The sequence below is a fragment of the Trachypithecus francoisi genome, unplaced genomic scaffold (assembly GCF_009764315.1).
Source record: "Trachypithecus francoisi isolate TF-2019V2 unplaced genomic scaffold, Tfra_2.0 Lachesis_group8, whole genome shotgun sequence".
Classification (NCBI taxonomy): Eukaryota; Metazoa; Chordata; class Mammalia; order Primates; family Cercopithecidae; genus Trachypithecus; species Trachypithecus francoisi.
Genome location: NW_022681473.1, coordinates 119,252,623 through 120,406,055, shown reverse-complemented (window position 1 = coordinate 120,406,055; position 1,153,433 = coordinate 119,252,623). Strand labels below are relative to the sequence as shown.

The window sequence follows — 1,153,433 nt, the reverse complement described above, 5'->3', positions numbered from 1 at the left end:
CAAAACTGTGTCTAACCATCAGATCAACTTGTATATATGTGGTAAAATCAAATGTCTTATATAAATGCTTGAAATCCCAGAATGTAGTTATTTGATCCTAAACACACAGTTCTCTAAGCTTGGAAATCATTTAAAAGGCATTTTGACTTTATGTAAATGTTCTGAAGCAATTCTTTATAATGGTACACTGGTAAGATTTCCCTTTTAAAATAAGGGGGATTCATTCATATTCGCGATCGTTTGTAGAATGTAATAGCTGCAATTTAGCCTCACTGGAAAATCCTAAATTTAAGTGACCCCTCTCTTCTTTAAATCTCACAGGCCGTGCTCTACTTGGAAGTTGCCTTTGTTTTCTCATAGGCTTGGCCTTAACTTTGCTGTCTTTCATTTTCACTGTTGTCTTTCCGCTTCCCTCTCTCAATGATATTTAAGCATTTGAACTCCCAAAAACTGTTTCCCGGTTTGAAAAGCACAGGGGCCATGCTAATCTTCTCTGTAGCACTTCAATTTTATACCTAATGTAGGTGACAGGTTGATGGGTGCAGCACACCACCATAGCACGTGTATACCTGTGTAACAAAACCGCACGTTCTGCACATGTTCCCCAGAACTTACAGTATAATAAAAAAAAAAAAAAAAGAAAAGCTCTGGAATATGAAGTATTTGTAAGTTTAAAATTTGCATCTGCAGGGTGGCTACCAATATTTATTTTTAGAATGATGCTCCCTCTGACTTGCAATCAGGGAGTTGTTTTAAAAGATTAGAAGTACATTCAATAAAACTGGAACATCAAACAGCATTTTTAAGAAAAATTTGTTGATTGATTTAGCATGGAAGAATAAGAAATAAAGGTTGCAATGATATTTTCTTTGAAATTCCAGTAGGATTGTGGTGGAGGAGTTAGCTAATGCAATATTTGAAATATATGATTTAAATCTGGGGATCTATAAACAGGGATGAGTAAATCAGCCTTCATTAATAAGCAGATTATTAAAATTAAAAATAGTAACAATCACACTTACAGTTTAAGATGGCAATATGAGTACACGCTGCTGACCCCTTACAATTGTAGAAAAGAGGTAAAAATAAATGAATAAATAAATCCATTATCGCATTAGAGAAAAATAATAATAAGCTTTGATGGATCCGAAGCTATGAGGAATCTCTGAAATATAAAAAGTAGACAGATATAATGAAGGAAAAAATACAGCTCAAAATACAGAAATGCAATCTCTACCTAAGATGATAATGGTTGAAGAGTGGAGGTTTCAGGTAGTGAAACTGCACTGGTAAGTGATGAAAGTGATTGGAGTGGGAGGAGGCAAGGGAGTGGGAGGAGCCTGGGTAACCTTTGCTCATGTTGCTGGTGTAAATATTCCCATCACTGACGTTTCTGGGGAGCCCCTTTGAAGTAACTTTGCAGGTGTATTTGTTTCACAAAAACAAACAAACCAAAGACATATCCTTCTTACCGAAGTAGGGTAAAAGTTTTGAAACACCCCCAAGTTTCCAAAGGTGGGTCTGAAGACTTCCCAGCTTTTCTACTCTCTAGACTGAGTAAGCTGCGGGAGCCCTGTCGACCTCTCGTCTCCTTGGCAGTGTTGAACGTGTACCAGATTTCCAGAACCTGGGCATTTTCTGAGGACACGTGCCTCACTTTTGAGGAAAGCTGGATGTTACCAGGATCATGAATAAATGTTGTGAACATAATGGAAAACACTATGCAAACGTCCCTTTGGGGTTTTGCTGTTTCTGTGCAAACTGCTGAGCTTTTGACTGTGTATTCATTCTTAATCTTTAGATATAAAAATCTATACTTAATTTTTTCAATAGCAGGCAATGGCTTACTAAAAATATTTATATAGATCTGCTAGAGGGTATGGCACTTGTATAGCAGCCTTTACATTTATGGAAATCTGTACTTAGTCACCCATGGCCCAAGAAGTAGAATAATGTTGGAATTATTATTCTGTATAACACAGGCTGCTACCTCAAAAATTTTCCAAAGGAAAAAGTCAGGTCCCAAAACAGGTAAGCAAAGTGGATTGGAATACACTGTGAATCAGCTGGGCTTCAAGAATTATTTCCTTTCCCATTCCTGAAGGACAAGAGAAGGGAAGCTGGGCCAGCATCACTGGCAGGCTCTTCTAGGCACATGAGTAATGTGAAAAAGTTGCAGGGATGGGAGTGGCAGAAGAAGACTGTAGAGCCTGTTGTGTTCTAAGGAGAGTAGTCATCCCCTCTTGCAATGCCATAGTAATCCACTGCGATGCCTCGCACACCTGGCTCCGCTGCCATGACATATTTGGAAAGGCCAGATGTTTGGGAAAAAATAACAAAGTCTTCCTTCCTGTCTCCCCTCCCCTGAGATTTTAAGATGACAACACTTCACCCATGAGTGAGTTGCTCATACAGTCTACTCAGATACAGTAATATCTCAGGGAGCAAGTTATTTCATATAAGTGAGTTTTCCAGGTAACCAAAGCGGACTCTTTTATGCATTTACTCAAGTTATTTGTACTGAAAGCATTTAAAACATGAATTATGTTCTATTCTGTTTATTTTTGTCTTGTGAATTCCATTTAGCTTCATCTTTATATTGTAACATCAAGATTATACGTATAGATTGTTTGTATCTTGGCATTTGAGGACTGCGATGACTAGGAATACGACCCTTAAATACCATCAGTACTGTTTAAAATCTTGTGTCTTTTAAAAATAGTTCCTGTAGTTTTTCTTTCTTCCTTTCAATCAGACTTGTCAGTTCTTCCTAAAGTCAGTGCACCTGCCTTTTAGCAGCCACGTTTCTTCTGATGATCTGCTTCTAATTTGTCTTGAGCAAGAATCTATACAACTAAGTTGATTAGTCCTAAATAAGACATAGTGGTGGGAAAGGGCCTTCTCTGAGTGAAAGGCATTAGCTTTTAGGACTGTGATCAATGGCACTGATGACTTCTGTCTGGGGGAAATAATGTTTGGCTTTGTTCTAGATATCTCTTGAACCCAGGAGGCGGAAATTGCAGTCAGCTGAGATTGGGCCATTGAACTGCAACCTGGGTGACAAGAGCAAAACTCTGTCTAAGAAAAAAAAAAGTACTGATTCACGACTGTTTCTGCTACAGCGTTCATTTTTCATGCTAGAAATTCCTAAAGAGAAAGTCTTAGAAGAAATCACCAAGTTCTTAGCACTCGAAATAAAAGATGCATTGACCCACACTTGAGTATAGGTATTGGATAGGCTGTTGGATGGTGGTGTTAGCCCATTGGATAGGCTGTTGGATGGTGGTGTTAGCCCATTGGCAGAACATGGGCTAACACCCATGTTTAGCATGGGACCGGGGCTGAGTTGTTAATACACGGAGTGACTTAACGAATGTTTATTTATCTCACTGATCCTCAAAACCCTTTACTGCAAAATCGGAACGACTTTATCAGTTTATTTTGGGTATCAAAAAAGAAAATGAATGGAAAGCAGGTAATAGTGTTGAACACTAAGTCAACAGTTATTTCTAAACTGTAGTTGTGCCATATTTGCATTTGAATGCATTCTTTGAATCCATGTAGCATACAGATAGCCTGGGTGCTGGTTATGATGGTGTTATGATGAGTGCATACTGTATGCCCAGCCCCGTTTTGTGCATTTTTTGTGTTTTAACTCGTTGAATGTGCGAGCAGCCTTGGGAGAAAAGTGATAATTTTTACTATTTTATTACCTCTTGTCTTTGTCTCTTATTCCTTGACAGTTCTGAGGTCTTTGATTCATTTCTTTGGCCTGAGTGTAGATTGGGAATGATACAGCAGTTTTATTTGTGGTAGGCAAAAAGCCAAATGTCCTTCATTGGGTATATGGTTAAACTGTGGTACAATCTCACCATGAAATACTACACAGCAAAACAAAGGAATGAACTATTGTTCCATTTGACAACTTGGATGGACCTGAAAGACATTGTGATGAATAAAAAGAGTTGGTCTCAAAAGTTTGCATATTGTATGATTCCACTTTTATAACATTCTTGAGCTGTCAAAATTATAAATATGCACAACAGGCCAGCAGTTGCCAGTGGTGAGAGTAGCAAAAGGACAGGGAAGCAGAAGGGAGTTGCCTCGGGTTGATGGAGCTGTACTGTATCTTGATTGTTATGGTACCTATATGACTCTGTATGTGTGACTGAATGTTGTCGGACTATACACAAAGACATAAAAATAAGTACATGCAAAAACTAGTGAAATCCAAGTAAACTCCACAGTGCAATTATTCATAACTTTATTTTTAAATTTAATTTTTATTTTACTTTAAGTTCTTGAATACATGTGCAGGATGTGCAGGTTTGTTATATAGGTATACATGTGCCATGGTGGTTTGCTGCAGCTATCAACCCATTATCTAGGTTTTAAGCCCAGCATGCATTAGGTATCTGCCCTAATGCTCTCCCTCCCCTTCCCCGCCACACCCCGACAGGCCCCAGTGTGTGTTGTTCTCCTCCCTGTGTCCAGAGAACATGCGGTGTTTGGTTTTCTGTTCCTGTGTTAGTTTGCTGAGAATGATGGCTTCCAGCTTCATCCATGTTCTGGCAAAGGACATGATCTCATTCTTTCTTATGACTGCATGGTATTCCGTGGTGTACTAAAACACCAAAAGCAATTGCAACAAAAGCCAGAATTGACAAATGGGATCTAATTAAACTAAAGAGCTTCTGCACAGCAAAATAAACCAGCATCAGAGTGAACAGGCAACCTACAGAATGGGAGAAAATATTTGCAATCTACCCATCTGACAAAAATCAAGTATCCAGAATCTACAAGGAACTTAAACAAATTAGTTTTATAAAATAACAACTCACAAATAACTTACAAATAAACAAATAGATTACAAAATAAAAAACAAACAGTCCTATCAAAAAATGGGCAAAGGATATGAACAGACACTTCTGAAAAGAAGACATTTATGTGGCCAACAAACATGAAAAAAAGTTCATCATTACAGATCATTAGAGAAATGCAAATCAAAACCACAATGAGATACCATCTCATGCCAGTCAGAATGGCAATTATTAAAAATTCAGGAAACAATGAATGGTTGTGGAGAAATAGGAACGCTTTTACACTATTGGTGGGAGTGTAAATTAGTTCAACCATTGTTGAAGATTATGGTGATTCCTCAAGGATCTAGAACCAGGAATACCATTTGACCCAGCAATCTCATTACTGGGTAATGGTATTTGTTATATACCCAAAGGATTATAAGTCATTCTGCTATAAAGACACATCCACATGTATGTTTATTGCAGCACTATTTACAATAGCAAAGACTTGGAACCAACCCAAATGCCCATCAATGATAGACTGGATAAAGAAAGTGTGTCACATACAACTTTATAAATAAAACTGTATATATAATACTATATGCACACACACACACATATATATTTAGTTACATAAGATGCCACCATTGGGGGAGCTGGGTGATAGTGCTGGGTACCTATCTCTACCATTTTGTAGCTTCCTGTGAATCGACAGTTATTTCAAATGAAACAATCAAAAAATAGAAATACAAGGAAAATGAGTCTCTAGTATTCCATTAACAACCTATTCCTATGTACACTTATATAAGAATTTGTTGTTTCTAAAATATTTTCACATGAATCATCTCAAGTGAGTTTATAGCAGTTCCCTAAAATAGGACAGAGAAAGAATAGTTTGCCTATTTCACAGGGAGGGAAACAGATGGAAAGGTTAAGTAATGACAAATGAGTCACAGCTAACTAAAATAGTAGCTTTATGAAAAGAACCTAGTTCCTGATTTTCAAGTCTGGAGCTCTTTATATTATACAAAGATGGCTTCCATAGCTTGAGGTTGGAACAGGTATAATGTAAAATGATATTTTGAATCAAATTCTGCTTGTTTTCTGGGGCACCCAAGGGTGCTCACTAGCTTTGAGCATCACCCATACTCTTGCCTTGCCTTTCCTATGTCCACGACCTACCTTCCTATGTCTAGTGGCTTTCTAGCTTCCACCCAGTATTGTTCTAACAAAAGCACAGCCTCCAAATCAAAACCACATTCATGCCATTGTCTGCTGTAGGTCCCTGTTTTTCCTCTGCTTCAATTAAAATAAACCTGCTGAGACCTACCAACCTCATTTCTCTTCTAAGCCATCCCAGGTAACAGTTCTAGCCACTAATAGGAATTGCCTATTAGTTGACCTGCTGCATCATCCAGTCTTGCTACTACTTCTTTGTCTCTCTCCAAGGCAGATAGGAGCCTTGTTTCTAATCTGAAGTCATGTTTAGAGCCTAATTAATCCCTAGAGTGAGAGAAAGAGGTGTCTGAGATGAGAAATCAAGGTTATACATATCTTGCTCAGTGGAACAGTTATGGGCAAACAAGCTGTTCCTCTCACATTTTTGCAAAGCAAGTTTATGTTCACTAACTTTGGTTCTTGTTGTAAATGAGAAGTGTGTGAAGGTCTAGCAATGCGCTTTTCGCCATATGGGTACCCATATGTTTTCCCCCTTTGCTTGCGTACATTTTTGCTTTGGCATGCACATATGTCTGTATTTTTGCAACTTAACAATATTAAAACTAATCTCATTTATGCTCCTTTTGGGTGAGTTGATTGAGTCATAAATTCCTGAGAATCTCTTCCTTGGGAGGCTGAAGTTCTTTTGTGCAAGCAGGAGGAGGGCAGAGCAAACTATCCTAGCAGAGGGATGCCTTCAGCAAGCATCACTGTGAAGCTGATGGCCCTGACCCAGACTCCAGAGTGCTAACCTAACCCTGGAAGACTCAGAAATATAGATTCATAATACTTCACAATGACCTCCACCTTCCCTCCCCAAGGTGGAAAACCCTCACTAAGAAATAAGTAGTAATTCCCTGGGGTTTGCTTTCTAAAGTCCCAGATGAAATAACACGTCTTACAACAAACAATTATGATGTCTTTAAGCTGTGGTTCTTGATAGGTGACCATACTTTCTACTTAATACTCCTCACACTGAATTGAGAAACTATGCATGTCAGAAATAGGACAGCTGGAAATTAGGCTTGTATGGAAATGATGCTTAGCTTCTTCACTGGGCATTTTAGGGAATAAATATGAGAATGGATATTACTTATATCATATCAAGTGAAAAACCCAACTAAAATGTAAAATTGGAACTGGAAATGCTGCCTACCATCTGTTGTAAAGCCATGTCGAGGGCGCGCCCAAGATGGCCAAATAGGAACAGCTCCAGCCTCCAGCTCCCAGCATGAGCAACACAGGAGATGGGCGATTTCTGCATTTTCAACTGAGGTACCGGGTTCATCTCACTGGGGCATGTTGGACAGTTGGCGCTGGCCCGCGGGTGCAGCCTGACCAGTGAGAGCTGAAGCAGGGCGAGGCATCGCCTCACCTGGGAAGCAAAAGGGAGAAGGGAATTCCTTTTCCTAGCCAAAGGAAATTGAGACACACAACACCTGGAAAATTGGGCAACTCCCACCCTAATACTGTGCTTTACCAAGGGTCTTAGCAAACAACACACCAGGAGATTATATCCCACACCTAGCCCAGAGGGTCCCATACCCACAGAGCCTCCCTCATTGCTAGCACAGCAGTCTGAGATCTAACTGCAAGGAGGCAATGAGGCTGAGGGAGGGGTGCCCGCCATTGCTGAGTCTTAAGTAGGTAAACAAAGCCACCGGGAAGCTTGAAATGGGTGGAGCCCACCACAGCTCAAGGAGGCCTGCCTGCCTCTGTAGACTCCTCCTGTGGGGACAGGGCATAGCTAAACAAAAAGCAGCAGAAATCTCGGCAGAGGTAAATGCCCCTGTCTGACAGCTTTGAAGAGAGCAGTGGATCTCCCAGCACAGAGGTTGAGATCTGAGAAAGGACAGACTGCCTGCTCAAGTTGGTCCCCGACCCCTGAGTAGCCTAACTGGGAGACATCCCCCACTAGGTGCAGACCAACACCTCACACCTCACACAGCGGGGTACACCCCTGAGACGAAGCTTCCAGAGCAAGAATCAGACAGCAACACTTGCTGTTCAGCAATATTCTATCTTCTGCAGCCTCCACTGCTGATACCCAGGCAAACAGGGTCGGGAGTAGACTTCAAGCAAACTCCAACAGACCTACAGCTGAGGGTCCGACTGTTAGAAGGAAAACTAACAAACAGAAAGGACACCCACACCAAAACCCCATCAGTACATCACCACCATCAAAGACCAAAGGCAGATAAAACCACAAAGATGGGAAAACAGCAGTGCAGAAAAGCTGGAGATTCAAAAAATCAGAGCGCATCTCTCCCTCCAAAGGAACGCAGCTCATCGCCAGCAATGGAACAAAGCTGGATGGAGAATGACTTTGACGAGTCGAGAGAAGAAGGCTTCAGTCAATCAAACTTCTCAGAGCTAAAGGAGGAACTATGTCACCAGCGCAAAGAAATTAAAAACCTTGAAAAAAGATTTGACAAATGGTTAACTAGAATAACCAAGGTAGAGAAGTCCTTAAAAGAACTGATAGAGATGAAAACCATAACACGAGAACTATGTGACAAATGCACAAGCTTCAGTAACTGACTTGGTCAACTGGAAGAAAGAGTATCAGTGATTGAAGATCAAATGAATGAAATGAAGTGAGAAGAGAAGTGTAGAGAAAAAAGAGTAAAAAGAAATGAACAAAGCCTCCAAGAAATATGGGATTATGTGAAAAGACCAAATCTACATCTGATTGGTGTGCCTGAAAGTGAGCGGAAAATGGAACCAAGTTGGAAAACACTCTACAGTATATCATCCAGGAGAACTTTCCCAACCTAGTAAGGCAGGCCAACATTCAAATTCAGGAAATACAGAGAACGCCACAAAGATACTCCTCGAGAAGAGCAACTCCAAGACACATAATTGTCAGATTCGCCAAAGTTGAAATGAAGGAAAAAATGTTAAGGGCAGCCAGAGAGAAAAGTCAGGTTACACACAAAGGGAAGGCTATCAGACTAACAGCAGATCTCTCGGCGGAAACTCTCCAAGCCAGAAGAGAGTGGAGGCCAATATTCAACATTCTTAAAGAAAATAATTTTCAACCCAGAATTTCATATCCAGCCGAACTAAGTTTCATAAGTGAAGGAGAAATAAAATCCTTTACAGACAAGCAAATGCTTAGAGATTTTGTCACCACCAGGCCTGCCCTACAAGAGATCCTGAAGGAAGCACTAAACATGGAAAGGAACAACAGGTACCAGCCACTGCAAAAACATGTCAAAATGTAGAGTCCATTGATGCTAGGAAGAAACTGCATCAACTAGCAAGCAAAATAACCAGCTAATTTCATAATGACAGGATCAAGTTCACCCATAACAATATTAACCTTAAATGTAAATGAACTAAATGGTCCAATTAAAAGATACAGACTGGCAAACTGGATAAAGAGTCAAGACCCATCAGTCTGCTGTATTCAGGAGACCCATCTCACATGCAGAGACACACATAGGCTCAAAATAAAGGGATGGAGGAAGATCTACCAAGCAAATGGAGAACAACAAAAAAGCAGGGGTTGCAATCATAGTCTCTGATAAAACAGACTTTAAACCATCAAAGATCAAAAGAGACAAAGAAGGCCATTACATAATGGTAAAGGGATCAATTCATCAGGAAGAGCTAACTCTCCTAAATATATATGCACCCAATACAGGAGCACCCAGATTCATAAAGCAAGTCCTTAGAGACTTACAAAGAGACTTAGACTCCCATACAATAATAATGGGAGACTTTAACACCCCACTGTCAACATTAGACAGATCAAAGAGACAGAAAGTTAACAAGGATATCCAGGAATTGAACTCAACTCTGCACCAAGTGCAGCTAATAGACATCTACAGATCTCTCCACCCCAAAGCAACAGAATATACATTCTTCTCAGCACCACATCACACTTATTCCAAAATTGACCACATAGTTGGAAGTAAATTACTCCTCAGCAAATGTAAAAGAACAGAAATTATAACAAACTGTCTCTCAGACCACAGTGCAATCAAACTAGGACTCAGGACTAAGAAACTCAATCAAAACCACTCAACTACATGGAAACTGAACAAACTGCTCCTGAATGACTACTGGGTACATAACGAAATGAAGGCAGAAATAAAGATGATCTTTGAAACCAATGAGAGCAAAGATATAACGTACCAGAATCTCTGGGACACATTTAAAGCAGTGTGTAGAGGGAAATTTATAGCACTAAATGCCCACAAGAGAAAGCAGGAAAGATCTAAAATTGACACCATAACATCACAATTAAAAGAACTAGAGAAGCAAGAGCAAACACATTCAAAAGCTAGCAGAAGGTAAGAAATAACTAAGATCAGAGCAGAACTGAAGGAGAAGAGACACAAGAAACCCTCTAAAAAATCAATGAATCCAGGAGTTGGTTTTTTGAAAAGATCAACAAAATTAATAGACTGCTAGCAAGACTAATAAAGAAGAAAAGAGAGAAGAATCAAATAGACGCAATAAAAAATGATAAAGGGGATATCTCCACCGACCCCACAGAAATACAAACTACCATCAGAGAATGCTATAAACACCTCTATGCAAATAAACTAGAAAACCTAGAAGAAATGGATAATTTCCTGGACACTTACACTCTCCCAAGATTAAACCAGGAAGAAGTTGAATCCCTGAATAGACCAATAGCAGGCTCTGAAATTGAGGTAATAATTAATAGCCTACCAACCAAAAAAAGTCCAGGACCAGACAGATTCACAGCCGAATTCTTCCAGAGGTACAAGGAGGAGTTGGTACCATTCCTTCTGAAACTATTCCAACCAATAGAAAAAGAGGAAATCCTCCCTAACTCATTTTACGAGGCCAACATCATGCCGATACCAAAGCCTGACAGAGATACAACAAAAAAAGAGAATTTTAGACCAATATCCCTGATGAACATCGATGCAAAAATCCTCAATAAAATACTGGCAAACCGAATCCAGCATCACATCAAAAAGCTTATCCACCATGATCAAGTGGGCTTCATCCCTGGGATGCAAGGCTGGTTCAACATATGCAAATCAATAAACGTAATCCAGCATATTAACAGAACCAAAGACAAAAACCACATGATTATCTCAATAGATGCAGAAAAGGCCTTTGACAAAATTCAACAGCCCTTCATGCCAGAAGCTCTCAATAAATTCAGTATTGATGGAACGTATCTCAAAATAATAAGAGCTATTTATGACAAACCCACAGACAATATCATACTGAATGGGCAAAAACTGGAAACATTCCCTTTGAAAACTGGCACAAGACAGGGATGCCCTCTCTCACCACTCCTATTCAACATAGTGTTGGAAGTTCTGGCCAGGTCAATCAGGCAAGAGAAAGAAATAAAGGGTATTCAGTTAGGAAAAGAAGAAGTCAAATTGTTCCTGTTTGAAGATGACATGATTGTGTGTTTAACCCCATCGTCTCAGCCCAAAATCTCCTTAAGCTGATAAGCAACTTCAGCAAAGTCTCAGGATACAAAATCAATGTGCGAAAATCACAAGCATTCTTATACACCAGTAACAGACAAACAGAGAGCCAAATCATGAATGAACTCCCATTCACAATAGCTTCAAAGAGAATAAAATACCTAGGAATCCAACTTACAAGGGATGTAAAGGACCTCTTCAAGGAGAACTACAAACCACTGCTCAGTGAAATAAAAGAGGACACAAACAAATGGAAGAACATACTATGCTCATGGATAGGAATAATCAATACTGTGAAAATGGCCATACTGCCCAAAGTAATTTATAGATCCAATGCCATCCCCAATAAGCTACCAATGACTTTCTTCACAGAATTGGAAAAAACTACTTTAAAGTTCATATGGAACTAAAAAAGACCCCGCATTGCCAAGACAATCCTAAGCTAAAAGAACAAAGCTGGAGGCATCACGCCACCTGACTTCAAACTACACTACAAGGCTACAGTAGCCAAAACAGAATGGTACTGGTACCAAAACCAAGATATAGACCAATGGAACAGAACAGAGTCCTCAGAAATAATACTACACATCTGCAGCCATCTGATCTTTGACAAACCTGACAAAAACAAGAAATATGGAAAGGATTCCCTATTTAATAAATGGTGCTGGGAAAATTGGCTAGCTGTAAGTAGAAAGCTGAAACTGGATCCTTTCCTTACTGCTTATATGAAAATTAATTCAAGATGGATTAGACAAATGGGATCTAATTAAACTAAAGAGCTTCTGCACAGCAAAAGAAACTACCGTCAGAGTGAACAGGCAACCTACAGAATGGGAGAAAAGTTTTTCAATCTACTCATCTGACACAGGGCTAATATCCAGAACCTATAAAGAACTCAATCAAATTTACAAAAAAAAAAAAAAAAAAAAACCCATCAAATGTAGGCAAAGGATATGAACAGACATTTCTCAAAAGAAGACATTCATACAGCCAACAGACCCATGAAAAAATGCTCATCATCACTCACCACCAGAGAAATGCAAATCAAAAGCACAATGAGATACCATCTCACACCAGTTAGAATGGCGATCATTAAAATATCAGGAAACAACAGGTGCTGGAGAGGATATGGAGAAATAGGAACACTTTTACACTGTTGGTGGGATGTAAACTAGTTCAACCATTGTGGAAAACAGTGTGGTTATTCCTCAAGGATCTAGAATTAGAAATACCATTTGACCCAGCCATCCCATTACTGGGGATATACCCAAAGGATTATAAGTCATGCTGCTATAAAGACACACGCACACGTTTGTTTATTGTGGCACTATTCACAATAGCAAAGACTTGGAATCAACCCAAATGTCCATCAGTGACAGACTGGATTAAGAAAATGTGGTACATATACACCATGGAATACTATGCAGCCATATGCATAGGTGTCCTTTGTAGGGACACCATACTGGCAAGTTGGAAACCATCATTCTCAGCAAACTATGGCAAGAACAGAAAACCAAATACTGCATGTTCTCACTCATTGGTGGGAATTGAACAATGAGATCACTTCGACACAGGAAGGGGAACATCACACACTGGGTCCTATTGTGGGGAGGGGGGAGGGATAACATTAGGAGATATACCTAATGTAAATGACGAGTTAATGAGTGCAGCACACCAACATGGTACATGTATACCTATGTAACAAACCTGCACATTGTGCACCTGTACCCTAGAACTTAAAGTATATATATGTATATATATATATATATATATATATATATATATAAAGCCGTGTCTATCTTTGTCTCTTATGCCCTCATTCATTCACTCATTTAATGCATTAAGACTATTTGCTTTCCCTTTAGCAACAATGATGTGTAAGATAGACACTGTTCCTGCCGGTATGGAGCCTATGGTCTAGTGGGGGAGACAGGTATTTATCAGGTGATCAAGGCCATGGCATCTCAAAGTGTGGTAGTTGCTGTGAGGATGGGAAAAAGGGAGGTATGATTCAGCCTAGGGTAAGTTTTCCCTGAGATGCTGACATTTGAACTGACATCTGAAGATTAACAGAAGTCAGGGAGGAGAGGGACTGGGATGAGTTCATGTATTGAGGCTGGGCTGAATAGAAGCCTTCCAGGCAGGGAACAGCACATCCAAATGTCCTGAGGTGTGCTGGGCTGGCTCTTCAAGGAAAGAAGAGCTGTGTCTTGAATGCATAGAAAGCAGGCGAGACAATGGCCTGAGATGGGATAGTCATAGACCAGATTACCTACAGCCCTTTAAAGAGTTTGGTCCTTTGCAGGTACATGGATGATGCTGGAAGCCATCATTCTCAGCAAGCTAACACAGGAACAGAAAACCAAACACTGCATGTTCTTACTCATAAGTGGGTGTTGAACAATGAGAACACATGGACACAATGAGGAGAACAACACACACTGGGGCCTGTCGAGGGTGGAGGCAAGGGGAGGGAGAGCATCAAGATAAATAGCTAATGCATGCGGGGCTTAAAAGCTAGGTGATGGGTTGATAGGTGCAGCAAACAACCGTGGCATATGTATACCTATCTAACAAGCCTGCACGTTCTGCAAATATGTCCTGGAACTTAAAGTAAAGAAAATAATTTTTTTTAAAGTTTTGTGTTTATTCTGATAGCACTTGGAACTAGCAAAAGAGTTTCAAGTAAGAGGGCTTGGAAGTAATATGTTCATTGTCTGGATTTAACTAAGAACATCTCATTTCTGATCTACTCATTCTCTATGTAAATCTGCAATGGACTAAACCTGTCTCTATTTCCCCACCTAGAAAGCAGAAACTAATTAGTAATAATATGCTTTACATATGAAGGAATGGAGGATGGACTCTGATAGTATCTATTCTGAATACTTTCTAGATTATAATATGAGAATGATTATTAACATGTATCCTAGCAAACGAAAAGCTCAACTAACTCAAAAGTAAAATTACAATTGGAAAGACACCCATTACTCCCTGCTGTATGTTGTAAAGCCTTCTCTATGCAATTGCTATATCAAATTATGCTATTGAAATCGGTCAGACACTGATAAAATTGAGACAGGCTTTACAAGTACTGTAGATCTAGTTGGCCTCAGCAGTGGGTCCGCAGTGACTCTTGCGGCTGAACAGAAAATGTGGGCTTCAGTGGAAAATAATAAGCAGCCTGGTTCCACCCTAACATGCTGCAGCCACCTCTGGAGGTAATGCACCTTAATTTAGACACTGAGCTCCTTCCTCTGGCCAGAGGTTGAAGAAACCTCAGAAAGGTTTGTTTCCTCCTTCCCCCGGATGAGAACCCTTGATAGCAGATTTAAAAGCCTTCAGGGTCCAGATCCGTGCACCTGGCACCCTTGGTGTTACCTTTATAAAACCATTTATACTTCTTTCTAAAACTCTCTACATCCCTAGGGTAAAATTCCTATAAGTCACCTTTTCTTGCTTAAGCCATTTTAAATTAGGTTTCCATCACTTAGAGCCAAAGTAGCTCTGATTAAATTCACATGCCATGTGGAGGGCAGTATCTAACTGAGCCAAATAGAACATAATCCCTGCTCTAAACTGAGAGCCGGGTAGGAAGGGGAGACACGTACATTCTACCACAAGGTGATTGGGGCCTAACCAGCTCTGAAAAGACCTATTTCATATATAAAAGAGAGAGGTGGTTGTCTGGAGTAATTGATTAACTTTTCAAGACCACTGTCTCCACCTTGGGTTGAAGACCTTGTGGCTTGATTTAGAGCTCTGGGTGGGTTGCAAAACAGTTTCCACATCTCAATCAGCTAGAATCAGACTGAGAAAGATACCTTGGCTCTGGATATGAGTCATGGAGTAATTCACAGCAGGGGTCATCACCAACTGAGTGCACCAAGCGCACAATGTTTATTTAATGCACTCAGCCTACCATGAGAAAGGTGTTGAGGACACCACCTTGAGTGACTGAAACTCAGCCTCTGTCATGATCAACCTCTCATTACTCTGGAAAAACTTTATGAAGAGCAATTAGTTTGTTTCGATCAATTGATTCACTAACCTTTCCTTGGGATGATGTGCTCCACCATAGCCAGAAATTATCCCTTGCATCTCTCTATTCTTAGGTTATTTGAGAGCAGGTGTGGTACCTGGGGCTGACATATTCAGAAGAACACAAATGACTTGCATTTCGATGGTGATCAAAAAGTGACTATTGAATGGATGCACACATATGTATCCATTGTATATCGATCCTGTAGCATGCCAGAGAAAAAATGGGGAAGACAGTGGAGATATACACAGACAAGCTCCCAGATGCAGGAAAGCACTCTATCTGTACAGTGAAGGGGAAATCTGATGTACAGAGTGAAGGATGTTTGGAGAAGGCACTTCAAGTCCTATCTGTATTAAGAGCCCGCAGGAAGTTGCAGACTTATCTTTCAAGCATTCTGCTTCCATTTCCCCCACTACCACTACTAGCCCTGGATGCCAAGTGAGCTTACTGCTGAGGTTTTATTTGTATTAAGTTTTTTTTTTTTTGAGACGGAGTCTCGCTCTGTCGCCCGGGCTGGAGTGCAGTGGCCGCATCTCAGCTCACTGCAAGCTCCACTTCTGGGTTTTTAACCAAATAGTGAGGATCTCACTAGTCTAGGCTTCTAGACATGGTGATCTGTGATCTGGAAGATATTTTTCAATTCTTGTCCAATCACTTTTTTTTTTTTAATTGGAAACCTATGACTTGTGCTGGAAAACTCATTACCTTTACCAAGAAGTTGCATAACAAGAGTTGGGATGACATACCTCAACAGATACAATTTGACTTTGACAAACTGGTGAGTGATCTTACCATCTTACACCATCCATTTCTCTGTGTGACACGAGAATTTTGATCTTCCCTGTCTCTGCAGGCTCTTTTCTTCCTGATTTCTTCCAAGAGCACCTGAAATCATAAACTTCAACTATGCTGGGTCTTAGCTCCCACATGCCCGAGGTTGAAGAATGACTGTAGAAATGGTGGTAGTGTGAAGAAGATCATTCCTCCCCAGTTTAAAGGGAGTAATCATGGTTAATAAGCTGCTTCTCTGTATGAGATTCAGAAGGAGGAAAAGGGGAAGAAAACCAAGTAACATTGCGTAGAGGATTTTAACTGGAGTGGGCTCTCCAGTCTTACAAATGTTCCAGCCTTGGAGAGGGAACCTCCACTAGAGATGAATAGGGTCAAGAGGAGGTGATCTCATGAAGCAAAAGCAGTTGATTGTCACTTTGAACCTGGGCTTTGCAGCTGAAGGCTGTGATTGACTCACAATAACAAGGACTGGAGTTGAGTGAGGAGGTGAGGGAATTTGATCTCTCACAGAACACCTAAAGTATAGCCCCACTCTCCCCACCCCATTTCTCTACTTGTAGCTGGCAAAGTGAGAAGTCTCCTTAATCAAAGAAGGTGATCAGTGAAGTCCTTTCTGCCTGTCTTTTGTTTTTCCTTCCCTGTTCCCTTCCTTGTGTTATTTTTCTTATGCTATCAAATTTTCCCACTCCAGAATCCCTTAATGGTGAGAGTAATCCTCCTGGCGTGCTGAAAATAGTTTGTTTTTAATGATACCTTGGACGATGTTGCTTCCTACAAGAAAGGCTTAGTAACGTCATTGATATGAACAGAGCCACTGGTCCCCTGCTATTCCAATTCTCTTCCTTTTCCAAACAAGCTCTGCTCAGCTCACCTATGCTCTTCACACCATTGCAGTCTAAATGCTTTCATGCTGGGCCTCTCCAGATCTCCTCCTGCTCCACTGAGCCCATGCTTATTTGTCCCTGCACAACTGGAGCCTGGTGCAGTAATTACGGCTGCAGTGAAAAGGTTTGTCTCCCTTGGGCACTCGGGATATTGCCAGTGCTGCCGGTGAAGAACTCAGCCACTTTTGTAGGGCATCATAGGACCGTGGTGCTCTGGGATGTCAGACAGCAAGATGTTTGGAACCCTACCCACTCCTCTTTCTCTCCCATTCCCTGCACCCTTCTTCTTTTTACTCCTGACCCAGCCCCAAACTTCCTACCACACTTTTGTATCTTTTTGGCAGAATTTTCTGTCCCAGAAGGCATGAAAGCAGTTGGAACAAAGGCAGTTTGGCAAAAACATATTGAGTCATATTTTAAGAATCTCCTGATATTCCTGCACCTCTGGTTCTACCTAAGGGGTAAAGAAGCTTCAGAGGCTGCGTCTAGCTGGAATTACATTCCTGAGGGCCCAGGCCCTCCAGCACCCAGCAGGAACCCACAAAGAAAAGCAGACTCTGCGGAAGCATAGGGTTTAACTGTATATCCTTATCCCCTAGGGTTGCTGTCTCACATCACCTCATCCTGATTCTCCTTCTCTCCTACCTGCCTTCATTCTTAAGAACTACTGATCCTTCAAGCTGTGTCGCACTGGCCTTTGTCCATTGCTGTTTCTGGTTGTGGGTGCCTTTCGAGCCTTCCATGCTTGCTGGACTGTCTCAACTTCTGATTTTTTGAATGCTTTGACTATAAGTCAATATAAGAGTCAATATCATAAAACCATGACATGGTATGTCCTCATTGTCATCATCATTATAACCAAAATCATCCTTTAAATTTATTGATATGCCACTTTGACTTCCTCTTGGTTATCACAAAGGTCTTCTGTCAAAAGGCAGACAAAAATAAACAAGCAAGTAGTTAAAAATAACATATAGACAGAGACTTCCATACACACTTTACACAGAAGGAAATGGAGACTTTGGCTAAATGGATTGCATCTGGAAACAACATTCCTTCAATTATTTATTTATTCATGCACTTGTTCAGTCATTCGAGAATGAATTAGTGGGTGCCTGCTGCCTGTTAGGTACTGTGCCTGAAACAGAAGAATAAATAACATTGTAGTTTTCCCCAGGAAGCTCAAAGTTTAGCGAAAGACTCAGACATGATAGCATACAATTATAGTACAATAAAAGTGAGTGCATTAGTAATATGTTCATCATGTTGTAGGTTCACAGGAGAGGATCATTTAACTCCAGTTGTTAAATGTGAAAGAATCAGGGATGGAGTCCTGGAAGAGGTGACTACTAATCTGACTGTAAACATTGATTCAGAGTTATTCAAAAGAAAGGAAATGAAATGGGTGAGGTAGAGGCAAAGAGAAATATTCTAGGCAATGGAGATAAGAGAAAAGACGTGAAAATGAGAAATTGCATGGTGCACTTGGAAAGATACAATTCATTTTTTATTATTGAAGCATAAAGTATGAAGTTGTTGTAATCCAAATAAAGTTGGATTCACTTGTCGATGGTCCCATTATGATGTTGTTTTCCATGGAAACAAGTTTGATCACACCCACCAAGAAAGCAAACAAAAAAAATTTAATGTAAGCAAAATCTGTACTCACATCTTCAAAGTGGTCCCCAAATGACAAATATTTCCATAACAGGGAGTAAAATAGTCAAATGTTGCTTTTTGGCCAGTCTTTCTTTGTCACTCACAGTATGGCAATCTTTTCTCCTTCCCTTCCACATTCCATGAGAATTCTATGCTACCCAGATCTCTACTTTCTTCCCTTATCTGCTTTCCTTTTTCCATAATTTCTCAGATTTCTAACATAAACCAAACAGACTTCTTCTCTTAATTTCTTCATTAAGCAGCACTACTCATTGTTCTGCTTAACATTAGGACTGGTTGGGCATGTGGCTCACGCCTGCAATCCCAGCACTTTGGGAGGCTGAGGCAGGCGGATCACGAGGTCAGGAGATCAAGACCATCCTGGCTAACAGGGTGAAACCCCATCTCTACTAAAAATACGAAAAATAAAAAAATAAATAAAAATAAAAATTAGCCAGGCGTGGTGGAAGGCGCCTGTATTCCCAGCTACTTGGGAGGCTAAGGCGGGAGAATGGCGTGAACCTGGGAGGAGGAGCTTGCAGTGAGCCAAGATCGCAACACTGCCCTCCAGCCTGGGCAACAGAGCGAGACTCCGAAAATATCTATAGCTTGATATGTAATGAGGTTTGAGAAGTATATGAAGAGCGAATCATGAGTGGCTAAACAGACAGTGAACATAAGGGAAGAACATGGGCTTTTTATTTTAAAAAGTCTTACAGTCATAATTTAAATTACTGCAGCTTTTGGTGAGTTTTGATAAATTTATGTATCTATATAATCACTATCCCAATCAAGATATGGAGTATTACTATTACCTCAAAAGCTTCCCTTTTTCTTATTCTTCTTCCCAAAACTTATCCCCACTTTCAACTTGAGGCAAACACTGATATGTTTTCTGCTGTTATGTATTAGACTTTTTAAGAGTTTAATATATATATTTTTACATGTATATATTTAGCAAAATATGTGTATGCATACTATATGTATATATAGTCTATATAACACAAATATATATTTAGAAACATGTGTATATGAACTACATATTGCACCCTACACACATATCTACACTCTGGAAAAAATGTAAAATCTTGTGTAATTTTAGAATATATACCCTTGTTTCTGAATTCTTTCACTCAGCTTTTGAGTTTTATTCATGTTGCGTGTGGTCTTTATTGCTAAGGAGCATCCTATTATATAGCTGTACCACTGTTTGTTTACTCATTTGCCAGTTGGGTGGACATTTGGTTGTTTCTACTTTTTGGGTATTATGAGTAAAGCTACTACAAACATGTATGTACAGGACTTTTCCTAGACATATATTTACAATTTTCTTGAGTAAATACTTAGGAGCAGAATTGGTAAGTCACACAGTAAGTTTATACTTAACTTTATAGAAAGCCACCGAACTCTTTTCCAAAATGGTTGTACTAATTTGTATTCCTGTAAGCACTATAGCTGTTCCACATGCTTGTTGACATATGGTATCCTGTCTTTTAAATATTATCTATTATAATAACTGTGTAGGCCAAAACATACTTGGTTTTGAGTTGCTTTTCTCTGAGGATTAATGAGTTTGGGCATATTTTTCATATGCTCATTGGCCATTGTTAGATCTCATTTTGTGAAGTTGTGGTTGAAATCTTCTGGCTATTTCTTTTTTTTTTTTTTTTTTGAGACGGAGTCTCGCTCTGTCGCCCAGGCTGGAGTGCAGTGGCCGGATCTCAGCTCACTGCAAGCTTTGCCTCCCGGGTTCACGCCATTCTCCTGCCTCAGCCTCCCAAGTAGCTGGGACTACAGGCGCCCACCACCTCGCCCGGCTAGTTGTTTTGTATTTTTTAGTAGAGACGGGGTTTCACCGTGTTAGTCAGGATGGTCTCGATCTCCTGACCTCGTGATCCGCCCGTCTCGGCCTCCCAAAGTGCTGGGATTACAGGCTTGAGCCACCGCGCCCGGCCGAAATCTTCTGGCTATTTCTAATTGAGCTGTTTATCTTCTATTATTTGTTATTTGTTTCTTATTTCTTATATTGTTATTTGTATATATTATTTCTAATATATATACAATAAGTATATATATTTCTAATAAGTATATAGAAATATATACTTATTTCTATATATTGTTATTTGTATATCCTAGATGCATGTCCTACGTCAGGTATATGTATTCAGAATAATTTCTCTTAGCCTCTGCTTCGCCTCCTCATTTTCTGAATGGCGCTTCTAAAGGAGCATATTCTAAAGGAGCCCAGTTTTAAATTCGGATGAAGTCCCATTTATTAATATTTCACACTTTACCTGAGGTTAAAAAGGTTGTATTCTGTGTTTTTTTTCTAGATGTTTTAGAACTGTCACTTTTTGGTTTAGCTGTAAGATCCATATGAGTTAGTTTCTGTGCATGGTATTAGCTAACATCTGAGATTCATTTTTTTCCCATATAGCTCTACAGTTAATCCAAAAGCATCTGTGGAAAACGTAATCCTTTTTCTCATGAATTACCTTAGTTTCTTTGTTGAAAATCAATTGACTTGTTTGATTTCTTTCTGGGAATCTCTCTTATTTTCTATTCACCTGTATGTCTATTCTTATGCCTGAACCATGCTGTTTTGATTACAACCACTGTTAATGTTTTGAAATCAGACAGTGTAAATTGCCAGCCTTGTTCTTTTTCAAAATAGTGGCCAATCTATGTCCTTTATATTTTCATATAATTTTATAATCAGTTTGACAATATTTACCAAAAACATGTTGAGATTTTGATTGGGGATGCATTTAAATTATATGTTAATTTTGAAACAGTTGACATTTAATAGTATTGAGTTTTCCAAAACTTAAAATGTATTCTTCCATTTATTAAGGTCTTGGCTAATTTTTCTCAACAGTGTTTTATGGCTTTCAGTATATAGTTCCAAATTATTTCATATTTTCAAATGATTATAAAGGAAATTTTAAAAATCTCAATTGTTCATTGAAAATATACAGAAATACAATTGACTTTTTTATATTGACCTTGCACACTGTGACTGCTAAATTTATTCCTTGATTCTAGTACATTTTTTAGATACTTAAGATTTTTCACATAAATGATTATGTCCTCTATGAGGAGATAGTTTTACTCTTTCATATCAATCAGTATGCCTCTGATTAATTTTTCTTATCTTCTTATACTGGCTAAGTTCTCCAATAGCATGATATTAAAATACATTGTAATTCTGACATCCTCGTCTAATTTCTGATTGGAGGAAGAACATTTTATTCTTCCCGTTAAGAATAATATTATCTATAGGTTTTTTACAGATGGTCTTTATCAGATTGAGAAGTTATTTTCTATTCCTAGCAGCTGATTTGTGTGTATGTGTGTGTGTTAGTCCGTTTTCACACTGCTGATAAAGACATAGGAATAAAAAGAGGCTTAATTGGACTCACAGTTCCACATGGCTTGGGAAGCCTCACAATCATGGTGAGAGGCGAAAGGCACGTCTCACATGGCGGCGGCAAGAGTTGATGAGGAAAAAGCGAAAGTGGAAACCCCTGCTACACCCATCAGATCTTGTGAGACGGCTTAATACACTATCAAAAGAATAGCACAGGAAAAACTGGCCCCATTATTCAATTACTTCCCTCTGGATCTTTCCCAGAATATCTGGGAATTCTGGGAGATGCAATTCAAGATGAGATTTGGGTGGGGACAGAGCCAAACCATATTACTCTGCCCCGGCCCCTCCAGATCGCATGTCCCTCCATTTCAAAACCAATCATGACTTCCCACAGTCCCCCAAAGTCTTAACTCATTTCAATATTAACCCAAAAGTCCACAGTCCAAAGTCTCATCTGAGACAAATCCCTTCCACCTATGAGCCTGTAAAATCAAAAGCAAGCTAGTTACTTCCTAGATACAGTGGGGGTACAGGTATTGGGTTAAATATAGTCATTCAAAAAGGGAGAAATTGGCCAAAACAAAGCGATTACAGGGCCCACGCAAGTCCAAAATCCAGCATTGCAGTCAAATTTTAAGGCTCCAAAATGATCTCCTTTGACTCCGGGTCTCACCTCCAGGTCATGCTGATGCAAGAGGTGGGTTCCCATGGTTTCGGGCGGCTCTGCCCCTGTGGGTTTGCAGGGTACAGCTTCCCTCCCAGCTGCTTTCATGGCCTGGCATTGAGTATCCGTGGCTTTTCCATGCACACAGTGTAAGCTGTTGGTGGATCTACCATTCTGGGATGTGGAGGATGGTGGCCCTCTTCTCACAGCTCGACTAGGGAGTGCCCCAGAAGGGACTCTGGGTGGGGGATCTGACCCCACATTTCCCTTCTGCACTGCCCTAGCAGAGGTTCTCCATGAGGTCCCCACCCCTGCAGCAAACTTTTGCCTGAGCATCCAAGCATTTCCATACATCTTCTGAAATCTAGGTGAAGGTCTCCAAACCTTAATTCTTGACTTCTGTGCACCTGCAGGCTCAACACCATGTGGAAGCTGCCAAGCCTTGGAGTGTCCACCCTCTGAAGCCACAGCCTGTGCCGTATTTTGGCCCCTTTCAGCCACAGTGGAGCAGCTGGGACGCAGGGCACCAAGTCCTCAGGCTGCACACAGCACGGGGACCCTGGGCCTGGCCCACGAAATCACTTTTTCCTCCTGGGTCTCTGAGCCTGTGATGGGAGGGCTTGCTATCAAGGTCTCTGACATATCCTGGAGACATTTCCCCCATGGTCTTGGGAGTTAACATTAGGCTCCTTGCTACTTACTCAAATTTCTGCAGCTGGCTTGAATTTCTCCCTAGAAAATGGTTTTTATTTTTCTGTCGCATACTCAGGCTGCAAATTTTCTGAACATTTATGCTCTGTTTCCCTTTTAAAACTGAATGCCTTTGACAATACCCTTTAGCAGTCATCTCTTGAATGCTTTGCTGCTTAGAAATTTCTTCTGCCAGATACCCAAAATCATCTCTCTCAAGTTTGAAATTCCATAAATCTGTAGGACAGGGACAAAATGCCACCAGTCTCTTTGCTGAAACAGAACAAGAGTCACCTGTGCTCCACTTCCCGACAAGTTCCTCATCTCCCGCTGAGACCACCTCAACCTGGATCTTATTGTTCATATCATTATTGGCACTTTGGTCAAAACCATTGGTAAGTATTTAGGGAGTTCCAAACTTTTCCACAGTTTCCTGTCTTCTTCTGAGTCTTCCAAACTGTTCCAACATCTGCCTGTTACCCAGTTCCAAAGTCACTTCCACACTTTCAGGTATCTTTTCAGCAAGCATCCCACTCCTGGTACCAATGTACTGTGTTAGTCCATTTTCATGCTGCTGTTAAGACATACCCAAGACACGGAATAAAAAGCAGTTTCATTGGACTTAAGTTCCACGTGTCTGGGGAGGCCTTAGAATCATGGTGGGAGGCAAAGGCACTTCTTGCATGATGGTGGCCAGAGAAAATGAGGAAGAAGCAAAAGTGGAGACCCCTAATAATAGCCCATTAGATCGTATGAGACCTATTCACTATCACCAGAATAGCATGGGAAAGACCCCCATGCTTCAGTTACCTCCCCCTTGGTCCCTCCCACAACACATGGGAATTCTGGGAGATACAATTCAAGATGAGTTTTGGGTGGGTACATGGTCAAACCATATCAGAGTATGTGTGTGAATAGATCTTGTATTTTGTCCAGTTTTTTTTTTTTTGCATCTATTGAAATAATTATATGATTAATTATATGAAATGATTTTTAAAGTTAGACCAACCTTGCAGCAAAGAATAAGTCTGATGTGGTCATGATATACTCATACTATCCTTTTGTGCATTAGTTGATTAACTTTGTCAATATTTTATTAAGGATTTTGCATCGTTTTGTTCATGAGGGCAATTGGTGTGTAATGTTATTGACCGGTTTTGGTTTCAGTAATTCTGGCCTCATAAAATGAGTTGGCACATGTTTTTCCCTTATTTATTTTCAGAAAGAGTTTAAAAATAACTGGTATTAATGTATTCCAAAGCAATATTTAATGATAGTAATGGTTGATGGTTACTTTGCCATTTTTATTATTGTAATAGCCACATTTCTAGTGTTTTCTATTAGGTATGATGATGGTTTCAGAGAGCTCCTTTACCCCTTAAAGAAGAATACCCTTTTTCCCATTTCAACAAAATGTTTAGTCAGGAAAATATAGGTGTTATCAAATTTTCTTCTTGGATAAGTTACAAAAATAGTCATATTATTTTTTCCCTTTCTGCCATATGTATGATTTAAAAATGATGTTTATTTTGTAATGTGAAAACGTTCTTTTTTACTCTCATGTTTACTGTTTTTGTTTTAGTAGTTATAAATAGGAATATCTCTAATTTATCATATTTTTAGGAAACATGTCTGTAAGTTTTGTTTGTAACGCCATACTCAAATTAATTGATAGATCCTCTATTTGAACTATGAATTGTTTAAAATATAATTTAAAAATTATATTCCTTAAATGTTTGAGAAAAATTGTCTCTGTGGTTATTCAGGTTCACACCTAATTTGTGAGTATTTTTTGACAATTTAAAAAAAACTTTTGTTGTTTTTAATTCAGAAATTTTACCTCTTTCATTAATTTTGGAAAGGTATAGTTTCAATTTTGATAACTGTTCAATAGTTGTCAAGTTTATAGATATTTATGTTAATATATGAGTATACAATAGTATATATTATATAAACATTATACAAAGTATGTATAATTGAATATACCCATAGTTATATATAATTTGTATGGTATAAAATACTTCATCAATACTACAGTACAAGATAAATATTAAACATAAATAGAGGAAGAATTCTGTTATTCTGATTGTGCATAGCCATATTGAATCGTTTGCGTCTCTAAACTTTATGAAAGCAAAAATGAGTAATATCAGATTTTAATATAGTGTTTTCAGCTTATCTGTGCATTTTAATACTTTTTGTTTTATTTTTATATTTTATACATAAAATTTAAAAATAATTAGAGCTTTAATAGAAATTGCTTCTTTTATCAGTATAATTTTTTTTTTACAATTTAATATTTTAGGCTTACAGTTAACCTTATCTAACTTTAAAATTGTATGTCTTACTTTGATTTTGTTAATACCAAACGTACATTTGCTCAGTCTTTTAAAAAAGACTTGTATTAGTCTGATTTAGATGTAGCTTTTGCAAACAAAACAGAAATATATTCTGTTATCTTTTTTTTAATCCAATTTAAGCCTTTTATTTCATTATAATGGGGAGTTTAACCCACTTGCAGGTATGAAAACTGATGTGTTTGTTTCTCATCAGCTTTTTGTTTTCCTCTTTTTGTTCTGTCTAGTAGCTTTCATGTTTTCTATCTTGTGCTATTTAAAACAAATTTTCTTTGATTTTATCCTCTATAGTTTTTTGAAATAAACATATGATTTTTTATAGTGGTGCTTAGATTTATATTTTGCCGGAGCATTTGCAACCTGTGTGAGTCTTATTATTCAAGCTGAGTAAATGTTTCCTCACTTCCTCTATGGGAGACAAGAATTGCGACAGCCTCCTTTCATCCTCCTTCCTATCTTGGCACTGTGCTTCTCAGACTATCAAAATCACATTTTGAGTTCACAATCCAACTTTACATGTTGAGACACTGGCGTTTTCATTTAGCTTAATTATCAGGTTTATAACAATTCCTCCACCTCATTCTTTCATATTATGATTCCTTTGTAGTTGACACTAGTTAGCTTTTCCCTTTGCTTCATCTTGAGTTCATTGGAATACATTTCAAGACGTTTTACTAAAAATATGTGTGACTATTGTATTTTCTGATTCTTAGGATATGTCTTCCTTCAGGTGATAAACATTTAGTGAAAACCTGTTTTGCAATCATAGCTGGACTAGGTGCTAGAGATAAAATCATAATAGACCATCCCTCAAGAAGTGTTTATCTATGAAGACTTTTTTGTTGCTGTCAAATGCAAGTGGTGTATTTCCTGAGTATAAAATCCAAAGGTCACAATCTTTACCCTTAAAACTCCTGTGGTTACTACTTCATTATATTTGGCATTTAGTGATGAAGTAGAGCAAGCTGAGGCCTTCTTTTCTGATGGTTGTAATTGTACGAGTAATCCATTTTCTCTGTGAAGATAAGAAGATGTGCCTTTATCTGTGAGGTTCAAAACTCTTTCCTGGAGATGTGATGTGTCTCTTCTAACTGATTTCTCCTGATGTTCAGGAAGCCTGTTATTAGGCACACACATAGAATTTTTTTTTTTTTTTTCCCGCAGAAAGTGGGCATGTGTTAAATATTTAATGTTTGGTTCTGTTGTAGCTCGTTCTAAAGAAACTTAATTCCACACGTGTTGGCTCTTTCTTCTGTTTCCTTCATACCTTTTGTCTTTCTCTTGCTTTCTTAATCTCCTTCTGTCTGGTCTTCTGTATTCCAGGAGAGCTGCTCAGGTTTGAAATTCGTTCTGTTGATTTGATTTCTTGAAGCCTCTCATCTAATATGTTTTATTCTGATGGAGATTTAAATGTTGTTGCTGTTTTAAGGCCACTTGCTTGCTCTCCATATCTAACTAATTGGATGTTTTCGTTCATCTCAACAACTTTTCTTCTTTGGCTCTAGTCTGTGTCATTCTTTTCCAGCTTTTGCCCCTTAAGCCTTTTCCTGAAGGCTGTACTTTTCTGCTTCTGTTGAGGTTGTCAGGTGGCTGTCTAAAATTTTAATTAGGGTTCTGGAAGCCGATTTTTTTATTGTGATATGGAGCACATAGCATAAAACTTACAACTTTAACCTTTTTAAGTGTACGGTTCAGTCACATGAATTGAGTACATTCACACTGCTGTACAATAGAAGTCATTTTTTAAAGCACACTCTTCCTGGAATTTTTGTGACTAGTCTTTACTTTCCTTTTTTCTACACTATTTTCTCAATACTCATTCTCAAAATTGGTATGATCTGTGTGGCAAGTGGATGGTGCCTTGCCCCTACTCTCTGCCTTTTGAGTAAATTTGAGTCCTGCTTTAATTCTACTCTTGAAATATTTATTAGGATGCAGAGCTTCTGGTTTATTTCACAGTCTCTAGCTTCCACCTGGTATACTTCTGCTTTATGAAGTGGTACTTTTTTTTTCTTGTCCTCTGAGATCTCTGATACATAGTAATGGTTGAAGAAATTGAATAATTTAGGGCTTGGGGGGCACTCATTGGCTCGTCTGGTTTGAAGCTGCATTGGTATTGCAAGCCCATTGTGTTTGCTTAGAAAGTCTATGAGGATAGCCTCCAGGGGGTCCCCAGTGACCCCACCTCCTGATATTCACACTCTTGAGCACTCTCCACTGTGTTGCATCAGTGCTGGTCTGCATGACCATAGCATACAGCCACATGATGGCACGTGGCTCCCCAGCCAAGTCATAAAGGCCATCCTCACCCTGTATCTTGCCCTCTCTCTCTCTGACAAGTCATTCTGAGAGCAGCCAGCTGCCATGCCATGCCCTGATGACACTGAGACTTCTTGTGGTGAGAAATGCCTGCCAACAACCTACATTTAACCTGCCAGCCTGGAGCCTGGAGCCTGCAAGCCACCTGGGAAGTGTATCCTCCACTTCCAAGTGGATCCTCCAGCCTGAGTCAACATTCAAATGACTGCAGCGCCAAGTGATATCATGACTGTCCCCTCATGAGAAAGCCTGGACCAAAATAGACACAGGTCTGAATTCCTGACCCACAGATGTAGTGTATTGCATGGAGCCACTAATTTTTAAGATGACTTGTTAGTCAGCAGTAGATAGAGAATGCGTCCATCCAAGTCAGCGCTTGTATTATTAATGGCTGCTCGGCCTCCCTTTTGTTTGAAGCTTTATTATTTGCGTAAGGGTAACGATAGCTATGGAGGTGTCTACTTACTTCCTGTCTTCTTTGCAATCTTTGATAAAGATAAGTTATGCCATGATTTGAACATTGCTTCTATTAATTAAATCAAGTCCATCTTCCTTATTAGTATTGTATATGATTAATTTTAGAAACTAGATTATTCTTTAATCTTACTTTTCCCAAAAATGTGAGTATCATTTATTTTCCAAATTTTTATAAGTTCTTTTAGTGAGAAGCTGAGAGATGCATTTGGGTCTCCTATTTCAATACAATTTTGAAGCAGATATCTCTCCTCGCTTTTAACAAGGGTGCATAAAAGATACCTTTATATATTTAATATGCTAGATTACTCTGAGAGATAGCTACCACATCTGTATTTTCTTCAATTTTGCAAACAAGATAAAATATGTGCAATCCTAGGGTTATTGAGGTAGAAAACCATATCAATTTTAAATAAAGATGATTTTTCTTATTTTTCTTTATGCATTCCTTCATTTTTTCCAATCTCATTGCATTGGCTAAATTTCTGAAAAATATTGAATATTAATAATTATAACTAGCATCCTTTGTCTTCATTCTGTTATCATGAAATTACCTCTAGTGATTTTTCTTCTAGTTATAATGCTAGCTTCTATTTTCATCGCTATTTCACTTTGCTGAGATATTATAAATAAATGTTTAAGTTTTATTAAACTCATTGTTTTTTAAATTTTTAGAGTTCCTCAGTTATAATATTGAAGTTTTTTTTTCATTCTTGGCATTACTTTCAGATACACCGTATTTTTAAAGCATTGTTAGATTTTATTTGCTAATAGAGTTGTATTCTTGTAGGTAAAGCACCAAATGCGATAGTGGGGACAGGAAAATGTGTGCTGCCTGACAATGCATAGGTGATCAATACATGCTATCAGTAGAAATTATGGTAATTACTACCTGCACTGACTGTTGTGAATTTCAGTTTTCCAAGTACTGTGTTGGTTCCAGGTACTAATAATGGCACCAAGGAGAACCTATGAGATAGGGTAGCAATTTTCCTGACACCTCAAGAAAAAGATGTAACCTCACAGTTCTAATAAAACATCATCAGCAAATGGAGATGCAAAAATATTTTTAAACTCAGGTTCTTCAACATTGCCTTTGTAATCCAGCAGTTTCCTTAGTGCCTATATGCCAAGTGTAGTGCTAGCTCCACACTGGCAGTGTAGAATGCGGGGGGGACCCCAGGTGACTCTACTGCCAGGGGACCTTGAATATGTCACCTGTCATTTTTGAGCCTCTAGTTCTCATCCATACAATGGAGCCCATCAGTCACCCCTGCACTCCTGTGAATATTGCTGTGAGGATCAGCTATAAGGGATGTGAAACTGCTTTTGAACCAGAATCCACTAGAGGCACATAAAAGTGTATGTGTTATCATCGTCATCATACGAGAGGACTGTTAAGCCAAGGCGCCACACTCCCTCCAGTGAGCAGGATTCCTGTGCTTCCACGTGTTATTACAGGCACTGTGAACCAGGGTTTACATTTTACTGCTGCTTAATTACCCCTTCTCATCTCCCAGCCATTTTCACATTTAAATAAAACTCTCGTTTCACTTAACAATGGAAGGGCTAAAAATTTGCATTTTAAGTGTGAGTCAGTGGCATGGATATCTAATTAAAACCGTCTTGTTCTCCCCCTTTTCTCCCCTTTTCATTTTTGTCCCTGGAGCTGCTGACATTATTGCAACTGTATTCCATGGCCCCATTCTGTCAGCTTGTGTGCTCTGAGGAAAGCAACCAGGAAGGGTGCAAGGAGAGCAGGAGCTTAAGAGAAGGAGGAGGAGAGGGGACAGGTAACTGGGGACAACAAAGGCAAACACAGAAGGAACTGTGATGGGAGAACCTGGCACATTGGCGCTGGCTGGGGGACACTATTAATGCTTAAAAAGAGGATGCAAGGGTGAAGAACAGAGAGCCTGATAAATAAAAAAAGGACCAGAAAAAAGAGAAAGAGTAAAAATGGAAGGGAAGGAAAGGGCCACAGACAACAAGATGGGTGGAGAGAAGCCTGTGGAACTCACAGTGAGGGGGTGCTGTGTCCTTAAGAAGCAGGTGGCTCAGGAGAGAAACTGCCAGTGTCAGTAGAGCAGAGGATGGTGGGTAAAGGTGACAGATCCTCCGGGAAATTATTGTACAGCTTCATAACATGTGTCTATAATACATGACCATGTAGAGATTGTCATCAGAAGGCATGTCTTTTGGTCTTGAGTATCTATCCACTTTCCTGCATAGGGTTTTATGGTATCATTTAGCAGTGCAGGTGTGTCCCGTATCCTCTCTTTCAGATCTTGCTTTTCTTCCTTATAGTTCATGCAGAAACATGACTCAGAAACAGATTCCTCTGAAGGCATTTGTATAACTTCAAGATATAGCAAATAGGAGAGTCTAGTCTTCCTCTCCCCTTCCCCATCACTGAGACCATACTAACTAGGAATTTGTCTATAATTAGCTAGAAATTTGTCAAAATCATTTATCCTGTATCTTCCTTTGTTTGTTTGGATCATGAAAATATTACCTATTTTAAAAATTATATGTTGATGGAGAAAATCAGCCCTTGATACTGGTAGAAGGTGAGAAGCATGGCCCATGTTAGGAGTTAGTGCAACCATGTGACAGTGTGATTATTTCTACCATAGTTATCATGACAGCCATGCCTCTTGGCATGCAAGACTGTCCGTCTGTCTGTGTACAGCTCCTTGGGCAGGTATGGGCTGGAAAGGACAAAAATGTTCAGCAAATCAAGACCAATTGGTAAATTATAATTCCCAAAGGGAGAGGTAAAGAAGAAATTTTGCCATTGAAGTACAGGCCCCAGCGCTATGGCACCTGGGACCAGGAATCCACTTAGATAAAGAGAATCATCCCATTTGTCAATTTTGGCTTTTGTTGCAATTGCTTTGGTGTTTTAGTCATAAAGTCTTTGCCCATGCCTATGTCCTGAATGGTATTGCCTAGGTTTTCTTCTAGGGTTTTTATGGTTTTAGGTTTTACATTTAAGTATTTGATGCATCCTGAGTTTATTGTTGTATGAGGAAAGGGTCCAGTTTCTGTTTTCTGCATATGGCTAACCAGTTTTCCCAGCACCATTTGTTAAATAGGGAATCCTCTGTGGAAGACAGTGTGGTGATTCCTCAAGGATACAGAAGCAAAAATACCATATGACCCAGCAATCCCATTACTGGGTATATACTCAAAGGATTATAAGTCATTCTACTATAAAGACACATGCACATGTATGTTTATTGCAGCACTATTTACAATAGCAAAGACTTGGAACCAACCCAAATGTCCATCAATTATAGACTAAATAAAGAAATTGTGGTACATATACACCATGGAATTCTATGCAGCTGTAAAAAAGAGTAAGTTCATGTTCTTTGCAGGGACATGGATGAAGCTGGAAACCATCATTCTCAGCAAACTAACACAGGAACAGAAAACCAAATACCATGTGTTCTCACTCATAAGTGGGAATTGAACAATATGGACACAGAGAGGGGAACATCACACACCGGGGCCTGTCGGGGTGAGGGGCAAGGGGAAGGAGAGCATTAGGACAAATACCTAATGCGTGTGGGACTTAAAACCTAGATGACAGGTTGATGGGTGCAGCAAACCACCATGGCACATGTATACCTGTGTAACAAATCTGCACCTTGTGCGTGTGTATCCCAGAACTTAAAGTAAAGCAAAATCAATACATAAATAAAGGGAACCATGTGGATTTACGGTATGCAAAGACACCAGAAAACAAGACCAAAGGACCGCATGGACAACAGCTTCAATGCCCTCTGGCCCCTACTGGATGTTGGCTTGGGAAGCTGTTCCCTGGACCCAAGGTTAAGTTCGGGAGTTACTTGTCCTCTTGGTGTAGTGTTTCCAAACTTTGACTAAATTTGCCTGATTATGGAAATCTTTCAGGTTCTTGTAAAAATTGTATATTTCAGGTCCCACCCCAGACCTATCAAATTGGATGAGGATTATATTAATCTATTTAACCCACCAATGAAGTAAGATTGACAACTACTACCTCTTAGAGGGGCTGAACGATTTCACTTGCCGGGGACCGTGATGAGACCGAGACCAGACACTACCATTAAGGCATGATGGTCTACTGATGGCTTAGTTTCCCTGAGGATGCCAAATAGGCATGTCGTTTCCACACTGTTAGACTTCGCTTGAACTTTATCAGTGTCCCGACTCAGTCCTGATGTGAGGTATGAGGCGATTAAGCAACTCCAGATCTGCATGTCACAACCTATTACCTTCCTCTTCACTGCTTCTTGACATGGGACTTTAAGTCACAGACAAGATAAATGGCCTGTGCTTGGGTTCTTGGGGACCTAGATGCCTGAGAGTCAGGAACTAGCATATTGTCCTCGAATGGCGGCTTAGGTTTGAGTAGTGTTCCCTGTTGGCAGAGCACACCGTGGTGTTAACTGTGCAGTTAACATAGACACAGCCGTGAGCTGTGCTCTTCCTCCGTTGCCAGCACGTCCTTGAAAGTAACTATTCCTTGCATTCTCAGGACAGCTCTATGACATAGTTCTAATGCACATCTCTGTTTTCCAGTCAAGGATGCTGAGGCATAGAGAGGAAATCAATAGTCTAAGATCAGAGAGGCAGTGAGAATCAGAAGAGGATTCAATCCCAGGCATTCAAGTTCCAGACTTTGAGCTTTTAAACATGGAATTCCTCTGCCTCCTCTGTGATGCCCCATCACCATGCTCTTCCCATCTATGTGAAATGAATGATTTTCATCTTGAGCTGCTTCTCCCCTCTGCAGACAACTGATGTCCTTTTGCTCCTGGGTATCTCATATTGTGCCAGGCCTAACAAGGAAACCTATGGCATAGTGATGAGGCAAGACCCCTCCAGCCGCTGACAAGCCATAAGTCTCAGCTATTCTGAGGGAGGCAGCATGACAGGCATGAGCAACCATGCCTAGCCCCTGCTTCTCCTGACCCCTCGTGTCAATGGAGCTTAGATTGTCTTTGCAGACTCCTCCTCTGCTCTTTTCATGGTGCCATTCCTGTTCCTATGCTCTTAGGGCTGGCAGAGGGACCCTTTCCTCAGCTCCCTACACCTGGAATCATCACATATATAGCATTAGTCCCTAGTGGACTTGTCCAGTTTTGGTTCTTGTTCCTTCTCCACCTGACCAGCCTGGATCTACTTCTTGGCTGAATTTCAAGGTGTGCTACCACGCATGGGGGACGCATACTCACAGAATTCTGAGAGTGTGGCTTTTGCCTGAGACCCAGAAGGGCTAAAATAGTATCTCCGTAGGAATTGTACCCACATTTGAATTCAAATCCATTTGTGTAGCACATACCACTTCTTCTCACTTTCATTTATTTTTTGAGGTTTGGAGCAACCACATTTCTGCAAAATGTAAATGTTCATTCTTCTTCAAATCTACAGAGTGTCCCATTTCCAATAAAGCAATGCACTGTGTCTTAATACACATTATTTTAAAACATCAGGACCCTCTTCAGATTCCCCCTCAAAGTACTAAACATGAAAATTCAAACTTCCTCTACAGAAGAGTCGTAAAGTATAAATAAAGCCAAGTAATCTTGACAAATGCCAACATCCTTAGACATTGTTTTTAGATAGTCTCTGCTTTAAAGGGGGTATGATTCTTCTATCTGAAATTGAGTGGATGTAATACTGAACCTGAAGCTGTATGGCAAAAATGTGAGTTGTGACGAGTGTTGTTCCTTGAATATAATGAATGCGTAGTCAGAGGCCATTTAAAATGAAATAGGGAATATGGAAACCTATGGAAATATATGAGGCCTGTGAGATTCACAAGAAAAAAAATAGATGACTGGTGGCCTTTGTTTTTGATGTGTAGGACTTCAGCTGGACCATTAACTCTGTAAAATCTTCAAGTTTTATTTCTCCTGGAACCTCTAAGCTATGTAACATCACTTTAAGCCATCATTTGAGTCATGTTACCACCATTTTTCTTTGGATTTGAAATGGAATTATTGAAATAGAGTATTTTTCTCTTCCTTTGTTCACTTTTTTTGCAGTCAAAAGTTAAAATCTATAAAAATATAGAATATATTTAGACAAATAATTCATCATGTTTCCTAAATAATTTATCGTGTTGTCTAAAACCATGAACTTTTGTTCGATTAAAGAGGTGGAGTCCTAGTCAATATATTTTGAAGGTTTTTGAAGGGTTCTATTCATGAGTATTGACTGCAAACAGAAATGTCAAACTGCCATGCATCAGTGTTTTTTAAAAAAAATTAAGAAAAGTACAGAGCGTGGCCTCCCATTTTGATATAGCATTGCAGTTTTCTCCTCTCCCTTTGGCAGTTGCTTCAAAGAATGACAGAGTGGAAGCCAAAAGTCTAACAATGGTCTGAAACATTGAGTACCACCTGGCCTGGTCACCTTCCTGACCTCTTGTTCTATCATTATTCCCCTCAGTCCACTTGAGACCAAAAGTGCTGTTTTCTGTTCCTTTACCATAGGAAAAATACTCCCACTTCAGGGAATGGTATCGGTTATTACCTCAGCTCGGAATGCTCTTTCTTCAGACGTATGCATGGATCACTCCAATACTTCTTTCTGCTCTCTGCTCAGAAGGCTTCCGAATCATTGAGACATTTTCTGACCACCGCCCATAAAACAGCAACCTTTCCACATCACCCTGGCAATTCCTGTCCCCATAGCCTGTTTTAATTTTTCCATAGCATTTTTCTTTCTTTTTTTTTTGTTCAGCTTTTATTTGAAGTTCAGGGGTACATGTGCCAGATAGGCAGGTTTGTTATACAGGTAAATGTGTGCCATGGTGTTTTGCTAGACAGATCATCCCATCACCTCGGTATTAAGCCCAGCATCCATTAGCTATTCTTCCTGATGCTCTCTCTCTCCCCACTCCCCACTCCTACGGGCCCCAGTGTGTGGTGTTCCCTGCCATGTGTCTATGCGTTCTCATTATTCAGCTCCCACTTATAAGTGAGAACATGTGGTGTTTGGTTTTCTGTTTCTGAGTTAGTTTCTGAGGACAATGGCTTTCAGCTCCATCCATATCCCTGCAAAAGACATGATCTTATTCCTTTTTATGGCTGCATAGTATTCCACGGTATCACATTTTTCACCATCACTCACACACACACACAGACATACTGACACACACTGAATATTTTCTCCGGTGTTATTGTTAGGCTTTTAAATTAAGCAGTGCACGTGAGGTACCTGCTCATAATTATGACTGAGGAGAAGATAGCGGATCATCATTATGGGAGACGCTGTAGGGCATCATCAAATCCATCCTGATCTTCTCTTTGCTTCTTCCTATAGTGAAAACTTTAATTTTCTGTATCTATCTGAGAGTAACATAGTAGCATTTTATAATATTGGGCTGAGACTCAGATTTGTAGAACTTTATAGTCTTGGTTCTACTTTGTTCTACGTGCTCGTACATTTTGAGTGTAACACAGCCCACAAATCTTTTCCTGATTTTGTTTATATGACCTTGAACTTATTGAGTGATTAGAGCTCTGTCAGAATCAGATTTCAGAGCTCCTTGACCCAAGTCAGGAAGAGGGCATGTATGACTGACCAAACCCAGAGTGGCAGGAGGCCAACCTGCTGTGTCTTACATTGCTTTCCCATAGCTCAAGAGGACAAGGGCAGTGATCTAGGAGAAGCCAAATTATTTTCCTAACAAGAACCATAAAGCATTAGAAGTAATTTCAGAAAAATGTGAAATATGTATTCCTATAATTCTGACACTTTTTAGAGATATGACTACAAATAAAACACATTTTACAAAGGATGCAGATTACCAGCATGCTATAAAATGCTTCTAGAACTTATTTTAGTAACACCTCACCCTTCAGACATATAGCACTTTTACTCTTGAAACCGCTTTCACCCCCGTTTACGATATCTCACAACATAGAGAGGGGAGGACAGCCTGGTCACGCTCTTTCACTTGACTGAGGCTCTGAAGAGTGTGATATGCACAGCCCCTGTGCCAGGACTGGAGTGGGGGGCATTCAGATATGTCTTTATTCCAGGTCATGTTGATGATTAAGACGACATGCCCAACACTGTCCATGCCTCAGAGACATGGGCTGGTTTTTGTTCTCCTAATTTTTTATGATGCTACTTCTAGCACCTGTTGCAGCACAAAATCCATGATCAGTAAAATTCCATGAGATGAATCAACTTGGCTTAACTATCACTTAGAACAAACATTTTTTTTTTTTTTGAGATGGAATCTTGCTCTGTCTTGCAGGCTGGAGTGCAGTGGTGTGATCTTGGCTCACCGCAAGCTCCGCCTCCCGGGTTCACACCATTTTCCCACCACAGTCTCCCAAGTAGCTGGGACTACAGGCACCCACCACCACACCCAGCTAATTTTGTTTTTGTATTTTTAGTAGAGATGGGTTTTCACTGTGTTAGCCAGGATGGTCTCGATCTCCTGACCTTGTGATCTGCCTGCCTCGGGCTCCCAAAGTGCTGGGATTACAGGCGTGAACCATTGTGCCTCGCCAAGAACAAACATTTTAAACCACTCTATACAATATTCATCCTATATAAGCCTCAAATAATTTTATAGTCCTGTGTGAGTGTATCCTTGCAAAATGTGGGTATGAAACTAAAATCATGGTAAGCTATCCTGAAGGGAGCTGATGAGCATATACTATAATTTGATGTAGTTCTTGGATTAAACCTTCATTTTCAAGTTTGATTTCTGAACAAATATCTTCCCCTAACAAATGCATAGTTGTTTCAACTTCCTCCCCTTTATCCCTGGGGTGTGTTTCAAACATCTCTTTTAAAACGTTAATATTCTGAGAGTGTAGTTGTCTTACTATAGTTATCAATATAAGTGTCATTGCCCTTGTCACTCTTACTCAATTGAGAGCTCCTAAAAGTCAGAGACAGAGTCCTAATGGATGAATGCTCAATAAAGATTTTTCGGGTAAAATGGAACAGAAGGGATTACAATGGAAGAAATAAAATGAATTAGAATAACCTAAATGCAAAATGAATATCCAGATAAGCTACAAAGAAGAGAGATTCAAAGGAGGTGACAATGATGTAGAACTTTGAGAAAAGCACTCCAGGAAAAAAAAGTCATCCACAATTGTTGAGAGAGAAAATCGTCTTTAGTAGAAACGTATTCCCTGTAGGGTCTGAGCTTCATTCTCAAAGCGCAGGTTGTGAGAAATGGAGTCTAAGACAATTAATAGCTTCCTCTTGTTGATTCTAAAGGAAAAGCATCAAAGAGTCTTGAAGAGTGGCAGGTGTCATGTTCCATTCCCATGGGATGCCTCTCTCTGGATCTGGTGTTTGTGTAGATGTGGAGGAAAAGAAGTTTCTGTGACAAATGTTTGGTTTTTGTTTTGTTTTTTAAAACAGATTATTTGCCATTTGGTTGGCACCCTCTTACAGAATGGCCATGTCCTCAGCAGTGGATTTAAATTTAAATTAAAGAATCTTAGACATCTTGCAAGATAATATTCTAGAGTTCTTGTTTTCCCTTCTGATGACTGAAGACGGTAAACCTGTTGAGACTTCTGCCTACCTTCTTCATGCGGAACCATCTTTTTAGAGAATTATTAGGGTTTTGTAGACATCAATCTGGAAAGAGACAGGAAGGAAAAGAACGTGGGATAGGGAGGGAAGAAATCCCTGTTTTTCTTCTCCTGTCAAAAATAGAAGAAAAAAACAAATACACTCAGATCAGTTTTTACTTGAAGTCACTCTTTGCAATGAAAAAAAGTTCATTTCATACTTTTTCAAAATGCCCAATACCATGAACACTACTGAAAATGGAAGAGAAACATCTATTTTTAAAGAGGTAATTGTTGTGTGTTTTATTGTAAGTAGCGGCACATGGGGCATATGCGTGCTTCACAGCAGTGTGGGAAGACAAACCCAACACGTTTCAACTGACATTGCCCTTCTTGCATTTACAGAAGTAGTATTGACAACAACTTCTTGGATTTGAAGGGCATCTGACAACAGAGACCATTATTTCTGGGGTTGAAGATGACCATAACAAGAGATCATAAAGTGGATTGGCAAATCAGGAGGCCTGTAAGGCTGCCAAAGGCCTTGCCAGGCAGGGAAAGGCACCCTACAGGGAGCACAGCTGGCAACAGCTGGGACATGGCTCTGAGGAAGCTCCAGCAGAGGTTGCTAGTGCTCCCACAACAAGCAGAAATCGTTTTGCACCCAGAAATCAAAACAGACGAGAAAAGATGCACATAGGAGCAGGGTGGGGGCAATTATTCTGCTGTTTGTGAAGCATGGGATAAACAAGATCCTATGCCTTGTATTCCAAGCCCTTTGGATCAGGATAAGATGGAGTTGAACAAAGCAAACTATGTATTATTAATGTTAGCATTTTCTTTAAAGATTTGATATGGGCAAGCACAAAACATTGTAATAAAAATGGAAAGGCTCTTCAAAATTGGCAATTCTTCTTCTTCAGTTCTCTCCCACTGGGATGCTCTGTGCATCTTTTCTCCCCTTCTCCTTTCCTGGGAACGTTTTTTAACAAAGAAATGGAAGTCCAGGAAGGAGAGGGGAAAGGAAGCTGAAAGCGGACACAGAAAGGGAGAGGGAAACATAAGAGCTGTAAAGGGACGTGGACAGAGATGCAGGAGGTGAAGGCAGCCTGGATTAAAAGCTAGAGAGAAGGAAATCGTAAGAGAACAAGAGATTGATATGCTTCTAAAATATTTATTGTGCACCCCGGGGGATCAATGTAGAAATTGCATTCCCTTTGGGAAAACATTCGCTCATATCCTCCTTGTCTGGATATAAAGGGAAGAGCATCTCAGCAGTTTTCAAGATGGGAGGAGGGAATTTGCTTCTTTCTGGAGCCCTTCCCTTCCATCTTCCCCAGCTCTACCTTTGTGCTCATTCTACTGAGGGCAGGCATGGCATCTTCCACCACTCCCATAGTTCTACAGCAAAACTGTGGTTACCAGCAGGTCCAACTGCCTATCCACCCAGGTTCACTGGAGATTCCACCACCACACTTAATTTAGCCTCACAGAAAAAGACGGACGTGAAACCCTTACATTTTATGGCTTCTTTGTTCTCACATCTGGTCCTGGAAACAGGCAATCCAGTTCTATATTGAATCATATTGAATCTGTCGATCATCCATCCAGTATTTATTGCGAAACTACTGTATGACTGTATGCCAGGTACTGTGCTAGCCTCTCTGGAGAGCCATCATTCAGTCAGTCATCAAGTATTTCTTTTTTTTTTTTTTTTGAGACGGAGTCTGGCTCTGTTGCCCAGGCTGGAGTGCAGTGGCTGGATCTCAGCTCACTGCAAGCTCCGCCTCCCGGGTTTACGCCTTTCTCCTGCCTCAGCCTCCTGAGTAGCTGGGACTACAGGCGCCCGCCACCTCGCCCGGCTAGTTTTTTTGTATTTTTTAGTAGAGACGGGGTTTCACTGTGTTAGCCAGGATGGTCTCGATCTCCTGACCTCATGATCCGCCCGCCTCAGCCTCCCAAAGTGCTGGGATTACAGGCTTGAGCCACTGCGCCCAGCCTGTCATCAAGTATTTCTAAGGTACCTATCATGTGCTAGATGCTGTCTACTGAGGCATTCATTTATTCTCATTCAAAATATTTACCGAGATTTACTGTGCACCAGGCATTCTTCTGGAAATGATGCATGGAACAACACAAAACAAAGTCCCTGCCCTCATGGTAGGGCTGAAAGACAATAAATAAATCCCATATCATGCTTCAAAATTTCCTGATGATGCTCAAACTTCTCTGAATTCCTGAGTCACAGATTCCACTGCCTGCTTGATATAGCTACAGGAAGCCAAACTGGGCCTCCCAAGCTTGCTCTGCTCCAAATCAAACGGAATTTTCTGGCCCCTTCTCAACCTGTTTCTTCCTCATTCTCCCCCATTTAAAACACCACCATGACCACCAACAACAACAACCCTCCATTCTTTTAGTTGCTCAAGTCAAAAATAATGGCACCATCCTTGATTCCACTCTTTCTCTCATGCCCTATACCCCATACATCAGCAGATCCTGCTGGTTCTACCTTCAGGTTGTGTCAGAATCTGGAACTCACTGCCTCTACCCCCACCACATCAGTGCAGCATCTATTATCTCTCCTGCAGGGTTGCAGGGCCCTTAACTGTTATCTTTGTTTCCCCTCCCGGACCCCTCAGTCATGCCCACCTTTGGCTCCAAGTCCTCCACGACCTCCCTTTTCACTCCTAGTAAAGGCCAGAATCTTTACCATGGGTCTCAAAACCCCATGTGTCCTGGCCATTGTCACCTTTCTGGTGACACCTCCTATACCCTTCCCTTATTCCCTCTGTCAAACTTCAGGCTCCCTTAATATCCTGGCCACACCAGTTGCTTGCTCCTCCTCTGGTTGTGACCTTCTCTCCCTGTGCAAATGGCTCATGCTCTCGCTCACTTCAGTGTCTCTACTGAAATGTCACTTTACCTGTCAGACTCTCCCCATTCACAGGATATTAAAAAAAAAAAAAAAAAAAGGCATGCCCCAAACCTCACCTACCATATCGCCAAGTTTCCTTTATACTGCATCATTTGTCTTCGAGCACCTACTGTCCCCAGCATATGATTCCTTTATTTGCCAAGTTGCTGAAGGTCCATCCTCCTCCACCAGGATGTAAGCTCCTTGTGAGCAGGACCTTTGTGTATCTTGGCCATTGGTGTAGACCCTGCCCCTAGAACAGTGCCTCGCTCAAAGCAGAGGCTTAGCACGTATCTGTTGAATAAAGGAATGAATTAAATATGTAATACAGTTTCAGGCAATGATGAATGCTATGAATAAAAATAAAACAAGGGAAGGGGAAAGAGAGTTAGTGGGTGGAATTCCAGTTTATATACCATGAGCCCCTCTGGGGAAGGGTTATTTGAGCAGAGACCTGAGTAAGATGAGGTGGTCGGTGTACCAAGCAGGTGTCTGAAGCAGGCCATCCAGCAGAGGGAATCCACACTGTCTGAGCAAGGAGCACTCTCAGGAAAGAGCAAGGGGACCACAGTGCCTAGACGACAAGCAATGGGGCTGGGGCATGAGGATGAGCTACACGGCTGAGCACGTGGAGGAGTCCAGGCCGTTGTAAGGTGTTTGGATTTTATTCTTAGTGTGTTGGGAAGCTGTGAGTGCTTTTTGAGCAGGAGAAGGACATCAGCTGGCTCACTCTTTAAAAGAATCAGTCTCCAGGGCCCGTGGTGAGCACACCGAGGGGAACAAGTTAGGACAGGAAACCAGTGAGGAGGTGCTGAGATCATTCTTGGGGAGAGATGTGCGGGCCACACCATGGTGGGAGCATGCACGTGGTGAGAAAGAGTTGCAGCTGGAATTATCTTAAAGATAAACCAGGCTTTGCTAACAGATTAGATTTGGGGTGTGAGAGAAAGAGAGGAGTCAAAAGTGAGTCCGAGGCTTTTGACCTGAGTTCCTGTGCACATGTAGTGACTTTTATCAAAATGATGGAAGCAGAGGGCAGTTTATAGGGGAAAAGTGAGAATTTGGCATATACAGGACAAACGTGAAACATCTTTAGACACTGGAGAAGACACAGGTTCTTCATTTCAAAGCAAAGGTCAGGCCAGAAGATGGAAACGTGGAAGGCATTTGAGTATAAAGCACGTTTAAGGCTCTGACATCCGGTAATACAAGCAAGAAGTGAAGGCAGCCGGAGAGGATGGCTAGTCCTGAGCCCTGGAGCTCTTCACCAAGCAAACATTGGGAGAAAAGACAATGCCTTTCAAAGAAACCTCAATGGCAGTTCCTGTGAAGTAGGAGGGGAACCAGGAGAGTGATTTCAGGGTATGGAAAATAAATAATTTCCAGGAGAGGTGTTGATAAGTAGGATGCAGTTTCTATCTTCAAGGTGCTCTTAAGCTTGTCAAAAGAGATTACAATATAGCAAGCAGGAGGAACTACAAGAGAGGTGAGAAGAGGGCACAGTCATGGGCAGCATCATGATGTAAATAATGGGCCACAGACACTGTTCACAGTAGCAAAGACTTGGAACCAACCCAAATGCCCATCAATGATAGACTGGATAAAGAAAATGTGGCACATATACACCATGGATTAGTATGCAGCTGTAAAACAGGATGAGTTCATGTCCTTTGCAGGGACATGGATGAAGCTGGAAACCATCATTCTCAGCAACCTAACACAAGAACAGAAAACCAAACACTGCATGTTCTTACTCATAAGTGGGAGCTGAACAGTGAGAACACACGGACACAGGGAGAGGAACATCACACACTGGGGCCTGTCGGGGGATTGGGGGCTAGGGGAGGGATAGCATGAGAAGAAATACCTAATGCATGCATGGCTCAAAACTTAGATGATGGGTTGATGGATGCAGCAAAACACCATGTCACGTGTATGCCTATGTAACGAACCTGCACGTTCTGCACATGTACCCCAGAACTTAAAGTACAATGAAATAATAATAATCATCATCATCATGGGCCACAGACACAACGGTGGTCCCACAGGATCCTAATAGAGCTGAAAACTCACAGTTGCCTAATGACATCACAGCTGTCCTAAGATCTTAGCACAATGCTTTACTCATATGTTCGTGGTGACACTGGTATAGACCAACCATTTGCACTGCCATTTGTATGAAAGTCCGGCATGTACAATTACATGCAGCAGAAAATATTTGACAATAAATGACCTTTACTGGTCTTTGTATTTACTATACCATACGTTTCACTATTATTTTAGAGTATACTCCTTTTACTTATGTATTTTTAAAAAGGTAAGTGTAAAACAGCTTCAGGCAGGTCCTTCAGGAGGGATCCCAAAGAAGGCATTGCTATCAGAGGAGATGACAGCTCCATGTGTGTTACTGCCCCTGAAGACCTCCCCGTGGGGTAGGATGTGGAGGTGGAAGACAGGGCTAGTGATGATCCTGACTCTGTGTAGATCTAGGCTCAGGTGTGTGTATGTGTCTGAGTTTTTAAAAAGAGAGTTTAAAATAATAATAAATTTTAAAAATTGGAAAAAGCTTAAGGAATAAGGATATAATGAAAAGGTTTTTGTACAGCTGTATAATGTTTGTGTTTTAAGCTAAGTATTTTTACAAAAAAGTCAAAAAGGCCTTTTACCTCGTTTCACTCCTGAGAGCAGGTTGGGTCACCCGCCGGCTGTCCTGGAGCCACCCTTGAAAATTCCAACAGGGTTCTCATTCCTGTCGCTTCTGCTCAAGTCAGCACGGTCTGGTCTATGTGCCACGAGTCTTTCTAACAGTGTGGAAAGGATGTAGGTTTCATTAAGATGGACAAAAGTGGTCTTCCTTGGAAGGATTTTCCAAGGCATCTACCCAGTGAAAACCAGGATACCTCTTTGTACATAAAATAAACATTTTTTAAGTCAAAAAGTTAAAAACATTATGTTTGTAAAGTAAAATAGTTGTTACAGTAAGCTAAGATGAATGTATTAGTAAAGAAAAACATTTAAATGAAAATAAATTTAGTGTAGTCTAAGTGTAGAGTATGGTAATATCCCAGGCCTTCACATCACTCACCACTCACTCACTCTCTCCCAGAGCAACTTCCAGTCCTACAAGCTCCATTCATGGTAAGTGCCCTATACAAGTGTACCTTTTTTTCATCTTATGCTATATTTTTACGGTTCCAAATGCTTAGAGTATTCAGTACAGATTTGTACCCTAGGAGCAATAGGCTATACCATCTAGCCTAGTGTATAGTAGGCTGTGCCATCTAGGTTTGTGTAAGTGCACTCTAGGATGTTCCCACAAGAATGACTCCACCTTCAACACATTTCCCAGAAGTATCCCTGTCATTAAGTGACATGTACTGTGGTGTGGTATTTCAGTTATTTGATCACTTTGTCTGTTGGGCAGGAGGTGATCAAAGAATGCTTCACACCAGACAATCTTTTCACCAGACTTCTGAGAAGGGTAAGAGTTCTCCAGGTAAAGAGTCCCCAGGTTTTCCTGGCAGAGAGCAGCATAAGCAGCTGCACAGGCATGTGGTTGGGAAAGCCCAGGGTGGCTGAGGCATCAAATACAAAGAGGCACATGGCAGGAGCTGTGGCTGCAAAGTTAGGTTGGAGCCAACTGCATCTCTGCACATCCAGCAGAAAAGCTTGAACTTTATCTTGTAAGCAGTGAGGACAGGATAGAGTAAATTAAACCTATCTACATGGATAGAAATCTTCAAGGCATAGAAGTAATCAAATCGAGAAGGAAAAACTAAAATGTATATTAGAAAGCAGTAATGCAATATTACAATCGAGTAAGATAAGAATCATGGCCAATCATGAGTGATGTGCCTAGGCCCACTGCTTAATGGCCCTGACCTTCAATGTCCTCAGATACAAGGATGCTGAGATCTCTTCCAACTCAAAGCATTTCTGTGACTCTATCTGGCCAGGTAATAAGATCAGGGAATATTTCCTGGAGGAAGTAAACCCCAAACTGGGTCCTCATGGGAAAGTGGCATTCACAGTAGCAAAGAGGAAGGGAGAGGAGAGTCTACTAATGGAAGCATCATGAGAAAAGCAAGAATGAGGTGCTCGGGCAGCAAACAGCAGGCTGCATGAAGACAGGAGGTACATTTGTTGTTCACAGTTACTGTAGTCCAGGGCCTCATAAGCAATTTGCTCCCAATAAATGCTTGTTGAATGACTGTAGGAACAGATAAACGAAGGAAAGTGGGTTGGCCCATGGGTGTGTTGGAGATTACAGCAGATGATGGCCCAGGCCAGGAGGGACTTGATCCTGTAGGATCCAGGAGGCAATGAGGCAGTGACATGTTGGAAACTCCTAAAGTGACAGAGGAGACGTTGCCCGTCATGGGCACATTTTAGAAAATTCTGACAGGTGGATTTGTCACTGGATACATGATGGTCTGAGTAACCATCTCTCAGTGACCCGAGTCAACCTGTTTTTCTTTATGTAGCAACTGTTGTTTGTTTCAGGGTGAAAAATCCTCATTGGAGATGAGAGAGCCCAGCTGTGTTTGGGTTTTACAAGCTGTCTCAAGATTTTTCTCAAATGTTTTGGTTTATGGCAAAGTTGAAAATACAGCATTATCATGATCCTTATTACCATTATCATTTATTCAACTACCCACTAATAATTAATGTTTACTAAGTACCAATAATATGCGACGAGATGCAATAAGCATTGAATTGCTCTTGGCCTCTTTCCAGTGGGCTTGTTGTAAATAAAAGAATGAGTTACCACCCAAATTTTAATTGCTTCAAAATATGTTTGTTTCACAGGCTCTCCTTGGTTAAGCTTTGCTAAACTGATTGAAACCAAGAATGCTGACTTTAGGCTTGCCATCCATGTTTTATACCAACATTTCCCAAAATATGTTGTGAGGAAAGGATATTGATAGGTGATGTGTAAAAAAAGAGAAAAAAGGAAAAAAGGAAAAGAAAAAAGAAAAAAAAAGAAAGGAAAATAAAAAAGAAAAAGATTCCCAGACAAATAAATTTATGAGACAATGGCTTAAATAAAAGTAAAATATGTTCCTTACTGCAGAATTTTGCTGAGGTTTGAATGGGCCAATGTGCCTAGCAAGCACCAAGACAGAAAAATATTCCAAACTTATTTGAGCTGGGAATCATTTTCTAAAAACTGTTCTGAAGTTCACAACGTTGTTTTTTTTTGTTTGTTTGTTTTGTTTTGTGTGTGTGTGTGTGTGTTTTTACAATAAATTACATTCCTCAGGTCCCTTCCCTGTCCTCTCAATTCACCAAAACCTTGGTGGCACATTCTTAGTATCATCAAAGAACTATTGTGGGGCTCACACATGACTAACCCTAAGATGGGTGCATCACTCCTTCATGCTGGGTGACAATTACACTGTCAACAGTTGGTTGAGGAAGACCTCCCCAGAATCCCCGCAGCACTGGGGCCACTCGCACAATTGTTTGAGACATGAGGAGACTCATTTTCACAGCAGTGCAAAGATTTGAGGACCAAGCTTTTACGAGTATTAAGGCAATTGGAATCCTTGACACACACTACAATGACTAAAATAAATGTGTCTGACAATACCAAGTGTCGACAAAGAGGCAGGGCAACTGGAACTCCTGTAAGTTGATAATCATTGCAGAGAGTTTAAAACAGGGTGAGCACTTTGGAAAACTGGCACTTTCTTCAGAGTCTAGCCACACACCTATCCTAATGGCACCGCAATTCCACTCCTAGGTATTTATTCAAGAGAAATGAGTGGATCTGTCCACAGAAATATTTGTACAAGAATGTTTTATTTATAATGGTTATACAGGGAAAGAGGGTACATGGACTATCACTGGAAGACTGGATACACAAATGATGCTGTATTCATCTGTGGAATATTACTCAGCAATAAAAAGAAAATATCCACTTTTTTTTATTCTTTAAGTTCTAGGGTACATGTGCACAATGTGCAGGTCTGTTACATATGTATACATGTGCCATGTTGGTGTGCTGCACCCATTAACTCGTCATTTACATTAGGTATATCTCCTAATACTATCCCTCCCCCCTCACCCCTCCCCACAATAGGCCTCGGTATGTGATGTTCCCCTTCCTGCGTCCAAGTGATCTCATTGTTCAATTCCCACCTATGAGTGAGAACATGCGGTATTTGGTTTTCTGTTCTTGCGATAGTTTGCTGAGAATGATGGTTTCCAGCTGCATCCATGTCCCTACAAAGGACATGAACTCGTCCTTTTTTATGGCTGCATAGTATTCCATGGTGTATATGTGCCACATTTTCTTAATCCAGTCTGTCATTGATGGACATTTGGGTTGATTCCAAGTCTTTGCTATTGTGAAAAGTGCCGCCTACAGAATGGGAGAAAATTTTTGCAATCTACTCATCTGACAAAGGGCTAATATCCAGAACCTACAAAGAACTCACACAAATTTACAAGAAAAAAACAAACAACCCCATCAGAAAATACCCACTTTTATACCCAACATGGATAAATTTCAAAATCAACAAATTAAGTTAAGCAAAAGAAGCCAGCCACAAAAAATTACATAGTATATGATTCCATTAATGTAAAGTTCTAAAGCAGTTAACGATAAGTCATAGTAGGAGAAATTGATCAGTGGCTGTCTTGAGATGGGTTTGAAGGAGTCGTGTGGTGAGGGAATTGACTGGACCAGTCCTGAAGGAACTCTGTGGGAGAAAGGAAACATGCTATTTCTTAATTGGGGGGTAGCTACATGAGTGTTCACGCTTGCCAAAACACATCAAACTAAACACTTAAGGTCTGTGCTTTTGGTTGTATGTAAATTATAACTCGAAACAAACAGACAAAAAACACAAAAAACCATGAATGGAACCCTTTCCCTCCTACAGCTCTGTGAGACCTGTTAGCTCCCACCCCAGTCCTGTCCTGTTGTAAACACTTATTTATGAGGTAAATGCACACAATACAAAGTAACTTCTTGTCATGAGTCAGGAGACATTGTTCCCTTTCGTCATTTGGAATGAAAATTGTTCATCCTAGACAATAATTCTTAGGTCAGTTTGGACAGCTCTCCCAAACAATGATATTAACAACCAGTTCTGTGCATTTTTTTATGTGCTCTATCTCCTCTTGAAAAAAAAATTTGATACATGTTCAGCTGATGAGTACTTTGTTTTTCAATTAGGATAATCACTGACTTTTATATTTCACCCAAATTATATTCTCTTGATCTCAGCATACATTTTGCTTCTTCTCTGGTGGATGCTGCCTTTCTTCAGCCTCTTGATGCAACCATGGGTATTAAATGCCACTGTAAATCAAAACCAGTTAATATTAGAAACAAAGAAATGACCACAAACAAGTTAAGAACTTTACTAGGCTCAACCAGTGATATCTTAATGATAAAGACAACAGTTTTCAACCATTATTTAACAAGTCATTAAATGGAGAATGAAAGGATCCACTCACCATGTTCACTAGGGAGTTTAGGACTGATGAACACCTGTATTTTGGTTTTCTATTTTTTAAGAACTTTATTCCCCCAATGTTGCTGTTAGATCCTCGCTTGGAACAAGATCTTTGATGTGAGCAACCATTTGGGGAGCTCATGTTAAGGATATGTTGTGTATCCCCTTATCTGTCTCTTCACTTCTCTTCCTGTTCTTCATCTTTCTCATCTTCCTCTTCCTCACCATCATCATACACTGCACTTATTAAGCACCTACTGTGAGCCAGTCACTCTATTCTCTGTACTTTCCTTTGCACTGTTTCATTGAATTATTCCCTATTTTATAGTTAGAAATGGTATTTTTAACCTATTTTACAGCTTGAAAAATTGAGATTTAGAAAATGTATGTAAATTATGGAAGAACACAGTTTAAACTTAGAACAATTGGTATTTGATTCTAAGTCTGTTTGAATAGAGCCAATTTTATTATATACTATATTATATCATTTCACATGCCTTGACCTTAATTTTAGCATAATCTTTTACTTTACATGTCAGTATATTCTGCAAACTTGCTGAATTTCTAACTTGCTAATTGTCTTCAACTTTAAATACCTTCCATTAGTTTTACTTTAAAAACCCTCCATGGCCAGTCGCGGTGACTTGCGCCTGTAATCCCAGCACTTTGGGAGACTGAGGCGGACAGATCACAAGGTCAGGAGATTGAGACCACCCTGGCTAACACGGTGAAACCCCGTCTCTACTAAAAATACAAAAAAATTAGCTGGGCATGGTGGCAGACGCCTGTAGTCCCAGCTACTCGGGAGGCTGAGGCAGGAGAATGGCGTGATGCCCCTGGGAGGCGGAGCTTGCAGTGAGCTGAGATCGTGTCACTGCACTTCAGCCTGGGCAACAGAGCAAGACTCTGTCTTAAAAAAAAACTCTCCATTTTTGTTTTTGTTTTTTTTTTGCTTTTATCTCAGAAATATACGCATACATTTGATAAAGTATTCCCACACCCAGCACCTGAGAATAAAAACACAGCACACACTCCAGAAAAACATATGTTCACTGCTGATGAATTTGCTTCTGTCTTGAACTTTGCCTCCATTTCTCATGTTGGAGGTTAAGAGAGCTCTCCTGTCTCAATCTTACATTTAAAAACACAGGGACAGCTTTGCCGTCTTCTCTTAGTCGTATCTTGACCCTTCAAAGCTTTCCAGAATGACAGTTGCTTCCAACACAGAAGGCATGCCTACCCCCAAAAGGCTTCCCGCTACAAGAAGCATCTGACTCCAAGTTCAGCAGGACTGATAACCTCTTCCCTCTTTCCTGAAGTCCTCGTCCCCAGTGTGCCACTGCCTCACTCGGTCTGAGGTGAAAGCAAACATCTCTACCGCTGTGAAGGAAGGGTGGATTCTCTGTGGCTCTAATCCCTGTGGACTCCTGGAACTACCCGGAGGAGCGCAGGCTGACTGGGGAAAAGAATACACAGCCAGGAACATGTTGTGGGCCAGGGAGCTTGAGATGGGTGTCTGGGGACTTGGCTTCAAGAGCCATCTCGAGCAGCTCACTCTGGCTCTGAGTCCTCATTTGAAAACCATGGGGTTGGACTCTATTATCTGTGGTCTCCAACCTGGGAAACCTGGGCAACACAGGGTGAACATGAGCATCCAGGTATTATTGTCAGTGTTTAAAAACCTTGTAAAAGCCCAAAGATAAGTGGTCAATTTACCTGTTTTTGACAAAAATCATATTAATTCAGCATAATGGATACTCAGATGAAAAGGATACTTGCACTCAATTTTAAAAACTGGGAAAACAAATGCAATTTGTTTCAAACAATATTTCAAGCAATGGGATTCATGGAAGTAACACTTTTTTAAAGGTGGCTTAATGCTGAAAAAAGCTATAAGATTTTTTGAACTTCAAGACTATGGCTCTTTGATTGGAAATTTGCATATAAATATAGTGTACATGCTAAAAACATGAGTGTGTGTGTATCTTACATAGTGCTGATAGCATCAAGTATTTTTAAGGATTCTACACATCTTCACAATAACCGTTTGAGGTAGATACTCTTAGCATCTCCATTTCACAGATGAGAAAACGGAGGCCGAAAGAGGTTAGGTTACTTGCACAGGGTCACACAGATGGATTTGTCTGTGTGTCAATCTATCATAAATGTACACAGATGAAATATCTGTATAATGTGCACTTGAATTCAATATCCATATAATGTTTGGTACAATACTGCATGGTACATGAGTTTTCTGTGCTAAAAGGAGGTGTATTATTAGTTTGGGCAGGCTGTCAAAACAAAATATTACATAATGAGTAGCTTAAACAGAAGAACTTTATTTTTTTCACATTTCTGGAGGCTGGAAGTTCAAGAGCAAGGTGCATGCAGGCCCAGTTTTCTTTGAGATATCTCTTTAACTCGCAGATGGCTGCCCTCTTGCAACCTCTTCACATGCTCTTTCCTCTGTGCTCCTGCATCTCTGGTGTCTCTTTGTGCGTCCTAATCTCATCCAATAAGGATGTCAGTCGGATTGGATTTGGCCCACCCTAATGGCCTCATTTTAACTTAATCACCCTCTTAAAGACTATATCTCCAAACAGTCATATTCTGAGGTACTGGAGGTTAGAATGGGGGTGGGACACAGTTACAGTTCAGCCCATAGCAAGAGGTTAATGAACTTCTTGAATCAGCTCTTCAGAGCTACATGTATAACACACATTTTAAAATCCCTCCGAATAACTCCTTTGTTTCTGTACACTCACTAACTCACTTAAGAAAACTGCAATGGGAGAAAAGGAGAAGCAAGCCTATCTAATAACTGGAGATTTAGGCCAGCCCTAAGGCCTTCATAGGTCTTAGTGGGGGCTTTGGTCTTTGGAGGACTTTCATACAGAACCCTCCAAAACCCATCCTTTGCTCCTCTTCAGTGGACTCTGCTGTGACTCAGGCAGAGACCTCAGGGCTGGTGGAGAGAAGGGAAGAAGAAAGCACAGAAGCCTAGGGCTGGTGAAATAACTAGCAGTATGGCAGGTGGGAGCAGTATTTCCAGTAATGGTAATTGAGGGAACTTGGCAGCTGTGGCCAAGAGAGAGCGTGCTAGAACCCAAGGGGGACAGTTATTGTGTGGCCAGGGGCTTATGCCTCTTCATCAGGTGGCCACACAGTTGAGGTGCCAGGTATGACTAGGCATTTTACACCATAGTGACTGCAATCCATGACTTTGGAGGACAGGCCCACAGGAACCAGATATGGGTCCTGGTTCCAATAACATATGCTGGTTCAGGGTGGTGCTCCACCCTGGTGAGGATAGGAGCATAAACAGGGAACTGAGGCAGAAGACCAGCTCTATGAATGATGGATAGCGACAGTCTGTTCGGGAAGGGAAGCTAGAAGTTTTCTGCAGTGGCCAGCCATTTGGGGGCCACTGCAGAAAAATTTCTGGTTCTTCCAAATAGTGAAGCCTGAGATTCTGAGTACATAGTCAGTCTTGATAAGGGAGAATATGAGGCTGAGCTGGGAAGATGCAAAGGGTGCATGTCTTTGCTACCTGTCACGTCTAGGGCCAGCAAGGACTAAAGAGGACAGACCACAGGGACACTGAGATCTGCCTGGTTTTTCATCTTCCTGCTTTTCTATATCCCCCTGGGCTTTTTTCTCTCCTATGTGAAGAGGTCCAATTCCTCTTAATTTACTCTCTCCTTGACCACAGGTTCCAGAATGTATTCTGTTCTGGTACCTTCTCCTTGCAAATTATAAAAACTGGGCCAAGGAATTGACCCTGGGGAACAAAGCTACGAAGGCAGGAGGCAGGCTACCTACCCAATCCATCTCTCTCCATCGCTAATGTTTCTGACTCTGTGATTATGATTCTATGAATATGATTGCTACTGCATGTTGGGTCTGCCTGCTGGTAAATGTAGGCCAGCCATCCCCTCCCACAGGCCAGAGCAGACTCCTCTTCATCACCTGAAGTCCTTCTCTCTCCCATCCTTCCTGCCATGTGTTCCAGGGATGGCTCAGCTACATACCTGAGGCCTGGCAAGTTCACTGATGGCTCCTGCAGGTAATTGGCCTTAGATTATAGAGAGTGCTGTTAACTTCTCTATAAATATAGGGTTCCATTTGAATTTTCATCTATGCCATGCTTTTTCGGCACTTGGTAAAGTCATTCCTTAATATAATTATGGATTATGATTTTTGTGTGTGACAGAGTTTCACTCTGTCACCAAGGCTGGAGTGTAGTGACATGATCTTGGCTCACTGCAGCCTCGACCTCCTGGGCTCAAGTAATTCTCCAGCCTCATTCTTCTGAGTAGCTGGGACCACAGGTGTACACCACTATGCCCTACTATTTTTTTAAATTTTTTGTAGAAACAGAATCCAGCCATGTTGCATAGGCTGGTCTCGAACTCCCTGGCTCAAGTGATTTTCCCACCTCGGCCTCCCAAAGTGCTGGGATTATAGGCATGAGCTACTGCAATTATGAATTTTGCCTCCAGTGATAGTGGAGAAGCACCTACTCTGAAAAATGCAATCTCCTTGTCAGTTTCATTCTTTCATGCCCTGCACCAATGGGGAGGGAAGTGGATCCTTGACCTAGTTAGGTTTCCTTAGTGATCATTCTTTCCTATTTGTGGAATTGGTAGGGCTATCTCACTTACAGGTTGAGTCTTTCCCCATAAGGGAGTAGCGTCCAGAAGAGGTGGTTTCTGTGTCCGCAGTAGCTCGAGGGCTCTTTTCCTGTCCTTCAATTGATTTTCCTCCTTTTCATGAATTTTCACACATTCACAAATTTATTTTCACAAGTTTTCACAAAGCTGCACACTGGCTGGGAACCTGCCCCTGGGAATGGCTTTGCCAAAGGTCATTCACTTGGCATCTGCTGTTTGGCACCCCTTGTCCTTGATGGAAGAGTTGACTGATTTGAATGAGAATTTTTCATTGCCGTGCATTAAACAGCTGTTCTCTCTAACCAGATGCTTAATATGGTTCCTCTTCCAAGGCTAGTGAAGGGAGCTGGCTTGCTAGTTTGCAGCTGAGAGAAATGATCTAAGAGCCTAAGGATGCATAGAAAGAATCCCCTGGTGGTTTGGGGTAAAATCTCCTTCTTGGGTTAACATTCAGAGCATACGAGGCATTTTTAAAAAGTGGCCTGTGGATTTGATGAAACTGAGATGTCAGGGCAGCACTGTGAGGTACCGAGACAGATACAAATGCCGTCAGGCCAGGCCTCCACTGCCCCCTGCAGGGACAATGCACAGAGCACTTGTGCTGGGAGCGGTGGGTCCCAGTGGGGAGAGACTGTTCGGTGCAAGCTTCACTCTCCCATACAGCTCCTGCTGCTGGAAGCTCACCTCCATTTATTCCATGTATCTGAAGCCCTGGCCAAGCTGCAAGCTGCTGTGACCCAGTTACCATGGAGAACTTGTATATTCTTGGCTTCCTTGCTGCTTTTACAGGCAGAATTACGGAAGAGAATGTCTTTGCTGCTAGGAAATATAAATATTACAGAGAGATGCTCATTTTCTCCCTCTATGATGATTATTACCAAAGATATGCAAGAAGACTTCATTACAGAACATTGTCCTTCATAATGAGCCTTCTGTAGGCTTTTACAGGGAAGGATAAGCCTGCCAGAAATGGATTGTGTTAACCCTCGGCTCTCTACTGGATCGACACAAACTAGAACCCTTTGCACATTTAGCAGATTTTTGTGGACTGCTTACTGGGTGCTAGGCTCTGGGGATACTGAGACTAATGAGATACTGTCTTTGCCTTCAAGGGTCTTAGAGTCTAATAATAAAGCTAGAACTCCAAACAAAAACACTTTCACCAAATGCAGAGAAGTATTTAAAAAGGTAGGGATAGTCCTTTTATGCGACATAGGTATATGTTGGCTATTACATACTTGTCAGGAAGATGACTGAAGAAGCACCCCCAAGCTGAGTTTTGAATGTGGAATATTTGTTCACCAGGAAAAGGGAGGGCCTTCCAGAACCATCTTTAGCAAATGAGTTTTACCTTCATGATGTAGACCTGCTGTTACTCCTCCACTGTGCCTGTGTTTCAGACAAGGAAAAGGGGGTGAGGGAAAGTGAAGGCAAATGGAAAAGAGGCACATGTGAACTGAGCCTGCTCTCAATGTTTGCTGGAGTTCTCGTTGAATGGGATGGGCTCTTGAGCTACAAGAGAGCCTAGATTGTTGAGTGTATTTATCTCAGTTCATGGCTATCCTGAATAACATTGGGAGTTGCTCAGTAAGGAGTGGGTGTGGTTGACAGCCTCCAAGATGGTTGTGAATGATTCTCAACTCCTGGAATGCATAGCCTTGTGTCATTGCCTCTCACACTAGCTCATTTACAGCATCGCAGCTTCCGGCTTGGTCTTTTGTGGTGAGGATAATTAGGCAGCCCTCTGGAGACACCCACAGATGGAGAACCAATTTCCAGTTGCGTGAGTGAGCCAACTTGAAGCGGGCCCTCCAGCCCTAAGCAAACTTTCTGATGGTTGCAGCCCCAGCTGGCATTTGATTACAACCTTGTAACACTGAGCCAGAAACAGTCAACCAAGCCACTCCACATCCCTGACCCACAGACACCATGAGAGACAATAAATGATTACTGTTGTTTTAGCAACAGTATTTAGCAATAGATAATTAATAGATAACTGAGTAAAGAGGAGAACAGGAGCGGTACCTGAAGAGCAGGTGACTAGAAGGCTCTGCCCCACCACCCACAGCCATCCCCTGCCATGTAGACAAAGCGCTGCACATGCCATCAAATCCCCTCCTCCCAGCTGTGTTTCTTGGCCTCACCTCTCTTCCCTTTCTCAAGCAATTTACCATTCGGCTGAAACTTTGTCAAGGGCTGTATGGAATAATGTGTTACCAAATCCATTGATCATTTTTTGATGCTCACTTGAAGCGGTTGCTTATGATCTTCTTTTTGAACAAATCTTCTTGATTTCTAGGACCTCACATTCTCATGGGTTCCTTTCTACCTCCCAGAAACTTGTTTTCAGTCCTATCTGAGGTTCTTCTTTTTCTTCTTAATTCCTAAGTGTTGGCATATTGAAGAGTCAGGTCGTAGAACACCTTTGCTTCTGTCTCTACTTTTTTTTTTTTTTTTTTTTTGAGACGGAGTCTCGCTCTGTCCCCCTGGCTGGAGGGCAGTGGCCGGATCTCAGCTCACTGCAAGCTCCGCCTCCCGGGTTCACGCCATTCTCCTGCCTCAGCCTCCTGAGTAGCTGGGACTACAGGCGCCCGCCACCACGCCCGGCTAATTTTTTTTGTATTTTTAGTAGAGACGGGGTTTCACCGTGGTCTCGATCTCCTGACCTTGTGATCCACCCCCCTCGGCCTCCCAAAGTGCTGGGATTACAGGCGTGAGCCACCGCGCCCGGCTCTGTCTCTACTTTTTAATAAATAATCCCAACTAGTCTTCTGGCTTTACACATCAGCAATATAATGCTGACTCACAAATTCATATTTAGTAGAATGGTTAAGAGCATGAACTTGGGAACCAGACAATCTGGGTTTCAATCCCAGCTCTTCCACTTGGTAACTGGATGACCTTGGACAATTTTACTTAATCTCAGTTTCCTCATTTCTGTAGTTAGGATGTTAACAATTATCTATGATCACACTTAAGAGGTACTCAACAGACATGAGTGGCTTCTACTGCTGCTGTTATTACTGTTTTTACTATTGCTACTGATATTCCACAAACTCCAAACACATACATGCGTGCATGCTCACACACAAGTCAAACCTGTCTACTGGGCATCTCTATTGAGTGTCTAGAAGATATCTCAAATTTAAGTCCAAAACAGAATCCTGCACTTCCTGTGAATCTTACATTATTTCTATCCTAATTCACTCAGTCTCAGTGACTGACATGGCTATCCATCTAGTTGTGGCACATAGAAAAAATCTAGGTGTCATTCTTAATTCTTCACCTTCCTTCATTTTGAATAGCTGATCTAGGAGGAAGCCCTGGGGTCCTACCCTCAGAACTCATCCCAAATCTTTCCCTGTCTCTCCCTCTCCCGTAGGAAGCCCTGGGGTCCTTACCCTCAGAACTCATCCCATCTTTCCCTGTCTCTCCCTCTCCCGTACTGTTGCCGACATCCAAGCCACTGGTGCTTCCTGCCTCAACTGCAAACATGCCCTCTGCCCTCTCCATGCTTCCAGTTTTGCATCTCTTCTACAACAATGTGTTCTGTACTCAGTAGTCGTCTTTTAAAAACATAAGTCAGATCGTGTCACATCACTTGCAAGTTCAAAATCCTGAAAAATTGTCTGAGAGCACTTTGCATGAAATTCAAACATCTCTTGCAGGACTGGGCCACAACTACCTATTTGGCTTCTTCTTATGACCACTACCATCCCCCACCACAAACACACATACACATACACATACACGCACACACACATACGTACACACACACATACACTCCCCACCCCCGCCACACACATATACACAAACATACCTACACACACACAGTCCACACACACACCCCCACACACACTTACACACACATATACGTCTTCCACACACGTACACACACCCTCCACACACGTACACACATGCCAATACACATACACACGCAACCATACACACACACAGATACACACACCCCACCCACATACACAGACACACGTTCCACACACCCCACACACATACACATACATATATACACATGCACCACATACACAGAGACACACATGCACCACACACACACATACACACACACACACATGCACACACACATACAAACCCCCCACATACATCCACACACCTCCCACACACATGCACACATACAACCCCCCACACACATACACACGCTCCACACGCATGCATACACACAAGCCACACACATACATACACATACCCCGCACACATACACACACACATCCCACACACATACACACACCCCCCCACACACATACATACACATGCATACACTCCCTCCTACACACATACACACATACATACACCCCCACATGCACCCCACACATGCACACCACACACACATACATACATACACACACACACAAATACCCCTCCACACACATACACACACCCCACACATATACACACAAACATACACACACCCCCACACACACACCCCAGACTCACGTACACTCACACACACACGTGTGTGAGCCCTGCCCTGTGCTTGCTCTACTCTAGTCTCGCAAAAATTCTCTCCATGTCGTACCCAGTTATTCTCCAAAGCATCACCTTGTTTCACTTTTAAATCGTGATTTTGTTTTTATATTCCTATATTTTCCCTCGTATTTTCTCTTTGCTTCCAACTCCCTCACTGGACTATAAGTTTCATAAGGACATGTATCTTATATTGATTGATGAATTCTTGGCACTTAAAACAACTCAGAACAGAGAAGGTGTTCACCACATTTGTTTACTGAATGAAAGATGAAAAGACAAAAGCAGTTGTCCAAGAATATTTCTAGAGCTCTTATTAACTGGTTTGAGTAGTGATTACGTTCAATAAAATACAGAAGGCAAGATAATTGGAGGTGAGGCAATGAGTATAATTCTAGACATCTTGAGTGTGGAGTGTCTGTGGGATATCTGGGTGTGATTGGATCAGTATGGATTAGATCCATGATTTTGGAGTGCAGGAGAGTTCTGGGAGGTATATGTAATTTAGAGATCCACCAGCGTTTACCGTAAATGACCTAATTTAGTTTGAGACTTTTCCGTAAAATGAGCTTCCAGAAAGAGGTAGAGCTGCTTTACCTTCAAGGCCTCACAGAGCGTTCTGTAATCTAAAGTGTTCTCTTAATTACTTATTTAGAACAATAAAGTAATGTTTCGGCAGATACATTAACCTGAAACTACCTCAATCAATGCTCATTTGGAATACTTGGGATGTTTTCTGAAAGAATCAATTTTTTTAAAAAAGGCTAAAGATTTTTAACATTGATTTAAATAATTATTTTTGTAGCTGCGGTATAACAATTACAAGTGTTAGGTATTATTGTAACAAGCCTTTTAGAAATCATTTTAAAAAGCAACATAATGAGGGCAGATCACAAACCTCTACAATCCATACAACTCTATGAAAAATGAAAACCACTAACATTTTATGCAAAAAGGTACTAGTGGTTCAGGATTGAATTTCCACTGATAGGTATTGTGAGAAAGGATGGGGGTATGGATAGCAAGTGTACATGCTTTTGTAATTAGCTTGCCTGTAGAGGGAAGGAGAGGTGTACTTTGGCTACAGGGGCATTTGAAATGTCAGGAGTTGTTTCTAATAATAGGAAAGCACTGGGCATTCATACAGGTTGAAGAAAAAGAGCCAGAAGAGAGTGAGCAGTTTAGAGATCAGTGAGAGCTGATGCATGAGTAAAGGCTAAGCAGAAAGAGAGGGAGGCTGGGTCGGGAGCCCAGATGGGAAGATTAGCTTTGTCCGGATGAAGGAGCACGCCTTCCTTTCAACCTGTAGGTCACGAGATTAGGGACACATTGTAGGTTTGTCAGCGCGGAGGTCAGAAGCTAGAGGGATGTCACCAGCCTCCTCGAATGCATCTGTTCAACCTTGCTGTTCACCATGACACCAAACACTTTGTCCTGGAGTTGTCAGCTGCCCTGCTTTTGAATGCAGCTTGAATAGTGGCTGGAAGACTCTGAACTTTGCATTCAGAATCTTTGATTCTCATTTGGTTTCATAGACCATTGTCACTAAGATTTGTGAGAGGCTGTGATCTCCACAATTCTCGTAGTAACGTGTGAGGCTCCCTTTCCTTCTGACCCAGAAACCCCTTTCTCACAGTGCTGCCTTGGAGAGAGGGAGGAGAAAGTTCATTTCCCCACTCAGTATTCTCCAGTGAGCATCCCCTCATGGCGTCTGGGCGTTGGTGTGCCAGCCTTTTAAATGAGAGCATGAAACTGCATCTCCAGATCCACTTCCAGCTCTTACATTTTAAACATCTATAAACACTTAACTCACATGATGCCTTTAAATAATAAAACAAGGTAGAATACAATAAAGGGGCAAAATGAGCTGTACAGACAATTTGTGCTGTGAGCATCTTTTTAAGTTGACTAATGTGACATTGTTCTCCAGGAAAAGGAAACTTCAGCATTTTATTTTCAGAACTACCTGACCCAAATTAGGTCACTGGAGTGTGAGGAGGAAGGATTGAAAAACTCCCACAGCACCTCTCAAGTGATAGGAACTCTTGCATTGCTTTGTAATCCCACTGAAGGGAGATGGAAAGCCAGAGGCGGAGGGCTGCACAGGGACTCGGCTTCTGTCCGAGGAGCCATTCCTGCAGAACAATGAGCCTTCAGGCCAGTGGACGAGTCTGTTATCAGCCTGCAGCAGACTGAGAAATAATCTCCAGCCACTAGCAACAATGGGTGCCGTATCTCAGGCCAGGTAATGAGGAGTCTTTAAACTGCATCAGCTCGATTTGATTATCCTTTAGTTTTACACTTCTCAGCCTAGAATAGTCTTATCTTTTGCTTTTTGTTGTTCTTTGGAAACCCCTCTCTCTCCACAAAGGAAAAGATATTCGGTGGCCTTTTCCTTTCCTTCTTTTTTCAAATTTGGAGCCACAGCATTATAATAAATCTCTATAAAAATACACACACGTGCATGCATAATTAGCATTACCTGCCTCAGTTTCTTTTGTGCAATATCTGATCCAAAATGGATGAATGTATACCAACCGCATTTTAATGAAACAGACCCGAGGCTCCAGCCCTGAGTGCTTATTGGTGTGCCAGCCTTTGGGGTCCTGACTGGGGAGCAGATTTATCTATATCCAGGCAAACGCTACATCTCCTCAGCTGGAGGTACATCCTACACCAGCTTTTATATGTGCTCAGAGACATCACGGAAGAAAGGAAGAAAGAAAATCTTGGGCTGCCCAGGCCAGCTGTTTCTATCTTGCTGATTCAGTCCAAAGCATTAACTGATTCTTTCCATGTGTTTCTCTTAAAAGCTGTTTTTTCATTCCAACAAACATTGACCAGGATTGAAACAAGCCTTATGTCTCATACAGAATCATTCAGGCTTGTTCCCATGGTGCCTCCCTGTGCCACTGTCTTCTATCACGAGACATTCCACATGAGTCTGAAAGGGAGGAGGGCCCTGGTAGGAAGGGGAGTTGGCATACTTAAGATCAGAATTTATTTCTCTATATAGGTGTGCATTGGTGGAGCTCTGCATCAAATGATTCCTGATTCACAAGAATGAAAAAGACAGGAATGTGAAGCAGTGACCTGAATACGTGTCAATTAGCCTGTGATCCCTTTTAGTTTCTCAACTTTAAAGATATGTATAGGTTAATCATGAAAAATAAAGAACTTGGCTTTATTTTTAAAATGTATCTGGAAGATTTCAAAGAGAATTCCAAAAAGAGTTAAACATAAAAATGAAAAAGCAGTAACAAGTATATAAGATATTTTTATAAGTGTGAGTTTGGGAATAACTTTGTACGTAAGACTCAAAGTGCAGAAGTCATAAAAGAAGCTGACAGCTTTGGCAATGTCAAAAAACTTATTACAATGAAAGAGATTCATAAATGAATTTAAAAGAAACATATCAGTCTGGAAGAAAATATTCATAATACCCATAAGAAAAAAGATGCTATACACAAAATGACATAGAGTTCTAATAAAATAATAAGAAAATGTAAGATAATCCAATAGAAAAATGGATTAAGTAAATAGGAAATATACAAACATAAGAAACATAAAAAGGATGATTGATTTCACTGGAAATAGATTCATTACAAATTACCATAAGGAGATAGTTAACAGAATGAAATTGGTAAAATTCAAGGAGATGAATAACATGTGGCTTTGGTGTGAATAAGGAAAGGGTCATCCTCAGGTATCCTAGTAGAGAGTGAAAGTTAGGAAGCTCAGTGTAGACCAATTGGGTAGCCTTGATTACATTTTAATTGAGTATTTCTAAGAATCTTTTCTATAGAAATTCTTGTATTATAATCAAGTATGTGTAGAATGATGATCATGGCAATGTGCTAATAGAGAGGAACTGGAAACAACCTGAGTGTCCATCACAAGGGGGAACACTGAAATAAATTATGATTTTTTTTTATGTAGCCCATAAAAAGAATGTGGCAGATTCATACCGACATGAATAGGTCTATTTCATGAAAAAGTTAACAAATAATAAGCACATTATGCCACTTATGTAAATAAAAAGATCAATATGTATATACACACCTCTATATGCAAAACTACACAGAAGCTGTAACATTAGGATATAGCACTAATTGCTAACCATGCTTTCCTCTGGGGAAGGGAATGAGAAGACGGTAGTCGTGAATAGGGGCTACTTTCACATCTTGGACATATAACACACTTCTTAATTGTTTGAATCTTTTATCAGTGAGTTGACTCATTTTTTAATTGTATGAAAAGAAGTAAAGAAAAAAATATTGCAGATCCCAAGTCATATGTTTAATTTATGATTAATAAATAGAGGGGCTTACTCTGCGTGGTGTTAATTTGAAAAACCCCGAGAAAGCGTCAATGATTTGCCCATTTTCCCAGATAAAAAGTAGTTTGTTAAGGCGAGGACCATCAAAACAAGAATAACTAATAAAAGTAGAGATATTTGCTTAATGGAAACTTTTATTTATTCATTCTTTTACTTAACAAATAATTGTAGAGCCAATGTTTTGTACCAGGCCATATTACAGACATCAGAGATTAAGCCATGAACTAAGCATAGTTCTTCCTTTCATGGAGCTTAAATTCAGGTGGCCAGGCTGGAGGCAGTGGGTAGGATGGGGTGGGTGTCAGACTATAAACAAATACACAAGTACATATACAGTATATAATGTCACATGGTGTGAAGTCCTCTGACAAAAACACAGGCAAGTTTAGGAGGCTGGGGTGGGAAATATTTGTGATATTCTGTGGGGTAGTCTGTGACAGCCTCTCTGGTGATAACTTCCAGGCAGGGACATGAAGGAGATGGGAACACAAGCACTTTCCGGAAGAAGAGTTCAGAGGGAGCGCAGCAGCTGCAGAGGCCTTTGGAGGGGAATCTTATCCATCTGCTGGGAAGGCAGCCAAGGAAAGGGAGGGGTGGCAGAAGCTCACAGAAACAAGAGAAAAAGTCATGAAATGTATTTGGTTTATGTGCTAAGTTACATAAGTTACAGAAACTATTTAGTAGTTCAAACTCCAGGGAGTTGACAATATTATTTCCATTTTCAGGATGAAGAAACTGAGTCTTGAAGCAGTTAATTACTTGCCCAAGATTACATGGCTGTACTGTGTCCAAGCTATGTTTGAACCTAGGTCTCTCTGAATTGGAGAAATATGCACGGTAGCTAGACCAGCAATAGTCAAGTCTATCAGCATTTCATGAACTATGGAACCGTAATTCCCAGGGGAGGGGCCCAATAATACGTAGTTTTAGATAGCTACTTAAACGCCACAGATGATTGACCGGCAAAGTTTGGGGACTCTTTATTTAGTAGTCTGTGCACCTCTGTTGGCAGGTGAGAAAATGGATGTCCTCAAAGGTTGAATGGCTCAGGAGACATACCTCAGTGTGGCAAAGCAGGGTCTAATCTCAGATTCCCTAACCCTCAGGTTATCTCAATCCTTGCAGTGCAGTACAAAAGGGCTTCTCAAGGGTGATGATGCACGTGAGAATCACGTGGAATCTTGGTAAACTACAGACGCTCTTCAGGGCATCTAGAATAGGATCTGAGATTCTGCATTCTTAGCTAGTTCCCTAAGGCCACCAGGTGCTTCTGGTCTGAGGACTACACTAGATTTTCCTGGAAAGCTTCTTATTGCTGTCCTGGCCTCCACTCTAGGTTTAGAGATCTGAGAATTCAGCCCTTTCGTCTGAGTGTGTGACAATGTCCTTAACACACTATTTTGTTCTCAGTGATTGAAAAATAGTGTTTCAGTGAGTATGTGATAGTGTTGAGAAAAGAGATGGTGTTGAATGGAACAAAATGAGGAGGGAAAGAAGTGAAATGATGTGTGTTGCTGATGTAGTGAGATCTTTCAAAGTGAAACTGGAAGATTGTATTTACAGAGGAGTTGGGAGAAGAGAGTTGAGGCAATTAGGCAGACAACTCAAGTCAAATCTTTCAAAGTTCTGGCTTCACTGTTGGATAAGTGGGTATTTTTAACTTGATTAATCCGGATAATTGGTAAGGGAGAAGTTCTACCACTTCTGATGTGGACAGATATTGCAGCAGCAGGTGCAGAGTGGTCATGGCCTTGTTGGGCCTCGGGACCTTCTTTCCCCAAGGTCTGGGAATTTGTTTATCTTTGCTACCCCTGTCCCTCTCCATGTCTGACCTTCAGGGGCAATTTCCAGATACAAACCTGAGCATTGCCCTCTAGCAAAACCTAATTATCTGGGCATGGTCACCAGCCACCCTCTTTATGTAGAATTTCAGTTTACTGTCATGAATTTCATGTTTATCTAAGAGACGAATCGGGGAATTAAGAGATATTGTCTTCATCATTGGATGACCATTCTTCCTCCGTTCTAGAGAGGTTATGCAATGTAATTGAGCTTGTATTTCTATATGTCTTATGGCAGAGCAACCTGCTCTCAGAGCCCTTACCAAGGAGACTCCAGCCAGGAAGCAAACACCACTGCATTATTTAGATGTTATAAATCATCATCTCTTTTCCAATGCCACTCGCTTCCAGCTCATTATGACCGATGAACAGAGCTCATGTCAATGTCACTGAACACCCATCTTTCCTGGGATCTCCTGTGTGGGGCTCAAATTCTCAGAAAGGCTGAGGTTTTCAATTTCACAAGTTGTTGGTACAGAGAAGCTCACCAGGCAGCCTCAGGAAAGGTGGTATGGGAATGGCACACATCATGACAGATACGGTAGGAAAGAAACAAAGTATTTTTTCTTCTCTTACACAGTCAACACAGAACACTGAATACTTCACCTCTGATCACCAAAATGTGTGTGTGGAGGGTATGGGGTTCTTCCCACCAGCAAGTAATTCTCCATTGGACACTAGTTGCATGTCCTCCTACTAATGCTATTCTATTCTCTATCTGAGGATAGCGCTCAGACTCACAAGACTGGCACCCATTTCAGAAAATTGCAACTAGTACATTGTCACCTATACTTATTCCAGAACAGCTTGATATGGTTTGGTTCTATGTTCCCACCCAAATGTCACCTTGAATTGTAGTTCCCATAATTCCCAAGTGTCATGGGAGGGACCCAGTGAGGGGTAATTTAATCATGGAAGTGGTTACCCTCATGCTGTTCTCGTGATAGTGAGTGAACTCTCACGAGATCTGATGATTTTATAAGGGGCTTTTCCCATTTTGTTGGGCACTTCTCGTTCCTGCCATCATGTGAAGAAGGACGTGTTTGCTTCCCTTCCGCCATGATTGTAAATTTCCTAAGGTCTCCCCAGCCCTGCAGAACTGTGAGTCAATTAAATCTCTTTCTTTTATAAATTATCCAGTCTGTGGTATGTCTTTATTAGCAGTATGAGAATGGACTAATACACAGCTATAAAGCCAAGTTCTTACTACTTGCTCCCAGGGTCTAATTAATTTGCAGATCAGCTCACAGAAATCAGGGAAACACCATTTTTTTATTTACCCATGTATAACAAAGAATATTACAAAGGATCTAGATAAACAGCCGAATTGAAAAGATGTGTAGGGTCAGTTTTGGGGAAGGAGCATGGAGCTTGCATGACCTTTCTGGGTGCACCACCATGTGGGAACCTCCTAAATGTGTTCCCCTATTCAGAACCTGTTCGAACCCAGTCCTTTTGCAATTTCATACAGGCTTCATTTCCTAGGCGTCATTAATCACATAATTGGCCATTGGTGGTCAACTCAGCCTGCAGCCCCTCTTTCCTCCACATGCTGTGGTTGGTCTTTCTGGTGACCAGCTGCCAGCCTGAGCTATCTAGGAGCCCTCAGTCCCCAGTCATGGCATTAGCATACAAAAGGCACTCTTGCAGCTGTAGAGATTCTAAGGGTCTTATGAGCTGTATGTCAGGAGAGGGGAGGAAGACCAAATACCAAATACTTATTTCACCTTTTCAGAACCTGACTCATGCTCTGTTCTCATCGGGTTCACTCAGTATCCTCAGGTACATCATTAACCTTACTCAGCCCTGCTGCCCATCCATAAAGTGGAACAGGTCATTCTACCAGATTTCATGGGATTTTATTTAATTACTGAAATGCTTTGTTTATCCATCATATGGAATAAGCTGGTACACACAAGTAAATATCTAAAATAAAACACCAAAACAATTTTAAAAATTTCAGTTATTGCTCTGGAACTCTTTCTAAGGAATGCTTCCTAAGAGAACTCTTTCCCTTCTTTGGCTTGTTAAATGTAGTATATGTGATATTTCGTAACCTTATTTTAATGACTCAAGGTCATCTTTGTGAACTGTGTTTATTGTGCAGTGCTGAATTTTGGCGATACACTCTGGAGCTATTGAAGTACATGGTTATTTGCTTCTGCAAAAGATAGCCCCAAGTTGCTATGCTTTTGAATACTTTCTATATTTTTTTCTTATTCTTCTTTGCCGTCAAGATACCAAGCATCAATTTTTGGCTGAAATATCATTTATCTTTAGTCACCATACATCTTCCTCCTGCCCTGTTGACTTCAGTCCCTCTAAGTTTCTATTCTGGCAATGGTTCTCAAAGTAAGATTCATTGACCCATGAGGATCCTCAAGACCCTTTCAGAGGGTTTGTGAGGTCGAAACTCTTATTACTGTGAGTTCAAAATTGTTTTCAAGGTAATACTAAGACATTATTAGCTTTTCCCAATGTGTCCTGTTAGTACAAAAACAATAGAGGTTGCACATGCTGGAGCCTTGGCACTAATCAAGTTAGCATCATCGGCTTTGCTAGCTGTCATTGCAATCCTCATTGCCACAAACTCACAGTAAAAATAAAAGTCACTTTAACTTAAGAATATTCTTGTTGAGCCAGCATAAATCAATTTTTTTACATCTCAACCCTAGAACACATGAGCTTTCAGCATTCTGTGAGATGAACTAGCCGTATGCCCAAAGCACAAAGTACAATGTTTTCCCAAGGAAAAATCACCTGTTAGACTGTTTGGTTACCAGCTCAAGTAGCTACCCCACCCCCGCAACAGCATTGTATTTGAAAAACAGCTGACAAATAACTGAATGTTATTCAGTCTTGAATATCTGGCAGATCTTTTCTTGAAAATGAATAATGCGGGCCTGTCACTTGGACGAAAACCAGTGACAGCATTTGTTGCTAAAAATGGAATTTGAGCTTTTGAGCTAAAATTAGAACTTTGGAAAGCTTGTATTTGCTTTTATGAGCTTGACAGGTTCCCAGTGCCTAAAGACATTTCTCATGAGATTGGTGGCAATATTAACAGATGTGATTTTTTTTTAACTTTCGTATAACGAAGTATGTCAACATTTGGAAGATGTGCATATCACAGTGAATAAAGATCCTCTACATAACCAATATGTAATGTTCCAAAATGATGTGTGGAGCAAAAAAGGAATCTATATTAGGCAAGGTTCTCCAGAGAAACAGAACCAATAGGATCTCTCTCTCTCTCTCTCTATATATATATATATATATACACATATACACACACACATACTCTATATAGATATATATTATCCTATATATGTAGATATATATATAGAAAGTAGATGTGTGTGTGTGTGTGTGTGTGTGTGTTTGTGTGTGTGTGTGTGTGTAGAGAGAGAGAGAAAGAAATTGGCTCATGTGATGATTACGGAGGCCGAGAAATCCCAAGACCTGCCTTCTCCAAGCACAAGACCCAGGGGAGCAGATGGTCTAGTTCCAGTTGGAGTCCAAAGGCCTAAGTACCAGCAGAACCAAGAGAGAAAGTTCTAGTCCAAGTCTGACAGCCTGAAAGCCTGAGGCCAGGCGGGCTAGTGGTGTAAGTGTGAGCTAGAGGGCAGAAGCGCGTTCCTGTTCCAGCCTGAGCAGGCAGGCGGAAAGAGCAGACTCTCCCTCTGCCTTTCTGTTCTGTTCAGGCCCTTTGTGAATTGGATGGTGCCTGCCCACATTGAGAAGGATGGCCCAGTGAATTTTAATGGAACAGAGTACAAAACATTCATTGACGTGGTCTCAGAGTCTGAAATTAAGCTTTAAGAAACTACCATTTGTTGAGTTTTGGTGTACATGAAAGAATAATACACACAATTATCTGAAAGGACTATTAAATGCTTTATTTCCCAACTCCCTAACTTTATGAGGAAGGCTACATTTTCTTCACATATGTCAACCAGAACAATCTATCGCAATAGACTGAATGCGGAAGCAGATATGGGGATCTACCTGTCTCTATTATGGCAGAAATTGGCATTATTTATCAAAATGTCAAAACTATCTTCACTGATATCTATTTTGGAAAATATGTATTTTTCATCGTAATAGGTACTTATGTTAAAATATAATGGGTTTATTGGCTTTTTTAAAAAATGAATTATTCACTATTTTTTTAAAAAGTATTCAAATGTCTAACATGATAAATGTTGATAGGCATAATACCACAAAGCAAGTTCTTAGAAGTCCTCAATAATTGTTTAAGAATGTCATGGGGCCCTGACAAAAGGTTTGACAATTGCTGTCCTTATTAGTTCTTATTCCTTTTATATTATTGTCGCATCAAAACCTCACAACCACCATGCAAGACAGGCTGAAAAGGAATCACTGTCTTTATCTTGCTGCTGTGCATAATTAAACTGCAAGTCTAGATTAGAATCCACACTTTTTAGCTCCTAGTCAGGGGCGTGTTCACTGTGGTTGGACAGAGGAAGGGGTTAGAATATAACCAGATTTATAGACCTTATCTTCTATGTATGTTAGTCAGGTCTGAGTGGGGTTCTGAGGTAACCTTTTATGAATCGTCATGCTCTTTGATGCATGAATTGTGTAGTGTCCATCTTTAACTACTTAAATGGCTTTGTTTCTCCCCCACATGTTCATGTCTGTCTTCCTCAGCTTATGTGTTACCTTACCCAAGAGGCCTTCTCTGTCCACCCAGGATAGAACCCTCATTCCCGCAGATCTCCCCACCTCCCACCCCACTTCAACCTGCTTGATTGATTGTTTCCTGCACCACCGACCCATTGACAGATTCCGGTTATTGGTTTGTTGACTGGCTCTCCTCTCTGGAATCTAAGCTCTTCCACGGCAGACGCTTTGCCTGCCCTTTTCACTAGTGTGAACCAATGCATAGACCTGTGCCTGGCCCAAAATACCTGATATTTGTTGAATGAAATAATTCATTCAACAAGACATTGAATGAGCATGGCATAGGGAGACACAGCCCATTGCCCCAATTCCCCAGAGGGCTCAGCAGACCGTACGCCAGGCAGCTGGGGTAGGAGTGTTTTAGCCCCGAGTGGGGAATCTGGGTGGCAGGTCACTGACAGCACCACAGAAAGGGAAACAAAGGTTCGGGGCAAGTGCTTGGTACATGGTGATCACTCAGCAGCTTTTGGTGGATGGGGGTCTTATTGCTTTGGCATGTCTTCACAGTCCTTGTTAAGGTTTACTGTTATATTGGTATTTGTTTAATTATCTCTTTACTACCCGCCTCCTCCGTAGAAGGCAGGAATCCCATAGCATTCACTGACGGAACATCCACAGTTAATCAGTCCCTCAAACATAGTTGACATTCAGTAAATATTTGTTAAAGCATGAATCTCTTTTTCATGAATTCCATGTGTTTGTAAATGTATCAGTGTGTGTGGTCTTTCTCGACAACTCTATTGTAAGCTTCTTAAGAGCAGAATAGATGTCTCGCCTCTTGTGTTATTGGTCTTATAACCTGTCGGAAGCATGAACACCATGCCCTACGACGGTGTTCAAGGCCATTCATGCCTGGCTCTGCTCAACTCGTCAGCCTCATGGATCCTCTTATGTTTTCAGAGCTTTTGACTCCCTCTATCTCTGTGCTTCCTGACACGGTACCTCTGCTGCCTGGAATGCCCTTCCAAAATGTGTTGATTGTGCTAATTCATCCTCATTCTCCAGGTCTCAGCTCCGGTATCAGCTCCTCCCAGAAGCCAACTACAGCAGTCTGGTTCCATGGCTTCCTGTCTGCCCCATGCTTCGGCTGCATCCCTTCCCCCTGCACTAGCCACATTCTATTGTCATCGTCTTCATCACATCAAGACTGCCAACTCCCTGAAGGGAGTGATTGCCTGACACAGCTGTATTCCTTCTGCCTAATGCAGGCATTGACAGATTAATGAGCATGATTAATAAGCTTTCGTTTAATCAGGGATTATAAAAATAGAGTATTATATAAAAGTATTGTTTAAATCTTTAAGGAATTTCAACAGGACTATGTTGAACAATACACAATAGACAATAATAGCACACATTTATTTGATAACGTCCTCTGACAAGTCCAGTGCACTTTACGTGTTCGCTACGTCTCTTTCCCCCACACCTGATGCCTTAGGTGAATGCCATTGATTCTTCATGGAAGAGAGCTGGGTACCCACCCTCAGCACCCTCTACATGAATCATAGGTAGAATCATTGATCATTTGTTGATTATGGGCGAATGTGGAAGACGTGAAGTCTTTTCAGCTATTTTCTATTGCTGCTGACAGTAGTGCACTTGGAAATTAGCAAGACAGGTCATGAGGGTATTTGACTAGATATCTGGAATGTCTTCTAATTAAAATCCCTAAACTCTAAAAAATTTAACTAAAAATAAATTTTAAATGTCCTGCCCGGTGTGACCTCTCCTGCCTTAAAATTCCTCTAACATTTATTAGAATTACAAGCTATTTAATTCTCAAGGATTTGGACATCTTTTCCTTTGTTCTGACTTGTTCAATTTTTCATTGTTATGTAAAGTTTCATATGTTTATGCATTGTTTTCTCAATTGCACTGTGCTCTCCTGAACAATGGGAAACTGTTTATCCTTAGCTGCAGTTCACAAAATGCCTAAGGTTTCCCCTGAACCTCTGTAGGTGTCTCTATGAGGGTTAGAGAAAGCGGGGAGAGACGGAGGGAGAGAGACAACATGATCGGCTGTGAGAATGAGATAGTGAGCACTAGACTACAAAACCTTGAATTCCTACACCTCCCCTCTACCCCAACCCCAAAATAGCAGCTGAGCTTTTATAACTCGATAAAATTTTAATAGAGGATTTTATTGGCAGAGAGAGAGGATTCCACTACTTCAGTTTGATAGTCAATAACCACTAACACATATCATCTGTTATATCATCTGATGTCTGTGCTTTCTCTCTAAAATGTAAGCTGCGTGAGGGCAGAGATTATAGTCTATAGAGTAAGTTATGCCTTACATATGAATGAATGAATGAATGAATGAATGAATGAATTTAACAAAGAAGGTTTTTGACAGAGAATGGTAGTCTCTATCAATATCTAATTGGCTTGGGATATTTAAACACAAGAGAACTGCTTTTGAGTCTGGAATGATTTAAATGTAGAGTGAACATATAATGTAGTGTCTACACTGAGACCCTTTTGAAAATGACCGCTACAGGCATCTGTATTACAACAGATGAACAGATGTAAACAAAGACTGTCTCTGGCAAGTGAGAACATACAAGCATGCCCCTAAGTGGCATCTCAAAGGGATCTCGCCGGAGGGCGTATTTGAAGATTTAACCTTTGCCCACGGGGACCTCAAGTCCTATTTGTTTCTGCCCTATTAGAAATGGTTATTACTTGCAGGGAACTATCCAGTCCCACAGGGACACTGCTCTGGGAGTGAGGTGACCTTTTGAGTTAAGGGATCTCACCGGTAGCATGTAAGCCATCTCAGGTCACTGCACACTCCAGGCTTCTCTCAGGCTAAGCAGCCAGTTGGCATCTCTGAGGTGCCCACCAGATGGGCGTACAATACACTGTGTGATAATTTGCAAAGTAAAGGAATGCTGTGGTTCTGTGCTCAATTTACAGAGTGAACAATTAGACAGAAATGAGATGTGCAAACTCTGTGAAACTTTTTTTTACAATGCTGGTATTAGGAGCCTGGGATTTAGATCAGATCGTTTAAGAATCTAGCTGTTATGTTTTAGGAGACAGGGCTCGACCTGTAATATATCCAAGTTTATGTGATACATTCTATTATAATGGTCTTACACTCTGTTCCTGAAATTACAAATGTCTCACAGGAAAAGGGTGAGTCAGATGTTATACTGGCAATGCCCTAACATGTTTATTCAGTCCAGGGTCAGAGCATGATTATTAAACCCTACTGAAAAAAATAAATTGACATTTTAGACTGAAAATCACATCCTTTCTATGGGGTGTGCATACTGCCTGTGTGCAGATATTATGTGTCCCTGCAGTTATGAAGCATTTATGTGCTGTCGTGGATTTCCAACAAGTCAGTTCATGCTGTTTCCCATAGAGCAGGCTTGATTGGATCTGAAGGCAGCCCTTCTCTCCCCTCCATAATGGGCAAAATTTAATAGGTTACAGAAAGCCACAAACCCCATTCAACATGGCTGCTGCCATGTTCCCCAAGGCCCTGGGTGCTGGCTTCCCCCATCATCTGCCCTCTGTCCCCACCTGGGAGCCCTCTGTGAGGCTATCGCAGTGAGCAGTGTGTGGAAGAGGCAGTGGAGCATCTCCGCAGTGGAGGGGCTGTTACCGCAGGATAGTGTGGGGCCTGGTGCCTCCTGATGAGATATTAGCCCGCTGAAGCCTGACCTTGGAAGCGCGGGCTCTGGCTCACTGAGCATCGGTCGTCACCCTTCCAAATCAGGCTTCCACCATCACACTTTTCAGATTAGTTCTCTTGTTGCTCACAAGGATTGGATGCAAACGCTGATTTTCTCAGACCTTATTTCCCAGGAACAAGTTATGACCTGAGAGAAGCTGGGTCTGTAAAACTAGCAAGGAAAGCTGAAGGTGACCCTCTCATCCTTTGAAGTCTAAAATTATAGACCATACAAATGAGACCAATTACAAAACAATGTGCTTTGCAGGATTCGATGCAATAGATATGCGTTGAGTAATATCTAGTTGCCAGTCCTGGTTTCTTAACCTACACCCCTCCAAAAAAACCTAGCATGTGTTCTGCATATAGTAGGCATCTTTCCTTGCTAATCATACAGAAGTGACAAACTATGTTGAGAAGGCAAAACACGAAAATGGCAGTTGCCATATGACTGCAATTTCCTTGAGTTCACTTAAAAGGGCAGAATTATCTTCTGTAACCAGAATCCACTTAGCCAAGAGCCATCAGCAATGTTCCTCAGAAAAGTAGTACCAGTAAGGAAATAGCCTGCAGTGTAATTTCCAGAATATCTTTTCCTCCTCACCCAGTCCATGCTGTGTCCCTACCCTCTGTGCCATCCCAGTTCTGCCTGCTGAGATGAGAACATTTCAAGGCTTCTTTGGGCACTGCCTATAGCCAGAGCTACGTTTCTTTGTACCAGCCCCACCCCCAACCAACTAAATAGTATCTGCTCTCTCCTTGGAACCCTGCTGAGGGGCTTAATCACCATGCGTTTTTGGGGTTACTTCTTGCTAAGCTGATATTTAGTTATAGGTCATCAGTCTTACCCTCAGCACTAGACAATTAGGTGACATAAGACTGGCACTGCATTTCGTTGCTGAGTGGACTTACTCATTCTTTGTATATTTCTTCGGTCCTTTTGTGGGGCCCGATCATGTGTCAGGAATTACACCAGGCCTTGGGGATGCCCCTGGGAATGAAATGGATGGTCTTTGAAATCACCAAGCTTCCTTCTCTCTGGTGGGAGATGTCGGCAATTCAATATACATTTACATTTTGATGCAGGTTTCTCAACTTTGGTGCAGGTTTCTCAACTTCGATGCTAGTGATATTTGGGGTCAGATAATTATTTGTCAAGGGAGACGGTCCTGTGCAATGTAGTACAGCTTTCGTAACCCCAGCTATAAAGACCAAAACTGTCTCCAGACACTGCCAAAGGTATCCTGGGGACAAAATTACCAGGTTGAGAATTACTGCTCTGACATGACCAATGCAAAGATAAATGTAGGTTCTACAGGAACCCAGATGAGGGGCATCTAACAAAGACTCTAGGGTCAAGGAAGGCATAACAGTCAAGACCCCAATGGGAAATAGATGGTACTTTCAACTTGGAGCAACCCTAGGGAGGCTGAATAAGACAATCCCTTACAACATGTGGGCATGGTGCAGGGAGACTATACAGGGAAACTTACAAGCAAGGTCAGATATGTCCACGGGAAAGAAGGAGGGGTGGTATATGAATGACACCTGTTATTTCTATGTCTGAAGTCTCACTTATAAGAATGTTTGTGTTCATAGTTAATTTGTTGAGGCTACCCATCTGGCTGGTGAGAAGTTCAATCTGAGTCATATTTTGGGAGACTGTCTTTCCTCACTGGGGTGTACAGAATGCTGAGAAAAGGTCTTTAGTTTTTAGTCCTTAGTGGTAGGCTTATTGTGTAAGAGTTCAAAAATATTTGTTGATAAGAGTGAAAAAATGTTTCTTGAGTGAAGGAACAAAGGAAGTGAGGGAGGACGTGAAAAAAGGAGGGGAAGAATGAAGGAAGGAAGGCAGGAAAGTAGGAAGGCAGGCAGGCTGAAAGGAGGGAAGAAATGAAGGAAGAAAGGAAGGATGGAGGGAGGGAGGGAAGAGAGGGAGGGAGGGAAGGCAGGAAGGAAGGAGGGAAGGAAGGAGGGAGGGAGGGAGGGAGGGAGGAAGGAAGGAAGGAAGGAAGGAAGGAAGGAAGGAAGGAAGGAAGGAAAGTAGGAAGGCAGGCAGGCAGGAAGGAAAAAAGGCAGGCCGGCTGAAAGAAGGAGGGAAGAAATGAAGGAAGAAAGGAAGGAAGGAGGGAGGGAGGGAGGGAGGAATGAAGGAAGGAAGGAGGGAAGGAGGGAGGAAGGAAGAAGGAAGGAAGGAAGGAAGGAAGGGCTGGTGGATCATGGATTCTAGATCCAGCTTCATCGTCACCCAGAGTGAGGTGCTGTCGCTGACTGGAGGTCTGCCTTGGAAATCGTGAGAAATGACAGCTAGTCTGCCTCTGGTGGGGGCACCTCCACAAACCCAAGCTTTGGACCTTTCATCCTCCCCCAGCTTGGTGCGCACCCACCTCCATGAGCCTAGACGCTGTTTGCTTGTTGCTGTGAAACAAATGCTTGAATAGTAATAATCTTCTGGGTGCCTAGCAACTGCTTTAGACCCCATGACACAAAAGTCATTAACAACTCTGAGGCCAGAAGCTAAGAATTGAGGATTTGCAGGTCCTGCCACCTTTTTGGGGATGGGGCAGGGAAAATGTTTCTCATTCCTTCCATTCTTCTACAGCTCTGAGAACAGAACAGGAATCAGTTTTTCAATAGTCTAGCCTGTCCCGTGACAGCAGAGGAGCGTGACGTTGAACCCAGGGAGGGAGCAAAGGAGTTTAGGGGAATTGAAACCTACTCTGTACTACACAGAAATCCAGTGAGGGCAGAGTTTGAAAAACTGGTAAGACAAAGGAAGAGAGAAAATGGGGTGCAAAAAACCTAGAAAATTATTGCATTGATAACAATTTTTACCGAGACCCATAAGGAACCGCAGCATATTGATGGAACACACACAAAAAAGTATTTTGTTTGTGCTTTCGTTCTCTGCCAATCTACATGAGGTTCTGATAGGATGGATGGCCCATACCTTCCACCCAGATGGGAGCACTCAGACTTTGAGGGCCCTGGATGGAGGCCCCACAGCAGGGGCAGCAGCAGAGCCGCACCCCTCACCTAAAGCTATGCACCATCCTGGCATCCCCTCAGCACTCCTAAACAGGAATGGAATCTCCAATCAAGAAGGTGCTATTTTTAGTTTTACCTGTTCATGTGTTGACTTTTTGGGAATGGAAACCCCAGAGCTGAGTATTTTCTTCAACACAGCAGCCAGACCAGCTGAATAAAGGACTGATCGCAGGCCTTCTAGAGTGTTCTGTGCCTCTGTGGTCTCAGGAATTCACCTGCTGTGTCCTCCCGTCTGCCCACCCCCCGCCCCGCCCCAGCCCTATACCCTTCCTGCTTCCCTCATCATCTTGTCAGTGTCCTTGATAATTCGACAAAGTTAATACCCGATTAATAACTCCTATGATAGAAGAGTTCCTGGATGAGCTGTAGCCCCCATTTACAATCTGCTGGTGATTGAAAAATTATGTTCAGCTCAGTAATAATTGATGGAAATGGTCTCTTCTCTTCTGCAGCTGATTTGCTTTGTAATTGTGATTTAATAATGTAAATATCACTTGTTTTCTTCTCAAGATGAATTGCCTTCTGATTTGCTAAGCTCAAGCCTCTTTGGGCTTTCTTATTGCTTTGTCTCTTCTCATGAGATTCTAGGTGAGATTTATTCCTTATTTAGCTGTGTTTTTCTTTATGCACACACACACCCAGGCACACACACACACACAACACACACATTGAGTCAGTGGTTGGAAGGAACACGTATTACTTTTCAACCACCTACTGACTATCGAAAATTAGAGTTAATGCTTTTTAGAAATCATTAAACCCCACCCCATTATTTTCACTGAAGATAGAACAGGAAGCCTAGGGTGGTTACACAATTTATCCAAATGGACACAGAAAGTAAAGTCATAATCACTCCTGAGCCCAGTATGGCGTTACTTCCTCAATGGTGAGGAAAGTTTGAAAAGAATCACCCTGCGTCTTACTTTCTTTACTGCCATGCATTTATACCACTTGTGTGTCTGTCTGTGTATGTGTGTATCATATGCAGAAAGCAATACATACCACACTGTTATTTACATTAATTTCATGACTTACTCTCAGGATACAATATTCTATAACTGAAAAAAGAAAACCTCTAGAGTCCAGTGGAAGTAGAGTAAGCTCCCCGCATTGGAAGGGTGGCTGCCTCTCCATTGTGACTCATTTTCTGCAGAAGACCCCTCTATGAGCAGCCCTAAAAATCTGCAGATACCACCGTTGAGGCACCAGGCTCCAGCACCTGCCCCATATGGTTGCCTGTGCAGCAGCCCCTTCCAAACTACCTGTTTCTGTCCACAATCCTGCAGTCCAGGCCTGCTCTGTTGGAGACCTAGTCACCTTCCAATCCTCTTTGTTTTTCTCCCTCACAGCAACATTGTCTGCCAAGAAGACAGAGGCTCCATGCTTCCTAAGGCAACAAAAACAAAACTGATAAACTAATCTGGGCTGGTGGGAAACAATCTAGGAACTGGCAGGGTCCTCCTTCCTTTCAAGGTCAGATGTGTTCATTTGATCCAGGCCTTGAGTGTGGTGATAAGGAAGCACATGAAGACCCAGCAAGGAGGGGAGGGGATTCCCTCTGGGACCTGGGCAGGGAGCTTCAGAGGACGACCAGCCCTGGCTGCAGCCACATGTCACATCACAGCATTCTCAAGGCTCCATCTCCTAGAACCAGGGCCAGCCCAGGTTTCTGGGGCAGAAACAGAACTCACACCTCCAGACTTCACTTCCTAGAAGCTCCGAGCCCAAATCAAATGTTGAGAGCTGTCCAAGGACTGGGGGTGAGTGCACAGAATCCCAATCTTCTGGTCCAGAAAGACCATCATGAAAAGAGCCAGGAAAGAGTGGTGGCTGAGTGACCTAAGAATTGAGCTGACTGGGTCCCCTCATTTTGCAGATAAAGAAACTGAAGCTGGATGAAGTAAAGTGTCCTGCTCAGGGGTCCTGGCTAGTTAGTGGCAGTGCAAAGGCCAAAACCTTGGCCTCCTCAGCTTCCATTTGGCCTCTCTGAACCTGTTGGTACTGAGCTGCCGTAGTCACAGGCCAGTTATAACAGTTGATGTGAAGCTGAAAGTTTGGGCATCGTACTGGAATTGTCTTCACTGTCCTGTAGGCCCCCTTCCTGGTTGCTCTGTATCTGGTTGGGAAGGGTTAGTGAAGTAGCCATGTAACTAAGAAGGGACATTTTTAGTAAAGCGAGGGGGACAGAAAGTAGGTAGATGCATCATTTTCCTGCATTTGAAGTGTACCCTCAGACGTATGAAAATGGGCTTCAAATCATCTAAGTGGATGATTAGTTACACCTATGAGACATTATTCCAGTCTACTCATCAAGGGGAGGGAGGAAAGAACAGCTACTTGTCAAGATCTACATGAATAGAGTCTTAGAAAGGAAAGGAAAGAATTAATTTCCCCCATTAACACAAGACATTACGTTCAGACACACATAGTCCTTCATAATTGTCAAAACCTCTCTTTCCTCCCCATCACCAAACAGCTAAAGCACAGTGACAGATGAGAGCTACCTTGAAATTGTCACAGTGTCTCTATTTTTGTGCGTGGACTGTCAATACCTCAAATAAAGCCAGTGTGGCTTGGGCCAGCTCTGCAGGGAACTTATACTCCCTTGTGGGACAGGGACCCTGAGCTCCTGGGTTGGAACGCAGTCCATCAATGCCATGATTATCAGATTTCCAGAACTTAAGGAATTATTTGGGATTCTTAGTCATAGACCATCTTGCTAGGTGATGAAAGGTTATAAAACATTAAAACAGATAGTGACCTTGGAGTTCATCCGATGCAATTTTTGTATTTGATAGAAAAAATAATTGAGGTTTGAAGGGCTGAAAACACTTACTGAAAATCACATATTCGTGACAAAACTGGGATTAGATCATCGGTCTTCTGATCTCGAATTCAGTGGTTTCCTCCTTGAGTTCTACAGTTAGCATGAGTCACAGAAGGTCATATAAAGTGACTTACTAGGTGACTAGGCTAAGGAGGGAGGTTAGCAAGACAGATAACCTTTGGTGAGAAGTCAGCTTATCATAGTGCAAGGTAGATGGTAAGAGGGAGACAGACTTGCCTAGAATAGCACAAGGTACAGATGAGGAGAGCCCTTGACAGGAAAGTTTTCAAAGGGACTCCCGCCCGTAGTGGAAGCTTTGCCCCTTGAGTGCACAGCTCCTAATGCTTTCCTCTCAGTGCACACTCGGGCCCAGTGCATGAGCAACGCTATCTCCCCGTGACGCTTCAGAGCTCAGACCTTTATGCTCTGCGAAGTGTGCAGGATACCTCTGGTTGTGGCTTGCATGCCAATTGTGCTGCCTGGGTTAGTGGGTACTTTGCCTATAAGCTAATATAAGTATTTTGAAAATATTGATAAATGCTGAGGGTTGGCATCATTGTTAAGCAGCTGTGATGCCAGGAACTAATATAGGAAAAGGATAAAAGAAAGAATGTCGAATAAAAGGGAAGAAAGAGAGGAAGGAAGAAGAGTCAGGCTGCATCCAGGCCTCATCTGCAGAAACTAGGCTGTGCTGTTTCTCAAAAGGGCATTTCCCCAATACCTGAAAAGACCATGGGACTGTTTCTCTCATTGCTCTGGGCCTTCCCAACCACTTCAGAAAGGGGCAGGTCTGGTACCTGGTCTGCCAGGACTTTGAGCCAGGAGCTCTTGAGTCCCAGCTGGCTTTCCTTCTCCTGGGGGCTGCGATGCTGATTCCCTCGCTGGTCGGCTATAGGCTCCAACCAGCTGCAATTGTCTGTCTCCCATAGAATAGTATAGCTGATGAGCCTGGAGCTCTGGGAGAAAGAGAGCACACAGAATCTTTCTTGATCATCAGTCCAGCAGAGTCCTACATTGGAGCGGCCACACCCTATTTGGTCCTAAGCCACTGCCTCTCTCTCTTTTTATTTTTTATTTTTTTATTATACTTTAAGTTCTAGGGTGCATGTGCACAACGTGCAGGTTTGTTACATATGTATACATGTGTCATGTTGGTGTGCTGCACCCATTAACTCGTCATTTACATTAGGTATGTCTCCCAGTGCTATCCCTCCCCCCTCCCCCAATCCACGACAGGCCTCGGTGTGTGAGAACACTTCCTGTTTCCAAGTGTTCTCATTGTTCAATTCCCACCTATGAGTGAGAACATGTGATGTTGGGTTTTTTTGTCTTTGTGATAGTTTGCTGAGAATGATGGTTTCCAGCTTCATCCATGTCCCTACAAAGGACATGAACTCATCCCTTTTTTATGGCTGCATAGTATTCCTTGGTGTATATGTGCCACATTTTCTTAATCCAGTCTATCATTGATGGACATTTGGGTTGGTTCCAAGTCTTTGCTATTGTGAATAGTGCCGCAATAAACATATGTGTGCATGTGTCTTTATAGCAGCATGATTTATGATCCTTTGGGTATATACCCAGTAATGGGATGGCTGGATCAAATGGTATTTCTAGTTCTAGATCCTTGAGGAACCACCACACTGTCTTCCACAATGTTGAACTAGTTTACAGTCCCACCAACAGTGTAAAAGTGTTCCTATTTCTCCACCTCCTCTCCAGCACCTGTTGTTTCCTGACTTTTTAATGATTGCCATCCTAACTGGTGTGGGATGGTATCTCATTGTGGTTTTCATTTGCATTTCTCTGATGACCAGTGATGCTGAGCATTTTTTCATGTGTCTGTTGGCTGCATAAATGTCTTCTTTTGAGAAATATCTGTTCATATCCTTTGCCCATTTTTTGATGGAGTTGTTTGTTTTTTTCTTGTAAGTTTGTTTGAGTTCTTTGTAGATTCTGGATATTAGCCCTTTGTCAGATGAGCAGATTGAAAAAATTTTCTCCCATTCTGTAGGTTGTCTGTTCACTCTGATGGTAGTTTCTTTTGCTGTGCAGAAGCTCTTTAGTTTAATTAGATCCCATTTGTCAATTTTGGCTTTTGTTGCCGTTGCTTTGGTGTTTTAGACATGAAGTCCTTGCCCATGCCTATGTGCTGAATGGTATTGCCTAGGTTTTCTTCTAGGGTTTTTATGGTTTTAGGTCTAACATTTAAGTCTTTATTCCATCTTGAATTAATTTTTGTATAAGGTGTAAGAAAGGGATCCAGTTTCAGCTTTCTACTTATGGCTAGCCAATTTTCCCAGCACCATTTATTAAACAGGGAAACCTTTCCCCATTTCTTATTTTTGTCAGGTTTGTCAAAGATCAGATGGTTGTAGATGTGTGGTATTGTTTCTGAGGGCTCTGTTCTGTTCCATTGGTCTGTATCTCTGTTTTGGTACCAGTACCATGCTGTTTTGGTTACTATAGCCTTGTAGTATAGTTTGAAGCCAGGTAGCATGATGCCTCCAGCTTTGTTATTTTGGCTTAGGATTGTCGTGGCAAAGCGGGCTCTTTTTTGGTTCCATATGAACTTTAAAGTAGCTTTTTTCCAATTCTGTGAAGAAAGTCATTGGTAGCTTGATGGAGATGGTATTGAATCTATAAATTACCTTGGGCAGTATGGCCATTTTCACGATATTGATTCTTCCTATCCAGGAGCATGGAATGTTCTTCCATTTGTTTGTGTCCTCTTTTATTTAGTTGAGCAGTGGTTTGTAGTTCTCCTTGAAGAAGTCCTTCACATCCCTTTTAAGCTGGATTCCTAGGTATTTTATTCTCTTTGAAGCAATTGTGAATGGGAGTTCACTCATGATTTGGCTCTGTTTGTCTGTTATTGGTGTATAAGAATGCTTGTGATTTTCGCACATTGATTTTGTATCCTGAGACTTTGCTGAAGTTGCTTATCAGCTTAGGGAAATTTTGGGCTGAAACAATGGGGTTTTCTAAATATACAATCATGTCATCCGCAGACAGGGACAATTTGACTTCCTCTTTTCCTAATTTAACATGCTTTATTTCTTTCTCCTGCCTGATTGCCTTGGCCAGAATGCCACTGCCTCTCTTAAAAAGGTTGAGTGTTGGGCCTGCCCCAGGCGCAGGGTAAGATGCCACCAGTACCTAAGGCCCTACGGCCTGACAGCAGACCTTTCAGTAGACCAGGAGCATGTTGGCCATCCAGCTTATGATCCAGACCAGTGCACTTTAAAGAATGAAAGCTGACAGTTAAAAAGTATGCTGTTGGCCGGGTGTGGTGGCTCACGCCTGTAATTCTGGCACTTTGGGAGGCCAAGGCAGGCAGATTTCCTGAGCTCAGGAGTTCGAGACCAGCCTGGGAAACATGGTGAAACTCCGTCTCTACTAAATAATAATAATAATAATAATAATTAGCCAGGCATGACAATGTGCACCTGTAGTCCCAGCTACTCAGGAGGTTGAGGCAGGAGAATTGCTTGAACCCAGGATGTGGAGGTTGCAGTGAGCCAAAATCGTGCCACCGCACTCCAGCCTGGGCAACAGAGCACGAGACTGTCTCAAAAGAAAAAAATAAAAAGTATGCTGGGAAGACAGGTGTCAACTGGCACTGTCCCAGGAAAATGTAACTATGGGTCCACCCGACTTATGAAAACAACAAAGGCATTCCTGATGCTGCTATACAAATAAATTAATCCTCAGGGAAAGCACATCAGATGCAGTTGGCATTAGAAGGAAAGTTTTAATTCCCCCAAAGGCAAGCGAAGGGCAAAGGATTTACTTTGATGTTATAACTAATTGAAGGTTTTGTGTATTGCCCACCCGCTGGCAGATGCCAGCCCTGCAGGTCTGCTTTGGGCTCAAGAAGCCACTGTGCCAAAGCCCCTTAGGTAACACAGTATTGACAGTCCACTGACCACGCCAGGACACAAGACATTTCTGTACTACAAAAATATAGCCTTCTTGAAGAAACTGGGCCTGGGTGACTGGCTGTGCTTGAGTAGGCTGCTGTAGACAAGGTTAAGACAACTTTCTTAAGACACTGTAGATGAAAGAGGCGGTGTCTCCTTCCATGCATTGATTAGGTTTCTAAAAAAAAACAATGCTGTTGTTTAATTATGAAGGTCTTTTTAAAGCAGTACTTTTACTTCTCAGAACTCATTTCACTTTTACTTGTTAATACTTAAAATAACCCTGTTGGTTTAGAATCCAAATAATCATAATCATAAGAGGAAAATGTGTAAAATAAATAAAAACTGTTCAAGTGTACTTAAACATTTTGTCAATAACTTAGCTGTTTAAGCTCTGCTATTTAAAAATAATGATTTTTCTCCTTATACCCTTGCATTGTTTGGGTCTGAAGTGTTAGTTTCAGTTTATTTTTAATACTTTTTAGAATAAAAATGCTAGCAACTGTTTTTAGGCCCAAATAGGCTACTCTGCTCATCAAATGGATTTAAGCTTCTATCCTCAGTCATTTGTGTGCCTATATGGAATTCTAGTGTTTTGCATCCTCATATTCTCTCTCTCTTCCTCCCTTCCTCCCTCCCTCCTCTGCCTCTCTCTGTCTAGCTCCTCTCTCCCTTTTCTGGCACACACGCTGCACTTTCATTTAAAGGGAATGTGCCACATCCTCACAGGTACCCAGGCTGTTTCTGTGACACTCACTCAGAACCACTCCCAATGAGTCAACAGTATCATCTAAATCCTAAAAATGTTGTGTCTTGATTCTTCCCACACGTAATGAACCCATCTCAAAAAAAAAAAAAAAAGAGAGACACAAGCAGAGCCAAGCTAAACGCAGCTCTTCACCATTCTTTGGAAAGAGGCCTCTTGTCTTCATGCTCTTCACTGGACTATCTGGGGATCCCTAGCTGCTGGAGACTGACCCTGGCTATCACCATCCTACCCCACAAGATTTATTTTTCCGGATTCACCTACAATAAAGCTGCTGCTATTGACATCATGATGGTATATTTTGCATAGAAGCTGACAGTTGACAGGAGGTCTGAGCACACTGTAAGATGTGCACATCCTCATATACTCCTTGGCTCTGAATGACTTCTCAGCAGAGGAAGCCTGGGAGAATACATGTGGAACTGGAACTTGGAAAATGAAAGCAACAGGAGTCCTCAACTTACCAACCCTGAATTCTAACCCCTGACTGTACATTAGAGTCTCCTGGGAAATTTTAGAGGATGCTGGTGCTGGGACCCCCAGCCCAGACCCTGTTCACCAATCCATTAGCACAAACGCAAGAGTCTATTTTTAAAGTGCTCCTTGGGTAAGTCTCATGACCCACCAGGGATGAGAACATCTATTTTTGGTGTGTCCTCTTAAACATGATTTCAGACAGTTTCCTTGACATCCCTTCTTCTCCTCCACTTACAAAACAAAACCCTTTACATCCTTTCCTCTTTAACTCTTCCCGGTAAAGAGTTCAAGCATCCCAGTGTATGAGAGTTTCTCTTTGGGGACAGTTGTACTGGAGGAGTCACTTGAGTCCTTCTGTCTTTGTGTCATCCTCAGTTATTCCCTGTCTGACGATGAGGGGCATTAAACACTTCTATCATCCTCACGCATGCATGGAAGGGAAGACCTAGGAAACTCCCACCCCTGCCAGGAACTTCCTCTGAGGCCCCAGCTATGGAGATCTTTATTAATGTACTCCTTCCCCCTCTAGAAGCACAGTTAACTTTCACGGTCACACATTGATCTTGTGATTAGCCAACTTACTGTCAGCCTCAGGGAAGGCAGCCAGCCTGGCAGCCCTGGATGGGGGCAAGCCACTCCTCCTACAGAGGAAGTCCTGGTGGCCACAGCCTGAGAAAGTTTTCTGAGCACAAGACAAAGCTTCTGTCACTGCCAGCAAGTAAGACATTGACCAGGGGCTTGGCCTCCAAACCAAAATGACTTTAGCACAATTCAGTTGCTTGTATTAAAGGAAAGTGAAACAGTGGGTTTATCACACTTTTCATTAACTCCAGTGCGGTAAAGGTAACAAATCTGGAATTTGGGAGCAGGCAAGGGTGCAATGTACTGCAGTCCACACTCCTCGGTTTAATTAAAGAGGGCGAGCTCAGAGTTGCTTGTTGCCAGTAGGGTTCTAAGGAGAGTCAAGGATTGGAGGTTGGGGTGGGGGGCAGAGTGGGGGGCAGACAGTGTGGAGGAGAGTCTGGCAGAAAGAGAGTGGATTAAACAGGAGAGGGAGAGGGGGGGTTCTACAGGGATTCAGTTTTCAAACCTAGCCATCAGGCATAACGTGAACACATACTGTGTGCTTAGCCTACGTTAGCTGCTGTTAAGGAGTTAAGGAAGTAGAAGATGTGACGTCTACTCAGGGTGCTTGCAACTTGGACAATGGACTAGGAAGAAGGGTAGACAGTCCAACACTCAGGTTATATGAGCCATACTGGGTCCCAAATGCTGAAACCCTACTGTAATTCCAAATTCAAGCATGTTTCTGATGTGTATCCTTCAAAAGAACGGGGCTCTCATGTCAGGAGGTATGTGATGGAGAAGGATGCCAGGAGATCTCTAGGATAAAAGGAGAAGCCCTATTCATAGCCCTCAGAGGTTTCTAGAGGGCAGCTTTCCTCCACCCTGTCCACTCTTTGCCTCCCCCATGGGAGGTTGGTGACCAACGTCATGGTAAAGTGGTTGCTCGGTCATCTATTGGGCCTAGTTAAGCAGACATAAGCCTGCCATCTAGAAGTGAGGGCATCACTCCTGTGTCTCCATCCCCTCCCTGGCCTGCTACCTGGGTCTGGCATCCTCCTTACTCCAGACTCTGCATTGCAACACAGCTTGTCCTCTCGGCTCCACTTTGAGCCTGCGACTGAGTACTAAAGTCAAACATTCTACTGTGCAAACCCCACTGTCTCTAATTCTCAGGGAGAAAGGCAAGAACCTCATGTCAGCCTTGGATCCCAAGTGGGGATTATAGTCCAGCTGATGTTTTGATCTGCTCATGGCTCAGTTTTGTGATTATGTTCTATTAGCCAAAATCCTGCAGGGAAAGAAAGATGAGTGATAGGATTCAGGCACATGTTTCCTCAGGAACTTTTGACGGTCTCTACCTTTCCCTGCACATGTCAAAGATGAGAAGTGGTGGGGAGGAGGCGGTTTCAGGCAGCCTTAGCTCCTTCCTGTGGTCTATCTTGCTCCAGATGTCCATGACGGGATGTCCAGCAGATATTTACAAGCATGGTTCTTCCATTGCAAAGTAAAATCTGTGTTCCTTGACAGCTTGAACTGTGACCCAACTTTGAAGAGTGGGTAAAAGGCTTGTTTCTAAGATGGTTCAGGCAGCCTAGTTGTGGCCTTATAGGCCAGAGGTACTTGGTCACCAATCACCTGGACATTTGATTCCAACTTTGCAAATTCAGTATTGATCAGAATCACCTGTAATAGTCTCTCTTGCTGGGCAGAGGGAAACTCCTTTTCTTGTTTTCCCAGAAACCCAACCATGTGAGCCAAAAAGACCCCTGAGTGGCCACCCTCTGCCCACTCCCACTGGCTTCCTGCCGGCAGCTCATTTCCCTCTTGCTTTCTTGCTCCTCCCACTTCCCTTCCCCACACCTTGTCCTCCCTGTGTGGCTGCCTCCTGAAACCCTAGATCCTCCTCACTGCCCTCATCTCCTGTTGTTCTTTTCCTTGGTAGCACAAGCCCCCAGAAATGTTCCTCTGTGTGTTACCTCCTGGCAGGTCTGGTACACGCTGCAGCAGGTGTGCTGACATTTTATCTCGGCACAGTGTCTGCAGGTAGAGCCATGCCCTAGACAGCAAACCTAGAAGGACAGTCAGGGTGGGGATGCTCGTGGGTGACTTTTAATCATTCCAAATGGAGAAACCAGATGGGGATTGCCTCAGTACAAAGTTTTGTTGTTGTTGTTGTTGTTGCAAACTGTGAATAGACCAACAAAGAGATTGGTCACCTGTTTTAGTCTGTTCTTGTGCTGCTAAAAAAGACATACCCGAGACTGGGTAATTTATAAAGCAAAGAGGTTTAATTGACTCACAGGTCCACATGGCTGGGGAAGCCTCCCAATCATAGTGGAAGAGTCAGGGACATCTTACATGGCAGCAGGCAAGAAGCTTGTGCAGGGGACTCCCATTTATAAACCCATCGGATGTCATAAGACTTCTTCACTACCAAGAGTAGAGTATGGTGGAACTGCACCCATGATTTAATCATTTCCACGTGGCCCCGCCCTTGACACGTGGGGATAATTACAATTCAAGGTGAGATTTGGGTGGGGACACTCCCAAACCCTATCTTCACCTCCTAAAATTGTCCCCAGAGGTATTCACAGAGAAGACAAGATATTCTGTCAGGACTTTGTATAATCCAAAAAGTGGAAGGCTAAAATCTTTGACCCCTCATGTTTTTTTCAACTTTATAACTCTAAGGAACTGGCTGAGGCAATAAGCAGGAGAACTGGATGCAAGAATGAGGGCTGAGATATCACTGGCACAAAAGGACATAAAGGGAGAAAGAAAAGAAGTAGGTCAGGAAGGCCCCCATATTTTGCTCTGGATTTCCTGTTTGATCTTTTTCATCCCTAAATGCTTAGGATCCTTTCAGCTCTAATAAATCTTTTTGACTCACTACACCTTACTTGAGGGATCTAGAAATGACAAAGAACTAAAAAATTGAGATACGGAAAAATATAAACCACTTTGAGTCCTGGCCCCATGAGATTGCACACTACCCAAGGTGAAGGTCTAGTTTTTCACATCGTCTCTGCCCCCATTCCCTCACCACAGAGTCTTACGCAACACCTCGCTCATCCTGGATGTGAGCAGAATAAGTGCAGTGAGGTCAGAGCCAGCAGGCCAGCCAGTGGTCCTTCTCCCATAAGTCGTTTCTCTGTCTGTTCCTCCATTTCTAGCAGAACAGACCCTGCTTGTGGATGTTGCATGCTCTTTGTATTCTGTGACTGTGCTGTCAGAATGTGTGCCCTACCGAGGAAGCCCCCTTAGCGCCACAGAACCCTGAGGCTTTTGCTCATTCTATCCCCAAGGATGCATCATGCATCTGAGGCAAGGACCCCCATATCCCCTGATGAATGGCCTCATTTGTATTTTTGCAGATCTTAATTTTGCTAATGCAGTGAATTGAACTCATCTTCTTTGAAGCACTCTTTCCATGGAAACAGCCTTGGTTTTTATGCATTTCTGCCAATGATTCAGAATCTGCTCTCTGCTGCTTCCAACCATGTTATATTAGGATGCTGGAGTGCTTAGAGCAGGTCCATAATGCGTCTGGGTTATTGTCTGAGTACAGGACATTTCGCTGTAAAGCAAAACTGTGAAGCAGACTTGCAGTTCCTGTTTGACAAGGAAAATATTGCAGTCTTACAGCCTTTTAAAAAAAGTCCTTGGTGAACATGTCTTTAGAATCTTTCCAATGGCTCACAGGCCATCTTGCTTGCACCACCTCTGTCTTTCTTTCCTTCCTCCTCCTCCCTCTCCTTCCTTTCCTATCCTATCCTGTTCCTCCCTCATCTGTTTCTCCCTGCCCATTTCCCTTCTTTTAGTTCATAGTCAGCAATTTGGTTTCCTGGCAGCTAGTAGAGAGGATTAAAACATTGATTGCCTTCTGCCCCATTATCTGCAGACTGGAATCAGGATTTTACATTTTACAACCAGAACCGGAGAGGGCAGCCCTACAGCTTCCTAAGTCTCCAGTCATGTAGCAACCTAGATTCATTCTGCTTTAAACATCTCACCCAGCATTCAAAGTAGTCAAGAAAATAACATGTAAGTCACCTTCACTGAGTCTGAGATGGAGAGAAGTTTCAACATTTTCCATTTTTCAACCAAGGGACATGTTTTGGCGAGGATGCGTGTTTTGTGGGAAGATCGTGAAGAATCCATGCGTCCTGATCCTCAGCCTCAATGTAGCCAGCCTACTGAGCCCTAAACCCCCAAAACAGTGAGTTTTTGGAGGGGCAGGCTCCACAAGAGTCTCAGCCTGAGGGGCTCTTAGTGTATTTTCCTAACACGCTGACCCTAGAGGACTTCACGTGTGTGGGTGGGAGAAAGCCCGTCAACAGTGCAGGGTGGGGCATCACCTGCGCTGCTCAGGGTGTGGGCCCCGTCCCAGCCATGGAGGCAGCCTCTGGGCGTGTGTCAGAAACGTGGAATCCCAGACCCCACTCCAGACCTACTGGATCAGAATCTATATTTAAAAAGAAAAATCTCTGAAGAACTTATATGCACATTAAAATCAGAGAAGCGCTTACTTCATTGTCCAAGCTTGACAAAATTCATTTTCTCACTTAATGAGGTAGTATTATGACGATCCCCATTTTACATGAGATGCACTTTTTCTTCCTTCCTTCCTTTCCTGCAGTTGCATAACTGGTCCCATAAAAACAGCATCACAGACAGTGGAAAGAAATCCCACATTCCAGAGGCTGCCGTGTCATCTGGTAATTCCGCTGGAAGGATGCAGGACATGTCTCACCCATGCAGATGCACACGGGCCTCCCCCTTCTGTGAAGCCATCCCCTCCCTATGTGTAGGTCGACATTTCTAAGTCCACTGGCGTTCGTGGATCTCACTTTATCTGGAGCTTTTAAGGTATCTGGCTCAGGTCCACCAAGCAGCGTGATCTGGGGCTTTCTTCTCTCTGAGGGAAAAGGAATGTTGACCCTGCCTGAGACTCCAGCCAGGCCCTCAGCAGGTAGCCCATGTGTTTGGTTAAATGCAATGCAATTTAATTACTCATGGCAAAATCCTCTGTGGTACATTTTGAAAAAATAATGGAGTCATAGTAGTAGAAAGCCAGGCTTCTCATCCTACCACATTTATTTCTTGCAGAAAAAAAAAAAATGGTGAGGTGCGTCTGGAACATCATTTTGATGTGTTTGATCCCATTGTAGTTTAATCCTTAAAAATGCTTAGATTGATCAACTAATTTTTTTTGTTAAATTTTATTTAAAAAGTAATCTCAGAATCCCTTTCACTGTGATATTCTGTTAGCCTATGTAGAAATAAAGGGAGTAGGGCAAGAAAGTGTTTGCATGTCCGTAATGCTCCTTGAAGAGTTAGGATATGAACTAACCTGGATCATTATGTCTGCTGTGGTAGAGGCTTTTGATCCAGCAGCACCACCCAGCAAATGGGGACTTAACCCACATCCAGCTGGCCCATGCTCTGGAGTTTCTTCCTTGAAATTGTCTAAGTTCCCGTCTGGTGTCTGGGACCATCTGGGGCAAGCAGCATCATTCGGGAGAGACACTCAGATCCCAGGCTAGGTGAGGTCACTGTTTCATACCCCATTTCTTCGCTCTGGGGATATTCTACCCGGCACCCTTCAGCTACTCCTTATGTGGGTTCACCCAGATTCCCAATGACTCTGAACCTCACATCTGTGAGTACGTTTTGGGACCCCGTCCTCAGGACCAGGCTTGAGGAGGGTAGCCAGGCAAATGAATTGCTCCCACTAGCCAATGAATTATTTCCTCCATGGAACTGCACAGTTTGGGCTAACAGAATGGTGCTGATTTGCAGTGACATTTCTATACATAGATTGGTAGCCAGTATCCAGAGACTGATGGTACTCCCTGGTTGGGCATGACCTAGGGTAAGACATGGAGGCAAGGAAGACAGCAAGAGCCAGAAAGCACATTGTCTGGGGAAATGGGCAGGTGGGTGGTGGAAGCCCCCAAGGCTTAGACTTGGAGCAGAGTCAGGGCACCCAAGTACCTGCCTTCTTACCCCCTATACCCCAGCCCACCTCCACAGATCCTTACTGTTGCACACCCTACACCCTACACACCAGCCCACCTCCTCCACCTTCCTGCTGCACACCCTACACCCTGCACACTGACCTACCTCCACAGAAACCTTCCTGCTGCTCACCTTATACCCTGTACATCGGCCCACTCCCTCCACCATCCTGCTGTCTACCCTACACCCTGCACACTAGCCCACCCCCTCCACATTTCCGCTGCCCACCCTACACCCTGGACACCAGCCCATATCCACAGACATGTTCCTGCTGCACACCCTACACCCTACACACTGTCCCCACCTTCCAGCCTCCTGCTGCCCACCCTATCCCTTGCACACCATCCCAACTCCACAGACGCATTCCTGCTCCACACCCTACGCCCTACACACCAGCCCATCCCCTCCACAGACACCTTCCTGCTTCACACCCGTGGTGGACCGAAACCCATTGGATCAGAACATGCTTTCACAAAGTTGTGGGGAAAGCTAACATTTTTGTTGCCCTGAAAACTACTGTGGCCCTTAGGGCTGCAGGCCTATAAGAAAGGCAAATGGCTGTGCCTTATCCTTGGGCTTTATCTTGGTTTTCGTGGGATCTCAGTGTTTTGACAGAACTCAGAACATTTGTGATGGAAGACAGAGGGTCAGTTGTCTTTGCACTGGACCACAGGGAGTAATATAAGGGGTAAGGTGGAGAGGCCAGATTGTTGCAAGAACCTGTAATGGTGTCATAAAAGCAACACAAATTTTGCAGCCCATAATATTTTGAATTACAAATGACAAGTTTCACAGGTACCTGAGAACGAATCCTCCAGGGAGCTCCACCAAAGTGAGTATGAAATCCACTAGGCTATTCTGGCAAGCACAGATCCAGCATTCGGGTCTATCACACTTGTGTTGGCCAATGCATACTGAGCACCTATTACAAAGCCATCGTGGGGTCCTTCCTCGTTCATTCATTCTCACTCTATCTTCTCCAACACAGGTAGAAACAAAACCACCGACTTTGCATTTATTTATATTAAAGTGTGGAATGTTTACTTATTTGTTCTACAAGTAGTAGTTTGTATTCTGCATACAAACACATTTCTACATAACGAAAAATTAAGATGTGTTCCACAGTAACACACTCTAAAGTTATTCCATGGTTTTATTATATTACTGATCATGACAATTCTTTTTAAACTATCAGTTTGATGATGCATGGAAGTATTTATCATGTCATCTCTGAGTTAATTATCACAATAATCATATAAGAAAAATAATGACATGTTTTCTTACCAAATGCTCTAAAAAAGTTAAGTGGCTTGGCTGAAAATACATTGATGCAAGACACAAGCAGAGAATTTCTCTCTTCCATTGCCGTATCTTTTCAGCAACTTGATGCCCTATGTCTTTGACTTGATGTCCTACTCCATTCTGATGCCTTTTTCTCTTCCTTCTCCTACAGTCTCTAGACGTGAATATGGCTCTGTCCCTGGTTACATGGTTTCCTGATTGTTTCCTGTCTGCTTCTTTCTTCCCAGAAGGCCAGGGCTTTGTAAGTGAGGATGAGTACCTGGAGATCTCTGACATCAAGCGAGACCAGTCTGGGGAGTACGAATGCAGCGCGTTGAATGATGTCGCTGCGCCCGATGTGCGGAAAGTAAAAATCACTGTAAACTGTGAGTGGACCTGCAGCCAGGGGGTTCTGGGGAACAGAGGGCACTGGGAGTAGGTGGACAATCTGGTAATGGCAGTGCCATGTTCCAAAAGACCCAAGTTGCTGCCAACAGGAAAATACTTCATCAAATGGCTTTGCTCACCATGGCCTCCATGCCATTTGCCCCTGGAGTCTTCCTGTGACTGCCAGAGTTTTCAGCAAATGGAGAGAATTGTTAACTGAGAATAGGTTTGGAGGCCTGAAAAAGATGTTGGGGTCAATGCAATATCTTCAAGCAAGTTATTTTTCCTGAAATAAATGATTATTTCACTGGGAAAGAGGGTTGTCACAAGTAATCTGTTTATGTAGCAAATGGCTGGATGTGCCCTTCTTCTGTTTCATGAAATCACTCTGTGTGCCTGCATGCATGCATGTGCGTGTGCGTGTGCGTGTGCGTGTGTGTGTGTGTGTTTCCCACAGATCCTCCCTATATCTCAAAAGCCAAGAACACTGGTGTTTCAGTCGGTCAGAAGGGCATCCTGAGCTGTGAAGCCTCCGCAGTCCCCATGGCTGAATTCCAGTGGTTCAAGGAAGATATGAGGTACCTTTTAAATGATGCCTGGACAGTTCTGAAGCAGAGCTGATAGGCCATCTTCACATGGGAGAAGGATGAGGATGAAGGAAAGGGGAAAGATAAGGCAAAACAGAAATGGTTTATACCCTCTTTTGTAACAAAGTCTCCTTTTACAACCAGAAAAACATGGAGGAGGCTGGAAAGTGAACAAAATGAACTGACCATGATTCTGAATCTGAGACTTGTTGTAGACATGTCAGTCATTGGGAATTAGAAGCCAGTACATTTATCCTGTTGGGCAAAAGCATCCTTTCCCTTGTCCTCCTGTTGGACACTGAGGTTCTTAGGGTTTGAGTCTGAAGGACGAGATTAGTTGGAGAAAAGCGTTTTGTGAGGAGGAGGACCTCTTTGTAGAATGAAGTGATGGCAATACCTTCCCTCTTGCAGGTTAGCCACTGGACTGGATGGAGTGAGGATTGAGAACAAAGGCCGCATGTCCACTCTGACTTTCTTCAATGTTTCAGAAAAGGATTATGGGAACTATACTTGTGTGGCCACAAACAAGCTTGGGAACACCAACGCCAGCATCACATTGTATGGTGAGTGCCAGAAGCCTGGATGCAGTGGGCTCAGCCACATGGGGAAGCTTGAGGGACTCAGGAGGGAGGAAGTTGCAATCTGCTTGGCCTATGTCCATCCATCCTGCTCAACCCACCACCTGTAGATAAGACATACTTCTCCCTGCCATTCCCCTAGCATACCATGCAGAGATAGTTACATGGTAATTGATATTTCATGGTCATTAAAAGGCAAGGTTTGCCCTTACAACAGGAGTAAACCAAATTGTGAATCAGATAGAATGGTGTTTGTATAAAGAAGATAGAACCGTGGCTCACGCCTGTAATCCCAGCACTTTGGGAGGCTGAGGCGGGTGGATCACGAGGTCAGAAGATCGAGACCATCCTGGTTAACATGGTGAAACCCCGTCTCTACTTAAAAAAAAAAAAATTAGCCGGGCGTGGTGGTGGGCACCTGTAGTCTCAGCTACTCAGGAGGCTGAGGGAGGAGAATGGCGTGAACCCAGGAGGCGGAGCTTGCAGTGAGCCAAGATCGTGCCACTGCACTCCAGGCTGGTGACAGAGCGAGACTCCGTCTCAAAAAAAAAAAAAAGATAGAACCATGGGTCAATTCAACTGTATAATCTTAAGATGCCTTCTGTAGTTGGAGTCTATGATTCTGGGGGTGATATTTGTTGCTTTAAACCTAGTCAACTGCTTCCATCATGATTCTCATGTTGCTTGCATTTCGTGTTCTCATCCGTGGGGAGGAATGGAGTAGCAGTCTGAGACCTTATCAGGTGGCTGTTCTATCCACGACTGGAGCAGCAAACGCCCTCTGAAGCTCTTTCCCTCCCATATGGGTGGAGAGGACTTGGGAGCCGGGACTGACCTCCTTTAAAGCCCTTATGTCTCCCTGACTCCATTTTCCCACACTGCCGCATCCATATCCTTCTGCAACATTTCACACCATGGGCCAGGGCCAGCTTGTTGTGATACTTTATGTGCGTATGTATTTGTTTATTTGCTGAGGTTTGGTTAGAGGGAAGCATCCGATGAGTAGGATGAGAGGATGAAGGATGAAGAGAGGTATCCACGTTTCCACGTGCACCTCAGACACAAGTTTTCAGCTCTGACATTAACTAAACTTGGTCCACCAACCATCTGAAATGTGTGATCTATGTCTTTTGTTTTCTCTCTGCATTGTGTGTGCATTGTGCTGTGTGTGTCTTAGAAATAAGCCCCTCATCAGCAGTGGCAGGTGGGTACAGCATGTTCCTTCCTACCTCTGCCTGCCTGAATGCCTATGCCTTTGAGTTTTAGCCTACTTCAAAGATAGGCTTGCCTGCTTCGCCTCTGTAATGTATGTCTCCGAGGTAGATAGACCTCAAGGGGCTTGGTTTACACAGTTTAGATAAAAAGCATGTAGAATATGATGGCTTTCACACGCCCTCTGTGGAATACATTTATGGGTTTCAGGGGAAGGGGTTTTTGCCCCCAAAACAATAACCTTATACTTGGTCACGTTTGAAGAGGATGCTCATTCTGCTGTTTCTGCACACAGCAGCACCAAGAGCAACCCAGCCCAGAGACTAACTGGATTAATAGATAACTGTCTCCATGGGAATGTCACCCTACTATGAATGTTTTATTCTTTTAGCCCCAGGCAAGCAGGGCTAATGGTTTAGTTTTAAAAACTTTATTTTAAAATAAAAGTACTTGGGATCATTATTCATAATGATAATATCTGCTATTTACCAAATGTATGCTGGTTTCTAGGCATCATGTCAATGCTGTGCAAGGCAGGTTATTAACCCCATTTTACAGATAAGTGAAAGGAGAACTAAAGAGCTTGGGTAACACTGAAGGCCACTTAAATAATGAATAGGGACTGGACGAGACCTAGAAATGGAGCCTGTATTAGGTATTGGAGCATTTGCCCAGAGCATCAGCAAAGAGAGACACACACACACATGCATGCACACACACATTCTTACACAGTTGCTGAGGCATTTAGAAGAAGCAGTAGCTGGTGCTTAGCTATGCTTCCAGAACCGGAAGACATTCAACCCTACTGTTCTAAGATGTCGGTCTCAGTCACATGCAAAGAGATGACATTTGAATTTTCTTTTTTTTTTTTTTGAGATGGAGTCTTGCTCTGTCCCCCAGGCTGGAGTGCAGTGGCGCGATCTCGGCTCACTGCAAGCTCCACCTCCCGGGTTCGTGCCATTCTCCTGCCTCAACCTCCTGAGTAGCTGGGACTGCAGGCGCCCGCCGCCACACCCGGCTAAGTTTTTCTATTTTCAGTAGAGACGGGGTTTCACCATGTTAACCAGGATGGTCTCGATCTCCTGACCTCGTGATCCGCCCGTCTCGGCCTCCCAAAGTGCTGGGATTACAAGCGTGAGCCACCACGTGCGGCTGACATTTGAATTTTCTAGACCTGAAATAAGCTCTTCAACTATCACTGCCCACAGCTCTTGATCCACGGCACTCACAGACGTATAGTCCTGCCCGCTCCCCAGTGACCAGGAACACCCAGGTCTTGGTCTTAACGAAACTGAGAGGATAGGGTGGGATTGAGTCGCCTCCCTGCCATGACCTGCCATTATCCCCATGGCTGGTGGGATTGCAGTGGCAGGGAGTATGATGCAGAGAAGGCACGGGACTGGCAACCCAATGGCCCTTCTTGTCTCTCTCTGCCATTAACTAAGAAAGGGGTGTTTCATAGCTGCTAGCAACAGCCGGTGTATGCCAAAACTGTCTTAGCTGGCTTGTGTTGCCATAAGAAAATACCACAGATGGGAAGGCTTAAACAACAGACATTTATTATCTCACAGTCCTGGAGGCTAGAAGTCCAAGAGGTGGGTTTCTGCCCAGGCGGTTCTAATGAGGGCTCACCTCGTGGCTTGTAGACTGCTGCTGTGTCCTCACATGGTTTCTCCTCTGAATTCTCATAGAGAAAGAGAGAGAGGGAGCTTTCAGGTGTCTCTTCTGATAAGGACACTAACTATAGTGGATCAGGGCCCCACCTTTATGACCTCATTTAACCTTAATTACTTCCATGTAGGTGCCACCTCCAAATACAGACATACTGGGGGTTATAGCATCAACATAGACATTTGGCAGCAGAGGGATGCAATTCAGCCCATAGCACAGGCAGCCATTTACATTCCAATTCAGCCTTCACACCCCATTCACTTAAACTTGCTGAGCCTGCCTTCCCTCCTATATGCTATTGGGATATTAACGCCTGCTTCAAAAGACTGGTGATAGGATTAAATAAGATTGTATACATTGGCCGGGCGCGGTGGCTCAAGCCTGTAATCCCAGCACTTTGGGAGGCCGAGACGGGCGGATCACGAGGTCAGGAGATCGAGACCATCCTGGCTAACACGGTGAAACCCTGTCTCTACTAAAAAATACAAAAAACTAGCCGGGCGAGGTGGCGGGCGCCTGTAGTCCCAGCTACTTGGGAGGCTGAGGCAGGAGAATGGCGTAAACCCGGGAGGCGGAGCTTGCAGTGAGCTGAGATCCAGCCACTGCACTCCAACCTGGGCGACAGAGCGAGACTCTGTCTCCAAAAAAAAAAAAAAAAAAAGATTGTATACATTAAGAATCTCATAAATGCTATGTTTAGACGTGTGGATTTGACCACAAACAAAAACCATAGGTCTGAGTTTACAACTGTAGGATGATTATTTTCTGACCTACAGACATGAGAGTGCCACTGTGAATTGTCCATAAGACAATGTTCATCAAAGTGGCATGACTCACTGAATACTGTTGTGTTCTTACCGGTACCTGCCAACGTTTATTGTGACATGGCCCATGCTATCACCTCTTCCCTTCATATGCCTGCCAGAGTCACTGCTCAACTGGACTTCTTTTCTTTCCTCCAAAGTGCCCTGTGCCCTTCCTTTCTGGCATTCATGATCCCTATAACCCACCCTATCTCACTTCACCCTGTTGGCACACACTTGCCTTCAGCATCCCTTCCTGAAGGAAGCCTTTCCTGACCTCTCTGAGCAGGCCAGCCCCCATTCTGCATCCACTCATTCCGTGCCTTTGACTGCTGCACTCGCACAGGGCATTGTCTAGCATTCATTGAACAAACATGCATTTAGGACTTGTTACAAGCCAGGCACTGTTCTGTGTGATCAGGAGACAGCAGTGACTCGACAGATAGATTCCTTGTTTCTATAGACTTTATCTTCTAGTTGTAATTTTGTTTTTGTTTAATATTTCAAAATTTGTTTAAAATATTTCTTCCTCTTCAGCCTGTAAGCTCCATGAATATAGGGGCCATACCTGGCTGAATCCCTAGGACCTTATACAAGGATCTACACACAGTAACTCATCAGGAAAACTTTGTGGGATGAATGAATGTGTGAATGTATGTGGGGGTGGAAAGAATGTATTGGTCACAGCAACAATTTAGCTGTCAGGAATTAAAATGTCATGGCCTAGAGGAAGGGGTATGTGTCTCATCCTATGCTGTTCACTGGCTGAATGGCTTTGGGAAGGTCAGTCTCACTGGGTCTTTTTATATTTTTAATCAGTGAAGGCATTTGGGATAAGATGTTTGGTTTCTTTGGTCCCTACAAGGCACAATTCTCTGATCCTATGACTGTGTGTCAATAGTTTCAGCGCAAGATCAGACAGATAGTGTCTGGTTGACCTGCTCTTTCTCCTGGCCAGGGATGCTCTTCCTAGTCCTCAATGCCCCCATAATTATGCCTAATTATTACCAACCATTTAGTGTGTACAGGGCACTAGACTAAGTGCTTTTCCTTTTTTATCACCCTTAGTGACTCTATGAGGTAAGTACTATATTTATCCTGACTTAACACTTGAGGAAATTGTGAGGTTAGGCCGATAACTCAAAACACCCTGGCTTATCCGTGCTTGTGCTGGGATTTGAGCCTATGTACTCCCAATCCCATGCCGGAGTGCTTTGCTCCCATTGCAATCCAGCTCAAAGACCTGGCAACCCATCATGGACATGGTGACTTTCCAAATGAAGCCTCATCTCAGCTATTAGTTTGCTTGGATCCAAGTCCCACATCACATTCTCCTTTCTTCTATCTACTTCTGAACCAATTCTTGTAAAGGACAGTTTTTACATTTGCAACCCATATACTCATACTTCCCAAACACACAGTCCCCATCTGCAGGCGTGCGTTTGTATTTACTCTCACAGAAGGTCAGTCTGTTTTCTGAGAGCCCTCTTTGACTCTGCCCCTGTGATCCCCTCACAGCGTGCCTCTCTCATACTCCATCTTTTCATAGTCCATACCTACAAGCAAAGAGCAAAGGGAAATAGGATACAAGCAATTTTGAAAGACTGCAGAGGACAAAAACTGGAGACAATGGGTTGGTGAGTGGTTTGAAACCTGAAATGACTAGAAATGTGTGAGTGACCACATGGTAGGTGATCATCCAAGATGAATCAGCTGTTGGCACCGATATGAAATCCTTCTTCTTCATCACGCCAGTTGCTTTCCCCACACAGAGCCACAAGGACAGAGTGGTCACCTAGGCAGAGCGCCAACTCACAGGCACATTTTAGACCACCCACTTCCCTTAGCCCCAGGCAACTGCAGGTGCTGGAAAAGTGGCCCGATATGGAGAGGAGGTCAACACTAGCAGCAAGGAACACGGGGCTCCAGTCCTGACTCTGATACAGACAAACTGTGATGCTGTCTGTTCTTAAGTCGTGCATAAAACATAAAAGCCGAGCAAGATGAATTCCCAGGTTACTTTCAGTTTTCTAAGTGTCAATGCTGAATTTGGGAAACAATGGGAACAAAGGGCAAGGAACAGGTCTCCAAAAGCTATCAACCATAACCATGGGCAACCTTTGCAAAGCAGCTTGCTCCAACCATTGCAAAGCAGCTTGCTCCAACCATTGCAAAGAAGCTTGCTCCAAGCATTGGTTAGCTTTACTGAGTGGGTGCAGCCATTGGAAGGCCCACAGGGAGCCCCTTGGCACCTTGAAGGCTTGCCAGGCCTATGAACAGCAGGGGTGGCTAGTGTTCAGCTTGCTGACCACAGCTCTGTCCCTTGTGGAGGTCACTCACTTTCTCTCAGTTCACCAACCCCCTTTGCTTCCTCTGGGCCTTGAGCAAGAAGCCCCATCCCCCCATCCTGTCCTTAGTGTGCAGAGAAAGAAGATTCTGGAGTTGATTACATCCGGCACTGCAGAGAGTGCGACGTGCTTAATGAGGCATGTAAACGGCTGGATGACTGGAACTGGTAGGGGAAAGGGACAGAGAACGCAAACAAAGCCAAGCCAGAGCGGGGAGACTGCAGAGAGAAAAACAAATTTCTCACATTTTATCTGTGAAATTGCAGCAACACAAATCAGTTACATTAAGAGTTAAGTGTAGGGCACAGGGACAACTCACAGGAATCCTGTCATTGCAAGTGAAAAAGGCAAACGCTCCAGTTAAGGCAACATCTGTGCATGGAGTTTCCTCCTCAGGCCAAGCCTGAGCCCTCTTGGAGCAGCTGTGACTCCAGCCTGCCTCGGCGGCTCCTGGGAGCCATGAGGGCGGAATCTCTATTTTCTGTTGCTAGTGGCCATTCTTCTAGAATAAATATACATATCAGACTGGCTGAGCCGGACTTCCTTCAGCCAGAGCCTGCACCAGGCAGCGGCTCTCACCCTCTGCCTTTTGCTGACTTCCTTCTCATGGGAGACCACCCCACCATGGGCAGAGCCCTCAGTGCTGCTGCCTTATCCCCACCTCCCTCCTCTTCCTCCTCCGTCTTCTCGTTCTGTATTAGGGCATCCTCACAACTACACCTATCCCCAGGTGGCTCCAGCCGGGACATGGAGAGGGGGCACAAAGACTGAGCTTCTCTTCAGTGCGACCTCCATGCCGCACCCGTGCCTTTTCTTCCCTCCAACCACAGGCCTCTGGGAGGGAGAACTCATGTTGTATCTCCACTTTCTCAAACCCTCTTATGCCTCAGCTACCACGATCTGTCTCACTCTAACACCTGACCTCCTCTCAGTGTCAGACCCCGTCTCACCTCGCAGTGCCCCCCTTCTGGTTTCTGTGATGTAACTGGGCGGTGCCTGTCTTCTCACCTTCCTCAGTCTGTGTCTAGCTCCAACAGCACCTGCCCTATGGGTCCTCCCAGGGGTCGGCCTATGGTGAGAGGGGAAGGGCTCTGCTGTACCTTCAAGCACCCAATGGTGAGGTATTTTTTGGCCTGCATCAGCCTTATTCTGGATGCTTTAAAAATGCAGATATGTGAGCCTTGCCCCAGAATCATTTAATCAAAATCTCTAGGGAAGGTCCTGAGAAAGCACTTTTAAAGAGACTCTCCCAGGGACTCTTATGCACACTGAAGATTGTTGACCTCTGAACAACAGTCTGCTAATTCCTGAATTTGTCTCTTTAGTTCTGTCCTGAATTCTGAGCTACAAGCCACTCACTCTCTCTGAATATTCCACAGGGGTGTCAAAGGCAGCCTTTCTCCCCTGGGAATACCCAGTGTGTGCCTCACTCTTCCCTGCACGCTCTCTAGAATATCTGTGGTCATTTTTGACTTTCTCCTCTCCCTCACTCCTCACATCTGTTAGCCAACAAGTCCCACCAAATGGCCTTTCCTCTGACTTCTCCGTCTCCATTATCACTCACATTGTGGCATGTGTCACACATGGACAATTGTGATATCCTCTCACTGGTTCTCTCGTCTTTCTTTGGCAGTCCAACTCCTATTGGTTTGCCACAGCAGGGCCAAGTGACATTTCCAGAACTCAGAATGAACCTCGTCATTTCGATTGCTGAAAACTTCTGCCTCCCAGAACAGCTTGACGCTAAGGCTGTTCTCACTGTGAGGTCAGCATAGACTTATAGCTTCAAGTGTCCCCGGCACTCCACCTGTGGCCTTCCCTGCATCCACCAGGCTGGGCCCCTGTGTCCCAGATCCCATTAGACATCATGCTGTTGCCACTCTCCATCCATCCATCCGTCCATCCATCCATCCATCCATCCATCCATCCATCCCTCCATCCCTCCATCCATTCGTCTAGTCAACAAATATTTGTTTACTGTCTACTGTATGCCAGGAATTATACAAGGACTAAGGTACAAGGACAAACAGAATTTCTGATCTTGCACAAACAAGTAAATAGGCAGTTACAATAAAATTTAAGAATGGCCGTGCTCGAGGAATAAAGAAGCTGCCAGCTATCAAGTGTCAGCCACACATGGCTTTAGACACCTAAGAAGCCTTTGAGATAGATACTGTTATTATTTTTCACTGGACAGAAGAAGAGCCTAGAGCTCAAAGAACAAATGATGTTACTAAATTCCCCCAGGTAGGAGGGATTCCAGCATGGATGGAAGAGGCAAGGGACAACAGCAGGTTTTGTACCTAGGTCTGTCTGACTTGATCCCCTGTTTCTTTCAAACCCATATACTGTGTCTCCCAGTGTGCTGGAGGGTCACAGAAGCAGGCTGTGCCCCTTCTGTGTCTGATGAGTGCATACTTTCTGGGCTCTGCTCAATGATGCCTCATATGTAAAGCATTTGTGAGCTCCACTGAAGAATTAATCCCTCATCTTTTGGGCTCTCATGGTGGCTGACCCCTAGGCTTATATTTTGTTTGTATGTTTTTCTGCACTTAGAGGATGTAACACTACATCTTCCAGTGATTGTTCCCCAGTAACTGTTTGTTGAATTAATAAATATATCTTCCAGTCAGTGAGGGCATGGGTTATAGCCTCTATACAGTCTCATACCTTTCACTAACCAAAGAATAGCCAAATACCCAAGAGAACTTGCAGTCCCCTCCCCTCAGGGAAGCCAAATCACTGTTTTTCTGACTTTCCCTTGCATTCCAGCCTCCTGTATGTTCCAAATCTAATTTGAAATTTAGGGTCCCCCCATCCCAGATCTCCTTTTTGAAGGAGGCTATACCACATATTCCAATTCTCTGTTTAGGAAGATGTTCATCACATCATATCTTCTTGCAGAGACATCAAAAGCTGCACATATTTGTCCGTTTCCTGCTGATAATGTGTATGGTTTTTATTTTTCAAATCCACAATTTAAATCCAGGTGGGAAGGGAATGAGTCAGAGAGAAACACCATTGCTTTTGGCTGATGACAGCAGCGTAATCATTTGTATTTTCCCCCAACCTGCAAAATGTCAACATATTAGAAAAAAACTGCAGACATTTCCCATTTCATTCTTGATGAGGTTCCTTGTCATTGGCTCGTACCCCGCCCTCATCACTCTGAATCATTGACATCTGGCTATTAGCCTAAGCATTTAGAATTTAACACTGAGCGTTCAGGGTGTGCTGATGTCAGCACAGACACAGAGCTTGTGGTTCAATATCGACTCAAGTCTTGTCTCTTTCAGGTTTGTGATGAGCTGACAGATTTGAATTAACTTCTGATATTAACTTCTTAAGCTTTTGTTTTTGTGGTAAGCACAAAACAGGGTGTGTTAAGGAGAACAGAACAAAGATGGTTGCCTCTTTATCGACTGGTCTTAGTTGTGCTGCAGAGCCTTGTTGGTTGATCTTACTTGTGAAACAATCCAGTGCCGCGTTTGCCGCTGTAATTAAACTCAATGGAGGAAAAGTTCCCTTTGAAGGGAAGTAGTGCGCCTTCATCAGCCAGCGCCTCTAAAAATAGCTTTATGTTTCACCAACAAGTGCAACACATACATCATCTAATTAGATTTCTTCGCTCCTCTTTTAATCACCAAGAACATCATTATCCTTTTGGTTCCTCATTAGGAAGGTCATACAGTTCATAATCATACTTACAAACCTATCCAAATTTCAGAACAAAACCATATCTTCTTAGACTTCAGCTATTTCATTAATCTCACTGTGCTATCAACAAGCTCAACTTGCCTATGGGCTTTTTTTTCTCTTTTCTTTTTTAGTGTGATCACCCTACCATCTGCCATTTTAGTAGAATTTCAGCTATATAGTTTATGGTTGCTCGATGTCATATTTTCATTACAATCATGGAAAAGAAAACCAGTGACACATTCCAATACCTTCATGGCTTGTTATATACACTACATTTTTAAGCTTCAAAATCTCTCATGAGGCAAGATCTCAGCAGGAAGCTTCTCTATTTTTTTCTGAGAGCTCTGTGCTGAGTTTGGGTACTGTGATTGTCAACACCTGCCACTCAAGAGGGTGTTGAGCTACCCCTGAATGCAGCAGTAAAACCTTTGTGCCAGGATGGCCAGGCTTGAAGTTCCCAGTTCTTATGTGGTAGGTGTGACTTTATTCTGTTTTAAGCCTTCAACCAAATTTTCTTCTTAAAAATCTAATGTTTAGGCCATTAGATTTTCGGCGTGGTGGCTCATGCCTGTAATTCCAGCATTTTAGGAGGCTGAGGCGAGTGGGTCACTTGAGGCTAGCAGTTCAAGAACAGCCTTGGCAACATGGTGAAACCCCATCTCTACAAAACTACAAAAATTAGCCAGACGTGGTGGTGCATGCCCATAATCCCAGCTACTTGGGAGGCTGAGGCAGCAGAATCACTTGAACCTGAAAGGCAGAGGTTGCAGGGAGCCGAGATCACATTCTCTAAAAAACAAATAAACAAACAAAAAATCTAATGTTCAGTATATTTATTAGGTTGATACAAAAGTCATCATGTTTTTTTGCCATTAAAAGTAATGGCAAAAACCATGATGACTTTTGCACAAATCTAACAATTTACCAAGATAAGTAACTTCTCAAAAGTAGAATTTTTATTTGTTCATTTTGTTGTTGTTGTTGTTGTTGTTGTGTGTCTTACCCCTGTTGAGCTTCCCTTGTAGCCTCATGGACCTGCTGTGGTCATAATGGCCACACAAATGGATCCCTTTGCCGCTTCTGAAACTTGTCTCCTAACCATGTCTGGTCTCTAACTATTCTTTCTGTATTCTGAAGGAAATCTTATTTGTCTGTATACCTGTCCCCAAAGTATTTTGTTGTTGTCACTGTGTTGTCACTCGCAGTTTATTTTGTGGCTTTGCATCTTCATTTCAGCTTGTATTTTTAAAGATGCTTAACTTCAGGCATGAAGAAGCCATTACTTTTTAACCTTAAAAAGGGTGAAGGAGGAGGTACTGGAAGAATGGTAAAGGGCATAATTACATGTTCTCACTTTCCATTTATCCTTGAAAATATTTAATTAAGCCTGATATTTGTAGCAGCCATTCTAGTTCAATGGAATCATCGTTAACCATAAATAGAGAAAGAGTCCTTAAGTGTGGCATTTGCCCACAGAAAGTACTGGGCTGCTGAATACACTTCCTCAGAATAGCTGGCATTCGTTAGGAAGCTTTTACCTGTGGTTAGCAGCCACTTCGGGCCTTTCCAGAAGGGACAAGGTCACCCAATTACGAGGCAGAGCCAAGGTTGCTTTCAGCTGGTGCTGGGGAGTAACCTTCGAGAACCTAGTACTCCAGAACCCCTCTTTCTTTAAAAGCAGGACCCCCACACAAGATGCCGTTTGATGGATTAGCAATTCTTGCCTTAATTCCAACTCGCCTAATATTTCATCATCCTTTACTCTGTACTTGATGATTGCAGACACCATCTTAACTTATTCTCAGAGTGACCCTGCAAAGGTAGATAGAACTACCCCTTCCACATTTTATACATAAAAGAAACTGTTTCAGAGAAGTCGGCGGTCTTATCCAAAGTCTTCCTGCTGGTGGGTAGCAGAGCCAGAATTCAAATTCAGTTCTGACTCTTAAAATCAATCCTCTTAAGACTATCCAACAGGCAGGATGTTCCTGAGATGAAAGGGATTTAGGGTTATTTGTTCCAAATGGCTTTCTTCCCAGAATCTGTGATGGTTTAAAAAAAAAAAAATTGTCTGTTTATTTGTTTCTTTATTTAGTCAAGGCCAGAGGATACGCTAGCTCCTCCTAAAGTTTGTGCTTTTTGAAGGTAGAGACTGTGTCTGTCTTTCTTTCTGAAAGCAGAGCCTAGTGCATGGCAGGGATCAATTCATGCATGTCGAATGAAAGACTGCAACTTTTCCAAAGCTGGCTTGGGGCCCATCTCCATTGCGGGATGGACACATTACCCTTTGACCTAGCCAGGAAGCTTGGCTGTGGCTGGCTCCCAGTGGCCTGCCCAATGCCCTGCCCAATGCCCCACATCCTCCACAGCCCTCACAGCCAGTGATCTCTCTCAGCTGCAAACACTCCAACCTTAAGCTATCTCACCTCTTTACGCACTCCCCTACCAATACCTCACCCCAGGTTCAACATATTTTGGAACAATCTAAACAAGCTAGTATTCGTCTCCACTAAGAAAGGGAAAGGGAAGGTGTGCAAGCCGTGTTCCAACAGCAGTTGCCATGATCACATGACTACTTTGTACCAGGCACTGTACTGATTACATTCATCCTTCAACCAGTCCTGCAAACTCAGCGTCATCACGCCTATTTTCAGTGAGAAAACAGAAAGTATCTTGCCTAAGGTCACAGAGCTGGCAACCCACAGGGTCAGAATTTAAACCCGAATTGGTCCAACTCCGGCACTGCCAGAGTGCAGTTAGCGACCTTACCCCAGGGGAGCGTAGAGAACCTTTCCTGAGGTCCCTAGGGGTGTTTTCTCAGTGATGCTTCCAGTAAGTCTGCTCCTTCGCCTTTCTTCCAAACCCATGGGCTTTCATCCGGGTGTATTTTAGCATCAGTTTTCTGGAATAGAACATGCCATTAAAAATCTGCCTCTCAGCCGGGCGTGGTGGCTCGTGCTTGTAATCCCAGCACTTTGGGAGGCCGAGACGGGTGGATCACGAGGTCGGGAGATCGAGACCATCCTGGCTAACATGGTGAAACCCCGTCTCTACTAAAAATACCAAAAATCAGCCAGGTGTGGTGGCAGGCACCTGTAGTCCCAGCTACTCGGGCGGCTGAGGCAGGAGAATGGCATGAACCCGGGAGGCGGAGCTTGCAGTGAGCCAGGATCGAGCCACTGCACTCCAGCCTGGGCGACAAGGCGAGACTCTGTCTCAAAAAAAAAAAAAAAAAAAAAAAGGAAAAAAATCTGCCTCTTATTTCCAAACCTGGGATTCTAGGTTTTAGAGAAGAATCACCTTTCTTCCAATTTTTACCAATACATGAATAAATACAAACATTTGGGTTTCTGATCCTGTGTATTGAAATTCAAAATTGTATTGTCTTGGGTACGAAGTACCTGGAGAAGTCCATGCAGCTGTTACCGGCTGAGGCCATACTCTAGGAAAACTGTCCTCAACCTGACTCTGAAGCCCTGTATGCAAGCTTCAGTGCTACCACTGCTGAGCCCAGCCTGAAGAGTTCCTTCAAAACCGTGTCCTCCCCTGTCACACAGGTGGCTCTGTAGCTTTGCTGAGCTAGTATTTACAACAGCCTCATGGTAACCCGTGGGAACAAATGTGAGCCCCGAGGCCATGGGACCACACCAAATTACTTGAATTGCAGCAACCCATCACTTTTATATTAAAGCAGAAAAGCATTTGGCCAAGTCAGGTGAGCAACTGTAGCATACAGAAGCCTGGTGGGAGAGAACTAACCCAGAAACTTTCTTTTCCTCATTTCCAGTTACACAGGGCTACTGCAAAGTTGCAGTTAAAGAATGAGTTCATTGCCCATGGCTTTTGTCTCACACTCTTCCAGTCCAGAGAGTGGTACATAGATGTACCCGCTCCAAACACAGCTGGAGAGCCCTCCGGCAGAGCCCTCACCGCATTGGCATTTGGGCCAGCTGACAAGTCTCCAATGTGCCCAGGATCTGTAGGAGGAAAGTGATGCTAGCTTCACTCTGTATCATAGTGGATTAAATTCATTCTCTGGCCACAATAGCCCAGCCGTTTCTCATATACCAGTTGACCAAAGGCACTTAGGCAATAAATTGCTACGGCATTTGATACAACAAAGCAGGTGCTCATCACACCTGCTGAAGAATAAAACTCCCTGAAGCCACATAGAAAATGGGGCTGCAAAAGGGAAACTTTAGGGTCTAGAGTGTTTGGTGCCCTCTTGCAGTCTCAGGGGAGACGGAATTCTGAAGTGCAAAAGGCACATGTTGATGGTTTTCTTTCAACTGAAGAAGGCTGTCTGGCTACTCACCAACTATCTCTCCTAACACCTGGATGCAGAATTTCCATTCATGTAATAACTCAGAGAGCTAATAGAAGAAGGACCTCACAGGTCATCAAACCCCATCTCTTCTCAGTTTGCAATGTGAGAAGCAAAGCCGGGAGAGGGACCGTCACTCAGCTAGGGTGCCGCACATTCACACAGAGACACTGTATTCCCAGTCCATTGTTTCTCTCACACCATGATATTGTGGTCCCTGGAAAACCTGCACAAATGGTCATTTTCTACAGAGAGGAAGTAGACTTGTAACAATTATGGGCATAGATTCTGAGGGCAGTGACTTGGTTCTAATACAGCTCACGGTGTATCAGTTGTGTGGCCATAGGTAAGATGTCTAACTGCTCTGTTCCCAGCTTTCCTACTTATAAAGTGGGGATGACAGTAGCACATAGCTCAGAGGGTTCATGTGATGATTAAATGACTGATTATATATATGTTTAGCATCTAGAATCATGCTTGCCACGTGAAGAGCACAGTGTGATTGTATGTTGTCATCATGGCCCTAAGCAGGCTGAGCAGCCTGCATATCTGCTAAGTCCCCCTTGCATTTCCACTCTTGGGAACACTCAACAGAAGCTGAGTATGGCTGTAAACCTCCACCCAGTAAGCACCAAGCATCCGATGGCAACTGCTGCTCACCACCAGAAACACTCACTTCCCTTTGCCATTCTGCCTCTTTCTCTCTCTGAGCCCCACTCTTCCATGCTCTTCTTTCTGTGTGTATTGCCCCGCTCCTCTTTGTTTTAGCTATATTCAACCTTGTGCTGACGGCATGGTATCCACAGGAATGTCTCAGTTCACTGGCAGAACTTGGAGAGAATGATTCCTACACTCAAGGGTTCTCTCTGTCTACAGTGGAGCCTATCAGGGCTTCAATTGTTTCTTAAGTTCAAAATAATAAATTAGACAAAGACATATACGTATATACATATACACATACGTAACTAGTCTAGTACACACACCATATATGTCATGAAAATACTTTTCAAGAAAAATATAAACAAAAAGATAATTTTAAAGAAACATACATGCTTTATGAATCTGTCCATATGTTTCTTTAAAAGTATCTTCATGTACATATTTTTATTTAAAAATGTAAATAAACTTATTTAAAAATCTAAATCACTCATCTTTTGCAAAGACAATATGCAGAGAATTACCTTGAGCTTCAACCTGAGCATTTCTAGCTAAGTGCATTCTGCAGGCCAGTAGGATTTCTCGGGATGTGTGCCAGGATTGCTGGAGGCCCCACAGTCAGGCTACTTTCCATCAATACCTATGGAGCCTCCTCTGGGACATTAACATGTTGCTAGAACCTGGATCCCACCCTTTTTTGTTAATATTCTCTGACAAAAATGCAGGGTAATATGAGTCAGACTTCAAGCTATCAAGCAAATATGACTTTTAGTGCATAAAAGCATGTATATTTTAAGTAGAAATAAAAGGTATTCATGTTAAGATTAGTGGAGAGGAACAGTTGTATACTCATTGCTGAAGTGAGAGACCTGAATTTCCCAAAGTAAAATCTTCCCATCAGTCCCTCCTGGGCAAGGCATGGATCCTCACCATAAGGTTGATAGGCAAGCCACATGAACTGGTCCTGTCTAAAAAGGTTCTGCTGCACCTCAGCTTATCTCCAGCAGGCCAATTTGCTTCTCAAAGAAGCTGTGAAGTCCTGGCTTGAGATGGTAGAAGAGGTGTACTGTCTCCTTTGGATCTCCTTTGCTTCTTCACCAGTTTTATAGAAATGACTCTCAATGGCTTTTAATCCCTTGGTAATAACAGATTTTGCTTTTTCTGGGATATGCTTACTGCTGGCTCCCGGTCTTGCGTACCACCCTATGCGCTTGCTGATAAAGGTGATGGAGGAACGCCTGGGCCGAGTTAGATACACCTGCCCTTGCAGCAGGCTGGGATAATACCAATTCATGTGATTTGTCTTCTTGAGCCATGGAAGATGAGAGGAAAAGAACAGCACTCATGATACTGTGGACTTATTTCCCAGTGGACCTTGAATGATTTACTGGGGATACAGGAAAGGGCCAGAGAGAGAGAGAGAGAAGGTAGAAAAAAAATCAAGGGAGAGCCCCTTGGGTGGACTCTTCAGGAGCAATCTGTTTTGGGCATGTTGATCTGCTTCAAGGCCTTTGGCGAGGCAGCACTGTCTGCTGGGACAAGCCTAATTCCAGTCTTTAAAACCCATGGGGATGATTTTTCTTCCTTTCTCAGCTGCTGCAGGAGGAGCCTCCACAACACCTAGGTCGCATGCACTGAGGTTGACGAGTCTGCTACATCAACACTTGGACTTATGTCTCCATCCCTCTCCCCTTCCTACCCCGCCACCTGCTCCTTGCCTCTCTGGCCCTGTGCCCCCCGACGCATTGTATGTACTGGACACTCTCCAAGTATAGCACACAGTTAGAGGCACTGCTTAGAAAACAGCCAGCAGGTCTGCCTTTCCATGTGTTGCCCTAACCTTTGGGCCCATGGGCCTCAATGACTAGCCTGAGCTTCACCTATTTACTTTTTAAGCACAGTCTTTCGGAGCAGGCTGCACTGGTCAAGGCATCCCAACAGCTTGCCCCTTCGAGTTCCTAAATACTCCCAATGGGCATTTTCCTTTGTCTAGACTCGGAATGGTCAGCGGAAGGGTGGAAGGTGGGAAGCATGTATGTGTATTTGTTTGTCAGGGAAGAACTATGGTGTCCTTGGATGTATGCTAATGGTTCTGTCTCTCTCTCTCCTGCACAGGGCCTGGAGCAGTCATTGATGGTGTAAACTCGGCCTCCAGAGCACTGGCTTGTCTCTGGCTATCAGGGACCCTCTTAGCCCACTTCTTCATCAAGTTTTGATAAGAAATCCTAGGTCCTCTGAGCAACACCTGCTTCTCCATATCACAGACTTTAATCTACACTGCGGAGAGCAAACCAGCGTGGGCTTCTTTTTGTTTGTTTGTTTTTCTGTTCTTCTTCTGGATTTGTTTTCTTTCTGTTTTTGTGTGTTTGTTTGTTTGCTTTTATTTCCAGCTTGAATGAGTGGGGTTGGGGGTGGGGTGGGCAGGGTTCTACCACATGTAGGATAATCATTCATTGGTGTGTCCAAAAATGCGGTCTGCTCCTGCTACCCTGACCCTTCCCTTTCCTCTGCTTCTCTCCTCGTCATCATTCCCACCAGCATCCCCTGCCACACATACCAAAACGTAAGTTTCATTTGGGCAAAAATTGAGCCTCACAATAAACACCCTGAAGACACAACTTGACTCATAACATAGTGCACAGCAAGAGCTACATCCAAGTGTCCTATTATCTACGATTATTTTCCTAATGACAATGTACACATCCCCCCATCCATGTTAATTATTATCTAATTCCATTAGGGTTCACCTCTTTTCTTTCTGGGACACTGTCCTACTATATCCTTATCTATATATTTCAATCTAGATGATTGTGCCATCTTCTGTAGCCCCTCTGCCCTACTCATTTCTTCCACCATCTGCAGGGATTTGAAGTTTGGGGCTATGCTTGCAACCTAACACTAAATTTTGCAAGTCAAGTGGCCAAAAAAGGGGGAGGCATTTTGAAAATAGTACTTCTCTTTTAAAGAGAAGTTCAACTCATAAAAGTGATTGATAGGTGGCTGATTTATTTAGGTTTCATCAAGCTGTCTATCAAAGTAATCATACAGTTACCCATCTACTCAAATGTCTGATTTATCTCACCTACCCACCTGTCTTCCTCTCTAGCAACCTATGTACTGTTTATCAATATATCAGTGTAATTGTCTAACACTCCTTTCTGTTTCTCTCCCTACTACTCACTATCAATTCATCCCCATATTAATCTCTAATCATATCGTATCTCTCCCACTGTATTCATGTATACACCATCAGCAGACATTAGCATCTTCAAAATTACCTATCAACTTCTGTGAAAGTCAGCAATCTCACAGGCTAACAACATAAAAAAGCAATACCCTGTGTTGTGGACTCTTTAAAATCTGGTATCCTATCCACCCAAAGGAGACACTAACAGATGGGCCAAGTAGCAAGCTAATGGTCAGTCACTTACTATTCCGGGAGAGCCTGTGTTTTCTAAAACATCTTCTTGGGAAGCAGATCCGCCTAGAAAAGTCTTGATTAGCACTGTGGTTTTCCTTTTGCACTTGAAGGACAAAGGTGCCAGCCTTTATGCTTCTCTCAACCCTTCAAGAAAGTGCGTGTCAGGAACCTATGGCTGGCTTTCCTTAACAGCAAGAACATGAGAGAAGAAAACCACATGTGTCTCTGCAATGCAAAGTGAAAAGTCCACCCGCCTGAGTGGGATGACTGCAGCTAGAGTCTCCTTTCTGCTCCAGTCCTGGTTTAATCTGTTTGAAAACTATCCAGTAAAAAGCTGATGGAGGCCAATTACATGGCGGGTGTATTGACAACTCTGGTGTTTGTTTCAGGAAGCTCTTCTAAGCTGAGGGCACTTGAGCAACTGACTTAATTTTCAAGCACTTGATTAACACAACACTGCAAACAGAAGGGAGAAAGTGTCAGTGACACAGTTTCCTCGGATGCAGGCTGCTTCTCCAGTGGCTTTGGGGAAGAACTTCACCAGCTCTTCAGGTTCAAAGCAGACCCAGCATACAAACAAGAGCTGACCCACCTTTGCTGCCTTGTCTCCTGGGACAAGAAGGACTCATCCAGCAAGGTTGCCTGGGATTCCAAATAAAGGCATTGCAGACCGCACAGGTGTGCTGCAGGGACTGACCCACAGAGAGGATGAGAATGCAGCATCAATCGCAGACCTGCCCTGCCTCAGCTGGAAAACCTTTTCAGGTCCTCAGTCTAAAAAATAAAAAATATGAGCACCATAGAATTCTGTGCCCTTAATGCTTAACTGGTCTTCTTCCTCCAGTATCAGTGCCCTCTTTGCTTTTGTCCATCAGGCACATGAGTGTGACCTCTGCCATGGGGAAACATACACAGAGATAGCTATACATATATACATACATACATAGGTGATCTTGGCACACTAAATGCTAAGCACTGTCTTAAGAGGTAGAGCTGGTGTGAGTGAAATTAATGTTACATTTTCCAGCTGTAAACAGACATCTGCATTTCCTAGTGAGCTGCCAGGAGCCAGATTCGGGAACCATAAATGATGTGCCAGGAGTGGCGCATTGATTCCCAGTTCCAGGAATGATCATGAGCAGGCACAAAATCAGAATTAAAGGTTGCACATAGACTTTTCAGATCTGTCACCACCTTCAGCATCCGGAGTTGAGTTGGTGTCAGATAGTGTATGAGAATCAAATGTGTCATCTGAGCATGCTACTGATAATAAATTTGTTACTTTGGAGTGGAATAAATGTGAAGGCTGTGAAGAGTGGAAAGTCTTGGAGAACACAGTACTTGAAATGGACATGCTGGACCTATTCCTCACTCCAAGACTTGGTCTACAGGAAACGGTCCATGCTCTTATGGCCAAGATCATCAGAACCTCTCAACCCAAAAAGGCTGGCTTCGGGGTCACTATGGAATCCTACTGTTCCCCCTTCCACAGGATACTAAGATGCCCCTCTGGTGGGTACCTATCCCAGCCACGTTTCAGAGGGAGAAAAATGCTACAGTCGATCCTCATCTGTCTGGGGTAAAGACAACAAAGTAAATACAACCCAAGGCAACTGGGGTACTCACTGGGGGTGAGAATGACTTCTTCACAACAGACATATTTCTGCTTCTGTGTTTTGTGTTTCTTTGGTGGGGATGGCTTCATGGGACAGTGGCTGTCACCCATCATTTTGAAGCATATAGAACAACAAATGCTTACACAAGACAATATCCACACTTTTCCAACTTCACAGATGGAGAGTACATGGAGAAGGCCTACAGGCTAGATCTGTTCAGGGTGCCAGTAGTGGGCATGGGGTGGGGGAAAGGCAGGACAAAACACACAAGTCTGAGCAAGTATATCTCTTGCAGGTTTTCCACATGAAAAGGAAGCCAAGTAAGGCTTGTTAGGAGATTAGGTGAGAGGAATTAGCAATGTAGGGACTCTGAAACCCTTCCCCTTCCCAAAACAGAGTTCGTATGCACTTCCACCAAAGTAATGCCAATGAAAGTGCTTGTGTTAAGGCTCCGGCCAAGCTTGTTTTTCAGTAGTTTAATGTCAAGTGCCTGATACAGTCAACTGCAAATCTAAACAAGCGTGTTTAGTTTTTTCTCGTTCTTGCTTTAATTCGGGGAGGGGGGAGATGTAGAGAAGTGGTTGTGAAAACATACACAGGTTTTACGCAGAGTACTGCACATGGCTGTTCTGCTGCAATTGTGCTCCACTGAACAGAAGAAAAGGTAAGGTTTTCTGTCACAAAGAGGCCCAAGCCTCTTTCTTCTTACATCCATGCCTCTTACCAGATGATACATTTCACAGATTGGGCAGTTTGTTCTCAAAACCTGGGTGAGAAGAATATTCTGGGACTCTAGCAACTTCAAAGCTGAGGCTGGGTTTCAGGATCTGTTTCTGCATCAGTTCACTCAGTTTGCCTTCAACAAAGAGGAGTCAGCAAGTTCTATTTGTGCTGAAAGAACCATCCCATGAGAAAAGCAGAGAACCCCAAAAGTGGGCAGGCAACCCCGACGAGAGCTTATCCCTGTGGCTGCATCAGGAGTGGCTGTACATTGAATATTCAAGTGTTGGTTGGCTGTCGCCAGCCCATAGTAGAAGGAGGGGAGGAGTGGCTTAAGATGAGGTAAGATCTGGTGGTGGGGCATCTTTCCTCAATTTCATACTGACTTTGATTTCGAGAAAGAAAAACTGGCTATGCATTACCTAAAACCAGCCCGAAATGAAACAGACCAATACACACACGAAAGCAAATGTTAATCCCTTTGGAATTAAGGGAAGCAGCATAAGGTTTTTCTTTTTGGAAAAAATGCATTTATTTTCTTTCTCTCCAACAGCAAGAATCTTTTGTTTTCATTTTGCACATGACCTTATCCTGGAAACTCTCATGCCCAATTGCCTCCCCTCCTATTATTCAGAGCTTCCCTGTCTTTTTACTTGAAGACAAGTAAGTTGGAGCACTTGAGTAAAACTTCACAGGTGTGTAGTAGGAAGGCAACATTTTCAAAAACAGGCCCTGTGAGGAGAATGCCTAATGACCACCACATGCAAACAAATAAAAAGCCAGTCTCATTTCCCACATTTCTTACTTAGGAGAAGTAAATGAAAGGAAGAAGAAATAGATTTGTAATTAAAGATGTGGCAAAAAAGATAGCGCTGAGCTAGTTCAATTTGGCCTTCAGGTGCAGAATACTTAGAGTCCAAAGAAATGTTGAGTGGACTTCATTAGACGCAATTGTCTTTATCCTGAAAGTAGTCAGCTAAGCCTAATTTCCAGCATTTTGAAAGAGATTTCTTTTTGTTTCTTTCAATGGTGCCCTTTTTAAGGCACAGAGTTGCTCCACACCACTGGGTGGAGAAAGAAAGGTCGCGAACCCTCGACCATCCTTTTGAGGCTACGTTCTACGTTATTTGGCAGATTTATAAAGCTATCAATAATAACAATGCTATATAATACAAACTGCCCTTGTGATAGTTAAAGGGAACATTTTTAATCATTCGGAAATTTTCGTGACATGTAAAGTGCAGTTGTGAGGAATGTGTGGGTGTACGAAAATGTATCTGTCAAGTTCAGAGTCCTTTAGATTGAAAAAAAAAAATTATGACTTATCAATGGTGCCGTTATAGCTGTGTCAGACAATGGGTGTGCCCATTCTCACAATTATCCTTCAAAACAATCTATGTTCAAATGCTTTAAAAATTTATCACATGATACAAGAGTATGACTTTGTCAGCTTTCTAGAGTTCTTTTTTCTTTTATTTTCTTTCTTATCTTTTCCTTCAAAAAATCAATGAAGACTTGATTTCTGTCAATAATTGTATTAAGGGTGAATATACTACCTGAATTTTGTGCATGTTGCATTGTAGTTGTAACCTTTTCTAATTCAGGATGAATACGAGATGGTTGTGATTGTGCAGTGTATCAATAAAGTTCGAGAAATTTGTAACTTTTGGGGGGCTGTTTATTAGGACATCTCATTGATATCCAGGATGGGAAAAATATGAAGCAAGCTGTGCTTCTCCCTCATGTGTGTTTTTGGCCTTGAAGAGTAGACACACTCAGAAAGCCTGGAGCTGCACCCCCTACCTCTCTCTCTTTCTTCTTCTCTCTCTCGCACACACTGTAGAAAGCAGCCTTAGCACTGTCCATATTACATTTGTATATCAAATATCTATGCTATTTACAAACAATATAAAATGTAGCTGCATCCTCAAAGTCTAAGTTGTTTATTGGTGTAGGCTAAAATGAAAGCAGAAGAGAAGTGTCAGAAAAATAGGGGTGACCAGATACTGCCCAGTTTGGGCATTTGAGTCCCAAAACATTCCTGTTGCTTGATTTCTTGAAGTACACACCATGTTGACAAGGGTAAGTATGAGAAGACATGGGGTCGAGGATGCACATTGATTCTTAAAAGTGTGTGCCATTAGATGCATCTGAGGTTTTACTTGGGTTTGGTTTCATTCAGCTGAGGCTTCTCGTGGACTAGCACGAGAAAGGACCCCAGAGGAGCGGCTGCTTTCCTCTGGTTGCCATTTCTAGAACACCTTTCTCTTCCAATAAAACCCCACCTCCTCTTTCTCCATCACATATCCATCTGCTTTTCTAAAGAAATGAGTATTAACTTATTTTTACACCTCAGTTTCTCATTAGCCATTTGTATATCAATTAAGCCTTCCCAGTTCTGCCGTTAACTAGGTGTGAGATCTTAGACTGGTAAGTGACTTTCTAAGCCTTTTTTCTCTCATCTGTATCATTGGTGAATTTTAATTACACCACTTAGTGTACACTGATTCAAAAATATTTGGCCACTATTTGGTTTATTTTGCAACTGCGAGATGTCTTAAGACTATCCTCAAATAAAGCTTAGGGACAGTGACTGATTATGATTCAATAACTGAGTAGAAAGTGAATTAAAATTATTTCATTAATTTCACAGCACACGTAGCTTCTCTGGCAAAGTCCCTGAGCTAAAGTTATGAGTCTTAGATTCTTGTTGGTTTCCTATATAGACAAGAGCTAATCCTTTCATGACTCAGTCTCCCCCACAGGGAATGGAACACAGATAAGTTGATAGACTAGACACATGTTCTTTGTAAATTGCAATGGCAAGTAAACACTAGGCATCAGTAATTGGGAGTTTCCAATTTCCTCTGGCTCATTGTAAAATTATGATTCATCAAGAAAATGAAATTTCAGTTCCCTTAGCCATCTCAGTACCTTTAGTACTCCCCTTCTTGTTGCCTTTTTTCCTTCCTTTTCATCATCCTGTTCCTATTTGCACCTGACCCTTTCTTGCTCCTGTTCATACCACAACATTTACCCATCCATCTGCTATCAGTCTCTCACTCCATTTAGCCACTCAGCTCCATCTATCATCCATGAACCAATTTATTCTCCCATCAGCTTAACTACTAAACTATCCATTCACATATTATTTTCCCATTTATCTAAACCTTTTTCCATCTCTATACTCATGCATCTCCTTAAAGTGAGACTGTTTCTCTCTCATCTATTTATTTAGACCAGCTGTCAGTCCGTCCAACAGGCATGCTCCAGCTAGCCTTTAGCGGACCCACCTGTTTGCCAACCCAGTTCAAGGTAATGAAAATCTTGGTTGTTATCTCTTTATTCCACAAGGGAAGCTTTATCTAGTGACTCGTAAGCATGGCAGCTAAATGATTGGATGCATTTTTATCTTTGCCCTATGAAAATCCTATATATATAGAAGCACCTCTGGAGATATATTAAGGGCATTCCTCTCCCTATCAAGGTGTATTAAGTAGGAAGCGCGTGTGAAGTTGGGAGTGGAGTGGAAATACCCGGATGAGAAGGTGTGACACTAGGATTGTAGTCATGCAATGAACATAACGAATTACTGAAGAAACAGACAGGAGGGACCTCACCTGGCAACTGACCTCCTTCTTTCCCCACAATTTAATTTGCTGTTGAATTAATTATTCACTTAGAGAAAAATTCACGGGGCGTGCTAGTTGAGGCCAAACCCTATAATCAGTTTTGAAAACCAAACGTCAAGTTAGAAGTGATGCTACCTTCTTTTAATATGTTCATCCAGTCATTGGGATATCTTATTTTTCTTTCCCTTGTATTTCCCCATTTATTCATTATTCATGCATCACATTTAGTCAAGAACTCCCCTTGAGGAGTTCACATTTAAGATCTAAAAACTGCTGTATAAGAAGATAAATTACAGTTGAGTATGGCAAGTATTATGACAGAGATATGAGGAAATGACTGCGAAGTGCAGAGCAAATATTGTGAGATGATTAGGAGGCATTCTCACTTTCCCCCATTTCTTCTGCAGGGATAAAACACTGGAATGTAAACAGCTAACAACAGGTAACATAAGCTGCAGACATGGTGCACAGAGATATTACTACAAAAATTATTGGGTTACAGGATCATACACATTCAGCATTCAATAATGTATCAATGGAGGGAATAGCATTTGTTAAATGAATGAGTACCATGAAGGCAGTTAAAACTACAAGTGGCCAAAGGACCACACTGTGCAGTTGATGATAGGCTAACATAGACGTGCTGGAGAGGAGGAAGCAATACCTATAATGTCAAAGCTGGCTAGGAAGCTGATTATAAAGTCTCAGTCCCACATAGGATTACTGTGCATATCACCTTTCACTAGATCTAACACCATGAGCCTTGCTGATGAGGGAAAGAGAAGCTCTGCTTAGGGACGTGTGCTGCCGCAGAGGCATGGAGGGGCAGGCAGAGCTTAAGTGTGGACTTGCTGAATAGACTCTCAAGACTAGGCTTCTCTAGAGAAGATGAACACTCTGTGATGTAGGATGAAATACCTGGATCATTTGCATGTCAGTGTCCCACAGTGTCTATTGTTTCAAAGATAAAAATAGTCATAGTTTTACCTCTCCATGAATTCCTCTCTCCAATATGACATACTGCCTTGCCTTTACCATGAGTTCTCCAACTGGCTTGTTTCAGAAAACTGGACCTCACAAATTACCTGTTATGTTGTCTTAGACCAATTTCTTACCTTTTCTGAACTTCAGTCTCATCTTTAATAAAACATTGGTAATAATACTCACCTCAGAAGAACAGCTGTGAGAATTATTCCACTACTAGATACAAGTAAGTAAGGGTATTTAGCATAGTCCCAGGATATAACAGTTACTTGCAAAGTAAACATTTGTGGTTTTTTTCTCCTGTTCTTCTCTCAGCCTTCTTTTATGTCATCACTTTCCTGAGTCTTTTGAAGATATAATTCAACTGTGCTTGCTTCGTTGAAAAAATTAAAAATTATAATTTATATGTAATTTCTTTGTTGAAGTTCAAAAAGGAGAAACACATTTCTGAGTCTTGGATTATTCAAGAACACAAGGTTGGAAAGTGGCATCAATAAAGTTTCTGGTAGAATTCCAAAGGAATGTTGAAGCAATAGAGTAGAACTAAATTTTTAATCTAAGAAACATGTATCAGATAGCCAAGATATGACGGGTACCGAGGATTCAAATTGAGAGACAGAGTGTATGTCTTCCAGAAAGTCCCAGCCCAGATTCCAAAGCACAGCACATGGTAATTTTTAATCAAGGGCTTGAGGAGCCCAGTAGAAGCTACTTAACCCAGACAGGAGGGCTGAAGGTCTTCCAGAAGATGAGAGGTCTCAGCTGAGCCTTCAGGGAGCAGAAGGACCTAGCTGGTAAAAGGGAGCGGGAGAGGAGCAAGTGACTATGGACAGAGGGACATCCTCAAAGAGCACATAGGGGCTCAAGAGAAGCACAGCATGGTAAGGAAACTGCAAGTGTAAATTACCCTGTGGTGGGTGCAGGCAGAGGTGCGTGGCAGGAGACGAGGTCTAGACCCTAAAAACCTCTATGGGGAATGCTGATATACTGGGACTTGTCCTAAAAAAATAAGGAAGACGTTGAAGGATTTAATATAAAGAGCAGCTAAATTGGTCTTGCAATTTAGAAAGATCAGCCAGACAGCAACAGGGACTAACTGGGCATTGGTCATACTGGCAAGGGGAAAACATGTGAGGAGTCATTGAAGTCATTCAGGAGAGAAATGATAAGAAGGAATTAGAAAAAGCAGGCGAGTTGGGCTGATTTTCTGGGGTAGCTTTGATGGGAGGGCCTGGAGGTATGGGGTGATGGAGCGTGTAGAATATGGGGAATATACAGGGTTTCCAATTCAGCCAACTGGATGGAGATGGTACCATCCTATGATTCTCAGAACTTAAGAGAATGGTGAGGTTCCATCCAATTTTTGATATATCCAGTTTTAAGTATCTGTAGAACCTCCAGGTGGAGATGTTTAAGCACTATCAGCATTTTCCTAAGTCATGTAATTATATCCACTGCCATGCACAAGGGATGCCTGATTTCCTTTCTCTGCCTCCCACTTTAATTCCAGAGGAACTCTAGCTCCTTGGATCATCCATCTGCAATTCATTTATCGTCCTCCATTTCCTGTGTATCTTGATTTTGTCTCAAAAAGGTACTGGTTTTTTTTTTTTAACTGCGTGTTGTGATAGAAGAGTAGAGAGTGGTTCTCTGATTAGGTGGTAAAGAAGTAACAGATGCTGTAAATGGGGAAGGGGGAAACTGGCACAGCTGTCCCACTGCCTAGATGAAATTTAGCACTTTCCAGGCCTCACACAAAGGGCCAAGCCATTGTTCACTGGGTTCTGTGAGAATAGCTGACCACTGAGCGTGTTCAAATGAGGGCAGATTTTTCTCCCAATTTGCCTGTAATATTACAGTGATGCAAGTCCTCTTTGTATTTTCATCACATAGTTTGATGCTCTCTTGCTTGCTAACAAATTCCAGAAAGGTTTTTAAGCGTTCAAACCTCATCAGAGAGCCTACCTCTGATTAAGAGTGATGCATTTCATTTGAATGACTTTAGGATTGAGATATACATTAAGCTTGTTCCATTTTTTTTTTTTTTCAATGATCCCAGAGAGGTTCTCCTAAAACCAGAGGAGACTGAATCTCAGCAGGAAGCCACAGTGGCTGACTGCGTCCAGGTGGCCCTGTCAGCTCACATCCAGTACAGATCCATGTGAATCAGGTCTGTCTGTGTATGTTGCTCGGGACGCAAGACAGCATGGTCTTTCAGGTCAGGGAGAACCAAGTTGAAATTCTGATTCTGCCATGTACTGACTGTGTTCCTATGAGCTTATGAAATGATCTCTTACAGCTTCAGTCTACTCATCCTCCAAGTAGAGCTGGGAAAGAACTACCCCGTGACATTGCTATGAGGTGTGTAAGAGAAAGAGTGATAGGAAAATCCCTGCACAGCTTCTTGCCTGTAGATGCTTGGCATGCAGTGGTAGACAATCAGTAACTTCTTTCCTTATCCTCTTCACAGTCTTCTGCCTCTTCCAAGCCACCCCACACCTACCACTTACAATTGGCAAAAAGGCATCGTGTAAGGGCTGGTTTCAATTAAATATCCCATTACCAAATTTATGGTTGGGATTCCATGAAATAAAACATGTAGGGTGCCCAGCTTCTAAATGCTTAATCATATCCAATTCCCTTTCCTCCTTTCTCTGCAGCCATTTGAGTATAAGCGAATGAGCTACAAATGCATAGAGGATGCCTGTAAGTTCTCTGTTGCTCAGACCCTGAAGGTGTACAGGTGCTTTCTGAGAAAGCACCTGTATACCTGAGAACATAGGCAGACTGACTCTGCCCATGAAGCCTGTTTCTTTTGCTCTTGATCTTGTTTCCTGTGTGGTGGATTTGCAAGGACGGTTGCTCTGGTTACAAGACCAAACCACTTCAGTTTCCGTCTCTTTGTCACTGAAGGTCTCGGGGGAATCACCTTATTAGAGAAGTAGTCACTGCATAGTTGAGTCAACTAGGACCATGCAAGGACTCACCGGAAGTCCTCAGACACAAAGCCACCAGTTCTTCTCTTGAGGCACGCAGAGGTTCAGTTTCAGTGCCGTGGCAGTGTGGACAGCCCCATTTGTGATTTCTCTCTGTTTCCTATTACCCACCTTGTGTGATGTGGCCCCAGTGCTGAGTCAGTCTACTTGCTGGGATGTTTCCACTTTGATGTAAATTTCCTGTTGAGTTTGTCTCAAAACTCCCCATTGTCCCTGCCTCGCTCTTTCCCGTTCTCACCTCTGTTCCATGGGCAGCTTCAGCGCTTTTCAACCTACCCCATTCCTCCTCTTAATTATTTCTTACCTTAAGAAATGTGAAACTGCTAAGGAAGAGAATGAGACAAGAAGTGAAAGGCGCCACGCAGGTGAAGAATTCTGCCTTGTGAAGACGAGTTTTGTTGTAGTGCACGGGGAGTCTGCAGGTGAATCTTCTCTGCAGACCCGCTCCTGTTCCTGTATAGCAACCTCAGGACAATAGCGATACATGTGCAGGGAGCAGAGGCTGGTGAGGGAGCTGAGCAAGGACAGAAAGCTGTTAACATTTGTGTATTTGTGGAAATCATGTGAGAAGTTCAGGCTCTCCTGTGTCCTAATTCATATAATGTTCAAAGCAATCTTGGGAACAATGTCTTATCCCCACTGAAGCTCTGAGGGCTGCTGTTGAAGACAAGCAGGGTGGGGTTCCAAGGCAAATCCATCCAATTTCGAACTACTGCCCTTTCCAGTTACACGCCAGGCTGTCTCCGCGCTTCGGGGTTCACCCTGTGTTCCAAAACACACTGGGATTTCTTTAATGAACATAAGAGAAAGTCACTTCAGGCTCTTGCATGACTGCCTTATTTGTGAGCTTCCAGAAAGCTCACAAAAGAGAGTTTCCATCTCTTGGAAAAAAGGAGGACAGGGGTTCCTGTATCTTGAAAGAAAACAACATCAACTTTGTAGGCAATCTCCTGGCTGGATTCAAAGGCCAGATGCAGACAATGATTGTGCTCTTCGGCACTGACCCTGTCCACCTTCCCACTGGGGAATGAACCACTGGGGGTATAGGCTCACCTGAGACTGACCTTAACCCGTGGATGGGTCTCAGAGCCTCAGGGAAGCAACAGACAAAAGAATCCTGCAGTCCTAAAAAGAACTAAGGAGATAAGAGAATTAAGTTTAGACTCAAAGTTCACAATGGAGTATCCTATGAGGAAGAAGAAATCTTTCCTTTTTTTTTTTTAGTTGGGACAAACAACAGAGGCTGACAAAAATCACAACCCGGGAAGAGAGATTATGGACTGTAAAATATTGACTCGATTCAGTTAAATATGACTCCCCTTATATGGATTATAAACATAAACATGTCTACTTAAAATCGTCTACCCACCTACCTCTTTATCTCTCTACCTTTCCATCTGTCTCATTTTTCCTGTCATCCTCCACCGCAATAAGCACAATAACAGGAGGTGGTTTGTATGTCTGGTATTTTCTCAATATCTACAACAGTGTTTGGCACAGGATGGGCATCGGTATCCACGCAGTAAACGAATCCGTGGCTCTTGAACTGAGGAACGACATAATCAAAATGGTCATTTGAGCTGAGGCCTTGTAGAGATGTACTGGATAGAGCAGAAGTGGGAAGCCAGCCCCCATAGGCAGGGAAGGGGAGGCGGGGGAGCTAGTGTGGTCCGTGTTTGTGGTCATGAGCATCTGATGTAGGAGGTGGCCAAGGCTGGGAGGGATCATACAGATATGAAAGATATTGAGAAGGGAGGATCGACGGTATTTGCCTACTTATTTTGTCTGAAAGGAAGTGTCCTGAGTAGAGCAAGTCATTTCTTTTAATCATGCTTTTGTTTGTTTGTTTCCTCTGGAATAGTGATACTAATATTATATTTTTATAACTAGTCGTGTCTGTAAGAAGCTTGGGTTTCACCGCTCATATTTTTGAGACAAAGCACCTGCGACACAGAGGCCAATGCCTTGCCCTAGTCTGACACCTAGTTAGAGGCAGATGAGAGCTGCTGTCCGCGTTCCCTGGCTACTCATGTATTCCTGGTCACCTTTCATCTCCTGACCAGCATCTGTTCCCAAGCGAGAATCTCTGTCTTGCACCCTCCCTCCTCCTCTGGGGTAGTTAAGTTCCCACTTCATCAGTGGACATTTCCTCTTCCCCAGCAAGTCCTGTGACCCCAAAAGGGAAACCTGATCTAGTTCCCACCAATTTACACTGCACCCTTGTACCTCACCTAAGAAAGACTACACAGGGCCAAGCATGGTGGCTCATAAGTGTAATCTCAGCACTTTGGGAGGCCAAGGTGGGGGATCACTTGAGGTCAGGAGTTCAGGACCAGCCTGGACAACATGGTGAAACCCTGTCTCTACTAAAAATACAAAAATTAGCCAGGAGTGGTGGTGCGCTACTCAGCTACTCAGCCCCAGCTACTCAGGAGGCTGAGGCTGGAGAATCACTTGAACCCAGGAGGCGGAGGTTGCAGTGAGCTGAGATTGCACTATTGCACTCCAGGCTGGGTGACAGCAAAACTCTCAAAAAGAAGGAAAGAGAGAGAAAGAGAGAAAGAGAGAGAGAGAGACAGAAGGAGAGAGGGAGAGAGGGAGAGAGGGAGACAGGGAGAAAGGGAAGGAAGGGAAGGGAAGGAAGGAAGGAAGTAAATAAGGAAAGAAGGAAAGAAAGACAGAAAAAGAGAGACTGTACAGCTAACTCAACCAGGAGGTGGCTTAGATCCAGTGGATTCCCAGTGCCACAGCCCCCTTTCTCCGAGTATCTGCCATGTGCCAGTACCACACTCAGCCAGGTAAAGAACGGAGTGGCATAAAATGTGGTCCCTGCCTCTGGGAGTATAGGATAAAATTGGGAGGACAACACACGCGTGTGCCTGCACACACGCAGACACACATGCACGCCTGCACACACATGTACACGCATGTAAGCACGCACACACATGCACACACACTCGCGCACACTCGCGCACACTCGCGCACACACACGTGCACACACGTGTACACGCACATGCACACGCACACACATACACACACATGCACACGCGCGCACACACACAAAAGCACAAATTTGCATGACTAAAACCTGATATGGTGAGTAGGCTTTAGAGGTCATATCCCGCTGCTGGAAACTTTGGGGGGTGATTGCATCGGAAAGACTACTTGAAATGCCGAAATGCTCTCCTTTGCCTAAACACACACTTCCCCACCAGTGGAGCTCAGGGAAGGTTACCTGGGGAGGAAAGCTGAGAAAGATGGCAAGTTCCCCTCCCTCCCCTACCCATGCAGACCAGTTGTTCCCAGGATCCATTGTTCTCCCTCCATAAACAATAAACAGCACTCAGAGGGGAGGGAGGTCCAAACACCAGGGTGGGTGGGCACCCAGCTGCCATCCTCTGTACCACATCAGTAAACAGCACCACGGCAATCAATTGGGCTTTTTTGATGAAGACAAAACCATAGAGGGAAACCATTAGAAGAGGTAATAAAGGCCCTTCTTATACAGTTAATAGAGAGCCTCCTGGATGGAACAAGACCAGCTGTTGCTACTGAAAATTTACTTCTGTTTTCAAGTTCAAATAGAGACTAAAACATTATCTTCGCGGGAATTGATTTTACGTCTTCCAAACACATATGCCACCTTAATTGTGATTTGTGTGATAGTTCAGCTGCTGAAAGCTTTCGTTTATCTCTACCTGGTTAAACAACTTTAAATAATAACAAGTCAATATATCTGTCTATTGACCAGGGTTCTTCTTATCCCCAGAGCACACTGTTGAAGAAGAAGATGATACTTAACCCTATGTTTCCCTAGCTCTGCCACACATCTCATTTTTCACATACTCAGTTTTAATGGGGAGATATAATTGTTTAAAAAATGGAATGAAACCCGGTGGCATGGCTTACACTTGTAATTCCAGCAATTTGGGAGGTCAAGGCAGGAGGATTGCTTGGGGCCAGAAGTTCAAGATCAGCCTAGGCAGTATTAAGTGAGACCCCATCTCTACAAAAAATTAAAAACCAGCACCCCTGTGTTCCTGACTACTCAGAAGGCTGAGGCAGGAGGATCACTCGAGCCCAGGAGTCAGAAGCTGCAGTGAGCTAAGACTGGGCCACTGCACTCCATCATGGGTGAAAGAATGAAACCCTGTCTCCAAAATAAAAAACCAAAGAATAAGGACATGTAGGGCCTTCTGTGATGTGCTTTCTCATGGTGGGTTTGGACTTTTTTAGCCTTAATGCATTCCTTAAAAGATTTTTTAAAAGTGATTTTTGTCAAACTCCTTGGCTAAACTAAACTAAAAGTAAAATGGAAACTGAATTTCCTCATTCATTTTACTTAGAGAAACTGTTTTTGGACTGAGATTGAGAAATGAATATTAAAGATGGCAGCTTGTTTTCAAAGACCTACATAAACAAAAAAATCATGGACTTTCAATAGTGTTTCTTGTAAGGTATGCCTCTTCTCGTAGAAAGGCTTGATGTTCTATGAAGTGAGGTGGGGGTGGGGAAGGGAGTTTCTTTTATTGGTATGAACTTAAGCCTAGAATACTTCAAATAGGGAAATTTTGTTGGTAATGGTGGTGATAGGGTAAAGTCTGGCTTTTTTTTTTTTTTTTTTGGTTTCTGTTTTTGCTGGACTCCATTATGGATCACCCAATAGAAAGCCAAGAATGAAGCAGACTGGGAATGCGAGAGCTCCTGTAGCCAGTGCCCAGCCCTGCAATCCTGCCAGGGAAGCAGAACAGAGCCAGGTGGAAGTGGTGTCCTGTTGGGTAGGGTTCAGCGGTCTCTCCCTTATCCAGTGGGGCCTACTCCTTGGAGTCAAGGGTCTGTCATGCAGCTGAGGGTCGGGATCTATCTCTCCTCAGGATGACCCAATGTTCAGATGGCCAGGAGATGGCGCTGCCCGCAGCCCCAGCTCTCCATGTGACCACCTACCACAAGAGCTCCTCCCCACGGTGTTGGCTTGGCTTATGCACCACAAGCACACAGGGAGGGTGCGGATGGGGAATCTCCCACCTGCATCTGGTCTGCTGGGTAAAATCCAACTGGTGTCACTGTAGTCCAAGGCACTGGGAGGCATGGAGTTTGTGCTTCTGGGAGGAAGAAACGGAAATACAAAAAGTGCACACCATCCTCTGTTAACTGCCCTGGGAATGTAGTGGTGAGGCAGGCTGTATACCACAGCAGGTGTACATCAGAGATGCAGTTCGAGATTCATTCATTTGTTAGGAGTGTTTTCTAGTTTTCACTAAGTACTTGAAAGCTTGGTTTCCCAGTTACTACCATCCCAATTCAGGCCTCCAATTAAAATGCACAACCCCCGTGTTCTCACTTTCCTTTCTCCTTCCCGCTTCTCCCAGTGAGCTCTATAGATGCAGAGTAAATAATACTGTTAATAATAGTAGTACTTATAACTGACAGATTGCTTATAAACAATAAGCTGTCAAGGTAGGAAGCAATCATTAATGGCTAATTGGGAAGCACTTCTCGGGTTTGTGTGTTCATCTGATAATGTACATTTCTTGACTCTTCTGAGTTTGTGTTCCCTAGATTTTTCTGCAGGGCATGAACTGTGCGTCAATTCCCTTTGTATTCCCAACAGTGAATGAATGAGTGAACCAATGAATGAATGAATCCATTTGCTGTTTCTTTTATTCCATAGCCTGCTTCACTGGGTATGCAAACTTCCTCTTTTAATGTTAACATTGAAATGCCATCTGTACCAAGACTTTCTAGATGCCATTATGAAAGTGACTCCCTGCTGTCCCCGTTTTATGGTGCCCTGTGTCTATTAAACTTATGTCTATAAATACCTACTATGGTCCATGTGTGTATTTGCATAGACAACACCATAACATTCAAAGCTGCCTCTTTCCACCTTCACAATCCTCATCAAATCAACTGTTGTATGTTTTTTTATTTGTAACGTTGCTCTCCAATTCTTGTCTAATACATAATTTTACAGAGATGTAAGTGTAACAAAGATGTAATTCTGTATTGCAGTTTTTACAATGCAAGCAAGTATCTCCTCCAGCTTATCAGTTTGTAAGGGCACGGGAGAGTATTTCACTTGACATAGTCACTGCATATATATATATGTATATATACGTATATATACGTATATGTATGTATATATACGTATATATACGTATATATACGTATATGTATGTATATATACACATATATATGTATATATGTGTATATATATGTAGATGTGTGTATATATACACATCTATATATGTCAAGGTGAATTAAATTAAGGAAACAAAGTGCTGTTCATCTTCAGGGTTGGGGCTGATTGTTCTTACACGGAATCTAAGGCAATAGCCAGAGGAACCTCAGGAAACATCTGTTTTTTGTTTTGTTTTGTTTTGATTTTCTAACCTATATAAAATATCTAACCCACTAAACCGTCCAAATTCTTTATGACTAATTCCGAGGGGATGGAGAGAATGAGGAGCAAGGCAGGAGAGGAGGTGGGCAAATATACCACTGTACTGGAAAGCTGAAGAAGGACCCAGGGGGGCACTGGACTATGGATGCACTGGCCAACCGCACGTGAACCAGTACTTGTTTTCCAGACAAAGAAACCGAAGGCCAGAGAACAAAGTGCCCAGCAAAGCAAAACGAGGCAAACACATTGACATCTAGAGCTCATGGTTTCTAGTTCCCAGACCAGGGCTCTTTCAACCGGACAGGCTGTCCTAACTGCACAGAGCCTGGCCAGGGAGTGTAATTCCTACTCCTTCCCTGAGGGGAAGCTCCAGCTTGCCCTGGCCCCAGCACATCTGTGGAGGGGAGTGCCAGTGGGAGAGATCCCAGTCAGAGTGCTCAGGGACAGAGGCTCGCTCACTGCAGCAGGGATGTGAGGAGGGGTAGGTCTCCCTGCCTACTGACATGCTACTCAGACTAAAGGAGCAGTTTCAGGGAGGTCGGAATTCAAATGCATGCTCCAGGTGAAGAGCACAGGCAGCTGTTCCACCCCCACCCCGCTTACCCCGCACACTGCTCAGTTCTTCCTTTGTGCACAGGGGGGCACTAGCAATACACTGGTGGCAGCCCCAGCAACCTGCATGCTCTGCAGCTGCTCAGGGAAGAACTTAATTACACCCACTTTCAAGTGAGCATAGCAGGCTCTTTAGTGAGTGAGTTCTGCATTGCAGACCTGCTGGCTATGCTGGCTCCGATGCCACCTCCTGTAGGAAATGTGGCCTCCTCTGATTAACCCCACTTACTTGGGATCACTCTGAATCCCCTTGGCTCCTCAGTGCCTTGGTCAGTTGGACATTTACCTATTAGCATCAGGCATGTTGCTTTTTAAAGCCTCCCTGGTATTTCTCTTTCTTTTCTTTATCTTAAGTTCCCATTGTGCAAAGACCATGTTTTCTCCTGCTAGTTCTGATAGAGAGCAGTGTCCTCGGAGGGATATTCGGTAAGCCTGGTGTTGGGGAGGCATGCTGAATGTCGAGTCACAAGACAGATGTGCTCAAATCTTAATACCCAACCACCATCAAACCTGAGGCAAGCCCTCTTACCTCTGTACACCTCAGTTTCCTTATCTGTTAATTAAGAATTATCATAGTGGTGTCATAGGGCGGTGTGAGAATTAATGAATAAAAATTATCTGCAAGTGCCTGGCATGGTGCCTGAGCACAAAGGGCACTTTATAACTGTTGGCTGGATCCAAATGGTGCTGGGAAAAATTCCCTCACTGGACACTGAAGACAGCCTGCAGCCTCCCTGCAGGGAGATCTGTACACTTCACATCTACTCCCAGAGGTCCATTCACTTATTTATCTTGCAGATCTCCTTGTTTATTCTCTTCTAGTATTATATCTTTCAAGTCTCTGACTAATCAGCCAAGGCATTTGTTCAGGAGTCAGTCTGTGTCTTTTCTTCTGGCCACCACTTCCTCTAGGCAAGATGGATGACTAATTCTACCCTAAGAGAATGTCCCTTTACTACTGATCATCATGCCTTTGAGACCTCAGGACAGGGGTCCACTTCCTGTTAGTGCCAACATTTCACACCGGCACATCTTGGAATCAAGTCAAAATGATTTTGTCTTCTGTGAATTGGTCATAGCAGTCTTCTCACACCACAAAGACGTTACAAGTGTGGTTTGAGGGAACAGAGATAGGATATCAAATACAAACAACATCTGCTTATGTAACACACGTGTGCTTTCTGGATTTGTTTGAGCTTGGTCCCAAATGTATCTGCTCTCTTCCATGATGAATTTCTGCTCAGACTACCTAACTTTATAATTTGATACTTGTGTTAGATTATATTATTCTTCAAAAATATTCACTCTTGCACTGTGAATGCAATGACCTCTGTGGGAGGGGCACACATTCCAAGTCTGTTGATGTTTAACTTGATTATGTGACTTCCTTGGCCTCAGAGAGAGCAGAACGTACTTTCCCGATCCTTGACTTCAGGTTAGGTGTATAACTTTGTTTGCCTGACAGGATGTTAGCAAATATAACTTGAGAAGTGTATGAAATGTGTCTCTGTATTTAGCCTTGCACTGTCGTTCCTCTGCCACTGCAGGCCACAGTCACTGGTTTTTTTCTGTAATCAGGTGTTCAATCTTCACTTTGCCTTAATATCTCACCATAAGCTGCCTTTCAAGTGCAAAGTAGTTATCTATTTAAAAAGTAATGTTTTTGCTCCAGAGGGTGTGTGCTCTGTCACTTCTATTGGAGTCTGCCAAAAATTTCATACATTCTTAACCACCACAGGTTTTCTAGCACTTGGATTGTATGACCCAAGGGGCAGAACAACGTACACTGCACTCTGAACCTACTAGGAAAAAAACAAAACAAAACAAACAAACACCTCTCTAGCAGCCTATGGATGATTCAATAAATATTCTGAAGCAATATTCCCAAATGAAGTATGTTTTAACTCCGAAATCCAGGAGGATAACTCAGTTTATTCCTCTTGTTTAGTGGAAGGAGGTACAAAATGCAGGATGTTGTAAGTTACAATGCCACAGTCTCTGAAAGCATTCAGGCTGCTATCACAAAATACCAAACGCTGGGTAACTTATAGACAATAGAAATTTTTCACAGTTCTGAAGGCTGGGAAGTCCATAGTCAGTGAACTAGCAGAACTGGTATCTGGCGAGGGCCTTCCTCAAGATCCATAGATGGGAGTCCTCTTGCTGTGTCCTCATGTGGTGGAAGGGAAGAGGGTGTCTCCGGAGTGTCTTTCATAAGGGCACTAATTCCATTTATGAAGGCCTCACTGTCATTGTCTAATCCTCTCCCAAAGGTCATACTTCCTGATCCATCCCTTCTGGGGTTATAATTTCAACACAGGAATTTTGGGAAGACATGAACATCAAGCCATAGCACACAGCAAACCCCAGACCATGTGTATGTCACACTCAGGCATTTAGAGCAGTACTACCCAAAACTGGATCCTTAAACTCGTGCTGGTCTGTGAACTGTTTATTACTCTGAGTGAGGCGTGAAACATGGTGTTGAAAAATTGGAAAGAAGAAGTGTGAAATAGTCTTCCATAAGAATGACAGAACAAATTAATCAGAGAGATGAGGTGACATCAGCAAGATGGCAGACTAGGAAGCTCCAGCCCTCATTTCCATGGAAACATTAAAAAACACACTTAGAAACTGCCTAAAATTATTTTATAGGAGCTCTGGAAAACCACCAAATATCTACAGAAACCAAGTAAATATCCAGTTAGAAAAAAATGACACATTTAAAATGGCAGGAAATTTCATGGCATTTTTACTTCACCTTTTCCCACACCCTCTCTGGCACCTTGAAGTTGGAAATGGCCCAGTTCTTGAGCCCCTCCCTCAGATGGAGGAAATAGAGTGGACTTTATTTACAATGTTTTAACCTGTCTGTGGACTACCTAAGGACTTGATGTCTGTATTGCTTGAAAAAGAGCACAGACAGGGAAAATGTCATAGCTCAGACTTCAGGTTGGAAAAAGCTACTGAAGGCAGTGGCACACCAGTAAAAGCTTCAAGGGGAGTGCACACCCATGGATGCATTCAGCAAGGAATTATAGGGAGACAAATTTAATAGAACATATAAAACCTTGAGAAAAACCTGTGATGAGACTATGTCAGAAAAAAAGACACTTGTGCACAGACAGGTAAAGAGCACCCACCACAAACACTCAGGGAAAATATATGCCCAGAAAAAGACCTAAGAAGAATTTAAGCTTTAACACTGGGGTGACCTCAACGTTTAAAATATGCCATGGTAATTACTAATGATCTTCCACTGCATGGAGCTGGTATATGAAGACTTTTAGAGGTGGCTTTTTTTCCCCAAATGCCAAATTTCTAACCAATAATTACAAGGCATACAAAGAAACAAGAAAATATGGCACATTTAAAGGACCAAATAAAGATCTGGAAACCATCCTTGAAGAAATATGCATCTAACTTGATAAGGACTTTAAAGCAACTGCCCTAAATATACTCTAAGAGCTACAGAAAAACACAGACAAAAAATTTTAGGAAAATAATATATAAACAAAATAAGAATATCAACAAAGAAATAGAATTTATAAAAGAAATCAAACAAACTCTGGAGCTGAAAAATGCAATAGCTGGATTTAAAAATTTATTCAAAGAGTTAAACAGCAGACTCAACAAACAGAAGAAAATAATTACCAAACTTGAAGATAGACCATTTGAGTCTGAGAAGAAAAAAAAAAAGAAAAACGCAAAAGAAAGAGTGAACAGAGCTTAAGAGACTTCTGGACACCATGAAGAAGGCTGACATACACATTATGGGAACTTTCAGAAGGAGAAAAGAAGGAAAAAAAGAGTGGGGAGAAAGCTTATTTGAAGAAATGATGGCTGAAAAATTCCCCAATTTATGGAAAATTGTGTATATGGAAATCCAAAAATCTATGAATGCCAAGTATAATAATTTCAAAGAGATCTACACTGAGACACATTATATTAAACTATCAAAAGTTAAAGACATGGCCAAGCACAGTGGCTCAAACCTGTAATCGCAGCAGTTTGGGAGGCGGAGACAGGTGGATCACTTGAGGCCAGGAGTTCAAGACCAGCCTGGCCAACAGGGTGAAAACATGTTTCTACTAAAAATACAAAAAAAAAAAAAAAAAATCGCTAGGTGTGTTGGTGTATCCTATAATCCCAGCTACTCTGGATGCTGAGGCAGGAGAATAGCTTGGACCCAGAGGGTGGAGGTTGCAATGAGACGAGATTGCACCACTATACTCCAAACTGGGCAACAGACTGAGACTCTGTCTCCAAAAAAATAAAACTTAAAAAAATTAGTTTATTATAGATGGATGGATTTGTTTCTGGGTTCTCTATTCTGTTTCATTGGTCTATGTGGCTGGTTTTGCCCCGGTACCATGCTGTTTTGGTTATTATAATGTTGTAGTATAATTTGAAATCAGGTAATGTAATTCCTCCAATTTTGTTCTTTTGCTCAGGATATTTTTGGCTCTTCTTTGTCTTATGTGGTACTATATAAATTTTAGGATTTTTTCTCTATTTCTGTGAAAATTATTATTAGTATTTTGATAGGGATTGCACTAAATCTGTAAATTGCCTTAGGTAATATGGACATTTTAACAATATTTATTCTTCCAATTCATAAACAAGTAATATCTGTCCTTTTTTTGTATGCTCTTCAATTTCTTTCATCAATGTTTAGTAGTTATTGTTGTAGAGACCTTTTACATCTGTGGTTACGTTAATTCCTAGTTGTTTTATTTATTTGTAGCTATTGTAAATGGGATTTACAATACAATCAAGTACTTAATTTCTTTCAACAAATTATAATGTATTTCTTGATTTCTTTTTATGTGCTGTTGGCATATAAAAGTACTACTGATTTTTGTATGTTGATTTTGTATTTTACAACTTTACTGAATTTGTTTATCAGTTCTAGTAGTTATTTGGTTTTTAGGTTTTCCCAGTATAAGATCGTATCATTTACAAATGAAGATAATTCGACTTTTTCCTTTCCAACTTGGATGCCTTTCATTTCTTTCTTTTGCCTGATTGCTCTAGTTAGGACTTCTAGTACCATGTTGAATAACATTGGTAAAAGTGGAAATACTTGTTGTGTTCCAGATCTTAAAGGAAAGGCTTTCAAAGTTTTTTTTTCATTCAGTATGATACTGTGGGTTGGTCTGTCATACATGGCTTTTATTGTATTGGGCTATGTTACTTCTATACCCAGTTGTTTTTATTTTTTGAGAGTTTTTATCGTGAATGGATGTTGAATTTTATCAAATGTTTTTTCAGCATCAATTAAAATGGTCACATGGATTTTGTCCTTCATTCTGTTGACATGACATGTCACACTGATTGATTTGCATATGTTGAACCATCCTTGAACTTCTGGGATATATTCCACGTGGTCATGATGAATGATCTTTTTATTGTGTTGTTTAATTCAATTCACAAATATTTTGTTGAAAAATTTTGCATTTCTGTTCATCAGGGATATTGGTCTGTGGTTTTCTTCTTTTTTTTTTTTTTTTTTTTTTTTTTTTTATTATACTTTAAGTTCTAGGGTACATGTGCATAACGTTTATATCATGTATAACTCCCCAATGCAATCCCTCCCTCCTCCCCCCTCCCCATGATAGGCCCCAGTGTGTGATGTTCCCCTTCCCGAGTCCAAGTGATCTCATTGTTCAGTTCCCACCTATGAGTGAGAACATGTGGTGTTTGGTTTTCTCTTCTTGTGATAGTTTGCTAAGAATGATGGTTTCCAGCTGCATCCATGTTCCTACAAAGGACGCAAACTCATCCTTTTTGATGGCTGCATAGTATTCCATGGTGTATATGTGCCACATTTTCTTAATCCAGTCTGTCACAGATGGACATTTGGGTTGATTCCAAGTCTTTGCTATTGTGAATAGTGCCGCAATAAACATACGTGTGCATGTGTCTTTGTAGTAGAGTAATTTATAATCCTTTGGGTATATACCCAGTAGTGGGATGGCTGGGTCATATGGTACATCTAGTTCTAGATCCTTGAGGAATCGCCATACTGTTTTCCATAATGGTTGAAATACTTTACAATCCCACCAACAGTGTAAAAGTGTTCCTATTTCTCCACATCCTCTCCAACATCTATTGTTTCCTGACTTCTTAATGATTGCCATTCTAACTGGTGTGAGATGGTATCTCATTGTGGTTTTGATTTGCATTTCTCTGATGGCGAGTGATGACGAGCATTTTTTCATGTGTCTGTTGGCTGTATGGATGTCTTCTTTTGAGAAATGTCTGTTCACATCCTTTCCCCACTTTTTGATGGGGTTGTTTGTTTTTTTCTTGTATATTTGTTTGAGTTCTTTGTAGATTCTGGATATTAGCCCTTTGTCAGATGAGTAGGTTGCAAAAATTTTCTCCCATTCTGTAGGTCGCCTGTTCACTCTGATGGTAGTTTCTTTAGCTGTGCAAAAGCTCTTTAGTTTAATGAGATCCCATTTGTCAATTTTGGCTTTTGCTGCCGTTGCTTTTGGTGTTTTAGACATGAAGTCCTTGCCCATGCCTATGTCCTGAATGGTACTACCTAGATTTTCTTCTAGGGTTTTTATGGTATTAGGTCTAACATTTAAGTCTCTAATCCATCTTGAATTAATTTTCGTATAAGGGGTAAGGAAAGGATCCAGTTTCAGCTTTCTACTTGTGGCTAGCCAATTTTCCCAGCACCATTTATTAAATAGGGAATCCTTTCCCCATTTCTTGTTTTTGTCAGGTTTGTCAAAGATCAGATGGCTGTAGATGTGTGGTATTATTTCTGAGGACTCTGTTCTGTTCCACTGGTCTATTTCTCTGTTGTGGTACCAGTACCATGCTGTTTTGGTTACTGTAGCCTTGTAGTATAGTTTGAAGTCAGGTAGCGTGACGCCTCCAGCTTTGTCCTTTTGACCTAGGATTGTCTTGGCAATGCGGGCTCTTTTTTGGTTCCATATGAACTTTAAAGCAGTTTTTTCCAATTCTGTGAAGAAACTCATTGGTAGCTTGATGGGGATGGCATTGAATCTATAAATAACCTTGGGCAGTATGGCCATTTTCACGATATTGATTCTTCCTATCCATGAGCATGGTATGTTCTTCCATTTGTTTGTGTCCTCTTTGATTTCACTGAGCAGTGGTTTGTAGTTCTCCTTGAAGAGGTCCTTTACATCCCTTGTAAGCTGGATTCCTAGGTATTTTATTCTCTTTGAAGCAATTGTGAATGGAAGTTCATTCCTGACTTGGCTCTCTGCTTGTCTGTTACTGGTGTATAAGAATGCTTGTGATTTTTGCACATTAATTTTGTATCCTGAGACTTTGCTGAAGTTGCTTATCAGCTTAAGGAGATTTTGGGCTGAGACGATGGGTTTTTCTAAATATACAATCATGTCACTCTGGTCTGTGGTTTTCTTCTTTTTGATGTGTCTTTGGTTTTGTTATCAGGGTAATATTGTGCTCATAGAATGAGTTTGGAAACATTCCCTCACCCTCTATTTTTCAGAATAGTTCGAGTAGTGTTGGTATTAGTCCTTCTTTAAATCGGTGGTAAAATTCAGCAGTGAATTCATTGAGACACAGCTTTTTTTTTTTTTTTTTTTGCTAAGAGATCTTTATTATGAGTTCAAGCTCTTTCTTTGTTATTGGTCTGTTCAGGTTTTGGGTTTCTTCACGGTTCAGTCTTGATAGGGTTGTTTGTGTCCAGGAGTTCATCCATTTCTTTGAGGTTTTCCAACTTACTGAAGCATAGTTGCTCATAGTAGCTTCTAATGATGCTTTGAATTTCTGTGGTATTGGTTGTGATGTCTCCTTATTCATCTCTGATTTATTTATTTTGGTGGTCTCTCTTTGTGTCTTAGTTATTCTAGCTGAAAAAATTTTTATTTTTATTTGTTTTCAAAAAACAATGTTTTTGTGTATTGTTTTCTTCATTTCAACTGTATTTATTTCTGCCCTTCTGCCCTGATATTTATTATTTATTTTCTTACACTAGTTTGGGGTTTGTTTTTTGCTTGCTTTTCTAGTTCTTTAAGATGTGTTATAAGGTTGTTTATTTAAAGTCTTCCTGCTTTTTTGTTGTAGTTGCTTATAGACATAAACTTTCCTCTTCATACTGCCTTCACTGTATCCCATAGGTTTTGGTATGTTATATTTCCATTATCATTGCTTTGAGAATTTGATTCTATTTCCTTCTTAGTTTCTTCACTGACCCACTGATCATTCAGGAGCATAATGTTTAATTTTCCTGTGTTTGAACAGTTTCAAAAATTCTTGTTATTGATTTTTTTTTGATAGAGTCTCCCTCTGTCTCCCAGGCTGCAGTGCAGTGTCATGATCTCAGCTCACTGCCACCTCTGCTTCTCTGGTTCAGGTGATTCCCCTGCCTCAGTCTCCTAAGTGGGTGAGACTACAGACACCTGCCATCATTCCCAGATAACTTTAGTATTTTTAGTAGAGATGGGGTTTTGCCATATTGGCCAGGCTGGTCTTGAACTCCTGACCTCAGATGATCCACACACCTCGGCCTTCCAAAGTGTTGGGGTTACAGGCATGAGCCACCATGCCCAGGCTTCTTAGTGATTTCCAATTTGTATTCCATTATAGTCAGAGAAGATATTTGATATAATTTCAACTTTGCAATGTTTTAACACTCGTTTTGTGGCACCCAGTTCATAATAGGTCATTTAGGTCTCATGTTGATTTGATGACCCACAGTCAAACGTTCAGGTTCCACCAAAGCCCAGAAACAGGCCAAGAGCTGCTTCTCAAAAGGAGAGTAATTATCTGCGAAGGTGGCAGGACTTTGCTCTAAAATCCTATAGGCCTTTGCTGTGATTCACCTTTATGGTGTTGTAGTCTTTCTTTTCTTCTTTCCTTCCTTCCTGTCTTCCCTTTAGTGAAGAAGATTTTCTCTGGTCTTATGTTTTAATTTCTTGCTTTTTTTTATTTTTTGCATATTTGTCTTGTGTTTTTTGATTTGAAGTTACCACGAGGCTTGCAAATAACACTTATATTAGTTAGGGTTCTCTAGAGGGACAGAACTAAAGGAATAGATGTATATATAAAGGGGAGTTTATTAAATATGAAGTGTTAACTTACATGACCATGAGGTCCCACAATAGGCCATCTGCAGGCTGAGTAGCAAGGAGAGGCAGTCCAAGTCTCAAAATTGAGGAATTTGGACCCCAGTGTTCAAGGGCAGAAAGAATCCAGCATGAGAGAAAGATGAAGGCTGGGAGGCTAGGCCAGTCTCTCTATTTGCGTTTTTCTGTATGCTTATATTCTAGCAGCACTGGCAGCTGATTAGTGCCCACCCAGACTGAGGGTGGGTCTACTTTTCCCAGCCCACTGACTCAAATGTGAATCTCCTTTGGCAGCACCCTCACAGACACACCCAGGAGCAAAACTTTATAATCTTCAATCCAATCAAGCTGACACTCAGTATTAACCATCCCAAGTCTATCCCTTGTCAACTTGAACCCACATCTCCTGAGATCATACCTAATCTTCAAAGACAACAATAAGTTCTAAACGTAATAAAACTACCTTTCGTACAACCAGAAACATACCAATCCCCAACGCAAGTATGATTACATAAAGTTAACAATACTTAAATGCTGATGTGAAATAAGTATTATGTCACATGATAAAGGAGAAAGGAAATTAAATGAAGATATTTTCTTAGTACAAGTGTATACATGCACAGCCATGGTTTTAACAAAAGAAGGAGGAAATACTCATGACAATTACAATCCTCATTTCTGCAGCTGGTCACCTGGTCATAGCTGGTATTGATGATACCTTCTTCTACTACCCATTCTGTATTCCCTTTGTCTTCAGCAAGCACCTAAGCAGGTCATGGTTTATTTCCTGGTGGAGTGACCCAAGCCTTCATTCCTGAAGGGTCTGGGTCATTTGTAGTCCTGGCTGCATTGGGCTGTTGTAGTTTCCCATTGACCTTAATCATAGGGCATGGTAATACTAACAGACGCCCTAATGGGTCTCCTGTATTCCATGTATACTCTCCCTTACCTCCGTTGTGGAGTAATAGACTGATTTCATCTTGAAAGTCCAGGTCAGTCACCCCAGCCAACACTGTGACTCTCTTCTTAGCCTGTTGACCCAAAGATAGGAAGAGCCCAAAGTGTCCAGGTGGCAATCTGAACTTCCAGTTTAATAGAATCATTGTTGTGTCTCCTGGTGGCAGCATTCCTCCCTCTGGAACCAAGACCTCTAGGCCAGCAGAACATAATGTCATGGGAACAGGAAGCAAAAGTTTTGCTATTGGATCACTAGGGGTAATGGTGAGTGGTGCCACTTCCACTTCCACCCCTTGATTCCTGGACCCATGCATCCTGGCTATGGGGGAAACAGGACCATATATTGGATACTGATTCAGAACACACATGGCCCTCTGGAGAACTTTGCCACAGTACCGCAAAGTATTGTCATCTAGTTGGAGTTGTAATAGTGACCTCAAAAGGCCATCCCACCATTCTATCAATCCAGCTGCTTCAGGATGATAAGGAACCTGGTAAGAACAGTGAATTCCATGAGCATCAGCCCACTGCCGCATTTTAGCCATAAAGTGAGTGCCTTCCTCACAGACAGTGCTGTATGGAATACTGTGATGGTGGATAAGGCATTCCATGAGTCCACAAATAGTAGTCTTGGCAGAAGCATTGCATGCAGGATAGGCAAACCCATATCCAGAATGTCTATTCCAGTGAGAACAAACCTCTGCCCTTTCCATGATGGAAGAGGTCCCATATAAACAACCTGCCATCAGGTAGCTGGCTGATCATTCTGAGGAATGGTGCCATATTGAGGGCTTAGTGTTGGTTTCTCCTGCTGGCAAATTGGGCACTCAGCAGTGGCCATAGCCAACTCAGCCTTGGTAAGTGGAAGTCCATGTTGCTTAGCCCATGAGTAACCTCCATCTCTGCTACCATGGCCACTTTGTTCATGGGCCCACTGGGAGATGACATGGGTGGCTGAGGAAAGAGGCTGAGTGGGGTCCACAGAACGGGTCATCCTATCCTCTTGATTATTAAAATCCTCCTCTGCTGAGGCCACCCACTGATGAGCACTCACATGGGATACAAATATCTTCAGTTTTTGACCACTCAGAGAGGTCCTTCCACATACCTTTTCCCCAAATTTCTTTGTCATCAATTTTTCAATCATGCTTCTTCCAAGTCCCTGAGCATCCAGTCAAACCAATGGCTACAGTCCATGAATTAGTATATATTCACACATCTGGCCATTTCTCCTTCCATGCAAAGTGCACAACCGGGTGCACTACTCAAAGTTCTGCTCACTGGGAAGATTTCCCTTCACTGCTGTCCTTCAGAGGTATCCTAGAAAGGGGCTGTAGTGCTACAGCTGTCTACTTTTGGGTGGTACATGGATATTGTGCTGAACTATCTTTGAACCAGGCCCTAGTCTTCCCTTCCTCTATCAATTGATTATAGGGAACTCCTCATGAGGCCATTGGTGCAGGCTGGGGAAGAGAAGGCAGGTGGCAGGAGTGGAGCTTATGGGCCTTTGAGCCACTTCTTTCTGTCATTTACTTGTGCCTTCAGGACCTGATCGAGCCCAACACGTATATAACACTTCCATTTGATGATGGAATGCTGCCCCTGTGCACAAGCCACTTTATGGCTAGATGAGTCAGAAAGCACCCAGTTCATGATAGGCCGTTCAGATCTCATGGTGACTTGATGACCCATAGTCAAACGTTCAGGTTCCACCAAAGCTCAGTAACAGGCCAAGAGCTGCCTCTCAAAAGGAGAGTAATTACCTGCAGGAGATGGCAGGACTTTGCTCCAAAATCCTAGAGGCCTTCACTGTGATTCATCTATGGGGGCCTGCCAAAGGCACCAAACAGCATCCCTATCTGCCACTGACACCTTAAGCTCCATTGGATCTGTTGCATCATATGACCCAATTGGCAGAGCAGCTTGCGCAGCAGCCTGAACCTGTTGCAGAGCCTTCTCCTATTCTGGACCCCATTCAAACTGGCAGTTTTTCTGGCACTTGATAAATGAGCCAGAGTAACACACCCAAATTAAGAATGTGTTGGCTCAAAAATCCAAATAGGCCCACTAGGTATTGTGCTTCTTTCTTGGTTGTAGGAGGGGCCAAATGCAGCAACTTATCCTCCACCTTTAGAAGGAATATCTCAATAGTCCCCACCTCACTGTAGCTGTATAAATTTTACTGAGGTAGAAGGTCCCTGAATTTTATTCGGATTTATTTCCCATCCTCCAGCATGCAGATATCTCACCAATAAGTCCAGTGTGACTGTTACTTCCTGCTCACTGGATCCAATAAGCATAATGTCATCGGTGTAGTGGACCAGTGTGATATCTTGTAAAAGCAAAAGGCAATCAAGTTCTCTTCGAATAAGATTATGACACAAAGCTGGAGAGTTGTTATACCCCTTAGGTAGAAAAGTAAAGGTATATTGCTGGCCTTGCCTGCTGAAGGCAAATGCTTCTAGTGGGCCTTATAAACAGGAATGGAGAAAAAAGCATTTGCCAAGTCAATGGCTGCATACCAGCTACCAGGTGATGTGTTACTTAGCTCAAGCAATGAAACCACATCTGGTACAGCAGCTGCAATTAGAGTCACCACTTGGTTAAGCTTATGATAATCCATTGTCATTCTCCAAGATCCATCTGTCTTCTGCACAGGCCAAATGGGAGAGTTGAATGGGGATGTGATGGGTAGATCTCCACTCCTGCATCTTTCAAGTCCTTGATGGTGGAACTAATGTCCACAGTCCCTCCAGGGATGCAATATTGTTTTTGATTTACTATTTTTCTATGTAGAGGCAGCTTTACTAGCTTCCATTTGGCCTTTCTGACCATAATAGCCCTCACCCTACCAGTCAGGGAGCCAATGTAGGGGTTCTGCCTGCTGCTAAGTATGTCTGTGCCAATTATGCATTCTGGCACTGGGGAGATGACCACAGGATGAGTCTGGTGACCCACTGAAAGTTGGACATGAGCTAAAACTCTGTTAATTACCTGACCTCCATAAGCCCATACTTTAACTGGAGGACCACAGTAATGTTTTGGGTCCCCTGGAATCAACGTCAGCTCAGAGCCAGGGTCCAGTAGTCCCTGAAATGTCGATCATTTCCCTTTCCCCAGTGCAGTTACCCTGGCAAAATGCTGGAGGTCTCCTTGGAGAAGGATGGGAGAAAGAGTCACTGCATAAATTGTCAGTAATGTAGTGGGGTCCTTCCTCAAGGGGACACGGCCTCCCCTTCATTCAAGGGCTCTGGGTCTGTAAACTTGTTCAAGTCTGGAAATTGATTGAGTGGTGATTTTGTTTTTATAATTCAAATTACTTTTTTTTATCCATTCAACCTACAAGTTTTCTGCTTATATAAATAAGTGGGAATGTCATAGACTTCCTATCAATTTCACTTCTAGGAACACCATGATTAATTAGCCAATGCCAGAGCTCTACATGAGTCTGACTATTCTGATTGCTGCTTTGCCTCTGCTGTCCATTACAGTAGCTACACCCACTTTGTCTTTGATGGTTTAATGCGGCCACTTGGCCCCTCCCACCTCAGGATCCAATTTTTACCATTGTAGTTAAATTTTGTAGTTGAGTGACTGTGGTTCCCACTGTTAGACCTGATGTACAGAGAAGAGCAATTATAGGACTCTTCAAAGATGTAGGTGCTGCCCTTACAAATCTATTTTGCAAAGCATTGGTCAAGGATATATCTTCTGGACGCTTCTAGCTGAGATGAGTAGCTCGAAAGTGACTAACCCACTCCATCACCCCAGTCTCCCTAAACCTTTGGATCCCTTCCTCTACATTAAACCAAGGGAGTTCAGGCATTTCCAGCTCACTCACAGTGGGCCATCTTTTAATCCATATTTCAGCTAACCAAGCAAATAAACTATTTGAATCTTTTTTAACTCCCTGATCTGCAACATTAAATGCAGAGTTTCTACTTAGTGGGCTCAAATCAATAAATTCCGTCTGATTCAAATATATGTTCCTTCCACCATTATCCTATGCCCTTAATATCCATCCCATGCCTGTTCTCCAGATTTCTGCTTATATAAATTGGAAAACTCAAGCAGCTCTATTCAAGTGTGGGACACTTTCTCGTGGGTCACACTCTCAACCTCACCTCTAGGGTCCTGCCAAGACTTTAGTGTAGTTACAGGTCTAGAAGCAAACAGAGGTGTTGGGAGTGGCTCCGGAGGAGAATCAACATTACCTTGTCTGGAAACTGTCTCAGGAGAGGCCATTACTGTTGTCTCAGGCAGCGCAGGGTTTATCTCCTCAGACAAAGGTGGAAAGGCTGATGGCAGCATGGGTCGGGAAGAGATTTTACCACTCCTGGGGATGCGGAAGCTGTTTCTTCTGACAAAAAAGCTTCATCAGAATTTACAAATTAAGTGTCCCCACCTTCATCAGGACCCTCCCACACATCCTCTTTCCAAGTTGCAGGGTCCCATTCTTTTCCAATCAATGCCTTCACTTTAACAGTAGACACCTGGCAAGGCTGTGCATGCACGTCTTGTTGCAGGTCAGCCACTTGCATGATAAAAGCATGTGTCAGTTTTTCCACAAAGTCAGCTGTTTCTCTACAGGACATGAGACTGTTGCTCAAGGCAATCTTAGCCGATTTGAGGCTCAGTATCTGCTTCTGAAGCCAGGAGATACAATCCCTGAGTTTATCTTTTTTTTTTTTTTCATCACTTTGTCCACTCAAATTAGGAGCAACCAACCAGCTTCATTATGTTCTGTGGTTCTCCACATATGGTCAAAGGTATTACATGTAGAGTCACTAAACTCCTTGCCTCTCATGAGCGATGAATCCAGAGTGTCAAATGTGTTTATTTTGCATAACTCTCTAAACAGTTCATGCCAAGGACTATCATTGTTTTCCATACTATCAGAAGTAGAGTCCTTAGCATTTGGGGGTCTAGTCACAGTAAGCAGCCAACTCCAGAAACCCCAAAATTAATAAATGAACTCCATCCTTAATATTCTGTTCCTCTAGAACCACTCCTGGAACCAAAATCTGCATTAGTCAGGGTTCTTTAGAGGGATAGAACTAATGGAATATATATAAAAAGGGGAGTTCATTAAGTATCAACTGACATGATCCAAAGGTCCTACAATAGGCCATGAGCAGGCTTAGGAGCAAGAAGAGCCAGTGTGAGTTCCAAAACTGAAGAAATTGGAGTCTGATGTTCAAGGACAGGAAGCATCCAGCATGGGAGAAAGATGTGGGCTGGAAGGCTAGGCCAGTCTCTTCTTTCACATTTTTCTGCCTGCTTATATTCCAGCCACACTGGCAGCTGATTAGATTGTGCCCACCCAGATTAAGGTGTGCTCTGCCTTTCCCAGCCCACTGACTCAAATGTAAACCTACTTTGGCAGCACCCTCACAGACACACCCAGGATCAATACTTTGTATCTTTCAACCTAATCAAATTGACACTCATTATTAACCATCACAACACTATAACACATTATTTTAAACTGATGACAATTCTAATTGTACCATCTAACAAACCAACAAGGAAAGAGAAAACTAATAAAAACTCCATGCTTTAACTTCATCTCCCTGCTTTTCAACTTTCTGTTGTTTCTATTTATACCTTATTGTACAGTCTGTTTTGAAAACTTATTGTAGTTTTCATTTTTGATTGGTTCATCTTTTAGTCTTTCTACTCAAGCTATGAGTAGTTTGCATACCACAATTGTCATGTTATAATATTCTGTGCTTTTCTACATACTTGCTATTATCAGTGAGTTTTGCACCTTTGGATGATTTCTCATAGCTCGTTAATGACCTTTGCTTTCAGATTGAAGAACTCCCTTTAACATTTCTTGTGGGGAAGGTCTAGTGTTGATGAAATCCCTCAGCTTTTGTTTGGGAAAATATTTATCCTTCATGTTGAAGGATATTTTCACTGGATATACTGTCCTAGGAGAAAAGTTTTTTTCCTTTAGCACTTTAAATATTTCACACCACTCTCTCCTGGCCTGTGGGGTTTCCAATGAAAAGTCTGTTGCAGGACCTCCCCTAAAGGTTCTTTAATAAGGGTAAAAATAAATATAAAAACAAGTATTATTGTAATTTGGTTTGTAACTTCTTCTCTTATGCTACAAGCAGAATAAAACAAAAGCATATTAATAAGTACACAACATATAAATATTTAATTTGCAAGACAAATCACATAAAGTGGGGTGGGTTGGGCTCTAGGGAGCTGAGTTTTTGTATGCAATTGAATATGCATATGCAATTGAAGTTATGTTGTTATTAGTTTAAAATAGATTATTAAAACTTTAATATTATATTTAACTTCCATGGTAATCATAAAGGAAATATCCATAGAATATACACTAAAAGAAGTTAGAAGAGAATCAAAATATGTTATGACAAGAAAATCAAATAAACACAAAAAAGGGAAATAATAAGTTAAATGAGGGGAAAGAAGTTATAAAATAAACACAAACAAATATAAAATTGCAATAATAAATATTTTATTAGAAAATTACTTTGAATTAAATGGATTAAACTACCCATAGAGAGACATAGATTGTCAGAATGAAAAACTAATTTTAAAAATATCAAAAACAGGTTCCAAAGAAATACTGTTTATTAGAAACTTTAGATCTAAGTATCTGCATAGGTTAAAAGTGAAAAGATGAAAAAGATAATCCATGGAAATAGCATCTAAAAGACAGAAGGGATGACTATACTAATGTCAGACAAAATAGACTTTAGTCAAATAACTCTTACAAGAGACAGAGAAGAAAATTTAAAGATGACAAAAGGGTGAATTCACCAAGAACATATAACAATTGTAAACATGTATGCACTAAACATTAGAGGTTCAATAAGTATGAAGCAAACACTGAAGAAATTGAAGGAAGAAGTAGATAGCTGTAAAATATTAGCAGAAGCGTCAGATATTCCACTTTTAATAATGTATAAAACAGACAAGAGTTCAGTAAGGAAATAGAATACTTGAACAGTAGTATAGCTCAATTGTACCTAAAAGACATGTACAAACAGTCCCACAACAACACATTTTTCTCAAGTCCACATGTTACATTCCCTGGGATAGACCATATGTGAGACCCCACATATGAGACCATATGACAGACCACAAAACAAGTCTTAACGAATTAAAAAATACTGAAGTCATACAAAGAATATTTTCTCGTCACAATGGAATGAAACTAGAAAATCAACAGTAAAAGGAAAACACAAATTCACAAATATGTAGAAATAAAACGACACTCTTACACAACCAAAGGTCCAAGTAAGAAATCACAAAGGATATTAGGAAATATTTCGAGACAAATGAAAATGAAAGCACAATATTCCACAACTTAACAAATGCAGAAAAAGTATTAATATGAGGGACATTTATAATCATAACTGCTTGCATGCAAAAGAAGATCTCAAACAACTTCACTTTATATTTTAAGGAATTAAAAACACTAAAACAAATAAACACAAAACTCCCAGATAGGAGGAAATAATAAAGATGATGGCATTAACAAATAAAATAGGAAACAGAAAAACAATGAAGAAAATTAATGAAACCAATAATTATTTTTTTGAAAAGATCAATAAAATTGACTAATCTTTAAGTAAAATGACTAAGAAAAAAGATGACTCAAGTAACTAAATTTAGAAAAAAAGTGGGGCATTAACAATTTGAGAGAAATAAAATTATAAGATCATATTATGAACAAGTATACACCAACAAATTGGATAATTCAAATTAAATGAAAAAAATGCAAAAACATAAACTACCAAAAATAAATCTTGAAGAAATAGAAAATCAGAAAAATACCTGTGACAAGTAAGAAGACAGAATCAATGATTAACAATTTTCTAGCAGAGAAAGCGCCATATCTCATAGCTTCATTAAATTTTACCAGATACTTAAAGAATAATTAACACCAGTATTTTTCAAACTCCTCCAAAAAATTAAAGACGAGGAAACCCTTCCGAATTCACTGTAAGGCCAGCATTTTCCTGGTAGCGAAGAGACAAAGACACTACAACAAAGAAAACTGCAGAGTAATATCTATCATGAATATTGATGTAAAAGAAAACACCAGCAAGCCAAATTCAACAGCATATATAAAGGATTATACAGTATGACCAAGTGGAATTTTTCCAGAATTCCAGAATATATAAAAGAAATATATATTCTTATATTTTTGTATAAGAAATATATTTACCACATAACGAGAACATAGTTCTCATAGAAAATGTATATTATATTACATACACGTATGTATTTCTTGATTCAATATACAGAAATCAATCAAGTACATCACACTAACAGAAAAAGCAAAAAATTATATTATTTCAATTGATGCATAAAAAGCATTTCAATTTTTTTTCTTTTCACTTAAAAAAGGTTTATTATACTTTAAGTTCTGGGATATATACGCAGAACGTGCAGATTTGTTACATAGGTATACACGTGCCATGGTGGTTTGCTCCACCCATCAACCCATCATTTACATTAGAAATTTCTCCTAATGCTATCCCTACCCTAGCCCTCCGCCCCATGACAGGCCCTGGTGTGTGATATTCCCCTCCCGGTGTCCATGTGTTCTCATTGTTCAGCTCCCTCTTATGAGTGAGAACATGTGGTGTTTGGTTTTCTGCTCCTGTGTTAGTTTGCTCAGAATGGTGGTTTCCAGATTCATTTGCATCCCTGAAAAAGACATGAACTCATCCTCTTTTATGGCTGCATAGTATACCATGGTGTATATGTGCCACATTTTCTTTATCCAGTCTATCATTGATGGGCATTTGGGTTGGTTCCAAGTCTTTGCTATTGTGAATAGTGCTGCAATAAACATACGTGTGCATGTGTCTTTATAGTAGAATGATTTATAATCCTTTGGGTATATGCCTAGAAATAGGATTGTTGGGTCAAATGGTATTTCTGGTTCTAGATCTTTGAGGAATCACCACACTGTCTTCCACAATGGTTGAACGAATTTATACTCCCACTAACAGTGTAAAAGCGTTCCTATTTCTCCATATCCTCTGTAGCATCTGTTGTTTCCTAACTTTTTAATGATCACCATTCTGACTGGTATGAGATGGTATCTCATTGTGGTTTTGGTTTGCATTTCTCTAATGACCAGTGATGATGAGTTTTTCTCATGTTTCTTGGCTGCATAAATGTCGCCTTTTGACAAGTGTTTGTTCATATCCTTTGCCCACTTTTTGATGGTTTTTTTTTTTTTTCTGGTAAATTTGTTTAAGTTCTTTGTAGATTCTGGATATTAGCCTTTTGTCAGATTGATAGATTGTGAAAATTTTCTTCCATTCTGTAGGCTGCGTGTTCACTCTGATCATAGTTTCTTTTGCTGTGTAGAAGCTCTTTAGTTTAATTGCATCCCATTTGTCAATTTTGGCTTTTGCTGCCATTGCTTTTGGTGTTTTAGTCATGAAGTCTTTGCCCATGCCTATGTCCTAAATGGTATTGCCTATGTTTTCTTCTAGGGTTTTATGGTTTTTAGGTCTTACATTTGTGTCTTTAATCTATCTTGAGTTAATTTTTGTACAAGGTGTAAGAAAGGGGTCCAATTTCAGTTTTCTGCATATGGCTAGTCAGTTTTCCCAACACCACTGATTAAATAGGGAATCCTTTCCCCATTGCTTGTTTTTGTCAGGTTTGTCAAAGATCAGATGGTTGTAGATGTGTGGTGTTATTTCTGAGGTCTCTGTTCTGTTCCATTGGTCTATATATCTGTTTTGGTACCAGATCCATGCTGTTTTGGTTACTGTAGCCTTGTAGTATAGTTTGATGTCAGGTAGCATGATGCCTCCAGCTTTGTTCTTTTTGCTTAGGATTGTCTTGGCTATATGGGATTTTTTGGTTCCATATGAAATTTAAAGTAGTTTTTTCTAATTCTGTGAAGAAAGTCAATGGTAGCTTGGTAGGGATAGCAATGAATCTATAAATTACTTTGGTAGTATGGCCATTTTCATGATATTGACTCTTCCTATCCATGAGCATGGAATAGTTTTCCATTTGTTTGTGTCCTTTCTTATTTCCTTGAGCAATGGTTTGTAGTTCTCCTTAAAGAGCTTCTTCACATGCCTGGTAAGTGATATTCCTAGGTATTTTATTCTCTTTGTAGCAATTGTGAATGGGAGTTCACTCATGATTTGACTTTCTGTTTATCTATTATTGGTGTATAGGAATGCTTGTGATTTTTGCACATTGATTTTGTATGCTGAGACTTTGCTGAAGTTGCTTATCAGCTTCAGGAGATTTGGGGCTGAGACGATGGGGTTTTCTAAATATACAATCATGTTATCTACAGACAGAGATAATATGACTTCCTCTCTTCCTATTTGAATACCCTTTATTTCTTTCTCTTGCCTGATTGCACTGGCGAGAACTTCCAATACTATGTTGAACAGGAGTGGTGAGAGAGGGCATCCTTGTCTTGAGCCCATTTTCAAAGAGAATGCTTCCAGCTTTTGCCCATTCAGTATGATATTGGCTGTGGGTTTGTCATCAATAGCTCTTATTATTTTGAGATATGTTCCAGCAATACCTAGTTTATTGAGAGTTTTTAGCATAAAGCAGTGTTGAATTTTATTGAAGGCCTTTTCTGCATCTATTGAAATAATCATGTGGTTTTTGCCATTGGTTCTGTTTATGTGATGGATTATGTTTATCGATTTGCATATGTTGAACCAGCCTTGCATCTCAGGGATGAAGCTGACTTGTTAATAGTAGATAAGCTTTTTGATGTGCTGCTGGATTCGGTTTGCCAGTATTTTATTGAGGATTTTCGCATCGATGTTCATCAGGGATATTGGCCTGAAATCTTCTTTTTTGTTGTGTCTCTGCCAGGTTTTGGTATCAGGATGATGCTGGCCTCATAAAATGAGTTAGGGAGGCGTCCCTCTTTTTCTATTGTTTGGAATGGAATGGTACCAGCTCCTCTTTGTATCTCTGGTAGCATTCAGCTGTGAATTCATTCTGGTCCTGGGCTTTTTTTTTGGTTGGTAAGCTATTAATTAATGCCACAATTTCAGAACTTGCTATTGGTCTATTCAGAGATTCGACTTCTTCCTGGTTTAGTCTTGGGAGAGTGTATGTGTCCAGGAATTTATCCACTTCTTCTAGATTTTCTAGTTTATTTGTGTAGATTTGTTTTACAGTATTCTCTGATGGTAGTTTGTATTTCTGTGGGATCAGTATCAGCTATCCCCTTTATCATTTTTTATTGTGTCTACTTGATCCTTCTCTCTTTTCTTCTTTATTAGTCTGGCTAGTGGTCTATCTATTTTGTTGATCTTTTCAGAAAACCAACTCCTTGATTTATTAGTTTTTTGAAGGGTTTTTTATGTCTCTATCTCCTTCAGTTCTGCTCTGATCTTAGTTATTTCTTGTCTTCTGCTAGCTTTTGAATTTGTTTGCTCTTGCTTCTGTAGTTCTTTTAATTGTGATGTTTGGGTGTCGATTTCAGAGCTTTCCTGCTTTCTCTTGTGGGCATTTAGTGCTATAAGTTTCTCAGTAAATGCTGCTTTAGCTGTGTCCCAGAGGTTTGAAATAAGGCAGTCAAAAAGGACCAATATTGGGGACCTCAGATGGGGTGCTTAGAATTGTCAAATTCATAGAGACAGAAAGTAGAATGGTGATTGACAGGGGCTAGTAGGAGGGAAAATGGAGAGTTATTATTTAATGAGTACAGAATTTCTGAATGAAATAGTGAAAATATTTCAGAGATGAGTGATGATGATGGTTGCACAATGATGTCAATTTATTTAATGCCACCGAACTTTACACTTAAATGGCTTAAAACAGTGCATTTCGGCCGGGCGCGGTGGCTCAAGCCTGTAATCCCAGCACTTTGGGAGGCCGAGATGGGCGGATCACAAGGTCAGGAGATCGAGACCATCCTGGCTAATATGGTGAAACCCCGTCTCTACTAAAGAATACAAAAAAAAACTAGCCGGGCGAGGTGGCGGCGCCTGTAGTCCCAGCTACTCGGGAGGCTGAGGCAGGAGAATGGCGTAAACCCGGGAGGCGGAGCTTGCAGTGAGCTGAGCTCCAGCCACTGCAATCCAGCCTGGGCGACAGAGCCAGACTCCGTCTCAAAAAAAAAAAAAAAAAAAAACAGTGCATTTCATGTTATGTATATTTTAGCACAATTTAAAAATCAATTTGAGAAACAGAGAAAGAGTTCTAGGTAGTGCTGAAGGTTCCCTGAGGTTTATGATCATAAATATAAAGCAAGACCAGTCAGTAAATTGTGTCCATTTCTCCAGTAGCTTTCACCTGTTCAGGAGAAGGTACAGAAAATGCAGTTTTGGATTATACCAGGGATGGGATTTTTTTCAAGTAAATATGAGGGAGGAAAAGGAAAGGAAAGCAATTGAGGAAGGGGTATCAGAGTGATTGCATGAGAACATGGGTGAGTTCATGGAGAGTAAAAGAGGGTTGGATACATGTAGTGAGTGCCTATTGTTGGTGGGAGACACCAGAAGAAAGGAGCTGTAAACATGGGGCTTGTTTGGAGCCCCAGATCCCTGCTACACTATCCAAATCCAGTCATCTCAGTCCCAGTTTCACATTGGAGTCACCTAATAGCGGTTGTCAGTTCTGACTAAAATATGCCTGGGGACAACCCTGGGTCCTGCGCCTAACAGGGATGTCCAGGACACAAACAGTAACCCACGTGCTCAACCCTGGGTCCTGCGCCTAACAGGGATGTCCAGGACACAAACAGTAATCCCACGTGCTCAACCCTGGGTCCTGCGCCTAACAGGGATGTCCAGGACAGAAACAGTAACCCACGTGCTCAACCCTGGGTCCTGCGCCTAACAGGGATGTCCAGGACACAAACAGTAATCCCACGTGCTCAACCCTGGGTCCTGCGCCTAACAGGGATGTCCAGGACACAAACAGTGACCCCACGTGCTCAACCCTGGGTCCTGCGCCTAACAGGGATGTCCAGGACACAAACAGTAACCCACGTGCTCAACCCTGGGTCCTGCGCCTAACAGGGATGTCCAGGACACAAACAGTGACCCCACGTGCTCAACCCTGGGTCCTGTGCCTAACAGGGATGTCCAGGACACAAACAGTAAAAATCCCCACGTGCTCCATGTGTGTTGTCTCCCATTCTACGGTCCTGATCTGGAGTGACTGGTCCAGGAAAATTCTGGGATCTGCAATCACCCTCCACACCCCTGTGTTCCCCGTGTTCCCTCAGTGAACTTCAAATTGTCCTTCTTTTCCCCCACACAACCCGAATACAAGACCCTTAGTAGAAAAAGACCTAGGCAGAGGACATGCATGAATAGGTCATGTTTTAGAGACGAACTCATGTTACAGCAACAATTACAATCACCATGAAGATGTATATGTTTATTTGTACATTTATCACAAATTCTAAGGAAAAAAAAATCAGACAAACTGAGTTTCTGGACCACAATGCAGTATTATCAATAAAAATACAATTCCAGCACTCCTGATGTATTTGGGACCTTTAAAACATACTTCTAAGTCACTCATGAATTAAAGAAATAATCATAATAGGTTTATAAAATATCTTGACAAGAATAACAAAGAAACTCAATACAACCAAACTGCAGGTTGCTGCTAAAGTAGTAGTTGGAGGAAATTTTATAGCTTTAAATGCAACTTTGTAGCTTTGAAAGCACACATTTAAAGGAAATTGTGCGCATTTAAAAAAATTAAATGCACATTTAAAAACAAAAAAAAACTGTAACTTGAGTTACTCATTAATGAGTTGTGCATTTAATCACAAATCTAGACCAAAACAATGAAAACACAAATTAATGAAGACAATGATAAAAATCAAAGCAAAAAAATTATTCAAAAGAAAATCTAAATTGATCTATAGAAATATTCAGGAAAACCAAAAGCTGATTCTGTAAATTATAACAACAGAATATAAAACTTATGGCAAAACATCAAGAGAAAAAAAGGAGCGAAGGAAATACAAGCACTGTAGTCCCCTGCTTATCCTCAGAAAACATGCTCAGGACTCGCATTGGATGCCTGAAATCTCAGTAGTCTGAAACTCTACATACACTACATTTTTGCCTCTGCATACATGCCTATAGTAAAGTTTAATTTATAAATTAGGCACCGTAAGAGAATAATAACAGTAGCTAATAATACAATTTACCAACTATAATAATGCTAGCATCGCTACTTCTGTGCTTTGGGATCATTATTAAATAAATTAAGAGTTATTTAAATTGCAATACTGCGACAGTTGATCTGATAACCAAGATGGCTACTATGACACTAATGAGCATGTTGAGTCTGCAGCATGGAGACCACAGACTATAAAGTAGGCCTCACATCCCAGGTGTGACAGAGCCAGGCAGCATGAGATTCCACCACACTACTCAGTGCATTTTATTAAAGCAATTTATAACTTATAACTCACAAATTACCTGTTTCATCAGAAAGCAAAACAGCAGATAAAGGGGAACTACTATTGACAATTATAAGCCCCAAATACTTTGAGTCAGTCTTGGTTAAAATTAAAAGAAATCAAAGGCTACTAGTTTCAATGTTAAGTAATAAGAAATTTCAAGACGTTTTGAAGATATCAGTGCTTTTTAGCCAGGTGGTGTAAACTTTTTTTAAAAAAAAATCTGTTTTATAACTTCTATTTTATCATAAAATTGCTTTCCTGGCAAGTTTATTTAGAAGAAATTGTCCTAAGGGATTCTAAACAAAATGATGTATATTATGCTGCAAAATCAAACTCAGTTTCAAGGCTGTGATTACTATAATATTTGTTTTTGTTGTTTGCTATGAGAAATTGTATTTACTCATTTGATATTTGTTAAAGAAGCTTATATTTACTGATAAACCTTGTAATATATATCCACTTATTAAGTCTTCAAATATCTTATTAGATTAAACTCAAGCATATAGGTTATCTTGGAATTAGAACAGTCATCTGTGAGCTATATCTTCTTACCTTTGTCTATGTAAGTAAAACATAAACGTGGATAAAATTAATATATAAAACATTATATGCAAATATATATTTTCTAAGAGAATGATGATGGAAATGGATGATATAATCTCAGGTAGAGTTAAGACAAGAATATCAACAACTTTCCTATAACCATTTAAAAAATAATGTGATACTTATTATTTTTCATAAAATAATATGTATTAAAAATAACATAGTATATTTTTGTATCATATGCATATTGTGTTTGTGTATATATGTGCATATATATACATGTGTATATATATATTTTTATATATATGTAAAATAAAACTGACTCCAAAAGAAGTACAAAATCTAAATTTACTAATAATCATGAAAAGATTGAACCATTAGTCTAGAAACTTCTCCCTGGAAAGGTATCAATTCTGAATGGTTTTACAGGTTTCACCAGATCCTGAACAAAGGAATAATTTCTGTTTTATACAAACTGTTTTAGAGTACAGATTTTTGTTTAAGGCAAAACTATCCAAATAATATTAAGTTGTAATACAATATTTGACCAAAAACTAGACAATAGTCATAAAAATATAAGCTGATCTAATTTATAAACATAGAAGGAATACTCTTAAAATATTAAAAGTAATAGTACATTAAAAATCCATCAAGACTAAGTAGTATTTATCCCACATATGCAAAGATGTTTAACATGAGATAAGCTAATAATTTACCACATTAATAAAAAAGAAAAATACTGTGATAATCTAAATAGGTGTCAGAAAAGAATACAATGTAATATAATGCTCAGTTATGATTAAAATAAACTCTTAGCAGAGTAGAATAGAAGGAAATTTGTATGACTTGATTAGAAATTCCTTATTAGCCATATCTAAACCCATCTCTCCAGCTGCATGCTAGATCACATTCTCTCTCACTTACTTGAAGCCATTCCTTCTGTAATTCTCCTTTTTGTTTCCTATATCACTATTTTTTCTTTGTCTATTGGATATTTTTTCATCAGCATACAAACATGTATTTCTCCTCTCCCACTCTCTCTCTCCTTATTATAGCTACAGCCTTAAAATATAAAGAGTTATTTATATTCACTGTGTAGATTTCTCTTTCCATTTTCTCTTCAAATCTTTCCAAGAGGGTTTTGGCCCCCTTATTTTATTTAAGGTTATCCCTTCAAGGTCACAGATGACATCAACATCATTGCAGTCAATGGTTAAAATTCTTACATAAATTGTCCTTGGCCTGTCCATAGCATTCAATACCATGAATCACCCCTTCCTCCTCTTTATATGTTGTTCATTTGTTTTTAGAATGTCATAATCTCTCAACTTTCCTCTTAACTGACTGTTCATTCTCACCTTTGCTGGTTCCTCATCTTCTCTACACTATCTCAGCCTTGGAGTGTCCCAGGGCTCAGTACTTAGTACTATTGAATTCACCTAGTCTTATGACTATTACAGTCTATTTGCCAGTGACTCTCAGATTTATATTTCTAGTCAGACTTCTCTTATAAATGTTAAATAGAATATCAAAATGCCATCTCAACATCTTTATTTGGACGTCTAATTGACATCTCAAGCCTTCCATGTCCAGAGCTGGACTCCAGAACTTCTCCCCTTTAACCTGTTTACCTTTGGTCTTTGCCCAGTTGAGAGAAGATTTATCTGTATAGTTGTTTAGGCCAAAAGTTTTAGAATTCTTTTTAATAGTTCGCTTTTGCTCAAAAAACACACCCAATCCAACAGAAAACTCAGATCACTTATTTCTCATTTTCTCCACTGCCTTGAATCTTGTCTGAGAATTTCCCTCTTCCTGGAAAGTTCTTCCCCAGATATCTGCAAGGCAAACTCTGTCTTCCAGGTCTTTCCTCAAACCTAGCCTGCCTATCCTGAAAATTCCATTTAAAATCACATCCCATGCCCTCTGTAGCCTAAGCCCACTAGTTCTTCTTTCTACTTCTCTCATAGTATTTATGATTATGTAACATAATGATGGGGTTCAGAACATGCTATCCAAAATCAGGCACTTTGGTATACTGAGTATTTTAAGCTGAAGGGAATTGAGGAAACTGCAGAAGTAGGGCATAGAAATTAGAATCACCCTTGCCCCTTCTTCCCCGAAGCAGGCCTTAAACTGAGCTGACCTTCTGCTGACGTAGGCTGTTCCAGAAATGTCACCCAAGAACATAGAGACCAATTTGAACGAACAGGCTTTGCTCAGTTCCCCCAGGTTTATTATCATTAGGTCCTACCCTTTTGTCCTCCAATCATAATTCTGCACAAAAATGGTTTTCCCTGTTCCCATGGGTTTTCATTTCTGAAGGCTCCTGTGTCACATAAAACTTAAATAAACTTATGTGCTTCTCTCTTATTAATCAGTCTTTTGTCGTAAGGGTCTCAGCCATGAACCTTATGATGGGTGAGAAAAGGAATCTTTTGTTTCCCCTACAATGCCGTATGTTATTTATTTATTTATTTTTGTTTACTTTGTCGCCTTTTGGTAGAATGTGAGGTATGTAAGAGAAGTAAAGCTTATCAATTTTGTATACTATATATTTCAAGCATCTACATGAAGAGGAGAGCCCTCTTTATCAAAAAGATAGTAAATTTATAGTGATTTTAAAATATGGTATTGGTGCAAGAACAGACAAAACAAATCAACAGAATAGAAAACCTAGACACAGATCCAAACATTTTAAACCTTATTATTTAATAGAGATAGTTTTTTAAAATCAGTGTGGAAGAGATAAGTGGTTAAAAATGGCATAAAAATAATTTCCTTTCTAGACCAGGCACAGTGGCTCAAGTCTGTAACTCCAGCACTTTAGGAGGCTGAGCCAGGAAGATTGCTTGAGCTCAGAAATTTGAGACCATCCTGGGCAACACAGCGAGAGCTTGTTTCTACTAAAAGTCAAAAAATTACCCAGGCGTGGTGGTGCGCATCTGTAGTCCCAGCTACTTGGAGGGCCGAGGCAGAAGGATGGCTTGAGCCCAGGAAATCAAGGCTGCAGTGACCAGAGATCGTGCCACTGCACTCCAGACTGGGCCAGAGTGAAATCCTGTCTCAAAAAAAAAAAAAAAATCATATGTATTATACCTTCCCCACCTTATCCAAAAATCAACTCTACATGGATTTAATGAAAACCTATAAAGTTATTAAAAGAACAAGTAGGTATATATCTTACAAAGTTGGTATAGAAAATAATTTCTTAAATGATGGGTGAAGCCAAAAAGTTTACATATTAAATATTTTAGAGAATTGGCAGTTTCTAGTAAAATTGAGAAAATGTATACTAAATGAGTTAATAACTATTTCTAGGTAATTCCCTCATATGTGCCTAAGGAGTCATATACAAGAATCTTTATAGATACGTAGATTTTAATATTGGAAACAACTCCAAAAATCCACTGATAGGAAATGAGAAAATAAATTCAGGTTTACATACATAAAGAAAATTTATACATAATTTAATATGTATTTGTTTTATTAAATAAATAAAAAATAATTTTCCATCTAATAAGACATTCATGCAGAAAGATTTTTATCATAATAAGAGTACAAAACTCAGATAAAGGAAACACATACCAAATTTATGGTAAGGAAATGCTAAGGTAAAGTAAAATGGAAAGAAATTAAAAACACATTCTGACATTTCTGAGTTTGTAGGCTGTATAAGTTATCTATACAGCTGTATAATAAAACATCCAAAAGTCGAGCAGCTTAAAACAACCGTGTATTTTGTTCATATTCTGTGTATCAGTAGGTGGTTGATCCAGGCTCACTTGGTTTTGGTTCATCTTGGTGGGACTCTCATAACAGGTCAGCAGGTGAGTTGGCTATGGTTTGGATGGTACAGGCTGGACTCAGGTGCATGTCTGGCAATTGGTGCACTAGTTGAGGAAAGGGTGCCTTGGGTGGAATGGCTCTTCCTGCTTATCTCTGCATGAGGACTGTCGTTCTTCCCCAGGCTATCCTGAGCTGCTTCCCACGGTGCTCATAGGATTTAAAGAGGAAACAAGCCCCAGGGCACAAACACTTCTAAAGCCTCTGCTTTGTCACATTTGCTGACATCCGATAAGTTAGAGCCAGTCCCAACTGAGCATAGATTCAGAATGAGAGGGCTCTCAGAGTTATACACCTGAAGGTAGTATGGATGCAAGAGAGGGGGATATTTTTGATTTTGAAATAACCCAAACAACAGTGTGTAATTATGTAAGATGGAACTCATTAAAGAAATACAAGAATACACACACAAACATGTATGTTTTAAATAACAAGAAAGACAAAAATCTAAGATCACTTAAACCTGAGGAAGAGGGAAGAATAAAGCAATTGGTAAAGAGCATAAAAAATAACTAATACCTTTCAGAAAAGTGCTGTGTGGTGTTTCTAACATGGTTAAGGGTTTGGTGAGGAACCAAGAAAGGAAATAGACAGATGGCTTAATTTCTTCTTGTTTTCTGTTTTCATCTTGGTATCACCAGAAGGTGGTACCTTCCAGACAGCAGATTTTCTCCAAGAATGGAAACCTAGAAGGCATTTTACATTTAAAAAAAATAATGAGAGTAAAACAAATGAACTTGTAGTAAGCAAACAAACATTGCAGGTGGGAAGGGTAGATGAATGAAAAGAATGGGGACAAGGTAAGGCTCAAGGTTCCCAATGGCACAGCTCACCCTGGACGAGATGGAAGCAAAACTAATTTTATACATCCTTCAGCATCCAGGCTTTTCAACTTATTCTGAGCAGAATTTCTCCTATTCTTAAAATCTGTAATGATAGAGATTTCATATCCTGCTTTGAAAACACATTCCCTGCATCTCACAGTGCTCACAGTCAGTTTTTTCTGCGGTCTAGCCTATATTTGCATTGCTGCAACATGTTAATTTCCTGTGAGGTTATGACCTCGGTGGAGATGGTGAACATAACCCTCCCTATAATATTCTTTCATAGATCAGATATCATAGGCTGAGTCCCTTTCACATTTCTGTAGATTTCTCTTAAAAGACTAAGATTCAGACTAGACATAAGGCCTGACCAATAGCACAAAACAGTAACAAAGTAAAAGTACAGCCCGTTTTGTAGGCAATTCACGCACTTATTAGCACAAGTGGCCTTTACCTTGGGCTCTTTTTATAGCCCTGGCATATAACAACCTCACTTGTTACCTACAGTCTCTTCAATGTCAAATGTTCTCACTGTCATCTAGAGGCAGTGCGCAGGAAGGCAGGGATCACTGTGCTAAGAACATGGATCGCAGTTTAAGTTCAGGTTCGACCACTTATTTTTTTGTATGACCTTGGCCAAGTGGCTTAAGCCTCTGTCTGACACTCTTCATTGTAAGGATAATAAGATCCGCCTCTCTCCTCTCTCTCTTGATGGAGAGGATTTAATAAAATAATGCACCAGAAAAGGACCTTGCAAACTGTAAACCAATAAAGCCATATAAAACATTAGCCTTGTTCACAAACTCCCAGGCACAGGGCGGCTGCATCATGATTCTCTACAGGAGATTTTTTAAAATGTTCAAAATCACACAATCTTTATCCCACGGTTGTGAGTTGAGTGGGTTAAACAGTTTAAAAATAAACTATTATTTATAATGAAATATATTTTGTTATATTTTTCTTTATAAATAATTCTATCAACAGTATGATCTTAAGACCTCTCACAAAAGTCTATTTCATTTAAGTGCCTACTGCATGTGCACTGTATTAGATATAGGAGATAATAAAGATGCATAAGTCAGTCTCCACCCTCACGGATCCACAGATAAAGGGGAGAGCTTGAGAAGTAACTTATCATATAATGTGCAAAGTACCATCATCAAGACATGCACATGTGCTAAGCTATTCAGCTGCCCTTTATTGCAAAAACAAGAAAAAGATGAATCTCATTAAATATGGCACAGAAAGCCTTCTGAAATTTGAATCTCTGCTGTTTGCTCTTACCCCCTTGTACTTTTCCTTCTGCTATGTCTTGGCCAAAGTGACTTACAGTGTTTCAAATGGATACGGCTGTGTCTAGTCCTTATGAGTCCGTCCGTTGTGTTCTTCTTCCCTGGCATGTCCTTTCCTGCTTTGCCTATAGAATAATCATTCGTCATTCAAGTCCAAGCGGAGTCCTCATTTTTTTTAAACTTTAATTCCCTTCTCTTTTGTTCCCTGCACCCCCTCCCATCCTCACTAGCCTAAATTATAATCGGAGACCGCAAGACGTTGAATGAATCGTCCTTGTGGCTACGGAACATGAAGTAGGGAGAATGACAATGAACCAAGTACTGGAACCTTTAAAGAACAAGGGGAAATGATCAGTAGGTCAATGGGTGAGGAGAAGAGAGAGGGACAAGGGTGGACATGGTCTAATGGCCTGATTCCAGAGGCTTGGAGATTTTAAATAAAAATGAAGTGGTTTGCAAGAAGCAACAGAGAACCTAGAGTACAGTTTCAGACCCATAGCTGTTTGTAGGGGAAGTGAGAGAGAAAAACAGCATCCATGTGAGAGGAACTGGAGAAGTAATATCTTCAAGGGCAATTAGGAGAATAGCGTCCAAACAGCACTTAGGGCAGGAGTTCAGGATGCACTGAAGATTGGACCAGAATCCAGAGGGGTGGAAGACTGGGCCAGAGTCATGGCTGTGTGACTGGAATGTGATATGGGATATGTTCCCTCCGCAGTGGCATCTGGCTATCTGGTCTGGATGACACAGGCTTACCTGGGAAGCATGGATTTCTGTTGCGGTGACATGAGTAGGAATGTGACATAACTTGGTTGGCCACAGTTGATTGGTCAGGACCCAAGACACACCTACTGAACATTAGAAATGTTCAAACTGAAACTTGGAACAGAGATTCAGGATGTTCTAGTGTCAAAATATGTGAGGTATGAGGCTCATGAACTGTTTCCAGCTGTGTCTCCTGCCATCTGGAGGAGCCTGTCCTGCAGCAGGAAAGAATCCCACAGGCAGAGAAAAGTAGACTTGGAAAGGGAAGTGGGCATGCCCTGCGGATATCAGGGTCCTGGTTCTCGTTTCCCACCAAGCTGCGTCCCTGCTTTTTAGTTACATAGCATGTACAACACGTTCCTCTTCTTACCAAAACAATTTCAATTTGGCTAACTCTCAGTTACCACCAAAGAAGTCTTAATGCATGAATCTAATTTAAAAAGAAATAAATCATCAGTAAAATTTGCTACTGTATTATTACCAAGAAATTGCTTGTGACTCATCTCGAAAGTGAATGTGACACTGCTAATTAGGACAGACAGTTGAGAGCAACTTGCCTCACAAAAGTGGGGACTCCAGCCACGACCCCAGAGAGCCGAAAGGTTATGCCTTTTCTCATTTTATCTTCTTCAAGCCATGCTGGGTTCCCAACTATCCTGTTGTCTGAATCCCTTTTGCTTGGGCTTTCTACTTAACTATTTGTGAACAATTCACTGTTTCAGTTTAGGCCTGGGTCTGATTCAGTCTCCTGATGACATGCCTTGGCCTGGACTCTCCTGCAGAAACTCTTAACTTCTGTGTTCATTCCATAGCCCCAAGCACTCCCCTGAAACACTCCCAATCCCCTGTTTTGTGGCAAAACACACTTCTTGAGTCCTTGCCTTAGTGGGATAATATTAAAAGTTGTCACCATGGTTTTGATATTGTTGAGTTCAGTGCACAGTGATCCAAGCTAATGACACACAAACTTCTTTGTAAGATTAATTAATGTGAACTTTGGAGCAAGAGTAGCAGACCACATATATCTCTGAGCCCTTGTAGTTATTGCAGGGAGAAGGCTGACCTGTGTCTGGTGTAGTCAACCTGCTGCCTGGACACACTCACGGGCGAGAGGAGGGCATCATGGGATCATGCTTCTGAAACCAGAACTGCATTCCTTCAGTATTCTCTTTTCTGGAGAATTCCATTCTTCCCACCTCCCCACTCCCATGCTCATAACCCAAATTCTTTGAACCTCTTCTGTTGAAAGAAAATTAAATAACTTCTCTTCTACACTTATGACATGAAGACTAGTGTTAATTTGGTATCATGCATTAGTGATGATGTCCATTTGAATATCTAAATGTCATCTTTAGGACTCATCCTATCAGTTTTGGTTGCAAATGCATTCATGTCTCTTTTATATTTTTAATTGGTTATCCAAAGATCCTCATGCCCACATTAATAGAAAGTAGTGTTTCACTTTCTTAAGGGCAACCCCTCCTCAATTATCCAAGCCCCAAGGCAATCACTCAGTCCACGAAAGGAAGGAGGGGAGGGAGCTGTCCTTCTCACAAATGCCAGACAGAGAACGAATGGAGTATCCTACTGGTCTTCTGCCACTCCTTCTGGTGGCTGTATGTTGTCACTGTTAAGAACGACAGTGCTTGCCTGTTCTGCTGAGAGGCTTTGCCTGTCAAAATCCCTGCTAGCTCTGCAATGGGACCGCACACTTTGATGCCAAATTTATGGCTTCCTAGTTCACATGGACAATCAGTCACTTTCCTTCAAAGCTCACCGCATGCCGGGTAGCTGGTTCCAGGAAGCCTGGCGTCACTGCCACAACCATTTTTTCCAAGGATCCCTGGTTTCGAGCAAGTGTTTCATGTCTAGATTTGATTTTTCTTCAGGCGAATACCCTTCTTTGCCATGGAACCATGCCAGGTCCATGTGTGCTCCTAACTTGAGATCTCACGGAGCCCACTTGTGTTTCTCTAAGACATGTTGAGTTGCATTTAAATAGCACCAGACTGTGTATTGCTTGGGGTACAAGGTATTTATTAGGGATTGAAATCTGTGAAGGCAAGAGGGAGGAAGCAGAAGGAGAGGTCGAACCATGATTCAGGCCCAAGAAAGCCTTGGCCGACTTGGTGGGGAGCTCTGGAGAAAGTCTTCTGTCCAACCTGCACTTCTGTTCAACCTTGCTATGTGCTTAGACCCTGCGTCATTGAGTCACCCTTTGAGGCTGTTCCAGGAAGGTGATGGCCTTGAGCATGGTGGCTTTTAGTGGGGTGGCAGGCCTGGAAGGAGCTGCCAGCCATAGGCTGCCTGCTGAGCCCACTTGCTTGCCAGCCACCCTGGTTTCAAAGGGCTCCTGGGCAATGTGTCTCCTCATCTGGCACTGGCAGAATCACTGCAAATCGGGCTGAGTATAAAGCATAGATCTGATCTTCCCACAAGGAACTACCCAAATAGGCAAGGTTCTTCAACCCCCACTCTGCCTTTTCTGGTATGAATGCCACGTCATTGCAGCTTGTCCTTATCTGGGAGAAGTCCTTTCCAAGGCCTCTGTGGCTTGAGGCTGGCAGCTGTTTTGAAATCACAGAGAATGATTCTGGAAATGAGTTTTGACTGGATGGATGAGTATGGTTTCTAGATCCAGACTCAAGCACTAGTTCTCCTTATAAGAGCTCTCCATTTTATGCCATCACCTCTCTCTCTCTCATCGTCCCACACCCCACACTTAGAATTTAGGAGTTCTGAATAAGAACAGCAATGCCGTTCTCCACCAACTCTGTCCCAACACAATGTTGAGTTAGCACTGAATGCTGGCGCCTGGCAGACAGCGACAGCACTTCCTTCTGCCCAGTGTGCCCAAATTGTTGGTGACCTCACTAGAGTTCCTTTCATTCAGGAAAAGATACATTTCAATAAACTTTCCCTCACTTTACAGTAACAAACCAACTATGGCCTTGGACACTTCGGCTTTACTATCATGCTTCCAGGAGGACATTTGCTTCAAAATCGCGAAGTGTACGTTCTCAGCCTCATGCTGTCCAGCCACATGCGACCTCCTGTGGAGGCTGGAAAGTGCCCCCATACACCCCCAAAGATCTCCACATCCTAATCCCCAGAAATTGTGAATATGGTACCTTACTTGACAACAGAGACATTGCTGGCATGATTAAAGTTCAAACTCTTGAGATAGGGAGGTCACCTTGGAGTATTTGGGTGGATAGAGGGCAACCACAAGGGTTCTTATGCGAGGCAGAGGCAGGAGGGTTAAAGTGAGAGAAGGAGATGGAACAGAGGAAGCAGTCAGAGTGAGAGAGGGGAGAAGACGCTGTGCTTTGAAGATGGAGGAAGGCTCTGCAAGCCAAGGCAGAGAGGTGGTTTCTAGAACCTGAAAACATTAAGGAAATAGATTTCACCCTCAGAGCCTTCAGATGGAGCCAGCCCTGCCTACACTTGGATTGAACCCAGTGAGACTGATTCTGGACTTCTGACCTTCAGAACTGTAGGATAATAAATATGGATTGTTTTCAGCCACTATGTGCTTTGGTGATTTGTGACGGCTGCAACAGAAAACGAGTACATCTATGTTACTCAAAACAGACACTGATTGCACTCATTGCCTTAAGGCTTTCTAGACATTTCCCTGTTTGAGAACTGAGTGCAGCTTCTTCTTGAAGTGGTTGCCATGGAAGTAGCTACAAGGACGTCCCCTACGAGGCTGAACCCTTGGCCCCTGAGCTCACTCTGTCTCTTCTTCAGACCTGCCTCCACAGAGACCATCGTGGAGAAACAATGAGCACTGCAGGATGGTTTTCTCAGCGGACTTGCTCATGCTTGGATTCTAATGGGAAGGACAGTGGGTGTAAAAGAATTCCAAGTCAATCTGGAGGACAAGATTGACTGCTGCCTCCCTCAAGAAAGCCCTCGGCACCGTGGACTGATCTTGAGGTGCTGTGAGACCCACGTCAACTCCTGCCCCTCAGGCCGGAGCTGGGACTTCAGGTGGGCTTCAGAGCCCGGCTTCCACTGACCTCCTGCTATTCAGGAACCTGTATTATTGGTCCTCTCTCTACCCTTTCCAGAATTAACCTTACTCACTACCAGTGGAACACTCAGGTCCAAATGTGGACTCTCAGCATGCCATTCCAGGCTAAGGAGTCTTTCAAGTCTGCAGGTCATGTGCCTGCTTCCATCCTGTGCTCCCTGCTGCACAGCCTCCTCAAGCTGCTCCTCTAAAGTCAACATCTGTGTGGAGCCTCCTTGGCCCTGTGTTTCATGGTAGAAAAAATTGACCTGCAAGTTCTTTTTTTTTTTATTTTTATTTTTTTATTTTTTTATTTTTAAACAGTTTTATTGAGATATGATTGACATACAATAAACTGTACACACTTCAAGTATACAATTCGATAAGCTTTGATGGGTATATACCTGTGAAACCATCACCACATCAAGATAGTGAACTTACCCATCATTCTCAAGATAAACCCACTTTAACTTAACACTTAAGATATTCCATGTTGTTCTTTTTTTTTTTTTTTTACTTTTTTTTTTTATTATACTTTAAGTTCTAGGGTACATGTGCATAACGTTTATATCATGTATAACTCCCCAATGCAATCCCTCCCTCCTCCCCCCTCCCCCTGATAGGCCCCAGTGTGTGATGTTCCCCTTCCCGAGTCCAAGTGATCTCATTGTTCAGTTCCCACCTATGAGTGAGAACATGCGGTGTTTGGTTTTCTCTTCTTGTGATAGTTGACCTGCAAGTTCTTACAGCTTCCACATGACCAGCTACTGTTTAAGTGTTGTTAAGCCCTTGGTGACAGGGACTGAGGCATTAGCAGTTTTGAGGTCACAGATGACCTTTTGTGCAGGGTCTTGTAGACTTTTTAAATGATCATCCTTTCTTCTTGCCTCAGGGACCTGCCAGCCTAGTAATACCTAAATGGCTTGGTAGAGTCACAGTTTAAAATCTTTTCTGTCAGTGCACTTGATAAAATCTCCTGCAGTGTAGATATTTTGGGGCACTTCTCTGGACTTCACAGCCTGCCACTCGCCTACACAGGTGTGTTCACACAGTATAGACACAGCCTGACATCCTCTAGGTACATCTGGCACAGACCTCTCTTCTAGTTCAAGCAGTCTTCTATAGTTTTAGAAAATGGGTGTACGCAGATACTGACATACATATTATCTTACAGGGCCCTTTCTCTGATGCTTTTGAGAGATTTAAAAATATTTTACCACTTTAGACAGTTCATAAAAAAATTGCGTGGGTCTTACTCCCTGTTTGATATAGCCGGTTTCTAATAGGATATCCCTTGGGGACACTAACTACATCAATGTAGTTCCAACAGCCGGTCTTTCTTCTGCAATGTGCCAAGGCTCCGCAGATGCAGGCAAGTCTGTTCTCCCCCGGGCGGTGGGGCCACCGTGTGGAAACGTGCTTCTGACTCTATTCTAAAACCAGCAGGACAGACACGGGCGCTGCACCTGGATCTCCCAAATCTTGCATCAGATCACCCAAAATATAACCAAATGCTCCCAGATGTGTGCCAATGCATGGCCCATGAATGTGACTATCCAAGTGACTGCAGAACCCACACCCTTCCCTGACCAATGTGGGAAGACTGCACTTTCCTATACATAGCTCCTGTTTCCGTTGTGTGAGGCTGCTGGATCAATCCACTCCCGGTTGCTCTACCAGGACTGAAGGTGGAAGTCTTTTATTCATATAATCTTCTCAAACTAGTTTCCTTAACTAGGATGTTGTCCTCAAAGCCTTTGAATCAGGATTTCCCATTAAGATGAAATGCGTGTGCACGTTTCGTTTTCTTCTTTGTTGAAGTAGTACCAGTTGCTTCATGGTATTGGCTTAGTCAGAAAAGGTGTCCTTAGAATCACTGAGTGGGCCTCTTAGACACCCAAGAAGTGCATGGTGATGTCCTTTAAAGGTGTCCTTAGAATCACTGAGGGGCCTCTTAGACACCCAAGAAGTGCGTGGTGATGTCCTTTAGAGAGAAGGTCACTCTGGAAGGTCCGAGTGCAGCCTCCTTTAGAAAGGTAAAGATATGGTCCATAGTCCTGTCTGTCCTAGAGAAAGGATGGGCAAGACCTTTTACGTCTTGTGAGGACAGACATAGTGCTCCTGTTGGGGCATGTGGCTGTCTGGGAGGAGCAGGGCAGGGGGCCAGCCTGAGCCCATGGGGGCTGGAGGCTGTGCTGCTGCAGTGCTGCAGTGCCTGTTCCCTCTGGTGTCACCTGGACAGTGGAGCCCTAGCACGTGAACACACTGGGCACAGGCCTGAGGGTGCAGGGCCCCGAGTGACGATGGCGGGGAGGGACCACCTTTTCCTTAAAGACCCTTGTGAGTTACCTCTCGTCTTGGAGCTGAGGAAGCCAGGCAAGTGACAGCCACCACTGCCTAATTCAGTCCTGGCTTTGCTGTTGTGGGAAAGCGGCTGCATCCCCCAGAACTGGGTCTGCTGCCTATTTTCGAGCCACTTCAAGGCTTTCCCCAGAATGGCCCCATTCCTATCAGGCTGTGAGCTGCTTCTTGTTCCCCAGGCACAGTTCCAGTGCCAGGCACGGTGGTCCTCTGCAGCTCGGCCCACGTAACTCACATCTCTAAGGCCAAAGCCTGGCATCTTCACTCCAGTGCTTTCAATGCCCTGCTTGGCAGGAAGCTTAGCTTACAGGTGAATTTTTATAGGAATGGCCTTGGACCATTTGACAGGGGCACGTCCCAGTGAGGACAGCATGGTGGGTGGACTGACCAGCATGCAAAGATGCCACTTTACAGAGAGTGGCCCTGCCTTTGTCCCCATGACTGTGACTTGGGCCATACCTGGCTTCTGTGCACCCGATGAGACTTGATGCATGTGGGCTCTACTCAGTGTCCACGGCCCACACACCCGGTAAGCCCATCAAGAGAGTCCTAAGTCAATCTGGACTCCGCTTCCAAATAGCAGCCCTAAGCACTACGGGATGCCGCATGCCTAACAGGAAGGACTGGAATGTTCCAGGGAAGTAGCTGGAATTTGTGCTGTCAGGACTGGACTCTAGTGCATCCTCTGTCCAGCCTGCGGGGCACTGCACAACCTTCTCCCTGAGGACGTCCAGTTTCCTCCATCACCATGCCTTCCAGCCAACTCTTTGTACTCCAAGCTGTTTGCTGCCATAGTGTCTGCACGATGTGGATTCCTCTGCCTGCAAGTCTCTCCCAGTCTTTCCCAACCTTTGCCTGATTGACCCCCATTCTGCGTAAATGTCCTTCCCTCCACGAGGTCTTTTCTGACCCCCAAGAACAGTTGAGGTCCCCAGTTTTTCATCTCCATTCACAATGTACCTTTCCTTGTACGCTTATTTATCGCTTATTCTAGTCAGATGCTGTTCAAAGTGCTTTCTATATAGTAATTCACTTACTCCTAACAAAACCCCTAGGCCATCGGTACTATGGTATTTGCGTAATTATTAGGAAGTTACTGGCCATATGCTCCACTTGGTTTGCCTTCACTTTTAATCTGTTTCCTCCTGGCTTGCCTGTATTTGTTTTCTTTTGCCCTCTGTGTGCACAATGTGGCACCAGGCAGAGAATCCAGCAGGAAAGATTTGGATCAAACAAGAGAAAGTGTCTTCATACTGTTGGGGCTGCAGAGCCCTGGACCGTCCAGGGGACCTGAGCACAGGTGTCCATGGGAGATGCTGCTGTGATCCTCACACTTCAAACTCAGCGCTGGCTAGAGAGAGGGATGAGTGACAGGCCTCTGACAGTCCTCTTGGTGCTGATCTGTGATTTCATATAGAAAGAAGCGGATCCCTTATTCCGTCTGTATATGAAAGAGCAAGTGATCACATTGAGCACGGAGCCTCCATGAATAAGTGGCTATTAATAGACATTTGCTAAATGCAAAAAAAAAAACATGTTGGACATTGTACCAAAACAAAGAATTAGATAAGGTCTTTGCTAGGATAACAGCTCTTCCTAGGGAGCACAGAAAATAAATTCATTGAGTAAGTGACCAAAAAAAAAAAAAAAATCGCAGGTAAAGAACATAAATGCAGTCAGGGTTCTGACCCTTTTGAAAACATTTCTTACATATTTCTTTTATATGTCATGATTTATATATAGAATGTGGCATTCACTTTCCTAAAAGGATTCATAAGCTCTTACCCAAAAGCCTTTGCAGACAGGAAAATCATGATGGGCCATTTCATTTGACCTTCCTGAGTCTTGGTTTCTTTATTTGTAAAAATGAGTCAAGTGCAGTTAGCAATCAGGCCAAGAGTGATGGGACAGCACCCCTCTGTGTGATTCCAGCAGCTACTGACACAGTGAAATGCTTCCCTACTGGCTGTCCCACTGAAAGTCCCCATTGTCTGTGGACACTCTGGACATGCCCCTCCCGCAGGACCCCCTGGACTTCTCCATAATCCAGCTGTGTATGTATCATTCCAGAGTTTTGCCGGATGCAGGCGGCCTACTCAAAAGTGTGGTTGAAGAGAGATTAATGGGAGCTCAGATACGATGATGTGCTTGAGGTTAAAGAAAACAAGCAAGGGATGGTGACATGCCCCAGGTCTAGCAATACTGGGAAGCTGTTAATACCCCTCTGGACTTGTGGAGGGAATGACATTTAAGCAGAGTTGGGGTTAATCAGACGAAGGTTGGGGAGTGCTGGGAGAGACTTTGGGGCAGACAAATCCACATCATGCAGACACCATGGCAGCAAAGGTCAAAAGTGATGGAGTGTTTATGAGAATCTGGTTAGATTTGTGTCCATGGAGAGAAGCCACTGATGGGAACTGAGGATTTTATAGAGAAATATGGACTCTGTTGACTCCTGCTGAGCAGGAAGGGGCCCAAGGGAGGAGTAGCCCAACTTCTCTTTTCTCTCCCTTCCACTCTTCTGCAGGTGTCCCCCATTAGCGGGATCCAACCTGGAGCTAGACAGTCAAGGGGTCTGTTTGAGGCTGGCAGTTAAGGTCAGCCTCCCAGGTGCAAAGCAGGATGGAGGAGGATGAAGAATTGATTTGGAGGGGCAAAAGAAGGTGCTCAGTCCTATTCAGTTAGTGCTTAGCACAGCTGGTTCTGCAGGCCTGCTTCTGGGAGCTGGAGTCTGCCCTGATCCCTTGGCATACCAATTGCAGAGGATTTGTTTACAGTTAAAAAGCTTGATCTTAGAATATAATGCTCTCTTTTCCTCTTTGCTTTAGAGAGTCATGTTTAGCCTGAAGAGAACAGGAAGCAACCCCTTCTGCTCTTAAGGTAGTAAGTCTTTTTTTTTTTTTTTTGCCACAAGGTCTCACTCTGTTGTCCCAGCTGGAGTGCAGTGCCATGGTCACATCTCACTGCAGCCTCGAACTCCTGGGTTCAAGTGATTCTCCCATCTCAGCCTCCCAAATAACTGGGACTACAGGCATGTGCCACCTTGCCTGGCTCATTTTTATATTTGTTTCAAAGGCACAGGTTTTTTGCCACATTGCCCATGCTGGTTTCAAACTTCTGGACTCAAATGATCTACTTACCTCAGCCTCCCAGGGTAGTAAGTCTTTAAGTAAGAGATGGAAAAGGACTATGGCTCACAGGAGATCCAGCCCAGCTCCTGGGCTAGGGGTTCTACCTAGGTGTTTGCAGTCAAAGCTTTACAGGAACAAGCTGAGTGTATTTACCTACGATATTTCCTTTATCTTCTCTTTGCTAATATGTGTTAGAGACAGGCAAAAATTGAGCAATGCACGGGGTCTCAGCCATCTCTTTCTGTCACCTGTCAGCAAAGAAAAGTCTAATTGCTCTGCTCATTCCCGCTGCAGAGATTCCCTCATGTGGCTTCCCCTGCAGAGAGGCCTGACCTTTTTCCATCCACATCTTACTGTCTCCTGGCCCCTTCCTCCAGTCCTGGCTTTCCCTGGCCCTCCCAGCTGTCCCCACGCTGCTTGGTTTTTGTTGACCTCCCTCCATCCTTAGAATCTGTGCACCACCATTTGCCATGTCCGCTGGCTCTGCTGTCTTCTTAATAAACCTCTGTTTACTGTATCAGTATGTATCAGTGCTGCAGTGCAGAGGGGGCCTTGTGGAGGAGACCCTGAGCGGGGCTCCTGCATCTCCCAACACACCGGGCACAGTACTGAGTCCACAGTGGTGCTCCTGAAGGAAGACGAGGCCACTGATGGACTGTTGTGAGCTCCCCTATTTTAAAACCACCTAAACACCAGATGCCAGGAGCTCTGCACTCATACTAGCGAGAGTCTGAAGGCTCCCAAAGGAAGAATTCGCTTCTCTTCACGGTGTTCTTTCTCTAGATGAGGACAGTGGAGGACGTGCAGGTGTGGGAGCTGCTTCCTCCACATGGCTCACCCCTCCCCGACAGAGGACATGTGGTGCATTGAGAGTGCTGGGCATTGAGGATACTCTGAGGACCTCATCCTTCAAGACACAATAACCTTTGCTCACCCTGCAGTTTGCCATATTCCTCGCTATTCCCCCACTGGATGCTTGTGGAAGGAACTGCAATTGTCTATGCTTATTGCCCTTCCAATATTAGCCAAATGGAACTCTAACCCTGGCAAAGGCAGCCTAAAGCCAAGAGAAGCTGTCATGTCAATTTCAGTTTAACCAGGTGTTGCTTTTGCTCTGTTAGTTGCCTCCCTGAGACTGCCTTTGCTTAGCAACAACCTCAGCTTTTCATAACAGCTTCTCCCTGAGTCTCAGCAGTAACTCTGGAGCTGCCAGCAGGAGGGAAGCCTCTCAGATTTAAATGGGATGGAAGGTAAAAATTCCCAGAGGTTGTGGGTTCCTGGAGGGTCTTAAAGCCTCTGGCATGACAGCTCTGTATAATGGCTGGGCTGCTAATCTCTTTCAACGTAAAGGGCTGGTACCCACATTTTATTGATATGGTTCAGCTACCTGCTCTTACTCAATAGTGCTGGGTTAACCAGAGAGGATGTGTTCTGGGCACGCATCTAGTCCTAGTGCTATTTGGCTCACCAGGAAATCTCACTTAGGAAGTTCATCTTAGCGGCAGGGGTGAGGGGGGGTGGGGGGGTTTTGTGAAAGTGTTTTCAAGGCACTGGGAGATAAAGAAAAGGCAGAGTGTGGAATAAGCAGTGTATTCTTACTCTGAGCTTTGTTTCCCCAGAGATCATTATGTTATTCCTAGAAATTTCCCAAAGCCCTAAAGCTTTTCAAAAGCCCCTGTGTTAGCATGGAATCTCTGGGAAAAAGGCAACATCCAGGCGGGGATGGGGATTGAGTCTTAGCATCTATGTTGCAGTGAGATTCAGGACCCCAGCACAAAGCCACGTGTGTTGTGCACAGCACAGGTCCTGTGTTACGTTCCTCAAGTAGATCAGTGGTCATGGCACCACCTCAGTATGTGCAGTGACACACATCAGGATTGATAGGGTCCAGACAGAAGGTTGAATCTGTTCCAAAGTGTGCAGCATCGCTCAACCTTTCATACTTCTTTTTTTTTTTTTTTTTTTTTGAGACAGAGTCTCGCTCTGTCACCCAGGCTGGAGTGCAGTGGCCGGATCTCAGCTCACTGCAAGCTCCACCTCCCGGGTTCACGCCATTCTCCTTTCTCAGCCTCCCAGGTAGCTGGGACTACAGGCGCCGCCACCTCGCCCGGCTAGTTTTTTGTAGTTTTTAGTAGAGACGGGGTTTCACCGTGTTAGCCAGGATGGTCTCGATCTCCTGACCTCGGGATCCGCCCGTCTCGGCCTCCCAAAGTGCTGGGATTACAGGCTTGAGCCACCGCGCCCGGCCAACCTTTCATACTTCTTAACACACATGAAGCATGTGTATGTGCACAGCACAGTGGGCGAATGGGCAAAGCTGTTCACAGTTAGATGTCCCAGGCTAAGGGGTTCCAGCTGCCCAAGTTTGGCTCCCTAGATTTCCTCTAACCCAATTTTTTCATATTAGGTGCCACAAAAGACATTAGTGAATTCTGGTTTGCAGTTGCAGACTCATTACCACTCAGAAAAGCACTTCCAGAATTCGCTAAGACTCTTGACCCTGTATCTCCTTGGCTAATTCATGACTTTGGGCCTATCTGAAGTAGTCATTTCAGAGCCCTGAGAGTATTTAGAGAGAAATACAATTAAGAAAATGTGGAGTGTGAAAGGCCATGTCTATCCTTACACAGTTATGGAATGTTTTAAATAAGATTAAGTAAGATGGAGCGTGTGAAAGGATTTTATAAACCACAGTGTAAATTTTTATGTTTAATACTACTACTAGTGCATGACTGATTAGGCAGATAGTCCTCACTTACTGATTATAATGCTGCAAATCCCCAAATGTCCAATCCAAACCATCCACTAAAGTAATGAGTAAAATACATGCAAATAGAAGGGCAAACATTCTATTTTTTTCTCCTCTAACACAAGAAAACATTGGGCTGTTTTTAGAAGTGTACGATTCACATAGAAGAAGAATAATGGTGCCTAAAATTAGGAACATCTAGTTCAAACCACCTAGAGTAATGAAAATATGGTGGGTTTAATGCCTTAAAACATCTCACAATAGCAGTTTGGAAGAAATAACTAAGTGACTAAATATTTAATGGTTACCAGGAAATGTTAAACAAAGGTGGGTTACTCTAACTCTAATAGAGCTTTATCTTTAGTTTGTTTTTTACATAAGTTAAAATATGATTAATTGGAACCATAAATAATGATGGTAATAAGAATGATTATAGAGGTCACTACCATCTTTTTCTGAGGTGTTCAATGTATCCTGTATGCGGTACTACCTTGGAGACAAAGCCCAAAGCAGAGATGTTCAGGGTAGCTCCCCTGACCTACTCCCATTCATTCATTCATTCATTCATTCAACAAACACTGTATTTCCCCAACTCTAAGAGTTCTCAGTTGTAAGAAATGCAATTATTTTATATACCACAAGGAAAAGTTGATGTCAATTAAAGTATGACATGCCATTGATTGCAACACACAGCTCCACTTCAAAGACTTTTAAGTAAAAACACATGCATCTTAGAACTGAATAAAAATAATACTTTTTAAGTGTAGTATACCTTAGGGAGAAGGTTTGCAGGTTCAGACAACTGGGTTAAAATCCTGGCTTGACCTCTAGTGACCTTGAGTGCTCCCTAAGTCTGACTTTCCTCACCTGTAAATTAGGGCCGGAGAAGTAGCTTCCTCAAGAGAAAGTTGTTAATTAAATTAAAATGAGTCAAAATCTAAGATGGGTCATTGCTTTTGTTAAAAGTCTCACTCCAGCATTATTGTGTGACGAAAGTTCAGCAACAGGAAGACTAGCTATGGGCTGTTCTAGACTCGATAGGGAACTAGTATAGAGTAGTTGGAGCGACAATGAGGGCTCGAATGAGCAAACAGGATGTCGATGAGATACAGATTGGAAATGACAGATCGACTGCATGGGGGTGGGGAGAGAGAAAGAGAAGTCAAGGGTAAGTTCTAGGTTTTTGGTTTGAGCCCAGTTCGATGGTGCCATCTATGGAGATAAAGAAACTGGGAAGAATTACATGTTCTGTTTTGGATTTACTCCTTTTGAGAGGTCGCCAGGGAAGCTTGTTTAGAATACTCATTCCGTGGCCCTCCTCATGGAGATCCTAATTCTATAGGGGGTGTCCTCCAGCGAGGCAAATGTGCTGCGTGAAGCTTTGAGAAAAGTCTAAATCTTGGAAAACATGGTACCTTCATATTTTACAAGTTCATTGGTGCATTATTTTGTGTGAATGTGTGTGTGTGTAAAAAATGCAGTTGTGCTGGTTTGAATTCAACTATATATGTAGTAAGGGTGCCCATAACTGAAAAAAGTAGTAATCCATAGAAATAACATAAATGAGAATATGTTTGAGGATGATGGGTTTTTTTGTTATGTTATTCTTCCTCCTTCTTTAGGGCCTTTGTACCCATGGTTAATAAGAGCTTCCTCTCTCCCTCTCCCAATCTGTACAGTTAACTCCTCCCCATCTTTGTAGCTCAGTGCAAATCTCCCCTCATCCGGACACCTTCCTGGTCTCTCAGACAGGCTCCTTGTGCTGCACGTGTTCATAACACCGCATGCATAGCACATTGTGTGTGTGGGATATAATTTTATTGTTAACTTTCTTCCCTGCTAGATTGAAAACATCTTGGAAGCAGGAAACATTTTTATTTTGGACAGCATTTTATCCACAGCATGGAAAACAGTGCCTGGGCATATTAGGTCCTCAATAAATAGTGGGGAATAAATAAATACATGTGGGTGTTTTTTAATCCAGTTCCATGTATAATTAATTTTCTCCTCATTGATGGCAGTTTTCGCTGCACTAATTTTTAGGAGGGTCTTTGGGGACCCTAGAGCCAAATGGACCAGAAAGAAGATAAAATGATTCAGAAATATAAGAAAATATAATTGGACCGAAGAAAGTCCTTACATAGACTTAAATGTCAGCAACAACATAAATCTACTGAATTCCCCTCTTGACTCTCTGTGGAGTCCTGATGTTCCAACAGAGTTTTACAGTCCTGACACGAGAGTAGTGCTAGAGGGAGAACTGTCTCCAACCCGTGTTGGGTATGTACCAGAAACCATCAGCCATGGGGAAGCTGGAGCTTAATATGACCCATCCCATTCCTCAAGGAATTATTGAAGTAATCATGCCTGGGGCTTCCATGGCAAATGTTCTTTTCTTGTGGCTAATCTGGGTTATTCATCAAATGACTAAAGGTGAATACATGGGCCTAAGTCCAACCGAGTTTCCTGACTAGTTTTCCAAATGGTTCAAATCTACTGATGCAATTCCTAGCACAGAATTGCCTCAGATGTCCATTAAGCCCTTGCCAATGATATAGCCTATTTCAGGGCACTGTATGTTTAACTAAAGGTACAGGTAATGCATATTCCCAAGCATAGCCCAACCATATCACATTTCTTTCCTCCAAGTCATAATGTCACTCTCTGAATGACTAATGTAAATCAAGGGGTATGGAATAGCCTTGTGCAATGAATATTTTTTTTCCCAGTTGGTTCTTAGATATCTTGCTTCTTAGGTTATTACTGCAAAGGTAGGCTGTACTGGGGGAAAAGAAATGACAGAGAAGAGAGGAGATAATGGGAAATGTATAGAAAATGCTACTAAGGAAATGTAGTGAGCTAGGTTGGTGAGTTATTTAGTCAGGCAGACTTTCTCATTGATAGTTCAGGGGCATGCCTTAACACTGCTGTTTGTTAGGAAATAGGCTATACTGCTACTCACACATTCCAATTTGATCCTCAGTGTTCTGGGAGCTCAGCGTATCCTATGCTGTGGACTCCATTTGACTGATCATTCTTTCATAGTTTTGAAAACAAGGAATGATGAGACATTCATATAGAAGCTCCTACCTAGTGTGCCAATATTTAGAAGAGTGATTCTATATGTGGCTGGACAAAAAGACATGCATTCAAGCAAAAATGATCCAGGACCAGGGTATCTGAAGTTTTTGTAAAGCGACAGTGTGAGGTGCATGTGAGAAGTGGCAGCAACCTCGTTGTAATGAATTTACTGCCCTTGTGCTGCCACGAGGCAGGGCGATCACTTCTGACTGGTGAATTACACTGTGGAATCCTGACTTCCGTGCTCAGGACTAGGGCTGGGCAGATGGTTTGCCTGGCCCTCTTGTGTACATGCTGTGGTAATGTCAACTCCATCAAATGCTTAGGAGATGAAAGAAAAAAATGGTTCAGACTTGAGGTGGGGAGCAGCAACTTGTACTCAGGACACAAAGAAGAAAGTGCTGGCGAGAAGGATAGAGCACCTTAACATTCCGGAGCCCTGACACACGGGAGCGTTCCCTGAATTAGGTGTTATTAGATCAAATGTCCTGACTACCTTTAGCCAAATGATTTGATTTTCTTGACTCATTGCAACTATAGCTCTCTGGTGGACAGCAAGGGTTGGTATCACTAATTACTATAAATAAAATACAAACTTGTTTGGTTTTATCTAAGCTGGTGTAATTGTCAGAGGTAGAAACATATGCCAAGAGGAGGCTGTCAGCAAAAAGAGTTTGGGGCAAAGATCACATTGTGCAGTTAGATCATTACAGGTTTGATTCCCAAAGGATCAGATTCCGTCCGTATGGAACTCCCTGGGGGAATTCCGAAGGATGCCCTAGTTGTTGTTTATTTAGTTAAAAATTAAAGGCTGTAGGACACAGTTCTTACCAATTATATTTGAGAAATGGAAGCAGCCTATGAGACAAATCCAAGGTGAAATTTTGCAGCAGGAGTTCTTAACACTGGGGCTCAATAGTGAGTTTTGAAAGCTCACAAACCACCGGAACCTATGTAGAACATTTTGTGTATTTATACTTGAGTGTCTGTGTTTTTCCTTCAGATTCTGAAGGGACAGCCTTACCTCCAAGGTGTCCGGACCATAGCCTTTCAATCTGTATGTTATGTCAGAAACAAAGGGCTTTTCCAACCAAGTCCAGTGTAAACAGAGATATCTCCTACATAGCTCCACAAAGCCAACCCCTCATAAAGGTTTTGTCGTGGTTTGAATTGTATAATTTTATTAGTTATGGAAATAGATACAAACTATGGGAGCATGTAGGTAGAGACCCAGAGGATTTCGGATCTTGGGAAGCCTGAGATCAACTTGTCCAACATTAATTTCGTTGATGGGGAAACTGAGGCTTGGAGGTGCAGCAGCCTGCTGCAGGTCCCCTAGCAACCCAAGGCTGGGTTTGGTTGGAAAAGCATCTCTTGGCTGCCGCTTCATATTTTCTGTATTCTACCTATCCCTGATCATCAGGAAAATAGGAAGACATCGGTACGCAATGAAAGTACATGCTACCTCTAGTATTCGAATCTGATTGTCTTTTGCTGAGAGCGTGTCTAGGAATGGTGCTCCCTGTGACCAGTGAGCAGGGGGCCAAGACCTCAGTTCTTCTCTCTGAGATCCTACTTGTGGCATCATAGAAGACATTTGATGCACATCTATGCAGATCTCTCGCACTTACTCACTGAGAAGTTTTAATTGTCTGGATGTCCTTTATATTTTCTCATTTTATTTTCATTTTTTCTCGCCTGTTAAATTGTAATATGAACACTTAGAGAAAAAGAAATTTTGTATTTGACAGACGGCATCTGTTGCCACAGATCTTAGCTCCTTTTCGAGTAACCAAACACAAATGAGAATTATGGGCACTGGCGAAAGTGACGTAGTGTGGGGTAGAATCGTTTATTTTATTTTCATTTCTCTTTCTCTGGCATTCTTCCACAAGAAGAGGACCCCTCCTCCACATGTGCACTCTGCAGTCTGGGCTCCTCTTCCTGGCATCTGTCTCACTCTTACAGTTAGTCAAGTGCAGGAGGTATGGCTCTTCCTTCTGACCTTCCATCAACTCTGGAAGTGAACCTTCAGAGGAAATTAAAGCTGAAGAGGGTGGTTAGGCACAGGCACTTGGGGAGGGGACCAGGACTCACCTATCTTCCAACCCCACACTCTGCCCGCTCCAGCCCCACACGTTGCCCTCTTCCTTTTACATGCTCAAGCTCTTCACAGAGAGGTTGGAAATGAAGCCGAGTCTAGGGGTGAGAGAGGAGAGTGAGGAGGACTCAATGAACCTGGAATTCAGCCAAAAATACACAAATATGTCCAATGAAATCTGCATGCACACTTCTGGATCCTTGATTGTAATGGTCAGGATGATGAGAAATCATTGTGAATTATATCTAGAGATCCCTCTTTTCATCACTATTTCTTGTTATTTTAAAGATGAATCTTAGGAATAACAGGTGTCATCTGTTTTGAAGAGTTAAATAATTACAGTAAATAGTACACACACACATGCATGCGCGTGCACACACACACACACACTTGTACTGAAAATTCTGAGATTTTTGCCTACTCTCAACATCTTTTACTTTTCTAGACTTTAGGATGTGTGACAGTTTATTCTCTCTTGTTTTACTTGTGTCATATAGAGGGCAGCTTGGGGCTAACATTATTTCCTGTTCCAAAAAAGCCACTGTCTTTTATTAAGCAATGCTTCTTTCCAAGTGCTGCAGTGTTCATCTCGCAAGTTTTCCTTAAGGAGTCACTTCAAGTATCTGCAGAAATGGCAGTTAGGATCGTGCATTTTATCTTCTTATGAACTATTCTGGAAACACAGACAATGCATTGGCTGTGGATCTTGCCCACATTCACACTTTCAATTTTCATTTATCAAAAATGCTGCTTCCCCAATTTTTCCTTGCAGAAATCTTATAAAACATAAAATCACTTAATTATTGAATTCTAAAGCTAGATGGAACATCAGCAATCTTCCATCATAACATCTTATATAAAAGATAAGGAAAGGGAAATTCAACTAGTGATAAAATCTGGACTACAGCCTAATTCTACTGATTAGTATTTCAGTTCTGTATCCAAAATATCATAGTGCTACTCAGAAATGCCACGGTTCAAGATTCACTGGAAACAAGGTAAATGCTACGGAAACTCCAGGAAGTTCTAATAAAACAAATGCACTGAGAGAGGAATAATTCATTTTTTTTTTTTTTTTTTTTTTGAGATGGAGTCTCGCTCTGTCACCCAAGCTGGAGTGCAGTGGCCAGATCTCAGCTCACTGCAAGCTCCGCCTCCCGGGTTCACGCCATTCTCCTGCCTCAGCCTCCCGAGTAGCTGGGACTACAGGCGCCCGCCACCTCGCCCGGCTAGTTTTTTGTATTTTTTAGTAGAGACGGGGTTTCATCGTGTTAGCCAGGATGGTCTCGATCTCCTGACCTTGTGATCCGCCCGCCTCGGCCTCCCAAAGTGCTGGGATTACAGGCTTGAGCCACCGCGCCCGGCCTCATTTTCAAATAATGTTAACAATCCCTAAAATATTGAAATAAACTCATACACCCTCACATCATGCCAAGAGAAGGGATCCAAGTTATTTGGAGGCTTTCATGGGAGTAAAAATCAACATTCAAAAAATGAAAGTCAACCCAGGTCACCTTCATAAAGGATAACGCACCAAAATGCCTCAGACATGAATTTTAAGAATGGATCTTAATATGAGCTCAGGAATTAGGGAGCCTTTTCTATAAACAGTGTGTGTTTCTAACAACGTAATAGGTATGTGACGGCGAAGGTATAGCGTTATGGAAAACAGAAAAATCTGAATGAGAAGGCAGAGACTCAGCTCACCTATTCACAAGTCATGGGGATTATTAATTTGCATTTATTGCCTTGGAGGCGGATAAAGTTGGACACTCATGGAAATAGTGCCTGAATTGAGAACAGAGAGAGGAAAGAATTGATACTTTAGGATGGCTTGTTTGAGCAGTTATGGGATGACAAAGGAGATATACTATGCACTCAAGTCCCAATGAGCAAGTTCTAAAACAAATTAGCTCTGGAATTTGGTTTAAAATTTTTTTTAAATGCTGAAAAGAGGTAATACTTCATTACTGCATCAGATACCAGTAATCTCAATTATTTTTTACTGCTTCTCTGACGAAGGGTAAGCGACTGATGTGTGCATATGCATTTGGCAAACAGTAGCACAACGGCATGCATTTTCCACATCCATCCTTTAGCATATATTCTTCTCTTTAGTGAGAAGTACCTCAAATTTTTACCATTGTGGAAATAGAAAGTCCTTACAAATGTGTCGTGAACCCATACTGCATGTTTTAATTAAACAAGTCCATCCATTAGATTCCTATAATTGGGTAGTGCTCCTGTCTTTTGTTTTAAACTCACAGTTCAGAAGGTATAAGATAAAGATGGAGTCAGTCCAGTGAAATGTGCTGAACCTCAATTAAATTTTAGTGTTAATTCATTTGCTAACTTATTTCCAGCTTGAACAATAGTTGTCATTCGTCATCACTGTCATTATCACCATCCACAGCAACAAAAATGAACGTTTGTGGATTGTCAGTCATGAATATGCTTAGTACATCCCACTGGTCAGAAAGCAGTCCTTGGATGAGTATTCTCAATGCTTCAAGTTAGACATCTGGATCTACTGTGTACAAGCCTTGATGGGGCAATATTTAACAACAGGAGCAGAAGAGCCACTGCACATTTGCATGGCTGGAAAGGAGTAGATATTCCACTGAAAGAAGAGAGATGTGATTCTACAGGAGTGTTTGGCTAGAGTGGCTAGGGACTGTCCATCCCTCACAATCCTCCTTGCATTCGTGAGATGCTCATGTCAGGGGACATCCTAATATGAGGGGTAGTGGAGGAATCCTAAAGTATGGCAGTGACTTATCTCTGAATCACAAGGGGTCCAGTATACTTGGAATCCAGGCCAACCTGTAGCAATTGTGCTCCATCAGTGCCTGCACCAAGAAAAAAAAAAAAAAAATCACTACAGGCTCTATTCAGGGTGATTTTCTGTGCTCAGTCAGATGAACATTCTCTTACCAAGCTCCCATTTCCAGAAAAGGTAGGTCTGTGACTTCCCGCTATAAGCTCCTTTCAAAGCCATGTCCTCCCAGATGGAACTCTAAATCTGACTGAAGACCTGGGAGGCAGAATACCCTTTCCTGTGGGGTCCACATGTTCCCTCTAAAGACTGCGACTCAGCAGACTGAGGCTCACATAGCACACTCAGCAGAAGATGAGAGTAGTCTCCTCCTGAGGCAGGATAGGAAGGGCTCCTAGCTGGTGAACTCATCAATCACAGTCAAGCTGGTTCAACTAAGAACGTGCTCTTGCATAACCAGGGCTCTAAAGATCCACAAGGCAAGAGAACTATGGAGTTAGCAAATAGGTAAAATTAAGTCCTCATCAGTGCCTCTTACAAAGTTGGTTCTGACTCAGCACTCTCTCCTAGGAGGGTGATGATAGCTATTTGAAGCGTGATTAGCAGTAGCAGATATTACTAATGTCTACTGGTGGTCATCTAGTAGATATTGGTAGATATTCACTAGTGCATAGTGTATGTGAAAGATCAAGCTCCCGTTCAGACAAAGGTTGTGGGCCGTGTTCTGCTGTCTCAGCCGAGCCTCAGAACTGCCTCTTTGCAGGTGCCTTGGCACATAGTATTCAGAGGTGTTTCTGGGCTCCAGTTGAGGAATATGGAGCTCACCTATCTTCTCCCCCCTCTATTCCAGTAAGCCATGCTTTGCACCCAAACCCTCAGGCCAGTGTCGACTGAGGTGCTCGGCATGGGAGGGTTAGTCAATCCCACCCACCCACTTTCATTCTAAGGAGACTCAGGCCCTTTCTCCTTCATGGTTCCTAGACATAGGGAGGGAGAAACACCAGTGCCGTCGATTCCTGAGGCTTGGCCAGGTAGTTCCAGACCTTGCTGCCAGGAAAAACTTGGGGCATCTGGGATGTGGCTGGGGCTAGGGGTGAAAGGGTAGAAGGATATGAAGAAAGGTGAAGTCAGTAGCTTTCTTCAGTCTTGCCGGAAGCAACTGGAAGTGACACAGCTCCATCCCAGACCTTCCTGGTTCCTCTCAGGTGAAGCTGACCTGGAAATGCAAGTGCCGTCATTCCTGTGTGTTTTGGCTCCGACCCATTTCTGACTCTCAGTTCCTCTTATGTGGCTAGAGGTGAGGTTTGAAGGTCAGGTTGGAGGACTGGTTGATGGCAGATGATTTAAAACTAAACACGATGTTTCAAGCTGGCTTTCTGTTTTGTCTTTTGTGGGGAGATTTTTTTTGGCTTATAGGGGTTTTCTTGTTTATTTTCTGTGACTGACAGTGACTTTCTGCTGCCTCCCAGAAATAATCGGGCTTAAATTCTTCTCCCTGACTAGACTTGGCCTTTGCCCATGTTGTGTGGTGAGATGTTTGAGCACAAACAGGACACTGGCAGCCCTGGCCAGGACCTCCTGAAGGCACTGACAACGCAGTCCCTATCAGACGCACCTTCACCTTGCCTGTGTGTGTGGATGGAGGAGGTCCCATGTCCTTTCTGTTTGTCATCTCAGCACTTACCACCCCTCCATCCCAGGAGGGTTTAAGAGCCCATCCACCCCCTTCCTTCAAACCTGAGCCAGGCAGGCGGTGACCCCGCCCCACTGTAGAATGAGGTACCACACCAGGTGAAGAGGGACATGGAACACTTTTTAATGTCAAGTCAGAGACAACCCCACCCTCCCGGATCCCCCAATCCCACTTTCCCTCATCACATCCAGGACCCCTCCCCGAGGACTCTCTGGTTCCCAGACTTTCAGGGGAGGGAAAAAAAAGATTACCTAAAAATTGCATTTTCTTCTCTTTCATACACACTCACACAAAGGTGGGAAATTAAATAAAATAAAACAAGAGGATTAAACTCTCCAGTGGTCACAAAGGCATCAGAGATTCCCGTAACGGGCTAAAGCAAGTGGGTACTGACGGTTCTGCGTGTTCAGTTGCTTGCTGTCTGTTAATGCCACAGAGCAGGATGGAGAAAGCGGGGCCGCTTGGGGTGGCCGACGCGCAGAGCCACACCTGGAAAGATGCTGCGCCTGGTATTAGTCGGATTTTTTTTTATCTTTTCACTTTTTATAAATGTCTCTGACATGTAAATAACCCAAGAAAATAAAAAGGCAGGAGCTGATTACACAATTACCAGTAAACTCTATCATCTTTTAGAAGATCAACACACAGCTAACGCCATATACAGCATGCAGTAATGTCTGAGAAAGGACCCTGCGGAGAAATAAAATGGCTAGAACTCTAACAAAAAAAATATATGTATATATATACTGTATAATATATGTCATCAAAAGAAGCATAGCCAACAAACCCAAGATACAGTGCAGATCGCCTTTCCATTTCCAAACAGTGTGTAGAGAGCATAGTATTGTCTGCATGAGATGCCACAGTCGGGAGGAATCTGTAGCGCTGGTGGAGATGTTGGTGAAATCGGATGTGTTTTTTGGTGGATGTGCCGAATCCTCACCAGGCGATTAGTGCCTGGTGTGTGGTCCACCAGTTGTAAACCTAGTTAAGAAGTATACTATTCATTTTTACTGTTTAACAAACATACTTCTCTTCACCCTTTTCAGTTGTATTTTTTTAGTTTTGTCTTGTTTTTGCACTAAGTTCTAGACTCATATCAGAAAATATAATTAATAAAATTAATAATGAATCAGAATCCCTTGTTATCCATGATGTCCATGTAGTAAAATGATGATAAAAAAAAAAAAAAAAAAGTTTAACGGTATCTTTTGTGACTGTTTGTGGGATTGTTGTTGCTGTCGGATGGTCTTACTTTGTTTCCTTTTTCTTTCTTTCTCTTTTTATTTCACGTTTCACAACACACACCATGGTGGCACAGTCTACCCAAATGCCCACAGCGCCATGCTTGGGCCGGAAGGTCTCACTCTGTTCGTCTCTATGGACGGATTGAATTTGGGATGGCCAGCTCCAGAATGTTCCGCGTCGGGGCACTCTGTGGGCAGAGCGGCTGAGCCCTTGCCCACACTGGCACCAGAGAGGTCACATGATGCAGCTTGCAGTGGGTCCAAGCCGGGTGTGCTGCGTTCTTCCCGTTTGGGAAAAGAAAGAAAACTCCGTTGTACCTAAATATCTGCAAGGCAAGTTTCAATTTCTTTCTGGAAACTTTTTCCCCCAAAGTATTCTTTGTTCCCCTCCCTCAAATTTCTGTCCCATGAGGCTGTGTTTCTTCTAATTTCATTTGTATGTATCTGATTGGTTGCTGTCGGTGTTGCCATTGCTGTTGTGTTGGTGGTGGTGGTGGCGGCAGCCTTTCCCGGGTGGGGAAGTGGCACTCACATCAAAATTTGAGGAGCAGGTGCAAGACCAGAAGAGGCAGCAGCCAGACGCAGCCTGCCCTCCTCGACGTGCCGTTGCTCACCTCGCTGACAGCGCCCGGACCTGTGGAGAGAACATACTCGCTGTGAGTGGGCTGGGAGAAAATGGAAGGAAAGCCCGGTGGTTGCCTGGCCTGCTGTCATTCGGCCTTGCCCTGGTAAGACGTCCCTCTAAGGGAAACACGTGGTGTTCCAGCCCCAGCTTGAGCAGTGAACGTTCTATGGCTCACATCCCACAGACACACACACACTACATAACAGGAAGCCTTCCCCTGCAAGGAGAACATGAGGCTCAGGTTACAGCGTCCTGGGCCTTCTTCCTTACTGTATCATAAACATGCAAAGGCCATGGCTTAGGCTCAAATTCAAGAAGAAGGTGGCAGATTCATTAATATTCTACACAGAGCTTTAACAAAGTCAGACTACTGTACCGAGTGCCTCATCACCCATCCACTTCTGAGCCCACAGAGCTTTAACAAAGTCAGGCTACTGTACCGAGTGCCTCATCACCCATCCACTTCTGAGCCCACAGAGCTTTAACAAAGTCAGGCTACTGTACCGAGTGCCTCATCACCCATCCACTTCTGAGCCCACAGAGCTTTAACAAAGTCAGGCTACTGTACCGAGTGCCTCATCACCATCCACTTCTGAGCCCTGCCTGCCTGAAACACTCACCTGCCCTCCAGCTGCATGGCCTGTGGCTCAGAAAAGAACCTGCTGGACAAAACAACCTGTCTGCCTGCTGCTTCTGCTGCCTCGGGCACACAGGCCATCCTGCCAATCACTCCGTCTCGGGGCGGGGCACCAGGGTTCCACCTGGAGCACCTGACCTCCTCCCCATCTGGATGGGGAAGAGCAGATGAAGCTCAAGGTTCACATGCCTGCAAGGCCAAAGCCAGCCCACATGGATGGAGGTGAGTCAAAGAAAGGAACAGGAAGCCTTCCTGTGCATATGGATGTAACTGGAGATTAATGAGGACACGGGGATGCAGAACTTGCCTCAGTGTATGTCCTTTGGTGGGGTGGTGGTAGGGGGCACCTTTCCCTAGGAGGCACACACTGACGTAGCCTACAAACAGATACTCTTTGAGATGGAGACACAAACACAGGAGGTGGGAGAACTGCAAGGCAGTACAGTTCCCCAGCAGCTTCCCTATTGTTCTGAAACATACGTTTTATGGCTACCTCGGCCCTTGTGGCCAAGAAATCCCATGACCAGTGAAGCTTTGATTTCTGTAGCATACATAAGGTTGGATGCCCAGATGAATTAGGTACCCAAGGAACCAGGCCACCTTCTCAGACTGGACCTGCTCTGGCACACTCTGTTGCATTGAATTTCATAGCGGTGTTTAAAGCTGGTGGCCTCACCAAGTCCCTGTCCTCCTGGGTTAGGGAATAAGGAACAAAGCCAGAACCTGCCCGCCTGACTTGGCTGCTCAGCATTGGAGACATTTCTGGCTAAGGAAAATCAAAATCAAAACAGGCTTCTCGATTCCATTTGGGATTATTCCATCAAGTCTAGAATTCTTGGCTTGAAGGCAGTGCCCTTACGATTTTATGTCTTGGCCTTTGGGAATAAATCCCTAATTTGGGGGCAGTGGCTAAATAGATAGCCGCGAGATTGAAATGCAACAGGTCATCAACCTCATGTTTCCCTGGTGTCTGATTCGCAGTATCCGTAATGCCAGAACTTCTCAGCCGTGCAGATCCCCATGCTGAGAAGCCCGGGAATACTTATTCTCTCTACCCTGCAGAAAGGAGAAAACACAAAACCAAAGACATCCGTGCTAGTATACAGGTGACCAAGGAGCATTCCTGTAAAGCTCCCACGGTTTACATTTCAACAAGCAGAAATGCTTGTCATTTAGGATCAGTCACTAACTGTGTCTTCTAGAATCTAACTAACTACTGTGTGTGCACAAAAACCATCACCAGACCCTCCACTCCCTCTTTGTAGACACTCACTCTGTCATCTACATCTACAGCACATTCTTTGGAATCAAAGGAGAGAAGCCTCTGCCAGATGCCTTCAAGGGTGAGAGATTATGTTTCTCTGCTCTGCGGAAGTCCTTCCCCTCTGGGCAACTCTAATATTCTTCCCACCAAGGCCCTTGTCTGTGCCTGAGGCCGAGGACTCTGAGATGACAAGGGTGGTTCTGAGTCCACGTGGCCCAGCAGGCCTTGGTGGAAGGTGGGTTGCATGTTTTGCCTCAACATTCTATCTTCATACGCATGAATCACACAGTACAATTCCATACGTGTCCTGCACACTGGAGTCCTTAACTCCCAGCAGGACACACAGCTGTCAGCACACTGCTCTGCTGCTTTTATCCCTTGTGCTCTCCTGAACACCCATGTACATCTCTGAAACCCATTTCCCGTTCAATTCCCACACACTCCCACCTCCCATCTCCTGCTCCCTCCCCACGACTAAGAAGATGCCCTGGGTAAAAGAGATGGAAAACAAGTGTCCCTTCCTTGCACTGAGGTTCTCTTCTCTCTTCTGCACGCCCTCTTTGCAGCCTGACCAGCCAGTGGAAGCCTCCAGGGAGGATAACGCCACAGCCCAGCAGGGGCCTGGCGTGGTTACCATGTAAGGGAATGTTGAGACCTTGTTTCCAGGCTGGGGACTCTGCAGCTCGGAGACGACTTGAGAGCGGGCAAACACCCCCTGTGGCACATCTCAATGGCCCTGTGGCTATGCCAGGCGCTCTCCCTGGGTGCCTGTGTTTGGTCTCCTTGCCACGTCCCTCAGAGTTCTTTTGTGGATCTACTTCACGCTGGGAAGCACTACAGAGAGCTTGCAAGGACGAGTCCTCACCTGTTGTGTTAGAAAATTCTTCCTGGTCTTAAAAACAAACACCGGGGGCGGAGCAAGATGGCCTAATAGGAACAGCTCCAGTCTCCAACTCCCAGCGCGAGTGACACAGAAGACCGGTGATTTCTGCATTTTCAACTGAGGTACTGGGGTCATCTCACTAGGGAGTGCCAGACAATCCTGCTGCAGCCCAACCAGCGAGAGCTGAAGCAGGGTGAGGCATCGCCTCACCTGGGAAGCGCAAGGGGAAAGGGAATCCCTTTTCCTAGCCAGGGGAACTGAGACACACAACACCTGGAAAATCAGGTAACTCCCACCCCAATACTGCACTTTAAGCAAACGGGCACACCAGGAGATTATATCCCACACCTGGCCAAGAAGGTCCCACGGCCACGGAGCGTCCCTCATTGCTAGCACAGCAGTCTGCGATCTAACCCCAAGGCAGCAGCGAGGCTGGGGGAGGGGCACCCGCCATTGCTGAGGCTTAAGTAGGTAAACAAAGCTGCTGGGAAGCTCGAACTGGGTGGAGCTCACAGCAGCTCAAGGAAACCTGCCTGTCTCTGTAGACTCCACCTCTGGGGACAGGGCACAGCTAAACAACAACAACAACACAAGCAGCAGAAACCTCTGCAGACGCAAACTACTCTGTCTGACAGCTTTGAAGAGAGCAGTGGATCTCCCAACACAGAGGTTGAGATCTGAGAAGGGACAGACTGCCTGCTCAAGTGGGTCCCTGACCCCTGAGTAGCCTAACTGGGAGACATCCCCCACTAGGGGCATCTGATACCCCACACACCTCACGGGTGGAGTACACCCCTGAGAGGAAGCTTCCAAAGTAAGAATCAGACAGGTACACTCGCTGTTCAGCAATATTCTATCTTCTGCAACCTCTGCTGCTGATACCCAGGCAAACAGGGTCTGGAATGGACCTCAAGCAATCTCCACCAGACCTGCAGCTGAGGGTCCTGACTGTTAGAAGGAAAACTATCAAACAGGAAGGACACCTATACCAAAACCCCATCAGTACCTCACCATCATCAAAGACCAGAGGCAGATAAAACCACGAAGATGTGGAAAAAAGCAGGGCAGAAAAGCTGGAAATTCAAAAAATAAGAGCGCATCTCCCCCTGCAAAGGTGCGCAGCTCATCGCCAGCAACGGATCGAGCTGGTCAGAGAATGACTTTGACGAGATGAGAGAATAAGGCTTCAGTCCATCAAACTTCTCAGAGCTAAAGGAGGAATTACGTACCCAGCACAAAGAAACTAAAAATCTTGAAAAAAGAGTGGAAGAATTGACAGCTAGAATAATTAATGCAGAGAAGGTCATAAACGAAATGACAGAGATGAAAACCATGACACAAGAAATATGTGACAGATGCACAAGCTTCAGTAACCGACTCGATCAACTGGAAGAAAGAGTATCAGCGATTGAGGATCAAATGAATGAAATGAAGCGAGAAGAGAAACCAAAGAAAAAGAAGAAAAAGAAATGAACAAAGCCTGCAAGAAGTATGGGATTATGTAAAAAGACCAGATCTACGTCTGATTGGGGTGCCTGAAAGTGAGGGGGAAAATGGAACCAAGTTGGAAAACACTCTTCAGGATATCATCCAGGAGAACTTCCCCAACCTAGTAGGGCAGGCCAACATTCACATTCAGGAAATACAGAGAACGCCACAAAGATACTCCTCGAGAAGAGCAACTCCAAGACACATAATTGCCAGATTCACCAAAGTTGAAACGAAGGAAAAAAATCTTAAGGGCAGCCAGAGAGAAAGGTCGGGTTACCACAAAGGGAAGCCCATCAGACTACAGCAGATCTCTCGGCAGAAACTCTACAAGCCAGAAGAGAGTGGGGGCCAATATTCAACATTCTTAAAGAAAATATTTTCAACCCAGAATTTCATATCCAGCCAAACTAAGTTTCATAAGTGAGGAGAAATAAAATCCTTTACAGATAAGCAAATGCTTAGAGATTTTGTCACCACCAGGCCTGCCTTAAAAGAGACCCTGAAGGAAGCCCTAAACATGGAAAGGAACAACTGGTACCAGCCATTGCAAAAACATGCCAAAATGTAAAGACCATCGAGGCTAGGAAGAAACTGCATCAACTAACGAGCAAAATAATCAGTTAATAATATAATGGCAGGATCAAGTTCACACATAACAATATTAACCTTAAATGTAAATGGACTACATGCTCCAATTAAAAGACACAGACTGGCAAACTGGATAAAGAGTCAAGACCCATCAGTTTACTGTATTCAGGAGACCCATCTCACATGCAGAGACATACGTAGGCTCAAAATAAAGGGATGGAGGAAGATCTACCAAGCAATGGAGAACAAAAAAAAGCAGGGGTTGCAATCCTAGTCTCTGATAAAACAGACTTTAAACCATCAAAGATCAAAAGAGACAAAGAAGGCCATTACATAATGGTAAAGGGATCAATTCAACAGGAAGAGCTAACTCTCCTAAATATATATCGACCCAATACAGGAGCACCCAGATTCATAAAACAAGTCCTTAGAGACTTACAAAGAGACTTAGACTCCCATACAATAATAATGGGAGACTTCAACACTCCACTGTCAACATTAGCCAGATCAACGAGACAGAAAGTTAACAAGGATATCCAGGATTGAACTCATCTCTGCACCAAGCGGACCTAATAGACATCTATAGAACTCTCCACCCCTAAATCAACAGAATATCCATTCTTCTCAGCACCACATCGCACTTATTCCAAAATTGACCACATAATTGGAAGTAAAGCACTCCTCAGCAAATGTAAAAGAACAGAAATTATAACAAACTGTCTCTCAGACCACAGTGCAATCAAACTAGAACTCAGGACTAAGAAACTCAATCAAAACCGCTCAACTATGTGGAAACTGAACAACCTGCTCCTGAATGACTACTGGGTACATAATGAAATGAAGGCAGAAATAAAGATGTTCTTTGAAACCAATGAGAACAAAGATACAACATACCAGAATCTCTGGGACACATTTAAAGCAGTGTGTAGAGGGAAATTTATAGCACTAAATGCCCACAAGAGAAAGCTGGAAAGATCTAAAATTGACACTCTAACAAACATCACAATTAAAAGAACTGCAGAAGCAAGAGCAAACACATTCAAAAGCTAGCAGAAGGCAAGAAATAACTAAGATCAGAGCAGAACTGAAGGAGATAGAGACACACAAAATCCCTCCAAAAAATCAATGAACCAGGAGTTGGTTTTTTGAAAAGATCAACAAAATTGACAGACCGCTAGCAAGACTAATAAAGAAGAAAAGAGAGAAGAATCAATTAGACGCAATAAAAAATGATAAAGGGGATATCACCACTGACCCCACAGAAATACAAACTACCATCAGAGAATACTATAAACACCTCTACACAAATAAACTAGAAAATCTAGAAGAAATGGATAATTTCCTGGACACTTACACTCTTCCAAGACTAAACCAGGAAGAAGTTGAATCCCTAAACAGACCAACAGCAGGCTCTGAAATTGAGGCAATAATTAATAGCCTACCAACCAAAAAACGTCCAGGACCAGATGGATTCACAGCTGAATTCTACCAGAGGTACAAGGAGGAGCTGGTACCATTCCTTCTGAAACTATTCCAATCAATAGAAAAAGAGGGATCCTCCCTAACTCATTTTATGAGGCCACATCATCCTGATAACAAAGCCAGGCAGAGACACAATAAAAAAAGAGAATTTTAGACCAATATCCCTGATGAACATCGATGCAAAAATCCTCAATAAAATACTGGCAAAACGGATTCAGCAGCACATCAAAAAGCTTATCCACCATGATCAAGTGGGCTTCATCCCTGGGATGCAAGGCTGGGTCAACATATGCAAATCAATAAACGTAATCCAGCAAATAAACAGAACCAAAGACAAGAACCACATGATTATCTCAATAGATGCAGAAAAGGCTTTTGACAAAATTCAACAGCCCTTCATGCTAAAAACGCTCAATAAATTCAGTATTGATGGAACGTACCTCAAAATAATAAGAGCTATTTATGACAAACCCACAGCTAATATCATACTGAATGGGCAAAAACTGGAAAAATTCCCTTTGAAAACTGGCACAAGACAGGGATGCCCTCTCTCACCACTCCTATTCAACATAGTGTTGGAAGTTCTGGCTAGGGCAATCAGGCAAGAGAAAGAAAGAAAGGGTATTCAGTTAGGAAAAGAAGAAGTCAAATTGTCCCTGTTTGCAGATGACATGATTGTATATTCAGAAACCCCATTGTCTCAGCCCAAAATCTCCTTAAGCTGATAAGCAACTTCAGCAAAGTCTCAGGATACAAAATTAATGTGCAAAAATCACAAGCATTCTTATACACCAGTAACAAACAGAGAGCCAAATCATGAATGAACTTCCATTCACAATTGCTTCAAAGAGAATAAAATACCTAGGAATCCACTTACAAGGGATGTAAAGGACCTCTTCAAGGAGAACTACAAACCACTGCTCAGTGAAATCAAAGAGGACACAAACAAATGGAAGAACATACCATGCTCATGGATAGGAAGAATCAATATCGTGAAAATGGCCATACTGCCCAAGGTTATTTATAGATTCAATGCCATCCCCATCAAGCTACCAATGAGTTTCTTCACAGATTGGAAAAAACTGCTTTAAAGTTCATATGGAACCAAAAAAGAGCCCGCATTGCCAAGACAATCCTAAGTCAAAAGAACAAAGCTGGAGGCATCATGCTTCCTGACTTCAAACTATACTACAAGGCTACAGTAACCAAAACAGCATGGTACTGGTACCAAAACAGAGATACAGACCAATGGAACAGAACAGAGTCCTCAGAAATAATACCACACATCTACAACCATCTGATCTTTGACAAACCTGACAAAAACAAGAAATGGGAAAGGATTCCCTATTTCATAAATGGTGCTGGGAAAATTGGCTAGCCATAAGTAGAAAGCTGAAACTGGATCCTTTCCTTACTCCTTATACGAAAATTAATTCAAGATGGATTAGAGACTTAAATGTTAGACCTAATACCATAAAAACCCTAGAAGAAAACCTAGGTAGTACCATTCAGGACATAGGCATGGGCAAGGACTTCATGTCTAAAACACCAAAAGCAATGGCAGCAAAAGCCAAAATTGACCATGGGATCTAATTAAACTAGAGAGCTTCTGCACAGCAAAAGAAACTACCATCAGAGTGAACAGGCAACCTACAGAATGGGAGAAAATTTTTGCAATCTACTCATCTGACAAAGGGCTGATATCCAGAACCTACAAAGAACTCAAACAAATATACAAGAAAAAAACAAAACAACCCCATCAAAAACTGGGCAAAGGATATGAACAGACATTTCTCAAAAGAAGACATCCATACAGCCAACAGACCATGAAAAAATGCTCATCATCACTCGCCATCAGAGAAATGCAAATCAAAACCACAATGAGATACCATCTCACACCAGTTAGAATGGCAATCATAAAAAGTCAAACAACAGGTGCTGGAGGGAGGTGGGAGAAATAGGAACACTTTTACACTGTTGGTGGGATTGTAAACTAGTTCAACCATTATGGAAAACAGTATGGCAATTCCTCAAGGATCTAGAACTAGATGTACCATATGACCCAGCCATCCCACTACTGGGTATATACCCAAGGATTATAAATCCTGCTGCTATAAAGACACATGCACACGTATGTTTATTGCGGCACTATTCATAATAGCAAAGACTTGGAATCAACCCAAATGTCCATCAGTGACAGACTGGATTAAGAAAATGTGGCACACATACACCATGGAATACTATGCAGCCATAAAAAAGGATGAGTTTGCATCCTTTGTAGGGACATGGATGCAGCTGGGAACCATCATTCTTAGCAAACTATCACAGGAAGAGGAAAACCAAACACGCATGTTCTCACTCATAGGTGGGAACTGAACAATGAGATCACTTGGACTCGGGAAGGGGACATCACACACTGGGGCCTATCATGGGGAGGGGGAGAGGGGAGGGATTGCATTGGGAGTTATACCTGATATAAATGATGAATTGATGGGTGCTGACGAGTTGATGGGTGCAGCACACCACATGGCACAAGTATACATATGTAACAAACCTGCACGTTATGCACATGTACCCTAGAACTTACAGTATATAAAAAAAAAAAAAAAATTCTTCCTATGGAAGACAGAAAAAGGCCACCAACTGCCTGCCAGCCATTCTCTTGCTCTCCGTCTCCATCTCAGTCTGGTGAGTGGCTGGCACTGACTATGTGACCATATCCAGTCTGCGCAGCCCACCCCACAGGCACAGGCACTCGCCACCCCCGGAACGTGTCTGTCTCATCCAGGACACCAGACCTGGACCAAGCTGGACAGGAGAAGGAAACAGAGGTAGCCCCGAGGCAGGGGCATTCCACACATCCTCTCAAAGGAGACGGTCTGCACCATCTCATCTTCCAATTCCCCAAAATATTCACCAATTGAGCCTTGCCACCTATGGCCTTGACCCCTGGAATTTATTCCTTATGCTAATTCCAGGGTGATGTTTCTACCCCAAATTGATCATGATCCTCATTTATTTGAGGCCAAGAGGTTAGCACCAAGCCCAGCTTCTAAGTAGAACGAGCACTACATTTCGTGACGTGCCTGCAGTCTGCATCCTTGGTGTCTCTTCTTGCCACACCTAGTTCGGTGCCCTTGCGCCTTGCCACATAGCCACATGTGTGCACACAGGGGCGTGTCTTTTTTCCCACCCTCACACACTCTCCCCTCTGTCCGAAATACGCCTCACCCATATCACTCTTATTCTTCATTCCAGCTCCTCTTCCAGTCTTCAGACACCTCTTCCAGGCGGCCTTCCCTGCCTGGCTCAGTGCCATGCACACCCCGCTAGTACAATACTTACCACCCTGTGTCATAATTCTCTTTGCCTAACTTATTTGTATTTCCTCCTCTGTCCTCTGTCCAGTAAGTTCCTTAAGAGCAGAGTCTGTATCTCATTGGCCCATGGCAGGGATTCAACCAGTGTTTGTTGAAAGAAGGAGGGGGCGTTGCCACTCATGCTGACATATCCACATTCATTTGTCGTGGTATTTTACTTTTGCTTAAAATTATACTTGAAGAAAGCAAAACAAAAACGTTTTTCGTACCTGGCCCTCCGCTTTATCTCAATTTCCTCTTCCAAATACCTTTCCTCCCCTTTTCTAACTATATCCAATACAAGTTACTGAGAATTGCTGTGGCTGAGTGTCTGTCTACACAGAAGTCAAGTCATGTCGATTAGGATTTCCGATCGAGTGCTTGCATTTGGAAAGCATCACAACACCTTAATGACACTCACGTAGGAGATGAGAATTGTTATCTCCCTTTCTAACATGTGGAAACAACTTCAGGGAGCTTAAGTGGCTTTCCCAAGTCCCCTGACTTCTGTCTTCAAATGCAACCATCTTCCCAGTATCTCAGAGATGCATCTTCAGAGAATAAAGAGAACAGTGTGGCTGCGTGGTCTGCTCCACCTGGGTACACGTTAAGGTGAGAAACGCAGGTGTGCCGCTGGACTGCTTCCCGCAGGCCATCCCACACTGAATGAATGCTATGTGGAAGGATTCCATGAGATGAAGACCTTAGGTCCAGGCGGGCATGGAACACAGCACCCTGGGATCAAGGCCCTCTCAAAGCCAGTGTGGGCCAGAGCGGCAGCTCAGCCCATCTGCCTGGTGACATGGGCCATGCAGATGAGGCCTCCATTCTTCATCCAGCCACGCCTCCACTCCACAGTGAATGCGTTTATTGCCTCTATCTCATTAGAGAGCTGCGGAGGCCTAAAGAGACTAATTACCAGGACAGTTAGGGTCCCAGAGAACTGTGATGAGTGTCAATTATCCATCGGAAACATCTGGCAGGAATGAAAGCTTCAAATAAGATGTATTTTATTCGTAGCCAAGTGACTCACCCAAGAACCTCCCCCTTCCTCCCATCTTCCCCTCCCCGCCGCCACTCCCCTTCCAGCTCCAAGTTAGAGACATAGAAAGAATGGCGAAAGCAAGGGCAGCATGCAGGGCCAAGGTCTAAGAAGATTGCTGCATTAGAGCATCCGTGTGTGAGGAAAGAGGCAGGTCTGGTGCAGAGAAGCCCAGAGATGGAGCTATTCTGGGCTGACAGGTGCTCATTAGTGCCGCCAGCAAAGAGAAGTTAGGCTGCTGCAAGTGGGATCTACCCAGGAAGGATTGGATGTCCTAGGGGATAGGGTTAATCTAAATTGACACGGAGGTGGCTCAAGGTCAGGGGAGGGTTCCCTCTGCGCTGCTTCCTGGAGTTAGCTCAGGAAAGAAGGCATCTGGGAGGAAGGTGAAGAGTTTTACATACCCCACACCCACCAAAGCAGCAGCTGTCTGAAAAATATACAAACCTTTCCAAGGGGTCAGGGCTGTAGTTTTCACTTCTAAAAGAAATTAAAAACAAGCCACTGTTAAGGTCAAAAGCAGACGGAGGTGCTCACTTTGCCCTCAGATGATTTCAGGAAGAAGCTGGCGCTCCTGGCGCAGCAGTGTCCCTGGGCCTCTTCCACGCGTCCCTTGCTGTCCTGACCACTGCCCAGCCCTCCTCTATGACCCCCTCTGGTTTTCTGGTTTACTTGGGCAGCCAGTTGCCACAAAGGGTGTGCAGGTTGCTGGAGAAGGATGTGAATGACAGTCAGGTTGGACCACAGACGGAAGCAGAGCCAAGATGTCCGCCTGATTTTAGCAGGTGACACAGCTGCACCTTTGGAGCCTGAGGCACCAAACCAAATCTCCTTTGTACAAAAACTTTCTTTCTTTGGTCATCAGGCTATCCTCTAATTAGTTGAAGCCTCTAGGCCTTACGTATAAAGTTGATTGCTGCCTATGGATTTATACTACAGCATTCGAATGTAGGTGCTCATGCTGTATTTGAAATGCAAAAGTCTGACTGGCGTTTACCTATGCATTTAGAAACACTAGTGAGTTAGCTTCCATGTTCCAGAGGAGCCCAAACCACTGATATCTGACTTCTCTTGAAGAGTTGGACAATACCAAGCTGGTTCCACAGGGCTTCATCTCTCTGGGGCACCCTGCGGCTATGACCCACACCCGTGCTGTGCTGCTACAGTTGCACTTGCTAGGACCTCCCTGTAGAAATGCTGGGATCCTGGCCCCTCTCTGCTGCCTAGACTGTGAAAGATCTCCATTTCACCAGCTTCAGCTCTCAGAACAACCTACAGAGCCTCTCCACCTTTTCTGTGGATAGTAGATGCCTTGTCTGGCCTGAATTTGGAATGATCTCTAATCTTTTACTTCCCTCTTTGTTGTTCACCCTGGATACAGAGAGGATGGAAAATGACACTAAAGCTTTTTGCATCAAAGTGATACCTTGGGAGTCTATGTTCTCTGTGCAAAGGTCCTCGCACACAGACAGACAACCTAGATATAACTCATCCTAAAAGCAACTAAAACATTTGCTCAAAGTCAGATGAATACATACCTGTGCATTCATGCCCTCAATCTATTCTTTAAAATCACCTGACACATGATATCCCTCTTGATTTAAGTGGGCATTAGCGACCCTGAGAAGCCACTCTGAAGGTACAAAGAGGGAAAGGGTTCATCTACAATCAAAAGTTTTGTGATTGAGAAAATATCTGATGTACAACAGGATGGTAGGGAAAAGCCAGGGGTGACGATGCCATGTTGCCTGTGCATTTAACAAGGACGGTCCCTTGAAGGGCTTGCTGGGCCCCAGAAACAAGTTCAGAAGCTAAGGATGGGGCGGGGCTATTTTCATTAATTATCTTATTTAGGTACCAGTGATTTTTGAGCCTCTCTGTGCCAAGAAAAAAGATAACTGGAAGGAGGAAGGATGGACTGAAGACAGACTGCAGGAGATAAAGTAGTCATAAAACTTCTACCCCAAACCACAAGCAGTTTGGGGGTGCTCATCCAGAGAATGATGTGGGTGCTGGTTCAGACTGTGCTGGAGGAAGGACCCCAGAAGAGCTTTCACCTGGCAGTTGAGATTATCAGAAAGAAGAATGCATTGAAAGCACAAGTTCCTGCTGGAAATACCAGAGGTTTTCTATAAACAAAGACTCCCCCAAAAACTTCAGCTTAATTATTCCATCCAGATGGGTTTTTTTTTCCTCTTCATCTGAATCTCCAACACACACTACTTGAAAGATGGCCAACTCTTTTTAGTGTCCTCATAAGTAAAAAACAATTTGACGCTCATCTTTGACTTTAGCTAGAACTCATCCTTGGGCTTTTCCAGGCAACAACTCTTCAACCCTTCTGGTCAACTAGAGTGTCCTTTTGATACCACTTCTACCCCACCACAATGAGGTGGAAATGCCAGGATATTTTCATATATACTCTACACCCATCATGCTCATTCCAGTCCACCCCCCTTGCTTTGGTACTAAGAAGACATGCTGGTACTGCCCTCTATGCCATGCTTGACATGCTTCTGTCCAGTGTGTGTTGTGTCCCGTTTCCAGAAACAGGAGCCTTGCTTGAGCCATCAAAGCTAATGGTGCCCATAAGCTCAAGTCTTTGAGTAACATCTTGACTATCAGGAACATAAACAATCCCCAAAAATTCAAGCGTGTCAAGCATGCATTTTCCACACCAAGGCTTTAACTGAAACTTAATTGATCTCTTTGTTAATGGTACATTAACAATAGGTCAGGGAGGGTAGGAAAATATGTTGAAAAGAAAGAATGATGGAAGGAAGGAAGGAAGAAAGAAAGGAAGGGAGGGAAGGAGGAAGGAAGAAAGGGAGGGAGACAGGAAGGAAGAAAGGGAGAGAGGAAAGGGGAAGGGGGAAAGGGGAAAAAAAAAAAGAAGAAAACAACAGTGAAAAGAATCCTCCCACCCCAACTCTAAGTCAATATTCAATGTCTGCTCAATCCAGAAAGTTATATTTTTTGCCAGCAAAGCTAATTTGGCTGAATCCGAGTGTCCAGTTAAGCAAAGGGCTGTTGTCTGGCTCCAATGGGCAGAGGAGGGCTGGTTTCATGTGAAGATGGATATGCAAACCTTCTAGCAAGAGGGTGAGGGACTTTTGTTTCTTTTGTACCTTCTGTTATCTAGACACACACATACCATAGAAATGCTTAACTACTGGATGACTTGACCTAATTAACTGTCTTTAATCCTCTGCAGGGAAGAACTAATAACCTCTTCTGCTGCAATAGTTTCTTTCTGATATACAGAGTTTACTTTAGTCCCCTATTCTTTAATAAATTGCTTTGATGGTCACTGTGAGGTTTACAGACATTAATCAGCCAATCTTTCCCAGCCCACTGATACCATCAAATCTGACTTAATGCCTAGAAGATAAAAGACAAAGGGCCAGTGGGTGGAAAATGAACAGCCACGGAGCCGCTGAGTTTGCACTGTGGCCTGAGTGTACTTTCCTGTGCAGAAGTTCAGTGAGGGATGGTGGAACATCCTTGAGTCCTTATTTATCACTGTGAGAGTCCTGCACCACCAAATATTAATAGGAGAGGTGACATGCAATCTGTTTTGTTTGCAAAAGGGAAGCAGAAAAATACTTAAATGGCGGCAGAAAATGCTGAGGAAGAACGAAATTCTCTTATCAAAATACTTCTAGTCCATCCAGATATTGGTTAGCAAAATAGCTTTGAACTTCTCTTAAAGCCAAGTGTACTCTGTCAGTGGAAATCAACGCATTCATATAAATCTCTCCTGGTATTTCCGAGGTAAGGTGAGTATAACTTGGAGGGTATTTCCTGAGAAAATACATAGCTCTCTATCGCATCGAAGACTAGCAAACGAGGTGGGGGAATGAACACGTGAGTGCGGTAAATGAGCCCAGGTGCAAGGGCTGTCTTCTCTAAAGAGTCCAGCAGCTCTACTGAAGACTGCACTAATCCAATGGTCAGAATGTTTTAGATGTCCACAGTCTTCTTCGCTGACCCATTCTCCTACACCCAAGAAGGTTGCTGAGAAGAGGGGTTGAGGACATCCAAAGAATCAGCAAGTTGGCAAAGAAAGCCTTCCACCCAGTCATCAGTTCACAGGAGAGAAGGGAGCAGCTCAGCTTTGTCTCAGCAGATGGGGCCAAAAATAATGTCTCTTGCTCCTTGTCCCCTGCTCAGTGACCAGGCAAAGTAACCCGTTTGCTTTCGTTTGTGTTTCTGGTTGGTTTTCCTGCGGTTGACTTTGGTATGGGATGATGTTCTCTCTGTGAGTTGAGTACACCTTCCGTTAAATACTCTCTTTTAAAAGCCCCTACCTGAGTTTCAAAAGCTCCAATTTCCTCTGCGAATGAAGATCTCAGTTGTCAGAACTAACTCAGTCCTTCCAAAAGCATAGCCATAGCAATGCATGCCCATGCTCCAGGCTCTCTCACTTCGCTGGTACTGTATGTTACCCACTTTTCTACTGCTCTCTATTTCATGTCTGTGAATACACTCACATGGAGGGTTCAATAAACACAAGTTGAATCATAGGTTGAATCTGAGTAAGTCTATTGACACTTTTCCTTTCTATTTCTTTGTTTCATTTTCTTGCTCGTGGCTCATCACTGTGGTGCTGTACATCACTAAGTGAGTAATGCAGCCCTCTCTCTTTCCATGAGAAAGGTACTTTTTTTCATCTGTCAAGCGCTTCCCAAGTAATGCATTTCTTTTCATCTACCCCTTCACCTCCGAAGTCTACAGCCATCCTCCGATAACAGTTTGCAAGGCCAGAATGTGAGGAGATGAACAGGGTGGTGTGGGGTGAGGTGGGGAGAGGAGGTCAGGGGATTGGGGTGGAAGGTGGGAGAAGCATTCCCCTCCCTGGCTTCACAGCTGCCTTCCTGAAAGGCTACTGCTGTGGTCAGCACTGTCCTTAGGGTGAGAGCAGTGCACGTGACACACATTTTATTCCACTGCTTGCTTGGATGCTTAGTCATAGTCTTAATGAGTCACTCATTCTAGGTTAGTGAGAAAATTGGAAGGGATGTGCAAAGACAGGCAAGAGATGCAGGAGATATTCGCAGAGGAGGGCTGTAAGTGGAAGGGGATGTAAAGGGACTGTGGAGAAGGGGCTGAGAAATGAGTGAAGGACACCCTGTGATGTTCCACCGAGGGGCATCCTTGTCTTTCAGTTTACGTCTGGAGATTCAACACGCACCTCAGAGTTTTCAAAGCCTCTGTAATATGCATTCTCCATTGACTGTTGGAACAACTCTGTAAGGTGGATAAGGCAGATCAACTGTATTGTAGAGAGGAGGAAATTGAGTCTAAATAAGGCTTAGTGAGTTGCCCAAGACCAAAGAACCACTAAATGCCAGCCCTAAACTAGAGATCACTGCGTATTGGCAACCACTCATGCAACGCCATGCCTATCTTCCTCCTTTGGAGAACTTCGTGAGCCAGTTGATGCATTTGACAGAATATCTGAATCATTGTGTGCTTGGTGTCTGATTCCGCTGCTGAGGGGACCCTCAATAAGACCCTTTTCACGAAAACTGCTCAGTTGGTTGAAGTAGGTCTTCCTATGGGTCCCAGACTCACTCTCTACGCTTTGCCTTTGTGCTGATCTCTGGGCTTGGATAATTTAACGATACTTTTCTTTCTTTCCCCCTCCCAGCCCTCCTGGGGGAGTATGAGCAAGGGATGAGCAGAGCGAAGGGAGCTTGAAGTCTCCCTGGCTCCCAATCACCTCCTTCACTAGCCTTCCACATCCTCTAAGACACTTTACAGACACAGGTAATACACAGCAGGGGATAGGGAGTGGGGAAGGGGGGCTCTGGGATAGAGGGAAGGGGAGAGAAAACATAAAGCAAGGAAGATACTGACCTTGCAACAAAGTTGAGCGCGTAGGCTCATTTAGTTCTAAATCAGTTGAGGGACACACAGGAGAGAAAAATGAGAACAAACACATATATTATATACAGTGCTATATATTTGTCATATATAGTTTGTATACTGCCTTTCACAGACATTTCTGGGGGAATATATAAAAACAAGAAAGACAGAAACCAAAGGCGGTAGGACAAGGTGCGGCAAGAGAAACGCTGACATGCTTTATGTTTCCATATTGAATGCTATGGCTGGGAAGGCAGGGAGCTGGTTATGCCAAACATTTTCTGGTGCAGTCAGATTCACTCTTAGCTCACGCTGAGCCAAGCTACCGACTGGATAACAAAGGACTACAGTTTCTTTCCGGATGAGAGACTTGTTTCCTACTTCCCCACCTTTGTTGTTTCATCTTAGGACACCAAGTTCAGGAATTTTTGCCCTTGGCACCATGGTAGGATCAAGCTCCCCAGAGCACCGTGATTCAGGAGTGTGGGAGCAGAACTCTCAGAGGTCCCTGCAAGCCCTGTAACCTTAGACACCAGGTGCTTGTGACGGGAAGGACTAACCTGCTCCTATCTGGCTTCAGTATTCCCAGACTGCCGGACTACGGTCTCTTGCAGCAGAATTCCTCACTTCTCAATGTCTAGGCCACGTGGAGACAGCGTGCAGTTTATGCACAAGTTGGTGGCAAAATGATGATAATTTTGCTGCCTTTCTGTAATGCCACAGGAGAATAAACTTCATCAAGAAGTTTGTGTATTCACAAAAAGTACATGCTGCTTTCCAACCTGCCCCAAGTGTGCTTGCTGGCTTTTAATGGAAACTGACATGGAAGATTCCCTAATAAATTCATATTTGTCAAAAGACCTCATTGACAATGAGCCTCATTAATGAACCTAGGAGCCACAACAACGTCTGGACTATTGGCTGCAAATACTCCTCTCACACAGGAATGGGGGTTGCGAGCTCCACAGAACTATGTTACCCAGGCAGCATTTCTAGCGATGGGCTCCTCATGAATGATCTCTCAATTGAAGCTAACAAATTAAATTGGTTTCTGACTGAAATGTGCTGCAAACTTTTTCTCCCCTAGAGATTTAGCATGTTAAGGTTCTGAGACTTCTGGCATTAAAGGACATCCCCATATGTACCCCACTCATCTTGGTGTGACCCAGTCTTTCTAAACATATTTGAATATATACTCTCACTTTTTCATGTCCTTTTCAGAAAACCCTGGACTCCAGAGAGCTGGCCATGGTAGAAATGTCCCAAAGGAGGCACAGGGCAGATGCTGATAGACCCGTAGGGCAGGGGGGCACGGGAAGTAGACATTGTAATTGCTACACGTGTGCCTGCTGAAAAGAGCATATTTATGACCCACCCTCCACTGCTTTCCTTGTTATAAACGCCATCTATTCAACTCTTAGGAGAACTGTTTGCTGCTTCTCCCTATTCTCATCCTGAGATGGCTTAAGGGGAAGAAGCTGGGGAAATAGACAATCGTGATCAAGCCAATGGCTGAACCATTTCACGCAACCAAGTCAGGAAAGAGTAGGTCAAAGTGGGGGAGCGGGGGAGAAGGCTACTCCTGTGAGGACAAGGACTGCTGTGAGCAGAGAGCAGGACTTGGGAGGGGTTAATGGGAAACTGAGGGGGAGCCTTAGATTTGCAAGGTGAGGGAAGGAGGGGTCTGTTCCTTCCTAATCCTGGTCTCTGTTCATGCAGACAGACGCCTGCCAAAAAAGCAAAAAGGCCTGACAAATGCAAGGGGCACTTGTCATCCCTGTGTGAGAGATGCCAGACACATCCATCACTCAACTCACAGCTCTGCCCATTCCCAGCCACTGGCTCGGGGATCAAGGGCGGCTTTCTCCTTCCCAGCCCTCTCAGATAAAGCTGGCTTTACTATTTGTGCCGCGTAGAATGCGGGAGGATGTAATGGGCAAGCAGAGATCCTGTGGTGAAGCAGCGCAGGCTCGTGATTCGGAGCAAGCCACATACGCTATCACCGAGGGCACGTGGCTGGGTTGTGGGATTATCCCAAAGTTCTCAGAATACGAGGAATTTGTGTTCTTGCAAATTATCTGTCAAATGCCTCCCCTTACTTCCCCATCACATTCAAGAGTGCTTGTTAACATGAGGGATTGGGGGAACAGATTTGAAAAATCTCAAGCTCAAAGAACTTGATGGAGTATGGAGGGATTTGCCCAAAAGCCAACCGGAATTTAATCCTGTGGCCTGTAGGGAGAATCTGCATTCATCATGAGAGGCCTGGAGCCCTGCCTGGTGGCACCGTCAGGATGGCAGGCTCCCTTCTGCACAGCTCTCTGCTCATAGGGGCAGGCATCAGAGTTTACAAGGGAGCTCGCTCACTTGCTTCTGATATCAATACAGTAGCCAGATAGGTGACGAAGGCGGGGCCCTTCACATCCTAGCGACTGGAAACAGTTTTGGAAAAGGGAAAATTTTACACTAAGCCAGTGAGCAAAGACTGAAATAGCAAACGTTCCCCTCTGAGTTCTTGACTATTTTACCCAATTACAATTCCCTGAGTCAGTTTAGGAGCCATCACTGAGAAAAAAAAAAAATCCAATGTCATTTTTGGCATTCCAAAGTCTTTTTCTCCCGTCTCAGGATCTTTTCCATTATAGAATGAAACATAAACATTCTTTTTCGTTTTCCTTTTCCCACTTCTGAGATCTACTTTTATACATGTTCTATACATATACTACTTTGTATACATGTCCACTGTCTGTCTCTGTCTCTCTTGTTCTTTCTCTTTCTGTCTCTGTCTCTCTCTGCCTCCTCCCTGTGTCTCTCTATCTCTGTCTCTCACTGTCTCTCTGTCTCCCTCTTTTTTTCTCTCTCTCCATTTTTTCTGTGTCTCTCTTTTTTTTTCTCCCTCTCCGTGTCCACTGCTACCCTGCGAACGTCTGACGCTGGCCTTAAGGGGCCCTCCCACCCAGCTCTCCCTTTCTGCACCCTCTCCCCTCTTCTTGCCCAGCTCAGAGCACAGTCTCACCAAATAGCATGATGCTGGCATTGGTGTGACCCAGCTTGTTGGAGGCCACGCAAGTGTAGTTCCCATAGTCATGTTCAGAGACATTGAAGAAGATGAGTTTTGAGAGGAAAGGTCTGTTTTCCACTTTCACTCCTTTCTTTCCTTCAATCAGTCTGAGAGAAACAAGAGCCAAAAAAAAAAAAAAAAAAAAAAAGAAGAAGAAGAAAACAAGATGGTTATGTGTCCTCATAGGAAGAAGGTAGGCCCCGGGATTCGTGATCTTCTCCTTGCCCCGCTTCTGACATCATTATAACCGCTATTTGATCCACTCAACCACACCATAAGGCAGTAGTAGTTCACACACAGTGAGTGACACGTGTTTCTTGATTTTCACACATGTGCCTAGGGGCACTCCTGCCAGAACATCTGATCTTCCTAGCCTCTCATCCTTGCTTTGTAGCCTGACAGCAACACCACAACAAATACCCCCTGCCAGCTGTGTGGCATTCAGAACAATATGATTCACATAGTAGGTGCTCAGAAGTGTGGACTTGATGATGATGATGGTGATAACCAAGATGGTGATGGTGATGATGACAACCATGCCAATGAAAAACTCAAACTTCTGAGAGAAGAGCCACCTGAAGAATTTGAAAGAGAAATGTTTTTCAAGTACCTGGTAATCTAATTTCTCCTGAAGCACCAGAGGCATTGTATAGATAATACTTAATTTTTTGGCTATGAAGAGGAGAAAAATCATCATTTTCTCATCAGGGGACTCTGAAGGGCTTGGGAGGAGTGATCTGCCCAGACTATTACAGAGGATTAGTCTGGAGGGATTAGAGGTTCCTAAGAATATGTCCCTTTAGAGCCAGGACAGTCTCCCTGACCTCCACAATGGCAGCCCAGTAAGCCACGAGGATTGCATTGGTCTAGGGGCCACTAAAGAAATGCCACAGGGAGTTAGTTGGGGGAAGTGAGGTATGCTAATTAGAACCATGGATGTTATTACCGGGCAGATAAAAGGGTAAGGAGAAAGTTGCTGTTGGAGTCAGTAGGCATGTGTCTTAATACTCAGGAGGCTGTTAACAGCAATTCCTATGGCAATCATGGATACCACCTACCCTCCTTTGCAAGATTCTGAAATGTTCATTTCTTAGAATGAACTTTAAGCCAACCTTTTACTTTCCCTGAAACAATTTGTAATCCTTGCCCTGAAGCTGATCCTATGCTATGGGAAAGATGAATACTCTTGAGGCAAAAATCCCTTCTTGATGAAGGATCTCAGGGAATATGGACACAAAGCTAAGTTTCTTGTTTAGGGCCTGGCTGGAGCACAACTTATAGTGAGCAGACAATGTCATGGTGGGAGCATACTGGAAAAGATTCAGGGGACATGCTTTGGGGCAAATGGATGCTACTGAAAAAAACAGTACTCAAGGCAGAAAGAGAAAGTAAAGCACTGAGACAATGATGAGGAAATGCTTTGTGGACCATACAATGGTATCAGTACAATGTATTTCTATAGAGTTAGACATAGATAACTCTTGCCCATCCCTGGGTCACAGCATGTTTTGGCATAGAGGGCAGCTGCTTTTTCTGAAGACCTGTCTCTGTGGGATTACAGAATAATTTTCTCCACTCCTGCAACTTACAGTAACCTTGATCAGAAAAGAGAGGCGGGTTCTCGCTGGAGTTCTCACCCAACATCTGCCTCCAGGGAAGTCAGAAGATAGGTTGGACAGACTTGCCTTGCTTTTCATTATGTAGATGTTCCTCTGGGAACCTTTCTCTCCAAAAGCTAGGGGCAATGAACTGGCCTGAGTCCACAACTTCATTAAAATGCTAGCACTGTCCAAATGGAATGAGGCATCCGACTGTGCAGCCAGAGGCCAATTTTACATTTCCAGCTTGTTATGTACACATTGATCCTCTAGGGGGTGCTGTCCATACCACTCACCAGGAGGATTCTGTGAGCAAGTCAGGCTGATTGATCCCACTGGCCATTTTGACACCATTCCTCCACCACGAGGAGGAAGCTTTCCCATCATAACCAAACTGTGAATGAGATTTCAGCTCTGCAGTTGGGAGAGACTTAACTGGAAATAGGTTCCTGCTTGACAGCTCTGAAATGTCTTTAGCTAAAAACAGCACAGGGGGCCAGCAGCACTTTGCAGGCTTTGCAGCTCCTGGGAGGACACACTTGCCTTCTCTGGGCGGGTACACATCCCCTCCCTCCCGCACTGCTCCCAGGCCTCAGTTTCTTATGAAAGTTGTGGGCTTTTCATTGGCCAATGCCCCTGTTGGATGGGTGGCCTTCCGTAGGTGTAGCGTTTCCTCTTCCTTTGTTGGATAACACACACAATAGCATGCGGTTGAGTCATTCTAGCATGTAGCCAGAAGACTTCTTACCTAACTCTTGGGAAAGCTGCCTGTCCTCACCACACAGTTCCCTTTACTCTGCCTTGGAAGTCTGCTCATCTCACTGAAAACGGGAGATGGGCTAGAGCCGGCCTTCCCCCAGGGCAGACACAATATGCCTTGGGAGACCTGCCTGGCAGACCCAATGGGCTGTGATCAGGACCTCAGAGGCAGGGATGCTGCAGCTGAGCTGGGTGCCAGGAGGAAAGACAGCCCTGTCTCATGCCAGCACACTGGAAATAAACGCATACATGTGCAGCAAAGGGAAAACTGACTAAACTAAATGGAAAGGGGAGAAAAGGAGAGGCCATCAGAAGAACTGAAAGACAGAAACAAAGCTGCCTGAGCCAGGGGCCTCTGAAGACCATCCCTGGCCCTGCCAGCCCACTCTCTCCTCCTGGGTAAATGGTGGCAGGGAGAGCTGTCTATTGTGACCACCGATGCCGCACAGAGGGGAGCTCTCTCATCCTTTTACTCGCCATTGGCCACTTTTGCTTTACTTTCCTCCAAGAGTTTGCTTTCCCCTAAATATTTCTTTTTCTATTTTTCTCTAATAAAGAATTGGAATAATAGGGTGCTGCTGATGACTTTTCACTAAGACCTAGACAACTGAAGATTTGGAAACTGACCCCATAGCTCAACAGGTTTTTGGTTTGGTTTGGTTCAATAATTAATTGTTATGCCTCAGTTTACTTCTTTGTACAATAAAAAGGTCAAAGAGGGAATGGATAAGTGAAAGAGAATTTCTAAGTAAGGTTACCATATTTATCAGAAAAACACACTCCATTCTGCTTGATTCTTCTTTCTTGGAAGAAGGGGAAAGCCAGCTTATTTCTTGTTTTTCTTTGTGAGTTTGTTTTTCCTCTTTGTGTCTTAGTTCTTTCATCTGTAAAATGGGCTAGATGAATATAATACACCTCACTAGAAGCTGCCAGAATGTGTCCTTAAATTTTTTTTTTTTTTTTTTTTAAAACAAAACACTGCTTTTCATTTGGGAGGATTATGATAAGACACAGTGAATCTTACAACTGACTGACAAGGTTCTAACCAAAATTCAATTTTCGATCTAGAGACCAGAAAGAGCTTTTGGTGTCTGACTGACCTCACAAGGAAAGAAAGCCAAGGCCTGCGGAAGATGCGCACACAGTGTGGGCGGCCATTCACTCGCCCCTGGCCTGCGGTTTCTCACGCTGCTCCCCTTCTCAGAATGACCTCTTCAGTGTTTTTCCTTCTCAGCTTCCTGGCCTCCCTCACTCCTTGCTCTTACTGCACCCCACATACACCTCAGGACTCTCTTGCATCCCTACACCACCACCTCTTTTTCAATGAAAATGTTCTGAACACAGACAGCTCTTGCCCATTTTCCATTGTTCATCCCCCTTAAAGTGGCTCTTTGATAACAGCAATTGCCATGGTGCTGGCTGTACTGAGCTACTGATCCCTGCACTGATATGCCATTTGATGACACCTCAAAATGATCATCTTCAGTGACTCACAACAAATATCCCGACGACAGCCGTGACAATGGGAAGGAAGGGAATAGTCCCTTCTCTTTTCTCCTACAGTAAAAGAACAACTTGGGCACAAAGGGAGGGCTAAATTGGGTCATGGACTCTTATACAACGCTACTGATAGTGTCTGGAACAGGAGGGGAGACCTGCTAGCTGCAGCTAACTTCTTAGCCACTCCCAGGGCCCCGTGAGCCTTCCTAACTCCTTCACGCAAGCCTGAGAATGTGGTAAAAATAGCTTCAGGCAGAACACGTTATGTTCTTGGCCTGTAAAAAATTCACAGGCCTTCCAATGCTCCTGGTGGCCTTTCCTTTGCGATTTTGCTTTCCTAAAAACAGTTACCTGTCAGATCTGTTGGTTGGCCAGTGATAATTCTGCATGATGACATTAAAAACGCAGCTGAAATCCATTAATGTTAAGAAAAGACTTCTTTGCACATTTGCCTCCTATAGAGAGGAGAAGTTCAGAAGAGGATTTTATAGAGTTCATTTGCAACCGTCTGGAATCAGGACCCTGGAAAAGTTTCTTCTGGAGATGGGGGTGGGGGTGGGAGAGGAAAGAAGGAAGCTTTACCTCTTGTCATCCTTGTACCACTGGAATTCTGCTGACGGGACTGCTGAGGCTTCACACTGCAGTGTCCCCTTTTGTCCCACGGGGACCCCCGTACCCTTGGCTTCTGAAATGTATGGTGGATCTGCAGAAAGAAGATGTCTCACAGCTTTTTTTTTTTTTTTTTTTGAGATGGAGTCTCGCACTTGTAGCCCAGGCTGGAATGCGAGTGGCACGATCTTGGCTCACTGCAGTTTCCGTCTCCTGGGTTCAAGCGATTCTCCTGCATCAGCTTCCCAAGTAGTTGGGATTACAGGTGCACGGCACCACGCCCGGCTAATTTCTGTATTTTTAGTAGAGATGGGGTTTCACGGTATTGGCCAGGCTGGTCTCCAGCTCCTGACTTCAGGTGATCTGCTCGCCTCGGCCTCCAAAAGTGCTGGGATTACAGGGCGCTGCACCTGACCTACAGCATTTTAAAATGCATTTTAAAATGAAGAAGGCTGCTTCCTTTGTTGATTTTGTTTCTCATTCTCTGTCCTGGCTCTGCTTACTTAGACAGTAAAATTGCTACACAAATTGTACCAGAGAATAAAAATATTTTTGATGCTGCTCTAAGAAAAAGCTGGGTCTTCCTTTCATGTGTTGCTTTTGTTCTCCTCTGTACAGAGTTGAAATGACCATGTACTCAAGCATTTTCTGTTTAAACTTTTTAACTTTCATAGGATGATGCCAGCCCATCAACCCTACACTCCAAGGGTTGACAGTCAGCTCCTTTAATCAGCCTTCTAGAATTTCTGCACACCAGGTTCTTGCCAAAAGTATATAACCTCGAACTATTCAATTCCCATCAAAAGCTCAGTTGCAAGAAATAATATTCAAGGAGAATTGCCTGAAGGATATACAGATGAGTCATTCTTGGTATTCTAAAACAGATCCCTGAATCAAGTCAGAGCAGGTGACCACACTAGGCCTACGCACTTGGTCTGCATTCATCTGAAGTCTTTCCTGAACTACCCTTCACATTCTAACAGTTTATATTACAGGGCATTATGAAAAACAGCCACAATAAACTGGCTATTCTATTTAATGCAGAAATATTGTACATGATGTTGCTGACTCTCTCTCAAAGTGCTCTATTTGTGCAGACCCTGAAGAGAATTTTCTCTAGGGTCTCAATACCAGGGAAAGCAGCGTTTCTCCCAAGCAACTAATTTGCTTTTATCTTATGGACAACATAAATTTTAAAGCAGGTGATGTTTCTCTCTTTGCTTTAGCAAGGCTAAGCCAAATTCTGCACCTGCACCGAGCAATCTTGTGGTAATATTTCATGTGCTGAGGTTTTCCTAGCTTTCACTCACTTTCCTAAGCATATTTTTTCTTTGCTTCTGTTTCTTTATGTTTTAAGTTCATCTTTATAAACTGTAAATCCTCTTAAGTCCCTTTGTAAAAACTTGTGATATGATTTTTAAAATGACAGCATTTTTATACCTATTGCCTTGCTTCTTACACTGCTTTATATTGACTGGGTTCACATTGTAACACAAACCTAAATCTTAAAGACTGGATATTCTCCTAGCTAAAGTATCCTTCTTTTAACTCCACCCCACCCGAGTTTTGAAGGGAAAAGTCATATCATTTGCTGATTCAGTTATTGAGTTCTATTTCCTCCTAAGTCTTCCTGGAATGTGCACAGCAGAGAAAACTTTCAGAATGTTGTAGGGAGCTAAGTCAAGGTACATAATGAGGAACCCAGAGGGAAGAGTGAAAGGAGGTAGGAAATTCAAGTAGGACTGAGGTCAGACAGAATCTGGAAGGCTGAGAAAGGAAATGAGGGGTCCACACAGGGCATTTCAAACTTTTTGGATTCTGTATCTTTGTTAGTAATAAGCAAATTTATTGTTACATCCTCTAAGATCTATATCATAGCTATTTGTATGTATACCATGCACATCTATAAGTGTAAAATAATGAGATACGATAGATGAACCATCAATGGAAGTTCTAAACTTCCTTCTACACTCTAGCACATGGTTTCTTGTCTCATTATGGAGACGTCTGGTCTAGACAGTGAGAGGCTCCAGCACAACTGTATTGTATGGGTAAATTATGGGAAAATTTTGGATTTGAAGACTTGTTTAAAAAATTATGAGTTGAGTGCCATTTAATGATCTCCCAGCCATGCAAGTCAAGTTTGGCTTTATATTCAGTTACTTTCAGCTACTTTTTCTTTTAATGTGACACCGTGACACCTTGAGGTGTCAAAAACTAGAGTCAGAAATGGTTGCTCCTGAAAGCAGAATATGGAAGTGGTGCTGCATTCTTCCCTCCCTAAGTCAGTAGCTGGCTGTGCCAATGGGCTCTGGATGGTGGCTGTGACAACAGACCAGCCTCATGCACGTGCAGGGTGGGTGGTGGTGAGAACACTTACAGTTCACTGTGACCTTTACTCTCCGTACCACGGGCGCGGCCACGTCGTTGGAGGCACTGCACTCGTAGTCCCCTGACTGCTCCCGGGTGATGCCCTGAATTTCCAAGTATTCATCTTCACTCACAAAGCCAACCGCTGTGGAAAAACCAGTAACGTGTGGTGAAATACAAGGAAAAAAAGACCAAATATATTAACTTAAAAAACAAAGTATAAAATGGTTATGTCTGCAGATAATTTGCCACTTGTAAGTTCAGATTTTGAGGAATTTTGAGGATTATCCCTCCTCCGTCTCTTCTACACCTCTGCACCACAAACTTTTCCTTGGCTCCCCAGTGGAACAGCTGAAATGTTTGTGTTTCTAAGTGAACTAAGCACAGTGCCTGGAGAATTACTGGTCCCGATAAGTGATTAATAATTTTGACATTTACATTGCCTGTATCTTACCAAGCAGTCGTGCTCTGGGATCTAAGTTATGCACCTTAACTCTTTCTGATCTCAAGGTATCACTTAGACTGAGGCTTGAATATAAAGTTTATGACTACATCCTTGAGCATAAATTAATTAAAAATGCCACACCAGCAGCTACACACACACACACACGTACCACAAAGGCAGCAGAAACACTAACATAATAAATTTAACTTTCTGTTTTCTGACTCAGACAATTAATTGGATAGGCAGAAATCAACGTGCTCAACTTTGATCTGCTAGAGCTCCTAGGTACAAGATCCTAAAGACAGATCAGCACTGGGACTCCGCACTTGATGCCTAACTGTAAGCATGTCAGAAATTCATCAGGTGACACGGCTGCAAATCCACTCAGTCCCCTCATCATCGCAGGACTCATTGTCTTTAGTGAAAAATTATGAGTAATAATAACAACCCTTCACACACCAGACTCTGTGCTTGATGTCTGGCCATGAGCACTCAGTTATTGAAAGACCAAGATATTTAAGGCTACAGGAGATTTCAAAGTTCTCTCCCAGAGGCACCTGAGCCTTAGCTTCTTTGCCAAAAGACAATGAAAAACAAAAGTTAGAGCTTATATCCCAAGTTATCCTCTCTTATCTCTTAAATGAGGATAATTAGAATGACAGCATCCTAAACCTGGATACCTTTAAAAGGAAAAGAGGTGCTAGTAATTAATGATTATTATCAGACAACAGGCATAAGTTAAGACTGTCCCTAGCAATTGAGAAGTATTTTCCCAAACATAATATACATACAATCCTAACACCTCACAGGGTCACAGGGCTATTAGACTAACACACGAACATGCCGATACATGTACACACTCACACACAGACACGTAGGAAAGCACTCTGAAACTCTCGTGTGCTGCCACCTGTTGGTTTAGTTATTAATCCTATAATCTGGCTGGAGGTACAGCTTCAGGGGGTGTAGAACTGTATTAACATGAGTGGCCCAAGAAAGGGAAAAAGGAACATTTCTCTCCAGGTCATAAAACCCTTCTGTAATGCCACATGTTTCCGCTGGCCCAGAGCACGAAAACAGTAGCTGTAAAAAACCAATACAACAAGGGATGATGTGTGTGGTATGTAAGGGATGATTGTATATGTTCCATGACAGTGTGGAAGTCACTGTTTTGTCAAGATAACCACAACAACAGTAACAACAACAACAACAGCAAGACCATGGTCTTGTGAAGAAGGGCCACTGCCTTGCTCCATTTGATCAGCGCTCTTTGGCCATGATAAGTCTGTGCCACTGCCCAGCAGCAGGCCAACCTGGGGCCGCACTTCATACATCTTCATGCCATATGCAAACTACACTATGTATATACACAAGGTTTCTTGCCTCTGATACACAGAGAAGAGGAAAAGAACAGCCTATGTCCATTACAACAAACAAGAAAGAGATATTAAATTCATAAGACAAAGAAGGAACCTGTTCATAAGTAGAAAACATGGCCAAAAAGACCAGGATATGAAGATGACAAACAACATTAACCCAAATAGACTCATAGTTGCTACCAGTAAGACACTTCTAATGGTCTCAGTAGCCTTTATTAACATTGTTTGATACGCATCTTTAGGGGAAAGGTACTAACCTTGATTTGAGGATGGATAGAAGAATTGAGAAGAGCTTTATTCAATGAATAATCTGTAATTCCTTGTGTGTTGTCATTGTTTATTTGCTACCAACCATGGGCTTACATTTGTCAGAGCTTTCCCTGCCAGAATGCTATAATTACTGTGCCAAGCATCTCGGAGACCAGTGTCACACTTAATATTCCCATTAATTTTAAATGGTAGTCCTTGGTACATATGTGTGGCAATTGGTGTCATATTTTAATTAGGCTTGCCCTACACCATCTGAAATTAATAATAGCTCGAATTACCAGTGTAATTTATAAATTAACAGTGCCGCGGCATTAGGAAATAAATTAGCTCTGGACAGCTGTTTCTGGATTGAGCTCCAGGGTCGGAGCAGGGACGGGCGGGACCTCAGGTCTCCCGGGAAGCTGTGTATTACATCACCAAAGCAGGGAAACAAACAAAAAGACACAAGCTCTCTGGATCTCTTGTGCTTTCCAGCTAAAGTTCATGCATCTGTTTCACGTCCATAATTCAAATGTGCTCTTTTGTGGCCACAGCTAGATTTGCAGGGGCCAACCTGTCCTATGGACACCCAAATGGAAAGGCCTGCTTGGGGCATGACACACCTGGACTGAAATGCAGGTACACAAATATTAAGGCAGTCAAAATCGAGAACTCATCAGTTTTTCTATGGGGACATGGTTGCCACATTAATTCATGTGTAGTTTTGTATATTTATGTCAGGTGATCTTGTGTAGGAAAGGACATTGGCTGGCTCAAGTTTTGGGGAAGGCATACGGTCTTCTAATTCCAGAGGAAGGAGATTTTTCCTCAAGTCATCCTGCAAGAATAGTGAGGCTTCATCCTACCTTCCTATGTTCCCTGGACCGAATGTGCAATCACAGAGAAACCACAATGACTTCATTGCTCACCAGTTATTACATGTACACTTTTTGATTAAGTTGGGTAAGGCATGTAAAAAGTGACTTGTACATAGTAATATGCTTAATAAATGTAAGCTTTCATTGTCATTATGCTCACTTTTCTCCTCACCCTTTTTCTCTACTAGAGGCATATACAGCAAAACCAGAGAGAAAGTTGGTCAGTTTATACGTAACAAAATAAATTTTGAACCACCAAATCAGGTTCTTAAAGGAGATGCCTCAAAGAAACCAACCCCCAAAAACACTAAACTGAAATCTGAGTTTCTAGAGTTAATAAGACAAGGAAAATTTTTCTTTAAAAGCATTTGTGCTGTGGCTATGAAGTGATTGGTGCTTTATCACCAGTGTGAGGAACTTACAAAGCATATTGGGTAAAAAGAAATCAAGCAAGCATAGTTTTTAAAGTACTAAAGGATATTCTTGGTTAAGAGACATCAGTGGGGAAGAGGCAAACCACTTGATAAAACCCTATGAAAAGAAACTCTTCATGGTCAACAGCTTCTCATTATAAGTCTGCTTTTTCTTTCTGTAAAGAAAACGCATCCTCGGGTGGAAATCACACACTCCTCTTCCTGAAATATCCCCTTCATCATGGTCCACTTCTTCAGACACTAGAAATGGCTCCTTATTTTTCTGTCACATCAAACACAAACTCTACTGCCTTAAGATCAAAGCCCTCCATAAAGTAGCCCTGATCTATTCACTCAAGTTTATCTTGCATGAGTGCTATGAAGAAGGCAACTGATCATCATCCTAAGAGGCAAAAGTTTGGGATCAGAAAAAGCCAGTTCACTACCCTCTAGTTTCATGGTGGGGTCGGTCTCCTAACTCCCCTGTACCCCAACGTCTTCATCTGCACAATCAGAATAATGTTACCTACTTCTAGGGCTGCTGTGAAAGACAACACGTGGAGTGCAGTGGGGACCCTGAGAGGCCCAGGAGAAGTCCTCTGTAGAACTTAGTCTAGACAACTGGTCTACCACACCATCACTGCCACTGCCACAGCTCTCCTGCCAGGCCATGCTCGTTCTCATCCTGGACCAACATGATGATTTGTTCTTCACAGATTTTTTTTTTTTTTTGTCACCTAGAAAGCTGTGCCCTCTTGGTCTATCTAAGCAAATACCACCTTTCTTTCAAATGTTAACTCTTTCTTGCAAATACCCTATTATGCGTTCAATTACGTCCTCCCAAAAAAGATACGTTGAGGTCCTACCATCAGTACCTCAGAGTGTGACTATATTTGGAAATAGGTCTTTACGAAGGTGATTAAGTTAAAATGAGGTATTACCGTAGGCCCTCATCTAATATGACTGGTGTCCTTATAAAAAGGGATTCAGGCAGACACGCACAGAGAAAGGGTAGTGTGAAGACACACAGGGTGAAGATGACCATGTGATTGGAGTGATGCTTCTATGAGCCAAGGAATGCCGGAATGGCCAATGCATACCAGAAGCCAGGAGAGGTGAGGGAGGGTTCTCCCGTCACTGTCAGAGAGAGCACGGACCAGCCAATCACTTGATTTTGACTTCCAGCCTCCAGCATTGCAGAATTTTCTTATTCTAAACCACCCAGTTTTTTGTGCCTTGTCACAGTAGCCATGGGACACTAATACATTCCCTTTTGTCTCCTAACTCTTGGTGCCTCTGGCTGTTCTGCACTATTGTTGCACATTCAGTTCTTCTAGTCTTTAAAATCATAAGATAATTAAAGAGCTTAAAGGGACATTAATGGTTATATAATTCCATAGTTGCTCTGCTAGTACATAGTCTGTCTGCAGCAGATTTCACTAGAGTCGTTGCTTAAAATATAGAATTTTAGGTCCCACTCATACCCACTAAACCAGAATCTCCTGGGATGAGGCGTTTTCATAATCTTCCTAGGAAATTCTCATGCACAGGCCAGTTTGGGAACTAGTGATTGCACTTAAGCCTCGTATTTTTCTTGTGGGAAACTGAAGCTTAGAGGAGTCTGTGGGTACATATCTGGTCAGTGACAGAGCACACCAGGTCTCCTGATGTCCAATCCACTGCTCCTGCAACTGTAATAAAGTTTCTGAGTAGCTGTCTTGTGCTGCACACAGGGGGCTTATTTTTTCAATGCGATTGAAGGCCTTTGACAGCAGGAACCAGGTCTTGGATATCTCTGGCTCTCAAGGCAGTTAGGAAACCAGTTTGCATAATTTTAAAATTTGTCAACTTCTTATTGACTAACTTCTGGCTGACAGACCCAGAACAACAGGTTGAATTCAATGAAAAAAAGTCAGAGACCCCTTGTTGCTCACCTAACCCTCCTGTGGCTTCATTCCCAAAACAACACCATTTACAGTCATTGTTCTTTCCTGACTTTAGCAATTGTATTTCCTGACTTTAGGAAATATCATCACTATGAGTGTTCTAACAGAAAAGATTTTCTTTAAATCTGTGATTTTAAAAAGATTTGTCGAGTGTTTAGTATAATTTATACTTAGTTTTGGGACCAATAATTTCTTCAGGAGAAGGCATCCTTAATTTAAAAGTGTAGATCAATGAAGAAGTATGATTTATCTAACAGGAATTTGTTTTACAGCCAATTTTTTGGAAATACAGCTATTTCATTAAGTGGAATATGTTTCATTAAGTGGGCTATGACAACCAAAGCAGGGAAATGAAGCAAGCTGGATATGTGATCACACCTGCCCCCAAACACCCCCACAGGCCTTTGGTGTTGTCCAAAGTGCTGATCTCAGCATTTACAACTAATCGAAGGACGGAGACTGTCTTGTGTGCAAAACATCCCTTTGGAAAAGAAAATCTCACATTTGTGACTTCATAGATTGAGCATTAAAAATCGTTATAACTGAAAATAATAATAACCACAGTGATCATTTTTATCATACCCAAGAATAAGCTTGTCAGGAGTACAGCTGTAGCTAGTGGAGAGGAGAAGACACAGCTGCCTCCTTGCTTAATATTTTCATGGCATATATACCAGCTGAGACAAAATCATTGGACATCAGAAACTGAAAAAGATACAGAACATAGAATCCCAGAATTGGAGAGTTGGAAGGAATCATTTTTAAAATTTAGCCCCTATCCCATGACTAGCAGTGACATTCCAGTCCTGCACCAGCTCTGCAGCCACTGCTCTCTCCACCATCTCAGGTTGCATCAGGTGTTCCTATTAAACCCAAGCTGGCCTCAAGGACAGCTGTGTTCCCCTAGTGCCATTATGATGGCTGGTGAATATTCAAGGTTTTCTGTTTTGACTGCATGAAGGCATGGTTTTGCTCAGATGCTGGGACATAAGACAGACAGAGGGGAGACTCCTCTTCCTCAATACCAACACGTGCAAGCCTCAGGAACTGATTTTGCGGTCTGATGAAGAAAGTGGGCTTGGCCAGACAGGAAAGAAGCTCTTTTCATGAAAGACTTTAGAGGTTTGACTGTGTCCCTACCCAAATCTCATCTTGAATTGTAGTTACCATAATCCCCACATGTCATGGGAGGGACCAGGTGGAGATAACTGAATCATGGGGGTGGTTTCCCTCATCCCATTCTCATGATAGTGAGTCAGTTCTCACAAGATGTGACGGTTTTATAAGGAGCTTCCCACTTCGTGGGACACTCATTCTTCTTCCTGCCGCCATGTGAAGAAGGCAGTGTTGGTTTCCCCTTCTGCCCTGATTGTAAGTTTCCTGAGGCCTCCCCAGCCCTGAGGAACTGTGAGTCAATTAAATCTCTTTTCTTTATAAATTATCCAGTCTTGGGTATGTCCTTACAGCAGTGTGAGAACAGAGGTGTATGGTGCCACTGTGAGTTCTGGTGTCAAGGCCTGCTGATGAATTGGGGAAGGCCTCTTTCACACCAGGTCCCCTGAGGACTCAGTGCAGTCCTGTGAGCTGGAGTGCACAGACCAATATGGCTTAAAAACAGCCCCACTCCAATTGGCAGCAGAGGCCATGTGAGGGACTGACAAAGGGGGTGGCACAAGAAGACTTGTATTTAAGCATGTAACAGGGACTCCAAGAAATACCAGAGCCAGTTCTGAGGTAAAGTGAGGGTCCTAGGCAGGCAGATGGGTGCTGAGAGGCACAGTAATATGGAATTAATGCAATCCTGTGCTGCTAAGCTAGACAAGGCTGGGGACATGTGAGCTACCCACATAACCCACACAGCAATATCCACTGCAAGAGGGTGAAACTATCAGTGTTTAAAAGTGTTTCCACAATATGACATTCATGTCGAATGATCTACGTAGGATAGCTTCTGCGGGCCTGATACTAGGCTGGAGCAGTGGTTGAAGAGTTGCTAGCAGCTGTAAGCACCACTTCCCATGGCTGCACTGTCAGGCAGTGATGAGCTCTAGCATTTCTGCACTGGAGCCCTATAGACTGTACTAGCTGACAGTTCAGTTCTCTGCACTTCAGATTCCTCTTCCGTAAAATGGGTAACATAAGGTTACCTTATAGTATTATTGTGAGCATGAAATGACTAAATATGGGTAAAGTACTTAGCACATAGGAAGCTCTCAGGAAATGGTAGCTATCGTGACCTTTATTTTTAGTGAAACCCTAATTAGGCTTTAGCACATTTTAATACACATGATCCTTGATACAAGAACATCTCAACTCAGAAATGAAATAATAATCAGACCTCTTCTTTGCCAGGAGGAACTTAATAATAATAAATCTTACAAAGGATTCACCACAGATCCTTTAACTAGAAAACTCTACTCTCTTCACTTAAAACAGGATGTGATTGATAAGAAATATAATTTCTCACGATTGTTTCTTTTTAAAAAGCAGGTATAGCTGCATAGCCCAGGTAAGAACTGCTGAGAGCTTAAAAAATGTCTCTGGTTTCAGAAATAAAAATAAAAGGATATAAATATATTTTATACATACATATATATTACACATAGTTCCTTGACATTTCCTTTGGATGCAGGTAGCATGGCTGGCAGAAAAGAGAATCTGATGATCTTGCCAAAAATGGGCAAATTTAAAAGATGTGTTTCATAGGAAAAGTTCTGAAGGGCTCCAACCTACTTTTGCCTGTTGTAATGCTGCAGTACAGGCCTCACACAGTTGATATCAAACATAGAGCCCATCTCTGGGAAATGGGATAGCTGAATTGTTCTGAATAGGTGGCTCCTATCATAGAAGAGAAAGCATTCTTAAATAGGCCCACGCTGGCTGCTTGTGAGCTGTGCGTAAGTCGTAGGGTATACATATGGCAACTTCCCCGTGACGTGGCCTCTTTGTCAGCTCAGATTCCTGTTTACTTCACCTGAACTTCTTTTATGCCCGAGAAACTTGTCTCCTGCTTTCTCAGGATACCCTTTCTGTTGGATACACAGACACTGCTTCTTCCTGAGCTCCTCCACCTTGCCATACCTTCTTTTGCACCATGTCCCATTCCCCAAACAACTTCCATGTTCACTATGCCCTTTGCATAAGCCAGAAATGCAAATGAATAGTATTTTTTGTTTTGTTTTGTTTTGCTTTTTTGAGACAGAGTCTCGCTCGGTCGCCCAGGCTGGAGTGCAATGGCCGGATCTCGGCTCACTGCAAGCTCCGCCTCCCGGGTTCACGCCATTCTCCTGCCTCAGCCTCCCGAGTAGCTGGGACTACAGGCGCCTGCCATCACGCCCAGATAATCTTTTTTGTATTTTCAGTAGAGACGGGGTTTCACCGTGTTAGCCAGGATGGTCTTGATCTCCTGACCTCCTGATCCATCCTTCTTGGCCTCCCAAAGGGCTGGGATTACAGGCGTGAGCCACTGCGCCTGGCTGTGAATATTTTTTAAATTAATTTATTAACCAGATTCTATCACAAAGTAATAAATATAGATTCAATAAAAATATCATACAAACTGGTGCCAAGTATAAATTGCCTGTGTGTGTGTGTGTACACACACATAAGTGTGTATTTATATCAACAAAGCATTTATCATAGATCCTGACACATATTAAGACCTCATTTGATAGTTGGAACTGAATATATGTATATGGTTGAATATGTAAGGTTACACATATATCAACTGTAACATTTTATAGATATGTAGAACAGAAAAAAAAATCCCTTAATTTTTTGATAGGGAAGTCTTCTGGGAATAATAATTAGCTTCATATTCAAGAGAAGCTGCAACTTAAAGTCTAATTATAAGAAAGCAAACCCTTTGTACTCTACAGAGCCAGGCCCTGTGCATTTCTGAGACCGATCCCTTCCCGTAACAACATGACATGAGTTTTCTTTGCAGATGTGGCTTCAGAAGCTGGGCTGGCTCTGGAGTTGGGTGCTCTTCTGCTGTGAGCCTTCTCAGGAGGCCTGTCAGCTCAATTTTGCATGCAGACCCTCTATTACGCATAATGATATCAAAGTCAGAAAGCACACAGCTGGGTGTTTGGAGTTTGCAGCTTGATGTCTGGGAACTGTGTATTTGCAGTAGTGCAGCTGATGGCTGCTAAAAAAATAAAAATAAAAAAATAAATCAGCTTTTGATTTGTAAACTCAGCCAATTTGATCTGAAAGACATTGACAGGGGATAAATATAGCACTCCGCAGTGTCATATTGCCTCAGTATCTCGGCTGTTTGCTTTCTCTTTTTCTAAATCACTGGAGATATAAGCCAATAATGAGTGCTGATAACTTTGAAGGAGTTAATTGCTTTCAATTCCTCGCCCAGATTAATTTAAAGGAATTGTATTGACTTAAGAGGCTCCTAAAGGGTTAAGGTTCTCCCGACACCATCGTGCTCAGGATCAGATAAGAAGTCACCTTCACTACCTGGATTCCAACAGCCTTGGGAAGTAGGGCAGCCTAGGATTTAGCCATCAATACATTTTGTAGAGCAGGGGTTCTTAATCTGAGAATTGTGGAACTGTGACCCCAGGGGTTCTGAACACCGGGAAATAATATTACGCATACGTGTATTGGTGTGTGTTTTCCCTAAGAAGAGATTCTACAGCTCTCTGAAAAGGATGTAAAAGGAGCCCAGGACACACATGGCTTGGTATCCCCCTTGCTATGATCCTCTGTATCATCCTCTAGTGATGGTGCAGAACCAAATCCATGTCAACTCACATGTCTGCCAAGAAAAAGCCCTGAAAACTGTAGCTGATGGTAGGGAAAAGAACATCACTCCACAGGGAAGCAGAGCCTCATGTATGTTTCGTTAAATATTTTGTGGAGGATGGGAAGTGAAATAACTTATAAATAATCCTTTTGAAGAATAGCTATATCGATCTGGGGAGTTCTTTTTTCACTAAATGGGGGAAGGTCTTTCCCCACCAAAGCGTAAGTTGAAATGCACGGAGGATGCAAGGCTCTCCTGCTTCCTGTAGAGGCCCATGGCCACTGGCTGATGAACTAGAGGCTTCTTGCACATGGAAGGAGGAGGAAGGCCAGGCTTTCCCTTCGCAAGCCGCATCCTCAGTTGCAGAGGAACACGCAGGCTTTCCTGAAGAATCCCATTTATTAGTGATGGTATCAAGTAAAACCTCAATGACAAGGGGACCCCCTGGGGGACAGAGGGAGTAGAAAACCTGGGGTGGGGTCAAATCTATAGTTAAGACAATCTAATGAATACATTCAGATCTGATTCTGGGAGAAAACTACAAGGTGCCAGGAATACTAGAGGTGGAACGTGCCGTCTGTGTATTTTCAGTTGGCATGGAGAGGACAGACACCCGCCCATGTGCAGAAGGGAATAACTTGGGAAACCACGCAACAATTCTACAGAAGGGCAGGAAGCCTATTGGAGTAGGATCCTTCGGGCCTCGGGAGAAAGGGAGACATGACTGAAAACCCTTGTATTTGTAAGATTTAATTAAAGCCTTTGTGGAAAAAAATGAACCTTTATAAACAGTTCTCAAAGTCTATTCTGCACCATAGCTACTTCCTACCAAATCATCCTGCTGGAAACATGTGCACGGGCCCTGTCCAGTTATTTGTGAATGCCTCGCCCCTTTGTTCTTAGCATTCCACTGCCAGGTGGAATTTTCACCTACATGAAATCTGTAAAAAGACAGTGTGTGGAAAGGAAAAGAAGAGCTGATTTACTCTTTCACTGGGCACACTACTACTGTGCCTTTCTACTTGACGTAAAATCTAAACATAGACACGCACACCTGGGTCCTGGATAGAATGCAATGCATTAAAACAAGCAAACAAACATAGAACTCCTGAATCCTCAGTATGGCGATGTCTCTTAGGAACTGGTAGCCTTGAGTAAATAACTGGGCTTCAGTTCCCACCTTAGTAAAATGTGGCTGTTTATTTATTACTGAAACACTCGTATATGCCGTCTGAAAATTATAGGAGAGAAGTTGTGCAACTATATGGAAGAAGGATTAACACATGGGAAACAATTTTTAAAATGTTAGAAGGAACAAACTAGAGGAAAAGTTCTGGACACTCAAATCCTAAATAACAGCATCATATAAGGCCTACTCCTCTACTACTTGTCCCCCCTCCCCAGGTAAACCTATCCTTTTAAATGCCATCTCCACATTGTAGGTGGCCAGCTGTACTCACGATCTTCACATCTGCATGACCCTCCCTGGAGGACTTGCTGAGTTCCAGACCCACAACCGCCCATGGAATGCCTCCTCTGTACGCTTCCCAGACACCGCAGGACGAATGCACCACCTTTCCTTTACATCTGCTCTCACTCCTGTGTCTAACCTCTCTTGGCAGTACTGCCCAATCCTCATTCTCATAAGATAAAAGACAGTTACTTACATGGGTTGCTCTCTTTCCCTTATTCCTCACTTTCAATCAACAAACCCTGCTGTTTCCACTCACTTTACAGCTTCCAAATCCATTCTCTTCTTTTCCTCATCATTGTTACTGTCTTAATTCAGGCCCTCATTATCTACTCTGGATTATTACAATATCCTCTTTATGAGTCTCCATGCCTCCCGTTTATTCTTTTCTTTATTGACAAAATAATTGTCAAAAATAAGAGTCAGTCCCACCTCTGCTTAAATCCTTCCACTGCTCTGCATTGCTCCGTGGCATGGAATGTGAAGGTTCCCTTGAGCTGCTGTTGCCTACCTCTCCAGGTTCTTTATTACCATCTCACTGCCCCCTACACCCACTGGACACACCAGTGAAGTCCCTAAAACACGAGGCATTGTACTGATCTGTGCCTGTGTGTCTTCTCTTTTGTCCACCTTCAAATGTCTATGCAGCCTTCAAAACTATCCCAGCTATCACTGCTCCGGGAATGCTTTTGTCACATTCAAACTTCCAGACCTCCTCCCCACACAGTTTATTATTGTTTACTTGTTTCTCTGGCATTGCTAATCACACCGTATTGCTATTATTTATATATGTTCACCCCACTGGACTCTAATTTCTAAGAGAGCAGAGACTCTTTTATGCACCTCTCTATCTCCAATGTCTATAGCAGCTTTAGCACATAGAAGGGGCCACATGATCATGTGGGCAAAGACTGAATGAATAAACTAGCTGACTAGAGATTTTTTTTTTTTATACTTTAAGTTCTAGAGTACATGTGCACAACAGGCAGGTTTGTTACATATGTATACATGTGCCATGTTGGTGTGCTGCACCAATTAACTCATCATTTGCATTAGGTATACCTCCTAATGCTATCCCTCCCCTCTACCCCCTCCCCACAATAGGACCTGGTGTGTGATGATCCCCTTCCTGTGTCCAAGTGATCTCATTGTTCAATTCCCACCTATGAGTGAGAATATGCGGTATTTGGTTTTCTGTTCTTGCGATAGTTTGCTGAGAATGATGGTTTCCAGCTGCATCCATGTCCCTACAAAGGACACAAACTCATCCTTTTTTATGGCTGCATAGTATTCCATGGTGTATATGTGCCACATTTTCTTAATCCAATCTGTCACTGATGGACATTTGGGTTGATTCCAAGTCTTTGCTATTGTGAATAGTGCTGCAAAAAAAATACGTGTGCATGTGTCTTTATAGCAGCATGGCTTATAATCCTTTGGGTATACCCCCAGTAGTGGGATGGCTGGGTCAAATGGTATTTCTAGTTCTAGATCCTTGAGGAATCGCCACCTGTTTTCCACAATGGTTGAACTAGTTTACAGTCCCACCAACAGTGTAAAAGTGTTCCTATTTCTCCACATCCTCTCCAGCACCTGTTGTTTCCTGATTTTTTAATGATTGCCATTCTAACTGGTGTGAGATGATATCTCGTTATGGTTTTGATTTGCATTTCTCTGATGGCGAGTGATGATGAGCATTTTTTCATGTGTCTGTTGACTGTATGAATGTCTTCTTTTGAGAAGTGTCTGTTCATATCCTTTGCCCACTTTTTGATATGGTTGTTTTTTTCTTGTACATTTGATTGAGTTCTTTGTAGGTTCTGGATATTAGCCCTTTGTCAGATGAGTAGATTGCAAAAATTTTCTCCCATTCTGTAGGTTGCCTGTTCACTCTGACGGCAGTTTCTTTTGCTGTGCAGAAGCTCTCTAGTTTAATTAGATCCCATTTGTCAATTTTGGCTTTTGTTGCCGTTGCTTTTGGTGTTTTAGACATGAAGTCCTTGCCCATGCCTATGTCCTGAATGGTATTACCTAGGTTTTCTTCTAGGGTTTTTATGGTTTTAGGTCTAACATTTAAGTCTCTAATCCATCTTGAATTAATTTTCGTATAAGGAGTAAGGAAAGGATCCAGTTTCAGCTTTCTACTTATGATTAGCCAATTTTCCCAGCACCATTTATTAAATAGGTAATCCTTTCCCCATTTCTTGTTTTTGGCCGACTAGAGTTTTGATGGCTGTTCTAGCCTATCATAATTCATCATGATATCATTATATCATATCAATTGTTAATCATATCAACGGGTCAGAACACTCTTTGATGACCTTTAAGAAAACAATGGATATATACATTTTTTAAGGTTTTTCTGTCTCGTATGTGTCTCTCTCTCTGTGTGTGTGTGTATGTGAGAGAGAGAGAGAGAGAGAGAGGGAGAGGGAGAGGGAGAGGGAGAGGGAGGGAGAGAGAGAGAGAGAGAGAGAGAGAGAGAGAGAGAGAGAGAGGGCTGGATTCATGAAGAGATGTCTTAAAATCTCCTAAGGCTAAATAATTTCATTCCATATTTCCTAAGGGGGACTAAAAGAGCCTTCATCAAGCTAGGCTTGAAATGAATAAGAAAAGAGCCAAGCTTGGCCACCTTCACAAATATTCTTAGTTAAAAGTTCTTGTAGCCAATGTCCCTGCTTCCTTGGGATGCAGTGTGCCCTAATCAGAAGTGTCTCAGAGAGCTTTCTTATGTCATTATCAATTAGGTTGCATTTTTTCCTAGTGGAATCAGCCTGGTTATTCAGCTCTGTCCATTTGTAATTAGTAGTGGAATGATTGCAAGGAGTGAGATTAAACTCTCTACCTTCCTGGGACAGGCAAGGAAAAAACTGCCACCATCACTAAAAAATGGGCCTCGACATGCTCCTGTGACTTTCCTGCACCTGCTTGGTCTCAGGACTAAGGGCTTTGCCTGCCATTGATAGTGCTGTCCTTCCTGCCTCCTCCTGTCCTCAACTGTTCGATGTAAGTTGCATTAATTCCCATTCCTCTAGACTTCTTCAATCTCAGTAACTCTTCCTTCCCCGTAATTCCAAGAGAAAATAAAGGAACATTTTACTGGATCTTGGAATGAATAAACCAGCAATCTTAACTGATGAGTTTTATTTTTTATTTCAGCTCTAAATCTCAACTTCAGAAGACTAATTTCCACATCTAAGACTTGAAAGGCACCTTCCATGGTATAGTACAAGAGCAGACAAGAGCTCATGCATCAACCAATGGAGTTAGCAGCTGATAAAAAAAAAAAAAAGTGGGACAAAGGAATGAGGGGAGGAGAAGGAGACGAGAGTGTCAGAGAGCCAGAAAGCACAAGCAGATGATAAAATTACACGTCAAACAGAGAAAGCAACCAGAACACCCATGATTGCTGAAGGCAATTATTCAGTTGCTTAGGTAAATCAGAAGTTTGCTCCTATGACTACTGTGTTCTCATCAAAGCTCAAAGTCGTAGTCACACCTTTGGGAGGTGTTAGCCTTAACCATGCTTTCCTATGATGCCTATGGGGACAGCTAGCCTGCACACCACTGTAGCATCCTATGGTGCTTTGAAGACCCCAGCATCAGCTCCAGTTACCACTCTTCTCCAGGAGACTTCCATAACCAATTCTGTAAAATAGGGTCAGCAAACGTTTTCTGTAAAAGACCAACTAGTATAATACATGTTTTAGGCTTTGCAGGCTGAGCGGCCTCTAGAGCAACTATTAAACTTGCCCTGGTAGCACAAAAGTAGTCACAGAGAATACATAAATCAGTGAGTGTGGCTTCATTCCAAAAAAAAAAACTTTATTTTGGACAATGAAATTGTTATTTCATACAATCCTAACGTGTTGCAAAATAGTATCCTCCTTTCGACTGATACTCAATTATTTAAAAATGTAAAAAGAAAAGAGAATTACATTGCAGGCCATACAGAAAAGAGGCTGCAGGCTGATCTAGCCCATGGGCTGTAGTTTGCTGACCTCTCCTGTAGAAGCATAAATCTCTAGTCATCTATGATTTCCTGTAGTCTCACACCTGCTGTTTCATATAGCCCCCTCATCGGACTGCACTCCACATCCTCCCCACCCTTTCGCAGTCCTTCCGTTCTACACTCAGGAATATCTCCTGCATCATCAGCACTCCCTGACAGCATCCAATTCTTGAAGAGATGCCTCCACCTCACTCTCACACTCAGGTGGGAACATGGGCTCTCCTGGAGACCTGTCCTGTCAAGTGGGCGCTACTGAATTTTCAAATACCACACATATTTTTTTGTTGGTTGGTGTCTTTGTTTTCCAATTAAACTTCTGAGCTCGCTTCATCTTTTTCAAACCTTACATCTTTAAGGCCCATATTATCTAAATAACTACACCCCTGCCTCTTCCTCTTCCATCACATTTCTATTCTCTATTGACCTCCTGGTTATTTTTTTTTTCTATTCAATAAAAACCTTTGCTTCTTAGAGTCTCCGTCTGCATCTTAACTCCTACCATTATTCTCTGTGACCTCCTTGTCCAGAAATACAATCCATCAAAAACCTGCCCCTCATATTCTTGATCTTATCTCCATGACTTTTTGCTCTGCTGTCTTCAATGACCTACTCCACATTCACACCTGAAACTTGTTAGAAATTGAACCACCTCTGAAGGCATTAATTTAAGCATCTCACTCTTTCCATAACTTCCTACCTTTTTAAAATCTTTGTTCAGTGGCTTGAGGGAACAATTATTTTTCTTCACCAAGGCTTTAAATCCCCTGATCCAACATTTTTCAGTTTTTTTTTTTTTTTTTTTTACTTTTACATCCTTTTGATAAAATTTATGTTTTATAACCCATCATTGTTATATCTCTCTGGAAAATACTCTCAACTCCTTCGCCTCCCTCCCTTGTTCCACTAGCCTGGGAAAACCACATCCTAGATGAATCCAAATGTCTGTCTCCTCTGTGTCTGCTGTAGGAATATCACAAAAACAAGCAAACTGACTTCTCTATACATTCATGCATGCCCACCTCAAGCAGGCATTCATAACTGCCCCGGACACTTGAGCATTCTCAAGGTTCATTTTTCTCCTTCTTCATGCTCTTCCAACTTCTCAGTGCCTTACCACCCTCTCCCTCCATCCATGCTGTTCTCTGCTGAGGATCCTGTCTCCTGCTCCACTGAGGTGTGGAAGGGTCCGGAGAAGGGAGAATAGGGAAGCCATCAGACAGACTCATTTTCTCATGATCAAATGTACAGACCTACATTTGTGCTTGCCATCTCATTATCTCCAACATTTTAGAAAACTTAGATTTCATGACCCATCATTGCAATTCTCATGGGGAAATACCCTCAACCCCTTCACTTCTATTCACACTTTACACTGTCTAACACATGTCTTCCCTTTCCGCTATCAAAAAAACCAATCCCTCCTTTTGTTCTACGCATTTCTTTCTTTCTCACTTTTTCAAGGACTTCCTTCCATCAGTTACCTGGACTTTCTCCTAAATCTTCACCTGCTTTTGCTGTACCGGATCATTTTTATGGTTGCTCTCACACCTTCGAATGTCTGCCCGAACACCACTGTTTTCCACTGACCCCATGCTCCACAGCCTCTTTTCACAGTCAAGCTTCTCAGAACAGTTGTCCAAATGTGCTGTCTGATTCTTCCCCTCACATTCGCATTTCAACCAGTCCAGTCCAGCTTCTGTTCACACCTCTCCACTGAGCCTACCCATTCCAAGGTCACTGAATGACGGCCATGTGTCTACATTCACGGCACACATCTCAGCATTTTCTTAAGAGACTTCTCAGCAGCAATATATATAGTCGACAACTCACTCCTATAAATGAGTTTTTCTTGGCTTCCATAATGCCATAATCTCTTAACCGCCCATCTACCTCTCTGGATAGTTCTTCAAAATCTCCTTTCCTGGCTTCTCCTCAGGGCTAGGTTCTAGGTATTCTTTTCTCACTGTACAATGATTTCCCAGACAATATCATTTATTCTGTGGCTTTGAACATTCAGGTTTATGGCAATAACTCACACATTTATATCTTCACCCTATTTCTCTACCATGAGCCCTACACTTACATAGGCAATTCCATGGTCGCATGGAAGTCTCATAGTCACCCCACATTTGACATGTCCCACATGAAATTCTTCAAGCTTCATCTTCCTTCAAATGTTCTTCTCCTTCAGTTTTTCTCTTATTCACAAATGGCACCTTTACCAGTCACATTTCTCAAAAAAAATATAGAAGTCATACTCAATACTTAACAATCCCTGACTCCAATATCAAACCCATCACCAAGTCTTATTAATTGTACCTCTAAAGTATGTCTTAAATCCATCCTCTTCTGTTCACTGATACTTCTATCACCTGATACTTTAGAGACAACTGGAGGGGTCTGCTGGACTTTTGCATTTATAAAACTTATTTACAAATATTATCTATTTTAATTTTTATTCAATAATAATATTAGGTAGGTGTCAACATCTGATCCATACTCATATACCAGTCCATACGATACCATCATCCCAAACACAGCATAAATTCCTATACGGCCCATCATTATCTAATGCCTCTTTATTTCCATATCATTTCTTCCTCACATTTTCCCATACTTGGTTCAGATCTAACGGAAACAACTCATAATTCTAGAAGAATGACATCTTATCTTTTGTCCATAGTTTCAGTCATATGATCACCTGGAAACACTCTATTTTTCAGGTTGTGCCTTATTTTTCTTTCCGGCCACAGCTTAAATTCTGTTCATATAGGAATACTTCTGTAACTCTGCACATTCCCTGGGATAGCACCCCCACCCCCAATTCACTGTTCATCTTAACTGCTTGGTGCTTTTTAAGAATGGTAACACCTACTACATTATATTAAAATGGACTGGCTATTTATCTCTCCCTTCAGAGTAAAGCTCCATTAAAGAGAGATAATATTTCTGTATCTATAGCATATAGTTATACACAATATATAGTTGTTGAATGACTAAATGCACAAAAGTACAGCTGGTATGTTCCTTGCTCTCAATAAATTTATAATTTACTAGGTCGACGTTAATTCTTCATCTATGCTTTTATGCACAGGGTCTATTAAAACAATACACTCAGTATCCAATGCATATTTAGAACTCGAAAATGAAGGACACCATCCTTATTAAGTTCTTTAATAACCCATGACAAACATAGCTGACTCTTTAGCCCTATTTCCTATTATTCCCGGCTCTCAATTTCCCCATATCAGTGATTTACCAAGGGCAGGGCAGTGGGAGATGCCTGCTCACTGACAGTGCTGAAAATTACATGTGTATTGTAATAATAAAAAATTATTTTTTTTATTAACTGACTATCTTTTAGTCAGTCTTACTGTTATTATTTTTAATTCTCTACAAGACTTGCAGTCCAAGTTATTATGGGGTAACCACATGTTATCCTTTCTCTCCCATTCATTATAACTGACAAAATGCATAAACAAAATATATGAGAGCTCTGAACATTAAACAATAGCAAGCAGCCTATGGAGCGAAATGAAAGCTTGAAGAAAGAACAATATAGCGGCAAATGTCCTGTTGTTTGTTTTCCTCCTTCCGTTCCTGGCTTAAACTCAGAGCAGCCAGAATCTTAAAACTGTATAGCAGATGCCAACAGAAACAACAACAACAGGAACAAAAACAAAACAAACAAACAAACAAACAAACAAACAACTCTGGGATAAATTCTTTTTGGTCTGAGGATGTGGAAAGAGAAGGCTTGTAGGATGGAGAGTCAGGGGAAGTCCATTTTCTTTCCTTCCCTTGGCCCTGCCCTGAGGTAAGCCTCAGTCCTGAAGCTTGCAGTAGTGCTGATAGTAACAGCAGTGGCCACAAAGACATCTAACACTTGAAAGAAAAACTTCATGACCAGAGGAACTGAGCACAGAAGCCTCTGTGGTCTGAAAAGTGCAGAGGAATACCTATTTTTTTCTTCTCTTTCTTCTCAACACTTTTCCCTGGAGTTGGACTCAGTCACAAGAAATTAGTAACATTAAGGTTATGGCAGGGGGTGAGGGGGTGGAGGACGGTGCTAACAGTCTTGCTTTCTAGGCAGACGGCAAAGAAAGGAGACTCATGGGAGCTGGAGAGCAGGTGGAAATCACGGAGAGAAGGAGCTCAAGAAAGGAATCAGATATAGCAATGTATGAAGTCCTAGGTTCACTCTGAACTTGTGTGGAACTAACCCAGGACAGTACACCAAAGGCTTTGAGAACTGAACTCTTGTGTAAACCACCACCCAGAGGCTTAGTTGGCCAACTCTGCCTGTATATTCTCAAAGGATCTTAACAGAATCTAGAGTCTAGTAAGATCAAAATGTGTACTACACAATCAAAAATTACTCATCCTACAAAGAACAAGGGGAAGCTAAATAATTCACAAGGGAAAAGACAATTAACAAACACCATCCTTGAGAATTGTTGCAAATTGCCAGATCTTAAAGCAGCTAGTAAAACTATGCCCTGCAAAGTAAAGGTGAACACTTTTAAAACAAATATGATGGTGGACATTCTCAAGAGAGAATTAGAAGCTATACACAAGAAGCAAGTAAGAAAAACTAGGACTGAGTTTTAGGTACTAATTGGATTGGTTTAATAGCAAAATAGAGATGATAGAGTAAAAAGTCAGTAAACTTAAAGATAAACATAAATTATTGGGCCAGGCATGGTGGCTCACTCCTATAATCTCATCACTTTGGGAAGCTGGGGTGGGCGGATCACCAGAGGTCAGGAGTTCAAGACCAGCCTGGCCAACATGGTGAAACTCTGTCTCTACTAAAAATACAAAAATTAGCTAGGTGTGGTGGTGGGTGCCTCTAATCCCAGCTACTCAGGAGGCTGAGGCAGGAGAATTGCTTGAACTCGGGAGGTGGAGGTTGCAGTGAGCCAAGATCATGCCATTGTACTCTAGCCTGGGCAACAAAAGTGAAACTCTATCTTAGAAAAAAAAAAAAAAGGAAAGAAAGAAAGAAAGACAGAAAGAGAAATTATTCAATCTAAGCAACAGAAGTTAAAAGATGGGAATGGGTGTGACTTTAAAAAGGCACCAGGAGGTGGAGGTTGCAGTGAGCCAAGATTGTGCCATTGCACTCCAGCCTGGGCAACAAAAGTGAAACTCTGTCTCAAAAAAACAAAAAAAAGAAAAAAAAGAAAGAAAGAAAAGAAGAAAAGAGAAAAGAAAGAAATAAATTATCCAATTTAAACAACAGAGGTTAAAAGATGGGAAAGGGTTTGACTTTAAAAAGGCAACAAAAGAAATGTTTTCGGGTGAAACTATTGTGTATTCTGTTCAGTTCCAGTGGTGTTCTATATATGAATCGACGTACGCGTTAAAACATACAGGCACAGAAATATGCATTAAAAAAGTAGCTAAGTTTAGTAGCTAAGAGTGTATGGTATACCATAGGTGCCAAAGAAATTGTATTTCATATGTCAGAATCTTGGATGTCCTCAAGTTTTACAGCTTCTTAAGGTCTACTTGCCCTTTAAGTTTAAGTAAATCTTCTGAATCTTCTGGGCACTGAGAAACTCTGTATTCTCCCATGGCTTGGGGCATCTTGGTAAGCCTGCACGTGTCTTGGCTTCCATGGCACTTGGCTTTCTATTCCACTAAGAATCATATTCTCCACAATGTGGCTTGCATCCTGCCCAGGCGATTCCCTGCCATGCTGGTTGGCAGGACTGTCTGCTCCAATCCCCAGAGAAACACTGACTCGAGGCTCTGTGCACTGCACACACCACTAAACAGTTTTGTAAAAAGAGATTATTTTTCACAAAGCATATAAAGAAACTGAAATTTTACTTTCAATAATTTTTGTCTCTAGGGACAACGTATATCATACCCTTGAACCACATAAACGGTTATTACATGAATAGCCTCAATTATTCTTCCATATTCTTCAAAATAGACACATATACGCCAAACAAATCCTCAGCACACTATGTTTCTCCTGCTTTTCATGTATACCCATATCCTGCATTTGGACATGCATACCGACCCAAGATTGTAAGCTCATGAAATGTAAGCTTATTAGAGACACATTCACATGCATGCTCACACATGCATGTTAGCACACTTTTTCTTTCTCTATCTCTATTTATCAGAATACTTAGATCTGTCATTTATTTCAAGTTTAAGTCCATTTTTCAGATGTTCTATATGCATAGTGTTAAAAGTTCCTCATTCATTTGTACTTGACTCCCTGAAATTGTATTTTTTAGGGGCTGTTCAGTCTCTCTGATCCTTTTCTCAGGCCTTTTAAGCATTTTTTTTACAATATAAACTAGATTTTCCCCCCAAGAATTTACAGAACTTAAGCCTCAGATGGCATGGCACATACTTAGCTTTAGGGCGTTCCGTTTAGTCACATGCACACCCCCCCTGACATACATGCCAGGAGCTGGATAAAAGAATGCTTCTCTCAAACCATTAGAAGGAAATGCACCCAGACAGAACATCTGGGTCCTGAGCTCAATGTGTCTTCCATTATTCATTCTACACATAATGAAAAATAAGCATTTGGAAAACACAGCATACTCCGCTTACCAAAATCATAATTCTGACTATGATCATCATTATTTCACCATAATGTGTGCCTGAGAAAAGCACTCAGCTTTACATCCACCAGGACGGAAACTGGCCTTGCCTAAAGGGCTTAAGGACTGGTTAGACAGATCTGACGAGGGAGGATGATGGATGAGCATCAGACAGCACATTCTCTGTCATCGACAGCCTGAGGGGTCTCAAATGGTCTAGAAAATATTTTGAAGAATAAATACACACTAAGGAGGAATTTAAAGGAAGAAGTCCTTGTTCATGTACCAGGGAAAGGATTTTCTATAGTTGAGTCCTTTCAAGAGTGAGAAGGACATAGGCACCGAAGAAGAAAAGCATCTTCAAAGAAGGATCAAAAGGCAGAAGTGCTGGAAAGGTAGAATAGCCAGGGTTCTCAGGGATCCTGTGAGCACATGGCAGAGCTTCCTAAGTCTGATGCATCTCCCTAGTTTGTTTTCTCACTGGATACACCATTGTCCTGGTGGTCAGGTGGATTCAACGCTGGGCACTGCTCTAGCCACTGCAATGTTCAGCATTCCTGACCCCTCTGACACAGGGGGCCAGTAGAACCATGCGGTCATTCTGGTGGGCTCACGCATATTCAAATATCCCCCAGAGATGGTGCCCAGTTGAAAACCATTGAGTATCAGAAGTATCAAAAGTTCTACTAGCAACAACAGAGTGGTGAGGCAAAAATAAGTGGGCCACATTTGCACATTGAGGCTGTGTGTGTTTGGGGGTGGGGGACACGCAAAGTATGTTGAATTTCATGTTCTTCTCTAGCTTTTACCTAAGTGGAGCTTCTGTGTTACTCCTAAGTCTCCTTCCTTTGAATCTTTCAATCCTTCATTCAGGTCCTCTTCCAAGAAAGGGCCAGAAACACAATCCCATCTGAAAAGAACTACTAGTATTTCTAAACTGTTCTCGTGAGATGAAGTGCAGAGTGGCAGCCTGCTGTGACAGACAGAAACAGCCTGCACTGCCATGGGCCAGACTCGTTCACGTTTAGTTTGTCACTGTGTTACCCTGAGTGAGTCTCTTCCTGACAACACGAGAGGGATGTAATATCGACTGTGAAGTTTATAGATCAGGTTAAATGTTTTCAATACATGGATGCATTCTGTAAATTGTACTCCAGTGTGTGGATATTAGAAGTTATTATTTCACAGAACCAGAGACTCAAACTAAAAGTACTGATGATCAAATGTCAGCCAGCAGCCAAGCCAAGTGCTTGGGGTGACAGGTCTGCCTCGCAGCCGGAAGCTCTTGGTTTGCAGGTGCCCACTGACTCTGCAAACTCCAGCCCCGAGCGGAACTCCGTTTTTCTCACGATACAGCCGGGATAAGCCAGAGTGGCTACATTCATAAGATTACCATCTACAAGAGGCTGGACTGTGCCTTGAATTGTAAAGACCCTGGTGGAGTGAGACCCACCTGTCAAGGCTAGGAGAGGCAGACAGCCTGAGGGACAGGGACTGGCAGCAAATATGCCCAGAAGAGAGATGGGGAAGATTCATGTCCTACCTGAGAAAAGGGGAGTGATGTAAAGAATAAATGATCTCCTGTGTGTCCTTTGGTCCCAAGAGCTAAACTCATTTTGCCAATTTGATGCCTGGGGAACCGTTGTGAATATAACTCATGGAGAAAAAGTGATAAGTGTGATGGGTGGTGCCCGACACATGGCAAGTCCAGGTGCACCGATGCCCCAATCTGGATGCTCATGAACAGCAGGGAGTGAGCCTCAGGCTGGCAAGGGGTGGCTGTGACAGTGAGAGGAACAGTGCCATCTGGGTCAGGCTGCAAAGGAGGAGGACCCTTAGAAAAACAGAGTTGGTCAGAGCCAGAAGCATTTCATTCCTCCTTCTTCAAGATGTGTGTGACAATTAACAACAACAAAAACGTGAGAAGAGAGAGGTACAAAGAAGCTCAGAGCAGAGGCTGCCCATCTTCCTGTGACTACAGGGTGGAGAGGAAGGCTGGTGGGCATGAGAACCGGGTAGGACAGCTCCCAGTCAATGTCAATGTGAAGGCACAAAGAGGGCAAGGCAGGGGTCCAGGCCTCTGAGGGGCAGATGGGCTGAGAGACCACTCTACTGAGGATGCCCCTTGAGAGAGGGGAGTCCAGGTGGGAAGACGTGGGTAGCAGGGAAGCCAAAGCTGGGAGGGTCTGAGTGGAAAGCACCTGCAGGCAGCGTCACTCTGCTCCTCACACTGCTCTTTCTGCTGCATCTCAGGGTCCTGTAAGCACAGTCCCAGAGTGAACCTTCCTGCTCCTGCTCATGCTTCTCCAGGTGGATGAGCTCTCCATCTCTCTTCTAGCTGTGCTTTCCTCATTGTGTTGCTGTGGCAAACACATCAACACATATTCCTAAGTCATGCACATATCCACAGCACTCAGCCTCTTGGCTATGCAGCAGTCATGGTGCTGAGCATCCGAAGTGGGTCTCCGGGAGGCAGGCGTGGAAACCCTGGCCAGCCCCACCCTTCTCCCCAAAGCCACTGCGGGGGAAGAGTCAGGTGGGGTTTGCAATGTGAGAGTTGGAGGAGGCAGAGGTGAGGGACTGACTGGCTGTTATGGGCTGATCTGTGCTCCCACCCCAAATCTGTAAGCTGAAGTCCTAACCACCAGTATCACAGTGTGAGGGCATTTGGAAACAGTCTCCTTAAGTAGGTCAAGCAGTTAAACTGAGGTCATTGGGGTTGGCCCAATCAAATAGGACTGGTGTCCTGAGAAGAAGAGATCAGGACACACACAGAGACGCAGAGGGAAGACATGTGAAAACACAGGGAGAAGGCAGCCACCTACACGCCAAGGAGAGAGACCCTCCTAGAAATCAACCAGGCCAACAGTTTTAGCTCAGACTTCTGGCCTCCCGATTTGTAAGACAATGCATTGGAATTGTTGAAGCCCTCCAGGCTGTGGTACTTTGTTACCACAGCGCTAGCAACCAGTACAGTGGGTGACCAAGGGAAAGCCCAGAATAGGGAGGGGGCTCACCTTGGAGGGCTTACTGTGTGCCAGCTCTTTCCCATACCTCATTTCATTTTAATCCCCACAAAAGCATCCCCTACAGATCCAGGGGCTGAGGCCCCAGGGGCTGGGACAGTCCTTTGGAAGTGGTGGGGCTTTCTACAAGCACTGGGCAGCTGCCTCAGAGGGTGGAAGGAGGGGAGAGGGAGAAGCCCAAGAGCAGGAAGGGAGGCCGGGGAAAGGGCAGGATGGAGGGAATCACTGAGATACAGCCCCTAGTCTGGTGACAGAACAGGCGCTCCCACGAGGCCTGGGCAAGGCCTGAGTGTCTCATCTGCAGCCACGGTTACTGACAGGACGTTTCCATTTTCCCTCCAAAGCCCCACTGAACAGGAGGGCACATTTCAGACTTGCTCATCTCAGCCTCCTCTCCTATCCCTCTTCACTAAAAGCATTCTCAGTCCCTGAGCCTAACTTAGAACAGGGTGCTAAGAAGTACCGCCTAGAGGTGGAAGCAACTGCAGAGAGAATTGGACGCTTCTTTTCTTTTATTTCATCATTTAGGAATATAACCATGATGCAATTTTTTTTAAGATGCCAAATTCTTCATCCAAATTGTTACTGAAGCATAAACAGGCATTACATTTTGCACATCATCCCGAGCTCCTTGATCTCTGATCGCTGTCATAATTGTCTTACTCGACAAAGAAGATGAGGCACCAAACCCTAACTAGAACAATGAATCTGTGCTTCTCCGAGAGGTGGTGCTAATTATCTTGAGCCACTCACTTAGAACTATTGGGCTGGCTAAAGTAGGTTATGATTTTACCAACTTGGAAAAAATTAAAAATTTGCCAGATGTTTAGCTTATACACTATATGATAGACATTGCCCCTGTTGACCGAGTACGGTGGCTCATGCCTGTAATCCCGGCACTTTGGGAGGCTGAGGCAGGCAGATCACGAGGTTAAGAGATTGAGATCATCCTGGCCAACGTGGTGAAACCCCGTCTCTACTAAAAATACAAAAATTACCTGGGCATAGTGGCGCACGCCTATAGTCCGAGCTACTCAGGAGGCTGAGGCAGGAGAATCGCTTGAACCCAGGAAGGAGGCAAAGGTTGCAGTGAGCCAAAATTGCACCACTGCACTCCAGCATGCAGACAGAACGAGACACCGTCTCAACAACAATAAAAAGGAATTTCCCCTGTTTTATCTCTTCCAAGTACATTAAATTATATGAACACATGTTGATAAAGTTGTCTAACCTGTATCTATTACAAAACTCAATTAAAATGGCATATATTGTATAAACACTCACACATATCATTGGGAATTAAGAAGTTAAGTCAATGCCTATTAATAGGCATTCATAGGTAGTGAGAAGATTTTGTGTAGATTATGCTTCTGTCTTAAACGGGCTAAATATTCAATTTATCACTTTACCTGTCCTACATTTTTTCTAAACCATCTTCCTCTTTCTACTGTTGACACAAAGGAAAGTTATTCCAATTGAGTTGAAACATCCCACATTTTTAATTAATCTAGTTGGAATTAATGATGTTTCACTGTTTGGGCAATGAGATTTTTTTTGGAAAACATGAGATTTTCAAGACACAAGCTGCTCAGGGAGCGTATTTCTGTTCAGAGAGTTGTTGTAGACAAAAATCTGCTATTTGAGGAGGGGGCTGGGATTGTCATCTGAAAGCGCCTAATGATCGGCATTATACATCCAATAAAGGATGTGTCTTTGTATCAACTTGGAAACCAGAACAATTTATAGCTATTTCAAGTTATCCACTGGCTTGCAGACACAAGCTATTCCCTAAAGAGCTCTGGCTCAGCTACTCTGATGACAAGAGAATTTCTGAAGAATATTTCATGGAGATTTTAAAAAATGTTTACAACAATGCAAATACTGATGTCTCAGCCCAGTCAATATGACAATTTATTGTCCTTCAATGTAAACATTGAGCCAGGCTCCCTATTGGTCAATATCTGCACTCAGGTAAATAAATCTTTATACTGACTTCAGCAGATGTCAATAGCTACTTATTCCAGATAAGTAAAAGTAAAAACAGGAAGCATTATTTATTTTTTGAGGCAAAATAGCAACTAGTTACATAAAGACCCGGCAGCATTTCTGAAATATCAGTATGTGTCGCTTTTGGCAACAAAACATAACAAGATGGTAAGATGTGGGCTTAAAGCTCACAGGTTGTACGTTTGGAAGCAGAAATTAATAAAAATACATTTTATCTATGCTATGAATATCACGATACTTTTTTGGGATGGAAAGAATTCCAAGATTTCTTGTTCTTTTTATCATGTGTGAAGTCAATTTTTGATAGTCCTCATTAACTGTGAGAATTCATAAGGCTATATTCCTGCACACTTCCTAGATGATGCAATTAACCCTTATTCCAAACCTAAAAGAAAAATATGTCTGTGCTCGACCCATGTATGATGTGAAAGCTTTTACTGTCTGGTCATGCTTTGGGTTCCACATATTGTGCTTTGGAATCAAGCTTCGAGGACAATTTCTGGGCATCAGCTTCTGTATTTTTAGATATCTATTCTTACAGACTGGGGTTCTGTAAATGAAAGAAGGTTCTCCCACAGTAATTGTGCAGTGGGTAGACAAGGAACCCAATCATCTATTAAAATGATTTGAAGATGAACAAATGTTTCTGTGTTACTTGCATCTGAATTGTGAAATACATATATGTATATGCATATATATTGAACTCTTTTGGAGGCACACTGAGCTTTTGTGTGCACAGAATTTATTTACCTAGACACTGTCAGATATTTACTTAAAAATGATAATATATTAAGAAAAGTATGAATGTTACTTCCCTGTAAGAAAACTCCTGAAACCTTCAGGCTTGTGGTTATGCTTCACTAATTGGTGTGTGGACTCACGGGGCTAACAGAAAATCTAGCTAATCAAAACGCAGCCATGCTCTGAAGAACCACTGGTCACACCCAGGGTCATTCCTTCAAAGCTGTTAGCAGAATTCAGTTACTAAAGGAGTGATGCTCCATGTTGATGTGACACTTTCAAAGCAGCATATGCCAAATAAAATTAAATGAACATTTATGATCATTATAAAAATGTCTACAATGCAATAGGGGCTGGAAAAAGAAAATGAGGTTTTAAAAAATATAAAAGCTGCTAATAGTGAGAGAATGTTATTTGCCTCAAGCGTGATTTTCCTCTAGAGGTTTCTTAGTCAATGACTGCCCTGTAGGCAATGACTGTCGAATCTGAGGAACAGGTATAGGTGGCTTTGAAATCTGGGGTGGGATCTACAGAACCACAAACAAATGAAAGCTATCCCGACAATTCACAATAAGACTATCAGAGACCGGGCGTGGTGACTCAGGCCTGTAATCCCAGCGCTTTGGGAGACCGAGGCCGGCAGATCACCTGAGGTTAGCAATTCTAGACCAGCCTGGCTAAAATGGTGAAACCCTGTCTCTACTAAAAATACAAAAATCAGTTCGGTGTGGTGGCGTGCACCAGTAATCCCAGCTACTTGGGAGGCTGAGAAAGGAGAATTGAACCTGGGAGGCGGAGGTTGCAGTGAGCCAAGATCACGCCACTGCACTCCAGCCTAGGTGATAGGGCGGGACTCTGTCTCAAAAAAAGAAAAAAAAAGGAAGAGTATCAGGACAGTGTGAGGCCAGGTGATGTCTCCGGTAGACTCAGAGGGTGCTCAGACTAGGGTTACCTGAAAAACTAAAGAGCTGGTTCACTGCAGGTGAGCAAACAGCATGTTTCTGCTGGAGTGTCCTATGCTTTCACCATGTTACATTACTATTTTGGGTGGGGGATACTGATGTCAACACAGCCTTCAGGATAAATCCAAGGAGCTTTGCTAGAAAACCTCAAATTTACTTTCTGGCATTATGCAAACTAGTAAATCACAATCCTTGCCCTATATGTACAGAAGGATTTCTCTAATGACCTCAGTTGAGATCCATCAAGGGGAATTTTCTCTCATCAACTATTTAACAACACTTACTAAGCACCCATGATACTCCAGAGGTGATTTAAAAATTCAGCCGTGATGTTCTGAACATGTCCCATGAGCTGGAGACAGACTATCAATGAAGACCTGTTTACCATGGCAGTCTGTTTCAACAACAGTGACCGGCATACAGTAGGAGTTATTGGTCATTATTTGTTGAATGAATTCATAAATGGATGATTACTGAGGTAATCCTCACCATTAAGAGATGGAGAGTCCACAGAGAGTTCTGTGATACAAATATTATAACACAATGTGAAACTTTATATGGAAGGTATGCAAAGGAAATGCAGAGTGTTAAGTCCACAAATCTACAGAGTTCTTGTGTTTGTTAATTTTGGTGGGTACGTGCATGTGCGTGGGTGGAGAAGGTGAATTATTAGGGAAACATTCATAGAAGAGGTAGCACTTAAGCTGAGATTTTTAAAGGCTAAATATAAACAAAGGCCTGGAAGCTCAATGGCGGAAAGGATTCCGGGCAAGTGGAATAGCCTGTGCAAAAAATCAGAGGCATGAAGACATATGGTTTTAAGAAGTATTTATATATAATTTTTTGAGCCTGGGGTTTAAAGTGCAGTAGTGGAAATTCTGGTGAGCATTCAGTGTGAACATGTGGGCCGGCATCTAAACATGACAAGCAAAAGGACTGTAGGATATTCCAGAGAATCTTGGGTGATCATCTGCAAGACTGGAGCAGAATCACATAAACAGATCTCTGTGATAAACAGCGACCTCTAGCAGCAGAATGGAGGAGGAAGCAGAGGCCAAGTCTAAAGACAAATGGATTAGTGAGAGAAATAGCACAATGATTCCAGTAAGAGATAATATGTGCCTCAGGTAGGCAGTGGCTGTGGGAATGGACAGAATGTAATACATTAAAAGGAAATTTAGAAGAATTAATTGATGGGACTTGGATATTGATTGAAAAGATAGCTGGAATAAAAAGAAGGCATCTAAAATAACTTACAAGTCTCTGTTTGGGACCAGGAGATAGCTGTGCTATTCTCTGTGATGAGCAGAACAGGAAGACTATCGGGGCGGACAGAAGAAACACCATGTTGCATTCCATTTGGATGATCTAAGTTTAACGTGACTGTAAGACATGCAAAAGGGGACGTCTTGTGGATATTTGGATTTGGCTCTCGGGAGTGAAGACCGAGCTGTACAGATCTGCTTGTTACATGTTTATTGCAGCTACATATTGGTGTAAGTTATAGCTGCGGGATTGAATGAAATACAAGGAGAGGAGCATAGAGTGAACAAAGAAAGGATCCGTCTCAGAGCCACCCTGGAGATTATTGACATTTAAACAGGAGAGAGAGAGAGAGAGAGAGAGAGAGAGAGAGAGAGAGAGAGAGAGAGAGAGACAGAGAGAGAGAGGCCCAAATGAAGGTTAAGAAAGACATTCCAAAGGAGGAGAACTGTAAAGCAGCATTATGAAGCTAAGACGGAATATGTTTTCCAAAGATCTCTGGACGGTATCTCCGTACCACACTGACTTTGACTGTCCTCCCACTGAGAGGTGAAGCGTATGACCCTGCACCCTTGTATTCCCCTTGTGTCTGGGTGGGACTGCAATGTAGTTTCTGCCTGTGTTCTAGAAACCCGGCCACCTTGTTAGGAGGAAGCAACAGCAAGGCTATGCAGAAAGACTACTTGGAGAGGCCATGTGTAGGTGTTCTGGCTGACGGATTAGCAGAGATGGGTGAAGATGCTTCTAGATGACTCCAGCCCCCCTGCTGCCAACTCATCCCTAGCCTTCAGGTCTTTCCAACTGAGGCCCATAGACATCATGGAACAGAGATAGGTTGATCCCTCTGCGTCCAACACCAATCCCTGACCCAAAGTATCTGAGAGCATAATACAATGGTTGGTTTACACCACAGAGCTTGAGGGTGATTTCTTACACAGCACTAGCTAAGTACAACAGAGGCCAAGCAAAGGAACAGAAATCCTCAATAAGTAGTGGGTAGGCTGTAAAGGATGCAGAGTGTTGAACTAAGGCAAGGAAGAAGTGTCTATTGGATTTGGCAACCAGAAGGCCGATGTTGACGTGAATACCATAGTGAGTTAAGCAGTGACCGTGGCCCAAAGCACACTGCAGGTAGACTCTGCTTTCTACCAGCATTTCTCTTATCTTTCAATGACTGTTTGATGATTCATTAGTACCAATAATTTTTCAAGTTCTCAATAAACTGTTATATAAAAGTAATTGGCAAATACGCTTTCAATTTCTTGGAACTCAGAAAGTAAGAGTTCTCAAACCAAAATTTACACATTCCTCATTAAACAGTAGCACAGAGGATGGATTTTTAAAAAATATATATTTTTTAGTATGATATAAATAGCGCCAAGCTTTTACAACTATCAATATTATAACAATCTCATTTTGGTTACTGTTGTTATTTGTTGGAATATTTGAAAACAAATCCCAAATATGACACTATTCTCCCTGGAAATATTTCAGAAATACCTCTAAAAGTAATGCTTTTGATATTACATTATCAAATATAATTATGGCATCCAACAAAATTAAAAATAATCCCTTATACTGATTGACTTCAATTCAAGTACCCCCAAATTCTTATTTTTTGAGAACAAACTCTGTGAGACATTATTGGGCTAGGAACTGAGAGATATATAAGTGAAAAAGAAGAAAAGTAAATTAGAGGAAAATCTGCAAAGATATCAAGTAGGTTTTTAGATATTGCAATGCCACCTTTCATCTCTTTTTATTCTCATCAATAGAGGTCTTCTCCTACAATCCTTGGTCACCCGGTACCTGCACAATATGTGCCTTGCTATTATCTCCTGTTTTGGAGCAACCTTTTCTTAGAAAAACATCCAGTCAAGGCAAAGTCATTAACTTGTAAGTAAGTTGATAAAATCAATAATAAATTAATAATGAGAAGATGAATGTTTTCCACCTTATATAAAAAACAAGGCAAAAATGTATACTCTTGCCACTTTCATCCAACAGAAGTCTGACTAGGGCAATAAGACAGGAAACAGTAATAAAAAGGATTACAGATTAGAAAGGAAGAAGTAAAATTATCTTTATTCACCAATCACATGATTGCCCACGTAGAAACATAGGGAATTTACAAAGCACTGCTAGAACTAGAAATGAATGTTGTGAAGTCACAAAATACAAAGTCAACATTAAAAAAACCAATTGTATTCCTATATACTAGCAACAACATATTGGAATAGAACAAGCCAACTATTTCTCAGGAGTCCCTAAGACCATCCCTACACCTCAGACAGTGCTTAGAAGGACTCGTAGGACTAGCATAAAGTTGTACTCTTGGCCAAGACTTTTAACAGTGCTAAAGTAAGACTTACTGCTGAATCATAAGGGATAAAGGCACAGGCGGAGGCTGCAGGAACCCACATACAGGCTTCTCTATGGTCTTTCCCTCCCCTGAAGGGTCACACAGAGCACACTCTTCCCTCACAACAAAATGCAGCACCATGTGGATGATGTTGCTGTCTAAGGAATCCCATTAGAGACTTAGCAGATAGTGTTTTAATTGGGAGGGGTCACATAGATACCTCCTGCCTAAGGTGCACCAAAATTCCAGATTTCTAGAAGGAAAGCAGGTGTCAGCAAGAACCACATTTTTTGTGTGATCATTCTATGCAGAGTAAGCCACTCTCCTCAGTTAAGCAGTATTTTTTTTATAAGTTTAGGAAACTGTTTACCAGATGAGTCTGAGACATACCCCAAAAGCCAAGCTTGCAAGCAATCCTCTATAATGACAGTAGTCTCAGGTCTGCTGTACTAACTTTTATGATCCAACAATCCCATTATTGACTATATCTAAAGGAAATGAAATCAGCACGTCAAAGAGATATCTGCACTCTCATATTTATTGCAGCATTAGTCACAATAGACAAGCTATGAAACTAACCTAAGTGACTAACAATGGATGAATAAAGAAAATGTCGTATCTATACACAATGGAATACTATTCAGCCCATAAAAATAAAATCTGTCACTGCATTGCATTACATGAATGAACCTGGTGGGCATCAGGTTAAGTGAAGTAAGCCAGACAGAGAATGACAGATCCTGGATGATCTTACATACATGTAGAATCTAAAAAAAAATTTTAAAGTTGATATCACAGAAACAGTAGAACAGTGGTTATCAGAGACTAGCAAGGAGAGGCAGGAGGTGAGGATGGGGAGAAGTTGAGCAATGGGTATAAAGTTACAATTAGACAAGAAAAATACATTCTGGTGTTTTAGCGCATTGCAGGGTGACTACAGTTAACAGTAAAATATTATATATTACAAAATAGCTATAAGAGAGGCTTTTGAATGTTCTCATCGCAAAGAAATGATAAATACATGAGGTGATGGCTATACTAACTACCCTGATGGGATCATTTATATAACACACACATATATATCTATAACATTAAGTTGTACCTCATTAATATGCACAATTATACTGTGTCAGTTAAATAAATCAATAAAACATTAAAGAGACAAACATCAGTAAAAAAGCACAGTACTTTAAAAAGAATTGACCAAGTTGCTCTGCAATATATGTGGAAAAGCAAAGTATGCAGAATGAGCAGAAAATGAAAAAAAAAAGAGAGAAATCAAATTGGATAATTCATACTATCTCATTAAGTCCTTACTAGAAAGTTACAATAATCAACACATTGTGGCATTGGCCAGGATTGATATATACATCGAAGGAAGAGAATAGTTAGTTCCCAAATACCCATACATATATAGTCAGCTGATTTTTGAAAAGTCACCAATATAATTCAGTGTTAGAAAGATAGTCTCTTCAATACATGTTCTAGGATAACTGGATATTTGAATCAGAAAAATGAAAAAATATCTCAATGCCTCCCTTACATCATATAAAAAATAACGGAAATGGATTGTACATCTAAACATAAAGGCTAAAACTATAAAATATCTTGAAGAGAATATAGAACATCTTCATGACCTTGGGGTAGCCAAAGATCTTTAGACTTGCCATAAAAGCTACATATAAGTTTATCAAAAGATAACTTCAGAAAATGAAAATGTAACCCAAAAAATGAAATGAAGTGTTTGCAATCCAAATATATCTGGCAAGGTGCTTGTATCCCAAATATACGATACTCCTATAACTCAAAAATAACAGAATGTATTGTATTTGAAAATAGGCAAAGAACTATACATGTGGCCCATATAAAAAATGAAAAGATATTCAACATCATTACTAAGCGGAAAAATATGAATTAACCCTACAGTAAACAGCGCTGAACACTCACTGGACTGGCTAAAATTTAAAGAGACTGGCATATAGTATACTCCATTGAATAGCACAATAAACATCCTTCTCAAGTGTACTTGGGACACATTAAATGCTATGGTTTATCCTCCATGATAAACCATATAATGGGCTATAAAGCAAGTTCCAATAAATTTTAAAAGATTGAAATCATAGAAAGTATGTTCTCTGACCACAATAGATTGAAATTAGAAATCTGTAACAGAAAAAAAAATTGAGCAATTCAGAAGTATATGAACATAAACAATGCACTTCTAAATAATCCAATGAGCCAAAGGAAACTTGGGATTTATTACATATAAGAGAATATCATCTGGAATTTATTTCTAATTATTTTGAGATAAATGGAAATGAAGACATAATATATCGAAACTTTAAAAAATAACAAAAAACAAAAACTTTTGGGATGCAGAAAAGCAATACTTCGAGGAACATTTATATCTATAAATGTTTATAATATTAAAAAAAAGAGAGCAGCCTTAAATCAATAACGTAAACTTTCACTTTAATACACTGGACAGGAAGGCACAAACTAAGCCTACACCAGGCAGAAAGAAGAAAATTATTTTAAACGAAGACATTAAAAATTTTTTAAAAATTAAAAATCAAGAAAATCAATTGTTGGTTATTTGACAAGGCTTTACTAAGGCTGAACAAGGAAAAAAACAAAAGAAATATAAGTAAAATTACTAAAATCAAAAATTAAGGAGGAAACATTACTGCCAAACTTACAGAACAAAAAGGATCATAAAGTAATGTATGAAGAATTGTATACTAACAAGCTAGATCACTTGGATGAAATGGACAAATTCATACAGATACAACAAACTACTGAAACAGGCTCAAGGAGTTGTTTTTTTTTTTTTTTTTTTTTTTTTAGATGGAGTTTCACTGTTATTGCCCAGGCTGGAATGCAATGGCATGATCTCAGCTCACTGCAACTTCATCTCCCAGGTTCAAGCAACTCTCCTGCCTCAGCCTCCCAAGTAGCTGGGATTACAGGCACGCACCACCACGCCAGCTAAGTTTTTTGTATTTTTAGTAGCGACGGGGTTTCACCATGTTGGTCAGGCTGGTTTCAAACTCCTGGCCTCAGGTGATCCACCCACCTCAGCCTCCCAAAGTGCTAGAATTACAGGCATGAGCCACCACGCCCGGCCAAGGAGATATTTTAAAAATCAAAATAGGACTTTAGCAAACATATTAAATTAGTAATCAAAAGTTACACACAGGCCGGGTGCGGTGGCTCAAGCCTGTAACCCCAGCACTTTGGGACGCCGAGACGGGCAGATCACGAGGTCAGGAGATCGAGACCATCCTGGCTAACACGGTGAAACCCCGTCTCTACTAAAAAAAAATACAAAAAAACTAGCCGGGCGAGGTGGCGGGGCGCCTGTAGTCCCAGCTACTCCGGAGGCTGAGGCAGGAGAATGGCATAAACCCGGGAGGCGGAGCTTGCAGTGAGCTGAGATCCAGCCACTGCAGTCCAACCTGGGCGACAGAGCGAGACTCCATCTCAAAAAAAAAAAAAAAAAAAAAAGTTACACACAAAGAAAGCTTAGGTGCAGATGGATCACTGATAAAGTCTACCAAATATTTGAAGAACTCATACTTATTATCTAGAAATTATTTTTAAAAATAGTAGAGGATACTTCTCAACTCATTGTATGCAGCTAGTATTACCCTAATTCCCAGAACAGGCAGATACCACAAGGAAGGAAAACTACAGACCAATATCGTTTATGAATACATATGTGGAATTCCTCAAAAAAAACACTAGTCAACAAAACCTGGCAACATATAAAAATGATTACGCACTATGAATCAATGGAATTTCTACCAGGAATGCAAAATTGGTTCAACATCCAGAAATCGATTAATATAATATACCATTTCAACAGAATAAGGTATAAAATCACACAATAATCTCAAGAGATGAACTAAAAGCATTTGACAAAATCCAACACTCCTTCATGACAAAAAAACACACAACAAACTAGGAATAGCAGGAAACTTCCTCAATCTGAACAAGAACATTTTTATAGAAGTGGATCTACAAAAAACAAAAACAAAAACAAAAACGAAACAAAAATCATAAATCTAACATTATACTTAGTGGTAACAATCAAAATGCTTTCCCCTAAGATCAGAAACAAGAGAAGGCTATCTCCTCTCAACCAGTTCCAGTCAACATTGTACTCTTATGCTGTATCCAGGACTACTAGGCAAGAAAATGTAATAAAAGGCAAACTGGAGGAAGGAAGTAAATCTATTCACAAATGACAGTATCTTATATACAGTGAAACCTAAGAAAGCCACTAAAAAAAATTCAAACTAATAAATGAGCTCAGAAATATTGCAGGATACAAGAGCAATATGCAAAAATCAATTGTATTTCTATATCTGCAATAAACAATCTAAAAATGAATTTACAAAAGCAACTCTTTTTACTGTAGTATCAAAAAGAATAAAATGCTTAGCAATAACTTTAATAAAATAGTGACAAACTTTACTTTGCAAACTACAAAACATTATTGAAAGCCATTAAAGAAGATCTAAATAATTGGGAAAACATCCCATGTTCATGAATTGGAAGGCTTAATGTTAAAATGGCAATATTTTCTAAGTTATTTTACAGATTTAATATAATTGCTATCAAAATAATAGCTGACTTCTTTGCTGAGATTGACAAGCTGATGATACAATTTGTATGGCAATTCAAGAGTCCTAGAAGAACTAAAACAATATTGAAAACAAAGGACAAATCCAGAGAACGCACATTTCCAGATTCCAAATATCACTATAAAGCTACATTCATCCAGACTGTGATACTGGCATAAGGATAAATATATAGACCAATGAGATAAAATTGACAGTTTAGGAGCAACACTCCCACCCCACAGTTATGATCAAATTTTTGGCAAAGGTATCAAAACCGTTCGTAGAGGAAGGAGTAGCCTTTTCAACAAATGATGCTGGGAAAACTAGATACCCATATGCAAAAGAATAAAGTTGTATCTTACTACATACCAAATAAAAAAATTAACTCAAGATACATAATATAAGTTCTATAACTCTTAGAAGAAAACATAGGGATAAATCTTGATAACCGTGGAATGATTTCCTATTGAAATGATTTTTGTTTCTTATGACAATCAAAAGCAAAAGCAACAAAAAATGTATAAGTGGAACATCAAAAAAATTTAAAAGTTTAGTGCTTCAAAGACTACCAAGAAAGTGAAATGACAAAGAATGAGAGACGATATCTGCCAATCATAGATCTGATTAGGAATTCATATATAGAAAACATAAGGAACTCTTTTTTTTTTTTTTTTTGAGACGGAGTCTCGCTCTGTCGCCCAGGCTGGACTGCAGTGGCCGGATCTCAGCTCACTGCAAGCTCCGCCTCCCGGGTTCCCGCCATTCTCCTGCCTCAGCCTCCCGAGTAGCTGGGACTACAGACGCCACCACCTCGCCCGGCTAGTTTTTTTTTTTTGTATTTTTTAGTAGAGACGGGGTTTCACTGTGTTAGCCAGGATGGTCTCGATCTCCTGACCTTGTGATCCACCCGCCTCGGCCTCCCAAAGTGCTGGGATTACAGGCTTGAGCCACCGCGCCCGGCCAAATATAAGGAACTCTTACAGCTCACTAAAAAAAAGACAACTCAATTAAAAATGGGCTAACGTTCTAAACAGACATGCCTCCAAAGATGTATGAATGGCCAATAAGAACATCAAAAACAGTTTCTATTATTAGTCCTCAGGAAAATACAAATCATAACCACAATGAGATGACACTTCCCCCCACTAGGGTGGCTATTATCACAAAGATGGGTAATAACAAGCGCTGGTGTAGATGCTCAAGTATTGGAAGGGCCATATGCTAAAGTGAGAGTGGACCACGGGACAGCAACTTTGGAAGACAGTTTTGGCAGTTCCTCAGAGGGTGAAATGTAGATAACCTAGCACCCAGCTATTCCACTCCTAGGTATAAAACCAAGAGAAACGAAAACATATGTCTACACAAAAACTTGCGCATGAATGTACATGACGGTTCATAGCACTATTATTCACAAAAGTCCCAAAGTGGAAACGATCCAAATGTCCATCCGCTGATGATAAACAAGCTGTGGGCCCATACAATAGACTATTCCTCACTCACAAAAAGAAATGAGGTACTGATAGACTCTACGACATGGATGGACCTTACGCTAAGTCATATGAACATTATGCTAAGTCAACAAAGCAGTGGAAACGACAAAAGATATGAAACCGAACAGGCAATTTTATAGGAAAAGAAAGGACACTAGTGGTTGCCTGGCTTTAGGGAAGGTCGTGTGGTGGGGGGTGAGATGAAGCGTCATTTCCAAAAGGTATGGGTTTCTGTTGGGGATGATAACATTTTTCTAAATTAATTGTATTGCCCAACAATAAACGGGCAGTTATATAACTTTTAAATACACCAAAACCCAAAAATGAATGAAGTGTAAGCTACGTTAATCATATGTCAACAATGCTAACAACTGCATTTATTCATTTTCATGTATTACCTTCTAATTAGTTCTAATTAGTTAATTGTAACACACATACACACACAAAGCACGATTCCAAAGGGCAAGGATGTGGAGCAAGTGGAAGGCTTATATATTTTTGGTGTAAAGCAGCTCAACCATTTTTCAAAATTGTTTTTTATATCTTAACATACACTTGTGACACAGCCATTCTGATCCTTGGTATTACCCCTCAAAAAAGTAAAATAAATAAATAAAAATAAATTTATAAAGACATATACACAAATGTTCATGACAGTTTTAGTCATAATAATCTGAAACTAAAAATAACCTAAATTTCTTTTGACAAATAAATTGATTTTTAAAAATGTGGTTCTCTGGCCAGGCACAGTGACTCACACCTGTAATCTTAGCAATTTGGGAGGCCAAGGTGAGCTGATCACTTGAGGTGAGGAGTTCAAGACCAGCCTGGCGAACATGGTGAAACCCCGTCTCTACTAAAAATACAAAAATTAGCTGGGCATTGGTGGCACCTGTAATCCCAACTACTTGGGAAGCTGAGGTGAGAGAATCACTTGAACCCAGGAGGCAAAGGTTGCAGTGAGCTGATATCACGGTATCGCACTCCAGCCTGGGCAACCGAGAGAGATTCTGTCCAAAAAAAGAAAACAACAACAACAACAACAATAATAATAATAATAATAAATAAAATATACGGTCTCTTAATAAACTATATGCAAAATAAAACTATATGCAAACTATATGCAAAAATAAACACAAATCTCACAGAGACTATGTCAAGTGAAGAAGCCTTACTCTAAAGAACATATACTGTATGATCTCATATAAATAAAACTATCTGTAGTTATAGAAGCCACACCAGTGGTTGCCTGAAGTAGGATGCAGAGGAGAGAGAATGACTAAAGAAATGTAAAGAGACATGAAGGAATGTTCTCGCTTGATGGAAAGGTTTTATATTTTGATTAAGTTGGTTACCTGACTGTATACAATTTGTCAAAAGTCATCGACCTTAAAATGTTTTAAAGCCTTTGTATGTAAATTATAGCTCAGTAAAGTTGATTTTTAAAACCACACACAAATCACTTGATGAAGTAAATGACACTTCTCTCAGATGTATGTTCAGGGTTGGCTGCTGAGTGATGGGATTTCTGGAATATTTTTAAATTGTTGGCATGTCAGGACCCCCCAGTCAACAATGACTGTGCGTTCTCACCCTCCAGCCCAGTCACAGTGCAGTGGTCACTCTGAGTCAGTACCACGTCATGAAGAAGACACTGAACGGAAGTCAGAAATCTTAATTCCAATCCTGGCCATAGCATTTATGGGTGATGCAATTTGTATATAAAGCCTGGCCTGTGAAATACCTATTCTTCAGGCTTGTTTACATAAGTTGAACTACATTATAAGACCTATATAATAATCTGCCATATTACATGGGACTGTTATTGATAAGTATTTTATTAACAGAAGGCAACATAGAGAAGTACCAAACTGTAGTGAAATATTTGCCCATTTTAGTGGGACAGAAGGTGCAGTCTAGCCCAGGAAGCATGACATCCTGCTGGTTGGAACTTAAGTCATTCTGTTTCCGCTGAAGCACAAAAGGAAGACTTAATTACCATTGGTAACTTATTTAAACACAAAATCACTAGCATTGCCCTTTCTGTCCTTCTCTCCGCTCTCTACACCTGTAACAGAATGGAAGACATGCTCTAGCATATGAAGCAGACGGTAGCTGAACAACTTCCATACTTTATTTCCTCGTTCTATTGTACATCCTCAGCTTCCCTGCTTCAAAACAATATCATACCCTTTCTCCTGCGTTTTTTCCCTTTTGTCTCAAACAGCAGCCACTCTTACATTTAATTAAAGTGGTCACATGGAGTCTGCCTTCAGACTCAATTTTGCTTTTCTCCCCTCTTGCTTTGGAATGCAGGGGATAAAGGTATTAGGAGGAGCAGAGATCCAGATGATCCTTCGATTATGCCCAAGGCTGAGGAATCGTGACTGACCACATCTGGGTCATCACTGAGGCCACTCAGGAACGAGCTGGCATTCTCTGACCTTCCCCAGGCTGCCCACCGAGACTCACTGTCCTTTCCTTTCCGCTAGAGAGAGTGTGGCCAATGTTACTATTCTCATAGCAAACTGGACTTTTTCCTTCTGTGGAACAAAAATATTAGCATTAGCTCAGACCTACCTTTGAAAATAATGCAAAATTATCCTAAATGTAATGCTCTATCTGAAACACCACACACACACACACAGAGAGAAAGGGAGAGAGAGAGAGAGAGACCCCATACCACACACACACACACACACACAGAGAGAGAGAGAAAGAGAGACCCCACACCACACACACACACAAAGACCACACTCCACACACACACACTTGAATTAGTAATCACAACCATCAGCCAAACCTAAACATATGGGCAGCCTCTTCCCTCACCAAACACGATTGTATGCCAAACTTCTAAAACAAAAATAAAACAAGATGCAGAAGGCGTTTGATGATTTTACGTGTGTTGTGAAATTTTGACTGAACTATTCATGGAGTCTGAATTCCTCATTTGAAAAATGAGGGTGATGTCTACTTTGCACGGTTGTGATAGAGATCAAAATAAAATAATAGTGTATCTGTAGCTAGCAGAGTGCAACAAAGACGTGAGGCTGAGGCATCATGACTTAAAATTCGTAGTTATTAAGAAAAATACAAGATTCTAGAAGTCTCCCTTATACTAGAAGTCTTATTGGAACTAAGCTCTAACTATGAGGTACGCGGAAAGCTTTCCATAACTCTTGCTCCATAGTGGCAAAAGCTTTACACATTTAAGCATCCAATGAAAATTTGTTAAAGTCATTACTTGGTACTATTGTAGGGATGAACACATGGGTTTGGATTCTGCAATCTAGTTCTTGACTTCTAAGAGCCTGTCCCTAACAGAACAAGAAAGGCAGTGTTCTGTGGATGTGTTTGACTCTCTTTTCTTTCTATTAGTTTATTTCCTGAATGCAAAAGAAACACCCACGTGCACTCCATTAAGGAAGTTTCATAGATACGATATGATTTTTCAATGAGGCTTCTGGGTTTGTTTTTATTTTTAAAGATGGAGTCTTGCTCTTGTCACCCAGACTGGAGGGCAATGGCATGATCTTGGCTCGCTGCAACCTCTACCTCCCCAGTTCAAGCGATTCTCCCACCTCAGCTGGGATTACAGGCACCTTCCACCATGCCCAGGTACATTTTCTGTTTCTACTAGAGACAGGGTTTCGCCATTTCAGCCAGGCTGGTCTCGAACTCCTGGCCCCAGGTGATCCACCTGCCTCGGCCTCCTGAAGTGTTGGGATTACAGGTGGGAGCCATCGCACACAGCTCCCATGAGTTTTAAGAGAAAAAAAAAGGCATCTGAATTAAAAAAAAAAAAAATTCATCCAAGAATCCAAGATAAGGGCTTGCATGTGGATTTGAAACCCATCAACTATGGGTAAGAAAGCGTGAGAGAGGGAGATATGTAAATTTCAGTAGATTTAAAGAGAGTCATGTAACTAAAGAGTGAGAAATGTATATCTTTAAATGATAACATGTCTTCCAGTGATCTTTACAGTGTCTTAATAGCAGCATCTCTAAGTAACCAGCTATAATATATTACACTGTGTTTTTTAAGTAAATTGATTTTATGGTCCTGGACTGCACTTCTAGTCTTTCATCTACTGAATCTTTGCTATGAGACTAAATGAGCTTTTCAGAGGAAAACTCCTTTGATCTAGCTACTCCAGGGAAAGGGAGTACAGCAGACATGTATAAGATACTGCTTGTCCTTATTACAAGGTGCTAGCACACGAAAATGATGATAAATGGTGGCTGGCCCCTCCCATCTCTCCTCTGCTATTTGAACTTCAGTGTCGGTTATTTCCATCACAATTTGATATGTCAAGCTTCCCTGATGAGGACTAACAACCTATAATGCTTGCAGTCTCTATAAAGATCATTTGGTTTCAAATAAAACACTTACAATCAAAATCTATTAATGGCCTTCTCTGGTTCAGATGTCACCTAAGTTATTCAACAGTATGTGCTTGTTCTAAAATAATTAGCCAAATTCCACACACACACACATTCACAGCTTTTCCTCTCTGAAACTCCTTCCACCAGACCCCAAACTGTTATGAGCAGATTAGATCTATGTTATCACAAAAATCAAAACTTCAGAAAGATCTAGGGCACCTGGATTCTTTCTCACCACCATGCCTAAATAGCAATAAAACCTCATTCAAATCACATAATCCTTCTAGCTCTTGAGTTCTCTGTCTTTAAAACTTAGATCATGCTACTGTCTCAGAGGAAGAGATTAAAAGCCTCTCTTCATTACATGTGGCTTCTATTTGGCTCTACCCAGAGTTACCTTCATGTAAAATCATATTTAGATGGAGGTTGGGTCTCAGTTTCTGCTTCATCCCTCCCTGCAGCAATCTTAAAAGGGCTCATACTGCTCTGAGGTTGGAATGAGGCAGCCTCAGCTGCCATGTGGGGACAGATCCAGGGTTCCCCACTCCACACTGGCAACAAGAGAGATGGCTATGCCTGTGCCTTAGCTGGACTCACCCCAGGGACGTTCTAGCTGTCTGCGAGACAGGGTGACACAGATGGACTTGCGGAGAGTTAACGCCCCTTGCTGTGGGCTTCAACCAGGAGTGACCAGTCCCCATCCCTCCTCCCCACAAAAGACTGTCCTGAAGTGCAGTTGTTTCTTGTGACTCTCCTGAGCCATGCCACAGACCTGCTAGGCAGGTGTATTACTGTGAACCTGTAACCAGCTCCAGAAAGGTCACCCCTGTACTTGCTCTCCCTCCTGCTCTGTCCTGCTTCATGTTTTTCCTCATCCTTCCTCCTGGAACAGCACCCTGTGTTAAGAAATTAGTAGACATGATTTTGGCTTAAGTTTCTGTCTTCTAGGAACCCTGAGCCAGAACAGGTGGGAAATCCCAACAGTGTATCCCATCTCTGCCACCTGCAGATGTGTTTCCCTGGGCTTTCTACTTAACTCCTCTCTGCCTGTGCCTCAGTTTTCTCATCTATAAAATGTGGAGAATAATAGCACATACCTCATTCAGGTTGCTATTAGAACTGAATGAGTTAATACATAAAAAAATGCTTGAAATAGTGCCTGATACACAACGACTGTACACCATGGGCTGTTGTCATCATCATCATCATCATCACAATTATCATGCCAGTGCTCCCTACTTCCCATCCACCTTCGCTGTCACGTTTCCTGCATTTGACCCAGCTTTTCATAAATTCCATGAGCCACTACATTTCCGGCAATGTGTTCCCCTTAGATTACATTAATATCAGTGCTTATGCAAGGGAAGAATCCAAACCGGTACAACATTGCTACTAGTTTGGGGTTCAGGAGGCAAGAGAGAGCTTAGGTTGTTTCTGGTGGATGAATTCAGAAAAGATTTGATGTCTCCTCTGGACCAGAGAAGAACTTTAGCCTATTAGAAAATTTAAATAATTTGCCCAAAATCTCCTGGCTGGAAAATGGCAGAACAAGAAGTAAAATCTATGTTTGCCTACAAAAACCATCTCCTTTCAACCATACCAGAAATGTTACAGTTTTTATTTTTTAATAAACATATCTGGCTTTTTGAGCATTTATGTTTAAAATGCTTGATGAGTAATGCCATTTCATTCACAGAACCACCATACAAGTTAAGAGTAGGTTCTAATGCCACAGTATGTAACAGACAATACTACAAGAAAAGTGAAAATTATTTGTCCCAAGTCTCCATAGCTGGTGCACATGCAGCTAATTCTCTCACCTTAGCTACTACTATGGTTTGAATGTCTCCTTCAAATTCCATGTGGTGGAACCTTCATCCCCAAATTCATATGTTGATTGGAGGTGGAGTTTTTGGGAAGTAATTAGGATTAGATAAGGTCACTGTGGTGGGGCCCGCTGGTGGGACAGGCACAGCTTTATAAGAAGAGAAGGGAGACTTGAGCTGTCATCCATGCTCTTGCCCTCTTACCGTGAGAGGGCAACAGAGGTAAATACATGAGCAGCTGCTTGAGGTTGCCTTTGGCAATTATGTCTGCTGGAAACATTGCAAGACCTGAGTAATGAGATAATAAAGTTGAAAACACTTGGGAAGTAAAAATGGTATGTAAATATAAGATACCACTGTCTTCACATGTGATATGCCTGGGAGGAACTCTTCTTATTTTAATTCATTCATCTCTTTATATCTTGCCTTATTTTTAAGAGATTTAAGATGGTTTACGCAAATATACAATACAGTATATGTATAAATGCAAGCCTGCCTAAGCAAAACATGAGATGATAAAGCCATAAAGGAATAGATTGACAGATTTTATTACATGCAAATCTAAAACTGTTGTATGACAAATGATACTATAAAATAAAGTAAAAGACAAGAAAATAACTGGGAGGGATGTCTGCACCCTTTATAACCTTCATAACAAAGGGTTAACATCTATAATGTATACAGTGCTTTCACAAATCAATTTTCAAAATGATAAACAACCCAATAGAAAAATAGATGAAGAACACAGACAAGCAATTCACAGAAGAAATACAAATATCCAATAAATACATGAAATATGAAAAAATATGCACAATAGCTTCCCTGGTAACTGGAATATGCAAATTAAAACAGGTGCAGTTTCCTGCCTATCACACTGGCGGAAATGTAAACTATTGAAAGTATCTGTTATAGGCCAAAGGGTGGGAAAATAGACCTTTCTATTTGTTGGTGAGATTGCTAATTGACACAGCCTTTATGGAGGGCAAGTTGGGTGGCAATATAAACATTTAAAATAAACATGCCCTATGACCAAGCCATTCCATTGTAGGAATCCTGTCTACTACTAAAGGCAATTCTGGTGAAGGTTCCAACAGAAAACAGGAAAACTGGAGAGAAAGCTTCCATCTTCTTAGAGAATACCTAAATAATTGTGTACATAATATTGGTAGAAATATGATTGGTAAAGGCCATTCTGATGAGATTTCAGACAGAAAAAAAGGACATGTTATTAGAAACTGGAGGAGAGGTAATCCTTGTTGTAAAATCGCAAAGAGCTTCGATGAATATTGTTCATGTTCTAGTGTTTTGTGTGGAAGGTAGAACTTGTGAAGGATGAAACTGGATATTTAGCTTAGGAGATTTCTAAGTAATGTGTTGAAGGAACAGTTTGATTCCTCTTGACTGCTAATAATAACACGTAAGAAAGGGAAATTAATTGAAGATGGAATTGTTCAGGAAAAAAGGGAACCAGAACATAAAGATCCGGAAAATTCTCAGCTGGCCCAAATTACAAAAAATTTAAAAGCATGTTTGGAAAACCCCACTAAGTGTGTGGCAGACTCATTGCTTGATAAGGAAATCAGCGTGGATGTGAACCACAAGCTAATCAGCTGACCTAGCAGGAGAACTGCTGGTTTAAACTGAAGAAAACAGAAAGAAGGAAGGTTGTCTGATTTCTTGGATTTTACCTAGAACTACTCAGCTATGAATGTGTGCCATTCTTCAAGACAGGGGAAGAATGACCCAAAAAAGTGATTCAGAGATCAGGGTTGCCTCCTAAGTTTCACATGAGGGCAGGGGAGCATCACCTCAGTTTCAACAGGCCAGATGCCCCCCTTGAACAGCCTTGGGGTTGGAGCTGCCCAAGGCCATGGAACTGCAACACCTGCCTTGCAGAACTGTGGGAGCAGGACTGCCACCCAAACTGGGTCTGGAAGGCAGAGCATCAAACAAAAGAAGATATATTCCTGTAACAAAAGAGGACGATTCTTGAGCCTTAAGATCTCATGGAGTTTGCCTTGTAGTCTAGTCTTGCCTGGGAACTGTTGCCCTTTCTTTCTTTTCTCCCCCTTGGAATGGGAATGCCTACCCAATTCCTGTCCTACTATTGTATTTTGGAAGTACATAATTTGTTTTCACATGTTCACAGCTGCAAAAAAATTTTGTCTCACACCAGATTAAGATGATATTTAAATGAGACTTTGGACTTTAGAGTTCATTCCGGAGCGAGTTAAGAATTTTGAGGCTGTTGGGATGGAATAAGTGTGTTGCACATGGAAGAAGGACATACATTTGGGAGGAATGACAAGGTCAGAATGCTATGGAGTAGATGTTTGTGTTCCTCCAAAATTCCTATGTTGAAGACCTATCCTCATTGTGATGGTATTAGGGGATGAGGCATTTGGGAGGTGATTAGCTTAGGAGGGTGGAGTCCTTATGAATGCAATTAATGTCCTTGTAAGAAGAGATAAAAAAGAGACGATCTTTCTCTCTCTCCCCTTGCCATGTGAGGAAGCAGCAAGAAGGCAACAACTTACAAGTCAAGAAGAGAGCCCCCACCAGACACTGAATCTGCCAGCACCTTGAGTTGAACTTCCAACCTCCAGAACTGTGAGAAGTAAATGTCTGTTGTTTAAGCCACTCCATCTATGGTATTTTGTTATAGCAGCCTTAGCCAACCATGGCAAGTGGCAAATAAAATGGTCAAAAGTCCCACCCCTGGGGTAAAAGACACAGAAATCCTGGGAACCTGGGGCGGTGGGGAGAAGGAACCAAAAGGCCTTGTTAGGTGGTTGGTTTGCTAGTCTGGGGACAAATCAGGCAGCCACTAACAAAGAATGCTCTGGGACTATGGTGGAAGGGGTTGCTGGCCTGGAGAGGCTCCTGGGGGAATTATTTCAGAGTCCCCCCAGCTAATAAGGCACCAGCTGCAGGCACTCTGCCAGCAGGGTTCCGTGGATTCTTATAGGGTGGGGGTGGAGGATGCCAATAAAACAGATAGCTGAATGCTCACTGCACTTGGCTGTGATGGGCTTAGATTTGGGGCAAGACCACAGACTTGGAGGGCTCTTTATCCAGCTGAAGCCTCTTTAATGGATGCCTATGAGGCAAGCCCTGGATCTGCAGCTGTCGATGGATTCAACCCAGTCACCCACCTTGGCTTTACGGGTTTTCAATGTAAACTTCGTGCAGTTTCCCCACTGTGACTCGTCAAACATGATCTGTCTGCTTTCTCCCTTCCTCCACTCACAATATTTACACTCATTTCTTTTATTGAAATCTATCTGCTCCCATTCTATTAAAAAGGTTTGACTGGCAGCTCCTATTCTACTGAAGCCTGCAACCTATCTCTTCTCCAGACAATGAGGTACAAGCTTTCTATCTTCCATTGTGCTGGCACGGCCTTCTGTGCTTCTGCCTTCAATCTTAAAAGGCATGTCAGAGATGCCTCCATCCAACTAGGTCTGGAACATGGACATTCTGAACTACCAGTTCTGCATTTAACCAATTCTGACTAAACAAAGAAGAAGACCAGGATCTTTCCTCTCCCCAGTACATACCCTAGTGGTAGGCCCCGCTCTTCGAAGTATTATAACCACTGCAAAAGGGAGGAGGAAGCTGGTTTCCACACAGCTGCAGTGCTGTGAGCCACGTGTCTGTGTCCTCCAGGTGCACTCATGCCTGGCATGCCAATACATGCCCCAGTGATTCCCACACAGTCCTGTGGCAGTCCTTTCCACTCACCGTGGCGCGGGCTTCAAGACAACCTGATTTTAAGCATGAGGAAACGGAGGCTCAGAGAAATGAAGTGACATGTGAAGAACCTTGAGAGCTTGTTTGGAAGTTCTGGCAGGGAGGTGGAGCCACCTCTACTCTCTTGGCCAAAGCACGGTTCTTATCTCCATGAAAAGCCCACCTTTTCCACAGACAAGGAGGAGGACACTGGGCTAGTACACCTGGCCACCCCAAATGAAATGAGTGACCTGTGTCACCTTCATATCAGGCTAACAGACATATGCAGGACTGCGCAGTTAAAATGAGAACCAGTGACAGTGCCCAGATCCTTCGACTCCTAAGCATACTCTCTTTCCATGACCCCGTTTCACATCTGAGCTGCCAACGGCTCCCTTTCCTAAAGAAAGTAGGTCTACAAGTGGTGCTCAGAGAAAATGAGGCAAGACGCCTAGAAGTCACTCTCTAAACCAGGCTGAGGCTCATGACTTAATGGGTTCAGGGCACATTTGAACAGAAGGTCCCGTGGTGTTCTACTGCCAACACCAGAAAATTCAGCTGTGTTTTAGGCCATGCCCCGGAGACGAAGACTTTCCCATCTGGTGACCCTCTTTTGATGTAGCTCTTTAGCCAAAACAAGCCAGGTTGGCCAGATTGTGAATAAAATCATTTTTTGAAATATTTTATAGTCTAGTTGTGCAAATCACAGACAAGTCAAACCTGAGGACACAAGTTTGTACCAGAATTTCAGCTTAACACTGAGTGCCATATTAATAATTTTTTTGTGGACTTTTTAATTCATTTTTTGGTTTCTCTTGCTTCTAATTACATCATCCACATTTTGAAGCACCTCTGTCCAAAGCAAAGCTTTAGAACTTTCTTAAAAACAAACAGAACAAGCAAGCAAAAATAAACATTCCCATGGTAATTCAGAGACAGCATGATGCTGTGGAAAGACTGTTACAAAAATAGTTACACTGTCTGGAAGCCTTACTTTTGCTACTAATTAGCTGTGTGACTTTGAGAAATTCACTTAATTTCTCTGAACTTGTGTTCTCTTATTTTTATTTTATTTTTAAAAGGCTGTGTGATTTTTTAGATTTAACATTGATTCATCCATGGGCTCCCGTGGTAACTAAAGAAAGACTGCCTGTTTCAGCCAGACTGTAGCTTCGAGTTTGGGGCCAGACTGAGTTCTTTGCTAATCAGAAAGTCACGAAATATCTTAAATGCTAGTTCTCCTCCTCCCTCGTTTCCCATTCACAAAAGTTTCCAAGTTTTTCCTAAGGTACATCGCTCCTGCTCCCGCTACCCAGGCAAATGCCTTCATCAACTGATTCTACACAAAACTGTCCTAGTTGCAGGTGGATCACCTGAGGTCAGGGGTTCAAGACCAGCCTGACCAACATGGTGAAACCCCATCTCTACTAAACATACAAAAATTAGCCGGGCATCCTGTAATCTCAGCTACTCAGGAGGCTGATGCAGGAGAATTGCTTGATCTGGGAGGCAGAGGTTGCAGTGAGCCAAGCTCACCCATTGCACTCCAGCCTGGGCAACAGAGAGAGACTCCATCTCAAAAAACAAACAAACAAACAAACCCCAAAACTGTCCTAGTTGATTTATCGGTGATCAACTAAAAAACTACTTTTTTTCTGAGATGGAGTCTCGCTCTGTTGCCCAGGCTGGAGTGCAGGGGCATGATCTTAGTTCACTGAAACCTCTGCCTCCCGGGTTCAAATGATTCTCCTGCCTCAGCCTCCCGAGTAGCTGGGATTACAGGCACGCATCACTACCCCTGGGTGATTTTTGTATTTTTAGTAGTGATGGGGTTTCACCATGTTGGTCAGGCTGGTCTCGAACTCCTGACCTCGTGATCCACCCTCCTTGGCCTCCCAAAGTGCTGGGATTACAGGCATGAGCCACCGAGCCCGGCCTAAAAAACTATTTTACAGCTGACCCTGCAGCGCCACCACTCTGCAGTGTGCAGTTTCTACATTTCTTTTTTTCATCTGAGCTTCTCTAGCGGTTCCTCACCCTGCCCCAGGGTCTTCTTTTTTTTCCTTTTAAATTTATACATTGGAATTTAAGACTCTTTCCAATACTAATCACATCAAAACTTACATTCATATTTAAAATGGCAACTATTTTAAAAGCACAATTTTATTAGAAAATCATATATTTGTGAGGAGGCAGATTCTAGGTGCATCATTCTTACCTCTCATCAGCCTGCTCCCACAGCCCTATCTAGCAGTGACTTACAGAGAAGCCAAGGCAGGGGAGGTGGTCAATGCTTACTTTAAAATCACAAAGAGATGAGTAATGTTTCTAGCAGTTAAATCAGGGGCAGGATACAAATAGGAAACTTACGGAATTAAGCACAGAAGATGCTTCCAAACAGAACTATTGGGTGTTTACTGAATTGGACTATTTTGACTGAATTGAACTGAACATTCAGTTTGACTGACACGCATGAAGGATGTCTGTCACTATCTTACAGATGAACACTCATTCACTACAATAACGTGCTTATGAATTTTTGACAAAGTCATAAGCATCATTCTCTTTTCCATGTGGTGTCCCTGCTTACTTGTGTTGAACGGAAATAGTGAGCCACACAAGAGCCTCATTTTAGATCAATGGTTCCTTGACTTAATTGTACTTCCTTCAATTGTACTTAAATTGTTCTCTAAGAGTTGTGTCTCCTTAGAATACAGAAAGTAGTTTAGATAGAACGCCAATTTTGGGTATTGGTGGCGAAGTTAGGTGCTTTCTAGGTCTAGAGTTATCCGCTTTCTTTTGTGTGGCCAACAATCTTTGAAAGATGGCTAAAGTTAAGTGAGTCCAAACTCTCAAGAAATACATAGAGAGAACCCTAGATGAGAAAATCACAATGGCAAAGCACAACGCTATGGTAATTGACCTGGGACTTCCCTAGTTTTGAGAGAATGCAAAAAGCAAAGACACTACTTAGGGTGGCACATTCTATTTAAAATATGTCAGCAGTCCAAGAACTGCCCAAGTATTTGGCAACATTGAGCAACCTCCTAGAAGACTATAGGAAAAATTTCCATTTAAGCCAATGTCCAATATATTTAATGCGTGTTCACTCTGAACTTGAGGAAAATGCACAATAACAGAGTCTAATAACCAATTGATGGATAGACAGAAGCAGAAGATGATTAACAACTGAGATTAGGACAGAGTTTAGAAAATGTGTCCCTCAGTCCTATGTCCTTTCTGCCAGACCAACTCATTTCCAGCTGAGTGTTTCCAACTCCCAGTTCATTAAGCTGAATGTTCCATCCTGGGTTCTAATTAGAGATGCCGCATGGCTTGTCCTCTCCTGGAGGATGGAGTCATGCTGTCCCCAGCCAAGATCTCTGCCCGAGAAGGGCTGTGTTAGAAATGCCCCAGCAGCTGTCCATGTGTTCTTGCTGTCACGAAGTACAAATGTGTCTGGTGGGGAAGGCTCTGCAGCTAAACCCACAGTAAATGCCAGTTCCATTAGGATGGCAGGTGAGCAATCTATTAGGAAATCGAAGGCCCCTCCCTCATTATAGGAAAACAAATGAGCTGTGTCTCATGGGGAGCAGAAAGACAGAGGAGAAATTCTCTTATAAAGAGAGGCAATGGGCTTTGAAATCAGATGGATGTAGTTTTGAATCCTGGCCCTGCCACATATAAATTGGATGACCTCAAGCAACTGCTTTAAACTTTTTGAGGTTTCTCATCTGTAAGAAGGGCAAAAATAATTCCTATCTCATGAGAATCTGGGGATTGAAAGAGATCCAGTGTGAAGAAGAGTTATCCCAGCAAGTGATGTGTACTGAAGGTTTGGTGACATTGGTTTGGCTCCCTTGGCAATGCTGGCTTCTTCAGGAGTTCCCAGGCCACACTGCAGGGCAGAGTGAGGATCAGACCTGCATTTCCCTCTGTCCCTCCCCACCCCAGCTTCCCAGGATGGATGGATGCTGCTAGCTCGTACCTGCACCTGCTCAAGTTCTCACCCTCTGGTGGCACCATGTAACTCAGGCTGTTTCCAACCCTCTCAAAGTCCTTTTCTCTCCAACTCATCACTTCCTTTCTACACCCAGAAGTGCTTTAGGATAGTGTCAAAGCTTGGAGATACTTAGACCTACCACAAGTTCTCCTTTTATTATTTCCTTCTTGCAAGGTGAGAAAGGACAACATCTCAGAATGAAAGATTCTCCTCCATGCCCTCTCTCAGCAGAGGCCCTAATTCATTTTTCATGGCCCCTTGCAGTGACAAAAGCCGCTGCTTTCTCTCTTGTAAGCGTGCTTCATGCAATAAGTCAAAACTGATGTGCATTTTCCCCCTGGGTGCCAGAGCACGCTTTGATTTAATTTGCCCTGTTGTTTGGCACAGAGCCTTTGCCAGCGAGTTTCTTTGCAGACCTGGGGAGGCAGGGCCCTGACAGCGATGGGGCGCGGTGACAGATGGGGTTCAGTGGGTAGTGTTTAAATAATTTGCTGCAATGATAAAGGAGATATTGGAGAGTGACAGATGCTCCTGCAGAAATGCAGCCAGACAAACACATACATCCTGTCTGTGGGAGCTAGGGGCCCTGACCATAGCACGGGTCCGTGGGCGGCAGGCCCACTCTCCTGCGGCTGGAATCGCTGGGGCCACATGTGAGAGTGGAGCTAATCAGCCCACCTCTGCCTCTCCTGAACTCACTGGAGCCATCGGTAGGGGCTTTCTACAGATGCACTGCTGGGTCACACAAGCCCAGGAGAGGAAAAAAAAAAATCAACCAACACAGTGGGAGCCAGCTTGCATCCAGCAAGCACCTCTCTTTAGGAATGTCATGGTGAAAAAAGGGCCTGGTGAGCCATAAATGAGAAGAGCAAAGAGAATGAGAAAAAGCCGGCAAAATTATAGAACTCAAAGGTGGAAGGTGGCTGATTGGTTCAGTGAGAGAGGAAAGTGTACCTGTTGCAGAGGCCGAACAGTGCAAGTGATTAGCTTGGCCCTGGGCCTGGGCCATGATGGCATTCTAAATCCTGGTGGACTTTCCTGGCATGCTGCCCCAGTGATGGATACTGGAGGGGTGAAGGAAGCACTGGGTGATGAGCATTGCTCATTCCAGATGCTGCGGTCATGATTATGGTCGGGTCAGTAGTGCTGTCTTCCTCAATGAAGGGCTGCACATGAGGGGACCACACTGGGATTTGGAAAATAACATGAAAAGGATGTTGACAAGCAAGACCATCATGGCATTAGAACCATTGTGTGTGGTGTGTGCAAGAGAGAACTGAATGAGGAGATGGTTCCTGGGAGCCCACCCTCTGCATGGCCTAGACAGAATATTCCACATTTGTCTTCTAGGAAGGCGTATGCACAGATGTGGTGCAGGGAGAGAGAAGAGAAGGTGGGAGGTGCTCGATAGGTGGGAGGACGTTCACTGGGTATGTTTATTTATTTATTATTATTATTACTCTTTGGTTCTGATGTTTTGCAGCAGATTTGGGAGTGAGATGCATTTGTGAGAGGAGTGAGGTGAAGATGTGCAACTGATGCCAGCTTCCTGGGTGTAGAGGTGAGCTTGGAAGGAAAGCAACAAGATGGCAGTGGAGCAGGGAAGGGGGAGGCCACCTGGAATGGAAGTGGGCACCAAGTGGAAGGCAGAGCAAATAGGACTGAACCACATTCCAGCCAAGAGTCCGCAGCAGAAAGGTGAAGGTGACTCAGGTGGTTCGGCAGAGGAGGGCAGCCGCATTAGGACTGAGTCTATTTGCTGGCTTACCTGTTGCGAATTTAACAGCTGTGGATCTCACCACCCACTCTGCACCCCCTTCTCTGACTGGGCAGCGAGCTTCATTCTGAAAGGTGAATTGAGATTTGCCTCTTGGCATTTTCTGGATTTTGTTTTACAGCTAATCAAACAGGCATTAACCACCTGGGAGCCCAGAAGCAGCGTTCCCTCGAGCAGCTGAGTGACACCTTGACCTTTCTGAGGGTACAGATGGAACACCATCAGGGCCACTTCTGCAGGAATCATTTAAAGGGCTTAATCAGAGCCGTTTTTAGCAGTCTGTGACTCAAGAGTGTCATGTTGTCAGGAGAGAAAGAAGTCTGGATTACAGTGAAGGAAGGCTAAAGAGAAGAGATTGATAAAGAGCTAAGAGAAAGGAGTAGAAAGAGATCAGACTCAAACCAAAGAGACAAAAAAAAAAAAAAATGGCAGGCTCAAATTTATCTTGGCAAACGTGCTGCTTGTGTATCTCCACTGACAGCTTCCATCACTTCCACATCTTTTTCTGCTTATCCAACAGGCATCAGAAACCTCAGCTCAGCATGTGGTTCTAGCAGTAAGGTTGCAGGCTGTGGGCTAGGGCTGTGCTTCTCCAATAGGGAAGATTTTGCCTCCCAGGGGAAATCTGGAAATGTCTGGGGACACTTTTGGTGATCACAGTTGGGATGTGCATGTTACTGGTATCTAGTGGGTAGAGATAAGGGGTGTTGCCTGATATCCCATCATACGCAAACAGCCCCCACAAGAAGAAATTAGTCAGCCCAAGTATCACTGGCACCAAGAAGGAGAAACCCAGGCTGGAGAATCCCAGCAGGGACAACAGGATTCTGGTCTCACTGGAAGCTATCCAAACCCATTGAGAAGAGGAGACACCGATTTCCTTTAACCCAGCAGCCATCACCATCACCAGAGAACTGTGGTGCTGTCTTCCAGTAATACAGAAACCAAGTCTCTTATAGAAATGGGAGAGGGAGAGGGATCACGTTGGAGAAGAAAATATATATATAAAGAGGTCAAAGAAAATGAAAGGAAATGAGGGAACAGTGGCCAAAGGAAGGACGGTGTAGAAGTGATTTGAGAACAATGCCCCAGTGGAGCAGAGAGAGACACTGTTAGGAGGATGAGCAGCTAAGGAGAGGGGGAAAACTAAGTGCCTTCACGGTGGATGAGACACAGAGGTGTGGGGAGGAGGAGACTGGCCTTCTATGAAACATGGGAAAAGGCGAGGGGGAAACCGCAACAGTTCTAGGTAAAGACAAAAGGAAGAGAGGGGGAAACCGCAACAGTTCTAGATAAAGACAAAAGGAAGAGAGGAATCATAGACATCATAGAATAAGCAACCAGGAGACAAGTGGGCAAGAAGGAGATTGAAGGATGCTGGGTCTGAAGATGGGTTGTGGGGAGACACTCCCTCGGGAGGGGCAGGCAGGAGATAAGGTCTGTCTCTAGCTGGGTGCTCAGTAGAACACGCAGGCCCTGTTAGTGCATCTAACGGCTAAGTGCCTGGCTGCCGGCTTTACTTGGCAGCTGGAATCTAGAAGAGTTGGTGGACAGAGGCCAGGAGTCTGGATAGCAAAGAACACCAGGTGAGAGGAGGCTTTGGCAGAGTCCGGAGAGCTGCCTTCCAGCCCCTGCTTGGCTTGAGTTCCCAGCTAAACCTGCAGATACTGCCTCATTTCTCCAGATTCCATATCCGGGGAGAACTCAGGAGCATGCAGCATGATGGCAAGCTGAGCTCCTATCTCCTCTGCACGAGGTCCTCAGTATATGCAGATGGAAAGGACAACCTTTGATCCTGATGCCTCCTCATAGAGGGGACAAGCTGAGGACAGGCCTGAGGAGGTCTTTATCATCTTCACACTGCAAACTGAGCATTTTGGCAAGTCAGCCTGACAAAATGTCTCTGAGAGGAAGGGGAAAAATCACTATGGGTAAAAATAACTCTGGACTGGAAGTCAGGGTAGTTGGTAGTGATCATGTTGACTCTGAAACCAGCTGGCCACGTGAGCCTCAGCAAGTCATTTCACTTTCTACAGATCTCAGTTTCTTTATTTGAGAGGGGAAACATAAAAAATAGGGCTAGATAATTTTCAGATTTTTTTTCCCTAGAGCTAGCATTCAATCAATAAGTGGTCCTTGTATATAACTAGACAGGCTGCTAAATTTATTTGCTTTTTAAATCATTCTGCTCTGTTTTGTGAAATCTGCCCCATTTTCATAATGGGTATCGTGTGATGGAAACAAACATTATGTTAGAGTTAGCCAGGCCTTGGATCAAATCCTGGCTTAGCCACTTACCTTGGGCACATTTTTTAATAAGCTCAACTCTCCATTTTCTCATAGAGGAGATGGAGTAATGCTGTCTCCTGTGGGATCATAGTGAGGATTAGAAGTCATGCACAGAAAAAGCACCTAGGAGACTAACAGGCCCTCAATAAATGGAGGGGTCATTATCATCAGGTGGTAAGATGGAAGATTACCAGATCCTAAGCTCCAGGACATGGGATGTGTTCCACAAAGGACATTTTGCTCACAGTTACCATTCTAGAAACATTGTTGTTGGACAGAGAATCCCTGAATAGCAGAGGTAAAACAGAGCCTACTATGGCTTTAGAATCAACATTTTCTTCTAAGTATCCTGCAAGAGGGTACAGTAATTAGTATTCTGCAAAGAGGACGTCTTTGTCACACAAGTCTGGGGAAACTGGGTTCATTAGATTAAGTGCAGGATTTTTAGAATGTTTAAGTTCTTATATCCTATGGATCTCCAAACGGGAAATGGAGCACACACAGTTGCTTAAACTTATTTAACCAAGGTACATTTTTCCTCCCTACGTAAATACCCATTAACCTTTCAGAGACAATCAATGTCACTCTGAACAATGGTTTCAGAAATCATGGTGCACATGGACGGCTGTTCTGATTACCCAGCCATGTATAAGGACAAAAGACCCAGGTATTTGTGCATCTGAGCCTGTGTTTCCCATCTATAATTACCAAGAAGTATCTCAAAGCTACAAGTTGTCCTTCTCTCTCTTTTATTAACCAACTTCTTATCCATCTACCCATCTACACCTCTGGCCTCAGATGCCTCTGTGCAACACTGTCTTCCAGGTTTCCCCATGGAAAACGATTGTTCCAGGCTTTCTTTTCCTGCTGCCAGATGCCTCACAGAATCGCTCCTCTCCCATTTCCACTCTTTTTGGGGGACTCTCTGCTCTCAGGAGAATGGGTGGCTGAAGAGTATGGGATATTCCTGCAGCCAGCCCTGACTTCAGCTCACCGTTTAGTCAGTGGGCTATATCAAGCTCATCAAATTAACGATTTGTTACATGATGCCTGTCAGAAACAAATGAGAAGTGAGGATGGTGGCGTTGATAAGGAGGTGAGCCGAAAGGTTGATTGTAGGTAGATACACAAATTCTCATAAGATGGGAAAGAAATGTTAACATAAAGATGAGGAAAAGAAGGCCCGCCAAGTAGAACTGATGCTAAGTGGCCCGCCCTGGCTAAGAAGGGAGGGAAAATGAGAAGTAGGAGGGAGGCTGAGGGGCTTGTGGCAGGGAGTACTCCAAGGACAAACCTGCTTTCAAGACATTCCAAACAGAAGGTCACAGCCTTGCCTCCCAGTCATCCTCTCTGCCTGAGTGGAAAGACAGGGTGAGGCAAGCCTCAGGCTTGGAGCACCTGTGCTTTACTGCTGCTCTGTGTTCACTTTTAGCCTGAAGATTTTCTTCGCATGAGTGGAAGCCTGTGCCTCTTCCTGACCCTACGTTTGCCCTTTGGCCCTCCACTCTTTGACAAGCAAGAAAATTCCAAGTCCCACACATAAGTACTAGGCTTGAAATTCCAAATGGCATGTTCATACATACTACTGAGTCCAGGAAAATACAGATCGAGGATCATTTTGAGTTTTGGAATAACCCTATGAGGTAGGCATAGGCACTGCAGGCTGTTGGTCCCATCATTTTGCATCCAAGGATACGGAGACACAGAAAGATACAAACTTTGATCTTTGTACAAAGTGAAACAGCTGGTGAGCCATGGAGTGGCTTCCACACGCCTTGCCCTTTCCTCACAGGTATGCTCGTCATTACATAAGGAAGTTTCAGACTGCGGACAGACAGCAGATGTGGGACGTGGTTTAAACAGGTACTGCAGATTAGGTTATTGAGGCTACCCTCCCTTTGAAAACTACTAAAGGAATTGGATGAGACAGTTTACATCTTTCTTAAAAGCATCAAAAGCTTCCTTCCTGGTACAGAATTACCAGACCCTAAATTAAAGGAAAAACATGACCCAAAAGACAGCTGTTTCCTGACCTGAGGGCATTTGCTGAGTCAGGCAAATTGAAGCCTTTGTTTGACAACCTGAAAGGACAGGTGAACAGGAATCAAAGCCCAACACCCTTTTGAAGTGATGGAGTCTAATAGGAAAACCACTGTACAGTAAGTGGAGACTACAAAAAGCTGCATCCCCAAGGTGGGAGTGACCCAAAAGACAAACATCCTCTCCAAGAAACTGTGTTATGGTTCAAATTACCTGGGCTAGCTAGGAAAGATAGCCTTAATTTGGTTTACATAGACTTCGGTCATCTTGCAGAAGTAAATACAAATCACTCTTGAAGGAAGGTGCTTTCATTTTAGGGCTGAAAATGTTTCAGCCTTTTGTAAAAAAAAATACAATGATCCTCACAGAGCCAAAAGTAACCAGGCACACAAGAGAACATGATACTAAGAGTGAGAACAGCATAAAGTAGACAACAGAAACAGATTCACAAACATATCAGATAATGGAATCATGAAACATTGACTGTAAAACAACTATCTTTATATAAAGAAATGCATGACAAACTTGACTAATAATATTGGAAAATAAACCTATCAAAGGTAACTAGCATATTTGAGGAAAAAAGTAAAAACAGGACTTCTAGAAAAGAAAAATTAAAAATACCAGTGTCAACGTCTAAAAGAATATGAGACACAGCTAAAGAATCAATTAACTGCAAATTAAGTAAGGAAAGAAATGAAGAATACCAAAGAAATCATAAGGACATTGACAGAGGGAAGGGTCTTGTCTACATTTAGTGAGGAGTCCCAAAAGGAGAGAAGAAAGGGAAAAGGGGACAAGAGGCAATATTTGAAGAGACAATGGCTGAGAATTTTCCAGAATTAATAAAAAAATTAGTGGAATCCATAGATTCCAGAATACTAACAAATCCAAAGAAAAGTTAAAGACAGAAATCTATAGCTAACACAGCATTGTGAACTTGCAAAAAGCCAAATCCAAAGAAAAAATCTTAAAAGCAACAGGGGTTGTTGGAGGTTGGGGAGAAAGGCAGATAACTTTCATGGAAACAAAAATAAGATTGACAGCTGACTTCTCAACAGCAGAACTGAGAGTCAAATGTTCCTTAGGAAACTGAAAGGAAATGACTTCCAACTTAACATTTTGTATCAGAATAAGTACCGTTCAGGAAACAGGATAAAATAAGACATTTTCACTAAACAAAAACTGAGAAAACCTGCCACTAGCAGCAGAGCTATTGCAGAAGAAATCCTAAAGAGGATTAAGGCAAAAGGAAAATAATCCCAGATGCAAGGTCGGAGATGCAGGAAGAAATAAAGAGAAAGAAGGTGATAAACTGGTGATAAGTGAAAATCATTTAAAACAATATCTTAAAATAGATTGTTAATTAAGCTATATACCAGCAATGGCAATGAAGTTGGACCAAGATAGAGAAAATTAAAATTCTTTGGACGTCCTTGGATTGTCAGGGGGGAAGGTAAAGACGTTGATTAAAAGGGTCCTTTGATGAGTTGAAGAGAAAACCAAGAGAAAGTGCCTGGCCGGGGGCCATGACCTTTACCACATCAGGGTGAGAGATCACATTCAGGAGAAAAGCCTGGATACTGATTCCTCAGTCTTTCTTACCTTCACAGTTGTACATGGTTTTAAGAATCATTTCCAATGTTTAAAGGAAAGGAGGATTCCAAGGAGAAGGAGGGGCTGAAGCAATGACGCCTAGGATTTGAAATCCAGCAACCTGATACAAGAGACCAGTTCTCCGGGAGTTCCTCCCACCGCCAGTCCTTTTGGGCATCACAGCCAAGCTAACAACCCACAAAGCCAGCATTAAAACATTGTCCGTTTCCTGCAGGAGGGTGGCTTCTTCCGCAGATCAGCTGGGGACAGGCGGTCCCTCTCTTCCCCAGGGAGCTCCTTCTCCAGTTGGCGGGAGGGCTGCTTAATTCAAGAAGGAAGTGATCACCATGTCCATGAGGGCTGGAACACAGCTTACCCTCACACACACACACACACACACACACACACGCTCCCTCTAATCACACACACACGATTTATTTTCTAGCCTTCAGCCTTATCCTGTCCCTGGTGTTTTACTGCAGTGGAGTATTATTCTTCATGAAGCTCATTTAGAATATGATTGCTTTGCTGATGCCAGTTCAGAGGGGGCTCTGGAGAGAGCTTGGAGAGAAAAGACAAGGCCAAAATCACTTTCAGAGGTACAGGTGCATTCATGGACCTGAACTGTCACAGAGATAGTAAGTGTGTGGAGCATGTTCCAGCCAGTGCCCCAAAGCAGCAGCTGAATGAGTGTCCATGGCAGCGAATGCTGCAGAGTTGGTATGGGAAACACCAGTGTCCGATGCCTTCCTTTCTGATCCCCCAAATAGATGATATTTCCCCTGGGAAAGAAGTCCCTGGCCACCACCCTTTCCTGTGCAGTGCCCATCCAACTGAGGAGAGATGCATCTGAATGGTGATTGGCGGCTCAGCTGAGCAAAAGCCTGCACAGCAACAGCTGAGTCTCCATGCTGAGTGGCTGATACACGTTCCCCTCTTGGCATTGATGAGCACACTGAATTTACTGCCTTCAGCTGAAATTGCTTTATTTGGACCTGATGTGTGGTGGACCACTGACAGCCACCAGCTTGATATGATGTCCATTTCTGCAGTAGTGGAACTTCCAGACCTTGGCTTCCGATGTCTTCTTTCAGAAAGAACAAACAACACTTCTGATTTGCATGGCAGTATTGGAGAGAACTAGGTGCTAGGCAAGACCAGGGACCACACTGGCCCTACCTTCCCTCTCTAAAAGCAGGAGGCAGCTTGCTCAGGCAGCCTCCTGGTGCTCAGATGAAAGGCCATTTTAAATAACAGTCATGTATTAAAGCAAGGGGAGAAGAAAGAGGAAAAAAAAAAAAAAAAAAACTCAAGGGCTATAGCACTGCCACAGTTTTAAATTATAGTGTAGGAGGATAAAAATAAAAGAGAGAGAGGAAGACAGAGCAAGGGAAAAAAATTGCCATTGTTTTATGAAGCAGATGGGAAAGTTCAGGGGATCAGAAAAAGACTATTATTATCTCAACTCTACAGTGACAAGCCAGGAGAAGGATGAGCAGTTTTTTCCCGTCTCTCCCTGAGAATGGGACACTGGCGGAATGCATTCTGAATGCAGTTTAAGGGCAGGAGTTCTGAGCCACAAGGGGGTAGAATTAAAGATTCATCAGGCAAGAACATTTTGAGAGCACTTTCTCCTATTTTCTCCATTTTCTCCCATGTTTGGATGCTGTGGGCTGTGGCCATTTAATGGCATTTCAGGTGCTCTCTCTAGGGCCTGTGGAGAGAAGGTGAGGCTCTTTGAGAATCCAAGGATTTAAGAGCTGGAAATGACCTTTCTTAGGGGTTAACTAGTTCAGATTCAAAGTTAGAGATACACAGGGGGTAAAATGAGGTAGCAAGTGTCTACTAAATGCTCAAGTCCAATAGACAAAAGAAATCAGAGAGTAGAAAAGAGACAGGGGTAGAGAAAGAGAAAGAGAGAGAGAAAAAAAGGAAATCCAGAAGGAAAGGAAAGGAGGAAGGTATGAGAATGTACAGAGGGTGGTCTCCTAGATCCAAATTTAAAGGGTTCTTATCCCCGAATCCAGGACCCCTCCATGGCCCACCCCCTGCTTGAAGACCCTGGCCACACTTCCTTTTGATGATGTTTTCCTTCTGAATCCTCAGCACAGTTTGAGTCGGAACCAAACAATTTTGCACTTATATATGTTTTTCATATTCATGTATTCACCCAATAAACACTTATTGGAGAGAAGAGACATCTATAAAGAGAAGGGAAGCAAAAGTGTCTAAGTTTTCTATAAAGTATATATATATATATATACACATCTCCTCACTGATTGATTGCTTATAACCTGCCTCTGATGAAGTCAGGGTCCCCGTTTCTGAGATGTAAAAACAGAGGCTTAAGCCGGTTATGCGATTCATCAGGAGCCTCAGAGCAACGAAATGGCAATACTGGGCTTAAAACCCAAATTTGTGTAATTCCAATGCCCAGGCCCTGAGTATGTGTTCAAGGATGGACGTTCTAGGGTCTGTGACAACCTCCCTGTCTCTTCTGTGAGCTGGACACACACATAGATGGCAAACCACAGGGCGACCAGTGATGAGCCTGAGATGTGTGCGTGTCAAGTTTATGGGGAGCCCAGAAGGGGGGCTGCACTTTGGGGGTGAAAACTGGTGCCCAGGGAGGTTTCCCAAAGAGGCAGCCTGTCTGCTGCCTCTGGAAGGCTGTGAGGGTGGGCACCAGGTTTGGGGATGGGAGGAGGATGGAGTGGTTTTCTCAGCAGAGGGAACAGTATCTGCAAAGCTTAAATGTCTGGAGTCCACCCTGGGAAGATGCAGGACAGTGGTGAGCAAGGGCGGGGAATGAGTCTAGGGCTAGAGAGGGTGGCCGGGCTCTTGCCTGCTGTAGGCATCATGCTGGATGCTAAGCTTTGTTCTCAAGGCATCCACTCACAATGAAGGTGAGTCAGTATGTGACTGGCGTGTGAAAGGACGGCTGACGTAGGAAACAGACGATGCCTTCCTGGGCTATCACTACATGTGTTTAGGTTGTCACTTGGTAAATTATTCTTCTTCTACCACTTTAATATCTCAGCCCAGCTCATTTTTCAGCTTCTTCCTCTCAACTCACTCCTCCCAGCAGGTGTGCATTTCAGAAACACAAAATTATGTGAATATTATCCAAAGCAAAACAATTGGAAACCAGAGAGGGAGTCAACTATCAATAATTGGAGGAGGGGGAGAGTGCACACGGCTCCAGATCAGAATAAAGGGGTTTTGTTCTGCCTCCACTGGGAGTTCAGCTCTGCGACCTCGGCAGAATCGCTTAATCTGTGGCTGTGCGGTGCTCCTTACCTATAAAGGAGGAAAATCACCAATGCTGTTTCATTGGGCTGTTGGGAGCTCTAACTGTAAATAGCCAAGAGATGTAGAATGAACTGTTTGACTTTCACCGTGCGATTGTGTCGATGGAGACACACACACGTGCACAGGCCTTCACACCCTCCCGGGCCACCAGGCAGGCTTGGAGGAGTCCCGCCTGTGTGGGAGGTGCAGCAAAGGCCCCTTTGCCTGAATCAGCACTTTAGTTCTGGGAAAGCAAAGTGGGTGTCTTCCTGGGATTCTCCTGCAGGGCACAGACAGTTCCACTCACCGTTGCTAAGGAGGCTGTGGGCCCAAGGCAAGGAGACTCCTCTTTCTCTGCTCAGTCTTCCTATTTGCTTCTCATTCTCCTTTAGCCCAGGGCAGCTCTCTCATCAATCCCCTGTAGGACAGGGGCACGTGGCCCCTGGGGAGAAAAGATCCTGACGCAGCAGCTGGGATGAGTAGAGAAGATCAGAATCCTGCAGGCTTTCTACCCCTACTGGCGTTGGCTCCCCTAGTCTCTCTGCACACTCTGGAAACAACCAAGGAGTTTCAACCCTGAAACTGGCACAATGCTGCAACTCCTAAGAAAGAGGAGAGGAAGGGTTTGGAGGGAAGAGCCAGCGGGCATGGCTGAGCACAGGTAGTGGCATGAGAGGAAGGGATACTAAGTCAGTGCTGGGAGAAAAATCACACCCACTGCAGGACAGCCGGCAGTGGGAAACTTTTGTTCTTAGGACAGAGTCCCCATGATGCTCTGCCCCGCACCAGGGCTGCAGGCCATCGGACAGAAAGGCTCTTCTAATTGCTGTCACTCCCAGCCTTTCCCTGCACCTCCTCCACCACGCTCTCTCCTCAGCACTTTACTGATGTGTCTAAAAAGGCACTGTGCATAAAATGCTCTGCTTGCTCTTTCTAATATTACGCCTGACAACCAGCCTCCCCGGTGCACGCTCCCCTCGGGCCTGCTCTCCTCTGCAATCCCCTCCCTCCTCACCTCTGCCCTGGCATTACCTGGCCCTCCACTTCTCTACTCTGCACTTGAACTTCCTGTGCCTTTTCACCTTCTGTCTGATTGCTTTTTATTGGCCCCGAGGTGCAGAGTCTCCATTATTTCTGACCTCTCCCCGGCCTGGACAGTAGGTTCCTTCTCTTCCACCAAAGCTCCAGGAGGCGGCCACAAGAAAACAGACTTCACGCCATGCAGCTTCCCTGTAAAAGTTCCACCCATGCCCCAGCAAACCTCTGTCCTCTGCCAGGCCTGGGAGGGGCCAGGGAACCTCTCTGCCTAATCCAGCAGCCATTGCTTCAGTGCGCTTAATATTCACAACAGATAGAACATTTCACGGCGAATTGGATGCACATTCAACTGGAAATGAAAATTTTATGACTGTTCTCACTCGGAGCCGCAGATTACACCAGCTGAGAAAACACGGGCGCAAACGTACAACCTGTGAACTGTAAAGTATATTAATAATGAAACCACAGCCTGGGAAATGAAGGCTTTATTCTGTTTATATTCTGCTCCATTAATAGAAGGCACTTCAGCTAGCTCCACCCCATTAGCCAGCAATCTGTGCAGTGAGCTGGTGGGCTGGGGGACCTGGGGGCTCCCTCTCGGCCCACCACACTGGCTGCAGAACACCCAGAGGTCACAGGCTTTCTCTCAGTGACAGGCATAGGGGCCTGTGCACCTGCGTTGTGAATAGCTCCTGTGTACAGAGAAGCTAGTGTAGTTTTGATCAGAAGACATTTGTGTCCCTATTAGAATAGCAAGGTTGAAAAGAGAAGGTTCTCACCCAATCCAGAAACAAGAGGGTCAATGATAGCCTAGAGCCAGAGAGAGAGAAAGTGTAAGTTAGTGTACAGTAGTTCTTCAAGTGGGGTACTGAATCACCACCCAAGAATCAGCTACGGTACACATTTAAAATGAAGATTGGTAGACCCAATCCCAGAATTGATGAATCAGTCTGTAGTATTATTAAACTAAGTTTGAGAAGCGCTGTCCCAACTTTATCAAACTCCAGATGCAATAATCTCACCTTTCCTCGCAGTTGTCTTTAATATTCAAAGAACAGTAAGAACTTATAGGCAGAGACAGTGGCTACATTCTTCCAGTCGGGGTTTCACTACCTGAGACCTGGTCCCAGGATGAACATGCATATGTGGCCACAGCCAGGGCTAGAGTCTGGGGATGGGTGACTGAGGGACTGGCCACCCCTGCTTTCTATATTGAGCACCGATCAGCGGCTGCCTTAGGGCCACGGGCTGCAGGTGTGGCAGGAAGCCCCGAGCTCAGCATGGCAGAGGGCCCGTCTCTCCCTGTCAGCCCCAGCCTGGAATGATTTACAGATCCGCAGTGTAATTAGTGACAACTGGAAAGAATTCAAGAACCTGATGAGCCCATCATGAGAGCCCGTGAGACGGGATGGCAGATGGCAGAGACAAAAATGAACCTGGGGACCCTTTAGTGAAGGAGGGTCTAAACCCTGGCAGCCTCCACTCCCGCCTCTGCTCTGGGCCTGTGAGGGCTGGAGCCATGCTGCAGGGCTGGGGGTTCTGTGGGGCCAATATGCCAGCTGCATAGCCCTCTTGTGGACTACCGGGCAAGAGTCTCCCCTTCCGTGACCCTCCGGGCTTCCTGGCTCCACCAGTGGCCCAGGATTGGTCCACAAGTTGAGCAGATGGTCAGTCCTGGGAAGTGGTAAAAACACACTGTCATAAGGTGCTTGGGTAGGTCGGCAGGTCACCTCACTCCATTCTCAGCAAAGGAAACAATCACCACCTATCATTTCCTGGCCTCCTTCTCCAGTCGTGGGCTAAGGATGAGGGAAACCCTCTACTTCTCTGTTCCCCTTCAATGTCCGCTGTGTCCGGGGCTCTGAGCGTGTGGAAGGACATGTCTGCTGCGGAGCGATTCAGCACTCCCAGGCCAGCCCCGCAGAGTACTATTCACAGCGAGAGTACGAACGGCTCCACTGGCACACATGGCACTGTCCATGCCTCTACGTACCTCTAATAATGCCAGATAGCCTATATATATTTGATACATATTTTTTGACTGACACATTCAAAAATTTGTTGAGCCACATGGAGTTTGCACCCTTGCTATTTATGAACCTAAATCCTCTGAAACGAATCAAAGCTTACTGACTTCTTACCAAGTTCTCCCAGAAAGTCTCCTCTCCCAGACTTTGCTTCAAAACATGACCAAAGATTTGGGTAGCAATTTGTTAGTAAGAGCTGTTCATCTGCATATGAAGAGCCAAAAACATTGAGAAGGGACGCGGTATGCCCTCCCTAAATTAGAAGCTGTTAGACCTGGATGTTGAGTATTCACCTTTACATCTTAAGCTAAGAACTCTGCAGTGTCTTCTTAAAATTGAGGGGCAAAAATGGGTTTTTCTTGAAACTCAGTCCCTGTGTCTCAAGTCCTATTGCTGGGAAACATCCCTACGCGTTTTCAAATACAGCTGTGCTGCTCTCCTCCCTGCCACACCAGTGCAAAATGCCATGGTTTATGCAAAGCACATCATGGAAGCTAAAATGAGCCGGAGCTGGATTTCTGTAGCCGAAACAACCTGATGTTGACAGAATGGGGACGCCTTTCCAAGCTCAAAATTTTATAATAATACCTCGAGGGAGTCATTGGCAAAGTTTGGCCAAAGTCTAATTAGTTTGCACAGCTCTTAGAGGCTGATAAAAGGTTTTAATTTGTGGAGCGATCTCATGAATCTCAGACACTTTGTGGCTGCTCTTGCTTTACTTTCAAACAGGGTGGCTACTCAGGCCATGTGAAAGCCATGCAAACCCAGCCCAGGCTGCGCAGGCCTGAGGGCACCCGAGGGAGGGGAAAGGGAAGTGGAATTTCTTTGCTCTTTTGATAACCAGGATAGAAGAAAAACTAGCGAGACGCCCAAATGACACCTCTTCTTTTCTTTGCTATTCTTTCTTTCTCCCACTTGCACCCTGTCCCCACGCACCATTTTTTTTTAACTAGTCAAGATCCCCCTTTTTTCCTCTAAATGTAACATTTTTTCTTCACAAATTGAGAAGCTTGGAGAATTTACTCAGCTCGATCCTCCATTTCCAGGGAAGCCAAAAGGAAATCCTCATTTTCTTGTATGTACTTTAATTGTTAAGATGGGGATCCTCTGGAGAGCGGATAAATAAAGATGATACTGCAAATCAAGACAACTTGACTTCCAGAGGGTTACCCAGGATGGGGAAGGCTCCACTAGTTGATCTGAGGCTAAGGACTGAGAGATCTACTGAAGGCTCTTGAATTCTTTCGATTAGCTGAGAGACAAACAAACATGAGGACAATAACCAAAGGAGATGGTATCAAACGACCACAATCTATTGTGCCATTGCAAAGTACAATTGAGCAAAGGCTAGAATTGCATCTGATAGCATCATATGGGTTTTACTCACAGTAATTTGCCTCAGAGGCAGAGAAAACACAGCACACACATACTGTGACCATCACAACAAAGGCTAGTTTACATTTTCCTCCCAAATGCTGCTTCTTAACAGAGAATTCTAGTGTGTATGGGCAATTGGGCTTGATGAATGGACTAGAAATCAGGGAGTAGGACTGGAGGGTGCATCCAAGTGCACTTGTGGATATGAGGCTTGTATACAAACATGCAAAATAATTGTGCACTTTCATTATAGCTTTTAAGTAAGACCCCAGATGTTTTACATCTATATCACAGATATTTTTAGTATTAGGGGTAGGGAACAATTCATTATCAGCTTCATTTTACAGAGACACATGCAAGAGGTCATGGCAAGAGGTGAGCATGCCTGGACAGAGCCAGTTACCAAAAGGGTGCTGTTTGTGTTTATGACTTAGAATTGCTCTGATTGTATGTCCCTGCTCAACAGTGAAAATATCCCATTAGTTGATTTGGCTCATGTAACTAGACATCACTGAATTGTATTGCTAGGAGGGCATGAGGACTAAATAATATTAAATTTAATTGCATAGCATTGTGTCCAACACATGGTAACTATTCAGTAAAAATGGTTAAATTGACCTCAGAGCACCAATCACATGATTATCAACCAAATAAAATAGCCTTTATGTGCCAAAAGGAAAAAACATTATATATAAATGTGTTATATATGAAATACATATATTAAAGTTTACATAAAGCAAATTTCCTAATTTATCTAATACAGGTTGAGCATCCCTTATGTGAAATGCTTTGGACCAGTAGTGTTTCAGATTTTGGATTTTTTGAAATATTGGAATATCTGTGTATACATAATGGGATATCTTGGGGATGGTCCCAAGTCTAAACATAAAATTCACTTACGTTTCATATATAACTTTATACACTAAATTACCTAAAGGTAATTTTAGACAGTATTTTAAATAATTTTTTGTGTGAAAGTTTTGGCTGCATTTTGGACTGTGACCTGTTACATGAAGTCAGGTGTGGAATTTTCCATTTGTGATACTACGTCAGTGCTTAAAAAGTTTTGGATTTTGGAAAATTTCTGATTTTGGATTTTCTAATCAGGGATGTTCAACTGTAGAAACACTTGGGACTTCCCCAGCCGCAATATTTCTGTAACTGTTTCAATTCACAACCTGGTTATGCCAAAACGCATTTGACTGATGACATATCTCATCGTGTTTAGAATTTTTTCTCTATCTAATTTCACCCCCTAATCTTTCAAGTTCTTTCGAACAAATTTCCTTCAGTGCAGTCTTCCATTTTTGGGTGCTTGAAAAAGCCAGTGGCAAAGTGTCTTCAACAGGATGTTATTCTTCTGGCAAATGTGTAGTCTCCAGCGAACAGCTGCTCTCTAGAGCTAAGCTGAGGGTTCCACTCATGTTTGCAACAGGACAGTCTCTCACTGGAATATGTAAAAACATTCTTGAGACAGAAGACTCAAGTTAATAATGCCCAGTTTTAAAACTGGAGACCCTACTAAAATTGGAGAAAGAACTGGAGCTGTAGTTGTATTGGAGACTCATCCAAGAAAACTGTTAGAATCACCATTTCAAAATCAGACCCCATTTACACACTTAGCTTTCTGCTAGATTCCACTCCTTCTTTTATCTATGATTCAATGAAAAGAATTAGAGATTATTTCTACAAAAAAAAATGCTTATAGAGTTGAGGAAAGAAGAGAAGGACTAAACTGCACCACCAAATTGTATCACAAAGGTTATTTATATTTGTCTCTCCTGATAAATTATGAAATCCCCAAAGACAGAAACCACGTCTCATTTGTATTTACTTTTCTAATTTTTACTGGTTTTTCCAGCTTTACCAGAACCTAGTAGATGCTACGCAAATGTTTGTGGATGGATGGATGGATGGAGGAATGAATGGATAATGGATGGATGGGTGGTTGGATGGATGAATGGATGGACGGATGAATGGATGGATGGATGGATGATGGATGGATAGATGGATGGATGGATGGATGGATGGTTGGATGGATGAATGGATGGACAAATGAACTAGGAGATGCATAATGCTCCCAAACCAGATAAATGTAATCTAAACACTAGTGGAACAGTTTGGTAGACAATATGAAAATAAATTGATGATGTCCTTTTTCTTTAATTATGATAACATTTGAAAAGAAGAATTACTATTGTTATGCTACTCTTATAGAGGATGAAACACACCACACATCCAGACATGCACACACACCCCTTACACTTCATATGTATGGCTGGAGATAAAAAATATTCATTATAAGTTTTCAGGATGGGTACAATAAAAAGTTTTGGGAGGGAAGATGTGCAGTAAAAGACATTCCCAATTTATACCATCAGTCAAGTTCTGCTATTCTTGAGATTACATATTAAATCACAAAGACTTTTTGTCTGTCTCTCTCAGTAAAAAGCAGTGATGGTGGTGCTTTGGAAGATGAACACAGGGTAAACTGAAAGAGACTTTGAAAAACATAACAGCCCCACCTTAGTTTTTAAAAAAGAAACTCTGGAATTTTCTAATCAACAATTTTTAAAATTTCAACCACGATTACCTGGGCTAGGTTTATGGGATGATTGCTTAAGTTCTACATTCATTTAGGCTGTGCAGAGAGAAAGTTTTCAACATCAGGAAAACAGATAATTTTGGAAAACTCACCAGTGGCATAGCAGAAAATATATTTATTTCTCTTTACAGAAAAACATTAGATTGGATTCCAAAAGTCCAAAGTTCAAGCCCTTTTGATTCTTTCTCAATTGGTAATATAAAAGTAATTTCTGAGGACAACTTAGGACTACAATGTTCTCTGCCCTAAAAATCTGAAGACACCAACTTACAGCAGTATCTCTGCTGTCTATTGTCTCTGGGATATCCTTTCTGAGAAGTTTTTGTGCTTCATTCACCGCAGGACCTGTAGAGAAGTTGTCAGCATTTGATGGAGCCAGAGGAATTCATTTCTGTTTGCCCACCTCAAAAATGGTAACTATGCTGCTGTTTTATTAGACTGTATGGAGCATGATCTTGAACAAGGCAGTGCAGACATTTGTTAGAGAAACAAGGCTCCTTTGGCTGTGGACCTGCAACATCAGCATCCCCTGGGAGCCACTTAGAGATGAAGACTTTTCAGCCCTATCCCAGACCTGCTGAATTAGAATCTGCACTTTAACAAAGTCCTCAGGTGACTTTATGCAGCTTACGGCAAGAATGTAAGTGACAAGGGAGGCTTTATGCAGAAACTCCTTTCATCTGCCCCTCTGTTTCTTGGTGTGTCTCCAGCTGCATTTCACCTAAGGCAATGAGCTCCACAAGTCCACACACAGGCTCCTGTGAGCTCAGCAAATGGCCAGAGCTCTGGGAGGCTGCCTCATACCGAAAGACAATCTCACGCCAAAAGACAATCTCATTGTCTCGTTCTGTCTTCTGTCTTCTGTCTGTTGTGGGTTGATGTGGTCATTCTGAAGATGCCAAATAGAAGAGAAAAGCCAAATGTAGTCAGAAAATGGATTCTGTGGATTCATAACTCCTGAGCTTAGAAAGGGGAGGAATGTGGATTATTTTCAGCCATCATCTCACCTTTGCATCTTCCCAGGCATTTGGGACCAGCAGAACAGAGGATGCGTGCCCTCTGCCTGCTTCCTCCTCCTGCCTCCCTTGGCCCTGAACTCCACAGTCCATCCTCCTCTTAAGCACACATCTCTGGGCCGGGCTCACTCACCTTTAACCTTTCCTCTCCTCTCCCCTCAGCTCCAGCCTCTTCTCAAAGGATGTCTCCCATCCTCGCCGATTAAGGGCACATCAAAAAGAGTGGCAGATTTCCAGGTTAAGAGTGATTTAGTGGAGTGCACTGCAGCCAAATTAATGCTGGCTGTAATGTAGTTTACCTCATTAAACAATGCACACCAAGATCCTGTCTGCTGTAAAACAATTGGTCTCTGAAGCCCAGTATTCATCTTCCAGGGTTGCTGGGAGATAATAAATGGGTAATATTCCGGTGATAATGGTAATGGAGTCACGGCTCAGAGCTAATATTATGGCAAAGTAGTAATTATTTCAACAGTAAACAAGGGGATGGTTGGGCTGCCGACAGAATTCAAGCCTGTTGAAAGTGTTCAGCGAATTTCCTCACAGGAGAGGCCTGGGACTGGCTGAGATGCGAGGATGAAACTCCCAATCTCTCTGCGTGCCCAGATTTCCTCTGGCTATAGAGAGACGAAGATGTCCAAGCTTCTACTTGTCCTGTTTCTGATTTATAGGGAAGGACAGTTGGCTTGAGGCCTCTGCCTGTGGGTTCCAGAGAGAGGGAGTAGCACTGGGACCCACCCCACCTCTGTCTCCACACTGTAGTCCTCAGCCTGGGATGCTGAGACTAATTGCAGCTTTGTCAGGGAGTGAGAATGTCCACCAATGGGCTGAAAAAGTAGACTTCTTCATAGGATGGGCTTCTTTAACTTTCCGCCATTTTGATGGGGTCCGTGGCCCAAAGGCAGAGAGAGTAAAGAGTTAATTATCAAGACAAAATTTCAGGGTTCTGTGATTCTGGAGCTACCTGAATCTGACAGAAACTTTGGGATCACCGTGACATACTGAGATCTGAAACAAAAACCTTGAGGTCAGATTGCAAACCGAGGGCACTGGAAAGGCCCTCATGTAGCCAAGACCGTAAGTTCACCTTGTCTTGACCAAAGGAAGGAAGTGCAGAGGGACAGGGAAGCTGAGGCGTGGAGCAAAGGACAAAAACACATCTAAGTAAGCGACTGGCATTTCTTCGGATTGAGAGGTGACAATGTGCTAGCAGCCCTCACTCTCAGCGCCTCCTCGGCCTCCAGCCTGAGGTTCCACTCTGGCAGGCTTGAGGAGCCCTTCGGCCCTGCCACGGCACCGTGGGAGCCCCTCTCTGGGCTGGCTGAGGCCGGAGCCTCCTCCCTCTGCCTGCCGGGAGGTGTGGAGGGAGAGGCGGGGGCGGAACCGGGACTGCACTCTCAGGCCAGTGTGAGTTCTGGTGAGCGCAGGTGCATGCTTGGTGGGCCTGCACATGGAGCGGCCGGCCGGCACCACCAGCCCAGGGCAGTGAGGGGTTTAGCACCCGGGTCAGCAGCTGTGGAGGTTGCCCCAGGTCCCCCAGCAGTGCCGGCCTGCGGGGCCACACTCAAGTTCTGGCCAGGCCTTTAGCTGCCTCCCCGTGGGGCAGGGCTGGGGACCTGCAGCCCGCCATGTCTGAGCTCCTCCCCCTATGGTGGGCTCCCGAGAGGCCAGAGCCTCCCGGACGGGCATGGCCCCCTGCTCCATGGCGCCTGGTCCCATGGACAGCCCAAGGGCTGAGGAGTGCAGGCGCAGATCGGGACTGGTGGGCAGCTCCACCTGTTGCCCTGGCGCAGGATCCACTGGGTGAAGCCAGCTGGGCTCCTGAACTGGATGGGGACTTGGAGAACTTTTATATCTAGCCGGAGGAGGATCGTATGTGCACCAATCAGCATTCTGTATCTAGCTAACCTAGTGGAGACTCCGAGGACTAGCACTCTGTGACTCTGTGCCTAGCTCAAGGATTGTAAATGCACCAATAGGCACTCTGTGTCTAGCTCAGGGTTTGTGAATACACCAATCAGTACTCTGTATCTAGCTAACCTAGTGGAGACTTGGAGGACTAGCACTCTGTGACTCTGCTTCTAGCTCAAGGATTGTAAGTGCACCAATCAGCACTCTGTCAAAACGGATCAATCAGCTCTCTGTAAAGTGGACCAATCAACTCTCTGTAAAATGGACCAATCAGCAGGATGTGGGTGGGGCCAGATAAGAGAATAAAAGCAGGCTGGGCAGCCAGCGGTGCCAACTCCTGGGGTCCCCTTACACTTTGGGCGCTTTGTTCTTTCGCTCTTTGTAATAAACCTTGCTGCTGCTCACTCTTTGGGTCCACGCTGCCATTATGAGCTTATGAGCTGTAACACTCACCGAGGTCTGCAGCTTCACTCCTGAAGCCAGCGAGACCACGAACCCACCGGGAAGAACAAACAACTCCAGACGCGCTGCCTTTAAGAGCTGTGACACTCACCACGAAGGTCTGCAGCTTCACTCCTGACAGCGAGACCACAAACCCGCCAGAAGGAAGAAGCTCCAGACACATCTGAACGTCTGAAGGAACAAACTCTGGACACATCATCTTTAAGAACTGTGTAACTCTCACCGCGAGGGTCCACAGCTTTATTCTTGAAGTCAGTGAGACCAAGAACTCACCAATTCCGGACACAGGATGATGGACCCATGCTCCGGACATTTAGTGCTGAGGAGCAAACGGCTGCAAAACAGGGGCTTTCACCAACAATGGCCATCTTAGTTTTCTACTCATGAATCTTAGTTTCTACTCATGGAGTGGAATGAGCTCAACCAGCAGATCACATCAGGGTCTTCGTTGAGGTTGCAGGCCAGATCATGGGGGATTGGGGTCCTCTAGGATTGCTGTACTTCCAGACTCTGACAGCTGGGCCTGGGGAGCCTGGTCTCCCCTCTCTTGAAGGTCTCGCCATGTGGTGTCCCCAGGAAAAACCAGCAACAGCTCTGTGGCCTTCTGTAACCTGGCCTTAGACATCACACAGCCTTGCTTCCACCTCACTCCTTCACTCTTTTGGAGGGAGTCCGTAAGGCCAGCCATCCTCCAGGCCGGGAGATTAGACTGCCGTGGAGGAGAGTGGCGCAAAGAACCCTCGGACACTTCTGAGCACTAGCACAGCCCGCTTCAGTCTGGCTTGCTCTGCCTTTCTATAGCAGTGCTGTGGTTTCCCTGACTCTGATTTTGATTCAAAACCTTTTCATTGCTCTGTCTATCCCTGTTGATTCAAGTATAGGTAATTCTCGCCCCATCTGCTCATCCTAACAACGCTAGTAATCATGGCTGCTGTTGATTACTAGTGCTCCATTATGCCTACAGTGGATGTGGAATAGTTATGCGGTCCCACTTTTAGAGGCATATATTCCTCCCAATTTACAATTGGAGAAGCACCTGACAAATGTGAAGCAGATGGAAACACAGGTCTGTTTGATTCCAAGTTTATTATCTATCCCTGGTGCTGCTTCCCTTCTAAGTAAAATTAGTTTCCATAGATATGATACGAACTAATAAAAAATTGCCACAAAAGTTAGTACTATATAACTTTGGAAAAATCACCGAACCTCTCTGAGCTTCAGTGTTCTTATCTGTAAAATGAAGATTACAATGGTACTTACCTCATTATGAAGATTAAATGTGATCACAGATGTAGAGCACTTCACTCAGGCTTGGTAAAGAATAAATGCTCCAGAAAAGTTGGCTAATGATACTTTTTCATGCCTTCAATGACAACAAAATCATTTTCAAGCATAGGCTTTATTTTGCGAACAGCCATTTGGCTCAAACTATCATGAATTAAGCGAGTTATACAATTTTATTATATGTGTGTGTGTCTGTGTGTGTGCCCGTCAAAAAACTGAGGGCTGACTTTTTAAACCAGATTGAAGACATTTCGATGACATGTATTCCAGAAAGGTTCACAGCAATGGCAGATCACTGACTACTTCCTGAGGGTATACTAAGTAGTTCTGATAATTGTCAAAAACACCATATTGTTCAAATAGACTGCATATGCAGAGGTGAATATTAATCAGTTGAACATTTTCCCAGGGGGTTCACTTTTAAAAACACTAATAATGGGATAATAAACAGGCCCTCATAGAATAGTGTGGAACTATCTTGGAAAATCCACCCTGTCAGATGTCGATGCTTATGGTGGGTGGTCTCTGAGCCCCATGTGGCTCAGCCTGGATTACCTCAGCTAATTGATAAACGCCCAAGGGACTTTCGCAGGGCAAATGAGTTAGTGCTACATAGGGAGAGAAGAAAAAGAAAAGTAGGAAAGAAATAGAATTTCCTTCTGATAGTTTCGTTTCTCCTATTTTAGTGGTACCAAAAGTACTACATTCTAGGCATCTGCTTATTCTGAAATGTGACCACCTTTCAATCCAGTTTACAACACAAGAGGAGGAACATTCTGGAGGCTGGAGATGCGTGATGACTGGACACATACACGCATACACACACGCACATGCACACACACCCACACCCACACACAGTGAACACTTAAAGCCTGATGGGGGTTTGATAACCCACCTTGCTTCCTATGGATGCATCATTGGAGGCTCCAACATTTCTCATCTCCTTGAGGGGTCGGAAGATGATTCTAATGGTATTTAATGAAGATGAAAGCAGAGATGACTCCCCCCGCATTAGAAAACCCATGTGGGTTGACTTTAGAATCTGGGCTTCATTCCAGAATTCATCCCATTGACAACTAGGGAATGTCATGAATCAGACTGCTGCTACAACAGAGTCTTCAGATCATATGGAGCTCTCTGCATCACAGCAAAGGGAGAACCACATTAATACAGGCAGGCATGTTGCCTGCTGGTTCACCAAAGGCCTGTCCTGATTTAATTAAATATCTGTTTCAGCTAAAACATATCTTACTGGAATCTAACATTGAAAATCTATTTCTAAAGGCTCAGTTTATGACTATAAGATTGTCACAAACACATATTACACATTTTTAAAGGTACCAGAGTTATGCAGAAGAATACAAATGACACATACTTCCAACAGTTAACAATAACTAGTAATTTTTTGATGTAAAAATTGAGGTTCACTTTTGAAGTGACAAGATTTCAGAGTCCATCTAAATAGAAAAGAAATCTCTATGACAGAGTGGTCCCTTTTTCTTATTGTTGAAATCATTATTATTATAACAAGTAAAGTATTTTTGAAATTATGAAATTGTAATTACAGGATTCTGAGAGGTCCTTAGGAGATACCTCAAGAATTCAAAAGAAATGTAGTAAATTGGGTAGGGCTCATTTGACCATGATCTTCTGGTCAACTTAAGGCATGCCACCTCTGCTTCACAAATAAACTTTTGCTACAGAGATTCCAGACAGAAAATAGGGAGAGAGGGTGAAGAGGCAGGGAGAAGAGTTGGTGATGATAAAATATGGGTTTGAAACCAGCAGAGGTAAGGAGTATGCAATGATACGTTTTGGTTGAAGGTGCTGATTGATGCAACTGCGCTCCTCCTGGGAAGATGATGGCCCCTCTAAGGCAGTAGTAGCGAAGACGGACTCAGATGCTGCCACAGAATGCTGTGTGCTACAGAAACAAACCAACCAGTGCCACTATCCGAAAATAAGCTTCCTCATAGGTAGAACTAGAACCCACAGCAGACCAGTGAGCATAACCAAAGATCCAGGGCAAGAATCAGATTTTTGTTAACCCCAGAAAAGAGTGACTCCAAAAAAGCCCAAGTGGGCAGAGTATAGAATTGTTTGCATAATGAAGATGGAGGCAGAGATGACTAGTCAGGGGCGAGGCAAGAAAGTGTCTTGTTGTAGCTGAGGTTGAAAATAAGGTGAGCCATAGCTGTCAAGTGGAGCACAACATCTACAAGACAGGGAGGACCCCTGGAGGCTGGCAGGGGCCACTCCTGGAAGTCAGCGAAGTGGGCATCGTTTGGAATGGATATGAGAGCTATCATCATTGCTACTTCACAGAGTGCTGAGAAAAGGCACCAAAAAGGGAGTACGGAGTAAAATAAGAATTTTAATAACAGTGTTGAGAACCTTCAGGAGTCCATCTTCATGCAGTGCAGGGATTGGCATACTTCTCTAAAGGACCAGATGATAAGTATCTCAGGCTTTGCCAACCTATACCTACAATCTAGTTGCAACTACTCAACTCTGACATCGTGAGACAAAAGCAGCCATAAACAAATAGGCATGGCTGTGTTCTGATAAAATTTATTTAGAGACAATGACATTTTAATTTCAAATAACTTGCACAAGCCACGAAATATGATTCTTCTATAATTTTTTTCAACTACTTAAAATATAAAATTCATTGTGAGCTCACAAGCTATTCGTAAACCCTCCTGCCTTTATCTGCCAATCCCTAGTGTCATGAAATGAGACAATAAGAGTCAACACTGGCTTTGAGATACTTAAATCCTTTGGAAGTCAAATATTCTGGCCCCATTTTTTTTTTATTTTTATTTATTTTTTTAAGATGGAGTCTTGCTTTTTCATCCTGGCTGGAATACAGTGGCGTCGTCTCGGCTCACCACACCCTCTGCCTCCCGGGTTCAAGTGATCCTCCTCCCTCAACCTCCCAAGTAGTTGGAATTACAGGTGTGTACTACTACACCTGGCTAATTTTATTTTGCATTTTTAGCAGAGACAGGGTTTCACCATGTTGGCCAGGCTGGTCTTGAACTACTGACCTCAAGTGATCTGCCCACCTTGGCCTCCCAAAGTGCTGGGATTACAGGCATGAGCCCCTGTGCCAATCTGGCCCCATTCTAAAACTGGCATCAATCTCGTTGTTCCTTTTGCCTGGTGATTTACCTTTTAATTCCTGCACTGCCCAGCTGTGTCCTAACGTTCAACTCTGTTCACTTCCTTGGACTCCACTCCACCGTAGCATTTGTGAGATGGTTAGGTGAACTTTCAGATTAATTGTGCTGGGTAAATAGATGCAAGACTTAGCAAACGATAATGAGAACACATGATAATTGCTGTTATTATAACAACGGTCATAAACACCGCTTACATTTTTTGCTTTTTGAGTTTGTGTTGCAAAAATGTAAAAACACCTTTATCTTAGAAGATTGCTCTGTGGTGGGTTCACACCTCTCCTCTCTGCCTTTTTTATTTTCTTGGCACTGCCCAAAAGAATATGCATAATTAATACAAAACTTTTAATAAAGGACAATGTGCATAATGTGTTCATGTTTACAAAGCACCTCCGACGTATTGTTGCTAATCTTCATATTCTGATCCTATTTTACAGATGAGGTAACAAAGGTTAAGAGAGGTTAATTGGTTTGTTAAGAGTCATCCACTTAGTAACTGGCAGAGCAAAGAGGCAAACCAAGTGTTCTGACCAAAGTGCTCTTCACTTCCTTGCGTTGCCTGCCCTCTCCTCTAGTTGTGTGTGAGCTGGGACATCAGGTTAAAAGCTTTCCTCGCCCAAGTGTAGACCATAGACAAGCCAGTTGCAGCAGCGACAGGTGGGCAACACCAGTGCGCCCGGGTCCCAGTTCCTTTCATGAATGCTGGATGATCAGTTGTCAGCTTCTCCACAAACTCTTTGCTTTCTCTCCTCCTTCTCTTTTCCCCAATGTTTGCCAACGTGGTATATATCATCAGATGGTAAAATAACTTCCACTCGCCCCTCTGAGCGCTTGGCAAGCACCTCCCTTCCTTTCCTTGCACAGTGGGAAGTTTATAGTCAATATGAATTGTAATTGCTCTGAAGGGCTGACTTCTCAGCACTCTGCAGCTGCAGAGCTCTCCCAAGCGAGACGCGGGTAGAGTGACAACAACGCAACGTGAAGTTTTTAATTCCCTTTTGTGTCTCCCTTGGATCTGGAAAGAGACACTGCTGTGAACCTCCTGGCTCTCTTGCTCTGCCTTCCACCCGCTTGGCAGCTACATCGCCTAGGGAGGGCGGCAGACGGGTCTCCTCCCACTGTGCTGCCCTATCCATTAGCTAGGCAGAGGGGAGAGCTTTCATTTGAAAAGTGCATGAAAACAGCGTCAGAGTTGATGTTTAAATATCGAATGAGGACAGCAGCATCTTGATATTATCAAGGCCTGTGGACAGCACTGACTCTATTCCCAAGTTACTGTTTTATGGAGGTAGGAATGAAGGAGGCTCTTCACTGGGCAGACTGGTATCCAGCTCATAGCTCATAGCAAAATCCACTTTGTGGAAAGTGCTAGGAAGTTGCTTACCCAGCAATGATAAAAAACATATCTCAATTCAAGATTGGACCATCACATTTTGAATAAAGTACCCTTTTAGAATAGAAATAAGAATGTATACATTTATGTGTTGGTTTATTAAAACCTAGATCATAGTATTACTTTCAGTTAAATTTCAGTCACTTTCTGCTCCCTTAATTAAACTTCTGTGTCTATGCAAATTGGAGGCTGCTAATTGTAAATTTATCCTTTTACCTGTAAAGGAAAGGATGTTAAGAAAGCAACAAGCAGTCATTCGCTATCGCTATTAAATGGACATTAATTATGAGGCTTTGAAATCCACTGGAAACTTAGAAGACACTATGGATTTCACTTGAGGGGACATGGAGGCTTGGAAACAGCACCAAAAGTAAATGGTAGCCCTTGTACCAACAGGTCATCTAAGAATAGTATAGGCCAAACTCTGCATTAGAGAAAATGGAGTATTATGGAAAGGTCTTGAAGATGGACATTTGCATCTTAGCTTGCCACATCCGGCACTTTACTCTGTGCTATAAACAGTATGTTCATCTTTAAGATTAAGATGACACATTGCTGAGGACAGGAATAACTACCAAGTCTAATGCTCACTCTGTATACCACCTGTGATGTCACCACTCTGACGATACTTATTGAGCATTATTATTACTGTTATTATTAGAGACAAGTGTCTCTATCACACAGGCTAGAGTGCCATGGTGAGTTCATAGCTCACCGCATCCTTGACCTCCTGGCCTCAAGTGATCCTTCCGCCTCAGTTGTGACTACAGGTGCACATCACCACATCCAGCTGATTAAAAAAAACGTTTTTTGTAGAGATGGGGTCTCACTATGTTGCCTAGGCTGGTCTCGAACTCCTGGGCTCAAGTAAGCCTCCTCTCTCAGTCTTCTATTGTGCCGGGATTACAGGCGTGCACCACCACACCAATCCTGAGCATTTGTTTTATATCAGGCCCGGGCATGCATTTCCATGAGTTACCTCATGTAATCCTTATAACAAGCTAAGATTCTACATCCTATCACGGTCTTAACTTGACAGAGGAGACAGCGAAGGCTCAGAGAGGGTGGGCAAAGTGCGCCGGGAGCAGCTGCTTGGAGAGTGGTGAGTAGAAAGGGGAGCCCTGAGGTTCATCGTTATGCCTCTGGTTAAGCTTCAGGCCCAGGTCCTGGAACCCAGTCCAAATGCAGAAAAGACAGCTGCCGGTGCCGCCAGACACATCCAGGAGCTGGGTACAGGTCCCAGCTCCACCTCTGATTTGACCTCCAGGAAGTTAACTAACATTTCTGCACCTCACGTTCCCTATTTTTTGAATATGGATAATAATAATACCGTTATTACCTACTTCACAGTGCTGCTCTAAAGATAAACATGCTGATATAGGTAAAGTGCTGGCAGATAATTTAAACAATGAGAAGCCTTTGCTGCTACTGTTTATAATCGTCTTTATTAGCTTTGCTGTTCCCCACTCAGCATGTCTCCCTCCAATCAATCCCTTTGTACTCGAATGAGAAGATACATCGACTCTCAGGCCTCAGCTTCCTCTCTCTTAAAAGCTGTACTTTCTTACAGCCCAGCTCCTAAGTAACTTATTTGTGTTTAATTGTCATTTATATTAGACACAGAGCTAATTAACCTTCTATTGGGATTCTCCTGTACAGGTTAAATGACTTGCTCAAAGCAGCCCAGATTCTATGACAGCAGTTGCCATGGAAGGAAGGTTGCTGCTCTCTTGCCTATATGGCAATAGATAAAGTAGCTACTGTAACAGTGGAATTTTTAGGTATAGAATAATGAAGGCAAAAGAGGGCGGATGGCTCCTTGAGTGAACATGCCAAGACTTGCCACGTGGTCCTTCTATCCATAAAGGTGACTGCTGCTAACCATTTATCTTAGATGGTTGAACCACTTTCCTCCACATAGCCAGACTCTGTGCCATAAAACATGACATGATATGCAGTAGAACAAGACAAAACACTAGCTTCTGAATCTATAGATTGTCATGAATTCAGACCTAGTCCAACACAGTTTAGAAGTCAACTTTCCTTGGGGAATTATGAACTCTCAAAACTTTGATCTTCTTTTCTGTAAAAATACAGTTAATAGTCGTACTAACTGCAGATAGTTGTTTGAATCAAATGAACATATGAAAATCTTTTAAAACTTAAAAATAGTAAAAAAAATAAACTATATGGATTCTAGCCAAAAAGAAGGTGATATAATTTAGCAACGCCTTCAGTAACTAGACTGATTCATCTTGAATTTTCTTGTTAGTATTGAAACAGAATAGGTAATGAGTTCAGAGTGAAACCTCTGGAACCAGCTTGCCTGGTTAAGTCTTGGCCATACTGCATGTTAGGGTGCACCTGTGAGCAAGCGCTCTAGTGAGTGCTCTGCATCTGGAACCAGCTTGCCTGGTTAAGTCTTGGCCATACTGCATGTTAGGGTGCACCTGTGAGCAAGCGGTCTAGTGAATGCTCTGCATCTCGGTTCCCTCATCTGCAAAAGAACAGCAAGAACAACTACATCATAAGGCTATCAAGAAAATGGAGAAGTTCCCAAGTGGAAAACACTGAGAAGAGTATGTGGCACATAGCCAAACTACCATAAAAATATCAGACACTATGCAGAGGATGAAGAGGAGGTGGGAAGGAGGTGATCACAGAGATGAGGATGAGGATCCCTCTTTCAGTTATTCATTTCTCACGTGGTTAGAATCTCACCATTTTAGGCAGCTGCTATTTCCCTAATCATAACCACCTTCATTTTCGGGCGCAGATGACTCGTGCCTAGCCTAAGAATCTAGGCTTACCGGAAGGTCCTAGGGTTCCTTCCTGCTCTCCACATGACAACAGTGAAGTGGGGGTCCCATCAAGAGGTCCTGATAACCATGACAACATGAGCAGCGCTACTCTACTGAGGATGTCATTGCCATGACAACACCTGAGTGACCCAAACCAAGAGGTCTAGGAAAATGTGGTGATGCAGAGAGAAGACATGTCAGCACATGGAGGAACGTGACTGCTCAGAAGCAGGACAGGGGCTGGTGAGTGTGGGCAGCTGGAAGCAAAACTAAAGACAGCAGAATGATGTGGAGGAAAACACTGTGGTCACTCTCACTAATTTGCTCCAAATTCTCAAGAGCCATGAGTTTTGGGTAGAAGGCGGGTGCAGAGAGGGATGGAAGCTATTCTCTCCTATTCCACATCTTACACAATGTCCTATCAATCAACTGGCTTTCCCTCTCCAAGAAAGCAGTGCCTCTAGGGCAATGGTGGCAATGAGAATGGCTTTGCTAGGACTCTGAAGAAAAGCATTTTGGATGAACACCCAGGATGTCACCTGCAAGCCAGGATTAGGTGGGCAAGGTATGGCGGCAGGCACGTTTTCCAGGTTGGTGAGCTCTCCCTCATTCCTAACATTATTCAAGCCTAAACACTGAAGCTGCCTGCTTCCTCTGCCCACTTGATTTAGAATTCACAGCACTGAGGCAGCAGGGATGTTCACAGAATTCCCAGGGCATGGACCTACATAGAGTGGAGGTATTTTTCCCAGAGCCCTACAGCCCCGAGAATACGATGTGGGCAGTGTTTGTCCACATTACTGTGGCGTTGGGTTGCCCCTGTACTTCCACTCCCTTCAGAACTTCTCCTGGACGAGGAGGGGACTTCACTTGGACACTCGTGTGTGGGCCAGAGGGGTGGCTTCAAAAGGCTAACTTGATTCCTGCTCTGGCATCTTTTTTGAAAAAAGATACATTAATACGCCCCTGCTTCAGGTGAGCATCTGGTCATGCAGGGTTAAGTAAAAGCCAGACTTTGAGAACTTCTGCCCTGGTCCTTGGGGAGGGACTGGGGATGAGCAGAAATCATTCTGTGTCCCCTGCCCCTTCTTATAAGCTGGTTCCCACTCCAAGCAATGTTTCCCGTAAGTGCCACAACTATCAATCCCCAGTGGAATCCTCATTAGGGCTGGCAGCAGATAGTCTCACTTCCAGACAAAGCACCTAGTGTCAGCCACAGTCAATTGCTTTGCAACATAGTGACTTTCGTTCCAAATTCCCAGAGCACCCAAAAGTCACATATAAAAATTTTGAGGTCATTTGGCTGAAGATCAAAATGTATAGATTGCTCAGCAAGCAGAGGCCAATCTTGGCTAACTCTTTCCCCTATTTTATCTGAGGAGGAGGAAAAACAGAGAACACTGAGACAAGTAATTACACGGCAATAATAGCCAGTAAAGGATCAAGGGATATTAGGCTGCTGATTGGACTTTAGAGAAAAAAAACCTGAACTCACAGTCTCCTCCAACCACTGACCCTCCATATTCTGCTTCTCTTTGTAGTGAAACTTCTCAGCAAAATTAATTACTATCTCAACTTTTTAAACCCATTCTCCCTCTTTCTAATTAATCTTTTGTCTACTGTCTTCATCAGAACCCTTCTTTCCAATGTCTCATGCGTATAAGTGCATTTTGCCAAATCTCAGTCCTCATCTCCCTGGACTTTCAAACAACGCTTGTGCTGTAATCACACCTGCTCTTTATGAAACATTCTCCTTGAATTGGTTTTGAGATTTTCTTCTCATCTCCTAATTGTCTTTGCTGGATCATCCTTTTCCTGACACTGAACTATTGGAGTGCCACTGTTCCTGGCCCACAGAGCTGTTGTCTGCCTTCACTCTGCATGTGGGATAGCCAGCCTTTGGCTCTAAACACCATCTGTATAGTTAGGATTCCCATATGCATTTTTCTAGTTCCCTGGCATAACCAACTATCTACTCACATTTTCATTTGTATATCTAAAGGACCAAAGTCCTTCCTACCACAAGCCTGCTTTTCTTGGAGTTCTTGATGGCCAAGAACAGTATATTACCAGTATGGTATACACCAGCAGCCCAGGCCACAAATCTTATAGTCAGTCTTAATTCCGAGCTCTTTCTCACAAACTTTATCTAATTAATCAATAACTTTCTAGCTTAGTTTCAGAGTATATTCCAGATTAAACATAGTCTTATCATTGTAAATCTTACCACAGTAGTCCATGACATCATCAATTCTTAATGGATGAAATCAACAGTATTCTAACTGGTATACCCACTGCTATCTTTATTCCCCCTCCCCTCCATCTTTCTCTTCATGGTTAAAATAATTATTTAAGGACTAATATCCAGAATCTACAAACAACTTAAACAAATTTACAAGAAAAAAAAACAAACAACCCCATCAAAAAGTGGGCGAAGGATATGAACAGACACTTCTCAAAAGAAGACATTTATGCAGCCAACAAACATATAAAAAAACCTCATTATCACTGGTCATTAGAGGAATGCAAATCAAAACCACAATGAGATACCATCTCACAGCAGTTAGAATAGCAATCATAAAAATGTCAGGAAACAACAGACGCTATAGAGGATATGGAGAATAGGAACATTTCTACATTGTTGGTGAGAGTGTAAATGAGTTCAACCATTGTGCAAGATAGTGTGACGATTCCTCAAGGATCTAGAACCAGAAATACCATTTGACCCAGCAATCCCATTTCTAGGTATATTCTCAAAGGATTATAAATCATTCTACTATAAAGACACATGCACACTTTGTTATTGTGAACTGCTCACAATAAAAAAGACTTGGAACGAACCCAAATGCCCATCAATGATAGACTGGATAAAGAAAGTACGGCACCAAACACTGCAGGTTCTCACTCATAAGTGGGAGTTGAACAATGAGAACACATGGATACCAGGAGGGGAACATCACACACCAGGGCCTGTCAGGGGGTGACGGGCTAGGGGAGGGAGAGCATTAGGAGGAATACCTAATGTAGATGACGGGTTGATGGGTGCAGCAAACCACCATGGCACCTGTATACCTATGTAACAAACCTGCATGTTCTGCACATGTATCCCAGAACTTAAAGTATAATAAAAATAAATTTAAATAAAAAAGGTAAAAAAGAACACATTTATTAAATTATTTTGCTCTCCTGCTTAAAATGTGCTGGTATATTTTTATTAAAAAAAGTCCCACAGTTTTGCACATGGTTTTCATGTTCATGCATGAACTGGCTATAGGGGCTCTCGTCACCGCATCCTACATCACTTCCCTGAGCATCAGAATTCTTGCTGTTCTTCATATGCACCAAATGCATTCCCCACTCATGGCCTCAGATTTATAGGTACCTCTGCCTGGAACACCCTCTCTTCATACGACCCCTTGCTGTCTCATCTCACTTGGGTCTCTAGGCTCCATGTTGAGCTGGCTTTCTCGTAGCACTAAAGTCACTCTCTAATGAAAGCAGCTCCTCCTGGCTTTCTTCGCCCATGTGTTTTTTTTTTTTTTTTTTTCCTCCACGGCACTCTCTCTCCCTGGCATGGGGTTGCATATTTATTTATTGAATATTGCCTACACTCCCATACTGCAGCCTGATGAGGCAAAAGCTGAATTCACCATACAATCTGCAGCACCTAAGTACACACTGTCGTGCTTTAGCTACTCAATAAATATCTATTGAATAAAAGATGATTCATTCTGCCTATTTATCATATATCTGCTGTATTCTGTCATTTCTGTTCAATCTTATAAATCCCTCTTCTCTTAAAAATATGAGTCTGGAGTTGTTATGATCATTTTTGTAGAAAAGAGAGCTAACCCACATGGATCAGTAGGCAGAAATAAATCAGATATCAGCTAGTCCATAATACCCTACCTATTGCCACACAGGAGAAAAGCTGGACAGAGAACCCCTAGTTCTCTCAAATAGGCAATGAGAGAGGCCAAACCAGAAACCTGGTAGACTTTCTCAGCCTGTCCTCCACCCTCACTCCCATCCCACATTGGCCAAGCATCAGGTTCTGGCAGTTTGGCCCCCAACATATCTCTAAGCCCCACTCTCTCTTCTCCACTCCCACTATCTCATGACCTCTCCCCTTGACCTTTTACTGTCTTCCTGAAGATTGGTCTTCTTACTCTGGACCACAGGAAGACTTGGCCTATGGACAGCTACCCACTTACTACCACTGCTGTACTTTCAGGGCAGGAAGAAAAGGGGTTTCTGCCCTGCTACAGACACAGGTTGCAGCTGAAATCTGTGAGGTGAGGTTTCACCACCTTCCACCGGGAACACATGGGATTAACACCAACACAACTCATCTCTGATTGCCAGGGTGCACACAGGCATGTGCATCCCTTCCTGCTCCCCCAATATCATCAGGCTCTCCAGGCTGTTCATTCCCCTAGTAGAAAAGAATTCCTCCTTCTGGCCAATCTCTCACTCTCCCCCACCTTCCACACCCATCCACTGGGCTCTCTGGAACATCCACAACATAAGCAAGATGCTCCCTGAGACCATCAGCCTGAACTGCCTTCATGTATTGAAACCCAGCTGTTTCCTGAGGGCAGTGCCTCCTTGGTAGCTTTCTCAAGACATTGCTGAGTTGTTTGTTTTGGCATGCAGAGGTTGGGGCTGTGATCCTCCTCGTAGTGGAGGATCCTCCTCAAGTGAAGACCTTTTCTCTTTCACACTTTGATTGAATAGCCCTGCTCCTGCTGGTCTGAAGCTCCTGTCACCTGGTAATGTTGCTCCGCCCTCTCTTCTTCTCTGCCAGTGACTGATATCCTGAGTCCCTCAAGATTCATCGAGGGCTTTGACACTTGGCTCACAGCCCGACTTGTGACTAGCCTCAGCCATTACCTGGGGTGACTGTAACGCTCCTTGTGATGAGTCCTCAGACACCTGCGCCGTCACCTACTTGGCCTCTTCCTGTCATGGGCCTTCCCCTCTGTCTCAACCATAAGCTACCCCTGACATTGGCCTGAACTTGTCATTCTTTGAAATCACTAATTAAGGGACTGCCATTTCTGGCTCGAAACTCGTGTCTTTCCAGCATGCTTGCTCAAGTACTCAAACTATAAACTCATGTTTATTTTATTCACTTATTTTTGAAACAAATATGTATTGAATGTGTATAATCTGAGAGGCAAATTGGTGCTAAATATTGGTGCACACAGCAGTGAGCAAGGATAGGCATGCTTCCTGCCCTCATGAAGCTTAGAGTCCAGTGCAGACATGGAAGGTTTTAAATAGGTTCTGTTGCCATGTAGCTATGTTGATGTTCCTTGAGCGTGCCGGCTGGGTCCTGATGCCATGCCTTTGTAGTCACTGTGAACCCTGCCAGGAGTACTCCTGCCGAGCTATCCAAATGTCTGCTGCCTTTTATGAGGTATCTCCTTCATGAATCCATTCTACCCACTCTATTTAAGACTACAATCCCTCAAACACATGCCTGATCATCTCTTTGCCTCTTACCCTAAAGCAATTACTACAAAACATATTACAAGGCTTCCTTATCCATGGGCCAATTTTCTCTCCCTCCCACTAGCACACAAGCTCTGGAAGGCCAGGGCTTTGGTCGGCTTTGTTCACTCACAGATCTCTAGTACCTCAGAGAGTTGCCCCGCATACAGTAGGTGCTCAGTAAACAATTACTGAACAAACAAGTTAATCAAAATTGCTTTACCAAAAGGTTTTCCTGGGGACAAAATCCATACCATTTTTCCTGCTTAAATCCTTTTCTGGACTGGTCTGTGTCAAAATCAATCAATCAATGAGGGAGAGAACCATTTGTCCTTTTCTATCATGCAGACAACTGGCCAGATCTTCAACCACAGTCACCTCAGCAAAGCACTCCATAAAGGGCGAGGCAGTGATGCAAGGCATTAGGGGAGGAACAGCCTCCCTGGCTACAAATCAGTTAAACAGGGGGAGTCCTGAATCTATTATGGAAGAACTGTAAAGTCCAAAGTCATTCTGTTTAACTCAGGGTTAGAAGGGGGAAAAGGAGTTTGTTTTTCAGGGTGGGGTATGTGGCGGGGAGGGCAGTAAGCAGAGAAGAACCCACCACTGCTGGGTAGAATAAGGGGCAAGATGAGCCTCCCAGGGAAGGGACCACATCTTCAGGACTCGGGGTTCTAGCACCATAGGCAGGCTGTGGCTGTGCCATGGTATTTGGAGAGCCAGGTAGCAGGCTGGGGCCTTGATCTTAGAGGAACTGAGATGATGCTCTGCTCAATCCCTTTCAACTGTCCTGGTTCTGGAGAGAAAAACATTTTACACAGCTAGGAAGATGAAGAATGCCAACTCCCAGAAGGACAGGTGGGGAAACTGAACAGACTCAGATACACACACATACCCTGGAATCTGGCAATTTCTTTTCATGTCTAAAGCTGTTAAGGTATAAAACAGTCTGATCATAAAAATCAATGCACAAGACACAGCATTATTTGAGTGAGTGATAGTATTTAACATGAGGAAAACACAGGTCAGAGGGAGGCTGTGTCTGTCCTGTGTGCCACAGCCATCCAGATGGAAGAGAGGAAAGAGAAAGGCTGACTCAGTTGGAAGAGCTCAGCTGCCAGTGAGGAAGAGGTCCAGTCTCCATGCTAGGGCTTTGTCCTTTGCACTGAGGTGCTCATCTCCAGACCTACTGGAAGGAGCCTGAGGTTGCTGGGGAGGGTGGAATATGCAGAGACCTGGCATACAGTAGAGCCTGGAGTCCAGTGCGAGGACATAGGTGCGGGTAAATTTGTAAGAATGCTGTGAGTGTGCACAACCCAAGGATTAGGTCCCCCAAGCTGGGAGGTGGGATGAAACCAGAGAGTAGACATGTCCCAGAGAGCAAGATGAAGCAGTGGGCTACAAATCAAGCAGGAAATCAATATATATTAAACAATATGGATTTTTGAGTCAAAAAGACTTGGATTTGAATTTCACCTTTGCTACTTAGTATTTGTGGGCAAATTCCTCCTCCTGCCCCCTGATTTTCATGTCTTCATCTCTAAAATAAAAATAATGCCTACTTATTTGGACCTCCATGAGAATTAAGTAACATAATGTTGATGAAGAAGATTGCTGGGCACAGAGCACATTTACACAGCAGCAGTTCTCAAACTTGAGCATGCACCACAATCAAGTGGAGGATTTGTCAAAATCAGGCTTCTGGACCCCACCCTTATATCTCTCTAATTTGGTAAGGCTGGGGCATGAACTAGGTGCTGCTGGTTGATGCAATGGTCCAGAGACTGCTCTTTGAGAACTACACTACCCAGCACAGCAATGAAGCCCCTGCACTCTGGGGACCGACCGACTGCCTGGCTTGGAACCCACGTCTGCAATGTGGCACTGTGTAACCTGGGCCCATTAGCCTGATCTCCCTAAGCCTCATTCAAATGGGAAAACATATTAAGTTTTCTCATTGATAAGGTGGGCTAATAAGAAGATCTGTCTCGCCTAGTTGTGAAGAATAGATATTACTATGCGTAAATGTTCTTAGAAGAGAGCCTCCCACATTCTTACGCATCCACCAACTGTTAGATACTGTTATGATTGAATGATACTGCCTCTGCTGCTATTTAGACTCCAGGAGAAAGGCAGTCGTCACAGGTCAAAGCAAGACTCAGGATCAAAAAGTAGGCACAAAGTCAGAACAACACACCTGAGGACCTAGTGATAAGGACATTTTCATTGGAAAGTTTCTCCGAGCTTGCTTGGCAGTGCTTGGAGGGCCCTATACAAGAAACTCCGCAAGCCTGTAGCTGGTCTACAGCAGTATGACTCGAGGAGGTCCCCTGGTTGTGACGGGCAGTGAGACGTCCCACTAAGGGCCTTCTCATACTCCCCGGGGTGCTGACTCTTGGGGCACTAGTTGAGAGATGGGGTCTCCTGCCCTGTAGGGGCTACCGTTTTAATGAGACTGTGCATCTTACTGAGCTATGGCTGGTTGGCTTCTGTGGGGAGGATGATACAATCTCCTTGCTATTATGTTGCCTTTATTTGTTCCATCAAAACAGTTCTGCATGGTAACGGTCACCAAGTACAGGCATAAATAGCTTAAGCCTCTGGAGAGTGTGGGGGAGGACGCTGTTAGCAATGTCTGAATTCAGCAGACATCTGATTCTACAATATTTTTCAAGGGTTTTAAAATAATTGGGTAAAACCACAAACAGTGTCTGTGGTTTGCACTCCTGCCCTCGGTTTCTAGAACGAGGCTTGATTTCATATGTTCTCAATTCAGCACATTGAACTCATTAATTTCCCCACTAGTCTTTTTATGATTTCCCTCTTCTTTGAAGTAGGAAGTTACACAGCTATAATAATGCTTTAAACCAGATCATAAATATTAAACTTACAAAAACCCTTATTGACACTGGCAAATTTTACCCTAACTGCATCTATCTAGCAGTAATTTTACAGTTAAAGAGAATGACAGAGTTAAAGAATGATCTATAAATGTCTTCCTGGTTTTTTTCTCTCCCACTTGGTCTGCCTGTCTGTGTTTAAACCACTTGCATAAGGAGTTTCTGGACACTTTTCCCCAACTGGAGGTTGTGCCACTGGTTTATCTTGGTGATAATTAATCGCTTTTTTTTCTGCATAGATTGGACCTAATGCTGTATGTTTCACAGCTACTCTGGACAGGAAGCTGGCCACTTTCCATTATGATGCAATTATTTTTTGTTCTCCCACCATCAGTGACTACTGTAATATCTTTTGCAATGGCAATTACTTGGCCCTCCTGGGATAGCTTCTTGGGTACTGGGAATTTTAATCAAGCACCTATGTTAATTAGAAAATGGTGGAGATGAGAGTGGTGCTGATTAAGCACCTTTGAATATCTATCCATTCTGGCAATGGACTGAGTTGAGTATTTATAAAGATTCAATCTTTTCAGAAAAAAAATAACTTGAGTTTCCTTCCCTTCTGTTCTTTTCTCATGGGTGTGAGTGAAGAGGAGGGGGCTGGCTAAAGGTCTGCAAGCTATCATTATTGGACACATACTATGCGTTGTTAGGGGGCCAGGAGCTTTCCGTTGGTGCACATGTTTAATCCTTGCCATATCCATGTGGGAAGGTATTATTATCTCTATTTCATAGAATCTAAAGCTCAGACTTGAGTACAGATGAGGAAGACAGTGTGGGGGAGGGCCTTTGCTTATGAATTCCCTTGATTGGCTTGGGAAATATGAGATGATCCACAGTCAACACTGATGCAAAGAGATACATTATATTATATTACATTTAATACTATAATATACACATTAAATTAAGAGAGACTTAATTTTAGAAAGGGACTGAAAATTACATCTACAGTATCAGATCCTTCCTCATTCCACAATCATTTACAAGACCCCAAAACAACTGGTGCTTTACCAGACACTAAACATAAAAGAAAATGGTGTTAGGGCGGTCGCTGGCTGCCATGATCCCTGGCATGACAGGAGCAATCAGAGGCCTCTGAGTACCTGTAAGAGGTGCCACAATTGGGAAAGGATGCAACGTGCTGTGGGATCTCAAAGAAATGTGTGAATCTCCCTGCCACAGAAATCACAAGGGGCCTTCAAACTGCTAGCATTTGAGTATGGTCTTGAAACAAGGGTAGAACTCAAACCAAAAGAAGTAGGGGGGATGATGGAAGGAGAACAAATGGGCTGTGCAAAGGTGAAGACATCTAGTATGTGGAAAATGTCAAGTTGTTGGTGTGACTGTGGTGTGTGGAGCAAACGGGGTCCAGAACCAAATCATGACAATGCTAGGGTTCATGCCAAGAAGCAAGAATGAGATTAATAAAGAGGCACATCTTCAGAGAGGTTTAGCACTACCCTAGCATGACGTAGCCAGTGAGTAGTGCAAGGGAATACAAATCCCCTTGGACCTGCCTTCAAAGCCTATCTCTTTCAGACACATTGCTGCCTTTGCTCATGGAAATGCAGTCATTGTTAGTAGCCGAAGCCTCAGAGAAGAGCCAGGCATTGCTTAATGCTCAGACCTGAAGACCCAGTTCTGGTCCTGAAGCAGAAGAATGAACAAGATAGATAATTCATACTTGGCCTCAGGAAGCAGATACAGAGTGGACACACTGACTAGTTCCCCTACCTCCCTCTGGGAAGGAATAACAGAGGAAAACTCCTTCCATTAATTGCCTCTTCTGGATTCTGATACTCTAGCAGAAGACAGGCAGGCAGCTGGCACTGCAGGAGATACCCTAGGTAGAGAGCCTGCCCTGACAAACAGCAAAAAGGCGAAGATCTCCAGTCTTGCCGTACTCCCTAGGTCCCTGTCTCCCAGAGACTTGGACGACTTCCAGATTTCATAGCACAGCCAAGACTAAAGAGTTAATTTAATCACTGAGGCCCCTTCTTGGATTATTGCAAGGATTTACAGTCCATATTGATTACTGACAGGGCAACCCAACCAAAAGGAGATTCCAAGAGTTGTCTAGAATTGGCATAGATGGATTTTTAAAAACCTTTGGCTTTCTCTCTTTCTCCCTTTTTCTTCTCAGTCCTTTTGTGTTGGGTGGTTGCCCTCTGTGGGTAAGGTGACATCGTTAGTTCCGTTTTGTCCTCTTCTCCCCTCCCCAGCTCCTCTTTGCTGAGGAAGTCTTTCTCCTCTGCCATTCCAATGATCTCAGTGCCACAGGGGCCCCGGATGCTGGTGCTGACAGGCTGCTCATTAGTGCCAGGGTGCTGCAGTCAGCCGATGGCACGCCAGAGCTCTGCTCCTGACACTTTTTCACAGTGCTGTCACTGGAGTCATGGAGCCTGCCAGCTCTGGTTGAACTCAAGCTGTGATACCTCTAGTGCCAATTAGTCCTTTAGTGTCCTGCTTGGCTGGGGAGAAGGCCTTGTCAGTGCTGACAAATAGGAAAATAGGTGGATGTATGGTGGGGTGAGGGTATTGGGGGAGGGGAGAGGGAGCATGGGGCTCAGGGCATTGGCCAGGAGAAGAGCTCTTATCCAAGGGTCACTTTGCCCTCATCAACTTGGTGCCTTTTAAAAGGAACAGAGCAGCCAAATGTCCACTGGACCTCTTCAAGTAGAATAAGAGAACTGAGGTGGGAAGGAAGAGATCTGGCAGCTGAGGAAGGTTACTGAGCCCTGCCGGTATGGAGAGTAGGGCATGCAGATGTACGCACTTCATGTTGGGTAAAGAGAAAGGCTTGCAGAACAAGGACTTGGTTTGGAATCCAATAGACCTTAAGGCTCTGCTCTAATTCTGCTCCCAGGGTCTTTATGTGACCCTAGGGAAGATCTCTTTTGATCTCTAATCCACCTTAATTCATACACCAGGAGGGAGAGAGAGGGAAGGAAAAAGAGAGAAAGAGAGAACCTGAGAAAGACACACACACACACACACACACACACACACAACCCGAGAGAAAGAGAGAGAGGGAGGAGAGAGAGAGAGAGAAGAGAGAGAGAGAGAGAGAGGAGAGAGAGAGAGTGGAAATGAATTTAAAATACTTTTCTTTTTTCTACTGATTGATTTTTTCTTTTCCTTTTTTCTTTGGTTAACCTATAAGGAATGGCAAATTTTCACATACAGTTGAACTAATCCCCCTTGTGATATCGGGATTGCCTTAGGAAATCATGGTTGGGAGTCATCCGGGGTTTAGACATAAAATACTTGGAATAGCAAGGCACCAAAAGGGCCAGATGCCCACTAGAAGGGCCAGATGAAGAGAGATTGCAATGAGTCAGCCATGACAGCAGAAGGGAGCTCATGGATGAACTACTGTCCAAGTCACCTATGAGCCTCCTCTCTTCTTGCAAAAGGAAACTTGAAAAGGAGTTTCTTCTTCAAGGACAAGTCGAGTCCTGACACAGCAGGGTCCCCTCAAGGGGACTTCAGAAAAGGCTTGGAGATCCTGTGAAGACCACAGAAAATGTCCTGGAGACTCTCCAGCAGGAAACACTTCAGGTCTCCATGCCAACATCAAAGTGAAGGAGAACTCCTTAAGGATCGAGATAGTCTTTGAACTGGGAGAACAGACATGCCCCTTTGGGGCATTGGCAAATATCAGTGCTTGTTCACTGAACTGACCAATATTTCTTAAATACTTCCTAGATGCTAGGCATTGTGCTAGAAAGAGAGAATCAAAGAGAAGTGAGATGCAAACTCTGATCTCAAAGAGCTCATGGGACAGGAACATTGCAAATAAATTGGAAATGAGGACATTCCTGTGAACAGCTCACAGGGCTTTGCTGAACCCCCCTACCAATATCTCAGTATAACGTGTTCTCTGGGTAGCCTAGATGAGGTTTTTATTGTCAGTGTCTTCTTTGATGAGAGAAAGGTGAAGGTAAGTGCACCCAAGAGAGGAGCTCCATTAGGACACTCAGTGATCCCTGACTGCAAAGGGATAGTGACACCCACAGTAATGAGACTCACTCCTTCACCTGAGTTTCATTTTGGGATCCCAGGAATGTGGCAATGTAGGAATCCTAGCCTTGTCTTTAAAGCTCTTACAATCCAACAGAAACCGGTAACATAACAATAAGGCTTTCAGAATGCTTTTCTATGAAGAGTAAGTTCCTACACAGCATCTTTTGGGGTATATTGAAAGGGATCATGTTTCCATTTACTTAGCGAAGACTCAGGAGAACCAGATAGCATTAATGTTGTTCTAGTGCAGACAGAAAGCTGAGAGTTTAAGGGCTGTGCTAAAAAACACATTCTTGAAGGTATAGATGTGGACAAAGGGCAAAGCACAGAGTCATGACACCAGGCACAGTGGGCCGTTGACTGCCCTGTTCCTTTTTTCTACCTACAGAAGGTTGAGGTTCCACCGACGGTGCCCGTGCACCTAGTACCCTATGCTAGCACTTACAAGGACTCCAGCTTGGGGTCAATAAGCCTTTATGCGGATAGAGATGGCTCCTGCTAGTGATAGTAGTGAGATGGGGGCTCTTCCTCCTTAAAAGACCAAGGTCTCTGCAGATGCAAACAACATATGCCTATCTCAAAACAGGTGTGGAGAGTCAAGGCAGGAATCTTCAAAAAGTTAACTGGCACAAGACAGGGATGGCCTCTCTCAACACTCCTATTCAACATAGTCTTGGAAGTTCTGGCTAGGACAATCAGGCAAGAGAAAGAAATCAAGGGTATCCAGTTAGGAAAAGAAGAAGTCAAATTGTCCCTGTTTGCAGATGACATGATTGTACATTTAGAAAACCCCATTGTCTCAGCCCAAAATCTCCTTAAGCTGATAAGCAACTTCAACAAAGTCTCAGGATACAAAATCAATGTGCAAAAATCACAAGCATTCTTATACACCAGTAACAGACAAACAGAGAGCCAAATCATGAATGAATTCCCATTCACAACAGCTTCAAAGAGAATAAAATACCTAGGAATCCAACTTAAAAGGGATGTAAAGGACCTCTTCAAGGACAGCTGCAAACCACTGCTCAGTGAAATAAAAGAGGACACAAACAAATGGAAGAACATACCATGCTCATGGATAGGAAGAATCAATATCGTGAAAATGGCCATACTGCCCAAGGTTATTTATAGATTCAATGCCATCCCCATCAAGCTACCAATGAGTTTCTTCACAGAATTGGAAAAAACTGCTTTAAAGTTCATATGGAACCAAAAAAGAGCCCGCATTGCCAAGACAATCCTAAGTCAAAAGAACAAAGCTGGAGGCATCACGCTACCTGACTTCAAACTATACTACAAGGCTACAGTAACCAAAACAGCAATGGTACTGGTACCAAAACAGAGATATAGACCAATGGAACAGAACAGAGTCCTCAGAAATAATACCACACATCTACAACCATCTGATCTTTGACAAACCTGAGAGAAACAAGAAATGGGGAAAGGATTCCCTATTTCATAAATGGTGCTGGGAAAATTGGCTAGCCATAAGTAGAAAGCTGAAACTGGATCCTTTCCTTACTCCTTATACGAAAATTAATTCAAGATGGATTAGAGACTTAAATGTTAGACCTAATACCATAAAAACCCTAGAAGAAAACCTAGGTAGTACCATTCAGGACATAGGCATGGGCAAGGACTTCATGTCTAAAACACCAAAAGCAATGGCAGCAAAAGCCAAAATTGACCAATGGGATCTAATTAAACTAGAGAGCTTCTGCACAGCAAAAGAAACTACCATCAGAGTGAACAGGCAACCTACAGAATGGGAGAAAATTTTTGCAATCTACTCATCTGACAAAAAGCTAATATCCAGAACCTACAAAGAACTCAAACAAATATATAAGAAAAAAACAAACAACCCCATCAAAAACTGGGCAAAGGATATGAACAGACATTTCTCAAAAGAAGACATCCATACAGCCAACAGACACATGAAAAAAGGCTCACCATCACTCGCCATCAGAGAAATGCAAATCAAAACCACAATGAGATACCATCTCACACCAGTTAGAATGGCAATCATTAAAAAATCAGGAAACAACAGGTGCTGGAGAGGATGTGGAGAAATAGGAACACTTTTACACTGTTGGTGGGACTGTAAACTAGTTCAACCATTGTGGAAAACAGGTGGTGATTCCTCAAGGATCTAGAACTAGAAATACCATATGACCCAGCCATCCCACTACTGGGTATATACCCAAAGGATTATAATTCATGCTGCTATAAAGATGCATGCACACATATGTTTATTGCAGCACTATTCACAATAGCAAAGACTTGGAACCAACCCAAATGTCCATCAGTGACAGACTGGATTAAGAAAATGTGGCACATATACACCATGGAATACTATGCAGCCATAAAAAAGGATGAGTTTGTGTCCTTTGTAGGGACATGGATGCAGCTGGAAACCATCATTCTCAGCAAATTATCACAAGAACAGAAAACCAAACACCACATGTTCTCACTCATTGGTGGGAGTTGAACAATGAGATCACTTGGACACAGGAAGGGGAACATCACACACTGGGTCCTATTGTGGGGAGGGGGCAGGGGGGAGGGGGGATGGATAGCACTAGGAGATATACCTAATGTAAATGACAAGTTAATGGGTGTAGCACACCAACATGACACATATATACATATGTAACAAACCTGCACATTGTGCACATGTAACCCTAGAACTTAAAGTATAATTATAATTAATAAAAAAAAAAAGTTAGTGCACTTCCTCTTTGAATTCTGAGAAATTCAGGAAGGGAACTAAAAAGGCATAATGCCAGTAATAATATATGGAAATTATTTCAAACACTCAATGAAAGTGCCAAGAGGTGGCCTTGTAGGCCCTACCTCCCTCTCTGTACTGGACATGGACAAATGACATTTTCTCCATCTGATATAAAATACTACACAGGGCCCTCCATCTCCTTTTCCACCTGATGGTCACTCCTAAGCTGCCCTATATCAAAGTGTATGAGCCACGTCTAAAAAAGTCCTTAACATTTCTGTACTCCTTTCCACATGGTAGTCAAGACTAGATATACACAATCTAAAGAGATTTATATAAGTTTATCACAAGCAACACCACATGAGTGATAATGAAGGAAAAAAGGACTTTTAAGACATGTACAGAACAAACAAATCAGTCTGGAGAGAAAAAATGCAATGAAGTCATCAGGGTTGCGGAAAGAGCTCAGCCCTGATCAGCTCTTCACCCAGGGATTTGGCGGGTTCACATGTAAGAAAGATCTTGATGGAAATGTGATCGACCCTCGAAGAATGACATAAAAGATGACAACAGAACTCTTTCTTTGGAGCCTCTGCTAAGGTGCACATCTTCTTCTCCGAGGAACCCCAAGCCCGTCCTGGTTTATTTAGCACAAGCCTCCTTTAGGAAATACTACTGGGGAAACATGAAGGCCTGACTGCTGAGGGTCTCCAGCTTCAGTTCATATCGGGCGCAGTCCAGTGACATCTCTGATCTCCAAAGAATCAGTCACTGGGAGGCACCCTGGTGAGTTCCGATGGGATTTGTTATTGCTTGGCATGTCTCATCAATTTGAATCTGGGATAGCTAAACTGGACCTGAGATCCGGAAATTGCTGTTCATGTAAATTAATCCGCAGGTAGATTCTGATTGTCCTGCTTCTCTTTCCTTGATCCATCTTCTGTTTCCATAGCAGCTAAAACCTCAGTAAAATGGGACACCTGGCTCAGCCTCAGGCAAAAGTTCCCTGGGGAAATGAGTCTGTTCGATGGCCACAAAAGGGGAGACAAAAGACTCTAATACAGCCTTGTGAACATCAGCCAGGCAAACCCAAGGGGCCCAAACGTCAGAGGGGAAGGCAACAAACAATTGCAAGGAGGGGAGAGAGAATGTGGAAAAGAATGAAATCAAAGCAGAAACATTTCAGAGGCTGCAAGAGAAAGTCAAAGCATAGAACAACAACAAAAATAACTTATAGGGAAGTTATAGGCATAAAATGGCAGGACGAAAAGCAGATGCATGCAGGAGAAGCAGGGGAAGAAACGCCCAGAAAAGGACAAAGAACTGGCCAGAGGAGGGAAGGAGAAGAGACATCAAACAGTAGACAGAGCCTCTGACATCAGGCACAGGAAGCCTACCCTGATAATAAATGTTCTGCAGACTCCAAAGGCACAGACTGGGCTGGCATCCGCTAGCACTGGGGACGCACATCAGGCTGTGATGAATGGTGCACACTGCAGACTTAGCGTGCATCTGTCTGAATGGCCCCTCCTTCAGAAGGGCCCAGGGCCGTTCTCCACCACTAATGATCTCATGCACAACTGAAGCTTCCTCCCCGATTTTGGGCCAGTCCACATGGGAGGTCATTTCAAATGGAGAGATTGGCAGACATGTGAATAGCTTTCACAGCCCCCTTGTTCACAGTGATAGTGTCAAGAATGGTGGCCCAGGATAGCTCCCGGGAATTCAGGCCACACACAACTGAGTATGTCACACCTTCTCTGAGAACATTCATCAGGGCCAACTGTCACTGCCTGGAATTTGGTATTTGGGGCCCTTTCATAGTCTTACTCTGATTTATTAAAATGTTGAAGTAGAGTGGACACTGTCATGCACGGCCACCTTCGGGAGCAGAGGACTTCCGCCTCACAGAAGGACCTGCTGCTGGTGGACGGCCCTCGGTGGTCCGCCCCTTGCGTCTCATGTGAAGAGCGACGCCTGGCCCACAGTCACACCTGTTTGGGGATCAGCCTATATTTGGACTGCTGTGCCAGTGTAGAGGACTAGCTCCATCACCTCAATAAGGGAACCTTCTGAAGGGCAATCCTAGCTTCAGAGCTCCCCGTAGGCTCAGCCGAGATGTCCCACCGCGCTGCATCACAAGCCAGCTTCCAACTTGCCCAACTCTGTTTCCCGCTTTTCCCTTCCACGGCAGTGGAGACCAAAAGCACCCCCTAATATGCGTTTTTCATGCCAATCACACACTTTCATCCATCTGTGCACACCTGCATATATAGACATCCATAATCACATACACACATTTCACATTAATCAGCAATAAGCAACACAATTAGGGACCACTATTCATATCTCTGCACAAATATCTTCTTTTCAGAGCCCTTCTCTGAAGAAAGCTCTTGTCATTCTGTCAACACATCCTGTTCTATTTTCTCACCCTTAATACCACCTGTTATATTGCATACTCTTTTTTTTTATCATCTGTCTCATGAGAATGTGAGCTCGTGAGAGTGAAAACGTCACCTCTTTGGCTTATTGCTGTAACCTCCAGTGCCTGGAAGAGAGGCTGGACTATTGCAAGCACTCAATAAATATTTAAGAATGAAATATTTTTATCTTTTTTGTTCCCAAATAAAAGCTAGCTCAATAATAAATGACATCTTGTCTCAAATTCTAAAGGTTTTAATGTTCAATCCATGAAAGCACAAAACAACACTTTGGTCTACATAACATCTGAGCTTCAGATAAAGTAAATTTTTGCAATTTAGTCACATATTAAGTTATATTTGTTCTCTAGGATCAATCAGAGTAAAACAACAACAAAACCACAGAAACAGCTCGTGAGCAGATTTTTGGCAAGGCTGCAGAGGCACAGACTTGGACAGTCTCCTTTTAGGAACATGGCCATTTAAAGCCCACCCACCATTATGTGTTTTCTTGCTTTTAAAACAACCAGCTGAACAACTGCCACTAAAGCTTCGTTCCATCATCAAACAACATGTAACGTCCACCCAGAACACCTTACCACCATTTCACCCGGAGACAACAGGGATTAATTTCCAAGGGACTGGAGAGACACTGAGGGATGAATTCTGAAATCTTAGAGGATATGCCTGTTTTGCAGAGAACATCAATGATGTCTGCAGAACCATGAGTATATTACCATCAAGCCATCAAAAACGTAGACTCCTTTGGAGGAGGTATCAGCACCCATAACCTCCTACCAAGGACCCCAAATTCCCCCATTTATCCTCCTGATGCAATGCACCAAACTGTTCTCTTACCTTTGGGGGAGATGTGTCTCCAAGTAACTGTAGGCTCTGGTCTACCCGTTGCTATGCAGGTGAGGCTGATATTGTTTCCTTCATTAATGGAGATATCTGAAGAAATCTCTACAATTTTGGGAGATACTGTGGAGACAAGACAGAATGAAAATAAAAATCCTGCTGAAACATTTCTTAGTTGTCTTCACATGGTAGTTGGCAGAACAGCCCAGAAAGTAAAATAAATGGACTATAGTAAGGTAATGATGAGAAATTAGAGGAATTACATTAAATATCAAAAAAAGTCTTACCCCGAATTTAGCTTTGATTTCCTTTTATTTAAATACAAAGTCAGGGAGTCCGAATGGGAATAAATTCTACCGCAACACTGCAATAGCTATTCTCCTAGCCTCCACCCTCTTCCTGTATCTACTCACCCCCACCCACCTCCAACACATATCCACCAGCCATCCTCCACACTGAATTCAGCGACGTCTTGAAAGAATGAAATTCTGACCATATCACATCTCTGTCTAAATAGCTCCAGTGGCTCCCCATGGCCACCTGGTCATAGCTCGACTCCTTCTAGGCATGAGGCCATGCAGAATCAAGCATCAGCCTACATTTCCATGGCCATCCCCAGTGATCCCACCTCTGCTGACTCCCTTGTTGTCCCCAGAACATCATGCCCTGTCTGGGCATTAAGGATTTGGGTCCATATTGTTCCTTATATCCTTCCTGGACAACTCCCAACCATCCTCATTTTTATTTTTATTTTGAGACAGGGTCCTACTTTGTCACCCAGGCTGGAGTGCAGGGGTACAAATATGGCTCACCGAAGCCTTGACCTCCCCTGCTCACGCAATCCCACCTCAGTCCAAGTAGCTGGGACTGCAGGCATGTGCCACTATTCCTGGTTAATTTTTATTTTTTTTTATAGAGACAAGGTTTTGCCATGTGCCCAGACTGGTCTCAAACTCCTGAGCTCAAGCAATTCACCAGCCTCAGCCTCCCAAAGTGCACTCTCAGCCATCCTTAAGGCCCAAAGCAAATGCCACTTTCTTTGTTGAAACTTTCCCTACCCTCTACACTTCTCTGCCCTTTTGGACACTTCAAATTGCTGCTTCTTCATCCATGTGCCCAGAGCACATTCTATACACCTGGTGGGGAATGGAATAAAACCTCAGTTAGCCACTATCTCTCTCTCTCTCTCTCCCTTGCTCGCTCTCTCGCTCTCTCTCTCTCTCTCTCTCTCTCTCTCCTTTCTCCACTAAATGACTCCCCCTAGGGAGGGAAGGGGTTCTTTCTAATAGGTCAAGTTGGAGACAGGATGTCTACTTCCTTTGGTCTTCTATTTTGGAACCTTCTGAAGCTTACATTATGTTGTGTTCCTCTACGTGCTTATTTTCAGAAGCAGCAATGCACAAGGACTGGATAGGGCCTGCGGAACATCCAGCCATTGCATGTGTGTGCCTGTTTCTTTCTGGGGTCCAGTCATGGAACCTCATCGTTGCTGCACATCTGAGCCTAATTCTCCAGTCTCAGCTTTACTACTAATAAACATGTGATATTTGGTTCCATGTGTCTACTTATCTGTCTTATGTGTTTTAGCATTCAAGTGAATGGAGTAAAGATGTCATTTATTGAGCTCCCAAACTCCAATTCTAGACACTTATTTCACTATGCTATGGTTATGTGCTTAGCATCACCCACTAGGCCATGAGCTTTCTGATGACCTGAACGATGTGTTACTTATATTTGTATCCACACTAAGAGCTCAACAAATATTTAAAGAATTGAGTCAAAATGGTTATTCAAGGGAACCACCTTCCCAACCTGTGTGCAACATGTCCATAACAACCTCAGAGCTGGGTCATTGGCAGATATTTTTTCAATCCTACTGATGCTGGTTTTGACTTCTTAGTTCTTGGCAAGTTAAGTGTCCCCTCCATTCCAGCACTCTTCTGTTTCTTCATGTTATATTCTTGCCTTGAATAAGTACTCCTCAGAGCCACCATGCTGTGCAATTCTAGAGCACACCATCCACCTGGCTTACAATGTGATCTGGCCTGCTGGAGATCCCAGGGAAGCTGCGTGATGACTTTATTGCTTGTTGCAAGGTCAGAGTGGCGCCCTCACACTCAAATCAGATGGGTTTGCAAATTTTAATGCTGGTCTTTCCTCTACTTGAACCATTACTCACTCATTCCTAGTTGTGTTGGATCTTTTCCTTCATGAAAAGGGGGTATTATAAAGATATCTTAGCCTTCTTCCCCTTGTCTCCTCCAGTGTTACCTTCCATGTATGTCCTGCATCCACCCAACTGAAACGTTCATCATTAATAAGCATGTGCTGTACTTATCTGTGCTGCACTGAGCTGTCTCCTTATCCCCATGCCCTTGTTGCTGACTTCAGTGCTCACACCCTTCTCTGTGCCTATCCACATCTGTTAACATTGTTCAAGATCTGAGAGAATTAACACCCCTTTGATAAGGCTGTTCAGGTGATCCTCAAGAGAATATGACCTCTCCTTCCTGGGGATTCCACAGCACTGTAGTGTCTCCTGTATGGCATTTAAAGTAAACTCCTATGTAACATGTGCCCCACCTTTCCTTTTATACTATAAATTACATTAATATAAGATATTAAACAAGATCCTCACTTAACTTTTTAAGTTTTTGCTGTCCTAACTAGGGGATGTTACACAGAGTAAGCACCAGTTAATCATTTTTAGATTTCCATCCTCATTGAGCTTCAGATAGCGAGGCAGTGTGTGTGTGTCTCCACACATGCATGCACACACACACACACTTAATTGCACTCCCATAAGCATTTGGTGGGACAGAAATAATGGAGAGCGGACATGGACAAGGGTTGGAGGAGACAGAACACTAGCTCTATAATCTGGGACTTTTAAGCCATAACATTGCAATTTATGGTTGTGTCATTTTAAAAGCTACATCGAGCCTTCCAGGACAGAAAGGTAATTGATGAGTTAATGACTGAGCATTTGATTTGCTGACTGCCTGAAGGGTACAAACTTCTAAATTCTCTTAGTTCTGGAATCATTTAAACTGATCATTGCAAAAATAGACACTTCGATGTGTTTTATTCACGGAGTTTTAACTAGAGCATTCGCATCTCACACACCAGCCACCTCCCCCTCCACCCCCCAACACCAATCCATACATCTGCTGGGCCCTGTCCCTCCTCACTTTTGGCACCCGCACAGACTTGCTTGCTTCCTGGAGGACAGGCTGCCTGCAGAATGTCTGTGCTGGCCTTGCAGACACTGCTTCAACTGTGCAGGTAAGTAATTTATTGATCTGTAAAGCACTCCGAGAAGCTCTGCAAGGGATTATGTCACGCCAACGCCATCCAATAAAATAAAAAATGATGGACTTTGTGAACACAGGGTGATTTAGGGTTTGTAGTTGGAAGTGTACTTAAAGTACATTTTAAGTGGAAATCAGGCCGGGTAATGAATTACTCTTGCTTTGGAAGGGCTTACTGTGAGTTCATTTTCCTGGCTTCCTACATGATAGCTAATCTGCTAATCATACACTAGAGAACAATGGACAGTCCCCAAGTAGGATAGAAGGTGGTTTGGGCCAGAGCTGTCAGTGCAGTAAGTATATTAAATAAGACAATTGCACCTCATGCTTGGAAGAATCATCTAGAATTGTCTCCCCGCACTAATAACTGGAAAATATCCAACGCATGAGGTAGAAGTTGGAGAAGTGCTTGCTGTCCTTTAAATTCTGCCTAAGAATACAGTTTGAAGGAGGCAAACTGCCCCTGGGTGAGTGAGAAAGACAGACCATTCATGGCATAGAGATGAAGTGGTTTGACCAGGGGAGCAATCCCAATGATCAAAAACAAATTGGCATATGCCTAAGATGCTATGGGAGTCAAAATATGATTTTCTAGGTGGCAACTTCTCACTGTCAGTATTCAAGACTACATTGAATTGATTAGGGTGCACTGTGGTTTTAGCTAAGCCATCCTCATAAGGAAGCTTCTGACCAAATATGAGATAGGGCTACTTGTATTTTTATATTGTTTCCATGGATACATTCTGTATCTGACTTCCCATCATTCGAAGTGATCATTCAGACTGTTAGAAACATACTAGGATTGTTTTGCTTATTTTCATTCATTTACTCCTTCTTCAATATTCATTGATCACTTTCCATACACCAGCATTGTGCTAAGCACTAGAGACATAAACTAAATAAGATACCATCCTTTTCTTCAAGGAGTTCACAGCCTCAAGATATAAAAACAGATGCAGAAGCCTAATATTCTAATGTATGGTGACACAGAATGGTGAATCAGGTGTTATGGGGACACAGAGGATAGACATCTAAGCCAACCTTGACATGGATGTCACAAGAGGCTTTTTAGATATGTGATACCTAAGTTAAGCCCTAGGAGTAAGTAAAAAGTAATCATATCTGGAGAGAAAAGGAAGAAAGATATCCGAGGCAAAGGAGACAAGATAAGGCAAGCACTATTAGTAAGACATTTTATGGCCAGGCATAATTGTTAATGGAAGAAGTCTACTTTAGAGGAGCAGTCCCCAACCTTGTTGGCACCAGGGATAGGTTTCATGGAAGGTAATTTTTTCCATGAACTGGGGATGGGGGAAGGAATGGTTTCAGGATGATTCAAGCACATTACATTTATTATGCATTGTATTTATATTATTATTACATTGTGATATTGCAATATATAATGAAATAATTATACAGCTCACCATAATGTAGAATCAGTGGAAACCCTGAGCTTGTTTTCCTGCAACTAGAGGGTCCCATCTGGGGGTGATGGGAGATAGTGACAGATCATCAGGCATTAGATTTTCACAAGGAGTGCACAACCTAGATCCCTCGCAAGGGCAGCTCACAATAAGGGTTCATGCTCCTATCTAATGCTGCCGCTGATCTGACAGGGGCCAGAGCTCAGGCGGTATTGCCAGCAATGGGGAATGACTGTAAATACAAAAGAAGGCTCCACTCACTCACCCACCAGCTGCTCACCTCCTGCTGTGCGGCCTGGTTCCTAACAGGCAACAGAGCATTATCAGTACATGGCCTGAGGTCTGGAGACCCTTGCTTTAGAGGCTGGGCCAAAAGTCATTCAATGAACATTTTGTGAACACCTACTGTTACACAATGGTGTGCTAGGTATATGAAGAACACGCAGACACACACCAATTTGCCTGGCCCCCTATGAACTTGCAATCTGTTTCGGGAGACAGGGCATATAAACATTCCAGAGAGTTGAATAATAAGGCAAAATATGTTGGAAAATTGTGCATGATTGAATGTGAATGAAGAGTACAAACTTTAAGTGCTATGAGTTACTAGGAGGGAGGACAATAGCTAGCGAGAGTATCAGAGATGGCTTCACCTCAAATTGGAGTTTATTTTAAGTATCAATGAATGAGAAATAGGCATCTAGGCAGAAAAAGTGAAGCTGTTTCAAATGGGACAGAATTGCATGGGCACAGATGGGAAGGCAGAAATCCATGAACTGAGGAAGTACAATGTCTACTGACTACAAGAGGCAACGCAGAGCAGGGGCTGAGATCCAGCTTTACTATGTTCTAACTGGGCAACTTTGGCCAAGTTACTTCACCTGCCTGTGTCTTGCTCTCCACATTTATAAAACGGAGCTAATAATTGTCTGAACCTCATAAAGACTCTTTCAAAGACATAGGAGTAAGTTATGAAATGCATTGAGAACAGTTTCAGGCAATGTGAAGTGCTCAATGAGTGAGTTTTAATATCGCATGTGCTTGGCAAACACATATATGCAGTGTCAACACAGAATGGACAGTCCATAAATTTTGACAGAATCAATGAAAAATGGGATACAAGATCATTAAGTGAACAAGAGCCATACGATAGAAGGGCCTGAATGCCTAGCACCTAGATTTTAGCTCTATCCTATAGGCAGTGGCAAGCATTTGAATTTTTTTTAAAGAATGTTGTAATTTTTTAAAAAATGTATTTTAAAGAAAAGAATCTGTTAACATTGTGTCAGATGGAGTAAAACAGACAGAAACTGGAGTCACAGAAATCAATAGACAGTGATGTTCAAAGCCTGGATTAAACTGTTGGCTCTGAAAAGATGAAAAGCAAGGGATGGATTGGAGAGCAATGCCCAGGAAAAATGCGCAAATGCTTGCTAGGAGGACGACCAGGGAGATGCGGTCAAGCAGGAATGCCATTCTGTTCAGTAGCATCTGGATGGCTGCACAGGGAGATCCTAGACCTTCCAAGGGGAACTACTTTTGGGGAGAACAATAGTGTAATTAATTCTGTCTTAGACTTGCTGATGGTGAGATGATAAGGGACATCCAGGAAGAATATTACTATCACGTTAGCAGTTGGAATCAGAGGATCGGAGGTCTGGGCAAGATCCCAGTTTGAGAATCCACATGAAAGGTGAAGAGCAGAGGGTGAGAACTGATGTGCCAAGAGTAAATTAGACCTGCTAAGAGTGGTTGAGTCCTTTGAAAAGGTCATCGGCTTTTCCCTATCGGCATGTATGTGGTGCCTCCTGGCTTCTGAGAGCTGAATCTAGAAAATATACCAATTATAGAAACAGAAAGACCAAGGAGTGGTTAGGATATGTTTAGGAAGAAAGACAGAAGCCAAAGGAGCCATGCTGTTTGGATACAGTTGCACGTTTGAGACACTATGTTAATGTTTAATCTGGCTCTTATTGAATTTTAATTCAAACGTGTAAATAATTAAATAAGATAATTATTAAAACAGTATTCTGAGGAACTTCCCTACTCTTGGTTTAGCTTCCACTGCCCAGGTGTTGAGTTTTAATAATTATGTCATTAATAAATAGCAATTTGCTGTTTTTAGCACACAGTGGATATCCTATTAAATCCAAATTAGGATGCTTTATTAAGCACTGTGCAGTCCTGTGGGGCTGAGAATGCACATACACCACTTGGACCAGGTAACTGCACAGCACATGCAGATCTACAGATCCCTGACGGCTTCCTCGGCTGGCAGCGGAGTTTCCCCTCCTGCCTCTCCTGTCCTGAAGATTGGACATGCCCATATCTCCTCAGGGCAGTTCTCACAGCATGGGCTGCTTCACCGCTAAGGCCTCTTTAGGGACCTTTGCTTTACATAATTAACAGGACAAATCTGGAGCACTCTTAACCTTTCTGGCTTCCAGATCACGCGCAGAGACACCAAGGCCTGTGAGAACAGCCTGGTGCATGAATGTCCAACCCAGATCGGAAAGGTTGGAAAGATGCAACCAAGTGGGTGTTGGTTTTGAGAAAAATCCATATTTTCCCAAGGGCCAAGCAAAGCCTAGGCACAGCTGAGTGGTTGAGGTGGGATTCAGGCTGCGGCGAATGTGCATGGTTAGGACTTCCCTTCTCTCATCCAGACTGAATGGCGAGATGAATGTGTCATGGAGCATGCAGGCAAATTCCTTATTTGGTCTCAAAGGCCCTGCACACTCTGGACGCCACCTCCCTCTGCATGCTCTTCCCACAGCATTCTCCCTTTCGCACCCTGCTGGCCACCTGTCCTCTTCAAATGCCTCAAGCCCACCTTCGACTCAGTCCTTCACACTTGCCTTTCTCCTGCTGCTCACACTGGTTCTGTCTAATTCTTTCAATTTCAGCTCCTCACCGAAGCCTTCCTCAAACCCCCTTTCTACAAGAGAACCCCCAGCCTGCCTGGCTTGCTACATAACTGTCTGCCTCTCCTAAGTACAATGTAAGCTCTGTTGGTGTCCTGTTCATTGAAATGGTCAGCACATCATCATAATGCCTGGCATCGTTTGTGTTCAACAATTTTTTGAGCGAATGAATTACTATATTCTCTCAAGGCTATATGCAAATGCAAATAAACTGAAATGACTGAATTTCCTCAAGATCTTTAAATTACTCCCAAGGACTGTTAGCGAACATAATGATGTTGATAATTACCATTTATTAAATACCTGCGGTGTAACAGGTGTTTGGCTATCATACCTTTATTTTATTTTTCACTGTATGAACCCCACAAATAGATATTCTCTCTAAGGCAGCCAACTGCCCAGGCCTACCTGGAATTGGAGGGTTTCTTGAGACATAAAACTTTCACTGCTGAAACCAAAAGCATTTCAGGCAAATGGGGATGCACTGGTCATCCTAATTATTTCCCACACTTTACAGATGAGGATACTGATACTCAGAGGAGTCAAGGAACTTGTTCAAGGACATACAGCTGAAAATTGCAATGTTTTTTTTGTTTTGTTTTGTTTTTTTGGAGACAGAGTCTCGCTCTGTTGCCCAGGCTGGAGTGCAGTGGCGCGATCTAGGCTCACTGCAAGCTCTGCCTCCCGGGTTCATGCCATTCTCCTGCCTCAACCTCCAGAGTAGCTGGGACTACAGTCACCTACCACCACACCCGCCTAATTTTTTTTTTTTTTTTTTGCATTTTAGTAGAGACGGGGTTTCATCATGTTGGCCAGGATGGTCTCAATCTCCTGACCTCGTGATCCCCTCACCTTGGCCTCCCAAAGTGCTGGGATTACAGGCTTGAGCCACCGCAAAGTGTTTTCTTAAATAGAAATAATATGGGTTAGAAAAATAGCAAATGCACATGGAATCATAGGAATATACATGAAGAATAAACAAACACCAATACCTATATATTTGTGGACACGTACACACTGTGCAACTACTATGTATTGAATCTTTGCAGGGATGAATCTTGAATGCATTACTAGATAATTGTATCCTGTATAAGAATCCTATGGGGCAGCACTATTGTTATTCCAATTGCCCGATGAAGAAACTAAGGATTAGTAGCATTTTAGTAATGTGCTCAAGGTCGCCCAGCTAACAAGTGGTGAATGTGGGACCTAAATGAAGGTCATATCTGATTCCAACTATGTTTTCATCACACAGAGTTCAGTCCAGTAAAATGCAGATCTCAACCCAGTGGCCCTTGGGTTTTGCTGAATGCACCCACACATAGGAGGTCCTGTTCCTTTCACGTATCCACGAGAACATCTGTATGCCCATGGTATAGTGAACAAAGGGAGTACTCCCCATTGCTACCTATACGGTGTTATTCTTTGCCACAAGAGTAGATGGGATGTTTAATAAATATATTTTTGGATCTTCCCACATTTGCAAAAATATTTAATCCTCATTCTTCTCCCTCCCTCCCTCCCTCCCTCCCTTCCTTCATTCCTTCCTTCCTTCTTTTCTTCCAAAACATTTGTATGATAGAATTTACATCCAGCATTGTGGGATCCCTAAGGTCTCGTTTAATACCAAAGAACCCTAAGCTTCATACCCGAAGCCGAGGTTTTAAGCCCACACCCCACAGTTACTAGCTGTATAAGTGCATGGTCATCATTTGAGTCTCTGATTATATTCATTATATATCAATACCTATCTTTTCTCCTCAGAATAGACATTCTGTGGATCAGATTAAAATGTGAAAAAATCACTTTTTATACATAAAGCATTACTCAAATGTCATTTCTTAGTGTTACTAAAAATGTGTACCTCTAGAGACCAATATGAAGAGAAATAGAGATTTTTAGTGCAGTAGGGGACTGTTTTGGTTTGGACGTTGGGATGGACAGCACCCCCTGCTGATGTGCTCATGGTCTGAGGACAAACAGCATCTTTAAATGAGGACTCAGGCCCCAGGCTAGGATGTGCTGTGCAACAGGACCCCATTCTTCTGCCAGCAATGCGCTTGCTGCCATGCTTTTCAAGAAGGGAAGGGTCAGATTACAGACATCCCGAATTCCAAATGAGAGCTTGAAAATGCTCCTTACTAGCATAACCTGGGTGGATTATTATTCTCTTCACCAGAACCCTCTTGTCACTTGTTACATCTCATTCCTTCTCTCTCCTTCCGTAGTAAAACCCTTCATGTTTGCTAGAAAATCCTGAAGCCCTGGGAAAAAATCCTAGTGATTTATTCGGGATTAGTCATAAACCAGTGGTTCTGAAGATTGGAACTTGCGCCTTTCAGGATCAGCTGAAATGTGGAAGGAAGTCTTTATGAGCCTCTTGACCCAGGTTTAGTCGTTCCTGATGGAGACATACGAGAGTGAAGCCCACACCACTCTCTCCTCATTCCATGCCTCTGGGCTTCAGGGCATAACGGTCAAAATTGAATTTCACAGCAACTACCTATAATCATAAGTGCCCCATTATGTGGGTCACAGCGAAGAAATTACTAAGAAGTGTCTCTTCATCAATTTTTTAACATGGAAACATAAGGGACGTATCGGTGATCATGATGTGGACCTGCCATCCAGACAGAGCCAGCTGTTTCCCAGCTGTGCGTGTTTTCCACGTACGGCGGTGCACGCTTTGGGTTGGGTGTACATGACTGGCTTTATTGCCCTCCACCGCCAGGCCTCGCTCTTTAGGGACCAGTTCACGAAGGGAGGAGAGATGGGGTGGGAAGAGAAGAAACACGAACACCCATGCTGAGCGCTTTGCCGGGTGTTCCACATTTGCTGCTCCCTTGTAAATCCTCACTGGAACTCCTAAGGCATGATCCCCCACTGCGTAGTCGAGAAACTGAAGCTCGGAGAGGTTACACAACTAATCCAAAACCACCATGCAGAATGTCAGACACATTGCAGATTCTCTAATAAGGTGTCCCTGAAAACTGACAGCCAAAATGTACACGAGCCAAAGATCCTCAAAACTTGAAATAATGTCACAACGAGAAAGGAGTCAAGTAATCTAATTCATTACATGATTTCACGAAGAAGAGAACAAAAGTAAAAATATAGGAAATATGACTTTTTAATATTATTCCTCATGGGAGAAAACGAGTATTTGTTGAAGACCTAATAAGGGCTTCCCATCTACTCTTCCTTTTAATCCAGGAAACGGAGGTTTTACCCCGCTAATGACGTTCTCAAAGCCACTGAGCCTGAAAGTGGCTGTTCTCAGACCTAAGCTCTTCCTACAGGGATTTGGGATCAAATAAAATATGTAGGTATAATTGAAAGCACTTAGTGAATTACTAATCACTCTGCAAATGAATGCTATTGTGATTGAGATAATTCAGAGTTCAATCAATTCGTGGTAAACAGCATAATTGTTTGCTGTAAAAACCAACCCTGATGTGCTGTCCAGGATTTATTTATAGCGCTTAGCAGTATCTCCTGACATGCCTGGTTTCTTCACATCCATCCTCTCCTCAGAGCCAGGGGCTGGCAAGAGAGTTGTGACACCACTGTTTCTAATTTCTTCTCACCAGGAATTGCTTATTCCTGTAGTTCCCAAGAGCCATAGCCTTGCCATATCCTCTGAGGCTCAACCGCAAGGCCTCGTTACGTTGTAGCTTTTGCTCTCTTGGCATCTGGCACCTTCCTGTGACTTTCCCTTCCCAAAGCAAGAATGCAGGTGATGTTCATGAAACTCAAGTGACCAGATACCATAAGCTATGTCATGGTGACTGCCACTTCTATCATATACCAGACTCCATTAGTTGCTTCTCTCCCCTAGATGGACTTTTTGCACAATCTCCAAAAGATCTTCATAGAAATAGAACAAGACCCCATTCAATCAGGCTCAGAGAACTCATGGGTAGGGGGTGCCCCTGGCAGCTCCAGCCTCAGCTAGCGGGACGCTCTAGGTACATATACTTCCGTTCTAGTCCTAAGGACTTCAGCCTCTGTAATCCCACTGCATTTTCAATAGGGGTCATTTGTCTGCAAAATCAGGAAGATGTTAGCTAACTCTGCCCCTTGGATATTCTTGCTTCTGTTCAGAAACCCACCTCATAGAGAGAAAAAACATTTCGCTGTAATAGTCTGTGCCATTACTCTACCCTGGGATGAAGTTTGTACTTTTACATCTTGATATAATGCAGGCAAACAAATATGTAAATATGTATGTGTAGGTCATGGTAACCTCTTAGACTCTGAGCCATGATTCTGCTCATGTTCTCCTCTTGCCCTTAAGAGATACTCAGGTAACAATCATTCCTCTCTCCCAGGCTGCCTCACTCAGGTCAGATGGAGGTCAACCAGATAGAGACTAAGCCCCTGTCCCCAGGTGGTCGCTGCTCTCGGCTCTCAGCTCTGCAGAAACCTGCATTTCTGAGCTGTCAATCTGCCGGCTGCCAACAGCGCCAAGCTCACTTACATTCTCAGCTGCCTTCATGGCGTCATTGGCACTTTAATTCTTAATTGCCTAAAAGCACTGGTAGTTATGCACTCAAACACAAGCTATAAAACTGTATGCAGCAGGGAATTATGCTGACTGCAGTAAGAAGGCTGTGGTGAAGTCCTCACCACACCTCACCCCGACTGCAGTAAAGTGCAAATAATTCCAGAGATTTTTCTCTTGTTCTCCAAATAACTGCACAGTTGAGTTCAGCAAAGGAGGGTCATTAGCCCTGAGAAGAGTTCCTGCCTCTCTCTAGCGCTAGAGTCCCAATATTGCTCATGCCAGAATTAAAACCTGAGTTGTTCCTACACTCCTTGTGACCACCGTCTTAGGGAATAACTAGGCTGCTGCGAGGAAGACACATCTCATTATCTGACCTTGAATCTTGAATCCTGGGAGGTGGTCCCACTGCTTTCGAAGGCAACTTATCCGTTGATTTTGTGTTCCAAGACCTTATTGCCACTAAATCCCTCATAAAGGTTATGGCTGGTGAACAGATCAAGGCGAAGCTCCTTCCCCTCCAGCGTGAGGGGTAGAGACGCAGGTCTGTCTGTTTTAAACTACAAGTTCTCAGTGAGAGCAGCAGCTCTGTTAATCCCCATGTGAAATGTCACAGTGCTAGAGCGAGCGAGGCAGTGCAGTTGGGGAAAGAGAAAAGTTTCAACATGACTTCTTGTTAATACAAAGCTTGTCAAACACATCACCTAGAAATACCAAATGTCTTTATTAGATTCCTTTATCTCCCCCCGAGATTGGAGGGACGCAACCAGTTGCTTCTCAGTCGAGATGTCATCATCCAGAAACTAATTAAAGGCTACAGAGGAAGCTAGGTCTCTCACACTCGGGAGAACAAAATGCATTAGCAACACAAGTAAAAAAAAAACTACAAGTGAACTTTATATCAAAAAGGGCAAGTTGGGAATTTGACAATAACTCTTCTTTCTCCCTCACCAGTTCCCAGCAGGAGAAAGCAGGCCCATCAGGATGTCAATGAATCTTGACACAAGACCATCTGCTCCCCTGCATCACTCAGGAAGGAATTTCTCCCCTGTCTATGGATACAGAGGGGAAGAGGCCACCTGACCACTTACTACGAGAAATGCAACTGTGTGGGTTTTATGCCAGCGTCTTCTCTTGCTATTGAGAACTGTAAAAGATGTATGCCGCTGAACAGCATTCATTTACCTCTGCACATCAAAGAGTCTGGCCACTCAATCCAAAATACGTCCAATTACAGAAAAGCATATAGAAGCAGATGTTGTGCCTCAAAACTGACAAAAATTCAGAACCTAAGTCCCTTGGTATGTTTAACCATGTAAGAAACCTCCTCCATATGAATTAGGTGAACAACTACACTCTACATACCATGCTTTGCAATCACCAAAAATCTCTACCTGTGTTGTCATGCCTTTCTTAGATTTCCCCTGCTGATGTTTCATGATCTTTTATGTTTCATTAATCATAGCTGTCCACAGAATACAATTTTAAAACCCATGCTTTGTCATTCGAGGTCCTCTCCCATTTAGCACTCTAGCCACACTAGATTGTGACTGTTCTACCAAAGAATTCACTGCCACTTTCCGTACTTCCTGCCTTGGTTCATGATATTTATCTTGTCTTACAAGATGCTTGCTTTTCAGGTCTACAGGTCTGAAACGTTGCTTATCATTTAGTCCTAGCTAAACACACCTTGCCTTCCACTAGGGTCTTATTACATATTGGCTGGATGGCTGATACTAAATGAGTGAATTAATTCAAAAGTTCAAAAGTTTGCCAACTCTGTCCACCCACAGAATAAATTTTAAGGTATTTATCTTGAGACATTAGGCACTCCTCCTTCCCCACTTACCTTCTACTTTTCTCTCTAATTATGCTTGATAAATATCACACATTGGTGTCTATCTGAATGGATTAATATTCAGTAAGGGCTCTATGCAAATCTGCAGAATATGACCATAGCCAAGAACTCAGACTAGGGAGCCAAGTAGACTCAGACTCCAATCCTGAATCTACTATCTACTAGTCATAGTTTTTCAAAGTTTTTACTGTGGTAAAATATATCTATCATTTATCATTTTGGCCATTTTTAAGTATACAGTTCAGCTGTATTCAATACATTTATAAGCGCAGGTGCAGTGTCTTACACCTGTAATCTCAGCACATTGGGAGGCTGAGGTGGGAGGATGGCTTGAGCTTAGTAATTTGAGATCACCCTGGGTAACATAGCAACACCGCTATCTCTATAAAAAAAAAATTTAAACTTAGCTGTTTGTGCTGGCATGATACTGTAGACCCAGCTACTCAGGAGGCTGGATCACTTTAGCCCAGAAAGTTGAGGCTGCAGTGAGCCAAGATTGCCCCACTGCACCCCAGCAAGGGCAACAGGGCAAGACTTTGTCTCTCAAATAAATAAGTAATAAATAAATGTATAAACAGACATATGTTTAAGAAAGTTATTTAACTTCTCAGTGTCCTTTTTTCAAAATGCAAATAATAACAATACCTAATAGGGTGGTTATGATAAATGGTAATTTAGATGATTTACATAGTACTCAGGACATGTTAAAAGATCAAAAATAGAATTATACACACAAATATGCACTCACCAATCCAACTATTAATAGAATCATTTCCCCCAATCTCTGTGTAACCAAATCCCAGGAGGTACCTCTTACTAAATCTAATGCCCAAGTCCCTGTCCTCAATATAATTTAATCTTCCAGCAGTATCTGACCCAGATCTACCCTTCCTTCTTTGGATTGATGCTATCACACTGTCCTTACTCTCTACTGACCTTACTGGCTACTCCTCCTTAATGTCAAAGTCTACATGTTGACGTGATCTATTTCATGCCCATCAGCCCTCTTCTTTAACTAAAACTCCCTTCCGTCCCATCTGTGGCTTAACTACTATCAGATACCCATGGTTTCCAAATTCATGCCATCAGCCTTAACCTCCCTTTGAGCTTCACTCTCATAGGCCAAAAACTGGATTCAATGCTTTTTATTTACTTTTTTTCTCTTGGTTTTTATGTGAGCTTCAGGGAGTACATGTGCAGGTTTGTTACATGGGTAAATTGTGAGTTTACATGGGTAAATCTGGTGTGTCAATGATCCAGTAACACCGGTAGTGACCAGAGCAACCAACAGGTAGTTTTTCACCCCATATCTTTCTCCCATCCTCCCCTACTCAAGTAGTCAATACAGTCTATTGCTTCCTTCTTTGTGTCTATGTGTATTCAATGCGTAGCTCCCACTCATAAGTGGGAACATGCAGTATTTGGTGTTCACTTAGGATAATGGCCTGCAGCTCCACCCATGCTACTGGAAAGAACATGATTTGGTTTGTTTTAATGGATGGGTAGTATTCCATGGTGTATGTGTACCACATTTTCTCTATCCAGTCCACCACTGATGGGCACATAGGCTGATTCCATGTCTTTGCTATTGTGAATAGTGCTTCAGTAAACATATAAGTGTATCTATTTTTGGTGAAACAATTTCTTTTCCTTGTGGTATATACCCAGTAATAAGATTGCTGCATTGAAACGTAGTTGTGTTTTAAGTCCTTTGAAAAATCTCCACACTGCTTTCCACAGTGGCTGAACTAATTTACATTCTGACAAACAGAGTAAACCTGTTCCCTTTTCTATACAACTTTGTCAACATTTGTTGTTTTTCAACTTTTTAATAATAGCATTCTGACTGGTGTGAGATGTAAGATGGTATCTCATTGTGGTTTGATTTGCATTTCTCTAACAATTAGCAATCATGAGCATTTTTTCCATATATTTCTTAACACATGTATGTCTTCTTTTGAGAAATATCTGTTCATGTCCTTCTTCTATTTTTTAATGGGGTTATTTGTTTTTTGCTTGTTGAATTAAATTCCGTTATAGATTCTGGACATTAGATCTTTGATGGATGCATAGTTGGTGAATATTTTCTTCCATTCCACAGGTTGTCAGTTTACTCTGTTGATAATTTATTTTGCTGTGCAGAAGTTTAATTAGGTCTCACTTGTCAATTTGGGGCTTTGTTGCTATTGCTTTTGGGGACTCAGTCCTAAATTATTTGCCAAGGCCAATGTCCAGGAGGATGTTTCCTAGGCTTGTTTTCAAGGGTTTTTATAGTTTTAGGTATTACATTTAAGCATTTAATCCATCTTGAGTTAATTTTTGTATATGGTAAAAGAAAGGGGCCCAATTTCAATCTTCTACATAAGGCTAGCCAGTTATCTTGCACCATCTATTGAATAGGGAGTCCCTTTCCCATTGCTTGTTATCGTCAACTTTGTTAAAAGTTAGATGATTGTAGGTGTGAAACTTTATTTCTGAGGGCTCTATCCTGTTTCGTTGGTCTATGTGTCTGTTTTTGTAACAGCACCATGCTGTTTTGATTACTGTAACCTTGTAGTATAGTTTGAAGTCAAGTAATATAATGCCTCTGGCTTTGTTCTTTTTGCTTAGGATTGCTTTGGCTATATGGGGTCTCTTTTTTGTTTTGTTTTTTTTTCTTTTTTTGGTTCTATATAGATTTTAGTACAGTTTTTTTTTCTAATTTTGTGAAAAATGATGTTAGTAGTTTGATAGGAATTGCATTGAATCTGTATATTGCTTTGGGAAGTATGGCCATTTTAACAATATTGATTCTTCCTATCCATGAGCATGGAATGTTTTCCCATTTGTTTTTGACTTTTTTGATTTCTTTCAGCAGTGTTTTGTAATTCTCATTGTACAGATTTTTTTTACCTTCTTGGTTAGACATATTCCTAGGTATCTTACTCTTTTTGTGGCTATCATAATTGAGATTGCGTTCTTGATTTGGCTCTCAGCTTGGAAGTTATTGGTGTAGAGAAATGCTATTGATTTCAGCCAGGTGCAGTGGCTCACACCTGTAATCCCAATACTTTAGGAGGCCGAGGTGGACAGATCACTTGAGGTGAGGAGTTTGAGACCAACCTGGCCAACATGGTGAAACTCCATCTCTACTAAGAGTACAAAAATTAGCCAGGCGTGGTGGCACAGGCCTGTAATCCCAGCTACTCAAGAGGCTGAGGTACAAGAATCACTTGAACCTGGGAGGTGGAGGTTGCAGTGAGCTAAGATTACACCACTGTACTGCAGCCTGGGTGAAAGAGTGAGATCCTGATTCAAAAAAAAAGAAGGAAGAAATGATACTGATTTGTGCACATTGATTTTGTATCCTGAAACTCTATTGTAGTTGTTTATCAGTTCTAGGAGCCTTTTGGCAGAGTCTATGGGGTTTTCTAGGTATAGAATAACATCATCTGTGAAGAGAGATAGTTTGACTTCCTATCTTCCTATTTGGATGCCTTTTATCTCTTTCTCTTGAGTGACTGCTCTGGCAAGGACTTTCAGTATTATGTTACATAGGTCTGGTGAGAGTGGTAATAATTGTCTTGTTGAATTTCTCAAGGGGAATGGTTCCTTTCGTCCGTTCAGTATTATGTTGACTGTAGGTGTGTCATATATGTCTCTTATTATTTTGAGGCATGTTCCTTTGATGCCTAATTTGTTGAGGGGCTTTTAACATGAAAGGATGTTGAATTTTATTGAGAGCCTTTTCAGCATTTATTGAGATTATTATGTTATTTTGGTTTTTAATTCTATTTATTTAGTGAAACACATTTGTTGACTTTTACATGTTGAACCACCCTTGCATCCCAGGAATAAAGCCTACTTCATCATGGTAAATTAACTTTTTGATGTATTGCTGGATTAGGTTTGCTAGTATTTTGCTGAGGATTTTTGTACCTATGTTCATCATGGAAAATAACCTGAAGATTTTGTTGTTGTTGTTGTTTGTTTCATTGTGTCTTTGCCAGCGTTTGGTATCAGAATAATGCTGGCCTCACAGAATGAGTTAGAGAGGAGTGCCTCCTCCTTTATTTTTTGGAATAATTTCAGTATGACTGGTATTGGTTCTTTGTACATCTGGTAAAATTTGACTGTGAATCCATCTGGCCCTGGTCTTTGCTTCGTCAGTAGGCTTTTTATTACGGATTCAATTTTGGAACTCATTATTGGTCTGTTCAGGATTTTAATTTCTTCCTGGTTCAAGCTTGGGAGGCTGTAGGTTTCCAGAAATTTATCCATTTCTTCTAGGTTTTTCAGTTTGTATGCGTAGAAGTGTTTGTAATGGTCTCTGAGTAGTTTCTGTATTTCTATGGGGTTGGTTGTAATGTCACCTTTGTCATTTCTGATGGTGTTTGCATCTTCTCTCTTTTCTTATTTAATAATCTTAACTTTTAGTTTTGTTGATCTTTTGTATGGATTTTTTCCACATCTCAATTTTGTTCAGTTACGTTCTGATTTTGGTTATTTCTTTTCTTCTGTTAGCTTTGGGGGTTGGTTTGCTCTTGTTTTACTAGTTCTTCTAGATATGACATTTGGTTGTTAATTTGAGATCTTTCTAATTTCTTGATGTAAGTTTTTAGCACTATAAACTTTCCTTTTAACTCTGTGTCCCAAATATTCTGCTTTAACTGTGTCACAAATATTCTGATCTATTTTTTTCCATTTGTGCTCGTTTCAAAATTTTTTTTAAATTTTTTTGTTTTTACCTTAATGTTATTCTTTACCCAAAAGTCATCCAGGAGCAGGTTGTTTAACTTTCATAGAATTGTATGGTTTTCAGAGATCTTCCTGTTAATAATTTCTTTTTTTATTGCACTGTGGTCTGAGAGTGTGGTTGGTGGCCTTTGACTTTTTTGAATTTATGGTGACTTGCTTTATGGTTGAGCATGTGGTTGATCTTAGAGTATGTGCCATATGCAGATAAGAAGAAAGTATATTCTGTTGTTGTTCTGTCGTTGTGGAGTGTTCTGTAGATGTTAATTAAATACAACTGGTCAAGTGCCATGTTTAAGTCAGTGTATCTTTGTTAGATATCTGCCTCCAATATCTGTCCAGTGCTGTCAATGGGGTGTTGCAGTCTCCCACTATCATTGTATGTTTATCTAAATATCTTTGTAGATCTCGAAGAAGTTGTTTTGTGAATCTGGATGTTCTGATTTTAGGTTTGTACATATTTAAGATAGTTAAGTTTTCTTGTTGAACTGAGCCCTTTATAATTATGCAATGACTCTCTTTGTCCTTTTTGACCAATTTTGGTTTAAAATCTCTTTTATCTGATATAAGAACAGCAATCTCTACTCTTTTTCATTTTCTGTTGGACTGATACATCTTTCTCTATCCCTTTCGTTTGAGCCTATGGGTGTTGTTACTCATGAGATGTATCTCCTGAAGGCAGCAGACAGTTGTGTCTTGCTTTGTAATCCAACTTGCACACTATGCCTTTTAAGTGGGGCGATTAGCTCATTTATATTCAATGTCAATATTGATATGTGAGGATTTTATCCTGTCATTATGTTGTTAGCTGATTGTTACATATACTTGATTGCATAGTTGCTTTATAATGTCAGTGGGCTACATACTTAAGTGTGGCAGGTATTATTCTTTCTTTTCCAAGTTTGCCACTCCCTTTAGGAACTCTGATGAAATAGGTCTAGTGGTAACAAATTCCCTTACTGTTTGCTTGTCTGAAAAAGATTTTATTTCTCCTTTGCTTATGAAGTTTAGTTTCACAATATATGAAATTCTCGGTTGGAATTTTTTTAAGGATGCTCAGAATCGGCTCTCAATTTCTTTTGGGCTTGTTTTCTGTTGAAAGTTTCACTCTTAGCCTGATGGGGTTCTATTTGTAAGTGATCTGCCCCTTCTCTCTGGCTTCCTTTAATATTTTTTCTTTCACTTCGACCTTGGAGAGTCTGATGACTATGTGTCTTTTAGATGGTCATCTTGTATAGTATCTCACAGGGGTTCTCTCAATTTCTTGAATTTGCATGTTGATCTCTTTAGCCAGATTGGAAAAACATTTTGGACTATATCCTCAAATACGTTTTCCAAGTTGCTTGTTTTCTCTCCTCTTTCAGGAATGCCAGTGAGTTGGAGGTTTGGTCTCTTTACATAATCCCATATTATTGAAGGTTTTGTTCAATTTTTTAAATTCTTAAAAAAAAAAAATTCTGCCTGCATTGATTCAAAGGAGTGATCTTCAAGCTCTGATATTCTTTCCTCAGCTTGATCTATTCTGTTGTTAATGCTTCTAATTGTATTATTAAATTCTTGTAGTAAATTTTTAATTTCCAGAAGTTCAATTTGGTTCTTTCTAAAATGGCTATGTCATCTTTCAACTCTTGGATCATTTTACTGTTTTCCTTGTATTGGGTTTCAACATTCTCTTGTATCTTGTTGATCTTCCAGGCCACTCAGATCCTAAATTTTATTTCTGATATTTTGGTCATTTCCATCTGCTTAAGAACCATTGCTGGGTAGCTAGTGTGATCATTTGGAGGTAAGAAGACACTCTGGGTTTCAGAGTGGCCAGAGTTCTTGTGCTGATTCTTTCTCATGTGAAGGCTGATGTTCCTCTATCCTTTGAAGTTACTGTCTTTGGAGAGAGCTTTGTGGTTTTATGTTCTTTACAGCCCTTGAGGGTTTGACTGTGGGGTAAGGCGGGTATAGTCAAATGGCTTCATTTCCAGAGGTGTTCAGAGGGCCAAGGCTCAGCTGCTCACTTCTGGGCAGTGTGCTCTAACCTTGTGGGGCTGAAACTTGGTCTGTGGGTTTGTCCTCTGTCCCCTTGAGGTTGAGAACGGGTTGCACTGGAAGGTGGGAGCGAGGTGCTCCCAGATCACTGGCACTAGCACTTTGTAGAGGGAGCTGAGGTTTGAAAGCACTCTAGCGTGGTGGTAGGGTTGGGTGGCTAAGGTGCTCCCAGACCACCAGCAACAGCACTTCACTGGGTCGTGGCCGCAAGCATAAGCATTCCAAAGTGGCAGTGTGTAGGGGTGGGGGGCTGCATCAATGTTTTTTAGCTTTGTGGACACTGACCTGTTTTTTTCCCCTCTGGTAAATACTACCCAAGTCTATTCTACTCTCACTACATCTGTGGTCTTCCTGTTTTTACTGTTTGCATGGACATTCCATTCTCTGTATCATGTCTAGAGTAATTAAAACAAAACAAAATGACAAAAAAATCAAATAATATCATCCCCTGCTTATAAACCTCCAATGGCATTTGATTGAACTTAGAATTAAATTCAAAGTCCATACTTGTGTCTCCTAGATGCTACATCACTAACACCTGAAGGAAGTCTCTGACTTTACCTTGGACTATTTTGCACAGAATTCACTTAGTTTCCTGACCTGCTTTCTCTCTCTCTCTCTCTCTCTCTCTCTCTCTCTCTTTTTTAAAGATGGATTCTGACTCTGTCGCCCAGGCTGGAGTGCAGTGGTACAATCTTGGCTCATTGCAACCTCTGCCTCCCGGGTTCAAGCTATTCTCCTGCCTCGGCCTCCTGAGCAGCTGGGATTATAGCTGCCACTGCAGCTGGCTAATTTTTGTAGTTTTTAGTAGAGATGGGGTTTCATCATGTTGGCCAGGCTGGTCTTGAACTCCTGACCTCACGATCCACTTGTCTCAGCCTCCCAAAGTGCTGGGATTATAAGCATGAGTCACTGCGCCCGGCCCTTTCTATCTCTTAGATGCCAAGGTTAAGGCCTTCAGGCCCTTACAGTTTCTTTCCTCTCCTGAAATGCTCTCTCTCCAGAGCATCACATATTTCGTTGTTTATAATTTAGTTCTCATTTCAAATTTCCCCTTCTCACTGCCCTTCCTTGCTATGCTACCTCATATAGCTTCCTGGCCTATCTCATTACCATGCTTTGGTTATTAGTATGGCTCATGACACTCTCTGAAATTCTCATTCAATTTTTTAGTGTCTGATGTCTCTCTCTTCTCATTGGAATGTAACAGCTATGAGAACCAAACCTAATATTGTCCACACTCTGTCCCTTCGACCAAAAATTCCCAGCACACAACAGGGGCTCAAATCATTTTGTTGAATATATGAACTCCCCTGGCCAGAATTAAATGATTCCTTCTTTGCCCTTTGTTCAAACCACTCTGATCGAGCATATCACAGTTTGTCTTAGCAACTATTAGTATATATCATTCCCACAAGACTATGAGACTGTAGATGGCAGGACCTATAATGTTTTTATCTCTTTTGTGTGCTTCACCTTTATGGCCCCCAGCATGGAATAGTGTTTCTTGCGAATAGTAGGGGCACCACAAATGATTGTTCATTTGTATGCATACACTGAATCGCACATTTTCTTTCTTGTGGCTCTACAGTACTAAAAGACGTATTTCTGGCAAAGGTTCCCATGGCATAACTATTGACACAGGAGTGATTAAACTGTTGCTGCCACACAAACTCCAAAAGGCACTCAAGTATCGTGTGTGTGTGTGTGTGTGTGCATGCGCGCGTGGTATCTGCTGTGAATCAGTGGGCAAGGCAACTGTATTCCTGGTGCACAATTTGCTGCTTGCCATGAAGCTAGAGAAAGTGTCAGCATGCATTTGAGAAGTTCAAGTTCGGTTCCTTCTTCTAAGGCTCTAGAACATGAAATAAAACATTGTCCTGCAGGCAGCTCTTCTTTACTGAGAAGGTTGTGTTGAGTAACACAGAAAAGCTAAACAAAAAACCTGTCACTGGGCAATAAATCAAAAATAGGTCTGTGCTCCTGAAGATAAATCAGCAACTTTAATACTCCTCCCCTGAGCTGGGCATCTTCAAGGAACACAGGACAGGTGTCTCCAAGCTGAAGTATTGGTTAAAAAGCTGTCCTTTAAATTACATTTGGACTATTTCTTTCCCAGCTGGCTGTATTTTTTGTGATCTATCTGGAGGCTTAAAAAGACACACAGAGAAATAAATCTCAGTTCCATTAAGCACACACTATGGACTTGCATATTTGTTCTTATCTTTGGCCTCTCTTCCTTTCTATCATCCCCCACCTGCCCCCCTTCCCAACACTATCAAACATCAGCACCAGAAAATGTTTGCAATTACTCCAGACGCTGATACTAATCTAATTCCCTGTAATTGCTATTCATCATCATGTAGTCCTCCTTTCTTTCTTATTAAGCTCTTATGCTCACATCCCACATATCCTATAACTTCAGATATAAACTCATGTGTGCTCATTTCTAGAGTCAAAATGGTTGGCAGAGGAAATGGCTCCCATGCACACTGTCAGTTAGAGAAGGAGGGTCAGTAGAGACAACCCAGGGGGGCAGTGCTACAGGTCTAGATTAGATTAGCATCAGTTAATGCACTTGCCTTTGTTTTAAATCAGACACAGGCCCCTGCTGAGATGAATCAATATTTAATAATTGTGAGATACAGTTATGTGTATATGCAGGGGTCTCCATCCCACCCTCATGGGGAACTGTTTGCAACAACATTGCACATACAGCATATCATGATGCCTGGTGCTGGTTCCTCTGGGAATTCCTATTTTTATCTGCAGTAACATCCACCTCTAAAATGCATAATAAAGATAATAAGCTAACCCCCAGAAGAGATATGCCTAGACTAAAGTGTTTAGAGAGCGGCGTGAGTTCATTAAGGCAGGCAGTGGAATTTTCCTTTCTGAAGATGTGAGCCGGAAAGGGTGCCCTAGAGTCTGGGAGGAGAAGGAACCTCTTCATTTCTGAAGGTACTTTTCAGGACAGCATTCAAAAGCAAGCCTGGCACGGCCTGGAGGGAGACAAGACACAGGTTTCTGGCCCCTCAGCCAGGCATTTTTCTCAAGTCTTCAGCTTTGTCTCCTATAGAAGGAGGCGTTTGGATTAGTCAGGGTTCCTCAACCTCAGCACTACTGACATTTGGGGCTGGATGATTCTTCGTTGTGGGGTTGTCCTGTGCATTGCAGGATGTTTTGCAGAATCTCTGGTCTATATCCACTACATGCCAGTAGCATCTTCATGCTAATTTCTTCCCTGACACATGCACACACACACACACGCGCACACGCACACGCACAGAGTTGTGACAAACTAGGATGTCTCCAGACATTGCCAAATGTTTCCTGGAGGGTAAAGTTGCACTTGGTAGAGCGGCTGGGCTGGCTCATCATTAGGAGGCTTTCTTGTTTTCTGTGATGCTATGTCTCCTTTTCCATTTTGGAAGTCTCCACGTAGACATGTTAGTCAGAGGGACAGATTGCAATTCTTTGGAAGTTTCTCCTACGTATCACTCTCTTTTTAGTTACCCAATCCATGCTCACTTTCAAAGTGGAGATGTCCATTGTCTTGCTCTGAACCTCACTTCTTAGCCTCAGAAGGTACACAGGTGCCACGTACCCTATCACACTCCTGTCATAGCTCCAGAGGCAGATGTGGTCTCAGAAACACCTTCTTGCTCTTACAATTGCTCCCCAAAGCCCAGAGATGCTTCAGATCACTCCCCTCTTTTGGACTCCACCTGTGTCTGCTCAGCTCCATCTCACGGCCCCTGCTGGAGGTCGCCAGCAGCACAGGGTAGCTGGCTGCTGAATGGCTCATTACCCAGGGCAAATCTGTCAGAGGAGCCTCAGCCTGAGCACTGTAATGAATTGGCTAGGAATGAATGCATTAATCTGGGGCTATTAGAGCCTTTTATCAGGCTGCCTAAAATATACTGCCTTTCCCAAGCACACTGAGCAGGCGTTTCACCCTAAAGGGATACGTGGGTGGGGAGCACTATATTGGTGCTAACTAAAACAGAACAGCTAAGAAAAATATGAAGGGGAGTACAGAGAAGCCAGATATGGTGTTGCTGAACGTACTTCCAGAATCTCATCTTGTTTTTTCAGGGCATTCAATCCTTAAAACACATACACATACACACACACACACACACACACACACACACACACCATCTGAGCAACTTCCTTTCCAGTGAAAATGAGGAAAAGAGAAGCAAGGCTCTGAAGACATCCTCAAAGTAGCATATTCCCCAAGGAACTGAACAGTGAGATTAGAAAGGGCATGGGTAGCCAGTCTGGCCCTGCTTCTCTGATGTATCCAGTGGAGTCTATTCAATTGAACAGATGTGGATCCTGGCATTCAGATGTAGACAATGTTCTCCTAGACACGGAGTCAAGGGAATGGACCTATTCATAGACCTATGGCTGCCACAAACCCCCCCTGAAAGTGTGAGCACGGGGGCTCTCCACAGGGAGACATCTAGCGTTGAAGGAAATCATAGGGATTACCACAGCGGGCTCTGAAGCAGTAATGAGATGAGAACTGGACGAAGGGCAGATCTGCAAAAGTCCTATCCCTGGTACATTTTAGGGTCACTGGTTTGACGTCTTAGGGTTTAGTTCCTCCATTTATAAAATGGAAATTATTATAACTGCCTTGTCTTACAGTGCCCTTCTGAGAACCAAATAAGACAACCTCCATGAAAGTATTTACATATCATTAAAGAAAAAAATATAAGGAATGGCTGCAATGCCATGACCTGAAAGCCTGAACATTTCAAAACAAAACAAAACATTACAAAATAAAATTTAAAGAGGCCGGGCGCAGTGGCTCAAGCCTGTAATCCCAGCACTTTGGGAGGCCGAGATGGGCGGATCACAAAGTCAGGAGATCGAGACCATCCTGGCTAACACGGTGAAACCCCGTCTCTACTAAAAATACAAAAAAAAAACTAGCCGGGCGAGGTGGTGGCGCCTGTAGTCCCAGCTACTCGGGAGGCTGAGGCAGGAGAATGGCGGGAACCCGGGAGGCGGAGCTTGCAGTGAGCTGAGATCCGGCCACTGCACTCCAGCCTGGGTGACAGAGCGAGACTCCGTCTCAAAAAAAAAAAACAAAATAAAATTTAAAAAAGCAGGCTGTCTAAAGCAGTGGCCACATGGATGATAAGATGGAGTCTCTATCTGCTGCTGTCATCATGAATTTCAAGTGGCCTGCAGGTTCCTCGGGGAGCTGGGATACCAGTCAAACTAAAAAGAGAAGGCTGCATTAGAGATCCAAGACTGGCTAGGACTTCCTCCAAGGAGATTTGGGCTGCTGGAAAGAAACAAGCTAGTGTATTCATATGGGCTGGCCATCCACTGCCTGCTTCCCTTGGTGGCTGTGTCTCCCAACCATTTTGTTGTCCCCTCATTGTGACTTACACTCCTCATGGGGACAGTACCATAATGAGGTGGAATCAAGTAAAACCTAGGCTCCTGCTGGGAAGTCCCAGTGATGAGAGAGCCACTGCAGTGGCGCAGTGGTGGAGTTCTGGTCACCAGAGGCTCCTGCTGGAGTTCTTCCTTTCTTTCTGTCTTCAGTAAATTTGGAATCAAGAGGGCTTCCCGAAAGCCTGGGATTTATTGATTTCAATCATCCTCTTAACTATCTAAGGCAGAACTCTTTAGATTTGACTTCATTCTTCCCCTAATCCCCCATTTCTAGGGTGGGAAAGCGATGAATAGGCAAGGGCGGCAGTTATTTTTGATTAGGATGAATCAAGTCCAGAGCAGCTGTCTGCTTTGAAGTGCCTTGACCCATTATTTGCCTGAGCACAAAGCAGGGTCAACATTACAGAATCCAAGCCCAAAAATAAAGTGAAAGTAATGGATGCCACCCAGCCCTGCAGCCCCCTTCCTATTCCATCCTGGGCTCTCTCCCAGCTTTCATGAAAGCTATGCTCTTGAGAACTAACTTCCAAGCTTCCTACATGCCAAAGATCTGCAGGCTATTTTTGTGCCTCTGACCAACATATTCTTAAAAAATAATTATATTAAAACTATTAGTAAATGACCAGACACTCTTTTTCCTTATTAATGGAGAGATTTGAGTTATATGCAGCAAAGTTAGCAATACTGAGCCATTTGTTTTGGAGTGGATTACCACGACCCATTTATGTAGCTGTTGGGGAAGGAAGAAAATAACTATTTGTGGTATAACAAAATCATGTGCAATAGGATAATTGGAAGGCATCAAGCTCTAATTTTGGGCATCGCTTCTCATTAGAAAAGTACTGGAAAAAGTCTTTGTGTGCATTATAAACGCAGGGTTTATCTCAGAGTGATATTCTGATGGAAGAAAATTTCCTCCCTTAAGAAAGAAAAGTGAGAGAAGAGGCACACATTATGGGGAACAAAAAAGCCGTGACATCTCAAGAAAATGTGTGCATAAATGTCTGTTTGGATATTCATTCGCCTGTGTGTATACACAGAGGCACATGCATTCACACGTATGTACACGTGCACACATACAGTGGGAGTAGAGTGACAGTGATAGAAAGCAAGACACAGAAAGAGATGTTTCCGTGTGAAATGTCTTCCAGCAGTGAGGTTTTTGTTTCATTTTTCACTTTTAAAGTTCTGTTTCTACAGCACTGAGCCTAGATATGACAATTTAGAGAAAGTGGGATATTAACAGATCAAATAGCCTTATAAGGATGCCACTCCATATAAACAATTTCAGCAAAATAATCCAGTGTGCTGTGGCAGAGTACAGCATTAATCTAGATCAAGATAAATTAGAACAACAAAAAAAGGTAGGCTGAAAGCAGAAGGCCTAGCCACACAGTTTCTGAACTGGCACCCCTCTGACACCATGAAGCCGTAGCACAGGTTCACAATGACATGGTACGTTCATGGTGCTGTGTGAATCTGACTGAAGGTCAATTGCCTAGAAATGCACATCATTTTTCCCAAAAAACTTTGTGTATCTCATTCTTCATCAAATTCATCTTGTGTAATTACAAATAATCTAAATTTACATTTAGAAGAAAAAATGAAGCTTTGAGGCTTTATGGCTCAAATCCTAATCTTTCTCTGGTCTTTCCTTCCAGGTCAGAACCATTGAGGGAAGAGAGCCAGGCTTCAGGAGAATCAGAGGGTTCCACCACCTTTAACTACCAGGACCGGATGATTGGAGTGTGGGGGTCTGCAGGAAAGAATTTCCTGTGTCCTGCCTCAAGAAAAAAGAAGCAGCTCTCCACCTTAAGCCAATCTGATCCATTCTAAGTCAGTAGAAAGGTCTTAAAAGCAGCAGCAGCACCCACCTGGGTATGAGATGTAGGAACTGGGGCAGTGCACTACCCCCAGCAGCTGTGCCAAGCAAGCACAAAGAGGATGAGCTGAGAGAGGAATCTGCTTGGGAGGCAGCCAGTGACTGTCTGGACCAACTGGATCCCCAGCCTCAGCCCAGGAGAACAGAGCAAAGGAGCAGAGGAAAAAGAGGATCTCTTTTCTCTGCCTTGGGGAGGAGGCAGAAGTGTCAGGGAAAGTTGCCTCTTCTGTGGGTAAACACAGGATATGGAACAGGAAGATCTACGGACACCCCCGTACACTCACTCCTTTCGAAAGAGGCTCTCAAAAAAGGCAGTAAAATGTTGGAAATACAAAATCTTCAGCTCCACTTTCATCATTTCCAGTTTGCGCTTGGCACCAGCCACCATAGAGAAACTCTAACATGATACTGGGAAGACACGGTCAGTCCTTTTCTCTGAAGGATTTTTTCTTGCCACCAGAAACTCTAGATTAGCAGGCATCATAGTTATGAGACTCTGGAGCCAAATTTGTAATCACCATTAAGACAAAGAGCCAAAGGACTGTGCATGTCCCAGCAAGGTATTCTAAAACAGAAATCGCTACTGCCTTTAACAACACAGGTGTCATTTGAAAAATCTAACAATGGCCTAAATCTTTATTGAATATTAAGTTCCAGAAACAGGAATGGAAGCACTTTACACTTTATTTTTTTGGAGGTGGTGAGTCTAAAGTGTCTACGACCACGTAGATCTAGAGAAGATATACTTGTCTGCTGCTTTCAAAGAACATGGAGATGTTTCAGACGACACTTGTGTTGTTAAAGGCAGTAGCAATTTCTGTTTTAGAATACCTTGCTGGGACATGCACAGTCCTTTGGCTCTTTGTCTTAATGGTGATTGCAAATTTGGCTCCAGAGTCTCATAACTATGATGCCTGCTAATTTAGAGTTTCTGGTGGCATGAACATTCCTTCAGAAAAAAATGACTGACTCTCTTCCTGGTATCGTGCTAAAGTTTCTCCATGGTGCCTGGTGCCAAGCACAAACTGGAAAGGATGAAAGCGGAGCTCAAGAGTCCAGGCCCTCAAATGCTGAGCCTGTTAGGTCACTGCCAAATGTGGCCAGTGGGACATGGTTAACTGATCTGGGACAAGTTGGTTGGCATGCCTCTGCAGGTTTCTGGGTCCTTGAGGAGTCATTACAAATGTGTTGATTATTGCAGTCATAGAATAACCATTCCCTGAGCAACTGCTATGTGCTGGTCTTATGTAACAGAGATGGTAGTGGGTAAGATAGGAGCATTAAGTTCAAGGGTGTGCCAGCAGGTGTAGAAGTTGACAATATATGCAACGAGGACTGTACAGCACCATGTGAGATGAAAATATAGAGTGTGACAGGAACATAAAGAGGGTATCAGGGAGGAAAATGCAAAGAAAGGCACCACGTGTTTGGGCCTTACAGAAAATGTGAGTTCCAAGGCAGCAAAGGAGACTGTTCTAGGAAGCAGAAAGCATATGTGAAACCTGTAAGTAACATCTTTAAAATGTTGGAAAATGAGTTGGTCTGTGTTCCTGTACTATAAGGTGGGTGGTAGAATTTGATGGTAAAAAGATAATTTGGGGCCCCATTTTAGAGAAGTTTATATGCTTTGTTAAAGAGTTTGGATTTTATTCCATAGGAAATGGGGACCCATCCAAGGATTCTAAGCAGATTTGCTTGGAAAGATAATGCTGGCAGCAGTGCAGGCTGCATACTCAAGAGAGTACTGATTAGAGATAGCTACCAGATTAGTACTGCCATCATTGCTATTTTCACCAACTCACCCCCCATTATTACTTTCCAGCTTTAGTGTCATCTTACCATTATTGTGTGCACACTGCTTGTGGGCATACACAATGCTTTACACCTACAGCCTCAATTTGTTCTTGCAGAGACTCTGTGTGGCAGGCATTATTATTATTCCCCTGATCTTACACATGACACACAGAGAGATTAAATAACACGCCCAGGGTTGCACAATGAGTGAGCGTGATCTGTGGTTTGATACAAATGCAGGTAATCAGACACTGGAGCATGCATCCTTAGCTAGTACATCACTATTTAAAAATATAAAAGTCCTCTCCAGTCATGACCCATGGCTTCTCTAAGAGTGGAAAGAGCAGAATGGGAAAAAAAAGAGAAAGGAATATTTGGTAAATAGAATTGCAAGAGTAGGAACTTAAATAAACACCACTAACAAAACAGGTGTGTTAAAAAGAAGTGAAAGAAAAACTAGCAAATGATGGAGTTTTCTAGCTTGGCTGATATGATGCGTCGGTGGCATTAGTTAACATGGGAAATAATGGTTGAAGACAAGATTTCCTCATGAAATATGGAGTGGGCATTTGCCATTCCTTCAAGCTACTACTGCCCAGACTCTGAAGCCCCTTCCTCGATTAGTAAAAAAAAAAAAAGCAAACAAAAAAAAAACTAGATAGTGTGACTCCATTTTGAAATCTGATAAGACTTCAGACTTGCCTTATAGTATCCTAATAGGTGCAGCATAGGAATGTCACATGGTCTCTGTCTACTGGATGCTCTTGTCAAGGAATTTGCAAACATAGTTAAAAATGCAAAGATACAGAGACAGTTGGAATTCACTCCTGTTGGGATGTTCAGCATTCAGAGGTCTCAGAAGGAACAGAAGAGGCATCAGATGCCAGGGTTTCAATGATGCCAACATCAGTGCCACTATTAAGCTGTAGTGGATGCAATGCCCTGGCAGGACTTCCTGCACTGTAATTTTTCTATGTATTGACCCCCTTCCCATTTTTGAATCAACCCTCTGTCAATTCCATGAGTTATACAACATATTTTCAGTCAACTCCTTGTTTCTGTTAAGTCAACCTGAATCAATCCCCATTGATTGAAACCAAAAACCTAGTTAGGTACCAAGGATAATAAAAACAGTTTGGAATACACTGAGCTCAAGTTGTCTGCAGGACATAAAAGCTAAGAATCTCAGTAGACAACTTGTAACCCTTTGGGAATTCAGAAAAGCAATGAGGCAGAGCACAACAGGATGACTGCCTAAAGCATAATCTTCACGCCGATGCCATCACAGAGTAGCATCACCTGGAAAAACACAAAAGGAAGGTTCAGGTGTGGAACCCAGGGGAAAGCCAACATGTGTGACTCATGAGAAGGAGGAAGGTGGATGAAGAAAAGAAACTGAGATGGGGTGGGGAGAGTTGGGTGAAAGTCAGGAGGGAGTAGTTTCACGAAAAGTTGGTAAAGAAAGAGTATCATCAGTAAGGAGAGTGGTAGCAACTGCATCAACTATGATGAAAGAGTGTTGAAAAAAATGCCATGAGATTTGGCAATAGGCAATTGCTTGTGTCCTTAGCACAATCACTTGTCTTACTTGTATAACTTATTCTGAGATCCTTAAGTTAAATAAATAGCCTAAATTTATTGACTTTACATACACGATGATGAACTCAATTGATCACTTCTTTCCTCTTTAATCTCCCCCCACCCCTCATTTTTTTTTTTTTTTCCCGAAGCGTCTTCCAGGAAGGGGTCCATGTTGGCCTGGGGCTGGTAGTAGCAGAATACAGTGGAAAAAAAACCTGATGGGAGAGCCTCACCAGGTTTTCGTTTTCCATTCTCTAAGGCTGGGTGGAGTGGAGGTGGCGAGCTGAACTACCAACTCTGGTGGTAATCTTATTAGATTTATACTGTTTGGAAATTCAGGTCCTTAGATTGATGGAATTTAAACCCAGCTGCCCAGGACCCAAGTTATAGAAAAGTCTGAGAGCTTAAGAGGGTTTGTGGGCTTTTTGTTTGTTTGTTAGGTTGGTTGGTTGGTTTTGTTTTGTGTTTTTAATTTTCTAGACTTGAAAACCTGTGAGTTTGCAGTTCTAGAACTGACAGAAGACCAGAGCTACTTGTTTATGGGAAGCCAGTCAGTTGCATAAAAATTTCTATCATTTGTCCTTTTCTTTTAAGGATTGAAGTGCCTGTTTCCCCCATTTTCCTTGTTCCTTTGAAGTTGCCTGCTTTACTTCTTGGCTAATCTCTGCCTTTAATAATAATCCATCACTGTTTAGTAGCTTCTTTAAAAGTCATGTTAGACTTAACATGACTGTCAGTTTCTCTCTGCCTTCTGAATGTCTTCACTAATCATCTCCAACATCTCTCTATTGGATTTCATCCTCTCTGCGGATGTTCTTATTCTCTTTCATCTTTTCACAAATTACGTAATAATTTATTAGACTGTGAATACACAATACAAAGTGAAATGCAAAGTCCCATACTGAATGAATTGCTTTTCTCTCCATAGACAATCAATCCCTTTTGTACATTTCAAGAGCTTTCAAATGGGGTTCCCATAGGTCTTTAAAGAGATTTAAGAAAGGGTGATGATATTCCAATAATTTTCTGAAAATGTATTAAAAATAACATTACTATTGATAGTGCTACACTATTTTCAAATAAAGAAATCGAGATGTTAAGAAACATGCCAGGATCAAATAGCGAGGTTTTAGAAGAGGCAGTCTGCTCCCAATGTCCACATGCTAAACTGCTATGCTATGCTACCCCTCAGTCAAGGAAATTCCTCATTCTTCTTCAAGTTTTCTTCTTCCCATACCAATCGTGAAGCCCCATAGGTCGCTGCTGGTAAAGATGCATTCCACTTGGTATCTCCTGAATCACCAAGGCTAATTATGTACATTTAAGCCATCCACACTGTTTCCCTGAATTACTGTAATTGAGTAGGTCAGCTTCATCCCTCTTCAAACCATCTTCCAAAACGACTTGGAAGGATCTTTGTGGAAATGCAAATCTCATCTGCTTATAACATTCTGAAGTATTCTCTTTCATTTCACAGGATGTAAACTCCTTAACTGGAGGTGTAAAGCAAGGCCCTTCCGGATTGCCCCATTTTATAGCTCTCCCATCTTATCTTTTACCATAATGCACCCAAACTTTCTCTCTGTCTCTGTCTCTCTCTCCACACACATGTACACCAGAGCCTTCGCCTATCTACTTCCATCTTTTAACCATTATTCACTGTAAACTAGATTAAGATCTGTGTCCTGCCCCTCTCTCCCTAGGATTTTCCCTTGTGCATCCACTCAGGTTCTTTGGATTGGCAGACTCTCAATCTTTACATAACCAATTTTTCTTAGCCTTTTAAATCTAGACTCATTCCTAGGAGCCTTCCTCAAAGCTCCACTCCACCTTGATCAGGTTTGGTTTTGATCCTCTTTTTTGTTTCCTCAGCATCTTGCAGCAGTTCATTGTATTATATTTTAGCAGAGGGTGGAGCTTCCTGAAAACTCTTTGAGAAGAGCAATTCTCTTTTACCTCTGAATACCCCGACAGTACAGAGTGCCTGAAACCATAGCAGGTACTCAGTAAATGAATGCAAAAATAAATAAAACCAGGAATAAAAAGTAAATCCTGCTTACTTAATTAATGTAATTGTTTGAACTGGATAACTGAAACACCCAAGTTTTTCTTTGCTTTGAATTCATTAATCCAATTGATAAGTTAAATGCTAAATTATATTAACCTACATTTTCATTTAATATTTTACAAACATTTTTGTTCTGAATAAAAATACTTCCTCTCTTACATAACCTAAATCTACACTAATAAAATTCTTATTCTTTTTCATTTCATTTTTAATTACCTTCATCATGCATTCATGGGAGACAAATGATGAACATCCTTCCCCCACCCCCAATTTTTAAGATGAGCAAATGATTCACAACCAAGTTGATCCACAAAGATACACAAGACGTCAATTGTCCAGGTCATATTTTATACAGTATTACATTACATTTGAAAAGGCTGTCCATCAAACTAATCATAATTATTTATATTTCACCATTTCCCCAATAAATTTGAGGAATCTTATAATGAAAACACAAAACAAAAGGGTAAACACATAAAATAAAATCCAAGGAAAAATAAAATACATCTTATGGAAACCATAAATGTCAACATAAATTTTTAGGTTAGGCTGGAAATTTCTTTTTAAGCCTCCTGACAGAAAGGCAAAGTGGGAATTATGTTTACTTATACGGCATTTTGTTGAGTAAGAATGAAGGCTTGTAGTTTTTCTGAATAAAAAGGGAAACAAAAATAATTTACATATTATTAAAGTTTATCCTTCCTTCTCTTCTTTGTTGTTCAATCAAGCAATAAGCCCCTCCCAACCATGTGTTTATGTCTGTGACCTAAGGCAAGAGATGAGATCCTGCAGAGCCAGCTTCCCTATCTGTAAGGAGACAGGTTGGACTTCATGTTATCTAAGATGTCTATCAGCTTGTGTTCTATAAATATTTTTAATTTGGGCATCAATGTGGTTATGTATTTTATAATCCAATTTAATGTGAGCAATTCAGCAAAACTCCTGAATTACTCCATTATAATTTTCCATTTATTTTGTCATGTGAGTGAGGAGAAATAAAATTGTGTTGGAATATTTATAATCAACAGTGAGTGAGGAAGCAAACAGTACTGTGGATTAAGACTGTGTCTCTGTATTTTAAAAGTTTTGATCCACTGCCTGAAGCAACTGGGAATTAACTAGAGGTTTACCCAGTCAGGATGAATGCATTAGTCACAGTCATACGACAGATGAAGATCCTGATCCTTCCAGTATTTTACCCATGCCCCACTGGGGTTTCATTGCTTTCAAGAACAAGATTTTTATTAGCTTTAGGCATTTCATTAGTCTCTTTGGTTCAGTGATCAGGTGTGGAATCACTGAACTCAATTATGGCTTCTTGTTTAGTGTTTTGAAGTCTAGCATTCCCAAGAAGTTTCTTGTTAGGAAAAAAGCAGTCATCTTCTAAAATATTATGTGTTTCATCTGATTTGTTATGAATTAGTATCTTTATTTTTAGCAAGGTGAAGGTAATAATAATGCATTATAAAGTCATCCACTTGTATTCCATATTCCACTTTGTGGCAAAATAAGTGCAAAACAATGTATTAACATTCCAGTACCCATCAGTTGGAATGTTAAAGCTATTAAATTGGATCATACCGTGGCCAGTGGATTGGAGTGCCACTGCTGAGCTGTAATATTTACTTGTGTAAGGCCAACGGAATCTGAATGAAAGAGAGTTTCTGTCCGTGGTGCTGAAAGCAAATAGTCTCTCTCAGGATTTGGTACTGAACAAGTTCAAAGGAACCTCTTATGTGAATCATGCATGTATTGTAATGTTTTAAATAAATCAATTACTTTTTGGCAGCAAAATGTCACAGCATTTAAAAATCTGATAATCACCTTCACTTTGCTGAGCTTTAGACTGTTATAATCCATGCAATCTAGCATTCTCCTGTAATATGTCAAGGAGAAGTTTGAGTAACAAAGTAACAATAAAAACTTTAGGCATGTCAGGTGGCATGGCTCACACCTGTAACCCCAGCACTTTGGCACTTTGGGAGTCCGAGGTGGGTGGATCACCTGAGGTCAGGAGTTTGAGACCAGCCTGGCCAACATGGTGAAACCCTGTTTCTACTAAAAATACAAACATTAGCCAGATATGGTAATGGGCCCCTGTAATCCCAGCTACTTGGAAGGCTGAGGCAAGAGAATTGAACCAAGGAGGCAGAGGTTGCAGTGAGTTGAGATGGTGCCACTGCACTCCAGATTGGGTGACAAGAGTGAGACTGTCTAAAAAACAAACAAACAAACAAACAAACAACAACAATAACAACAACAAAACCAAACCAAAACAAAAACTTTATGCATGTATACTCAACTAGGACTCACAGAGGCTAAAATCCTTCCTCATCCCCAGAATACTAAGAAATATATGAATATAATAACACATGTCAAGCATAATCTGGGAGGATATCTACACTTGGTGTCCTATTTAGAAATGTACAGAAAATAATCCCTCAAATATTTATTTTTTTGTTGAACACCAGCATATGCCTGATATCTTTTGTTACATGTATAACCTAACTTATACTTTTCAAATGACAAGATGTGACAATATCTTCTACTTGCTATGTTGCAAAAAGGAAAGAAACTGCCTTCAACTTATAAGTGCTTCATCTCCTATTGAGATGAAAAATCTTTCTGAAACAGGTTTTCTTTCCTTTTTTTCCTGGAAAGTTGCTTCTATATCCATAACTGACCAAACTTGACCAAACCCATCTTTTAGAAAAGCCTACCTTTTACCACCTGGCTTTGTGCAAGTAGCCCCACCTGAGGAACTGTACCTGACTACTTGTTCCTCTGGAATTAGGAGCTGTGTGTATTTCCAAAGGACAGATGAATCAGCGTGTCCCTTGCACACAACACTGCTTCTCTTCCACATACAGTCACACTTAACTAACAGGAAAATCGAAATGTGACTTGATCAAACAGAATTATTCCATGGATTAATTTAATGAACGTTTCTTTAGTGTCAAGCATATGTTGGAACCACACTAGATGGTGGTGATTCAGAAATAAAACAAACAAACAAACAAAAAATCTAGCTCCAGTCTTCAAGGGATACAGTGAGAGTAAAGAGAACAGACATAAGATGGAGAATTACAAAAAAATGTAAAGAACGTTGCGGCCATGATACAAATAAGGAGCTCTGGAAGTTCAATGGGGAACCCGGGAATTTTCCTGAGATAGAATGAGGTGGGGGTGGGGAACTTCTAAGGGTGGCTGCTCAAGAAGTTGAATAATTTCAGTCTTAAAGAATGAGGTGGAACTTAACAGCCGGGCATGGTAGCGGGCATGGTAGCAGGCACCTGTAGTCCCAGCTACTCGGGAGGCTGAGGCAGGAGAATGACGTGAACCTGGGAGGCGGAACTTGCAGTGAGTGGAGATTGCACCACTGCACTCCAGCCTGTGTGACAGAGCAAGACTCAGTCTCAAAAAAAAAGATGAGATAGGATTTTTTAGTCTGAGAATAAAAACGCACAGAATGGCAGAATCTGAATTAAAAGTTCTCAGTTATAGCCTCCCCAACAACTCAGAATCTTCATTTCTGGAAACCTAGAGGAGTTATTCTTCATTTGCCATATAGACTAGGTTCTAGTATACTACAAATTTACACAAACTTGTTTGGATTTACCAAATTTGGGGTGCTAATGCTTATGGAGCTGGTGTAGGGTGGAGAGCAGGAGCCAGGGTGTGGACATACATGAGTGATAATGTTGTGGGTGGACCATGAGGTGACAGAGAGACAAGGGCTGGAAAGGATGGGACGACCACTGCAGAATTGAGAGCAGATCACAGCTCAAGTGGAGAGAGCATGCTCTCTCCACCCACACCATCGCTGAGAACCAAGTGCACCCCAAACCTTTAATTAAAAATCCTACATGTACACATTCTGCACTAAATCATTCTCTAGTACCAGTGCTGGGCACTTTTATTACCCGCTTTATTTGCAAAGCAGCAGCCTCCCACATTCCAAGACCGAATGCTGCTAAACTCCCTCCAGCAGGCTGCAGGGGGAAAGTGAAGGTCCTTGGTCCCCTGGTTCAGAACAGCCATGCCAGATAAATGTGAAGTCTTGTTACCCAGAAATATTCATCCAAGAAGAGAAGAGGATGTGATTATCGTGAATTCTGCTCCACACTCCTCTTCCTGCCTGACAATAACCTCCCTCTCCAGAGCAACAATAATCTGAACACAAACAGACGTGAAGCATTTCAAAAAGTAATGAACTCTGAGGCGCTGGAGCCAAGGCGATCGTGGTTTAAATGCACGACTCCAGCAACCCCGAGAGGCCATCAATTATACAGCACAGCCGTCGAGGAGGCAAAAATAATATTTCAAAGAGCCATTGCCAGAAAGAGAAAGAAAAAGAAGAAAATGCTACAAAAATCACACCATTCAGAGAAAGCAGTTCCAAGAGAATGGCTGCACAAAGAGCAGCGCTCCACCCTGCTGAAGGCAGCCCCCCCAACAAGAGGGATAAAGACGTGACACAGCGATGCCCGTCGTGGTCCGCTCCTCACCCAGCATGCCTGAGTCCACAAAGTCACTGCACTAGCATCGATTCTGTTACCGTGGGGGCAGGTAACGAAGTACATTCTTAATTTGCCGATACATTTACAATTTTTTTTAGAGCCTAAAATAATGCATCACATAAGTACAAGGGTTCATTAGTTTATAGAAGCAGTTCACTTCCATGATTTAATTTTATTCTTACAATAAGTCTTTGCAGTAGGGAAAAAGGCATTCACAGATCTATTTTGCAAATGACAGAATTGAGGGCCAGAAAAGTTAAGTGTCCTGTATAAGTTTGGCCAACTACTCAGTGCTCAGTGAGGGCCTAGAATGCAGGATGCCATCAACAAACATTGTTTTGCTAATAAACAGTGTTGAGACTAAATCATGAAGTATCATTAAGAAATCAATTTCGTCTTCTAGCAGTTAAGGGCTTTTTCCACTGCTTCCCTCTGTTGAAAGCAGCCTATTAGGGGCCAGATAGGACCAAACAGGTGTATAAGACATGGTCCAAACCTAAAGAGAGTAGAACACACTCTTTGGCTAAAGTGTTCTGAACCAGTTTGTGTTTGTTTCTCACATTTTTAAGAAAGTAGGAGGTTGGAGACAGTCCAATGTTTAAGAACAAAGTTAATTCCACTTAGGCTGTGATATCTTCAAAAACAACAAGACAGTGAAAGGAACAGTAGCTCTGCAGCTGGGAGGCCTGATTTCTCATCCTAGCTCCATTCTCCATTCCTGGACACAAGTCACAATCTGTGAACCTCACTCTCTTCACTTAGAACATGGAATGAATAATACTTGCCCTACTTCCTCCACAAGCTGGTTTTCATAATAGATGGGGAAACTGCTTGATCAAGTAGGATGCATACAAATATTACAGATGTAATCACATGAATAACTGTCCCCCTAGAACCCTAGCATCCCTTTGTGGAGAAGAGGAAATACTTAGTTTACTACACATCTGGCAGTATTAGTAAACTAACGAGAATAGTAGCAGCAATGATAATGCTTATTCCTATTGGTATATAGCATTGTGGTTTAAAAACACAAAGACAGTAAATAGAGATGGTTAAAAGCATGACATTCAGAGCCAGTCAGAACAGAGTTCCAGAGACCCACTTCACTGCACACTCATGGACAATCACAGATTATTGAATTCTTCTGGGTTTGATTTATTAGTCATAAAACAGAATTGATAAAGAGATTTAATTTCTCTTGAAGTTAAAATTAGAAATGTGTATAGAGGGCCGGACGCGGTGGCTCAAGCCTGTAATCCCAGCACTTTGGGAGGCCGAGGCGGGCGGATCACAAGGTCAGGAGATCGAGACCATCCTGGCTAACACGGTGAAACCCCGTCTCTACTAAAAAATACAAAAAACTAGCCAGGCGAGGTGGCGGGCGCCTGTAGTCCCAGCAACTCGGGAGGCTGAGGCAGGAGAATGGCATGAACCCGGGAGGCGGAGCTTGCAGTGAGCTGAGATCTGGCCACTGCACTCCAGCTTGGGCGACAGAGTGAGACCCCGTCTCAAAAAAAAAAAAAAAAAAAAAAAGAAATGTGTATAGAGGACATAGTCAGCCCCTGGAAAATATATGGAGTGACTATAATAATTATTTGTATTATTACATGTTGTCTCACTTTTTGCAGATTCTCTGCATAAAGACAGTTGGATTGACATGCTGTTATTTCCCACTCTTCTAGATGTCTAGCATCAAACATTACCTGACCTCACTGCGTACTGTGAGGTTTAACTAACGAATTGTGGCCAAGAATCCGTGTGATGTTTAGACACTGAGAGCTATAGGATGACATGTGAGTTGCATGACTTTTTATACTAGTCCTTTGGTATTACAATTGATCCTGCCTGGTTTCCTCCTACATTGATCTGTTCAGAATGCTCCTGACACAAATGTAATTTTCTGTGGCCAGCAATCAAATTCACCAATCACACATGGCAAAAGCGATCGAAACAAGGGGCAGAAGTTGTGCTGTTTCCAGCACAAATGGTCATGTCCAGCATTTCTGACAGCATCAAAAGGGAAAATCAAAATAACTTGAGACAGAAATAGCCTGAAGACCCTGAGTCCTCAACCCATTTTCAATATTCCTATGTGACCTGGAGCCCTCCACTATACACAAATGGGAAATTATATATCTTGTGAGGCTACATGCTGGGGAGAATTGGGAGTTGGCATGAATCATGGTGAGCCTTTTCAATAACTTTTTTGGTTTTTAGTTATTGACATTTCAGTAGATTGTAATAGTCTCCTTCTTTCATAGGCCAAAGTATTTCAAGTGAGGGTGATTTCCAGCCACTGAACACATTTCCCCCAAGTCCTGTCCTTTGAAGAGAAGGCTTGTAGGCCCTGAACACATTTTCAGACTATTTCTTGGGCAGAGACATCTCCTTGGCAATGGATATATCCAGAAAACGAGGGAGGTAGATGAGAAGAACCAGATAGGATACAGAGAAGGTTCAAGCAGACCGTCATTGATTTTGACTATGTGGACATTATCAAACATCTCTGTATGAGATCTGTCAATTGGTAATAATGTATTTTTACCAAATTTCTCAATTTGCGGAACCCTGAATAGACATAAATAGCATCATTTATCATATCATCTCTATGCTCACCTCAACAGTAGCTGTTTGCACCAAGAGTGATCCAAACTTAACTCACTTAACTCAATTTGGTCAATTATCTCGAAGACAGTCTGACTTGCTGTTCTGCTATGTGGGATTTGAGGCACCAATGTGGAATCAGTTGACTGCGATCTATCAAGCTGTCTGAATGAGCACCAACGTAGGCCAAGGCCACATGGGAAACGAAGTTAGTGGGGATTAGAGAAACCCTAAGTAAGAGATTGAAAAGGCCACCACAAGAGATGTGCCGAAAGAAGCATGGATCAGGAGACTGCACAGCCCCAACAAGAGTGGGGCAGAGAGGAGTGGTCAGAGGTATCCCCTGCAGACAGGGCTCATCTGTTTTTCCTGCATTTGTTTCCATAAATTATGATCTATCTATTCAATACATCTTCTGAACTATTCTAATGAATTCCTGCAATTCAGATGAGTTTTTAATCATAGCAAAAATTGAATATGCAGAAATAGTGAAGAATCAAAGAGAAAATAGAGGCATCCCAAGTGTGTGAAAGGACAAAGCAATGGAATGAATGTTCACGTCTCTCCAGAAGTCATATATCGACATCCTAATCTCCAAGATGACGGTTTTCGGGGGCAGAGCCTTTGCGAGGTGATGAAGTTATGAGGGCAAAGCTTCGATGAACGGGATTAGAGTCCTTATAAAAAAGGCTAGAAAGAGACGCCCCACCACCCTCACCACGTGAGAACACAACAAAAAGGTGTCATCATCGATAAGTGAGCCCATACCAGGCACCAAATCTGCCAGAATCTTGATCTCGGACTTGTTAGCTTCTCCGATTGTAAGAAATAAATTTCTGTTCTTAATAAGCAACCCAGTCTATGGTATTTTGTTACAGCAGCCTGGGCAGATTAAGACAGGAGATAAAGGATCAGTAGCAGGACATGCAGAAGTGACTAAATGGAAGTCAGCATGCTCACGCTTGTTGACCTCTGTGAGCTTGTGCTGCCCTGGGGAAAAGTCAGCTAACATCTGAAGAGATAAGTGAAGACACTAGAATCTTTCACACAAGGAAAGATGAAGAACTATAAACATATCCAACAACCAGAATTTATTAAGAAAAATATGTGACATTTAGTGAATGATTCTTGCACCCCAAAATGTATATATTTTGGGTAAAGAGATAATTACAGCTTAATGAGCTGAGTACAAAGACAAATGTAGGTGATACTTGCTCTATTTAGTTACCGGAAGAAGAGAAGACTTAAGGGCTGAAATGGGCATCTTCAAATACTGCAAATCCCCATCATGAGGTCAAGGACTGTTTATCACTTATTTTCCTATTCCCAACACCTGCCACAGTGCCTGACACAGAATAAGAGTTTAGCAAATATTTGTTAAATTGATAAATTGAATTTTTTTAAAAAAAATCAAATGCTTTCCAATGCTAGGTATTTTGCCTAATTTCAATTCCCACTCACTCACAATAAACTAATGAGTGGTTATATTCAAGCGCCTGTAAATGAGAAAGCTGGAGCTCTGAGAGATTAAATATTAGATTGAAACATATGCAAGTGCCAATATTCAGCCATTTTGACCTATAACTTGTAGACATTTACATAGAGAGTAAGATTCAAAATTCATAGCTCTTAATTAAATGCCAAGGACTTTTTATCACTACAAAAGATTCAGCTTATCCTATGTGATATACAGAAGTATATCCTATGTGTATACAGAAGTAACCAAGAGGGGCCGGGCGCGGTGGCTCAAGCCTGTAATCCCAGCACTTTGGGAGGCCGAGACGGGCGGATCACGAGGTCAGGAGATCGAGACCATCCTGGCTAACACGGTGAAACCCCGTCTCTACTAAAAAAATACAAAAAAAAAACTAGCTGGGCGAGGTGGCGGGCGCCTGTAGTCCCAGCTACTCCGGAGGCTGAGGCAGGAGAATAGCGGGAACCCGGGAGGCGGAGCTTGCAGTGAGCTGAGATCCGGCCACTGCACTCCAGCCTGGGCCACAGAGCGAGACTCCGTCTCAAAAAAAAAAAAAAAAAAAAAAGAAGTAACCAAGAGGTGGACGTTAGAGGGATACAGGTGTATATGTGCATCTAATAGAGCTTTTCTAAAGGAAGTAAGACCTAGATTAATAGGTAGGTAGTTGCTCATCACTGACAGTGTTCAAATAAATGGTAGATACACCCTAGCCATACACCTATTATAGAGGGAATCAGGCTTTGGAAATGGAATTGGAGGAAGATCTATGATCTGGAATCCCCACGACCTTAAAGAGAACATCTCTTATTCTTTAGAGAACATCTCTAAAAGAATACCATAGGCCTATGGGTACTGGTGACAAGAAGAGTATTGGTAAAAATGAAGGACACAGATTTTTCCACTTTGATGTTCACATTGTTTCTGTCAAATATTTCCCAAGAATCATTTTCAACAGCACCTGATGTGGCTGTCCAGGCTCAGTCAGCACTTGGCCCACAGCATCTGAAGGTTGGCAGCTGCTGGCTTCTGTGGCCCCATAAGCTACCTGTGCTCCCTCTCCATCCCAGAGTGAAGAGCTAATCAAATTCACTATTTTCCTAAACAGAGGCTCTGCTAGGTCCTGGAATAACTTCCTAACACTAGATTTCTGGAGATGCAGGACCTAATAGGCAAAGATGGGAAAACTGAGGAGAAAGAAAGATGGGATGAACTGAATAGAAAGATGAGATGAACGGAAGTCAGATAGGCACGGCTCTCTGCAAACATCCATGTAGACAGCAACATAGCACAGTCCTGCCAGAGAAACTCCATACATGTCGACTTGCATTTCTTTTCTCATGCTTGTCTGTCACTATTCTGCTTCTTGTCTTTAAAATCACCAACCCTAGCCTCAGCCAATGATAGTGCTAGTGTAAGAAGCTATTCAAAAAGTAAAAACTTGGCCAGGCACAGTGGTTCACACCTGTAATCCCAGCACTTTGGGAGGCCAATGAGGGTGGATCACGAGCTTCAGGGATCGAGACCATCCTGGCTAACACGGTGAAACTCCGTCTCTACTAAAAACAAAAACTCAGCCAGGCGTGGAGGTGGGCGCCTGTAGTCTCAGCTACATGGGAGACTGAGGCAGGAGAATTGCTTGAGGTTGCAGTGAGCTGAGATCCCGCCACTGCACTCCGGCCTGGGTGACAGAGCGAGACTCCATCTCAAAAAAAGAAAAAAAAAGTAAAAAAGTAAAAAATTAAACCTAGATATCACTCTGGCTAATATGACTGTTTGGGAATGTCTGGATCTCTCAGAAAGACTTCCATAAAGTGTGTGATGCTCCATTCTACAATGGATGGCAACAGCTGATTACTCAACCACTGGCCCTTAGAGAGAAGAGAGAGTAAGAGAAAATAAGAATGAACCAGAGGCCCAAAGTAAGTGGAAATCCAAATGCCTGTGTGATCATAACCTCTGACTCAAATCCTAGGAATATTAGAAACAAAAAGGAGGAGGAAGGGGTGGATGGATAATGAGTTTGACACTATCTGGAGAGCTCTGTGATGTCTGCCTCTAGAATCAGTTCTGCACACCATTTGCCTACTCAATAGTTTTGGTGGTGGGAATCCGAAAGTCCTTCCTTGCACTATAACCTGAATCCCAGGGAGCATAAGCCTCTGTGTCTAAGACAAGTGTAAAGTGAAGATCTGCTTGACAGAGGCGCAGCCTTATTTATAGTGCACTGGCAAGGCAAGCTCCTTCTCAACTCGGGGCTCCTCCCTTTCCTACAGGCAGGTTTGTCTCTGGCCCTAAGTTGACTTAAAGGTTCCCCAGGAGAGCTGGCCTGAAAATCAGTTCTAAAAGCCAAAAAAAATGAGAAGAGCCAGATTAAAGTATCAGCCCAGAATTTATGGTCTGGACTTAAGGTTTAATAATGCAACAGAAAATCAATATTTAATAAAGCAAATGATGGAGAAAAACACTGCCCGGGAGATGAGGCTGCTGCACTGTTTTCAAACGTCTCAGTCCCAGAGGAGGTTGAGTTGGCAGGATGGATTGGAGGCCAGGCTGACGGGAGAATCTGGCATGCAGACAATTGCAGGACTCATTGATTCCTATTCTGTTATCTTGTGGGCTTTTTGGCCATTTTTATTAAAGGGCTAACACAGAATTACAATGAAAGTGATATGAGATACCTAATAGAGTAGAGGCAAATGGACCAAATCAACCTTTAACCAGCAATCCAGGATTGTCCTTATCCAGGCAAGAAGGCCATCTAGGTTCACAAGCTATTTGGAGAAATGAGAGGAAAAGAATAGGCCTAGGATTTGCCCTCTTTAGATGTATTTCTGAAAGGTAGCATCTGATGAGTTGTAGGGGCCTCACCCATCATCAAATGAAGTGTGGTTCAACAGACATATTTAGCACAAGCAGTGTCTTGCACAGTGGCTTGCTAATAGTAGGAATGCTAATTGTCACCGACTGATTAACGTATCTTGTGAATACTGGGTCCAGGAATGCAAAATTACTTGGGTCCTCTGATGACTACGTGGATCACAAAGCATTTTTGACCTGCAGGAAAACGGAATTTCATTAGCTAGTTCTCTACGCTGCACTCTCTACAGCAATGTAAAGTATTTCCAGTTAGTTGCTTTTCACTGGAGGTTATTCTTCCCTTTGTGGGCAGAACAGGCTTCATCCTATCTGTTTCTTTCTGGTCTGGATATCTGGGTCGTAGTTTGTTTCAGATTCGTATCTGGGTAAGGGGAAGAATAGTTGTTAGACATCTAACAACCTCTACCTGGCCCAGAGAGAGGGTTACACATAGCCACCTTGAACAAGCTCATTGTGTTCCCTGTCACTGGAACTATGCATGACTACTATATATAATACAATAAATTATTTTGAGTCATTGTGCCTTTCCTTTGTCTAAGGCTCTCGGTGCAGCTAGGACAAAGTACAGACAACTGAAGCCAATATGTTGCTCATAACATAAGAAGCCTCAGGCAAGATGCGTGACAGCCCTCGCTTGAATGGGAATGAACTCATTTGTAATGGACAGATTGGCTACTCCCATTTGTTTGCTAAAAAACACAAAATAGAGACAGCACAGTGTATTGTTTCTGGTTAATGAGGAAACTTCTTTAGAAATCCTTAATACAACTACAGATTACAAAGAGTAGAATTTTGAGAGGCAGGCAAGTCAAGATGAGAGGAACAGAAAACCTGGCATGGTGACTCACACCTGCAGTCCCAGCACCTCAGGAAGCTGAGACAGGAAAATCACTTGAGGAGTTGTAGACCAGCCTAACAAGATCCCATCTCTACAAACAAATAAAAAATGCTTAAAAACAAAAAGAAGAGAAGAACTCAAACTCCAAAAAATAAAGAACAATGTCAATGTTGCCCATCATTGTACATGCCAGTCATATAACTGGCATACAGCAAGTGCTAAGTTCATTTTTTTTTGAATGAATGAATAAGATAGAATAGAGTAAAATAGGATAGAATAAAGTGTATTTTTTAAAGTAGAATTAAAAAACATGCCACGATGGAAGTGAGAGAAGCCAGCTCAGGTGTAACTGCATGAGTGGGAGATGTCCAGGGAGAAATCTTAGCTTGGCCATTGGTTTATCCTCTGAATTCTTCAACATGCCTCTAAAAACACTAAATAGACGACAACGGTCCTCTCACATCTCTTGCTAGTGATGTGCTATGAGATTGTGAGGCAGGCAGGATCCAGAAAGTAGCCATAATGCTAGGAATGATGGTCAGTGCCACATTTAGATGTATTCCTGAGAGGTGGAACCTTATGACATGTACCAGACTCACTCATCATGAAAGGAGGAACTGTGGAGGAATGGGCCAATTTAGCACAAGCAGCATATTGAACAGTGGCTTGTGCTTAGTAGGAATGCAAATTGTCACTGACTGATTAATGCATCTTGAGAATACTGGGTCCAGGAATGCAAAATTACTTCAGTTCTCTCTAATTACTATGTGGATTGCATAGCATTCTGAGCTGCAGGAAAACGGAATTTCATTACAGAGATCTCTACACTGCACTCTCTAATCCACTCACCCTACTCCATGTGTTGGGGCTTCACTTCCTTTCAAGATTTTGACAAACATTTTGTCTGCATAAGCCTTGTAGTTTAGAATCCTGAAATCCTGGGTGCCAAATAGTGTTGTGATTAATTCATACCCATCTCCAGATTATCGTGGGTGAGGTTTCTGCAACAGACTAATAGATAATGAGGTCTCACTAATAGAGACCATGAGGTGGGTAAGGAGGGCTGACTCACTGCAAAACTGACATAATAGGTCTAGTAAATGACACCTGGAACTAAGTGATTCAAAAAGGTTGAGAAAACTAGGTCATGTTCTCTAGAATACATTATATGGCACTTTTGCTGAGCTGCTGTCTGTTCACTTCTGATGGGGATAGTAAAGAAAAGTGTTACAAGATTGTGTCAAAACTACAACAAGCAGGATACAGCATTAAAAGCCAAGGAAAACTTGGGCCATAAAGGGCTTTAGGTGAAAATTTTCAACACTGAGAGTAATTGATATATCTACTAAATAGCTCAGGGGCTGCCATCAGAGCAAGCTGTAATAATTATTTTATTTATAAAACTCTCGCTTCCTCTCAGGTGCTCAAGGCACTGTACAATAGCACCAAATAAATTAAATTTAAGCATGAAATATTAGGAAAATGCAATGAAATCAACATTTCCAAGGAAACAGGAGAGCCCAAAAAGAAATAAAAGAAGAAAGCCTCTGCAAGAAGCAGCACTTAGCAGAGGGATGCTTTTGAGAAAGGAGAGCGAGCTCAGTCTCTTAGAGAGGGAACAGCTCTACGGTCAGGCTTCATTCAATAGCAGATAAGGGTTCAAGCCCCATCTTTTATTTGGATGATCTTCAGCAAGACTTAAACCCCCCTAAGCCTCAGTTTCCTCACTAAAAGGGTTCATATCACACTCATATCTACTACCTATGATTGTTGGGAGATTTAAATGAGATTCTGTAAGTTAAGCCTAGTACCTGTCACATGGAAAGGACCTAATAAATGTTTGCTCTTATTTTAGGGTAACCATGTGACACAGGATGCACAGTGGAGGACAGAGACTGTAGGAAGGCAATGAGTTAGGTAAATGGGATAAATGGCTGAAGCAAGGCCATGACAGCAAAGATGGGGAATCATGAGTGACGGGCATGTACAGCAGCAAATGACTGAACGAGGAGTACTATGGAAAGGGACAAATCAAGGATGACCTCTAGTTCTCTATCTTGAGAATTGGGTTTTACCACTCTAAGGTTGCTGATACAGAAACAAGAGGAATTTGGGGTGGTAAGGGAGGTGGGGCAAGATGATTTGTTTAATTTTGAATACATTGTGCCACTTTCGAGAGGAGATTCCATTGATTTCCTACAAACGTAGCTTTGCTGGTGTTGGAAATAAAGATATCGCTATCATGGGTAAAAGCACTGCAGGTAAAGTCCTGGGCCTGGGTGGGTCACTGGACAGCACGTAGCCTAAGTGAGAATAACAGAAGACTATGTGTAGGCCAACAGGGGAGGGGGAGCTGAGAATAAAACAGCCAATTAGACAGAGTCCCAGGAGGCAAGGGGAAACTCAGGAAGAGTAGCAGTTGCGTGTGCTGAGGGACAATATCCTTAGAGAGTAAGCTCCAATCTCCATGGCATCTTTGTTGCATGGTATTGAAACCAGTGATGGAGACAATAATGTCTCCTGATGTAAATCACCCCACAGAGAACAGGCCTTGGGAGTTCACAGGGTCAGAGCTGTGCCTGTGAGCAGCATCATGAAGGTCTTCACATCTGCCTTAGTGATGAGATTGAGAAGAACTTGCGGAAGAACATCAAGCGTCCCCATTTGTGACAAGTTAGAGGAACAACATGGCAACAGGAGATTTAGATGCTGGTTCTACCTCAGCCAAACCAATGGCCAGATATTCCATCAGCAATCATTGCTGAGTTTGCTGATGTCACCTTGTGCAGAGTGCATTTCCATAGCACCCATCATCCGCAATGAGTTCATAGTCTAAGAAAGACATGGATTCTTTACTTGTGTACTACTTTTGAAAATCCAAAGTTGGTATTACTGATGATCGCCATCTGAGATCGCCCAGTGAGGCTGATGTTTAACGGATGGTTCTTTCCCCACAGCAAAAACAATCACCATATGCTGGGCTAGATTATGGCACTTTTTTATGGTATCATCTCATGTTATCATCTTACAAGAATCCCGCCAGACAGGATTTATTATATCCTCATTTTACAGATGGAAAAAAAAACAAAGCCAGAGAACACATAAAACCCAAGATTACACAGCGATGTTTCCAACCCAGTTGGTGTCTCAGTCCAAATTCTTACCCACCATATTGTATTTTGTTTCCTCACACACATAAGACAAGATTTGTCTTTCATCACGGGCAAGAGAAGGAGCCCTAGAGGAGAGTTGGGAGAGCTCGGATTAGTCCTTGCTACTGCACTTAACCAGCAGCATGGCCTTGGATAAGCCAGCTAACCCCTTCAGTTTCATGTTTTCCCATGTGTAAAATTAGGACAGTGGTTCTCAACATGGGTAAACAACAGAAACATCCAGGAGTTTAAAAAACAAAAAAGACACCATGGCCTTACCCCCAGTAAATTGAGTCAGAATTTCCGAGGAGGACCTCAGTGTTGGTATTGCCTAACAATACCCCAACTATCTGCAACGCGCAGTAGAGCTGAGAATCACCGGCTAGGTGGCCTCCAGGGAGGCTTCTACCTCTAAAACAATTTGAGCCCACGCATGTGCTTGCTATTGGGATACAGTCCTTTGAGTCAGGTTAACCTGATCCTTTGCTTATAAGGGGAAGCGTAGTGTTTGAGGTGGGCTGTGAATTTCTGAATTCAAACTCTGGCTCTGCCACTTACCAATGTGTAACCTTACTTGGGTTCGTCAGTCTCCTCATTTCTAAAGGAAGGGAAGTGACAGCATCTATCGCACAGGGCTGTTTGACCATTAAATGAGATAGTATGCATAATGAGCTTCGTCTAGTTCCTGGCTGCCACATAATCAGGTTTCAATAAGCTATAGATATAAATAGCATTATCATTGCATGATGCAATCTGCCTGCTACTGTTTTCCTACTGTTGTCTCTAAAAGTTCGGCGACATGAGAAGCTATGTTTACAATCTCCCATGGCTAGACCAGTTAGGGGCACCCCAGTCATTGTGCCCCAGGAAAGGACCCCAGCCTGGAGCAGAAGAGGCCTCTGGGCCTAGAGGGGCCAGAGCAGACCCTTGGGACTCAACGCACAATTCTGTCATGTGGCTGCTGCACTCTTCCAGAAAATCTCCTTTTCCTGAGATGCTTGCCTCTGGCTCGGCCAGAACAAATCGCAGGTAGGGTCTCTCTGCAGACGCTCCTGCCACTGGGCTCCAGGTGGCTGGTGGAGTGGCCGTCACACTTCTGGTGATTGGTACTTTCACAGCGGATCCTTCTCTTGGGGTGGACCAGGGGAGAGTTAGGGAAATCATCAGCCCCTTTGAGGAGCTACTCTTCCCTTTTCCCTCTGTGGTCTTCACATTCACTCTGGCTAAGTATCACATGTCCATTACACCTAGTGCTCATAGACAGAAACCTCCTCCCCCACACACACTCACACATACTCCACAAACACACACACAAGATCACATACACACTCCCTACACACACACACACACACACATACTCCACAAACACACACACAAGATCACATACACACTCCCTACACACACACACACACACATACTCCACAAACACACACACAAGATCACATACACACTCCCTACACAAACACACGATCACATACACACTCCCTACACTAACACACACACACAGGCCCCACAAACACACATGCCCCACACAAACACACACACTCACACATGCTCCACAAACACACACACGATCACATCCACACTCCTCACAAACACACAGAAGCACTCACATACATACTCCCCGCACAAACACAGACACTCACACATCCACACTCCCCCCACCCACACTTCCCATATACAAACACTCACATACACGCTCTCGACAAAAACACACATGTCCCACAAATACACACATGCCCCACACAAACACATACACACACTCACAAGTCCTCCCCACATACCCCCCACAATCACATCAACACTCAACACAAACACATGCACACTCTTCACACATACACAAGCACTTACATACGCCCCACACAAACATAAACACACTCACATACACACTCCCCATAAACATACAAACACATACACATTTTCCCTCACATACACACTCACATACCCACTCCCCCAAAACCACAAATACACTCCTATACACAGGCACATCACAGAAGGGACAGAGTATGCACACGTACACACTCCCCTCACAAACACACACTCCCAGACCCACGCACTTTCCATTAGGACGTAACATGTTTGGATCTCAAGAAAGAAACCTGAAACCTAGCGTCTTCCTTCCCTGCACTGTGCACGGAGAGAATTTCAACTGGGGTTGGATGTGGGCTCCCCAAGGGAAATGATACATTAGGAGTGAAACTGCAGCTCAATTTCAAGATGTGCTTATTAAGTGAAATGAAAAATAAATAAGTAAAAAGGTGCATCTGATTATCTTATCCTCTCTACGACGGCCATGTGGGCTCTGAGTGTCGGAGGAACCCATGGGGCCCTTGGGTGGAGAAGCAGCCCAGCAGGAAGGGTCGGGGATGGGCAGCTGCGGGAGGAGGGAATGGCAGTCTGGGTGCACAGGGCTGCCCACGGGGAAGAAAGCGGACACTGGGTAAAACATAGGGACGGCGACCGGCAAGGGGGCGCCAGGGGAAGAGGAGAGGAAGCAAAGGAAGTTGGGGGGAAGAAGACTGTGGCAAATGTGAAACTGGAGGGCGCATGAGCGCTGGTGCACAGTGCCCAGAACCGAAGGTCAACATGAAGAATGGGGCTGGCGAAGCGTGAGAGAATGGGAGGATCTGATAGGAGTGCGCCTGAGAGTAAAACAGCACACCATGAAAAAGAACAGAAAAAAAGGATGAAAAACAGTGAATAGGCAGAAGATGACAAAAAGAGCATTTTATGGGGAAAAAAAAAAAAAAAAAAAGCTGCTGGAAAGACCAAATGAGAAACAGCCTCCAAGAGCTAGGCGGAAAATAGCAAAGAAGAGAACTGCGTATGGAAAGGGAGAAGGGTGTCCATCTATGCTCTTCTGATGCTGCTGATCTTCTAAACAGGGTGCTGCTTAGAAGATCTCCCCACTCCAGTGGGGGGAATCCGTCAAAAACTGAAGCCTCACTGGAGGGGCACCGATGGTGTGAAAACAGGAGCTCAGCTCCTCGTCCCCTCCGCTGGGCAGCCCTGGGCAGGCAGGCAGGCAGGCAGGCAGGGAGGATCCCACAACGCTGTGAACCACGGAGGTCCTTTGGTTTCAGCATTGCTCCAAGATACCCTTTTTTCAAAACAGAAACCGAGGGAGGAATTCTCCTGAATTGGGTCTGCTCTCCCCTAACTTGGCTCCTTCTGCCCTTAAGAAATACCCCTCGGACCCAGGAAGGGGAACATCACACACCCGGTCCTATCATGGGGAGGAGGTAGCAGGGAGGGATAGCGTTAGGAGATATACCTAATGTAAATGATGAGTTGATGGGTGCAGCACACCAACATGGCACATGTATACATATGTAACAAACCTGCACGTTGGGCACATGCACCCTAGAACTTAAAGTATAATTAAAAAAAAAAAAAAAAGAAATATCCCAAAGTCACCGGCAGGGCTTTCCAGGCCCTGGGCCATCTGCTGTGGCTCCCTCCCGGGTCTCTCCTCTCACCCTCCTCCTCCTCTCACTGCCTTTTCCTTCTCCACACGGACCCTGCCCTCGTCGGTGCCCCATCCCCATACTTGTCATTTTGTGTACAGAAGGTTTCACCTTCCCGATGCCACCCAGCTAATCCTCCTCAGCTCTCAGCCGGGCAATGCTTCATTTCCAAAGTCCCTGTGCTTCTTTAGGGGCCTCCCCTGGGTGCTGGCACAGCCCCTGGTACTCAGTCCAGCTCTCTCCCTATGTCATAAGAAGTTACTGACTTCTCCAGTCACCCGGCCATGTATTATTTCTTTGGGGGTAAGTAGGGCATTTGTGTTCTCCCTGAGTGTAGCATGATGCCTGGCTCGCAGTAGACGTTCACGGAATATTTGATGGCTGAAGGAAGGAAGAGAAGATTATTGCTATATATGCATCTTTCTTCAAGCAGGTCCTGGGCTGAAAGGTGAGGCAGGCGCTTCACGTGTTGGTGGGAGAGGGGTGAAGGGCTTGCTTGCTTCAGCTCCCCTTCCCTGCCAGGCCATGAGCTTCATGAACCGCTGTGGCCAAGACTGGCCCTCGAGGACGCTTCCTGGTGCATTAGCCATCACCTGTGCGACCAGACTGACCAGGCTGACTCAATCACAGGAAGCTTTTTCACACAAAAAATTCATTTGCCATATGAACCCCAGAAAAAGGTACAAAGAATTTCTTGACTATTTTATTGCCAGTCCTACATGGGCCGCATGCTGCCCTGTCCAAAGAAGGCAAAGGAATGGCTGCCACATCTCAGTGAGTATCAGTGAGGGACCAAAGCCAGGTAACTCTTTAGAAAAACAAGGTGGGAGAAGGTGGAATAAGCCTGCGCTGACCCACTTAGGGGAGAAGCTCCTCTTCATGTCTGGTTCCCATTTTTCATTTGAACAACAGTGCAGCAACAAGCTCAGGGAGATGAAAGCCACACTGTAATTAGAAACCAGGAACACGCCCGCTCACCTATTTGACACACTTCCTACTAATCAGCATGAACCTCATTTAGGATTTGATGTAAGAAATGTTCCCAATTTGACCTTCAGCTGCCTCTGGCCTTAACTCTCTGGGCTCCAGCCTGTGATTCCCAATCTTACCCCCACGACGTTCCCCACCCACGCCTGCACCTGGGCTCTTCAGGTTCGGTGGGTCTGTGGAGTGGTCTCCATTCTTCTTTTTTTTTCTGGAAAGTTCCTCCAGAGATTCCAAGGCAGACAGCCGGAATGAGTGGTCTGACAAACATTCTGTGATATCTCCGGTTTTGGTATCCTCTGAACCTGTTCTCCTTTCTGCTTTTAAATAGCTTCTCCTATTTAAAAGGCTCTCTTGGTTCTTTATCCTATCTTATCCTATCTTATTTCAAGCTTTACCGTTTGTTCACACAAACCTTATCTCCTGTTGGTGACATGATTTCATGTCCATAATCCAAAGGCCATATTCCCAGAATTCCAAACAGAAACAAAGTCTGGCACATTTTTTCCCTTACTTGTAAACGTATAAACTTGAAACTTTTACAAAGGTGTAAACTTTAAGTTTCATTGAATTACTCCCTTAGCAACCACACATGGAGAATAAATGTGTCCCTTAGGAACTGGGATCATCCAGGAAAACTGGAACCATGTGGCCACGGGACCCCTCCTGCTCTTCCTGTGTGTGTGCCCTCTGGTCAAGGACTGGCTGCTCTAAAGCACTGTTTGCCCAGCCCCTCAAGGTGAGAGGGGGGTCTCCCGGTCAGGAACACAGGATAATACAATCTCAGCCTTGCTTGCATTCTCTCTCAGTCTCCCTGAAGCAAAACTTCCCTCCAATCCATCCTTCATTCTGATGCCAGAGATCTATCTGAAATACAACTCATTTAATTTCCCTGTTCAACCATTCCTATAATTCCCCATCCCCTCCACAGTGAAATCCACACCTTGGGGGTGGCAGAGATCTGGCCCTCTCCTGCTGTCCAGGCTGTGGGGTGGCCCCATCATTCCTGTTTTCTGTCCAGCCCACCACCTGGAGGGACCCATCTTTGGTCTCTCGGAGTCCTTCCTGCTGTGTGCGTTGTTCCTTCAGTCTACTTCAATTCTTTATCTTGCTAAGAAAACGCATTCTGCAAAACTCGGCTGAATGTCACCTGGTCTGAGACTAGAGGGACCAAAACTTTGACAGAAGTAACAGAGAAGTTCAAGCTCTCACGCCTGAGCAAAGTGAGAGCAAACGCTGAGAAAAAATGATCGAGTCCACTTAATGACGGGCCTTTGTTTTCATTCATTTGTTTATTTGACAGATACTTACAGAGTACCCAGTGTGCACCAGACCCTTTTCTAGGCACTTGGAACACAACAATGAACACTCCAGACCAAGCCCCACCCTCATGGCACACATGTTCTGGAGGGGTGAAACAGGTTACCACTCTCCAACACGGAAATATCCATTATGCCAATAGGTGACTTATTTTATAAAGAACAAACAAGGCAAGAAAGGTGCTAGGGTGTGATGATGTGGGGTTGGAAGCTCTATTTTATGCAGAGGATGTTTAGCAATTGTAATCTTCAACTCTGGTCCCACATTCACAAACCAAATCTCACAGCCTAATGTTAGGCAACATCAATGGTTTCCTCTCATTAAAACCATATTTGGCGGAGGTGTCCTTCGTCCCCTGCTTCCATACCCTAGGGCCTCTGGGACAGAAATTTTCAACATCAAAAAGTATCATCTTAGTTTTGAAATGTGGATGACTCCATCTGCTCCTGTAGATACCCCAAGGACAAAAAGCTGATGCCTCATTGCATTTACATGACAAGGGTGCATCTCCAAAGGGATTCTTTTTAAAAAGAAATAATGAAAAAGATGAGTGTTACTTCATCTCTCACAGTGACAAAGACTAAATTTGGGGCAGATTTCAAATATCAATTTTTGTTTTTCCTATTTCCAGCCATTAAGGATTCAAAACATTGAAGGCCAGTGTATTTGCTTCCTTATGCTATAACACATTTCTATAAGTTTAGTGGCTTAACAAACAAGAGAAATTGGTTCTTTGATGATTATGGAGGCTAGACGTCCAACAATAACTCTCACCACACTGAAATCAGGGTATTAGGAAGGCTGTGATTCCTACAGAGGCTCTCGAGAGACGTCTGCTCCTTGGTGCTCTCGGCTTCTGCCGGCTGCGGTCATTCTTTGGCTCGTGGCCACATCACTGTAACCCTGAGGGTCAGCATCTTCACATCCCTCTGCTCCTGTCTTCACACTGCCTTCTCCTCTGTGTGTATTCCAATCACAGCTCCCTCTGCGTCCCTTTCGTAAAGATGTATGTGATTGCATTTAGGGCCCAGGACAATTTCCCGATCTCAAATCTCTAAACTAATCCCATCTGTAAAGACTCTACCATGCAAAGTATAGTTTTGGGTTCCAGGGATTCGAATCTGATATCTTTATTTTGCCATTATTCAGCCTACTACAACTAGTAATGAAAAAAAATGAATCGTTTTGTTTAATAATTATAATATAGTAAAAAAAAGAAACTTTACTTATCGATTATCCAACAAATGGTCCCTGAGCTCTATTAAATTACAGGCACTAGGGTCAGAATGCACAAGCCTACAGGCCTCCTGACCTCAGGAAAACTGACATAATCGACCAATCACACAGACAAATGCCACATTTTAACTGTGGCAAGAACCAGGAAGAAGGGCAAGGCTCTAGCTCCTGGCAGAGGTAGGAGTGGCAGTGGTTAGCAGGTCTGGGAAAGTTCTCTATGGAAATGGCATTTGAGTCAAAGTCGGAAGGATAAATAGGACTGACTGGGTGAAAAGCAAAAGAGAATTCCAGGAAGAGTGAAGGGAATGTTCAAAGGGTCTGTGACCAGAAATAACAAGAAAAAATACACTAGACTGAAAATAGTGAGGCAGGGCATGGTATGAACCAGTAGCAGAGGTCCCCTGGAGCCTGGCCTCCAGGATTATCAATTCCTTCATAAGGAATTGGCTCTCTTGGCTAAAGAGAAGTCCTGAGGAACCACCAGATCTGGAATTGAAAAGATCACTCAGGCCACAAGTGCAGAAATGAGGGGGAGGGGAGCAAAGTGGGTGTGGCAGAATCGCTATTTTCATTCTAAGAGTCGGGAGCTGAAAGGCCGCACTACTCAATTTCAAAAGGCTTTTCTACAGCAAAGCCTGGCTCCCAAGCTTGCAGGCATCGCTTTCAGCCCAGGGACTCTCCGCCAGCTGTGAGAGCTGCTGCCCTTCCACATTCCACCTGCACCCCACCCCCTTTGCACGTCCCCATTGTAGGGACCCCTGTCATCCATCTTTGTATCCATTCCAACCTCAATTTCAGGACTTGACACATGATGGTTTATGTGTGAAAGGGAAAATAATCAAAATTTCTCATCTTTCTTTCTCAGAGTAGGAAGAAATGGCTTGGCCAGCCTAGCCCTCAGAATGAGGAACAGTGTTAGCACACGGGTCCCCTCTGTGAAATCCAGCTTTTAGATGATAAGAACACCATAAAACATGTCCAAACAAAACAGTGAGAACACAGGAGATGGTGGCAAGAGAGCTGAGGAACAGCACCAGGTCAGAAGGCCGGAAAGCCAGGAGCAATAGAGCTCTGTGGAGGCGGCTGAGGCTGGAGAAACAGGATGCGATCCAGATAGGTTTCTGGGAACAGGGACCCACATCAGCGGCAGGACATGTGTGCATTCCCTGTCTAGAGGATTGCGTCCATAGAAAGAAGACAGAAAAAGACAAATGGATGTAAGCACCTGGAAGCCTTTAGGGCTGGTAGATGATCACAACAATGAGAGGTGCCCTTCTGCTTCCCTGCACCTACTTGGCGCCTTTCTCCAGATCAAATTATGGGACACAAAAACACTTCTATAAAAGGTATCTGATTGGGAATATCTAATCTGGAATAACTAAAATAAGGAGATCATTTTTCCAGGTAATTATCAAAATTCAGACTATAACCCAAAACTCTTAAATCCTGAAATTTACTTCTTTCTACTAAGCTATTACATCCCCAGCGGAGCCAACACCGGGTTCATTGTGCAGAGTCCCAATTAATCACAGTAGAAAGCACTACTTGCCAAGTGAAAATCCTCTATTTTGAATTCTTAATCCCCCCACCAGCTGAGTTTACCACAAAGACATGAATATATAATTGAGACATAAAGAAACATGCCACCAAATTAAACTGCCCTGATTTTGCATCAATAAATTCTTTCTCAAATAACATGAAATGAAGATCTCTCAAAAGCAAAGTGTGGTGCTCCAAAAACTCCAGGAGTGAATTCCTCTGCTGAGCCAAGCTCTAGCGGAAGCCAATTAGATTTCATACCAACGTTAGACATTTATTTACCACAGGCGACATTCAACAGGAATACGTCTTAACATATACTCCAAGTGGTGACATCTCAAAGTCTAAATTAGCCTGGAGACATCAGAAACAGGGGGTGTCTTCTCATTTGTATGGGGACTCTCAGGCAGGAGGCTGCTGAGGACCTGAGGGCTGAGGACTGCTTCCTGCAGCTGTCATGCATCCTCAGCACCATCCTCACTCTCTCTGCCATGATCATCACCATGACAGCACAAAATCCAGTACCACACCCTCTATTTGCTAGGACACAAAGAGATGCACCTTAACTATACTATGGAAGAAGAATCATTATTACAAATTCAAATGTAAGACATACATTGTAGTGCTTTTGAAAATTGACTTGTTGGTAGAAAAATCTTTTGCAATCTTTCCCCTTTGTGTCTTAACCATGCAAGGGGCATAGAACCAGTTGGGATTGGATATGTTCTTTCCTTCCAATATATCTCTTTTCTACCCAAGATTTATTGACCTAGGTGTTTGTCATGTTCCTTTCCACTGACAATCTTTTGAGTATTTGTCCATTGTCAAAACAATGTAACATGCACTTCCTTGAGAAAGAGAAGTAGCATTCTAGCAGGACAACAAGAAAAAACAAGCCTATTGGAAGCCTATCTGGTTTCACCTGAAACTGAGATGCAGCCTACCTTTCTAGCCATATAGTGAGTGATTTCACCCCAGGAACTCTGCCCTGTGACCACATTAGTGTCCTCACTTTTCCTCCAACACACCATACACATTCAGCCTTCCAAGATTTGGACACATCAGTGCTCCTGTTTGGGATGCCAGATCCCCTAAAAAAAAAACTCCACTGTCCATTCAAGACCCTCATGAAACATAACTTTGCAGTTTTGTCTAATCTTGCAGGTAAATTCAATCACTCTATTTCAGTGTATTCATAGCACTGATATGCTCAAACATCCGAATCCCTGTTACCTTACAAGACAGATACTTGTTAGTATAGTGGTCTCCTCTGCTGGACAGGGCAGGAGCTCTGTATGAATCTTTGTGAGCCCAGGACCTGGCTTCAAAATACTGTTAAATGGAATTCAACAGGGTCAGTAGAGTGTCTTCGATCTGACAACAGATGGATGGAAACCTTCCTCATCAACTACTCCCCATGCCCTAAGAAGCACTTTAATTTTATTAAGAAGAGAGGAATGACCAGAATCTTTGGGTCTTTTGAGTGTCTAAGAATCTTCTCCTAACAGTCATGGCATCCCAGTCAGCTGCTCTTGATATTGTTGTATACACACTCTGTATGAGGGACCTTCTGAAATCAGGACTACGGTAATGAGGAAAATTCTGGATATATTACAGGATTAGCCAGATCTGTAGTGGTGGATCATGAGACCATAAAGAGACCTCATCCAACCCTTAATTAAGAAGATTTTCTTCAAGTGCAGCTTGAATAAATCAGCACTCTGATATGGGAATGGGAGTCTAAAGGGATATATCTTGAAAAAGCTGATTATTCAGGATCTGGTGTTTGTCCTTTCCCCAAAATAAATGACATTTCTCACTTGGAAGCTGCAGAAAGAATCAAGATCCAGAAGGAATCAGAGCCATGTTTCTCAATCCTACGGTGTTAGAATCTGAGGCCGCTCAGAGGCAGCCCAGACTCCCTGGGGAAAAGCACCTGAGGGGTAAGAACTCAGGGGCTGCTTACAGACCTCCCCATGGGAGCCCGAACTGCTTACCTGGAGAGATGTTGCCTGACTTCAGTAAGCGCTTGCTGTAAAACAATAAGGGCCATCTAAACTTTCTGCTCCATTCTCTATGAATGGGTGTGAAAGGCTAGAACAGGGGACCCTATTTTTATCTACTCTTCCGCAAAAGATGCCAAGTTTTCCGAACTCTGTAGGGAACATGAGGACCCCTTCCTAGCCATACCAAAAGGAAAAGAAAATGCCATTATTAAACAAATATGACTTTTACTCTGGCATTTTGCTGAGATTACTTTAGACTTTACATTTTGCCCTACGTGGCTTAGCAGACAGATAATGCTTCAGATGGGTTTACTGAAATGTGCTCTAGCCTTTCTGTCAATTTTTGTCCCTCTGTTGTCAGTAACTGCTTCAGGAAATTTTAAAACTCACCAGGTAGAACAGAGTTGCCTCATCTGCATGCTGTCTAGATAGTACACATCAATTTCAGGTAAAATGCCCTACTTCCTTGTCATTCTCCAGGGTGCTTTGAGGAGAGCTCCAATTTTGTAGTGGAATTTAATTTCCTGACTTTTTCAAAGTTCTATCAAATTTAGATACACAGTCTTATGACTAGACCAAATATACATTTTCATCTATTTCTTGAATGGGACTGGAAAAAGAGAGGTCATTTGAAAGCAGTTTGGGATGATAAGTATGCCCCACTATCTGTCACACAGGGCTACTGACATCTGGAGAACACAGATGTTCTCAGAAGGTGACTTCAGTCTATTTAGAATTGGATCATGATGTTTTCCTCTACAATGGCCTCAGCTTGAATGGCAAGTGTTGGTGCAAAGATCTGCAGAGCTCTCTGGGAGCCTTGTCTTGCCGGAAGGGCATGGTGCCTTCTGGGTGACATGTCTGGAGAGACAGAAAGCTTTGCTTTCAAAGTAAGGATTAGGTCACATTATTTCCTTTGATATTTAGTGTTTCAAATTTCCTTCAGTTCAGATTCAGAGTGCGGAGGGGTCTCTGGGGTGTAGGTATCTGGAAATTAAAAGTTATTATTCCTGTTCTCTGAATCATCATAACAAGCTTTGCTTGACAAGGTCAACTAATTATTCAGGATTGGAAAGAAACAAGGTTGTATATATCAGGTGGGTAAGAGCGAGAGTCAGAAACAGGGAGACAATCAAAGGTAAATGAGGGGCTGATGTGGCCATACATCCATTATTTGCAAGTCGCTGCCTGGGCTGGATATCTCCCTAGTCTAGTCCCCTCCTTTCTGGAATTACATTAACACACGAAGTGAACAGAATGTCCTGGTTTCTTTCCCTCATTCCTGCCCTATTCCACAGACATTTGTGTTTCCCTTCTTTACCTGAGCTTTGGAGCTGTTCAACTCCAAAGGCAGGTAATTAACTATCAAACAATAGCAGGGATTTTCAGATTAATTCTGCCCAATGAGAAATAGGAAAACTCATTTTACCAAACAAAAGGGAGGGGCTGATTAGATACTCCAGTGACAAAAGAGAAACCTAGATAGGGCCTGGAAAACCGATAAAGAGGCTAAAAGCTTTTTAAAAATTTTTTATTACACTAATATCCCTGTTTTTATAAGCACTGTATTCTACTGTTCTCTGTCATGCAAATGTGTCTCTAAGTGAGAGTGAAGTCCTGCAGGTACACCAGTCAAAACTGAGAAGTCAGTTTTCCATGCTTGAATAGGGAGGACCTTTCTTAACATTCTGCGCACAACCATGGCACACTTTTGCTCTACCACCATTCACACATGGGGCCTTTGAGATGTCTTCTCAAGCTGTCCTTAATTAGGCAAACAATTCATTCCCACTGAGTGTTTTATCCACTCTGTGTTTTCCAAGATGTAACCTTGTCCAAGGGAACAATGGAGACAGCAGTATGGCTTTTTCAGATGTACAGGATGCTTGGTTTGGTAGCAGGAGTAAGAGGGTGAGAGGAATAAAATATTCAGCTAGACTCCAGAGAGAATCACTTATTAATTACATTTATTAAGCAGAAAACCCTAAGGTCAAAGAGATGGAAATCATTAGACCTAAATGTTAATATATTTTAGATGAGTTTCTCCAACTCTGGACAAGAAGATTATGTTCTGGACATGCAAATCCACTGGTGGTATTTCTTACATTTCACATTTGAAGGGAGCATTCAAGGCATCTCAAAGTCAAGAGGTCCAGGTATCTGAACTCATTCCCCTCTGCTGATGAATCAGTTTTGCCATGTGATCTTTAGACACGTTAGTATTCATCTCCCCTGAGCTCACAGGTAGAAATCTCAGTGTCCTGGTGGAGTCATCACCCCCATGCTCACACTTAACCAACCCTTGAACTCCGCCTACTCTCCTACAGGTACATCCTTGGACTCCAGACTCTTCTCTGTCTAAGCTAACCTAGGAACTCCATTACTCCACCTTTTTAAACAATTGAAGCTAACCTGGGAACTGCATTACTCCATCTTTTTCAACAATTCTCTCTTGTTTTTAAAAGAGCATCATCTTTTTAAAAATTTCCATCCTCTTTCAAAAATTTCACTCTCCTTTCTACAATACACCTAGCCCGTCGAGCCACGGAAAGCCATTCTAGTTTTAACACCTGCTGATTCATAATGGTAACCCTTTATAGCACCACCCAATAGAGCTTTTTACAATGGAAGTTCACATAAATCTCCTCTCTCTGCACTGTTCAACACAGGAGTGCAGTCGTTTGGGTGTTTGTTCCTATAGATCTCATGTGGAAAGTTGATGCCAAAATTGGAGGTGGGGGCCTAATGGGAGATGTCTGGCCATGGGGATGGAGTATAAATAGATAAATGCAGGTTAGTGGGGCAAGTGAGTTCTTGCTTTATAAGCTTCCTCGAAAGCTGGTGGTAAAAAGGAGCCTGGCCCTGTCCCTGCTCTCTCTGGCTTTTTCTCTCACCATATGCTCTCTCTGCACACACTGGTCCCCTTCACCACATGCCACGAATAGAAGCAGTCTGAGGCCCTCTCCAGATGCACATGCTGGTGCCACGCTTCTTGTACAGGCTGCACAATCATGAGCCAAATAAACCTCTTGTGTGTGTGTGTGTGTGTGTGTGTGTGGTGTGTGTGTGTGTGTGTGTGCGTGAATTACCAGCCTCAGGCATTCCTTTATAGTAATGCAAAATGAACGAACGCAAGGGAACAGCAGTCCTGCTTGACTATGTAAGCACTTCAGTGTGGCTGGTGTGACTGAAGAAGTACATTTTACATGTTATTTGGTTGTAGCTAATTTAAATTTAATTTTAAATAGCCACCCTGGCAAGTAGCTACTTAGCTCAGTTCTCTCGTCTCCCCCTTTCTGCTGCCTTCCCCTCCATCTCCCTCCCACACTGGTTTCAGGGTCACCCTCCTGCCCAAGGATGGGCTTTGCTCCTAGCTTGCCCCAGAGACTTGCCCCATGTGGCCGCCTTGGCACGACTGTCTGCAAGAACTAACCATATCGGATCAGGACCACAGGGGAAGAAAATCCAGCACAGAGAACTAGCGGGTGGATGGGATATTTGACAGTAAGGGGAAAGACATACCCCAGCCCTGAAGCAGCCTGCGCAGTGCTGTGAGATGTCATTACCTTCCTTCTGTGTGGGTTTATTTAGCTATGAAGCTGACTTCATATACATAAATACACACACTCACGGGCAGAATATCAATTTAGTTCCTTTTTGTTGTTGCTGTTTTTATTTCTTTTTTTTTAAAGGATCATAATACCATTTTGAAAACCTAACATGCCCAACTTTTATTCCAAAAGCATTGCGCTCAGGGCTGAATAGCAACTTCACATCCAGATAGTCAGCTTCTGCCGGGGGAATTAGGGTTTATGTTCAGTATAATAAACGATCCCAAGATAAATATATTTCTTTCCTTTCTATTTATTTATTTTTTTTTTGTAATCCAGGATGGTGGTGCATCCTCTTTCCAATACAGAAACACAAGAGTCTGGCTCTATTTCGTTTGTCTGATTGCTTTGAAGAGGGGGTCAGTTCGGCTCTGAAAAAACTATGGTCCTCTATTCATTAAAGTGTCGATAATACTCAGTCCAGGCATATCGACGGCGGATTAGCTTGGGCTGAGCCTGTGTACAAGACCAATGCCTTTTTTAACCCAGCTTGTTTCCAGATCAATACACCCATCAGCATTCGAAAATTAGCCCAAGATGAGATTCCAATACTTGAGGTGGTGTGTCATGCGAAGAGGGCACCCAGCCAAGTCACAGATGTAAACACCTAGCCGGGGATTAGACATTTTCCATTAGCCTGGACGTGAGTGAAGATTGATGCAGACTCCATCTTCTCACCCCCTCCCATCATCTCACCCCCACAGACACCCAGCCGTCTCTCTGGGAGTCCATATAAGATCGCCTGGCTCTAATTCTAGCCATTTGCTTGGATAAGCATTTATTAAATGTTCACATTGTATAAGGCATTATGGCAGGTGCTCAGGGCAGGGGTGTGGGGGTGTGCATGAGTGGGGGTGGCTGAACAAAGAAAATGACAAAAATATGATCCTGTTTTCAAGGAGGCATTAGCACTTTTCACAATTCCTTCCATTTTCCAGTTCCACAAGGCCCTGCTTCCTAAAGCAAATGTCTCTAATAGTTGCCAGTTCCCAGTCTCTCATTGTCAATGCTAGGCATTCTTTTCAAACACTAAGGGTGCAGGGGTTGGGGCAGGACAGGAGAGGGGCTGAGCAATGGCTTCCAAAGCGCCACCTGGTGGAGTATGCAGATGGTGGCACTGCGGCATTCACCAGCCCTCCCCGCAGAGTGCAGATTCTCGAGAATTTTTGGTCTCCCTATCCGCAATAAAAAATGTATTTTATATTAAAAAATGTACACAAACTGAAACAAAAATCTCACATGGCAATACCTACTCCACTCTTTGTAATACACGCTGATAACTTCTATGCAATTCTATTTTCTTTAAAAATGCTGTTTACATGCATCCGTTCAAAAAGTATTCATTTATAGAGTCACTTTTTAAAGAGCCATTATAATTTCGTTTGGGTAAGAAAGAGTAAGCAAAATATAATAACAATTTGGCAGGACCAAACTTGGGCCACAGCGTGAGGGATTCCCATGTCCCCTGGCATACGCTCTGCCCAGAGCCAGGTCCAGTATCGCCTTGTTCTCGTGTGTCCTCCTCTCAGTCCTGCTCATCCTGCCTCACTCAACAGTGCTGATCATGACCCAAGTTCCGCCTTCACCTACTGTCAAACAGCGGGCCTCCCCTTTCTTCTTCCAGCTCACTTCAGTTCTTCTTTCACAAGCCGCCTTCCTTCCTATTCTGTCTCTAACCTATCATCCCATAGCTCTTTACCCTTTTCTTGAACACACCGACAAGGGGACTGGTGGAAGGAGCCCCTAGGGGAGGAGTGTGTCGCCCTGGAGTTGCACATCCATGTGAAGGCGCCCCGGGATCAGCCTGGGAAAGGGCCCCAGCACTGGGTCTGGCATGCCACTGCTCAGGGACTACACTGCTGACATCACAAAATAAGATATCTGGCCCACTGTAAAAGATGCTAAAAATATATAAAAATTACAAGAGTCCTAAAAAAGAAGAAAAGAAAAGAAAACTCAACAGCTGAAATAGTACTTGGATGTGCCAGGTCCTCTTCTAAGTGTTTTCTATGTCAGTACATGTACAATTCAATCCACACACTGACCCCCTTTACAGAGAGAGAACCCCGAGACACAGTAATCACTTAAGGTCTCACAGCCAGCAAGTAGCCAAGTGTGACGCCAGCTCTTGCTCACTAACTAGGAATCCTTCAACCAGGTTAAGTGGTGTCTGAATGCCCCAGGACTGGTTCTGCCTGGGAATGGAGATGAGCTCCATTCCCAGGGTCTGAGAGAGTAGAACCAACACACATATTCTCTCTCTCTCTCTCACACACACACACGCACACACACACACACAAACATACAAGGCCTCACGAGCCAGGAGCCAGGGGAGGAGAAGAAGGCCAGGAGAGTTGGGATGGAATCAAAACAGGGAGAATCAGACACTAGTATTACAGGGGAGAAATGGCATCCAAAACCCCTGGCTGGGAGATGAGAGGAGGTGCAAGGGAGCCGGAAACAAGCAGGTATTTGTGCATCCTGGTTGGCTCTGCTTCCTTTCAAGGCTGGAGGGGGGCATGGCATACTTGTACTTTCAAAAGTGCATTAAAAGTCTAGTTTTAAACATAACACAATCTTGGAATTGGATGAAATCTGAAAAAAAAAAAACACTAAAACTTAGGGGAGAAAAAAGTCAAGAAAAGCAATAATTAAAAGATAATTTCCGGAGAAAATATATTATTGGAACAAAAATGACAAAAAAAAAAAAAAAAAACAATTACTAGTTCAACTCAATGAAAATGACTGGAAAATTTAGCTTCTAACTGCAAAATGACAACCAGAAATGTGCCCTGGACCCTAGATGCATAGAACAAGGAGAACTCATCTCTGCTGAGCATCAGAGAAAAAACCCTTACCTGAAGGCTTTTCAGGCTGGCCAGCCTGATCTCCCCGCCAAGCCCCGCCGACCTACCTTGCACAATGAGGTGGACCCTGGAGGTCTTTGGGTGGTTGTCTGTCTGCACCGAGCAGGTGTACGGGCCCTCGTCATACACATCCACGTTCTGGATCTCGATGCTGTACTGCGTTTGGGTGTTGCTCAGGAGGACCACGCGCGGATCCAGGCACCACTTGTCATTCCCAGCATAGAGGATGGTGCTGCGGTTCAGCCAGGCCACCCGGGTGACCCGGTTGTCAATAGTGCACCTGAAGGGAAGACCAGACAGGTACGTCAAGGGACTGAGAGATGACAGCAGCCATCAGAGGTGGGTCCTCATGGCAAGGCTAGAATATCTTGTCTTTCTCCCTTCCCCCAACACATACATTTCCTTTGTCAGGGGTGGACTTTTCTGGAACACAGCAAAGGCCTTATGAGATTATAGCCTCAGAATGCTGCTCATGCTTTTCAAACCACTTGAGCACAAAACCACTTCAAATATGATCTCAGTTATAACCTAGAGGTATCTTGCATGCCCAGGATGGCTGAATACTTCGAATACTACCAGTTCTCCCTTTGCTCAAGGATTTGGTGATGATAATCCTTCACATTTATGTCTAGGTATTTAGGGTGCACTACAGCATTCAATACTTATGATAACCCTATGAAGAATATTTTATTGGAAAAAGCTTAGAAGAGCAGAGAAACTAAACTTGTTGTCCAAGTCACACAATAAATGTGTGTTAGATCAGAGACCCAGCTTTTAATGACTAAACATCATTTCTCTCATCTCAGAATAGCAAATTCCCACAGAAGGCTTCTGCAGTCAAAGCTAAATACAGACCACCACTATTGCTACTCATCTTCATCATACCCAGGGGCAGAAATGTTCGGTTACTGCTAGACTAAAGCCACTTTCCAAAATCTCAGAACTGTCTGCACATATAAAAATAGATTTTCTTTCTTTTATTTTTGCATCTGGAGTCCTCGAATTGTGGAAGCTCCCTTCTCTTTTCTACACTTTTAAATTTCCCAGCAACTCTCGCCAAGTCCTCATCATGTCTTTCGGTCTGTATTCATTTCCCTCTCTTACTACACCAAGTCTGTTCCATGGCCTTAGGCTAAATTTACAAACACAGTGTCCTGATCCTGACTATAATGCTGGAAATAACAATGCGGCATAGGGTGTATAATGATGCCTCAAATGTATACCTTATTTTGCAGTGTACAAAGCACTTTCACAGCTCAACGTCTCCTTTGATTTTTTTGCAACAAATTTCTGAGGTTGACACTGTTACCCATTCTCTGCTTTAAAGATCAGGACTCTAGGGTTCTGAATAGCCTGATGACTTGTCCAAGCAATGAGGCTAAAAGTATAGAAGTCAGACCTCTCAGCCAAGTCTTCTAATTCCTGGTCCTGTGTGAGACTCATAAGGTGCAAAGGTGAATTTTTCATTGGGGATAGGTGATGGCTTCTATTGGATTCTCAAAATGGTTTGTGACCATAAAAACTCTAACAACTGCTATTGTACACACCTGCTTCTTTAGGAGACCCCTGTCCCCATGAGAAATCCTGTACTGTGCATCCTTTTTGCTTTGCTTATGTAAATGTCTCAACATTATGGAAGGATCACTTAGGTGTAGATGGATAGTTTGCTGAGAGCTCTTGTGGAAAATACTGCCCACAAAGAAACACCTTGGCATAGGTGTCCAATAAGGTTTTTGCAGCTTATTGCATTTTCTGGCAATGCGGATGAGATGCGGGCTCTCTCTAGCACCATTCTGATGCAGCGTGGAAATGAGTGAAGGCCTACCTCGGAGAAGGTCGGGGGACTATCTCTCAAAGTGCACATGGACTACTTCTATTAGAATCACAGGAGAGGTTTATTACAGATTCTTAGTCTCACTCCCATTCTACGGATTCAGAAAATCTGGGAATTTATAACAACATCTCAGTTGGGTCATACACACACTAATGTTTCAAAACCACTAATATGGAGCAGTGTGTCTAGGACAACTTATATCATTTGTAGGGCCCAGTGCAAAACAAGAACACAGAGTATTTTGTTCCAGCATGAATAAGGATTTCAAGGTGGTGATAACAGATTTCTATGGAAATAAACAAAGTTGTGAAGCCAGCTCTGCATGTTTCTCAAGCTTTACTGTGCACATTAGCCCCCGGGGATTTGGCTGAAGTGCGGATGCTGATTCAGTAGGTATGAGGTAGCGTCTGGGATTAGGCATTTTTAGTAAGCTCCCAGGTGATGCCAATGCTGACGGCCCCTGGTCATTCCTTAAGTCACATCTAGAAGGTCATATCTAGACATGAGCTTTATGCACATTAGGGTTTGAGAAGCACTGAGCTAGCACCACACTACACAAAAGTGTGGCTAGCAAACCAGCAACATCGGCATCATTTGGGTGGGAGCTCGTCAGAAATGCAGAATCTCAGGCCTCCTCTCAGAGATCACAAATTTGAATCTGCATTTTAATAAGATGTCCAGGTAACTTGAATGCACATGAAGTTTGAACTGGTCAAGAGTATGCGCCAAGCCTTTATTGGGGCTTTGATGAGAATATCCAGAATGGACTCTAAGGGTGAACAAGAAGGAGAAAAGTGCAGTCAGCGGAGGGTGCACCTGATGTTGTACCTTCCCTTGTGCTCCTTGCAGACCCCATGACTGTCATCTGGTACTGCCTTGTCTGAAACACAAATTTGGAACGGCACAGGTTTGAAGTCTCTCAAGAACTAAAACACACTTTGCAGCTTGCTTTGCTACTAATGTATCTAGGATAGCTTATATTAATAACCTGAAGGGTGGCCACTGCTCTGACCTTCACTTGGGTCCAAGCAGGAAACTGGATGAATTCACAGTCATGGTCAATGTTAATTGACTACACGAGCCCATTATATGCACTATTTGATCATCTCACCAACTTGGTTGGGTTCACTTATTGCCAGTTGACAGACAAAATTAGCTGAGGCTGAGAAACATTAGCCATATTGACTGAAACCATGCTGATATTAAACTGCAGAACCAGGATTCATGCCGGTTTTTGTTTTGTTTTGTTTTCCAAATTTAGTGTTCTTATAGGGCCTCCCAAAAGAACACCTACATCAGTTCTTCTCAAATTCACCGTGCATCAGTATCGCCTGAAAGATCTGATTAAAAAGAGATTCCTGGGACCTTACTCCATGGGTTCTGATTCAGTAAGCCCAGGCAGGGCCTGGGAGGCTGCATTTCTGACAAAATTCCAAGTGCTTCTGACGCTGAAGAGCTCGCCGAGAACCTCTAACTTAGAGGTGTGTTTCCTGGCAAAATGAGAGTCGCAGAGTGAACAGGCACTAGGAAAACCCCCTGGTCTGAAACAATTTTCCAATACTTTACAGGATAGATAGAACTTTCCTGTAACCCATATGTTCCGGGGAACCAGAAGCAGAGTCCTTTTTTTTCTTCCCCAGGAGCTGAAATCTGACAAGTACCAGGTGAGTGGCCACAGTGCAGGAAACGCTGACTGGCACACACTAAACCGCTTGAATAGCTATTTTTGATGCCCACAACGGGGATCTCACAACCTCCCAATGAATACAAGAGGACTGTCCTGGGCTTCCTTGTGAGCACTGAATTACTGAAAATTGACAGAAATGGAAGCTGTCCCGCAACACTGCACTGCACTACAGGGCCAGAGAGGTTCGTCTGCTGATGCACCACCACTCAGAACGCAGCCAATTTCCAGCATGGTTTTGCGGCCACTGTGATAGACTACTCTGAGAAGTTGGCACAGTTCCAGCTGCGGTTCTGAGCACATCCAAGGTCATGTTTAGATGTCCAAACTGTCACTGCTGGGTATCAGTCTTGCTGAATCCCCATGGAACGAACGCCCGCTTCTGCAGAGATGGATCACAAAGGTACCTCGGCGGCCAACTCTGTCACCTCCTCACACCTGCCCCCATCTATCTGTCTCATTTATCCAGTCTCCTCAACAACGCAGAGGACACATTGCTCCTAGGTTAAAAAAAGAAAAGTGAAAATGAGCGTAATTGCTCTCTCAGCCACAGAGGAGGCGCTGGAGGTGGGAAATTCAGACAACAAGTTCTCTCTTTTCAGAGACAGCCCTCCTGAAACATGCTATGGTATCTCACCTCTCTCAGGATGGTGGTTAACTTTGGTGATTAAGTCAGAGTGAGTAAGGTTTCAAACTCCACTGTCCCTGACTCATCCAGGTGAGCTGAGCTGGAGATGGCCGCTCATCAGATGCTGAGGAATAGTCACAAGTCAATGCAATGTAGGCCAACAAGAGGTGGGAGATGGGTGATCAAAAGGGTGGGATGTTCTCAGACCAGACCTGCAAAGCCTCTCCCCTTTTGTCCACAGCCTCCAGATATACTGCCCTCCCACTGCTGGCATCCTCTCTGCCCATCCTGTCACATATATGAAGAATAGAGGAACAAGCTTTGTACCCCTGAGGATTCTGGACTGGGCCCTGCAACTCCAGCTCCCTTCTGTCCTCCAGCTTCAATGTTGCCCTCCAGTTGCCCCGCCCTGCGCCATCTGGCAGTGGTCATCAGCCTTCCGTGTCTCAGTGAATGGTTTTCCCAGCAGCATCCCTCCTGCGGCCCTCCCCTCCTGGGTGTGGCCCCTGTGGACAGCCCATGGTCTAGCATACTCAGCATCCTGGAAGAATCCAGACAAACAGAAATAAAGGCTGGAAAGGGCATTTGTTTTCCATTTCAGTGCTGAGCCACAGTCCCCTTCTTAGTCTGTGTGTGTCTGTCTGCACCATGTTCTTTTTTTGGATAAGTGTCTTTTTTTAGAGAAGAGGCCTGTACTATTTGAGCAGGGATTATTGAGGGTGTCCCACCTGTGTCAATATTCAGGCTGTATTTGGCCAAAAGAGGATCCAGCCACATGTGCACATGCTCACCCATGCATGGGACTCAGAGTATGGAGAAAGAACACTGCCACACCTGTAATTTCCCGCAGCTGCACCTATTGTTCCAATGCTCTAAAAATGCAACCCTCTGTGTCCTCAATATCTTTCTGATGAGTAGTTGTTTTATTACACATGCTGCATTTATACATAGAGGAAAAGCAAAAATAAATGATTAAGCAAGCCCAAGATGTGCACTGCAGAAATAGAACTATAAAAGTATGGACTCAGGTCCTGAAGTTACTTTTGGATTTAGGATGAGAGAAGAGACAGAGAGAGAGGGGGGTGGGGAAGAGAGAGAGAGAGAGAAAGAGAGAGAGAGAGAGAGAGAGAGAGAGAGAGAGAGAGAGAGACAGAGAGAGAGAACGAACCTGGGAACTGGAAGGAAAAAAAAGCGAGAGTGTCTGCTTGGAAACTTCTAAAGATGAGCAAAGAGAGTGTTGAAATAAGGAGAAAGATTATTGAAGAAAGTGAGAAAAATCCAGGCTTGGCCTTTCTTAAACACACCTGCCTGAAGATCTGAGGGCAATAATGGATCCAGACAGTGTGCGGTCCAACCGTTCCTTCTATCAAATGGCACTTTAACTGCGTCTGAAAGGCAGCACATCTCAAGCAATGCTTGAAAACACAGCAAAATAAGTGCTTCCGCCCTTCCCAGCACCTGGTCACAATTGCCTCTTATCACACAGAAACGCTCCAGCTGCCCCTAAGTTTGGTTCCTCCGAGCATTCTGCTTGTGCCCCTCCCCTCCCCTCAAGCATAACAGGGGAACATCACGACGCAAATGGCTCAGCAATACCCACACATGCTGCCATGGGGTTGGCGTGTGCATCTTCCACATCTGCTCCTGTGAGAAAGTGTTCTCTGGGGGACACCAAGAAATTAACAAAACAGGATACTTCACCATGAATACACTGAACATTCGGATATCAGCTAGCACCTTACTCCTTTATTGTAAGAGAGAGCTTCACTAGTGAGGCTGCTAATTTTGACCCTACTGGATTTCTTTTAGACTGTAAATTTGTGTGGAAGTTTACAAAATTGATTTGGGTCACAGAGAGACAAAAATACTAGACTTAGACTCACATTGCACACTGTTCTTACATGTCCCAACTATTACCATTTTTGCATTACACAAGAAAACGGAGGTATGCCATGGAATCTTTCCTAGCTATGAAAATAAGAGGACTAATCATGCCTAGGCAGAAGCAGACAGCACACTTACGACACAGGTGCAAGGACTGAGGGAGGAAAAATGAAACAAAATCAAAAGCAGTGGCACACACTGCACTGTGAGCCCCACACCACTAGTAGGTAGTTGTAGTCAGAGAAAGGCTCAGGGAGAGCGAAGAGAATAGGGTCTGACTGTTACAAGGAATGTCCCAGTTCTGTTTCTGATGCCCCTCAGGCCTCAGAGAGGTTATCTCACTCCACTGGGTTTCATTTCAATCACCTGCAGTAGAAATAACCTCTTTTCTTGCATGGGGTTAACGAGAAGATTAAATGGAAACATGCATGTAGATACATTCTTTTGTTTATTGTAAAAACTCAACAGACACATCTATTGTACTGTCTATCACATGTACTGCTTTCTCATCTTAGGGATGTAACATTGCTGATTTGATTGATTTTAAGTTCTTGAAAAGCAAGGATCATGTCTTATTTTCACTTGTGTCTCTACAGAACATTGTGCAGAGTACAAAGTAAGCACACAATAAATATCTGTCCACTGATTAATTATTTGATTAAAATCTCCCATCTTTCACAAACTCCCGAGAGATAAAAGACCATGAGGCCTGCATCCAATAAAGGCCCAGTTTGTGAGTATAATTACTCTGCATGTCCCTGCACCCACAAATGCAAATGCACACATCTCCCCCAGTGCCTGGTCATTATGTGTGAGAATGTGCAAGGAGGCAGTCCCCCTCCACTTCTGTAATGTCTTAGGGATAAATCAAGAAGCCTTTGCTCTGTGGACCTCCAGAAAGATTCTCCATAAGCACACCTACCATCTGTCCTTCCTGTCCCTCTCAAAACAAACTCTGTTGAGTTTGGTGGGCCACGACTTTTCCAAAATGAATGGCACAACCCTTTGATTTGTACACAAGACAAAAGCTCCATACTAATTTAAATGCTGAAACAAGAATGGGCTTGTTCAATAGGACATGTCTTATTTGTAAGTCATAACTTCCACAAGCCATTTTTTGATTCAATAACTGTTACACACATGTAGTCAAGAACTCTAAATTCTACACTCTAGCAAAAGGTAATCTGGGCAATGTGGGGCATCTTCATCATCTCATAGAACCACAAACAGTAGAGCCTTTTGCCCCTAGGTGACCAAAGTTAGGTAACCTGGAAGTTTTTCTTTCCTTTTCTTTCCCTAGCATATTCAAAATAATCCAAACACACATGAGCGTCTCTGGAATCCTGTCATGGAGACCAACCTTTCATCAAGGAAAGAGCCCAGAAGTGCCAAGAGAAAGTTCAGTGGGAATTCACGCTGAACTCCTTCTGTCATTGGAGCTTGGGCTTCAGTGAGTGATCCCTACAAAGTTCCACCTCACTTTCTGTGATGATTAATTCTCTGTGTCAATTTGACTGAACTATGGGATGCCAGACAGCTGGTAGCACGTTATTTCTGGGTGTGTCTGCGAGGGTGTTTCTAGAAGAGATGATCAGCAGACTTCGTAAAGAAGAGCCACCCTCCCCAGTGTGGGTGGGAACTATCTAATCCACTGAGGGTCTGGCTAGAATGAAAAAGTAGAGGAAGGGCACGTCACTCTTCCGGCTTGAGCTGGGACATTCCTCTCCTGTCCTTGCACATCGGCTCCCTTGTCTCAGGCCTTTGGACTGGGACTGAAACTTACACTACAGACATGAGCCAATTCTTATAAGTCTTTCGACAGATTAGAATAGATGATAGATAGATAGATAGATAGATAGATAGATAGATAGATAGATAGATCCTCTTGAAAAGGAAAACCCAGGCTAATACACGCTCCCACCCCACACGGTTTCAAACATGACATTCAGTAGGTTCATCAGAACACTTTTCACTGTTTCCTGTATATTCTGTTCACACTGGGAATTCTGTGACTTCCTGCTTTATTTGGAATGCCCTTCCTTATTGTTTGTGAGATAAATTCCTATGCCACACCAAGGTCAAGTTTAAATATTAATTCATATACCGACAAGCTTTTCTCTGTAAAATTTTGCTGTTCCCCCATGAGTGTTTTCCAGACATACTTTATCTTGGTGTGTACTGGAAGCATGATGTCCATGCTTTATCTTTTTGTCATATGTGGAGCTCTGGGAAGGCAAGAAGTAGATACAATTTTTTTCTCTACTCCAAGAACGCTCACACACGACTTTTGGTTGCTTTCAGGGCATTCTGGATCTTGGTGAGTGTTAAGGTGGCTGCCGAGGTTGGGAAGAGCTTGGTTAACAGCAAGGAGGAGTAAGGTATGGCCTGTCCAGCACTAGGAGGAGCATGAGCAAAGCACAAAGGAGCTGGGAAAATACTGGCAAGTTTGTGGAAGGATGGAAATGGGGAGCTTATGGAATAGAAGGCATGGGTAGAAGAGAAAAGTTAGCAGGGACGAAGCCAGCAAGCTAGCACGCTGCTCTCTGTGTGCCCGCACATCCACCACCCAGTGCAGGCTGACCAGCACGGATCATGTGGACAGGCTCCCTGCCCTCTGGCCTCCCGTTGTTCTGCCACTGGAAAGAAGTGGCAGGAGATGGGGTGGGGTTGGGGAGGAAGCAGGGTCCATCCACTGGCTGTCTATACCCCTCCATCAAAGATCACCGCCCCTGGCTAGTGACCCTCTCCACACAGCCCTCTCTCTGGTGGGAGCCATGACCCTCTTCCCCTTATCCCTTCAGGCCTAAAAGTGTTAACAGTGCCTTCCTGTTCATAGCCCCAGGGTCCTGACTGTCCCTTACAGTTTTCCTACACCTGGGCTGTACCTTCGTAAATATCCATTTTATTACACACTGCTCAAATTACGCAATTTGAGGATGCCATCTTTTCCCTGTAGGACCCCTGACTATCACAGGTAGGTTGTGCAACACACCCTCTTGTAAAAGAGTTCGCACTTGATTCTGAAGACAAAGAGCAGACAGGAAACCAAAGCGAAGAACTCTGCAAAGTCCAGCTCGAAGAATCACGGATGATTATAAATGGTAGCACACTGGAGCTTGTCTCTTTCTTCTCCGGGGGACAGCCCTCCTTGGCAGGGAAGGAGCTGGGAAGAAGAAACAGAATTCCCTGAGACAAATCCATCTGCAGGCTCTCCTCCGTCTTTGCTTCATCTCCAGTCCTGCACTCACTGGCTGAAGAAACGGGGCTCCATGGAGTCCCTGGACAAGTTAGGCCAGCCTGGCAGTTGTCCAAATCAGACACTTTTTTTCTCAATTACACTGATTAAACTGATTGTTACATTGATTGTTGTCCAAACCAGACACTTTTTGAAATTACACTGATTAAACCAGGATGTATTCAGGCAAACTGGGAAGAACAGTACAGATTAGCCACATGGAGTCACACTAGAAAAGGGGCTGGAAATACCTTGCTCCTCCCATGCCTAAGGCCTGGTGCGAGTACGAAGGATGCACTGGCCTCTGGGGAAGTCAGCACGTGCGTCACTCCTGGCTTCATCTCTGGGGCTAGTTCCACCTCCAATTCTTTGTCAAGACACACTTTAACCATCAAACCCCAGAACCCGACCTAGATCCTGCCTCTAGCACACTCCTATCACCCTAAAGTACCATCCGTACTTAGAACTTGAACATGACTTGAAAGGGGAAAAAAATCACGGCTTAGGAGACCAAAACCATACCTCAGACCACATGCAGCTGCCACTTCCTTTCCAGTTAGTGTGTGTGAAGCCTGGCACCCAGGTGTGTGAACTGGGCAGCATGTAGACTGCCTGTCCACCTGGTCTTGGCCCCAGGGACTGTGTATGCATATGATGTACATGTGTGGCCATGTGTGGTGGGAGGGAGCAGCTGGAAAGAAGGAATCTGGTTCGCAACCAAAGAAGAGATCCAGAGAGTCTCTGCTGCATCCAAACCCCACAGTTCACAGGAAGAAAGGTCAAATACAGCTAGAACTCCAGAGGGACAAAGGGGACATCTGGATTCGAGGTGGGCCTTGTCTGTTCTCTCACTAAGTGATTTTGGCCACACATCCTCTCACCTTTGGTGGTAACACGGTGCCCACATGACTGCCTGGGGCCTAGGTGAGAGCGAGGCACAGTAGGGGAGTGGACTGGCATCCTCCAAGGAGAGAGGCTACCGGCTTCTGAGCTCCATTTCTACCATCTACGGAGGTGAGACACAGTCGGGACAGGAAAGCAGGACCACATGCAGATGCACACTCCAGGGGCTGGAGGCTCCTCCTGCTCTGTCCCTGTCCTGTAGAGCCAACAGAAGCCCCTCCTCTCTCTAGTGGCCTGTGAGGAGGCTGACAGGAAGGGGTCCCCAGAGTCTGGAAAGACAACACTCACTAAAACAAGAAAATGTAAGCAATTAAGTGCAGAAAAGGTAACTGGATCTCTCCAGATAATTAGCCCAGGTGACGTGGCACCTTGGGGAACAGGATGCATTCCCCAGAAAGATGAAGCTCCCAGTGGGAGGACACAACCTTTGCTGGGCCTGTCGTCATTCCAGAGCCCTCCCTCACCTCGATGGGGGCCTCACCATTTGCACAGTCACTGCACTGTCCCTCTCTCCCTGTGCAGGACAAAGCAGGAAGTCAGCCTTCAGCCCAGGCCCCTCAGCCCCTTCCATCATTTCTGTGTGCTCCCTGGGTTCTGGGTGCTTTTGTTTCTGACAGCCCAGCCTGAGACTCTGTTTGCACCCCCATCTCCACAGACAGCCACAAGTGCGTGGGGTTTGTGTCCCCCAGGGCGGCCCCTAGCAGTAGCCTGTGGGGGAGTTACAAAAGGGCCTGGTCACCCTGGTGGGTCTCTGCCTAAAATCGAGCCTCCACTTGGCTTCTTGCCCTGTCCTGCCTGGCTTCCCCCACACCTTCTGCCTTTTCTCCTAGGCCCACTTCCCTAATAAGTCATGACCACACAAATCCTTATCCCAGAGTCTGCCTCTAGAGAACTGGAACAAAGGCTATCTTATGTGTAAATCTCACAAATGCTTTGTGATCAGAAGGAACTCTTCCGGAGAGGGAGTGTGAGATATTTGGGAGGCTGCAAGGAAAGGAAGGTGCTAGAAAGATGGAGGGTGGTCTGCAGTCAGGCACTGGGAGCAGGCAACAGCAGGTGAGCCCTGCCCCTGGGAGAGAGGACACGAGGCAGGGTAGATCCTGCAGCCAGAAGCCGGGAGTGGGGGTCCTTCTGGCTTTGGCCTAAGAGACTTTGGAAGGCCAAGAAAATTTCTGTCTCCTGGGACACTGACACAGAGGTGAGGGGACACAATCCAGCCAGGCTTACGTACTAACAAGGGACATTCTGTGGGGGTTGGGGAGGATTTGGGGAGTTCAGTGGGTGGCAGGGACATGTGGACAGCAAACAAATACAGGATATAATAACACAATAAAAATACAACCACTGTGGAAAACAGTGTGGAGATTCCTTAAAGAACTAAAAGTAGATCTACCATTCGAACCAGCAGTCCCACTACTGGGTATCTACCTGGAAGAAAAGAAGTCATTATATAACATGAAAAAGATACCTGCACACACATGTTCATAGCATCACGATTTGTAATTGCAAAAATATGGAACCAGCCCAAATGCTTGTCAATTTGGGAGGCTGAGACGGGCGGATCACGAGGTCAGGAGATCGAGACCATCCTGGCTAACACAGTGAAACCCCGTCTCTACTAAAAAATACAAAAAACTAGCCGGGCGAGGTGGCGGGTGCCTGTAGTCCCAGCTGCTCGGGAGGCTGAGGCAGGAGAATGGCGTGAACCCGGGAGGCGGAGCTTGCAGTGAGCTGAGATCCGGCCACTGCACTCCAGCCTGGGCGACAGAGCGAGACTCTGTCTCAAAAAAAAAAAAAAAAAAAAAGAAAATGTGATATATGCATATATACACACCATGGAATACTACTCAGCCATAAAAAGGAACAAAATAATGGCATTCGCAGCAACCTGGATGGAACCGGAGACTATTATTCTAAGTGAAGTAACTCGGGAATGAAAAACCAAACGTCGTATGTTCTTGAACTCATATATGGGAGCTAAGCTATGAGGACTCAAAGGCATAAGAAAGATACATTGGATTTTGGGGCCTCAGGGAAAAAGGTCGGGGTGAGGGATAAAAGACTACACTTGGGCACACTGTACACTGCTCGAGTGAAGGGTGCACCAAAATCTGAGAAATCACCACTGAAGAACTTATTCATGTAGCCAAATGCCACCTGTTCCCCACTAACCTATTGAAATAATAAAAAAAAATATTAAAGGCAACCAACCAAACAAAAGATAAGCTGAATAAATGGAAAAGAGGTGAGAAGGTATTCTCCCCAGGAAGAAAAAGGCATCTAAAGATATGGGTGTGGGACAGGCATGGTGGCTCACACCTGTAATCCCAACATTTTGAGAAGCTAGGATGGGAGGATGGCCTGAACCTAGGAGTTCAAGACCAGCCAGGGCAACATGGTGAGACCCTGTTAAAAAAAAAAGAAAAAAAAAAATAGCTGGGCGTGGTGGCCTGTGCTAATAGTCCCACCTACAGAGTGAGACTGTTTAAGATTAATTAATAATTAATTAAACAAAGAATAAAGATTTGCGTGTGGCTCTGGGGCAGATTTTTAAAGGTTTAGTCTGATGGTAGCAGAGAGAGAACACCGAGGAAGAAAGACTAGAGACGGCTGTAGCTGCCCTCAAATGCCAGGCTGGGGAGTACGCTCCCAACAGCCGCAAAGCGGATGAGCAGAGCCTCATGGCAGGAGAAAAATCATCATTGGAAGCAATCAAGAAGCAAGCCAGGGTGAGGAGATAATGGGGGCAGGGAAGTCCATCACTGCCAGAAACAGAAGCATGGAAATGTCCCCTTCCTGGGAGTTGCCCTTCCCAAATACGTTAGGCCTCGTTCTCACCATCAGACATCTAAACAGATACGCTCTTAAGGTGCTGGAATCCACCTAAACAGGGCGGGCAGGGAGGGCTGTCTGTCAGGGGTCTTGGTGGCCCATTCTTTAGGCCCCCTGGGTAACCGTCCAACTCACAGTCATCCCTCGGCCTGTGTTTCTAACTTACGCCTTAAAATTCCCTTCAGGTGATTATCTCCAAAGATGTGGATGAACTGAGGTGCATTAGAATAGGATTATATGCCCATTTATTTGACAAATGTTCATTGAGCACCTACTATGTGCCATGTATTATGTTCAGCTCTTAAGGAATTCAATGCAGAGGCAAACAAGACAGACTCACGCAGAGAGAGGCACAGAAGGACAGGATTATAATGCAGAAGTGTGATGTGTCTTATGGTAGGAAACCATGAGTGTTGTGCAGAAAGTAGATGTGTGTGGAGGAACCCAGCCTAGTCTAACGGGTCAGGGAAGGGCTTGTAGAAGTCATGTTTCTGTGGAAAACTTTACAAACGAGTATCAATATAGTGCTGGGAGAGACAAGGGAGATAATCGACCAATAAGGAGCCTACAGAGGTTAAGTCTGTGCAGCTCTTTCTTTCATAAGCCTAAGGCTACTTAGCTACTTACTTCAAGGAAGATTTTGGATGACAGCGGGCATCTCCTGATTCTTTGACCCGAAATCAGTAATAGTCTTTTCTGGGGCGAGTAGATTGTAAGATTTTGCAGTGAACGTTTTGAAAGCTTGACAATGCATGGGTGTTACTCAGATTTTAACAAGATTTCTGCCATCTGGAAGCCGCCGCACATTCGTATATTTTATCTGCGATCACCTCAGCTTGCTGCTTCCTATTTGAGAGAGGCAGCAACCATGCCTAGTAGCTTGATTTCCATGGAGTCCCGCGGGGTGCTTCTCTCTTTATCCATTGTGTTGTGACAAGCCTGAGTCCCTAGTCTTTCTGTGACTCAGTTATCATATGTGTCAATGGGGAAAAATGGTCTACCCCACCCTGTTCTTGTTGTCATGAGGGTCAACGTAAGTATTGAGGGGAAGAGTATTAGAGACTCTGCAGGAGCATGGAGGTGTTAATGTTTACAAACCTTCTGAGTGCAGATGCCATTGTCCCCTCCCTTCCCTGTTATTTTCCAGGTGACCAAATACATGGCTACATCACCATGTTCAACATTACAGATTTATTTATCGAGCTTATATGCCTGTGAAGATTCAGTGCTCACTCTTCAGAACAAAACATATTCCTGACTCTATATTTTAGGAGCTTATGATACAAAGAAGATAACAGCTACTTAAATGAAATAAAGCAGGGAACCTGCACAGGCAATGGAATGACAAACACCAGGTGGATACAGAAAGAAATAGACCCAAATTTAACTCTCAAAGTACAATGACCAAGTCTGAACCAAACGGAGGAAGCCTTTAGGAGAGGGCTGTTTTCCTTCACTCTGTTGGAGTTCCCACCCTGGTGGAAGGAGCAGGCAGGATCCTGACGGGGGTTGGGGGCACAGATGGGGGTAGGGCAGTGGTCACACATCAGGCAGAGGAATCGGTCCTCAGGCACCTGAGCTGCATCAGCTGTTCATTCCAAAGTAATTTCCTTCAACCAACACTGGGCAAATAATTATCCGAGTCCTTTACAGGAACTCTCGGTGCCTTTGATGATGATCTCTATTAACTGGTCTCTGTAGGAAGGGACTCCAGCCTGACGGTGGAAGAGCTAGTTATTTCCCTGCGTGCATTCTCGCTAATTTTGAACCTCCAACCACAAGCTCAAATCATTTCCTAAACTTAAATGGACCATCTTCTGAACACCAGGCAGTGGGGGCGGGGGGCCTCTTCCACCTGGTGTTTTGGTTCCACACGCAACCCTCTTCAGTCCAGTCACTCTTTCTGCTGCAGGGACCTTTCTAACAAATCTGTTTGAGAATCACTTGTTCAAGAACCTTCAGTGGTTCCCACTGTCTTCAGGATGAAGCTCAAAGAGTTCAGAAGAACGTGCCAGGACCTTGAGGCCTGGGATCCTGCAGCTTCCTTAGGGTGGCATGCTCTCCCATGCCCCAGTCCATTTCCCATGCTGCCCCTCTGTCTACAGCACCCCTCCTTCACAAGGCTTGCTCCCCCACACCCTTCCTTCACAAGGCTCCCTCGACCCAACAAGGCTGCACTTTCACAGGGTTCCATCCTAACCCTTGCCAGCCCACATGGCAATTCTGAAGGCAGGGCCTGTGTATTTTCTTTATCTTTTTTCTTAAGCCTCTTGCAACCTATTGTGCCTTCCATGGTACCTAGTTCCTTATCACAGGCAGTCAGTAAATATCAGTTGCTCGACGTGAAGGCACACTGTAGCAGGCATCTGTCCTAAGCCAGGTGTCTCTGAGACAATAGCTGGCCTCACACACAGCCCAACACTGGCACCTCTCCAACTGTTCTCCATGGTTACTCACACCGGGCTGCCAGAAGCCTAACATGCCTGCATCTATAGCACATGTGAGCTACGCCACTAGAAGTCACAAAGCAACATTTTATGCTCCATAAAAGCTTGCAAAATGAGAAGGGAGAATGCAGCAGACATTTCATGACAATGTTTTTGATAATTAACCAGAAAAATAATAGCTCAAACTTTCCTTGTGTATGACAGCATGCAAAAGCCCTTTCTCATAGAATTCATATCTCACGACATCATCATGACAAAGTTGGAGGCAGAGACACATCTCAAATCCCAGATCTGAGGCTATGAAATGTGTGATGGTGAGCAAGTCACTTCATCACCCTGGCCTCGGTTTCCTCTTCTGTACAGGACAATGGTAACGTCTATGGGGCCTCAGCTGTGCAGTTCTCACCATGAGAAAGCTCTATGGGGATCCGTGAAGAGCCTGCTAGTGGCTTAGGTCTGCTGCTTGCAACTCCATCAAACGTCCCTATTTCTGAGGGGCAGGGCTATCTGAAACCCTCAGCTGTTCCACATTTGCCAAGGTGACTGGACAGAAGAAAAGATCCAGGAGATTAGACTAGAAAGTGGTGTAGAACTGTGAAGGCAGGGATGCCAATTACTAAAATATGATACATGCCAACATGCCTTCACTTCCTATGCAAATTTGTGAGAGAAAGAAGGGAATAAGTGCAAAGGAGCATGCTGTATTTCACCTCAGCAGAATGCAGAAGAACCAGATAGTATTAATTAGAACTTAAATGCATGAAGTAAAATTAGCAACATGATTGCTCCTCTCGTTGTAATTATCACGGGAATTAAAAAAAAACAAGGAAGAGAATGGAAAATGTGGTATCTTCCTTTTTTTCTTCCACTTGAGAGCCACATTCCATACCTCTTGATCTTGTGACTTTCTCTTACTGGTGTAGTATCTCCTTGCATCTCCCTAACAAAGCTGAACCAACTCCCACTTTCGAGGCTTTGCTTTCTTGCCTCCATCCCGCTACTCAACTGATTTATAGACGCAAGTGTTTTCATCTGTCAAGATGATTTCCTATTACTGGTCACCTCTGGGAATATCAGACTAGATTCCCTTCTCCTTCTGAGAATATTTACTGTGAAAACAAATCTCCTACTCCCAAAGTCCTAACAGATTCTGGAACTGGATTCTTCTAATTAAGAATCAGATACATGGCCGGGCGCGGTGGCTCAAGCCTGTAATCCCAGCACTTTGGGAGGCCGAGACGGGCGGATCACGAGGTCAGGAGATCGAGACCATCCTGGCTAATACGGTGAAACCCCGTCTCTACTAAAAATACAAAAACTAGCCGGGCGAGGTGGCGGGCGCCTGTAGTCCCAGCTACTTGGGAGGCTGAGGCAGGAGAATGGCGGAAACCCAGGAGGCGGAGCTTGCAGTGAGCTGAGATCTGGCCACTGCACTCCAGTCCGGGCGACAGAGCGAGACTCCGCCTCAAAAAAAAAAAAAAAAAAAAAAAAAGAATCAGATACATTTACATGTCAGCTTCATCCAAACCTGTTAAGAATGTTCAATGATCAGCAGAACATCCAGAGAGAAACAGGAAGGCTGTACAATCATTGGCAGGAAATGAGTTTGTTCTCAATAAAAAGCCTGACCAAAACTGCACCAGAAAACTCAAGAAAATGGAGGTAGGTGAAGATGAAAAAGGTGAACAGAACTGAGGAAATAGTGGGAGAAGACATACTGTTTTGGCAAAGCTTAGAACGTTGAGGCTGTATCCATTTGGCACCTCCTGTACTGTCTGCTTTTTTTGGTCTTTCTAATACAGTCCTAGGAGCCCCAATTTGAAATCACTGGTGTTGGAGGACAGATATTCTGTGTGTGCATTGAAGAAAAATAATAACAACAAAAATCAGTTTTTATTGCCTGAGAAGTCTTTCCTTCCATGACTTTGAGGTAGAGCCCAGAGAAAGCTGTAGATTAACCGAAGCTGACCTGAGTTCTAGGGAGACATGAAAAACTCACATGAGGTCTGTCTTTAGGAATTCTGTCTTAAGACACATTTTTCTTGTCTTCAAAGCAAGAATGGGAACCGAGAGGGCCTAAGCTACTGGGTCCAGCTACCCAGAGAGGTTCTGATACATCAGCTCAGTGGGGAGAGCAACAGCTCAACTCAGGGCTCCTGGGATTGGTCTGCTTCCCTTTGTGACTTTACCGAGGATAGTGCCAGACGCTCTGAATCAATATATGTGTGAGATGCAGGAAAACTATCCCCTGAGTTGTTTCGAAACCATCACTTAGAGGTTCAATAGTAACGATGTGTACACAGCTGTGTGCACAACATTGCTGTTCCAGAAATGCAAACCGTTTTGGACACCAAGTCCCTGTACAGCCACCTCCAAATTCCTCTTCTAGAGTATATGACCAATAGACCCCACCCCATCCAACCTATCAACACACACACACACACACACACGCGCGCGCGCGCGCGCGCGCGCTCGCGCGCGCATGCAATTCTTTTGCAAACCACACTTTTCCAGGGGCACTTTCTAAAGAGAATTCTTCACTCAATAATCTGCTGGGACTGGTGACACCAACTCATCCCAAAGAAAAATTACCACACTGTCAATAGTGATTTCTGACCTTATCAGCCTCTTGTACCTGTGTGATCCCCTGGCAAGTTAAGTTGGTTGGGTGAACTACACCCACAACTATAACCCACTGGAAGGTTCTTTGAGGCTCCTGTTTCTGCATGAAGGAGATATACATCTGGACAGCCCAGGGCCAGTCCGCAAAGATCTGAGGATGGTCCCTGGAGAGGCAACATCTGATGTCGTGCTCTCTACAGTCCCTGGGCAGCTTCTAAACTCTACAGCTGAGAGAGTAAACGGGACTAGCAACAGCTGAGATGTAACATTTTGTATGCATATTCAAAAGACATTCATTATCTGCAGGACATTGTTTAGAAATTGCTCTACTATTTAATTTGTGATAAATGATTAGTAAACATGTTTATCAATGTAAAAAACCACTCACAGAACAACTTTAATTGGATTCACATACTTTAGTGTCTGGGAAAGCTGAGAAGCTAACCACCCTATACTACTGCCATGTGCTTCTCCTCTCCAGCATCCTGTCCCCAGCCATCTGCCCTCAGACTTCATCTACAACCCCAGATAGCCCTTCTGCCAAATGTAAACTGATGATCACAGGGAAAAGTAGAGGACACATGGATGAGAGTGCCCAAATATGAGAATACCCTTTGTTGACAAATGCCAGAAGAGTGTAAATATTTCAGAGGGCCAACGCCCAGGCCAGCATCCCACTTGGTTCAGTCCCTTGGATGGGGAAGGGTGGATCTAAGACAAGAGCTTGGCTCTGGGACTCACAGATTATAAAGTTAGACATCACTAAGTCTGCCGGCATGACATTCTTTCTCCTATTAATAGCAGCTTCTTCCATTTGCTCGCCCCAGAAAACAAAATGAATGAGGCTTGGCTGTGAATGTAGGAGAGAATAAAACCCAGGATGGCAATAAATCGGAGTGCAGAGTGGCAGACACTGTAATCTGCCGGAATGCCGCTCTGGCTCAAGGAAAAGAACCTCTTTGGGGAAGCAGTGGAGGGAATCAATGCCCATAAAAGCATCCAAGGCAGCAAGCCACAGCAGAAAAGACAGATACTGTTGACCAGCACATGCAGCAGATTGCTGGCTGTAAAACAAAATAGAAAGTCATTAAAAAGGTGGGCAAAGGGCATGATTGTGTGATGTGGATGTCACAGGGGACCTGTGTTATGGAGGGCTCAGGACTCCCCATCCGTCAGAAGGTCAGCATCGCCAAGAGTGCCTGAATCCCACACTACAGATCCCTCTCCATGCGCTCACCGCAGCAAGGTGAGAGATGAGTTAGTATTTATTGCCACTTATGTAATAGGTCTATTTGGAAACACATTCTGACTCGCTTATCAGGATATTAATACATCACAGCATATTGAGCTGTATTCATTTTGGGTTCGGGTTGCTTTAACCAAAGACTTTCCTGGGAAGCCTGCCAGGGTTTGTTTTTCTGGAATGAGCTCCCTTTTCCGCCTCATTCACCACCTTTCGATCCACCAGAGGGCAGAGTCAACCCATAAGACTCAGGCTCAGGGACTTTGGGGGGCAGTTGGAAATAGGAGGTGTTTTGGGAGAATGCACCAGAAAAGCAAAGGCCTGAATAAGTTATTCATCCTGGAAGCTGGAGATGGAAATAGTTTCTGGAACTCTCAGGATAATAAGACTGGCAATAAGGCCCGAAAGAAGCAAGTGAGTGTGCTGTGCCTCAGTTTCCCAACATTTGAAAGGAGCAGATGCTTGAATCATTTCCAACTCACCCTGTAAATTAAACCACACTTTACAAGTCACAGAAAACACCTCTCACAGCAAAGGGAGGGGGGGGCGCTGGCAGAGAAACAGACTGCAAGGTCGCAGCCAGCACAAATCGGAAAAAGGCACATCCTGGAGGCTTCTTCCCTCCTTCTCGCTTCCCTCTCCCCTTGCCTCCTGGTAGGGCGTTCTCCTGCATTTCCGTTCTTGCCCTCTCTCTCCTTTTCCTTCTTGTGCTAGTTTGGCTACCCTCTCCAGCTCCTCTCCTCTTGGGAGAAATAAAAGTAAAACCAAAAGCAACTCCTAGGGGAGAAATGACAGCAGCTGCTTCCTCCCCCTCCTCCTGCCCCCGCCATGGGAGGTGGCCGCGAAGTCCCGGCACACTGCCAGCTATGGTGAGAGCTTTGATTTCCAATCTGATCGCCTCATTTTGTCAGCCTCTGCATAACACAAACAGCTCAGCCCCCATTGATCACAGAAAAGAAGTGGGTGATGGAAGGAAAAAAAGTAGAAGGAACACCTTCCTCTCCCATAATAAATAACTGGCACAGGCATCTCCTGTCACCCTCAGGATTGTCCGTGGTGTGTATCTCCCTACCTTGCCATTAAGAAGTAACTCACCACAGCTGGGCTGGAGAGAAACAGTATCTCCCTGCTATTGTTCACAGTGTTCTTGTGCTGACAATTTCAATCCATCAGACTTTTCTTCTGCAAAGAATTGATGGACTCAGGATCCTCTGGCTCCCAGCTGTTTGTATTTCTGCACTCATTCACGCACCCAGGTGGCGATGTCCTCGTGCCCACTCAGTCTCCCACTCCCACACCTCGCAGGGGCGCCTGGGGACCCAAGGTGCTTGTGGAAAGCGAGGCTGCACCTTTCCTGGGCTGCACTTCTTCCTCTGCCAACAGCCCACTCATCCCCCTCCTGGGACCCCTGTTGATCTCTTTCATACACACACACGCATGCACACACACACCCCACATACCACAGCACACACCCAGCCACACACACACCACACACTACACAGCACACACAGAAACATACCACACATACAACACACATGCATCATATACCACAACACACAAAATACACATACCACATACCACACACCACACATGCACACACACCATACACACATACCACAACACGCTCAACATACGCACCACATACAACACAGACCACATACCACACACTACGCATGCACACACACCACACACACCACATACTATACCACACACCATACACCCCACTACACACATACACACCACTCATACCATACACAACACGCACACCACATACCACACCACATCCAGAGACACACTCCACATTCCATACCACACACCACATACCCCACCACACACCACATAAACTGACATCACAGATAATACACAACATACACACAAATATACCACACACACAACACACACACCATACACACCACACACACACATAGTACCACACATACCAAACAATACATACCACATACAACACCACACAACACGCACCCCACCACACACGCACCACATACCACAACATACCACCCACGCCCCACCACACACATCACACACACAACACACACGCACCACATACTACACAACCCATACTACAGACACCACACACACCACGCACAACACACACCACAACACACACCACACGCCCCACCACACATACCACATCACACACGCCATATACCACAACATACATGACACACCCCACCACACACACCATGCTACACGTACACCACATATCACACCACACAACACACACACATACACCTACCACACCACAGACACACATAACAGACACACACCACACACAACATACCACTACACATACCACATACCCCACAACACAACACATAACACATACTACACACCACATACCACACCATACAACAATATGTCACATACCCCACCACACACCACAAACACATCATACACCACACACTACACACCACATTCACACCACCTACCACACACCACACACACATCACACACACACCACATATCCCACCACACACCACACACATCACACACCACACACTACACATCACACACACCACATACACCATCATACACCACACACATCACTTACCACACACTACACACCACACACCACACACACCACACACTACACACATCACACACCACATACCCCACCACACACCACACACATCACACACCACGCTACACACCACACACACCACATACACCACCATACACCACACACATCACTTACCACACACTACACACATCACACACCACACACCCCACACACTACACACATCACACACCACACACTACACAACACACACACCACATACACAGCACACACACATCACACACCACACACACATCACACACGCCACATACCCCACCACACACCACACACATCACACACCACACACATCACACACCACATACTACATACCACACACACACTCGTACCCCACCATACACCACACACATCACATACCACACACTACACACCACACACACACCACATACACCACCACACACCACTCACACATCACACACCACACACACACACCAGCACACACACTTCACACACCACACACATATCCCACACTACACACACCACATACCCCACCACACAGAAACACACACACACACACACCAGTACATTGTTTTATCTTCTACTTTACACTCTGTGGGAGGGTTCGACTTAGTCTAATACACTCAATATAACGAGAAACATCCTTTCCAGATTCACTCAGTCAGTTGCCCCATCTTTGTTTGCATCCCCCTGTGAGCCCATCTGCTTGCCAGGGACGGAGTGTAGACAGGGACGGAGTGTAGACAGGGACTGAGAGTGTGGACAGGGACTGAGTGTAGACAGGGATGGAGTGTAGACAGGGACTGAGAGTGTAGACAGGGACGGAGTGTAGACAGGGACTGAGAGTGTAGACAGGGACTGAGTGTAGACAGGGACAGAGTGTAGACATGGACGGAGTGTAGATAGGGGCTGAGTGTAGACAGGGACTGAGTGTAGACAGGGATGGAGTGTAGACAGGGACTGAAAGTGTAGACAGGGACGGAGTGTAGACAGGGACTGAGTGTAGACAGGGACTGAGAGTGTAGACAGGGACTGAGTGTAGACAGGGACTGAGAGTGTAGACAGGGACTGAGTGTAGACAGGGACTGAGTGTAGACAGGGATGGAGTGTAGACAGGGACTGAGAGTGTAGACAGGGACGGAGTGTAGACAGGGACTGAGTGTAGACAGGGACTGAGAGTGTAGACAGGGACTGAGTGTAGACAGGGACTGAGAGTGTAGACAGGGACTGAGTGTAGACAGGGACGGAGTGTAGACAGGGACTGAGAGTGTAGACAGGGACGGAGTGTAGACAGGGACGGAGTGTAGACAGGGACTGAGAGTGTAGACAGGGACGGAGTGTAGACAGGGACTGAGTGTAGACAGGGGCTGAGTGTAGACAGAGACTGAGAGTGTAGACAGGGACTGAGTGTAGACAGGGGCTGAGTGTAGACAGGGCCTGAGTGTAGACAGGGCCTGAGTGTAGACAGATAATGTGGGCAGTGTGGGGAAGGCAGGGTGTGTTGGGGCAGGTGGTGCTCTACGACTCAAGATGCAAATCTGGCCCACTTGTGGCGCTTGCTTTATTTATTTATTTGGAGATGGATGTCCTGCTGTCACCCAGGCTGAAGTGCACAATCATCGCCCCGCAGCCTCCAACCAGTCTCCAGAGTAGCTGAGACAACGGACTCTAGCTACAGTACCTAGGAGTGCATAAGCTGGGACCACCAGGACCAGCTAGTTTTTCTTTTTTTTGTTGTTTTTTTGTTTTTGTAGAGACGGGGTCTTGTTATGTTGCTGAGGCTGACAATTTCAATCTCATGGCCTCAAGCAATCCTCCTCACTTGGCCTCCCAAGTGCTGGAATTACATGCATGAGACACCACACTCAGCCATTGTGGAGCTTTATATAAATGCCTGTACTTTATAAATTACCCCCGCATTCCCCCCAACACACACACAATATTCAAAACAATTTCCACCACTTTTTCTGATGTGCAAAGCTGAGAATCATTATTGTGAGCAGCTGCTGGGTAGGATTTGGGTAGAAATGGGGAACCAGATGGGCAACAAACCCAGACAGGTGAAGAGAAGTATTTTCATGAAGGGCCTTTGAAGTTATGCTAAGGAATCTAAGGCGTAGGCACCAAGGGCTTCCAACAGGGCCGCTCTGTGCTGGGACCTGTGTTTTGGAGCCTGTCTCTCCCCGCAGAGTGAGAGCACTCACAAAACCACCAAAGGCCAGCCCAGCCAGGGCTGCTGAGGTCTCAGGGAGGGCGGGGCCCCGGGGGCTGGAAAGGAAGGGATGGAGACAAGAGACACTAGGAAGTAGCACCCATGGCCCGATTGAAGATCCGGGGATGGGAGGGGCAGCAGCGGAAAGGAAGGGGCATAGCACAGTAATGACCCAGACTGACATTTATTGATCACTAGCGTGTGCCAGGCACTATGCAAAGCACTTTACTCAAATCATGTTATGTGAGGCACACAGCCACTCTGTGTGGTAGTAAACAAAAATATCTCCACTTTACCTGCAAGGAAACTGAAGCTTAATAAACTGCCTCGGGTCAGATAGCTACTAAATTACAGAGCAGGCACTGAATTCTAGTGACTGTCTCCAGGAGATCAATACTCTAAGGCAAGGTACAACTCTGCCTCCTGGTTTCCGTCCTGAGAAAGTGGGATGGGATAGGCGCAGAGTCCTAAGGAATGGAATCTGAGGGAAGGCTGTGCACCCGGTGGAACCTAACTCTTGGTCAGTAACTGACACACACGTGGTTCTCTAATGGAAGCTTCTGGGCTGGTCTTTTTTGGCCACCCAGGCTGTTGATGCCTTTAGCACATGGTCCATTCTGCTGTGCCTCAGAGGAGCTATTGCCAGCTGGTCTCACGGCAGGTACTCAGGCACCTGTTGACTGGCTCATCAGATGTGCATATAGCATTGTGTATGGGAAGGGCCAGTGGCAGGAGATTTCCCTAGCTCTTGCTGAAAAAAGAATGGCCATGGGCCCATCCACCTCACTACCCTTGGCTTCCTGGTACTCAAAGTTTGGATCAGCTTGCTCTGTCGTTCTATGCAATGGACCACACAGACATCCCATAACTGACACTGTTATTAATTGTTGGTCTCTTAGTGAGGCTTCCAGAGACAGGGTCAGGTTTAGAAAAGATAGCAGATTTGTCTCCATGAATACCTTTCTGTAGAAAGTACATAGGTTTACCTCCCCCTTTACCTATGAGACAGCCTCTCTTCTAACTACCCCTTCTCCCCACACTGCCCCCTGTGCCCTTCCAGTCCCTTCTCTGTCCTTGCCATGGACAGTGCCTTTTACATGAAGCTGTAAAATCTGATGACAGCTTTCCTTGTCAATGTGGCCCTCATGCTGATCCCTCAGTGATATACAGTCCTGACCCTCCGGCAGTTGAGCAGCCTCATTGCAGATGAGAGGAAACAGACAGAGAGAAGCAAAGGGGGAGTGAGATGCAGAGAAGCAAGGCTGATGGAGCAATGCACAGAAGACAGGAAAAGTGCATGAGGAGGAGACCAGCCAGGGGGAGCATGAGGAAATGCATTCAGCGTGGGGAGGAAGGAGAACAACTAGAGGCCGTGTTTTCCATCTACCTTGTTCTTCGTTTCCAATTAGACGAATGAGAGTGAGTGTGTGTGTGTGTGTGTGTGTGTGTGTGACAAGGCAACAGGAATCTAATTCTGGACAGCACTGTGACAAGCTACAAACCCAGAAAATTTCTAAACTGGGCAAAGTTAAGTATCTTTAAAGAAATATCAACTAAGGAGCTCATGAGATTTGGGGGTAAGGGGTGAGTCCCTGGCCGGGAGGTTTCCCAGGTGCAGCTGACGTGGAAAGCGCTCCCTTTGCTCAGGACGCCCCCGGGGCTCTGAGGCACCGCTTCCCTTTCTGAGGTGACACTGCTCTTATTTGTCCTCAGATGCTCAGAGCAAAGGCACCACTTTTATCAGACAAGCGTCAGTTCATTTACAGAGGGGACCTTCTTTTCCTCCCCGCCAGATAGAGGAGGCACATCTTCAGGCATCCTTAGAAAATTCACAAAGTCTGACAATAGGCGGAGCCCCAGTTTATGTTACAAATACTTGTTCCCAAGAAAACCTCCTGGATTTGACTTTAACAGCCCCAGGGGAGGCTGATTTGCTGACCACAGAGTTGCAGAAATAAAACTAGTTGGAAAAGAATCTTACAGAACACCATGGTGGGGAAAATCCACATCTCCCCCTCGAGGTGTCCTATCCAGGGGGCACACCCCGCTTTGGCCTCGCTTGTTGCTTATTTATCTCATTTCTGTTCCAGTCTCAGGCAGAAATCACTTTGGCAGGGTCCCAGCACCCCAGCCCTACATCTTCCCAAAGAGAAGTCCTGTCTGTTCTGAGCAAAGGCCCACACCGAGTGCATGGCTCCTAGCACAATGGCGCGCTACATCTTTTCCTAAACATGCAATTCAGCGCCTACAGCACTTTGCCCACATTTCAAATTAATAGGCAGTTTAGGTGTTCCCCTTTCAGTTTCATGCATAGAGGTGGAGGCTGCAATGAATGCCAGCCCGTGGTGTCTAGGTGATTAGATCTGTCTGCAGAATACAGGTAATTTGTGTTTCTGCTTTGTGCAATTGGCACTAATGCACATGCATAAAATGGAGCCATCTTCCAAAACACTCGTCAGAGAAATATATTTACCAGGCACAAAGGCTAGGAGCAGAAGAATTGAACTCTAATGATAACATGTTTGTAGAAAAGTGATGCACTTAAGTCATTATGCATGAAAACTATTGGCAAAATTGTCAGTCTAGGCTCGTTAGGGAAAGGGGGGATGAACAGAGGGGAGGGTCTGCCCATTGGAATCGAGGGACACAGAGCTGTGTGAGGACACAAATTACTCATGGGAAAGGAAAATAAAATGAGAATTAAAGGTTCTGAGGTAGAATTTAAGAGAGAAACAGGAGAGGATTTCTTAGGTCAAAGGGAGACTGGCAAGAATAGAGCTGGGAACAGGATCCTATAATGAACCAGCTTTTCACTCATATTTTCCGTACTTCATAGTCTTTTTGCTTAAATAAATGGAGCTGGGGCATTTTTCACGTGTCCCTCATCTCCTGCATTTCATCACGCCTCTGTCGACCCCAGGAGTCTCACACGAGATTCATTCATTTTTTTCAGTATTATCTGTTATACTGCGGTATCTACAGTCACTACAACTTTAAGCATTTTGTTTTATATTTTACTTTTTATACTTAATCGACTTTGATGTTGGTTTGCATTTCAAGAGTAGGACATTAACACCCTGACCCTGATTTCATATTCAAAGCAAATGAGGTCCAGGGAAGAAGGGCTTATGGAGGTCACTGCCTGAGACAACTTTAGTGATTAAGATGAACTGCATATCCTCAGGCTCCTATGGTGAAACCCTCCCTATCTCTAAAATGGGAATAAAACCACTGGCCCTTCTACTTTTCTCCTGTGAACACTGCAGACTTTAAGGAGAGTTAAACCAGATGAGCATGTCAAGGTGACCACTTATATATTTTGATAGCAGAAAAAGGCATTACAATGATTAGTTCAAGATACTAGGTCACTGAGAAATTATGAGTGTGCATGCTCTCTCTCTCTCAAACATACACACACACGCACACCCCACAAAATACATTTCCATCCCACCTCTTCCAGCAGAGCTCAGCTTGTAGCAGTGTGTTCATACTCTACCAAGAGGCGCCTTGGGGTTTAGACTACAAATAAACTGCACAGTACATTCCACATCCATGGACAATCTAGAAAAGGATGCTAAGCTGTCTTTTCTTGCTATTGGCATGCCTCTGTCTGGGGACTCCTGTGGATATTGATGCCTACTAATCCTTGCAGAACCCTAGGCAGGGAGGCAAATACTGCTCTATGCCTACTACCAGATGAAGAAAGGAACCAGCAACACAGATGATTCATCCAATGTGATTTACAGATTTGGTCTTCAAAAGTAGCCAGAGGTCCTATTCTTTATATGGAGTGATTCAAAATTTAATCATTGGTGGTAGTCTGATCCCTCTTTTACTCACAGCAAAGACCCTGTTTCTTGCAACCTTGGAGCCATCCCTAGAGTAGGAAATAAAAGCCATTAACTGGGTCTCAAGGGTCTCAGGCCACTGTTTTCAGGGAGACCTAAACTCAGTCAGGTAAACTGAGTTTTGTCACCCCTCACTCTCATTCTTTTCCCTTTTCTCTTCTTCAAATTTCTAAGTCCACCAACCCCTGGGAACAGCAGAAACACTCTGGGCTTCTCTCAAAAATTGTGGTCCCATATATTGAGAGACTCCAGAAATACAGCATCTACATTTGAGGGAGCCATTAGCTCTGATCAGTTTTAAAGCCAGAGCTGCTCAACATGTGCAGAAAGAAAACAGCAACATACATAGGAGGAAACAAAGACAAGAACTTGACAAAAAACCATCAGCTGAGCTGTAGAACCAAGCTGTGACTGGGAGGGAAGGCAAGCGGGGGGCTCAGACTGGGGGCCTGATTTGCGTGCAATAGAGAATGCCTCGAATCGCACTCGTCTCAGATTTGTTCATTTCCCTGGTCTCCAGCTCTGATGGGGCTTTTTTCACCAGAGCATATATTCTTGATACAGCGTATTATAAATCTGTATCTCCCCAGGAGCTGATGCACAGGCAGCCATGCCATTCTCATGCTAGCCTTTGATGGGCACTTGGTCTAGACCAGTGGCACAGATCTGCTGTGTGAACCCTAACCCTGTGCTGCCTGTGCATTGCCAGGTGATTGCATTTCATTTAACAGCTCTGCCCTTCTGTAGCCTTGGTGCAGGAGGTCCCCCAAGCCCATCAGATATGGCTCTTTGGCAGAGAGGCGTGATGCCACGGGACCAGAAGACTGCCAGCTTATTTCCATTGTGACTAAAAATCCCATTTCAGCCTAGGATGGCAAAGGCAAACAATTTAATGCATTAACCTGCACTGACTCCTCACCCAGCTGCTTCCCGTCCTGATTGAAGGGTAAGAAGGTTAATTATTCCCAGGCTCATCTTCAGACTTCACAGACCATATCATCACTGCTGGCAGGGGCGCCTGGTCTGGCTGAACCCAGGCTGTGGAGGCCGGTGGTGGTAATGGAATTGGCAGCTGTTCCTGCTGCTGCTACCCCAGCTCCGCTCTTTGATATCAGAAGAGCCAGTCATGATGTCAAGCGCACATGTCCCCATTTTCAGATACCAGGAGTACAAGGAGTGATGGTTTTTCTTATTGCACCTTGTGCTTTGGAAAATTTGCCCAACTGTAGAGTGCACCCTTCCGCCACTGATGATCTCAGTAGACACCACTTGCAGCATGAGCACCTTCTCCTTACAAATCCAGTATGGAGGGAGACCACAGAGCTACAGCCCTGGGGAGCTACAGCCTCTGGGAAAAAGCTCCAGACACAGTAGAAGTAGAGGAGACCAGCTGATGCCAACGTGGGGCACCGTCTGCCCAGGTCCCAGGGCCCAGAGCATGGGGGACACCCATGGATGAGAGAACACCTTTTCATCCGTTGGCAACTGGAGAATGAGACAGAGAAAGAATGTGGTAGGCTGGGGGGAAAGGCGCTTCTACTATACACTATCTATCTCTACTCCTCCCCCTCCCAGCCCCTTCACCCCCTTGAGGACATCATCCTTAAAATATATTTCATTTCACAGCTGCATTATGGTACCACAAAATCCTGGGAATCCAATTTAAGAACAGATTACCTCCTCACTTACTTCATTTGAAGCAATTACATGTTAATTTTCATTGAAACCAGCCTAATGCATACCAATCTGATGCTGCAATCTCATTTGAATACTTAAGGGAACATCCACAGAGTTTGGGGGCTCCAGAGATTTATATTTAAAGGGCCACTTCATCATTCCTTTTGTTGGTGGGCTCTCATCTATTTCTGGTCCCCTTTCCGTGGCTCTTGAGGACAGGAGCTCTCTCATGGTGAAATAAGAGCAGATCAGATTTCTCCTGAACAGCAGTAGCCGTCCTTGGAGAGGAAGCTCGTGTTCCGAGGTTTCTTTCTTCTCTCTGCCATTTATGTGCTGTGAGATTGTGAAGAAAACACCTCCACCTTGCTTTATCTTCCTTGCAAAGTCAAGATTTGTTCTCTGCCGTCTGCACAGGAGAGATGCAATGCCAAGTCCCAGCCTTTTCTCAGCCTCCATCCACGCTCAGCCCTCTCGAATTGTTGATTACCATATATTGTATTCCCAACCATTCACCTAAGAAGGAAATAGCTTTCTAGACAAGCCCTGTGCATTGATTGCAGCCACTGGTAATTAATAATACTCAGGGACTTTGGAATCAGCTGGTCTTTTCGGTTTTAGAATAGGGAAGTTAAAAAAAAAAAGCTTATCTGCTCAACTTACGCTTTTAAAATACTAAAGAAATTCATGTTTGAAGCTACCACTTAATTAGATTGTAAGACTGTAAAGGACCTGGAAACTATTGTGAAGATGCGATCTAAATGTGTTTTATATTATGTTGCAATTAATCTACGCTGACATGGAGGCGGGCAGATGGGGGTGACAAGACTGATTTAATTCAAGTTGACTTGGAGTCATTGGTCCCAAAGCAGCCCAAGCTCTTCTTCAGTTTTGAATTAGGTACTTGAGGGTATGAGCACAGACAAGGAACTGGACAGATACTTGTAACTAACAGCTCAGTGCTGCCCTGAAGTAGGACAGGTGTCTGGGGCACTTTTTATTCTGTGCAATGCTCATTTATTCAGCGCCCACTGTGTGTGTGCTTGTTCTTAGATTCAGAAACAGAGCAGTATTTTTTTAAGTGCTAAGCCCCTGTCCTCATGGAACTTACATAGACAAAACCCCAAATAAACAAATATGTCAGACAGTAAATCCAATGCAGACCAATAAATTCCTGTGCAGACAACAGGAAGTATGGAGAGGGGTACTATTTTATTTTTGGTGTCTCACATCAGCCCAGCAGATTTGAGCCTGAGAAGAATCAAAGGGCCTCGTTGGTCTACTTCTTTAGCATTGATTACATTAATGAAATTAATGCTTTATATATCAGAATATTTCAAAGCCCTTTGTCAAATCACAGCCCTTCACTTCTGAGAGCAATGACTTGTCACTCCTTCCACCAGTAGAAGCTTAGCTTGGAAGAGCCAAAGTATTGTCCATCCCATGGCCAGGAAGTCAAACAAGGTGGGGCACAGACCAGGGAAAGGAGCCCATGCTCAGAGTTTCCAGTCTGAAGACTGACTCACTTTTCTAACCTTTTTACACTCAATCAACTAGAGAAGGAACAAAAAGCAATGCTCCCTTCCCTTATGGAGACATTGGCAGATATTCTCTTTGTCTTCATGTCGCAAGATTGAATAACATTTGCATTGCTAGAGGGTTAACTAGACTGGTAGAATGTAGTTGCAATACAAAGAGACAATCATTTTAAATGAACACTCATGATTTCTAATAGAAATTTTCCAATGCAGAATTAGAAATGAATGTGAGTCATTCTGGAACTTTGGACTTCGATGACTTTGGGGGCTGACAAGAGTCTGCCTTGATCAAACGATGCCAGGAAATAACCTCACCTGTTGAGAAAATATTAGCATAAGAAGCTCCGTGTTGTCCTCAATGGACACTTTCCCTCTTACTCTCCTTCACCCTGGGCTGCTCGTAGCATTGTTCTTTCTTCCCTACACCTATGTTTCATTCATTCATATTGTTTTAATTAACTGCACTAGTTTTCAAGTCTGCAGATGAGGATAGCATGATGGCAAGGGGCTGAGCCATCTGTTAGATGTGGTGAAGAAGGTCTGTAACTGTCATCCTCAACAGAGCTCATGCTTTTGGCTGGATCTTAATAATCATGACTTGCATTTCCATGGCATATCACAATTTCCCAAACCTATGCGTGCCTTCCTCCCATATCTCCCAGTGCTGGGCACTATGCTAGGTCCTTGAGGTAGAAGGAACACTCCTGCTCTGAATGACATTAACGATACCCTATAGTTACTACTATGAGTGTGGTTAAGTACAGGATGCAGTGAGAGTCCAGAGAAGAGGTGCAGGCACTCATGTATCTGTTCCCTTTTTCAATTCCCAACCTTCTCTGCCTTGCTGTGTATCCAGAAACTGCATTCCCTATAATTCTCAGGGTTCCTCACCCTCTGGCTTCAGCATTGTCTTGGTCAGTGGAAGAGTAGGAGAAAGTATCACCCCCACTTCTGTTTGGATACTATCTATGGGCAGCGTCTCCCAGTGGCTCCAGCCCCTACATCCATGGTCCCAGCACTTGCTGGATTGGCCTGGCCACTACTTCAAAGCAGTGTTTCACCCTGTGTCTCTCCAGCCCTATTCAAATCAACCATTGTTTACTCCCTTGGTTGCCTCAACCTCTCCTTGTAGGCTTCTCAGCCCTTGCATCACAGGTGCAACCAAGTCCAACTACCGTTGTATCTAGAGTGGTTTCTGACTAATACAGTGCCTAATCCAAGGAACTGGGAGAAGGGAGAAATGCTCAGAGAGACGCAGAGAAGGCCACACCTGAGCAAGGTTTAGAAGAAGCTATAGCAGTCAACCAATAGATGAATGGGGCAGAGATCATTACAAGGAGGAGGATGAGCATGTGTAAAGGCATTTTTAGGTTGTTTTGCTTATTTGCCCCAACAGAGAAAGGATCTTCCCAGGTTGAGAGCTGATGAAAGCGCAGGGCTCACCAGCCCTTGCCACACAGTGTGTGAATGATTTGCATGTAAAGGCTCCTACAAGGTTTGAGTGATAATCAATGAAGGGAGAGGAACGCAACATCATCGTTTTGTAAATTAAGCAAACATTAGAACGACAAGGGCAAGTGGTCACGGAAACACTGAGTCATGGCTTCTTCAATAGCTCCTGGGTCCCTGGCTGAATACCGAGGCTACTGTTCGTAGAAAGGAGCATCATCGTCCAGATGATGGTTGAGCCTCCTCCTACAGAGTCATCTCCCCTTTCCCAAATGCCTCTGGAAGTTTGTGTGTTCCTGATAGGAAAATGTTACCTATGTCTACCTTTCCATTGTTTTCGGCCCTAATGTTACTATGTTTCTTTTCTTCAGCTTTCTTGAGGAATAACTGACAAATAAAACCTGTATATATTTAAGTTGTGCAACCTGATGTTTTCCTATTCATATACATTGTGAAACGATCACTGCAACCAGGCTAATTAACATGTCTATCACCTCGCCTCCTCACCATTTTCTTTTTCTTTTCTTTTCTTTGCGGTGAGGATACTTAAGATCCACTCTCAGCATACTTCAACTATACCATCCAGTACTGTTAACTGCAGTCACCATGCTGTTCATTAGAGCTCCAGAATTACCCTACACAACTGAAACTTTGTACCCTTTAACCAGCATCTCCCCATTCTCTCCCACTCCACCCACCCTAGACAACCCCTCTTAGTCTGCTCTTATGAGTTGGATTTTTTTGGATCAACATATAAGTGAGATCATGCAGGGTTTGTCTTCTATGTCTGACTTATTTACTTAGCCTAAAGCCCTCCTCATTCATCCGTGTTGCTGAAAATGTTACTGTAGGATCTAGCAATCCCACTTCTGGGTATATATCCAAAGAAAATGAAATCACTATCCCAAAGGATTGTCCTCACTCCTGTGTTCAGTGCAGCATTAGTCACAATAGCTAAGATACGGAAGCAGCCTAACTGTCCAGCAACAGATAACTGGATAAAGAAAATGCAAGCATTCGTAGAACGTCTATGCCCCTGGAGGCTACCCGTGATACTGTGTGACCTTGAACGAGTCAGGCCACCTTTCCAGATTTAGCTTTCCTCATCTTAAAGAGGCTGAACTTGATGATCTCCAAGATCCTTCCCCCTAGAAACAACCTATTATTCTAGTTCAGAATTTAAAATGCAAACATTAATTTAACCTACTCTTCTCTGCTCCATAGGATCACGAGTGAGTCATCTGCAAATGCAAAGCCAATGGCCAGGGGTAGGGGAAAGGAAGAAAGGTAGGCAGCAAAGGAAAAAGGGCAGCAGCAAGTTGGGGAGAGTAGGCTTTTTATGAGACTGATATAATTACTGTCATAGTCTGAGTGGCTTCCCTCTTTGAAAATAACTTAACTGCAATCCAACCAATGCAGCCAGCCAAGTGCCCTGTATTGCCCTCTCGTGGCTGATCAGAAAGGGATATTTACGGAGGAGGACATTGGGTTGCAGGGTCCTAACCTGTGAGAGGCTTTCGTAGGGGCAGAAAAGTGTTCAAAGTACTACCCAGCTCTCACTGCAGGAAGTCAACTGCCTTCACACACGCCTTGTACAACATTTGCTCTTTATTTTAAACACATTTTTAGATGGCAAGATACGATCTTTTCAATAACATTCCATATTTACACCTCTTTTATTTTTTTAAACAAAAGCTTGCATCTGAATAGAAATACATCTTCAAAAGAAGCCTTTTAACGAATCCATGGGAAAGAGAAAAATTTGTTGATGATGAAATAAATGCAATTATACAATATTAAAAAAAAAATCCTTCCACAAGACGATGAAGAATGACATGAAAAGAAGCAAAAAGCCCGTGTGAGGTGGAAAGAGCTGCAGCATGGGTAAACTGAGGAATCAGCATGGAGCAGCCATCAGTGGGGCTGAAAGCTGGGGCCCGATGTTGACTTCTGTGCCCTTTCCTGTCTCTGAGCCCAGCCAGCCCTTTGTCTCTCTAGTCCTCCCAGGACTTGGACAGTGAGCCTTAGGATTGCATGGAGTCCTTCAAAGCACAACCGTACTCTGGAAAGAGACTGCTAAGGTGACTTTGGGGGTCTATATTTACTGCCTCTCAATCATTTCCAGATCCAATTGGCTTCATTGACAACCCAAGAAATGATTGTGTTAACTGCCTGGCACTGAGCGCACCATCTGGGAGTGCCTCTCACATCCCAGCCAGTGGTGGAGGCATTGCAATCAGAGCTCATGGGGATCCAAGTTGATGAAGCGGGTGCGGTGCAGAGAATCCAGTGCATGCCAGAGCTGCTGGGGGCTTCCATCCTAATGCAAGCAAACACTTGTTTTGATCAGTAGGGTACACAGATCTGAATGAGACCTAGAGGGACAATGTGTGCGTGGTGCACACAGACTGGCTTTCAGACACAGAGAATTTGAGTCAGGATGTTAAGATAGCTTTCCTCTTTGTGATCTGTGGATGAAAATACTATTTAAATGCAAATCACAGAGGCGTTTATTACAACCGTGGATACGATTCCAACGTTATTTAAGAAGCAAGTCTCTAGTTGAATATCTTACCAACCACCCAGGTGAAGTGCCTCGCTGAGACTGGGCGCAGGCTGCCTGGAAGCGCCACAGGACACGCAAGCACAGCCTGCTCCTGTCCTTAACCTGATCAAAGCCATCAGGTAGTGAGCATCATGTAGGCACGTATGGAAAACAAACACTCGGAGGGATGGGCTCCGCTATAAACAATACCTAGGAGAGGATGACTTGGGGCAGTCGCTTTCAGAATCTCACTGGGGTAGATTCCTTCTGTCTAAAAACATAAAAGATGGTCCAATAGGCCCAGCAGGAATTCAGATATCTTCCAGGGCTTTTCTGGAGGTAACAAGATCCCCTCTGGCTGTTTCCCCAACTGTGACCAAGGAAGATTATCTCTGTGATCTTTAAAATAAGAAAACAGAGTCGCTGTTGCTTCCATTCAAAGCTAATCTGAACAGAAGCCCAGGGGTGCATTTTATCAGCAGCCCCTCCTGCTAACCCAGAAGACTTTTGCCATGTCATGTGTGTGTGCACTGGTGTGCAAGTGAGCAGTCCCGGAAAATGTGTGTTAGGCCAAAACCGCATTCAGTCCAAGTTTTGCCCTCTGAGAGCCTGGGGACATCATGATTAGAGAGCAGGAGGCCTTCTCTAGTGGAAGGCCGCCTCTTGGCTGCCTTCAGTGTTGCCCACATAGTACTTGGCAGTACACACTCTCCCACTGGGAGTCTCGTTTTCTTGCTATTGACTCCACCAGTCATTCCCATACCAAAGCTGAAACATCATTCTCTATCACATCAGAGAAACACAAGAGATTCTCTAAGACGTCTCATTATTTACTAAGTGAATGGTTTCTGAAAATGTCTTTCTTCATTTTTTTTCTTTCTTCCTTAGTAATTTTTCCCCTAAGAGTTGAGCTGTACCCTTCTATGAAACATGTGTGCAAGAAGTGAACCAGGCTGAATAAAAGACACTAGTTTCTTTCATTTACCATTCAATGCCTTACAGTGGACAGGACAAATGGTGGCAAGACTAATTCAGTTGTGGTCTGTTTAAGATGCTCCAATCTGCATAACACTGTCTTAGCCTGAGTCACACACCAACCAGAACTAGAATGCACCACATAAAGAAGGCTACGCATTTTGAGATGAGAAAAGAGAGAAGGGGAAATATAGCTTGGCCTTCATTCAGGACAAATGGGAAAGGAAAAAGGAGAGGGAGGGATGACCTTTTGTTGTATGGCAGAGTAGCTATTTGTAGTCTGAGTCATTTCTACCCTCTGTTGAGAAAAGCAAAGTTTCTCTCTTCCTTTGCCAAACGCCTATGCGAGAATCAAACTGGTTTCCTTCTGCCTCAAGCACGAATTGCTGACAATCTCGCCAGAAAATTCAAACTAGTGGTGAAGCATCTTTATTACTAACCAGGATTACGGAGACAGACCCAGCTTCCAGGTGGTGTTGATCGGTTAGAAGAAACGGATTCTATTTCACCTATTGTAGAATTTAGATAGAAAGTCATTCGGTGGAATGAATCTGAAGCCTAGTGCTTATTTTTCTTTAGCTGACTTTGATATCTGAGGAATCTATAACACTTTTCAGGAGGTCAGTTCATAAACTTTCACTGATCTTCCTGAAACAATCCCTCGTTTACACAGGGCATACCGTGACACTGAGGAGCCATACCAGCTTGCTTCGGACTGCAGAGGACCGAACTCCTGGATGCCTGATGCTTACCCTTGTGTCCAAACCTCTGTGTGGCGTTAAAGCTATATTAAGGCTTATTAAAAACAGCTCAGGGTGATAGATCCCTTCTGTTCACTTATCTTGTGCCGAAAATTTTTTGCCTAGAAGGCTTGTTTTGTTTTTGTTTTTCTAGAACTTTTTCAAGAGAGAAAGGAGATTAAAAAGTCAAGGAATCAAGAAAAAAATATATGTACATATATAAAATATATATTTATATACGTGCATATATATAAATACACACACATATAACATGAACGTACATACACATAGGTATGCACATAAATCTCTGGGGACTTCCTGACATATGCATTGCTACCAAGAAGACTAGCTCATTCTGTTTTAAACAGGGATTAAACTTTGGACCACAGTTTTCTTTCCCTCTCTCTTTTTTTTTTTGAGATAGGGCCTTGCTCTGTCACCCAGGCTTGTGTGCAGTGGCCCAATCACAGCTCATTGTAGCTTCGACCTCCTCGTCTCCATCCTCTTGCCTCAGACTCTAAAGTAGCTGGGACTACAGGTGCACATATCACCATGCCTTTTATTTTTATTTAAAAAATATATATTTTTAAAAAAATTTAATTTTACGGTTAGTAGAGATGAGGTCTCTCTATGGTCTCGAACACCCGAGCTCCAGTGATCCTCCCACTTCAGCCTCACAAAGTATTGGGATTACAGGCATCAGCCACCATGATCGGCCTAAGTTTTACTTCTCTTGTTACAGAAAGTGAGGATTCATATTCTATATGAATAGAGAAGTTCAATAAACAACTCTATGTTGATTCATTGAAATCTTGAACATATATCTAGAAATAACAGTATATTTTAATGTCATTTTCAAATAAAAATCCGTATCTCTAAGTTACCTTTTGCCATAAAATTTCAACCAAACATGGATAGGATTGAAAGCATCTGCAGTGAAGCCCTTTAGACAAAAATGGAAAGGCATTAAGCCCCATGCCACATGGCAACATGATATTAGGAATATACTCAGTGCATACCTCCAGTCCACTGGATCACACTTCAGCCATATGTCGACAATTCAGCTCTCCGGAGAGGCAATTGTTCTTGGCAGAGATAAGACATGCAGAAACTTTGAAGACCATATTATTTCCTAAGTGTTTTGGTGCCAGGAAAACCAAAATTATGGAAAGAGGAGTGCATTACTCACTTATGTAATCATTCATTCATTTATTCAGCAAACGCTTTTTGAGCATCAAGTCTGCACCAAACAAAGTTCTAGGCACTGGGGTATAGCACAGAAAAGACAATGTCCTCCCCTCCTGGAGCCTATGTGCTATTCAGAAGAGAGACGGGAAGAAAAAAGATGCAAGTTTATTGCAGAGAGCAGTAAGTTCTCTAAAGACAACACACAGGGCAGCGGGCTAGAGTTGAGCCCAAGCGAAAGGTGTTACATCTTTAAGGAAGTCCATTTTGAGGAGGCAACATTTGTCCTGAAATCCAAATGGTAAGCAGGAGCCTGTCAAGTGGAGGACCAGGGGCAGAAGAGGGGAGAACCAGGCAAATTGTAACCCAGGAATGGAAACCCACACATCTCATGTTCTCACTCATAAGTGGGAACTAAGCTATGAGGATGCCAAAGGCACAAGAATGATACAAGGGACTTTGGGATTTGGAAGAAAGAGTGGGAGGGAGGTGAGGGATAAAAGACTACACACTGGGTACAGTACACACTGCTGTGCATACTCAGGGCGCTAAGAGAGGAGAAAATGTGGCGTCCCCGAGCCAAGAGGAGAGGAGCGTGGCTGGCCAAGTGGCCCACTGGGACACAGTGGACATGGAGGTGAGGGGAAGGTAGGGGCTAAATCTTGTAGGTCTTGACACCTTGATAAGTAGACTGGATTTTAAGTATGAAGGGTTTGGCTGAAAGGTTCTAAGCAGGGAAGCAATATAATAGAAGATTCACGTTTTAAAAATATTTCATTTTTTTCCTTATAAACAACAGAAGTTTATTTCTCATTGTCCTGGAGGCCAGGACATCCAAGATCAAGGTGCTGGCAGATTCAGGATCTGGTTTGGCCCCACTGCCTGGTTTATGGACGGCACATTCTTGCTGTGTCCTCACATGGTGGAAGGGGTGAGGGGGAGGATGTGGAGAAATAGGAATGCTTTTACACTGTTGGTGGGAGTGTAAATTAGTTCAAGGATTGTGGAAGACAGTGTGACGATTCCTCAAGGATTTAGAACTAGAAATACCATTTGACCCAGCAATCCCATTACTGGGTATATACCCAAAGGATTATAAATCATTGTACTATAAAGATACATGCACACGTATGTTTATTGTGGCACTGTTCACAATAGCAAAGACTTGGAACCAACCCAAATACCCATCAATGATAGACTGGCTAAGGAAAATGTGGCACATATTCACCATGGAATACTATGCAGCCATAAAAAGGATGAGTTCATGTCCTTTGCAGGGACATGGATGAAGCTAGAAACCATCATTCTCAGCAAACTAACACAAGAACAGAAAACCAAACACTGCATGTTCTCACTCATAAGTGGAAGTTGAATCATGAGAACACATGGACACAGGGAGGAGGGAACATCACACACTGGGGCTTGTTGGGGGCTGGGGGGCCAGGGAGGAATGGCATTAGGAAAAATATCTAATGTAGATGATGGGTTAATGGGTGCAGCAAACCACAATGGCACATGTATACCCTATGTAACAAACCTGCACATTCTACATATGTACCCCAGAACTTAAAGTATAATAATAATAAAAATATTTAAAAATTTTTTAAATTTTTTATTTCAATAGGTTTTGGGGGGACAGGTGACATTTGGTTTCATGGATACATTCTTTAGTGGTGATTTCTGAGATTTTGGTGCACCCATCACCCAAACAGTGTACACTGCATGCAACGTGTGGTCTTTTGTTCCTCGCCCTCCCCCACCCTTCCCCCCAAGTCCCCAGAGTCCATTGTATTATTCTTATGCCTTTGCGTCCTCAGAGTTCAGCTCCCACTTATGAGTGAGAACACACGATGTCTGGTTTTCCGCTGCTGAGTTATTTCACTTAGAATAATGGTCTCCAATTCCATCCAGGTTGCTACAAATGGCACTATTTCATTCTTGAAAAATATATTTTTGCCTTTCTTTTGGAGAACACAATATCAAGGGAAAATCAAGATAACAAAGAGGTCAGTTAGGAGGCTCATGCAGCTATTGTTGTTTTGATGACAGTGGATTAAACTAAAGGCTGTTGAAATAGAGGTAAAGGTATGAAGTGGGGATATATTTTGGAAGTTCACTCAACAAAATGTGTGAATGGGTTAGGAACAATGGAGATGACGGGATGGGGAGGAAAGATAAAGGAGGGATAAAGTTTATATGTGGCAATTTTGGTGTGAACAACAGCGTAGAAGGTGGTGTCCTTTGTTGAGAAGGAGGAGGCATCATTAACAGGGTTTGAGTAAAACAAAAGGATCAGTATATGTTTGTGTGGGACTTTCTATCAGATCACTATCCCTATAAGTCGGGAGCTCAGTGGAGATGTTGGAGCAAAGGTATCAATTCATGAAAGAGATTCCAGGTGTGTTCGTGCAGACAGGTTACAGAAGACGCAGGGTCAACTCTGGCATGACAACATTCAAGATGGTGCGGTGCGCCATGCACAGCTCAGAGAAGCTGAACAAAGAAAACTAGGGAGTGACGTGTCATGGATATTAAGAACATTGGGAACAACGAGAACATATCATAGATTGTTCCCATGATACACTGCTGCACAGTAAGCTGCCGTTAACTCATTCAAAAAACAGTAAATGTCAGGCGCAGTGCCTCATGCCAGTAATCTGAGCACTTTTGGAGGCCAAGGCAGGAGGATGACTTGACCCCAGGAGTTTGAGACCAGCCTGGGTAACAAAGTGAAACACTATCTTTACAAAAAATTTTACAAAATAAAGAAAAAAAAAAGATTAACCAGGCATAGTGGTGCACCTGCACTTCCAGCTATTCAGGAGGCTGACAAGGGAGGATCTCTTGAGCCTGGAGAGCTGAGGCTTCTGTGGGCTCTGACCATACCACTGTACTCCAGCCTAGGCAATAGAGTGAAACCCTGTCTCTAAATAAATAAATAAATAAATCTTTTACTTGAACTACCAACTACCATTCTACATTAGCCCATTGCAGGTCACATGAAAACCTCAAGATGTTACAAATCCTTGAGAAAAGTTAGTTTTATGTCGTGTGAAACTGACTTGACCGGAAATCAGGAGGACTCTATGTAGGGAGTAGCTGACAGAGTCAATGCCTGTGCCTCCTTCTTTTGGCCAGGGGTAACATCCAGGAGAACACGTCTCTATTCTAGCCACGAGGGCTAACACAGTGCCTGGCTAATACATGTACACTGAACGAAAAGAGGCATATGGTTGGGAGTTTTATATGCCTTTTATGGATTTTTTTTAAACAAAAAGATTCTTAGAGTGAAAGGAGAACTCAGCTTATTCTCAAGCTTTCATAAATACCTGCACTAAAATAATCACTAAAACTATCTAGGCACATGCTTCCTAACCTAGTTGCGACTATCTACAGCTAAATGATCACGCTCAGGGAATTAAACATCGCAGCTCAATGGCAGTACACTTGGGGCTTTTCACAGTGAGGCAGTGAAAAGTCATCAAAGACATCAGAGGCATTGCCAGAACACTTGGGAAGGGGTGCTGTGTATGCCTAAGATGTATCATCACGATCGACTGAGCCCTGGACTTTTAACATGTTAAATAAAGTCAGTTGTGCCTGAGTTTGTTTAAACTCTGCAGATAGCGTATAGGTGGGCTGTGGGTACAGACAGATGGGATACCAGAGACAGAGGAAGCTGTGCAAATGCCAAGTAGCCAGACCAGTGACCAACCTGGACACCTCCTGCTGGGTACTTCTGTTTACTAATCTCCTGTTCTTGGCAGCTCCTTTGGTGCGGTCACGTGGCTTCTCCACATGGAGCTGCTTAATTGCTGCCTGCGGAGAGTTTGACCCTTTTAATCCAGATGGCTCAAATCTCCCTGGCACCGACCAAGCTTCCCCTTTCTCGGATAAAGCCCAGTTGTCTCATTACCTCTGAATGGTCCTCATTTAGACAAACTCTCCAATGACTTCCATCTTGGAAAAGCTAAGTTGAAATATCATACAAAAGGCAAAGGAAAGAGAGGGTTGGAAGAGAGGGAGCCGTGTTGGTATCACTCCCCTTTCCCTTTTCATTTCTGGAATATGAATGTGTTCATTTATAACTCAACATTCAAACTAATTGTTAGCTGAAGGCTTTCAAGTAAAAATGTAGGTCAAGCAACATTATGTGGGATAATGGCAATTGTTTCAGCTTCAGGGAACATGTAAGTAATTGAACCTCACTATTTCACTGACTTATTACAGACCAATATCCACCCTGGTTGCCACAGAGCACATGATCCCAGGCCACCCTCAAATTGACTGAGGTTTAAGATTCCCTTGCTGAGCTGGGCCTGGGATTACAGCAGGGACTTGGCAGGCTGGTGGAGGGAGTTACAAGGTTCTCTATCTCTGCCTCCCTCCCACACATGCACAGGTGCTATCTAGAACAGCCCCTCTTTCCCGATATGGAAACAATTTTTAGGTTAAAACGGAGAAGATGGTTCGAGTGAAGGTGGACCCCGAGCCAGTGTCTGCCAGCATGAAGCAGACAGCAAGGCTGCATGATGACAGAAGCCTGCAGTGTCAGCCAAAAAATCCGAGAAAACTGCCTGGGACCCCCAGCCTGGAGGGTCAACTCATGACAATTAAGGACAATGAGTCATGTGGTCCGGCTGCTGCAGTGCCTGAGTCTCATACTGACCCTGGAAACAGGATCAGTGCTTCTCTGCTGCCTGCTGGGTTTTGTCTCTTCCCATTGTTTTCTGCACTCCTCCAGCTTACCATGGTCTTCCTTTGGTTCCTTTCTCCCACCTCTTCTTTCTTTCTCCACTTCCTAACGGGGCTTATGCTCCTCTTCCCTTTCTTTTGATTTCTCTTCTCATGTTTCTTTCCCAATCATTGAATGTTAATAGCTCTCTTTTCTACAATAATACACATAGTTTTCTGAGCTAACAGTACTATTATATTAATAAGCAGACACATTTATTTATTCTGAACTTACCAGTGTTCTACACCCTTGGGAATTTTCTATGTTCCAAGTTTATGCATCTGGAAATATGGGGCATGATTTCAGGAAGTGGCATTCTATCTTAAGCCATGCTCAGACTTCAGGTCTCAACTCGCGCTCCTTCAGTCATGCCTGTTGGAACTTTGGATGAATCCTCCCACCCACTGGGAAGAAGGCGATGGGGATGTGGGTCAGATGGGGTGAACTGACACAATGAACCGGACGTCTCCTCATGGTGAAAGGAGGACATTGTGAAAGCTCATCAGAGATGGGCTTCCTTGTTTGACTTCAATGGTGCCCTCCTCATTGGCTTCTCATGAAATATTTTATATATATATAAAGAGAGAGAGAGAGAATTACAGGGCTACAATCATGGCTTACTGCAGCCTTGACCTCCTAGGCTCAAGTGATCTTCCTGCCTCAGCCTTCTGAGTAGCTGGAACTGCAGGCGTGCTCCACCATGCTCAAATAATTTCTTTTTCTTTTCTTTTTGTAAAAATGAGGTCCCGCTATGTTGCCCAGGCTGGTCTCATGCAATCCTCCCTCTTTGTCCTCCTGAGTAGCTGGGACTAAAGACATGCACTACCACACCCACTTATTATTATTATTAATTATTTTTATTTTTGTTGGTGGGGGGGGGCTCCCACTATGTTGCCCAGGCTGGTCTGGGAATCCTGGGCTCAAGCAATCTTCCTGCCTTGGCCCCCCAAAGTGCTGGAATTGTAGATGTGAGTCACTGCACCTGGCTGAAATCAATTTTTAAAGAGCTAGAATATTTTTGTATCTTTTACTACTTTATAAGTTATCAATTTTAGGAAAAAAATAGATGAACAGGAAGGATGCAAAGAGAGAAGATGGGACGGGGAAAATGGAGGGATGGAGGGAGGAAGGGAAGGAAGGAAGGAAGAAAAGAAGGAAGGAAGGAGGGAGGGAAGGAGGGAGGGAGATCCTATAATCTCATCACTCAGAAATTTCTACTGTGAATATTTTGGTACATAGCCTTATGTGGCACAGCCTGTTGCATGCACCATGACATATCCACTTTGACATAAAGGATGCCCCAGCTCTTGAGGCACACAGATTCTCTTCTTAGGATTACTTCTTTCCGGTGTAACAAACACATCCTAGGTGGCAGGATTGTGCCTTGCATAACTGGGAATAGAACAACAACAACGAAAAACACAGTCCCTGTCTCCATCAGATGTACTCTCTAGGATGACCTTCCTAAACAACATGCATACACGTTGGTGTATACCATATGCATAACTTAAAATGCGGTTCTGCTACTAACAGACTATTTGAAGTTCAGAGGTGCTGTGACTCTAGGTCTGCTGATGAAGGCCACTTGAAGGGACAGCAAGGGAGAGGACTGGCATTTGCCCACCCTCTGTTATGTGTCAGGCTCCTTGCTCTGCATTTTTGTCTGCATCACGTCATTTAACCCTCCAGCCTGGGAAGACCTTCAGCGGTGAGGAAATGAAGTCTCGGAAAAAGGAAGTGTCTTGACTAAATGCACAGCCACTCAGTGGTACAGTCGAGACACGGATCCAGGAGGCCAAATATGCATACTACCTTCCCTTTTAGGCTTAAGCATCTCCACGCAGAAGCTGCAGAAATCTCAGGAAAGGAAAAAGTCGTGCCATAGGCATCTTCTCTCCTTGCTGTCACCTGCCCCAGCCATACATAACTGAATTAGCAACAACGTAACAATATAACCTGAAGCTCACTTAATAGTCTTGCACCAAATAATACATTAAAATAAATAAATTATCCAGACAAACTGTAGGAGTACAAAAAGGCACTTTCACATGATTGCAAATATCAACGTTCCTAAGCTGGAGACTGTATTTGTAGCGATGTGCTCCACAGCAGCAAAATGCCCGAGATTAGAAATGCCAGCGCAACAGCAAAGGGGAATTGGCTGAGCTAAGAATCACATTCCTTCTGTACATTTCAGTTGGAGCCACCGCGGACCCCAAAGACAGTAGAAGGGCCTGATTCCAATCTGGCAGGGATGAGGTGCCAATTGGTATCAGTCTGTCAAATCTGTCTTGCATAAGCCTGGAGAGAGGCCGGTGAGGAGGAGGTGCTGCCTGTGCCTGTGTGCATCTAGGGGGTCACCTCCAGAAACATCTGCCGCTGCAGTTCCACAACAGGCATGGTGGGGATGAAATGAAGGCCGGCCCTGGCATCAGTTGCTTTTCTATGGGGCCAATTTGCAATGTAGATGCCATAGGCTCCCCGAGGCCCCGAGGAACCTGTGGCCTTTCCAGTCCAATTTGGCTCTGTTGTGCTCAGTTCGGAAAAGTTGCACTTGGTTTAATGCCTCAATAGGAGGCACTTGATGTGTGCAAGCACCTGTAACCATTGGGGCAGGCTGCTGTGCCAGGAACAGGGAAGACAGGCTCCACACAGCATACCGATTGGGAGCAAGGGGGCTGTGTAAGGTCAGTGTGGGCTCATGGGGCACTCCCAGAAATGCATGGCATCTGCTCCCCTCAGGAAACATCCTTCTGAAAAGTTGTGCAAATGGGTGATCTGTACTACAAAGTGGGGCAGCGGGAAATTCCACTAGGAAGAGCAATGAGAAAACTACTCCAGTGTGTAGATAGCAAAACTCTTCCATACTGTGGAAAATAACCAGTCGACAACACCTGAATTCTTTAAGGTCAGAAAGATACCTTGCCACCTACTTATAAGAAGAAGGGATATTTTCCTGTCTCTTCTCACCACTCTGAGAATAAGTGAGATCCACCTCACTCTTGTTTGTGGTACAGTTCTATGGCAGGGCACATTGTGTGCCCCATGACAGATCCACTTTGACAGAATGGATGCCCCAGCTCTTCAGGCACACTGACTCTCTTCCTAGGAATACTTCTTTCCAATGCAAGAAACACATCCTAGGAGCCAGGAGTTGTGCCTTGCATTGGAAATAGAACAAAAAAGCATGTAGCCCCTGTCCCCTTCAGGTTTATTCTCTAGTATGGGATAGAGATGCATAAAAAGTATATGTACATATTCTATTAAAATCTCAGAAGAGAGAAGAAGTCAGAGTTAGGGTACTTGTGGAGCTAAAATAATGCTTTCTGAAAGGGATGCCATCTGAACAAATTCCTGAGGAATGAAAAAGAGTGGTCAAGGAGAAAAAGAATGGGAAGGCTATTACAGGCAAAATACAGAACATAAGCCAAGACTTAGAGGCGTGAAGCAGGCAATGACTGAAGGGATCCATTGCAATTCTACCTTGCAGGAGTGTGATCTGTAGGAATGGTGGGAAATGAGGCTGAGAAGTAGGGAGGAGCGATCAGGTTACGGAAAGATTTTTGTGCTATGACAAGGAGCTTAGATGTGAAACAGTCAAGGACTATAATAGTTCATATTTTACAAAAACCTGCCTGTCCTCTGTGTAAAAGATTTGAAGATGCAAGGTTGGAGTTAAGTGAGACAGGACAGGAGGCAGGGAAATTAGATAGTGAATTATAGCAATAGTTAAGGCAAGAGATAGTAAAGTGTATACCTACGTACTGTACACGCCTAGTGATAGAGAGACAGACTGAGAAGAGGACAATATCAAATTGGAAGGGCTTGGTGAGAAAGAGGAAGGTCTTAGGTTTCTGGCCTGCATTATATGGAACAGGTTACATCATAGATATTCACATACATTCAAACACACACACACACACACACACACCACACACACACACACACACACGGCAGAGTTCATTGGTCTACCCCAAATCCCTTATTTAGCTTGATGACATTACAGAAGGGATATTCGTTAATTCAACAGATATTTACTGACCATGGCTTCTGTGGCTTGTCTTTGTGTAAATTCCACTCAGCGGGGAAGATAGTGTGCCTGGTTACCATATTGAGGAGTCGAAGGTCACTGGTACCAGGAGGTCATGTTACAAGGTCAACACAGATGAGGTAGAGTGATGTTACAGGTGGATGCCACCTAGAAATGGCTGCTGCTCAGCCATCTCTCTTCACACTGAGTTTTCTTTTGTCTAAGTGAGCAGCCTCTCTGCGGTGGAACACAACTGGCACGATCAATATTAAAATAAAGGGTGGGGAGGGCCGGAGAGGAAGAAAACAGCCACTCGAGTCCATAGAGGTAGGAAAGATTGATCAATGGCCTCAGGAACAATCCATACTAATTATGGTGATAAAAAGCTGTCAGTCAATACCCTGGATATTAAATTTAGTGGATTGGAGACAACAGGTCTGCTTTCATTTCCCTGACCATTTTATTTATTGAAACACTCAGATACAAATGAGCATTCAGTGCTAAGATTACGTTATTGTTTCACCTGCTTTGAACTGCAAATGCTTTGATAACTGAATTGAAAAAGCTGTCAAATTTCCCTCTGTAGTTTCTATGCAGAAGTCTTCCTTCACCATCTGATGAAATTCCATTTTGTAAAGTCTGACAGTGATACTCGTCATTAAATCACAGCTGATAGCCCACCTCACATATCGAAACACAGCTCAATGTCTGTATATGTATGCGCAGGGGTGGGGAGCTGGTAGGGAACACTGGAAGGAAAGGAGGGATTCCTTAGCTAGGAGAGAATAAAGCCTTTCTGAAGACAGCGACAGCTGTCAATACTTTGCTATAGAAAGTTGTGCTTCTGTGAATATGGCCATTCAAGTAAGTTTGTGCCCACATGCCCGGGGCCAAAGGAAATGAAGAAATGGATTCAAAATAAGTTAATGGAGACGGGCTGCTTCACCTCATCCCAGTTCTATAGCTGGTAATTCAACTGTCACAGAAGCATGTGCTAGTGGTCAAAACTCAAAGGGGGCTTGCACAATGCAAACTCAATCTGCTGGATACTATTTGGGCCTGTGTCCTCCCAGTATGATGATCTGCCTGCCCATGGCCAGATCATAATGGTGCTGGCTAACCATCTTCCAAATCAATCCCCAATCTGGGAAAACAACACCCAGCGCATACTTTATCAGTGATGCTGATCAATATCACAGAAAGATACTAAACAAACTGTTTTGGTCCCAAGATTGTTCCCAAGAGTGATTGCCATGGGATACATGTGTGTGGTTATCAACCAGACAGCTTTCACTTGGAAAACTTCTTTCAATATGTCAAAAACATGCAAATATAGGCAGAGAAATGTAAAAAGATCTCTCAAAGTTTAATACGTTATTGTTTTTGTTTTTAATTTGGAATTACTGTTTCTGTGAGAATGCCTATTTTGTTCACGATTTTAGTCCAGTGTCTCAAAGGAGAAGTTCAAGGGGTGGTGAGTAGAAAGAGATCTCAATGGTGCAACGTGGGGGAAGGAAATGAAAGAGGAAAAAAGGATGGGATGGAGCACAGGGTGTTAAGGTTTTAAGGAGACGCACCGAGACTAGGAGGCATGGCGCCTCTACTGTTTCAGCATGGGAGTGCAGTGAGGCGTTCAAAGCACCAGTTGTTACAATGTTTTTTATGTGAGAAAGCACCTGACCGGCTCCCCAAGCGTACATTGTGTATTATGTGGGTACTTGGCCTTGGTATCCGGAAAGTAGCAGGGTCCCAAGAAGACCTATTTCTTAAGCTAAGACTTGCTATTCTTACTGCAGGAGTGAGTAGATTTCAGGGAACAGAACCGCTGGGAGGGAGTCTGTAGACCTGGGTTTAAGAACAATACCCTCTGATAACCCACCCGGGGCAAGTCAGTTCACGGCTTTGTCCCTCAGTCCTTGAGATTTTAGAAACTAGACTACTTCACTATTTTCCAGTTTTTTATGTTGTGAATCTGTAGTGGGTCATGAAATCAATGGAATGATTTTTATCCATGAGTTTTTAAAATGAAATAAATAAGATAGAATAAAAAATATCAGCATATATTGAACATCAGAAGAATAAGTTGTGTGTCATGAGATAAAAAATATTTGAACACCACTGGATTAGAAGACCTCCAAGACACCTTCCAAATGGAACAATGAGTCGCTGATTCTAATTCTCAGCAGGCTGCCACCAATCAGCCTGGAGCCAACTACCTACAGCTCATGTGAGAGTTTCCACGCTCCCTTTCCTGGTCAGCAGAGTTCTTTCTCCTTTATCTCTCATTTACAATTTGATGTTACAATGTTGCTACAATTTCAGTTTCGATAACACTGAGTTAATTAAGACATGATCTCTAAGAGGCAGGTGGTTACAAGGAGATAAGCAGAGGCTTCTGCAGGCAGTAAACAGCTGGTGCTCCTGACCAGCTTCTGGGGATTTGCTCCATTTATAAAGAAGACAAAACCACCGCTCCCGATTAAACAGGAATATAATGTTTGCACAAATATTTGGCAGATTACTCAGACATTGCTCTGGTTGTGATCAAAAGAGTCCAGGCTGCAGGGCTGCCATATACAGGTTGTGCAGGTTGTTCACTGCACAAGGGTGCCTAGCCAAGGAAGCATGGGAGGCTGAAGTCCAAGTACTATTTGCTTGTTAAGCTATGAACCCCAGGTTGGGGCTACATCCCCTGATGGAATTTACATAGAGATGCTACAAGTTCACCACACCTTGTACTTGTGGGGCTATATGCGCCCACAGGGTGCAAGTTTCCCACTTCTTAAAAGGCACCCTATGGGCTGGTAGCCAGACTTGCCTGGAGTTGAAACAGAACACTGAAAAGGCAAAGCTAAAACAATAGCATTAGATCAGGACAGGGACACCATCTGCAGGCAACTGAGGTGCATGGTCTGGAGCACTAGTCTCATCATTCAAGCACGTGGGTAGGTGACAGCTGCCACCCATAAAGTGACAGTCCAGCTGACCATGCACAGAGGTGGCATTCTTTACAGGAAAAGCACAGACCCTGGAAGTTTCAGAATAGATGAATTAATGGAGATGGCTGCAATGCCAAAGACTCTTCACACAAAAGATTCTCTATAGGATTCTTTAAAATACTGGACTACCTTTTTTGCATTTAAGATATTATTAGATGTATCCTGAGTCACACTTTTGGGGGGAAGATACTAATTACATCAAGCACGGCATGTTCTTTCATGCACAAAGTTCCACTGTTTTGGCTCTTATTTGTATGAAGCAGGCATTATCACTTTTAATTTTTGGTAAACTAATGATATAACTACTGATATTTTAAGTTACTAAATTTAAATCAGTCAACATCTCATAATTAAAGAATATCCTAGCTGTTTTAACTTTCCACATCATAACACATTTATTTCTAACAGGATCAATGGATATTCATAACAATACCTATGACCGCAAAATACTTGCCACGTATCTTTATTTGCCTTATTTGGGCAAAAGCAGAACTGGTAATATATTTTAGTTTATCCCCCAGGGTAAAGTTTGCCTCAATTGCAAAACAGGCATCGCGGATGAGTCCATTTTTGTGTGATGAGCAGCCTACCATGCCCAGTCGGAGGAACTCAACCAATGCCGGAACTCTTTTCCCTCTGGCTCCTTTGTGGAAGAGGTCCTCATCACAATGACCTGCATGAAGCTATCAGATCGAAGTATTTGAGGAGAAGCCCTTTCGTCAGGTGTTCACACTTTCTTCTCACGACTGTTCACGAAGTCTCTCCCACCTTCCAGGCTCCATGTTCAAGACATTCTCAAATAGAAAACTTTTTCCCAGGCAAGCCTGACCTAGGAGGTCGCATCAGTGTTATTCACTCATTAGGATATCTCAGTTGTTATGCCAGCACAATAGCAGTTACAACTGAGGTATCATAAAAGAAACCCATAGACTTCTTTTTACTTGAAATACTAGAAGAGATGGAAGTCGTCTCTCTGAGGCCTGACACAGGATGGGCAAGTGATATTCCCTGAGGAGATTTAGAACTGTGAGCCATCAGCACCCAGGAGCATCCTGGCCTCCAGTGCAACACAGACCAAGTGTCCCCAGCATCCTGGCCGACGTGGCACCAACAGCCAAGGGAAGCTAACTCAGGATCAGTGACCTGCTGTGGTTCCAGTGCCACTCAACCAGGTCAATCACATTCCCAAATGTGTATTCCCAGTAGGAAGGACCATTAGCAATAACACAACCACCACACACGCAACCCTTACACACTCTCTCTAGAGAGCTGAGCTGTTTCTGAACCTGCAGAAGGAAGGGGTACATGTCTTAAGCAGCCTCTCTGTAACTTAAATTCTCAGGAATTCCATTTACGGGAACATTGGCCTTACAGACCTACCTACAGATTAAGTCCAGAATAACTGCCGGAGCTTCATGCCACCTGAAACAAATTTACTCCGCTGGATTAGTGACCCTTGGTCATAGTCATATCATGGGAAGCTGCCATTTATTTAGCGCCTACTATGTGCCAGACACTTAGTGTCTGGCAGCACCAGAGAACATCCTCTGAAATCTGTAGACTGTACACTCCCAGGGCCAGCATAGCCTCCTTCTGAGGCCCTCTCCTCTCACACTCTCCACAGGTGCCCTTGGTCACCCTGTTCCTCTCATGGTGAGCTGGGCTTTCCAAAAACTGCATGATGATTTATGGCTTGGTAAATGTCGACTCCCCTCCCTGCCGGCCCTAGAACAAGGCAGGCAGGAAGATGAAGAGTGAGGAGACACTAGGGGAAGAAATCAGCGCTTCTGCTGGCCGGGCAGGGCCTGATTGCTCCTTGATGGGTCAGTAATTAATTGGTCCAGAGTGGTGGGTCTGAGGCTGCAGAACTGTGCCTTGTGAATAGGCCCTAGAGGGCGGGAGGAGTTACACTGCTTGTGAGGTCATTAAGAGAATATTGTAAGTAATACTCCATGACTCCCTCATTAAATACTAAGTGAGTCATTCAATCTTGGGGTTCTATTTCTATTCCCCATTCTAAATGCAACTTTAATGATTTAAAATCCCTTCAACCCAATTACAGCCCTGTATTCTGATTAGGAACTCTCGCCCATTGTGAGCGGGAACCATTATCCCGCAGCCTATAGCAAAATTAGTACCTAGAGATGTTGCACTCGGAAGTAAATCTTTCCCTGACATTTCAAGACCAATTCCCGGCCAATTACAACACCCTCTGTTACTCTAGTAATGTGAAACTGAGTTGCTTCTTGCAATCAAAGGTCGCTGGTCAGAAAGATGGAGAAAAAAATCATTCAAGAAGGGGAAAAAAAAAGTATGGGGAGAGAAAGTCCATGGAATGGTGTTGAAGGAAAAGCAGAGTGGCCTAGGAGACAGAATCTGTCACTGAGGCTTGACTGCACTCTGTCAGAGAGGCGTTGTTGCAGATCATGGGGCCTGGGGGCAGTGGGGTTGGCGTAGAAATGACATCCTGCTTCCTCCCACAGTGGGATGCTGCAGCAGTTAGGGCAGTAGTCAGTACTGGAACTAATAAACTCCAAAGTGTCCACAGCTAACACATGAGAAGAGTCTTTCAGGCCCAGGTAGAGTCCAGTGTGGGTGTTCCTGGTCATTAGGCAGGGCTAGGGCTGGAGCAAAATCTGCTGTGGGCACTCTTGAAGCAGCTCAGGTTAATGGAGTTTCCTCCCTTTCTAATACGTGTCTTCCAGGATCACCCTGCATGCTACACACAGCTGCTGGAACGTCTGAAAGTAGCACATATAACCATGTGGGTGACAACCACACCTAGACACAAGGATGGCTAGGGGACGGAATCCGGAGCTTTTTGGACATGCATGCCCACAACCGAGGAGGGAACTCAGCCTGAAATGGACAGCAGCTGCCTTTGTCCCAGTGTCTTCTTCAGTTCTGGTCTTCTTTGTTCTCCACTCAATCAGAATGAATTCCTCTCAGTTCAGGGCTTTCAAGTCTGTTTCTTTCTGCGCCTTATGTGGTTAAGACACCACTTAGAGCCTTGTACTTCCTGAACATCCTGGCCACAAACGACGCGGAAGAGGTAGCCACCAGTCCCTGCAGAGCCTTGGCAGAGACAGCGGATGAAAGGATTCCTGTGGAAGGGCTCCTGTGACTCTCTTGGTGCTTAAGATATTAACACTCTGGCTGACCATTCTGAGAAGAGCCCTGGGCTGGTTTTTCTTCCCACTCCCAAATGAGGCAAAGACTCAGAAAGGCAGGGAGAAGCAAAAGTGCGAGCAGCAGATGAAGAGCTCAAGGACCCTCAGATCTATAGGCAGCTGCCTTCGATGTGCCCATTGCAGCCACAAAGGAGGCGCCCAGAATGAGCCCTCTCAGACAAAAAGAGGGGAGCGCCGAGCGGGCCGGCAACTCTAGTTTTGAGTTCTGTCTTCTTCTTTGACACTCCTCTGGCTCACATGAGGAATGTCTCCATCTCTGTTCGTCCTCTCCCTGCTATGATGGAGCTGTCACTACAGAGACTCCCTAATTGCTAAAAGCTGAGAGTTGTTCTCCTTGCTGAGACCGATTTAACAAATGCCATGAATAAGCATCACAACTTCTGACCCAGCAGTGTGCTGGAGCAGAACGTGCAGGCAGTGCACACACACACACACACACACACACGGACGCACACATAGATCCACATAGTCTTCTTAAGCATATGGGGGCCGTCTCATCATTCCAACCTCCCTGACATTTTTGTTCTCTCGCTCTGGTTGTTTCCATGGGAACCACAAAAATAATAATCATCACCATAATGAAAGAGGAGAAAAGCCTGCTGCTCCTCTGCTTAAGGGGCTTCTATTTACCAACACCTGGGACCAGTGTCCTCAATGCACCACTAAATCTAAACGGATCAGTCAGTTCTTCCTTTCAGTCAGCTCATCCTTCAAATCCATGCCACTCTCCTTCATTTTTGGTCTTCCTAAAGAGAAGGACTAAAATCTTTAAGGGTTGAGAGTCTGGCAGGGAAAAATGAGAGAGAGAGAGACACCCGAGTAGCCACAGATAGGAAGTGCTGCACCCACAGAGGACAGCAAGTGCTCCATGAGGGGTATCTGAAGGTCTGTCATAGGAACACATGGTTTCTGAGTCCACAAAAACAAGGTACCCTAGGAAGAGCACAAGATGTGGAACCAGAAATCCAGCTTGCCAACTTACCTGTCTATCTTTCTATCCATCCAGTCAGCTGGCCAGTCAGCAAATCAATACATTGTTAGATAATCAAGCTTAGCCTAAAGCTGCCTCCTTACATATTTTAAGTTCAGCCTAAAGATTTCTCTGTGCATTGTGATCTATAACCTAGATAAAACTGTAAAGAGACTATAGCCTACTCTTGTGCCAATCACTGGGTTTTTGGCCAATCGAAGGTGGCCAACTGTTTAAACCATGTTTAAATAAGGCAAACACTGAACTGTAACCAATCCGGCTATTTCTGTATCTCACTTCCATTTTCTGTTCATCACATTCCTTTTTCTGCTCATAAGCCTTCACCACGTGGCTGTGCTGGAGTCTTGGAGCCTACTCTGGCTCAGGAAACTACCCGATTTAATTGGCTCTTTGCTCAATTAAACTCTGAAATTTAATTCAGCTAAAGTTTTTCTTTTAACAATATAAATACATATATTTTCAGAATCTACAACATTTTAGAGAATCTACCCTAACCCAAGAGTAGTACTAGTTACTGTCACATGCAGTTGTGAAATAGTCACCGTCACAGCCCTCAGGAAGCATGCCACCTGTTGGTGACATAGACAAGTAAACAGTGCCCAACACAATGCCTTCTACAAAGAAAGGCATCCAACACATAGTTGCTGACTGAAAGAAATTGCTGTGATAGAGAATTTCAGGGTACACGGCAATATCAAAAAAGAGAGATTTGTGTGTGTGTGTGTGTGTGTGTGTGTTTAAGAAAGGTATTCTGGGTAGCTGATGCCTCAAGTGCAGCATGAAGACTGGCAAGAGATACCAGGCAAAGTGTGTTTTGGAGGAAGGCAGGAAGAGAAGAGTGTTCAGTCCAATATCTGTTGCATGGAACAATGAATGACAGACAGATGGAAAAATAAGCTGGTAAGCTGAGTCTCTGGTTCCAAATCTTGTGCTCTTTCTAGTGTTTCATGCCCTTGTGGGCTCGGAAAGCATGCATGTCTAATACAGACCAGGCAGAGGTCTAGAGGCAAGACAGAACATGGAGAGAAACAGGAATGAGTCTGTATTGCCAGAGTTGAATATGGATTATGAGGAGTATGTGGAGAGGTACAGAGTGAATAGGTGAAGATTCGAGGGTAGAAATGAAACATGTAAGACATCAGATGATGGAAGGCTTAGTGCACCCTAAGCCAAGCTACAAAGGTGAGATTTTATCCCAAATATAATGAGAATGCCAATGGAAACTTCTAAAGAGTGCAAGGATAGAATCATATTTCCATTTCAAAGGCTCTTTCTAGCTGCAGCATGGACAATGAATTGGATCAGGACCAGCCTGAGGTGGCAAGGCCAGTTAGGGGTTGCCATAATTAATCCCAATGAGAGATCAGGCAGCTTGATTTATCCAAGGAGTGATGGGGATGGAAAGAAATGTTTAGTTTTCAGAGAGATCTGGGAAGTCAAAATGGAGGACTTGGGGTGATATCAAGGTCTCTGGTTGCATTCTCTTGGCAAGGGACCACTATTATATGGAAACTGAGCTTGAGGAAAAGATCACACTGTCAGTTTAGGCCCACTGAATTTGAGCTGTCTATGGATCTTTACATGGAAACACCAGGACAATGAGGGTTGGGAGAGACTATGCTGGAGATATCGATTAGGGAGCCATCAGCATATAGCTGGCACTGCAACCTTGGAGCATGATGGACTCCACAAGCCACTCCTGGGGGACAACAATACTGCTGTTACTGTCAGAGGAAGTAGAATCCTAAAGAACACCATGAAAGACAGGCAGATAAGCCCAGGGAATCCAGGAACTAAGGTTTGCAGAAGCAGGAGATAGGTTCTGAGTGACTTGAGGAGGTCAGGTGGGCCAAGTGCAAAGTTCTCCCTTGGAAGGAACAAGAGCAGAGCCAGTGGTCATCTTGGTGAGATCTCCCATTTTCAGTGGAGTGGCAGGGCAAAGGCCAGGCACATTGAGGAAGGACTAAAAGCAGACTGAAAAAGTAGAGACAACAAGTATAAATAATGCCTAGGAATTCTTTATGGCTATCACAGGGAAGAGACAGAAAGAAGTTGGACAAGAAATCAATGATTTTAAATATGAAATAGATGTGATCCTGTTCAATTGCTGAGGGGAAATAGAAAGTGAGAGACTAAAGGCATGGGAAAGAGAAGAAAAATTATTAAACGGTGTTACTGAGAAGACAGGAGTGAACAAGGTCTACAGCATTGCTAGAAGACCTAGCTTTGGCTGGAATAGCTTTTCTTTAAGAGCATTGAAGGTGGAAGGGAAGCGGGACTCACAGCTTTGGTGGCAAAAAGTTATGAGAGCTCTTGCATGATTTATGTTTTCTTCATTCATTAATTTATTCATTCATCTGTTTTTTCCAACAAATATTTATTGGGCATCTCCTAAAACGTGTAGTTGCTGGAGATACAATACATGTTGTCGGACCTCAGGAAACTTACTGATAATGGTAAAGTTAAACAGGTAATAAAAACACGTGGGGCTGGGCATGGTGGCTCATGGCTGTAATCCCAGAACTTTGGGAGGCTGAGGCAGGAGGACTGCTTGAGCCCAGGAGTACAAGATCAGCCTGGGTAATGTCAGCAGAACACCAAGTCTACAAGCAAATTTAAAAAATAGTCAGGTGTGTGGTGTAGGCCTGTTGTCCCAGCTACTCAGGAGGCTGAGGTGGGAGGATTGCTTGAGGCAGGGAGGTCGAGGCTGCAGTGAGCCATGATCACAGCACTGCACTCCAGCCTGGGTGACAGAGTGAGCCTTTGTCTCAATAAAATAAATATGTGGTATGTGTTAAAATTGAGAAATATAGTCAACTATGAAAAGATAATTGATTTTTTATTTTATTAACTTATTATTTTTTGAGACAGAGTCCCACTGTCGCCCGGCTGGAGTATGGTGGCACGATCTCGGCTCACTGCAACCTCCACCTCCCTGGTTCAAATGACTCGCCCGCCTCAGCCTCCGAAGTAGCTGGGATTATAGGCATGTGCCACTATGCCCGGCTAATTTTTTTGTATTTTTAGTAGGGATAGGGTTTTCCATGTTAACCAGGCTGGTTTTGAACTCATAGGCTCAAGCAATCCTCCTACTTCAACCACCCAAAGTGCTAGGATTATAAGCTAGGGTTTCTCACCACATCCAGGAGAGAAAATAATTTTTAAGCTGAAACCCAGAAAGAGTTTGCCAAAGGAAAAAGGCCAATAATCCTCTTCAGTAAGAAAGACACAGTAAAGGCTTGTGTGGAATGGAGAAAACTGGAAATAGCCACTACAGAGAATGGGAGAAAGAGAAAAACAGGGACAGAGGATTGTCTTTTTTTTGGTAGGTGTGGGTGAGGTGAGAGATCATGAATTTGTGAAGGCACCACTGTATAGAAACATAGGATTTTCCCCAGCAGCAGTCAGTGTAAACTCTTAGGATGTGAATTTCTTCTGGAGTGGAGTTTTCCAGGAGAATGTGAGAGGAGGACAATGGGGTAAGGAGGCTGAAGAGTCTGACAGTGATAGATGAAGCCATGCATTGCCATAGGCTGGATGGGGAAGGAAGTAAAGAAAGGGTGTACCTAAGGGATTGAGGAAAAGTAGAGTGTTCAAGGAGCTTCAGGTTCCAATGAGGTCAAAGAAGAGAAATAACTCAAGCTGGACAGGATTTAGTGACTGCTTTTCACTAAATTTTCTGATTTAGTGACTGAGGAGCTAGAGACAGCGGGCATGATCAGAAAGTTCAGAGGGTAACCATAGGATGACAGCCTAAAGCGGAGGCGAGATGAAGTTACTGGGCATGAGAAGGTAACACCGAGAGGGCGGGGCACTGGAGGACTCACACCCTGGGTACAGGAGGTCTGAGCAGAAAGGGAGACTATAAAACCTAAGAGAAACTTCCTCTGTATCCTAGCTTTTTCGTGGGCCTAACACACTCTCTGCCACAGGGAAGGTGTGAAGGGCCTAGGAGACAAGGCATGAAAAGGTGAGTTGCAAATGCTTAACTGCCAGGCAGATTTCGATTATTTTCCTACATATAGCCCACAGTTTAAGTGCTCCCCTTCTGCTGGAGTCAGAATACTTGGTTTATAGATTGATTCCATCACTTTTTAACTGTCTTTCCTTAGGCAAGTTACTCAGTCGCTCCATAGGTCATTTTCTTGTCTGTGAATGGGGATAATAACACCTACCCTCCAAGGATACTGTGAGGATGACATGAGATAATATATACAAAGCATCTGGAAGAATGACTAGCATCCACTAAGGGCTCCATGAAGTGTAACTACAAGAAGTATTTAAAATGATCATAGAAAATACTTATTATAAAAAACCCTTGAATTTTAATTTTTTTGCATCAAAATACTCATACGAACTGGTTATAAAACATCTGAATAGGCTCTAGTTTGAGGCACTAAGAACAATAAGACATTTTCAAAAGAACCTTTTTCAGAGCAACACAAATTCTGGTAAAATAGAAGCAAGAACAGACATGAAACTTATGGTGAAGCTTGAGTGGAAAATGTTGAAATCATTGATGCTTTACAAAAAGTTTATGGGAACAATGCCCTAAAGAAATCAGTAGTTTACAAATGAATAACTGAATTTAAGAAGGGAAGAGACAATGTTGAAGATGAAGCCCAGGGCAGGAGATTCACATCAATTTGTAATGAAAAAATTCATCTTTTTTGCATCTTAATTGAAGAGACTGATGATTAACAGCAGAAACAATAGCAAACACCACAGTCATCTCAATTGGTTTAGCTTACCAAATTCTGGCTTCAAACATTAATATTGAGCAAGCTTTCCACTCAATGGGTGCCGAACCTCTGGCACCCAGATCAGCTACAGACAAAAGCAGAGTTTTCAATGGAAATTTTGAACAAGTGGGAGCAACATCCTGAAGCATTTCTTTGAAGAACTGAAACAAGGCTTTCCCAGTATGATTCCAAAAACAAGGCACAATCAAAGCAATGGCTACCAAGACAAAGTGGAGGTGCTCCAGTGAAAGCCGAAGTCTAGAGCAAGGCTCATGGGAACAGGTTCTTGGGATCCTCAAAACATTTTGCTTGTTGAATTTCTGGAGGACAAAACAATGATATCATCTGCTTATTATGACAGTGTTTTGAGAAAGCCAAAGCTTTAGCAGAAAAACACCTGGGAAAGCTTCACCAGAAAGCCTTTCTCTACCGCTACCACACTCCTGCTCATTCCTCTCATCAAACAAGGGAAATTTTGTAAGAGTTTCAATGGGAAATCATTCAACATTCCTCTTACAGTCCTGATTTGCCTGTTTCTGGCTTCTTTTTGTTTCCGAATCTTAAAAAAAAAAAAAAATCTTTAAAGGGGACCCATTTTTCTTCAGTTAATAATGTAAAAAAGACTGCATTGACAGAGTTAAACTGCTGATAGAGGCAGGAGACAGCCTAGGCAGATAGAGAAGTGTCCCTGGAGAACCTCTGACCCACACAAAGGTTCTGTGTGTAAAGGAAATATAGAAACATAGCCAACTATGAAAAGATAGTTTGTTTTTATTTTATTAGTTTATTATTATTTTTTGAGACAGAGACCCACTGTCACCCAGGCTGGAGTGCAGTGGCACAATCTTGACTCACTGCAACATCCACCTCCCTGGTTCAAATGATTCTCCTGCCTCAGCCTCCAAAGTAGCTGGGATTATAGGCATGTGTCACTATGCCTGGCTAATTTTTTTTTTTTTTTTTTTTTGTATTTTTAGTAGGGACAGGGTTTTGCCATGTTAACTAGGCTGGTTTCGAACTCCTAGGCTCAAGCAATCCTCCTACTTCAACCTCCCAAAGTGCTAGGATTATAAGCTAGGGTTTCCCACCATGTCCAGGAAAGAAAATATTTTTTAAGCTGAAACCCAGAAAGAGTTTGCCAAAGGAAAAAAGCTGTTTGCCAAAGGAAAAAACCTCTACCCTGTAAAGGAAATAAATCAACATGGAGTGGCTCAGACCACGGGCCCACATGCGCACTGGAGGAATTGGGCAGAGCCACCAGGAATGTGTGCCTTATGCGAGGGAAGAGCCTGGCTTCTTCCACTCGTGTGTGGCGGCCTGGTATTCAACGTGTGGGGGAAACCTGCATGCAGGAACCCTCTTTTTGTTGGCAGCTTTCTTTTCAGTTAATAAATTCTGCCCTCCTCACTTTTCAGTGTGTCCATGTACCTAATTTTTCCTGTTTGTGAAAAAAGAACCTGGCTTCAGCTGAACTAAGGAGCAAAAACTCCCGCACCATTTTGGTGGCCAGTATGGGGACGTGGGGAAAGGTGAGTAAAACGTGAACCCAAAAGTATCTTCCCTTTCATTTCTGAGCTTTCTCATCCTCCGACTTTTTCTGAGAGCAGGGAAACTGCCCCACCTCCCCCACCCCACTTGCTCTCAGGGGTCAGGAATGCCGGCCTCGATCCAACCCAGGATTTTCTATGGTATTTTCCTTCCTTTTGTTGGTACTGTCATGGCATTTACCTTTTCTTTCACAATATTAGGGGTGTTCCACCACCACCCCAATGACCACAGGTGTGTATGTGGGATGTATGGGGTGAGTGGTGGCTCCCTGCCCCCTTCCCTCCTGGCTGGGGTGCATGGCTGTGTCCACTGCATGTCTGTGTGGCATCCAATGGCCATGCAAGATGGGAATGAGCCACAGCCGCTGCCTGGGGCCCATGGGGGCCTCAGGGACCGGGGCCCTATGCAGCCGGCTGGCCAGCATTTCCCACTATGCATCCATGTCCACAGAGTCTTCTCCTCCCCTGGCCAATTAATCCAGCTCAATATGACAGCAACCAAAAGTTTCTCTCCCTGTTGGAGAAAACCATTTGCAAAGGAACAAGAGGTACTTCCCCCAGGAACCTTCCTGGTCCAGCACTTAAGCTTTATTTTTTTCCCTTTGCTCCACCTGTCGGGAGTTAACTTTTATGTGAGAGGTTTTTCTCTCTCGAAAGGCATCTTATTAGACCAGAACCCCAATTCACAGGACACCCTTTTCCTCTTCCTTATTTGGGAAGGACCCTATTCCACAGCTACACCTTAGCACTGGGCTTATGATAAGGAGGTAGCAGCCAGTCTGGCGAGGATCACTGGGGGACTGATGAGTCCAGGCACCTCCTTGAGGCAGTTCCTTTGTCCCAAACTCAATTCCAAGCCTTGGGTTCAACCCCTAGGAAAGAAAATTGGATCTGAGGGATCCAGAGGGAGATGACAACAGAAGTTAAAAGGCACAATGTAGGTGAGCATGACTAATTCTTGTTGATTAAGCCAAGCGTCCTGTTTCGTGGATAAAGGTCATGCTAGTATCCATGGCATAACTGAGGTCTAGGAAACTCAAAGGCTACTGACAGCAGAGGGAAGGTAGTGTGTGGGGGTAAAAGCAGATAATCCTACCCCCTAAGCAGATAATCCTTCCCCTTAGCATGGGTGAAAGCCACACTGATGACCATGGGTGGCACCCTATCAAGGTCACTGGGACTTGGGGATATAAGGACGGAGAAGGAGAAAGAACACTTTTTTTTCTTCTCTCCCTAACATATCCTGGGTATTCACTAGGCAGAGAAAGGATCCAGGGATGCAGGGCACCCCTCTTTCTAGATCAGCACCCATTCATCTTCAGTCTGCTTTCCTTTTGAATGCATCCTGAACCCCTGAGGCTCCTTTGGAAGAAGAAAGCCTTCTTTTTTACTCCTCTGTCCTCTCTTTACAGATAGGTAATTGTGTCCCTCTACTACAGGACACTCCCCTCAGATGCATCCTCCAGACTGAGAAAAGTTAATTTCCAAAACCAGACACTGGTCGACTTAGAATTGAGCTCAGGGGAAGAGAACTCAGAAGCCTGACATGCTGGCAAAAGGGTAAAATATTTTTTACTTGTTGGACTTTTGGCCTCTCCCTGTGCAAACCAGTAAAAGGAATAAGGATCACTGTTTACATTTTCCGTAAAGTTTTGATTAATGAAAAGGAATATATGAGACTGGGCTTAAGCTGTAGCTAATCTGGTGTGCTTTTAGTGTCTTAATTGAGGCTTGTTGGTTTCACCTGTGAGGTCATGTTTGTTAAAGTTCAAAAGCCAGAAATATTGGACACTTGGTGTGGCTAATATCAGGTAATGAGGGACTTAAAAGGACTTTCTTAAACAGCACTCAGATTAATTAAAAGGGGATATCCAAGTTAGAGGTATATTTAAAAGGCCTTTATGTTTTTCTCTTCTTGGATCTTGTTTTGCTGGAAAAGAGGTTTTTTTTCCTCAATCAACTGAATTACCTTTCTCCACCTTGTCTTGCCATTATTAATGCATATATGAGAGGCCCTAAGATAACTTCTGATGCCCTCAGACTCCTTGGGAAAAAAACAGAAAAGGCACCATGGACTCCATTTTGAAAGACACCTCTGCTTTCCTCTTGGAACCCCTGGAAAATAGAGGCACATAAATCCCTCTGAAAAAAAAAAAAAAAAAAAAAAAAATCCCTTTTGTCTTCCAGCTGTGCCTGTTTATCAGGACCTACAAACAGCATGCTTTCCTAACCCTCCCCTTAAAGGGGACCACCCAGAGACCAATAATCCAATTAGGAGATTGGCAAATGAAATATCTTATAACAACTGAATCTTCTTCTGTCTGTGCAGTTATATAAGTGCTGTATGTGATATCTATAAAAAAGAGCTCTAATTAATTGGTCTAAAGAAAAATAAGTGCTTAAACTAGCTGGGCGAGGTGGCAGGTGCCTGTAGTCCCAGCTACTGGGGAGGCTGAGGCAGGAGAATGGCGTGAACCCGGGAGGCAGAGCTTGCAGTGAGCTGAGATCCGGCCACTGCACTCCAGCCTGGGTGACACAGTGAGACTCTGTCTCAAAAAAAGAAAAAAGAAAAAAAAAAGAAAAATAAGTGCTTAACTCAAATATTTTTGAAGGAAAACTAAAAGCTTTAATGCCTTTTAGTTCATGTGACTTTAACCTTTGAAAAATAAAAACAGTCTTAAAGATTATTGGTAAACTGCAAATGTTGTTAAAATGTAAATAGGTGGTCTAAATCATATGGGTCAGATACTAGGTTTGCTAAATGTTTTAAGGTTATAAACTGCTTCTTTAGCTGTTGAGAACTGCTCCACTTGCCTGCTTCACAATTGTTAAGGCCTGGGGACATATGGAATTAACCACACCCTTCACTATACAAGAAGGAGTAGAACTTTATTGGCACCTACTGCATAATTAAAACAATCTACCAGATTTTATGTTAAAGTTAAAAATTGCTAAGAAGTACCATTATAACATGTAATTGAGACCACTGAAAATAGACGTAAATGCAAGGTGTATAAGAACAGTAAAATGTGTCTTCAATAAAAGATTATAAGGCATGAAAATGCACATTTTTGCCTCGGGATAAAACATTGTTTTAAATTAGATAAGATAAAGACAAAGGTTTAAACAAGTTATAGAAGGTCTGTAAAAATTAATCTTGCAAACGAAATTCTGTGTGTGAACACTGACTAAACTCTGTAAATTGAGCACTGAAAAGCACAAAGGTTTTCTTAAGGCAATAATCCACTCATTAGCAAATTTGTAAAGGGTTATAAAAGATTTACAAGAATCTCAGCTCACGGTCAAGCTAGTTAAGACTGCATAGAATTTTCTATAAGGTTTCATTTAATAAACTGGGTTTGACATCAATAGTAAACTAATGCAAGGGTAAAATTTGACTTTCTCTCCCTGGTACAAGATTTTCATGTAATAGTAAAAGATAATGAAATATTTTTGTTTGCTTCATGGGTAGACTACCAAGGAAAAGAAAGAAAGACAGGAGACATTTTTTGGAATGCTAAGTCCTCTCTTTTAATGAGTAAAGGTTTTTGCCTTTCTAAAATTTTTGAGTCATCATTTTGGCAAAATAAATAACTTATGGTAATCTGAAATTCTATTTCATAACATCAAGTGTTTTAATCCTCTACGATATTTAACAGGCTTCCCAAAATCAAATTTCAGCTTCAAGATTGTGTTTCCTGAACCCTATCTTTTGGCTGCTACGGAGGGCCCCTGAGGCATCCAGATGAGAGATGAACAGGATTATCTGACATGTTTACATGGAATTACCAAAATGATGTTTAATCTTCAAGCTACATTTTAGTGAATATTAGTATATGTTGCAAAACTGTATGGGATTTCTAAAATCCTAATGTCTGAGTATATGCTATCAATCATCATTAATGGTGTTAAGTTTTATAAACCACAAAGATAACCAAATTTCTTTGTCAATTGTCAATCCTGTTTTTGATTGTAGCTACCCTGGACATATTCTTGTTCATAGAGAATTGTTGTCTTGTTTTGATCCCCTTCCAAAGATGGTTTATTATCAGTTATAGGAATTTGACAGGTGCTCTCAAATACAGTTTTCTGATAATTTTGAAAATTGTGACATTGGAATAAGGGAAAAACGTGCAGGACTTATGAAGAGCTGAAATTTTCACAAATATCAAGCAGAACAAGAGTTAACTGAATGGATGGAACTAATAGAAAACTGAAGTAATCTTTTTTTTTTAACTGTTGCTTAAAACATTGCTATTTTTGTTTGTTTTTTGTTTTTTCTCTGAGTCAAGGACACTTTTATTTTGAACTATTTAAAGTCTTTTTTTTTTTTTTTTTTTTTGAGGCGGAGTCTCGCTCTGTCGCCCGGACTGGAGTGCAGTGGCCAGATCTCAGCTCACTGCAAGCTCCGCCTCCGGGTTTACGCCATTCTCCTGCCTCAGCCTCCAGAGTAGCTGGGACTACAGGCGCCCGCCACCTCGCCCGGCTAGTTTTTGTATTTTTAGTAGAGACGGGGTTCACCGTGTTAGCCAGGATGGTCTCGATCTCCTGACCTCGTGATCCGCCCGTCTCGGCCTCCCAAAGTGCTGGGATTACAGGCTTGAGCCACTGCGCCCGGCCTAAAGTCTTTAATAATTGAGTAAGGTAGACTCCTGTGAAAAAACCTGGAGCGCACTTGTTTCTCTCTGCCTGGATCCTCTAGAGTTTGAAAACTATGTGTGAGTATTCTTATACGGCAATATGGTTATTTGCATCAGTGCAATAAGAATCCATTTTCTTTTGCAAGAGGATGCAATTGGAGAAACTAGTTGTTTTGCTAAGGGTTTGACTGTAAGGATATGCTTCCATTTAAGGAATCAAGCTCAACTTGCAGAGCCGATAAAAGCCCCTTGGGGATATTGGCCTCATACCTTGTTTACACAGTTCCCTTACAGGGTTCCTCACCTGTGGTGAGTGAAGAATGTCACTTTCTCACAGGCCCAAGAACTCCATAAGAAGAGAGGAATTCACCCAACTCATAGTTATTTGAGGGTAGAAACCCATGGCTAGGCTCAGCTTTAAAAAGTCCTACCTGAGATTCCTTGTGGAACAAGGTTCCATCAAAGCCAATTTTAAAAGCCTATGTGAAAATAATTATTCTTGCTGCACTTGATGCAAATAATCAGGCCAAGTATAAGACTAAAGTTTATTTTGCAAACAACTCAGTCCTATCATTATTTGTTTTTAACAAAAATAAGGACTGGAGAGAGAAATTATGTTTCAAAACTAATCATACATTTGTCATTAAATTCTAGACTCATTCACTGTTTTTAAGTTTTTCATCTACACTTTAATCCTGCTCATTCTTGTGAAGTAAACAGTGATCTCTGGCTGCAGCTCAGAGGAAACAAAAAGGGATGGGCAATATAAACATCTGAATCAATATTCCAGTTCTGGGCAATTATCCTGCAAGTCGTTGTGCAGAGGGGGCTTGCCTAATCATGCCCATGATGGAAAATTCTGTCCCTTAACACATGCCCAGTAAGGGAAATAGATCAATGTGGAGTATGCATTGATTTTTTAGAAGACTAAGGACCTGCATGCATACTAGGGGAATGGGATGGAGCCAGCAGGAATTCATGCCTTATGCTGGGAGGAGCCTTGCCTTTTCAACTCATGAATGGTGGCCTGGTATTCAATTGGTGATGGGGAAACCTGCATGCAGGACCTCTCTTTTTGTTGAGAGCTTTCCTTTCGCTTAATAAATTCCACCCTCCTCACCTTTCAATGTGTCCGTGTGCCCAGTTTTTCCTTAGTACTAGGCACACTAAGGGGGGAAAATTCTGCATCATTCCCAGGACCATCAGTTCTTTAGGGATGGATTAAATGGCTAGGATCATCACCTACAAGTGTTTTAACCTTGATGAAGCTTTTTTTGAGAAATGAAGGGTTTTTTTATCTTTCAATTCCCTTTTTCCATGAATTTTTGAAGTCCTCTGATAATATAGTTTTGCTTTTCACATTCTCTGTGCCAGCAAGTGCATTATTTTATTCACTATATATGTGTGTGTGTATACATATGTACATATGTATATATGTATATATACACATATATGTGTGTGTATACATGTATATATATATACACACACACACACACACACCACACACACACACACAGTCTTGCGATATTGTCCAGGCTGGATTTGAATTCCTAGGCTCAAGTGATCCTCCTTCCCCATCCTCCAAGAAGCTGGTTCACACACTACTTTGAAAGCTATTACTTCATACAAGTGTTAGTAGATTTAAAGAGCCACTCTGGCTTTTGAAGATGTATTGTCCATCCTCTTGGGATGGGAAAGAAGGTCTTACTATGAGATGCCAATGTACATCACTACTGGAACCAATAATCAGGTACTGTTTAGTTATTAGGGAATTAAAGGAAAGTGAAGTAGTCTTGGGTTATTGTTTATGTAGTGTAATATGTATACGTAGGTATGCATGTGTGTTTGATTTCCATATGACAAATTCCTAATGATCCATTCTCATTTCCAAGTCTCACCATTTCCTGCACCAATCTAATTCCTATGCAGCTCCAAGGCTCAGATAAAGTCTTTCCTTCTGGGATATTCTCAGTGACCGTGAACTCTTCCTCATTTGAGGCACTGCAGCATTTACGGCTGGTGCCAAATCCTTTAGCATCTATGTGCTTATTCTTTTATATACTTATCTTACTTCCTTTACATGAAACTTCCCCCTTGAACTATGTTATGTAGTCCTCAAAACTGGGTAGCAGATGGGACCTTGCCCTAAACTTTTATATTTTTACTATATCTAGCACTGGACTGGGGACCTATCAGAAACACAGGTGCTGCTGCTTAATCAATTACCTTCATTCCCACTTGCCATCAGCTACCCAACTATTAGATCTCCATGCAACCTCTCAGAAAAGCATCGTATGAAACAAGCACATATCACAGTTTTTTTTAGATGAAAATCCAAAGTAACAACTATTAGCAAGAGAAGACATTCCCTGGAGATGCATTTAACAAGCTCTCAGGTTAAGTAAGAACCTGCAGGGACTGTCCAGCACTCCTGCAGAATAGGTCATCGAAGCTTCAAGGGCTTCCCAGAGCCCAAGGGAATACAGAGATGAACTGCAGGTGAAAGATAAAGGGCCAAATGGCTGGAATCACCAGTAGGGCTGACACTCAGTTTCTGTGCCCACCCATTTTATCATGGTGTCCAGTCGTAGCCAAAGTTGCCCGTGAGTCTGGAGAATGAAGCTGCCTTTGTCAAGCAAAGCTGTCTACCCTTGGCTGCTAGGGATTTTGTGCAAATGCTCAAACCCAGTGATGATCTTTTTGGCATGGAGTTTCGGTACTAAGATAAGCCCTGTCTGCTCTTTGAAAAGCAGCCCAGCTGAGTGGGCCATGTGGGCACAGCTGGTGGATGCCTGCTGCAGTGACTGCACATTTAGTCACTTGGCAAATTAAAAGATGTCCTACACAAGCTGTAAGCTCACTTTCAGTTGCTTACTCAATGGGAGGGCCAAGGGACATTGATTTTTTTCTTTAGCATTCTTTCATGATAAAATTTATCTGAGTTTCACAATGACACTTCAGGATGAGGCTCTGAAGGCTTAAAATTTTAGGGCTATGAATTTAGTTAATATAGGAACTGGAACGCAGAAACTCTTCATATTTATCATACCCACATTTAACATCAAAACCTTGTACTATGTATATTTTTTCCATTAAATCCATATTCATTTTTATTAAATTAGAGCCCATGAGAAAATGTCATATTTCCAAATTTAAAAAATCAACTACAGAATTACAAGAGATGGAACACTGCCCTATGAACAGTACATGAAAAACAAAAACAAGTTATATTAATTGATACTAACTCTAGATGAACAAAAAGGTGTGATGTTGCTTCCCAAAAGTTAATGGATTATGCAATCATATCAATAGTATAAAATACAAAACAAAAGACAGCAAGGTCCCACAGTGCTTCACACTGGACTGACCCCATCCAGAATATTGTGCGTGGTTTTACTGTCAGGAACATGCAACCAGGTTATGCTCACAATTGTCATCAAGAATGTGAAGGTCTGCCATGCAAAAGAGGAGTTAGCCTAACTCCATTTTAGAACAAATGGGCATAATTTGTAAAACGGGAGATTCTAACACGTAAACAGAAAATACAGACAACTCTAAGTTACCAAGAAAAATGGCTGCATCAGGAGTTAGGGACTTTTTCCATCACTGGGACAAGGATAGCATCAACATCATCCTTAACAACGATGGTAAAAGGAGCAACTGCAAATGGAAGCATCCTTTGGCGAGTATTAAAAAACTTTCTTCGGGCACTAGAGCTTATAGGTGTTGATGCTAGGACTCAAATCCAGGTTGCCTGATTCTAAATCTTAAACTCGTGTCCACTAAGTTTTATTAACTCCACATCTACCTCACAGCATTCTGATGACGATTATGAGGGATGGATGTTGCATACAAAGAGTGTAGAAAAGCAGCTGGAAATATAGTTGGCCTCCATGTGTGTCGGTTACTGATTAGTATCATTATTTTCATTATTATGTGTCACAAATATTACCGGGTGGGAGGATGGGCTAGACAATGTCTAAGTCTAAGGTTTGCTGGTTCTGTAACAGAAGCACAGGCCCTGAACCACACTGCTTGTCTTCCACAGGCTCACGCTCACCAAGCATTTCTCCAGCCACTGGGTCGACCCCAGGACGCTGTCGGTCCTCCTAGGATGCAAGGGTCAAGTTTGCATCTCTGCAAAGTCAGGTCAGATACTCTTGAGGTTCTGCATTTAATCCTAAAGTTGGACTTCTCCTTATTCAAATCCCATTCAGAATTGGCAAAATTCCATTTGCTGATTCAAAAAGGGGAAAGAGGTTTTGAAAAGGCTTATAACAAAGGCTCATAAGCCTTACAGATCAAACAGCTCTTAAAGAACAACATTTTGATGAGTTAAGTGTAAAAGAACCAGAAACATACGGATTAAATTCCCCTTGAAATTTGAATGCATTTAAAAATTAAAGGGAAAAGCACTTGGCAGAATGCATTGGGGTCCTTTGCTGAATCTAAAACATTTAGAAAAATGGCTAAAGACATCTTGCCCAAATGAAGCAGCTCCCAGTTTCTATCTGGCGTACTTTAAGTGCTGCTTTTTTTCATGTCTCTTAGGAGACTATTTCAGACTCCCAGTTCCCCTCCGTTTCTTCTCCCTTAACGGCTAATTGCTAATTAGCAAGATATTTGTGTGCTGGAAGAAGCAGTTCATTTTCTGAAATGGCCAGAGACTACTGCTAGTGTCATCAGTGGCACTCACCCAGGTACCCCAGTGCTAAGTATGCTGCAGCAGCCTGAGCCACTCCTAGGGAAACTAAGCCCTACTCTAGGCAACATGCTAACCCTGTGCCATTGATTTGCTGAGGGACGAAGCCTCATATCCATGAGTGTGTCAGTTCCAGCAGCTTGCACCAGTCTCACCAGGCCAAGCAGTCCTCATTTGGAATGCTTGAGAAACTAAGCCTATGTAGGCAAGGCTAAACAGAGATTAAACTGACTTTAACAGGGAGACCAAATATTGTTAGGCCTGATGTGTCTGTTCGGTTTAGTGTCATGGTGTTCATAGTAGACACTGAGAAGCAAGTGATGATCCCCTCATGTGGGGCAAGAAAATATGAGTTTTTTCATGTCTATTTATTTTTAGCGCATCATTTCATACATTTCTATTTTTCAAGTGTTTGAATGTTTGATAATTTGTTCAATATACATTGGCATAATGGTATGAGGATTTAACTTGCCAATAAATATATGCATATTATGAGTGATACTCAAAAGATTTTTGTTGGATAGGTGTGGGAGTTCACAACTGTAATCCCACACTTTGAGAGGCTAAGGCAAGAGGATTGCTTGAGGTGAGGAGTTTGAGACCAGCATGGGCAACAAAGGAAGATCCTTTCTCTACCAAAAAGTAAAGTTTGTTCTTGTTGCTTGTTTGTTTTATTTTTCATGCTTTGTTTTTCTATTGTTGGCTATAAGCAATCAAAAACATTTTGAGACCACTGTCTGGTAAACACACTACTGGCTATGGATCAGGAAGGTCTGGGCTTGAATTCTGCCTCTGCCCCTTATCAGTCAGACAGCTTTGAGAAGATACTTAGTCTCTCTGAGTCTCCACTTCCTCCTGTGGAAAAGGATAATTTTACTCTTTTGAAGGCTGTGATGGGTGTTAGATAGTGGGAGTTAAGGAAAAGTTGAATTCAACACACTTCCCATTCCTGGTTTCCAAGGATTCTGCAAAAGATAGCTGCTGGTATCTTCCCTCTTGCCCTTTCCATTCTATAGGCATGAATTTCTCATGAGGCCCGAACTTTTATTGAGATCTTCCTCCAGTAAGTGGAAACACAGTAGTAGACATTTCAGACTGTCCTTTTGAATCAAGGAAAGTGTTGAAGATAAGAAGGTTTAATTATCTAAGTTTGTCACTCATTGCTGTTTCCAATAGATGTCTTTATAAGGCTTCCGATATGCAAGACCAAATTGTAAGTCTTTTCACACTCTTCATCTGAAGGTGTGGACCAGCTCATCCTGTGTCTTCTCATGTGTCACCAACAAGTCCGTAGGGTTGGCTGACGGCAATGACTGATATTCTAGTAGGTTAAGGTAAAGTGTGAATATTAAACACTGATTTCTCAAGTCAGCTTAATGTGAATAAAGCAGTTTCAACTTGTCAATGACTTAGAGGAATCCTCTTCTGGAGAATATGAAGGGGAAGAATTGCAGTTCACACAATCCTGCTTAAAAATTCTATTACATTTTGGAAAAAAAGGCTTCCAAGTAAACATGAGACACAATAAAGGGATGGGTAATAAAAATGATGACAAGAGCAATATTGATAAGATATAATAAATTTATAATTGGCTTTGCTGTTTTACAGAAGACCCTTCATAAAGCTTATCTGATCTTCAATGTGGCCCTATGCAATAAGTATTGATATTAATTATTTTATAAATAGAAAAAATGAGATTGAGAGATTCCTTAGAAAAATGTTGGTGTGGGACTCAAAAACATGAATTCATGTTCAAAATCCCATATTATCCCCTACAAATTATGTTAATTTAGTCTTAAGTCTTAATTAAGTCTTAAGTCATTCTTTACCAAATCATCTTTTCTTCCCACAGACCTTATTGTCAACTGAAATTATTTTGTTGACTTACTTATGAGATTTGATTTTTTAATTTCCCCACTCTCCACGAGAATGTTAGCTCCAGAAAAGCAGGAAGCTCGCCCAGCTTGTCTACCACACTGTTAAACCATGCCTTCTCCAAAGTTGGCCTCACAACGTTGATTTTGCTTTCTTTCTCCAACCTTGGAACATAACGGGGATCAGCTAATGCAGCCCATGGTCCAAGTCCCACCCACTCGCCTATCTGGTAGGTGAATTTTTATTGGGATGCCATGCTTATTCTATTGCACGGCTGAGTTGAGTTGTTGGCAGCAGTAATAGCGTGGTACACAGAGTCTACAATATTTACTAATTGTCCCTTGACAGAAAAAGTTTGCGGACCCCTTGTTCACAAGAATCAAGTAGAAGCTATAGATTAAAAAAAGGAGTATTTGGCAAGCAGGATTCTTGCTAAAAACAGGTTATAATTGGAGGACAGCTGTTTCAACAACACATACTCATTAAGTCAGATTAATACAGTTATTTAGCATGAAATGTATGGAGTAATCAATACCATTGTGTTTGTTGTTTAAAAAAAAAATGATGAAAGTATGCTATTGATTACATACCCACCAAGGCTGTCGACATTTACCTTAGTTCAGGTAAATGCCACCAACAAAAAGGTTACCTATTGCATAAGAAGAATTAGATTTTCAGTCAATTTTCAATAATTCTGAGAGATAGATTAAGACCTTTACTGTACTTTCTTTTCTGCCTTTAGACTGTTTCACATTTTCTTCAGAAATTTAGAGGGGAATGGTGGGGAGAAAAAGGAATTATCCTTTAATCTAAGCACCTATAAACCTTTCTGGGAAGAGGCTATGTGCTAAAAAAAAATTCTTTAGAAAAATGAATAAACAGTTTATTTTTAGATTTCTGTGTAGACTGCAATTATCTATACTCTCCAAGCTAATAATAGCTCAAAAACTCGAGAGCTGTTTGGAAATGACAAGAGCTGTGTATGAACCTGAGATCATCAGAAATTTTCTTGTTTCCTAGGTACACATATGTATAGAACAACCAGTAAAAGACAAAATGCCTTGCTAACCTTAGAAATGCAAAATCAACCTGGAATCCCATCTTGGAATAGGATTCTAAAGTAAATGTACGTAGGACTTCTAACGATGAGTCACCAAAAATCTTGTGGCACCTTAGTTTTACAAAGTATGTTTTCACATTTTAATATTTCTTTATTAAAATTTTATTTTATAGTAATAAGAACACTTACCATGAGCTCTACCCTCCTAACCAAAATTTAAGTGTATAATACAGTAACCATACATACAATGTTGTACAGGAGACTTCCAGAACTTAATACATCTTGCATAACTGAAACTCCATGCTCATTCCCCTCTCATTCCAGCCCCTGGTGACCATCATTCCACTCTCTGATTCTATGAATTTGCTTATTTTAGATATCTCACATCAGTGGAATCATGTAGTACTTGTCCTTTCTGACTGGTTTATTTCATTCAGCTTAATGTCCTCAAGGTCCATCCATGATGTCACATACTGCAGCTTTCCCTGTATGCATCTTTACATACTCTTAAAAAATTGACACTTAATAATTGTACATGTTTATAGGGTACATAGTGATGTATCAATACATACAACTTATGGTGATCAGATTAGGTAATTCATATATCCATCATCTCAAGCATTTATCATTTCTTTGCATTAGGAACATTCAACATTCTCCTCCTAGCTATCTGAAACTACCTAATGTATTATTGTTATAGTCATCCTACAGTCATCCTACAGCCATCCTACAGTCATTCTACAGTCATCCTACAGTGGTATAGAACACCAGAACTTATCCATACTGTATAGCTGTAAGTTTGTATTCTTTAACAAATTTCTCCATTGTATGTAAATTCCACATTTTCTTTATCCATTTATCCAGCAGTGGACATTTAGTGTTTCTACATCTTGGCTGTTGTGAATAGTGTTGTAATGTTTCTGAAATAGAAATTTATCTTACAATCTGTAAGTATGTTGAACATGGTGCCCATTTTTCTATTTCTCTTAATCCTAAAAAAAAGCTGTTATTACATCAACAAACAGTTAACAGTCAATGGTACCTTCAAATCAAGCAAATATATTTTTCCTGGGAAACTGAGAGTAGGGAAGAATCCATTTTTTAATGAAATATCTTCTCTAAAATTAATCCTTGCTGCTGATATAAAAGGATCCAGATATCAATCCCCATATTTCTTTATAAGCCAAACTTCTGAGGCAGGTTTCCCCACCCACCTGTCTGCTGAGCCCCCACAAGAATGGTGAGGAACCCTGAGAAACGGACTCAGCCAAATCCCTCACAAGCAAGGCCTGGTGTTCCCAGGGTCCAATGGCCTGTGAGTCAGTCAAGAGTTTCCTTCCCATGAGCCGTTTTGCTTCAAATAGCCTCCCAAGTTCATTCCAACACAGAAAGCCATCTGCGAACTGTGTATCATTTTCCAGACAATCCATTGTCTGGTGGCCTATTGCAAAATTAGTTGAGGGAGAATCTGTGCCGAGAGATAAATCTTTCTGTGACATTTCAAGACTCATCCTCAGCCAATTAGAACTGCCACTGTGAGACCAGCCTGTTAGCACACATTCCAACCATGTCGACCCCAGAAGTTCTGAAAGAAGCCCCTTGGCGGACCCACAGTGTCCTCTGCATTCTGGGAATTGATGGGAAAGCAGGTGCATGTGTCGACTTAGGGTGGAGCAAACCTCAGACAGGTTTGGGGCCAGAAATGAGAGAGGACCGAAGAATCAAAGATTTGAATTGAGAAACTGCTGACATTAAAAAAAGCTATTTCTAGGAGTGGCTCTTTAGCAACAGGGTTTACTCTGACCTCCGAATGCAACCTTGGGCCACACAGGAACCTAGACTCCTTGACAGATGAATTAGGGTGCTTTATTTCAAAATGAAATTGACCATAATGGTTAGTTTAGTGAGTTTCCTAGTGGAGTTTTGGCCTGAGGTTTTAGAAACTGCTCCAGGTCAAGGCACTCTGAACCTCTTTCCATGCTATTTAGCTGGGCCTATATTCCTCAGTTACCTTTTTGGAAAGAAGGTGGAGCCATATGTACGTTTAACGATACTCATAGCTAGCCATTTACAAAGGTTACCTTTACCAGAGGAGCTAGGTACTTTGCAAACATACAACTAACATCATGCACTGCTGGGACATTTACACCACCAAATCATTACATTAATATTGCTCCATTAAGTCACAGAACATTCCTAAAGATAACTATGCACCTCTGCTCCCATTTTTCTAGTTGGATAAACTGAGGTCCAGAGAAGACAATTCCTGTACTCAAAGTCACCAAAATAAAACAGTTTATTTTCATTGGATTCCCTTCACAAATAGAAAAGTCCCCATTTTGTCCCCTCATTGTTAATACAGAGGACACTTAATTTGGAAACCCTTAGCCTAGAGAACTGCCAAATTCTGTTTTCTGATGCCAGTGACACAAAGCCCCAGCAGCCCACAGGACAGAAGGAGCTAGCACATCTCCAAGCTGAGGGACTCCACGGCTGCAGGCTGTGTGCAAATGGACCCAGCTCATAAGCCAGCCTCATTTTTCACAAATGACACCATCTTCGGATCTGCATGCATCTGGCCATAGAGTAACTTTCAGAGAGCGTTTGTCAAAAGCTTGTTCTCTCAGAAGAGTTCCCAGGAGAAAACCCCTATTCCTCTCAGCAGTCAAATCAAAAGGCCGCTCTCCCTGCAATCCCCACACACAGGCACTACAGTGAGGAGGATCACAACCGTCAAAGAACGAGCCAGAGCCCCGCAGAGGCCCCTGTGCCTCTCTCCTGGGGAGGTGGCAGGGATGTCTGTGTACATGGCACTCTCCAACTGAACTGGGCCTCCTGTCTTGCGTAAAACTAAAAATAATGGTGATAACAAGAAAGATTTATCTGAGACTGAAAGGAAGCTCTGACATTACCATAATGGCATCTCTCCAGAAAATCTGTTCTTTCCCTTCCATTCACATCTCCATTTAGTATTTTTCTGAAAATATAGCTAAAGGCAACTATTCTTTCTCCATGGTTCACAACTATCAGATTGCCCAAGCTTGCACAGACTGCCCCCAAAACATGGTTAGTTAATTACTCACCAACAGAAATACCAAAAGCAACAAATCAGTTGCACACATATGTGTTTGAGAACCCTTATTGTTCTAAGAGACTCCTAATTACACATTTCCTCTGGTATCTACCCCTACCCCTCCCTACTTCCCTACGGGAGTCTGAGTAACACAATCAAAGAAGATTCTAAAGAGGCTTGTCATATCCTGGGGTTTACAAGACATGGTATTCAAAAGGCAATGATGTTAATATTGTTTTACAGTATGCTGACTGCTTGGGGGGTTTGCAGCCATCTGTGTGCATTAACCCCTTTCTAAGTCAGGGGAAGGGCTGGGGTTGGCTCATTTACAGAGTTATGCTGCCTGTCTCATCACTCACTTCCTCTATCGAGTCATTGACTTGGGGGCATCAGGCATGATTTATTAGTGGGAAACATACCAGTAGGCTGTGCTACAACAAGCATCTCCTAATTTTGCTCTAGCCAATTCCTATAAGAACCACTATCTGCATTAACTCTGAGTTCTCCAAGAGCTGATTCCAGAATATCCAGGTAGGTGTGAGTTATGAGCACAGAAGATTTTATTAGATATCCACAGTCAAGGACTCCTAACACAGGCCTATTGCTACTGACAGATGACCTGGTTACCATATATATGAGGTAGTTAAATTTATTATACAACAAACTTTTTTGTGTGAATCTGATCAAAGCTATGAACTCTAATTCCAGGGGGAAAAAAAATGTTCTTTCCTTCACACAAAAACACACACCCCGTATAATTCTGGGAGATTCATGGCCCACTGAAGTTCATCTGGGTCCACCAGCCCCAGGTGAAGAGATCTCATTTCATTAGAAGTTTAGCTTCTTCTAAATATTTAGCATGCCCTTCCCCACATTCCCATTATAATCATGACTAATGGATTTTCACAATCTTTGATTCTTCCCAAATTTGAATCAAATGATCTCCTCACTGATATGAAGGAAACATTCTGCTATCATAATATTTCATTTTAACAGATACACAGGCATCAAGGACTTAATACAGGCAAGCATGGTGGTGGCAGATCCCCTGATGGTCAGTTTGATGTGTTAACTTGGCTAGGCTGTAATGCCCAGTGAGTCAATCAAATACTAATCTAGTCATTGCTGTGAAGCCATTTTTGTAGATGAGATTAACATTCAAAAATAAAATTGGCTTTAAATAAAAGAGATTATCCTAGATAATCTGGGTGGGTCTCACCCAATCAGTTGAAAGTCCCTAAAGGCAGAACTGAGGTTTCCGGAAGGAAATCCTACTTGTGGACAGCTGCTTCATCCTGTGCCAGAAAGTTCCAGCTGCCATTCCTGATGGTCTACTCTACAGATTTCGGACTTTCCTAGCCAGCACCCATCATCATGTGAGCCAACGCCCTGCAATGCACCCCTTATGATAGCTCCTACTAGTTCTGTGTCTCTGGTTTAACCCTGACTGATGAAGATTTCGCTACAAGGAAGTGAGTTATTACTAGAAGAAATACCTTTAAAAATGTGCAGCTGGCTTTGGAATTGGACAATGGGTAGAGGCTCAAAGAACTCGTTTAAGTGTGTGATAGAAAAAGCCCAGATTGTCTTTAACAGCTAATCCACAGAAGCCCTTCTGGTGAAGTCTCAGAAAAAAATTAGAAGCATGTTGTTGGAAACTAGAAGAAAAGCAATTTTTGTTCTACAGAAGATGAAACTTAGCTGAATTGTTTTACAGTTAGTGTAAAGCAAAACTTATAAGCCATAAATGTGGATATTTAGCTGATGAGATTTCCAAGCAAAGTACTCAAGGTGCAGCCTGGTTTCTTCTTTCTGCTTATAGTAAAATGTGAGCAAAAGTAGAATAATTGATGACAGAAGTGTTACGCAAAAAAAGACCCTTGATTTAGAAATGAACAGCTTCTTAAAATTGCAAAATATGCTAAAATTAGAAGATCCACTGTTAACAAAATGTCCTACGGAAAGAACGCCAAGTATATGACTGAACACCCTGTTGCTAGAACCGAAGAGAGTGGGTATATGACCCTCAGATATGCATGGATATCAGCATAAGTCAGAAAGAAAGATGAGATTATCTAAGAAATTCTGTGGAGGACCCTTTTGTTTAATAATATGAGTCCCTATGACACATACAGGAGAATCACCAGGTTTTTGAGAATATTACATCAGTAGAAACATGTCCAGCTTAAACTGAAAGGACTGGGGACACGACCAAATGAAAGAAGGTTGTTAGACTCCCAAAATTCCACAGAAAGAAAATAAGCTCATAAAACTACAAAGTGGCAAACATGTGCTACCCTTCATGAGAAAAGGAAAGATGACTGCGAGGTCTGAGCTTTGGAACCAGAGTCCAGAACTGCAAGGCCTGAAGGCAGAGCTATGGGCCCAGAGGGCACTGATATCAGCCTCAGGGGATTATTCCCAGGCTTTGCATTTCATGGAATTTGCCCTACTGGATTTGGAAGGTACCTGGGTCTGGGTAACCTTTTCTTCCTTCCATTTTCTCTCCTTTGAAACAGGAGTGTCTACAACTGTTATTCCATGCTTATTCTACCATTACGTTTTAGAAGCAGATAACCCGTCTTCTAGTTTCACAGGTCAACAAGTGAACAGAAATGTTACCTTGGGGTGGATCATATCCATAGTACCTGATCTAGATGCTGAGTTTGGGACTTTTGGGGCTGATGACATTTAGGTAAGATTTTGGATGTCAGTTGATGCTGTAACAGGCTGAAATACGGTGGTATGTTGGGATGGGGAAAATGTATTTTGCATGTGGGACAGACAAGAATCTTTGGAAGCCAAAGGTTGGGCACACTGTGAGAGGCTAAAAAATACTCCACAAAAGCTGGCTGGGTACAGTGGCTCATGCCTGGTCATCCCAGCACTTTGGGAGCAGGAAGATTGTTTGAGCTCAGGAGTTTAAGATCAGCATGGGCAACATGGTGAAACCCTATAAAATACAAAAATTAGCCAAATTAGTTGAGTGTGGTGGCACATGCCTATGGTTCCAGCTACTTAAGAGACTGACGTAGGAGGATCTCTTGAGCCTTGGAGGTCAAGGCTGCAGTGAGCTGTTATTGTACCACTGCACTCCTGCCTGTGAGACAGAGCAAGACCCTGTCTCAAAAAAAAAAAAAAAAATGTTTCACAAAAGCTGTCTACATCCTAATCCCTGGAATCTGTGGACATGAGCTTATATGGTGTGTATGTTTGGTGGGGGAGGTTGGGGTGCGGGCAATTTACAGATGCAATTAAGTTAAGGATCTTACAATGGGGAGATTACCCTGGAGTATCTGAGTGGGTCCTATATGCAATGCAATTAATTCATATCAGAGCAAGAAAGAAGTAAATTTGAACATATATAGAAGAGAAAGCAATGTGAATTCGCATCAGAGAGAAATTTGAAAATGTTGGCCTTGAAGAATGAGATAATGTATCAATCCAAAGAATACCAGAAGCCACCAGAAGAAAGAAGAGATGAGAAATAGATTCTCCCCTACACTCCTGTAGGGACTGTGGCTCTGCCAATGTTTTGATGTGGGGCGAGTGAAATTGAGTTTGGACTTCTGGGCTCCAGAATTGTGAGAGAATAAACTTCCGGTTGTTTTAAGTCATCCAGTTTGTGGTAATCTGTTACAGCAGCATGGGAAACTACCACAGATCCTACAGAAAACTAAAATGAGAAAGTCATCAGTCTCCATCCTAGAGAAGAGTCAACCTAAAGAAGAGTCCAGATGAATACATAGCTAGCTCTAATACAGGTCTGGCTGACAACAATAAAGATGTAAGCAAAGTGCAAAAGCCTTGGAACAGTTCCTCAGGTGGAGGAGACTGAGAAAGATTCACAGAGAGCAGAGCATGTGGGAGAAGTAGAGGCACAGAAAGGACCAGTACGTTCTGAGAAGAAGACAATGTTCAAATGGAGGAACCATGAGATCCATGGTGCTGAAAAGGGATGGAAGGTGGATGATAATGACAAAGATATAAAATTAGAATGTTCGAGTACGCATCACTTTAGAGGTATTCTAGTGATTTTCAAATTGTGCTTCATGGAGACATGGAGAACTAAAAATATTGAATACAACTGGTCTAGTCTACACTCCCCACAATCCAAATTTACATTGGAAAAAAAAAAAAAAGACTTACCAAAGATGCACAGGCACACACAAAGAAAGGCTGTATAGCATGGCTACTGGCATCAGATGGATGTGAATTCAAATGAAGCAAGCCCACGTGCTCACAGATAAGTTTCTGTACCTTTCTGAGTTTAATGTAAGCAATAAAGATAAGAGCACCTGCTTCACCCAATTGTTATGATGAACTAATGTATGCCACATGCCTACACAGTTCTTTAAACTTAACCAAGTACCCAATAACAGAAAGTAAGCAAGTAGAAAAAGTCAGGATTAGAACCCATGATTTATCATCTTTCGTTTTTCCACTACCACGCTAGAAAAGTTAGGTTCCAATCAGAATTTAAGTTCTTGAATGGCATGCCAAGGGTTTCTAACTTTATGATATGAGTTTTAATTCATAGAATAATTATAAAATATGAGATACTGTAACCTAGATCTGTCTTCTAAACCAGATCATTATCTGGTGGTAGAAAGATATGAACAATCATATGAACAAGATATGAAGTGAGAAGAGAGCCAGTGTAGAATCTGGTGCAGGAGACTCTAGTAATGAGATGAGAAAGCCCTGGTTAACCCTGCTATAAGAAGCGTATTCTACATGCTGTGCCTTTTTACCCTGAGACGACGTCTGAGGAGGCAGAAAACTAGCCAAGCACAAATAACTACTCAACAGCAGGAAAATGTTGCATGTATGTGGGAGGAGTTGGGGGCAGCCTAATTATGCAGGGATGTTCCAGAAAGGACATCTACACTTGGCATCTCTTCTGAGAGAGCTGGTCATGAAATGTCACAATGTTCAATGTCTGGGAATGCACGCAATGTTTACTAAGCCTGCTTTCATGATTCCTGGTAATCCAGACAGCCAGCTGTAGGAGTTTCCCCAAAAGTCACATGCCCTGCACTCCTGTGCACAGACAAGCCAGTGGAATGTGCCATTCCCCTAACCTCTTCCTGTGAGAGCAGAGACAAATGTGATCTTTGAATTTTAGTATACACACACATCCTTGTCAGTGTGACAATGCACCCATAATATTGTGCTGGATTTCACAACCGAACAGAAATGAGGAAACATGGGTAAAATGAATCATGTTCTGGAAAACCAATGAAATGTAGTGGTTGTTTGAAATGTTCATTCATTTAAAATAGTGAGGTATGACGTTCTGACCCATAACCCCAGACCACGGTCACTTACACTGCCTTTCCTATGGAAAGTGAGGTCGTTAGCCTGAAGAACAATTAAATGGAACCATGGGGTTCAAAGAGTGGAGGTCAGGTAGTCTTCTCTGCCTGCTACTCTGGTTATGTTCAGGTTTGTTTCCTGTACTGTGTGATCTAGGGCTGTAGTGAGGCTCATTTTACATCATCCTCCATCACATGGCTTCAAATCCCTTCCCTTAAAGAAGCCACCCCATTGTAGGAGGCCTCACTATTAACTCTTCATTGCTGACAGTCACCTTGAATATGTCTTTGCTCAATTCTTTCCCATTATTCACTCTTGTACCATTTTGGATAATGAGGGATTGTGTTTGACATATATGCCATATTTCCACGCATGTAATGTGTACCTAACTTAATGGCAATTTAATAATTACGTACACGCTGACACACAAATACACATATATGTATGTAACTTTGCTAAATTGCAGTTGTTAGCATAGGGAGATAGTTAGGTAGACAGACAGATTAGATCTCCTTACCCAAGTCTATATATGGGCTTCTGAACCCCAAATTATTTGCAATGTGTATGTGATCCTATGCATTTTGTTTTCCAGAGAAAGAAAGATTTTTTTTTATCAGATTCCCAAAGAGAGTGTGCAACCCACAAAAGACTCACTCTTCCCTTTCTAAAAGAAAGGTTTAGAAATAACCTTCCTTCCTTTCTCTCCTCCTCCTTTCTTTCTCTCTCTTTCCCCCTTCTTATGCTTTTCTGCCTCCTCCTCTCTTCCTCAACATGATCTCCCTCCTCAATTTCCCTTGTTGAGTTAGCTTTTAGAGGGATTGGTGTGGTACCCACATGCCAAAGGACAAAGCACCCTGCTCCTTAACTTTGCGTTGCTTTGTGGGTCGTGTTAAGTGAGTTTTAACAGATTCCAGCTCTCTGGAGAGTTGACTGAAAGCTTAGAGAGGGTGAAGATGGAGAGAGGAGCTGGCTTCTCACCTGTGCTATGTCTGCCTCTTTTTGTAAGAGGAGATGAAGTGGAGACAGACTCATAGACCAGGATTCCTAACTGTGTTCCCTCTCGAGGCAGGGGAAAGAAGGACACGTCTGTCTATTCCTTACTGCTCTTGAGCCAAAGAACAAAGAGAATCTGGACAAAGAGTAATTCCACTTCAGTCCTTCCACCTCAGTATTAAAGTTGTAAAATGACTGAAGTCTAAGTCTGAAATAATTGCACAATTAGGGCACCGGAGGGTGGGGAGACACATGATTCCAGTAGCTTTTCAGGCTCTGCTGGCTCAGTGCATCTCTGAACAGGGGTACCATAAAATTGGAATCCACCACTATTTTGATTATTCCTTATCTACATTGCCCTTGGCCACTCTCTGGCCTTCCACTCTCTCATTAACAGATGGAGAAGTCACACCAGCTGATTTTTCAGGGCCCTCCTATTTCCAGCCTTGTGGGATTATCACACTTCTGGAAGAACCCAGTTTCCAAAATGACCTTCTCCATGTCTGTCCCTTAATCCAACTTTGCTATACCTACTGCCAAAGGCTAAATGTTTGTGTCCCCCAGATTCATGCATTGAAATTTAATCCCCAATGCAAGGGCATCTGGAGGTGGAGCATTTTTGCGGTAAGTAGATCAGGAGAGTAAAGACTTCATGGAGCCTCCCAAAAGGGAGAGGAGAGTCCCCTTGCCCCTTCCGCCACATGAGGACACAGGGAAAAGACAAGCCATCTGCAAACCAGGAGGAGGGCCCTCACCAGACACATAACCTGATGGGACCTTGATTTTGAACTTCCTAGCTTCCAGAGCTGTGAAAAATAGATGTCTGTTGTTTTAACCTACCCAGTCTATGGTATTTTGCTCTAGGAGCCCAAAAAGTCTAAAACACCAACCTTTCTCCCAAGCCCCTGAGCTTTCCTTTTGAAATCCCAACCCATCCTGCCTGGCATCCACTCCCCCAAATACACAAGAGACCGAGAACCCTGGCCTTACATTTCTTTGTATAATTCACTTTATGGAGTTTTTCCTATTCAATAAAGGACTTCATTTCTACTGACTTGCAAAGACCACACATTTCAAGTGCAGTCAAAACAAATCAATGTCATACGAGCCGAACACACTCTTCTAACTATTCTAAAGAGCTAATGATTCTGAAGTCTTCTCACTGTCTACATTTTGGTTAGAGCTGGCTACATCCTGTCTGATTACAAGAATATCTACGATACTAAACAGCTATGCATGATGTTTACGGCCCAAAATACTTTTTTTTAAAAAGTGAAGCCTTGTTGAAAGATTTCCCTCCTTGTAAATATTCCCAATTTCACTCTTTCCTACTCAAATAAAAAAAAAAAAAAAAGCCTGTCGCTTCAGCCATATTCTTGAGTAACTTGATGCTTAGTCAAAGTTCCTTTCGTAAAATCTAAATGAGTTAGACATTCTGAACTGGAACATTAAAGCAGTGCTGTAGAATGAGCTTCAAGAGTTTTCACTTTGCTGTCTGGAACTAGCTGGGTCAGCACCTGCCAAATCTATTCTTGGCTCTGGTTTGCATGATTAGCCCCCTCACTTTCCCAAGCTTGAAAACATAAAAACAAACAGAAATTACTATGTCACACCACTCCTCTTCCATACTCAGCTGGAATATCTTTGAGGCAGGTTTACTGTTACTGACCTCAGGGTAAATTTTTTGCACCTGGGGTGGTAAATTACTTCCAGGTGAGGCAAAATCAGATGGCCTCAACTTTCCTGGAGTTGATTAGAGTGATTGTACCTGCTTCAGAAGTCTACCAATCACACACCGGAGTTTGATTTACCATGGTAACGTCTCAGCCAGTGGCTTCTGCATGGTTAGTGGAAGATGTTGAATCTACCAATTAAAACTAGCAAATGATACCCCCTATCTGATCCACACACACACAAACACACACACACACTCGCATCACTTATTCCTAGGTGCCCGCACACAGCCAGTTGCTACTGAACAAAAGAAAATTTTTTTAAAATCTTTAAAAAATGGAGCTCCTGCTTGGTGACATACAGAATAATAAGGCAGGTTTGTAACCCTTCTGGCACAATTTCCTGCCACACAAATACAGAAGATGCTTGAACTGTATAATCGCCTGAGGTCTCCTGTGACATTCATCTCCATTTGGCAAGGATGCCCAGGAACATAGGAGGACGGCAATTTTCCCACTCATGAGTTATCAAACATCTCCTAAGTTAGGCGTATAAATTCAGTGTTCTGTTATTATCAGATGCTATTAGATCACCATGCATTATCCCTCTCCGGTTTATCATTCAATACAATTCAATTTATTTCTGTTCAATTCAATTTGATTCAATCTAACTCAATTTAATTCAACACATTCATTAGCCACACACTCTATTAGGTATAAGCTGCTATGAAAATTAATAGTTAAACACAACCCTTCTTCACAAGAAACCTAAAATAATTTATCAGCCAGGATTTGAGGGACCTTTATAATTGCAATATGAAAGATGCTAAACATCAGTGAGTGTAATACCTAAGGTGTTGATAAAGACATTTAGATGACTTTGATATATTGGCCATTCTATTAGAATGTACACAAAAAGTATGCTAATGCTAAGCAATATAGTATTTATGTATGACACAAAACTGCTGATACTGCTATGAGATGCTTTACTTTTACATTTATTTACTTCTTAGATACTGAATTTATCTTAATGTGTGACTAGCTTGATTTTTGAACAAAAATTGCAACTAGAATGGGTATTTTTTGAAGGACAAAGGAAAAGAAGAAATAGAAAAAAAATTGTGCTGCAGTGCTACTGTATCTTCAATGCAGCATTAACAGTAAAACAAATAAAAATCTAGCAGCATTTTAGCATGCATTCACAAAATACCATCTTAAAATCACTTAGATCTTCGTATTTTTTCAACATAGCAAAAGTGTTTGCTTTTGCAGATGCTCTAACACAAACATTCACATTCTAGACCAATACAAATAGCAATAGTTTGCAGTTATGACCACTAACACCATTTGTAGACATGTAAAATCAAAAAAGAGTAATCACACTATATGAAGCAGGCAATACACTGATTTCTAAATCATTCTGCAAACTCAGGTCTAGACCCTCATGAAAAGATAACACAAGCAGAGCCTGCAACTGCACAGAGATTGCAAATCCTAAAGAAACTCCATGTAGCTTACTATTTCTGTGACTGGAAGTCAAAGTCTGTGTTTGATTTTCTGTGAGCGGTTTCCACCAACAACGTGTGACGGAGTTGAATGTTTTTTGCATGGCTCCATATTTCTGTATTTATTTTGCCTGTTTACCAGCAGCAAAATGTTATCTACAACCTCCTTTCATCAGCGGAGGACAGCAGTTCCAATATTCCAGTTTCTCTCACTGCTGTGTTCCATTAAATATGGACACAACCTCTGTTCATAGCGCAGTAACAATCAAAATTTAGGAAGGCTTTACTCGAGCGCAGACTTGCTTTAAAAAAAAAAAAAAGGATTTTGGAGGACAACGTCTCCTTGTCTTCAGCCTGGAAGGCACCAAGTAAACAGAGTACCCCTTGCCTATAGAATTTCATTGCCCGTTCCCTAACAGGAAAGAGACTTGTAATAAGACACTTCAGTGTTGAAAGAATCTAGAACAAACTACCCAGGGGCTGGATGTACTGTAACGTTGGGAGGATGTTTAATGCCAAAGTGCGGTCTTGGTGAGAGGCAGCAGCTCTGCCACTCCAGCTGGGGCCGATGTCTCATGTGGAGGGAAGACGCCCTTCCCGGGTCCACGTTGCTTGAGATATGGGCCTGTCTAGGGGAAGCTGGGGCATCCTGGAGAGCTACAGGTGTTTAGAGGACGGGGGCTCTCTAATTTGGAAGAAACAGGCACCTCCCTCAAAATGCTGCAGGAGGGCCTCCCGAGGACCCATTGCAGCAGGGGAGCCCATGAGGCACTGTGCAGTTTGCTGTGTGGCTGAGGAAGGGAGATGGGAATCAGTGGGGAAAGAATTGAATAACACATTTGGGAATCCTTGACATAAATACCCTGAAGAAATAAACCAGGCTCTGAGGCTGAGGCAGAGCTCATGGCGGCAGCGTGGGAGAGAGGGGGAGGATTTGAAGGGCTCTGAAGTGGAGTCCATGGGAACCGCTCACAAAGCACCTACCCCATGCATACCTGGATGTTTGCTTTTGGGTAGACATCAGCTTGGCCTGAGTAGTGAGGTTCCGTTTCTCAATTTACAGGACTGGTAACCCAGGATCTGAATTGGAGTTCAGCCAGTACCACCAACTTGTTGGGAAAGTCACTTGATGTGTTTAGGGTCTGTTTCTTCATTTCAAAATACAATGAGTGTGTTAATCGGTAAACAGACAGTCCCTAAGGCCTCACCCTGTTCTCCAGTTCTACGACTTGAGGAAAGGTAAACATCTGAAACACTGTTCCTTGGAGGCAGCAAATGTGTCTCCACGTTTCATCTTCCTTTGTGGAGGCCAGGCTCTCAGAGGCGGCCAAGAGCGGGGCTGGCCACGAGGAGAAGAGGATCAGAAGGATCTAGGTTGTCCGGCTTCTGAACTACCTGGCCCGTGATTCCCATGTGTCCGACAAGCTCCTCTCTACAGGGGCAAGCATTGGACGAGGGTCGGGGATAACCAAAAGGGAAGCTGGAGGCCCAGAGGCTGCTTCCAGGCTATGAGGAGGAAGGGATGTTCGAGGTAGGAAAGGAAGGAGAAAGAAAGCACAAGAGTGGGGGTTCTTTTCTGTCTCTACTGTTATTTTTTTAAGCTAGAAAGGATAATTTTAAAACTTTTGTGAAAGGAGTTCTTAAACAGAGTTTGCATGCTTGATACCACCAGCACACAGAATTCCCCCTCACTCCTCCTCTACTTCACATTTTCACAATACCTGTCACACACATGGCAAGAAATATTGGCTTAACTTCATTTACTATAGAGCAAGTACCCACTGGGCACCCCTGCTTCCGACGTGTGAAATGCACAGGTTGTGCATCTACAACAAGGTTCAAACAAGAGATTCAGGCCCTGTGCTGTGCTCCTCCATTTCCTGATGTTCTGGACGTCAGTACGTCTCAGACTCAGAGAAGAAGGCAACTTCCTGTTTTAGGTGGCTTGCTACAATCTTCTCCTCCTTTCTGAACTCCCTGCCCCAGCCAAACCTACACAAAATAAGGGAAGAGAAACATACTAGGAACAGGAATTTGAAGAATCCCTGAATGACAGCAAGCAGAGAGAAGCCACCAGGGCAAGGGCCCATGCCAAGAGGGGGATGAAAGTCTCGAGATGGTTGGAAGCAACACAGCATTAGTCACCTCGTTGCAGTGGGAGAAGTCAGAAAGGCTAAATCTCTATACCAAACAGAAGGACACGGAGTGCAAGGCTTAAGGCGAGGAGGGAGATTGAATTCACTTTGCAGGGCAGAGTTCTCAAGGCCGGTGACACTGGGAGGATCAAGGACTCACCACAGCCAGGACCAGCGCACTGCCCATAGCACATTCCATGCCTTCCCTGTTTTTACCGAAATCAGCACATATTCCAGCAACAGCACCTCCCGTCCACTTCCTCCATCAGACTGAAAGAACAGGCAATAGGCAGACAAATGGTTGTTCAGTGTTACAGAGATGGGTTCAATCCAGAATCACCAAACATTTCACAAAGAACGCCACCATGAACATCAAATAAATAAACAAAAGAAAAGAGGCTCAACAGACAGAACAACTCAAATCAGAGGAATCAGAGCTAACGGGGCAATGAGAATAGGACTTTATATGTAGGTTTCATGTCCACAGAGATATAAAAAAATACTTCAGTCATGAACAAGACTAGGAATTATGAGACAAGCACAGAGTTGTGAAAAAAGACCCAAGTAGAGATCTTGGAAATGAGAAGCCACTGGGCAATGGTCTTAGGTCAAAATTATCATGAAATGAGGTAGAGAAAGCTGATAAGGCAAAAACAAACCAACAAACAACCAACAGTGCCAGCGAGAGAAGCCCCTGGCTGCAGGATATTTTGAGTAAGGGAAAAAAGATGTTGAGAAAAAAACATGCGAAGTGTAGGCCCACTTCAAAATCCAACTAAAATTTTTTTTTAGAGTCTATTATGTTTGTGTGATTACCCTATATGAATTAAGCATATGCAGTGTCCCCTCCAGAGACCATGAAGGAGAAGACAGGATTTAGGAGGAAATGCAAAGGATGCAGAAGTAGAGAGGAAAGGAAGGGGCACCACAACGCAGAGGAACGTGAAGTATTTGGCAAAAGGGGACTCATGGTGGATACTCATGTTGGGAAGAGTATGAAAAATTGCAAGTATTTATTTTCAAAGATGTTTTCTTAAAAACTAGGCAACTGAAAGGACATTACTATAATTTTTGAAAATATAAACACACAGTTGAGTCTATTTGACAAAGTAGGACAAGAAAATCCAGGAAGAGGTTTTTGCACTACCACATCACATTGCTCAAACATGCCTGAGAGTGAAAACAAACTAGATTTATATCTGCATTTCTAGAAACCTAAAAAAAAAAATTCCAAAATACACAACATTTTAGACTTAATCTCTGACAATATTTACTGCATTATGTCCGTTCTCTTTCTTTTCTTTTTTTCTTTTTCTTTACAGCTGAGCACACAGTCAGATAGCTCAAGTATGATAAGCACCTGATTGAGGCTAAACATTTGCTCTTTTCTGCACGCCAAATGATTTCCATCTTTGTTGCCATTGTGTTAAGTTTATGAAACCTATGTTTCTTATCACTGGTATCAGCACTTTCATTTTTCTGTGGGGGAAGAATGCAGTGAAATATTCAAACAATTGTACTAACACCACTAGGACAAAGCAGGCAGCACCCCGGGAACCAAGAAGCTGTCGGTGGGCAGCACGGCTCGTGATGACTCATTCATCAAGGCGGTACACAAGGCCAGGTTTGGCGTTTGCAAAGTGATTTCCGTGGAGTGCGCTGGGGGATTTGTGGACTGTGCAAGAGTTGAACATACAAAGGTTGAGGATCATCTGTGTGGGTGTAAGAATTTGGCTCACAGTGAAATGGGGCAGGCTAAATGAAGAAATGACAGAATTTGACAATGTAACAAACTGTCAGGCAAGGTGGGTTGAGAAAAGCAAGAAAAGACAGAAACATAATTTTAATATTCAAATATACAACATTCCCTGAGTCCAAGAGAGTCTGATTCTCCTTGTCTCTCCAATCATTGATTGACTCATTCATTGATTTATTCATTCATGTATTCATTGCCTCATCCTAAATATCAAAGATTACCTCCTATATGCATTATTAATTTCTGCCTTCAGGGAGCTTACATTTTAGTGGGGAAGAAATATCAGGTGATTATGGCAGCTGATCTATGCTAGGAGCTATCAAACTATTTTTAGGTATTGGACTCCTCTCTGCCAATGAACTGCTACATTGAAAATTTATCAATGTATACAAGTGGAGCTGCTATTTTGGGGGTGGGAGATGACGTGTAGGAACTCAGGATGTAGTCTTGCGCTCTTTCTCATAGCCGTTCACTCTCTCTCTTCCCTTCACCCTCCTTTTTCTCTCTTCCCTTTTTAAATCATCAAAGATTGGAATACAAGTATACTATAGTCGTGGTTTGGTATTTATTGAATAAAAATAAACACTTTCAATTCTTAATTTTACAATGGCAAGAGTTTGTCATTTCCAATTTGTCTGCCCACTGCAAAAATGAATGATTTCTCAGTTGAAACCTGCTCATGAGAATTTCCCACTGCCCCATACCTCATACTTTTCTACCTGAACAGACAACTGCCTTCCTCCTCAGGAACCATGGAAAAGTGGGAATATTCTAACGTAGAACTACAGCGAGGAGTAGCATTTATCCAGCAGCTTCTGAGTGCCTAGTTCTGTGCTAGAGGCTTAAAACAGGTCATCTCATATCATCTTCACTGACAAGCCTGCCAAGGACAGATGATCAGAGAATTGTGTGGAGGCAGAAGCAAAGTCTCAGAGAGGTAAGGGGCCCAAGGCCACCCAATTCCTGAAAGAGACGGGATTCAAACCCACATCCTCCTAGGTCTGATGTGCACACTGCCACTGCCTCCTGTCTTCTTACTGCTTTGATGGGTCTCTCTCTCTCTCTCTCGCTCTCTCATACACACATGCACACGCACACACGTGTGCACACACACACACACATGCACACACACGTGCACACACACATGCACACACACGTGCGTGCACACACACACATGCACACACATACACACTTCTTTGCTTGAAAATACCCTCTCCTGATGTTAAACACTTTGAAAATGCACGTTTACTGTCTCCTCCTCCCTGCCTGTTGTCCCAGGCTGCAGCTGCCACTCCTGATGCCACAGTGTTAATGTGCCAAAAAGCTGTTTTTCCTCTACTCTAATAAACATGTTTCTATTCATTTGCAAGTTGGTGTGTCTGTTTATTTGATGGGCTCATACTATTTGAGGATGCCCAGATAATGTGTTAACCCCTCAGACACCAGGGCTCGCCAAGTGCCAGCCTCAGCCCTGGGCATGCCGGCCTCACCATGCTCAAAGCTAGTCTCAAGGGAGAGGCAGTGTCTTTGAGAGGTGAAACATGGAGGTGAGTGGGGTGAGGACCATAATTGGAACAGCTGCGTTCATTATCCTAAAACAAATGTAGTGCCAATAAAAGGTGTTCAAGTGAGAAGATTTGAGAATGAAGATTGACAGTCAAAGAAACAGCCACGTATGATCCCACCTCAAGGCCAGTCCCATCCTTTGCAGTCAGCCTCACTCCATTCCAAAGCTTAGCCAGGAACTCGGACACTCTTGGATTTAATCCACTGGTTCTACTAACTTTTCTTTATCAAACCCTTACATAGGGCTGACTACATCGTTTTAAGAGGTTTACAAATAATACCTCATTTACTCCTCATAGCGACCCTATGGGGTACACACTAACATCACCCCCACCCCTTTCACAGATGAGGAAACTGAGGCACAGAGCGTTCAAATGACTAGATCGAGGTTTCACAGCTAGTCGGTGATGGATCCAGGGTACGAAGTCAGGGAGTTAACCACAATGCCATGCTGGCTATTGGCCCAAGGGTACTTCTTTACATATGTCTTGAGACTATAAACTAGACAATAAAAATTTTAAATTCCTTTCTAAATAAGTTAATGAGGAAAGGCCTGACCTAGCAGCTGAGTCCACACACTCTGCAGTCAGTCACTTTTTTCAGTGTGACTTTGCATTAGTTACTGACTCTCTAACAGTCTTGGCTTCCATATCTACAAAATGGGGGTGATGATAGCACACTGTGATGGTAAAATGAGGTAATTCGGTGAAGGCCATTGACACCGTGACAAATGCCCTATAATGTACAGTAAGTGTCACCTGTGTTATTATTGTTATTGTTAATGGCCATCACTGAGTGTGCAATACCCTTGACAAGACCTTTCAGAGGATTGAGGAAAACCCAACCAAATGAAACAAAAATAAACACACACAACATACTCATTCAGTGTGGATTCCAGCTATTGAAAACCACTGTTACATCTGCATTGCCAGCAGAAAGCTGAATGCCTACATGTCCACAGCAGTGATGTCCCTGGAAGGTGCACCACCTGACCATGGACAGAGCACCATAAATACCCTGCTGCTACCTTCCAGCCTTGTGGGGTCTCTGTGGGCCCTGCTTCTTACCCACTCACATCCCGTCACCTCCTAGTGCATCCTCGCACCAAGCCCTTGGAATGCCTCACCAGGACCACCGTCTCATCCCTTGACTCCTCCCTTAACCACAGAGAATTCATTCTGAGCTCCACTCCAGGCAGGAAGGGTATCTGATCATTTTGCACGTCTTCCATCTCAGTTCCATCATCTAAGGGAATTATGTGCCTAGGTTTGCTATAAACTAGATGGATACTTGGGTTAGCTTTTGGAATGCCACCAGTACTCCCTCAAGAGATTCACTTTTTCAATTCAAGATTGATAATGCTTATAAATCTCAAGTTCATTAGTTAGTATATCCCCTGCTGCCCCTCCCTCCTCTCTCTCGGGTCTAGATTGACTGTACTCTATATTTAGAATATGGAATACACTCTATTCCACCAGCTACCAGTATAGTCAAGGAGATGCTGACATTCCTCTAACTCATTGCAAGCTAACTCTGCCTCCATCCATCTGCCTCTACCTAACATGGGAATTTGCTCTGGGCTCTTCAGAAACAGATTTCACATCAAAGTGTATTCACAATGATTTGGCTATTTTCGCTGAATATGACTACAAATCAGAATCCACTGTGTCCATCCAGGAGGAAGTACAGACAAATGGCATTGTAGCTAAATCTACAGCTTTGTTTAAAGAAGAAACTCCAGTCAAGACTCTAAGGTGCTAATCCTGAGTCTCTTATGGAGTCCACACAGCTTGGCTATACAGCAAATCCCAGGCCATTTTTAGACAGCAGGCTAAACCTGCACTGTGGAAACAATATTTTCATTTCCTTTGTTTGTTTGTTTTTCTTCGAGACAGAGTCTCACTGTTTTGCCCAGACTGGAGTACAGTGGCATAGTCTTGACTCACTGCAACCTCTACCTCTCAGGCTCAAGTGCTTCTCCTGCCTCAGTCTCTGGAGTAGCTGGGAATACAGGCATGTGTCACCACATCTGGCAAATTTTGTATTTTTAGTATAGATGAAATTTCACCATGTTGATCAGGCTGGTCTTGAACTCCTGGGCTCAAGTGATCCACCCACCCTGGCCTCCCAAAGTGCTGGGATGACAGGTGTGAGCCACTGTGCCCAGCGACTTTTTTATTGGGTAGCTGCTATTTCTGCTATTGTAAATAGACCCTAAGATTCAGTGATGCTACTTTAGTGGAGAATTGGCTGCTGATCCTGGAAGGAAACCCACCAATTAGGGTAATCAGCACAAAAAAATAAAGAACATACATTAAGTGCCTTCTGTTTTAGAAAACACCTGGATTCCTCAAACAAGATGAAACAAATAAAATAAATCCTATATCTGAGTTTTTGAAGTAAGAATTTACTTAATTTTGCAAGAAATCGAGTTGAGAGGTTGGGTGGTAGATGAAGAAAGAGGAGTTCATCCTCATTTATTCACATTATTTCACCCTGATAAGGTCTGCCTCCTGTCCTCATTAATCCCCCCAATCCAAGGAAAACACCCATCAGCTTGGTCTAGAATTCCAGAACCCTTTTCCTTTGCATTATGAAAGAGACTAGAGAGTCTCTGTAGCATGAATTTGTTTGGTGAGTATATGCTTTTTTTCCCTAGCCTTGGCAAGGTAAGAAGAGCAGCTGTGAGCACTGACAAGACCAGAGCTCTGTGCCTGGATCCGTTCTTCATCTATGGGTGGCCTCCCAAGTCCTCTGCCTCATTTCTGTCACCTAAAGAATGACCATTTTCCCCGGTCAGGCCTTGGCATCAGGTAAGCCTCAGATCAAATCTCATCTCCACCACGTTTCAGTTGGGTGACCTTGGACACATTACTCAATCTCTCTCAGCCTGTGTCTTCATTGGTAAAGGAGGACAATGACAGCTACCCCCTCATAAGGCCATTGCAAGCATTATGCTGAATCATGCTTGCCCGGGGCTGAGATGCTCATTATTTTTGTTGTGATTGGTATACCACAGCAACTAGTGATATTGGTGAAATGCAAGGAAAATGCAGTGGAAAGCTATCAAACACAGTACAAATAAGATGGGTAGCACTACAAATGCAGTATTTTGTTGTTGTTGTTCCATTATTGTTATTTTACCTCTTAGTTTATGTCCATTTTAGAGGTGACAAGAGACACCACAAGAAAAAAAATCCAGAGATTCCTTCTTTTACTTACATGGAGCTTCGACACAATTGAGAAATACACATTTGTTAAACATTAGTAAAAGTTTAAATGAGGATTTACACACACACACACCACACACACACACATATATACACTGAGACTGGAAAATATGATTGTGAAGAGAGAATTAATTCTACTATTCCACTTGCCCCCTAGAAAAAAGAAAGGAAAAATGAGGGAGTTCCCAAATCAAATAACATTTCCTTCAAATGCAAAACTTGGAGTGAATAAGCAACTGACTTTCCCATTTGGTGCCTTAATTCCTGTCTGTTAGATTTCCTGCTATTTTTGCCTGAAAATGTTATTATCTATCACTCTTCTGGAATGAACAGGGTGCAGTACATCTCTCTGAATATCCCTCTCCCTCTTCCTTGCCCTGCTCAGCATGGCAGAGCTGAGGGCTGCTGACAGGATTCACATTTTCAGCCGATAAAGTACCATTTCCACTATGAATGCCAAAGAAGAGTGGTGGGTAGTGGTATTCAAACATCACTGTCTAAGGCGGAAAAGAGACCAGGACTCCCAAACCTAGAGAGAATGCCGGAATGCCAGTGTCCGAGAACATAAAAAGGAGGAAGTGAAAAGGGGAGGGTTCCGATTAGCATTCATGTCAGTTATTCCTGGTGAAATTGTGGGATCACAGCTTTGTGGATTAAGGATTAAGAGCAAATTTGGCTTTGTACATCTCCCTCCTTGGGATAAATATCTGTTGAGGATTTTCTAAACCAGTCACATATTTCTTTAATACACCAATATTTTTACTTTCCTTTAATAATTAGCTTCTATATAAAAGGCCTGTTTGCTATTTTTTTGCCCTACATTTTAGAGGTAAAATGTCCACTGCCAATTTAATTAGTTCTCTTGCCTCCCACCTGTCTCTGACCTGGCAGATGAGCACTGGGCCAACAGTGCCATCCCTCAGTGAGCTCACTGGTCAGTCTGGGCCCATTATTCTGCCAGCTTCCACAGAACTGGATCCATCTTCAGAGATCATGATGCAATAAGCAACCAGCTTTCATGCATTCTCCACAGTCTTTTCTGAAACAGACTCAGCATTTGATAAAGCTCACATATGGCTTTGTTCCTCACATTCCAGATCAGAACTGTAGACGGAGTAGTCAGATGAGCAGTGAGGAGTGGCCAGGGCTTAGCCAGCATTCTTCTGACACTGCTGTCTGAGGTGTCCTCCTGGGGAGGAGGGGGCTCTTGGCATCCTGCGCCAGTCCTGCCAGCAGCTTGTCAGCCTGACCATCATCAAGGGCTGTCTGTCCAGGCAGTCGGAGCCTGGGGGACTGGAGTCACAGGAAAATATTAAGTGATATGCCAAGAAGGGTAAGGCTCCCTGTGGACAAAAATCTTACTTCCTTCCCTCCTGGTCACTATAGGCACTCGGTATCCCAGCAATTCCAGAACCCACATGGAGTGAAAATATAAGAAAAATATAAGTAGTTGAGATTGCAGATTCAAGATTCAGACTGCATCCTTCCGAACCCTGGCTTTAACACACAGTAGTGGTGTCATCATCTCTCAGGGCCTCAGTTTTCTCTTTTATAAAATCGGGATAATAATGGTACCTGCTTCACAGGGTTACTGTAAGGATTGAATGAGTTAGTATCTGTGAAGCAGTTAGAACAGGCATAAAAATATCATCATTGTCATATGTTACAAATAAATAAAGGTAGACATTATCTGTATTTTTCCACTAGTGTGACTGGGACTTTGAGACATACAGTTACTGGACCAAAGTCACAGGGTTACAATTCAAACTGACATGTATCTGACTCCAGAGGGAAAATCCCTCACCAAGGAGCAAGGCATCTGTCTTGACCAAGGTCAGCCAACCCACTGGCACCAAGACATCCTTTCCACCACCCCCAACATGCTGCAAGGCTCAGATTTCACCAAGTCCTCTTTATCAAGTTCCTATTACAAGACAGGTATAGTTATGCAGAAGAAGAACCAGACAAGGCTGGAGGCAATACATATAAGTATGAAAAGAAAACTGCCAGAAGCAGGCAAATAAGGCCAAAAGAGAAGAGACACTGGCCAGCCCTGCAAGCTCCGCCTCTGCCTCTGCTCTTGACATACTGGCCCTGCAGGTGTCTGTGTGCCCCACATCTGGTGGCCTGGGCACCTTTTGCTCACGGGCAGTTCTCTATCTTGCCTTTCTCCCTAGCTGCCTCCTTTTCATCCTCACAGAGCTTTCAGATGCCCCCATCTAGGCTTTGTCCCCCATACAACCTCTCAGAGTACACACCTCTCGTTGGAAGCAGAGATCTCAGTTGGAAGCAATTATTTGTGTAATTGCACGTTTTTGCCTGTCACGGTAAGATCTGTGAAGGCAGGGGCAGTTTCTCTCTTGCCCCACAGTGAACACAGTGCCTGCCATACAAAAAAAATCATTTGCCCAGCCCCTTTCCCCCCATTTTTGTTATGAATCAATTTCAGGAATTTCCAGAGCAAGAAAATCCTGGCAGGGGTGGGCTGGTTCACAGGGCTCTGAGGACCAGCCATGGAAGGTTCTGCTGCTGCAGAACAGAGCTGTGCTCACAGGCTACTCTCAGGGTCCTGGCTGTGAATTTCTCTAACTTCCCTCTCCAGCTGCTTGCCCCTGGCTGAGTAACTATTAGCCAGCCAGCTTCCCTTTGAGCAAAGCGTAGCAATAGGAGAAAGAGGAGCTCATCGCTCCCCCACCCCACCCTTCTCCCTTCCCCAGTCCCCGGCCAGCATTTTCTCTCTAAACTCTAAAGTCACCCAACTGTGTCATGCTGCCAGTGGCCTCAGTTAGGTAAATGCCACTGAGCAAATTTCTAACTGCCTTTTGGGATAGCCCAACTCCGAAATTCAGTAAAGGTCAGTGGGAAAGCTGGGAGAGAGACACTGCATCTTTCAGAGTCACCTGCTCAGGAGGCTGCAGATCTTTGTGTATCAAAAACTGTTGGAGGGATCCCCTCATCCCCACAAAGGAGACTCTCAAAAATGAGGCATCGGTTTTCCCTAGAAAGTGGCTCCTCCTCCATCAGATCAGAGACATGTCTCACAGGCAAAAACCTTGGCGGCCCCCCTCATGACTGAGCTAGACTGAAACGTCCCTCCTTGCTCTGTCTTTTCCCCCACCACGTTTTCCCACCCTGCACCCCTGGCTGAACACAGCATTGGTCCTCTTCCCCAGAGGCGTCACATCCCACCAGTCACGCTGCCATCGAGATAGGCAAAACTGATTCCAGGCGAGGGTGATAGAGCAATGGACATCTCATCTCCAGCCATGCTGATAACTCCCAGGTCACAGCCAAGGGCACACACCTCTCACTGACAACCCCTCCAAGAGATCCCACAGCCAATGTGTGTTGGAGGAGCTGATCCTCTGCTCACTAGCAGGGGTGCCTCCTGGCTGCTCTTCAGCCTCACAACTGCATCCCTGCCCCAGCCCAGCCTCGCTTCCAGGGAGGTGACCGGCATGGATGAAAGGGCATGGCTCCCTCCTAAGGTGCGGTCAGCCCCATAGCATGAAGGGAAAATGTCCCCTTGCCTTTCTCCTCAGAACCGTGCCCTGTAGATGTGAGTCTCACAGTCTCCATGCCTGGGCCACCTGGGGGTGTCTTCCTCTGGGGGTCACTTGGAGGAAGTGTTGTTGTTGTTGCTGTTTTCAGATATACTTTATGCTCTGTCTGTCTCACTTTTGTCAGATGTGTCTGATTTGCTCTTTTGTTTCTTGTCCTTAGGTATGTGAGGTGTGTGGCCTTAAAGTCAGGAGGCTACATCTCCCTCCAATTATATTTCCCTTCAATTACATTTCCTATGACCTGGTCACAGCTGAAAAATCGAAATTCCCTTTTTTCTGGGCTCATAATTAACAGAAAAACAAAAACAAAAATCCTGAGCAGCAATGCAGCAGTCCTTCTCTCTCGGGTAAGGCAGCCTTGAATCTCCTACAGGGGAAGGGCCGACTCTTCAGAAGCCCCCGATCCAGCACCCCACACAAATAGAAGCAGAAGGAAAGAGTCCACGGTTTTCATGTAGCATCTGCTAAAACAAACAAAAAAACCAAACAAAAAACAAACAAACAAACAAACAAAAGCTCTGTAGTTCTGGAGTCTAGTTTTTGTTAGTTTTGTGTTCTTGTCATTGATACGGCTGGTTTTTGGTTTGGGGTGTCTGTCTGTTTTGAGGATGTCAGAATAAGAGTGCTGAGATCAGGCTGACCCTGCTGGGATTCTCAATTTCTGGGTCCCCGAGCCACTGCAGTTGTTATCTTGACACAAACATCAACCGTGTTCACACTACTTTCTCACACAAAGCTTCAGATAGACTCTGGAATTATGACAAGAAATGCAGAACCCTTTGCACTCTGAAGGGTGAGAAGAATCTGTTATTTTCCTGTTTCTAGAGGCGAACACAAGAAAAGCTTCAATGGCTGTCATGGTTGTCCTATTAGTCCCCAGGAAGTACTGGCCCCTCTATTCTTGGTGCTAAAGAATGACTTAACAATTCCCCTCACAGGGACCAGAAATGTATTGATCGTGTGGACCCAAAGATCTTTACAAACTACAAAATATAATGTGTCTTCTCTCTTTGCAGGAGGCTCTTGGGCCCTGCTTTGCAGCTGAAGGGAGGGAGGAGGGGGCAGCATGGGGGGCATTGTTGTCCAACAATGCGTTCCTTCACATTTGGCAGCAGAGAGGAACCCCAGGTATCGGTCAGGCAGCAGTGTGATCTGAAGTTCTTCTGTACATCCCTAGATTTTGGGCTCATCCAAAAGACAGATAAAGAAGGAATGGTCTCTTCTTTCTAACAGTTTAAACATAGCTAAGCAGAGCAGGCATGCAAGCAGAAGCCCATGTACACATGCAGACATGCGCAGCTATATATATATATGAAAGTTAATAGCAACTAATTACAAGTGAAATGCTCAACTGGGTAGAAAGTGAGGGAATTAGGGATTGAAGGGCAATGCAGCTCCACACTAAGACGTTAAGTGGGTCGTCCACCCGACTTTGACCTCAATAGGAGGTCTCACACAGGTCAAGGATGTAATAAGAGCCATAAGACAGAAAACTCTGGCTTTCCTAAATGATGTTCCTACTCCTGATAGAGAAAGCCAGTTTTCTTCTCTCAGACTCAGAAAACTTATGTGGAAAAAGTGGGGCCCAAGAGGAAGGAGGCCTGTGGAGGACATGTGCCTGTAGCTGAGCTTGTAAACGGCTCTGCCTGGTCACTGGGTCAAGAACAGAGCTGTGGCTAGGAGGCTGCTGTCGGCGCAGAATGCCAGTGATGACCAGGCTCTAGCTGACTCTCCTGTCTGGCAGACCAGGAATCTTAGTTTCGAAAATGTGGAGCTTTTGTTTCAAAATAAGTAAGAGGTGCTGAGATTAAGCCTTTGAAGAAAATTGGCATTTGAATTGGAAGCACAGTTGACCGAAGGCTTAGAGACAACGTATTCATGAGAGATACTTAGGAGTCAGCATCAGGCTGGCCTGGAGCCTTTGCTTGAAATTTGACCTCAACACTGAAAGACTATTTGGTTAATAGGACAAAATATTCGTAAGGGATATTGAGAATTTAGCATCAGGCTGGCCTGGAGACTTTGTGTGAAATTTGACCTCAACATTGAAAGAGTATTTAGTTAAAAGGAGAAACTTCCCTTCTGAGCACTCAGTGTCAGAATCCTACTCACTCCTCTTAGCATGAATGATATTCACGTCAGATCCCAGCCTGTGGGGGCACACAAGGCTGGATGGAGGCAAAGAAGGCTAAAGTAAACACTTGGGAAATAGGCAGACCTACATTACATTCCAATTCCAGATCTGGGTGTTAGTCACCACATGACCACGAACAGGAAATGATCTCTGAGCCCAGGTTTCCATGGGTAAAACGGAGATTAACCTTGAAATTCCTAGGGCTACTGTAAGGACTAAATACGACAGATCTCAGGGTAATTCCCGACACGGAGTAAATACTCAACATGAGAAAATAACTCGGTGACAGACAGATAACAGACAGATTAATGATTTATAAATAGGTGATAGATATATGGTAGATAAATAGTAGATAGATAGACAGTTAGATAGACAGATAGATAGGTAGAGTGAGCCAGTGCTCAGCTGTGTTCTCTGTTCCCCACCACAAAGGCCCCTTGCCTTTCTCTAAAGAGTGCCTTGTATCCACTTGTATCCATCCTACATGCTGCCCAGGAAGACATGAGGCACACAGGGGAATGTTGCCTGGGAATGATCTATTATCTGTACTCAGCATGTTCCCGGAAACCTGTTGTCCCCAGGAGAACAGGTGAAAGCCTGACACTGTCAAAAAAGTGGGGGAAGTTTGCTGCTTAATTTTTTATTAATGGCATTAAAATTTCTTTGCATAAGCCATTAATCATTAGGTCATATGAAAGGCTTCTGTTTATTCAGAAAGTATCATAAGTCACAGCAGCAAAGATGTATGATTTCTCCCTTGGCCAGTAGAAGTGCTGTGTTGTTATGTAAAGGGGTGGGGTTTTTTTTTTTCTTTTCCTTTTTCCTATTTATTTTTACTTAAAACAGCTCACTTTAACAAATATCTATCGAATGCCTTCAACAAAAAATAAATACAGTATGGTTTGTCTTGTGGAAGAGCTCAGGATGACAGCAATAATGACAAAGCACCATGAACTGTCAGCACTGGCTGTGCACACGCTAGTCCAGTCTCTGTGCCGAGCACTTCACGCATATTATTTTACTTATCTTATTTAATCCTCATTACCATCCTAGGAAGTAAGCCCTATTATGATCCCCATTTTGCAGAAACTGAGGCTTGAATATGTTGAGTAACTCACCCGAGGTCATACGGTTTAGATGGTTATAGTCTAAAAGGGGAAGGGATGACAGAGAAATGCACAGATAAAATTCCATTTTGGAGTTTTTATATAAGCAACTCTATTTTTACACACAACCTATGCAGAACGAGAACAGCAGTCTTCACTCGTTGTTTACTTTTCCATCCAAAACAACACCGCTCCAGGTCCTCGGACAGAAAGATTTCCAGAGACAGAAGAAGCTCGGAAAGAGCTCAGAGAAAAGGGTCCCCAGGTCCAGGGTCTCTAAGAAAGTTAGCTAGGAACACCGACATACACGGCTGCCACGTCCCACGTGCTGTGTCGTGGAAAAAGAAAGAGTCCAGAAAGGAAAACCTCAACCCTGCTACCATTGACTGATGCTGAGAAATGGACTTTGAGGAAACCCTGTCTCTGATCTAGCTGCACTCATATTTGGGAGTTAAGTATATCCCATACCTTTCTGGTCGGACCAAACCTAAGACAATGGTGGATGAGTCATGAAATAGAATATTAAATTGCCATTCATATCATGTCTGAAAAATAAATACTTGCCTAGAAGACCATAATAGTATGGTTGTAAAAGAAGCCAAATATAAGGGAATACACAAAAATAATAACCTCAGATATCTCTACATGTAGAATAATGGGAAAAAGTTATTAATTTTTAAAAAGTACAGTCTAATTATCAATACATTTGTAAGGGCAGGCTCCTTCACTCCCAGCTCCTCCCCCTCATTCCTCTGACTTCTTCCTTCTCCACTTCACTTCTTTCTCAACATCATCTTCTATTCCACTTCCTTTAAAAGGCGATTGCCTCCCAGAACTGCCAACACTTAACCCTTTAATAAGTACAAAGAGATGTGCAACTGCTTATCACAAGAGCACTGTATCCCAATAATAAACAGAACGCAACAGACAGCCTGATATGAAACACTAAAGCTGTTACTAAGGATTTTTGCATTGACGTTCATCAAGGATATTGACCTGACATTTTCTTTTTTTGCTGTATCTCTGCCAGATTTTGGTATCGGGCTAATGCTGGCCTCATAAAATGAGTTAGGGAGAAGTCCCTTCCTTTTCAATTTTTTGGAATATTTTCAGTAGGAATGGTAGTATCTCTTCTTTGTGCCTCCGGTAGAAATCAGCTGTGAATCTGTCTGGTGCTAGGCTTTTTTTGGTTGGTAGGCTATTTATTTCTGTCTCAATTTCAGAACTTGTTATTGGTCTATTCAAGGATTCAATTTCTTCCTGGTTCAGTCTCGGGAGGGTGGCTGTGTCCAGGAATTTATCCATTTCGTTTAGATTTTCTAGTTCTTCCTTCATCACGCTGTGGTCTCTTCCACTAGGCAGTGTCCTATGGAGTTGTGCTCGGGAAAAGCACTGGGAGCTCAGGGATAAAATGTCACTAGAGGACATACACTGGCAAGGGTCCCAATGTGGTGGCTGCTTCCTAACATACCCATGAGAGCAATGGTGCAGCTTATTGACTCTTGTTTCCCAATTTTCTCCTGCATCTTCATCTTCCCTCAGTTGTGGGCCACCTCAGGAACATGGAAATAAGAAAATATATGGACTCATGAGAAGATCCACAAAGAGGTGCGACTGGAGGAGGAAATTCAGAAGAGGTGTCTGCCTCTTGAACAGACACATCTACTGAATTCTACAATTTATTTTTCTTTTTGGCCTCAGATTTCCCAACTCTGAAACACAAAGTTTCTCACTGACTCTGATTTCCAGGCATTGCAGGAAAAAGGTAAGCCATAACTTACAAACGCCTTACATTTGCATGAAAGAGTCACACAGACAAACTTATTATCACTTGAGCTCTGTTCTTGGCAGAGGTTATTGAGACTGAAGGGCCACAAGTTATAGAATGACCTTGTGGTAGGCGGTGCATAAGGCCCATTTCAAACAATAACACACACACACACACACACACACACACACAAATACACATACACATGCACACACATACACACACACACATACATACAAATACACATACAGAAGTACATACATACACATGCACACACGTACACATACACACACATACATGCACATACACACAAATGCACATACACATATACAGACATACACACATGTATACACACACATACACACACATACATACATACACATACCCATACACAGAGATACACACACACACACATAGTTGGCGTCTGCCTTCTTAAAATGCTGAGATGGCCGTAATGCCATTTATCCCAAGATTGGGCCTTCTTTAACCAGGAGAATGGTTCTCAGGACAAAGTGACATTTTCCAGATGATATATTTCATACCACCAAAACTCTGTATTCTTTGAATGAATTTTCAATATGACCTCTCTCCTCTCCCTTCCAGACACCACATGACACTGCCCAACAATGGAAGTCCCCAGACTTCCCATGAATGTCTGATGCTGTGGCTTGCTTGCCTCTGGCAGCTCATTCTGAAGAGAACACTTGAATCATGTGCTTGAGATGACCCAGAAGCAGAGGCCAAGAGCCATAAAGGGTGACCACTTTCCAATCTTGCAGAAACTATAACTGAACCCAAATCAACGATCTGTAAAAACTGGCTGAGTCAGGGTCTATGGCCCCAAGTAGGGCCACTGTGCACCCAGGTCTCTTGCTTGGCTACACCCTGGACTTCAATAATTGTACAGTGACAGAGGATGCAGGAAGGGGCTTGATGAGCTCTTGACAGTTGGTTGAAAGCAACCTCCCTCAGCTGAAATGCACATGGCTCTTATTTGTTAAAGTGTCCTTTGTTAAGGGACAGGTGGTTAAAATTGCTCCTTTTGCTTCCGACAAACTCATTAAACAGAACACATATTGCTTGAAGGAGGAAGAATTAGGTCAAATCTTAAAACCGAGCTCAGGTCCTTAGTGACCACGTAGGAGCTTGCAGAAAGACTAACCAAAGCTAAGGAGTAGCAAGAACGTGAGACTAAACCTAGATTCCTCCACTACCACGAAAAAGCTGTCTTTCACCCATCCGTTGGCCATTAGAATGATGGACTAGGATTCCTCAACTGCAATTTTATGCTACAACATCATAAGAACTGCCCTTGCCTCTAGAATGTATTCAGTTTAATCAAGGCCTCTTCATACTTCCACTTAGTAACAGAGGCATAAATCAACAGTAATAAGCTCAGAAAATGAAAGATGGCTCTAAAACGTTTATTTTGTGCAACAACTATATACCAGATAGAGTCCTACAAACCAGGGATATAAGATGAACAAGAGATACTGTCTTTATGGAGATTTGATGTAATGGAGATGGCAGACATTATATACAACGTCAAAACAGATGTTACATAAATAATTGTTTAATTAAAAAAGTAATCTAGCTTTGTGTATCCTATCTATTCCACCCTGCCTTATATGGTCTGTACAACACTTGACTGTGACAGAACACTGTGAACAGGTATTTCTGACCATGATGTCTGTGAGCTTCTGATGGCAGGACCCATCTCATACCCAATTTTGTTCCCAGCTCTAAGCTCAAAGGCTCTTTGTTTAGGGTAAGAGAATCCTTTCTGCTCTGGGAGGCAGACAATGGCAGTGCCCAACAGCGAGAGCCTTTTCACTGAAGGTGTCCAGGGAAATTTCAGCATAACATTAAAAGCACTCATTGAAAAGAGGGATGCTGTGGAAAATCCCAGCATCTGGGACATTGAAAAGGTTGGGCTCACATCAGCTTTTTGTTTTGTTTTTGTTTGGTCAAATTGTTCCTCTTCGGCAACACATCTGGAGCCCATACAAATATCTGATTGACCAGCAGGAAGTGTAAACCTCCCTTGAGCATTTCCGGCCCCAGAAGCCATAGCTGCTCTAGAAATGGGGCCATTGTTCTACGGATACATGGGCCCGGCTCTCACAGAACAGGAAAGAGGGATTGCTATTCAGCATCTATGATCAAAGCAAAACACCTCCTCTAGGTTCTGACCCAAATGCATTCCTCATTTGGGGTCTAAAGGAAAATGTGTAGACACATACCTACGATTTGAAGTGTAAAAGGAAGATGACATTGTGCCAACCTACTGCTTACTCATTTAAAACAATACACAGCCATACATTTAACAAGTTCAATAGAACGCCAGGCCTTCATAATAATTAGCTTACAATCCTGGTACTCAATCCTCAGGTTGGAAATCTAAGTGATAACTCAAGACCACTAACAACATATAACAATAGTTATTGTTTCACAGCTCATTAATATACTGATACACGACACTTATTTGATCTTCTCAACATGACAGGTATTCTCCCCATTTTACCTATGAGGAAACTAAGCCTGAGCATGGTTCAGTGACTTGCTGAAAGTCCCACTGCTAGTAAACGTGAGAGCCAGAAGCGAGCCTCAAGTCTTATGCTTCCAAAGGCCACAGTTGTTCCACTACCATTCAGGACTGCCCAGCAACTCAGCAGTAGTGGGGGCTGTTTGACCCAGATGCTGTCGTCAGCCATGATCCTTCCTCTACTCCCATTTACCATGGAGAGAGAAGCGAGACTCCTAAATCTTGGATTTTCTAATGATTGCACGTTCATACCCACTGAGAGACAGAAATATATCTTGGGGAATTATAGTTTAATAATCCCACAAGTCAGCACATTAATGCCCAGAGACAAAAATAAAATGTATGACTGACTAAATATGCTTAAGGTTTTTCTGAATACATTTGAGGGAATCTGATGAACAAAAGTCCTTTGCTATCACAATGTTAGAGTGAGTCTCATAAGCATTCTTCACTTCCACATTCTTGTCTTCAGATACACTTGGCTTCTCCTCTGGTTTTTTTCCCATTTCCTTCCTTACAAACGTAAAAAACAAGAACAAAATGGAACAAAAATGATATCCCCAAAACAAACCACTCCTCACTTGCTCTCTCTCTCTCTCTCACACACACACACACACACACACGCACACACACACGCACACACGCACGCACACACACGCGCACACACACACGCACAAAACAAAAAGGCAGAGCAAAAATAACAGAAAGGTACAGGTGATACATGTGTTTCACACAAACTTTCCAATCCAGAAAAATGTAACTGCAAGACTTCTTTTTAAATGTTGGGTATTGAAGACTCCAGCGTGCTTATTTTATGAACAAAGGGCAAAACTAACATTTGCTAGATGTCTACTAGATGCCAGGAATTGTCTTAGGTACTTCCGCAAATATTAGCTAATTTAATCTTCATAACACCGTGGAACTAGCTATGACCCCCTTTATGAAACCAATAAGGACATTGAGTGTCAGGCAATTTGGTCATGGTCACATAGCTGGCCAGTGGTGAACTGATGTTCAGAATCCTAATCTGAAACCAAAGCACATGCACAGATAAAAATCCTTAAGACTTGAACAGGTTAATTAGGTCACCTATTGACAGAAGTTATGATTCAGCAAAGAGGTTAGAGAAGAGGAGAGCAGAGCAGGCTTCGTTCTCCCATTTTAATGGCTACAAGTGTTATAATAGACTGTCCACAACTCCCTAAGCCTGGGGATGGGAGTGGGAACAAGGCCCCTTAGCATAAGGAAAATGATCACAGGGGGACCTGGGAGAAAGCAGGTGGCACCTGGGATCAATTACTTGTTCATATCAATATCGCCAACATTTTTTTGTCATGGGGCTGTTCCTAATCTTAGGTTAATGAAATAAGAAATGCCTTCAGGTGTGCTGAGGAAAGTGCAAGCTCTTCTTAAAAGTGTCACCCAAACTGCCCCATTCCTTGGTGCATGTTGCTTTCACTGGTGTCTTAGAATCCTTCAGAAATATCCATCCTACTTCCCACTTGACCTCCATCCTAGTTAATGGAGACCCATTGCTATGGCCCATTTCCCAGACTAGTAAACTGAGATACAAACAGAAATAATAATAAGCAACTATAATATTTAAAGTGGCTCATGTCTGTAGTCCTACCACTTTGGAAGGCAGAGGTGGGTGGATTGCCTGAGCTCAGGAGTTCGAGACCAGCCTGGTCAACACAGTGAAACCTCGTCTCTACTAAAAACACAAAAAATTAGCTGGGTATAGTAGCATGCATCTATAGTCCCTCAGCTACTCCAGAGGCTGAGGCAGGAGAATTGCTTGAACCGTGGAGGCCAAGACTGCAGTGAGCTGAAATCACACCACTGCATTCCAGCCTGGGCAACAGAGCGAGACTCCGTCTCAAAAAAAAAAAAAAAAAGAGTAGTATCTGCTTTGGGAATGACTTTCAGGTGGTTATCTTAGCTGACCCTCACAAATTCTTGATTAGGTGAATACGGTAGATTTCATGGTAATTTACTGGTAAGGAAACTGAGCCACAGAGAGATAAAGTAAATTAATTGGTCACATCCGCAACATGAGCATGGTGGTGACTTGCACATTCCTCCTGCTGCTGTCTTATTCCCACACCCCTGCCTTGGTGCCTGCCTGTGTTTGCTCCAGTTCAGGCCCCCTTTGGGCCCCTTTGTGCATTAAGCTCCCAGCCTCATCTGGTCCCTGAGTTGCTTGACCTCTGACCACCTCTGCAAAGGTTTCTCCGCTCATCTTCCTGGCCCTCAGGTCCTTCTCATTGAAGTCTGTTGGCTTCTGAGAGTGAAAGCAAAAGAAAACAGACAGGAAACAGATTCACAATTACAGCAATCACTTGAGCCTAAGAGTTCAAAGCCAGCCTGAGCATCATTGTAAGAATCCGTCTTTCTAAAAAAAAATATATATATATATACACACACACATATATATATATATATATATTTATGAGGGGCCTTCCTAGCATAGACTCAGACTGAGATCTTTGGCAAACATTAATGAACAAAAGGCCCTGCTTTCAAGGAACTTACAAGCAAGCAGGGAGTAACAGGCAGTAAGCAATACATAAGCCAAGTGCACAGAATATTAGAAGGTGAGGGTGGCTATGAAACAAAGGAAATACAGGACGAGGAAAGAAGAATGGAGAGTAGGAGTGAGGCCAACTGCGGTCCAATTGAGTGGGAGGCAGTGCTGCTGGAGAAGGCAAGGCTGGAGCACAGACCTGAAAGCCCAAAGGGCCAGGCCTCACACATCTCCCTGGGCAGAGTGTTCTGGGCAGAGGGATTACCTGGTATAAACACCCCGTGGACACCAGCGTGGCTGCTGTACCTGACTGGTGCCCTCACTCAAATAACCACTCAGACACAGAGCAAGACTTGAGAGAATAAGCCTGGGGAGAGTAAGGTTCACAACACAAGAAGCATGTCGGGAAATGGAAGAGCAGAGGTCTAAGTAGAGCGTTGAGGAGGTAGAGTCCATAGGCTCCACGCTGAAGGAGAGGGAGATGCTGAGTGCAGGGGGGAAACAGGGACTTGAGGAAGGCAGACAGGGGCCCACCTTTGGGGCCCACCTGGCCTGATTAAAATGGGCTTTCTTCTTTGAGGCTGACCTCCTCACCCGGAATCTCCATGTAAGCAGTCAGCACACTGTTGCCAGGGCCCACAGGGAAGTGTGCTGGTCTGCCAGGGGTGACAACACCAGTAAATGCAGCAACAGTAGCAAGGGACTGACCACTGATTTAATTCCAGGCAACGTGCTAAATGCTACACACGCACGCTTGCTCACTTAATCCTCTAAACAGCCCCAAGAGGAAACTCCAATCTCACCCCCTCTTTACACTCAGGGAAACTGAGGCTTAGAAAGGATATGTGACTTGCCCAAGATGGAACCAGATTTCAGATAGCCCTGCTAGACTCAAAGGATCATGCACTCGTGGGGGCACTAACAATTGCAAGTTGGGGAACCAGACTGTCCTCAATCACACCTGTGATCTTCTCTACAATGAGAACATCTTCAGTCCACATACAACACACAGCTGGGGCCAGCTGTCTTGGAAATATCATTGGTCAAAGAACGCATGAGGGCAGCGAGCACCATCAGGAAAGGTGGATTGATCAAGATAACCCTTTACCCCTAGCGAAAACATATTCAGGTTGCCTTCAGTCACCTGTGTTGGAACAGAATAACTCAGACTTACTAATACAGGAGAGGAGCTCAGTGGGACCAAGAGGTCCACAAGGCAACACAAGCCCCAGTCCTGTGACATCTTTCAAGCAGGTGAAAAACCACTTCCTCTCTTCCCCATGTGTGTGCACACAGGCACAGTCTAACATTTTGTTTGCAGATCTGCCTATTAACATAGTTAATTCGGGATCTGCTTGCAAACACAAATTAGTTTGGTGCAATTACTTTGTGCACGGACATGGAGTTATCTGCTTCAGCAGTTTAACAGCAATGAGAGTGGCTGCATAGTAGAATATGGCTGTCTATATATAATCACAATATTACCTGCACATATTAGTTACATAGCAGTTACATTATAATTAGTGCCATTTTCAAAGACTTTCAAAAGAAGAAAAAAAATGTATTTTAATTAAATCAGCAAGGTGTTTTCATTGGAGGGAAGTAGGAGAGTGCGTTAATGACTCACAGCATTCCATCAACTGAAATGCAGACTGCATGCAAGCACCTTTCTGGCTCCCAGTGGGAAGAAGCTTCTCTCATAACAGCAATGAATATCCTCATCCCATGACCTCTGTTTTTCAGCCTTAATGATACTATAGTACTTTCTGACTCCTCTGCAGGCCAACTTAAATCACGGAGTCACAGACGACAGTCAGCTGGAAAGGACTTCAGCGACTGTCTGGCCTACCTGACTCTTGTCCAGTGTCTCAGTCCATTTAGTGTTGCTATAAAAGAATACCAAAGACTGGGTGGTTTATAATGAAAAAAGGTTTATTTGGCTTATGGTACTGCAGGTAGCACAAGAAGCGTGGCAGTGAGGGCCTCAGGCTGCTTCCCTCATGGCTGAGGTGAAGGGAGCCGGCACGTGCAGAGATCACGGGGTGAGAGAGGCAGCAAGAGAGAGAAGGGCTCCCCCTCTCCCTTGCCAGGCTCTTTACCACAAGCAGATCTCATAGCAACTAACAGACCAAGAGCTCACTCACCCCCAAGGGGGAGCATTAATCTATTCATGAGGGATCCATCCCTGTGGTTCAAACACCTTCTTTTAGGCCCCGCCTCCAACATCAGGGATCAAACTTCAGCAGAGGTTTGCAGAGATCAAACATCCAAACTATAGCATCTGGAGAAGGACACTGATTCCCAAGCAGGCAGAGGAGCAGACTCTGAATCACATAACTTAGTGGAAAAACTGAGACAGGACTCAGGTCTCCTGACTTGCATCCAGTGCTGACCCCAGGATACCACCCACACCACCATATGGATGCCACACTTTCTAATAGCAAGACACATGGCCCTTCAGTCCATTTTCCCAAGGATTAGGAATCCACCTGTATTAGACATCTTCAGAATGTGTGATGGTATCACACACATCAATTCTTAATAAAAACAAAGAGTTAAGAAAGGAGCTTATCCCAGGTCATTCAAGCAAATATGAGGAAATACGCAGATTTCCCCACATGGTTTCCAGCACTTGTGCTATTAAGAGTGTGTTGCCTCCTAATGACAGGAATTCATTGAAATGGGTTAAGGTGGAAGGGGCCAAGCTCTGTCCTTTGTGTTCCAGATACACCATTCGCTTGGTGACACTGAGCAGGTTACTGAACCTTCTCATCATTTCTCCCTGATACTGAATTACATACTTAAGTGATTTCCTCTCCTTTTTCATTATAAAAAGGAATTTTCTTCCAATAGCCACTGCATTAACATGAGCTTCAAATTACAAGAGGCAGTGACATAATCTTGGGGTTGATATTCTCATCTCCTCACTGAGTGGAACGGGCCAGAACATTCCTTACACCCAATTTCCCCCATGCTGCCAAGTACAATATTGTCTCCAGCCTCTCTTATGAAGAAAATGTGAACTTGGAGCCTAGGGGAGGAAAGCCACAGCACGCTGTGATTATCACTAGGCCAATTGAGGAGAACAAATAGCATCGCAGCATAATCAACATCTTATCCCAAATCGTTTCTGTCCTTCCTCCCTAGTACACCATTTAACACTCCATGCAGAAGAAACTAAATATCCTTAGTAGCATAAGACAAGAAACAGACCACAGTAGAACAGGATAAGAGATCGCTGGTGTCCATCAGGAACAAATGACCATGTAATAACTCTGTAATTACATGGTAACTAGAACTGATTGAGCCTGTAAATTATATCCTTGTCACCCCCGGGGTAATGATGCAGCTCTATCTCCCATCTACAGAGAGCAGCAGCACATGGTCCACACTCATGGAGAGATAAGGGAATTCTTAGCTGTTAAAGCAGATTTGCTGCTGATGAGAGGTGGCAGAGAGACAGGCTGAAATCTGGGATTTAATGATTTTTCCAGTTGAAGCATTACTGCCTTGCCAGCCAGAGCAAGACATCCATTACCCAGCCAGCATCCTCCTTCCTCAATCAGAGGGACTGACAAAGGACTCCAAAATTCAAGATGAAAGGAACGGGGCTCATGCACACAGGAACATTACACATGTGTGTGGGCACACACACATACAAACACACACCCACCCACCCCCACACACATACACACACGCCAATAGCCCAATAGCCAATTTACATTCCCTGAAACATTTAATCTGCAGGCCTTTGAAACATCACTAGTGTGACATTTCACCGAATATTTTAATAACGGGAAGAATATTGTCTCTTTTTATGCAACACTCTCTCTGGGACCATTATGCAGAGGCATTAAGAAATTCTGTGTGGTGGATCATTCAGCAAATATTGTTTGACAGCCGACTATGCATATAGCATTCTGCTCGGTGTTAGACAGGAAACAAAGAAGCATGACACTCAATTCTCTCCCTCAAGGATCCGAGTTCACTTACATCGATGATATAAAGACACACAAAGTGAAATTATCATGCCACGAGGCAGTATATAATTAACTGCCAATGACTGGTACAGACAACAAGAACTATGGAAGCAGAGAAAAGAGGGGACTCACTCTGGTATAACAGAATCATAAACACAGCTTCCTATAGATTAAAATGAACATCTAGGAGAGCCTGAATATCAAGTTCACGTAAGGTTTGTTAGAAAGGGACATTTTAAATTTTGCTCAGTCCACAGTCTTCTCAGTTACTCAAAGCAAACAACAGCAAAACAGATTCTTTTTGTTAACGAAAACCATGTGAAGGAAAACATCAGAAATATGAGCATAAACAAGTTTAAAACTGAATAATCAAGATGCTAGGAGACCAGAAATAAGCTCCTATTGGCACTATCCCTTTGTTATGCGCTTATAACATGAATGAACATGAATGTATATCATCTGCCCACAGTAGTGCGAACATTTCTGATCAGCACAGGGATTCAGCAACTAGGTCAAGATCTGGAGAACTGTGCTCACCAACTGCAGAAACAAGGAAAGCCTTTAGCAAAGCATACAGTCTCAGTACAGGTAAAGCGGGGCACAGTTCATTGGGGGAGCAGGGTGGTCATTTCTCTGAGACTCTGAGGAGAGAAAAAGAAAGTCTACTCCTCTCTCCAGGTTCCTTTGTTCCTAAACTCCCAGCCTTCTGATGGCAAAACTAAGTGTCAAAGGCAGAGAAACACAACAGAGTTACCATCCAGCCATTACTGAGGGTTAACCCAAATGCCCTCTGGGATTTCATCTGGATTGAATGTAAACCCATCTGCTATTATCCAGTTGCCCACTTGAGCTAGCTTCTGACCTGCAAATGTCCTTCACTATGAGGTGCACAGATGCACTTAATATACATCCTGAAGTTTGTCACACTGAAGTCCAGGACGCCCCTGAGACCGGTAAAGCAAATCGTGGTGAGGCAATCCAGGACTGACAGTGCCTACTAGCAGGTGATCTCTGGGCAGGGAGGAAAGAGATGAGAGCACCAGATAGTCTACATTTATCCACAGAAGGAATATAAATTGTGTGCTCCAGCCTGTGAAACAAGAAAGAGTTAGAATTCCCAGACCTTGAAGCATTTGCAAGGTCTCTGGGAAGGTTTTTCTCATTCTGAAATAAGTGCTATCCCAAAGAAAACAGCTTTGCATTAACGCAGCATCCTAGTAAGGTTAAAAAGAGTCATGTATTTTGATAATGCCTCAAAAACATATCCAAGTTAACTATGAGACCTTGTACATGTCATCTATCTTAAGGTCATTGTCTCCTTCATGAAAAATAAAAAAAGTAGATGAGATGATCTTTAAGGTCTTTCTAAGACGGACTATTCTATGAAGTCGACAGGTTGTAATGACCAGTTTGTCAAAACCTAATGAAGACTAATAACATCATCAATCTCAAATTGTATATAAAGAATATGAGATTCCTGTTTCAATCAACCATTAAGTCTATAAAACAAATCCAGTAATCCAAGCTCCTGATTTATCTCTGACTCATAAAAACATTTTTCTTAAAGAACCAAGTGAGATCCCAGGGACCATACCATAGCCAATTATGGCTAATCTGCAGAGGTCTTTGATTTTGCATTCAGGAATTGTGGTGGTAATATGCTTCTCATGCTGCATCTGGTTCATATGATACATTCCTACAGGAAAGTGACAGCAGTAGGGGGAACAACAAGCAGTTCCTAAACAGGTGTGTTCCATTTGCCTTCAGGGGGCAGTTCCTTCTGCTAGTCAGATCTCAATGGTGGTGACAGGACTGAACTTCTGTCTACACCGGCAACTCTCATTTGATTTACAGTGGCCACAGGATCAATATCTCCTCCCCTGGAAATAGAGCTTTGTACTTTGCATTGGAATTTATCTTCAATAGCTGCTGGAAATCATTATCACACAATAATGCTCTATTCACCACTCATGTTATCTCTTCAGCTAGGCAGATTGCCAGGCATTTGACTGCCTGACGCCAGGTCCATTTGGTGCGCGACAAAAATAAAACCTTACGTTGTCTGAAAATAACATGAGACACACTCATCATCTAGCTGGGGATGATTGGGCTACTTTCTCTTTCTGAGGAGTTGTCAGAACTCATGTCAGTCATGCAGTGCTACTTGCCCGCAGCCATGAGCACACTCTCACTATCCGTGTATAGTGAGCACAGAGAAAAAGCTTTTGCATGGATCAACATTATTATGAATCCCAGAGGTAAAGCTATGAGGCTTAGAAGACCAGGTATATATGGCTGTATCTGAGCCTTACTTACCTTTGGTTGAGTTCATTAATCCAAATTAATCCTTTCTGTTAAGTTCAAAAATGTTTACTAAAATCTTACTAAATGTTAGACACTGATCTAGGTACTTGAGATGATAAATATAGCATTCTGTCCTGGAGAAGTTTAACTTGGGATCTTAGGGAAAAATAGATACACATAAAACGTCAACATAATATGATGAGATGTGAATAAAATGTTGGCAGAATACCAAGGAAGAATGTTGTATCCTAGTTACAAATCCAGAGGAGCCTTCTTAGAGGAGATATCAATCGAATCAGATGTCTTAGAGTATGAGTAAATGGAAACTTGAAGGGGTGACTTGGAGGACATCCCACTCTAGAGCATTACAAGACAATTCAGAGCTGAACAGATGTTGGAGTAGGGATTGGTGAGTATGACACCTACAAGCAGGTCCTAGGCACTAGGACATAGAGGAAGAGTGACGGCTCTTACCTCCTCAATCACCACAGGATGTTTCATTTTGGATATGTTGAAATTGAAGTATCTATTGAATATTGACTTGGATATATCCTACATGTAGTTGGAAATACTTTCACTACATTCAAGGGAGGGGCCAGGGTCAGAGACAGTGAAGTGTGCAGCTCCTATACTTAAACAGCAGTGAAAATCCAAGGAATGGATAAGACTTCCCACAGAGATGGCTAAGAGCTTTGAGTCAAGGACAGAACCAGCATGTAAGGGGTTAGCACAGGAGAGAAAGCACGCACAAGGAGACAAAGCCAGAGCATCACAGAACAGCAGGAAGAAAACAAGACCAGGAGAGCAGAGTTGCAGAAGCCAAAGTAGGAGAGGGGCTTCAGAAGGGGCAGGCAGTGGAATGGCTTGAACACAGTGGTGGCCACATGGTCAGTGATGGAGTGGTGGAGTCGGCAGCATAGAGTCCACGTGCGATGTGTGCAGAGCGTGAGAACTTTGGTCAGAACAGTTTTAATAACCTCAGCAGTCATAATATAGACTTCAGTTGATCAATAAAGTAATAGAAATAAAGACAGACTACTCTTCAAAAATGCCAATTAAAAATGAAAGACAGAGATATATAAGGAGAAAGATTAATGAGTGGGAGGGGCTTTGAGCATGTTATTTTGGAGGGAAAACAACAACAACAAGAATATTTAAAGATTTAAAGTCTATATAAACCATGCTCTCTCACTCTGAGTAAAATATTATTTTCAACATCCAAGACATGTCTAAATCTATTATCAACTTTCATTCAACCCTGTCTCCAGCCTGCACCTCTCTTCTGAGCTCTAGATTCATATACACAACTGACTCCTTGGTGTCTGTACAGGAAAGCCTAAGAGGTATCTCAAGCCTTAATGATGAAAGTAGAACTCCAGATTCCTTGCCCTCAACCTTCAAACTTGAACTTCATGCAGTCTTCCCTACTCATCATTCTACCCAAAAACCTTGAAGACCTCCTTGACCCATCTCTTTATCTCATACCAACATCCAATCTACCAACCAATTGTCAAAACTCTACCTGCAAAACAAATCCAGAAGATGACTATTTCATACCATCCCCATTCCTACACCATGGTCAAAGCCATGATCCCCTCTCATCTGGAATATGGCAACAGTCTCCTTACTGGTCTTCTTGCCTCCAACTTGACCCTTGGAGTCTATTCTCCTCACGGCCCCAGAGTTGTTATTTGAAAATAAAAGAACAAGTCACTTCTTGGATCAATATGACTTAATGGCTTCCTTTTATAAAAAGAGTAAAAGTTAAAGATGTTCACACAAAGAGTAGAAGTCAAAAGCCACACTCTTTCTGGTTTGTGTGGTAGGTTGAATAACTGGTCACAGATCTTTTCCCCTCCTGCTGTTGGCAGGGTATACTTTCCCACCACTGTGTTTGGAGCTTTGCTCTGTGCCTTGCTTTGGCCTGCACGATGTTTGTTGACAGGATGTGAGCAGGCTTGAGGCTTGCAATGTGCATGAGTGGCTAGCTTGTCATTTTGCACCCTGGTGTTCTATCAACCAGGTCTGGGTGAGTAGCTCCCGGCTTCTTAGTCTGGGCCTCAGAATGAACATATGTGGAAGAAGCCTGAATCCAATTTTCAGTCTATAGTCATCACAGCCAACCTACAAGTCCAAAGTGAGAAAAAAAAAATGCTATTTTGTATGCCCATGAGTTTAATGCAGCACTATTGCGGCACTAGCTGACTAATTCAGTGATCTAGCTTCCCACTACCTCTCCGCTCTCATCTCCTGCTTCTTCTCCCTTTCTCACTCTCACTCCTGGTTTTTCTTCCTTTCTCAGAGTCATATCTGCCTCTTAGGCTTCCTGATCCAAAGCATACTCCTGCCACAGGGCTTTGGCATATGTGGTTCCCTCTTCCAACTCCACAATATCCAAATGGCTCCTCTCTTCACTTCCTTCAGATCTCTGCTTAAATATTATCTTAACAAAGAGGCCTTCCATGACCACCTCTATCTCTAGTCCCATTTCAGCACCTGGCCATGGTTTATTTTTCTCCATAGTATACCACAGTACAAATGACACATTATGCATGTATTTACTTTTTACCCTATAGCCAGAAAACTATTTACATGCATAAAGTCTGGTGAGAATTAAATGATAGGCTCCATTCTCCCTATCCTATAAACCAAAACAATGTTTTGGTTTTGGTTTCCTAATTGTCATATGTATATCACAAAGTGACATGTGAGATAATTTGAGGAGATAATTGGACTAGCTTTGACACAAAATAGTAATTAACACATTTAATTTTATTTTAGGTGGATTAGGTGGGGTAGGGGTTTTAGGAGTGTTTGGGGAGAAGGGTAGCTAAGCAAGGCATTAGGAAGCCAGACAGGCAGTGTGTTTAGGTGCAGATGGCCTCAGTTACCTACTCCACATAATGACAGAGTCACTCAGTGACTGATATTTTCAATAATGACCTGAGTAACAAAACAAGACAAGTGATATTCTCCATGTTTTGCTCAATAAGACAGAACAATAATATATTTTAGAAAAAGAACTCTATCAAAAAGGATTGCAATGTTTTAAGTTCCATTTAAAGGATGATAGCTTAGTTATATGACAAATTCATTCATGTGGAACACTGCCGATGCCTCGTAAATAAGCCTGCCCTATGTAAACATGACGACGGGTAATGAAGGTCCTGATAATTCTCTCCTCATGAATAACAGGCAGAAATGACTTGATACCCACTCCTCTTCTCTGACCACCTCCTCCACTCCCTCCCTTATATACTTTTCTTATTTTTCCTTCAGAACAGTCCATTCATAAGAACAAATAGTAGTAACCATAAGCCAATGTTTACTCTATTTCCCACTTTTTCACAACTAAAGGCCCATATGATTATTTTTTGACCGATGGACTATGTGGACTGAATTTGTTAAGTGATAATTATTGGAGCAAATACCTTCCAGCTTCCAGTCCAGCATCTAAACAGGCTGGAGTCATCATCACCATGCTTTTCACGTGAAAAGGCAAAAGCTGACCAAACTGAAAATCAACAACTCTTCTTAGAATCCTCAGAGATGTCACAGAGCAAAACACTGCCCCTAAATTTGAATAGACAGGTGGATACAGAGAATCACAACTTACAAGAGCAGAAGTCCAGTAGCAAACGAAACAAAACAAAACAAAAAACACAACAACCAACCATAAAACCCTCTACGGGAACCAGTATCAGGATAGAAAAACTAAAATGGAACTGATGAGTTGCTGGAGGCTCAGTATGCACAAGTCTTAGGGGTCAAAACGTGAGAGCTCCAGACTTTGGGAGTCTCCACACTTCAACAGGAGCCCTAGGAGGTTCAAGAGCCCTAGGAGGTTCTCACAGTAAGGATCAAAGAAAAATCCCCTCATGCCTCCAGCAGAGGGAGAGCAAAGGCAGCCATTTTGAAATATGATACACGCATCCTGTTCTTATGAAGGCCTGCCCTCAATAGAAATTATATTACCAGAGCCTAATGATGCAGGGAAGGGAAAATACCCAACTGCAGCCCCTTCTACTCTTCCTGTCTCACCTGAGCGGGGGAAGAAAAGCAACCCCGAGACACACTTGTGAAGCTCACAGTGCAGGGGCACAGGCTTAGTAAAATACTGAGGCCTACTCATGGCTCTGTAGAACATTTCCCTCCCCGCACACCCACGGTCACATCCATAGGAGTGAGTAGTTCATAACAAGAGGGGAATGGAAATGAAAGAATTCTGTATCTCAGATGGTATTTGAAAATAAATTTCTAGGGACAACAGGGAAATCAAAAACAAGAACACCAGAGGAAACTTTAATCTCTGACACTTATAGTTACAACAAGCAATAAGTATAGTTAAATCCCTAGCCAGAAACATAAAACTGTAAACTAAAAATCTATTTACCCCAGTTTCTTTTACCCCAATATATCATGTCTGACTTTAAAGAAAAAAGTACCACCAGCATACTATAAGGCAACACAATAAAAGATAATAATAAAAAAACACAGAGTAAGCATGAGAACAGGCTCAGATACAGCAGAGATGTTGGAATCATCGGATTGAGGATTTAAAGTAATTATGATTAATATGCTAAGGGTTCTAATGGAAAAAGCAGACAACATGCAAGGACAAATGGGGAATGTAAGCAGAAGATGAAAACTGTAAAAAAACAAATCCAAAAAAGATGGTAGGAATAAAGAAAAATCCGAACAGAAATGAAGAATGCCATGGATCAATAGACTGGATATGGCCAAGGAAAAACCAGTGAACCTGAAGAAATATCACTAGAAACTTCCACAACTGAATTTGAAGAGAAAAAAAAAAAAAAAAAACTGAAAAAAATGGAACAGAATATCCAACTACAAAAGGAAATGTAATATATGTGCAATGGGATTACTAGATGTAGATGGAAGAAAGAAGCAGAAAAAATGTTTGAAGCAATAATGACTGAGAATTTCCAAAAATTAATGACAGAAACCAAACAACAGATTCAGGATGCTCAGAGAACACTAATCAAAATACCAAAAAATCTACACCGAGGCGTATCTGATTCAAACTGCAGAAAATGAAAGACAGGCAAACTTGAGAAACTGAGGGTGGGGGAAGAGGCTCACCAACAGAGCAGCAAGGATAAGAATTACATTGGACTTCTCTTCAGAAACCATCCATACAAGAAGAGGAGTGTCTAGTGAAATATTTAAAGTATTAAAACCAAAGAACCACTCATCTAGAAGTCTGTATTCTTCAAACGTGAAAGAGAAATAAAGACTTTCTCAGACAATCAAAAATTGAGGGAATTTGTCGCCAGGATACTTGCCTTGCAATAAATGTTAAAATATGTTCTTCAGAGAAAATGAAAATGATAGAGTTAAGAAATTCTGATCTACATAAATTGATCGTTATTTTGTTTTCCCATTTTTATTTATCAGGGATTTCTCTGCCAATCAGATCAGCATAAGACAATCAGCACAAATTCATCAGTCGTTGTCGTTCCAGCCCAAGGCAAAGGAACTTGACATTTCATATATCACGTGGGGCCACAAAAGGGGAAAAGGAAAAGGATCATCAGGGCTTTTGAAATGGAGACAAAAGTTGGACCGTCGGCAATCTATAGTATGGACAGACAGTAAACTCTGTTTTTTGTTTGTTTTTCAAGCCTTGTACTAAATTGGGATAATTCTCAGGATGAGATTCTTTTGTAAGTTTTATTCCCAATTTGCTATGAATAATTCAGGAAGCAGTAGCATAGAGGTCTACAAAAGACAGAGGTCCACATCTAGTAACCAGGAAATGGGTGTCGGAAGGACAGAAGGAACATGAGGATAGAAACAATGGTCTTGTAACTGCTGACTGCATCCTAAAGTCATCTATCTGCTCTCTTTATTTCTAGCCTGCTTTGTTCAAACCAGTCCCACAATCCTCAATACTATTCCCTTCTTGCAAAGTGAAAAGAGAGAAACAATTGCCTTTCCCCAACACTTCTCCTCCAATCAAAACCCAAGCTAAAACTGAACAAACAAAACCACAGCAAAAATAATTGTCTTGTTCTCAACACCAATTGCTGCAGATAATATCTGTGAATTGTCAGCATTGGAACCTAGTAACACTCACCAACACACAGTAGAATTTTCTTCAGCACATTTAGCACCATATGAAAGCAGATGACAAAGCTATTGTAGATAAAAAACCAGTAGAAGGAAAAAAAATACCTCTGATGAAAATACAAGAAAAAACAGATGACTTCTACATTCTGGACACTTCTGGAATCTAAAGAAGAGCTTCTTTAACATGATCTGGCAGTGACCTAACAGCCAAGGACGTCTCATATAAGTGGACCCCAGGATGGTTTACATACGTGACTATATTTGTACTCCTGATGAATGACACTTTTCTGGAAGGTGGAGAGCAAGGGGCATTTAACAGCTGCTTAGCAAGACTTCCTGATCATGTGGGGCAAGATGTTAACCCAAAGAATACACTAAGCTCTTACTGCAAGGAAAATACATTAGCAGTAGGAATATTATCAGTATTAGCAATAATTATAATAATTATGAGCATATACACAGCACTTTTGTATCTGCAAAATGCACCGCATTCATCATAATGATTAGCATTTGTACAGTACTTTGTATTTCCCAAACACTCTGTGCTCATTAATTAGATAATGCTGGCAACATCTGTGGGCAAGTGTTACTACTCCCGTTTTACAGACACACGACACAGAGAAATTAATTGGCTTACTCAGGGCCACGTGATGAGTCAGTGAGAGAATCAGGATTCCATGTCTAAGTTCCCAAATCTCTATTTTGTCTGTACTTTATGCAAAGCTGGGAGGTTGCTTCCAATTGAAAGGGAAGGGAAGTGCTTAGGACATGAAAATCAATTGCTTCCATGGCCTTTGAGTGATTAGTAAGTGCCACTGGAGCCATATGAAATCTGTTTTCATGGAGAACTTCGGGATAAAAGCTATTCCTCAAGAATCATTCTAGGGCAATGCTTCTCATCTTCAGCTCAGCCCACACCCCCAGGCCAATTCAGTTTGAATCTGTGGCTGTGCGAATCTGTGGCTGTGCACCCAGCTATCAGAACATTCTAAAGCTCCCCAGGCAATCCCAGTGGGTAGCCACAGTGGAGTGAGAACTGCTGGTCTAGGACAGTGGCTCTCGAACTTTACGGAGCATCAGAGGGTTTACTGAAGTGGATTCCTTGACTCAACCCCAAGAATTTCTCATACAATGGGTCTGAAATGGGGCCCGAGTATGTGCATTTCTAACTAGTTCCCAAGTGATGCCAACTGCCAAGTCCCAGGACCATACTTTAAGAAGCACTGGTCTAAGTGCTTCTTAGGTGTTTTAGGTGCAGATAGAAGAATTACAAAATTGCTTCCAAAGATCCCTTCAAGCCCAGGCATTAAGATTTCAATAACTGGGTAGACTGTTAAAATGTAGAAGATACCGACCACCTGCTCACCAAATTCTGGGCACACAGGATGACAGGCCTCTTTCTCCAATTTCCCTTACAGTCAGCCCCACAGCATGTGAATGACTACATGACACTGGAAGATGAAGAGAAAGGCCAGTCCTAGGTCTGGCCATGAAACATCTTGCTCAATCTTCCCTGCTACCCCACTGCTCAGCCTTCTAGCCTCTCTCCCCTCTGTGGCTGAATCCCATGACTCCAAGGTGCTGGTGCCACACGAGGGAAGAAATTCAGACACAGGAGTCTCCAGTCAGTGGAGAGACATTCTGTGGGTCTGTGCAACCTACTCCAGGCAATAAAGAGACAAATAATTCACTTTATCACATTAAGCCACTAGGATCTCAGGGCGTATTTGTTTCCACAGCATAGTCTAGTCCATCCTGATAATCCTGACACTCAGTGCCTGTGGCCGGTGTGTGCTTCTAACTTCTGTAGAGATCAACTAAATCTGACAGACAGATGAGTAAGAGGACTAAGACTAACACGCAAGTGAAAGTGAGAGCTACATGCTCAGAGGTCAAAAATGTGACTGAGTCAGAAGTTGACAACTTCAGGGAAAGTCCAGAATATACCTATCCCAGCGTAAGTGCAGCCAGACCATATCTGCACCTCTGAGGTGTACATTTATCTCTCTCTTTAGAGAGGAAGCAGTCCCACATTTGCCCTATATGACTGGCCCTCCTTATTCACGAGTTCCAAATGCATCGATTCAACCAACTGGGGATCAAAACTATTCAAAAACAAAACCAACAAAAAAATCCAAAACAATACAGTAAAGATTGATATAGCATTTGCACTGTATTAGCCAGTATAAGCAATCTATAGTTGACTAAAAGTATACAGGAGGATATGCATAGATTTTCCACATATATTTCTGATTTTAGGTAAGGGCTTTGAGCATCTGCAGATTTTAATATTGGAGGGAAATCCTGGAACTAATGCCCCTCAGATACTGAAGGCCAGGACAACTGCACAAGCCTTTTAAGTCCATAGGTCAGGAACACAGTGGCAGACACTGACCAAAGGAACAGGCTGACAGTGAAGGCACAGCCTGGATGTCTTTGGGGGAAATGCAGAGAGCAAACAATTTTAAAAACACAAAAACAATATACCCTATCCTCCTTCCCTCTCTGTAGGAAGTTTATTACATTTAAAAAAAAAAAAAACAACAACAACAACAAAACGGCCAGGAGCAGTTGCTTATGCCTATAATCTCAGCACTTTGGGAGCCTGAGGCAGGCAGATAACGAGGTCAGGACATCGAGACCATCCTGGCTAACACGGTGAAACCCCATCTCTACCAAAAATACAGAAAATTAGCTGGACATGGTGGCACACACCTGTAGTCCCAGCTACTCGGGAGGCTGAGGCAGGAGAATTGCTTTGGAAGTTGCAGTGAGCCAAGATCGTGCCTCTGCACTCCAGCCTGGGCGACAAAGCGAGACTCCGTCTCAACCACAACCACAACAACAACAACAAAGCGTATCTTCCTTCTATCCCCTCAATGCCAGTGCTTGCAATAATGCTGTTCACTTTGAGAAGAACCCGAAATAATCCTATAGGACAGAGGAGTGCTCTTGGTGAGAAGGAGTCTGGAAATGCAAAGAGAGCTAGACACTGGAGTGGGGGCAAACTCCAAAACCACCAGGAGAGCAAGCCACTCTGGCTGCGCACCCCAGCCCCGCCAGCCCTGCAGCCAGGGTCAACACCTTTGCCAGGGTGTCTGTCCTTCTCACAGGCCCAGCTGTGACCAGAAGGCTCAATTTCACAGCTGTTCAGCTTCAAATTATACTTGTGCTTCCCAGCTGTAGTGCATTATTACTTGTGTTTGTTTGCCATCAGCTTTAATTAAGAGAGGTTTAATTTTCCAACATTATTTTGGCTCCTCTCTGCCCCAACACCCACATGGAGAGCTGCTGTTGTTTTCTCCCCAGGCTCCACAATGGCATGTGCCCAGTAACAATGGAGATAATGTCCCACAGTCCCCCATGAGATATGGCATGCACCGGCGGCAGCATGTGACTAAGGTCTATGGCAAATGTGTCTTCCCCACGCTGCAGAGCCTCCTAATCAAAGTAAAATTTTCCCTCTGCAATCCCAGGTCCTCCTTGTATTCTCTATCGTATTTTTTTAACATCTTCCCACGAGTTTCACATGGAACCAGCCTGAGGAACTCAAACTTGATTCCAATCTGATTATCCAACATGGCCGTATCAGCTGAGACAGCAACATTTATCACATTAATAGGGAGGCTAGAAGAAAACTGGGATCCCATCCAACAGGAGCATTTTTATCACATGTTGCACTGTCTTACAAATCCAATTATCACCAGCTGAAGGTCTTAACAGCCTTTGAATTGCACCTTTCAAATCTTAAAGGACCACAATGCACATTTTCTTAGATTCCTCCGGCTGTACTTGATTCCATGCAGTTACAGGTATCCAGTCCACATGACAACTTCAGGGATAAAGCTGTCTGTGGAATGTTTCCCCTGAGTTTAACCAGGGAATTCAAGAGAAAAGTGGATGAGGAACTGTCATTTGACGTTATTCTTCTCAACAAACATGAACTTGTAATTTACTTCACAGTCAGAGGTAGGATCTAGGAACCTAAGTGTTAGCGGGCTCTTAGTTAAGCTCAAGGCAACTCGCAAAGAGCGCGCAGTGTCCTTTGCAGGGCCACGTGGGACTAAGAGTGTACTTACAAATTCAGAGCTGTGGTAACGAATATCATGCGGACTCTGAAGAAACATCACCCAAAGCTACAATTATAAATGTCTGAGAACAGTGCTAAATAAAGACCAGTGACTTATGTTATGGCAAAGAAAGAAGACTGTCAAATATTCTGTCCAAGAAAACAGAGCATAAAGTTGAGCAAAATTGACAAAATTAACCATTCCAGTGGAGTGGTAACTGAACGAAATCTTAACAATCTGAGAAGCATATGTTCATGTAAAACTTCTGAACTTCAGTTAAGAACTGTGGGGCTCTGTGGTATTCTGACTACAGCCCTAGCTCAGTCATGGAGGTCCCTCCAGGGTACGGTAATACCTGAGGACCAGTGGCATCTCTGCCCTTGTTCAGGGGCTTACTTACTTTGAATGGCGAGTGACACCCAAAGCCAGTGGCGCTGTTGGTAGAACTGATTCTCTCAAAGGCTAGAGGGGAGGGCCAATAACTACTCCAGGTTCTGCTCAGGGTTAGGCAAGTATAAATCTACATGCACACACACCATAGCCTGGAGAGGGCTCGAGTCAGGCCTATATTCTTAGTTGACACTGAAGCTGGAAACATGAGCAGAAAGGACATGACAGGACTCAGTAGGAAGCAAGTATCAGGAGACACTGGAAACGGTCTGCACTTTGAAGCTGCTTCCCTACCCCTACACAAATCTATCAGAAGGGGACTAACTGGCTCAAGATGTTTGAGCACAACTTCTGTTTAAACCTTGGATGTCAACTCAATCCTGGGGCAACCTATGGGAAGAGAAACTTAAAAATTAAAAAAGGACATAAAATTAAAGAAAATTAAAAAACAACAAAAAATCCCTAAGACATTAGTGACTACGTCATGCATAGCAAAGAAGACAGATTCCACAGACTGGCCTAGCCAATTTGCTAAACAAAGAAAGGCATAAACAGAAAAAAACAGCAAAATACAACCTTTGCAGGAAAAGTGAGGCTAGCAATATTTGCTAAAATACATTTTCTAAAACGTGCCTTAAAAAAAATGATGAGATATGCAAGGAAACAGGAAATTGTGACCCACACAAAACAAAGTAGGCAATAGAAACTCTGATTGTCCCCAGATGTTGAATTTGCCAGTCGAAATTTCAAAGCCATTCTTATAAATGTTTAAAGAACTAAAGAAAACCATGTTTTTAAAATTAAAGGAATATATGACAACAAAACAATCCATACACAGAGAGGCTAACAAAGAAAACAAAAGTATAAAGAGAACCAAATGCAAATTATGGAGGCAAAAAGTCCAATAAGAAAATTAAAATCTCACTGGAGGACACAACAGAAGATTTGAGATGACAGAAGAAAGAATCCATGAATGTAGAAATAGATCAATATAAATTACCCAATTGGAAAAAGAGGGGAAAAAAGATAGAAGAAAAATAAACAAAGCCTCAGAGTGCCAGCATATATAATAATGGGAATCCCATAAGGAGAGCAAAGAGGAAGCAGAAAATATACTCAGTGAATAATCCAGTGAAAACTTCCCAAATTTGATTAAAAACACTAATCTAGATATCTAAAAAGTTCTATAAATCCAAAGTAGGATAATTAGAAAAAGAGCCACACCTTGACACATAATCGTCCAACTTTTGGAACCAAAGAAAAACATAAAACAATCATATAGGAAAAATTGATAGCCATACAAAAAAAAAAAAATTACAGGGAACACTGATAAAGTTAAGATGGCTGACCTCACATCTGAAATAATGAAGGCCAAGGCCATGGGATAACATATATTCAAGTACCAAAAGGAAAATAAAATACCATTAACCAAAAATTTTGTTTTCAGAAAAACCTCTTTTTTTTCAAATATGAGGGATAAATTCAGACATTTTCTACATTTTACCAGAATTTAGTTAGTATCAATCTAAAGTAGATTGTGATAAGCTAAAATGTGTAGCATACTCATTAGAGTTACCACTAAAAATTAACTCAAATAGACAAAATGTTAATAGAATAATTAAAATGGTACACTGTAATATTTATTTAATACAAAATAAGACAATGTAGAAGAAATAGAGGAACTTAAAAAGAGAAATCACACAGAAATCAAATAGCAAAATGTCAAATGTAAATCCAATCATAAAAATAAGTACCAGTAAATATGAATAATATAAATATCAAAATGAAAAGAAAGATATCAGTGCTATTCACAATGGTAAAGACATAGCATCAACCCAGGTGCCCATTAATGGTGGACTGGATAAAGAAAATGTGGTAGATATATACCACGGAGTACTACACAGCCATAAAAAAGGAAGGCAATCATATCCTTTGCAGCAACATAGATGCAGTTGGAAGCCATTGTCCTAAGTGAACTAACACAGAAACAGAAAATCAAATATTGCCTGTTCTCACTTATCAGCAGGAGTTAAACACTGGGTAAATATGGACATAAAGATGGGAATAATAGACATGGGAGAATATAAGGTGGGGAGGGTTACAGGATTGAAGAACTACCTATCAGGTACTATACTCACTAGGCGGGGGAGAGATTCAATCATATTCCAAACCTCAGTGTCATGCAAGATCCCTTTGTAACAAACCTGCACATGTACCCCCGAAAAAAAAAAAGCAAATAAATGAAAAATAAAATAAAATAAACAAAAGGCAAAGATAGATTGGATTAAAAAAGTAAGATCCAGTTTATTATAATCTATCTAAAAATCTAAAATAGTTAATAATCTCAGGTTTCTATACCTGAGATTCAAAGCTAAAAAGAAGTTAAAAGTAACAAGATGAAAATATATACCATGCAAACAGTAACCATAAGAAAGAAGGCATGTAAATTGGAAAGGAAAATTTTTTAATACCAGAAAAAAAATAAACTTTAAGACTAGAACTATTTCAAAGACAAGCTGGGATATTTCAGGATGATAAAAGAGTTTATATATCAGGAGGATGTAATACTTCTACAGGTATGCATACCTAAAAGCACAATCTCAAAATACAGCAAGCAAACCTGACAAAACCGAAAGAAAAAATAGACTAGTCACCATTTAAAGTTGGAGATTTCAGTACCCCACTGTCAAGAAACAACAGAACCAGAAGTCTTAAGCAACACTATCAACCAACTTGACATATTCAAAATGTATGGGATGCAGTTAGATTGGTGCTTAAGGGACATTATACCTATAAACATCTATGTTAAAAAGGCAAAACACCTCAACCAATAACCTAAGCTTACATCTAAACAACTGTAATAGAAAACTAAATTCAAATCAAACAGAAAAAGTGATATAATAATGATAAGAGAAACAATGAAAAAAAAACAAAAAAATTAGAGAAAGTCAATGAAACAAGAAGTAAGCTCTGATAAAACTGACAAACTTTTAATTCGACTAACCAGGAAAAAGAGAGAAGAAAAATATTATCTACGTTGGATAAAACATGGAAACATGCCCTTAAAGATTCTACGTTTTCAGACTACGAACAGATTAGAAGACCATACTATTAACAACCTTATGCCAAGAAATTAGATAATTTATATGAAATGTGAAAATTCCTAGAAAGACACACATTTCCAAAAATGACTCAAGAAGAAGTAGAAAATCTGAATAAAACTAAATCAAGCATTTAAATTAGCAATGAAAACTCTTCGGCAAGGAAAAGCCAGGCTTCTGTGACTTTAGAAGTGAATTCCACCAAATATTTAAAAACAAAACATGCTAATACTTCACAAACTCTTCCAAAATATAGAAAAAGTTGAAAAATTTCTCAACTTATTTCATGAGTCTATGGCCATCCAATATTGAAGCCCAAAAACATAAGGAATAAAAATACAGATTACTATATCTCATAAACATAGATGGAAAACTCTTTTTTTTGAGACGAAGTCTCGCTCTGTCGCCCAGGCTGGAGTGCAGTGGCACCATCTCAGCTCACTGCAAGCTCTGCCTCCCGGGTTCACGCCATTCTCCTACCTCAGCCTCCCGAGTAGCTGGGACTACAGGCACCCACCACCACGTCCAGCTAATTTTGTTTTTGTATTTTTAGTAGAGATGGGGTTTCACCTTTTTAGCCAGGATGGTCTCGATCTCCTGACCTTGTGATTCGCCAGCCTCGGCCTCCCAAAGTACTGGGATTACAGGCGTGAGTCACCGTGCCTGGCGATGCAAAACTCTTTAATAAAATATTAGTAAGCTGACTCCAACAGTATTTAAAGAAGATCATACACCCATGCTAAGTGGGACTTATAGCAAAAATGATAGCTTGATTTAGTATCAATTATCAATTAATGAAATATACCAATAAATTTTTTAAAGCCACACGGTCATCTCAAAAGATAAAGAAAAACATTTTTAAAAATTTACCACATTCATGATTTAAAATGAACAACAACAAAAATTTCTCAACCAAGAGGACTAGACTCAATCCTACAAAAGGTAGCTAAGAAAAATCCACAACACCATACAATGATGAAAGACTAAATGTTTTCCCCCATGATCAGGAAAGAGGTATGAATGTCTAATTTTGACACTTCTTTTCGACACTGTATTAGAGGTTCTACCCATGCAACATGGGAGAAAAGGAAGAAAGAGAGAGGGAGGCAGTGAAGGAGGGAGGGAGAAAGGATAGGAAGGAAGGGAGGCAGAGAGAAAATGAGAGAGGGAGGAAAAGAGAGACAGAGAGAGAAAGAGGGAGAGAGGGAGAAATAAGGAAAAGGATTGAAAAAAAGAAATAAAATTGTCCTTATTCTCAGGTGACACAACCTGGATATGAAAAATTCTAAAGAGTGCACAAAAAACTATTAGAACTAGTAAAAAAATTAGCAAGGTTTCAAGAAAGAGCATTGGCATACAAAAGTCTATTGTATTTCTTTATACTGACAATAAACAAGCCTAACATGGAATGAAGATAATTCCATTTACAATGGCATCGAGAAAAATTAAACAGTAATAAATGTCTACACTGAAAACTACATAATACTGTGTAGTGAAATTAAAACAGATCTAAATAAAGGAAAAGGCATTCCATGTTCATGGATTTAAAGACTCAATATATCATGATGGCAATTCTCTGCAAATTGATCTATAAACTGAATGCGTTCCCTATTAAAATCTCAGCAGGCTGATACCAATTGACAGTCTGTTTCCGAACTATATACAGATATGCAAAAGATATAGGAAAAACTAAAACAAAAGAAGACCAAAGTTGTAGGACTTATACTATCCAATTTCAAACTTACTATAAAATTATAGTAATCAAGAATGTGTGGTATTGATTCAAAGTTAGAAATTTAGATCAATAACATAAAATTGAGATTCCAAAATTAAATCCCATTCACAGGAGGAAATGAGGAGTCATGAATCCCGTTTATGGTCAGCTGAATTTTGTCAAAAGTGTTCAGACAACTCAATGAGGAAAAAGACTGTTTTTAACACATGGATCTAGAAACACTGAACATCCATGTGAATAAAATGAGCATAGACCCTTTCCTCATGTCAAACACAAAATCCAAAATCCATAGCAGATCTACATGTATGAACTAATATTGTGATATTTCTAAGAGAAAATATAGAAGAAAAATATTCATAACTTTGGATTGCAAAATTCTTAGATATCAAAGTAAAAACATATCTGTAAAAGAAAAAAATGATAAACTGGACTTCATCAAAATTAAAATTTTGTGATTAAAAAAAAACCATGTAAAAAATGAAAACAAAAGTCAGAGACCGGGAAAATATATTTGCAAACCATACAGCTAATAAAGGATTTGTGTCCAGAATATATACAAATTCTTACAACATAAAAAGATAAACAACTCAATTAAGAAATGATCAAAATATTTGAATAGACACCTTACACAAGAAGATACATGAGTGGTAATAAGCATATGAAAAGATTCTCAAAGTCATTAGTCATTAACAGAATGCGAATTAAAACCACTAGAAGATAACATTATACATCCACTAGAATGGTTATAATAAAAAATAAAGACAATAACAAGTGTTGGTAAGGATTTAGAAAAGACAGAAAACTCATAAATTATTGGTGGAAATGTAAAATATTACAACAACTTTGGAAAAACAGTTGGCAGTTTCTATCAAAGTTAAAATAAACTTAACATATGACCCAGCAATTCCACTCCTAGGGATCTTCACAATATAAATGAAAACATACATTCACATAAAGACATGTAGGTGAATGTTCATAGCAACATTATTCATAATAACCCAAATCTGAAAACTATTTAAATGTTTAGCAACTACTGAATTAATAAACAAAATGTTCTATGCTTTTATAATATAATATTATTATACAATAAGAAGGAACATCAAAAACATGAAAGAAGCCAGATGCAAAAACTACATATTGCATGATTCCATTTATATAAGTGTCCAGAAAAGGATTATAGATAAAGAAATTATATCAGTGGTTGCCTAAGGCTGGGGTTAGAAATGGAGGTTAACTGTGGGTAGCCACAAGGGAACTTTCTGGAGGGATGGACGTGTTCCCATGCTGGGTTGTAGTGATGCTTACACAACTCTATACATTCACTTTAAAAAATCATTGATGGTTCAACATATGATATCAACAAATGCAATAGATCACATCAATAAAATGAACAAAAACCATATGATCATTTCATTAAATGCAGGAAAAGCATTTGATAAAATTCAACACCCCTGCATGAAAAACAAAAACAAAACAAAAAAAACAAAATACTCAGCAACAGGCAGAGAAGAAACATACCTCAACATAACGAAGACCATATATGACAAACCCACATCTAACATCATACTGAATGAGAAAAGCTGACATCCTTTCCTCTCAGAACTGGAACAGGACTAGCATATCCACTTTCACTACTCCTATTCAACATAGTGCTGGAAGTCCTAGCCAGAGCAATCAAGCAAGATAAAGAAATAAAAGGCATCTAAATTGGAAAAGAGGAAGTCAAGTTGTCCCTCTTTGCAAATGATATGATCTTGTATTTAGAAAAACCTAAAGACTCCACCAAAAAACCTATAAGATCTGATACAAAATTCAGTAAAGCTGCATGATACAAAATCAACATACAAAAATCAGTAGCATTTCTATACACCAATAATGCACTAGCTGAAAATGAAATCAAGAAAACAATCCCACTTATGATAGCTGCATAAAATAAAATATCTATGAATACATTTTACTTCAGATGTAAAAGATGTCTACAAGGAAAACTACAAAACACTGACCAAAAAAAAGTTCAAGAAGTCAGAAACAAATGGAAAGGTATCCTGTGCCTACGAATTGGATGAGTTAAAACAACCATACTACCCGTAGCAACCTACAGATTCAATGTAATCCCTGCGAAAAACACCAATGGCATTTTTCACAGAAATAGAAAAAAAAATCCTAAAATTTATATGAAACTTTAAAAAAGAGCTTGAATAGCCAAGGCAATCCTGAGCAAAAAGAACAAAGCACAGGCATTACACTACTGGACTCAAAATATATTAAAAGGCTACAGTAACCAAAACAGCATTGTGTTGGCATAAAATCAGACACATAATTTAATGGAGCATTATACAGAACCCAGAAATAAATCCACCTATTTATGGCCAACTGATTTTTGACAAAGACACTGCGAGCATACATTGGAGAAAGACCACACTGTTCAATAAATGGTGCTGAAGAAAACTGGATATTCCTATGCAGAAGAATGAAACTAGACTCCATCTCTCATCGTATCAAAAAGCCATCTCGAAATGGATTAAAGACTGAAATGGAAGAACTAAAACTATCAAACTACTAGAAGAAAACATGGGGGAAACACTCCAGGACAGTGGTCTAGACAAGGATTATATGGCTAAGACCTCAAAAGCACAGACAACAAAAACAAAAATACACAAATGGGACCATATTAAGCCAAAAAGCTCTGCACAACCAAAGAAACAATCAACAGAGTGAAGAGACAACCTGTGGAACGGGAGAAAATATGTGCAAACTATTTATCCAATAAGGAAATAATCTAGAATACACAAGGAACTTAAATAACTCAACAGCAAAAACAAAACAAAACAAAACAAAACAAAAAACCAAGTAATTCTCTCAAAAAGTGGGTAAATGATCTGAACAGACATTTCTTGAAAGAACACATCCAAATGATCAGAGGTATATGAAAAAAACTGTCAACATCACTAATCATCTGAGAAATGCAAATCAAAACCACAAGAAGATATCATCTTACCCAGGTTAGAATGGTTATTATCAAAAAGACAAAAAATAATACAGAAAGTAGAGAAAAGGGAACTCTTACAGACTGGTGGTGGGAATGTAAATTAGTACAACCACTATGGAAACAATATAAAGATTTATCAAAAAATAAAAATAGAACTATCATATGATCCAGCAATCCCACAACTGGGTATTTATTCAAAGGAAAGAAAGTCAGTATATCAAAGGGATAGCTGTGCACCCACATTTACTGCAGCACTGTTCACAATAGCAAAGATATGGAATCCACTTAACTGTCCATCAACTGATGAATGGATAAAGAAAATGTGGCATCTACACAAAATGGAATATATAGAATATTATTCAGCTATAAAAACAAATGAAATCATGTCTTGCCATTTGCAGCAACGTGGATAAAACGAGGTCATTATGTTCAGTGAAGTAAGTCAGGCACAGAAAGACAAATATCACGTTCTCACACATATGTGGGAGCCAAAAAAATCTCATGGAGGTAGAGAGTAGAATGATTATTACCAAATGATGTGAGGGGTGTGAAGGGGTAGAGAGGAGAGGTATGAAGAAAAGTTAGCTGATGGATATAGGAATAAGTTCTAATATTCAATAGCAGAGTATGGTAAATATAGTTAACAACAATGTACTGTATATTTCAAAATGGCTAGAAGATATCACTTGAAATGTTCTCAACACACAGAAAGGATAAATACCCAAGTGATAGCTATCCTAAAGCCCCCAACTTGATCACTACACAGTCTATGCATGTAGCAAAATATCATATGTACCCCATGAACATGAACAAATATTATGCATCAACAAAAAACACAAAAATTATTGAATTGTAGTCTTAAAGTGAATAAATTTTATGGTCCATAAAATATGACTAAACAAAGCTATTACAAATGAAATAGTGAGCTGGACTCTTCATCAGATCTATCTTGAAGTCATAAACATTCAGGACTATGCCACTCTTCTCTCAGAACAGGAGATGGTGCTGTCCCTGTTCAAGACTGATCTTACCACCACTTTTCTAGATCCTGTTTACTCCCAAATCTCCTTGTTTCTCCCAAGTTCTCCACTAGCTCTCTCTTTTAACTGCTACGTTTCTTTAAAGAATGCTCTATGATAGACACAGCCACTTTCTCACTTCTTACTTCACAACCAGCTCCAGTCAGGCTTCCTTTCCACTAGGACGATAAGATGCCAGCATCAGTGACCCTCTAAGCGCAACATCGAACGGCTTCTTTTCAGTTCTTATTTAATAGATCCTCTCTTTAAAATCTTTTCTTTTAGGTTTCTTGACACCAATCTCTTCAAGAGGTTCTCGGACTTCTTTGGATATCACTTCTCAAAACAATTTCTTACACTTCTTCTGAACCTTACCTTCAATCTTCGTGGTACCCTTCCTTGTTCTATTCTCTATTGACTTCACATGCTGCGCTTTGGGAAAATCTTCCTTTACCACATGTCAGTGATTCGAAAATTAGTTATCTTCAAGTAACCCTCACTTCTGAGCGCCAGATCTGTATGTGAACTGCTCCATGAACACTTCCAATTAGATATCTCATAAGCATCCCAAACACAGTAAGTCCAAAATTAACTCCATATTCTTCCTCACAAATCTCTCTATCCCTCTATGTTCCCTAATCTTCTCCAAAGAGTCGTCTAAGAAAGAAACTTGAGGCTACTCAGCAGTGCTTCCTCTTCCTGATGCGTATTCTGAATGGCTCCCAAATCCTCTCCTACCACTTCTAGATCCTTCTTCTAGCCCCTTCTTCTAGCCCCTTCTTCTCATCCACTCTGTGATGGGCTGCAGCAGCTTCACTACTGTGTATGGATTTAGCTTGTTCTAAATAGCCTTTTTAGATCCTCTTTTTTACAAAATGAATTAATGAGTCATTAAATGAATCAAGAGAAGAGGAATTAAGAAAGAATTCAAAGTTTTAAGCAAATGTGCTATAATTTTTGGCAAATAAGGTCCTATATGTGCTTTAACAATTAAGGATGCCCTTATTAGTACTATTAAAGAGGAAAAAATGATTAGAAATTTCTTACATGTCTTCTTTATCACCATATGCTTTCATCTTTAGACTTCTGTCTAACCAAGGGGTGGCAATAACCTCATTATTTCAGACTGTTCTAATTTAAAATTCTCAATAATCTGGAGATGGGCTGGGCTTAAGTCCACTTTTTCATTTCTGCCAAAAGCATTGATTAATTACAGTGGGAATGACAAGACAGCTACTTGACAACATTTTGTTAGCCATTAATTAATTTTATGTTCTTGAAAGTAATAAAATTGCATTTCTTTCAAAGGAATTTATAATCAGTCTGAACCACACAATTTAACACTTAATTACATACTGTCTTCTATTGTTCTTTGATTCCTTCCTCTCTTCCTTTTCCCTCTTTCTCCTTTCTTCCCCGACCCTATCCACCACAAAGGTTTACACGGTGATGACACTGTTCTAGTCCATCTTGAAGAATACAAAATGAATCAAAGGGCATCGCTTCTGCCCTCAAGGAGCTTCCTATGTGGGAAGGAAGATGTGGTACATAAAGGTACACATGACTATATTATACGGATGAAAACAATTACATTAAAGAGTTTGAGATAAAAATCTAAGTGCTGTGAGAATTCTCAAGAAGAGAACAATTACTTCCAAACTGAGAGAGAACAGGATTGGGAATAAAGAAGGATATTTTTGAGATAAGGAATATTGAAAAGGTATTATAAGCTTAGGAATGAGCATGCACAGATTCCAAGAAGCAGGAAAATGTAGAGCACAGGTAGAAACCCCTTGAGGTACTAGAGAGAACCTAAATGTCGGAATCAGAAGGACTTGGGTTGGAATAATTGCTCTATAACTCACTTAGCTGTGTGACCTAGGCCAACTTACTTATACCCTTAGTTTTCTCAACTTTAAAATGTGCATTATAACTCTAAGTCATAGAATTGTTCCAAGAATTAATTTGGATAATGCTTGTAAAGGTCAGGTACATAGTAAGTAAGAAAATTGTAAATCAAAAATGCAAATACCCTTTTCTTTTAAGAAAAAAAGAATACATTAGACATAAACAGTCTGTTGAAGAAACTACGTAACAAATGTTTAGGGGCCGCTCACCCAGTTCAAGATGAGGCACTGACTTTATTGACTCTGCTGCCGTTATCTGTTTTGCATTTCTTAACAGAGATGCATGAACCCTTTCATTCCAGAACACAGCTAACATTCAGTTAACTTCAAAGAGAAGTTGATTTGCCAAAATCCATTTATTTATACTTCAAGTTAAATGTTAGAAACAGTGCAGTGAACTGTTATCAAGGAGTTCCCCTCTCGGTTTATTATTTTCAAATCGTAGTATCACTATCAAGTGGAGTTTTCACTAGAGGTGATTTTATTCAGTTCTTCAATCACATAATTAATGGAAAAAATTTTACAAATCACAGACCTAATTGTTATGAAGGATATTAATCATATAAGAAATGGTTCCATGCTTGCTGGTGTTTCTAATTAAACATGTATGAAAACAACTCAATGCCACAGAGCATACATTGTGATAATGCCCACATGAGACTGACGTGTAAATATCAGGTCACTGTCATTTATGGGATTAAGATGCAAGGTGCTTAGTGGTTATACATAGACAAGTAACTGGGACTAAGGGGAGTCTAAGAGCCTTGTCCAAGAGCTGCGAATATAACCTCAGTCACTTGGCACCAATAAGTGATACATCGATGCATCAGGGAATTCTTCAGAGAAATAGCACGCAGCTCTGCCTTGAGGAAACCATACAATTGTGATAGGCAAAAATGCAGGGTGGAAACACTTTACAGGGAGACAGAAAGATACTTGACCAAGTCCCCAGACTGGGGAAAGTACAAGAGGTCTTTCTGTGATAGCATCCAGTTGCCACAAAGAGTTCATATGAGAGCCTAGAAGAAGAGAATTGTTAAAAAAAAAAAAAAAAAAAGGACAGTAGAAATGGTCACTTAATAAAGAGCTTCAAATGCCAAGATAAGACAGGACTGGCCATTGGAGGGAAAATTCATTTAGGTTTGCTCAAGGAGAGGAGAGACATGATCAAATCACTCTTCCAGCACAGAGAAGCACAGCAGAGGTCAGAGCAGACTGGAGACTAGAGGCTGCGAATGAAGAAACCAGTGAGGGGCCATCCCAGCAGGGTCGGTGTGAGGCAGAGGGCCTGTGGGAAGAGCAGCCAGGGACTGACCTTTAGACTGTATCTGTCATCCTATGATTTCATCAGTCTAGCCTCAGAGAAAAGGAATCCTTATCCTTGTCTTCTCCATCACCTGAGTTACCAAGGTGAGCTAAAAGCTGGAGCTATAGCTTTGTCACACGTAAGTTGAGTTTCAAGAACTCAATCTCACTGCAAGCTCCGCCTCCCGGGTTCCCGCCATTCTCCTGCCTAATATGTTTTATAGGAGGGAGAAGTCATTTCTGAAACATTTAGATCCAAATAGAGAGTACGCTGAAAGCTTATATGAAGCAAGAAGCTGCTGACGTATTACGTGAACAGCCATGGTGAGGATAAGTGTTTGGATTTTCTAAAAATTCTAAGTTTATCTGTATTGACCTCTACAGTCTAGTCACTGGCTTAAGAAATTGGTCTGTCCATTTCTTCACTCACACTGTGCAGAATTGATATAATGTGTATTTGGTCAGCTCAGTGACCTTCTACGGCCATTTGAGCCACACAGTCAGCAGTGAACTCAGAAAAAAAGGGGCAACCTTCTCTGAGGGACAAGTTCCTTAAACCACAAAATACGGTCTCTCTTCTTCATCCTTGTTCCTCTGAGAACCTGCATCACAATCACCTTCCTACAAAATTGAAAAGGCAAAACACACCGATGACGGATTTTTTTAATCACAAATGTAATAACCCACCACGTCTCATGACAAAGAAAGAGGTCAACAGAGAGGCAATTTGGTCTAGGAGTTTAATAAAAGCATGTTTTCCTTGGAAGCAGTCTCCAACGCCATCTTCCAAGCGTGGCAAAACAGAGAGCACGAGAGCAGTGCACCGAAGTGAGGGCTCCAAAGACATCCCTGGGGGCTTGTGCTCCATTCTCAGGACTGTCAGAAGGCACCAGAGCTGCCTGGATGGCACAGCCAGGGCACTGGACCAGGCACAGTGTCAGTGCCAGAAACGACATCGACATCCCTTTCCACATCACTGTCTGCAGTAGGATTTTATTCCCTTTCTTCTGCTCACACTCTTTCTCTTAGCCTCAATCTGGCTTTACATCGGCGCATACATACCCATCTGACAGGCTCTTCCATGAAATTTGCTGTTCCAATCTCAAACTGGCCCCCAGCTTAAAGACAGCCAGGTACACAATGAGGAGTAGGTCAGTAAAAGTCAGGGAAAATTAGGACACTTCCCTGGGTGGCAGGAATTAACTTACAGGACTCTTGCAGGCACAGGCGTATTTCAGGGGAGCACACTGTGTGTTTAAAAATGCTTTAGAAAAGCAGGCTTCCAATTGTAGCTTTTCCTAACAAAAGACAGGGAGACTTCTGCCAGAGGTAAAGCTTCCAGGCTGATGGCAGAGGGAGGGCTGGGCCATCAGTCAGCGGGAAGCAGAGCGCCTGCAGGACACATTCCCCACAGTGCTGATCTGGTGTCTGCCTGCCTTTCTTTCAGGATGTGGATTTCTGCCTTGGTGTCCTGCTGGTGAATTCTCTCCAGTTATAAAACATTGTGTTACCTTCATTCGCTCTTAATTAAAAAGGGAAAAGAAACTCCTAGGGCTCTGACAATAGGAAAAAAAACAAGGAAAGAAAGAAAAGGAAAGGAAAGAAGGAAAGAAAGGGAAAAAATGAAGAGCTCTTTGAGTTGCTGAAATCAAATGGTCAGATAACCTGATGTGGCAAGACAGAAAGGACAAAAAAAAAAAAAAAAACAAAACACCATGGAGTCATTGAAAAGGGTTTTAATCTCTGTGAGCAATGTGGATTCTGTGAAACAGACATGTTTTCAGGGGGAAATGCGGAGCATCTGTGATACCAGGGAGGACAGGTGTAAGATTCACAGATAGAGGCTCCACACCCCTCAGCACTCACATCCGGTGTTCACTCTCCCTGCTTCTTGGGCTACCAGATGGTTCATTCTTTCCACAGGTATCTAGAAAAATCTGTCATAGACTCCACACTATACTAACACTTTGACATTTAGAATCTTAGAAAACAATAAATATATAGTCAGCAATACTGATAGTTTTAATTTCCTGAGTCCTATCTGAGGTCAGCTATATTAGGTATTTGACATTCACAGTCTCTTGATCCTCACACAAGTCCTGCCAGGAGGGACAAAGACCTCAAGCGTATGGATGGAAAACCAAGACTCGGAAAGATGCAAGTCAGGGTGATAGAATTTTACAAATGTAAACATTGTCCAAAGAGACGCATCCCCTAAGTGACGAGTGGGTAAAGTGAGCGTTTGATCTCCCATCTGTCTAAGACAACAGTCTACCACGTGATGATCCCTACACAGTGGAGTCAGGAGCCAACCCCAATTCCATGTTCAGTCACACTCCGTACACAGGATGTACCCACTCCTGCCTTGCTTCATTTGGGGCCTGAACTAGGTGCATTTTCCCAAATTCCTTGTTACAATATAAGGCCTATTCTAAAATCGAAGCGAGTCCCACTTAACATTTTCCTTTCTAGTCCTCACAGCCTTTCCCTTCTTCGACCTCCCTTACATCAACTCTAACTCCATCCAGGGTTATTCTCACCATGTACCTTGTACCTCCATTCTCAAGCTGCAGAGATTTCTAGGCAACACATTCGTCTTCAGTGGACCCCTCCCTCTGTCCCCCATGACAAAGGCAAGCTTTGTGTTTTAGCTGACCTGACATGAAAATTCAGCTCTGTTGAACTCTATGTTTGATGCTATGAATTATGATGTGCCCCAAATTCATAAAACCGGATACACAAACAAAATTTACAAAGCAAATGCAAATCAGGTGGATGATTATTCCTTCACAAAAGGATCCACCATAGATTTCTTTAAATAGTAAGCTTCTCTGATGCGCTTATGATATGACTTGATTTTTCCCCCAGGGATATACTCTTTGCATAAATAAAGCAAAGCAGGCTGCAACAAAAGAGAGCATCAGAAAGATTTGCCTGGAGACCTCACATTTCAGGGCTGTTTACTGAGTCCAGAGCTGTTACCAGGCCCCAAATCACTCGTTGCTGTGCTTCGTAACGTTCAGCAGGAGTTATGCCCTTCTGACTCTCCTAGTGACCTAGTGTCCTGCTGTGCAGCCTGGCATCAGTTGGTGGTCTTACTTGTGCTCCTAAGTCATCCTGGGATGAATGAGCACCATTCCCTCATTGCCACTTACCCAAACTATCCTGTAGAATGTTCACCTTCAAAAATAAAGGGCCACTGAATAAAAGCCTTCAATTCCTGGCTAGGTTTTGCATTAGGATTAGACTCTGTAACAGTCAGGATAAGTAGGTTATGCTGAAATAGCCCACAACATGAACGTCTCAGTGACTTAAAGCAGCAAAAGTGTACTCTCATTCACAATAGACATCTCTCACAGGTGTGGCAGGGAGGAGCTTTTTTCATCCATTCACTCAGGGACCCCCGATGGGGCAGTCACAGTCTCGAAAGTCACTGGTTGTCATGATAGAGGAAAGAGAGTGCCCAGGAGGGTCTCGCACTGGAAGTAAAAAGTTTAGCCCACCCACCCACACATGTCATCTGTAGCTGCCTCTCATTGGCCAGCACTAGTCAATGTTCTTCCTCACAAAGAAGGAAGTACAATCCTACCACAGGAAGTGCTCGGGATGCAATATATTCAGTAAGTGGCACCCATGATCACCATAGGCCCACAGTGGTGCCCCAGGCTATTCTATAACCACAGAGGACAAGGGCTTGAGATCCCGGGACTGTAGAGGACAAATGCATCACAATAGTTCTGTTTGACCTGGTCTACACTCATTCTTTGGAGGAGATCTCTAGTTATATCCCTGATCACACCAGCCTCATAAGCCTCACCCCCAAAGGAAAGGACTGTAGAGCTCTCCTGAATTTAGAATAGGTGCCTAGGCATACACTGCTTCGCGGAGTGCCTCTTCCAGGGCTGTCTCTAAGTCTGAGAATGAGGTTTTATGTGCTTTGCTGAAGTTCCCAGAGTCCTGCAGAGGCACCTTTGTCCTGTGATGTTCTTGCAATAAAGCCTTTAATCTATTTCAAAAGGAAGCTGCCTTCTCCTATTCTCTTGGCTCTTCTCGTTGTTGGGTTATTATTTTTCTCTTTTTTAGGGATATTGAAACATTTTCTGCTTCCCAAATTTTCCCTCCTTCTGCTAGCTTTTTCACAAGGAAGAGAGGAAAAAAAAAACAAAAAACCACAAACAAATAAAACTGTTTCTGTTAAATCAATGGCCATCCCTCTCCCCTCAAGCTTTCTCGCCATTTTGAGTTGAGAGATGCAGGTGCCAGGTCTCCCTGGGTGAAGTGGTTTATTTTCAAGCCATGGAAAGATTACAAGGTAGATTTCTGTCAACTCCTACACATCCTTGAATGCAAACACCAAGCACTCTTATTAAAGGAGTTGTCAAGATGCATTAGCCAAATGGGATGAGGCTTCCGAAAGAGGAGAATGCCTAATCAGATGAGGGGAAGGGAAAGGGGCTGTATTTCTGACAAGATAATAATGCAGAGATGTCTCTTATTCACATGAATGGGCCACAGGGAAAACACTAATAACTGAAACACACAAATGTGGTTAAAATCTTTACTTGTTATTTCTTCAAAACCTAGGTTATTGTTGTTTTAAAATTTTCTAACAAAAAAGAAGCATTTTCTTTAGGGAAATAGGAAGGATTTGAGTTAGAAAGGTAGTTTGTTAAGTCTAGGTGAGCTAATAATGTATGCTAAGGAAATTGCTGTGGGTAGATGCAAGTGAAATAGAAAATAGGAGGAATAAGGACTGAGCATCTCTTTCCTCTTTCAAAAAGAGAAAAGGAAGAGATAGAAATATGAAAACAACACCACACAATGAGCATGCTGGATGGTAGGATATGAAAATGGAAAAGGGAGATGGAAACTTCTTAGAATCCCCGCTGTCAGGAGTAATACATAAAACTACCTCATTTAATACACACAACAAATTGATGAGATATCATTCATATATTCCTTCCTTCCAATATTCATTTATTCATCTTTCACTCATTCAATCATTTATTCCAAACCATTTAACTAGGGTCCTACTATCTATCTGTCTGCCACAATGCAAGTAGCTGATGACAAAGAGAAAACAGAGCTCCTGCCTTCAAGTTGTCTACCATCCAGTAACGACAATGTCCACAGAATAAGGAAACTGAGACTCAGAAAATGTCTTACCTAAGGTTTTGTAGATATTCATCACCCAAGAGAAGATTTATTCTCCAGTCTTTCTGACACCATCTAAACCCAAACTACTCAATTCTGGCCAGCTATCACACTCAGCTGATGGAATTCCATACCCAGAGGTTCGGAATGAGAATCTCCATGCATGAGACCTCGACAGTGATATTTTTTTAAACTTCCTTACTAGACTTAATCTAATGACCAGCTGTTTCAATACTATGATTTCATAATGCCATCTTCTGCCCCTTTACCATCCCTGCACTGATCCTGAGCCATAAACTATAACATTTTCACATCAGATGCAGAAGAATACTGAAGTCCGCTTAGTCCTAGCATCCCATTGTCATGCTGCGTGGTAAGGTAAAGTAGTAGCGATTTTTGCAAATATCATCTATTCTAAATGCAACTATTAAAACTGTCAGCATTTCAGATTTCAAACATCTCTCCATGCTGCTCAAAGGACTACCAATAATGTCATTACTTAAAATCCCCAAGGAGAGCAGTCCTTTTAATCTCACCGTCCACAGCTACTTGAAAGCTGAATCAATCCGCTAGGTACCATGAACTTCGGAAGCTCTGAATGATTGTGATCCTACCACAGATATGCCGATGTTCCAGCTGACACAATGCACCTGTGTCTGTGTCTGTCTGTGTCTGTGTGTGTGTGTGTGTGTGTGTGTGTGTGTGAGAGAGAGGAGAGAGGAGAGAGGAGAGAGGAGAGAGGAGAGAGGAGAGAGGAGAGAGAGAGAGAGAGAGAGAGAGAGAGAGAGGAGAGAGGAGAGAGTGAGAGAGAGACTTCTTTGGAACCATATAAGATTTCTGTTAACTTATTACAGAGGACACTAATAAAGGGAAATGAGGTTTCCAAGTGGACAATAAAGCAGCACAAAGATACACGATATCAATGGTCACTGAGGAAGTTAACCAGACAGGGGAAGAGAGACTTTCAAAGATGAACCACAGGAAAACACACTTGCACAGGAATCAGGCCATAAGAAAGAAAGACGTGCTGGAAACCAGCTTCTACTTTTTACTTAGTGAATGAGACATATTTTGACAGATGTAATGAGATTAAAGGAAGGAGAGGATTTAAAGCAATTCAAAATGGTATCTGTATTTTGAATACATATAATTCACATTTTCTTTTTTTTTTTTTTTTTTTGAGACGGAGTCTGGCTCTGTCGCCCAGGCTGGAGTGCAGTGGCCGGATCTCAGCTCACTGCAAGCTCCGCCTCCCGGGTTCACGCCATTCTCCTGCCTCAGCCTCCCGAGTAGCTGGGACTACAGGCGCCGCCACCTCGCCCGGCTAGTTTTTTTTTTTTTTTTTTTGTATTTTTAGTAGAGACGGGGTTTCACTGTGTTAGCCAGGATGGTCTCGATCTCCTGACCTCGTGATCCGCCCGTCTCGGCCTCCCAAAGTGCTGGGATTACAGGCTTGAGCCACCGCGCCCGGCCTAATTCACATTTTCTTATTGGGAATAGCCTAGAAAAGAGTTGTGGTAAAAAGTGGCAATCTAAGTTACCTTTTGCCACCATCTTTACTCTCCCAGTGCCCCCCTCATCCCCCTGACACACACAAATATTCTCTTTCCTTGCTTCCCTTCCCTCCCCTACAATTTCCTTTGGTATAAACATTCTAAATTATTTACATCTAGGTTGAAGGCAGCTTGTAGTCTGACTGAGACCAGAGCAATCAAAATATAATTGTGCTATGATATGCTAATACATTATGCTAACGTTTGATTAAGGAGACGATGAAAACGGAACAATGAGGATAGGGCCATCCAGTGGCTAAAGAACGTTCAAAAAGAAGTTTACACGAGAATCTTGACCTTTTAGAGAATCTGTGTGGCTAGGTGAGAAATCAATTTTAAACAACATCTCAATGAAGCTGGTTCTGTAAGTGGCAGATCCAGAAAAAGTAAAGCTCGGGGATTTCTCTGTGTGGATTCCCAGGAAGCAATTAAGAAGGGTTTTGTACCATGGGAAAGAGTGGGCTCCATGTGGGACATGGGACTGAGCTAGAGACAGACCTACCAGGAAAAGTCTTTTCTTCTTGAGTGAACAACAGAGCTGAAAGCATATTCTCAAAGTGTGGTCCCCAGACTACAAGGATCAGTTTTACCCAGGAACTTATAAAAAATGCAATTCATGGACCAGGCACAGTGGCTAATGCTTATAATCCCAGCACTTTGGAGGTCTGAGCCAGAAGCATCGCTTGAGCTCAGGAACTCAAGAGCAGCCTGGGCAACATAAGGAGAGTCTGTCTCTACATAAAATTTTAAAATTAGCCAGACATGGTGCTGCATACCTGTGGTCCCAGCCACTAGGGAGGCTGAGGTGGGAGGATCATTTGAGCCCAGGAGGTCGAGGCTGCAGTAAGCTGTGATTGCATCACTGCACTCCAACCTGGGCAACAAATAACCTGTGTTTAAAAAAAAAAAAAACAAAACAAAACAAAACTCTAAGGGCATGGGTAAAGGAATCTGGATTCAACAAGCCTCCAGGTGTTTCTGATGTGCACCACTGGCAGAGAGAAATAACTCTGGCTCAGAACGGGGTTAGCATTAGGGTGAAGTAGGAAATAGAAGCAGAATTGACTATAAAAGTCAATTACATATACAACTGTGGCAGGGTATTTTATTGTTTAGTGCTCTCACTAGTAACTTTCCTAACCCTATTTTCTAAGCCAGAAACCTGCTGCTGCTCAGGAACTTTGACAGCTGGACAGTAAAAGCTTCTTGAAGACAAAAGTTTTTCCTGTTTCCTCTTTTTTAATAGCAATTTATGTTATTAACAGTAAACAGTAATAATGGCTGCTACCATTGGCTAGTGTGTGTGCAGGCTTTGGTCTAGGACTTTACATGTATAAACCTCAATCTTCAACTTTAAGAAATCGTTACTACGATTTTCTCCACTTTTCCCAATGAGTTTATTGATAAAGAGAGACAGCAAGGAAGTGGCAGAACTTGAATTCAAAACCTGGCATTGAGTTGCCATAAAATTTAGTAGATTGACATTCCTGTGGAGAGGAACGATTCAAGAGAAGCATGGATACTAAGAGAAAAAGAAAAAAACAAACAAAACGTAAGTTTGTGGATACTAGAGACAGAAAGTTATTCGAGCAATGGCCAGAAGTCTCCAATTTGGAAGACAGACACCAACACATCATTTCATTCTTCTACATAGTATTTGCAGAGTATTAACTGTATTTGCTTATGATGAATTGAGATGCAGGGTTAATTGTTGATCACTGACACTCAAAATTCTCATTCTTAACCTCTTCTACCAAAATTTCCCCTTTTGCTATCTTCCCAATTCAGTTGCTTATCAGAAAACTCCCATTCCTGAATTCCTATTAAAATATATTATACACCAGCATATTAATGTTCCAAATAACTAATTATTAAATTTGTATGGCTTTTGCACAGTAAAGCTGCCAAAAATAACTCACAAGTCCAGCTGATACCAAGTCACTTCCCTACTCAAAACCTTCAGTGACTCTCTGTCGCCAATGGAGAAAAGTCCGGTACCCTTAATGGGACATTTGAAGAGCCTCCACCCTCTTCAAGCAGCATAACCTCCAGCCCTGGTTACCACGACACCATCAACTCTCCGCCTCTGTGAGCCTAATTCGTTAACTGATTCTGATTACTCTTTGGCTGTCCCTGCCATTGCTCTTTCATTCAAGTCTTTCCACACATGAGGCTTCACCTCTCCATATCTTACCCATGCTCCTTATCCACTCACTCACCTCCTCTCTGCAGCTTTCCTTGGCCATCCATGCCTATGTAATTACACTCTCCTCTACATCATCGTTGGTCCTTAAGATCATTGGCAATCGCTCGTGTCTGGTTTTGTCATCTCATTTTACACTGTTGACTGGATGTGTGTGTGTGCCTGCCTGTGTGTATATGCATGACATGGTTTAAATATATGTCCCTGCCAAATCTTAAGCTGAATTACAATCCCCAGTATTTGGCATAGGGCGTGGTGGGAGATATTTGGGTCGTAGGGGGAGATATCTCAGAGTTTCAGGCTGTCCTCCTGAGATCTGTTTGTTGGGGTATGGTACCTCCTCCCTACTCTCTTTCCTGCTTCCTCTCTCACCACGTGGAGATACCAGCTCCCCCTTTACCTTCTGCCATGGTTGAAAGCTTCCTGAGGCCTCCCCAGAAGCCAAGCAGATACCAGTGCCATGCTTTGCTTCCTGTACAGCCTGAACAAACAGGAGTCAATTAAACCTATTTTCTTTATACATTATCCAGTCTCAGGTCTATCTTTATAGTAATGCCAGAACGGCCTAACACAACAGCTTACTATAAATCAGCCTTTATACATGTTCATGCCCTATCTCTACAAGAAAACTTCTGATCCTTAAAAAGTGGTACTAAGATACATGTTTGCCTCATCTCTGTATTTCTTCTACACCCAGTCTACTCTCGTACATAGCAGGCATTCAGTATTTGCTAAATTTAAAGGGACCACGATGCTCTACTTTGATACGGAATCATACAATGCCGCTTTTTTCCTTTAGCAACCTCAAACCCATATTTTGCATCTGCAATACAAACACTCCTCAACAATATGCTTCCTGGATTCCTCTTCAGCTTCTTTTCTGCTCAAGACCTTTCCCATCGGGCGAGGTGGCAGGCGCCTGTAGTCCCAGCTACTCGGGAGGCTGAGGCAGGAGAATGGTGTAAAACCCGGGAGGCGGAGCTTGCAGTGAGCTGAGATCCGGCCACTGCACTCCAGCCCGGGAGACAGAACAAGACTCCGTCTCAAAAAAAAAAAATGAAAAATGTACTTGTACACATTCACCCCAAATGCTTTGCACATTGAAGTCACATCCTCCGTAATTCATTTGCATGGTCAAAATCCCCTTGGGAACACGCTTATGGTAAATAAACTGAAACAACCTCCTCAGGAAGAACAGCATGAGGATAATGAAATAAGGAGTAGCAAAAACCACATTGGAAGATGAGCATTTGCAAAGAGACAAAGAGTTGATGATATGGAAATCTTTTGCTGGCCACAGAACTCCCTCAAGGATTGACAAAGGAGTGTCAGATATGTGCCTATCTTTGGGAGGGTGCTATTAAGACAGGGCAGTAAGCTCGGCCTAGAAATCAGAGTCCTTGACAAAGACAATGGGGAAGGCAGGGACTGTCTGGGAGTGTGTGCAGTGGAGGCCTTGTCTGGCTTCCAGGTGGGCTGAGGGCTGCTCTGAGGCAGGAAGTCAGCCTGTGCTCACCTGAATGTACCGATATAACTCCCAGAGTTGCTTTGGTTCATGGTTCCCTTGATGTCTTAAGAGAGATTTGATTAGGCTAGGTGGAAAGTGGAAAAAGAAAAAGAAAAAGAAAAGAAAAAAAGCCATGTTAGAAATCACTAGGATGCAGGAAGGGGAGGAGGAGAGGAAGAAGAGTGAAATCAACTGTGAAAAAGAAAAAGGGAAATATAGCCAGAGATGTATAAAGCCTGTCAAATCTCTCCAAACTGTAACAAAAGCATGGGAGAGATAGTTTCTCTTTAATGAATGCTTTGATCAGCCACAGTTGATATAATAATTATATAAAACTAGAGCAAGACAGAAATAAGATGTGTTTTTCTCTCACATAGCCTGTAACCTTTGTGATTGGTTCATTTATTTAAGAAAAGAACAAGGCTCTTCAAAACAGACGCATATGTCAGAAGAGAACCTATTTTCCCCACTGACTTATGCAGGAAATTTGCAGCAAAGCCTGCATCCCTTTTCCTCCCTGCTCTGGAAGGAAGGGAGCATCTGCCAGCCATGACTCTGAAAGTGAACTAATGGTGGTGGAGTTTTCCTCAAATGTGTCTCAGGCTAATGCCTTCTCCTAACCCACAGCTTGACAGTACCTGCTTTTCTTCCTTTCTACCCCAAACTGTTCTCCCTACTTCAGCTGGCTCTCCTACCAATTGACATTAGTCGGGTATTGCTCAAGTAATAAGATACCTCGTGCTGCTTGAAGTATTGACTTGGCTAAAATCCAGAAAGGGAGGAGTAAGCATCCTTTTTTTCAGAATGGTACTCCCACAAGCACACGTGCTTTTTAGAAATAGCAAGGGAGAGAGGTGGTTGCCATGGGAACAGAGGTGGACACACAAACAGGAGTAGCACATTGCAGGGACCCCTCCTAGCTTCTGCACCCCCAGAGCCTCTCCTGAAAGCTTTCTCCACCTGCAAAGGAAGAGCACACACTATGGTGATGGTTAAACTTCCACATCACAGATGAAGAGTATGCTTGATCCTCAGGTTGTCAGCATGGCAGTTCAGCTGGGGCTGAGTGATTCTGGATCTGGACAGAAGGGAAGAGAAAATAATGTCTGCTTCTCCAATCAATGTCTTGGGAATCCCCTAGACTGGTGATATATTTGAGCCACAAGCTCCTGAAACGTTGAAATAGCACAAAACACAGCAGTCTCTCATAATACGCACGCTGGTATGGTTCTCTGCCAGGCATAACCAGATTGAAATTGGGATGGGTCCCGAGAATGGCATTCCCACTGATCATTCTTACCCTGCACTGGCCCATTGTAGGGGTATGACAGATACACCAAGGCAACAGGAGAAAGAAGGTGAAGACAAGAAGGCCGTGTATAGGGAGATGGGATGTGGGGACCAATGGGGAGAAAGCAGGCTGTACTCTGTAGTACCTGTGGCCAGGGGGGAAAGCAGGCTGTACTCTGTAGTACCTGTGGCCGGGTGGGGGGGAAGCAGGCTGTACTCTGTAGTACCTGTGGCCGGGGGGGAAAGCAGGCTGTACTCTGTAGTACCTGTGGCCGGGGGGGAAAGCAGGCTGTACTCTGTAGTACCTGTGGCCGGGGGGAGCTACAGAGTATGAGATTGTGTCTCTCTAAAAATTGAATTGAAAAATTAGTCAATCTAGTTTCAAAAATCAGGTTTTTGGAAATGAAAAACAAAAGTCAACCAGCTATGAGGTAAAATGCCTAAAAACAGCTGGTTAAGTAGTACTCCCTTTGCAAAGAATGGCTTCAGGGAACGGTGGAGGGCTGGCCGGGGCAGCCCCAAGCAGAGCCTTGCCTATGTGGTTAAGACAAGGGGGGCCCCAGGATGCAGCAGAGCTAGAAGCCTTCCCCCTGCCCCATGCTGGATGCTGATTTATTGGGACTGGAACAATTTGTCTAAAGCTGTAATTTTAACTACCTCCGTGCTGAGCAGCCAATCAGTGGGCTCACTCCACACAGCTTTTACGAGTCCCCATAAAAGCAGCAAAATGAAAACTCAGGGGCCCTTAAAATATACTCCAAGGGTTTCTGCAGTGCAATTGGAGGCTTTTATGACTCCTGTCAGGACTTTTATGACCCCGTAAAACCAGGCAGCAGCCTGGCCTGAGATGAAAAGTGGCCCCACTGTCTTAAAGTCTAAATGGTCTGTACATTTACAAGGCCTCCAGGAAAGACGAAGGGAACGCCATGGAGTGGGAGGGGTTGCCTTGAGCAAAGGTGGGTCCTGGGGTGGAAGAACCAGGGAGTGAGGGCAGGGGAGGAAAGGAAGCAAGGGCAGGTGGGAGAGAGGGAGGAGAGGTGCATATGAGCCTGGCTTTAGAGTCCTTCAGCCATTCAAAGCACTGAAATACCAAAACCCCAGTACTATTCACCATACACAATGGGAGCTGAAGGTTCTACAGGCAGCCTCGTAGCTAACATGGTCTGGGCAAAAGCCACCTTCATTGGAAAGATGAAAAATGAAGCTGCCAGGGAATCACAGGCTCGAGAGCACTTTTTCAAGGGCATCTTCCAATTATTGTGACACCTGCATTCCAGGAAGAAAAAAGAGAGAGAGCGAAAAGACAAAAAGGGAAAGAAAATGGAGAGAAACACAGCTCAGATCATTGTAAGTGTTCCACACAGTTCAGAAAAAAATTTGTCAATGACGGTGTGAACACTTTTTATCCAGCCACAGCCTGTGCTATGCCTGCAAACCCACTGCCTGCATCCTTACCACCTCCATGCCAGCTCTTAGCTGAGGCCCATCGAGGCTCCTTTCAAGTCACTATGACTGAGACAATCTGATCCTGTGCCTTTACCTGGAGTCTTAAATCTTCTAAACATATTAGCCTGGCCCAGTGTTCCGCAAGTACCCAGAAAAAGCCAGAGTCATCCTGCAGAAGTCACAAACAGAGGAACAGGAATGATGCAGTGTGGCCATTCCTAGCAGAAGCACATTGAGAGGTGATCTGCCCTCCAGGCAGGGCAAGAGGCTGGGTGGGCCAGGGGCATGAATTTCTGCAAAGCCACTCTGGCTGTCAAGCCCCTACATACAGAACCCAAACAAGAAGGAGAAATGATGTACGATGACTTTAGATCTCAGAGAATATCAAAGAAACAGAGGTGACAGTGTTTTAAAATGCCCAGGGTGGAGTCCAGCTGCAACTGTTAGGCCAGCCTAGCAGTCAGCCCAGGAGAGGCCACTGTGAAGCTGACCATGTTCATAAAGTGATTGATTGTGGAGGCTATGGGCTGTCCAGGCTGGGAAGGAGAGAAAGATAGGAAGCCAGTGATATGTTTGGATGAATTATTGTGTGAACTCCCATTTACAGGAGTGTTTCCCTCCATCTAGAGGGGTGGGGGTGTGGCAGAGCAAGGAAGGAGATGCTTCAGCATGCAGGCTGGGGAGAGTCCTGGCAGAGCATAAACACACTCCCAGGAAGCCAGGTGTGCCTCAAGGGGGGCTGCAGCAATGACACTGAACTGGCAATGATTCCTCCTTAATCACTCATGCTTCCAGGAACCTTGAAGAGTGGTGGGTAAAGCAAGTATGAAGACAACAAGACCCAGCTGTAAATCCAAGACACCACTACGTGTCACTGGGCAAGTCCTTAATCTTTCTGAGCCACTTCCTCATCTGTAAAGTGGAGATAAAACATTTGCCTCATATGGCCGCTCTAAGGATTAGAGAAGATAAGGTGTGTAAGTGGGATTTGAGTAGCATCTTAATGAATGGACAGCAGTTTTCCAGCACCTAGAGAGAAAAGCTGCAATTTCAGGTAGAGGGAACTGCACAGTGGCAGGCGATATAAAAGAACAACCCACATTTCAGACACAGACATCTGTTATGCCTAGCACATCCATCTCTTGTAGTGGATATGTACATACTAATTTACTCTACATGTGTGTCAGGCACTGTGCTGGGTATGGCAGGTGCAGGGGAGGGAGTCAGGGGAACAGCAGGGTGACTGCTTTTCCTTCCTTAACTTTTGGACTCATCCAATCCATTCTTCTCACAACCCTTAGCATCCTGTACTTAAAACACAGACTGACCATGTCCCTAATGAAAACTCCTCAGATATGTGATGCAACCCGTAAGAGAAAGTCCAATTCCCTAGGGTAGTCCCCCTGAAAATGGTCCCATTTCCCTATAGAATTTATGTTTATGTATTTTTTAATTAACATGGAAATTAATGCTCCCAGTCTTAAAGCTTGAAACCAACATTTGTTTTATCTGAGTTCCTTTCTCAGGAAACTGACCCTCAGGCCTCCCAGATAATGTCAAGGAACTGAAACTCACCAGATTACCACATGCAGACAATGACAGGCTAGACCCCTCATTAAGAAGGACTGCTCCCTTACTTGTCCTTAATTCCTATTTTCCTGCATGTAGCTACATTAATTTCCCACTGTAGAAACCCCCAATTTTAGTTGGTTAGGGAAAGATGAATTTAAGACTGATCTGTCTCCTTGGCTGATGACACCTGAATAAAGCCTTCTTTGTTGGCTTCATTCATTGTCTTGGTGGTTGGCTTTCTGTGCAGCAAGCAATGGGACCTAGACCAAACTCCTGGCATTTCAGTAACACGCCCAAGCCCACATGATCTGGCCCCTGCTGAGCACCAGGCTCCTCTCTCAGCCTTGGTCCCTCTTCCCCAACTGATGCTCTCTTCCACTTGGGATCTTGGCACATGCCCTGCTCCCCTACAACTGCCTGGCTGACTCCTCCTCACTCTTGATGCCTCAGTCTCAGCACAGCTTTCTTTGAGAAGCCTCAATGATACCACCACAGCACCCAGACCAAACCAGACACACAGTTACACAGTCTCATCCCTCCAGACCCTTCTTTCAGACACTCACTAGATCCTCAACCTTCCATTCCGTTGTTGTATTCTGCAGTAGAATGGCAGTCCCATCACAGCAAGGGTGCTTTCATCCTAGCACCTAGCCCACTGTGTGGCACATAGAATGAAAAATGTAGATTATGTTAAATATTGCTGAATAGGCCTAGACTGAAAACAGGCAAAGAAGGTGTTTCATGACCTGCTAAATGCTTACATGGTAACCCATCCTTACCATGGAGCATCCACGACTGAAGCAGGACTTGGGCTTAAAGGAGATAGAAAGGTGAGATTGGGCATGCTGTGGAGGGTGCAGTAGAGGGCAGGGGTATCTAAGGCAGGCAGTCTGGCTCATTTCAATAATGCAAGTAAGAGGGAACAACAGTCTGAACTACCACAGTGGCAGCATAAATGCACATGGCAAATAAGAGACATTACAAATAAACTGCAAATAATGAGGAATAAGAGATGGGGAGGAATCTAGGACAGCTCTTAGGTATCTAGTGAATAGGTGCATAATGAGTTTAGGAGTAGAAATTCAGAATATGAAGTTGGATACAGAGTCCAGTTTGGGCCTTGTTAATATGAGGTATGTGTGAGATATATGAGGGAAATATCCAAACAGCAGCTGGAGAAATAGATCTGATGTCCAGGAAAGGCCAGAAGCATAAAAATTTGGGAGTTAGTGGTCCAAAAGCTAAAATTACTGAAGTGGGATGAAATAGTCCTAGGTGTCTGTGTAGAGCCACAGGAGGCTAGTGTGCTTATGATGAGACCCTGAAAAATACGAGCATATAAAAAAACAGACAAGAAGTTGCTTCCCTCAACAAAATCTCACCAATACACCTGCTCACATTAGATGCTCCTGTTTCTGTGCACCTCCTAATGATACCACTTGTTTTTGCCCCAGCATGTATTTTGTGCTAATAAACTTTTATTGAGTGCTTACTTGGTCAAGAGTTAGATATCCCTCTTGAGGGCTCCCTTAATATCGTTTAGACTTCCGTCAGCAACCCTCACTTTCTCCTATCATCTTTTTACTTGTCTTTCCATTAAATTACGAGTTCCTTGAATCAGAAATTACATATTTCAGAGCACCTTTCCCACTCCTCAGAATGTTTACTCATTGACTGCAAAAGAAGTTTACCATTAGGTAGGGAAGACAGATATGCATGTAAATAACAATAAAGAATACAACTGTTCTTCTCAAGGTAATCATTGACTTGTCACTAGCCAAATCCAGTGAGCATATTTGCAACAAGTATTTCATACGATTGGCTAATACTGTCTTCTTTAATGTCTTTCTCCACCTTTAGAGACATGAGCTCCCTTGACTTCTATTATGCTGCTGTTTATGTCTTTTTTTCTTCTTCTTCTTTTTGTTTTTTGAGATAGAGTTTCGATCTTGTGGCCCAGGCTGGAGTACAGTGGCATGATCTCAGCTCACTGCAACTTCCACCTTCCAGATTCAAGCAATTCTCCTGCCTCTGCCTCCTGAGTAGCTGGATTACAGGCACACACCAATGCACCCAGCTAATTTTTTGTATTTTTAGTAGAGATGGGGTTTCTACCATGTTGGCCAGGCTGGTCTCAAACTCCTGACCTCAGGTGATCCACCCTCCACAGCCTCCCAAAGTGCTGAGATTACAGGCGTGAGTCACCGCACTTGGCCTGTCTCTTCTACATGGTTGCTTTATTCCACTCTTCTCAATCCCCTTTAATTTTTGTATGTCTCTGAAATTCATAGACTTATTTTCTTTGTTCTTAATTATATCCACCCTAGGAAATCTGCACACATTGTCTTCATCCATCATTTGCAAACAATGATTACAAAAGCATAATCTTTAGCTCAGAATCCCTATATATACAACTGCTTCCTGGACTTGCACAATTGGAGGCCCTGTAGGCATTTCTTTTTTTTTTTTTTTTGAGACGGAGTCTCGCTCTGTCACCCAGGCTGGAGTGCTGTGGCCGGATCTCAGCTCACTGCAAGCTCCGCCTCCCGGGTTTAGGCCATTCTCCTGCCTCAGCCTCCCGAGTAGATGGGACTACAGGCGCCCGCCACCTCACCCGGCTAATTTTTTGTATTTTTAGTAGAGACGGGGTTTCACCGTGTTAGCCAGGATGGTCTCGATCTCCTGACCTCGTGATCCGCCCGTCTCGGCCTCCCAAAGTGCTGGGATTACAGGCTTGAGCCACCGCGCCCGGCCCCTGTAGGCATTTCAAACACAAGATGTCAAAACCCAGCTTGTCATCCTCTGCTACAAGTTCCATTTCTCCTCCTCCATCACTTAATTACCTCATTACCCAAGCCAAAAATATGGGACTTGTTCTAGATGCATTCCTTGTCCTTCAGATACAACTGATGACAACGAACTGCCTACTCCACTTTCCCAATAGCCTTCCTCTCTATTTGCATGGCTCCTGCCTTAGGTAAGATCTTTCTTCCCTCCTGGATGACTGTAATGCACTCCCAAGAAGTTGCTTCACCTGCAGCCTCTCTCTCCCGAACTATTTTCCAGTGGGTGTACTATGATGCAAATCGATCCCAGGAGGATTTTGTTTTCCTCTTAAGGTTTCCTCTCTTCTAAATTTCTTACAATGTTTCCCTATCTATCTAGGCATTAGAATAACTTACTGAACTTTTAAAATCAGGTTCTCAGACCCCACCCTAGATCCACCAAATCAGAAGTACGGGGTATGTTTCCCAAACTCCTAGAAGTTAGTATGAGGTACCCTCTCTGTGGATTGGCATTTGGGGCCATTTACATAATGGGTATCTTTTGTAAAATTTCCAGTGTCTTTCTCTGGGTATTTCCAATGCAACCACTCCTCTCCAGTCTCAGGAAAAATGCTCTTATGACACAACTCACACCCAGGCCACAGCCACACCAGTGCAAGCGTAGGCACCAGAGCCAACCTAACCAAACAGACTTCCTTTCAAAGTGAATTTGTAAGAGGAACATAGAAAAGTATTCAATCTTTTCAGGCAATTGTGTGTGTAAGATACAATCTTAGATGCTCTTACTTCTGTGTTCCATCAAGTAGATTAGAGAAGTAGAGTAAGCAGTTCTGCATAAAGAGGAGAATGAAAAAGCCATGAGAAAACAACAGAATTGAGGTCCCTGATGTGATTCCTGCCCTTGGTGACTATTTTTGAAGCAAAGTTGTAGTCTTATGTTTACACACCAAGAGCTCATTCTACAGCTGAACTTTGAACAATGTGAGGGTAAGGAGTGTGGACCCCCAGGCACTTGAAAATCTAGGTATGACTTTGACTCCTCCAAAACTAAATTATTATAGCCGACTGTTGACCAGAAGCCTTACCAGTAACATAGTCAATCAGCACATATTTTGCATGTTATATGTATTGTGTTATTTATCATATTTGTATAATAAAGTAACAAAAGAGAAAATGTTAAGAAAATCATATAAGAAAAAGTAGATTTACCATCAATTCAGTAAGTGAAAGTTAATCATCATAAAAGTCTTCATCCTCATAGTCATCACATTGAGTAGGTTGAGGAGGTAGAGGAAGAGGAGGTCTTGCTGTCTCAGGGTGACAGAGGTGGAAGAAAATCTGTTCATAAGTGGATCCACGCAGTTAAAACCCATGCTGTTCAAGAATCAACTGTGTATTTTTGATCTAGTTTTCTTTTCTTTCCCGTTAGATTGAGTAGGTTTCCATATATACATCCAAAATCATGCACATTAATAAACACGGACTATAAGTGCTTCATGAAAATAAGACTTCTGTCTTTACCTGTCCACTATCATCTCTAACCTTTCTCCTCCTCCCAAACTTCCCATATTTCCACCATGCTTAACTACTTGTCCTGCATGCCTGGACCTGCTGTTTCTGGCCTGCCTTTGTGAATGCAATGGCAGGTACATGTCCAGAATGCATTCCCACTTTCTTTATCTGGGTAATTAGCCTTATCATCCATGAAGACTTATTTCTAGCACCACTTCATTTAGAAATCCTTACCAGGCCCTTTAAGTGCAGAAAAGTCATTCTTTCTCCATGTCCTAAAACAGCTATATTTTACATAAAATGTTTATACCTGACATGGCTTTGGTCATGTGGCATCAACACTGATACTTGTCTGTTTCCCTCATTTGACTTAAAATGAAGGATACGGGCTATGCTTATATCCTGGGCTCTCTATTATTTGGCACAGTGTTGGACACATAGAATGTCCTCAATAATGTTTATTAAATGAAAGACTAAAGTAATCATTTAATCAATCACCTATTAATTACTAATTACTCAGAAGAAGATGTCAAAGGGAGAAAAGGATGGAAATGTGGACTACAGTAACTCAATCTCTGAGTCTCAAACAAGACTCTTACTGTGAAACTGCTGTTCTCAACTATGCAACGCAAGAGATGAATGGTTATTTCTTTTGTTTTCCCATTGAAGAGACAAGAATGAAGGTAAGAAACAAACAAAACAAAAGAAACAAACAAAAATCAACAACAACAACAAAAAACACCTCTTTTAAGTCCTGTTTCCAGGGTATCTATCAAAGATTAGATAACTCATCTTTTCAATAAAAGCTCCTCAGTAGTTAGAACGCATCGCATCTACTCTATGGTATATACTACAGTGCTTAATGTATAGTAAACAGTAATCGAACTGAATGAGTTGTTGAGCCCATTTATTGCACAGTATTGGTTTTTCTTGTACCTGAAGTCAATGTTCTTGTTCAGGTTAGACAGTATGTATATCACACATATAGAAAGTAATTTATCAGGTAACTGGGTTCAGAGCCTACTCACTATAAAAACAGACTAAGAGTCAAAATGAGATACTATTTTTAATATAACATATACATGGAAAATAGTTTACAGAGCTCAGTCCCTGCCTTGCAGGAGATGAAAATGTGATCCTTTGGTAGCTCAGACAAAATCCACCATGCTACATTAGGCTTGATAGCAAATTTTATACTTGCAAGCTTTTATAAAAACTGTGTATCTGAAATCTTAATAATGCAGGAAGGTGGATTACGTTTTTCTTCTCTGTTCAGGTTTACATCAACAGAATCAGAACTAATTCTGATTTGAAAGTCAGCAGTTCTAGTAGGATCTATATGAACATTTTGTTAAGGTTTTGTGTAAGACTGAAGGAACCTGAATTTATAGACACACACACACATTACAGACATACACACACATGCAAACACACACAGACCCACACAAATGCCAAAATGAGAATCTTAATGCTGAAAATCATGATAATACCCATGTACAGCGAGAACTACCTTGAATGTTCAATATTGGTCACCTAAAAGAATATGAAGTATTTAAGTGAAAATTTAAAAACAAATTCTCTAGCGTCCTCTATCTGAAACATTTTCATTTTTCATTTTAGTTGCTGACATCATCCACACACTTACATATGCAGCATGGCCACATTATGAAGAGTATCGGATTTCGATTGAGGTTAGGAAGAAAGTTAGATTTAGATTTCTGTTCAAATCTAGAATTTCCCGTTTATCAGCTATGAGAGTTGAAAACGTTTAAAAATAATTCCAGCCTTAGGTTTTCTTCTCCATAAAATGTAGTGAATAAAATTTATCCTGCCAAATTTACTGGTTGCTTTTGGGGATCAAAATCAATAAGACTGATTCCTCTACCCCAGCCTCAACATTCCAGCTACATATAATAACAGTATGGGATGGATATCTTTATTGTTCCAAATGTTTACAACTTCTTGCATGAAAGAATTATATTATTATCCCCACTGACATCAGTTTTGGTCATTTGACTTGCTTTAGTCAATGAAAAAGGAATAGAAATCTCATGTATTACCACAAAACGAAAGCTTTAAGAGCATTCACATGGTTGTGCCATTCTTTTCCCTCTGAAGCAAGACTGCATGACCTAAAGGGAACCTATTCCTATGTGCTTTGGTCCAGTAAGTAAGTAAGTGTGTATGTATGTGTTTGTCTATGTGTGTGTGCATGTATCTACATATGCAGGTGTATATAACTCACCTTTGTTGTAAGCTACTGAAACATTGGGAGCGTTTGTTACTGCAGCATAATTTAGCCAATCTGACTGACACACATTAGAACCTCTTAACTACTTTTCACTTCAATATCCCACCAGATTAACTGATGTCATTTCCTCTAAATAACCTACCAAAAGCCCATAGTAACGAGGCTAACATTTAGTATATTGGCATTTTTCTGATCCCACGAGTTAAGTGAATAATTACTAAGAGTTAGTTTCTTTTATGCCATGTATAACTATTACTGCAACATCATACTGTAATTTAATTCTGCAATGAGTAAGTCAAATATGATTACACACATTGATAAGAACAAACCACTAAATAAATTACTGTTGATTTTTTAAAATGATGAAATGTATATGAAAGTGTTTTATAAATTTAAAATTGCTGTTTTGAAATATCAGTTGATACTAATCTGTTAATTAGTATGTTTTTGAGCAGCTACTTTTTGGAAGACATCATGCGGGGAATAACATGAGACATAATAATATAGAACTATCCTCAAAGGACTTTCAGTCCAGTGTATTTTGAAAGGGAATCAGCAGTAGCATATTCAACGACGTATCTCAGTGATCAAACACAGTACCAACAAATTCTATTGTATCGATTAAAACAAATCAAAACAAAACAAAGAAAAACTGGTGCAGAAGGTTATGGACCCACTATAGTTGGATTCACAGAATCAGGAAGATGATATATCTATTTTAGTCCGTTTTTACATATTTTAATTTCTCTGTTTATCCATTCCAAAATAATATGAGCTCACTACTATAGGCTTAAAATAAAGAAATACAACTGTTTTTGGTACTACGTTTTCATCACGTAAAGCCTATTTTAATGGGGGCTCTTGTTAGAAGCCTTCTAGGCAGAGGTCTTTTTGTATAAGCTCAGCTGCCTACCTAACTGTCTCTGCTGGCAATCAATTCATCAGACCCAGAAAACTGTCAAATGAAGGTACTGCCTATGGAACCACACATATCAATTTCTCTAGCGAATCTCTGATTTAAATGGAGGTGGCAATGTTCAGTTTCCTGACTTGGAGAAAAAAACCTGATCTCAGGTAAAAGAAGCAATGATAAAAGCCATCAAGCTACCTCACCATATCTACAACCATCATTCACACGGAACATCCGCCCCTGCCAGTCACTGTGGCGCCAGGCCACCAAGGATAGCTCCATTTTAACTTATAAATCCTATACCATGAGGGGAGAAAGGAGAGAGAGCAATGCAGTGGCCCAGGACGCCCGGCATAGAGCCAGGTCAGATCACCAGTTCCTCTGACAGTGGAGTGGAGCTGGATACCCGTTGTGCAAAGGTTCCTTAACAAATCAACTCAGGGAAAGGTTAATATCTTATTAGGCAAAAACCTTCAATGCTACAGTCTGAATGGTTTTTGCCTCCCCATAAGTTCTGTGTTGAAACTTAATCACCAAGGTACTGGTATTTGGAAGCAGGGCTTTTGGGGAACGATTAGGTCATGTGCGTGGAACCCCCATAAGTGGGATTAGTGTCCCTACAAAAGAGCCCTCAGGGAGCTTGCTTGCCCCTTCTACCATGTGAGGACACAGCAAGATGGTTCCTCACACTATCCGAGGAAACGGGCTCTCACCAACACCAAATCTCACACTATCCGAGGAAACGGGCTCTCACCAACACCAAATCAGATGGTGCCTTGATTTTGGACTTCCCAGCCTCCAGACTGTGAGAAATAAATGTTTGTTGTTTATAAACCATCCAGTCTGGTGTTTTGTTATAGCAACCAGATTGGACTAAGGCAACAAGCATATGTTCCTTACAGGTAGACAGTACGCATGAGTCATCCCTGTGTTTCCAGCACTTAGCCCATCGCCTGGCATATAGCACATGCTCAATATTTACTTCCTAAGCAAATGATTGCTAATCTTTGACTGAGTGGCTGACTGTTCAAATAAAGAAAGCCACATATTTGAGTATTTTGACTTTCCTTCAGCCTCATCATAAAATACAGAGCACTTGGATTATCTGATAGAAGTCTAAGTGAAGTAATATTGCTTGAAATGATGAAAGTTTTATTAAGCTTTTCTTTATACTCAATCTATTATGCAAGGCCTACCTCAAATATTATCTCCACAATAAAGTATTCCCCTAGTCCTCATTTTGTAGTCTAAATCTTCAGTTCTTTTCCTCACCAGGTAATGTGCCAAAGAGCAAAGATCTTCAAACTCTGTGTTGCAATACATTTGTTTTATTGCAGAAACATCTTAATGGGTCAAATTTTAAAAGATAAAAGCGATGAGACGGGCTGGAATGAAAATAGAATAGAATAGAGTAGAATAGAATAGAAAAGAATAGAACAGAATCACACATTTTGCAAATAGCAAAATCTTAAATAATTTCAATCTGTATGGGGCTGTGTATGTGTGTACTTGTCTGCAGTGTGTTCCAGTTAAAATATGCTTATTTCTAAGGGTGGGTATGAACAACTTTGCAAATAATTGGCATAGATAATAAAACTAGACAGACCTGATGAATACTTTTTTTCCACCACTTGCTAGTTATACAACTTTAGACAAATAACTGCCTTTTAGAGCATCAGTTTCCTCATTAGTCATATGGGATATTTACCACCTGTTTTTAGAACTACTACATTGGTTAAAATAAATGAAATAATGTAAGCAAAATTTGCCTGGAATAAAACATCCTCAACAACAACCATTTCTCTCTTCTTTCCCCTTTTTTCTGTTGGTTAACACTGACACATCATAAAATAACCAATACAATCTTCTTTGCCTAATAATTATGTTGGAGTTGTGTTGGAACTATAATTATGTTGGAATGTGTCAGATTTCCCCCATAAGAATTAAGTTCTTCAAGACCAAGGAATAAGAATCATTTTTTCACTCAGTTAATACTTATTGAACCCCTTTTATAGTCAGGCACTCTTCTAGGCAGTAGCGACAGATACATAAATGAAAACCATAAAAGTCCCTGGCCCTCATGGAGGTTATAGTCCTAATAAGGAAGGCAAGTACAAACCAAATAAATAAGTCACCTGCCAACAGCTAAAGTGTTAAGGAAAACGTTAAAATAGGAGTATGAGATAAAAAGTTCTGGACAGAAGGAGCTGCAATTTTAGACAGGATGGTTACAGCAAGTTTCACTCTGGTGAGTTGTGTATAAATGTGACCCACATATTCCATGACATGATACATGTTTAATTAATTAATTAACTGAAACAATAAAATGAATGTCAGGTAGAAGAAACAAAAGTGATAGTCAAGTATAGAAAAGGAATGGAACTAAAACAGTCCTTTCGTAATTTTTTTCTGTAGTCTGCAAAGCGGTTTAAAACCCAGGGAAGGGAAAATTAAGCTTTTGTGCAAAGGATGTTTAAAGGCAGATGTGTTTAAAGAGGATGCAAAATCCAGAACAGCAGATGACTCTCATCCAATCTCTGCTATGCTATTTCATGTGAATAACCAGCAGAGCCATGTCCCTAGGGGCTGCATCTTTAGCGGCCAAAGGACCTGTCAGGGTTGATGTTTCAACTTTGAAACTGTTTCCAATAGGCCAGATGGGGTTCTTTGAAAGATAGTCTAGGTTTCCTAAGAGATGTTTCTAATTCAAAGAAAAATCAGACCCAAAAAGATCCAGCATAGTTCAATCCAAAACAGGGTCAGATTTCAAAGCTCTCCAATTCAGAGGGGAAATAACTATGAACACTGATTCATTTATTCTGTGTTTATTAAGTGCTTGTTGGGTACTTCGGGGCTGCCTAGAGGGCGGAGGGAGGTGAACAGAGCAAACACTTGCGGAACACTCACTATGTGTTGTGTCCTGATGACAGACTCTTTACAGGCCTATTTCAGTCCTTACAACAGTTATATGTAGGGGGGGTATTGTAAAAGAGATTGGTTGCTGCTCACCAAAACTTGTTTTCTCTTCTTCTTGGGCACCCTACTCAACGCCATTTTCCCACCTCTTACAATTACGTGACACCGTGACTGAATTCTACCCAGTGGAATGAGCGTAGGAGTAACACGCACGATTGCCTAATCCTGGGCCCTTCATAACTTTTGCCTATGACGCTGCACGCTCTCCCCTTCCCCCAGGAAGATGTTGAGACCCGTGGTGATCTTGGAAGTCACAAACTGAGTGCAGGAAACCCCTCCTGATGCACCATTCCCGGATGTCGCTTGAGGCCAGGCCTGACACCCGTGGTTGCCAGCAGCATGGTATTGCACTGTGGCATGGGCAAGGGATGGAGAGCTATTGCTACACCACAGAGACTTGCAGGTTTATTTATTATAACAACTAGTGCGCCCCTAGTTAGTTTTGAAATCGGTACCAAGAGCAGGATTCTCGCATGATTAAATAAAAAATGTGCTCATAGATTGCACTTGGGCAATGGTTGTGAATAAAACAGAATGGGATAGAAGTTTGTAGACCCTTGTTGTGAAATAGCAAAATATTTGGTAAAACTGTCCCTTGTGGTAACTTCTATGGCAAACCAAGTGCCTACTGGACCTGTGACTTTAGAAGAAATGGATAGAAAGAGCCAACGCATTTCTGGAGTTGATTACTCCTCTTTGTTTACACCGATGATCACAAGAGATGAACTCAGAAGAAATGCTCTTATTTTCAAGCAAATGAAGCGGGAGGGAATGAGAGACTGATTTCAGAAATGCTTGGAAACACCAATTCAGTCTGGATCTCAAATGTCAGGAAGATTAAAAAAATAGTTCTAAGCAGCAAAGGCTCAATAATGCTTACTGATGGGACGAAAGGCCTCACCTTTGTGGCAATTATCAAATCAAGGCTTTTGCCTTCCTTACCAAACCCTTTCTTTCAGACGATCCCAATGTATCCCTATTAAGAGAAGAAAGAGGGCACAGTAACACAAAAAGAAAGCAATAATGTAGGTCTATGAGTTATATCTATTTATAGTTTTTATTTTTTTCATGTGGCAAATGGATCTGCCTGAAAATAAATAGAGAAGAAGCTTATGACACTTTTGACAGTTTTTGTGTAGCTGAAAAACTATGATTTTCCTTTAAAAGAGCCTGGAACTGTAAACCAACTGCCAAACACCCCAACACGCACTCACAAAAAATGGGCTAGATAATTCATTCAGCCCCCAAGGGGGGTGTACTCCACAATGACCACTTCAGATGTGGCCATGGAGGATACTGAACAAAGAAGAACTATCCGGTGTGTGATGCCAGGGGGCCACCACTAACAATAGATAAGAAATCTCCCCCTGGAGAACAGAATCAGAGTACAAATAAGAAGCTGCTCCACTGCCAGGACAAAAATATCACCCATGAACCAGTAACTGCTGTGTATCTTTAATGCTTCCATTTTCCAAATAAGGTGTTTTACTGTGATAATCCCATCCTGCTACCCCATTTAAAAGGACTGTGGAATACGGGGTGGCAATCTTTTCAGTTATAGGTCGGTGATCCATAAACAGCCATGGCTGATCATGAAGAAAAAGGAGTAAATACCACCAAGTGAACTCAGACTTTGAGCTGAATGCAATAATTGAATTGGATTTTGAGTAGTTTACCTTGGGGCTGTGTATTCTGAGTATGTGCAGAAGGGTATAAATGGATATTTACTGAAATGCCTACTGTAGCTATGATTGACACCTGTACACCAAAATCTGTGCCTATTTTTTCTTGGCATTAATTAGGTTAGATTCCTTTTCTTTGGCTCTGCAGGCAGGTAGATCAAGTGATTTCATTCTAGCCAAAAGAAAGTGAGAAAAAGTGATATATACCAAGTGACGCTAACAATCTCCCTTATGTATTCTTCTATATTCTGTCCTCTTTCTTTGGCCGGAAGCCAATGCTCAGGGAACTTTAGGTGTCATGTGTTCAAGATGGCAGAGCCTTGGTTAGCCTGGATCCCTGAGTGACTACATGGAGCAGAGCCTCTCTCCTCAAAAACAATCAGAAACATTCATTGTAGACTGTTGAGTGAGCAAGTCATAAATTTATATTGAGTCAACTCAGAGAATTTTATTTATGTAATAGAAGATACAATATTATAGCCGGGCATGGTGGCTCACGCCTGTAATCCCAGCACTTTAGGAGGCCGAGGCGGGTAGATCACCTGAGGTCAGGAGTTCGAGACTAGACCGGCCAACATGGTGAAACCCCCATCTCTACTAAAAATACAAAAATTAGCTGGGTGTGGTAGCACATGCCTGGAATCCCAGCTACTTGGGAGGCTGATGTAGGAGAATCACTTGAACCCAGGAGGCAGAGGTTGCAGTGAGCCGAGATTGCACCACTGCACTCCAGCCTGGGAGACAGAGCAAGACTCCACCTCGAAAAAAAAAGATACAATTTTATACTCTCCATTTTAGAGAGGTGAAAAATGAGGCTTGTCATGTTTTTAAATTTATTATGTTTAATAATTTACATAAATTTAGAGAGGTTGGACTCAACCCTGTGTCTCCCCAACTCCAGCATCCCTTTTTGTTATGTCACAAATGCCACATTATCATTTGAGGATTGAAGATACAATACAGGTTATTGAAAATGGGATCTATTGAGGTCAAGATAAACTAACCTTTTCCCACTTTCAGATATTAGGCAGATTTGCTTTTGCCCCTTCTTTAGGTAATGGGTGTTCTTCCATGTAGCGTGACTAAAAGAAAATCAGTTTCCTTTGAGTAGCTAAGGAAGCAGCCAGTACTGTGTGAAGAAACTGAATCTGGGCAGGCCCTGCAAGCTAATGAAATGACCCCCTCCCCTCCCCAACTGCTGATTCCCCTGGGATTCTTTAGGTAAATGAAAATCATAAGCCATTTGATCCTGAAAGTTTTTCTGCAGAAAGGCAAGATCAGGTCCTTTCTTTGTGTTAAATCTTGCCTTGATTAAATTGGCTTTTTTTCTTATCGAGTTTCCAAAGCTCTGAGTTACTAACAAGAAAAGGTTTTAATCGGGTCCTAGATTTTAAAGCCAATGGGCAACACAGCCTGGGTCCTTTCTGATGTGTAATGAATAAAAGAACCTAAATCACTGCTTTCTAAAGTCACCTGTTTAAGAATTACAATAATTTTCCCCTTTATTCCACCCTGCCCCTCTTCCATGTTATGTGTCCCCAGTGCCACTTGCTTTAAAGGGCACATATATGGCACAGACCCAGAAATTCTGCTTTCCATAGGGGAGTACCCCAGCTGGAAGAAGAAAGAAGCCCCTCTCCCAGCTGCTCCTGCACTTTCAGGAGCAGATGTGTCTGTTCCATGACCCTCCCTGTTTCCTCATCCCACCTCTCTTGTCTCCATTTCTGCCATCGCTGTCCCTGTCCATTCTCCTTTCATCCTTGTTCTTACCCCTTCTTTCTCTTTACATCCTTGCACTCCCTATGCCTTCTCTTGATCTTTGTAACAAAAAACCCCACACTGGGGAGAGTTGCAGACTCTTCTCCAATCAGGGCAAGTTCCTGTGCACAAAACAAACAAAAAACAGTCTCCTTTTCCGTGAGAACAGTGGGTAGCTGCCTCCAAGTCCTCCCTCCCTCTACCCCAGTATGTTTCTCATAGACTTTTCCCCTTGGGCAGATGGGCAACCTAGGACATAATTTCAAACTGCAGGGTTTCTTTTTTTTTCCTTTTAGTGTTTTTTGTTTTGTTTTTTTCTGTGGGTTTGTTTGTTTGTTTTCTCTCCTTTTCTTATTTTTGAGATGGAGTCTGGCTCTGTTGCCCAGACTGGAGTGCAGTGGTGCAATCTTGGCTCACTGCAACCTCCGCCTCCCAGGTTCAAGCAATTCTCCTGCCTCAGCATCCCAAGTAGCTGGGATTACAGGCACCCACCACCAAGTCCAGCTAATGTTTGCACTTTTTAGTAGAGATGGGGTCTCGCCATATTGGCCAGGCTGGTCTTGAACTTCTGACCTCAGGTGATCCACCTGCCTCAGCTTCCCAATGTGCTGGGATTACAGTCATGAGGCACCATGCCAAGCCTGTTTTCTCTCCTTTCAAGGGCCCAAGAGCACATGCAAGGTTATCTGAATTGAACTACAATTTTCAAATTATGCCCTAGCACAGAAATATTGGATGTTGTAACAAGAGAGAAAATGAGAAGACAATGTGTGTCCACTACAGTCCTCTCCCGCCACAGATCCACTACAGAGGTGCCTGGCAACACAGGGTAAGCAGAACATTTCCATAAAAGTGTTTTATTGTAATCGCTTAACAGCTTCATGCCAATGAATCATCCCTCAGTTGAGGACGAAGTGCCTGCAGAGATTCATCAAGATTGCTCCAGCTTGTGACTGGAAAGGGAGAGAGAGAAAGAAGTGCTGGGACATCCAGCTGTCACATAGCTAACCGCAAAGCCAACCGCAAATCCAACCGCAAAGCCAACCGCAAAGCCACATGGTCAAACAGAGGCACACTGGGGCTCCTAGGTGGAAAAATGGGTGCCTACTTAAAACCTACACAATCTGGAACACCGTGTCAGGACACTATAATTCTTTCTCCTCCTGTCCTCATCTGGTAGCCTTAGGCAATTCAGAGGAAAAACAATGTGGAGCATTCCTAAAGGGCCTACACAGTTTGGGATTTGTCCACCTTGAGTCTTCAGGCTGCAGTTGCATTTGCTGAATACGTGCTATGTGCCAAATCTCATCTCCCTCCTTTCCATCAAAACAAACAAATCTCAATAGGGATTAGTGAGGTTGTAAAAGGATTCCCTTATTTAAACTTATTATAAACACACATACACACACTCTACAGGTCCAAACTGCAGAACTATGAAATCAGCTTGAAGTAATGACAAGTAGATAGGCAGGTGGAACAGAGTACTTCCCACAAACATAGAGTCGCATTTGAACCCCTATTACACAGCCAGGCAGGTGCTACTCGCAAAGTTAACTCTCATTCCTCTTTGCCCTCACTACTCCCCCTAACTTGCTCATCTTTCTGTTGTAGAAGTGGTCACTCTGGGTTGTGTTCACTTGTTTAACTTCCTTTCTATCAGCACACTGAGTATCTTAAGGGCCACATCAAAGCTTTTTCTATCAGTACATCCAGAGCTCAGCACAGCATTGGCACACTGTATGTGCTCAATAAATGCTTGTGAACAAAATAATATATGAATTAGTGGGGCAGACTCTCACTTGTTTTTGAAAGTGTGGTGAAAACTCATTCTATTTCTATATACAACACTGTAAAATTCAGATAATTGCTCATTTATGTTAGAATTCCTTAAGAAAATTCAATAAGTAAGCCATAATGAAACAATCTGGAGAATTTAAGAGATCAATGGAGATCATTAAATTCAGTCTCCTGTCTTTAATCAAATTTTCCACTTTCAAGTGGGTGTTTGGCAAATACACGTGGGTTTTATCTAGCAGGACCAATGGGATAGTAACAACCAGGTTGAATTCTATTGGGCAATAAAAATCCAGCATCAATGGTGCTCTGTGGGGAGAAAATAAATCGGCCTTATTCTGAATATACCAGACATCATTTTGCTGAAAGCTGACTTAATTTTTCATATCTGGCTACCAATCCGGTAAAAATGACCAATTCCTGTTCCAGAAACATGGGTAGAAGTAAATCAGGAATTCAAATAGTAGTAATACCTTGAATTTTCTTTTGATATCCCTTCCCTTCACTTCCCTACAGTTCTCATTCCTCTGTAATTACTTTTAAAATTGTAATCCATTTAGTTTCAAAACAGCAAGGAATTGTTATGCATCTATAAGGTACAATTGGAACCTGACTCAGTTTACTCAGCAGCAATAATGTTATAAAGCCACCTTTCTATCACCTACCTGCCTATCTATATTAATTAATATGTGCAAAGAGCAAGGAGCTCCCTATAGAGAATTGCTCTACATATTCACAAAGGGCTATTATCATTAATTGCCAGTTAGTAATTAGATGTCACCAGTTCCATTACCATATCCATAGACTTGTAAATGCTTAAGCCATAATATTGCCATTTCAAGTGTTGTCAAATGTGTAAGTCAAATGTCTTTCAATGTCATGTCCTCTTTGGGGCAGGGAGAATGGCATCGTAGTACTGCCTTCTGGGCAATTTTGAGTTAATAATGAGGCAAGTGGCTCTCAAACAGCTTCAAACAATAACCCCTTATTGGATTACCAGACAATGAATTAATGGCCACTAAGAGGCTGGCAGATCATATCTTAATTAAGCCCAGGCAGTTGAGAAGGCTCTGTGACTCCTTTTAACTGCATTTCCATAGCTCATATGGGCTGTACTTCACCTTGGCCAGAGGTGTGCCCAATTTTTGAATGCCAACATAGCAAAACATCTTTAATCATCACTAAATGTTGTGAATGTAAGCTAGTTTCTCTAAACCTCAAGAAATTACTATGCCAATTGTTAATAATGCTATCACACACTTCTTTTAGTTTAAATATCAGTCTAAGATCTAAAAATTGGACAGCCTTATCCTCTTCCATTCAGCAAGGAGATGGATTGTTTATTTGTTTGTTTGTTTGTTGTTTTTTAGCACCAAGCAAGCCAACCAGGGCACTAAAGGAAGGATGATACTGGAGTTTGACTGAGTAACCTTGACTTTCTGTGTTTCAGTGTATAGCATCAAACGAATAGAACATGACTGCTCCCTGCCCACAGATACGTGGAAATATTAAAGAGAATATGTTTGAAAATCCCCTTAGTTTCAGCGACTCAAGAATCCTACGTCTGGTTCCTAACTTTGCTTCCAAGTGTGTACCCCAGAGTCAGTGATTTACATGCTCTCGGAGGCTCTGTACCCTCATTTTAAAAATGAGGGAATTAGATCGGAACCCAGACAAGAGTTTTGTTTTCTAAACTGCATCCTAGGGGACTTATTTGCCACAGAATGTTAATAGATGTTTCTGATCAAAGGGTTTCCTGGTCAGGTACATTCAAGTATGCAGGTGAAAAACCAGATTCAACATATGTTAATGCATTTCAGAACTGAAGTGTTACTCTCACAGCCTTCAATGTGCTCATGTAATTCTCCAAACTCCGGGTTATGCAAGCAATATTTAACAAACTAACAAACTTATTAAATTAAGGAACCATAGTGTGGTAGAGTATGCATGGTCCTAGTGTGGGAACTAATATTAGGAAGTATTAAGTTCTGATAGTGTTCCATAGAGCCCTGGGTTAGCGCTGTGGGAGCCTCGGGAACAGTCACAGGCAATGGGGAAGAGACTCCAACCTCATCAGCCCCTTAAGCAGAGCAGGTCTACTGTTTCTTTTTCTTCTCACTTGCTTGCTTTAATTTCTTAATAATGAGTAAGATTTGTTCAAAAGAATAGGTGCTCTGACCAAAATAATTTGAAACCCACCAGACCAGGTGTTCTAAAATACCCTCCACTGCAAACATCCCTGAGTCTATTACTGTTTTAAAGAAAAATATGTAATAAAATATGCATATAATTAGCTTTCTTAAGTTCTCTAGATTCAATTTGTGATGGTTTTATTCCAGGCTTTCTAGCCGATGCTATTGTTCCCTCCACTGTCAATTTGCACTTCATATTCAAGGGTATGAAATATACCTTAATTTTGAAGCAGCCTTTTTATCTCACTGAATAGATGATATGCGCTCTCATTCTCAGCATTCCAGAAGGTACAGCTCAGCTCATCTGACTTCATGTGGCTCCCTTCTCTCTTGACCACAGAGCCTTCTTCTGACCATGAAGAGCTTTTGCAGAAGAGCCTCCCCCTTGGACATAACTTCAGGTGCTCACACTGCCATTCTTCCTGACTTGGTAATTATTCTGGGAAACCTTCCTTTTCTCTTCAGCTCATGATTGATTTTCTCCATAAATTATTTTGGGCTGTTCTTGCATATCAAAGGCCACATAAAGAGTCATTGTACTGCACTGTTAATGGGTGCCTGAGAATAGAGACTTGTTTCCCTTTTTTTTTTTCTTCAGGAAACTCGCACTGCATTGGGTTAAAAAGGTTTCTGCTTCAGATCTTAATTGGACATCAGAATTTACAGTATCTAGTCAAAAAGAACAAAACCACCTCTTTCTGACTTTAATCTACAATCCTAGCCCTTACTGGGTATATTTACATAAGCCTTTAACCATGTCACACAAACGAAATGTTCAAGTGGCTGTATACATTCAGGATTAGGAGTAAATGAGTCAATAAGCTGGCAAGACCTTAAGACCAAAATCCTTTTTTTTTTATGTGAGGAAAGCAACTGCTCATGAATGCTGTGACTTCCATTGCCTAGGGCTGCGGAAGAGGTATGCACCTGAGTGATTGGTGGAGCCCAGTGTGAGGACAGTTAAAACATACAGAGCTATTTGGCATGGGTAGAATAGCCTTGCATGACATATACCCGCTCACTGTTTTCACAACAGGAAGAGCAGAGGCTCCCGGGAGATTTGGCAGTACAACACGTGGGGTGACAGCACACAGCATGGAAGGCATATAAGGTAAAAACTGCCAGGCGTAGTCGCTTTTTGTTTTCCTTCCGTTAAAAATGCAGCAAACTATCCTACCATTCCCCAACTTTACCAAATGGCACTGGTGAGTGGGGTAGCAGAGATCAATCCACGCATTTCTGAAGGGATGGGTTCCTCAGTGTGTGATAAGCCAAATATATTTGATTTCCAATATGCATGTATGCATAGAAAGCTTCCAATGGATGGTGCTGACATTTATCTACAGCATCTAGGACTGGTGGGGCTGGTCACCCCTGTGCTCATGAGTGAAAGTAAATGTCAGGCAAGATTAGTGGTCGTGTACTACCCACACACACCGATATTTTTCATTCTCTGTGTATTCCTCATGCTGCTCTTCATTTAGGGAACAGTTGTGAGAAATTAAATATACCTGTGCTCCGGAGGGAGCAGAATTATGGAAATGAAGGCTGTGTTATCATGTAGCACTTGCACTGAGATGTTTTTCAATGCAAAATGCTACTCACCAGCTTGTTTTCTTCTGCAAATTAGAAACAGATGCCTGAAGAAGACTTCGTATTCTTGAGTCTGCCCATGACCTATGGATCTTGGAACTGCAGAGAGCATCCTGGACATTTTATTTATACTATTAATTGGATCCATTCATTTGTGATTGCAGTTACAACTGAACTGGGGTGAAAGAGGGTGGAGAGGAAGAACTGACACTGAAACATTCTTCTAAATTATCTCTGTGTTGAACAGTGTGCCCATCTCCTATAGTTAAAAAAGACAAAAGGAAGGAAGCAAGAATGAAAGAAAACATGAATATAGTCAACAATTCCTTAGGATCAAAGTGGGAAGAGAACATTGAAAATTCATCCAAGGTAAAAGGCAACTGAGAAGGAAGAGTCAAGTGATGGCAGTCCATAAACCATACTGTCCCCGACCTGGCCAACTGGTGCCCAAGGTAAAACAGGAGCAAGAATAATCAGAACAACCCATCTCCTGTCCTCACCCACACTCAGGTCTAAGCTTCCCCATGGTTCTCTTATCACCTCTCTCTTTTCATCACTTCAACTTCATCCCATTAAACTTATTGAAAGCTGAGTTAAACTAAAGAAGGAAGGAAGGAAGGAAGGAAGGAGGAAGGAAGGAAGGAAGGAAGGAAGGAAGGAAGGAAGGAGGGAGGGAGGGAGGGAGGGAGGGAGGGAGGGAGGGAGGGAAGGCGGGAAGGCGGGAAGGCAGGAGGGAGGGAGGGAGGGAGGGGCAATCAAACTGCACCAATCACAGATTTAAAATGCATTCAAAGGCCACTGGGTTCTTTTTGAGCAGGTAACAAGACCCCAGGGAGGGCAGATTAGGCCTAAAGACATCTCTCTTCTGATGCCCGAGCTGCTTGATTCTGCCAACAGACTCCAGAGTTGAGTTAATCACATCTCGGATCCTGCACAGAGCACAACACAAAGCTCTCCAGAATAAATGACAGGAAATCCTGGGCAGAATGTTTTCCCTTTCCTGATGACCACAGAGATTGAAATTCCACTCCAGAAATCCTCTCCTCTCATGACCCTCTTCCTTTCAAGTGGAAGAGCGGTAAGCTGAGGACTCTCGAATCCAACCCATCTATGTCATCACAAGAAGGAAACCGTGGAGAAAAGACATTCACACCAACTCAGGCAGAAAAGGCACAAAATAAACACACCACTAAATAGGGCAGCAAGCAACCCAGACACATTTGATGACAAATTCATTCACGTAGGGCCTTTTTTAAGCTTTTATTGGAGGTTTGTTTTGGAGGGTTCCCCCCTCCCCAACATTTTAAGGCTTATAAATCTAGAAGACTAGGCTTTCCATAGAAGGCAAGATTTGGCCGGGTACTGTGGCTCACACCTGTAATCCCAGCACTTTGGGAGGCCAAGGCTGGCGGATCATGAGGTCAAGAGATAGAGACCAGCCTGGTCAACATGGTGAAACCCTGTCTCTACTAAAAATACAAAAATTAGCTAGGCGTGGTGGTGCGCACCAGTAGTCCCAGCTACTCGGGAGGCTGAGGCAGGAGAATCTCTTGAACCTGGGAGGCAGAGGGTGCAGTGAGCTGAGATTGCGCCACTGCACTCCAGACTGGTGACAGGGCAAGACTCCGTCTCAAAAAGAAAGATGGCAAGATTCTTATTTTGGTCCCACTCGTTACCTGAAAAGGCAAAAAAAAAAAAAAAAAGAAGAAGAAGAAGAAAGAAAAACAAGGAAACTAGGCAGTTATATTACTCTACCTGAATATTTTTTAAGGCACAAGATAGGTCGGATTGCATTGTCTGAAGAACATCCACTAAGAAAAGAAAACTCCTCTGTCAATACAGGGAGATCTTTGAAGGTTTTCGCAAACTATTAATAAATGGAGTGGAGGCTCAGAGAAGGACACAACATAGGCATACATAATTTAGGACATTTGTGATATGTTTTAGCCTTTTCCAAAGTTTAGACTATTCCAGTCTCTGTCTTATTTCCCCCTCTAGATTTGAAAATTTTGTAGGTCAGACTGTAAAAACACTAGGACCTAGTAATTATGCAGTGCTAAGTATGTGCCGAGCCTTGCACATATGTTATCTCACTGAATTTTCACAATAACTCTATGAGAAAAAAAAAATATTTTTCAAATGAAAAGACTAAGGCAAAGAGCATTTTAGTGACTTACCCAAGGTCATGGTTTTACAAATGCCAGGGTCAAAACTTGAACCCAGGCAGTCAGACCCAAGAGCCCATGCTTACATCTTCTAATCTGTTTTCACATTACACGTAACTTCTGTGCACCTCTCAGACATCATACTATGCTCACGGAAGATGCTAACTCACTATGTGTTGAACTCATTAACATGAGAGCAAAGAGGTATGAGTCCACATGTAGATTATAAATATGCAAATGTTCCTCACTGTTCAAACAGTCTATAGGACAAATATTCTGAGGTGCTAAGGAAAATGCAAAAGGACTTCTATCTTATAAAGAGCTAGACTAAATGTATTTTGGGTAAGGAATAAGTTATCACAGACACAATTTTATCACAATTCATTCATTCGTTCATTCAAACACAGACGTTCCTTAAACAACTCGGGGGTTAGGGTTCCAAGCCCCATATAGTTGAAAATCTGGATATAACTTTTGACACCCCACCAAATCAATGACTAACAGCCTGCTGTTGAACAGACGCCTTACTGATAACACAATTAACACATATTTTGTATGTTATATGTATTATATACTGTATCATTAAAATAAAGTAAGCTAGAGAAAAGAAAATGTTATTAAGAAAATAAGAAAGAAAAAATACATTTATTACTCATGAAGTGAAAGTGAATCATCATAAAGGTCTTCATCCTACCTTCTTCAGTTTGAGTAGGCTGAGGAGTTGGTCTTCCAGCCTCAGGGGTGGCAGAGGCAGAAGAAAATGTGTGTATGAGTGAACCACACAGTCCAAGCCCATGTTGTGCATATTAAATGCCTATGCTGTGCCAGTTACTCTTCTTTTTTTGTTGTTGTTTTTTTTCAGCCTGAGTCTCACTCTGTCGCCCAGGGTAGAGTGCAATGGTGCAATCTCGGCTCACTGCAACCTCTGCCTCCCGGGTTCAAGAGATTCTCCTGCCTTGGCCTCCTGAGTAGCTGGGATTATAGGTGTGCACCACCACGTCTGGCTAATTTTTGTATGTTTAGTAGAGACGGGGTTTCGCCATGTTGGCCAAGCTGGTCTTGAACCCTTGACCTCAGGTGATCTGCCCATCTCAGTCCCCCAAGGTGCTGTGATTACCAGCATGAGCCACAGCGCCTGGCCTGTGCCAGTTACTCTTCTAAAAACAAGATGAGAAGAACGAAGCATACCCCTCCTGCCCTTCGGGATTCACAGTGGAGTGGAGGAACAAGTATGGATGCTTCACATGGGGTTCACCAGTCTTGCCTTGGATGGTGAGGAGCTGAACTATTCCACATGCTGTAAAGTCAGAGCTAAGTGACAGGCCTCACATTTAGAATTCTAGGCTTCGAAATTCCCAAAAGTCCTGAGTTACCGTTGCAAAATCTTGTGCTCAACTTCTCCCTCTGTATCCTACTGGAAGAATTGGATGCACAAAAAGGATTAGAGGTGATATGACATCTGATTGTGTTTTTTTACACTTCTCTTTTGTGCACTCATCCCTGGTGACATGACTATAGATGGGAGCAGAGGAAAAAGGCAGCCCTGATTGGGAGAATACTCTTTAGGGAAAGTGGAGTCATTCTAATATATTTAGAGTTCTTCACAGATCCTAAAGAATGAATCTTTCTTTTACATAAGGAAACTGTTAAGCATGTGTTGTTTATTTTGTTTTTGTTGGTCTGCTTATTTGTTTATCTGTCTGGTCATTGTTGAATTGTTTCTACTTAGTAAGATGGCACAACGTGATTTAGACATCTCTGAATGAGACACGTTCAAAATGAGAATGCTGACACACAATTCACTCAACAGTGTCCCAAAATCACAGGCTTTCTTTCATTTAAAATTATACATGAGATCGTAAGTGGCGCTCTTTTTTATCTTTAAAAACATGTTTATTAACCGCCCTGACACTGTCTCTGTTCCAGGGTAGTTATTGAGAGCATTATGGAAACCAAGAGAGCCACATTATGCGGGGGTTCCATCAGCACAGATGAACAGAAAAGTGGTACGGAGGTCCAAGCAGAAACACAGAAAAAGAAGCATGTATATATAGGAACCCAACAGATGAAAACAGTAGCCCCTCAAAGCAATGGGAATGACAGACAGTTTAGTAGATGATACTGGAAAACTGGCTCACAACGTGGGAGGAAACAAAGCTATCGCCCTACCTTTTGTTACATTAAGATTATTTTTTATTATGTGAGATAGACTTCTTCTTAATTACCTAAATGGAAAAGGCAAAATTATAAAGCTAAAAAAGAAATGATTATTTGTTTTCTTTGAAAATACATATATAACTTACACGTATACATGTATGTGTATGTATGTGTTTGGCCAGACACTATTATAAGTTATTTACAAATTGTAACTCATTTCGTTTTAGTAAATCCCTATGAAGAAGGTAACTTTATTTTTATGTATGTATGTATTTACTTGAGTCAGACTCTCACTCTGTTGCCCAGGCTGAAGTGCAGTGGTGCAATCACAGCTCATTGCAACCGCAAACTCCTAGGCTCAAGGGATCCTCTTGCCTCAGCCTCCCAAGTAGCTAGGACTACAGTTGTGTGTGCTGCCACACCTGCCTATTTTTTTTTTTTTTGAGACAGAGTCTTGCTCTGTCACCCAGGCTGGAGTGCAGTGGCATGATCTCAGCTCACTGCAAGCTCCACCTCCTTGGTTCACGCCATTCTCCTGCCTCAGCCTCCAGAGCTGGGACTACAGGCGCCCACCACCAGGCCCGGCTAATCTTTTTTTCGTATTTTTAGTAGAGACAGGGTTTCACCGTGTTAGCCAGGATGGTCTCAGTTTCCTGACCTTGTGATCCACCTGCCTCGGCCTCCCAAAGTGCTGGGATTACAGGCATAAGCCACCACACCTGGCTAATTTTTTTTTTTTTTTTTTTTTTTTTTGTAGAGATGGGTCACAGAATGTTGCTCAAGCTGAGATGGTAATTTTAATATATCAATTTTACATATAGATAGAAGACTAAGGACCATCACTGAGGTCACATAGCTTAGGGGCAGAGTTAAGATTTGGACCCAGGCAGCTTGGTTCCAGCAGATATGCTCTTAATCACTATACTGTGCTTTTCAATGAAGAGCACCACTGACAAATAGTAACAGATGACAAAGCAAAATAATACATATCTTCAATATCTACAACTGAGAAGTAATTAACATCTTGAATATACCAAGCATGTTTTCCTGAAAATCTACAAGAAAAAGGTGGTTCAATCAAAAAATAGGCCAAAGAATCAGTAATACACATAAGAAAAAGCCGAGAAAGCATACAAATTAATGAAGAGCTCACACCAGTAACCAGAGAAATGCAAATGAAAACAACAGTGAGGTGTCATTTTACACCCATGAACATGGTTTTAAAAATGAGAGTCAGGGATTAGAAAAAACTAAGATTTGCTGGAGATGCATGCAGATGGGCACTCTTGCACTCTACTGGCGAGTGTACACTTGTAAATCCATATTGAAAAGCAATACGGCAGCTACTTAGACAGTTAAACCTGTGGAATCCCATGACCCAGCAAAATCACCGCTGGCTATGAAACTAGGGAAAGTTTTCATTGGTTTGTAAAGGGTTGTTTGTCATAGGCTTGTTTGGGTTACAGTGGAACTGGAAAGACAGCCCTGATAAATCACATACATGGATAAATCAGTGACATATGCATATAATGCACCATCACATTTTATAAAGACACATGCACATTTAATGAAAATTATGAAATGCTTTGGTGTGGGAAGCTGTAGCAGAAAGGGACAAGACACAGAACCAGAGATGAGGGGGAAAATAGCATAACACTTTTGGGGATCAATGATCCCCTTGTCAGGGATGATGATGTGCTATGAACTGAGGAATGTGATTAACTCAACCCTCAACCACCCTGCATCTGTGGTAAAAATAATGAAGAATAATGCGTGGGATCAGGAATAAAGAATGAGGGGAGAGCCCAGGCATAAGGTTGGAATGTGTATCATACCTGGTAGAAGCCTGGGTATAAAAATGGTCAGATAAGCAGCAAGGCAGAAGTGCTGCTGAACCCCAGAGGCTGGGACGACAGTTTAACTATACCTGCTGCCTCTGTCTGCAGGCTCTAGGAATGAATGCGGAGCAGATGTGAACATTCAGCTAGAAATCAGGTGGCCCAACTTGGGAAGGAGAAAGTTTCCAGAAGAGGATTAGTGACATTAGGCCTGACAAGTGAATGACAGCTCAGGCTACCAAATCGGAAGGTCCATGTGGAGATCCAGTTTACCTGGTGCAGAGTGGCAAGAGGTCCCCAAGCCCACTGGCAGGTAGAACATGGAAGCCAAACAGAAAACACATAATCAAATCCCAAGACTAGCACAAGCTGAGTTCAGGTCAACATAGAGAAATTAGAGCCATGATAAGTGGCTTTTAACACCATTATTCTTGACATGGATGCATGAGGACAACTAAGATTTGGTTGTGACAGGCTGCAGGTGAAGTTTCTAATTGCATTGCTTTCATTGCCTTTATATAAGAATTATTGGCTGGGTGCAGTGGCTCAAATCTGTAATCTCAGCACATTGGGAGGTCAAGGTAGGAGAATTACTTAAGCCCAGGAGTTCGAGACCAGCATGGCAACATAGTGAGACATCGTGTTCAAAAAAAAAAAAAAAAATTAGCCAGGCATGGTGCTGCGCACTTGTGGTCCCTGCTACTCTGGAGCCTGAGGTGGGAGGATCTCTTGAGTCAGGAAGTCAAGGCTGTAGTGAGCCATGTCACCCGCTGCACTCCAGCCTGCGTGACAGAGCAAGACCCTGTCTCAAAAAATAAAAATAAAAAAAGTATCATCGCTTTCTTTATACTAAAATGAAAACATTGAAAAGAGAAAAGAGGAGCAGGTTGCCTGGGGTTAAAGAGCAGGTTATCATTGTCAAAATTTATAGCTATTCTGTGCAGTACTCAAAATTAGACATAATAAGAGAACTTCAAAGAGATAGATCTGCCCAGAGTCTAAAGTGCTTCTATTCACGTCATATGCCACAAAACCCCAAACCATGAAACCCTGACATCTATTATGTGGCTAATCCATAGTGAAAGGCTTGGAGGACTCACCCTGCCTCCCCTTGCTCAGTCTCCACAGCCAACACATTAAAGGAGCCTGCTCTCTGGAACTGATGGACAAAGAGCATATGTCAAGAAGACATAGTTTTGAGTAATTGCAGAAAAACATGAACAAGTACATATGATTCATACAGAGTACAGCTAAAAGAATGGAGTAGATTCTAGCATAGGAAGAGATAACAGCATCCGAGGTTTTAGGAGAATGTGACCTGTCTTCCATCACCTCCAGCTCTCACGAGCCCCCACCTGTCATTCACAGAGGCTAGTCTTTCTTGGTGCTCACTCAGGGGGAATGGCAGGACGCATGCACCCAGGAAAGTAGGCTACCAAGCCTTGAGGAGAAAAGGGGCTGAGAAAGACACCTGGGTAAACTTTCTATACTTCTGATTACTCCTGCAATGACTTCAGTCTTTGTACTATTATTCCTTAAGCAGCCTACCGTCCAAATGAAAAACAGAATTAGCCCTCTTCTGTTTTTAATCTTGAATTGCACACTAATTGATTTTTAAAAGCCCTGCTGCTGTCTTGTATTTGCCCTGTAATTAACTGTGTTTGATTATGGAAGTTTCAGGTATAGAGGTAGCGTCCCCTTGCCTACTGACAAATGATCCATAAGGTGGTGCTTAAACACCACTGGCCTTCAGTTGGCCCAAAGTGCAGTGAGAGAAAAAGCCAGTGGGGAAATAGTTGAAATAAGGATCAGGAGAATTAAGGCAGTGGAAGGCTCTTCGTGTTTGGTTGCCTAAAAGCTCTATACGAAATGCATTTCGGGGGTGGGTATGTGTGAATTACAAACGTGAAAAAGGAATTATCACCCCCGTGCCTGTGAGATATAAACCATCCCAGCAATAACCCCACAGCTTGAAACCGTACTACACTTTTACTACAGCACATGCGGGCAGTCCAGAAAGATTCAGAAGCAAAGCACACAGAGTCAGGAAGACAGAGACGCTCATCAGGTAAGATGAGTAATTTCTGGATAAGAGACACAGAAATGGGCAGTCCTTTGTATCCCCAGATGTGAGCCCTTGAGCCTACTTTCGCTGGGTACGATTTGAAGGGGGGCCGCCATCTGCCACTCTTTAACCTTAATATGTTTAAGAAACAGTTGCTGGGGAGGACGCCAAGTTTAGAGGATCATGAACTGTTCAGTGGTAAATTATGGGCCTTGGATGCACGAGACACCAGGGTCCAGTGTATTCAGTAGCGTGGTCCGTCTGTCTCCAGAGAGCAACCACCGTGGAGCAGCAGACCTCAGCTCACAGATTGGTTTGATTCTTGGTTCTGTTTCTCTCTGACATGAGCAAGTCACTTAGCCTGCTTATATCTTAGTTTTTTGTTTTTCAATTTTCCAGTGAAATATAGAGGGGAGGAGATTCTTACTCACTTTACAAGATCATTGTGAGAGTGCATTTTGATAATTGTATAAAGGTGATTTTAAATTGTACCCATTCTTTTTGGTAAAACACTAGCTAGCGCATGTAGGCACATGGTTTGGTATTTTATATATGTTATTTCTAAACGATTCCTATATACTGTTGGCATAATGGCAATTATTTAAAAGGTCAAGGGACTTTGGGGAGGAGAAACATTTCCATCTATCTGAAGGCATTCAGATCTGTTTGTCTCAAAAATTCCCTCCCAGATTCTGAACATGCTGACCAGTCAATGAGAAGAGCAGGCTCCTTATCCTACACAGTTCAGATAGAAACCAGATTTCTAAAATACTGAAAACCCTGTCTCTATTTCCTTCCCCACTGTTGTCAGCTATGCCCCCAGGAAGCAAAGCATTATCAACCATAGCCATGCCTCAAGCAGCAAAATGGAGAGAGAGAAGAAAACACAAAAACCTTCTTTTTAGGCTTAAATTTTCTTCTCTATTGATCTGGTGATTGCTGTTTTGAACTGAGTGAAAGGGAAGTTGGTTGTCTTCCCTTCTTCTCTTTATCTCCGCCCGCTCCTTGCTCCTCCCTGGCCCATTAAAATGGTCCTGGCTTGGTCCTCATCCCGCCTTCATGTGGCTCGGTGCACCAGCCTCCTGTTTGGCCTTCCCAGGGCCAACCTACACATGACCTCAGCGTGGTCTCTGCACAAAACAGGCAAACAAAAAAAAGCATCAATGAAACAAGTCCAGTTGAGACTGTGATATGCCTGTCCTCAAAAAGTATGTATCAGTTGCCCCATTGATCATAAATTAAAGTTTCAAACTGTGGGTATGGCATTTGAGACCATCCACGATGCCTGGACCTCTTGTCTTAACCATCTGATGATCTCTTCTATCTCACAATCTTAAATACTATGTGTGTGCTGATGACCCCATTCCAGTGTAAATCTCCTACTAGACATCGCTCTTCCGTGCCAGCCTCATTTATATTCACCTGTCCACTTGGCATGTCCGTTTTTATGTCTAACACTCATTTCGTCTTAATGTGGACAACATAACTCCTGATCTTTTCCAGCAAACTTGCTTTGCCCACACCATAGCCCATCTTAGATAGTGGCAACTTGGGCCAGAAGCCCTGGATTTGCTCTTGACTCCTCTATTTCCCCCACATCCCACATGTAACCCATCAGCAACTCTTGCTGGCTCTTCCTTCTAAAGGTATTCAGAATCTGACCCTGGGCACCTTCCTCACCACCATCTGTGGGTGATGACAGCAGCAGCTTCCTATCTGACCACTTGCCACCATGTCTGTCCCCACACAGAGGCCAGCATTGCATTTTGGAACATATCCCATTCTACCCCTACCCTGCTCAAAGCCATCCACTGGCTCCTATTTCTCTCATGGTGAGAGGGTCCCTGAGACCTAATCAAGACTGCTGTCACCTCTCCAACTACTCACCTGACACTACACTCCGCATCCCAGCACCCCTGCCCATGGGCACTCCAGGTCCACTTCTGTCTTTAGGGTTTTACATAGCCTGTCCCTTCTGCCTGGAATTTTTTTCCTAGGAAAATGCGTCAATCATTCCTTCACCTCTTTCACGATATTGCTAAACATCGCCTTCCTAATGGTTTACCCTAAATATACTATTTGGACTTGTCCCTGTAGCTCTTGTTCAACTCTTCTGCTTTATCCCCTATCCAACAGCATGTGTCACCTTTTGCATACTGTAGACCTTATTCATGTATTATGTTTATTGTCTGTCTCTCTTCTCTAGAATGTAAGCTCTACGTAAGCAAGTGTATTTCTTGGTTTTGTTCACTGATGTATCCTAGGCTCTCTTAGCAGTGCCTATTCATAGCTGTGCCTTTACTGCAACTCTTATTTTATTCTGCCTCAGTAAATATTTGTTGAAGGAATGAATGAATCAGGATCCATTCTGTCTCAGCAAACTCATCTCCCACTATTTTCTTCCATCTAGACTCTGGCTAGGGTGAATTTTTGTCATTCTTTATCACACAAATGCAAACTCTATATTGATTACGCTATTAATTCACCCTCAAGTGTTCTTTATCCTACTACCACCCCCAGAAAAATGCAATTTGTTTTTCTGGATTCAGCACAAACACCAGTCCTCCCTTCCCTCTCATGTTTCCTTTCTCCCTTCCTCCCTCCCTCCCTTCCTCTTTTCCTTCCCCCTTCCCTCCCTCGCTCCTTTGCTCCCTACCTACCTACCTAAGCTCCATGTCTTCCTTCTTCCACGTACTGCTTAGTATTCTTATGCAGTATTTACTATGCTAGCCATGCCAGATTTGAAAACTCAGACAAAGTCCTCACACCTTCAATTAGCTGATAGTCCACTGAAGTTTTCTCTGATGCCTTTGTAAGAATAAGTCACTCCAATGTTTGCCTTTCTGGGTGGCAGTCTGACACGGTGACAAGAGTTGGAAGATGCCTCAGAGTCACAAGCATCTTCCAGCTCCACCAGTGATCAGCAAGCTTACTCAAAGCACCAACCTCATTAAGCTTCTATTCTTCACCTTTAGCATGAGGATAACAATTCCCACCAGAGACTATCATTTGACAATTAGTCTAAATATCATGTAATAATTATAATACAATATTTAATAATACAATTAATAATAAATGATTAAAATAATGTGCCAATGCCCTTTTAGCATGTAGTTGGCATTCAAGCATTAAAGTCCCTTTTATGTGCCTCCAATGCCCAGCAGTGACTGCATTCCTTTCTTACAACCCTTATTTTATTCTGCCTCACTCTATAAGTTATTTCCTTGTCTGCTTCCCAGGAGACATTGAGTCCCTGGTGACCTCCCTCCACTGTACAACTTTGCAACCGCAGACTGGAGGAGGGTTACAGATCGGAGCTCCTTTCCTAGCCTGTGCTTCCCTCATTCATCCTCTTGACTCCTGTATATGATCCTCCCGATACTCTTTCTCCTCTGTTCAACCCTTGTTCTCCATTGCTTTGTCATGTACTTCATCCTTCTCGGAGTTCCTGTCTCCCTCATTCTGTGATGCTCCCCTATTCCACTCCCACCCCTTTCCCCACTCTACTCCACACATCCACACATCCTCCCTCTTCTTCCCCAGGTTCCAGCATAATCCTCCCATCCTCTCCTCTTGATCATCACTCTCTGTCAGGCTCCTGTCCTCACAGACCAGCCAGGGGAAGTTTTATTGATCTCTTGGTAATGCCCGAGTGCCTCTGAAGGTTAAGGTCAACAAGAGTAAAGCATCCTGCTAAACCACAAAACCTAAACTCTCCTTTAGTACGAGGGGCATCAATTATTCAAAGCTGTCATGATCACATTCTCAAGCTGGTGATACTGCATAAAAATGTGGAATGAGCATGTGAAAGGTTAGCGTGGGGAAGACCAGGATAGCCAGTCTTCACTCACAAGCCATGGAGCTTCACCCAGGCTACTGGGAGGCTGACGATGATGGCCAGATCTAGACATTCATCACAGGGACAACGATGCCTAACAGGGTTCCATAATGAAGAGAGACCATCAAAGAAGCTATTCATATCCAAAAAGTCTTTGAAGTTTTGAATATTTATTTTTGCCTTGTGTCCCATAATCCCACGTGTATCTTGCCTTAATGTCTCTACTTGCTAAATATTAATAATTGGACACCTGAATTCTACAAAAATCAAAATAAATACAAATAATGCTGGGTTTCACTTGTCACTTTGGCTATGTCCTGGCTTATTTTTGCTACATTTTAGAGGCTCCTGTGATATCTCAACAGTAAAAGTGTGGAGTATTTTAGTTAAAAATATCCGGAAAACAAAGAGCTGTGAATTAGAAGTCTGGGGGAAATTTCACCAGCTGACTCATTCCAAATAAATGTGTGCCTTACAATAAATGACCCATCTAAGCAGATGTTACCATCATCTCAGGAGGCTCCCAACCGACCCCTGGGCCTCTGCACACACAGTTTCCCTGCTGAGAACTCTCTTCTCCAGCTTCCTTGGTTAACGTCCACTCACCCTTCTCGACTGTTCTTAGATAGCTCTTCTTCTGGGCAGCCCTTTGGTCTGGCTTGGAAACTCTTCCTAGATGGTCCCCATTCATCTTTTATTATAAAATCACTGAATTTATAATCCTGTTTGGTAATTTCACTAGAAGCCATATAAAACACAGTTATACTAGGTATAACTAGTGTACTTAGTTATACTAAGACAGGTTAGAAGCATAAATTCAGAAACTACCTGGGCTTGAATTCTGACTCTATCACTCTCTCTGTGTTTTCTGATCTGTAAATATGAGAATGATAGCCACAGTATCTACCTCAAAGTGTCATGCTGATGATTAAATAAGCAGGTACATATAAATTACTCAGAAAAGGCCTAGTGCATAGTGAGCACTACATAAGTGTAGCTGTCATCATTATTATTGTGCCTGTGTAAGCTCTGTCAGGGCAGAAACCATTACTGTGTTATGTATTCACTATCCTGTGCCTATTCCAGAGCCTGGCATGTTCTCCTACATAATGGCTGAATTAAGGGATGCTCTCAAGATAGGAGTAGAGCTCCAACAATAACCTGCTCAGTGCCTCTGGCTAGAATCCTTTTAGCAAGGTCACAGGAGATATTCTCCATGGGTGTCTTGCATTTCTGCACATATTACAAGAAGAGGATCTCTCTTTTCATGGATATTCATAGACTGAACAACCTGAAAGACAGAGATAGTATCTCCCTCCTGAGCAGAGGACATGTTTTCTTTAACACTCTGTATAACAAAAATAATATTTCCCTCCCAGGCAAAAGCTGAACAGGTTTACTTGCAGTCCATTATAAAAGATCCAGGTTCCCCAAACTCAGAGTTATCTAGCTGTCACGCAAACCCAACCCAAGTGTCTAGCCTCCATTTGGGCTGTTCTGGGTCACATCTGTGGATCTGGGGTGCTCGCAGAGCATGGCGAGCTGGTGTGAACTTGAAGCTCATACCACTGGCTGTGCCAGAGTAATAGAGTCTTTTGTCTAGGAGCCAGGAGTCTTTTGTGGGGATGCAGTGAGTAAGCATCTTCACTATCTGACCTAGTAATGGATGTTCGGAGGTTGCAGTGAGGAGTAGGAATAACACGAGCTGCTGAAGGGCCGTGTGGTCATCACTTACACTACTTGGGTTGGGAGGAGGGAGGGATGTTTTCATGAAGATGGGGTGGCAACATTTGGTTCTCATGGTTCTCATGGTTCTAGAGGCTGGGAAGTTCAAGAGATCCAGGTGCCAGCAGATCTGGAAGGCAAGGTCCCGCCTCCTGGTTTCCTGATGGCTGCCTTCTTGTTGTGTTCTCACAGGGAGGACGGCAGAGAGGGAGGTCTCTTGCGTCTTTTCTTATAAAGGCACTAATCCCATTATGAGGGCTCCAACCTCATGATCCAATCACTTCCAAAGGTCCCATCTCCAAAAACTATCCCACTGACAGTTAGGGTTTCAACATGTGAATTTTGGAAGGACACAAATGTGCAAGTCCATAACAACTAGAAACGTGTTTGGTTGATTGTGCCTTGCTTATTGGCATGAAACTGCTCTCGACCTTCACACCCCTTGATCCTTCCTACCCCCTCTACCCTGACCTCAACTGCTTTAAAGAGAAAGATGATTAGGAGAGAAGTTGGTGTTTCTTAGTGCTCCCTCAAGAGGTACTGCATGACATATGCACCCAGGAAAATATGCTAAGGAGCTGTGAGGAGGGAAGGGGCTCACAATGAAGGGAATCTGATGGGTGTAGGCACCCACAAACCACCCTGGCCACTCACAGAGATGAACACAACAAAGGCCTGTTCCCTCATGAGACCAACTGAAATAAGGTTGCTGATGGAGCCTGGGTGATACATGGACACCATTGGTGCATGGATCCATCATCATCCTAGATGTGGCAACATGTCCACCCTCCTAGACTGGGCACACAGTAAGACTCTATGTTTCCAATACAGGGACTACCACTGCATTTCAGACTTGGTGACTCCTGACAAAAGGTGATCTCTGTCCCAATGGGAAAGGCTGCATGACATGGGGAATTACCCCTGCCCACTTCTGGAAGACTCACTCACTCAGTCTGACTTTTGACCGCCTCTCAGGGCTACTGATGCTGCCTCACTGCCGGCCACTCTTGCAGGATACAGTGCTGCTGCTCCAGTGTAATCTAATTCTGCTACCCATGCTAGTGTGGCCTTTGAGACCAACCTGTGTCATGTGCCAGGCTTTCCAGAGTATCTGCAGTCTAGCAATACCGCACCTTTCATCACAAAAATGATTAAATCATGGACGTGATAGCCAAGGTTATTTGATGGGCTTTAATTCTCCCCTTCATGCACAGGCATCTGGTATCACCGAGCTTTGGAAAGCCTCTGAAAAATTGAATCAGAAAGATTTCTGGCTCTATTTCCCTCGTGTCCTCCCACTCCACAAACCTTAATAGGGTGCTTTGGTCCCCACAAGTGGCTGATCCAAGAAAGGGATCATCTCTTTCCTACCAGTTCCTGCATAATCAACAGGACAAAACAAATGGAGGGAACAATGAAGGTTTTTTTTCAAATTCAGGATTTTTGCTTGACCATTCCTGGGAACATGAGTTATTTTCTTCCCTTAACAGCAACCCCAGGCCAGCATAGTTGGCCCACCCCTTGAGTAGCAACCTGGCTACGAAAGGATTTAGGGGACTCATGCTTAAATCTGGTTAGGCTGCCTGAATTTTCTTGCTGGATTGACATGGTCCTGGATGAAAAAGATGATGGCTACTAGGATGAGGACACTGTTGTCCAAATCCCCCCAGAGTGCCCAAACAGGCCAAAGTAGGAGGCATGATGCATCTCTGTGAATTTCAAAAAGCAATCTTGACCCTCCTGCACCTGAATCTTCAGGATGAAAAGTCTAGGTATCAGCAGAAAATAATTGGAAAAGGTGAAGTTAGAGCTACCGGATGTAAAAGACCAATTTTGCAGCATAGGGACCAAAACCTCAGGCACTTGGAGAGGAACACTGTAGACCCTGGAAGGGGATAGGATGGATCTTTTGTCATAGAACCACTCCAGAAATCCTCTTCATGAGGAAAATGACCTGATACAGTTCCCCCAGTCTGTTGCAAATACCTTCATTTAACTGACTCCTGGGTCCAGCATCCCCTCCTGACAGTTCTCAACACAATTCGATCACTATTCCCCTTAACCTAACTGAGCAGTTTATCAGGAACATTAGGGGATGGGGCCAGCTCCTGGAACATCATCACAAAACATATGTCAACATCTTCCATTGTCTCCCCCATGCCCTTTCTAGAGTCATTGCTCCATGGTTCCACAGTCCAGATGAATGGCATCCAGCTGGTGACATGGATATACAGGGCAGGAAGTCCCTCAAAAACAGGGGTTAGACTCAACTATTCCAACGGAACTGAAGCCCCTAAGTCCTAACAACCATGTAGGAGATGACCCTGGAGGCAATGTCAAGTTGTGATTCCAGATGGACGGAGGTCTTACCTGGGGGAGCCCCAACAACCGTAAACAAGACTTTCCATCCAGGGGCACCATGAACACCCTCAAGCTTACACTTCTTGTGTGGAAGCAGGCGTTAGCTTGCCGCTTCTGAACACACTGTGACTTTTACACTACACAGGTGCTCACAGGGAACCTCAAGTATTTAAGGAGATGACACCCTTGCCCTGAAAGGAATTCAAATCAGCTTCAATGCGCTGGCCAGGATTGTTATAGATAACAGAACTACCCTCCACCGTCTCTTTGCAAGCCTACTGAGGTCTGTGCAATCTCTAATACATGCTGCTATACCTGCATTCATGCCTCAGATAAGTGAGGAAGTTGATATAGAAAGCTAAGGAAAACTTTCCCTTTCCTTTCTCACCTGGACCATGGTTGTTTATGGCATTTCTTCATCTGGTTAGGTATGGGATCTTAGGGAACAAGGCTGAGGTCAATACCTCAATGAAGAACAGCTTCATCCTGCTGCAAAAATCCTGTTGATAGTAGCTTTAATTAAATGCCGTATTAGACAAATTGAATGGATTTGGTACCAACCTTGATTAGTCAGAGTGGCTATGAAGTGGTCTACTCATGAGAATATTCACTAGCAGAAAACAAGGTAAAGTATTGTTTTAGACACTCTGTCACCCAGGCTGGAGTGTAGCGGTGTGACCACAATTCACTGCAGCCCAGAACTCCTGGGATCAAGTGATCCTCCCACCACAACCTCCCTAGTAGCTGGGACCACAGGCATGCACCTCTACACCTGGTTAATTTTTTTCAATTATTTTATTTTGTAAGGATGGGTTTCCCTATGTTGCCCCGGCTGATCTCAAGCCCCTGGGCTCAAGTGATCCTCTCACCTCAGCCTTCCAAAATGCTGGAATTACAGGGGTGAGCAACCATGCCTGGCCATGACTATCTTTTCAAGGATGTTTATATGGTGAAGAACTTTAAGAGAGAAATAGTGTCTCCCTCCATGGCACAAGGAACATTTTTCTATCCAGTAAAATAAAGAGAACACCTCTCTTCTGAGCAAAGATTGGGCAAATTTGCAGGCAGCCCATTATAAAAGATTTGAGTTTGCTAAATGAGGGGTTACTCAGTGGTGGTGCAAACCACCTCAGCACAGAACATCCACTTGGGCCATACACATCACCCTCTTGAGACTTGGGGGACAAAAAGCACTGACATGAACATGCGGCTCATGCTGCCTGCTGTGCCATGAGTAACAACGTCTTTTGTCTCTGACCCTGGGGTCTCGTTTCTTCTGCCAGCACTCCTGAAACACTGGCATGTGGACTTGTTGGCCTGAAAGTAAGGTAAAATCCTAAACCCTTGACCATTCTTGAATAGGCCACAGTGATTTCTTAGTAGGTGAAGGCTCCTATTTCTCTTCCGAAAAACTTCTCTTCCCTCATTTCATCACCACAAATCTAATGGAATTCACGCATTACAGGGCAAGAACTCACAAAAGTAGTACAGAATCAGCATAAACAGGTAAGTGATGGGAACTGCTAAATGCCCACTAGTACGCTGAGGCTCATCAGGTTGCTTTGTTTGTGGGAGGCCAAACTTCACATTACAAAACAGAGCTTCACTCATCAACATACACAAACATTTAATTTATCTTCTTCAAGGCTCTTTTGTTTCAAATACAGAAAACAAATTGGGGTGGAGAAAGAAGAGTGCTCGTGACTCTTTCTTAGATTAAAGCCAGTGATTCCAGGTGGACAGCACAGAAACTGTTAATACAAATAATTTCTTGTTTTCCCTAAAACATGATTTTCTCATCAAAGACTACAGTGATATAGGGGAAGTTCTTGAAGTCAGTGCTAAGTTATGAATTAAGATTTACTAACCGAAGTTTTGGCTTACCTGTGTGGTCTTCTCTGTGGTCGGGTACCTCTTCACTCCATTCTCCCACAACCCCTGAGAGTCTATCAAAGCACTGACGGGGAGGAAATGCCCTACCCCTGCCCCATGACTGCCCTAGTACTGAGGCACCCAGGATACTTTCTGAGTGCCTTTTATGTTCTATGTCTCTAAAGACTGCTAAATTGGGTCGGATGTGTGGGATTAAGCTCACCTCATAAAATTTGCTTGAGAAAATCTCAGATCCATTAATGCTTCATAAAAATTTTACAAGGTTTCTGCTAAAGGAAGGAAAACAAACAGAGGTGGTGTCGGCATCTAGGCACTCCTTAAATCAAACATTCTCTCTCTAATGCATTTTTTTTATGGCACCAATCAGAAAAGCAATCAACCATGAAGCCTGCGGCTTCTTCTGCTTCCATTCCTAGAGCAAAATTTCTAGGATCTTTAAGCATTCTGCATGAAGCCGCAAAGGAAGCCTCTCTATTAATATTAATACATATAATACACACACACACACACACACAGCCACCTATTCATCCATCTACCTCTACTTTCCTTCGAAGAATTCCCTGACTCTAAACAACTCTCTATTAAGACAAAAACTGTCCATCTTTCAATTTGAGATCAGGAAACAAGGATAAGATGATAAATTAATCTTCTCTATTCTGAAATTTTCTAGGGTAGGAGGGGGATATATAAAAACAGTAGGCATTTAAGACTAGTGAGATGGCAATTAAAATGCTCTTACATTTATTACCTTTATTTTTAAGCATATTGTCTGTGGGAATAAATGACAATAAAATAAATCACAGGTAACAGTTAGGCTCCAGGGTTTAAGAACGCACTAGTCCTGCAATGGTGCAGGGAGAGCTTTCAGAATGATCTTAGCACTAGTGAACATCAAGAAAAAATTTCCCAAGAAGTGGGATGCAAAGTGGGCTGTGTCTGAGGGCCCAGCTCAAAACTGCACCTGCAGCAGAGGGTTGGAGGAGAACTGGTTTTCTGGGATAAACCCAGAGACTGGACCAAGTTGCCTTACTTTCCTTCAAAGCCAGTGCCTTTTGAAACTTGCTTTTTCATAACAGAAAAATGAACTAGAATATAAAAGCAATAATCACACTACCAAACATTGGTTAGTCTTTTTCTTTTATCTTTCATATATGTTAAGTTTATCTGATCCTCAGAACAACTTTGTGAAGTAAGACAGCTGAATATCTTGGAAAGAAAAACAAGACTTTCACTAAAATAAAAAGTGCTGTTTAAATTCGTGCATGGCTACCTCGTAGTTTACGTGACCTTGCAGGTCTATAAACCTCATTTACTAAATATGCATATTAGAAATGATATTCCCCACCCAAACCATGATTAACAGGATTAAATGAGGTAACACACAGGGCACAATGTAGACAGCACAAAATAGGTGCTTGAGGAATAAAGCGTGTTTGCTCATCTTTCCAGGCAGCTACAGTATCTGATTAATAGCACCAAGCTGGTTGGTGAAGAGTCTTGCCTCCAGTTCTGAGCCCTGCACACTTTTTATTACATGACTTGGGCCTTTTGCCTGGCTTCAGGCTGATGCTGTCCCACAAAAACGGAGGCTGACCATACAGTGAAGAGGAAGGCCATTGGCTCACACCCAGTTTCCCCTGGTAAGCTACCCAGCTAGAAGAGAAAGGCAAATTTTATGTGAGCGGAATTGAGGGCAAACACCGGCGCTGAAAGAAAGGGAAGGGCCCATGTAGACAGTTCCTCTCCACTGTGGCTCAACTCCCCAACCCCCAACCCCCCGAGACACCTATGAAGGGAACCCAGGCTCAGCAGTACCCCTAGGAGCGCAGGAGATAACCCAAGATTCCTGCATTCTTAAGAGCCTCACTGTGGGCCGGGCGCGGTGGCTCAAGCCTGTAATCCCAGCACTTTGGGAGGCCGAGGCAGGCGGATCACGAGGTCAGGAGATCGAGACCATCCTGGCTAACACCGTGAAACCCCGTCTCTACTAAAAAATGCAAAAAACTAGCCGGGCGAGGTGGCGGCGCCTGTAGTCCCAGCTACTCGGGAGGCTGAGGCAGGAGAATGGCGTGAACCCGGGAGGCGGAGCTTGCAGTGAGCTGAGATCCGGCCACTGCACTCCAGCCCGGGCCACAGAGCGAGACTCCGTCTCAAAAAAAAAAAAAAAGAGCCTCACTGTTTAACAACCCTGAAAACTCGGGCCAGATACCCAGAGTAATGCTAAAGTATCCTAACTTCCCTGCGAAAGCCGCTGAAATCACCTCTGCTGAGGAGAAATCAATCCAAACAGCAAGCTCATCATCTTTCTCCATATCCCCGAACTCCCAAATGCCTTTTTAATGTGGACAACTCTGATCATATCTTTAATAAGTAGGACTTTCAAATGCTAGAGGTCACTATTCTGACTCAAATGTGGGGGCACCCGGCTTCTCCCTGCCATTCAGACATGGAAGTGAAAAGAAGCAACTGCCCAGAGCAGGAAAGAAATCAGCACCTGGTATTCCCCCCGTCTCTGTGCCTGGCCCTGACCGCGTCTCTATAGTGCGGCTAATGTAAAGCTGTGGCATTTGCAGAGAGGTTTGTTCTAAAGAAAATCAATGGCAGACTCCCTGACACCAGGTAGCAGACATTCTCGAGACACTGGCTTCCCTGCCTGGCCCAGGGAGCGCCTGAGCAGGTTCTGAAAGGAAGTGCCTCCACTCAGCCTCTGCCCTCACAGGTTCTGTAAATAATTCAGCAAGACAAGGACGGAGCTATCTTAAGAACAAGCTTCAGAAGCTGCTTTGCCCCAGGAATCTTGGACGTCACAGAGTGCCCCTCTGGTCATTTTCTGCTGTTATTTTTAAAAGCCAAAGCGCGGACATTATATTTAGGAGAAGGCTATTTTCGCGTCATTGAGCTAGGGTGGTGATGAGTCCCCGGTGGGGGCACTGGCACAAAATCTCACTGTGAAGTCACAGCACAGCACCAGAGGTGGGAGGTCAGGGCACTGGGAGGGTGGGAGGCGGTGGGTCCTTCCAGGCCTTGATGCCACAGGATTCTTACCTGAGGAAAGTAGGCTTCCCAAGACATTTTGTTCTTTTATCCTTTTACGTATCGTTTGATGTTTTACCTTTCCTAAAAACTATCATAATTATCCTCCATTTATAATTTACCTCTCTGGCCATCTACATTTTCCCCTTTACATGTTAAACTCTTTTAAAAACACACTTGAAGATGCATTATTTTCTCGCTAATTCCTCTCCAAGGAGAGGGAAGGCCTAGCAGTTGCCATAGTGCCACTTCCCAGAGCCCAGCCAGGATCCATGTGTCTAGGTAATTGGGACAAAAGATCAAGTAGCCCTTCAACATCTGGGGAAAATTCCAAACTCATTACTATTCCAGGCAATGCAGTTGAAAACAGTGGCCTGGCATTTCCACCTATCAAACAGCAAACCTAAACAAAATGATAATAGGTAGAATGGTGAGTGGTGAGGGCTGACACAGGAAAAGCCAAGCAGGCTGAGGCTGAGGCTGAGGCTGGAGATGCACAGGGCACCTGTCTGAAGGGCAATTTGACAGTAGGTGTCAAAAAGCCTGCTGTTTGCATATTCTCTGCCACAATTCCACTGGTAGAATATATCCTAAGGAGGTAATCATGCTTGTGAATAAAGACAATGAGGATGTTCATCTGAACAGTATTTACAATAGCAAAACCACTAGAAACAATCTAACTCTCTCACCACTGAGGATTACTACTTAAATGATGGTCCATTTAGAAAACAGAATATTGTGTAGCAATAAAATATAGCATAAAATATTCAATGAAACAGAAAGATGTGTATATACATAAGTTATATGAGTAGGTAACAAAAGATTGTATTCATTTTTTAAATGAAAAATATAATTACATAACTATAAAATAATGACTGAATCATATACACTACCGTGTTAACAATGATGAACTTGGATGGGGAATTCCAGATGGTTTTAATTGTTCTGTTTTGCTTTTGCTTATCACCGCTCCCTAAAACTTTGCACAACCAGCATAATGCTTTCATTTAAAAAAAAAAAAAAACAACGTATTCTATAAAATTTGATTGAGTAAACAATTAGTGCACTATGGGTGAAATGACTTCAATCAGACACGCAGGTTCCCTGGGAGGCGCTGATGGACAGGGACGAAGGTACATCTTCCTGCTATAGCATCGGGAGCCCTGAAGAACCTGACTTGTTGGCCTAATGTGGACCCAATGAAGTGCATTAGAAAACAGATCACCGTCTCCCTTCAGAAAGCCAGAGTCCCTGATCGTGTCCAGGTGAAGGCTTGGCCTGCAGCCTCGCTGCTGTGATGGGAAGGACACTAAGCAGCGTCAGTCATCCTCCTGCCTCACTAGGTCTGGTCAGAGCAGCAGGCTAGCCCAGCCTCTCTTCAACTTCTCTACATCTACTGAGGCCTCCTGCCCGGGCTGCTAAGTGAAGCATCCTGTGCTATTTACAATGCCTGTGTGTGGCTCCCTAAACCAGTGGCCTCTGGTTTTCAGAGGACATTGAGTGCCAGGAGATATCCTCTCAGGTGGTTGTTTTAGGAAAAAGGAGGCTTTACCCTAAATCACAGCTCTGTTAGCATCTAGCCATGGGGAGTAGAGTTTGGAGATCCCGCCAATTTGACTTGTTTAATTGGAAGCTATTAAATACAATAAATTCACCTTGGCTGCCTTACAGATGGACTTGATATAACCAGAAACAGTGGCTGCTAAGGAGGGAAAGAAAGGCTGGCTTTCTCCATCTCCACAGAGTGGCTTGGTTCATACGATTCATGTTTAAGGTCTACATTCTCTTTATGGCACACCATTTATCTCTATTCTCATTTTTCTTGCCTCTGATCACTTTACCTTTCCTCCTCTTCATTTCTTAAACTCTTTTTAGCTTGCCAATAATTTTCTTTGTTCCCTCACTCTCTTTACTCCTTCTTTTTCATTAGAAAGTGAATTGGGCCGGGCGCGGTGGCTCAAGCCTGTAATCCCAGCACTTTGGGAGGCCGAGACGGGCGGATCACGAGGTCAGGAGATCGAGACCATCCTGGCTAACACGGTGAAACCCCGCCTCTACTAAAAAATACAAAAAACTATCCGGGCGAGGTGGCGGCGCCTGTAGTCCCAGCTACTCGGGAGGCTGAGGCAGGAGAATGGCGTCAACCCGGGAGGCGGAGCTTGCAGTGAGCTGAGATCCGGCCACTGCACTCCAGTCCGGGCGACAGAGCGAGACTCTGCCTCAAAAAAAAAAAAAAAAAAAGAAAGTGAATTGATGCCCTACAGAAGCCTGAGTGCCTGTGATCATTTTGTATTTTGTCCAGTGCTGAGCCTCAGCCAGATTTAATGTTGCCCAGGCCAGTAATAGCAAAGAAAACGGACACAGAAAGCCATCAATTCAGTGAAATTCCTTGCCTAGAAAAAGCTCCCTCCTTTGGATTAGGTGGTAAAATTGTCTATTTTCCCAATTATTTTAATATAATTTTAAAGCTAAATTTCACTTGATGTCATGCTCCACAGGTAGGTGTAGTGGTGATCAAGGGTCTGTTCTCAATATTAACTGTGTGTATACACATGGTCACACACGCAGTCTCAAGTCACACAAACTTGGTGGCTGCCATTCAAAAAGCTATGGATACTACACTCACCCCTTGTAACCAGGAAGATAGATCTCAATTTTAGTCCTAAGATATATCATGAAACTATCTTATAAAAATATGAAAAAAAATAGAGTGTGCCTCTATTTTTGGAAGGCTTAGCACCCCACGTTTATTGTAAAACCAATAAATGTTGCCATGGCAACAGATGGTCCAGTCTTTCCCCGGTGCCTTAAAGACAACCAGGGTCTGCCTTACCTACCCCATGCTTGTCCTTGCTAGCGGCTGCAGGAACTTGAATATGGTGCTTTCTACCCAAGAGTCATGATGAGTGGCTACCTTCTGAATTTTCAAAATTCTTAAAAGTGGTCCCAGGCCGGGCGCGGTGGCTCAAGCCTGTAATCTCAGCACTTTGGGAGGCCGAGACGGGCGGATCACGAGGTCAGGAGATCGAGACCATCCTGGCTAACACGGTGAAACCCCGTCTCTACTAAAAAATATAAAAAAAAAACTAGCCGGGCGACGTGGCGGGCGCCTGTAGTCCCAGCTACTTGGGAGGCTGAGGCAGGAGAATGGCGTAAACCCAGGAGGCGGAGCTTGCAGTGAGCTGAGATCCGGCCACTGCACTCCAGCCTGAGCGGCAGAGCAAGACTCCGTCTCCAAAAAAAAAAAAAAAAAAAAAAAAAAAAGTGGTCCCAAACAAGTTAGTGTGTATTTCTAATATCAGAGACTTTAAGTCTACACGCCACCACAAGGTCAGAATAACAACAGCAAAATAACTCTAAGGTGCCTTTCCTTTCTGTTCTCTGGGGCATCAGGGCCCATCATGATAGAATGTAGCAAGGGCAAGAAGAGAGAAATGGAGATAATGCATTGGTCACCAGTCAGAGCAATCCCAACCTGACACCCTTGTTTGCTTATTTATAAAGCATCATCATTGCAATAGGTATCTTTGTGTTGGAGTAATAAATTTCCTCTTTTTCAGAGAAAATTAATTGAGTTGGATGCCTTAGATTTTTGTCAATCTTTAGGTTGAAAAAAATGCAGTTGCACTGTCTCTATCTCTGAAACTAACACCTTAACAATCAGGTTATGAATATCCACAGCTGATCGAAACATTTTCATGAACACAGAGACCTATTTGACTACATGCAGAAAAAAATCCGAGGCCACTAAGGGATAGCTGAGAAAGAGTGCAAATAAAAAGTTAAAATGCCCATAAGTATGCATGCATTGATGCCAAAAATGTTTCCTGAGTATATATGTCTATGTATATAAATATATACATACATGCATGTACATATATGTGGACACACACAAACACAATACAAATAAGGTTAAACCTGTAGGAAGTATTTAGATGAATATAGAGTCCCTGCCCTGAAGGAACATAGATCCCGGTAGTAAGGCTCATACGCATACATCTACAATACAAATCTGAAAATAGTAATACAATTAGAAATTATGTTCAGATTTAGTGTGAAGGGTGCTCAGAGAAGGATGAGGTACTCGAGTCAGAGAATGAGACTGAGAATGGGAGATGTGTTTTATGAGGACAGGGACATTTAGGCTGTCCTTGAGGGGTATCCAGGATCTGGGGATAAATGGAAGTATTTCAGGAGGAGGAATCTATAAGCAAGGACACAGAGGCCAAAAACAAGTGTGATAAAAGGGAATGTATTATCAGACTGGTTAGGAATAAGACCAGGGTATTACTTTCTTGTTGTGAACTTTTATAGGCCATATACTATCTACTAACAAATAGCAACTTTGACCAATCAAAGCAGAAATCGCATTATCATGACTTTGGGTCAAAGCTTTCATCTTCTTAGTATGTGGCCTATGAGGTGGGAGTAGTGGATGGACGCTGGGCTTTTTTTTTTTTTTTTTTTTTTCTTTTTGAGACGGAATCTTGCTTTGTCACCCAGGCTGGAGTTCAGTGGCATGATCTCAGCTCACTGCAACTTCTGCCTCCCAGGTTCAAGCATTTCTCCTGCCTCAGCCTCCCTAGTAGCTGGGAATACAGGCACACACCACCATGCCTGGCTAATTTTTGTATTTTTAGTAGAGAGGGGTTTCACCATATTGGTCAGGCTGGTCTTAAACTCCGGACCTCATGATCCTCTCACCTCGGCCTTCCAAAGAAGCTGGACTTTTATCATCAGGATTTTCCCCCCTATCTCCAGAATCTAGACCACTCTCCCGCAGGCCTCTATCTTTGCTTCTGTGTGGACAGCTCCTTATTCAGAGGAGCAGGTTAATAGGGTGGAGAGGGAGCATCTGCTTCAGAGACGGCTGTCAAGTGAAAGGCAGTAACACTGCCTCCAAACCAGCTTTTCATAGGCTTTTACTTATTATTTAATTTGGCTGCAGAGGATGGAATTAGGCTAATGGCTGTTAAGTGGCTAAGGCACAAACATGGTCCATCTGCCGAGAAGGCTCGAGGCCATTGTCTATTTCAAAGGCTAAGGGAAAAAAAAGATGAGTGAGACATACTGTTACACTAAGAGCCTCATCAAATGCCTTTTTATTCCCCCTCTGATCTTATTCCTTTCAACACTAGTGATTTTCACGGTACCATATTAAGAACTCAAAATCAAGGCCTAGATGCTGGCCCATTACCAAAGGGAAAATAGCCCATCCTTGCTTAAGCTACAGGCTATTGTAGTGGAAAGCAGCCTGGGCAGCAGCAAAATGATTCAGTCCATTAAAAAAAAAAAAAAAAACAATTAGGAACAGCAGCAATGTCCAGGGTACTGTGAAGAACACGAGAAAAATTCCTGACTTCAACTTGCCTCCCACCTTGGATAGATAGGAAGACAGAACACGTTCCTGATGAGTTCCAAGACGTGGCAATGTGGTCAGCAACTCTAAGAGAACCAGAAGGAAGTAGAGGAAGAAGAGAGGCCATGTGTGGCAAGATTAGAGAAGGGTTCATAGAGAAGAATTTTATTTTTTGAGTTGGGCTTTGAAGAGGAATAATAATTTATACTCATAGAGCAAGTATGCCAGGCAGTCTATATACAGTATCTAATGTAACTCTCACTAGTATCCTGATAAGGTAGGTGCCATTATCTCCTCCCCCTTAACATTTTAGTAAACAGAGGCTAAGAGAAGTACCATCCATTGGCCAAGTAGAGTCAAGATTTCACCAGACTCTTTTCTAACATGCAAAGGAAGGATTGGGGTGAAAGGCGAATGAGTGGGCTTCTGAGACAGAGAGTACTGAGTGAACAAAGTGTACAAGAGAAAAGTCAGGGTATAGATGATGCAGGTGAATTGCCTGGCTTGGCAGAAAGAAGAGGACAGAGATAGTGGAGGTAAGATGGAAAGAAAAGTTGAAGCCAGTGTGCTGGATGCCCTGAAAACCAAGCAAGGGAATCCAGGTGCTATTAGTATTCAAAGACCTTTGTGCAGTGGAAAAGCGGGTCAAACTTCAGGAGCATCCTTCTGGGACCCTTCTGGGTCACCTGTCATGCATTGCAGGGCAAAGGAAAAATGAAAAACAGGAGGCCTCTAGGGCAACCCAGGCAAGTGGCACTGAAGACAGATGTAAAGTCTGGGATTCCCATTGTACCACTACTGGGATGTGGTATGGAAGGGGAGAGGAAACAAAGTCAATCCACCAATAATGTTCAAGAAATATTCGCTGAATATGGTCAACCACTAAGGCAGTCAGGATAGGGAAGTAAACAAAACAAACAGAGAAGCATCCTTCATTTTGTTCAGGAAAACAATAACAGAGTAACTTCAAATAGTCAATACTAGTACATGCGCAAATTGTCAGGAGAGAAAAGTGTGAGTAGCTAGGAGAGTATCCACAGGACGAATGGATAGGAGTTTGGGGCATTAGAAGGAAGAGGAAATGTCCATCCAACATCAGCACAGAGCTTTCTACCCTCCCAGGACTTCTGAAAATGACCTGCAAAGCTGACAGCACTAGCTCGAGCGGGACAGGACCTTCCGATCAAAACAGGCTTGCAAGTGACTTCAGCCAAACAGGACATTTTTCGTGACTCAGGAGGATGGACCTTGGAGACCCTGGGAATGTGGGTCACTGTTCTAGGTATAGGGCCAGTACTCAAGGTGGACCCAAGACAAGACCCCGAATCTCCGAGGGTGCCAGAGCCAACGATGTCTCCAATCACGCTGGGAGTTTCTCTTTGTGCAACGCCTACAACTCAACTGAGATTGCTGTTTATTCTAGTAAATAAGAACAAAGAAACAGGTGCTGGGATTTTGAGTCTAGTTCAGTGCACTATTCTAGATTCTGAAGATACAGGATCAGTGAACAAAACAAAGCTTCTACCTTTATGAGTTTAGGTTCTAATGAGGAACAACTGGAAATCCACAGCTAATAAATGTACACAACGTATTAGCATGCCCATGGCTCATTGCACCACTAGTCACAATAGCCAAGATGTGTAAACAACCTAGATGTCAATCAATAGGTGAATGATTAAAGAAAACGCAGTAACATACACTAATGCATGTAACAGTATGCAATATACACACAATTCAGTCTTAACTAAAAAAGACATCCTGCCATATGTGACAACATGGATGAATCTGGAGGACATCACACTAGGTGAAATAACTCAGTCACAGGAGGGAAAACACTGCACGATTCCACTTACATGCTGTATCCCAAACACCCAAACACATAGAGTCACCATTGAATAGTGGCTCCCAGAGGCTGGAGGGAGAGAGAAACGTGGAGTTGCTGTAAAATGGGCATAAAGTCTCAATTATGCAAGATACACTCTACAGAGCTGCTATACAACAATGTTCCTATAATTAACGGAACTGTATCATACACTTTAAAATGTTTTAAGAAGGTAGATCTCATGTTAGGTATTCTGACCACAATAAAATAAAGTTTTACAAACATAAAAATATATGGACATTTCTCAGGGCATTGAGTGATAAAGACTGCCTAGCACTGGGGTGGTGGGGCCATGTTATATCAGTTGCCAGCGTGGGCATCTCTGGTATGTTGCCACCTTGAAAAAAGTAAGAAACGAAGCCCTTGAGATACCATGAGGACAGCCTTTCCAGGCAGAGAGAACAGCAGGTACAAAGCCCCTGTAGCAGAAGGGCTGAATAGCAGACATTGATTTTAGGTCAAGCAATCATTCCTCCTAGAAGCAAAGCAAGTCAGCTGTGAGGAATACTCTCTCCTCTGCAAACAAGACTCTATCACCAGAGAAGCAGCACCGATTTGGTAAATGAGAAGGGCTAAGTGTTGGCAGTTCTCCCAAAATAAACCTTTGGATATGATCATGATTGGGCTTAACTTTTTTTCTTTTTCTTATTTATTTATTTTTTTTCTGAGACAGAGTCTCGCTGTGTCACCCAGGCTGGAGTGCAGTGGTGCGATCTCAGCTCACTGCAAGTTCTGCCTTTCAGGTTCACGCCATTCTCCTGCCTCAGCCTCCCAAGTAGCTGGGACTACAGGCGCCCACCACCACGCCCGGCTAATTTTTTTTTTTTTTTGTATTTTTAGTAGAGACGGGGTTTCACCGTGTTAGCCAGGATGGTCTCAATCTCCTGACCTCGTGATCTGCCCGTCTCAGCCTCCCAAAGTGCTGGAACTACAGGCGTGAGCCACCGCGCCCGGCCGATTGGGCTTAACATCTGTTACAATAACTTGCTCAGCACAGCACCAATGGCCTTGTGACCAGGATAGCATTGCATGGGCCATCTTACCATTTGATAATAAAAGTAGTCATACTACTACTACTAATAACAAACACTATTCACAGGAGCCAGTGTTTACTGTGTGCTTACTTTACATTAGGCTTTGCATCAAGTGCTTTCAATGCATTATCTCATCTAAACTTCACACTAATCTCAGGAGGAAAAATTCAGGCTTAAGTATATGAAATTAATCACAAATCCCAGGAGAGAACACCACCACTCACATTCAGATCTGACTGAAGCCAACGTCACTTACTAACTGGGATGTTAGCCGCCCCTATACACGCAACTGACTGGCTTCCATGTGAGAAAACAAGGCCCCTGAGGGCTAAGGCACTAAACACACTGAAAAAATGCGTCCCATGGACAGACCCCAGGGCCCTGCGTCTCACAGATGTTCTGTTCACGGTGAATGTTTCATACAAACGTGTATCATTCCCGCACCCAACTCCCTGCCTTCCTTTCTTTCTTCTTTCACCAACCACTTTCCAAGTGTTTCTACGTGCCTGGTTCCCTGTAGGTGCTGGGATTTCATAAGGACAGGCAGACAGTCCTGGGGAGGGGAGGGGCTGGCAGGGGTGCAGAACTCCCGGACAATTAGAGTAGATGACTCCACAGGCAGGGAGGGTTCCTGAAGCGGTCCAGATGTTATCTCACACACAATGCAGAGGAACAGTAGTATCAGGTAGGAAGATAAACCCAGTCCCTCAATACTAGGTAGGGAGAACACAATGTAAGAAGGCATCAAGGTAAACAAGTCCAGACCACCATCATGCAAAGGAAGGGGCCTTTTTCTGGCCAGCTGCAGGGAGCCTAGAGGCAGAAGGAAGGCCACAGAACATAGCACTGCTCTTGGACCCTACAGTGTTCCCAACAGGAAGGCTGGATGAGCAAGAGTGCCACAGAAAGCTCTCTGGGGCTTGGGACTCAACAAGTGAATGTCCACATTCTGCAACACAAAGGAGCAAGTGTCCAAGAAGCCAAAAGTCCGCCTGGGTTGTCAGGACCACACAGTCACTGGGGGATGGGACCCCCCCCCCTTTCTTCTTGCCCCCTCCCCCACCATTGGTTGTACCTCGGGTGACAATTAGGAGAAATCTGAAAAGGATAGTTAATGTGGGACAGTATCCCCGACAAGTATTACAACAGTTTACGAAACTACAAAACTTAAAAACAGCATAGAACTGGCCCAGCAATAGTCTGGCCTATCAATGGAATAAAAGAGAGTCCAGAATTTGATCCAGATACACATAGCCAGTTATATACCATCGGTGGGAGGAGGTAGGCTAGTGAATGATACAGAAGGAAAAAGCTGGATTCCCCTTCCTGGTGTAAAATACATTTCAGATGCACCAATAATTTACACATAAAAATTAAATTATAAAACCACTGGGAAAATCTTTTTTGAACCACTGTTCAAAATCTTGGAATGGAGAAGATCTTTCTAGACATTAGCTCAGACACCAGAAAAGCAAAGTAATTTGACTACATAAAATTAAACATGTTATACAGAAAAATATATGTGCTAAACAAAGTAAGACTGCAAACCATAAACTGGGAAGGAATTTATAACATGTGTAACAATGCTCAAATTATTTGAACATATTATGTGCTCTTGAAAATCAATAAGAAGATGGGTAAAAAACAGGTAAATAATATAAGCACGCTATATAAAGAAAATGAATTGCAAATGCACTGTAAATATATGAAAAGATGCTGGACTTCATAATTAAACATATATAAATTAGATACTTTTTAACTACCAGTGTGGCAAATGTCACATTTTAGAAACACCCCACTACTCACCAGGCTTTCTGGAAATGTCTATATACATCCTTGTACATTCCATTCCATTGTACCTTCCAATAACATTTATATTAGGTAATTTTCAATATTTCATAAGCTTTTAATTTGTATACCATTAGTCCTAGTAACTCTATAGCCAAGAATTTGCTTTCAGAGGCACTTTCCTGTATACATGAAGATACTCATGGTAGCCTGTTTGACAGAGCAGAAGAATTGGAAATAATATGCACATAAATTTATAAGAAACTAGTGAAATATGTTATGGAACCTTACAAAATAGAGTATTCTTCTTCTAGGTAAAAGAAACAAGGTTAATGTATACATACAGACATGGAAGCATACTGTTGATACACTATCTGTAGAGAAAAGAAATCACAGATCAATACGCAGAACATATTTCATTTGTGAAGATTCATATTGTGTGCATTGTGTACAGTTAGAGATGAAAGTAAAATCCACGCCAACCTGTGGACTCCTCTGGAGACGAAAGAGAAAGGTCTCTTCAAGGAAACTTCTCCTTTCTGTTTCTTAAAACACTGAACTCTAGCTTTTAGCAACAGGCATAGTTCCTTCTCTTTCTCTCCTTTTTATTTTTTCTAACAATCGCATATATGTGTTACATTTTCTTTTTATTTTAGAGCAACAAAGATCAGGAAACGGCCTATTTGACCTTGAGGCAATGTATGTGACTTCAGTGCATTCTCCTCTCTAAAATAAGGGTACCAGAAGGCGTCTGACATCTTTTTAGACTAATGCTTCCAGGCGTCAGAAAGATTCTTGCTTAAAAAGCACATATGTCTGTCCAGCCCAAGTGTGCTAAGGAGGGATGGCATGAAGCACCCATCAGCAGTCCATTACCCCACATCTCCCAGCCTCCCACGAATCTCCCACTGCCTGCATGACCCAGCTTCCCAGGCCTGTTTATAACGTCTACCTACCTGATTTATCTCCCCCTTTACCCCAATTTCCTGGATCGCTTTCTCAGTCTCCTTCTGGACTGAATCTGGCTATAACTTCTGGTTTCTATCAATCTTCCTCTTATGTAACTAACCCCAGTTCATTAACTGTATATAATGTATAGATACATTCAATGCATCAGCCTGCACCCTGCTATGGACCAGGCATGGAATATACTATCCGCCTGCACTAAGAGACATTTAATAGACAAGATTGCTTATCGCTGGCAGGAAGAGATTTGCCAGACGCCATCTATTCATTTTAATACTTGTGTCTCCTGGAGATTCCCGAATGGACCCATCAGAGTGAGCAATTATATTCACTCTTCTAAGTGAGACTTCGGGAGCATATCAGTAAAGGTGCAGGAATGTCAGCGAGAGGTCACTGCACAGTTCTGAGACTACCCCACAAGGGAAATTAACAAGTATGCAATTTGTCCTTTCTTCTTAACAAATACCGGCTGGCTAATGGGTTCTTTGGGTGAGAGTTCTGAAATGTTGGCAATTTTAGGTAAATCTTGAACACCTGATTAACTTGTTAGTTTGTATATTTCACTTTTTACTATTTTCAGAGAAGGGTATAGGTTTACATGTTATCAGGGGCTCATTCTAGATTCACCCCCCTCAACCTTTAACCTCAAATGGACCAGAAAAAAAGTCAAGGAGGTGCCCAGTAGCAAGTCAAGAAGGTGCCAGTCAGGCGTGCCTTTAACCACACCTGGTGGGGTAAAGGGTTCCACGTAAATGCAAGGCCAGAAATGTGTATGCCCAGATATGAGAGCGCTGTGGAGTTCAGGCATCTTACTTCCTGCACTGCTTCAAATTAAACCCCTGAATGCACCCTTAAATGCTACAGCAGACCTCTTGCCACGTGTGTGTGCGTGAGACAGGCGATGCTAAGGAAATAGGGAAAGAGAGCCTCTGTTTGTTTTACACAAATAACTAAAAATTGGACTTGACTTATGCAGTTTTGCGAATTGCCCTATAAGGAAAATACCGCAAACCTTTAATGCACATATTGCTGTCTTTCCAGATTTGTGCTTGCTGAAAGGGGAAAACAAAACAAAGCCACAAACAATGAAATCTGACTACACACCAATGGGACTGTGTTTAGTTCAAAACTCCAGGCATGAAGCCCAAATAGATCTAGGCTGGGTTTTATCCTTACACAACAGGGAAGATGATAAAATGCATTTACTTAGTCTTGCATCATGAGAGCCAAATGATTCCAAACCGAACTAATCCTGTTCTATCCCAGGAGCAGTGTTTTGGTTCTCCGCACTACACATGTCAAAATGGTGATGCCATGGCATGATACATTTCCACGACACCCCTTCGAGTGTGATCAGGCATATACTCCAACACATAAATGTGCTGTACACATTTGCTTAAATCAATAATTCATGAAACTACAAATACCTACCCCTGAAGCAGCTTCCAACTCTGAAACACTCTAAGCATGCTCATCCTCATTTTAAACAGGAGGAGATGAAGTGCATGTTGCAATTCAGATGGAGGGGATGCCAATCCACTGGGACCTATTTTGAATTAGTGAGGAGTGAGCTACTGGATATCAATGGCGGGCAGAATTTTATTTCAAGGGCAAAACGCTGAGATTACATGCTGATATCATTGTTCCTCATGTGGAAGCAAGACTGAGATGAGCTGTGGACATCCAAAGTGCCGCTTGTGTCCCCTATGTTTTGTGCATGAAGCAGTGACCTGCCTGAGCTCCCTCCTGCAAAACTGGGGCCCCTCAAATGTCGTTCATCAAGAGCTCACCACTAATCAGTGCCCCTGCTTCCTATGTCTAAAGCAATATGAGCAGAAGGATTCATAAAGCCCAGCACATAACTCACTACTACAAGTCAGTGTCTGTTTTTTTTAACAAATGGAGAATTTTACTCTGTACCTAGTATTTCTGGATATAAAGCACTTCACAGTTTCCAGGCAAATTGTTTTCGCACCAGCCAGTGGCATTTATCTGCTACCAAAAGCATATCAGTGTCACATAGGTTGTTTTCAAATTACTAGCCGTTTTCTAAGCTCTCACAAAAAAGAAAAAAAATATATTTCAGAAAAGTTTATGAACAGGAAGAGCACAATTTTCACAAACAACACCCAAATATGGCTTTTATAAAGTTCCTCTAAGAAAGACTCTTCTTCAAGGAATATCAGTGTTTTTTTTTTTCCTTTTAGAAAAATGCGAGTTGGAATTGGAATGTCTGCCAGCCTCTAAGAGAGCAACTCGGGCTGTCACCATGGATGTGTGGGGGATGATCAGATTCCAATGCTGTGCTTTTGATTATCTGCATTTTGAAGAATATTCTTGGTTTATTTGTGTTCTAATTTGGCAAGACATTTCTAATGACAGAACTGGCACCTATAGAGAGACAGAAAAAAAAAGGAAAGTTGCATTTCTAAAATTCTTTATCCATGCTTGGGCCAACTAGCTGGGAAAAGTGATAGGTGGAACTGAGGGTAGGTGCTCAGCGAGTGAAGGGAAAAAAGGAGCCAGAGAAGTAGGAATGACAGTCTGCACCCCTGCCCCACTGGTCCCTGTCACTCTGGCAGGACGCCAACCCAGACTGACGAAATCAGACACCTAGAGAGTGGACTCAGAAAAGAGAAACAGGGAACAGTGGTGGCTCTTAAACTGAAGCTGCATTAGAACCATCCGAGGGTTTGTTGCTGCACAGATTATTGGGCCCTCCCAACTGGGTGCTGCAGGGCAGCAGAGCCAGCTTTGGGATTGACCTCTAGCCACCCATTCTTTGTTGTGTCACCAGCCCAGAGTTGATGACTTGGGTGCAATTTCCATGTGAGTGAGCCTGGAAATTGAATCCACACCAGTTGCCAGGGGAAGGGGCACAGTAGCAAGAGAGCTTCCTTAGTGGAGAAGAGGCCTCTGCTAGCACAGGAGTCTGGAGACTCAGAAACCAAACTGATAAGTAACTCAACACCAAGTGGATGGTAGAAAGGGGAGGTGAGAAGAGGACAGATGGCCACAGTGACCATGCAAGGCTGTTGCAGATGCCTCTTCCACTTGATGACTCCAACCCCTTGACTGGATTCCAAAAACCCAGAGTTGCATGCCTAGCTTTTAGTCTCTCTGCCAGGAACGCCCCGCAGTAGCCCCACATGGATAAACTCTATGCATTCTTTTTTGTTTGTTTGTTTGCTTGAGACAGGGTCTCACTCTCTTGCCCTGACTGGAGAGCAGTGGTCCAATCTCGGCCCATCACAACCTCCACCTCCCAGGCTCAAGCGATTCCCCTGCCTCAGCCTCCCGAGTAGCTGGGATTACAGACATGTGTCACCATGCCCAGCTAATTTTTGTGTTTTTAGCAGAGACGGGGCTTCACTATATTGGCCAGGCTGGTCTCAAACTCCTGACCTCAAACGATCCACTCACCTCGGCCTCCCAAAATTCTGGGATTACAAGCATGAGCCACCACACCCAGCCTAAACTCTATGCATTCTTGAAGAGCTGAGACAAATGGCCTCCCTTCTGCATCATCTTCCTGGATCCACGGACTGTTATATAGAAATAGCTGTTCCCTGTGCAGAGACAATGTTATGTGTCCACCAAACCGTCATCATTCCCCTCCCAGGCCCAGAGAAAAGGTGCCTTTCCCAGCCCCTTGCTTCCAGGTAAGAACTCATGGCAGTTCTAGGTGCTGCTTCCAGGACTGGCCCCAAAAGATACTACATCACTCTCTACTCTCCTCTGCCCACTCGCATCAAAATAAGGACTCCAACACGGATCACAGGAAAAAGAGAGCCCAACCCTCAAATCATCCCCTGGAAGAAATCATGCAGGAGAACCACTACATGCATGGACATTGCATGAGTAAGAATTAATATGTGTTGTGTTAGTTTGCTAGGATTTAGGGGTTGTTATTACAGCGGCTGGCGCTACTAATCCACTCTCTCTCTGCTTTTGTATAGCAGTTTTACCTGCCTCTGCCACATCCTATTCCATTTACACTACAGCTAGCTGTTTAAATGCCCATCTTCCTGTGAGATGATAACCTCTCTCATTTTATTCATTTTTTTAAAAATCCCCAGTACCTAACAAGACTCTGGCATTAAATGGATAATCAATAAATGTCTTCAGAAGGGAGGAGAAGAAAAGAGGAAAAGGAAGCAAGCAAAGAAAGAAAAATGGGTTACATAATATGAAATGATCTTCCATAACTGTAAGTGTGTTCTTTAATATGGATGATTATGCAGAAAACACCTGCCCAATGGAATGCATCTACACCTCACCTAGATTAAAGGGCAATGAAGTAGAGTGGAAACAGAAGAATTGGGTTGAGAGCCACGCCCATTATTTAGTGTTTTGGTTTTGTTTTGATCTCTTCAAGTGAATAATATCTGTTACTCAATAATAACAAGAGTCCATTTTTACTGAGCTGTGTTAGGTGCTTTACAAGGTTACCCCAATTTTCCTGACACCTCACAGGCTTGTGGTAGGCGTCAAACAAAGTTCTACCATTCATTTACCCTCTTTTTGTTCCACAGTGTTCTGCACTGGAGATACAGAGATCAAAGACATACATCCTGCCCTCCAGGTGCTTAAAGTCCTAGGGGAGAGAGAGACAAGCACAGAGAATATAAGGAAATACTTTGTCACTTGTAAGACACTACACAGAAGTAAGGAGCTAAGTAATTAAGTCACTTGCCCAAGGTCACATGGCCACACCCTGCTATGGAGAGAGACAGGATTCAAATCCATGTCCCCATGGCTCTTTTGCTGATGCTCTTCTAACTCTCCCCTAAAGGGTGGTGGCTGGCGCAGGATGGCAGAGAAGGGAACAGAAGCCCAGGATGCAACTCCAGGCTTTTAATTCCCACTCAGAGAAATGATATAGGATAACAGGTTTCTATTCTGCTGCTCTTAGAAAATAGAACCACACAAACACAATATTGAAAAATGTCAGCTAGTAAGTGGCATTGAATCAACAGACTGATAAGTCACTGCCCATTTTTAAAATTATGTCGCTATAAATCAGATGGGTGAGAAACTGTACAATGTGCCTGTCATCTTGTGACCATCCAGAACATCTTCCCTCTCCCCTTTAACCCTTCCATATGCCCTATTCACACTGCCATGCAGACCTGCTCTTCCAGTCAACAGACTCATCTAAGAGGAAGCCTTTCATGCAGGGGTTTACTTTGATAAGTTTTAGTCATTTGCACCCATATTAAGAAATGCTATTTAAAGACACTATATCATCAGCCCATAAACTATGTTGTCAAAGCAAGGTTAATCCATTTACTTAAATAATTGTGATAACTATCAAAATTCAGGCTTGTAGCAATGTTAGGGCAACATGCCAGATTCAGTGACAAATCCCCTCTGCACTGAGTATTGGCTGGGCACAAAGAGAGGTAGATTCCCATGTCTGGTATCAGATATTCAAATATTCCATAAACCTAGAATCAGATAAAAGACATTCTCATCCCAAAAGTCACTTAGTATTGCCTAAAGAGATAAAATAAGAAAACATTACAGAAAGCTTCAGGACAATCATTTGTAATGTAAGAGTCTCTTGCTCAGGTTAACTGGACTATGTCTATAGGGTATTCTCTGCTAAGACAGGCAGTCATATGTACATTGTGCAGGTATGTATACTTTGCACCATCTGTAAAACATTGGGGAAAACCAAGTAAATATAGATACCTTCCAGTAAACTTTAAAATACATATGTATTTATCTCACAATGTATATCCACTAACATCTTGTTTTATCTCCAACAAGCACCACCCACTTTTCTTCCTCAACAACCAAAGGCCTGGGAGGAGCTGATAATATTTTGTGGTGATTCCACTGTATTAGTCATGGAACTGTACGTAAGTTGCACCACGTGGCACTTTGCATTAGATCGGGAGTAAATATAAGAAACCACAATCCTGGGGAAGCATCCGGCAAGGCTCTCCAGGCTGGAGACGTGATGTAAAGACAAGCCAGATCTCTGCAGAATCGTCATCACATACTGGGATCGTCTTCAGTGAGACTAAAAACAGTGAGAAAAGCTCTCTGAAGGGAGGTGTTTTACACAGTTTCAAATAGGTTTCTTTTCCTTCTGGGTTCAGCTTGAACCTCTAGCGCAGAACTACTTAGACAAGAGAGAATACACAGCTAAAAGTCTTAAGGATAATGAAGTAGCCCATGGTGAGGTTTCCTCAAATAAAACTTTCTATTATCCTCACATACCCACTATCCCTGCCTCACATCCATCCTACTGCAATTCGGCATCCCTCCATGCTACTCTCCTAATCTGCCCCTCTGTGCACAGAGCATAGTATCATTCAAGGAGGTAAAAGAAGAATCTTGAAAATCCACTTCTTCATTTGGTAAATTCCTCATGCTCTCAATTGTCCTGTTGGAAAATTCATAAAAATATGTAATCAGATTGTTCCGGCTGAGTAGCTTGCAAGAATCAGGGGTACTAAGAGAAGAAAGATTTCCAAAACAAGCAGCAGAAATCCCTTCACACCAAAGGTGTGCCAGCCCCTCTGCTTGTGCTCTGCCGCTCACCTCTGCTCTCTGGCACCACAGATGAGATGGAACCTTCTCTGCACAGATGAGATGGAACTTTCTCATCTGGATGCAATCATGCACTAGTTAATGTGTGTCTGAACATTTACCTCTCCAATTACTCCCATCTTTTTTTCTTCCCTTCTCTACTATTCCCCTGAAACCTCTCTTGCCAAAATCCTCAAGCTATCATCTTATCCTGTCCCACAGATACTTTTCACTTCTCCTTTTCCAGAACTCCCGGTTGTGGCAGCATTCCACAATATGGGTCACTCTCTCCATAAAATACTTTCTTCTCTTGGATTTTTTGGTCTCAAACTCTCCCTGGGTTGCTTCCTGCCTCATTGGCTGCCGATTCTCTGCTCCTCCTCCCTCCAACCTTTAAATATTGCGGAAGCTCAGGACTCCGATCCTCCGTTCTCCTCTCTAGCTACACTTTCTCCTTATCTTGGTGATTGTACCCAATTTCAGAATTTTAAGAACAAATATAAGCTGATCTCTCCCACACTTAAATCCCCAAGTCTCATCTCTTTCCTGAGCTTTGCAACCATAAATCCATCTGTAAACTCTTCTTGATGCTAAATGAACATCATAAACTTGGTGTATCTAAGGGCCCTCTTGCTCCCTCATTTCTCTCCTTCCCACCTACTCCACCAGTCCCTCCACATTGGTGAAAAGAATCATAACCCAACAGGTGCTTGAGGCAGCTCTTGGAAGTCATCCTGGATTTTTTTCCACTCTCTCATCACAAATCCAGCATCATGTCCTCAGGGCTCCTTAAAATATATGTACACACTGTTTCTATGTCTCTGTTTATTCACTGCCACGCCTCCTTCCACACCACCACCATCACCTCTTATAGGCACAGCCACAGGAAGCTCTGGCACAGTCTTTTCCTCTTGTCACCCTGCCCCACCCACACTTTGCATCATACATAGAGCAGCGAGGGCGTTTCAAAGACATACACATGACCAAGCCATTCTTTTGCTTAAAACCTCTTATCCTTTTCATTGTATGCAGAGAAGATGCAAACTCTTCACCCTGCCAGCAAAGCCTGGCATAAGCCGGTCCCTGACCACCTCCGTGACCTCGTCTTGTAGTGCTCTCATACTTAGCACTGTGATCAGCCCCAGTGACTTCCTTTTTCTCTCCCTAGCATGCCAAGACGGTTGCAGCCACACAGCTTCATACTTGTTTTCTCTCTCATTAGAATTCTGTACTTCCTCCCAGGCTCTGTGCATGGCTGCCTCCTGCCCATCCCTCGGGGCTCAGGTCCACGGTTCCCATCTCCACAGTCCATTCCTGACCAACACACTCCAGTTATTTTCCATCACATCACCTGTCCTTTTGTTCACAACCCTGTCGTCAAAAGCTTCCCTGTTTAATTATATGTTTATCATCTGATTTTCCCACTGAAAGGTGACTTCCATGAAGGCAAGGACCTTTTCTGGGTCACCTGTGTATCCTGACCACTTAGAATCCTGTCCAGCGCCTAGTAAGCACTCAACACATGTTAGAGAAAAAACTGAAGGAATGAACAAATGATGGGTAATAGTTACATTAATTAAGAGCATGCCTATTAGGACCCAGACATAGCAAACAACATTATTTTCCGGCTTGGCTCAGTAATCTCACCAAAAAGGCACTCAAGTTCAGAGGATCTGCTACACGCAACCTAAAAAAAAAGAATCTCATGTTTTATCAGCCCTTTGAGACATTTTACTGAACACGCCCTACAAAATGACTTTAATCCATACCTCCTGCCCTTTATTATAATTCTAATATGGGGCCAGCTTTCTAAATGGAAACTATGTAAATTTCTACTAGAAGTAAAAAATTATAATTTATTGCTAGAGTTAGACCCAGAACCAGATTACCAAGGCATTAAGTGTACAGTACACCAATGCTTAGATCAGTCTGTAACTAGAGAAATGGGAAGAGGCTTAATGATTCCAGGAATCACTTTTAGATGAAAATTTTTATGTGATATATGAAAGACTTTGCTACTTCATTCACCTCTGACCAAGAAATTGTCCATAGGACTTCGATTACTTTTGCAATAATGAGAAGGCATCACTGTATCTCAAGGCCTCTCTCTACAACATGTACCCCCACTGACCAATACCTGTCAGTGGTCCATGCATCGCACAGAGAGTTCTACCCACACAGCTCCTGTGTAAGCTCACACTTTATCTCCCTGTCATATCTGTCTAATAGAACAAGAAATAACACAGAGAATATTAAAAAACATTAATAGCTAGAATAAATTACTAATTCAATTAAAGTACGAGTCCAATAACAATTCTTTTTCATTGCATGTATTAAAAGGAATAATTAACTGCTAAGAGGGTATTAAAAAAACACACATAAACTGCTGACTTTACTCCTGAGTGAAAATGCAGAACTTCTGTTTCTGCAGAAATAAAAGAGTAGACGTTTTCGATACACAATATAGACAGGGAATAATTTCCCTCCTGCTTATTTTCTTCACATTTTCATAGCTGAAACCTAAAGAGTTAAAATAGTAGGTGGATGGGACAGTCTCTAAAGATAAAGCTTACCTTTAGGACTGAATAGAAAACGGTGCTTGACTCTTTGCCAAGCAGTTTGCTTGAATATGTTATTTAATTATTCTCAGTCACATCACCTGTAACAGACTAGTAACAGAATATACCTCCTAGAGTTGTTATGAGATGCACATAAGCACTTGGAGCAGTGTCTGATACATAGTAAGTGATTGATAACCCTGCTGTTAATACAGAGTAAGTTCTGTCTGCTTCAGTTCCATCCATGGATGTATCGTAGTTAGAACTGTTTTCCCCAGAACAGTGGCTGATCTTGGAAACCAATTCCTTTGGTTTGTGTGTGTTTGTGTGTGTATGAGTGTGTTTGTATGTGCGTAGTTCTTTTAAAAACTGTTTTTATTTCAATAGCTTTGCAGGTACAAGTTGTTTATCGTTACACAGATGAATTTTATGGTGGTGAAGTCTAGGATTTTCATGAACCCATCACTCAAGTAGTACACATTGTATCCAATAGGTCGTTTTCCAACCCTCACCCCCTACCCACTCTCCTTCTGAGTCTCCAATGTCCATTATACCGCTCAGCAACAAGTTCCTTTTGGCCGGTGGCTTGGTAACCTAGAATTGAGCGATGTCCAAGGCTTGATAAAAAGGCATGGGAGAAAACAGCACTTCCATAGGAAGGCTCTCAAAATTTAGGAGGGATAAAAACAATACCTCCATTTTCTGGTATTATATAGAAGAATGCAATATAGGATAGAAATGAATTCCAAGATAAACTGAAGTTTAATCCTATATGTTCAAACTTATTTTAATTTTAACCACCTTTAGTAAGTTGCTTAAAGCATATGGCTCACTTGAATGCCTTGAGAGACTGAGAATGCTGAATGTAATTTTATTTTTTTTTATTTTTTTATTTTTTTTGAGGCGGAGTCTCGCTCTGTCGCCCGGACTGGAGTGCAGTGGCCGGATCTCAGCTCACTGCAAGCTCCGCCTCCCGGGTTGACGCCATTCTCCTGCCTCAGCCTCCCGAGTAGCTGGGACTACAGGCGCCCGCCACCACGCCCGGCTAGTTTTTGTATTTTTAGTAGAGACGGGGTTTCACTGTGTTAGCCAGGATGGTCTCGATCTCCTGACCTCGTGATCCGCCCGTCTCGGCCTCCCAAAGTGCTGGGATTACAGGCTTGAGCCACCGCGCCCGGCCTGAATGTAATTTTAAATGTTTTAAAATGTTGCTGTCTCTCAACCATCATTCTCAACACCAATTTTTATATTGATATTCTTAGAAGTTAATGAGATATTTAAGAATCCATTTTTATGCATATATATATATACACACACATATATATGCAATTTCCATGATTCCCCTCTTTTTATCACTCTTAGTTATTACAATAACTGAGCAAAATTACAATGCTGGTACCTTAATGCTGATTTAACCTAAGAACAAAGTATCAGTATTAATGATAGTGAATGCCACTATTTTATTAAAAAGTGAGATTTGCCACTGTCTTCCTCTGCCTGTTCCTTGTTCTTTGTTCTACATGAGACAGGGTGTGAATCTGAGACATATTCCTCTGTAATTTTGGTCTAAAATTCTACAGGTAAGGAGGTTAGTGAAAGAGGTCCTAATTAAAACTATATCATTCTATGGATGAGGAAATCAGGCAACATAAATTGTACGTGGCCCTGGCAGTCGGTAAGAGAGCTGCAGAGGAAATCTTATGAAACAGGCCAGGGAACCCTCCCCTTCCCTCCCCCCACCTATCCCCACGACACGCTTCTCTTAACACTAATTATCTGTGGTCAGCACACATGCGTGCACACACATGCATGTAACCCTCCAATTCCAACACACCTCCACCAGGGAACTTTGGACATGGAAGTGGCCAAAAACTAGTTTTTAGGACAAATATTTATGACTAATAAACACAAGAAATCAATCCCGATCTCATAAGTGAAGTAGGAAAAGGAAGTAAAGACACAAAGCAGACATTCTGAATGGGTGTTAAGCAGGGCAGGTGGCTAGTGATGCTTTCCCCAATAGGTTGCCCATGTTTAATTCAAAGTAGTAATGTGGCAAAGAAATCTCTGAGTACCTCTCAAGCTGTAAATAGTTCATTATGTAAATACCACCATAACACTAATACAACAAAGCCACCATTACTCAGTTACCTTAAAGTAGCCAAGAATATAAGCACTGCAGTCAGTAACACTCTCCATATTAACTTACCAACCCCATCATCTTAGTCTGCTTCACCAGCAAACCTATCTGTGATGATTCTCAATTGTTACTGCCTCCATCATTGCCAAATCTTCCACTATCCCTCACCTGAATACTGAAGTGTCCACTTCTCAGGCTTATAAGCTAGTCTCCAAGGGGCCAGCCAACTGCATCCTGTTGTCACCCAGTGGCTCAGACCATGTCACTTGCTCCATTGGAAACTCTCTGATGACCTCCTCTTGCACAATGAAAAGAGATCCCTAGCTGTGGCCTGGCTTACAGAGGCCTGCAGGTCTGTCCGCTCCACCTCTCCCCATTGCCTATGCTGCTGCACACACAGGGGTCTCTTCGCTCTCCCTCCAGCACAGGATGCTTGCTCCCTGCGGTGTCCTACTCTCGGATCCTTGCCCGGCCAGCTCCTTCTCTCCACTGATGTCTCAGCTCAAACGTCACTTCCTCTCAGAGAGACATCCACGAGCCCACCAGCCACCCAGGCAGCCTCCGTCACTGCACTTTCCCCTACCTGAGATGTTTGTACATGTTACTTTGTTTGTTACTGTCTCCTCTCACAAGACCATAAGCTCCAAGAATACATTATGTCGCTCTCATTCACTGCAGAATCCATGACACATCACATGCACATAATAAAAACTTCAATGAATGAATAAATATTTACTCTGTGTCAGGCACTGTAAAGACTTTATATGGATTATCATAATTAATCCTCAAAACATCCCAACAAGGTAGTTCCTATTAATTACTACTACTGCTATTCAGTCTCTGGAGCTAAGTAAACTTCTCAGTTGACTGCAGAGCCCATTCACTTAATCATTTATTTGTATTCTCCATATATTACTCTGGGATATGCTCTAGGGAATCACGTTCTCAACGGATTGCCACAATACAATAAAGAGCCTTCTCATTCACCAGAAAAAAAGGTCAAAGATGTTTCCTTCATTTGTGTATGGAGTTTATTGAATTGTGATCTTGCGTCTTAAAAATTGGTAATTTTATACCCCGTGCACATGGTAACGATAAATAAGGAAGACCAGTGCTGATGTTAAGGACACAGGCCCCAGGGATCAAAGGGCCTAAATTGTCTGGGATCAAACCCCCATTCAGCCATACACTGCTCAGAAGGACTCCTCGACGTCTCTGGATTTCAGACCCTCATTTTTTAGACTGGGGTGGTCACAGGACTCTGGGTGTTAAAGGAGGTAATATGTAAGGCACTTGGTAAAACAGCATCTCCCCCAACAAAAGAGTTCAGTAAATGCCCACTGGAATTTATATTATTATTCAATATATTTCTGACTACTTAATTACCCAGTTCATCCTTTTCCTCACCAAGCTAGATTTCATATATTTCAATAACCCAAATTCATTGCCCACGGGACTTGGATATTAAGACAGATTCTTCCTCTCCTTATTTGGCTTGGGTATAGGTTAAGAAGCTTTGAGACAGAGTCTTTCTGGGAAGAAGACACTAAAGCACTAACTTAATAAAACTTTGTGATTAAACCTGGGAGACCTAAGGCACAGTCCAGAGCCATTAGTTTCAAGTTCGGGAGCAAACTGCAGCACAAGGAGACTCTGGCTGCATACCCTTAAATAATCACCCAGCAGCTGGAGTGGAAAACAGTGCGTTTCGTATCTTTAACCTAGATAAATGAATGTCTTATTTGGAAAGAGCAAATCCTTTGTGGGGAAACTAGATGGCCAGGGACATGGAACTCCCAGCTAAAACACAAAGGTGTTTGGAAAACAATAGTGTCGTTTTTGACAGAAGCACCTTACAAACTGGCCAAGTGCACCAGAAAGAGTTGAACCCAGGCGATGCCTGCAGGTGTAGGGGAGTGAGGTCTCTGGGGCAGGCACCTGCCTCCCCGCCCCGGGGCCACACACACTGCCTGACAGTCCCAGGACCAGGAGCCAATTGGCAGTGCCGGCTGCACTTGCAGGAGAAACAGAGCGTCACTGCCAGCTTTTAGTGACAAAAGGAGTGTTCATAGCAGGCGCGTTGACAGCTGTCCGAGTGCCACGTTTATTTACAAAATGTTAGTTAAATTACTGACAGTTGGCGCTGTGGAGGAAAAGCTGAGAGAAAAGCTGACATTTCTTGATCTAGTGGCGCTCAGCTCACAGCCCTGGCTCTGCTCCCCGGTCTATTTATTAATCCCATTATTTGCTTGTTACTTTATCTATTTGACTTCTGGCTTATTCACCAGCCATTGCTTTTAAGAGGCTTCATGTGTCCTGGGCAGTTAAACTGCTCCACTCAATTCGGTTCCAAAGGCCCTTGGCCTAAAAGTTGCCCCAAGGATCAGCTGTTCCAACCGGCCTCTGGACCTCCTGCAGCCCAGGCCCAGCTCAGCAGCATCTGGAAAGTCCCCTGTGGGCAGGGAGCGAATCCCTTTGCAGCACATACTGATGACCAACGCATGCTCGTTAAGGTATAAATAATCACCGCCATCAGCTAATCACCACTATCAGCACCGTCTCCTATTCCTCATCTGCTGATCAGAGACAGGCTTTCTGTGCAGGAGCTGGAGGAACTGCTTCCATTTTTTATTCTTACTGACGGGGGCAATTAAGATCCAGGAAGAAGAATTGGGGTGATAAATGAAGATCAACATCATGGCTCTGCACCGTTTTAGACACTAAAACATATTTCCAATACAGCATGTACAATCTCTTTTCCTCAAATGTTGAAAAAAGCATATATTGCAATAAACTGTGGTCTTTAACTTTTTCCTGATGTTTCTTCTTACATCAAAATAATGCATGTTTTTGTTGACAATTTAAACTATACAGATAAGCAAGGGATTATTCTTATTCCAGACATTCTATTTGGAATCGTAGGGTTCATCTTCCCTTACCATCCACCTGCCCCTCTCCCCAGCATGTGTCACCAGTTAATATATTATATGTTTTGTATGTATTTTGTTCACTGTCTCATTCCACTAGGAGGGAAGTGCTGTGAGGACAGGGATTTTATTGTTTGACTACTACTGAATTCCACAAAGCCTAGAATAGTGCCTGGTGCATGGTTGGCATGGAATGGATACTTGCTGAATAAAATTGAACCCGACGTAGCCATCCAGAGACATGCTAATCAGTCTTCCTGGTTCTGACAGCCCCAGCTGCTCTGGGCTCAGTTGGAAAGGGATCGAGGCATGGCCGCAGCAGGAAAGACTCGCCAAGGCCACCCACAACTCTGAGGTTCTCTCTCCCGCCAGAAATGGGTCAGCTGTAGCTGATGGCCTCTTGCTGCTCCAGTTCTCTATTGTAGTTGGGCTTCCATGGCACAGCCACCCTCATTCCTCATAGATGCAGGCCCCTTCCTGCCACCACTTCTCCTCCAAACCCCCAGTGTCCCTTCTGTGCTCCCGCACCATCCCCCACCACATCCTAGATGACAAGGTGGCCTTCTGGACCAGCAGTGGCTCCTTCTCAGTCACTTCCTGAGGTCTTGCTTCTGAAGATACCCATTCCTAGCCAGGTCATGGGCATGTGGAAGACAGGAACTGTGTCTTATTTATTTCTGTAGCCCAAACATCACCCAGCGCAATGCCCTACACATGGGGACGTGTGTGCCAAAAGCCCCATGGCCTACCACACACACATATATATATGCACATACACACACACACACATATACACACATATATATACACACACACATATATATACACACACATATATACACATATATATACATATATACACATATATCTACATATATACACACATACATATATACACATGTATATACACACACATATACACATATATACACATATATACACACATATATACATATATACACATATACACACCATATATACACACACATATATACACATTATACACACACATATACACATATACACACACATATACATACACATATATACATATATACACACATATATACACATATACACACATATATACACACACATACACATATATACACACATATATACATATATACACATATATACATATATGCACACACACATATATATACACATATACACACACACACATATATATATATTTTTTTTTTTTTTTTTTTTGAGACACCGTCTTGTTCTGTAGCCCAGGCTGGACTGCAGTGGCGCCATCTCAGTTCACTGTAAATTCAACCTCCTGGGCTCAAGCGAGCCTCCTGCCTCAGCTTCTCCAGTAGCTGGGACCACAAGCGAATGCCACTATGGCCAGCTAATTTTTGCATTTTGTGTAGAGACAGGATTTTGCCCGGGCTGGTCTTGAACTCCTAGGCTCAAGTGATCCACCCACCTCAGCCTCCCAAAGTGCTGGGATTACAGATGTAAGCCACTGCACCTGGCCCAGAAACCTATTTTTATGACACTAATCCTATCTGGTTATGAAAACCCAAAATTTTATTTTTTTTAATTTACTAATTAGAGAAAACACAAAAAGATCTATGTCACTCACAATTCCACTATGCAGAAACATTACGAGCACTACTATGTTGATGGAAAAGCCTTTCTGCTTTTATTTTTTTTATTTTTTTTTTATTTTTGAGGCGGAGTCTCGCTCTGTCTCCCGGACTGGAGTGCAGTGGCCGGATCTCAGCTCACTGCAAGCTCCGCCTCCCGGGTTTACGCCATTCTCCTGCCTCAGCCTCCCGAGTAGCTGGGACTACAGGCGCCCGCCACCTCGCCCAGCTAGTTTTTGTATTTTTAGTAGAGACGGGGTTTCACCGTGTTAGCCAGGATGGTCTCGATCTCCTGACCTCGTGATCCACCCGTCTCGGCCTCCCAAAGTGCTGGGATTACAGGCTTGAGCCACTGCGCCCGGCCTCTGCTTTTATTTAATATTTTTAGCAGGCGTTTTATGTATGCACACACATGGTCAAAGAGCATCAAAGCACTTCTGACTGGTGGGTTGTAGACCAGTTAAGTATCTGAAATGACTGAGTCAGAGCTCTGCCTTTGTTCACATTCAGGACTACATTAATTTTAAATTATTAGAAAATGCATAACATTAAATGAAAAACATTTGGAGGAGAATGAATAAAATTTCTTTCTATTTGGAGGGAAAAACAAGAAAAACTAGACAATATGTTGTTTGAGAATAATTATATATTTGGTAAAAGTCTTAAGGAAATAAGGAAATAAGAAGCAAACATTCAGGCCAGTGGTGATCTCCTCAAGCAAGAAAGGGTAGAAAATAGGTGGGAATGCAGAAAGTTTCACAGGTAATAGAAGGCTATATTTCTTCGATTGTACCGAGAGAACACAGGTGATCAATGTATTATGTTTTATACATAGATATGTTACACACATGCTGGTATATAAAATATTTCATAACTAAAGGAAAATAATATGCATTTGGCTCCCTGTACACATAAAATATTGTGCTCCCTGAGTAAGCATTTCATTAAACATTTACTGAGTGCATGGCATGAGCTGGGCCCAGTGTGAGGGGCCAGCAGGTTGAAAATAAGCATGGAGGAAGGAGTACCAACCAGAGGGCAACAAGTACCCTGCATTCTTCCTCTGCCCACCTGCTCAGACCACACATGGCCACCTGTCCCACTCACTTCCACTGTCCAGGAGGGAAGGCTTTGGTGACAAAAATAAAGAGTTAATAGAAAAGTTTCAACTGCATTTATAATGGGAATTATATATTAATACTGCCTTTTGAAATAGAGGTATGTTTAATTAATATTTTCTCTGCGACTCAGTGTAATTGTTGGGAAATACAGACCAAAAAGTCACTGGTGTACACTGAATGGTTAAGCAACCCCCAACACTGACCAAAGCAATAACATCAACACTAAATCAACAGTAATTATCTACTTTTTTAAAGCAATGAAAAAGTGTTTAGAATTAGATAAGAGAATGAGAATAGACGCTTACAGCCTCTTTGCTGAAGCATTCATGACAAATCATTCTTTCTGGACATTTCACGGATTTCAGCCATCACAGGATCATGAGCAGGAGGTAGCTGAGCCTTTGATCACAAACGACAAGCTAAGCCCAGCGAGCACCTTGGTGTTTATTCACCCAGGAAAGCAAGCAGACTTGTAATTCCATGGAAGTTCACGATCCTTCGAGGAAATCTTCATGATATGACCACTGGAAGTGCCTTCTTAGTTTGTGAATCATTGTGAACCAAACAAAAGAAAAAGACTCCAGAAATGAGCTTTGTCCTGTATCACAGTTAAGTGCTTAAAACGATGGAGGTGGCACAGGAAATTGTGGGAGGGCAGAGAAGGTTTTACATGAGGGCTGTGTCCTGTCTCTAGCATAAAAATGAAAGAAAATACAGCCTTTGCCGTCTATAAGAAGCGGAAAGTTTTTATAAGGGCAATAAAGTTACAGAAAAATGAAAACAAAACAAAACAAACTAACTGCTAACATGCAGTAGCCCAAACTGTCAAACTGCTCCAGGGGCTTCCCTTAAGACAAAGAGTAAAATCCAAAGCCATCACCAAGGCCAGTGGCTTGGCCTGGGCCACAGCCATGTCTCCCCACATTGGTTCAGGCCAAGGATGATCCCTCCTCAGCACCTTTGTATCTGCCTGGGAAACCCCTCTCCTAAATGCAGGCAGGCTCACTCCCTCATTCACCAGATCTCACTCAAGGCCTGCATAGGAGGGCCTTCCCCTAATCAGGGCGTCTAAACTCGCACACCTCGTCCGTTCCCCTCCCTGACTGCCGCTCGCCTCTACAGAGCATTCATCACTACCGGATATCGCATGGTGCAGTCCCTTATTTCCTCATTGTCTTCGCAAATCTCAGGGTCTAGAGCAGTGTTAGGCACTTAGCAGATGTGGAACACTTTCTTTCCTGAAAAAATAATTGAATGATTCTAAACAACAAACTGTGGGAACATGAGAAAACAACAGGTTTGTACTGATGGAAGAAATGAAGGAAAGGGTGAGAATGATGCTGTTTGCAGGATTTTCAGTGGACTTGCTGGGGGTGGGTGCGTGGTGGAAAAAAAGCAGGGGAGAAGGAGATGGAAAATGCGACCAAGCTAAGCAAGCCATGGGGAATGGTGAGTTCAGAGTTTGTAGTGGAATCAGACAGGAGACCACAGAAAAGGTTTGTGTCTGGAGATTCTGGCAAGAGCCAGAACGTCGTCCATCATCTTCTATACATGCCTAAGCATGTTTAGCTTGTTTTTGCTAATGGAATATATTAACAATATGAAATAACTTGTTTAGTGCCTCATATATGCCAGGTATAATCCTTAAGATTTTACATCTTGTGCTATGTAATTATCAAAAATACTTATGATAAGTATTATGATAAGTGTCTAGCCATGCTGTAAAGAAAACTCACAGGGTAGACCCTCGGGTAACCCTTGTAAAGCATTTACCATATAAGGATAGGTTCTCATTAAGTGCTTCTACTGGTGTTGGTTTTTGTTGTTATTATTCATATTATGGTGATGATTCTTGTAACTACTCTGTCAGGTAGGTATTAAGATATAATTTAGCCCCATTTCACAGATTTAAAAGAAAAAAAGGCTCAGAGAGAGTAGGTCAATAATTTAACAGTCCAGTTAAGTCCCAGCTTAAGTTTTTCCCAACACCAGAATCCATTGTTCCCACTACAGAACATAATCTCAATTCACATGTTTCATGCAGACTTATGAGTTGAATATATCTGTTTAGGATAAATATGTACATACTGTATCTAGCCATGCTGTAAAGAAAATTCACAGGGTAGACTCCCAACTATTGGGAGCCGACTATGCGTGACGCCATCTCTGATGCTCTACCACAGGGCTCTGTGATTTTATGTCTCTATAACAGTGTCAAGAAAGTACTTTTCAGGGTATCAAGCGTCCTTCTCCACTATCGAGTATCCGCCTTTGCTTTCCTTCTTCCTGTCAGTGAGTATGGAACCCCATGTTGTGAACAGTATTTTGAAAGTCTGTTGAAACCGTGCGCTTAAAGGAATTAGCAGAAGCCGAAGTGACAGCAGTCAACTGCAGGTGGCTTCCAGAGGAAGGTGACCACAGGCCTTAGGTGACAAGACAAAGCTGCATCCCTTTACTGTGGATAAAAATTCAAACAAAATATACACACTTCCCATCTAGGCTTAACTCTCCAAGTCTTCCAGTCGCTACATTCTGAGGCCAGACCTAACTCTTCAAGTCTTCCAGTCGCTACATTCTGAGGCCAGGCCTAACTCTCCAAGTCTTCCAGTGGCTACATTCTGAGGCCAGGCCTAACTCTCCAAGTCTTCCAGTCGCTACATTCTGAGGCCAGGCCTAACTCTCCAAGTCTTCCAGTCGCTACATTCTGAGGCCAGGCCTAACTCTCCAAGTCTTCCAGTCGCTACATTCTGAGGCCAGGCCTAACTCAATCCTAGAGACTTGGGCAAGATTTCGTGTTTGACGATGGCTCCAAGGCCAGGCCAGTATCCTGGTGTGGTGCGTGGAGCCCGGCACCAACTACTAATTATATATTAATGGTAACTAGGAAAGCAACTACTTTTTAAATAACAAAGGTAACCCCAGGGGCATGGAAATGTCAGACTGAACGCTTAATAAAGTTGGTGCAAAATGCTCTAGGGAGCAATGTTAAATTTTCAGCCACAAACGGAGATAATCCGAGAAATTTTTTAAAAGGCAAAAATCTCACTTCCTTAGCATACACACTGGGTAGGTTTGATTACTGAAGAGAGAGATGAAATATGTGCTAAATAATTCTTCTCAACAGTTCATTAGGCCTAATCCATCTCTGATTTCTGCGAGTCCATTAATTCCAAATATGTGCCTACTTCTACATACACACACATCCACATATGATCATCAAATGCCAGCTTCATTTCACAACGTAGTATCTTGGAAATGGCCACAGGTAAAACGTCAAATTGGACATCACGCCGATTTTAAACGTTTATCATTTTCAGATGTGATAAGTGAAAATGACAAGAGTGGGCCCAAGAAGGATGACATGTCAGTTAGAAAACCCTGGATCCTCACGGCTGCATGTGTGTGCTGCAGGGGTCCCATGTCAAATACGGGTTGCCAGAAATCTACCAAGCCCACATGCAAACTACCAGGCCTCTGTGCGCAGCAAGTGACTCAACACAGGTGTCGGGGCTACTCGCTTATGTGGGATTTGTATTTATTCCCATCTCCCGAGAGCTGTGCTCCTATCGTCATTCACACCCTAATGTGGATGTGAGAAGAGCACTTACAGACACTGAGGACCCCCGGATCCCTTTGTTGACTGCCTGCCCCTTATTCAGCTTTGACACTGCCTCCTCCTTGCCTTGCTCGTCTTTGACTAGGTCATTCCACTTGCCAATCCATCTGCCCAACACGCTCTTCCCTGCAGGGCTTTCTCCACGGTTCCCTGCCTTGACCATCATGCAAGCCCCCGCTCCTCCCTGCACACCAGGTTACTGTGTCCCCTAACCTACAGTCTACTTTCTGCCCCAATACTTTCCACTATGTGATGCGCTGTTTGTTTGTTTACTTATTTGTTTTCCAACAGCTGGTTCCCGCTAAGTATGGCTGTGCAGGTTGTGCGCTGCTCAAGGGCTGAAGAAGGCAACAAAATAATGCAGCCGGCACTCTGTTTACTCAGCCAGGGACTCTGGTGAACAATGTCATCAGCGAGGAATGCCTACTCCTACTTGGTCTGTGCAAGTTGTATGCTAGGAGAAGATGCCTTTTTTTTCTAATCCATATAAGTTACAACCCTCATCTCCTTCACTAAACATCACTCTGTAAGACAGGAACTTAGCACCTGGAACAGTTCCTGGCTCATAGGAGATGTACAGTAGGCACTACTGAAACAACACAGCAAAACTCATCCATCTAATCTCCAAGGATACATTAAGCTCCTATTATGTGCCAGGCACTGTGCAGCATACCAAAGCAAGAACAAAAACAAAACAAGATCCCGGACCCCTGAATTACAAATCATGGAATCGAGCCACCTGAATCTTGCCCCTGTCTCTGCATTGCCTCCATTCCTTGTATGTCTCCTATCCACGACTCTGGCTCAGGCTCTTCCCCTTTCCACAGCTTCCTTTCTCCTTTACCCAAATCCATACACGATTGCTCCACCACCTGGTTTCTCTTCAAATCTTGGAACTCTGGCTGGGTGTGGTGGCTCACATCTATCTGTAATCCCAGCACTTTGGCAGGCCAAGGCAGGCAGATCGCTTGATCCCAGGAGTCTGAGACCTCCTCGGCAACATGGTGAAACCCTGTCTCTCCAAAAAATACAAAAATTAGCTGGGCATGGTGGCATGTACCTGTGGTCCCGGCTATTTGAGAGGCTAAGGTGGGAAGGTAACCTGATCCTAGGGAGGTTGAGGCTGTAGTGAGCTGAGACTGCATCACTGCACTCCAGCCTGGGTGACAGAGCAAGACCCTGTTAAAAAAAAAAAAAAAAAAAAAAAAAGAGAGAAAACGCTAGTGGTTTTCTCTTCTTTCTCTTTAACATTCTTGAGAACAAGCCTACAAATCATCCTATCTATCTCTTTAGTGTGTGTCAATTAAAACACTGGATGTTAGAATATCTCTAGCACAAAAGGTTATACTAAATAAGTGACCTCCAGCCATTAATGAGTAATTTATCATCTAAGAGGTATTTTCATCAATGATAGCGTGTCTTGAGTTACGTCCATTATGGATATGTGCTCATTTGCCTCAAGGTAAAACTTTTCCTTGTCACTGGTTTTCACATTCCTGCAGAATAAAGCAGACATGTTACTTGGACCACAGATGTAAACAGTCAAGCAACTGAAAATCAAACATCTGAGACTTCCGTTTGAAAAGGCCATGGTTCTCACTTTCAGACACATGTAAAAATCACCAAAAGGCTTGCCAAGAAATTGTAATAAGTGCTTAGGTATGGATTCAGAAACTACATCTGTATATTTCTATGCAGCTGAAATCAGAAAATATAAATTATAATGGTTGAGTATTGAATTAGATAGCATAATGCTAGCTATTGTAACAAATCGTCTCTGAACTCTCAGAAGCCTGAATACAAGTTTGTTTTTCCTTTAGGTAATAATTTAACAGGGTTCCTGGCCAGCTGGTGGGTGGGGGTGCGAGCCCTGCTCTGTGCTGTCATTCAGGAATTTGGCCGATGGAGCTCTGCCAAACAGGACACAGGTTTCCAAAGTAATTTTGGACATCAACATCCAGATGGTCTAAGGAGAAAGAACATAAAGAATTTCACAGGAGATGTTTTTCTGGGCCAACCTACACAGAGCTTCGGCTCACATTCCTTTGGGTAGAGCTGTCACATGGTCACCTCTAAATTCAAAAGAGTCTGGGAAAGGCAGCCGAGTTTGTGCTCAGGGGAAAAATAAAAAAACTTATACATGATTTGAGCAGCCAGTACTCCCTTCCTCAAATCTAAAGAACGAAACAGAGCATATTCTCACTTCACAGAGTGAACCCGAGGCCTGGGAACGCTCATTTACTTAGCGGCCCCACATGATGCGTTGGGACAGAGCCAGGACTAAAAGCCAGGTCACCTTGGCCTGAGACCACAAGTCACATGCCAAAAACAATGAACTGTGCTGACACTTTTCAAAAACCACCCCACCAGCAGATGTCTGTGTAGCTGTAGAGTGTGCACCAGCGTCAGCCACCGCCCCCAGCTCCACGCCCTGCACTGTGCATTTCCACACACAGCTCCAGGATCACGAGAGGCACACCCTGCCCTCTGCCCACCATGGGCCCATTGCAGACCCAGTCCTTCCTCAGTTATGTAAGGCTAACACCAAGTATGAGCAGAGCGCCAGGCACTGCTCCGCGTACTTCATGCTTCACACTGGCCCAGAACCCCTATTATTAGTCCCTTCAAACGAAGATAAACTGAGGCACGGCAAGGCTAATCCATGTGCCAAAGGTCATATACTCAGTGGCTGAGCCAGAATTTGAAACTGGGGATGGGAGGAGGGTCTGGCTTCAGACCCTGCACTTAATCATTATCCTCCAGAGCCCGAAGGTACAATTCTCTTGATAAAGAAAGGTTAACATGAAAGATTGGACATTGAGTGATGTGTGGAACTTCAGGCTCACAGCCTGATTTCTAGCTGCTGCTTCCCTTCCTCCCCTTCCCCCCAGGTTTGTAGGTCTTGAGCAGAATCATCCTTATTCTCCAGTGTCTATTAGATTTTCCATAAAACCCCTCGTGATAGTGGATATTTAAAGGCTCTTTAGATTCCATACGTGTAGATTTTCTGAAGTGTGTCACATGGCCCGACCATTTCCTCCTCAATGTCTCATTCCACTCTCTGACCTAGAAAACAAACACACCAGCTCACACACACCCCATATGAACTCTGTTTAATAATGCCCGATCCCATGCCAATACAGAGACAGACCTGAGTTTCCTCTTTCTAGTAAAAGATAAATAATTTCACTATGAAGAGCTTACTATGATTCCTCACAAATGTTTCATTCACTCAACAAATATTCTGTAATAGATCCCATGTCCCAGGCAGTAATGTAATCACCACAAATGAGAGCAATAAACTCAGCAGCTTGGTGGACCCTGCATTTTAGGGGGAGTAGCAACAAATAAGAAATAAATAAATAACAGACTTCTCTTGGTGGTACAGGCTGTGAAGAAAATTAAAGCTAGGCAGAGAGATAGAAAGATGGGGGGTGAGGACATCGCTGTTTCAAACAGCACGATCTGCAAAGCCTTTATTTGAGATGGGGTACTGGAGTAGATGCATGAATTCAAGGCGGGTCTAGACACGTAAGTTTATAGTAGATCTTAAGAGAGGGAAGAACATTTCTTAAGTCAAGAAGACTCTTAGTAAGTTCCAGGAACAGCAGAGAAGTTCCGTGTTCTGCATTCACATAAGTGAGGTAGCAGTGATGTGGGGAGTGGTATAAGGCTTAGATAGGCACCAGGTGATTAAAAAGCCTCTACGTCATCCAGATGGTTGCATTTCATTCTAAGTTTAGCCAGAAGCCACTGTAGGATTTTGAACAGAGTCATGTAATTCTTGTGAAATGGTAGCTGGGGCTACTAGACAGATACTAAACTCCAGGGCAACAGGAGTAGAAACAGCGGACCAGACAAGATGTCACCAGAATAGCCCAGGAGAGACGGTGGTGGCCTTGCCCAGGGAGGTAGTGCTAGAGACGGTAAAAAGTGTTCTGATTCAGGATAACTCTTAAAAGAAAAAACAAACGGGATTTAGCAATGAATTAGATGAAGCACAAGAGAGAATGAAAAAAATAAAACATGTACTAGGTTTGCAGTTCCTAAGATCAGAAAGACTGAGGGAAAGGCAGGATGAAGTAGCTGGCCGTGGTCCAATGGGCCTTGAGTCAAGGGCACTGGCTGGGAGGACCCAGTTTGAATGTCATCATTAAAAGTCTCCGTAGATGAGCAACAGGATGTGCGGTCTGGAGGTCCAGAGTGAAGAAACATGGTCAGAACAGATGGCAGATGACTATGACAAGGAAGGGGCAGAGGACGACAGAGCCAAGTGGCATTTCCTCCACCCTAATGGGAGATGTTGAGAAAGATGAAAAAGAAATGTCCAGCAGCCATAGCAAGGAGGATGTTTATCCAACTTTCCGGCCTCAGGGTAAGCAAGGTATTTGAGGAAAACAGCCACTTTTGAGGACTCGAGGAGTGGCAATAATCCAGGGAACAGCCGAGTTTCAACTAAAGCAAAAAAGAAAACAGGAAAATAAGGGGGGAACATTCAAAGTAGAGACTGCAGATGTAAAAATGTTGCTGGTGACAGATCATAAGTCCAGAGAGTAAAAAGGTTTGGAGGATGAGGAAGAGGTTTGCAACTGGGTTAGACTGTTGGACGTCAGGATATGAGTCTAGAAAATGATGCATGGCCCTGGGGTTGAGGGTCTGTGATTTCTGAGGTGGTTGAGATAATGGAGAAGATACAGTAGGGTTTGTCCTGATGGTCTCTGAGGAATAAAAGGGCAAGCATTTCTACCCTGACTGGCTTCTTTGGGAGTTGCAATGCAGAGGCTGGGCTCACGACTGAGACCCAGAAGCATTCTGGACGCTGGCACCTCCTCTCTGGACTGCAGTGGCTTGTGTCATTGTTGGGAACTGGGTGATCTAACGAGGCCTATCTATCTATGGTCCTTTCCATGCTTGTTACTATTATTTAACAACATTATTTCTTTAATATGCAAATGTTCCAGCGTCCTACTGCTGTCATAATCCAGTACCAAAACTGGGGGGCTGAAAACAGTGGAAATGTGTTGTCCCACAGCTCTGGAGCCCAGAAGTCTGAAATCATAGCGATCACTGTGTTGGCAGGGCCATACTCCCTTTGAAACTTGTAAGGAAGTTTCCCTCCTCGCCTCTTCCTAATTCCTGGCTGTTTGCTGGCAATCTGTGGCATTTCTTGGCTTGCAGGTGCATCACTACAGCCTCTGCCTTTGTGGTCACTCTCTGCACGTCTTCTGTCTCTCCACATAGGCATCTTTTTACCAGAACACCAGTTATATTCGTTTAGAGGCACACTCTACTCTAGTATGACCTCACCTTAGCTAATTATATCTGCAGCAACCATATTTACAAATAAAGTCACACTGTAAGGTATTGGAGGTTAGGACATCAATGTAACTTTTTTAATGGTGGGGAGATGGGACAAAATTCAACCCATAACACCACAGCACTGCTATTTCCAGCTTGTCTGTCTAAAAACTGCACTAAATTAAAAATAATTTGCATGTGTTCTTTTTCTTACTTATAGCTTCTGATGGGTTAGCATTTTGGATTGAGCTCTCCTGACAGGTAAATTTGTCCAAAGATGACTATTCTGAATGTGAGAGCATTTTTTCACTCATCCCACACATTAGAGGCCGTTTGAAAGTCAGAGATCAAGAAACTATTTTCACACAGATACATCTTCCTCTGATGCCATGAACCCAACAAAGCTTCTTTGAAGGTCGATTTTAGTTGTTTTAATGTTCCATCAGTCTGTTGGTTGATGCTGTTTTCATTAGAAATTCTATTATTTTAAGAAATCCATCAGCGAGATTGTAAGATTAGTTCATATGTTCATTTTATAAGGAAATCTAACCCCCCAAAGCTTCCTAAGCCAAAACATTTCACACTGATAAGACAGCAAGTTGCCCAAATACACCCAAATAAAACCAAATAATTCAACCATGTGAATAAATGAGATTTAAGAAAAACAGATCATGAAAGATCAAGACTGCTATTCACAGTTCACTCCATTTAAACTAATGTAAGCCCTTTGACATTGGGTTAAAATGGACAGGACTCTTCCTGTGATCCCATCAGTGAATGCTGAGATCAGTTTCTAATGCCAGATGCACTGGTGTTGCCCTAGACCTGACCAGAAGTAAAATTCCCAAATGCAAAGAAGCTCCTTCTCTATTTTCACCATCACCACTCAAGCCCTGAGCCTGCCTCCAAATGATCAGGAGATATGAATGAAGAGAAGATTTACAATTAGAGAACATTAAAGCTGCAGGAGTCTTATACTGTCCCTTCCCCAACACATGTTATCGCAGACCCCGTTTTTACCGTTTGACTCCAGTGGAATTATCATGGAAAAATCATTTCTCCAAGGAAAAAGGGTCTGGCAACCTGAAATCTATGCATGAATTCACAGATAACCTGCTCCACAGAACCTTCTGGATGAATTTTTCTGGTGGGAAATGCATCTTCAGAGCCATGAACTGTCACAACGTGCTATGCAACAATCTTCTTATGAAAAACAAAGAAATATCTTTCTTCTCACTCCCTCTCAGAAACAAAACATCTCAAGAAATGATTTGAAACTGAAGAATCTCTAAACAGATGTGTAGCAGAAGCACCACAAAAAAACTCACAATTATAGGTGGACAAAGGGGGATCTGTCCACCTATGATTGGATCTTTCAGAAGCGAGACACTGGTATATCTGCCCAAGTGTTTAAGCTACAATAGTTTATAATGAAAACTGGTATATATGTGTATATTATATACATATATATGCACACATGCATGTGTACATACATATATATTCATATATAAAGAAAGTTATAACTATATACTATGCTTTGTGTGTGTTATCTCATTTTAGCCTAAAACAACACTTTGAGATTGGGTAATAACGGTCCTCTTTAAATGGAGGGTGGAGAGATTACAAATTTTGCCTGCAATCAAACAAAGTGCCTGAGCCAGAGTTTGTAGACTGCTGTCTCCCACTCTGTCTTCTTTCTAGCCTATCACTCCTGGTACCTTTGAGTCAGTAAGGTCTTGTGTGTTGGAGACCTTTGTCACCAACGATTGTACTCCTAGTAAACTTCCCTGTTGCTTCCTTCTCTCTTCAGCTCACACATGCAATCTGAAATTGCATCCTAAACCCAATAAATCCTTGCTTTCCTAAAAAATAATATAAAATAATATTATTTGACCATCTATAATGATGTTGGTAGTATTACTTATTATTTATTTAGTATTAGTTATCTATTACACAGTGGAAACCCATCAACTTACTCCTGAGGAAGCAAAATGACCTAAAATAACACAAGGATAATGTTCTATTTTACTCATCAGTGGAGACTTTCAACCCAAGAGAACAAATATGCCATTACCATTAGTTATCTTTTTTTTTTTACAAGATTCCCCAGGAGAGATGCCTATTAGTAGTTAAGAAAAGAAGGAAGCATTTTGGAGCCGGTCCCTCCTGTTCCCCTGGTACTATGGCATCCAGATCCACTGACTGGCCTGTGGAATCCTCCTGGAATTGGTGTCTGCCTTGATTGGTTCAATATCACATTCCAGGGAAGTAGATGGAAATATTCGTGGTATTATGAGCCTCCTGTGAGAAAGTCGAAGATTGCTGATCCCTGAAGCCAAAGATGAACGGAAGAACCTGGAGTAAGAGTCTTCCTCTGAACAAACTATGGAAATTGTAGGATTCTGTGAGACCTCTAGAGGTCAGCAGGGTCCCTGTGTCTCCACGCCATGGACGACGTGAAACCTTAAACACTCCCAGGCCCTGTTTCTCACACTTCAGGAGAGGGGATTCCTGTGCACCACGACAAGGAGGGACAACCAAACTCACTGGGTCTCTAGTGGGAGAGGAACTTGGCAATGAAGAACAGAAGGGGCAGAACGAGACCAGCACGACGGAGCAGAGAGGGATTGCCTAGCAGTCTGACACCACCCATCCTGAGTCCCAGGCGCAGCACCCACCTGAGCATGTGAGCTGGGAAAATACCTTCCCTGTGCCTCTCAGCACTTTGGTTTCCTGCTCTGTAAAATCAGAGTCATAATTGTGTCCACCTGATGGAGCACCTGTGAGGATTAAATGAGGTTCTTCTGGTAAACTGCTCAGCACAGGACCTGACCCGCAGGAAACAGCTGTCCCACATGGAGTGAGAGTCAAAGCATAAGAATGCAAGGTGTGGTACAGACTAAACCAGCAGTCAGGAGAGAATACGGTGATAAATGTCAGCCAAATGCACTGAAAGCATTCACGGTCAGCAGGATGCTTTTGCACTTAGTAGGAAAACATGGCCTTTCCTTTAGCATGCGTAGCCCCAAGTGAGGGCTCCCAGCCTGGGGATGGAGAGTGTGCTGGCTGCTGGCCCTCTCACCCTTCTGGAAGGCATCCTTGTGCAAGACTGATCATCACTGCTTCCACTATCTGTAAAACCAGGTGGTTGACCTCCCAGATCTCTGCAATCCATTCAAATTCAAGAATGCTATGCATTTAAAAGAGGGAGAAAGGAGACGTTTTTCTGCAAAGCACTTATGGTTTAGATGAGGGGTGTTAGAGAACCGAGCTGGCCCCCTGTAGCCTCCTCTGGCTTTCAGTGACAACTGGCATACTCCTACTCCTTCTGCCCCATGTTAGGTTGAGTTTTTAGTTTTCCCATTTTAGTTTTTGGCTCCTCAACAGCTGAATGTGCTTCCAGGAGCCTCCCTCCTTGGTCCCATCTGTCCCTTCTCCTCAGAGCCACAGGACACCAGCCGGATGCCTGGCAAGCCCCAAGGTGAGTGCCCAGTGGCCGGTCCTGGAAGAGGGCAGGGGAGTGGGAGCAGCACAGGCCTCCTGAGTAGCATTGCTATTCTGAACGGGTGAACTCATAAACAACAGATCGATAGTTACACCACCACAACCACTGCCAGCAGACTCCACAAACAGAGAGAAAGGATGGGCAGAGTGCTTTTCTGTGTCCCTCCTTATCTTGAAAATGCTAATTTCTCTAGGGTTGACTATATCATTGTTTCTTCAAAGGCTTAAGGACTGGGTGGGGAAGTGACCCAGCAGAAGGAAGGCATGTGTCACGGCTGCAAATCTTAAATAATGGACAACCAACACACCCCGTTTGTGGCCTGGACAGACACAAGTTCAATGACTTCTGTGTATTTGTAACCTGTCCCCAGCACCTCCACAAGAGCAGCCTCACACAGCTGCCCAGACAGAAATGACACTGAGGAAGTAACATGCCCCAGGCAAGGACAACACAAAACAATCCAGGAAAAAGGACAGACTCCGAGGAGAAGACGACGTGATCTCAGGCCTTCATTCCTGCAGTCATTCATGCAACAACTTTATTGAACACCTTCTATCTGCCAGACACTGCTTATACAGTGCTAACAAGACAGAGCATACCTCTTCTCAAGGAATTTACGGTCCCTTTGGGAAAGACAAACCATACGCAGATAACCAAATAATGAACTTCGGATGGAGATGATTGTTCTGAAGAAAAAAAATCCAGGATGATATGCCAGGGTAAGACTGGTGGTAGTGGTAGAGGATTATTTTGATTTGCTATCAGGAAAGGCATCAGGGAGGGAATTCTGTGTGAGCTTAGGCCAAAATGATAAGAAACAGCTGTCCATGGGAAGATTAGGGTAGGGGTGTTCCCAGCAGCGGGGACCACAAGAGGAAACGCTTTGCAGCTGGAATAAGCTGTGTTTATGGGCGTCCACAACAGAGTGAGTGAAGGGAAAGGCAGGATGAGAGTCCTTTGGATTTCATTAGCAAATTCCACAGGCCAAGCCATGTGCTGCGGATTAGGAGGCAAGCCTGGAGGAGGCATAGTTCTGCCCTCAAGAGATTGTGGAGTAGTTGGAGGGACTACCAGAGAATCCATTTGCTTATCAAATGAAATTCCAAGCACTTTACATGACATGAGCAAAGTGCCACAGCTTCCTTCATCTAGAGGATGACTCCCTGGGTCCTCTCAAGTATCAAAACCACATTTCGTCTGTGTGATTCAATGGAGTTCCACATCAAAACTCAACCTAAATTGCATACGTTTCTCAGACCTGCAATTCCTAACTCACCCTAGAAAAACAACATCATCCAGTCGCTAAGCCCATGGTCTAGAGGCACAACAGAATGCAGAGTTCAGCCTCTGATGCCCACCTACCAAGCGATCCCCAGGAAATAATGTACTTTACTAGCTGCTGCCTTAATTGGGGAATCTCGGAAATGTGGAAAGCATTCATTGAAACTGCCAAGTGACAGGTGTGTTGATGCTTAGTGAAGGTCTCTAAGTGAATGACACCCATGCGGTTGGGCATCTGGGACTGTCTAATTCTTCACTGATGTCTGCTCACTTCCACCCAGGAGCCAGGAGTTAGTGAAGTCCTGCCAACCCACAGAAAGCCTTCGCTCCAACAGAGGGGCTCTGCTCCAGCCACAGACAGCGTGATCGCCCACATTTTCGTGGTGTACTCTGCCTCACAAGGTCTACGATCTCGTTCTCCACAGCCAGCTTTTTCAGTTGGACCCAAGCCCCCAAAAGCCAAGTCCAGGACATACGCCTTTCCACACCCAAACACCCAGCTCAGTGCCTGATATGGTCTGGCTGTGTCCCCACCCAAATCTCATCTTGAATTGTAGCTCCCATAACTCGTATGTGTTGTGGGAGGGACCCAGTGGGAGATAATGGAATCATCAAGGCAGTTTTTCCCATACTGTTATCGTGGTAGTGAGTAAGTCTCACAGGATCTGATGATTTTATAAGGGTTTCCCCTTTCTCTGGGCTTTCACTGTCTTGCCTGCCGCCGTGTAAAATGTGCCTTTTGCCTTCTGCCATGATTGTGAGGCCTCCCCAGCCACGTGGAACTGTGAGTCCATTAAACCTCTTTTTCTTTATAAATTACCCAGTCTTTGGTATGTCTTTATCAGCACTGTGAAAACGGACAAATACAGTCCCCTTCTTGAAAGAATCACTCAATACATTTTTGATTGACCATAGTTGAAATTTAAAATAAAATGATAGAGAAATGTGGTAAGGAGATAAATTGAATATAGCTGGGGGATACTGCTGTTTGACTTTCATTCATTTTGTTTGAGTAAGAATCTGCCAGCACACAGTGCTCATGCCATGACAAGGCATGATTCTCGCTTTCCAAGAGGTGCTCTGCAGTCCAAGGGAAGAAAGAAGACAGAGAGTTAGTGAACACTGGAAAACAGGGTCTAAGCCAAAATGAATAGGGCAGACATTAAGTGCCACAGAGGAATGAGAGGAACACAGAATTCAAAGGGTCTTGAATAGTCCTGGGAAGCTTGGTGTACAAAGTCAAGGAGCAGAGTCCTGAGCCAGCATACCGTCCTGCCACTGGCTGCCTGTGTGATTTCAGGTCAGTTCCCCCTCACTGGGTCTTAACGGGGAATAATTAAGTCTATTTCAGAGAGTTGTGAGGATTAAATATTACTGTTTACATAAAATGTTCACACAGTAACAGACCAATGATAGTACTATGCATCCTATGAACGTGATTATTACCAGTGCTTCATAGTCTGGCTTTAAAACTTCCTAGCTGTGCCACCCTCATCTAAGGATGTAAACTCTCCACACCTCAGTTTCCTCCTCTGTAAAATAGGGATAATAATATCTCCTACACCATAGGGCTGTTATTGAAGTGTTAATGTTACGAGGCTGAATGATAGGTTAGATATTATTAAAACACTCAGATACTCCCTAACACATAGTAAGCACTCAATAAACATTGGCTAACAGTACTATTATTGCAGATTCTGTTTTACCTCACCCTTTTAAGAAATATGCCTACAGAATGTCAGCAAGAGGGCAGAAAGAGTGGGAGATTGTAAATTGTAATTCTGTTCAGGCTGTCAATGTTATGCTAATTGAAAGGTTTCCCAATACCTCCATAAGGATTGTTAGAGCTACTTGGATAAGATAAAACATTTTTTAAAAGTTTCCTCACATTAGAATCTTCTGCTGAGCATTTATTCTTTAGGGATTGCAAAAGATCCTCAAAAAATGATGTTGGTGAGAACAAAGCAGAATAAAATGAAATTAGAGCAAAAAGCCCTCTGCTGGTTATGAAGAAAACTACAAGTATCACCATCATCACCCAATTACCCATAGGAAGATGGATATGGCGGCCCTCTAGGCCACAGCACAGGTGCTCTGGTCTCCCCTAGCTGTGGTTCCTTACCGCTTGGTCATATGATTAGCCAAAAAAGAAAAAAACAAATGGAAGAAGAAAGAAAGAAAGATGGAAAGAAGGAAGGAAGGGTCCTCTGTCCCCCTACACACACAAAATACAAAGCAAAAAGAAAATAACTCAGAACTCTGAACTACTAGATTGTTGCAACCTACAGTCAGGTTATGTGAAAATGTAGCAATTTTTATGCAAACAAAATACATTCTGAAATTCCTACTTGCCTCTCTGTACACAGAACAAGAAAATGCAGGGTCTGTGTTTGAGAGTTCAGGGACTCCCACTCCACCAAAGTCCATCCCAGCAGGGCAGCCCTTCCTTGTCTAGTGCATCAGAGTCTGAGAAGAAGGGCAATCCTGAGAGGCGTGAGCATCCTCCAAATAGTTGTTACACCTGGTGCCTGATTCACATCCTAGGTCAGGCCCACGGTCAAGGGCTGGTGTGGCTCAGACCCTAGCTCATCTCATCCCTGCCCTGTAGTGCTCCATCCACTGTGAGGGCCTTTCTCTTGCGTATCAGGAAGACATTCAGCCCCTAAGGCTGGCACAGAATGACAGAAGATGTTCCAGAAGGAACTTGGCTGGGCTGGGGCCAATTCAAGGGTCTAGAAAGGAAGCTCCACCATGTTCCCATCTCCATCCATATCCAAACAATACCACTGTGTGGAGAGCACATGTGAAAATGCAAACAAACATTAGTGCTGAAAGAGACAGAGAAAGGGACTGGCAGAATGAGAAAAAAGAACTATGAAAGGGAAGACAAAGAAAGGTAAGTCAGCCAGTACATGATAATGCGATTTCAAAAAGAAGCTACTTCTAACCCAGGCCTGTCCCATGATTCAGCCTCTGCTGAATGCAGCCACCCTCTGGACAGTCCTGATTTTCATAAGCCTTGAAGACTACCTCTGGAAACCAGATCCTGGCCTCAGACAGAGGGTCTCTGTCTGCCAGGACCCACTTCCTGTTTATTTATCTTCAAATCTCTACAGAGCTACCTCACACCTTTTCCTTGAAAAAAAAAAAAAATCCCATTTGTATCTAAGATGTCCCCCATATGAGAATGTCTCTGTCCCTGGGAGACCCTCCTTGCAGTCAAGGACTAGAGAAAGGGGGCATCCAGAGAACATTAAATTTCCTTGATTATTACTGCATTAGACATTCATTTTTGGTTTTTTATTTAAGTAGTCTGAAATCACTGCATATTTGTAACTCCCCTGAAATCCACTTTTAAAGCAGATGCACAATCATTTCAGAGTGGGGGAAGCTAGTTGCTTTATTTTTTCCCAGAAGAGTGGAAGAGGCGGGTCTCATAAGCCAACACATAACTAGGAGTTCACCAGAGCCATGAGGATAAGCTCTCCCTAGACAAAGGATCACAGGATGCTTGTAGCCCTCCATGGGTCCCTAAATTACACACTTCCTTTAGCAATGTCCTGATAACTCAGCTCTGTATTGACATTGCCTTCTCTTCACCATCTTCTATCCTATAGATACTGCCTTCAGTATACAGTCCACAAACAACCCAATCCTAGAAGAAGTCATCAGAGGGGCAAAACAGTAGGCAATGGCACCAGGGTTATCTTTCCAGAAATCTTCATGTGCAAAGGACAAGAATATTGCCATGTTGTCTTGTGGTTAGTTCTGTTGCTTAGTTTGGAAAACTTTATTTCAGAGGGCAGACTAAACCAAGGAGAGGCAGGGAAATCGTTCCCATGAACCTTCTTAACTTCTACCTCATGCTTATTTTCTTATAAAATTCCAGAAAATAAAATTTCCCATTGCAATCATTAAGTGTGTTGCCCTCCTACGAGAGGTGTGGTTTATCAACACTGGAAATTGAGTTACCATTTCTGCAGGCAAGGTAATCAGGGAGATAGAATCATTCTACGGTACACAAAGCATAACCGAGATTCTTCTTCTTCTCCTCCCCCAGTGCCTGCACGCCTTAACCCCAGAAGCCAATCAGGACCCAACCCAACACTGAAACCTAGTTTCTCTTCAGTAGACGACTTTTGCACGTACTGTTTTGGTGGACAGCAGGAACAGAACACAGTTCACTACAGTAAATGCCATTTTCCACGGACAAATCAGACTCCATGACTCGGGCCTCAGAAAGCCACGTTCAGACAGGAGAAAGCACCTCTGTCTGCTCACCAGCTCACGGCATGAAGGCACCCCAGGAAAGCCCGGGCACAGTCAGACCCAGGACAAAACAGCGGTTCTCCCAGAGTGCAGGAGCCAGGGCTGGCAAAGCCCCATGGCATGGGCGAGTGGGGCCATTCACTCCACGCCAGACCCCTCCTTTGGGACTCATTAACTTCAGAGAAGACTGCTCACGGGGAGCCCCTCCAAGCCCCCTGTCACCACGGCCACCAGGCTCAGGCACAGACAGTGCCAGGGACAAGTCCCTCAATCTCAGCGACCACCTGGTCCAGCCACCCCTCACCCTTAACAAGTGCCTGCGCCGCAGAGGCCAGTTTTGGGGGAAAAGCTCACCGCCAGAACCTCTGAGCCTTTCCCTATGAATGCCACATTCCCGGGCAGAGCTCCCAGCGCAGCCATAAATTGTGCAGCCCAGGGCACCAGCGACCTCTCCGCCAACCCAGGCACGACTCAGTGCACACACCTGCACCCCTGCCCCTTACCCCCACCCCATACAAATCATCCATTCGTAGAATCATGTCAGCTCCCTACCTGAGGGTGGCGCTCTCCCCCTGCCGGACCGTCACGTTGTCCATAGCTTTGGGGAAGGTGGCATCTCCGCTGCGCACGGGCACTCCTGTGGGTACAAGGAACAGCAGCCTGAGAGACACGACCACGAGGCACTTCCAGGGCAGGAACAGGTACCCACAGACCCCCATCCTCGACAGCCACAACTTCCCCGAACTCCGGCAGCCGCACGGCACACGCCCCCCGGGCGAGCACAGGAAGTGGGTGGGGTGCGGAGCGAGCGCGGGGACTGAGCCGTGAACTAGCGGCGACCGGGAGGCGCGGGGAGGAGAAAAGCGCGCAGACTCCTCCAAGTCTAATATTCCTCCCCCAAATCCAGCCTCGGCTTGCCAGCCTCGGAAAACCAGTTCCACGGCGGACGGCCAAAGGGGGCTCCCTCCTTGCTGCTTCGGCCGGGAAGGTGGCCGAGGAGGGGGAAGCGCGAGGCAGGTGAAAGGTGTGGGCGCGTCTCAGGAGCCGCTTCTTCCCAGTGGCAGTTCAGACACGGCACTTTGGAGAGGAGTAAGCACTTTGGTACCGGAAGGGGACGGGGTGGGCTTCATCCAGCTACCCGGAGGCGGTCTGCAGTCCCTCAGTACGAACAGGGGAAATCCGACACTTTGTAAGTTTCGGAGCCGGGCTCGCCACCGGAAAACAATCGGAAACAATAGCAGATGGGAAGTGGAGCTCGCAGGAGGCGCCGGGGTGGCGCGCGGAGGAGACGGCCGCGCGGGCTTCGTTCAATCCGGACCCGGGATCCTGCGGCAGCCGCCTCGGTCAACTTCCTCGGAGCCCAAATGCGCGCTGCAGCCGCTGCTCTCCGGCCGGGCTCGGCGGGGCAGGGGCTGCGGCGGTGGCAGAGGAAGGAGCGGCCGGGCGGCAGGAGCGGACCGCGGCGGCCCCTAGCTCGCTGGCTCGCTGGGGAAGGCGCGGCGCAGGCGGCACCGGAGCCGCGCGGACGCCAAGCTCAGCGGCCGCCCCCGGCCTCCGCGCCGCCTTCCTCCCGGGAGCAGCCCCGACGCGCGCGGGCCCCGACCGCCGGGGTTGTCATGGCAGCAGCTCCATCCCTGACCGCCACTTTCTCCCGGTGCCGCCTCGGAGCGAGCGGGCGGGCGGGCGGCGCGGACTGCGCTCTCATCCCGGCGGGCGGGCGCGGGGCGCAGGGCGCGGGCGCCCACCTTAACCCCCGCCGCGCCGGGCCCGGCCAGGCGTTTAACCATTTACGCGCTTCCAAATTAGGGGGAAAAAAACAAGTTACCGTGCAACCTTAATCAGCCCCAGACTTGAGACATCTTAAAAAGGGTCACAAACTAATTAACTGGGAAAGGAACGCCCTGCAGCATGCATACATGCACCTTTAAAATGATCAGATTAATTCCGTTAGCATTCAGAGCAAATTCAGAGTGTTGGGAGGATGTTTTAGAAGAACCTCATACTTACTCAGTAGTACAGCACCCACCCAGCAGCCCCCAAAAAGCTGCTCAAAAGCCCAGAGACTCAACACTACCGTTCTAGAGATCTGTCATATATAAAACAAATCCAAAATCACAGAAGCCTCTTAGTGTGCGAAACTGCAAAAATCGCATCATCAAAATGTTGGTCAAGTTCAGACACCCACTTACATTCTTTATTCTTGTTTTGTCGCCGTTAAAAGATGCTGGGCCTGCAAAAGTGCTCACTTGGGTGGATGAGTGTGAGCCACTTGCTGTATTTATACAGCAGACTCCCAGTTTTCCTGGGCCTCACACTCTGGCACAGCTGATTTCATCTTTAAGAGGTGTGTTTCTCAAATTCTTGAAACCCAGGGAGAGACTGGATTTGCCTCGGTCCCTGTCACTTCTCTCTGGCTGCTGCTGGTCCTCCTGTGCCTGTATTGTTATTTCTCCCTTAACTTCGGCTCTGAGGGAATGGCCTGCGTTTCCTTTCCCTCGCTGGGCCTGGTCCTTGTGCAAGAGGGAAGCACAGGGCAGCCCAGCAGGCACAGTGGTGGCGACATTAATAATGCTGCCTTCTCAGGGATTCCCAGAGCCCGGCTCCAGCCCTGACCCACATTCTCCTTGGGGATAGAGAGGAGGCAACAGTGACTTTGTTTTTCCCCTAGACTTTCTATCAAACACAACCAGGAAGCTTTTTGTTGTTGTTGTTGTTAACAACTGTTAAATAACAGAAGAAATGTTCTTCCAAAAAGCTATACAGCATGAAAGAGACTGAACCATTATAACTGAGTCATATAACCATGAGGGCTCATTCTGGCAACCTTGGAGCAGTACCAAACTCTTACATGTAGATAACACGTTGGAGAGGACACAAACATTTCACCAGTCAAATCTCCCTCACACTATTTTATGGAGATAGGACAGAAGTAGGCTTTGGGGAAATGAAAACCACACTCTTCGGTAACAGAAACACTAAGAAGGCTTGCCTTTCCATTGTCATAGTTGACTAGAACGTGCTCAGCCAGCAAGAGTAAAGCGACTTTACAGTGAATATCTCAAAATACTTTGCATTAACTCATCATTGGGCCAATTGTTCCCTCCTCTGGTGACTTTTCTGATATTAAATTCTCTGGGAAACTCATCTGCTACTTTTGGCCGCTGGGGATCATTTGATGTATAACACCAAAACTATCAGTTGTCAACTTATGGCTGCAACAAATGACTTTACCATCAGGAATAAGCAATACCTCTGTGGGGAGCAGAAGAGCTTTGTGTTTTTGAAAGGAAAGGAGGAAAATTAACCTATTTTAGCACCAGTTCATTCTTGGAGGACTCTATTGTGTCTCCATTTTCCAGTGGGCAATTGTGGAAATAGGAAATTGAATAACTTCACCACGTTAAGATAAATATGATGATACACTAAAGCTGTGAGATGATGTTTGCCGACTTTCAGTCTGCTGAATTTGGGCTTCTTCTCCACAAGCCAAGGGGTCACCTCTAATAATTCATCCGTTCATTTCAACCATCACTCATACTCCACCGTCTCAACCCCTCTTAAACATATCCTCACCACAACCAGTGGAAACAAATGCCAGTCATGGGGAAAGGACAGGGGCTCATTCTGAGCTTTGGAGTCATTTCCCTACAGGCCTGAGAATGGCAGGGATGGTTCCTTTCATGGTAAATGCTAATCCTGGCTCTTGCATGTAATTTTCAGGTAGGTACAAATGAGCATTAGTTTTTGCATCTAGGGATGTGGATAATGACAACACAGGCTTTCCCGAGGGGCCTACGTACATGATTGACTCTACAGGAAAATACTTAGAAATCCATTTAAGATGGAAGATGCTTTATTAATCCATTTTCCTGCCATTGCTTCATTAGTATGTCTGGGCAGGAAAATCGTTCTTCGTATAGGCTCTTTGAGATGTTTGGTTGCTACCAGTCTGCATGCAGTTGATCTAAGACAATCAAACCACGTTTGTCTCTGCCTGTGAAGGGAGAGTGCTAAGCTGAGCAACCCGGCAGTTGCAGCAGAAAACCTAGCGGCTAGCTCAGGTAACTCACAGGGAGGACAAAGAAAAGACACTTGCAACCTCACACCTGCTTCGCGGGCCCGGGGATCCAAACTTTATTCAAACATACAAGTTTAGAAAGTGGTGAAAGGTCAGAGATGCCCACATAATTAACAAGACAAAATCCATTTTATTCAAACCGGCTATTGAAGTGGTTTGAAAGGATGAAGATCAAAATCATATGTCAACTCACTTCCCAGCCCTTAATCCCTAAATATAACCAACACTTAGTGGCTTATCTTATATCCTGTCTCCTGCTTCATAAAAACTGCTGGATTTATTTTATTTTTCTCAGCATATCCAAGTTAATGAAAAGGGATGACATTCAAAGCAATTTCATTATTTGTGTTCTTTATAGAAACAACTTCCTTTCTGCCTCCTTGAAAGCAGATTCCTAACGAGCGCCCACTTCCACCCTCTTTCCCACCATCTCCCTCTCCTTCCTCCCTTCCTTCTTGCGTACACATATACTGTACACATAAATCAACTTGTCACAGCTTGTCTCTGTGCTGACAGCTGTAATTGCTTCAGGTTATAAAAATATCTATAGGACAATGCCTTTCAAGCTCACAAACATGTACACACATCCACACTCCCTGAGCAAAAGGAAACAATCATATTCCCTTTAATAATCCTGGGACTGCAAAGGAGGGAGGAGGGAAGAGCCTGCCATGCCGACTCTGGACGGTTGGCAGGCAGTGAGGAAGCAGTAGATGGAGCCTTCAGGCAACCCTGGCATCTATACACTGAGGCAGGGCTTCAATAGAGAAGAACTCCCAGTGAAAGAGAAATTAGCTGTTGTTTCTGTTTTACTCCATGTTACCCAGAGCAAGCTGGGACCAGCTAAAGAGCTGTCACTATTCCACACACACAAGAGACCAAAAGAGGAGCACTAGCTTAACAAATGCCAGCTCTGCTTCTCCTTGTCTAAAAAGGCTAAAGGCTCCCCTCTCCTGGTGGAGATCTCACATAGGAGTGCACGCAAGAAGATGGGAAATGCAGGGCAGTTAGAGAGTGGTGTGACATCAAATAGATATTGGAAGATTTAATCAGAAAAGGAGGCATAAATCTGGATAAAGAGATGCCTCTAGGGCAGTAGGGAAGGGCTGGGAACTGGAAAAATATATGCTATTTTTTGCTCCTCTATGAATACAGGATCAAAATAAAATCATGGTTCATCTGGGCTCTAGTCCAGCATGTTAGGATTTCAGCAGAAAGAGCAAAGGGGCAACTTGAAAAGGGGAAGAGTGCTCCAGGGAGAGAAAAGAGGTCACAAATAGAGAGAATTGAGAAGGAGGATATGAAGGAATGGCAAAGGTGAGGCTATCTATGGACTTTAAACCCATAAAACTTTGTAAGAGATGCATAAAGCAGAGAGGTGGTGGGTAGAACAATCGGAGGTAGACAGAAAAGTCAGGGGGAACAGGATGAACAAGCCAAAATCAAAGTGCCGATGCAGCGAAAGGCAGGTGCCCAAAGGGGACAGCCTGAGAACCAGGGGTCTTTGGGGCAGAGCCTTTCCTTTTTATCTAAGTTTTGGGTCATAATAAGAGCCTGGACTCACAACATCACAGAATGATACATTCATAAGGGACCTTGGAAGATCTTTAGTATAATCCATTCGTGTGTTAAGTGAAGGACTGAGGCCCAGGAGGGAGGAGGAGTGATCGCAGGAGCATAAAGTTTATAAACTGACCAATCCACACTAGAACTCAGAACTCCTGACTCCTACACCAGGGTTCTTTCTACTCCACCTGTCAGGTAAGAACAATATTTAAGAGCTAGCCAATACAGTAACTCCTGCTGCTGCATCATCTGTGGCCAAGAGAGAGACACACAGAGGAGAGTTTACTACGATTGCCCAGAATCACTTTGGGTATATATAATTATTTGGTTGAACTCAAATTAGTTAATAAACCAGCAAACGGATTTTGAGTTCCTCATGTGTACCAGGAACTGTGTTGAGAGGTACAAAAATAAAGACATGCCCCCTGCCCTTGAGTTGCATATGGTCTAGTGCTGTTGGGTTTGTCAGTGGTTTTATTTCTATTAACATTCATGAAAAGTAAATGAACTCCATCCTGCACTCCCCTATAAGGCCTTGAGAACTTTCTCATTGCTGAGACAAAAAAAGCTGAGGTTTGCCTAGCCTGTGGGAAGTAATTTGTCTCATTACACTTGTCCAGATTCCCAGGCACAGTCTTGGTTCTCTAGCTTTATTGAAAGGGGCATTAGGAGGGGTGGGGTGCTCTGAAGGACTTCTAAATATTGGGAAGCCCTTCATCAACTTAATGGGGTCAGTGAAAGCAATGAATGGGAGAGACATAGGCAAAAGTAACGTGGACCTCCCCTGCATAAAGCGCACTTCCAGCAGGGGAGACAGACATTCAACAAAGAATTTTATGAAATAGTGGATACAATTGTGATGAATGCTGTAAGCAAAAAAAAAAAACAATGGAAAAGATAGGATAGGAGATTCTCATCGTGTCTGGAAGATCAGGAAACTTTTCCCTAAGGAAATGACATTAAACTGGACTTAACAGTGAGGGGGAGATGAAGGGATGGGCAAGCATGGGCAGGAATCTCGTGGATGGCAGAAGACGGCACAGACGCTACACGACCCAAGACGGGAAGGAGCATGAGCAGAAACTGCCTCAACAGCCTCAGACGGTGTTCACGCAAACTAAGGATGGGCACCTCGGGAGTGCTCTGTGTCTCACTGAAAACCTCTAATGCCATCAACATTCTGTGTTCATGCAGTCACAGATTTATTCAGTACGTATTTATCCAATAAGAAGGACCGTGACCTTGGGTTTTAGACTCAGACCAGAAGTCAAATAATCAACCTCTCCATTACTAGCTGTGGGACCTTGGGGACGTGCCCTAACCTAATCTGTAAAATAGTGGTCCTCATGGTTAGCTACTGTCAGTACTGCTGTGAGGATGAGATGAGGGAGTAGCTGCAAAGAGTTTAGCACAGGCCTGGCTGCTCCCAGGCTTCTCATGCTGGGACTGGTAGGAGCTGCCATTGGCTGTGCTTTTCTCATTCTGAGTCAGCCTACAGGTGACATTCATGCAGAGAACCCGGGAGCAGACTGCTGAATGCAGGCCCTGGGAATGCTCTTAGAGTTCACAGCATAAGGGGGGCAGAGCAGGAACGTCATGCTGAGATGGAGTCAGAGAGAGGAAGTAGCACAGCCTCTAGACCACCCACAGCAGGAAGAGCTGTGGCCCCCAGCTCCCACCCCACTGTCAGGCCTCTGTTCTCTAGGCCTGTGGGAAACAGCCTGTGCTTGCAAAAGAGGAGACAGCTTTCTCTTCCAGTAGCAGCCTGGGAACTTTGAAAGTACGACAGAAAAGTAGCCAATCCACCTGACAAAAAGACAGGACACCTTCATCCCATTATAAAGTGAGCCACAATGTCTGACCTTCTTCCATGAGCCTTTAAGCCCTTCACTGCTCCCATGTGCCCGATGGCTGAATCCAAAGCTTCTTCAACCGTGCAAGGCCCAACACGCTCAGGTCTCCATCTTAAATGAATCACTGGATAAGAACATCTTGGGCCTTCCTCATCTCTCCTAATTTCTATATTCAGGGATTGGCTTTGGAGCCTCTGTGGAAGAGTTACCCGCAGACATTCATCGACATGCACACACAGACACCAGTGCTAATGTTCCCAAGCCCAGCCAGAGTAGGGAAGTGGCTTCTCAAACAGAAACAGCCCTAGTAATGGCAATTTTATCAAGTACAAATTTGGAGTTTAAAACCCCAAGTTCACTGTGAGAGGAACTTGGCTGACTTCTACCCCCGTCCTCCGTTCTCCCTAAACAATCACCTAGAACTTCTGTCTCTGTTTGACCTTTTCCCTTCGTTTCCTTTAGAGGTTTTGTTTCTTGTTCCCCATCCAAGCACAACAGCCGACAAAGTAAATTTTAATGACATAAGAATTTGCATAATAACATGGGTCCAACTGTACTTTTTATTGGAGGTGACATTTGTGCACACACATTTTGTAAACCAGAAGACCTGAATTCTAGTTTCAACTCGGCCTGTCATTTTGTCACCTTAGATAAGTCACGGTTTGTTTTTGAATTTTTAGCTCCTTCGTTTGTCAAAAAACAAACAAACAAACATCTTCATGATCTATGGGTCACTGAGAAGGTCTAATGACAAATTCAGTCAAACGGGTTGACGCACTTTTGCAGAATTAAAGGAACAATTTCAGAGTGCGGTGACAGCTTAGTAAGAGTGTGGGATCCAGGGTCTGGAATTCCAGCCCCAAGTCTGCCCCTTACCAGCTCAGTGGAATAGCTCGGCTCTCTTCCTCTTGCCTTCTAAATGAGTTTAGATGAGCTGGCTTCCCGGAATGTTTCCAACTCTCATAGTCTAGGATTATAATGCTTCTCAACACTCTTATCAGATTCACTCATCAGTCCTTCCTGCACAGAAATAGCCCTTCTTACATGGCCTTCCATTCTTCCCATTCATCTAGGTAACCACTTCAGAATGTAGAAAACTGCTGTACAAAGTAATTAATGAGCTGCCCTGGATCTGAGGCAAGCGATGGAAGAGTCAAGATGATTAAAAGTCTTCCGATAAAGGGTTTCTTTAAGGAAAAGAAAATCCCACAATGCAACCAGCAATGTTAATCTTCAATAAATATGCTGTTAATATTTAACTGGCATTTATTTAAACTTACAGTAACTGTCCTATTAAATCTAAATTAATTGCCCATTTGGGAATCTTCCCCTAAAGCCTAGCTGGGACATGGCTGTCTAGATACAGTCTATGCTAGGCATCCAGCCATAAAGAGAATATTTAAACCCTCCTTCCAGGACTAGACTATTGGAATATCCGGGTTAGAAGAGCTTTAGAGGTCTATTGGACTAGTTGCACACTCTCTGTCATTTAACTTTCTGTGGCCCTATTTTTTTTTCTTCTCTCCAGTAAGGGATTTTTTCTGTTTCCGGTATCTACCTCTTTCCCCCTTTTCTTTTTATTTGGATTCTCTCTCCTTTCTGTTAGTGTTTGTTTCTTCTGGACCTCATGTTTTGGACTCATTCTGCTGTGTTTTATCTCAGTCTCCCCTGAGTTTCTTAAATAAGCCATTTAGGCATATGTTCATAGCATATTCTGTACACACACGGATACATATACATACATATAATTTTATGTGTTACAAAGAACATTTTATAATAGCAGTTGTATATAAAAGGCTAAGTGCCGTGAAATAATTCCTGAGTCACGCTGCTTTAGAAGGGGCAGCAAGAGTGTAATTGGGTAGAACTGATCTTTGCTATCCCTGAAATCAATCAATATTTTTTATTAGAAATGTGGACCTGGCCGAATGTCTGTGATGTTATTTTGCTGGGATTGTAACCCATTTACATTTCCACACCAAACATATACAGACACACCACACCGGTTTCATCAGATCAGTTGACTACTGAGACGTGGATTTCAAACAAACACCTAATTAGATGGGTTAGTGTTCAAACTGAGTTAACTTTCAACCAATGCATCAAGGCTGCACAAAATCTGAACTTTCCTCGGGGAAGTGGGAAATGGATGAGACTAAAATCATTCACGCTAAGGTTCCTAAATGTTTAGTTCACCGAGTTTGATGTATAAATGTTCACTGTTTGCTCTGCAAGCTCTGGGACAGGAATGGTGGTACGGAGGGGACAAAGCAGCAATGAGGAGTAGGTGAAGTGGTGGGAAGGCACCTACACATGTTAAGAAGGTAAACATACTCTCAACTGTTTGCTCGTGGAAGGCTTGAATTTGTATGCCCTAGAAGTCAAGTTTCTTTGTATTTCTAGCTAAACTAATACCCAAACTATCCACTTCTTTTTTTCTTCTTCAATTTAAAGCATCTTTACTTTATTGACTCTGCCAAACTTATTGACTCTTACAAAGAAATAATAAAATGCGTTTCTATATGCTTGTGAATCACTGTGACTTTCACCTTGTTGGTCCACCTGTATGCATTCCCATCATGAGCTCAGGGCCTTTCTAAATAAGGTAATCGAGGTTGCCCTTGAGGCATCACAGCCCTGTGCTTCTTTCCCAACCTGGGGTTGACATGGGCAGTACCTCCCAGAAAGAAATGATTTCCCTAAAGCTTTGGTATGCTTTCCTTCTCTAGCTTACCACAAAACGACCAGTGAATGCTGCAGGTTGTGAGAAAGAAGGAGCCACTTGTGAGTGTCTTAGGAAAATGAACTTATGTGCTGTTCAGGTAGCTTTGAACCTGAGGGAGGCAGAATTTGGAAAATGTTGTCAGCATGCATGTGAATAAAACACAACACAGGAAATAATCTACCTTGGCTTTCACAACAGTTTTGACAAGGTGTCAGGATCATAGATACCTTTTAGAAAAGCGCATGATGAAAAGACTATCTTTTTTTTTTTTTTTTTCCAAAGGCAGAGAGTTGCTTAAAGCTAAGATATAAATCAAGGGTAGATTGACATGTTTCTATATGGGGAAGTATTAATACTAGATTCCCCAAGGGACAGTTGCTAGGACAAATCAAATTTAATATTTTTACCAATGATCTGTCAAAGGGAATTCATAGAGAACTCTCCCAAGTTTGCAGAAGACATTAGGTTCCCTTAAGTAATTAAATCTTCAGCTGACATGGATGAGCTGCAAATAATCCAGAAAGTTATTTGGATATGTGGAAAAGTGGCCAAATATAATGGAAGATACTTTAGAAAAAATAAAGTATGCATATAAGTTGCTGGCATAGGGGCAATCGATGAAGAGACAGTGATGTGGAAGGGATCTGGCATGAATGCTGGAGTTAATGGCTTTGACTTTGTGTCCACGTTCCACAAATTACCAGCTTGACCTTGGAAAATGTTCTTACCTGTCAGAGGCTCATTTTTCTCCTCTATTAAAAAGGAATAATACCTACCTCTTATATTTGCTATGAGGGTTAAACGAAATAATTTATGTAAAGTACCAGTGAAGTACCTAGGCCGTAGCACCAACTCCATAAATGGTTGCTACTGATTATTCTTTTACAACCCAGGAAAGTAATCTTGGAATCAGTGATGGCTAGCAGTTCCCAAGCTATGATCCTTACAACACATATTGGAGCATGATACGATAGATTATTTTCTGCAGATATCAGGAATTTTTGCCAAAAAACAAGTGTTGGCCCAAACATTTTTATGAAAAACACTAAAAGGGTATTAGAAAAATAGAAACAGAGAAAGAAATGTTATTTTTACTCAAAATTGTTCCATAGCCGGGCGCGGTGGCTCAAGCCTGTAATCCCAGCACTTTGGGAGGCCAAGACGGGCGGATCACGAGGTCAGGAGATCGAGACCATCCTGGCTAACACGGTGAAACCCCGTCTCTACTAAAAACTACAAAAAAACTAGCCGGGCGAGGTGGCGGCGCCTGTAGTCCCAGCTACCCGGGAGGCTGAGGCAGGAGAATGGCGTGAACCCGGGAGGCGGAGCTTGCAGTGAGCTGAGATCCGGCCACAGCACTCCAGCCTGGGTGACAGAGCAAGACTCCGTCTCAAAAAAAAAAAAAAAATTGTTCCATAAAAATTATCGTAGTATTGCTTAGAGTAGTTATCATTGTAGCTCACAAATAATAAACTTCATGCAACCAATGGCTGAAGTCAGAACTGAGTCACTTTTAATCTCTTCCATCTTATTGCTGCCCCTCATAACCCAATCTCTGTCTCTCTCTCTCACTCTTTTTCCTGGGTTCTTCCTCCAAAATATATTTTATATCCATCCACCTCTCTCAACCTCCACTGCCCTGCCTGGCCGAAGCCAAGATCTCCTTATTTTCTTATCTGGATTCCTGAAATTCATCTTATGTGGATGTCCTCCTTCTGCTCTTACCAGCTCTGTTTTCAGTCTCCACGTTGAAAGGAAGATTTCCTGAAATCTGACCTTGTCACTGTCCCGATTAAATCTTTGGTGGCTCCACACTGCAATCTGAATAAAGCCCCAAATCCTTTCTGTGGTTTCTGAGCCCTCAGGATGTGGCATCTGTGTATTTTCAGCTTGAGCAACTACTTCTTCTTCCCTTTTGGAACCACGTCACGTTTTGTTTTATTGTATTACAACTATAATTCCTCAGAGGTTCTTCTTTCTCAATTGAGGGACTTTGCATGTTCCACTTCCTGCGAAGGATGCAGTCCCCATGTTCTCAGGCTGAGTTGTCTTCACCCTTCTTGGTTCTGATTGGCCCATGAAGGTCTCACTATGCTGTCCACTGGACTTGGCATATGCCCACTACATCAGTGCCTCGCATAACACTCAGAATACATGTAATGGTCTAATTTCTGTCTTTTTCTCTGTTACATTCCTGAAGCCTAACACAATGCCTGGAACATAATAGGTTTTGATAAATATTTGTTGTATTTACGTGACCAGCACAGGTGGGGAAAATTCAAAAATTGAAATAATTTGTTTTGTAGGGACTTCTAAATCTCTACAAATGAGGAACATGAAATTGATGATGACATTTGCTGTTCACGATGTATAAGGATAGAGTGGACACACACTTAATGACCAAACTCTAGCTAAAATAAAATTTAAAAACTCTAAGAAATTAAGACAATAGTTAAAGGATAAAAAACAAGTATGTCTGAATAAAACTTATACAGAAAAAAAATCTCTAAATAGGATATGAGAAGGTTTGAATAAATTAATAGGTGATATACCCATACCGTTTATTAGGTTAGAGGCGTCTGATGGCTTTCATGTAAAATTGCCACCGTCCAAAGCAGGTAACTAGGACATCTGAATTTATGTGACCCAGTGTGACCTTTCTAATGTCATGTTCCCATCTACCCAGTAATTCCATTTTGTGTCTGGCCGGGGATACTTGAATTATACTTATCTCACCCCATCCCACCCCTGTAATACACATACTCACCTTATGATACAACTCCTTGTAGAATGTTTATGTACACTTTGAAAAGGCATTTTTACAAATACTATGAAAAGTGTGTGCATGATTTATGTGGAAATGCATCGTGAGGAGGAGAATAGCTCCCCTTAGGCAGGGTTAGTTGGCCTGCCTTGCTTTCCAGTCCTTCACATGCTTGGCTGTTTCCTCCATGAATGACCTCAACTTTCACTCTTCACTGGGCTGGGGACCCCTGATCCTCTGTGCACTCACTTGTGTCTTGTACATTGCCTCTGAATTTACCTTGGACACATCCTTCACTTTGCTTGGCTCCCTCATTCCAAAAGTTCGACTTCTAGCAACTGGAAGAGCTGGATTACGATATACGTCTCTAAACTCTGAGTCTTAGCTCTTTCTCGCCACCTCAATGCGTCCCTGTGTCAGCCTACTTTCTAGGGCATGATGGGAAGCAACTGGTTTTCCATGGAATTTTTCATATTTCACTCCAGTGGAAGAGAATTGTGACAGCAATCATCCCAAACAATAGGTAATGCATGAGCCTGAGTTCTCGACTTTGTGCTCCACAGGATTGGCCTCAACAGAAGGTGGGGGAAACTATATTATTTTTCAATTTCATTTCCTGAAGACACAGATGCATAAATGCACAGAGCCCCAGAGGTTGAAAAACATGGTAGGCCAAGACTGGACGGGCTTTAGAAAATGTTCTCCCAAATCAAGATCAGAGTAAGTTAGTTGAAAAGATTTTTTTGATTGCTCAGCTGGGATGAGAACACCCTTCCCACATTTATTCAACAAGCATGTCCTAAGGTAGGTGACATGTTACATCAGGGACTGTCATATCCTTGATATCCAACCTCCATGGTTACAGACTGCTGGAATAGATGAATGTTAGAAATAATTGCACAGATAATCAATGAATTACAATTGGAGTCAGTACTACAAAGGGAATGTACACAATTTCAAGAGAACAGAAAAGGGGACAGTGCCTTATTTATAATCACTCAATCTCAGCAAAGAACAGGTAGAATACATTCAATGATAAATGGGAGAAGAATTAATGAATGAATGAATAAACATGTAAAAAATATCTAGACCTGTGCATCTCAATGTTTTCCCACAAGGCCAGTTGGTCCTACCTTCCCACAGACAGACATCAGCACCAGACCCCCTTCCTCCTTCTAAGAGGCAGTCATATTCCAGGGAATGGGGGTGTTTTCCACATTCTTATTATTTATCAAACAAAAATAGAAGAGGATTGTAAATCAGGTTGTATAAACATTTCGAGCACAGTCATTTTGCTCTTAGGAGAGATAGCTAACCACGCTCTCACAACAAATCCACTTTGATCCCAACATCCAACTTACGACCTCCTAGCACTCTCCACCCAAGAATAACATTAATAATAATCAGCCTATTAGCCAGGGTGCTTGGTGTGAATCTGAAAATTTTGAGAAACGATCTTATAAATTATTTTCCAAGGATATCATCTTTAAGCATTAACAGGCACAACTGACACTGAATTCTGGGAATTGAGCATAATTACATGGAAATTGACACGACACAAATGCCAAGAATTCTGTTAACCTTTAATATCTTTTAAAAACTCTCCCCTCGTAATTATCTCTTTCCTTTGTCTCAAATGTTACTGATGAATATTTAGAGGTATGAGCAAACAAAAAAGTGGATAGATTGTGGAATATTGGTCTTTGTTTGGAATCCTGGAGTTTTCCAGGTGTTCCATCAAGAGGTGATAAATAGAATACTTGGAATTTGACTATTTTCAGAAGTTATTTCTACCTTTATATTTGCTCTACTTGAGTTGTCTGCCTATAATTCCCCATGCTGAGTAGAAGCTCCTTTGCATCAGTAATTACAGTAAAAGTGTAAGTCTAAGGCATTGGATGTCTAATGCAATTCCTGACCTGTTCTGTGTCTTTGCAAAAGTCATTGCACCTTTTCAGTGCTTCAGATACCATTTCTGTACAGTGAGTGTGATGACATTTAACTCCAACTGCAACAATATTTGCACAGTGCTGTAAACTTTACCAAGGGCATTGCCAACCCTTTGCTCACTGGTAGATCAGTGCCTCTTAATTTTTTTCCTTCTTGCCACTCCCCAATGCTACCACCAAGGCTCTCTTGCTTTTTTTCTTTTCCCTCTCTCTCTACTATTTTAATTAAATCCTAACTCATCTCTCTGCCTCCAACCCTGCCTCTGCCTGAATCAGTGCTTCTTAACTGGGGCAGGGCACACTCCTTGGAAGGTGGGAGTGGAAAATTGAGTGGATGTTGGTTACCACCATAGTTGGAGAGGTCCTGCTGCCATTTAGTGTACAGAGGCCGCAGAGATCAGAGACTCGACAAGACATGGCTATTCCGCCACGGACGTCAAATGCCTGCCAGACATTTAGGTGAGTGAAACCTTTTTCTTTTAAAAATCTAAGCCTAAAATGTACTCCATTTGACATATAAACACAGATATTCTTGCCAGGTTTTAATGTTCACTAATTCTCCAAGAATGCAACTATCCTGCAAGTCAAAGAAAGACTGTGTTTGATTTGTTCACATCTTTACCAAGAAGTGTTCACTAGTTTGAAAAATCACATACTCAATGGGAATGTTTCTCATCATGTTGAGTCATCAATTAATTCTACATCCTTGTATCAGTCTCTACTATCACTTAGCTGTCACATTCATGGTGATTCTGTGTATAGACACATCCATACTTCATTATATCCTATGGTGCAGTTGTATCCAAATATTTATTTTACATTTATATTATTATCAATCATTTTCTATTTATTTCTCCTTCAGATTCAGTCAGGCTTTATATAGGTCATTTTCTGAAGTACGTGGATAGGCATTATATGTTATCTATAAACTTATCTTCTGCACAGTAATGAGGGTATTAAAAATATTTTAAATGATTTTTGTGTTAGAAAAAGTTGAGAATAGCAGATCTACAGCATTTCACACAGAGAAACCAGCTTTATCTTTCTCAGGCAAGGATCTGATAATGTCCTTGACCTAGGTAGGAAGTTTCAGTGGCTCCCCCTGCCTATGACATAAAGACCCAACTCTTAAGATTGACAGTCAGGAAGTATCCCACGTTAATTAAATAGTGTTAGTCTCTGTGGTGGCCCCATTTTTGCACTCATGTAACATCCTAGGACCCAGTCAACCTAGACTAGATGTTCTTCTTGGAAAGTTGCCCTGCATATCACAAACTATGTAGATGCTCAGACTTTTGCTCTGCCAAGATGCCCTCCTTCCATCCACAGCTTTCTAAATCCTGTTCACGTTTCAAGAACCAGTTCACATTCCATTTTCTCCATGAAACATTCGTTTAACCAATGCTTCCCATGCCTCTCTTTTCTACTGGTTGAAATCAAAATATTTAAAGGAAATATATATGTGTGTGTGTCTGTGTGTGTGTGTGCGTGTATCTTTCACAATCTAGAACTCTGTAAATGTGTGTATGCGTATCTGCATTGTAATGAACAGTAGATTTGTCTGATCTCACCAACTAGGGTGTAAGCTCTCTGAAGGCAGTTGCCCTTTCTCATTCATTTTTGTACCTGCCCAACACTGAGCAAAGTATGTGACCCTGAGCATGAGTTCAATAAATATTCATTGAAATGAAATGACCTCTCAGTGATTAAGAAAGGTAGTCTCAGTACTATTACCTCCATTCCATGTGCGAGAAAACAGCTAGCTGTAAATGAGTCCTGATGGGTTGTGGTGTGCAGAGTGTCAGCTGAGGCACACTGTAGGGGTGGAATGTGTGGCTACTTCCAGTCCATGCAAGGTCCAGGTCTGCACCTGGAAAAGATCTAGAGAGGTTGACCTACATTTCTGCTGCCAGAAAATAAAAATCTTCATTTCCAGATCAGCTTTCCAATAAACGTTGGATTTATGGGACTCTGTATATCAGTGATGATGGCAAATCTTCCTCTTAAAACCTAATCAGCGCAGAGAGCTGCAGGTCTTCTCTTTTGAAGATACGTTCGCAGCAGAATCCCGCCAGAAATAAGACTTGAGCTTCCCAGAAGCTTCTCCAGGCTTGCCCGGTGTGCAAGGGTCGAGCTTCAGTCGCACCCCTCGGCACAGAGTCAGCCTTGGCGGAGCCATCCATCACAGCAAAGCCTGCCCTTCTCGCACACTGCTGGAGTTGGAAATGGAAGTGGCCTTTTAACAGAACATTGTCTTAGGATTGTGTGAAGCAAGGCTGACAGAAAAAGAAAGATTCATTCCTGACACCAATCATACTAATATCTGTCACCAGAATGACATTTTCCCTTTAATGATGAAAAATGCATCAGGAAAGAGGGAGGAGGATGAACCACCTTCCCGGGCTGCTCTGGTCTGATAGGGAGGAGCCTGGACTGCTGCTGGTGGTTTGCAATCTGGAGGAGGTGAGGCGATGGAGGGCCAGTTGGTCACTGAACAAACACAACTGGTGCTCTGTTTGGAAGCGAAGGGTGCAAGCAGATGGAAGCCTGTGGGTTAGGCAGTGTCACGGCGCATCTGACTGATTTCTCATTAGGCCCTCTGCCTGGTGTTTCAATAGAACTGCCTCCATGTCTGTCAGGCCCCAAGCAGAGGTTCAGTATGGGTTTTCAGAGCTGCCATACACATAGTTTACCACATCCAGTTTCGCAGAGCTCGTAAATCTTCCCAAGTCTTCACTCCCTTACTGTCTTACATGGAAGGGCCACAGCGCGGACCCCATATGCACATCCAGGGTGAATCTGTTGGTGGGGGTGACCCATGTATGGGTGAAAGTGCCTTTAAGCCAACATTTTATAGACCGAGTCTGAACACACGGAGAGGTGGGGACAGCAGAGCAACTGGCTTGTGTCTCCTAATTAGGCAAGCATGTGGCTGGCGGTTCAAGAGAAGCTGTGCAATTGCCCCCAGTGCTCACAGAGTATTTCCCAACAAACACCAGATTGCTATCCAGAAGTCCATTGTTCACAGAGGTGTTCGATGCTGACTTCTATATAAAATGCCTTTCTCTCCCCTTCCTTCTTTCCTACTGGCAAAGGCTGCCTCCCACAAAAGCAGCTAAAAATGCCAGATATTCACCCTTCTGTCTCTTTTGCGGTTACGCGGGTCACTTTACACAGTAGAAGGACTAGGTATTCCTCCCTCATCAAAAAGAAACATATGTCCTTTCCAGGCCCACTTCATTACTATCTTTGATCATGATTAGGCGATGGTATGAGTGATGAAGAAAGGTGGCAACCTTTCACTCATGATATGCAGATCTCACATGCAGAGCATGATGGAGACCAACTCTGAGGTCCTGGGTCCTGGAGGCCATTGCTGAGCATGGGGACACCCCCCTCCAGGCTTCCTTGATGCCCTTTCTTTTTAAGCATCTGCTGTAAGGGGCTTGATTCCCTGCAACCAAAAACATCCGAAATATTCCATTTCCACTTCCTTGGGAGAAAGATATTTTAATGCCCCGAAGATGGTACTTTGAGATTCCTTCACTTGGCCCGAGCTGGCGCTGCTGTGTCCACACATCTTCTGCCTTCTGTTCCAGCTTTCCTTTATTCCCTCACTCTCACAGACATTGGCAGACCCAGCCTGTTAATGCACCAAGAATAATACTCCTAGAAGCACTAGGGTACTTCTAAAGTTTAATGCTTTCACAATTCTTTGCAACGTTAATTAACACAACACCCCCTCATTAGCTAACCTGCCAACAAAGCAACTCCGAATCATTTTCTTCTTTACGAAGAAGGAAACTGAGTCATTTATATCCCTGTATTTGCATGAGTGGGCTTCTGGCTCCCCCTCTGCTCCTCCTACATTCTTACTTTCAAATATATTTTAGGCCAGCAATGCTGCAATTTCAAAGGGACTTCACCTGAACAATTGAGCGCTCAAAATAATTGGTACACTAGTGCACATTTTAAAAATTCTAGCCCTAATACCCATCCCTACAAATAATCCAGACCACAATGTCCACATCCTACATTTGGGCTGAATATGCTGTTCTCCTATGAAGTTCTTGATTTAGCTGCCTCCTTCTGCCCTTCCAGACAAGGTAGAATCCCCCAACAAGACTTCAAAGGTCCAAAGTGACTTCTTGGCTCCATAAGTGACACTCAGAGCTCTGCCCTAAGGGAGAGAAAGGGTATGCCAAGGCTGTTGCCAGGGAAGAACAGCAGGTGGCAGGAGAAGAGCTTTCTGTCTGGAAGCTGAAATGTTGAGGTGGCCCTGCTGTGGGCCCTTCTGTAATGAGATGTCCCACTTCACTGTGGATTCTCGCCAAGAGGAACTCTGGCTCCTTGGGGTTGCTGGGCTGGCCTGGGCAAGGTCAAAACTATGGCTACTCCTCTTGCCCAGTCCACAATGTCACCTGCTCCTTGACAGGAGAACATGATGAGCTTGGAGGCAGCAGTATCTTTAAATTTCCTCCACCCTAAAGTCTACTAACAAGAGGGCAGCACGTGGCCACCCTGCACCACACCAACAACACAGTCAAATGCTCATTAGAGGCCCTGGGGACATCCCACATCCAGTGGGAAAGACATAGAGAAAAATAGGGGGCAAAGCACTGCAAGCCCTACTTTTAAATTACAAATCAGCCAGGGTTTCCTGACAACAAAGGAAATTACATACAGCTGAGAGGAGTTATGCAATATGTGCACACCATTGAAATTCACATACATTACTTTGTTTATGAAATGCTTGATAAACTTTTGAGAATGAGAAAGATTATCTCTCTTTGCACAGTTACAATAACCATAATTGATATCAAAATGTTAGATTTGCAGAATAAATTATACTTTGTCATGTAATGTAATTCTCACCCAGCTACCCTATCTAGCAGAACCATGTCCCATTTGACAGATGAGTGAATCAAGCCTTAAATGGGAAGAAGAAGAAGGAGAAGGAGGAGGAAAGAAGAAGAAGAAGGAAGAGGAGGAGGAGGAAGGGAGGAGGAAGGAGAGGAGGAGCTGACGAAGTTCCCATAGTGGAATGTGGCAGACATTGGTTTCAAATTTCGTCGTCTAACTCCACATCAGTGTATTTTACTGGGCTGTAGCTTAATAAATACAAGAAGCTACCCTCTCTCCTTGAGAAATACTCCCTAGGCTGTGGCTCATTTGAGAGAGTAAGGAGTATTTAATGGGATAATAGAGATACTACAAAGGGCAAAAGGAAGACTACGATTGAGGAGCAGATGAATGAGAACCAGAACCATTGTCAAGAAGTACGCCCAGTGAAAAAAAATGGGACACGTAGAAGAGAAAGAAAGAAAGTCCAAAATGTCTGAGCAGTGTAACAGGCCTGCCATTTATCTCACTTCTGAATATCGGAAAAGGCAACATTTGTCGTCCACAGAAAAATACATGGGATTTAAAGACACTGTCAGGCTCAAGGAGCAGTGACACAACTCCCACCGCAGAGAGCCCTGAGGGGTGCTTTCCAATGGCCACTGGCGGAGTGGGCAGGGTCCTCAGGGAACCAGAGGCCTGCTCTCCATCTGGAGAGCTGCTTGCTCAGGATGCCATGGCTAAACTCCTTGATCTCTTGGCAGCATGTGGCCCCATGAAATGCTCTTCTTTGTTTTGAAAAAGCCTCTTTTTTGGGAAGTCAAGTCACCACACCATTTAGACTCCCCATCCTCCTGGACAGGATCTTCCCAAGGGCTTTCCCCAACTTGTGGTCCACCCTGTCTTACACCTCATCTCGATCTCTGTCAATCAATACTATTCACCCCTCAAGACACACTTCGACTGACCCCCCCACCCCACCCTTCCATGGAGTCCTGTCTTTTGGTCATCCCAGTGAGAAGGGATCTCTCTCTTCTGAATGCCTGCAATGTTTTGTGTCTCCTATAGCACACTGAACACACTGCCTTCTGTCATAGTTGGGTGTCAATATCCTCCCAATAAGGGATTAAGTTGGGTATCCTCCCTATAAGGGATTAACTTGTTTCTAAGACCTTTGTCTTTTTGTTAGGGTTAGGGTTAGACCAATTTACTTGATAGATGAAAAGACTCACAGAAGTCATCTAAGTCAATGTGCCCATGTTGTAGATGAGGAAATGGACCCCAGAGAGCTGACATCGTTTAGGCAAATTCACACATTCTCCTCTAGGGTAGGCTAGGGGAGAGCTGGAATTCATTTGCACCCTGAAATCAGGGACGTGCTTGCCCAGAATGAGGACAGAAAAGGTTGAAGGAATGAATGATACTGTCAAATCCCCTAGACCTGCCATTCCACTGTCAAAAGTGGTTCAGCCAGAGACACAGACAATTAGTAGGGGATCCTCAAGTCAACCTCATCCCAGAGATAACCATCTCACTCAGCATATGCGTCTGGGTGGCACCATCAGCAGCACACAGTATCTGTTCCCATCCGAAGGGCTTTTCACAAGGAGCTCATTCTGAGCTTCTTGATAAGCAACTGGGTAGTGGCGTTATTTTTAATCAACTGACCAGGGACGAAAGTTCTTCAGAGAATTCTGCTTTTGTACATTAAAAAAAAAAAAAAATCAATCTATCACTAATGAAAGATGATTGAAAATTGCTAATACCAACCAATTGTGTAACTTTGCCTTACAAAAAAGGAGAATGCTCATGAGTTTCCTCGTCTCCTCTACTGTAAACAATGCACAGGGCTCAGCTCCCACCACCGTCTCCCCCTGCACTCAGCAGGCTGCTGGTGGTTATTACAGGAGGCTGCCTTACCATTAGCACAGCAATGCCAATTAATTGCAGTCATGAGCAGACTTCACATTGAAGGAAACTCACAGCCTGAGCCCTAGCAGCATTTGTAGATTTGGAATGTGTTTAGAAAGCTCTGTTTCCAGGGGGTGTGGTGTGTGTCTCTACAAAGAGGGGAAGGCTCTGAGGGTCAGGGGTGTGGTGGATGTGTGTGTGTGTGTGTGTGTGTGTGTGTGTGTGTGTTGTGTGTGTGTGTGTATGTGTGTGCGAGAGAGAGAGAGAGAGAGAAAGAGAGAGAGAGATAAAAAAGAGAGAGCATGTGTGTGCTGTGCATGTTTCTGCTATCTTAAAGTAGCCAGGTGCCTTCCTTTGGAGAGAGAATTGGGTCGGGGAGGAGGGCACTGCTGGAGAGATGAGCTTTGGGTGTGCTGAGAAGGAGGAGTCTCTGTGAACAAGAGAAATGAGACTTTGAATACAAGGGATTTGGGAAAGGAGCTAAATGCATGCCTAAGTAGGAAGTTTCTGAAGATGGAGGGAGAGGGTTCCTGCAGAGACATCCATCTTTGGTTCTGGAAACAATTTATCATGCAAAAGAGGTGCCTACAGTGCTCTGTGCCTCTTGGTTTCCTTTACTTTCCTTCCCCCACCATCTTCATGAGAACCTCGGATGTGCCTCTCTTTGCACCTCCCACTCTGTTGTTTTTATTCTCTCCTTTCTCTCTGTTTGTAAGTGATAGGCAGTGAGGACAAAGTCGCTCCTCCTTACTAGGCAACCAGGCTCCACTGAGTCTGTTGTTTAGAACCTTGTAGAAGTCCTGAAACAAACCCCAAAAGAAGCACTGTTTTCCCTTGAGGACCTTCTAATGTATTTTATTTAAAGGCCCACACACTGGGCCGTCAAAGTCACATGCAATGTGACAAAGTGGGTAATTATGTTTTGCTTAGCACACATCAAAGAAACAAATGGCTCGAGAGTGGTGTGCTGTGCACTCGGGCGTGATGTGTGAGGCCAGCCTGGCTGGGGGTCTGGGCGGGGGTGTGGCCATCAGAGCCCAGGCTGGCCCTCTGGTCCCCACCTTAAAAGGAATGAGGCTGGGAGACGTCTTTCAATCTGGGAGCTGAAGTGGAATCCACCTGGCCTGCATCTGATGCTCCTTTGTTTGGTTTGCATGGAAACGTGTGTTTATGGGGGAAACTCCAAGCCTGCTTTCTACAGACAGATGTTTCTGATCTCTGTCCCTCATCACGTCAAGAAGGTTCCTTTTGGGAGATGAACTATCATTTAGTTTTCTCTTCCCCTGGTGCAGGAGATGGAAATAAAATACCAACACTTCCTAAAATCCAGACGCTCCCTTTGGAAGTGGGTGACTACAAGCAGCCTTTGACAAAGGACTCATTTAGCACTCAGTGCTACTGCAGCTCAATAGAAAAGACAGGCTGCACTGAAGGTACAAATTATGTCCACAGTCCTTGTCAGTGGTGAAAAAAGAGGAATAAAGCCAGATTCTATGTCGCCGATGCCAAGACCAGCTACTCTTTAAACGCAGGAGGACTTCATCCATCTCCCCTTCCCTCTACTTACCCCACAGGCTGGAAAAACTTGTCGCTTTAAAATTTAATTATATAAAATCCTGCTCCCTTTACCCCCTGTGGATGAGCAATTGTTCTGCTATTTCTATAAAACGCCACAGGAAATATGAAAATAGGAGGCAGGATTTGGAGCAAGACTGTTCCTGAGTGCCTGTGGTTAGCAGCGTCAGAGGAGGCTGTGAGGATTTTACGTCTGTGACAAGGAAGTGGAAAGAGGAGGGAGAAAGAGTGGGAAGGCAGGTACTGCAAGAGACCCATCTTGGGATGCTGCAGTGTGACCTTTGACCCGAAGGAACCAAACCTGGGGCTGAACCGAAAGGAGAACAGCCCTCACCTGTGCCAAGCTCACTTCCTAAGGCAGGAGATCTGGGCTGGCAGATGGGTCAAAATGAGTCATGAGCTGGAGGGGAATGAACGATGCATTTCTCCGTAGTGTGAAATGCCCTCTCCAAAATAGACTGGGAGGTATCCATGGTCTCATTCATCTTTTTTTGTTTTTTTGAGATCAAGTCTCGCTCTGTCAGGCTGGAGTGTAGTGGTGCAATCTCAGCTCACTGCAACCTGCGCCTCCTGGGTTCAAGTGATTCTCCTGCCTCACCCTCCCGAGTAGCTGAGACTACAGGCACATGCCACCATGCTTGACTAAGTTTTGTATTTTTAGTAGAGACGGGGTTTCACCATATTAGTCAGGCTGGTCTCGAAGTCCTGACCTCAGGTGATCCGCCCGCCTCGGCCTTGTAAAATATTCTTTAAACAAATATTTTACTGGAAAGCAGTTTTGAGTAGCAACTGAAAGTATAGGCACTGGAGCCAGAAGCCGAGATTTCAATCATGGCTCCTTCACTTACTAAAGGGATATACGTGGCAAGTTACTCTCTTCTTGCATTGATTTTCTCATCTGTAAACTGGAGATGACAATAAAAGTACCTCCTTCATATAAAGTGCCTAGAACAGTGCTATCATAATCATCTAATAAGTCACTGTAATATAGCAAATAGCGAACTAGATACAAGGGCAACAGTGTAGTAGGAGGCCCTGTGCTTGCATTCTGGTGGCTCATAACTTAATGGGGAAGACAGATGTGTATACACATTACCTACAGTGCGATGGGAGCAAAGAGAGTGGCATCTAACAAGTCTGAAATTTTGAAGATGAGTCCATCTAAGGATCAAAGGATTTGGGAACACTTAGCAGAAGAGATGGGTCTGTAGTTTTTTTAGAGTTAGTAGGAAGTTACCAATTGGAGAGAGGAATTGGGTAATTTCTAGGACACAAAAGAAAGAACAAAGAAGCTGAGGTTTAAGGGATCATGGCCTGTTTGGTAAGACACAGTGAGAAGTGACTTGTGCCAAAGAAAGGCAGGAGAAGAAGCCAGAAAGAAGCCCACACGTCTCGCTAGACAGTTTGGGTTTCATTTTGTTGGAAATATTCACTGGATTTACTGTTTTGTTTTGTTTTTTTCCTAGGTACTCAGTCTTTTCATTTTCTTCAGCTTTGAGATATAATTGACAAATAAAATTGTATATATTCAAGGTGTACAACGTGATGTTTTGATGTAAGTGTGCATTGTGAAGTGATTGCCACAATTAAGCTAATTAACATATCCATCACATCACATAGTTACCTCTTTTTGGTGTGTGTGACAAAAATACTTACGATCTACTCTGTTAGAACATTTCAAGTGTGCAATACATTGTTATCAACTGTAGTCATCATGCTGTACGTTACTTCTCCAGAACTTATTCATCAGGGGCTTTAGAGTTATACTGATGGGGGTTTTACCGACTGCCTATTTGACCTGAGACAAGTTGTAAAATGAGAATGATAGTGTCCACTTATGGAGTTATCATGAGGATTAAATAAGGCAATGCACAGAACAGTGCCTAACACACAGTAGGCACTCCATAAATGAGAGGTCTTAGTATCATCCCAGCGGGGCAGATCAAGGCCAGCGAGCCCTTCCTCAGGGATGCATGGAGACACAGTGTCCCTTCCTCCCTGCTAAAAAGCACAGAAACATCTGTTAGCAAAGCTTGGCTCTGTCATCTTACCAGGGTAATGGTCAGAGCTTTGTAGGAAAGCTCCCTCGCCTCTGCAGGGATCTCACCTGAATCCCCAGTGTAGCCCTGCACCTGGGAAACAGAAGGAGACACAAGCAAGCAGCAATCCCTGCCGAGTTAGCAAGGCAGCAGCCACCAAATGGACAGTTCACTCTATAAACACAAGGGGCATGCCTTGTTAGAAAGGATCTTTCTAGAGGTAGAGTGCAAATATGAGCAAAAGTGACTCAACCCAGGACTGAAAAGTGATCTGCTGCCTCAGCAAAGCCATCGCACCCCAACTGGGGAACTGGGAAGAGGCTCCCAGCCAAGGCAGAGTCTCGTCCACAGCCTGCCTGGGAAGAGAATTTCAAGGAGGTTAAAGTCACAGGAATTAGAGAGCCAGGAGGTTCAAGGCCCTTCCATTGCCAGTAGGAGTGTGGGGGCGTGGTTTTATTACATAGAAGCTGGTGGTTTTCATGGTATGAACCATTCCAAACAGATACATGGCAGGGATGGATGGCTAGAAAGCATTGAACCAGGACAGAGTGAACTGGACAGGATTAAATCAAACTCAGGCACTGGCTTCACTGAGCCTTGCTTGTGCCTGACTTGCCCTCAGGGAACAGCAAGGTTGAAACTGTACTGGTGGGTAGGGCTGGCGGGGAAGAGAGGGGTCTCTTGGGAAAACGAGGAGATTGAAGGAAAGGCAGGGAGTCAGGTGCTTAATCTTTGAGGGAGTAATCCACTTTCTTTCTCCCTGGGTAGGAAAGAATGATCCCAAGAGTGGTTCCAGTGCGGAAGTCAGAGTGACGTACCCCACTCTCTCGTACCTTGCTTTCTCATCAACTCCACCTCTCTGGTCTTCAGTGGCCACCATGTGCAGCCTTCCTAAGCAGAAAGTCTGCTCACACTTGCACTGGAGATAAGGAACCTGGGCCCCAGGGAGCCCTGTCCCATCAGGGAGCCTCTTGTATCAAGTGTATCTAGTTATTCCATAATTTAACTGCAGCCTGAGTACAGAAAGCTCTTTTGTTGTGGTGTCTGATAATGCAGTGAGACTCCTTCCCCTCTGTGAGTTAATGACGTTTGTGGGGAGATGACAGGTGGGTATGAAAATGGAATTGGATGGGGTGGGGGCAGGCTCTGGCTCTGCTCCTTGCTCTTGCAGTTTCTGCCGCTCAGCCCCTGAGGAAGAGCGTGGGATGCTATCTATCAGTCTGTGCATCGGGATTTTCATCTAATTTCATAATGAAGACGTTGCTCCATCAGATACAGACGACATGTCAGCAGAAATGCAAAAGGCCATTTTTATGTGTCAGCTGACTCTCTGCGGGGCCCCCACCTGCCCGCAATTGTGCAGCCAGTACAGGCTTGAGGGAAGGGCTCCATCATGCTCGATTGGTTCTACAGATATGCTGGATCTCTCTTCCCTTCATCACCTTTTCCTCTCCAGCTGGAAGCCCTGTGAGGGCAAGAGTCTTTGCCTGTTTGCTGTTATATACCCAGTGCCTGGAACGCAGTAGGTACTCAGCTTGGAAGAATGAATAAACCCTATCCTCACTGCTTCCCAGGCGAGGTGTGGTGTCCAGTCTTCACAGACCTACTCACTCCTCAGAGCTGAGGCCTCTGTCAAGCCTGCTCCACTCTGAGGCTCTTCTTTACATTAGGATGAGGGATTACACTGCTTGACCCAAACGGTGGGTCTCAGCATCAGCTGTTACCCGGCTATAAGGCTGGGCTGTTGCTCTGCAAAGTTCTGTGTCTCAGCTTCCTCTTCTGTATAGTAGAGCCACTAACGGCCCCTGCCTCATGGTTTGCTGTGAAGGTTGAGTGCACCTAAAGGGCTAAGAGCAGCCCTGACACACAGGAAGCACTCAAGAATTATTAACCTTTATGTTCTACAAGAGTCTGTGTCCTCTTTCCCTGTATGGAAGTGTTTTGTCCCAGGAACCCACAGGTGACATAGTTCCTGCGGGATTTGCCAATCACCAGCTCAAGACAGGATGGCAAGCCTCTTCCCGAATAGCCCCCCTTTCCATGACTTCCCATCACTGCGTGCTCTTCTCAGAACCCCCTGGTGTTTCCCTTGGGCCCCGTGTTTCCCTGTGCTAGACCCAAGGATTGTTTATTTGTGGAATGTCATAATTTTTACAGGTGATATTTCCTCTAAATGCCCAAAGCAACATGGCCACTGTGGTGTGGGAGTTCAGAACCCTGTTTCCAGAGCCACAAACCTCAGCTCTGCCCTTTTCTAGCTATGAGACCTGGGAATATTACAACCTTCTAACTGTTTAGTGTTGCTGTGTTTTTGTTTTTCTTTGAGATGGAGGTTTGCTCCTGTTGCTCAGGCTGGAGTGCAAGGGTGCGACCTCTGCTCACTGCAACCTCCACCTCCTGGGCTTAAACAATTCTCCTGCCTCAGCCTCCTGAGTAGCTGGGATTACAGGTGTGCGCCACCACATCCGGCTAATTTTGTATTTTTAGTAGAGATAGGGTTTATCCATGTTGGTCATGGATACCTGGTCTCGAACTCCCGACCTCAGGTGATCTGCCTGCCTCGGCCTCCCAAAGTGCTGGGATTACAGGTGTGAGTCACTGTGCCTGGCCAACTTTTTAGTGTTTTTATCCATAACATGGGGACTCTACTAGTATCTAGTCTGTGGGGTTGCTGTAAAGATTAAATGAGTTTATCCCCATGAAGGGCTCAGAATAGCTCCTGTCACCTGTTAAGAATTCAGTAAATATTAAATATTATTATTTGTAGCTATCATATGGCCACTTCCTCCCCCAGTGCACACAAACATGCATCCCTTTAATAAAAGAAAAGTTGAGACCCACTCCCATTCAATGCCATCTGGCCATGAATAGCAGGGCTTGTCCACGTACAAAGATATGACGCTGCCCTTTCTACTTTTAGCGGGTGATAGGGGAGTGAGGTTTACCTTGAAAATCAACTACAGCCTACCGCCTTTGAAGGAGTAGGGAAACCAAGCCTGGTTTTGGTACTGGCTTGTCATCTTCCCTCTACCACCTCTTGCTCTAATATTTCAGACACCGAGTTCCTAACCTAAGCCAAAGACAACGTGCACGGTATGGGGGTCAAACCAACTGAGTCTGAGCCTTGATTCTGCCACAAATTAGTTGTGTCACAAAGAGAAAATCACTCCTCTCTAGACTTCAGTTTCTTCATTTGAACAGTGATGGTGCTGCACCTGGTGCTGTTTTTTCTCTCTCCTTCTCTGTGAATTTAGAGGCTCTGTGACCATGGGTGTAACGCAAAGGTCTCGGAGACTGTCTCTGTGACCTGGACGGGCTCTGGCTCTGGCCTTGAGGGGGAAGATGTGACCTACTTGTCTACAAGCGGCCGTGATTTCCATTTGGATTTGGTGGCATCATGATGGACAAGCCCACCAGTTCCCTGTCTCCAGCTTTGGGAAGGAGACTGGAGATATCATGACCTTTGAATATGAAATATGCGTGTTTTGACTTTTCCTTTTTAATTATTTGAGATGCACTATAACTGGCATGAAAAGGTTATGACCTGATGTGTAAGTCTTGACAAGTAGCAAACAGCCCAAGAAAAAAAGCTCTGAATTTCTCATTCATGGGGACGGTTTGGGCCATATTCTGGGTGTGAGGCTAGGGAGCACAGAAGTTCTTTTCGCAGGTGCTGCCATCTTTTCCTTCCTCAGCAGAAACGTGCACTCAGGGTGTGCCACCAACTTTATGTCATGGGGAGTGTGACTGCTTGTGCTTTTTATACAGCCTTATCTTCCTCCTCAACCCAGTCATTCATTATTTTCCTGAACTTTTTTGACCTATTCCCTATTTTCTCAGGAAAAGAAAAAACAAACAGTGAAGTAGAAACTCCTACCTTTTATCAATTTCTTGTTGCAGCAAGTCTAAATGTTTAAATATGGTAAACAAGATCTCTTGAATTAAGCTAAGACTTGCTTGCCTCAGAACCCATCACAAATAAGCAGAGAATATTTGTTCCCTCTCTTTTGCTATCCAGCAGATACATCATTCCTCACCGGAATTGTGGATTGAATTTTCCCTCAACTTCTGCCATCATGGAAGGCTCAGTCCAAATCCCACTCTCTTCATGAGATACTCCGAATGGAAAGAGAGCAGTATTCAGCACCAGGGTGACGAAGTAACTTCTCTAGCATGTTGTGATGGTTAATTTTATGTGTCCACTTGTCTGGACCACAGCATCCAGATATTGGATTGAATATTATTCTAGATGTCATGTACAGGTGTTTTTAAATGAGATTAACATTTAAATCCACGAACTGTCAGTAAAGCAGATTACTCTCCATAATATGGGTGAGCCTCATCCAATCAGTTGAAGGTTCTAATAGAAAACGACTGACCTCCCTGAAGATGAGGGAATTCTGCCAGCCAAAGTCCCCTGGACCTGAGCTGGGACATCAGCTCTTCCCTGTTGGCCCATCTTGTAGATTTTTGAACTTCCCAGTCGCTATAATTCCATCAACTAGTTCTTCAAATCTTGCTCTTTCTCGTAGATAAAGACACACACACACACACACACACACACACACACACACCCCTATTGATTACCAATTCTGATCCTCTAGATAATTCTGACTAATAAATATATGTATTCTGCTGTTATCCTTTCCCTATAGGCAAGACTCTCACTTGGGCCGTTTGTTGGAATATATCCTTCCTCTGTGAAGCTCTTCCTGGATTTTACCCTATTTTCTAAATCCCAGTTAGTGGATGTTAGGCAAAGAGAAGAAAGCTGTGTGACATTGTTCTCTGCTGGTGATGGAGATGGCACAACACGCCCTTTGGTCAGCCCCACAACCTTCTGTCCTGCAAGTGCTGTGCCTGTACTTGGAATCACAATTTGCATCCACAGCCCTGTCTCTTCAAGCATGCAGGTGGCTTCTCACCTTCACCTGTCCTGTTTCGCCATTTCTCCCCAGTAGTTAAGAGTAGGTAGACAAGGTACTCAGTAATTGGAAAGAAAAATTGTAGGCTGAAAATATGACAAAGCTATAGCCTTTTTGGTGCTTCCTAACTGGGGATATCTTTCTCTCTTCTAAATGCCCGTATTGCATTTTTCAGCTTTTCTTAGTGGAGGAGTAAAATGCTGCCTCACACTCTCTCTGTCTGTGCACTTCGTCCACTGTTACTGTGTTTTGCATGCTGGTGTCCACAGTGGCTGCTTCTCTGCATCAAAGCTTTGGGGTGGGTGTGTGTGTGTGTGTGTGTGTGTCTAATTGAGAGTTCACAATTAATTGCCTTTTAGGTAGATTTTATTATCCCCAATCTGAAATTCTGCAGTGTCAAGTAAATGACCCTGATCATTAAAGAGTGACCAGTCAGGGACTGGAACTCGGTGTTTCTGACTTCAAATCTGTGAACTTTTCACTACTGCAGTGCTTCCTCAAACCGTTGACAGGAGGGTTGTAAGAAAAAGTTCTATTTGCCTATGTCCTTATTGTCTTAATTTCTCATCTTAAGTGCTCGATGCATGTGAATGAGGGCAATGGAATGGAAGACAGTCACAAACAATGGAGCCCAGACTGGGCTGGACAACTGAGTGAAGGCCTCCTTAGGAAAGGAGCCACGAAACCAAGGTGAAAACTATCAACATTTGTGTAGGAAAGCAGACCACAGGGTAATACCCTGACTCCTCTCCATAGGAAGGTTCTGGCAAGTTCCATGAAGACAAACATTCAGAAAGTAGACAATAATGTAAGCACTAATGGTTACCACTGGAATGCTTTTTCAGTAGTTCCTAATATCTTTTCAGCATCTGACAGTTCCCTACCTGCCGAATGTAGTTAGGAAGCCCTACATCTTTGCATATGGGATTAGCCCCTATCAGAGTTTAGAATTAGTTATCATGACTTCAGCTAACCCCAGCTTTGGGGGCAACAGAGAAAAAAAAAAAAAAAAAGAGTGAGATTGGAATTTATCCTTCCAGATGCCACAAGGAACTGAACAGGAAGAATTTGTTCCCTGAACAGCCAGGCTATAAATTAAATGCCAGAGGCAAATGAGAGCATGTATATATCATCCTAAGAATATAGATAACAACCAGAAAGCTGTGGGTTAGTCCTGTGACCCTTGAATCAAGCAGGAATTCTTCCCAATGCCTTTATCATGCTTCTGTCCCTGGTACCTGGCACTGGACTCCCAAGTCCAGAGCCCTGGGCAGGAAACTCTCTGTGTGAGGAGCTTCTCTGCTAATCCCCAGCTTAAACTTTCTCTTCTTTAGCTCCAAGCTAGTGCTCCTTGTCCTAGCACCTGCTGAGCAAATGAATAATTCCCTTCCCTCATTTGCATTGTTACCTTGAAGGTATTTATAGCCTGTGATTATCTGCCCCTTGAGTCCTCTCCTTCTCTAGCCTATAATTCAGCATTAGACCCAGATCTGTTTGCTGTGGAACTGAGAGTATGCCTAGGAGCTCTGCTGTCAGAGCCAGCACCAGCAAGGACTGCAGCCTTCTTAAGGCTTCAGCAGCGGTTCAAAAACGAAGAAAAAAGTCAATCTCAAAATTGGTCTTCTTGGTTCTATTTATTGAGGGTTTTATGACTTATCTGCTGGGTTGGAAGAGATTTAGCCATTTGCCCAGATGGCTATGTGCACATATGTGTTTGTGCATGTGGGAGAGGGTAGAGAGGCGGAATAGGAAGAAGAAAGTTGATGTTTCAATGTCTCCAGCCTCTTATCTCCTGTCCACTATGGCTCTATGCACCAGTCTATTGTAATCCTTGAAGGTGGCAAAAGCAAAAAGCAGATCAACAATTGCAAACACTACACAGACAAACACAAAAATTCTAACCCCCACCTCTTATAACAGATAATTATTTCCTCTTCAAGATTCTAAGGCCACAGACCATTGAAACATCAAGAAGACTATATGTGGAATCTAGGAAGAGGAAAGGAATTTGGGACTATTTAAGACTGCAAGAGAAGAGCCACAGCTTGAGCCAAGGATCTTTTTGGGAGTTTATCCACAAGACCTCAGGAGCTAGATTCAAAGGTGACAAAAAAAAATATTTTTCAAATAAGTATTTTTTTCAAAAAATTAATGTTTTGATTTTGAAGCCAGTCGTGTCCTTCCCAAGACATTATAGTGCTACAAAGCTAACAAGTAAGACTATTTTCCATTCCACCTTTCTGAAACCCTCTATTTTGCTTTATATTCTTGAATTCACCTAAGAAGTTTACTTCAGTTTAAAAGCAAGAGTGCTGAAGATTGGTGTTTGGGAGTGGGACTGTCGTCATTAAGATGACCCAAAATTTCAGTGTTTTTATGTTGTTTCCAGAAAAAGTTGTCCACACAGTGGAAAAATCTGGCAGTCACTAACTTGACCCAGGAATCAGTTTTAACATCTCCAGGTGTGGGACGGGTGGACGCTGTGCTTCCTGATGTGAAGGCCCCAAGAAAGCACAGCATCACTTCTGTGATGTTTCCACCTAGATGCACTCCTGGGATGGGCCATAACAAAAGGTGGAAAGACCCAGGTTTGAGGTCATTTTACAGAATGAGAAGTCTGAATACACATGAAGTTTGCTGAGAGGTAGGAGGAGACCAAGGAACTACTCTGGATTGAAGGAGACTGTAGGTTATGACAACTGAATTCAGTGTGTGTTCCTGGGAAGGATTCTGGGCCAGAAAGAAAAAAGAGCTGTTGTCAGGATGGATGACAAAAGATGAGCGACTTCTGTGAATTGGAGGTGGTATTGACATCAGTGTCAATTTCCTGATTGGCAGGGTATATAGTGGTAAGGAAGTGAGAGCTGTTACTCCGGGGAGGTGAACACTGGAGTATTTAGGGGTGGTGGGAACTCCTCTTAGGCAAAGATCTCCCCCTCTCTCTTTATTTTAAGAGCGAGTCATCATTAAAGAGATATTACTCATGAGTGCAGCATCAGCCAGCACTGAGGTAGACCAGCTTACATGAGTGAGACATCCCTATTTTTCCTGTCTAAAGAATAAAAATGGCAATGGCTATGACAGAGAGGTAGTGCAAGATTTAATGAAAAAAATACGTGTACACTGTAAAGTGCTGTATGAACATTATATATATACACATAGTTTTTTTTTTTTTTTAAATGGAGTCTCCCTCTGTCACCTAGGCTAGAGTGCAGTGGCGCCATCTCGGGTCACTGCAACCTCTGCCTCCTGGTTTCAAGCAATTCTCCTGCCTCAGCCTCCTGAGTAGCTGGGAAGCATATGCCACCATGCCTGGTTAATTTTTGTATTTTTAGTAAATACAGACGGTGTTTCACCATGTTGGCCAGGCTGGTCTCAAACTCCTGACCTCAGATGATCCACCTGCTTAGCCTCCCAAAGTGCTGGGATTACAGGTGTGAGCCGCCATGCCAGGCCAAGACATAATTTTTATTAAAGAAAAGATCAGGAGTTCAACAGAGTAAGTCCATCCTACCAAGCAAAATGATCAAGCATGCTGGCTTCGCTTTGAATCCCACTTTTGTCTCTTCCCTCCCGAGCCTTCTTCCTGTCCCCAACTCTAGCCACAACCCCCTTCTCACAGGGTGTCTCTTTATTATGTAATCCCCAAACTCACTGAGGACACGTTTTCCTCCCAAGAACAGCAGAATGGTAACAAAGAACACATGAAAAGAAAATGCTTTCAAGGACCAAAGGCATTCATCCACAAATATGGAACTTCCAGCACAGAAGTCAGTGACAAAGCCCTGCATGCCCCCATCTCAGGCGTCCTGAGAACACCGTCCAGTGGGACGAGGCCAGCCCTGCCCTGAGAAGCTGAGATTCCCACCCCACCTGGAGGGAGCTGAGCACCCTCACAGCTCCTCTGAGCCCCTGACTCCAAAGGAGACTCTTCTCCTGCGGTATCCAACGTAGAGGGCGGAGTCCCTTAAAGTAAAATTCCACAATAGGGCAATAGAAAGATGCAATGAAATACACACGAGTTATTAAATACTGTCATCAAGATGAGTAATAAATCAGACATTTTATGGTTTCCGATTATAAATTGCATTTATTCCATAAGCATTTAAAGAAAGAAAAATGGAGACCCAAAGAGATTTAAGCCTGCCCGAGATGGGTATATTTCATTATTGCTTTGTGACTGCTGCATCCTGGGTGGAATAGGGGTAGGGGGATACAAAAAGGCCCTCTGAGGGCCAGGAAGGATGAATTGCTGGGTTTCTGGGGCTCATTGTCATGTGAGAATCTTCTAAGAATTCTTTTGAAGTCAGGAATTCTGGCCAGGTTCCTGGTGGACACACTGTTGAAAATAGCCTACTCCGGCCGGGCGCGGTGGCTCAAGCCTGTAATCCCAGCACTTTGGGAGGCCGAGACGGGCGGATCACGAGGTCAGGAGATCGAGACCATCCTGGCTAATACGGTGAAACCCTGTCTCTACTTAAAAATACAAAAAAAAAAACTAGCCGGGCGACGAGGCGGGCACCTGTAGTCCCAGCTACTCGGGAGGCTGAGGCAGGAGAATGGCGTAAACCGGGAGGCGGAGCTTGCAGTGAGCTGAGATCCGGCCACTGCACTCCAGCCTGGGTGGCAGAGCAAGACTCCGTCTCAAAAAAAAAAAAAAAAAAAAAAAAAAAAAAGAAAATAGCCTACTCCTTCAAATCCCCAAACCAAGTTAAACAAGGGGCCAGGGGAGAAAAGCCAGTGTGGTGAGATTCCATAGGTCCTGGCAGGCAGCACTGAACAATGCAGATCCTTAACAGGAGGGAGGCTTGATATGAACTCTCTCAAAGAGTGGCTGCTGAAGATCAGGGAGCTGGGCACAATCCCAGCACAGCAAGTGTTCATTCAGTAAAAAGTATGCCTTGGGGCCGGGGCGGTGGCTCACGCCTGTAATCCCAGCCCTTTGGGAGGCCAAGATGGGTGGATCTCTTGAGGCATGGAGTTCAAGACCAGCCTGGACAACATGGAGAAACTCCATCTCTACTAAAAACACAAAAACTACTTGGGTATAGTGGCACATGCCTTGTAATCCCAGCTACTTGGGAGGCTGTGGCATAAGAATTGCTTGAACCCAGGAGGCAGAGGTTGCAGTGAGCCAAGATCACACCACTGCTCTCCAGCCTGGGCAACAGGGTGAGACTCTGTCTCAAAAAAAAAAAAAAAAAAAAAGCCTTGTGTTCATAAAATTATGCCTTCTCCTCATATAGTACTTTACAGTTTACATGTGTTATTTCCTTAAATTTTGCACTACCCTTCTGGCATAGCCATTGTTATTTTTATTCACAGACAGAAAAAAATGAGGATGTCTCACTCATATAACCTGGCCTCTCTCCGCTGCGCTTGCTGTTGAGAGTAGCATAACTAATATCTCTTTAAGGGTGGTTCCAGTGTACAAAGAGAAAACGTAATGTTGTCTTCTGGCCTTCCTAGTGGCAGAATTGGTCCTGCTTTTGGCTTTGAAATGCCTCACATTATATTCTTCTAGCAGATTTGTCTAATTATATTTTGCTTGAGCTAAGATTAAAATTAACTGGTCTTTTCATGATCACACATCAGGAGAGTAATAGGGCCAGGCACCTGAGACCAAGCCAGGGATTAAAGATTGGTTGTGGCTAATCCACTAGCCAGAGAGTCTGAATGTGGTGGGAGATGAGTGGAGGAGGCCCAGTGGGCCTCCAGCAGCTTGTTTATCACTGGCATCTTCATCACAAGCTTTATGTGACAGGATTTCTCCTGATGTGCCCACAGCTGCTGCCTCACTGCACGCACACATGTGCATGTACACAGGCACCCACACAGCTGGAGAAGCACACATATGCCTCTTTCTACAACATGCACACTGTTGATTAGACTCTGAGGAGTGCTGACTCTTGGAGAAAGACCAGATAAATCACTTTGGAGAGGGAGAAAAGGAAAAAAAATATGATCAAGAAAAAAATCTACTTTTTCCCCCTTCAAATGCCACCAGAAAATGTCACGGAAATCGCTTTGCTGGAAATAACAGAGAAGTTCAAAACAAAATTGTTGAGTGTCACTCCTGGACCCGACTCTCCCTTGCACTGGGCTCCTCTCCTCAGCCTGGGAGCCTGCTTTCTGCCTCTGCCACCACTTACCCTTCAGGATGCCACTGCTGCAGCCTCCGTGAACTGAAAAATAGTTCTTGGAAAGCCTTCCACTGAAGGGAATAATCAAGAATAAACAAAGGACAAAGACATGAGTGGGAAAGAGCTCTTTCGCTGCCAGCTGGCCACTTCCAGCTCCAGGACAGTGTCCGTGAAGCCCACAGAAAGGAGCCTCATCATCATTTTCAATGTCATCATTACCAAAAGCCTTTACTACACGATTAATTGTGCAAGGCTGTGTACAGAAACTATTGAAGGATCCTTTTGCTTTCTTGTAACTTAATATCCATGATATTTCACAATCCTACAAAAGGTTTCTCTGATTTCCTTGGGTATAACGTTTTTTGTTTTTTTTTTTTTTTTTCCTTTTAGCTTTCTATTCTTCGTCTGTTACGACAGCACAATAGTGTACAACAGTGCTTGGCTGAAGGATACGAAAAAAGAAATTTTCTGCATTATTATAGATTCCTCCACTCATTCACTGATTCATTCAACGTTCCAAAAATTCAGAGCTTACCATATTAAATACCAGGTCCTCAGCCAGGCTGTCAAGACAGAGGTGTAAACAAATCACAGGTCCTGCCTTCAAGGAACTCACCAACTATTATAAGCAGTGATGTTCAATCTCTGTTTTTCTTTTAAAGTGTACGGAAACTTTCTCTACATAAAATGTTTCCAGGAAGCCCAATGCATAAAACCAATAAACCAGAATTTTTTGGTTAAGTGAGGAAGGATGGATGGTGAGGGGAAAAATTTTAAGGAGAAAGTATTAATCCCATTCCATATGTGATGAAATAAGGCTCATGAGGGTTTAGTAGCTTTCCCAAGGCTCAGTGAACAAGTGAAGAATCCAGAACATGGCCCCAGCTCTGTCTGAGCTTAAATCTCTGTTCTTGCCTTTGGCCAGCTGCTGCCCTATCAGGCCCCATAACACAAATAGGGCCACAAGAAGGGGGCCTCTGCCCTTGCCTTGCTGAGTTTGTTCTTTACATAGTGAATAGAAAACTTTCTTCAATGACAAATCACAACTAAGATTCTCATTGCTGCAGACCTATCCCTGGTACAGAAAATCCACTGATAAAGGTTGAGAATTGGTCTTATGATCCTTTTCCTGGGCTGGAATAAGACCTTTGGTAATAATGCAGGCCTGACTTATCTTTGGTAGACTTGGATTAACCAAACCAAAATGATCCTAATTATTCCTTACATTTACATGAACTAGTTTAGAGTACAATTTAGGCAGTTTTAGAAGGAATAGAGATAGATCTATGCAAAAGACAAATTTTTTATTAATTGCTAGTCCATGGCTGAGAATGCACAAGAAATAGTAAAATAGTAAAGATTTAACTACCACCCTCAAAATCGGGGCCTGTAAGATTCGAATGTTACAATTAAGAAACTTAATCAATTGTAATATAAACTCTGGGTTTAAAATTTGTTTCATATGATGTGCAACAATATTTCTTTAGTGGGGAATGTCTTATTGTTATCTTGCTGCTGCTGGGTTTTTTTTTTGTTTGTTTTTAATAACAATTGAAAAAAATTAGCCATCATGATGAACACAATTCCTCTTCAAAGAAATCACTTAAAGCCAGGATGACAAGCATGATGACACACAGCATGCCACATGCCCCAGATTTATAGCTCTTCTTCCATATCTTGCTGAACTGTCAGTCGAAATGACTCATCCCATTTGTGTGCAGGAGAGGTGATGGGCCACATTTTCCCCAACCGACCTCTTTCTAGACCTTGAACTGTGGGATCCCAGTTGAGACCAAGAAGGCCTTTATTTCTATTTTCTTTTCACATTGAAGCAACCATCAAGGCTTGGGACTAACACCCTGTTGCAGATAGATAGATAGATGATAGATAGATAGATAGATAGATAGAGATGTCAGTTATATATATCAGCTATATATAGTTATATATATATATATATATCAGCTACATATATACACCTTTAAAGTGTGTATATATATACACACATGTTTAAAGTGTATATATATAATGCGTGTATATATATACACACACATTAAAGTATATGTATGCACATTTAAAGTGTACACCTTTAAAGGCGTAATATATAGATATATACACACTTAAAGGTGTTAGTATTAATTAGAAAAGATATCTGTAGATATATACACCTTTAAAGGCATGATATATATAGAATCTATATATATCTATATATAGTAACATATATAAAGGCGTAATATATATAGAATCTATATATCTATATCTAATATATAGAATCTATATATATTATGCTGTATATATACTTTGTGTATATATACACACATTATATAAATATGAAGTATATATATAAAGGTGTGTGTATATATATACACATACATTATATATATATTTTATATATATATACTTTAAATGTGTGTGTATATATATATACACCTTTAAAGTGTGTGTGTGTGTGTGTGTGTATATATATACACTTTAAGTTTGGGAGTACATGTGCAGAATGTGGGGGTTTGTTACACAGGTATACATGTGCCTTGGTGGTTTTCTGCACCCATCAACCCGTCATCTAGGTTTTAAGCCCCACATGCATTAGGTATTTCTCCTAATGCTGTCTCTCCCCTTGCCCCCCATCCCCCAACAGGCCCCAGTGTGTGATGTTCCCCTTCCCGTGTCCATGTGTTCTCACTGTTCAACTCCCACTTATGAGTGAGAACATGCAGTGTTTGGTTTTCTGTTCCTGTGTTAGTTTGCTGAGAATGATGGTTTCCAGCTTCATCCATGTTCCTGAAAAGGACATGAATGCATTATTTTTATGGCTGTATGGTATTCCATGGTGTATATGTGCCACATTTTCTTTATCTAGTCTATCATTGATGGGCATTTGGGTTGGCTCCAAGTCTTTGCTATTGTAAATAGTGCTGCAATAGACATATGTGTGCATGTGTCTCACACCAGTTAGAATGGCAATCATTAAAAAGAGAGGAAACAGCAGATGCTGGAGAGGATGTGGAGAAATAGGAACACTTTTACACTGTTGGTGGGAGTGCAAATTAGTTCAACCACTGTGGAAGACAGTGTGGTGATTCCTCAAGGATCTAGAAGCAGAAATACCATTTGACCCAACAATCCCATTCCTGGGTATACACATAAAGGATTATAAATCATTCTGTTGCTGTTTTAAGTGTCAACGTTGTCCCCTATAAATCTGATCTAATTGCCCCACAGTATGATACTATAATTCTTTAACAAAATCTTAATGGTGCCAGCTATCAATCTAACCACGATCAACTGATAGAATAATATAAATCACCAAATTAGATGAGTTCTTAAAATACTACAATTCCATTTTATACTCATTAAATACGCCATTCATATTCTTTCAACTATACATGCACACATGCAGAGAGATACACCGACTCCTTTGATCTTCTACAAAATTTACCAAAATTTGACAGAGAGCCAGAAAATGATAGGTCACTGTTCGGTAATATGAATAGGATGGGGTCACTGTTCGGTAGTGTGAACAGGATGGGGTCACTGTTCGGTAGTGTGAACAGGATGGGGTCACTGTTCGGTAGTGTGAACAGGATGGGGTCACTGTTCGGTAGTGTGAACAGGATGGGGTCACTGTTCGGTAGTGTGAATAGGATGGGGTCACTGTTCGGTAGTGTGAATAGGATGGGGTCACTGTTCGGTAGTGTGAATAGGATGGGGTCACTGTTCGGTAGTGTGAATAGGATGGGGTCACTGTTCGGTAGTATGAACAGGATGGCTTTTGTGAAGTGGAAAACGTGATCATAGATCTTGGCTGAACAAGCCAATATGTGGGCAGCTACTGGCCCTTTTGGGGAATCAAGACAAATGAAACAAGGACCAAGGACACTAAGAAATCGACAAATCTAAGTATTCCTAAGTATGTCAATATCTATTTCTCCTTGTGCATAACCATTCTGCCACTTCCCACCCAAAAGCCAGATGCTGCTGAGCCACAGTAAAATTCCAGGAAGGACTTCCTCAAGGTTAATTAAAGGCTGGCCCAAGCTCCTGAGTTCTGTTTCATCACCTGTTTGTGAATGGTTTGTGCCAGATCTGCCTGACTCCACTTTACTCTTGATGTAGGATGGCTGGGATTCGGTGGAATTGTACCCAGTGGAGAATGATTTGGTAGTAAGATGTCTTAGGTGCACTGACACACAATCCAGGAGCATGGAAGAATGAATGAAACTCCTGAATGTACCAAGGGAGTGTACATGGAGACATGCGTACACAGCATGTCTTCAGGAAGAGCCTGGAAATCCCTTGAAGATACTGACACATTCCTCCAAATTTTAGGACTGAAACTGGCTGAAGCTCTTTATTCTTCATAGGGAGAAACTGCAGGAGCTGCAGGGAAACAAGGAGAAGAAGACAAGGTACATGATAACAAAGGAAAGACGTAGGGGACCAAGAGTGGCAAATGCAGAAAGAAAAGGAAGAAAGACTTCCTCAGGGAGCCCAGGGCAGGGTGGTCTACAGGAGCCACAAAGCATGATGAGTCTCTGGAGGGGAGGGAGAGAGGAACAGCTAACAGGTGCAGTCCTGTCTCCATGCATCTCCATGGATTAACAAAGAGAGAACAAGCCCATAAATGCAAAGTATTCATATTGATACACTATTTATGTAAGTTTATACAAATCAATTAATACACATAGCAGAGGCAACAATGTATAAACAATGTTTGATAGCCAATAGCTATAGTTTTATCATCATAGTATAAACCACACTATAATAACACTCAGTCACGCTGCGTCTGCCTGCCTGTGATGCCTCCACTTCCTCAGAAGTCACTCATTGCCTCAGTAGCTTTATTTATTTACTCATGATTTATATTCCACCTACTTGGAAAAAGGGTCTGAGACAGCTTGTGATGTTAAAATATATATGAAGCAGAATAGCTACAAATGAAAATAGGAACACAGAAGTTAAAATGAACAAGGAAAGAAAAGTATCAGGCACCACCTGGGCTGGGCAACTGAGCACCACCGAGCACTAAATTTAACTCTGAGCTGCCAAGACTCAGAGGGACAACGTATGTTGGTTTTCATGTTCTCACTGATTAAAACACAAGCAGACCCACTCACATGATCTCACAAACTCTTTCTTGGTAGTGTTTTGCATGTGCAGCAACAGATAATACACTCACAATAGATCCAGCTACAGCCTCATACAAATATAATGATGCTTTCAGATGGGCTTTCTCACATTTGTTCCTTCGGTATGGCAGCTTGTAGACTCTGTATTTAGGTTAGGTCAAGTCCTTAAATAGACCCAATCTTACCACCTTCTTTCCACTACACCTACTATAGCAGTTCTGAAATAGGAATATTTTTTAAAAGACGTATTTGAGTCTTCATCTCAAATATTTTGCATTTTAGGGGAGATGGGGAGACCGAAGATAAGTTTTTTTGAAAAGTAAGTGTTGTGTAGTCCATGTGGGTTATTTCTTATGTTCATTTCTGATTGAGAAATGCTGTGTCCTGTGCTAAAAGGGTTTTATTTCAATCATTTTCTCTCTGAGAATTGGCTTCTAAATTTTGCAAGTTGGTTTCCTTTCATCAGCCCTTTCTCCCCCTTAAGATTCAAGGGAATAGAATTCCTTGAACGTCAGAAATGGTAGAGAGGGGTGAGAGAACCTGCTCAGAGCTACAAAGGGCACTGCTTAAAGAGGAGGGCCCTCGCTGGCTCACAGCCTGGAATCCGACCTTAGGCTAGGCTAAGCTCCAGACAAATGACCAGGCCAGGGCATCCATCAGGCAGGGCAAGGGCTGCCAGGCTTTATACTCAGAGGAAAGAGACCATCATTCAGAGAGCACCCAATATCCAACCAGGAGCCATTGCTAGGCATTGCACACGTGCAACTTTGGTTAGTGTAGTCTTTCATTTGCAGTAGTATTATTATCCCATTTTGCTAATAAAGAAACAATTGCCCTGAAAATCAAAGCAGCTTTCCCAAGATCATATAAGTAAATGGTAAAACCAGTATTCAATTCAGCTGTCTCTAAATCCAAAGCCCATCCACTTTCTTTCTACTATGACTTCAGCACGGAACTATTTTTCCTTCCTGTAAGCTTTTGCCTTCACAAGAGTGCATGAAAATGGACTTGATAAAAGCAAAGCCTCGAGTCAGAATTCCCAGGCTTCTATCCCAGCTTCACCTCCTGAAGGCGAGGACCATTCATCAAGTTACTTAAACTTCCTGTGTCTGTTTTCCATCTTGTAACATCAGTGTCTGCTCTGTACAGCTGAGGTGTGAATGAAATAAGATGACTTTTGCGTAGCACATAGTCTGTGATCAGTAAATACTGGCTGACCTAAAGCTGTAGCAGCAGTGAAGTCCTTAAGGTATAGGGAAGGTGAGTGAGAGCCCTGCTCACAGAGCAGTAACTGTTCAGAGCTGGATGGGCTGGACTCTAACCTTAAGGTTTGCTTCCATTTCAATGGCAATTCCAGGAGCTATCTTAGATGAGGAAGGACAAGGGACAAGGAAGAAAGCATGTGACAGTGGCACCTGGACCTGAGATCTACAATTAAATTAAATCTTCTGAATTATCACTGAAGTTGCCTTCTGTTTCCAAAAGTCTATCATCCTCCTAAGAATAAAATAAAATGAGAGCATAAATTTTTAGAAATAGCAGTTGGAAGGCTACAAGCTGGCATCGACGAAGCCATCTGAAATAATTTTACATTTTATTTGGGACAAAAGATGAGCAAGGAAAGGATAAGCCAGTTTCTCAGGAAGCCAGTGAAATGTTAACAGACGCGGAACTTCTTCACTCTTAGATTGCTCCCACATCCACCCCGAAGGAGAGCGGGGAAGTCTTCAAGCTGTGGAAGGTAGAAGGAGTCGTCATAAATCACACAATGACTGGCAGGGCTGGAAAGGACTCCTCCTCTGAAACAATGGTTTTCCAGCAAGTCAGAGCTCATCGGCGGGGAGAAGCAGCTGTGAGTTTGGGCCTGTCCCCTCTTTCAGTCATCAGGGAAGGGAGAGGGCCGGGGAGGTAAGCTTGCCTGCCACTAAGGGATAGCACACACATTTTTAAAAAGTGAAATCTACTAACTTTTACTCATGTTCTCAATTAAGAGTTGAGGAAACTGAAGGCAGATTGCGTGGGGCTGAGGGGTAGTTGTGCATGGTCATGCTGTCTGTCCGTGGGAAAGACTGGGCTGAGGAAACCGCCATAAAGTGCGTCAAATGGAGGCTGAGCTGGGAAAAATACATGGAAGGTCAAATACTTGTATTCATTTGTTCATAAAACTGTATTGAGTTCCTATGTACAACAGTAGCGGGAATACAAAGAGGTAAGTCCATTCAAGGTAGAGGGATGGGATGTGCATACAGATAATCACAGGGTCCTGTGACAGGGCCAGGTTACAGCAGAGGGGTCAAGAGGAAGTGCCCGGAGAGATCAGAGCAGGAAATAGATCTTTCTAGCTGATGTCATCAGGAGGGCCTTATAGGGAATGTAGCATGTGAAGAGGAGATTTGAGGAAACATTTGGAAATAAAATACCATGAGGACAAATTGAAAAAATAACAAAGGTAGAACAACGCAGAGCTCAGGGTGTGCACGGACATAGCAAGAAACTCAGTTTGGCTCTCGAAGAGGGAGAGCAAAAGAGGTGACCCAGCGTGGGGCTGGAAAGATGTGTCATTTCCAGACTGGAGCCAGGCTACAACCGGGTTTGATTCTGTAGCTGCTGGCAGTGGGGGCCCAATGAAGTGTCTGCACAGACCCCAACACAATCAGAGCTGTGCTGGAAGGTCAACCTTGTGGCCATGTGGAGAGGGCTGGAGTGGGGAAAGCCAACAGGCAGGGAGGCCAGTTAGGAGAACATTGAATGAGCTCAGGGGGGAGCTGACGAAAGACTGTACTGGACAGGAGGGAAAAGAGGTAGCAGGGAGGTTTTGTTAAGAAACACTGGGACAAAAAAGGGTGGCGGGGGGTGGGGGGGGTTGGACAGAGTGAGGGAAAGGAGACAAAAACAGCAGAGAATTAAGCTCCTTTTTTGTCATCTGTAAAGCAAAAGGATGCCTTGGACCCTTTCAGGTTTATCCAGACTTTAAAATTCTAATTCAAAGCTGGGTACAGGGGGACCCCTTATCTTCCAATCACACACTGAAATAAAGCAAAGTATGAAGTACTTAGTTTCCACCTGCAATTCAATCAGCAAGTCAAAACAACACTGGCTTCACAGTGAAGAAGCAGGACTCCAGGGTGTGTTCGGGTTTCCTCTCTCTCCATGCACATAGCTGTTCCACTCAACATGGTCATTCTTTCTGAGGTCTCCAGCAAACCGAAACAGCTGGCAGTTCAGCCTGGCCTCCCGCAAACTGTACCTTCAGCTCCATCTGCTGGTGGTGGGATCCTGTGGCCTGTGCTTGTGTGTAAACCAAGTGCTCTTTTTGTGCCCCAACACCCTCTCTGCAAACCTCATGCCCACATCATATACACAGGCATATACATACACACAGACACATTTACACATAGACACCCAGACCTAGACTCCTACATACACACAGACACACACATGAAGAAATGCACACATGGCTATCCATACACACAGACATAAACACAGACACACACATGCACACAACACACACACAGGTATGTACACACACAGATACACAGGCAGACACACACAGATACCCAAACATGCACATACACAGATACACTTACAAAATACAGACATGCAAACACACACACACTCAGACACGCACAGACACATACACATACGGTTATTCACACTGATACACACAGACATAAACACACATACAGATGCACATGGTCACACACACACACTCAGACACACAGACAAAGAGAGGCAGACCTCCCCATCCACACACACACAGCGTTTTCCTCCTTGCTGCACCTGCGACAGATGTGCAGCCTCTCCGCTCTAGCCTTTGTGGATCCTTCCAACTTCCCCTCTGCTTTTAGGCACCCCTGAGGCCTGCTCTATGGTAGACTGGTTGTGTAAGTGGAACCACATTCTTGCCCAAGCCCTGCACAAAGTGTAAATAGCAGATGGGTAAGGCTGCAGTCTTTGAGAAGACACACAGTTGGACACCTGAAAAGCTAATTTCCTGGCTAATTTACTTTCGGGCTGCTAATTGATCCTGCAATTGCCCCCTGCCCTCTCCTCCCCTAGTCCAAGAAGCCCAGAAGGAAAGGGAGAGCCCCCTTCCCCCACCTCCTCCCTGCTCTCAGTCTTGGCTGCTGCGCACTGTCCCTGCTCTCATTCCAGGGGAACTGGGAGGACACCTGGTTCCTCCAGAAACATTTCCTATTAACCTACTTTCCCTAAAGATATCAGTTTGTCCAAAGAATCCTAGGTTCAAACAGATTTTATTTTTAAGCCAAAAAAAAAATCACGACACTGTAGTGAAAATCGCCACTTTTTTTTTTTTTAACCTTTTAAGAAAAATGCCATTCCCAGTCACATCTCTTCATAGCTGCCTCCTGGTGGCAGCCTAAATGATGAATCCACCAACCTGTTTAAAATGTAAGGGAGGTGATTTCCAAAGTAATCTGAGGGTGTTTCTGAATGCAAATGCAAATTCCTTTGTCAGCAGTCTCAGGCGCCATGGAGGGCGCAGGTATTTTTAGTCCACACAGATTTGCAGGGAGGAGACACGCAGGCACTAAATTAATGTGAGGTGGGTCTTAGTTTTGCATACTCATTCCTTTGGGATTTGGAGCTCTGAAGGCATGGCCAACCTGGCCCTACAGAGGAGTCAGGCCAGGTCCCAGTGCCTAAGGCCTGCCCCTGGGGTTGTTCTAGGCTTCTGGCGCCGAGGAGCTGGGACTGAGAAATAGGCCTCAGGCTGCAAAGCACAGCCAGTAACCTGCGGATGCCATTGAGGGGGCAGCCCCACCCCCATAGGCAATCTTGGCTTTGTTTTTTGTTTTATTTATCCCTATGTAAATTTGGGACAAGACTGAATGGAAAAAGAAGGGTGAAGAGGAAGCACCTGCCAATGTATGCATGTGTGTGTGCAGCATGAGGGTGTGTGTGCCGTGTGTGTGCACTATGCGTGTGTGTACCATGTGTGTGCACCATGTGTGTGTGTGCCGTGTGTGTGCAGCATGAGGGTGTGTGTACTATGTGTGTGCACCATGCGTGTGTGTGCCGTGTGTGTGCACCATGCGTGTGTGTACCGTGTGTGCACCATGCGTGTGTGCCGTGTGTGTGCAGCATGAGGGTGTGTACCATGTGTGTGCACCATGCGTGTGTGTGCCGTGTGTGTGCACCATGCGTGTGTGTGCCGTGTGTGTGCACCATGCGTGTGTGTGTGCAGCATGAGGGTTTGTGTGCCCTGTGTGTGCACCATGCGTGTGTGTGGCATGCGTGTGTGTGAGGCATGTGTGTGCAGCATGTGTGTGTAGCATGTGTGAGAATGTGTGGGTGTGTGTGTAGCACGTGTGTAGCGTGTGTGTAGCATGTGTGAGAGTGTGTGGGAGGTGTGTGTAGCATGTGTGTATATAGCATGTGTGTAGCACATGTGTGTGTGTAACGTGTGTGAGAGCAGGTGGGGTGTGTGAGTGTGTGGGGTGTCTTACTGTGTTTCTGGTGTGTATGTGAGTGTGTGTGTAGTGTGCAGTGTACCTGTGTGTGTGCACCTGTGAGCATAAGGGTTGAGGAGGGTGTGAGGGCCTAAGCCTGTGTATGTGACTATACTCAGAATCTGCTAGCGTTGTTCTGTTTGTTTTGGGTTTTGATTTTTAAACCAGCTATCAAGTGCAGAGCATGAGGGAATTGTTAGGCTGGGTGAGCAAAATATAGTGATTACCTTTAAAAAAGCTCGGGTGCTAACCAACCATACAGTTCATAGAAATACAACATATCCAGGGGTTTTCTGGACACTCCCCACTTCACACGTTGATTTATATTATGCTCACAAGCACATTGTTACCTGGCAAACCGTGGACTCTAAGTTTTCATTCGCTGTGACGTAGTAAAACAGGCTTTGGCATCAGACAGAAGGGCTTGAATGTTGGCTTTTGCCGTTTGGCAGTCATGTGATCAAGGGTAGGCTACTTGATCTTTCTAAGCCTCAGCGTTCTTATCTGTAAATGGGGATACTAATACCTGCTTTTGGGGACTTGTACATTGTCTCAGGGTAGAGCACATGATACAGCCCAGTGAATGAAGCATGCACTCATCTAACAAAGGCTGGGCAACTTAAGGCAGGCCCCAGAACCTGGAACAGCCACACCGCATGGTGCTGGAGGTGGGCGATCCACTGGGCCGGTGCGGGAGAGGTTGCCCAGCTTTCCTCTTTCCCAAGCTCAGGCCCTGCTGACTCAGTCGACTGTCAGTTGTCTAAGCCCAGAAACATTACAGGGCAGCGCTGGGAAAGAATCATGGACATTAAAAAGGGCAGATATCAGGCTCAACATTAGAAGAGACATTCTGAATACGAGAACTGTCCAAAATGGACCAGGAGGTAACAAGCTCCCTGTCACCAGTGGTGTTCAAACAATGCCAGGAAATCCTGGTCAGAGGTGGCACATAGGGGAACTCTTTCATGAAGTGGAAGGTCCGACTATATCAAAACCAGAATCGAACATTCCCTCAATGCTAACAGTCTTTGTTTCTGTGGAAAAGAAAGAGGGTATTGCTACTCTTATTCTCCCTGGAAACCTAACACTCTGGAAGTCCCTGGTCCCTGCTGGAGGCAAAGAAATAACAGGAAACCTCCAGGGTTTCAGAGCCTTGCACTGGGACCATCGCGCAATCCATTTACAGCAAGAGGCAGAGCGAGCCTGAGAGTCAGGTTTCAAATGATAATTAGCTTTCGCGATAGTCTTAATTGAAACCAGTTAGTCCAACGGGAGGAGTTCCTGGACGGATCCTGCCTATTAGGCTCTCCAGCAGCAGGAGAATCCTGCTGTCACGTGACAAGCTCCAGGGACTGACCAGAGGCCCACATTAAGCAAAGGAGTCGCTCCACACTCTTTCCTTCCTGATGGATTCTGCCCTGATGGATTCGTTTTGTCTTTCGTTGGATTGCTTTTCTCCCCTGCCCCTTTTCTTTTCTAACTCTTTACATTTCAAGAAGGATATATAACATCCTAAACTAGATAGTCCTTCTATTTCTTGTCTTCTGCGTAATTGTGTGATTGACTGATCTAACTCCCTGCCTCTCACTTCTCTTACTTCCTTCCTTCCTTTCCTCCCTGGCCCCCCTGACTTCTTACGCTGGGCGCTCCATGCATTCCATTTCTTATTCTGCCAACCCCATTTCTACAAGGAACCCCATTTCTACAAGGAAATTCAGGTGCACTTTTGGGGCCTGCTCTGGTTTATCTGAAATTTGATTACGTTCAGTTACATAGCGTGTCATCATAACTAGCTCTGATATTTACATGTGAGTGAATCAAAATGCGTCCTCAATTTTGCCAGGCCCACAAGCGCTGGCTGGTCCTCCCCAGCCATGTGGCATGGGCACTAATGTTTGATTGGCAGCAGGACATCCTGAACCCATGCAAGATTTTTAGGGAAGAGAAGGCAGATGGGAGGAGGGAGGGACCTGAGGCTGTGCTCATCTTTCTCCATATCCTGGTCTTGTGGACGTCAGACAGGACGGTATTCAGCTTATGGTTTGCAGGTTCAGTTTAGAAAGAAGGAAAGGGAAATCCCCTCCCTCATTTAATCATGAATCTCTGGCCCATGGCCTTTACATTGGATTATATTTCTGCAGTTCCAAGGTTAGAATGCTGAGTGTCAGTGACACTGAGGAGTGGTTGAGTGACTTGGAGCATCGCTTCCGGGACCCAGGTTACAGTACTTCTGGATAACAGTCTGACTGCACTCAGCCTGCTGCACGGTGGAGTCAGGAGGACCCCAAGAACATCTGCTGACACCAGGTTTGCAGTAAAGAACAAGGACATGGAGACACCAGGAAATGGAATTGGAAACATCAACAGCACCTGGATGAAATCTCTGAGCTGTAGGCTTTGAGGAGCACCATGAGGGTGCCAGAGACAGCAGCCCTGAGGTCAAACACCCAGGGCTTCACCAGGGCCCCCTTTCTTCACCACCTGATTGGCCACTCTCAACACACATCATGATGGTTTGCAGTCTCACCCTTCCTAGAAATTTTGGCTCCACCTTCCAAAATACCACATATGTGAGTCGCACAATCTTGCAAATGGAGGAAGTCAGTATGGTGCCGTGAAAGAACACTGCTCTTGAGTCTAGAGACCCTGGCTGAAAAATGTCTTCCTGTACTACCCGAGGGAAGCCTCCTCAGCTTCCTCATTTTAGACAGGATAAGTTTCACTGAGATGACCTCAATGTCCCTTCCAGTCAGGAACCCTAAAATCCTGTATGAACATCTGTGAGGCATGGAGGATAGCACCCAGGCTTCCTTTCTCTGCTCTGAGAGGCTTGAGAGATTGTCTCTATATGTTTTAGTCAATTCAGTTAGGTTTATACTTAAACCTGAAGACAGACATCCAATAACTCATATTTCGAGGTTTGGAGCCATCTTGTCCTAAAATAAATACCAGTTTTCAATTTCATGAAAGCAGAAAAGTCACAGTCTTTGCTCTAAGAGGAACATGAAAGTCCTTTACAACTCTAGTGTGAGCAAAAATCTGCATTTTAGGACAGTTTTAGAAACTAGATACTTAGATATGGAATCTTCTTTTAAAACATAACCTTTCCATCAAACAAAAATAAAAAAACAAACCCTAAATTCATACATAACAACTAGGCTGTTGTGTTCATTCTCAAGATTAGTACTGTCTAGGACACAGCAATAAATATGCAGAATGAAGAAATGAGTGGATGAATTAAGGAGACTTCTGCCTGAAACGTGGACTCCTGGGATGCGGTTGCTCTGCTCTGTTGAAGCCTTCCTCAGGTACAAGGAAGTTGCTATCTTGTCTGATGGCTTTCTTTTGGCAGGAGTTGGGAGAAAGAAAGTCAGTCAAAATTACTTATTTAAGTTGGGCTCAAACTTGACTTTGTGTTCTCTGTGCTCTTGGCCCCAGTTGTGCCCTCAGAGTGACCCAGAAATGCAAGTTCCCTCCTGCACAGGGATGTTCTCTCCTCAGACAGGTACAATATGCTATCACAGTCTGAGAATCCCCAGATCAACTGAGGCATGGCTTTGCAATGCATGCGCTCTACCCGCAAAGCTCCTTGTAGATTTACCTTCAGAATCCCATTTGGCTCAGGCTGATATGAAGCTGAACTGTAGTCCTTGAGACCGCACTAAGAGCAGCCAATGCTGAGTCAGGTTAGCTGGAGGCCTCCCCTGGGGTTTCACAGTGGGCTCTGGATGTGCAGAGGGGTGGTGAAGAGCTGACCAGACCCACGGGCATTTGGGGCCTGTGAACACCTCTGAATGTAGAGTGGAGACAGGCCTACCTAGTGTTCAGTAGCCTCAGATCACTGCCTATGACGATAGTCTGTACCAGGCCGCTAGCCCTGCAAGCTGCTGTGTGGCCTATAACACCTTTTTAAATCTTTTCTCTCTCTCTCTTTTTTTTTTTTTTTTTTGCATTTTAAGACATATTCATTAGTGAAATATCAGAAACCTCAGGGCCAGCATGTGCTTCTAATTCATTTTCCAATTGTATAATGAGCCAGGAGTGAAATTTTTAGGGTGAATTTAATTGACCTTTACAGCAACATCAGGCAGATTGGCTTAAATGCTATTAAAGCAAAATGTAACCTGGTGAGACTTTCTAGAAGGTTATCAGAAAATCTATCAAGTTGTTTTCCTTAATTTTTATCAAGAAAGGAAAAGCTGGATAGAGGACATAGAAGGATGAACAGACAGAGAGACAAAAGGAAAGAGATTTAGAGCAGGAGAGATGGGCCTGGAAGAGAGAAATGAATCCCAGGGAAGGGGATGGGCCGCCCAAGCCCCTCACTGCTGGGAGATTACGTTTTAATTTAGAAAGGCTGCTTGAAATTGTGCAATTATACCACAGGTCACATTGGTCTAAAGTCTTTTTAGATAGGATAGGATAGGATAGGACTTGGGGATAGGACCGCACAACCTTCTTTTTATTAATGTTTTGGTGTTGATGTGTAGGCCCTTCCTAGCGCTTCATAAGAGAGCTCACATGCAATGGAAAATGATGTCTTCTTTCGGCAGCTGACAGGGATCTTTTCTCTGACTCCACTGTCCCCTTCACGCTCAGCTCTGAGTAACAGGATTCCCATGGGAAAGCCAGATAGCCAGGAGTAGGACTGAAGAAATCCTAGGGGACTAAGATCACACCCCAAGGGAAGTGGAGGCCAACCGACAGGATTCAAAAGCCCCTGCAAATCAGGCTCTACTCTAAGTGGTGCCAACTCACAAGGAGGTGCCCAGTGGTGGACATCAGTGTCTTTGGCATTATCATGCCTCTGGCAGCCAGGGCTTTTTCACAAGTATGTACCCAGCAAGACACAGGGAGATCAATGTGTATCCATGACGGTTGTACAAATCAGAAAGAAGATGTAGCCCCACCATCACCTCTACCAAGGAAATGCAACTAAGAATTCAGTGGGTGGTGGAAGTTATGTCCTGGGACCTGCTGCCCTTAGAAAGGCCTGCTTGCATGGTTGGTCCTTGACTGGCAAAAGAAAACTTGGATTTCAGGAAGGTTTCCACTGTTCCCTAACTAATAAGGATGGCTCCTTGTGCCCAGATTATCTGTGCAAGCAATGTGGTTTATGCTGAAAACCCATTTTCCTTCTGGGAATCTGGTAAGTTAGTATGTGCGAGGGACAGGGTACCGATATGACCAGCATCCAGTTAAGACCTTGGGCTCTGAGTCTCTACTGGGATTCCCTGGGCAGAAACGTCACACATGTTTTGCTGCATTTTTGTGGGGGGACAGTGGGCTCTGTGGGACCCTCGGGGACAGAAAGAGCATAAGGAAGCCTCGCATGGGTTCCTCCAGACTCTGCCTGTGCCTTGACCCCTTATAATCCAGCCCTGTGTCCTCACCATGGCACAGGAATAAAGCTCAGCCATGAGCAGCGCTGTGTGCTGAGTCCCAGGAGTCCTTCCAGAGACCCTCCAAACATGAGGTGGTCATGGGGGCCCCATCACTCCCTCCCTCAGTGAAGGCTATCTCACTAGCTCTTGTCCTTCCCTCAATCCTAAACCTCACACCTGCTCTGAGATCTTTTTGACATTGACGGAGGCTGTAGATAGGAGCTGAGGCCCAATATAGACGCATCATCCTCCAGGAGTGACTAAGCTTCCTGCACTCAGAAGATTCTAACAGATATCAGAGTTACTCATATATAAGAAACACATGTTTCTTTCTGCCAAGGAACCTCCAGACAAAGGGGGAGTGGGGAGGAAGTGAGAAAAGGGGAAAAGCTGCCCTTACTGATAAGAACAACCATTAATAGTCCCAGAAAGAGAAAAAGATATATATATATATAAAAGAGGGCACTTCTAAAATGGAAATACAAAGTGTCTCAGAATCTATTTTTACTATCATAATCCATATCATCCTCTTCAATACTGTTTGTAAAGCACTTCAATTAAGTCAGGCATTTGCAAAGCCTTTTACATATGTTGATTTCAACTAGCATTCGCCATGGGATGCACTAGGTAAAGAGTGTTATTATGATTCCTGTTTTCCAGATGAGGAAACCAAGGGAAAGAGCGGTTATAGAAAAAGTATCTAAATCACAGAACTGGAGAGTAATGAAACCAATATCCCACTCAAGTGTCTTAAGAACACAAGTGAAGTCTCAGACAGAGCATCACCCTCTCAAGTCAAGAAAGATAAAACAACCCTCAAAGGACTATTCGAAAGGAACAAGAGGCAGTCATACTCCTAATTGTCCCTCAAGACACCTGGGTTACCAGTAGCACATACAGGAAAGTCAACCATACCAAAGTCTCTATTAGCTCCAGATTTTCAGTCCTCTACACAGTTTTAAGAAATAAGAGCTTTCTCGAAACCTTGATTTTCAAAAGTTTTATCTTTTCTGCTTGTCAGGATTATACATTTTTAGAGCACTCTTAGATGACACAAAATATTTACTAAATTGTGAACTCTATAAACATAACTTCATATTGTCTGAAACATACTTGGCACCAGGAAGGCACCTGATGTGTCTCTTGGGTGAATGGATGGACAGATGGACAGACGGATGGACAAATGGATGGATGGATGGATGGATGGATGAACGATGGATGGATGTTGAAGGGGAAAATAGAATTTGAGGAACTGAAATGATTTCCTAGGAGCTGAAGTGTGGCAACACTCTGGCTGAGGTTGTGATCTTTATGTTCCATTTTCCAGGCTGAGAATGAATTACAGGAGTGAAGGTGCTCTCTACTGTCCTAGCAACTTCTACATCTAAAATACCTGAGCTGCCCTCTGGAGAAGCCGGAGTGGGGACTCTTTGGTGGGCAGAGGGTTGGAGTTGCCTGGATTATTGCCAATTTCACACTATTTGGGGATTTGCAAAGAAAGATTAAGCCCGACAGATTACATGCTGGTCTTTCACTCCCTCGTTCCCTGTTCCAGAAGGGGGGATTCAGACAGGAGCAATTCCAGCTGCTGCGGCTCAACATGCTACAGAGCTGCTTCAGCAAAGCCAGTGAGCTCAGCGTCCACTTAGGTGAGAATAAAGCACCTGCGGCTGCTATTGCCTCATTTGCAGGGCTCTTCTCACTTAACTTGCCATCTGATTTTATATTTGCTTAGCCCACCAGTGTGTGGGAAACCTCCTTGGTTCTACGAATGGTGACCATTAATACATTTGTTGATTCACTCAACAAATACTGAGCTCCTCACATTGGCCAGATTCTTTTGTAGAAGATGGAGATACAAGGATTGTCCAAACAGCATCCCCCTCTGCTCCTAACCCAACTGGGGAAACAGATAAATAATTCAATAATTGCAAAGCAATGTGTCTAATAATATGTGCGTGGGTGGGGCGGGTAGGGAGAAATGGAGAGAGGGAGAGAATCCACTTGTTCATCCTGGCCTATTCATAGAAGCTTCAGCAAAGTAACTAACAGAAGCACAGCCAATGAAAAGAAATGAACAAGTACAGCAGGGAGAAAAGAGAGTGTGTAGGAAGGCAAGGGTTAGCATTTCAAGCAAACACAATAGCATGTACAGAAATCACAAAACAACTTATGTATTCCAGAACCTCCTAAGGGCTCAGTATGATAAAACGTAGACTGGTAAGGAAGGGTGAGGCATGGGCAGGGCAGGGGCTGGAAGAGATGGAGTAGGCAGAGAGAGAGGTATGAGGGAAATGGGGGAAGACAGAGAAAGGGGGAGAGCTGTCAGGAACCAGACAATGAAAGGCCTTTTATGCTACATGAAGGAGATGGAGCTCAATCCTGCAAATGATGAGATGTCATGGAAATAACTTGATCCGATGTCTAGTTTAGAAAGGTCATCCAGGCCGGGCGCGGTGGCTCAAGCCTGTAATCCCAGCACTTTGGGAGGCCGAGACGGGCGGATCACGAGGTCAGGAGATCGAGACCATCCCGGCTAACACGGTGAAACCCCGTCTCTACTAAAAATACAAAAACTAGCCGGGCGAGGTGGCCGGCGCCTGTAGTCCCAGCTACTCGGGAGGCTGAGGCAGGAGAATGGCGTAAACCCGGGAGGCGGAGCTTGCAGTGAGCTGAGATCTGGCCACTGCACTCCAGTCCGGGCGACAGAGCGAGACTCTGCCTCAAAAAAAAAAAAAAAAAAAAAAAAAAAAAAAAAAAAAAAAAAAAAAAAAAAAAAAGAAAGGTCATCCAGCAGGAGGGTGCAGGGAGGATGATTGGAGGTGGGTGAGCCGGGAGACAAGGACACAAGTTACGAGACAATAACATAGACTAAACAAGAAATAACAGGCCAGGATTAAGGCTTTAGCAATGGGGATAGGAAAGATGTACAAATTTGCGGTGTCATTTAGTGAGGGTGAGGGAGAAGGAGAGATCCTGACTGGCTTTCAAATTTCTCTGTTTTTCCTGACTGCTTGTCCTGTGGGAGTTATAAAGAACAAGACAAGGTTCCTATCCCCAGGAAAGGACGTGTGAACACGCAAAGATAACTAACAGCAAGGAGTAATGCATTTTCACTGCCAGATGAAACGTACAGCCAGTGAGTACAATGAGAGGAGAGAGGAGAAATGATGATTTCCAGCTGGAGTCATTGAGGGCCGCTGAATGGGAAGCTGGAGAGATGTCTGGAATTGAGATGGGCTGATAGGAAGGGGACCCTGCAGCAGCCCAAGATATGATGTGAGAAAGGACACAGCCATGGAAGGCAAGGCATATTCGGGGAAGGGAATAAAATAACTCAGGGGTATAGTATAGTTTTAGAAGAGGATGCATAGAGTCATGGAAGACAGAGATGGCAACATTGGGGTTAAGAGACTTCAATGACAAGTAAAGGGGTTAGAACTTCACTATCTGGGTCAGTGTTGACCTACATCTGTTCTGTGGAAGGTCTGTGTCCCAGGAGATGGTGACAACTGCCCAGTGACATTAGAGGATAGTGGGTAAGTTCCATTTGGAAAATGCTGGATTAAACTAAGTTAAACAGGTTCTAGTGCTAACAAACTTCTTAGATACTTTAAGATTATATAAAAAGATAAAAAAGATCAAGGACTTTTTTATTAAAGGAGAAAAAAGGAAAAAGCACAGAATTGGAAAAGCATATCTGGGTGCTAGCCCCAGTTTTATCACTGCTTAGATGTGTGATCCTTACCAAGCCATAATAAAGCTTTCTGGATGGGCCTTAACATCCTTGCCTGTAAAATGGGCTATTAGACCAGGTGAGTGGCTTCACATCTGGACATTCCCACAGTGTAGTACAGCCTCCAAGGTAGTCGGGCATATTTTAAACTTTTCAAACACATGCATAAAAGAATACATACATCTTCAAAGGACAGTTGAATCTAAGTAAGACATGCCTTTTGGCTGGTCTTACATAAACTAGTATGGGAAGCTTGGATTTTTCCTGTTAACTAGATAATAAGATCAAGAAAGGAATCTGCTTTGTTCATTATTTAATTTTTGGCATCTAGCACAGCACTGGGGTCATAATAACTCAATAAATATTCAGTTCTGAATGAATTCTGGTCAGTCGCTTTGAGGACAGACATGTAGATGCCTTTATTTGAAGGAGAAAATAAATTGCTGCCCAATATAATTTTGGTGAGACATTCTTGAAAATGGTATTACAGGGATTAAGAAATGAGTATTATTTGTTGGAAAATTTGGAGACTGTTAGATTAGATGAGCTCTACTATGTCTTTTAATTATAAAATTATGCAACACATAATTTTCCTGGGGTCTAAGAAAAAGTCATTACATATGATGTTTTTAAGGACATGGCCACACTCTTAGAGATGGAGTTTCTGCAGTAGCAGTGAGATGTGAAAAAAATTAGCATTGTAAGCTGCTAAAGAGTGAAAGGATGTTGAGGAAACTAAGACCATGGATGTAAGCTTCTCACTTTATTCACCCCTACAAGTACCAGTGCTCCTAACACAGTATTGTGCCCTAGAAAGGATCAATAAATATGCAGTGACTGTCTAATCAGTCCAGGAGTTTCTTCTTTCACATATTCAACAAACATTTATCGAACACTCACCATCATCAGGCATGGGGATCTGGCAGAGAACAGGGTAGGCCATTTAAACCGAACCCAAGTCCACAATATTTCATAACTATCTGATGTGTGTCAGACACTAAGCTAGCTATTGAGGGTAGAGAATTGATCCAGCACAGTCCTTATCCCAAGGAGGTCAAAATCCATGGAGGGAGGTGAGTGTCTCAGATGTGTAGGGAGGTTAAAGACCTCCTAGGGCTGCAAACAAGACAGAAGGATCAGAAGAGCAATGTCATTGTATTTGATATTAGGGAATTTTCACCGTTCTTGAAGGAGGATTTTGACTGTTCTTTAAACACATTGCTAGGATGAAAGTTAAAAGGCATTGATTTAAGGAGCAACAGAAGGCAAGAAAATGAAGGCTATCAAGTGTACATACACAGCTACTTCAAGAGATTTGGCAATAACAGGAAAAAGGAAAATGATGTGGTAGTTTGAGGAAAGGCAGAAACAAAATAAAGCTTTGTTTTGTGTGTCATCTGTTTTGTTTTCACTGCTGGAATGAGTAAGATCTAAGCTTGCCGGTAGAGTGGGGAATTTAAGATGTGAAAATTGTCAGAGTAATCTACAAAGGTTTTCAGTGCTCTATTGCTTCTGAATTTGGTATGGAGAGGCTGTGGTAAACTTTCCTTTAAATTAATATCAAAACATATGGACATACCCAAAATAACCAAGTTTCCCTTAGCAACTCATTCCATTCACTTTCTTTTAACATCGATAGATTGTGAGTCTGAACCGCGTCTTGGAGTGGCAAGTTTCTTGTATGTACTACCTGCTGGGTAAAAAGTCCTCTGCTTAAATTGTTCTAAATTTACCATTTATAAGCAGCAAGTGGTGCTTCTTCATTTTGATGATCTAGAATTGCCAAATCCCCTGTGTTCCCTGTCCAGGACTGGGACTCTGCTGCATTTCAGCACCCCACAGACACAGGGCCCAGATGTTTCCATCAGCACGGGTCCCACACATCCGCATCTTCAGGCCCCCCTTCCCAACTCTGTGCATTGCATTGGTCTATACTGTCTGCATTTCCACCCTCACTCTCCTATGCATTATTTGCAGACCAGTTTGAACAATCTTTGAGAAACAGAAGTCGTGTCTTCATACTACTTGAAACCAGGGAAAACCTATGTCCCAAGTTACCTGCAGCACCCAGTTTATGCCCTGTGTCCAGGTCTAATGATTAAGAGTGCCCCTTTTAATTTCAAAAGCATCTGCATTTGTACAATAAATTAAATATTCACTCTCCTTCAAAACCTGCAAAGTCTTCCCATTGCTCTTAAAACAAAACCCAAATTCCTTATTGTGGCCTGATTGTTCCCCTATCTGCTGACTTACTTCTACCTTCTCCCTCACACACTGGGCTCCAAGAACATTCGCCTCTCTTTGATTTTCCAATATACCGAGCTCATGCCAATGTCAAGTCTCAGTATTTGATGCTTCCTTGGTGTAGGGTACATTTCCTTCTGCTTTTTGCAGTGCTATTTTTCTCTCTTCCTTCAGATTTCAACTGAAATGTCACATCCTCGGAAATACTTCACCTGACCACACCATGCAAATCCCCCAGCTATCCTATACATCTCTTTATCGTCTATACGTGCTCGGGAGCAAAATAAGTTTTCCTTTTTAAAAACAATTTGGTGTCGTTTAATGCTGTACCTTCTCATTCAACTGGTAGCTCCCTAAAGGAAGAACCTGGTATGTCTTTTTAAATCACTGTGTACCTTATCTGACCACGATTACCATGAAGACAGCTCAGAGAGCCTCTTCATAACTAGGATTAAAACCCTCTTGGCCTTTACCCATGGAACACTCTAGAACACACCTTATTCTAAGATGACTTCAGTTATGAAATGTTAAAAAATGTATCAATGCTTTGTGAGGGTAATAAGTAGAATTGTTGCAACGTGTCTGGGCTTGTTTTCCTAACCTACTACAGATGGACCATGCATCTACTCCAGGTCCTTCTAATGTATAATCTGTATTACTAGCTTTCTAGAAAATTATGCCAAAAATAACTATGTCTTTATTCAAAATAGGAGTGTACAACTCATTCAGAAAGAAACAGCAGATGCTGGCAAGTTTGTGGAGAAAAAGGAATGCCTTTACACTGTTGGTGGGAGTGTAAAGAAGTACAGCTATTGTGGAAGACAGTTGGGTGATTCCTCAAAGACCTAGAGGCAGAAATATCACTTGATCCAGCAATCCCATTACTGGCTATATACCTAAAGGAATATAAATCATTCTCTTATAAAGACACATGCAAGCGTATGTTCATTGCAGCACTATTCACAATCGCAAAGACATGGAATCAACCTAATATCCATCAATGATAGATTGGATAAAGAAAACATGGTACATTTATACCATGGAATACTGTGCAGCCACAGAAAAAATGAGATCATGTCTTTTGCAGGGACATGGATGGAGCTGGAGGCCATTGTCCTCAGCAAACTAATGCAGGAACGTAAAACCAAATACCACATGTTCTCACTTATAAGTGGGAGCTAGATTATGACAACATGAGGACACATGGGGGAAAACAACACACACTGGGCCTGTCCAAGCCTGGGGTGGAGGAAGAGGGAGAGGATCAGGAAGAATAGCAAATCGATTCCCGGGTTAATACCTGGGTGATGGGATGATCTGCGCAGCAAACCACCATGGCACATGTTTACCTATGTAACAAACCTGCACATCTTGCATATGTACCCATGAACTCAAAATAAAAGTTGGAAATTTAAAAAAAGAAATGGTCTGCTTATGAGGCTCTGACTGCATAGAACATATTCTCATTAAAGGAAGAGCCACAAATTGTTCTTCTCTTATAGCCAGCATCTAGCATAATTCTGGGCATACAGTAGGTACTCTAAAGATGTTTGTAGATTGACTATCTTCCTGAATGCACAAATAGTGAGTGAATGAATGCATGGATAGATGGGTGGGTGGGTGGAGAATAAATGGATGGGTGGTAGGTGGATGGATGCGTGGGTGAATAAATGGGTGGATGGATGAGTAGATGAATGGGTGGATGGATGGATGGATGGATCAATGGATGGGTGGATGGATGAATGGGTGGATGGATGGATGGATGGATGGATGAATGGGTGGGTGGATGGATGGATGGGTAGATGGATGGGTAGATGGATGGGTGGACGGATGGGTGGGTGAATAGATGGGTGAATTGACAGGTGGATGAATGGGTGGATGGATGGATGGATGGATGAATGGGTGGGTGGATGAATGGGTGGGTGGATGGATGGATGGATGGATGAATGGGTGGGTGGATGGTGGATGGATGGGTGGGTGGGTGGGTGGTGGATGGGTGGGTGGGTGGGTGGATGATGGGTGGGTGGGTGGTGGGTGGGTGGGTGGGTGGTGGATGGATGGATGGATGGATGGATGGGTGGGTGGATGGATGGATGGATGGATGGGTGGATGGATGGGTGGGTGAATAGATGGGTGAATTGATGAGTGGATGAATGGGTGGTTAGATGGGTGGATGGATGAGTAGATGAATAGTTGGATGGATGAGTGAATGGATATATTCATAGGTGGGTGGATATGCGGGTACAGACAAATTATATCTCCTTCCTAGGTATACTTTAAAGTGAGCTGATCTATTCCAGCAATCAAAACAAATCAAAAGGTAGGAGGCAGAAAACATGATCCTGACCCAGCAGGCACTGTTACTCCACATGATTCCATGAGCATCCACCAGGTGACCATGGAGCTGCCAGAGCAGTGGCAGGGCATTCCACCTGCTAGCCTACCTCTTTTCTCAAAGTTCGTTTACTCTACTCCTTAAGGAAAACTTCTAAAACCTAGGGAAAGGAACAGTTCAAAATGCAGTGAAGAAATAAAATAATTAAAATGGATTGTATTGAAATGTAAGATTTTCTATCTCAGAAAAGTTAAGCGTGTGGGTGTCTCTGTTGTATTAAATGTTCACTATGTTCAGAAAGTAAATACTGTCAGTGAGCAGGCAGGAGATTAAGGTGACAGGAAGAACAGATTTTAGACCTGTTAGATATTAATTTCCCATAGATCATCTGTCTGTCCTCTCCTTGTTTGAAGTTCCCAAGGCTGGAGGCTTCAAAGCACACACTGACTGCCATTTGCACGCAGCTCATGGCTCCATGGGGAGCCGCCTCAGCAGGTTAGAACACTCTGTCCCTGCAGGAGCCTTCCCCACACTCCCGCTCTGTCAGTCTCTGCCTTTCTCTCTATTCTGGAACATCAAGGACAATTCTATCTGCGAGTCCAGCAGCTGGTAATGAAGCCAGCTCGTCCTCAACATGGCGAGCACCCCAGACCCTGGTTCCAGGCAAGCAAATTGATTTAGGAGATGAAATGCAAAGTGACCAAAAGCTTCTTCAGAACTCTTTATGAAAATGACAACTTTGTCCTCCTCCTTGCTTTTTTCTCCTTCTTCTCTATCTCGTGTGGTTTCCTCTGCCTCCTATTTTTCTAAAGTGTTAGATAATCTATCAGCCATGTTTTGGTCCATCATTTGGCAGTTATTTTTCATTGCTAATTTATGGTTCCTGCCCTCAAGCAGTTCATTACCTAGTAGGACAGAATGACAGAATGTCCTAAAAGGTGCTGCACTGGCATTTGTATAAAAATAAGTGGCACAGAAGAAGGATGCCAAGCCCTCTGCAAAGGGCAAGGAGAAGCTGCGCAGACAAGACAAGGCTTCCCCTGAGTCCACCTTCACTTGGCCACACACACACACACACACACACAGAGGCCATTCTCACCAGGGCATGTGATGTTATAGACCAGCCAGAATGTGAAATGTCATGCCTTAGATTTATTAAGGGATAAAAATTCATGGTGAATGAAAATGTTAGCCACACAACAAAAATAATAAAATAATTTGTTCTAGTAGCAGGAGGGCTGACTCATGAGCAGGGAACCATTTAATGACTTGGGGTTTCAGCTTTATATCTGAAATGCCGGTACTGGACTGTACATCCTCCCAAGCCCCCTTCCTTGCCCAGTATTCAACACCTCTATGATTCTAAGGATGCTGTTGCTCTATGATACCAAAGATTTTGGATACTAGACCCTCCACCATACTTTATACTTTTAGTTAATAACTTTTTTAGATCCATTTAACATCAATAATTATATATAACCTGAACTCATAATACTCTCCTTTAGACATGAAGAGCTAGCTGACTCTAACAAATTTTGGTTCCCCATGGACTAAAGCAAGTCTCTACTCAGCTTTGATGTGGACACTCAGGAGGGCCCATGCTCAGCCACTAGCCGCTTCAACACAGCAGTGGTAGGAATGACGATCTGCCAAGACGAGACAAGACAGGTGGGAAAAGGGGACGTCTCTGTACACACAGCTCAGCTCCACAGATTTGTCTGTTGAAAGAAATCTGAGAAATAACCTGCTGCCTCTTCTTCTCCTCAAGAAATCCTATGGGTCAGTGCCCTCGCCTCAGCCCACACCTGAATTAAAAAGATGCTGCAGTTTGTTTCTAGTAATTTCCCGCCAGGACATTTATCGATGAGACAATCGCAGCCAAATCCGATGGCACCGCCTGACCTGGTGCCCTTGTCGCCACCTCCCTTTGAACATTGATTGCTGCTGCTCACCTCATTAGACCCTTCTGATCAGTAGCCGCTGCCTACCCGAAGAAAATTCAGCTAATCCCTTTTTTGTTTGTTTCTTAGTTTTCTTTAAGCAAATGGAAGACAACGACCTTATTTTTGGAAGGACAAGTCAAACTTTCATGTCAGGGAAAGGAAATCTGCCCCCAGTCTCCCAAAAGCCTCCCAACTTTGCGTCTCCCTAGTAGACATGCATATTCTGCAGGGGTCAAGAGTCATTTATAAGGACAAAAGCGTGACTTCTTAGCACTGTTATCATCAGAGTGGCTAAGCTTGGAGCCAAGTGAAGTGGGGAAGGCAAAGAAATAGTGCTAGCTGTATTTTTCTCCTGGTTACAATGGGCTAATGTCTTATAATAGCTTCGAGTATGCAAATTTAACCTAATGCATGCACTAAGTGAATATTCTTGTTTGTTATTAATTGTGTGGCAATTCTTTACATCAGTTTGCTAACCCAAACACCCAAAGCTGCAACTGTGGAAGTAAAGGTGCATTTTACCTGTCAATGGAATGATTTGTATTTACACTAATTAAGTGTTTATATCTACACTAATATTAGCAAGCAATTAAAGCTAATTCTGGGCATTAGGTTACCGTTGATGGTCACTGCAACCTACACTTAGCAACCTGAGTGCAAATTACATGCCTGTAGATCTGAGGTCTTAACTGGCAACCAGATATGAACATTAGCTAACCCATAAATGCCTCTGGAATGTTGCACAACAATTTTTGCCAGTGGGGACTTTTCCAGGAAGCGTCATTGTCCTCAAAAGATTCCAAAGTTCTTGATATAGTTGGGATACTGGGCCCTGCTCAAATCTCACATTGAGTTGTAATCTCCAGTGCTGGAGGTGGGGCCTGGTTGGGGGTGTTTGGATCATGGGGGCAGATACCTCATGGCTTGGTGCTGTCTTTGTGATAGTGAGTTTTCCAAAGACCTAGTCCTTTAAACTTGAGTGGCACTTCCCCCTCTCTGTCGCTCTTGCTTTCACCATGTGAAGTGTCTGCTCCCACTTCACCTTCTGTCCTGAGTAAAAGCTCTTTGAGGCTAACCCAGAAGCCAGGCAGATGCAGGTGCCATACGTAGACAGCCTGCAGAGCCATGAGCCAATCAAACCTCTTTTCTTTAGAAATGACCTAGTCTCAGGTATTTCTTTTACAGCAATGCAAAAGTGGCCTAACATAGTTCTGCTTGACCCAAAACACATGAGGAACAACTGCTCTAAATTACAGTCTTTCCTGGGAGCAGGGTTTACATCACCACCTTCCTCTAAATTCTTAATTTTTCTAGTACTGAGCTTTGCTTGAAACATGCCATTGATAAGCTAAAATAGGGAAGCTTACAAATCCTAACTGTAATGAGTTCATTTAGCCTCGTGTCATTATTAGGAGAAACGATTATACGCCTATTTTATAGTGGAGAAAACAAATTCTTTAAGCAGCAAAATTGTTTGTGTAAGAAAAGTCATCCACTTGGTAAGGAATTATTTAAGATACCCTTTTCTGGAAACATTGACAAGTAATATAATAAGCTACTGGCTCAAATAACACACCCTAGTTTGTGAGAAATACAGCGTTGAAACTCCATTGTGCACTGTGATGTAATGAAAAGATCAGGGACTCGGAGGAGAAGGTTTGGGTTTTAGTTCTGGCTCTGATATTTCCTAGGTGTGAGATTTGGGGCCAATCTAACATCTGCAGTCTAGAGTTGGAATGAGAACCAAAGGTGATGACAGATGTGAAAGCTCTTAGTAAAACATAAAGACTATCTAAATGTTAGTTATTAATGGTATTTTCGAAATGAGCATGCACGTTAATGCCATTATCAAAGGTCAAAGGGAAGTGGACCTCTTCAAGAAGCAGTGAAGCGGAGGCTGCTATAGAGCATGAATGTTTCATGGGAGGGATGAGTTTTCTGTAATAATATCCACTGTGACCTTCCCCGCAGCCTGGCAGGCAGCTGAATGCTATATCACCATTGATATTAACACATCATCAGGAAGGCGACTTTCATGTAGACGAGAAGCATTCCAAAATGGCTGCAGTTTAACCTTATCAGATGAGAAGACAATGGGATCAACTATTTAATAAGAAAAATCAAGGAAACTCCAACTGGAGAGTTATGGCTACTGCAGGGATCGTGTCTTTATCTACAACTGTTAGATTGTTAGGCTGTAACCAAGGGGAAATGCACAAGTTAGACCTGTACAGAGGAGAGGAAAGTTTTATGAGATGAAGAAAAAAATATATATTCAGTGTATCTTTTCTTTCATACCAACTTTATACCTGAACTTTAGAACCCCTTAATGAAATTCCATTTAATAATACAACATATCTACATGATACTCAGCAAACTTCATTATAAAAGAATAAAATAAGGAATAAAAAGAACAACTGTTTCTCTTACTGGTTAAAATGTTACAAGTACATAATGGACATTTCCCACGTGTGGTAGCGAGCCTCCAGGATGGTCTCAATGAGCCATACAAACGGAAGACATTGTTCAAAATAATTTTAAGTCTCATCAACTGGATGGAAATACAATTAGCATATTTGAAGTATTGGCAGTTGAGGATGATATTGAGGGATGGTACTGAAGCAGCAGGACTTTCTCATATGCATGTCTTCCTCCCCAGTCACAGAGCGCGAGCAGCACTCCCTAGCCATTCGCAATTTGTTGTTGTTTTTATTTTATTTTATTTTATTTTTTTAGGTATTACCCTACTGCTGAGCTCTGAGGCATGACTAGGGAATCAATACTAGAGGTAAGAAATGGTTCATCAAACCTGGACTGATTTTTTACCTGATTGTAATTCCAGAACAAGTGGGGAGAAGAGGGAAGAATACTGCTGGGTTTATATTCCTGAAGGAACTGGAGAATTCCTACACATTTGCTCTGCCTGCAATGAGCCACAGCTTCCTGACTCCTATTGCCGGGTGGCCACAGTCCATAGGTCCTGAAAGCAGGACCTATCTTGGCACAGATGTACAACAGTCTATTTCTGTGCCTCCTCTCATCTCATTCCCCCCTTTACCATCTTCTCCCCTCCTCCTTCCCTTCTACTTCGTCTCAATTACAGGTATTCTTATTAGAATTTAATAAGAATTAAATTTAATTTATTTAATAAGAATGGAAACTTATGTAATTAAAATAATTTAAATATATCATAAGAGTGAATTCATTGAGTTTGCTGTTAAGTAATCACTTAATACTCACCACTTTACTATTTCCATAATATCCTCAATATTGAATTTCTACATATTCCTCAATATGGGGGATCTAATGATTATTCCTATTTTATAGAAAAGACAACCATAGTCCTTACAACAAAATGAAAGATACAGATTTGAAATGAAATCTACAGTCACAGAAGCAGGAACCTTAGCCACCATGTCATGATCAAGATCCTACTTTACAGCTTTTAAGCCAGAGCCTTAACAAGACCCTAAACCATTCCCAGTGCAGGTTTTGCTAAACAGTCTAGTTCCTGATTGCTCCAGCTCTGTTCCCATGCCTTGTCTTTCCTTTCCTGATTTTCTACCTCATTCTTTTCATTTTTTTCCCTCAAATAACTGCATTTCTGTTGCTGAGTCTAGGGCTCAGCTCCCAATCTGAGAGACACTGCTAATCCTGCCTCCTCAGCCCAGCCCCAGCTCCTTATTTCTGAAATGTTTGCCCTCAGGCTCCTCAGAGATGCTTGCTGGTGCTTATAGAAACTACAGATTTCCATAAATAATACATACCTTTCCAAGTACAGATGGGATATGTGCTATTTAGACTACAGAGCAAGTAATAACATATACAATAGGTATATTTAAAATTCAAATTTCATTCATACTCAAATTTCATGTATCTAAAATACAAACAATAATTTTAAAATATTTGGAAAGAGATGTTAATAAAATATTAAATGCTAAACTCTTCATGATATAGTTAAAACAGTATAGTATTTAAGGGGAGATTTTTTAAAAATTTAAAGATTAAAAATTAATGAGCTAATCATCTACTAAAGTCATTAGAAAAGAACAACAGAGTAAACCCAAAGAATATATAAAACAAAGGCATAATTAAAAATAAGAGAAGAAACTACTTAGAAAACCAATAAAAATCCAAGAGAATTCACAAAGCTGAGCAGTAGCTCTCTGAAAAGAACAACAAAACTCTTACGCCTCCCTTAACATAGATTAAGAAAGAAAGACAGGAAAGGTATAAACAAGCAATAAGAGGAATACAACACATTGGTATATGGTAATAAATTCAGCAGTGTGTTTTAACAAGAATGACACTTGCTAGTAAATCTGAAAACAAGGAAATATATAAAGAAATAATTAAAGCACGGAAAATCAAATTATACATGTGATGTTTAAAACAAAATGTTACCAGAAGTTTAAAAACTTAACAACCATAATTAGACAGAAGAATTTACAGGTGAGTCCTAACACTAATGCCAGATACAGATAACTCAAAAGCTAAATGAAATGTTTCAGAGAGGATAAAAACAGGAAACGCTCCACAGATCACTTGCTGATCTAGAACTGCCTTGATTCAAAACCAGAAGAGGATCATACCAGACAGGCAAATTAGAGGTCATTCTCACATATAGGGAAGGAAAAATCCTCAGGTAAACATTAGCAAATTAAGTTCAAAGGTATATTTTTGTCTTTTTAAAATAGTACAGTGGCTTTAGAGAGCAAGAAAAGATACTTTAAAAATCCAAGAATGTATTTTTTTTTTTTTTTAATGACAGGAATTTTATCTCAGGAGTGCAAAGTTGGTTTAAGTTCCAGAGATGTATTAGATATACTAGATAACATGAATGGAGTCACCTCTGGTATTTGAAGGACAATGTAAACCAGCTTTTCAAACTTGGATATGCATATTGTTCCCCTGGCTCTCTGGTTAAATGTAGATTCTGGTTTAGTAGGGCTGGGGGAGGGCCTGAGACTCTGCATTTCTGGGCACCCGGGGGAGACTGCTGCTGCTGCCCTATCTGCTACATGCTGAGAAGCAACAATGTAGAAGGAACAGATTTCCATTTCCGTCAGGAGCTCTTCTCCAACCCATTCCAGAATACAAATACAAGCTCACCCAACCTCCATGTATTTTTGTCTGAGGTATTCTCCTTAAGCCAGGTTCTGGATGTAATTAGTAGATTTATTCACTGAATTCCTTAAATGTTTAATCAACTTTGAGGGAAAAAAATCGCTGTTTTTTATGTCAAAGAATACAGAATAACTATTTAATAAAATATGATAAATTCATGATGGAAACTAAAAGAAAACCATGAATCTTAAAGGGGATTCCTTAACTTCAAAAAGGACATTCACCAAAAGTATATGGCAAATTTCCTATTTAATGGTCAAAATATTAGAGGCAATCACTTTAAAGTCGGAAACAAAGCAATGATGCTTATTCGCACTGCCTCATTCAGCACTGAGTTGGAGATCAGAGTCGGCACAGTGAGACAGGACAAATAAATGAAGAGAGTAAGGATTAGAAAAAACAACAAACTGCCTAATGATATGATTAGCTGTGTAGGAAATCCAGGTGAATCTAATGATTAATTAGAATTAATATTTGAGTTTAGAAAAGTTACTGAATATAAGATGAATAGAGAAATATCAATTAAATTTTAAAATGTGAACTGTACACAAACAAAAAGATTAAAGAGACACTATTTACAAATAACAACAAAAATAGAGTTTGTGAGAATGACTGTATAAAACATGTACAAGAGATTTACAGCAAAAATTACAAAACTCTCTTGAAAATCAAAAAAATGAGACCTAGATAAATGAAAGCATATAACATGTTCATGGGCAGAGAAATACAACATCATAAATATATCAATTCACAGGAAAATATTTTATTTTTAAAAGTATATACTTTTAAAAATATTTTAAAAGTTTTATTTAATACAACTTCCGTGACAATATCAAGAGAATGTTGCGTGGTACTAAAAGTTAATTTTAGAGCGATGAACAAAGTATCGCAAATAATCAAGATGAACTTGAAGGGTAGAATCCGGGGACTCATCCTACCAGATACCAAAATGCATTTCAGAGCTACGGGAATTAAGATAGTGTGGAATGGGTCCCAGAAAGACAGATGAACGAACAGAAACCCATAAAAGCCCAAGACAGAACCACACCAAATGGAAACCGGATTAAGGAAAGAAATAACATTGCAGATTCCTGTAATCAACAAATGCTGCCAAGGCCCCTGTCTCACATCACACACCAACATCAATTGCAGATAGATTAAAAAGCTAAATACCAAAAGCAACACTTCGCCATTATTAGAATACAAATACAAGAGGGTATTTTTTATGTTTTCAGGTAGGAAATTATTTTTTATACAAACACAAATGCACATCCACAAACTCATCAAGGAAGATAAAATTTTAGTTTATTTAAAGAAAAATAATTCTCTACAAAAAAAGAAGACATCAAAAAATGTAAACACGAGACAGAGGCTGGGAGAAAAAGTTTGCAACTGCAATGCATATAAAAAAGAATTCGTATCAAAAATGTGAAAAAAAAGAGAGAGAGAATGAAATCCTTACCAACCAATAAGAGAAACAAGAAGAAAGAGCTTGGTAGGAAAAGCAGGCAGTTCACTAAGAGGAAAATGAAATGGCTGATAAACACATAAAAGGTCACTCAATCACACTAGCAATCAGGAAAATACAAATTAAAACAACAGTAAGATATCATTATATACCCAGAAAATTGCCCATTCACATGCAGTCTAGTGAGGTTTTAAACTGGTAAAAACCATTTTATTAAGCAATTTGGCAATATTTAGAAATGTTGAAGGTGCTTTTAACCTACCCCCAGTAATTCCTGCTCACACGTGCAGAAGCTGCATACTTACATGTTTATTGCAGCATTGTTTGTATAGGCGGAACAACCCAAAGGTCTTGCAATGATGGAGAACCAAACAGTGGTAAGAGTCATAAAATGGATTAAAATGAATGGGTGGTCTGTCTGTCTAAGAGGAATACATCACATCTCAGAAACATGAAGTTACATAAACAAGGCAAGTAACTGAATAATCTAACCAGACTGAGATCATTCATAGTAGTTCAAAATCATGGAGAACAATATTATAGTTTATTTAAACACATATGAATGCACTAGGGAAGAAAAATGTGATAACTTCAGAATTTTGGGTACCTCTGGAGAGAGGAGACACGAGCAGGGAAAATGGATTTAGAGAAGAATAAACAGGTGGATTCAGTTTACATGTAATGTTGTGTTTCTCTAATAATAATGTGTGAAATAAATTTGGCAAAAATATTAAGACATGAGGAAAGTTGGTAGCTAGCAACTTTTTTAGTGTTCATCGTATTTTCCTATATGTTTGGAATATTCATATGAGAAATTTTGTTTTTCATTTTTTGTTTATTTGTTTTTGAGACAAAATCTCACTGTCACCCAGACTGGAGTGCAGTGGTGCCATCTTGGCTCACTGTAACCTCTGCTTCCTAGGTTCAAGTGATTCTCCTGCTTCAGCCTCCCGAGTAGCTGGGATTACAGACATAAGGCACCATGCCCGACTAATCTTTGTATTTTTAGTAGAAACGAGGTTTCACCATGTTGGCCAGGCTGGTCTTGAACTCCTGACCTCAAGTGATCTGCCAGCCGCAGCCTCCCAAAATGCTGAGGTTACAGGCATGAGCCACTTTGCTTGCCCTCATATTAGAAATTTTGATAGTAAATTTAATGAGGTTTGCCTAAAACATTTTGGATTTTCATACTCAGTGGTTGATATGCTCAATTAATATACTTCTGTTGCAATGTCTTTTTCAAAAAGGTCAGTTCAAGATTTTTTTGCCCTGGATGCCTTGAACATGCTTAGTAGATAATGTTCATTTTTAGGTCACCTCCAGGAGTCAGCAGATTCATGGACACCATATTTTATGGGAGACTACTGCCTCTCGGAGCTCTACTTACCACACCACATTTTCTTAATACGGTAAATCAAACGGAAACCACAGCTTGCAAAACTTGCTGCAATTTGCAACAGATAAACTCTATGGAACCATGACACACAACACAAACACTGTAAGCTCAAAATGTTTTAATAAGAGCTCATTCAGACCCTTATAATCCAAATAAGACAATAGAAAAACTGACTTAACCATACCTTCTCATGGACTCATGTTCCAAAGAAAAGACCACCATCTGTTCCAGCAATTAAAATGGTTGGCAAGATCTGACCAGTTCCTGCTCAGAAACTTCTGCCCTAAAACCACCTTGTGGCTCATCCCAGCCATCAGAGCTCTGCAAAGGAGCCCCCTAATCTCTGACTCCACTGAGGCTCTCTCAAGGTGCTGCTTGCTCATGCACTGCAAGTTGGGTTAACTGGTTTTGTAAGATCCACAGGTTTCTCTGGTCGTATTTGAATAGGAATTTGACAGTAGTGGGGAAACAAATTTGGAATTCGCCCGTTCTAGTGTGGCTCCTGCCTAATGGCTGTTGGGCATCTCTTGCCACTTTCTTCCTGCTTTGTGGCCGTGGCTTGACCCTCCTGAATCACAGATTTCTGAGTGGGACACGCTCTTTCAGTCCCCAGGCCTCTGCCACTCCTGCTCGTTCCGCTGTAATCCCCGTCCCTCCTCCGTTCCCCACGCTGACTCCAGTCACTCTTCACTCAGCTCAGGAGGCTCTTCCTCGGGAAAGTCGTCACGGTCCCTCTACCTGCAGGACAGACCCCTCAATGGGGTTCCCTTAGTAACTTGTGCCTCCCTATCTGATAGCAGTTATCACACCCATATTTCCATTTTCGGTTTTCTTATCTGTCTCTTACCCTAGATCAGCATTTCTCTTCCTTGACTGTACATTGGAAATACTGGGGAATGTTAAAAAAGTATTGTGACTTATTAGTTTGGGGTATGGCCTGGGTATCAGGAATTTTTAAAGTGCCCAAGTGATTCTTGTGTGCTGCCAAGGTTGGAGATCACTGTATTCCATGGTAAGCTCTTTGAGTGCAAAAAATGATCTTGTGTGCCATTGTAGCTCTAACACCTAGCACACAGTGCTGAACATTTAATACATGTTTATTGAGGAAATGGGAGGTCACTATGGAGAACCACATTCTGATTCTGATGTGAAATACACCACCAGCTTACTGTGTCACTATATTTGGCAACAGCACTTGGCAGTACTTCCCCAAACAATAAGTATAACTCAATTACAGAATTATTACAATTTATTATAGTTATTGGTTTCATACTTCAGTCTCTCTCCCTGCAGGACTTTGAAGAGAGGAACAACATCCTAGTCATTTTTATGTCTCCAGAGCCAAGAACAGTCCATGACCTATAAAATGTCTCAAAAATCTATGTAACTGACCATACTACTACTAAAGCATGTAACTGACCATAAATTGAATTATCTCAGTTTAAAGTAATCACTGAAAACCTCAAGTGGGTCTTATACTGCTGGAAGACCATACTTTCCCACCAGTTCATTCACCATCTCAGTCCTCAAGATGAACATTTTCATTTCACACCTTCTCTCATCCTCCGCCTCTGACATTCCCTCCATCATTCTCAGATTTGCCCGATGGCCTCACCTCCTCCTTCACTGAGAAAAATAAAACTGTTCAGAAGAGCACTCCCAGGGTCCGGCTGTCCTGCATCTGTACCTCCAGGTCCTCCAGCGAGCCACCACCAGATCCCACACCATCTAATGCAGGATGGAAGACATGGCTTTGTTCAGTTTCACATTCTCTCCTGGGGGTCATTCCCATCAACATATAAACATGTTCTTCATTTTTAGGTCACTTCACTTCTTTAAAATACACCTCTTTTTTTTTTTGGACAGGTGTCAGTTTTTCCTCCCCTCTGTAGAAAGAAAAAAACTCACAAAAATTGTCAATGTTAAGGTCCTATCCATCTCTTCAGATTCTTCCTTAAATTTTCTTTTGCTCTCACATCTGAAAATGGACTCAAGGTTGCCACTGAGTTTCCTGTTTTCAAATCTCATGGTCGATCCTCAGACCTCCTCTTACTTGGTCCATTGGCAGCATGTGATACAGTTGATCACTCCACCTTCCATGATGTGTCTTCCTCACATGGCTTCCAGGAGAACATGCTCTTGGTTTGTCTCCTGAGGGATTTTCCTGTACAGTGTCCTATTCGGTGTCCTCATTTACTCACCTACTCCTTAATATTGGAGTTCCTAAAGGATTGAATCCTTAGCCCTTTTTCCTTTTCCCTTTCACTTCCTTGGAGATCTGATTTGGCCTCGTGGCTTTAAATAGCATCTATATGACAGCTTCCCAATGCATGTGCCTGGTACATGCCTGAGTCGCAGGAGTGTATATGCAATCGCCTACTCTGAACTCCACCTATGTCTAACAGATACAGCAAGTGCAATGTCCTTAAAGCTGAAGCCCTGACCTGAACTCCCCAACACAGCCTTCATCATCTGTCTCAGCTGATGGCAAGTCCATCCTCCAGTTGTCCAGGCCAGAAGGCTTGTAGTCAGGTCTGCTGCCTCCTCCCTGTCTCGAATACTCAAAATTCAGTCCTTTTGGAAGTCATGTGTCTCTCTACCTTGGAAATGCCTCTAGAAACTGACTGTTTCCCAATGGTTCACTGCTACCACCCTGGCCTGAGCCACAGATCTGGGTCAGATCTCCCATCATTTTCATACAACAATTTCCATACTGTTCTCCCGACAACTGCATTTGCTCACACCCATTCAAATCTAGTTTCAACATAGCAGCCAAATAATCCATGATTCTTTTCAAGTGTACATTAAATTCTTTCACTCTTTTGGGCAAAACCCTCCAGTGACTGTCAGAGTAAAAGTCTATGTTCTTATGGTGACCTATACGTCTCCTTTTCTGGTGTCCTATTATCTTACTTCCTTAATTCCTACTAATCTCCCCTGACTCACTTAGCTCCAGCCACACTGCTGACCTTGCTGCACACTGAGCAGGATAGCATGGCCTGAGAGCTTCTGCCCTGGCTGCTTCTTCAGGTGGACTTTCTTTCCCTGGACGTCCCCCAACTCACTTCCTCATCTCCTTCACATATTTGCTCTAACATCAGCTTATAAATGATACTAACCTCAAATATCCTGTTAATATTGCAACCTGCCCTGGTCCTGAAACTCCCAATTCTTTAATCCATTTCTGTTATATTTTTTTACCTAACCACTTACCTTAAAATATACAGGCTAGGGGCAGTGATTCACTTTTGGAGGCCTAGGTGGAGAGATCACCTGAGGTCAGGAGTTTGAGACCAGTCTGGCCACTAAAAATCTAAAAAATTAGCTGGGTGTGGTGGTGTGCACCTGTAATCCCAGCTACTCAGGAGGCTGAGGCAGGAGAATTGTGTGAACCCGGGAGGCGGAGGTTGCAGTGAGCCGAGATCACGCCATAGCACTCCCGCCCGGGTGACACTGCGAGACTCCATCTAAAAAAAAGATTATTTACTTATTACATTTATCATTGATTGTCTGTCCACTCTTCCCTTGAGAATCTAAACCCAAAGAGGGCAGGAATATTTGCTTCATTCATAGATGCACACAAAGCACCTCCAAGAATACCTGGTACACAGTAGATGCTCAGTGGATTTTTTTGAATGAATGAATGAATGAGTGAATGATGGAATGTATTTTTGTATTCTTATTCTATAGTTTGTATTCTATTCTTTTCAAAACCTAATAAACTCCCTCTTTGTTTTATCTATCCAGTTCCAATATCTTCTATCAGATCAGTTTGAGTGCGCATATTACATTGTATGCACACACAACCATGAATTTTTACCTTCCTCCCCCGTTCCATATTTTCCATTGATCACTTCCATATTGACCCTGGATACTGGCGCTTTGCCTACACTATCTCCAATCTCACAACAACATCAAAAGACAGACATTATTATATCCCTGTGGAAAATGCGGAATTTGAAGCTCAGTGGGATTTAGCAATTTGCTACGCAACTAATACATGACATCAGGAATTGAATCCACTATTTTCCAACCAAAGCCATTGCTTTGACCTTTTAACGTCTGCTACCCCCATAGATATGTGAATCACTAAGAAGGCGCACACTCGGCTGCACTATTTTTGTGTTTCCCACCAGTACTTAATATAACATAGGCTGGTCCTTCAGGATCGTTGACCGGAGTCCTGACACACATGACAAAGCCCGACTTCCGGGATGAGTGATCACTGAGCATGCGCAGGACCTGTGCTGTCTACACCCCGCCCCCTGCAGCCGGGATGCTGGAACCGAGTCAAATCCTTCCAGTTTTTACCTGATGTAGAAATAAATAAATAAATAACTGTGAAAAAAATCCAATCTCTGTTTGGAGGCACTAAATCCCCTCTCCTTTCCAGATGGCTGGGAGATTTTTCCCAGGTGGTAAATATATTATTAAGAACTCATTTCACCGTGAAATTGACTATTCAAAACACAGACAGAAGTTAATATATTAGGACAACCTGTCTGAAAACCCGCGTCAGAGAAAATTTATTTTGGTTTCGTATAAAACCTGGTATTATACACAACCTCTTTCGAGTTCAGGCAGTTAGAGTCATCTCCAGTTAGAACATGTGTTCCCACGTCAGGGCAGGCAGCCGCAGGGAGCCACATCTCCCGGGGAAGACCCGGGGGTCCCCCGGCGTGGGGCCTCGCATCACGGCAGGCAGCCAGGACTGCTCTCCCGCAGCACCACGCATAGCCCTGGGGTGCACAGGAAACCTTTTCCCTCCGGGAGTTGGGGCCCATTAAAAAACCTTTGGCTGGGCTTGTCTAGGACAGCTTGAAACGGAGGATTCGAGACCACCCAGGCCAAATGGAGCAGAACGATTATTATTCCTTAAGGGTGATCTGTTTCATCTTAGAAAAACTGTGTTAATCGCAAAGTAGAAAAGGGGTTCTCAATGAGCACCCAATTAGATGTGAATCTCCTAAATATGAACTCACTCTGGACTCACTGTGCAATAACTAGGCTACTTTCTTAGATTACAAAGACAATCACTCCAGTCAGCCACAGTCTATCAGTGAATACCCAAATTATAATGAGAAGAGTGGTTTAGGATTTTCACAATATCTTAGAACACATTGGCCTTAGGAATCACTAAATACTTAATTGAAGGGATGGGGGTCAGAGAAGGTAGGGGAGAGGAGGTACCTTTTGGACTGCTCTCTGACAAAGGGGAAATGTGGTAGATGCCTGTGTGGAAATGCTGATCATGAAGTGGCTCCCACCTACTTCGCTCTTGACACCAAAATGGCTTGAAATGTATCCATTCCCTCCCCTCCAGAGTTTTTTATGTTAATATGTATGTGCTTGTTTTCCTGTACCTTGACTCTTGTTTTAAGTTTTGTCAGTAATCTAAAGTTTAAGGACAAAGTGCAAAATAATTCAGAGCTTAAGTGCACTTGGGTTCTTTTCCAGCCTCAAAAGAGACTTTCCTTTTGTTTTACAAAGGATCCCTTCAGGAGCGGCAGCTTTATTACTAATCACACTGGATTGGTGATACATCGCCAGGAGCAAAATCAAACTGACACCTAAATAATGTCTATTAAAGAATTTCTTAATTTAGTCAATTATTTTGATCCAACTAATTACTCAGTTAAATAAGAATTCATGCAAACAACTGCCTAGATTTTTTTCTGTAAAATCAGTTCCAGAGTAATTAGTAAACCAGTAATTAATAAACCCCTGAGGAATGAAACCATTTTTCACATGTTTAAAGTAAACAAAACATCCCTTATTGGGTAACTGACTTCTGCAGCAACTCAATAAAGGTCCAACCACTCATGACATGGAGAGAAGCATACAGAGGGGAATGTGCTCATTGGAAAAGCAGAGGTTGAATTCCTAGGTTCAAATCAATTGCATACTAGTGTAGATAATAAACAAATTGATTAATATGATTTAGAAAACATTAATTCATCCCTTCATTCATATGTCAAAATCCACTGTCTATATACAGTATTCCAGGCACTGTGCTACACAATTACATATACAAATGAGAATTTCCATAGCAAATCTTTTAATTCCTTCCCTATTTAGATCCAAGAAGATTTAAAGGAGGCCTACAAGATGAAAGAGCAAGAATTCCGGCTTGGAGAAGCTGTCGAACTAGTTCAACAGAATTAGAATTTCATGAGAAACCTTGGGGACCAGAAGAATAAGCAGGAAATATAAGGTGGTAAATAACCTAATTAATTTTAAGAAAAGTTTTGTTGAAACATTACATATATATAGAAAAAATGAGCACATCATAAGCATACAGCGTGATAAGTATGCGCATGGTAAACACAACCGCATCGCTACCAGCAGCTAAAGAAATTGAAAATGACGTGTCCTCAGAAGCGTCCTATTCTTGCAGCCTGTCTTCATTCTCTAAAAGTAGCCCTGTCCTGACTTTCATGACTGGATCAGTTTTGCCCATTTTTACTCTCTGTATAAACAGAATCATTTAGTATAAATTCTTCAGTGTCTGACTTCTTTTGCTCAACATTGTATTTGTGACACTCTTCTATGACATGTGTATGCTGTCAGTTTTAGTGTTTTAGAATATTCCATTGGGTGGCTAGGTCCCCATCCATATATCCATTTGACTGTTTATGTTTGTGTTGCTTCCAGTTTGGAGTTAAAGCAAATATTGCATCTATCAACACTTTTGTATCATGTCTTTTGGTGCATGTATACAGCTATGCTTGGGAAATCTATGCTGAGAGGAACAATGAGAGATTCTGTAATTAATAGCTCTAAATATTTTTCCAAAATGTTTGTACCAGTTAGGTTTCAGCAGCAAGGTATGAGAGATCTAGTTAATCCACATCTTCACCAGCACTTAGTTCACCAGCACTTAGTATTGCCAGTTTTTTTAATGTTACCCATTCTGATGGATATATAGCAATATATCATCATGGTTTAAACTTACATTTCCCTAATGATTAGTGAGGTTGAGTCCTTTTACAAATTTTTGATCACTTTGTGAAGTGCTTATTTAAATCTTTCTTCTATTTCGATTGAATGTCTGTCTTCATATTTTTGATTTGTAGGAGGTATTTATACATCCTAGAGATAAGTCTTTTGTCTTATATGTATCATGAATATCCTAGCTACTCAGACTAGAAAGCTTACAAGTGATCCCAGCAACATTCTCGATGGCACTCGTTTACTGTCATAGACTCCACAGTACACATACAACACACATGTATTTGGCAATTTTCAAACAGAAATATCTTCAGATCTGAGCCCAAAGACACATGTTAAATCTTGGTAGAAAACAAATAATAGGTATCTACCATCTCCTAAAAGTTCCTGTTCTGCTTATAATACATCCAGCCTCCAGAGTGTAAGCCCCATGAGGACATGGACATTAGCTGAACTTCTTTGCTGCTGCATTTTTCAGTATTGAGAACAATACTGAACACATAGTAAGAATGCTAAAGCTGTTTGTTGAATGAACTAATGGCCATGGTTACAATGGTGGTGACCTCTCTCAGAGGATTTTAGCTACCTGACCCCTGACCATAATGAATATCAACTCCACTGCATTCGTTAGACATTAAAGAAGAAATGTTTTAGGTCACATATCCAATGGGAGGCAGTATAGCATGGTGATCTAAATTATGAGCTACAGAGCAAAAATGCCTAGACTGGATCATGGCTCTAATACTAAAGTAGCTGTGTGAACTGTGTTTAGTGACATAATCCCTCTGTGCCTCAGATTCCTCATGTGTAAAGCACAGATAATAATCTTACTATCCCACTATGTTGCTGTGCAGATTTTATATATATATATATATACACACACATATACATACATATATACACACATACGTACATATCTACACACATGCACACACACACATATATACACTATTATGAGGATTCTTGGCTTATAGTGATGATGATGATTATGATGATGGTGTTGGGGGTGATGATGAGGGTAACAGGGATGATTAGGATGATAGGGACCACAACCGAAGCTCCACATCGTCAGATCGTATTCTAATTACTCACAGCTGCAACCCCAAGCACAGTGCCTACCACATGAAAACAATTCAGTAAACACTTATTCACTGAGTAAAAGATAAATCAGTAATCAGTTAAATGCAGAAACCATGGAATTAAATCAAAGAAATGGCCGATAGGTCATAGTTAAGGCCATAGGTGTGGAAGGGAGTGGGCATTGGGAAATTACAGAGTGAGAAGGGAGAAGGCCCTAAGCCTGATTACTACTGAATTTCAACTGTTAAAGCCAGCTCAACGTACGTGAGTATGGTGGGCCCTGAGCCTCCCTATTCTGAGTAGCACCGTGGCAGAGAATTAAACGGAGACTAAACAGAGGCCAAGGGAGAAAATGAACAGAAACCGATGAACAAAGGAAAGAGAAGATATCAGGATAAAGAAGAGACTGTATTTATGCCAGATTTTCTCCCTACCTCCACCTCATCCCCATGCCATGAGGCTATGTAAGCTTTTCCAGAACTTAGATGAGTCCTAAGTGGAAATGGAGAATACCACAGGGTGGGGAGAAGAGCAAGTAGAATTTATAAAAATTCCAAGAAAAAAGTCTTAGAAATGAAGATTTCTGTCATTGGGCAAAATAAAGTCTTGAAACAGAAATTGAGTTGGTACAGGAAGCAAAAGGAAGTTACCTTTCTTGCATAATAGAATTTGAGACCTTGAATATTGCATCCCTCCATCTTCAACCACTAGGCTATCCTGCCTCCTCGGAAGAAAAGAGGCCGAGTCCCTTCCTTTAGGGCACAGGGCCTAATGGAAAACATGGCAGGGTTAAGGAGAGAACCAACCAAGAACCACCGTGTGTTCATGTCACTGAATACTATTTTAAAAGACTTCAATTCATGATGATTGTGTCATTCAGCCTTGACAGTCACGTCCTGACTCATGTGTGAGCTAGAGATGCACTCAGTCTCCTGAGCTGGCTTCCCCCATGAGTGTCACTTTGTCACTTACTGGCTGTGTCACTTTCCATCCCTTTGTCACTTACTGGCTGTGTGACCTTAGGGAAGGCATATAAACCTCTCTGTGCTTTAGTTTTCTTCCCTGTAAAACAGGGATACAATTAGTATCTAATTCATAGTGTATGCTGGGGGTTACATGGAGTAGTGCATGTGAAGCACGTAGCACATTTCCTGGAGCATATTAAGTGTCTGCCAATTGTTAGATATTGATAGCAATAGAAAGTGAATTAGTCACAATGACAAAGCTAGGAAATGTCAGAGTGTGCTGTAAAACTCAGGCCTATGTGACTGCAAAGTTCACCTTTCCACTGCACCGCAATTCTTCAATACAAAACTCACACAATATAGCTAAGTAAAACGTGAACAGGTAAAATCTAAATATGTGGTGAGAACTATATATAAACTTCTGTTCAAAATACATCCAATAGGATACATTTTGTGAGCTTAATGTTTTCTAGGCTAGTTACTATTGTAGAGAAAAACTTTATTTTATGGGTATTAATGACAACTCTAATTCTACCATGTTATAAATATTTTATTCACTCTATGAGCAAATTAGTTCATAATTAGTAAAGGAGAAATCTCATTACAACTAATACCTTACAACAGAGCAGCCTAAATTATATTTTAAAATTAGCATATCATTTGGATAGAACTTAACAGTTTTTAAAGTGTCCTTGTCTATACATATATTTAATTGTGTGTTTATGTGCATACATATGCACATACATACATATACACATACACTTCCCTCAATTTATCTCCAATGTGACTCTGGAAGGAGTTACTATTATTTTCCTCACTTTACAGCCAAGGAAACTGAGGCTTAGAAAGCCTTCATCAATCATCTGAGGCCATGGAATTAGAAGGGAGGGACCCAGAACCCCAGTTGCCAGACTCTCCAAGCTGAGGGTGAAGTCAAGATTAATTTTCATAGGCTACTGGGATTTATCACAACAAAATGTGTCCTGTATTGGGATTAAAATTAAGACTTACAGTAAATTTTTTACTGCTAGTGAGCCTTTAGAATCATGATTCCTTTTTACCATCAAAAAACAAATATACAGGTCAAAGCCTCCTCAGGGTATCCATGGTTTTTTTTCTTAGAAGTGAGGTTTCTTTGTAATGATTGCTTTGCCTAACATCACACGCTCAGTCCCCTGGCTGTTGAGACTGAATTTGGTCTCTCAGACTCTGACATTGAGTTAGCAAGTGAAAAAATTACTCTGAACCCTTGAGTGAGAACAGGAAGCATCATGCATACATATGACCTCTGTTTTTTTTCTCTTCTAACACCTGGAATTTGACCTGAGTGTTTACGCTTGCTTTTGAGTGTGTGTGGCGTGCTTTTATGGGTGATTAGGGAGTTTGAGTAGGTTTTGGAATGAACTGCTTTCTTTTTGTCCATCCATCTGTATGCAGAAAAGCTTCCACTGTAAGAGAATAGACTAAGATTGGTTTTATTATTTTGCATATATATGTACTAGGCTTTTCATAAATATATTATATATATATAATTACATATGATGAAATTAATGTTGGGAGAATTAATTAATTTGGGGTTAATTTTGGGATCTTTTATGCTGTTATGAATATTTAAAGGACTCATAAACCCTGAGATAATCTGAACACTGGCCTAGTCAAAGAGTGGTCAAGTAAAATTCAGTCTCTTTACTTTAGATCCAATGTCAAAGTATCTGCTACCTAATTTTTACAGAAAAGTAATAGCATGAACACAAATCCAGAAGACTTTCCCCTAGAATTTATGGAGTGGCTTTTCAAGAGAAAGCTATTTGCTACATAAGCTTTCAGACCTAAAAAGTTTACACATTTAGTAATTTGGGACTGGGAGGTTTACGTAGTGGCACGAACACTGTACAAATTGCTTGGAGCCCTGATCTTCTGGAGGTTTGGAGAAGTCACTAGACTCAGGCTGGGACTCCCACTAGAATGCACACGTGACCCAGCCTGGTTCTGGTGTGTGGATGGCACAGGCTAAGATTTAGGGCTGTGCTCTGCCATTTTCCAGCCATGAGGACATGGGCATCTCATCTGTTTCATGGATGGGTTTGCTTATCAGCAAAAGCAGATACTAGTCCTTTCTCATATCTGTGCTGAGACTTCAACATGGATCAAATTTGTTAATATGCCTTGTAAGCAAGGGCAAACTACAAAAATTTAGTTGTTTATTAAATTTCATACATGTAGACCTGAAAAGGAGCCTTCCAATGTTTAGGATGCTATTATTATTAATTTTAAAAGTGAGTCCCAGGAAGTCCTAGCCACAGCAATCAGGCAAGAAAAAGAAATAAAAGGCATCCAAATAGGAAAAAAATAAGTCAAACTATCTCTCTTTGCTGATGATGTGATTCTATATGTAGAAAACCCCAAAGACTCTACCAAATGATTTCTTGAACTGATAAAGGACTTCAGTAAGTTTCAGAATCCATATACAAAAATCAGTAGCATTTCTATACACCAATAACATTCAAGTTGAGAGCCAAGTCAAGAATGCAATCCCATTTACAATAGCTGCAATAAAATAAAATAAAATATGTAGGAATGCAGCTCACCAAGGAGGTGAAAGATATCTACAAGGAGAACTACAAAACATTGCTGAAAGAAATCAAAGAGGACACAAACAAATGAAAAAACAGTCTATGCTCATAGATTTGAAGAATCAATATTGTTAAAATGGCCATAATGTCCAAAACAATCTACAGATTCGCCGGGCGCAGTGGCTCAAGCCTGTAATCCCAGCACTTTGGGAGGCCGAGACGGGCAGATCACGAGGTCAGGAGATCGAGACCATCCTGGCTAACACGGTGAAACCCCGTCTCTACTAAAAAATACAAAAAAACTAGCCGGGCGAGGTGGCGGGTGCCTGTAGTCCCAGCTACTCGGGAGGCTGAGGCAGGAGAATGGCGTGAACCCGGGAGGCGGAGCTTGCAGTGAGCTGAGATCCGGCCACTGCACTCCACCCCGGCGACAGAGTGAGACTCCGCCTCAAAAAAAAAAAAAAAAAAACCTACAGATTCAACATTATTCTTATCCTGCTATTGATATAGTTTTTCACAGAATGAGAAAAAACTATTCTAAAATTCACATGGAACCAAAAAAAAGCCCAAATAGCCAAGGCAATCCTAAGCAATAATAGAACAAAGCTGGAGGCATCACACTACCTTGCTTCAAACTATACTACAGGGCTACAGTAACCCAAACAGTATGGCACTGGTACAAAAACAGACACATAGACCAATGGAACAGAATAGAGAATGCAGAAATAAAGCCGCACACCTACAACCATCAGATCTTTGACAAAGTCAACAAAAGCAAGCAATAGGGGAAAGGACTCACTATTAATAAATCATGCTGGAATAGCTGGTTAGCAATATGAAGAAGGATGAAACTGGACCTCTGCCTTTTACCATTGTACAAAAATTAACTCAAGGTGGATTAAATATTAAATGTAAGACGGCAAACTGTAAGAATGCTAGAAGAAAACCCAGGAAACACTATTCTGAATATCAGCCTTGGGAAAGAACTACATCCTCAAAAACAATTGCAACAAAAACAAAAATCGACAGGTGATACTTAACCAAATGAAAGAGTTTCTGCACAGCAAAAGAAACTATCATCAGAGTAAACAATCTACAGACTGGGAGAAAATATTTGCAAACTGTGCATTCGACAAAAGTCTAATATGGAGAATGCATAATAAACTTGAACAATTCAAAAAGCAAAAAATAACCCCATTTAAAAATGGGCAAAAGCTGTGAACACACAATTCTCAAAAGAATATATACAAGTGGCCAAACATATATATATATATATAAACTGTTCCACATCACTAATCATCAGAGAAATACAAATAAAGCCACAGTGAGATACCATCTCACAATGGTCAGAGTGGCTATTATTAAAAAGTCAAAAAATAACTGATGCTGGCAAGGCTGCAGAGAAAAGGGAATGCTTATACACTATTGATGAGAATGTAAATTAGTTCAGCCACTGTAGAAAGCAGTTTGGAGGTTTATCAGAGAACCAAGAACTACCATTCAACCCAGCAATCTCATTATTGGTTATAAATCCAAAAGAAAATAAAACATTCTACCAAAAAGACGCATTCACACATATATTTGTTGCAGCACTATTCACAATAGCAAAGATATAGGATCAACATAGATGCCTATCAATGGTGGATCAGATAAAGAAAATATGGTACATATACACCATGGAATACTATGCCATAGGAAAGAATGAAATTATGTCCTTTGCAGCAATATATATGCAGCCGGAAGCCATTATCCTAAGTGAATTAATGCAGGAACAGAAAACCAAATGCTGAATGTTCTCACTTTTAAGTGGGTGCTCGTGGACATAAAGATGGGAACAACGGACACTGGAGAATTCTAGAGGCAAGGGAGAGGGAGGGGGATAAAGGTTGATAAACTATTGGACACTATCCTCAATACCTGAGCAATGGGATCAATTGTACCCCAAACCTCACCATAGCATGATATACCCAAGTAACAAACCTGGACATATACCCCATGAATCTAAACTAAAATTTGTCATCATTTTTTTAAGTGAGTCTTAAACAGAAAAAAATGTTTTCTCTGAAATGATAGGGAGAATTGATGCTCTGGAAGTTCTTATTACTGGATCTAAGCTTAGGTAAAGCGGTGATTAAGGAGGTTGTATGATCTTGAACTTTCAGTATAAGTACGTGTGAGTGCTTGTGTGTATGTGAGAGAGAGGGAGGCAGACAGAGAGAGCGGGAGAGTGATGGAGAGAGAGAGGAAGAGAGAGAGAGAAATAAAAGGTGCTCATGATAGGGTAAATAGTTATAAGGCTAAAAGGAACTTTTTTTACTAGCTTTAATTTTCTTATGACCAATTGCACTGAATAAAGAGTTTCAATTTTTAAAGTGGGCTTTAGATACTCTAATACTTGGAAGGAAGAATAGAGGCTAGGTTAGTGAGAAGAGAGGAGAGAACAAAGAAGCTGGATGAGTAAAAGTTCTATGCGTTGTCCTGGTTTGGAGACATGCTGTGAAACCTGGAAAGAAAAGACAGTGGGTGATCACAATCAGATAGTAGTAACAGTGATGATGGTAGTGATGGTAGTGATGTTGGCAACGATGGTTAAGGTGGCGGTAATGATGTTGGTGATGATCGTGAAGGTGGTGGTGATGATGGTGGCAATATCAGAATTAATGGTGAAGGTGTTGGTGGTAATGGTGATGATGGTGGTGATATTGGTGATAATGGTGAAGGGGTGATGGTGGGAATGTTGGCAATGTTGATGAAAGTTGTGGTGGTGTTGATGGTGTGGTGGTGGTGATGAGGATGAAGGTAGTGGTGATGCTGATGATGAGTGACGGTGGTGATGTTGCAATGATGGCAAAGATGGTGATGATTGTGGTAGTGACAATTTTGGCAATAATGGTGAAGGTGGTGGTGATACTGGTGTTAATAGTGAAAGTGGTGGTGGTGGTAATGGTGATGTGAAGATAGCACACATAATAACAGCTGATATTAACTATGTACTTGCTACGCACAAGGCTGTGATAAGCACTTCGCCTGATTCATCTCACTTAGGCCTAAAAACATTATTGAGAGGTAGTTGCTTTTATTTTCTTCATCTTACAAATGAGGAAAATTTGGCAGGTAGAGTTTAACAGCTTTTCAAGGTCACATACGTATGTGTTGAGTGAGATATCTGAACCCAGGCAGTTTGACTCCAGAGTCATGAGCCTAACCATCTTACAACTCTGCTTACAAAATGTAGAAAAGTAAGGATCTGACACTGAGAAAAATTTAATGCAGTAGAGAAATGGTTTGTGTGCCAATGTCTGGGAATAGGAGACCTGGAGTGTATTAATACCTGATGATAGTAGAGGACAGTTTCGAGAATGGACTTAGAAATTAACAAGGTAGCTGTCCATAAAATTTGATCATTTTGTTGGAATGTGACAAGTTAATTTGGGGAATGACACCAGATATCTGTAATTTACCTATTTATACATAACTTGAACTTCAAGATAACTACTCAGTATGGAAATAGACTTTTGTTTTCTCTCTTAGATGACTTCCTGATCTTGGGTTATCTGCATGATCACTGTAGAGGACAGTGATAAAGGGGAAGTAGTGTGGTTTCATGCCTTCAGGTTTTGGAGAAAACATGAGACATTGAAAATGTGTCCACAAAGGACAAATGACAGGCATATTGTTTTAAACAGCAATGGGATACCCAGGAACTGAAACACATGGATTCGGAATCCACCTAACCCCTCCTACACCCCTTTGTCCCCTTCTATAATCCTTTCTGCACAACACAGTCAGTCATTCCTTGTCACCCACTGCGTGTGACCCCACAGTTGTCCCCACTGGCCTTTCCCACTTATGCCAGGATGCCTTGGTCTCCAACTACTCACACTGCCAGATCCATCTGATTCTCAAAAATCTCACACTGTGCAGGCTCAAAATATCTGTATAAAAGTATGGCTCTCCTTTTATTTCCTTTGACGGCATCTTGCCTTTACCTCTACAGCAGTTTTCTAACATGTAATTACATTTTATGTTTGTTGATTTATGTTGTTGTTGTTTGCTATTTATTTTCTCCTTTCCAAATAGACTTTAGGGTAATGAAGGTGGGAATAATATCTTTAATTCATCAGTGTGTACTCAGAGTCTGGTACAAAGTAGCTACTCAAAAAGGTTTTTTAAATGAATAAAAGAAATAATGGATGCATGCATGAATAAATGAATTAATGCACTTCCTGGGGGCACTACCATCTCCAGAACTAGAGGCACGGAGACTCTCAGAACTTTCTTCTGTACTCTAGCTAGATAAGATGCCACTACTCTATGCCATGTGAGTACATCAACTCCACACCTGGATTTGCAAGCACACTACTCCTACAAGAAGAAACTGCAGATCCTGGAGCTCATATCACCAAAGCTGCAGAGGGCCAACACTCTGGCAGTTTGGGACCAGCATACATCTTCTTACACCTCCTGAATGGGACTTTTGAGACTGAACCACTAACCACCCTGGGTTCTTGTCCCTTCTCATCTTTGTCACTATCAAATGAGAAGATTCCTCCCCACCCAGCCCTCCCACTCCTGGGCGTTGCTCTTCTTTCTTCCATTCTTTTTTCACCTTCCACTGCACCATTTAGAATATTTTTTCTGACATTTTTTTCCAGAATATTATGACCAATCCCTTGATGTAGCTGACTGTCCAAGCCTGTCTATCTACTGAGGACACTGCTCTCTGCAACCTTGGCTCTGTGTTCTCTCACTCTGACATCTGCTTCTGAGTCTAGAGGCATCCTTTCTGATGATCATCCACCCTTCCATATCATCTACCTTCTTGTTAAAATTGCTTTTTTGGGACTCATGACATTTGTCAATTTCACTTCTAGCTCTCCTTATTGTCATCTTACTAACTTCCTTCTTCTTCCCTGTTCTGCCAACATGCTAAGGCTTCATTCATCTTCATGTCATGGAATCCAGTGGGCACCTCCCTCCTCTGCCCCATCTCATTTGCCTCAACCATCAGCAATCTAAATTGTGATCATGTCCCTTTTCGAACTGTTTTCTTCTTTTGACTTGTATGGCTGCTTTCACCTGTTCACTCTTCTTGTGATTCTCCTGTAGGCGAATAATAAAGGAATAATCTTCCTTTATTACTGTCCTATAAAGTTGGAGTTTATTAAAGCACATTCCTAGGCCCTGTCCACTTTATACTACCCTCTCCCCAAGACATTTTATTCCTGTGCATGGTTTAATTTATGCATTAACACATGAAACAATAATCTCCAAATTTATATTTCTAGCCCAGACCTCTTTTCTAACCTCAAAAATCCTTCAAAAACATATTTGCTATTTCCTCTAGGATATTTAAATGGTACTAGAAACTCTTCATAGTCAAGACTGAATTCATATTTTTCTCTGTTAAATCTGGCCCTGTGTCAGTAAATGACGCCACTTTCCATCCAGTTGTCATCCTTGACCCTACCCTCTTCTTATCACCCAAACCCATTAACTGGTCCTATTAATTGTTTGCTTTTTAAACATCTTCCGAACCTATTAATTTTTCTCCAGTCCATCTTCTCCATCCTGGTATACTGTAATCTATCATTTCTCACCCAAAAGGCTGCATCAGTCTTCAACAGGTCTGTCCACACCCAACCTTCCCAGACAGTGCAGAGGATGGGACACCTTTGTGAAATGAAAATTTGACCATGGCATCTTCTGCTCAACATCTGATGATAAAGAACCAAGTCTGTAACATGACTTACCAGTCCTCAAAGAAGCTAAAGACATCAAGTGCTAGCCTCATTATCTAGCTTCATCCCAGATTGTCAGCAGTTAAATTATCCCCATCCCCCACCACCATACACAAATTCATATGCTGAAGTCCTAACCCCTAATATCTCAGAATGTCACCTTATTTGAAAATAGAAATAACTGCAGGTGTAATTAGTTAAATTAAGATCAGGTCATGTTGGAATTGGCTGGGGCCCTCATCCAACATGACTGGTGTCCTTATGAAAAGGGGAGATTTGGACACAGATGCGTACAAGGAGAACACCTTGTGAAGATGAAGGCAGAGATTGGGATGCTGCATCTATAACCAGGGAACACTAATGATTACCCAAAACCTACCAGAAGCTGGGCAAGAAGCCTGGAACAGATTCTCCCTCATAGCTCTCAGAAGGAACCACCCTGCCAACAATGTGATTGCAGACTTCTAGCTTCCAGGATTGTGAAACAATAAATTTCTGTTGTTGTAGTCCATCCAGTTTGTGATACTTTACTACAGCAGCCCTAGCAAGCTAACATGCATGCCATGTTCCTCCTGCTCTGTCAGCTACAGCTGTACTGGCCTTCCTTGTCTTCCAGCATCTAGAGTTCTGACTCTTACAGCAGAGCTTTGCACAAGCCCTTTCTTCCGTCCAGAATACTTTCCCTCTCTCATTTACTTTGTTAAACTCCTACTCTTTCCCCAGTTCCATAGCCAAATAAAGAAAGGCATCCCTGAGGAAGACCACAGCCTAAGTAAGGTTCCTTCACTGTTCAACAAGTTTCAGCTCATAATTGTGTATCACTCAAGTCATTCTTTGACTAGTGTAACGTTTGCCACAGTACAGGCAAGAAAAACACATTGCTCTTTGAATGAATGAATAAACAAATGAATGAATGCTTACATCAATACACATTCTGGGTTGCTCTAAATGTAGTCCAAGCAGAATTAATTGTCTACACAGCTAAGGATTTATGCTTTCTACTATTATAGAACTTGCCGCATTACCTTCTATTATCTTACGTGTCCATCTTGTACACTGTGACCCCCTTCAGAATGGGGGCTATTACTTCTTTGAGCCTAATGTTCCCAAACCCAGTTCTATGTCTGGAGCCTCGCAGACACTCCATGAATATTTGTGGAGCCGAATTATGTAGGAGTTGTAGGGGACAATGAACTCCAATATGCTGAACAAATGTAATGGATAATTACTACCAAATGGCTTGAATTATTCTCCCCTACACCAAGGAGTTGTTAAAATTTGCTGTTCCTTGTAAGTAAAGTTATGCCCACTAAGTTTTCCTCTTCAGCCTCAAGCTTATGTGGAAGGAAATTAAATGTCTCTCTGTTAGATTCATTTATAAGTCACTCCTCAGCTGATGCGCTTCACAATGCCTTTTGAGAATTCTTTTCAATTCTCTTAATCCTCTTATCCTCCCGCCTCCCTTAGATGTTTGTAACCCAGGGGAAAACAAAGCACTTAAATGCAACCAACACTGTAATCATACACAGCCTTGAATTGCATAAAGAACAAACAGAAACTGGGAACTATTCCATGTGCTTTCACATCTTTCTGACTTAAGCCCTTGTATTTGGGCACTTTAAATGCAAACATAGGCCAAAGTAACAACTTTTTACATGTGAGGTTAGCCATTGAAATCCATTTAGCTCTAGCAGAAATAATATAAACACAATTACTGCTCTAACCCAAAGGTGTTTTGTTTTGTTTAAATTTTAAGCAATGCACATTGAGGTAATTAGAAGACGTGTAACTATCATAGGAAAATACTCTTTCAATTAAGCAAGAACATTAATAATCATTTCTATTTCTATATTTCTTTTTTCCCCAAGGCACTTTTAAAGACTGTATTCTATTATATTAAAGTCAAGGAAGAAGAATTACCTGTAGTTAACAGAGAACAAAAGCCAGATATAGTACTTATTAATTAGAATGCTTGCCACAGGTCAGCTAGAGGGTTCATAGCAAATTCCTTAATTCAACTGGGATCTGATCCGTGTCTCTGGTGGGCCAGGTGAGCTAAATCTGTGTATAATACAGTTTACTCACTTCTAATTTCATGCTTACCTACTGCATTGGTCACTTAGTCATCCTGTGGAGAACAAAACAGAGAGACTCAGATGAATTCCACAAAGCTGTGAGAGGCTAAAAGATGGGGACATGTGTGGCCTCTGCTCTACCTAAGTGGCAGTTACTTTTGACCAATGGTAGGGAAGAAAATAACGCTCTAAGACTGAATGAAGGATTTCCCTGGTCTCTGGGATACCCTGCGACAATCAGCAGCAGTGTATCTCCCCTCCGAAGTAATATAACTGTCCTTTCCTTTCCTAACACTAACGTAGATGCGCTTCTATGGAAAAACAGTCTCACTGGATTAAAGAACAAGTGCATGCGCCTCCTGCCTGTCAGCATTAAAGATAAAACAAAATAAACTACAGAAGGCAGAAAGGAAGGGAAGGAGGGAGGGAGGGAGACAGAAGGAAGGAAGGCAGAAAGAAAGGAAGGAAAGGCCAGGCACGGTGGCTCAAGCCTGTCATCCCAGCACTTTGGGAGGCTGAGACAGGCGGATCACAAGGTCAGGAGATCGAGACCATCCTGGCTAACACAGTGAAACCCCGTCTCTACTAAAAAATACAAAAAAAAAAAAAAAAAAAAAAACTAGCCGGGCGAGGTGGCGGGCGCCTGTAGTCCCAGCTACTCGGGAGGCTGAGGCAGGAGAATGGCGTGAACCCGGGAGGCGGAGCTTGCAGTGAGCTGAGATCCGGCCACTGCATTCCAGCCTGGGCGACAGAGTGAGACTCCGACTCAAAAAAAAAAGAAAGGAAGGAAAAAGCCTACTGTTCTTTGTCCAAATAAATACTACCCTTTAGCGTATTCACAAAAACGAGGTATTTCCCTGTGTATTTGGCTTTCAAACCTGCTTTTTTTGAGAAGCAAATGAGTCCCTGAACATTGAAAACCCACCTCCACTCTCACTTCTGTTTCCATAAGTTCCCCTTTCTCATTTGCCCTATCCTATGGAATATCATTAAGCCATGGGAAGTTAATGAACCCTTCACTCAAATATGAGAACACATCTGAATTACACATGAAAGTAACACATTACATTGACACCATGAAAAACAATTTGTTGGAGAGTTTTTTACCTTCCTTCCCCTTATCAGTTACTCATTGAAGACACTGTAACCAGCTGTTATGAGGGCTGGTATTTGTTTTACAAAAGAAGAAAAGCTCCCTCTGTACACGCATTCTTACTCTTTGTGCTGATTTGAGCGTTAATAGTATTTGACAGGTGGGTAATTTGTTTTTTTAAAAAACCGTAATTCATTTAGTGCCATTCCACTTTTTTATTATACATTTTACACACTGGTGTATAGAAAACATTGTTGTTTTTAACAATTCTATTCCTTCCAGTAATCAGTCATTCAAGAAGGCTGCATGAGAGTCTCTGGGGACAAGCAGGTGAACTGCAGAGGTGCCGGGAGGCCACGAGAACGAAGAAGAAAGTATGAGGATGCAGTGAGAAGGAAGAAGGGAGGAGAGAGGAGTGGATGAAGGTGGAAACAAACACAGAGAGATAATTAAATTGGGTGACAACTGCATGAGAAAACAAGAACTGCTAAGAAGAAGATGACATAGCAGTACTGTCACTTTATGTGCCCGGGAGCACACAATGGGTTTTGAACTCCATCCTCTCTTGTACCCCTAAAGGGAGCTCTAGAAGTATTTTGACTTTCCCAAACTTTTATTGATAAAGGAAGGAAATTCTACCTTCTCAAAGTAAAATTTCACTTAGGAGAGGTACAGGATCAAGGCAGAAGTGTCATACACACATTTGAGTCTTTTATCCACAAAGAAACTAGTTTTACTAGCCTCTTTGGGGTAAGAACTAGTAGACCTAAGAAAGTTCTGTGAAGTCAACTTCCTTTCTAAACTATCACGGGTCAGTAAACAGTGTAAAACTCATCAGTGTCTTCCAACCCTAGTATTTGGAATCCAACCAAAAGAGTCACTGGGGGCATGGTTCTCCTCCACCCTGGAACCCTTCCTCCACCTCACACCACAGGTGCAGAGCAAAGCATGCATTTTAAAGTCATTTATGCTTTTTACAGGATGACCACAGAGTATTAAACACTGTGCTTGTTGCTTTGCTTTGTTTACATGATTCTCACAACTTTTCTGAAAGGTGTGTACAATCATTCCCATTTTAAAGATGAGGAGACAGCATCTGAGAAGTTAAGTATTTGATTGTGGTCACAAAATTAGTGAGCATGAGGATGCACATTCAGGATAGACTCAAGTGTTTGCTGTTATGATCGCCGACCTGCTGAAGCAACCACGGAAACAGAGTGCCTATCAGTTCAGTGCTCTGGGTAACTGATCAGAGCACTGTGCACATAGCAGGAATTGCCCTGCCTGGACCACAAGAGCAGGTCATGACTAAGGATCTCACCTGCCAATGGCTCAAGGATGGAAAACAAAGTTACCAAGGAAGTAGGAACAGGAATGAGTTCCCAGTTCCATTGGAATGATGATGATCCTTCTTGTCAGCTTAGGCACCCGGGATAGTGGGAGACCAAGAATAGAAACTAGAGGGAAGAAATTTTCCTTTCCCTATTGCTGTCACTTTCCCAGCCAAACACAGGGAGAAATCATTTCTTTGTCCTTGTATGTGAAATGGGATTACCAATTCCTACATTTCATCTTATGACATAATTAGAAAAAAATCTTTTTAGAGGCATCTTCGTGTTACCTGCTAGAGTTGAAAATGAACAATCCCTACAACCCTTCTAGGCTTGTATGTCAGGAAAGGCTTGTGTGTGTGCACAAGGTGTGAATCCAAATACTCATAGGAGCCATGTTTGTAATAGCAAAATGGATAGAGACACCTTAAACCCTAAACATCCTCCGACAAATGGATTACTAAGTACAACATTGTGATTGATCATAGAACACTTCAGCTCACTTACGAAGCGAAAAAATGTCACAAAACTTTCAGATCGTGAAATACACCTGGTATGTGACCCAGTGGCTGCGGGAGAGGAGGGCCTTGTTAATCTCACCAGGCTGCTGTGCATGGGGGAAAGGCAGAGGGAGACAGACAGGGAAGCTGGAGAGTAGGGACCCAGTGGCTGCGGGAGAGGAAGGCCTTTGTTAATCTCAGCAGGCTGCTGTGGATGGGGGAAAGGCAGAGGAAGACAGACAGGGAAGCTGGAGAATGGGGATCCAGTGGCTGCGGGAGAGGAGGGGCCTTGTTAATCTCACCAGGCTGCTGTGGTTGAAAGGATCCACTTTGCGCCCAAGCAGCTGCTTATGTTATTATTTCTCTCAGCAGGCTTCAAGCTGCCTGCAATTGTCTGTTAGTTAATAAGAAAAGTGAGAGATGCAACAATTGCTTTTGCTTGGCTGGCATGTAAAGACTTTGTCACTCAAAAATGGAACAAAGGCCCTAATAACACCCTGTGCCTCGAAGGCGAGTGTCAGGGAACAGACCGAAATCAATTATCTGGGTGAAATTCAGAGACAGGAGGAGCGGCACACACGTCCACAGCAGCATCCAGACCACATAATCCCATTAACAGGGTGCTGCTGCTCCCATGAGAGGGCAGAGACACACAGGAAAATTGTAATTAAAAGTAAATAAAGAGCAATGAGCCCCTGGTGCCCTTCTGTCACAGCCCTGAATACGGACGTGGTTCCATACCATGGAGGCAGGGCTCCAGAGTGACTCCTGGGCGAGGTGAGCTTGGAAATGGGGGATGAGCTGCAGGCTGTCATGGGCATGCTGGCTAGTGTTGCTTATTAGTGATGTTTAAAAGCTGGGTGAGGAGCTTGGAAAGTGCCTGTGGTGTGCCAACAGACTGGCAGAATTTTCCTGACACAGAATGTAGATGACTTTGGAGATTTTTTATGTATGTCTCTCTTGCTAAAGTAATGTTTGAGGAAAATAGTGAAATGAATGAACGAATGATTGAATGAGTATGTGAGTGAGCAGGGCAGTAGGACGTATGGTTTTTTTGAGTTTTTCCTAAAATCAATAATCATCTAGGACATCTTTTAAAAATGTAGATGTCCAGACCTGACCCCAAACCAAGTAAACTTACATTTCTGGGGGTGCAGCTCAGGCTTCTGTAGTGTGGCGTGCTCCTTCGGGTCCCTAGATATGTGCGGCCAAAGTTGAGAAGCTTTGAACTAGAGGGTCTCCCCAGTGGAGAAGCTTTGAGCTAGAGGGTCACTTACAGTCTTCTTCACCTGGACTCATGGGGTTTTGTCATGAACTTCAGAGTAGACAGAGTAGCCAGCAGGCCATGAAGGCAGGTGAGGTGTGGTCTCATCCCTGCCAGAATTTAGCTTTGCAACATTGGGCAAGTCAACTAAACTTCAAATCTCGGTGTCCTCAACAGTTTAAACAGTTAGGAGGGGATGATAGTTGGTAGATTTGACAGCTGTGTGATCTTGAAGCCCCAAATCCCAGAACTCATGCAGAACAACCAGCATAAACGGTACTGAGTTCCTTTTCTGTGTACTGCATCTCTGCGGGGAGATCAAAGATGTATATCTAGTAAAAGGCAGAGAGAAGTCCTCGTAATTCCCATTATACTCTACGTAGATTCTGGATAGAAGGGCAGACCCTCAGATGATTGTTAAGTGTATATAAGCAATTTAGATAAGTACGATAGCAACCGCCCTTCACACTCATTATCTCCAGCTACCCACAAGGCCTGACACAAATGATGTGCAGTAACTATTCAGTGAATGATTAAATGAATGAATGATTGAATGAATGAATGAATGAATGGTACCTCTGTTGGATGAATCAGTGTGGCCTGTTTTTGGCAATTGAGTATTTCTGCTTGACTAGATGTTAAATAGCCTGCCCCCAACTCCCAACAACTTTCCAAGAGGCTGACTGCTGTGCTGAACTATGATTAATGGTTTCTAATATCCCAATCCAGCTATACAAATCCATGGATTCTATCAATATGCAAATCTATGTCTTTAGAGTCAAGAGGGATATAGTCTCTCCTCCAGGAAGGATAAGTTTGCATCTGTTGAGATTTTAGTCTATGTCACTAGGTAAAGATCTTTATAACTCCTTCAATAATTGTCCTCTGTTTTGTTTAAGTATGCTTTACCCATCTCCCAAAGTCAGTAGGAGCGAGTCTGGGTTGAAATCAGGCAGGCCTGGGGTAGTGGGAGCCCTCTGAGGAGATACCGACAGGATTGAAGGAGCAATTTTAAATTAATCCCCTGGAAATCACTGTAAAGGATGCACTGCGCGTGAAGGTGGGTTCTGAAGCAAGGAGGGAGATTTCAGGCTATTGTCCCTCCCAGACTCCTTTAGTTGATGACTGGTGGGTGCCAAAAGCTGCTGATGTGTGCCAAGTGTGTACTGTCAACACCCCTGCTCCCCCGCCTATCATCTCCAGTGTTGTTGCTGGTGAAAAATCTGTTTGGAAGAAAGCACAGTCAATGGGATTGACACTTATTTATAAAGACTAAGTGGTACAGTTCAAACCCAGCAATAGCAGCTGGCACCAGCCCCAAGGCCCTCTCAGCTCCCGTGAGAAGTCATTCCGTGTAAACCATGGTACACAGGGGCTGCAGTGAGTCTAGTCAGTGCCCGCAAGGGCTGGCAATTATTGTTAAGTGGGATGTGTCGCCAACTTCACAGTGCTGGACAATGTGTCAGCTCAGAAAGGTAGGACCAGAGGGGTGGAAGGAGGTGAAGCAGAGGGAACCATCCACAGGGAAGCTCAGAGGCCCCTCCCAGGAAAACCTGTGTATAGACCCAGCTGCATGCTGCACTAAAACCCTGAGTATTCCTTGAATATTCAGGTGGGCTCTCCCTGCCACCAATAAACATGAACATTGGCTAACAGACGGCAACAGCAGTGAATCTGCTGGAAGAGGAGACCCTGAGGTGCCCAGTTATAAGTCAAAGCTACTTCTAGGTCAGGCTGAAGCAAAAGATGGAAAGAAGCAGTTTTAGGGTCAAGTGTTTGCTTTAAAAAAAAAAAAAAGTCAGTACTATCCATTAAATTCTCACTCCCCCTAAATCTCTAAAGATGATTTTATTTTTTGAGCAGATATGCTGTACGTGAAATCGTCGTTAGTCTTAAATGTCATGTATATGCCCTGAGATCGTATTGCTTGAGGTACAGTAGTAATGAATCAAATACATAATTAATACACAAGTACAATGATATGCTTGAGCCTTTCAGGGTTACAGGTACTCAGAACAGCCTGGATGTGAATGCAAAGAAAGACTGAGTCATCATGGAGAGACCAAAACAAACTAAAATTAAAACCTAAAATAAGAGACCCAGCCAAACCAAAATTAGGAGATGCAGTCCCATGTGCCCCCTGGGTTTCAAAACGCCCACACAACATGTGGCCTGAATCAGAAATATTTGTAAATAGATGCTGTGCCACAGAAAGAAGAGGAACTAGTTAACAATCTCAGGGAAGATTAAGTAAAATATTTGGAAGTTCCAGACACTCAGAAACCCACTCAGAATACATGTAAACGAAACCACGTGAATTTAACATTTATTTGATTAACGTGCATTGAGTGCCTGGTATGTTTTAGGCTATGCTAAGTATGGACCCTTGACCTAAAACCTCAACTCTATTAAGCCCGCAAGCTGAAAGGGGGCTCAAATGATGAATAACCCAGTTTAAGTCTGAATAGGGCTCCTAGGAAAGACACAGACCTACAGAAAACTTCCCCTCTAAAACCTCAAATTTGGTATGGCTGAAAGAAAGTGGGATCTAATTCTAATCCAGCAGGGTTGCTATAGAGGTGTACGATTTGGGGACATACACCAAGACTTGGGTTCTTTATTTGCCAGTGATAAATTGGACTAAATAACCTTTAAATTTCTTTTCTTGTTGTTTTCTTTTAATATTCAATGAACTTGTTTCCCCACCCAGAAGTCAACTACCGTCATTTTGTCTGTAATCTCTATTAACAAGGCCTCTAAGATACAGGCTATCCAGGACGATATGTACCCCAGATTTAGTAAAAATATCATCTCTCCTCTTCCAGGGCTTTTAAAAAACTACCATGGTAGTCAATCTAAGGGGTTGACTGTTATTTGGGGAGTATAAGGGACTAAGGGATGGACATTGTACTCCCAGGCTATGCCGCATGACCCTTGTGAAAACAGCATACTGAGTCAGGATTGTTGCATGTGAGATGCTTTCATGACGAGTGACTGAGCCTCAGAGGTTCTCCTTCATGGATTCACTTGGTGTGATCCAGAACAAATCCTCTTCTGCTTATGCATCTCTGGATTTAGCCTTGGTCGTTATATTATCAAAAAAGGCAGAATAATGAGAGCACCTCACATTTGGAAATATGAACGCTTCCTGAATTGAAAATAAAGGAGGAGAAAAGAGAAGGTAATTCAGTTAGGTTCTTAAAAGGTTGAAATGGAAACCATGGCCTCTTTCACCGCCTCTCTCTCCCCATCTCCAACTCCCGGGTTCCCCAGCTCACAAGTCCGGCCTCCTGCAGAGACTGGCTGGGGCTCAGGCCCCTCAGCCCAGCCCCACCGACATGCTGGAATCCGCTCCCACGGCCGCCACCCGGAAGGAAGCAAGATTAAAGGCAGCTGCTTAAACCCCCTGCAAAGCTTCTTAAGTATTTCTATCAGGGTCAGCTCAGTCAGTGCTTACTCAACCTGCCTCTGGAAAATATCCCAATTTAGGCCCTTCTGCTGACTGTCAAGTGGAGAGAAGCGAGATGCTGGATCCTCATCCGAGGGGCTGGGGAGAGGCGCAGGTGGCAGGAGGGCGGAAGTGGGGGGTTGGGTAAGTCACCCCCTTTCCTCTGCAGAGCATAGGACAAATTTGGTTGCATTCCTCACTGGCTTCATTTTACTTCTCAAAAGGATGAATTCTTCAAGAGAATTCTTCAAGAGTCCTACCAGTCCATACTGAGGGTCTGCTGTGCTCCAGAACCCTGCTGGAAGCTTGCTGTGAAGAAGAGGGGAGGTGCCTGCTCTTTGCACACAGCCCAGCTAGGGAGACAGCAGCTGAGCAGCAGCTCTGGTCCAGCACAGGGTGGGCGAGGGCTGGGATGGAGGATGGGGAAGCTGGCCCAGCATACAAGAGGGCAGAGAGCTGAGGCAGGCGGGTTGGGACAGCTCCCAGAAGGCAGTCCTGTTTAAGCTCTTATCAGACACAAAAACTGTAGTTAGCCAGTGCACCCAGAAAGATGAGGTGGGAGAAGGCGGGGGCAGAAGAGCAGTCGTAGGCCGCAAGGGGATGAGAGGGCCGGGAAAAAAGTCCAGATGGTCTCTCTAAGCCAAGCGAAGGAGTTCAAGATTGATCCTGAGGGTGACAGAAGCCACACGAGTGTTTCTACCTGCAGAGCGAGGTGACCACACTTGTATTTTTAAAGATCTCGGATTGCTCAATAGAAAACGGACTGGCAGAGGGCAAAATGAAGAGGAAAGATCAAAATCCATTGCCCACCGTGTGTTGGTATGGGAAGCTGGCTGCAAAGCTAGGAGAGGTGGCGGGTTTGGAGAGATAGATAGGAAGCTGGGGTGTCAGAGTTTCCTTGGTGGTTGCTTGCATGTGATGGCTGAGGAACAGAAAGAAATCAAGATGAAAGCCCAGGTTTCTAGACTGGACCCTGGAGTGAGTGTAGCAACACGGAATGAAAAGCAGCTGCAGAGGTGGTGGCTGACTCTGCAGTGGTAGCCCGGCAGGGCAGTGGAGGCAAAACGCACAACGCGCAGCAAGGAGTGGACATGGTTTTAAATGGTGTTGCCGCTCACCTCCCCACTCCAATTGTCTGTTTACTTTTATTTTCTTTGCATTGATTACAAATGGACAAGATGAGGTGTCCTTTTAGGATCCATACCATTGATACACTTTCTTTTTTTTTTTTCCTTTTTAAGCAGGGAGTACAGTTGAGGGTTGAAATGTACTGCCATCTGAAACCGTATGGAAGGGTTCCAGAACCTGTGCTTTCAGGCTGACAACACTTGTGTGTGATCAGAACCATTTGTGTGGACACACAATCTGATTCGGCAAAGGACCAACTGGGAAGGCACCTAGTTGGGAGCTGGTGGAGTGGCGCCAGGTGTGGGCTTTCAGAGCTGCTTTGTTAATGATCTGGAAGGGGAAGTAAACTAGGCATTCAGGAAGTTTTCAGCTGAGTAGCCAAAAAGGGAAACACCAGGGAAAATAGCACAATAATTGGAGTAAAACGCAAAGTGGCCGGCAGAGAATAGGGACCATGTGTACCCACTTTTGTGTTGGTGATTTATGGCAATGGGAGCACATTCTTTCCGGAGAGAGAAGAGTGGAGTGCTCGATTAAGGTCGCTGGGAAGTACATTAGCTCTATAAAGTCACTAGGTTGTGGTTCATTCAACGCTTCATTAGGTGTTAAATGACAGATAATAATAATATTATTATTAATCATACATGGCTAACATTTATTTAACTCTTACTGTGGGCTCAACGCTGAGCCTAGTATGTTACCTCTTTTTATACTCCCTGAAGTCTGTGAAGTAGGCACTATTACAAATGAGGAGAGTGAGGGCCGGGGGTTGAAGGGACTCCCTTAAGGCCTCACAACTGTTAGGTGGTAAAGATGAAGTTAGAATTGGGTCTCTGCGAGTTTAGAGGTTCTGGTCTTAACCACTAACTTATACTGCCAGTAGCATCACAGAAGTAGTGTTGCAGTCAAGCTTCTACAAGAAAGAAAAGATGATTTGTAGAGCTGAATGTACCTAATAATTATAATACCACTTTGAGTTTACTGGGGGAACTCAATGAAACTCCATGAGGCTGAGCTGTCTGCATCCAAACTCTTTAAGCCTCCTCATCTGTAACATCTATCTATGGAAAAGTCTTAACCATTCTTTAAGATAAAGCTCACATATCTCTTCTGTTGAACATCCCAGACTCCCCCAGAGAAAGACCATAAGTTCCTGTACTCCCTACAGCCGTCATCTGTCCTTTACAAGAACTCTGTCTATGATGAGTTGGCCATGATTCTGAATATGTGTCTTCCTCATTAGCTTATGAGAGGGAATCTCACATTATTCCTCTTTGCATCCCCAGCACCTAGCACTGTGCCTTGAACTTAGTAGGTTCTTATTATGTTTTGAAGATACAAAAGAATGATTGAATCATAAAACACAGATGCTATTAGTTTGTGTATGAAAATCATTCGGTGTCGGCTGGGTGCGGTGTCTCACGTCCATAATCCCAGCACTTTGGGAGGCCAAGGCAGGTGGATCACGACGTCAGGAGACGGAGACCATCCTGGCTAACACGGTGAAACCCCGTCTCTACTAAAAATACAAAAAAATATATATATATAGCCAGCTGTGGTGGCATGTGCCTGTAGTCCCAGCTACTCAGGAGGCTGAGGCAGGAGAACGGAGTGAGCTGAGAGTGCGCCACTGCACTCCAGCCTGGGCGATAGAGCGAGACTCCGTCTCAAAAAAAAAAAAAAAAAATCATTCAGTGTCATGATGGCAATTATCTGGTTGCTGAAAAAATACATGAGATACCTTAAACTAAATTGATGTTTGGTAAGTCCTCAGCACTTAGTACTACATGCTGAATGACGGTGAGCACCCCCGAAGGCATAACTTGGATAACTTTTGTGATTGTCAACATAACTTCCTTACCACAATTGATAATCATGTCCAGAAATAAGACCCAACTTATTAAAGGCAAAGCCATAGATAGGGCAAAACTAAAACGTTGTTGTAAAAACCAAGGGATGCCTTATGTGCAATAGTCTCCACCTATGAGCCAGCTGGAGATGGGCAGGGGTACTGACACTTCTCCAGCCTCATCTCCTGGCTGTCCCTCCTCACATGCTCCTTTGCTCCTACCTCAAGCTCCTCACAGGCCCTTGAATTTGCTAAATGCTTTCTTGCTGTGGACACATGGGCACCTCTCTTTCCTTGCAGTCATCTCCCCTCTCCACTATGGCCTCCCTTGCTTTGCTACCTTCAAGTCCCCTTCAGTCTTGGTTCAGATATGAATTCCCTTGAGATGTCACCCCGTTTATCAGACAGCTTCCCTCAACCTTGGTCCCATGCACTCCCCTAGCTCCTCTCAGGCATTTGTAGAAGCCATCTGGAGTTCCGGTGTGAGACTCTCCTTCTCTGCATCTCTAGCATCTCATTTGGTGCTGTGCCCCAGTGCCTAGCACAATGCCTGGTGTAGGTTGTATGGAGGAGGAAAGGAAAATGGAGGGATGGAGAGAAGGGAAGGCAGGCTCTAATGCCATACTGTCACTTTTCTAATGTTGGGGGCAAATATGGAGTGCTCTTCAGTTAGTCAATCCAGGTCCTAGAGTCTATCCTCATGCCTGAATGCTTAACTGGAGGTGATCCAAACATCACTATTTACTGAAAGGATACATCAATTCCCCGTACTCTCATATATTACAGACATTAGCCCACATATGATAATGGCAGCCTCATTAGAGGAGAAAATAAGGGGGAGACTGAGAGGGAGGAAGGAGAAGAGAGAGAGAGGCTAATTATCTTTCTGACAAAGTGTAGAGAAAAACCACAAGAGGACATGAGTTTGGAAGAGGCCGAATGGAGTTTTAAAGTCAGTTCTCTGGTCTTTCATATTGTTACTCTACACGCACTGGGTGGTTGTTAGGCTGGGCGGAGATAAAAGCCGTGGAATGTCTTGGTTTGCTAACAACCTCCATACAACTGAATTTCATACCAGCATCATCTACTGTAAATACTTGATCCAGGAACGGTATGGTGACTTTTTACAAAACCTTATAAAAGATGTAGATTATCTCAGGGCTGAAAGGTGAAAAATAATTATATCTTTAGAGGACATTGCAAATTCCAGATGCTGCCACAGCTGTATTTTAATATTCCAACACTAGGACAAGAGTGAATCTTGCTATGTGCCTCTTATCTTCCCCTCACATACCAATGCTGTCAATGCCATTGGCAATTTTACATGTAAATGAGCCCATCCATCACTCCTCACTCTGCAGCAACTCATTTCTAAGCCTGCCATAGAGTTACACCATTAAATCTCCCTGCTTTACAATATACATCATGACATATTTGACATCAATCAGCTGTGTCAGCCTGCTCACTGTAAACCATAAACTTGCTCTGCAGCCCTCCCTGCATGGGGTGATTAAACCTGCTTGGGGTAGCTTCCTGATTACAGTGATAAATGGTGTTTCATTTCCCACTCCCTCTTCCTCCACCTGTGCCTTGCCTCTGCTCCAAGCTCCTGAAGCCTGCCTGTTGGAGGAGGTAGTGGTCAGTGGGATGTGCATACTGAAATGCTGATTTGTACACTGGGGTTCAAGCCCTGACATTAGCAGTCAGTGCTTGGGTCTGGGTTATGACTTTGCTATTTCTAAATGATGATGAGAGGCTGCATCCTTTGTTCTGCTATGAGGAGACAAGGATGAGGACTTGGAATTCTTCTAAGGACAGTCCTCCTGCCTAATAGGGAGAGACAGACATGAACAGCAATTCTCAACTCCCAGTGGTGGATACTGGCCACATAACCCCCCAGACCTCAATATACAATGGGTGATTTCTGGCAGGTTAGCCATAACAACATCCTATTCCTACTCAGGAAAGGACATTGGAATTTACATGAGAGAAAATCACATTATTATAAATGTAGCTTTGAATCTGTTGTAACTGATTTTTTAAAGTATTTCATTTGCAAACTTTAGTATATTATTATTAGAAGTAATACATTACTTGTGACACACTGGAATATTACATCACACCATGAGCTGACTGCAACACACCAGTGTATCATGACACTCCACTGGAAATCCACTAGACCAGATGATGCTCACGCTTTATTTTTCAGCAGGGAAATCCAAGAAAATTCCAGCACTGTAAGTCAATACTCCACTGAGCTGACTAGGCAATCCATCTGATCCCTCTAAAAGTCCTTTTGCCCTTCCTTCTGTTGAGTCTGAGATAGCCGCAACTTCTGCTTCCTGGCACAGTGACCAAACCATCTGCTGACCAGGGGAAGCAGCCTGGATCATGTGCACCCGCCGGAATATCTCCTAAGCAATAAATCAGAGGGCTCTCTGGACCCAGCAAGACGCAGAGTAGTAAGAATTCTTTATCCACATTTACCCACTCGGACACAGGCCTGGCGCCTGCCCACCTGCTACTCATGCTCATTCCTGTCAGTCTGGCTGCTCAGGTCTCCCTTCTCTAATGATTGCATTCATCGACCAGAGTTCACAGTGGTTTGTCCAGACTGGGGGTGCAGACCCATCTGGAAGGAGCAGAGCAGAGGGCTATGGTATAGCTGTACTGCCACAGATCAGATTCAATGTCACAGCACTCTCCAAGTGCCCACAAAATGGTTGGAGATCTTGAGGTGGGTGACAGGGGTGTGAGAAGAAATATAAGGGAATGTGAGCAAGATGCGAACAGGGAGTCAATGTGTTTGGGGGATTCAGCTGGTTTCATGATGTGGGAGGAGGAGGTGGAGGAGAAAGGTAGGAGGAGAGAAGCCTTAAGCAGAGGCGGCACAGGAGTGGAACAAAGGAGAAAGTTAGTTTCTTGCTTTCATTCCTGGGACATCCAGAGTAATGAACCCTCTTTCTCGAGAAGACGAATGGGCAGCTGTAGAGATTATGAGTGAGGTTTTATTGCAGATCAATAAATCTGTGTCACAGATCCCCATCTGGAGGGAGTTTTAATTTAAAGGAAAGAGTGATGAGTTCACAATGACAATAAATCAAAAAGTTGTGTATTCACGTATGCATTAACCTTCTATCAAAACATACATCCACGTCAAGGCAGGAGTTTGGAAACAAATCTCGTAGGTGATTTCGAAGGACAGCTGGCAGAGCCCAATAGCTCACCTGCCTTCGGGACACTGAGGGGCTGCTGTCTCACTCGGCACGCTGGCCCACGTCTTTGACAAGAACTGAGGAGGAAGCCGAGGATTTATATTGGTGCCGTTAGCAGAAATTGCTGGTTGTCACCAGGCGACAGCTGCCTCAGATCAAAATCAGGAAGAGTTCTCCAAAAAGGAGAAAGGAGATTTCACAGCAACAAAACTGAGATAGCAGCTGACAAAAAAGTGGGGAGAGGAGGAACATATCTAGGGAATCCAGAAACCTGTGTTCAAACACAGTTTTAAGTGCTGGGCATAACTGTGAAACCCGCCTGTCATTCTCTCCCATGCTCCCTGGTACCCCAGTCTCATACGGGTGGCCTCACCAGGGCCGTGGTAGTGACCAGCTGCTCCATGAGGCGTGGCCAGGGACTGATGCCAGCAAATCTCCTGGGATGGGAAGGCTAGATGCGGAGCAGCAGCTCTGTGACTTGAAAAGGTGAATCAGACACAGGCAGTGTTAATCAGCTGCCCAAGATCTCCCAGGAAAGCTGGCGGTACGGGGAGGATGGCCACTTACCGGCTGACCCATCACCACCGTTGTTGCATGGTGTACATATAATTGTACTATTCTTTCAAAGACTTCTGTAGAAATCCTGGAAGGGACTGAAGAAATGAAGGGTTTACCATCTATCACCAAACCAATCAATCAGTCCATCCATTAGTATCTCTCTCTGCACACATCTTGTAGATATAGAATGGTCTATGCATATATGCTAATGCTAATATATCCACATATCACGTATGCATCCAATAATTCATTTTCCAATTGGTAAAATGTCTGCTACATCTCTGTTCACATTAGAATTGCTAGTTAGATATGATGTATTTTCTATTATTGATGAGAAAATTTAGGCTTGAAATGATCAAGAGGCTGGGATTTTAGTCTAGGTCTCTCTGACCCCGATAAGCTTTTTCTTGTGTCCCACCAGCCTCTGGATGTGTTGGTGTGTGTGCACAGGCACGCTTCTATGTACTTGACTCCTTTCTGTCTTTCCAGCCTAATTCTGAATATTCCCCCTTCTATTTGTGCTGCGTCTCTGTGATGACTTGTCAAAGCTTTGCACGTGCTGTCTTCCACAGCTAGGAACACCCCTTTACCCACACCACATGTGACGTGACTCACCCTGAGACACCCAGCTCATGACCACTCCTCTGCAACACTTGCCTGGACCAACACCCACTCCAGTGAACACAGCTAATTTTCCTTTGCTTGTACCTTGTATATATCTCTATGAGAGCATTTTAAATTTGTATTGGACTTATTTTTTACAGATAGGCCTTTCTTAAGTTCACAGAGACTATGTCTTAGTTACACTTATTTACATCATGCTAGGCAGTGTGTGTGGCCCATCTTAGACAATTTGCTGAAGGTGGCTGGAAGGATATTTTTCACTAATGATGTTTTAATGAAGGAAAATGAATTCTGATCGAGCAAATGATCGAACAGATACAAAGAGAATCCAAGTCCCTGAAGATATAACTGATTTGTCAATTCCTGACTATCTTAGGAACCTGTGCAAACTTTGTAAACCAGAGGGTTTTGTCAGCTGCCTACTATCTTGCTCCCCTTAAGCCATCAACGTGTATCAGTTCATGAACATTGCATTTCTAGGGGTCAGATAATAAATCCCATTTCAAAGATAAGTAAAGTGAGTCCTAGAGAAAGCATGGCGCTCTCGTGACCCAGCGAGTCACCTGTCCAGCCAAGACAGAGCCTTAGGCTTGTGAATCATCACTGCGGAACCTTAGCTCACTGATCTTGTAAATCAAACTCAAGGAAGGATGTCTCCAAAATGTTCACTTTCTCTTAAACATTTTGTTCCCCAAGCCTTCTGCCAACACATTGAATGTGATAGTCACTTTTAGAGAAAATCGTGATATTAATAATCTTTCCGTATCAACACAAACTATCTGAAGACTCCAGTCGTAGTTGCTATGCAAATAACTTCATATATGATCATGTTTCAAAGGTACAAAGGGAGAAAATACAAAGAAGATACAATAAAAGCAATACAAATATTTATTTAATGCCTAATAGGTGCCAAAGACTTTTCTAGGCACTGAAGACAGTGGTGGGTGCCAGTTCTGGTGAGACTTGCCTTCTGTGTTAACATCCTTTTTTTTTTTTTGAGACAGAGTCTTGCTCTGTCGCCCAGGCTGGGTGCAGTGGCCGGATCTCAGCTCACTGCAAGCTCCGTCTCCCGGGTTTACACCATTCTCCTGCCTCAGCCTCCTGAGTAGCCAGGACTACAGGCGCCTGCCACCTCGCCGGGCTAGTTTTTTTTTGTATTTTTTAGTAGAGACGGGGTTTCACCGTGTTAGCCAGGATGGTCTCGATCTCCTGACCTCATGATCCGCCCATCTCGGCCTCCCAAAGTGCTGGGATTACAGGCTTGAGCCACCGCGCCCGGCCTGTGTTAACATCCTTGTTTCAACAACCACCATGAACACTTACTGAGGTTTTTCTATGAGACAGGCATCCCTTTTAGCACTTTACACCTCCAATACTGTGAGTGGCGCTCTAGCCCCCTTGTGCTGATGATGAAACTGAGCACAAATAATTTAATTAACTTGCATAAGGGACAGCCAGTCTGAATCCAGAGCCCACGCTGCTAATTCGTCTCCATAATGTTTCTCCTACTTGCTGTTTCCTTTCTGTTCTTAGCACTACTTTCCTATTTAGAGAAAGCTTTCTAGAGTTTGCAGTGGCCTTGTAGCTTTTCTTGTCTCCAGTCCCCTCCATTCTCATGCTACTGCAGCCAGAATGGTTTTCCAAAAAAGATAGTGCCTGACTTCAAATAACCTTTAAAAGCTCCCATTCCCTGTCAAATTCCCAGTCTGAATTCCCAAGCATCGTATTCCTGGCCCTTAATGACCTGGGCAAATTCATATTCATATTCTCATCTTTATTCCATGATTACTACTATGACTTCTTCCAGTCACAGCCGTGGGGGAGGCAGGGCCTTTGTGCTCTGTGCTTTCCCTTAGACTGGACTGTTCCTTCTCTTCTTAGCTTGACTGCCCTGTGTTTCTTCCAAAGAATAGCCTACAACACTTTTCCCATGAAAAGCTTTTAACTTTGCTCCTCCTGTAATCCAGCCTCATGACTCCATTCACTGTGAACTCCCAGTAGTTTCTTTATATCCCCATGGCAATATTTATATCCTAATAACTATTTAGTAGTGGTTTATGTGTTTTCTTTTCCATGTAAATTTGTGAACTTAAAAGCAGAGACTGTATAACTCAATCTTGTAATCCTGCAGTGCTTAGCACGCCTGGAGCCTAATAAGAAATCCATAAATATCAGTTGAATTGGATTGGTTTTTCTAATATCAGAGAGTGTATGTCATCTGTGAGATGATGGATATGGTGTGATGTGTGTGAAGAGCATTAGACCTGGAAGCATAAAATCTGGGAACCACTCCTTGCTCTGCCACTAGCTTCCTCTGTGTCACTGGGCAAATTCCTTCTCCTTTCTGGGCCTCATTACCCCATCTAAAATGAGAGGGTAGTACAGATAATATAAATTGTATTATATTACAGTTTAACATCCCCAACAATCTTTCTCATAATTTTTATATATTTAATAAATAGTTGTTGAGCACTTTTTCTCTTCCAGACACTCTACTTGCCTTCAGGGATGTGGAAACAAAGACAAACTCTGGAACTGAGAAGCTCACATGAGCTGTTCATATCAACATTGCAATCTAAGGGGGGCAATTATGAACCACACATATTTTTTCAAAAGAGAAACTGAAGTCCAGAGAGCTTCAAATTTTATGATTATTAGATATTTTTAAGATTCTGGGTCATAGTAGTTGAGTGGCTATAAATAATTATTTATAATTTGCCCCATAGTGAAAACAAATTTCTTCAAAGATGTTGCACTTAGACTTACAGAAAAACTCAATTACTTCATGGAATTTGGCAGGTAATCTAATTTACCTCATTGACCACCTTTTAAAAAAATGTTGTCAAGTCAATGCTATTTCATGTTTTCTTGCTTATATAAAGATACAACAGAGAAAAGGAGCAAAATCTCTGCTAACAACACTAAATTGAAACGATGGATGTCAAATCTGACTTTCCCATAGAAAGTATGTTATCATGTGGTTATATTCCTTACCAAAAGTGTGAAACCCAACATTTTATAGGCATGACCATAAACATCATGTTTAATTTTGTGCGGATAGTAAAACTATATTCTTTTTTTAAAGTATAAAGCTTTCAAATCCGTTTGCTCCATTAAATTTAATAAATATCCCAAGCAATACAAGTATATAAGAATCTCTGATATTCACTGCTGGTGAGAGAAATGTGAATAAGATATTGTTCTTCCACTGGGAGTTTTGTTCTTTTATTGACAATAAAGAAGTGTATGAATATGCTGAAAGTCATCAAATGTTAAGTATCTTAAAGAAGAAAGAACATGAATTAACATTATTGATCATTTGCTATATTCCAGGGGCTATAAGATCTTTCTATTATTAGAAATTAGTATTATTGCCCCTGCAAGGTGAGTTTTAGTATTAGAGTAGGGTAAACTTTTTTAAAATTAAGGAATAAAGCTTGAATTATCTGAATCCAAATTCTAATATAATCTGATAACGGTAAATCATATTATTTTCATGTTTGGGAGTTCACACACTTACACACATACATATCACACATACATGTAGGATGAATGAAAAGAGATCAAAGAAGGTTTCTTGTGGGAAAAGATATGTACACTGAGCTTTGTTTAGGATGGGTAGAATTCTGGTGAATCCACAATAGAGGCGACATTTCTGTGGGAAGGAAGGACCAGAGCAAAAGCAAAGACAGAAGGAATCGTAGTATATGCTCATGTAAAGACAAGAATTTCTGTTGGGTTGGAAGGTGAGGCTGGTCCTGATTTCATGCTTATTCCATGTTAGGTGCTGGGGCTACAGTGATGAAGATGGTCAGGATGGCCTCTACTTTATAAAAGCATATATGACAACATGAATGTTTCATCTATTTGTACTTCTTTAACAAAATACCTGAGAGTTTCATTTATAAAAAACAGACATTTATTTCTCACAGTTCTGGAGGCTGGGGTGCAACATCCAGATACCAGCAGGTTTAGTGCCTGATGTCATCCCTTCCAAGAGAGCACCTGTGGCTGTCCTATCCAGAAGGAAGGAACACTGTGTCTTCCCGTGGCAGGAGGGACAGAAGAGGCAAAAAAAGAGTCACAGCTATTTCCCTCCAGCCCTTTGACAAGGAACTAACCTGCTCATGAGGGTAGAGCTGTCATGACTTAATCACTTCCCAAAAGGCCCCCTTTCCTGACACCAGCACAGTGGGAATTAAGCTTCAACACATGAATTCTGGAGGAGACACAAGCAAAACACAGCAATAGAGACATAGTAGGTGGCCTGGGAGTAGAGGGAAGGGAATGGCTGATGCTATCAGGTTGGCTGAGAGAAGACTTTGCAGAGGACATAACCCTTGCTGTGAGTTTTGAAAGATGATAAAGACTGTATCAGGTGAGCAAGGAGGTGGTAAGGTGGATGGGATGGGAAAAGGAATGCTGATCCTGGCAGAGGGGATGGCAGGATCAAATCCAGAGCTCTTACTGAGTGTGGATGTTCAGGAAACTACTCTTGCCCTTTAGGGCATGAAAGCTGTGTGCATGCAAAGAGTAAGAAGGTGAGAGCTTGAGATAGACCAGAGTAGGCACAGAAAATAGCAGACGTCATGCTTATGAGTGTGGCCTGACCCCCTCACCCATGCCTCAATAAATAAGCTGAACTTAACTTTCCTGGCAAAAATAAGGGTATCATTAATGGCTTTTTATTAGAAAGTGTGAGGGTCAGAGTTGTATTTTGGGAAGATTAATCTAGCAGAGGTGTTTGGGCAAGAGATGGAAGGGAGAGAGATTAACTAATTGGTGGTTCTGCTAGTTTGAGTGAGAAGCAATAAAATACCAAAGTAGGATGCAGGTGATGGAGATGAAAAGGGTGGTACGAAATAGCAAAGTTAAAACCAACAGATCAGCAGGCCTGAGACACAGATTTTATGTCAGGGCAAGGAAGACAGAGCTGGTAATATTGTGAAGGCAATTATAGATGCAAGATGAGATTTTTGGATAAGTAGTCAAGGCTGGAAACAGATCTAGGCATCATTCCCACAGAGGTGATAATTGGACAGTGGGAGGTGATGAGAACACCAAGGAAAAGAATGTATAAAAAGAAAAGAAAGGACAAGAGAAAGGCTGGGGACAAAACTCTAGAGAATGCCTTCACTCAGGAGGCAGACAAGGCGGAGGAGCCTGCAAGGGGCAGAGGGCCAGGCAGCCAGGGCCGGGGGAGGCAGGAAGGTCAAAATCTGGAGGGCCAGGAAGGCAGATTTCACAGAAGGGAGCAGCTGATGGCTGGGAGCAAGTGCTGCAGAAACAAGTAAGTTGGCTTGAGATTCAGCCAGTTTATTTGATAATTAATAAGTCAGTGATGGCTGGGCACAGTGGCTCACACCTGTAATCCCAGCACCTTGGGAGGCTGAGGCGGGCAGACTGCTTAAGGTCGGGAGTTCGAGACCAGCTTCACCAACATGGGGAAACCCTGCCTCTACTTAAAAATACCAAAATTACCTGGGTGTGGTGGTGCACACCTGTAGTCCCAGCTACTCGAGAGGCTGAGGCGGGAGAATTGCTTGAACCCGGGAGGCGGAGCTTGCAGTGAGTTGAGATCACACCACTGCACTCCAGCCTGGTGACAGAGTGAGACTCTATTTAAAAAAAAAAAAAAAAAAAAAAAAAGAACCACCCCCAAAATACATCAGTGATAAACTTCGAGAGGAGTTTTCTGGGAAGGAAACAGGTGGCAAAAGATGAAGAAGCATGCAGATGCCAGGAAACTCTGTGTATAATGTCCCCTCTCAATTATGTTTGTCAGTGAAAGGAATAAAACACTCCACAAATTGAATGAGGACGACCTCCTGCCATAGGGGAACAATCTCATTCAAATGTCTGTATTTGCTACCTTGCAGCTCTGTGAAGTGTCTGGAAATGGAGGGTGCCAGGTAAACAACATGCTAGAATTATTTGCTGATGTCTATAGTCCTTTCAGTCCTCAACAATTTGGAGCTGGGCTGCATCTGTCTGCTCACAAGCACATCCACAACCCATCAGGCTCTTTCCTGAGTAACAGGCACCCTTTCGCAATTCTCAACAGCAGCAAAGGCTGTTGCACAGCATAATGGATAAAGCTCAATCAATAATCCTAGGCAATTGTATAAAGTGAGGGAAAATAACACTGAGTCTGTGTTTCTCGCTTTCTTTTCACAGTTTCTCAGGCTATGACTATTTATTAGCCATACGGAGTGCAGTGAGGAAGGTTAGCACAGCACTCTGTTTGCACGAGAAAGGAGCTTTCTGCACTCCCCACACATACCGGCCACTGATCAACAGACAAGGGCAGCGCTGCTGATGGCACAGGGAGAGAGCCTGGCAACGCACCCTCGCGGCCCTCACCCCACCGCCCATCACTTTCCTGGCAATGCTTCTGTCCCAGCTAGGGTACAGTGGGGACAACCAGGCCTGCAGGCTCCCACAGAGGGTGCTGCACATGGGGATGAGTGGCATGTGCCCTCCTACCTGAAGACATCCCGAGCCTGGTGGGTGCAGAGTTGGAGGCGATAGCAGGGAATTATGAATCCTGAGGGAGAGTAAATGGCAGCAGATAAAACCCCAAGGCGCTGAAATGCTGTTTTCATGCAAATGGGCCTAAGTAAAATGAAAAGAAGCAGGACAACGCAGGAGGAAAGGAAACAAGAAAGGAATCCAAGAGAAAAGCTGAATTAATTCTAAATGGGAGAATTATCTGAGAGGCATTAGCCACTCTTGAAGAAAATGAATAGATTCTCTCCCCACATGTATTAAATGTCTATGATTCTCTAATTTAGGAGCCTTTTATTGTCAATTGAAAGATGGAAAACTTCAGGTGTATTTCAGGGAAAGAGGCTCTCTCTTACCTATGTATTGTGATGCTCAGAATTAGTTTTTTTAGGATTTTAATTTTTTTTTATTATACTGCACTTAAAAAAAGTCCACAGGGCATGTCTCCCTGAAATACCCTCTATTAGAATGAATTCAGGGGAGGGTAAGATGAGGAGAAAATTCCTTGAGGGGTCAGAGGTAACCAGGCCTGTGTGGGCGACACGGGGCTGGGGTCATGGATGCTGCCTCAGGAAAGATGTGCCCAGCTCACATTCTGATCAAGGAGATTGAGAGAAAGGTTCAAGGCGTCAGAACGTGTTACAGGAAGAGCACAGGTTTGTGCAAGGTGGCCTGGTTCCAGTGCCACCATTCACTGAAGAGGTCATCTAGTTGTGCTTTCCTCATTTACAATATTGCATTAGGAATGGTTTGCCTCCCTCCTGTAGCACGAGGATGACACGGGATACAAACACAAAAATGTGCAAGAAAAAAAGGGGTCTACATAGCAAGATTTAAACAAAAGGTGCTAATGTGCTTGAAAGAGGAAGTGAATGTCCCTTGGTAAGGCCATTTTAAAAAGTGAAATGACCCTGTGCTCTCGCAAAACTGCCATAGGCTCTGTCTCCCAGCTGAGCGGAACGCGACCTCTGAGGGGACGCTGAGGCCTCCGTGGGGGAAATACAATGTTCCAGGGTAACCATAGGAGTGAAGGAAGAGAAGGGGTGGGCCCCAGGACTGGCTACCGGCTTTCTCCCTGGCTCAGGGAGGACCTAGACATCTCAACTGGGCCGCTGGCCACCCAGTATGGCAACTGCAAACACACAATTGATTTAAGTGAGCTGCCCTACACTTCAGAAGGACAAGTAACATTCTACCCATATCTGCTGTGTTCTCATTTAAAATTTGAAACTCGGAAAAAAACCATTCCTCTGCTCTTTCTCCTTGACTTGGTAAAAGTAGTTCACGTGGGTCACAGCAGGTTTGATTTGATGCAGAGCTGACTCATTGGGTGTTGTGTAAAAGTGCTCATCTTCCCCCAACCACTTCTGAATTCTTAAATTCCTCTGACACATTAATTCTAACCCCAGCCCCAAATGCCCCAACATCTCTGAGAGTCCCAGAACAGAAATTATAGCAATTTCCTATACCCAGAATCAAATTCCAAGGTTGGAGAGCACAGGCCACATCCTACTATTAATTCAAACATCTATGTGAAAGATTATGGTGGGCAGCTGTGATTCCATTAAAGGGGCAATTTCAACTCCATTTCCTTGATAAACAGACACAAGCTCACCCCTAAATTGGGCTTGATAGATTTGATTAGGGTAGAGTTTTTGGAGGTTGTGATGTCTGCAGGAAAATTGCTGTTTGATGTGCAAGGCCAAATTGCACTTGAAATCTCCTTGCAACCATAGAGCGGGGGAGAAGGAAGAGGATGGAACACCTAGCCAATTGCTATCATCCAAACAGCAGGGGAGTCAAGCTGTTGTATTCAAAATATCTGTTAGGTATGCAGCCAGTGTGTGCTGCAGAAAGCATGCCAGGCTCAGGGGAACCAATGATTAAAAGCAGCAAAACCAAGTGTTATTTAAACAAAGCGAAATGTACTCATGCAATTTCTTTAGCCTATGTCTTTTGCAGGGAGAAGAAAAGATACGTTGCTTCCTTTGGAGACACCTGTGGTTCTATGTTTCACAATTCCCATGGAGAGCCTTGGGGTCAGGCAGGAATAGAAGGTGAAGCTCACCGCTCTAAAGCACAGTCTCCTGTCACAAACACAGAATGATGGGCAAAATGGAAGTAAAACTGTTTAGCCTGCTTGATTTGTTTTCAGTAAAATGGGAAACTCCACTTGTTTAGGTCAGTTCTACCAGATGAGACAATGGGGATTGTAATTACTTCTTTAAACCCTGTTCTCGGATTCCAAAAGTCATAAACCCTTCGTGTTGGAAAATGTGTTTGCTTTGTAAGTACCTGCCCTTTAGAGAGAGCTTCAGTTCCTTCAGCATCACCCATTCCACTGGCTTGGCACTATGTGTGGGGATCTGACGTTGACTGAGGATCTAGAGTGTGCTGAGAACCACTCCAGGTGCTTTATGTCCATCATCTTATCACATCCTCCAATAATTTTAGGGATGGCTACTCTTTCCCCATTTTCAAATAAAGGCAAGGAGTTTCATCAAAGTTAGAAAAATTGGATAAGTTCTTCTATGTGGGGAGAGGTGGACTAGGATGCAAACTAAAATCATCCTGACACCCAAGTCCAGATGCCTTCCATCATACTAGGCTGCTGCCATAGTTGACCCTAGACCACTAGGACTCTAGTTGAGGGCATACCAAGTCAGCCATACTGATCTATTTCTCGTGTTGCTTCCTCCTTGCAGGTCCTGTCCTATGCCCACTCCTCCTGGGGAAGACAGTCTACTTGACATTACTGCTTGGATCAGCTATCATTGGATTTAAAGCTGCAGAATCTGCCTCCTCAATTCTGGTTGACAGATAGAAACCAACTCTCCACTGAGCCAGGATGTATTTGGCTGGCTCCAAACCCAAAGCCCTTCTAGTTTCCCTGTGATCTTCAGGGGCCTTGAATTGCCTCCCCTCTTTTCCAAGGTAGACCTCTTCATGAATCCTACCCTACATATGGCCCCACACTACCTGAGGATATAGAATAAGTAAATAAAATCCCTTTTGATTTGTTTGTACACCTGCAACATTCCTTCTTGATTCAATGAGTGAAGACGCCCATTAACTCAAATAAGAGCATTTCCTGATGTGTCCCAGGAGGTAGACATCCAAGAATTCTCTGCAGAGGATTACACTCCAGGCTGACTTTGTGCGGTATGGGATAGTTTGAAGCTCACACTCTAAGGATGGATCATATAGGATGAGCCTAATTAGAGTGGGGTGGGGTGGGATATAGTATGTATGGCCATATTTATCTTTCAAGATAAAGAGTGAGAGATATTAGTTATAAACAACAAAGTCCTTTACTAAGCAAAAAAGTTAACAATTAAACAAGTAAGTGCTTTACTAAAAGAGTTGCTGACAAATTTGCTGTCTTTTTTCTGTTTTGCTTTTTTCTGTTTTGGAATTTTAATCAATGATTAATTGAACAAATATTTACACTGAGCTAATTGCTGGAAATGCACTGTTAATTAATACGGACATGGACTCTGCTAGTCATGGACCATAACGATCGAATAGGGGAACTATCATTGAACAAGCAGTTAGAAGTTCACTGGGCGTTACCATCTGCTTCCTGAAAGCACCTAAATAACCCAAGGCAGGTGCCAGTACAGATGGTTATTATCCATCTACAGGGAAGGAGGTTGCAGACATCTTAAATGACCCAGAACGATATCTCTGAATCAATAGAGTTGCAGATGTTCTGTCTATATAATAGCTGATATTCACACCTTAGTAGAAATGGACAATGGCTACATACTATTTTATGGATACAAATCAATAGGTCTTAAATTGTTTGAGGTGAAGGAATAAAGAAAGTTTATTGCGTCTCCTTTTAAAAGTCAGGAAACCTTAAGATCAGCACCAACCATAGTATATGGCACATAGTAAATGACCAATAAATATTTGTAAAATAAATCAGTGGAAGAATTGAATCTGCTTTGTAGTCAGGCTTTAGACTCCTCATCCTTGCCACCTTTGCTACCATGTCCTTCTTCTGGGGGAAGCGAGGCCATGGGAGGACAGATGCATAAAACATTTGGAGGAGTCTCCATCTTCCCTCTTTCCTAGATGTTGTTCCCTTGCAGAAGAAGAAAAGAGAACTGCAGCACTGTGCCAGTTCTCGGCTACGTCCATGATAACAATGGAGACTGGGAAGAGGAGCAGATAGGTGCCCAGGGGAGCCTGCAGATGGCAGCCCATGCACCCACACACATCATCAAGATGGAGATCACAAGGACCACGCTACAGCAAACCTTCAGTTAATTTATTTTACCCTGACACCCATTATTACTACCCTTTTCTTGTTTAGCTCTTGTATCAATATGCTTGGCTAATTTTTTTTTCTGCCCAGCTGCCAACCTTGGGCAGTCGAACATCTGGTATATCCCCAAAGGGCATTAGACCATTACGAAGGCAAATTGATTTTTTTTTTAATTTCATAAATCAGCCATCAAATGAAAAATGTCATTTTAAATTACAAACAAAACCGAGTTGAATACGTGGCTGCTACTTGTGCACAATTGGAATTATTTATGACTGCTTAAAATTTGTGGGGGGAGGCCATTGTAGTTTTAATTATATGATACAAGGTGAGATTATTATTTACTGGTGCTGACACGAAACTGCCAATAATTACTTAATATCTGTTGGAAATTATTCAACAGTTTTTAATTAGTGGTACATACTAAAGTAATTGTTATTTTCCAGCGAATATAAAAATCCATCTGTGAGAAAAGACGCCTGGGAGTTACATTAGTAATTGTTCTAAAATGCATTATTGATTTATACACATTACCATTACCATACTTTGTGTATTACTTTTCAATATTTGAGAGATTCTTGCCTTCATCAGCAAAAGAACATAAAAGTAAGTAACAACTCCCAGAGTGGGTCATCAACTAGAGGGAAAGGCATATCTTTGCACGGGTCCCATTTGTCTCGTATTTCCTTCGATTCTATCCAGAATAAACGAATGTGTTGCCATAGTCATACTCAAATGCTCTTTGTCTACCTAGTGTCTCCATTTCCTTTATCAGTTCCTAGAAGGCAGGAGCCAGGTCTTTTTTTAGGGCTTGCTGCATCATGCCCTCCCTTAGAGTCCAATCTAGAGCAAATGTTCTATAAAAATGTGGATGGAGATGTGGAGCAGAGAGAGCTGACAATCTGCCTTTCCCTGTTTTATTGATGTCCTTTTACTCACCCTTGAAAACCACAAGGAAAAAACAACAAAAAACATACCTCACTAGTTTCTAATAAATGATCTCAAGTCATTTACTTGCTATAAAGATTACTCAGAAAAACCATCACTTACTAAACACATTAGTCAAAATCTTTTTTGTGCTAAAAAGCATTTAATTAGAATTACATTATTAAAGCCTTCTAAGTATTACTATTTCCTTTAGTCTTTAAACAATTAAGTGCTTTACTAAGAGAAAACAAAAGGAAGAAAGATATTTCTATTTAATCATTAGCTAAATATTTTCAATGAATTGCTCAGGATCACTTTTGACTATTTGTAAGTGTAATAAATGCAACTCCTACACTGACTTGTTAATGCCACTCTCTCTAGGAGGAAGGAAGACAGGGAGGCATCCTCCTGATAGATCAGGCATTGCCGTCATTGGTGCATGACAGAGAACTGCTATTACTATGCTATCCTCCCCAGGGCCCTACCCTGCGCCAGCTCCAGCCTCTCACCTCACGCATATGCTGATGCCGAGGCCATCCCACATTCCTGATAAGCTCCTGTGTCTCTCGGCTCCAGATGCACCCTCTCTATGCTGCTTTGTGACGTTGAGGCTGGGACTCTACACACCCCATTTCTTCTTTGTCAGCTGGTTTCCTGTTGGCTCCTCAGAAGGGGTCACTAAGAAGGGTGGAAGGCAGAAAAGGGGTCAGGCACTTGCCCCCTTGTGTTGGCCTGCAGATCCTCTGCCATTTGCCCTGCAAAGACCCTTCACGCTGGCAGCAGCCACTAGTTCCAGGGGTAGTGAGTTCTGCTTCCATCTTCCTTCCACACCTACCATTCCGTGTCATAGGAACCAGTAGCAGCAGCAATGCCCCTCCGCAGAGGCCCAACTCCCAACTCCACATGACCCTCCTGCCTCCTGCCTGCTCCTGAGACACCAGCACAGCCAGGCAGCAGCCTCTACTCCTGAGAGGGCTGGGCCCCACCTGTGCAGGGCCTCGTCCACAGGTACGAGTTCTAGCTTCTGACCACCTTAACCTCCTCCTTTGTTTCCCCAGCTGCAGGAGGGCTTTGCTGTTTCATTTTGCCCTTCCAGTCCTTCAACCTCCTGTGGCCAGTTCCCTAGATTTTCCCTGGGAAAATAACTAGTGTGAGTTATGCTTCCCTGTTTGGCACTGAGCATTACACCTCTATACACATGCTGGCTGGCAGCTGATTGCCCCTGCACATGACTTCATCAGTATGAAACGCCTTTTTCCCTTCCTGCCATCTGGAATAGCCTATCCACTTCCATGCTGCAGCTCAGGCATCACTTACTCCAAGAAAGGGATCCCTCCATGCTAGACAAGGCAGGCGGTCTCTACGGTTCAGGAGCACCCTGTGCATTCTTGCCACGGTGCAGGCATTCCATCCCTCTGAGAGTTCTGTGCTCCCGCCCGTCCCCCCATCCCCACCCCAGTCGACCGCTCCTGCAAGGCAGTATCATGACCTGAACCACTACACTGCCACCACCTCAGGCGATGCCCAGCCCAGAGAGAAAATGCCATAAATATCTGCTGTTTGCCCTGAACTTATGGGCACTGGCACTGTACTGGCCTAGATGAGAATTAGGCTCCTAGAAGGGTCTCCCATGCCTCTATGGGACCAGGGTTCTCACGGGGACTCCCATTATGCAAACGTCGTGCCATATCCTGACAGAGCAGTGTCTGACTGTGAGACAGACTAATAAACATGAGCAATAAAGGGCAGCTTGGAGGCAACTGGGTATCATTTCCACAAGCTGCATATCAAGCATTTGACTTTATACCAATAGTATATTTAAGGACAGTCCTAAAATATCACTATTCCCTTTTTAAGTGATGCTAAGTAAACAGCTCATAACAATAACATCTCCCACTTATTAAGCATATATTAGGAGTGCCTGGGCACTGCACTCTCTCATTAAATCCTAGCAACAACCCTATAAGGAAGAAATAATCATCCTATTTTTCAAATGAAGAAGAGATACGAGAGGGCTAGGATTAGGCTGCCGTGAGTAAGCCTTCACCACTGCAGTGAAATTTAAGGGGGCAACGAAAAACTCAGCCATTGAGATGCATACTTTAATACAATACTCTCAATGAAAAAGTCAAGAATAAATAAGATGTGGACATTTTAAATAAAGACACATCACTATTGCTGTTTCCCCACCCCCACCCCCCACCTTTGGCTACAGGGTCCAAGAAGGAGCACGGCTGAGCACTTTCGTAGCTTACCCAAGGCTGCCCCTCCAGTGAGGAGAGGCACCGACATGCAGATTCAGGTTCCCCTAACTCCAAAGTCTTAGTTACCCAACACCCCCTGCAGTGACAAGGGTGGCCATCATATTTTCTCTGTAGAGGCCGTTGCCTACAGCAGCTTTCTGCACTGGGCTTTTTCTTTAATGTAGCACAGTCTAGGTAGGGGCTTCCAAAGTACATGAATGCTCTTCACATGGTATGTGGCGCTCACCATTGTTCTAAATTCTACACAAGCTATCTCTGCTTTTAGATGTCACGCATTCTAGGACACTGTGTCTTAAAAATGACTTCTAAAAGGGAAAGTTTTGCCTGTATACGTACTACTCATTCATTCATTCATTCAACACCTATCCAGCACTTATTTTGTGTCAGTCTATTGCCATTTTTTATTCAAGCACTTGTAGAACTCAGTGAATGAATAGGTAAAAAGTAGCAAGGAGTAAAATTTTTTCTTTCTTAGGCTAACTCTCAAGGAACAATGTAGTAAACTATGGGTGGGGAATAAAGGCAAACTCCTCATGTTATGGTATTCACTTACACAGAAACTACGGAGCATGAAGATGGAAAGTGAGTTTTAGGTTAATGGCTATTGCAAATCAATTACTATGAGGATCGCGGAGTTGAAGGATTAGTCCCTTTCTTCCATTGCCTTAAGTTAGGCCATTACAAAATGTTTATCCTGGTGATTGGCTTGGACTCAAAACACCAGTGTGACTGCCCACAGGGGAGGTGCAGAGATGACTTACCCTCCCAAGCCAGAGGTGCGAGACAGACCCTGCACTCAGAGGCGGTGTCAGGGAGGATCAGCACACGCTGTGCGCTTCACACCCTCCCAGGCCCCTTCATTCCCTTCTGACAAGCAGCATGTCCTTGCCTGGAGAGCCGTCCACGAGTTCAGTAGTCTGAAGTGATTACACCCAGCAAATATTTGTCGATGGTTATTCCATCTGTCTCACAGTCTCGGCTTAGAAAAAATGATAAATATTGAGGTATTTCAATCTTATCTCACCAGTCAATCCCTCTAGCACTCTGTTCTTGTGGTTCCATGATGAGAACCTTCCAATCTACCTTTCTCTGGTATAGCAAAGGCCTGAAGCAGAGCCCAGCACAGCAACTGGAAAGCAGAGCTGGCCCTCAGCCCACCTGCTGATGCTCAGACCCACGCACAGGCCTCAACACTTTCCACCTCGGCTTCCAGAAACTTCTGCCAGGACCTCTTCCTAGGGTGCCAATCCCCATTTTTGAAAATAATAGGGTGGGAGGTGGGAAGTGTGACAGGGTAATATAGGGGTTTCCACTGGTCTAAAAGAGGCTTCCACCGTGTAAACCTGCACTATTACAGAGCAGTTCTAAGTGCTGTTTAGACTTTGATTCGGACTGACTGGGACGGAAACATATAGGTGCTATGGCTTTGAGAAATTGTTTAACATCTCTGCTACTTAGTTTTAAAAATCTGTAAGATGGAGATAATACTTGCTATTTGCTAGAGCTGTTTCAAGTTAAAGAAGATAACACAGTAAAGTATTGGGCACAGTGTTTCTGTCTTTCATTTATTCAGCCATTGAGTCACATGAGACCCTAGCTTGTGCTAGATATTAAGTGCTGGGGATAGGGTACAAAAAGACAGAGATGGTCTTTCACTCCACAAAGTTCAATAGACACTAAACAAATTAATGTTCTTATTATCATTAACAATAACAATGAAAGAAACCATAGCAACCAAATAATAGTAGCATTACCATTATTACTAATAGGAAAATTACTCTTCCAACATAGTGGACTCCATACAAACCTCTCGGTTCACATTCATGGGTAGCCCTTCATGTTTTGCAATTTTATTTTTCATGTAGATGGATCATAGAAATACTAAAAAGCCCTTCTAACCAGGTTGGCGATTCTCACTAAGGAGCCGTTCCAGGGCCTTCACTTTAATGGGACTCTGTCCACTCAACTTCCATATGTGCATTTCCCTAACTGCTCTCTGGAGAACCCAATCCAAACTGTCTCCATTTTACAGTAGAGATAACTGGTAAGGGAAATTAAGCAACTTGACTAATGTGAATATGACTTCTTCCATAAGTGTTTATATTCTAAACAGATATTTGACTAGATCTACAGAAAACAAACCTTTTTAAAGCCTAATCTTTCTTCTTACATATGAAACCAATTGCCACTCTTCTTCACTGGAAAGCTAGATGAAAGCAATACCAATTCAAAGATCAAGGGGCTGCACGTGGCCTTTCAGGAAGAGCAGTGTGAAGGCACCATGCCCATTGGTTACGGACGTTCCAGCAGCACCCTCTAAGCCACAGAGGGAGGAAGCAATGAGGTTGGGGGTGGTGGCCAGAAAGAGGGAGTTATATGAAGAGGTGGTGATGACATTAAATAGAGGTGAAGAATAGGGACTGTAGTGGTGGAGATCACGTGAGGTTAGGGACTCAAACACCCAAGGTGTAGAGTGGGAATTTGATTGATCTATCCCAGCTTAAATCCAACCAGGCTTGGCTGGTGAGCCACCACCACCAGCAATAATTCAAACCTGGAGGGTCAGAAAACGGTGAGAATATACTATCACCAGCAGGCACTGCAGGCAAAGGAACAGAAAACCAGATCTCCACCTCAACTTACTCCAGGACAACAACTAGTTGCATTACCTGCCAAATATTTTCTGTTTGTTTCTTTTGCATTTGTTGTTTATTTGTGTGTGTGTGTGTTTTTTAATTTTTAATTTTTATGGGTACATAGTAGGTATATATTTATGAGGTACATGACTGTTTTTATTGTTGCTAGGATATTGGGTATGGTTACACATTTTCCACTGTATTAAAATTGTATCATTTCTGAAAGAATTTGAAAGTTATTTAAAACAGAAAAGATCAGGATAAGGAGGTTATTCATGCCCCAAATGCAGACAGCTGGGTCCCTCTCTTGTAATAACAAATATTACGTATCAGCAATAGCCTACCAGGTGCCAAGCACTGGTTCTATATACATTAACTTTAGGCTTTTGACAAACAGTCCTATGGGATAGACACTGCTGTTTCTATTTATAGATAAGTAACCTTAGTCTCATTGAGGTTAAATAACTTGCCTCAAATTAAACAACCAATTAAACTCAGAATTTCACTTCAAACTCTGCCACCAAAGCCATATTTGGTTTCTAAGTGTCTCTTCATTGAATCACTGACTCACTCAGTTTTTCGCTGATGCATTCATTCATTCACACATTCAACAGGTGTTTATCACACACAGCAGATAGTCTGTGTTACATGATGTGTGGACAATGGCAAGTCAGATTGTCTTTGCAAAAGTCTTCTAAACTGTTGGAAGTATGGGTCATAGTTGTCTTTGTCAGGGGAGGCAAAGATTGTGAAGGAGCCTGAGGGGCCGTCTCAGATGTGAGTAATGTTATGTTGCTTGACCTGGGTGGCAGCTACATAGCTGTATTCAGTTAGTAAAATTTGTAAGTTGCACATCCATGATATGTAGATTTCTCTGTATGCACATATTGATGTATGTATTACTCACACTCACATATTACATTTTAAAAAAGGATAAACACAGAAAAAAACAAGCAAGCAAAAATGATACTATCCTTGGCTTTAGAAAGATAACACTGTATGGGATTAAAGAAAATAACTCCTCCTTGGCCAGAATATCTGCAAGTACCTTGTTCATCTTGATGTTGGGAGTCGTTTGCTTTATCATACACCTTACTACTTTATTATACACTTAGACTAAAGTCGATAGGCTGAAACCAGCTTTGACCTCCTCTTGCTGGTTAAAATGATTGTGCAAAAATCATTGGACTTGAAGAGACAAAGCCTTCATTTTGTTGTTGTTCTTTGCCAACTTGTACACGTAAGCACTGCACTAAACTACTTTGAATTTGTTTTCTCTCAATAACACCCATAACACAGGGTGACTTCAAAGATCAAATGTGTTTTGTAAACCTTAAAGCATTAATATTAATTAGTAGTAGTTATTGCTGCTATTTGTATTCTGAGTGTGATAGAGATTGCTCCAAAGATATTTCCAAATGATTAAAACAAACTTCGCAGTGCAGATCCGAATGCTTCTCTTTTCTCCTTATTTGCAACTTTAATCTGTGCCTCTTGACTCACACATCTGGTACTAAAGGGCAATTCTGATGCTAGTAACTGCTGAAATTGATATGGAGAGAATTCCCACAGGACTTACTGTCTTGTGAGCTGTAAGAGGACTAGATATTAGCCACAGGGTTTTTTTGTCCAGGACCAGAAAGTGGGGAACCTTAAGGCAAGCCTATTCCACAACAGTCTGTGAGAACCCCCTCAGGTGAAGGTCAACATTGCAACATTTGCCTACTTCGAATGGCCTGACTCTCTCAAGTGACCAGGAAGCCTAGAAGGTGCTGAACACATGGGATACACATCCTTCTTGCCTCTGAGGCCAAGAGGATAAAAGGAAATGTGTGTCTGTAGCGGAGACTTTACTATTTTTATATGACCCAGAGTAAGAGACCACTGGATCTTCCCTCAGCTATTTAGCAGTTTCACAACATTATCTGAATCCCAATGTATTGAAGAAGAAAAATAATAGATTATCAAGATTCAGAAATATCATTGCAATATGATGGTGCAATAAAACACGTGCAAAATGGCATGTGTTCTTCTCATCAGTCTATCCTGGAATAGAGCAAACCCACTCAGACTTAGGTCTCTCTTCAGCTTGCCCAAATAATTTTCTATGATTTGCTCGGATTTTACCTTGACCTTATCAATCTTTTTCCCCATATGAAATAATTTTTATTTGCATATTAAACTTTTATGTCCATATTCATAATTGTCATCTTGTTATCCTTTTAGTCTGTACTTTGAAATATAATTTACACTTTTTATTGTAGGCCACTAATTTGAGTCTCAACAGTGACACTTTATCTTTTCATTTACCTACAAAATGTGTTGTTTTCTTCATTGAGAAACCTGCTTTTTTTAAACTGCAGGAATACTTCTGAGCTCCACTTAAATCTTCTTTATTATTATTGTTTTAAATTCACTTTGTCATCTTCAGCAGCTCTATTTCACTGGGCATGTGTCTTTTCAAAATTCCCTAACTGCAATGAAATTTCTGAATTCTATATGACTGTATAACTTTAGGAACTTTTGTGTAGAGGGAACCAGTCACTTACAAAGGAAAAAGAAATAGAATCATCGGCAACACAGGAAACCAGAAGAAACACAACGTCCAGCGATGACTGAGAGAAAAGGACTGCAATACTAGACTCCTGGGTTCAGTCAAGATGTCATTCACTTGTCAGAGCAGAAGAAAGATTTCGAGAGTCGGCACCAATTCAGAGAGTGCTCCACGCAGAGACCCCAGCCCTCTGAAAGGAAACACTCAAGAACAGCTCAGCAAAAGAGTAATGAGCCGGAACAGAGACCACAGGGAGGGAGCGATGAGGAAGAAGAAACGAGGGTGAGAAATAAGCGCCTCTCTATCTTCCTTCCCAGGTGGCTAGAGAGAGATTGCCCAAGAATGTGTTCAAACCTACCCTTGACAAGGAGAGCATGGACCCCAAAAGAAAGTCTAAATGCTGTCTAGAACACTGTGTTATAACTAGAACTTCAGATTGGGAGAAAATAAAGTGGGAGAAGCACCCTAAAAAATACCAAAGATTTGTTGTGAGGTAAGTGGGGAGGAGGAAGGAACGTTTCCTAAATGTTATATCTAATGAGGGAGGATTGGAAAGAAAATCAGGCATTTTAACGGGTGAAAGTCAATCTTGGTGAGGAAATTATATTTTATATTTTTTTCAAACAGTAGAGAGAAAACACATGTCTGATTGTGTCAGCAGAGAAGACTATAACTGTTACTAACATAGAATGGAAGGTCTAAAAATACAAAAGAATATCTACCAATGACTCAGTCAAAAAATTAAAATAAATTTAAAAAACTACAAATAAAAATACAAAAGAGAGCCATCGAATGGATAGAGATTAAGATGTATTAGGTAGAAATCTCCATATACTATGTAATATATAGGCAGTTACATAAAATGAAATGGCAGGAAGGATCTGACAAAAATAATTATAATAGGAAAGAGTAATAAAATTTTTTAAGTTGGCATATTTCATAAAAAAGTAACAGTAAGAAGATAGACGAATTGAAGAATATAGTAACTCATCTTCAGAAATTACAGACAGAACAACAAAATAATCAAGCAGACCTAAAAAGAAGGACTTAACATGGATATGATCAAGAATTAAAAACAAACAAAGGAACAAATTTAAAAGAGTAGGAGATAAAATTCAAATGCCAGTTCATTGAGAAGTCATTTGTGAGCCTGATGAAGAAGAAAACAGAGAAAACAATTATAGACACAATTAGGACTGAGAAAAGAGAAAAAGAAAAAATCACAACAAAACAGTGAGTCCAGACAGATTGAAGTGTTTTATGGGAATACTATATGAAATCCTGTAACAACATAGACAAAATGGATGCTATCCTAGCGAAATGCTAACTACCCAAATTCATCTAGAAAGCAGAAACACTGAACAGATCAACTTAAGCACCTGTCATTTTTAGTAGGCACCAGGACCGGAAGCGTTCACAGCTGAGGTTCAACTAACCTTTAAATTCCTAGGATATTTAAACTATCCCACGGCATAGAAAATAATAAAACTTCCAAATTTGGTTTAAAAATCCAGTATTGGCCGAGCGCCGTGGCTCACGCCTGTAATCCCAGTACTTTGGGAGGCCAGTGTGGGCAGATCACGAGGTCAAGAGATCCAGACCAACCTGGCGACCATGGTGAGACCCCGTGTCTACTAAAAATACAAAAATTAACTGGGCATGGTGCTGTGTGCCTGTAGTGCCATCTCCTCCGGAGGCTGAGGCAGGAGAATTTCTTGAACCCAGGAGGAGAAGGAGGCTGCAGAGAGCCGAGCTCATACCACTGCACTCCAGCCTGGTGCCAGAGAGAGGCTCTGTCTCAAAAAAAAAGAAAAAAAAAAAAAGAAAGAAAAAAAATCTAGTATTATGTTACTATTAAAATCTAATAAGTATTTTTATTTTTGTGTATAGGCACAAATATATCATTTAAATATTAGTAATAGAATTGAACAATTAACTATAAAATGTTATACCATAATAAACTGTTGTTTTATCCCAAGGGTAGAGGGACTCTAAGTAAAACTAACAGAATCAAAAGGTTACTGGAAATTAGAATGGGTTGAGAACTATTTTAACTTTGGAACTTTAAAAAGTACCTTAATGAGTTTAGTTTTTGTAGTTAATATTGAAATATTTGGGCTTAGTTATCATACACAATAGCAAGTGAAGATTTAGTAATACTAATACTCACAAAATAGCATATGCATGGATGTTTACAGGAAGCCAGAGTTTATATAATTCAATTTATAAAATTTCCTCACATGAAAGAAAACACATGATAATTAAAGTTCAGCCTATTTTCAGTATTCATTAAACTAGTATTTAGCTCGATGGACAGGAATATCCTATAGCCAACAGAGCCTAGTCTAAGAATGCCCCTTCAGATGTGCATCTAAACCCTTCTGCTAACCAGTGTTGATGATGGGAATAGCCTCCTGCAGGTACAATCTCTAATTTAAATGCTATCAATTGGAGCTTGACTTTAACATGTTTTCTAGTTCTCTTTTTGTATTTAAATAGCATGATAAAGCTGAAAGATCAATCACACAATCATGGCTGTATATTTCACGTCTCTGACACTGGGTTTTACTATTTTTTAAAAAATTCCCTACAGCATGTGTATGTTACTCTTTCTTTATCTTGGAAGGTGCTCAGTAATCATCTGGGTCATTAAATAAAGCTGAGTTAAGCAATTGCTTTCCTCCAGCCTCTGTTGACTTTAGTAATTGTTCTCAAGAAGAATCTGAACTTGAGCATCTCTGCATCACTCTTACCCAAACTGCAAACACATAATTTGTAAGGCATTCATGTGTGTTAACATGGTAAAACAGATATAACTCCAATGCACAGGTAATGTTTTTAGCTCCTCTTGTAGCTTAGTCATCTTGGCAAAACACATCAAAGTGTAGTCTGTCTAAAGATAGATATTCCACCGAGTGAACACTGAAGTTACTTTGATGGATAAGGTGGTCAGCTACAAGACTTGTCTTAAAAATTTTCAAGCTAATGCCATTTTTTCCCGAGGTTGTTTAGAACTTTGAGGTCTTAACCAAACACATGCTTAAGTACTTTAGAAGATAGAAAGCTCTTCCCCGAAGAAAATGCTGGCTGTCCCTGAAAGAAACCCTGCCGTCTCCACATGCTCTGAAGTGAGATAGCCTTCTGTCTGTCTCCTCAACTTTCCAGCAGAATGACACCTTCCTTCCCATCTGGTATCTAAAGCATATGGCCATCACAGCACCATAGAATGCCTGCACTACAGGTACCTGTTAGAGAATTCAATCGCAAACCACCTGAACCCCGGCACTCGCCAAAGGCTGTCCTAACATTTCTGATATTTGACAAAGACTGTTTACTAGGCATATCAGCCTTTTAAAAACACATTCTGTCCTCTCCTAGTCCTACTTGCATTGTATTGTTAGGTTATCAGATAAAAAAAAATATTGTAACCTTGTGTCCCAAATTAACCATCTTCATCAGGTCTGTATCTTAGTGTCACCTCCTCTGCAGTCTTGGGCACAAGAACAGTGTCTTTGAACAAGATTTCTGCCTTGTTAAAAATTCTCTTGAAGATACCATTTACCTCGTTACTAAAGGTTCATTGTCCTCATAGTAAATTCTGTCTTGAGTTCTGCTCCAGGAACATATTTTCTCTCAGAAAACCAGCATGCTCTTTCTTTCAGTGGAAAAGGATAATTAAGTAATACTACATAATTTTTTTGTTAGCCTTAGCTGCCAAGGGCCCACTTGTAGAATGAGCTTTCTCGGACATCTGGAAGAATTGAATCTCACTTTTGATACTCTATCTTATCTATTTTTACCTCTGTCTCATTTTACACTATGTTTAACTTGTTAAAATTCATATCATCTTCATTTCTGCTTCTGAATCGACGTGGGCCTCACCATGGCTCAGGTGCTTTCAGGTGTTCTCACTGTGCCTGCCACTGCCCACACCCGGATATGTCACAAGGCTGGAAGCTGTATGGGTCAGCTCCAGCAAGACTGATGGGAAAATTATACATGCAACGGCTAGTTGTGTCTTGCAGGTTTTCTTTTCCTTTCTTTTTAAAACAATGAGTCCAGTATGTCATCAGTAAAAGAAAACCTACAAATATGTGTACCCACACAGACACACACAGACACACACACACACACACACACACAGAGTAAGGAAGATTTTAAAGACCATAGTTTTTATACATTACTATTATATCAGGTAGAGTTGATTACGTTGCTTGCAAAGAAGGCTTACACGGGGTCTTTGGCATGAGCAATAAAAATATATAAAAATATTTTTATTAGGTTATCATTGATGAAAGTATTAATATGGGTATTTTGAGAAAGAATTTGTAAAATACTGGAAAAGCTAAAAAGATAAACTTAGAATGACTGTGAACTCCTAACCAACTTTATTGAGGTGCATTTTGCACCTTGATAAAATGCAACCGCTTAAAGTGTGCAGTTTGAAAGTGTACAGTACAACTACACATACGTGTATGTGTCTGTGTGTGTCACCACCACTGTAATCACCACTGTTGAACATTGCCAACACATGTCCCTCTCCAGCATATTTCAGCAACTCCTAACCCCCAAGCCCACACCCTGGGCAATGGGGCTTTGTTTTCTCTTCCTACCGTTTGATTTCACCTATTCCTAGTTTTTTTTGGCTCAGCATAATGTTTTCTGAGTTTATTCCTTCTGCTTTGTGTATCAAAGTTTCTTTTCATTACTCAATAGAATTTCACTATATGAATCTAACATAAATTTTCATCTATTCATTTTCTGATGAGCATTTTAATTAGTACTAGTTTTGGGTATCATAAATGAAACTGCTATGAACATTTTTATCTTACATAAACACATAGAGATTACTAGGTCATATGTTAGTGTATGGTTACTTTTTAGAAGAAACCACCAAATTATTTTCCAAAATGGTTGTACAATTTTAACTTTCCTACCAGCAATATATGAGAACTCTCTTTGTTCTCACATCCTCCTTAACACTTTCTTTTTCAGTCTTTTAAGTTTGTATTTATTCTAGAATGTGGGAAGAGGCGTTCATTGTGGTTTCAATTTGCATTTTCTTTATGACTTGCTTGATGTTGAGCCTCTTTTCATGTGATTATTGATCTTTCTCTGGGCTTTCGTGAAGTGTTTGTGTAAACATTTTACTTATTCTAAAAAAATGAATCATTTGTCTTCTCAGGATTGAGTTGTTATGACTGTTTTATAGATTATGCATACAAGTCATTTGTCAAATACATGCGTTGATAATATTTTCTTCCATTTTGTGTCTTATCTTGTCATTTTCTTTACACATCCACAGAGTAAAAGATTTCATTTTGAATGAGGTTTAACTGCTTAAGTTTTTTTCTTCAGTTTGTCCTTTTTTTCTTGGGTATAAGAAATATTTACCTACTCAAGGCCAACACAGATTTTCTCCTATATTTTTTCTAGAAGTTGTATAATTATTGCTCTTATATGAACTGTGGTTCATTTTGAGTTGAGTTTTTGTGTATGACATGAGGTAAGAATGGATGTTTATTCTCTTCCATATAAATATTCAGTTTTTTTTGAGTACCATACATTGAAAAGAGGATCTTCTTTCCCACTTAATCATCATGGCCTCTTTGCTGAAAATCAGTGGAACATATGTGTATGGCTATTTTGAGTCAGACTGTCAATTTCTCACCAAAAATATGCTGAGATTTTGATTAGAATTTTCTTGAACATATGTATAATTTGGGAAGCATTAACACCTTAAGACTATCACGTTCCAACCCATGGATATGGCACACTGTCTCTTCTTTTTTATTGAGATTTCCTTTATATTTCCTCAGCCATGTTTTGTAGTTTCAAGTGAACAGTCTTATACATTTCTTTAAAAATTCATTTCTAAATATTTTATGCTTTTGGGTGGTCCTGTAAATAAGATTTTTAATTAAACTTTCCAATTGATGCTAATATAAAGAAATAAACTTGATTTATATATATTGGTATTGTAATCATAAAACCTTGTTAAATTCACCTATTAATATTTGTGTTTTTGTAGATTTCTTCGAATTTTCTATAACACCATCATGCCACTCATGAATTCAGGCAATTTAACATTTTCCTTCCAATCTGTATACATATTATTCATGTTCTTACATTATTGTAATAGCTAGGACCTCCAGCTTAATAACAGATAGCAGTAGTGAGAGCAGATATTCTTTTCTCGTTCTTATTCTTAGAGGGAAAGTATTCATTCCGTCCCCTACAAAGTATGGCAATAGCTATAGGTTTTCTGTAGAATGCAATTATCAGTTGAGAAAGTTATTCTCTTTAGTTAGTTTGCTGAGAGTTTGTATCATAAAGGAATGTTGAATTTATCCAATGCATTTACCATTTCTATTGATTTTTGTTCCCTTCATTTTATTAATATACAGTTATATCAGTTGCGTTTTAAATGTTAAACCAACCTTGAATTCCTAGGATAAAATATACTTGTCATAAACTATCTTATTTACATATTTCTGGATTTAATTGTCTAATACATTGTCAAGGACTGTTGTGTCTATGTTTACGTGTAATTTTGATTAACAGAACTTTTTTCTCTGTAATTTGTTTGATTTTGATATAAATATAATAATGGCCTCATAAAATTAACTAGGAAGTGTTTCTTTTTTCTCTATTTCCTGAAACTATTTCTATGGATTTGGTATTATGTCCTCTTTAAATATTTCATCTTATTAACCAGTGAAGCCATGCAGACCTAGAGTTTTTTGTGTGGAAACATTATATATGTATTCTATTTATTCTTGTAACAATTTTGGTGATTTTTGGTTTGGGGGAATTTTCTAATTACCTCTAGTTTGACATATATTAACCTGCAGTTTTTATTATACAACTTTATTATCCTTTTAATGTCTGTAGAATTGGTAGTGATAGCTTTTCTTTCATCTCTGTTTCACTAATTGTCATCTCTTCTGTATTTTATTAAGCAGCCTTCTTGGGATTTATTAATCTTGCTGATCTTTTCAAATAATAAACATTTTTCTGTATTATAATCCTTCTATTGTCTTCACTGAATGTCCCACTTACTCAATAAAATCTCTCCACTCTTGCTGGTCAGAACTCAAATGAATCGTTAATGAATTCTAGGAGTCATCCACCATGCTGTGTGCATGTTCTCCCTATGCTAATGCCTCTTTGTGTCCACCAATAAAGTCTAGAAGACCTCTATGTCAATTTTTGTAGTTCTTTGTACCTCCTTCTGCAGTCTCCTCAGCTTCACTGAATGCTGATTTCTATTTAACTCAGCAAGATGATGAGCTTCCAGAGAGTGCTTTCAGGCAGAGTGCAGAGTGGACCATGGGCTTCACTTCATCTGTTTTATTTTCTCAAGGATCACAGTCTTTACTGACTGTCATCCAATATCTGGAAAGCAATGATTCATATATTTTGTGCCATTTTCTAGTTGCTTACAACTGAAGGGAATTTTGGTACTAATCTCTCATGGCCAGAAGCAAAATTCTGGAAATCTCACTATTGGCCTTTTGATGTTTATTTTATTAATTAACTCAACAGTATATTACTCAGTATTTGCTATGGTGGCACACATTTAACAATAATAAATTAATATATAGCATATTTAATTGAGTTCATATATTATCATGTTCTTTTTTTTTCATTTATTTTACCTGGTGTTTACTGAATGTTTTCTATATGTAAATTAAAACATTTATTCAACTGAGGAAACAATTATTTATTATTTGAATATTACTCCTATTCAGCATGATTTGTTTTTATGGACATAAATTCTCCTGAGGTTAAAACTTTCATGCTTTCTACATTAATTTTTTTTACTTCTTTGTTCTTTATCTTTTAATTTTGAAAAAAAATTCTCTAATGTGTTCTCTGCATCACTGATTAAATTTTAGATTGCTATTTCTGTCTTATACTCCCTCTCTTGCATTTATGGTTTCCTGAAATATTTCTTGATATAATAGAGCTCTGTTTTTAAATCAATCTGCAGTTACATCATTTTCTATTTTATCTCTTTTTCATAGTTAGTGATTTTTTTGCCTTTATGGAAATTACATACAAGATAATTTCTAAAGTTGTCTTCCGGTTTCTGTAGTATAATTTTTTAAAAATTGTGTTTCCTCCCTTACATCTTAGGTGTAATGTTATTCATCTTGTAAGTAAGACACAGATTCCAGCAAATCTTTTCACAAGTTCCTTATGGTTATTAGTTCTTTTTTTGTATTTAACCATGAAGGAGAAGGTATACGATACTTAATGGGTGGGTGGATTTTCCTCCATAACAGCATTGCCTTCCACCTGAGAACCACAAGGACCCTCTTACATTAGATTCTAAAGGCTGCTTCATGTACTTACTCCACTTCAAACTTTTTGACATTGGACATATTTTTGTGTTTTCATAAATATTATTTTAATAAGGTGGAAGAGGGAAAAATCAAGTGCCAGTGGAAATCTTGAGTATAGAAGTGTCAAGCATATTAGAAGACAACATTGAATAGAAATTAGCAGCTTGGGAGCACTCATTCACTCTTATGTCTTCTGATAAACCCTGAACGTCCCTGGTATTTGAATTAATGACCCAGATTCTCCTGGTGATCTCAGACCCATACACCCACTTCTTCCTAAATATCTTACCTCAGTCCTTCAAGCATCTCAAACTCTACATGTCCAAAATAAAACTCCTGCATTTGAGAATGACCCATAGTCTCAAGCAGACAGTTAAGATGCTTCTTAAACAAGCCATTGTCCCTCGGTGAGGTCATCTCGTCTATCATTCACACCCTGGATGATCTGCCTCATGAAGATCTGTCTTCCTTATGCACTCCTCTCTGCACCTGCTGTCCCTGTGTGGCTCTCTTGTCTGGAAGTTAGAATCAGGATCTAACTGGTTTCTCTGCTTCCTATTCCATGCCTCATGAATCCACCTTCCCTCCTTATTCCTGCTATTTCTAAAAGACAGATTTGGCTATGCTGTTATCCAACTTAAACCATTTCAATATCTTCCCTTTCTCTGAAAGACAGCATTCAGATTCACTAGCCTCAAGACTCTGTAACCTATGAAAGTGCCCGTGAATGTCCCAGGGATGTGGTGAAGGCATAGATTCTGATATAGGGGAGTGAGTGGGACTGAGATTCTGCACATTCAACACTTTCCCTGGTGAGACCCGTGCTGTTCCTCCTTGGATGACACTTGGAGTAGTGCTTCTCTAAGGTATGTCTTCCTAATCCCATGCACCTCTAGACTGCACTCCCATCCTATTCACGATTCTTACCTACTTACAGTTCCTAGAAAAACATCTCTGTGTGATTACTCCTATAGTTTATCTTTTCAGAATGCTCTTCTATTCCCTCTCTACCTAAAAAACATCTGTTCCTCTTTCAACACTTGCCCTGAGTTGCAGTTTATAATAGAATCTCTTCTTGTGTCTCCCCTGCCCCACAGGTAGACTGACTGACTTCTTCCTTGTGCCCTGGCTATCTCAGATAGAGGCTACTCTTAGAGCACATGTGATACTTTCTTAACCTATTTTGTTTATATAATTATTTTCCTTACTCGTCTGCAAAAAATAAAGGGCAGAGACTACGTTATATCATTGGTGGCAAGGACACCATCTATCATAGTGCTGGTGCTTAAAAAAATTTTTTTTGCAAGAAGGAATAAAGATACAATGAAATGCAAGAATGAGTTGAATATTGATGGAAAATTTTGTATACAGTTGTATTTGTTTTCTATAGCTGCATAATGAATTATCACCGACTAGGCAGTTGAAAACAGCACACATTTATTATCTCATAGTTGTTATGGGTCATAATGTCATGAGTTCTCTGCTCTGAATCTGCCCAAGCTGAAATCAAGGTGTCAGCTAGGGCTGGGATTCTCACCTGAGGTTTCGAATCCTCTTCCAGGCTCATTTGTGTGGGCAGAATTCATTTCCTGTGATGACAGGACTGAGATCCTTGCGATCTTGCGAGCTGTCAACTGGGGCCACTCTCAGCTCCTAGATGCTTACTGTGATGTGGTTGTTGGCCACATAGCCCCCATCAGCAGTCCCAACAGTTCTGTTTGCTTCCTTCCATGCCAGTAGGACTTTGTCTCAGTGACTTCCTACTGCTCCCCAGCTTACTATGATGAAAATTTATATAATGTGATGTAATCACAGGGGTGACTATCCCACCAACATCTGCCATGTAGCATAACCTAGCCCAGGGAGCTATGATAGACTATCTCATCCTATTCACAAGTTCGTCCTTCACCCAAAGATCCACTAGTGTATTGGTGTGTACTTTGGAGGGTGACGATCTTGGATGCCACCTTAGAGTTCTCCCACTGCAAGAGTGAACAGGAAAATTGAGCTAGTCATCAGAAGTTTTGGGAAAATTGGAAAGACAGTCAATACTAAAGAGGAAGATATAATGAGACTAAAGTTCCCATGCACCATATGAATTTTACCATCACTATATGCTGGAGCTAGTTATCATGTTTAAATTCTTCATTTTATAAATGAAAATAGAATCTGAGGAACCTGCAATCTGTGGCAGAAGCAGAATTCCTGACGACAATAAAAATGATTGATCTTTCTCCTCTCTTGTAGTTGCCTTCTATCCAACTCATAATAGCAAACAAAAAGTCCTCAGGTTTCAAATGGTTAAATATGTGAAAAGGGACTTTACTTTGAAATTAAACCTGATAAATCACTTTTAAGTTTCTCATTCAACTTTATCAACACCAAATAGAATCTTAAACAACTTTCAAAGAATGTAGTTGATGGCTTTTGAATTAAGACTGGAAGTTTATCTTTTGGCAAATCATTCAAACATGGAAGCCTGTGGCATTAGCTTCAGTTTAACCTTTTGGAAAACCAGTCAGTCACCAGCTATCACTACAGGTTTCAACTACGTGTAGAGGTTGCATGTTTCTTCTCAACACATCCATCTAGATATTGGGATTTGAATGACAGGTGCTTAACATTATTGAACAGCCCTTTTTATCCCATGTATTGAATGGGGTTAAACTTCTGAGCTGTGACAACTGATGCTCTGACAGTATCATCAGTTTTCAAGTTGTTAACACTTGCTCACGTCTAGCTTATTCCCTTGGGATAGTTCCTTTCCTTCCCTGAAATCCACCAATGATCTATGTATCATAATTCAATATATTTGTCCCTTACCATGCAAGCATAATTGGGTCAAACATTTTTGCTCATAGCTAAAACTCCCGTAGGCAATTATCAATTCCCTTTATGATTAATATAAAATCTACAGTGTTTCTATTAATGGAAATGTATGCTGAAGCATTCACAGTCGTAAGTTGTAGATAAACCCTGTCATTACACTAATGTAATGTAAAAGTTTTTAAAGCCACCAGAAACTTGGTAGCAACTGTAATATCTTAGTACGTCAATTTGCAAGGAAATTAGAGGGAACTTGCAGTATTGCTAACAATACCTTTGTAAGTCATTTTTGAAAAAATGAGGGTAAAGATTTTGGGGTTTGGGGCTTTGTTACACCATTTTGTTGAAGCAAGAACACGGAATTAGAAAGCATGCCGTGGAGAGCAGGTATCTGGTTCAAACTCATGCTAAGAACGGTAGCATTAGAGAAGCCCCTGGCACTGCATGCTTCCAGGCAGACTCACACTAGGATTGCATAGGGTGGGGGGTGGGGGAGATGTACTCATAAAAATTGGGAGAGGGCCGGGCGCAGTGGCTCAAGCCTGTAATCCCAGCACTTTGGTAGGCCGAGACGGGCGGATCACGAGATCAGGAGATCGAGACCATCCTGGCTAACCCGGTGAAACTCCATCTCTACTAAAAAATACATAAAAACTAGCCAGGCGAGGTGGCGGGCGCCTGTAGTCCCAGCTACTCGGGAGGCTGAGGCAGGAGAATGGCGTGAACCCGGGAGGCAGAGCTTGCAGTGAGCCGAGATAGCGCCACTGCACTCCAGCCTGGGCGACAGAGCAAGACTCCGTCTCAAAAAAAAAAAAAAAAAAAAAAAAATGGGAGAGAAACACATGGTTTATATATCTCACAACTTTAAAAATACCCCTTATATGATAAAAATGAATATAATTGGAATCAGATTGTCCACAATAAATATCTTCATTTAAGATGTATGCGTCTGGGTATCTGCATGCGTGTGAATGTATGTGCTTTCTTTATTGAGCCTAGTATTTCTCCTTAACTCTTCCCAAACCAAGTTGTCTAGCTCAGGCCTGCAAAGAGAGGGCACTTTACTAAGGCACTAGAGGGCATTGGTGGAGATGTTATATGCAACATATATAAATACACTGAGTACTTCCCTCAATAACAGAAATCAATAATTTCTTCCAAAATCTTTTCCATGTATGGCAGAAGCAGCTTTCTGCCACCTAAACTTCATGATTCAAGCTTTTGTAGTGTATGCACTGTTGTTGCTGAGAAGTGGCTGCTCAGAAACCACTTCACCTGTCTCTTATACATCAGTATAGCCTTCACTAAGTTCTAACAAAATGGGATCGAGAGGAAGTAATATGTACCACGTTTGAGGCTGGTTCACAAAAGCCTCCTACTCTTCCTTCTTAGGTTGGCTGGATGCTGAGACTCAAAGGCCCTCGTGCATAGTGGAGTCACAAGACAGAAGGAATCTGGATCCCTGTGACACCATGTGGAGGAAAGCTATCTTTGCTTGCTCCGGGAACACTTGCACTGGAATTTATGTGTAGAGAAAAATAAACCTTTGTTTTGTTGTGCCATTCAATGTTGGAATTTGTTTGCTGCAGCAACTAACGTTACCCTAACCAACACAGAAGTCAAAGCCTTGAAGTAGATATTGCCAAAAAAAAAAAAAAATGTCTAAAATATCTGACACCAGCTTGGCAGTTTTGTGGTAGACACTGAGCAAACAGGCCTAGCAAGCTGGAAATTGCTGCTCTGCTGTAGTGAAACATTTGGTAAAACTGTCACCCTTGTTAACGTGGAAGGCAGACCAAGTGCCTACTGAGCCCGTGCGTTTCAGGGAAGTAGCAGGAAAGAGCCAGAATGCTAGCATATGTTGCTCTTCCCTCACTGTGTTTGGCAAGGTATTGCAAGAAAGATGAGCTCAAGATAGAATTAGCTGGTTTGCACACAAAAAGAAACAGAATTAAAGTATCAGAAATTTGGAGTCACACGGGTTGGAAACAGCTTCCGGAGGACAAACAATGTGACATAAGACTCTAAAAGCCTTTGATCCACAAATGTTTACTAAAACTTCTCAATTAAGCAAAGAGGCATAGCTTTGTAGCTTGAACCCAATTAAGAGTGGAGCTTCCACTCCGGATTATTATTCCAGATAGCCTCAAGGTACTCAGCATCACCTTGACGTAGAGAGAGACAGAGGTCAGAGATATATGCAGAGAAATAAAGCAGGCCCCACAGTTGTTCCAGGAAAGAACTTCTGGTGAGTTTCCTGGTCTGAGGATGCTGGAAACACAATGAGCAGTGTGGGTTATCTTTGTCAAAGCACTTAGTCTGCCCTAATAAATGCACTATCCCAAATAGTCACTTACTATGCCATAGCTTCTCTCACAACTTGCACCGGCTCCACATTAATTTCACATTACCACTGTGTTTTGGCACAGAAACCTTCATTTAGCCATAGACATCATGTTGACTGAGTTTCTTACATTACTGTATATCTTGAATTAAAAGCTCCTAGAATAAATATACCAAGTATATACAATTCTTTTCATGCTGTTCGTAAGTCAGACAGAGCTACAGGATATACCATATACTAAGAATTGCTTAAGGACTCCTCTTTTTGGATGGAAGAAATTATTAAAACTAGTATCCAGAAGAGATGTCCCCTAAATGACTACCTACAAGTGATGTCAACAGAGGGAAGAGGGAAATGCAGGGACTAATGTTTTTCTTTGGGGATTTATTAAGTAAGAGTAACTAAAATGACCAAATGTTTAGTCATGTTGATTTCTGCTGTCTAAAAATCACCCAAAATGTCATCTCATCGTTGTGTGACAGAGAAGCCCACTTCCAGGAAGGAGACACATAATCTTTTTCCTTGTTAAGCAAGTGATATGCACAGCCAAAAGTAAAACCAGTGAATGAATAAGTAGTTATCATTAGTTATTAAACTAAAACAAATGAACTAATAATTAAACTAAACCAAGTAAACTAAATAAAGGCACCAACAGCAAATGAGTCATAATGCTCTAAATCTAACATTTTTGGGAGACAGGCATCATTTTTCTGGATATTTTCGAATATATTTTTTCAAAACTCAGGTGACTGTTTTGCAAATTGCAGATTAGCTGGAAGCACAGCATCCCCCTGGAGAAGCCCTGTGCTGAATTATTATTATCTAGGGATATTTGAATAGAAGCAACGGTCATACTGACTGTAAACTGGGCAAGCATTCACCTTTGGAGTGCTTATTTTCAAATCCCATGGAAACAGAACCAGAGAGAGGTGCATTTGCTGAACCTAGGGAAACCACTGCAGGGAACGGAGAGGAAGAGAAAGGGGAAAGGAGCTTGTGCACTCTGCTTCTCTTGAGACATTCTAGAACTTCTCCAGCAGCCTGAGGTTCTCTCAGCAGTTCTGAAATCGCAGTCTGTTATGAAAGGCACACACATCTAGGAAGAGCTCACAGCGGCACTCAAAGTGTTAATAATACTCTCATATTGAATGCTGAGGTGGATTATCTTCACCTTAAGCTTAATGCATTCCTGGAAACCACAAACAGAACTGCTCTGAGGGCATCCCTTAATGGCAAGTTGTAGAATAAACTCTTGCTACAATTTTTTTTTGTGACCTCACAATTTGCCTAAAACCAGGAGAAAATTTATATTTGGGGCCAAAAATTCTTATACTCCTCATGTACTCCACATGCCATGAATAAATCTCTGACAAATAGATGCTCAATTGGCTTAGGTGGAATGATACACACTGGAGAAGACTATTTCAGAAAGAAAAAATACAAAAATGTGTACTATTTTACCGAAAAGTATTATGGAAAAGGGACTTTTGACAGTGATTTTTCCAGCCCCATAAGAAAGTATGTTAATTGTGTGAAAAGTCAAGGATTAGTGTGAATGATAAGAATGGGCTTCCCCAAGGGGAAGACAGACATGAGGAGCAAAGAAGAAATGGAGAAGCCCATCCCTGTTCTTCCTGAGATGCTACTAAGAAGAATAAATTGAGGTTGTAAGGGGCAAAAATCAGTGCCTGAGGGATAAGAAGCCTAATAAAGGCTATGGAGATAAAGAAAATCTCTTAGAACTGATGGGTTTCCCACTGACATTTATGAAGAATTCGCTGATGATTAAGTACTGTGAGTTTGGCGGAAGGTTTCAGAGCAATTTTGGAACAACACTGGAACAACAGAGGAAGGCAAAGTCAACAACACCAAGGCTATTGACTATTTTGTTTAAAAATGAGACGACGGAAGATGTCAGGAATTGGAGGTCCTTAACACTATTGGATTTGGGCTTTAACACACTTGTGGGAATTGCACAGTGAGTCCAGCAGTTGTAGCTGACAGAATGATGCACGAGGACCCAGACCATGCAATAAAACGACAGAAGATCATGCATTGCTTAGTCACCCTAAGTGAAAGCACAGGGCAAAGTGAAGTTGGAACACAGTCAGGTTACTAACCACTCTTGGATAAAGACATTGTATCTCATAAGACTGTGTGTGACTTTAGATGGCTAGGTTATGAGTTTGAAGCAATGTATTAGCCATACCAGAATGTGAGCAGTCAGGAAGAAAAGAAAATGTTATAAGATAAGGCAAAGAAATCCATTCAACTTTTTGTTGTTTGCATTCATAATTTATTTCTGATTTAAAAAGGCATCAATATGAGACTAATGCTGAAAAGGGGCTACAGAAAATGCTGGACAACAACATATATGGGGCAATTAATGATATGAGAAACTAATAAAGACTCACTTCACTTCTTTACCCATGGGAAAGTTCATAAATAAAATTTTAAAATTGTCATCTTAAGGAAAAAGAAATTTAAGTATAGGCACCCTAGTGCTATGGTTTGAACATACATGTCGCTCTCTACCGTATGTATTGAAACATAATCACCAGAATGATGGTATTAAGCAGTGGGGCTTTGGGGATGTGATTAGTTCATAAGGGCTCCAAAAGAGCCTTCAGAAAGCTGCTTGGCCCGTTTTTGCCCCTCCATCCCTTACACCATGTGAGGACACAGCCTTGGCCCCTCCGGAGGACACAGCAACAAGGCACCACCTTGGAAGCAGAGACCAGGTCCTCACCAGACACTGACCTGCTGGCACCTGGACCTTGGACTTCCCAGCTTCTCCAACTATGAGAAATGAATTTCTATTATTTATAAGATACTCAGTCTATGATATTTTGTTCTAACATCAGGGACAGATTAAAATGCCTACCTTTAGTTATGTCAGTACATCAGTTCTACATATTGTGGATGATGTCGCAGCCATAAATATCTCTTCTCTTTGTCTACTCTTCAGTTAAGTCTCACCTCAGATAATGCCTTCCTCTCTATGATATTTGCACCACTTCTCGGGTAGAATGACCTGTTTCCTCCTTTCTCAACCTCTTGCATTTGGTCTAAATTCCATGTGTGAACTTTATACTGTTGCAAAACCAATTATCACCAATTTAACATCTTAGAGCAACACAAATTTATTATCTCGCAGTTTCCATGGATTAAGAGTCCTTATGTTCAGGCTGGGTGGTCTCCTCAGAACCTCACAAGGCGAAAGTCAAGGTGTGAGCTGGCCACATCCTTATCTAGAGACTTGGAAGTAAGGAAGGATCCACTTGCAAGCTCCCTCCGGCTGCTGGCAGAACTATTTCCTTTCACCTGCAAGGCTGAGGTCCTGTTTTCTTGCTAGCTGTCCTCAGTTCTAAACATGGGGTCCTTGCCTATAGGCTGCTTCCAGGCCAGCAGAAGAAGGTCTTTCTGATACCTCCCCTTTAACAGGGTTGACCCTGTTAGGTCAGGCCCACCCATGATAATCTCCTTTTTGATTAAAGGCAATTGATTAGGAATCTAGTCACAGGAGTGATGTCTCATGACACTTGCTGGTGCCTCCCACACTCAAGTTGGGGAGATTATACAGGGTGTATACAGGGGTGGGAGGATGGACTAGAGAGTCATCTTATAATTCTGCCTACTATACTCCATAACAATGAACGTGTGGTATATCCCCATGTCTACTGTGGCTAGAAAATACATATGCATACACAGTCTCTTCAGATCACAAGCTCCCTGAGGGCAGAGACTATATCTATTCAAATCAGGAGCCTGATAATCAGCAACGAACATGAGCTCAAAATATAGTAGAAATTCAATAACTTTTAAGTTAAATGGTAGTAGAAAAACAACATATAAACAAACAACAGTGAAACTTGGGATTAGGTTGGCAGAAAATAATGAAAAATAGATTTGAAAATGGCATCAGAAGATAGAAAAAGGAAGGGGAAAAAATCCTGGGAATTACGAACGACGTCTTCTCACAATGGGTCCAATTCAGCTTGTCATGTTTCATCCAGACTCCTTCACAAAGCATCTACTATTTCACACGACTGCCAATAGACTGTTTTTCTTCTGATATCATTTTAAATCAAAGAGAAACAACCTGACTGTCTCAGAAATGCAGGGGTCAGGCTCTATACTGTACTCCTGGTCACAGAGCTTTGAGTGTGTTCCACAGGAGAGAGAAGGAGCTAAGGAAGACCTCTGAGGAGGAGACCACTGAGCTCTAGCATGTATACAGCTGGTGCTTGGCATGGCTGGATCTGAGACAATCGCCTTCAGTGACTCAATCACGGCTTCACCGTATTTGAAAATACGGAAATTTCTGATTCTCAAATATAGATTTGGGTCTAAAGGAGGCCTTGTAACCTTAAGCAGCTACTGGGTTTAATCAGATGATGAAGATAATTAAGGCTCAGAACATGCTCTCTTAAATCCTGAATGGTGTACCTGAATAGATTGTGGTATTAGCTTAGTCATATTCCGCAACAATTATGACTAAAACCCTGGCATCTTCATTTCCAAACCTATCATCTATGTAATGGACACAGAACAAAGTACGAAGCCTGAGACCTTCCCATCCAGCAGCACACTTACAGAATTGCATAAAAACCAAACTGCATTTTACTGCAGTCATGAACAAGAATAACATAATTGATAAAAGCTTTATAGTGAGATGGAGGCAGCAGTTTGAGAATTTCCAAGATGCCATGTATCAGGAGACCATATATTTTTTATTGCCAAACTTGTTTTTGTAAGTTTTACAGTTGAGGTGTTTGCGTTTTACAGCTCATTCTGAGAAGTGGGTCTCAAGTTTTTCTAGGCACATGCTTAGAGGACTCTTCTTGTGAGTTACCAGTTCTACGGTAACTGTGAAAGGGTACATCATCCTGAATCTGAAGATCTGCAAAAACCACTGTTTGGGGCATAGAACAGCAGCAGAAAGAACAATTGCCCCACACCAAAAGCTGTACACTTTGAAAATAGGGACAGACACATAGGGTGTTGGTTCAATGATTGACGTTTCTAATCCAACTGACTCAAGAAACAGTGGCAAAAAAGAGTGAGGAAGCTGGTGGTGATGCTGATGAGGCTGACATTGAAACTGCAAAGCACAGTTGGGAAGTGCCAGTGTTCCCAACGGAGAGAGAAAAAAAAACAATGGAAGACTTCAGACAGATCTGGTTCAGTTTCATGAAGCTCAGAATTTGGGGATTTCTGCATGTGGGAGCTCTCATCTTCACCAACCGACATTTCTTATTAAAGAAATCTTATAACTCAGTGAAGGCAGGGCTCAGAAGTAGTCATAACCCTGGGGCCTGGAAAGGAAACACCTAATTCCTCTCAGTCTTGCCTAAGAACTCAGGCAGGAGAGCTGAACTGATTGCTCTTGGAAGCCTGAGACTTGTGTTTTGTCATTTGAAACGTGAGTACTTTTCTGGCTGATAGAAGGAAGAGACAGAGTCAGCTGTGCTGGTGACTCCAGCTCTCTAAGCCCACACTAGGTGTAGAGCTATAGCTCCTCATCTTCCCTTTGACATGAACACCCTGAGTTTTCTACCTTTCGTGCAAAAGGAGAAGAAAGCAAAGGCCTGGGCTGTTCAGCAGGGTCTTCTGGTCTCCTCTGTCAGGGGAGAGGCAAATCGGGTGACTAGAATCCTGCTACCTGGTTAGCTGGATGAAGGATTTAATTAAAACAAATGAGCACATAAAACAGTAACATGGATGGTTTGGGAGGAACCTGTTGATCAGTCCTCTTAGGTCAGTGAAAGAATGTGAGTTGGAAACCTACACTGGCCCTCTTCTCCCTCTCACCGGCTCTTCATCAGAGGGCAGGAGAGATCTGCCTGACTGGTCAGCCTGGGGCACTTCTTGAGCACATGAGCTCCTGGGCTCAGGCAAAAGGTGGTGAGCAACCTGCAAGGTCCTGGAATAGATACCATTGATTACCAGCGGCAAAGCTGATGTTGTCATCCTTCATGTGACTTCCCGGTGTGTTTCTCCATTGGTTTGGAATATGCAGGCAGAGATGTGTGCTAGGTGCTTCTTTCTTCTCAAGCCTCCCTTCAAGGACAGGTGGAAAAAGCACAGCCTTTGACACCAAAGGCCTTGATCCAAGTTACTGGCTGTGCCGCCTTGTGTGCTTCTCACCAACGCTCTGAATCTCCCGGTTGCCTGGTCTGTGAAAACGAGCTCACGCTATCTGCTCTGCAGCCAGGATTGTGCAGAGCTCGTGCAACATAGCATTATCCAGATGTCTGTGATTAATGAGATCCACATATTTTGATCTTCCAGAAAAAAAGGAAACAATAACTTCTTCATAAATACCAGAATAATTAGTTCCTCATGAACACCTATTTTTCTTCTTTGTTCTTTAATTTCTTTTTCTTTCCTCCCTGCTTGCATCCACTCTCATCTTTTGCACTGGAGTTTCCCTGCTAGCAGTTTCAGAGGCAGAAGCTTGAAGAGGGTTTGAGTGCTTTTCTCCCTAATTGAAAGAGTAGCTTCAGTAGGAGATATTTTAGTCTTAAAAAAATGAGAAAACCAAATCATTGGAGAATAAAATAAGAACTGAAAGAATGGGGGGAAAAAAGTAATGGATTTTGAGATGGGAATAACATGTTAAACCTAGGAAAACCTTAGGAAAGAATCTAAGTGAGGTAAGTGCAAGGGCATCAGAAAAGAAGCCAGTGGATGCTTAATAGCCTGTTGCCCTGGGAGGGGAGGGCGTGGAGCACATGCTCTATGCCTGGTCTTCATCCCCGATGGTAATTCGGCTCAATGTTTACCTGCTTTTACAGACACAAAGACGCTACACCTCCCCTATTAAGGTTTACTATTATCTGATAATATCAATAGCACTTAAGCCATTTTATACTATTAAACATAATGGCAACTGCACATTTTCAAAAATAATACAAAAATGTCTAGGGCGTATTATTTGTCCAGTCTATACTGGCCTGGGCTCTGAACCCACAGATTAGAAGTCATGGCTTACTCTCTACTGGTGCGACTGGTGGCATAAATGCTACCACTTGTGCTACAACACATAATAATAACAATAGAGTTCCCACGTATCAAGACATTGTGAAGCTTTTTACATGACACTTAGTTCATGTTGCTGTAACAAGATGCCATGGGCTTAAAACCAGTGGCCAGATAGCCATTAATGATGAGGTAGCCAGTAGCTGAAGTTTCTCCAAGCAGTTACTGACTTTAGCTGTTTGTTTCCTCATTGTCAGCTGTACTGCTTACTCAGCTGCACTGTCTCACCTCAGTTTCCGCAATAATCCTGTAGATAGCATTTCACCCTGATGTATGGATCACAGGACGTTGGCTAAGTTGTTTTTCCGTAATTCAAGACTCAGCTCCAAATTCAACTCAAACCAGTCCTGAATTAAGTTTTCGCAGCCAAGTGCAGTGACTCACGCCTGTAATCCTACCACTTTGAGAGGCCGAGGCAGGCGGATCACCTGAGGTTGGGAGTTCAAGACCAGCCTGACCAACATGGAGAAACCCCGTCTGTACTAAAAATACAAAATTAGCGGGGCATGGTGGTGCATGCCTGTAATCCCAGCTACTCGGGAGGCTGAGGCAGGAGAATCACTTGAACCCAGGAGGCAGAGGTTGTGGTGAGTGGAGATCACACCATTGCACTCCAGCCTGCGTAACAAAAACAAGACTCCGTCTCAAAAAAAAAAAAAAAGAAGTTTTTGCAAGTGTTCAGTGAGTGAACATTTGATGTCAGAAGGCTGAAACTCTAACCGTGGGCCAAAAAATTAAAAACATGAAACAATTTTAAAAAAGGAACTCCTTTAATAGCCTGATCCATGGACACCGGAATTTCCTCCATCCCAGCCAATCAACACATGACCCCTCATCACCCACTCCCCACCCCCTTGGTCCTGTCCTAAAACTACCCCACGAATGACCCATCGGGAGGTGGGTTTCAGACTTCCTCTCCTATCTCCTCGCTTGGACATCTCACGAAGAAAGCCTTTCTCTGCTGCAAATCTCGAAGGCTCAGGGATTGGCTTGCCATGCATCGGGCAAATGGGCCTGGTTCAGTAAAAAGGCTGAGGGGTTTAAAAGATGAAAATTTGTTTCCCAGTTTTGTTTCTCACAGTCTGGATGCTGGAAAATTGAGGTCACAGTGCCGGTGGATTCCATGTCTGGCGAGGACTCATCTCCCGGTTTGCAGAGTCTTTTCTTTACTTTGTGTCCTCACATCGCTCTAACCTCTGTCTTTTCTTATGACTCACAAATCCTGCCGTGGGCGTTTCTCCCTCTTCACCTCATCAAAACTTAATGACCTCCCAGAGTCCCCCTCCTAAGGCTATCCCACTGGGGGTTAGGGTTTCAATATAAATCTGGGGGAGACACAAACATGTAGTCCACAGCATGTAGATATTTTTTCTCTTTTTTTTTTGTAGGGACAGGATCTTGCTATGTTACCTAAACTGGTTTCAAACTCCTGGCCTCATGCAATCCTCTTGCCTCAGCCTCCCAAGCTGCTGGGGTTCTAGGCATGAGCCACTGTGCCTGGTCAATGCATGGATATTCTTGTTTAATTCTTACAACAATCCTATGAGGTAAGATTGTTGAACTCTTTTCGGATTTGAATAAACCATATTTGGTTAAGTAATTTATCTTTGAGAATTTAGTAAATCGGGAATCTGGAGCCTGAATTGTTGATCCTTACATGAGACTTACTTACTGCCTTGACCAGAGTTCTAGGTACAAAAGCAGACACACACACAGAGATGACTGAAATACTTAACTGACTTTTACTTCGTTATATTAGTGAATAATTTAAACGTTAAAAAATAGGAGCTAAGACAAAGCAAAAAAGATATGGTTGTGGTAACAAAGCCACTGGGAAAAAGGACAGGAAATATCCTAGTGAAGGTGAAGTGAGAAGAAAAATGGGATTAAGAAAGGGATCAAGAGGCTGGGGCTGAATATTTATGGGCCCCGTTACTCACGTGCCAGTGACTCAAATGGGATGTGTAAGAATGAAGAGAATCTGATTGAAAAGGAAAATCGTCAGTGGAAAGGAGAGCGAACGCCTTGCTATAAATAACGTCATTTATATTTTTAAAATCACACATATATATAACCCAAGGAAGGAAAATGCTTCAATAAAATAATAATAACTCAAGGACAGGTGGAATAATGGAGGCTGCTCTGTCTGAGTTCTGCGGTTGATAATTGTACAAACGGAAGATTCTCAGCAGAAGCGGGGACCTGCTGTGTGACCCCTGGAAATGTCAGTGTTATGAATGAGCCGCAGACTTCCTGCTCTAATACCAGTTTAGAACGACAGCCTCGGCGTACCTCCCGTGGATGGAGAGGTGACAAGCTGGCTCTTCCTGGCTCCTCGGTGCATCTGATTTTGCTGCCATTCTGTCACATCGCCCCTGCACCTGGGCTGACCACAGCCTAGTCCTATTGCACTCTCGGCTCCTGACCACCGGCCCCCGTACACCCAGCATCAGACCTGAGCTTCTGGAGATGGGTGCTATGTCACTTGGATGCTGGTCATCAACTCCTCATGTGAAAATGCAACCTGCTTTCCTTCCCATTACACAGGAACTGTTTAAACCCAAAGGGCACATATGGACACAGGAGAGCAAGTAGTCATTCTTCCCTTAAGTGAGGGAAGAGAAACAGCTGGCTGCCGTCTGAGCTGTGTGAGGTATGCAGGTCTAGACAGACAAGAGTATGGGACCTCAGTCAGCCCCCTCCATGCCCAGGGCAATTGTTTAGTCATTTTGTTCCTAACCAGCTGCCTCACCCATTATATTCAGGTCCCTGGAATTTGTGATACAAACAACAATGTACAGTTCATCAATAGCTTATGCTATTTTAATGTAAATTATTGGTAATCAACTCAGGAACTGCCTCTTGTTTTCCTTTGGGAATCCACTTGTAACTGCAGCTGATGGATGTGTATATTCAGCTCGCCTTGAATCTATGCTCTCGGGTTGCAGTCCTCAATCTTGGCCCAGGTAAACTCTCCACTTAGATTAATTTTACCTCACTTCTTCTTTTTAGATTGACATTAGCAAATGTTTCCTGAGTGCCTGCTTTGCTGCAGGTGCTGAGCTGTGGATGGGGTCTGACGTGAAGAAGCCGGGCATGGTGCCTGGCCTCGTGAAGATTATATTTTGGTGAAGGACACATGACATAAAGCCAAATGATCAAAAGAATAAGGAAGATGGCTGCATACATGGTCCAGGTTGTAGATGAAATAGGACATATACTAATGAATACAGGACATGGGGCAGGGTTGATTTACACAAAGCTTTGGGGGAAATTTTCCTAGAAGAGATTCTACATAAGCCGAGGCCTACAGGATAACATAGAAAGATTTCCAGGCAGAGGAAACTGAGTGCAAAGGCCCTGGAGAGATGGGGGTTGAACCTGGCATAGCCTGGGAAGGTGCGGCGCCCTGGTCTGTAATGAAGAGTGAGAGGAAGGGAGTTTAACAAGCGGAAGTCAAATCATCAAGGTATTTCGATTTAGGCCCTGACAGGAGGTTGGTTTTACTTTCAGGGCAATGGGAAGCCATTGGAGGGTTGAAGAAGGGCAATAATGGCATCAGATTTGCATGTTAAGGTGATCAGGCTGGCTGCTCTGTGGAGAATGGATTGGTATGAGCACCAGGAGATGCAGGGAGTGGATTTGTCCCAGGAGGATGGCTCTCATACAGAGCATTCTTTAAGCGGCTTTCAGGATGTGTGCCTACAGGGAGTATACAGTGTAGCTGGAGACGTGCCGGCTGGGCTCCACTACCAGTGAGGGGCAAGAACGTTGGCATGTCTTTTAATCTTCCTGGTTCTCACACCTCACCTGGATGAAATAATCATGGGTCCCTTATAGGATAAGCTGTGATGATTTAATCCAATGACGTGTGTGACGTGTTCCGCACACAGGGGTCACTCGTCGTGTTAGAGGTTAGCTCTCTTTAACTGTTATGCTGACTCTGCGGCATCTGTAAGGCGGGAGCTCCTGGGAAGGTGAGGACAAGGTGATTTGTAGGAAGGAGTAACTTCAAGTCATGTTCTCCCGTTAATCTCATCCACTGGTAGCTCCAAAATGTAGCTGCCAACAGGCATCAATTATACCCCAAGTAATTGCACACATGATCGTATTTAATGCTCACAATAGTCTTGCAATGCAGACATTACTGTATTATATAATTATCCCCTTTTTGATATTAGAAAATTGTAATCCACAGAGGTTAGGTAATTTGCTCAAGGTCACCCAGTTAGAGGCAGAGCCAAAATTCTGTCCAGATCTGTTGGAATCCAAACCCCATGCTCTCTCCACCATAACGGCTCATCCAACAGTTCGGCAGGGGCTTTCCAAACGCATCTCGGGTTCTTGGGATTCTACAACATCTGTGTCTCTCAACACAGGGTATCCTATCTATGGAAGGTCCCCAGGTGACGTGAGGAAGAAGGAAATCTGCCCTCTCCAAGTCTGATAAAAAAGGGCAAAAGAGACTGGTTCCATCTGGTGTTCTATAAAGCACAGCTTTGCCAGGTAAAGTCTGGAAATGAAGTTGCACCCACTGCTGAGTACCAAATGTTATATAGCTAATTAACCACAGAGATTTGGGAAGAAACCCATTAAAGAGACCAAATACAGTGTGAACAAAAAGCAAGTGGTAATGTTGCCGCTTATTACTGTTATGGCCATTAATATTAATATTAATGCTATTATTTAGTTTTATTATTACTCTAATACATCATTATTATTGCCGTCTCCTAGCATCTTCACCATAAATCTATCACCAAATGTTTTAGAGGTTTAATATTGTTACGGTTATGTAATTAAACAAATAGAAATAATAGTTGCAGAATTACAGAGTTACATAATTATTGCTCCTCAATGGAAACGATAAATAAAACTTACATGTCTTGATAGCAGTTATATTAACAACAATGAAAACATTGAAGGCTAAAGCTGAAGAATTATGTAATGGTTACATAATTAAATAATAAATTATCCTGGAACTACAGGGACATGCACTATATAAAGCAGTGTACAGAATGGAGGGGAAAAGGAAATCATTAAGCAATGACAAAAAAAAAAAAGAGAGAGAGAGACAGAGATGTGCCTATAGATAAGAAGCAGAGCAGCATGGGCTTGGGAATGAGTATCGCTGGGGTCCGTAGTACCCAGAGCTCTTCAACTTCCCATTCTAGATTCAGACATGTATGGGGATTTTATCACCCCTGAAACACAAAGTCATTTGTCTAAGGCTATAAATCACTTGGATAATATAATCCCCGTAACTGAACAGCTTATCACATGTGGCATACATTTAATCTCTGTGTTTTAAATTATCTCAAAATTTAGCTTTAATCTTGGCTAAGTGTTATATAACTACTCTTCAACTACCTGTGTTGATTCAATGACTAGTGGGTGCCCGTGGGGTGGAATGCTTGCCAGGGGTGGAGAATATTACTGTTTTGAAAATTATTCAAATACTCCATCGCTGCATCATGACATTTCTTTGGTTGTGTTATCACAATATTATCATACCCAAATATTTGGAAAGACTAAAATATTTGATGTCAAATCAAATATCCAGTTGACTGACTGACTTGCTAATTTTTTATACCAAAGCTTGGCTGTCAGGCTACCTGGGTTTTATATAAAGGTGTGTTTATGGAGGTCTGGTGTGGGGGACACCATCCCCTACCTGAGGACCATAAAACCAGCACCTGCTCTAAAGACTGAGTTCAGATTGGGATGCCAGAGTGATGGCAACACGTTTCATACCCTGCATCCGCTTGTCTCCCTGGGTGTCAGCAGAACCGAGCCCGTTGTTTGAATGGATGGCATGATGGGACATTCCCGGGCTGCCGGCAGCAAGCAGCATGAATAAGCACATGGCATCACTCAGCGGTGACAATGGGGAGGCAGAAGGCTCCTGTCCAGAGCCAGCAGGGGACAGAGCCATGGTCTGCCAGCCTCTCTGTGAGTCACATTTCAAGAAAGCTCTCACTTCTCCATCAGGCCTGTTCTAAGAGCAGCCAGGCTGGGCATTATCACAATGGGGTCACCTGGGAGGCTGGGAATACACAGAGGAGCAGTCTATTGGGGAGAACAAATGGACTGCTGTCTCGTTATTTGGCTTGGCTTGACAGGCAAACCTGGTGATTGGAAAAGGACTGCCCCGGGAGAGGCCCACGCCGAGGAGGGGCGACAGGGCTGTCACACCTGCTGGCCTTCGGTAGCTGGAGCAGACTGCCTGGCGTCAGGCCCTCCAGCTCAGGTCCTCACTTTCCAGTATTCAACGCCAGCCTGCCCTTGGCCTGCATGCAGACCACGCTGCCCATCTGTCCATGTCCCTATGCTGTGGGGAGGAAGAACACAGAGATCTCAAACCCTCTGTTGTCATTTTGTCTCCACCCCTGGGTATCTCACCTTTAATCCTGTCATCCTTTTTATCTTGCCCCAGAAGAGGGTGAAAACAGAGTCCTTCTCCAAATAAGCAGAGACAAGTCCCACAATCCTGGGACCATAGGAACTTTTCTAAGGGCTTTTTGTACCATGGTTCTCTTGAGCCACATGGAAACCTGGGCAAAGAGTGTCCATTTCCTTCAGATACCAAAGAGGGCAGTCCTGAGGTGCTAGGGTGCTGCTGAAAGTGCTGGGGCTTTGAAAACAAATGAATCTGGTGTATTAGTCTGCTTGGGCTGCCATAGCAAAACACTATAGGCTGGGTGGCTTCAACAACAAACATTTATTTTCTTACAGTTCTGAAGGCTGGAAGTCCAAAATCAGGGTCCATGCCAGCATAGCTGGGCTCCGATCAGGGATCAGGGATCTCTCCCTGGCTTGCAGACAGCTGCCTTCCCATTGTAGCCTCACATAGTGTGGGGGGATGGAGGGGGGGGAGCCCGCACGCGAGCGAGCTCTTTCTCCTCTTTATTTATTTATTTATTTGAGACAGAGCTCTTATTGCCCAGGCTGGAGTGCAATGGCGCGATCTCAGCTCACCACAACCTCCGCCTCCAGATTCAAGCGATTCTCCTGCCTCAGCCACCTGAGTAGCTGGCATTACAGTTATGTGCCACCACACCCGGCTAATTTTTTTGTGTTTTCAGTAGAGACAGGGTTTCTCCATGTTGGTCAGGCTGGTCTCCAACTCCTGACCTCAGGTGATCTGCCCACCTCAGCCGCCCAAAGTGCACGGACAACAGGCGTGAGCCACCGCACCCGGTTCTTCCTCCTCTTACAAGGGCACTAATTCCAATCAGGCAGGTCTCACCCTCATCACTATATTTAGCCCTAATTATCTCTCAAAGACCCCATCTCTAAATACCGTCATTCAGATGCTAAAAGGTAGGCCTTCAACATAGGAATTTGGGGGAGGGGGTGTATGAAACATTCCGTCTGTAACCCTTGGGTTTTAATTTCAGTTTCTTGTTAGGTGTGGATCCTAAATGACTTCAACTCTCTGAATTTCAGTTACCGCACCTGTAAAATGTGACTAACAAGCCTACTACACTGAACTGCTGTGAGGAATAGGATGTGTTTATGTAGAAAAAACTTCACCGAATACCAGGTCCTGCAATGTCAATTCTCCTCCCTCCCTCCCTCTTGCCACATTCACAGCGTCTCTGATTTAGTCTGGCACCAGTTTTCATTAAGAGTTCTGTCCTCCCCTCTTCCTCTGTCCTGCCCACCCCACATGAAAAACAACTTATTTAAGATTCCCCCTCCATCCTGGTAATTCTGGCTGGGTTGCAGCTATTTTCTCAAAAACAACAGAAGCCCTGATCATTCTCTCCCAAGAGCTAGAAAGTCTCCTTTCCCTAGAGCCCCAGAAAGGAAGAGATCACGGTCATAGAGGCTTAGGAGGGACATGGAGATCATTCTGCAGCATGGTGGGCACAGTCCTCTTCCTACGCTCTGACGTCCCCTGAAACAGGTTTCCTAAGCTCCCTCTGCAGGTTTCCTTAGTCACCCCGATGACTTCCTGGGGCTCCTCCTCGTCTCACTTCAAAGTCCCTTGTGTTGCAGGGCCCAGATCCCATGAGATGCTTCCTGGAGATGGAACCCTGGCCCCTCCCCGGCCCTCAGACAGCACTGATTGTCTCAGCAGGGTTATCTCTATTAGCCGCTGCCAACGTCAGTGCGTGGAAACAGTGCAGTGGGAGATGCTTCCCCTGACTAACGTCTTTGTACTGAGCGGGGGAATCAGAACGGAACAGATGTTTTAAGGACTCCATAAATCCGTGAAGATAAAAAACCACCCACCCAGCACTTTTTAACAATGCGCCATGCTGATGAACCAGCATATCGGAAATACCAAAATAAATATAAAATCCCACTGAAGCCTTGGAATAAATCTTAGGGATTTTTTTTTTTCATTTTTCCCTTACAACATACACCAGACATCATTTTTAATACTCAGTGAAGACCCACAACTGGGAACAGAAAGTCTATAAAAACGCTGCGGCTTCCATCCAAAGCGACCCAATGATCAACCGCACCATGCGTGAATCCTCCTATTGCTTCCTGAAACACTCATTTCTCTCGCATAGAACCTTCTCCCTCTCTCAACACTTCCAGTGTTGTCGTGTTTCTTCTCATAACTCCTTGCTGAATTCCAATGAGGTTTTCTAATTAGCCTAATTAATTTTCTGCCCAACTTAATAAGACTGTCTCTGGTTCAGAAATAATTGGACTTCCCAAACACCATTTTCCCTCCCTCGATTTCTCAGTGGTGAGTTGTGATCCAGCCTCCCTTAATAATTCAAAATTAGCTTCTGTTTTTCAGATGATGGGTTCATGTTCAGAAAGTTATTTAGTTTTTTCATTAACACTCTCACATCGTTCTCTCCCTCCTGTGAAGAATACCTTAAAAAGCACTAAAAATAAAATGACACTTGGATCTCTTCCTGAAGAGATAAATCCATTTGGGATCAAGGTTTCAATGGATTCTTGTTTCCTGTATTATCAGTTTCAGCAAGGTAAATTAATGACCTGGATAAAGCGTTTTCTTAGAAAGTGTGGTAGCAGCTATGAAAATAAGCCCTAAGAAGCTGAGTAATAAAATCATAAAATAAAAAAAAAGATTTTGAGCACTTTCAGGCAACTAGCTTCCCATGGAAGAGCAGGCTTCTCTCTAACCTCTTACAAATGTGTTTCATGTGGTTGTGAATTTCTTACTCCAGGAAAATAGCATTGTTACAAATATTAGTGTGTTCTCCAAATGAGTTGAAAGAAAAGGAAGAAGAAATAAGAGGTAAGGAAAGAGAGAGGAAAGAAAAATTGGTAAGCTTAATGAAAATGTCCATATCCCAATGCATGTTTGAATAAGCTCTGCAAAGCTGTGTAAATGGCATACTGTCTTTTGTTTGCTCTCAGGTTCCAGAACACCAGGCAATCATATCCTCTGCAGTACTGGTTTTGCAGCCCCAGGAATACTTCTCTTGGAATGATGAAGGTGGAATTATTTTCTCATTCCCTAAAAGAGCCTGAAGCAGTTCTTTAGAGGTCTTATAAATATGCCTGTGAACAGTGCCAGGGTATGGAGAGCACAGTAAGATGTGTGACTCGGATCCTCCCTGTGCGCAGGGGTGTGCAGCTGTGAGCCTTCTCATTATGGCAGCGTGTTCTAAGTGGAATCATAAAGGTGTGAACGTTTTCAAAGAATTTAATTCAAACAATAGCCATACAGGTGTATGCTTTATTTTCTTTGGATGACCCTAGACCAAACTTCTCAAAGACGAAATGGAGTTACTGAGGGTGGTTCCTTATCTTAATAAAAATGGGTGACCCACTCATTTTCCAAGATTCACTGCTTCTTTGATGAATCATCTAGGCAGGTATAGGTTTTAAGAAAATATGCAGAGAGCTAGGCATGGTGGGTCATGCCTGTAATCCCCGCATTTTGGGAAGCCGAGGCAGGTGGATTACTTGAGGTCAGGAGTTTGACACCAGCCTGGCCAACATGGTGAAACCCGTCGCTACTAAAAATACAAAAGTTAGCTGGGCACGGTGGTATGTGCCTGTAATCCCAGCTACTCGGGAGGTAGAGACAGGAGAATCGCTTGAACCTGGAAGGCGGAGGTTGCAGTGAGTCGAGATTGCACTACCACACTCTAACCTGGACAACAGAGTGAAACTTTGTCTCAAAAAAAAAAAAAAAAGAAAGAAAGAAAGAAGGAAACAAGGAAGGAAGGAAAAAGAAAACAGGCAGAAAACTCTAAGTACACCAAACTGATAAGTTTGGGGACAGTAATTTCCTGCTGAAGAAAGAGTCTCTCTCTCCCACTCCTCTCTCATTAAAAGAGCTTTGGGGATGTTGCTTTGAAGACAGTGTTTCATAATGAAAGTGAAGTATGGTTCACTTTTTCAAATGTAAGTAACATCCATTTGCCAGAAATGAAGTATGCCTATATATATCACTAGCCCACATCATCAGAGTTTGCTACAATTAGCTAGTAGGGGGGAAAAAAAAGACAGAAATTGTATTAAAGGATCAAAGAAGAAAATGAAAAGAATGGTACGATTTGTAGCTACATATTTAAATGAAGCTTACTACCGGCCACCAACTAGGATAGAGTGAAACTGACTAAAATAGTCTCTATTGAACTTACAATCTTGGGCTTCCCTACTTGTTGCTTAAGTAAGGCTACTTGCTCTCAGCAGAGCCCTGTAGTGCCTGGTGACCATCTGGAAATTCTTCGAAAAATGCTCCATTTAGAAACATAGTCTATTCAATGGAGTTCTGTTGAAAATTTGAAGTTAGTAGAATAACAGCTAAATATTAAATCTTTTCTCTACTTATCCATTTTATCCCTAGAATATACATTCCATAATGGCATTTTAAAAATGTTCTTTGCATTTTAATGTTGGGGTGCGTTTCTTTCCTCAGTTCTGGCACATTTTACTAATCTTTGTCCCACTACTCTTACTCTGGTTGTTCCTTTGTATAATAATTAGATGACTCTGAATTTTGATTTTATGTGTATACCTTAGGAATAGCATCCTGTGAAGAAAACAAAACAACAAACATAATAATAATAACCACCTGAGGATTTAACTTCAAGTCACATCAGTGTCTCCATTAGACAATGTCAGGGCTTGATGCCTTCAACTTCCCCTGAGCTAACGGAAACATCTCTTTACTCAGCCCCGTCTCACCTGGCATTGAATATGGACCTAACACACCCCTGAAAATGGGTTCTAGAAGGGCAGGAAGAGAGTCAGTGCCCAAATCTTCTTTCACTTATGTTTGCCTGGACTGTGCAGCTACATATCAGTCCTATTTAGGGTGATAGGTTAAAACCCCTGGGGAAAACGGTGTGCCCTGGTACATCGTTGGGGAGCTTGTCAGGTGGAGTCCATGCATGACTCCAATAGAAGGAATTTGGTAAAGGAATTGTTTATAAAGCCTCCAGAGAAGTGAAAGAGGAGACGATGAGACTACACAGAGATTAGCAATGACAGGAAGTCTCCATCAGGCCTAAGACTGAAGAACCAAAGAAAGAAATGATCTTTCTGGTGTCAAGAGCTGGAGCTGGAGTCACTGCACTGGGCCTATTAGGTAGAAATTGGAATCACAAAGGAGATGTAGCTGTTTCAGAGATGCCGCCCCTTTCCTTGAAGGAGATAATGTATGGAATTAGGAGTAGCAGCCCAAAGACAGGCTGCCCCTGCTGAAGGCATGGGATGTGGCATTTGAGGCCCTTGCTCTAAGCCACATCATCAGCCAAGTTTTTATGAATCATAAAATTGCTGGATCCCCTTTCTAAACATAGTCCCTGATTCTGCTTCACTGACCTTCCTCGGAGGTCAACTGCATAGCAGACAAAGAAGCATTTCCTTTTAATGGTTGGGAATTTACTGGCCATAAATTTCACCCAGTACCCTAGGACTGTGTGCTACGGTCAGGTAAAGTAAGTCAGATGACTAGCCCGTTTTCTCTCTTCATCTTGAACAGAATTTCCTCTTTTTCCTGAGATAAGATAATCCCTGATTATAGCAAATTTTTGTGTGTGAGACAGGAGTCTTGCTCTGTCACCCAGGTTGGAGTGCAGTACTGTGATCACAGCTCACTGCAGCCTCGACCTCCAGGACTCAAGCCACCCTCCCACCTCAGCCTCCCCAGTGGCTGGGACCACAAGTGTGAACCACCAGACTAGGCTAATTTTTTTTTTTTTTTTTTTTTTTTTTTTTTTTTTTTGAGACGGAGTCTCGCTCTGTTGCCCAGGCTGGAGTGCAGTGACGTGATCTCGGCTCACTGCAACCTCTGCCTCCTGAGTTCAAGCAACTGTCGTGCCTCAGCCTCCCAGACAAGGTCTTTCTATGTTGCCCAGGTTGGTGTTGAACTCCTGGGCTCAAGTGATCCTCTTGCCTTGGCCTCCCAAAATGCTGGAATTACAGGTGTGTCACTATGCCCCGCCAGCAATTCTTTAACAAGAGGAGATCCCTTCCAATTTGTCTAGAGTACCTCCACCCCTATTCCTTCTCACTTCTGTGCCTCCTTTTTTTTCCTCAAGAAGCATTAGCAGACAGTAAAAATGACATGACTTCCTGCTTCCTACCACCACTGACACAACACCTACCCTTCACTAACCAATGAGAGCGTGGGGTATTGATGGTAATAGCTCAGATGCAACCTAGGAGCCCTTTCAGAATTAGAGTCAATGCTGGCGAGGAGCTGCTCTTGTCTCCTGTCCAGGCCTCATGATTTTAAATTGTTTCTAGAAGTTAAGACAGTGATCTCTCCTGGCCAATGCAGAGAAGCAGTGAGAAAGGAGACAGACAGTCCTCCCCATTCAAGGAAACTAATGCTTCTTTTGCCTCTTCTCAAATAAAACTTTGAGTTAGAGGTTATTATTCTTACTTTGCAGACATGGTAAGCAATTTGGCCAAAGCTTCAGAATGAATTAGGAGACAAAGTTGGCATTAGAATCAAGGTCTGATTTACTCTAAAATCCACGTTAGTTTCACTACACAGTGTTGCTCTCTATTTTCTATGTGAACAGCTTTATAAAATGTAAAACATGTTCAAAAGAAAATCCTTCCACATATGAATTTGAACATCCTGGCTGTAATACGCCATGCTGGAAAAGTTGCCAAGTTTTACAAATAAAAATACAGGATGCCCAGTTAAATTTGGATTTCAGATAGCTAAATATTTTAATACAAATATATGTCCCAAATATTGCATGGGACATACTTATACTGAAACTACTTGTTGTTTATTCAGAAATTAGAATTTAGCTGGTCATCCAATATTTTTTGGCAACTCTACACGTAGCCCATTTGTATCTTAATGTCTTGAGCCCAAGTTTCACTTTGCTTTGGTAAACTGAAAATACCGTCAAGGGGAAGGTCATGGTTCTCTCTTCCACTGCCTTGCCAGTCTTCACTCCCAGTGTCATTGGGATTCCTCCTAGGCCAAGAGTGAAACATTGTACCTTTCAAATATATATCCAGTATATATACACACTTAAAACTTATGTGCCCTGCTGTGTTCAATTGAGGTTTTTAAACCAATTTTTATTGTATAACTTATATACAATAAAATGTATCCATTTAGTGATGTGGCTCAATAAGTTTTGATGACTATTACATCTGTGTAACCATCACCCTCATCAAAATCACACTCTGTCCCAGAAAGTTACCTTATGCTTCCTGCAGTCAATCCCCAAGTCTCTTTAGCCCCAGACCTTCACATTTCTGCTTTCTGTCACTTTAGATTAGTTTTGCCTTTCCTAGAATTTCATACAAATGGAATCATAGAGTTTTGCCATCTGTACTCTTCTGGATCTGGCCTTTTGCACTCGTGGTGATGGTTTGAGTTCATCTACATTGTTGCTTGTATCAATAGTGCATTCCTTTTTACTGCTGAGTCGCATTTCATTGTTTGGATTTACTGTTAATTGTTTATCCACTCATCTGTTGATGAACACGGATTGTTTTCAAATTTGGCTAATACAAATAAAGCTGCTATGAACATTTGTGTACAAGTCTCTGTGTAGACATATGATTTGATCTGTATTAGACAAATACCAAGATGTAAAATGATTGCATTATATGGTAGTTGTGTGTTTAGCTTTTTTTTTTTAGTTGGAGTCTCACTCTGTTGCCCAGGCTGGAGTGCAGTGGCACAATCTCGGCTCAATGCAACCTCTGTCTTCCAGGTTCAAGCGATTCTCCTGCCTCAGCCTCCCAAGTAGCTGGGACTACAGGCATCTGCCACTATGCCTAGCTAATTTTTGCATGTTTAGTGGAGACGGGGTTTCGCCATGTTGGCCAGGCTGGTCTTGAACTCCTGACCTCAAGTGTTCTGCCTGCCTTGGCCTCCCAAAGTGCTGGGATTACAGGCACACACCACCACACCCAGCGCCATGTGTTTAACTTTATAAGGAAAAACATACAACTTTTCAAAGTGGTTCTAGCATTTTCCATCCTTACCATCACTGTGTGATAGTTACAGTGACTCTGTATCCTCCTCAACACTTGGTTACCGTCAATCTTTCAACTTCTAGCCATTATCATAGGTGTGCAATGGTATCTTAGTGGTTGTGGTTTGCATTTCCCTGAGGTCAATTGAGTTCTAAAATATTCTGAAAAATTACATCAATGTTGGCTTCCGCATTTATGAAGCAATTTTTTGAGCATCAGCTTTGTGTCAGGTACCATACTACAGCCACTGAGTCTAAAATGGCAAGTCACAGATACAAGTCACAGATATATCTTGGCCTGTTATGGAGCTTATAATCAAATGGGTGAGGTAGATGCTAAACAAACACATGAATATAATTATATACCTTCAAATGGTAATAAGTATATATATATTTTTTGGGGGGCGGTGAGGGGAGGACAGAATTTCTCTGTCGCCAGGCGGGAGCATGATCTCGGCTCACTGCAACCTCTGTCTCCCAGGTGCAATCGATTCCCCAGCCTCAGCCTCTAGAGTAGCTAGGACTACAGGCATGTGCAACCACGTCCAGCTTTTTTTCTTTTTTTTTTGGTATTTTATTAGAGATGGGGTTTCACCATGTTGGCCAGGATGGTCTTGATCTCCTGACCTCGTGTTCCGCTTGCCTTGGCCTGCAAAAGTGCTGGGATTACAAGTGTGAGCCACCGCGCCTGGCTGATAAGTATAATTTTAAAAATAAATAGATCACACTGAGAGAGTATATCAGGGGATATGCAATAAGAAGGGCATCCCAAATGGCCTGAAGAGTGATTAGGAGGGAGGGAGGGAGGGAGGCAGTGGCTGTGGGGTGGGTGGAGGCTTCTTCTGGATGGAGAAAAAGCCCCATGTAGGAGTCCCAGGGTAGAGGTGGGCTTGTGCTGTCCTCTCAGCCTGGACACAGGCCCGTGGGGTCGGAATCACTGAGGCAGGGAAGAAGGCCAGTGATGAGGAAAGAGAGGAGGCAGCCCTAAACACAGAGCTCCCCAGGGCCTGGGAAGCGCTTAGGATTGGATCCAAAGCAGAACAGAAAGTCACTGCTAGCTAAACAGGAGGAGCACAGGCTCATTCAGGCTTTCAAAATCCCACCTAGTCTCCAGCAATGAGAGTGACTTACATGAGGGGGAAAGTGAGATGCTAGTCAGAGTCTATAGATGTGGTTAGACAGAAATGACCAAATGGTGGGCCGTGGTGGAAAGCGGAAATGAAAAAATTCAAGATGCATTTTAGAGATGAAATCAACAGGATTTAATAATGACATAGATGCCAGGATTGTAGCAAAGGGGGTGGTCAGGAAGCCACTGGGTCGCTGGCTTGAGCAGTTGGTTTGATGGAGGCACCAAGTAGCGAGAAACAAAGACGTGGGTGGTGGTCGGAATCAGGCATCCTGCAGTGGCCCCAGTAACTGTTATGGCGGGCCAGTGTGGCAAGCTCTGCGGAAGGAGGTGAGGAGCTTGCTGCCAGAATGACACTTTGCCTAGCAGTAAAAACACATGGGAATGTGACAATGTACATGTGACTGAGGCCATAACTTAAAGTCTCTAAGGAGACACCGAGGAGGATCCAGGGCCACCACACAGATGTGTAGATCCTGCACAAAGGTGGTGACACCCAGTCTCAGGAATAAAATAAAGAGTTTTCTCTCAAAAATAAATGCAAGGTAAGTATTTGGAAAGACAGAGAGAAATGATAACATTAGGGGATTGGTGCTTTCTCTCCGTTGAGTGTAAGCAGGTGCCTAATGGCTTGCCACCTAAGGTCAGGGGGACTGTAAGCAAACAAACCAAGGCTCCCAGCGCTCCCAGCAGCATGCCCAGCTTCCTTTCATCCGGCACTCTCAGAGCAACGGCTGCATCCAGGAACTCTGCCCAGTGTGAGAAACACAGGAACGTTTAAGATTCGGTGTCTGCCCTGCACAGCTAACAGGAAAATGTACTGGTATCCTGTATATGAAACGATGATGCCTGTAATCCCAGCACCTTGGGAGGCTGAGGAAGGTGAATCACCTGAGGTTAGGAGTTCAAGACCAGCCTGGCCAATATAGTGAAACCCTGTCTCTACTAAAAATACAAAAAATTATCTAAGCATGGTGGTAGGCACCTGTCATCCCAGCTACTTGGGAGGCTTAAGCAGGAGAATCGCTTGATCTGGAAGGCAGAGGTTGCAGTGAGCCGAGATCATGCCATTGCACTTCAGCCTGGGCAACAAGAGCAAAACTCCATCTCAAACAAAACAAAACAAACAAACAACAAAAAAACAGTGACAAAGCAGGGACATAAGTCAACAACAGAGGTGTGTCCCGGGGGCTGAGGGATCAAGGTAAGGACCATCTAGCAAGTCAAATTCTTTCAATTATTAAAAGAAAAATAATGATTTTCCTGTAGCATGTAGCCTGTAAACGTCATAAGGACATGCATTCTTCTTGCCATTTTTGGATGCTCACTCTGTGCCAGACACAGCTCTGAGCACTTTGCAAGCTCTGTGTCATTTTCTCTTCATAGCAACCCTGGGAGTGGGTATCACTATTATTCCCTTGTTACATGCCAGGAAAGTGTGTCTTACACATCTTCATCCGTCCAAGGTCACATTCTTAGGAAGTGGCTAAGCTGGGGTTGAAACCCAGGTCCCTGTGATCTGTACCGCTGTGCTCCTGATCACTTTTGGATTTTCAGTACTGAGTTGATTCAGAACGACTTCATCCGGAAGTAAAGTTGGCTGCATCTCTTGTAGCTTCTCCAGGGTCCACTCCTGTTTCAACTGTTGATTTATCACGGTGCCCAAAGAGTGTTGATTATTTATGTGCAATGGTCATGATCTAAGTGCTGAGGACATATGCTGCTCTATGTCCTTTCTTTTCTGTCTGAAGAAAATGAGGAGGGAGGCCACAGAGGCGCACCCAAGAGAAAGGCCCAGTCGGGGCCCCTCTGATGTGGAAAGCCCCTGTGCTGTGAGAGGAGCAGGGCCACCTGGCACTGGGCACCGTCCAGCCGCACACACTCCTGCAAGCTTTCTGTGCACAGGCCAAGCCTCCAGGGGAGAGGAGAGAAGCAGAAGCAGTGGCGGGCAGTCCCCTCCCGTACGTTTTGCAGGGGAGAGCCATTCTGAGAAAGCACATCGGATTAAATAAGTTAAAAGAATTGCACCCCCCTGGGAACATTCTCAAACCAGAAAGTCATTTGAACCAATGTGTGATTCACTCAGAGCCTCTCTCCTTATAGGAAACGAAAACAATCAAATTAAAATCACTTCGTGGAGTAAGAGGCAGTGGATGGGCACGGGGAGGAGGGGGTAGGTCATGGAAGGCACAGTGTTTACAAAGCCATTAAAGGAGCATGAATAGATCTAGACTGGTCCCAAAAGGCAAAGAAATGTGAATTTTCACATATAAATAGAAAACGTTTAGAACGATATTAATTCAAGACCGAGCGGCTCATGCATTTCCATGTTAGCCAGGTGTGCGGCGTCTGCTTAGCTGCACTGACCCCTGCTGGTGAGAATCCGGAATTATCTGCTGCTCCACGACTATTTTCAGACATGTCCACGGTCCTGGTGACTGCATGGCAAGCGTGTGTCCACCGCCATGTACTACATGGTACGTGACCTGGACGCCTAACCCAGAACCACTTTGCCACTACAGAACCCAGAACCTACTAGAGTATCTGGCACATAGTAAAGCCTTAACAGACTTGGTTGAGTAACCGTATGACCAAGCATGTACAATTCTAACACCTAATTGAACAAATTTAGCTTATGGCACCTTTATCTTGCATGAACAGTGACATCAAGACTTCTGGAACACCATCAATGGATTCTGCTAAGAAAGATGTATCAGGTAATACTAAAGTCACAGTACACAATGGCAGGTGTCATGTGGTGCCCGGCGAGTGCAGTGGAGGGCCTGTTGTCAGTCATGGGGACACAATGGTGATGTGTTGGTTGTGTCCTGGTGGAGGCATTCCTGGGATCACAGGATAACGAGGAGCTTGTCAGACTAAGGAACAGGGGGAGGGGATTCCATGCAAAGACAATACAATGTCAATGGCAGAGACATGAAAAAATTGCACGGAGCTTTCAGGAAACTCCCTTGCTGTTGCTGGCAGTGCCAGTGAGAGGCAGGGCTGGCAGTGGCAGACATTTAAGAGGTCATGTGATACAAGGTTCTCTGGATCCCGAGATCCAGAAAAGCTTGAGATCACCCTATGGTCCATGTGGCCCCACAGAAGTGTTTGACATTTAGAAGCAACATGGTTCATTTTGCATTTTATTTACACTACTCGGCTCAGATGTGGAAGATGATTTCAGGGGTATGGAAGGAGAATAACGAAGGCCAAGAGTCCAGCTACAAAGCTACTGCATTTAGTAGGAATGCAAGAGGAGCTTCATTAAGATGTCAGTAGCTTGAATGGCAAGCAGAAGGCTGACAGGAGGACGATATACGAGACACAACCTGAAGGCACAGACATGTGTGCTGGCAACTGGAAGAGAGAACAACTTCTGCAGAAAGACTCAGGTGGAGGAGCAGGATTGCGGGGGAAATTCAGAAGAGATGCCGAGCTTGGGGGCTCGTGGGTTATTCAGCTGGCAACTCAATGAGTGAGTTGTAAGTTCACGGGACAGTTTGACTGCACATAGAGTTTAGGGAGTTGTTGGTTTATAGATTGCAGTAGTGAGAAGCACATTATCCATCTGTGCCTTAGTTTCCCTCTAGCATAGTAGTATAGAAAGTAAATTGCTTCTAAGGTACGCAGTGGCTTCCAAGAAAGGCTTATAATAATCTTGACAGGCCGGGCGCAGTGGCAGCACTTTGGGAGGCCGAGACGGGCGGATCACGAGGTCAGGAGATCGAGACCATCCTGGCTAACACGGTGAAACCCCGTCTCTACTAAAAAATACAAAAAAAAAAATTAGCCGGGCGAGGTGGCGGGCGCCTGTAGTCCCAGCTACTCAGGAGGCTGAGGCAGGAGAATGGCGTGAACCCGGGAGGCGGAGCTTGCAGTGAGCTGAGATCTGGCCACTGCACTCCAGCCTGGGCGGCAGAGCGATACACCGTCTCAAAAAAAAAAAAAAAATCATAACATATATGTATAACAGAATGCTTTATTTAAAATATCTATGTCCTTTTTCTTCTTTACCACAAAGCTATATGTTATATATTTTTACACCAATTTTATAGGTATCAAAATTGAGTTTCTAAGATTAAGTGACATGGCTACAACTACTACAGCAAATTGGTAAGTGATGTGTGAGGACCTCAGCTCCAGTCCTCTGATTCTTTTCTGCGTGCATCATTGACTGTTATAATAATTTGTTGACATCACTGCCTTTTTCCGAGGGTACACTAGACTCATGAAGGATGATACTGAAATTCAAAGTTTTATAAAAATGCCAAGTGTATGAAGCAGGAAAAAAAAAAAGCAATGTCCCATCATTTATAAAACTGAGCTCCTTGGAAGATAAAGGTTATTTAAATGCATAGGCTTATTAATGTCTCTGCATACTCACAGTTCTATCAATCTGAGCACAACCTGAAACTGCAAAATGTAAGGAGGAGATAGACAACATGCTTAATGCTTATCTTGATCTGGAAAATTATACCGTAAGGATCAAGAAAGGCAAACTTAGTGCCTGGGAACATAATGAAAAAATGTATTCATGAGCATCTGTCTTCCTTCTCTTTGCTGCTTCCTGCTTTCCTCTCTGTAAAACTTCCGCCACACCAATTTGGCTACATCATTTTCCTACATACAAGTCAATGGAGAGCTCCCCATCGGGCAATGTTTTACTTTTCCGGGGTTGAAAAAGAGCGGCATAGCATGCGTCCAAATCCCGCCAGCATGTAAGAAATGTACCCAACCAGCCTGTGAAAGATGTCCGTCCCTGATGGTTGCCACAGGGATATAAATTACATCTCACCAGCCCTGAAAGTCACCTTCTGAAGGAGGATTTTTGTTGTTGTTTTCCCCACTACATCTACCTTCACTGTCCTCCTGATTATATCCATGGCAGTAGGAGAGGATGACGACTCCCAGAAAGAGGGCAAAGGAAACATTCCTAGACAGACAGATGATGGCCAGGCTGAGGATTGGGCACATCCCTGCCTCCCCTCACAGGGCCCTGTTCTTTTGTGGTCAGCCTCCCACTAGCCCAGGTGCTAAAGGGGGCAGTAGAAAGAGGGACACAGACTGGAGAATGAGCATATTTCCTTGAAATGCTTCTTTTGGTGAATTAAACAGGGGTTATTTTGCAGACTGTAAAGGATTTATTTTAGTGCTACAACTTATTTTCTGTAAAGGAGTTAGCTTCCCTAAGAGCTAGAAATATTTCCCAAGAAATATTTATAATCATCCTAACACATGTGTATAATGCTTTATAATAAAATAGGCGTCTCATTTGCCTCATTTTTTTTCTCACCACCTACTATAGGTTGGATATTTTGCCCCAATTTTACAAGTAACAAAATGGAGTTTCTAAGATGCAGTGACATGGCCAAGGCCACTATAGCAAATCAGGAAGTGGTGAGTCAGGACTTCAACTCCAGTCCTCTGAAGCTTTCCATATGTGTCATTGACCCCTCGTTATAGTAATTCGGAAACCAAGGTCGATGAGGGCAGAACGATGGGGCCTAAAGCAGTACTAAGCCAGGGAAAAGGCTCCGATCACAGCAAAAATAGTGATTCTGATACTACAATGTTTGCACAGGGCTTTTAAACTTTTGAACGCCCTCCAAGTTATCCCATCACTTTGGCCTCATCTTGCAAGGCAGGTTTTGGTAACTCTCCCCACTTAAAAGATGAGGAGACTGAGAGCAGTGCCCTTAACCTATCCCGCCTCAGGCTCCCTGAATGGCACCTCCTCATTCCCCGTGTAGGGGACATGCACTCTGTTCTTTTTAGGAATCCCTCCAAGTCCTACAGGCAAAGCTCAAGGAAATGCAGCCCCAGTATTACAAGCCATAATCATTGTCACCCAAGGCTATAACTCCATAAAGTGGTTTCTGGTAGCACCATCAATCAGAGAGCAAGTCAGCACAACCCCAGTGGAAGTCCAGGCCTCTGTGTGTCAGGGTTTGTTTTAGGACTGACATTCTTTTATAAACACCAGAAATGACTTCAGCTGAATCACCATTTGTAGCTCTAACTCTTCTGCATCAGTACTCAGAGTGCTTGCATCTGCCCAGGAGGTAAACGCAGATGCAGCTAGCAGCCCACAACTGTCTAATATTTAGTCAGTATCCAGCGATTCAGATGTGATACGAATGCTGCACTGACACACCGGTGTGGTGGGATTATGTCAGAGGAATACAGAACAACTCAGATTTGAGCATCTTTGGAGCTAAGGAGAGTCCAATTAGTTCCATATTCTATTCCTGCTCCCTGAATAAGCTGGGTTTGAGGGTAAGTGTGTAGTCTGTCCTTAAATAACTGCGGAGGACACTTGTGCTTGTTTACTAAAATTGTTTCAGAGTCCAGGAACAATACAATTAGGAAATTCATCTTTAAAAAAACACACATTAATTGTCTAATCCATATCCAATTCCTTAATAGACTTCTTCTTTCTTCCTTTTACCTCTCCTGACAGCTTTTCTGCAGACTGCTTGAAGAGGGAATTGCCAGCAATTTTTAAAATTGGGAAATACTTTCCCCCAGGATACTTAGTTTGCTTCTAATGACAGTCATTCCTTTTATGCTTTTATTAACTTGAGTAGGAAGGAGGGGTTGATTTGCATGTTCTGTATTACAAACAATAATAATCTCTGTACAAACGTTAGATGGGAAAACATGTATTTGTAGATTTGCTAAAATATTATAAGCCTGCAAGAATAAAGTCAATTATTCAGTCCCTTTAGATGTTAAATTGCAAATTATTTGTATGGAATTTAGTAATACTTAGCACTTTACATATCTAAAGTACTTTACAAACACTAACAAATTAATCCTCTCAATGGCTCCTTAAAATTAGGAATAATTACCTCTAATTCACAGATGGGGAAATCAGGAAAGGTTAAGAGACATACTTCAAGTTACAAAGAAAGTTGCTGTCTCCAAAGACAGGAAGCAAAATAGGACATACTTCTCAAGTATGAGCTAATTTTGGAATATCAAGAGTTTCCAGCATAAATGGTCATTTGGGTCTCATCTTAAGAACTAATTTGATGATAGCGATTATTGGCGTCACAATAAGAAAAATGGAAATAACCACAAAGTATACATTTGGTCCAGGTTCCAGAATGAATAGACTAAATGGTAAAATATGCATTGGGGAAGTGTACTGGATACAATAGCTCTTCTCCCAAGTACTGGATATATCTAAAACTCTAATTTATCTGTATTATGCTGAAGGATGTACACGATTTCACAAGAATAAGAACGGCTGCTTTCACTATTTCACATGACCTCCTATTCTTACTGCTTTTTGCCTGTTTTCCTTGATCTATGGAAGGAAAGCCACAGGTGCAGTGACTTGCAGAGGTATTTTCAGAGTGGGTAAGGCATCACTCTGCCTGATATGCCTTCATTCTGGCCGACCACTTAGTAAGAACTCCACATATGGCAATTAAATGCAATTGAATCTATGAACTTGAGCACATTTAAAATCTGCATGGTGAATTATTCCTTTTAGGAAGAGTACTATGAAGGTTCTAGAGGGTATAATTTATTTGGTTTTGTTTTGTTTCTTAGTTTTTGCAGAAACACACCACATCTGGTTTCTGGAAAATGACGTCAGTTTTTTAAGGAAAATTTTCTAAAGATAAACCTCACAATATGGCTTCTACATTTTATTTCCACGTCTATATTATCTCTATCAAAATTATTTCTTAAATAACTACCAGACACCAGAAATAGATATATCTTAATCAAGAATTATGGTCTCTAAAATGTGAAAAGAATAACCATTAACAATAACCAGTGAAATGCACAATTAGGAAAGGGTTAATAATAAAGAAACAACTTGTTAAGTCTTTGGGTTCAGGTCTGTTCAATAAATGTCTACAGTCCCAACTTTTGTTGAGACAATGGCACACATTATGAGAGAGAAAAACAAATAAAGACTATTTTCTGAACTCCCTTCTTGCAGTTGATTGAACTGAACAATCAAAGAGAGCTCAAGACCTCGGAGGGTTGATGTAAATGCATGAACAACTGATAAAAGTGAAGGTGCGTCTACTGGGCTCTCACGTCAACCTGAAGAGACCCTTTCACGTATCTCCTCAGTAGACCAGCGCGTCCACATTCAGTTCGTGCAGATTTAATGTATGCACTTGCTGCATGGTTGTTCTGAAAAATAAAATTCTATTTTATTTCTATAGTCTTGCCCTTCACCTAGATTCTTTTCTTCTTGAATACATCATCCTTCCTTTCTGTTTCTCCCACAGTAATCGATTCTATTTATATTGGTTATTGAATAAGAAATTGTTTTATTTTTAGTTGAGCAGCTTGTTTACCAGACTTTCCCTGTTTTAAATAAAAAGACATTAAATGAAAAGAAATATAACATCTTACAATTGACATAAGTGCCTTTTTATCTAATACTGGAAACCGCTTGCCTAAAATCATAGATTCTACGTAATTCACAAAGATTATTTTTCCAGTCCAATAGAAAAACCGTATCATAATTCAGATTATAAGTACCAAATGAGATTTATATGCTTTTTATCTGTATTGGTGATTTAAAAAGAAAAAAAAATCATTTTCATAGTCTTTACCACAATATAAATAGAACCAAAGGATCATAAAATGAATAAGTTCCAACATGAGCAATGAAGTAAACATGTGACTCGTAAAATAAAGTAACGAGTTATTGTTTGGAAATGTTCTCCAAAGGCCACAACAAAATTTGCCCAACATTTACGTATTTTAAGTTTATGTGTTTATTTTTTATCTTTTGACTTTTCAGTTCAGGGGCACATGCACAGCTTTGTTACACAGGTAAACTTGTGTCATGGGGGTTGGTTGTACAGATTACTTCATCACCCAGGTATTAAGCCCGGTACCCATTAGTTATTTTTCCTGGTCCTCACCCACCTCCCAGCCTCCACCCTCCAATAGGCCACAGTGTGTGTTGATCTCCTCTGTGTCCCTGTGTTCTCATCATTTAGCTCCTACTTAAATGTGAAGACATGTGGTATTTGGTTTTCTGTTCTTGTGTTAGCTTGCTAAGGATAATGGCCTCCAGTTCCATTAATGGCCCTGCAGAGGACATGATCTCTGTCCTTGTTATGGCTACACAGTATTCTGTGGTGTGTATGCACCACATTTTCTTTACCCAGTCTATCACTGCTGGGCTTTCAGGTTGATTCCGTGTCTTCTCCAGTCTTCTGCTCTACCAGCTGAGCTATCGAAGGGATGATGAGTTCATATAATCTATGACAATAAATTTTTATTTTTTAATTCACAGATTATGCAAAATATAGGCCATCCTTTATTTATATATTCATGTTCTCCTCTTTCTTTGTGAATTTCCGCCTTAGTCTCTGCTTTCAACTGTCTTTTTACTAGTAATTCCACTTACAAACAAATTGCTTCCAATACGGAAGTATTAAAGTAGTTTAAAGATATACTTTTTATTTATAATCATGTTTCTACCAGAAAATCCATGCTCACTTGAGTGAATAAGAAGGCATATCACCACAGTACTTAGAAGAAAAGTCCAGCTTCCAAAGGTAATCTGAGAAAACAGAGTCCATGTCTGTGCTTGGGACACATTTGAAATGTGGATCAGCATCCCACGTGCTCAGGCACTCAGTCCCCAGTGATGAAAGCTCCACTCCCACAAGTGGTACAGAACTCAGGCCCTCACTCTGCCCTCCTCCACTTGTCTCCTTCCAGCCAAGCCCAGTCCCTTCTGGGTAGGCCATTGCCCCTGGACTCAGGCTATTTGGAGGTGTTCCCAGGCTCCAAAAAACACCTTCTCTCTCTTTCTCTCTCTCTCTCTCAACAGGGTCTCACTCTGTTGCCCAGGCTGGAGTGCAGTGGTATAATCTCAGCTGTCTGCAACCTCCGCAAGCAATTCTCCTGCCTTAGCCTCCCAAGTAGCTGGGGTTACAGGCACTTGCCATCATGCCTGATTCATTTTTGTATTTTGGTAGAGACAGGGTTTCACCATGTTGGTCAGGCTGGTCTCAAACTCCTGACCTTGTGATCTGTGCGCCTTGGCCTCCCAAAGTGCTGGGATTACAGGCATGAGCCACTATGCCCGGCAACACCTTATCTCTTAAAGGTCAAGGAAATGATCAAAGATGATCAAACTTCTATTGTGACCATTACACTGTGCCTGAGCCCAACCAGCCCTCAGTTCCAGCTGCCACATTCAGGGTCAATAAACTATTATTCTAACTGCTTTTCACAGCCCACTGACTCGAAAGTGACTGCCTGCAGCTGTTTTACTGCATGGAGAGGAAAGAAGGAGACAGACAGAGACAGAGAGAGACTCATGGATTAGAAGGATGGAAACCCCAGAGTCAAGAAAAAAATTGAAGAAAATAAACATTTTTCTATGGATTTTAGTGTGAGCCATTAAAAACGACACACATCGTTTAATTAGTATCCTATCCTTGTCCAATTAGTAGATAAGAACTATTTTGTGGATAACAAGCCAAATCTAATAAAATAATATTATCATCAGCCATTTATTAATTCAAAAATAGAACTATTTGTTAAGCGTTCATTGTGAGTATTCATTTGGTGCACCTCAGGCTCCTTATGTGCTCCATACATAACCCTCACAACACCCCTTGAAACAGGCAATAGTTATTACCCTTATTTTACAATGTGGAAATCGAGGCACATAGATGCTGGCAGCTCTCCTAAAGACCCAGAAGTGTAATCGATGAGGCTGGGAATTGAATGCAGTCTTACAACGTAGCCCATGCTTTCCACCATACCACTGCGATCTCATTCATCAGCCCTGCGAGTGAGGTATTATCCCAGTATTGTAAATAAGAAAACTGAGAGTCGGTGACCAAAGTAACTTACTCAGCAATCTGCGCAGTAAAGCGTCAGAGTGAAGCTTCAAACCCACGCTTTGCTCCAAAACTATTGATTTTTTCATTAAACCAAAATGTCCGATAATCACACTCCTGGTGTAAGAGACGGTGCGTTTAGCTCCCTCCTCGTTATTGGTGTTTTCCTGTCACTTTGAGGCCCCCTTGCTCATGGTTTTCCAGGGTCTTCATCTTTAAGCAGCTGCTATAGACATGTCTGCATTTGAAGAGCGAAGAGAAAGCAGCCCTTCAGGCTGCCTTTGGCAACTGCCGTTTCCCATCTGGGACTTTGTGTGACACTGGAATGTCCCTCTTTTCATGCTGCTAACACTGCCCTCCCTAGGAGAGTCCTTATGTGATATAGCAATACCTTCCCATTCGTCCATTGGAAGTAAATAGGTAGGTTGCTCTACGGCTGACAGGTTCCAAAACGTGACACTGAGCTTCTCTGACTTCCAGAGTTGTCCACAGGAACCACAGAGGACAGAGCATGCCAGCGGTGGCCAGTGTGAGGTGAGGAGGGGCTTGCCATCCGGTCAGAAAGCGGTTAAGTGACACAAACCTTTCTCACCATGCTGGAATTGCACTGATACAATAATGGCAGCTCATTATCCTGTGGCCTTCCAAGGGAGCCATTACTATCCTCATTTTTCAGATGAGGAAAATAAAGTTCCAAGAGTGTGAGTAACTGACTTACAACACTCATACGTGATAAAGTTGAAATTTGAACCTTAAAATGCTCTGTTCCAAAACCCATCTTCTTTGTTTATTTCATTCCAACAAAAGCTGTTTTGATATCTTGAAAGCAGTTGAAACACTATTAACACTGGATTCTTTAAAAAAAAAAAAAAAATTGTGGGTGTGAGAGTGCGAGAAAGGATTTAGAGGGTAACAGTTTTCCTCCTGCAAGTCCACTGAGGCATGGAGTCTCAATCATCTTTATAATGTGACTGTAAGCTTGGCAGTGGGAGGCATTGTTGCTTCACTTGGCAGATGGAAAAATTAGATGAATGGCCACTCAGGGCCAGTGACAAAGCTGCAGGGATCAAAGCCCACATCCCTTGGCCCCCAGTTCAATCCAAGAGACCATAGAATCTAATTCTGGGTCTTTGACTCATTTGACGGGAGTTGTTCACACCACCCAGGTTGACTTTCCAACATATGAAGTCTGACCAAGCACTCCTCTCTCCACGCACAAATTATTTACATTCAACATATTATAGGGAAATTGAAGGACTGCTCATCACATTGTGAATAAATAGTTTGTATTCACCTTGCAGATGTCAAAATCAAATAACCTTCTCTGGGGAGTAATTAATGGCTTATTGGCAAAGCATAGATGTTCACCTGAGGGCCATAGAACATGGTGTCTAATTATACCCAACAGACAATAATGGAGCTATGTATGAGCAATTGAGAATTGGCTATGAAAGTTAGGATAAGAAGGGAGCCACAGTTTTCCTGAAAATTCCTCTAGAACTCACAGTATGGAACGCAGCGTAAAAGCCACTTCACTTTCATGACTCTGGAAAATTTTGCATTGCTTCTGCCCTATTTCACAAGTTCTTAGCTTGATACTTATTCACAGTGACCATTTTTAGCAGGTGTACACAGATTTCTGCTGGGCAGAATGGTAATGGGAAATGTGTAGAGACCATGGGAAATGTGTGAGACTCTTCTTGTGTCTGACACTTAAAAGAGAAGCCTGGTAGTGCCTGTTCCACAGGGTGAACCCCACAGGATGAGAGATACCCCAGAGCCATCGCCATTAACTCCCACACTGTGGCAAGCGACTCAGGACCCTGAGTCTTGCCGTTCTCTGCATTTGCCTGAATTGCATGTGTCCATCCAAAAGAAGAATTTGAGGAGAGAAACCCAGGAGTGATGGCTGGCCTCGGCCATCCATCCCCATCCCCTGGCTTTGCTGCTAATGAAAACTGCTGCTGCTGGTGAGCCTGGCAGCTTCAGGGACATCAGAGAGGGAAAAAAGCCACGGAAAACGGAGGCGTCAGTTTGATCTACAGTGTAATTACAGCCGTGCTGGGAGACAACACAAATTTAGCCCCTGTGCAGGCATATTTCTTTTTGTCCAGAAATTAATTTTCATATCAAAAAAGAGACCATTTAACTTCAGAAACCGAATCGGACAAAGGAAAGAAAATATAGAGAATGGCACCCTGGGGCCCGCAGTGTCAGCCTTGTACTGGGCATTTGTATTTTTGACAGAGTTTGAGGAGAGTGGGAGCATTCTCTACCCACCCCCATCCTACTGCCTGCTTACTCCAGGGCAGAAATCAAAAATCGGATTCCAAGCAGAAGATATTTGCAGAGGCAAGGGTAGGAGAGAAGGCAGAGGCACATAAAGAAGGAGAAAGAGAGAGGGACAAGGGAGCAGAGAGCATGGACATCGCAAAACCCAGATCTATTCATCTTCCCCCAGGATCGGGGAGGAGGAAGTAAAATGATGTTTGGTGCCCTCTTCTGAGTTCTGGAGGGCAAATGAAATAACAAATAAGAAAACGCTGAAAAATCAACACAGTTTATACCAGATAAAAATAGACGTACAGTAAAACAAATACCATGAATGGTTTCTGTTCTACTGAGAAGGGAAGCGGAACAAATGTGCTAACTGAACTTGAGAACAAAGGTTCTTCTTGATCTCTGCTGCTTGTGGTCCAGGCTGAAGGTAGTTCTTTTAAGACAGAGAGGTGAGATCCGCCATCCCCGCGTTTGTGGCTCTGCCTCGACCCTTCCAATTCACTTGGAATCATTCCAGCCACTTTGTTTCCTTCCTCAGCCTTTATTGCACGGAGTGGTCGGAGCTCGTCTCACAAGACCAATTCTCTTCCGTTAAATGAGCTCTTCTATGTGGGATGCCTCACAAGATGCCAGATCCATCAGAACCCAGTAACTGTCCGTTCCCTCCCTGCCCTTGACACCATTAGCCTGACAGCTTGATATCCAGAAGTCGCGGTGTGCTAAATAAACGTACGGCACCACCATGCCTATGAAGGAGCGGGCCTGATTCTAAGCCCCCTGAGGACAGTCACTGCATGAGACTCTTGCAATGACATTGCTCCCTGCATAGTCATCCTCCATTAAGGGTGGCATGTTTTAAAGTAAACGTATGTGACAATAACATGTGCAAATGTGATGGATCAACACTGAATTCTCAACGCAGATAAAAGAACCTCCTTCCAGGCCGGAAGCAGGGACAACACCTCTCTCCTCATTCATCCTTCCCTTTCTGTCTCCCTCCTCTCCCCTTATGCCACCCTAAGAGAAGTTGCGGAAATGTCTGCACTATTTTTACCAAAGTTGAGTTACGCTCATATCTACCTCTTTTTCTCTCCCTTATTGTGTCCTCGGCTGCTTTGCCAAGGAGTGAGAGGTTTTTGGCAGATATGGAGCTAACAGAAAATCGTCTCAGAGCCATCTCTAACTGATGAAGTGTCAAGTAAGACGGAACAGAAAATGAAATCCATTTGAGAAGCAGCTGAATTTGGGCTGATGAGGAGAAAAGGTGTGGGCTGGGCCAGCTACTCCTCCCACCGGGCACCACAGAGCTTTGTAGGTGAAGAGTCTGGACCTCAAAGAGATAATGTGATTTTCAGAGGCACCTAATGTACTGTGTTTGCTAAGGACTTCTGAATGTGTGAACATTTTCCCCAGCAGTAGAAGAAGGCTGGAGGGTTACTGGAAGGCAGGGAGAGGTGCCCATGATTGTGGGAAGGAGAGCTGTGACTTCTTTCAGGGCATTTTGGATACCAGGTAGCTTGGTGGCATAGAACTAACACTGGATTCTAGTACTAGCCGTAGAGGGTTCTGGGAGTCCAGGGCCACTGAGGCAGATGACTTCAGACAAGTCACCTTTTTAGGCCTTAGTTTCTTAATATTTATCTCGTGAGGCTGGGTGTGGTGGCTTACGCCTGTAATCTCAGCACTTTGGGAAACCGAGGCGGGAGGATCACTTGAGGCCAGGAGTTGAGACCAGCCTGGCCAACATGGCAAAACCTTGTCTCTACTAAAAATAAAGTAGTCAGTCATGGTGGTGTGCACCTGTAATCCTGGCTACTCAGGGGGCTAAGGCACGTGAATCTCTTGAACCGGGAGGTGGAGGTTGCAGTGAAACAAAGCAAAACTCAACCTCTCTGTCTCTCTCCATATATATATATATACATGTGTATATCTTATGAATGGAAATCTGAGGAACGGCACAGGCTTCTGACTCTCACTCCTGTGTTCTCTCCACCACAGTGCGGGCCTGGACACATCGATCTTTGCTGAAGGAACCATGGAAAGAGCGACTGAGCTAAGGGGCATGAAAGCACCCAACAAAACTGCACAGCACCATGGAAACACAGGCGGCGGTTTAGCATCTGTCAAAGGTAGAACTCAGTGATGTATTCTTGTTCAAAGTGAAACACTTTGTCGGAGCATATGTGGAACAAGACTAGCCTATTCTAGCTCTTTCTTATTTTTTTCCACCTGATTTTGTTTCAGACAATATAATTCCACACATTCCCCTGGTTTTTCATACCTGTGTATTTCATCACAATGATTTTTACTGCATCACAATGACTGTCACCTCTCTATTGTATATTTTGGATATAAAAACACATTTTACTTGGCTTTTCTTGTACACTGAACATTACATCCATGTTTCAGATGGAGACACTGAGGATCAAAACCTATAAATGAGCATAGAAGATGGGGGAAATGAAATGGGAACTCCATTTACACACCATCAAGTGTTCTCCAGGACCTGGGTAGCTGTGAGAGTGCCTTGGAGCTTTGCCCACATCTAGCTAGAGGGAAAATAGTCTTCAGCTTCGCTTTCATAATGAAAAAGTTGGCTTTTCCTCATCTTCACCCCCCCTTACCCCACCTTTCAACACATTTTTGGCAGGATCAGCTAAATAAGTGTTATACAATCTAGCACCTCTAGAGACCTCAGTGGCAAAAAGGCCATTGAGTCAGATGGAAAGAATTTTGAAGTTCTCAGGAAGGATTTTGTCACATATTCTTCGCTGATCTTATTAGCACCTGTCACTGTAAAGTTAGCCCCTTGGTTACGTTTCCTTAGATTTTTCAGTATTTGTCATCACATTTCTATTGTTCTTGGTGTTATTTTAATTATTCTTTGTTCTTATTGCTGGATTTTAATTGTCTGAACAGCCCCTGGGTGGAGAAATAATAAAAGAAGGTGTAATAATGACTGTGAGAAGTGGCAGAGGGGGAGATTGCACTGTTGGTAATACTGATATAGTTATTTAGTTTATTAATAATGATGTTCATAGTAGCAGCAATAACTTGGATACTCACTTATCTTGGAGTAAAGCAAAGGGGAAGAGCTGGGGTATTGATAGTGTAGCTATCCCAAAGGAAGAGGACACAGGGCGATATGAGCATAGGGATAGCTGGGAGTCAGAGGTGGAAGCGGGCATTGTTGACTGCATCCTGCCAGTGATGAGGCCGACCCCTCTTGGTGGGGACTGTGTCTCATTTATATCTGGGTTCCTCTACCTAGCACACTGCTAAGCACTTATTAGGTCCACGTTTGTTAAAAGGATGGGGGTAGGGAGACAAGGAGGCAGAAAAGGAGGAAAAGAGAAAGGGAAGGAAGAAAAGACTCACTAAGTAGAAAAATGTAAATCAGAGTCAGGAAGGGTCAAGGCCTTTGTACTGGATCTTAAAGTGGGCCCCATAAAATCTTTCAATGTGGTACCATGGCACTGGCCATTCAACTACTCCAAAACCAAGTTTCTTTCTAGAGTGACCACTAAAAGGACAGCCTCAGTTCACCTAGGAACTCAGCTTCAGGGATGCTGGATGAGGGGGTAGAATTATGGGTGGTAAGCTATTGACATAGACTTGTCCCCTGTCTTCCCTTGTCTCTCCTCCTGCATGGCCCCACTGGAGGGTCCCCTTGTTGTCAGATACATCTGTGCCCTACAGCAGTCTGCCATCAGTTGCTATTGTAAGAATTCTTTCAGTTTGTCAATAAGTTATTCCAAAAATAATTATTAGTGTAGACAAAAAATTAGGAACAACACTGCTCTTTACAACATTATCATAGTATCAGGTAATCTGAAATTATCTTAACGATCAACAATATGTTAATGTTAAAAAATTATGACACATCCATATGATAGATTATTATATGCAACTATGAAAATAACATTTCAAGTCAGGCACGGCAGCTCATGCCTGTAATTCCTGCAATTTGGAAGGCCGAGGCAGGCGGATCACTTGAGGTCAGGGGTTCGAGATTAGCCTGGTCAAAATGGCAAAACTCCTCGTCTCTACTAAAAATACAAAAGTTAACCAGGCACGGTCATGTGCACCTGTAATCCCAGTCACTTGGGAGGCACTGGCAGGAGAATCACTTGAACCTGGTAGGTGGAGGTTGCAGTGAGTCAGTGAGCTGAGATTGTGCTGCAGCACTCTAGCCTGGGTGACAGAGTGAGACTCTCCATCAAAGAAAGGAAAGGAAAGGAAAGGAAGAAAGAAGGAAGGAAGGAAAGAAGAAAGAAAGAGAAAAAGAAAGAAAGAAAGAAAGGAAAGAAAGAAGAAAGAAAGGAAAGAAAGAAGAAAGAAAAGAAGGAAGGAAGGAAGAAGAAAGAAAGAAAAAGAAAGAAAGAAAGAAAGAAAGAAAAGAAGGAAAATAACATCTTACAATAAATTTTAATGGCAAAGGAAAATGTCGTGATGTTAAATAGGGGAAAATCCAGGAAACAAACAAGAGAGCCAAGTCCTCATCAGTGAAATGATGAAAGAGAGGACTGGATTATAACACACCTTGGACTCCACGCTAAGGGGCCCCGGATTTAGTTCATGGAGATGAAATGGATATCAACATTCTACCTAGGAGAGTAACATGGCTGTTAGCTGACATGAAATAATTTTTTCATTAAACCAAGGTTTATATATTTGGTTAATATTTGTCAATAAGTTATTCCAAAAATAATTATTAATATAGACAAAAAATTATGAACAACAACACTCTTTACAACATTGTCATAATATCAGGTAATCTGAAATTATCTTAATGATCAACAATATGGTAATGTTAAAAAATTATGGCACATCCATATGATAGATTATTATGCATCATACTAATTATATATGTACATCATACTAATTATATAAATTAATAAATAATTATCACTGACATAACATTAATGTAAAACATTCTATTATACCAACAAAATCAATAAAAATACTGAAAGATATCATTGGGAACAAATGGCAAAAGCACATGAGAAAGTATATATGCATCCAGAAAATATATGTCTCATCTGTAGATCCTGTATCCTGGCAAAAGACAAGTGTCAACACAAATAGACTTGCTAAGAATTACTCCAGTACCTTCTAGGAATACATAAAACCCATTATCTCATGCCCAGTGCACTGTTTTCGGATAACGTAATACATACATGTAACGTGCATCCCACAGTAGTGCACTGGGTTTGAAATAATGAGACTTTTCTGTGAACGAAACACCCTTGAAAATCAAAACTTTGGGGGCATTTTGTCAAAATTACAATTGGTAAATTGCCTTCCAATTTCCCCTACTGAAATCTCACAGTGGGAAAGTTTGTTGTCCAATTCGGCATGATCAATTCTGTGTTTTAGAAAACAATTCCGATGAGGCTGAGAAAGACAAGACAGAGAGGGGGTAGAGGGTGGAAGGCAGGACCCACAGACATGGGCCTGATTCCCACTCAGTGGAAAAAAGGTGATGGATTGCAGAGATTTTCTGTGATAAAGATGAACAGAAAATAGGTATAATTAGATAGAAAGAGTAGGAATGAAGAGAGAAGCGAGTATTTACAGAGGTTCAGAAGTTAGCCCCGACAACTGGGAGAATAAATAACAAATTGGGTTAATAAGTAACAAAATGCAAGCTGGATTTTGTACTCTCTCTTGTACCAAGAACTTGCTGTAGCTTGTCTCATTAATTCTCATGACAGCCCTATAAAACAGGTTCTTTAATTGTCTTCAGTTTATAGATGAATACGTGGGGGTCCGGAGAGTTTAAATTAAATGTGCCCAAGATCACCCAGTTAAAAAGTGGCAGAGGTAGTTGAATTTGAAAGCTCATGCCTCTTCATAACCACTCTGCTCTACCAAGACTGGCAGGGCTTCAGATTGACAATAACGTGTACAGCTAGAGGCTCGGCGAAGAGGTCCGCCCGGCAGAACCGATGCATGGAACAGACGCCAACAATAACCTGCATACCCAGTGCAGGAAGTCTTTTCTGCATAAGGGAGATTCTCCATCTCTGAGACTGCACTGAGCAGGCCCTTTCTCCTGTAAATGGATTTTGGTGAACTGAGTCATGGAGTCCAGGCAGCCACTTGCCTACTACAGTTGAATTTCTTTGAGGAAGCTTTGCAGCCAATGTTCAGGGCCAGTTTTGCTCTGACTGCTTCCACTAAATCAAGAAGAAAATTGAAAAGATGGATGTATGCAGGACCAGGTCCGTGTGGGACTGGAAAGGTGATGATTGGTGCCCCAGCCATGACCTTTATTTTCCACTAATGGACCTGGATGAGTGTCAGCTGTGTTTAAAGCTGCATTAAAATGAACTGAAATAAGAGGAATAAACAGGAGCAGTTAAGGCCTTTTCTAGAGGAATTTGGAGTTGATTAAATAACATCATATATAAGGAAATGCTTTGATCTCACTCACAAATGGAAGATCAGCTTCAAGCCTAAGTGTTGACCTGCCCAAGGAGACTAAATGAGTTATTTTAAGCAACACGAAAATGGGAACTGATCTACATATCTTAGATCTAAGGAAACCAGGTGAAGGTAATGAAGACAAAGATGCACAATGCTTGTGATTTTCCTTTTGAGTCCTCTAAGTAGAGCAAAATTAGGGTCAAGAGATTGAATGTGGAGGGATAAGAGAAGGCCCCACACTGGAGGAGGGGGAGGTGGGCCATGCAAAATGTTAGAACCAACAGTCAGATGAGTTCCATCAAACTGTGGGGTTTTTATAGCATAAGAAATCATAAAGGAAAACAATTCGATACTCTTAAACTGAAAAGTGTTTCATTAGAGTAAGAAAAAAAGCAGCCTTGTAGTTCGACGTACTGAAGCATTGGGCAGCAGCCCTCTAACCAGAATTCTTTTTTGATAGCGGAACTTGGTGAGATCTTACTGTCTGGCTCCTGGAGCTGCCAATGACCTTTCTACGGACTGTTTTCTATCAGAGAGAAACTATTGACCCCTGGGCAGGTTGTTGATTCTAATAGAACTCCTTGAAATCCGAATTTTGCTCTCAAAGAGGTACCCTAGATCCTTTCCTGACTTTTGTAGATTCCCTGCTCTGCTCTTCTGTCTTTTTCCTTTTTTTTTTTTTTTTTTTTTTTTTAACAGATAGGGTCTACGTGGCACCCAGGCTGGAGTGCAGTGGTGTGATCACAGCTCATTACAGCCTTAAACTCCTAGACTCGGGCAATCCCCCAGCCTCAGCCTCTTGAGTAGCTGGGACTAGGCAAGCATCACTGTGCCTAGCTGATTTAAATTTTTTTTTTTCTAAAGACCAGGTCTCATTTACTGTGTTACTCAGGCTGGTCCCAAACTCCTGGGCTCAACCTATGCTCTTGTCTTTTTCTCCCAGAATGCTGGGGCTATAGATGTGAGCCACCACACTTGGCCTTCTCTTCCTACTAGACATTTCTCCTCTTTGTGACTTCAGTGCCAATCTGCATGTTCACTATTATGAAATCTCTAACCCTAGCCTTATATGCTCCACACATGTGTCCATGTCTTTATATGGCATATGTTACTTCTTAGTCAATTTTTCTTAAGTCTGCTATCTCAATCTCAAATACATCATATTAAAATTAATTGCTAAAGATATACAAATGGCTGGTAAGCATATGAAAAGATGCACAACATCATTAGTCATTAGGGAAACGGAAGTCAAACTCACAGTGAGATACCACTTTCCACCCACTAGGATGGTGATCGTCAAGATGACAGACACTAACAAGTGCTGGCAAGGATGTGGAGACCCTCCTACACTGCTGGTGGGAAGGCACAATGGTGAAGCCACTTTGAAAAACAGGTTGGCAGTTCTTTGGTATGTTAAATATAGAATTACCATCTGACCTAGCAATTTTACTCCTACATATATGCCCGAGAAAAATTAAAACATTATCCAAAAAAAAAACTCTGTATATAAATGTTCATAGACGCTTTCTTAATGATAGCTAACAAGGAGAAATATTCCAATTTCTATCAACTGATAACAATTTCAATTGATAGATGATAAATGGATAAAGAAAATATGGCATATCCACACAAGGAAATATTATTCAGCCATAAAAGGAAAAAAAGTGCTATTTATGCCACAACATGAACAAAATGCTAAATGAAGAAGCCAGACACAAAAGGACACATATTGATTAGTTTCATATGTGTGAAATTTACAGAATAGACAAATCCATAGAGACAGAAAGTAGATGGGCAGTTTCCAGGGGCTGGGAGGAGGGGGAATGGGAAGTGATTGCTAATGGGTACAGGGTTTCTTTTGGGGGTGATAAAAATTGTTCTGGAATTAGATAATGGTGGTGGTTGCTCGACTTTGCAGCTACTAAAAAACATCATATTGTACACTTTAAAAGGGTGGTTTTTGCAGCACGTGAATTATATCTCAATTACAAACAAACTGATATACTGTGGAAATTAACTTGCTTTCACAGAACAACTCTTGTTTTTGACATCCCATCTTCATTAGCAGTCCACAATAACCCAGGTACACAGGTGTGAACTCAGAGCACACTGTACCAATATTTCTCAAATGTAACCCTTATCGGACACTCAGGTCATTTCAGAAGCTCTGTGGCATCCTTTACATGTGTTAACTCATTTAATCCTCATCAGCAATCCCTTTGTGCAGATAAAAAAACTCAGGACAGAGAAGTTATGGAAGTTGCCCAAGGTCACATTTTTAGTACATGCCTGGACGTTTTAGATTTCAAATCCACACAGTCTGACTCCTAAATCAATAGTTCTTTCTTATCATTACAATCTGTATCTCAACGCTGTGGTGCATTATCTTATACCATATGTCATTTGTGATATTGTAAAATAGATATTTGGTCTTCAACCCCGTTTCCTGACATACAACTCCTAAAGTCTTTAGAATCTCCAAAACGGTGTGTTTTTGCACACTAGTGAGTTGACTGGTGGTTGGAAGCCCCTAAGTAGCTTCAGTATAGGAACTTGTCACCCGTAAGACCAAGGCAGGATGAAAGAGTTGGGACGTTCAGCTCTAGCCCTCTTCCTCTGGGAAGGACAGAAGGGCTCAAGGTTAAGTTGATCACCAATGGCCAATGACTTAACCCATTTATACCTGAGGTTGCGATTTTTTGAATTTGAAAAATCAGACCTTGGCGATGACCTTGAGCAGTAGGACATAAATAACTCCCACATGCTTAGCATTCCAATAATGGAACGCTGGCATAAATGGGTTTCAATCAGTCGTGCCTATGTAATGAAGCCTCCACAAAAATCCAAAAAGATGAGTTCAAAGAGCTTCTGGATAGGTTCCCGGAGGGTGGATCACCCAGGGAGGGAATGGTACCTCCATGCCCCTTCTCCTGTACCTCATCCTATGCATTGCTTCATCTGTATCCTTTGCAATACCCTTTATAACAAACTGGTAAATGCAAGCAAATGTTTCACTGAGTTCTGTGAGCCATTGTAGCAAAACAATCAAACCCAAGGATAAGGTCATGGAATTCCTGATCTGTAGCAGGTTGGTCAGATGCACAGGTTTGCCATGGGCATTGGAAGTGGGGAAACAATCTCGTGGGACTGAGAGGCCTCAACAGGTGGGATCTGACTCTATCTCCAGGTAGATGGTGGTCAGAATGAAACTGGATTGGATGCCACCCAGCTGGTGTCTGCTGTGCAGTTGATTGATTGTTTGCTTGTTGGTGGGAAAGAATCCCACATATTTAGTCACCCGAGTCTTTTGTATTGATAGCTGTTGCATGATGGAATAGAGAAAATACTCCGAGTATGTTTTTTCCAATCACGTCTTTACATTGCACTACACTAATGTACACCTAAAGAGGGATCCTGGCTGAGCAGGTAAGTTCTTAGTAAGTATTTGCTGCTATTATTATTGCTATTTCTCTGACCTCGACTTTACATTAGGCAACATGGTATACAAGCTGGCCCTGCTCTCATGCAGCCTATTTTCTAATAAATACGTACAAAAATTCTACATTAAGGATTTAACACATGCTATATATCATGTTCTAAAAAGTGCAGAAGACAGAGGGATTTCTCGCATTTTGGGTAGTAGAAAGACAATGGAAGTGGTTGCATGGAAACTGGGCTTTGCATAATGAGCTGTATGTCAGCAGATTAGGCTGGAAAATGGGTAAAGGAGAACAATGCAGACCTCTCCTGGATTCTCGCATCAGTGTCAGCCTGGGACTGACTTTCCTACTTCCACATTCTGTATTCTACAGTCTGTTTTGAAGACTTTTGCCAGAGTGATTGTCCTTAGATGTTGTCAAAGGCTATCTGCCTTTGAATGAAAACCTTAAATGGGTTTTTTCCTACTTAGTCTAAACTCCTCTCCTGGCATATTGGTAGGCTGGTCCCTCTAACTCACCTAATTGGCATTACTCCTTCTGCTGTAGGAAGCAGCCCTCATAAGTTCACAACCAGGCTCCCTTTTAATTGAAAACCCAAGGAAAGCCAAATTTGTAGCTGTCCCAGCAGCTGTTGGGATGAAAAGGTATTATGCTTTGTGTACTGGCTTCACCTTTTTTTCTTCTTTGATTTCCTTTTGTCCCCTACTTTTGAGATATATTTAAGATACTTTTGATTATGCTACATCATATGTGTAATTAGAAGGATGAAGAAAAGCATTTCTATATAAACTCGTTGCTTTTGAAGCCGGATGCTCCAAGAAGACCACATAATTTGTCTTCCTAACAGAACTCTGCTTTTCCTTACACAAAGACTGTTAGCTGTTTGGGGTTGGAAAATGAAAATCCCATAAAGGCATGGACTAGAGGAAGTGTTAGGAGGCAACAGAGAGGAGCTGCTCCACATGGGTGTGTAAGGGAGTTAGGGGCTGCAGCCTGACTGGTTGACAAGGGAATCAGCTTCAAGAGCAATGGGGTGGGCCAGGTGCTGTGGCTCGCGCCTGTAATCCCAGTGCTTAGGGAGGCCAAGGCGTGAGAATTGCTTGAGCTCAGAAGTTGACGACCAGCCTTAGCAACATAGTGAAACCCCCATCTCTATGGGAAAAAAAAATAGTCATGCATGGTGGTGCACACCTGTATTCTCAGCTACTAATGAGGCTGAGGCAGAAGGATCACTTGAGCCCATTAGGTTTAGGCTGCAATGAGCTGTGATTGCACCACTGCACTCCAGCCTTGATGACCAAGCAAGACTGTCTCAAAAACAAAACAAACAAAAAAGAGCAATGGGGTGACTAGGTTCTTGGAAACATAATGAGCCTATTTACAAGGCAGGAGACTGAGGCTTGGGAAGAGGAGCCAACAAGGAAATTCCCAGAGTCATGGATGGCTGAGGAAGTTTTAAGACTGTGATGATTGGTAGCCAATTTTAAGCCATTTTCTGTTCTGTGCTGTGCTATCACTCTCCAGAACCAACAAGCCTTCAGTAAAAGCCTGTCACTCCCAGTAGCCATGGGTTAGGGCTTATTTTGCTAGTAAAGGGCTGGTGTCTCTAGATGCCATTAGAGGATGGCAGCAATCCAAGTGTGAGAGGGGTGAGGAGACAGAGGAAGCAAGTGGACCACAGGGAGAATCAAGGACAGACACTGACTTGTGCAACCACCATTTTTTAAAGCATAATAGAAAGAGGTGAACCTTGAAAAGGTGCACTAAGGAAGCTAGAACGTGCCACAAGAAAGAGTCTCTAGAGAAAGCTCTAGGCAGATAATTGTGTAAATAGATGTTGTATAGACCTCTTTATAGTCTTTCTAGCAGCAGGTAGAGTGTGAGAGAAGAAACACAACCAGTCTGCTTTTCTCATGTAATTTTTCCTGTTCAAAATTCTGTCTTTTCTTTGGGGCCTCAAATTGATCTACCTCCTCTGGGAGAGAGTCCATGATGCTTTATCCCTCTTTGCTTCCTATTGTTTTTCTTAGAGCAAATCTTAAAGTGTGGTCCTCAAGACCGGTAGCAGAATCATCCCCAGAGACTGGTTAGTAACGCACATTCCCAGACCTTACACCAGACCCACTGAATCTAGCGAGAGGCCTCAGCACTCAGCGGTCTGTCGCTCCACAAGCTCTCCAGGTGGTTCTGATTCATGCTGAAGTTTGAGAGCCATCACGCAAACCAGAGGCATCTTGTTAGAATGAGAGTCAGATTCTATCCGTCTTCAACTCAATCCCATCCAGTTCGTTCCCATCTCACTCCTAACGAAGAGCTAAATATTTGTAATGGCCTTCAAGGTCCTACAAGTGCATTGCTTTCCCTTTTTCCTCTCTGACCCAGGGGCCCCCACTGTCCCTTCCACTTATTCCACTCCAGCTACTGTGACGTCCTTGATGTTTCTGGAACCTGAAAGTTTTCCTTCTAATACCTTTTTGGGGTTGCTTCCTCTGCCTGGGCTGCTTCCTCTCTCTGAGATGTCCACATGGCTCATTCCCTCGCCTCTTTCAAGTCATTTCTTCTCTGGAGCCTGCCCTGTCATATTACTTCTAATCAGGCTCACCCTCACCAAGACTACCCTTCCTGTTTTCTGACTTTTTTTCTCCATAGAATTTATTTGCCTACATCATGCCTATTTTACTTCCTCAAATTTTATATTGCCTGTCTCACTGTGCTAGAATATAAGCCCAAAAAGAACAAAGGTTTTATTTATATTTTCCTATTTTGTTCATTAATCTAGTACTTAATACATGCCATGATGAGTATCCAATAAATATTTGTTGAATGTGTACGTTTAGCACTCATGTTTCTGTCCTCCCTTGTTTGTGAAGTACTCCATCCATCGTGGCCTTGGTTGCCAACTAGACTGTAAACCCCATGAACAGGCATCCCCCATCTTTGACGTCTGTTTTCCCCACAGTGTCTTGCATCATGCTGAGAATTTAGAGAGAACAAGATACTCCTTGATTATAGGCCTGAACTTGTTGTCCCTGGACCTGAGTTCCCAGACGGTAAACCTACCCCATGGCCCCTGAACATCCAGAGCCCATCCCTCCCCTGACTCCGACACACAGTCCAAGCTCCAAGCCTGCTGCCTCTTCCCTGCCCAGCCATAATTTCCAGTCATTTCCCCTGACATGCAAAGAATCCATTTCTCACTGGCTGCTCTCCCCACCCCAAGCTGTGCCTGCTCAGGCAGCCTCCATCTGTCCTTCGCCCGAGATCCAGTGCCCCAGCCTGACAGCTGAGGTCTATAATTTATGAGAACCCTTCTGCCGGGCCTTGTCTTTCCTTTCTTTTCTCGGGCATCACTGGGGCACAGGCCTTAGTCAGCACCATCGGAGGGGCTGCGGGTTTTGAAATGGAGGTAATCCAAGACCTGCACTGGGCTACGATAAACTACTTGAGATTCTGGGGCGTGATGTGCAGGGGGAAAAGTCTTTATTAACTTTTAACAGGATTCTGGGCTCTCCTCACTTCCTTGCTTATTTGCATTTGTCTGTGTGTATAATAAAACCACACTGTGTTCTTTAAAGAAACGTGCACATGACTTGAGGCTGAGAGCCCCTGAGAGTAGGGCCAGACAGCACGCTTGAGTTGTCTTCCCAAACCTCAGTAGGCAATATGTGTTTTTAATAATCATCTGGTAATTAACAGCTGTGATTCAAAGCCTTTCATTTGGAAAAAATAATAATAATTTTACTTCCTGGTGCCAGGAGCCAGATGGGCAGACAAAGAGAGAAGCCTCCAGCTACGTATCAGACAAGTAGAGAAGGTGAGGGGCACTGGCGCCCTGGCCACCCTGCAGCTGGCTCAGCATCTGGACAGGAGAACAAAGCCATGGCCCAGGTACCTGAGCACTCCCTTCTAGCACGTGTGTCTACTTAGCGCTAATTACAGCCCTGGCTTTTGAAAAGTGTTGTCCCTCCCTCCTCTGACTTGTTCTGAATAACCTCTTTTTAAAAAGATGCACTGCCTGAAAAGGAATGGTAAACTGGGCAATTATTTTGAAACTTCACATGACCATGAATTCTTTATCTGGTTCAAAGAAATTACATTGGCCTTTAGGCCTTCTTAGCAGATACAGTCAATATCTTTACAAATCTCTTTCCCTTTGTCTCTCTCCTTTTGTCTGTCTCTCTCTTTCTCATGCACACAGACACACACACATGCACATGCACACACGCAAACAGATACACACAGAAATACACAAGCACGTTCACACTTCTTTGTTGAATGTATTAGGGGAGGGCAAACAAGATTAAAAAGGAAAGACACATGAAGCAAACTATCTAGTTATATTTCCCATCAAGTTTAGTGTCTGTTTTCTTAGATGCTTGGGATATGATGGCCCAAGTTTATCTGCTTCACCGAAATATACTTAACATGGAATTTAGGACTCTGCTATCCTTTGCATAGAAATAAATGAAGAAAAGGAAGATGGATGGAAGGAAAGAAAAAGGAAGGAAGGAAATAAAGAAAGAAGGAAAGGAGGGATGGAAGGAGAAAGGAGTGACCTTTTACCATCTTTGTTTCTGTTTTTATTTGCTATGTGTTGAACATGAACCTATCATGCCGCACATACCATATAGGAAACCTCCACGGAGAAGACTGAATTCTGTTCCAGCTGCTGCGTTACCTACATCGCTTGAGTGGAAGAGGATCAGTAGTAACTCATCCTTGGCTCTGCACTCTCCCATCCATCATCAGGAACAATAGCGGAGCTGCAGTTGCCTTTCCAACCCTGCTTTGAAAGGCTTAATATGTTGATGGTTGCCATGGCAAACAAGCTTAAAACACCACTGGATGATGTGAACGGCAGAGATAATGCTTCATAACTTTCAATGGCTAGACTCTAGGAGGAGGATTTTTGTATTGCCATTGTGCAGTGGAAAGAACACCAGAATGAGGATCAGAAGAACTGGATCTGTCTCAGATCAGCCATCACATGGCTATGTGGCCCTGGATGGCAGGCCATTTAACCTGCCTGTGCAGAGTGCTAACTCATCTGAAAAAGTAAGAAATAAGAATGAATGCAGTAACTGTGGAAATCGTAAGAAAGTAATACTACAAACTGTGGCCCAGAAGTTGGAATCTGGTCCCTCCTCTCCATGAACCAACTATGATACTTTAGATATTTCACACCATGTTTCTGGGTCACTCTGTTCTCATTGGGAAAGTTAGAGATTAAAGGTACATATTATAGATTTTGTACTTGTGCCATACCAACAATAGATAAGGAAGAGCTGGTGTTTCAGGCCAGCTAATCATAATGGGAGACAGTGTCCTTGCTTGTAATTTATCCACTGTGGGTGTGACTCTGTCACTTCTCTAGTGGCTCTGTAGCTCACACCAAGGGTGTTAAAGCTACTCCAGATGAGCCAAGTGTTCCACTGTGATTGTCACTGTGGTCCTCTTCATCAATAGCATCTACGGGAAAGCAGAAAATGAAGCCCTAACAGCGTACTTACTCTCATCAGCAGATTAACCTTCATCTTCCTCCTTCACCCTCTGTAGAGATTAGCAAAGATCTTGAGTTCTGCATGTTTCTGAATTAAACAACTGTTCAATTTTTTATGTGCTTGAAGAACTCCCTGAAAAACTGGTTCTATGGTTACGAGTTCATAGGAAAGCAGTCTCACCAAAAGTTTCGTTTTGGCAGTCAGGCAACAGGAAGGCTGCCATTTTGCAAGCCAAATCGTTCACTCTTACTGATTGTGGTCTGGGGAAAAATGACTGACTGGAGATGCAGGATAGTCCCCTATTTAAGTGTAGCGAGATGGTTTGCAGGTCTGGAACTTTGGAGAACATTATTTAATCACATAGTGGTTTTGATAGAGACCAGATGAATAAAAGAATAATAATGACAGTAATTATAATGATACTTGCATGTGTTATTATTTGTCGGATACTGACTGTATGCCAAGCATTGTGTTTTTTGCTTTACAAGCATTATTTTCACTTTTTTTTTTCTTTTGAGACAGAGTTTCACTCTTGTTGCCCCAGCTGGAGTGCAATGGCGCAATCTTGGCTCACCACAATCTCTGCCTCCTGGGTTCAAGCAATTCTCCTGCCTCAGTCTCCCAAGTAGCTGGAATTACAGGCACCCATCACCACGCCCAGCTACTCTTTTTGTATTTTTAGTAGAGACGGAGTTTCTGCATTTTGGTCAGGCTGGTCTCGAATTCCCGACCTCAGATGATCCTCCCACCTTGACTTCTGAAAGTGCTGGGATTAGAGGCATGAGCCACTGCTCCTGGCCCGCATTATTTTCTTTAATCCTCACAAAAACCCTAAGATATTAGCCATACAATCCTTAATGTACAGATCATGAGATGAAGGTGAGGATTAGGGAAGTTAAGTAACTTGACCAAATTCACACAAGTCTGGTAGATGGAGGTGGAGCTCAAATCTACTCATATTTGATTCCAAAGCCAGTGCTGTCAGTCACCATGCATATTTAATATTTATAAAGCTCTTATGATGTCAGCCAATGTGCTTAATCTAGTATAAGCATTATCTCATTTTATGATCACAAAAACCTAATGAAGGGGGCACTGTTACAGATGAAAAAACTGAGACTCTGAATGGTTTGGTAACTTGCATAGACCCTCCAGCCAGTAGCTAGAGGAACCAGGAATTTATCACAAAACTTCTTGACACCAAAGCAATTGTGCTAAGATAAAATTGGAGCGGAATAGGGTAGCACTGTAACACAAAGGAAAGAGAAATCTTGCTGTCTCCTGGGTTCCAGTAATAACACTGCTACTAATTAGCTGAGTTACCCTGGTTTCCTGGGGTCACTTATCCTAATTTGGCAGGAGGTTTTTGTTTTTTTCTTTTTTAGAGACAATATTAAGTATTTAGAAATATTTTTTCTATTGCTCTTTCTAGTTCTAAAATCATTGATTTAATGTGCAATAATTTTTCATAGGAAAGTAAAACAATCCCCATTAACTCTAGATAAGAAAGTATTTCCAGGTATAAGCAAGGAAGGCAAGGATGATAATAATAATAGTTTGGTATTTATGATGGATCAAACATTCATCTAAGTTCTCTAGTCATTTAGCCCTCAGAAAATCCCTGTCTGGTAAGTCCTTATCATTATCTTTATTTGATCAATGAAACAATTGAGGCAGAGAGGCTAGGTAATTTACCCAAGATCTTACAGACAGTAAGTGGTGGAGACAGAATGAGAACTTATGCAGCCTGTTTCACAGTCGGAAGTTTTAACCACTGTAATATGCTGCCTCTGGAGCCAAAATAGTCCGTTAGCCTAATGGAAGTCAGTATAATGCTAAATTTTATTACGAAGGCAGAATGATGTCATGGAAAGAGTTCAAGTCTAGGTGCTGGGCAAAGCTGGTTTTGAATCTCAACGTTGCCACCATTACTAGGCTGCAGTTTTATTGGAGTAAGAATCTCATCGGATCTATTCTCCCCCACCCCACCCCACTTTCATCACCTACAATATATATCTTTGAATGGATAAATGGATGACTTTTCCAGGTCGAACCAGTCTTCTAAACTATGCGTGTTGCATTCCAAAGCCCAAGAGCTTTCTGTTTTCCATTGCAACCTCACAGAATAAACTAATTATAGCCCTGTCCAAAGGTGAAGATTTTTTAGGCAACATAATCACAGATTCTGGGATTTGAAGGTAAACACACTGTATCTATCAAGGCATATGGTTTTTCTGAGTCTTCATTTGCTTCTCATAAATTTGAGATCATTTTGTCATATATTCTTGTTATGAGAGTTAAGCACAGTACCTTATGTCAAGCACCTAGCACACTACCTGGCACAATGTACGTGTGCAATTATTGTTAATTTTTCAATTGCTTTCTAGAAGAGGTATCAAGCAAAACAGTAGTATCTGTAGCCTGTGTTGACCATCTCCTTTTTTGGATCATCTTTTCTTTGCTCTAAGGAAGCACCCCCTGAACCTCCAGCGTGGTGGGCCTATATTTCCTCCCACAAAGAATCTTAAGGCAGCCTACAGCAAATATACACATAGTGAGCATTAACATCAGTGTGAGAATGACACCTTGCAACAAAGGAAGTCCACCATCTGGGCACAGTCAGACCAAAGTAATTGCCAATCATCTCCAACTTGCTCCCTTGTGAGTTTCGCCTAAAGTTGAAGCTGTTGTTACTTTTCCACTTAGATCCTGGAGAGTGAATTTCCCAGCGGAGGTAACGCATGATGATTTGGCTGCTCAACCCCCATTACTACTGATGGAGCACAACAGGATGCTTAAAATAAGTGGGGTCCCGTTGGCCTTCATAAATGCCTCCACACTTAGCAAATATGTAGCACTTTTAGCTTGGAATCACAGGCATGAAACAGCTTGTTGCCAAGTTCCTACAGCACCCAGAGGACCATCCAGAAGGTCAATATTTCTCTGACTTGGCCCTCCTGAAGCATTGCTCCCTCTACCACATTAAGCCTGCAAGGCTGTGGGGTCTCCTGCTCCTGTTACAAGCACCTCCTCATGACCTTGCATCTTTAATTCCAGCTCTCACAGCTATGCATTTTTAGAAGCACTATCTTCACCCATCTCTTTGAATGTTCTCTCTGACATTATGGAGCTAACAAAGACAAACCGTTGTCTCTCAAGGAGGATTTATGCACAATTTCTCGTATATTCAAGAGCAAAGGGTGGACTTCTGTTTCTGACTACGATGGAGTAAAAGGGACCTGATTACCTTCCCACTGGAAACAACAACAAGATTAGGAACAACAAAAGAGACAAAACACTGGAAGCACTGGGTGCGGTGGCTTACACCTGTAATCCCAACACTTCAGGAGGGTGGGACAGGCAGATAGCTGGAGTCCAGGAGTTTGAAACCAGCCTGAGTGACATGGCAAAACCTCATCTCTACTAAAAATACAAAAATTAGCTGGGTGTGGTGGCACCTGCCTGTAGTTCCAGCTACTCAGGAGGCTGAGCTGGGAAGATCACCTGAACCTGGAAAGTTGAGGCTGCTGTGAGCTGTGGACAAAGGGATGCCCTATCTAAAAACAAAAACCCTAGAAGCAGTGGTTTTCAAGACACTGATATCAGGCAATGAAACATAATTACTCTTGAGAGATGGAAAACGAGATGAGCACAGCATTCATCCCAGCTGACTTCCTGGAGAGCATTTCCAGGCATGGTGCAGGGAGAGGTAATCAGGTGGAGGCCAGAGGACTCCCAGAATTGAGCAACTGAAAGCCCTGGAATATCAGGAACATTAGAGTGCTCAGAATAGAATATCAGGGGAGGAGAAACCTTCACAGAGAGCTGATATCTGAAGAGGGTCCCCTTGAGCATCCAGCAGAGTACTGATCAGGGCATGTGTGCAATAAAACTTCCCAAAGGCCAGGCAAAGAACCTTCCCAGAGGATTGGAAGGAACAGTGCCCAGCACTCACATGGGGCCAGGAATACTGCCTGTTCCTACCAGACAGAATGGAAAACTTGATGAACCCAATAATTCATGAGACGTTGAGTTGGGTACTCATGAGTATCTTGTGTCATGATGGGGCCAGATAGTAAACATTGTTCTGATCTCACCAGATAGATATTAAGAGCAAGATCCAAAACAAATTGAATTTGTAGATAAAAGCCCTTCCACAAAGACACTTATAAGCTCAGCTGGCTTCATTGGTAAATGCTACCAAACAGTGAAGGAAGAAATAATATCAACTATACATAAACTCTTTCAAGAAAATTGAAGAGGAAAGAATAATTCCCAATTCTTTCTATAAGGTCAGCACTGCCTTAAAAACAAAACTGGAAAAAGACATTACAAAAAACTAAAACTATAGACCATTATTTCCCATAAATAGAGATGCAAAAATTCTAAAAAACATAGTGTTAGCAAATTGAATCCAAAATTCTATAAAAAGTATACATCAGGACCATGTAATCTATCCCAGGAATACAAGGCTAATTTAACATTAAAAATAATCAATCAATGTAATTCATCATATTAACAAACTAAAATAAGAAAAGCATATGATTATCTTAATACAGACAAAAGCATTTGACAAACTGTGGTATCTGTTTCTGATTTTTATAAACCTCTCAGCAAATTAAGAGAACTTTCTCAAACTGATAAAGAACAGGTATAAAAAACCTACAGCTATCAGCATATCTAAAGATAAAAGACTGAATGCTTTCCCTGTGAAATCAGGAACAAGAGAAGAATGTCCATTCACATGACTTCTATTCAACATTGTACTGGAGAATCTAGCTAATACAATAAGGCAAGAAGAAGAAATAAAAGGCATTCATGCTGGAAAGGAAGAAGTAAAACTGTCATTTGTAGATTACTTGATTGTCATATAGAATATCTGATGAAATCTATAAAAACTACTAGAACTAACAAGTGTAGCATTGTTACAAGACAAGAAATTCTATGCAAAAATCTGTTGTATTTTTATATACTAGCAATGAACAATGTGAAATTGAAATGTTTAAAATGTCATTCAAAAAGGTCATTAAACATTTAAATACTTAGAGGTAAATTTGACAAGGGATATCGAAGATCTGTACGTTGAAGACTACAAAATTGCAGTGAAAGACATTAAAGAAAACCTACATAAATAGAGACATACACTGAGCTAATCAGTCATGAGACTCAATATTATTAAAATGTCATTTGCTCCATATTAATGTATAAATTCAACACAATTTCAATCCAAATACCAGGAAATTTTTTAGTAGAAATTGGCAAGCTAATTAAAAAAATCTATATGGAAGTGCAAAAGATACAGAAAAGTCAAAACAATTTTGAAAAAGAAGAAGTTGGAGGCCTACCACTGTCTGATTTGAAGACTTGGTTTAAAGCTATAGTAATCAAGTTGATTAAGGTGGCTCACACTTGTAGTCCCAGCACTTTGGGAGGATGAGACCAGAGGACTGCTTGAACCCAGGAGTTCAAGACCAGCCTGGGAAATATAAGAAAACCTCATCCCTAGAAAACAATTTTAAATTAGCTGTGTGTAGTGATATGTGCCTGTAGTCCCAACTACTTAGGAGGCTGAGGCAGGAGGATTGCTTAAGCCCAGGAGGTAAAGGCTGCAGTGAGCTATGATTGTGCCACTGCACTGCAGACTAGGTGACATAATGAGACTCCATATCAAAAAACAACAGCAACAACAACAAAAAAGCTTTAGTAATCAACAGTATAGTATTAGCATAAATACAGAAAAATAGGTCAGTGAAGAAAAACAGAGTCCAGAAATGGATCCATGCTGACAAAGACAACTGATTTTTGATAAAGATGATACAGCAAGTCAATGGAGAAAAGAAAAGCAATGAAAATATTTGAACAGGCACTTCACCAAAAAAGACACATGGTCAGAAAGTAAGCACACAAAGAGGTGCTGAACATTATTAGTCATCAGGGAAATGCAAATTAAAACCACAATGAGATAACACTATCAGAATTAGAATTGCTGTGATGAAAATTCCAAAGTTGAAAATGATGTGGAGGAAATTAAACTCTCATATACTGTTGGTGGGAATGAAAAATGGTACAACCATTTTGAAAAACAGGGAATTTCTTAAAAGCTAAATATACACCTATTATATGATTCAGCTATTCTACTTCTAGGTAGTAACTCAAAAGAAGTAAAACCATGTGACCATAGGCTATGGTCTGAATATTTGTATCCCTCCAAGATTCATGTTGAAAGCAATTCTAACTCTCAAGGTGATGGTATTAGAAGGTGGGGTCTTTTGGGAGGTGATTAGGTCATGAGGGCAGAGCTCTCATGAATGGGATTAGTGCTCTTATAAAAAAGGCCCAAGGGCACTTGTTTTTCCCCTTCCACCATGTAAAGACATAGCTAGAAAGTGCCATCCATGAACCAGAAAGTGGGTCCTCACCAGAACTGAATTGGCTGGTGTCTTGATCTTGGACTTCTCAGACTTTGGAACTGTGAGAACAACTTCTGTTGTTTACAAGCTGCTCTTGTCATGTTTTGTTACAGCAGCTTGAAAGGACTAAGACACCATGCAAAGACTGGTTTATGAATGCTCATTGGAGCTTTATTTTTACTAACCAAGGATTGGAAACAACCCAAATGTACATCAATCAGTGAATGCATAAACACAAGATTTATGCATACTGTGGAATAGTTTTCAGCAATAAAAATGAACTACTAATACATGCAACAACATGGATAAATATCTCTAAATGATTACACTGAGTGAAGGAAGCCAGACAAAAGTGAGTACATCATGTGTGATTCCAAATATATGAAACTCTAGAAAATGCAAATGAATTTATGGTGACAGAAAGGAGATCAGTGATTGCCTGAATCTGGGGGAGGGGATAGAAGGAGGAGGAAAGGAGGCTGACAGGAAGAACAGATTACAAAAAGAAATGAGGAAACTTTTGGAAGACAGAGGAAACTCTGTCTTAAGAAAAAAAAAAAACAAATCTGAAGCTGGTGGTCAGCAGCTTCTAGGTAAGATATCAGGAGTTGGGTGAGTGGGCTCAAGCATGTGCCCTACGAGGCAGAATGGCAGATTTTAACTGGTACATGACCTTCCTCTAGAAATACTCGACTAGTAAGGGAAGAACGCCTCAAGTGAGCACGTGCACAGCTTCCGTAAACACTGCACATGCAGCCCCTCCCAGGTGCTGGCAGGACACTGCACATGCAGAATGCCAACGTAACAAAGTCCAAGTCAAAGGTCAAACCGTGCACTAAAACCTCTCAAGTCACCCACTTGGCCCTCTTCTAAGTGTACTTTACTTCCTTTTATTCCTGCTCTAAAACTTTTTAATAAACTTTCACTCCTGCTTTAAAACTTGCGTCGGTCTCTCCTTCTGCCTTATGCCTCTCAGTCTAAGTCTTTCTTCAGAGGAAGCAAAACTTAAGGTTGCTGCAGACCTGTACAGATTTGCCACTGCTAACAACACAGCATATTGAACTTGACTCTAAAATAAGAGGAGGTAGCCTGAGTAAGACTTGGAAATACACAGGGAAAAACGATATGATTGCCTACTTGTAGCATAAACATACACTTTGTGGAGATAAACAGGAAAGGAAAACATACTGAAAGGAAGAGAGGAAAGGTTTTTCAGATACTAGTTCTCCAAATAAATAGAAAAGAATGAATTGGGCCCAGAGAAGTTAAGAAAATCACTTGGGACACAATTGCTCCTGGTGGCAAGAAGTGTTAATGAGGCGTTTAACATCTAGACTTCATTTACTAGCTGAGGATAAGTGGAGACAGACTAGGCTGGACCATGTAGATAGGAAGAGGACAAAAAGGAGATGGTTGGAAACAGAACTTCATCACAGCTAAGGGACAACAAGACCCTTTTGTACCTCACCAGATTGTTATGTTTTCCTTCCCTTTCTTTTACTTGTATTATGGCATTGTGTAGTTTATATTTAGAACATGTACTTAACCATTTTTCTGTTTTGTTGCTCTAAAAATTTGCATTTCTTTATCACTACACACCCGGTGTATAGCATGACATCCTTGTTTTCCCTACAATGAGAGACTAAATTCCTAGCCTTATGTTGTTCCATGGAGACACCTGGCAGCAGCAGAGGGTGAGAGGCAGTACTGGGAACATATACACCACCATGAGCAGGCCTGCAACCTCCACCCCTGACCAACCGGGGCTCCCTCTCTGCTGCTAGTTTTCTGCTCTTTTCTTTTCTCTACTTCTTCCTTCCTTCTTTTTCATTCTTTTTCTTCCTTCCTCCTTTCCTTCCTGATTTTCTTCCTTCCTTCCTTCTCTTTTTTCTTTCTTTATCCCTCCCTCCCCGGCTTTCTTCCTTTCTTGGTTTTCACTTGTCTTGGCTGGGCACCATGGTTCCCAGCAATTTGGGAGCCTGAGGCGGGCAGATTGTTTGAACTCAGGAGTTTGAGACGTACTGGGCAACATGGAAAAACCCTGTGTCTATAAAAAATACAAAAATTAGGCTGGTGTGGTGCATGCATCTGTAGTCCCAGCTACTCGGGAGGCTGAGGTGGGAGGATCACTTGAGCTGAGATCATGCCAATGCACTCCAGCCTGAGTGACAGAGTGAGATCCTGTCTTAAAAAAAAAAAAAAAAAAACACTTGTCTCTATGAGTTAAATGTATCTACTGCAGGAAATTTGGAAAATGCAAATAAGTAGGAAAAGAAGGGGGAGAAAACCTAAACCATTTATTATCCCACTAGTTATGGGTCACTGCTTACATTTCATTTTATTGATACATATGTGTATACATATGATGATTTCTATTTATCTCTAGTGTATTTATACACATACACACATATTTAGATCTATAAATATACACACAGAAGTATGTGAGAAGGTAGTTCTGACAGCTAACAGCAGCACTCCTCCTCTTAAGAACTGTTTGTCTTTATTTGGAGGATGTTTTTGAAGGTATAAGCATTGGAAAGAGAAAAGACAACAAAGGTTATGTGCAACTAAATTGTTCTTCCAAAGACAATTGGAAACATTTCTTCTATTTTTGAGAGAATAAGGAGACAGAAGGGGAAAAAAAGAGGCCTTGGAGAGAAGGGAACCAGCGCAGTAGCCAGAAATACTCCTTGATGGGGACAGGGGCAGGGAAAAGGCATTTCTACAAGGAGGAATGTCCATCCATCATGTTTTAGTTGTTTGCAGGGTGGCAGGAGGTGTGGTCCTTCTAGGTAACCCACAAATGCCTCTATGAAAACATTTCCTACCTAGCACAGTCTTGGATTTGTGGAGGGTTTGGAGTAGTGAATCAGAATGACTCTGAAGGCTTGCAAACCACAGACTCTGTGTCCCAGCCAAAAAGTTTCTGATTCACTGAGCCTTGGGTGGAACCAGAGAGTCTGCATTTTTTACAACTTCTCAGTTGCTGTTAATGGTGCTGGTTTGGGTATCACAATTTGAAAACCACTCCATTAGTGAATTAAAGGCAAGGGACTGACTCTCATGTTTGAGTAGATATCACGACAGAAATAAAATAACTACCAGAATCAAAACCAATAATAAGATTCCAGTACAGAGCTGGAGAAAAACCAGAGCCAGGGAAGACTCTGGGAGAGCAACCCTTTCCTCCCCAGCCCTACTCTCTTCAGCCATGGGGAGCATGGACCGCTTGCTGAGGCTTTTGTTGGTGGGGACGGTGGCATCACCTTAAATATTCTTGGTGTTATGCACTGCATACAAGATATCACCGGTATTTTTCCACGTCATTAAGTAGTTTTGAAAAATAGATAAGAGAAATTGTAGAATATTTGTATGCTGACAAAAGTAATCTAGGGAAAGCAGAAGACAGAGGATATAGAAAGAGTTGAGAGTTGTCCTGAGTTGGTGAAAGAATCTGGTATCTGATAGCAGTGAATGGGTTTGTTCAGCCGTTCTGTCTCTCATGGCTTTCTGCTCCACCCCGCTTTGACCCCACCAATGCACTCACATTGTTCTTATCAAGGTCAAAATGGCCTCGGAATTGCTAATCCAGTGTGCAGTTCTCAGTAATCACACAGTAGCATTCTGCACTGCTAGGTGCCTCAATACTGGGCACATCCATATTTAAAATTGTTATATCTTCTTCATGAATTGATACCTTTATCATTATATAGTGGCCTTTTTTTGCCTTTTCTGACAATTTTTGATTTAAAGTTCTATTTTTTCCAGTATAAGTATAGCCATTCCTATTCTCGTTTGGCTACCATTTGCATGGATTATCTTCTTCTATTCCTTCACTCTCTGCCTATATCTGTCCTTAAAGCTAATATGAGTCTCTTAAAGGCAGCATGCAGTTGGATCTTCTTTTATAATTCATTCAGTCTTATATGTCTTTTGATTAGAGATTTTAATCCATTCACATTTACAGTAATTATTGATAGATAAGGACCTGTTCTGGCTATTTGGTTGTTTTCTGACAGCATTGTTTTCCTTTCTTCCTCTCTTTCTGTCGTCCTCTGTGATTTGATTTTTTGTAGTAGTAGTACGCTTTAATTACTTTCTCTTTTGTGTATCTCACACAGGTATTTTCTTTGTGGTTATCATGAGGCTTCTATAAAATATCTTACAGTTATAAGTCTATTTTAATCTGAAAACAACCTAACAAACTACATACATAAATTCTACACTTTAACTTTTCTTCTTCCCACATTATATGTTATTGATGTGACAATTTATGCCTTTTTTATATTGTGTATTTATTGACAAATTATTGTAGCTATGGTTATTTTTAATGATTTTATCTTTTAACTTCTATAGCAGAGTTACAGATAATTTATACACCATCATTACAGTATTGTAGTATTCTGAATCTTACCTTCATAATGAGTTTTATTCATTCATATTGTTGGTATCCTTTCATTTCAACTTGAAGAACTCATTTGAGCATTTCTTGAAAGGCAAATCTGGTGGTGTTGAGTGCCCTCAGCTTTCATTTGCCTGGGTGAGTCTTTAGTTTTTTACATTTGCACAGGACAGCTTTGCTGAGTAAAGTATTCTTGCTTGACAGTTTTTTTTTTTTTCCTTTTAGCACTTTGAGTATATTATCCCCTCTCACCTTACCTGCAAAATTTCTGCTGAGAAATCTGCTGATAGTCTTACGGAGAATTTTCCCTTGAATACAAGTCACTTTTCTCTTGCTGCTTCCAACATTTTCTAGGTTTTTGACTTTTTCAAATTTAACTATAATGTGCCTCATGACAATCTCTTTCTGTTTAATCTCTCTGAGGTTGTTTTGGAATCATGGATTTGGATGTTCATTTCCTTCTCCAGATGTTGGAAGTTTTTGTCATTACGTCTTTAAATGACCTTTCTGCCGCATTCTCTTTCTCTGATCCTTCTTAAACTCCTATAATGTGTGTATTGGTTCCTTGATTGTGTCCTGTAAGTCTTAGAGGCTTTTGTCACTGTTTTTCAATCTTTTTTTCTCTTTATTCTTCTGACTGGGTAATTTCAAATGACCTGTCCTTGAGCTCATTGATTCTCTTTTCTTCTTTATCAAATACGTTGTTGAAGTTCTCTATGGAACTTTTCAGTTCAGTCATTATGTTCTTCATCTCCAGATTTCTGTTTTTTAAAATGATTTTTGTTGAACTTCTTATTTTGTTCATGTGTTATTTTCCTGATTTTTAGTTATCTTTTTGTGTTCTTTGCAGCTCACTGCACTTCTTTAAGATGATTATTTTAAATGCTTTGTCAGAAAGTTTGTAGTTCTCCATTTTTCTGTGGTCAGTTACTAGTGCTTCATTTTGTTTCTTTGATCATGTCACATTTTCCTGATTATTTGTGATCCTTGTGGCTTTGCACTGGTGTCTGCATTTTAAAAATTAGGCATATTTTCCAGTTTTTACATATTGCCTTGTTATGTAAAGTCCTTCACCAATCAGCTTCTACAGAGATTTTGGGTGGGGCCATCTAATGAGGTCCATAGTGAGGCTTGCTATTGAAGTCCTCTTGCTGGAGGGGCCTGTGTCTGGGTTAGTGGATGAATGAGCCTAGAACTTGGGTCCATAGGAGTCAACCCAGTGCCTGGGTCTGTGAGGGCAAGACTAGAGCCTTGGTCCCCATGAATGAGCCTGGGGCTTGGGTCCACATGTGTGACTCCATTCTGAATCCACAAGAGCTGACCTGGCACTGGGGTCCCCTGGTATGGGCCTGGAGACTGGGTCTATGGAGATGAACTTAGAGCCAGGTTCTGTGGGAACCAGCCTGGTGCTTGAGTATCTTAGGCTTTGAGTCCTCAGGGGTCCTAAGTCAATATAGACTGGCTTGGAACCAGGGATTATAAGGGCTGGCCTAGAGCCTGGAACCACATGAGCCAACCTGGAGTCTGCAGTCACTAGAGCTGGTTGGGTGCTGAAGTGGGTCTAAAGCCCAGTTCTGTGGATGCAACCCTAGAGGCTGGAGTTGTGGGGGCTGGCTTGGTATGGAAGTGGGTCTGGAGCCTGGGGCCACTGAGGCAGGCCTGGAGACTGGGGCTGTAGGCCTGGCCTGGAATTGGGGTTCACTGGAGCTGATCTATCTGTTGTTGGGTCTGCAGCAAAGTACGCTACTAACTTTGCTCTCTTCCCCTCATGCAAGGGTATCTTTCTCCACACTAGGCTGAGTGGCCTTTGGGGGGTGGTGACCTGAGTAATGTGGGCCTGGAATTGGGGTTCACTGGAGCTAACATATTGTTGGGTCTGCAGCAAAGTAGGCTACTCACTTCGCTCTCTTCCCCTCATGCAAGCCTATCTTTCTTCACGCTAGGCTGAGTGGCCTTTGGGGGTGGTGACATGAGTAACGTGAAACTCCTTCTTACTCTCTTCAATGCAGCTTTCTTATTTCCCTGCTCTACCAAGGTGCTGTGGCCTCTCATCTGGATTCTTTGACTCCTGTGAAAGTATTTTTGTGTGTGCATTATTCCAAGCAGTGTTTCTGTGAGGAGACAAGAGCTGGGATCTCCTGTTCTGCCATCTGCCTGACATACTGTTTTTAAATTTTATGATGTTTGACATTCAGAGAGATTTGATCTTAATGCAGCCAAATTCATCAGTCTTTCATCCATTATTTATGTCATTGCTTTGGGCATACACAGACTTTCTCCTTCCAAAATCCTGATGTATATTTATTTGTATTTACTTCTACATTTTTAAAAACATTTAATTGAAAAACATTGTATGTATTTGTGGGATGCAAAGCGGTATTATGATACATGTATACATTCAGGAGTGATCAAATCAAAGTAATTAACATATCAATCACCTAAAATGTTTATCATCTCTTTGTGAAGAGAGTATTTTATATACTCTCTTTGGCTATTTTGAAATGTACAACACATTATTATGAAGTATACTCAGCTTTGTTGTGAAATAGAACACCAGAACTTATTCCTCCTATCTAACTCAATACTTCTAATGTTAATGACTTTGCTTTTTTACTTTCTTCTCTATAATCCAAGGGTTGGGAGCTATATAGATTTTTCACTAATAATCAGTGATTCCTACAACAATTTTGACTATCCCCTTCTTCCCTGATTTCCCAAATTGTCATATTCAAACGCAAAATTCTTATATTGTATAAGAGTGTTTCAGGGCAATCTATTTTGTTATACACATCAATCTATCAACTCTTATGCCTAAAACTTACCATTTATATTATTGCAGCTTTGTGGAATGTTTCAAAATGGCCGGGGCTATTCCTCCTATCCTGTATAATTTTTCTATTTTACAGTTTTCTTGTCTGTAGCTAAAAATCAGCATTATTCTCCCAGAAAGCCATTCCAACAAAATCAAACATAATTATTGGTATTTTGTTAGGAATTGCCTTAAAACAATAGTCACTTGGGAAAAAATGGTATCTTGATAGTGTTTAATATTTCTATTAGAGAGATGGTTTATTTCTTCCTCCTATTTGTCTGTTGCTGCTGCTCTCTGTTTTGTCCCATGATGCACCTCTCCACGCTCTGGGCACTCTTCCCACACTCAGGAGTTGAGAGTGGAGAGTGAGTTCTAAACCCAGTGCCACCACCTGCTCGTTGTGTGACCTTGGACAAGATGCTGGATCTCTCCAAATCTGTATGTTATCTGTAAGAAGGAATTATTACAGTAGCTACTATTGTGATGATGAGATCATTTTAAAGATGAAATGGGAATTTATGCTAAAAGCAGTTTATGTGGAATTAAAGTAGCACTCACTATATGTTGACTTTTAAGAATCGACACTTCATCACTACCATATTGTTTTCTTTTTAAAGAGAAGGAGTAAAGCTCATTGGAAAAGCAGACCCTGATAGATCAGGAGTTCGAAGTGTGGGCTGATCCCTGGTGAAGGTGGGATGGAAGATGCGGTGTCAGGAACTCTGCTTCGTAGGGTAATCTCCTAATGTCCAAGTTGAGTAGAGAGGAAAGAAGACAAAGCCATGTCTGAGGGGGGTTTGGGCTCTTTGTGAGCATCTGAGAGAAGGCAGCAGGACACTGTGGGAAAGAGAGCCACGTCTTTCCCACCAAGGACAGGTGCCATGGTTGTGTGACACACACAGTTGCATAGGGCCTCAAGCTCAGAAGGGCCCCACATTTGGTTTAACGCTCTGCTATTGCCATCATGAAATACTCGAGACTTTTAAAACCAGGGTCCTGCATTTTCATTTTGCACTGGGGTCCATCCGTGATGCATCTACCCCTCCACCCCTTATTTTCACCCCTCCCTTGGCTTTCCTGGCCTTCCATCTGATGGAGTAGAGACAGCCTTGCATTTGTCTAGGACCTCATGCCCTAAGACCCCATGGACACACCATTAAATGAAGAAATAACAAGGCCCACAGCATTGAGGAGCCCACTACTTGCTGTAATGAGGATGGTAAGGTTGAGGAATATACTTTTCCAGAAATACGAGTATTGGACATTGGTGAAGAATAAACACATAGGCCATGATTTATAAAGCTGGAGAACTAGGCATGGCAGAGGCAGAATCCCTGCCCGTGCCTCTGGATCCTGCAGTTCCTACAGCAAAACTGACAAATGCGTTGAGTGGCTCCCGTCTTTTGTCCCATCCACCATGCCCAGTTGCTTCTAGGGCAGCTAATTATTTCCTTCTTAGTAGTAGATGAGGGAATGCAACAGCAGTGATTGGAAGAGAAAAGGAATAACATATACTGTTCTCATAGGCCTGGCATGGTTCTAAGCCATTTACATACAGTTTTTCATTTATTCCTGGCAATGGCCCTGTGGTAGGTGGTATTATCTTTATTTTACAGATAAAGAAACCAGGCTCAGTGGATTCACCAACTTGCCCAAGTCATGCATATAGTAGGTGGTAAAAAGTTGACATAATCCCAGGTCTGTATGTCACCAATTGCTTTGTTCTTTAGCAAAACCCTTGTTGCTTTTTGTTCTTTTAGTATATTATACTGTCCACCAACTGGAAACTGAGAAAGACAAAGAAATATTTTATTACTTTGTCCCAAGTACTGTCCTAAACATATTACATGTTTTAACTTGTTTAATTATCACAAGAAAACTAGGGTTCAGAAACTTTAAGAAACTTCTGTAAGGACTCACAGCTATTAAATGGCAGAACAGGATTCATATCTAAGCCATCTGACTCCAGAGACAAAACCTGTAGCCACTATATGATGCTACTTCTCCTAAGAAAAGTTGAAGGGAAAAGTTTTGGTGGTAAATGACTGGTTGCGTATGGAAAAGGTCAAGAACAATTTCTAGGTTTCATGTTTGAGCACCTGGTTAAAAGATGGCATCAATAAAATGTGAAGTATAGAAGGTTGAGTTGCAGGTTTCAGGGGAATGAGGGTTACATCAGTTCTGCACACATTGAGTATGAGGTGCCTGGAAGGGATCCAACAGGATGCTATACAATACTAGCACATTCCTGAAAGTGTTGCTGTAAGGATTAAATGAATTAATACATGTGAAGTGCAGAGACCTGTGCCTGGCACACAGTAAGCACAGTGTAATTCTTTGCCATTATTGTAACCCAATAAACAAGTAGGTCATCAAGAAGCTAGAAGATCATAATGACCCAGTAAGCAACTGGGTCAAGTGGAGCTAAGAAGACAGATTTTGGCGAGAGATATAGAATAAACAGTTGTGAACTTACAGGTAACTAAAACTATGGGAGAAGGGGGGATCTCTTAAAGAGAAAGTGTGGAATGAAGAGAAAAGAGTGTTAGGATGCAAACATTATAACAGGCATACAATTGCTTTCAAGGTATTGAATAAAGGCAGGTAATTAGAAAGTTTCTGAAGTTTCAACAAAAGGAAAGATTTTCCTTACATTTAGAATAAGGCATTGAGTCTCTGGCCAAGAAAGACAATTCTTTGGTAACCAATATAAGCAGAAATAGCAAATGAAGTAAAATTAGACAACTCCTAAAGAAAGGGGCCCAAAATGCTCTGCTTATTACCTGAACATGAACCTGAGTTTGTGCCCAACATCACTATACATGGATAATTTCCCAGCTTCACAATTAGCTTCCAGCTAAATGTGCTATCCTGGCTTCTACATGGTCAAGAGATCTGGTCTTGAAGAGCAGTGGTCTAGTTCAAGATACTGAATACACACACACCCACACACACACTCACACACCCCTGCTGCTTTGGCTAGTGATATGGTTTGTCTGTGTCTCCGCCCAAATCTCATCTTGAATTGTAGTTCCCATAATCTCCAAGTGTAGTGGGAGGGACCTGGTGGGAGGTAATTTAATCATGAGGGCAGTTATCTTCACACTGTTCTCATGAGATCTGATGGTTTTATAAGGGACTTTTCCCCCTTTTGCTTGGCACTTCTGTTTCCTGCCATCACGTGAATAAGGGTGTGTTTGCTTCCCCTTCCTCCATGATTGTAAGTTTCCTGAGGCTTTTCCAGCCCTGCTGAACTGTGAGTCAATTAGACCTCTTTCCTTTATAAGTTACCCAGTCTCAGGTTTGTCTTTATTAGCAGCATGAGAATGAACCAATATAGCTAGTGATCCTGGAGGAGTTCTCCTGATTCCTCAGGCTCTATATGAATGTCCTGCAGAAAGCCTCTTGTGCCATTCATGTTTTTGATGTTTCTCCTTTGCAACCCACTCCTGCCTCTAACATAGCACTTACTTACTGAATTTAATCGTTCTACTTTTTGTCTTCTCTGTTAGATTATAAGCTTATATCTGAGATAGTTTTCCTTATAGTCCTAGGACCTGGCACAGTGCCTGATTATTGTAGGTGGACAAAAACTCAATTTTTAATTTATTCCTGGAAAGTACATTTCTAATTTCAACACCTTCTGTATAGTTCAGCCCCACTTCTCTTCCTAGACTGAGCTCAGAGAATCTGTGTAGATTCAGTGCTCTAGATCCCTCCTTGTTCAGTGTGGGAGTTTAATTACTTTTTTAGTTAACATTGTTAAGGTATAATTTACAAGCATTAAGATGAACATACATTAAGTGAACAAGTCAATGAATTTTGACAATCATATATTCCTGTATAGTTGCCACCATAATCAAGATACAATGAATTAATTCCATCACCCCTTATGTTTCCCTAGTTAATTCTCCATCCATGGCTCCAAAGACCACACTTCCCAATATCAAGGTAAGTTAGAAAGATTAGTAGCAAGAGAGAGATTTGAAAAAACAGTCAAGGTACGCTTTATGGAAAGGACACCATAGACTTTCTCTCAGATACCCCTCAGCAAATCATATCTGGGCTACAATGTAAGAAATCAGTAGAACTTCATGAAAAGAATACACCAAACAGGGAAGCCTGGCACCGGGCTGAGAGCAAGGACAGAGGGCGCTGGTTCTGACTTTGATGTGAACTCACCATGTAAACCTTGGAAAATCCTTTTCCTTTGTGAACTTCTTATCCTCCTCCTTGGCTTTCTCCTCTTCCTCTTATAAAATTATTAGCTAAATCTTTAGGACTTTTCTTTCCAATGGGAAATGTCTGGTTTTTAAAGGAAATCACAATTCCCTCATCTGTAAAATGGGAATAATTACAGCATCTGCCTCATTGTGTTGTTATGCAGGTTAAATGAGGCATTCATGGAAAGTGGTTAGAGCAGAGCATGCATGTAACACAAAGTCTCAATCAATGTTAGCCATGATGGTGATGTCACTAGTGATGATTATGATTGCAAGAGAACAAGGGAATTATCCAAAGACCCAGGACACAAAGGAGTCATGAAATAGAGTGGTGAGTGTATGAGCACTAGGCTTGGGTGGGGTGTACACCTTCTGTTCCTGTGCCCCAGGTGGCCAGGGTGTACCAGGAACCTGAGGCAAGGAACTGAATGACACTTTCACTCTGGAAGGCTGTGGAATATTCCATAAAGTTGGAACCTTAGACAACCTCTAAAAGTTGAATTAGAAAAAAGATTCCAATATTAACATGGGGACAATAAGAAATGTGTCTGTCTTGACCTGAGCTCTGGATGAAGCTGCTCTGTCTCTCCAGGGAATGTGTAATTGCAGGTCTGTGCTGCAGGTGAATTTGGGATTCAGATATATACTTCCTATGTGGATTCACTCCCGGGGCCCCTGACAGAGGCAAACATAGAACTATTTTGGGAGGACTGTAAGTTTCCTTAGGCTTCCCCAGCCCTGCTGAACTGTGAGTCAGTTAAATCTCTGGCTCTTTCCCAGGCAACACAGGAGTTCTAGCTCCCATGTCTTCCTCCTGAAGTTGTTCTCAACATCTGAATTACCAAGCCTAGGAGAAAACAACTGAGCATGAGCAAGAATCACAAACCACACCTTCTTAGGCTCCTGTGAATGGCAAGTAATCAAATAACGCAACAGGGACTACGCAAGAATTCATGTGGAAATACGTAAGAGTCAAATACATAAATCAAAGGACATTAAAAAGTACATTCCTAGTATACAGAGTTTTGAAAATAAAAAATCAAGTCAGGAAAATTTAAAAATCTCAAGGAATGGTTAAACATTGTCAGAAAAGATAAAATTACTGAATTGGAAGATAAATCCTGGAAAGTCACCCAGAAATACAGAAATGGGGACTATGGAAGAGCAGTTAAGAGTGAGAAGACCCAACACATGCCTAACAGGAGCTCCAGAAAGAGGCCTGACAAATGGTACTTGAGATAATGGAGGACCAACAATTTCCCAAGGTTACTAAAGGTCCTGGGCGTGGAAAATAATCAGCCAACATGTAAAACAATCAGACAGTACTCTGGACGAAGCTGCAGCAGTAGATCAAGTAAGGTTTTCAAAACTGCCCCACACTGGTGGCACAGGCAGCAGCCCTCAGTGGTCTCCAAGAGACTCTGAGAAGCCCATCTGACCGACTGCAGACTGATGTGTCCACATTTTCCAGTTCATTCTAAAATTTTAATGACTGTAATCTCTGTGCTTATTATATTCACATCCATCTTACCTTGTGTCCTTATCTTGAAAGGAAATCTGAGAAATTAATAAGCAAAGAGCCTGACAATTACATGGCAAGTCCACCGTGCCCCAGCCGGCTTCGTCTAAAAACTGCCACTCTCTCCTTGCTGTGAACAGATCATCTCTGTCGCTTTTCTCCATATACTCAGGGCTATTCCACTAACGAAACGGGTTTTTGTCTTCAGTGCCAGGGGCAAGGTGACATTCCTTAAGATTTATTATTATTGTTTTCCATAACCCGAGGAATGTCAGTCCTTTAAAAGCCTCTGCACCATGTTGATTTTCTAAGTTAACTCTGACTTAGCATAGATTTATTGGCAAGGGTTGTGGTTTGCCTTGTGTGTGTGTGTGTGCGTGTGTGTGTGTGTGTATGAGTGTGCCTGTTTGAGAACCAAAGGTGAAACAAGAGATAAAACCAATATTTATTTGGCTTTAACATGGGCCACTGCCTGAGCTAATTGCTATTATTTATGCCAATTCTTTCCCTTCCCACAGCAGTGAGATTAGGAGAGTAGTATCATGCACATTTATCACATGAGAATCAGGCTCAGAGAGGTTAGGTAGAGTGGAGGGTCATTTAGCTACAGGGCATATGAAAGAAAAGGACTAATAGAGAAAGAATGGCTCTCTGGAAAGAGTCCAGAATCCGTATGGAAAATGGAAACACAATCTCGTGTGGTCTGATCCAGGCTTGTGGGCGGAAGGGAAGGTCCCTAAAACTTGATACGTCTTCCTCTTTGGAGCCTAGTAAGTAATAGTGCTGGGTGCTGGTGTAACTTCTATCTCCCAGACAACCTTAACTCAAGCAACTTGAGACTCCCATACAAAACCATATCATCAAGCCCTGTTTTCCTGGGCTTGCATTCAACTCTCCTTCCTGCTGGCCTCCCCGGGTGCGTCTTGTGCTGTGTCATCCTTCTCCAGTCATCACACGACAATGAGCACCCAACGTCACCCCACACCCCATACTGCCAAGGAAATTGCTTCTCTCTGAGGCTAGTAGCTCTTTTTGTCCCAAGTACAATTGGCCATCCTTCCCCTAGGGGCTGGGTCCCTTTGGCTGTGGTTCTTTCAAGTCTATCATGTCAACAACACTTTCTGTTGAGAAGCTAGTTTATTGCAATGATTAGACATGCACCTTCCTGCACCACACGCCCAGTTTTTCTCATGCACTCCAGCCCTGTCCTTCGAGCGGCACACACACTGCAGCTGCTGTCACTCTCGGGGCAGGAGCAGAGTCCAGAGCACAGGTGTGAAGGGACATAGACCTCTGATAGATACCAGCTGTGTTTCTTTGGGAAAGTTTACCTCTCTGAGCCTCTTTCCTCTATGGAACATTGGGATGATAATCCTACCCAGGAGGTTGCCTTAAGGATTACGTGGGAAACGTCCATGTAAGACCTCTGTTACGATAAATGCTCAGACTTTCTGGTTCTCCATCCGCTGCTCTATCCCCTAATTCTCAAGGTGGGCATGCAGGTGAAGTTGCTCCTAAACACGCTCTATTCACAGATTGGACACTTGTGGAAGAGAAAAACATCCCACTGCAAAGGACAAAGGAGATTGAGAAGATTTGGTGGGTACAGAGGAAAGAGTCTGAGCTCTTGGACCAAAACCCGACTACCTCGTTTCCTGGAAAATCATGTAACTTCTCTGAATTGCATTTATAAAACCTGAATACGTGCCTCCTAGGATCACTCTAAAAATTCAGTGAGACAATGTGTATGAAAACATGTGCTGGCATGAAGGTTTGTGTCAAGTCATTCGTTCAGGAAACCTTTCTGAGCTAGCCCAATCCAGTCCCTGACATCATCTCACCGGGAGCTGCTAGGTTTAGGACAAGCACAATAGAACCAGCACCAAGCCAGAGGTGTGCAGGTGGCATCTGGGTGCCTGGCCGAGACACTGAGGCCACACTCTGAATTCTCATACAAACCCAGTGCATATCTCGCCACAGAGATTTTTCTTTCCAGGGCGGGGGGTGGGTCCTAAAATCCTCAGCCTGTCCGTGACCCAGAACATTTTAAGGTGAGAATGTCCTGGACAATGCATGGTGTATTTCCTCTGGCAGACAGCTCCCCCCTGCAACCTCCCGGCGGCGCCGCGCCTCGCAGCCCATCCAACACTGCCCTCTGGCGGCAGCAGCTCGCAATTTCCTGGCTCGCCGACGGCCCCTCGGCTGGGGCCCCTCCCCTCCCAGGCCGCGTTCAGATTGCCAGGGCGCTGAGCCAGTCCGAAGGCAGGTAGTTTCCCTGAGAGTTCTCGATTCCTACATCGTCAGCTGATCTTTCCTCTGCATTCACCCCCCCACCCAGTCCTGAGTGATCATCAGGCTCACCGGATCCTGTTTAACAGCCTTTATGCCCTTCAGCAAAGCTCAGGGTCTTGGCATGAAACCGAATCTGCTCCTTCGGTGAGAGCTCCTCTGTCCACACGTCCAGTCCCGGCTCTGGAGCCGTCCTCCGGGGGTTCCAGCCCGCGGTTCCCAGGCCCAGCTCCCTGTCCTGCCTGAGGTCGTTCATTGCATTTCCCGCTTCAGACTTGCACCCCCTTTCCCGCCACCAAGCAAGTGGCTAAGCTCTTCAGAATCCAGAGGGATGTCACTTTCTCCATCGGGCCTTCTCCGGCAACTCCCTCCCCCTACTCCGAGTTGGATGCAGACCTAGGCCCTGCTTCCCACTCTGTCACAGGCCTTTCCCACCAGACTCAGCTTCTAGACCCAGCAATGACATGGTGTTCGCATTTAAAAAAATCACCATAGCCCTAAGACAGAATACAGTGCTGCCCATGGAGACTCAATAAATGTGGAAGGAAAACTATATGTAGCTTGGGAACTAGAGGAAGAGTAGATGCTGCAAGGGTAAAAAGTCATCACAATTACTTACATTCTCACTAATAATAATGGTCCTTATTGAACAGTTCTCATATGTAAGGCACCATTAAGTGCTTTAAATGCACCTTCTCATTGAATAGGCCTCTACATGATGTAGTGAGCATCTGCAAATACCATCTCATTTAGTCTTCACAACAACCTTGGCAGGGAGGAGAACAAGTGTTAGATCCATGTGACAGAGGAGAAAACGAAAGTTCGGGAGAGGTAGGTGACCAAGCCTCCAAGAATATGTGAGAGCCCAGATTTTGCAATCTCTCTCCTAGTGACACAAGTCTGCTATACCTCGTGAATACTCTGCCACCTTTTCCTGACAGAGACAGGTCTCCAGAGACGAAGTCAAACAGGAATGTGCTTCCACCTGCAGACCCAGGCTGTAAAAGCAATCATAGCCTCTCCTCTCTCGCTTCCAGTTTCTAATCAATTATGGAGGAAATGACAGTGGAGAGGGGAGGAGAGAGACACTCCATAGTGACTGCAGCTCATTGAAAAGATACCCGAGGCTTTGTCTCTGTAGCCACAATGCCCAGCTGGGAACACCAGGGCATTTATATGTAGGGTTTGGGTGGATGACACTGAGACAAAGGAAAAATGACAAACCAAGTGAATTAAGTGAAGGCGAAATAAACGGTGCTCAGCAACAGATGGGGCTGGTGCTAGGTAATTTTCTCCTGTCACCTCCCTTCAGGTAATAGATAATCCTGCAGCTGCTGGATTTCCTGGGAAGGCAGGCACCGGGCCTGAGTCTCCTTCCTGTTTGGAAGCCATGCCCCCCATTCCTTAACCTGTCTTGATGATAAAAGTCTTAAGAACCAAAACTTTTTGCAAGACTTATCATGGCGATTTAACTCCGTCTCGGCTAAGGTTGCTATCTGTCAGGCTGTCACGGTGACAGGCAGATTTGTAAATGCTCTGGCTCCAGTGTCAGGCTGAAGGTGACATTTTTCAGCTGGAGATTTTTTCCCCATCCCTCACAGAGGCAGAACAACTAAGAAAGAGGAAAGCGATCCCCTGAATCAGCCTCTGCCCCACTCGCAGTCAGCCGGCCCAGGGTATTGACTCCTGAGCTCTGGGGTTGTTTGTGAGCTCCCACAGCCCACCTCTGCCCTGACCCCCACGCCCAGAACACAGTGATTTCACGCAGGGCCAAACTCCCAGCCCCACCCCTCCCCAACCCATCTGCAGGCCTGCCCAACTTTGCCTTCTAATGATTTGTCTTGGCTGATGGTCGCTGCTTGGCCATTACCATTATAAATACTTACATAGATTAATTAACCACAGTGTAAAACCCAGAATCCCAGCTAAATTCATTTAATGACCTGCCATGTGATTTCTTGGCTGAAGCATCTGAAACTAACCCTGAATGCTCAGTGACATTCATCCCTTTGATTCCTTCCTGGAATCACTAGTCAATCGAGTCTCCTTTTTAACCCCTTCTGACTTTCAGGGTCTATGATCCTGAAGGAGTCACACAGGTTTGGGTGATTTGGTTTCTTGGGTTCTTGCTCGACTCTCCGCATTTATGTGACACCCTTTATGAAGCTAGAGAAGGCACTTTCATCCCTGATGCCACATCAAAGCTCAGGTAAGAAGAGTTTTATATGGCCGCATTTCTTGGCCCAGATACCACAATGGAAATGCTCTCTCTTTCCTCTGTCTACTCTCATTCTGTTTTATCTCTGTCCCCTCTCTTTCTCTCTCAGTTTCTTCAAAAAGGAGCTAACATTATTCAGAGATCTGCGTGGGAGATGGGCTAGCCTTGTACCAGCATCACCCAGAGGTCCGCGTGGGACATGGGCTAGCCCTGTGCCAGGATCACCCAGAGGTCTGCACGGGAGATGGGCTAAGCCCTGTGCCAGCACCTCTCAGAGGTCTATATGGGAGGCGGCACCTCTTGTAGGCGGGCTTTAGGGGCATCAGAGGCAATCTTGGAGGGAAGGTCTCAATCCCCAGAGTGGAAGGACAAGGAAAGACCAAGGTTGTAAAGAACGGCGAAGTGTCAGCCTGTGACTCCCTGCCCATTTCCTCTGTTTTTCTTCCCTTCCCTTTGAGACTTTTCACTGGTGCTCACCTAGGGGCCATGTGGGATGTCTTGATGACAGTTCCCACGCCCGCCCACCATCCCGTCCAGGAGGGGGTCCAGCTCCCGGTTTTTTCTTGATCAGATGCCCTAATGTTCAACTTCTTCATTTAGAAAAGCTAACGATATTTACCTCGCCCAGCAGTCTTGTTTTATTTGTGTTATGACTAATGAGTAACATGACGCATGAAAGACTCCGGCACCTGGCGGAGCTCTGTGGCTGCGCCGCCTCCCTCCTAGCCCCGGGATCGCTCCGCCCCGCCCCGCGGAAAGAACGCGCCAGCGCCACCTGGCGGGGCCGAGCGGGAGCGCGGGGGGGCGGGCACCGGGCCGCGTGGGGGGCGCGCCCTGGGGTTGCGATCTTTACCCCCTTGGGGTTTATATTCAGGAGAAGACAACATGGAAGAGGAGGAGAGAACACAGTGAAGGAGATGGAAGAGAAGTCGGGAGGGGCTTTCAGGGAAGACGAGGGGATGGAGTCCAGGCGAGGACACCACCCTGGAGGGGGGCCTGGAGGGAGCGCGGTGGGGTGGGGTCCACGCCTGCCCACGCCCCGCGGGTCTCGGCTCGGCCAGCCTGGGCCCGGAGCTCCTCGTGACGTGGACTCCCTGAGTGCACGGGGCGGAAGAGGAGCAGTCGCCCAAGAAGCTGTCTGATCACCCGGGCAGCGCCTTGGGCCCAGGCCCACAGGGGCGAACTCACCGCGGCCCCGGCCGCGACACTGGGGCGCTTGCTGGGCCTGAGGATCTGAACTACGTTCCGCAAAGGTTAAGGACGGAAGGAACCGCCCTGGCACTGCGGGAGGAGGGGCCGTAGGCTGTGGGTGCAGGGCCAGGGGTGGCCTGGGCCCCTGGTGCGCCCTCCGAGGGCTGCAGGCTTTGCTTAGAGGACAGCCCAGGGCTCCCTGGCGCCAGGGTCGGGCAGGTGCCTGATCCTCTGCCGTCTGAGACTCGCCCATCCAGACCGCACATCCTTCCAGAAAGGGCCAGGCCCCGCTGAGTGATCAAAGCCCCTCGTTCCCCACGGGCTCCAAGGGCCCTCGCTGAGGATTTCTTCTTCTCCTGCCTGGGTTTGATCCAAGGCAGCTTCCCCCTCCCTCGCCCCTTGACATTTCTCTCCGCGCTGATGGAGAAGTGACAGGGTGGACGGGACAAAGAGCTTCCTTCTGAGCCCCGTCTTCACCCGTCCTGTGCCTCAGGCTGACTCTGCTCCAGGATCCCAAACTATAAGGAGGAATCCAACCATTTTGTTTCCCAAGGATGTGGGCCACGGCCTGCTCTTAGCAGCCACGTCCGGCCTTCCCCGGACCCCAGACTGCTGCTCACTGCTTCTAGCCGTACTCCCACCCTCAGGACCCCCACCCCGCATTCTGACATCTTGCAGATGGGAAGTTTGTTCTGTATTTCGGTACAAGGCAGCGTCCACGGTGCTGTTTCTGAGGGCAGAGAAAGCTCTCCCTTCTGGGGAAGCGTGGAGTCCCCTCGGTGCTTCGGTTCTGCTGGGTCGGTGGGCGCGGAGCCGGTGCAGCATCTCCGCAGCCCCTGGGAACTGAATAGGTGCTCTGGGCTGGCTCAGGCCTAGTTTCTGTCCATCTGATCCCTGGGTGTTTGTGTGTCACGCCCACCTCTTCCGGTACTGGGGTTCACATCTCTACCTGCTACATGCATCGCCCTGGGAGAATTCCTGCCCCTCGATTTCCGGCATTCTGGCAGTTTTGTTCATATTCCAAATGAAATATCTGTGAACGTGTGAGCTGTACCAAGGAGTTCAGGGAAGCCTCACTGCGTGTCATGCTTTTCTCTCCTCTCATCTGCATTCCCGGCCTTTTCTCTGCCAGCTTGGTGTGCTCCTCTACCCAGTTGCACAAATAGATGAGCTCAGGGACAGATGTGTGAGGGGACAGACGTGCCAATCTCATCATGAGTGATCCTGAGATCTCATCATGAATTCGGCAACATGGATCTCCGCCTGTGAGACCACCAGGTTCATGTCTTCTCTGCTGTCATTGCCAACACAACAGCATAGGGTTATCCCACAGAATTTCATCATGTGTGGACTAGGGAGCCAACCAAGTAAATGAGAATCCCTCTGCCCAGGGAATAGGTATACGACCAATAATCATTGGTATTGCTGAGTCTCTCTGGAAGACTGGCAGGTGACGAGAGTGGGAGGGGCTGGCCCGGGGTGCCAGCTGCTGGCAGGAAGGGTGAGAATAGCCTTGACCCCACCTTCTGAGGAGTGCAGTCCCAGCCTGCCCTGTGGGAGGGGAGATGGGGTAGAGAGGACCTAGGATTCATGGCATCCTTGCTGGCCTTCCATTTTCCATCCTGGGTGGATCTACATCTCTGTTTGATGTACATTTCATTGCTGGAACACTGAGAAGCAACAGAGTGGTTTTCTTCATCTCTCCAGGCATTGGGACACGTGAGAGCACGTCAAGGGATGTCCTTCCAGCCTGCTAGTCCTCAAGGGGAAATTCTGGTGGTCTCTGCCTATTTGACATCCCAGCACAGTGGACCGGATGTCAGACTTGATGGCTGACTAGAGACAACATGAAACTTCTCTGCAACTTAGTGTCCTCATCTGCAAAATGGGGGTAATAATAGCATCTACCTCTTAGGAATTGTGAGAAGGAATGAAAAGATGAACACAAATCTTTTAGCACAAGACCCGCACAGAGCCAAAACTCAACACCCAGTAGCTATTTTTAATAGTAGTACTATTTTTAATTTATTTAATAGTACTACTAAATAGTACTATTATTTAATATTATTAATGTTAAAATACTAATTTTTATATTTAGTATGTTATATATTATATACTTATTGTTAATAAATAATATAAATATATATTTAATATTTAATATTACTATTATGTTTAATTTGTTTAATATTACTATTAAATAGTACTATTTTTAATAGTACCATTGTATTTTGTGATCTGAGGGAAAACCACACTATAAGGTGCTGGTGATGCTGATAATTTCTCTATTATTCCCACTTGTCTCTTTCTTGTTCTCGTTTTCAGAGCAGGCAGGGAGACGGAGGAGGGCAGATGCCTACGCAATGCAATTATGGGCAGGTGTCCTGGAAGGTGAACTTGGCGTGAGATCTTTTCAGAATGGGGCTCCTCAGACTGCAAGTCCATGAGCCTGGGGCACCTGTGGCCTGGAGGAAGCGCCGGGAGGATGAGCCGCTGAGGCCTCCCTTGGAATGGGGCCCCATCCCCCTGCACAAGGCCTGGCCCAACCCCAGCCCTCCTAGACGGCTGCTCAGGCCCGGCCAGCCCCTCCTAAAGGACTTCCCCTCCACCTGTCCTCAGAACACCTGCGAAGGAATGAGTGCTTCCAGGGCAATGGGGCCAAAAGCAACATTTGTGGGGAAATTGAATTCCAGGGGATGAATCTCATGAGTCTGAGATAGTCTTGAATTAAGCCCCTGAAAGTTGTTTTTCTAAAAAGCTTTTGTCCTGGGCTGGGATCTGCGGAGACACAGATTCACTCCACCCTGGCTCTGACCCCTCTCCTTTCTCTGTCCTTCCAGTCCCTCCTGAGTCAAGCCTTTTAACCATGGCTAGTTTCTGAGGGGCCAGGCAATACCGGGTGGGGAGGCAAGTCAGTGCCAGAACAGCCTTCCCTGCCAAGCCACCTGTGTTCCTGCCTGGCTCTGGTCCTGGGCCCTCCCCACGGCCTCACGCTGAGCCACAGGCAGTGCACTGGCTCTCAGGAGAAGGGGCTCAGTCGTCGCAAGTAAAAAGCAGAGCTCCGGGTATAGAGATGTCCCTGGAGAGAGCTCCTTCCTTCCTCGGGGGCTGCGGGGATTTTCCTTAACAAACATCCAATTTATTGGTAGCTCTCGTTTTCACTGAAGGGTATGCACATGTAAAATTAAAACCAACGAAATGCATTTTAAAAACCAACTAGCTAACTAGGAGTGTGTCTCACAGAACGCACCAGGGCTCTGACAATCCCAAGGAAACACCTCTACAATGTGTGGAGCTTCACAGGCCCCTGAGCAGGGGTGACACCAGCTCAGACGCGGATGGGACACCTGCCCATTGGTCTGCAAGATGGTCATATTTTCTGAGGGTCCTATTTTCTGCTTCAAAATGGTGCTCGAGACAGCAGGACTGACGGTTTGGGTGTCAGATCTCTGGGAGCAGCTGGTGTCTTCCACATACGCATCACCCCCTCCAACCCCCCCCCCCCCCCCCCACAACCGAAGCAGCAGCATCAAGCTCAGCTCACAGCATGACCTGGGCGCTGCTGCCTGGCAGATGCTGGTCTGTGCGGGGCCAGAGCAACCCGGGGCACAGAGGAGGCAGCAGCCAGAGAAGAGCCTGCCCAGCGTGTGTCTGGGAGCAGCAGGTGGAGGGAGGAGCCGGGACTCTTAACGCCTTTGGGGTTTTGGAGCTCAGCTCACTGACTTCTCCGAAAGAGAAATGGCATGGGCCATCCCATTCTGATGCGTTTGGAAGGCATTTTTCATGGACCTTCAAAGTAACCTTTCACAAGGTTTTTCTGAGCTAGTGGCGTGTGCTACCCAACCTCCTTCCAACCCTGCTTTGAAACCCGCTTTCAGAAACCCAGGAGGGGCACCGAAGGAGGACGAGGAGGCTGCTTTCCCCGCTGTCTGCAGGGGCTGAGAGGACCCTCCCCTGCCCGGGGAGCCTGTTCTCTGGCTGGTCAGAGGCAGCCTCGCGGCTGGGGGAGCGCGGGTGCCCCCCGGTGGCCGTCTCGGGGAGCTGCAGGCGCGCCCCCGCGGCCTCGGCGGCTCCTCATCCCGAGGTGAGAACGGCCTGGCGCGCGCGCCGCATCCCTCCGGGGTCTATTAGCCTGCTGTAAAGTCAGTGCAATAACAGCCCCGGGGAGGCGATCACACCACCATTTCCATTCGGAGGAGGGCTATTCCGTCCACGACTCCGGAGGCCTGCGTGGTCAATGAGTGTTCTTTTAAAAATACGTTCACTGATTGTTTTGCTAGGACACGTTCGCCACCAAGGGGATGTGAGTGCGGGGCTGGAGGACACGTGGGGTGGGACTGGGGTGGAAACCATCCCACGGTCTTCAGCAAAGGCCGGGGAGGAGCAGCGGGACTTCACAGCCCTTCCGCCACCAGACCCAGGGGCCCCCCTCCTGTGGCCTCTCCCAGTGGCACTCCTGTGGAGTGGTTTTGTTCCACCAGACCCAGGGGCCCCCCTCCTGTGGGCTCTCGCAGTGGCACTCCTGTGGAGTGGTTTTGTTCTTTGAGGAGCATGAGCCTTGGACATTCAGATTTCGGTGCATCTCTTGCAGCATCCCCCACTCCCACCCCGGCACTTGGGCAGCACTTATTCAAGTGACTTGTGGCTGCCCCACTCTGCAGCCACACCCGGGGGCCGAAGGTGAGGTGGACAGGGAAGGCAGCAAGGCGGGACGCCGACCCCAGGCTGACGCCCACGAAGGCCCCTTAGCCTGTGACCAGGCTGGTGAAGGTCTGGGGAGCAGAGGGCTCTGCGGGAACCGTGGAAGGCCCAGGCCACTGCGGGTCTCAAACCTTGCCCTCCTTGTAGCCCTCACTAGAGTCACCGAGTACACTGATGTCCTGTATCCCTGCCCGAAGCCCAGGTTGGAAGGGGCGGGCATCCCTCTGGGCAGTGAGATCACCTTCAAGCAACTGGGGTGGGAGGGGCGCCGGGACGGTGCAGGTGCAGACCGCGGTTCACGGCTGGCAACCAGCTGACCCCACGCGTGACGGTGTTGTCACATTTCATGCAGGTACAATGTTCCTTCTCGCCTGGAACATGGGGTAATTGAAATCATTTGCTACTTTCTAACAGCCGTGGAAGCATTGCATGAGGTGGAGGGGCCTTGGAATTGAGCCCTGACCTGCCCCAGAGTCCTGACCTGCAAGTGGGGCGAGTGCTTCCCGGCTCAGTCCCTGCTGTCTCTGAGTCCAGCAGTTCAGGTTGTCCCGAACTGGGGCAGAACGTGGCCCTGCGGCCCGGGCTCCGCTGCCCCCACACCCTCCAACCAGGGCGAGCTTCACTCCAGTGAGCCCTGGCAGGTCAAGTCTGGGTTATGATTGCTTCTAATTAGCATTTCCAGCAGATGGAACATTTTCCAACCTCAGCTAAGTGCTTCTTAGAAAAGGCCAGAAATTATTTTCTACCTTTGAAAACATCAAAGGAAATCAAAGGAAATGACCCCATTCTTATCTGTGCCTCCGGCCAGCCTGGCTGCGGCAGCGTCCGGGTGGGGCTGAGCCATGTGGGGCTGAGAGAGGAGTTTCTGATGACCCCACTCTTCTCTGTGCCTCTCGGCCAGCCTGGCTGTGGCGGTGTCCGGGTGGGGCTGAGCCATGCGGGGCTGAGAGAGGAGTTTCTGAACCAGATGCAGTTGGCCCTTGAACCACATGATGTGAACCGCACGGATCCACTTATACACGGATCCGCTTAAAGTCAAAGTTACACGGAGAGCTCCTGCGCTTCCTGCCTCCTCCCCTTCGGCCTCCTCTACCTCTTCCGCCTCTGCCACCCTTGAGACAGCAGGATTGATCCTTCTTCCTCCTCCTCCTCTTCCTCCTCAGCCTACTCATGGTGACCATGGAGAGGATGAAGACCTTTATGACGATCCACTTCCATTTAATTAATAGTAAATATATGTTCTCTTCCTTATGATTTTCTTAATACCATTTTCTTTCCTTTAGCTTACTTTATTGTGAGATTACAGCATATAACATGCAAAATCCATGTTAATTGACAGTTCATGTTCTCAGCAAGGCTTCTAGTCAACAGTAAGTTATTAGTAGTTAAATGTTTGAGGAGTCAAAGTTACACATGAATTTTCAACTAACCAAGGGGTCGGTGCCCCCAACCACTGCATTATTTGAGGGTCAACTGTAGTTCCTGATAGGATGGTGAGCAAGTTCCCAGGCCCAGCCTGCTCTGAGAGAGGCCACTGGGGAGACCGTGGTCTGTGGCCTGTGGCCTGTAGCTCTCCCGGTGGGGACTGGGGAGGGGACCCTCATCAGCCCCTGGCTGTTTAGTCCCTTATGCATTCCTCCTCCCACTCCTTTGAGATGGGAAGATCCTGGGAGGCAGGGCCAACTCCAGACTTCTCTGTAAGCATCCTGAGCCAAGGACAGCACTTCTTACGTAGGATAAGATTGCAGGATGTCAGAGCTGGAAATACCCTCTAGTTACCATGACTAGATTCTAAAAACTTATGTATTGAGTGTCTTCTTTATGCCAATATCCTAGACATTATGGGTGAAAAAGTGAACAAAACAATGTCCCTGCTCGTGTGGAACTTCTATTTTAGTGGAGTTAGATTGACACTAAACAAATAAACAAGTGAATGCTACTATGTTACATTGAAATGCCTAAGCAAAATGATTTAAAAAAAAAAAAAAAAAAGGTAAGGAGAGAGTGCTGTGGCTCTGCTTCTACTGAAATAGGGCGATTGTGGGGCCTTGGCCCTGAGACAGGAATGTGTTTGGTGTACAGGGGACCAGCGGGAGATGGAGACCAACATGTCTGCAGCAGAGTAAATAAATAGAGGTTCAGAGACAGATGAGATCAGAGACAAACTGCCATGACCCCACGTTGCCATTTGGCTCTGGGGAAGTCTGAGTGCTGTCGGCCTGCCTGCCCGACTCTCCGTGAGTGCCCAGCTCCTTCCCGTGGATGCTGGCTGGGGAGCCTCGTCTGGTTTGAACAGTGCATCAGGAAGGACTGACTGGGGCTGGGCAGTGTTAGCTGCCTCCCCACGCTGACTGAGCTTGTCAATGGCCCAACTGCTGGGCTTCTGCGAGGATCTCAAAGGGCCATCACTAATCCCTCTTCACAGGTGCTTTGTAACCATCACACAGGACACCTATGCAAGCTGTGTTTTTAAAAAAACTCCCTCCAACTTAGAATTTCTAGAAAGCTCAGTCTTGGGATGAGACTTCCACCTAGATGGGTCCTGTCCCAGCCCTGAGCAGCCCAGAGCAGGTCTTCTCTCTGGGCTCTGGACCAGCCTCCGCAGAAGACGGCTTTCACGTTCACCCTAGTGGGGCTCGCTCAGCCCCAGGCTCACCCGCTCCCCTGGTCTCCTTGCCCACCTCCAATTCAGGCTCTTCACCACGATGGGGCTGGGAGTGTCGTTGTCCTACACAGCTGGGGACATGGAGTCCCAGAGAGCTGGCCCAGCCTGTATCTCGCACAGGTCATCGCCAGGGCCAGGATATGCGCTGCAGCCTCCAGAGGCCCCCTGCTCTCCAGGAATGCGGGAATGTTGGGGAAAGGGGGCTTCTCACACAGAGGCAGGGGGTGGTATTCTGATCAGGCCTGGGAAAGCCGCAGGGAGTCCAGCCTGGGACTGGGCCAAGTGTCCACTGGCAGGTCCCAAAGCTGAGCAAATGACAGGCCATGGTCCTGCATAAAGGAAGCCGCTGTGTCAGCCAGAGGACAGAGACAGCCCAAGGGCATGCTCCTCCCAGCTCCCTGGAAGCTGCAGGCTGGGGAGGGCACCAGGGGATGCTGCCAGCAGCTCAGAGGCTGTTGAGAAAAGGTTTCCAGGCAGAGTGAAGCAGGCTACCCACTGGGGAGTGTAGGGGAACTGCCTTTCTATAGTTTCCAGGTTGGGTGGGGGTGTGTGACTATAGCTTTATAATCTCAGAGACATCAATTGCCACCCAGCCAGGAGGATCCTCCCTGGATCACTCTGGTCAGGGTGGCAGAGCCAGAGAAAGTTGCTGTTGTCAGGACGTGAAGCCCGCCACGCATTGCCCTCCCTGGGCCCCGTGGCCTCAGTGCACCACACACACAAGCTCATTTCACTCCCACAGCAAAATTCAGAGGGGATTCTCCCAATTCCACAGACAGAATGAAGCAATGAAGTTAGGTGAGGTTAAGTGATCTTGAATTATCCATACACGGCCAGCCAGTAAGTAGTAGTAAAGTTAGAATTAGAACCCAACTCTGCTGAACTCCAAAGCAAGTGGGGGTTGATTCAGTCCCAATAACCGTTTGCCACTGCCTGCCCTTCAGAACTCCCTTTCTAAGTGCAAGCACATCCCACCCTCCAGCGGATCAGCTCCTCACAAGGCAGCACACACCAGGGCTGGGGAGACCCTGGGGAGAAGTCAGCCTGGGAGGCCATCAGCTCCGATGACAAAGGACAGCCCAGAGGTACCTCAGGGGACCTTCCTCTAAAGCAGTCACCTGCTCTTTGGCATTGCCCTGCAGCCCCCCAAATATGAGCATGAATGCTGGCATGGGATCCGGTCGCCTCACTCATGCCAGACCCCTCCATCGCAATCATGATAGGATTTTTTATTCGTGTTCTGGTCGTCGGCAGGGCAGGTTTAGTGTGAACACATTGACAGAGTGAACCCTGGACACATCTGGGGTCTATTTCTGCAACTACAAACCCACCTATCATGCAAAGTTAGGGTCCATCGGCCCCCTTGATGTGCCTCCTCCCCTTCACCTCCACTCTTGGCTCCTAAAGCATCACCATGGTCAGACTCCTTCTGGAGCCTATTGCATGATCCCTTCATTCCCCAAGAGGAGACTTAGGAACCAGAGCTGGAGGGCAGGGGACGTTTCCCTCCTCCAGTGCACCCTGCACAGTGGCCTGCTGCAGACAGCCCTGCCAACAGGGCTCCTGTGATGGACGCATCCCCAGTCCCTTTCTCGCCTCACTTCAGAGGAGCAAAAACCAGAGAAACAAAGGCGGGGGCTGCGCGATGCTCTGCCAAGGAGCTGTTAGCACTCTTCTTTGGATTAGGAAGAAAGCATGCAGACCTTCTGGTTGGGTTTTGCAGTAAGAAAGGGAAGCTTTGCTTTTAGAGGGAAAGTTCAGTTTAATGAAGAATAATTGCTGTGCAGATGAGTGTGGGTTGTTACTTTTGCCACAGAATTCCTAGAAAGCGGTACAGGCCTGCATCCTTGCTTGTGCTTTTGTGATAGAGAGAATGGTGGGGAGCTGGTGTTGGGGTGTGTATGGCATCTACCTGCCTTTTCCAGCTCATCTCATTTCACACCTCAGTCCTGGCTGGTAGGTAAAATGGGCAGAGGGAGTGTGGGCACAACATGCTTCCCAGGAAACAGCAGGTGGCACCATGATCCAGTAGATACTGGGTTGGCCCCTCTCTTGGGCCCCCAGGAGCCAGAAGGGATCCAGCACCAAGAGGAAGCTGATTTCAGATATGGCTGTCAGAACTGAATGGATGCGGGCAACTTTCGGTGTAGACGTTGAGAGCAAATTGCAGTAGAGACGCACTCAGAGTGGAGTAACAAGGAAGGACTCAATCTCAGTGTCAGTGGCCTCCAGGGGACGTGAGAATCGGGCTCATGCCAGGCTCCTCTGCTTTGCTGTGTTTAAGGCCGGCAGGCTCCCTGGTCCCCACCCAGGGGCACAGTCCCGAGCAGGCTGGCAGGGGAGAGGGCACCGCTCTCCAGCTCTGCAGCTGCATCCACGCTACAAGGAGGGAGGGCCCTCGTGACTCCCCGCAACTGATGGGGTTAGGATAGCAGGAGCACAAGGGGGTCCTCCGAATCGGTCCCTCGGGGTCCTTGCAGAACACCCCCTGTGGACTGCACCCACAGGTGCTGTTTTTGTACAGAGATTCTTATATTAGTCCCCACAACAACCTTCCAGACAGGTATTGCCTCATTTTCCAGGAAGGAACACAGAGGCTCCTCTGCTCTACAGCATGCCAACAGTGCTGCCTCCATCAGCAGCTGACAGAGGAAAGCGTTCAGATCAGAAACGGGTGAGACATTGCAGGAGTCAGCCCAGGCATCGCTCGTGCCGGGGAGAGGACCCAGCGATGACCCAGCCACTGCCCACGGAGGGCAGCTGAAAGGCGTCAGTGGGTGCGTGGGTTCTGCCTGCAGCCCTGGGGGCCGCATCCTGGATGTGCGTTTTCCAGAGATAGCACCTGAGATTGGAAGGACTGCTCAGCTCAGCCTAAAAATTGCTTTTCACTTAGCCGGATTCTTTAGCCACAGGGTGAGGGTGAGAACATACACACACACACACACACACACAGACACACACAGCCACACACACACACATGCAAGGAGACACACACAGACACAGACGCACACACGCTCACACACACAGGGAGATATACACGCAGACACAGAAACACGCACGCTCACACACACAGGGAGACACACAGACGCAGACACACACATGCTCTCACCACACACACACAAGGAGACATATACCCAAACATAGACACATACACATGAGGAGACATACACAGAGACACACACATGCTCACACGCATGCAGACACACACACACACAGACACAGGCACACACACAGAGACATAGAAATACACACACGGAGACAGATACACAGTCAGACACACATGCTCACACATACAAGGAGACAAACACAGATGCACACATGTTCACACACACAGGCACAAACAGATGCACACATACAGAGCGACACAGAAACACACACACACACACAAGGAGACGCATACAGACAGCTTCATGCATGCTCACACACACACAGGCACTCACAGACACAGAAGACACAGACACAGAGGCACACAGGCCCACACAGATGCACACACAGACACACACACACAGACAAGTACATAGACACACACACAGATGTGCTCAAATCCACAGGAAAGTTCATGTTATTAGGTATTCCTGTTTTTCTCTAACAGCCCATATCTGGTACATTTTCTAATTCATTTCAGTAAAATCCAAAACGTCACTTTTATGAGCAGGCCAACCCTTGGTGAGGGAGGGCAAGGTGCTGTGATGGCCGACACAGAGACGTAAATACCAGAGAAGGATGCGGGGTCAGGGCTGCTGGGCTGTCTTTGTCTGGGTTCACATCATGCAGTCCAGTCACCCAGAGAGCCTCATCTCCCCCGTCCAGGAGGGATTTACTAAAGCGCGATAAAAATCTGCCGCCGAATATTGCTATAAAATATAGTTCTTTCTCAAGGCGCTTCACCTATAGAATCCTAAACTAGTAGATTTACCTTCGCATGACTTTGTCAAAAACAAAAAAGGAGTTAGTCAAATACCAGCACTAGACTTCTCCATCGCAAAGCCCATGCCTCGCAATTCTCCTAACACAGTGGTTCTCAAGGGTCAGCCTGCATCAGGATGACTGGGAGGGCTGTCGAATCCAGCTCTCTGGAGCTCACCCCAGAGTTTCCAAGTCAGTATTATTTGTGGTGAGACCCAAGATTTTGCGTTTCAAAGAAGTGTCAAGTGATATAGATGCTGTAACATTTTTATAGTATTTCTTACTACCTTATACTAGGGGGCACTAGTTGGTCTAGAAACCATCAGAGGGAAATGGGAGAAACTGGACACAAATGGCAGAGGGAGAAGCATGGTTAGAAGCACAGCAATCAGCTCCTGGGAGACGCACCACTGAAAGCTGGGCAGGCAGCATGCAATTCTGTGTCCGTGCCCACGCAGGCATTAGCAATCAATCACGGCTGCCTATCTCGTGGAGCCCAGACTCAGTTTTGGAATCCTTCTCAACCCAGTACCTTCTGAAGCACCAAAAATGATTGGGATTGGCAGGCACAGTGACAACCCTTTCCTCTATTTCATTCAGAGTTTGGACTTGACTCCACAGGCACCCCCTCCCTACTTCTTTCCATTGCACTTTCTTCTTTTCACGCACGGAACGTCCTCCTCTGTCTTTGCACATGGGGCCACCTGGACCCAAGCACAGGGGAGGAGATGGGTGAAGACCTGTAGGGAGCAGGTTCTGATGAGGGAGGCAGCAGGTTCCCAGATGTCAAGGGGGCTGACTTCCATTTGTGAGCAGATCATGGAGCAAACGATGGTGGCCGGGAGGGGATTCCAGCCCTGTGTGGGCACGGAGCACAAACAGAGAAGAGAGTGGACCGGGATAGCAGCTGCTCTCCATGAGCACTTTCTCCAGAAATGAGATATTTTTTCTTTTAAAAGCAATTGTGTAACATGATAGCTGCAATAACGATGATAAAATGAGGTCAGAGGAAGCTGCGTGCGAGAAGACGGACGTGTTAGTTGAAGGTAGCTGCTTGCAGGGCTTGTGAACTGCTCTCTTTCCATGCACCGATGTGCGGGCCCCGCCCCCGACAGCCTCCGTCTATCCTCACTTCTGGCCATGCCTCTGTTTCACACGGAGGGTCAGAAGTCCAGACACAAAAGGGTCAGTCATAGAAGGTGGACAAATACAGTGACAAACTCTTCCCCAAGGTAGAAAAGAAACAGGAGCTCCAAGGGCTCTTGCCAAAGAAAGAGATGGGAGGAGAGGAAGAGAGAAAGAGAGGAGGAAGAAAAGAGCAATGCCTTTGAGGAACTGTGACATGTAGTGGCATTGGGTAAGAATGTCTAAAACTCCCAGCCCCTCTAGTCAGGCCTTTCCTGTGTATCACGGCTCCAGGCCGGGAGGGGGACTACGAGAGGAAGGGCATCTGTTTCAAATGCTTTCTCTTTCTCCGCCATGATCAAGCAGGGCTCAGAAGACCTTGCCCTTGGAGCCTCAGCTGCCCTCCTGACTTCTGTGTGGAATGGAGCAGAAATGCCAGAGAGCAGAAAGCTGAGTGGTCAGTGCTGGGCCAGACCTGGGAGCTGCCCAGAGCCAGAGGGCTGAGCCACCCATCCCTGTGATGGTCAGGCCGTCCAGCCACCGGGCCCCGCTGAAACCCACATGGAGACAACTCAGGAGTGCCCAGGGTGTGCTCTTAGAAGACTGTCCAGAGCCTCATCAGCACATGGTCAGGACACCTGTGTTCTCTCCTCCCTCAAACCCCAGTCCAATCTGGGCCCCAGGCAGGAAAAGGGAAGGACAGAGTTTGTTACCAGGGGCCCCTGGAAGCTGCAATGCTCATGAATTCCTTAGTTCTCTGGCCTCTTCACTTCATCAAGTCAGTAAATAAATAAAGCTGAGAAGGTCATGGATGGAAGGGTGATGCTGGAGCCTATTAGCATACATCTGCATATCAGTGAAGAGACAAGGTCCTGCTTCAGGAGAGCTGATCACTTGCAGATTCAAATCAATCCTGTGACTTTACAGTAGGGCTTGCTGCCCAGCGGTGTGTCACAAGGCTCTGTATTATAAGGCCACCAAGGATGGCGCAGGAGGAGTGAAGGGGACAAGGGATGCCAGGCCTCTGCAGGGGCACTGCTGCTCAGTCCTGACACTTCCTGATTGCATGCAGTTGAGCAAATGGCATAACCTCTCTGAAACTTTATCCCTGCATCTTAACATAGAGCTCATAGGAACTTTCTGGATTCTTATGAGAATTTGGGCTTCTCTTGGCAACGCGCTTGACCCTCGGTAAATGCTCAGTAAGCCATGGGCATTGCTGGAACTGAAGCCTTTAGAAGTGGACACAGAGAGGTCACCATCTGACACCTGGAGAAGAACTCAGGGCCATGTGTGGCTGTGTATGCAGCTGTCCTGCCTGGCCAGCCCAGCTTTCATCATTTCCCTCTAGTTTTCCTCACAGACTTTTCAATCTCACTATGCAGTTCTAGCTTCAGGCACCTCGTTGATATATTAAAAATAAATAATAAACTGTTGCATGGGTCTAGCACTTTGCTAGAGTTTATTAGGGACTTCCACCTATAATATACCACGTAATTCCCATCACTGCCATGAAAGGTCCTCCCTGCAGAGAGGAGGACATGGACCTCCACGGGAGCGGTGTGATCTGCGCAAACTCAAATGGCCTCAACTGGCAGGACAGGTTTCAGGCCTTGAGCATCCATTCCTGGCACTCCCTGCCTCTCACATAAGTTGTGCTTGCAAGCAGGGCAGGGCTCGGGGGCCTGGGGCCACCAGCACACAGAGTTCCTCCCAACCCACCGTACGGTTTCCAAGTATATTAGATGCCAGAGGAAGATCTAGCTGCTGGTGATTTGGGCAACATCTGAAAAGCACCCAACACTACCGATCAGTCTATCATCATCAAAAATATCAGTGGCAGGCAAGAAAAAGGCAACAGCACTGCTCCAGATTCAAAGAGTCTAAAGAGATGTGGCGACAGAACGCTGCTAAGTGGACGGGTCCATTGTGGGGCGATGGTAATAACGGACATCATTCAGACTACTCCAGAGGCTGAAGTAGATCTGGGCTAAGTTTCTGGAATTCAGGCGTTGTGTCGTAGCTACGGAAGAGGACACCTTGTTCTTAGAAGATGCATAGTAGATATGGAGGGAAGTTGTTCAATACACTACTTTTGTTACGTTTTTGAAGGGTTAAAACTTTCAGTGAAGAAAAAGTACACCAGGCAGAATATTCTTGAGCAACTCTCTCTCCAGTGGCTAATTGTGGTGCCTGAAGGCCCACGTTAAAAAATTTATTATTTTTATTTATTTATTTATTTATATATATATATATATATATTTTTTTATTATACTTTAAGTTCTAGGGTACATGTGCATGACATTTATAACATGTATAACTCCCCAAAGCAATCCCTCCTCCTCCCCCCTCCCCATGATAGGCCCCAGTGTGTGATGTTCCCCTTCCCGAGTCCAAGTGATCTCATTGTTCAGTTCCCACCTATGAGTGAGAACATGCGGTGTTTGGTTTTCTCTTCTTGTGATAGTTTGCTAAGAATGATGGTTTCCAGCTGCATCCATGTCCCTACAAAGGACACAAACTCATCCTTTTTTATGGCTGCATAGTATTCCATGGTGTATATGTGCCACATTTTCTTAATCCACTCTGTCACAGATGGACATTTGGGTTGATTCCAGGTCTTTGCTATTGTGAATAGTGCCGCAATAAACATACGTGTGCATGTGTCTTTGTAGTAGAATAATTTATAATCCTTTGGGTATATACCCAGTAGTGGGATGGCTGGGTCATATGGTACATCTAGTTCTAGATCCTTGAGGAATCGCCATACTGTTTTCCATAATGGTTGAACTAGTTTACAATCCCACCAACAGTGTAAAAGTGTTCCTATTTCTCCACATCCTCTCCAACACCTGTTGTTTCCTGACTTCTTAATGATTGCCATTCTAACTGGTGTGAGATGGTATCTCATTGTGGTTTTGATTTGCATTTCTCTGATGGCAAGTGATGATGAGCATTTTTTCATGTAATCATAGACTTCCTGCAAATATGGAATTGTGAAGGTCATCTGATAAAACCTTCTGTCTCTTACGCGCTCCCTCCACCATGTGCATATGTAGGTTCACAGTCTCACATGCATGAGCACACACAGGCATATGCACACACATGCATGTACAAAGGCACAGACACACACACACACACACACACACACACACCCTCAGTGCTAGAAAAACTCCAACGCAGTCCTTCACTTCTTTGGGTAGCTTAGACCCTTAACATTTCCTCGATAAGAAAAGATTGCTCCCAAATAACTTCTGTCCATCAGTCTTGGTTTTGCTTTATGTAATTATATAGAAAACATCTCCTTCCTTTTCTACCAAACAACACTTAAATATTTGAAAACAGTTGTATGCTCTAAAAACCTCCTTTTTCAGTTTCTCTTCCCTATGTTCACTTGTTTTGGAGGCAAAATGGACCTTTGTCTCTTCCAAGAGCCTCTTACTAAAAATCAAATTCTCCAGAAGAGCAAGGCAAGGGTTCAAGTCCAAGGCTCTCATTTCAAAATTTGACTAAATGTCAGTCGTGTGCCATGGTGACACAGACCTACCCGGTTAAGCTTCTAAGGTGACACAGACCTACCTAGTTAACTTTCTAAGGTGACACGGACCTACCTGGTTACGTTTTTAGGTGACACGGGCCTATGCGGTTAAGCTCCTAAGGTGACACGGGCCTACCCAGTTAAGTTTCTAAGGTGACACAGACCTACCTGGTTACATTTCTAAGGTGACACGGGCCTACCCGGTTAACTTTCTAAGATGATATGGACCTACCCGTTTCAGTTTCTAAGATGACATGGACCTACCCGTTTCAGTTTCTAAGATGACATGGACCTACCCGTTTCAGTTTCTAAGATGACATGGACCTACCCGTTTCAGTTTCTAAGATGACATGGACCTACCCGTTTCAGTTTCTAAGATGACATGGACCTACCCGTTTCAGTTTCTAAGATGACATGGACCTACCCGTTTCAGTTTCTAAGATGACATGGACCTACCCGTTTCAGTTTCTAAGATGACATGGACCTACCCGTTTCAGTTTCTAAGGTGACATGGACCTACCCGTTTCAGTTTCTAAGGTGACATGGACCTACCTGTTTCAGTTTCTAAGGTGACACGGACCTACCCGGTTACGTTTTTAGGTGACACGGGCCTACCTGGTTAAGCTCCTAAAGTGACATGGGTCTACCCAGTTAAGCTCCTAAGGTGACACAGGCCTACCCAGTTAAGTTTCTAAGGTGACGTGGGCCTACCCGGTTAACTTTCTAAGGTGACACGGGCCTACCCGGTTCAGTTTCTAAGGTGACACAGACCTATCTGGTTACGTTTCTAAGGTGACACGGGCCTACCCGGTTAAGTTTCCACAGTGACAGGGACCTACCCGGTTAAGTTTCTAAGGTGACACGGGCCTACCCGGTTAAGCTTCTAAGGGTGAAACCATTGGTCCAAGTGGTTTGCTGGCCAGTTCTGTCAACACCAAATGTGAAAGCCATAAAAGACTCTCCAAGATTATGGATCTGGACCCCAGTTCTTGCCCCTGGAAGCAAAGTCAAGCAGAGGTCTGAGTTTTTCTCTCTCCTAGAAACAGGGCCATTTTATTTTGGGGGATTTAAATGGAAAACATCCTCTGCCTAAAGTCTTGAGTCACCTTCATCTGAGAAGACACATAAAAACCACAGACAGAATGCTGGCAGAGGGTCTTCTGAGTCAAGGCCCTCAGTGGAATTTCACACACAGACAGTCTGTGGGTGGAGGGTCATGATGAGAAAGGTACAAACTTTGGAGTCCCAGCTGGGTGTGAATTTGGCCTCCTCTAGGATATAGAAGCTGCAAGAACTTGAGTACGCTGCTCAGCCTCCCTTGGCCTCAGGGTCTCCTTTGGTTAAAATGAGGTAATCCTACCTCCCTTCTTGGACTGTCATGAGAAATGAAAGAATAAAAATGCAAATTCTATTGCTCATAGTAGGCACTCAACAAGCAATGATTAATTAGCGTGGCCACCATTCCCAAAAGGTTATAACAATACATTTGGCAAAGGTTCAGTCTGTATTACTGGTTATGTCAGATACTAATGAATTATTATAATAACATTTGTGAAATCATATCCTAGTCAGTAATAAGAATTTAAAAATGTGCTGGGAAAACCATCCATGATATATTGGGATTGAGCCAAGACAGCCAGTTGACAACAGATGAGCTACTCTGCTGTTTAATACACTTAATAAAACTGTGTAGCTGCCCGAAATTGCTGTGTTGCTAAACAGAAATATCCCAAGGGTTTAAACAGAAAAGATAAATGCTCTCTTCGTCTTATACAAGAACCAAAGTAAAGATGGAACTGGAGATCTGGAAACTCAGGCAGGATCAGGAAGACTGGGTGCTACGTGAAGGTTGAGGTCTGCTCACACGGGCTAAGCATTTGAAAAGAGCAGAGTCTTTAAATATGGTGGGATGAATGCAGGCAATGGGACTTTGGAATCCATCTGGCACACTGGGAGTTTTCTTTTCTAGCAGTAAGTGAGGGGCTGTATGAAGACCCAGATGAAAGGGATAATATAAGACCAAACACTGCAAACTATGAGCCCCACATCTGGGTCCCTAATCCAGAGCTCAGGCTGTCATCTGCTCATGAACCTTCTGCGAGTACATGTCTTGGAGTTGCAATGAGTTTAGGTGCCTGATAACCTATATCCCGCGGGGAAGGTTTTTCTCTCTTTCAGAGAGTTTCAGAGAAGCAGTGTTACAGGTAACCAGAGAGGGAAATCAAGCTTGCAAATAACAATGGCAATATTCTTGTAACTGCAAATGGGAACAATAAGGCTGGTTCTGTTACACTGAGCCAACACCAGATTAATGGGAACTAGAGAAAGACTACAATCGCAGCACTGAATGACTTCAAACGAAATAAAGCGATCCCACACAAAGAGTTCTCCTGCCCGAATGATACCAGCGAGTTGCCAGCTCTCTGGTGTTTCAGCATCCTCAAGGCCAGAGCATCCCAGCTGCAGGGAAGCAGAAGCACTGTCCAAGTCACGCTGATCACTTTACAGGCGACAAATACGAGACTTGTGCAGCTGCTAAGTCACAAACACCAAACAGCTTTAGGATTGAGCTTTCTTCCTACTATACCAGCCTCTCCTTTTCAAGAATGACAGCCCTAGGAGTGACAAGAACGTCTTGGGTAGAGAAGGAAGACTTTGTATGAACTGCATTCCTTTTCAGTGAGCTCTTTCCAGTTTCAATGTAGGCCGTGGCCAAGCACTTGTGCAGCATGTCTGCTTCCCTGGGAAAGAGAACGTGTGTGTGGTACTACTTCTCATGGCCACATGAGGGCACCCACACCCCGTGCTAGGACCCTTCCTCTTGTCTACCTGCCCACCCCTACGCTGTGTGTATATGTTTTTTCCATGAGGTCAGGAGTATCAAGGTTGTAAAATAACATATTTTCACTTGTTTTCTTCCTATGTCCGAGACATAGCATTTCTGAAGTCAATTATCTCCCTGAGTTGCCATCATCTCCCCACCCTATTTCTCTTTGTGCTGCCTTTCAACCCATCAGAGTCTGACACCAACAGACAGGGGAGTAGAGTGGTGGGCAAAAATGATTTTTTTCCCCTCACTGGTGATGTCAAATCCTTGTTCTGGCACTTTGTTTTAAAAGGTCTTCTGCAAATGTAAGATCTCTGTTCTCCAACCTCAGGAGGGAGAGCCAAGAGAGAGGCTGCCGTGCTGTCTACAGAGGGGTCTCAGGTGTCACCTGGGCCCCCCAAGGCACAGGTCCCTTTAGCACCCTTTGTCCAGCACTGTTCCTGGTGAGGGATGGAAGAGCATTTTTGCAGAGTTCCCAAAAGCAGACAAAATTAGAGCAGCAAGCATCGCCCCCTGAATGCATCACGTCACTGTCTGGCACCATATTTAAATGCAAGCTTTGTCCAGAGGTGGGCAGGTGACCCAGATGACAAGGCGATAAGAAAAAAGACACACACATTGAAACTGACACACACAGACAATGAGGACGGAACTTGCAGTTCTTACGAAGTACAGGCCTGGGGCCTGGCAGAAGCACTAGTGTTGATCTGGCAGAAAGGGCCCTGTGTTCCTTTGGGGCCACCATAACGCCCTGCTCAGAGAAGGCCACCAGCCTCCCTTGTCCTCTAAGGCGGGCATCCTTCCAAGTCAGTGGAGATGGGCTGGTCAACCGCAAGTCTCTCCCCTCTGTCAGGATCCCACAGGCAGCCCTGAGCATCCCTGTGGTCACCCGCTGTACCCCAGTGGGCACCCAGCGAGGGTTCTGGGGTTACCTTCTTGACCCATTGTTGTACTCACAATTTACCACCGGAAACCTCAGGAGTTTTCTGACCCTCCTGCCCTCCCCAGCCCTCTTATCCATCCCTATCTGTTTTTAGGCTGAAGCCTAAAATAGACAAGGAACACAGTCACTCCCCACTCCCACCCCGGCACCACGGTCCTCTCTGTTTTAAAGGAGAAGTTATCACAAAGCCTTTCTTTTGAAGGCCAGAAAGAAGAGGCCAAGGCCGGTCCATAGGTATTTGAATTCCATAAGCCTCCAGAGAGGTCCTACCGTGTACCAGGAGTACTAAATACCTAAGAAGAATTATGTCCCTTACCTACTGGCACCAGTAGTCTAGTGGGAAATACATACATGAATAAATATTCTGTCATACAACTAATGCCAGCCTAGAGCACCATGAACAAAGACAAGGTGGGTTTGAGCCTGGTCTGATGGGTGAATAGGAAGAGGCCAGGCAGAAGAGAATGGCCTGGAATCCCAGGGAGACTGAAAGGGTGAGGCATTCCAGCTGTCTGGGGTGTCTGATACGGTTTCCTCGGAGCTGCAGAGCCACACAGTGCTCATCCAAACACGCCCACGCGTGCTTCATGAAGCAGGCCCAGCATCCTCAGTCAGTGTGCGATGCCTCCAAAGCAGGCTCACTTGCTCAAGTCGGCCGCCTCTGCCTTCACCTGGCCCCAGAAGCCTGGCTTGCTGACATCCCTGCCTGAACCCTGAATACATTTGGGCCTGTGCTATGCTTTGAGGCCTCCCCAGAGGGGGAACGTTCAAGGGTCCCCTTGCTGCTCTGTTCCTGGTGGGGAGAGAGGGACAGCGCCACTCAGGCTTGTTCCTCCCACACCTGCCAAGAAGGCCGGTCCTCCCGGACCCATGGTGTGGAAAGCCGAGTCCACTCCAGAAACAGGCAATTTGTGTAGAAAGACAAAGAGAAAGGGATGGGCACGTGGAGAGGAACACAGAGAGGCCACTGCGGGCCCCTGGCCATCTGCTGCTGAGTGGCAGTGCAGCCAGGGGGCAGCCAACAGCCAGCCCAGCGCTCTCAGGTGGAGCCAGGACAAAGGCCTCTTTGTCCCTGAGCCAAGCACCTGCTGGTGTCCAAGGTTTGGAGCCCCCAAACCTTGACTTAACCTTCAGAGGGGCCTTAGCCCTCAAATCAACAGAAATCATGGCCTCCACCAGGCGTCCAGCTCCTTATTCTGAGGCAAACTCAGGGGATGCACTTCTCTTTGCCACTTTTGATGCCACTTCTTTGATCGACCACTCTTGATGGGCACTTTGTCACTCTCCAGTGGCCTGTGAATTTGCCCAAGGCCTCTGCTTCTTATACCGCTGACTCTTGGCGGTTCTCACAGGGCTCTGAGCCATTTGCCACCTCTGCCAAGTCGCAGATATGCCCAGCCCAGTGTGGGCTCCAGAGGAGGGTGAGGGCAGCCGCTAGCAGGCCCTGCCAGCCCAGAGCTAACATTGATTCAACCGCATTCTCTGCAAGCCCAGAGCTGATAAGGCCTGTGCAAGCAGGAGCTGTGGTTGATCCCCTGAATACGCAGGTAATTTAGAAGGATGGAGACAGGTGTCCCTGGCCTTCCACGAATAAATTGCGCAGTGATGGGGTTGGGCAGGGAGGGTGAGTATAGTCGCGAGATAGCGCCCCAGGGAGCCAAGGGGTGGAACTGGCCTTCCAGGCTGATTATGCCTCTGCCTGGGGGAGATAGAAATGGCTCCTTCCTGGCATCCGTAAAGTTGCTGAGAGCAGACCTTACCTAGAAAGGCAAGACCCAAAAGCCTCCCGGCAAGTTCTTGAGCAGAGCCTGTTAGGGAGGAATTCCTGGTGCTTTTGCTTGGAGAGAAACAGGGCTGGGAGAAAGGGTCAGAAGAAAGACGATGGGGGTGGTAAAAAGAGAAGGGAGGATGGAGTGAGAAAGGACAGAGCAGGAGGAAGAGGGGAGTGTCTGCCGATGGTGAAGCAGAGGAAAGGACATCTGTTTTCACAAGGGGCTGGGGGCCGCATTCTCTGGGAGCCTCCTGGGCCCCGGGCCTTTAGCATCTACTGAGTGAATACCTAGGATTGCTGACAGAGGGAGCAGAGGGGAAGGGGCTGGCTCCCACCACAAAGCCACCTCGCTGGGCAGTGTCAGAGGTGGTTTTAGCTTGGATCCGAGGCCTCCAAGAAGGGCTGTGCCGCTCAGACAGCATCCGTGTCTGAGGAACAAACCTCCCTGACCCAGTGGGTTAGGGAGCAAGGGAGGTAGGGAGGAGAAGGAGACATAGGAGTCCTAGCCCTCGACTCTCAGGCCCTCCCCGCCTCGTCTCCTGCCCCAGTACCGCGTGTCCACCCCAGCCCCACTAGAGCCTCAATTCCAGGTAGAGAGTGAGCGGCTGGCAGAGAAGGCCCAGCCCTGGTGGAGCCCTGCTCTCCAAGCCACCTTGCCACAGTACCTGGAAATGGGAACAGAACAGACAGCCACAGAATAATACACAAATGCAGGCATGCATTTCTCAGTGATAATAAATAAATGTACAAGAAAGAAAGAGAGAGAGAGAGAAAGAAAGGAGGAAAGAAAGAGAAAGAAAGAAAAAAAGAGAGAGAGAAAGAAAAAAAGAAAGAAAGAAAGAAGGAAAGAAGGAAAGGAAAGGAAAGGAAAGGAAAGGAAAGGAGGAAGGAAGGAAGGAAAGAAGGAAGGAAAGAAAGGGGAAAGAAAAGGGAAATATTTGAGAGCAATTCTTTTCTATTTTTCCCTGTTTGGTTCATTTTGCTTAAAACCTACAAGCCCACTTTTTGCCAAAAGGGATGACGGTGGAGTGGGTACTGCACGTGGCGAGAGAGGAGCTTTTGGGGTGCCTTCTGTTACCTTGAAATGAGGCAGCTGATGTGATATTTTAATAGGGACCTCATTTTAATAGCCTACAAATGAGAAGTCAGAGACAATTAAAATTCATTTCCATTAATTGTTTTTTCTTCTCTCATTACCAAGAGTTGCCAGTTAGACACCAACAAAGCCTTCAAAACAAAAGCAGCTCCCAGCCTCCGCTTCAATCGGATGCCACCTGGAAGGAGGCTCCAGAGAGCGCCAGATCTTTGCTTCAAACTTCTCTCCCTTCAGCAAATGACTTCCCCGACCCCTTTGCGGGCAAGAGATAGCTCAAATCTTTAGAAGCTGGGACCCTGTAAGCTGTGAAGTCACGGACAAGTTTATTACCACAGCGCTGCAGGATACTTTTTTATAGTTTTTAATACTGGTTTATTTGCTCTCCTGAGGAATGGCCTCAGCTACCGCATTTCTTGAGACTGATTTCGATTCCTCCCTTCCCCCTTCTGTGCTGTGACCAAAAATCCAGGCTATGAAAAACATCCTGAGATGACAGAGCCTCACCTGGAGCCGGCAGCCTCAGTGTCCCCCCTGCAGAATTGCTGAGTGAAGTTGCTCTCTGCTCACCTGTGCAACAAGGGAGCCTCCTTCAATACCCCTAGCATGCCTTCCAGCTCTACAACCTTCACTCTGCATTAAAAACACATTATCAATGGCATCTATGAAACACTTAATGGATGCTAAGCATCTCACATGCACACCTCACTTAATGCTCATAAAAAACTTCCTTAACCAGATGCCTCTGGTATCCACCGGTTCTCAGGGGAAGAAACAGGGCTACGGGACTTTTCCAAGCATGGCGAGCCAGGGTTTCAGCTTGGCTGATTCCAGAGTCTGACCTCTTAACCTCTATTTCCTCCATGATTTTGATCTCTGACCCCTTTTAAGATGCCAGAGTTTCTGGAAAACCCTCAGCCTTGTTCTCTCTCTTTCTCTCTGGATGGGGAGAATGTTCTAGTTAAACTCCTCACCTCATCTGGAGCTTGATGACTAGAGTGGACGGCCCTGAATGACCAATCCTACAAGGCGCAGAGAAGCCAGGACAGGAACTCTACAAAACCCAGAGGGGCAGGGTCGCTTCCCCAGGCTCCAGCCCATTTTGAAAGCAGAAGGCTGTGCTCCCCCTACCAGCCACCACTAGCGGAACAAGTCTCCCCAAGTTCTCACTGAGCCTTACTTTATTATTATTATTGTTGTTGTTGTTTGAAATTCCTCATGATAACTGGGATAGATTTCTTAGGAAGCTAAATAATGGGATGCATTTCCACCCTGGCTTTATAATTAATGTTTGCATCATTTATCTTTCGTGGAAAGATTATTCTGACTAACGAGGTTCTGGGCCACTAATTCATTACACTGCCTTGCCACTTCCTGCTCCTTCTTATTACCCAGAAATAGACTCATTAGTCAGAGTTCAATGACAGGGAGAAATTGTGTTCCTCCATTTAATTTCCTCACTCACTTCTGGGCCCCATGTTTGTCTGAAATTGGGGATTAGAAGGGGGAATAAAGGAGTCATCTTAAATCTCTGCTTCAGACTCATTTTATCTTCCCCTTTGTTCCTGTCCAACAGGGAAAGGGCCAGGAGAGCTTGTGGTGGCCACGCAGGTGCTGTCCTTTCACCACTCAAGGCTACGAGCAGGGGAGGGGGCACAGCCCAAGCACTTAGGGACTTGCAACATATAATCAAGGTTTTTGTTTTTGTTTTTGCTTTTAATCTCCACTCACAATTAGTAGTACTACTTGGGAATCCTTAGGAGTATCCAGGCATTGCTGATAGTAAATGCTGTAGAAGATATTTATAGATAGATAGATAGATAGATAGATAGATAGATGTAGATATACACGCACACATACATGCATGACACAAAGTGCTTCCAAAGTCCTCTGCCACAAGAATGTAAGGTGATATAATATAGATACTAATAGCCCAGGCTCATGTTCCATTGGCACGAGTTCAAATCCTGCCTCTTCTCATGCGAGTTGCAAGGCCTTGTTCAGGATACTTAACCTCCCCCGGCTGTGGCTTCTCAACCACAAAATAGGAATGACAAAAGCTATCTCTCATCATTATGAGGCTCAAGCTGCAGAAAGCACCAGAAGTGGATTGCACAGTGTGCGGCAACTATGACTATTAGGAACTTGGAAGAAAGGGGCCCTTGGAGTTCAACTAATCAAAACCCAGCAGTGGGAAGAGATGGTGTCTCCAGGCAGTGGGTTCCAATCCTGGCAGCACAGAGGAGACACCTGCAGATGCCCGGGCCCACCCAGACTGTTGGAGTTGGAATCTCAGGCATGCGGGGAGGGCGTCTATGGGTTTAAAAGTTCCACGGTGGTTCTAAGGTGAGATCAGGGTGAGGTGACAAGTCCTCAAGGTCTCAAGGTCTGCTCAGGGACGTTTCACTCCTGGGCTATTCCTGTTGAAAGACGCTTGAGGCTGGACACTTGCTTACTGCTGTAAGGCAGGAAACTATCTGGGTCCCTCCATGACCAGGATTAGTACTCATGTGGTTCCAGGCTCTGGGAAGCTCACTGGGGGCAAACGTAGGTGTATCACCTCTGTCATGGGGCTGTTCCCCTACTGGGGAGCTGGAATCAGAGCACTGATGAGGGCTTACACTCAAAGCAAAACAAATGCACGGAAGAAAAAGGGTGGATTCGAGGGTGAGCACCCAGCCTGTGGATCAGGAAGACTTTCCCAAGGAAGGGTCTTCCACTGAATTATTAAGAGTCCTGAGGGTCACCCAGGAACAGAGGGATCGGAAGTGCTTTCTAGGCAGAAGGAGTAAAGACTACTACAAAGCCCATGTGGCTGGAACAAGAACAACCCACAGAAGAGCAGAGCCGGAGAGCAAGCAGAGGCCAGGATCCACAGGCTTTGTAGATTCTGCCCAGAATTGGGGTCCTCCTCTTTAAGGGAAAAGGCAGCTTTTAAATGAAGGAATCCCAGGTAGGGCACAGAGGCGGGATGGCAAGATCCAATAAGCCAGCTCTGAAACCCACTTACTTCCTTGCAGCATAATTGTGAGGACCAAGGCCATGGCATGGAGCAAGGGGCCAGCCAAAGCCCTCCCCCTCTGCTAGAGTCCCCGAGGCCTCCAAGTCAGTTCTTTAGAGAACATTGCATGGCCCCAGACCCCAGTGCATAGAACTGAATCTCTCAGATGTGAGACCTGGATCTTTACTCACCCAGGCACAGACCAATAGCTCAGCTTCCAGAAATGTTGATCCCAGCCACAGCTGGAAAAGAACGCCCTCCTCCCTAGTACCTCAGCCCACTGGAATGGTAGTGTGTCACCAGCCTTTAGTGAGTGCAGCTTTGTGAGTCCTTCACCAGGACCCCGGCCATCTCTGTTGCACTGATCTTATCCATTTGTGGACCAGAGAGGCTGAGAACCCTGTTGTGGGTGGGGGACTCTGGGAATGCCATCCAGGGCTACTTGGCTTTCAGTCAACCTCTGCCCAGAGATCATAGGCATCTCCCATCTCAGGATGTCAGAATCAGATGTGTTTGCCGAATATGTCTCTTCATTCTGGGATCCTCTGTTCTGGGAGGGGTGGTTGTAGGCATGGCTCCAATGGGGTAGGCCAGGCTGGGGGCAGACCGGTGGTCTCCTACCCTCACAACGCCTTGCGCATTTGTGGTATATTATGTGTTTATGGTCAATGATCTCCTCCTCAGCGAAGCTAGTCATTAGAAGTGAATCCTTGAGTCTGGCCTTAGCTGTTTGTAACTGTAAATTTCATTGAAATAGAGGAAACCTCTGGCAATTATAAGATAAGAGGCAGGGCCAGGGGCAGGGTGTGGACATCTCATGAGCCATATTCTAAGGCACTGCTTCTCCCATGGCAGTAATGCTGACAGATAAGGAGTGAAAGGCAGGGTGAAGGGTGGAGGACGGGCCTCACTCAGTCACTTGACCACAGGTTGAGGAATTCAGTAGCCCTGGGCACTGAAGTCTGAGAACAGATGTGTTGTCTCCAATTACCAGGAGAAAAAAATACTCCAGACTGATGCAGTGACCTTAGTGAATATGTAGCCTAGTATAGACTACACATTACAACATCACATTTACTGTTTATTTTTATTCCTATGACCATTAAGAGAAATAGAGTTAGCAAAACTGGATATTGAGCAATGTGTGTCTTAAAATATTTATTATTCCTTATCTCCATTAATTTTCAAAACAGCATTGAGATACATATCATACCCAGTGCACAGATAAGGAAACTAGAGATCAACATGGGAAATTGACAAAAGTCAGGCAAAATACGGTGGGGCAGGAATTTGTCTCGGAAGCCTGCCTCCTTTCCGAGGCTGACGGCCAGTTCTGCTTGTTCCCAGACATTGGGACTGAGTCTAGATGCATGCATTTTGTGACTTTTTTAGTTTGCTAGGGCTGCCGTCACAAAATACCCTAGACTGGGTAGCTTAGGCAACAGAAATTTATTGCCTTGCACTCTGCAGGTTAGAAGTTCAAGATCAATGTGTTGGCAGCGTCAGTTTCCTCTTAGGCATCTCTTGCAAATGGTCGCCTTCTTGCTGTGTCTTCACATGAACTCTCCTCCCTGTGTGCTGTGTCCCCATTGCTTTCTATAAGGACATCAGTCATGTTGGACTCGGGCCCAGCCAGATGACCTCTTTTTGCCCTAATCACCTCTTTAAGTATCTCCCAACACAGTCACCTTCTGAATTACTGGAGGTCAGGACTTCAACATGTAAGTTTTGGAAAGATCCTGTTCAGCCCATAACAGTGACCAAACAGCATGGACAAAGCTCTTTATCCTTCACTTACCAAGGATCTGTACTTGGCTTTTCACATCAATGCAATCACTGTTTACCCAAAATATTTTTTACCCTGTAGTACAAAAAGGTTTACATTCTGAATGACTGGGCAAATGTCAGGATTAAGATAACTCACTCCAGAGATGAGGCGTGGGAAGGATGGGTAACAGGAAGCCGCTGTCTCCAGGTGTCAGCCTTGAGAGGAGATCCCTTCTTAATTTCCCTGAGGGACGGGAGGGAACGCGTGAATGCCACTGGCAAACGCAGATGGCATTTAGAGCACGGTTCTCCCTCAGGCTTGTTGGGTACCCATCCGTGGCTGCAGGAAGCAGTTCTGTGGGTCCTGTCTCTGGTGCCCAACAGAGGTGGAGGATATGGGCTCCAGGAGTTCAAAGTCAGGCACACACGAGGATGTGCCAAGTGATCCCAGTCCCTTTGTTTAGCTTCTCTGAGTAACAATCGTCCCTTTATTCTGTCTGTCATTAAAGGATGGCAACAGATGTAAAAGAGTGGCTTTTAAATGTTGCCGGAAAAAGGAAATATTAAAATCTAAAAAAAAAAAAAAAAAAAAAAATCAATGGAGAGAGCAGTGGTCCCCTTCTGACTAACGGCATTCTATAATCTCTTGACTTTGGGGATAATGAACTACATCTCAAATCTACTTGGTTTATTTTACTAAAATTATCAAATTAACATACAGGAAGAAGAAGATGCGGGAACTGCAACGTATGGCGCGTGTTCATTTGGTACCTGGCACCTGGGATAGACAGCTGGAGAGAGAGGGAATTTAATTTCCTGGGGCCCATACGCCTCTGAGTGATTGGCAGGCTAATTTTGCTCTCCACTAGGCCTGGTATTGAAAGGAAGTGAAGATGCAGAAAGCTGCCAAGAACTGTTCCTTGCGTTGGCAAAAATTCTAGACCTCATTAGAAAAATCAAGAACTAGATTCAGAAATTTGGAAGGCCATGGTGAAAGGGGATTTTTCAAGTAATGATAATTATTAAATATTGTCAGAGCATCCTTTTACAGGTACTTGGTCTCTGGTTAAGCTTATATAGTATTACACTGACATGCTTCTGTCCTCATGTTGAGAGGTTCAGAGAATTTAATAAATTGCCCAAGGGCACACAGCAAATTGGTAACAGATGCAGGTCTCAAACTGGGTTCTTCTAAATCTGGGCCTGGCTCTTTGTCACCTGCCTGTGCTGGCTCCACTGGAGCCCTGTCCAGAGAGGCCTAGCAGTCAAGAGTTTGGTTGATCTGCAAAGCTGCAGGAAAGCAAGCCCAGGGTGGTCCAAAGACTTTCCTTTCCTGTCACCCTCTGCTCTTTTGGGCTAGGATTTTCATCCCAAAGCAGTTAGGTGCACAAACACTGTAGTCAGACAGACACAAGTTCTAATTCAAGCTTCAAGGTCATGTGACCTTGGGCAAATTATCTCATGGCTTTAAGTCTGGATTTCCTTGTTTGTAAGAAGAGGATGATAAAACCAGTATCATAGAATTACTTTGAAAGTAAGATAAATCTGTGTGTGTGTCTGTGTGTTTAGTAAGGTGTCTGACTCTTAGTAAGGCTTAGCTTAAAAAAAAAAAAAAAAAAAAGTTACAAAAACATCCTTGTCCAAAGAGAGAGAGGGAATCCCAGCAATCCTCAGTCCTCAAAGCCGGCTTTGCCAGGGCTGGCAAGGGTGTGCCTTGCTATTGAAGACCACACATCTCTTTGTTTCCATCTCTGCTAGTAGTGGTGCACACAGTCCCCCTCACACTCACTGCTGCTCCCTCAAAGCTAGAGAACCAGAGCTGAGAAGCAGAAACCCTCTCAGTGGCCTGGTCCCTGCTGCAGACAGACAGAGGGGTCAAGGAAAGCCTCAGGACCCGAGGCAGGGAGAGGAATGGAGTGACAGAGATCAATGTTGGACCCAAGATGATTAAATGTGCCAACCTGGGGCACTGGCACTAGGGAGACGGCCAGATCGATGGATTCCAAGCAAATGAAGAGCCCGGCGCATTCAGCAGCCAAGCTGTGAAGTTAAACACAGCGACGGGGCCAGGCGTTTGGTGAGCGATGACGGTGACGAAACAGGACGCATGTATCTGGGGAAACAACACTGAGAGGCCAGATCTAATTCTGAAAAATGTCTTTGCTCCTTGTCACTTTTCAAAGGCACAATCACAGTTCTGTGAGTATGCATGTAAGAATATGAATGTGTGTGTGAGCACGTGCCAGCGTTTGTGTGTTGGGGGGGCAGGCATGTAAACACTACCCCTTTGTCTTCTTATTCCACCAGGGCCCAGTAGTGCTGGGGAATGTGTTGTTTATTAGGTAGGTGCAAATAGAATTTCATTCCCATGGTTCCGAGAATCATAGCATATTAAAACTATTCAAATATATCCCGTGTACTTATATACTCTGTGGAAAATGTTCTTGTAAAATTAACATATACTCTATTACCTCCTTATTAATGGGAGATTCTGAGGGACTGCCTTCATCCATCACAATAAGCTGCGCCCCTCAGCGTTCCCCGCCACCAGCTGACAAGGCAAGCTCTGAGGTCCACAGGGAGCCAGGAGGGAAGGCCGTCCCTTTTCATCCACGCAGTGCCTACCCTATGCAGAAAAGGGAGGACCTCAAGACCAGGGAGCAATTATGTTGCAGCCCTTATTCTGTGAACACACTCAAAAAGACACGAATGTTTCCGCTAAATCAGTGACTCCATCAGCCTTGATCCACAGGCCTTGGCTGTGGCAGAGGGACTGCAGGAAGCCACGTGGCTAAGAACCCACCTTCTTATTGTCATGTTGGGCAGCTTCTAGGAGTGCTTCCTGGTTGTAGATCTTCTTCCCTTTCAAAGCAGGTTGGGGGCGGTGCACAGCCCTTGCTCGGGCTAGGAGCCAGATACATGGCAGCTTAATTTTCCCCATTATGCATGGCAAATACCAAGAAGCATTCCCAGGTGTGTCTGCAGCCGTGTAAATCTGATATGAGTCACAGTGTCTTTGGAGGAAATGAAAGACCACAGGACGGGGACATGGCATCATGAAAAAGACGCTTTGTGATTTTCAACATACGGTGACGCTTTTCCTAATTTAGGGGGGGAAGCTGGGTTTTGGGTTTTCTTTTATGCCCCCTCTTTGTGAAAAGCAAGGGAAAGAAGATTTAAAGAACATCTGTGTATTCAAATGATAGAAATAGAATTATACACTTTCAGGAACAAATTCTAGTATTTTTGTCTCTTTTGAAGATTTCCGAAGCCTATAGATTTATCTCTCGTGTGTGTGCGAGAGCGTTTCTCTGAGGCCTTAGACATAGTTGAAATTGTTTTTGTCTTTTTCCCCTTTCTGCTAACCCAGCCCCCACTTCATTCTGTTGATCTCCTTTAATTGGACATAAGATAAAACTGAGTATGTTCAATATTTTTATTGAATTGAGTTTTATGTTTCCAGTCTGGATTTATAGACTGTTAAATAGAATGTTTTACGTTTCTCTCTCTCTCAAAGAAAATAACAAATACATGTGGGACAGAGCCATCAGTCAATTATATCAGTGGATTGTTGGCAACTCACAGGTGGAAAAAACAAGAGCATTTTCACTCTCCTCTTAGGGGAAAGCAATTATATTTAAGAGCAGTAGAAAGCCAAAACTAGTCTGGAACTTCAAAACGCCTTTCTTGACTGACCAAGAAAAGGTACAGTGACTACAATGACAAACCAGCCCCCAGCTCTTTTAGAAAGCTACTCTGCCTCATGCTAAAGAGAAAATAAGTGATGTTTCAGCCTCGGCGACCAGGTAGGAATAGACAAATGCCTTGACAGTAATTGGATAGACCGTAAAATTAAGTTAAAAATTCTTAATGTACAAGATCTCAGTTTTCCCACAAACCTCCTTTCTGTTCAGAAATTTCCAAACCATTTACTGCCTGACCATGTCAGGAATGACATTCTTCCTTGTTCTTGATTTTCCTTCCTGGAATGTTTTAATCCAGAACACTTCTCCCTACTTCCTCTAGGCCCTACTCACAGCAACGTAGCTGACACACAGCGTTAGGGTGCAAAACCTCAAATCCTTTCTGACTTGAAACTTCACCCAGGAAAGACCTCTTAGCAAAAGTGCTGGCCATTGTGTCACAAGACAAACCACTTTCAAAGAGCAAAGCCATCATCATCTCAACAGCCACAGTCACCACCTGGACCTTCCGTCCTGAGGAAAGGATTCTCCACCGAATCTGGGGGGAAGATCCCCCACCAGTCCGTGCAAAAGATGAAAAATTGAGTATGCACCTACCTGTGCCCTTCCACTTCCACCTCTTCCCACCTTCCCCGTTTCTTTTTCCGCTCATTTTTTTTCCACTTTAAAAACATCCAACTTTGCCTTGGGGATGAGCAGAATGAAATGTCACTTACCTATAAAAAGAGACAGAAGAAAAAGCCATGCATCACATTACACACAAGTTCTTTGAAATCAAGGCCAGCTTCCGACTTTGAAACTGTAACAATGAGTGAATATTATTTTTTCATCCTACCTTTCTATATTTAATGAAACTCAGGATTTTGCAAGTAACCCATCCCCAGGGCCCAGTCTCCCTTCATGATTTTCCTTTTGTTTCTTTGCATCCCCTGGCCCTCTTCACCACCCTAGCCCCACATCATCTGTCCCAGCTTCATGGATGAAAGGTCAGGAAGGAATGAGGGGGGGTGCACAGACCCAGAGATCAAGGCCTGCCCTCAGATGTTGGCAGCAAGGTTTCGAGGCACGAGGAGCCGGGTTTTGCCTCTTTTCTCATAGGCCACAGAGATAAGACCCAGGGTCAGCGCCGGCTGGTGCCTCTCGGGAGGAGGGAGGAAGGTCAGCTCCCCGCAGGGTGACTTTCCACCTGGTGGCTTCGGGGCTCTTTCAAATGACTCTGCTCTGAGTCCTCCTCCTCTCTCCCTCCCTCACCCTCACCCCCTCTGCCCTCCTGGTTTGGGTGTGAATGACTTCACCCAAGGTGTCCATCCCCCACTTCACCCTGCAGCATCTGTCTTTCAGACCTGCTTCTACAGAAAATCTCATTATTGCAGCACCCTGAGGCCAACAACCACCTGAATGGGTCATTGTGTTCAGGCCCCTGTCTCAGTACAGGATGCAAACTGGTCCACCTGAGTCCTATGGGACCCTTTGAGAACCCTGAGATGCTGAGTCCCCGCCTTGCCTGGCTCCTGGCCCCAGAGGCTCCCTGTCTCATGCAGCAAGCTCCTTGAGGCCGACTGATTCGGTTCTGTCCTGCTGGCTGAAGGGAAGCCAGGCTCTGAGCATTCAACTTGCAAGAACAGCCCCTCACCCACCACACTATGTAGTGGATCCTTCACATGCTCACATATTGGAAAATTGACTTCAGTGTCCTGCTAGTGTCTTCTTCTTCTTATGCCTGAATAACTCAGTTCCTTTTAGCCTATTCTTAGAGATTTCAGTTTTCCATCTTTCCTCCTCCAAGCTCCTATGAGACCCTCTGTGGAGGACAGCTCAGAGCTGAGCCCTGGAGAGAAAAGCAGCCGTATGTCCCCCAATTCTGTTGCTGCATCCCCCAATCAAGATGCTCTGCCAGAAACGGAATTATGGTCAAATATTGCATCCCGATCACATTAGTATATTAAAGACTTGGAGAGGGTTCGAGGTAAAGATCTATGCTTAAACTTTTCCTAACAGTATTTGACTCAGAAATATTTCTTGCTATACATAAATTAAAACACCATACTTCAGAAGGATGACTACTTTTTTTCTCATTATGAATGTTAAACTAAATACAATTGATCTGATATTATCACAAGCAGTGGCCAGAGGACCCTGAAGTCAATGATCCACCCACCAGGCCCTACAGAAAGCCTGGGCTGAGGGCTCAGTATACAGGATCTGGCTCAACTCCCTCACCCAGTGTGATGAAGGGCTATCCCCTTGCTCCCTGAAGCTCTCTCACCTGTGAGATATGAAGACCCCAAAGCATCCTGCACACTAGGGTGTGGTGAGGCTGCAACGATACTTTAAATGTGCTTTTCAAACTGTAAAGAACAAAACACTTGAAGGGTCTGGTGGTGTCAGTACCTCTGTTCCTGAGGCCACACTTATGGGAGAAGAGATCACTTGGCCTCAGCTGCGCTGGGAGCTGGTGAAAAATGTGTGGTTTTCACTGCGGTCAGCCAATGAGACATCAGAGGCAGCAGTTCCTTGAATACTTCCCCGGCTCTGGACCCTGAGGGAGGGAACTGATCCCAGGGCTCTTTTCCATCTTTAATATCTCTGCCTACATGGCTTCCTCTATCGCACAGGGAAGCTCTCTCTGCCTTCTCGGTGCTTACATCTATTTTTTTCTTCTTTTTGGAGTCTCACTCTGTCGCCCAGGGAGTGCAGTGGCGTGATATCAGCTCACTGCCAACCTCTGATGCCCAGGTTCAAGCGATTCTCATGCCTCAGCCTCCCGAGTAGCTGGGATTACAAGCGCCTGCCACTACGCCCAGCTAATTTTTTGTATTATTAGTAGAGACAGGGTTTTGCCATGCTGTCCAGGCTGTTCTCTAACGCCTAACCTCTGGTGATCTGCCCACCTCAGCCTGCCAAAGTGCTGGAATTACAGGCATGAGCCACCGCGTCCAGCTGCTTACACCTTTTAAAGCTTGTGATCCTGCTGTCTCTGCTCTGTGGCTTTGCATCTGGGCACGTTTCTCTGCAGACCAGGAACCTCTAAGTAGGGGCAGGAAAGAGAGGCCGCTCTATCAGAGCAAGGCATGCCGTCCTCGTCTGCCTCCTCTGCTAGTCTTGAATAAGAGAGAATGCAAGGACAGACGGGCATCAACGTAATGACGCGTCCATGTAGGTTGGTGAATGTAAGAGCTGCACCACGTGGGTGTGGAAGGTCAACAGTTGGGGAGGCTGTGGGGCAGTGGGAAAAGGGGTCTATGGGAATACTCTGTACTTTCCCCTTATTTTACTGGAACCTAAAGCTGCTCCAAAAATCAAGTTTATGAATGAAAACAAATTACAGGCCCTTCAGTTCTTATTCATTCAAGAAAATCTTCTCAAGCACATTCTATGTGTAATTCCCAGAATAACTTCTTATTGAACGGGAGCATTCTGAGAGATGACTGCATTTTCTGTGTACAGTGGACAGAATGGAAGAAATGGGACTAAGATCCTAGCCCTGGGAGAGATTGAAAACTTAATGGAAAGAGAGCAATATGTCTATAAAAGGTAAGGGAAATAGAAAACCATGCTGTCGCACGATTATCTCCCCACCCCACCCCTTTATCTGTGCAAACCTCATCTACAATTTAAACCCAGCTTAAGTGCCACCTGGCCCCTCAGGTCTCTTCAGAGCTCATCTCAGAATGTGTCACTCACGCCTCACTCTTCCCCTCATACTCAACAGCTTGCTGCCTGTCTTGCCCTGTGGTTCTGTTCTGTTTTGCCATGTATTTGAGTCTGCTGTTCCCACTCTGCTTCTACATTTTGACTTTGCAACCCTGACAACATCTAGCCCAGGGTTTTCTGCAAAATGAGTTGTAAGAAAGCTCGAGGTTTCCAGACCTTTGTGAATGTGGAATTTGCAGATAAGAGATTGTGGGTCTATGCACACTACCGCGATATGCTGAGATAGCGCTGAGACTCCAGAGATAAGAGATATGATGCCTGCCTCCTTACGTCCTGGCGAGGCACAGAGATGAGGAGATGCTGAACTGTAATATAACATCCTATTGACAAGACAGAGGGAGGCATGGGGTGCTCTGAGGAGACACAGGAGAAGTGTCTTCTATTTTGGTGCTAAGAACAATACAAAGGAAAAACAAACTGGAATTGGTGGAGATCACCAACAAAAACTTCCAAGAAGAGGCTGGCCCTTTGCGAGCAGCTACCTGGTGACATGCAGCATTAAAAACACTGGTCCACCCTCTGCCCTTTATTCTTCCATGCCAGGGAAAGCTTGCCTTACTTTTCCCCCTTCTTGCACTGCAGAGTTCTTCTGCGATGGAATTCCCCACTGACCTTTCCCAAATCCAAGGCTGGCCTCAGATGCTTGCCTCTCCAAAGGACTCAGAACCCTAGATAGCAGCTAACTCTCAGACTGGGCCAGTGCTGGCTTGATGCTGGGCCTCCACTCAAGGATCCCCTCGCCTGACCCTTTTCGAAGACTTTTTTTTCATTTTTTTCGGCTGGTCTTTATAGGGACATTGTAAAACCACAAGTGGAAACAGCTCAACTGCTCAAAGATGGTTTCATCTGAAGAGCTTGTCCTTCTCTAGGCCGGTCATCCTCCCGCTAACAGTGAGTGCAGAGAAGCACTCCATTAACCCCCTCAGTTCCAGAGCCAGGGACACTTCTCAGCCTCCGAGAACTGAGCAACAGTGCCAGACCACCACGGTGGCTCACGGAGCACAGAGGACTCGGTCAAACTTGAAAAGAACAGATTCCACGTGTAGTGCAAGTGCTTTCTGCAGAAGTGGGTCATCTCCTTGGGAAGTGTTTATAGTGACAGTTCCATACCTACTCCAAACTTGGACCTAGACGAGCTCTGTCTCAAACACCCTCTCTGAAGACTTTTGGGCCTCCAAGGAAAGGAAACCAGGGTGAAGAAACCAGGGTGAAAAAGCCAGGGCTCAGCACGCAGGGGCAGAACAAGGTAGTGCTCCTTCCTCCTCCTCCCCGGCTCTCATGCCCCACCCTCCTCCTTTGTCCAAACGAACCGCAAAACCATCAGTAGGAGGTCTGCCTCCTGTGACCTGAGCAGTATATCTGTGACACAGGCTACAGGTGGCCAAGCCTCCAGCTCCTTCTCCTTAGCATCTGTCAAGGACCTATGTCAAGTCCCAAGTCTATCCCTGCGCTTGGGAGGATGGTTCCTCAATGCCTGCAGTGCTTCACTGGATTCAGAAGTGCCTCCTCACAGCCCCTGCTGCATCACAGGAAGGAAAAGAAAGGGAAAGTTGCTTCTGTGTCTTTTTAGGGGAAGAAATGAAGTGGGGTCATCTAGAGGTGCAGTATTTTTAGGCAAGTCTTTTTAAAAGACTATGTGGGTGGATTTAAAATCTTTTCTCCAGCCACCCACCTAACTGGGATGGTGGTGGTATGGAGACGAATCTCTTACACTTTTTTTCCTGTGGTCTTTTCTTTCCTTGCATAAAACACTGCTGGAATGCAAAGCCTTCTCCCTTTACCTACCCACGTCTCCTCTATGCCCTGGAGCGTGAGGTCTGGCACTAACACTTCGCTGGTGGGAATACTGAGGCCCAGGAAAATGGCAGGCGAGGATCTGGTGGATTTGAGGGACATAAAGGAGAAGCAGAGATAACTGACTACTGGTTTAGGCTGTCCCTCATCTGCCCTCCCATTCCTTCCCAGGCTGAGGGAGGAGGCCCTCCCGGGACCTAAGGCACAGGTTCAATGGTGGGATGGGGCAGGTGCCCAGATGGGCAATGGATTTGGTCCCAGCATTTCAGAATGGCACTGCTTCTATGCTGCTCTGAGTCTTCCAGTGGAGACTCGAGTTCCTCTGAGCAGCACTTTTCCTTCCCCTTCATTGCCTCACATGGAGCTTGACTGGGCAGGAGATTTTTCTTTTCATTCCAGTGAGCATATTTATTAATTTCCACAGTCAGACAGAACAAGGTGCTAAACATCTAGGGAATCTCAACTGTCCTCCCTGCCAGCCCACCCTCCTTTCTCCACCACTCCTGAGTGGGGAATGGACTCGGCAGGGTCTGTGGTCCCGGCCCACCAGCAGGCCGAGCCCACAGCCTCCCATCTGTGTCTTTTACAGCAAAGCAGCTGAGAGCAGCCCTCTGCACAGAAACAACCAAGCCAGAGACTTCTTTGTGTTTCTGGAAGGCCCGGAGGTTGTTGCTGACCTTGCCTTGTTTCAGGTTTCCTGTGTTTCCAAAAAGGGAGGAGGAAGGTACCAGATTAGATGCTACTCATTAGTGTCTTATCCTGGATGATGGAGCAAGTATCTGGCAATGGCTAAGAATTCCAGAAAACACAAAGGATAACTCTGGTGTAGGGTAAGGATGGGAGCCCCTCTTAACAGCTGAGCTATCAGATCCTAAGCCGGTAGCTCTCAGCTTTGTCTGCACACAAGAATGACTTCAGAAGACTTGAAAAACCCGCATGCCCAAGTCGTATCCCAACCCAATCACCTCAGAATCCTTGAGAGTGGGACCCTGCAGTCCTGTTTCCACAAACTCTCTAAGTGACTCCAGCCTGCAACCAAATACGGGAAGCAGTGTGCTTGAGCACGCCTGAGGACCGGGAGGGGCTAGGTAAAACACAGGTGCGAGCCCCAGGCCCAGCGTTTCCAATCGAGTACATTTGCATGTGGCCTGAGATTTTTCATTTCTGAGTAGCTGGGTGGATTAATCCATTTTGCATGGATATAAAAGAATACTTGAGACTGGGTAATTTGTAAAGAAAAGAGGTTTATTTGGCTCACAGTTCTGCAGGCTGTATAAGTAGCATGGCTCCAATGCCAGCTTCTGGTGAGGCCTCAGGGAACTTCCACTCATGGCGAAAGGCAAGGGGAGTGGGTGCGTCACATGGTGAGAGAGGGAACAAGAGCCAGTGTGGGAGATGCCAGGCTCTTTCTAACAACCAGACCTCATGTGAACTAACAGAGCCAGAACTCTCTCATTACTGCCAGAACCCCACCAAGCCACTCTTGAGGGATCCACTGCCATGACCCAAACACCTCCCACCAGGCCTCACCTCCAACCTTGGGGGTCACATTTCAGCATGAGATTTGGAGGAGACACACATCCAACTGTAAGACTGGGCAATGCCACTGCTACTGGCAGATACCAGACTCTGAGAAGCTCTGCATTAGACGGACCCTGAGACTCCTGGAAAAAAATAAAAACCTGTTGGGACTGGAGGAGTTACTTCTTAGTACTACTGTAGTTTTTGTGGCTGTGAGGTTCTCTCACCTCCTCCCAGGCTTACCTGGGACACACAGAAGGACACCAGGTCTGCCTTTGGCAGTGGGGGGTGGATGGGTCACTTGGCTTTTCCTTGACATTCTAGGGCTGTGTCTGGAAAGGAAGCCTTAGGAGAAAGGGGCTTCAACCATTGAAAGGAAAGGCAGGTGACATCCCTTCTTCCTGCCTCTCCTGCTGCCAGAGGATTCTGACTTAGTGCCTTTAAAAATGAACCCCACGATCTCACCAAACCTCTTCCTGAGGACAGGAAACAAGGTTTTCTTCTCCCACTGTCACCGGTTACAGTCCTGTGCACATGAGAGCCGTCTGCTGAATTAATCAATGAGTGAACTCTCCATCTGACGGGCAGGGAAGCCAAGAGACAGTGACGTTGTTGCCGATGCAGAGGAAACTATTGTTGAGCTTCATCGACAAATATTGAACAAACACCTTCAATGAGCACCTGCCTACTTTTCTGATAAGGCTGGAGGCTGTAACAACCTGAGACAGGAATTTCACTTGCATGAAATTATATAATTTACAACCCTATTATCACCAGTGCATCCTGGTCATTCCGAAAGCCACTCCTCCAAAGGACAGGCTAGAAAAGAGGCCGCGAGTGGAGCCCTCTGAGTGGGTGCTTTGGTGTGGTCCCACCTGTGTTCTCACACTGGAAGCCCCCCCAGGACCCCACACAGAGGTGCCCCACACTCTCAGCTCCAGGCACTTGGGTAGGAACAGCAAGCAGGCTCCACTTTTGCATCCTGCTAAACATCCCACACTTTGCACAGATGAGGACTGCCCTCCACTCAGCCACTGTGGCAGGGGAGAGGCAGAGCCAGGGGGCTACATTTTCTCCCTCCTTCTGAGCTTGTTCATATAGTAAAACACAGAGGCCCCACTGTGGCTGCTGATCACATCCAAAGCAAAGGCAGGTTTTGAAATTCATCCGAGATTTCTTCCACAGCTGCAGCCAGTGAGGCCTGAGCCTTCCCCTCCCCCAGGGCCCTCCGGCTGATGTCAGTCCTCCTGTGGAAGCAAGGAGGGCTGTGGGGTTGTCTTTCCAGTGGGCCACATCTGTTTCTGAAGGCTAAGAGAGACAGCAGGTGGAGGCAGACATGTGAGACTGAAAGAACAAAGGAAGAAAAAAAAAGATAACTTCAAAATAAAAAGATCCCTAAGAAGGGAAGACTATAAAGGAAGCACTGAGGTCTCTTCTTTCCTGCCTTCTCTTTTCTGGAGCTGGCTCTGTGGTCCACACAGGGCACACCCACAGGAATCTGGTGAAGGAGGCCTGCTTCATCCAGTCCCTGGGAGAAATTGCAGCAGCTCGTCAGATAGGGTGGTGGCTGTAATCATGCTATAGTCTGTGATCTGTGGGTTTTATGGAGATGTTTAGGAGATCGGTAATAAGGTTGCTCCAGTAAACAGCCTGGCAGGGCAGTAAAGGATGAAGGCAATCGCGCAAGTTGCATTCCAAGTGGCTTTCTGAAGACGGAGTGACTGCCACTCATAGCCACCTGTGCCAGGGTGCACTTCCTGATCGGAGGGCCTGGAATGCCTTGACTGGCTCAGATTCCTGCCCTGCTGCAGTGGGGAGCAATCCTATTGTGTCCATTCTCACTGGTTTGCTTGTTTTTCATTGAGAAAGCAGGTCTGAGTCCCGCTGCCCAACAGGCAGGGGAGAGTATGCTGGACCAGTCACAATCCAGATGCTGACAAATCCCCCTGCCCACTCCAGAACCCGCTCTGCCTCTGTCCACAGGTAGGGTGAGCCAGCTGCTGTCTTGCCCCAAGTTGGGCTGCTAAGTATTTGACAACAGTGCTGAGCAGCAATCTTCCAAAAACATCAATCATGAGAGTGAGTTGATCATGTCAGGAGGTGAGCCTGGGCCGCTGCGGCCTCTTGTTCTGTCAGTTGTGCGTGACCTTGGGTCTGGGGCCCAGGCCAAGGGAACCAGGCCCGGGGCACCACCTTGCTTTGTTCCTGTTTGAGGCCACTGGAACTCTGAGTACACCGATTTTCCCAGTAAATATATCTGGTTGCCAAGGAAGCCTCATTAGGAACTGTGAGTGTTATCTCAAGCTTTTTCTCACAGAAAAAAACCACAAGATCTTGTCTCTATTCAGGTGCTGCTGCATGTGCAAAGTCCTTTAGGCCCATTCATAGGATATTTGATCCTACAGAAGCCTTATGGGGTCAATCTTCTTTTCCACTCCCATTTTACACAAGAGGACGTGGATATTGGGAAGGTTGTCATGTTCTTAAGGTCACAAGTTGTTAACTCATAAGTCTAGAACTCGAGTGACATGCCCCCAATCCTGTGTCCGTATTCTAAGCATTCTGATGGGAGAGTGTCTGCTTCCAGGACAAAGAGCAGCTCTGCTGGGGGCCACTCAGGCTGCTTGGGCCTGTACCTAACTGTTCCCTGACCTCAGAACAGCACAGCTGATGCGCTGACCTAAGCCTCCCCTTGAGTGGAATCCATTTTGCTTTTTATTATCCTTTTTTTCCTTTTTCTTTGGGGGGGCGGAGGGACAGAGTCTTGCTTTGTCACCAGACTGTAGTGTAGTGACGTGATCTCAGCTCATTGCGACCTCCGCCTCCGGGGTTCAAGCAATTCTCCTGCCTCAGCCTCCCAAGTAGCTGGGACTACAGGCGTGTGCCACCAAGCCCAGCTAATTTTTGTATTTTTAGTAAAAGACGGGGTTTCACCATGTTGGCCAGGACGGTCTCAATCCCTTGACCTCATGATCTGCCTGCCTCGGCCTCCCAAAGTGCTGGGATTATGGGTGTGAGCCACCACGCCTCACCTTTATGATCTTTTCATCCCCAGCCTAGGAGACAAAGATTTAAATGTACTAGTCCTGAGCAGAATGTATGTTCAAGAATCCTACCAATGCTGGTGAATGAGTTTTATTCCACAGCATCTGCCAGGGAACCTTGCTTAAAGTTTACTATGGAAGATGTGCAATTGATTTGAATGCAGATAACAATGAGTAGCTAATTCTCAATAAATGTTTTTAATAACTGGTTGGTATTTATTCAACTTGTTTTTCGACTAGCTATACACAACTAGAATTTATGTGGTGATTACTGTGTGTTAAATGAAAATCAAATGATTATTAAAAACATTTACTGAGGATTAATTCTGCAATAACCACCTACACAGTATCTGTCAAAGTAAATCCTCAACAAATGCATATTTGAGAAGCTTAATTTAAATTGTTTTTACAAAGTAAACTTAAAAAAATACTTTTGAGAACAGTCGGTAGTTGCAAAAGTCAGGATCTAGGGTTTGTTGTTCACTCAGCTAAAAATGACAGCATTCTTGGTCTTTCGTATCTACATATTTGTAAACCACATGCACCAAGAACCAAGAACTGAGCAAAAAACTAGAAATCTTGGTCTGTAGATTAAATTTATATGTAACTTATTGAAGACTAATAGTATCTAAATGCCTGGAAAACATGTAGAGCTTGCACTGGAGTCACCCAGTCTCCAAACAATGACTCATTTACCAACCCCTGAAGAAGAAGGAGGCCAAGAGGTTTCTCGATATTTTCTTGAAATTGTATAACAGAATTTCCCCAGTAATTTTTTAAAATTCGGTATTTTCTTTTTCTAATGTAGTTTAAGCTCATTTCCTCTAGTGAGGCCACAGCGATATGAGAAATAGTAAATTAGTGTTCTTATATCTCTCAATAGAGCCTTTCTTACATAGACGATGATGACGATGATGATGATGATGATGATGATGATGATGATGGCTGTTTAATGAGAATTTTCTGTGAGCCAGGCACGTAATCTCATTTTATCTTCATAAATATCTACTCAGCAGTCTTGTTATTTTTACTGTTTTTCATAGTAAAATAGTCTTTACTGAGAACCCAGGGAAGTCAAGATCTGAAGGCCAGACTGGACTTTCAGAAGCTCTGGCAAAGAGTGAGGAACCATGTTGGAGCAGAGGGCTGGCAGAGAAGAGAAGATGAATGCAGACCAACATCATCCAATGAGGACAGCAATGTGGGAGAAGCAATGGTCCCTCACCACAGTGAACCAATGTGACTCTAAGGTCACACGTTTTGACTAGCACACCTGTGAGGATGTGCCCCCCAAATTTAGGAGGGCATTGGTTTTAGAATCACTGGGAAATCCAGAGATTTCATCTTCAAGAAAGAGCATTTGCTTCCAGCATTGCCTATCAGAGAATACGGTGTCTTAGTGAAATGGTACCTGAGACTGCCTCACGGTCCTGCTATACTATGAATAGTCTGTGTAGTGTTAGACAGTATTACACCTCCCTGGGCCTTGTTCCCTCCTGCAGAAACCTGAGGCAGTGAGAAGGGTGATGCCTAAGCTTCCTTCCTGTGTAACTGTCTGTGGTGTGCTTCAATAGACCAACGGGAAAGAAGTGTGTCTGCTCAAAGCCACAGCCCTGGCACCGCTGGTGACCGGTGGGCAAGTCATTAGAAATCAATAGATCATAAGGTGGGAAGAGGGTCAGTCTAGGAAATGCTAACTTTGCAAAATAAACCTATTTAACAATTACTAGTATACAAGAAATGTTCACCCCAAAAGTTAAGAAAAAAAAAGCACAAAATTATTGGTTATTCATGGACTATCATCCACTTCCCTTTCACCTATCTGATCACCATGCGTATTGGCTTAGAACCTAGAAAGGCTTAAACTACATGCATCCCTCACCCCAACACACACACATACACACATACAGAGTTTCTTATCTACGGTGCTTCTACTGAACGAGGTGATTAACTCCTTGACCTTATGGAACTCTAGTGTGACCTCGGAGAATAGATAGAATCTTGTTATCTTGTAATGAGTTTCATGGCTTATTTCAGTACATTTCAGCCATGTTTCTCTGGTGATTAAGGCAATTATCAGCCCATGCATTTTAGGATTATGAATAGTGGAGCTCTCTCCAGATAATGGAAAGGGCTTGGGAATGTTCAGACCACTTTTTATCCTGTTCAATACTTATTCCCACACTCCCTCCCCGATATGCATAAACAGACACTGCATTCTGTATCTGGACACACCATGGTGCCCTTTCTACCCTTTACTTGGATATGATTATCAAAGTAATGGCTTTTAGGTTTAATTGATGTAAGTAAATCCCCTGCTTACCATTCATTGGTGCCATGCACAGTGTTTTAATTACTATCATTATTGCTTAGGATTTGGGGAAAGGTATCACTTGATCTGAACTTGCCATCTTCCACTACAATGTTATGGCTTGAGCAGCAGTGATTATCCGTACAAACGTGGTTGTTCGAGTGACCAACCTTTCCCCGTGCACCTGCCATCATGCTCGATGAGAGGAACAACACGGGCACAACATCAGGAGACCTCAGGGGGCCTGCTTTTCTCTTGGGCTCATGCTTTGCTCTTTGTCAAGTCCTTACTTTACCTTTGAATTCATGTAACCCTGGGTGGTTTTTGAATTTCTTCTATGTCTTCTTTCTGGATGTGCCACCAAAAGCAGTTCCCGAATATTCCTTAAAAATGCCTCCCAGAGAAATATGCAATATGTGTTAGTTTCTATATCTTCCCACCATTTAATAAGTATAGTGAGGAAACAAGAGTGTGACAATAGCTTACATCCCACCATCCACTCACTAATACTGCCTCTCTTTTTGTAGTATGAATAATTAAGTCATGTTGGTATTACGAAGACGTGGGGTTTGTAAGAATATGTTATCACAAGAAACTAAGTCTGAAGCTGTACTTGTCACAGGATACAATATATGCCTAAAGGAAATTACCTGAAGTAAGAATTAAAATAATCATTTCTAAAGCGCAATGAGATATCATCTCATGCCAGTCAGAATGGCTATTATTAAAATTCAAAAAATAAATACTAGTGAGGTTGGGGAGAAAATGGAACACTTATACACTATTGGTGGGGGTGTAAATTAGTTCAAACATTGTGAAAAGCAGTGTGGCAATTCCTCAGAGAGCTGAAAACAAAACTACCATTTGACCCAGCAATCCCACTACTGGGTATATATATACCCAGAGGAATAGAAATCATCCCATCATAAACACATGTGCACACGCAGCCGGGCACAGTGGCTCACACCTGTAATCCCAGCACTTCAGGAGGCCGAGGCGGGCAGATCACCTGAGGTTGGGAGTTCAAGACCAGCCTGACCAACATGGAGAAACCCTGTCTCTACTAAAAACACAAAATGAGCCGGGCATGGTGGTGCATCCCTGTAATCCCAGCCACTCAGGAGACTGAGGAAGGAGAATCGCTTGAACCCGGGAGGCGGAGGTTGTGGTGAGCCAAGATCACGCCATTGCACCCCAGCCTGGGCAACAAGAGCAAAACTCCATCTCAAAAAAAAAGACATATTCACATGCGTGTTCATTCCAGCACCACTCACAATAGCAAAGACATGGAATCAATGGTAGACTGGATAAAGAAAACGTGGTACATACACACAACGGAATACTATGCAGCCATAAAAAAGAACAAAATCACATCCTTTGCGGCAACGTGGTTGGAACTGGAGGCCATCATCCTTAGCAAACTAATGCAGGAACAGACAATCAAACACCAATTTTCTCACTGATAAGTGGGAGCTAAGTGATGAGAACACATGGACACAAAGAAGGGAACCACAGACACTGGGGCCTATCAGGAGGTGGAGGGTGAGAGGAGAAAGAGGAGCAGAAGAAAATTAACTATTGGGTGCTAGGCTTTGTCACCTAGGTGACAAAATAATCTGTCCAACAAACCCCCACGGCACGAGTTTACCTATATTACAAACTGGCGCATGTGCCCCTGAACCCAAAATAAAAGTTAACAAAAAGACTATCCTTTCTGGATAGTTAAAGAAAACGGATCTATAAAGTACACATACATTAACTTTTTCTTCTGTCTTGGGTCCCTGAAAGATCTTGGGGCAACAATATTTTGACCCAGCATGGTAGAATATAAAATCACATATGAATTTATACCCCAGTTCCATCATTTACAAATCATATAATTTTGGAAAAATTGCTTAACTCTGCTAAGGCTTAATTCTCTCATTTATTTTTTATTTTTTAGCTTCTTTTAAAAAATATTTTATTTTATTATTAGTATTAGTATTATTATACTTTAAGTTCTAGGGTACATGTGCATAACGTGCAGGTTTGTTACATATGTATACTTGTCCCATCATCTCGTCAGCACCCATCAACTCATCCATTCTCTCATTTATTAAATGGACCTGATTTATAGAATTCATAACGTTGGCAAGAATCAAATGAGGTAAAATATAAAAAATACGTGGCAGGCTGTGAAGCTCATTGTATGTCAGATTGCACAGCCCCAAGTTTTCCTCATCACTGGCCCTTCTTCAGGGTACCCTTCCTTGCTAAGGGGCTCCCCAGATGACCTCCTTCCACAATATTTTACAGAGTAGCCCACAGACAGTGTGGGGCTGCCCATTGTGAAGCCGTCCTCAAAGGTTAGAGATGCACTGGTCCATGCCCAGCACTCTTTAATCACCTATTGATGTCCATCCATGCAGTTACAAAAATGCTTGATGGTGGGACTTTCAAGTCTGAAGTAAGCCTTGAATTTCTTTCTTTGCTCAGGGCTCGTATTTTCCCTGCATCAAATGCTTCCGAGTCTCCAGGACTTGCCTTGCTATTTCTGGACCCCTCTCCGCGATCCTCTTGACCTTTAGTTAAGGAAAGTAGGTGGGGGATATAATCCCACTGATAAAACATGTGGGATTTAAGGTGAGTTAACCCCGAGTTATCAGGTGGTACAGCTAGGGTACGAAGAGGAAACTTTTCACACACAGCCGAAGGCCTGGGAGCCCTGCAAGGCAGTGCATTATTTTAATCTCCCCTTTTGCGTGTTCTGTCCACATTTAATTCTGGACCTAGAGCTTTACATGCTCTTTAGCAAGCACTTTGTAGTGTGAATGTGACCCAGAAATAGTGAGCATGTCCTTGTATGTCTTCTATAATATAAAAATCAATACTGAAAACCAGAAAATATGTCTCACTGGGAATAGTAGGTTAAAATTGGAACAAAACTCCAAATGTTGATAAAGCTGAGATTGAAACCCCCTTTAGAGTTCATTTTTTTCTCAGTTCCCCACTATACATTTCTGTTGGAGGTATCTGATGGTTATTACATCTCCCTAGAAGTTCCTGGCTAAATCACAGGGATTTGAGAAAAAATGATTCCAAGTGTGAGACAATACACAAAAAATTTTAGTACCACTTATGCTAAAATGTCCTCTAAAAAGGTAGAGCACAATAAAAAATCTGGAACTTCATCTAAAATCTGCATATAAATAGACCATGGCACTGAATATTCTAAAGAAATAATTGACTTGCAGAAACAGAAGCTTGTGGGATCTCCTTTTCAAATTGATACTAGTAGAAGAGAAAATAAATGGGTTAAGGCCTGGGGAAGAAAGTTGGACTTGTAGCAATTTTTTTTCTTTGTGAGTTTTGAAGAAAGGATCTACTTTCTTCTTTATATGCATCAAAAATAGAAATAGAGAAAAGGGCCAGGTAGTAGATCTTTAGGCTAGCGGGCCCTGTATTCTCTGATTCAACTATTCAGCTCTGCTGTTGTCTCATGACAGCAACCACAGACCATATGAAAAAGAATGAGTGTGGCTGTGTTTTTATGACATTTTATTTATAAAAAGAAGCAATGGGTCAGATCGAGCCCATGGGCACAGTTTGCTGACCCTGTCTTAGATGATCAATTGCATATTTGCCTTTGAAGCCTGCCCATGAAATGGGCTTATCCTCTTATCAATATCGGTGCTAACTATGCACATACATGTGGTTTCTAAACCTTTCACACCTGTGCTCAGTATCAACATGTCTGTAGCTAAGGTTGCTATTAGGTTTCATACTTCAGTTTCACGGTTAGAATCTAAGCCTTGGTATCTCACTTTGCAAAGGCTGAACATCATAAACGTTTCTGATGGCATGGAGCGATGTTAAGGTCTTGATTCAACCCCAACATTAGCTGTGCATCCATTCCATATGCTCCATATAACCCCGTGTCCACAGACCTATCCAAGATCCCATTGAAAGAAGTATGAAAGACAGAACATTTGATAATCCCAAGGAGAACTTCCGATCAAATGGAGAAGACAAAAAACATATATACACACATCTTTTAAAAGATACAGTGTACTAATGAGTAAAAAAATGGACATAAATGCAGAAGAACTAGAAGAATGCCAAAGTACATATTTAGATGAAGGCTTCATAGAAGAGGTGAATTTTTAAAACTAGTATCTGTGAAAGAGTAAGATTTCACTTGAGGGGAAGGAATAGATTTCCTGTGGTTTGGTTAATACCCAGAACTCCTTTCCCTATTTAGCATATAGGTTTGAAGGTGATGGATGAGATTGAAAGGCAATGCCCTTTCACTCCTTTCCCCAGCCTGTCTGCTGCCCCTGCTCTCTCTTCAGCCACTGGTTTCAGACTCAGGAGAACTGAGCTCATTGCAGAAAGGCTGGGAAGAGCAAAGCCACGGCGAGGAGAAAGGAGACCCCTCTCACAGGGAAGGCCTCACAAAGCAGCAGCCTCTTACGGTTTTCAAGTGCAGGGCCTTGTCATTAAAACTAAATCCTGCTACCTTCTTATCATCTCAGGGTGGTTACTTTACTTCTCTATGCCTCCATTTTCCTAACTATAAAATGGTTAATAATATTATTGACCTCATGTGATTATTGTGAGGTATACTTACTATAAATAATGCACTTAAAATAGGGCCTAGAGTCTGGTCAGGGCTCAATCTGTGGTACATTTTTATGTGGACACAGGGTACAGAGACCCCCAAACCTGGACCCAGGGAAGCTTGACAGAGCACACGCTTGGCAATGCTGTAAGCCCACCTGCTGTCCAAGAAGCACTTGGTGGAGTTTGGTAGCAAGTATGACACAATGAGATAAACAAAGAGGTTCTAGTTCCCCTTATAAAACACCTGAACATACATGGGCTCATTGCTGGCATCCTAAATTCTTTTTTTTAGGGGGAAAAAACCTAATTTCCCTTCTTACCCAAATTGGCCAAAGAAAAAAAAAAGTCTCTTTCAATCTTCTTAAGAAAAATCCATGATGTTGATAAAATATTTAGGGAAGGAAATTGAGAAATTCTATAACCTAAGCCCCTTATCATAAGTATGTTTCTAAGAGTTATACACCGTGATGAAGAAAATCCACATACGAAAGGATTTCTCAATTCCTGCTGGTATCCTGCATTGTTATCTCATATGGTATTTAGAAAATAAATTTCTGGGGCGAGTAATGAATTTGGGCAGTCCCTTAGCAAGAGCAGACTAAGCAGCAGAACTCCCCCTTTGTTGGTACTGTTTGCTGGCCATGAGACTGGACTGATGGGACTATCTGGCTAATAATCAAAAGAACAGAATGGGAAACACCCTGGGGCAGCGCCGGTCGCAGGTCCTAGGATGCAGCTTGTCAAGATACCACCACGGCCACTGGAACCAGAAGTTCAGGTATAATCACATCTATTCGTGTATTCCACATGAGCAGGTAAACAGATAGTCTCATGGGTCCCTCTGAGCATCTTCAACCTCCCTTGTCTCTTTGCCCCTCCCCAAAGATAGTATCACTCTCAGCTAGGAGGCCGAGAGGAGGGAAAGCTGAAGATGAAGGGAAGGAACCTCTCAGGGAGGCTGCATGCAACCTCCTGCACATTTAGCCAAAGCCACACCACCAGAGTTCCAGCTCCACTGCCTCTGAATCCATTCCCCTGACACCACTCTATATTCTCCTGGGAGATTCTGCAGAAGTCGTCTTATAATGAATGATGACCAAAGAAGTTCAGAATGTCTGTGCATACATGATTATGCCCATACTGCCAAAATCCAAACCAGAACCCATGTTGGGCAGTGTGTACCCTCAGGACACACCTCTGGTCTCATGTCTGCAGACCTCAGTCTTCTTTTACAACTCTCTTGCATTACTGAGTTTGTCCAAGTGGCAGCCTGGCCCTGTATTCTGTGACCCACAGATCTGCAGGTTCGGTAATGGCAGCACATGTTTCCACACTGTGTTACTGTAGCTCCAGCAACCAGACAGCACATAGTAGGAAGTCAATGTGTATTTTTTAAATGGTTGAATAGATGACAGACAGGGTGGTTCAGTAGGACCAGGGGTCCTGCACTTCCCTCTAGAAGATTAGGTTCACTGCAATCTCAGGATAAATGTATGCATAAGCTTCTGTGCGACACAATAGAGAGAGGGCAGGGTGTGGGGGGACGGGGGAGGAGATCCCCTAGGGACTACTGGTCCAGGGCAAACGACAATAGTTGGCCAGCTCTTGAGGAAGGGGCCTGAATGCCACTAACAGCCTTCATCCCCTGGGTCTTCTACTGACATGACGAGTACACAGCGCTCATACTGGGCTGCTCCATGCACACCCGGGTACACCATGTGCTGGAACCATCAGCAGGTTTCCCACAGCCCCCCTGGGTCACGACTGGCATGGCCAGAACAAAGCAGGCATACGGAAAGTGCCATATCAGCAGGAATCTCCTGTTGATAGAATCATCCCTTAATTCACTCTGAGCTGTGCCATTTAATTACCTTGATCCATGCTTTGTTTTGCTAAAGTGAATGTCACAAATTGAGTGTTACTTGCTGAAAATAACGACAGGGGCTTGGATGCTTCTGTGCTAGGAATTGAAATATGATCTCTCTTTTCCCCTCAACCATTTTCTTATTCCCCCTTCTTGAGTTTTTTTTTTTTTTCCATTCTTTTTTGTTTCTTTTAAGTGTAGAATGTAAAATATTAATTCTGAGCAGAAGTAAAATTAAGCCCTCTGGAAACGATTCTGGGAAACGGAGCCATAGCCTGACTTAATTAAGAAGCGATTATGCTGAAGAGCCTATATTAAGGCTTCATGTTTTGGGCACAGAGAGAATTGCTTTTAGAGGAGTCAAGTCAGGTAGCAGAGGGGGACTGAGGAGAAGACAGGACGGTAATTGGATAGATGAGAAAAAAAGCAATGTTTGTTGTAGTAATGCAAAAAAAAATAGTGGGTGAAATTTAAATTGGTTTAGAGATTCCTCTACTCCATCTCTCAGAAAGGCCAAGATGAGGACATGGGTGATGTCAACATGTCCTCCAAACTTTTTGGATGACCCCAGGTTGGGCCAGCTCCATGTCTGTTCCTTCCCCTATAGCTCTGGTGTCTGGACAGGCATCAGGGAATGGGCCATGTCTGTAGTAAAACTCCAGGGAACGTGGTTAGCCCCCTGCTGCTCTAAGGATGGCAACAACTAATTAGCCCCACAAATTTACGGGCTCCAGGGATGTGAGCAGATGGGTATTTAACTTAACAGCAGATCCAATTTGTCCTCCATTAATTCCAGAGTGATACCTGAGTTTATTGGAGTTGTATATTGTTTCATCTGTTTCAAAGTCAGTTCTCCCACTTCCCCAAATTGTTATTCTTTTGATAAGCAACTATCTGAATCTCTCTCCAGTTTCCAGAATGAAATACTGACTCAACTTCACAGTGCCTTGACTCTCTAATGTGTGGAGGACGCCTGGCAGTCAGGTTCCTGGTGGGCTTCACAAGCTAGAGCTTGCTTCCCACACCTTCACGTCTGTGAGGCTCCATGTTGTCTGCTTAGCACTGTTTATCCAGCCTGACCAACTGCTTCAAGGGGCTGCCATGTGTCAGGAAATGGCCCTTCTAAACATGACCAGAATTTCAGCGGGTATCTCCTTTTGTTCTCCACTTCACTCAAGAGTCATTTTAAAGACTGGATGTCTTAAAATCTAAAATATTGGGGCCGGGCGCAGTGGCTCACGCCTGTAATCCCAGGACTTTGGGAGGCCAAGGCAGGCAGATCATGAGGTCAGGAGATTGAGACCATCCTGGCCAACATGGTGAAACCCTATCTCTACTAAAAATACAAAAATTAACTAGGTGTGGTGGCGTGTGCCTGTAGTCCCGGATACTCTGGAGGCTGAGGGAGTAGAATCGTTTGAACCCAGGAGGTGGAGGTTGCAGTGAGCTGAGATCATACTATTGCATTCCAGCCTGGCAACAGAGGGAGATTCCATCAAAAAAAAAAAAAAAATCTAGAATATTGGAACTTTAAAGAAACTCAGTTATCCACTGAATTAATTTGCAAGTAGTGCACCTTTGTGGCCACTACCAATTCTCCAGTCTTTTCCTCTCAAAGAAAAGAGGTTGGCAAACCATAGCTTCCCCCCTTGGAAATGGCAGGCAGGCTGACAGTTCAAAACCCCCGATGGGTATCAGTGAATGACCTTCAGACTTTCTCTTCATTTGGCCTCACCAGACCAGGGATCCACAGAGGCCTCAGACAGGCTTCACAGAGGCAGGTCTCAGCTCAACCACCTAAGATCTGCTGCAATTAGAGATGCTCCCCTTCAGTCTGGTTTATTTTAAAGTATTCCAATGTGAAACAGATTTTGAAAACCACCAATGTAGTCTAATGCCCCTCTTTTTATCAATGAAAAAAAAAATGAAAACTAAGACTGAGTAACATTAGTGGCTTTCTAAGATCACAGCAGTAGAATATCAAGTAAAAGTCTCACTTCTCATTCAAAGTCATACTATCATTTCACAGAACTCCTCAGTCTAGTGAATAAGGAAAACATAATCGTTATCATTATCATATTGACCTGAGTAGAGAATGCAAGTCTGGCCAGAGGAATTAGGAAGCAGTGTCAGTGTAGACAGCCATTAATTGTCCTCAAGTAGCAAATGAGCACAGAGAGCCTGCTCCTACGAATGTGTGGTTGCTTGTGTAGACCAATTTCAGGTCTCTTGAGCAAGGTCATCCCTGTGATTCCTTTGTGTTGGTACTGACAGCAAATACGGAGTGCTGATACTCAGGTCCGGAAAATGCGAGTAACTTGCTTAATTCTATAGCCTAGTGAGCAAAGAAAAGGCAGAGATCAGTTGCCTTCAGTTATTGATGAGGAGACACCATGTACCACATACAGTCATTCTTATCCCAAATTACCTAGGAAGATTTTAAACAATTCTCATGTTTTGTTTAAAGATTTTAAACAACTCGAATTGCCTCCTTGAGGTTCTGCTTTAGTAGTTTTAGAGTGGGTGGGACAAGGACAACTGCAGGTTTTTTTAAACCCTTCAAGGGTAATTTCCATATGCAGAAGGGTGAGGTGACTGGCTTAGTAGGCGCAGCACTTTAATTGAAATCACCTGTGGAGTGAGCCATCCTGCAGGTGTGGCCTCTGGACTTGAAGTCTCACATTTCACTAAGAAAGTGACACAAGATCTTTCTCTAAGCAGTAGGGTAGAGCCAGCCTCATTAGCAAGACAAAAGATGGCAAATTAGGTCAATCTCATGGTTCAGGCAACACCAAAATATGGCTGATGAGAGCCTGCAGGAAGCCTCTAATGGGAGTAGTGAGTCCTCCCTGGACTTTACTTTCCACGGGTAAGAATGAAGAAAGGCTGTATCTTCCTTTGTGAATGGTCTTTTTTAGGATATTTGCATCTACACCTTGACTGAACCCATTTTTGCTTTTAGTCTTTGTCTTATTGTCACAATAACAGGTTGCACGTGTTTATCCTTCCAGCATCAGGAGGTACCGCTTCCTTCGGTTTGGTCTCATCCTTCCAGCATCAGGAGGTACCGCTTCCTTCGGTTTGGTCTCATCCTTTGCTCAGGGTTAAGTCCCAGCTGCAAGGAGGTGACAAAACCAGCACGAGATCACAGAAGAAAGAAAACAAAAAAGACCTTCTCAGAACTGGAGCTTCTCTGCCACCATCCTCTTCCGGGATGGACTCTCCGATGTCTCCCTAGCTCAACAGAACCAGAAGAGAAATTGGGCCACTCTTTTTTTTTTTTTTTTGACACGGATTTTCTGTCATCCGGGTTGGAGTGCAATGGCGCCATCTTGGCTCACTGCAACCTCCACCTCCTGGGTTCAAGGGATTCTCCTGACTCAGCCTCCCGAGTAGCTGGGACTACAGGCGCCCGCCACCACACCCGGCTTATTTTTGTATTTTTAGTAAAGACAGGGTTTCACCATATTGGCCAAGCTGGTCTCGAACTCCTGACCTTGTGGTCTGCCTGCCTCGGCCTCCCAAAGTGCTGGGATTACAGGCATGAGTCACCGCGCCCAGCCAGGGCAACTCACTTTTTCAAAAGTTACCAGCCTCTCCCAACACAGGGCCCGAGAGGTCTTTGTGTGGTGGGGCAGGGGCAACAGTTGTGCTTCAGAAAGAGATTCTTCTACCCCTTAGTTAAACAGAAAATAGCTAGGTCTTGCAGTTCCCAACTATGCAGAACTATATCTGACCTACAAGGTAGGATGTCTGTGGTGTGATATCAAAGAGTGCACGTGTAATTTTTTTAGTTTTCTAAGATTTCTTTATTGAAAGTGGCATTTCCATTTCAACTATCAAATTCTTATCTGAGAAATTGCCATTTTCCCTGGAAAATAAATGCTATCAGCAAAGAGAAGAAGGCCCAGTCAGCAACTTCTTAGTAAATCCCCAAACCAAAAGAAAAAAAAAACATACAAAAGACCCAAAGTAGTAGTATCACTTTCCATTCCTAATGGTATGTCCACAATTATTTCTACGCTAAAAGACATCTTAACATTCTAGAATACACCCTGCTGTGACTACCACTGTCTTATTTGTTACAAAAGCAATATGAGATAGTTGTACCAATGTGAGCTCACGTGGCCAGGTTTGAAATCTCAGCTTTGACACTCAACAGCTGTGTGACTTCAGGCACGTTACTTGACCTCTCTGTGTCTCAGTATTCTCATATATCAAATTAGCATAATAGTAGTAGCTGGCCAATGAAGGTGCTGTGAAGATTGAATTAGTTTAGTTTTACACAGTTTTTCAGAAGAATACCTGTAAACACTTAATGAGTCTAAGCTATTATTGTTATTATTCTAAATTTAAACTTATTTTTTTCATATGATGGACAGGAAGAATTATACTGTTTCTATTTTATAAATTAAAACAAACAAACAAAAAACCTGAGACCAAACATATTGTTCAAGATTTCCTGGCTATTTAATGGCAAAGTCTGGAACTAAAATCCAGGTTTTCAGAATGCTATCATTATCCTTAGAAGGGGGTAGAAATGGGATGTCATAACAGGTATGATTTGAAGCCAGCCCATTTCCTTTTATCAGAGCAATTCCAGAAAAAAGTCTTCTTTATCTGATTTACTTATTAGGCATCTTTCTTTCTGTCTGTCTTTCCTTTTCTTTTTTTGAGACAGAGTCTCGCCCTGTCACCCAGGCTAGAATGCAATGGCGTCATCTCAGCTCACTGCAACCTCCGCCTCCTGGGTTCAAGTGATTCTGCTCCCTCAGCCTCCCCAGTAGCTGGGATTACAGGCACCCGCCATCATGCCAGGCTAATTTTTGTATTTTTGCAGGGACGGGGTTTCGGCATGTTGGCCAGGCTGGTCTTGAACTCCTGACCTCAGGTGATCTGCCCTTCTCGGCCTCCCAAAGTGCTGGGATTACCGACATGAGCCACCACACCCTGTCTTTTTGTTAGCATGTTTTCAAATTAAGTTTTTTAAACTAAAATTTTAAAAACTGTCTATAGACTGCCCTCTCTTATATGAAAATAATGTTCCTAACCTTATCAACAAGGTCCATTTTTCCTGTGATTGGTAACACTGTGAATTGATACATCTATGCTCTTCATCCCAGAAAAGGTTTTACTGCGTAAGAACTGGGATTTGTCAAACTAAAGGAGCTCCTAAAATAACTGTGGTCACATCATTAAGGCTTGTGTTACGCTTGGTGTAGCCATGTGACCGAGTTAAATATGGCTACTGAGGACATGGGGCTATTGAGGATATTTTGCTTTGTTAGTCATCAGTCCACAGAGAAACTGATCTATAGGAAGAGACTAGAATCAGAGGCTGCGAAGCAAATAGAAAATTCTACCATTGTTGAGAGCACTTTTATCCCAAGAACTTTAATCAAAGTCTAATCCTTGTCACATCTCTGCGAGATGCCTTCTCTTGTGCATCACCAGGTTGATGAGCCAGCTTGGCTTTCAATGATCAAATTTCATGAAAATATCTACTTAAGAATGGTGGGGTTTTGTTCTTTTGGCTTGGGCACAGGAACTGGAAAGAAGGTCGGTGGTGAGGAAGGGGAGCAGAGATGAGAAGGTAACTACTACCCTCAATAATGGTATGAGGAGGTCAGATATATAGCTGCCACTTATCAGCTTTGGGGGTAGTCCAGGCTTTACCCACAAGCAGAAGAGACAGGATTATTACAGGTAGAGAGCAGCTGGCCTGTTAAAAGTAGAGTGCATCTAGGCAGTATGACCTAGACAGTGGACCATCTGGAAAAGACCTACGAATACAGGTGGGTGGGCCTTGAACCCAGTTTGAGAACCAGGCAGGGAGATATGATGCAGTTGTGTGCAGAGCGCCCCTTGTCTTCCAAGGAGGAGACGAGCTCAGGGGCCACATTCGCCATAGCCAGAGGAGGATGGACGTCCTGGCTGTGCATCGCAGACCTCACTGGACTTATTTTTGGAAGGGAAGTGAGCATAACACTGTTGGAGCTGATCAGGAAATGGAGTAGACAGCTTGTGTACCCGCGCTGGCATCTGCTGACTTGGCCGAAGAAGCGTATGTTTCATTCAGAGGATAAGAGGGAAACGGGATTTTCTCTGGACACAGAAAAAGCCAGCCAGTGTTAAGGGCAATCTGGGTTCTTCCTCATCTCGAAGATGACAATCAATCTAGCCATTCTTGAGCAGAAGCCACCAGAAAAAAGCAACACTAAAGAGGCTGACAACAAGCAGAGAGGGGTTAAAGAGACAGCTAACATGGTTAGAGCCCACGGCGTTCGCCGTCTCAATAAAGCTTTTTCCTTCCACTGAAAGGTGTTATAATCTCCACTTACGTGGGCATGTGGACTCACAGACATACAGTCACTTGCTCAAGGTTTCATAGCCCGTTAGAGGCAGAGTCATGAGGAGTCCAGATCTGTTTCATTCTGAAGCCCATTCTCCATGTGCTTCCATGTGCTCTGGAGCAGCGCACAAACAGTGCGGCCACTGTGGCTACAGCGGTGACTACAAGCACACATTTAAAAAGAACTTCACAGATGCCAGGCAGTCTGCATTGTTTTATGTAACAATGCAGTACACTGGAATTCTGTTGGCCCTCCGTGTCCACAGGTTCCAAATCCAGGATTCGACCAACTATGGATGGAAAGCAAGGTATTTTCAGGATGCCATGCCTGTGGATAAGGAGAGTTAATTTTGTTTCTGAGGATTCCACAGGGAGGACGGCTGGGCCTGAGTAGCCTTGAATTTTGGTATTTGTGGGGGTCCTGGAACCAATCTGCTGCAGACACCAAGGGACAGCTATATATAAAGCTGTTACTTCAGTTGTACAGATGAAAAAAAAATGTAGCCTTAGAGAGGATAACCTTGAGCCAGAGTTGGTTGGCACTCTAGTTTTTCTGCATCCGGGACTGGAGTCTTCAGTCCTCTGTGGTGGGGCTCCATGTCTCCTTCTGATTCTCCTATTCAACTATTGCCCATAGGAATGCAGAAATGGAGCAGGATAGGGACTTAAATACAGCCACTTGTCACTTAACCCCAGAATACATTCTAAGAAATGCAGCCTTAGGCATTCTCCCCATTGTATGAACATCATAGAGCACTTACACAAACCTCGATGGTAGACCGTGGAGCCCACTGGTCCTAAGTCAGACCTGTGCAGCATGTGACGGTACTAAATATTATAGATAATTGTAACACAATGGCAAATATTCATGTATCTAAATATAACAAAACAGAGGAATGGTACAGTAAAAATATGGTATAAAAGAAAAACTAGTTCCCCTGTATAGGGCACTTATTATGAATGGAGTTTGCAGGACTGGAAGTTCCTCTGGGTGAGTCAGTGAGAAGAGGTGAGGGAATATGAAGGCCTAGGACATTACTGTACACTATTGTAGACTTTATAAACACCGTACACTTAGGATACACTAAATTAAAAGTATTCAGTACAAATTAACTTTAGCTCAACTTGTTATTATAACTTTTTTACTTCACAAGCTTTTTTATTTTTTAAACTTTTAAACTCTTTTATAGTAATATTAGTACTTAGTACACTTATCATACAGTTGTACAAAAACATCTTCTTTCTTTATATCCTTATTCTATGTTTTTTTTCTATTTATAAATTTTCTTTGTGTTTTACTTTTAAAACTGTTTTGTTAAAAACTAAGACACAAACACACACATTAGCTGAGACATATATGGGGTCAGGATCATCAGTATCACTGTCTGCCTCCTCCACTGTCTGTCTCATCCCACTGGAAGGTTTTCAGGGGCACTAACACGCAGGAGACGTCATCTCCTGTGATAGCAATGTCTTCTTCTGGAATCCCTCCTGAAGGACCTGCCTGAGGCTCTTCCTGATAAGGTGTCACTCTTTTAAAAAGTCTAATTTTCACCTAGAGGTAGCAGTCAGTCTCTAGGGAGAAATGTTTACACCAGCATCGGGACAAACACGTAAGTAACGCATTGCAGTACGACATGATGATGGCTACAACAGCACTAGGCAATAGCAAGTTTTCAGTTCTTTTATAATCCTAGGAAATCACCGTGGAATATGGGGCTTGTTGTTGACCAGAAGGTCATTATTCGTTGCATGACTAAATCTAGCAAGAATATGCATATGTGAATGATATCAAAATGAATATGCAGCTTCTGTGTATACACATATCATATCCAAATCTAACTCCTCCAGTGCATTGAATATCAATTATATACAAAGTACTATTCATGTAAATATATTATTTGTAATAGTTACAAGTATAAAAAACAGAAAATTAGATTATATTACTAAACCCATTTTACAAAGATAGAAACTGAGGCTCAGAAGCAAAATAGCAACAACAAAAATATTGCTAAAGTCACAAAGTTCACAAAGACTGGAGCAAGAATTCAAACTAAAGGCTGTTTGATTAAAGAGGCTCACTCTTTTTTTTTCTAGTGGGTTGTCCTTGTATAAAATGATCCTAAAGTGACTTCAAAGAGAAGTGATAAGACCTCTCCAGCATAAAAGTTTGGGAAGCACATTACAACATAAGTCTGCAAGTGTTCAGTATCGACATACTTTGGTCAGTGCATTCGCATCATAGAGAAGCTAGTTTAGGCTTAGAAGAAAAACTAGAGCTTTATTTTCATTACTGTATCATGCAGAGAGAGAGAGTCGCTTTGAGAAAGCACTTTTTTTTTTTTCAGGGGGCTTGAAATTTCCTCTGAGCAGCTCTTTCAAGAAGAGTTATTAGAATTTATTTTCAATTATACACCAGAATAAGCTGTCTGCAGTATAGTTAACTTTCAATTTCAGCCAATTTTCGACGCATTCAATCATAGATGCCTCCGTGATTAAGAATCTATGTTGCAAAACAATTCCCACTTTGCAACAATGCAATCAAACAGATCTACAACTCATAACATATTATCCAATGCTTTTTCAGCTCACTGGTGAAGTGAAATAGAATTTACCAACCACTCCTGTTTACCCAGTATGCTCCAAGCTCATTTGCAAACAGATCTGCAACTCAAAACAGCTCACAAGGGGGTTTTGGTTCAACATAGCCTTGAAGAGATAGAGTTGGGCTGCTTTGGATATTCATGATTTGGGGCCGTCTCATTTTCTCTCTCTGCCCTAATATGCATTGTCTGAGCGTAATATACCATGAGAAACAGAACCCCTCCCTATAAAATTTGATTCAGAAATCGCTCTCCGTGGTAGGAGTTCTGATTCATTAAGAAGACCAAAATAGGTTTTATGTCCAGCTGTTTGCTGTTCTAAATTGTATGGCTGTGTGTGTGTGTGTGTGTGTGTGTGTGAGAGAGAGAGAGAGAGAGAGAGACAGAGACAGAACCCTGATTCCAACAGTGAAAAGGATATGCAGCAAACTTAAACTCCTCTGAAGACTAGAAGACAGAACAACCTTCAAAACTTTATAGAAAACTCTTAAGTTTCAGAGATTGGAGACTGAATCAAGCCATAATAATTAATTTTTTAGAGCCTCACTTTCAATTCAATACATAAGACATTAAGTTCTATTTGGAGTCAATGGGACAGGAGGGATTGGTAAAATAAGTGAAAAAGAAAGGAAAAATCATCGAAAGAGGTTTGGTTTTCTGCTGCCTGATGTGGTCTTCAGTGTTCTGAAATGAAATGGGGAAATACTCCCCAGTTCATGCCAGATTTGGGGGAGTCAGCATTTAACAACAACAACAACAACAACAAAAATATAAATTGGAACCGAATCGTTAAGACATGCTTCAAACCCACTCAGCTGATATCTCCCCCGTTTTGGAACCTCAGGCTTTGGCAAAGTGGATTAGAATGGCAAACACCTGCATCTCTGAGTAGCTTTTGGATGCAACAGGAAGAGATCATCTGAACAAATAGATGGTCTGAAAAAAGCTGCCCAAGCATGACCAGTAGTCATGTAGTGCTATGGCAGCTCGACAAACATATTACAGAAAAGGGGGGAAAAGAACAAATAAGAAATAAAAATGAAACTCTGCTTTCAAATGTCAAAGGAAGAACCCTGTTTGGAAGAAAATCTAAGGTGAAAATGGTCTAAGACCATTTCCCATGAGAGCTTTGTCCTGTACAATTACGTAACAAAAAACATGGACGTGAATATAAAACAAGACTTAAAGAAAAGTTATAAACCTTCAGACTGAGATGAAGGAGTGAGACTGTGAATCCAAGACCAAAATGAGGACCATTTTAGAACTAATAAATTGGAAGCCAGTAATAAAGAGGGGGCACAAGGGACAATTCAAACACTGGCATAAAGGAGAGAGTTGAGATATTGTTAGTCAGTGCTGAGAAAAACAGCACAACGTGACTCAAGCAATTAGGGAGAAGATAATTAATATGGAGCAAATCCAACTTAGAAAAATGCTATCCCTGACACAAAGAGCTTCAGCACCAAATAAATACAGTGAAAAAGTATTCAAGTACATAATACAGAAGAATAACCTTGAAATTAAGAAATAACAACATCTGCAGATCAAAAAAGTACTCAATATTCCTCGAAAAATTGTTTCAGACTAATGGGTGCTGAAACATATGCTTGCTAAGTACTCTAGCATTGAGGATAAAGTAAAAAATATCTAGCATCTAGGGAAAAAATAAAGAGAAGTCCCAGAAATAAATAAAATAATATAAATAAAAGATAATCTCAGACTTCTCTGAGGTAATATTCAATGCTAGATGATATTAGAACAGTGTTTGCCAGAATTTGAAAGAAATACAATGTCATCCCAAAACATTATGGCAGCCAAGTTGCCTGAAAGACACAGGGCAGACATTCTGAAACATACAAGAATGCATGGACCAATCACAGTGGAGGAAAAGGAGGCAACAGACTCCTTTGATTGTAAAATTTTAATGCATTAACATTTAAAATTAGGACCAAACAACTATGGAAATTGTAGAAATGAAAGCGAATGACAATGGAAAAATAATGACATAATTAATGGGAACGTGGGAGGAAGTATTACAGTGCTTATTTCCACATCTTTTTTGTTGTGAGTCAATTGCTACTGTCTGTATTGAAAACGTAGTTTTTAAAATATTTCAATCTCTTAGTGGCTTTCATTTCTTTATGAACATAAGACAGGACTTTTATTCTGTCTTACATTAATAAAGAGAGCAGGATACATTATTATTTAAAACTCTACCTTGGTTTGAGAATTTCTAGCAATATTATGGACAGGAAACAGAACCTAAAATTGACAAGTTAGGTTGATTGAAAATTGTTTTAGTTCAGGTGCTTTCTGTGATTTGCGTGGTTTTCTCTGCCTGAGATACATACGCACGCTGCAGTTACTGAACACGTAGTAAGCTAAGCGCTTTTCATACAGACAGAAACTCTTCACAACAACACCTCACAATAGGCACTACTGTCATTTAATGGGTGCAGATCTGAGAGCCAGGGAGAGTAACCAAATTGTCAGTAGGTGCTGGAGCCTGCTGAATTCCGTCTATTTCTGAATCCATGCCTGAGCGCCTAACTGCTATGTCATGCTTCCTCAATTATTTGATTTCACTGTGACCAACAGAGCAGAGTTCACTGGATGGTAATGAAAAGCTGGCTGGCCATTGTGGGACATACGAGACAATAATAATTGAGAAAAGCTTTGCTTTTTGAAAACACAGTTTTAGTGTTTTTATCCAAGAATAATATCACAAAGATACCATTCAAAATTAAGTTTTCATAGGGAAAAAGTTCTAAATCCCTAAAAACCCTGGTTAAAATTTCATGTAGTATGCCAAAGATAAGGAGAGAAAACTATTCAATAAAAGACTCAAGCTGCAATACAGATAACTAATTAACCTCCAAGAGATCCCAGTGCAGGCGGTGATAATCATGATCTGACCCGGGAGAGAGATAGCAAAAAGGAAATCCAAGTTTCTAAAAAAGCCTATCGGATCTTGATTTGATCTTCTATAAAGAGTCTTCAACTTTTGACTTATCCTCTGACTGTAGATCACATTTCCATTACTGGGCTGTACGGACTGTGCATAGTGGATGAATGCAGAGGAATGAGGAAATAATTTGTGGGACCGATCACCAGTATTGGTAAACTCTTATCATGCCAAGATTCTTCTTTAATTCAAGTAATATGCAAAAAAGGGAAACACTGAGAACACAGAAAAGTCATGCAAACTTGAACATTTCCAAGGTTTTATCTAGATTCAATCTCAAAGGGCTTGTCCAAATCTTTGAAGCTAGGATTAGTCACAAGAGATTAAGTTGGGGCTTGGCAGAGAGAAAAAAAAAATATTTGAGAAGCATCTACTCCTGGGAATATGAGATTTTTAGATATTAAATGTAATAGATTTCTCGTGATCTGAGGCAGAGATTGCTAACTTTCTATCCCAATATCCATTCTCACCTTCACAGAATCATTGATTTTTAGTAGAGACTGTGGCCCGACCTCCTTTGCCGGTAGATGGAGCCGTGTGATTAAGCTCCAGCTAGCAGGAGGGTTGTGTGGGAGCTTCCAATAATTTTCCTAAAACAGTTGGTTCATGCCCTTTGACCTTTCCTCCTCCCTTTGTACCGCTTGGAAGGAGAATTCTGAGATGGCTGTAACTCTGGCTGAGACCATGAGGTCAAGCATCACACCAGGGATGGTGCAGAGGAACTCAGGTCCTGGGAGACTGCACAGGCAGCACATCAGCCCTGACTCCCCATCTTTAGAATTTTGCATGTGAAAAATGGATGCCTGTATTATTTAAGTGTTTACTTTCCAGGTTTCTATTACTTGCAGAGAAACCTAGTCCTAACAGATACACCCCTTTAGCAAAATACCAGTTTCAGTCCTTTACTCTTGCACACCAAGTGTGAGTGTAATGGAAAGCAAATGAGGTTCTGTCCTCTGTTCAGCTGCACCAACCGAATGTAAATACTCTCGTTTTGAAATTGTGTGCATGTAGCCGTGCATACTCCAGGGTGATTCTTGTAAGCAAGCTGCCTTCTTCCTGGGGCTTCCATCAGTAGAAGCAATTTTAAGCACATAAGTGTGAGTAAGAGGCAACAGAGTGTTCCATTCTCCACAGCCAGCCAATTATTCACTATATGGATATCCGTGTCTGTTCATTTCCTCACCATATAGCTGCCTGTTCTGTCCTTCATGTAAGGATATAAAGCTTTTCTAAGTATAAGACCCTTCCAGGGCCTGGGCAGCCATGCAAGCTGGGAACAGTGGTGGGTGGGGTACAGAACAGCTTCTTTGGGCTCAGGTCAGAGCCTGACTCCATTCTATCACAACTAGACATAATCAGATTAAGAGAGTCTGGTTTGAAATGACACAGGCATTCTGTACTTGTTCTACAGAATGAAAAAAATCTTTAATATATTTGCAGCCACATGGCCTTACTCTTAATTGAATCTGTTATTAAGTCCCGGGGAAGACCTCTGTCATCTTCATTTAAAGGGATGATAGAAAAATTCCTCAAATCCTCAGCCACAAGCTGCACAAGGGCATTGTCCCAAATCTCCCTATTCCTAATCCATGCACTAACACAGCGCAGAAAACAGACTGTACAGACACTGCTTACTGCCGATTCCTTCAACTTGGCCCCCACCCCCACCACACCATGCACAGATGCCCCCAAATGAGCAAAGCACCTGTCTCTGAGCAGGACGGCGCCCATCTTCGCCTGTGCTCCACAGCCCTGGCTCTTGGGCTCACGGCCCATCACCCCCACTGGACATCTGCCTCTGCCCCAGAGCTGCAGCAGTTCCTCGGGGTCCCCTTTCGATCTTTAAAAACATGAGCAGCACTTTAGCACTTCAGCCCACCCTTTAGTATCTTGCAGTGAGGAAGGTCCCTCAGGTGTCCCTTGGTCTGGAGGCACCACCAATACTCCTGACAAGTAAGAAGGCTCAGGGGCAGGCAGCCATTTTCTTAGAGAGCAGGATAATTCGTACTGGGATTGAGGATGAGAGAGACATGAGTACCATTTGGTGTCTGACTCTTGGCTGCCAGACAGGCCCAAAATAAAGCTGAAGGGCAGTTAGTTCCAATATGCTGGTGCGCACACACACATGCGCACACACACACGCGCGCACACACACACGCGCGCACACAGACACACGCGTGCACACACACGCACACACACACAGGCACACGTACACACACGCACGCACACGCGCACATGCACGCACACACGCACATAGACACACACTTATGATTCTACCTAAAATCTTGTAAAATGTGTGCTTGGGCAAAGGGCTTGAGAATGTTTAAAATATTCTTGGTGATAACTGTTTATTAAACATTTATTACATGCCAAACACTGGGCCGGACCCGTTATCACATAAAGATAATCTTCATAAACTATGAATAACTTTTCCACATTTTGCATATGAGAAAAACAGATTTAGAGATGTTAATTAATTACTGGGAGGAAGGGGTCACCCTTAGAAGATCTGTGGCTAAGTCTGATGCTTTGCCGAGTGTACGGAGTGTGGGAGATTGTCTCCTCATATCCTCCCTCTGTGTTCTTCCAGAAGGTGGACTCTGTCAATTCCCTTAGTGGCTTCATGGGTCCTCCCAACTTTCTAAGCAATCTTGAAGAATTCAAGTTTCACAGCCTGGAATAGTCCACATTGTCTTTGCAAATGTGACAATTACCATAGATATTCAAGCTGCAGGGGACTTAGGGTATACACTGTCAGAGATGGGAATGAGAAATCCTTCTCCTCCTCTGTGGAAGTTCTATTTCCTTTGTCCAAGCACTAAAACATGGAAACCTGTATTCGTTTTCTAAAGTGGGATCCCTATTATGAAGAGGACTCCTAATGGCACCTGGAAAGATGAGGCTTTATACATATATATATATATATATTTTAAGACATAGTCTTACTCTGTCACCCAAGCTGGAATGCATGGTACAATCACAGCTCCCTGCAGCCTTGACCTCCTGAGGTCAAGTAATCCTCCCACCTCAGCATCCAGGGTAGCTGGGACCACAGGCATGTACCACCATGCCTGGGTTAATTTTTTATTTTTTGTAGAGATGGGGTGTCAGTATGCTGACTAGCTGGTCTCAAACCCCTGGGCTCAAGCGATCCACCTTCCTCAGCCTCCCAAAATGCTGGGTTTATAGGCATGAGGCATCTTGCCAGCCCAGATGAGGTTTAATTTTGTCTTTGACCCTTTTTCTCCAATAGTCTTAGAGATGGTATAATCTAGTCCTGGAGGTCTTTGCCTGGCCATCAATAGTCAAGATATAAGAATTCTAGTTTAGTCTAGTATCTTTATTACATTTTCCTTTATTTTGTCTTAGTAACATTTGCTGCAAAGTAATGTGACCTTTACTTTCCTCGAATGCTATACTTTTCTCAAAGAGATACTCTACCTCAGACATTCCTCTGCTCTCAGATATGGCAGTGTATATTCTTTTTCCACTCCTATTTATGTCCTTTCCCATACCCCCACCCCCCCAACACAAAAATAAATAAGTAAAAGCAGCCTGCTTTATTTCATGCACAAATAGCAATTTCCAACCAAGAAGAAACACCTGGGAGAGCCAGGGCACTCGAGGTACAAGATAATTAGAGATTATTATAATCGAAATTTCATTGCCACATCAAACTGTGTCTTTTAGCATTAATTAATCTCCCATTCCAGCCCCTGAGCCCGCTGGAGCCACCAGCTTGTCAAACACGCCAGAGCCTCGCATCTCATTACCCTACAGCGGGTGAAAGGGAAGTGAGATAGCCTACAGGTTCCTCGGAGCTTTGCGCAGGCAGCTGTGATTCATAAGGTGGCTTCCCTATTAGGAGCCGGTGGAGGAAGCAATTCAGGGAACAAGAGCTTGGCTCTTTTTCTTTACTTATTCATTTGTTCATTCGTTTAGTTAGTTTTTGCTTTCTTGGCACATTAAGAAGCAAAGGATGGCAATGGTTTTGTTGGGGAGAACTGGGCCATGGAAGAAGGCTGGCTGCAGGTCGCAGATGGAGAATGAGGAGAGATCATCTGGGAGCCTTCCCTCCTTGCAGATTCTCCGGTTCCACTTCAATCATTTAAGTGAGTGTAAATGCCTTCTAATGAATAATGTCTGCTTTCCCCTTTGGCCCATGACCTCCTGGTTTGCAATGTTTGTTGTTGCTTTACACGTGAGGAATTGCAAGACCAGTATTTTAAAGCTGATCATCTCCTATTGAGGAATCCTTCGCCTGCAACTGAGGTAAGCTGCCACCCTTTGGAAGAAGAGCCAACTTTCCTGTGAGTGTGAATCAGCGACTACTATGTATTTCACACATGTCCTCACTTATCCTGGGGACAAAATAGAATGCTTTACCCAAACCACCAATCATTAGCATTTATAATAATTAATAGTTCATATACATTTGTAGTATTAGTAATTATTAACACTACAGCAGTTACCAATCACTACAAAGAGATATGTGAAGAAGTGCCTCTCAGTACACTTAGATATTTTCCTCATATTTGTGTTTATCTGTATATTCTCCATGTGTGTTTGAACACTGAAGACTTCTCTTCTACGACTCTCTATGTAATAATTTCAACATCTATAAAGTTACTTGGATTCTTGAAATTAAAGTGTGTTTTATCTCATCCCTTATAAAAAATAAGGGCATATATTCACAAAAACGCCTGTACAAAAATGTACACAGTAGCCACGTGCCACAGATAAAAGCTGCAAATTACTCAGATGCCCTTCGAAAGTACAGTAGATAAAATAATGTGTATCATATTCACATAATGGAACACTACACAGCAATGACAGTGACAACCACAAATATAGGCCACAACATGTGTGAATCTCACAAACATACATGGAACAGAGGAAGCCAGCCACAGAGAAGAATCTCTGTGATCCCACTCCTGTGAGTTGAAAAGCAGGCACACTTATCTAGGGAACCTAGCATCCAGTTGGAGGTTACCATGTGGAAGAGGGCAGCTGTGAGTACAGTAGGGCCGGGTGATTCGCGTGTGCTGTATTCTGTGTCTTTATCGGCATGCTGGTTATTTGAGTGTGTTTAGTTTGTGACAATTCATTGAACTCACATTCTGTGCACCAGGCTATATGTATGTTATTGGAGAACATTATTCAAAAATAAAAACGAAAAGAAATGAAGCCTTTCTTCTGTCCTCCCTCCTTCATCTTTTCTGTCTGTCTCTGTGCCTGTCTCTCTTCTTTTCTTTCTCTAAGAAGTCTCCAATGGACTAATTTCTATTAATCCAAGAAGCAACTGGATTGCCTTTTGTGGATTTGATTAACTTTGAATCCCGAAGGCACCTGTTCCTTCTTCTGCCACTTTTCAGGAATGGAACAAGAAAGTCCCCCTTGCTCAGAGGGGTCCCTACAGACCATCATGGGGGGACCTTATCAGGGTGGCCCACCACATCTGCATCTCGGCCTCTGATGTAGTCAGGTGTTTTCGAAGGGAAATATTCATCTCCAGAAAAGGTGATTACTTTACACCCTTAAAATAGAAGCTCGAGTCTTTTTAAAATGATGTGGTTTCCTCTACAAGGTTGATTTCTGTATAAAAGACAAAATAAACTCAATAGGCAGTGCAGCACATCCTACTTTGTAACTGTTTCCAGCTCCATGACAGATCAACACAGTAAGGTGAGGTTGTTATTTACAACCCAGCAAGCCTTTCAGGTTATGGTGATCTTTAAGTACTTGGAATCATTGATCATTTCTTTTTTGAGGGAGCAAAAATGCTTTAGGTGTATGAATGCAGCCAACTAAACTGTACGCTCTGTGGAGACAGAAATCCTGGCTGCCTGATCATCACCACCTCCTGGATTCCTGGCATGCGGTAGGCATGTGAGACACATTCCATGAGAGAATGAATGAATGGCTCCAGCAAACTGAAGCATGAACCAAAGATAGAGGGACTCACCCTGTGCACAGGCTGTGGATTCCTCCATAATCAGTGTGGATGGGCACATCTGACTTCACAAAGCACAAAACAATCATTTGTTAAATGTCCATCCTGTGCTCAGTAAAATGTTAAGTGCTGTTAGGAATACAACACTATGCGTGGCCGAGAGTCCTACTGTCAAAGGCAGGCACTAACAAATCAGTAAATAATAGAAGGAGTGTTATAACCAATGGCTCAGAACTTGTAGCAGGATGAGCTCTGGGTGGGAGCCACTGGGAAGAGCTCCTGCAATGTCCCTGGCTTATGAGGACATAGACACTGGCTTAGCTCTGTACTTCAGGACCACATTTAATATTTAGGACTGCTCTCTGCAGTAAATAGTGCTGTGCCCATTTTACAGGTGAGGATGCTAATGAGACCACTGGCTGCCATGATCTGAGCTCTGCTGCCTGAGATCACAGTGCTCATCAGTGGCCCTCTAAATGCAGATACACGATGCCACGTTGCCACTGAATGATGTGCTGGAAAAGCTGGTCCTTGAATAAGGGCAGGACACAGATGGACAGGATACCCAGGCTGGACCGCACTAAGGAACCTGCCAGAGAATCGCCCTCATGAGCTAAGAAAATGGAATCTGAACCCTGTTGTCTGCCTGTGTCTTCAATCACACATGTGAGGACACAGCCTCTGCACAGAGTACAAGGTGCCCCAGGAAATGACTGGGGCAGAAACACCCTGACATGGCTCCATCACTGTCTTTCACAGAAAGAATTAAGAGCCTTTAGTGACCTCGGTCAGAGCAACTGCCTTTGTGGGTGAGAGTGGATGAGACTCAAGGTCGGTGCGGCCAGGATAGGCCCTCCATTTCCTCCTGCCCAGCTATGGCAGCCCCATGGTTTTTCCTTAGCTAACAGTGAAAGAAAAGCAGGATGCAAAAATGGATAAGTTAACAAAGCAAACACACACCATTACCTACTTTCCATTCCCAGCCTACACATTGGGTGCTTCAATTGGGCTGTGTGCTTGCTCCCAAGGGAGGGAGAGTGGGTCTGGCCCAGAGGGGGACCCACTGGAGCCCAAAACTATCTGCTGGGATCACTCCAGGCAGGCACACTGCAAGCGTCCTCCATCCGCGTCCCTGTGGAGAGGCCTAACCCATCACTGATTAGCTGTTTATTTAGTTACTGCTGTCTTGCTCCAAGCATGCTGCTATCCAAATGAATTTTCATTTAAACATGCAACCAGCCGAAGATGGGATTTTAAAATGGAAATACTTTGGACTCTCTAACATGATTTGGTATAAAGTGGAATTCGGTGGACAGCATGGCATCTGTCTCGGACTTGAGCCAAGGGCTTTAGTGATGGAATAATCAAAAGGAACTCATTCGAATGCTACCCCATATTTGTATATGATTTTTACTGGATGCAAATCTTTCTCACATATATTTCCACTGGATTCTCAAAACAGTCCTAGGAGGTAGGATGGCCATCCACACTGACAAGGAAGGGGCTCAGGCCCAGAGAAGGAAAGTGACTTTCTCAAGGTCACCCAGCGATCACACAAGAGAATCAAAAGTCAGTCTTGAGAGTCTGATTGCAAACTTCACGCCCACACTTCCACTTAAGGCAGTCTCTCCACTGCAGGGTGGGATTACAAAGTAAAATTCCAGTGTAGAGAAGCCCCTGTATCTATGGCTACCCCATGATTCCTGTGGGTCTTCTAAGTGGGTGAGTTTCTGAGATGCTTTGAGATGAGTTGTTTCTTCAGAACTATTTCCCCTCCTCTTCCTCTTTCTCTTTTTCTTTTATATTGTGGAGCACTCCAATTAGAAGGCCAGTGTACCGATGAGAGCACCTGGACAGAAGGCAGCCAGTGTGTTAGTGATAAATGCAGAATCGTGATGTTGGCAGATGAATGCCACCCGAGGAGCACTCCCAGAGGGTCGGTGCGATTGCTCAGCTTGTTAGCTCAAGGGCCAACAGGAGAGTTGCTGGGGTGTGTGGGTGCTCTTGTCAGGGAGGGGAACATCAGGACACATCTCTACTGTCTCTCTCATCCTGCTTGCAACAGAACATGACTGAACACAGTGGCCTAGAGGCAGAACTGGAGCAGATTTATGCAGTTTTTCTTCCTTTGACTTCAGTGCTTCCTTAACTGTGTGGTCACAAAGTAGATATCATCAATTTATATTCTGTGTGTACAGCAAAATTTTGGCTACCAAATAACGGTTAATTTAATAAATGAAATATTAATATAAATGAATTAACTTTTCAAGTAAGAAATAAATTGTTTGTTCATTCTTTCCCCAAATGCTGTTGAATCTCGGTGACACTGAGCATACAAATGAGCGGCCGTCCCTGAGCCGTGGAGCCGAGGATGGACATGGCCTGGGGCCCGAGGCATCATGTTCATGCTTGTTTACTTATGATTATGCAAACTAAGAAATAAATGGAACCCATATTCACCTATTTCATTTTTATACATCTTTCCTCTGTTCTCACCAGCTCATGGGTACCCAGGAGGTCACATTACTTTTAATAGATGAAACTTGCTGGAATTTTTAGCACTTTTTCCTAATTACAGGAACTTTATCTTCTGTTCCATTTTCCCCTTGGAATAGTTTGGCTTCCTGTGGATGGTCCCCGCCGTCCTCCCACTCAGACTCTTTGCTAGTGTCTTCTGCCCGCACATTTCTCCAGCGTGGGCCTGCCAGGACCACAGCCAGGGGACCCTTCTCAGGACTGTGGCTTTCCTGGCTCATGTACTTTTCCAAAAGAGAGACTTCCAAAGACAGACTGAAAGGACATTTTGCCCGATTCTACGCAGTTCTTTGCTGTCTAGGCTCCCAAATATTGGCCCTGTTTTTCAAAAGCTTCCACATAGAAACAATTCTTTCCCCTCTTGTCTGTAGCTAGGCTCCCAAATATTGGCTCTGTTTCTCAAAAGCTTCCACATAGAAACAATTCTATCTCCTCTTGTCTGTAGCTTCCTTTTTTTTTTGTTTTTTGAGTTGAGGTCTTGCTGTATTGCCCAGGCTGGAATGCAATCACAGCTCACTGCAGCCTCAACCTCCCCTGCTCAAGCCATCCTTCCACCTCAGCCTCCTGAGTAGCTGGGACTACATGCACAGGCCACCATGCTCAGCTAATTAAAAAATAACTTTTTTTTTTTTTTTTTGGTAAAGACAGGGTGTCACTATGTTGCCCAGCCTGGTTTTGAACTCTTGGACTCAAGTAATTCTCCTGTCTCAGCCTCCCAAGGTGCTGGGATTATAGGCACACACCACTATTCCAGGCCTGTACCTTCCTCTTTGACAGGGTGGCACTTGATCTGTGATCTGCATTTAGAGACAGACAGCACACTTGCCCTTGTATTTGGCCACGACCGTCACTTAGAAACATACAGAAAAAGCTTTCTCCAGAGATGTCCCCAGGAATGTCCCTTCTCTCCTCTCTTCATCTCCTGATCACTTGACAAAAAAAGTGATGCTTTACACCTGTTCTTAAATTATTGTCAAATTAATACATTTGGCTTTTTCTATTAGAATCCTAGTTTTTAGAGGATAAATACCTAGCTGGGTAGTGTAAACAAGCAAGACTCTGGCCAGTGAATACAGAGACCTAAATTAATGCCTGGACCACCATTTACTAGTTAGGTGAACATTAATAAATTATTAGACATTTTGAGTTTCATTACCTTAACAGGGACTGAGCTCAATTAATCCTGAATTCTTTTCCTACTCTCACATGCTACATCATTCAGGTTTCTGTTTTCTTTCAACATGCAATTACAAGCTTTGTGTCTGGCAGCATCACATTAGTTAGTGGCTAGTGCTGCATTGGTTAGCATAATTTATAGTTATGGTTCATTCATTCATTCATTTAAGAAGTAGCTATTGAACATCTACTATGTGCCAAGTACTGTTCTAGGCAAGGATAATATATTAGTGGACCAACAGACAAAATTGCTGCTATCATAGAAAGTACATATTAGTCTAAGAGAAAGATAACAGGCAATAACAAGCAGATATGTGATCTACAATCCCAGAGTACTATGTGTTACAAAGAAGGACAGTGCAGGTCTGCAAGTGGTAGACCCACTCCATTAAGAAATAGCATGGGAGCATAGACTCGAGTGAAGTCAGTGAGCAGCCCATATGAATTTCAGGGGCAAGAGCATTTCAGGCAGAGGGAACAGCAGGTGCCAAGGCCCTGAGGCAGGATTATGCCTGGTGTGTTTGAGGGACAGCAAGAAGCCCATGCAGCTGGGGCTGAGTGAGCAAGAGGAGGTGGTAGGAATGGAATGATCACGGGCCAGCCAGGATGTGAGATGATTTGTGAGCCAGATGGGCATTTGAATTGTTTTCTACATGGAATGAGAAGCCACTGGGAGATATAAGTAGGGAGTGATATGGTTTGATTATGTTTGAAAAGGATTATCCTGCCTCATGAGTAGAAAATAGGAAGGGAGATGGGAAGAGGGAGGAAGACCAGGAAAGGGATTTTAAAGAGGATGACAACTTGAAAAGGGTTTTAGCTGCAGACATGGGGAGATCCTTGGTGCAGCAGAAGAGGCTTAGAAATCAGGGAAAATATCTATAAAGAAAACTTTATTTCAAACTTAGAGTCATAGAACTTGCCTCCTTGGATACAGTCTCATAGTATCTTTACTGGCTACTTTTATTCTGTGCTTTAGTATATAAGATGTTCAGTGGGGCCAACTGGGGTGGCTCATGCCTATAATCCCAGTACTTTGGGAGGCCGAGGCAAGCAGATCACAAGGTCAGGAGATCAAGACCATCCTGGCCAACATGGTGAAACCCCATCTCTACTAAAAATACAAAAATTAGCTGGGCTTGGTAGTGTGCGCCTGTAATCCCAGCTACTCAGGAGGCTGAGGCAGGAGAATCGCTTGAACTTGGGAGGCGGAGGTTGCAGTGAGCCAAGATCATGCCACTGCACTCCAGCCTGGGTGACAGAGCAAGGAAAAAAAAAAAAAAGATGTTCAGTGGTAGATGTTGCTCCCATATCCTTATTTGCTCTTTTACTGGGTGACTTATCTGTTACATTTTTTCTACACCCTACATCTGCTGCTCTTCATAAAATCTAATGTTAACTCCATTTGGCCATATCTCTCCTTTTCATGAAAAATTTGTGTCTTGACTCTTTCACTTTGTGGCCAATTGTGTTCTATCTTCCCTGTTTCTTGGGTGTGTTCCATCTGTTGCCAGTGGCCCACCATTTTAGTCTCACTACGGTTTTAAAGGCAAAATCCTGTAACGTAGAACTAAATCCATATCCACTTTCCACTTCTTCCTTTCTGCTTTTCCTTCCTGACCTTCAGCTACTGCAAAAGATGTGCACCTCCTCTGTACTCCCACAGCCTTTGGTGTGTGTCCCAGCCTCAGTGTTACTAGAGATATATGTGTTCCAGGTTTTTCTGACTGTGTCAAGTGTTTTACATAAAGTTAGAGTGGGAGCAGTTGGGAGACTAGTAAGTCTTGGCTGCCTCCCCCAATTATTTTATGGTGCAAGAAGAAAGGAAACTTCCTTGATAACCATGGCAGGTTTCCATTTGACTGCCTCCGCTTTCCTTATTAGGGCTTTGCCACTGAATGCCCAGCATGCCTTCCCTTGTCGTCAGACTGTATGTCTGCGCATTCTCTCACGGGCTCATTCACTATGGAGTGCTACTGCATCTCAGAAACTCCAGCTACGCCCTCCAAAGGCAAAGCTCTCAACATCTTTTTGTTGTTATTGTTGTTGTTTGTTTTCACATACCTCTCTAGCCTAGCACTAGTTCTTCCATTCTCATCATACTTTTATTCACAGGATTTTTGTCCTACCTAATCACTCTACATACATTCTAAAAACATGCCAGACAATTATGATTTCCTATGTCTTCACTCTCATTTCATTTCTTTAGGAATGCCATCTTGCATTGGTAGCCTAAATAGTTGGTGATGAATACACATGGGCAGTCTTAGACTGCACAAAACTTCTAGCTCATTGGAACAAGTTTCTGTCTATCCGTGCGTAGAACATGTTCTAAGTCTCTGCTTCCAGAACATGTTGGCTTTTCAATACTCATTTATCCCTGAACTTGCTGAAATGAAAGATAATTATAGAATGTGTGTAACTAGCGTTTAAGCTCGAGTTCCATCTTATCTGAGCATAGGGGAGGTTAAAGTGGGCTCACATCCTTATATTACTGGGAACAAAGACTTCTGCCCACCTCTCTTCCTTGGACTTAAAACGTTGCTCCCACCAGAATAAATCAGTGTCAAATAGGAGCCCCAAGCAATATTAAACTAATTTAATTTGGAAAGCATGTCACCAGAGGGCACAGAGCAGAGGTATATTGGCACAGTTGCTGACTAACTGGCTGCTTTTGCAACATCTGTATCCATCTTGGATTGCACTTGGCCATAGTCCAGAGAAAATCTGGTTCTTTTTCTGCTAGGCTTTGTTTTGGTACCAGTGCATCAGGGAGTTTATGAAATACCCTTCCTGAGAACTATTTAAAATGAAACACCATTGTTCTGGAATGGCTGTAGGCACAGACCTGCTTGGGGCAAGGGGCTGCACTAAGCAACCTCTGGAGGCCTTTTGAGGTCTTGGATCTGCTGAATTTCTGCGGTAACCAGAGTTATACCTAACTGCTTCTTCTATAAAAATCACTCCCAAAGGTCTCCCTTACTGGAAAAGAAATGCACAGCATGCAAATGAGCAGCCTCAAGCCTTTCTGGGATTGCTTTTTTAGCACCAACTCCCTACCTATTTCTCTGCCTAGCTCTCATCCCACAGGCTCTGGCGCAGGCCACGTCAGAGTAGCCCAGCGCTGGTCCGGAGGCTCTGGTTCTTCTAAGACAGCCCCCTCCCTGTCCATCTCAAGGTCAGACAGCACACTGGGTGGCTCTCCCTCCCGACCCCCCGCCTATCTGCCTTCTGGTCTAGATTCACCCCTATCATCTATAAAAGGCATCTGGTTATCTTTGCAGTGATCTATTTCATTGCTTCAGCCTCAAAAATAAAATCCCCAGGGGAAAGAACTGAGTTTCAACAATCCTTTGTGTGGTGGAAGCTGAAAATGGGTGGAGGACATTTTAGTTCTGTTCACACAAGCCCTATATTGGCAGTTCAATTCATCTTTCAGTTCAGAACAACACAGCACCTGGACACATTAAAGCCACCAGAATCTCCTTTAAATTAAACCCATCACCTGTACTGCTCAGCACTCAGACACCAGCCTTGAGCACACACTTGCCTCCTGCTGAGCACATGCAGTCATGAGGGACTCAGCTCAGCTCATACTTTCACTTTCAAGATAGTTGCTCCATTGCCAGGCACATGGTAGATGCTCAATAAATATTTGCTGTCTTTGGGTCTGTTGCAACAAAATCCCTAAATCACAATCTCAGAATCGGAAACTCAGCAAAACTAAGATGAAGATAATCTTCTTAAACGTAGGAATGAAATACATTCTGGTCTCTGTGTATACACATATGCACGTACAAAGCACACACTTTCTTTCCACAAAATGTACTCAGTTTCCCTGTGACACGATGGGTTTGTGATCAGAGCTTTGTAGCCATGTCACCCTAGATTCTTGCAGCCCTCTACTCTCAGCACTCACCGCAACATTCCCAAGTGGCCTCAGTTACACAGGAATACACACATGCCATCAGAGAGAAGGACTGAAGGGACACTGATGTCGGTAACACACCTAGAGTCTGCCGGCCCCAGCCTTGCAGCATTCAGCCCCACAATTCTGACTTCGCCTATTAGTTTGACAAAACGCCGTGTCCCCCTCCAGATGTAGGAACCAGAGCTGGGATCTGCTGATTGAGGAGTCTGCATTCCAAAACCAGCATCTGGGGTGTAAGAACTCAGATCCTGGAACTTATTTCAAGGTCAATTTGCTTCAGAATCAAAACCCATTTGCCATAAAGCAGAGACATGCTACAGAGGAGGAGGGCTGCGTGAAGGGAAGGTGCATTCATTAAAACAGCTATAGGAAAACCAAACCAAACAACGCACACACACCCATAAACACCCACTCACGACACTGTGCTTGTAAAACCCTGTCTCAATCTGAGTTTCCTCCTGACCACAGGTTCTCTCTGTCCCTGTGGCTTTTTGAGCTGATTGGCTCAGTCACCAGAGGAGTGGGGTGGGGAAGAGAACTGTCTCCATATCTCATCGTCGTGGGTTAAAAACAGGAGGTATGTCCCCTGGTGCCACAACAGCCTCCATCTCATTCTGAGTCACCAGGCTATTACCAAACTATTACCAGCTCCTTGCAGACATTTCCCTGAGCCAGTGACAGATTTCCTTGAGCCCATGGGTCAAGCTCAGAGTGTCAGGAGAATCAGCAGTGGCAATTTTCACCTCACTGTCAAACTGCTTCCTCTCTGCTTCGTGGAGGCCTGGCTCTCTCCCTGGCCTCTGTCCGTGGCCATTTCCCATTCTCCAGTTCGATAAATGTTTCTTGTTCCCCTGTCCTCCAACTCCCATTTCTGGGTGATAGGGATGTTGAGCAGGTTGTCTTGGGTGAGAAAGCAGAAAGGGACCTGCCCTGGTAGGTGGCACAGGACAGGTGCAATCTCCCCAGCACGGCGCAGAGGACGCAGTTTGTCCCTCATCTCTGTCCTCTGTACAGAGCCTGTAACCCTTATTTGCAGATGATTTGCTACCTCTTGATGAAATAGGCCACGCAATTGCAGGAACAGAGGCATCTGCTGAGAACAGCACAGAGCCCTGGATAGCGTGTCCTGAGGGTTCTCTGCAGAGCCACGCAAGGATGTGAAGAAGCAGCTGACACGCTGAATATACTCACCCAGCCGCGCTTAGCCTTGGTTCTTGCATTCGGCTCTGCGAAGGACCGTAGGCCATGCCCCGCCCACTGCCCAAGGGAAGCAGAGGTCCTGCCACGTTCACCGGCCTCAGCCATGGGCTGTCCATTCAGCAGCAGATGCCATGATGACTCAGTAAACTCCCTGGGATGTACACGCTCAGCACAGCCTTGGGGGCCAGAGGGTTCACAAAATAATCATGGGACAAAAGTCCCTGCTGTCTGGGAGCTGTGAGCTAACAGGAGCCAGGGTCTGAATATCCCATAACACAATGGAGGCCCCTGTTTATTCAGAACTTGTGATGACCGGGTGTGGCGGCTCACGCCTGTAATCCCAGCACTTTGGGAGGCTGAGTAGGGTGGATCACTTGAGGTCAGGAGTTCGAGACCAGCCTGGCCAACATGATCAAACCCCATCTCTCCACTAAAATTACAAAAAAAATTAGCCAGGCATTGTGGTGGGTGCCTGTAATCCCAGCTACTCAAGAGGCTAAGGCAGAATTGTTTGAACCAGGGAGGCAGAGGTTTCAGTGAACTGAGATTGCACCACTGTACCCCAGCCTGGGCGACAAGAGCAAGACTCCATCTTAAAAAAAAAAAAGAGAGAGAGAGAGAACTTGCTGAGCCCCACACGGTGCTAAACTTTGAAGGCCCCTTCACTTTGCCTGCCAACCCCGTGAGGCAGATACTGTGACATCTCTATATTACCACAGAGGAATCTGAGGCTATGAGAGACCCAGTAACTGTAGTCCCAGACTGTATTATGTTCAAAAGAGACAGAATTAGCACCCAAGTCTCTCAGAGCCCAATTTCTCAGTCCAAGGGGTTCGCCATTGTGTGTGCTGCCTTGGGGAAGATAGAATATTGTTTGTCTAGAAACGTATCTGCTCACCAGCTTTTTGGAATGGAGAAGTAACTTCAAGGGGAAAACCCTCTGTCTGGCTGCAAGACCATCTGCTTCCACCACACCACAAAGGTCAAGGGTGGGGAGAGGCGAGGGCAGAAGGCAGGGGGCAGGAGCTTGGCGAGCCAGCCAGAGAGTGAGAGAGAAACAGCTGGAATCAAAGCCGGGCGGGCAGGGCCTGTGCTGCTGGTCACGTGAGGGAGGCATCTCCAGTGTCTCACTTTCAACTGAGCACATTCTAAATCCAAGCATGTTTTCCAATTTCATAGTCTTGATGGACAATATGCAGCTGCAACAGTTTTATGTGCTCTGAGACCTGAGAGTGTAAGAACTGTCTGAGACAGACAATGGCAGTTTTACAACTCAGGGGACCTTTGAACAAGAACTGACAAAGCAGTGACGATTGCAGAGAAAAAGTCACCCAGAGCTGGCCCCAGAAAACTGGGCCAAATGGCACAGAAGAGCTGCAGACTACCCCTGCCCCACGGGCTTCTCTGGGTCACTAGCAGAAAGAGCACCGCCTTCCTGTCCAGTCCCCTCACAGCGTTTCAGACCATCAGCACTTTTGTCCCCTTTGGGAAGAATAAGAGTTTAAAACAAAAAGAACAGACCCATTTTGGGGAAAGTGTTTATTTTCCATTCTAGAGCTGTAATTGCTAAATAACAGAGCTGCAGCCACGGGTGGGTCTCCATGGAGCATGGGGCAGGATTCCTTCTGAACTCTGCATGGCCCCTCTGGGCATCAGGCATTTACGGGAACCACTGTCCCTTCTCAGGTCACACAGGGATGATCCTAGAAGTAGAGCCCTGCCCATGGCGCTCGCGGTCCCTCTTTAGAGGCTTGTTTTCTGTATCATGAGAAGGTAGTTCCCGCCGAGGGAGGAAGCTCCTTAAAGTCTGTGCCTCTAGTTCAAGGCTGTTGGTAACCCATCACCCCAGATCTCAACGAACCTTACAAGCACTGGGCATCTCCGCCCCATGGTGCACCCAGGTGCTGAGAGGCTACTCATAAGTCCTTCTATGACGCCACTATTTGAGGCTTTCTGCAGAGCAGGGAGGGAAAACATGGTGCATGTCTGCATGTAGAGAGAATTTCACAGACAAAGGGAGGCAGCCGGGAGTAGGAGAAAGCCAGGAGCGAGGAGCCAGAGACCAGGCTTCGTCTGTTTCCCCAGCCACCAAAGCAAGGCAGGTACGTGGTGTTCCCAGGCCCCCCTCAGCTTTAAGAGAGAGGGGCATAAAAAGGTCTCAGATCTTACAGGCTATGTGGCTTTGGGCTCGTGACTTAACTTCTGGGAGTCTCTGTGTCTCCTGTGAACCAGGAGAGCTGTCTCCACCTCTCGGTGGTGGGTGAGGATGAAATGTGACCACATGCCATGTTCTCAGCATCGCACTTGGCTCTTCAGCAAGGCACACTAGCAGAAGCTGGAATTAGTCACATTTTAAAATGAGATGGTTGAACTTGAGTTGTAGTAGTTTTGTAATATTTACTAGATTTGCAAGAAGTGCTCATCTTATCATAGATTCCCTCCTCTGTCTGGCATTTGGGAGTCAATATCAGAAAGGAGGGGACAGCTTGTCCCAAGGAGTCACCTGAGGATGGGGGCTGAAACCTCCTCGTTGCACCGACTGGAAGAAAACTGTGCTCCTCACTGAGGACCATGGGGGTTGGAATAATTGTAAAATATGATTTCAGAGACCTTGGGTGGGGTCCAGGCTTGGGCAAATGAAGACATCAGGCGGGTGTCCCTTGTCAGTGGGATGGGTGGGGAGGGCATCAGGGTCTGCTTGTAGGAGTGGCCTATGAGCTTCAAGGGCAAGGAGGGTGCCCAGACCTGAGGGCTGATGGCCAGCCACCAGGGAAAAGCTCCCTACCCATCCATTACTGCAGGAAGTGGGCTGGGTGGAAAGGGATAAAGCTCTGTAAGGGAAGTGGGAATGGAGGAAGAGAAGCTTGAATGAGGAGGACAGACCAGGGAGGCACATGGAAGTGCAACACACCTGAGTGTCCTCAAATGTGCCTGGCCCCTGGGAACTAAGCTTCGGCCTCAAATGCTAGCAGCTGTGGATAATTCCACCTGCTTTACATGAGGGGAGGCTGCACTGACTGTTACAAAACTGCCAGCTCCTGCAGCAGAGGCAAAGGGAGTGATGACCACCAGGCCACAGAGGGACCCGGGTAGGGCTTTGGGGACAGGCTTCCTGCTGTTCTGTGCCCAGAGACTTAGCCAGAGGGCAGCAGCCTGCTGCTCTCAGTGGGACCCTGCAGCACATCTTCCAACGGGTGTGGCTGGGCGGACTGGTGTTCCGCTGTGCTAAGTGTAACCACAGAAGCCTTCCACTAGCACGCTGTCATCAGTAGTTCAGCATTTGATAAACATGTGAGTGACAATGTAAAGTGCTTCATCTGTAACTGTCTGCAATTTCAGTTGAACTCAATAAGCACATGTTTGACATCTAATATGCATCCATTTCTTTTTCTGAGCTTTGCTTCCCTCCATGAGGCTTTGCACCCTTTTGGATAGACTTTGGCTGAAAACATTTTATTCATACATTTCAATAGATTGGTGATGCATCACAGCAGCCCAAATATTCTTCACACTAAAAATTGAGAGGAGCACTCTCCACAGTTCTAGTACATTTTGTGGAACTAGTGTATGAGTTATCTGTTGCTGCATAACAAATCAGGCCATAGCCTAAGCTACCATAACACTTTACTATGCTCACAGTTTCTGCGGGGCAGGAATTCAGCAGCAGCCTGGCTGAGCAGTTCTGGTTCAGGGTCACTTATGAGGTTGAAGTCAGAGGTAGACTGGGGTTGCAGGTAGGGGTTTGACTGCAGTGGGTGGATCCACTTCCAAGATGGTCCATGTACATGGCTGGCAAACTGGTGCTGGTGATGGCTGAAGGCTTCTCTAAGGAGCTGCTCAAATGTCCTTAGGACGTGGGGGAAAGCCCCATGCAAGTGACACAGAGATGAAGGCAAATGTGATAATACCTTCTATGACCTGGTCTCGGAAGTCACATGCCACCACCTCTGCCATTTTCTATTATTCACAGACTGTGGAAAGGAGCTATCCAAGGGTGTGTGTACCAGGAGGTGAGGGTCCCTGAAGTCATCCTTGAAGGATGGCTGCCACAGTTAGCAGTTAATCTTCAGAATCTGCTTCTGACAATCTTCAGAAACATGTGTTCACGAACACAGATATGTAAGTAAATCACCATAGTTTTATGTGGGGAAAGTCTGGTCTTTCCCACCTTGCTTGACATGTTTCACACATTACATTGGCTCTACTTCTGTTCCACCACCCAATTGCAGCCCAGTTCCAGCACGAGGTCTTCCTTCCTAATGCCTCTATTTTCTCATTAGTTCCGTTCTGCTTCTAGCTCCAGTTCCTTGCTATTAGCAATAGGAGTAACGTGTGTTTAGGTCCTCAGCTCCTTTTGAATTAAAAATCTTTTGTCTTTCTTCCTTGTGCTTTTCCTCCTTCTTTATGTAAGTGGATTCCCCTTTGATCTATTGTTCTCTCAGTCCCAGAGCAATCTGATTCCACACAGAGGAGCCGGAGAGGCAGAGAGCCAGAGGATTTATCCTGTAATTACCAAATTCATGTTCATACCCAGCGTGTAGCGTGTGATTATGAAATGCTGTCATACATGCAGCAGCCAGGAATTAGTTCTGCACAGATCCAAGGTGTTATTTGAAGCTCGAGTTCTAATTGAGTTTCTCTACCTTCCTATCCTAGGATATCCTGCTATTACCTCATACTTAACAAGTTTAAGAAAAGCCACATTCATTATCCTCCTAAAGCCAGCTCCTCTTCCTGACTCACATTTTCTTGACCATATTTCCACCTTTTCCCTCCTCAGGTGCAAAGGCTAAAAACCCAAAGTGTCACTTCAGCTTCCTTGGTCCCTGATGCCCCTTCCTACACTCAGAGATAGATGTTGAATTGCTTCCCTCCTCCACGCCTCTTTCCCATTCTTATAAACACCCCAGTCCAGGTTCCCCTCAGCTCCCATCCCATTATTTACATCAGCATCTCTTTGTCTGGCCACCTCTAATGCCTCCAATCCAATCGATTCTGCACGCTTTCACCAGATCAATTTTTCTTAAATGCCACTTTCATTTCACTCTTCTGCTCTAAAATCCTTTCAGCATTTCTCCACTGATGTCAGGATCAAGTCTAAACTCCTTGGTCCGGCATTTAGGATCCTCAGTGTTCATTTCATAGCATATCCCCACATACGTTTCACTCCCACCAACTCAAGCATCCTCATCTCATGCCCCTACTCACCCCTCCTCCACTCCCGGTGTGGTCTTAGCCCTGCCTGCCCAGATGCTATCTATCTGCCCGTGCTCCACAGCCTCCGAGAACATTTCTCGGGGACTTGAGCTTCTCCTGAATGCTTCCTCTCCTAAACCCTAAGTCAGGTTATCGTCTACTCTGCTCCTCGGCCCCAGTGTGTAACCTTGTGTTAAACCAAGCTCTCCTTGCTCCTGGTGCAGAGCTTTCTGAACCACGGTCTTCTTCTAAATGAAACTGTGGATCTCGCCTGCCTAGCTGGGATGAGCCCACTGTTCTACATAGGAGAAGAATTCTGCACTTATTTACTAATGAATTCTGTGGGCCAAAAGCCCCAGTAAAAGCCCCAGGAACAAAGTTTTTAATGGGTTTCTTTCTTCCTCTTCTGGTTCAGCAGTTGTTTTGGGTGGAAAGAGCTAGGTTTCCTGCCATGGTTTAATCCAAAGCCTTTGGTTCTGGATCCGTGAGGGGCTTGCAGCATCCTGCCCCATGGAGGAGGCGCTCCATTTACTCCACCCTTGCTGGAGTCCCTAGTTTTGTTTGTTTGCTTGAACTAGGTTTATTTTCTCTCAGTTTACCCGGCTCATTGTTGGACAGTTTAACGATTGTTTTGGTGCCATTGGCGAGTGTCCTATTTAGGGCTACCCACTGTGGGAAGCTGGAGTCATCTGTGCCTTTGCATTTTTGCTTTCCACAAGATGCTGCTAGGGTGATTATGCCAGAACTGTGCAAATGACTCAAACAAAGAAATGTGTTTCTCCTGTCGCGAAGAGCAGGGATACCCACCTCCTTTACTAGATGAAGGGGTAGAAGCAAAAGAAAAACAGGCATCCTGAGCTCTGCCATCCTCTGCAGATGGAAAGCCTTTCCTTGGAGCCTTCTCCCTGAGAGGGAATGGTGACCTTAAACCCACATCCTAATTAGCATTTATATTAAGTGAACTAGGGACTGAGTGGAAGGGTTGAAGACAGAAGCATGTTTGGCTCTTCAGGAGGAGTGAATAAAGGAGAGTAGTTATTTACACATTCTGCAAATAAGGATCTATTAAGTGTCAGACCCAGGGCTTGGCATTGTTACTCATACAAAAAGCACCAGAGATAAATCCAGCTCTCATGCAAACCACAGTCTGCTTTTCCAGTGCCTTGCCCCATCAAGACGTCTTTGATCTTCTTGGGATTAAGTCCAATCCTGCCGATGGAAACCCAGGCTGAGTCACAGTCAGGAAACCACACAGCATGAAAGCAGACACGGGGGATATTGAAATAAGAGATGAAGAAGGCTTAGGTCACAGCTTCCATTACTAAGTGTGGGCAAGGTGCTTCCCTGCAGTGCGTTCTCTCAGACTCAGTCCTGTCTGGGTTCAAATGACTTTAATAATAGGACTTCGAACACCCTTCTAAGCTTTATCATTAAGCCAGGCATAACAATGCAAACGGCACACCATCCCAAGCAACCAAGCCTAAGCTCTCAGTGTGGCTGAGAAAAACCTGTCAGGAAGGTAGTGCCTGCGCACCTCAGGGAAAGGAACCCTGGCAGTCATATCTCTCACATCCAGAGCACAGAAGCAGAGAGCCCTGCAGGACCCAAGCCTTTGTCCAGCTCAGCCTCCCAAGGTTCCAAGAAAACTGTGGTGGATGTTTCCTGTCCACACCCTGACTCGTGTACCCCCAGTTTTGTTACTTTTAACTATTGGGCATGTGAATAGGCTTATTTCCATAAATGAGCTCCCCTGGTTTTGAAGAAAGCATTTTACATTATTATTTTAACTAGTATTTGCAGCTACTGTCAGTAGCATAAACACAGGAAAGCCAATAGGTTCAGGATTCTAAGTTTGGTATTCCATCATGACTTTATCGTCAACTCATTGTAGGACACTATTGAATCCAATGTCTCTGAAGATATTTTATCTTTAATAAATGAACCAACTGGGCCAGAAAATATCAGAGAAAGCTTTACAAGCAGGGTACATTTAGAGAGAGAGAGAGAAATAGAGACGGGGAAAATGCGAAAGAGAGAGAGGGGATGTAAAAAAGGGAGAGAGAGAAAGACCAAAAGAGCAAGGAATAATTGATAGGCTGAAAAGAAAGGCGGGAATGAACTGGTTCCCTGGACATGTTCCCAGGAGCAAGGCCTGGAATTGAGGGCTATGGCTTCACACATATCTGATTAAGGCACAGCCTCTGGGGTCAGGAGGCATGAGGCTGTCAGGACCTGTCACCATAAGAAATGATGGGACATCTTCACACGGACAAAGCTCCAAAAAGGAACTTTCTTTCTTAATTGAGGTTTTTCTAATATGTCAGTTGATAGAAAGCATCTGAGAAACATTCAAACTGGTGAAAGGAAGGATGATTTCCTAAACACCTATTCTATGTCACCCTGAGCCCTGAGTTCTTACCTGTCAAGTCATCTCATGCACTCATTCAAAAATATTTACTGATCAAACCGTGTGTACAAGGTTTGCCAACACAGAAAACAAAATCGAATCATCACCTGCTTCCTGGAGTCTACAGTCCAGTTTACAATCTAGCATGGAGAGTGATGGTAAATATGTACAACAATAATCAATTTCGTTCTCTTTTAATAAATACTACATGAAAATTAGAGTCCTTGTTTTATAGGCAAAAACCTGAGTGTTGGAGGGTTCACACACCTCATCTAGCATTTTGTGACTAGTGTTCATTACAGGCAGGCTCTGCTAACCCTCACCCAAAGCTCTTTCATACATAATCCCCCACCCCAGGAGAGAGAGGCCATCGTCGGGGGAAGGAAGAAATGGAAAAATGACAAAGTTGTAATGATGGGTCATGTCATGATTGGGATTAATTGGCCCAGGTGAAGTCATTACTTGTTCATCCAAAATTTTAATTTATACTTTGGCCACTGACGTGACCCAGGGATAACTTACTGAAACAAGATTTATTATAAAAACAAACAAACGAAACACAGTACAGGGAGGACCATAACCACAAACCAGCGGAGAAGCATGGGGGCCCCACTCTTCTTCTCTGAGGGAGTGAACAAAGACTGGCAAGAAGGCCAGCAGCTTCAGGCCTCCTGAGCCACCCTCAAAGGCAATTTCACTCACAGCTTCATAAAACCTCCAGCCATAAATGTGTCTTTTTTTTGCCAGCTCTTGGCTGGTTGCAAGTGATGCAGACATTTGTGTGAGACACACAAAGCATTTTAGCTGCTCAAAAGCTATCGGCACTTGCATGCTAGGTTTGAGCAACACAGATCCTGCAGTACTCAGGGCATCAAAGGGGATTACCCAGAAACCGATAACAGATTTTAATTTAGATGATCATGATGGGGGCTCAGGAGGAGGAGGCTGAGAAATGGACAGATTTAACTCCAGGGTGGTAAAAGAAATGAGATGAAACTGATGATAAAGATACAGTTAGAGGTCTATTTAGCCAGCCACCATGTGGTCTCTTAAACCACGGCCTCCTTTTTCTGTGCTGGGATAGAAAAACTCCCTGAAGCACGCTGGCCCATTGCCTAGGATTCTAGACTGCCAGGGAGAGTTTAATAGCTATTATTGCTCTTGGTTGCCCTGCAAAGAAACAAAATGTACTTGCTAACAACTCAGACTATTGAACACAGCACATCCTGATTTCAGGTGGGGTATGAGTGTGCCCACCCCCCTTGACAGAACACTTTTTGCAGTCAGTTCCCACGTGTTATTTTATTCTGTCTTGGCCACTGAAATCCTCCATTGTAAATGTTTTTCTACTATTTTCCAAACCCATTACTGTCATCACTGTCCAGTCACTGGCCATCAGTCTCTTCTGCATCTATTTAATGAGGAATCACTCAGCATCTATCTACCTAGGGCATCAATAATACATTTATTTATTCAGTTATTTAACAAATATTCATTGACTGATCGCCTGTTATCTTCCAGGACCTGTGGTAGATGCAGAAAATACAGCAGTCAGCCAGCTGTGGTGGCTCACATCTGTAATCCTAGCACTTTGGGAGGCTAGACAGGAGCATCACTTGAGGCCAAGAGTTCAGGACCAGTTTGCACAACACACTGAGAGCCTATCTCTACACAAAAAAAATTTTTTAAATAGCCCAGCATGGTGCTGCGTGCCTGAAGGTGGGTGAATCGCTTGAGCCACAGTGGCTTCAGTGCCTGAAGGTAGGCAGATCACTTTAGCCAGGGAGGTTGAGGCTACAGCGAGCTGTGATGGCACCACTGCACTCCAGCCCGAATGACAGAGCCAGACCTTATCTCAAAAACAAGCAAACAAACAGAAAACACAGCAGTGAACTGGACAAACTTGGTCTCTTGTTGTCCTTGGGGACAGTTTCTCTTGATGCAGTGAGGCAGAGAAAGAAAAAAGAAAACAATTGTGAAAGAGCATTTACAATTATAAATAAGTAACATCAAAAAGAAAGCACAGAATTGAAACAATGATTAATAGAGTGGGGTGGGGAAGCTGCCTCAGGTGAGATAGTCCAATAAGAGGCTTCCAGGCAGCTATGAATAGGACTCTTTACCAAGGAACCGTTGAAGCTGACTTCAAATGGAAGAGGGCACCTTTATTTATCTTTTTCAAACTTTAAATGTTACAAACACTCAACAAGCTAGGAATAGAAAGAAACGTCCTCACCCCGATAAAGGGCACGTACAAACCACCCAGAGTTAACATCATACTTACTGGGGACAGACTAAAAGCGTTCCCCCTAAGATTAGGAACTGTACAAGGATGTTCACTCTTGCCACTTGCATTCAGCATAGCACAGGCAGTTATGCAAAAAAGATAAATAAAATCCATCCAGATTGGAGAGGAAGAATTAAAGCTATCACTGTCTGCAGATGACATAATCCCATACAGAGAAGATTCCAAGGAATCCACTAAGAAAGTATTAGAACTAAGAAATACATTCAGCAAATGTACAGAGTACACAATAAATATACAAAAACAAATTATACCTTTCTACACTAGCAGTTAACAATCCAAATGTGAAATCAAGAAAATGATTTCATTTACAACAACATCAAAAAAAGTCAAGTACTCAGGGATAATTTTAACGAAATAATTGCAAAACTTCCACTCTGAAAACGATAGAACACTACTGACAGGAAATTTAAAAGACCCAAGTAAATGAAAAGTCACTCTGTGAACATAGATTGCAAGACTTAATACTTTTAAAATGTTAAACTTCTAAATGTATTGATTGATTCACCATGATCCTTATCTAAATCTCGATTTGCCATTTTTTTTTTTTTTTGCAGAAACTGACAAGCTGATCCTAAAATTAATATGGAAATCAAGAAACCCACAATAGCTACAATAGTTTTGAAAAATAAGAACAAAGTTGGAGGCCTCACATTTCCTGATTTCAAAATGTACTAGTAGCCTACAGTAATCAAAACAGTGCAGGTTTTGACTTAAGGGCAGACACATAGACCAGTGAAATAGAATAGAGTCCAGAGAAAAAACCCTCACATATATAAAATATGATCAATTGATTTTTGACAAGTGTGCCAAGAAAACTCAATGAGGGAAAGAATAGTTTGTTAAAAACTGATGCCAGGACAACTGGATATCCACATACAAAGGAAGGAAGTGGGATTCCTACCCCTCCCCACCCCCTCCCCCCCAAAAAAAAGAAAGAAAAAAAGACCTTAAATTTGATCATGGACTTTGATATAATAGCTAAAATGAAAATAAAAAAGAATCTATTAGAAGAATACATATGGGTAAATCTTCGCAACTTTGGGCCATAAAATAACTTCTTAGATATGACAACAAAAGCACTAGTGACAAAAGAAAATCTAGATTAACTGAACTTCATCAAAATTAAAATTTTGTGCTTCAAAGGACGTTATCAATAAAGTGAAAGACGCTACAGAGTGGAAGAAAATATTTGCAAACAATATAGTTAATAAAGGACTAGTATTCCACATATATGAAGAACTCTTATAACTCAATAATAAGGCAAATACTCAATTTAAAAAATGGTCACAGGATCTGAATAGCCCTACCTCCAAAGATATACAAATATATATAATGGCCAATAACCACATGAAAATATGCATCACTACTCATTAGGGAAATGCAAATCAAAACCACAATGAGATACCACTTCATACCCACGAGGAAGGTTATAGTAACAAAAGACAGGTCATAACAAGGATCGAGGAGAACTCAGAGAATTGGAACCCTCACACACTGCTGATGTGACTGTCAAATGGTGTGGCCACATTTTGAAAAACAGTTTGGTGGTTCCTATAAATTTGAAACACAGAGTTATCATATGACCCACTCCTAGTCAAATACTGAATAGATACAAAAATATATACCTACACTAAAACTTGTACATGCACGTTCATAGCAGCATTATTGATAATAGGTAAAAAGTAAAAACAATCCACATGTCCATCAAATGATGAATGGATAAACAAAATGTAGCAGATCTACACAATGGGATGTTATATGACCATAAAAAGAAGCGGAGTATGAAACCTGCATGCTACAACACACATGAACTTTGAAAAACGATGCTAAGTGGAAGAAGTAAGTCACGTAGGACCACACAGTACATGAGTCCATTGATATTCAATGTTCAAAATAGGTAAATCTGTGGGGATATTAGTAGATCAGTGGTTGCCCAGGACTGAGTGTACGGGACAATGTCAAGAGTGACTGTTAATGGGTACAGAATTTCTTCATGGGGTCTTGAAAATGTTTTAGAATTAACTGTGCTTATAGTTGCACAACTCTGTCAATATACTAAACACCAATACATTTCACAATTTAAGCTTTTGAATCGTAAGTTATGTGAATCGTATCTCAATCAAGCTGATTTTTTAAAATGAGGAGGAAGTAGTCAAGCAATAAGCTGGGATAACAGTAACTGAAGCCACACTACACACTACTCAAACTATGGTCCATGGACTAACAGGGTTAGCATCACTTGAGAGCTTACTAGGAATGCAAATTTTGGCCCTCACCCTAAATCTGTGGAATTGTATTCTTCATATTAATAAGATTCCCAGTTATTCATACACACATTATAATTGAGAAGCACTGGCTAAGCAGAGAGAGGATAAAGTCAAGACCCTGAAGTAGGTATGTTGGAGGGATGGAGAGAAGCCACGTGGTTTAGCATGAAGAAAATGATAAATGGCACTGAGTTAGTGGGGAGAGGCAAGCATGGGACACAGGTGCAGGGCTTACAGTCTAGGGGATGAAGTTTGAATTTCACTGCAATGGAGTAAGATTAACAGGATTGAGCAAAGGAGTGACATTATCACAATTGCTGCTGTATGGAATATTAATTGAGCCAGATCAAGAGTTGAAGTTGAGACACTGGTTAGTTGTTGGGCAGAAATACATTTGTGCCTTGAACTAAGATGGCAGCAGTGGAGATGAAGAGGAAAGTTTCATTACAAGATGTATTTCGCAGGTAGAATGGACAGGACTTGCTGACAATTAAATATAGGTGGTAAGTGAAAGAAAAGCTTCAGGGATGACTCCTGGGCGTTTAGCATGAGCTTCTGAGTCAATGATGGTTCCATTTACTGACAAAGGGACAACTGATGGGGACAGATATATAGCATCACATAAAAAGGGAGCTCAATTTGGAGACTGTTAAGTTTGAGCTTTCTGAAAGGTGTCCAAGTGGAGACTGTCAAGTAGACAGATGGATGTGTGAGTCTAGAACTCAGAGATGTTTGGGCTGAAGATATAAATTTGAGAGTCATTAACATAAAGATGCCACGTAAATGAGACCACCTAGGGAGAGTACAGAGAATCCGAAGCAATTTTAAAATGCCAGAGAGGAATGTGAGTTTCACTATCTGATTGTCAAGCCAGGAAAACACTGGGAACTCTATGGGGAGTGAATATTAAGTAGAGCCAGTCTTCTGGGAACTTGGAATCGAAAGGAAGCATTGATAGAGACCAACTTTTTGAGAAGGATATTTTCGACTTATTTAATAAGTGGTAAGATACTGGTATTAACCACCCAGACCAGGCTCTGAACACTGCACCACATGGCGATGGAAACCCCCATCCTTACTCTCGCAGTTTAGAATAGGTGAATCAAGAAAATGTTGGAGATAAGTGGGTTTCAGTTAACAGAACAACAAAGGCCATTCAGGGAACTTTGGCAGAATCTATTCACCAACCCAAATGAACTATTTCAGTATTTCAGCAACTGAGGCACCATCCTGGTACAGCCTGCCTGAGTAGCAATCTGCCATCCATACAGAGACCCAAAAGATGAATTAAGTACTTTAATTAATAAAGTGGTCTAAAAAATAAACTGGAGAGATATTTAGTTTCTTTTTAAATCTAATTCATAATTTTTACTAGTAAAAAACCTATTTGTGCCCCCAATATAACTCTTATTTCCTGTGTTTTGAACCATACGGCACGCTGTTTAGGTGCCTGTTGCTTCATTAGAGAGAACAAGGAGTGTGTCTTGCTCATGGTCCATATTCAGACAGTGCTTACTCCAGTATTCTAGAATAAATGCAACCATGTGCAGTTCTCAGTAAATGTTTGTTGAATAAATGTACATGTATATATGACTAAATAAAGAGGAGTAAAAATGAGGCCAGAAAAGACATTCTCTCATCCCAGTGAGTCAGACACAGGCCACAATTCAATTTGAGAAACGTATAGCCAGAAGAGACCTTATATATCATTAAATGCATTGGTTTTCATACTGTGCTCCAGGAATCCCCTTGGAATCAGAACTACAGGCTTCCTGGGGCTGCCTTAAAAAAAAAAAAAAAAAAAAAAGGAAAGGGAAGGGGTTTTGAGGTGGGAGGCATTTTGCTCCCCTAATCTCTCTTCAACTAGAGAAACAATTTTATCTGCTTCCAAATGAGATTTCATTAAAACAAATGATTTAATTATTAAAAAAACGTCTTAAACAAAAATGTTTAAAACTATGATATGATGTAAATTGCTCTATTTTTGTCATTAAAACCCAAAGAGTTTCACTATTAAAATGCAGAAAGACCCAGAGAGGTCAGGTGACTCTGCCAAACTTACACAGTTAGTAGGGAAGAGACTGGGACTGTGATGGTGCTGTGCTCCATCATGCTCCTTCTGCCTCAATTCCTACACCAACTGCTGGGATGACCTTGCTGCCACCACTATCCATCTGTATGCTCCCCAAAAGACCACAGGACCAGAAAGCTGTCCGAGCCAAACAGAGGTTGAGGTTGAAAGGGCGTGGCCCACCCCTCTCAGATCTCATCCTGCCTCCTGGCCCTTACCCAACTTATAGGAGAATTTGAATACTGAGCAAGGCACAGAGAGGTGCCCATCCCAAGCTCCAAACCTGAATCTATTCAGAATCCAGCTCCGAGCTGTACTGGGCATATGATCTTCAAGCTGAGGAGATGCATTCTGCCAAGAAGCAGATGGGCAAATCAGATGATCCCTGATCCTGACTCCATTCATTATTCAGAAATAAGAACTGTTTCTCATTAGACCTCAAAAGTAATTCCTGGTTTCATATGAAAAAAAAGTGAATGTTTATACAGAAGAGTAGTAACGCTTAAGGCTTGGCAGGGGTTATGGGCCTCTTACACTGAGGCTTTGTTTCTTGTTGTGTCTGGACAGGCAAACCTATCTCCCATTCTGCCTTCCTGCAGCCCATAAGTACCTCCTGGCCAGTGATCATGTTCGTTTCTTGGCAGTGGACCTACTAAACATTAGGCAGGGTATTTACATTCTCTATTATATGTTTTAAATTTCTCTGGCAGAAGAACTGTAAATGCAAGCAATAGCATGGCTGGGAGGCAGGGGGCCATAATTAAAATCCCCTTTTTGTTTTTTAAATGGCTTATTAAAATGCTTGTGAAACCTGCTGCACAAAGCAGCAGCCAAAAGCCCATTGCTGCTAAATGGAATGAAATGGATTTTTCAAATGTCACGCTAGTATCCACTTAATAATACATTTTCCTATAGACAGGACAATAATATATATTTTAATCACTTTTCTACAGGCAAATAGACTGTACAGGAGCTGCCCTTCACTGGCACTTGGAAATTATGAATTTTTCAATAACCTTTTCTATTATTCATCCTGTGTTATTCCATAACATTTCTGCATGAGGAATGTGCTTCCCAGACACTTTATGAATCTCTTCTATTATTTATTAAACAGCAAGGTGTCTCCCTACAACCCTCACCCCAGTCCCCCAGAGAGGGCTGCTGGGAGGAGGGTCCACACATGCACAGCTACCTCTCGGTTATTAATAATTTCATATCTATAACAGAAACCGATTGAGCGACTTCCTCCACGTGGCTCAACTTTGGCCGCCAGAGGTGAGCCGCCTCAGAGAGGTGATGTGTACTCTTTGGGATAAGGCAAGAAAAACAATCAGCCTGAGGCAGTCTCTGTTTATAACATTTGGGGCATATTGTCTGCTCCTTAACTGTCCTTGCTCCAGAAGGGAGTCACTCGCAGGGTCTAACTCTGACCAGGGAGGCAGGTTCCTGACTTGCGTTTTCTGCTACAGATCTAGGTCTGACTGGGAGAAATCCCCAACCATTCTTCATGGGTCAGCTGCAGCCTTGACTTCTCTGGGAGGCCTTTCCTGACATGTTCCAGGCACATACACGTTTTCTGTGCTTCGGGGGTACCCTGTCCCTTGCCTATCACAGCATCTGTCACACGACAATATTTCACTGTTGCAAGCCATACGAGGGAGGGGCAGGTTCGCTCCTGCTCACCAGGAGGTATTCAATAATTATTTAGAATGAATGGATACATAAATATTATGACCAATAAAATATTCCTCTCTAAAGCAGCTGTTAATGGGGTCTAGAAGATGCTGAGATCTATGTGGCAGAACCATTCACTGCTCATCAAATATCCATGCACTCTGACAGATTCTCCCTCCGCCCCTTGAAGTTATACAGGGCCATGTGACTAGTTCTGCTCGGGACTGGGGAGACGGCATAGCACGCTCAGGGACCAATGCATCAAAATGAGAAGAGAAGCCAGGTGTGGTGGCTCATTGGCTCATGCCTGTAATCCCAGCACTTTGGGAGGCTAAGGTGGGTGCATCACCTGAGGTCATGAGTTCGAGACCACCCTGGCCAACATGGTGAAACCCTGTTTCTACTAAAAATATAAAAAGTAGCCAGGCTTGGTGGCACACGCCTGTAATCCCAGCTACTAGGGAGGCTGAGGCAGGAGAATCACTTGAACCAGGGAGGTGGAGGTTGAAGTGAGCTGAGATTGTGCCATTGCACTCTACCTGGGTGACAAGAGCAAGACTCCATCTGAAGGAAGGAAGGAAGGAAGGAAGGAAGGAGAGACAGAGAGAGAGAGAGAGAGAGACAGAGAGAGACAGAGAGAGAGAGAAAGAGAGAGAGAGAGAGAAAGAGAGAGAGAGAAAGAGAGAGAGAGAGAGAAAGAGAGAGAGAGAGAGAGAAGAAAGAGAGAGAGAAAAGAAAGAAAAAGAAAGAAAGAAAGAGAGAGAGAGAGAAGAGAGCAGCAGTTCTCTCTGCTGCTATAGTGCTGGTGGAAGCAGGTGTTCGGCTGGTGCAGTTTTTAAGGTGGCAGAGTTCCCATCAGCCTGGGACCCCAGTGACTAATGGAGGGGGGAGCTCCCTGCCCTGAGTGCACGCATGTGACATACACAGTGACCTGTGCTCCCTCTGTGCAGTGTGGGAGCAATAGACCTTTGTTTCATTAAAGCCACACAGAATCCTAACAGTATCTACATAACCAGGATAGTGTAGAAAGACAAGCGTGTCGTGAAAGAGATTTGTTGTTGTTAGCTTATTTTGTTTTGTTTATCATTTCCAAACCCTTCCACTTGGGAACATGGAAATTTACCAGAACATTACCATCTGGCACCACAACTAGAAGATAAAACAGTTCTGGAAAAGTTTCTGAAATTCTGAAAATGTGACCTAGCCTTAATATTCCCTTGAGGCATCTCTTGCAACAGTGATTGTCAGGGGAATTCTCCCACCTCTGAGAAATGGTGAGTTGTGTCCCCATACACCGGTGTCTGCTCCCTTGTATCCTCCCCTTCCAGCCTGGAGAGGGCAGGGTCTCAGCTCAGTCTCCAGGGGATCCCTCGCCCTGCTCCTCCATGGAGTCTGAAGGAGCAGAACCAGCTGGACCCCAGCCTAAGGGCTGCAGACATGTGGCTCCTGTCCCTGGGGCCAGGGCCGCTCAGGCTGGCCACGTTTCCAGTTTTGTGGCAGGTCTCTCTTTGGGATTTTCTAATGGGCTATGAACTCCTGATGGTCTTTTCTTCACCCTGGGCAAAATGGACTCTGTTCAATTCTTCTGGGTGAACTTTTCCTAAAGCTAATAAGGCTTAACAAAGATAATAAAGATAACAAGGGGCTGCTTGGTGCTGGGAGATGTGCACTCCCTTGATCCACAGACCAACGGTAGAAAATGGAAGATTTAACTGGATGTTCTCTCCATTTGCTTTTGCCTACCCCTCACTCTGGAGGCACCTGAAAAGGGGCGATTTCTGTGGAGACACTGAGCAGAAAGCTCAGGGACAGGACCATTGCACTCAAAGACCCTTCCTTCTCAGGGGTAAGAGTAGAGGGTGGTACAGTGCAGTGGAAACAGGAACAGGAACTTGTGCGCCTTAGGCCTTGATATGTCCAGGTAGGATAAAAGAGGACATTGGCCCAGAATGCGGAAGCTGAAGTGGACAGGGGAGATGGGAAGCTGGAATTGTGTTTCCCAGCTGGAATTTGCTGAGCGCAGCCTCTGCAGGTGCTCCCCTGCCAAGCTGGTGGGGAAAGCAGTGCAAGTGGAGGCAGGGTGAGGCGGAAAGGGGAGGACGGACGGAGAGAAACAGAGAGACAGAAGCAGACACAAAGGGGTGGAGAGAGGAAGACAGAGCCAGTGCCATAGACAGCTTGAACCTCCCATATGGCATTAAAGGGGCCCCTAAGTTTCCTAAGGGCCCAATCTGAGTGTGATGGTTAATGCCAAGTGTAAACTTGATTGGATTGAAGGATACAAATTATTGATCCTGGGCGTGTGTGTGAGGGCATTGCCAAAGGAGATTAACATTTGAGTCAGTGGGCTGGGAAAGGCAGACCCACTCTTATCTGGATGAGCACAGTCTAATCAGCTGCCAACGAAGCTAGAATATAAGCAGGCAGAAAAATGTGAAAAGAGAGCCTGGCCTCGCCTCCCAGCCTCCATCTTCCTCCTGTGCTGGATGCTTCCTGCCCTCAAACATCGAACTCAAGTTCTTCAATTTTGGAGCTTGGCCTGGCTCTCCTTGCTCCTCTTCCTGCAGACGGCCTATTGTGGGACCTTGTGATCATGTGAGTCAATACTCAACAAATGCGCACACACATATACATATATATGTGTGTGTGTGTGTGTGTGTGTGTGTATTCCATTAGTTCTGTCCGTCTAGAGAACCCTGACTAACACACTGAGTATCACATTAACTGGGAGAATCAGTCCGGGTTCCAGCCTCAGGGATGTCTGATGGAGTACGGGCTGCACACAGGGACACAGGCAGAAGACCTTCGAGGGCTTGTGGAAAGGGCTGGGACCTCCGTGGTGTCCTTAGTCATGCTTCCTGTTTCCGCAGATTTACCAGAACCCTAAATAAATGCTGTCCCCACTGCCCAGCTAACTCAGCAGAAAGTAAGGCTAGAGAGGGGATGGCATGAGGAGGTCAACGGAGGAGGAAAACCCAGATGGAGTATGTCAAGGGTCTGCAGATGATGGGCCTTGGGCCAGATTCCGCTGGCCACCTGCTTTTGTAAAGGACGTTTGACTGGAGCGCAGTCACTGCCATTTGTTCACCTACGATGCCGTGATGCCAGAGTCTGGTATTTGCAATGGAGACCTTTTGGTCCCCAAAGCCTAAAATATTCACTGTCGCACTCTTTACTAAATATGTTTGCTGATCCCTGGACTCTCACTTAAATAATAATCTTGAATTTGACAACAAAAGGAAGACAGACATTAGATCGAACTGAAGATACTAGAAGGTACTAGATCAAGGTTTTCTATCATCAAGGGGAATAAAAAGTCAGGTCAACAACACTTCGGAGTTGAACAGAAAGTCTTCTAGTGAAATATCGTGAGGTAGGTTCAGCCACAAGGCAGGTATTAGCTTCATGTTACAAACAAGAAAAACAGTGTTCCGGTCACACTGTTAGCAAATGTTGACGAGGACTCAGGGCATTCTTCCACCCTGCCATGCAGATGGTGACTGCAAAAGGACCTAGCTCCTAAACAAAGCATGTCAATCAATCCAGGCATGGGCTCCCATATTTCATGTCCTACTGACAAGAACCCCTGGCTTCTTTCTACTGCTTTTTGTTCAACACGAGTAAACCATTCTCTGTCTAGCTCTGTCCCTGAATCTGCTCTGAAGTATTTAGGGTTTGCTTTTGAGCTCTCCCTGGGCTACATTGGCCTTCCTGCAGATCCCTCTAATTTTCCAAAGTCCTCAGTAGCTTCCAATAGGAGGCACAGAAGCTTGATATGCCTTCCCTGTCAACCCAAAATCTTCATCTGTACACAGCCCATCCCACGGGTTTGTGAAGAGTCCGTTCCAGCAAATACAAGTTTCCTTTCTTTCATCTGAGGCAAGCCTTCTCCACCGTCAGCAGCTCTCTAAATATCATTTATTTATGTGTGTTTTAGAATAAGAGGGAAACACCATTGCTTGAGATAGAGATGTCATTTGCAAAATAATAGTGTCTCAGCTGACGAGAGGCGAACACCCCCAGGAGTCAGTCCTACTAAATGACACATCTTTCTTCACTATTTAGCTTGTGAGGATACATCAGCTGAGCACTTGCACTAATTTCAGGGTCTTTTTTCCCCTCCATGTGAACTGCTCAGCCCTCTTGAATGTACACTCTTTATTCCTAATTGGATCTCATCAAAGCTTTCTGTTGCCTTCAGCTGGTGGAGGCGCATGGTGATGTGGAGGGAGGGTACAGACACCAGCGGGTGATTTGCTGGTGGACCAGAGCCTGGATTTTTGCTGTGGGCGGATGAGCCCCACACAGAACAACAAGCCTCATGCTGAGACTCAGCGACAGCCGTTCCACCTCCTTCAAGTCACTGCCCTTACTCCCCAAATGGCAAAGCAGCTATGATGTGGAATTCTCTGTGAATTAAAGACTCAGTGGCGTTAGACACTGTCCTAAGCATTCTGCATACATTATATGACTTAAGCCAATCAAAATATTATGAAGCAGATGGATCTTTAGACTAGTTTTATAAGTAAGAGAACAGAGCCCAGAGAGATTGAGCAAGTGGCTTAAAGACACACAGCTACTGAGTGGCTGAGTAGAGATGCGAGGACAGGTAGAGGAAGAGAGAAGAAATTACTGCAATATTTAAAGTACATAGTGACCTACTCTCCTGTCTTATCCTGTCAACTTCTCTAGGTCTCAATGCAGGTGAACCAGCCAGAGCCGGTTTCCTTCCTTCTACCTTCTACCTACCTACCTACCTACCTTGCAATACTTTCATCAGAAGAATTGTTACCAATATTAAATGAGTAAACTTTTAGGCATGGTGGCTCATGCCTATAATCCCAGCACTCTGGGAGGCTGAGGTGAGAGGACGGCTTGAGCCCAGTAGTTGGAGAACAGCCTGGGCAATATAGTAAGACCTCCATCTCCAAAAATTTAAAAAAAAAAAAAAACATTAGCTGAGCAAGGTGGTATGCACTGTAGTCATAGCTACTTGGGAGGCTGAGGTGGGAGAATCACTTGAGCTTGGGAGGTGGAGGTTGCAGTGAGCTGAAATCTCACCACTGCATTCGAGCCTGGGTGACAGAGCAAGACGCTGTCTTGAAAAAAATTGGTTAACTTTCCTTTTATTATAAATGTAATATGAGAATGTTACATAAGATTTTGGGGGAAAGGAGCTGAAGAGAACCAACTCCTAATATACTCAACTAATGCAAGCACTCTGTACTTGGTACAGGACAGTTGTATTGATTTCAAAAAATCTACTGGACATAGCATAAATTCTTTCTCAGATCCTCCCCAGTGCCAAATTATCATAAATGACAAATAAATTGGATCTATTAGTATGCATTATTTTCCTTGAATCCAATTGTCATGAGATATATATTGAGTTTTCCTGACTTCTAAATTTGTCTAGAACAATCATTCTTATGCATTTAGAGGCAAAGAGTCTTCCATGTTCATCAGAAACAAGAGTATATAAGGCTGGTGCATAGAATTTAGCAATCTCTGAACAGCAACCTAACCAAATATTGACTCTCTGAATGCATTCATCTTAACAAATCTATGTAAAAGATCCACTAGACACCATGCAGGCACTACGGGGGGAAATACAATGAAACACAGGCCTTGCCTTCAGAGCACTTACAGTCTAGTAGCAGACAGACAGACAAACAGACAGTCATAAAGCAATCTGCCAAGTGCAGAAAGTGATACGCCCAGAAACCCAGACAAATATGATCTTCGCGAGGCCACAGAATGTCGTGTGAAACAAAGGAAAATACAGCAAAATACAAGGGGTTTTAGAACTAGATTGAGTGAATTTTAAATCTCAGCTTTGCCCATGTACTATCAGCTGGATGACCTTTGACTAGGCACTTGGGTTAAGTTTCCTCATCTATGAAGCAGAGGTAATTACGGCTTTTACAAAGCTCTAATAGGGAATAAACAGGGTAACGTGTCATCCACTTAGAACAGTGCGTGCTGTGGCAGGGGGGCGAGGCAGGGGAGGCTTTCCACTTGCCTTGTTTCAGATCCACAGGCAGAGTTGCCTTGAGCCCATGGACCCTGGTGAGGCTCAGTCCCCTACCTGACACGATGGGTTGGGAACACCCAGCTAGCAGCCTGTCTCCAAAAGATGCAAGCACCCCACCTGCTGAGAGCTAAGCAAGGCGATGGCTCCCTCACCTGTCGAAAGACAACTGTAGCAGAGAAGGCAATTCTCCCTGTAATCTCCAGACTTCCTGAAGCAAAATCCAAGCTGAAAGAGGAGACCTAGCAATTAGAGGAACTAATGGCACTGGGGAAGGAGAGGTGTAGGGGTGGGTGGGGGCTGCAGGACGGTCAGGGCTGCTCTTTGCCTATTTCATCTATTGAGTGGAGAGGGAGAGAATGAGAAATAAATAATAGTTTGCTTTTTGCTGGATGTTGGAGCACATTTCCTACCAATAGTACCACTCATAAGGGCAACTGCTTGACACTTAGGCAAGAGAGTGTGCAGGGAGAACAGGACAAGATAAAATTACAAGTGACAGCATAGCCTGTGTCTGCAATTACAATGCATTGTAAACAAGGAGAATTGCAATTCCAGCTGCCAGACATGGCCGGAGATTGGCAGGAATGGGCAGCATCAAAGATGGTGGTGGGCTGCTGCACATCTGCTCTGAGCCCAGCATTGTGGGGAAGCAGGGGCCAGGGAGAGGGGACTTGGGGGCTGCAGCATGGGGAGTGTGGCAGGCCAGGGCTGACAAGAAGACCAGGCAGAGTGAGGGGGCAAGCAGTGGTGGGGAAGGAGGAAAGAGCCCTGAAAGGTCAACTTTGAACTGTGGAGTGTGTCTGTGTATATGTGTATATGGTTTGGGGTGTGTGTGTATGTGGGATGTGTGTGTGTGTGTGTGTGTTGGGAACGTGAATAGGAGAGAGGAAATTTCAGGTTCTGGTTGCTTGGCTCTCATCACCACTTCAGGACAAAAGAAACTAGTTTTTTTTGTTGTTGTTGTTGTTGTTTTTAAACCTATTATATGCCAAGCTTTGTAAGGCATTTTAAACATGTCATTTGAATGATCTGTACTGGAATCATTCAAGCACTGGCCTGTTTACTACGCAAGTGATTACTGAGCATGCGTGATTTCCAGGTCCTGGGCTAGGCTTCGTGGATCTTAGGGTAAAAGGATATAGCCGCTGCTCTTAATGAGGTAGGTATTACAAAGCCATTTTGCAGATGAGGACATTGAGTCTCAGAGAGGTGAAGTTACGTGCTCAAAGCTTCTCAGTTAATAGCAGCATGAGGACTCCAGTCTAGGCCTGAAGGCCCAGCATGCTCTACCACATTTTTTAGCAGAGCCCCAGTAATTCTGCCTCCCATAGTCAGGGCCGTTCCTCTGATCCTTTGACAAATATTAAGTTAAATAGGATTAAGTGGGGTGAGTGCATAGTGGATGCCCGATAAAAAGTTTCCTACCCCTCATCACTGACTTAACCATTGACTTAACCTGTTATGAGGAGCATCATTACCCAACCAGAGGCCAAAGTGCTCCATTTGTGTAAGAGGAGGAAAAGAAGAGGTGACTGACTTCCAGCACGTGAGGCTGTGGGATGGGCTTCCAACAACCGAGTAGTTCTTACCCAGAGCATAACACAAGAACTGTTTCTCTAATAAAATCAGAAAAGAAGGGAGGTTTACCTTGCAGCAGGAGGAATTCAGGTTAGACACAGGGAAGTGCATTTCAGCTGTGAATGAAGTGCCCCCTTCCCATTCATGCTGGTTCCTGCTGCTGGGCACATGAGCACTCTGGGCATTTTCCCAGTGGCTGTGATGAGCACAGTGAGCCATCCATGCTCTCAAGCTTCCTCCATGTGACTGACAGAACCTATCTACCTGGTGAAAGACACACTGAAGGCAACAGAGTTGGGGTTTTCTTTATCAGTGACCCTTTCGGGGAGCAAATCTCAAGCCTTGCCTCATTTGAGCTGGGAACTATCTGGCTCAGCTCAACAGTAGACAGTCCTATTAGGCAGGGAATCCATGCATCTCCGTGTAGGGTTGTCAGATGGGACGAATCTCAGCAGACTGGGTCCTAAACCCAGTGGGGAGGCAGGGTGTGCCCCCCTTCCATCTCCCCCAGCTCAGCTCCATGGACTGTCAGCAGCAGATAGACCAAGCAGGCCCACGGGAGACTTTGTCTCTCCCCAGCAGGGCCTCCCAGCACAGCACAGCTTGTCTCTGCGGGAAGTCATTTGTTACAGATCTGGGCCCCCCAGGAGGGCCCCCCTTTCCCCAGGGACCATTCAGTGCTGGCTGAGCCTTCTGGTTCTGCGATGAGTGAGTGACATGGGGAAGATGAGAGCAACGTGCAGAGAACCCTGCAGTGGGGGCTGGGAGGAGGTGAGGAATTTGAGTCTTAACAGCTGAGCTGGCAAGAAATTTCCCTAAGAAGTTGAAGCTCTGGCTGAATCAGTGCTGCTGACTCTCCCAGAATGGATGAATTGAAACTACGCCCAAGAATTTCATTTGGTTCATCCAGCCTGCTTGCCGCTCCTGTCACCTCAGGTTACCTGGAGCCCTTCTCCTGGAAGTGCAGTTCTGCCTCCAGCCCACCTCACCTCAGGGCCACTGAGCACTGCCCAAATGATGACTGGGTATCCACTCACATGCTATCCCTTTGGAGTTGTGTGGGGACCGCAAAGTTCAGTAATTAAGAGCATTGGATTTGGGGTCAGACCTAGGTTAAACCTTACATCTGCCATTTATACAGTACAGCTTGGACAAGTCTCGTAAGTTCTATTAGGAAGCCCGTTTCCTCACCTACAAGATGCGGAAAAGAGCCCTCACATCAATTGCCATGCAGATGAGTTTTGATAGTGTTCTAAAGCCCGTACACAGTGCCTGGCCATGAGTAAGCGTTCAAAGAAGGAATGTTATTGTTATAATAACTTGTAAATGCTGCCAGTGCCCTGATATTGGGACATTAAGAAGCCATCCAATTGTCCCCTTGCTGTGCATGGGACACCTGTCTCAGCACTTTGCTTGGACACCAGAGTCCAGCGCACTTCCTCTGGCCCTGTCTCTGGGATCTGCTTTGTACTGTTTTCTGCTCCTGTTCTTAAACTCTAAGGTTGTTACTTTGGCCTTCCAGGCATGTCGCTTGGCCCTTCTCCTCTGGTATCAACCTGTTTGCTGTTTTTCAGTCTAATCAACACTCAGCTCTTGGGCAAACCCACTTCTGGGTGCTTCAGGTATCTCTGCTCCCACCTGCTCCCCGACCATGGGAGTTGAATGATGGCACAAGCCCCCGGGGGTCATCACTGCTGTCAGATAGTCCTGGTTCTAAAAACAGAAAGGACACAGATGACTTCTGACTGGGGAGGGGACAGAATGAGCCTCCCAGTAGCAGCAAGGTCAGGGGCTGGGTGCAGGGGAGAGATTGAGCAAAATAGACTGAAAGACACATTACATTGCCAGATTATCCTGGGAGTCATTTTTCCAGCACTGGAGTGAGAGCATTCCAGTTCCTTGGTAAGTATCTGCATTTAGGAGGATCCTGGCATGTGGCTGCGGAAGAGCGTATCCCTTGCTTCTTTGTTGGGTTTTAGCGCAGAAGAAATATTCTTTGCTACTTTCTGAAATGTACTACTTATATGGGGATCAAGCCTGCCACTCTGTATTACCTGATATAAGCCTCACACCTCCAGCTGAGGGACACAAGGTGGGGCACAATGAGTGCCCTGGAAACTTTGCTTTCATCTCCTCAGCAGTGAGGCCAGGCAGTGGCCTGGCGTCACGTGCATGTGTGCATGTGTGTATGTATGGATGCATGAACATTTTTCAACAAAGGTGATGAGGAAGGGGTGGGATTGTGCCTCCCTGCCACGTATGCATCACCTTCAAACCTAGGACATGAAAGGCAGAAGATACAAAAGAACAAATAATGATTTGGGGTTAAACAAGCCAGAGAGGAGGAAAACACTTTGGTTTCATCATCATGTGTAAGAAAGAAGAGGACGGGGTTGTTTTGCCTCTGCAGAAGCTCGTGTGAGAAGCCCTGGACAGAAGTTTCCGGATGGATAATGGATGTGTAGGCAGCTTTTGATTACAGCACTAACTGAGGGGGACAGTAGTGTGAAAAATCCAGAATGCTAGTGCTGGAAGAACTTTAGGAGAGTCTCCAATCCCATCATTTTATAATGAAAAATGTGCATCGCAGGGAAGAGAAGAAAGCCCTGCTTGAATTTGCGTGTATTATTAATGGTAAGATATTTACAGGAAACTGGATCTTCTGACTTCTAGCCTCGTGCCTTCCCACTATAACCAGAGCCTACACACACACACACATTTTTCCAGGTTAACAATGGCAGTGTTTCCTGTGTAACTCTGCTGTATTAATCTCACTTAAATACTAATTTATCATGCCACCTGTCTTCCCACAGACCTTAGTGTCCACCCACAACCTACAGGACGAAGATCAACCTCTCCCCTAGTGTGCTCAGGCATGAGTCCCCTGCAGCGTGAGTCCCCACTACTCTCCCTTATAAACCCTCCGTTTCTACATTGCATGAGCCACACCTCTGTTAATGCCATTTCTGTTTCTTTCTCTCTCTTGTTCAAAACCCAAATCACAGCACACCAGCACACAGTGAGTTCTCTCAGAATCATCCAGCAGTTAATGTCTTTACCCCATTTAACAATAAGTACACGTTGCCCAGAGTTAAATATTTACATGTAATGTCTTCACAAGCAGATGGGGACCTTGTCTGATGTAGTTTTCTATACTCAACTACCCTGATGCCATTCCTCATAGTAGTTGATTATAAGTGTTAAAAATTTGTTCAGTAAAACTACAGCAGGACTAAATTATTCCAGACCTTTTCTTTTGATTGTCTGTTTTGGTTCTAGGTAGACTCAAGTTACCAAGATGGCAAATCCCTCTGGCTATCATTGGTTGTTGTGTCCTTGCCCTACTCACATCCAACATCTATAAAATATGCCAAAAGATAAATATCCCCATTCCTTAATTCAAATTTGCTTCATAACCATGGCACCCTAGTACTGACTCAAATTATATTGCCAAGAAAATTTAGAGTAGTGGTCAAGAGAAAGGATTTTTGTTTCAGGCCATCTTGGAAGTAATGTGATGTCACTTTCAAAATTAAATGATACAAAGCCTGTGTCTTTGCTCTGGGGCAAGCTCTCACTGTCTCTTGGGTTGCTCACTGGGGGTAGCCGGCTGCCATGTCCCTGTGCAGACGCCTGCTTGGCAAGGGACCAAAACCTGCCAACAGTCATTTGAGTGAGCTTGAAGCAGATCTCTCATTGTGTCTTAACTCTTTTATTTGCTAATTGTGACTGGGAGTTAACAATAATCTCTCTGTGCCTCCGTTTCTTCATCTGTGAAATGGGGATGCTTTTAGTAAAACCACCTCATGTGGTGATGTAAAATTAAAGGAGACAACACATGAAAATCATTTAGAACAGTGCCTGGCACATAGCAAGCATTCCACACATGCTTGATTATTATTATACAGTTTTTCTGTGCCCTTGGCTTACCTGATGCTCAGCTATGGGTCACTCTTCATCAACCTCATCCTAAAGATGATGATTTGGTTTCTCTCTCCCTCACTTTGTATTCCACCAGCCCTGAACTTGTTTTGATCTCTGACCACCTCTTCTTTCATGCTGTCGACTACTGTAATTCTCTCTGTGCTGGCCCCTGTCTGACTTAATTCCTCCAATTGTTTCTGATGCACAGTCATGAAAGAATAGAGTCCTGGACTGGGGGCAGTGGAGCATTTAAGATACAATTCCACTCACACAGGTGTTTGTTATGACTGGTGAAATAAGCTTTACCTATATAGGATAAAATTTAAAAATATATAATATAGTATCAATTTCATTCTACATTCACATTATTCATCAGTTTTTCAATTAACCAATATTTGTGAGTTCTAAGATGGGATTATGTTTAATAATTTGAATTTGTCTAAAATGGCAAGGCAGAATAATTTGTGGTCAAGAGTATGGACTTCGAAGTAAGGCTTTTTTTTTTTTTTCCTGAGACAGAGTCTCGTTCTGTCACCCAGGCTGGAGTGCAGTGGAGTGATCTCGGCTCACTGCAAGCTCTGCCTCCCAGGTTCACGCCATTCTCTTGCCTCAGCCTCCTGAGTAGCTGGGACTATAGGCACCCACCACCACGCCCAGCTAATGTTTTCTATTTTCAGTAGAGACGGGGGTTTCACTGTGTTAACCAGGATGGTCTCGATCTCCTGACCTTGTGATCTGCCCGCCTCAGCCTCCCAAAGTTGTACAACATTGAGAAATGTAATTAAACTTTCTGTGCCTTAGCCACCTTATCTGTAAAATGGAGATAATAATAGAACTTACTCTAGAGGATGAATGGGTAAATAAAATGAGATAATACAATGCAAGTCATGTGGAGTAATGACTGGGTGTAGTTAGCACTGGTTAGCGTCCTTTTCTTTTCTGAGTATTTATGCTTGCCCTGTAGCCTCCCAATTGAGCATCACTTATTTTCTAAGTCAAGTAAAATTAATTTGATGTAGCAGATTGCGTGATACCTCTTTCAATAGCTGAAGTTGCTCTAGGTTCAGAAACGGTCAGTGTGAGATACGTGATATAGATTTGCTCTTTCCAAAGAGTTGAAAACACTTAAAAAGCAGTCTCTTCGTGCTGAAGCTTGTTGTCTATTTTCTTTTTGAAAACCTACCCTCTTTTTCTTTAAAGCACCTTAAGAGGAGAATACAGTATCATAGAAAACCCATTGTATTAATGATCTGTTGCTGTGTAACAAACAAAGCAGCCTAAGACAACCAACTGTTATTATCTCACAGTTTCTGGGGCCAAAAATCTGGAAAGAGCTTTGCTGGGTGCCTCTGGCTCAGGGTTCCTCCTAAGGTTACAGTCAATCTGTGGGCCAGAGCTGTGGTCTCATCTACAGTCTTGCCCGGAAGGAGGTGCAGATCCGCCTCAAGCTCAGTCGTAGGACCGTTAGCAGGTTAGGGGTCTCTGCACAGGGCTTCCTCACAACACGGCAGCTAGCTGGCTCCCTGAGGCGAGGAATTCAAGAGGGAGTGAGAGAGCTCGCCCAAGAGGAAATCTATGGGCTTTTTGTAACTTCACTGTGGAAGCCGGATTCTATTTGTAAGAATAATAGAATAAGTACAGCCCATACTCAAGGAAGAGAGGATTACATGAGGCTACATAGTAAGACTTTGTCTCTACATGCCTGTGGTCTCAGCCACTTGGGAGGCTGAGATGGGAGGATTGCTTGAGCCTGGGAGGTTAAGGCTTCAATGAGCTTTGATTGCACCACTGCACTCTAGCCTGAGTGACAGAGACCCTGTCTCAAAAAAAAAAAAAAAAAAAAAAGGAAAAACTAAAATATGGTTTTAAAAGGCTAACACACTCACATACACACACGAGATCACCTAAGAGAGTGTGTCATTTCACTGGCCTTTTAGAGACCCGTCAAAACAGGTAAGTTTCTGTGCTCAACAGTGTGTAAACACAACCCCATTTAGTTAGCAGAACTTGTGGGGGTGGAAGCCTTCAGTTAGGTTCTGGCAAATTGGTGAGAATCTGCATGGGCAGGGAGAGGAAAGGAAAGATGGTAAGGAAAAACACCAGCAAATCAACGTGGCCTGGAGCCACAGCACGAAAAAGGAAGGGACACAAAGAGAAAATGAGCTGAAACAGAGAAGCAAAATATAGGATAAACCACACACTACAACCATTTGGGGCAGGCAAGCTTTTTACACTTCCTCTATCTTGGTGTTTTGATGAAATGCCCTATATAGAGGCATGAAATGAGGTAGAGAAGGGGGATGTAAATTCCACGGCCTTTCAAAGTCTACTTGACTCTGGGCATCAGTGATTCTGCATCAGATGGTGCCCCAGTGAGAGCAGCCACCGTCTGCACTCACAACTGTGCTTGCTGTGTGGTCACACAACGTGGTGGTGTTGGCTTGGGCGCCCTCTGTGGGCAGAGAGTTCAGTCCTGCTGGGGGGGTCCCCTCCACCCGCCTTTCCAGCAGGAACTAAACCCCGAAGGACGGCCTGAGGAGTGTCTCCCATGGCGAACTTCCTCCCACCAAGCCCGGGAGGACTTGTCAATCGCAATCAGCCGCCAGCGTGGGTTCCCCCAGCCAGGCCAGCTGGCAGGAAGGCTGCCAAGGCAGCAGATCTGACGAAAGAATTCTCAATCACATTTACATGTGCATGGTGCAAAAAGGGAAAGGAAGGGGGGAAAAACCCCTCCGGAATCCAAAAAGAAAGTCACTAACTAATTCACACAAAAAAAGAATCAGCCACAGATTTGTCTCAGATGTTCTCAAATTGCTGTCCTTAAAAGCTCTGCTTCCCCGTCTTCCTCCTCCTCCCATCCATCCAATAGCCCAAAGAAAGTCTCTAATTTTGCCTTAATTTGTGCCTTGGTTGCAAGAACAAAACAGAACGTCACTGCAGTTTCCCCCCCACCGCACCCTCCTTGGCCTCTCAGCAGCTGCACCTTCTTCAATGGCCTGATAGAGGCCTTTTTCCACCATCGTTCCCTATTCTTTGCCAAGCGGATCCTGGCAGCACCAGGCCCAGTGCAGCACTGAGAGGGGGAGGCCCAGAGAGGGCCAGCCTCCGTCCCATCAGACATCAAAGGGTCCCATGGATTCCAGCTCGCCCTCGGCCTCTCAGGGAACCAGAGACTGCAGGCTGCGAGCACTGAAGGGTAAAGAGTGAAATGGCTCCGTCCAGGGTGACACAAGCTGTAATCTCACAAAATTGCAGATATCTTGGGCATCTTGCCAGGACCCCAGGGATGGTAACAAATTTGGGTATTTACATCATTTTTCAAATAAAAAATAAACAAATACAGGCTCGTTACTTCCTCTCAACTGAATCCTTTTGGAATATCAGATGACAGATTGTTTCTCTGTTGACTACTAATGGGACCCAGGTTTTATTCTCAGATATAGTCCTGGCTTGAACCAGAGGAGCCCTCATTTAAAATTCTCACTTCCCACACTCCAGGGAGCCTAATTGAACTCCCCCTCTCATGGCCTCCGCCGCTGCCTCCACCAAGGAGGAGAGTTCTGAGGCGCTTCTAATTAATCTTCGTAAATTGCTCTGCGATCCTGGGATATAAAGGCAAAGTATTATTAGAAAATGCTGGCTGGGTTAGTAGCCGGCCATAAAAGTCGGATGCTGATCAGCTCACTTTTCACACTGCAATTATTGGGAATGGTTGCAAGTGGTTTTATGCGACGGGAACATCGTAAGTCCTTAAGAAAAGCACAGGGCAGGGACTGAGAGACACTCACTCGTGGTGGGTGTCAGCAAAGAGGGCTATCAGACAGTTAACCTCTGAGCTTTTTGCCTGTAGTAGTCCTAGTGTATTAGGATGCCAGGAAGATGCCGGCATGTCTCTTCTTTCTACTGTTCATTCATAAAACATCACTTGTAGCTAAAAGGGACTTAAGAGCAAGTAGTTCCCATCTTGTTAGGCAGGAGAGAGCTTCATTCTAACAGTGTCTAGCTGGAGACCCTAGGGACAGTGACTACCTGACTTAAGGAGTCCATTGATAGTGGACTCAGGCCCATGAAAGCACTTCTCAGGGGTCCATCTGTGGGTTTCATACAAATCCAATAATGGATGAAATCCATAAGAAATTTAGAATAAATACTCCTTGGTTCCTTAGCCCCAGTTTGTGATTTATTGCTAGTCCATTCACAGGGATTAAACTAAAAAGTCCTGCCTCCAAATTGTTGTGTGATGTGAGGCAGGATTCAGCCTCCCTCTCTCTTTGAGTCACCATCTGTGTTTAGCAGATATTAATCCACACCTCCTAGGATATTTGGTGGAATAACTAATTAATGTTTAAAGAATGCTCTTTGAACACAAAAAAGCACAGTGTCTGGAGGTAAGGCACGATTACTCTTCTGAATTGCACACTTGCCAGGGTGATTTTTATGGAGGCATATGACCTTCAGAAGAAAAATACCCAATTACAGCAGTTTGTTTATTATTTCATGTTAAAACATTGTTATCACAGACATTTTCTCTTAATATTTTATGAAGAAGATATCTTAGATTTAATATTTTAATATCTATTTGCCACAAGAGCTAAAGAACTAGGTAATGAAATGTGTGCAGTGCAGTATATTGGGGAGGTGGGATGGGGAAGGTACTGCTATGAGGCTACAAATTTCTCTGAAATGAATGAAAAATTCAAGGTGCAGAGAGGCTGTCTTCTTTACTCTCGAGGGCCAGCAGGCTGGTATTCAGTGTAGGGACCTGAATCCCATTGGAAAAGCATGGAAATGATCTGCTGTGTCGGCGCTGAGGACTTAGAGGCAGCTTCCCGGCACAGTGTCCCCAGCACTGTGGAAATAGGTTAGTGACGCATTTGGATCATCAAAGAGAGCCAAGGAGACACTACCCGTGTGTGAAAAGAGGAACATCTAGAAGATCCAAGCAGCATTCAGAGCCATTGTCCTACAGAAATCCCTTCTATTTGATTTCCTGAAAACCTCAGTTAAAAGAATGTACAGGCCATGAAGCCACAGCCTGGATAGAGAGGGATGGCAGACAGAGCAGGATACCACAGGACTCACAGTGCCCAGCTCTGCTGAGATGGCATTACCCCAAATGCCAGTAAATCTCAGAAGAGGCTGGGTTTTTTTTGGGGGGGAAGGGGGTGTGGGGTTGTTATTTGTCTAACAGAAAAGTAATGGACGTGGGGAATGTGACATTGACAATTGAGCATTACCTTTGCTAAGTATTGAGTGTTAACTATGCATCACAAATTGTCCTAAGTGTTTTGAAGTCATCCATTGAGTTCTCTTACCAATGCAGGAGTAAATAATATTTTTTTTTCAGATGAGAAGATGGAGACTCATCTAGAGTTAAAAAAAATTAACAAAGCAAAACAAAAATAAAAACTAATAAGTGGTAAGTCCTGGATTTAAAATGCAGGCAGTTTAACTCCAAAGCATAGTTTAACTACTAAGTTAACTTTAGCATATATTACTTAAATTTAGAAGCACGGCAACTGCTATGGGTCTAAAAAAAGATGAAGGGATTCATTTACATACAGTTAGCTTTCCGGAAGCGGGAGGGCCCAGCTGACGAGCAGGAAGAGCTGGACTTTTTTTCCCCACGTTTCTCACATGCCGCTTGGTGCCAGTCGGCGTAGATTTGAGTCCATATTTTCCCTTTCAAGGCTATTCTTGATGTTCATTTAAAACAGACTTCACTAGTATAGGAAACTCCTCAGAAGTGTAGCTTTGAAAGCAGCAGCCCATTCTACATTCTAGAGGCTGAGAGCAGAACTCGCCTGGGTAAAGCTGGCTTCCAGGGGCATGGAAGGTGGGAGTCGGGTGGATGAGGACTGGTGGGCTTCTTGATCTGCAGAGTGAAGGTTCAGAGTCCCTCGAGAAGGGGATTTTGACATTATCAGGATGGAAAAGCTCTGCATAGTCATGGCAAAGCCTGTTTCCTTTAGTGGGCAGGGCACCCTCTCTAGGGAATTAGAATGATTAGGAAAGCTAGTTTGTTTCCCTTGAGAAGAGTGGGGAGAGTGAGGGGCAGTTTGGGGCCCTGGAATTGGAAGGATCAGGGCACCAGCCGAGTGCGGATGTCAGGGAAAGGCTGCAAGTGCTGGGCTTCAGAAGGGAAGAAGGAAATCTCATATTAAATAAAGTGCATGGGAGGCCATTTTTGGGGATCAGCCTCCTGCCCTGGGCCCGGGCAGAACAGACCTAAACCAGAAAGGAATCACTTGTGTTAAGTGTTCAGTAATCAAACCAAACTTTGAAATGGACCAGTTTTCCAAAAAGCAAGCAATTCTGGTCAGCCCGAGTCAGAATAACAAGGAAGTCTCCTTGTCTGAACTCCATAAAGTACCCCTTAAAAAGGGCCAGTTTGCTTTTTGTTCTCTGTTTCCGCTTTCCTCAGCCCTTTTCTGCCTATAAAGCCAACACCCTCAGCTCATAGGAACACTCATTTTATTTTACAGATCCTAGAATCAAAAGTAAAATCCAAATGGAGCTTTCAACTAAATTTGTTGTAATTTTGTCATCTGACGTTATTAGACTTCCTCCTCCTCCTTGAAGCAACTCTCCTCTGTTACCACTCAATCTTCAGTAACGCCTTGTGGTCCATGCCTCCCTGGGGACCGAGGAAAAGCACAGTATCTATACATTTGGAGAGCAAGAGGAAAATAGAGGTGGAAGGACAGTCAGGAGCCAGGAAGACTGCCAGCAACCCGCAAAGGCAGTGGACTCCGCCCACCAAGGGGAAAAGAGCTCTTCTGTCTCTCTGAGTTGTAAGGAGAAGCCATGGCCAAGACGACTTGAAAAAGTTGTTTTATTCCAGAATAAAAAAAAAAAAATACCCTCTCTGAAGATGAGTATGGCAAACCCCATACCCCACACCCTTTTAGCAATAACCCAGGGCCCCATAATTCCCTAAAATTTTATTGCTTCCTGCCTCCAAGCTCTTTTGTTGTCTACTGACCAAGCATAGCACTTACTTTTGACCTTTTGGTGGCCACTGTGACTTCCATGAGAGAGAACTTTCGCAACTTCCCCTGTGACTGTGGTTCCTGGGATCTGTGCATGACAACTACAAGAACCGAAACGCAGTGGGACAAAAAAAGATTCTTTTTTCATCTCTACAAGGAGAGCAATCTTATGAATGGGGCAAGCATGATGCAAGGGAGTACGAAGAAATGCTAACTTACATTCCTGATTTCAGACATCAGAAAAGAAAGTCTACCGCCCACTGTCGGCTTTGAGATCAGGGGCAACCAGAAAGGTCAGTTCAATTATAGACTACTCCTTCTCAACTCCCATCCCCTCCCATTAACTCTCTCCATCTGTCAGGTCACTTTGCCAATAGGAGATAGTCCTGTGGGTTCTCAGCCCTACAGAATAGCCCTGGCCTACCCCAAATCCTGGGTGTGCCTGACCCTTTGTTCTCTCTCTCTCTCTCCCTCATAGATCCCATTTTCCTGTGTCTCTAGCATGATCTATAGCCGCCCTCAAAGGGCAGGGGTGGCAGGTGGGTGGGAGAGGGCCAAATCGCTGTCTGTGGCCTCACAGTACTGATGTGTAATCACAACTCAGCCATATACTGTAATGTGGCTATAAAGATCTCAGAACCACAGTATATGAGAGTTATGCCTGAAATGAAGTCCAATCTGTGATAAAGCAGCCAGCATTAATGCCACAAATATGTGACAGCGGGCAGAGAAATGACTGATTGGGGATGTTTATAAATATAGGAAGTGAGCTGCTTGTGGCATCCAATAGAGGGGGTTAGCAAAATGAAGACAGATGGCGACCGATGAGCTCTCAGATTCCTTTATGGCTGCCAATCCACACAGATAGCCCACTGCTCAACCTCATCACGCAGCCTTCCCTGCAGGCTCTCTGGGTACATTATAGGCCGTCTCCACCTCCTGGCTCGGCAGAGAACTACAGCTTGCTTCCCAGGAATGACTGCGAAGATGGCAGAGAAAGATGTTGCTCAGGGCAGCCATTCCAAAGATGGCATTGATGCATGCCAAAATCATGGGGCTCACTCAACTGCCTCATAGTAGTTTTTATAGAAATATAGAATGCCATATTGGGGGAAAGGTTTTCAACACTTCCATCTAGCCCATTCAAGCAATGTTGGAATATTCCTGGGCACATTTTCCCAGCCGTGGGAGACATGCCCTTCCCCAGGTGAAGTCCTGCATCTCTGCCATTGCACTGACTTTGGATGTAAAAGTTCTCTCCCTGGAGCTTCCATTCTCTGGTCCTTGGCAGCATAATGAGCAAGGATCAACCACTCATCCTTTAGAAGACAGCCTTGCAAGTATTGCAAGAGGTCTTCTTCCCATTTGTGGACATGGCCTTGGTTCCCTGGCAGGGACAATACAAACTCTATGTTGTTTGCTCACCTATCATGGGCTCCTGTAAGATCATCCTCCAGGCTGACGTGGAGCCTCTCAAACCGCTTAAAAATGGGATACAATGATTAGACAGTACTCTAGGGGACTGCCTGACTGGTTTATAGTAATGCAGCACTCTTGAATATTTTGTTTCATATACTATAAAAGGGAGAGGGAAGCTCACTCTTGTAACTTATAGGAAACTTACAATCAGCAAAAACAGATACTTTTCATTTCTGTTTTTGTTTTGTTTTGTTTTCTGTCTGTCTTCTTTTGCCGCCCTGCTGTGACTAAGCTCTGCTTCTCCAATCTGTGAGGCTCTTCCTGGTTTCCAGCCTCTGTCCCCCATTGCTCCTCAGAGCACGGTCCCTGTGACCCTACAGCAGTCTCCACCCTGATTTTGCCTCTGTAATCAATCCTGATCTCAAACATAAGAGATTTAAAGAACAGCAGCCCAACACTTCAGGCTCCCCATCAATTGTTAGCTGGACTCAGATCTTGCATTTCTTTTGTTTGCTGAAATTCTATTTTAGTCCCCAAGTCCAGTTTCCTCCAGGTTACGCAGTTCTGATTCCTGACTTTCTGTCTTTCTTCCTGTGACTATCTTGCTAAGCCTCCAGGCCTTGTGAACCTCCTGCACGGGGTATTCTGCTTGAACCTTATCAGTCTTTCTTCACAAGAAGTAATGTATCTCATTCTTCCTCCTCAATTACGCTGTGTACTTAGTGAAAAACTGTGAAAACACTAAATACTGCATAAGCATCGTGGAACTGGATCCTCATCATCACCCTATGAGGGAGGTAGTTACAAATAGAGTCCATAGATGAAGATATTGAGGTACAGAGAAGTTAAGTAACTTGCACAAGGGTACACAGCTGGGAAGTAACAAAGCCAGTTTTGAGTTTCATATAGTTTGAGTCTAGAGCCTATGCCCTTAAAAGCCATACTCTCTAGCCTCATGATGAATATATTCAGAAAAAATGAACGAAAGAGTTATTTTATGTACGTAGCTCCCCTGTCTCTGTTCTCACTGGAATACTTACCCACTCTGACCCACCCCACTTCCCTGCAGCTCTCCCCTGCAGTATCCACCTTGTCCCTAAAGACACTGGCCTTTTTTCTCTATCCCAGTATCTACTGCTCAAATCTACCTGAAAGACTCTTTCAAAGAGCCTCTACTTCCTGCCGTTAGACAGATTATACCTGAATCGGACATAAGATATGATATAAACCTATATTTGAATAATTTGCTTGGGGGACCTAATTATAAAATATTGCATTTTTTTTCCCTGTGAAATTCCATTATCTTAGATGTGGCCCATTCTGTCAGCCTGACAAGATCTTTCTGGATTCGATCACCTGATAAATTTGCTTTTCCTCCCAATTTCATGTCATGCACAAATTTGGTAAGTGTCATCTCTATGTCTTCCTCCAAGTTGCTGCTGGAGATGTTTAATGATACAGGACACAGCCAGTGTCCTATGTGTCCTGGCAGCCTGTCGCTTGGCATTGATCAGTTAGTTATTCAGCACCTGTTAGCTATAGTTGTTCATCTACTTACTAATACACTTAATTTTACTGGTATTCAGTGTAAACTTCTTCGTCATTCCAATAAAGCTATTACAAAAGGCTTTGTAAAATGCCTTCCTCAAATACCAATTCACTACATTTCCCTGGAGAATACTGTCAAAGTAGGAAATGAGGTTTGTCTGACATGACTTAATCTTAATAAATCTAAGACAGTAGGAAATCACTATTAATCCATACTGCACATTGTAAGAGTCTGAAGAAAATTCCACCGCTTTAGAGCATTGGTTTTGAAGCTGCATCCTGTGGAACCCTAGATTTCCTTAGAGGTGCTGCAGACACCACCACGGGGTATGAAGGAGAAACAGAGCAGGCACAACCCTAGCCACTTTCATTCCAAGAAATGCTACTATTTTATATATTATAATAATGCCCTATTTTAGATCCTTCTTGAAAAAGTGAGACACAAAATACAATTTGAAAACTACTGTTTTAGAGGAAGAAAGCAATCTGCCTGTCTGGAGTTGTATTTGATTGTGCTATATTGACGTGTTCTTGGGACACTCACTTTGTTAATAAAATCGAGACACCATTATCCACATTTGCTCTGTGCCTCACAGAAGTGCTATAAGAGTTGATGGATAGCCTCAGGACAGAGCGACTAAGCCAGTCCATTATTGAAATGCACACATCTAAATGCCCCAAAGAATCCTTGTCATTTTTTTCAAGCTGTCTGCTCAGAGGATGTTTTCCCCATCCCCAAATATTTATTGATGCCTCCTAGCTACAAGGTATGTTCAAACACATGATTTCTTCAACCTTCACAACAGTGCTAATGAGGGAAATGCAATTATTCCTGTTTACCATGAGGAACCTGATGCTAAAAGGAGGTTAAATAAATTGTTTGCGATCACACAGCCAGTAATCAGAAGAGCCACAATTCAAGCTTAAGTTTTATTGACCCCAAAGTCCTTGAAATGTGCCTGTATACCACATGGTATCTTCGTATCCATGTATTGAGAGGTAATATTTTTGAGGGTTTACAATGGGCTAGGCACTGTGCTAAACATTTACAAAGATTAACTTATTTAATCTTATAATAACCATATCATTGGTGATATTATTGCACCGCATTTTGTGTAAAAAAATTAAGAAGTTTCCCAGGGTCACACAGTAAGAAACTGACAGAGCTAAGATTCAATCCAGGTAGTCAGACTCCAGAGACTTTGCCATTAACAATTACGTTATTATTTATGTCAGGGATCATCTCATTATCAGATTTGATGCAGGCAGATGCCCTTTGGCCATGCTTGGAATGGTCTTGGAAACTATTCTCATGAGCTCTCCTATGTGAATCTACCATTAGAGATTATCTTCTTCTTTTGAGTTAGGCATTTTCTTACATTTACATAGAGGCAGTCTTTGCCAGTTGTTGAAAGTTTGGTGTGAACTAGAGCCTCTCCAGTGTGCCTAGTTGAGAGAACATTGAAAGAAAGAAGCAGAAATACAGGTAAGCTCTGATAATCTTGGGGGTGGAGAATAGAGCAGAAGTGTAAGACAATGGGTGAAGGCATGTCAGGGCCGTGACCCTAACAAGTAAGGAATAGGGAACCATAATAAGAGGAAAGAGGGTGCTAGGAAGAGCTTTAGCTTCTGTGCATTTAGCTGGACCAATCCTGGTTATTTTAAAAGAGCCCTCAAATATCCACATCCTGCTGTTTCCTCTCATATTTGTTCAACTGTGCTGGAGAAGAGTTGAAAAGGATGCAAACCAATGGAATATGCAGCCAATGTGAACAGAGCCATATTACTTCAGGGGTGAGCTGTTATTTATGGTCTGGGGGCTGGGTCCTTCCCTTCTCTAATTGGTAGGAGCAGAGCGGAAGGACAGGAGCACAAATCGTACTGATTCCCTTTTTCCAGCCCACCTTCTCTAGATACTGTGTCTGAGCCTGGCTTTCTGCCGACATATATATTTCTATTGCACTTTGAACATGAAATAAGATAACAGTCCTGAATAGCATCAGACAAGGAATGGATTGAAATTTAACCCTGGTATTAGAAGACGCATCGCACTTCTCCTCATTTTAAGGTATATTTGCCGCTTGAGATAATTCGTCTGGCATCCACAGAGCACCCAGTGAGCCTGGAGAGAGCAGGAGTTTCCAGGAGCCAGGGAGAGGATGTTACCTTGTTAGAGGTAAATGCCATCCAAGGGCTGGTCTACGAAAAATCATCTGCACTTCGAAGCCTTTTTGAACTGGGGAAGGATAAGCCATTATTTTTATGATTTCCATTCCCTTCCTGACCATTAAACTACTTTCTTGAAGATATTCAGCTAAACAATAGAAGGAAATTGAGTGAAAGTAGAAAGATCAGGCTGGGAATTGCAGAAAGGTAGATTCCTATTCGTTCATCTCAACTCTAAAAGTTATAGTGATCTAACAAGAAAACACCCTAATTTTGTTAACTCTGCTCTGCAGTTAGACTATGATACTTTCTATTATTTCCGTTTCCTTAGATGTCCTATTGGAAAGAGCAGTACTGAACATCTCTATATGTTGTGTACTGTCATATAAATAATATGGTATATAGTTCTTATACTCCAGAAACATTTCAACCAGAAGAGAAATTAAAATATATACATAGGCCCAAAGACATATACTGTAAGTGTACTTTGGGAAGAAAGGTTTAATGTGATGGAGGGCTTCCTGTCACTGAAGATGCTTAAAGTGTGTCTATATAAAAGCCTATTAGTCTTACCATAACTTAACAATGTTAAACTGGTTTCCTTGTTGCAGGACTTCTCAGAGCCTTTGTATGCTGAAGTTCACTGTGACTCTTTCAGAGGAGGAGGGTATGTATCCAGGAATTTCCTAAACTGGTGAATTATGGAGTCTTTATCCCCATTTTATTAAAGAGTCATCCAAAGGGACTGGTTTTCTGAGAAAATTTTTGAGAATTCCTGCTGAATAGGAGGTTATTGCACTAAACATAGATTGGATGTCTCTAAAGTCTCTTCCAAGCCTGAGAGAGTTCAGGCCACAGCCAAATAGGGGGCTTTTTGGAGAGGAACTAATCAGGAGGATTGCTGCTCTTCAAATAGCCCCAAAGGCCCCCTCAGCGCCAGGCATAGGTCTTCCCAGAGGCAACAGTGGGGAGTGGGGAGGGAGCAGCTCCCCTCGATACCAAGGGACTCTGAGGCTGCTTTCCACTCAAAGCCTGGGGAGACAACTGACTTCCCAGGAGGAATAATATTGCTTCCTTTATAAAGTGTAGGCCACGCCTCTTCCTTCCACTGTGATGTTCTCCTAACTTCTCTTTTTCCTTCACCCAGGGAACTCTGGGACTGGCATTGACTGTAGATCACTGGACAGGATCCAAGCCATCCCTAAGTGAATGTAAAGGTGCATGTGTAGACACACACACTCATGCACACACACACTCATGCACATACACACAGTCATGCACACACACACTCTAGTTTGCATTTCTTGGGTGTGTCAGTGTGGCCCAGTGGGGATACTTTAGGCCTGGGACTCTGAAAGCCCCTCACACACCGCATAACCTGGGACAAGTCACATCACTACCATCTGGGTCTCAATTTATGCATCTGTAAACTACAGTATGAACAACGCCTTTTTCCTAGATGCTGAAAGAATTACAGGGAGTGGGGCACCTGAGGGGGCTTTGAGAATAGGGCTTGTAGACACTCAGGGCAGCTTTTAGCGAAGGGGTCCCTAACTGGACTGGGGAGTACAGTGACATTTCCTAAATTGCAGCCACCCTTGAATGGTTCACTATAACTATGAAGCATAAAGTTGGCATTTAAAGATTATTTGGATTTCCGAAGGCTGAGCCAGACTTGACTCTCTAAGCACGTTAGAGCTGTGGTGCATCAACCCTCCCCAGACAGCACACTGGGCGTCTAGCTCCCACACCCACACAGCCGAAGTCCTCCCCAACACCCACGTGCTGAAGCCACGAGAAGGAATAGAGCAATTTGCTTTAAAAATAAGGAAAAGAACCTGCAGGCCTTTATCCCCTAAGCTAGCATGAGGCTGCTCTGGCTCGTGTGACGAGGCTGTGTCTGGTGAGCAAAAGGAGAGGCCCCTGGAGATTCCAGTGCCTGCAGGTGGCCAGTGCTCCAGAACCTTAGAAGAAATCCACATGGGGACAGGCACATTCTGGTCACCAGTACTCGAGAGATGACTGAGTAGCCTGCCTTCAGGTTCTCACTCTTTAAGAGAAGGGGCCCACCCTTTCCATGGAGAGACAGTACCGGGTACGACTCTAATTCGGGAAAGATCTGGGAGCAGAAAAATGTCAGCTGGATAGAAGGAACTTGGTAACGAAAATAATCTCTATTTATTTTTCTTCCAGCTTCTCCCAGGCAAGGGAGAAGGAACTCTTTCAGAAGACGGGGCCTTGGAGGAGTGGAATGTGCCTGGGAGAGGTGGTCACCTACCTGGTAAGACTTTGAGAGAGAGTAGAAATTCTGTTTCTACCCAACACTGGGAGAAAACTGAAGTTACTTTCAATTGAACTGAATTGTCTCCTGCTGGTTGGGAGTCCCTGCCTTCGTTTTCTTGCCATTTGAAAATATCACATAGGCTAGTTTATGTTGGTTTTCTACTGTGAGGCACTTTATGCAAGACTTTTCATCTGTTCCTTTCTACAGTATTGAAAAACAGAAATCTTGCAAATGAGCAAACTGTGGCTTAGGGACACAGTGATAAATAAGCAAAGCCAAAATGTAAACCCCAGTCTTCCCTGTTCCAAAGCCAGGCTTCTGGGTCTAATTTTCCTTCTAGGAATGACAGAAGAGGACATGGGCTCCAGGGAACAGGTCACACTTTACCAGTAGCTCCCAAACCCTCTCCAGCACATGCTCCTGGGCTTCGGCTGCTACTGCTTCTTGTTTAGGAATTCTCCAGGGCCATGTCAAGAGGAGGGAGTGCAGAGTCAGTGGTGTTCTCCTGCTCAGCTCCACTGAGATCTCTACAGGGTCCTGAGCCTCCTCTCCAGCCCCTTATGCTGGCTCTGGAGGCTGTGGGGAAATGGAGAGCAGACAGACAAGAGGTGATGGCCATGGGGTCCGAGCTCTCCTTGCCAGGTTGCTGAGTGTGTGCCAGGAACCCATTCTCATTCCACCTGCACCCGGGAACATTCTCCTTCATCAGCAGAAGAGTTGCCTATCTTGAAAAACTGAAGTTTTCATCTCCTTTTGATTGGGCGCTACAGCAGCTTAAAAAGCTTCTGCCTGAAAGTGCGAATCGCGCCACACCTTAATAGCCTCTTTTCTAGGGCGACGTGGGCTTTTTAAGCTCCCAGAGCCTCTGTGGGGATGTCTGAGCTGCTCGCGTTGTTTGTCTGGCATGCATTTCTATTCAGGGAGCCGTCTCTGCAAAGTCTTTCATTGCGCGCACGGTCATCCAAGGGAAAGAGAGACATGCTCTACATGAGCATTAGTGGCAGCTGAAATTTGTCACACCAAAGATCAAAAGGCACAGCCAGGTAAAGCAAGACAAAGGGAAGGAAGCAGGGGTGGGGAAAATGGTAACATCCAGCCTGGATGGGAAGGTTGGGACAGGAGTCACGGATGGTCCAGTTTTGGTTCTTTTAATTCTGGAGAAAAATAACGTCTAAGAGTGTCCTTAGGAGGCAAATGTCTTCAATTGTTCTGTGCATCAGAAGGATCCTGGGTTCTGGGATGGGAATCTTGGCACAGATCACCGTGACCTGTTAGCCAGGCTCCCCTTGTACATCAGGGCACCTCTGATGGTCTGACCCCATGGCCTCCCTAGGAAGTGCAGGGGCCAGCAGCATCCTTTCTGAAAGAGAAAGGCTGCCCTGCATTGCCTATGTCCTTCTCTGCATGCCAGAGGGCACCCGGCTGCACACTGACCCGCCAGTCAGAGCACCGTGGGTTTGACCTGATGTGTGTGTTTTTGTGCATTTCAATGGGAGTTTATGAAATGTCTGGGTATTGGTCGAACTTCTTTTAAATTAACCCAACCAGGGTCTCAGATTGCTGCTGTTGTTGTTTTAAATTGTTCCCCTCGCCCACGGTACCCTGCCCAAGACAGAAAGCTGATATCTGCGAAGACAGATTTCACTTTTTTTCATATGTGCTCTCTTCCTCCCAAAGCCCATATTACCAAAAAGGAGTCTCTGCGCTGAGGCACATTTGTGACCTAGTTCTGAAAGGACGAGTCCTGTATTGCCTTAATTAAATAGTACAGGATTCAGACTGCAGCCTTCTGTGCTGTGGGATCTGTTTCAGAGAAGGGAATCCAAAATCTCTTTTGTCTTTTTACACCGTAGTCTTTAACAAAGAACATAAACAGAAGGACAGAAGAATCGTCTCCCTAAACACAATGTTTTTCCAGCCCAGTATTCTCCTTTGACTGTGGTACCAAGAGGCAGCATATGAGAGGGCACAGTTATTTTAAAATATTTTGGTTTTCCCCAATAACTAATAATGGAGCTTTCCTTCCAGAACTGCACCTTTGCTGGCCTGTCATACTAAGAGCTTGCCTGGGAGCTGGGGTGGGAGCTGGCGCGGTTTCCAGTTCTATGACCTTGGGCAAGATGCTCAAACTTTCTGGAAAGCTCAGTTTTCTCCTGGGTAAATTAACACAGGCATAATACCTACTCTACAGGATTTTGGGGGTTGGTGTTAATATATGTAAATCACCAAGCATGGTGCTTGGAGCCCCTGCAATGCCACTTCGTCAGTCTTTCAGACCCAGTGAGCAGCTCCTGCCGATCTACTAACTCCACTTCCCCTCCCCCAACTCCAGCGTTTATACAAACATGCTTAATTAGTTACCTAGTAGTTAATACTTCCTGAGCACCTCATCGTTCGAAGCACTTCTCACAGCAACCCCATGAGGAACCACTACTATCCCCATTTCAAATCAATAATTGGAGGCACAGAGCAGCTAAGTGACTTGCCCGAGGCCGCACAGCAGAACTGGGATTCAGCACATCTGGTTGGAAAGCCATTGCTCCTAACTACCGCTCTGCTGCCTTAGTTCGTCCGTGGCTGTCTTCTCTGCCACTCTGTTCCCTCTGGAGAGCCAGGGGTGTATGATTCTTGTTCCTGAGTCTGCAGTGCCTAGTATGTAATAGGCAACTCTGTCTACTGAATAACGTTTATTATGTATTTATTTATTTTTGAGACGGAGTCTCCCTGTTGCCAGGCCGGAGTGCAGTGGTGCCATCTCAGCTGGCTGCTAGCCCCGCCCCCCCAGGTTCAAGGGTTCTCCTGCCTCAGGCTCCTGAATAGCTGGGACGACAGGCGCCCGCCACCACGCCCGGCTAATTTTTGTATTTTTCTTAGAGATGGGACTTCACCATGTTGGCCAAGATGGTCTGGATCTCTTGACCTTGTGATCCACCCACCTCGGCCTCCCGAAGTGCTGGAATTACAGGTGTGAGCCACCGCGCCTGGCCTTGTTTTTAAATTATTATTTTAGCCTGCACTGTTTCCTACGGGTAAACACTCCACAAATTTGTGATCTACTAAGTCACTCCTTTTCATTTGTTCTAAAGGCATCTCTTTCAAGGTTCGTTTATTGCTTCTAGGCTTTAGACAATTTTAGGATTTCTGAACCAATTCTAGACCAGAGCCAGAACCAAGGAATGGAGAAGGTTCCTGGAACGTAGCCGAGGAGTATTACTAGAGGATGGCTAGAGCTTTACAAAGTGAAATCAAAGGACCACCCACTTCAGAATTTCCAGGGAGCCTTACAAATAATGCTGATTCCCATGAACTGAATGAAGGCCTCTGAGGCTGAGGTCCAAGAATCTGCCTTTTCTCTTTCTCCTCTTTCTCTCTTTCTTTCTTCTTTCTTTCCTTTTCTTTCTTATTCTCCCTCCCCTCCCCTCCCCTTTCCTCCCCTCCCCTTCTCTCCTCTCCTCTCCTTCCTCCCTCCTTCCCTTCCTCGAGTCTTGCTCTGTCACCCAGGCTGGAGTACAGTGGTGTGATCTCTGCTCACTGCAAGCTCCGCCTTCTTGGCTCACGCCATTCTCCTGCCTCAGCCTCCTGAGTAGCTGGGAATACAGGCACCCACCTCCACGCCTGGCTAATTTTTTGTATTTTTAGTACGACGGGGTTTCACTGTGTTAGCAAGGATGGTCCCAATCTCCTGACCTCATGATCCACCCACCTTGGCCTCCCAAAGACAATCTGTCTTTTCAATAAGCTTCGAGTGAGTCTGTGCAGTTTTCAGTGATGGGAGCACAGACTTAGAAGTCTTAAGAGCAAAGATCAGAGGAAAAGGAAGACTGATGTAGACAGAATAAATGATATCTGGGAAGAATTCAGGAATTAAAAGAAAAAGACAAGCTCCTAGGAGCTTCCCTGAGTGGGGACCACAGGCCAGAGCAGAATCTCAGCCCATTCTAAAGAGACATTTCTGAGGCTGGAAAGAGCATGCAGCTGGAGTCAGGAAGGTCCAGGTCTTTCTTAGGCCTAGAAAAGTGAGATAGAGGCGGACATGGTGGCTTATGCCTATTATCCCAGAGCTTTGGGAAGCTGTGGTGGGAGAATTACTTGAGGCCAAGAGTTTGAGACCAGCTTGGGCAACGTAGCAAGACCCGTGTCTACAAAACAACTTTTTAAAAGTTAGCCAGGCATAGTGGTGGGCACCTGTAGTCCCAGCTCTCAGGTGGCTGAGGAGGGAAGATTGCTTGAATCCAGGAGTTTGAGAATGCAGTGAGCTGTGATCACCCTACTGTAGTCCAGCCTGAGCAACAAAGTAAAACCCTGTCTCAAAAAAAAAAAAAAAAAAGAGAGAAGAAAAAAAGAAAAGAGAGAGAAAAACCTGAGTGTATAAATAGGAATAAAAAATGTCATTAAAAGACTTATGAAATGTTCAGGATAGGTAAATTTATAGAGACAGAAAGCAGATTAGAGGCCGGGCATGGTGGCTCATGTCTGTAAACCCAGCACTTTGGGAGGTCAAGGTGAGTGGAACACCTGAGGTCAGGTGTTCGAGACCAGCCTGGCCAACATGGTGAAACCCCGTCTCTACTAAAACACACAAAAATTAGCCAGGTATAGCAGTGGGCACCTGTAATCTCAGCTATTCGGGAGGCTGAGGCAGGAGAATCACTTGAATCCGGGAGTCAGAGGTTGCAGTGAGCCAAGATCATGCCATTGCACTCCAGCCTGAGTGACAAGAACAAAACTCTGTCTCAAAAAAAAAAAAAAAAAAAAAAAAAAACCAAAAAAAAAAAAAACCCAGCAACAATAAAAGGAAAGCAGATGAGGGGTTGCCTAGGATGGGAGCAACGGTAGGATTCAGGAGTAGATGCCTAAGGGATTCCAGGTTTCTTTCTGGGATGATGAAAACGTTCTAAAGTTGATTGCAGTAATGGATGCAAAATTCTATGGATATACTAAAAGCCAAGTGTGCGGATACTTCAAACAGGTGAATGATATGTTATGGAATTGTATCTCTGTAAAGCTGTTGAAAAAGAGAGAGCATCTGGGAGCTATTAAGTATACAGCTGGGCCAAGCTCAGTAATGTGAACTGATATATTTGTAATCCTCCCCAACATTACTAAGGCCCCTCATATTCTAAGTAGCAAGGCTGACTTTGAATGCGTGCTGGTGCTCCATACTCAACTGGCTGTGGTGGAACGAGGAACCATCAGAGAGGTGAGTGGACCTAGGCTGTGGATTCTAGGCGCAGTATGTGCAGAATAAGTGTCCTCCTGCCATGTTGGATTGTCTCAGTGGTGGTGTTGGAAGACTCCCATTAGAAGTGTGGGTGCAGCCTGCGTTGGGGAAAGACTACCCTCTTTTCACATCTGACCAATCAAAACTACACAAAGGTCTCTAGATGGACAGTTGCTATTATGTCATATGAGACTAGGAGAATTTCTCACTCTTCTTTTCTGGGCTACAATCTAACTTCTGGCATTTGCCATGTGACTTTGGGCAAAGAGCTTAGCTTCTCTAAGCCTCAGTTTCCCCACTTGTAAAATGACGATACCATATCAAGTGAAGAGTAACAGGTCAGTGAGCTTTCTCTGTAGAAAGGATCTAATATTCACTGTCGTGCAAGAGGACTGTGAAGATTTAATGAGGTATAGTCAAGGACTGAGCCTGGTATGTGGTCAGTGCTCCAGAGATACCGGCCACTTTTGCCACATCTTTTGTGTTTGCTGTTTATGATTGGAGGATAGGTCATTTATGAAGAATCCATAATAATTTAGGCAAATTGAACTTACTTTCCTTACCACTGAAACAGAGAATTTTCCTCCTACGACTGTTGAGAGGATTCTGTGACTTACTATATGTAAAACATGTAAGACTCTGCTCTCAGCTGATGATGTGCTTTCAGTAGCGTTTGCTATGCTGTAGTAGTAATAATGATGATGCCATCATTACTGTTTATGAATTTATTTATTCAGCAAGTAATTACTGGGCACATATCATGTGCTATGATTGCACCTCTGTCACTACAAATCTCTAAGAATTTGGGTCCCTGGGAACCCAGGTGATGTTCTATCTCTCCCATCTGTTCTGCCTTCGCTGGCGCCATCTTCTCATTTTGATGGGCAAGTGGAATGGATTCAAGTAGCATCTTTGTGAAATAATTTGGGGAAGAAACATGCATGACTCTAATATTTACACAACTGAGCTGATGCAGGCTCATACTTTCATTTAGAAATTATCACTATTTATTAAAATGGAGAGGAGATTTTTTAATGTTTGTGGTAAATTGTATTCCTCATGAAATGGGAGAGTTAATAGGATGGGCCCTGAGCAGCAATGCTTCCAATAGGAGATGTCTTTTAGGCTTTCCAGGTCAGAGCTTTCCTAGGTGTGTCTGGCCAGACTCTAGGTTTTTGGGGTTTTGTTGTTGTTGTTGTTGTTGTTTTTCAGAAGAGTCTCACTCTATTGCTCAGGCTGGAGTGCAGTGGTGCATTCTTGGCTCACTGCCAACCTCTGCCTCCCAGGTTCAAGCGATTCTCCTGCCTCAGCCTCCCAAGTAGCCGGGATCACAGGCATGTGCCACCACACCTGGCTCATTTTTGTATTTTTAGTAGAGAAGGGGCTCCGCCATGTTGGCCAGGCTGGTCTCAAACTCCTGACCTCAGGTGATCCACCTTGACCTCCCTAACGGCTGGGAATACATGCCTGAGCCACCGTGCCCAGCCTCGGTTTTCTTAGGCTTCCCCCCAGGCATCTCCCAGCCCCTCTCTTCCCCAGTCCCCCACAGGGCCTCTCTGGTGATGAGGAAATGATATGCTCCTGAGGCGAAATAGAACGGGAGCTTCCAAACCTGCCCATCTCCCCAGCTTGCACCCATCCCCACAAGCTACACCCCCACATCCTAGCTCTGACCACCTTGAGGGTCAAATTTCAGCTGAGAGATTTTTCCAAGACTAAAATGTGTGGCTTCTCTGAGGAACGGCTTTCACTTCTAAAGCCTCTTCTGTTCAAGGTAGTACCTCGTAGGACTTCTAATCACAGGCAATTGATATTCTACTGAGCATCTTTGGAAAATAATCTGCAAACAAGAGGCTGCAGGCTATAAAGTCTCTGTCTCTTTCTCACTCCCTCTTCCCCCCTCTCTTTTTCAGAACAAGGGTTACAGCTTAATAAAAACACAACCCAAGCGAACGCAGGAAACCTTAGCACTTTGCCCAACAATATTATCCTTTTAAGAGTTTTATTAATCGGTTTAAAGTTGTGCCGCATTTGGTTAAGAGGTGCAAGGTGCCTTCCCCTGCTGACAAGACTGTCCTTGCATTTCAGGAGTTGGCACGGTTGGCTCAATTAACAGAATGGCTGGGAAAAGAGGGTCAGCCTTGGAAGGCTCGAGACTCACACTGTGTGGATGATGAGTTGAGCAGCAATTTGGCTGTACCTGCTGCATGCCCCTTGTATCCAGCACATGTGCACACACACACAGACACACACACATGCACATCCAGACACACACACACACATGCACCAGTGACAGGCACAGGGAAACTCCCTCCTGGAGAAAGCAGCATAAAGGTAGCATAAAGGAGTTCCTGATTTGTTTTTATCTCCTTGTAAAGGAATCTGTACATTCTGCAAGGGAGACTTACTAGCTAGCAAGAACAGACAAATGCATCTGTCAATTTAGCGGCATCATTTGAGCTCAGTGTGGCACTGGAGGAATCCCCTAAATGTTTAATTTCTTCTAGCACCATAACCACGGTGATAGGTCTTATCAGGCTTATATTGACTACACAAAATGAGACCTGGTGTGGGGCAGTTTTCTTGAAGGGAGAGACGTTAAGAGCACACGCGAGGAGTCCGTTTCACAGGTTTCTAATAATATCATCTCATATCAACATCACATTTTCATTCCTAACCACTTCAGGCTTGAGGTGCACAAAGGTTACTTATCCTCTTCTGAAACCCAGTGTTTTCTAGTTTGAGACTGATAGGACTTAAGGTCAGACAGAAACAGGACTTCCTGACGATGTAGATGGGTCCGCATAAGGACCGTGATTCTCCCTTGAGAACGCTAGGCAAAAGACAGACAGGCCACTGAATTTCATGGTTGTGCTGAGGACACGGGAGCTCTAGATGACTCCAGTGAAGTACACCGGGTCAGGGTGGCCAGAAGTCACGGGGCAGAGTCCCCACAGGATCTCAGGGCCCTTTACAGATTTCTCAGACATCTTTCTAGCACAACTGCAAAATGACTCAAATGTATGATTAATTTTTGCTCTAAAAATGGAGAACATAAAGGCACTTACTTGTTCAGTCAATTATGCATCTGATATTTATTGAGTACCATATAAAGTCCAATCGCTGCTCTCGCAGTGCCCTGCGGCTGGAAAGGGAAGGAGCCATGACAACAAAGATGTTCAGCCCAGCATGGAGAATGCCAACAACCGAGCCGTGTACAAGGTGGGGTGACGGTGCGAGAACAGAACCAAGCCCGCTCTCACCACCTGGGAGGCAGCAGGGAGGCAGGAGGAGACCTGGAAACCTCGTGAGAAGACGCTCCACCTGGGCCAACAATACTGGTTGGATTTTTCTGCACAGAAAGAAGAGTTCATGCCGTGCCAGGCAGAGAGACAAGCGTGGATATGGGCACAGAGAATGAGAAACCAAGTGTTCAGGAAGCTACTGGTGTTTGGTTGAGGCTGGAGGTGGACAGAGAGGCAGGAGGTCCCTGGTGAGGGGTCAGCTGCAGGAAGGGGGCTGTTCCCTGTGTTTACAGGGGACAGTGTTGGGGTGAGCAGACCCCCAACACGCAGCGCCAGGGCGTCTGCAGCTCCCTCAGAAGCACTGTCCTTCTCATGCGGGGGGTACCGCGAGCATCTGAGATGTGAGAAGGTCCAAAGAAGGAGTATGTCGTCCTGGGCCATACCCCATGGTGGTGTAGGTGACAGGTACTAGAAACACAGCAAGGGAAAGGGTTCTGTGACCTGGGCAGTGCACGCATGGGCAGACCTAGAGGAAGCAAAGGGCTTCACTTACAGAAGAAAGGGGTGTGTGTGTGTGCACACGTGAGCACGTGTCTGAGTATGTGTGTTGTAAGAACATTCTTGAAGGGAGTAAATTCTGAAGAAGGCTCAAAGAGGAAAATGAATATTAAAGTCACAATTGTTAAGCGGCTAGATCTCATGGTACATGTTCTTGCCATAAGAAATTAAAATTTAAAATAAAAGAAGTAAAATGAATGGACATGAAGAAACTCTTGGAGGTGATGGATATATTTGTTACCTTGATGGCGGTGATGATAACATGAGTATACACATATGTCCAGACTCACTATGTTGTATACAATAATTGTGTGCCATTTTTATATATCAACAATACCTCAAAAAAGCTGGAAAAATTTTAAAAAATGGAACAAAAAGAGACACTAAAGGGCTCTCTCTCTCTCCTGCCCACCCTCTCCCTCTACTATGTGAGTACACAGTGGGAAGGTGGCTGTCTGCAAGCCAGGAAGAGTCCTCACCAAAACCAGACCATGCTGGCACTCTGATCTCAGACTTCCAGCCTGCAGAATTATGAGAAATAATTTTCCTTTGTTTAAAAATAAACAAATAAATAAGGTGGCATAAATAAATAGGGTGGCATAGGGACTATCTGCACCAGGATGAAAGCAAGAGGGAGTTAAAAGGACCTCTTGGTTAGTCAGCTCCTCCCTTAGTAAAATGGAGTAGATACTGACCAATTCCAAAAGAACATGCAGGAATCAAGGGCATAAACCATTGGCAGAGAAAGCCTTGCACAAAATATCTGCTTCTGCAGCTGAAACTGATAAGCAATTACCATGTTCCTAGTGAAGCAAAGACTAGTTTTACTTTCCTGGTGGCCTCAGGTTGCAGGACCAAGGCAATGTCTGGGGAGCAGAGTCAGATCTCTCTTTGGCAATGCAGCCACATAAGCACTTGCAGACTGTTCTAAAAACAGCGAAGGAACAGTAGAGACGGTTTGCTCTAGGGGCCACTGTGAACCTAGCATAGAGAGCCAGGCCATTCATGAAGCCTCATGGACAGAAAACCAAAAAGGAGAAAAGGACCACCAATGCCTTGCACTATTTTTATCACCATAAAAAGCACAGGCCATTGTCTTGGGGAAGGGGGTTCCTTTGACATGGTAAATTAGTTTGAAACTTTTAATAGAGAGGGTGCCTAGTTATTTGAAATCAATCCAAGGGTACTGTATTAAGTCTTGTTCCTTAAAAATATGTGGTATATGGTTTCTGTGCTGATCCAAAAAAAAAAAGTGTCTGGAGCTGTCACAGGAGAAAGAGAAAGCAAGTTCAGCTGAGGTCTGGCCCTGGCCCGCCCAGGCTAACACCCACCACCTGGTGGGAAGAAGGTGAAGAAAGGGAAGCGGGGAGGAGCCTTGTAGAGAAGATGCCCAGGGAAGACAGTAAAATGGGAAGATTTTTCTTGCAATCTTCCCCGGAGAGGGGCTGCTAGAACTTCCATTTAGAGAGTGCTGTCCTTGACAAATGGTAATTTTTTTTCCCACTACCCGATAAATTACTTGGAGTTAAAATTAATATTTTCCTTCAGAAAAGAAATAATCATTACCCTCAGAAGCAAAATTGGAGCTAAGGCTCCAGTGATATAATAATAATAATTTGCACTTGGGTGGATTCTCTCCGGCAAAGGTCTAGGAAGCTTTGCCAAACATTAATTAATTAAGCCTTGCAGGTTCCCCCGGGAGGCAGGTAGCTATTATCTCAGCTTTCCAGATGTGGAAACTGAGTCTCAAGGAGGTGAAAGTGATTTGCCCAAGGTCACTCTGGGAATGAGAAGTGGGACAGAGATGGAAATGACAGAGCCTGCCCCATGCCCAGAGTCAGAGAAGCTTTCTGCATCTTTTCCCGCTGGGGCCATGGAGGGCCCAGGTCTGCAGACCTCATGCATATGCAGGACTCAGAGAATTCCAGTCCACTAAGCACGGCTAAAGGGGCAGGAAATGGGTCCCCAAACTATTTTCATTTGCAAGGTTTGGGCTGTTTGTCACCAAGTAGAGCTCTGCTAAAATTTGGAAACAAACAGGAAGTGGTTAGGAAAGACATAATTACAAAATGTTCCAGAAAGCAAGCACCCTGTACCACTGCTAATGGGATTACTTATGCATATCTAACCTCCATGTTAGCCTTCCGCAGAGTCTACATTTAAGAAACACGAAGGAAAAGTAGGGAAAGTGAATTTTTGACAGGGGAAGAGCGACTTTAAAGAGGTCTCCTGTGTGCGGGCTACATCTCCTGGCTTCATCCATCATGGCACGCCCTGGGCTCTGCTGGGCCTCCTTGGGAATTTGGCGGGGAAGGCTGTTTTCAGGAGAGCAGTGGAACCCAGGGCCTCTCCCCTCCATGCCTGGCTTAGCAACTGACAAATACCATCAGTGAATTCCCCACCCTCTCCCCACCTTCCCGTCTTGGGTGCTGCTGACATATTTTGATATTTCCTCATGAGATTATACTTCACATAATGAATTTGATTCTTCAATTCTTCCTCTCTCTCCCTCACAAGTCTGTAGCTTCTAGAGTTTATCTGCTGCAAGATGAATCGCCCAGAGACTCTGGGAGCATCTTTCTTTACACTTCACCTCCCCCACTGTGGATGAGAAATAGACTTTTCCCTCATCCATCATAAGTCAGCGTGACAGGGCTGTCGGTCCCCAGGCCTGACTTGCTGCATCCTCCTTCTCTCTGCCCTGCTGCAGCGTGTGGCCTGAGTCCCGGCACCAGTTGGGACCCTTACAAAACACTTTGAATTGCAGTAGAACCAGACCAAAAGATCCTAAAAAATAAAAAATAGTAATAACCGGGAGAAAAATGACTTACAAATAAAATAAGAGAGAGTGGTTTCCAAATTTCTTCATTCAGTGGCCTCTTCTCTCTTTAAATAGGACATTTAAAGGGACATCTTCCAACATCCCTAGAGGGTAAAGGGTGAGTTCTGTTTGCCTGATTTCACAGGTGAGGCAAAGGAGACAAAAGGAGGTGAAGAAGAAGGATGATGATGAAGGCTGAAGGAAGGAGGCTTTCTCAGGCCAGGAAGGGAAAGTGGGGGGCAATGTGGTATGTCTCCCAATGTGGGGTGTCTCTGTGTGGTGGGAATAGCAGACTAGTTGGGATACTGACACATTGTTCTCTCACTCCGCCTCCTGCCTGTCCCCCAGCAGGGACTGAAGGAATGAAAATAGACCAATTCCATTTAAAGAGCTGGGTTGTAGGGGATCCTCTGGGATCTGTAACTAAGTGAACGGCCACAGTTTTTGTGCCTTGGTTGCGTTTGGCCACAGTGAGTGTCTTAAGAGTCCACCCACTATCCTTTCACCCTTTCTTCTTCATGGATAGAAAGGATGGGGGAACTTTTGTTTCCAAATGTTATTGGAAGATTTAATTAAGCACCATTGGAAATTTTTGAATGGAAATTGCCACATTAGTCATGATTATTACCCATTTTCTTTAAACATAGGGCCAACTGCTAAGCTGTTAGGCACAAGCCTGGAAATTACAAAAATATTCAAATATCCATTATCTGGGATTCTGTTTGCCAAGCATCCTATCTAATCAGGGAAAGCCTGCTGGAACAGATGGGCCTTACACTGTGCCCTTCTAAGCCAGGAAACTTGGACATGCTGGGGCCCAGTGAACGGAAGCGCCAAATGTTGCTGCTTCCACCGAAATAACTCATTTCTCCTCAGTAAAAGCCTGACTGCGCTTGTTCCCTTCAGATTGCACCTGCAGCCACTTCTGACGTCTGCAACACAGAACTAGGGAGTTGGGCACTGGCTTTTCTGAGAGACAAAGGTCCAGGGTGGTCTTGCATGACACCCGGAACCTTGCTGGGCTGCGTCCAGGTGCTTGGGATGGTCAGCCTGGGGGCACGGGAAAGACAGAACTGACTTGAAGAAGAGGGCTGTTCAAAGTGGCTTGTGAAGGTGCTTACACACAGAGAAAGGGCCTTGCTTTCAACTTCATATTTATGAGTAGTTTACAGAAAGCTTTGGAGCCAAAGGAAACAAAATTGGTAAACACAGTAAGTAATAGATTCAACAAATACAGTTAAGGACAAAGAACTAATTTACATTTAATGAGACAGCGATTGTTTATTAAATAAGAAATGGTTGTGCTTATTGAGATGGCCTTAAAGGTTTTTCAGGAAGAATACATTAAGCTTTGAACATAGCTTTTTCATATTCAAAGGATGTGACTGGAAGAAAGGAGAAAGGGAGGAGTCAGCAGAATGAATAAAGTATGTAGGAAGCAGATCACTCCTGGAATTTAGAGCATTGGACAAAAATCTAATGGAAAATAAATTCCACAAAAGGTTCTCTTCCTTGTGTGTTATACTGCAGCTGACCTCATGGTATTGATATATTTTTTTTTAAGTAGCATATGATTACTAGAGAATTGATGGCATGTTGGAACATATATTCTGGCTATGACCTTGTATAATGTATTTTTGAATCAAAATTGCTTTGCATTTATGACGATGGGGATCTATGTCCATGTAGCTATCTCTGCAATCTCAAAGTGAGGAGGAACGGGATCTTCCATGTAGAAAGCTGGAAAACTTCTTAGCCTTCCACGACAATAAAGCCAAGCAGAAAGTATGACTGAATAGGGAGAGTCACTTCCGTCTGTGAGTTGCAAAGGCCAGTTACTTCACAGGATTGGTTCAAAACTTTCACCTGCAGAATCTCCTGAAGACACGTGGGGCAGCAATGGTGCTCCTTTGTCTTTGTGAAGAAATCGTTTTTTAACTTGCTGTTTCCTATTTTAAACAGCACCATATGCAGAGTCAAAACAGTTGAATTTGAGTTCTGATCTGTCACTGGCTGGTTGAGGGAGACAATTCTAGCTTTCACCAAGATCCCTCCCTGTTTTCCATGCTATAGACTGCATTTCCCAGCCACCTTTGCAGTTAGGAGGGCCATGGGATGAGAGCAGACGGGATGTATACACTTGAAGGCCAAGTCTTGAGAAGAAACGAAAGTGAGCCTCTCATGTTCTCTTACTCCTCTCTGTTGTTTGGGTCATAGGTGTGATGGTAAGTGCTGAAGCAGCCACTTTGGAGCTAGAATTAAAGCTGTGGCTGTCAAGGTTGCTCCACTAGCCCTAGACCACTATTTGAAAGAGAAATACATTTCTACCTTGATTAAGTCACTGTTTTGGGAGAGGCCTGATTACAGCATCTTAGCCTATATTTTGACTCATATAGAACTCAGGTATAATGACCTTTGAAACAGACATTATTTTATGTGTTGCGCCTCTATTTTAAACACAAAATTCTTTTTTTTTTTTTTTTTTTTTTTTTTTTTTTTTTTTTTTGAGACGGAGTCTGGCTCTGTAGCCCGGGCTGGAGTGCAGTGGCCGGATCTCAGCTCACTGCAAGCTCCGCCTCCCAGGTTTACGCCATTCTCCTGCCTCAGCCTCCTGAGTAGCTGGGACTACAGGCACCTGCCACCTCGCCCGGCTATTTTTTGTATTTTTTTAGTAGAGACGGGGTTTCACCGGGTTAGCCAGGATGGTCTCGATCTCCTGACCTCGTGATCTGCCCGCCTCGGCCTCCCAAAGTGCTGGGATTACAGGCTTGAGCCACCGCGCCCGGCCTAAACACAAAATTCTTAAGGGTCAGGAATTTATCTAACAAATTTGAGACTATGTGGTGGATATACCTTGCTTTTCCTGATGGATATTAAGGATATGAATAGGAAAAAATGAATGGAGAAGCAAAGCATATTCTTAAAAGCAAAAAGACAGTTGGTTAATCACTTTATCAGAGAACTATCAAGAAACACCTGATGGAAATACCAGCAGTAGTTGATAAGTTTTTCGTGTGTAACACAATAAAGACTATTGAGAATAGCCATATGTTTCACCAAAGAGAATAAAAAGAAGAGTTTTAGACCGGGCCTTGGGCACATTACTGGAAATCTGTGATGCTGGAGGCTGGCTCACCAGGAGAAATCCAAGTCAGCTGCAAAACATGCTGGCCATGGGAAGTAAACAAATGCAAACTTTCTGCTTGTTCTTTTAAAACCTCCTCACAGGTATTTCATAATGAATCCTTCAATTCGATATTGAATTTGATTTTTTATTAAGAAAATATTCAAGCATCACAGAAACATGGTAAAATAAACCCATATGTCTATTATTGAAATTCACTAATTATTAAGTTTTGCTGCATTTGCTTAGCTGTGTTTTCTTTTTTTTTTTTTTTTCCATTTTCTGAGATCAGCATGAGTCACACACTGTAGAATGGTACATAAGAAACCTGAAATCCATATTCCATCTCCTACAGGCTCAAGTCCTGTTCAGTTTTCATGAAGCTGCTCGCAGAGATCTAGTGAGGGCAGAGGATGCCGGCCCTTCTCCTCCAGCTGACACTATCCCCTCAAGGATGCGAACCTTATGTGTAGCTATTCTGATAACACTTGTTTGTCTTTCCAACTCCCTACTCTTTAGGCCAAGGCATACACTGCCTGGGTTACTAGGACATCGCCAACCCCATTAGCAAATAGCAGTCTGAACTTCTCAGGGGATCACCTTGGAACTGTTTTAATAATAGAACGTGCATATACCAAAAAGGTAGGAAATCCTGACTACTTGAGAACCAAACAGACCTGTAGCTCTAGGAAAAGGAAGAGAGGTGGCTGAACCCTTTGGAATCATAAAACCAGGAGCATCTTTATATCAAACCCTGAGGATTAGAAAACAGTCCTCGCTTGTCTGTCCTCCAATTCCCTGACAATCTGAATCATGACGGGCTGCTGGACGGGTATGGGTATTTCCAGCTCTCTGTATCTTAAGCCAATCAGAATGCGTGTGTCAGGTATGAGGAGGGTTGTGCAGAGTATCCAGGCTGAAGGGGTTAGCACTAGGGAGGGCCGCAGGGTCTCTGTGCTGCTCCCAAGGAAGCACACAGAAGAACTTCCAAAGGAAAGAAGGCAACTTCCGTCCAGACCCGCATCAACCTCAAGCATCCGCCTTGCACAGAATGGTGTCTCTTTCTCAAGAAGCTGGGCTCAAAGGGAGCAATCTCCTAGTACGAAAGACTCAGCAAGTTCATTAAGGCGCTTCTTGGATTTGTATGTCAGTACTGAAGAGAATGTGTTAATGGAAGGCTGTAGGGGAAAACATTTCATTGGTAGGTAACTGTTTTTCTTTTCAGTTACCTTGATGCAGAATTTCTAGACAACAGCAGAGGTACAAGTGAGTTATATGTTTGACTCTGGGGTTTTGCTCTTTTGAAATTCCAATTGTAAGCTGACATTGCCCATTTTCTCAGAGATACAGCCGTGACAGACCACTTCTCACCCTCCACTCCCACCCATACCCCCACGCCCCCTGCTAGCCCCTCACTCAAATGCTCCAAGAAGCATCTAATTAAGTAAGGCACCTAGGATCAACAACAGTGCCCCCTGCAGCCAAACACAAAGACCCACACATCCCTGGGCGGCACATCACAGAGCTGATACAGCATAGTCATATTCATTTAAAAATGTGTCTTCCAGGTTAGAAGTAAGATCAGTTTATGACTGGTTTTAGGTCCAGGAACCTAGACTTTCTGAAAGGAGAGGGCTTGATAGACACTTAAGGTTGAAAGATCTCGGCAATATCACTCAGTCATGATGAGGAAAGGATTTAAACCTCCTTCACACTTTAAAAACGGACTCGTGTCCACGTCACTACTTTTAGAGGAGGAGCGGGAAACACTAAACCATGAAGTGTCTTTCACAAGGTCGGGGCGTCAATGATCAGGTGGAGGTAAAGGCCATTGCGTCAATGATCGGGTGGAGGTAAAGGCCATTGCTTTCTGAATCCTGATCTCTTTTTTTCACTCCTCTGACCAGGTTACCCAACTCACAAAACAACTCATTGATCACAGAGCATGCCCCGGCCACCAAGATATACATAGCAACCTAGTTACCCTACTTTAGTTACTCAACTTTAAGCCCAACTTCTTCCATTGGCTTAACTGGAGATATAATATTCATCTATATGTTTGCTTTAAAATACTGGAATCAGCTGCCTCTGGTTGTCATGACACACTGTTAAAAAAAAATCAAAGTTACAAATCACCTGAAATTCCCCTTTGCGGACACACACACACACACACACACACACACACACACACACCAAGACACTGCGTAAACCTATCATTAGGGTTCTGTCCCAGATAGTATGCAACAATAATAGCTAACATTTGCAACATAATTTCCTCAGATATGGCTTTTCTCTTAATTATAAAAATTCCCGAGGCTGGGTGCAGTGGCTCATGCCTGAAATGGCAGCACTTTGGGAGGCTGAGGCAGGTGGATCACAAGGTCAGGAGTTCGAGACCAGGCTAGCCAATACGGTGAGACCTCGTCTCTACTAAAAATACAAATATTAGCTGGGTATGGTGGCACATGCCTGTAGTCTCAGCTACTCGGGAGGCTGAGGCAGAAGAATCGCTTAAACCCTGGAGGCGGAGGCTGCAGTGAGCCGAGATCACGCCACTGCACTCTAACCTGGCTGACAGAGTGGGACTCCGACTATTCCTGTGAGGTAGGTGCTATTATGTGGCCTTTTTACAGAGCAGAATACTGAGGCACAGAAAGTTTCAGTAATTTGTCTAAGAATTCATAACTTGTAAGCAGTAGAACTAGGCTTTAAACTTGGGTACTTGGACTTATTAATTATTAAATATCATTTCAGTAAAAGTATAACCTGAAGCATTAAGTTATAATACTCTACTTTTCATGTAATCTGCGTAGAGGAGATTGTTCTTCTAAATGTTTACTCATGACAATATTCTGTCTACCTGCTTCCCTCTGTTTGGAGGAAGAGGAGAGGTGGTGGTGACTTCCAGTTTTAAGGGCCTAATTCTTGCCAGGGGAAGGTGACTTGGGAATTGGATGAGAAGTTGACATTAGAGGCATCCTCCTTTCTAATCTTGTCACTTGTGTTCATTTTCAGTCTCTTTTCAAATCTGTCTCTGTTTGTCTTCAGTTCCAAGGTCATGTCTCTACCATGACAGCCCTCAGAACACAAACTTTCATCCACAAGATATGAAACTATCATTTTCTGGCAAACGCAAGAAACTTTCCGTTGACTCTGTTCCCTTGGGGATGGGTTAACTTCCTCTCGGTCATAAACAAGGGCAGCACCTTTGACATCTGGAACACTTCCTTGTTTGCCACCTGTGGGGCCCACGTCTGGGGGCTTCCTGGTGCCATCACTCCTCAGCATTCAGGATGTCTCTACTCAGTCAGTTCCCTAGGGGAGTAGCTGCTCTGGGGGAGAGATGCCATCAGAGAAGTGGTTCTGCGTCCCACGAGGTTGTCATCCTCCTAGAGGACAACGCTGGCAAAGAAAGGGGAAGGCAGGAGCAGGGCCATTCCTGTCTGAGCAAGAGCTAGAAATGTTCTCCCCAGACACCACCTAAAAATCAAAGCTGACAACTGAGCTGGGACCAGCTGATGAAATCGAAGGAGCCAGCAAAATGCTCCCAGACTGCTCTATATTTTACTCACTCCAAATCTACCTGTAATTGGGTATGCCACAGGCTGCAGACTTTGGGAATGTGTAGGCAGTTCAGGACCATTAGTTAATGCTCCTGCAGTGGAGGGCTCTGTTCTACAATCCACGCCAAGAAAAGACCCGGAATCTACTTATGGTTATCAAAGATTTTCACCTTTGGAAGGCTGCCTTCAATACAGATGTAATCACAAGGACCCAATGGCAACCCTGTCTAATGGAAATCTGCTCAGTTATCCTGTCTTCCTCCTAAGAACCAGACAAAAAGGAACCAAACAAAATGACACAAGGTATAAATTTATCTTGCCACAGATTGAGAACAATGTTTGCATGTATGTTATATTTAGGATGTGTATGGAATTTACAGTATTAAACACATACTACTGATTTTTGTTTTTTGGTTTTTGTTTTTGAGACTGGGTCTTACTCCATTGCCCAGCCTGGAGTGCAGTGGCATGATCATAGCTCACTGCAGCTTCAAATTCCTGAGCTCAAATAGTTGTTCCACCTCCTACTCCCAAAGCACTGGGATTACTGGCACAAGCCACCACACATGGCCCATATTGGTGATTTAGAAAGTGTATAGCTTTTAAAAAAGACCTAAGGTCTTTTGTTTTGCTTATCTGGCCTCATAGAGACACCTTGAAAAGTTTAATTAGAATGGACAACGAGGACAGGTGCCCTGCCATCAACAGTTTCCATCCCCTACTCAGGAGGAGAGCTGGGAGATGATGTCTTCAGAAGGCAAAGCAAAGTGCATCCAAGCAGAGGCTGAGTTTCTCCAAGAAGTAAGGGATGGAAAAATCCAGGTGATTTCAAAAAACATTGTTGCAACATAATCACTTTTGATATACCTCAAAGTTGCGCTAGTACACAATTTAATCCTCAGGGATTCCTTTGCGTCCCACCTGTGAATTATCTGAGATGGCAGTCAACAGCAATGAAGAGCCCAGGAGAACTCGGTAGACCAGAGTACTAAGAAACAGCATTCTATCATTCCTTGTACCCATGAGTTGTTTTTTTTTTTTTTTTGGGTAGGGGGTGTGTGTGTATTTGCAGGTGACCTAAGTGACCTTTATATATAAAGAAAGATTTGCAGCAATACTTATTTATAAATTGTTACATCCCTGAGGATCTTAATTTTTCCTGCCAGAAGTCTCATGTGACTATATATTGTATTTTTGATCAGCTGATATACCACTAAATATTAGAGGAGCTTGATTTCTTCAGGGTATGCCTTAAGCCTCAAACCATCACAGGGTCATCACTGAAATCATTTAGTCTTCATTCAGCTTGTTCAATAACTTTCGTCAAGAGCATACTTTGGGCCAAGTATTGTCCTAGGAACTATGGACATCACTATGACAAAGCCTCAAAGGAGCCACATAATCTCGAAAGGGAGACAGAAATGACAACACATTATAGCAAAAGTGCGTGAACATGTGTTAGTTCATAAGAATGAAACAAACCTAAGAAGGGAAGAGTCAACTCTTACAGGATTTAAAGGCAGGAGGAGAAGCATTCACAGAGGAAGATTCATTTGATCTGGTCCTGGAACAGTTGATAAATGAGTGGGATTGACCAGGCAAAGAGGAGGAACAAATGTATTGACAGCCAAGGGAATAACAGGCTTATGGGTTAAGAGGGCTTGAGGTATCAAATGGTCAAGTCCACTGGAAATGAGAGTGAAAATAGATGTGGGTGACAGGTTGTAGATGACCATGTGTGCCACATGGAGAGGTAAGAACTTGACTTTACAGGTGATGGGGGAAATGATGATGATCTTACACCTATGATATAACTTGCTTTGCATTTCAGGAGGGTCCCTCTGAGAACAGTGAAGCAAATAAAATTATATAGACGGGAGAATAGAAACACCACCACCAACAACCAAAAAACATGGGGAAATGTTGCCATAATATAGGTTAGAGATTACACAGTTTTAAGATTTTGGTAGTGGGAGTGAAGAGTGAAGATAAGTTTCCAAAATGTGTAGGAGGTGGAAATAAACTGGGCTTGGAAACTAATGGAATACAGAAAACCCGGGAGCAGGAAGAGACAAAATGCCTCCCTAGTTTCTAGAATGGGATAGTGCTGTCATTCATTAAGCTAGGAAACACAAGAGAAGAAACAGACATACAGGCCAGGAATCTGTGGGTCCTCAGGTGAAGCTGCCTGGTAAGTCATGACCAGCACACAGCTCGTGCTCAGGAGAGTACAATTGGTCTGTGTTCTCATCTAGGTTGCTTAAGCCTTTTAAAAAACCTGTAGAATACACACTACATCAAAAGTGCACACAATATGGATGTACAGCTTGATGGATTATTGTAAACTGAAGATCCTTGTAACCACCACCCAGACAAGAAACGGAATATTGCCAGCACCCAGAAACCCTCATGGCCTCTCCTGGTCCTTCCCCATCAAACATTCCCCTTCCTCACAAAGCTCCTGTCCTCAATTTTATTATAACCATGCCCTTGATTTTTCCTTTTTAAAGTTTTACCAACTAATCATCCATTCTTGAACATAAGAGTTTAATTTTGCCTGTTATGGAATGTCAAGCAATGTGTGTTCTTTTTCTGGCCACTGTAGCTTGGTGTGGATTGTGTGAGTCTTTTTTGTGATACGTAGTTTGAATGTACTAATTTTCAATGCTGTTTGACGTTCCATTGAATGAATACACTACAACCTGTATCTTCATTCTATGATGGACATTGGCACTGTTTCTATCTTGAGGCTATTTTAAACAAGGTTACCAGAAACATTCCTGCCCTGGTCCCCTAGTACCTACGTACACACATTTCTTTTAATCAGGAGTGTAATTTCTGGATCATATGGCATGCATATCTTAAGTTTTGGAAGATAAAGGTAAACTATTTTCCAAACTGACAGTGTCAATTTTACACTCTTTCCAGCCATGCATGATACTTACCATGACATGACATCATTATCAACATTTGATGTTGGCAGGATTCTTTTCTGATTTCTCTTCCTCTCTCTCTCTCTTTTCCTCTTCTTTCCTGACCCTGTCTCTCTCCCTTCCAGCTCTTTTCCTTCTTTCCTTCCTCATTCTGGTGGGTGTGTCTTTCTGTTTCACTGTGGTCTTAACTTGCCTCTCTGTGTTACCTAGTGATGTTGACTTGGCCTTTTGGGTCCTGTTTTATAAAATGCACATATAGATCTTTTGCTTGCTGCAGTCTGCTGCATTGTCTAATGGTGTTTGTAGGGACCTTGCCAACTGTGGAACTGCTCTGGATGGCCAAAGAGGTCTGCCCCTCTCTTCTGCATGCCCAGTATGTGGTAGCCTTGACATGGGATGTGACAGTTTCACCTCAAAAAAGGAATTTTTTGCTATAGTTTATCTTGTGGCTGCCTTCTAAGTTACCTGAGGACTAGGGTTTGCTGTTGTGGCCATAACTTTGGGCCTGCATGCCTCTCTGCAATCACCTGAAGTCTCCACAAAAACATGTGTCGATCCTCTCAAGGGCAGAAGAAAGCCCATGTGGATAAGTCATTTATCAACAGAGCAGTCTCCTGGGTAAAGGATGCTTGAACATACACAAGGATGTTCACAGAGGTATAAAGAGAAAATGGTGGACCAGTGGGTTCATGATTCTATGTGTCTGAAACACACTGGTTTTAACAATGCTAAATTGGTTTTTCAGCTGCAAGGCTTCCTGGAGTCTCTATGTACACTGAGAATTGAATTCCATGAGGGAGATCATAGTAGATACCAGGTTCATTGCAATCGTGCATTTATTTTTGGAGGAACCTCTCCCAGTATTTCCACACTAGATGCACTCCCTTCACCCTCAAAGTCCATTCTTCTTCTTTTGCATAGTTCCAACAGATTACCATGTTCTCTTGGCTACCTGAAAAGTTTTTCCTTTAGGAGCTATTATCTTCTTTCTAAAGTGATTGCTGATTGCTCTACTCTCTAAAGGTCACCATGGATCCTCCCATTTTCTCCTCTCCATGAAATGGTATGAAGTAGAGCACAGGCTAAAAGCAAGGGCTGAGCTGGGAGCAGTGTCACACCTGTGGTCCCTGCTACTGCAGAGGCCGAGGCAAATGATTGCTTAAGCCTAGGAGGTTAAGTCCAGCCTGGGCAACATAGTGAGATCCTTTCTCTACAAAAAACAAACAAAGTAACATAAAATACAACTTAAATTTTAAAAAGTTAAAAGCAAATGTTGGAGAGTCAGCACCTTAGGTCTGAATCCAAGCTCATCCACAGCCAGCAGGACAACAGCATTAACAAACTACTTAATGTTTGGAAGTCTTGGTAACTTCATGCAGAAAAGAGGCAGAACAGTGTCTGTTAAGGGCTGTTTTTTGAAGGTATTTTTTTTAAATAGACAGGGTATTGCTCTACTGCCTAGGCTAAAATACAGTGGCATGATCTTAGCTTATTACAGCTTCAAGCTCCTGGGCTCAAAGGATCTTCTCACCTCAGCCTCTGGAATAGCTAGGTGTATTAGTCCATTCTCACAATGTTATAAAGAAATACCTGAAACTGGGTAATTTATAAAGAAAAAAAGGGTTAATTGGCTCATCGTTCCACAGGCTGGACAGGAAGCATGGCCAGGGAGGTTCAGAAAATTAACAATCATGGCAGAAGGCGAAGGGGAAGAAGGCATGTTTTGCATGGCCAGAGCAGGAGGAAGAGAGAGGAGGAGGAGGCACTGCACACCTTTAGACAACCAGATCTCGTGATAACTCACCCACTATGCCAAGAATAGCACCAAGGGGGAAATTCATCTCTATGATCCAATTACCTTTTAGCAGGCCCCACTTCCAACACTGGGGATTACAATTTGACATGAGATTTGGGCAGGGACACAGTCTCAAACCCTATCACCAGGACTACAGGTACATGCACCCACACTCAGCTAATTTTTAAATTTTTTGTAGAGATGTGGTCTTGCTGTGTTGGCCAGCTGGTCTCAAACTCCTGGGCTCAAGCAATCCTCCCAATTTTCGAGTCTTAATTAACACATTTCATGTAAGGTGTTCAGGACTGTGCTTGGCACATAGTAAATGTTTAATGTCATTATCTATTGTTCTTCTTGTCATCCTGTTATTATTCCAGCTTCCTTTGCCAGTGCAGATCCCTGATTCTCATGCCATAATTCTCATGCGATTCTCATCCCAGAGCCACACGCCTCCCTGGAGCAGCGCAAACACTGAATGTTTGTGCCTGAGTCTGCCCTGCAGGACGTGAAATGCAACTCATCACACACTTAGCTGTACTAACATAATACAGATATGCACACGTGGGCACAGGAAAGAGACATCACCTCGAATCATGGTTTGTCACTTGAAAGATGGAACTAAGTGTTAGGATGTTAATCATCTTTGGGGCAGAATTTAATTTCCTCTTGTGAATATTTTATTTTTTCCCCAGCCTCTCCACTAATGAAGATCTTTTAAAGGCTGCACGTAATAGCTTTGAATAACCTCCAATAGAATGAATCTGTCACTGACTGAAAACCCTTTCTGAGGATCGAAGACACCTGAACACATGGGGCAAAGAGCCATGGGTCCCAGAAAGCACAGCCCCTTGTGGCTTGGGCAGACTAGTTCCCTTCCTTGGAGCACAGGGTGTTTTGTTTTGTGGTTGATGTTTTCCAGAAAAATGAAAGATATAATCGTTAATCCACGGTATCGTTGTGGGATAATATGTATGAAAGATTGAGCTGAGTGCCTGACATCTTGTAGGCAGTTGACAACTCTTTGACTCTTTCTCTCCTTCTGTCTAAAAAATTTTACTTTAAAAATTAAAAAAGTTTTGTGCCTGGGGTTTCTTCTATATAGGGTGTGACCCTAGACATAATTTTTGCTGACTCAATTTATTGCAATATGCTGAGTCAAGTTCTCACTGGCACCATCTCAGATAAACACAAGGTCCCTTCCCAATAGTGGCCTCAGCTTCTGTGCCTCCATGCTTCTGCTGTCAAACTCCAGAATGGGATCTGAGGATATTCCAGAAAAAGATACAGCTTTCTTCCCTAGCCAGCCTCTAAATTGTTTCTGTGTTTTCTTGATATCACTTTTGGGGAACTAAAAAGTGTAGTAAATGGTGGAAATGAGGAGCTTTTCTGCCTGTTCATTCATTCATTCATTCATTCATTCCTACTTTTAATGATGGCATATGCACAAGCACCCTACATAAAACGAGGATGCATAAGCTGTGAATTCTGCCTCCCAGGACCCCCAGGTTTGAGTGCAATCTTGTCACTGGCTATAAAGTTCTTTATTATTGTAGCTTCCTCATTGCTATCCTTTCTGTCTCAGTGTCCCCAATTCCCAGGTATTTGCTAACTGGCCTTAAATATTGGTTCACAGTGGAAGTTTGCTGTGGGCTTGTTTCTTTTCATTCCATGTACATGCTAACTGCTGGATTTAGATCTACTAAGAGACCTGGGGGCAATGGGTACATTTGATAGATATCACATAAATAAATAAAGCAACATTGTCAGTCTCACAGCTTCTCCCTCACCCTCCCCACAGGCAGTCTTTCTGGATCAGAATAGAAAGAAGTCAGGATGGGGAAGGCAGACTCTGCTCTACCCATTCCAGTGGGAATCAGCAAACTTTTGTATCTCATGAAGCCTTGTCAGCATCACATTTAATCTAAATGTTATCATAATTATTATAACTTTACATTTATATAGCTCTGAGTCTCTGGGGAGAAGAAAGAACTGTGAATACGAAAAAAGATGATCAGGCTTCACCCCTCCTTTCTAGGGAGATAGACTTTTTTTTTAATTTTTTAAATGCCTTTCTTGACTCATTCCTTGAGGCATCACCTGGATGTACTGCCTGGGGGATGTTTTTTTCCTGGGTAAGATCAACTTGGAAAATGCGCAAGGGGAGAGTGGTGGTGGAGGCAAAACATGCTGTGGCCAAAGGGAAACATTCTTGCCAAGATTAAAGAAGGAAAGAAACTAAGATTTATTAACTACCAAGTAAAATCTAAGCCCTGAGTTACTTGCTTTGCATATCTAATTTAACAGTTACTAAAATTCCCAGAGAAGTATTATTATCCCTATTTCACAGTTCTGGAAAGAGAAGCTCATTGAAATTCAGGAACTTGCCCAAGGTCACCTAATTAGTATGTGGCAGATGATGAGTTTGAGCCTCTCTGTCTCCTTGCAAGTTCCTGCTCTTCTTGGTGTGATTGAAAACAAGCTTGCAATCTTATTCGGACGCCTCCTAGGCATTGGCTAATCAGCCACCTACTGCCTAGCACTGTGCTATGAGGTTTGAGAGATGCCAAAGATTTATCAATCCTGGCTTCCTTTCAAGGATTTTCAAAACGGGAGATAGGATTGATGTGCAGGATCCAAGTCTGTTGGAGTTGAGGGGACCAGGAGAGAACTAAGAATGAACTTTTTGAGAGGGTGTATAGTGTACTCACTCTTGACGTAAGTGACTCCATCTTAGAAAAGAGCTCCATCTTACATCTCAAATGGCATCATGCCAGCAGGACCAGACATTCACCTAATCAACACAACTACCTCAACCTGACAAGGGCATAACCGGACACACTCTTTACATCATCCCTTACCGGAGGACTCAAGGACTCTAAGAAGAGCAGGACTTCACCGTCCACAAAACCATTTCACCGCACACCATCCCGCTGTCACCCACATGTTAGCACCTGGCATCTGCCACCAAAGGTTCTGCCCACCTCAAAGGCTCTTCCCTTGCAAGACGTTGAAGATCGTCTGGATCAGCCCAGCATTCTCTCTTTGTCTAAGCCGCTCTCCTGGGACTGGTTCATTAACCCCTTTTTCCTACCCCTTTTTCTCTTGTTGTTAAATATTATTTCGTTTGATGTGGAAATGTTCATCTATAACATTTATATAATGATTAAGTATCCTACTATATATAATTTGCAATATTGACTGACTTGTGGGTCAGCTAGGGCCTGTGTGCTCACGCCTCTGACCATTGAGGGAATGAGATGTAGTAAGTGTCAGGCCTCTGAGCCGAAGCTAAGCCACCATATCCCCTATGACCTGCATGTACACATCCAGATGGCCGGTTCCTGCCTTAACTGATGACATTCCACCACAAAAGAAGTGAAAATGGTCTGTTCCTGCCTTAACTATGACATTACCTTACCTTGTGAAATTCCTTTTCCTGGCTCATCCTGGCTCAAAAGCTCCCCCACTGAGCACCCTGTGACCCCCCCACCCCTGCCCACCAGAGAACAACCCCCTTGGACTGAAGTTTTCCTTTACCTACCCAAATCCTATAAAACAGCCCAACCCCATCTCCCTTCGCTGACTCTCTTTTCAGGCTCAGCTTGCCTGCACCCAGGTGAAATAAACAGCCTTGTTGCTCACACAAATCCTGTTTGCTGGTCTCTTCACACGGACACGAGTGAAAGTCAGAATAATTGCCACCTTGGAAACTCCATGTAGGTCATGGCTGAAATAACATCAATAAAATTCTGACCTGTGGAAAGACACATATGTGCATGGATCTGGTTCTGTCTCTGACCTTGCTCTGGTCACCACAGAGGGCTTCTTGGAAGAGGAGGTTGGAGGAAGGCATCATAGAACAATAACTCAGAGACACGATGGAAAGGGAGGGAAGGAACTCAGGGGGTTTGGGGACAAGGAAAAGACGGCCTAGCCTGGGGGAACACCTGGGGACTCCCGAGGCCTGGTAGATGGATTTAGAAGGACACAAAAGGTACAGTTTGAGAAGCAATGGAAAGAAAGAGGAAGAGTTTTTCTGGGCCTCCTCCTTTCCTCACAAACCCCAAGGCTAATTTATTTCTCATTCCCTCCTAGGGTCACTGGGCAGCTTTGCAGAGAGCTCAGCGTGGTGCTTGTCACTCCTCGTTTATGTGGTTGCTCCATTTACATTCCCCCAGTGGCCCAGGCAGCTGCAGAGGCTGCTGGGTCTCTCTTGCTGCTGGGGAACAAGGTGAAGCCAAATGGAAAAGCTCTGAAGGAGAGGACCAGGACAGCTTGGTGCACCAGTGGAGTGCAGGAGTAAGCACAGGCTGTCCTCCTGAGTCCCACAACATGACATAGTTGACTTTGGCCAGGGATTGATAGGCAATTTTTCAGCTTTTGCAGAAGTCCCTGCTAGCAGAAGGTGAAAGTAAATGCAGGTCTCTTGCGATGGGACGCCAGGGAAACAGGACAATGGCCAGGGATAGAGTGGAATGGCTAACGGAGCAGTGGGAACCTTGTTTGTATCAAGGATCACGGTCCAAGAGAAAGATATAAATCAATCCAGGGTGACTTTGAGGCAAAGAAGAACTTGGTTTAGTTTGTTACAGAAGCATACGGAAAGCTTATACTCAACCTATTTTAAAGTGAAGGGATAGGAAATAAAGCTTCAGTCACACAACTTGAAGCACGCAACTGTCCTGCTTCAGACCTTTCCTACCTCCCTGCTTGCAAAAAGGAAAAGACCTAACTCTGTAATATGGTGCATGAGGCTATAAATTATTAGTGTTTATTTTGATAAAAGTAAATTATGCTCACAGTATAAAAATTCAAATTCCACAGCAGCATATTAGGTAACATGTAAAGGCCCCCCTCCCGCTCTCTATACACAGCTGGGTTCTGATGGACAAAGTCAGCAGTCATTCCCTGAGTCAAACCTCACCGTAACCCTCCCAGCCAGGTTAGATAATGCTCGGATATTCAAATGTTCTTTGCATGAAGGCATTGCAGCTCCCTCTGCCTAAAAATCTATCTTCTCCCCAGGCCCCTGCCTCTTCTCTACTTGATGACACCTTCAACTCAGTTTCACATTCAGCCCAAATGTCACTTGCTTTAGGAAGTTTCCCTGATATGTCCCCATAGACCTGCTCGTCACCTTCTTAAAACTCCCACTGTGTCCTTCATGGATTTAATAGTTTCTTTGATTTCATGTCTCTCTCCCTTTGCTGATTCAGTATGGCTTGAGAGCAGGGATCAGCTGTTCAGCTCTCTATTCTGAGAACCTAGCAAAGAGACTGATGTCAAGAAGACTGATGCTCAGTGAATGCTGGTGGAATAAATGGGTGGATGGATAGATGTATGGATGAATAAATGGATGGATGAATGCATTTAATGAACCAAACCAAACTTGAAAATGCCCTTCAATTGTTTATTGTGACTAAAAGGAAAGGAAAGTGAATGAGAAAGCTGAGAGAAAAAAAAGAATTGTCAAGGAGAAAAAAATGGAGGAAAAGCTAATACACACAGAAAAGGAGACAGACGCAAGGGGGAAAAAAAAAGAAAAAGACAAAGAAACAGTAGGAAAAGGTCTCATGCATTTAAAAAGATAGTAAGATAAGCCATTCTGGTTATACCTGAATAACTGCTTGGATCACTTTATAAACATCCTTAGAAATGATACCCATTTTCACTGTGTATTTACATTCTTCTCACTCTTAAACTCTCAGAGAATGGGTTCCAGTGGGATACAGTTAACAGTCCAATGAGAAAGAAAATATTACCTGAATTGCAGAGACAGTGATAGAAGACATATTACCCTTGTAGCCCAGTGGGCTAAATTTTTGTAAAAAGAAGGATGGGACTAATAAGAACAACAAAAATAATGACAGATTGAGAGGGGTCTGGAGTCCTCCAGAAAATGATCAAGCTATTGGTAAGATTCTGAAACCACCTTGACCCATCCTATTCCTCAAACCACCTCTACTCCACCCACTGCCATCAAGTTATCTGATTAGATGACCAGAGATTCGCCTGGAGAGCTCAAAACGCAGGGCAAGCGGTCCCCTCAGAAGGCTCTGTCAGACTCACACGTCCACTCTTCACAGTTCCTTGTATGCCCAGGGCTGTGGAACAGGAAATAAAACATTCTCCAACTTTAGATTCATACCTGAATGAGAGGAAGTGGATGTAATTCTGTTTAATTGCCACAACCTCTGTAACTCAGAAAAGAAAACATTCCAAGATGAGGTATCCTAGTGCCACTATGGAGCCGAACGCTCATTTTGTCTTCAGGGTCACAGAAAATATTACCATAGGCAGAATAAAAAAAAGTCTATGGACAGAGGATGAGTAAAGGCTTCGCCAATGGGGAATAAGGGATTCACAACATGGATAATTTTGTAGTAGAATGAGCAGCTTTGTTTACCAGGAGTAGAAGTAGGAGCTGGAGAAAGAAGAGGAGGTAGGTGAGATGAGAGCTGTAGACAAACCAGCCGGATACTGAATCCCACCTCTCTAGAGGATGAAGGGAGACTTGCCCTTTCTTCTTAAACGCTTCTGTAGTATTTTAATTTTTTGAAGCAAATTGTATTACTTTGAAACTGGAAAAAATATGTTTAAAATAAGAAAAATTTGTTTTATTCCAAGTGCCAGAAAGAGATGTCTGGAAGCCCAAAAAGATCAAAGGTCTTGCTTCTTTAGTTCTCTAATCTTGAAGCCAGCATTGATCCTTTCCATGGGACTGGTCTGTATGCATCTTGGTCGTTTCCAGGCTGAGAAGTAACCCAAAATTTGCTAAACATGGGGGAAGGGACCGTGAGGAGGCAAGACAGCTCTGCAAGAAGAGGACCCAGCCTCTTTCCTGGGAAGAGAAGAGAGGCCACCTGCCTGTGTGTTTGCTAACACGCAGGAGCTGCGGCCTGTAATCATCATTAGCTCTCTTTGGTGTTTACTGACTGTTATTAATTAGAATGAGCAAACTTGGCATTAATGTGCCTGCCATAAGGATGAAGGTTCTTACTGCACAACCATCCTGCATAAGCAGCTAGACTGGGACTCATTTACCAACTGTTACCAGGATGATGCAGGGCTACAGGCACCAGCTGATGAAGGACTGGGCAAGGGAGGGCGCTTGGACCTGTGCTTCTCTGAAAGTTCAGAATTAGGGGAAGCTGTGCTGGAGCATAGGGAAGCAGAGCCTCTCCCCAGCTCATGTGGGAGCTGCTAGCAGGCTTTGGGCAGCCTCCAAAAGTAGCCCAGGCAAACCCCCAAGGTCCTTGATCACCAGACAGCTTTCCTCTGGCACCGGCTGTAGCAACTTTCTCCCTAAACAGAAAATCACTGAACACAACTTCCTTCACAGGACAGTGGATCAGTGTCCTGTTGCCCTTCAGGAGTGACCCTGCCCTTCTGTGGGTCTCAGGAAAGAGGTTAGGGATATGTACAGTTGCCAGTAAAGGGAAGGCATTATCTGGTATTCTGATCTACCAGTCTATTCTCTTGTTTCTCTGGAAGTGATGCTATCCTTGCATATTTCCTGTCTGGAAGAGCAGCCTGCAGAGAGGAGACTGCCACTACAAGGGAAGTTTTGAAAACAGGGGAGGTAATGGAACATGTTAGCTAGAAAAGAAGGTTAATTTCTTCCTGCATGGTTACATGGCCTCGATGTAGAGGGGAGTCTCTGGAGAAAATGGCAACGTTTCAACTGGCTCACAAGTAGGATGCACGAGAGACTTAAGGTAGGAGATACGTTCACTCTGCTAAGAGAAGTCACGTATTCATCCTCAGCTTCCCTGGGAGGCAGTGTAACTGGCGACCATGTGGGCAAGGAAGGCTTCCAGAGGAAAGGGCACCAGGGACATGTTCTCCAAGCTATGGGCCTCATATTTTGGATTGTTTTGGGAATCATTGTGCTCACATCCCTGGAGGATCTGGGTGTAGGTTAAACACGCTACAGGGCTCAAGCCTAAGCAACCAGGGAAATTAGCACCTACTCCCACATGGGACAAAAACTTGACAAAGAGCCAGGCTGCACACCTCCTCACCCAGAGCCTCCTTCTTCCTTCCCTCCCTCCCTGGTTTTCAGGAAATCCTGCATCGGTATAGACAATGGTGTGTTCTGAATGAATGTCTCTGCTACCTGGAGACATTTAGGCTCTTTGAGCTAACTCACTAGTGGAAGTCGAGGGGATTGTGAGAAGTAGAGGGAGCTGATAAATGTGGGTGCTAGAATAGGGGGTACATTTGGGTCAGCTGGGAATTAGGGAAAGGATAGTTTAGGGTTCTGTGTCACCAAAGGCAGCATAAGGTTTCACAGAAGTTCCTACAGGAAAACCTCAAGATGTCGCCACATTTCTGAGATGTCAGCAGCTAAGAGAAGAAAAGATCGCTTAGCTACAGAAGTTTTGGCCGGGCGCGGTGGCTCAAGCCTGTAATCCCAGCACTTTGGGAGGCCGAGATGGGCGGATCACGAGGTCAGGAGATCGAGACCATCCTGGCTAACACGGTGAAACCCCATCTCTACTAAAAATATAAAAAAAAACTAGCCGGGCGAGGTGGCGGGCGCCTGTAGTCCCAGCTACTCAGGAGGCTGAGGCAGGAGAATGGCGTAAACCCGGGAGGCGGAGCTTGCAGTGAGCTGAGATCTGGCCACTGCACTCCAGTCCGGGCGACAGAGCGAGACTCCGCCTCAAAAAAAAAAAAAAAAAAAAAAAAAAAGAAGTTTTACCCATGGGAGCGTCTGGAAAACAGCACTTAACATTGTCACTGTCCTCATGTATGAAGCACCTAGAAGTTCATAGTGCAGCTCTGAAGAAGTGCTCATTTCCGCCTTCTTGTCTCTTCAGGTGCTATGCATGGTGTGTTGGAAGGCTAGTGACCTATTAGGCATTTGGAAAAATTTATGCAGCTTCAAGGCTCATCTCAAAAGTTAACTCTGAGGCCTTCTTGACCCTCCGAGCTGAGCTGGGTCTCTCCATCCCCTACGGGCTCATTAGAACGTGGATATTCATTTAATGCAAACAACACATGGAAATAGAATGGACAGTCATTCCCATTTAGTTGTGAACTATTCAAGGTCAATACTTATGCTCTGTTGATCTCTCTAACCCTCTAGATCCGGTGCCTGGCATGCTGTAGCTACCAGTAAATGAGGCAACAGTCTTCTGGAAATTGCACTTCTATTACATATATACTGATGTTCACCAAGAAGAACACACCAAAAAGATAAATTTAGTTAATATTGAGCCAATGTATAAAGAGATACACTGGATAAAGGATATAAAGATTAAGGATATAAATTTAGATGTCATAGCATGGAGGAAGTAGAGGAGAGAGGAATTGACATTAATTGAGCAACTACTTTTTACCTGGAGCAACACAAAATCTTAAATATGTTATCTAATTCAGCCATCATCACAACCCTTGCAGGTAGGTATTCATATTCTCATGTATTTAACTCCTTAGATGGTTATTGTATTCTTATTCTCTACAGGCACTGTTAACAAGAGGAGCAGAGATCTTATTGCTTGTTTATGCACAATCTAGCAACTATTCTACAGCTCAGACAGGACACGCAAATTGACTGACTTTACATAGCTCATAAAATCGACTGGGTTTACATAACTCATTTAAGTCTGGTCTGTGTGGCTCTAAGGTCTATTCTCTTTATGTAGTGTAGGTAACATCTATTCCAGAAGAGGAAACCCAGGAAACTCTGACATTTTCATTTTGCAACCAAGAAGGGCATCCTGGAAAAGCTAGCAATTCTGGAGCATTCTGGGACCTCCAAATCATCTTTGGTGATGTTTCACAGATTCCATAATTTCACCAGTTAGTGCTGGGTCCTGGATTAGGCATTGCATGGGGGAAGGCGAGGGATGGTTCTCTGTCACTTTAAGTCCTAAATTATTTTCCGGTGTTTCTTTAGAGGCAGCACTGGGAGGCAGGCTGCCATGTAGGAGAAAGGGTGGGTGTGGTCTCCTTTAGACCTCTCATCAGAGTTACTGTTTCAAGTAGTGAAGAAGCACAGGGATTGAGTTGAGGCCTAATGAATAATCAGCTGCCATCAATAATTGTAATCACTAATCTGGTGCAATTAGAGGCAATTATAATAGATGCAATTTCCTCTCGCACAACTAACGAACTACAGAAATATGAATTGACTTAAGGGGGCTGGCAGTGATTTATGTGATTGTGAGATCATGAATCCCACTATCTTGGGAAAGATTCTTAAAGAGGCAGGGTCCTATTCTGGTTTCACCCCTACCTAATGAGAAGCTAGAAAGTGCAATTCTAGAGGTAACGAGCACAGAGGCTACTGTATTTCTCTCACAACTGGCTTTAGATAAGGGCCTTGTGCAGATTCAGCTGGGACTGCCATGAGAAGGCCTGTTCTTTTAAGTTCTGCTTACTGTAGTGATTCACCTTTAAGTCTTGAAGAATGAAGATGAAATATTCCAATCTATGCTACACAAGAGAATGTGAACAGGAACATCTGGATGGAGAAGACCTTTTTTGTATTCAGCCATGCCTGTTGACCCACCACCCTCTCCATAGCCAAAGAAATCCCCAGATTTCCACAGAAAGGCATTTTTATGTAAATTGAATGGCCTCAGAGGTTGTCAGTATCTTAAAAAATGCTTAAATAGCTGGCCGGGCATGGTGGCTCACGCCCGTAATCCCAACACTTTGAGAGGTTGAGGCAGGTGAATCATGAGGTCAGGAGTTCGAGACCAGCCTGGCCAATATGGTGAAACCCCATCTCTACTAAAAATACAAAACAACTAGCTGGGCATGGTGGCATGTGCCTGTAGTCCCAGCTACTCGGGAGGTTGAGGCAGCAGAATCACTTGAACCAAGGAGGCGGAGGTTGCAGTGAGCTGAGATTACACCAGTGCACTCCATCCTGGGCAATAGAGGGAGACTCCGTCTCAAAAAAAGAAAGAAAGAAAAAAAAAGCTTAAATAGCTATAATTATGTCAGTCCTGTTTTCAGAAATGTTGAGTTGCCAGGCATTTTCTAATGAATCAGCCAGAACTTTTTAAGGGACTCCATGTTCCCACATGGTTGTGACAGGACCATAGTGAGCAAGGATGAGGTGGAGCTAAGGTGACCAACTGCCCACCTGCCCGGAACTTACTGTGTTCCCGGGATCTGAGACTTTCAGTGTTAAAACTGGAAGAGTCTTGGGCAAACAGATGAGTTTTTCCCATGGAGATGAGGTCCAGGATAGAGGCAGAGGCCAGATCACATAGGGCCTCTCATTCTCCTAGTAGCTCAGATACAATTCAACCTCCTGTGGTGCACTGCAGGCTCTGCCTGGTCTCACCTCCACTCCTCTCCTGCTGGTAGGTCCACCTCTATTCATTCTGCAGGGCCTCTAGTTCTTGCCTCAAAGCCCTTTGCTTTCCTTTTCTTTGCCTGGAGAGTTCTCTGGCCCTGATTTTTCTCAGAGCCCACTTCTTCTTGTCATTCAGGTCTTACCTCAAGTGGCCCCATGGAATTAGACTCTCAGACCCCGGCCATCACAGCATCATCTGTGTGTGAGTAGGTGCTTCCCATCCTTGCCTGCCAAGTCACTGGCCTACAACAAGAGTGCCCCGCACATGATGGGCCCTAATTCATATCATCCTGTAAATTACTGAGCCCCTTTCCAGCCCCACTTTTCTCTGTTGGTGTACGAGTGTTCATCCCCATTCACATTTGCCTACCTGCTCTTCCCTGAACACATCCTGCTTCTTCCTCTCCATTCTGCCTGAAATACCTTCCCTCTAATTCCTTCCATTTTGGCTATTGGCTGACATTCGTCCAGAAGGTAACTTCTGCAAAGCCTTCCTGGCTCCTTGGTGGGTTAGCTTTTTGGCTTATGCCTATAATCCTGCCACTTTGGGATGCTGAGGCAGGAGGATTGCTTGAGCCCAGGAGTGCAAAACCAACCTGGGCAACATTGTAGAACTTTTCATCTCTACAAAAACAAACAAAGATTAGCTGGGCATGGTGGCATGTGCTTGAAGTCCCAGCTAGTAAAGAGGCTGAGGTGGGAGGATTGCTTGATACTAGGAGGTAGAGACTGCAGTGGGCTGTGGTTACATCAGTGCACTCCAGCCTGGCTAACAAAGCAAGATTCTGTCTCAAAAAATTAAAAAAAAAAATCAAGCTAAGTTAACATGTCCATCCCTTCACATACTTATCATTTTTATGGTAAGAACATTTGAAATTTACTCTCTTAGCAATTTTGAAATGTGCAATACATTATTAACTATAGTCCCTACGCTGTACAATACATCTCAAAAATGTATTTCCTCTAACTGAAATTCTGTACCCATTGACCAACATCATTCCCACCTTGTGCTTTAACAAACAACTAGCATGTTCCTGTGTGCCAGGCACTTTGCTCTTTACTGTTTCCTGTTTATCCTATATGTCCACCTTTATAGGACAGTACAGTCCAGACCGCACCAACAGCCTTTGCCTGAGCTCTGCTCCAGAGCTTCTCCAGTCCCGTGATCAGGCACTAACTGTAACAACTGAACCAATGGAGGTAAATCCTACCCCAGCGGGGCACTGGCAGGATTAAAGCAGGTAGTGGATAGCCTCTTGCACAGCACCATATACAGAGTAGGATCTCCTACACACAGTAGGATTCTTGACTTGAATCGCAACAGAACTCACATAGTACAGCAATAAGAAAAATAAGATTCTGCAGACATCAATGCTAGTCTCAGGGCTGCCACTAACTAGGTATGTGACTTTGACCATGCCCCTTTACCTCCTGCCGTGATTTCCCTGCGTGTAAAATGAGGCACTATTGTTTAGATTTCTCAAGGGCTTCCAGCTGTAACATTCTACAGTCCTATGCATTGCTGGAACTGCAGGGGCACAGGGGAGGGAGGGTGAACCTCACATGTTCATGTTTTAAAATTTCAAATGGAGGAAGTTGTTGTTTTCTCCTCTTCCCTTCTCCCTAGTGGTAGAAAACAAGCAATAAATATGGAAATCCTAAAAGCCAGAGAAAATAGTGAGTGTTCTCCATTTTGCTGACAAAGTACACAGAGGCTGCGTCACAAAATCAATGTGCTTATCCCTCTGCTGTGCTGCATGAATTCCTCCTGGTCCGAGCGTGGCTGGACCACTCACAGGACAGCTGTCCTTTGTTCTGTCAGTACAGGGTCCCCTGCTTGTGTGCTGACCAGTGCAGCACTGGGTGACCACTGCAGAGTGAAGGTGTATGTTCCTTCGCCAGGGAGCCCGAACAGATGGAATCCATGCTTAGTGCAGTGACTGGAAGGAGGTCGAAACAATGCAGGTGAATTGGGAGGGCGGTTCTGGGAGACAGTGGAAGAAAAGAGAAAAACAAAGACAAGGTAGAGCATTCCAGCTACAGGCAGCCAAAGCCTCTCCTGCCAAGGGACAGGTAGCTGGTTTTCAAAATTGTGCAGACATACTCAGTAATTGCTCTGCACAATCTTGTCTGCCTTTTAAGCACAAGCGAGGATTCCATCTGACTCCCATTACCAGCAAATGTCCCAGGAAGGACCTTAAGTAATAAGAGCCTTTTAAAGCTGATCTTCGCAAGCCTTTTCCCAAGACGGCACCTGGGTGGAGGGGCGGATGTTCAGCGGCTGTGTCAGCCCCGGATGCACAAGTTGCCTCTACCCTGCGCAGCTGCCTGTTCTGGGTGCCCCACCGGAAGGTGACAGCTCTTCCTCAGGCTCACGCGTTGCTTTCAGTCAGGTCTGTGTTACTGCCCCTGCTTGGGAGACAGGTAGACAAGCTCTCTGGTCTTTATCAGAGGTTGTCAGGATGGGGCCTCAAATTCACTCATTTCCTTTTTGTTTTGCAATTTGCCATGTTTCACACATATCCAACTCTCTTGTTTTTCTTTAACTTCACTCTAGGTGAAGAAGCTCATCCCTGTGGACCTTTCTCTTCAATACCTACTACGAGTCACTCAACAAGAAAGGCACCCAGCTCCCTCAGGGTCTGCAGTACCTCGGAGGCATACATACTGAGCTTTCACCCCCCAGGTGGGTGATGTTTACGATGATGAGGGTGGTGAGTCCATGGGCATCAGAACAGCCCCAGGTAGGCCGGAAGCCAGGTGTAACACTGGGCAGAGGAATGCCACTCACCTTTCCTCTGGGCTGGGTCCCCCAGGCATTATTTAGATGACTCCACACACCTAAAGACCATCCTTTCTCCCTTTTCCTACCCAAATCTTGTACATTCTTCCCGGCCCCCTTTCCTCCATGAAACAGTCTCTGAACATATTATTCCTCACGGATGATCACCTTCTTAACTCCATCCAGATGTGTGCCTCTGTCTCACTATTTAGCGCTGTCCTAGAAAATACTGAGTAATTGTTCCATGCGTATACATCGTGTTTCGCCAAGTAGAATCTACCTTTATACAATCAAAAGTGTCACATTGATGGATGAGTAGCAGATAGGTACATTTCTGATAAAGAGAATTAAATTAAATGTTAATTGCAGAATCTAGCGATGGGTTTATGGGTATTAACTGTAAACATCTTTCATCTTTTCTGTATGTTTAACTTTCATATAAAAAATATGATAAAACTTAAGTTTTATAATAATAAAATAATAAAAAATAAAAAAATAATAAAAACTTAAGTTTATCTTCTATGTAATTACATGTGGACTTAACAAACTCTAATAAAGCATTTACTACCTGTGGGCTCCATACTCTATGTGCATGGCCCCCCAGTAACCAGGGTGATGCTGAGAAAATGTCGTGGGTGCCCTACAAATAATCAGTCATTGTTGGTGCTGTCCGCTCATGTGCCATTGATTTGCTCTCTTCTGGGTTTCCACCTTCCTGATTCGCCATCAGGGATGGACAGCATTCACATAGTAGGGGTACAAGTACATTGCACCTTACCACCGTCTACTCCTGCCCATCTCCTCTGCCCAACCTGAACAAGAACAAGAACCATCCTCCTATGGCTGTTGGGGTGCAAGTACCGATTTGCCTACTGAAATTGCCTTAGGGAAGATATGGTTAAACACAGACTCCACCCCGCAAGTTCTTCTATTGAGGAAAAGTGGAAATAAGGCGAGTGCTACTACACAACCACCCAACCTACACCTCTGTTACCATACTGGCTTTTTGACAAGGAAGCATTCATTCTTTCTGGCAAAACACTGTCCACTCTTAGCAGTTCTTCCATAGATATCAGATCTCTATGCCAGTGACAACACATTAAGTCAGTAGCATTCTATGAGCACTTGTTCAACCATGTTTTGGGAGTGGCTTCTCTGTGTCCATCATTATCCCAAGCAGTGGCCAAGGAGAAGCTACAGAAGCAGATTCGACCAGGCCCTGTCTTTGAATAGTCTGTGGTCCTATGAGGGAGGCAGGTGAGTGTCAAGGCCCTGTGATAACTGTTCCAAGGGAGAGAACTGTTCCAAGCACACAGAGCATGTGGCTTGCTAAGCTCCTCTTGGGGTAATCACATTGTTTGCCTTCTTTCCTTTGAGAACTCAAGTGTGAAGCCTGTGCACCTGGAATGGGAGGGGACAGGGATTCTCATAAGAACCTTTATGCCATTTTCATATAGCAGTTAACAGACTGACAAGAATTTCAAAATAGCATCAGACGAGGAGATGAGCATAGGGGTCCTTAGAAATATCTGCTTGTTTTATGGTCAGAGGCCTGCAGGAAGCAGCTAATAACTGATCTCTTTCCTTAGCCCCTAATGTCCTCTCCGTTTCAATCATGGACCAGAGTATTGTGTGACATTTCCCATATTATTGATGTGAGTTGTTATTTATTTCTTTTATTGCCAAATAACTGTTTATACCTTTGACTAGAATTTAAGATGCCAGAAGACAAGATTGTGCCTTGTTCCCCAGCCTCCACTGGCACTAGCACAGTGCCTGACTCACAGTAGTCACTCAATCAATGCATTGATTAATTAAGTCCTTCTTCTGCTGAGGGCCCATCATGCTTTGGCTGTCCCAGAGAGCTAACAGCTATCCCTGGGACCACCCTAGGCACAACGGCATGCAGACGAACGCGCCTCCTTCATCTGCCTTCCCTCAGCGAGCAGCATCAAGGACCCTGAGAGGCAAACTCAATGTGAATTTTAAAAACACGTTCTGTGGTGGTTGCAGAGCAAACCAGCCTGCAAGAAAAGGATTTTTTTCCCTCTTTCTTCAGCGCCACTGGAGCGGCTCCTTCCATTGAAAATACAGGGATTTGTGCTGCATGACTGTGCAGGGAGTGGGGGCCAAGTCCACACCAGTCATCAAGGGCTCAGCATGCTCAGAAGGGCTTTGTGCTCCAGGCACTCCAGCAAGCCTGGCTTGGCCCTAGCACACCCCTCTTCCTGCAGAGGCCACAGAACAACCATTTCAGCAAGTGACTTTTCAATAATGGCTCTGTGTGCCCAAAAAGGAAATCAATGTGATGGTTAGAAAAGTTTCTTTCTTTCTCCAACTCCTGTGCTCTCCCCAAAATATCAGAGCGAGGTTTGTTACCTGGGCAAAGAAACAAGCACAAGATTTTCTTTTACGTTGGGTGAGGAGCTAAAGGACTAAACGTTTTTGAACACCTGTGATGTGCCAGAGACTGTCTCACATGCTGTCCTATTTAATATTACCAGGAGATCGTTGGCAAGGTATTACTCCCATCTTAAAGAGGAGGGGACCAAGATTCAGGGATGCTTCACAAGCTAATAATTAAAACTTAATTCTAAAGTGTGTGGGGTGTGTGTCTGTGTGTGTATGTGTGTGTGTGTGTGTGCATGGGCGTGTATGTGTGTGCGTGCGTGGGCATGTATGCGCGTGTGTGTGTATGTGTGTCTGGTCTGATGGCTTAGTATTCATATCCATGAGCATCAAGACAGCTTCCACTTCACCCATGTTTCAAACTCTAGAGAGGCTGCTCCCCCTGCTGAGTAGCCTGGTCGTGGCCGGGGCCGGGTGATGGCTGTTTGGATGCTCTCAGAAATGTCGTAAGCAGTTCACTTATTATGCAGGGAAACATCTGACAAAGTGATAGCTTCTTTCCTTGCTATCAGTATCTACTGCCAGCTGTTCACTTGGATTGAAGGATATGAGGGACTGAATGCTGAATTCACAAATGCAGCTAACCGCCCTCCTCCAGACCCCAGAGGAGCCATTAGGATGAGTGTTTATGGAGCGGCACTGCCTGGAAATGCCAAGGCCCAGTGGGGAATGAGAGGTGAGCGGAGAAATACGTGTGTCCCTGGATCCCTCCCTGGGTGGGGAAGACTGTGTGATGGGACAGGGGCCTTCAAATCTATGAGAAAACACAGCAAATACACGTCCAGTTCTTTGATATCATTGGCTTTTGTTGCTGGACAAAACCTGCGGTTTGTTTTTCAATGTCTGCGTGACTGCTGTAGCCTTTTCTCCCCTTGTTCTGAACTTTCTTTCCTCCTGCAGCATCTGTCTCCCCACTTGTATTTCCTGGCAGATCGACCATGCATGTAGAACCTACCTTATTTCACAGGAAGCATAAAACAATCCTGTAGCCACGACTCCTGCCCCCATTTCATGGAAGGGGTGCTCTGAGGCCACCTCAACAACATGGGCAGGTGAGGATTTGAAGCCAGAAATTCTGATCTTCCAATCCTGGACTATAGTCATTGGGCCAAGCAGCTACTTTGCTTTTCCTGATTGAGTTAGGGCTGGGCACAGAAGCCGTTCAAGCAGAGGGCCCAGGCCCCCCATTTCAGTGATGGAGACATCTACTCCATTCTCTCCTGGGCCGGTGTGACAGACACAGAGAAAGGCATTTATCAAGACCGTGCAGCGTCACCCTTTCCCAGTTCCTTAAATGTCAGGGTGTAAATCACACTCGAAGCTTACTAGGAACATGTGGGTGTGAGCGAATCAGACAAGGATAATGTGTTTCTAATCCAATGGCTTTCACAAAGTATGATTTACATTCGCAGACGGTTTTGCAGTGGTTTTCCTGGGTTTTTATTTAGCTTGCCATTCCCACTTCTGCTATGAGTTTTATTACTTTGGTCATGGGGGAGTCTAGAAGAGTCACTTATTCAAGAAAATGTATAAGAACAAGAACAACAGCAACAACAATAAAAATTATTTAAATATGTTTTTCAGTCTCACATCTCAGCAAGGCAGAGCTGTGTTTTATTAAACTTAAACAAAAATAAGCCTGCACCTTTATTGGCGACATTTAGTTCCAATACTAGATCTCCTGGTAGTCACAACTTATATATTCAACAACAAAACAACAATGAAAAAGTCAACTTAAAAATGAGGAAAGGACTTGAATAGACATTTCACAAGAAAAGATACATATAAGGCCATAAACACATGAAAATAACATTCAACATCCCTGATCATGACAGAAATGCAAATCAAAACCACAATGAGATACTGCTTCACACCCATTAGAATGTCTGTTATGTAAAAGGGAAAATAGAAAACAGTCAGGGCTACTGAGGATGTGGAGAAACTAGAACACTTGCACACTGTTGGTGAGAATGTACAATGGTGCAGTTGTGGTGGAAAACAGCTTAGCAGTTCCTCAAATAAATTAAACATCAAGTTACCATTTGACCCTATTCTTCCACTTCTGGGTATACACCTAAAGGAACTGAAAGCAGGGACTTGAAGAGGTCCATGTAGACTAGTGCTCATAGCAGCAGTACTCACAGTAGCCCGAAAGCGGAAACATCCCAGTGTCCATGACAGAAGAGTGCATGGTCAGTGGGATGTGCGCACACACCCGAAGAGTATTCAGCTACAAAAAGGAGTAGGGTTCTGATACCTGCTACAACATAGATACATCCTGAAAACCTTATGCTAAATGAAACAAGCCAGCTAAAAATGACAAATGAATAATTTCACTTCCGTAAAATACCTAGAATAGGCAAAGTCAGAGAAACAGAAAGTTACCAGGAGCTGGAGGAGTGGGGTGAAGAATGGGGAGTTCTTGTTTAATGGGGACATATTTTCTGTTTGGGATGATTTAAAAAAAATTCTGGACACGGATGGTTGTAACAGTTTTATAACACTGTGAATGTAGTTAATGCCAGTAGATTGTATGTTTAAAATGGTTAAAGTGGTAAATTTGATGTTATGTATATTTTACTACAATAAATGAAAATCACCACAAATACCACTACTCCAAAAACCAAGCAACCTACATACATGAAGGCAGCAGATCTTGCAGGCTGACTGTGACCTTTCCTTTCTCCCCAGCAAACGCCCTGGAGGAATCCCTGTACATGAAATGCAGGAGCTGTCAGACTCCACACTTCTGCGCATGCAGTTCCTTCCGTCTGGAACGCCGTTCCCTACCTCGCCCTCCAAAATATCAGCTTATTGCAGAAGCTTCAGTTAATTCCCTTCCTATCAGAAGACTTAATGTTCCTATACTTGTTTTCTTAAAGCATTTCACATACATCTTATGAAAACCCTCTATCTCGATGTTTTACTCACTTTGTATCCCCAGCTCAGAGTAACACTCCTAACTCATAGTAGAAACTCAATAAATATTTAATTACTCAGGTTGGCTTATGTTTAGTTTTATTTTAGTTCTATGCCAAGGGAACAGGCAGTCTTAACAGCTGAGAGAAAGCTGTTACAATTGCAATAGTGAAAGAGAAACATCAAGAAAGATAAAAGAAAGTGTTTCCTTCCCTCCTTAATTTCCACTTCACTACCCTTTGCGATGGCATCTAACACGCGTGGGGTTAAATCCTGATTCTGGGAAGGGCACGGCAGCTCATGCCTGTAATCCCAGCACTTCAGGAGGCTGAGGCAGGACGATCACTTGAGCCCAGAAGTTTAAGACCTGCCTGGGCAACAAAGTGAAACCCTGTCTCTATCCCCACCCCCCCCCCAAAAAAATAGCACAGCATGGTGGCATGAACCTGTAGTCCCAGCTACTTCTCAGGAGGCTGAGGGAGGAGGATCACTTGAGCTCAGGAGATCAAGGCAGCAGTGAGCCATAATCACACCATTGCATCTAACCTTGGCAACAAAGCGAGATCCTGTCTAAAAGAATTAAACATTCTGGCTCTGGTCTGGCAGTGGAGCCTTGGTCTCGTCACTCGGCTTTGCTGAAGCCTCAGCTTTCTCATCTATGAAGCGGAAATAACAGGTTCCCATTAAATGGCGGCCAGAGAGGCTGTTGCTCATGGCAGGCGCTGAGTGCGTGCTGAGTGTGTGCTGAGAGATCTATTGCCGAGGTCGTCATCCCCACTTTGCTCACTGGTTCCCCACCTCCCACTACGGTTCTCCCTTCTCTCTCATCCCTAGCAAGGTGTAGTTTAGATTTCTTCCTTAACCGCCTCCATATTTTTTTTCTCTGATAAGCTATTCTATGGGCAACACAGTCTTGATTTTTCTAGTCTAATCGTTAACTCTTTCATTTGTTCTCTTTAGCATTTGGGAGGGGAGGGAGTTAGGGTTACGGTGAGGTTAAGGGGTCGTTGGCCCTGCAGCACAGCTGTTTTAAGGTCACCATTTGCTGCTTAAATCCCTTTCTTGGCTGCATCAAAGGGCAAATGCCCCACATGAGCTGAGGCTGGCAGGACCTCTGGTGCCTTGGCATGTAGTTAGAGTCCTTTAAGCTTCTATTCTTGGGTGAATCATAGGGCTTTTGTTCACAGTTCCAGCCCTCCCTATAGTGGGGAAAGTGTTTTCCCTTCCCTCCTTTTTCCCACCCTCCTTTCTCTTTTATACGCTTTCAAGTCCCCCAGTAAAAGAACTGGTCAGTCTTTTTTTCTCTCTCTCTTGAGAAAGGCACTCAACTTTACTACATGACTTTCACAGTAAATTCATTCTTTCTTTTCCTTTTTGCCCATGAGTTCTCATATGCTCAATCTTCTCGTGGGGTAGAAAGTAGATTTAAAAAGGATATAAAGCATCCACCACACTAGTCTAGGTATATCTCAAACCCTCCTAGAATTTCTTTTATTCATGCACTCAGCAAGTGTTCATTAAATACCTACTAAGCACCATGCTCTATGCCAATCACCAGAGGATTTCAGATGAAGGGGACATTGTCCTTGCCTTAAAGTGCCTGGTAAACATGTAATTGCAAAGTGATTTTCTATCTGATGTGTGGAAGGATTTCAAGATATAGAGGGAGCCCCAAGTAATTCACCTTCCTCAGATGCATCCAGTGGGGAGGGATGATAGCACTAGAATTAACAAATACACAGTCTGCTTCTTTCTAGAAGGCACTTGTACACTCCTCAAACAAGCTCTATAATAGTGTGTGAGGTGGAGAGGTGGAGTCCTTAGATGAAAGGTTGGGGGAGAGGGAGGGTGGCTGAGGAGGTTGACAGAATAGGATAAGAAACTTCATTCCCTCCAAGGGTAGATTATTCATGGAACTGCAAAACAGTAATGATTATGCCTATTTGCAAAGAATATCAAGTCCATTAGGTACAGGGGAGGTATTCAAGGGTAGGTGGGCAGTCACTCCAGGCCCAGGCTTTTCAGTCTTTCTTTTGATTTTTCTCTTAATCACTTCCTAGAGGATTATAATTCTTATATAAATATCCATGCCGTGAAACCAACACATGCATCGAGCAGCCTTGATTTCAGTTGGTGCGTGTTAAAGTCTCTGGAGTCTCCCATGCTGTAGAAACCCACATTTTCCCTGGAGAGCCTTGACACTCTTACAGCCCTTCTTGGTTTCCTTGGGCACGGATGAGCCTCTCTGCATTTCTCCATCCTCTTTACCCTCTGAGAGTTGTTTTTGTTCCCCATGATCAGAAGGGAGCAAGGTTGAGAGCCTAATTTTTCCCTCAAGGTTCAAAGTTGAGTCTTGGGTGTACAAGTGCAAGCATGTACATACGTTTACAACAACATAAGGGTTCCACGCACTCAGAGAAATTTTATCAATTATTTAAGAGTCTATCTTTTACATGATTGTCCTCTGGATTTACTAAGAGCTTCATAAATACCTTTTCTATCTGGGGACCAGCCCTTATGGGCAGCCGGGTGGGTAAACTGTGGCAGGACGTCAAATTTTGCCTTTAGCCACAGCCTGGATTCTGCTCCTTGACCTGTCCAAAACATCAGTTTAGCAGAAACTGCATGACAGCTTCTCTAAAGAGGAAAACAACAGCCTAGGAGGTGACTAATTTCAGTGTTTCTTCTGGCTTGAAGTGTGCTGAAGCAATACTCAGTTCCATTGCCATCTGTATTTACTGAGCACTCATGACATCTAGGCACTGGGCTAGGCACTGTGGGGAATACCAAGGAAATAGAATGCAGTCTATTGGGAAATACAAAACACACACACTAAACAGCTAGAACCAACAAAAGATGAAATCAAATCAAATCAAATGTCTCAACACCCAGTGTGCTATGAGAGGTCAGGGAAGAGGAGATCAACATAAGCTACAGTCATAGGCTGTTAGATGTAGAAGAGACTTCTCTGATGAAGCACTCATTCATCCATTTATTTAGCATGCATTTATTAAATATTTACTGAATGCTTACTCTGTACTGGGATCTGTGGAAGGTGGTAGATAAAAAGAATGAACTCAATTATTTAGAGGAGATTACTCAAGTTAGCAGCAGAACTGGAAACAGAATCCGTGCCTTAACACAACATTCATTCAACAAATACAGAAAAAGAAGTCATCATGGGCACCAGGATAGATGCAGGAAGACGGTATCGCATATTGGTGAAGCATCTGTGGCACTGAGCAGCTGTGCGAACCCGTGAAAGTTCCTTAACATCCCCTAGCTTCTATTTCCTTAATTATAAAAGGCAGATAAGAACACCTCCCTTACAGAACAGATGTGAGCATTAAGGGAACTAAACATGTAAAGGGCACAGCACAATTTCAGACACAAAGTAAGCGCTTAATAAATGCCAGTTATTTTTATTACAGAGTGATCTCAATGGATCAAACACGGTGCCAATCCTTAAGAAACTTACATGAATTCTCTTGAAGAAGGAAGGCACATTCTCAGACCAAGGTGTCTCCCTGATAACAGAACTTTGGGAAAGATTTTAAGAAGTTAAATAAAAACAGACAAAATGAAAACAAGCATAAAGATAGAGAGGTGAAAGTTACACCTTATCTGCAATGCTTGAGACCCGAAGTGTTCCAGGTTTTAGATTTTTAAAAAAAATTTTGGAACATTTGCATTATACCAGTTGAGCATTTCTCATCTGAAAACCTGAAGGGCCCCAGGGAGCATTTCCTTTGAGCCTTCTGTTGATGCTGAAAACATTTCAGATTTTGGAACTTTTCAGATTTCAGATTTTTAGATTAGGGATACTCAACTAGTACTTGATAAATGGGCTAAACATTCTCAATAGTTATTTGATTTATCACTTTCCAAATCTACCAAAGAGTCAGATTGTTAAATCCTGGAAAGGAAAACATTCAGAGCCCATCTAGTCCATACCCCTGCCTCTCATCTATGAATATACTAAGAACACTAATTAAAAGTCCTGTGTATTCAAGTGCATGCTCCCACAACGTTGTAAGCATCATGATCTATGGTTGCTTGGCTCTGAAGAACTCTGGGATGTTAGAAATAGCAGGGAAGAAAGAAATTACATAAGATGGCTTTTTCCAAGGATGGGTCTTGGGAAGAAAATTCAATAATGAGGCTTCTTCCTCCTCCTCTATCCCCAACTAAGGCAGAACAGAGTTCAACAGCCTATATCCAGGAGATAGAGCAAATCTTAGTGTAACCCATCCAGGTAAGAGTATGCCAGGAAACTAATTTGGGAAATGGAAGAGGCATGGTGATAAGAATATCCAGGTGGTGGTCAGGTGCAGTGAATGCAGAAGAGAATTGTGATCACAGATGTCACTAAGCTGTTGGTTATAGAACTAGAGATGAAGTAAGGGGAGAAGGGTCCAGAATATAAAATACAGCCCCCAGGGGTGGGAGAATAAAAACTGTTTCATAGGGAATGAGGGTATCAGCCAAACAGGCTAGGGTTCAGAATAAGGAGGCCCAAGGGCATGAGGACAGAAGCCTATGCATTTAGAACCAGCACATACAATGAGAATAGCTGGCCAGCCCTGGGAGACCAGGGGGGTTACGCATAGGTACATCAGCCACAGTGTGGGCAGAGTTCCTCCAGATTTGATGCACTGGCTGGGTGAGACGTGTAAGAGGTTGCCAGGCTGACTTGTCATTGCTCAGGACTAGATAGGACTGAAACCACCAACTGAACTGCTCCTGGCCACAACATGGAGGACAGTATGAGAAGTAATTTGCACAAGGGACTACCTTAAGGTCTCCCTCATGATACTTCAAAAATTGAAGCATCTTTCCATTTGTGCATGGAGAGAAGTATAAATTTTTTTGTCACTTTGGCGGCAGTTTTTTGTGACCACACCCATGCGTAAGACATAACTGTTACCTCTGCCCCAGCCCCTGATTCAAATCAAATGCTGACGCTTGTTAACATTTCTCTAAATGCCACTGTGGTGGAGATGACCCTCCCTCACATTCCTTCCTGTACCCAACCTGCCCCCAATATACTATTGTTTTTAAGCAGCTCACCTGTTAATTAAAAAGTAGGAATCAATTGGCCTCATCTCTCCATTCCAGGCTCCTGTGCACACAAGGATTAGAGCTGCCTCTACTTAAGTCAATTAGAGATAAGGAGAAGCTGACATTTCAACAACCTACCTTATCACACTGCTCGAAAACAGCTCAGATTAAAATGTACAAAGATGATTTCTTTAGTCCTTTTCCTCCTCCTTTACCTTCTTTTAATTATTCCAAAGAAAGCTGACAATCCAAGCGGACGTTGGAGATGCACGCTTCCACCTATGGTGATTAGCCCACCTGAAACACACGCCTGACCTGTCCTACTGTAAGTACCACTGTAGACCCGCACCTGCCCACTCAACCATCCCCAGCTGGAGTGCAGAGAAATACTTAACCTGTGCTTCAATTTAGGGTGACTGTCTTTTCTACTGTGATGTAGTAAAATGGGGGGTCAGACAGGGAGTCCAAAGACATGGGCTCATATTCTGACTGTGCCACTTAATGTGCTGCCTAATCTCTTGGGCACTTGGTTTTTCTGAGTCTCAGTTGCCTTAACTGTGAAATGGGTCAATAGTTCTTGCCTAATGGCACTGTTGTGAGGATTGAGCAAGAGCACACCCGCACCTGCACAACAAGGAGCCTGGTACAATGGACGCTTGATGTTTACATTGAATCTCAACACCCTGGGATGCATCCTAGGTAATTTCTGAATGGAGCCATGAGGCAGTTTGCAAGTAACTCCATGTATCACAGAAATGTTTACTTGTTGATCTCAGGCATTTTTTTTCCAGGCAAAATGTATGTATATATACATGCACACACACGCACATTACTGTTAAGTAACCCTACAAGTTTGTTATTGTGGTCTCCATTTTAAAATGAGGGGGCTGAAGATCAGAGAGATTAATTACCTTGCCAAAGTTCATTCATCTGGGGAACAGCAGTGCTGGGATCTGAACCCAGAGCCCATTATCTTCCCATTACCTCATGCCCCAGTGATGCTGAATAATCACGGGAAAGCAAAGCAGTGTGGTCTGATGACCTTTTCATTCATTCACACAGTGAAGAGAGCGCCACCTTACTGACACCAGTCTGTGAACGTATTAGCAATTTTCCAAATTTGCCCAGTCCATTAGCTAGGCTCCTTCTGGCTACCTTTGACTCCTGGCCCACCCCGACGCTGCTAAATGCTGGTGTGGCCCCTGCACAGAGGCACTAGCTATGTTCTGGTGCTTCTCCACATCATCATTCAGCAAACCACTTCTCCTATCTCGCCTGCAAACCCTTTACGGCAACCACTGGCCAACAGCAGCTGACATTCAAACAGTGCTTCCAATGTATAGGATGCGATTTCCGGCGCATTATAAGCATTGCCAATGCTCTGTGATGGGCACCAGGGGCAGCACCCAGGTCCCACTTCAGGGAGAGATTGTTGCCCAGCTGCCCAGAGTGCCCTTGGCAAACAGGTGGTTATGGCTCTCAGCCCTTTTGGGTATCAGTCCTGCTGGAGAGAGACCTCTCTCAGGGCTTTGTCCCTTCCCCAGGTGGCCACATTCAAGACTAAGCATAGAGGTCTGGCAATCTCAGCCTCCTAAGAATTATTCTGAGGAGTAATTACCACCCCTTGCTCCATTCAGAAAATACTTAGTATGCATCCCAGGGTGTTGAGATTCACCTTAAACATTTATCAGGCATCCCTTGTACCAGGCTTCCTGTGTGCAGGCGCACATGTGCTCTCACTCAACCCTCACAACAGTGCCATTAGTCAAGAAATATTGACCCCTTTCACAGCTAAGGCAACGGAGGCTCAGAGAACCCAAGGGCCCAAAGGGTCAGGTCACCCTCACTCCAGCCCTCCCTGTGGGGCTGCTCCCGGCCGCCACTGATCAGTATCATCGTCTGAATTGTCCCTCTGTTCATTCCTGCTTCCTCATCCACCTTTCCACAGGTGCTGATTTCAAGGTCACTCCCCAATCAACAACTTATTTGCTAAATTATGTCTCAGATTCTGTCTCCTGGAAAACCCAGTCTCAGACTCAGGCAGGTCTTACTATGAACCACACTTTACAGATGAGAAAACAGTTCAAGATTAGTTGGTTAATCCAGTGGCTATGGTTAGTCACTTTTACTATTTTCCACATCAAAACTGTTCTTCTGTGCTCTTTTTTTTCTAGAGCATGATCCTGGTGGATTAAAGACAACTGTGAGTTATTTCATAGTCTTGTTGCTGAGAGATGGATTCCATTTCCCCTCCCTCTGAGTCTGGGCTGGGCTTGGTGCCTTGCTAGACCAACAGAGTGCAGCAGAAGGGATCACACGTCAGCACCAGGCGCAACCTGGGAGGACCTAGAGCCCCCACCTTGGTCTTTTGGAGTTTGATGCTGCCACTGAAGACCCAGCATTCCTACTGGAAAGATTGTATAGAAACATCTTGAGACTCCACAAGAGAAGAAGGAGCCCGTGTGGGCATGGCCTTCCACAGCAGCAAGGCATGAGAGCGAAGCTGTCTTGGGTCCCTCAGACCAGCCCTCAGTCACTAGCTGAATGTCACTGCTAGGCCTAACTGAGACCATGTGGAGTGGGAGGATCACCAAGCTGAGTTCTGCCCAAGTTCCCCATCCACAAATCAGGATGGTTTGTTACACAACAGAAGCTAAGTAGACCAAAGGCACACTCCCTGAATTGTTGCTGAATTATGGCGAGAAGTCCTCTGCAGTGTTCTCAACCTTGTCTCCTCTGGAGTCTTCCTCCTTCAGCTATGCTACCCTGTTCAGCATCTTACTCCCCCTGCCCACCCCACGTCTCTATTTTCAAACTGCACAGAGATTTCTTTCACTTCCAGGTGTACCTTAATGTCTCTTCCTCCTTTTCTTCTTCTTCTTCTTTTTTTTTTTCTTGAGATGGAGTCTAGCTCTGTCACCCAGACTAGAGTGCAGTGGCTCGGCTCACTACAACCTCCACCTCCTGGGTTAAAGCTATTCTCCTGTCTCAGCTTCCTGAGTATCTGATATGACAGGCATGTGCCACACACCTGGCTAAATTTTGTGTTTTTAGTAGAGATGGGGTTTTCACCACGTTGGCCAGGCTGGTCCTGAACTCCTGACCTTAAGTGATCCGCCCACTTCGGCCTCCCAAAGTGCTGGGATTAAAGGCGTGAGCCACTGCCCCTGACCCTTCCTTTTCTTCTAAACTTCATAAAGGAGTGATCAACATACACTACCAACACTTCTACACTACTGCCTTCCTTGTTCACTTTTGAATTCTGATTTCTATCTTTACTATTTTTTGTTACGAAAAAGTTTAGCTGGTATTTTTGAGTCATAAAATCTGGTGACACTTTCTTACTTTAACCATCATTTGCTCTTGGGAAGCCATTCTCAAAACCCACCTCTGACAACTAGTATTACAAACTGTCAGCTAATGTCCTAGAAGTTCTCTTGACATTCATTTATTTATTCACTCATTCATTCAGCAAATATCTTTCTAGAATCTACCCTGAGATACTCTCTGTGATCTCATGCTCCCTGGCCAGTTAGCAGAAAGAATGGCCAATCCAGAAAAAGGGATACGAAGTCAGCTGGTACAACCACAACCAATCCATCTCAAATATGAGGCATTCAGATTTTAAAAACGTTGGTAGATGCTTTCATGTTTCTGACGCATGTGTGGTCAGGAAATTTTTTCCTTTAGTTAGCCCAGTAGCTCGTATCTCTGGCTACACATTAAAATCACCAGCAGAGCTTTTAAGAAATACTAATGCTTGTATGTCACCTCTGGATATTCATTAGTCTAGGGTAGAACCCAGGCATTAGCATGTTTTAAATGGCTGCTAAGTGATTTTAACGTGCAGCAGCTGGGGTTTGAAGGCCATTGACTGACCTAAATCCCGAATAATACAGCTTAAGATCGTGTTTCCTGCTCTATACTCTGTGGAGGCTGAGGAAAGCGCTGAGTGGAGTCACGGTTTTGGACACTTGAAGTTTTCCTGAAATCTCTTTGCAGCTTTTCTGTCCCAGGTTAAATAATCCCAGTTCTTCCAACCTTTCCACGTAGGTCGTATTTGCAGCACTTTAATCACACTTGAATCTTGTTTTGATTTAGCTCCAACAGGTCTGTTTCCCTGGAGAAAGCTTTTCCAAGGTAGATGTCTCTGTTTTACAGAAACACATAACCCTGATAGCTCATCAATTCAACCGTGAATTGCGCAGTGGTTGTTATGAAATACATATCAGTGAAGATCTCAGCAGACCATTTTGTTTTATTTCTAGACTTACATTAGCTAAAAAATGAAATACCGCAAATATCAACAAGGAGGTTTTTTCTTTCTGTTGTTCCTCAAATATTGTTAGCAATGCATTTGGTCACCTGACTTACGAGCCAACTGAGAGTGTACAGGGCTTGACTTCGTTCTCCAAAATCTTTTCTCATTCTCCCAGTAATTGCAGTAATCAATGGTCCCAAGGAAATTTGAACCCACTCAAAAGTCAGCCGGGGATGCTAAGTCTGGGAGGGGAAGAGATCTCGGATGACCCAAGCAGTAAATTAACATACATTGATGAGGGCGATTAGCAGTCATAAAATTACACATCTCTCTAATCCAGGAACTCAGAGTCACTTCCCAATGTAGTCTTTTCATATATCTGCCTGGTGATCCTTTCATATAAATCACGTCAATTTAAATTTAAATTTGCTTATAATTTCAAGGGATGTTTGACCTATTATTATATTAGAAATGAGAGAAACATGAGTTTATGAAAAATTCAGGCACAAAGGTCTTCAGCAATTACAAAACGGGAAGCAGTTAATAGAGAGGAATGGAAACAGGGGGTCTTAATTACATTCTGAGGACAGGGCAGCACATTTCAACTCATGTATGCACAAAGTCCTTTTGGAATGCTGCTCTAGTTTGGACAGCTGACCCTCCAAACCTCACGTTAAAGTGTGATCCTCAGTGTGGAAGGGGAGCTTAATGGGAGGTGTTTGGGTTATGAAGGTGGATCCCTCTTGAATGTTTTGGTGGTGTCCTCACAGTAATAAGTTCTTGGTGTTAGTTCCCACAAGAGTCCCCTACAGGCTGGTCATTTAAAAAAGCCTGGCACCTTGCTGCTGCTGCTGCTGCTGCTGCTGCTGCTGCTTCTGTCTCCTTTCTTCTTTCTTACTTCTCCTTCTCCTTCTTCTTCTTCTTCTTTTTTGAGATGGAGTCTCACTCTGTCACCCAGGCTGGAGTGCAGTGGCACAATCTTGGCTCACTGCAACCTCCACCTCCTGGGTTTGAGCCATTCTTCTGCCTCAGCTTCCCAAGTAGCTGGGACTACAGGCACCCACTACCACGCCGGCTAATTTTCAGTAGAGATGGGGTTTCACCATATTGGTTAGGCTGGTCTCAAACTCCTGACCTCGTGATCCACCAGCCTCAGCCTCCCAAAGTGCTAGGATTATAGGCATGAGCCACCACGCCCGGCCAAGCACCTTCCTTCTTTCTCTTGCTTCCTCATTCTTACCTGTGATCTCTGCACACTGGTTTCCCTTCCCCTTCCATCGTGACTGGAAGCTTCCCGAGGCCTCAACAGAAGCCAGTGCTGACGCCATGCTTCTCGTACAGCCTACAGAATCATGAGCCAAATAAACCTCTTCTATTTATAAATTACTCAACCTCAAGTTATTCCTTTATAGAAACACCAAAATGAACTAAGACATATGGACTTGAAAGGAAGAGGGCTGAGTAGGTAGGTTTTGGAGATTTTTTTTTTCTTTTAAGAGTAGTATATATATAAAGCTTCTAAGTCATACAGATAAAGTAAGAATCCATTTCATGCCAACAATGACTGGCAGCTGTCATGAGACACAAAGGATAGAATCAAAGTTAACCATCATAGATCAATTGTATTTGGAAGGATTTTTAAAAAGCTCTTCCTGCTCTCCAAGTTTCTAAGAAAGGGTCAGGATCTAAGGATGCTCGTAAATCAAACTGCATGGCTATCCTGGACACCACTGAAATGTGGTGGACAGACATCAAAGAGATGACACATTCGTTGTTTCCCAGAGTCCTTTGAACTTCTTGGTGCAATGCAACCCAATGGACTCCTGGTTCCAAGACCCAGCTCTACCACTTATAATCTTTTTGATCTTAGACAAATCACCTAAACTTTTCAACTTAGTTTGTTTATCTTAAAATTGATAATATCTTTATTGATAATGTCTCAAAAGTTTTAATATCTGATTATCAGGTGAACTTAAAATAATCTTTATAAAGAACCTAGAACTATGCCTCCATGTACTAGATCCTTAATATATATAATTATTATTGGAAGTCCCTTATTTACCAGCACTAATGGAATTCTAGGTCACTTGGAAATGTGATGTTTTATTATCTGGTGATTCTAAAATGCAACTGTTGGTGAGGATGGAAGTTAAGACTCTATTCACCACCTCTTAGGTACTAACCCAGAAATAAAACTAAAGATGCAGCCTCCTGTGAAGACCTAAAAGCAAAGAAGAGTTGGGTTGGTCATAACTAACTCCACAGCTCTCTGCCAAGCAGGTTCTAGGTCCCGGTGAAGCCTCAAATGAGAGAAGAGGGCAGTGGAAGGGAACAAGAGAGAAGAGATGTCCCCTGGCTCTCAATTTGAAATCCACAGCTTCTCCTCATGAAGTGGCCCTGAGGGGAGCGCATCTGATTCTTGTTCAGAAGTGCAGGTGAGGCATAACTTATTTATCTAGCACTACTTCAAGACATCACAAAGCAAAACTCCTTGTTTCTATTCATTTAGTCTCTATTAAAGGCATTATGGTGTATTTATTGATACTACGACAGAGAAATAAAACGAAAAATATACCTACAATACAGGACATTTGCAGATGCTATATCTGAGATGCCCTGAAAGAGGCTTTGGAAAATGTGTTGTTGTCCTAATTAGTTATTAAGGTCGGGTATCTATGGAAACAGCCATATATTTGTCCTGAAGCCAGACAAGCACTTACTCATTTAATAGCATGCAATCCATACAAATGAAGCCTGGTGCCTATACACATTAGCTTCTTGCAACACATACAGAAAGAGAGAAAGCAGAAAAGACGAGGAAAGTACACACATGGAGAAAAGAGAGCCCCTTACACCGGCACAGTGTCATGCCTCCAGTGAGTCGCTGAGGAAATCCAAAGGCCAAAGAGTGGTTTTATTCCCACAGCATCAATTTTGAATGAGTCCAGTGAAATTCCTCCCCAGTGGTATAGCAGTGGAAGGAACTGTCCTATTAATAGCATGCTTCAGCTACATTATGGGTTCAATGGGTTAACTGGGCTTTTGTTGGATGGCCTTGTAGCATAGTAACCATTTATAACATAATTTCTATGGGAAAATGTGTACTGAATTCTAAGTACTCAGCTTAAAAAAAAAGACTTCTGAACTACAGCCCATGTGCAGAATGAGGACTTCCTGCCTCCTCTGAGAACAGCAAGGAGACTGAGAGGGAGCCCTGGGATATGCATCTGAAGATCCAGGTTCCAGTCCCCATTCTTGTACTTATTGCATGGGTGACTCGAGTCTTTTAGCTTCCCTGAGCCTCCGTTTCGCTGTCAAATCAAAATCCATTTTGTCTAGAATATAAGCTCCACCAGGACAGGGGTCATGCCTGCCTGTCCTCCTCATCTTAGCTTCCCCAGCCCCTCAATCAATATTTGGTGAGTGAAGGAATGAAAGAATATTTGCCTACCTCTCAACACTCTGAGGATAATCAAATGGGGTAATGTGTGTGAAAACAATTCAAGAAGCTGTAAAATGGAATACAAATGAGAGACATGATAATTATAACCTATTGTTACAGACAGAATGTCACCTTCTGTGCATTCCATGTAAATGAGGATGTTTGCGTTAGTGCTAATTCGAAAGGCTAAGCTGATATCCAGAATACTGAGTGGTACAGATGGACCATGCAACATTGGGTATCTCAGCTAGAGGGAGGGGTGGGTCCCTTTTCTCATGAGAAAGCAAGCAAGGGAAGTTCAAAAGAGCGGGGGCTGGCTGGAAAATGAACTAGTTAGATCCAACGTCTGAAGGCAGGTCAATACAGGTACAGGGATCTTGTGAAGTCTCTTCAAGGGCCATGCTGAGGACTAGAAGGCTATTCTGCCTGAGCCAGAGCAGACACAAAGAAGAAACTAACCAGAGCCTGGATTCCACACTTACCAGCTTAAAAAAAAAAAAAAAAAAAAAAAGGGTGATGCTTGGGCCATCAATTAGGAAGGCTGTGGAAAGGGCATATCTGAGATACAGGATTTGACAAGTAAGCAGAAAGAAGCAGGACTCAGGCCTCTGCTCCCCCATTTTCCAGCCTGCATATTGTTTTGCCGCATAATGATTCCTCTTGTAATTATAACGTTGGGATGCACTCAGTGCTGATAGTCAGGCCGTGCCGTAAACGAGGATGGAGGTGACAGTAAAAGGGAAAGGGAGTCTCCCCCGAGTTTGTGGTCCCCAGTACAGGGACCCTGGAGTCTTTGTTTTGCATGTGATTCAGGCAGCCAGATTCTGAATTTTCCACACATTATTCAGAATCTTTCGCCAATGTCTTGGGTGTAGACACAATCAAGCATCCATTTGGAGGTCATGATTGGGATTTCTATAAAATGAGACCCAATCAGCAGCTCAGACCTTGCACGCAGCATAGACAACGAGAAGCCAGACATTGTGATCACACCCAAAAGATTCAAGTCTGCTACAAAACTGGGAAAGACGTCCCAATCAGGCTGTGCATTCTTCCTTGAAGCATGCCTAGGGTCACTCTCAATGGTGGCCCTTCCCCCATGCCCGTCTTATGGTATCAGTAGAGATAGCCACTCTATATGCCATATTCACTTTTCCTGCTCCAGCAACCAACCTTGAAATGCAATCTAAAGTGGCCCTGTATCTACTGTGGAAACCACTTAACACAGCCCAAGAGGATGCACAAAGATTCTTTACCATTAAGGATGAGATGGAAATAGAGAGAGACAGAGACAAAGAAACAACCTTCGCTCTGAGCAGTCACACAAGAAACACTTTTATGCTTTTCCAGTCTTCCACCTCCACTGCCCAATTAATACAATATATATTTTCTCATAATAGGGGTGTAACTTTTTAAAAGGGTCAGGGGGCCAGGTGTGGTGACTCATGCCTGTAATCCCAAGACTTTGGGAGGCCCAGGTGGGTGGATTACCTGAGGTCAGGAGTTCGAAACTGACCTGGCCAACATGGTGAAACCCCGTCTCTACTAGAAAAATCAGCCGGCCGTGCTGGCACGTGCCTGTATTCCCAGCTACTTGGGAGGCTGAGGCAGGAGACTCTCTTGAACACGGGAGGCAGGGATTGCAGTGAGCTGAGATCACGCCACTGCACTCCAGGCTGGGCAACAAGAGTGAAACTCCATCTCATAAAAATAAAAAACATAAAAAGGGCCAGGCTCAACTTGCACAGAGGGCACAGGTTTGAGATTCAGAAGACTGAATTCAGAAGCCCTAGAAATGCTACTATGCACCCCTGAATTAATAACCTAGACATCTATTCTATGTATAGAATATAGGAATTACATAATACCTGCTTCTCTGCTACACAGGACCCTTCTGTAAATCAAATGAGATAATATATGTAAAAGCACTCTGAAAAATTAAAAGCATACTTCAGAAATAAAACATGATTAGAGTACATCCATTCACTCAAGCAACGCTTTCTCTATAGCTAGTATATTTACTTTTAAAACCCCAAAATGTACACATCATTATGAAGGGGATGAATAAATTCCATTTAGCTCATTGGATAAGTGACAAAGTTTAGCAAGTTGTTTATATTTTCTAAACCCTAATTCCATATAAGTCCACGTGCAAAAGCCTTATCTTTGCGACTATTTTTCCACCTAGAAGCAGAGAATGCACTCATTTCCCAGCCTTACCATGGTAGTACATCTGTTGATTTAACAAAAATGACTGTAGCTTAGGCTGGGCATTCACAGGAAGCTTGATATGTACAATCTCGCTGAAACATTTCTCATAGAGCATTTCACACTTAAACACCTGATGCAGCCCAAGTAGCGAAATGAGCGAGAGAAAATCTCTGATCCTAGGGTCATAACTCCGTCAGCTTATTACGTGTGAGTTATTGCTTTGAACCAGGGTTGGCTTCCAAGGCCAGAATCACGCGTTCCTAAAATAATGTCCCTAGCACCAGCAGAAAATGATCTGTATAGTTCTTGCCTTGAACTTATGTAGAACTCCTACCTCATTGGTTACTTGTTTTCTGGACAGGGGTGTCCATCCGGCTTCATAGTTCACCTTCAATTACCCCCAACATGTAAGGGCTCATGTTCATGTTGGGGGAGGATACAGAGCACCAAGTTGCTTCCACAGGTGATTAAATGCTCACATGGAGGCAGGAAAGGCCATTTACCACAGGCGAATGTTCTCCCAGAACATTCTCTAATGCCACCATTTCCCCGAGCTGAGTGCTGGGCACCACTCTAAGTAACTGACAAGCATCATCTACATGCAGCCTCGCAAACACTGTGGGTGAGGCCAAGTGGTTCTGATTCTTGGTACAAATCCAGAATCAGAAGTAACACTCACTGCGTGCGGTGGCTCAAGCCTATAATCCCAACACTTTGGGAAGCCAAAGTGGGAGGACTGCTTGAACCCAGAAGTTTGAGACCAGCCAGGGCAACATACAGAAGCCCCATCTCCACACAAAATTTTATAAAACTTAGCCAGGCATAGTGGCACACGCTGGTAGTAGTTGCAGCTACTCTGGAGGTTGAGGCAGGAGGATCACTTGTGCCCAAGAGGTCAAGGCTACAGTGTGCTGTGATCACACCATGCCCTCTAGCCTGAGTGACAGAGCAAGACCTTGTCTCTTTCCCTCTCTCTTTATGTATATATATAAAATACAAGGCCAGGCATGGTGGCTCATGCCTGTAATCCCAGCATCTTGGGAAGCCAAGACAGGAGGATCGTTTGAGCCTTAGGAGTTCAATACCAGCATGGCTAACATAGAGAAACCCCAACTCTACAAAAAGAATATAAAACTTAGTCAGAATTGGTAGCATGGACCTGTAGGGAGCTGTAGTCTCAGCAACTTGGGAGGCTGAGGTGGGAGGATTGCTTGAGCCTGGGAGTTCAGGCTACAGTGACCCAAAATTGCATCACTGCACTCCAGTCTGGGAGAAAGAATGAGACCCTGTCCAAAAAATCAATCAATCACAAAACAAATTTAATTGTTTTTAAAAAGTAACGCATAACACAGTAAGGAAAATACAGACACCTGAATTCCACCTTCCTAAAGATTCTGATTTATTCATCTCGGGGGTGGGCTCCCTTATCTGCCTTTCAAAATTGTTAAGAGGTGACTCTGAGGCTTTTCAAAGACTGCCAATAAGACCAATATTAATAATACATAATGTCGCTTGACGGCCATTACGTGCTGGGCAGTCTGCTGAATGTTCCTTCTCCTTGGAATTTTACAACACTGTGAAGTAGATATTTGCATTACCTACGTTTGCAGATAAGGAACTTGAGACTTAGAAAAGTCAAGGGCGTAGCCAGAGACTGGACATATCGGGGGGTACCTGCACTCCATTTTCTCTGACTCTGAAATCTGTGCTCTTCCCACTTCAGCAGCTGTAGCAGAAAGTGTTTACGTGAGAGGCAATTTTCTTATGCTTTCTCCCATGGGACATTGGTGATGCTGTCAGCTGACTTACCATTATTATTATCATTAATAATAATTTCTCCTGGTGAAGCCTGAGGCCGAGACTTAGAAGCATAAATTCCAGAGGCAGAAGCCAAGGTAAAGATGACACAGAGCATGCTTCTGTCAGGAGGGCGAGGGTCTGCTGGGAAGGGACATTTCTTCTCTACCCCCAGGGCTGTGACCCTGGAAAGCCACTTCCCAACACATAATTAAGATAAAACTTAACCTCAGGGCCTTGCACCACCTTTATAAACCTCCTTCTGAATCTCAGTCTGCCAGGGACCTTTACACAACAATACTTATAAATATTTTCAGCTCCCAAGGACTCTGCGGATATAGCCAGAGACAACTCACCAGGGCCCTGTATAATCAATATTATCACACTGCTAAAAGATAATCATAATACTTTAGATCCTTAAAGCTCCTTTGAGCCTAAAAAAGTTCAAAGCACTTTCATATCAGTCTTTTCATTCTGTCTTCCCTATATCTGACAGTGGAAGGACTTGGGAAGGAAGCCGCTCTCAGTCCTTAATCCTGTCTCCAACAAACGAAATTGCTGCACCTTCCCCTCATGTCACAGGCTCAGGGAAGAGCTGACCTTGACTTGTTTTCAAAGGACTTTTTTTTTCTATCTTTAGTCAGTATTTCTGGTCTAGCTGGCTTGGCCATCTCCGTGGTCTGTGGACCTCTTGGAAGTCTCCTATGGAAACCCCTGAGGATGGGTGCCGAGCCTGTAACTCCCACTCTGAGGGCTTGACACAATGTCTCCTCCAACCTGGGGGTAAAGGGAGGCTTCCTGGCAACAGCAATGATAGTTTATATTGTTTTGTCTGGAAAGCAGGATCTACTGGTGGAAAGAATTGATCTCGCTTTGCACTTTGGGTTCAGGCCCTTAGCTACTGAAGGGTCACAGCTTATGGATTCACATGGTGCCGCTTGTGATGCTCAGGGACGGAGAACCATGGAGCCTTCCTGGAGAATGTGAAGAGGATGCAGCGTCACAGGCTGAAATGACAGTCACGGAGCAAAACAAGGTATTGAGTGCAGCTGGAGAAGAGGAGCCTGGGAAGAATGAGAGGGAATGTCCCAAGATCTCAGTGGTGCCGAGAGCAGGGCTGAATAATCGAATGCTAAATTGAGCCACTGATCTTGACTAAGGGAGGAAAAACTTTGCAGAAGCAACTTTAAGCAAAGACAGGGAGAGGGTGGGGGGCATGGGGCTGGCCCTTCAGGAACCACACAAGTGTCTGGGGGTCTCCCTGCACTCTCTTTGTGGATCCTGGTCTGGAAGGTGGCTAAGGAGATGAGAGAATGGAGGCGAAAGAGCCAAGCATCCTGTGGCCCAGCCAGCACATGCTGGGGCTGGGAGAGGATTCCACGGCCTGCTCTGTTTTCTCCGTCCCTCCCTGTTGACATCAGCTCAGGAACTTAGAACTGGGCTGAGTCTGCTATGGGAGGAACAGGAGAATCCCAGCTGAGAGAAACTGAGGGCAGTAGAGAGGAGCACAGCCCCAGCATTTGACTTTGGCTTCTACCATGGTGAGTGGGAATCCTCCAGGAGACACCCAGCTGTGGGAGTCAGCCTGTGGGCTTTCCATCCAGGTGAGATCACATGTGCCTGTCTCCAGGCTCTGGTTTGAGGACAGCTCCTGCCTGGGCTGGTGGAGCAAGGGCAGCACAGAGCAAGGGGAGCAGATGTGGTCTACCGAGGCCTTGCAGTAGGAGCCGGCAGCAAGGACATGGACAGAGATTTTAAATCTATTCAGAAAGTGAACAAACGAGACAAATGAACCAATTCAAAAATGATTTTTCCATAATCAGTTCAGTACACACTGCAATGGGCATGCACCCACTGGCACACAAGAAGTCAAGCAGTTTCATCCACTCGTGTCCCCAAGGCTCATGGTCCACGCAGATCCTCCCCCAGGAGAGCTTTGGTGATTAGGCATGGAATTAGCAAGTGGAATATGCAGTTTGGAACTTGCGGTCTAGGTACTTGAGTGGGTGCCCACCTGTCTAGCCCCTGCACTGTTTCTTTTCCCTTCCAGTATCAATGGCGATCTGTCTAGACAGCAGGTGGCTCTGGCTTCACTATGGCTGGAAATTCTGGACCACAGAATAGGGGCCGGGCCCTGTGCCTACCATCCCAGGTGTGGGCAGGCTCTTCTGCTTTCATATTTTGAAAGGTCGCCCTCTGACACAGAGATTGGCTTTGCAAAGTGCTTCCAGTTATAATGGGATTGAGAAAATGGCTCCATTTGTGCTGTAAGAGCTGAGGATTCTGGGGACCGAATGGAACTAGATGTTGCCTGTTTAGTAGTATGCACAGAAAGGAGGTGGAGGATGCAGCTGCCAGGTGCCACAGTGTGATTGCCCAAGACAATAATCCCATCATTCTGGTGTCCTGCAGTTGGGAATGGAGAAAAATCAATCCCAAGCAGAGACTGGACTCAGTCACGTAATATGTATAACCTCGGGGTTTTTGTTATGTTTGTTAAGTGCAAGCCCAAAGTCTAGCTTACGTGAGACCTTAGTCTTCAGATTGAAGTTTGGAGGCACTAGCGTTGCTGATTTAAACCATTCTTAAGCAGGGAGGGAAACGAGGGGGTGTGCTGGAGTTGACAGGGTAATAGCATGAATCCCACGAGAGCCCTGGCCAGCAGCAGGTGAAGACAGAGGGTCTCTGGCAGCCAGACTTTGATTCAATTAGGGCATGGCACCGCTGCAGTCTTCCCACTGGCTGGTGTCCCAGCCTTACCTGCTGGGCTCATGGCCTGGCTCGGGCCTGAGGGGATGGCTTGGCTCCTCCTGAATTTCTGCTCTGATCCAAGGAACCCGTGTGTACCAACCACCTGCTTCCCGGCTCAGATGCCTCTGTATGTGGTGGAGGTCTCAGAGGCGTGTACGATGAGCTCCTAGAAGCACCACTCATCACGTGGCCTGGAGCACAGGGCACTGCCCCCTCAATTTGGCCAACAGCCCTGAAGAGATCTTAATCTCTTCAAAATCCTTTTTTTTTTTAACCTGAAGAAGTGGAGTTCCCGAGAGGGTGACTTCCTCAAACCGCACTTTAAGTTGGAGGCAGAACCAAGGTTAGGACACAGTATGGCCCTGTCCTTCCACACAGATGGCTGCTGGCTCCTTCCAGAGAATCAAGAGGCACTGGCTGCTGCAGAGGGAGCTCCTCCCACGGCCCAGCAGGTCGTGCAGACCCACCCCAGCCAGGACAGGGCAGAAGGCCGAGCTCTGCACCAGCGCCCCCCATAGACCCAGTGGACTCCAGCTGGGGCACAAACATTGACTGCAGGGCTGGGGAAATGAGCAGACAGAAAGAGATGGCCACAGGATGAGCTGAGCATTTGTTCATCCAGTTACAAAGGCCCCCAGGACTTTTATAAACGTCTAGTGATCATAAAATTAAAAGCAACAATCATCAAATGATCATAAAAATGATATGGCAGATAGAAATTGCTTTTCAGAATTTTTTAAAAATTAAGGCTGAAGCTATTGATCACTTAGAAGTTAGTAGCTTGACCACAGTCTTGTAACAGGTAACAGTTGGAGCCGGATTTGAACTGAAATCAGTCTGGCTCCCAGCCCCCTTCTTTGGATGGCTAGGAAACAGGAAAGGGCAGTTGGTAAGCACACCCATCCACTCTCCATTTATGCTGAGAAAACACAGACCTAGGTGCTTTACTGGGCTTGGAGCAGGGTTTGCTTTGACCTGGCAGATGCTCTGCCACTCTGGGCTGAAGCGGTGAGAAGTACGGGGCCACGGAGCCAGGGTGATGAGTAGTGAGCCTGCTGCGGATGTCCTGCAAAGCAGGCAGAGGGATCGAGAGTGACAAGAACCACACAGTGTAGAGCTCATTCTCCTAAATGGAGTCACACAGCTTTCCCCCTCAGTGGGACAGTTGGTGTTGCTTCATCCCACATGTAAATTTCAATCCGATGATGGCTATGCAGCCTCCAGGCCCGTGACCTTTCCTCCATAGGCACCACTGGGAGTTCAGCTACTCAGACACAGAGAAGAAACTCTGGACATGTGGGAAACATGGTCTCTGGCCGCCCCCGAGATCATCTCCTTTAGAAAGCCTTTTCTAATCCTTCTGCTCGGTCATTTCCTTCTTGCTTTGATGCCCTGAGGCAGGTGTCTTTATATCATGAAAACTGGCATCGTCTTATTCTACCAGTCTTATGCTACTTGAAGCAATGGGCTGAGGAACATGGACCTTTAGTTAAACAGCTTTCTAGCTACATAGTTCTCCTTTACCTCTTTGAGCTCTATTTTCTTATCTCGGAAGATAATTAGAACCCCAACCTCCTCTCATGATTAATGGAAGGATGGACTAAGACACTGCCGTGAAACTGTTGTGTGTGGTAAAGAACTAGAAAACAGTAAGAAATCACTTCGATTTTTAACATATGGAGATGAACTGTCTCACCAGGAAATGTGTAAGTTCCTCAAAAACTAGCACCGGGTCTTATATGTCTTCCTATCTCTCACAGGATCGAGTTAAGCAAGCCTTATTCACTCAGCAACTGCTTGCTTAAGATTTGCCTTCAAGAAGGTTACGTTCTGGTAAGGACAAGAGGTGCTCATTGTGTTGATACAATGTAAGGCCAGGGAAGAATCTGCCTATGTCTGGGACAAGACGACAGCCGAAGTTAGGAAAAGAAACGCAAAACCAGTGAGAATTTACAGACGTACAACACTGATGGAGTAAAGGGAGACCAAAGCGAAGTTCTTGGGAGTGAGTCCATGCAGAGGGGCACCACAACTGGGTGGTCTTTGGGGAAACCTCCAGCCTATACGCAATCCCAAAGCCCCAACTTCAGATCAGTCATTAGGGAAGCTTTCCATCTGAGGCAGCGTGGTCTTGAGGAGGAAAGGAGCATCAGCGGGTGTCCTCCTGGAAGACTCGGTGCAGCGTAGAGGCGAGGGGACAAATGGGGTTTTAAAATGACAAAATCCTGGGTTTGAGTATTAACTGAGCAAATTTCAACCGAAGTTCCCTGCAACAAGTTATTTAAGGCCTGCAATGTTATTTTTCATCCCTGAAATGGAAAGAAAATAATCTGCCCCTTCGATCTTTCTGATTTATTCTAGTGATCAAAATGAGAGGTTGTCTGTAAACACTGTGCCGATATAAGAGACCTAGTTTCACAGAGAACCCAGGCTTAGAGAGTCATTCATCTACACATGAGATATCTACGTAGATATCTGTCTCTGTGAACAATTATTTTACCCTGGGGCGTTGAGTTTAACTCCAACATTAAGATGGACTCTCCTGCATTTTCCTTTTCCTTAATATCTACCGGGAGTTTTTCCCTGGGCTTAAAAGGACAGAGGTACCTGCTTTTGGCAAATATCCTTGGGTCTTGTGTCCATGAGCCCTCAGAGACAGAGGTCTTAGAAAACCAAACTGCAAAAGGAGAGGAAGTGAAGAGCACTTTTTCCAGGGGCCTGCCTCCTCCTCCCCATCAAACTCCTGTGGCTCCTCTGAGGCCCTGGGGCTGTGCCCTGCCCCACTCCCATGATTTAGCATCTCTCCCTGGCAAAGATAGTAATTCATCCTAAAAACTAGACCCTGGACACCCCTCAGAGGGCCCCCCAGGCCGCCAGCACTGGAGGCAGCCACCTCTCCCTATGGCCACCTCCTCCTCGGAGTGAGTTGACAGGATTTATAGGGCTGTCCCAGCGACACGCCATCTCAGTAACTGCAGAATGGCAGTTGTAAAAAATCCCATTTGCCAGGGTATTAGAATCCCATTAGTGCTCCCGATGGAGAAATAACCCCGACCCTTCAGAAGGAATTAAAGATATTCGGGCACCAGCATTTGGAGTGTTATAGGCCCTTCCCCAGTTTGGATGATCACACCAACAGACATAAAGCCTCAGGCACCAGAGGTCCTTGGTCCATAAACCCCCCAAGACAAACCCTCGGAATGATGTACGGAAAGGGCCTGGAGTTCCACAAACAGGCTCGGGAAGCATCGCAAGGAGTAATTGACACAGGCCTCCCTGATTTGTCTGTGCTTGAGAATGAGTCATTTTAGGCAAAGCCAGGTTTAATTCAACCATTCTCTTACAACCTCTTACATCCTCTTCTCTCTCTCCCTCATCCTAACTCCATTCCTGGAGTGATAACTGACATGAGACAGAAACACCAACAGGCTTCTCGTGGGTATGACTGTCAAAACAGGTCAGCAACAAGACAAAAGGGTAATTACAGAGGTCCCCTGTTACACCTGGCAAATCATCTCACTTTGTAAATCTAAGAAATAGAGGCCCAGAGAGGTGAAGTAACTTGCATGAGATCACACAGCTAGTTAAATAGAAGCCTGCATTCTGATGTTCCTGCTGCTGCACTTCCTTCTGGGAAAGGAAAAGATAGTTCTCAACTAGGTTCGGTCTTCTGCACCCTGGGCATTTCGGATCACGGGCTCCGAACCTGCTGAGGGGCCACCCTGTCCCTTCCATGGGTGTGAGCGTGTGCGCGTGTGTGAACACTGATTAACAGACTCTGCCGTGGTGGTGAAGGACTGATGTCTGGGAAGCCAGTTTTAGAACCTAGATTTGCCAGCTGCCAGCTGTGTGATCCAGGACAAATTAGGCACCCAGTTTAGATCTCAGTTTCCTCATCTGTGAAAAGGGGGTAAATAATGGCAGGATGTCACTTTCCACATCATGGGAATCTTGTTAAAATGCCAATTCTGATGGAAAAGGCTTGGGGACGGAGACTGAGATTCAACATTTGTAACTATTCCCAGGTAATGCTGATGCTGCTGTTTAGGGAACCGTACCTTGATGATCAAAGTCATTAAGTCTTGTGAAAATTAAACACAATGAAATATATAAAGCCCTTAACATAGTGAGAATAATTCTTCAGTAAATGATAGTTGTTGGCATTACATGTTTGGTAGTTACCATAGATCGCAGATTACAGAGCATTTTAAAATCCCTGCTTGGTGCTGTGAGCTGAGCTTCACAGAGGCATCATCAAAACCTCAAACCACTCCCGTGGGACAGGTCATATTATCCCTATTTCTTAGATGTGGAGAATGACTCAGAGAGATTCGTGACTTCCCGACGGTCAAGCAGATGGTAGGTTTCATGACTCTGAGACCACATCTCTTTCCCCTGCAGTATACCCCACTGCGGTATAGAGCAGTACTCATGTTAACAGCCTCTGCCTGTTGTCCAGCGAGGTCAGATAGTGCAGAGGAGAGGGTGTGTTGATTTCAAAAAGAATCAACAGATTGTGGATTCTGAGACATGACCACCAATTGCCAAAAGAGGAGAGAAAGCTTCCATCAGGCTGGAACGGGGTGCAGGCAGGCATATGTGCATGCAGGAGGAGTGGAGGAGGTGGATGGCTGATGGATGCACAATGCAGGAAATTTACAGATCAATCAGTAGACAGAGATCCAGGGAGTCTGGCAGCTGACAGACATGTGGGGGCATGCTGACACCCAGATGGCCATGGAGCACACAGACCAGGAAGAGTTTGGAAAGGCCATCAGTGCAGGTCGAGGTAGACTAGCCCAGAGACAAACAGAGCAGCGGCACACACAATTTTGGTAACAGCATCTGTGGGTGAGAGAACCCCAGCGCTGTGTGAAATGGACTCCAAATTCTATTTGGAGCTGGAAACGGGTGGTATGGTGTGCTCAGTTATTTTAAATCCCTTCCAATTCTCTGCCAAGAAATTCGATCCGGGAAAGCCATTCCTGCCAAGCCCCAAGGGGTTTACCGGGGCTGAGCTGGGTAACTGCAGTCCTATCTGATTTATGGCAGATGGGGGCAGCCGAGAGCCACCAAATTTGAGGGTATCCCCATGTCAGGATAGGGGAGGTATTTGTGTTTTCCCTGGAATGTGAACCCAAGGGGTCCGCATTCTTAAGTCAGAGTGGGAACAGGCAACCCAAACAGGCTGAATTCAGGCGTGCGCTGTGCAAGACAGAGGAAGGGTGAGGACGGAGGTGGCTGGTGGGGCTCGAAGGGCGAGGCACGGGGATGTGGAGGGATAAGCCACAGTGTCCAGAAAGCAGGGGCCTGGAGGAAGCTGGTGGGGTCAGGTAGCCCTAGATGAGCAGTCCTTAGGAGTGTGGGTCAAAAGGAGCTGGACCAGCACCTTTTCTGGAATCCAGTTCTTATAAGGCCATGTTTTGGACTTCATGCTCTGACCTGCCTGGCCTTAAAGCACTAGCGACCCTAACAAAGGTAGTCAGTGTAGGGGTTGGTGATGGCATCTGAGTTAATTCCTACCCCAGTTAACTTCACCTCTAATAGAGCAGCCAAATGGATTAGAGAAATAGGCACAACCATGCCACTTAGCTTAAGTTTAAATGTATAATCTCAGTGGGGTGTGGTGGCTCACACCTGTAGTCCTAACACTTTAGGAGGCCAGGGAAGGAGGATCACTTGAGCCCAGCCTGAGCAACACAGTGAGACTCTCTCTGCAAAAAAGGGGAAAAAAATAGCCAGGGATAGTGGCGTGTGCCTGTGGCCCCGGCTATTCGGGAGGCTGAGGTAGGAAAATTGCTTGAGTCTAGGAGGTTAAGGCTGCAGTGAGCCGTGACTGTGCCGCTGCGCTCCAGCCTGAGCAACAGAGTGAAACCTTGTCTCCAAAAACAAAAAAAGCATAACCTCAAATATCAAGTGGACTTGACACGACCCAACTATCCCAGTCCATTTTTCTGGTGCATCTGCTCTCCTTTCCTCCAGAGGAAGCCCTCCTCTACCCTTTGCTGTCTCTAACCCTCCCTCCGTGAGGACCTCACTTCTTACATTACTGCGGAGCCAGGAACAATCAGATGGAAACTGCATCACTCAACCTTATCCTCCCCAGATCTACCCTGCACGTTCCTGCTCTAACCTCTCTTCTTATTTCTGCCGAGTGAAGCCGGTCTGCCTGAGGACAGCCCCTTACCTGTGCACAGGATTGCGTAGCCCTCCACGCCTTACCCCAGGCAAAGGACATCTACTCATTCCTTCGTACCCTTATCATCAACGGCTCTCCTTACTGGAGAGCTCCTGTGGGCATGCGCACTCTGCACACAAATGTCTTTATTTCCTCTCATCTGGAAACAAGCAGGCAACAACCAAGGCCTCCCTGACCCTGACTGCAGTCCCTCTTCTCTCTGACCCGTCAAACCTCCCTGCAAAAGTTGTCTGTTTCCTCCGCCTGCACTTCCTCATCTCCTGTTGTCTCCTGAACAGAATCCAGCGAGGATTTGATCTCCATCAGCCCAAGGGAATAACATCTCGCCATGGATATGATGCCTTCTGCCCTGCCAAAGCCAAGGTTGATCTCAGTTCTCTCATCCTCCACCCTGCACTCAGGCAATGAATGCATTCCATCAGATGCTTTGTTACATAGCTCCGATGCGCCGGGTGGGTCCTGGGTGCCAAGGATACATCTGTCAGTAAACAAGGGAGGCAAAAGTCCTTGCCTTTTGGAGGCTATGTTTTAGTTATAAACTATGATTTAAACCAACAAGCAAATGCCTGACACGTGTGAGCAGGCGATCAGCAATGTGGAACCACATTCAGCCTGGAGGGTGGGTCAGGATGCCAGAGACTCTGGGGGATTGCAGCAGCGCAGACCCTGACTCCTCACTCTCTTGCACCCCTCGTCAACTTGTCTCTGTGACAGCACTCTCCCCAGCTCCCAGCTCCTGCCTCCCCTCAGCCTCATTTTCTGGTCTTTTCTCCCTTTTCTCCCAGATCTCCAGGTCTTGGTCAGTTTGGGCTGCTCTAACTAAATGCCATAACCTGGGTGACTTAAACAACAGAAATTTATTTCTCCTAGTTCTGAAGGCTGGAGGTCCATGATTAAGGTGCCAACAGATTCCACGTCCCATGTCCCGGTTCAACCAGCAAGGGCTCTCTCTTTCAGGGATCTTTTATAAGGGCAGCATTCATGATGTCTTCATGAGGCCTCTGCCCCCATGACCTAATCACCTCCCAAAGGCCACACCTCCAAACTCAATCCGCTTGGGGGTGAGGATTTCAACATGGGAATGTTGAGGGGACACAGATATTTGGACCGCAGCAGCGCACCCTGTCTCCATATTCTCTCTGTGGGCACTCATCTAATTGGGTGCTTTAATACCATCTCCAGGCTGATGTCTCCAGCCTCCACCACTCCCTTGAACTCCAAACTCATAGACCCAGTCACCTCTGTGACAAGATAGCATTTGAACCTACCGCATGGATCTCAAGAATGCTTTCTTTGTCTGCCACATCACTCACTCCAAAATGAATGTGTAGAACCATCGAATCTATGTTTCCTGACATTTTCCTATCGAATTATGGACACCCGCTTAGTGGTCATAATGTCTTCCAAGCTCCGTGAGCTGTCATAATCACTGTGCTTTATTGTTTAACGCGACTGGACTCCAGAGTGTGCCTCCAAGTGCTGGAAAAGAATGTCCCGGGGGATGCTTGGCCAACTGATGCTGCCTCCCCAGAAGGCAGTGCCAGCACCAGCCTCCTGCCACTGCAGAGTGCACAGGTCACATCTCCTGCCTGGAACTGACACTGGCAAGACAATGCCAGGCAGAAGTCCCCGTGGCATGAGCTGGCATCCTCCTGCTTACCAGCAGGTGCCTCCAGGAGAGGGCAAGCAAGAATAAAGGAGATCAAATGAGGAGCCCAGCAAGTGGCCACCCCCTCCTGGCAGCTTTGGGCCTGGCTTCCCCCCAGCTCTTCCCAACACAGCTCCCTTTCAGGCCCTAGATCAGCCCAGAGGCCACCATTCCAGAATAGGAATGAGCTGCTCATGTATATGCAAATGCCAAGATGGAAGGCAGGCTGGGGGAATTAGCATTTTTAATGAAACAAGACCAGAGGGAAAGAGCAGATGTAATGGGCAATAACTTGCTCCGTGTATGTGTGTATGTGTGCGTATGTGTGTGCTTGTGTTTGGAAGAAAAGGAAGGAAAGGTCATAGGCAAGGGTAGAGGTCAGAGCCATCTGCAGGATTCAGAAGAAACTTCTAATCATCATAATTAAAAAATCACAAAAGTAACAATACAAAAAAGTATGATTTCAGTAACTGTTAATAAACGTTCAATAAATGTTAGCTACATGCCAAGTCAAGGGTGTATTCATCTTCCCCTCCACTCTAGAAGGTGTGTAATATCCTTAACTCTCTTACACAGAATGCAGGAACTAAAGCTCAGTTCTGTCTGAAGTCCTATTGCCAGTACTTGGTAGAGCCAGAGTTTGAACTTGGGTCTGTCTGACTGCAGAGCCCTTACTTCCAACCTCTTGTTGGAAGTAAACGCTTGATGCCGCCAAGTGAAAATAGCACTCAGGCAAAAGTTTTATCAGCTAAGGCAATTTACTGCAGTAGAAGGATGCATCTGGCAGATGGAGCAAGGGAGAGAGCACACCTGACAAGGGAGGGGAAGGGGGTCTTATTCCTAACGCAGCTAGTCCCTACTGCTGTGTCTTTCCTCTATTGGCTAGGGTTGGACCACACAGTCTAAGCTAATTCCAACTGGCTATTTTAAAGAGAGCAATGGTACCAGCCGGAGTGGCAGGGTGAGTAGTTTGGCAGGAGGGATGATTACAGAGCAGGTAACTAAGGATGACTAAGAACAGAGCAGGTGATACAGGCTAGGAGGGTGTTGTTTACTGAAACGCGGGGCAAGGAGACAAAGGAACAAGGAAGTCAAACTTTAAAATAAAGAAAAAAGAACAGGGAAGCTGAACATACTGATCCACTGGTTCTTTGGAGAGAAGACTCAGAACTCATTGTACTTAACAATTTTCTCCCTCTTTAATTTTAAAGGAAGTGAACAGGCTAACCTTTGAAGAGGAATTTAGTGTATCCTACACCCTGGTCAAAGCTGCTCCTGCCCACAGGCACTTGTTAATGTGGTTGTACTCCCAACATGGGCACCACACATCATGCAGACTCTCAGGAAGAGCCTCTGAGAAAGAGTAACCTATGGACCAGGTACGGCAGCTCACGTGTGTAATCCCAGCACTTTGGGAGGCCAAGGTGGGCAGATCACGAGGTCAGGAGTTTGAGACCAGCCTGGGCAACATGGTGAAACCCTGCCTCTACTAAAAATACAAAAAATGAGCCGGGCGAGGTGGCAGGCACCTGTAATCCCAGCTACTCGGGAAGCTGAGGCAGGAGAATGGCGTGAACCCGGGAGGCGGAGGTTGCACTGAGCCGAGATCGCGCCTCTGCACTCCAACCTGAGCGACAGAGCGAGACTCAGTCTCGAAAAAATAAATAAATAAAAGAAATAGTAACCTATGGTGCAAACTTGAGGGTGGAGGGCAAGGATAGACAGGCAGGAGATGGAGGCCACATTTCATAGGGTTTTCCTCTCTGGACAGAAGATCACGCACAGCCAAGTTTCTCTTCCAAACCCTGAACAGCCTCACTGTGACGTGAAGCCCAATCTCTGAATTATCCACCTCCTGCTAGAGAGAATGCAATAGCTGCACCTCCCATCTAGGTTCAGGAGGAAGCCAGAGGGAGAGGCCTGAGGTTCCAGTGCTGGCTTGAGTTCTGTGGTTGGTAGTGCTGTCTGCTGAGGCCTCAGAAAGACTCTCTGTGCCTGTTCCCACGTTGCTGTCATTTTTTATATTATCCGTGCTAATCATCTTAATATCACCTGGCTTTCATTTGCAGGAGATGGGGGGAGGAGGTGCTGGCTGCCCAGCATGCATGGCGGCCACATACCCATTTGAGATTCACGTCAGGCACTAACGGTTTTATTGAATGCATTATTGAACTGGAACAAGCTAAATGCTCCCAAATAAGCTGATGAAGATGCTGGGTCAGAATGACTTTCCCAGTGAAGGGGGCTTTGCTCTTCTTCACTCACTCAGCCTATGGCTCCCAGAGCTGCTGGTGGACGCTTCAGGGGAGCAATGAAGGTATGTCTGTGGCCCCTTTACATTTGGCTGTGGTTGTGCCGGCCCTGGCCTGCCCAGGGATTTGCCCCACTGCTTTGTCTGCAGCAAGACGCTGAGTGCTATCACAAAGGGTGGACCTTTTTTCAGGTGAGCACAGTCATCCAGAGAGCAAGGTAGGGTTTGCAGAAACGCTGCCAAGGGACAGGTGCGCAGAGGCAGTGTCACCAGACATGGGGCTGAACTCCAGCTGACTGTCCATAGAGCCTTGAAAGTGTCATTCCCTAAGGTGAAGGGGTGTAAAAACCGTTGTCTAGGTTATTATTTTTATTTTCATTTTTGAGACAGAGTCTCGCTCTGTCACCCAGGCTGGAGTACAGTGGCAGTATCTCGGCTCACTGCAAGCTCCGCTTCCCGGGCTCACATCATTCTCCTGCCTCAGCCTCCCAAGTAGCTGGGACCACAGGCGCCGTCACCATGCCCGGCTAATTTTTGTATTTTTAGTAGAGACGGGGTTTCACTGTGTTAGCCAGGATGGTCTTGATCTCCTGACCTTGTGATCCGCCCGCCTTGGCCTCCCAAAGTGCTGGGATTACAGGCGTGAGCCACTGTGCCCGGCCTGTCTAGGTTATTCTCAGCCATGACTCCTAGATTCCAGAACTGGAAAGAACCCTAAAATGCTTCTTTCTCTCTAGCCACACTGTGGGAACTGCACCCAGAAAAGCCCAGTGGCAGGGGAGATGTGGGAAAGGAGACATGTTTCCTTCTGGGCTCTTCGTCAAGGGACATTCACTTGTTTCCACAGAAGTCAACTTTCCTTCAATCCTAACGAGTTCAGCTTTGAATTTAGCCAAACATCTCAAGTTTGGCAGGGTTGGAGAAGAATTCAGATATCTTGCAATCATTTTTCAAACTCTCAACATCCTTTTGATAAATCGACACCTCTCTCACCCTCCAGCAGTCTCTTTTGCTAGCAAATCCATCCCACCAGTGAAGTCAAATGTATCACTGTGCACATTCCCTGTGGAAGCAATCAGTTAGGGTTGGCTAGGAGCAAGAGCAAGAAGCTGACTTTAACCTGGGGCTTCTGCTGAGCCTTGAGGAGGGCCCAATCCCCCTCCCCAGCTTGAAGCACTTTGGGGTTTGAATGTTGGTCCCGGGCCTTGGAGGCCCTGAGCGCCCCACACCCTGCCCAGCCCTGTTTCCAGGCCTGCTTCTTCTGGCCACACTCCCGGGCTGCAGCACATGATCTCAGCACCTGAGCCAAGAGAAGGAGGGCAGCCTACTCCCAATTATCCACCACACTGGCCCAGCACTGCATGGGCGGCTGGAAAGAAGCCTCAGGAAACCATCATGGGAGAGGAAAGTCAGTGGGGCAGAGAGGCAGAAGCGAGCCCCACTGCAGCACAGGCAGTGCAGAGCCTTCCTGGCCCCTGGGCAACAACTCCCAATCAGCATGATTGCAATCAGCCAAGGACGTATGCATTCAACAGAGCAAGCAAAAACATGCAATCTCAAAGTGCATGTCAAAAATCACAAACAAGGACAACAGAAACAACAGGGAAGGGGGAGTGTGGGAGAGAGGACTACCAACAGCAGGATTCTTTGAATGGCAAGTGGCAGGCTGTGCTGGCTGTTCCCTGGGACCATGCTGGGAACTAGCAGCTATGTGTAGGGCCAAAGACCCGAAAACAGTGAAAGCGGAGAGGGGGCAGGACCCAAAAGCTCAGAGTCGGCCCATGTCAGCCCTTCAATCAGTCTCTTCTACTACTAATTTTCCCTCATGTTTTTAAATTTAATTCTCAGCTTCCTTCAAATACCAGTCGATGAACCATCCAAATTTCCTCCAAATACCCTTGAAAATGTTGAATTATGCAATTAAGGATGGTATGATACAATAATATGGGGAGAAATGTTGTCATACATATTTTAATGAAGCACACAGACTTGGGAGGAAGAGCGGGAGAAAGTGATTTCCCAGAGCTGCCTCCACCCACCTTCTGGTGGCAGCTGCATCTTCATTGTTAAAGTCTTGCTACGACAAAAACCCCAGAATGAATGTTCACAGTGGACAGGACCTCGCAGGGCGGAGCTACGTAGACTCAGGTCAAGTTGGCTAGCAAATACTTGGCAGGAGGTCGGTTGGTAGGAGATTATTTTTTTCATGAATAGGTGAACCATGCATTCATTCATTTATGCATTCATTCAAGATATTTTACCGGACTCTGGTTATCATCTTTGCACATGCAATGAACTCATCTGAGTTTGCCCCAGACTGCTCCAGTGACAGCTGTGAAAGTTCCATATCCCACAAAAACTCCCAGCCCCAGCAAATGGGTGCAATTGGTTACTGTAACATGGAAGTTGTATTTGCCTGATTAACTTCACCATATTCATTAGGCATCAGCTAGTACCTCCTCTGGAAATCCTTCTATGAGAACGTCAAAGTGGATTTTATATTCCATGGCACCTTCAGCTATTCCTCCCTGCTCTATTGTGTTTTATCACCAAATAGCCCTCTCCTCCCACACACTGATCGTAGCTCCTGGGGGTCAATATCATGGCTTACTGGTAATTTTATCTCTACTGCCTCACAGAGCTTAGACATTGTAGGGGCTCAAGTTTTATTGCAAAACTGATGAAAATAATAATAATAACAACAATAGTAACAATTTGTTTACATTTTCTATGTGTCTCACATGTAAGAGCATAACCTTAAAGAATATATAGGATTTTGATGGGTAGAGACGGGGAACGTGCATTCTAGAGAGGGAGAATCGTGTACATGTTGAGTACAGTACTTGATAAAATCTAGGTAAGTAGAACTTGCTGAATGACAGACATTTAATAGTATAAGAATAAAAGGTATTTGAGGTGAAATGATAATAAATTTGGCATGAAAGCAGAGTTGAAATAAGAGGCTACAGAGAAAAAAATAGGCTGGTTATGTAGGTGCAGCTCAGTTGTGGATGCTGTGAATATGATAATGAGTTCTCGGCCTTGATGGAATGGAAAATGAAATTCTAGTACTAGTTTCCGGGTAAAGGAATAGGGAAGTACCGTGTAGCAAAAAGTTTCAGGGGCTTACGTTCTTCTATACCTGTGCTTAACTGTGATTTATCACTTGGAAAAGTCACTTAATATCTCTGGGCTTCACTGCCCCATCTGTGAAATGGCGGTGCTGATATCTAACTTGCAGAGTAGCTTCAGATCAGATGTAATCCATGTGAGTTACCCAACACAGTAAGCCATGAACCAATAGCAACTATCAGTGCTGCTGTTGTGGTGGTTGTACATTCAGGAGCTGAAGAAAAATTAATCCAAAGAGCTGTGGGTTAAAAGAGAATTTTCCCCTTTATGAATGGCCACCAGAGAAGCTACCACCTGGATCACCTGCTCTGTCACCTTAAAACGGAACACACGGAGAAAGCAGGGCTCTTTTTTCCAGGGGTCTCGGGGCCATTTTAAGTATTATGGTTATAATTATTCCTTTTAATGTATGGTTCTATGATCTTAAAACACAGCGGACATTATAATAATTGTCTTTTAAGTCATTTGTCTGTTCTTTCATAAATACTTCTAAGTTGCTTTATTTGAGACAATGTCTCACTCTGCCGCCCAGGCTGGAGTGCAGTGGCGTGATCACGGCTCACGGCAGCGTCAGCCTCCCTGGACTCGGGTGATTCTCCCGCTTGAGCACCCCCACCCCAGCCCTAATCTAGGGACTACAGACACGTGCCACCAAGCCCAGCTAATTTTTGTATTTTTTTTTCTTTTTTTGATAGTGACGAGGTTTCATCATGTTGCCCAGGCTGGTCTTGAGCCTCTGGGCTCAAGCGACCTGCCCGCCTCAGTTTCTCAAAGTGCTGGGACTACAGGCATGAGCCACCACACCTGGCCCTAGGTTGCCTTTTTTGCTGCTTCTCTCATGTGGGTTTGTTACTCCTAGACAAGAGGCCAGTTTGCAGCTTAAGACCACACTTTTATTTCTTCAGTTTGTTCACAGAATCTAGTACAGATCTGTGCATACTCAGTGCTCGCTCCCTGCAGATTAACGTTCTCATGATACTCAAAGCCTCCACCATCTGGTCCCATTTTTTTCAACTTGGTATTCATGCTCCAGACACAGGGATCTATTTAATGTCCCCTGAACCCACCATGCACTTTGAAGTCCTGAGGTGTTGAATCCATATTCTGTTCCCCTAGCATTGGAAGGGCCAAGTTGTGTTTGGGATTTAGTGGGTAGACCAGGGCTGTGGCTGCTGGTGCAGGAGAGAGTGTGGCTTGTGAATTTGAAGTCGTACCACTAAGGATTGTTTCTCTAAGCTACGTATTTTTCCTCGGTAACATTGGGATAATAACAATGCCTTTTTATAAAGTTGTGGAAGGTACCGTGTTAGCATTTTACATAAAGATGTCTTAGAAACTGAAGATAACTATAGCTGAAATTTATTAATACACAATGTGAGAAAATGAAACGCACCCAAGATTGACTTTCAGCTCCAATACCACCACCAATAGCTGGGTGATCATGAATAAGTCACTTTGCAATTTTAGATTTCAATTAATCACCCATAAAATGAGAGCAAGAGCAACTGCTCTGCCAACTTTTCAGGGCTATTAGGATTGTAAGTGAGATGCTGTATGTAAAATTGCTTGATAAGCTGCACATGCTATACAAATGCAAAGGTGTGAGTTGTTAAGCCAGCAGCCTCTGGAGCAGATGAACTCATGGAACCCCAGTTCCAGCAGGTGCAGGCAGAGTGACCTAGGGCAAATTCTTGTATGTCTCCGTGCCTTCTCTCCATTTCCAAAATGGATATGGCAATCAAAACCGTCTTGTAGAGTTCTTAGGCAGATCATATATATTAACACATACAAAGTGCTCAAGCTAGCACCGAATACAAAATAATTAGGTAAATGAGTTATGTTATTATTGTCAGCATTATTATAAGCAGCATTGCTCTTCCTGTGTCCCCAGATCTTCACCAGATCTGAGGGTGTCCTGTGGCCTAAAGTTACCATTCCCATGTCTGTCTCTGAAGCCACTGAATAAGGTGACATTTGTCTTAGCTGTTCTCATTCCTCATCTTGTCTTATCTCGCTCTGGTATCCTCTGATTCCCTATTGTCCCCAGAAATGCAACACAGATAAGTCATTTTACACGGAACATGACTTCTTCATGCTGGGAGATAGTACCAACTCCAGTACTTTATTAGTTCATATCTTCACACTGCCTTTGAGAGTGAGGCCTCTGGTCTAGGTATGACCATGGCCCAGATTCAGTGGGGTTTGAATATTACACCGTTTGAGGTGCTCTTTAAGAAAAGAATATGCAATTACAAATATAAAATTAGGTATGGATGTGAGTATTTAATTAGAACGAGAAATCACAAGTAATAATTTTTTTAAAAGCTAAAATATACCCACAAACATCAGAAACTCCAAGAAAATAATACTGTTATTAAATATCTCCCCAATGCACTTTTGTAATATTTTCCTATATTCTCAGCTATATACTTTTTATTACATCTTCCAATGCAAAGCATTTTATGTTACCATTTCCTATAGAAAGAACAGAAAGATAATTCAGTATATACTCTCGCATAGTTGACTGGTTTTTTTAAATTGATAACTCAAGATAGTTTCTTTCAAGCTGCCCGAATCATGATTGGTAATGTTAGAGAAATCCTTAGGGTTTTGTCTGGAAAAACATTGAGTTTCTTTCAAAGTCTATGATACTTGGTAGAATTTTCCAGACTAGTTTCAAATTTCCTCCACTCTTCACATATCCCCAGTACTGGGCCACATGAGACATGTTCATATTGCACCATGTGACTTCTGGAGGACACTTGTGTCTGCATGGCAGGCAGTAGATACATTTCTGAAAGCCATCCCTACATCAGAACAGCTAGCAAGACGGTAATAGGCATAGACACGATGTGTGGTACATAAAGTACACTTGAAGAAACGCAAACTCAGGGCATCCCAACTCAAATTTCTCTTAGGTGAATACCAAAAATGCTCTTTGCCATTGCAATGCTACCTGCAATAGGACGAATGTCACATCAGGTTAAAAGCAATGGAAGTCCTGATTGATTGCAGTTAAAATGTCCCACTTTAGTACAGTTTACAAAACATGACCAGGTGACGATCTTCTTGGTGCCTCTTCCACAATCTTGTAAGCAGACAGTACAAGGGACAGTCCCTGTTGCTCTTTTCGCACGACACCATCCCAAAACATAAGCAGATAAGGCCTTCCTAGATGTTTCAATTTCAGAGGAGCACCCAGCTGAACTCAGTCATGGAAATGACTCCTGTGGTTACCACGTGGAGCGGCATTGGGTCAACCCTGCTGAGCCTTGCACGAATTGCAAAATCATGAGCAAGAAAATACTTGTTTTAAGCCACTACGTTTTTGGAAGACTTTCTGCCCAGCCACAGATAATGAAAACAACAGACAATGGCATCGTATTAGATAATGTGACGCTGTCATGAGAAAAGTCTAAGACTTGTGGTATTGGCTTTCAGATCACGTAGCAGGTTAGGGGGAGCTATGGTCTGGATATGGTTTGTTTGGCCCCACCACGCCTCATGTTGACATTTGATTTCCAGGGTTAGAGGTGGGGCCTGGTAGGTGTTTGGTTCATAGGGCTGGATCCCTCATGAATGACTTGGTGTCATTCTCCTAGTAGTGAATGAATCCTCACTATTAGTTTCTGTGAGAACTTGTTGTTAGAAAGAGACTGGCACCTCCCCCTACCCTTGCTTCCTCTCTCGCCATGCAACCTGTGCATATGCCAGCTCCCTTTCATCTTCTACCATGAGTGGAAGCAGTCTGATGCTCTCAGCAGAAGCAGATGTTGGGGCCATGCTTCTTGAATATCCTGCAGAACCATGAGCCAAACAAGCCTTTTTTCTTTGTAAATTACCCAGGCTCAGATATTCCTTTATAGCAACAGAAAAAGACTAAGACAGAGAGTAAAGAGGAGAGGCTTGGACAATGGAGAGGTAAGTGAATACATTGTGAACTTGGCTAAGGCCAGGTGGCTTCTTTTAGTAGTGTATGTTGAGGCATTGCAAAGGACAGAGGAGCCAAAGAACGGACCAGTTTTCAAGAAAAATTACAGAAAGTATAAGGGCCTCCAGCATAGTTTTCCAGATGGCAAGGATTCACAAAATACGGGCCTTTGGGTAAAGATCAGATCAAGGCTATGGCTGAAGGACACCTTCTTCAGAATTCTAGAAGATTCAAGGCCATGTTTCCTAGACCTTTCAAGTCAGACAAAAGAACTCCTGGAAATCATAACGATGTTGCTTTACACACGCAAAGTAGCGAGAGGTTAGTTGCTGAAAGAATTATGCTAGGGCATGGAGCACAGAGTGCGCCTCAGTGAGGTCAATGAATGACACACAATATTTTAAAGAGAATTGTCCTGATGCGAGAACTGCCAGGTTGAATAAAGGGATAAGGAAGTTCAAAGTGAAAAGAGGCATTTGAGTCCCAAGCTTTCTGCAGGGAAAAAAGCAAGCTGAGAAAGTTATTCAGCTGCAAACATGGGCCATTTCTTATGAAAAAGGAAGAATGAATCTGAGGGCATAGCAAAGAGGCCAGAAGGTGGAATCAACCAAAAGTTGAAAATAACAGTTAAAGAAAAAGGGGGAAGAGATAATGTTTGGAACCAAGGGGAGAGCTGGAGCCACGGAGGAAGGTTCACCTGCTGGATCTCTGGCTTGAATCAAGAACCCTCACAGAGGAGAGCTTGATGCTAATCACAGAAAATTCTTTGCTCCCAGGAAAGCTTAATGCACAGTGAATGAATGCCTTCCTGGATTTTAGAATTGTTGTGGGCCAGTAACTGTGATGTGTTTCCTGTTCTTTGCCTTTTTAAATGCCAGTGTTTATTGCAAGTATCCTGTGCTCGTATCGGCATTATATCACCATTATATGCGGGATATAGTGGGATTTACCTTGTATTTTCAGCTCACAGTTCTTTAGCCCAAGAAGTGCCACAGTCACATCTCAGCCCAATACAGATTACTGGACTTTGTTTTGATGTCATAATGGGATGAAAATTCTGGATCCCTTGAAAAGAGGGGGTATATATTTTCTACATAAGAAGGGCATGAACTGCTATAGTGAGAAGGCAGACTGTGGTGGACTGGCTGAAAAGAGGCCTCCAAGAATTCCTCCCACCCTGTCTGCACATGCTGTACTTGCCATCACGAAGTGGAATCTATATCCCTTTTTCTTGAATCTGGGCTGGCCTGCAAGTTTCTCTGGCCAATAGAATGAAGCAGAGGCAATGCTGTGTCAGGTCGTGATGTAGATCTTTTGAAGCCTGACAGCTTTTGCCTTCTGGAAGCCAGCCACCATAAAAAAAAAGTTCAGGCTAGGAAATAAAATGACACAAGATCATGTGCAGAGATCAGGATTCTGTGCCAGAGAACTGAAAAGCCTAGACATGTGAGTGGGGCTGGCTTGTATGTTTCAGACCCAGCTGAGCTCCAAGCTGAATGCAGCTGTGTGAGTGACTCCAGCTGACACCACAAAAAAGCAGAAGGACCACCCGACCAACCTACAGAAATATAAGAAATTGTAAGTCATTCTTGTTTGAATCCCCCCAAGTTTTGGGGTGGAGTGTTACGAAGCAATACATAATGGGAAAAGCCCCTGAAGCTTGGGCTTTCTTGGCTTCACAGTGATTCCCCCTGTAGGTATAGAGTCTGGGTAGGAAGGCAGTGGCTCTTTTGCCTGCAGCCCTGTGAAGAAGGACCAGGCACTGGTGCTATGTGCTGACTGCTCTCCAGACTCTTCCCCACTTCCTGCTCTGCTCCGTGCCAGGGAATATAGACCCCACCAACTCTATCACCTTCTCCCTTGCTGGCTGGTTCTAGTTGAACCTGGCAAATGCCTGAACAAAGAAAATGATCCTCTTCCCCATTCCATGCCTTCTCCAGAGCTGCACCTGTCAGTGTTTGAGCCTTACAGGCCAGAGATTCGGCAGGCAGACCTTCCTCCATGGCTCCAGCCTTCCCCTCAGCTCCAAAACGTGATCCCTTCCCCCTTCTTCTTTAAGCCTAGAGGTGGTAAGAGCTTTCCTGTTTACAAACCACTGAGTGTCTCCACATTCCTTTTAGGTGTTCTTTATCCTACCTGTAACCTCTGTAAATTGTCTCCTCAATACCATATCTTCACTTGAATAAAATAAAATTCTGTTTTCTATTGTTACCCTGGCTCATATACTCACCTATTCTTGTCTCCAAATTCTGAATCTTAACACGTAGAAAGAATGATAATGGAACAGGAAGTCATGGCTACTGGATTTCAATTTGGGGTTTCTAATTTACTAGCTTGGTAACTTTGAACCAATCAATTAGCTTATCTGAGTCATAATTTCCTTCATTGAAACTGGAAATAATAATAGCCTACTTTACAGGTTATGTTTGGGGCACCTAGTATTCACTAAGCCCTGGGTCCCGAATATGGAACTTATTAGGTGCTATATTTATATACATCAGGGGGCTGAGTTAGAGGCCTTTATCTTCTCCAGAGTTCAGCAAGAATCAAAATATGAAGGCTATAACGAGAGTTTAAAATAAAGAAACATATGCTTTGAGAAAAGACTGACCACCTTTCTGACAGGCTTCCAGGGGCCCAGGGACAGCAGCATAGGCATCAGAAGAGGATGTCTGACAGGCCCTCCTGGTGGTGAAGCCAGGATCAGACAGCAGCAGGAACACTGTTTTTTTGCTGGGGTTTCAAATGGGTGAGCAAGTAGGTGCGCATCACTGCTGAATGAAGAACTGGTGGCATTACAAAGAGTAAATAGGATAATATGTTATCAAAGGATCTTCTCTTTGTAATCAGAGGGCCGCTCCGGCTGTTTCTGGACATTATGCATTATTTATGGCCCGTCCAGGGCTGGCATCCCGCTATTCATCTGCTTCCTCAGAGGGACGGCAGGGAAAAGAATCTTGGAGAGCAATTTTGAGCAAGACTAAATGAGAGAGAAATGAGCAGATAAAGGAGAAAGAAAAGCTGGAGAAGAATGTGGTTGGAAAGGGAAAGAAGGAAAGGAAGAAAGCGACAGGCTGCTGGGGTGATGGGAGTTGTTCAACTTGACTGTGACAGAACCCAGTGTTTTAGGAAACTTGCTCCAAATTCCAGTGGATCCTAAAGGTGGAATTGTATGGAGTTCAGTTATTTCACATCCCTGCTTATTCCTGATCAGAAAAACTCACTCTGGGAATCAATTTCTGCCAGGCTCCAAAGGGTTTGTAAGAGGCGATGCTGGGTGGCTGCAGGTCAGGGAGCTGAGAGACACTCCCATCAGAGAGCATCCTCGCTGCGGGGAAAGGAGATGAATCTAGCAGCTGGCCCTGGGAACCTGAGACGGAGAAGACTGAGCTGAGCGACCAAGCAGCACAATGAATCTATATCCTCGTACAGCGTGGTGTCTTACACGCCATAGACGACTCTGCGGCCTGGAACTGGGACTTCCGTGCCTTTCTGGTAGCATGAATCAGCAAAGCTACAACCACCCCCATTTCCACTTCTAGCATTCAACTCCCTGCCAAATTCTGGAGGCAACAGAGTCCCGTGTTTGTCTTCTTTTCTGAACACCCACAGTAATGCTGTTATTATCATTATCATCATCATCAAACACTAAACCCTTGCCAAGTGTCCTTCATTCTGTATTCTGTGTCAGAGAACTAATATCAACTGAGTGTCCAGTAAATGGCGGTTCCTTTGATGGTATTTAAATTGTGTTATCTAAATTGAACCTCATGACAACTCTGTCAGATGTCACAATCCCCATTTTATAGAGGCTATAGCATGCTCAAAGAAATAATTTGCCCAAGGTCACACAGCTCATCATGGTGAAGTGTGGACTGCAATCCCTGCCTAGGATCTCTGAGAAATGAAGACCTCTTTCTCTTTCTCTTCCTCAGTCATGCCCTTGAGCCTGCACTCAACACTGCAGGTAACCAGTCAAGAAAATTACAATACCCATTTCAGCACTGGCATGTGACACATACAGACAAATTTAAATTAAGCCCCAGTTTCCCATTCAGGATGGTTGGAGAATAATCTGATCTTTCCTGGTATCAATACCCTGTCTGCAGGGGATATTGGATGAAAAGTTGGCTTATTGCTAATTTACCACTTATTCTCGGCTGCAACATGAATCTTCATTTCTTTTTGGAATGACTGGTCCTGCCACACATCCTCAGAAATAGACCTGCCTTGGTGGCCAAAGACCAAGGCTTGGCTCTCTTCAGGGGCTCTGGGACATTTCACTTTTGTATTTGTCTTTTGACATCACCACGAACATTCACCCAGAGTTGTTGAGATTAGATTGGATGGGGAATCCCACCCCCCTACACACACTTGCAAAATAACCTGTACAAAATGCCTGATGTGGTAGCTGGCACAGAAGGGCCTCTCTCGTATCCCTGTTGCCTTTGCTTGGAACTGATCCCAGATCCCTCCTGCCCCACCAGGTGGTCATGTCACAGCCTTCATCATTCATCCTTCCTCCCAGCCTTCTGTCAAGAGGACCACAGATTTGCATTTTACTTGGGGAAGGTGCGTGCTTCTTGGCCTGGAGGGCATGATGCCCTGGTGGTTGTGGATCAGAGGCATCTCTGGGATGGGGGAAGGCTCTGGTACCAACTGAGAATTTCAGATAGGGGCGGAATCAACACATGGTTATTGGGCATTGAATACTACCGGCTCTATGCTAATTGCTTTAAATATATTATTTAATCCTTTCTACAACTCTGAGGCAGGAATCAGCAGTCCCCTCCTCCTACTCCATTTTTCAAGAATAAGATCTTCAGATTCTTGGCAAGGAGGGGTTTGGTGGAATTTTCCATTCAGATCTGATTTCAATGCTTATGTTCCATTTCTGTTTGACTATCATAATTCCCACTTCCTTTTTACAATTATATTTTGAATTCTCAGGGTGTGGCCCACTGTGTGCGACATGGAAGATGCTTAGGAGGTATTCATAGCACGAATGAGGAGAGAATGAAGGAAGAGCATGCAAAAAAATGTCTTTAGGACTTCAGACCCAGAGTGGAAGAGGAAGAGGGAGTCAATGACATGGCTGGGCTGACTCTCATTGCTCCTGGGAAAGGGGCAGTGTCCACGCAGGAGGAAGAGGGTCTCAGGTGTCCGTCTACTCTCCTGTGGATGGCCATCTGATGACTCAGGAAGGGCCAAATGCATCAGCCTCTCTTCACCTCTGCCTCCTGTCTCAGCCCCCTCAGTAGTCTTAGCAAAGAACCCAGTGGGCTGCCCGAGGCAGAACTGTGTCCTCCTCCAGCTAAAACTGGGAGCCTCTGCCCCTTAACTGGCAAATTCAAAGGACAGGACCATTTTGCCTTCTCCGATACTTGCATTTGAAAAGGAAAATCAACTCTTGGGGATGTGCCAATCTTGTATCTTTTACTGGCATCCTCATAGTCTCACCTTTAAATTAAAAAACATTTCTTTAGTCTGTTTCTCTCTCTTTTTTTAATACAAAATTTACCAATAAGAGGAATTCAGTAAAAGATTTCTGGCATAAAGCAATTGCCATTTGTGTAGAGACAGGACACTTAACGTAATACAGGCAGAAAATTAGCCTGTAATCACTGCTTTCTTTTGGATCTACTTTAGAGGTATTGAAGCTCAGGAGACCCCTCCCGAGAGTGTGCCCCCTGGGACTCAGTCCCTCCGCCTGCTCATTACCTTTGGTTTTGTTGTCTCCGACAAAGAAAATTAGGGCGCCGTGGCTATTGAGATGTTTGTGTTCAGCCAGTGAGACGTTCACACACAAAAAAGTGATAGTCACTGCATCTGATTACAGATGATTTAATGGAATGAATTGTCTTGCAGGTTCATGGAGGAAATGCCAACGCCGGCAGCACCAGGCAGGTCTTCCTTGTCCTGCCTCTACCTGGACTTTAATTGCCAAGGGCAGAAGACAGGCTCCGCTTCCCACACTGCCCTTTTGTTGGGTGCGAAGAAAGAGCCTAGGCAGGGGCAGAGGCCAGCAGCCAGCTGAGGCTTTCATGCAGGGTGAAATGCAGCGGAGGGGCAGCGGCTCTGCTTCGCTGCCGGTTTTCTCGCTCTCCCAACAAAGAACTCAAAGTCACTGAGTGTTAGAGAAACCTCCAGATGAGCCTGGCAAGGGAAGCTGGAGAAGAGCTCTGTGGCTTTCATTGAATTCCCGCCTCCCCTAAAGAACTTAATTTCCACTTTCAGTATCTCTTGTTCTTTCTTCACCTTCCCTTTTATTATAAAAATACTCTGAGCAGAGCTGCTTCTTATTAACTTCATGATCACAAGTGAGTAAGTCACTCTATGGCAGTAGGCCTCAGTTTACATGTTTACAAATGAGTTTGTAATGCCCATTCTTGGGACTTGATGTGAGGTTTGAAAAGAATGTGTAACCCAGAGAGCCTTCTCACCACAGAGAGCAGGGGGACTTCTTGGTTTCTAGCAATATTCAACACACTCCGGTTTTTAAAATTCATTAGGAAAGCTGGAACCACAGAATGTATTTCCAATACTAAGGTCAAGGAGGAGGCAAAGCCACCATCCCTGTTTGAGCTTCTTTCGAAGCTTTGACTTCAGTCTTCCAGTTAAACGTGGAAACTCAGGTCATCCCAGAACCCCACATGACCCAGTGCTGGGGTTTCCCGTGCAAAGGAAAATGCTTCAACAACCTGATGCAATTAAAACTAATACCAGTGTTTACTTATAGCCCTCTAAGAAGATTAAAAGAGATCTGCTTGATAACCATCAGCTAGACTTCTTAAAATTAACTTTCCTCTCCTTGTGCTTTTTCTCTCACATATAACATAGCTGCCTGAAGCCTCCTTTTTCCCAGGACCCATGCTCAACTCCCCCACACAAATCACACCTATAGTAAATTTTACTTTCTCATCTCCTTTGCTCTGTTTCTGCCTTTTCTCCTCTCCCATGAGTCTGTACCCTCATCTCCTTTACTCTAGTTCTGTCTCTGTCTATCCACTGTCCCAAATTTGCATCATAAAAGCTTATCACAGGAGATTAGCTTACGAGGTAGAAATCTCTTTGGAGGTTAAATCTCTTTTGGAGGTACAGGGAAAGGAGAAACAGAGTGGACAAAAATAGCAGTTTCTTTGTCAATCAAGGCAGCGTGCAAGCCTGTGAAGATTCACGTTAATGATTCTTGTGGCCATCAAATATGATGGAGGAAGGACACATCCCAGAGCGGTTAAAGATTCTATTCCAGCTCACCCAGGGAGTGTATAGAGAAAGGAACACCAGAGCCAAACAGGTAAAAGCAAAAGGATGTCAAGCTTTTGTCAATCTGTTGAATAAAAACCTGAAACAATTTTTGCCCATGAATATGCATGATGTATATGTCTCAGCTCTCATCAGCAGCGCTCAGCAGATGGCTGGTATGTGTGGAGATCTGCTATACACTATACCTGAAGATTGTGATGGGCGGGGGAATCAAGAGCTGGACAGAAGCTGTCAGAATGCAGAAAGCATCGTCTGGGGGAGTGGCAACTCTCCATTACCCTTGGTCCTGAGGCCACAGGCCATGATCTTACAGAATATAAAAGGTAGCTCTAATGAGTAAGACATGAAAAGGGGCTTGACCATTAGTGGTCATTAATGCTCCCATTCCCGGGGCCATTAACCTTGGGTCCCTTGGCCCAATTCCAACTAGGTTAATTATATACCGCCTTCTCAAATTCCCTCCTGCCCTGACAGCTGTATGCAGCATGGTTTAAGAAATGTTAGTGGCATCCATCTTAATTATCAACCTGAGGATGATGCCCTCATCCTTGTTCCCCATATATGAGCATTGTCATTATGAGTAGGAGGACTAGTGGGAACTTACGGTACTACAAAGGCTATGTCTTCTTTACCAGTCCTGTTCCTAAATGTGTCCCAGAGAAGCAAATAGGCTCTTTTCTTTTCTTCTTTTCTTTTCTTTTTAACTTAATATGGGGCTGTGTGGCTACATTTCAAAAGCAGAGATTGTACTGCTAACAATGCAGAGCTCATAGTGATGGCCAAGAGGTATGCCAAGAGGACCAAAGGGGCCCTAGTTGCTAGAAAGCACTGGCTGTGTGGTTGCCTATGCTGACCTAGGGTGCTTCCCTGCAACAGGGCCCTGCAACCACACAGCTCCCTCAGCTCTTTCTAGTGTTATGAAAAAGCTACATAATACTTGGAAGCTTGAGGCTTAGCAGCATGGCTCACGTCTATAATTGCTGGCCACATCAGACACTGCCCCTGATATTAACCACATCTGAAGTTCTCCCCCTTCTTCTCCACCATCCACTACCCCCCAACCTTCGCAGGCCTTGCATCGTCCCAACTGGGGTCAGTCCTAGGACTCACCTTCTCCAAGCCTTTGCCCAGAAAGCTGAGCACAGCCAGAGACACAAATCATGTGACTGTGGAGATGGAAGCCACACACATTCATTGTCTCCACATTCAGGGGATCTTCTAGGACTTTTCCAAGTACATTCGGTATCTTTGGCTAATTCAATCTCTACTTCTCTTAACCATCAGTGTTCTGCTAAATATTTACCTCAAGCCCATGTTCTTACAAGACAATCTTCTCTCCCACTCCTGTAAGGAAACTGAAGTTGTCAGGTGTGCTCTACTTAAATTTCCATCCATAACCCATCAGTATCAAATTCTCTACATCAATGTCCATTTCTACCTACTCTATTGTTTCCTCCACGCAAGCATTGCTTTATATGCAGTCATCGATCTAGAAATACATTTCCTAGCACCCTCCCTATTTCTACCCCACTGTGCCCAGTGTATTCATCTGCACATTGCCATTAATTTGGAAAAACCCCCACTCAATTATCTCCTCAATTTTCAAAGGCCATAGTATTTTTCAGCCCAAATTTTGCACTTACAGAATATATTACGTCTGTATCAAGTCAGGATATAAAGTGAAAAGAAGCTTCAGGGGATGGAAAGAAATGAGTTTCCCCCCACCACCACCCAGACTGAAGAAAATGGAGACAGAGCTGGCCACTCTTCCTGGAAGACCATGGTTACCTCCCATACCACCCTTACTCAGGAATGGCTAGATGCCCTTTCTGACTCTTTCCCCAAGTTTTCTGTTTCAGAGGCTCACTGCTATTTCCCACAATGTGCTCTATAGGAATCCCTTTTATTATACTGCTTTATTTTAAACCACTCCTATTTTAGAAACCGCTGGAGCTTAGAAACCAATTTCCATGCTTATTCCGAAGCATTTGTGGCATTTAGGGAAGTTGTACACAAGCTGCATGTGAGTTTCATCATGGGAGACCCAAACTCAGTTGGCTCAGAGGAAGGAAGTCGGGGTGGAGGTGGGGGGCCTGTATGATGTCTTCATTTGGTGTAAATGCCTAGTATCAAGTGACAACTTTTAGTGGGTGGAGGAAAGGTAGTATCCCGCTATCCAAGCAAAGTCACTTTTAGGAACAGACAGAGTTGTCCTTCAGTGGCATAAGGCATCGTGCTGGTACATCAATGCATGCTGCTTGATGTTACCCTTGCAATCATTCCTGATAAATCCCCCTCTCTCTTGCTCTACTCTGTTCCAAGGCCAGGAGTAGGTTGAAGCACTTGCAAAATTTAGGAGAGTGCAAAAACAAACAAACAAGAAAACATAATCAAGATAAACAAAAATGTAATGCAGTATTTTTTTTTTCAAAATGAAATCAATGCAAAAACCACATGATGAATGACAGATCAAAAGTTTAAATAAAGTTAGGATCAGTAGAGTACAAAGTCAAGCCATAGCAGAGCCACAGGCCAAAAGAAAAATCAGTAATACTGATCCTACCTCTATTTGAATTTTGGTATTTTGTTAATACATTTTTAACATTGATTTTGATTTTTAAAAAAAAATTTTATGAAAATGTTGTTAATATTTCCTCCTGAGTTTTCACATCTGCTTCAATTCAGCATGCAGCTGAGTGCCTGACTTGCTTTCTGTGCTAATGAATGTTCTCACACACAATCACATATCACCAATAACCTTGGAATCACTCACTTCCCTCCATCCTTGCTGCCACAGCCCCAGATCATTTCCTCATCCTCCCTTTCTTACATTAATTCAACAGTTATCTATTTGGTCTGCAGATTTCCAGAACCATTCTTTTCCTGGAAAATTGCAGATCCCACTTTTCTGGCTGTTCCAGAGTCATATGGTGCTCCCTAGGGTCTAAGGTGAGGAGTTCCAAACTTTAGTCTGGCTGTAGCCTCCTTTTTCTCTTTGTTCCCACCTTAGGCAACCCTTCGTTTGCCTCTGCAATCTCCTTTCTCACCATTCCTTCTTCCAGGCTCCCCAAATAACCCATCTGCTCTCATGTTGTGATGTATCCCGGCTGCTCTCCAATGGTTCTTCGAACCTCTCACGCTCTCTCCCACCCTTCTCACATTTTATACATGTGGTTCTGTCTGTCTGGAATATTCTCCTATCTTCCTTCAGTCCGGAAAACCTGCTTTTTGTGGAGACTTCTATTCGCTCGTTTTCCATTGTATTATAATTGCCTGTTGGTACATTTTTCTCTCTCACCAAGCCCTAGAATGCTTCACAAGGGCAGAGAGGACGTCTCTAATTCATCTCTATATAAAAGGCATACAGCAGGTGCTCAAAACAAGTTTGGGGGTTATTTAAATGAATAATGAATAATTGGATAATTGAGTCATCACTGCCAGAATACTCATAAACAAGGCTTTAGTAAGCCCCTGGCTTTGCAAGGTGGTGTGCAGGGCACTAAGAATCAGTGCTGCCCTGGGCGAGTGAGTGTTCACCAAGCTCCTCAAATCCTGGAGCTGCGTGAAACCCACATTTTATTCCCAACACCCAACACAGGCATAGGGCAGGACCAAGTAAAGAGCCCGACTGGATTGAAATGTGGGTGCTGGGCTATGTGAAGAAGGGCTTTGCGGCTTTCCCAGAGCTGAGATGCCTAATATCAATTTTAAAACAACTTCATCGGATAAAACTAGACACCTTCGAAATGTAACCATTTCTGGGTAGGAGCCTCAGAGTTGTGAGTCTCTTTCTGTAGAGCTGTGTGGTGAAGAAATTCAATGGGAACATCACTTTTAACAATTATAACCACCATGGTCAGAGTCTCTGATTATGAATGTGCTTGGATAACCACAGAGGCTACTAGTCCATCTGAAGTTTGCCTTCGTTCATTTAGCAACTGTGTTGCTAAACACTCCTACCCTCAGGCGTTTCTCTAGATACTAGCCATACAAGATGTAGAAAACAAGAGTCTCCTAGTCGTGTGGCTGAGGCAGATAAACCTGGCTGAATGTAGAATTACACTACAATGTAATAACTGCTATGACAGAAATGCGCCCATTGTACCCTGGTATGCTACCTACCTCTTAGGGAAAGTGTCCATAAATGCTCCCTAGAAGAGTTAATTCCTGACGTGTACCCTGTAAGGGGTAATTCCCGCATTTGAAGTAGCCAGGTAACAAAGACAAAGGCAAAATAATCGAGGCAATGAAAGCATGATATGCAAAATTTTGAGTGCAAAAACAAGATAAAGGAAGTTTCCATGCTGGAAACTGTAAGGCTGAAAAGTTCGGTGCAACAAGAAATGAAATGTGAATGGTGGATACTGTCTGGGCCATGAAAAGTCAAAATACTTGCCCTGAAAGATTATTTTGCAAAGGGGAGTGATCTGATTGAATTTGTTTCTTTAGGAAGAATTATTACAAAAGCAGTGAGAAAAGAAATAAGTGGAGGCAGAAAGGTCAGCTTTGGGTCTCTAGTGCAGTGTGGGCCAGAAAGTCGCTGTGTGTAAATCAAGGGATTGCAAGTAAAGTAGAGAGCAGGTTCCACTGGTCCTGAGGAACTGCAATTGTCAGAACCTGGTGGCCAGCTAAATGTTTAGGTAAGGATAGGAAAGAAATCTAGTATGACCCACAGGATATAAAGTTGGACTTCTGATGGACGAGGAACGGGATGGAGAGCAGGGAGTAGACTGATACGTGCAGCTTTTATCACATGCATTTCAGGGACTTTGGATACATCTGGGAAGAGATATCTAGAAAACATATCTATCCAGGAAGCAGTATTTTGAGACTCATCAGTAAATGGTTTTATGAAGTCAAAGAGGTTGTAAGAGATTATTCAGGGAGGTAGAAGAGAGTAAGAAGAGGATGGATATGATTTACTGGACACCAACATTCAAGCTAATGTAGGAAGCGGAGGGCGCATCCTTTGTGTCCTGGAATCACAATGAACCCTCTCCTCGGTACTCTCTCCTCCTCTCCTTCCCACTTAGTGGTCAGCCACATTCACTAGAAGAGGACCTGGTTCAGATTAGACGCTCTGACCACAGAGAATGGCAACACCAACCCAAAGGCAGAAGTGGGGTAGAAGAGAATGAACAAGTCTTGGAGTTGGGAGACCTGAGTTGGGGTCCCTGCTCTGTTCCTTGATAGCTGTGGAATCTGGATGGGTTTCTTCACTGCTTCCACTGTATTCTGACTTGATAAATCTGCTTTTTTCATCTCTGAGATGGAGATTTGTTATGATTAGGATTCTTTGAAACTGCTTGCTTTTGATCGAACCAGTACAAATAGATATGATTCTTACATGGATCATGTGGGGTTCTGCATTCGCCTTTCTCCTCCAAGCATTACCCTTTCTCCTCCAAGCTGCGCTACCCTCCCAGAGTCTGGGTCAAACCCTCACTGAGGCCTAAGATATGCCCATCGAGCTGAACCTATTATCGCTCTGTTAAAACAGGGGGTGTGGGGTATGTATAGCAAGTGCCCCCCAAGTTCCTCACTTTCATCCACAAGAATAGCCCAAAGAGGAAAGACATACCTAATTAAAGGAAAACCTATCGGGGGTATGGTGGTGAAGGCTGGATGTCATAAGAGAAAAATAAACTTTAAATGCTTCTAGTATTTAGCCCCTGAGATCAAGATTAGAGAGCTTTTCTGCCTATGTGGGCTGGTAGGAGAAGGGGTGGGTGGGGTGGGCAGGGGAAGTGTGGCTTCTTTTCAAAGTGTTCCCTCTTATACTCTCATACCATAAAAAAGCTGTTTTCACTAGAGGGTCTTTAGGCTCTTTCCTTTTTCTTTTATTGTCTTGATAAATCCTTTCTAGGGGCAGCTGTCTTACAGAACTGGCCCAGAACACACATAAACCCCTCTCATCACAGGTTATAAGCCTGCCCCTCCTCCCATTACTTTGGAGCCTGTAAATAATAGACTGATTAGGAAACCAAGACTGGACCTGCCACAGCCCTGAGCACCATGCCACCTCTCTTCCCCCTTCCAGACAAGTAACAGATGGCTGGCCTGGCTAGCGGTCTAGATGAGCAGAGAGACATCCTGCAATCCTAAGCATGGCCACAGGGCCCAGGTACATGATTAGCTGGGGTCCTACTGGTACCTGGTTTTAGACCCCAACCCTGCCACTCACTTGTCTATTAAATAACTCATCACTTTAACATGGTGAGTTGATATGCAGTCCGTAGATAGCATGGAAGAGTGCTCCCTAACCTTAGTGGAGAATGGATTTATTATGAGTTTTCTAGAAGAACATACCATAGACAAGAACATAAAATGGGTGAAAAGCTAAACAGTAAGTATAGATTTAGTTAACTTCAGCCACCTTGGACAGACTAAGAAGAATACAAAGGCTTTCCTCCCTCCTTTCCTCACTTCTTCCCTCCCTGCCTCCCTCCTTTCTTCCTTTTTTCCTTCCTTCACTCCTTCCTTCCTTCCACAAATATTTATCCTGAGTACCTGCCAAGTTCCAGGTAAATACCCAAGGCAGGGATTATGCCCATATCTCAGTGTCTGGATAATAGATGGTCAACACATTTTTTGAATGTGTCTTTATCTTCCTGCCTCTTTTTTTCTCTTCCCAGTCTTTTCATAATAACATCATTTTTTCCTCACTGTGTCTCCCATGACCTGTAAGGTATTGAGTTCGTTATCTTTGTCTTTCATTTCTAAAGCCCGGTTATACTTTGACTCATCTCATGAAATCCCATTAAACAACTAATCTATCTTTGGCAGTTTTTTCCTTTAGGAAAATGAATGTAGCGCTTCGTGGGTGATAATTCTGTATTATTCAGGAAAAATATTTATATTTCCTCATTTTAAATGATCTAAGTATTAACTTGAATCCTAACTTACTAGATCATCACATGATTTACCCAAGCAAGATGTGCGATGTTGACTGCGATATGTAGCACTTTATCAGCTCCCTGCATTTCAATCCTCTTCCTCCTCAGTGCAATTTTTTATTTCGTGTCCATTTTGCTGAGAGCCTCATCCTCTGTACCTGTCATGGCCCCCTTCTCATGTGTGGTAGCTCACAAAGGTTTAGGGGATTAACTCCTCTCAGAAAAATATATCGAGACCTCTCCAAGAACAAAAATACAAAGAAAATCAGATTAATAACCCTATAATGAAATAATTTTAAATAATAAAAGATAATTTGTTATCAGCTTCCTCAAGTCCCACCATTCAAACCATGTGGGCAGACACCTACTCTGTCTGCTTAAAAGGTTGGGCTTGGTTTGCAAAAGTTACTTCCTTATATCTATAACCAACTGGGCCCAGTCAACTGGGAGAACAGACTAGAGAGATGATGTAGTCAATGAGATGGTGGAGGAGAGAGGAAAAGAGATGTTTGAGGCAGAAGAACAGTCTGAGCAGACAGCTAGAAAACATTTGGCCTTGATCGTTTGGGGTAATTACAAGTGGTATGACATTGTTATTCCATAAAGAGGAAGGACAGGCAATGAGGCTAGAAAGAAAGCCCGGCATCACATACATTAAGCCTTTCTTTGTGACATAAAGAAGCTTGGACTTTGTCTGGTCAAAGGTGGGTACTAATATGGCCTCCTCCACATTTTGGAAACATTGCTTTGGGAGCAGTATGAAGGACAGATTTGGGTGCCGTAAGGAGAATAGAGGCTATTGTAATAGTCCAAGAAGGATATAATGATAATCTACAACTAAGAGAGTGGTATCAGGAATAAGACGGGCCTATATTTGAAATAAAAATTTCAGGACTGGTGACTAGTTATAAATGGAGCACTGGAAGAGGTGAATGTTGAAAAGTCCGGGTTCCTGGCTAGGCAGCTGAGCAGATGGAGATGCTACAAATCAAGAAAGAGAATTCAGAAGAAAGCAGAGCAGGAGCTATAGATGATGAATGTGATGTTGGATATAAAGAGCCTGAGGCATATGGTACCTGGGAGCCATCCAGGTGACTCTGTTTGGCAGACAAGTGGGCATGTAGGGGTGGAACTCATGGACTGGAGATCAAGATTGGGGAATTACTAGTATGCAAATGTGACTTTGAGACATGATCGTAAATGAAATTGCCAAGGAGAAGACATAGAGCAAGAGGTGAGCTACAGTTAGAGCCCAAATAAACCAACCTTGTAAAAGGAAAATTGGGAAAGAGGAATGGGCCATAGGAGCTGAGGAAGAAGAGTTTCCAGATGGAGGAGGTGGGTTATGTCAACTGTTACAAAGGTGAGAGACGTGGATATGTTCAGAGAAAGGTCAGAGCACACTGAAAGTGCTTTGTAGTTTTTGCTGGACAGGAGGTCATTATTTCTAACTTGAATAAGAGTAATTTCAATGAAAAAGTAAGACTAGGGACCAGATGACAGTTGACTGAGGAGTGAAGATGAGAGAATGAGGTGAAGATAGTAGGGATGTGAACTACTTTTTGAAGAAAGCTGGATGAGAATGGAAGGAGAAAGATAAGACCATTGTTAGAAGAAGACATGTTTAGGGTTTCTTTTTATTCTGAATTTGAAGGGAAAACTCAATGGTTTGGAAAAAGAAGTAGATCAAGAAAAGGTAGTCAAAGGGAAGGAGAGGTTGAAGATGCCAGAGACAGAAGGAAGGAATAGATGGGGCAGAATTAGCTCTTAGCAGGGAGAGGGCCACCTCATCCTCTGAGAGAAGGAAAGCTGGAGCTGTCTATGTGGTTTGGCTGGAAGAGCAGTTCTGTTTGAAATAAGCAGAGAGAGACAGGACAAAGTGTGAGCCCCCTCCCTCTCCACCATGGAGCTGTTATACCTGGGATGGCCATGCTTCATTGGCTTCCATTTTCCCTCTCCTAGCTCAGTGATGCTTCCAAGTTTCTCCAAAACCTTGCAGCTAGGAAATTCTAAGTAATGTCCACTCTCTGGTTCTTCTAATACGATTGAAACCCTGCTTATCCCTGCCTCTTTGCTGAGAGGGGAAAGGCTATCTTTACATGTGGTATTGCCAGGAGCGGAGGAAAATTCAGCCCGTATGAGTGAGCTTAAAAAAAAAATGCATGACTTTGTGTCTGATGAATACGCCTTCACCTACTGATTCACAGGCTCTCTCTCCCCATCAGGATCCATACGTTCTGCTCATGGACTCCCTTAGGAAACATTACTGGAGCAGTTGTCAAACCATGGAATATTTAAGTTTGGACATGGAGCTGCCATGCCACAGTCCAAGGTACCCCTGCCTGCCTTGGGCTCCATAGTGGGTTACAGCCTCCTCTCTGCTCCTGCCTGCTACCAAGCCCCCAATAATGAGGGGTGAGAGGCTCACTGTTCAAGGGCATGGTGGAATGTGTTTGAAGTCCAGCTACCTAAGTGCGAGTATCTTACTAAATGAGGCAATATTTATAAAACATTCTGAACAAAGCCTGGAAAATAGTAATCATCCTGCAAATATTGGCTATTATTTTCATTGTCGTATTATTATTCTTCATATTCTTATGAGATCAAAACCTATTCTATGTACACAGTGGAAAATCAATTAATATTTTGCAGAGTAATTAGTCAATGTGGTATTCAAGCAGCCTGAAGAAAGATCAAGGGATGACTCAATCTCTGGGGGTAGTGGAATTAATATGGGCTTTGGAGTCAGACAGGCATGAGTCGGATTGATTGTCTACCACTTATTAGCTGTGTCTTTTAGCCTCAGTTTCTTCATCTATCAAATGGGTATGCTAAATACTACCTCAGAGGGCTATTATAAGGCATAAAATTACCTTTATTCATTGTCAAACACCCATCAGCTTTTTAAAATTACTCCCTTCTCCTCATTGCCTTTACCCAGGAAGAAAGTAGTGTGGAAAAATGATTGTCTTTCTTATGACACCTGACATTTGCTATCTTGTATTTTGTGATTATGTGCACTTTCTAATGCTCTTTCCCCTCCTTTAGCAGCCACCCCCAACACATTCATACACACACACTTACACACACACTCTCACACACACTTACACACTCACACACATTCACACACACTGTGTAGACTCACACATACTCTCACATTCACACACAGACATACACACTCTCACGCACACAATCACACACACTCACACACACACATACATACACATACACACACATACTCACACAAACAATGTTAGGTTCAGAACCAGTTAAATCCGTATACCAGGTAACTATTCTGTTCATAGGATCAGTCGTCTTTTCTATCCACATTCCCTTCCTTTTTCAAACATCTAGCTGTTTCTCTCTGACCCTGGTCTTCCCTAACACCTTTGCAATCATTTCCTGGATAAGAGTGATGTCTGAGAGCCCTTCCAGAGAGTGGGTGCTGACACCATGCAGGGGGGATACCCAATGTAATTAAACAAAGGAGGGCTGACTTCCCCATGTGTCACCCAATTAAATAGCCGCGCAGTAAATTACTCAAGGGAATCCCGCTGACGCCAGCAGAAAGAAGAGACTCAATTACAGCCTCTGACGGAGCCAGCTTATTGTTATTTATACAACAGCATTCTGACTGGAAAGCCAGGAAAGAGAGACGTTCAGGTTTGAAGTGCCTCCTGTTAATGGAAAAGTCTTGGTTGCAGGAGGCTGGTTGGAATTCAGAGCCATTATGCACCAGATAGCACATCCATGCTCCCACCGGAATCTCTCCATAAGCGAGTTTTTATTTTTCCCACTTTGAGTCATTGGCAAGAAGTGCTCGTTTCCAGACCGACTCCACAGAACACACAGGATGGACAGACAAGCAGCCGGTGATCGGAGTAAATCCCCACAACTCCAGTCCCCAGATAGAACCTCCAGGCCTCCAGGAGCAGCTCTTTCACCCTCATTCATGAACAAGGCAGGTTATGCTGGAGACCTGGAGTAAGCATTTGCCTTTCGGACAGAGTGAATTTACCAGCATGCTTCTGTGCAGTTATTCTCACAATCAGAAATGATAACCCATTTTAACCTTGTCACCTCAACTTCCAATACTCCTGGAATTCTCACACTCGTTCCCTAAGTTTTAATATGAATGTAGTGTTGTCAAAGACTAATTCCCTCACTGCCACCCTGCTTCCCAGGCAGATCTAAGTGGGCTTTCCATTACACACTCTTAAAACACTCGCCATCCCTCAGTAGCATATGTAACTATTACAACAAAATAACTCATATGATGATGGTGTCCTATCTGTCTTTTCCCCATATGTGATAGATCCCAAGTGCATAGAGATGAGGGCTGCCTTCATCACCGTTGAATTTCCTAGGACAGTGCCTGACAGATAGCACTCCGTAAAAACTGGTTGAATGAGCTATTGGATTAACCAAGGAAAAACTTCCTTGGGAAGGCAAATAGGTAAACAGAACTATGCATTGTGTTTAGAGAAATCACAGAATTATCTTGGAGATTAGCCATTCTTGTGGAGTTATCTGGGTTGAGGCTGCCCTCCCCAGCCTGAGTAAGAGCTGACAGTACTCATGTGTGAATAGCATGTCTGCGAGCTTCAGTTTGGTCAATAGCATTTGATTGTTCAGGAATTCACTGGGCATTTAATATGTTCCCAGCTTGATGTTAGGCTGCAGAGGATGTAAGAATGGATGGCAGGAAGGTTTCCTGTCAAGTTTGAGCTTATGATCTCCCGAGAAAGATGAAATTTCTACTTGGCGAGCACAGTGTAGCTCAGAAATGGATTACATGGTCTAGATAATAAAGGCTTGGAGCTTGGAAATGCAAGTGTTTATAGGCATCACTTCTCTGCCTCTTGCTTGACAAAAGCTCCCGGAAACTGGCTGCTTTCCCTTTTAAGTTCAGGGGTCTCTCGCCTCTCCCTTCCTCTCAGGACCTTTGATAGCCCCACTGCATGCAAATGCAGACCAGGGCTGCTTTCATGGTCTGACCTGCTCATGTGCCTGTGAGCCAAGGGAGTGTGTTCAGGTGCAGAGCTGGCTCCCAGAGGAGAGCCTCGAAGTAACTGGGGGAGCCTTTTGGAGCAACTTGTGCTGGTCCCCATTGGCTGGGCTTTGAACTTTCAAGCCTTCCTGCTGCTCTGGACTATCTCACTTTCCTCTCCCAGACAAGCATCTGCCTTCAAGACAGTAGCAACGTGTGCCAGTGTGAGGGACTAGAGGAGACAAGATTAATTACTCTCTCATCAGAAAAAGGAAAGCTGGTAAATGTTGGTGTTTAGAGAAAAATGAGCTGGTGAAATACAGCCAGGATGCTTTGCCCAGTCTTTTATTTTGGAGTGAAAAATGGCTAATACAGTTAGACAAAAGCTTCTTCTCTAGGGCACCTCCTTGCTGGGAGTTGAACTCAGAAGGCTCAAACCTCTTTGCCTTTCAGACAACTGAGAACTCTCTTGGAAGCGGTATATATGGATTAGAGTCCTACTTTCCCAGTAACTTTCTAACCCCGGGCTAACAGCAAAATAGCTCTTTAAAATAGAGAAAGTAACCCTGTACCACCCATGGCAGATAATGTGAGGGTCATACCATCATATGAAATGAGGCACAGAAGAGGACAGGCTGTGTCCAGATAGATGAGATACACAGGTGCAAGCTATTCCACGGCTCAGTCACTCCAGCTTTCACCTTTAATTTTGTTCTCATTGGAATAATGCCATAAAGAGCTACAGAGCTCTAAGGAAATGTAAATGCAGACCAGATTCATAGAATTTCCAAACCAAATTAGACATTAGAATATCATTGCATTGAATCCCCTCATGCTATAAAGATGGTCACACAGACAAAATCTATATAGTGATAATGAACATGGAATATTTACTATGCTCCAAGCTTGGCTCTCACTATTCTACATGTAGGAACTTATTTAGTTATCAAAATCATTCCAGTGAGGGAGGCACCATGATCATCTATTATATAGATGAGGAAACTAAGCTGAAGTAACCTACCCAAAGTAGCTCAGTGGCAGTACCTGGGTTTAGCCCCAGGTAATCTAAACTCACCCTATCATTATGACACTGAGCCTATCATCTGCCTAGCAACTGAGTCCCAGAGAGTTATAGGCAGCTTGCCCAAGGCAACTCAGCTGTCAGAGACGGCCTCCAGGTCTTCTGATCTGCAGTCGGTTGTCTGTCTATCTGAGACAGCAGTATAATGTAGTGGACAAGACTTTGGGCTCAAATCCTGGCCATGACCTTGGGCAAGTCATCAGCCTTCCTGGAATGTGATTTTCTCAGTTATACTAAAGTGTCATAAAAACAGCCTAGCTTCCTCATAGTTGAGGAAGATATCATCATAATTAAATGAGATAATGTATGCATCCTGAGAATTAAATAAGAAAATATATGTAAAACCTTTAGAAGATGCCCTACTACAAAGATAGTAGCCATTAGAGTTACATTGTGCTGCCTGTTACAGAAGCGCTCATAGAGCCCACACATGTCAGCAGAGGTGGCCTCACAGAGGCAGAGGTGGCCTCACAGAGGCAGCGGGTGGGGAGTGGGGATGCAGAGGGGCTGGTTATGGGTGGGGAGACCCAGGGAAAGGATGAATCAGAGCTTGTGTTTGCAACAGAGAGCAGCAGACATCGCTGCCAGGATAAGATGAAAAACTAAAGCAGAATGAAAAAGCTAGAGCCACAGGCCATGGGCAAGAACAACCAACGCTTTCCATCTGCTTATTCGCCTTGGTAATTCATCCAATTGTTCTGCCTTAAATGGACAAGAATCTGAATGGGGACAAGCACTCTCTTACCTGCCAGGTCCAGGCTCCGCTAGGATGCCTGAACCACCTGCCCCTTTTCACCCTGCGAAGGTGGAACAGCCAATTTTGTTAGCCAATCAGCTGCCCAAATAGAAAGTCCCTAGCTGGGGAAAAAGCTGCTTGCGCCTCCCTGGGGAGTTTTGAAGCTATGCAAACTTTTGCAATTGCTCCTGCCTACTCAAATCTCTCTTCCTCTGTTAACAACTCGACAGACATCTTGTCTGTGTTTGATAAATAAGCTTCTCTATTTATTCAGGGGAGTGAATTTGTAGCTATTATGATTCAAATGACATTGACATGATATTTTCTGTTTTTTTCACTGTAGCATCAGAAAAAGAAAATCTATAGAAAAAAAAAAAAAAACTTACAAAAACCCCAAAGCAATTACTCTGCATATCGGCCCATGAAATAAATAAATGCATAAGCTGACTTTCTTTTGGGGTGGAGGTAAGGGAACTGATAAATAATTTAGAAATTGTTGCTGCTTCCTGGTTCTCAGAGATGCAGCTGGCATGTGCTAACATGAGGCTCATGCTGCATTCATTAAGCACTGAGCAACGTTTTAATTCCTCAACCATTCACATGATCTGCAAGTGGGGCTGCACACGGAATCACATCCTGAGGATGTCAGTCAACTCATTACACAGCATGGGCTTTGTCAGACGGGGTGTTGCCTCTCATTAGGTGGCCTGAGCCAGCCAGTCAATCAGATGGGGCTGGAGCAGGCAGACAGGAAGGGGGGCGGGCAAAGTGCGAGTGGGCAGGCTGTGCACCTGCCAGCCAAGGGGGCTCTGCATTGTGGAAACCACCATACTAAATGTCCTTCCTGTGGGATCAGTTCACACTGAACTTACCTCATCCCTTTCCCCCAATGCACTCCTCAGGAGCTGTCCAAAGAGGTGACTCAAGAAGTTTCGGAACGTTTTGGATGCCCACGATGTGTTAGAATCTTCTTAAATACAGAATCCCATAGACAGAGGAAACATGGGGGAGCTTGTTATCAGAAGACACCCTGGCCCATGTTTTCAAGATTTAAGTGGCTGGGGGAACAGCTCACTCAGAGGTCACAGACTCTCTGGAAACCTCCCAGGTCAGTCAGTCCTGTGGCTTTTAGCCTGTCTGGACTGTGACCCACAGAGCACACACTCCACCAAAATAAAATGTTCATAAAATATCCTTTCTATATGTTCAGCATTTCAGTAATTCTATTTTATTTTATTTTTAAAAAAATCATAAGTGGAGGCCACTAAAATATTTAATAACCTCTCATGGGTTGCAGCCTACAGTCTGAGTTACACTGATTTAGTCCAACACTCAGGTATCTCAGGGCTATGAACATAAGCAGATATACAGCCAGAGCAGGTTTCTACCTTGAAGAATCACTACCAGAACGTCTGGGGAAGCTTTCCTAATGGCCAGCTCTCCACTCGGCTGGATAATAGAGTTCTGAAGTGCAGTTGAAGTTTTAGTTTGTGTAAAACCAATGTCTAGAGGCAGGGTACCTGGGCTGGTGAAGTCCAGAGCCCTGCTGGTGGGAGGTGGGCTCCCTCCTGACAACTACTGATGAGTTATGGGAATGAGAGAAATTTACACATCTCCCGTGGAAATGGAGACAGTCAAGGGCATGACTGTCAGGAGCAAGGGCTTCTCTGAGTTACAGTTCACTTCCTCCTGGGATCCCTCTCCTTCTTATCCCTCTTGGCCCATCTGTCCCACCTTTTTGTCCTTAGTTCATCTCATGTTCTCTACTTTTCTCCTCTACTATCTCCCTTCCTTCGCTTTCCTTTACCAATAGTAAATATATATTTTTAAAACTTTGTCATTCATCATTCTCAGACTACTGAAGGAATTCTTCTGAGTCCCTGCAGCCAGAAAACTAAGGACTGGGTTGGGAGCCTGTATGGTGTGTTGGCATGTGCGTGTGTGTACGTACATGCACATGTGTGCACACGTTCGTGTGTGTCAGTCACTGGCCTGGAAAGCAGGCCAGTGATTTAACTCCCCTTGTCCTTGCATTTGTGAAAGTGTGACATTGAGGGAAGAATAAGTCTGCAAATTTCCAACACAACAAAAATAAATTAAAAGAAGAGAAAAAAAGATTGTGACTTTGATTTCAAAAAAAGCTGTCTCCTTTCTAAGTATACTAGTTATACACTTGATTCTATTTGCTCTATCAGCAACTGTAGTGATTTGGAACCACGATATACCCAACTACCTAATTTCAATGGAAAGGAGGGAATTCATGGAGATAATTACTGAGAGGCTAGTGATGCTGCAAATTAATACACATAACTTGTGCGGCATAACATGCTAGGGACAGAGATTAGCAGAATGATTCTCATTTCAAAGAGAAACTGAGGAAGGGCTAGCACACAGCCTGCACAACTCCAGGGAGGAGTTACTTCCAAGAGCTGACCTTAGTTTCCCAAACCTCCACACTTGCTTAAGCCTTATGCAAGTTTATGCATCTTAGATCAGGTTACTTAAACGCTTGGAGTCCAAGTTTCCTTAACTCTAAGATGGAGATAATAATAGCACCTGTTGTAATAAGATTGTGGTAAGGATTAAATAAAATGCACTTTGCATGAGGCCTGACCCTTAAAAAGAAGTCAATAAATCTGGGCTGTATTTGTAGCTTGGAATTCCTCCTCACATCTCTGGATTAACATTTCCTTCTCTGTCTTCCCACTCCTCTTTGCTGTTTTCTTCTCTCTGACCCTTGATTTCTATTGTGGGCTCCTTTGAAGGGCACAATCTTTGGCTGTCAGGGATGGGCAGGCTCTGAGAAGATCTGGAATAGATCATGCACCTGCTCACATGTTGCTCTTCTCTCTGCTGAAGGCTGATGGCTTTGTGCAAAAGCTTATAGGTTTCTGAGAGACACACATCCTGCTTTGCCTGACGCTCCTGCAGAGTGAGAGCTTCTACCCTGAAGGGGCGTTCAAAGGGCCATGCCCCCTTGTGGTCATCAGCCATCTGGTGATGATTAGCACGTATCAGGTTACCGTGCTGTGGCTTTGGAGGACAGAGAGGGGTCTCATGGCTACAGGGGACAGCCGTGGGACAACCACAGACCTTTTCTATGAAGCTAGGTACAATTCCTGCCACATGGCCCTGCAGAACCATGGTTTGGGAATGGCTCTGGTGTATTCACAGGAGTATCTAGTCCTGTCTGTCTGTGCTAACAACGGCCCAATTTGGAATTCTGACAAAAGAAAAGATCGTTCACTGTGGAATTCAATACTTGATTGACTTTCAATCCAAGTTGGTGCTCTGCTCTGTAAAATCACAGGTCCCAGGATGCTTCAGATGAGTACACAGATCCCAAGGGCTTAGACCTCAGGGCCTGGGGAAAAGACCCCAGGTATGACAAGAACTTTAATAGTGGGAAGACAAGACATATGAAGCTGGCAACCTGGGCAAAGTCACAGGAATGACCTTCTCCTGGTGGGTCATAGAGACTCCTGCCTTCACCGGTCTAGTACTCCTAGTTTTAAAGAAAGTAAGCTGGATTTTTCTCAGATCGTAGTGTGATTCAGAGTTTATAGCTCCCTTTTCCAGTCTGGGCTGCAGAGAAGCAATGGGCTATGGTACGTGTGTGGGGCCAACCATCCTGGAGGACTGAGGCACCCGCAGGTCAACCATGCGGAGGCTCATCTGTCCGAAGCTTATCCCTAAGCAGCTCTGCCTCGCCACCCAGCTGGCTAGTATTCAAGAAATGCAAACTCATTTGTCACCAGCAAAGCCCAAGTGGGAGGGTCATGCCACTGTGCATTAATCGCCTAACATACAGCAAAGCCAAATATAAATCATTCTGGGGTCATCCATTCTTGGAATTTATCCACCATTGGGGAGAATTGGGAAACAGCTAAACTCAGTGCAGTATACATGTGTCTACGTGTATAACGTGTGTGTATACATGTGTGATTTTCTCCGAAGGCTTTAATGGCCTCCACTCGAACATCACAGTTCTAGAAACATGGAGTCTAAATGAAAACAGGGGGTCTTGTCCAGGAGAGCTATCAACCCCGCCCGGCACGTTCAGAGGTTTGGGGATATTAGGAAAAGCACCTGCGGGATTCCACCAACTTTCTAAGCATTGCTTGTGGCTCTCCTAGATCCCTCGCAGCCCCGCTTGGACACGGACAGATGAAAATCGGCCAGGATTCCACAGAATGTGGTTCTCAGCTGGCAGAAGGGCGTCCTGGCCCCTCGCGGCACTGCTGGTTCCCAGGACTGGGGCGGAAGACATCTGATTTGTGAGCTTGTTCGAGGTGTCAGACTGCCTGAGTCTGCAGAATATTTGCCAAATTGGGAGTTGGGGAGGGGGCAGTAAGGAAAAGGGGAGTGAAAAGCAGGAGGAGGGAGCCAGGAAGAGAGAAGGAAACAGAGAGAGGGTGGGAATCCTGTTAGGGAGGAAAATCTGTTGTGGAGCCTCCATTAATTTATAACCTGTGAAATGCACCACCCAGGTTAGAGACGGCTGCCAGGGAGCAGTTCAGTCATGAATTTATGATAGACCCCCTTTCCCTTGTTGCTGCCCTCCCAGGTTTCCCTGCTTTGCTGCGGGTGTGGTGAGGGTGGGGCCAGGTGTCCTGACAGATCATTCTCTGGTCTTCTAAAGTTCCAGGGCTCTATGGTGTGTTTGCAACTCCCTGCCACATTCCCAGAAAGTTTCCATATGGTGCTTGGTCTCTGAGGACTTGCTTTGCCTGACACTTTAATAAAGGACCAAGGGGCCAGCTTCCTGGAGCCGCGTCCGCCGCTCCTCCTGCTGGCTCCTCTGCACCCTCCTCCCCCAGCAGTCCCTCATCCACTCTCCAGAGGGAGGAAACACACGGTCCTCAAGTGGGAGACCGGGAAACTGCCTAGAAAGCCAAGCACCACATAAACAGGGTTTAAAAAACAAGAGCTGTTACTTTAATTATGGCTCGTGCTGCTTTATCGCCAGTCCTGTTTCTCACACATTCAAGAGAAACCTGGTGATAAATCAATCTCCGGGAGCCAGAAGCTGCCAGGGCAGGCTGCCACCTCCAGGCCCCATCCTCTCTCCTTCCTGGGCGCGTTCTCCTGGAGCCACCCCTTGATTAGCATGCAGCCTGGCACTGCGGCTTCCGGCTGAGGCTGAGAGGCGCCGATGCCCCAGCGTGGATTCCGCATGGACAATTCCAGCAATGAAGAAGAGTCAGGAAGGAGGGTATTTGTAGGGGTCAGGTTTATAAAGGTAGGACAATGTAAAGCTAGTTCACAATAACAGTAATAATGCATAATGAATTTAATAGATTTTTGATAAATGTATTAAGTATGTAATAGGATATTTAATATGTATACATTCAATAATAATACTAGCAGCTGTCATTGACTAAATATTCACGTGCCTGGCTGATATGCTAATCCCCAAGCCTGAGGCCCCAGCGGCCACCCAGCAAGGTACAGATGACAAGTTGCACCTCTCAGCTGTGAAAATGGCAGTCAAGCGTTTGGCTCAGCTGTGCCCAGGTCACATACTGAGGGGCAGAGCCGGGTGCTACCCTCACCTATGCCTCTCTGCTGTGGTCTAGGACCTCCTGGTGATGCATGTGCCCCTGCTTCCAGGATCCTGCCATGTGCACCTGCTGCTGTCATTTAGGGCGGTGCCAGGAGCAGTGGATGGAGAGCAAGGCTTGCGCTCAGATCCTACAACCTCTCACTGCTTTCCACCATGGGACAGAAGGGCAATAGGATAGAATGCTGCTCCTGTAATCTTTTTATAATCTTTTTCCAGAAGGGGAAGCTGAAGGTCCAAGAGGTAAAGTCACTGACCTCAGGGCAGACCTGGGCCAGAGGTCAGCTCTCTAAAGGGCTGGCAATTGCTGCACGGCATGCAAAGAAGATGTGGGGAAGTTGTATTTGAATCTTCCAAATAACCTCTTCTTACCTATACATTTTTCTTTTCATGCGTAGATAAGTGGCCCTTCCTAGCTCCAGGTTAGCCTTTTGTTTGTCACCTTTCAGCTGGGAGGACAAGCCATGGTGGACCACCCAAGATGGGCCTGCTCTAGGGAGAAGGCAGTTTTGCTGCCAGGCCCTTCCTGGAAGTTTCTGTCCAATGCTAGGAAGAGGGCAGGACATGCTTGGAGTTTGCCAGGATCCATGCAGGACGAAAGGCAACCACTGAAACAGAATCAGATCCCCTCAACTGAAACAGTGGCCACTCCCAACCAAGGAAGAGGGAGTAGCCGACCAAGGAAGAGGGAATTCGGGACAAAGAAAAGCAGCGTTTAGCTGACAATCTTCAACCCTTCTTCTCAGCTGAACTGAATTCACTAACTTCAACGTGCAATTTGCATCCTTCCTTCTTGTAAGGCTGACCTAGCCCTCACTAGCCTCTTTATTTTCTCATCATTGTGTTTTTAAATGTTGAGTCACTGTTTTTTAAAACCGACGTATGATTGACACCCAGTAAAATTCACCTTTTGAGGGCATAGTTCTATGTGTTTGAACAAACACATAGTTATGTAGCCACCTCCATAATCAAGATATAAGACATTTTCGTCATCCAAAAAATTCTCTTGTGTCCGTTTGTCGTCATTTCTTCCCACAACCCCAGACCTGATCTGTTTTCTGCCACTATAGTTCTGCCTTTTCCAGAATGTTCTGTGAATGGAATCATACAGTATTCAGCCTCTTGGATCTGCATTTGAGGCTCAGCCAGAAAACATGTAACAACGTCAGCAGCTCTTTCTTTTTTATTGCTGAGTAGTATTTTGCTGTGTGGTGTTCTTCAGTTTTTTTATCCACTCACTAGTTGAGAGACATTTGGGTTGTTTCCAGTTTTTGAAAAGTATGAATAAAGCTGTTGCAAAAATTTGCATGCAGTTTCGTGTGTGTATAAACCTATGTTTTTGTTTCTCTTGGGCTTGCTGGGATGTAAGATAAAGGCATGTTTAATTTGAATGTCTCTGCCTTTTATCTCCCATATCTCTCTTTTTTCAGCTTTATTGAGGTATAATTAAGAAAAATTGTATATATTCAAAGTGTACAATATGACATTTTGGTACACATACACATTGTGAAATTATCATAATCAAGGTAGTTAATATACCCATTGCCTCGCATAGTTATCTCTTTTTTGTGGTGAAAATACTTAAGATCTGCTCTCCTCAAAAATGTCAAATATACAATGCATTATTATTAGCCATAGTTACTGTTCTCTGCATTCATCTTCCTAACTTATTCCTCTTATATCTACAAGTTAGTATCCTTTGCCCATCATCTCCCCATTTCCTCCACCCCCCACCCCTGGTATACACTCTTCTCTTTTCTATGAGTTCAACTTTTTTAGCTTCTGCATGTTCGTTCATAGGTCTCTCCCATCTCTTAATGTCATTTCCACAGACACTTTTCTTTAGCTGTTTTCTTATTTTCTTTTCACCAACTCAAAATTGTTAAATATGGGTGTCAGTCACTATACAGACATGGAAGATACAAGAATTCATGAGATGCTTTTCTGAGATTTCTATATCTCTATGGCACCCTACCTGCTGACTGAGTAGCAGACATTCTACTTTGCAACAATAAGGGAGTTGGGATCATAATGCACTGGTCAACTCAAGTCTTATTGGCAGAAGATTGGCTATAAAGAAACAGTGATTGCCCACAGGCACACCCATAGATTCTGGTTAACAGGCAATCCCTCTTTCAGATGTAGGGCAAAGTAGCTTTTGCAACAAATACCCTCATCCTCACAATTTCCCTTATGCTTGAAAACATCCAGAGAAAATGATCTGAACTATTTGAAGAATAAAAATATTTTGTACTGAGAGTTCTCACTGTGCACAAACTTAAGAAAGCTCAGAATCACCGTATTTTCATAACATAAGGTCATCTTTTTCAACCTTCTATCAATGCTTGAATCTCCTCTGCAACATTGTGGCTCAGCCAAGGGCTGAATTTCCCCAGTGACATCTAAAGGACTCTCTTGGCAGGGCGTAGTGGCTCACATCCAGCACTTTGGGAGGCCCAAGCGGGCAGATCATTTGAGGTCAGGAGTTTGAGACCAGCCTGGCCAAAATGGTGAAACCCCATATCTATTAAAAATACAAAAAGTTAGTTGGGCATGGTGGTGGGCACCTGTAATTCCAGCTACTCGGGAGGCTGAGGCAGGAGAATCACTTGAACCCGGGAGGCAGAGGATGAAGTGAGCTGAGATCACGCCACTGCACTCCAGTCTGGGTGACAGAGGGAGACTCCGTTTCAGAAGGAAAAAAAAAGTAAAAAGAAAAAAGAAAGAAAGCACTCTCCTGGTGTGATGAATCGAGCATAGAATTTGGAGTAAGAAGTGCTTTATGAAACTGCATGAGTTGCTACAGGTTTTGCTAGCTTCATCGTCATCATTGTCATTATGTCATCTATAGACAATTCTGAACACTGAAAATTTTACCTGTATACTAAGCCAAAATCTGTAATCCTATTACTTCATTTATTGACCTTACTTTTGGCCTTTGGGGCCATTCAAAGTAAGTGAGAACCATGGGAGAGATTTCAAAATATTTGAAATCTTCATTCTTCTCTCCACACTGAAGGCTAGGCTCCCTCTGTCCCTTCTATTTTTCATCGGAATACATTACCGAGTCTGTTCATCATCCAGGCCATGCTGGGCATTACTCCATCTATGAATCCCTGACTGCTTATAATGCTGGAAATAAAGTTTGTTCTGGATACTGTTGGTCTGTCAATACAGTCCCATATCTCAACTTTTGGGGAAATTACACACACTAACGACACATCATACTTTCTGGCAACTAAAATTCCTAAGCATTTTTTTTAAGTTCTGCCACTGAGCCTTGTTTTCTTTTACTGCTTTGAGACAATTGTTCTATTTTTTAAAAAAATACAAAACCTGGCCCACTTCCTAAGCTTGTCAAGATCCTTTGAAATCTAATTCTGTCATGCTAATAACTAATCCATCCCAGTCTTGAATCAGATGAAAGTGTGATCTGCATGTCTTCAGTAGCTCCATCGTATGCTGATAAAAAGAAACAGGACAGAGTTGAAGACTAAGGCCTTCCTCCAGGTTGACACAGACCCACTGCTCAGCACCATCAGGACTGTCATTCAACTAGGTACAAATTCACCCACCACCCAGGACCATGCTTAGATTTAAAACATGAAATTTGCTAAATTTCTTCACAGGTAACTAGGTAGAAAAAGGAACTGAGTTGGATTAATAGGACTTACTCAGTGAATCAATGCTTGTTTCCAGTGAGTGCGGTTTTCTTTTCTAAGTGCTCATAATCATCCTATTAATTTTTTTTTCTATAGTCTTTCTTTCTAAAAGCTGGCAATGTGTAACAGTTGAAATTCTGAACATTCATAATACTGATAATACTATATTATTATAGTACTTACTTCTTATTCTCATCAATCCTATAGATGAACATAGAATTTAGACTTTCAGTGCTGTGCAATGAACACATCTAAAAGATCGTTTAAAAATATTTTTGGAAGCCACCAAGCCCTTTCTGAACCTGGGTGATAAAACTGTAGAGAAGCAGGTGAGGACAATCTGCACCTGTTTATTCAGCACCTTGCTGGTGAGAGCAAGAGACCTGCGGCCCCTGGACCTCAGTAGGTCCCGAACGGCAGCTGTCTGATCTACTTTTTGAGAGTGGTGTAGGTGTCTGCACCCCCACCTGGGAGGCTCATGCACAGATCCATGAAGGCATTTTGACTGCATGGGGAGGTGGTATTCACATTCTCCTGTGCAATCTGGCCAGATGCCTTTATGCACAAAGAATCAAGAGTTAGCTTCTCCAGGAAGCCAAGTAATGGACATGCTTGAATGAAATCACATTTTTGCCCTAGGGCAGTGGGAATCCAAGTGCGACTCCAGAACTAGAAGTCTCAGTATCAATTGGGATCTTGTTAGAAATGCAAATGCTTGGACTACTCCAAACCTACCGAAACAGAAGCTCTTAGGTGGAACCCAGAAAACTGTGTTTGAATACGCCCTCCAGGTGACTTGATGCGAAGTAAGTTTGCAAATCATTGCTCCAGCATTTGACAACCCAGTTTAGACAGCCCTGGGAATGGGTGGCCTGAGATTGGTAACTACTCTGAAAATTTAATTCAGCAAATGTTTCCTGTAGTGTTTATTCTGCTGAAGGCCTCGTGCTAGGTGCTAGAGATAAGATACAAATGTGAGTAACACATCACCCAGAGTCCCTATCCTAAGTGACAGACAGTAACACATGTCATGAAAATCCTGCTGGATGTTAGAAGGAGAAAGAAAATCAGTCCATTTGGGTAGGGAGAGAGCCTGAGGGAAGGCAGATGAGAACAGACGAATTTTGTGATAGTGGGATTTTGGTAGGCAGAGGCTGGGTAAGGAGCTCCACAGGTGGTGTTGACCACTCTCCTCTGCGCCCTATAAATGCTTCTACCATGGGGTTTCCCCTCTAAATGTGCACATCTGTGTGTCTCCATCACTGCATCAGGAAGGCTTTTGTCAGGTCACAGGTGATCTCAGCACAGCCAAACCCAGCAGTCTCTTCCTAGCTCTCAGCTCACTCCACTTGCCAGCAGCACGTGTGCTGTTGATTGCTCTCCTGCATAAGGCACCTGTAAACCAAGAACCCACTCTCTCCTTTTCATCCTCCTACCTCCAGGCTCTTCTTTCTCTGCTGAGTATTGGAGTAACTCCAGGCTCAGTAATCAAACTTCTTCCCTCTCTATCACACTCATCCCCTAGTGATCCAGTCTCAAATGCAGGCATTGCATACCCTCAGTCCATTTGGGCTTCTATAACAGAATACTGTGGACTGAGTGGCTTATGAACAGGAGAAATGCATTTCTCACAGTTCTGGAGGCTGCAAGTCAGAGCTGATGGTGTCAGCATGGCTGGGTTCTGTGTGGGCTCTCTTCTGGGTTGCAGATCACTGTCTTCCCATTGGCATGAAAAGAGAGCTCGCTGGGGCCACCTTTGTAAGGACAGTGGTCCCATCCATGAGGCCTCCATCTTCATAACCTAATCACCACTCAAAGGCACTACCTCCTAATACCATCAAATTATGAGTTAAAATTTTAACACATAAATTTGGGGGAGAGGACAAAAACATTTCGTGCATTGCACATATGATTCCAAAATGTTTGGTCCTAATCTTTTCCTGAACTCCAGATTCACACACAAACACCTACTTAACTTACCCATTTTGCTACCTCACAGGCACTGTAAACTTACCATGCCCCAACATGGCTTCGGGCATACCTCCTCTTCCTTCATCATCTTTCTTTCAGCAAGCAGAATAACCCCCAGGGGCTTCCCATCTCCCTCAGAGGAAGATGCAAATGCTTCTTTGTGGCTGGCCTAAGTCTCTCTCTGCCTGGTCTGGCCCAGTCTCTCTCTGACCTGCTGCTCTCCTCCCTTCCCCCACCCCTCTTTTGGGTTCCTGTGGCTGCTCAGCTTGTGCTCACCTCTCTACTGCATGCAGTTGGTCTCCTTTCTGGCCATCTGTGTGCTCTCACATCATGTCTCTGCTTAAATGGCACTGCATTTGAGAAGCTCCTCCCATCCACCCTTTCTAAAGATAGAGGACACACTCTCTTGAACTTAGTCTTCTTTGTTTTTCTTCACGTTACATGTTTGCTAGTTTGTTTTGCCTTCTGTTGTCACTTGGATCCCGGAGGACAGCAACTCTCTCATTGTTCACCACCATATCCCTAGCACCAAGTACAGCTCCTGGCACAGAAAAGATGCTCAATAGATACTCACTGAATTATTAATTTATAAAATGTTACAAGCCCATTTACTTGAAATAAATAATTGCACCCCTTGAGCACTACTGAAGCATCTTATATGATGCTGGACCTCCGTCATCCAGCATAGGACCTGACACACGGTGTTGCATGAACTAAGGAGACATTTCAAGAGTCAGAAGCATGAAAATCATAGAGATAGGAAAGCACAGGAAGCCTAGGTCCGGCAAATAATCCAATTTAACTGAAGCAGAGATCCGCCCATAAAAGAGAAAAAATAGAATTGTAAATCTCAAAGGAACACGCTAGTGGCACCAACTCTAGCCCCAACTCAAAATGTGGGCATGCGCAAGCCCTTATGAGTAGACAGGATTTTCTCTATCAGCAAGGAGGTTCTTTGGCTCCAGGTTAACATTATTCATGATACTGAGGTTTCCTTTGGGGCTCCCCTTTCACTTCTCAGTCCCATTTCCCTTAGAGCTGAGCTGAACCCCAACTTTTCAAGCTGTCTACACTGCAGCACCCCTCCCTGAGGCGAAGAGCCACACTGGCTTTCTGGGCCTGTCTCTTTTGGGAGCCATACTAGGGCACTCGGCTTTAACAGGCTTGATGAGAACCAAGGAGGGAGGGCAGTCCCAGCTCAGTTCCTGAAGCAGAGAAGGTGTGAATGTTGATTATACAAATTGGGTCGTTCCTGTCATACTCAACCAAAACAGAGTCAAGAGGCCAAGGGAAAAAGCACTCAGGACACATAACATTGCTTCAAGAATATAATTCCCTGCTAGCCTGGCTTCTAGAACCACCTGGTGTAACGGAAAACTGGTTTTATCAATAGCAAATGAAACAAACTGCTGCTACTGAAACAAGCTCCAAGACCAGTTTTACCCACCATCGTCACTCACCAGTCAGAGCATGCCAGTTCCTTAACCAACTTGTGCCTAGTGTTCCACTATTGGAACGCTAAGCTTGTAGTCGTTATTTATATCCTACTGCTCAAGGTCATCGCCAAGGTCTTATTTTTCACACACACACACAACATTTGCAACCTGAGCACAAATGGGTTAAGACTTTACTAGTGCCAATGAACTTTCTTTGAGAACAATGAATAAAATCTCTCCTTTTAATGAAACCTCCAACTTTCTCTTTGTTCCTCAGACATACCAAAGACCATCCAGACTACGTGTCGGCCTCAAAATGCAATTCTTGCTTCCCAGATAAAATGTTTTCAACAGAGGTGATGTGCCAAGTTGAGGCGTGCCCGCTGCCTTGTTGACAGTCCTCCTGGTCAAGGCCCCCACCACTCCCAGCATATCCACCAGCCTTGAGCTGCTTTGCTTCAGAACTTAGGCCTGTTGGGTCACGTCCAGGCCCCTTGCATAATACAGTTCCTCTGTCGAGCCCTGGGCTCAGGCCTCTATTTGAGCTTGGACTGTAGCAAGCCTCTATTTGACTTTGAACACCACTGCTAAACCTTTCTCCCTAAGCTTTTTGAGACCCTCCTTCCATTCTTCTCAGCCTCTCCCCCTACCTCAGGGGACCCACTTTTTTCCATGAAACAGTTCCTTTGGGAAAATGATAGACCTTACCGATTAGTGGTTCTATTCCTTTGTAGTCAGGCCCTCAGGAAGGTTTCAGCAGTTGAAGGCAGAACTTGAGCTCAATGGTCTGACAGTGGGAATGCCGGTACCAGCCTGGTCATGTGGAGGTGAGGCTGCAGCCTTCAGAGCTGCACAGCCTGTCGGGTGAGCCTCCACTTGGGCTGTGTACTCGCAGCACCTCCCATGTCTAAAGGCTAAACCTGTGGCCAAGCTTTATGCACCCCAGTAACTGGCTGCAGCTGTTGCATTACAGGTGCAGATTTCAGCTCGATTACTGAGTCACCCATTGACAGCACCTGATGCTTTTACTGGCCCAGTAGCTGCCAAGCAGATTTTAAGTCTTGCTGAGCCTCTGAAATGGGACTATCATGCTTACGTGGAACAGCAGGCACACAAAATCAGAAAAGGTATAGTCTACAAGGGTATCTGCAACAATGTGTCCTGTTTGGAGATGACAGACTGATTAAAAATATTGAAGATTGTGATGTCTTCCCCCTCCCTATAGTACCCCCTTCTCCTCTCTGTGTTTATCTTTTGCTTGAGGCACATTTCAGGGCTTAAGGCTGACAGTGTCATTTAAAATTATTTAAACTATGCCAAATGCGGGATCTATATATTCAGATGATTTTTCTTCTCTCTGTGGCCCCAGCGTAATAGCAAATCAGGGTGTGGAGGATGTCCACAAATCACGACGTAATGCAGCTGTCATTAATTTCTAAGTCAAGCCCTTTCTCCGCTGCTCCCTGCCCCTCTCCCCACCACCCCGTGCAAACACAATGCCTGTGACGACAACTTCCTTAAATTTATAGCACCTGCAAACCGTGTGCTTCGTGGGATGGAAATAAGCTCTCTGCCTCCCTCACCTTGACTGACAAAATCCCTGGGTATGGCCCTAGCTCTGAAAAGCACAGGAAGCAGCAGTGTGTAGGGACTCTGCTTTCCACTCCAAGTGGGTAAAGGTATGTTAGGGAACGCCTGCCATTGCCACACATAGCCTTTTGGAGACAAGGATAGAGAGGAAAGGAAATACAGTAGTGCCCCTTATTAAAAGGGGATGTGTTACACGACTCCCACTGGGTGCCTGAAATAGTGGATAGTACAGAACTCTATATATGTTAATATGTTTTTTCCTATGCATACATACCTATGATAAAGCTTAATTTATAAATTAGGCATAGTAAGAGATTAACAACAATAACTCATAATAAACTAGAATGATTATAACAATAGTCTGTAATAAAGGTGAATTTGATCTCCCTTTCAAAACATCTTATTATATTGTACTGCAGGTAACTGAAACTATGGAAAATAAAACTGCAGATAAGGGGAGATACTGTAATCCTTTTACAGGTGAGCTGAGCTCTATCTGGTTATAAAACATTGAGGAAATAAACGTGCCTAGAGACTAGGAGCGATGTTTGATGAGAAAGTCCCAGTTGGAAATGATGAGAGATGCTAGAAGGTTGCACAAGAGACAGGTTCAGTCCGGCTTGCACTTCCCAGCCCACTACTGCAGGCTCATCCCTGTGGGAACCCCACACGTAAAGGCTCTTCAGCCCTCCTTCCCCGAGCCTGCCGGTGTGGGAGGGACATGTGGACGTTGGAGTTATCACATGGTCCTCCCCAGGCAGATACTTGCAGCCAATGCTGAGCAAACATTAGAGATGGCAAATGGCTCCTGCTTTCCATATGGACATGGAAGCTGAGGTCTGGGGACTTTAGACACTTCCCTTTCATTTAGAGTGCATATTTTATACCAACATACGATATACCGATGCACCAGGAAGGTGGGTATTCCAGAAGGCTCCTTGTGGGCTTGCTAATTCCTAGACAAACTCTTCCCCTTTTGTTTGCTTATTTTTGTTTGTTTGTTTTAATACAACTCTTTCCCTTGTACTTGTCACTTAGTAGTCTCTTTCTTTTCCCGCCTCTAGAGAAAAGTAGTCTCTATTCTCCATGCAGGAAATAATATTTGTGGCCTAATTCATAGTAGCATGGTTGGTACCAAGTAGTTACTGTTCCCCAAGCCTCCTAAAATTGAAAAAATTCAGGCTACTCACTGTTACTCATTATCATCACAAGAGTTCTCCTCTCTTTGAAGGCACATATTGGGAAGTTGCAGAGGTTGAGTTTCCTACAGAAGATATTTCTTTCTTCCTCTCCTATGTCCCAACCTCCCATCTCTGAGAGGAGCTCCTGCTGTCACCAATTTGGGGGATCCTCCTCTGCCTATGATAGTTGAGGGCTGATGATCTGGATCCCTGTCCTCAACTGTTGGTCCTGAGATGATATTGTGGGCAAGAAGGGAGGATTCAGAGATTCAGGAAGCATCAATGGCCCTGAAATATTTCTGCTTTTTGGACAGACAACTCTGCTGAGCTGGAGCCATTGGAAATACGGTTTTGGGAGAATTGGCCCCAGAGAAAAAGAAACCAGAGTCTTGCATGCTTTGATCACCCAGGACCTTGATAATTCCACATCCCAAAGGGTTGCCAAGCCATGAAGATGTTTATTCCCTTTCCCCCAGCCCTGTATATCTGCTGAAAGTGTATTAAATAGAGTAGCAACCTCAGTCATCTGCGTGATAAAAATCCCACCCAAAGGCAGTACCAGGATCTGTCTGGCCTGTTTCTAAGTATTGTCTGTGCTGCAGGAGAAGGGTGCGGGAGTTCTCAGGAATCTCAGAGAAGCTGGGCTCATACCAAGAACCATAACTAGTTGTGGGGTCTTGGGGAAGCCAAGAAGCTCTTCAGCCTCATTGTATTCCTAGGGACTAAAATATACGTCTATGTCGACAGTGGCTCTCCATATGAAGCGCCTGTTATGCAGAGGACATTTTCCCCATATCATCACATAGCTTCACAAAATGGAAAAAGGTTAGCGTTAACTTCTTCCTACAAATGAGCACACACATGTCAGTTGGTTCAGAAGGCTTCCTCCTGGCCTGTTTTAATTCAGAACACACTAGAAAGAAGTAGCCCTCTGTGGAGGTCCTGAGCTCGGGAAAAGGGAAATGTCTTTTCCCAAACTTTAAAAGGAGGATGCCTTCAAAGGCGGACTCCCCACCTGAGACCACCAAGGGACTGTGGGTGAGCAAAGAGTGTGTCTGTGCCACAGCAAAGCTCAGAGAGAGAGTGGGGCCTGCAGCGGGGAGGCCACAGGGCGCATGTCAGCACAGCAGGTTGGGAGTCCAACCACTGCCAACGAATGCCTTTCCATTTCTCAGCCCATTAAACTCAGAAAACTCCACACATTCAGAAGGCCTTGATGGTGATAAAATAGCATCAATCCCTCCCCACTTCTTCTCAAGGAAGCTCTGCCCCAGGTGCAAATCTGGGGCCCAAATTGCCTCTGACCAGGTGAGGAGAGGATAGTCAGGGTGCAGGGAAGGGGCGGAAGCCCAGAGGAGCCAGGGTCATTGGAGAGGGGGAGGTTGTCTCAGGCTTTGCTGGCTGTTCTACTGGAGGTGGCCAGGCTCTCACAGCCTCATGCCCCTCCCTCCACTGCCATCATGGGCCAGAGCCTGATGTCTTCATGCCCTGGTAGCCCAAACAGTCCCCTTGCAGGCCACTATGTGTGCTCCTCCTCATATCTCTCTTTCACGCATGCCCTTGTCAGAGTCAGCTAGCTCTCCAAGACCTGGGGGACCCCAGGGTCCCCAGATCACACACCAGCACTAGTTCTCAAGGCTCCAGCGAGGATCTCGCCTCTGCTGCCAGAGCCTGCCTCTCATTTGATCTATCATCCACAAACACCAGGACTTCATGTTCCTTCCTCTAAACACCTTCTGTTCCAGCCATACCCATCTCTTACAAAATGTACAAATGACCATGCCCATTTCTGAATCTGCACATGAGAGTCCTCTGGCCTGGGAAGGCTTCCCTCTGCCCACAGCAGTTCCTGCATGGGGCCCCCTTCCAGCTGTGCCCACAGTCTCGCTCTTCCACAAAGCCTTCTCTAAGACATCAGCCCAGTGGGATTTCTCCCTCCTCTCACTCCTTTTGCATTATTTTCTGCACTGCATAATTAGCACCTGATGGTATACTATCTTCTTTTCTAATTGTCTGTACTAAGTAATGTATCTTTAAGACATCCAGAGAAAATATTCATCTCTACATTTCTCTCTTGTGCATATGCTTTGTTTTCCAGCTAAGCTTGAAAATCTAAGCCTCTATACATCATATGTTGCTCACAGTCCCACTTGGATATAGGCATAGGGTTGATGGTCCATAAGTGCTTATAATAAACTATTTGTTAGTTGTTTTTCTTTCTTGGCATGTATACTTTTTTTTCTAATTCTGAAATTAGAAGAAGGAAATTTTGGTTCTGTTCAATTTAAAGTACCCAGAACAAATTTGAAAGATTATTTTAAGTGACTAATATCAATTTTTATGTCTATAGACCATGTGAAATGGGCACAACTTGTCCAAGGGAGTTTGAGGACCCTAGCAAGAGTCCCATTGCCCTGCTCTGTCTCCTTTGCACTCCTAAATTCTGGAAAAAAAAAGGTTTATTTATTCAACAAACATTTCTGAGGCATCTACCACAATGGTTCATAACCCTGAATGAATATTTGAGTTATAAAAAATCTAGACCCTATATTCACAGATTTCAATTTAATTATTTGGAGGTAGAGCCCAGCATAGATATTTTATAAGGTCTGCTAGTGATTCTAAGTTATAATCTCTATTAAGAACCACTGATCTATTATATGAAGTGCTGTGTTAAAAACTAAAATTAAAAAAAATAAAAGATGTAACTGAGACCTTGACCTTGAGAAGCTGGTGGTCTAATCAGAAAAATGGATGAGGAGAGTGCACAAGAGTGTGAAGGCGCCAAGGGCAGTCTAGGGTTTACGTGCACGTGGTTGGCCAAGCAGCCCGGGACAAGGACTCCGGGGAGGCTTCCCTGGGGTCAAATCAAGACCTGACTTGGAAGCCATCAGAGTAGGAATTCATCAGATAAAAAAGGGAGGAGGGTCCCAGGAGAATGGGCCCAGAGAGAGGTGACAGCAACAAGGGACTGTCAATGGTAATGGCAGCTCTTCTTTGACTGGGTTCTGGTCAACAGATGGTGGGTGGAAGCCATGAACCACTTCGGGTTTTGACTCCCGCACTTCCTCGCCCCATGCATAAACATTTTCTTTCTTCCTCATCTACTGCATGAATAGCAATGAAGCCGAGGACCAAGAGAGGAGTTAGCAAAGACAAGGAGGCAGCGGGGAAGGTGGGACCTGGGAAGACTGACCCACATGGGAATGTAGTCTTTGGGAAGTTATTTTGCAGGACAAAGTAATTGGCGATGGCTTAAGAGACAAAAGAAAGCAGCTTACCTGCAGAGACCTGCAGGAAAGGAGAGAAATCATTATAATTCCAGCTGTGGCCCTTACAGCAGCAGTTTCATGGAAGCAACCATGGACTTAGCTAAAGCCTGCTGGGACATCTCACATTCCAGGTCTCCTAATCCAATGTGTACGTGAGTAAACATGGGGACGTTGCCTGGAACGAACAAATGGAGTGAGTAGGTAGAAGTCGCCTTTTCTTGACTCACCCAGTTTTCATCTGGCAAGCAGAGTGGTTGACAGTGGAGCCTGTTTGCAGTGACAGGCTTCTGCACAGGCAGTGCACAGGTGGGACACGAGCTGGGCTTCCAAGGCCTCTCCAGTCCTGCACGGGGAGGACAGGATCAGCTAGTACACCTGTGGCCCCCATGCTTCTGGACGCACACATGCTTCTCTGAAGGGCCAGCTGGTCGAAATTACCACAAGAACAGAGAGAGCACGGAAGAATTAGAAGAGAGGGTTTGATGAGAGAGATGAAGGAGGCACGGATCTGGCCGGTGCTGGAATCAACATCTGGCTGTGCAGCCATCGCAGGCACTCTCTTCCCTACACCATAATCCCTCTGCAGGCAAGACAGCAGGACTCAGGCTTGTCCCACACTCTGCCACCAGCCTGCTGTTCCCCCCCCCGGGCAAGTCCCTTCCTCAAACTGGACTTCCGCTTCTTATCTGCACAATGAGGAAGCTGGAGATCATGATAGCCCAGCTTCCTCATTGTCCAGAAATTCGGAATGTAAGCACCCACCTCCATGCCCCTGTGGGAGTCCACACCTGGTCACCCTCCAGTTCCTCCCACCCGTGCCCGCCTACAACCAGCAGTCCCCGGCTGTCCTTCTGTGCTGCTAATCTCATGCATGAGTTACTGCACGGCAGCTCCATTACCAGCCACGGTGTCCATGCTGATGAGAAAAAAAGTCAATGTAAGCACCTAATCTGACTGTGCCAATTTATAGCTCAGAAGCACCGGAGACCCTCCCTTCTTCCCCTTCCCTGGGAGCACACAGGCCTTTGTTTTCCAAATTCTTCTTCACCACAACATTTTGCCTCGCTGTTTGAATGTGCCTATTGTAGCCATTGCTGCTGCCTCCTAGAGGGTTCTCAGTGGATGGACAAAAGCTTCCTCCTAAGCAGAAGCAGGGGCTTTAGAGATGCCCCGTGCAAGACTCCCCAAAATGACTTAGGCTACCATTTCTGCCACTCTATTACAGTCCAGCTGAAGTTGAAGGCCATTGGAATGCAGCAGGCTTGTTATGACTTCCAGGTCACCAACATCACTGGCCTGTTGGTTGGGGCCGCCACAGGGAGTGTCAGCCCTGGACAGAGAGGCTGAACTTCGAGGCCTTCCCCAGCCTGCAGCCTTCTCTCCTGCAACCTGGAGGAGTGCCTCAAGGACAGGGTCAGTGTCTCTGGCCTGAGGTAGCCTCTTTCCATATGCTCTGCACTGACGGACTGAGAACTGTTCAGAGAAGAAGAAATTGGAAGTGCAGCAGCCTCTGCTGGTTTTCTCATGAATGAGGGTTCCATTAGCACTCATAAGGTCTTCCTGGTCCACAGGTCTACCAGCTCATCCTAGGAAATGCTCCACCTGGCCTCCCTGGATGGGCCAGGCTGCATGCTCAGGTGTGTATTCAAGAGCCAGGGCTGCTCTGCCAGCCTGCATCATGTTGGACAGGAGGCTGGCATGTGTGGGGCAGGGACAGTGAACCCCCTGGGGATGAGTCCATGGGGGCAGAAAAATTATTTGTGGGGATGACAGATTATTGAACGGAGAGGCTGGATGCCATGCAGAGAAAAAGATGGTGCAGCTGTGGTGGCTGCTCCAACGCCTCACTCAGGGCAAGGTGGGGTCAAAGGCAGTCTCAGCCAGGGTGGGGCTTCGGCGCAGGACAGTCTGATGAGCTCCTTTCTTTTAAGCCCAGCCTCCTCATTTCTGAGAGTGTGCACTCAGCTGGGGCTACCACGCCCGCATGTGGAGGCACATGCGCTGAGAGGTGGCACAGGACAGACGTGGTCTGGCAGCAGGGCAGGGTGGGGACGCAACCCTCCAAGCCACCAGGTCCAGCTTTCTAGGTTCCATCCTACTGGCTTTCTAGCATTCCCCAGAAATGGATGTGAAACCTGACTGCCCAAGACGCAGAAGTACAGAGTGAGGAAGTAGAGCAGAGATGCAGAACTAGGCCAGACCTGCCCCAAACGGGAGCCTTCATCCGCGGTGCACGGCGGTGGCTGCGGTTCAGACCTCTGCGCTGGAGGCCCAAATGGAGATGCAAAATCTCATAATGAAACATCTGTCTTCCCTCTCCTCTCCCTTCCCCCAACCCATCCAATTACCACATCTAACATTATCCATCATCTCGTCTTTGTGGCAGCAAGAATCGAAGAGCAGACGGGGGAAATTAATAATAATTGTGGTGTCAAGGCACGGGATGCAATCAGAATGCGGCGTGGAAACAAACACAAATACAAACAAACCATATTTATTCTTCTGAAAAATTGCTCAATTCTCACTCCCTCCCTCTCCCAAGACCTGCCGGTGCTAGAGCTCGGGAAAGAGATGAATCAGCGCTAACGTGGGGATTAGGAATTGATTCTGCAGCCCCAGCCTGCACCGCCACAGAGAGCGCTCTAATTGGAATGAGAGCAGGGATTTCCGAGCCTCTGAAGAGGGAACCAAAATTCATCAGGGCGCAAGTGGGAAGCAAAGGGAAGAGGCGTCTCTTTATTTCATGGTTAGCACGTGAACTCTGAAAAGACAAAATGATAAACAGGAGTAGCAGCCTAGGAAAAAGTCACAGAGGAGGTAACTCGCCTAACCTTGGGGGTCCAAAACCCACATCCGGGGCCCTCCAACCAGCCCTCTTGGCCATGGCAACACCATGCGGTACTCTCCCCATATGCAATTCCTGAAAGCCTGGAAGTCGCTCTAATGGGGAATATTCATCTCCCTGCAAATACAGACAGCTCAATGACCCAAGCTAATAAGCAGCAGCCTTAGCCTGGGTCATATAAATTAGGAGACTAACACAGCAAAAATAATTATGTCCAGCTTTGGTGTGTCTTATACAGTCATATCCATATTCCATTTCTATCTTTCCTTTCTGACATTCTTTTCAGTCAGGCTAACAGTTAAAAGCATTTGCTTTCCATCAGCCTCTCTGATGGTCGCTGTGAAGGACCACAGCCAACTTTTACCTGGCCCCTATTCAAATGATGACCCGTGGACACGTGTTCTAGAAATACTCTAGATAACAGTAAGGATGGAGGCCTCCAAGTATGCTGAGTATTGTAAGTCATCTGGGTCTCACAAACTGCATTAACCCTCCTGAATCACATGTAGTCAGCAGTGGCCATACATACGTGTACTTAGAGTTGGCTTGATCCCAAACCTTGAGTCAGAGAAGCACTTATGACTTCTACATGGGATCCAAGTGCTGCGGGTGAGGCCATGAACTCTTGGTTCAATTGACTGCAGGAGGCTCTGGAATTCAAAGGTGAGGCAGAGGAGGCGAATGCACGCCTAGGTGGGATGGATGGAGTAAACGCTTTTATATGAAGAATTTATGGTTTTTTTTAATGTTCTAACTAGTACTGTTTATCATCTCTACTGAGCATCACAGAAGAGAGAAAGAACAGAGTTTGTCTAAAACTCTGAGTGTGCTCGTTTGGAAATTCTAAAAGGAAAGAAAAGGGAAATTTGGGAGGAGAACAGCTGGGAAGGGTGAATGGAGACAATGCACAGGCGGTTTCTATCTGCAAGCTGGTGAATTTGGGAAACCACCCTGAGACGGAGCCGGGCCTGGGAAGTTCTCTCCTAAGGACAGTAATAGGAACAGTTGTCTAGAACGCAAACTGTATTTCAGCACAGAACATTTCCATAGGTTCACAATACCAAACTTAAGCAGGGCTCAGACGGAGACTGTGAAATCTCTGATGTATAAGTAGCCCTCCAGTGGGCTTGGGGAATTGGGCTGGACTAAAGACATGTGATGTTTTAAGTTGGATATCTGAAAACTCTGCAGAAATTATCTGGAAGTTTTAGTTGCTGAGACAGGTCACACTAGAACGAGGTGGGCAACTGATTTCTATAAATAGCCAGATAGTAACTATGTTAGCCTTTGCAGGCCATCAGGTCTTTGTCACAATTACTCAGATCTATCCTTGTAGGGAAGAAGCAGCCATAGACAGTATGTCAATTAATGAGCACGGTTACATTCCAGTAGAAACTAATAAGTGGCAGGCTGCATTTTACCAGTGGGTTTTGCTGAGTTTGCTAACCCCTTGACCTCAAAGAAAAAAAAAATTGGGCTCATAATAATTTATAGAGTGCACCCCCCAAAACAAAGGTGGTTGGATGGTATTTGGATAAATCTCATCTTGTAGGAATTGTGAATGTTTGCAAGACTCATCATTTGGAAAAACAAGCAAGTCACACGTGTCCTGGTCACTTACACTAGTACACCTCTAAACACTTCCACATCTCTCTCTCCTGCTCCCACACTCTGGGACTGATTACCACAGGCCATCTCTGACCTCAAAGTTGTTTAGCTCCTCCGTCACACCCTACAGGGTCACAGCCCTACCTCTGGTATGCCAAACAAGTCTACTCAGTTTAGACAATGATCCCCAAGTCTTGCCATCTTTGCTTATCTGCTTTCTCACCTCATCTCTTCAACTAAAAGGGAATTTTTTTTTCTCATTCCTGCATTCAGATGATGCACTGTGCTTCCTAAGGTGACCAATGAGAACTAAATGAATCTCAAATCTGAATGTGCAAATGTGTGAATGGGTGCTAATAGTGTAAAGCTGGGTCTTTGCACGGCTGTATACATACCCTTAGCAGTACAGGGCAATGTATGGAGATACACACCCCCTAGGAGAAATACAATGCAGCTCTCAGAAGCATGCACTGTGCTCTCATCATTTGGGAGGAAAGTTAAATATTATCACTAATTCAAAACACTTTATATTAAAACATGGTTATAATAAGGATCATCATACAAATAGGATAGATTAATAATTGATGTGAAATTCCAATATTGCTGCTGACTTCTTGGTATTATACTATGACTTCAGGTTGCTATGGATATGCACTTACTTTTCTCTCTCATTAAGATATTTACTTATGGAAAAGTTTGAGAAGCGCTGATTTGATATGCACCCCTTTCCTGATTTTATGAGAAAATCAAGGTCTGGTATAATCCCACTATTTCTCATCATCCTTCCAGGAAACACATTTGTACCCACACATAACCTTCTCTTACATCTTCTCTCCAGTGTTAGCCAACAGAAAGCCCTATTAGATCAACTGACTCCACTTGTATCTTTGACCCCAGCTTCTCCACTCTTTCTACGTCACGGCTTTCTTCTGTTGGTTATCTTTAACGTAACCTAAATGTTCTGTGCCACACCCCCACCTCAACCCTGCTTCTTAAGGCTCTAATATAGTCATAAACACATTCAAGAACCTTCCATGCAAAGCCCTCAATTTATGCCATGACCTTGTTTGCCATCCAATCTTTCTCCTTCGTTCCTCAATTCATTCTTCTCAAAACATAGTCCATGATCTCTTTCCCTTTCTATTTCTCAAGTCCCAACTCTCTGGTTGCTATCCTCCCTATTCTATTGAAACTGCTTTTAGTCAGATCACTCAAGACCTTCCAACCGCAAAACTTGTAGGTCATTTCAAGCCTTGTATTACTCAAGCCATCTGCAGCATTTGATAAGAGCAATCTGGTCCCTTTCTCTCTCTTTCCATAAGACACACTCCTTGGACTTTTACAATGTCAAGTTGCCCCTGCTCTTTCTCATTCATTCTTATTTTTTCTTCCATATCTTCTTTCTGTCCCCCATATTGGCTCCCATGGTATTTTGTTGTTGTTGTTCTAACCTTTAGCCACTGTTGAGCATCAGGGTTTGACTTCCCTGTCTCTAGCATCTTTTTAAAAATGAGCTCAGCTCTCAACGATTCTCATTCTTTTAACTAACTATATAAGTTATCTATTGCTTTGCAATGGTTCACCCTAAAGCTTGCAATTTAATAACACAAACATTTTCTATCTCACCGATTCTGTAGGTCAGGAAGCAGAAGGAAGCTTAGCTGAGTGTCTCCGGTCAAGATCTCTTATGAGGTTGCAGCAAAGATGTCATTTGGAACTATAGTTTTATCTGAAGACTCAAATGTAGGCATGGAGGTATCTTCCTCCAAGCTCATTCACGTGGTTCTTACAGGCCTTGGTTCCTTGGCAGGTGGGTGGGTCTCTGCACAGCGACACCTCACGCCATGGAAGTTGGCTTTCACCAAGGCAAGTGATTCAAGAAGGACAGATAAAGACATCTTAAGATGGAAGTCACTCTCCTTTTATAACATAACATTGGAAGTGAGTTCCCATAGCTGCTTCTGTAGTCTACTCATTAAATTTGAATAAATAAGTCTAGCCCACAGTTAGGGAAGGGAATAACACTGGGCATGGAGATCAGCCAACAGGGATCACTGGGGATATCTTAGAGGCGACCTACCACACTACCTGTGCACTGGTGGCTCAACGCATATACTTCCAGCCTTGGGCATCTCCCTTGAGTTTGGCTCATGTACTCACTACTTGCAGGACAGGCTTATCTGGATGATTCACAAGCACCTCAATTTCAGTATATTCCAAGGAAACATATTTTCTTCTGCAATATGACCGACTTTTCTCTTATTCTCCAAATATGATACAACCATACACCCAGGCATTCTAGCTTGAAATGGAAAAGGCAAACTTCTTTCTCTCTTCTTTATTCTGTTACAATATGGCCAGTCTTCATTGTTGAATTTTGTTACTAAATATTTTCAACCCATTTCCCTTCTTTCCAGTGCTCTGCCACTTATAAAGTTGAGGTACTCATTGTATCTCTTTGAAACACTGCAGCAAATCTAGCTTACCCTGTTCAGCTCACCACACGTACTGTGTATTAGATGACCTCAAGCTCTGAAGACAGAGGTGGAAACAGGTAAGAATATCACCTTCTATGGAAAATAGTATGGAGATGTCTCAAAGAACTAAAAATAGAACTACCATTCAATCCAGCATTCCCACTACTGGGCATCTACCAAAGGAAAAGAAATCATTATATATAGAAAAGATACCTGTACTTTTGTGTTTATCACAGCACTACTCACAATAGTAAAGGCATAGAATCAACCTAAGTGTCCACCAATGATTGATTGCATAAAGAAAATGTGGTATGTGTGTGTGTGTATATACAGAATTCTATAAAGCCATAAAAGGATGAAGTTATGTCCTTTGTAGTGTCATGGATGGACCTGGAGGCCATTATCCTAAGTGAAATAACTCAGAAACAGAAAGTCAAATGCTGCACGTTCTCACTTATAAGTGGGAGCTAAGCAATCAGTACACATGGACACAAAGACAGAACTAATAGAGACTTGGGATTCCGAAAGGGGGGAACATGGGAAAGGGATGAGGGTTGAAAACTTACCTATTGGGTATGATGTTCACTATTTGGGTGATGGGTACACTAGAAGCCCAATCCCTGTCATGATGTAATATACCCGTGACACAAACCTGCATGGATACACCCCCAATCTAAAATAAAATAAAAAGAATTTGACCAAGCAGCAGGATACACCCCCAATCTAAAATAAAATAAAAATAATTTGACCAAGCACTGAAGGCTGTTACGTCCCCTCTGTTGTGGTGCCACTCCTGCTGCTGCCGTTGCTGTCATCGATGAGGATGATGATGAAGACAGTGATGTTAACATAGAGGGATCACACAATCACTCTAATAAAATGTGAGTCTCAGTCTCAACCACGGATGCAAGCAAGTTTTCTCTGTCTACTGTGACTTTCAGCCCTTGTCAGAAATGCCACAATCACGGGTTCCCATGCCACATGCCATCATCTCCGCTTCTGCACCTGGATGCTCAGTTAAGGCTCAGTCCTGAAAATAAACTCTGTTTGTGAAGGAGGAAATCATCACCGCATAATTGGGGCTGCTGAAGAGCGTGAGATGTCATTCCAATTGAACACTCTTCTGAATTCTTCCCCTGTGATCTGAGGAGGGGTGCATTTAATCAATCACCTAAATAATGATTCAATCTATTGTAGATGTACCCACCTATGGGCCCTCTATACACATTTTCTTCAGGCCTCCAATGTTTTCCCTATCTCCTGGAAGAACATCAGCACTTCCTCCGCAGTGAATCAAGTAAGTCATCAGCACCAGCTCTAGCACAACATAGACAGCCATGCTGGAAAAGCTACGGAGAGATACCATCCTCTGGCAGCAGCAGACAACCCTATTCCCGTCTGTGAATTCAATGGACTTCCAAATGCAAAAAGACAGTTGGTGCCTTAGGACAAATTTAGCTGTGGCTGGGCTAGATCATGGATGGTTACTAGCATGAAAATTCATTCATATGGGTTTGGAATATAATACCTGACACGAGATATATCGGAGCTGCCATGCTCCAATCCTAGATAAGGACACAGCAGTAACAGATGGAGGAACAAGGCACTTATCTTGTTAGTTGATGGATTTATCTTTTTTTCCCCTTCCCTACATATTCCATAGTGTTGTGAGTGGTGGTTTTTGCCATGCAGCATATGGAGAGTGAATTGATTTCTTTTCTCCTTCCTTAATTCAATAAGAATCAGAGTAAAGGATAAACAGCTTGTTGTGCTAGAAAAATTTCCGAACAGTCAAGAAATTCTCAAACTGCCTTTTCTTCTTTCTGTAGTTAGGAATTTAGTTCCAAGCATTCCTCCCTCAGCAAGAATAGAAATGAGAGTGCTTTGCATGATTAGGATAATGGCACATTCATGGTCTCTGGGCTTTGGTTGGAGACGCATCAGCTCATTCTAACTGCATGACCAAAAAGAGCTGTGCTTAATATAGGAAAGAAAGACAATGCCTTGCAATCAAAATAATTCCTGACATGACTAATTACAGTGGCCTGAAGAACTGGATTAACTTCTACTTCCTCCCAGTACCCCTTTAAAACAACAGTTTAAACAATCTATATAGACAAATAAAATGAGAGAACACACCAGCAGATGAAACACGTTGGCAAAATTGTATAGGATGGAAAGCAGATGAATGAATGGAAACTGATTCAGCAGAGCAGGGAAAGCAAAAACTGAAATGCCTGGGGAGGAGAAGCAAGCTGATTCAGGCTGCAAACCCCCAGACATGGCCATGAATTTTTTTTTTTTTTTTTATGGAGGCTGTCGCGAGGGGTGGCACAAAAAAGAAGACAGCTGTTGAAAGTCTCTATGAGGAAGAGTTACATTCCGTCACTCATCTGCGGAACCTGAGAGCTAGACTGCTCTCCTGGGAAGAGATGGCGAACTTATTCTCTAGAGTAGTGGCTTTCAAAAATGTAGTTCCCAAGCCAGCAGCATCATCATTATCCGGGAACTTGTTAGAGAGGCACTTTCAGAGGCCCACCCCAGACCTACAGAATCAGAAACTCAGAAGGGCAGGGTCCCAGCAGGCTGTGTTGTCCCAAGCTCTCCAGGGATTCTGATGCATGCCTAAGTTTGAGAATCACTTGGTAACAAAGCATGGTAGAGTCAGAGAAGGAGGAACTTAAGCAGATTGGAAGAGTTTTCTCTGAAAAAGCCACCCACAAGAATACAGAAAAAATTATTGACGCTTGAGGGATCTTCACCAAAATGTGTAGCTTATCACCTAATTAGCCTAAAGAGAAGCCCTCTAGTCAACAAACTCATGTTTAGAGCTTCCCAAGGGCTTTTTAGCACCCACCTCTCAACAGAAAAATAAATAAATAACAATAAGCAGAGAATAATAAAGAACTCCTAGAAATGAAAAGAAGTTAAATGTTAAAAATTTTTAAGGAACATTAATTTTAAATATAGGAGGATAAAGTTGGAGAATTCGCCTAGAAATCCAAACAAAAAATATAGAAAATATAAATGACAGAAAATAATAAAACATCTATTTAAAAAATTGCCAATAAGAAAAAAAGAAAACAAGAGGAGAAAATTAACAAATAAATACCACAAGATACATTTTCAAAACTGATGGAGAAGAAATGTATTAAGTACACAGGAGAGTAGTTTAAAAAAACAAAGCCAAAGATGGCAGAATAGGAACAGCTCCAGTCTGCAGCTCCCAGCATGATCAATGCAGAAGATGGGTGATTTCTGCATTTCCAACTGGAGTACCTGGTTCATCTCACTGGGACTGGTTTGACAGTGGGTGCAGTCCATGAAGGAGAGCCAAAACAGGGCAGGGCATCGCCTCACCTGAGAAGCACAAGAGGTCAGGGGATTTTCCTTTCCTAGCTAAGGGAAGCCATGACAGATGATACCTGGAAAAATGGGCCACTCCTTCCCAAATACTGCACTTTTCCAATGGTCTTGGCAAACAGCACACCAGATTATATCCCACACCTGACTGGGCGGATCCCACGCCCACAGAGCCTTACTCACTGCTAGCGCAGCAGTCTGATATCAACCTGCGAGGCAACAGCCTGGCAGTGGGAGGGGCATCCACCGCTGCTGAGGCTTGAATAGGTAAACAAAGCAGCTGGGGAAGCTCGAACTGGGCGAAGCCCACCACAGCTCAGGAAGGCCGGATGTCTCTGTAGTCTCCACCTCTGTGGGTAAGGCATAGCTGAACAAAAGGCAGCAGAAACTTCTGCAGACTTAAAAAACCCAATCTGACAGCTCTGAAGAGAGCAGTGGTTCTCCCAGCATGGTGTTTGAGCTTGGAGAACGGACAGACTGCCTCCTCAAGTGGGTCCCTGACCCTCGTGTAGCCTAACAGAGACACCTCCCAGTAGGGGCCGACTGCCACCTCATAAAGGCAGGTGCCCCTCCAGTACGAAGCTTTCAGAGGAAGGATCAGGCAGCAATATTTACTGTTCTGCAATATTTGCTGTTCTGCAGCCTTTGCTGGTGATACCCAAGCAAACAGCGTCGGTAGTGGGCCTCCAGCAAACTCTAACAGACCTGCAGCCTAGGGACCTAACTGTTAGAAGGAAAACTAACAAACAAAAAAGATAAGCATCATCATCAACAAACAGGACATCCATACCAAAACCCCATCTATAGGTCACCATCATCAAAGACCAAAGGTAGATAAAAACCACAAAGATGGGGAGAAATCAGAGCAGAAAAGCTGAAAATTCTAAAAACTGAAGCATCTCTTCTCCTCCAAAGGATTGCAGTTCCTCGCCAGCAACGATACAAAGCTGGATGGAGAATGACTTTGATGAGCTGACAGAAGTAGGCTTCAGAAGGTTGGTAATAACAAACTTCTCCGAGCTAAAGGAAGATGTTTGAACTCATCACAAGGAAGCTAAAAACCTTGAAAAAAGATTAGATGAATGGCTAACTAGAATAAAGTTATAGTAGAGAAGAATAAAGTAGAGAAGACCTAAATGACCTGATGGAGCTGAAAACCATGGCATGAGAACTACGTGACGCATGCACAAACTTCAAGAGCTGATTCGATCAAGTGGAAGAAAGGGTATTGGTGGTTGAAGGTCAAATTAATGAAATAAAGCGAGAAGAGAAGTTTAGTGCAAAAAGAGTAAAAAGAAATGAACAAAGCCTCCAAGAAATATGGGACTATATGAAAACACCAAATCTACGTTTGATTGGTGTACCTGAAAGTGACAAGGAGAATGGAACCAAGTTGGAAAACACTCTTCAGGACATTATCCAGGAGAACTTCCCCAACCTAGCAAGGCAGGCCAACATTCAAATTTAGGAAATACAGGGAACACCACAAAGATACTCTTTGAGAAGAGCAACCCCAAGACACATAATTTTCAGACTCACCAATGTTGAAATGAAGGAAAAAATTTCAAGGGCAGCCAGAGAAAAAGGTCAGGTTACCCGTAAAGGGAAGACCATCAGACTAACAGCAGAAACTCTACAAATCAGAAGAGAGTGGGGGCCAATATTCAACATTCTTAAAGAAAAGAATTTTCAACCCAGAATTTCATATCCAGCCAAACTAAGCTTCATAAGTGAAAAAGAAATAAAATCCTTTACGGACAAGCAAGTGCTGAGAGATTTTGTCACCATCAGGCCTGTCTTACAGGAGCTCCTGAAGGAAGCACTAAACATGGAAAAGAACAACCAGTACCAGCCACTGCAAAAACATGCCAAATTGTAAAGATCATCAATGCTAGGAAGAAACTGCATCAACTAATGGGCAAAACAACCAGCTGACATAATGTGAGGACAAAATTCACACATAACAACATTAACCTTACATGTAAATGGGCTAAATGCCCCAATTAAAAGACACAGTCTGGCAAATTGGATAAAGAGTCAAGACCCATCAGTGTGCTGTATTCAGTAGACCCATCTCACATGCAGAGACACACATAGGCTCAAAATTAAGGGATGGAAGAAGATCTACCAAGCAAATGGAAAGAAAATCAAAAGCTGGGGTTGCAATCCTAGTCTCTGATAAAACAGACTTTAAACCAACAAAGATCAAAAGAGACAAAGAAAGCCATTACATGATGATAAAGGGATCAATTCAACAGGAAGAGCTAACTATCCTAAATATATATGCGCCCTATACAGGAGCACCCAGATTCATAAAGCAAGTCCTTAGATACCTATAAAGAGACTTAGACTCCCACACAATAATAATGGGAGACTTTAACACCCCATTGTCAATATTAGATTGATGAGACAGAAAGTTAACAAGGATATCCAGGACTTGAACTGAGCTCTGCACCAAGAAGACCTGATAGACATCTACAGAACTCTCCACCCCAAGTCAACAGAATATACATTCTTCTCAGCACCACACTGCACTTATTCCAAAATTGACCACATAGTTGGAAGTAAAGCACTCCTCAGTAAATGTAAAACAACAGAAATAACAGCAAAGTGTCTCTCAGACCACAGTGCAATCAAATTAGAACTCAGGATTAAGAAACTCACTCAGAACCACACAACTACATGGAAACTGAACAACGTGCTCCTGAATGACTACTAGGCAAATAACAAAATGAAGACAGAAATCAAGATGTTATTTGAAACCAATGAGAACAAAGATACAACGTACCAGAATCTCTGGGACACATTTAAAGCATTGTGTAGAGGGAAATTTATAGCACCAAATACCCACAAGAAAAAGCAGGAAAGATCTAAAATCAACACACTAACATCACAATTAAAAGAACTGGAGAAGCAAGAGCAAAAGAAAGAATAAAATAGCTAGGAATCCAACTTACAAGGGATGTGAAGGACCTCTTCAAGGAGAACTACAAACCACTGCTCAATGAAATAAAAGAGGACACAAATGGAAGAACATTCCATGCTCATGGATAGGAAGAATCAATATCGTGAAAATGCCCATACTGCCCAAGGTAATTTATAGATTCAATTCCATCCCCATTAAGCTACCAATGACTTTCTTCACAGAATTGGAAAAAACTACTTTAAAGCTCATATGGAACCAAAATAGAGCCTGCACTGCAAGACAATCCTAAGCAAAAAGAACAAAGCTGGAGGCATGACACTACCTGACTTCAAACTATGATATGAGGCTACAATAACCAAAACAGCATGGTACTGGACCAAAACAGATATATAGACCAATGGAACAGAACAGAGGCCTCAGAAATAACACTACACATCTACAACCATCTGATCTTTCCATCTGATCTTTGACAAATCTGACAAAAACAAGAAAGGGGAAAGGACTCCCTATTTAATAAATGGTGCTGGGAAACCTGACTAGCCATATGTAGAAAGCTGAGACTCGATCCCTTCCTTACACCTTATACAAAAATTAATTCAAGATGGATTAAAGACTTAAATGTTAGATCTAAAATAATAAAAACTATAGAAGAAATCCTAGGCGATACCATTCAGGACAAAGGCGTGGGCAAGGACTTCATGACTAGAACACCAAAAGCAATGGTAACGAAAGCCAAAATAGACAAATGGGATCTAATTAAACTAAAAAACTTCTGCACAGCGAAATAAACTACCATCAGAGTGATCAGGCAACCGACAGAATGGGAGAAAAATTTTGCAATCTACTGTCTGACAAAGGGCCAATATCTAGAATCTACAAAGAACTTAAACAAATTTACAAGAAAAAAACAACCCCATCAAAAAGTGGGCAAAGGACATGAACACACACTTCTCAAAAGAAGACACTTCTGCAGCCAACACACACATGAAAAAATGCTCATCATCACTGGTCATCAGAGAAATGCAAATCAAAACCACAATGAGATATCATCTCACACCAGTTAGAATGGTGATCATTAAAAAGTCAGGAAACAACAGATGATGGAGAGGATGTGGAGAAATAAGGATGCTTTTACACTGTTGGTAGGAGTGTAAATTAGTGCAACCATTGTGCAAGACAGTGTGGCAATTCCTCAAGGATCTAGAACTAGAAATACCATTTGACCCAGCCATCCCATTACTGGGTATATACCCAAAGGATTATAAATCATGCTAGTATAAAGACACATGCACATGTATGTTTATTGTGGCACTATTCACAATAGCAAAGACTTGGAACCAACCCAAATGTCCATCAATGATAGACTGGATAAAGAACACGTGGCATATATACACCATGGAATACTATGCAGCCATAAAAAAGATGAGTTCATGTCCTTTGTAGGGACACAGATGCAGCTGGAAACCATCATTCTGAGCAAACTATCACAAGGACAGAAAACCAAACACTGCATGTTCTCACTCATAGGTGGGAATTAAACAATGAGAACACTTGGACACAGGGCAGGGAACATCACACCTCGGGGGCCTATCATGGGGTGGGGGGAGGGGGGAGGGATAGCATTAGGAGAAATACCTAATGTAGATGACGAGTTAATGGGTGCAGCACGCCAACATGGCACATGTATGCATATGTAACAAACCTGCACATTGTGCACATGTACCCTAGAACTTAAGGTGTAATTTTTTAAAAAGTCTGTATCAAGACATTGTATACCTAAGGAAACTCCAAAATAGCAGGGATACAAAGAATGGCCTAAAATCTTCCTAAGGAAAAAAAATATCTAGAACTCATACAAAGATGTAGGAATCAGAGTGGCATATTTCTAAAGAGCCACCATGGAAGTTAGAAAATATAGAGGATGTTCTGAAGGAAAGCTACTCTGAGGTGAAAATTCTATACCCAGCCAAACTAACAGTCATGTGTGAAGCAAGTCGCTTACAGTTTCCTCAAGAAGTAACTGAAAAGTGCACTCTTCCAAAACATAAGAGGAATTTAAAATAATAATAATAAATAAATAAAAAGTCATGAGGCCCTGGAGGCAGGGATTCCAAAATAGGAGAGAGGCCTGGATAATGGTGATGGGAGCTCCAGATGGCAGCAGGAAAATGGGAAAACTGGGGTGAGAAAACAGACATACTCACACAGAAAATACGTAACTCCAGGACAAACAGAATGTTGTATAGGAAAGTCAATGTAATTATAAATCACTTGGTTTTATTTGCATTAATATTTATAATTTGAATACTGACAATTGATTCAAAGAATAATTGTCATGTAAAACTATGTATTAGGAAAATGTAAGAAGTAAATGTGACGGGAGAGGTTTAAGAATGCTAAATCTTCATGTTTTGTAGTAGATGAATGTCTAGAATTTATGAAGTAACTCTATAAGCATGTTACTGAGAAATCTGGAGGTAAATATCCAAATAAACAGGTGAGAGCTAAAAATGGTTGCCTTTGGAGAATGGAATTCTTGAATGAGGAGAGTAAAGTCAATTTTCTTTTGAAAATTACACTTGTAGTACTATTGATATTTAATTATTTTCACAAAAAAGATATGATTTTTTAAGTTTCAGACTTGAGGTCCTCTCCCCCCAGCCCCACTGTACTGTGTCTCAGTTGTCCTAACCATGTGGTCTTGAACAAGTCATTAACCACACTTAACCAGGCAGGGTTGATCTTTGTCATCTCAGGTTAACGGTCACTTCCTCAAAGGCATCTTCCCTGACATCCTCCAATGTAAAGATCCTCTGTCAGTTTCTCACACAGAAACTTGTTCTCCTGAGCACTCATCACACTTTGTAATGAGATAATTATTTACTTAATATCCATTTCCCTCACTAAACTATAGGGTCAATGAAGGGATAGGTCTTGTTGTCTGACATCATTTCCTCAGGGACTGGCAGAGAATAAAGAACGAACGAGCTTGCCTACCTCCAACCCCTTCTCAAGAACCATCTTTCCACGTCAACAGTGGCATTCTCTTCTTAGGGAGGAACGTAGCACTCCCCCTGTCTGTGATTTTGCTACTAATGGTAAGAGTTCACCCAGGACAAAAGATGAGGTCTTGGAAAAGGAGAGGACTAAATCTTCCCTCCATTTGAGGTAGGTTCAAAATCTCCTGCACTCATTAAATATTGTTTTAATTCATCAAATAGGAATTATCAAACATAAGGATGTTTCATTCTTTTATACCTTTTATCATCCCTCCCTCTGCCACTCCAAACGGGGAAGTTTGAGTGGTGGTTGGGTGTGGGGGAATGTCTGATGGGGAGGGGTAGGGAGTGGGATTCTTTGCTGAACTACATGGAAATTCCCTGGGAGCTGGGTTGGGGTAACAATGAGACCCTCACCCAGTGGCTGAGACTTTAGGAGATGCACGCTTGGCTCCAGGCTCTGCGTAACCTTGAGAGGGTCACCTCTCCATCTGTGAAATGGACATAGAAACCAAAATTACTTTCTGCAGATCCAGGGTGGTTGTGAGCATCAGATGAGATGGTAAATATTTACTGCAATCATGAGTGATGTTGGGCCAGCCACACGGGCAGCTGGGGATGGCTCATGAGCACAAGAGTCTCTGCTGCCCAGAGCTCCCGGCTTGTGGAGGGAAGCAGAGAAGCAGATCACTGGCCTGGGCTACTCTCTTATCCTGAGTTGCAGAGGTGGGTGTTGGGTGAGAGGACAACTTGGCGTTCTGCCTAGTGATTCTGGCATCTTGAGGATGTGCTTAGGTGGTATCTTTTTATCTCATCATCTACCTGTCATCTTGTCCACCCACCAACTCAACTAAGTGTAAGTATGTGAGGGGTCTAGGGAGGGAAATAGTTTAGCCAGGAAGAGAACACCAAGGACAAGTGCCCTCACCAGAGAAGCAGCCCTCACAATGCCGAATACATTCCCCTCAGGCATCCTTTCTGCTTTCCTCTCCTCTCCCACGGCCCACAAGACACCCAGATGAGAGGTGCACGCGACCAGGGAATGATTCCCGCCCGTGAAAGCTGCAACCCTGAATTTGGCTGAAGGGTGGCTATAAAAGTAGACAGGTACCACTGATAAACAGCCAAAGGCAAACCTCATCAAGACTGGGGATTCTGCAGGTCTCTGCGACACTGTGTGGAACGGCTGCAAATCAAGCCAATATGAATCACCATAGCATATCTCCCTACAGCTTGCAGGAGACTGCAGTCCCTCGGGGGATAGCCTGGTGGGTGGGGAAAATACTAACTATGATCCAGCAACAAGTTTGGGGCCTGTGGGGAGACAGGCTATTAGGGCAGCAGACCACAGAATGCTGCTAGGAGAGAGCATTCGGGAAAAGCAGGTCATTGAGGCTGTGTGGCCCAGAAAGGTCCTGGCTGCTGTAGCCTGCAGGGAGACCCTCCAACAGAGGAAAACAGGCACGACCCGTGGTGGGGGACAGAGGACCTGTCAGCCCTGCTGGAGCACTGTGATAAGGTACAGGACAGGCGCCAGGGCTCAGGAAGAAGCAGGGAGTGCCCCTGAACACGACACAACTTTCAGGGTGAACTTGCCTCTTCCCTTTGTGTCATCAGTCTGGATCTTTGCCCACTGTCACTCTCTCATCGCTCAAGGCTTCCTCTCGTTTTCCTGACCACAGCTGTATGTTTTATAGCGTGGGCCAGGAGAAAAATCTGTGGATTCCAGTCCTTATTCTGCTATTAATGGACTTGAAACTTGGAGACAGCAAATCCTCATACCCGCCTGGGTCTCAGGTGTGTTGCCATCACAGCCGTCCATACACCTTCCCATCTTAGACCTTCTGCCCTTCAGTCATTCCAGGTTCTTCCTTTCACCCACCTCGCACCACCCCCATCCCTGGAACTGTTTGTATGGATAACTCTTGTCATAGTTTAAAAATATAATTTTCTCAAAGAACTACCTGTGCCCTTACACATGGTTGGGACCCTTGTATATTCCTTAAGCATGTTGTATTTTTGTTTTTTTTCAATTATTACAGTGTTCATTAAATAATCCTGTATGGCCAATTCCTGCCCGGCTACAGTCTCTGTGAGTGAACGTGGTTGACTCTGCCACATCCCAGCACCCAGCACAGTGACAGGCACTCCACAAATAGGTATTTAATGAATGAGTAAAGGCCAGCAAATAGCTTTGGAGCACAATTTAAGTGCTTCATTCCACACTAGGTAACAGGAGTATACGGAACAAGATACAGTTCCTGTCCTAAAATTCCAATAATATTTGGGACAGACTAAGAAGTAAACCAACAATTACAATGTCAGTGCCATAATAAGGGTAAGATCAGAGTGCCTTGGGACACATCTGAAGGAAATGCAAGCTATTTCAGGAGACCAGGAAAGGTTTATGGTATGAATTCATAATTGCATTATAAATCCTACTGAATATGCACATTAGCGCAATAGTGTGTGAGCAGAAAACCCTAGTGATATGGAGACAAGACAAAAACGCATTCTTTGTCATTTATTTGCACGAGAGACCCCCAGTTGGATGTGTTCAAATAGCATATATGGAAACACCAGAGTTGTCCATTTAAGTGGTTCTGGTGTTCTCCCATATTTTCATTTGTTTCCATACTCCTATGTGAAATATGTGGCTATTTATTTGTGTGTCATTTTTTGTCTTTATTATTCGTTTTTTTTTTCCCAAGCATCATTATCATTAGCATCACAGATGATTACTCTAAAAAGTAATGGCACTCAAATCTGGCTTCCTAAATGACTGTGAAAACAGGGCAGTCACTGAGTTCTTGCAACAACCTTGTAGAGTGAGTATCTTGTCCCTCTTTACAAACAGAACCCTGAGGCTGGCCGGGGGTCCTTGCTCACATCGTGAAGAAAGGGAGAACCCGGTTGTTCTCCCCATTTCTCTCATGCTCTTTGAACTCTTTCACAAGGCAGCTACCTCTCCTTTGGCATCTCTCTCCTGAGAGGCTTAGGGAATCACAATGCTCATTTTCAGTTGTTCTTGTCACCATCCCTCAATCCCTTAAAAATCAGACACAAAGCGTCACCACCTTCCAGGTTCTCAGGTGAGGGCTCTGTGGTAGAACCCTATAGTCCTTTATGACTCACCTAGTCTGGAGCAGAATTTCTTTATTTATTTTGAGTCAGAGTCTCACTCTGTCACCCAGGCTGGAGTGCAGTGGTGTGACCTCGGCTTACTGTAACCTCCACCTCTTGGGTTCCAACAATTCTCCTGCTTCAGGCTTCCAAGTAGTTGGGATTACAGGTGCCCACCACCACGACTGGCTAATTTTTTTGTTTTTCTGTAATTTCAGTAGAGATGGGGTTTCACCATGTGGGCCTTGCTGATCTCGAACTCCTGCCCTCAAGTGATCCACCCGCCTCAGCCTCCCAAAGTGCTGGGATTACAGGCGGGAGCCATCACCCCCAGAATTTATTTCTAACCCAAGCATTTATTCAACTATCAGGCCAGGATTTTTTGAGGCTCTACTATGTGTCAGAAATTGTGCTAAGAGGTTGAAATGATACAAAGGTTAAAGTATTAATTTCTTCCTGTTCTTTCCTCAAGTCTAGGGGATGAAGACAGATGTGTCACACACAGTGTGACACACAGAGGGGGGAAGCATGTCGTGTGGGAGTACCCACGAGGAGGTGGCCAGATCCATCGAGGAGAATAGAGAGGGCATGCAAGAGGGCTGCCATCCAAGGCAGGTCTCATAGGATAAGGCACTGAGGGCATGGAAGTAGAAAGAGGCCACACATGGTAGATCTGTGTAGATAAATCAATAAGTAGGGAGGAAATATGCAAGTGTAGAAAACTGGACGAGGTTGGATGCAGGTGCAGCCTGGAAAGGCAGGTTTGGTCAACTTACAGCTATCTTCACGTGCTCAGCTAAGAAGCGCAAACTTCCACTGAATAAGGAGGTGGGCAGAGAGAAGAGTGACAAGCGTACCAACAGTTTCAGCTTGGGCTGCGAGGTGGATGAGATGCTATTGATGCCAATAATAACATCGGGGGAAGAAGGTTTGGGAATATGGTTTTCTACATACTGAGTGTGAGAGGCCTCTTGCATATTCAAGTCCACATGTTTAATGGGTAGGGGGAAATATGAACCTAGATCCCAGGGAAGAGATCTGGTGAAAGATGTAAATTTCAGAGTCATCTTTGTGAAACTGAGAGTAGAAGTCATGCAATGAAGAGATCACCCAGATAGTATGTAGACATGTAAAAGAGAGACAAGGATGAAACCTCAACAAACATCGATATTAACTCAGAGAAAAGAAGAAAAGCAAACATGGGTTTTCACGGAGTCAGAAGAAGGAGTGGAGGAATGTAGCGACCTGGGGTTCAAGATTGCAAAGCACTTCAAGGATGGAGGCCCATCAGGTCAACCCTTCAAAGCAACTGTGTTGAAGAAATGAAAAGATGAGTCAATGGTAAGGTCATGGTTGACCTTGACACATGTCCTGATGGAAGCTGACTTGCAATGAACTGCGTAATACATGATAACTGAAGAGTTGGAGACCCACTTTCAAGAAGTTTAGCTGAGACACCAGGCGAAGTGGGAAGTGCAGGCAGAACACCGAGGGACAGGACGCATTAAGGGAGGCCCAATCTCATTTACTGGGAAATGGGAATTTTAAACTTTTATTTAGAATGTTTTCAGATTTGTCCACCCTGTGAGGTAAATCCTGTCATGGTTTTCCAGAAAGTATAGAGTTCAAGGGGTCTTATTAAGAAGAGGTATTGGTCATTTTCCTCTTCCTTGTCCCTGGATCAGAGAAGGTAAACTGAGAAGCTATACTTATTTTTTTTTTCTCAGCACAAATACATTGGTAAGAGAAGCTGTCATTTTTAAGACATTCTGACTTACCTACTAGATGTTTTCACAGTTAATGCCTAAAGATTCAGATTTTTTACCCCAGACTTTATTTGATTTTACTTCAGGGAATATGCTACGGTCTTTCTTACAATTCTACACATCCACAGAGAAAGCATCCCTGAATTGGATACCTTGATATTTCAGGTGCTGGTCTTCTGCTTCTGGACTGGACAGCCACAGCGAGATGGCTGCTACCTCTCATTGCATCCCAGATGTAACCTGACTCAGGAAAGCTACATATGTAGTTAATTCAAGGTCAGCATCTTTCTCCTTCCTGGCAAGCCGCTGACCACCAGAACCATTGCCCTCCTGCCCTCTCTGCCTCTGAAGGTCAAAGGGGTAAAGACCAACTTGGGGGAAGATAATAGAGTGACAGCATCTCATAAAAGAGAGATCTAAGGCTGGAGAGAACGTCTGCTGGTTGGGTGAGGTGCTTCTGTGAATAGGGGAGGAGGAATGTTGACCCGGTGAACTCAATTTACTCCGCTGCTTTACGCTTAAGAAAATATGCCAGCTCTTCCTCTGCCTTTTGTGCCCCCAAGAAAGCCCAATGGCCGCAGCTCTCTGCAACCTGCCACTTGCCTACTGATTTAGCGGTTGAGCAGAAGTTTGGGCTCTGACAGGTGGGCCTTCTGACAAGAGCAGAATGGATGTCAGGGTCTCTGGCCTTTGGGTCCTGATTTCATTTCAGATTAAGAGGTGCTGAAATGCAGCAATCGATAACTCAGCTCTTCTGTTTGCTTGTTTTTTCCAAGTCCCCAAAGAGATTAGATCTGATTTCGCAGACCTTTAGCAAATTTAATTGTTTTTTTATTCACAGTCGCTCAGTACAGCTTCTTAGAGGCAGGTAGCAGAGGAATTCTCCGCAGCATACGGGGCTCCTTTAAGCTAAAAGCAGGGTTCCTTGGGTGTGCAGAGGAGCCGAGGGTTGTGCCCTTGTGGGGATGCACTGGCTTCCCACGGCTCTTTACCCCTGTGCAGCCGCCCTTCCCACCACTGTCCTGGAGCAGGATTTCTGTCCGCCTCAACTCAAGGGGTCCGCAAAGAAATGTATGTATGGAATCAGGGATGTACATTCTCAGTTCCCAGACTTCTTCCTGACACCCAGATTATGGCCACTAGGAGTCTTCAGGAAGGTTGAGAAGAATCTGAAGGGAAAGATGACCTCTTGGCCTAAAAAGGACAAGGAACTTGAAGCATATGCCCCAAAGACCCTCCAGGCCCTCAGTGATGCCTCCCAAAATGGGACACTGGCAACCTCCCAGCAGTCGTGGCCATTGGTCACCACCTCCAGAAAGCATCTCCACCACTATCAGCCTTGTGTCTCGCCTGGTGAGAGTCCAGGCTTTCTGCACACATTACTGGCTACGTTAACAAGTCTTGGCTATTTTACCGTCTTCCTCAACACAACTCTACTATTGCCCAGGAAGATAACAGTTGGAAATAACTTTTTTGTTCCACCCAAGAACTTACTGAAAGACCCATTAAGCTACCAAAACAGAAAAAAAATTAAAGGACAGTTTCTACCCCCAAACTCTTTATATCCAGCGAGCCTAGGTGATTACATCACGATTCCTATAGATACTGATCAGCCCCTCCCTAGCTCCTGCATTGACAGACTTGCCTTAAATCAGGCTTCAAAATCTCCTAAGCGGTCCTGCTTTGCCCTTCTCCTTCAAGGCACTACTGACACTCTGCAGATGTGGGGCTTGCCTTGGTGCCAGAAACCATGAACTTGACTGTGTCTTATCAACATGTTGTTTTCGTGATTGTGGAGGATGGCCAATATTCGACCCTGGTTTCAGGGAAGTCTTTGGACTCTTTCCTCTCTCAGAGTTCTAAGTTCTCCTTATCATGTTGTTGGGCTTTTAATGTGTATATTATTTACTTCAGTGTATTTGAGCCTTAACATCAAAGAGCTGCTATTGATTGAGGCATCTGAAGCCAAACTGTTTAAATGTGAGGGTATGTAACTCTCAGCAGGAGCTACAGGACGTTTTTTGGGAAACTGTAGCTTCAGATTGCACAGAACCTTGCACATAAGTTACTTCATTTAAATTATTTCTCAGCCCTCCCAAACCAAACACAAACAAACACACAAAAACCCCAAGAGGTATCAAATCTCACATTAAAAATGAGACAACTAGCTGTGTGGAGGCTAGCACCTGTAATCTCAGCACTTTGGGAGGCCAAGGCAGGTGGATCACTTGAGGTCAGGTGTTCAAAACCAGCCTGGCCAACATGATGAAACCCTGTCTCCACTAAAAATACAAAAAGATTAGCCAGACGTGGTGGCAGGTGCCTGTAATCCCAGCTACTTGGGAGGCTGATGCAGGAAATTGCTTGAACGCAGGAGGTGGAGGTTTCAGTGAGCCAAGATCGAGCCACTGCCTTCCAACCTGGGTGACAGTGGGAGACTCTGTCTCAAAAAAAAAAAAAAAAAGCCGGGTGCGGTGGACCAAGGCGGGAAGATCACGAGGTCAGGAGATTGAGAGCATCCTGGCTAACATGGTGAAACCCCGTCTCTACTAAAAATAATAATAATAATAATAATAATAATAATAATAATAAAATTAGCCAGATATAGTGGCAGGCGCCTGTAGTCCCAGCTACTCAGGAGGCTGAAGCAGGAGAATGGTGTGAACCCAGGAGCCAGAGCTTGCAGTGAGCCGAGATCACGCCACTGCACTCCAGCCTGGGCGACAGAGCGAGATTCTGTCTCAAAAAAAAAAAAAAAAGAAAGAAAGAAAGAGAAAACTGAGTCCCAAAAAGGGTTAGGTGGCTTACCCAAGGTTTGAAGACAGGGAGAATATTAGAACTTCAGGTCAGGCTTTTCCCCTCTCAGTCCAGTGATCTTAACAACAAAGTGCACTTAATTTGATATGACAAACATATGAAGAATAAGAAGTTTTAAAAAATAACGAAGCAGGCCAGGCGCAGTGGCTCACTCTTATAATCCTAGCACTTTGGGAGGCCAAAACAGGCGGATCACGAGGTCAGGAGATTGAGACCATCTTGGCTAACATGGTGAAACCCCCATCTCTACTAAAAAATACAAAACATTAGCCAGGCGTGGTGGCGGGCGTCTTAGTCCCAGCTACTTGGGAGGCTGAGGCAGGAGAATGGCACGAACCCAGGAGGCGGACCTTGCAGTGAGCCGAGATCGCACCACTGCACTCCAGCCTGGGTGACAGAGCAAGACTCCATCTCAAAAAAAGAAGAAGAAGAAAAGAAGAAAAGAAGAAGAAGAAGAAGAAGAAGAAGAAGAAGAAGAGCAGGAGGAGGAGGAGGAGGAGGAGAAAGAAAGAAAGAAAGAAAGAAAGAAAGAAAGAAAGAAAGAAAGAAAGAAAGAAAGAAAGAAAAAATAACTAAGCGATTGCAAACTAGACAGTAACTTATCAGCATGCTCCTGCTGAGATAAACATGCTGCTTCACAGGTCACTCAGATACTCCAGGCATTTATCTGAAATAACTTGAGGAAGGTGCATAACTCAGTTTGCCTGCCTGACAAATAGGTCTAAGTGGTTCGTACATCCCTGAGAAACTGAAATTCAGCTGGTATAGTCTTTGCAATACAGAAGAGGCAAGGAAGAGACACAGACCCTGTCTCCAGTGCAGTGTGAGTGGCACTGAGATCCTGGCAGCCTCTACTCAGACCTGTATGCAAATACCTTAGCAGGACATAGGGATCCAATTGATTTCCCATCTGCTATTTTCTCTCTCTTTTTCCTTTCTTTCCTTAAAGAAAGTGAGAGAGCAGAAATTCTTCCTATTCTGCATTAGTGCTTGATGTAATGGTGCAAGGCATTTTTCATTTATCATCATTACGTCAGTCAAAGAAACGCCTAATAATGTAAATGCAAGAAGAAAGCCATTAAGAGTTTATTTGCATGGCAGCTTTAAGCTCATTCTCCACTCAGGAAAGAGTGTGAAGTGGAAGTTAAATGCACAGGGTTACCTCCCTCACCAGCTGGTCAGGGGGACACCACTTATAGCCTCCTCCTAAGGAAGCCTCGGGGAGATGGAAACACCCTACTTCTGAGAAATGCGTGCTGGAAGGCAGAGTCTGGCTGCTGGTTTCAACTGGAATTGCTGTCTACAATCCCCTTTCTAGATAAGAGGTGGACGGTGCTACACCCTGACCAACAATGCAGACAGAACCAGATACTTTATTACCTGCAAGTCGGTTTGGATTTGTTGACCTCCAGGCAGCCTGCCACTTTTGCCGATTCTGAGCTGACATCAGAAAGTGCTCATGGTCTGGGGGCTGCTAGCCTTTTCACGACTGTCAGCAACAAACATCTTTCCAGGCAAGCACCAAATCCTTAAGTCAACTTTGTGCCCCTGGAAGCACCTACCATGCTACCAGGTGCCAATAGAAAGAAGCTCAGCAACAATAACACGTTCTGCGTGAATGAATAAATGAACTACACACCCTAGTAGAGATCCTACAGGTCCACACCTTTAAACATTTTAACGACATCAGCCTTATTCTAGAAAACTTCAAAACTCAGAGAACCCAGGTATTTAGGGGGTGCTGAATCTTTATTATGAATGGATTCTCCTCTAACTCATCATAGCAGAACTAGAAAGGCACGGAATACGGAGGAAGAGAAAATTGAATTTAAATGCCTTATCAGACATTTGGTGAGAGCTTAGGAAACTTGTTTAATTTTCCAGAGCCTCAGTTTTCTCATCTATAAAGTGGTGTAATGGGTTACTCTAAGTAATAAATGAAAGGATGCAAAGCAGCACCTTTGAATCTGTAATATGCATCCGTATAATCTAAGGATCTTGTTCAAATGCTGAATCTTGTTCAACTCTTGAGGTGGGGCCTGAGAGTCTGCCTTTCTGAAAAGCTCCCATGTGATGAAAATGCTGGTAGTCCTGGCACCACACTTTGTGTAGCAAAAATGTAGGGCATCTAATACAATTCCTGGCACACAATAAATGCTCAGCAAAAGTAAATCTTGTTATTGATTATTTTCTGTTTGCAGACTACTTCATTCATGGCTATAAAGTAGAAACAAGAACAGGAAGATATATAGTCCCTGATCCTAAGCTGATGATTCCTTCAATATTCAACAACTATTTAAAATTTAGAAGGAAAAATAAATCTCACATGTAAAATGCATCAAATAAGCAAGTGGATTTGAAGTGTAGGAGGAAAGAGTAAAATTAGCCATCTGCAATGACTTCCTGCATGCTGACGTCTTGATTTATACTGGTATACATTCCTTGGAAGGGCGGGAGAGGGAAAAGTGCTCTTATACAATTTCCTGCCCAGATAGTTGTCCAGGAGTGCTCAGGTTCTGTGTGATCTGGAGCGGGGAGGATGGCCCAATTTACTTTGAAAGATGCTTGTTAATTTGGGGGATTCTGAGATTTGCCCAAGAAATTTGTCACAGACCAGATTCCAGAAGGACTTTGCTGCTTCTGATTTTCTACTTAATTTGCGCCTGATCAAAAAATAATGGCTCTCTTAAAGACTTAGGTATGTGACATACATTTCTCAATCTAACACTGACTTCCAAGCACCTAGTTCCAGTGGTAATATTCTGTAATAGGACTGAAGGTGGGAAACCTTGTGGGGAGGAGATACACATTCAGACCCCGGCGAGGGTGTGATGGAGAATCTGGCAGAGGAGGAAGAAGGCAGGCAGCAGATTGAAGTTGGCCAGGCATCAAGTTCTGAAATATTCTGAAACATTCAAATGTGACTGTTCTCAGATGTCCCAGCTATCCCTGCAAGAGCCTATCAGAATCCTGAGCTCTCCTGGGCTCAGACAAAATAAACCACACCCCTTCCCTTCCTCCATCAGGCAAAGTAGGCGGGATGCCTACACCAAGTTAACTACGTTGTGGACAAAATGCGGGGCTCAGATTTGAACTTGCAAACTCTCAGTGTTATTCCATCCATGATTCTTCACGGGCTTGTGCTCCTGACCACGGCCTACTCACAGGACATCGGAACCGTTAATATCTCCAGAGAGCATATAAATCCCCCAGTAATTATGGAAGTAAAATGCATTTACAGGCACAACCCTTATTAGCAAGCAGCCACCATAACAAAGTTATGAGGAAAAGGAAAATCCTCATGTGTATTCATAAGGAGAAGAAAAAAGCTAACCCCAAATAATCACAATGCTAAATATGCATCTCCCTAGGCTAAGGTGGGTAGTTCTTAATAAAGATATGTAGTTTAGTCAGCAGTTGCTTTGTTTAAAAGTTGAGGTGGAGCATGGGAAGCATGAACCAGGTAGGATATAGGAGACAGTTCTGAGAAAGGGAGAGTCTAAATCTTGACCCATGTCACCTCCCTGTCATCTCCTCCGTGGGCCCTTAGGGAAACCGGCTGGAACTGCATATGCAGTAGCTTCCTATAAATGAGTCCTAATTAAGCCCCTGTTCCGGGAGGCCTTTCTGGAGGGTTATCAGATCATTAGTCTTGGTATCAAAAAAAGAGTCTATGTGGGAAAAGGTCAAAGGATCCAAAGGAACCTTCAGCATCCCTCCGATGCCTCCTCTTCCCGCAGGCAGGGCTGCATACTGGCCTCCAGGCAGGAGAAGGGCCATGCGCAGTTGGGATTGGAAAGCTTCCTTAGATGGCGCTGTCCTCTCTTGCACAGGTGAACCCTGTTGCTTCACAGAAAAAATATTAGCCAAGGGCTTTTGGTCATCCAGGGCAGGAAGCATGAGAGTCAGCCATTCCCTCGGCTCCAGGGGAGGAGGCGAGTTGCAGCCAGATACAGGGCATGCTGATCTCAGGGCAAATGCATGATTTCTTGAAGTAAAGTTGCAGTTAATAAGATGGCATGCTTCTCCCTCCGGGTCGAATTCTCTTCAAGCTTCTAGCACATCTCACACTCGCAGGGGCCTGCGTGCTGGGTCCAGGTCTAAGGGTAGACACTTCATTTGCTCAGGATAAAGAGAGACTGGAGAAAAAGAAGAGAGGGAAAAGGAGAAAGGCCAAGGCCAGGGAATGGGTGCGAAGCTCCAGGGTGTGGTCGGTGTGGAGCAGAGGAAGCATTCCATTATGGAGGAAAACCAGACCAGGCATTTCCCAACAAATACTGGTTCTAAAGACATGAGACTCACCATCGTTCCCTAGACGGACTAAAATGGACTTTCATAAAAAATGAGAAAGAAATAAAACAAATGTATTTTTTGTTTGCTTTTCTTTTTTTCTTTTCTTTTTTGAGACAGTGTCTTGCTCTGTCGCCCAGGCTGGAGTGCAATGGCCTGATCTCGGCTTGCTGCAACCTCCGCCTCACGGGTTCAGGCGATTCTCCTGCCTCAGCCTCCTGAATAGCTGGGACTACAGGTGCCCAAGACCATGCCCAGCTAATTTCTGTATTTTTAATAGAGACGGGGTTTCACCATGTTGGCCAGGATGGTCTTGATCTCTTGACCTTGCGATCCACCCGCCTCAGCCTCCCAAAGTGCTGGGATTATAGGCGTGCCTGGCCTGCTTTCCTTGGTTAAGTCTCCTGAGCCCACCCAATTCCAGAAGCCCAAGGCTTGAATTCCATCAATGGCTGCTCTGCAGAAGGGAGAGAGCCAGGGATGCATAAGGATGGAAGTCAGTCTCCAGCTCCCAGTGGGTCTAGAACATGGAGGTTTGGGGGTGAAGAGAAAGATCTTGCCAGTGAAGTGGGCCTTGAGCCTCCACAATGTACTCAGCATTGCTGTTTATATTAGTTTCCTGTTGCTGCTATAACAGATCACCGTAGACTTAGTGGCCTAAAACAACATAAATCTATGACCTTACGGTTCTGAAATGCTGAGGCTCAAAGCAGTCTTCCTAGGCTAAGGTCAAGGTGCCGCAGGGCTGGTTCTTCCTGCAGGTTCTAGAGGAGTCTGTTTCCTCCTTTTTCTCAGCCTCTAGAGGCTGCCTGCTTGCTTTGTCTCATGGCCCCTCATTGCATCTGTCCAACCTCTTTCTCCCATCATCATGTCTCCTGTTCCTGCCTTTGACTTATAAGGACCTTTGCCATTGCATCAGGTTCATCTGGATAATCCAAGATAACTCCCCATCTGAGGATTCTTAGCCACATCAGCAAAGTCCCTTTCTCCATAGGCGGCACCTTGTTTGCAGGTCCCAGAGACTAGGGCCTAGACACCCTTAGGGACGAATGGTCCCTCATTATCCAGCCTACTGTACCATCACTTATGAAATGCCATTGAGCAATTGCTACATGACAGCAGGACCCGGTACCTGGTGCTGATCACCTGACCCCAACAACCAAAGGAAGGGGCAGGTTGGTGATGGCTGCCTAGCACAATCTTCCCACAGCATTCTTGGGCATAGATGGCTCAGGCTGAGCGCTCCAAAAATGGTGGGCAGCCAACTCTGCCTCCATTCACTCCAGTCTAAACCACCAGCATTTCTCACCTTATTCAACTGTAATGGCCTCCCCATATCTGTTACTGCCCTCCTCCAATTTTCTCCAGACACAGTAGCTCAAAGAATCCTTTATACCTCCATCCTTCCCTCCAATGTCTTGCCATTGCACTTAAAATAAAATCCAACTTTTTATTATGGCCTTCAACCCCCTACATGATGTGGCTTCTGTCCTCTTCCCTTTTATTCCATTTCACTCTTTTCCTCACCTACCCCGCCCAGCCACGATGGCTTCTTTCAGTCCCTTGAAACATGCTGAGCTATTCCCCCACCTCACTGCCTCCCCTCATTCTGCTCCCTCTGCCTGAAATGGTCTTCTGTCTGCTCTTTTCATCCCTGGTCCCTTCTCATCCTTCAGGCCTCAGCCTACATGTCCTGCCTCCAGAAGTCCTTCTCTGGATCGTTCTACCTATGGAAACCTCCCTCTACCCCATCTTATTCTCCATTATTTCATCATGCGCACTGTCGTAGTACTCACCAATTTACTTGCACCTAATAACAGATTTTCATACACATATAAGGCAAGAAAATCAGACAAATAATTTACCAGCAGTTTAGCTGTTCTCTCTAAGACTGAAGACTAGACTCCATTACTAGACTGTAAAATAATGGCAAGGACGAAGCCCAGGTCTGTTTTTTTTTTTTTTAACCAAGGTATGTTTAGCTTCAGCTCAGTGCTCAGTTCATGGTAGGCTGGATCATTTGTTTGAGGGATGGATAAATGAATGAACAGATGGATGGGTAAATGGGAGGATAGGTCGGTCTATGAGAGCTTACCTAAGGGAGTTGCTCGACTCAGCCTGACTTGTGAGGTCTCTAAACTGGTATTTTAAGTGCACACCTTGGTGATGATCTCTCCCCATTTGGCAATGAAAGAACAAAAGGTGAAGGTGCCACCTTGATTTTAATGCATAGGAGATTTGGTGTGGAGTACAGGCCCTCCTGGCTCTGAGACTTTGCACACGTATGATACACAAACATCAGCAGACAGACAAAACCTTGGTGACCTGTTTTGCTTTCTTGCAATTTAACAGAGAATCAATAGACTGACCAGGGAAATCTAGATTTTGGTTTTATCTCTTCTAACCTGTCCCGTGACTCCTGCCGGGGTACAAGCAGTTGGCTTTGCACAGAGACAAACAGGAACATAACCATGTCTGGTCTGTGAGTGGACGTGTGGGCTCTTGAGGCCCCTCATCTCCGTGCCGGCCTCCACTACTTGCTCTGCATTTACACGCTGTTTGTTCCCTCTCTACCTGCTCTCAATTCCTTTCAGCCAGTCTCTGAAAGAACTATTACCAATCCCTGTGAGTGGAAGATGGGAAACAAAGGAGACTTGGATATCTCTAGGTGGTGTCTGACCTTCACAGATGTGGCAACAGAGATCTGCACCATAGCTTCTAGCGTGCATCGCTGCAAACGCAGACGTGCTGATAAAGCTGTGGCAGCCTGCAGCCCATGCAAAATGCTGCCGTTGGGATGCAGCAAGGCGTTTCGTTTCTGTGAGTCCTCTAACATCACAGCTTTGATACCAGCTTCCTCGTGAGCTCGACATCCCATTCAAAATGGCTTTGTTGACATTTAAAGGTCTCTATCAGTCTAGTCGTGTGGCAAAAAGGACTGGATACAACCACCCCGGCCTCACTACCTCCTAGCTGAACCTAAGACAAAATGATTGCTGTGTGAATGGCAAGCCCAGGAGCTCCTTCCAGCTCTACAATTCTATGATCCTGTGATGCCTCCTGTTCAGCCAGTTGTCTGAACCTCTCTGACTGCCAATAGCTCAGAGAAAAATCCCATTAAAAGAGCAAATGAAACCTGTAACGAAACTTGTCAGGAGACTGCCAAAAGCCCAGGACACTTTCCACCATGGACTGTTTTCCAAAATGCTTACACTGCCAAAGGGACTTCTAGGTGAGACATAAAATACAACTTTCTAGCAGTGCATGTTGTGGATCAAGGGAAAGAAAATCATTGACTGACTTCCTTCTTGAGGATTAGGCCCATCTTCCTACAGGAAGAGAGCTGGTCCAGATGGATTTTGGAGAGTTATGATAGTTTAGGTTCTTTGATCCTTTTTCTTGATAATTTTCACAACCCTTACTTAAATTACCAAACTGAACACCTCAGTTAAAATAATGAACATGTCATTTTCCATCTAAATCAATAATCTCAGCCAGGAATAGTAGCCCTAATTTTCCTTAATATAAATTCCCTGGAGAGTTTACAGTATTCAGAATAACCCAAACTCCAGCTCAGAACTAAGGGCTAGACCCTTCCCTATACCTATAGGGCTACACACTGCCTTCGAGTTTGCTCTAGACCAATTAACTTATTTCTCCAGTTCCCACTAATACTAAATAACAAATCGCTTAATATCTAACAAAATACAACTCTTTCTGGAGCCAGGAAAGCATTCCACATCAAATACAGGTTATACTAATTGGATCAGAGGGGGCTGAGTCGAACACGGTATTTTTATTAGAGTTAGCCCTGAGCCCACAGTTTGGGCAGGCTTTCACTGTAAAAGGTAAGGGGGAAATTATTAGATGCCATTTCTTGTTTCTTGTGTTTAATGAACAGTCCTATAGATGAAACAAATGGTATTTGATCAGCTGATATTTTGCTTGTCGTGAGGTTGTCAGGATAGCTGAGTTTAAGCTGCCATTCAGATTAATGGAAAGATCTGAGAGTTTAGTAGATCCTGAGAAAAATGATACAATTCATTAGCCATTAAACTAGAGGTTGCCTAATTTTACAAATATCTTCATTTTACAAATGAAAAGGTTGAAAATAAGAAAGCCTTTATGACTCCCCCAAGGTTACATGCTAATATTGAAATAGAATGGAGACTGGAAAACAAGTCTAATGATCATTTCACCACCAAAAGCAATCAGAAAAGGATATAATGAGAACAACATTTATTTTTATCTTTTTTTTCCACTTGCACTTCTCTGCTAACATTCCTCCCAATCTTCCAACCCACTCTTTAATTCAAATTCTATTTAAGAGGACATTATATCAAAAACAAGACTGTAAATCTGTTCCTTTGATTTTTAAATCAAGTTATTTTAAAAGTTCAAGTTTGTTTGGAAGATCTTATGGTAAGACCAGTGATCCTTCCTTTGCTTCACCCAAGAGGTTCCCCATCCCTGCCTCCACGTACAACGGAAGTTTAGACTGAGTTGGTTTATTGAGTCTAACTGTGTCTTATACACATGGACCTGATTTTGCTGGTGAGTCTAGTTGGCTCCCCAAGCATAGTGAGTAGAAAATAGGAAGTCATCAGCCAGTGGTGAAGGTGGCAGACGGGCTATGGTGTTTGATGGGTGGAAGGGAGGTCAGGGAGAGGCAATCATGTGTTTGACAACGCTTTTCATGGCTTCTTACTCAGCAGTTCCTGTAATGCAGCTAATGTGCAAGTGAAATATGAATGGTAAAAAATGATGAGCTTGAAGGTTAAGTTCATTTACCACTTCATACCCTCTAGTTCCTCTCTCCCCCTGGTTTTCTTACCCACATAGAAAGGGGTTTGGAAATAAGAACACAATATTGAGATACATCCCTGGCTTTGGGTGTAGAAAAGGGAAGAAAAAAAAAACATGAAAAGAAGAAACTTCCTAATCATGATCTGTACCAAATACGGTTGCCAGATAAAATACAGGATACCCAGTTAAATTTGAACTTCAGATAAAAAGCAAATTATTTTTGAGTGTAACTATGTCCCAAATATTGTCTGGAGCGCACTTGTACTAAAATAGTTTTCATTGTTTATCGAAACAACAAATGTAACTGGACATTCTTTATTTTCATTTGCGAAGTCTGACAACCTTAGTCCCAAAGTGAATAATGAAGGACATTGTCTATATGTTTGTCTTCCCTACTACCTCCTGCGCCCACTACCGAAATAAACACATCAAAACAATGAGGGCAAAAACCTCCAAGATTTTAACCCATATACCACCAAGAAAATTCTAAATTCATGGGGAAATTCAAGAGTCATCATGGTTTAGGCCATGACAGTTGTTTTCAGTATATATCAGAATCACCTGGAGACCTTCTTAAACTACAGATTTCTGGGCTTCACCTCCACCTTTTCAGATCCAGTAGGCCTAGAGTTGAGCCTGGGAATCTGCTTTCTGACAGTTTCCTGGTGATAGGAGGTAACTGTCTGGGCTACTGGTTTAGGAGAAGGAGTCATGACCTAAAAGTCAGGTGCCCACAGTCCTGGTTTCTGTTCTACTCTTTACTAGATGTGCAATTTTGAATAACTGATTTAGGGTTATTTTGTTTATGCTAATAATGCAGTATATGATTATATTCTCAAGCAATATGGATATAAATTAGCTAAGCACTTCCCAAAATGACCTTGCCTGGAGAAGAGTTTGTCAACTTAGACTAATAGCAATCGGTGTGTGCTCACCACAGCCAGGGCTCAGAGGGGGTTCCAAAAGCTTCTGTGAAGAGCTGGAGCACACCAGGCATCAGGCCAACCCAGTTTCTTCTGGAGCTAACTCGCTTCATCCGCTTTAATATATTGGGCACTGTGAGGAGATTCTCTTTGTAGAAAGATGCCACTAATTTTTTAAGTTCAAAACCCATTGACTTAGAAAATCACCACCTAGGATCCTTTTTAAGAGTCTGCAATTACAGCTCAACCCCATTCCAATTCCATCCTTTATTATGTCTCCAGATTGCCTGCTGTTGGATTCGCTAATAATAAATGGACCTATCAGTCTCAAGGGAAGAATCTGCCCTGGCTTCCACCTGATGCACACCAGAGTCATCACGATTATTCACACTAGGAGTCAGAAGCAGGTGGGGAGACTGGAATCTGTTGGGTTTGGGGCTTAGGGCTTAGGGATGCACAATTTGCTTTCCAATGGCCTGGGCAGCTGCACTGTATAGACAACTCTGTTTGGCAATGGAAGGACTAACATGCAAGCCTCTGAAGGGTTAGAAAGAACCTGCAAGAACTTAGAAAAATTCAAGTACATTGATGGGAAGGCAGGACATTGTAAATGAAGAAATAGGCAGGTTGATTTGGACAAAATTGAAGAAGGAATGAGGAACCAATTAAGGACCTCCATCCATCACTGGCAGCAGGCAAATGCAGGTACTTGCAAAAAACAGGGATGGGGACAAACAGCCAGGCAGAGCACGGGAGACCATGGTATATGCATCCAAAGAACGTCACAGAGTGTTGCCCTTGATCCTTGCTCCTCCAAAGGACTCCATTCACTCCCGAATGCTCCTGAACTTCAGAAAGAACATGTCTGAGGGAAGTGGCAGTCCCGGACCTGCTGCCCTGATCTGCACACAGCTGCATTCATCATGGGACAGACTTGGGTCTGGCCTCTAGCACTGGCCCCTTTACAGGGATCAGAGACTGGGGTCCCAGCAGAGTGCAAGCTCAGCAATGGTCAGGTCAGAGACAAAGGCAGCAGGCAGACTGTCCACTCAGTCCTGGAGAGGGAAGGAAGCGACCTCGGCTCTCCAGCCTCTGCTCCGAGAAAATCCATGCCCCAGGACACTCTGGTTTGCTTCACCTCCCAGAGTTGGTGGACAGAGCCATGGTGTAACAGGTGTCTCTAGAGGTTACCTGTTTCATGCTGCCCCACCTTTCACCAGAATACCCTGCTCCTCCTTTTCTCTGCATATGGATTCTTTCTCAAGAGTTCAGGAACGACACTGGTGGAAGAAATCTTAAAGATCTCTCCATTCACAGGTAAGGCCGATGAATTGAGGTTCAGTTGCGGGCTTGCCCAAAATTACATAGCTAGTTAGGGTCAAGCTGGGTCTAAGAACCTGGATCCCACCACAGGAGGCCTTGTCCTCGTGGTCTCCCCTGCCCTCCTCAGAGCCAGATCAACACAGTAACCATGTGGATTCATTTTTCCTGACTTTTCATCCCCATAACTTGTCCTGCTTATCCCCGCGGGTTTGGACTGCCAGGAACCTGCTGCCCACATGGCAGGAACATGTGTCTCACTTGCACCTTCAAAGACAACGCAGCCATAAACACTATTATTTTTAATAACATCCCTAGGTTTGGCAACCCAACTGTCTGCGTGCCTGCCTTAATTTAATCAGACTACTGGTTCTTTGAGACTGTGATATAAAGGAAATAGCACTGAGCTGACAAAGATTTCCACTTGGGGAGAAAACTCCACAGTAACTGCAGAATGGTAGCTCTTCCCAAAGCCTCTGAAAAAACAGCTCTGGCCTGAGCACAAGAGCAGCCAAGGGGCTCTTTCCGGAATGGAAGGTTGGGTCGTGCCATTGATCGGCACTGTTCTCAACGTGTACTCAACTCACACCACTCCGGCAGCTTCACCACAGTGGGTGGGCTGGCACTCCAGAAAGCTAAAGGAAGCATGCTCCTGTTTATTACCGAAACAGAATAAAATGCTATTTAAAGGCAATCAGTTGGAATTGCTTTCAATACATAAATATTTTGGAAAATAATTAGTTCATTTTAATTACTTCACTAACATGGATAACAATATTTTTGCAAGCCGTGACTTCTCCGAGGAGGTTACAAAGTGGCACCAACTCTATTCTGGCACCTGACTCTATCCTTTGAAAGAACAGCCATTATCTATTCTATGGGCACCAGCGAGGAGTTGAGGCAGGAAGGGGAGCAAAGAGTTGTGTGAACTTCACAAAACCAGGTACAGAAGGTCTGCCTCATCTTCACCCCAAGGCAGCGTAAGGTCTTGTTAGATCTTAAAGGTTTAATGTTATCCTTTGGCCTAAGACATCAGTAACTGGGCCAGGCTCCACCCAGAATCTAAAACTATTGATGACAAAAGGTTCTCCTACTGTAGGGTTCTCCTCTTAAACATTTCAGAAGAAAGCAAACATTTTCCCTTTCTTGTAATTAGTGATGATTAAGAAACACACTCCCCATAAGGAGGGAGCTGCTTTTGCTGAGAATTGCGTTAGAGTGCATATTATTTTATAAAAACCACTTTGTAGGCTGGGCACAGTGGCAACGCTTATAATCCCAGCACTTTGGGAGGCCGAGGTGGGAGGATCACGAGGTCAGGAGATCGAGACCATCCTGGCTAACACGGTAAAACCCTGTCTCTACTAAAAATACAAAAAGTTAGCCGGGCGTGGTGATGGGCGCCTGTAGTCCCAGCTACTCGGGAGGCTGAGGCAGGAGAATGGCGTGAACCCGGGAGGCGGAGCTTGCAGTGAGCCGAGATCGTGCCACTGTACTCCAGCCTGGGCAACAGAGCGAGACTCTGTCTCAAAAAAAAAAAAAACACTTTGTAGATTTTTGTAACTCAACAAACTAAGCACCAATACTGTACTTATAAGCACAGACAGCAGATAAGAGTGCCATCAATAAACCACATCACTCAGCAACAAATTCGTTACTGTCAATTACTTGGGGGAATCAGCAAACTCTTTTACTTTTGCTATGTTATCTAAATGTCTAATTTGATACAGTGGGGAGGAGAGAGGAGGACAGTTTTGTCTTAATGTTCTAGATTATGTAGAAATTGAAGTGATAGAGATTATACAGGTGAATATCAGAGTCACAAATCTATGCTTTGGGTTGAAAACATACTGATAAACAACTGTTTTCTTTTCTTTCCCATCTCATTCCTTAGCTTGCTCCTTCTTTTCTTCTGCACAGTATCATTTCCATGGAACTGAAATGCCCCAAAACATGATACATGCTGAGGCTGGGGCTTGGTCTATCCTGGTAAATTTCATAGGTCCTAGCCTGCTGAGTTCGCCATTGTTTCATGACGAGAACTTACAGGCCCATGAGCCCCCAGAAAGTGCTGTTCTTGCCTTCTCAGCTCTCACATCCCTTCTGGCAGGTGTTTCCAGGCTAACACAGAACAGGAAAGGGTAAGGAAAATGTTTAGCTCTTAGGGTTCAATATAATGAAAGGAAATTTGCTCTTACAATTACATTGACACTGAAGAACACTATGCCAGGCTGTCACCCGGGCCTCAGTCCCCAGGACGAGGGTCCGTGCACACAGTAGGTCTGGGTCGGGAATCCCAGGCTTGAGAACAGAGGGACTCAGCTATGTTTTCTCATCTAACCATGCAAGGGATTTTGCAACAACTCTTTTCACACAAGTAAGACAAATGTTGCTTATAGTTTTGTTCCCTTTGCTGCATCAAACTGTCCTCAGGGCTCTGTTCCAAACACATAATTGAGAAAGAAGTATAAACAAGTGACAGCCATGTACTCTGATATGCCTGGAATGCTCTTCGTGTTCTGCAAATCTGGTATGGTGGGCGGAAAGGCATCCCCACCTACACCCGAGACACGGGGACACCGGGGGTTTCCTCCTCCAAGTTTGGGAGAAGAATATCACCTTCCCCTGTTTTCAGGGCCCCTAAGAGTGGTAGACTGCAGTCACCTCAATGTCACTTGGTTTCACCGGCTCTCAAGTGCACACACACACGCGCGCGCGGCCCCACCTAACTACTTCAGGAGACCTTTTCTCTCCATCCCCTTAGTCTTGTCTAGTGAAATAAAATCACTGGAATCTGGAAGCCTTTTTCTCCTCTTTCTCATCTTACCTTTGAATGTTGAGGGTAGATTATTGTCTTATATTGATACATCCTTAGCAATCTTTAGCTTAGACCTGCGCTCAGTGCCAACTAGGAACCAGGCATTGTACTAGAAAGAAGGGTAAGCCATTCTCCATGTTTGTGAAAACCTGGAGGTTAAAATTATCCATATAAACAAATCATTGCATTATAATTTCATAAGCACATTATAAGTGATGCACATGGACTTCCACGCAAACAGCTGGGAGAAAATGACTCAAACCCGCAGGAGGAGTCCATGAAGCCTTCACAAGGAAAGCGATATTTTGGCAGAATTTTAACGATCGAGGAGGGATTTGCCAGGTGGGAACCTCCAGGGACAAAACTGTATCAGAACATGGCCAAGTCATAGATATGAGGATAGAAGGATGTGGTGTAAGGGTCTGGCAGCAAATGAGGGTGAAATGTTTATAGAACTCAGGACTCAAGAGCCTTAACCAACGTTGCAGTGTTTGGAGTTTTAGCCTAGGAAAAATGGGGCGCCTAGGAAAAATGGAGCGCCTAGGAAAAATGGGGCGCCGAGGAAAAATGGGGCGTCGTTGGAGGTTTTTAACCCATTTATGCCTGTGGTTACAGTTTTTTCAGTGTGAAAACGTGACCTTGCTGATGACCTTGAGCAGTAGGATATAAATAACTCCCACATGCTTAGCGTTCCAATAATGGAACACCAGGCATAAATGGGTTTTAATCAGGGTAATAGCATATTTTGTTTTAGAAATATAATCCTAAAGCCAAGGCCCTAATCAGAAATAAAGAAAATATCAATTTGTTTACAACAAAGTTGGAGGATATATTCTTCCATTAAAGACCATATAATTACAAAAAAAGATTGATGCAAGAAACCAGAGAAGTGTCTCAGGAAGAAGAGATCCAAATCACATGACTCACTGAAATTCCTTCTCTCCAACCTTCTCTGTTTTTCTGGTTTTTGTCTGTTTGTTTCTGAGACAGGGTCTCACTCTGTCACCTAGGCTGGAGTATAGTGGTATAATCACAGCTCATAGCTCACTACAACCTCAAACTCCTGGGTTCAAGTGATCCTCCCACCTCAGCCTCCAAAATAGCTGGGACCATGGGTATGTACCACTAGGCCTGGCTAATTTATTCATTTATTTATTTTAGTTTTGATAGAGATGGTGTCTTGCTGTGTTGTCCAGATTGGTCTCGAACTCCTTGCCTCAAGCAATCTGCTCACCTTGGAGAATACTGGGTGTGAGCTACCACACCTGGCTTCTGCACCATCCTTGATGGAACTAGTTTGAATTATCTGGATACATTTATAGATTTGCATCCAAACCCCGAACCCAATAAGACATTTTCTCTGAGGCCCACGCCTGGCCTGCCTTGCAGCTGCCATCCGTTGCTCCCTGCTCTGGGGAAAACTGGCCAGCTTCCCGTCTCCCATCCTTCACCCTTCCTTCCTACCTCCCAGGCCCTCTTCCTGTTCAGCTAGAGGCCCCCTCCTCTACCTGCATCTTCGTTGCTTTCTTGTATTAATTGCTGAGATGCTGTGCCATGGGAGGCTGCTGCTAACAAAAGATTAGCCCTTTTTACAGGAGGAGGCGATTAAAAAAGGAGAGATTTTTGTTTTTAAGACAGATGAAAGAAAGCCCAAGGAGATGTGTGTTTGACCCTCCAACATGTTTCTTCAAGCTTCCTGCAGCAGTTCTTAAAGGCGCTTCCAAAGGCAGGCTTTATGAATGCAAAATGAAGTCAGTGCCTTGTGCCTGCTCCAGAAGAAAGGGAAAACGGGGCTTTTATAGACAATATTTCCTTTATGGCTCATGCCGCTCCCCTGCCCCGTGCCGCTGCACCACTTCAGAGGCCTGCTCGACCTTCTCAAGGTCACTCCACTCAGCAGGCCCCTTGTGCCTCTCCCAGGGACCAGCAGAGAAGCTGAAAGGGCCAGGTTTTGTTTTCTGTTTCTCCTCAGTCACAGTAGAGTCCTTGCCCGGGGGCAGAGACACCTGAAGTTCCCAGCAGGGTGGTCCCAGTTAACTACCGTGGGACTCCTGCACCTCTCTGTGGAAGGCAGCCAGAAGGCTGTGCCTAAGCTTCTCCAGGTTTCCTCCCTCCAACACCTCTTTGTTGCCCAGATGGGGGCTCTTAAGGGCAGCTTGAATGAGAACTCAAAGTGCAAAGGAGTAAGTGTCCATTCTCAACCTCCATTGTGTACCCTCCTGCTTCCTTCTGCTTCTCAAACAAGTGTTTGATGCTAATACTTTGCAGTCTTAACTAGATTTTGCATCACAGTTAGTATTTGGCTGTACACCTGCCTGTTAGTTGCTTGCTGACATCAATGATTTCTGTCACGGCCTGCATATCTCCAGTTAGTGGGGACAGTGTTCCTCCCCTGTAGGCCCTGACAGCTTTGGAGGGTGCAGATAATGTCTTAGTAACCTCATGCCTACTGCAGTCCCTGACTGGCACAGTGCTTGGCACAAGATTGATACTTGCCACATGCTACCCAATTTCTGTTTCTCCAAAGGTAGTTTCTGATGCATGATGGGTGAACCTGCTTTGGGATGATATGATGCCTCTGGAGTAAATTAAAAGAATTGCCTCACCCTCCACTGAACAATAAAGTCAGGTTTGTGGTATGACAGAACGGAAGCCCTGACAAAAATTTTGCAGATGATCTGAGTGCTGATGTGATGTCTGTGGGGCAGGAGTGATTTAGCTGAGAATACGAGAAAACAATTCTCAGCTATGTCACTGATGAACTTGGGCTTGAGTGAGAATCTTTGTGTGCCAAATATCAGGGAGCTTTGGACAAGGTATTTAGCATCTCAGAGCCCCAGTTTTCTCATCTGCAAAGTGAAAACAAACTGGTTGGTACCTCATAAGGTTCTGCAAAGAACTCATACCAACCTTGAAGTGAATACTCAAAAGTGGCAATTCTTTTTGCCCAGAGGCTGGTCATTGTCTGGTAGAGAGGCACAAGATTAAAATTCTACCTAGAATGCTCTTTACATGTTCAATCACATAAATGTTATACAGTTTTTCAAATGTTACTGCCTTCCAGATGCTTCACCCCTGCTCTGCCTGTTCGCTCCACAGAATTCATTTTTCTTCCTCTTCAGAAGTCAAGGAATTTCACAGCAGCCTCTGTCTTAGCACTTCCGCTTTCTAACTGACGTAAGCCTCTTACAGGCAGGATAGGGGCTTGCACATCTCAGCAAATATTTTCATACACGAACAGGAGAAGACAGGCGTTTTGTCTCCCTCTTTTGGCCAGGGAGGGGGTTGGCTATTCCTGGACCAGAGAAATCGCTTCTTGCAGTCCACAGAACAACGGAGTGACCCAGTGATTAATAACTGGCTTCTAGTTTAGGAGGCCTGGAAATGCCCATTAAGGGGGGCATTCAGGCATTGCACATTAATCCTAGACATTTCCCCTTAAACCTAAATGAAATAACTAACTGTTGCATAATTCAATAAGAAGTCCTGGCTGGGGGCCGCACTACATTCGGAGTAACCAGTGAATAAGTACCATCCACAAAACTATTAAGTTAATTTAAAATCCTGACAATTTAGCACCACTCTGGTGAGATAAGAACCATTTATTAAAAGGCACAGTTCATTAACCCAAATGCTACTGGCATATTTGCTCAGAGAAAGGGGTGGGTCTGAACTTCATCAGGAAGCATCTTCTCTCCCTGCCCAGGAGCCAGCCGTGGTTCCAACTGCAAAGCCAGGAAACCTCGAGGGCAAGAATGTCTTAGGAACTGTTTCTGACCCATGACTCCTTCCCCTGTATACCGAGTTCATCAGGGATGACCCCGTAGTATTTGAGTTAAGGCAGAAAGTATGACAAAGCCCGAGTAGAGTGCAGGGGAGGTGCTGGAAGCCTTGTGTCCCCACTTTCAACCTTTCTGTGGCTCTTCTCTTTCTTCAGCCTCCTCCTCCCCTGGCTGACCTGTCCTGCCCCTGGGTCTGAGGAATGTTTCCCACATATGTTCAGCATGTCCCACCTTTGTTCTTGGTCACTGGGATTTTGAGTCTACAGACTGGGTGCTGCTATAAAGTATTATACAATTCCACAAAGTGCTGCTTTCCACGGCATTGTATGTAGCTCTCGTATACAAACTGACAAGCAAAGGACAGTGCCAGTGCAGAGGGCTGTCTTTTGTGACACTGTTTTTTCTGGCCACATAACAGATCTGCTTAGGATGAAAACGTACTGAATCTCGCGGCAGACACATTGAGTCACTGAATCTCATGGCAGACACATTGAGTCACTGAGGTCCTCTCCTGAGAGCCTTGAGGTTTTTTTCTTCCTTTAAAAAATCCAGTCCTGTAACTATATTCTCTAGAGACTCTCAAGCCACTGATAGAAATGGTAAGTGGAGTTAGTTGGTCTGACTCTGGGACCAAGAAAATAGTAAGTCAGTGCCTGTGGCTAGAGACAGACATGGGTCTTCAATATTTAAAACATAAATGTTACTCTATGGCCTTAACTGCAAAAAGTGAACATCTTAACTTTCTGAGTTGTTTTAATCACCTTGAAAAGAGACTTAATGTGACCCAATGTTTGTGTGGGGAAAGTGCCTTTACCTGTGGTCTTTGGAGCTGCTCAATGAAAAGCTAGCTATGCATGTACATTTATCCATTTCCCTAGAGCACATTTGTGCACTTTGGGAGGAGAGAAAGAGCTTTTATCCACTTCTCAGGGTGATATACAGTCATTCTCCCTTATTTACATTTCAGTTACCTGCAGGCAATTGAAGTCCAGAAATAGTTAAATATAGTACAGTATGATATTTTGTGAGAGAGATCGAGATCACATGTATATAACTTTTATTACAGTATGTTGCTATAATTGTTTTATTTTATTGTTAGTTTTTATTATTAATCTCTTAGTGTGCCTAATTTATAGATTAAACATGATCATATGTTATATATAAGATGTATAGGAGGAAAAATAGCATATGTAGGTTTTGGCGTTATCCAACGGTTTCAGACATCCACTGGGGGTCTTGGAACTTATCCCATGACGATAAGGCGGGACTGCTGTACTAAGGTTGACTTGACTGTGTGGCAAGATATTTGTTTGTGTAAATTATTTCAATGCATTCTTAAAATCCCTCAGAGAGATAAGGATTTTTATATGACTACTAAACAAATAAATGACCGGAAAGTAAATGAAGCTAAACAACTTATCCCAATTTCTAGATAGAAAGGAGGTATATTTCATGTTTTGGAGGGATGATGCTCTTACATTCATGTATCACTTCCCAGTAATAATAAAGAAATTTTCTTTCCCTTTTTAACTCTGACATTATTGAGCAATTATCTGCTATTTACCAAATACTACCCTAAGTCTTAAAGATCAGTGATGAACTAGGCAATACCTTCTCATTTTGAATTAACACCTTAGTTGGAGGAAATAAACAATACACAAGTAAACAAATTAACAAGACAGTTTCAGAAAGTTGCAGGAAGTTACACAGAATAGCTGATAGAGAAGGATGGAGTGCAAGTAAATAGGGTGAAAGAGAAAGGGCTCTCTGGGAGTTGAATTGTGGAATGCAGCCAGCAGCAGCAGATCTGGAGGGAAAACCTTCCAGGAAGAAGACATGGCAAGTGTGCTGTCCCTGAAGTAAGACCAAACTTGGCAAGTTTAAGAACCAGAAGGAGGGACAAGGTTAGTGGAGCAAACTCACCGAGGAAGATGGGGATACATGAGGGTTTCTGAGAGGCAGGCAGAGGCCAACAGGCCTCAGAGGAGGGGTGTGGATTTCACTCCAAGTGTAAAGCACAGTGACAAAATTGGGTATATGCTTGGAAAGTATGTAGGTTACTGTTTGAAGAATGGATTGTAGGAGGCATGAGATAATGGACGCGTTGAAAATGTGCAGGCAGCAAACTCCACCCGGAGGCGAATGCAATAGTTCAGGCAAGGTGCCTTGCACGAAGGTGTTGGCGCAAACGCAAATAAATATGAACTGGAGACATATTTATAGGTAGAACTAAGAAGAAATGCTAATGGATTTGATGTTAAGGGTGGAGGAAAGGGAGGGACAAGGAAAAATCTTAGGTTTTGGTTTGGGCAATAAGTTTAGAAGTGTGCCCTTAACTAAGTTAGGGGAGACTCAGGGGAAAACAGCCTCCCAGTGGGGGCAGAAGATAGTTGGATTACAATTTCCATTTGAAACACAGATTGCATCAAATAACAGATGTAATCCATTCTAAGATGCATAATTAACTTAAATGCTACCAAGAAGGAGCGGGGGACACTTTCAGTTGGTCATACCAGCCTCCCTTGATCAGAACTCTTCTGCTATTCCAAGGGATTTGCCCATTTCTCCCTTCCTTAGGTTGAAGTGTAACAGACAACCTTTCAGGTATCCCAACAACAAAATTGTCAGCTGTGGGTATTCTTTCTATCTTTGGCCCCATAAAGCCCTTAATTGTTGTTTTGCAGGGGAACATGGAATTGTGGTCATTCTTCCACAGACAGATATGCACTTCCCTATTATCAAATTTACTCCCTGCTGTTCTCTTTCTATGCATTTCTGTGTATGTGATAATTTTTATTTCAATGGCGAAACACTGTGTGATTCAAAGAATCATTTTTGAAGGAATTTTAAATGGCAATTAACCTTAACACATGTAGTACCAGCAATGTCTATCGCTCAGTGAAGGGAAAGGAATGTGACTAAGTCTGTGCTTGTTCAGGCGATGGCAACTAAACCTCTCCACTGGGCAGGTGCAGATTATAAGATGCTATCGACTGAAGGATGTGTTCCAATTTCAGAGACATGAAAATATGGGTGAACCAATGAACAAAACCACATATTAAGTGTGGGATGTCTTTATTAATCTGGAGTTCATGGGGAAGGTCTGGGCAGTGATATAAAATTGGCAGTCACCAGTATATAGAGGTCACTGGAAACCACAGGACTGGATGAGATCTCCCAGAAAAGTGGATGGATAGAGGAAGTGCCTGAAGACCAAGCCCTTGCAGACCCAACATACAGAGAAGAAGATGGAAGCAAAGGAAACAGAGGAGGGTTTAGTGAGGTAAGAAGAAAGCCAGGAGGGTGTGATGCCAGGGAAGCCAAGAGGAACAATTTCACAAAGAAAGAAAGGGTCAACTATGTCAAGCACTGCTGAGAGGTAGATTAAAGATTGTAAATTGAGCATTGCACTTGGCAATATAAATGTTTTCGATGACCTTGATGAGAGTAGCTTTAGAGGGGTGGTGTGGACCAACGCCAGGCTGGAGAGCGGAAGTACAAGTGCTGAAAAATGAAGCCAGTACATAAAGATCTTTATGTTCAGAAGCTTTACTGAGAGGAAGAACAGAAACATGTGTTTGTAGCTAAAGGAAGATGGGAGGTCAAGAGACATTGTTGATGTTGTAGTTGCCATTTTAAATATGGGAGGTACCAGGGGAGATGTATGTGCTGATGAAAGTGACCCAGTGGAGAGGAAATATGCAATGATGTAGAAGAAAGAGGAAGATAATTGCAGGACTGAAATCCTTAAGGGGAGAGAGGAGAGACCCCAGAGCATAAATTGAGAAGTTGAACTCTAAAATGAGGAGAAATATTTTTTTTTCCATTAAAACAGGAGTGAAGTACGGGCCCTACAAATGAAAGGCAGGTATACCGAGATTTGGTATCCGGAAGATAAGTTAGTTCCTGATTGCTTCTATTTTCTCAGTGAAATATGAGTCATTCACTCCAAGTGGGAATAAGGAGATTTTTGGAAGATTATAAAACTTTTGAGGAGGGGGAGAAGATACAAATTAGATGTCTCCAAAGAAAGAAAAGCAAACCTCCTAAGAGTGCATAGTGGGATTCTCGGGCAGTAGTAAACACCCATTTGCAATTTGTTACTCTGAGATTTTAAAATGGCACAGACCACATTGGTTTTTTTGTTGTTGATGTTGTTTCTTTGTTTGCTCGTTTGTTTCTCCCAGCAATGTCTAGCTCTGAGGGTTCAGGATCAGAGAAAGTGGATAGGTGGTGTCAAGCAGACTTGAGATTTTGCCAGAAACATACAATAGAAGGAAAGAGAACCAGAGAGTTGAGAGTGTGTGCAAGAGTGATCATAGGACCAAAGCATCTATAGGAAATCAAGAGTGAAGTGAAAATAGGAATGGAGTGAAAAACTGGAGGTCTGCGTGTAGGTGATGTGCTTGAACTTGAGCCACTGCTCACTCAGTTGAATGTCTCATTATTTTACATGGTAGCCACTAGGGACACCTCCAGCAAAGAGGACAGTCTGTCTGCGACTGGATTGTAAGCAAACGGTGTCCCCTCTGAGAACAGTGACAATTCAGGAGGTCTAAAAATCTCAGAATCTGGAGGAAGTTGTAAGCAGATTGGTTATCTGTTCCTTTTATGCAGCCTAAGCGTTTTCTACTGCAATTAAATTGGATTTCGACTTCTCAGTCCCCAAAGCCTAATGAAGAGCAGCTGCTTGTCATCCACATGGAGTATCCTTTATTTTAATTGTGAACTTTATTAAGTCACCCCTTAAATTTCTTTCTCCTTCTGGACAACGCCATTTCCCTATGACAGTCCTCACAGGCCCTATGATACTGCCCTTTGATCATTCCTACGGAGCGTCTCTAGGGTACTACAGCAGACGCTGTGAAAGTCTAATAAGAGTTCTGATAAAGATTCGATAGTACTCATATGGCCAGAGGATATGTCATTCTGCCTGGACTTTTCATTCTGGATTATATGCTTTAAGAATTACTTTTTAGACAGTAGCATTCTTTTGCAGGCTTATGTTGGTTCTTGGTTGTCTCTGTGTATCTTTCCATTCTGAGTGGGCACACACGAGGGAGCTGATGGCTGGACTGGCTCTCCCCATTGGCTGGCTTGTGCTGTTTTCCTATAGGCCCCAGTAATGTGGTCCATCTTCTGTGTGACTCCTTTTTTTCTTTTAGTTTCTTATTTCTTTGACCCTTCCCAGGGAAACGAATCTGCTAACCCCCATTTGGCCACTGAGCAAGCAGGATTCTCCAATATTTGTTTGTTTTTTAAATGACTTAGTTTTCTTTTTCTTGGGGAGATAAGCAATTTTCTCCATTGACCATGCTCCTCTGAACACCTCAGTATAAATTGCTGAATCCTAGACAAGTTCTTGTGTATGGAACTGAGTGTTATAGCAGAGATCACAATAATTGCTAAATATGGATCCAACATTTCATCATGGTGGTTATGACATGACATGTGATTTTCATGGTGTTGCATCCATAACATTATTTTTGGAATATAATCTATGCTTAAGGCTCTGTGAAGCCAAATGCTCCCACCTGTATAAATCAATGAAGACCCTTTGCCCAATTCCTGCCAGCGGTCTTTCCAAAATTGGCACTACATCTAGAAACTCTCTTAGAATAACTCGCTGCTCACAGGGCATACTATTCCACAGGAGCAAGGTATCTTCTGCCAAGACTTTGATGGCTGAACAAGACATGGCTAACACTCTCTCCTACATCTGTAACTAAGAGGCCAAGCAGGGGCCATTAGTCATAGTTTAGTCTCTCTCTTGGTGAAGCTCCTAGTTTAAATTTAAAAAAATATTTATTTCCAGTGGCCTGACTCACATAATGATGAGGATAATTATGGGGTAATGAAGAAGTTTTCAATGATAAATTTTATCTGGAGGAAATTCTTTACCATTTCTAATAGTTTACCATTCTAATAGTCTCAAGTATAACATCTTTTTCAAATGCCTAGTATCTTCAGAGAGTAGAGGGGCACAGGTGGGTATAAGGGATTTCCAGTGGAAGACAGAGAAAGAAGTAATCACAATTAGGACATCTGAATTCCAGAAATTAAAATCAAGTCTTTATTGAGTATCTACTATGTATCAAGTATGGCTACATATTACTGTACTTATCCTTAGAACAACATTAAGAGAAGGTATTACAATTCCATTTAATCAGGTGAAATAACTTGCTCAGATCCTACACCCAGCAGAGGGCCCATCAGGGATTCGAACCCTTGTCTACCTGTTTTCTAAATCTGTGTTTTCACTCAAGGAAACAACTAAGAAGAGACTTCTCAATAGTGAAAAAAGACACTTTCTCAAATGCTACAGCTCTCTTGATGGGATGTGGCCCTCTGGTGGGAGTAAGTAAAGCTAGATGACCTGAGAGTTTATTCTTTGTGTGGTATGGGTATGCTTTTTAAGGCCTCTAGGTGTTTTTTGTTTTTTGTTTGTTTGTTTGTTTGTTTTAAATTAAAGGCTAAATATTTTTAGCTTTTGTGATTCTGTTTTGATCTCTCTATGTGTTACTCTCTCCTTTCCACTTCTCCTGTCTCTCTCTCTCTGTTTGTCTCAAATTTTCTGTCTGTCTATGCATGTCTCACTCTCCTCTTTTCATATTTCTCTCTGTGTGTGTGTGTGTGTGTGTGTGTATGGCAGGTGGTGGGGGCAGCGGGGAAGGTATTGTTAAAGAAGTTCAGTATCAGACTCCAGAAACATAGAAGGCCCAATGTTAGACCCAAAGAGAGCAGGAAGAAAAGTGGTTTTATTCAAAGCTCAAGGAAGGGAGGGTGATTAAATGATAACACATGTCCTAGATTTTCTAAAACATTCCTCATTTCACATGCTTTGGGACATTGTCCACATAAGCATATCAATACTTACTGGAACTTAGGTATTGGCTTATAGTTCAGTATATAGGGTTTCCTCCGTGAAAACAGAAACTTCAGATTTTCTTTTTTTTTTTTTTTTTTGAGACGGAGTCTGGCTCTGTCGCCCGGACTGGAGTGCAGTGGCCGGATCTCAGCTCACTGCAAGCTCCGCCTCCCGGGTTTACGCCATTCTCCCGCCTCAGCCTCCGAGTAGCTGGGACTACAGGCGCCGCCACCTCGCCCGGCTAGTTTTTTGTATTTTTTAGTAGAGACGGGGTTTCACCGTGTTAGCCAGGAGGGTCTCGATCTCCTGACCTCGTGATCTGCCCGTCTCGGCCTCCCAAAGTGCTGGGATTACAGGCTTGAGCCACCGCGCCCGGCTTCAGATTTTCTTAGCTGGTATCTATTCTAGTCACCAGATTCAGAAAAGAAGAAAGTAACAATGTGTTCCATGTCGACAATGCATCAACACATTTGCATCTGTTCTGGAATTTAATTATCAAAATCATCTAATAGTTGACAAAACCAAAGCTGGGAGAGAGTAAATAAATTGTTCAAGGTCACACAATAAGTGGTAGAATCAGGACTCAAGCCAAGGTCCCTCTAGTTCTCAATCCCATGCTTTTGACCAATACTCCAGGAATTTCAACTAGAGACACGGTCCAGGAACAAAGACTGTGCTTTTGGATGGAGCTCCTGTGGGGCTTTGTGTTTGAGAAAATGAGCATGGTCTTCAGCACAAGGGATAAAAGCCCCAACAGAGCCCTCACAAAAGCGAGTGGGAACAGACACTGAGTTGCAAATGCTTCAGGACAGCTGGTAAACTGAGAGGACATAAAGAGAGATTAGAGAGAAGGGGCAGGTGACGTCCTGCCTATTCATTTACAGCCTTGTCATCCTCTAATGCTCTCAGCTTTACTGGGGGCCCTTCTCGGCTTCCTTATGCTGACAGGGGGTAGGTCGGGTGGCTAGATATCCACCTCTCTTTCACTATTACAACGTGCTACCAGTCAGTGATGAGTTGTTAGGGCAATCAGGCCCCCTACATAGCATAAATTAGGATGAATCTCATGAAAATGATATTTTCATACATCAAAACAGGTGCATATTAGCAATTTCATGTGTACCCAATCTATGCCATAATCATGATCTGTGCATAGTTACTTTTCCAGTCATGACAGAGCACCAAGCCCATGGGCAAAAGAGGTTGCTCTCTGGATAACCATCCATCAATTTCTATGCTGGAGGAAGAGCCATCTCAGTGATCTTGGAAAGCCATCTAGTCAGGAGCACAGTCCCAAGAGTCCTACACTGTGCTTTCCCCATAACTGGCTTCCGAATGGGTGCTAAGGATTAGAACAAGAGCTGACTACAGGAGCAGCATGGCCGGCCTCATCACACCTCTTCTCAAATGTCTGGGGACACTGGGTGAGGGGCTCTCTGTGCAGAGGGTAAGAGTATAGGATTAGCAGTCACAGTTCCAGGGCTCAAAACCCCACCCTATCACTCAGTTTCCATGTCAGTTCAACTGTCCTCTTCAGTCTCCTCATCTGTGAAACTGTGACAAATATAGCAATCTTGTAAAAACAAATAGATGTAATCCATACATAGCAACTAGGGTTGTACCTAGCACCTAGTAGGCAGTCAGCAAATTGAAACACCTGTTATTACTGGAGACTCTTGTTTTGGGTTGTAGAGCGCTGATGTCTGTACATCAGTCTCACTGCAGGACTGTGCCAGCTCTCAATAATCAGAATAGTGAGTCCATCTCTCTTCTACCATGCTTGCTATCCCTGTAAATTCAGGGCAGGAGAGGTTCAAAGGGAGATAATTATGGTCCCCATGGACTCCAGCTTGGAACGAACATCCTGGCAGCAAACGAAGGATGCTTTCTTTTTAAAGAACAACGGACCTGAGTTTGGGGTGTGGGGCAAAGAGGGGAGTTTTAAAAGGGATTTAGGGTCCATGTGCACATGAAGCGTTGTCGGCAGCTTCAATGCATTTCTCTCCACGTGCTCTGTTCGCACTGCTTCCAAATACATATGAATGCTGCCGTGTTTAATTGCATACACATTGTTTACAGGTGCTACAAGATTTATTGCAGTTTTTATTGTAATTTTTTCTCAACCATTGGGTACTAAAAATGAAATTACTTTCATGTAATGTTCAAGCCTTTTATTTAGAAATTCTAAGAACCACTATATAATGGAAGCAATATGAAACCAAGAGACAAAAGACCGGACTTGGGGTCTGTGTTGTTTTTCTAACTGAATGTGGGGTCTGGGATTACTTTGTTTTTCCATGCCTCAGTTTCCCCTGAGTAAAGTAAGAGTATTGGTGGTAATAGAATTTACAGTGATGGTGTGTAAGGAAATCATCATAAAAGTGGAATAAGGCCATAATCATGGAGATGTTCACTGAAACATTATTTATAACAGCAAAAAATTTAGAACAACATAAATGTCCAAACATAGTGCAGTGGTATTGTACATCTACTTGATGTAATATAATGAAACCAATTAAAATGATGTTCACTAATACTATGTAACGACATGGAAAATTGTTTCTGATCTATTCTTAAAAGAAAAAAATGAGATATAAATGATATGATTATAACTATATAATAAAAACCATGGCAGAGAATAAGAAAAAATTAGAAAAAAATACATTAAATGTAATTGTGCATGAGTGACTTTAAATCTTGTTAAAGCTACTTTTGTATGGTTTCCAAATTATATTTAATAAAGATACATTACTTAAGCTAAACAAAATACATCAATAATAATCAGCTGAGAATGTTGGGTGAAATGTTTTCCAAAGCCCTCTCAGTTCTAAAATCCAACTGCAGTCATGAAGATTTGACGATATAATAGATTCGTGAAAGCCCTTTCAAACATATGCAGTGCTACACTATTATAAGGTCTTATTGTTATTAACTTGGTACCAAGCAGAACTAACACAAATCCACTAATAGGGGAAAGTAGCCACGTGAGAAAGAGGCAGATTACACAGTGCTCACTTGCTATTAGAGCTCTTTTTGGCCACAATATTCTTGATACAACCTTTGAAAGAATAAATTTTACACAGCTTTGTGACATGCAGTCCTTTCTGCCCTTTGTACTGACATAATTGTCAAGCAGATTTTATTGCATCCTCAAGTGAAGGGCAGACAGATGGCCGAAGCCCAGCTTGGGGACTTGTGTCTACTTAGACTATCAGTGGTGCTCTGCAGGGAAGGGAGAGATGAGTATGACTGTCCCTGTAAGAACTGGGGACAGGTACAAAGACTGGAAAAGAGGAGGCATGGCTGGTGGGCTTTCTTATAGAAAACCCCCAGGAAGCCCATTTATACATCCTGATGCCAAAGGGAACTTGAACACAGTGAAGGATAAACTCAGGAAAGGAGGTTGCTAGTCCAAATCAGAGGTCATTAGTTGCTGTCTGGATAACCATCCATCAATTTCTATGCTGGAGGAAGAGCCATCTCAGTGATCTTGGAAAGCCATCCAGTCAGGAGCAGAGTCCCAAGACACATTGTGCTTTCCCCATAACTGGCTTCCGAATGGGTGCTAAGGATTAGAACAAGAGCCGACCACATGAGCACCATGGCCGGCCTCATCACACCTCTTCTCAAATGTCTGGGGCACGGGGTGTCCAGACAGAGCGGGAGAACTGAGAGGACACGTCTTCATGTCCTTCAAGATGTATCGCCTCAGGCCCACCCGAAGAAGGCTACGGGAGTGGGCCAAACAAGATGAAGTCATACAAAGCTAGAAGCTGGGCTTCAATTCGGGAGAGCTAGGTTTGACTCATGGTCTTGAAAACTACAAAATACATCAGCCTTGGACTAGCCACATTACCTCGTCAAGTCTCAGTTTACCCATGTATAAAATGAGGTTAAGCTACTTTGAAGGAGCACTTAAAAAGATAAGATGATAAAACTGATGAGGTATCTGGTATCCAGTTGGCCCTGAGGGGTCCTCTCCACTGAACATGTAGATTTCAGGCAGCCTTGAAAGTAAATTCAAGTTTATGGTTCCAAAGGCCTGATATGAAGATGGATTTTGCCTAGAGAAATGAGACAGTGAGTCAAAAATGAATTTAAAATGTCTTTTCTATTTTCCTCATATATTTGTGTTTGCTTTTGTTAGAGCTGTCAACTCTGGGGCATGTCACCTGACAAGATAAGAAAAATTAAGAGCTCAGATGGTCAAAACAGGACCACTTTTTCCCAGTTATTCCTGAGTCACTGTAATAGCCCCTTGGGAAGACTCACAGGAAAGCAATAAAATCACAGGATTTACTAAATCATGGCATCTTTAAAATATAGAGTTCAGAGTAAGGGAAATGAGGCCCAGAGAGGTGACGTGCGCTTCCCAGAGTTGCACAGCTAATCAATAATAGAATTGGTGTTCACATTTATGTTCCCCCTCCTTTTTTTTTTTTTTTTTTTTTGTGACAGAGTTTCACTCTGTTACCCAGGCTGGAGTGCAGTGACGCGATCTCAGCTCACTGCAACTTCCGTCCCCCGGGTTCAAGCAATTCTCCTGCCTCAGCCTCCTGAGTAGCTGAGATTACAGTTACAGCTACATAGTTCCTGACTAATTTTTGTGTTTTTGGTGGAGACAGGGTTTCACCATCTTGGCCCGGTTGGTCTTGAACTCCTGACCACAAGTAACCCACCTGCTCTAGCCTCCCAAAGTGCTGGGATTACAGGTGTGAGCCGCCACACCCAGCCGTATGTTCCCGTAACTTCTTTCACCACATCTGCTTTGATGATTCAAAATATACTTTTATGGCTGGGGAAATATGATCTAAAAGCAACAGACCGAGAGGTGTGAAGATGTATACATCCACAGGGATGAAGGCTGCAGAGCTGGAGGTCAAGCTGTGCATAGGAAAGTGGCAGAGAAGGGCAAGGAATGACACTAATACTATGCTTGGCACTGAGATCGGTTTTAAAAGTCCAGGATGATTTCAATGCCAGTTAATATTTTATAGATTTAACCCTTTTCTTTGGAAATGACAGATATGGATCCCGTTTCGTAGGTGAGGAAGGAGGTTGAATGTTTTGCCCAGTCTCATTGCCCATCAGTAGCAAAAATGAAGCAAGTGGCCAGCTCTCTTGATAGAAAGAAAGATAATTCTTTACCTGACTCCTTTTTACCTGCTTTTCTGGAACCTGCCCTTGAGTGCCGGGAAATCACATGAACAGTTCTAGACCCCCTCACCTCTAGGAGCTGCACTGCCACGTCAGGACCCTGGGTCTTAGTGAGTAAGCCAAGAACTTCTCATGGGTTGTGGCTTGAGCCTTGGGAGTCCAAAGGTATTCAAATATGTTTATTTGCCCAGAACTTTAAGCCACTGGGTGTTTTTCAGAAGATAAATCTAGGCAACCAAAGAACAAACTGGGTTGACATCTGGTAGCAGGGACCGGGGTCAGAGGAGAAAAAGAACAGAGGAAATCAAGCAGACTTTATCAACCCCACCACGCTATTCCCAGGCGGGCAGCGTGGAGACACCAGCCACTTCTCCCTTTACAGTTTTAACTAAAAGGAGCATTACAGAGGTGAATTAACATTTAAAAAGAATGTAAAAACTCAGAGCTGTTCTAATGATGATTAATGGAGAGCTATAAGGGGGCCATGACCTGCTAGTGTCATTAAATGGATTGGCAGGTTTCTGAGCATTAATTATAAATAGCCACAGGAGTTCTCCTCCTTAAAGGAATGACGATAAATCCAAGTCTCAGAGAGAGAAGAAGAAAGGAAAGAAAAAAGAGAGAAAAAAGTTTGCACGTGAGTGTCTGCTTGGGTGTTGTGGGGAGCAAGATACAGAGTGTGAGAGCAGAGGGGATGATATAAATGATAAATTAGACCCTGCCAGTCAATCACATTTTCTAAATGTTTTATGTCCCCAAAGCTATAAAAGCAATATTCCTCTCTGCCCTTATTGGAACCATTTCTGTTCAGCAATCATATCAGTTTCCTTGGGGATTTCAACTGAAATGTGCTTTGCCTTTTCTTTTTATATTTACTCTCCAGTCTGTGACCAAGGAAGGGTCAGAGTCCACACACAAATGGGCAGGACAGAGACCCAGTGATTAGGAGAGGCCGAGAACAGGACTGAGAGGTGCTGGCAGGGGCCATGTGAAGGCAGCCTGGCTCCCACTGCCACCTTGGCCAAGTAAACAACAGCAGAGGGACTTTTAGTTCCCATCCCTAAGTAGCCTCAGAGAAAGGTCCAGTGCCTAACACCCCAGCTGTGAGGCTCACCAAAAGTGTTGCTGACTCGATAGACTGCAAGCACCATGAGGGGAAGGATTGACTTCTGTTTTGCCTGGTTTATTTACTGCCTCGTTTCCAGAACCTAGATCAGTGCCTTAGTGCACCACTGGCACCCTGCAAATATTTGTGGAATGAAGGAGTGAAGTGACCAACTTATCCGTGATTAAGCATGCACAGAGGCCTGATTTCCAAAGCTGAGCTCAACATTGAGATGCCTGAGTTCTGTGGGGCCTCTCAGTAGATGGACATGCAGATAATGAGGACACCCCTTTAGAGAGGGGCTCTTGTTCTTAGACAGCCTTCGTTGGTCCTGAAGTGAAAGGATGCCAGCTTTTCTCCCAGCCTGCTCTTTGAAAATGCACTCAGAGCGACTGCATTTTGGGGCTGGAAGGTTCACTCAGATGAGAATCCAGAGAGGTGAAGGCATGGCTCCAAAGTCACTCAACAACTAGTATTAGTAGAAGGGCCAACATTGAGTTCCTACTCAGTCTTCTCTCCATAGAGCACCCAGCCTCTCTCCTTCTCGCTCTGACTTCTCAAAAGGTGGACCAAGCAATCTCAGCCAGTGAGGGGGCCTAGACAGGCAAAAGGCTGGGGGCCAGGGGTGGGGAATCTCCCTGGGAGACCCTCCACAGGTGACCAGACTCTTCTGGGTCTTGGCATTACCTGTGGGGAAGAAGAGGTGAAGAACGAGAGTGGAGTAGAGAGAAAAATGAGGGAAGTCAGGCGAAAAAGAAAGAAAAAAGCTTCAATCTGGGCCTGGGAATCATGGACACTTCTGGACGATGTTGTATTTGTGTGTGTGTCATTCCTTTTCAAGGCTTTCCACTGCAAGTCATTATTTCAGCTGATTGGAAAATTGTGTTGAAAGACCTGCTTCTCCAGTACAATTTTCTTCATATCCTATTAGTTGCAATACAATTACAGAGAATACATCAATTCCTGGCCTGCCTGCTGTTGCTGCCAGAGCCGCCTATTAAAAAGCGGCCTTATTAATGGAATTGTACATCTAGGATTAATCGGCTTGCGTTGGCCATTTACATTTCTCATTCCACAAGCACTTTTGTTTGCTTAATAGGCTGAAGGAGGTAGGAAATGACACAACAAAAGCCTCTCCCAATTGCCACGCGTATCACTGGTGGATTTAATATCCCCTTCCTTCTTTCATCCTCAAGTGCTTCATAGGGATAAGATCTGGCACATGCCACTAGGGAAAAGTAAAGCCGCAGCTAGGCAGCGATTGGTGGGGAAAGAGGGAAGGAAGGAGGGGCAGAGAGAGAGGCATGGGCCAAAGGTAAGTCTTTGCTCTGTTGGGGAGAAGTACAGGCCCTGCCTCTCTGTTCACCCTGGGAGGTGGGGGTGGGGGCAGCAAGGGGAGGGCACAGGCCCAGGAAAGAAGCACCCAGGAATGGGCACAGGGAAGGGTGGGAGGGAGCTGCCCTGCACTAATGGAATGGGTGTGACTTCTGCAAGTCATCTTTATCCAGGCCTAGGTGGTAAACCTGGTGGGACCCTCCTCCCCTCACCTGCCATCTATCCATTCCTCCATCACTTCCCATTTATGGTTTAGGATCAGTAAATTCCAAGTCTTTCTACTACTATGTCAAGCAGAGCACAATTTGACATGAAGGAGACCATGTGTGGGGAGGTGGGTGAGATCCCATAGGCCCATGGGGCTTTCTTTGGGCGAGGACTGGCATCTCAGTTTGGGGATCCACTTCCGAATTTTGGGAAGGACAATCGAGAGAAGGGTCCTTGAGCTCCCTGGACTCAGGGAGATGCGCTAACAGGTGGCTGTGTCTGCAGCAGCAGTCTGCGTAGGAGAGGGTGTTCCAGACAGAGAGCGAGCCCATCTGAATAAGCCCAGCACGTGATTATTAATCCCTGACGGCAGGGGAGTGGTGTGGAAAGTAGGGTAGAAGGGAGATGAGGATGCCCTAGGCCTTCCGTCATCCACAGGGACTCTCTGGAGTGTGTGGGTGCAACACACTTAACCCTTCACTTACCTCTACATTAAAGCAGGTGAAACCCAATCCGCCCCATACTGCCCTGCAGGGAGTTACCCAGGATATCAGAGATGCACAGGCACTCCAGGGAAAAGCCAATCAAAAATAATAGACCTTGGGCCTCTTTATCAAATTCTGATCTCAAGAGAAAGCAGCCTTCCAGACTTTCAGAGCAGGCTGAGGCTTGGGAGGAGGAGTGCATGTAGATTCCGCCACTGGGTGGAGTTTCTTCATTAAAGGAATAGGCAATAGGTGTCCAGACTGGGGAGAGCAGGGAAAGCGCCCATCAACTCCTCCTGCCCTCTCTTCAACCTGCTCCAGGAGGTGATGCTTATAAAACACATCCTTCCCAAGGCGAGGCTTCATTGAATTTGTTCTTCTCTTTCCCCTACCCCCACCCATGAGGCAGGGAGGTCTGTGCAGGTCTGAAATGATAGACAGCTAAGGCCTCTGAAGCCCCAACCCCTTTCCTGTCAGGGGCTCTGTGGTTGCACAGAGGACTCCCATCCCTGGGATATCACTGCAGCAACAGAGTCCATGTATATTGAAACACTGTAATATAGTATGACTTTTTGCTTTAATGGAATTTTCCTAGACCGCTAGGAGAAAAGACTCCATTAACCACACTACAAAGGCCTCTACTTATTAGTATTTTAGAACAGTGGCAAAACATTTCTTGAATCTAATTATTGCTGACAAATATGAAAATTGAAATCAAAGTTAAATTTTCAGCTACAGTGCCTCATATGCCAGCCTTCTCTGACTTCCACTATTGCATCAACACATTTATTCTTCCAATAGTTTCAGCAGAAGATTGGTTATTGTCCCTCTCCCTTAATACAGCCTTCTTTCCTCCTCCACTCCCCCCTACTCCCTCCCTGGCTTGGACCCTATATATTTTGAAGCATTAAATCTGACATATTCATCTTGGTGGCTGGCACTAGGTAACTAACTTTATGTTTACCTGTCACGGATGCAGAAATGAGCCGCACAGGGTGCTGGGAACCTGTTTCCGTCTCCCGACCCTCTCCTCCTGCACCCAATCCTAGCCTTCTTTTTTTTTTTCCCAGATAAAAGTCATTTGACTGATTTCAAATTCCTGGTGATATCAGGACAGAAAAAAAAAAAAAAAAAAAAAAGACTTGTCAACACCTTTCTTTCTCTTCCCCTGTTAAGCATACTGTAAAAATCAATCCCTTTTGTCACCACTCTGCTTGCGAGAATGTTTAATGGATGTCAAGGGAGCTAATGATCGCTGGTAGAAAATTCATTTTAGATTTGCTATTTATAAAGTACTCAGTACTCAGGTGGGAAATTAACATGAGGCAAGGAGTGGGGCGGGGAAGGCCAAGCCTGGCAGTGGAGAGGTAGGGCCCTGCCAGGCTGGTAGTTTCTTTGTGTAGGTGGCACCCAAAGCATCTGGGGACAGAAAAGTATGTGGCGGAGAGGCCGTGTGAGAATGAATAAGGGTACAGGCTCGGGAAACATAGGCCTGGGCAAGTTGGCCTTTCTGAACCCAAATATTCTCAGCAATAAAATGCTATGTACAACCCCTACCTCACAAGGTTGATGGAAAGATTAAATATCACACATAAAACATTTAGCAGTGCCTGGCACATGGTAGTGGTACACGTGTAATAAATGTGAAATGCCTTTCCCGCAGCCCCACGAGGTTAGGAAGATCAGGACAGAAGGCTCGGCACAGAATTGCTCCAGGATCTCCCCTGGGACTGGGTGTAGTAGTCCACACAGAAGCCCACAGAGGAACCCTGAGTGAGCACCTCCTGGTACCTCTGGCCAGGTAACCAGGTCTGCCGTTGCTGTCAGACTGAAGCGTGCATCAGAATCATCCAGAGGGCTTCTTGAGATTGCTGGGCCTCCCTCAGAGGTCCAGGGTCAGAGGGCTCTCTGGGGGGTGGGGCTTGAGAATTCATATTGCTACAAGTGCCGGGGGACCCTGATGCTGCCAGCCAGGGACCACACTTTGAGAACCACAGAGACACACATGCAAACTAAAGTGTCTCCCCGAAACGCTGATGGGTACCACTGTCTCCCAGGCCCGCGCCACTTTCTTCTTTCTAGCCTGCCGAGATGGAGCAAGTCCTTCTCCACCCCTGACCCCAATCCAGTGTAGGACTCAGGATTTTGAAGTAAATCACTGAATGCTAATTAATTCCTCCCCAATTTTACATTGCTGGTCAAGTGTAAGGGCCAAGTGCTCAGGTTATTTTTCTGGTTTGCTTCAATGTGTAGCCAAACCTCGGTTTCCCCTTCCTCTGTGCAGCTTGTTCCTCCATGGCTGATAGTCTGTTCCCTCCAGATCTCATGTTGAAATGGATTTCCAGTGTCGGAGGTGAGGCCTGGTGGGAGGTGTTTGGGTCATGGGGACAGATCCCTCATGAATGGCTTGGTCCTCTCCTCAAAGTCATGGATTCTCGTTCACTGGAAAGTTGGTTGTTTAAAACACCATGACACCTCCTTCTCCTCTCTTGCTTACTCCCTCTCTCACCGTGTGACCTGAAAGTATCCCTTCTCTTTGGCCATGACTAAAAGCTTCCTGAGGCCTCACCCAAAGCTGAGCAGGTGCTTGTGCCACACTAATACAGCCTGCAGAACCATGAGCCAAATAAACCTCTTTGTACTTTACCCAGTCTCAGGTATTCCTTCATAGCAATGCAAATGGACCAACCCAAGCACTCAGAGAGAGCGCCCCTCTCCCAGTTCTCTCTGCTGCATCTGGAACTCCAAACCAGGAAGCTCCAGCCTCATCCACCCCTCACTCTTCTAGTCTCCTTCTCCTGGGCTTCCCTTGGATGCTTCTCTGTTATATTTGGATTAACTGCAAATCTCCTTTGATTACTCACTCTCTGTTGAAACAGACAACCTGTTGCCACGTGTGTGATTACTGAATCCCAGGGGAGTTCCTATTTGTAAGGCAGCCAGTTACAGCACACCCAGCCTTACACACATAGTCGCTGGGTTGCTATTTCATTGTCTAAGACGGTGCTTTCAGTTTCTAATTTTTCAATAATAAGCTTCTCACGAAGCCCTTAAGCTGTGAAAATAAGCCGAAAACTGCTTTTCCAGTCATTTACATAAACACAAGCAGATCAGGAAGAGGAAAAAAATAGGAAATAGTTTTACACATTCTTCCTGAGGCTCTGGAAGCCTGGGTGGATTGCCCATCCAGTCTGCAGGTCTGGAAAAGCACAACGGGAAGCAGGGCGGCTCGCAGCACACCTGCCACCAAGGCGAATGATAAATCCTGAAATTTCTCCTGACGCCCGCCAGGCTGCCGCTTTGCCGAGGCTGAGGGATATTCTGGGCACAGGCAAATTGTTCTGTCAGCAAGCCGCTCCCCCAGCTGCATCTCACTAGGAAGCTTGTCATTCACTGCCCAGCCACAGCATCAAGGTCCCACCCTCTGGGGTGGCATCCTGTCACCTGGGGCAGGTAAGGGGTGGCTGCAGGAAACCTGCCCAGGAACCAGGCCTGAGGCAGGGAGCTCAGCCTCCTAGAAGCAACCTAGAAGGTTGCTGCTTATCTCGCTCAGGGTCATGTAAATCAGGGCCTGGCCCATAATAGGTGCTCAGTTATTTGACTAGCGGGGAGGACTTGCTGGCATGTGGGCCACTTTCAACCACCATTTTTCTTTTTTCTTTTTTCTTTCTTTCTCTTTTTTTTTTTTTTTTTTTTTTGTGATGAAGTCTCGCTCTTGTCGCCCAGGCTGGAGTGCAATGGCATGATCTTGTCTCACTGCGACCTCTGCCTGCCAGGTTCTAGCAATTCTCCTGCCTCAGCCTCCCAATTAGCTGGGATTACAGGCATGTGCCACCATCACACCCGGCTAATTTTTGTAGTTTTAGTAGAGACAAGGTTTACACTATGTTGGCCAGGCTGGTCTCAAACTCCTGACCTCAAGTGATTCACCAGCCTCGATCTCCCAAAGTGGGAGATTACAGGTGGGAGCCACTGCGCCAAGCCAACCACCATCTTTCTCCCTATATTCTCTTGCTTGCTTTCTCTTTCCCCAAATACAGATCTTAAAATAATCCAATGAGCCAGAAAGAGCAGCATTCTTTTTCTTCTGTGCTAACTCATACACATTCCTATAAAAATGTAAATAAATAGGCCATTAAAACCCACTTCTACCTTTAGACACTGATTCTGATCAGGCTATTTCCCTGATGTACCTAATACTTATGGGCAAAAGGTAGGATGCCTGCTAAAAACGAGAAGAAGATGCCCGATTAAATTCGAATTGCAAAACAAAACAAAACAAAAAAAAACAAAAAAAAAAATGTCCTTTAGTATTAGTATGTGCTCTGCATAATAAAAATCATTTGTTGATCAGGAATTTAAATATATCTGGTGTCCTGGATTTTTATTTGCTAAATCTGGCAGCCCTAGCCAAAGAGAATCTATATGTACTTACATAAATACGTGAATGTACATATTTATACTGCTTACACACCACCAAGCCTCCTCTGTCCCGGTGGTTTAGTGGATTTTTTCTAAGGTGAGAGTATTTGAGGGACACGGAGGCCCTTCCCAAGAGGCAGGGTCCATGCTGCTGCTTCCTCTTCCCCATGTCCAGCCCTGGGAGTGGCCCTTCCAGAAAGAGCTCCCGACTTTCAGTCTTCACACTCTTTTAAATCAATGGTTCTCAAATTTTAGGATGAATATCCTGAAGGGCTTCTTGACACACAGATTGCTGGGTTCTGGCCCCATACTTTCTGATTTGGAGGCCACGCTTGGAGAGTCCTGGTCTAATGATGTTAGGTGTCTCAGATCCCTTTCTCTTTTCTCAGGGCAGATTAGAAACCAGGGTCCCCAGGAAGGCTAAGTATAAAAATGATGGGTTGGAGTCAGTCTTAACAAACTTTTGTTCTCCATTTTTTTTTTTAAGAGGGGAGCGGGTTTCAGATTTATTTTCTTTTTACAAATGTTTTCATTGATACACAATATTAGTACATATGTATGGGGTGCCTGTGATATTTTGCTGCATGCATAGAATGTGTAATGATCAGACCAGGGTGCTAGGGGTGTCCATCACCTCAAACATTGGTCCTATGTGGTAGAAACATTTCAAGCCTTCTAGCTATTTTGAAATATATAATACTTTGTTGTTAAATAAAGTCACCCTCTTCTGCTATTGTTGTTCTCCTTTTTCAGCCTCTTAAATTCTTTCCCTGGTCTTATTTAGTCCATCATCACTCAACACTAAGATGAGAATGTACAGTGTTCCACTGTCCTGATCCTGCAGGAAGAACATTCCTATTAGAGAGCAGCTCCTGCAAAGGTGTGGAGCTGTGGAGGGGCACCAGCCTTCAGTGTTTGCTGGGGCCATAGAAGAACATTCCCGTTAGAAAGCAGCTCCTGCAAATGTACAGAGCTGTGGAAGGGCACCAGCCTTCAATGTTTGCTGGGGCGATGGAGCAGAGTGAAGAGGGGAGTGCTGGGAACAGGGCGAGAGAGAGAGGGAGAGGGAGAGGGAGAGGGAGGGAGGGAGGGAGAGGGAGAGGGAGAGGGAGAGGGAGGGAGGGAGGGAGAGAGAGAGAGAGAGAGAGAGAGAGAGAGAGAGAGAGAGAGAGAGCGCCAAGAGAGGGAAGCAGACGACTTTGATAGGGAGGTCCGGTCACAAGTACCTGTGCTGTCAGCGAGCTTCAAAAACATTGGCTTTTAATTTTGCAATATGAATTGAGTGCCGAAAGTTTTCACACAGTTAATTTGGTTAAATGTGAAAACTACCTTCCAAGGAAATTCATATATCCTATTTGAAAGATGAGGAAAATAACGGCTTGGGGAAAAAATTCAGCTCCTAACCTTAACGATAGCCTGGGATGAGAAAGGATATTCTGATTGATGTGGAGATTAAGAAATGTATTTGGTATGAATATGCTTTGTAATTTGTAAAGATAAAAACATATCTTTTTAATTCCTTAAAAAGGCAATACAAGAAAGGAGTAAATGATGAGCTCTGGATATGTTTGGGAGATGGCCCTAAATGGTAGGACCAGAATCAAAAAAAGGAATAAAGAAAGAAGACTGGGGTAGACTATATTTTTATTTAAAGTCCAGAGAAAAGACAGTGGCATGAGGGAAAAGTGATTAATACTGCACAGGATTATCCTGTTCACTCGTCAGCCATCTCTCCCATTACACAAGCAACTAGTTCAGTCCTTTTTGTTTTCTTGGAAAAACCAGGCTGCAGGTATATGGACACAAAGATGTGGATCTGGACACAGGTGTGTGCAAACACACAGATTTTCCCTGCATTATACTCAAGGAAAATAAAAGCTAGCAAACGCAAGCTCCTTTAACTTCCTGCCACCAAGCTTACACATATACCTGCCTCCTTCCTACGCCAGAGACAGCGGATTATCTCTTTTGTTAATTTTCATTTGTTTATTCTAGTAAAATATGCATGAAATAAAATTCACCCTTTTAACCATTTTTTTAAGTGTACAATTAAGTGGCATTGAGTATGTTTACAATATTATATAACTATCACCGCCATTCATTTCCAGAACTTTCTCATCATCCCAGACAGAAACTCTGTGACCGTTAAATCACTCCGTTTCCCTCCTCCCGCAAGCCCCTGATAGCCTCTCCATGAATTTGCCTATCCTACTTACTTCGTGTAAGTGGAATCATACTTTATCGGTCCTTTGGTGTCTGGCTCATTTCACTTAGCATAATGGTTTCAAAGTTCATCCACGCTACAGCATGTGTCAGAATTTCCTTCCGTTTTAAGACTGAATAATACCCATTTATGCACAGACCTCATTGTGTTGATCTATTTGTTGATGATGGACACTTGGGTTGCTTCCACCTTCACTATTGTGAATAATGCTGCTGTGAACAGTGATGTATAAATACCTGTGTGGGGCCCTGCTTCCCATTCTCTTGGATATACACCCAGGAGTAGAATTGCTGAGTCATATGATAATTCCATGTTTAGTTTATTTTTTTTCCAATTCACCTACTGATTTAGTATGTTTAATGTTGTTTTGTTTAGACACTGAGTCTTGCTCTGCTGCTCAGGCTGGAGTGCAGTGGTGCAATCACAGCTCACTGCAGCCTTGAATTTCTGGGTTCAAGGCAATCTTCTCACTTCAGCTTCCTGAGTGGATGGGACTACAGGTGTGCACCTCTGCGCCTGGATAATTTAAAACAAATTTTTTTTGTAGAGATGGGGTTTTTCTATATTGCCCAGGCTGGTCATGAACTCTTGGGCTTGAGCAATCCTCCAGCTTCAGCCTCCCAAAGTGCTAAGACTATAGGCATGAACCACTGAGCCCAGCCTGTTTAGCTTTTTGAGAACCCCCCAAACTCTTTCCACTGTGGCTGCATCACTTTACATTCCCACCAGCAATGCACAAGGGTTTCAATTTCTCCACATCCTCACCAATATTTATTTTCCTTTTCTATTTCATCAGCGATATCCTAACGGGTGTGAAGTTGTACCTCACTGTGGTTTTCATCTGTGGTTCCCTAATGACTGGTGATATTGAAACATCACGTTTTCATGGTGGTAATGCCTTAGCCATATGTGCACCCTATGGACTTGAGGGCCTCTTCCATCCTTATCAAGGGAATACTAATTTTTCCTCCTTTCATATGACACACTAATAGTTTCTTAATGTCCATCCCTCTTTCCATGGTGATAGGCCCCTGACTTTGTCTGGGCATACTATCATCCACAGGGGATTGTGAGTTTCCCACATGCTCTTGTACTTAGGTGTGGCAATGTGGCTGAGTCCTGGCCAAGAGGAGGTGAGCAAGGATGCCATGTGATGGCCTCCAGGAGCATCTGCAGGGGGCAATGCCCAGGTACCTCCTGCCTCTTCTTCATCTCTCCCTCATTCCACTCTGGCACACAGATGCTGCCGCCTCAGACCATGGAGGCAAGGCCGTGTGCAACAGGTCCAGATGGCAGAAAGGTCTGGGTGCCTGAGTTTAGGGAACAACTCACTAGCCATGAACAGACGAAGTAGAGTATTTCTGTAACCAGAGGGATACAGATTACATTACTTAAGCCACCCAAAGTGCATCATTTTTGTCATTTGCAGCTGAATCTAATCATAATGCATATTCTCGAACACTTCTATCCTTCCTCACTTTAAAGAGTAACGGAAGCAGTCTTTTTCAAGACTCCTTTCTCTACCCATGCTCAGGATTCATCACTCCTCCCACCTGTTTGTATTCCCTGAGGGCCTCACCTGGCCAGCCATCCCCATATCCTCCTTCTTGCCTCTCCTTCCCTGGCCCCTGCCTCTCTCTCTCTCTCTCTCTCTCTCAATACAGAACCTTTTGAAATAATGACACTCATTTTCTGACTCCACTTCTTCTTCCCATTTGTATCCCCACCCCATTGCTCTGCCCCACAAAACTGTTATCCCCAAGGACATGGGAGAGATTATTGCAACTAAATATAATCTCCCTTGATTCTTTAGAAGCATGTGACACTGCTGACATTCCTGCCTTCCTCAAATTTGCATCATTTGGCCTTGATGGCCTCATGCTTTCAGATTTTTCTCCTATGTATTTGTCCACTTTTTGTCAATCTGCTTTCTCAGATCCCTTCTCCTCCCAGCCTTTAAGGACTAGTGCTTGCCCTCAATTGTTTTTTATGTATTCCTTACTCTCTCCCTGGATAATTAATTGTATCTGTGTTGAAGACTATCTTGTTCATGCCCAGCTATCTCTGCGGAGTTTCAGATCCATCTAGCTAACCTCATATTGGAAAGCTACTGTTAAACCCATCATGACCCAAATTGCATTCATTGCTATCTCTCTAAAACCCACCTCCAAGCCATTCACTTAGAAAACAGAAGTCCTCTTACACTTTCTTTATTACTTATCCTCTTCTTCCCTGTCTATCTCCAAGTCTTAACCCTTCTACCTCCACAACTTTTGAATACCCCCATGTCTCTCCTTCTCTGCAACTGTCACTCTGGTGACCTCGTGCCTAACTGGTTGCAATGTCCCTTAGAAGGCTTCCTTTCCTCTAGTCTTGCCCAACTTCAATTCATTTCCCATATTGTAACTATTTTCAACTAACCCAAATCATGTTTGATCACTACAACTGCAAGTGTGATCATGTTACTCCCAGGCATACAACCCTTCAATGCACCCTTTTCCCTCAGTATAAAATCTTCAATAAAAACAGTTCCAGCCCTGACCTCTACCTACGTCTCTACATATACCTCTTGTCTTTCCACCTACATTCCTCCTCCCATCACCCCATACAAACACACTCAATCTAGCCAAATTTGATATCACAATCCTGAGACGTTAGCATATACAGTTTCTTCCACTTATAAAACTCATCTCTCCTCTCACCTGGTTAAATCTATTCACCTTTATCTCTCAGCTTTAACATATCTTCCTTCCAGAGGACTTTCCTGTCCTGAAAATTCTCCCAAATGCTGCCATAGCAAACTGACCTGCTTTTATCCCAGCTCTTACCACGGGATAGTCACTTGTCTATTTAACTGAGTGCAGGAACTATGCCTGCCTTGTTGTTGTGTATGCCTAATACCTAGTAGGGTCTGAACAAATACTTCTGAAATGGATGAAATATAAATGTAAGTAAACACTCGGCCATGCTTTCGGATCGATTATATTGCTCTTTTATCATTAAATTCAATGATGTGGATATGCCATGTCTGTATCATTTGGAGATAACACAAAGCTGATGAAGACATCTCATCGGGATCCAAAAATAATTTCAATGGATTTAAACAATGGACACGGGGCAATAAAGCTTTAAGCATTTAAAAAGATCATTTAGAGAAGATCAACTGTGAGCAAGGATAGGCAGGGTCTTGTGGAATCAGATTTTGTGTGAAAGGAACAAATACAGCCTCAAAATGAGCCAATGATGTGGCATGTCTGAAAAAAAGAATGAAACTAACACAATAATTAAATGAACCTATGTAACTATAAAGTCCAAAATCTGCTAAGTAACAGTTCACTTTCTACTTTGCCAATCAGATTACAGCTGGCAGAGTCTGCTCTGGCAACACCTTTTCAGTTGATCATTATCAAACTGGTCATGTTTCAAAGATAATGATCAGGATGATTAGTGCTCCAGAAACTGTGCCATGCAATGATCACAAGAAAGAACTAAGAATGCCACGATAAGATAAGTAGGGCCTGTGATAGTCATCTCTTAGAAAGTGGATCATACACTATTGCTTCTATCCTGATAGCTCTAAAGGCAAAACTTAGGGAGAGGCAAATTTTTGCTCCACATAGATTCATTAGAATTGTATTCAGCTGCAAGGAAAAGAAAACTAATTAAATGGAGATTTCCTTTCACAATTGATAACTTTAGAGCTACGCATTCTAGAGCTGGTACAGCTGCTAGGTCATCTTGAACCTGAGTTCCCCCTATGAAATTACCCATACTCAATTATTTTTTTATTTACCCAAACAGCAAGTCCATATGGTTTGACCTACAAGCGTCCTTCTCTGTCACTCTTGATATGTGTCCTTTCTCCTCCTGTTTGTAAATGGGACCCTGCACCTCCAAGAAGGATCCCAGTCTCCAAGTCAAGAAGGGAAAATAATAAAGTCCAAAAAGCACAGGCCATCCACGTACAACCCTCCACACTGTACCCAGTCATGTTATGCTTGTATTCCATTGGCCGGAACCGCAGTATATGACCATACCCTGTTGTAACAGAATCTGGAAGTTGAGTATTTTAAATGGGCATGTTCCTACTATGAAAAAGTTTAGAGTATTATTTCAAAAGAGAAAGGATAGAATTGATATTGAGGAGGCATCAAAAATGCCTGCCAGAATTGCAAAGTGCTTTCTCACATAGTTTATCAGCTATGAAAAAGAGTGTTAACATCAGTTATGCTTAGCTATACCTCCCAATAGAATCATCTGTTGTTCTTTTGAAATAGAGATGGACTTGCCCTGTTCCAACCTGTGCCAGGAGAATTTTTGAGAGTCAGACCTGGGCATCTGCTTTATAACAATCTCCATAGGTGATTCTGATAGGCAACCAGAACTGAGAGCCACAACCCAGGTAGTGAGTGTCTGGTCACTAGAAAGCTCTGGAATTCTTGAGCAGGAATTAATCAACACAGTTCAGACAGTATTGTTGCCTTGGGGAGGAGACAGGGCAAGTGAAATGCCATGGTATCTGACAACTGTAGGAGTCCATGAAAAAGCTTCTGGATTTAATTATTAAATTATTTGACCTTGGACAAGGAGTTAGCAGTATGAGAAAATAATGGAAAAGATGACAATATGGCATTTAGATCCTTTTATTGGGAAGTTTTCATGGAAAAGGAAGAGGAAACGTAGAATGATTACTTAATTCTTATTTGTCCTCAGAATTAGCAAAATGGTTTATCCAACTATAAATGTTCATATATCACCAATTGCATTGAGAAAAAAAGCTGTTGATTAATCTATTCCATATCTGGGCTGAGTTCCCTCTTGACTGTTCAGGAAGAGAGTCAAGTACCCTAGTGGACAGCTTTGTGGAAGAAAGAGAGACTAGATTTGGAGAAACAGCTAAAAAACATTGGACCACTTCACCTTCTCCAACTGGATAAATTCATCCGGTCATTTTCCTCTTTTCTTAGGTTCAATCTTCCCTATCCCCATTCTTCCCTCTGATGCCAGCACCTCACCTAGATGTAGAGCGTAGGTTCTTCCCCCTTCCCCTACTGATCTGAGCAGTTCACCATTAGAATGACTTTTCCACTCGGGTCAGTTGAGCCTGAAAGACTGAGCTCCACAAGTACTACTACATAGGTACCCATGACATCCGGTTTATTACTGATTACAGCCAGGAGGGATTACTAATATATGGGGAAAATGATTTAGGATCTAAAAAAAGGAACTGTCAGACAGAAGAGATGAGTTGAATCTAAGAAAATGGCTTTATAATAGAAAGGGTAAGTTCTGAGGTCAGGCTCTTGCATACCTAGTGAAACAACTCAGGCAAACGATAAGGAAGAGTTGAATGAACAATAGCTCACCTTAAGTCGGCAGAGTTATAGGGCAGCTGAAATACCTAGTGACATCTCAGGTCTTCCTCCCTTCCTTTCATCCATAAACACTGAGTGTCACATTTGTCCAAGGGGCTGTGCTACGTGTACTAGGTATATAAAGGTAAATAAGACAGTCCTGGCCCTTCAGGAGCCCACAGCCTGGTAAGGGGAGATAGACGTATAAATAGGTCACCTACACTAACATGTTGTGGATATGAACAGAAAAGGTAAGAAAAAGAGCAAGGCAAGCTTAAGAGAAGGAATAAGAAGACTCGGCTGGGCGCAGTGACTCATGCCTGTAATCCCAGCACTTTGAGAGGCTGAGGCAGGTGGATCACCTGAGGTCAGGAGTTCAAGACCAGCCTGACCAACATGGAGAAAACCCATCTCTACTAAAAATAGAAAACAATTAGCTGGGCATGGTGGCACATGCCTGTAATCCCAGCTACTCTGGAGGCTGAGGCAGGAGAATCGCTTGAACCCGGGAGGCTGAGGTTGTGGTAAGATGAGATGGCACCATTGCATCTGAAGCCTGGGCACAAGACTCCATCTCAAAAAAAAAAAAAAAAAAAAGACTCAAAGGAAAGGGTTCCAATTTTGAATTTAGTCTGAAATTATCAAAAGCACTTTCTAGGTAGAGAGGGGCAGGGTGGGGCCTGAGCATAAGCCGAAGGAACAGCATGCATGTGTGCTATACAGAGGGAGCAACAGGAAACCCCAAAGAGGCCATGGAGCAGGGAGTGCCTCGGTTTAGGGAAGAGGCAAACTGAGGACAGACCCTTAGGATTTACACACCTGGCCAGAGAGCTGAGACTTCACTCTACTTGGATTTGGAATTGGGAGAAGCTATAATATGCTGGGCTCTTATATGCTCAGTTACCAGGACACACTGGGAGAAGACTGGAAGAAGGATGCAGAGGAAGCGGAACAACTCTAGAGAGAACCACCAGCACTCTGTTAATGGATGATTTTATAGAAAATAGGAGGCAAACCTTGGAATATTTAACCTCGTAAAGAGAAGATACAGGGGAGAAGGGGAGGAAATCACAGTTTCAAATATTTGAAAACGTCATGTTGTAGAAAAATTAGACCAGTCCTGTGGGTAGTAGAATTAAGTAATATTTATTGAGAGCTTACTATGTACAAGGCAGTATTCAAACACTTTATTTGCATTAACTTATTTAATCTGTATAATAACCTTACAAGGTAAGTCCTATAATTATCTCTATCTTATTGAAGAGGAGCTGAGTTGCACAGAGATCGATTCAATTGCCACAGATCTCAAACCAGAAAGAGGCAGAGCCAGGTTTGGCTCAAGGCAATCTGGCCCTGGGGCTGCTATGTTATAATCACTCTCCAGATACAGGATCTTTGGCTGGATTCTATAAGAAGGCAGAATCTCCTTCTCCTACCTCTTCCCCTGCCTCTTCTTCCCATCCTCCTATCTCCCTGAAATCTGACAGTCAGATGCAATGGACTTCCGTAGAGATGCAAGTTCCTATCGTTGGAGATAGAGGCTGGAGGACTACTGCAGCTGCATTATTGAGGGGTCAGAGCCCAAAGAGAGGAACTGAAATGAAGTATCTTGAAAGTCCCTCTGAGCCTGAGCTGGTTGTGATTCAAGGGTTGTCTGGCAAAGCAGTATGAACACTCTGGGGAGCCAGGTGGGTGTGTGGGTTGTCCAGAGACTAAACTTGGCACAAATCTGCCAGTAACCCTGTTCTAATGTGCCTCTTAGATCTGCCGACTCCATCAGAAAACAAACAAGTTTTCACTCCTGCACACACCACAGGAGCTGACCCGGCCATAGGAGTGGAGCCAGCATCACTTCTACCTAACACATGAAGCTGCAAAATTGTCATTGAGGTTTTGAGCATGAGTCTTTATTGACCATGAGAAGGAGGGAGCAGTGGAAGCAATGCAGCTGGATAACTGATTCCTGGGGAGGGGCAGGGAGGCTAGGTGGAAGAGAAATATGTAATTCTCACACCTAAGGATGGAGCTTCTTCTAAGGCTACTCATTGCTTAGCACTCCAATCCAGCTCAAACACATTCCTTTTTGACCCTCAATCAAATGCCTCCTGAATTTCTCTTGAAGGAAGGCTTAGGAATTGATCAATTGAGAGTCATTATCAGTTCTATTCCCCCTACCCATGACAAGTGAATCCTTTCCTTCCCTTCTAAGGATACTTTATAGGTAAATAAATGCATCCATATATGAACACACAGCATCATATACATGAGACAGCATGCAGAGTTTGCATGCACACACACTGCTGACATGTTCTGACTCTGTTCATTTGTCTGTGATGCTGTTTATATTCTTAGCTTCCTGCAGGCAGAGGCTGGTGCTGAGTATTTTCTTTTAGCACCACTACCTATCAATAACTATACTCAAAAAGACTATTTGCAGTATTGCCAAATGTTGAACTTGGAATGAGACTTGAAAATCTTTCAGTCCAAGTGTTTTATTTTAAAGTGAGAAAACTGAAGCCCATATAGGGGATGCGTCTTACCCAAGGTCTTCGAACACGTTCAGATGGCTTGAGAGGCACAGTTTTCAACTGACTGCAAATGAGGCCTTCTTGGAGAGCTCTAAAAAATGTCAGTGTAGGGTCCCATCCAAAGGGATTCTGATTTAATTGGTCTGCAACAGGGTCCAGACACTGGTATTTTTATGAAGTTCCCCAGGTGATTCTATGGTATGGCAAGTTTGCAAACCACGGGCTTGGACAGAGTATTGCAAATAAATGCAGATTGCATCTACCCGCGGAGGGTTCTGAGATCAAGCTGGGAGATGTATAATTGCTCTAGACCACTGGACTCGGAAGAATCATGGGTTTATGAGAAAGGTAATCACCTGTTCTTGTTTATAAGAAAATCTAGGAATGACCACTGCCACCACGATGGAAATGCAGATAGCAGCAGACCCCTTAAAACATTCAGGGTGCAGCTATAGTACACGGCCTGAGCCCCAGAGCACCTTTGCTACTTCTGTACACATAGTTCTGCAAACACGATCCATGGATTAAAAGAAGACGGGTGTGTCGGAGAACAACTATACAAGGTGACGTCCAAAACATGGTATCCCACCAGAAGAAAACAAAGAAATTCCTTTTGTTAATGATGCATTTGTATTATGCCAGGAACTCTAAATTAAGATATGATGAGTGGGTAGCAAATTAAAGGGGTTCTCATAGAGCAGGTTATCTTAGTTCTACCCTGAATTCTGAATCCCTCCCAGAGGTCAGATGAACAGTATTTGCCTCATCCAGAAAAGCTGTCTGAGGTAAATTCTTCCCTGGCCTTGTCTGGTGTTCTCCCTTTATCTTCTTGGCCCTCCAGTTCTGTGCAGAAGTCAGGGCATAAAGGAGGTGGAGAGGCCAGAGAGGTGACAGTGATGTTCAGCATCAATCAGTAACTCAAACACACAAGACAATGACCACAAAGGCAGTGAACTCACAGCAGCCTTCCCCATCCTATATATACCAAAGACATCCATGAGCTCCTTTTCTACAAGAGGTTGTGTGGAGTAGCAAAAGAAGCATCTCTGTGTTATGAGAACCCAGAGTCAGGGTGTGCACCTCCTCTCCCCAAACCTGTCTCAAAACAAGGATTGAGGGCTAGTTACTTTCCTGCCATCTGTCATCATCTGCACAGGAGGCCAGAAGCTGTGTCATGGAGTCTCCACCATTGCTTCTGGTACTGCTGTTGTTGCTTTCCATTTGCGACAAAGGATGCCAAGCCAAACCAAATCTGAGAGATGCAACTAGGTCTTTGGTCTTATCCATTAGTCGCTTTTTCATCACTGTTGTATCTCTGGCACCTAAAACAATGCACCGAACATAGTAGGCACTCAATAAGCACTTGGATGTGATTGAACCAGTGGACAAATAAACAACCATATGGATTTTGTGTTAGGGTGAGAGTTTGGTCACACTTCCAAGATGAGCAAAGGAAGCACCACTAGAGAGTGAATTTGAATGAGTAAGTAAAGCCAAAACCAGCAGTCTTTTGATCAGTCTTTTATTATCGCAAAGGGCAATACTCTCACAGAAGCTAAAAAAAAAAGGAATCAAATTTAGTAAGCTAAGATGTCCTTAGTAACAGAGCTGAAGAATGTGTTTTCCAATATTTGATTTCTTAGCTTGACAGTCTCTCTTGAAATACTCTCCTCTCCGCAATGAAAATGTGAATCTTTGTTGGTTTGTTTTGCAGTTTGCAAATGACTTACAGAGCTCTTCTGGCAGGGTTTCTGTTTCTCCACTTGCAAATACACAAAAGGCCATTTCTCTAATATGACTTAAGTAGGGGAGATTCTGTGATCTCCTGTCATGATTTTAGAAGCAGTAGAAAAGGGGAAGAGAAAGGAGGGGCAAGTAGAAAGAAGAAAAAGAAAAACCGAAACAGGCAGCTTATAGAAGCTGAGAAAAAAAACCAGGAAATAGGCAAAGATAAATTTGATATGGAAAATTAGAGTGTGAGAGATACCAAATAATGGAAGACTCTGTAATTAATAGGATCCCAGAGAACCTTTTGATGGGGGCTGAACTCGCCCATGGTCCATTGGCCTCCCTCCCCGCTTCCATCACATCAGCTGGGCTCCTTGTGAACTGTGAAGACAGGCTCTCCCCTCCTTCTCCTAGGCAAGCCTGCATGAAGCAGAGCAACCCCTGCCAGCTTGACCTAGATCTGTCAACTGATCAATTACTTTTCCCATAGAGGAGAAGGAAAAACGAAAGGGAGAAAGAAAAAGGGAAAGAGAAAAAGAAAAGGTGGAGAACAGAGAAGTAGGGGGAGTGGGCAGAAGGAGAGAAGGAGGGAAGGAGGGAGGGAGAGAGAATGGGAAGGAACACGGATGCACTCTTATATCTTTTCAGTTTTAAGCAGTGGTAGCAAGAGCAGGCTTAATCCATAAGGTTGCACAAATAAAGACATACATACGTACATACATACACACATACATACATGAAAGAAAAAAATAAAGCCTCAGAGGTTACTGACCAAAATCAGAGTCAAAGCAGAGGATAGAGCTCTTTTTTTCCCACCCTTTGCCAATCCAGATTAGAGCTATTTTTTCTGAAACTCCTACCTGTAGCTCCATCCTCCCTAGTGCTCCCCCTCTCCACCATTCACACTGCAGTCCCACACTGAAGCCTCCTTTTGCAAAGGGATGGGATGCATGCTCCCTGCAAGTGCCTTCCAAAGCCCCTCTGCCCTTCCCCACTGCACTCTCTGAGAAGATGAGGCTACCTCCCACAGAGGGGAGGAGATGCTTCCAGGAACACTAGGATGGTACCCTTCGACCCTTCCAACCTGTATGCCATCGACTCCTTTATTCCTGCATGCTTTCTTTTTTATGTTTAATTGGTTTTATTGAATTCCAAATGACTACAGACATAAAGTAAACATGTAACAAGACAATAGAGCAGAAAGGAAGTAAACTGCATAAATATAATCTCAGCATGGAGTTCCACTTAGCACCACATGTTTGGAGTGTTACAAGCATTAATGAGTCCTTACAACACCCAAGGGAGTCGCTCCCCGGCCTGGTGGGCAGGTGGGGAGATGGGCCCGCAGAAGGAAAGCTTTTCCCCTACTGAAAACCGAGCAGTTTGAGCCTAGAAGTACATGTCCCCCATGGAGCTATGTTCAGACCACTAGAAGTGGCTAGAGACCTGGAGACCATACATATTGGGGGTTTGAAGCATTTGTAGGATCTCTGCTACAGCAGGATAGAGAGCAATGTGGGTGTTTGTTTGTTTGTTTGTTTGTTTTTTAATCTTTAGCATTCTAGTTTGTGGGCAGAAGCAGACCATGAGCTTGAATTCAAAATACTTGGAAAAAAGCCAAATCACAGACCTGTTCATCTTACCCAAAGTGTGCATCTACCATGATTGAATGGCAAGAGCATTGCAAATCTCTCCAGCATGTGTCTCTTGCACACGCCAGAATCACATGCCCCACACTGATTCAGAAATTCTGCCATTTCTTGGGATATTGAGAGAGCTCACTTCATCCCAACGGACAAGTTTTGGCTAAAATCAACACCAGGTTGTTTGTCCCATCAAGAAAAGGAGCCAGTACCAGCATGGCAGACAGCACGCAGGCAGAGAGCAGAACCCAGGAAACTGCCAGGAGGCAGGCTAGACCCTATCACCTCAGGCAGGGAACCAAGAAAGATACCTGAAAACACCATTCAGGACCCCTGAATTAAAACCAGCGCTAGAGAAGGGGGTTACTGAGAAAGAACAGAAGTCAGGGACTGTACATTGCAGCTGATAAGACGGGTTTTCGGGGCTTATATTAGGCTTTAAGGGAACCAAAAACGGGTAGAATCACGACCAGGACCAGGCTCTGTGCCTGGTAACTAAAGCTGCAGTTTCAAGAATGGTCTTCATGCAGTGAGACCTGCTGGCCACGGCAGACACTCTCCAGGCACGTTAGAGCGAATGCTCAGAGGGCCGTCCCCGTTGGTGGGGTGGCCTCCTAATACAAAGGGTGGAGGTGAGCTACCTTTGTGCCACTGTGCACGCCTTGCCAGGAACTTGCCCCAAGTTGGCAGCCCCAAGCCTGGCAGGCAGGTTCCACTCAATGAGGCTCCCTGAACCCTCCCCTTGCTGCCAGTGCTTCCAAGAGCCTACAATGCCTATATCAGGCCCGGGGTCCCAACATCCCAGGCTAATGTTTCCACTTTGCCAGTAAATATTGTCATGGTCTCGTCTGCCACCCATGAATCTCAGAAGCATTGCCCAGTTCAAGCTGCTGCTGGCACCACATGTGTACTGTGCATGGCAGGAACCTGGCTGGCCTGCCTAGCTGAACGGTGCCCACTGCCCACCTCCTGGGTGCTGTGCGAAGGGGAGTGTGAACTTTGCCAAGGCACCTTTTCCTTCTCCTCTGCCCTGTCTGTGTCTCAAGCTAGCTGCTAAGTGGATGCCGGATGTGAGGAGAGGTGAGGAAATGAGAAAGGTAAGAGAGGAACCTACCCAAGCAAATGGGAAGGTGTTACAAGAAACAATAATCCTTCGAAGGAGAAATGGTCGGTTTTCTAGAAAGAGGAAGCTGCAGCACAACCAGCCATTCCTTTCAGAGGCTCTCAGTGGCAGAAGGTGGGCGGTGGGTGTGCTGCAAAGGACAGCGTCTGATCCAGCTCCGTAGCGTCTGCGCCCAGGAAAGAGATGCCTCTACTTAATCAACCCTGGTGTATCTTAGGGCCAGAGCGCCAGGGAGCTAATCGCCCCCTCCTGTCAGCGTCACTAATCAGTGCTGATTCCCTCAGAAACCCCCCTGCCTACCTAAGCTGGATCATGGTTGCTGGTTGGGTTGGGGGGAGGAGCAGGTCAGGAAGGTGTTCCTAACCTGCCACTAGCACCAGGCACCTTTTCAAGAGGCAGGAGGCACAGGAAGTAGCAGCTCTAGGAAGAACCAGCTTAAAACAAAAACAGAGGAGAAGAAAAAATCGCCTTGGAATGTGTACTGCATTCTAACTAGTCCCACTGGGTCAATGCAATAGGGGTGGATTATTGCAGGCAAGACCTGGGCTGCCTCAGTAATTCTGCAAGTTTGATAAGAGATAGCTGGCAGACTTCAGCGTCCTTCCCCTGAAAGAGAGAACAGACATCACCTTTGCCACATCTGACGGGCAGGCAATATGGGGGCTTTGGGGGTTGTTCTGTCTTAAAATTGGGCAGCCTTGTTCTGTTACAACACACTGAACCCTATTCAGGGCTGACTGGGTGAGGGCAGTACAAATAAGGCCATCATTCTTTTTGAGACATTCAGGATTTGGTAGAATGTGATAAGGTCTAAGATAGTCCTGTCGCCACCACCCCTACCCCAAGGTAGGAACAAGACCACAAAATCAGATGGCACCTTAGATAAATTTGCACCACCACTTTGCTACTCATCTATTCAGAGACGATTCAAAGTATGAGCAAATATTATGCTTCCCTGCATTTATTCTGATGAAAAAAAAAATCACGTATGCTAATTTATATGTAAATTCAGTATGGCCCTGGGGCTCCTGGCATGCAGCCAGCAGGGCTGTTGATGGTGGAAGTTTGGTCATTGTCTCCAGTTCGATGTTACAGACAGAAGAGACATGGATCTCAGGATGGAGAGAAATTACTGAGGGCTTGGGACCTTCCCTCTCCCTGCCTCTGACCCCTCACCCTGCCCCTTCCTGCTTAGTTTTCATTTTTGCTGTCAGCCCTCATAGAAACCGCTTTCCCGAAAGTGCCCGATCCTGAACTCAGCCTCCCCACTTCATTCTTGTGCACCCAGAACAAGCAGGGGCGCACTCACATGCACGCACACACACGCTGATGCTGCTCCATATTATATAAGAGGAGTCAATCAAGGATGCCTCCAAGTTGACTCCCTTCACTCACACACCCACCAGAGCCCCTAGGGGAGACAAGGGAGATCCTGAGGCCCATGCCTCCTGGCGTTGGGTGCAGCAGGTGACATCATAGACATCCCTGCAAGATTCACCACCTTAGACTTCCTTATCATGCGACACAGATCCCTTCTGTCCCCCTCCTTGCCTTCTTCGTCGAGCCCCACTCAAGGGTGTACACATTTGATCTTTCCAGCCTGGTCTTTCTGCCCACCTTACGTGGATCCACACTGCAGCCACTGCACCCTACGTAAAGAGAACAGCAGCAATCCCTAGATCCTAACCTCGGAGAAGAGTCAGCAGGACTACAGCTCGGGACTCAGTCCAGATCAGGAGAACTCCATATTGCAGGGGGAGAAGAGGGCGAGGGGGTGGGACTCCCCATCGTTTTTCACTGGGTCAGAGGGAACTTTCCTCTGGGAATACAACTGCATAGGGCTGAGCCTCACCTCCCAAGAGAGGGCTCCTCCTCCCAGAGCCCTGCTGGGTCACCCTGGGAAAGTTTCTCAGCTTGTCTCGATCCTTACGAGTTTAGCCATGTTTAATACGAAAGAGGCAAACTAGTCATCCCGAAGGACAGGGCAGGTGGGAGCAAGCTGATCAGTGGATAATTCTGTTGCTGGAACGAACGGACGTGAGAGCCGGGATGGGGTGTGGGGGGGTGGGGGCATGGTGCAGCAAATGGACTCAAGGTGGAGTCCGATTCCACATGCACAGAACACAGCACTGGGAACATCAAAGCATGCACCAACTGCAGCCCCCAGGGCTCTGGGCTCAGCCGATAAATAAACAGAAAATTAGCATTCGACTCTTATTGCCTCTCTCCCTTTAACTTCGAAAAGCTTTTTAGAATTTCAGAGCCCCGGCTCCCCTTCCTTTTATCTGATTGTTATCCACACCCCCCACCCCAGCCACAAACACACCCCTGAACACATTCAAAACTAAGACAGTTGTCCCCCACTGCTGCAAATTGACTCATCCCTTGAAGCTGGATCGCTGACCAGAACCTCACAAGAAGCACCTGAACCTGATTCTTTCTAGCCTGCCTTTTCCGCTTTGCTCCTTTTAAAAGCTTTGCAAGTTCGCTGGCGGATATTTAAAGTTTCCTCTTGTAATTTCTTCCCAGTCGTATAAGCAACACATTGGCAACCCTGTTGCCCTCCGAATCTGTCATTTCCCCCTGCTTATGTGTGTGCTCCGTTCATATGTGTGCAAGAATGTGCATGAAGCCAGGGAGCCTAGCACACGACCACAGACCTAACAGGAGCACTAAACACGTTTTACTTATGCACATACATTCCCCCATTCCGGTAGCAGCCAGAATCAAATCAATATTCTCACAGCCTAGTCGGGAGAATGAAGTCCCAGCCATGCTGTCTAAACGCTCTCTCCTCCACCTGCAAACAGCGCAGCGCAGCCGACTCGGGGAGTCTGCGAATCTTATAAAGCACGCTGTACAATTCCTGGGTCTACCATAGGCAAATCAATAGCAAGCTCTTACCTTGGAAGAGACACAGAGCGGCCAGCCCCGTGAAGACTGCCCAAGAGATAGAATTGTGCATTTTTGACTGGATGGTTTTCATGATTTTTTTTCTTCTTCTTTTTCTTCTTTTTTGTCAGGTTCGGTTTTTTTCTTTCTTTCCTGATAGATTGTGTTGCTCTCAAGCTTGTGCAAGGAGATTTAAATCCACTGTTTTGCTGAAGGACACAACAAGAAAGCCGAGGGTGTGAGAGAGTATGACTTCCCCGTAATTATCTCCACTCATACTCTGGCACTGAGACACATTGTACAATCTGGCCCTGGACAGCCCTCCTACAAGCTGCAATCATTGGTTCTAATCCAAGGATTGACAGAGCTACAACACACGCGCGCGGGCACACACACACACACACAGACTCTCTCTCTCAGGAATCATTTACTGGGCAAATCAGGCTAGCTGATTAAAGAGACAGGAGCCTGGAGAGATAGAATGATAAATGCCACTTTGCCCCTTCTATATTACTTTCATTTTTTAAACTGACAGTCTCTGAGTCTTCTGAATATCAGAAAATCCCTTTCCCCCTGGCATTCCCTGGCCTCCTGAACTCAGATTCCCTTTGCACTGGAAAAATCCCATAGCCAGCCATGGCTTATGGGAAATTTTAAAGGGACATTTTCATGCTCAGTGAAACTTGTAAAGATGAGTCAGATTTCATTTGTTGGTACCTATTTTCCCCTCCGATGGAAATATCATTCAGTGACAGCATTTTTTTTTTCTCTTTCATCAACATTTCTACTTAGTTGCTTTGAAAATAGTAAATAACTTTCTATTTTCTCCTCCTGTCACTCCTGTTTCAGAACATCTATGTTACTCCTCTTTTTCATTCACTTTTTAAAAACCAATTTCCTAAAGTCATCCATGTGTATATGATACCATGAAAAGGTACGAAGTACCTAGTGTTTGAGAAGAAGTTCTGCAGTCTGAAGATGGAGAACATTCTTCAAAAGAAAACAAAGTAGGAGTTTATTGACTTAGTCAATCCACATCCACTAGAGCAATAATATAAGCATCTGTGATTTAAACTGCAGCAAGAAAGATTCAGGTCAGACATGCAGAGGGGCTTTCTGAGTGTACACTTTGTGAAGGTCCTCAGAGAGTTGAAGACATTAATCTCCTTGGTGATAGGAAAGAATAAAAACCAAACAGAAATAACCTAATGGATATACATAATTTCTTAAGACATCCAATTCTAGGGCCTGGAAGTTTATTCTAATTTTTGGTTTCCTCTTATGAGAGGCAATTTAGAGGATGTGAACAAAATATCTGGAAAATATAGCTCCTGGCTGGGCACAGAGGCTCACGCCTGTGTATCCAGAACTTCGGAAGGCCAAGGAAGGCCTGTAGCCTGAGCTCAGGAATTCGAGAGCAGCCTGGACAACATGGTGAAACCCTGTCTCTACTAAAAACATCCCAAAATATCTGGATATGGTGGTGCGTACCTGTGGTTCCAGCCACTTAGGTGGCTGAGGCAGGGGACTCGCTTGAGCCTAGGAGGCGGAGCTTGCTGTGGGTAGAGATTGCACCACTACAATCCAGCCTGGGCGACAGAGCCAGACCCTGTCTCAAGAAAAAAAAAAAGAAAACGTAGCTTCTCACAGAATGTTCCTTAGCCAGTTCTGACACATTCATACCCCCACTATGCCCTGACACACATTTAAAAAATATTCTTCTAGAACTCCACTGCTAATTATTATACTTCCTTGTAACCCCCATAAAAATGTTCATGTATTTTCAAACTGCATAGAAGAAAAGTACTCATTGTCTGTTTGTATTTTAGCATACAGAGGTGAAATGAAAACATCACTGCCATTTTGCACATGTCTAAGACACACAATTTACCTTGTTTTATTTTTTTTTTTTCTTTTTCTTTCTTTTTTTGTTTTTACAGATTTTTGCTCTGTCACCAAGGCTGGAGTGCGGTGGTGCAATCACAGCTCACGGCAACTTTGAACACCTGGGCTCAGGTAACCCTCCTGCCTTGGGCACCAGCTAATTTTTTGGTTTGTTTGTTTGTTTACTTTTCTGTGGAGATGAAGTCTCACTATGTTGCTTAGGCTTGTTTCCAACTCCTTGCCTCAAGCAGTCCTTCCAGCCTCGGCCTCCCAGAAGTTGACCCTGTGCTGAGTATGAACAGGAACATTCCCTGGAATGTGGGATCTTGTGACCATGAGAGGAAGGGGCCCTGGGACCTCAAGATCTGGGGACCTCAAGATCCTCCTCACAGCTCCGCATAACCAAGGGGCCTCAGGCAGATCATTTCACCTCTGTGAACCTTGGCTTCTTGTCTGTAAAATTATAGAACTGGAATAATTTCTTATCCTCCTTCCCATTTTAAAGACTTTTTATGTTAACTGGTATTTTTTTTTCTTCTTGCCATTAAATTCTAATTCACATGTCTATCAAAATGTCCTTGATACCGTCAGCTCCCAATGGACAAGAATTTTATCTGTAGATGAGACGTTTTGTGCGGTGCTCAGCATAGTGACATGTGTAATTAAATGCTTTGGAACAACTGTGACGGAAGGTGATAACAGTGCTGTGCAAAAGGAAGATGGCTTCCTTTCACCACCGTTTCATTTCTCTCTAGAATGATGACAAAGATCATGGGCCACTGGTAAGTCTTTAGTCCCAATCTGGAGAGGTAGACACTAACATTTGTAAATGTCCTCACTCTGAACTATAATAAATCTATACAGTTACCAATGTTTATTAAGCTCCCATGTGTGTACAAATAATAAGAAATTAATCATCAGAGTTGATATTTATTGATATTTGTTTGCAATGTGCTAGGCATGATACTCAGTGTTCTATATGCATTTTTTCTCATTAAATCCTCATAACCTGTGAAGTGGTGATATTACCCTCCCCATTTTATACATGAGGGCATTGAGGCTCAGAAAAAGCTTGTCCACAGCCACACAACAGTTAAGGAATGGAATCAGGATTTAAACCTAAGCATTTTCATCTTAGATCAACTTCAAAAATAATATCCTGTGCTAAATACTGCGAGGGACTCAAATAGATATCAAGCATCCTAGTGTATAATCTTTTTGCTGTTTTCAATAGCATATGAGATTATCAATAAACATTACAAAACAATACATATGTTGATACAAAACTACAGGAAGACTCATATACTGCTTTCAATCTTAACTGAGTTTCAAATGGTTGGCACATAGAATTAATTTCATCAGATCGCACATGATAGCTGGTTGTTTTCTATGACAGTTTTGTAAAGTTCTTTGGAGATGGTGGGAGTCATGAATACCTTGAGAGTGACTCTGATCCTAGATCTGAGGCAGAGGGAAGGATATTGCTGGACGAGGATACCATGAATTAAAAACTAGAGTTAGAAATATACCAAGTAGATTTGAGGTTCTAGTGACTTGTCTGAGATTCCCCATCCTACCCTTCTGTATAGCAATAAAAGCTTGAAAATATTTTCTTACATAAATCTTAGCACAATATGATTCTTGGCAGTTACTTTCTGCACACAGGTAAGGTGACCATGTCTGGTACCCGGCAGGCACAGACACTGGGCATCATTGACATGACTTGTTGATTGAGAGCACAGACTTAGGGCTGCTTTGCTTGGGGTCCAAATCCCAGTTCTGTCCCGTAGGGGCTGTGGGATTAGGTTGAGTCATTTCAACTCCACATCTGAAACAGGATAGCAATTACCCCCCCATCCCAACCATAGCCAGACATCCTAACCATCAACTAATTTTCATTAATTTTACTGTTTTAACAAATTGGGATGGATGTGGTCTACCATGTGGCATTGGTGGAAGCTATCTGTGCTTGGGAACTGAGACTCCTGGACAGAGCAGTCTCAGCATTATGCTTTGTGCATTCATTGAGGCAAAATATATCCTCAGGGATTGCCGAACCAGAAGTCTAATTTGGGCTCTGAACACTGCTAAATGCTAAACTATCTTGAGAGCTATAGCTCTTTCAATGCTTGAATTTGCCACATGAAGTAAAATTTCCCAGTGGCCTTCAGGTTTCACAAAAGCACACCCTTAACCTCCTTCTAGAGAAGGCATCTTTTTTCCCTCCTTTGTTATTGGGTTTAACACAGCATCACCAATACAGGCCTGTTGGATCAGTCAGCTCCTCATTGCTATAATTACAAATCGAAAAGCTGATCCTAGGCTACACACAGAAGGGTTTCATTCAACCAAGTACATCTCTTGCCTAATGGAACAGGTCTCATCAATGCAGTCAGCAAACTTCCTTTCCATTTTCCATTCTAGTCTCAGGATCTATCAGGCTTAGGACTGAGAATCTCCATTGTTGCAACTATCCCAAAGAACGCATAGCTTGGTCCTTCTGCTTTGGGGTGGCTTGTGACTATGGTTAGAGATTTCTGCCAGTAGAAGTGAGGCAATAACTAAAGAACCTCTGACTGGGGGAAGCTCTGATTGGGGGGAGCTATGATTGGATGGGGGACACTTTGAAATCGCAGTTCCCTCCTCAGCAATCACAGCTCCTTCCTCTGAGTTAGAAGGCTCAAGTACTTCTCATCAGGTGTCTGGAGGACTCACTTTGCCTTTTGCATTAGCCAGATTTATGTTATGCACCATTTGCTTCCCAGTTCATGGGTCCACTTTTTTTGCAGAGGAGGATGAATGTCTTAAGACAAAATTAACGTCCAGAAAGGGACCTTAAATTCTAGACAGAATGGTAATCTTTCACCACCCACACTCCCTGAAGTTAGAAGAACTTTACTACAGACATGATTTTTCTGTTTGCAGATAAGAAACAAGGAAGGGGCATAAATTTTTTTTAAAAAATAAGGAAGGGGAAACAGATGAGGTCTTTAACTCCTTTGGAGAGGGCAGCTAGGATTGCATTTCATAAACCTTTTATCATCGGGCAGCTTAGGAATCTGCACTGTGTGCAATGAGCTAGTACAAATAGGGATTGATTCTCTGTAAACTACCCCCATGCACACCTGTCACCTCACCCAACAATAGACAATAAGTCCAGTAAGCTCGCTGTGGGACCTGGCTGCCCTGCTGTCCAAATCCCAGCTGAACCCTGACAGCAGACATAGAAGAGGGGATGCATAATCACTCACACATGGTGGGCCAGGCTTGACGGACTGGCAGACAGAATGCCACCATGAGGGGGAGGAGGAGGTGGGTGTGTGTGTGCCTGTGAGTGAGGGAGGAAGGGGTGTGGAGGTAGTGTTTTTTATTTCTCTCAGCTATTATGGAAAGAACTGCAGGAGCTTAAATCTAAAGAGCAGTGCTGAAATAATGTTCAGGACTTAACAAAAGCCGCTGCTCTGCTGCCATCCGCCTGCTGTGGCCTGCCTCTGCTGAGGCTCCGTGCGGTGGGTGATCTTACATGCCCAGAAGCTTGGAGGAGCCTGCCCTAGGGGAAGAGGAAGCCAATCTGCCCTCGCACATCTGAGGTTGGGCAGGGTTCAGCTTTGACTTGCAATGCCACTTCAGGGAGGCTGAAAACCACGGCAGGAAGAAGGCAGCCTCCTACCTTAAAGGGAGTCTCCCCAGAAAGGGAGAGCTGCAGCCATCTTGGATGGGGCTCTGAGCGTGGTCTCTCTGGTTGGGAATGGAATGGGTCCAGGCACAGGTAATGTTTGAATTATGTGAGTCTATTTTGAGAATTTGACTTAGAGCAGGAGGTTTTCTGATTTATTGATAAGCTGCCCAAACTGATATTAAAATGAAAGTGTAACTGTTAGCAGCCCCAAAATTAAGGACACAGGGATGTAAGCCCCAAGTCCTACAAAAGGAGAGTTTTCAGTGTTTTCTAATTGAATTACAGGCATAGTCATCTGGCCTTGATTTATATTTATCATATTCATCTCAAAAAGAACTACATAGAGCAGTATAACCGAAGTAATTTAAGATTTAAAATCAGAAGACCTGGATTCGAGTCTAAGTCCCTTGATCAAGTTCAATCCAGTAATGCTCAATGTTCTCATGTCGTCTCATCCCACCTCCTCCTTAAGGTGGAAATAATAATACCTACTGCACAGTTGTTGTAAATTCATTAAAATGAAGGTTATAAATGTCCCAGTACAGTGAGCAGCCTGCAGACACGTTGGCTCCTGGTTTTTAGGATCAGCTTGCTCGAAAAAACCAAGCAGTGTGCTAGATAATATTCAACAAGAACTTCATACTGTGATTCGGTGCCTTCAGGATGCTTACTGCCAGAGACTTTTTCCTAGATCTGTAGTAGACAGCGTGGCTATTGCATCTGGATCCCCAGAACACTGGGAATCAGTCGGATGTTGTTGGAGTGGGCACTGCTCTACTGTTGGCGTAAGAGTGGGCACAGGCCCCTGGCCTGGTCAGTTTCTTTCCTGAGAAATTTCCAAGTGCTTTGGGGAAAGAGGGGCTGCAGCTAGAGGACATCCTTCCTAACACACGGAGAACTCTGCAAGGAAATGGAGTCAACATAAAGGAAAGAAGGAGCAAGAGGAGAGGCCGTCACTGAAAGGAGGACATGTCATGCCTGGAACCAGACACCCACCTTTCAGAATTCCTGATCCCTTATTTGCTTAAATTAGTTTGAGTTGAGCTCCTGTCCCTCACACCTGAGAGGATCTGGACTAAAAGCGTCCATCTGGAGGGCCATGAGTAGAAATGTCCTAGCTTTCTTGCCCTTCCCACATGACTTTCCCTGTTACCATGAAAATGTCTAGATAGTAAGTGAAGCTTGTGGGACAGAATGCCTTAGGCAGAGATGTAGGCATCTGAAGCCGTTTACTTAAAAAAACAAACAAACAAGTACCCAGTGTTGTTATCAAATTGGAACTAAAATACGATCATAGACGAAATCACAATGGACAAAATCCCTCTTCTTCTAAAGGTTGGGGCTCTGGAAGTGGGGAGCAAAGCACCACTTAATGAACCTCTTCTGTGTGAAAATTCCACATGTCATTTTATTGAACCTTTACAGTGTTTCCAGAAGATAAATACTATTATCCTTAATTTTCAAGTAAAGAGGTTAACTAACTTATCCACAGTTGTACAGGTAGTAACTGGCCAGGTCTCTGAACACCCAAGAGCCTGCTCTTTCTCTTGTAGTATATTTGGCTATACTTTAAGTGAAACTGGGACTCAAAAGGAAAAGATCACGGTAGCTTGGCATCGTCGGTGAGAGCTCTCAGAACAACATTGGTCTTGATCGGTTTGGAATGAAAGAAAGTGGGAACTTATTTAAACTGAAGGGAATGGCATGGCAAAGGCTGGGTGTGAACATAAAGCTCTGTGGAAATCAGCGTGATCCAACGTGGATGAACCTGAGGCTGTGGTTCAAGAGTACTGAGAGTTCATAGAGTTTGGGCCTAAACTAAAGAGTCTTGAATATCTGTATAGTTTGAATGGAATTTGAGAAGATCACTGCTGTTGATTCTGAGTAAGAAAGTGAAAGCAATAAAATTGGATATTTCTGAAGGTTTAAACAGTGGAATAGATAGATGGTGAATTAGGTCATTCCCCTAGAGAAGCCTCTCTTGGCCCTCTGGATGTGGACAACTTCCCATCTTGTGCTAATCTCTAGTCTAGTTTGGCAGACGGTGGGACAGTGGTTTAGCCCCATCCCCACCCCCATACATCACATGTATGAGTAGCTCTGGTGCACGTGGGCCCTGGAAACCTCTTATTTGCAGTCTGCTGCCCACCAGCCAGTTGAATAGAACACAGTACAATGGTAGGAGTAGAGGTCAGGCTTCAAGGAAGGTGGGGAGATTTTGGGGGGTTCCTGGAACAGATCTACTTTCCTACACTGGGGCTGATAACACAGCTTATTTGACAGGTAAGTGTCATTTTACTGCTTTTGGCCATTTGTATCCATGGACATATCTATTCTGAAGACTTTACAGGGAGGAACAGTATGGTCTAGGGAAAGAATTATATTTTTTAATGATTTGGCTTCATGCTATCTTAATACTATCTAAAAACATGTTGAACTCCACCAGCTGAATTTGGAGGACGACTCTGAAATACAGCTTAGGAACCCTTCTATGAGTATCTCACGCTGTCATTTTACACTCAGAAGTGGTGTCCAGAGAAGGGCAATCAAATGCTTAGGTTCATACAACAGAACTGGGAATAGAATCAACTCATTTGGTCCTTGTCCAATGTTGTTTCTTTTATTCCAGAATGTGTCTGGATGCCTTCAAAGTTTGATTGCATGGCCCCTTGTGAAGAATCCTCTGACCAAGAAATTCACTCTGGCTTGTTTACCCAAAATTGTACTCTTTATAACTGCAAGTTCTAAGTCTTCAGAAATGCAACCATGCCTTTTATAAAGATGGACACATTCAGCTGTGGCCTATCACTGAAAGCGCAGGGTTTTCAGCTTCCTTAGAAAGCATAGGTTATAAAACAAAGAGTGAGATCATATATAGTGAGACCAGAAGATACCTGGAACCCTGGACAGGGTATGGGCATATGGAGTATGGGGAAAGGGGAAGTGAGGATAAGAACAGAAACCTGAGAGACTGGGTTTGACAACAACAACGACCGACATGGTCTTCTTCGTGATTCTAACGGTTGCTTTTCCAGAGAGGAGATAGGAGGGTGGCA

General features: G+C 43.4%; 2 protein-coding genes and 1 non-coding gene across 9 annotated transcripts in view; 1 reads left to right on the top strand and 2 right to left on the bottom strand.

Moving 5' to 3' along the window:
• Positions 1-114,984, top strand: part of OPCML (opioid binding protein/cell adhesion molecule like) — a 560,135-nt gene extending 445,151 nt beyond the window's left edge. The window contains exons 4-8 of one of the 2 annotated variants that reach the window (XM_033204746.1): positions 91,547-91,684; positions 92,143-92,263; positions 92,684-92,835; positions 94,028-94,054; positions 109,680-114,984. In XM_033204746.1, the coding sequence (XP_033060637.1) occupies positions 91,547-91,684; positions 92,143-92,263; positions 92,684-92,835; positions 94,028-94,054; positions 109,680-109,780 (539 nt within the window). In that variant the 3' untranslated portion in view covers positions 109,781-114,984. The remainder of the gene's footprint in view (positions 1-91,546; positions 91,685-92,142; positions 92,264-92,683; positions 92,836-94,027; positions 94,055-109,679) is intronic. The other variant, XM_033204747.1, reaches the window with a different exon arrangement.
• Positions 114,985-181,695: 66,711 nt separating this feature from the next.
• Positions 181,696-1,145,219, bottom strand: NTM (neurotrimin). 6 transcript variants are annotated; one of them, XM_033204656.1, is made up of 10 exons: positions 1,144,827-1,145,219; positions 615,122-615,206; positions 377,148-377,380; positions 311,062-311,187; positions 209,993-210,127; positions 207,586-207,706; positions 203,102-203,253; positions 200,077-200,112; positions 194,662-194,694; positions 181,696-183,477 (listed from the first exon to the last, which is right to left on the bottom strand). In XM_033204656.1, exons 1-10 carry the CDS (start codon positions 1,144,906-1,144,908, stop codon positions 183,377-183,379), a joined length of 1,104 nt encoding a protein of 367 aa, XP_033060547.1. In that variant the 5' UTR covers positions 1,144,909-1,145,219; the 3' UTR covers positions 181,696-183,376. The 6 variants fall into 6 exon arrangements, with proteins under 6 accessions (XP_033060547.1, XP_033060550.1, XP_033060548.1 ...); XM_033204659.1 differs by lacking the exon at positions 1,144,827-1,145,219 and adding an exon at positions 616,759-618,346; XM_033204657.1 differs by lacking the exon at positions 200,077-200,112.
• Positions 1,130,400-1,130,530, bottom strand: LOC117081885. The gene has a single exon (XR_004436358.1). It is a non-coding gene; the product is annotated as a U6atac minor spliceosomal RNA (small nuclear RNA).
• Positions 1,145,220-1,153,433: the final 8,214 nt, after the last annotated feature.

What these genes read in the sequence shown, in the direction of transcription:
- NTM (XM_033204656.1), bottom strand. Translation starts at nt 1,144,908, where the DNA reads ATGAAAACCATCCAGTCAAAAATGCACAATTCTATCTCTTGGGCAGTC. An exon ending in CGCTCTGTGTCTCTTCCAAG is followed by an intron (nt 615,207 to 1,144,826) that starts GTAAGAGCTTGC and finishes TTGTACCCACAG; the next exon opens with GAGTGCCCGTGCGCAGCGGA. An exon ending in AGCCCTGACCCCTTGGAAAG is followed by an intron (nt 183,478 to 194,661) that starts GTTTGTATATTT and finishes TTCTCTCCACAG; the next exon opens with GTCCGGGCGCTGTCAGCGAG.